Source organism: Nicotiana tomentosiformis, unplaced genomic scaffold, assembly GCF_000390325.3.
Source record: "Nicotiana tomentosiformis unplaced genomic scaffold, ASM39032v3 Un00002, whole genome shotgun sequence".
Lineage (NCBI taxonomy): Eukaryota > Viridiplantae > Streptophyta > Magnoliopsida > Solanales > Solanaceae > Nicotiana > Nicotiana tomentosiformis.
In genome coordinates, this window is record NW_027174561.1 from 847,616 (window position 1) to 2,001,048 (window position 1,153,433).

Here is a 1,153,433-nt window from a genome sequence, read left to right on the forward strand (position 1 = left end):
CAGTATTGGAACATGAAATTTAAGGATGCTACCTCTGCTGCTTAAGCAACGGCTGAGTTTGGAGAACATGCAGGCCTAGCTGCCAGAGCTGTTGTAGAACTTTCAAGGCAATATTGTGTTGATGATGGTGGTTCATTCCACTTAGTTTTCAAGGATGAAAGTAAAAAATTGGTTCAATAGACAAAGAGAAGAATACTACGTAGTTAGTCAAAAAGAACATATAATTTACTGTAAATATACAAAAGGAAAAGCCAAAATACCAATAATAAATAAAAGAATAATAAATAAAGAAATACAAGATATAAAGGCAAAAAACCCAATTAAATATGTACACCTAGGAGGAACTGAAATATTAATAAAAGCATGTTTTAGAGAAGGAATAGATACCCCTATAGAAATATATTTAGCAGATGATAGGATAATCCAACCTATAGAAAAAAGCATAATAAGTGCAATAAAAGGAAATCTTATATACCAAAAGTTTAAATTCATAATAAGTGCCAATTATTCAATAGCAATAAACGATAGGAATATAGATAAATCATTAGTATTATACTGGAAAATGTCAGGAATAGAATTAACACCTGGAAGTAAGATATTTACAGCTAGATGTAAAAACTTATACGTTCTAACAACAAAACATAAAATAGCAGCAAGAAATAAAATTAATAAAATTAAAATAGAAAATCCATTTGAAAGAATAGTTACAGTTATTGACAATAATGAATACAGTTATAAAGAAATTGATATGGAAGAAGACTTAGAAATAGTAAAAGAAAGATTAAGTACATCAAGTATACCAAACCAATTAACTTATGAAACACCAACATCATCGAGAATAAGTACATCAAGAAGAGATTATAATTTAATAAAAAACACAAAAGAAAAAATAAATCCATACCATTACTATATAACCGGAATCATGGAACAAAGAAAATATCAAATATTAATAAATACAGGTCAAGAAGAAAACTATATCACAAGAGAATTAGTAATAGAAACTGAAATAATAACTACTGAACAATTATGCCCAGAATTACCTAAAGAATTAATAATAAATGAAGAAATAACATAAAAAGAAATAATTATTGGAGGAATACCTTTGATAATACAATTTAAAATATATCAAGAAAATGAAAACGAGAACATTACACTAGGAATAAAATGGTTAGAAAAAGTAAAACCATACAATCTAGGAGATAAACAATTAACCATAACATACAAAGATAAGAAAATAATAATAAAAAGAACAGAAGAATGAAAATATATATACTTGCAAAAATCATAGTAGGTTTCAAGGATGAAAGGTTGGAACATGGGCAAGCATTTCCTGGAGATGGTAATGGTAATTTTTCCGTTGGCAAGCATAATTGGAACATGAAATTTAAGGATGCTACCTCTGTTGCTCAAGCAGTGGCTGAGTTTGCAGAACATGCAAGCCTGGCTGCCAGAGCTGTTGTAGAACTTTCAAGGCAATATTGTGTTGATGATGGTGGTTCATGCCACTTAGGTTTCATGGATAAAAGGTTAGAACATGGTCAATCATTTCCTAGAGAAGGTAATGGTAATATTTCTATTGGCAGGCAGAATTGGAACATGAAATTTAAGGATGCTACCTCTGCTGCTCAAGCCGCGGCTGAGGTTGCAGAACATACAAGCCTAGCTGCCATAGCTGTTGTAGAACTTTCAAGACAATATTGTGTTGATGATGGTTTTTCATGCCACTTAGGTTTCAAGGGTAAAATGTTGGAACATGGGCAATCATTTCCTAGAGAGGCTAATGGTAATTTTTCTGTTGGCAAGTAGAATTGGAACATGAAATTTAAGGATGCTACCTCTGCAGCTCAAGCAGCTGCTGAGTTAGCAGAACATGCAGGCCTAGGTGCCAGAGCTGTTGTAGACCTTTCAAGGCAATATTGTGTTGATGATGGTGGTTCATGCCACATAGTATTCAAGGATGAAAGGTTGGAACATGGGCAATCATTTCCTTGAGATGGTAATGGTAATTTTTCTGTTGGCAGGAAGAATTGGAACTTAAAATTTAAGGATGCTACCTCTGCTGCTCAATTAGCGACTGAGTTTGCAGAACATGCAAGACTAGCTGCCAGAGCTGTTGTAGAACTTTCAAGGCAATATTTTAGTTGATGATGGTGGTTCATGAAACTTAGGTTTCAAGGATAAAAGCTTGGAACATGAGCAATCATTTCCTGGAGATGGTAAATTTTCTATTGGCAGGCACAATTGGAAATTTTAGGATGCTACCTCTGCTGCTCAAGTAGCGGCTGAGTTTGCAAAACATCCAAGCCTAGCTGCCAGAGCTGTTGTAGAACTTTCAAGGCAATATTGTGTTGATGATGGTGGTTCATTCCACTTAGGTTTCAAGGATGAAAGTTTGGAACATGGGCAATCATTTCCTGGAGATGGAATTGGTAATTTTTCTATTGGCAGGCAGAATTGGGAAATGAAATTTAAGGATGCTACCTCTAATGCTCAAGTAGCGACTGAGTTTGCAGAACATGCAAGCCTAGCTGCCAGAGCTATTGTAGAACTTTCAAGGCAATATTGTGTTGATGATAGTAGTTCATGCCACTTAGTGTTTAAGGATGAAATGTTGGAATATGGGCAATCATTTCCTTGAGAAGGTAATGGTAATTTTTCTGTTGGCAGGAAGTATTGGAACATGAAATTTAAGGATTCTACCTCTGCTGCTCAAGCAGCGGCTGAGTTTGGAGAACATGCAAGCCTAGATGCCAGAGCTATTAGAGAATGTTCAAGGCAATATTGTGTTGATGATGATGGTTCATGCCACTTAGGTTTCAAGGATGAAAGGTGGGAACATTGGCAAGCATTTTCTGGAGATGGTAATGGTAATTTTTCCGTTGGGAAGCAGAATTGGAATATGAAATTTAAGGATGCTACCTATGCTGCTCAAGTAGCGGATGAGTTTGCAGAACATGCAAGCCTAGCTGCTAGAGCTGTTGTAGAACTTTCAAGGCAATATTGTGTTGACGATGGTGGTTCATGCCACTTAGGTTTCAAGGATGAAAGGTTGGAACATGGGCAATCATTTCACGGAGATGGTAATGGTAATTTTTCTGTTGGCAGGTAGAATTGGAACATGAAATTTAAGGATGCTACCTCTGCTGCTCAAGCAGTGGCTAAGTTTGCAGACCATGCAGGCCTAGCTGCCAGAGCTGTGGTAGAACTTTCAACGCAATACTGTGTTGATGGTGCTGGTTCATGCCACATAGTTTTCAAGGATGAAAGGTTGGAACATGGGCAACCATTTCCTTGAGATGGTAATGGTGACTTTTCTATTGTCAGGTAGAATTGGAACATGAAATTTAAGGATGCTACCGCTGCTGCTCAATTAGTGACTGAGTTTGAAGAACATACAAGCCTAGCTCCCAGAGCAGTTATAGAACTTTCAAGGCAATATTGTGTTGATGATGGTGGTTCATGCCACTTAGTTTTCAAGGATGAAAGGTTGGAACATGGGCAATCATTTCCTTGAGATGGTAAATTTTCTATTGGCAGGCAAAATTGGAACATGAAATTTAAGGATGCTACCTCTGCTTCTCAAGTAGCGGCTGAGTTTGCAGAACATCCACGCCTAGCTGCCAGAGTTGTTGTAGAACTTTCAAGGCAATATTGTGTTGATGATGGTGGTTCATGCCACTTAGGTTTCAAGGATGAAAGGTTGGAACATGGGCAATCATTTCCTTGAGATGGTAATGGTAATTTTTCTGTTGGCAGGCAGTATTGGAACATGAAATTTAAGGATGCTACCTCTACTGCTCAAGCAGCGGCTGAGTGTGGAGAACATGCAAGCCTAGCTGCCAGAGCTGTTGTAGAACTTTCAAGGCAATATTGTGTTGATGATGGTGGTTCATGCCACTTAGGTTTCATGGATGAAAGGTTGGAACATGGGCAATCATTTCCTTGAGATGGTAATGTTAATTTTTCTGTTGGCAGGCAGTATTGGAACATGAAATTTAAGGATGCTACCTCTACTGCTCAAGCAGCGGCTGAGTTTGGAAAACATGCAAGCCTAGCTGCCAGAGCTGTTGTAGAACTTTCAAGGCAATATTGTGTTGATGATGGTGGTTCATGCCACTTAGGTTTCAAGGATGAAAGGTTGGAACATGGGCAATCATTTCCTTGAGATGGTAATGTTAATTTTTCTGTTGGCAGGCAGTATTGGAACATGAAATTTAAGGATGCTACCTCTACTGCTCAATTAGCGACTGAATTTGCAGAATATGCAAGCCTAGCAGCCAGAGCTGTTGTAGAACTTTCAAAGCAATATTGTGTTGATGATGGAGGTTCATTCCACTTAGTTTTCAAGGATGAAAGGTTGGAACATGGGCAAGCATTTCCTGGAGATGGTAATGGTAATTTTTCCGTTGGCAAGCAGAATTGGAATATGAAATTTAAGGATGCTACCAAGGTTGCTCAAGCAGCGGCTGAGTTTATAGAACTTGCAAGCCTAGCTGCCAGAGCAGTTGTAGAACTTTCAAGGCAATATTGTGTTGACGATGGTGGTTCATGCTACTTAGGTTGGAACATGGGCAATCATTTCCTAGAGAGGCTAGTGGTAATTTTTCTGTTGGCAGGCAGAATTGGAACATGAAATTTAAGGATGCTACCTCTGCTGCTCAAGCCGCGACTGAGTTTGCAGAACATGCAAGCCTAGATTCCATAGCTATTGTAGAACTTTCAAGGCAATATTGTGTTGGTGATAGTGGTTCATGCCACTTAGGTTTCAAGGATGAAAGGTTGGAACATGGGCAATCATTTCCTTGAGATGGTAATGGTAATTTTTCTGTTGGCAGGCATTATTGGAACATGAAATTTAAGGATGCTACCTCTACTGCTCCAGCAGCGACTGAGTGTGGAGAACATGCAAGCCTAGCTACCAGAGCTTTTGTAGAACTTTCAAGGCAATATTGTGTTGATGATGGTGGTTCATGCCACTTAGGTTTCAAGGATGAAACGATGGAACATGGGAAATCATTTCTTAGAGATTTTAATGGTAATTTTTCTGTTGGCAGGCAGAATTGGAACATGAAATTTAAGGATGCTACCTCTGCTGCTCAACTTGCAACTGAGTGTGCAGAACATGCAAGCCTAGATGCCAGAGCTGTTGTAGAACTTTTAAGGCAATATTGTGCTGATGATGGTGGTTCATGCCACTTAGGTTTCAAGGATGAAAGGTTGGAACATGGGCAATCATTTCCTTGAGATGGTAATGGTAATTTTTCAATTGGCAGGAAGAATTGGAACATGAAATTTAAGGATGCTACCTCTGCTGCTCAATTAGCGACTGAATTTGCAGAACATGCAAGCCTAGCAGCCAGAGCTGTTGTAGAACTTTCAAAGCAATATTGTGTTGATGATGGAGGTTCATTCCACTTAGTTTTCAAGGATGAAAGGTTGGAACATGGGCAATCATTTCCTTGAGATGGTAAATTTTCTATTGGCAGGCAAAATTGGAACATGAAATTTAAGGATGCTACCTCTGCTTCTCAAGTAGCGGCTGAGTTTGCAGAACATCCACGCCTAGCTGCCAGAGCTGTTGTAGAACTTTCAAGGCAATATTGTGTTGATGATGGTGGTTCATGCCACTTAGGTTTAAAGGATGAAAGGCTGGAACATGGGCAATCATTTCCTTGAGATGGTAATGTTAATTTTTCTGTTGGCAGGCAGTATTGGAACATGAAATTTAAGGATGCTACCTCTACTGCTCAAGCAGCGGCTGAGTTTGGAGAACATGAAAGCCTAGCTGCCAGAGCTGTTAGAGAACTTTCAAGGTAATATTGTGTTGATGATGGTGGTTCATGCCACTTAGGTTTCAAGGATGAAAGGTTGGAACATGGGCAAGCATTTCTTTGAGATTGTAATGGTAATTCTTCTGTTGGAAAGTAGAATTGGAACATGAAATTTGAGGATGCTACCTCTGCTGCTCAAGCAACGGCTGAGTTTGCAGAACATCCAAGCCAAGCTGCTAGAGCTGTTGTAGAACTTTCAAGGCAATATTGTGTTGATGATGGTGGTTCATGCCACTTAGTTTTCAAGGATGAAAGGTTGGAACATGGGCAATCATTTCCTGGAGATTTGTAATGGTACTTTGTCTCATGGCAGGCAGAATTGGAACATGAAATTTAAGGATGCTACCTCTACTGCTCAAGCAACGGCTGAGTGTGGAGAACATGCAAGCCTAATGTCAGAGCTGTTGTAGAACTTTCAAGGCAATATTTGTGTTGATGATGGTGGTTCATGCCACTTAGGTTTCAAGGATGAAAGGTTGGAACATGGGCAAGCATTTCCTGGAGATGGTAATGGTAATTTTTCCGTTGGCCAGCAGAATTGGAACATGAAATTTAAGGATGCTACCAATGTTGCTCAAGCAGCGGTTGAGTTTACAGAACTTGCAAGCCTAGCTGCCAGAGCAGTTGTAGAACTTTCAAGGCAATATTGTGTTGACGATGGTGGTTCATGATACTTAGGTTTAAAGGATAAAAGGTTGGAACATGGGCAATCATTACCTAGAGAGGCTAGTGGTAATTTTTCTGTTGGTAGGTAGATTTGGAACATGAAATTTAAGGATGCTACCTCTACTGCTCCAGCAGCGGCTGAGTGTAGAGAACATGCAAGCCTAGATGCCATAGTTGTTGTAGAACTTTCAAGGCAATATTATGTTGATGATGGTGGTTCATGCCACTTAGGTTTCAAGGATGAAAGGTTGGAACATGGGCAATCATTTCTTTGAGATGGTAATGTTAATTTTTCTGTTGGCAGGCAGTATTGGAACATGAAATTTAAGGATGCTACCTCTACTGCTCAAGCAGCGAGTTTGGAGAACATGCAAGCCTAGCTGCCAGAGCAGTTGTAAAACTTTCAAGGCAATATTGTGTTGATGATGGTGGTGCATGCCACTTAGGTTTCAAGGTTGAAAGGTTGGAATATGGGCAATCATTTCCTTGAGATGGTAATGTTAATTTTTCTGTTGGCAGGCAGTATTAGAACATGAAATTTAAGGATGCTACCTCTACTGCTCAAGCAGCGGCTGAGTTTGGAGAACATGCAAGCCTAGCTGCCAGAGCTGTTGGAGAACTTTCAAGGCAATCTTTTTGTTGATGGTGGAGGTTCATGCCACTTAGGTTTCAAGGATGAAAGGTTTGAACATGGGCAAGCATTTCCTGGTGATGGTAATGGTAATTTTTCCGTTGGCAAGCAGAATTGGAACATGAAATTTAAGGATGCTACCTATGTTGCTCAAGCAGCGGCTGAGTTTACAGAACATGCAAGCCTAGCTGCCAGAGCTGTTGTAGAACTTTCAAGGAAATATTGTGTTGATGATGGTAGTTCATGCCACTTAGGTTTCAAGGATGAAAGGTTGGAACATGGGCAATCATTTCCTTGAGATGGTAATGTTAATTTTTCTGTTGGCAGGCAGTATTGGAACATGAAATTTAAGGATGCTACCTCTACTGCTCAAGCAGCGACTAAGTTTGGAGAACATGCAAGCCTAGCTGCCAGAGCTGTTGGAGAACTTTCAAGGCAATATTTATGTTGATGATGGGGGTTCATGCCACTTAGGTTTCAAGGATGAAAGGTTGGAACATGGGCAAGCATTTCCTGGAGATGGTAATGGTAATTTTTCCGTTGGCAAGCAGAATTGGAACATGAAATTTAAGGATGCTACCAATGTTGCTCAAGCAGCGGCTGAGTTTACAGAACATGCAAGCCTAGCTGCCAGAGCAGTTGTAGAACTTTTAAGGCAATATTGTGTTGACGATAGTGGTTCATGCTACTTAGGTTTCAAGGATAAAAGGTTGGAACATGGGCAATCATTTCCTAGAGAGGCTAGTGGTAATTTTTCTGTTGGCAGGCAGAATTGGAACATGAAATTTAAGGATGCTACCTCTGCTGCTCAAGCCGGGACTGAGTTTGCAGAACATGCAAGCCTAGATGCCATAGCTATTGTAGAACTTTCAAGGAAATATAGTGTTGATGATAGTGGTTCATGCCACTTAGGTTTCAAGGATGAAAGGTTGGAACATGGACAATCATTTCCGTGAGATGGTAATGGTAATTTTTCTGGTGGCAGGCAGTATTGGAACATGAAATTTAAGGAAGCTACCTCTACTGCTCTACCAGTGGCTGAGTGTGGAGAACATGCAAGCCTATCTGCCAGAGCTGTTGTAGAACTTTCAAGGCAATATTGTGATGATGATGGTGGTTCATGCCACTTAGGTTTCAAGGATGAAAGGTTGGAACATGGGCAATCATTTCCTTGAGATGGAAATGTTAATTTTTCTGTTGGCAGGCAGTATTGGAACATGAAATTTAAGGATGCTACCTCTACTGCTTAAGCAGCGGCTGAGTTTGGAGAACATGCAAGCCTAGCTGCCAGAGCAGTTGTAAAACTTTCAAGGCAATATTGTGTTGATGATGGTGGTGCATGCCACTTAGGTTTCAAGGTTGAAAGGTTGGAACATGGGCAATCATTTCCTTGAGATGGTAATGTTAATTTTTCTGTTGGCAGGCAGTATTGGAACATGAAATTTAAAAATGCTACCTCTACTGCTCAAGCAGCGGCTGAGTTTGGAGAACATGCAAGCCTAGCTGCCAGAGCTGTTGGAGAACTTTCAAGGCAATATTTGTGTTGATGGTGGTGGTTCATGCCACTTAGGTTTCAAGGATGAAAAGTTGGAACATGGGCAAGCATTTCCTCGTGATGGTAATGGTAATTTTTCCGTTGGCAAGAAGAATTGGGACATGAAATTTAAGGATGCTACCTATGTTGCTCAAGCAGCGGCTGAGTTTACAGAACATGCAAGCCTAGCTGCCAGAGCAGTTGTAGAACATTCAAGGCAATATTGTGTTGACGATGGTGGTTCATGCTACTTAGTTTTCAAGGATAAAAGGTTGGAACATGGGCAATCATTTCCTAGAGAGGCTAGTGGTAATTTTTCTGTTGGCAGGCAGAATTGGAACATGAAATTTAAGGATGCTACCTCTGCTGCTCAAGTCGTGGCTGAGTTTGCAGAACATGCAAGCCTAGATGCCATAGCTATTGTAGAACTTTCAAGGCAATATTGTGTTGATGATAGTGGTTCATGCCACTTAGGTTTCAAGGATGAAAGGTTGGAACATGGGCAATCATTTCCTTGATATGGTAATGGTAATTTTTCTATTGGCAGTCAGTATTGGAACATGAAATTTAAGGATGCTACCTCTACTGCTCCAGCAGCGGCTGAGTGTGGAGAACATGCAAGCCTAGCTGCCCGAGTTGTTGTAGAACTTTCAAGGCAATATTGTGTTGATGATGGTGGTTCATGCCACTTAGGTTTCAAGGATGAAAGGTTGGAACATGGGCAATCATTTCCTTGAGATGGTAATGTTAATTTTTCTGTTGGCAGGCAGTATTGGAACATGAAATTTGTGGATGCTACCTCTACTGCTCAAGCAGCGGCTGAGTTTGGAGAACATGCAAGCCTAGTTGCCAGAGCAGTTGTAAAACTTTCAAGGCAATATTGTGTTGATGATGGTGATGCATGCCACTTAGGTTTCAAGGTTGAAAGGTTCGAACATGGGCAATCATTTCCTTGAGATGGTAATGTTAATTTTTCTGTTGGCAGGCAGTATTGGAATATGAAATTTAAGGATGCTACCTCTACTGCTCAAGCAGCGGCTGAGTTTGGAGAACATGCAAGCCTAGCTGCCAGAGCTGTTGGAGAACTTTCAAGGCAATATTTGTGTTGATGGTGGTGGTTCATGCCACTTAGGTTTCAAGGATGAAAGGTTGGAACATGGGCAAGCATTTCCTGGTGATGGTAATGGTAATTTTTCCGTTGGAAAGCAGAATTGGAACATGAAATTTAAGGATGCTACCTATGTTGCTCAAGCAGTGGCTGAGTTTACAGAATATGCAAGCCTAGCTGCCAGAGCAGTTGTAGAACTTTCAAGGCAATATTGTGTTGATTATGGTGGTTCAAGCCACTTTGGTTTCAAGTATAAAAGTTTGGAACATGGGCAATCATTTCCTAGAGAGGGTAATTGTAATTTTTCTGTTGGCAGGTAGAATTAAAACATGAAATTTAAGGATGCTACCTCTGCTGCTCAATTATCCACTGAGTTTGCAGAACATGCAAGACTAGCTGCCAGAGCTGTTGTAGAACTTTCAAGGCAATATTTTAGTTGATGATGGTGGTTCATGCAACTTAGGTTTCAAGGATAAAAGCTTGGAACATGAGCAATCATTTCCTAGAGATGGTAAATTTTCTATTGGCAGGCACAATTGGAAATTTTAGGATGCTACCTCTGCTGCTCAAGTAGCGGCTGAGTTTGCAAAACATCCAAGCCTAGCTGCCAGAGCTGTTGTAGAACTTTCAAGGCAATATTGTGTTGATTATGGTGGTTCATGCCACTTAGGTTTCAAGGATGAAAGGTTGGAACATGGTCAATCATTTCCTTGAGATGGTAATGGTAATTTTTCTATTGGCAGGCAGAATTGGAACATGAAATTTAAGGATGCTACCTCTGATGTTAACGTAGCGACTGAGTTTGCAGAACATGCAAGCCTAGCTGCCAGAGCTGTTGTAGAACTTTCAAGGCAATATTGTGTTGATGATGGTGGCTCATTCCACTTAGTTTTAAAGGATGAAAGGTTGGAACATGGGCAATCATTTCCTTGAGATGGTAATGTTAATTTTTCTGTTGGCAGGAAGTATTGGAACATGAAATTTAAGGATGCTACCTCTACTGCTCAAGCAGCGGCTGAGTTTGGAAAACATGCAAGCCTAGCTGCCAGAGCTGTTGGAGAACCTTCAACGCAATATTGTGTTGATGATGGTGGTTAATGCCACTTAGGTTTCAAGGATGAAAGGTTGGAACATGGGCAAGCATTTCCTGGAGATGGTAATGGTAATTTTTCCGTTGGCAAGCATAATTGGAACATGAAATTTAAGGATGCTACCTATGTTGCTCAAGCAGCGGCTGAGTTTGCAGAACATGCAAGCCTGGCTGCCAGAGCTGTTGTAATCTTTCAAGGCAATATTGTGTTGATGATGGTGGTTCATGAGACTTAGGTTTCAAGGATAAAAGGTTGGAAACATGGTCAATCATTTCCTAGAGAGGGTAATGGTAATTTTTCAGTTGGCAGGCAGAATTGGACCATGAAATTTAAGGATGCTACCTCTGCTGCTCAAGCCGCGGCTGAGTTTGCAGAACATACAAGCCTAGCTGCCATAGCTGTTGTAGAACTTTCAAGGCAGTATTGTGTTGATGATGGTGGTTCATGCAACTTAGGTTTCAAGGACAAAAGGTTGGAACATGGGCAATCATTTCCTAGAGAGGGTAATGGTAATTTTTCTGTTGGCAGGTAGAATTGGAACATGAAATTTAGTGATGCTACCTCTGCTGCTCAAGCGGCGGCTGAGTTTGCAGAACATGCAGGCCTAGTTGCCAGAGCTATTGTAGAACTTTCAAGGCAATATTGTGTTGATGATGGTATTTCATGCCACATAATTTTCAAGGATGAAATGTTGGAACATGGGCAATCATTTCCTTGAGACGGTAATGGTAATTTTTCTGTTGGCTGGTAGAATTGGAACTTGAAATTTAAGGATGCTACCTCTGCTGCTCAATTAGCGACTGAGTTTCAGAACATGCAAGACTAGCTGCCAGAGCTGTTGTAGAACATTCAAGGAAATATTTTAGTTGATGATGGTGGGTCATGCAACTTAGGTTTCAAGGATAAAAGGTTGGAACATGGGCAATCATTTCCTGGAGATGGTAAATTTTCTATTGGCAGGCACAATTGGAAATTTTAGGATGCTACCTCTGCTGCTCAAGTAGCGGCTGAGTTTGCAAAACATCCAAGCCTAGCTGCCAGAGCTGTTGTAGAACTTTCAAGGCAATATTGTGTTGATGATGATGGTTCATGCCACTTAGGTTTCAAGGATGAAAGGTTGGAACATGGGCAATCATTTCATTGAGATGGTAATGGTAATTTTTCAATTGGCAGGCAGAATTGGAACATGAAATTTAAGGATGCTACCTCTGATGCTCATGTAGCGACTGAGTTTGCAGAACATGCAAGCCTAGCTGCCAGAGCTGTTGTAGAACTTTCAAGGCAATATTGTGTTGATGATGGTAGTTCATGCCACTTAGTGTTCAAGGATGAAAGGTTGGAACATGGGCAATCATTTCCTGTAGATGGTAATGCTACTTTTTCTATTGGCAGGGAGAATTGGAACATGAAATTTAAGGATGCTACCTCTGTTTCTCAAGTAGCGACTGAGTTTGCAGTACATGCAAGGCTAGCTGCTAGAGCTGTTGTAGAACTTTTAATGCAATATTGTGTTGATGATGGTGGTTCATGCCACTTAGTTTTCAAGGATGAAAGGTTGGAACATGGGCAATCATTTCCTTGAGATGGTAATGAAATATATGGATGCTACCTATGATGCTCAAACAGCGGCTGAGTTTGCAAAACATGCAAGGTTAGCTGCTAGAGCTGTTGTAGAACTTTCAAGGCAATATTGTGTTGATGATGGGGGTACATACCACTGAGGTTTCAAGGATTAAAGGTTGGAACATGGGCAATTATTTCCTGGAGAGGGTAGTGGTAATTTTTCTTTTGGCAGGCAGAATTGGAACATGAAATTTAAGGATGCTACCTCTACTGCTCAAGTAGCGGCTGAGTTTGCAAAATATCAAGCCTAGCTGCCATAGCTGTTGTAGAACTTTCAAGGCAATATAGTGTTGATGATGGTGGTTCATGCCACTTAGGTTTCAAGGATGAAAGGTTGGAACATGGGCAATCATTTCCTGGAGATGGTAATGGTAATTATTCTGTTGGTAGGTAGATTTGGAACATGAAATTTAAGGATGCTACCTCTGCTGCTCAATTATCCACTGAGTTTGCAGAACATGCAAGACTAGCTGCCAGAGCTGTTGTAGAACTTTCAAGGCAATATTTTAGTTGATGATGGTGGTTCATGCAACTTAGGTTTCAAGGATAAAAGCTTGGAACATGAGCAATCATTTCCTGGAGATGGTAAATTTTCTATTGGCAGGCACAATTGGAAATTTTAGGATGCTACCTCTGCTGCTCAAGTAGCGGCTGAGTTTGCAAAACATCCAAGCCTAGCTGCCAGAGCTGTTGTAGAACTTTCAAGGCAATATTGTGTTGATTATGGTGGTTCATGCCACTTAGGTTTCAAGGATGAAAGGTTGGAACATGGTCAATCATTTCCTTGAGATGGTAATGGTAATTTTTCTATTGGCAGGCAGAATTGGAACATGAAATTTAAGGATGCTACCTCTGATGTTAACGTAGCGACTGAGTTTGCAGAACATGCAAGCCTAGCTGCCAGAGCTGTTGTAGAACTTTCAAGGCAATATTGTGTTGATGATGGTGGCTCATTCCACTTAGTTTTAAAGGATGAAAGGTTGGAACATGGGCAATCATTTCCTTGAGATGGTAATGTTAATTTTTCTGTTGGCAGGAAGTATTGGAACATGAAATTTAAGGATGCTACCTCTACTGCTCAAGCAGCGGCTGAGTTTGGAAAACATGCAAGCCTAGCTGCCAGAGCTGTTGGAGAACCTTCAACGCAATATTGTGTTGATGATGGTGGTTAATGCCACTTAGGTTTCAAGGATGAAAGGTTGGAACATGGGCAAGCATTTCCTGGAGATGGTAATGGTAATTTTTCTGTTGGCAAGCATAATTGGAACATGAAATTTAAGGATGCTACCTATGTTGCTCAAGCAGCGGCTGAGTTTGCAGAACATGCAAGCCTGGCTGCCAGAGCTGTTGTAATCTTTCAAGGCAATATTGTGTTGATGATGGTGGTTCATGAGACTTAGGTTTCAAGGATAAAAGGTTGGAAACATGGTCAATCATTTCCTAGAGAGGGTAATGGTAATTTTTCAGTTGGCAGGCAGAATTGGACCATGAAATTTAAGGATGCTACCTCTGCTGCTCAAGCCGCGGCTGAGTTTGCAGAACATACAAGCCTAGCTGCCATAGCTGTTGTAGAACTTTCAAGGCAGTATTGTGTTGATGATGGTGGTTCATGCAACTTAGGTTTCAAGGACAAAAGGTTGGAACATGGGCAATCATTTCCTAGAGAGGGTAATGGTAATTTTTCTGTTGGCAGGTAGAATTGGAACATGAAATTTAGTGATGCTACCTCTGCTGCTCAAGCGGCGGCTGAGTTTGCAGAACATGCAGGCCTAGTTGCCAGAGCTATTGTAGAACTTTCAAGGCAATATTGTGTTGATGATGGTATTTCATGCCACATAATTTTCAAGGATGAAATGTTGGAACATGGGCAATCATTTCCTTGAGACGGTAATGGTAATTTTTCTGTTGGCTGGTAGAATTGGAACTTGAAATTTAAGGATGCTACCTCTGCTGCTCAATTAGCGACTGAGTTTCAGAACATGCAAGACTAGCTGCCAGAGCTGTTGTAGAACATTCAAGGAAATATTTTAGTTGATGATGGTGGGTCATGCAACTTAGGTTTCAAGGATAAAAGGTTGGAACATGGGCAATCATTTCCTGGAGATGGTAAATTTTCTATTGGCAGGCACAATTGGAAATTTTAGGATGCTACCTCTGCTGCTCAAGTAGCGGCTGAGTTTGCAAAACATCCAAGCCTAGCTGCCAGAGCTGTTGTAGAACTTTCAAGGCAATATTGTGTTGATGATGATGGTTCATGCCACTTAGGTTTCAAGGATGAAAGGTTGGAACATGGGCAATCATTTCATTGAGATGGTAATGGTAATTTTTCAATTGGCAGGCAGAATTGGAACATGAAATTTAAGGATGCTACCTCTGATGCTCATGTAGCGACTGAGTTTGCAGAACATGCAAGCCTAGCTGCCAGAGCTGTTGTAGAACTTTCAAGGCAATATTGTGTTGATGATGGTAGTTCATGCCACTTAGTGTTCAAGGATGAAAGGTTGCAACATGGGCAATCATTTCCTGTAGATGGTAATGCTAATTTTTCTATTGGCAGGGAGAATTGGAACATGAAATTTAAGGATGCTACCTCTGTTTCTCAAGTAGCGACTGAGTTTGCAGTACATGCAAGGCTAGCTGCTAGAGCTGTTGTAGAACTTTTAACGCAATATTGTGTTGATGATGGTGGTTCATGCCACTTAGTTTTCAAGGATGAAAGGTTGGAACATGGGCAATCATTTCCTTGAGATGGTAATGAAATATATGGATGCTACCTATGATGCTCAAACAGCGGCTGAGTTTGCAAAACATGCAAGGTTAGCTGCTAGAGCTGTTGTAGAACTTTCAAGGCAATATTGTGTTGATGATGGGGGTACATACCACTTAGGTTTCAAGGATTAAAGGTTGGAACATGGGCAATTATTTCCTGGAGAGGGTAGTGGTAATTTTTCTGTTGGCAGGCAGAATTGGAACATGAAATTTAAGGATGCTACCTCTACTGCTCAAGTAGCGGCTGAGTTTGCAAAATATCAAGCCTAGCTGCCATAGCTGTTGTAGAACTTTCAAGGCAATATAGTGTTGATGATGGTGGTTCATGCCACTTAGGTTTCAAGGATGAAAGGTTGGAACATGGGCAATCATTTCCTGGAGATGGTAATGGTAATTATTCTGTTGGTAGGTAGATTTGGAACATGAAATTTAAGGATGCTACCTATGCTGCTCAAGTAGCGGCTGAGTTTGCAGAAAATGCAGGCCTAGCTGCCAGAGCTGTTTTAGAACTTTCAAGGCAATACTATGTTGATGGTGGTGGTTCATGCCACATAGTTTTCAAGGATGAATGGTTGGAACATGGGCAATCATTTCTTTGAGATGGTAATGGTAATTTTTCTATTGGCAGGCAGTATTGGAACATGAAATTTAAGGATGCTACCTCTGCTGCTCAAGCAGCGGCTGAGTTTGGAGAAAATGCAAGCCTAGCTGCTAGAGCTGTTGGAGAACTTTCAAGGCAATATTGTGTTGATGATGGTGGTTCATGCCACTTAGGTTTCAAGGATGAAAGGTTGGAACATGGGCAATCATTTCCTGGAGATGGTAGTGTTAATTATTCTATTGGTAGGCAGAATTGGAACATGAAATTTAAGGATGCTACCTCTGCTGCTCTAGTATCGACTGAGTTTGCTGTACATGCAAGGCTAGCTGCTAGAGCTGTTGTAGAACTTTCAAGGCAATATTAGGTTGATGATGGTGGTTCATGCCACTTAATTTTCAAGGATGAAAGGTTGGAACAAGGGAAATCATTTCCTTGAGATGGTAATGAAATTTAAGGATGCTACCTATGCTGCTCAAGCAGCGGCTGAGTTTGCAGAACATGCAAGCTTAGCTGCTAGAGCTGTTGTAGAACTTTCAAGGCATTATTGTGTTGATAATGGTGGTACATACCACTTAGGTTTCAAGGATAAAAGGTTAGAACATGGGCAATCATTTCCTCGAGATGGTAAATTTTTTATTGGCAGGCAGAATTGGAACATGAAATTTAAAGATGCTACCTCTGCTGCTCAATTAGTGGCTGAGTTTGTAGAACATCCAAGCCTAGCGGGCAGAGCTGTTGTAGAACTTTCAAGGCAATATTGTGTTAATGATGGTGGTTCATTCCACTTAGGTTTCAAGGACGAAAGGTTGGAACATGGGCAATCATATCCTGGAGATGGTAATGGTAATGTTTCTATTGGCAGGCAGAATTGGAATATGAAATTTAAGGATGCTACCTCTACTACTCAAGTAGCGACTGAGTTTGCAGAACATGCAAGCCTAGCTACCAGAGTTGTTGTAGAACTTTCAAGGCAATATTGCGTTGATGATGGTGGTTCATGCCACTTAGTTTTCAAGGATGAAAGGATGGAAAATGGGAAATCATTTCCTTGAGATGGTAATGGTAATTTTTCTGTTGCCAGGCAGTATTGGAACATGAAATTTAAGGATTCTACCTCTGCTGCACAAGTAGCGGCTGAGTTTGGAGAACATGCAAGCCTAGCTGCTAGAGCTGTTCGAGAACTTTCAAGGCAATATTGTGTTGATGATGGTGGTACATGCCACTTTGGTTTCAAGGATGTAAGGTTGGAACATGGGCAAACATTTCATGGAGATGGTAATGGTAATTTTTCTATTGGCATGCAGAGTTGGAACATGAAATTTAAGGATGCTACCTCTGCTGCTCAAGTAGCGACTGAGTTTGCAGAACATGCAAGCCTAGCTACCATAGGTGTTGTAGAACTTTCAAGGCAATATTGTGTTGAAAATGGTGGTTCATGCCACTTAGTTTTCAAGGATGAAAGGTTGGAACATGGGCAATCATTTCCTTGAGATGGTAATGGTAATATTTCTGTTGGCAGGCAGAATTGGAACATGAAATTTAAGGATGCTACCTCTGCTGCACAAGCAGCGGCTGAGTTTGGAGAACATGCAAGCCTAGCTGCCAGAGCTGTTTGAGAACTTTTAAGGCAATATTGTGTTGATGATGGTGGTACGTGCCACTTAGGTTTCAAGGATGAAAGGTTGGAGCATGGACAATCATTTCCTTAAGATGGTAATGGTAATTTTTCTGTTGGCAGGCAGTATTGAAACATGAAATTTAAGGATGCTACCTCTGCTGCACAAGCAGCGGCTGAGTTTGCAGAACGTGCAAGCCTAGCTGCCAGAGCTGTTTGATAACTTTCAAGGCAATACTATGTTGATGATGGTGGTTCATGCCACTTAGTTTTCAAGGATGAAAGGTTGGAACAAGGGAAATCATTTCCTTGAGATGGTAATGAAATTTAAGGATGCTACCTATGCTGCTCAAGCAGCGGCTGAGTTTGCAGAACATGCAAGCTTAGCTGCTAGAGCTGTTGTAGAACTTTCAAGGCATTATTGTGTTGATAATGGTGGTACATACCACTTAGGTTTCAAGGATGAAAGTTTGCAACATGGGCAATCATTTACTTGAGATGGTAATGGTAATTTTTCTGTTGGCTGGTATAATTGGAACATGAAATTTAAGGATGCTACCTCTTCTGCTCAATTAGTGACTAAATTTGCAGAACATGCAAGTCTAGTTGCAACATGCAAGCCTAGTTGCCAGAGCTGTTGTAGAACTTTCAAGGCAATATTGTGTTGATGATGGTGGTTCATGCCACTTAGTTTTCAAGGATGAATGGTTGGAACATGGGCAATCATTTCCTTGAGATGGTAATGGTAATTTTTCTGTTGGCAGGCAGTATTGAAACAAGAAATTTAAGGATGCTACCTCTGCTGCACAAGCAGCGGCTGAGTTTGGAGAACGTGCAAGCCTAGCTGCCAGAGCTGTTTGAGAACTTTCAAGGCAATATTGTGTTGATGATGGTGCTACATGCCACTTGGTTTTCAAGGATGAAAGGTTGGAACATGGGCAAGCATTTCCTGGAGATGGTAGTGGAAATTTTTCTATTGACAGGCAAAATAGGAACATGAAATTTAAGGATGCTACCTTTGCTGCTCAAGTAGCGACTGAGTTTGTAGAACATGCTAGCCTAGCTACCAGAGGTGTTGTAGAATTTCAAGGCAATATTGTGTTGATGATGGTGGTTCATGCCACTTAGGTTTCATGGATAAAAGGTTGGAACATGGGCAATCATTTCCTGGAGATGGTAATGGTAATTTTTCTGTTGGCAGGCAGAATTGGAATATGAAATTTAAGGATGCTACCTCTACTGCCCAAGCAGCGGCTAGTTTTGTAGAACATGTAAGCCTAGCTGCCAGAGCTATTATTGAACTTTCAAGGCAATATTGTGTTGATGATGGTGGTTGATGCCACTTAGGTTTCAAGGATAAAAGTTTGGAACATGGGCAATCATTTCCTGGAGATGGTAAATTTTCTAATGGCAGGCAGAATTGTAACATGAAATTTAAGGATGCTACCTCTGCTACTCAAGCAACGGCTGAGTTTGCAGAACATGCAGGCCTAGCTGCCAGAGCTATTGTAGAACTTTCGAGGCAATATTGTGTTGATGATGGTGGTTCATGCCACTTAGGTTTCAAGGATAAAAGGTTGGAACATGGGCAATCATTTCCTGGAGATGGTAAATTTTTTATTGGCAGGCAGAATTGGAACATGAAATTTAAGGATGCTACCTCTGCTACTCATGCAGCGGCTGAGTTTGCAGAACATGCAGGCCTAGCTGCCAGAGCTAATGTAGAACTTTCAAGGCAATATTGTGTTGATGATGGTGGTTCATGCCACTTATGTATCAAGGATGAAAGGTTGGAACATGGGCAATCATTTCCTGGAGATGGTAATGGTAATTTTTCTATTGGTAGTCTTAATTGGAACATGAAATTTAAGGATGCTACCTCTGCTGCTCAAGCAGCGACTGAGTTTGCAGAACATGCAAGCCTAGCTGCCAGAGCTGTTGTAGAACTTTCAAGGCAATATTGTGTTGATGATGGTGGTTCATGCCACTTAAGTTTCAAGGATGAAAGGTTGGAACATGGGCAATCATTTCCTGGAGATGGTAATGGTAATTTTTCTATTGGCAGGTAGAATTAGAACATGAAATTTAAGGATGCTACCTCTGCTACTCAAGCAGCAGCTGAGTTTGCAGAACATGCAAGCCTAGCTGCCAGAGCTATTGTAGAACTTTCGAGGCAATATTGTGTTGATGATGGTGGTTCATGCCACTTTGGTTTCAAGGATAAAAGGTTGGAACATGGGCAATCATTTCCTGGAGATGGTAAATTTTCTATTGGCAGGCAGAATTGGAACATGAAATTTAAGGATGCTACCTCTGCTGCTCAAGCAACGGCGGAGTTTGCAGAACATCCAAGCCAAGCTGCCAGAGCTGTTGTTGAACTTTCAAGGCAATATTGTGCTGATGATGGTGGTTCATGCCACTTAGGTTTCAAGGATGAAAGGTCGGAACATGGGCAATCATTTCCTTGAGATGGTAATAGTAATTTTTCTATTGGCAGGCAGAATTGGAACATGAAATTTGAGGATGCTACCTCTGCTGCTCAAGCAACGGCTGAGTTTGCAGAACATCCAAGCCAAGCTGCTAGAGCTGTTGTAGAACTTTCAAGGCAATATTGTGTTGATGTTGGTGGTTCATTCGACTTAGGTTTCATGGATGAAAGGTTGGAACGTGGGCAATCATTTCCTGTAGATAGTAATGGTAATTTTTCTATTGGCAGGCAGAATTGGAACATGAAATTTAAGGATGCCACCTTTGTTGCTCATGTAGCGACTGAGTTTGCAGAACATGCAGGCCTAGCTGCCAGAGCTGTCGTAGAACTTTTAAGGCACTACTGTGTTGATTATGGTGGTTCATGCCACTTAGTTTTCAAGGATAAAAGGTTGGAACATGGGCAATCATTTCCTTGAGACGGTAATGGTAATTTTTCTGTTGGCAGGCAGAATTGGAACATGAAATTTAAGGATGCTACCTCTGCTGCTCAAGTAGCGACTGAGTTTGCAGAACATGCAAGCCTAGCTGCCAGAGCTATTGTAGAAATTTCAAGGAAATATTGTGTTGATGATGGTGGTTCATGCCACTTAGGTTTCAAGGATGAAAGGTTGGAACATGGGAAAGCATTTCATGGAGATGGTAATTGTAAATTTTCTGTTGGCAAGCAGAATTGGAACATGAAATTTAAGGATGCTACCTCTACTGCCCAAGCAGCGACTAGTTTCGCAGAACATGCAAGCCTAGCTGCCAGAGTCATTGTGGAACTTTCAAGGCAATATTGTGTTGATGATGGTGGTTCATGCCACTTAGGTTTCAAGGATGAAAGGTTGGAACATGTGCAATCATTTCCTGGAGATGGTAATGGTAATTTTTCTGTTGGCAGGCAGAATTGGAACATTAAATTTAAGGATGCTACCTCTGCTGCTCAAGCAGCGGCTGAGTTTGTAGAACATGAAAGCCTAGCTGCCAGAGCTATTGTAGAACTTTCAAGGCAATATTGTGTTGATGAAAGTGGTTCATGCCACTTAGGTTTCAAGGATGAAATGTTGGAACACGGCCAATCATTTCCTGGAGATGGTAATGGTAATTTTTCTATTGGTAGTCTTAATTGGAACATGAAATATAAGGATGCTACCTCTGCTGCTCAAGCAGCGACTGAGTTTGCAGAACATGCAAGCCTAGTGGCCAGAGCTGTTGTAGAACTTTCAAGGCAATATTGTGTTGATGATGGTGGTTCATGCCACTTAGGTTTCAAGGATAAAAGGTTGGAACATGGGCAATCATTTCCTGGAGATGGTAAATTTTCTATTGGAAGGCAGAATTGGAACATGAAATTTAAGGATGCTACCTCTGTTTCTCAAGCAGCGGCTGAGTTTGCAGAACAGGCAGGCCTAGCTGCCAGAGCTATTGTAGAACTTTTGAGGCAATATTGTGTTGATGATGGTGGTTCATGCCACTTAGGTTTCAAGGATAAAAGGTTGGAACATGGGAAATCATTTCCTGGAGATGGTAAATTTTCTATTGGCAGGCAGATTTGGAACATGAAATTTAAGGATGCTACCTCTGTTACTCAATCAGCGGCTAATTTTGCAGAACGTGCAAGCCTAGCTGCCAGAGGTCTTGTGGAACTTTCAAGGCAATATTGTATTGATGATGGTGGTTCATGCCACTTAGGTTTCAAGGATGAAAGGTTGGAACATGGGCAATCATTTCCTTGAGATGATAATGGTAATGTTTCTATTGGCAGGCAGAATTGGAATATGAAATTTGAGGATGCAACCTCTGCTGCTCAAGCAACGGCTGAGTTTGCAGAACATCCAAGCCAAGCTGTTAGAGCTGTTGTAGAACTTTCAAAGAAATATTGTGTTGATGATGGTGGTTCATTCCACTTAGGTTTCATTGATGAAAGGTTGGAACGTGGGCAATCATTTCCTCGAGATGGTAATGGTAATTTTTCTATTGGCAGGCAGAATTGGAACATGAAATTTAAGGATGCCACCACTGTTGCTCAAGTAGCGACTGAGTTTGAAGAACATGCAGGCCTAGCTGCCAGAGTTGTCGTAGAACTTTTAAGGCAAAACTGTGTTGATTATGGTGGTTCATGCAACTTAGTTTTCAAGGATAAAAGGTTGGAATATGGGCAATCATTTCCTTGAGACGGTAATGGTAATTGTTCTGTTGGCAGGCAGAATTGGAACATGAAATTTAAGGATGCTACCTCTGCTGCTCAAGTAGCGACTGAGTTTGCAGAACATGCAAGCATAGCTGCCAGAGCTATTGTAGAATTTTCAAGGGAATATTGTGTTGATGATGGTGGTTCATGCCACTTAGTTTTCAAGGATGAAAGGTTGGAACATGGAAAATCATTTCCTTGAGATGGTATTGTTAATTCTTTTTGTTGGCAGGCAGTATTGGAACATGAAATTTAAGGAAGCTACCTCTGCTGCTCAAGCAGCGGCTGAGTTTGCAGAACATGCAAGCCTAGCTGCCAGAGCTATTGTAGAACTTTCGAGGAAATATTGTGTTGATGATGGTGGTTCATGCCACTTAGGTTTCAAGGATAAAAGGTTGGAACATGGGCAATCATTTCCTGGAGATGGTAAATTTTCTATTGGCAGGCAGAATTGGAACATGAAATTTAAGAATGCAAACTCTGCTGCTCAAGCAACGGCTAAGTTTGCAGAACATGCAAGCCTAGCTGCCAGATTCGTTGTGGAACTTTCAAGGCAATATTGTGTTGATGATGGTGGTTCATGCCACTTAGGTTTCAAGGATGAAAGGTTGGAACAAGGGCAATCATTTCCTTGAGATGGTAATGGTAATTTTTCTATTGGAAGTCTGAAGTGGAACATGAAATTTAAGGATGCTACATCTGCTGCTCAAGGAGCGATTGAGTTTCCAGAACATTCAAGCCTAGTGGCCAGAGCTGTCTTAGAACTTTTAAGGCAATATTGTGTTGATGATGGTGGTTCATGCCACTTAGGTTTCAAGGATAAAAGGTTGGAACATGGGAAATCATTTCCTGGAGATGGTAAATTTTCTATTGGCAGGCAGAATTGGAACATGAAATTTAAGGATGCTACCTCTGCTACTCAAGCAGCAGCTGAGTTTGCAGAACATGCAGGCCTAGCTGCCAGAGCTATTGTAGAACTTTCGACGCAATATAGTGTTGATGATGGTGGTTCATGCCACTTAGGTTTCAAGGATAAAAGGTTGGAACATGGGCAATCATTTCTTGGAGATGGTAAATTTTCTATTGGCAGGCAGAATTGGAACATGAAATTTAAGGATCCTACCTCTGCTACTCATGCAGCAGCTGAGTTTGCAGAACATGCAGGCCTAGCTGCCAGAGCTATTGTAGAACTTTCAAGGAAATATTGTGTTGATGGTGGTGGTTCATGCCACTTAGGTTTCAAGGATGAAAGGTTGGAACATGGGCAATCATTTCCTGGAGATGGTAATGGTAATTTTTCTATTGGTAGTCTTAATTGGAACATGAAATTTAAAGATGCTACCTCTGCTGCTCAAGCAGCGACTGAGTTTACAGAACATGCAAGCCTAGCTGCCAGAGCTATTGTAGAACTTTCAAGGCAATATTGTGTTGATGATGGTGGTTCATGCCACTTAGGTTTCAAGGATGAAAGGTTGGAACATGGGAAATCATTTCCTGGAGATGGTAATGGTAATTTTTCTATTGGCAGGTAGAATTAGAACATGAAATTTAAGGATGCTACCTCTGCTGCTCAAGCAACGGTTGAGTTTGCAGAACATGCAAGCCTAGCTGCCAGAGCTGTTGTAGAACTTTCAAGGCAATATTGTGTTGATGATGGTGGTTCATGCCACTTAGGTTTCAAGGATGAAAGTTTGGAACATGGGCAATCATTTCCTGGAGATGGTAATGGTAATTTTTCTATTGGCAGGTAGAATTAAAACATGAAATTTAAGGATGCTACCTCTGCTACTCAAGCAGCGGCTGAGTTTGCAGAACATGCAAGCCTAGCTACCAGAGCTATTGTAGAACTTGCAAGGCAATATTGTGCTGATGATGATGGTTCATGCCACTTAGGTTTCAAGGATGAAAGGTTGGAACATGGGAAATCATTTCCTAGAGATGGTAATGGTAATTTTTCTATTGGTAGTCTTAATTGGAACATGAAATTTAAAGATGCTACCTCTGCTACTCAAGCAGTGACTGAGTTTGCACAACACGCAAGCCTAGCTGCCAGAGCTGTTGTAGAACTTTCAAGGCAATATTGTGTTGATGATGGTGGTTCATAACACTTTGGTTTTAAGGATGAAAGGTTGGAACATGGGCAATCATTTCCTGGAGATAGTAATGGTATTTTTTCTATTGGCAGGTAGAATTAGAACATGAAAATTAAGGATACTACCTCTGCTACTCAAGCAGCGGCTGAGTTTGCAGAACATGCAAGCCTAGCTGCCAGAGCAATTGTAGAACTTTCGAGGAAATATTGTGTTGATGATGGTGGTTCATGCCACTTAGGTTTCAAGGATAAAAGGTTGGAACATGGGCAATCATTTCCTGGAGATGGTAAATTTTCTACTGGCAGGCAGAATTGGAACATGAAATTTAAGGATGCTACCTCTGCTGCTCAAGCAACGGTTGAATTTGCAGAACATCCAAGCCAAGCTGCCAGAGCTGTTGTAGAACTTTCAAGGCAATATTGTGCTGATGATGGTGGTTCATGCCACTTAGGTTTCTAGGATGAAAGGTTGGAACATGGGCAATCATTTCCTTGAGATGGTAATGGTAATGTTTCTATTGGCAGGCAGAATTGGAACATGAAATTTGAGAATGCTACCTATGCTTCTCAAGCAACGGCTGAGTATGCAGAACATCCAAGCCAAGCTGCTAGAGCTGTTGTAGAACTTTCAAGGAAATATTGTGTTGATGATGGTGGTTCATTCCACTTAGGTTTCATGGATGAAAGGTTGGAACGTGGGCAATCATTTCCTGGAGATGGTAATGGTAATTTTTCTATTGGCAGGCAGAATTTGAACATGAAATTTAAGGATGCCACCTTTGTTGCTCAAGTAGTGACTGAGTTTGTAGAACATGCAGGCCTAGCCTGCCAGAGCTGTCGTAGAACTTTCAAGGCAAAACTGTGTTGATTATGGTGGTTCATGCCACTTAGTTTTCAAGGATAAAAGGTTGGAACATGGGCAATCATTTCCTTGAGATGGTAATGGTAATTTTTCTGTTGGCAGGCAGAATTGGAACATGAAATTTAAGGATGCTACGTCTGCTGCTCAAGTAGCGACTGAGTTTACAGAACATGCAAGCCCAGCTTCCAAAGCTGTTGTAGAACTTTTGAGGCAATATTATGTTGATGATGATGGTTCATGCTACTTAGGTTTCAAGGATGAAAGGTTGGAACATGGGCAATCATTTCCTTGAGATGGTAATGGTAATTTTTCTATTGGCAGGTAGAATTAGAACATGAAATTTAAGGATGCTACCTCTGCTGCTCAAGCAACGGTTGAGTTTGCAGAACATGCAAGCCTAGCTGCCAGAGCTGTTGTAGAACTTTCAAGGCAATATTGTGTTGATGATGGTGGTTCATGCCACTTAGGTTTCAAGGATGAAAGTTTGGAACATGGGCAATCATTTCCTGGAGATGGTAATGGTAATTTTTCTATTGGCAGGTAGAATTAAAACATGAAATTTAAGGATGCTACCTCTGCTACTCAAGCAGCGGCTGAGTTTGCAGAACATGCAAGCCTAGCTACCAGAGCTATTGTAGAACTTGCAAGGCAATATTGTGCTGATGATGATGGTTCATGCCACTTAGGTTTCAAGGATGAAAGGTTGGAACATGGGAAATCATTTCCTAGAGATGGTAATGGTAATTTTTCTATTGGTAGTCTTAATTGGAACATGAAATTTAAAGATGCTACCTCTGCTGCTCAAGCAGTGACTGAGTTTGCACAACACGCAAGCCTAGCTGCCAGAGCTGGTGTAGAACTTTCAAGGCAATATTGTGTTGATGATGGTGGTTCATAACACTTTGGTTTCAAGGATGAAAGGTTGGAACATGGGCAATCATTTCATGGAGATAGTAATGGTATTTTTTCTATTGGCAGGTAGAATTAGAACATGAAAATTAAGGATACTACCTCTGCTACTCAAGCAGCGGCTGAGTTTGCAGAACATGCAAGCCTAGCTGCCAGAGCAATTGTAGAACTTTCGAGGAAATATTGTGTTGATGATGATGGTTCATGCCACTTAGGTTTCAAGGATAAAAGGTTGGAACATGGGCAATCATTTCCTGGAGATGGTAAATTTTCTATTGGCAGGCAGAATTGGAACATGAAATTTAAGGATGCTACCTCTGCTGCTCAAGCAACGGCTGAATTTGCAGAACATCCAAGCCAAGCTGCCAGAGCTGTTGTAGAACTTTCAAGGCAATATTGTGCTGATGATGGTGGTTCATGCCACTTAGGTTTCAAGGATGAAAGGTTGGAACATGGGCAATCATTTCCTTGAGATGGTAATGGTAATGTTTCTATTGGCAGGCAGAATTGGAACATGAAATTTGAGAATGCTACCTATGCTGCTCAAGCAACGGCTGAGTTTGCAGAACATCCAAGCCAAGCTGCTAGAGCTGTTGTAGAACTTTCAATGAAATAATGTGTTGATGATGGTGGTTCATTCCACTTAGGTTTCATGGATGAAAGGTTGGAACGTGGGCAATCATTTCCTGGAGATGGTAATGGTAATTTTTCTATTGGCAGGCAGAATTTGAACATGAAATTTAAGGATGCCACCTCTGTTGCTCAAGTAGTGACTGAGTTTGTAGAACATGCAGGCCTAGCCTGCCAGAGCTGTCGTAGAACTTTCAAGGCAAAACTGTGTTGATTATGGTGGTTCATGCCACTTAGTTTTCAAGGATAAAAGGTTGGAACATGGGCAATCATTTCTTTGAGATGGTAATGGTAATTTTTCTGTTGGCAGGCAGAATTGGAACATGAAATTTAAGGATGCTACGTCTGCTGCTCAAGTAGCGACTGAGTTTACAGAACATGCAAGCCCAGCTTCCAAAGCTATTATAGAACTTTTGAGGCAATATTATGTTGATGATGATGGTTCATGCTACTTAGGTTTCAAGGATGAAAGGTTGGAACATGGGCAATCATTTCCTTGAGATGGTAATGGTAATTTTTCTATTGGTAGTCTTAATTGGAACATGAAATTTAAAGATGCTACCTATGCTGCTCAAGCAGCGACTGAGTTTGCAGAACATGCAAGCCTAGCTGCCAGAGCTGTTGTAGAACTTTCAAGGCAATATTGTGTTGATGATGGTGGTTCATTCCACTTAGGTTTCAAGGATGAAAGGTTGGAACATGGGCATTCATTTCCTGGAGATGGTAATGGTAATTTTTCTATTGGCAATAGAATTAAAACATGAAATTTAAGGATGCTACCTCTGCTACTCAAGGAGCGGCTGAGTTTGCAGAACATGCAAGCCTAGCTGCCAGAGCTATTGTAGAACTTTCAAGGCAATATTGTTCTGATGATGATGGTTCATGCTACTTAGGTTTCAAGGATGAAAGGTTGGAACATGGGCAATCATTTCCTTGAGATGGTAATGGTAATTTTTCTATTGGTAGTCTTAATTGGAACATGAAATTTAAAGATGCTACTTCTGCTGCTCAAGCAGCGACTGAGTTTGCAGAACATGCAAGCCTAGCTGCCAGAGCTATTGTAGAACTTTCAAGGCAATATTGTGTTGATGATGGTGGTTCATAACATTTAGGTTTCATGGATGAAAAGTTGGAACATGGGCAATCATTTCCTGGAGATGGTAATGGTAATTTTTCTATTGGCAGGTAGAATTAGAACATGAAATTTAAGGATGCTACCTCTGCTACTCAAGCAGTGGCTGGGTTTGCAGAACATGCAAGCCTAGCTGCCAGAGCGATTGTAGAACTTTCGAGGAAATATTGTGTTGCTGATGGTGGTTCATGCCACTTAGGTTTCAAGGATAAAAGGTTGGAACATGGGCAATCATTTCCTGAAGATGGTAAATTTTTATTGGCAGGCAGAATTGGAACATGAAATTTAAGGATGCTACCTCTGCTGCTCAAGCAACGGCTGAGTTTGCAAAACATCCAAGCCAAGCTGCCAGAGTTGTTGTAGAACTTTCAAGGCAATATTGTGCTGATGATGGTGGTTCATGCCACTTAGGTTTCAAGGATGAACGGTTGGAACATGGGCTATCATTTCCTTGAGATGGTAATGGTAATGTTTCTTTTGGCATGCAGATTTGGAACATGAAATTTGAGGATGCTACCTCTACTGCTCAAGCAACGGCTGAGTTTGCAGAACATCCAAGCCAAGATGCTAGAGCTGTTGTAGAACTTTCAAGGAAATATTGTGTTTATGATGGTGGTTCATTCCACTTAGGTTTCATGGATGAAAGGTTGGAACGTGGGCAATCATTTCCGGGAGATGGTAATGGTAATTTTTCTATTGGCAGGCAGAATTTGAACATGAAATTTAAGGATGCCACCTCTGTTGCTCAAGTAGCGACTGAATTTGCAGAACATGCAGGCCTAGCTGCCAGAGCTGTCGTAGAACTTTGAAGGCAATAATGTGTTGATTATGGTGGTTCATGCCACTTAGTTTTAAAGGATAAAAGGTTGGGACAAGGGCAATCATTTCCTTGAGATGGTAATGGTAATTTTTCTGTTGGCAGGCAGAATTGGAACATGAAATTTAAGGATGCTACATCTGCTGCTCAAGTAGCGACTGAGTTTGCAGAACATGCAAGCCCAGCTGCCAGCTCTATTGTAGAACTTTCGAGGCAATATTGTGTTGATGATGGTGGTTCATGCCACTTAGGTTTCAAGGATTAAAGGTTGGAACATGGGCAATCATTTCCTGGAGATGGTAAATTTTCTATTGGCAGGCATAATTGGAACATGAAATTTAAGGATGCTACCTCTGCTGCTCAAGCAACGGCTGATTTTGCAGAACATCCAAGCCAAGCTGCCAGAGCTGTTGTAGAACTTTCAAGGCAATATTGTGCTGATGATGGTTGTTCATGCCACTTAGGTTTCAAGGATGAATGGTTGGAACATGGGCAATCATTTCCTTGAGGTGGTAATGGTAATTTTTCTATTTGCATGCAGAATTGGAACATGAAATTTGAGGATGCTACCTCTGCTGCTCAAGCAGCGACTGAGTTTGCAGAACATGCAAGCCTAGCTGCCAGAGCTGTTGTAGAACTTTCAAGGCAATATTGTGTTGATGATGGTGGTTCATGCCACTTCGGTTTCAAGGATGAAAGGTTGGAACATGGGCAATCATTTCTTGGAGATGGTAATGGGAATTTTTCTATTGGCAATAGAATTAAAACATTAAATTTAAGGATGCTACCTCTGCTACTCAAGCAGCGGTTGAGTTTGCAGAACATGCAAGCCTAGCTGCCAGAGCTATTGTAGAACTTTCAAGGCAATATTATGCTGATGATGATGGTTCATGCTACTTAGGTTTCAAGGATGAAAGGTTGGAACATGGGCAATCATTTCCTTGAGATGGTAATGGTAATTTTTCTATTGGTAGTCTTAATTGGAACATGAAATTTAAAGATGCTACCTCTGCTGCTCAAGCAGCGACTGAGTTTGCAGAACATGCAAGCCTAGCTGCCAGAGCTATTGTAGAACTTTCAAGGCTATATTGTGTTGATGATGGTGGTTCATAACACTTAGGTTTCAAGGATGATAGGTTGGAACATGGGCTATCATTTCCTGGATATGGTAATGGTAATTTTTCTATTGGCAGGTAGAATTAGAACATGAAATTTAACGATGCTACCTCTGCTACTCAAGCAGCGGCTGAGTTTGCAGAACATGCAAGCCTAGCTGCCAGAGCTATTGTAGAACTTTCGAGGAAATATTGTGTTGATGATGGTGGTTCATGCCACTTAGGTTTCAAGGATAAAAGGTTGGAACATGGGCAATCATTTCCTGAAGATGGTAAATTTTCTATTGGCAGGCAGAATTGGAACATGAAATTTAAGGATGCTACCTCTGCTGCTCAAGCAACGGCTGAGTTTGCAGAACATCCAAGCCAAGCTGCCAGAGCTGTTGTAGAACTTTCAAGGCAATATTGTGCTGATGATGGTGGTTCATGCCACTTAGGTTTCAAGGATGAAAGGTTGGAACATGGGCAATCATTTCCTTGAGATGGTAATGGTAATGTTTCTTTTGGCATGCAGATTTGGAACATGAAATTTGAGGATGCTACCTCTGCTGCTCAAGCAACGGCTGAGTTTGCAGAACATCCAAGCCAAGATGCTAGAGCTGTTGTAGAACTTTCAAGGAAATATTGTGTTTATGATGGTGGTTCATTCCACTTAGGTTTCATGGATGAAAGGTTGGAACGTGGGCAATCATTTCCTGGAGATGGTAATGGTAATTTTTCTATTGGCAGGCAGAATTTGAACATGAAATTTAAGGATGCCACCTCTGTTGCTCAAGTAGCGACTGAATTTACAGAACATGCAGGCCTAGCTGCCAGAGCTGTCGTAGAACGTTCAAGGCAATAATGTGTTGATTATGGTGGTTCATGCCACTTAGTTTTAAAGGATAAAAGGTTGGAACAAGGGCAATCATTTCCTTGAGAAGGTAATGGTAATTTTTCTGTTGGCAGGCAGAATTGGAACATGAAATTTAAGGATGCTACATCTGCTGCTCAAGTAGCGACTGAGTTTGCAGAACATGCAAGCCCAGCTGCCAGCTCTATTGTAGAACTTTCGAGGCAATATTGTGTTGATGATGGTGGTTCATGCCACTTAGGTTTCAAGGATAAAAGGTTGGAACATGGGCAATCATTTCTTGGAGATGGTAAATTTTCTATTGGCAGGCGGAATTGGAACATGAAATTTAAGGATGCTACCTCTGCTGCTCAAGCAACGGCTGATTTTGCAGAACATCCAAGCCAAGCTGCCAGAGCTGTTGTAGAACTTTCAAGGCAATATTGTGCTGATGATGGTTGTTCATGCCACTTAGGTTTCAAGGATGAATGGTTGGAACATGGGCAATCATTTTCTTGAGGTGGTAATGGTAATTTTTCTATTGGCATGCAGAATTGGAACATGAAATTTGAGGATGCTACCTCTGCTGCTCAAGCAGCGACTGAATTTGCAGAACATGCAAGCCTAGCTGCCAGAGCTGTTGTAGAACTTTCAAGGCAATATTGTGTTGATGATGGTGGTTCATGCCACTTCGGTTTCAAGGATGAAAGGTTGGAACATGGGCAATCATTTCTTGGAGATGGTAATGGGAATTTTTCTATTGGCAATAGAATTAAAACATTAAATTTAAGGATGCTACCTCTGCTACTCAAGCAACGGTTGAGTTTGCAGAACATGCAAGCCTAGCTGCCAGAGCTATTGTCGAACTTTCAAGGCAATATTATGCTGATGATGATGGTTCATGGTACTTAGGTTTCAAGGATGAAAGGTTGGAACATGGGCAATCATTTCCTTGAGATGGTAATGGTAATTTTTCTATTCGTAGTCTTAATTGGATCATGAAATTTAAAGATGCTACCTCCGCTGCTCAAGCAGCGACTGAGTTTGCAAAACATGCAAGCCTAGCTGCCAGAGCTATTGTAGAACTTTCAAGGCTATATTGTGTTGATGATGGTGGTTCATAACACTTAGGTTTCAAGGATGATAGGTTGGAACATGGGCTATCATTTCCTGGATATGGTAATGGTAATTTTTCTATTGGCAGGTAGAATTAGAACATGAAATTTAACGATGCTACCTCTGCTACTCAAGCAGCGGCTGAGTTTGCAGAACATGCAAGCCTAGCTGCCAGAGCTATTGTAGAACTTTTGAGGAAATATTGTGTTGATAATGGTGGTTCATGCCACTTAGGTTTCAGGGATAAAAGGTTGGAACATGGGCAATCATTTCCTGGAGATGGTAAATTTTCTATTGGCAGGCAGAATTGGAACATGAAATTTAAGGATGCTACCTCTGCTGCTCAAGCAACGGGTGAGTTTACAGAACATCCAAGCCAAGCTGCCAGAGCTGTTGTAGAACTTTCAAGGCAATATTGTGCTGATGATGGTGGTTCATGCCACTTGGGTTTCAAGGATGAAAGGTTGGAACATGGGCAATCATTTCCTTGAGATGGTAATGGTAATGTTTCTTTTGGCAGGCAGAATTGGAACATGAAATTGGAGGATGCTACCTCTGCTGCTCAAGCAACGGCTGAGATTGCAGAACATCCAAGCCAAGCTGCTAGTGCTGTTGTAGAACTTTCAAGGAAATATTGTGTTGATGATGGTGGTTCATTCCAGTTAGGTTTCATGGATGAAAGGTTGGAACGTGGGCAATCATTTCCTGGAGATGGTAATGGTAATTTTTCTATTGGCAGGCAGAATTTGAACATGAAATTTAAGGATGCCACCTCTGTTGCTCAAGTTGCGACTGAGTTTGCAGAACATGCAGGCCTAGCTGCCAGAGCTGTCGTAGAACTTTCAAGGCAATAATATGTTGATTATGGTGGTTCATGCCACTTAGTTTTCCAGGATAAAAGGTTGGAACATGGGCAATCATTTCCTTGAGATGGTAATGGTAATTTTTCTGTTGGCAGGCAGAATTGGAACATGAAATTTAAGGATGCTACATCTGCTGCTCAAGTAGCGACTGAGTTTGCAGAACATGCAAGCCCAGCTGCCAGAGCTATTGTAGAACTTTCGAGGCAATATTGTGTTGATGATGGTGGTTCATGTTACTATGGTTTCAAGGATAAAAGGTTGGAACATGGGCAATCATTTCCTGGAGATGGTAAATATTCTATTGGCAGGCAGAATTGGAACATGAAATTTAAGGATGCTACCTCTGCTGCTCAAGCAACGGCTGAGTTTGCAGAACATCCAAGCCAGGCTGCCAGAGCTGTTGTAGAACTTTTAAGGCAATATTGTGCTGATGATGGTGGTTCATGCCACTTAGGTTTCAAGGATGAAAGGTTGGAACATGGGCAATCATTTCCTTGAGATGGTAATGGTAATTTTTCTATTGGCAGGCAGAATTGGAACATGAAATTGGAGGATGCTACCTCTGCTGCTCAAGCAACGACTGAGTTTGCAGAACATCCAAGCCTAGCTGCCAGAGTTGTTGTAGAACTTTCAAGGCAATATTGTGTTGATGATGGTGGTTCATGCCACTTAGGTTTCAAGGATGAAAGGTTGGAACATGGGCAATCATTTCCTGGAGATGGTAATGGTAATTTTTCTATTGGCAATAGAATTAAAACATGAAATTTAAGGATGCTACCTCTGCTACTCAAGCAGCGGCTGAGTTTGCAGAACATGCAAGCCTAGCTGCCAGAGCTATTGTAGAACTTTCAAGGCAATATTGTGCTGATGATGATGGTTCATGCTACTTAGGTTTCAAGGATGAAAGGTTGGAACATGGGCAATCATTTCCTTGAGATGGTAATGGTAATTTTTCTATTGGTAGTCTTAATTGGAACATGAAATTTAAAGATGCTACCTCTGCTGCTCAAGCAGCGACTGAGTTTGCAGAACATGCAAGCCTAGCTGCCAGAGCAGTTGTAGAACTTTCAAGGCTATATTGTGTTGATGATGGTGGTTCATAACACTTAGGTTTCAAGGATGATAGGTTGGAACATGGGCTATCATTTCCTGGAGATGGTAATGGTAATTTTTCTATTGGCAGGTAGAATTAGAACATGAAATTTAACGATGCTACCTCTGCTACTCAAGCAGCGGCTGAGTTTGCAGAACATGCAAGCCTAGCTGCCAGAGCTATTGTAGAACTTTCGAGGAAATATTGTGTTGATGATGGTGGTTCATGCCACTTAGGTTTCAAGGATAAAAGGTTGGAACATGGGCAATCATTTCCTGGAGATGGTAAATTTTCTATTGGCAGGCAGAATTGGAACATGAAATTTAAGGATGCTACCTCTGCTGCTCAAGCAACGGGTGAGTTTGCAGAACATCCAAGCCAAGCTGCCAGAGCTGTTGTAGAACTTTCAAGGCAATATTGTGCTGATGATGGTGGTTCATGCCACTTAGGTTTCAAGGATGAAAGGTTGGAACATGGGCAATCATTTCCTTGAGATGGTAATGGTAATGTTTCTTTTGGCAGGCAGAATTGGAACATGAAATTGGAGGATGCTACCTCTGCTGCTCAAGCAACGGCTGAGATTGCAGAACATCCAAGCCAAGCTGCTAGTGCTGTTGTAGAACTTTCAGGGAAATATTGGGTTGATGATGGTGGTTCATTCCAGTTAGGTTTCATGAATGAAAGGTTGGAACGTGGGAAATCATTTCCTGGAGATGGTAATGGTAATTTTTCTATTGGCAGGCAGAATTTGAACATGAAATTTAAGGATGCCACCTCTGTTGCTCAAGTTGCGACTTAGTTTGCAGAACATGCAGGCCTAGCTGCCAGAGCTGTCGTAGAACTTTCAAGGCAATAATATGTTGATTATGGTGGTTCATGCCACTTAGTTTTCCAGGATAAAAGGTTGGAACAAGGGCAATCATTTCCTTTAGATGGTAATGGTAATTTTTCTGTTGGCAGGCAGAATTGGAACATGAAATTTAAGGATGCTACATCTGCTGCTCAAGTAGCGACTGAGTTTGCAGAACATGCAAGCCCAGCTGCCAGAGCTATTGTAGAACTTTCGAGGCAATATTGTGTTGATGATGGTGGTTCATGCCACTTTGGTTTCAAGGATAAAAGGTTGGAACATGGGCAATCATTTCCTGGAGATGGTAAATTTTCTATTGGCAGGCAGAATTGGAACATGAAATTTAAGGATGCTACCTCTGCTGCTCAAGCAACGGCTGAGTTTGCAGAACATCCAAGCCAAGCTGCCAGAGCTGTTGTAGAACTTTCAAGGCAATATTGTGCTGATGATGGTGGTTCATGCCACTTAGGTTTCAAGGATGAAAGGTTGGAACATGGGCAATCATTTCCTTGAGATGGTAATGGTAATTTTTCTATTGGCAGGCAGAATTGGAACATGAAATTTGAGGATGCTACCTCTGCTGCTCAAGCAGCGACTGAGTTTGCAGAACATGCAAGCCTAGCTGCCAGAGCTGTTGTAGAACTTTCAAGGCAATATTGTGTTGATGATGGTGGTTCATGCCACTTAGGTTTCAAGGATGAAAGGTTGGAACATGGGCAATCATTTCCTGGAGATGGTAATGGTAATTTTTCTATTGGCAGGTAGAATTAGAACATGAAATTTAAGGATGCTACCTCTGCTACTCAAGCAGCGGCTGAGTTTGCAGAACATGCAAGCCTAGCTGCTAGAGCTATTGTAGAACTTTCGAGGAAATATTGTGTTGATGATGGTGGTTCATGCCACTTAGGTGTCAAGGATAAAAGGTTGGAACTTGGGAAATCATTTCCTGGAGATGGTAAATTTTCTATTGGCAGGCAGAATTGGAACATGAAATTTAAGGATGCTACCTCTGCTGCTCAAGTAACGGCTGAGTTTGCAGAACATCCAAGCCAAGCTGCCAGAGCTGTTGTAGAATTTCAAGGCAATATTGTGCTGATGATGGTGGTTCATGCCACTTAGGTTTCAAGGAGGAAAGGTTGGAACATGGGCAATCATTTCCTTGAGATGGTAATGGTAATGTTTCTGTTGGCAGGCAGAATTGGAACATGAAATTTGAGGATGCTACCTCTGCTGCTCAAGCAACGGCTGAGTTTGCAGAACATCCAAGCCAACCTGCTAGAGCAGTTGTAGAACTTTCAAGGCAATATTGTGTTGATGATGGTGGTTCATTCCACTTAGGTCTCATGGATGAAAGGTTGGAACGTGGGCAATCATTTCCTGAAAATGGTAATGGTAATTTTTCTATTGGCAGGGAGAATTTGAATATGAAATTTAAAACTGCTACATCTGCTGCTCAAGTAGCGACTGAGTTTACAGAACATGCAAGCCCAGCTGCCAGAGCTATTGTAGAACTTTCGAGGCAATATTGTGTTGATGATGGTGGTTCATGCCACTTAGGTTTCAAGGATAAAAGGTTTGAACATGGGCAATCATTTCCTGGATATGGTAATGGTAATTTTTCTGTTGGCAGGCAGAATTGGAACATGAAATTTAAGAATGCTACATCTGCTGCTCAAGCAGCGACTGAGTTTGCAGAACATGCAAGCCTAGCTACCAGAGCTATTGTTGAACTTTCGAGGCAATATTGTGTTGATGATGGTGGTTCATGCCACTTAGGTTTCAAGGATAAAAGGTTGGAACATGGGCAATCATTTCCTGGAGATGGTAAATTTTCTATTGGCAGGCAGAATTGGAACATGAAATTTGAGGATGCTACCTCTTCTGCTCAAGAGACGGCTGAGTTTGCAGAACATCCAAGCCAAGCTGCAAGAGCTATTGTAGAACTTTCAAGGCAATATTGTGTTGATGATGGTGGTTTATTCCACTTAGGTTTCAAGGATGAAAGGTTGGAACATGGGCAATCATTTCCTTGAGATGGTAATGTTAATTTTTCTGTTGGCAGGCAGTATTGGAACATGAAATTTAAGGATGCTACCTCTACTGCTCAAGCAGCGAGTTTGGAGAACATGCAAGCCAAGCTGCCAGAGCAATTGTAAAACTTTCAAGGCAATATTGTGTTGATGATGGTGGTGCATGCCACTTAGGTTTCAAGGATAAAAGGTTGGAACATGGGCAATCATTTCCTGGAGATGGTAAATATTCTATTGGCAGGCAGAATTGGAACATGAAATTTAAGGATGCTACCTCTGCTGCTCAAGCAACGGCTGAGTTTGCAGAACATCCAAGCCAGGCTGCCAGAGCTGTTGTAGAACTTTTAAGGCAATATTGTGCTGATGATGGTGGTTCATGCCACTTAGGTTTCAAGGATGAAAGGTTGGAACATGGGCAATCATTTCCTTGAGATGGTAATGGTAATTTTTCTATTGGCAGGCAGAATTGGAACATGAAATTGGAGGATGCTACCTCTGCTGCTCAAGCAGCGACTGAGTTTGCAGAACATCCAAGCCTAGCTGCCAGAGTTGTTGTAGAACTTTCAAGGCAATATTGTGTTGATGATGGTGGTTCATGCCACTTAGGTTTCAAGGATGAAAGGTTGGAACATGGGCAATCATTTCCTGGAGATGGTAATGGTAATTTTTCTATTGGCAATAGAATTAAAACATGAAATTTAAGGATGCTACCTCTGCTACTCAAGCAGCGGCTGAGTTTGCAGAACATGCAAGCCTAGCTGCCAGAGCTATTGTAGAACTTTCAAGGCAATATTGTGCTGATGATGATGGTTCATGCTACTTAGGTTTCAAGGATGAAAGGTTGGAACATGGGCAATCATTTCCTTGAGATGGTAATGGTAATTTTTCTATTGGTAGTCTTAATTGGAACATGAAATTTAAAGATGCTACCTCTGCTGCTCAAGCAGCGACTGAGTTTGCAGAACATGCAAGCCTAGCTGCCAGAGCAGTTGTAGAACTTTCAAGGCTATATTGTGTTGATGATGGTGGTTCATAACACTTAGGTTTCAAGGATGATAGGTTGGAACATGGGCTATCATTTCCTGGAGATGGTAATGGTAATTTTTCTATTGGCAGGTAGAATTAGAACATGAAATTTAACGATGCTACCTCTGCTACTCAAGCAGCGGCTGAGTTTGCAGAACATGCAAGCCTAGCTGCCAGAGCTATTGTAGAACTTTCGAGGAAATATTGTGTTGATGATGGTGGTTCATGCCACTTAGGTTTCAAGGATAAAAGGTTGGAACATGGGCAATCATTTCCTGGAGATGGTAAATTTTCTATTGGCAGGCAGAATTGGAACATGAAATTTAAGGATGCTACCTCTGCTGCTCAAGCAACGGGTGAGTTTGCAGAACATCCAAGCCAAGCTGCCAGAGCTGTTGTAGAACTTTCAAGGCAATATTGTGCTGATGATGGTGGTTCATGCCACTTAGGTTTCAAGGATGAAAGGTTGGAACATGGGCAATCATTTCCTTGAGATGGTAATGGTAATGTTTCTTTTGGCAGGCAGAATTGGAACATGAAATTGGAGGATGCTACCTCTGCTGCTCAAGCAACGGCTGAGATTGCAGAACATCCAAGCCAAGCTGCTAGTGCTGTTGTAGAACTTTCAGGGAAATATTGTGTTGATGATGGTGGTTCATTCCAGTTAGGTTTCATGAATGAAAGGTTGGAACGTGGGAAATCATTTCCTGGAGATGGTAATGGTAATTTTTCTATTGGCAGGCAGAATTTGAACATGAAATTTAAGGATGCCACCTCTGTTGCTCAAGTTGCGACTTAGTTTGCAGAACATGCAGGCCTAGCTGCCAGAGCTGTCGTAGAACTTTCAAGGCAATAATATGTTGATTATGGTGGTTCATGCCACTTAGTTTTCCAGGATAAAAGGTTGGAACAAGGGCAATCATTTCCTTGAGATGGTAATGGTAATTTTTCTGTTGGCAGGCAGAATTGGAACATGAAATTTAAGGATGCTACATCTGCTGCTCAAGTAGCGACTGAGTTTGCAGAACATGCAAGCCCAGCTGCCAGAGCTATTGTAGAACTTTCGAGGCAATATTGTGTTGATGATGGTGGTTCATGCCACTTTGGTTTCAAGGATAAAAGGTTGGAACATGGGCAATCATTTCCTGGAGATGGTAAATTTTCTATTGGCAGGCAGAATTGGAACATGAAATTTAAGGATGCTACCTCTGCTGCTCAAGCAACGGCTGAGTTTGCAGAACATCCAAGCCAAGCTGCCAGAGCTGTTGTAGAACTTTCGAGGAAATATTGTGTTGATGATGGTGGTTCATGCCACTTAGGTTTCAAGGATAAAAGGTTGGAACATGGGCAATCATTTCCTGGAGATGGTAAATTTTCTATTGGCAGGCAGAATTGGAACATGAAATTTAAGGATGCTACCTCTGCTGCTCAAGCAACGGGTGAGTTTGCAGAACATCCAAGCCAAGCTGCCAGAGCTGTTGTAGAACTTTCAAGGCAATATTGTGCTGATGATGGTGGTTCATGCCACTTAGGTTTCAAGGATGAAAGGTTGGAACATGGGCAATCATTTCCTTGAGATGGTAATGGTAATGTTTCTTTTGGCAGGCAGAATTGGAACATGAAATTGGAGGATGCTACCTCTGCTGCTCAAGCAACGGCTGAGATTGCAGAACATCCAAGCCAAGCTGCTAGTGCTGTTGTAGAACTTTCAGGGAAATATTGTGTTGATGATGGTGGTTCATTCCAGTTAGGTTTCATGAATGAAAGGTTGGAACGTGGGAAATCATTTCCTGGAGATGGTAATGGTAATTTTTCTATTGGCAGGCAGAATTTGAACATGAAATTTAAGGATGCCACCTCTGTTGCTCAAGTTGCGACTTAGTTTGCAGAACATGCAGGCCTAGCTGCCAGAGCTGTCGTAGAACTTTCAAGGCAATAATATGTTGATTATGGTGGTTCATGCCACTTAGTTTTCCAGGATAAAAGGTTGGAACAAGGGCAATCATTTCCTTGAGATGGTAATGGTAATTTTTCTGTTGGCAGGCAGAATTGGAACATGAAATTTAAGGATGCTACATCTGCTGCTCAAGTAGCGACTGAGTTTGCAGAACATGCAAGCCCAGCTGCCAGAGCTATTGTAGAACTTTCGAGGCAATATTGTGTTGATGATGGTGGTTCATGCCACTTTGGTTTCAAGGATAAAAGGTTGGAACATGGGCAATCATTTCCTGGAGATGGTAAATTTTCTATTGGCAGGCAGAATTGGAACATGAAATTTAAGGATGCTACCTCTGCTGCTCAAGCAACGGCTGAGTTTGCAGAACATCCAAGCCAAGCTGCCAGAGCTGTTGTAGAACTTTCAAGGCAATATTGTGCTGATGATGGTGGTTCATGCCACTTAGGTTTCAAGGATGAAAGGTTGGAACATGGGCAATCATTTCCTTGAGATGGTAATGGTAATTTTTCTATTGGCAGGCAGAATTGGAACATGAAATTTGAGGATGCTACCTCTGCTGCTCAAGCAGCGACTGAGTTTGCAGAACATGCAAGCCTAGCTGCCAGAGCTGTTGTAGAACTTTCAAGGCAATATTGTGTTGATGATGGTGGTTCATGCCACTTAGGTTTCAAGGATGAAAGGTTGGAACATGGGCAATCATTTCCTGGAGATGGTAATGGTAATTTTTCTATTGGCAGGTAGAATTAGAACATGAAATTTAAGGATGCTACCTCTGCTACTCAAGCAGCGGCTGAGTTTGCAGAACATGCAAGCCTAGCTGCTAGAGCTATTGTAGAACTTTCGAGGAAATATTGTGTTGATGATGGTGGTTCATGCCACTTAGGTGTCAAGGATAAAAGGTTGGAACTTGGGAAATCATTTCCTGGAGATGGTAAATTTTCTATTGGCAGGCAGAATTGGAACATGAAATTTAAGGATGCTACCTCTGCTGCTCAAGTAACGGCTGAGTTTGCAGAACATCCAAGCCAAGCTGCCAGAGCTGTTGTAGAACTTTCAAGGCAATATTGTGCTGATGATGGTGGTTCATGCCACTTAGGTTTCAAGGAGGAAAGGTTGGAACATGGGCAATCATTTCCTTGAGATGGTAATGGTAATGTTTCTGTTGGCAGGCAGAATTGGAACATGAAATTTGAGGATGCTACCTCTGCTGCTCAAGCAACGGCTGAGTTTGCAGAACATCCAAGCCAACCTGCTAGAGCAGTTGTAGAACTTTCAACGCAATATTGTGTTGATGATGGTGGTTCATTCCACTTAGGTCTCATGGATGAAAGGTTGGAACGTGGGCAATCATTTCCTGAAAATGGTAATGGTAATTTTTCTATTGGCAGGGAGAATTTGAATATGAAATTTAAGGATGCCACCTCTGTTGCTCAAGTAGCGACTGAGTTTGCAGAACATGCAGGCCTAGCTGCCAGAGCTGTCGTAGAACTTTCAAGGCAATACTGTGTTGATTATGGTAGTTCATGCCACTTAGTTTTCAAGGATAAAAGGTTGGAACATGGGCAATCATTTCCTTGAGATGGGAATGGTAATTTTCCTATTGGCAGGCAGAATTGGAACATGAAATTTAAAACTGCTACATCTGCTGCTCAAGTAGCGACTGAGTTTACAGAACATGCAAGCCTAGCTGCCAGAGCTATTGTAGAACTTTCGAGGCAATATTGTGTTGATGATGGTGGTTCATGCCACTTAGGTTTCAAGGATAAAAGGTTTGAACATGGGCAAACATTTCCTGGATATGGTAATGGTAATTTTTCTGTTGGCAGGCAGAATTGGAACATGAAATTTAAGAATGCTACATCTGCTGCTCAAGCAGCGACTGAGTTTGCAGAACATGCAAGCCTAGCTACCAGAGCTATTGTTGAACTTTCGAGGCAATATTGTGTTGATGATGGTGGTTCATGCCACTTAGGTTTCAAGGATAAAAGGTTGGAACATGGGCAATCATTTCCTGGAGATGGTAAATTTTCTATTGGCAGGCAGAATTGGAACATGAAATTTGAGGATGCTACCTCTTCTGCTCAAGAGACGGCTGAGTTTGCAGAACATCCAAGCCAAGCTGCAAGAGCTATTGTAGAACTTTCAAGGCAATATTGTGTTGATGATGGTGGTTTATTCCACTTAGGTTTCAAGGATGAAAGGTTGGAACATGGGCAATCATTTCCTTGAGATGGTAATGTTAATTTTTCTGTTGGCAGGCAGTATTGGAACATGAAATTTAAGGATGCTACCTCTACTGCTCAAGCAGCGAGTTTGGAGAACATGCAAGCCAAGCTGCCAGAGCAATTGTAAAACTTTCAAGGCAATATTGTGTTGATGATGGTGGTGCATGCCACTTAGGTTTCAAGGTTGAAAGGTTGGAATATGGGAAATCATTTCCTTGAGATGGTAATGTTAATTTTTCTGTTGGCAGGCAGTATTAGAACATGAAATTTAAGGATGCTACCTCTACTGCTCAAGCAGCGGCTGAGTTTGGAGAACATGCAAGCCTAGCTGCCAGAGCTGTTGGAGAACTTTCAAGGTAATATTTTTGTTGATGGTGGAGGTTCATGCCACTTAGGTTTCAAGGATGAAAGGTTTGAACATGGGCAAGCATTTCCTGGTGATGGTAATGGTAATTTTTCCGTTGGCAAGCAGAATTGGAACATGAAATTTAAGGATGCTACCTATGTTGCTCAAGCAGCGGCTGAGTTTACAGAACATGCAAGCCTAGCTGCCAGAGCTGTTGTAGAACTTTCAAAGAAATATTGTGTTGATGATGGTAGTTCATGCCACTTAGGTTTCAAGGATGAAAGGTTGGAACATGGGCAATCATTTCCTTGAGATGGTAATTTTAATTTTTCTGTTGGCAGGCAGTATTGGAACATGAAATTTAAGGATGCTACCTCTACTGCTCAAGCAGCGACTGAGTTTGGAGAACATGCAAGCCTAGCTGCCAGAGCTGTTGGAGAACTTTCAAGGCAATATTTATGTTGATGATGGGGGTTCATGCCACTTAGGTTTCAAGGATGAAAGGTTGGAACATGGGCAAGCATTTCCTGGAGATGGTAATGGTAATTTTTCCGTTGGCAAGCAGAATTGGAACATGAAATTTAAGGATGCTACCAATGTTGCTCAAGCAGCGGCTGAGTTTACAGAACATGCAAGCCTAGCTGCCAGAGCAGTTGTAGAACTTTCAAGGCAATATTGTGTTGACGATAGTGGTTCATGCTACTTAGGTTTCAAGGATAAAAGGTTGGAACATGGGCAATCATTTCCTAGAGAGGCTAGTGGTAATTTTTCTATTGGCAGTCAGTATTGGAACATGAAATTTAAGGATGCTACCTCTGCTGCTCAAGCCGGGACTGAGTTTGCAGAACATGCAAGCCTAGATGCCATAGCTATTGTAGAACTTTCAAGGAAATATTGTGTTGATGATAGTGGTTCATGCCACTTAGGTTTCAAGGATGAAAGGTTGGAACATGGACAATCATTTCCGTGAGATGGTAATGGTAATTTTTCTGGTGGCAGGCAGTATTGGAACATGAAATTTAAGGATGCTACCTCTACTGCTCCAGCAGTGGCTGAGTGTGGAGAACATGCAAGCCTATCTGCTAGAGCTGTTGTAGAACTTTTAAGGCAATATTGTGTTGATGATGGTGGTTCATGCCACTTAGGTTTCAAGGATGGAAGGTTGGAACATGGGCAATCATTTCCTTGAGATGGTAATGTTAATTTTTCTGTTGGCAGGCAGTATTGGAACATGAAATTTAAGGATGCTACCTCTACTGCTCAAGCAGCGGCTGAGTTTGGAGAACATGCAAGCCTAGCTGCCAGAGCTGTTGGAGAAACTTTCAAGGTAATATTGTGTTGATGATGGTGGTGCATGCCACTTAGGTTTCAAGGTTGAAAGGTTGGAACATGGGCAATCATATGGTAATGTTAATTTTTCTGTTGGCAGGCAGTATTGGAACATGAAATTTAAGGATGCTACCTCTACTGCTCAAGCAGCGGCTGAGTTTGGAGAACATTCAAGCCTAGCTGCCAGAGCTGTTGGAGAACTTTCAAGGCAATATTGTGTTGATGATAGTGGTTCATGCCACTTAGGTTTCAAGGATGAAAGGTTGGAACATGGGCAATCAATTCCTTGAGATGGTAATGGTAATTTTTCTGTTGGCAGGCAGTATTGGAACATGAAATTTAAGGATGCTACCTCTACTGCTCCAGCAGCGGCTGAGTGTGGAGAACATGCAAGCCTAGCTGCCAGAGCTGTTGTAGAACTTTCAAGGCAATATTGTATTGATGATGGTGGTTCATGCCACTTAGGTTTCAAGGATGAAAGGTTGGAACATGGGCAATCATTTCCTTGAGATGGTAATGTTAATTTTTCTGTTGGCAGGCAGTATTGGAACATGAAATTTAAGGATGCTACCTCTACTGCTCAAGTAGCGGCTGAGTTTGGAGAACATGCAAGCCTAGCTGCCAGAGCAGTTGTAAAACTTTCAAGGCAATATTATGTTGATGATGGTGGTGCATGCCACTTAGGTTTCAAGGTTGAAAGGTTGGAACATGGGAAATCATTTCCTTGAGATGGTAATGTTAATTTTTCTGTTGGCAGGCAGTATTGGAACATGAAATTTAAGGATGCTACCTCTACTGCTCAAGTAGCGGCTGAGTTTGGAGAACATGCAAGCCTAGCTGCCAGAGCTGTTGTAGAACTTTCAAGGCAATATTGTGTTGATGATGGTGGTTCATGCCACTTAGGTTTCAAGGATGAAAGGTTGGAACATGGGCAATCATTTCCTTGAGATGGTAATGTTAATTTTTCTGTTGGCAGACAGTATTGGAACATGAAATTTAAGGATGCTACCTCTACTGCTCAAGTAGCGGCTGAGTTTGGAGAACATGCAAGCCTAGCTGCCAGAGCAGTTGTAAAACTTTCAAGGCAATATTGTGTTGATGATGGTGGTGCATGCCACTTAGGTTTCAAGGTTGAAAGGTTGGAACATGGGCAATCATTTCCTTGAGATGGTAATGTTAATTTTTCTGTTGGCAGGCAGTATTGGAACATGAAATTTAAGGATGCTACCTCTACTGCTCAAGCAGCGGCTGAGTTTGGAGAACATGCAAGCCTAGCTGCCAGAGCTGTTGGAGAACTTTCAAGGCAATATTGTGTTGATGATGGTGGTTCATGCCACTTAGGTTTCAAGGATGAAAGGTTGGAACATGGGCAATCATTTCCTAGATAGGTAATGGTAATTTTTCCGTTGGCAAGCAGAATTGGGACATGAAATTTAAGGATGCTACCTATGTTGCTCAAGCAGCGGCTGAGTTTATAGAACATGCAAGCCTAGCTGCCAGAGCAGTTGTAGAACATTCAAGGCAATATTGTGTTGACGATGGTGGTTCATGCTACTTAGGTTTCAAGGATGAAAGGTTGGAACATGGGCAATCATTTCCTAGAGAGGCTAGTGGTAATTTTTCTGTTGGCAGGCAGAATTGGAACATGAAATTTAAGGATGCTACCTCTGCTGCTCAAGTCGTGGCTGAGTTTGCAGAACATGCAAGCCTAGATGCCATAGCTATTGTAGAACTTTGAAGGCAATATTGTGTTGATGATAGTGGTTCATGCCACTTAGGTTTCAAGGATGAAAGGTTGGAACATGGGCAATCATTTCCTTGAGATGGTAATGGTAATTTTTCTATTGGCAGTCAGTATTGGAACATGAAATTTAAGGATGCTACCTCTACTACTCCAGCAACGGCTGAGTGTGGAGAACATGCAAGCCTAGCTGCCAGAGTTGTTGTAGAACTTTCAAGGCAATATTGTGTTGATGATGGTGGTTCATGCCACTTAGGTTTCAAGGATGAAAGGTTGAAACATGGGCAATCATTTCCTTGAGATGGTAATGTTAATTTTTCTGTTGGCAGGCAGTATTGGAACATGAAATTTGTGGATGCTACCTCTACTGCTCAAGCAGCGGCTGAGTTTGGAGAACATGCAAGCCTAGTTGCCAGAGCAGTTGTAAAACTTTCAAGGCAATATTGTGTTGATGATGGTGATGCATGCCACTTAGGTTTCAAGGTTGAAAGGTTGGAACATGGGCAATCATTTCCTTGAGATGGTAATGTTAATTTTTCTGTTGGCAGGCAGTATTGGAATATGAAATTTAAGGATGCTACCTCTACTGCTCAAGCAGTGGCTGAGTTTGGAGAACATGCAAGCCTAGCTGCCAGAGCTGTTGGAGAACTTTCAAGGCAATATTTGTGTTGATGGTGGTGGTTCATGCCACTTAGGTTTCAAGGATGAAAGGTTGGAACATGGGCAAGCATTTCCTGGTGATGGTAATGGTAATTTTTCCGTTGGAAAGCAGAATTGGAACATGAAATTTAAGGATGCTACCTATGTTGCTCAAGCAGTGGCTGAGTTTACAGAACATGCAAGGCTAGCTGCCAGAGCAGTTGTAGAACTTTCAAGGCAATATTGTGTTGATTATGGTGGTTCAAGCCACTTTGGTTTCAAGTAAAAAAGGTTGGAACATGGGCAATCATTTCCTAGAGAGGCTAATTGTAATTTTTCTGTTGGCAGGTAGAATTGGAACATGAAATTTAAGGATGCTACCTCTGCTGCTCAATTATCCACTGAGTTTGCAGAACATGCAAGACTAGCTGCCAGAGCTGTTGTAGAACTTTCAAGGCAATATTTTAGTTGATGATGGTGGTTCATGCAACTTAGGTTTCAAGGATAAAAGCTTGGAACATGGGCAATCATTTCCTGGAGATGGTAAATTTTCTATTGGCAGGCACAATTGGAAATTTTAGGATGCTACCTCTGCTGCTCAAGTAGCGGCTGAGTTTGCAAAACATCCAAGCCTAGCTGCCAGAGCTGTTGTAGAACTTTCAAGGCAATATTGTGTTGATTATGGTGGTTCATGCCACTTAGGTTTCAAGGATGAAAGGTTGGAACATGGTCAATCATTTCCTTGAGATGGTAATGGTAATTTTTCTATTGGCAGGCAGAATTGGAACATGAAATTTAAGGATGCTACCTCTGATGTTAACGTAGCGACTGAGTTTGCAGAACATGCAAGCTTAGCTGCCAGAGCTGTTGTAGAACTTTCAAGGCAATATTGTGTTGATGATGGTGGCTCATTCCACTTAGTTTTCAAGGATGAAAGGTTGGAACATGGGCAATCATTTCCTTGAGATGGTAATGTTAATTTTTCTGTTGTCAGGCAGTATTGGAACATGAAATTTAAGGATGCTACCTCTACTGCTCAAGCAGCGGCTGAGTTTGGAGAACATGCAAGCCTAGCTGCCAGAGGTGTTGGAGAACCTTCAAGGCAATATTGTGTTGATGATGGTGGTTAATGCCACTTAGGTTTCAAGGATGAAAGGTTGGAACATGGGCAAGCATTTCCTGGAGATGGTAATGGTAATTTTTTCGTTGGCAAGCATAATTGGAACATGAAATTTAACGATGCTACCTATGTTGCTCAAGCAGCGGCTGAGTTTGCAGAACATGCAAGCCTGGCTGCCAGAGCTGTTGTAATCTTTCACGGCAATATTGTGTTGATGATGGTGGTTCATGCCACTTAGGTTTCAAGGATAAAAGGTTGGAACATGGTCAATCATTTCCTAGAGAGGGTAATGGTAATTTTTCAGTTGGCAGGCAGAATTGGACCATGAAATTTAAGGATGCTACCTCTGCTGCTCAAGCCGCGGCTGAGTTTGCAGAACATACAAGCCTAGCTGCCATAGCTGTTGTAGAACTTTCAAGGCAGTATTGTGTTGATGATGGTGGTTCATGCAACTTAGGTTTCAAGGACAAAAGGTTGGAACATGGGCAATCATTTCCTAGAGAGGGTAATGGTAATTTTTCTGTTGGCAGGTAGAATTGGAACATGAAATTTAGTGATGCTACCTCTGCTGCTCAAGCGGCGGCTGAGTTTGCAGAACATGCAGGCCTAGTTGCCAGAGCTGTTGTAGAACTTTCAAGGCAATATTGTGTTGATGATGGTGGTTCATGCCACATAATTTTCAAGGATGAAAGGTTGGAACATGGGCAATCATTTCCTTGAGACGGTAATGGTAATTTTTCTATTGGCTGGTAGAATTGGAACTTGAAATTTAAGGATGCTACCTCTGCTGCTCAATTAGCGACTGAGTTTCAGAAGATGCAAGACTAGCTGCCAGAGCTGTTGTAGAACTTTCAAGGCAATATTTTAGTTGATGATGGTGGTTCATGCAACTTAGGTTTCAAGTATAAAAGGTTGGAACATGGGCAATCATTTCCTTGAGATGGTAAATTTTCTAATGGCAGGCACAATTGGAAATTTTAGGATGCTACCTCTGCTGCTCAAGTAGCGGCTGAGTTTGCAAAACACCCAAGCCTAGCTGCCAGAGCTGTTGTAGAACTTTCAAGGCAATATTGTGTTGATGATGATGGTTCATACCACTTAGGTTTCAAGGATGAAAGGTTGGAACATGGGCAATCATTTCATTGAGATGGTAATGGTAATTTTTCTATTGGCAGGCAGAATTGGAACATGAAATTTAAGGATGCTACCTCTGATGCTCATTTAGCGACTGAGTTTGCAGAACATGCAAGCCTAGCTGCCAGAGCTGTTGTAGAACTTTCAAGGCAATGTTGTGTTGATGATGGTAGTTCATGCCACTTAGTGTTCAAGGATGAAAGGTTGGAACATGGGCAATCATTTCCTGTAGATGGTAATGCTAATTTTTCTAGTGGCAGGGAGAATTGGAACATGAAATTTAAGGATGCTACCTCTGTTGCTCAAGTAGCGACTGAGTTTGTAGTACATGCAAGGCTAGCTGCTAGAGCTGTTGTAGAACTTTTAACGCAATATTGTGTTGATGATGGTGGTTCATGCCACTTAGTTTTCAAGGATGAAAGGTTGGAACATGGGCAATCATTTCCTTGAGATGGTAATGAAATTTATGGATGCTACCTATGCTGCTCAAGCAGCGGCTGAGTTTGCAAAACATGCAAGGTTAGCTGCTAGAGCTGTTGTAGAACTTTCAAGGCAATATTGTGTTGATGATGGGGGTACATACCACTTAGGTTTCAAGGATGAAAGGTTGGAACATGGGCAATTATTTCCTAGAGAGGGTAGTGGTAATTTTTCTGTTGGCAGGCAGAATTGGAACATGAAATTTAAGGATGCTACCTCTACTGCTCAAGTAGCGACTGAGTTTGCAAAACATCAAGCCTAGCTGCCATAGTTGTTGTAGAACTTTCAAGGCAATATAGTGTTGATGATGGTGGCTCATTCCACTTAGTTTTCAAGGATGAAAGGTTGGAACATGGGCAATCATTTCCTTGAGATGGTAATGTTAATTTTTCTGTTGGCAGGCAGTATTGGAACATGAAATTTAAGGATGCTACCTCTACTGCTCAAGCAGCGGCTGAGTTTGGAGAACATGCAAGCCTAGCTGCCAGAGCTGTTGGAGAACCTTCAAGGCAATATGGTGTTGATGATGGTGGTTAATGCCACTTAGGTTTCAAGGATGAAAGGTTGGAACATGGGCAAGCATTTCCTGGAGATGGTAATGGTAATTTTTTCGTTGGCAAGCATAATTGGAACATGAAATTTAAGGATGCTACCTATGTTGCTCAAGCAGCGGCTGAGTTTGCAGAACATGCAAGCCTGGCTGCCAGAGCTGTTGTAATCTTTCAAGGCAATATTGTGTTGATGATGGTGGTTCATGCCACTTAGGTTTCAAGGATAAAATGTTGGAACATGGTCAATCATTTCCTAGAGAGGGTAATGGTAATTTTTCAGTTGGCAGGCAGAATTGGACCATGAAATTTAAGGATGCTACCTCTGCTGCTCAAGCCGCGGCTGAGTTTGCAGAACATACAAGCCTAGCTGCCAGAGCTGTTGGAGAACTTTCAAGGCAATATTTGTGTTGATGGTGGTGGTTCATGCCACTTAGGTTTCAAGGATGAAAGGTTGGAACATGGGCAAGCATTTCCTGGCGATGGTAATGGTAATTTTTCCGTTGGAAAGCAGAATTGGAACATGAAATTTAAGGATGCTACCTATGTTGCTCAAGCAGTGGCTGAGTTTACAGAACATGCAAGGCTAGCTGCCAGAGCAGTTGTAGAACTTTCAAGGCAATATTGTGTTGATTATGGTGGTTCAAGCCACTTTGGTTTCAAGTATAAAAGGTTGGAACATGGGCAATCATTTCCTAGAGAGGCTAATTGTAATTTTTCTGTTGGCAGGTAGAATTGGAACATGAAATTTAAGGATGCTACCTCTGCTGCTCAATTATCCACTGAGTTTGCAGAACATGCAAGACTAGCTGCCAGAGCTGTTGTAGAACTTTCAAGGCAATATTTTAGTTGATGATGGTGGTTCATGCAACTTAGGTTTCAAGGATAAAAGCTTGGAACATGGGCAATCATTTCCTGGAGATGGTAAATTTTCTATTGGCAGGCACAATTGGAAATTTTAGGATGCTACCTCTGCTGCTCAAGTAGCGGCTGAGTTTGCAAAACATCCAAGCCTAGCTGCCAGAGCTGTTGTAGAACTTTCAAGGCAATATTGTGTTGATTATGGTGGTTCATGCCACTTAGGTTTCAAGGATGAAAGGTTGGAACATGGTCAATCATTTCCTTGAGATGGTAATGGTAATTTTTCTATTGGCAGGCAGAATTGGAACATGAAATTTAAGGATGCTACCTCTGATGTTAACGTAGCGACTGAGTTTGCAGAACATGCAAGCCTAGCTGCCAGAGTTGTTGTAGAACTTTCAAGGCAATATTGTGTTGATGATGGTGGCTCATTCCACTTAGTTTTCAAGGATGAAAGGTTGGAACATGGGCAATCATTTCCTTGAGATGGTAATGTTAATTTTTCTGTTGTCAGGCAGTATTGGAACATGAAATTTAAGGATGCTACCTCTACTGCTCAAGGAGCGGCTGAGTTTGGAGAACATGCAAGCCTAGCTGCCAGAGGTGTTGGAGAACCTTCAAGGCAATATTGTGTTGATGATGGTGGTTAATGCCACTTAGGTTTCAAGGATGAAAGGTTGGAACATGGGCAAGCATTTCCTGGAGATGGTAATGGTAATTTTTTCGTTGGCAAGCATAATTGGAACATGAAATTTAACGATGCTACCTATGTTGCTCAAGCAGCGGCTGAGTTTGCAGAACATGCAAGCCTGGCTGCCAGAGCTGTTGTAATCTTTCACGGCAATATTGTGTTGATGATGGTGGTTCATGCAACTTAGGTTTCAAGGACAAAAGGTTGGAACATGGGCAATCATTTCCTAGAGAGGGTAATGGTAATTTTTCTGTTGGCAGGTAGAATTGGAACATGAAATTTAGTGATGCTACCTCTGCTGCTCAAGCGGCGGCTAAGTTTGCAGAACATGCAGGCCTAGTTGCCAGAGCTGTTGTAGAACTTTCAAGGCAATAGTGTGTTGATGATGGTGGTTCATGCCACATAATTTTCAAGGATGAAAGGTTGGAACATGGGCAATCATTTCCTTGAGACGGTAATGGTAATTTTTCTATTGGCTGGTAGAATTGGAACTTGAAATTTAAGGATGCTACCTCTGCTGCTCAATTAGCGACTAAGTTTCAGAAGATGCAAGACTAGTTGCCAGAGCTGTTGTAGAACTTTCAAGGCAATATTTTAGTTGATGATGGTGGTTCATGCAACTTAGGTTTCAAGTATAAAAGGTTGGAACATGGCTAATCATTTCCTGGAGATGGTAAATTTTCTATTGGCAGACACAATTGGAAATTTTAGGATGCTACCTCTGCTGCTCAAGTAGCGGCTGAGTTTGCAAAACACCCAAGCCTAGCTGCCAGAGCTGTTGTAGAACTTTCAAGGCAATATTGTGTTGATGATGATGGTTCATGCCACTTAGGTTTCAAGGATGAAAGGTTGGAACATGGGCAATCATTTCATTGAGATGGTAATGGTAATTTTTCTATTGGCAGGCAGAATTGGAACATGAAATTTAAGGATGCTACCTCTGATGCTCATTTAGCGACTGAGTTTGCAGAACATGCAAGCCTAGCTGCCAGAGCTGTTGTAGAACTTTCAAGGCAATATTGTGTTGATGATGGTAGTTCATGCCACTTAGTGTTCAAGGATGAAAGGTTGGAACATGGGCAATCATTTCCTGTAGATGGTAATGCTAATTTTTCTAGTGGCAGGGAGAATTGGAACATGAAATTTAAGGATGCTACCTCTGTTGCTCAAGTAGCGACTGAGTTTGTAGTACATGCAAGGCTAGCTGCTAGAGCTGTTGTAGAACTTTTAACGCAATATTGTGTTGATGATGGTGGTTCATGCCACTTAGTTTTCAAGGATGAAAGGTTGGAACATGGGCAATCATTTCCTTGAGATGGTAATGAAATTTATGGATGCTACCTATGCTGCTCAAGCAGCGGCTGAGTTTGCAAAACATGCAAGGTTAGCTGCTAGAGCTGTTGTAGAACTTTCAAGGCAATATTGTGTTGATGATGGGGGTACATACCACTTAGGTTTCAAGGATGAAAGGTTGGAACATGGGCAATTATTTCCTGGAGAGGGTAGTGGTAATTTTTCTGTTGGCAGGCAGAATTGGAACATGAAATTTAAGGATGCTACCTCTACTGCTCAAGTAGCGACTGAGTTTGCAAAACATCAAGCCTAGATGCCATAGTTGTTGTAGAACTTTCAAGGCAATATAGTGTTGATTATGGTGGTTCATGCCACTTAGGTGTCAAGGATGAAAGGTTGGAACATGGTCAATCATTTCCTTGAGATGGTAATGGTAATTTTTCTATTGGCAGGCAGAATTGGAACATGAAATTTAAGGATGCTACCTCTGATGTTAACGTAGCGACTGAGTTTGCAGAACATGCAAGCCTAGCTGCCAGAGCTGTTGTAGAACTTTCAAGGCAATATTGTGTTGATGATGGTGGCTCATTCCACTTAGTTTTCAAGGATGAAAGGTTGGAACATGGGCAATCATCTCCTTGAGATGGTAATGTTAATTTTTCTGTTGGCAGGCAGTATTGGAACATGAAATTTAAGGATGCTACCTCTACTGCTCAAGCAGCGGCTGAGTTTGGAGAACATGCAAGCCTAGCTGCCAGAGCTGTTGGAGAACCTTCAAGGCAATATTGTGTTGATGATGGTGGTTAATGCCACTTAGGTTTCAAGGATGAAAGGTTGGAACATGGGCAAGCATTTCCTGGAGATGGTAATGGTAATTTTTTCGTTGGCAAGCATAATTGGAACATGAAATTTAAGGATGCTACCTATGTTGCTCAAGCAGCGGCTGAGTTTGCAGAACATGCAAGCCTGGCTGCCAGAGCTGTTGTAATCTTTCAAGGCAATATTGTGTTGATGATGGTGGTTCATGCCACTTAGGTTTCAAGGATAAAAGGTTGGAACATGGTCAATCATTTCCTAGAGAGGGTAATGGTAATTTTTCAGTTGGCAGGCAGAATTGGACCATGAAATTTAAGGATGCTACCTCTGCTGCTCAAGCCGCGGCTGAGTTTGCAGAACATACAAGCCTAGCTGTCATAGCTGTTGTAGAACTTTCAAGGCAGTATTGTGTTGATGATGGTGGTTCATGCAACTTAGGTTTCAAGGACAAAAGGTTGGAACATGGGCAATCATTTCCTAGAGAGGGTAATGGTAATTTTTCTGTTGGCAGGTAGAATTGGACCATGAAATTTAGTGATGCTACCTCTGCTGCTCAAGCGGCGGCTGAGTTTGCAGAACATGCAGGCCTAGTTGCCAGAGCTGTTGTAGAACTTTCAAGGCAATATTGTGTTGATGATGGTGGTTCATGCCACATAATTTTCAAGGATGAAAGGTTGGAACATGGGCAATCATTTCCTTGAGACGGTAATGGTAATTTTTCTGTTGGCTGGTAGAATTGGAACTTGAAATTTAAGGATGCTACCTCTGCTGCTCAATTAGCGACTGAGTTTCAGAACATGCAAGACTAGCTGCCAGAGCTGTTGTAGAACTTTCAAGGCAATATTTTAGTTGATGATGGTGGGTCATGCAACTTAGGTTTCAAGGATAAAAGGTTGGAACATGGGCAATCATTTCCTGGAGATGGTAAATTTTCTATTGGCAAGCACAATTGGAAATTTTAGGATGCTACCTCTGCTGCTCAAGCCGCGGCTGAGTTTGCAGAACATACAAGCCTAGCTGCCATAGCTGTTGTAGAACTTTCAAGGCAGTATTGTGTTGATGATGGTGGTTCATGCAACTTAGGTTTCAAGGACAAAAGGTTGGAACATGGGCAATCATTTCCTAGAGAGGGTAATGGTAATTTTTCTGTTGGCAGGTAGAATTGGAACATGAAATTTAGTGATGCTACCTCTGCTGCTCAAGCGGCGGCTGAGTTTGCAGAACATGCAGGCCTAGTTGCCAGAGCTGTTGTAGAACTTTCAAGGCAATATTGTGTTGATGATGGTAGTTCATGCCACTTAGTGTTCAAGGATGAAAGGTTGGAACATGGGCAATCATTTCCTGTAGATGGTAATGCTAATTTTTCTAGTGGCAGGGAGAATTGGAACATGAAATTTAAGGATGCTACCTCTGTTGCTCAAGTAGCGACTGAGTTTGTAGTACATGCAAGGCTAGCTGCTAGAGCTGTTGTAGAACTTTTAACGCAATATTGTGTTGATGATGGTGGTTCATGCCACTTAGTTTTCAAGGATGAAAGGTTGGAACATGGGCAATCATTTCCTTGAGATGGTAATGAAATTTATCGATGCTACCTATGCTTCTCAAGCAGCGGCTGAGTTTGCAAAACATGCAAGGTTAGCTGCTACAGCTGTTGTAGAACTTTCAAGGCAATATTGTGTTGATGATGGGGGTACATACCACTTAGGTTTCAAGGATGAAAGGTTGGAACATGGGCAATTATTTCCTGGAGAGGGTAGTGGTAATTTTTCTGTTGGCAGGCAGAATTGGAACATGAAATTTAAGGATGCTACCTCTACTGCTCAAGTAGCGACTGAGTTTGCAAAACATCAAGCCTAGCTGCCATAGCTGTTGTAGAACTTTCAAGGCAATATAGTGTTGATGATGGTGGTTCATGCCACTTAGGTTTCAAGGATGAAAGGTTGGAACATGGGCAATCATTTCCTGGAGATGGTAATGGTAATTTTTCTGTTGGTAGGTAGATTTGGAACATGAAATTTAAGGATGCTACCTATGCTGCTCAAGTAGCGGCTGAGTTTGCAGAAAATGCAGGTCTAGCTGCCAGAGCTGTTTTAGAACTTTCAAGGCAATACTATGTTGATGGTGGTAGTTCATGCCACTTAGTGTTCAAGGATGAAAGGTTGGAACATGGGCAATCATTTCCTGTAGATGGTAATGCTAATTTTTCTAGTGGCAGGGAGAATTGGAACATGAAATTTAAGGATGCTACCTCTGTTGCTCAAGTAGCGACTGAGTTTGTAGTACATGCAAGGCTAGCTGCTAGAGCTGTTGTAGAACTTTTAACGCAATATTGTGTTGATGATGGTGGTTCATGCCACTTAGTTTTCAAGGATGAAAGGTTGGAACATGGGCAATCATTTCCTTGAGATGGTAATGAAATTTATCGATGCTACCTCTGCTGCTCAAGCGGCGGCTGAGTTTGCAGAACATGCAGGCCTAGTTGCCAGAGCTGTTGTAGAACTTTCAAGGCAATATTGTGTTGATGATGGTAGTTCATGCCACTTAGTGTTCAAGGATGAAAGGTTGGAACATGGGCAATCATTTCCTGTAGATGGTAATGCTAATTTTTCTAGTGGCAGGGAGAATTGGAACATGAAATTTAAGGATGCTACCTCTGTTGCTCAAGTAGCGACTGAGTTTGTAGTACATGCAAGGCTAGCTGCTAGAGCTGTTGTAGAACTTTTAACGCAATATTGTGTTGATGATGGTGGTTCATGCCACTTAGTTTTCAAGGATGAAAGGTTGGAACATGGGCAATCATTTCCTTGAGATGGTAATGAAATTTATCGATGCTACCTATGCTGCTCAAGCAGCGGCTGAGTTTGCAAAACATGCAAGGTTAGCTGCTACAGCTGTTGTAGAACTTTCAAGGCAATATTGTGTTGATGATGGGGGTACATACCACTTAGGTTTCAAGGATGAAAGGTTGGAACATGGGCAATTATTTCCTGGAGAGGGTAGTGGTAATTTTTCTGTTGGCAGGCAGAATTGGAACATGAAATTTAAGGATGCTACCTCTACTGCTCAAGTAGCGACTGAGTTTGCAAAACATCAAGCCTAGCTGCCATAGCTGTTGTAGAACTTTCAAGGCAATATAGTGTTGATGATGGTGGTTCATGCCACTTAGGTTTCAAGGATGAAAGGTTGGAACATGGGCAATCATTTCCTGGAGATGGTAATGGTAATTTTTCTGTTGGTAGGTAGATTTGGAACATGAAATTTAAGGATGCTACCTATGCTGCTCAAGTAGCGGCTGAGTTTGCAGAAAATGCAGGCCTAGCTGCCAGAGCTGTTTTAGAACTTTCAAGGCAATACTATGTTGATGGTGGTAGTTCATGCCACATAGTTTTCAAGGATGAATGGTTGGAACATGGGAAATCATTTCTTTGAGATGGTAATGGTAATTTTTCTATTGGCAGGCAGTATTGGAACATGAAATTTAAGGATGCTACCTCTGCTGCTCAAGCAGCGGCTGAGTTTGGAGAAAATGCAACCCTAGCTGCTAGAGCTGTTGGAGAACTTTCAAGGCAATATTGTGTTGATGATGGTGGTTCATGCCACTTAGGTTTCAAGGATAAAAGGTTGGAACATGGGCAATCATTTCCTGGAGATGGTAATGTTAATTATTCTATTGGTAGGCAGAATTGGAACATGAAATTTAAGGATGCTACCTCTGCTGCTCTAGTAGCGACTGAGTTTGCTGTACATGCAAGGCTAGCTGCTAGAGCTGTTGTAGAACTTTCAAGGCAATATTGTATTGATGATGGTGGTTCATGCCACTTAATTTTCAAGGATGAAAGGTTGGAACAAGGGAAATCATTTCCTTGAGATGGTAATGAAATTTAAGGATGCTACCTATGCTGCTCAAGCAGCGGCTGAGTTTGCAGAACATGCAAGCTTAGCTGCTAGAGCTGTTGTAGAACTTTCAAGGCATTATTGTTATGATAATGGTGGTACATACCACTTAGGTTTCAAGGATAAAAGGTTAGAACATGGGCAATCATTTCCTCGAGATGGTAAATTTTCTATTGGCAGGCAGAATTGGAACATGAAATTTAAAGATGCTACCTCTGCTGCTCAATTAGTGGCTGAGTTTGTAGAACATCCAAGCCTAGCGGGCAGAGCTGTTGTAGAACTTTCAAGGCAATATTGTGTTAATGATGGTGGTTCATTCCACTTAGGTTTCAAGGACGAAAGGTTGGAACATGGGCAATCATTTCCTGGAGATGGTAATGGTAATGTTTCTATTGGCAGGCAGAATTGGAATATGAAATTTAAGGATGCTACCTCTACTGCTCAAGTAGCGGACTGAGTTTGCAGAACATGCAAGCCTAGCTACCAGAGCTGTTGTAGAACTTTCAAGGCAATATTGCGTTGATGATGGTGGTTCATGCCACTTAGTTTTCAAGGATGAAAGGATGGAAAATGGGAAATCATTTCCTTGAGATGGTAATGGTAATTTTTCTGTTGCCAGGCAGTATTGGAACATGAAATTTAAGGATGCTACCTCTGCTGCACAAGTAGCGGCTGAGTTTGGAGAACATGCAAGCCTAGCTGCTAGAGTTGTTCGAGAACTTTCAAGGAAATATTGTGTTGATGATAGTGGTACATGCCACTTTGGTTTCAAGGATGTAAGGTTGGAACATGGGCAAGCATTTCCTGGAGATGGTAATGGTAATTTTTCTATTGGCATGCAGAATTGGAACATGAAATTTAAGGATTCTACCTCTGCTGCTCAAGTAGCGACTGAGTTTGCAGAACATTCAAGCCTAGCTACCATAGGTGTTGTAGAACTTTCAAGGCAATATTGTGTTGAAAATGGTGGTTCATGCCACTTAGTTTTCAAGGATGAAAGGTTGGAACATGGGCAATCATTTCCTTGAGATGGTAATGATAATATTTCTGTTGGCAGGCAGAATTGGAACATGAAATTTAAGGATGCTACCTCTGCTGCTCAATCAGCGGCTAATTTTGCAGAACGTGCAAGCCTAGCTACCAGAGGTCTTGTGGAACTTTCAAGGCAATATTGTATTGATGATGGTTGTTCATGCCACTTAGGTTTCAAGGATGAAAGGTTGGAACATGGACAATCATTTCATGGAGATGGTAATGGTAATTTTTCTATTGGCAGGAAGAATTGGAACATGAAATTTAAGGATGCTACCTCTGCTGCACAAGCAGTGGCTGAGTTTGGAGAACATGCAAGCCTAGCTGCCAGAGCTGTTTGAGAACTTTTAAGGCAATATTGTGTTGATGATGGTGGTACGTGCCACTTAGGTTTCAAGGATGAAAGGTTGGAGCATGGGCAATCATTTCCTTAAGATGGTAATGGTAATTTTTCTGTTGGCAGGCAGTATTGAAACATGAAATTTAAGGATGCTACCTCTGCTGCACAAGCAGCGGCTGAGTTTGCAGAACGTGCAAGCCTAGCTGCCAGAGCTATTTGATAACTTTCAAGGCAATACTGTGTTGATGATGGTGGTTCAAGCCACTTAGTTTTCAAGGATGAAAGGTTGGAACAAGGAAAATCATTTCCTTGAGATGGTAATGACATTTAAGGATGCTACCTATGCTGCTCAAGCAGCGGCTGAGTTTGCAGAACATGCAAGCTTAGCTGCTAGAGCTGTTGTAGAGCTTTCAAGGCATTATTGTGTTGATAATGGTAGTACATACCACTTAGGTTTCAAGGATGAAAGTTTGCAACATAGGCAATCATTTACTTGAGATGGTAATGGTAATTTTTCTGTTGGCTGGTATAATTGGAACATGAAATTTAAGGATGGTACCTCTTCTGCTCAATTAGTGACTAAATTTGCAGAACATGCAAGCCTAGTTGCAACATGCAAGCCTAGTTGCCAGAGCTGTTGTAGAACTTTCAAGGCAATATTGTGTTGATGATGGTGGTTCATGCCACTTAGTTTTCAAGGATGAATGGTTGGAACATGGGCAATCATTTCCTTGAGATGGTAATGGTAATTTTTCTGTTGGCAGGCAGAATTGGAACATGAAATTTAAGGATGCTACCTCTGCTGCTCAAGCAACGGCTGAGTTTGCAGAAAATCCAAGCCAAGCTGCAAGAGCTGTTGTAGAACATTCAAGGAAATATTGTGTTGATGATGGTGGTTCATGCCACTTAGTTTTCAAGGATGAAAGGTTGGAACATGGACAAGCATTTCCTGGAGATGGTAGTGGAAATATTTCTATTGACATGCAGAATTGGAACATGAAATTTAAGGATGCTACCTTTGCTGCTCAAGTAGCGACTGAGTTTGTAGAACATGCTAGCCTAGCTACCAGAGGTGTTGTAGAATTTCAAGGCAATATTGTGTTGATGATGGTGGTTCATGCCACTTAGGTTTCATGGATAAAAGGTTGGAACATGGGCAATCATTTCCTGGAGATGGTAATGGTAATTTTTCTGTTGGCAGGCAGAATTGGAACATGAAATTTAAGGATGCTACCTCTACTGCCCAAGCAGCAGCTAGTTTTGTAGAACATGTAAGCCTAGCTGCCAGAGCTATTATAGAACTTTCAAGGAAATATTGTGTTGATGATGGTGGTTCATGCCACTTAGGTTTCAAGGATAAAAGTTTGGAACATGGGCAATCATTTCCTGGAGATGGTAAATTTTCTAATGGCAGGCAGAATTGTAACATGAAATTTAAGGATGCTACCTCTGCTACTCAAGCAACGGCTGAGTTTGCAGAACATGCAGGCCTAGCTGCCAGAGCTATTGTAGAACTTTCGAGGCAATATTGTGTTGTTGGTGGTGGTTCATGCCACTTAGGTTTCAAGGATAAAAGTTTGGAATATGGGCAATAATTTCCTGGAGATGATAAATTTTCTAATGGCAGGCAGAATTGTAACATGAAATTTAAGGATGCTACCTCTGCTACTCAAGCAACGGCTGAGTTTGCAGAACATGCAGGCCTAGCTGCCAGAGCTATTGTAGAACTTTCGAGGCAATATTGTGTTGATGATGGTGGTTCATGCCACTTAGGTTTCAAGGATAAAAGGTTGGAACATGGGCAATCATTTCCTGGAGATGGTAAATTTTCTGTTGGCAGGCAGAATTGGAACATGATATTTAAGGATGCTACCTCTGCTACTCATGCAGCGGCTGAGTTTGCAGAACATGCAAAGCCTAGCTGCCAGAGCTATTGTAGAACTTTCAAGGCAATATTGTGTTGATGATGGTGGTTCATGCCACTTAGGTTTCAAGGATGAAAGGTTGGAACATGGGCAATCATTTCCTGGAGATGGTAATGGTAATTTTTCTATTGGTAGTCTTAATTGGAACATGAAATTTAAGGATGCTACCTCTGCTGCTCAAGCAGCGAGTGAGTTTGCAGAACATGCAAGCCTAGCTGCCAGAGCTGTTGTAGAACTTTCAAGGCAATATTGTGTTGATGATGGTGGTTCATGCCACTTAAGTTTCAAGGATGAAAGGTTGGAACATGGGCAATCATTTCCTGGAGATGGTAATGGTAATTTTTCTGTTGGCAGGTAGAATTAGAACATGAAATTTAAGGATGCTACCTCTGCTGCTCAAGCAGCAGCTGAGTTTGCAGAACATGCAAGCCTAGCTGCCAGAGCTATTGTAGAACTTTCGAGGCAATATTGTGTTGATGATTGTGGTTCATGCCACTTAGGTTTCAAGGATAAAAGGTTGGAACATGGGCAATCATTTCCTGGAGATGGTAAATTTTCTAATGGCAGGCAGAATTGTAACATGAAATTTAAGGATGCTACCTCTGCTGCTCAAGCAGCGACTGAGTTTGCAGAACATGCAAGCCTAGCTGCCAGAGCTATTGTAGAACTTTCAAGGAAATATTGTGTTGATGATGGTGGTTCAGGCCACTTAGGTTTCAAGGATAAAAGTTTGGAACATGGGCAATCATTTCCTGGAGATGGTAAATTTTGTAATGGCAGGCAGAATTGTAACATGAAATTTAAGGATGCTACCTCTGCTACTCAAGCAACGGCTGATTTTGCAGAACATGCAGGCCTAGCTGCCAGAGCTATTGTAGAACTTTCGAGGCAATATTGTGTTGATGGTGGTGGTTCATGCCACTTAGGTTTCAAGGATAAAAGTTTGGAACATGGGCAATCATTTCCTGGAGATGGTAAATTTTCTAATGGCAGGCAGAATTGTAACATGAAATTTAAGGATGCTACCTCTGCTACTCAAGCAACGGCTGAGTTTGCAGAACATGCAGGCCTAGCTGCCAGAGCTGTCGTAGAACTTTTAAGGCAATACTGTGTTGACTTTGGTGGTTCATGCCACTTAGTTTTCAAGGATAAAAGGTTGGAACATGGGCAATCATTTCCTTGAGACGGTAATGGTAATTTTTCTGTTGGCAGGCAGAATTGGAACATGAAATTTAAGGATGCTACCTCTGCTGCTCAAGTAGCGACTGAGTTTGCAGAACATGCAAGCCTAGCTGCCAGAGTTATTGTAGAAATTTCAAGGAAATATTGTGTTGATGATGGTGGTTCATGCCACTTAGGTTTCAAGGATGAAAGGTTGGAACATGGGAAAGCATTTCATGGAGATGGTAATTGTAAATTTTCTGTTGGCAAGCAGAATTGGAACATGAAATTTAAGGATGCTACCTCTACTGCCCAAGCAGCGACTAGTTTCGCAGAACATGCAAGCCTAGCTGCTAGAGTCATTGTGGAACTTTCAAGGCAATATTGTGTTGATGATGGTGGTTCATGCCACTTAGGTTTCAAGGATGAAAGGTTGGAACATGTGCAATCATTTCCTGGAGATGGTAATGGTAATTTTTCTGTTGGCAGGCAGAATTGGAACATTAAATTTAAGGATGCTACCTCTGCTGCTCAAGCAGCAGCTGAGTTTGCAGAACATGAAAGCCTAGCTGCCAGAGCTATTGTAGAACTTTCAAGGCAATATTGTGTTGATGAAGGTGGTTCATGCCACTTAGGTTTCAAGGATGAAATGTTGGAACACGGCCAATCATTTCCTGGAGATGGTAATGGTAATTTTTCTATTGGAAGTCTGAATTGGAACATGAAATATAAGGATGCTACCTCTGCTGCTCAAGCAGCGACTGAGTTTGCAGAACATGCAAGCCTAGTGGCCAGAGCTGTTGTAGAACTTTCAAGGCAATATTGTGTTGATGATGGTGGTTCATGCCACTTAGGTTTCAAGGATAAAAGGTTGGAACATGGGCAATCATTTCCTGGAGATGGTAAATTTTCATTTGGAAGGCAGAATTGGAACATGAAATTTAAGGATGCTACCTCTGTTTCTCAAGCAGCGGCTGAGTTTGCAGAACAGGCAGGCCTAGCTGCCAGAGCTATTGTAGAACTTTTGAGGCTATATTGTGTTGATGATGGTGGTTCATGCCACTTAGGTTTCAAGGATAAAAGGTTGGAACATGGGAAATCATTTCCTGGAGATGGTAAATTTTCTATTGGCAGGCAGAATTGGAACATGAAATTTAAGGATGCTACCTCTGCTGCTCAATCAGCGGCTAATTTTGCAGAACGTGCAAGCCTAGCTGCCAGAGGTCTTGTGGAACTTTCAAGGCAATATTGTATTGATGATGGTGGTTCATGCCACTTAGGTTTCAAGGATGAAAGGTTGGAACTTGGGCAATCATTTCCTTGAGATGGTAATGGTAATGTTTCTATTGGCAGGCAGAATTGGAATATGAAATTTGAGGATGCTACCTCTGCTGCTCAAGCAACGGCTGAGTTAGCAGAACATCCAAGCCAAGCTGCTAGAGCTGTTGTAGAACTTTCAAAGAAATATTATGTTGATGATGGTGGTTCATTCCACTTAGGTTTCATTGATGAAAGGTTGGAACGTGGGCAATCATTTCCTGGAGATGGTAATGGTAATTTTTCTATTGGCAGGCAGAATTGGAACATGAAATTTAAGGATGCCACCTCTGTTGCTCAAGTAGCGACTGAGTTTGCAGAACATGCAGGCCTAGCTGCCAGAGCTGTCGTAGAACTTTTAAGGCAAAACTATGTTGATTATGGTGGTTCATGCCACTTAGTTTTCAAGGATAAAAGGTTGGAATATGGGCAATCATTTCCTTGAGACGGTAATGGTAATTGTTCTGTTGGCAGGCAGAATTGGAACATGAAATTTAAGGATGCTACCTCTGCTGCTCAAGTAGCGACTGAGTTTGCAGAACATGCAAGCCTAGCTGCCAGAGCTATTGTAGAATTTTCAAGGGAATATTGTGTTGAGGATGGTGGTTCATGCCACTTAGTTTTCAAGGATGAAAGGTTGGAACATGGAAAATCATTTCCTTGAGATGGTATTGTTAATTCTTTTTGTTGGCAGGCAGTATTGGAACATGAAATTTAAGGAAGCTACCTCTGCTGCTCAAGCAGCGGCTGAGTTTGCAGAACATGAAAGCCTAGCTGCCAGAGCTATTGTAGAATTTTCAAGGCAATATTGTGTTGATGATGGTGGTTCATGCCACTTAGGTTTCAAGGATGAAAGGTTGGAACACGGGCAATGATTTCCTGGAGACGGTAATGGTAATATTTCTATTGGAAGTCTGAAGTGGAACATGAAATTTGAGGATGCTACATCTGCTGCTCAAGCAGCGACTGAGTTTGCAGAACATTCAAGCCTAGTGGCCAGAGCTGTTGTAGAACTTTTAAGGCAATATTGTGTTGATGATGGTGGTTCATGCGACTTAGGTTTCAAGGATAAAAGGTTGGAACATGGGCAATTATTTCTAAGAGATGGTAAATTTTCTATTGGCAGGCAGAATTGGAACATGAAATTTAAGGATCCTACCTCTCCTACTCATGCAACGGCTGAGTTTGCAGAGCTATTGTAGAACTTTCAAGGAAATATTCTGTTGATGATGGTGGTTCATGCCACTTAGGTTTCAAGGATGAAAGGTTGGAACATGGGTAATCATTTCCTGGAGATGGTAATGGTAATTTTTCTGTTGGCAGGCAGAATTGAAACATGAAATTAAAGGATGCTACCTCTACCGCTCAAGCAGCGGCTGACTTTACAGAACATGCAGGCCTAGCTGCCAGAGCTGTTGTAGAACTTTCGAGGCAATATTGTGTTGATGATGGTGGTTCATGCCACTTAGGTTTCAAGGATGAAAGGTTGGAACATGGGCAATCATTTCCTGGAGATAGTAATGGTAATTTTTCTATTGGCAGGTATAATTAGAACATGAAATTTAAGGATGCTACCTCTGCTACTCAAGCAGCGGCTGAGTTTGCAGAACATGCTAACCTAGCTGCCAGAGCTATTGTAGAACTTTCGAGGCCATATTGTGTTGATGATGGTAGTTCATGCCACTTAGGTTTCAAGGATAAAAGGTTGGAACATGGGCAATCATTTCCTGGAGATTGTAAATTTTCTATTGGCAGGCAGAATTGGAACATGAAATTTAAGGATGCTACCTCTGCTGCTCAAGCAACGGCTGAGTTTGCAGAACATCCAAGCCAAGCTGCCAGAGCTGTTGTAGAACTTTCAAGGCAATATTGTGCTGATGATGGTGGTTCATGCCACTTAGGTTTCAAGGATGAAAGGTTGGAACATGGGCAATCATTTCCTTGAGATGGTAATGGTAATTTTTCTATTGGCAGGCAGAATTGGAACATGAAATTTGAGGATGCTACCTCTGCTGCTCAAGCAACGGCTGAGTTTGCAGAACATCCAAGCCAAGCTGCTAGAGCTGTTGTAGAACTTTCAAGGCAATATTGTGTTGCTGATGGTGGTTCATTCCACTTAGGTTTCATGGATGAAAGGTTGGAACGTGGGCAATCATTTCCTGGAGATGGTAATGGTAATTTTTCTATTAGCAGGCAGAATTGGAACATGAAATTTAAGGATGCCACCTCTGTTGCTCAAGTAGCGACTGAGTTTGCAGAACATGCAGGCCTAGCTGCCAGAGCTGTCGTAGAACTTTCAAGGTAATACTGTGTTGATTATGGCGGTTCATGCCACTTAGTTTTCAAGGATAAAAGGTTGGAACATGGGCAATCATTTCCTTGAGATGGTAATGGTAATTTTTCTGTTGGCAGGCAGAATTGGAACATGAAATTTAAGGATGCTACATCTGCTGCTCAAGTAGCGACTGGGTTTGCAGAACATGCAAGCCTAGCTGCCAGAGCTATTGTAGAACTTTCGAGGCAATATTGTGTTGATGATGGTGGTTCATTCCACTTAGGTTTCAAGGATAAAAGGTTGGAACATGGGCAATCATTTCCTGGAGATGGTAAATTTTCTATTGGCAGGCAGAATTGGAACATGAAATTTAAGGATGCTACCTCTGCTGCTCAAGCAACGGCTGAGTTTGCAGAACATCCAAGCCAAGCTGCCAGAGTTGTTGTAGAACTTTCAAGGCAATATTGTGCTGATGATGGTGGTTCATTCCACTTAGGTTTCAAGGATAAAAGGTTGGAACATGGGCAATCATTTCCTGGAGATGGTAAATTTTCTATTGGCAGGCAGAATTGGAACATGAAATTTAAGGATGCTACCTCTGCTGCTCAAGCAACGGATGAGTTTGCAGAACATGCAAGCCTAGCTGCCAGAGCTATTGTAGAACTTTCAAGGCAATATTGTGCTGATGATGGTGGTTCATGCCACTTAGGTTTCAAGGATGAAAGGTTGGAACATGGGAAATCATTTCTTGGAGATGGTAATGGTAATTTTTCTATTGGCAGGTAGAATTAGAACATGAAATTTAAGGATGCTACCTCTGGTACTCAAGCAGCAGCTGAGTTTGCAGAACATGTAGGCCTAGCTGCCAGAGCTATTGTAGAACTTTCGACGCAATATAGTGTTGATGATGGTGGTTCATGCCACTTAGGTTTCAAGGATGAAAGGTTGAAACATGGGCAATCATTTCCTGGAGATGGTAATGGTAATTTTTCTGTTGGCAGGCAGAATTGGAACATTAAATTTAAGGATGCTACCTCTGCTGTTCAAGCAGTGGCTGAGTTTGCAGAACATGAAAGCCTAGCTGCCAAAGGTATTGTAGAACTTTCAAGGCAATATTGTGTTGATGATGGTGGTTCATGCCACTTAGGTTTCAAGGATGAAAGGTTGGAACAAGGGCAATCATTTCCTTGAGATGGTAATGGTAATTTTTCTATTGGAAGTCTGAAGTGGAACATGAAATTTAAGGATGCTACATCTGCTGCTCAAGCAGCGACTGAGTTTCCAGAACATTCATGCCTAGTGGCCATAGCTGTTGTAGAACTTTTAAGGCAATATTGTGTTGATGATGGTGGTTCATGCCACTTAGGTTTCAAGGATAAAAGGTTGGAACATGGGAAATCATTTCCTGGAGATGGTAAATTTTCTATTGGCAGGCAGAATTGGAACATGAAATTTAAGGATGCTACCTCTGCTACTCAAGCAGCAGCTGAGTTTGCAGAACATGCAGGCCTAGCTGCCAGAGCTATTGTAGAACTTTCGACGCAATATAGTGTTGATGATGGTGGTTCATGCCACTTAGGTTTCAAGGATAAAAGGTTGGAACATGGGCAATCATTTCTTGGAGATGGTAAATTTTCTATTGGCATTCAGAATTGGAATATGAAATTTAAGGATCCTACCTCTGCTACTCATGCAGCGGCTGAGTTTGAAGAACATGCAGGCCTAGCTGCCAGAGCTATTGTAGAACTTTCAAGGAAATATTGTGTTGATGGTGGTGGTTCATGCCACTTAGGTTTCAAGGATGAAAGGTTGAAACATGGGCAATCATTTCCTGGAGATGGTAATGGTAATTGTTCTGTTGGCAGGCAGAATTGGAACATTAAATTTAAGGATGCTACCTCTGCTGTTCAAGCAGCGGCTGAGTTTGCAGCACATGAAAGCCTAGCTGCCAAAGGTATTGTAGAACTTTCAAGGCAATATTGTGTTGATGATGGTGGTTCATGCCACTTAGGTTTCAAGGATGAAAGGTTGGAACAGGGGCAATCATTTCCTTGAGATGGTAATGGTAATTTTTCTATTGGAAGTCTGAAGTGGAACATGAAATTTAAGGATGCTACATCTGCTGCTCAAGCAGCGACTCAGTTTCCAGAACATTCAAGCCTAGTGGCCAGAGCTGTTGTAGAACTTTTAAGGCAATATTGTGTTGATGATGGTGGTTCATGCCACTTAGGTTTCAAGGATAAAAGGTTGGAACATGGGAAATCATTTCCTGGAGATGGTAAATTTTCTATTGGCAAGCAGAATTGGAACATGAAATTTAAGGATGCTACCTCTGGTACTCAAGCAGCAGTTGAGTTTGCAGAACATGTAGGCCTAGCTGCCAGAGCTATTGTAGAACTTTCGACGCAATATAGTGTTGATGATGGTGGTTCATGCCACTTAGGTTTCAAGGATAAAAGGTTGGAACATGGGCAATCATTTCTTGGAGATGGTAAATTTTCTATTGGCATTCATAATTGGAACATGAAATTTAAGGATCCTACCTCTGCTACTCATGCAGCGGCTGAGTTTGCAGAACATGCAGGCCTAGCTGCCAGAGCTATTGTAGAACTTTCAAGGAAATATTGTGTTGATGGTGGTGGTTCATGCCACTTAGGTTTTAAGGATGAAAGGTTGGAACATGGGCAATCATTTCCTGGAGATGGTAATGGTAATTTTTCTATTGGTAGTCTTAATTGGAACATGAAATTTAGAGATGCTACCTCTGCTGCTCAAGCAGCGGCTGAGTTTGCAGAACATGCAAGCCTAGCTGCCAGAGCTGTTGTAGAACTTTCAAGGCAATATTGTGTTGATGATGGTGGTTCATGCCACTTAGGTTTCAAGGATGAAAGGTTGGAACATGGGAAATCATTTCCTGGAGATGGTAATGGTAATTTTTCTATTGGAAGGTAGAATTAGAACATGAAATTTAAGGATGCTACCTCTGCTGCTCAAGCAACGGCAGAGTTTGCAGAACATGCAAGCCTAACTGCCAGAGCTGTTGTAGAACTTTCAAGGCAATATTGTGTTGATGATGGTGGTTCATGCCACTTAGGTTTCAAGGATGAAAGTTTGGAACATGGGCAATCATTTCCTGGAGATGGTAATGGTAATTTTTCTATTGGCAGGTAGAATTAAAACATGAAATTTAAGGATGCTACCTCTGCTACTCAAGCAGCGGCTGAGTTTGCAGAACATGCAAGCCTAGCTGCCAGAGCTATTGTAGAACTTTCGAGGAAATATTGTGTTGATGATGGTGGTTCATGCCACTTAGGTTTCAAGGATAAAAGGTAGGAACATGGCAATCATTTCTTGGAGATGGTAAATTTTCTATTGGCAGGCAGAATTGGAACATGAAATTTAAGGATGCTACGTCTGCTGCTCAAGCAACGGCTGAATTTGCAGAACATCCAAGCCAAGCTGCCAGAGCTGTTGTAGAACTTTCAAGGCAATATTGTGCTGATGATGGTGGTTCATGCCACTTAGGTTTCAAGGATGAAAGGTTGGAACATGGGCAATCATTTCCTTGAGATGGTAATGGTAATGTTTCTATTGGCAGGCAGAATTGGAACATAAAATTTGAGAATGCTACCTATGCTGCTCAAGCAACGGCTGAGTTTGCAGAACATCAAAGCCAAGCTGCTAGAGCTGTTGTAGAACTTTCAAGGAAATATTGTGTTGATGATGGTGGTTCATTCCACTTAGGTTTCATGGATGAAAGGTTGGAACGTGGGCAATCATTTCCTGGAGATGGTAATGGTAATTTTTCTATTGGCAGGCAGAATTTGAACATGAAATTTAAGGATGCCACCTCTGTTGCTCAAGCAGCAGCTGAGTTTGCAGAACATGCAGGCCTAGCTACCAGAGCTATTGTAGAACTTTCGACGCAATATAGTGTTGATGATGGTGGTTCATGCCACTTAGGTTTCAAGGATAAAAGGTTGTAACATGGGCAATCATTTCTTGGAGATGGTAAATTTTCTATTGGCATTCAGAATTGGAATATGAAATTTAAGGATCCTACCTCTGCTACTCATGCAGCGGCTGAGTTTGCAGAACATGCAGGCCTAGCTGCCAGAGCTATTGTAGAACTTTCAAGGAAATATTGTGTTGATGGTGGTGGTTCATGCCACTTAGGTTTCAAGGATGAAAGGTTGAAACATGGGCAATCATTTCCTGGAGATGGTAGTGGTAATTGTTCTGTTGGCAGGCAGAATTGGAACATTAAATTTAAGGATGCTACCTCTGCTGTTCAAGCAGCGGCTGAGTTTGCAGAACATGAAAGCCTAGCTGCCAAAGGTATTGTAGAACTTTCAAGGCAATATTGTGTTGATGATGGTGGTTCATGCCACTTAGGTTTCAAGGATGAAAGGTTGGAACAAGGGCAATCATTTCCTTGAGATGGTAATGGTAATTTTTCTATTGGAAGTCTGAAGTGGAACATGAAATTTAAGGATGCTACATCTGCTGCTCAAGCAGCGACTGAGTTTCCAGAACATTCAAGCCTAGTGGCCAGAGCTGTTGTAGAACTTTTAAGGCAATATTGTGTTGATGATGGTGGTTCATGCCACTTAGGTTTCAAGGATAAAAGGTTGGAACATGGGAAATCATTTCCTGGAGATGGTAAATTTTCTATTGGCAGGCAGAATTGGAACATGAAATTTAAGGATGCTACCTCTGGTACTCAAGCAGCAGTTGAGTTTGCAGAACATGTAGGCCTAGCTGCCAGAGCTATTGTAGAACTTTCGACGCAATATAGTGTTGATGATGGTGGTTCATGCCACTTAGGTTTCAAGGATAAAAGGTTGGAACATGGGCAATCATTTCTTGGAGATGGTAAATTTTCTATTGGCATTCAGAATTGGAACATGAAATTTAAGGATCCTACCTCTGCTACTCATGCAGCGGCTGAGTTTGCAGAACATGCAGGCCTAGCTGCCAGAGCTATTGTAGAACTTTCAAGGAAATATTGTGTTGATGGTGGTGGTTCATGCCACTTAGGTTTTAAGGATGAAAGGTTGGAACATGGGCAATCATTTCCTGGAGATGGTAATGGTAATTTTTCTATTGGTAGTCTTAATTGGAACATGAAATTTAGAGATGCTACCTCTGCTGCTTAAGCAGCGACTGAGTTTACAGAACATGCAAGCCTAGCTGCCAGAGCTGTTGTAGAACTTTCAAGGCAATATTGTGTTGATGATGGTGGTTCATTCCACTTAGTTTTCAAGGATAAAAGGTTGGAACATGGGCAATCATTTCCTTGAGATGGTAATGGTAATTTTTCTGTTGGCAGGCAGAATTGGAACATGAAATTTAAGGATGCTACGTCTGCTGCTCAAGTAGCGACTGAGTTTAAAGAACATGCAAGCCCAGCTTCCAGAGCTATTGTAGAACTTTTGAGGCAATATTGTGTTGATGATGATGGTTCATGCTACTTAGGTTTCAAGGATGAATGGTTGGAACATGGGCAATCATTTCCTTGAGATGGTAATGGTAATTTTTCTATTGGTAGTCTTAATTGGAACATGAAATTTAAAGATGCTACCTATGCTGCTCAAGCAGCGACTGAGTTTGCAGAACATGCAAGCCTAGCTGCCAGAGCTGTTGTAGAACTTTCAAGCCAATATTGTGTTGATGATGGTGGTTCATGCCACTTAGGTTTCAAGAATGAAAGGTTGGAACATGGGCATTCATTTCCTGGAGATGGTAATGGTAATTTTTCTGTTGGCAGGCAGAATTGGAACATGAAATTTAAGGATGCTACGTCTGCTGCTCAAGTAGCGACTGAGTTTAAAGAACATGCAAGCCCAGCTTCCAGAGCTATTGTAGAACTTTTGAGGCAATATTGTGTTGATGATGATGGTTCATGCTACTTAGGTTTCAAGGATGAATGGTTGGAACATGGGCAATCATTTCCTTGAGATGGTAATGGTAATTTTTCTATTGGTAGTCTTAATTGGAACATGAAATTTAAAGATGCTACCTATGCTGCTCAAGCAGCGGACTGAGTTTGCAGAACATGCAAGCCTAGCTGCCAGAGCTGTTGTAGAACTTTCAAGCCAATATTGTGTTGATGATGGTGGTTCATGCCACTTAGGTTTCAAGAATGAAAGGTTGGAACATGGGCATTCATTTCCTGGAGATGGTAATGGTAATTTTTCTATTGGCAATAGAATTAAAACATGAAATTTAAGGATGCTACCTCTGCTACTCAAGGAGCGGCTGAGTTTGCAGAACATGGAAGCCTAGCTGCCAGAGCTATTGTAGAACTTTCAAGGCAATATTGTGCTGATGATGATGGTTCATGCTACTTAGGTTTCAAGGATGAAAGATTGGAACATGGGCAATCATTTCCTTGAGATGGTAATGGTAATTTTTCTATTGGTAGTCTTAATTGGAACATGAAATTTAAAGATGCTACCTCTGCTGCTCAAGCAGCGACTGACTTTGCAGAACATGCAAGCCTAGCTGCCAGAGCTATTGTAGAACTTTCAAGGCAATATTGTGTTGATGATGGTGGTTCATAACACTTAGGTTTCAAGGATGAAAGGTTGGAACATGGGCAATCATTTCCTGGAGATGGTAATGGTAATTTTTCTATTGGCAGGTAGAATTAGAACATGAAATTTAAGGATGCTACCTCTGCTACTCAAGCAGCGGCTGAGTTTGCAGAACATGCAAGCCTAGCTGCCAGAGCTGTTGTAGAACTTTCAAGGCAATATTGTGCTGATGATGGTGGTTCATGCCACTTAGGTTTCAAGGATGAAAGGTTGGAACATGGGCAATCATTTCCTTGAGATGGTAATGGTAATGTTTCTTTTGGCACGCAGATTTGGAACATGAAATTTGAGGATGCTACCTCTGCTGCTCAAGCAACGGCTGAGTTTGCAGAACATCCAAGCCAAGATGCTAGAGTTGTTGTAGAACTTTCAAGGAAATATTGTGTTTATGATGGTGGTTCATTCCACTTAGGTTTCATGGATGAAAGGTTGGAACGTGGGCAATCATTTCCTGGAGATGGTAATGGTAATTTTTCTATTGGCAGGCAGAATTTGAACATGAAATTTAAGGATGCCACCTCTGTTGCTCAAGTAGCGACTGAATTTGCAGAACATGCAGGCCTAGCTGCCAGAGCTGTCGTAGAACTTTCAAGGCAATAATGTGTTGATTATGGTGGTTCATGCCACTTAGTTTTCAAGGATAAAAGGTTGGAACAAGGGCAATCATTTCCTTGAGATGGTAATGGTAATTTTTCTATTGGCAGGCAGAATTGGAACATGAAATTTAAGGATGCTACATCTGCTGCTCAAGTAGCGACTGAGTTTGCAGAACATGCAAGCCCAACTGCCAGAGCTATTGTAGAACTTTCGAGGCAATATTGTGTTGATGATAGTGGTTCATGCCACTTAGGTTTCAAGGATAAAAGGTTGGAACATGGGCAATCATTTCCTGGAGATGGTAAATTTTCTATTGGCAGGCAGAATTGGAACATGAAATTTAAGGATGCTACCTCTGCTGCTCAAGCAACGGCTGATTTTGCAGAACATCCAAGCCAAGCTGCCAGAGCTGTTGTAGAACTTTCAAGGCAATATTGTGCTGATGATGGTTGTTCATGCCACTTAGGTTTCAAGGATGAATGGTTGGAACATGGGCAATCATTTCCTTGAGATGGTAATGGTAATTTTTCTATTGGCATGCAGAATTGGAACATGAAATTTGAGGATGCTACCTCTGCTGCTCAAGCAGCGACTGAGTTTGCAGAACATGCAAGCCTAGCTGCCAGAGCTGTTGTAGAACTTTCAAGGCAATATTGTGTTGATGATGGTGGTTCATGCCACTTAGGTTTCAAGGATGAAAGGTTGGAACATGGGCAATCATTTCCTGGAGATGGTAATGGTAATTTTTCTGTTGGCAGGCAGAATTGGAACATGAAATTTAAGGATGCTACCTCTGCTGCTCAAGCAGCGGCTGAGTTTGCAGAACATGCAAGCCTAGCTGCCAGAGCTATTGTAGAACTTTCAAGGCAATATTATGCTGATGATGATGGTTCATGCTACTTAGGTTTCAAGGATGAAAGGTTGGAACATGGGCAATCATTTCCTTGAGATGGTAATGGTAATTTTTCTATTGGTAGTCTTAATTGGAACATGAAATTTAAAGATGCTACCTCTGCTGCTCAAGCAGCGACTGAGTTTGCAGAACATGCAAGCCTAGCTGCCAGAGCTATTGTAGAACTTTCAAGGCTATATTGTGTTGATGATGGTGGTTCATAACACTTAGGTTTCAAGGATGATAGGTTGGAACATGGGCTATCATTTCCTGGAGATGGTAATGGTAATTTTTCTATTGGCAGGTAGAATTAGAACATGAAATTTAACGATGCTACCTCTGCTACTCAAGCAGCGGCTGAGTTTGCAGAACATGCAAGCCTAGCTGCCAGAGCTATTGTAGAACTTTCGAGGAAATATTGTGTTGATGATGGTGGTTCATGCCACTTAGGTTTCAAGGATAAAAGGTTGGAACATGGGCAATCATTTCCTGGAGATGGTAAATTTTCTATTGGCAGGCAGAATTGGAACATGAAATTTAAGGATGCTACCTCTGCTGCTCAAGCAACGGGTGAGTTTACAGAACATCCAAGCCAAGCTGCCAGAGCTGTTGTAGAACTTTCAAGGCAATATTGTGCTGATGATGGTGGTTCATGCCACTTGGGTTTCAAGGATGAAAGGTTGGAACATGGGCAATCATTTCCTTGAGATGGTAATGGTAATGTTTCTTTTGGCAGGCAGAATTGGAACATGAAATTGGAGGATGCTACCTCTGTTGCTCAAGCAACGGCTGAGATTGCAGAACATCCAAGCCAAGCTGCTAGTGTTGTTGTAGAACTTTCAAGGAAATATTGTGTTAATGATGGTGGTTCATTCCAGTTAGGTTTCATGGATGAAAGGTTGGAACGTGGGCAATCATTTCCTGGAGATGGTAATGGTAATTTTTCTATTGGCAGGCAGAATTTGAACATGAAATTTAAGGATGCCACCTCTGTTGCTCAAGTTGCGACTGAGTTTGCAGAACATGCAGGCCTAGCTGCCAGAGCTGTCGTAGAACTTTCAAGGCAATAATGTGTTGATTATGGTGGTTCATGCCACTTAGTTTTCCAGGATAAAAGGTTGGAACATGGGCAATCATTTCCTTGAGATGGTAATGGTAATTTTTCTGTTAGCAGGCAGAATTGGAACATGAAATTTAAGGATGCTACATCTGCTGCTCAAGTAGCGACTGAGTTTGCAGAACATGCAAGCCCAACTGCCAGAGCTATTGTAGAACTTTCGAGGCAATATTGTGTTGATGATGGTGGTTCATGCCACTTTGGTTTCAAGGATAAAAGGTTGGAACATGGGCAATCATTTCCTGGAGATGGTAAATATTCTATTGGCAGGCAAAATTGGAACATGAAATTTAAGGATGCTACCTCTGCTGCTCAAGCAACGGCTGTGTTTGCAGAACATCCAAGCCAAGCTGCCAGAGCTGTTGTAGAACTTTCAAGGCAATATTGTGCTGATGATGGTGGTTCATGCCACTTAGGTTTCAAGGATAAAAGGTTGGAACATGGGCAATCATTTCCTGGAGATGGTAATGGTAATTTTTCTTTTGGCAGGCAGAATTGGAACATGAAATTGGAGGATGCTACCTCTGCTGCTCAAGCAACGGCTGAGATTGCAGAACATCCAAGCCAAGCTGCTAGTGTTGTTGTAGAACTTTCAAGGAAATATTGTGTTGATGATGGTGGTTCATTCCAGTTAGGTTTCATGGATGAAAGGTTGGAACGTGGGCAATCATTTCCTGGAGATGGTAATGGTAATTTTTCTATTGGCAGGCAGAATTTGAACATGAAATTTAAGGATGCCACCTCTGTTGCTCAAGTTGCGACTGAGTTTGCAGAACATGCAGGCCTAGCTGCCAGAGCTGTCGTAGAACTTTCAAGGCAATAATGTGTTGATTATGGTGGTTCATGCCACTTAGTTTTCCAGGATAAAAGGTTGGAACATGGGCAATCATTTCCTTGAGATGGTAATGGTAATTTTTCTGTTAGCAGGCAGAATTGGAACATGAAATTTAAGGATGCTACATCTGCTGCTCAAGTAGCGACTGAGTTTGCAGAACATGCAAGCCCAACTGCCAGAGCTATTGTAGAACTTTCGAGGCAATATTGTGTTGATGATGGTGGTTCATGCCACTTTGGTTTCAAGGATAAAAGGTTGGAACATGGGCAATCATTTCCTGGAGATGGTAAATATTCTATTGGCAGGCAAAATTGGAACATGAAATTTAAGGATGCTACCTCTGCTGCTCAAGCAACGGCTGTGTTTGCAGAACATCCAAGCCAAGCTGCCAGAGCTGTTGTAGAACTTTCAAGGCAATATTGTGCTGATGATGGTGGTTCATGCCACTTAGGTTTCAAGGATAAAAGGTTGGAACATGGGCAATCATTTCCTGGAGATGGTAATGGTAATTTTTCTTTTGGCAGGCAGAATTGGAACATGAAATTGGAGGATGCTACCTCTGCTGCTCAAGCAACGGCTGAGATTGCAGAACATCCAAGCCAAGCTGCTAGTGTTGTTGTAGAACTTTCAAGGAAATATTGTGTTGATGATGGTGGTTCATTCCAGTTAGGTTTCATGGATGAAAGGTTGGAACGTGGGCAATCATTTCCTGGAGATGGTAATGGTAATTTTTCTATTGGCAGGCAGAATTTGAACATGAAATTTAAGGATGCCACCTCTGTTGCTCAAGTTGCGACTGAGTTTGCAGAACATGCAGGCCTAGCTGCCAGAGCTGTCGTAGAACTTTCAAGGCAATAATGTGTTGATTATGGTGGTTCATGCCACTTAGTTTTCCAGGATAAAAGGTTGGAACATGGGCAATCATTTCCTTGAGATGGTAATGGTAATTTTTCTGTTAGCAGGCAGAATTGGAACATGAAATTTAAGGATGCTACATCTGCTGCTCAAGTAGCGACTGAGTTTGCAGAACATGCAAGCCCAACTGCCAGAGCTATTTTAGAACTTTCGAGGCAATATTGTGTTGATGATGGTGGTTCATGCCACTTTGGTTTCAAGGATAAAAGGTTGGAACATGGGCAATCATTTCCTGGAGATGGTAAATATTCTATTGGCAGGCAAAATTGGAACATGAAATTTAAGGATGCTACCTCTGCTGCTCAAGCAACGGCTGTGTTTGCAGAACATCCAAGCCAAGCTGCCAGAGCTGTTGTAGAACTTTCAAGGCAATATTGTGCTGATGATGGTGGTTCATGCCACTTAGGTTTCAAGGATGAAAGGTTGGAACATGGGCAATCATTTCCTTGAGATGGTAATGGTAATTTTTCTATTGGCAGGCAGAATTGGAACATGAAATTTGAGGATGCTACCTCTGCTGCTCAAGCAGCGACTGAGTTTGCAGAACATCCAAGCCTAGCTGCCAGAGCTGTTGTAGAACTTTCAAGGCAATATTGTGTTGATGATGGTGGTTCATGCCACTTAGGTTTCAAGGATGAAAAGTTGGAACATGGGCAATCATTTCCTGGAGATGGTAATGGTAATTTTTCTATTGGCAATAGAATTAAAACATGAAATTTAAGGATGCTACCTCTGCTACTCAAGCAGCGGCTGAGTTTGCAGAACATGCAAGCCTAGCTGCCAGAGCTATTGTAGAACTTTCAAGGCAATATTGTGCTGATGATGATGGTTCATGCTACTTAGGTTTCAAGGATGAAAGGTTGGAACATGGGCAATCATTTCCTTGAGATGGTAATGGTAATTTTTCTATTGGTAGTCTTAATTGGAACATGAAATTTAAAGATGCTACCTCTGCTGCTCAAGCAGCGACTGAGTTTGCAGAACATGCAAGCCTAGCTGCCAGAGCTGTTGTAGAACTTTCAAGGCTATATTGTGTTGATGATGGTGGTTCATAACACTTAGGTTTCAAGGATGATAGGTTGGAACATGGGCTATCATTTCCTGGAGATGGTAATGGTAATTTTTCTATTGGCAGGTAGAATTAGAACATGAAATTTAACGATGCTACCTCTGCTACTCAAGCAGCGGCTGAGTTTGCAGAACATGCAAGCCTAGCTGCCAGAGCTATTGTAGAACTTTCGAGGAAATATTGTGTTGATGATGGTGGTTCATGCCACTTAGGTTTCAAGGATAAAAGGTTGGAACATGGGCAATCATTTCCTGGAGATGGTAAATTTTCTATTGGCAGGCAGAATTGGAACATGAAATTTAAGGATGCTACCTCTGCTGCTCAAGCAACGGGTGAGTTTGCAGAACATCCAAGCCAAGCTGCCAGAGCTGTTGTAGAACTTTCAAGGCAATATTGTGCTGATGATGGTGGTTCATGCCACTTAGGTTTCAAGGATGAAAGGTTGGAACATGGGCAATCATTTCCTTGAGATGGTAATGGTAATGTTTCTTTTGGCAGGCAGAATTGGAACATGAAATTGGAGGATGCTACCTCTGTTGCTCAAGCAACGGCTGAGATTGCAGAACATCCAAGCCAAGCTGCTAGTGCTGTTGCAGAACTTTCAGGGAAATATTGTGTTGATGATGGTGGTTCATTCCAGTTTGGTTTCATGGATGAACGGTTGGAACGTGGGCAATCATTTCCTGGAGATGGTAATGGTAATTTTTCTATTGGCAGGCAGAATTTGAACATGAAATTTAAGGATGCCACCTCTGTTGCTCAAGTTGCGGCTTAGTTTGCAGAACATGCAGGCCTAGCTGCCACAGCTGTCGTAGAACTTTCAAGGCAATAATGTGTTGATTATGGTGGTTCATGCCACTTAGTTTTCAAGGATAAAAGATTGGAACATGGGCAATCATTTCCTTGAGATGGTAATGGTAATTTTTCTGTTGGCAGGCAGAATTGGAATATGAAAGTTAAGGATGCTACATCTGCTGCTCAAGTAGCGACTGAATTTGCAGAACATGCAAGCCCAGCTGCCAGAGCTATTGTAGAACTTTCGAGGCAATATTGTGTTGATGATGGTGGTTCATGCCACTTTGGTTTCAAGGATAAAAGGTTGGAACATGGGCAATCATTTCCTGGAGATGGTAAATTTTCTATTGGCAGGCAGAATTGGAACATGAAATTTAAGGATGCTACCTCTGCTGCTCAAGCAACGGCTGAGTTTGCAGAACATCCAAGCCAAGCTGCCAAAGCTGTTGTAGAACTTTCAAGGCAATATTGTGCTGATGATGGTGGTTCATGCCACTTACGTTTCAAGGATGAAAGGTTGGAACATGGGCAATCATTTCCTTGAGATGGTAATGGTAATTTTTCTATTGGCAGGCAGAATTGGATCATGAAATTTGAGGATGCTACCTCTGCTGCTCAAGCAGCGACTGAGTTTGCAGAACATGCAAGCCTAGCTGCCAGAGCTGTTGTAGAACTTTCAAGGCAATATTGTGTTGATGATGGTGGTTCATGCCACTTAGGTTTCAAGGATGAAAGGTTGGAACATGGGCAATCATTTCCTGGAGATGGTAATGGTAATTTTTCTATTGGCAGGTAGAATAACAACATGAAATTTAAGGATGCTACCTCTGCTACTCAAGCAGCGGCTGAGTTTGCAGAACATGCAAGCCTAGCTGCCAGAGCTATTGTAGAACTTTCGAGGAAATATTGTGTTGATGATGGTGGTTCATGCCACTTAGGTGTCAAGGATAAAAGGTTGGAACTTGGGCAATCATTTCCTGGAGATGGTAAATTTTCTATTGGCAGGCAGAATTGGAACATGAAATTTAAGGATGCTACCTCTGCTGCTCAAGCAACGGCTGAGTTTGCAGAACATCCAAGCCAAGCTGCCAGAGCTGTTGTAGAACTTTCAAGGCAATATTGTGCTGATGATGGTGGTTCATGGCACTTAGGTTTCAAGGAGGAAAGGTTGGAACATGGGCAATCATTTCCTTGAGATGGTAATGGTAATGTTTCTGTTGGCAGGCAGAATTGGAACATGAAATTTGAGGATGCTACCTCTGCTGCTCAAGCAACGGCTGAGTTTGCAGAACATCCAAGCCAACCTGCTAGAGCAGTTGTAGAACTTTCAAGGCAATATTGTGTTGATGATGGTGGTTCATTCCACTTAGGTCTCATGGATGAAAGGTTGGAACGTGGGCAATCATTTTCTGGAAATGGTAATGGTAATTTTTCTATTGGCAGGGAGAATTTGAATATGAAATTTAAGGATGCCACCTCTGTTGCTCAGGTAGCGACTGAGTTTGCAGAACATGCAGGCCTAGCTGCCAGAGCTGTCGTAGAACTTTCACGGCAATACTGTGTTGATTATGGTAGTTCATGCCACTTAGTTTTCAAGGATAAAAGGTTGGAACATGGACAATCATTTCCTTGAGATGGGAATGGTAATTTTCCTATTGGCAGGCAGAATTGGAACATAAAATTTAAAAATGCTACATCTGCTGCTCAAGTAGCGACTGAGTTTGCAGAACATGCAAGCCCAGCTGCCAGAGCTATTGTAGAACTTTCGAGGCAATATTGTGTTGATGATGGTGGTTCATGCCACTTAGGTTTCAAGGATAAAAGGTTTGAACATGGGCAATCATTTCCTGGATATGGTAATGGTAATTTTTCTGTTGGCAGGCAGAATTGTAACATGGAATTTAAGAATGCTACATCTGCTGCTCAAGCAGCGACTGAGTTTGCAGAACGTGCAAGCCTAGCTACCAGAGTTATTGTTGAACTTTAGAGGCAATATTGTGTTGATGATGGTGGTTCATGCCACTTAGGTTTCAAGGATAAAAGGTTGGAACATGGGCAATCATTTCCTGGAGATGGTAAATTTTCTATTGGCAGGCAGAATTGGAACATGAAATTTGAGGATGCTACCTCTTCTGCTCAAGAGACGGTTGAGTTTGCAGAACATCCAAGCCAAGCTGCAAGAGCTATTGTAGAACTTTCAAGGCAATATTGTGTTGATGATGGTGGTTCATTCCACTTAGGTTTCATGGATGAAAGGTTGGAACGTGGGCAATCATTTCCTGGAGATGGTAATTTTTCTATTGGCAGGCAGAATTGGAACATGAAATTTAAGGATGCCACCTCTATTGCTCAAGTAGCGACTGAGTTTGCAGAACATGCAGGCCTCGCTGCCAGAGCTGTCGTAGAACTTTCAAGGCAATATTGTGTTGATTATGGTGGTTCATGCCACTTAGCTTTCAAGGATAAAAGGTTGGAACATGGGTAATCATTTCCTTGAGATGGTAATGGTAATTTTTCTATTGGCAGGCAGAATTGGAACATGAAATTGAAGGATGCTACCTCTGCTGCTCAAGTAGCGACTGAGTTTGCAGAACATGCAAGTCTAGCTGCCAGAGCTGTTGTAGAACTTTCAAGGCAATATTATGTTGATAATGGTGGTTCATGCCACTTAGCTTTCAAGGATGAAAGGTTGGAACATGGGAAATCATTTCCTTGAGATGGTATTGTTAATTCTTTTTGTTGGCAGGCAGTATTGGAACATGAAATTTAAGGATGCTACCTATGCTGCTAAAGCAGTGGCTGAGTTTGGAGAACATGCAAGCCTAGCTGCCATAGCTGTTGGAGTACTTTCTAGGCAATATTGTGTTGATGATGGTGGTTCATGCCACTTAGGTTTCAAGGATGAAAGGTTGGAACATGGGAAAGCATTTCCTGGAGATGGTAGTGGTAATTTTTCTGTTGGCAAGCAGAATTGGAACATGAAATTTAAGGATGCTACCTCTACTGCCCAAGCAGCGGCTAGTTTTGCAGAACATGCAAGCCTAGCTGCCAGAGTTGTTGTGGAACTTTCAAGGCAATATTGTGTTGATGATGGTGGTTCAGGCCACTTAGGTTTCAAGGATGAAAGGTTGGAACATGGGCAATCATTTCCTGGAGATGGTAATGGTAATTTTTCAGTTGGCAGGCAGAATTGGAACATTAAATTTAAGGATGCTTCCTCTGCTGCTCAAGCAGCGGCTGAGTTTGCAGAACATGCAAGCCTAGGTGCCAGAGCTATTGTAGAACTTTCAAGGCAATATTGTGTTGATGAAGGTGGTTCATGCCACTTAGGTTTCAAGGATGAAAGGTTGGAACACGGGCAATCATTTCGTGGAGATGGTAATGGTAATTTTTCTATTGGAAGTCTGAATTGGAACAAGAAATTTAAGGATGCTACCTCTGCTGCTCAAGCAGCAACTGAGTTTGCAGAACATGCAAGCCTAGTTGCTAGAGCTGTTGTAGAACTTTCAATGCAATATTGTGTTGATGATGGTGGTTCATGCCACTTAGGTTTCAAGGATGAAAGGTTGGAACATGGGAAAGCATTTCCTGGAGATGGTAATGGTAATTTTTCTGTTGGCAAGCAGCGGCTAGTTTTGCAGAACATGCAAGCCTAGCTGCCAGAGTTGTTGTGGAACTTTCAAGGCAATATTGTGTTGATGATGGTGGTTCATGCCACTTAGGTTTCAAGGATGAAAGGTTGGAACATGGGCAATCATTTCCTGGAGATGGTAATGGTAATTTTTCTGTTGGCAGGCAGAATTGGAACATTAAATTTAAGGATGCTACCTCTGCTGCTCAAGCAGCGGCTGAGTTTGCAGAACATGCAAGCCTAGCTGCCAGAGCTATTGTAGAACTTTCAAGGCAATATTGTGTTGATGATGGTGGTTCATGCCACTTAGGTTTCAAGGATGAAAAGTTGGAACACGGGCAATCATTTCGTGGAGATGGTAATGGTAATTTTTCTATTGGAAGTATGAATTGGAACAAGAAATTTAAGGATGCTACCTCTGCTGCTCAAGCAGCGACTGAGTTTGCAGAACATGCAAGCCTAGTTGCCAGAGTTGTTGTAGAACTTTCAGTGCAATATTGTGTTGATGATGGTGGTTCATGCCACTTAGGTTTCAAGGATGAAAGGTTGGAACATAGGCAATCATTTCCTGGAGATGGTAATGGTAATTTTTCTATTGGCAGGTAGAATTAGAACATGAAATTTAAGGATGCTACCTCTGCTACTCAAGCAGCGGCTGAGTTTGCAGAACATGCAGGCCTAGCTGCCAGACCTATTGTAGAACCTTTGAGGCAATATTGTGTTGATGATGGTGGTTCATGCCACTTAGGTTTCAAGGATAAAAGGTTGGAACATGGGCAATCATTTCCTAGAGATGGTAAATTTTCTATTGGCAGGCAGAATTGGAACATGAAAGTTAAGGATGCTACCTCTGCTGCTCAAGCAACGGCTGAGTTTGCAGAACATCCAAGCCAAGCTGCCAGAGCTGTTGTAGAACTTTTAAGGCAATATTATGTTGATGATGGTGGTTCATGCCACTTAGGTTTCAAGGATGAAAGGTTGGAACATGGGCAATCATTTCCTTGAGATGGTAATGGTAATTTTTCTATTGGCAGGCAGAATTGGAACATGAAATTTAAGGATGCTACTTCTGCTGCCCAAGCAGCGGCTAGTTTTGCAGAACATGCAAACCAAGCTGCCAGAGCTGTTGTAGAACTTTCAAGGCAATATTGTGCTGATGATGGTGGTTCATGCCACTTAGGTTTCAAGGATGAAAGGTTGGAACATGGGCAATCATTTCCTTGAGATGGTAATGGTAATTTTTCTATTGGCAGGCAGAATTGGAACATGAAATTTGAGGATGCTACCTCTGTTGCTCAAGCAGCGACTGAGTTTACAGAACATGCAAGCATAGCTGCCAGAGCTGTTGTAGAACTTTCAAGGCAATATTGTGTTGATGATGGTGGTTCATGCCACTTAGGTTTCAAGGATGAAAGGTTGGAACATAGGCAATCATTTCCTGGAGATGATAATGGTAATTTTTCTGTTGGCAGGTAGAATTAGAACATGAAATTTAAGGATGCTACCTCTGCTACTCAAGCAGCGGCTGAGTTTGCAGAATATGCAGGCCTAGGTGCCAGACCTATTGTAGAACCTTTGAGGCAATATTGTGTTGAAGATGGTGGTTCATGCCACTTAGGTTTCAAGGATAAAAGGTTGGAACATGGGCAATCATTTCCTGGAGATGGTAAATTTTCTATTGGCAAGCAGAATTGGAACATGAAAGTTAAGGATGCTACCTCTGTTGTTCAAGCAACGGCTGAGTTTGCAGAACATGCAGGCCTAGGTGCCAGACCTATTGTAGAACCTTTGAGGCAATATTGTGTTGATGATGGTGGTTCATGCCACTTAGGTTTCAAGGATAAAAGGTTGGAACATGGGCAATCATTTCCTGGAGATGGTAAATTTTCTATTGGCAGGCAGAATTGGAACATGAAAGTTAAGGATGCTACCTCTGCTGCTCAAGCAACGACTGAGTTTGCAGAACATCCAAGCCAAGCTGCCAGAGCTGTTGTAGAACTTTTAAGGCAATATTATGTTGATGATGGTGGTTCATGCCACTTAGGTTTCAAGGATGAAAGGTTGGAACATGGGCAATCATTTCCTTGAGATGGTAATGGTAATTTTTCTATTGGCAGGCTGAATTGGAACATGAAATTTAAGGATGCTACCTCTGCTGCCCAAGCAGCGGCTAGTTTTGCAGAACATGCAAGCCAAGCTGCCAGAGCTGTTGTAGAACTTTCAAGGCAATATTGTGCTGATGATGGTGGTTCATGCCACTTAGTTTTCAAGGATGAAAGGTTGGAACATGGGCAATCATTTTCTTGAGATGGTAATGGTAATTTTTCTATTGGCAGGCAGAATTGGAACATGAAATTTGAGGATGCTACCTCTGTTGCTCAAGCAGCGACTGAGTTTGCAGAACATGCAAGCCTAGCTGCCAGAGCTATTGTAGAACTTTCAAGGCAATATTGTGTTGATGATGGTGGTTCATGCCACTTAGGTTTCAAGGATGAAAGGTTGGAACATAGGCAATCATTTCCTGGAGATGATAATGGTAATTTTTCTGTTGGCAGGTAGAATTAGAACATGAAATTTAAGGATGCTACCTTTGCTACTCAAGCAGCGGCTGAGTTTGCAGAACATGCAGGCCTAGGTGCCAGCCCTATTGTAGAACCTTTGAGGCAATATTGTGTTGAAGATGGTGGTTCATGCCACTTAGGTTTCAAGGATAAAAGGTTGGAACATAGGCAATCATTTCCTGGAGATGGTAAATTTTCTATTGGCAGGCAGAATAGGAACAGGAAAGTTAAGGATGCTACCTCTGCTGTTCAAGCAACGACTGAGTTTGCAGAACATCCAAGCCAAGCTGCCAGAGCTGTTGTAGAACTTTTAAGGCAATATTATGTTGATGATGGTGGTTCATTCCACTTAGGTTTCAAGGATAAAAGGTTGGAACATGGGTAATCATTTCCTTGAGATGGTAATGGTAAATTTTCTATTGGCACGCAGAATTGGAACATGAAATTTAAGGATGCTACCTCTGCTACTAAAGCAACGGCTGAGTTTGCAGAACGTCCAAGCCAAGCTGCCAGAGCTGTTGTAGAACTTTTAAGGCAATATTATGTTAATGATGGTGGTTCATGCCACTTAGGTTTCAAGGATAAAAGGTTGGAACATGGGCAATCATTTCCTGGAGATGGTAAATTTGCTATTGGCACGCAGAATTGAAACATGAAATTTAAGGATGCTACCTCTGCTACTAAAGCAACGGCTGAGTTTGCAGAACGTCCAAGCCAAGCTGCCAGAGCTGTTGTAGAACTTTTAAGGCAATATTATGTTAATGATGGTGGTTCATGCCACTTAGGTTTCAAGGATAAAAGGTTGGAACATGGGCAATCATTTCCTGGAGATGGTAAATTTGCTATTGGCAAGCAGAATTGGAACATGAAATTTAAGGATGCTACCTCTGCTGCTCAAGCAACGGCTGAGTGTGCAGAACATCCAAGCCAAGCTGCCAGAGCTGTTGTAGAACTTTCAAGGCAATATTGTGCTGATGATGGTGGTTTATGCCACTTAGGTTTCAAGGATGAAAGGTTGGAACATGGGCAATCATTTCCTTGAGATGGTAATGGTAATTCTTCTATTTGTAGGCAGAATTGGAACATGAAATTTAAGGATGCTACCTCTGCTGCCCAAGCAGCGGCTAGTTTTGCAGAACATGCAAGCCAAGCTGCCAGAGCTGTTGTAGAACTTTCAAGGCAATATTGTGCTGATGATGGTGGTTCATGCCACTTAGTTTTCAAGGATGAAAGGTTGGAACATGGGCAATCATTTTCTTGAGATGGTAATGGTAATTTTTCTATTGGCAGGCAGAATTGGAACATGAAATTTGAGGATGCTACCTCTGTTGCTCAAGCAGCGACTGAGTTTGCAGAACATGCAAGCCTAGCTGCCAGAGCTGTTGTAGAACTTTCAAGGCAATATTGTGTTGATGATGGTGGTTCATGCCACTTAGGTTTCAAGGATGAAAGGTTGGAACATAGGCAATCATTTCCTGGAGATGATAATGGTAATTTTTCTGTTGGCAGGTAGAATTAGAACATGAAATTTAAGGATGCTACCTCTGCTACTCAAGCAGCGGCTGAGTTTGCAGAACATGCAGGCCTAGGTGCCAGCCCTATTGTAGAACCTTTGAGGCAATATTGTGTTGAAGATGGTGGTTCATGCCACTTAGGTTTCAAGGATAAAAGGTTGGAACATAGGCAATCATTTCCTGGAGATGGTAAATTTTCTATTGGCAGGCAGAATAGGAACATGAAAGTTAAGGATGCTACCTCTGCTGTTCAAGCAACGACTGAGTTTGCAGAACATCCAAGCCAAGCTGCCAGAGCTGTTGTAGAACTTTTAAGGCAATATTATGTTGATGATGGTGGTTCATTCCACTTAGGTTTCGAGGATAAAAGGTTGGAACATGGGTAATCATTTCCTTGAGATGGTAATGGTAAATTTTCTATTGGCACGCAGAATTGGAACATGAAATTTAAGGATGCTACCTCTGCTACTAAAGCAACGGCTGAGTTTGCAGAACGTCCAAGCCAAGCTGCCAGAGCTGTTGTAGAACTTTTAAGGCAATATTATGTTAATGATGGTGGTTCATGCCACTTAGGTTTCAAGGATAAAAGGTTGGAACATGGGCAATCATTTCCTGGAGATGGTAAATTTGCTATTGGCAAGCAGAATTGGAACATGAAATTTAAGGATGCTACCTCTGCTGCTCAAGCAACGGCTGAGTGTGCAGAACATCCAAGCCAAGCTGCCAGAGCTGTTGTAGAACTTTCAAGGCAATATTGTGCTGATGATGGTGGTTTATGCCACTTAGGTTTCAAGGATGAAAGGTTGGAACATGGGCAATCATTTCCTTGAGATGGTAATGGTAATTCTTCTATTTGTAGGCAGAATTGGAACATGAAATTTAAGGATGCTACCTCTGCTGCCCAAGCAGCGGCTAGTTTTGCAGAACATGCAAGCCAAGCTGCCAGAGCTGTTGTAGAACTTTCAAGGCAATATTGTGCTGATGATGGTGGTTCATGCCACTTAGTTTTCAAGGATGAAAGGTTGGAACATGGGCAATCATTTTCTTGAGATGGTAATGGTAATTTTTCTATTGGCAGGCAGAATTGGAACATGAAATTTGAGGATGCTACCTCTGTTGCTCAAGCAGCGACTGAGTTTGCAGAACATGCAAGCCTAGCTGCCAGAGCTGTTGTAGAACTTTCAAGGCAATATTGTGTTGATGATGGTGGTTCATGCCACTTAGGTTTCAAGGATGAAAGGTTGGAACATAGGCAATCATTTCCTGGAGATGATAATGGTAATTTTTCTGTTGGCATGCAGAATTAGAACATGAAATTTAAGGATGCTACCTCTGCTGCTCAAGTAGCGACTGAGTTTGCAGAATATGCAAGCCTAGCTGCCAGAGCTGTTGTAAAACTTTCAAGGCAATATTGTGTTGATCACGGTGGTTCATGCCACTTAGTTTTGAAGGATGAAAGGTTCGAACATGGGAAATCATTTCCTTGAGATGGTATTGTTAATTCTTTTTGTTGGCAGGCAGTATTGGAACATGAAATTTAAGGATGCTACCTATGCCGCTCAATCAGCGGCTGAGTTTGGAGAACATGCAAGCCTAGCTGCCAGAGCTGTTGGAGTACTTTCAAGGCAATATTGTGTTGATGATGGTGGTTCATGCCACTTAAGTTTCAAGGATGAAAGGTTGGAACATGGGAAAATATTTCCTGGAGATGGTAATGGTCATTTTTCTGTTGGCAAGCAGAATTGGAACATGAAATTTAAGGATGCTACCTCTACTGCCCAAGCAACGGCCAGTTTTACAGAACATACAAGCCTAGCTGCCAGAGTTGTTGTGGAACTTTCAAGGAAATATTGTGTTGATGATGGTGGTTCATGCTACTTAGGTTTCAAGGACGAAATGCTGGAACATGGGCAATTATTTCCTGGAGATGGTAATGGTAATTTTTCTGTTGGCAGGCAGAATTGGAACATTAAATTAAAGGATGCTACCTCTGCTGCTCAAGCAGCGACTGAGTTTGCAGAACATGCAAGCCTTGCTGCCAGAGCTGTTGTAGAACTTTCAAGGCAATATTGTGTTGATGATGGTGGTTCATGCCACTTAGGTTTCAAGGATGAAAGGTTGGAACACAGGCAATCATTTCCTGGAGATGGTAATGGTAATTTTTCTATTAGAAGTCTGAATTGGAACATGAAATTTAAGGATGCTAGCTCTGCTGCTCGAGCAGCGACTGAGTTTGCAGAACATGCAAGACTAGTTGCCAGAGCATTTGTAGAACTTTCAAGGCAATATTGTGTTGATGATGGTGGTTCATGCCACTTAGGTTTCAAGGATGAAAGGTTGGAACATGGGCAATCAATTCCTGGAGATGGTAATGGTAATGTTTCTGTTGGCAGGTAGAATTAGAACATGAAATTTAAGGATGCTACCTCTGCTACTCAAGCAGCGACAGAGTTTGCAGAACATGAAGGCCTAGCTGCCAGAGCTATTGTAGAACTTTTGAGGCAATATTGTGTTGATGATGGTGGTTCATGCAACTTAGGTTTCAAGGATAAAAGGTTGGAACATGAGCAATCATTTCCTGGAGATGGTAAATTTTCTATTGGCAGGCAGAATTGGAACATGAAATATAAGGATGCTACCTCTGTTGCTCAAGCAACGGCTGAGTTTGTAAAACATCCAAGCCAAGATGCCAGAGCTGTTGTAGAACTTTTAAGGCAATATTATGTTGATGATGGTGGTTCATGCCATTTAGGTTTCAAGGATGAAAGGTTGGAACATGGGCAATCATTTCCTGGAGATGGTAATGGTTAGTTTTCTGTTGGCAGACAGAATTGGAACATGAAATTTAAGGATGCTACCTCTGCTGCTTAAGCAGCGACTGAGTTTGCAGAACATGCAAGAATAGTTGCCAAAGCAGTTGTAGAACTTTCAAGGCAATATTGTGTTGATTGTGGTGGTTCATGCCACTTTGTTTTCAAGTATGAAAGGTTGGAAGATGGGAAATCATTTCCTTGAGATGGTATTGTTAATTCTTTTTGTTGGCAGGCAGTATTGGAACATTAAATTTAAGGATGCTACCTATGCTGCTCAAGCAGCGGCTGAGTTTGGAGAACATGCAAGCCTAGCTGCCAGAGCTGTTGGAGTACTTTCAAAGCAATATTGTGTTGATGATCGTGGTTCATGCCACTTAGGTTTCAAGGATGAAAGGTTGGAACATGGGAAAGCATTTCCTGGAGATGGTAATGGTAATTTTTCATTTGGCAAGCAGAATTGGAACATGAAATTTAAGAATGCTACCTCTATTGCACAAGCAGCGGCTAGTTTTACAGAACATGCAAGCCTAGCTGCCAGAGCTGTTGTGGAACTTTCAAGGCAATATTGTGTTGATGATATTGGTTCATGCCACTTAGGTTTCAAGGCTGAAAGGTTGGAACATGGGCAGTCATTTCCTGGAGATGGTAATGGTAATTTTTCTGTTGGCAGGCAGAATTGGAACATGAAATTTAAGGATGCTACCTCTGCTACTCAAGCAGCGGCTCAGTTTGCAGAACATGCAGGCCTAGCTGCCAGAGCTATTGTAGAACTTTTGAGGCAATATTGTGTTGATGATGGTGGTTCATGCCACTTAGGTTTCAAGGATAAAAGGTTGGAACATGAGCAATCATTTCCTGGAGATGGTAAAATTTCTATTGGCAGGCAGAATTGGAACATGAAATATAAGGATGCTACCTCTGCTGCTCAAGCAACGGCTGAGTTTGCAGAACATCCAAGCCAAGATGCCAGAGCTGTTGTAGAACTTTTAAGTCAATATTATGTTGATGATGGTGGTTCATCCCACTTAGGTTTCAAGGATGAAAGGTTGGAACATGGGCAATCATTTCCTGGAGATGGTAATGGTTAGTTTTCTGTTGGCAGACAGAATTGGAACATGAAATTTAAGGATGCTACCTCTGCTGCTCAAGCAGCGACTGAGTTTGCAGAACATGCAAGCCTAGTTGCCAGAGCAGTTGTAGAACTTTCAAGGCAATATTGTGTTGATTATGGTGGTTCATGCCACTTTGTTTTCAAGTATGAAAGGTTGGAACATGGGAAATCATTTCCTTGAGATGGTATTGTTAATTCTTTTTGTTGGCAGGCAGTATTGGAACATGAAATTTAAGGATGATACCTATGCTGCTCAAGCAGCGGCTGAGTTCGGAGAACATGCAAGCCTAGCTGCCAGAGCTGTTGGAGTACTTTCAAAGCAATATTGTGTTGATGATGGTGGTTCATGCCACTTAGGTTTCAAGGATGAAAGGTTGGAACATGGGAAAGCATTTCCTGGAAATGGTAATGGTAATTTTTCATTTGGCAAGCAGAATTGGAACATGAAATTTAAGAATGCTACCTCTACTGCCCAAGCAGCGGCTAGTTTTGCAGAACATGCAAGCCTAGCTGCCAGAGCTGTTGTGGAACTTTCAAGGCAATATTGTGTTGATGATGGTGGTTCATGCCACTTAGGTTTCAAGGATGAAAGGTTGGAACATGGGCAATCATTTCCTGGAGATGGTAATGGTAATTTTTCTGTTGGCAGGCAGAATTGGAACATTAAATTTAAGGATGCTACATCTGCTGCTCAAGCAACGGCTGAGTTTGCAGAACATGCAAGCCTAGCTGCCAGAGCTATTGTAGAACTTTCAAGGCAATATTGTGTTGATGATGGTGGTTCATGCCACTTAGGTTTGAAGGATGAAAGATTGGAACATGGGTAATCATTTCCTGGAGATGGTAATGGTAATTTTTCTATTGGCAGGCAGAATTGGAACATGAAATTTAAGAAATCTACCTCTGTTGCTCAAGTAGCGACTGAGTTTGCAGAACATGCAGGCCTAGTTGCCAGAGCAGTTGTAGAACTTTCAAGGCAATATTGTGTTGATGATGGTGGTTCATGCCACTTAGGTTTCAAGGATGAAAGGTTGGAACATGGGCAATCATTTCCTGGAGATGGTAATGGTTAGTTTTCTGTTGGCAGACAGAATTGGAACATGAAATTTAAGGATGCTACCTCTGCTGCTCAAGCAGCGACTGAGTTTGCAGAACATGCAAGCCTAGTTGCCAGAGCAGTTGTAGAACTTTCAAGGCAATATTGTGTTGATTATGGTGGTTCATGCCACTTTGTTTTCAAGTATGAAAGGTTGGAACATGGGAAATCATTTCCTTGAGATGGTATTGTTAATTATTTTTGTTGGCAGGCAGTATTGGAACATGAAATTTAAGCATGCTACCTATGCTGCTCAAGCAGCGACTGAGTTTGGAGAACATGCAAGCCTAGCTGCCAGAGCTGTTGGAGTACTTTCAAAGCAATATTATGTTGATGATGGTGGTTCATGCCACTTAGGTTTCAAGGATGAAAGGTTGGAACATCGGAAAGCATTTCCTGGAGATGATAATGGTAATTTTTCATTTGGCAAGCAGAATTGGAACAAAATATTTAAGAATGCTACCTCTACTGCCCAAGCAGCGGCTAGTTTTGCAGAACATGCAAGCCTAGCTGCCAGAGCTGTTGTGGAACTTTCAAGGAAATATTGTGTTGATGATGGTGGTTCATTCCACTTAGGTTTCAAGGATAAAAGGTTTGAACATGGGCAATCATTTCCTGGAGATGGTAATGGTAATTTTTCTATTGGCAGGCAGAATTGGAACATGAAATTTAAGGATGCTACCTCTGCTACTCAAGCAGCGGCTCAGTTTGCAGAACATGCAGGCCTAGCTGCCAGAGCTATTGTAGAACTTTTGAGGCAATATTGTGTTGATGATGGTGGTTCATGCCACTTAGGTTTCAAGGATAAAAGGTTGGAACATGAGCAATCATTTCCTGGAGATGGTAAATTTTCTATTGGCAGGCAGAATCGGAACATGAAATATAAGGATGCTACCTCTGCTGCTCAAGCAACGGCTGAGTTTGCAGAACATCCAAGCCAAGATGCCAGAGCTGTTGTAGAACTTTTAAGGCAATATTATGTTGATGATGGTGGTTCATGCCACTTAGGTTTCAAGGATGAAAGGTTGGAACATGGGCAATCATTTCCTGGAGATGGTAATGGTTAGTTTTCTGTTGGCAGACAGAATTGGAACATGAAATTTAAGGATGCTACCTCTGCTGCTCAAGCAGCGACTGAGTTTGTAGAACATGCAAGCCTAGTTGCCAGAGCAGTTGTAGAACTTTCAAGGCAATATTGTGTTGATTATGGTGGTTCATGCCACTTTGTTTTCAAGTATGAAAGGTTGGAACATGGGAAATCATTTCCTTGAGATGGTATTGTTAATTATTTTTGTTGGCAGGCAGTATTGGAACATGAAATTTAAGCATGCTACCTATGCTGCTCAAGCAGCGACTGAGTTTGGAGAACATGCAAGCCTAGCTGCCAGAGCTGTTGGAGTACTTTCAAAGCAATATTATGTTGATGATGGTGGTTCATGCCACTTAGGTTTCAAGGATGAAAGGTTGGAACATGGGAAAGCATTTCCTGGAGATGATAATGGTAATTTTTCATTTGGCAAGCAGAATTGGAACAAAATATTTAAGAATGCTACCTCTACTGCCCAAGCAGCGGCTAGTTTTGCAGAACATGCAAGCCTAGCTGCCAGAGCTGTTGTGGAACTTTCAAGGAAATATTGTGTTGATGATGGTGGTTCATTCCACTTAGGTTTCAAGGATAAAAGGTTTGAACATGGGCAATCATTTCCTGGAGATGGTAATGGTAATTTTTCTATTGGCAGGCAGAATTGGAACATGAAATTTAAGGATGCTACCTCTGCTACTCAAGCAGCGGCTCAGTTTGCAGAACATGCAGGCCTAGCTGCCAGAGCTATTGTAGAACTTTTGAGGCAATATTGTGTTGATGATGGTGGTTCATGCCACTTAGGTTTCAAGGATAAAAGGTTGGAACATGAGCAATCATTTCCTGGAGATGGTAAATTTTCTATTGGCAGGCAGAATCGGAACATGAAATATAAGGATGCTACCTCTGCTGCTCAAGCAACGGCTGAGTTTGCAGAACATCCAAGCCAAGATGCCAGAGCTGTTGTAGAACTTTTAAGGCAATATTATGTTGATGATGGTGGTTCATGCCACTTAGGTTTCAAGGATGAAAGGTTGGAACATGGGCAATCATTTCCTGGAGATGGTAATGGTTAGTTTTCTGTTGGCAGACAGAATTGGAACATGAAATTTAAGGATGCTACCTCTGCTGCTCAAGCAGCGACTGAGTTTGCAGAACATGCAAGCCTAGTTGCCAGAGCAGTTGTAGAACTTTCAAGGCAATATTGTGTTGATTATGGTGGTTCATGCCACTTTGTTTTCAAGTATGAAAGGTTGGAACATGGGAAATCATTTCCTTGAGATGGTATTGTTAATTCTTTTTGTTGGCAGGCAGTATTGGAACATGAAATTTAAGGATGCTACCTATGGTGCTCAAGTAGCGGCTGAGTTTGGAGAACATGCAAGCCTAGCTGCCAGAGCTGTTGGAGTACTTTCAAAGCAATATAGTGTTGATGATGGTGGTTCATGCCACTTAGGTTTCAAGGATGAAAGGTTGGAACATGGGAAAGCATTTCCTGGAGATGATAATGGTAATTTTTCATTTGGCAAGCAGAATTGGAACAAAATATTTAAGAATGCTACCTCTACTGCCCAAGCAGCGGCTAGTTTTGCAGAACATGCAAGCCTAGCTGCCAGAGCTGTTGTGTAACTTTCAAGGCAATATTGTGTTGATGATGGTGATTCATGCCACTTAGGTTTCAAGGATGAAAGGTTGGAACATGGGCAATCATTTCCTGGAGATGGTAATGGTAATTTTTCTGTTGGCAGGCAGAATTGGAACATTAAATTTAAGGATGCTACATCTGCTTCTCAAGCAACGGCTGAGTTTGCAGAACATGCAACCTAGCTGCCAGAGCTATTGTAGAACTTTCAAGGCAATATTGTGTTGATGATGGTGGTTCATGCCGCTTAGGTTTCAAGGATGAAAGGTTGGAACATGGGCAATCATTTCCTGGAGATGGTAATGGTAATATTTCTATTGGACGTCTGAATTGGAACATGACATTTAAGGATGCTACCTCTGCTGCTCAAGCAGCGACTGAGTTTGCAGAACATGGAAGCCTAGTTGCCAGAGCTATTGTAGAACTTTTAAGGCAATATTGTGTTGGTGATGGTGATTCATGCCACTTAAGATTCAAGGATGAAAGGTTGGAGCATGGGCAATCATTTCCTGGAGATGGTAATGGTAATTTTTCTGTTGGCAGGTAGAATTAGAATATGAAATTTAAGGATGCTACCTCTGCATCTCAAGCAACGGCTCAGTTTGCAGAACATGCAGGCCTAGCTGCCAGAGCTATTGTAGAACTTTCGAGGCAATATTGTGTTGATGATGGTGGTGCATGCCACTTAGGTTTCAAGGATAAAAGGTTGGAACATGGGCAATCATTTCTTGGAGATGGTAAATTTTCTATTGGCAGGCAGAATTGGAACATGAAATATAAGGATGCTACCTCTGCTGCTCAAGCAACGGCTGAGTTTGCAGAATATCCAAGCCAAGCTGCCAGAGCTATCGTATAACTTTCAAGGCAATATTGTGGTGGTTCATGCCACTTAGGTTTCAAGGATGAAAGGTTGGAACATGGGCAATCATTTCCTGGAGATGGTAATGGTAATTTTTCTATTGGCAGGCAGAATTGGAACATGAAATTTAAGGATGCTACCTCTGTTGCTCAAGTAGCGACTGAGTTTGCAGAACATGCTGGCCTAGCTGCCAGAGCTGTCGTAGAACTTTCAAGGCAATATTGTGTTGATTATGGTGGTTCATGCCACTACGTTTTCAAGGATGAAAGGTTGGAACATGGGCAATCATTTCCTTGAGATGGTAATGGTTATTTTTCTGTTGACAAGAAGAATTGGAACATCAAATTTAAGGATGCTACCTCTGCTGCTCAAGTAGCGACTGAGTTTGCAGAACATGCAAGCCAATGTTCCAATTTTGCCTTGAAAGCCAATTAGAACTTAAATTTCATGTTCCAATTTTGCCTGCCAACAGAAGAATTACCATTACCATCTCCAGGAAATGATTGCCCATGTTCCAGCCTTTCATCCTTGAAACCTAAGTGGCATGAACCACCATCATCAGCACAATATTGTCTTGAAAGTTCTATAACAGCTCTGTCAGCTAGGCTTGCATGTTCTGCAAACTTAGTCGCTGCTTGAGCAGCAGAGGTAGCATCCTTAAATTTCATGTTCCAATTCTACCTGCCAACAGAAAAATTACCATTAACATCTCTAGGAAATGATTGCCCATGTTCCAACGTTTCATCCTTGAAACCTAAGTGGCATGAACCACAATCATCAACACAATATTGCCTTGAAAGTTCTACAACAGATCTGGCAGTTAGGCTTGCATATTCTACAAACTCATCCTCGGCTTGAGCAGTAGTGGTAGCATCCTTAAATTTCATGTTCCAATTCTGCCTGCCAACAGAAAAATTACCATTACAATCTCTAGGAAATGATTGACCATTTTCCAACCTTTCATCCTTGAAAACTAAGTGGCATGAACCACCATCATCAACACAATATTTCCTTGAAAGTTCTACTATATATCTGTCAGCTAGGCTCGCGTGTTCTGCAAACTCAGTCGCTGCTTGAGCAACAGAGGTAGCATCCTTAAATTTTATTTTCTAATTCTGCCTGCCAACTAAAAAAAATGACCATTACCATCTCTAGGAAATGATTGCCCATGTTCCAACGTTTTATCCTTGAAACCTAAGTGGCATGAACCACCATCATCAACACAATATTGCCTTCAAAGTTGTACAACAGCTCTGGCAGCTAGGCTTGCATGTTCTACAAGCTCAGCCGCTGCTTGAGCAGCAGAGGTAGCATCCTTAAATTTCATGTCCCAATTCTGCCTGCCAACCGAAAAATTACCATTACCATCTCTAGGAAATGATTGCACATGTTCCAACCTTTCATCCTTGAAACATAAGTGGCATGCACCACTATCATCAACACAATATTGCCTTGAAAGGTCTACAATAGCTCTGGAAGGTAGGCTTGTTGTTCGGCAAACTTAGCCGCTACTTGAGCAGCAGAGGTAGCATCCTTAAATTTTATGTTCCAATTCTACCTGCCAACAGAAGTATTACCTTTACCATCTCCAGATAATGATTGCCCATGTTCCAGCCTTTCATCCTTGAAACCTAAGTGGCATGAACCACAATCATCAACACACTATAGCCTTGCAAGTTCAACTACAGCTCTGGCCGCTAGGCTTGCATGTTCGGCAAACTTAGTCGCTGATTGAGCACCAGAGGTAGCATCCTTAAATTCCATGTTCCAATTCTGCCGGCAACAGAAAATTTACAATTACCATCTCCAGGAAATGATTGCCCATGTTCCAATCTTTCAACCTTGAAACCTAAGTGGCATGAACCACCATCATCAACACAATATTGCCTTTAAAGTTCTACAACAGCTCTGGCAGCTAGGCTTGCATGTTCTGCAAACTCAGCCGCTACTTGATCAGCCGAGGTAGCAACCTTAAATTTCATGTTCCAATTCTGCCTGCCAACAGAAAAATTACCATTACCATCCCCAGAAAATGATTGCCCATGTTCCAACCTTTCATCCTTGAAACCTAACTGGCATGAACCACTATCATCAACACAATATTTCCTTGAAAGGTCTACAACAGCTCTGGCAGGTCGGCTTGCATGTTCGACAAACTTAGCCGCTGCTTGAGCAGCAGAGGTAGCATCCTTAAATTTCATGTTCCAATTCTGCCTGCCAATAGAAGAATTACCATTACCATCTCCAGGAAATGATTGCCTATGTTCCAGCCTTTCATCCTTGAAACCTAAGTGGCATGAACCACCATCATCAACATAATATTGCCTTAAAAGTTCTACAACAGCTCTGGCATCTTGGCTTGGATGTTCTGCAAACTCAGCCGTTGCTTGAGCAGCAGAGGTAGCATCCTTATATTTCATGTTCCGATTCTGCCTGCCAATAGAAAATTTACCATCTCCAGGAAATGATTGCTCATGTTCCAACCTTTTATCCTTGAAACCTAAGTGGCATGAACCACCATCATCAACACAATATTGCCTCAAAAGTTCTACAATAGCTCTGGCAGCTAGGCCTGCATGTTCTGCAAACTGAGCCGCTGCTTGAGTAGCAGAGGTAGCATCCTTAAATTTCATGTTCCAATTTTGCCTGCCAGCAGAAGAATTACCATTACCATCTCCAGGAAATGATTGCCCATGTTCCAGCCTTTCATCCTTGAAACCTAAGTGGCATGAACCACCATCATCAGCACAATATTGTCTTGAAAGTTCTATAACAGCTCTGTCAGCTAGGCTTGCATGTTCTGCAAACTCAGTTGCTGCTTGAGCAGCAGAGGTAGCATCCTTAAATTTCATGTTCCAATTCTGCCTGCCAACAGAAAAATTACCATTAACATCTCTAGGAAATGATTGCCCATGTTCCAACGTTTCATCCTTGAAACCTAAGTGGCATGAACCACAATCATCAACACAATATTGCCTTGAAAGTTCTACTACAGATCTGGCAGCTAGGCTTGCATATTCTACAAACTCATCCTCGGCTTGAGCAGTAGTGGTAGCATCCTTAAATTTCATGTTCCAATTCTGCCTGCCAACAGAAAAATTACCATTACCACCCCCAGAAAATGATTGCCCATGTTCCAACCTTTCATCCTTGAAACCTAACTGGCATGAACCACTATCATCAACACAATATTTCCTTGAAAGGTCTACAACAGCTCTGGCAGGTCGGCTTGCATGTTCGACAAACTTAGCCGCTGCTTGAGCAGCAGAGGTAGCATCCTTAAATTTCATGTTCCAATTCTGCCTCTTGCCAATAGAAGAATTACCATTACCATCTCCAGGAAATGATTGCCTATGTTCCAGCCTTTCATCCTTGAAACCTAAGTGGCATGAACCACCATCATCAACATAATATTGCCTTAAAAGTTCTACAACAGCTCTGGCATCTTGGCTTGGATGTTCTGCAAACTCAGCCGTTGCTTGAGCAGCAGAGGTAGCATCCTTATATTTCATGTTCCGATTCTGCCTGCCAATAGAAAATTTACCATCTCCAGGAAATGATTGCTCATGTTCCAACCTTTTATCCTTGAAACCTAAGTGGCATGAACCACCATCATCAACACAATATTGCCTCAAAAGTTCTACAATAGCTCTGGCAGCTAGGCCTGCATGTTCTGCAAACTGAGCCGGTGCTTGAGCAGCAGAGGTAGCATCCTTAAATTTCATGTTCCAATTTTGCGTGCCAACAGAAGAATTACCATTACCATCTCCAGGAAATGATTGCCTATGTTCCAGACTTTCATCCTTGAAACCTAAGTGCCATGAACCACCATCATCAACACAATATTGTCTTGAAAGTTCTATAACAGCTCTGGCAGCTAGGCTTGCATGCTCTGCAAACTCAGCCGTTGCCTGAGCAGCAGAGGTAGCATCCTTAAATTAAATGTTCCAATTCTGCCTGCCAACAGAAAAATTACTATTACCATCCCCAGGAAATGATTGCCCATGTTCCAACGTTTCATCCTTGAAACCTAAGTGGCATGAACCACAATCATCAACACAATATTGCCTTGAAAGTTCTACAACAGATCTGGCAGCTAGGCTTGCATATTCTACAAACTCATCCTCGGCTTGAGCAGTAGTGGTAGCATCCTTAAATTTCATGTTCCAATTCTGCCTGCCAACAGAAAAATTACCATTACCATCTCTAGGAAATGATTGACCATTTTCCAACCTTTCATCCTTGAAAACTAAGTGGCATGAACCACCATCATCAACACAATATTTCCTTGAAAGTTCTACTATATATCTGTCAGCTAGGCTCGCGTGTTCTGCAAACTCAGTCGCTGCTTGAGCAGCAGAGGTAGCATCCTTAAATTTTATTTTCTAATTCTGCCTGCCAACAAAAAAAATGACCATTACCATCTCTAGGAAATGATTGCCCATGTTCCAACGTTTTATCCTTGAAACCTAAATGGCATGAACCACCATCATCAACACAATATTGCCTTCAAAGTTGTACAACAGCTCTGGCAGCTAGGCTTGCATGTTCTGCAAGCTCAGCCGCTGCTTGAGCAGCAGAGGTAGCATCCTTAAATTTCATGTCCCAATTCTGCCTGCCAACCGAAAAATTACCATTACCATCTCTAGGAAATGATTGCACATGTTCCAACCTTTCATCCTTGAAACATAAGTGGCATGCACCACTATCATCAACACAATATTGCCTTGAAAGGTCTACAATAGCTCTGGAAGGTAGGCTTGCTGTTCGGCAAACTTAGCCGCTACTTGAGCAGCAGAGGTAGCATCCTTAAATTTCATGTTCCAATTCTGCCTGCCAACAGAAGTATTACCATTACCATCTCCAGGAAATGATTACCCATGTTCCAGCCTTTCATCCTTGAAACCTAAGTGGCATGACCACCATCATCAACACAATATTGTCTTGAAAGTTCTACAACAGCTCTGGCAGCTAGGCTTGCATGCTCTGCAAACTTAGCCGTTGCTTGAGCAGTAGAGGTAGCATCCTTAAATTTCATGTTCCATCTCTTCCTGCCAACAGAAAAATTAGCATTACCATCTCCAGGAAATGATTGCCCATGTTCCAACCTTTCATCCTTGAAACCTAAGTGGCATGTACCACCATCATCAACACAATATTGCCTTGAAAGTTCTACTATGTCTCTGGAAGCTAGGCTTGCATGCTCTGCAAACTTAGCCGTTGCTTGAGCAGCAGAGGTAGCATCCTTAAATTTCATGTTCCAACTCTTCCTGCCAACAAAAAAATTACAATTACCATCTCCAGGAAATGATTGCCCATGTTCCAACCTTTCATCCTTGAAACCTAAGTGGCATGAACCACTATCATCAACACAATATTGCCTTGAAAGGTCTACAGCAGCTCTGGTAGGAAGGCTTGCATGTTCGACAAACTTAGCCGCTGCTAGAGCAGCAGAGGTAGTATCCTTAAATTTCATGTTCAAATTCTGCCTGCCAATAGAAGAATTACCATTACCATCTTCAGGAAATGATTGCCCATGTTCCAGCCTTTCATCCTTGAAACCTAAGTGGCATGACCACCATTATCAACACAATATTGTCTTGAAAGTTCTATAACAGCTCTGGCACCTATGCTTGTATGCTCTGCAAACTCAGTCGTTGCTTGAGCAGCAGAGGTAGAATCCTTAAATTTCATGTTCCAACTCTGCCTTCCAACAGAAAAATTATCATTACCATCTCCAGGAAATGATTGCCCATGTTCCAACCTTTCATCCATGAAACCTAAGGGGTATGAACCACCATCATCAACACAATATTGCCTTGAAAGTTCTAAAACATCTCTAGCAGCTAGGGTTGCATATTCTACAAACTCATCCCCTGCTTGAGCAGCAGAGGTAGCATCCTTAAATTTCATGTTCCAATTCTATCTGCCAACAAAAAAATTACCATTACCATCTCCAGGAAATGATTACCCATGTTCCAACCTTTCATCCTTGAAACCTAAGTGGCATGAAGCATTATCATCAATACAATATTTCCTTTAAAGGTCTACAACAGCTCTAGCAGGGAGGCTTGCATGTTCGGCAAACGTAGCCATCGCTTGTGCAGCAGAGGTAGCATCCTTAAATTTCATGTTCCAATTTTGCCTGCCAACAGAAGAATTACCATTACCATCTTTAGGAAATGATTGCGCATGTTTCAGCCTTTCATCCTTGAAACCTAAGTGGCATGAACCACCATCATCAGTACAATATTGTCTTGAAAGTTTTATAACAGCTCTGGCAGCTAGGCTTGCATGCTCTGCAAACTCAGCCGTTGCTTGAGCAGCAGAGGTAGCATCCTTAAATAAAATGTTCCAATTCTGCCTGCCAACAGAAAAATTACCATTACCATCCCCAGGAAATGATTTCCCATGTTCCAACCTTTCATCCTTGAAACCTAAGTGGCATGAACCATAATCGTCAACACAATATTGCCTTGAAAGTTCAACAATAGCTCTGGCCGCTAGGCTTGCATGTTCTGCAAACTTAGTCGCTTCTTGAGCAGCAGAGGTAGCACCCTTAAATTTCATGTTCCAATTTTGCCTGCCAACAAAAGAATTACCATTACCATCTCCAGGAATTGATTGCCCATGCTCCAACGTTTCATCCTTGAAACCTACGTGGCATGAACCACAATCATCAACACAATATTGCCTTGAAAGTTCTATAACAGCTCTGGCAGCTAGGCTTGCATGCTCTGCAAACTCAGCCGTTTCTTGAGCAGCAGAGATAGCATCCTTAAATTAAATGTTCCAATTCTGCCTGCCAACAGATAAATTACTATTACCATCCCCAGGAAATGATTGCCCATGTTCCAACGTTTCATCCTTGAAACCTAAGTGGCATGAACCATAATCATCAACACAATATTGCCTTGAAAGTTCTACAACAGATCTGGCAGCTAGGCTTGCATGTTCTACAAACTCATCCTCGGCTTGAGCAGTAGTTGAAGCATCCTTAAATTTCATGTTCCAATTCTGCCTGCCAACAGAAAAATTACCATTACCATCTCTAGGAAATGATTGCCCATTTTCCAACCTTTCATCCTTGAAAACTAAGTGGCATGAACCACTATCATCAACACAATATTTCCTTGAAAGTTCTACTATATATCTGTCATCTAGGCTCGCGTGTTCTGCATACTCAGTCGCTGCTTGAGCAGCAAAGGTAGCATCCTTAAATTTTATTTTCCAATTCTGCCTGCCAACAGAAAAATTACCATTACTATCTCTAGGAAATGATTGCCCATGTTCCAACGTTTTATCCTTGAAACCTAAGTGGCATGAACCACCATCATCAACACAATATTGCCTTGAAAGTTCTACAACAGCTCTGGCAGCTAGGTTTGCATGTTCTGCAAGCTCAGCCGTTGATTGAGCGGCAGAGGTAGCATCCTTAAATTTCATGTTTCAATTCTGCCTGCCAACCGAAAAATTACCATTACCATCTCCAGGAAATGATTGCCCATGTTCCAGCCTTTCATCCTTGAAACCTAAGTGGTATGACCACCATCATCAACACAATATTGTCTTGAAAGTTCTACAACAGCTCTGGCAGCTAGGCTTGCATGCTCTGCAAACTTAGCCGTTGCTTGAGGAGCAGAGGTAGCATCCTTAAATTTCATGTTCCAACTCTTCCTGCCAACAGAAAAATTACCATTACCATCTCCAGGAAATGATTGCCCATGTTCCAACCTTTCATCCTTGAAACCTAAGTGGCATGAAGCATCATCATCAACACAATATTTCCTTGAAAGTTCTACTATATCTCTGGTAGCTAGGCTTGCAAGTTCTTCAAACTCATCCCCTGCTTGAGCAGCAAAGGTAGCATCCTTAAATTTCATGTTCCAATTCTGCCTGCCAACAGAAAAATTACCATTACCATCTCTAGGAAATGATTGCCCATGTTCCAACCTTTCATCCTTGAAACCTAAGTGGCATGAACCACCATCATCAACACAATATTGCCTTGAAAGTTCTACAACAGCTCTGGCAGCTAGGCTTGCATGTTCTGCAAACTTAGCCGCTGGTTGAGCGGCAGAGGTAGAATCCTTAAATTTCACGTTCCAACTCTGCCTGCCAACAGAAAAATTAGCATTACCATCTCCAGGAAATGATTGCCCATGTTCCAACCTTTCATCCTTGAAACCTAAATGGCATGAACCACCATCATTAACACAATATTGCCTTGAAAGTTCTACTATATCTCTGGCAGCTAGGCTTGCATGTTCCGCAAACTCATCCCCTGCTTGAGCAGCAGAGGTAGCATCCTTAAATTTCATGTTCCAATTCTGCCTGCCAATAGAAAAATTACCATTACCATCTCAAGGAAATGATTGCCCATGTTCCAACCTTTTATCCTTGAAACCTTAGTGGCATGAACCACTATCATCAACACAATATTGCCTTGAAAGGTCTACAACAGCTCTGGCAGGGAAGCTTTCATGTTCGGCAAACTTAGCCGCTCCTTGAGCGGCAGAGGTAGCTTCCTTAAATTTCATGTTCCAATTCTGCCTGCCAACAGAAGAATTACCATTACCATCTCCAGGAAATGATTGCCCATGTTCCAGCCTTTCAACCTTGAAACCTAAGTGGCATTAAGAACCATCATCAGCAAAATATTGTCTTGAAAGTTCTACAACAGCTCTGGCAGCTAGGCTTGCATGCTCTGCAAACTCAGCCATTGCTTGAGCAGCAGAGGTAGCATCCTTAAATTTCATGTTCCAATTCTGCCTGGCAACAGAAAAATTACCATTACCATCCCCAGGAAATGATTGCTCATGTTCCAACCTTTCATCCTTGAAACCTAAGTTGCATGAACCACAATCATCAACACACTATAGCCTTGAAAGTTCAACAACAGCTCTGGCCGCTAGGCTTGCATGTTCTGCAAACTTAGTCGCTACTTGAGCAGCAGAGGTAGCATTCTTAAATTTCAAGTTCCAATTTTGCCTGCCAACAAAAAAATTACCATTACCATCTCCAGGAAATGATTGCCCATGCTCCAACGTTTCATCCTTGAAACCTAAGTGCCATGAACCACCATCATCAATACAATATTGCCTCGAAAGTTCTACAACAGCTCTTGTAGCTAGGCTTGCATGTTCTGCAAAGTCAGCCGTGGCTTGAGTAGCAGAGGTAGCATCCTTAAATTTCATGTTCCAATTCTGCCTGCCAACAGAAGAATTACCATTACCATCCCCAGGAAATGATTGCCCATGTTCCAGCCTTTCATCCTTGAAACATAAGTGGCATGAACCACCATCATCAGCACAATATTGTCTTGAAAGTTCTATAACAGCTCTGGCAGCTAGGCTTGCATGCTCTGCAAACTCAACCGTTGCTTGAGCAGCAGAGGTAGCATCCTTAAATTTCATGTTCCAATTCTGCCTGCCAATAGAAAAATTACCATTACCATCTCAAGGAAATGATTGCCCATGTTCCAACCTTTTATCCTTGAAACCTTAGTGGCATGAACCACTATCATCAACACAATATTGCCTTGAAAGGTCTACAACAGCTCTGGCAGGGAAGCTTGCATGTTCGGCAAACTTAGCCGCTCCTTGAGCGGCAGAGGTAGCTTCCTTAAATTTCATGTTCCAATTCTGCCTGCCAACAGAAGAATTACCATTACCATCTCCAGGAAATGATTGCCCATGTTCCAGCCTTTCAACCTTGAAACCTAAGTGGCATTAAGAACCATCATCAGCAAAATATTGTCTTGAAAGTTCTACAACAACTCTGGCAGCTAGGCTTGCATGCTCTGCAAACTCAGCCATTGCTTGAGCAGCAGAGGTAGCATCCTTAAATTTCATGTTCCAATTCTGCCTGGCAACAGAAAAATTACCATTACCATCCCCAGGAAATGATTGCTCATGTTCCAACCTTTCATCCTTGAAACCTAAGTTGCATGAACCACAATCATCAACACACTATAGCCTTGAAAGTTCAACAACAGCTCTGGCCGCTAGGCTTGCATGTTCTGCAAACTTAGTCGCTACTTGAGCAGCAGAGGTAGCATTCTTAAATTTCAAGTTCCAATTTTGCCTGCCAACAAAAAAATTACCATTACCATCTCCAGGAAATGATTGCCCATGCTCCAACGTTTCATCCTTGAAACCTAAGTGCCATGAACCACCATCATGAATACAATATTGCCTCGAAAGTTCTACAACAGCTCTTGTAGCTAGGCTTGCATGTTCTGCAAACTCAGCCGTGGCTTGAGTAGCAGAGGTAGCATCCTTAAATTTCATGTTCCAATTCTGCCTGCCAACAGAAGAATTACCATTACCATCCCCAGGAAATGATTGCCCATGTTCCAGCCTTTCATCCTTGAAACATAAGTGGCATGAACCACCATCATCAGCATAATATTGTCTTGAAAGTTCTATAACAGCTCTGGCAGCTAGGCTTGCATGCTCTGCAAACTCAACCGTTGCTTGAGCAGCAGAGGTAGCATCCTTAAATTAAATGTTCCAATTCTGCCTGCCAACAGAAAAATTACCATTACCATCCCCAGGAAATGATTGCCCATGTTCCAACCTTTCATCCTTGAAACCCAAGTGGCATGAACCATAATCATCAACACAATATTGCCTTGAAAGTTCAACAACAGCTCTGGCAGCTAGGCTTGCGTGTTCTGCAAACTTAGTCGCTGCTTGAGCAGCAGAGGTAGCATCCTTAAATTTCATATTCCAATTTTTCCTGCCAACCAAAAAATTACCATTACCATCTCCAGGAAATGATTGCCCATGATCCAACGTTTCATCCTTGAATCCTAAGTGGCATGAACCACAATCATCAACACAATATTGCCTTGAGAGTTCTACAACAGATCTGGCAGCTAGGCTTGCATATTCTACAAACTCATCCTCGGCTTGAGCAGGAGTTGTAGCATCCTTAAATTTCATGTTCCAATTCTGCCTGCCAACAGAAAAATTACCATTGCCATCTCTAGGAAATGATTGGCCATTTTCCAACCTTTCATCCTTGAAAACTAAGTGGCATGAACCACTATCATCAACACAATATTGCCTTGAAAGTTCTACTATATATCTGTCAGCTAGGCTCGCGTGTTCTGCAAACTCAGTCCCTGCTTGAGCAGCAAAGGTAGCATCCTTAAATTTTATTTTCCAATTCTGCCTGCCAACAGAAAAATTACCATTACCATCTCTAGGAAATGATTGCCCATGTTCCAACGTTTTATCCTTGAAACCTAAGGGGCATGAACCACCATCATCAACACAATATTGCCTTGAAAGTTCTACAACAGCTCTGGCAGCTAGGTTTGCATGTTCTGCAAGCTCAGCCGCTGCTTGAGCAGCAGAGGTAGCATCCTTAAATTTCATGTTCCAATTCTGCCTGCCAACCAAAAAATTACCATTACCATCTCTAGGAAATGATTGCCCATGTTCCAACCTTTCATCCTTGAAACCTTAGTGGCATGAACCACTATCATCAACACAATATTGCCTTGAAAGGTCTACAATAGCTCTGGCAGGTAGGCTTGTTGTTCGGCAAACTTAGCCACTACTTGAGCAGCAGAGGTAGCATCCTTAAATTTCATGTTCCAATTCTGCCTGCCAACAGAAGAATTACCATTACCATCTCCAGGAAATGATTGCCCATGTTCCAGCCTTTCATCCTTCAAACCTAAGTGGCATGACCACCATCATCAACACAATATTGTCTTGAAAGTTCTACAACAGCTCTGGCAGCTAGGCTTGCATGCTCGGCAAACTTAGCCGTTGCTTGAGCAGCAGAAGTAGCATCCTTAAATTTCATGTTCCAACTCTTCCTGCCAACAGAAAACTTACCATTACCATCTCCAGGAAATGATTGCCCATGTTCCAACCTTTCATCCTTGAAACCTAATTGGCATGGACCACCATCATCAATACAATATTGCCTCGAAAGTTCTACAACAGCTCTTGTAGCTAGGCTTGCATGTTCTGCAAACTCAGCCGAGGCTTGAGTAGCAGAGGTAGCATCCTTAAATTTCATGTTCCAATTCTGCCTGCCAACAGAAGAATTACCATTACCATCCCCAGGAAATGATTGCCCATGTTCCAGCCTTTCATCCTTGAAACATAAGTGGCATGAACCACCATCATCTACACAATATTGTCTTGAAAGTTCTATATCAGCTCTGGCAGCTGGGCTTGCATGCTCTGCAAACTCAGTCTCTTCTTGAGCAGCAAAGGTATCATCCTTAAATTTCATGTTCCAATTCTGCCTGCCAACCGAAAAATTACCATTACCATCTCCAGGAAATGATTGCCCATGTTCCAACCTTTCATCCTTGAAACCTAAGTGGCATGAACCACCATCATCAACACAATATTGCCTTGAAAGTTCTACAATAGCTCTACAGCTAGGCTTGCATATTCTGCAAACTCAGCCGCTGCTTGAGCGGCAGAGGTAGCATTCTTAAATTTCATGTTCCAATTCTGCCTGCCAATAGAAAAATTACCATTACCATCTCTAGGAAATGATTGCCCATGTTCAAACCTTTCATCCTTGAAAACTAAGTGGCATGAACCACCATCATCAACACAATATTGCCTTGAAAGTTCAACAACCGCTCTGGCCGCTAGGCTAGCATGTTCTACAAACTTAGCCATTGCTTGAGCAGCAGAGGTAGCATCCTTAAATTTCATGTTCCAATTTTGCCTGCCAACAAAAAAATTAGCATTACCATCTCCAGGAATTGAATTCCCATGTTCCAACCTATCATCCTTGAAAGCAAAGTGGCTTGAACCACCATCATCAACACACTATTGCCTTGAAAGTTCTACAAAAGCTCTGGTAGCTAGGCTTGCATGTTCTGCAAACTCAGCCGCTGCTTGAGCAGCAGAGGTAGCATCCTTAAATTTCATGTTCCAATTCTACCTGCCAACAGAAAAATTACCATTACCATCTCTAGGATTTGATTGCCCATGTTCCAATCTTTCATCATTGAAACCTAAGTGGCACGAACCACCATCATCAACACAATATTGCCTTTAAAGTTCTACAACAGCTCTGGCAGCTAGACTTGCATGTTCTACAAACTCAGACGCTGCTTGAGCAGTAGAGGTAGCTTCCTTAATATTCATGTTCCACTTCTGCCTGCCAACAGAATAAATACCATCCCCATCTCCAGGAAATGATTTCCCATGTTCCAACCTTTCATCCTTGAAACCTAAGTGGCATGAACGACCATCATCAACACAATATTGCCTTGAAAGTTCTACAACAGCTCTGGCAGCTAGGCTTGCATGTTCTGCAAATTCAGTCGCTGCTTGAGCAGCAGAGGTAGCATTCTTAAATTTCATGTTCCAATTCTGCATGCCAAGAGAAAAAGTACCATTACCATCTCCAAGATATGATTGCCCATGTTCCAACCTTTCATCCTTGAAAACTAAGTGGCATGAACCACCATCATCAACACAATATTGCCTAGAAAATTCTACTATATCTCTGGCAGCTAGGCTTGCATTTTTTGCAAACTCAGTCGCTGCTTGAGCAGCAGAGGTAGCATCCTTAAATTTCATGTTCCAATTCTTTCTGCCAACAGAAAAATTACCATTCCCATCTCCAGAAAATGATTGCCCATGTTCAAGCCTTTCATCCTTGAAAATTAAGTGGCATGAACCACCATCATCAACACAATATTTCCTTGAAATTTCTTCAACAACTCTGGCAGCTAGGCTTGCATGTTCTGCAAACTCAGTCGTTGCTTGAGCAGCAGAGGTAGCATCCTTAAATTTCATATTCCAATTCTTGCTGCCAACCGAAAAATTACCATTACCATCTCCAGAAAATGATTGCCCATGTTCCAACATTTCATCCTTGAAACCTAAGTGGCATGAACCACCATCATCAACACACTATTGCCTTGAAAGTTCTACAAAATCTCTGGTAGCTAGGCTTGCATGTTCTGCAAACTGAGTCGCTGCTTGAGCAGCAGAGGTAGCATCCTTAAATTTCATGTTCCAATTCTGCCTGCCAACAGAAAAATTACCATTACCATCTCTAGGAAATGATTGCCCATGTTCCAATCTTTCATCCTTGAAACCTAAGTGGCATGAACCACCATCATCAACACAATATTGCCTTGAAAGTTCTACAACAGCTCTGGCAGCTAGACTTGCATGTTCTGCAAACTCAGTCGCTGCTTGTGCAGCAGATGTAGCATCCTTAAATTTCATGTTCCAATTCTGCCAGCCAACCGAAAAATTACCATTACCATCTCCAGGAAATGATTGCCCATGTTCCAACCTTTCATCCTTGAAAACTAAGTGGCATGAACCACCATCATCAACACAATATTGCCTTGAAAGTTCTACTATATCTCTGGCAGCTAGGCTTGCATGTTCTACAAACTCAGTCGCCTTTTGAGCAGCAGAGGTATCATCCTTAAATTTCATGTTCCAATTCTGCCTGCCAAGAGAAAAAGTACCATTACCATCTCCAAGAAATGATTGCCCATGTTCCAACCTTTCATCCTTGAAAACTAAGTGGCATGAACCACCATCATCAACACAATATTGCCTTGAAAGTTCTACTATATCTCTGGCAGCTAGGCTTGCATGTTCTGCAAACTCAGTCGCTGCTTGAGCAACAGAGGTAGCATCCTTAAATTTCATGTTCCATGTTTGCCTGCCAACAGAAAAATTACCATTAACATCTCTAGGAAATGATTGCCCATGTTCCAGCATTTTATCCTTGAAACCTAAGTGGTATGAACCACCATCATCAACACAATATTGCCTTGAAAGTTCTACAACAGCTCTGGCAGTTAGGCTTGCATGTTCTGCAAACTCAGTCGCTGCTTGAGCAGCAGATGTAGCATCCTTTAATTTCATGTTCCAATTCTGCCTGTCAACCGAAAAATTACCATTACCATCTCAAGGAAATGATTTGCCATGTTCCAACCTTTCATCCTTGAAAACTAAATGGCATGAAACACCATCATCAACACAATATTCCCTTGATAATTCTTCAACAGCTCTGGTAGCTAGGCTTGCATGTTCTGCAAACTGAGTCGCTGCTTGAGCAGCAGAGGTAGCATCCTTAAATTTCATGTTCCAATTCTGCCTGCCAACAGAAAAATTGCCATTACCATCTCTAGGAAATGATTGCCCATGTTCCAATCTTTCATCCTAGAAAGCTAAGTGGCATGAACCACCTTCATAAACACACTATTTACTTGAAAGTTCTACAAAAGCTCTGGTAGCTAGGCTTGCATGTTCTGCAAACTCAGCCCCTGCTTGAGCAGCAGAGGTAGCATCCTTATATTTCATGTTCCAATTCTACCTGCCAACAGAAAAATTACCATTACCGTCTCTAGGAAATGATTGCCCATGTTCTAATCTTTCATCCTTGAAACCTAAGTGGCATGAACCACCATCATCAACACAATATTGCCTTGAAAGTTCTACAACAGCTCTGGCAGCTAGACTTGCATGTTCTACAAACTCAGTCGCTGCTTGAGCAGCAGAGGTAGCTTCCTTAAAATTCATGTTCCACTTCTGCCTGCCAACAGAATAATTACCATTCCCATCTACAGGAAATGATTTCCGATGTTCCAACCTTTCATCCTTGAAACCTAAGTGGCATGAACGACCATCATCAACACAATATTGCCTTGAAAGTTCTACAACAGCTCGGGCAGCTAGGCTTGCATGTTCTGCAAACTTAGTCGCTGCTTGAGCAGCAGAGGTATCATCCTTAAATTTCATGTTCAAATTCTGCCTGCCAAGAGAAAAAGTACCATTACCATCTCCAAGAAATGATTGCCCATGTTCCAACCTTTCATCCTTGAAAACTAAGTGGCATGAACCACCATCATCAACACAATATTGCCTTGAAAGTTCTACAATAGCTCTGGCAGCTTGGCTTGCATGTTCTGCAAACTCAGTCGGTGCTTGAGCAGCAGAGGTAGCATCCTTAAATTTCAAGTTCCATATTTGCCTGCCAACAGAAAAATTACCATTAACATCTCTAGGAAATGATTGCCCATGTTCCAGCATTTTATCCTTGAAAGCTAAGTGGCCTGAACCACCATCATCAACACAATATTTCCTTGAAAGTTCTACAAAACCTCTGGCAGCTAGACTTGCATGTTCTGCAAACTCAGTCGCTGCTTGAGCAGCAGAGGTAGCTTCCTTAAAATTCATGTTCCACTTCTGCTTGCCAACAGAATAATTACCATTCCCATCTCCAGGAAATGATTTCCCATGTTCCAACCTTTCATCCTTTAAACCTAAGTGGCATGAACCACCATCATCAACACAATATTGCCTTGAAAGTTCTACAACAACTCTAGCAGCTAGGCTTGCATGTTCTGCAAACTCAGTCGCTGCTTGAGCAGCAGCGGTAGCATTCTTAAATTTTACGTTCCAACTATGCCTGCCAATAGAAAAAGTACCATTAACATCTCCAGGAAATGATTGCCCATGTTCCAACCTTTTATCCTTGAAAACTAAGTGGCATGAACCACCATCATCAACACAATATTGCCTTGAAAGTTCTACAACAGCTCTGGCAGCTAGGCTTGCATGTTCTGCAAACTCAGTCGCTGCTTGAGCAGCAGAGGTAGCATCCTTAAATTTCATGTTCCAATTCTGCCTTCCAACCGAAAAATTACCATTACCATCTCCAGGAAATGATTGCCCATGTTCCAACCTCTCATCCTTGAAAACTAAGTGGCATGAACCACCATCATCAACACACTATTGCCTTGAACGTTCTACAACAGCTCTGGCAGCTTGGCTTGCATGTTCTGCATACTCAGCCGCTGCTTTAGCAGCAGAGGTAGCATCCTTAAATTTCATATCCCAATTCTGCCTGCCAACCGAAAAATTACCATTACCATCTCCAAGAAATGATTGCCCATGTTCCAACCTTTCATCCTTGAAAACTAAGTGGCATGAACCACCATCATCAACACAATATTGCCTTGAAAGTTCTACTATATCTCTGGCAGCTAGGCTTGCATGTTCTTCAAACTCAGTCGCTGCTTTAGCAGCAGAGGTAGCATCCTTAAATTTCATGTTCCATGTTTGCCTGCCAACAGAAAAATTACCATTAACATCTCTAGGAAATGATAGCCCATGTTCCAGCATTTTATCCTAGAAAGCTAAGTGGCATGAACCACCTTCATAAACACACTATTTACTTGAAAGTTGTACAAAAGCTCTGGTAGCTAGGCTTGCATGTTCTGCAAACTCAGCCGCTGCTTGAGCAGCAGAGGTAGGATCCTTAAATTTCATGTTCCAATTCTACCTGCCAACAGAAAAATTACCATTACCGTCTCTAGGAAATGATTGCCCATGTTCTAATCTTTCATCCTTGAAACCTAAGTGGCATGAACCACCATCATCAACACAATATTGCCCTGAAAGTTCTACAACAGCTCTGGCAGCTAGACTTGCATGTTCTACAAACTCAGTCGCTGCTTGAGCAGCAGAGGTAGCTTCCTTAAAATTCATGTTCCACTTCTGCCTGCCAACAGAATAATTACCATTCCCATCTACAGGAAATGATTTCCCATGTTCCAACCTTTCATCCTTGAAACCTAAGTGGCATGAACGACCATCATCAACATAATATTGCCTTGAAAATTCTACAACAGCTCGGGCAACTAGGCTTGCATGTTCTGCAAACTCAGTCGCTGCTTGAGCAGCAGAGGTATCATCCTTAAATTTCATGTTCAAATTCTGCCTGCCAAGAGAAAAAGTACCATTACCATCTCCAAGAAATGATTGCCCATGTTCCAACCTTTCATCCTTGAAAACTAAGTGGCATGAACCACCATCATCAACACAATATTGCCTTGAAAGTTCTACAATAACTCTGGCAGCTTGGCTTGCATGTTCTGCAAACTCAGTCGGTGCTTGAGCAGCAGAGGTAGCATCCTTAAATTTCAAGTTCCATGTTTGCCTGCCAACAGAAAAATTACCATTAACATCTCTAGGAAATGATTGCCCATGTTCCAGCATTTTATCCTTGAGAGCTAAGTGGCAAGAACCACCATCATCAACATACTATTTCCTTGAAAGTTCTACAAAAGCTCTGGTAGCTAGGCTTGCATGTTCTGCAAACTTAGCCGCTGCTTGAGCAGCAGAGGTAGCATCCTTAAATTTCACGTTCCAATTCTACCTGCCAACAAAAAAATTACCATTACCATCTCTAGGAAATGTTTGCCCATGTTCCAATCTTTCATCCTTGAAACCTAAGTGGCATGAACCACCATCATCAACACAATATTTCCTTGAAAGTTCTACAAAAGCTCTGGTAGCTAGGCTTGCATGTTCTGCACACTTAGCCGCTGCTTGAGCAGCAGAGGTAGCATCCTTAAATTTCACGTTCCAATTCTGCCTGCCAACAGAAAAATTACAATTAACATCTCTAGGGAATGATTGCCCATGTTCTAATCTTTCATCCTTGAAACCTAAGTGGCATGAACCACCATCATCAACACAATATTGCCTTGAAAGTTCTACAACAGCTCTGGCAGCTAGACTTGCATGTTCTACAAACTCAGTCGCTGCTTGAGCAGCAGAGGTAGCTTCCTTAAAATTCATGTTCCACTTCTGCCTGCCAACAGAATAATTACCATTCCCATCTACAGGAAATGATTTCCCATGTTCCAACCTTTCATCCTTGAAACCTAAGTGGCATGAACGACCATCATCAACATAATATTGCCTTGAAAGTTCTACAACAGCTCGGGCAGCTAGGCTTGCATGTTCTGCAAACTCAGTCGCTGCTTGAGCAGCAGAGGTATCATCCTTAAATTTCATGTTCAAATTCTGCCTGCCAAGAGAAAAAGTACCATTACCATCTCCAAGAAATGATTGCCCATGTTCCAACCTTTCATCCTTGAAAACTAAGTGGCATGAACCACCATCATCAACACAATATTGCCTTGAAAGTTCTACAATAGCTCTGGCAGCTTGGCTTGCATGTTCTGCAAACTCAGTCGGTGCTTGAGCAGCAGAGGTAGCATCCTTAAATTTCAAGTTCCATGTTTGCCTGCCAACAGAAAAATTACCATTAACATCTCTAGGAAATGATTGCCCATGTTCCAGCATTTTATCCTTGAGAGCTAAGTGGCAAGAACCACCATCATCAACATACTATTTCCTTGAAAGTTCTACAAAAGCTCTGGTAGCTAGGCTTGCATGTTCTGCAAACTTAGCCGCTGCTTGAGCAGCAGAGGTAGCATCCTTAAATTTCACGTTCCAATTCTACCTGCCAACAGAAAAATTACCATTACCATCTCTAGGAAATGTTTGCCCATGTTCCAATCTTTCATCCTTGAAACCTAAGTGGCATGAACCACCATCATCAACACAATATTTCCTTGAAAGTTCTACAAAACCTCTGGCAGCTAGACTTGCATGTTCTGCAAACTCAGTCGCTGCTTGAGCAGCAGAGGTAGCTTCCTTAAAATTCGTGTTCCACTTCTGCTTGCCAACAGAATAATTTCCATTCCCATCTCCAGGAAATGATTTCCCATGTTCCAACCTTTCATCCTTTAAACCTAAGTGGCATGAACCACCATCATCAACACAATATTGCCTTGAAAGTTCTACAACAGCTCTGGCAGCTAGGCTTGCATGTTCTGCAAACTCAGTCGCTGCTTGAGCAGCAGCGGTAGCATTCTTAAATTTTATGTTCCAACTATGCCTGCCAATAGAAAAAGTACCATTAACATCTCCAGGAAATGATTGACCATGTTCCAACCTTTTATCCTTGAAAACTAAGTGGCATGAACCACCATCATCAACACAATATTGCCTTGAAAGTTCTACAACAGCTCTGGCAGCTAGGCTTGCATGTTCTGCAAACTCAGTCGCTGCTTGAGCAGCAGAGGTAGCATCCTTAAATTTCATGTTCCAATTCTGCCTTCCAACCGAAAAATTACCATTACCATCTCCAGGAAATGATTGCCCATGTTCCAACCTCTCATCCTTGAAAACTAAGTGGCATGAACCACCATCATCAACACACTATTGCCTTGAACGTTCTACAACAGCTCTGGCAGCTTGGCTTGCATGTTCTGCATACTCAGCTGCTGCTTTAGCAGCAGAGGTAGCATCCTTAAATTTCATATTCCAATTCTGCCTACCAACCGAAAAATTACCATTACCATCTCCAAGAAATGATTGCCCATGTTCCAACCTTTCATCCTTGAAAACTAAGTGGCATGAACCACCATCATCAACACAATATTGCCTTGAAAGTTCTAATATATCTCTGGCAGCTAGGCTTGCATGTTCTGCAAACTCAGTTGCTGCTTGAGCAGCAGAGGTAGCATCCTTAAATTTCATGTTCCAATTCTGCCTTCCAAGAGAAAAAGTACCATTACCATCTCCAAGAAATGATTGCCCATGCTCCAACCTTTCATCCTTGAAAACTAAGTGGCATGAACCACTATCATCAACACAATATTGCCTTGAAAGTTCTACTATATCTCTGGCAGCTAGTCTTGCATGTTCTGCAAACTCAGTTGTTGCTTGAGCAGCAGAGGTAGCATCCTTAAATTTCATGTGCCAATTCTACCTGCCAACAGAAAAATTACCATTAAGATCTCTAGGAAATGATTGCCCATGTTCCAACGTTTCATCCTCGAAACCTAAGTGGCATGAACCACTATCATCAACACAATATTGCCATGAAATTTCTACAACAGCTCTGGCAGCTAGGCTTGCATGTTCTGCAAACTCAGCCGCTGCTTGAGCAGCAGAGGTAGCATCCTTAAATTTCATGTTCCAATTCTGCCTGCCAACAGAAAAATTACCATTAACATCTCTAGGAAATGATTGCCCATGTTCCAACGTTTCATCCTTGAAACCTAAGTGGCATGAACCACCATCATCAACACACTATTGCCTTGAAAGTTCTACAACAGCTCTGGCAGCTAGGCTTGCATGTTCTGCAAACTCAGCCGCTACTTAAGCAGCAGAGGTAGCATCCTTAAATTTTATGTTCCAATTCTGCCTGCCAACAGAAAAATTACAATTAACATCTCTAGGAAATGATTGCCCATGTTCCAACGTTTCATCCTTGAAACCTAAAATGCATGAACCACCATCATCAACACACTATTGCCTTGAAAGTTCTACAACAGCTCTGGCAGCTAGGCTTGCATGTTCTGCAAACTCAGTCGCTGCTTGAGCAGCAGAAGTAGCATCCTTAAATTTCATGTTCCAATTCTGCCTTCCAAGCGAAAAAGTACCATTACCATCTCCAAGAAATGATTGCCCATGTTCCAACCTTTCATCCTTGAAAACTAAGTGGCATGAACAACCATCATCAACACAATATTGCCTTGAAATTTCTACAACAGCTTTGGCTGCTAGGCTTGCATGTTCTGCAAACTCAGCCGCTGCTTGAGCAGCAGAGGTAGCATCCTTAAATTTCATGTTCTAATTCTGCCTGCCAACCAAAAAATTACCATTACAATCTCCAGGAAATGACTGCCCATGTTCCAACCTTTCATCCTTGCAACCTAAGTGGCATGAACCGCCATCATCAACACAATATTGCCTTGAAAGTTCTGCAATAGCTCTGGCAGCTAGGCTTGCCTGTTCTGGATACTCAGTCGCTGCTTGAGCAGCAGAGGTAGCATCCTTAAATTTCATGTTCCAATTCTGCCTTCCAAGAGAAAAAGTACCATTACCATCTCCAAGAAATGATTGCCCAAGTTCCAACCTTTAATCCTTGAAAACTAAGTGGCATGAACCACCTTCATCAACACAATATTGCCTTGAAAGTTCTACTATATCTCTGGCAGCTAGGCTTGCATGTTCTGCAAACTCAGTTGCTGCTCGAGCAGCAGAGGTAGCATCCTTAAATTTCATGTTCCAATTCTGCATTCCAACAGAAAAATTACCATTAACATCTCTAGGAATTGATTGCCCATGTTCCAAAGTTTCATCCTTGAAACCTAAGTGGCATGAACCACCATCATCAACACACTATTGCCTTGAAATTTCTACAACAGCTCTGGCAGCTAGGCTTGCATGTTCTGCAAACTCAGCCGCTGCTTGAGCAGCATAAGTAGCATCCTTAAATTTCATGTTCCAATTCTGCCTGCCAATCGAAAAATTACCATTACTATCTCCAGGAAATGATTGCCCATGTTCCAACCTTTATTCCTTGAAACCTAAGTGGCATGAGTCACCATCATCAACACACTATTTCCTTGAAATTTCTACAAAAGCTCTGGTAGCTAGGCTTGTATGTTTTGCAAACTCAGCCGCTGCTTGAGCAGCAGAGGTAGCATCCTTAAATTTCATGTTCCAATTCTGCCTGCCAACAGAAAAATTACCATTACCATCTCTAGGAAATGATTGCCCATGTTCCAATATTTCATCCTTGAAACCTAAGTGGCATGAACCACCATCATCAACACACTATTGCCTCGAAAGTTCTACAACAGCTCTGGCAGCTAGGCTTGCATGTTCTGCAAACTCAGCCGCTACTTGAGCAGCAGAGGTAGCATCCTTAAATTTCATGTTCCAATTCTGCCTGCCAACAGAAAAATTACCATTAACATCTCTAGGAAATGATTGCCCATGTTCCAACGTTTCATCCTTGAAACCTAAAATGCATGAACCACCATCATCAACACACTATTGCCTTGAAAGTTCTACAACAGCTCTGGCAGCTAGGCTTGCATGTTCTGCAAACTCAGTCGCTGCTTGAGCAGCATAAGTAGCATCCTTAAATTTCATGTTCCAATTCTGCCTTCCAAGCGAAAAAGTACCATTACCATCTCCAAGAAATGATTGCCCATGTTCCAACCTTTCATCCTTGAAAACTAAGTGGGATGAACAACCATCATCAACACAATATTGCCTTGAAATTTCTACAACAGCTTTGGCAGCTAGGCTTGCATGTTCTGCAAACTCAGCCGCTGCTTGAGCAGCATAGGTAGCATCCTTAAATTTCATGTTCTAATTCTGCCTGCCAACCAAACAATTACCATTACAATCTCCAGGAAATGACTGCCCATGTTCCAACCTTTCATCCTTGCAACCTAAGTGGCATGAACCGCCATCATCAACACAATATTGCCTTGAAAGTTCTGCAATAGCTCTGGCAGCTAGGCTTGCATGTTCTGCAAACTCAGTCGCCGCTTGAGCAGCAGAGGTAGCATCCTTAAATTTCATGTTCCAATTCTGCCTTCCAAGAGAAAAAGTACCATTACCATCTCCAAGAAATGATTGCCCAAGTTCCAACCTTTAATCCTTGAAAACTAAGTGGCATGAACCACCATCATCAACACAATATTGCCTTGAAAGTTCTACTATATCTCTGGCAGCTAGGCTTGCATGTTCTGCAAACTCAGTTGCTGCTCGAGCAGCAGAGGTAGCATCCTTAAATTTCATGTTCCAATTCTGCATTCCAACAGAAATATTACCATTAACATCTCTAGGAATTGATTGCCCATGTTCAAAAGTTTCATCCTTGAAACCTAAGTGGCATGAACCACCATCATCAACACACTATTGCCTTGAAATTTCTACAACAGCTCTGGCAGCTAGGCTTGCATGTTCTGCAAACTCAGCCGCTGCTTGAGCAGCATAAGTAGCATCCTTAAATTTCATGTTCCAATTCTGCCTTCCAAGCGAAAAAGTACCATTACCATCTCCAAGAAATGATTGCCCATGTTCCAACCTTTCATCCTTGAAAACTAAGTGGCATGAACAACCATCATCAACACAATATTGCCTTGAAATTTCTACAACAGCTTTGGCAGCTAGGCTTGCATGTTCTGCAAACTCAGCCGCTGCTTGAGCAGCATAGGTAGCATCCTTAAATTTCATGTTCTAATTATGCCTGCCAACCAAACAATTACCATTACAATCTCCAGGAAATGACTGCCCATGTTCCAACCTTTCATCCTTGCAACCTAAGTGGCATGAACCGCCATCATCAACACAATATTGCCTTGAAAGTTCTGCAATAGCTCTGGCAGCTAGGCTTGCATGTTCTGCAAACTCAGTCGCCGCTTGAGCAGCAGAGGTAGCATCCTTAAATTTCATGTTCCAATTCTGCCTTCCAAGAGAAAAAGTACCATTACCATCTCCAAGAAATGATTGCCCAAGTTCCAACCTTTAATCCTTGAAAACTAAGTGGCATGAACCACCATCATCAACACAATATTGCCTTGAAAGTTCTACTATATCTCTGGCAGCTAGGCTTGCATGTTCTGCAAATTCAGTTGCTGCTCGAGCAGCAGAGGTAGCATCCTTAAATTTCATGTTCCAATTCTGCATTCCAACAGAAAAATTACCATTAACATCTCTAGGAATTGATTGCCCATGTTCAAAAGTTTCATCCTTGAAACCTAAGTGGCATGAACCACCATCATCAACACACTATTGCCTTGAAATTTCTACAACAGCTCTGGCAGCTAGGCTTGCATGTTCTGCAAACTCAGCCGCTGCTTGAGCAGCATAAGTAGCATCCTTAAATTTCATGTTCCAATTCTGCCTGCCAACTGAAAAATTACCATTACTATCTCCAGGAAATGATTGCCCATGTTCCAAACTTTATTCCTTGAAACCTAAGTGGCATGAGTCACCATCATCAACACACTATTTCCTTGAAATTTCTACAAAAGCTCTGGTAGCTAGGCTTGTATGTTTTGCAAACTCAGCCGCTGCTTGAGCAGCAGAGGTAGCATCCTTAAATTTCATGTTCCAATTCTGCCTGCCAACAGAAAAATTACCATTACCATCTCTAGGAAATGATTGCCCATGTTCCAATATTTCATCCTTGAAACCTAAGTGGCATGAACCACCATCATCAACACACTATTGCCTCGAAAGTTCTACAACAGCTCTGGCAGCTAGGCTTGCATGTTCTGCAAACTCAGTCGCTGCTTGAGCAGCAGAGGTAGCATCCTTAAATTTCATGTTCCAATTCTGCCTTCCAAGAGAAAAAGTACCATTACCATCTCCAAGAAATGATTGCCCATGTTCCAACCTTTAATCCTTGAAACCTAAGTGGCATGAACCACCATCATCAACACAATATTGCTTTGAAAGTTCTACTATATCTCTGGCAGCTAGGCTTGCATGTTCTGCAAACTCAGCCGCTGCTTGAGCAGCAGAGGTAGGATCCTTAAATTTCATGTTCCAATTCTCCCTGCCAACAGAAAAATTACCATTAACATCTCTAGGAAATGATTGCCCATGTTCCAAAGTTTCATCCTTGAAACCTAAGTGGCATGAAATACCATCATCAACACACTATTGCCTTAAAAGATCTACAACAGCTCTGGCAGCTAGGCTTGCATGTTCTGCAAACTCAGTCGATGCTTGAGCAGCAGAGGTAGCATCCTTAAATTTCATGTTCCAATTCTGCCTTCCAAGAGAAAAAGTACCATTACCATCTCCAAGAAATGATTGCCCATGTTCCAACCTTTCATCCTTGAAAACTAAGTGGCATGAACCACCATCATCAACACAATATTGCCTTGAAATTTCTACAACAGCTCTGGTAGCTAGGCTTACATGTTCTGCAAACTCAGTTGCTGCTTGAGCAGCAGAGGTAGCATCCTTAAATTTCATGTTCCAATTCTGCCTGCCAATAGAAAAATTACCATAAACATCTCTAGGAAATGATTGCCCATGTTCCAACGTTTCATCCTTGAAACCAAAGTGGCATGAGCCACCATCATCAACACATTATTGCCTTAAAAATTCTACAACAGCTCTGGCAGCTAGGCTTGCATGTTCTGCAAAATCAGCCACTGCTTGAGCAGCAGAAGTAGCATCCTTAAAATTCATGTTCCAATTCTTCCTGCCAACCGAAAAATTACCATTACCATCTCCAGGAAATGATTTCCCATGTTCCAACCTTTCATCCTTTAAACCTTAGTGGCATGAACCACCATCATCAAAACACTATTGCCTTGAAATTTGTACAACAGCTCTGGCAGCTAGGCTTGCATGTTCTGCAAAATCAGCCACTGCTTGAGCAGCAGAAGTAGCATCCTTAAAATTCATGTTCCAATTCTGCCTGCTAACAGAATAATTACCATTCCCATCTCCAGGAAATGATTGCCCATGTTCCAAACTTTCATCCTTGAAACCTAAGTGCAATGAACCACCATCATCAACACAATATTGCGTTGAAATTTCTACAACAGCTATGGCAGCTAGGCTTGCATGTTCTGCAAACTCAGTCGCTGCATGAGCAGCAGATGTAGCATCCTTAAATTTCATGTTCCAATTCTGCCTGCCAAGAGAAAAAGTACCATTACCATCTCCAGGAAATGATTGCCCATGTTCCAACCTTTCATCCTTGAAAACTAAGTGGCATGATCCACCATCATCAACTCAATATTGCCTTGAAAGTTCTACTATATCTCTGGCAGCTAGACTTGCCTGTTCTTCAAACTCAGTCGCTACTTGAGTAGCAGAGGTAGCATCCTTAAATTTCATGTTCCAATTCTGCCCGCCAACAGAAAAATTACCATTAACATCTCTAGGAAATGATTGCCCATGTTCCAAAGTTTCATCCTTGAAACCTAAGTGGCATGAACCACCATCATAAACACAATATTGCCTTGAACTTTCTACAATAGCTCTGGCAGCTCCGCTTGCATGTTCTGCAAACTCAGCCGCTGCTTGAGCAGCATAGGTAGCATCCTTAAATTTTATGTTCCAATTCTGCCTGCCAACAGAAAAATTACAATTAACATCTCTAGGAAATGATTGCCCATGTTCCAACGTTTCATCCTTGAAACCTAAGTGGCATGAACTACCATCATCAACACACTATTGCCTTGAAATTTCTACAACAGCTCTGGCAGCTAGGCTTGCATGTTCTGCAAACTCAGTCGATGCTTGAGCAGCAGAGGTAGCATCCTTAAATTTCATGTTCCAATTCTGCCTTCCAAGAGAAAAAGTACCATTACCATCTCCAAGAAATGATTGCCCATGTTCCAACCTTTCATCCTTGAAAACTAAGTGGCATGAACCACCATCATCAACACAATATTGCCTTGAAATTTCTACAACAGCTCTGGTAGCTAGGCTTGCATGTTCTACAAACTCAGCCGCTGCTTGAGCAGCAGAGGTAGCATCCTTATATTTCATGTTCCAATTCTTCCTGCCAACCGAAAAATTACCATTACCATCTCCAGGAAATGATTTCCCATGTTCCAACCTCTCATCCTTGAAACCTAAGTGGCATGGAACACCATCATCAACACAATATTGCCTTGAAAGTTCTACTATATCTCTGGCAGCTAGGCTTACATGTTCTGCAAACTCAGTTGCTGCTTGAGCAGCAGAGGTAGCATCCTTAAATTTCATGTTCCAATTCTGCCTGCCAATAGAAAAATTACCATAAACATCTCTAGGAAATGATTGCCCATGTTCCAACGTTTCATCCTTGAAACCTAAGTGGCATGAACCACCATCATCAACACATTATTGCCTTAAAAATTCTACAACAGCTCTGGCAGCTAGGCTTGCATGTTCTGCAAACTCAGCCACTGCTTGAGCAGCAGAAGTAGCATCCTTAAATTTCATGTTCCAATTCTTCCTGCCAACCGAAAAATTACCATTACCATCTCCAGGAAATGATTTCCCATGTTCCAACCTTTCATCCTTTAAACCTTAGTGGCATGAACCACCATCATCAAAACACTATTGCCTTGAAATTTGTACAACAGCTCTGGCAGCTAGGCTTGCATGTTCTGCAAAATCAGCCACTGCTTGAGCAGCAGAAGTAGCATCCTTAAAATTCATGTTCCAATTCTGCCTGCTAACAGAATAATTACCATTCCCATCTCCAGAAAATGATTGCCCATGTTCCAACCTTTCATCCTTGAAACCTAAGTGGAATGAACCACCATCATCAACACAATATTGCGTTGAAATTTCTACAACAGCTATGGCAGCTAGGCTTGCATGTTCTGCAAACTCAGTCGCTGCATGAGCAGCAGATGTAGCATCCTTAAATTTCATGTTCCAATTCTGCCTGCCAAGAGAAAAAGTACCATTACCATCTCCAGGAAATGATTGCCCATGTTCCAACCTTTCATCCTTGAAAACTAAGTGGCATGATCCACCATCATCAACTCAATATTGCCTTGAAAGTTCTACTATATCTCTGGCAGCTAGACTTGCCTGTTCTTCAAACTCAGTCGCTACTTGAGTAGCAGAGGTAGCATCCTTAAATTTCATGTTCCAATTCTGCCCGCCAACAGAAAAATTACCATTAACATCTCTAGGAAATGATTGCCCATGTTCCAACGTTTCATCCTTGAAACCTAAGTGGCATGAACCACCATCATCAACACAATATTGCCTTGAAATTTCTACAATAGCTCTGGCAGCTCCGCTTGCATGTTCTGCAAACTCAGCCGCTGCTTGAGCAGCAGAGGTAGCATCCTTAAATTTTATGTTCCAATTCTGCCTGCCAACAGAAAAATTACCATTAACATCTCTAGGAAATGATTGCCCATGTTCCAACGTTTCATCCTTGAAACCTAAGTGGCATGAACCACCATCATCAACACACTATTGCCTTGAAAGTTCTACAACAGCTCTGGCAGCTAGGCTTGCAATGTTCTGCAAACTCAGTCGATGCTTGAGCAGCAGAGGTAGCATCCTTAAATTTCATGTTCCAATTCTGCCTTCCAAGAGAAAAAGTACCATTACCATCTCCAAGAAATGATTGCCCATGTTCCAACCTTTCATCCTTGAAAACTAAGTGGCATGAACCACCATCATCAACACAATATTGCCTTGAAATTTCTACAACAGCTCTGGTAGCTAGGCTTGCATGTTCTGCAAACTCAGTCGCTGCTTGAGCAGCAGAGGTAGCATCCTTAAATTTCATGTTCCAATTCTTCCTGCCAACCGAAAAATTACCATTACCATCTCCAGGAAATGATTTCCCATGTTCCAACCTCTCATCCTTGAAACCTAAGTGGCATGAACCACCATCATCAACACAATATTGCCTTGAAAGTTCTACTATATCTCTAGCAGCTAGGCTTGCATGTTCTGCAAACTCAGTTGCTGCTTGAGCAGCAGAGGTAGCATCCTTAAATTTCATGTTCCAATTCTGCCTGCCAATAGAAAAATTACCATAAACATCTCTAGGAAATGATTGCCCATGTTCCAACGTTTCATCCTTGAAACCTAAGTGGCATGAACCACCATCATCAACACATTATTGCCTTAAAAATTCTACAACAGCTCTGGCAGCTAGGCTTGCATGTTCTGCAAACTGAGCCACTGCTTGAGCAGCAGAAGTAGCATCCTTAAATTTCATGTTCCAATTCTTCCTGCCAACCGAAAAATTACCATTACCATCTCCAGGAAATGATTTCCCATGTTCCAACCTTTCATCCTTTAAACCTTAGTGGCATGAACCACCATCATCAAAACACTATTGCCTTGAAATTTGTACAACAGCTCTGGCAGCTAGGCATGCATGTTCTGCAAAATCAGCCACTGCTTGAGCAGCAGAAGTAGCATCCTTAAAATTCATGTTCCAATTCTGCCTGCTAACAGAATAATTACCATTCCCATCTCCAGGAAATGATTGCCCATGATCCAACCTTTCATCCTTGAAACCTAAGTGGAATGAACCACCATCATCAACACAATATTGCCTTGAAATTTCTACAACAGCTATGGCAGCTAGGCTTGCATGTTCTGCAAACTCAGTCGCTGCATGAGCAGCAGATGTAGCATCCTTAAATTTCATGTTCCAATTCTGCCTGCCAAGAGAAAAAGTACCATTACCATCTCCAGGAAATGATTGCCCATGTTCCAACCTTTCATCCTTGAAAACTAAGTGGCATGATCCACCATCATCAACTCAATATTGCCTTGAAAGTTCTACTATATCTCTGGCAGCTAGACTTACCTGTTCTTCAAACTCAGTCGCTACTTGAGTAGCAGAGGTAGCATCCTTAAATTTCATGTTCCAATTCTGCCCGCCAACAGAAAAATTACCATTAACATCTCTAGGAAATGATTGCCCATGTTCCAACGTTTCATCCTTGAAACCTAAGTGGCATGAACCACCATCATCAACACAATATTGCCTTGAAATTTCTACAATAGCTCTGGCAGCTCCGCTTGCATGTTCTGCAAACTCAGCCGCTGCTTGAGCAGCAGAGGTAGCATCCTTAAATTTTATGTTCCAATTCTGCCTGCCAACAGAAAAATTTCCATTAACATCTCTAGGAAATGATTGCCCATGTTCCAACGTTTCATCCTTGAAACCTAAGTGGCATGAACCACCATCATCAACACACTATTGCCTTGAAAGTTCTACAACAGCTCTGGCAGCTAGGCTTGCATGTTCTGCAAACTCAGCCGCTGCATGAGCAGCAGAGGTAGCATCCTTAAATTTCATGTTCCAATTCTGCCTGCCAACAGAAAAATTATCATTACCATCTCTAGGAAATGATTGCCCATGTTCCAATCTTTCATTCTTGAAACCTAAGTGGCATGAACCACCATTATCAACACAATATTGCCTCAAAAGTTCTACAACAGCTCTGGCAGCTAGACTTGCATGTTCTACAAACTCAGTCGCTGCTTGAGTAGCAGAGGTAGCATGCTTAAAATTCATGTTCCACTTCTGCTTGCCAACAGAATAATTACCATTCCCATCTCCAGGAAATGATTGCCCATGTTCCAACCTTTCATCCTTGAAACCTAAGTGGCATGAACCACCATCATCAACACAATATTGCCTTGAAATTTCTACAACAGCTCTGGCAGCTAGGCTTGCATGTTCTGCAAACTCAGCCGCTGCTTGAGCAGCAGAGGTAGCATCCTTAAATTTCATGTTCCAATTCCGCCTGCCAATAGAAAAATTACCATTAACATCTCTAGGAAATGATTGCCCATGTTCCAACCTTTCATCCTTGAAAACTAAGTGGCATGAACCACCATCATCAACACAATATTGCCTTGAAATTTCTACAACAGATCTGGCAGCTAGGCTTGCATGTTCTGCAAATTCCAGCAGAGGTAGCATCCTTAAATTCATGTTCCAATTCTGCCTGCCAACCGAAAAATTACCATTACCATCTCCAGGAAATGATTGCCCATGTTCTAACCGTTCATCCTTGAAACCTAAGTGGCATGAACCACCATCATCAACACACTATTGCCTTGAAAGTTCTACAACAGCTCTGGCAGCTAGGCTTGCATGTTCTGCAAACTCAGTCGCTGCTTGAGCAGCAGAGGTAGCATCCTTAAATTTCATGTTCCAATTCTGCCTGCCAACAGAAAAATTACCATTAACATCTCTAGGAAATGATTGCCCATGTTCCAACGTTTCATCCTTGAAACCTAAGTGGCATGAACCACCATCATCAACACACTATTGCCTTGAAAGATCTACAACAGCTCTGGCAGCTAGGCTTGCATGTTCTGCAAACTCAGCCGCTGCTTGAGCAGCAGAGGTAGCATCCTTAAATTTCATGTTCCAATTCTGCCTGCCAACAGAAAAATTACCATTAACATCTCCAGGAAATGATTGCCCATGTTCCAAAGTTTCATCCTTGAAACCTAAGTGGCATGAACCACCATCATCAACACACTATTGCCTTGAAAGTTCTACAACAGCTCTGGCAGCTAGGCTTGCATGTTCTGCAAACTCAGTCGCTGCTTGAGCAGCAGAGGTAGCATCCTTAAATTTCATGTTCCAATTCTGCCTTCCAAGAGAAAAAGTACCATTACCATCTCCAAGAAATGATTGCCCATGTTCCAACCTTTCATCCTTGAAAACTAAGTTGCATGAACCACCATCATCAACACAATATTGCCTTGAAATTTCTACAACCGATCTGGCAGCTAGGTTGCATGTTCTGCAAACTCAACCGCTGCTTGACAGCAGAGGTAGCATCCTTAAATTTCATGTTCCAATTCTGCCTGCCAACCGAAAAATTACCATTACCATCTCCAGGAAATGATTGCCCATGTTCCAACCTTTCATCCTTGAAACCTAAGTGGCATGAACCACTATCATCAACACAATATTGCCTTGAAAGTTCTACAACAGCTCTGGCAGCTAGGTTTGCATGTTCTGCAAGCTCAGTCGCTACATGAGCAGCAGATGTAGCATCCTTAAATTTCATGTTCCAATTCTGCCTTCCAAGAGAAAAAGTACCATTACCATCTCCAAGAAATGATTGCCCATGTTCCAACCTTTCATCCTTGAAAACTAAGTTGCATTAACCACCATCATCAACACAATATTGCCTTGAAATTTCTACAACCGATCTGGCAGCTAGGCTTGCATGTTCTGCAAACTCAGTTGCTGCTTGAGCAGCAGAGGTAGCATCCTTAAATTTCATGTTCCAATTCTGCCTGCCAACAGAAAAATTACCATAAACATCTCTAGGAAATGATTGCCCATGTTCCAACGTTTCATCCTTGAAACCTAAGTGGCATGAACCACCATCATCAACACATCATTGCCTTAAAAATTCTACAACAGCTCTGGCAGCTAGGCTTGCATGTTCTGCAAACTCAGCCACTGCTTGAGCAGCAGAAGTAGCATCCTTAAATTTCATGTTCCAATTCTTCCTGCCAACCGAAAAATTACCATTACCATCTCCAGGAAATGATTTCCCATGTTCCAACCTTTCATCCTTTAAACCTAAGTGGCATGAACCACCATCATCAAAACACTATTGCCTTGAAATTTGTACAACAGCTCTGGCAGCTAGGCTTGCATGTTCTGCAAAATCAGCCACTGCTTGAGCAGCAGAAGTAGCATCCTTAAAATTCATGTTCCAATTCTGCCTGCTAACAGAATAATTACCATTCCCATCTCCAGGAAATGATTGCCCATGTTCCAACATTTCATCCTTGAAACCTAAGTGGAATGAACCACCATCATCAACACAATATTGCCTTCAAATTTCTACAACAACTATGGCAGCTAGGCTTCCATGTTCTGCAAACTCAGTCGCTGCATGAGCAGCAGAGGTAGCATCCTTAAATTTCATGTTCCAATTCTGCGTGCCAACAGAAAAATTACCATTACCATCTCTAGGAAATGATTGCCCATGTTCCAATCTTTCATCCTTGAAACCTAAGTGGCATGAACCACCATTATCAACACAATATTGCCTCAAAAGTTCTACAACAGCTCTGGCAGCTAGACTTGCATGTTCTACAAACTCAGTCGCTGCTTGAGTAGCAGAGGTAGCATGCTTAAAATTCATGTTCCACTTCTGCCTGCCAACAGAATAATTACCATTCCCATCTCCAGGAAATGATTGCCCATGTTCCAACCTTTCATCCTTGAAACCTAAGTGGCATGAACCACCATCATCAACACAATATTGCCTTAAAATTTCTACAACAGCTCTGGCAGCTAGGCTTGCATGTTCTGCAAACTCAGCCGCTGCTTGAGCAGCAGAGGTAGCATCCTTAAATTTCATGTTCCAATTCTGCCTGCCAACAGAAAAATTACCAATAACATCTCTAGGAAATGATTGCCCATTTTCCAAAGTTTCATCCATGAAACCTAAGTGGCATGAACCACCATCATCAACACACTATTGCCTTGAAAGTTCTACAATAGCTCTGGCAGCTAGGCTTGCATGTTCTGCAAACTCAGTTGCTGCTTGAGCAGCAGAGGTAGCATCCTTAAATTTCATGTTCCAATTCTGCCTTCCAAGAGAAAAAGTACCATTACCATCTCCAAGAAATGATTGCCCATATTCCAACCTTTCATCCTTGAAAACTAAGTGGCACGAACCACCATCATCAACACAATATTGCCTTGAAATTTCTACAACAAATCTGGCAGCTAGGCTTGCATGTTCTGCAAATTCCAGCAGAGGTAGCATCCTTAAATTCATGTTCCAATTCTGCCTGCCAACCGAAAAATTACCATTACCATCTCCAGGAAATGATTGCCCATGTTCTAACCTTTCATCCTTGAAACCTTAGTGGCATGAACCACCATCATCAACACACTATTGCCTTGAAAGTTCTACAACAGCTCTGGCAGCTAGGCTTGCATGTTCTGCAAACTCAGTCGATGCTTGAGCAGCAGAGGTAGCATCCTTAAATTTCATGTTCCAATTCTGCCTGCCAACAGAAAAATTACCATTAACTTCTCTAGGAAATGATTGCCCATGTTCCAACGTTTCATCCTTAAAACCTAAGTGGAATGAACCACCATCATCAACACACTATTGCCTTGAAAGTTCTACAACAGCTCTGGCAGCTAGGCTTGCATGTTCTGCAAACTCAGCCGCTGCTTGAGCAGCAGAGGTAGCATCCTTAAATTTCATGTTTCAATTCTGCCTGCCAACAGAAAAATTACCATTAACATCTCTAGGAAATGATTGCCCATGTTCCAAAGTTTCATCCTTGAAACCTAAGTGGCATGAACCACCATCATCAACACACTATTGCCTTGAAAGTTCTACAACAGCTCTAGTAGCTAGGCTTGCATGTTCTGCAAACTCAGTCGCTGCTTGAGCAGCAGAGGTAGCATCCTTAAATTTCATGTTCCAATTCTGCCTTCCAAGAGAAAAAGTACCATTACCATCTCCAAGAAATGATTGCCCATGTTCCAACCTTTCATCCTTGAAAACTAAGTTGCATGAACCACCATCATCAACACAATATTGCCTTGAAATTTCTACAACCGATCTGGCAGCTAGGCTTGCATGTTCTGCAAACTCAGCCGCTGCTTGACAGCAGAGGTAGCATCCTTAAATTGCATGTTCCAATTCTGCCTGCCAACCGAAAAATTACCATTACCATCTCGAGGAAATGATTGCCCATGTTCCAACCTTTCATCCTTGAAACCTAAGTGGCATGAACCACCATCATCAACACAATATTGCCTTGAAAGTTCTACAACAGCTCTGGCAGCTAGGTTTGCATGTTCTGCAAGCTCAGTCGCTGCATGAGCAGCAGATGTAGCATCCTTAAATTTCATGTTCCAATTCTGCCTTCCAAGAGAAAAAGTACCATTACCATCTCCAAGAAATGATTGCCCATGTTCCAACCTTTCATCCTTGAAAACTAAGTGGCATGAACCACCATCATCAACACAATATTGCCTTGAAATTTCTACAACCGATCTGGCAGCTAGGCTTGCATGTTCTGCAAACTCAGTTGCTGCTTGAGCAGCAGAGGTAGCATCCTTAAATTTCATGTTCCAATTCTGCCTGCCAACAGAAAAATTACCATAAACATCTCTAGGAAATGATCGCCCATGTTCCAACGTTTCATCCTTGAAACCTAAGTGGCATGAACCACCATCATCAACACAATATTGCCTTGAAATTTCTACAACAGATCTGGCAGCTAGGCTTGCATGTTCTGCAAACTCAGCCATTGCTTGAGCAGCAAAGATAGTATGCTTAAATTTCATGTTCCAATACTGCCTGCCAATAGAAAAATTACCATTACCATCTCAAGGAAATGATTTCCCATGTTCCAATCTTTCATCCTTGAAAACCAAGCGGCATGAACCACCATCATCAACATAATATTGCCTTGAAAGTTCTACAACAGCTCTGGCAGCTAGGCTTGCATGTTCTGCAAACTCAACCGCTACTTGAGCAGCAGAGGTAGCATCCTTAAATTTCATATACCAATTATGCCTGCCAATAGAAAAAGTACCATTACCATCTCCAAGAAATGATTGCCCATATTCCAACCTTTCATCCTTGAAAACTAAGTGGCACGAACCACCATCATCAACACAATATTGCCTTGAAATTTCTACAACAGATCTGGCAGCTAGGCTTGCATGTTCTGCAAATTCCAGCAGAGGTAGCATCCTTAAATTCATGTTCCAATTCTGCCTGCCAACCGAAAAATTACCATTACCATCTCCAGGAAATGATTGCCCATGTTCTAACCTTTCATCCTTGAAACCTTAGTGGCATGAACCACCATCATCAACACACTATTGCCTTGAAAGTTCTACAACAGCTCTGGCAGCTAGGCTTGCATGTTCTGCAAACTCAGTCGATGCTTGAGCAGCAGAGGTAGCATCCTTAAATTTCATGTTCCAATTCTGCCTGCCAACAGAAAAATTACCATTAACTTCTCTAGGAAATGATTGCCCATGTTCCAACGTTTCATCCTTGAAACCTAAGTGGAATGAACCACCATCATCAACACACTATTGCCTTGAAAGTTCTACAACAGCTCTGGCAGCTAGGCTTGCATGTTCTGCAAACTCAGCCGCTGCTTGAGCAGCAGAGGTAGCATCCTTAAATTTCATGTTTCAATTCTGCCTGCCAACAGAAAAATTACCATTAACATCTCTAGGAAATGATTGCCCATGTTCCAAAGTTTCATCCTTGAAACCTAAGTGGCATGAACCACCATCATCAACACACTATTGCCTTGAAAGTTCTACAACAGCTCTAGTAGCTAGGCTTGCATGTTCTGCAAACTCAGTCTCGCTGCTTGAGCAGCAGAGGTAGCATCCTTAAATTTCATGTTCCAATTCTGCCTTCCAAGAGAAAAAGTACCATTACCATCTCCAAGAAATGATTGCCCATGTTCCAACCTTTCATCCTTGAAAACTAAGTTGCATGAACCACCATCATCAACACAATATTGCCTTGAAATTTCTACAACCGATCTGGCAGCTAGGCTTGCATGTTCTGCAAACTCAGCCGCTGCTTGACAGCAGAGGTAGCATCCTTAAATTGCATGTTCCAATTCTGCCTGCCAACCGAAAAATTACCATTACCATCTCGAGGAAATGATTGCCCATGTTCCAACCTTTCATCCTTGAAACCTAAGTGGCATGAACCACCATCATCAACACAATATTGCCTTGAAAGTTCTACAACAGCTCTGGCAGCTAGGTTTGCATGTTCTGCAAGCTCAGGTCGCTGCATGAGCAGCAGATGTAGCATCCTTAAATTTCATGTTCCAATTCTGCCTTCCAAGAGAAAAAGTACCATTACCATCTCCAAGAAATGATTGCCCATGTTCCAACCTTTCATCCTTGAAAACTAAGTGGCATGAACCACCATCATCAACACAATATTGCCTTGAAATTTCTACAACCGATCTGGCAGCTAGGCTTGCATGTTCTGCAAACTCAGTTGCTGCTTGAGCAGCAGAGGTAGCATCCTTAAATTTCATGTTCCAATTCTGCCTGCCAACAGAAAAATTACCATAAACATCTCTAGGAAATGATCGCCCATGTTCCAACGTTTCATCCTTGAAACCTAAGTGGCATGAACCACCATCATCAACACATTATTGCCTTAAAAATTCTACAACAGCTCTGGCAGCTAGGCTTGTATGTTCTGCAAACTCAGCCACTGCTTGAGCAGCAGAAGTAGCATCCTTAAATATCATGTTCCAATTCTTCCTGCCAACCGAAAAATTACCATTACCATCTCCAGGAAACGATGTCCCATGTTCCAACCTTTCATCCTTTAAACCTAAGTGGCATGAACCACCATCATCAAAACACTAGTGCCTTGAAATTTGTACAACAGCTCTGGCAGCTAGGCTTGCATGTTCTGCGAAATCAGCCACTGCTTGAGCAGCAGAAGTAGCATCCTTAAAATTCATGTTCCAATTCTGCCTGCTAACAGAATAATTACCATATCCATCTCCAGGAAATGATTGCCCATATTCCAACCTTTCATCCTTGAAACCTAAGTGGAATGAACCACCATCATCAACACAATATTGCCTTCAAATTTCTACAACAACTATGGCAGCTAGGCTTGCATGTTCTGCAAACTCAGTCGCTGCATGAGCAGCAGATGTAGCATCCTTAAATTTCATGTTCCAATTCTGCCTGCCAAGAGAAAAAGTATCATTACCATCTCCAGGAAATGATTGCCCATGTTCCAACCTTTCATCCTTGAAAACTAAGTGGCGTGATCCACCATCATCAACTCAATATTGCCTTGAAAGTTCTACTATATCTCTGGCAGCTAGGCTTGCCTGTTCTTCAAACTCAGTCGCTACTTGAGTAGCAGAGGTAGCATCCTTAAATTTCATGTTCCAATTATGCCCGCCAACAGAAAAATTACCATTAACATCTCTAGGAAATGATTGCCCATGTTCCAACGTTTCATCCTTGAAACCTAAGTGGCATGAACCACCATCATCAACACAATATTGCCTTGAAATTTCTACAATAGCTCTGGCAGCTCCGCTTGCATGTTCTGCAAACTCAGCCGCTGCTTGAGCAGCAGAGGTAGCATCCTTAAATTTTATGTTCCAATTCTGCCTGCCAACAGAAAAATTACCATTAACATCTCTAGGAAATGATTGCCCATGTTCAAACGTTTCATCCTTGAAACCTAAGTGGCATGAACCACCATCATCAACACACTATTGCCTTGAAAGTTCTACAACAGCTCTGGCAGCTAGGCTTGCATGTTCTGTAAACTCAGACGCTGCTTGAGCAGCAGAGGTAGCATCCTTAAATTTCATGTTCCAATTCTGCCTGCCAACAGAAAAATTATCATTACCATCTCTAGGAAATGATTGCCCATGTTCCAATCTTTCATCCTTGAAACCTAAGTGGCATGAACCACCATTATCAACACAATATTGCCTCAAAAGTTCTACAACAGCTCTGGCAGCTAGACTTGCATGTTCTACAAACTCAGTCGCTGCTTGAGTAGCAGAGGTAGCATGCTTAAAATTCATGTTCCACTTCTGCCTGCCAACAGAATAATTACCATTCCCATCTCCAGGAAATGATTGCCCATGTTCCAACGTTTCATCCTTGAAACCTAAGTGGAATGAACCACCATCATCAACACACTATTGCCTTGAAAGTTCTACAACAGCTCTGGCAGCTAGGCTTGCATGTTCTGCAAACTCAGCCGTTGCTTGAGCAGCAGAGGTAGCATCCTTAAATTTCATGTTCCAATTCTGCCTGCCAACAGAAAAATTACCATTAACATCTCTAGGAAATGATTGCCCATGTTCCAAAGTTTCATCCTTGAAACCTAAGTGGCATGAACCACCATCATCAACACACTATTGCCTTGAAAGTTCTACAACAGCTCTGGCAGCTAGGCTTGCATGTTCTGGAAACTCAGTCGCTGCTTGAGCAGCAAAGGTAGCATCCTTAAATTTCATGTTCCAATTCTGCCTTCCAAGAGAAAAAGTACCATTACCATCTCCAAGAAATGATTGCCCATGTTCCAACCTTTCATCCTTGAAAACTAAGTTGCATGAACCACCATCATCAACACAATATTGCCTTGAAATTTCTACAACCGATCTGGCAGCTAGGCTTGCATGTTCTGCAAACTCAGCCGCTGCTTGACAGCAGAGGTAGCATCCTTAAATTTCATGTTCCAATTATGCCTGCCAACCAAAAAATTACCATTACCATCTCCAGGAAATGATTGCCCATGTTCCAACCTTTCATCCTTGAAACCTAAGTGGCATGAACCACCATCATCAACACAATATTGCCTTGAAAGTTCTACAACAGCTCTTGCAGCTAGGTTTGCATGTTCTGCAAGCTCAGCTGCTGCTTGAGCAGCATAGGTAGCATCCTTAAATTTCATGTTCCAATTCTGCCTGCCAAGCAAAAAATTACCATTACCATCTCTAGGAAATGATTACCCATGTTCCAACCTTTCATCCTTGAAACCTAAGTGGCATGCACCACTATCATCAACACAATATTCCCTTGAAAGGTCTACAATAGCTCTGGCAGGTAGGCTTGTTGTTCGGCAAACTTAGCCGCTGCTTGACAGCAGAGGTAGCATCCTTAAATTTTATGTTCCAATTCTGCCTGCCAACCGAAAAATTACCATTACCATCTCTAGGAAATGATTGCCCATGTTCCAACCTTTCATCCTTGAAACCTAAGTGGCATGAACCACCATCATCAACACAATATTGCCTTGAAAGTTCTACAAAAGCTCTGGTAGCTAGGCTTGTATGTTCTGCAAACTCAGCCGCTGCTTGAGCAGCAGAGGTAGCATCCTTAAATTTCATGTTCCAATTCTGCCTGCCAACAGAAAAATTAACATTCCCATCTCCAGGAAATGATTGCCCATGTTCCAACCTTTCATCCTTGAAACCTAAGTGGCATGAACCACCATCATCAACACAATTTTGCCTTGAAATTTCTACAACAGCTCTGGCAGCTAGGCTTGCATGTTCTGCAAACTCAGTCGCTGCTTGAGCAGCAGAAGTAGCATCCTTAAATTTCATGTTCCAATTCTGCCTGCCAAGAGAAAAAGTACCATTACCATCTCCAGGAAATGATTGCCCATGTTCCAACCTTTCATCCTTGAAAACTAAGTGGCATGAACCACCATCATCAACACAATATTGCCTTGAATGTTCTACTATATCTCTGGCAGCTAGGCTTACCTGTTCTGCAAACTCAGTCACGGCTTGAGCAGCAGAGGTAGCACCCTTAAATTTCATGTTCCAATTCTGCCCGCCAACAGAAAAATTACCATTAACATCTCTAGGAAATGATTGCCCATGTTCCAACGTTTCATCCTTGAAATCTAAGTGGCATGAACCACCATCATCAACACAATATTGCCTTGAAATTTCTACCACAGCTCTGGCAGCTAGGCATGCTTGTACTGCAAACTCAGCCGCTGCTTGAGCAGCAGCGGTAGCATCCTTAAATTTCATGTTCCAATTCTGCCTGCCAACCGAAAAATTACCATTACCATCTCCAGGAAATGATTGCCCATGTTCCAACCTTTCATCCTTGAAACCTAAGTGGCATGAACCACCATCATCAACACACTATTGCCTTAAAAGTTCTACAACAGCTCTGGCAGCTAGGATTGCATGTTCGAAAAACTCAGTCTCTGCTTGAGCAGCAGAGGTAGCATCCTTAGATTTCATGTTCCAATTCTGCCTTCCAAGTGAAAAAGTACCATTACCATCTCCAAGAAATTATTGCCCATGTTCCAACCTTTCATCCTTGAAACCTAAGTGGCATGAACCACCATCATCAACACACTATTGCCTTGAAAGTTCTACAACAGCTATGGCAGCTAGGCTTGCATGTTCTGCAAACTCAGTCGCTGCTTGAGCAGCAGAGGTAGCATCCTTAAATTTCATGTTCCAATTCTGCCTTCCAAGAGAAAAAGTACCATTACCATCTCCAACAAATGATTGCCCATGTTCCAACCTTTCATCCTTGAATCCTAAGTGGCATGAACCACCATCATCAACACACTATTGCATTGAAAGTTCTACAACAGCTCTGGCAGCTAGGCTTGCATGATCTACAAACTCAGTCGCTGCTTGAGCAGCAAAGGTAGCATCCTTAAATTTCATGTTCCAATTCTGCCTTCCAAGAGAAAAAGTACCATTAACATCTCTAGGAAATGATTGCCCATGTTCCAACGTTTCATCCTTGAAACCTAAGTGGCATGAACCACCATCATCAACACAATATTGCCTTGAAATTTCTACAACAGCTCTGGCAGCTAGGCATGCTTGTTCTGCAAACTCAGCCGCAGCTTGAGCAGCAGCGGTAGCATCCTTAAATTTCATGTTCCAATTCTGCCTGCCCACAGAAAAATTACCATTAACATCTCTAGGAAATGATTGCCCATGTTCCAACGTTTCATCCTTGAAACCTAAGTGGCATGAACCACCAGCATCAACAGACTATTGCATTGAAAGTTCTACAGCAGCTCTGGCAGCTAGGCTTGCATGTTCTTCAAACTCAGTCGCTGCTTGAGCAGCAGAGGTAGCATCCTTAAATTTCATGTTCCAATTCTGCCTTCCAAGAGAAAAAGTACCATTACCATCTCCAAGAAATCATTGCCCATGTTCCAACCTTTCATCCTTGAAAACTAAGTGGCATGAACCACCATCATCAACACAATATTGCCTTGAAATTTCTACAACAGATCTGGCAGCTAGGCTTGCATGTTCTGCAAACTCAGCTGCTGCTTGACAGCAGAGGTAGCATCCTTAAATTTCATGTTCCAATTCTGCCCGCCAACCGAAAAATTACCATTACCATCTCCAGGAAATGATTGCCCATGTTCCAACCTTTCATCCTTGAAACCTAAGTGGCATGAACCACTATCATCAACACACTATTGCCTTGAAAGTTCTACAACAGCTCTGGCAGCTAGGCTTGCATGTTCTGCAAACTCAGTCGCTGCTTGAGCAGCAGCGGTAGCATCCTTAAATTTCATGTTCCAATTCTGCCTGCCAACAGAAAAATTACCATTAACATCTCTAGGAAATGATTGCCCATGTTCCAACGTTTCATCCTTGAAACCTAAGTGGCATGAACCACCAGCATCAACACACTATTGCCTTGAAATTTCTACAACAGCTCTGGCAGCTAGGCTTGCATGTTCTTCAAACTTAGTCGCTGCTTGAGCAGCAGAGGTAGCATCCTTAAATTTCATGTTCCAATTCTGCCTTCCAAGAGAAAAAGTACCATTACCATCTCCAAGAAATCATTGCCCATGTTCCAACCTTTCATCCTTGAAAACTAAGTGGCATGAACCACCATCATCAACACAATATTGCCTTGAAATTTCTACAACAGATCTGGCAGCTAGGCTTGCATGTTCTGCAAACTCAGCCGCTGCTTGACAGCAGAGGTAACATCCTTAAATTTCATGTTCCAATTCTGCCCGCCAACCGAAAAATTACCATTACCATCTCCAGGAAATGATTGCCCATGTTCCAACCTTTCATCCTTGAAACCTAAGTGGCATGAACCACCATCATCAACACACTATTGCCTTAAAAGTTCTACAACAGCTCTGGCAGCTAGGATTGCATGTTCGAAAAACTCAGTCTCTGCTTGAGCAGCAGAGATAGCATCCTTAAATTTCATGTTCCAATTCTGCCTTCCAAGTGAAAAAGTACCATTACCATCTCCAAGAAATTATTGCCCATGTTCCAACCTTTCATCCTTGAAACCTAAGTGGCATGAACCACCATCATCAACACACTATTGCCTTGAAAGTTCTACAACAGCTATGGCAGCTAGGCTTGCATGTTCTGCAAACTCAGTCGCTGCTTGAGCAGCAGAGGTAGCATCCTTAAATTTCATGTTCCAATTCTGCCTTCCAAGAGAAAAAGTACCATTACCATCTCCAACAAATGATTGCCCATGTTCCAACCTTTCATCCTTGAAAACTAAGTGGCAAGAACCACCATCATCAACACAATATTGCCTTGAAATTTTTACAACAGCTCTAGCAGCTAGGCTTGTATATTCTGCAAACTCAGTCGCTGCTTGAGCAGCAGAGGTAGCATCCTTAAAATTCATGTTCCAATTCTGCCTGCCAACAGAATAATTACCATTCCCATCTCCAGGAAATGATTGCCCATGTTCCAACCTTTCATCCTTGAAACCTAAGTGGCATGAACCACCATAATCAACACAATATTGCCTTAAAATTTCTACAACAGCTCTGGCAGCTAGGGTTGCATGTTCTGCAAACTCAGTCGCTGCTTGAGCAGCAGAGGTAGCATCCTTAAATTTCAAGTTCCAATTCTGCCTTCCAAGAGAAAAAGTACCATTAACATCTCTAGGAAATGATTGCCCATGTTCCAACGTTTCATCATTGAAACCTAAGTGGCATGAACCACCATCATGAACACAATATTGCCTTGAAAGTTCTACAACAGCACTGGCAGCTAGGCTTGCATGTTCTGCAAACTCAGTCGCTGCTTGAGCAGCAGAGGTAGCATCCTTAAATTTCATGTTCCAATTCTGCCTTCCAAGAGAAAAACTACCATTACCATCTCCAAGAAATGATTGCCCATGTTCCAACCTTTCATCCTTGAAACCTAAGTGGCATGAACCACTATCATCAACACACTATTGCATTAAAAGTTCTACAACAGCTCTAGCAGCTAGGCTTGCATGTTCTACAAACTCAGCCGCTGCTTGAGCAGCAGCGGTAGCATCCTTAAATTTCATGTTCCAATTCTGCTTGCCAACAGAAAAATTACCATTAACATCTCTAGGAAATGATTGCCCATGTTCCAACGTTTCATCCTTGTAACCTAAGTGGCATGAACCACCATCATCAACACACTATTGCCTTGAAAGTTCTACAACAGCTCTGGCAGCTAGGCTTGCATGTTCTTCAAACTCAGTCGCTGCTTGAGCAGCAGAGGTAGCATCCTTAAATTTCATGTTCAAATTCTGCCTTCCAAGAGAAAAAGTACCATTACCATCTCCAAGAAATTATTGCCCATGTTCCAACCTTTCATCCTTGAAACCTAATTGGCATGAACCACCAGCATCAACACACTATTGCCTTGAAAGTTCTACAACAGCTCTGGCAGCTAGGCTTGCATGTTCTGCAAACTCAGTCGCTGCTTGAGCAGCAGAGGTAGCATCCTTAAATTTCATGTTCCAATTCTGCCTTCCAAGAGAAAAAGTACCATTACCATCTCCAAGAAATGATCGCCCATGTTCCAACCTTTCATCCTTGAAAACTAAGTGGCAAGAACCACCATCATCAACACAATATTGCCTTGAAATTTCTACAACAGCTATAGCAGCTAGGCTTGTATATTCTGCAAACTCAACCGCTGCTTGAGCAGCAGAGGTAGCATCCTTAAAATTCATGTTCCAATTCTGCCTGCCAACAGAATAATTACCATTCCCATCTCCAGGAAATGATTGCCCATGTTCCAACCTTTCATCCTTGAAACCTAAGTGGCATGAACCACCATAATCAACACAATATTGCCTTAAAATTTCTACAACAGCTCTGGCAGCTAGGCTTGCATGTTCTGCAAACTCAGTCGCTGCTTGAGCAGCAGAGGTAGCATCCTTAAATTTCATGTTCCAATTCTGCCTTCCCAGAGAAAAAGTACCATTACCATCTCCAAGAAATGATTGCCCATGTTCCAACCTTTCATCCTTGAAACCTAAGTGGCATGAACCACTATCATCAACACACTATTGCATTAAAAGTTCTACAACAGCTCTGGCAGCTAGGCTTGCATGTTCTACAAACTCAGCCGCTGCTTGAGCAGCAGCGGTAGCATCCTTAAATTTCATGTTCCAATTCTGCCTTCCAAGAGAAAAAGTACCATTAACATCTCTAGGAAATGATTGCCCATGTTCCAACGTTTCATCATTGAAACCTAAGTGGCATGAACCACCATCATCAACACAATATTGCCTTGAAAGTTCTACAACAGCACTGGCAGCTAGGCTTGCATGTTCTGCAAACTCAGTCGCTGCTTGAGCAGCAGAGGTAGCATCCTTAAATTTCATGTTCCAATTCTGCCTTCCCAGAGAAAAAGTACCATTACCATCTCCAAGAAATGATTGCCCATGTTCCAACCTTTCATCCTTGAAACCTAAGTGGCATGAACCACTATCATCAACACACTATTGCATTAAAAGTTCTACAACAGCTCTGGCAGCTAGGCTTGCATGTTCTACAAACTCAGTCGCTGCTTGAGCAGCAGCGGTAGCATCCTTAAATTTCATGTTCCAATTCTGCTTGCCAACAGAAAAATTACCATTAACATCTCTAGGAAATGATTGCCCATGTTCCAACGTTTCATCCTTGTAACCTAAGTGGCATGAACCACCATCATCAACACACTATTGCCTTAAAAGTTCTACAACAGCTCTGGCAGCTAGGCTTGCATGTTCTTCAAACTCAGTCGCTGCTTGAGCAGCAGAGGTAGCATCCTTAAATTTCATGTTCAAATTCTGCCTTCCAAGAGAAAAAGTACCATTACCATCTCCAAGAAATTATTGCCCATGTTCCAACCTTTCATCCTTGAAACCTAATTGGCATGAACCACCAGCATCAACACACTATTGCCTTGAAAGTTCTACAACAGCTCTGGCAGCTAGGCTTGCATGTTCTGCAAACTCAGTCGCTGCTTGAGCAGCAGAGGTAGCATCCTTAAATTTCATGTTCCAATTCTGCCTTCCAAGAGAAAAAGTACCATTACCATCTCCAAGAAATGATCGCCCATGTTCCAACCTTTCATCCTTGAAAACTAAGTGGCAAGAACCACCATCATCAACACAATATTGCCTTGAAATTTCTACAACAGCTCTAGCAGCTAGGCATGCTTGTTCTGCAAACTCAGCCACTGTTTGAGCAGCAGCGGTAGCATCCTTAAATTTCATTTTCCAATTCTGCCTTCCAAGAGAAAAAGTACCATTACCATCTCCAAGAAATGATTGCCCATGTTCCAACCTTTCATCCTTGAAACCTAAGTGGCATGAACCACTATCATCAACACACTATTGCATTAAAAGTTCTACAACAGCTCTGGCAGCTAGGCTTGCATGTTCTACAAACTCAGCCGCTGCTTGAGCAGCAGCGGTAGCATCCTTAAATTTCATGTTCCAATTCTGCCTTCCAAGAGAAAAAGTACCATTAACATCTCTAGGAAATGATTGCCCATGTTCCAACGTTTCATCATTGAAACCTAAGTGGCATGAACCACCATCATCAACACAATATTGCCTTGAAAGTTCTACAACAGCACTGGCAGCTAGGCTTGCATGTTCTGCAAACTCAGCTGCTGCTTGAGCAGCAGAGGTAGCATCCTTAAATTTCATGTTCCAATTCTGCCTTCCCAGAGAAAAAGTACCATTACCATCTCCAAGAAATGATTGCCCATGTTCCAACCTTTCATCCTTGAAACCTAAGTGGCATGAACCACTATCATCAACACACTATTGCATTAAAAGTTCTACAACAGCTCTGGCAGCTAGGCTTGCATGTTCTACAAACTCAGCCGCTGCTTGAGCAGCAGCGGTAGCATCCTTAAATTTCATGTTCCAATTCTGCTTGCCAACAGAAAAATTACCATTAACATCTCTAGGAAATGATTGCCCATGTTCCAACGTTTCATCCTTGTAACCTAAGTGGCATGAACCACCATCATCAACACACTATTGCCTTAAAAGTTCTACAACAGCTCTGGCAGCTAGGCTTGCATGTTCTTCAAACTCAGTCGCTGCTTGAGCAGCAGAGGTAGCATCCTTAAATTTCATGTTCAAATTCTGCCTTCCAAGAGAAAAAGTACCATTACCATCTCCAAGAAATTATTGCCCATGTTCCAACCTTTCATCCTTGAAACCTAATTGGCATGAACCACCAGCATCAACACACTATTGCCTTGAAAGTTCTACAACAGCTCTGGCAGCTAGGCTTGCATGTTCTGCAAACTCAGTCGCTGCTTGAGCAGCAGAGGTAGCATCCTTAAATTTCATGTTCCAATTCTGCCTTCCAAGAGAAAAAGTACCATTACCATCTCCAAGAAATGATCGCCCATGTTCCAACCTTTCATCCTTGAAAACTAAGTGGCAAGAACCACCATCATCAACACAATATTGCCTTGAAATTTCTACAACAGCTCTAGCAGCTAGGCTTGTATATTCTGCAAACTCAGCCGCTGCTTGAGCAGCAGAGGTAGCATCCTTAAAATTCATGTTCCAATTCTGCCTGCCAACAGAAAAAGTACCATTCCCATCTCCAGGAAATGATTGCCCATGTTCCAACCTTTCATCCTTGAAACCTAAGTGGCATGAACCACCATAATCAACACAATATTGCCTTAAAATTTCTACAACAGCTCTGGCAGCTAGGCTTGCATGTTCTGCAAACTCAGTCGCTGCTTGAGCTGCAGAAGTAGCATCCTTAAATTTCATGTTACAATTCTGCCTGCCAAGAGAAAAAGTACCATTACCATCTCCAGGAAATGATAGCCCATGTTCCAACCTTTCATCCTTGAAAACTAAGTGGCATGAACCACCATCATCAACACAATATTGCCTTGAAATTTCTACAACAGCTCTGGCAGCTAGGCATGCTTGTTCTGCAAACTGAGCCACTGCTTGAGCAGCAGCGGTAGCATCCTTAAATTTCATTTTCCAATTCTGCCTTCCAAGAGAAAAAGTACCATTACCATATCCAAGAAATGATTACCCATGTTCCAACCTTTCATCCTTGAAACCTAAGTGGCATGAACCACCATCATCAACACACTATTGCATTGAAAGTTCTACAACACCTCTGGCAGCTAGGGTTGCATGTTCTGCAAACTCAGTCGCTGCTTGAGCAGCAGAGGTAGCATCCTTAAATTTCATGTTCCAATTCTGCCTTCCAAGAGAAAAAGTACCATTAACATCTCTAGGAAATGATTGCCCATGTTCCAACGTTTCATCCTTGAAACCTAAGTGGCATGAACCACCAGCATCAACACACTATTGCCTTGAAAGTTCTACAACAGCTTTGGCAGCTAGGCTTGCATGTTCTTCAAACTCAGTCGCTGCTTGAGCAGCAGAGGTAGCATCCTTAAATTTCATGTTCCAATTCTGCCTTCCAAGAGAAAAAGTACCATTACCATCTCCAAGAAATCATTGCCCATGTTCCAACCTTTCATTCTTGAAAACTAAGTGGCATGAACCACCATCATCAACACAATATTGCCTTGAAATTTCTACAACAGATCTGGCAGCTAGGCTTGCATGTTCTACAAACTCAGCCGCTGCTTGACAGCAGAGGTAGCATCCTTAAATTTCATGTTCCAATTCTGCCTGCCAACCGAAAGATTACCATTACCATCTCCAGGAAATGATTGCCCATGTTCCAACCTTTCATCCTTGAAACCTAAGTGGCATGAACCACCATCATCAACACACTATTGCCTTGAAAGTTCTACAAAAGCTCTGGTAGCTAGGCTTGTATGTTATGCAAACTCAGCCGCTGCTTGAGCAGCAGAGGTAGCATCCTTAAATTTCATGTTCCAATTCTGCCTGCCAACAGAAAAATTACCATTACCATCTCTAGGAAATCATTGCCCATGTTCCAACGTTTCATCCTTGAAACCTAAGTGGCATGAACCACCATCATCAACACATTATTGCCTTGAAATTTCTACAACAGCTCTGGCAGCTAGGCTTGTATGTTCTTCAAACTCAGCCGCTGCTTGAGCAGCAGAAGTAGCATCCTTAAATTTCATGTTCCAATTCTGCATGCCAACTGAAAAATTACCATTACCATCTCCAGGAAATGATTGCCCATGTTCCAACCTTTCATCCTTGAAACAGAAGTGGTATGAACCACCATCATCAACACACTATTGCCTTGAAAGTTCTACAAAAGCTCTGGTAGCTAGGCTTGTATGTTATGCAAACTCAGCCGCTGCTTGAGCAGCAGAGGTAGCATCCTTAAATTTCATGTTCCAATTCTGCCTGCCAACAGAAAAATTACCATTACCATCTCTAGGAAATGATTGCCCATGTTCCAATCTTTCATCCTTGAAACCTAAGTGGCATGAACCACCATCATCAACACAATATTGCCTCGAAAGTTCTACAACAGCTCTAGCAGCTAGATTTGCATGTTCTACAAACTCAGTCGCTGCTTGAGCAGCAGAGGTAGCATCCTTAAAATTCATGTTCCAATTCTGCCTGCCAACAGAATAATTACCATTCCCATTTCCAGGAAATGATTGCCCATGTTCCAACCTTTCATCCTTGAAACCAAAGTGGCATGAAACACCATCATCAACACAATATTGCCTTGAAATTTCTACAACAGCTCTGGCAGCTAGGCTTGCATGTTCTGCAAACTCAGTCGCTGCTTGAGCAGCAGAAGTAGCATCCTTAAATTTCATGTTCCAATTCTGCCTGCCAAGAGAAAAAGTACCATTACCATCTCCAGGAAATGACTGCCCATGTTCCAACCTTTCATCCTTGAAAACTAAGTGGCATGAACCACCATCATCAACATAATATTGCCTTGAAAGTTCTACTATATCTCTGGCAGCTAGGCTTGCCTGTTCTGCAAACTCAGTCACGGCTTGAGCAGCAGAGGTAGCATCCTTAAATTTCATGTTCCAATTCTGCCTTCCAAGAGAAAAAGTACCATTACCATCTCCAAGAAATCATTGCCCATGTTCCAACCTTTCATCCTTGAAAACTAAGTGGCATGAACCACTATCATCAACACAATATTGCCTTGAAATTTCTACTATATCTCTGGAAGCTAGGATTGCATGTTCTCCAAACTCAGTTGCTGCTTGAGCAGCAGAGGTAGCATCCTTAAATTTCATGTTCCAATTCTGCCTGCCAACAGAAAAATTACCATTAACATCTTTAGTAAATCATTGCCCATGTTCCAACGTTTCATCCTTGAAACCTAAGTGGCATGAACCACCATCATCAACACATTATTGCCTTGAAATTTCTACAACAGCTCTGGCAGCTAGGGTTGTATGTTCTTCAAACTCAGCCGCTGCTTGAGCAGCAGAAGTAGCATCCTTAAATTTCATGTTCCAATTCTGCCTGCCAAGAGAAAAAGTACCATTACCATCTCCAGGAAATGACTGCCCATGTTCCAACCTTTCATCCTTGAAAACTAAGTGGCATGAACCACCATCATCAACATAATATTGCCTTGAAAGTTCTACTATATCTCTGGCAGCTAGGCTTGCCTGTTCTGCAAACTCAGTCACGGCTTGAGCAGCAGAGGTAGCATCCTTAAATTTCATGTTCCAATTCTGCCTTCCAAGAGAAAAAGTACCATTACCATCTCCAAGAAATCATTGCCCATGTTCCAACCTTTCATCCTTGAAAACTAAGTGGCATGAACCACTATCATCAACACAATATTGCCTTGAAAGTTCTACTATATCTCTGGAAGCTAGGATTGCATGTTCTGCAAACTCAGTTGCTGCTTGAGCAGCAGAGGTAGCATCCTTAAATTTCATGTTCCAATTCTGCCTGCTAACAGAAAAATTACCATTAACATCTCTAGGAAATCATTGCCCATGTTCCAACGTTTCATCCTTGAAACCTAAGTGGCATGAACCACCATCATCAACACATTATTGCCTTGAAATTTCTACAACAGCTCTGGCAGCTAGGGTTGTATGTTCTTCAAACTCAGCCGCTGCTTGAGCAATAGAAGTAGCATCCTTAAATTTCATGTTCCAATTCTGCCTGCCAAGAGAAAAAGTACCATTACCATCTCCAGGAAATGATTGCCCATGTTCCAACCTTTCATCCTTGAAAACTAAGTGGCATGAACCACCATCATCAACACAATATTGCCTTGAAAGTTCTACTATATCTCTGGCAGCTAGGCTTGCCTGTTCTGCAAACTCAGTCACGGCTTGAGCAGCAGAGGTAGCATCCTTAAATTTCATGTTCCAATTCTGCCTTCCAAGAGAAAAAGTACCATTACCATCTCCAAAAAATCATTGCCCATGTTCCAACCTTTCATCCTTGAAAACTAAGTGGCATGAACCACTATCATCAACACAATATTGCCTTGAAATTTCTACTATATCTCTGGAAGCTAGGATTGCATGTTCTCCAAACTCAGTTGCTGCTTGAGCAGCAGAGGTAGCATCCTTAAATTTCATGTTCCAATTCTGCCTGCCAACAGAAAAATTACCATTAACATCTTTAGTAAATCATTGCCCATGTTCCAACGTTTCATCCTTGAAACCTAAGTGGCATGAACCACCATCATCAACACATTATTGCCTTGAAATTTCTACAACAGCTCTGGCAGCTAGGGTTGTATGTTCTTCAAACTCAGCCGCTGCTTGAGCAGCAGAAGTAGCATCCTTAAATTTCATGTTCCAATTCTTCCTTCCAAGAGAAAAAGTACCATTACCATCTCTAGGAAATGATTGCCCATGTTCCAACCTTTCATCCTTGAAACATAACTGGCATGAACCACCATCATCAACACACTATTGCCTTGAAAGTTCTACAAAAGTTCTGGTAGCTAGGCTTGAATGTTCTGCAAACCCAGTCGCTGCTTGAGCAGCAGAGGTAGCATCCTTAAATTTCATGTTCCAATTCTGCCTGCCAACAGAAAAATTACCATTACCATCTCTAGGAAATGATTGCCCATGTTCCAATCTTTCATCCTTGAAACCTAAGTGGCATGAACCACCATCATCAACACAATATTGCCTCGAAAGTTCTACAACAGCTCTGGCAGCTAGATTTGCATGTTCTACAAACTCAGTCGCTGCTTCAGCAGCAGAGGTAGCATCCTTAAAATTCATGTTCCAATTCTGCCTGCCAACAGAATAATTACCATTCCTATCTCCAGGAAATGATTGCCCATGTTCCAACCTTTCATCCTTGAAACCTAAGTGGCATGAACCACCATCATCAACACAATATTGCCTTGAAATTTCTACAACAGCTCTGGCAGCTAGGCTTGCATGTTCTACAAACTCAGTCGCTGCTTGAGCAGCAGAAGTAGCATCCTTAAATTTCATTACCAGCTCCAGGAAATTATTGCCCATGTTCCAGCCTTTCATCCTTGAAAACTAAGTGGCATAAACAACCATCATCAACACAATATTGCCTTGAAAGTTCTACTATATCTCTGGCAGCTATGCTTGCTTGTTCTACAAACTTAGTCATGGCTTGACTAGCAGATGTAGCACCCTTAAATTTCATGTTCCAATTCTGCCCGCCAACAGAAAAATTACCATTAATATCTCTAGGAAATGATTGCCCATGTTCCAACGTTTCAAGCTGGAAACCTAAGTGGCATGAACCACCATCATCAACACAATATTGCCTTCAAATTTCTACAACAGCTCTGGCAGCTAGGAATGCTTGTTCTGCAAACTCAGCCGCTGCTTGAGCAGCAGCGGTAGCATCCTTAAATTTCATTTTCCAATTCTGCTTGCCAACAGAAAAATTACCATTAACATCTCTAGGAAATGATTGCCCATTTTCCAACGTTTCATCCTTGAAACCTAAGTGGCATGAACCACCAGCATCAACACACTATTGCCTTGAAAGTTCTACAGCAGCTCTGGCAGCTAGGCATGCTTATTCTGCAAACTCAGCCGCTGCTTGAGCAGCAGCGGTAGCATCCTTAAATTTTATTTTCCAATTCTGCCTGCCAACAGAAAAATTACCATTAACATCTCTAGGAAATGATTGCCCATTTTCCAATGTTTCATCCTTGAAACCTAAGTGGCATGAACCACCATCATCAACACACTATTGCCTTGAAAGTTCTACAAAAGCTCTGGTAGCTAGGCTTGTTTGTTCTGCAAACTCAGCCGCTGCTTGAGCAGCAGAGGTAGCATCCTTAAATTTTATGTTCCAATTCTGCCTGCCAACAGAAAAATTACCATTACCATCTCTAGGAAATGATTGCCCATGTTCCAATCTTTCATCTTTGAAACCTAAGTGGCATGAACCACCATCATCAACACAATATTGCCTCGAAAGTTCTACAACAGCTCTGGCAGCTAGATTTGCATGTTCTACAAACTCAGTCGCTGCTTGAGCAGCAGAGGTAGCATCCTTAAAATTCATGTTCCAATTCTGCCTGCCAACAGAATAATTACCATTCCCATCTCCAGGAAATGATTGCCCATGTTCCAACCTTTCATCCTTAAAACCTAAGTGGCATGAACCACCATCATCAACACAATATTGCCTTGAAATTTCTACAATAGCTCTGGAAGCTAGGCTTGCATGTTCTGCAAACTCAGTCGCTGCTTGAGCAGCAGAAGTAGCATCCTTAAATTTCATGTTCCAATTCTGCCTGCCAAGAGAAAAAGTACCATTACCATCTCCAGGAAATTATTGCCCATGTTCCAACCTTTAATCCTTGAAAACTAAGTGGCATGAACCACCATCATCAACACAATATTGCCTTGAAAGTTCTACTATATCTCTGGCAGCTAGGCTTGCCTGTTCTGCAAACTCAGTCACGGCTTGAGCAGCAGAGGTAGCATCCTTAAATTTCATGTTCCAATTCTGCCTTCCAAGAGAAAAAGTACCATTACCATCTCCAAGAAATCATTGCCCATGTTCCAACCTTTCATCCTTGAAAACTAAGTGGCATGAACCACTATCATCAACACAATATTGCCTTGAAAGTTCTACTATATCTCTGGAAGCTAGGATTGCATGTTCTGCAAACTCAGTTGCTGCTTGAGCAGCAGAGGTAGCATCCTTAAATTTCATCTTCCAATTCTGCCTGCCAACAGAAAAATTACCATTCACATCTCTAGGAAATCATTGCCCATGTTCCAACGTTTCATCCTTGAAACCTAAGTGGCATGAACCACCATCATCAACACATTATTGCCTTGAAATTTCTACAACAACTCTGGCAGCTAGGGTTGTATGTTCTTCAAACTCAGCCGCTGCTTGAGCAGCAGAAGTAGCATCCTTAAATTTCATGTTCCAATTCTTCCTTCCAAGAGAAAAAGTACCATTACCATCTCCAGGAAATGATTGCCCATGTTCCAACCTTTCATCCTTGAAACATAAGTGGCATGAACCACCATCATCAACACACTATTGCCTTGAAAGTTCTACAAAAGCTCTGGTAGCTAGGCTTGTATGTTCTGCAAACTCAGCCGCTGCTTGAGCAGCAGAGGTAGCATCCTTAAATTTCATGTTCCAATTCTACCTGCCAAAAGAAAAATTACCATTACCATCTCTAGGAAATGATTGCCCATGTTCCAATCTTTCATCCTTGAAACCTAAGTGGCATGAACCACCATCATCAACACAATATTGCCTCGAAAGTTCTAGAACAGCTCTGGCAGCGAGATTTGCATGTTCTACAAACTCAGTCGCTGCTTGAGCAGCAGAGGTAGCATCCTTAAAATTCATGTTCCAATTCTGCCTGCCAACAGAATAATTACCATACCCATCTCCAGGAAATGATTGCCCATGTTCCAACCTTTCATCCTTGAAACCTAAGTGTCATGAACCACCATCATCAACACAATATTGCCTTGAAATTTCTACAACAGCTCTGGCAGCTAGGCTTGCATGTTCTGCAAACTCAGTCGCTGCTTGAGCAGCATAAGTAGCATCCTTAAATTTCATGTTCCAATTCTGCCAGCCAAGAGAAAAAGTACCATTACTATCTCCAGGAAATAATTGCCCATGTTCCAGCCTTTCATCCTTGAAAACTAAGTGGCATGAACAACCATCATCAACACAATATTGCCTTGAAAGTTCTACTATATCTCTGGCAGATAGGGTTGCCTGTTCTGCAAACTCAGTCACGGCTTGAGCAGCAGAGGTAGCACCCTTAAATTTCATGTTCCAATTCTGCCCGCCAACAGAAAAATTACCATTAACATCTCTAGGAAATGATTGCCCATTTTCCAACGTTTCATCCTTGAAACCTAAGTGGCATGAACCACCAGCATCAACACACTATTGCCTTGAAAGTTCTACAACAGCTCTGGCAGCTAGGCATGCATGTTCTGCAAACTCAGTCGCTGCTTGAGCAGCAGAGGTAGCATCCTTAAATTTCATGTTCCAATTCTGCCTTCCAAGAGAAAAAGTACCATTACCATCTCCAAGAAATGATTGCCCATGTTTTAACCTTGCATCCTTGAAAACTAAGTGGCATAAACCACCATTATCAACACAATATTGCATTGAAATTTCTACAACAGCTCTGGCAGCTAGGCTTGCATATTCTGCAAACTCAGCCGCTGCTTGAGCAACAGAGGTAGCATCCTTAAATTTCATGTTCCAATTCTGCCTGCCAACCGAAAAATTACCATTACCATCTCCAGGAAATGATTGCCCATGTTCCAACCTTTCATTCTTGAAACCTAAGTGGCATGAACCACCATCATCAACACACTATTGCCTTAAAAGTTCTACAACAGCTCTGGCAGCTAGGCTTGTATGTTCTCCAAACTCAGTCGCTGCTTGAGCAGCAGAGGTAGCATCCTTAAATTTCATGTTCCAATTCTGCCTTCCAAGAGAAAAAGTACCATTACCATCTACAAGAAATGATTGCCCATGTTCCAACCTTTCATCCTTGAAACCTAAGTGGCATGAACCACCATCATCAACACACTATTGCCTTGAAAGTTCTACAACAGCTCTGGCAGCTAGGCTTGCATGTTCTGCAAACTCAGTCGCTGCTTGAGCAGCAGAGGTAGCATCCTTAAATTTCATGTTCCAATTCTGCCTTCCAAGAGAAAAAGTACCATTACCATCTCCAGGAAATGATTGCCCATGTTCCAACGTTTCATCCTTGAAACCTAAGTGGCATGAACCACCATCATCAACACATTTTTGCCTTGAAATTTCTACAACAGCTCTAGCAGCTAGGCTTGCATGTTCTGCAAACTCAGCCGCTGCTTGAGCAGCAGAAGTAGCATCCTTAAATTTCATGTTCCAATTCTGCCTGCCAACCGAAAAATTACCATTACCATCTTCAGGAAATGATTGCCCATGTTCCAACCTTTCATCCTTGAAACCTAAGTGGCATGAACCACCATCATCAACACACTATTGCCTTGAAAGTTCTACAAAAGCTCTGGTAGCTAAGCTTGTATGTTATGCAAACTCAGTCACTGCTTGAGCAGCAGAGGTAGCATCCTTAAATTTCATGTTCCAATTCTGCCTGCCAACAGAAAAATTACCATTACCATCTCTAGGAAATGATTGCCCATGTTCCAACGTCCCATCCTTGAAACCTAAGTGGCATGAACCACCATCATCAACACAATATTGCCTTGAAATTTCTACAACAGCTCTGGAAGCTAGGCTTGCATATTCTGCAAACTCAGCCGCTGCTTGAGCAGCAGAGGTAGCATCCTTAAATTTCATGTTCCAATTCTGCCTGCCAACCGAAAAATTACCATTACCATCTCCAGGAAATGATTGCCCATGTTCCAACCTTTCATTCTTGAAACCTAAGTGGCATGAACCACCATCATCAACACACTATTGCCTTAAAAGTTCTACAACAACTCTGGCAGCTAGGCTTGCATGTTCTCCAAACTCAGTCGCTGCTTGAGCAGCAGAGGTAGCATCCTTAAATTTCATGTTCCAATTCTGCCTTCCAAGAGAAAAAGTACCATTACCATCTCCAAGAAATGATTGCCCATGTTCTAACCTTTCATCCTTGAAACCTAAGTGGCATGAACCAACATCATCAACACACTATTGCCTTGAAAGTTCTACAACAGCTCTGGCAGCTAGGCTTGCATGTTCTGCAAACTCAGTCGCTGCTTGAGCAGCAGAGGTAGCATCCTTAAATTTCATGTTCCAATTCTGCCTTCCAAGAGAAAAAGTACTATTAACATCTCCAAGAAATGATTGCCCATGTTCCATACTTTCATCCTTGAAAACTAAGTGGCATGAACCACTATCATCAACACAATATTGCCTTGAAAGTTCTACTATATCTCTGGCAGCTAGGCTTGCATGTTCTGCAAACTCAGTTGCTTCTTGAGCAGCAGAGGTAGCATCCTTAAATTTCATGTTCCAATTCTGCCTGCCAACAGAAAAATTACCATTAACATCTCTAGGAAATGATTGCCCATGTTCCAACGTTTCATCCTTGAAACCTAAGTGGCATGAACCACCATCATCAACACATTATTGCCTTGAAATTTCTACAACAGCTCTAGCAGCTAGGCTTGCATGCTCTGCAAACTCAGCCGCTGCTTGAGCAGCAGAAGTAGCATCCTTAAATTTCATGTTCCAATTCTGCGTGCCAACCGAAAAATTACCATTACCATCTTCAAAAAATGATTGCCCATGTTCCAACCTTTCATCCTTGAAACCTAAGTGGCATGAACCACCATCATCAACACACTATTGCCTTGAAAGTTCTACAAAAGCTCTGGTAGCTAAGCTTGTATGTTCTGCAAACTCAGTCGCTGCTTGAGCAGCAGAGGTAGCATCCTTAAATTTCATGTTCCAATTATGCCTGCCAACAGAAAAATTACCATTACCATCTCTAGGAAATGATTGCCCATGTTCCAACGTCTCATCCTTGAAACCTAAGTGGCATGAACCACCATCATCAACACAATATTGCCTTGAAATTTCTACAACAGGTCTGGCAGCTAGGCTTGCATGTTCTGCAAACTCAGTCGCTGCTTGAGCAGCAGAGGTAGCATCCTTAAATTTCATGTTCCAATTCTGCCTGCCAACCGAAAAATTACCATTACCATCTTCAGGAAATGATTGCCCATGTTCCAACCTTTCATCCTTGAAACCTAAGTGGCATGAACCACCATCATCAACACACTATTGCCTTGAAAGTTCTACAAAAGCTCTGGTAGCTAAGCTTGTATGTTATGCAAACTCAGTCACTGCTTGAGCAGCAGAGGTAGCATCCTTAAATTTCATGTTCCAATTCTGCCTGCCAACAGAAAAATTACCATTACCATCTCTAGGAAATGATTGCCCATGTTCCAACGTCTCATCCTTGAAACCTAAGTGGCATGAACCACCATCATCAACACAATATTGCCTTGAAATTTCTACAACAGCTCTGGAAGCTAGGCTTGCATATTCTGCAAACTCAGCCGCTGCTTGAGCAGCAGAGGTAGCATCCTTAAATTTCATGTTCCAATTCTGCCTGCCAACCGAAAAATTACCATTACCATCTCCAGGAAATGATTGCCCATGTTCCAACCTTTCATTCTTGAAACCTAAGTGGCATGAACCACCATCATCAACACACTATTGCCTTAAAAGTTCTACAACAACTCTGGCAGCTAGGCTTGCATGTTCTCCAAACTCAGTCGCTGCTTGAGCAGCAGAGGTAGCATCCTTAAATTTCATGTTCCAATTCTGCCTTCCAAGAGAAAAAGTACCATTACCATCTCCAAGAAATGATTGCCCATGTTCTAACCTTTCATCCTTGAAACCTAAGTGGCATGAACCAACATCATCAACACACTAATGCCTTGAAAGTTCTACAACAGCTCTGGCAGCTAGGCTTGCATGTTCTGCAAACTCAGTCGCTGCTTGAGCAGCAGAGGTAGCATCCTTAAATTTCATGTTCCAATTCTGCCTTCCAAGAGAAAAAGTACTATTAACATCTCCAAGAAATGATTGCCCATGTTCCAACCTTTCATCCTTGAAAACTAAGTGGCATGAACCACTATCATCAACACAATATTGCCTTGAAAGTTCTACTATATCTCTGGCAGCTAGGCTTGCATGTTCTGCAAACTCAGTTGCTTCTTGAGCAGCAGAGGTAGCATCCTTAAATTTCATGTTCCAATTCTGCCTGCCAACAGAAAAATTACCATTAACATCTCTAGGAAATGATTGCCCATGTTCCAACGTTTCATCCTTGAAACCTAAGTGGCATGAACCACCATCATCAACACATTATTGCCTTGAAATTTCTACAACAGCTCTAGCAGCTAGGCTTGCATGCTCTGCAAACTCAGCCGCTGCTTGAGCAGCAGAAGTAGCATCCTTAAATTTCATGTTCCAATTCTGCGTGCCAACCGAAAAATTACCATTACCATCTTCAGAAAATGATTGCCCATGTTCCAACCTTTCATCCTTGAAACCTAAGTGGCATGAACCACCATCATCAACACACTATTGCCTTGAAAGTTCTACAAAAGCTCTGGTAGCTAAGCTTGTATGTTCTGCAAACTCAGTCGCTGCTTGAGCAGCAGAGGTAGCATCCTTAAATTTCATGTTCCAATTATGCCTGCCAACAGAAAAATTACCATTACCATCTCTAGGAAATGATTGCCCATGTTCCAACGTCTCATCCTTGAAACCTAAGTGGCATGAACCACCATCATCAACACAATATTGCCTTGAAATTTCTACAACAGGTCTGGCAGCTAGGCTTGCATGTTCTACAAACTCAGTCGCTGCTTGAGCAGCAGAGGTAGCATCCTTAAATTTCATGTTCCAATTCTGCCTGCCAACCGAAAAATTACCATTACCATCTTCAGGAAATGATTGCCCATGTTCCAACCTTTCATCCTTGAAACCTAAGTGGCATGAACCACCATCATCAACACACTATTGCCTTGAAAGTTCTACAAAAGCTCTGGTAGCTAAGCTTGTATGTTATGCAAACTCAGTCACTGCTTGAGCAGCAGAGGTAGCATCCTTAAATTTCATGTTCCAATTCTGCCTGCCAACAGAAAAATTACCATTACCATCTCTAGGAAATGATTGCCCATGTTCCAACGTCTCATCCTTGAAACCTAAGTGGCATGAACCACCATCATCAACACAATATTGCCTTGAAATTTCTACAACAGCTCTGGAAGCTAGGCTTGCATATTCTGCAAACTCAGCCGCTGCTTGAGCAGCAGAGGTAGCATCCTTAAATTTCATGTTCCAATTCTGCCTGCCAACCGAAAAATTACCATTACCATCTCCAGGAAATGATTGCCCATGTTCCAACCTTTCATTCTTGAAACCTAAGTGGCATGAACCACCATCATCAACACACTATTGCCTTAAAAGTTCTACAACAACTCTGGCAGCTAGGCTTGCATGTTCTCCAAACTCAGTCGCTGCTTGAGCAGCAGAGGTAGCATCCTTAAATTTCATGTTCCAATTCTGCCTTCCAAGAGAAAAAGTACCATTACCATCTCCAAGAAATGATTGCCCATGTTCTAACCTTTCATCCTTGAAACCTAAGTGGCATGAACCAACATCATCAACACACTATTGCCTTGAAAGTTCTACAACAGCTCTGGCAGCTAGGCTTGCATGTTCTGCAAACTCAGTCGCTGCTTGAGCAGCAGAGGTAGCATCCTTAAATTTCATGTTCCAATTCTGCCTTCCAAGAGAAAAAGTACTATTAACATCTCCAAGAAATGATTGCCCATGTTCCAACCTTTCATCCTTGAAAACTAAGTGGCATGAACCACTATCATCAACACAATATTGCCTTGAAAGTTCTACTATATCTCTGGCAGCTAGGCTTGCATGTTCTGCAAACTCAGTTGCTTCTTGAGCAGCAGAGGTAGCATCCTTAAATTTCATGTTCCAATTCTGCCTGCCAACAGAAAAATTACCATTAACATCTCTAGGAAATGATTGCCCATGTTCCAACGTTTCATCCTTGAAACCTAAGTGGCATGAACCACCATCATCAACACATTATTGCCTTGAAATTTCTACAACAGCTCTAGCAGCTAGGCTTGCATGCTCTGCAAACTCAGCCGCTGCTTGAGCAGCAGAAGTAGCATCCTTAAATTTCATGTTCCAATTCTGCGTGCCAACCGAAAAATTACCATTACCATCTTCAGAAAATGATTGCCCATGTTCCAACCTTTCATCCTTGAAACCTAAGTGGCATGAACCACCATCATCAACACACTATTGCCTTGAAAGTTCTACAAAAGCTCTGGTAGCTAAGCTTGTATGTTCTGCAAACTCAGTCGCTGCTTGAGCAGCAGAGGTAGCATCCTTAAATTTCATGTTCCAATTATGCCTGCCAACAGAAAAATTACCATTACCATCTCTAGGAAATGATTGCCCATGTTCCAACGTCTCATCCTTGAAACCTAAGTGGCATGAACCACCATCATCAACACAATATTGCCTTGAAATTTCTACAACAGGTCTGGCAGCTAGGCTTGCATGTTCTGCAAACTCAGTCGCTGCTTGAGCAGCAGAGGTAGCATCCTTAAATTTCATGTTCCAATTCTGCCTTCTAAGAGAAAAAGTACCATTACCATCTCCATGAAATGATTGCCCATGTTCCAACCTTTCATCCTTGAAAACTAAGTGGCATGAACCACTATCATCAACACAATATTGCCTTGAAAGTTCTACTATATCTCTGCCAGCTAGGCTTGCATGTTCTGCAAACTCAGTTGCTGCTTGAGCAGCAGAGGTAGCATCCTTAAATTTCATGTTTAAATTCTGCCTGCCAACAAAAAAATTACCATTAACATCTCTAGGAAATGATTGCCCATGTTTCAACGTTTCATCCTTGATACCTAAGTGGCATGAACCACCATCATCAACACAATATTGCCTTGAAATTTCTACAACAGCTCTGGCAGCTAGGCTTGCATGTTCTGCAAACTCAGCCGCTGCTTGAGCAGCAGAGGTAGGATCCTTAAATTTCATGTTCCAATTCTGCCTGCCAATAGAAAAATTACCATTAACATCTCTAGCAAATTATTGCCCATGTTCCAACGTTTCATCCTTGAAACCTAAGTGGCATGAACCACCATCATCAACACATTATTACCTTGAAATTTCGACAACAGCTCAGGCAGCTAGGCTTGCATGTTCTGCAAATTCAGCCGCTGCTTGAGCAGCAGAAGTAGCATCCTCAAATTTCATGTTCCAATTCTGCCTTCCAAGAGAAAAAGTACCATTACCATCTCCAAGAAATGATTGCCCATGTTCCAACCTTTCATCCTTGGAAAACTAAGTGGCATGAACCACCATCATCAACACAATATTTCCTTGAAATTTCTACAACAGCTCTGGCAGCTAGGCTTGCATGTTCTGCAAACTCAGTCGCTGCTTGAGCAGCAGAGGTAGCATCCTTAAATTTCATGTTCCAATTCTGCCTTCCAAGAGAAAATGTACCATCACCATCTCCAAGAAATGATTGCCCATGTTCCAACCTTTCATCCTTGAAAACTAAGTGGCATGAACCACCATCATCAACACAATATTGCCTAGAAATTTCTACAACAGCTCTGGCAGCTAGGCTTGCATGTTCTGCAAACTCAGCCGCTTCTTGAGCAGCAGAGGTAGCATCCTTAAATTTCATGTTCCAATTCTGCCTGCCAACCGAAAAATTACCATTACCATCTCCAGAAAATGATTTCCCATGTTCCAACCTTTCATCCTTGAAACCTAAGTGGCATGAACCACCATCATCAACACACTATTGCCTTGAAAGTTCTACAATAGCTCTGGCAGCTAGGCTTATATGTTCTGCAAACTCTGCCGCTGCTTGAGCAGCAGAGGTAGCATCCTTAAATTTCATGTTCCAATTTTACCTGCCAACAGAAAAATTACCATTACCATCTCTAGGAAATGATTGCCCATGTTCCAATCTTTAATCCTTGAAACCTAAGTGGCATGAACCACCATCATCAACACAATATTACCTTGAAAGTTCTACTATATCTCTGGCAGCTAGGCTTGCATGTTCTGCAAACTCAGTTGCTGCTTGAGCAGCAGAGGTAGCATCCTTAAATTTCATGTTCCAATTCTGCCTGCCAATAGAAAAATTACCATTAACATCTCTAGGAAATGATTGCCTATGTTCCAACGTTTCATCCTTGAAACCTAAGTGGCATGAACCACCATCATCAACACAATATCGCCTTGAAATTTCTACAACAGCTTTGGCAGCTAGGCTTGCATGTTCTGCAAACTCAACCACTGCTTGAGTTGTAGAAGTTGCATCCTTAAATTTCATGTTCCAATTCTGCCAGCCAACCGAAAATTACCATTACCATCTCCAGGAAATGATTGCCCATGTTCCAACCTTTCATCCTTGAAACCTAAGTGGCATGAACCACCATCATCAACACACTATTGCCTTGAAATTTCTACAAAAGCTCTGGTAGCTAGGCTTGTATGTTCTGCAAACTCAGCCGCTGCTTGAGCAGCAGAGGTAGCATCCTTTAATTTCATGTTTCAATTCTGCCTTCCAACAGAAAAATAACTATTACCATCTCTAGGAAATGATTGCCCATGTTCCAACGTTTCATCCTTGAAACCTAAGTGGCATGAACCACCATCATCAACATAATATTGCCTTGAAAGTTCTACAACAGCTCTGGTAGCTAGGCTTGCTTGTTCTGCAAACTCAGCCGCTGCTTGAGCAGCAGAGGTAGCATCCTTAAATTTCATGTTCCAATTCTGCCTGCCAACAGAAAAATTACCATTAAAATCTCTAGGAAATAATTTCCCATGTTCTAACATTTCATCCTTGAAACCTAAGTGGCATTAACCACCATCATCAACACAATATTGCCTTGAAATTTTTACAACAGCTCTAGCAGCTAGGCTTGCATGTTCTGCAAATTCAGCCGCTGCTTGAGTAGCAGAAGTAGCATTCTTAAATTTCATGTTCCAATTCTGCCTGCCAACCGAAAAATTACCAATACCATCTCCAGGAAATGATTGCCCATGTTCCAACCTTTCATCCTTGAAACCTAAGTGGCACGAACCACCATCATCAACACACTATTGCCTTGAAAGTTCTACAAAAGCTCTGGTAGCGAGGCTTGTATGTTCTACAAACTCAGCCGCTGCTTGAGCTGCAAAGGTAGCATCCTTAAATTTCATGTTTCAATTCTGCCTGCCAACAGAAAAATTACCATTACCATCTCTAGAAAATAATTGCCCATGTTCCAATCTTTCATCCTTGAAACCTAAGTGGCATGAACCACCATCATCAACACAATATTGCCTTGAAATTTCTACAACAGGTCTGGCAGCTAGGCTTGCATGTTCTGCAAACTCAGTCGCTGCTTGAGCAGCAGAGGTAGCATCCTTAAATTTCATGTTCCAATTCTGCCTTCTAAGAGAAAAAGTACCATTACCATCTCCATGAAATGATTGCCCATGTTCCAACGTTTCATCCTTGAAACCTAAGTGGCATGAACCACCATCATCAACACACTATTGCCTTGAAAGTTCTACAAAAGCTCTGGTAGCTAGGCTTGTATGTTCTGCAAACTCAGCCGCTGCTTGAGCAGCAGAGGTAGCATCCTTAAATTTCATGTTTCAATTCTGCCAGCCAACAGAGAAATTACCATTACCATCTCTAGGAAATGATTTCCCATGTTCCAACCTTTCATCCTTGAAACCTAAGTGGCATGAACCACCATCATCAACACACTATTGCCTTGAAAGTTCTATAAAAGCTCTGGTAGCTAGGCTTGTATGTTCTGCAAACTCAGCTGCTGCTTGAGCAACAGAGGTAGCATCCTTAAATTTCATGTTTCAATTCTGCCTTCCAACAAAGAAATTACCATTACCATCTCTAGGAAATGATTGCCCATGTTCCAACGTTTCATCCTTGAAACCTAAGCGGCATGAACCACCATCATCAACACAATATTTCCTTAAAATTTCTACAATAGCTCTGGTAGCTAGGCTTGTATGTTCTGCAAACTCAGCCGCTGCTTGAGCAGCAGAGGTAGCATCCTTAAATTTCATGTTCCAATTCTGCCTGCCAACAGAAAAATTACCATTAACATCTCTAGGAAATGATTGCCCATGTTCCAACGTTTCATCCTTGAAACCTAAGTGGCATGAACCACCATCATCAACACACTATTGCCTTGAAAGTTCTACAACAGCTCTGGCAGCTAGGCTTGCATGTTCTGCAAACTCAGCCGCTGCTTGAGCAGCAGAGGTAGCATCCTTAAATTTCATGTTCCAATTCTGCCTTCCAAGAGAAAAAGTACCATTACCATCTCCAGGAAATGTATGCCCATGTTCCAACCTTTCATCCTTGAATACTAAGTGGCATAAACCACCATCATCAAATCACTATTGCCTTGAAAGTTCTACAAAAGCTCTGGTAGCTAGGCTTGTATGTTCTGCAAACTCTGCCGCTGCTTGAACAGCAGAGGTAGCATCCTTAAATTTCATGTTTCAATTTTGCCTGCCAACAGAAAAATTACCATTACCATCTCTAGGAAATGATTGCCCATGTTCCAATCTTTAATCCTTGAAACCTAAGTGGCATGAACCACCATCATCAACACAATATTACCTTGAAAGTTCTACTATATCTCGGGCAGCTAGGCTTGCATGTTCTGCAAACTCAGTTGCTGCTTGAGCAGCAGAGGTAGCATCCTTAAATTTCATGTTCCAATTCTGCCTGCGAATAGAAAAATTACCATTAACATCTCTAGGAAATGATTGCCTATGTTCCAACGTTTCATCCTTGAAACCTAAGTGGCATGAACCACTATCATCAACACAATATTGCCTTGACATTTCTACAACAGCTCTGGCAGCTAGGCTTGCATGTTCTGCAAACTCCGCCGCTGCTTGAGCAGCAGAAGTTGCATCCTTAAATTTCATGTTCCAATTCTGCCTGCCAACCGAAAATTACCATTACCATCTCGAGGAAATGATTGCCCATGTTCCAACCTTTCATCCTTGAAACCTAAGTGACATGAACCACCATCATCAACACACTATTGCCTTGAAAGTTCTACAAAAGCTCTGGTAGCTTGGCTTGTATGTTCTGCAAACTCAGCCGCTGCTTGAGCAGCAGAGGTAGCATCCTTAAATTTCATGTTTCAATTCTGCCAGCCAACAGAGAAATTACCATTACCATCTCTAGGAAATGATTTCCCATGTTCCAACGTTTCATCCTTGAAACCTAAGTGGCATGAACCACCATCATCAACACAATATTGCCTTGAAAGTTCTACAACAGCTCTGGCAGCTAGGCTTGCATGTTCTGCAAACTCAGTCGCTGCTTGAGCAGCAGAGGTAGCATCCTTAAATTTCATGTTCCAATTCTGCCTTCCAAGAGAAAAAGTACCATTACCATCTCCAGGAAATGATTGCCCATGTTCCAACCTTTCATCCTTGAAAACTAAGTGGCATAAACCACCATCATCAACACACTATTGCCTTGAAAGTTTAACAAAAGCTCTGGTAGCTAGGCTTGTATGTTCTGCAAACTCTGCCGCTACTTGAGCAGGAGAGGTAGCATCCTTAAATATCATGTTTCAATTTTGCCTGCCAACAGAAAAATTACCATTACCATCTCTAGGAAATGATTGCCCATATTCCAATCTTTCATCCTTGAAACCTAAGTGGCATGAACCACCATCATCAACACAATATTGCCTTGAAAGTTCTACAACAGCTCTGGCAGCTAGGCTTGCATGTTCTACAAACTCAGTCGCTGCCTGAGCAACAGAGGTAGCATCCTTAAACTTCATGTTCCACTTCTGCCTGCCAACTGAATAATTACCATTCCAATCTCCAGGAAATGATTGCCCCTGTTCCAACCTTTCATCCTTGAAAACAAAGTGGCATGAACGACCATCATCAACACAATATTGCCTTGAAAGTTCTACAACAGCTCTGGTAGCTAGGCTTGTATGTTCCGCAAACTCAGCCGCTGCTTGAGCAGCAGAGGTAGCATCCTTAAATTTCATGTTCCACTTCTGCTTGGCAACAGAAACATTAACATTCCCATCACCAGGAAATGATTGCCCATGTTCCAACCTTTCATCCTTGAAACCAAAGCGGCATGAACCACCATCATCAACACAATATTGCCTTGAAATTTCTACAACAGCTCTAGCAACTAGGCTTGCATGTTCTGGAAACTCAGCCGCTGCTTGAGCAGCAGAAGTAGCATCCTTAAATTTCATGTTCCAATTCTGCCTGCCAGCCGAAAAATTACCAGTACCATCTCCAGGAAATGATTGCCATGTTCCAACCTTTCATCCTTGAAACCTAAGTGGCATGAACCACCATCATAAACACACTATTGCCTTGAAAGTTCTACAAAAGCTCTGGTAGCTAGGCTTGTATGTTCTGCAAACTCAGCCACTGCTTGAGCAGCAGAGGTAGCATCCTTAAATTTCATGTTTCAATTCTACCTTCCAACAGAAAAATTACCATTACCATCTCTAGAAAATGATTGCCCATGTTCTAATCTTTCATCCTTGAAACCTAAGTAGCATGAACCACCATCATCAACACAATATTGCCTTGAAAGTTCTACTATATCTCTGGCAGCTAGGCTTGCATGTTCTGCAAACTCAGTCGCTGCTTGAGCAGCAGAGGTAGCATCCTTAAATTTCATGTTCCAATTCTGCCTTCCAAGAGAAAATGTACCATTACCATCTCCAGGAAATGATTGCCCATGTTCCAACCTTTCATCCTTTAAAACTAAGAGGCATAAACCACCATCATCAACACACTATTGCCTTGAAAGTTTTACAAAAGATCTGGTAGCTAGGCTTGTATGTTCTGCAAACTCTGCCGCTGCTTGAGCAGCAGAGGTAGCATCCTTAAATATCATGTTCCACTTCTGCCTGGCAACAAAAACATTAACATTCCCATCACCAGGAAATGATTGCCCATGTTCCAACCTTTCATCCTTGAAACCAAAGTGGCATGAACCACCATCATCAACACAATATGGCCTTGAAATTTCTACAACAGCTCTAGCAGCTAGGCTTGCATGTTCTGGAAACTCAGCCACTGCTTGAGTAGCAGAAGTAGCATCCTTAAATTTCATGTTCCAATTCTGCCTGCCAGCCGAAACATTACCAGTACCATCTCCAGGAAATGATTGCCATGTTCCAACCTTTCATCCTTGAAACCTAAGTGGCATGAACCAAAATCATCAACACACTATTGCCTTGAAAGTTCTACAAAAGCTCTGGTAGCTAGGCTTGTATGTTCTGCAAACTCAGCCGCTGCTTGAGCAGCAGAGGTAGCATCCTTAAATTTCATGTTTCAATTCTGCCTGCCAACAGAAAAATTACCATTACCATCGCTAGGAAATGATTGCCCATGTTCCAATCTTTCATCCTTGAAACCTAAGTAGCATGAGCCACCATCATCAACACAATATTGCCTTGAAAGTTCTTCTATATCTCTGGCAGCTAGGCTTGCATGTTCTGCAAACTCAATTGCTGCTTGAGCAGCAGTGGTAGCATCCTTAAATTTCATGTTCCAATTTTGCCTACCAACAGAAAAATTTCCATTAACATCTCTAGGAAATGATTGCCCATGTTCCAACGTTTCATCCTTGAAACCTAAGTGGCATGAACCACCATCATCAACACACTATTGCCTTGAAAGTTCTACAAAAGCTCTGGTAGCTAGGCTTGTATGTTCTGCAAACTCAGCCGCTGCTTGAGCAGCAGAGGTAGCATCCTTAAATTTCATGTTTCAATTCTGCCAGCCAACAGAGAAATTACCATTACCATCTCTAGGAAATGATTTCCCATGTTCCAACGTTTCATCCTTCAAACCTAAGTGGCATGAACCACCATCATCAACACAATATTGCCTTGAAAGTTCTACAACAGCTCTGGCAACTAGGCTTGCATGTTCTGCAAACTCAGTCACTGCTTGAGCAGCAGAGGTAGCATCCTTAAATTTCATGTTCCAATTCTGCCTTCCAAGAGAAAAAGTACCATTACCATCTCCAGGAAATGATTGCCCATGTTCCAACCTTTCATCCTTGAAAACTAAGTGGCATAAACCACCATCATCAACACAATATTGCATTGAAAGTTTTACAAAAGCTCTGGTAGCTAGGCTTGTATGTTCTGCAAACTCTGCCGCTGCTTGAGCAGCAGAGGTAGCATCCTTAAATATCATGTTTCAATTTTGCCTGCCAACAGAAAAATTACCATTACCATCTCTAGGAAATGATTGCCCATATTCCAATCTTTCATCCTTGAAACCTAAGTGGCATGAACCACCATCATCAACACAATATTGCCTTGAAAGTTCTACAACAGCTCTGGCAGCTAGGCTTGCATGTTCTACAAACTCAGTCGCTGCTTGAGCAGTAGAGGTAGCATCCTTAAAATTCATGTTCCACTTCTGCCTGCAAACTGAATAATTACCATTCCAATCTCTAGGAAATGATTACCCATGTTCCAACCTTTCATCCTTGAAACCAAAGTGGCATGAACGACCATCATCAACACAATATTGCCTTGAAAGTTCTACAACAGCTCTGGTAGCTAGGCTTGTATGTTCTGCAAACTCAGCCGCTGCTTGAGCAGCAGAGGTAGCATCCTTAAATTTCATGTTCCACTTCGGCCTGCCAACAGAAAAATTACCATTCCCATCACCAGGAAATGATTGCCCATGTTCCAACCTTTCATCCTTGAAACCAAAGCGGCATGAACCACCATCATCAACACAATATTGCCTTGAAATTTCTACAACAGCTCTAGCAACTAGGCTTGCATGTTCTGGAAACTCAGCCGCTGCTTGAGCAGCAGAAGTAGCATCCTTAAATTTCATGTTCCAATTCTGCCTGCCAGCCGAAAAATTACCAGTACCATCTCCAGGAAATGATTGCCATGTTCCAACCTTTCATCCTTGAAACCTAAGTGGCATGAACCACCATCATAAACACACTATTGCCTTGAAAGTTCTACAAAAGCTCTGGTAGCTAGGCTTGTATGTTCTGCAAACTCAGCCACTGCTTGAGCAGCAGAGGTAGCATCCTTAAATTTCATGTTTCAATTCTACCTTCCAACAGAAAAATTACCATTACCATCTCTAGAAAATGATTGCCCATGTTCTAATCTTTCATCCTTGAAACCTAAGTAGCATGAACCACCATCATCAACACAATATTGCCTTGAAAGTTCTACTATATCTCTGGCAGCTAGGCTTGCATGTTCTGCAAACTCAGTCGCTGCTTGAGCAGCAGAGGTAGCATCCTTAAATTTCATGTTCCAATTCTGCCTTCCAAGAGAAAATGTACCATTACCATCTCCAGGAAATGATTGCCCATGTTCCAACCTTTCATCCTTTAAAACTAAGAGGCATAAACCACCATCATCAACACACTATTGCCTTGAAAGTTTTACAAAAGATCTGGTAGCTAGGCTTGTATGTTCTGCAAACTCTGCCGCTGCTTGAGCAGCAGAGGTAGCATCCTTAAATATCATGTTCCACTTCTGCCTGGCAACAAAAACATTAACATTCCCATCACCAGGAAATGATTGCCCATGTTCCAACCTTTCATCCTTGAAACCAAAGTGGCATGAACCACCATCATCAACACAATATGGCCTTGAAATTTCTACAACAGCTCTAGCAGCTAGGCTTGCATGTTCTGGAAACTCAGCCACTGCTTGAGTAGCAGAAGTAGCATCCTTAAATTTCATGTTCCAATTCTGCCTGCCAGCCGAAAAATTACCAGTACCATCTCCAGGAAATGATTGCCATGTTCCAACCTTTCATCCTTGAAACCTAAGTGGCATGAACCAAAATCATCAACACACTATTGCCTTGAAAGTTCTACAAAAGCTCTGGTAGCTAGGCTTGTATGTTCTGCAAACTCAGCCGCTGCTTGAGCAGCAGAGGTAGCATCCTTAAATTTCATGTTTCAATTCTGCCTGCCAACAGAAAAATTACCATTACCATCGCTAGGAAATGATTGCCCATGTTCCAATCTTTCATCCTTGAAACCTAAGTAGCATGAGCCACCATCATCAACACAATATTGCCTTGAAAGTTCTTCTATATCTCTGGCAGCTAGGCTTGCATGTTCTGCAAACTCAATTGCTGCTTGAGCAGCAGTGGTAGCATCCTTAAATTTCATGTTCCAATTTTTCCTACCAACAGAAAAATTTCCATTAACATCTCTAGGAAATGATTGCCCATGTTCCAACGTTTCATCCTTGAAACCTAAGTGGCATGAACCACCATCATCAACACACTATTGCCTTGAAAGTTCTACAAAAGCTCTGGTAGCTAGGCTTGTATGTTCTGCAAACTCAGCCGCTGCTTGAGCAGCAGAGGTAGCATCCTTAAATTTCATGTTTCAATTCTGCCAGCCAACAGAGAAATTACCATTACCATCTCTAGGAAATGATTTCCCATGTTCCAACGTTTCATCCTTCAAACCTAAGTGGCATGAACCACCATCATCAACACAATATTGCCTTGAAAGTTCTACAACAGCTCTGGCAACTAGGCTTGCATGTTCTGCAAACTCAGTCACTGCTTGAGCAGCAGAGGTAGCATCCTTAAATTTCATGTTCCAATTCTGCCTTCCAAGAGAAAAAGTACCATTACCATCTCCAGGAAATGATTGCCCATGTTCCAACCTTTCATCCTTGAAAACTAAGTGGCATAAACCACCATCATCAACACAATATTGCATTGAAAGTTTTACAAAAGCTCTGGTAGCTAGGCTTGTATGTTCTGCAAACTCTGCCGCTGCTTGAGCAGCAGAGGTAGCATCCTTAAATATCATGTTTCAATTTTGCCTGCCAACAGAAAAATTACCATTACCATCTCTAGGAAATGATTGCCCATATTCCAATCTTTCATCCTTGAAACCTAAGTGGCATGAACCACCATCATCAACACAATATTGCCTTGAAAGTTCTACAACAGCTCTGGCAGCTAGGCTTGCATGTTCTACAAACTCAGTCGCTGCTTGAGCAGTAGAGGTAGCATCCTTAAAATTCATGTTCCACTTCTGCCTGCAAACTGAATAATTACCATTCCAATCTCTAGGAAATGATTACCCATGTTCCAACCTTTCATCCTTGAAACCAAAGTGGCATGAACGACCATCATCAACACAATATTGCCTTGAAAGTTCTACAACAGCTCTGGTAGCTAGGCTTGTATGTTCTGCAAACTCAGCCGCTGCTTGAGCAGCAGAGGTAGCATCCTTAAATTTCATGTTCCACTTCGGCCTGCCAACAGAAAAATTACCATTCCCATCACCAGGAAATGATTGCCCATGTTCCAACCTTTCATCCTTGAAACCAAAGCGGCATGAACCACCATCATCAACACAATATTGCCTTGAAATTTCTACAACAACTCTAGCAGCTAGGCTTGCATGTTCTAGAAACTCAGCCGCTGCTTGAGCAGCAGAAGTAGCATCCTTAAATTTCATGTTCCAATTCTGCCTGCCAACCGAAAAATTACCAGTACCATCTCCAGGAAATGATTGCCATGTTCCAACCTTTCATCCTTGAAACCTAAGTGGCATGAACCACCATCATCAACACACTATTTCCTTGAAAGTTCTACAAAAGCTCTGGTAGCTAGGCTTGTATGTTATGCAAACTCAGCCGCTATTTGAGCAGCAGAGGTAGCATCCTTAAATTTCATGTTTCAATTCTGCCTGAGAACAGAAAAATTACCATTACCATCTCTAGGAAATGATTGCCCATGTTCTAATCTTTCATCCTTGAAACCTAAGTGGCATGAACCACCATCATCAACACAATATTGCCTTGAATGTTCTACTATATCTCTGGCAGCTAGGCTTGCATGTTCTGCAAACTCAGTTGCTGCTTGAGCAGCAGAGGTAGCATCCTTAAATTTCATGTTCCAATTCTGCCTGCCAATAGAAAAATTACCATTAACATCTCTAGGAAATGATTGCCTATGTTCCAACGTTGCATCCTTGAAACCTAAGTGGCATGAACCACCATCATCAACACAATATTGCCTTGACATTTCTACAACAGCTCTTGCAGCTAGGCTTGCATGTTCTGCAAACTCCGCCGCTGCTTGAGCAGCAGAAGTTGCATCCTTAAATTTCATGTTCCAATTCTGCCTGCCAACCGAAAATTACCATTACCATCTCGAGGAAATGATTGCCCATGTTCCAACCTTTCATCCTTGAAACCTAAGTGGCATGAACCACCATCATCAACACACTATTGCCTTGAAAGTTCTACAAAAGCTCTGGTAGCTAGGCTTGTATGTTCTGCAAACTCAGCCGCTGCTTGAGCAGCAGAGGTAGCATCCTTAAATTTCATGTTTCAATTCTGCCAGCAAACAGAGAAATTACCATTACCATCTCTAGGAAATGATTTCCCATGTTCCAACGTTTCATCCTTGAAACCTAAGTGGCATGAACCACCATCATCAACACAATATTGCCTTGAAAGTTCTACAACAGCTCTGGCAGCTAGGCTTGCATGTTCTGCAAACTCAGCTGCTGCTTGAGCAGCAGAGGTAGCATCCTTAAATTTCATGTTCCAATTCTGCTTGCCAACAGAAAAAGTACCATTACCATCTCCAGGTAATGATTGCCCATGTTCCAACCTTTCATCCTTGAAAACTAAGTGGCATAAACCACCATCATCAGCACACTATTGCCTTGAAAGTTTTACAAAAGCTCTGGTAGCTAGGCTTGTATGTTCTGCAAACTCTGCCGCTACTTGAGCAGCAGAGGTAGCATCCTTAAATATCATGTTTCAATTTTGCCTGCCAACAGAAAAATTACCATTACCATCTCTAGGAAATGATTGCCCATATTCCAATCTTTCATCCTTGAAACCTAAGTGGCATGAACCACCATCATCAACACAATATTGCCTTGAAAGTTCTACAACAGCTCTGGCAGCTAGGCTTGCATGTTCTACAAACTCAGTCGCTGCTTGAGCAACAGAGGTAGCATCCTTAAAATTCATGTTCCACTTCTGCCTGCCAACTGAATAATTACCATTCCTATCTCCAGGAAATGATTGCCCATGTTCCAACCTTTCATCTTGGAAACCTAAGTGGCATGAACCACCATCATCAACACAATATTGCCTTGAAAGTTCTACAACAGCTCTGGCAGCTAGGCTTGCATGTTCTGCAAACTCAGCCGCTGCTTGAGCAGCAGAGGTAGCATCCTTAAATTTCATGTTCCACTTCTGCCTGGCAACAGAAACATTAACATTCCCATCACCAGGAAATGATTGCCCATGTTCCAACCTTTCATCCTTGAAACCAAAGCGGCATGAACCACCATCATCAACACAATATTGCCTTGAAATTTCTACAACAGCTCTAGCAGCTAGGCTTGCATGTTCTGGAAACTCAGCCACTGCTTGAGCAGCAGAAGTAGCATCCTTAAATTTCATGTTCCAATTCTGCCTGCCAGCCGAAAAATTACCAGTACCATCTCCAGGAAATGATTGCCATGTTCCAACCTTTCATCCTTGAAACCTAAGTGGCATGAACCACCATCATCAACACACTATTGCCTTGAAAGTTCTACAAAAGCTCTGGTAGCTAGGCTTGTATGTTCTGCAAACTCAGCCGCTGCTTGAGCAGCAGAGGTAGCATCCTTAAATTTCATGTTTCAATTCTGCCTGCCAACAGAAAAATTACCATTACCATCTCTAGAAAATGATTGCCCATGTTCCAATCTTTTATCCTTGAAACCTAAGTGGCATGAACCACCATCATCAACACAATATTGCCTTGAAAGTTCTTCTATATCTCTGGCAGCTAGGCTTGCATGTTCTGCAAACTCAATTGCTGCTTGAGCAGCAGAGGTAGCATCCTTAAATTTCATGTCCAATTTTGCCTGCCAACAGAAAAATTTCCATTAACATCTTTAGGAAATGACTGCCCATGTTCCAACGTTTCATCCTCGAAACCTAAGTGGCATGAACCACCATCATCAACACACTATTGCCTTGAAAGTTCTACAAAAGCTCTGGTAGCTAGGCTTGTATGTTCTGCAAACTCAGCCGCTGCTTGAGCAGCAGAGGTAGCATCCTTAAATTTCATGTTTCAATTCTGCCAGCCAACAGAGAAATTACCATTACCATCTCTAGGAAATGATTTCCCATGTTCCAACGTTTCATCCTTGAAACCTAAGTGGCATGAACCACCATCATCAACACAATATTGCCTTGAAAGTTCTACAACAGCTCTGGCAGCTAGGCTTGCATGTTCTGCAAACTCAGTCGCTGCTTGAGCAGCAGAGGTAGCATCCTTAAATTTCATGTTCCAATTCTGCCTTCCAAGAGAAAAAGTACCATTACCATCTCCAGGAAATGATTGCCCATGTTCCAACCTTTCATCCTTAAAAACTAAGTGGCATAAACCACCATCATCAACACACTATTGCCTTGAAAGTTTTACAAAAGCTCTGGTAGCTAGGCTTGTATGTTCTGCAAACTCTGCCGCTGCTTGAGCAGCAGAGGTAGCATCCTTAAATATCATGTTCCACTTCTTCCTGGCAACAGAAACATTAACATTCCCATCACCATGAAATGATTGCCCATGTTCCAACCTTTCATCCTTGAAACCAAAGCGGCATGAACCACCATCATCAACACAATATTGCCTTGAAATTTCTACAACAGCTCTAGCAGCTAGGCTTGCATGTTCTGGAAACTCAGCCACTGCTTGAGCAGCAGAAGTAGCATTCTTAAATTTCATGTTCCAATTCTGCCTGCCAGCCGAAAAATTACCAGTACCATCTCCAGGAAATGATTGCCATGTTCCAACCTTTCATTCTTGAAACCAAAGTGGCATGAACGACCATCATCAACACAATATTGCCTTGAAAGTTCTACAACAGCTCTGGTAGCTAGGCTTGTATATTCTGCACACTCAGCCGCTGCTTGAGCAGCAGAGGTAGCATCCTTAAATTTCATGTTCCACTTCTGCCTGCCAACAGAAAAATTACTATTAACATCACCAGGAAATGACTGCCCATGTTCCAACGTTTCATCCTTGAAACCTAAGTGGCATGAACCACCATCATCAACACAATATTGCCTTGAAAGTTCTACTATATCTCTGGCAACTAGGCTTGCATGTTCTGCAAACACAATTGCTGCTTGAGCAGCAGAGGTAGCATCCTTAAATTTCATGTTCCAATTCTGCCTGCCAACAGAAAAATTTCCATTAACATCTCTAGGAAATGACTGCCCATGTTCCAATGTTTCATCCTTGAAACCTAAGTGGCATGAACCACCATCATCAACACAATATTGCCTTGAAATTTCTACAACACCTCTGGCAGCTAGGCTTGCATGTTCTGCAAACTCAGCCGTTGCTTGAGCAGCAGAAGTAGCACCCTTAAATTTCATGTTCCAATTCTGCCTACCAACCGAAAAATTACCATTACCATCTCCAGGAAATGATTGCCCATGTTCCAACCTTTCATCCTTGAAACCTAAGTGGCATGAACCACCATCATCAACACATTATTGCCTTGAAATTTCTACAACAGCTCTAGCAGCTAGGCTTGCATGTTCTGCAAACTCAGCCGCTGCTTGACCAGCAGAAGTAGCATCCTTAAATTTCATGTTCCAATTCTGCCTGCCAACCGAAAAATTACCATTACCATCTTCAGGAAATGATTGCCCATGTTCCAATCTTTCATCCTTGAAACCTAAGTGGCATGAACCACCATCATCAACACAATATTGCCTTGAAAGTTCTACTATATCTCTGGCAGCTAGGCTTGCATGTTCTGCAAACTCAATTGCTGCTTGAGCCGCAGAGGTAGCATCCTTAAATTTCATGTTCCAATTCTGCCTGCCAACAGAAAAATTACCATTAACATCTCTAGGAAATGACTGCCCATGTTCCAACGTTTCATCCTTGAAACCTAAGTGGTATGAACCACCATCATCAACACAATATTGCCTTGAAATTTCTACAACAGCTCTGGCAGCTAGGCTTGCATGTTCTGCAAACTCAGCCGCTGCTTGAGCAGCAGAACTAGCATCCTTAAATTTCATGTTCCAATTCAGCCTGCCAATCAAAAAATTACCAGTACCATCTCCAGGAAATGATTGCCATGTTCCAACCTTTCATCCTTGAAACCTAAGTGGCATGAAGCACCATCATCAACACACTATTGCCTTGGAAGTTCTACAAAAGCTTTGGTAGCTAGGCTTGTATGTTCTGCAAACTCAGCCGCTGCTTGAGCAGCAGAGGTAGCATCCTTAAATTTCATGTTTCAATTCTGCCTGCCAACAGAAAAATTACCATTACCATCTCTAGGAAATGATTGCCCATGTTCCAACGTCTCATCCTAGAAACCTAAGTGGCATGAACTACCATCATCAACACAATATTGCCTTGAAATTTCTACAACAGCTCTGGTTGCTAGGCTTGCATGTTCTGCAAACTCAGCCGCTGCTTGAGCAGCAGAGGTAGCATCCTTAAATTTCATGTTCCATTTCTACCTGACAACAGAAAAAGTACCATTAACATCTCTAGGAAATGATTGCCCATGTTCCAACATTTCATCTTTGAAACCTAAGTGGCATGAACCACCATCATCAACACACTATTGCCTTGAAAGTTCTACAACAGATCTGGCAGCTAGGCTTGCATGTTCTGCAAACTCAGTCGCTACTTGAGCAGCAGAGGTAGCATCCTTAAATTTCATGTTCCAATTCTGCCTTCCAAGAGAAAAAGTACCATTACCATCTCCAGGAAATGATTGCCCATGTTCCAACCTTTCATCCTTGAAACCTAAGTGGCATGAACCACCATCATCAACACAATATTGCCTTGAAATTTCTACAACAGCTCTGGCAGCTAGGCTTGCATGTTCTGCAAACTCAGCCGCTGCTTGAGCAGCAGAGGTAGCATCCTTAAATTTCATGTTCCAATTCTGCCTGCCAACAAAAAAATTACCATTCCCATCACCAGGAAATGATTGCCCATATTCCAACCTTTCATTCTTGAAACCAAAGTGGTATGAACCACCATCATCAATACACTATTGCCTTGAAAGTTCTACAATAGCTCTGGCAGCTAGGCTTGCATGTTCTGCAAACTCAGTCGCTACTTGAGCAGCAGAGGTAGCATCCTTAAATTTCATGTTCCAATTCTGCCTTCCAAGAGAAAAAGTACCATTACCATCTCCAAGAAATGATTGCCCATGTTCCAACCTTTCATCCTTGAAAACTAAGTGGCATAAACCACCATCATCAACAAACTATTGCCTTGAAAGTTCTACAAAAGCTTTGGTAGCTAGGCTTGTATGTTCTGCAAACTCTGCCGCTGCTTGAGCAGCAGAGGTAGCATCCTTAAATTTCATGTTTCAATTTTACCTGCCAACAGAAAAATTACCATTACCATCTCTAGGAAATGATTGCCCATGTTCCAATCTTTCATCCTTGAAACCTAAGTGGCATGAACTACCATCATCAACACAATATTGCCTTGAAAGTTCTACAACAGCTCTGGCAGCTAGGCTTGCATGTTCTGCAAACACAGACGCTACTTGAGCAACAGAAATAGCATCCTTAAATTTCATGTTCCAATTCTGCCTGCCAACTGAATAATTACCATTCCAATCTCCAGGAAATGATTGCCCATGTTCCAACCTTTCATCTTTAAAACCTAAGTGGCATGAACCACCATCATCAACACACTATTGCCTTGAAAGTTCTACAAAAGCTCTGGTAGCTTGGCTTGTATGTTCTGCAAACTCAGCCGCTGCTTGAGCAGCAGAGGTAGCATCCTTAAATTTCATGTTTCAATTCTGCCTGCCAACAGAAAAATTACCATTACCATCTCTAGGAAATGATTGCCCATGTTCCAATCTTTCATCCTTGAAACCTAAGTGGCATGAACCACCATCATCAACACAATATTGCCTTGAAAGTTCTACTATATCTCTGGCAGCTAGGCTTGCATGTTCTGCACACTCAATTGCTGCTTGAGCAGCAGAGGTAGCATCCTTAAATTTCATGTTCCACTTCTGCCTGCCAACAGAAAAATTACCATTAACATCACCAGGAAATGATTGCCCATGTTCCAACCTTTCATCCTTGAAACCTAAGTGGCATGAACGACCATCATCAACACACTATTGCCTTGAAACTTCTACAACAGCTCTGGCAGCTAGGCTTGCATGTTCTGCAAACTCAGCCGCTGCTTGAGCAGCAGAGGTAGCATCCTTAAATTTCATGTGCCAATTCTGCCTACCAACCGAAAAATTACCATTACCATCTCTAGGAAATGATTGACCGTGTTCCGACCTTTCATCCTTGAAACCTAAGTGGCATGAACCACCATCATCAACACAATATTGCCTTGAAAGTTCTACTATATCTCTGGCAGCTAGGCTTGCATGTTCTGCACACTCAATTGCTGCTTGAGCAGCAGAGGTAGCATCCTTAAATTTCATGTTCCAATTCTGCCTGCCAACAGAAAAATTACCATTAACATCTCTAGGAAATAACTGCCCATGTTCCAACGTTTCATCCTTGAAACCTAAGTGGCATGAACCACCATCATCAACACAATATTGCCTTGAAATTTCTACAACAGCTCTGGCAGCTAGGCTTGCATGTTCTGCAAACACAGCCGCTGTTTGTGCAGCAGAAATAGCATCCTTAAATTTCATGTTCCAATTCTGCCTGCCAACCGAAAAATTACCATTACCATCTCCAGGAAATGATTGCCCATGTTCCAACCTTTCATCCTTGAAACCTAAGTGGCATGAACCACCATCATCAACACTCTATTGCCTTGAAAGTTCTACAAAAGCTCTGGTAGCTAGGCTTGTATATTCTGCAAACTTAGCCGCTGCTTGAGCAACAGAGGTAGCATCCTTAAATTTCATATTTCAATTCTGCCTGCAAACAGAAAAATTACCATTCCAATCTCCAGGAAATGATTGCCCATGTTCCAACCTTTCATCCTTGAAACCAAAGTGGCATGAACGACCATCATCAACACAATATTGCCTTGAAAGTTCTACAACAGCTCTGGTAGCTAGGCTTGCATGTTCTGGAAACTCAGCCGCTGCTTGAGCAGCAGAAGTAGCATCCTTAAATTTCATGTTCCAATTCTGCCTGCCAACCGAAAAATTACCAGTACCATCTCCAGGAAATGATTGCTATGTTCCAACCTTTCATCCTTGAAACCTAAGTGGCATTAACCACCATCATCAACACACTATTGCCTTGAAAGTTCTACAAAAGCTCTGTTAGCTAGGCTTGTATGTTCTGCAAACTCAGTCGCTGCTTGAGCAGCAGAGGTAGCATCCTTAAAATTCATGTTCCACTTCTGCCTGCCAACTGATTAATTACCATTCCAATCTCCAGGAAATGATTGCCCATGTTCCAACCTTTCATCCTTGAAACCAAAGTGGCATGAATGACCATCATCAACACAATATTGCCTTGAAAGTTCTACAACAGCTCTAGCAACTAGGCTTGCATGTTCTGGAAACTCAGCCGCTGCTTGAGCAGCAGAAGTAGCATCCTTAAATTTCATGTCCCAATTCTGCCTGCCAACCGAAAAATTACCAGTACCATCTCCAGGAAATGATTGCCCATGTTCCAACCTTTCATCCTTGAAACCAAAGTGGCATGAACGACCATCATCAACACAATATTGCCTTGAAAGTTCTACAACAGCTCTGGTAGCTAGGCTTGTATGTTCTGCAAACTCAGCCGCTGCTTCAGCAGCAGAGGTAGCATCCTTAAATTTCATGTTCCACTTCTGCCTGCCAACAGAAAAATTACCATTCCCATCACCAGGAAATGATTGCCCATGTTCCAACCTTTCATCCTTGAAACCAAAGCGGCATGAACCACCATCATCACCAAAATATTGCCTTGAAATTTCTACAACAGCTCTAGCAGCTAGGCTTGCATGTTCTGGAAACTCAGCCGCTGCTTGAGCAGCAGAAGTAGCATCCTTAAATTTCATGTTCCAATTCTGCCTGCCAACCGAAAAATTACCAGTACCATCTCCAGGAAATGATTGCCATGTTCCATCCTTTTATCCTTGAAACCTAAGTGGTATGAACCACCATCATCAACACACTATTGCCTTGAAAGTTCTACAAAAGCTCTGGTAGCTAGGCTTGTATGTTCTGCAAAATCAGCCGCTGCTTGAGCAGCAGAGGTAGCATCCTTAAATTTAATGTTTCAATTCTGCCTGCCAACAGAAAAATTACCATTATCATCTCTAGGAAATGATTGCCCATGTTCCAATCTTTCATCCTTGAAACCTAAGTGGCATGAACCACCATCATCAACACAATATTGCCTTGAAAGTTCTACTATATTTCTGGCAGCTAGGCTTGCATGTTCTGCACACTCAATTGCTGCTTGAGCAGCAGAGGTAGCATCCTTAAATTTCATGTTCCAATTCGGCCTGCCAACAGAAAAATTACCGTTAACATCTCTAGGAAATGACTGCCCATGTTCCAACGTTTCATCCTTGAAACCTAAGTGGCATGAACCACCATCATCAACACAATATTGCCTTGAAATTTCTACAACAGCTCTGGCAGCTAGGCTTGCATGTTCTGCAAACACAGCCGCTGTTTGTGCAGCAGAAATAGCATCCTTAAATTTCATGTTCCAATTCTGCCTGCCAACCTAAAAATTACCATTACAATCTCCAGGAAATGATTGCCCACGTTCCAACCTTTCATCCTTGAAACCAAAGTGGCATGAACGACCATCATCAACACAATATTGCCTTGAAAGTTCTACAACAGCTCTGGTAGCTAGGCTTGTATGTTCTGCAAACTCAGCCGCTGCTTGAGCAGCAGAGGTAGCATCCTTAAATTTCATGTTCCACTTCTGCCTGCCAACAGAAAAATTACCATTCCCATCACCAGGAAATGATTGCCCATGTTCCAACCTTTCATCCTTGAAACCAAAGCGGCATGAACCACCATCATCGACACAATATTACCTTGAAATTTCTACAACAGCTCTAGCAGCTAGGCTTGCATGTTCTGGAAACTCAGCCGCTGCTTGAGCAGCAGAATTAGCATCCTTAAATTTCATGTTCCAATTCTGCCTGCCAACCGAAAAATTACCAGTACCATCTCCAGGAAATGATTGCTATGTTCCAACCTTTCATCCTTGAAACCTAAGTGGCATTAACCACCATCATCAACACACTATTGCCTTGAAAGTTCTACAAAAGCTCTGGTAGCTAGGCTTGTATGTTCTGCAAACTCAGTCGCTGCTTGAGCAGCAGAGGTAGCATCCTTAAAATTCATGTTCCACTTCTGCCTGCCAACTGATTAATTACCATTCCAATCTCCAGGAAATGATTGCCCATGTTCCAACCTTTCATCCTTGAAACCAAAGTGGCATGAATGACCATCATCAACACAATATTGCCTTGAAAGTTCTACAACAGCTCTAGCAACTAGGCTTGCATGTTCTGGAAACTCAGCCGCTGCTTGAGCAGCAGAAGTAGCATCCTTAAATTTCATGTTCCAATTCTGCCTGCCAACCGAAAAATTACCAGTACCATCTCCAGGAAATGATTGCCCATGTTCCAACCTTTCATCCTTGAAACCAAAGTGGCATGAACGACCATCATCAACACAATATTGCCTTGAAAGTTCTACAACAGCTCTGGTAGCTAGGCTTGTATGTTCTGCAAACTCAGCCGCTGCTTCAGCAGCAGAGGTAGCATCCTCAAATTTCATGTTCCACTTCTGCCTGCTAACAGAAAAATTACCATTCCCATCACCATGAAATGATTGCCCATGTTCCAACCTTTCATCCTTGAAACCAAAGCGGCATGAACCACCATCATCACCAAAATATTGCCTTGAAATTTCTACAACAACTCTAGCAGCTAGGCTTGCATGTTCTGGAAACTCAGCCGCTGCTTGAGCAGCAGAAGTAGCATCCTTAAATTTCATGTTCCAATTCTGCCTGCCAACCGAAAAATTACCAGTACCATCTCCAGGAAATGATTGCCATGTTCCATCCTTTCATCCTTGAAACATAAGTGGTATGAACCACCATCATCAACACACTATTGCCTTGAAAGTTCTACAAAAGCTCTGGTAGCTAGGCTTGTATGTTCTGCAAACTCAGCCGCTGCTTGAGCAGCAGAGGTAGCATCCTTAAATTTCATGTTTCAATTCTGCCTGCCAACAGAAAAATTACCAGTATAATCTCTAGGAAATGATTGCCCATGTTCCAATCTTTCATCCTTGAAACCTAAGTGGCATGAACCACCATCATCAACACAATATTGCCTTGAAAGTTCTACTATATCTCTGGCAGCTAGGCTTGCATGTTCTGCACACTCAATTGCTGCTTGAGCAGCAGAGGTAGCATCCTTAAATTTCATGTTCCAATTCTGCCTGCCAACAGAAAAATTACCATTAACATCTCTAGGAAATAACTGCCCATGTTCCAACGTTTCATCCTTGAAACCTAAGTGGCATGAACCACCATCATCAACACAATATTGCCTTGAAATTTCTACAACAGCTCTGGCAGCTAGGCTTGGATGTTCTGCAAACACAGCCGCTGTTTGTGCAGCAGAAATAGCATCCTTAAATTTCATGTTCCAATTCTGCCTGCCAACCTAAAAATTACCATTACCATCTCCAGGAAATGATTGCCCATGTTCCAACCTTTTATCCTTGAAACCTAAGTGGCATGAACCACCATCATCAACACACTATTGCCTTGAAAGTTCTACAAAAGCTCTGGTAGCTAGGCTTGTATGTTCTGCAAACTCAGCCGCTGCTTGAGCAGCAGAGGTAGCATCCTTAAATTTCATGTTTCAATTCTGCCTGCCAATAGAAAAATTACCATTACCATCTCTAAGAAATGATTGCCCATGTTCCAATCTTTCATCCTTGAAACCTAAGTGGCATGAACCACCATCATCAACACAATATTGCCTTGAAAGTTCTACTATATCTCTGGCAGCTATGCTTGCATGTTCTGCACACTCAATTGCTGCTTGAGCAGCAGAGGTAGCATCCTTAAATTTCATGTTCCAATTCTGCCTGCCAACAGAAAAATTACCATTAACATCTCTAGGAAATGATTGCCCATGTTCCAACCTTTCATCCTTGAAACCTAAGTGGCATGAACGACCATCATCAACACACTATTGCCTTGAAACTTCTACAACAGCTCTGGCAGCTAGGCTTGCATGTTCTGCAAACTCAGCCGCTGCTTGAGCAGCAGAGGTAGCATCCTTAAATTTCATGTGCCAATTCTGCCTACCAACCGAAAAATTACCATTACCATCTCTAGGAAATGATTGACCGTGTTCCGACCTTTCATCCTTGAAACCTAAGTGGCATGAACCACCATCATCAACACAATATTGCCTTGAAAGTTCTACTATATCTCTGGCAGCTAGGCTTGCATGTTCTGCACACTCAATTGCTGCTTGAGCAGCAGAGGTAGCATCCTTAAATTTCATGTTCCAATTCTGCCTGCCAACAGAAAAATTACCATTAACATCTCTAGGAAATAACTGCCCATGTTCCAACGTTTCATCCTTGAAACCTAAGTGGCATGAACCACCATCATCAACACAATATTGCCTTGAAATTTCTACAACAGCTCTGGCAGCTAGGCTTGCATGTTCTGCAAACACAGCCGCTGTTTGTGCAGCAGAAATAGCATCCTTAAATTTCATGTTCCAATTCTGCCTGCCAACCTAAAAATTACCATTACCATCTCCAGGAAATGATTGCCCATGTTCCAACCTTTTATCCTTGAAACCTAAGTGGCATGAACCACCATCATCAACACACTATTGCCTTGAAAGTTCTACAAAAGCTCTGGTAGCTAGGCTTGTATGTTCTGCAAACTCAGCCGCTGCTTGAGCAGCAGAGGTAGCATCCTTAAATTTCATGTTTCAATTCTGCCTGCCAACAGAAAAATTACCAGTATAATCTCTAGGAAATGATTGCCCATGTTCCAATCTTTCATCCTTGAAACCTAAGTGGCATGAACCACCATCATCAACACAATATTGCCTTGAAAGTTCTACTATATCTCTGGCAGCTAGGCTTGCATGTTCTGCACACTCAATTGCTGCTTGAGCAGCAGAGGTAGCATCCTTAAATTTCATGTTCCAATTCTGCCTGCCAACAGAAAAATTACCATTAACATCTCTAGGAAATAACTGCCCATGTTCCAACGTTTCATCCTTGAAACCTAAGTGGCATGAACCACCATCATCAACACAATATTGCCTTGAAATTTCTACAACAGCTCTGGCAGCTAGGCTTGCATGTTCTGCAAACACAGCCGCTGTTTGTGCAGCAGAAATAGCATCCTTAAATTTCATGTTCCAATTCTGCCTGCCAACCTAAAAATTACCATTACCATCTCCAGGAAATGATTGCCCATGTTCCAACCTTTTATCCTTGAAACCTAAGTGGCATGAACCACCATCATCAACACACTATTGCCTTTAAGTTCTACAAAAGCTCTGGTAGCTAGGCTTGTATGTTCTGCAAACTCAGCCGCTGCTTGAGCAGCAGAGGTAGCATCCTTAAATTTCATGTTTCAATTCTGCCTGCCAACAGAAAAATTACCAGTATAATCTCTAGGAAATGATTGCCCATGTTCCAATCTTTCATCCTTGAAACCTAAGTGGCATGAACCACCATCATCAACACAATATTGCCTTGAAAGTTCTACTATATCTCTGGCAGCTAGGCTTGCATGTTCTGCACACTCAATTGCTGCTTGAGCAGCAGAGGTAGCATCCTTAAATTTTATGTTCCAATTCTGCCTGCCAACAGAAAAATTACCATTAACATCTCTAGGAAATAACTGCCCATGTTCCAACGTTTCATCCTTGAAACCTAAGTGGCATGAACCACCATCATCAACACAATATTGCCTTGAAATTTCTACAACAGCTCTGGCAGCTAGGCTTGCATGTTCTGCAAACACAGCCGCTGTTTGTGCAGCAGAAATAGCATCCTTAAATTTCATGTTCCAATTCTGCCTGCCAACCTAAAAATTACCATTACCATCTCCAGGAAATGATTGCCCATGTTCCAACCTTTTATCCTTGAAACCTAAGTGGCATGAACCACCATCATCAACACACTATTGCCTTGAAAGTTCTACAAAAGCTCTGGTAGCTAGGCTTGTATGTTCTGCAAACTCAGCCGCTGTTTGAGCAGCAGAGGTAGCATCCTTAAATTTCATGTTTCAATTCTGCCTGCCAACAGAAAAATTACCATTACCATCTCTAAGAAATGATTGCCCATGTTCCAATCTTTCATCCTTGAAACCTAAGTGGCATGAACCACCATCATCAACACAATATTGCCTTGAAAGTTCTACTATATCTCTGGCAGCTAGGCATGCATGTTCTGCACACTCAATTGCTGCTTGAGCAGCAGAGGTAGCATCCTTAAATTTCATGTTCCAATTCTGCCTGCCAACAGAAAAATTACCATTAACATCTCTAGGAAATGATTGCCCATGTTCCAACCTTTCATCCTTGAAACCTAAGTGGCATGAACCACCATCATCAACACACTATTGCCTTGAAAGTTCTACAACAGCTCTGGCAGCTAGGCTTGCATGTTCTGCAAACTCAGCCGCTGCTTGAGCAGCAGAGGTAGCATCCTTAAATTTCATGTTTCAATTCTGCCTACCAACAGAAAAATTACCAGTATAATCTCTAGGAAATGATTGCCCATGTTCCAATCTTTCATCCTTGAAACCTAAGTGGCATGAACCACCATCATCAACACAATATTGCCTTGAAAGTTCTACTATATCTCTGGCAGCTAGGCTTGCATGTTCTGCACACTCAATTGCTGCTTGAGCAGCAGAGGTAGCATCCTTAAATTTCATGTTCCAATTCTGCCTGCCAACAGAAAAATTACCATTAACATCTCTAGGAAATAACTGCCCATGTTCCAACGTTTCATCCTTGAAACCTAAGTGGCATGAACCACCATCATCAACACAATATTGCCTTGAAATTTCTACAACAGCTCTGGCAGCTAGGCTTGCATGTTCTGCAAACACAGCCGCTGTTTGTGCAGCAGAAATAGCATCCTTAAATTTCATGTTCCAATTCTGCCTGCCAACCTAAAAATTACCATTACCATCTCCAGGAAATGATTGCCCATGTTCCAACCTTTTATCCTTGAAACCTAAGTGGCATGAACCACCATCATCAACACATTATTGCCTTGAAAGTTCTACAAAAGCTCTGGTAGCTAGGCTTGTATGTTCTGCAAACTCAGCCGCTGCTTGAGCAGCAGAGGTAGCATCCTTAAATTTCATGTTTCAATTCTGCCTGCCAACAGAAAAATTACCATTACCATCTCTAAGAAATGATTGCCCATGTTCCAATCTTTCATCCTTGAAACCTAAGTGGCATGAACCACCATCATCAACACAATATTGCCTTGAAAGTTCTACTATATCTCTGGCAGCTAGGCTTGCATGTTCTGCACACTCAATTGCTGCTTGAGCAGCAGAGGTAGCATCCTTAAATTTCATGTTCCAATTCTGCCTGCCAACAGAAAAATTACCATTAACATCTCTAGGAAATGATTGCCCATGTTCCAACCTTTCATCCTTGAAACCTAAGTGGCATGAACGACCATCATCAACACACTATTGCCTTGAAACTTCTACAACAGCTCTGGCAGCTAGGCTTGCATGTTCTGCAAACTCAGCCGCTGCTTGAGCAGCAGAGGTAGCATCCTTAAATTTCATGTGCCAATTCTGCCTACCAACCGAAAAATTACCATTAACATCTCTAGGAAATGATTGACCGTGTTCCGACCTTTCATCCTTGAAACCTAAGTGGCATGAACCACCATCATCAACACACTATTTGCTTGAAAGTTCTACAAAAGCTCTGGTAGCTAGGCTTCTATGTTCTGCAAACTCAGCCGCTGCTTGAGCAGCAGAGGTAGCATCCTTAAATTTCATGTTCCAATTCTGCCCTGCCAACAGAAAAATTACCATTACCATCTCTAAGAAATGATTGCCCATGTTCCAATCTTTCATCCTTGAAACCTAAGTGGCATGAACCACCATCATCAACACAATATTGCCTTGAAAGTTCTACTATATCTCTGGCAGCTAGGCTTGCATGTTCTGCACACTCAATTGCTGCTTGAGCAGCAGAGGTAGCATCCTTAAATTTCATGTTCCAATTCTGCCTGCCAACAGAAAAATTACCATTAACATCTCTAGGAAATGATTGCCCATGTTCCAACCTTTCATCCTTGAAAACTATGTGGCATGAACCACCATCATCAACACAATATTGCCTTGAAAGTTCTACTATATCTCTGGCAGCTAGGCTTGCATGTTCTGCACACTCAATTGCTGCTTGAGCAGCAGAGGTAGCATCCTTAAATTTCATGTTCCAATTCTGCCTGCCAACAGAAAAATTACCATTAACATCTCTAGGAAATAACTGCCCATGTTCCAACGTTTCATCCTTGAAACCTAAGTGGCATGAACCACCATCATCAACACAATATTGCCTTGAAATTTCTACAACAGCTCTGGCAGCTAGGCTTGCATGTTCTGCAAACACAGCCGCTGTTTGTGCAGCAGAAATAGCATCCTTAAATTTCATGTTCCAATTCTGCCTGCCAACCTAAAAATTACCATTACCATCTCCAGGAAATGATTGCCCATGTTCCAACCTTTTATCCTTGAAACCTAAGTGGTATGAACCACCATCATCAACACAGTATTGCCTTGAAAGTTCTACAATAGCTCTGGCAGCTAGACTTGCATGTTCTACAAACTCAGTCGCTTCTTGAGCAGCAGATGTAGCAGCCTTAAAATTCATGTTCCACTTCTGCCTGCCAACCGAAAAATTAAAATTACAATCTCCAGGAAATGATTGCCCATGTTCCAACCTTTCATCCTTGAAACCTAAGTGGCATGAACCACCATCATCAACGCACTATTGCCTTGAAAGTTCTACAAAAGCTCTGGTAGCTAGGCTTGTATGTTCTACAAATTCAGCCGCTGCTTGAGCAGCAGAGGTAGCATCCTTAAATTTCATGTTCCAATTCTGCCTGCCAACAGAAAAATTACCATTAACATCTCTAGGAAATGATTGCCCATGTTCCAACCTTTCATCCTTGAAACCTAAGTGGCATGAACCACCATCATCAACACACTATTGCCTTGAAAGTTCTACAACAGCTCTGGCAGCTAGGCTTGCATGTTCTGCAAACTCAGCCGCTGCTTGAGCAGCAGAGGTAGCATCCTTAAATTTCATGTTTCAATTCTGCCTACCAACAGAAAAATTACCAGTATAATCTCTAGGAAATGATTGCCCATGTTCCAATCTTTCATCCTTGAAACCTAAGTGGCATGAACCACCATCATCAACACAATATTGCCTTGAAAGTTCTACTATATCTCTGGCAGCTAGGCTTGCATGTTCTGCACACTCAATTGCTGCTTGAGCAGCAGAGGTAGCATCCTTAAATTTCATGTTCCAATTCTGCCTGCCAACAGAAAAATTACCATTAACATCTCTAGGAAATAACTGCCCATGTTCCAACGTTTCATCCTTGAAACCTAAGTGGCATGAACCACCATCATCAACACAATATTGCCTTGAAATTTCTACAACAGCTCTGGCAGCTAGGCTTGCATGTTCTGCAAACACAGCCGCTGTTTGTGCAGCAGAAATAGCATCCTTAAATTTCATGTTCCAATTCTGCCTGCCAACCTAAAAATTACCATTACCATCTCCAGGAAATGATTGCCCATGTTCCAACCTTTTATCCTTGAAACCTAAGTGGCATGAACCACCATCATCAACACACTATTGCCTTGAAAGTTCTACAAAAGCTCTGGTAGCTAGGCTTGTATGTTCTGCAAACTCAGCCGCTGCTTGAGCAGCAGAGGTAGCATCCTTAAATTTCATGTTTCAATTCTGCCTGCCAACAGAAAAATTACCATTACCATCTCTAAGGAAATGATTGCCCATGTTCCAATCTTTCATCCTTGAAACCTAAGTGGCATGAACCACCATCATCAACACAATATTGCCTTGAAAGTTCTACTATATCTCTGGCAGCTAGGCTTGCATGTTCTGCACACTCAATTGCTGCTTGAGCAGCAGAGGTAGCATCCTTAAATTTCATGTTCCAATTCTGCCTGCCAACAGAAAAATTACCATTAACATCTCTAGGAAATGATTGCCCATGTTCCAACCTTTCATCCTTGAAACCTAAGTGGCATGAACGACCATCATCAACACACTATTGCCTTGAAACTTCTACAACAGCTCTGGCAGCTAGGCTTGCATGTTCTGCAAACTCAGCCGCTGCTTGAGCAGCAGAGGTAGCATCCTTAAATTTCATGTGCCAATTCTGCCTACCAACCGAAAAATTACCATTAACATCTCTAGGAAATGATTGACCGTGTTCCGACCTTTCATCCTTGAAACCTAAGTGGCATGAACCACCATCATCAACACACTATTTGCTTGAAAGTTCTACAAAAGCTCTGGTAGCTAGGCTTCTATGTTCTGCAAACTCAGCCGCTGCTTGAGCAGCAGAGGTAGCATCCTTAAATTTCATGTTCCAATTCTGCCTGCCAACAGAAAAATTACCATTACCATCTCTAGGAAATGATTGCCCATGTTCCAATATTTCATCCTTGAAACCTAAGTGGCATGAACCACCATCATCAACACAGTATTGCCTTGAAAGTTCTACAATAGCTCTGGCAGCTAGACTTGCATGTTCTACAAACTCAGTCGCTTCTTGAGCAGCAGATGTAGCAGCCTTAAAATTCATGTTCCACTTCTGCCTGCCAACCGAAAAATTAAAATTACAATCTCCAGGAAATGATTGCCCATGTTCCAACCTTTCATCCTTGAAACCTAAGTGGCATGAACCACCATCATCAACGCACTATTGCCTTGAAAGTTCTACAAAAGCTCTGGTAGCTAGGCTTGTATGTTCTACAAATTCAGCCGCTGCTTGAGCAGCAGAGGTAGCATCCTTAAATTTCATGTTCCAATTCTGCCTGCCAACAGAAAAATTACCATTAACATCTCTAGGAAATGATTGCCCATGTTCTAACGTTTCATCCTTGAAACCTAAGTGGCATGAACCACCATCACCAACACAATATTGCCTTGAAATTTCTACAACAGCTCTGGCAGCTAGGCTTGCATGTTCTGCAAACTCAGTTGCTGCTTGAGCAGCAGAGGTAGCATCCTTAAATTTCATGTTCCAATTCTGCCTTCCAAGAGAAAAAGTACCATTACCATCTCCAAGAAATGATTGCCCATGTTCCAACCTTTCATCCTTGAAAACTAAGTGGCATGAACCACCATCATCAACACAATATTGCCTTGAAAGTTATACTATATCTCTGGCAGCTAGGTTTGCATGTTCTGCAAACTCAGTCGCTGCTTGAGCAGCAGAGGTAGCATCCTTAAATTTCATGTTCTAATTCTGCCAGCCAACAGAAAAATTACCATTAACATCTCTAGGAAATGATTGCCCATGTTCTAACGTTTCATCCTTGAAACCTAAGTGGCATGAACCACCATCACCAACACAATATTGCCTTAAAATTTCTACAACAGCTCTGGCAGCTAGGCTTGCATGTTCATCAAACTCAGTCGCTGCTTGAGCAGCAGAGGTAGCATCCTTAAATTTCATGTTCCAATTCTGCCTAACAACAGAAAAATTACCATTCCCATCTCTTGGAAATGATTGCCCATGTTCCAACATTTCATCCTTGAAACCGAAGTGGCATGAATGACCATCATCAACACAATATTCCCTTGAAATTCTACAACAGCTCTGGTAGCTAGACTTGCATGTTCTGCAAACTCAGCCGCTGCTTGAGCAGCAGAGGTAGCATCCTTAAATTTCATGTTCCAATTATGCCTGCCAACAGAAAAATTACCATTAACATCTCTAGGAAATGATTGCTCATGTTCCAACGTTTCATCCTTGAAACCTATGTGGCATGAACCACCATCATCAACACACTATTGCCTTGAAAGTTCTACAAAAGCTCTGGTAGCTAGGCTTGCATGTTCTGCAAACTCAGCCACTGCTTGAGCAGCAGAGGTAGCATCCTTAAATTTCATGTTCCAATTCTGCCTGCCAACCGAAATTTTACCATTACCATCTCCAGGAAATGATTGCCTATGTTCCAACCTTTCATCCTTGAAACCTAAGTGGCATGAACCACCATTATCAACACACTATTGCCTTTAAATTTCTACAAAATCTCTGGTAGCTAGGCTTGTATGTTCTGCAAACTCAGCCGCTGCTTGAGCAGCAGAGGTAGCATCCTTAAATTTCATGTTCCAATTCTGCCTGCCAACAGAAAAATTACCATTACCATCTCTAGGAAATGATTGCCCATGTTCCAATCTTTCATCCTTGAAACCTAAGTGGCATGAACCACCATCATCAACACAATATTGCCTTGAAAGTTCTACTATATCTCTGGCAGCTAGGTTTGCATGTTCTGCAAACTCAGTCGCTGCTTGAGCAGCAGAGGTAGCATCCTTAAATTTCATGTTCCAATTCTGCCAGCCAACATAAAAATTACCATTAACATCTCTAGGAAATGATTGCCCATGTTCTAACGTTTCATCCTTGAAACCTAAGTGGCATGAACCACCATCACCAACACACTATTGCCTTGAAAGTTCTACAAAAGCTCTGGTAGCTAGGCTTGCATGTTCTACAAACTCAGTTGCTGCTTGAGCATCAGAGGTAGCATCCAAAAATTTCATGTTCCAATTCTGCCTTCCAAGAGAAAAAGTACCATTACCATCTCTAGGAAATGATTGCCCATGTTCCAACCTTTCATCCTTGAAAACTAAGTGGTATGAACCACAATCATCAACACAATATTGCCTTGAAAGTTCTACTATATCTCTGGCAGCTAGGTTTGCATGTTCTGCAAACTCAGTCGCTGCTTGAGCAGCAGAGGTAGCATCCTTAAATTTCATGTTCCAATTCTGCCAGCCAACAGAAAAATTACCATTAACATCTCTAGGAAATGATTGCCCATGTTCTAACGTTTCATCCTTGAAACCTAAGTGGCATGAACCACCATCACCAACACAATATTGCCTTGAAATTTCTACAACAGCTCTGGCAGCTAGGCTTGCATGTTCTGCAAACTCGGTTGCTGCTTGAGCAGCAGAGGTAGCCTCCTTAAATTTCATGTTCCAATTCTGCCTTCCAAGATAAAAAGTACCATTACCATCTCCAAGAAATGATTGCCCATGTTCCAACCTTTCATCCTTGAAAACTAAGTGGCATGAACCACCATCATCAACACAATATTGCCTTGAAAGTTCTACTATATCTCTGGCAGCTAGGTTTGCATGTTCTGCAAACTCAGTCGCTGCTTGAGCAGCAGAGGTAGCATCTTTAAATTTCATGTTCCAATTCTGCCAGCCAACAGAAAAATTACCATTAACATCTCTAGGAAATGATTGCCCATGTTCTAACGTTTCATCCTTGAAACCTAAGTGGCATGAACCACCATCACCAACACAATATTGCCTTAAAATTTCTACAACAGCTCTGGCAGCTAGGCTTGCATGTTCATCAAACTCAGTCGCTGCTTGAGCAGAAGAGGTAGCATCCTTAAATTTCATGTTCCAATTCTGCCTACAAACAGAAAAATTACCATTCCCATCTCTTGGAAATGATTTCCCATGTTCCAGCATTTCATCCTTGAAACCGAAGTGGCATGAATGACCATCATCAACACAATATTCCCTTGAAAGTTCTACAACAGCTCTGGCAGCTAGACTTGCATGTTCTGCAAACTCAACCGCTGCTTGAGCAGCAGAGGTAGCATCCTTAAATTTCATGTTCCAATTATGCCTGCCAACAGAAAAATTACCATTAACTTCTCTAGGAAATGATTGCCCATGTTCCAACGTTTCATCCTTGAAACCTATGTGGCATGAACCACCATCATCAACACACTATTGCCATGAAAGTTCTACAAAAGCTCTGGTAGCTAGGCTTGCATGTTCTGCAAACTCAGCCACTGCTTGAGCAGCAGAGGTAGCATCCTTAAATTTTATGTTCCAATTCTGCCTGCCAACCGAAATTTTACCATTACCATCTCCAGGAAATGATTGCCCATGTTCCAACCTTTCATCCTTGAAACCTAAGTGGCATGAACCACCGTCATCAACACAATATTGCCTTGAAATTTCTACTACAGCTTTGGCAGCTAGGCTAGCATGTTCTGCAAACTCAGCCGCAGCTTGAGCAGCAGAGGTAGCATCCTTGAATTTCATGTTCCAATTCTTCTTGCCAACCGAAAAAGTACCATTACCATCTCCAGGAAATGATTGCCCATGTTCCAACCTTTCATCCTTGAAACCTAAGTGGCATGAACCATCATCATCAACACACTATTGCCTTAAAAGTTCTACTATATCTCTGGCAGCTAGGCTTGCATGTTCTGCAAACTCAGTCGCTGCTTGAGCAGTAGAGGTAGCATCCTTAAATTTCATGTTCCAATTCTGTCTGCCAATAGAAAAATTACCAGTAACATCTCTAGGAAATGATTGACCATGTTCCAACGTTTCATCCTTGAAACCTAAGTGGCATGAACCACCATCATCAACACAATATTGCTTTGAAATTTCTACAACAGCTCTGGCACCTAGGCTTGCATGTTCTGCAAACTCTGCCACTACTTGAGCAGCAGAGGTAGCATCCTTAAATTTCATGTTCCAATTCTACCTGCCAACCGAAAAATTAAAATTACAATCTCCAGGAAATGATTGCCCATGTTCCAACCTTTCATCCTTGAAACCTAAGTGGCATGAACCACCATCATCAACGCACTATTGCCTTGAAAGTTCTACAAAAGCTCTGGTAGCTAGGCTTGTATGTTCTGCAAATTCAGCCGCTGCTTGAGCAGCAGAGGTAGCATCCTTAAATTTCATGTTCCAATTCTGCCTGCCAACAGAAAAATTACCATTAACATCTCTAGGAAATGATTGCCCATGTTCTAACGTTTCATCCTTGAAACCTAAGTGGCATGAACCACCATCACCAACACAATATTGCCTTGAAATTTCTACAACAGCTCTGGCAGCTAGGCTTGCATGTTCTGCAAACTCAGTTGCTGCTTGAGCAGCAGAGGTAGCATCCTTAAATTTCATGTTCCAATTCTGCCTTCCAAGAGAAAAAGTACCATTACCATCTCCAAGAAATGATTGCCCATGTTCCAACCTTTCATCCTTGAAAACTAAGTGGCATGAACCACCATCATCAACACAATATTGCCTTGAAAGTTATACTATATCTCTGGCAGCTAGGTTTGCATGTTCTGCAAACTCAGTCGCTGCTTGAGCAGCAGAGGTAGCATCCTTAAATTTCATGTTCTAATTCTGCCAGCCAACAGAAAAATTACCATTAACATCTCTAGGAAATGATTGCCCATGTTCTAACGTTTCATCCTTGAAACCTAAGTGGCATGAACCACCATCACCAACACAATATTGCCTTAAAATTTCTACAACAGCTCTGGCAGCTAGGCTTGTATGTTCATCAAACTCAGTCGCTGCTTGAGCAGCAGAGGTAGCATCCTTAAATTTCATGTTCCAATTCTGCCTAACAACAGAAAAATTACCATTCCCATCTCTTGGAAATGATTGCCCATGTTCCAACATTTCATCCTTGAAACCGAAGTGGCATGATTGACCATCATCAACACAATATTCCCTTGAAATTCTACAACAGCTCTGGTAGCTAGACTTGCATGTTCTGCAAACTCAGCCGCTGCTTGAGCAGCAGAGGTAGCATCCTTAAATTTCATATTCCAATTATGCCTGCCAACAGAAAAATTACCATTAACATCTCTAGGAAATGATTGCCCATGTTCCAACGTTTCATCCTTGAAACCTATGTGGCATGAACCACCATCATCAACACACTATTGCCATGAAAGTTCTACAAAAGCTCTGGTAGCTAGGCTTGCATGTTCTGCAAACTCAGCCACTGCTTGAGCAGCAGAGGTAGCATCCTTAAATTTTATGTTCCAATTCTGCCTGCCAACCGAAATTTTACCATTACCATCTCCAGGAAATGATTGCCCATGTTCCAACCTTTCATCCTTGAAACCTAAGTGGCATGAACCACCATCATCAACACAATATTGCCTTGAAATTTCTACTACAGCTCTGGCAGCTAGGCTAGCATGTTCTGCAAACTCAGCCGCAGCTTGAGCAGCAGAGGTAGCATCCTTAAATTTCATGTTCCAATTCTGCTTGCCAACCGAAAAATTACCATTACCATCTCCAGGAAATGATTGCCCATGTTCCAACCTTTCATCCTTGAAACCTAAGTGGCATGAACCATCATCATCAACACACTATTGCCTTGAAAGTTCTACTATATCTCTGGCAGCTAGGCTTGCATGTTCTGCAAACTCAGTCGCTGCTTCAGCAGTAGAGGTAGCATCCTTAAATTTCATGTTCCAATTCTGCATGCCGACAAAATAATTACCATTCCCATCTCCAGGAAATGATTGCCCATGTTCCAACCTTTCATCCTTGAAACCTAAGTGGCATGAACCACCATCATCAACACAATATTGCCTTGAAAGTTCTACAACAGCTCTGGCAGCTAGGCTTGCATGTTCTGCAAACTCAGTTGCTGCTTGAGCAGCAGAGGTAGCATCCTTAAATTTCATGTTCCAATTCTGCCGTCCAAGAGAAAAAGTACCATTACCATCTCCAAGAAATGATTGCCCATGTTCCAACCTTTCATCCTTGAAAACTAAGTGGCATGAACCACCATCATCAACACAATATTGCCTTAAAAGTTCTACTATATCTCTGGCAGCTAGGTTTGCATGTTCTGCAAACTCAGTCGCTGCTTGAGCAGCAGAGGTAGCATCCTTAAATTTCATGTTCCAATTCTGCCAGCCAACAGAAAAATTACCATTAACATCTCTAGGAAATGATTGCCCATGTTCTAACGTTTCATCCTTGAAACCTAAGTGGCATGGACCACCATCACCAACACAATATTGCCTTGAAATATCTACAACAGCTCTGGCAGCTAGGCTAGCATGTTCTGCAAACTCAGCCGCAGCTTGAGCAGCAGAGGTAGCATCCTTAAATTTCATGTTCCAATTCTGCTTGCCAACCGAAAAATTACCATTACCATCTCCAGGAAATGATTGCCCATGTTCCAACCTTTCATCCTTGAAACCTATGTGGCATGAACCACCATCATCAACACACTATTGCCATGAAAGTTTTACAAAAGCTCTGGTAGCTAGGCTTGCATGTTCTGCAAACTCAGCCACTGCTTGAGCAGCAGAGGTAGCATCCTTAAATTTTATGTTCCAATTCTGCCTGCCAACAGAAAAATTACCATTCCCATCTCCTGGAAATGATTGCCCATGTTCCAACATTTCATCCTTGAAACCTAAGTGGCATGAATGACCATCATCAACACAATATTCCCTTGAAAGTTCTACAACAGCTCTGGCAGCTAGGCTTGCATATTCTGCAAACTCAGTCGCTGCTTGAGCAACAGAGGTAGCATTCTTAAATTTCATGTTCCAATTCTGCCTGCCAAGAGAAAAAGTACCATTACCATCTCCAAGAAATGATTGCCCATGTTCCAACCTTTCATCCTTGAAAACTAAGTGGCATGAACCACCATCATCAACACAATATTGCGTTGAATGTTCTACTATATCTCTGGCAGCTAGGCTTGCATGCTCTGCAAACTCAGTCGCTACTTGAGCAGTAGAGGTAGCATCTTTAAATTTCATGTTCCAATTATGCTAGCCAACAGAAAAATTACCATTAACATCTCTAGGAAATGATTGCCCATGCTCTAACGTTTCATCCTTGAAACCTAAGTGGCATGAACCACCATCACCAACACAATATTGCCTTGAAATTTCTACAACAGCTCTGGCAGCTAGGCTTGTATGTTCTGCAAACTCAGTTGCTGCTTGAGCAGCAGCGGTAGCATCCTTAAATTTCATGTTCCAATTCTGCCCTCCAAGAGAAAAAGTACCATTACCATCTCCAAGAAATGATTGCCCATGTTCCAACCTTTCATCCTTGAAAACTAAGTGGCATGAACCACCATCATCAACACAATATTGCCTTAAAAGTTCTACTATATCTCTGGCAGCTAGGTTTGCATGTTCTGCAAACTCAGTCGCTGCTTGAGCAGCAGAGGTAGCATCCTTAAATTTCATGTTCCAATTCTGCCAGCCAACAGAAAAATTACCATTAACATCTCTAGGAAATGATTGCCCATGTTCTAACGTTTCATCCTTGAAACCTAAGTGGCATGGACCACCATCACCAACACAATATTGCCTTGAAATATCTACAACAGCTCTGGCAGCTAGGCTTGCATGTTCTGCAAACTCAGTCGCTGCTTGAGCAGCAGAGGTAGCATCCTTAAATTTAATGTTCCACTTCTGCATGCCGACAAAATAATTACCATTCCCATCTCCAGGAAATGATTGCCCATGTTCCAACCTTTCATCCTTGAAACCTAAGTGGCATGAATGACCATCATCAACACAATATTGCCTTGAAAGTTCTACAACAGCTCTGGCAGCTAGGCTTGCATGTTCTGCCAACTCAGTTGCTGCTTGAGCAGCAGAGGTAGCATCCTTAAATTTCATGTTCCAATTCTGCCGTCCAAGAGAAAAAGTACCATTACCATCTCCAAGAAATGATTGCCCATGTTCCAACCTTTCATCCTTGAAAACTAAGTGGCATGAACCACCATCATCAACACAATATTGCCTTGAAAGTTCTACTATATCTCTGGCAGCTAGGTTTGCATGTTCTGCAAACTCAGTCGCTGCTTGAGCAGCAGAGGTAGCATCCATAAATTTCATGTTCCAATTCTGCTAGCCAACAGAAAAATTACCATTAACATCTCTAGGAAATGATTGCCCATGGTCTAACGTTTCATCCTTGAAACCTAAGTGGCATGAACCACCATCACCAACACAATATTGCCTTGAAATTTCTACAACAACTCTGGCAGCTAGGCTTGCATGTTCTGCAAACTCAGTTGCTGCTTGAGCAGCAGTGGTAGCATCCTTAAATTTCATGTTCCAATTCTGCCCTCCAAGAGAAAAAGTACCATTACCATCTCCAAGAAATGATTGCCCATGTTCCAACCTTTCATCCTTGAAAACTAAGTGGCATGAACCACCATCATCAACACAATATTGCCTTAAAAGTTCTACTATATCTCTGGCAGCTAGGTTTGCATGTTCTGCAAACTCAGTCGCTGCTTGAGCAGCAGAGGTAGCATCCTTAAATTTCATGTTCCAATTCTGCCAGCCAACAGAAAAATTACCATTAACATCTCTAGAAATGATTGCCCATGTTCTAACGTTTCATCCTTGAAACCTAAGTGGCATGAACCACCATCACCAACACAATATTGCCTTGAAATATCTACAACAGCTCTGGCAGCTAGGCTTGCATGTTCTGCAAACTCAGTCGCTGCTTGAGCAGCAGAGGTAGCATCCTTAAATTTCATGTTCCAATTCTGCCTACCAACAGAAAAATTACCATTCCCATCTCCTGGAAATGATTGCCCATGTTCCAATATTTCATCCTTGAAACCTAAGTGGCATGAATGACCATCATCAACACAATATTCCCTTGAAAGTTCTACAACAGCTCTGGCAGCTAGGCTTGCATATTCTGCAAACTCAGTTGCTGCTTGAGCAGCAGAGGTAGCATTCTTAAATTTCATGTTCCAATTCTGCCTGCCAAGAGAAAAAGTACCATTACCATCTCCAAGAAATGATTGCCCATGTTCCAACCTTTCATTCTTGAAAACAAAGTGGCATGAACCACCATCATCAACACAATATTGCGTTGAATGTTCTACTATATCTCTGGCAGCTAGGCTTGCATGTTCTGCAAACTCAGTCGCTACTTGAGCAGTAGAGGTAGCATCTTTAAATTTCATGTTCCAATTATGCTAGCCAACAGAAAAATTACCATTAACATCTCTAGGAAATGATTGCCCATGTTCTAACGTTTCATCCTTGAAACCTAAGTGGCATGAACCACCATCACCAACACAATATTGCCTTGAAATTTCTACAACAGCTCTGGCAGCTAGGCTTGCATGTTCTGCAAACTCAGTTGCTGCTTGAGCAGCAGCGGTAGCATCCTTAAATTTCATGTTCCAATTCTGCCCTCCAAGAGAAAAAGTACCATTACCATCTCCAAGAAATGATTGCCCATGTTCCAACCTTTCATCCTTGAAAACTAAGTGGCATGAACCACCATCATCAACGCAATATTGCCTTAAAAGTTCTACTATATCTCTGGCAGCTAGGTTTGCATGTTCTGCAAACTCAGTCGCTGCTTGAGCAGCAGAGGTAGCATCCTTAAATTTCATGTTCCAATTCTGCCAGCCAACAGAAAAATTACCATTAACATCTCTAGGAAATGATTGCCCATGTTCTAACGTTTCATCCTTGAAACCTAAGTGGCATGAACCACCATCACCAACACAATATTGCCTTGAAATATCTACAACAGCTCTGGCAGCTAGGCTTGCATGTTCTGCAAACTCAGTCGCTGCTTGAGCAGCAGAGGTAGCATCCTTAAATTTCATGTTCCAATTCTGCCTACCAACAGAAAAATTACCATTCCCATCTCCTGGAAATGATTGCCCATGTTCCAACATTTCATCCTTGAAACCTAAGTGGCATGAATGACCATCATCAACACAATATTCCCTTGAAAGTTCTACAACAGCTCTGGCAGCTAGGCTTGCATATTTTGCAAACTCAGTCGCTGCTTGAGCAGCAGAGGTAGCATTCTTAAATTTCATGTTCCAATTCTGCCTGCCAAGAGAAAAAGTACCATTACCATCTCCAAGAAATGATTGCCCATGTTCCAACCTTTCATCCTTGAAAACTAAGTGGCATGAACCACCATCATCAACACAATATTGCCTTGAAAGTTCTACTATATCTCTGGCAGCTAGGCTTGCATGTTCTGCAAACTCAGTCGCTGCTTGAGCAGCAGAGGTAGCATCCTTAAATTTCATGTTCCAATTATGCCTGCCAACAGAAAAATTACCATTAAAATCTCTAGGAAATGATTGCCCATGTTCCAACGTTTCATCCCTGAAACCTATGTGGCATGAACCACCATCATCAACACACTATTGCCTTGAAAGTTCTACAAAAGCTCTGGTAGCTAGGCTTGCATGTTCTGCAAACTCAGCCGCTGCTTGAGCAGCAGAGGTAGCATCCTTAAATTTCATGTTCCAATTCTGCCTGCCAACCGAAATTTTACCATTACCATCTCCAAGAAATGATTGCCCATGTTCCAACCTTTCATCCTTGAAAACTAAGTGGCATGAACCACCATCATCAACACAATATTGCTTTGAAAGTTCTACAACAGCTCTGGCAGCTAGGCTTGCATGTTCTGCCAACTCAGTTGCTGCTTGAGCAGCAGAGGTAGCATCCTTAAATTTCATGTTCCAATTCTGCCGTCCAAGAGAAAAAGTACCATTACCTTCTCCAAGAAATGATTGCCCATGTTCCAACCTTTCATCCTTGAAAACTAAGTGGCATGAACCACCATCATCAACACAATATTGCCTTGAAAGTTCTACTATATCTCTGGCAGCTAGGTTTGCATGTTCTGCAAACTCAGTCGCTGCTTGAGCAGCAGAGGTAGCATCCATAAATTTCATGTTCCAATTCTGCTAGCCAACAGAAAAATTACCATTAACATCTCTAGGAAATGATTGCCCATGTTCTAACGTTTCATCCTTGAAACCTAAGTGGCATGAACCACCATCACCAACACAATATTGCCTTGAAATTTCTACAACAGCTCTGGCAGCTAGGCTTGCATGTTCTGCAAACTCAGTTGCTGCTTGAGCAGCAGCGGTAGCATCCTTAAATTTCATGTTCCAATTCTGCCCTCCAAGAGAAAAAGTACCATTACCATCTCCAAGAAATGATTGCCCATGTTCCAACCTTTCATCCTTGAAAACTAAGTGGCATGAACCACCATCATCAACACAATATTGCCTTAAAAGTTCTACTATATCTCTGGCAGCTAGGTTTGCATGTTCTGCAAACTCAGTCGCTGCTTGAGCAGCAGAGGTAGCATCCTTAAATTTCATGTTCCAATTCTGCCAGCCAACAGAAAAATTACCATTAACATCTCTAGGAAATGATTGCCCATGTTCTAACGTTTCATCCTTGAAACCTAAGTGGCATGAACCACCATCACCAACACAATATTGCCTTGAAATATCTACAACAGCTCTGGCAGCTAGGCTTGCATGTTCTGCAAACTCAGTCGCTGCTTGAGCAGCAGAGGTAGCATCCTTAAATTTCATGTTCCAATTCTGCCTACCAACAGAAAAATTACCATTCCCATCTCCTGGAAATGATTGCCCATGTTCCAACATTTCATCCTTGAAACCTAAGTGGCATGAATGACCATCATCAACACAATATTCCCTTGAAAGTTCTACAACAGCTCTGGCAGCTAGGCTTGCATATTCTGCAAACTCAGTCGCTGCTTGAGCAGCAGAGGTAGCATTCTTAAATTTCATGTTCCAATTCTGCCTGCCAAGAGAAAAAGTACCATTACCATCTCCAAGAAATGATTGCCCATGTTCCAACCTTTCATCCTTGAAAACTAAGTGGCATGAACCACCATCATCAACACAATATTGCATTGAATGTTCTACTATATCTCTGGCAGCTAGGCTTGCATGTTCTGCAAACTCAGTCGCTACTTGAGCAGTAGAGGTAGCATCTTTAAATTTCATGTTCCAATTATGCTAGCCAACAGAAAAATTACCATTAACATCTCTAGGAAATGATTGCCCATGTTCTAACGTTTCATCCTTGAAACCTAAGTGGCATGAACCACCATCACCAACACAATATTGCCTTGAAATTTCTACAATAGCTCTGGCAGCTAGGCTTGCATGTTCTGCAAACTCAGTTGCTGCTTGAGCAGCAGCGGTAGCATCCTTAAATTTCATGTTCCAATTCTGCCCTCCAAGAGAAAAAGTACCATTACCATCTCCAAGAAATGATTGCCCATGTTCCAACCTTTCATCCTTGAAAACTAAGTGGCATGAACCACCATCATCAACACAATATTGCCTTAAAAGTTCTACTATATCTCTGGCAGCTAGGTTTGCATGTTCTGCAAACTCAGTCGCTGCTTGAGCAGCAGAGGTAGCATCCTTAAATTTCATGTTCCAATTCTGCCAGCCAACAGAAAAATTACCATTAACATCTCTAGGAAATGATTGCCCATGTTCTAACGTTTCATCCTTGAAACCTAAGTGGCATGAACCACCATCACCAACACAATATTGCCTTGAAATATCTACAACAGCTCTGGCAGCTAGGCTTGCATGTTCTGCAAACTCAGTCGCTGCTTGAGCAGCAGAGGTAGCATCCTTAAATTTCATGTTCCAATTCTGCCTACCAACAGAAAAATTACCATTCCCATCTCCTGGAAATGATTGCCCATGTTCCAACATTTCATCCTTGAAACCTAAGTGGCATGAATGACCATCATCAACACAATATTCCCTTGAAAGTTCTACAACAGCTCTGGCAGCTAGGCTTGCATATTTTGCAAACTCAGTCGCTGCTTGAGCAGCAGAGGTAGCATTCTTAAATTTCATGTTCCAATTCTGCCTGCCAAGAGAAAAAGTACCATTACCATCTCCAAGAAATGATTGCCCATGTTCCAACCTTTCATCCTTGAAAACTAAGTGGCATGAACCACCATCATCAACACAATATTGCCTTGAAAGTTCTACTATATCTCTGGCAGCTAGGCTTGCATGTTCTGCAAACTCAGTCGCTGCTTGAGCAGCAGAGGTAGCATCCTTAAATTTCATGTTCCAATTATGCCTGCCAACAGAAAAATTACCATTAAAATCTCTAGGAAATGATTGCCCATGTTCCAACGTTTCATCCCTGAAACCTATGTGGCATGAACCACCATCATCAACACACTATTGCCTTGAAAGTTCTACAAAAGCTCTGGTAGCTAGGCTTGCATGTTCTGCAAACTCAGCTGCTGCTTGAGCAGCAGAGGTAGCATCCTTAAATTTCATGTTCCAATTCTGCCTGCCAACCGAAATTTTACCATTACCATCTCCAAGAAATGATTGCCCATGTTCCAACCTTTCATCCTTGAAAACTAAGTGGCATGAACCACCATCATCAACACAATATTGCTTTGAAAGTTCTACTATATCTCTGGCAGCTAGGTTTGCATGTTCTGCAAACTCAGTCGCTGCTTGGGCAGCAGAGGTAGCATCCTTAAATTTCATGTTCCAATTCTGCCAGCCAATAGAAAAATTACCATTAACATCTCTAGGAAATGATTTCCCATGTTCTAACGTTTCATCCTTGAAACCTAAGTGGCATGAACCACCATCACCAACACAATATTGCCTTGAAATTTCTACAACAGCTCTGGCAGCTAGGCTTGCATATTCTGCAAACTCAGTCGCTGCTTGAGCAGCAGAGGTAGCATTCTTAAATTTCATGTTCCAATTCTGCCTGCCAAGAGAAAAAGTACCATTACCATCTCCAAGAAATGATTGCCCAAGTTCCAACCTTTCATCCTTGAAAACTAAGTGGCATGAACCACCATCATCAACATAATATTGCCTTGAAAGTTCTACTATATCTCTGGCAGCTAGTCTGGCATGTTCTGCAAACTCAGTCGCTGCTTAAGCAGTAGAGGTAGCATCCTTAAATTTCATGTTCCAATTCTGCCCGCCAACAGAATAATTACCATTCCCATCTCCAGGAAATGATTGCCCATGTTACAACCTTTCATCGTTGAAACCTAAGTGGCATGAATGACCATCATCAACACAATATTGCCTTGAAAGTTCTACAACAGCTCTGGCAGCTAGGCTTGAATGTTCTGCAAACTCAGCCGCTGCTTGAGCAACAGAGGTAGCATCCTTAAATTTCATGATCCAATTATGCCTACCAACCGAAAAATAACCATTACCATCTCTAGGAAATGATTGCCCATGTTCCAACCTTTCATCCTTGAAACCTAAGTGGCATGAACCACCATCATCAACACAATATTGCGTTGAAAGTTCTACTATATCTCTGGCAGCTAGGCTTGCATGTTCTGCAAACTCAGTCGCTGCTTGAGCAGCAGAGGTAGCATCCTTAAATTTCATGTTCCAATTATGCCTGCCAACAGAAAAATTACCATTAACATCTCTAGGAAATGATTGCCCATGTTCCAATGTTTCATCCTTGAAACCTATGTGGCATGAACCACCATCATCAACACACTATTGCCTTGAAAGTTCTACAAAAGCTCTGGTAGCTTGGCTTGCATGTTCTGCAAACTCAGCCACTGCTTGAGCAGCAGAGGTAGCATCCTTAAATTTCATGTTCCAATTCTGCCTGCCAACCGAAATTTTACCATTACCATCTCCAAGAAATGATTGCCCATGTTCCAACCTTTCATCCTTGAAAACTAAGTGGCATGAACCACCATCATCAACACAATATTGCTTTGAAAGTTCTACTATATCTCTGGCAGCTAGGTTTGCATGTTCTGCAAACTCAGTCGCTGCTTGGGCAGCAGAGGTAGCATCCTTAAATTTCATGTTCCAATTCTGCCAGCCAATAGAAAAATTACCATTAACATCTCTAGGAAATGATTTCCCATGTTCTAACGTTTCATCCTTGAAACCTAAGTGGCATGAACCACCATCACCAACACAATATTGCCTTGAAATTTCTACAACAGCTCTGGCAGCTAGGCTTGCATATTCTGCAAACTCAGTCGCTGCTTGAGCAGCAGAGGTAGCATTCTTAAATTTCATGTTCCAATTCTGCCTGCCAAGAGAAAAAGTACCATTACCATCTCCAAGAAATGATTGCCCAAGTTCCAACCTTTCATCCTTGAAAACTAAGTGGCATGAACCACCATCATCAACATAATATTGCCTTGAAAGTTCTACTATATCTCTGGCAGCTAGTCTGGCATGTTCTGCAAACTCAGTCGCTGCTTAAGCAGTAGAGGTAGCATCCTTAAATTTCATGTTCCAATTCTGCCCGCCAACAGAATAATTACCATTCCCATCTCCAGGAAATGATTGCCCATGTTACAACCTTTCATCGTTGAAACCTAAGTGGCATGAATGACCATCATCAACACAATATTGCCTTGAAAGTTCTACAACAGCTCTGGCAGCTAGGCTTGAATGTTCTGCAAACTCAGCCGCTGCTTGAGCAACAGAGGTAGCATCCTTAAATTTCATGATCCAATTATGCCTACCAACCGAAAAATTACCATTACCATCTCTAGGAAATGATTGCCCATGTTCCAACCTTTCATCCTTGAAACCTAAGTGGCATGAACCACCATCATCAACACACTATTGCCTTGAAAGCTCTACAAAAGCTCTGGTAGCTAGGCTTGTATGTTCTGCAAACTCAGCCGCTGCTTGAGCAGCAGAGGTAGCATCCTTAAATTTTATGTTCCAATTCTGCCTGCCAACAGAAAAATTACCATTACCATCTCTAGAAAATGATTGCCCATGTTCCAATCTTTCATCCTTGAAACCTAAGTGGCATGAACCAACATCATTAACACAATATTGCCTTGAAAGTTCTACAACAGCTCTGGCAGCTAGACTTGCATGTTCTACAAACTCAGTCGCTTCTTGAGCAGCAGATGTAGCATCCTTAAAATTCATGTTCCACTTCTGCCTGCCAACAGAATAATTACCATTCCCATCTCCAGGAAATGATTGCCCATGTTCCAACATTTCATCCTTGAAACCTAAGTGGCATGAACGACCATTATCTACACAATATTGCCTTGAAAGTTCAACAACAGCTCTGGCAACTAGGCTTGCATGTTCGGCAAACTCAGTCGCTGCTTGAGCAACAGAGGTAGCATTCTTAAATTTCATGTTCCAATTCTGCCCGCCAAGAGAAAAAGTACCATTACCATCTCCAAGAAATGATTGCCCATGTTCCAACCTTTCATCCTTGAAAACTAAGTGGCATGAACCACCATCATCAACACAATATTGCGTTGAATGTTCTACTATATCTCTGCCAGCTAGGCTTGCATGTTCTGCAAACTCAGTCGCTACTTGAGCAGTAGAGGTAGCATCTTTAAATTTCATGTTCCAATTATGCTAGCCAAAAGAAAAATTACCATTAACATCTCTAGGAAATGATTGCCCATGTTCTAACGTTTCATCCTTGAAACCTAAGTGGCATGAACCACCATCACCAACACAATATTGCCTTGAAATTTCTACAACAGCTCTGGCAGCTAGGCTTGCATGTTCTGCAAACTCAGTTGCTGCTTGAGCAGCAGAGGTAGCATCCTTAAATTTCATGTTCCAATTCTGCCTTCCAAGAGAAAAAGTACCATTACCATCTCCAAGAAATGATTGCCCATGTTCCAACCTTTCATCCTTGAAAACTAAGTGGCATGAACCACCATCATCAACACAATATTGCCTTAAAAGTTCTACTATATCTCTGGCAGCTAGGTTTGCATGTTCTGCAAACTCAGTCGCTGCTTGAGCAGCAGAGGTAGCATCCTTAAATTTCATGTTCCAATTCTGCCAGCCAACAGAAAAATTACCATTAACATCTCTAGGAAATGATTGCCCATGTTCTAACGTTTCATCCTTGAAACCTAAGTGGCATGAACCACCATCACCAACACAATATTGCCTTGAAATATCTACAACAGCTCTGGCAGCTAGGCTTGCATGTTCTGCAAACTCAGTCGCTGCTTGAGCAGCAGAGGTAGCATCCTTAAATTTCATGTTCCAATTCTGCCTACCAACAGAAAAATTACCATTCCCATCTCCTGGAAATGATTGCCCATGTTCCAATATTTCATCCTTGAAACCTAAGTGGCATGAATGACCATCATCAACACAATATTCCCTTGAAAGTTCTACAACAGCTCTGGCAGCTAGGCTTGCATATTTTGCAAACTCAGTCGCTGCTTGAGCAGCAGAGGTAGCATTCTTAAATTTCATGTTCCAATTCTGCCTGCCAAGAGAAAAAGTATCATTACCATCTCCAAGAAATGATTGCCCATGTTCCAACCTTTCATCCTTGAAAACTAAGTGGCATGAACCACCATCATCAACACAATATTGCCTTGAAAGTTCTACTATATCTCTGGCAGCTAGGCTTGCATGTTCTGCAAACTCAGTCGCTGCTTGAGCAGCAGAGGTAGCATCCTTAAATTTCATGTTCCAATTATGCCTGCCAACAGAAAAATTACCATTAACATCTCTAGGAAATGATTGCCCATGTTCTAACGTTTCATCCTTGAAACCTAAGTGGCATGAACCACCATCACCAACACAATATTGCCTTGAAATTTCTACAACAGCTCTGGCAGCTAGGCTTGCATGTTCTGCAAACTCAGTTGCTGCTTGAGCAGCAGCGGTAGCATCCTTAAATTTCATGTTCCAATTCTGCCCTCCAAGAGAAAAAGTACCATTACCATCTCCAAGAAATGATTGCCCATGTTCCAACCTTTCATCCTTGAAAACTAAGTGGCATGAACCACCATCATCAACACAATATTGCCTTAAAAGTTCTACTATATCTCTGGCAGCTAGGTTTGCATGTTCTGCAAACTCAGTCGCTGCTTGAGCAGCAGAGGTAGCATCCTTAAATTTCATGTTCCAATTCTGCCAGCCAACAGAAAAATTACCATTAACATCTCTAGGAAATGATTGCCCATGTTCTAACGTTTCATCCTTGAAACCTAAGTGGCATGAACCACCATCACCAACACAATATTGCCTTGAAATATCTACAACAGCTCTGGAAGCTAGGCTTGCATGTTCTGCAAACTCAGTCGCTGCTTGAGCAGCAGAGGTAGCATCCTTAAATTTCATGTTCCAATTCTGCCTACCAACAGAAAAATTACCATTCCCATCTCCTGGAAATGATTGCCCATGTTCCAACATTTCATCCTTGAAACCTAAGTGGCATGAATGACCATCATCAACACAATATTCCCTTGAAAGTTCTACAACAGCTCTGGCAGCTAGGCTTGCATATTTTGCAAACTCAGTCGCTGCTTGAGCGACAGAGGTAGCATTTTTAAATTTCATGTTCCAATTCTGCCTGCCAAGAGAAAAAGTACCATTACCATCTCCAAGAAATGATTGCCCATGTTCCAACCTTTCATCCTTGAAAACTAAGTGGCATGAACCACCATCATCAACACAATATTGCCTTGAAAGTTCTACTATATCTCTCGCAGCTAGGCTTGCATGTTCTGCAAACTCAGTCGCTGCTTGAGCAGCAGAGGTAGCATCCTTAAATTTCATGTTCCAATTATGCCTGCCAACAGAAAAATTACCATTAAAATCTCTAGGAAATGATTGCCCATGTTCCAACGTTTCATCCTTGAAACCTATGTGGCATGAACCACCATCATCAACACACTATTGCCTTGAAAGTTCTACAAAAGCTCTGGTAGCTAGGCTTGCATGTTCTGCAAACTCAGCCGCTGCTTGAGCAGCAGAGGTAGCATCCTTAAATTTCATGTTCCAATTCTGCCTGCCAACCGAAATTTTACCATTACCATCTCCAAGAAATGATTGCCCATGTTCCAACCTTTCATCCTTGAAAACTAAGTGGCATGAACCACCATCATCAACACAATATTGCTTTGAAAGTTCTACTATATCTCTGGCAGCTAGGTTTGCATGTTCTGCAAACTCAGTCGCTGCTTGGGCAGCAGAGGTAGCATCCTTAAATTTCATGTTCCAATTCTGCCAGCCAATAGAAAAATTACCATTAACATCTCTAGGAAATGATTTCCCATGTTCTAACGTTTCATCCTTGAAACCTAAGTGGCATGAACCACCATCACCAACACAATATTGCCTTGAAATTTCTACAACAGCTCTGGCAGCTAGGCTTGCATATTCTGCAAACTCAGTCGCTGCTTGAGCAGCAGAGGTAGCATTCTTAAATTTCATGTTCCAATTCTGCCTGCCAAGAGAAAAAGTACCATTACCATCTCCAAGAAATGATTGCCCAAGTTCCAACCTTTCATCCTTGAAAACTAAGTGGCATGAACCACCATCATCAACATAATATTGCCTTGAAAGTTCTACTATATCTCTGGCAGCTAGTCTGGCATGTTCTGCAAACTCAGTCGCTGCTTAAGCAGTAGAGGTAGCATCCTTAAATTTCATGTTCCAATTCTGCCCGCCAACAGAATAATTACCATTCCCATCTCCAGGAAATGATTGCCCATGTTACAACCTTTCATCGTTGAAACCTAAGTGGCATGAATGACCATCATCAACACAATATTGCCTTGAAAGTTCTACAACAGCTCTGGCAGCTAGGCTTGAATGTTCTGCAAACTCAGCCGCTGCTTGAGCAACAGAGGTAGCATCCTTAAATTTCATGATCCAATTATGCCTACCAACCGAAAAATTACCATTACCATCTCTAGGAAATGATTGCCCATGTTCCAACCTTTCATCCTTGAAACCTAAGTGGCATGAACCACCATCATCAACACACTATTGCCTTGAAAGCTCTACAAAAGCTCTGGTAGCTAGGCTTGTATGTTCTGCAAACTCAGCCGCTGCTTGAGCAGCAGAGGTAGCATCCTTAAATTTTATGTTCCAATTCTGCCTGCCAACAGAAAAATTACCATTACCATCTCTAGAAAATGATTGCCCATGTTCCAATCTTTCATCCTTGAAACCTAAGTGGCATGAACCAACATCATTAACACAATATTGCCTTGAAAGTTCTACAACAGCTCTGGCAGCTAGACTTGCATGTTCTACAAACTCAGTCGCTTCTTGAGCAGCAGATGTAGCATCCTTAAAATTCATGTTCCACTTCTGCCTGCCAACAGAATAATTACCATTCCCATCTCCAGGAAATGATTGCCCATGTTCCAACATTTCATCCTTGAAACCTAAGTGGCATGAACGACCATTATCAACACAATATTGCCTTGAAAGTTCTACAACAGCTCTGGCAACTAGGCTTGCATGTTCGGCAAACTCAGTCGCTGCTTGAGCAACAGAGGTAGCATTCTTAAATTTCATGTTCCAATTCTGCCTGCCAAGAGAAAAAGTACCATTACCATCTCCAAGAAATGATTGCCCATGTTCCAACCTTTCATCCTTGAAAACTAAGTGGCATGAACCACCATCATCAACACAATATTGCGTTGAATGTTCTACTATATCTCTGGCAGCTAGGCTTGCATGTTCTGCAAACTCAGTCGCTACTTGAGCAGTAGAGGTAGCATCTTTAAATTTCATGTTCCAATTATGCTTTCCAACAGAACAATTACCATTAACATCTCTAGGAAATGATTGCCCATGTTTCAACGTTTCATCCTTGAAACCTAAGTGGCATGAACCACCATTATCAACACAATATTGCCTTGAAATTTCTACTACAGCTTTGGCAGCTAGGCTAGCATGTTCTACAAACTCAGCCGCAGCTTGAGCAGCAGAGGTAGCATCCTTAAATTTCGTGTTCCAATTCTTCTTGCCAACCGAAAAATTACCATTACCATCTCCAGGAAATGATTGCCCATGTTCCAACCTTTCATCCTTGAAACCTAAGTGGCATGAACCATCATCATCAACACACTATTGCCTTGAAAGTTCTACTATATCTTTGGCAGTTAGGCTTGCATGTTCTGCAAACTCAGTCGCTGCTTGAGCAGTAGAGGTAGCATCCTTAAATTTCATGTTTCAATTCTGTCTGCCAACAGAAAAATTACCATTAACATCTCTAGGAAATGATTGACCATGTTCCAACGTTTCATCCTAGAAACCTAAGTGGCATGAACCACCATCATCAACACAATATTGCCTTGAAATTTCTACAACAGCTCTGGCAGCTAGGCTTGCATGTTCTGCAAACTCAGCCACTGCTTGAGCAGCAGAGGTAGCATCCTTAAATTTCATGTTCTAATTCTGCCTGCCAACCGAAAAATTAAAATTACCATCTCCAGGAAATGATTGCCCATGTTCCAACCTTTCATCCTTGAAACCTAAGTGGCATGAACCACCATCATCAACACACTATTGCCTTGAAAGTTCTACAAAAGCTCTGGTAGCTAGGCTTGTATGTTCTACAAATTCAGCCGCTGCTTGAGCAGCAGAGGTAGCATCCTTAAATTTCATGTTCCAATTCTGCCTGCCAACAGAAAAATTACCATTACCATCTCTAGGAAATGATTGTCCATGTTCCAATCTTTCATCTTTGAAACCTAAGTTGCATGAACCACCATCATCTACACAATATTGCCTTGAAAGTCCTACAACAGCTACGGCAGCTAGACTGGCATGTTCTGCAAACTCAGTCGCTGCTTAAGCAGCAGAGGTAGCATCCTTAAAATTAATGTTCCACTTCTGCATGCCAACAGAATAATTACCATTCCCATCTCCGGGAAATGATTGCCCATGTTCCAACCTTTCATCCTTGAAACCTAAGTGGCATGAATGACCATCATCAACACAATATTCCCTTGAAAGTTCTACAACAGCTCTGGCAGCTAGGCTTGCATATTCTGCAAACTCAGTCGCTGCTTGAGCAGCAGAGGTAGCATTCTTAAATTTCATGTTCCAATTCTGCCTGCCAAGAGAAAAAGTACCATTACCATCTCCAAGAAATGATTGCCCATGTTCCAACCTTTCATCCTTGAAAACTAAGTGGCATGAACCACCATCATCAACACAATATTGCCTTGAAAGTTCTACTATATCTCTGGCAGCTAGGCTTGCATGTTCTGCAAACTCAGTCGCTGCTTGAGCAGCAGAGGTAGCATCCTTAAATTTCATGTTCCAATTATGCTTGCCAACAGAAAAATTACCATTAACATCTCTAGGAAATGATTGCCCATGTTCCAATGTTTCATACTTGAAACCTATGTGGCATGAACCACCATCATCAACACACTATTGCCTTGAAAGTTCTACAAAAGCTCTGGTAGCTAGGCTTGCATGTTCTGCAAACTCAGCCGCTGCTTGAGCAGCAGAGGTAGCATCCTTAAATTTCATGTTCCAATTCTGCCTGCCAACCGAAATTTTACCATTACCATCTCCAAGAAATGATTGCCCATGTTCCAACCTTTCATCCTTGAAAACTAAGTGGCATGAACCACCATCATCAACACAATATTGCTTTGAAAGTTCTACTATATCTCTGGCAGCTAGGTTTGCATGTTCTGCAAACTCAGTCGCTGCTTGGGCAGCAGAGGTAGCATCCTTAAATTTCATGTTCCAATTCTGCCAGCCAATAGAAAAATTACCATTAACATCTCTAGGAAATGATTTCCCATGTTCTAACGTTTCATCCTTGAAACCTAAGTGGCATGAACCACCATCACCAACACAATATTGCCTTGAAATTTCTACAACAGCTCTGGCAGCTAGGCTTGCATATTCTGCAAACTCAGTCGTTGCTTGAGCAGCAGAGGTAGCATTCTTAAATTTCATGTTCCAATTCTGCCTGTCAAGAGAAAAAGTACCATTACCATCTCCAAGAAATGATTGCCCAAGTTCCAACCTTTCATCCTTGAAAACTAAGTGGCATGAACCACCATCATCAACATAATATTGCCTTGAAAGTTCTACTATATCTCTGGCAGCTAGTCTGGCATGTTCTGCAAACTCAGTCGCTGCTTAAGCAGTAGAGGTAGCATCCTTAAATTTCATGTTCCAATTCTGCCCGCCAACAGAATAATTACCATTCCCATCTCCAGGAAATGATTGCCCATGTTACAACCTTTCATCGTTGAAACCTAAGTGGCATGAATGACCATCATCAACACAATATTGCCTTGAAAGTTCTACAACAGCTCTGGCAGCTAGGCTTGAATGTTCTGCAAACTCAGCCGCTGCATGAGCAACAGAGGTAGCATCCTTAAATTTCATGATCCAATTATGCCTACCAACCGAAAAATTACCATTACCATCTCTAGGAAATGATTGCCCATGTTCCAACCTTTCATCCTTGAAACCTAAGTGGCATGAACCACCATCATCAACACACTATTGCCTTGATAGCTCTACAAAAGCTCTGGTAGCTAGGCTTGTATGTTCTGCAAACTCAGCCGCTGCTTGAGCAGAAGAGGTAGCATCCTTAAATTTTATGTTCCAATTCTGCCTGCCAACAGAAAAATTACCATTACCATCTCTAGAAAATGATTGCCCATGTTCCAATCTTTCATCCTTGAAACCTAAGTGGCATGAACCAACATCATTAACACAATATTGCCTTGAAAGTTCTACAACAGCTCTGGCAGCTAGACTTGCATGTTCTACAAACTCAGTCGCTTCTTGAGCAGCAGATGTAGCATCCTTAAAATTCATGTTCCACTTCTGCCTGCCAACAGAATAATTACCATTCCCATCTCCAGGAAATGATTGCCCATGTTCCAACATTTCATCCTTGAAACCTAAGTGGCATGAACGACCATTATCAACACAATATTGCCTTGAAAGTTCTACAACAGCTCTGGCAACTAGGCTTGCATGTTCGGCAAACTCAGTCGCTGCTTGAGCAACAGAGGTAGCATTCTTAAATTTCATGTTCCAATTCTGCCTGCCAAGAGAAAAAGTACCATTACCATCTCCAAGAAATGATTGCCCATGTTCCAACCTTTCATCCTTGAAAACTAAGTGGCATGAACCACCATCATCAACACAATATTGCCTTGAAAGTTCTACTATATCTCTGGCAGCTAGGTTTGCATGTTCTGCAAACTCAGTCGCTGCTTGAGCAGCAGAGGTAGCATCCTTAAATTTCATGTTCCAATTCTGTCACCCAACAGAAAAATTACCATTAACATCTCCAGGAAATGATTGCCCATGTTCTAACGTTTCATCCTTGAAACCTAAGTGGCATGAACCACCATCACCAACACAATATTGCCTTGAAATTTATACAACAGCTCTGGCAGCTAGGCTTGCATGTTCTGCAAACTCAGTTTCTGCTTGAACAGCAGCGGTAGCATCCTTAAATTTCATGTTCCAATTCTGCCTTCCAAGAGAAAAAGTACCATTACCATCTCCAAGAAATGATTGCCCATGTTCCAACCTTTCATCCTTGAAAACTAAGTGGCATGAACCACCATCATCAACACAATATTTCCTTGAAAGTTCTACTATATCTCTGGCAGCTAGGTTTGCATGTTCTGCAAACTCAGTCGCTGCTTGAGCAGCAGAGGTAGCATCCTTAAATTTCATGTTCCAATTCTGCCAGCCAACAGAAACATTACCATTAACATCTCTAGGAAATGATTGCCCATGTTCTAACGTTTCATCCTTGAAACCTAAGTGGCATGAACCACCATCACCAATACAATATTGCCTTGAAATTTCTACAACAGCTCTGGCAGCTAGGCTTGCATGTTCTGCAAACTCAGTCGCTGCTTGAGCAGCAGAGGTAGCATCCTTAAATTTTATGTTCCAATTCTGCCTACCAACAGAAAAATTACCATTCCCATCTCCTGGAAATGATTGCCCATGTTCCAATATTTCATCCTTGAAACCTAAGTGGCATGAATGACCATCATCAACACAATATTCCCTTGAAAGTTCTACAATAGCTCTGGCAGCTAGGCTTGCATATTCTGCAAACTCAGTCGCTGCTTGAGCAGCAGAGGTAGCATTCTTAAATTTCATGTTCCAATTCTGCCTACCAAGAGAAAAAGTACCATTAGCATCTCTAAGAAATGATTGCCCATGTTCCAACCTTTCATCCTTGAAAACTAAGTGGCATGAACCACCATCATCAACACAATATTGCCTTGAAAGTTCTACTATATCTCTGGCAGCTAGGCTTGCATGTTCTGCAAACTCAGTCGCTGCTTGAGCAGCAGAGGTAGCATCCTTAAATTTCATGTTCCAATTCTGCCTGCCAACCGAAATTTTAACATTACCATCTCCAAGAAATGATTGCCCATGTTCCAACCTTTCATCCTTGAAAACTAAGTGGCATGAACCACCATCACCAACACAATATTGCCTTGAAATTTATACAATAGCTCTGGCAGCTAGGTTTGCATGTTCTGCAAACTCAGTCGCTGCTTGAGCAGCAGCGGTAGCATCCTTAAATTTCATGTTCCAATTCTGCCTTCCAAGAGAAAAATTACCATTAACATCTCTAGGAAATGATTGCCCATGTTCTAACGTTTCATCCATGAAACCTAAGTCGCATGAACCACCATCACCAACACAATATTGCCTTGAAATTTCTACAACAGCTCTGGCAGCTAGGTTTGCATGTTCTGCAAACTCAGTCGCTGCTTGAGCAGCAGAGGTAGCATCCTTAAATTTCATGTTCCAATTCTGCCAGCCAAGAGAAAAAGTACCATTACCATCTCCAAGAAATGATTGCCCAAGTTCCAACCTTTCATCCTTGAAAACTAAGTTGCATGAACCACCATCATCAATACAATATTGCCTTGAAAGTTCTACAACAACTCTGGCAGCTAGGCTTGCATGTTCTGCAAACTCAGTCGCTGCTTGAGCAGCAGAGGTAGCATCCTTAAATTTTATGTTCCAATTCTGCCTACCAACAGAAAAATTACCATTCCCATCTCCTGGAAATGATTGCCCATGTTCCAACGTTTCATCCTTGAAACCTAAGTGGCATGAATGACCATCATCAACACAATATTCCCTTGAAAGTTCTACAATAGCTCTGGCAGCTAGGCTTGCATATTCTGCAAACTCAGTCGCTGCTTGAGCAGCAGAGGTAGCATTCTTAAATTTCATGTTCCAATTCTGCCTACCAAGAGAAAAAGTACCATTAGCATCTCTAAGAAATGATTGCCCATGTTCCAACCTTTCATCCTTGAAAACTAAGTGGCATGAACCACCATCATCAACACAATATTGCCTTGAAAGTTCTACTATATCTCTGGCAGCTAGGCTTGCATGTTCTGCAAACTCAGCCGCTGCTTGAGCAGCAGAGGTAGCATCCTTAAATTTCATGTTCCAATTCTGCCTGCCAACCGAAATTTTAACATTACCATCTCCAAGAAATGATTGCCCATGTTCCAACCTTTCATCCTTGAAAACTAAGTGGCATGAACCACCATCATCAACACAATATTGCCTTGAAAGTTCTACTATATCTCTGGCAGCTAGGTTTGCATGTTCTGCAAACTCAGTCGCTGCTTGAGCAGTAGAGGTAGCATCCTTAAATTTCATGTTCCAATTCTGCCAGCCAACAGAAAAATTACCATTAACATCTCTAGGAAATGATTGCCCATGTTCTAACGTTTCATCCATGAAACCTAAGTCGCATGAACCACCATCACCAACACAATATTGCCTTGAAATTTCTACAACAGCTCTGGCAGCTACGCTTGCATATTCTGCAAACTCAGTCGCTGCTTGAGCAGCAGAGGTAGCATTCTTAAATTTCATGTTCCAATTCTGCCTGCCAAGAGAAAAAGTACCATTACCATCTCCAAGAAATGATTGCCCAAGTTCCAACCTTTCATCCTTGAAAACTAAGTTGCATGAACCACCATCATCAACATAATATTGCCTTGAAAGTTCTACTATATCTCTGGCAGCTAGGCTTGCATGTTCTGCAAACTCAGTTTCTGCTTGAACAGCAGCGGTAGCATCCTTAAATTTCATGTTCCAATTCTGCCTTCCAAGAGAAAAAGTACCATTACCATCTCCAAGAAATGATTGCCCATGTTCCAACCTTTCATCCTTGAAAACTAAGTGGCATGAACCACCATCATCAACACAATATTTCCTTGAAAGTTCTACTATATCTCTGGCAGCTAGGTTTGCATGTTCTGCAAACTCAGTCGCTGCTTAAGCAGTAGAGGTAGCATCCTTAAATTTCATGTTCCAATTCTGCCCGCCAACAGAAAAATTACCATTAACATCTCTAGGAAATGATTGCCCATGTTCCAACGTTTCATCCTTGAAACCTAAGTGGCATGAACCACCATCATCAACACAATATTGCCTTGAAATTTTTACAACAGCTCTGGCAGCTAGGCTTGAATGTTCTGCAAACTCAGCAGCTGCTTGAGCAACAGAGGTAGCATCCTTAAATTTCATGATCCAATTATGCCTACCAACCGAAAAATTACCATTACCATCTCTAGGAAATGATTGCCCATGTTCCAACCTTTCATCCTTGAAACCTAAGTGGCATGAACCGCCATCATCAACATAATATTGCCTTGAAAGTTCTACTATATCTCTGGCAGCTAGGTTTGCATGTTCTGCAAACTCAGTCGCTACTTGAGCAGCAGAGGTAGCATCCTTAAATTTCATGTTCCAATTCTACTTGCCAACAGAAAAATTACCATTAACATCTCTAGGAAATGATTGCCCATGTTCCAACGTTTCATCCTTGAAACCTAAGTGGCATGAACCACCATCACCAACACAATATTGCCTTGAAATTTCTACAACAGCTCTGGCAGCTAGGCTTGCATGTTCTACAAACTCAGTTGCTGCTTGAGCAGCAGAGGTAGCATCCTTAAATTTCATGTTCCAATTCTGCCTTCCAAGAGAAAAAGTACCATTACCATCTCCAAGAAATGATTGCCCATGTTCCAACCTTTCATCCTTGAAAACTAAGTGGCATGAACCACCATCATCAACACAATATTGCCTTGAAAGTTCTACTATATCTCTGGCAGCTAGGTTTGCATGTTCTGCAAACTCAGTCGCTGCTTGAGCAGCAGAGGTAGCATCCTTAAATTTCATGTTCCAATTCTGCAAGCCAACAGAAAAATTACCATTAACATCTCTAGGAAATGATTGCCCATGTTCTAACGTTTCATCCTTGAAACCTAAGTGGCATGAACCACCATCACCAACACAATATTGCCTTGAAATTTCTACAACAGCTCTGGCAGCTAGGCTTGCATGTTCTGCAAACTCAGTCGCTGCTTGAGCAGTAGAGGTAGCATCCTTAAATTTCATGTTCCAATTCTGCCTACCAACAGAAAAATTACCATATCCATCTCCTGGAAATGATTGCCATGTTCCAACATTTCATCCTTGAAACCTAAGTGGCATAAATGACCATCATCAACACAATATTCCCTTGAAAGTTCTACAACAGCTCTGGCAGCTAGGCTTGCATATTCTGCAAACTCAGTCGCTGCTTAAGCAGCAGAGGTAGCATTCTTAAATTTCATGTTCCAATTCTGCCTGCCAAGAGAAAAAGTACCATTACCATCTCCAAGAAATGATTGCCCATGTTCCAACCTTTCATCCTTCAACCCTAAGTGGCATGAACCACCATCATCAACACAATATTGCCTTGAAAGTTCTACTATATCTCTGGCAGCTAGGCTTGCATGTTCTGCAAACTCAGCCGCTGCTTGAGCAGCAGAGGTAGCATCCTTAAATTTCATGTTCCAATTATGCCTGCCAACAGAAAAATTACCATTAACATCTCTAGGAAATGTTTGCCCATGTTCCAACGTTTCATCCTTAAACCTATGTGGCATGAACCACCATCATCAACACACTATTGCCTTGAAAGTTCTACAAAAGCTCTGGTAGCTAGGCTTGCATATTCTGCAAACTCAGCCGCTGCTTGAGCAGCAGAGGTAGCATCCTTAAATTTCATGTTCCAATTCTTCCTGCCAACCGAAATTTTACCATTACCATCTCTAGGAAATGATTGCCCATGTTCCAATCTTTCATCCTTGAAACCTAAGTGGGATGAACCAGCATCATCAACACAATATTTCCTTGAAAGTTCTACTATATCTCTGGCAGCTAGGTTTGCATGTTCTGCAAACTCAGTCGCTGCTTGAGCAGCAGAGGTAGCATCCCTAAATTTCATGTTCCAATTCTTCCAGCCAACAGAAAAATTACCATTAACATCTCTAGGAAATGATTGCCCATGTTCTAACGTTTTATCCTTGAAACTTAAGTCGTATGAAACACCATCACCAACACAATATTGCCTTGAAATTTCTACAACAGCTCTGGCAGCTAGGCTTGCATGTTCTGCAAACTCAGTCGCTGCTTGAGCAGCAGAGGTAGCATCCTTAAATTTCATGTTCCAATTCTGCCAGCCAACAGAAAAATTACCATTAACATCTCTAGGAAATGATTGCCCATGTTCTAACGTTTCATCCTTGAAAACTAAGTGGCATGAACCACCATCACCAACACAATATTGCCTTAAAATTTCTACAACAGGTCTGGCAGCTAGGCTTGCATGTTCTGCAAACTCAGTCACTGCTTGAGCAGCAGAGGTAGCATCCTTAAATTTCATGTTCCAATTCTGCCTACCAACAGAAAAATTACCATTCCCATCTCTTGGAAATGATTGCCCATGTTCCAACATTTCATCCTTGAAACCGAAGTGGCATGAATGACCATCATCAACACAATATTCCCTTGAAAGTTCTACAACAGCTCTGGCAGCTAGACTTGCATGTTCTGCAAACTCAGCCGCTGCTTGAGCAGCAGAGGTAGCATCCTTAAATTTCATGTTCCAATTATGGCTGCCAACAGAAAAATTACCATTAACATCTCTAGGAAATGATTGCCCATGTTCCAACGTTTCATCCTTGGAACCTATGTGGCATGAACCACCATCATCAACACACTATTGCCTTGAAAGTTCTACAAAAGCTCTGGTAGCTAGGCTTGCATGTTCTGCAAACTCAGCCGCTGCTTGAGCAGCAGAGGTAGCATCCTTAAATTTCATGTTCCAATTCTGCCTGCCAACCGAAATTTTACCATTACCATCTCTAGGAAATGATTGCCCATGTTCCAACCTTTCATCCTTGAAACCTAAGTGGCATGAACCACCATCATCATCACAATATTGCCTTGAAAGTTCTATAAAAGCTTTGGCAGCTACACTTGCATGTTCTGCAAACTCAGTCGCTACTTGAGCAGCAGAGGTAGCATCCTTAAAATTCATGTTCCACTTCTGCCTGCCAACAGAATAATTTCCATTCCCATCTCCAGGAAATGATTGCCCATGTTACAACCTTTCATCGTTGAAACATAAGTGGCATGAATGACCATCATCAACACAATATTGCCTTGAAAGTTCTACAACAGCTCTGGCAGCTAGGCTTGCATGTTCTGCAAACTCAATCGCTGCTTGAGCAGCAGAGGTAGCATCCTTAAATTTCATGTTCCAATTCGTCCTTCCATGAAAAAAAGCACCATTACCATCTCCAAGAAATGATTGCCCATGTTCCAACCTTTCATCCTTGAAACCTAAGTTTCATGAACGACCATCATCAACACACTATTCCATTGAAAGTTGTATAACAGCTCTGGCAGCTAAGCTTGCATATTCTGCAAACTCAGTCGCTGCGTGAGCATCAGAGGTAGCATTCTTAAATTTCAATTCTGCCTGCCAAGAGAAAAAGTACCACTACCATCTCCAAGAAATGATTGCCCATGTTCCAACCTTTCATCCTTGAAAACTAAGTGGCATGAACCACCATCATCAACACAATATTGCCTTGAAAGTTCTACTATATCTCTGGCAGCTAGGCTGGCATGTTCTGCAAACTCAGTCGCTGCTTGAGCAACAGAGGTAGCATTCTTAAATTTCATGTTCCAATTCTGCTTGCCAAGAGAAAAAGTACCATTACCATCTCCAAGAAATGATTGCCCATGTTCCAACCTTTCATCCTAGAAAACTAAGTGGTATGAACCACCATCATCAACACAATATTGCCTTGAAAGTTCTACTATATCTCTGGCAGCTAGGCTGGCATGTTCTGCAAACTCAGTCGCTGCTTGAGCAGTAGAGGTAGCATCCTTAAATTTCATGTTCCAATTCTGCCTGCCAACAGAAAAATTACCATTAACATCTCTAGGAAATGATTTCCCATGTTCCAACGTTTCATCCTTGAAACCTAAGTGGCATGAACCACCATCATCAACACAATATTGCCTTGAAATTTCTACAACAGCTCTGGTAACTAGGCTTGCATGTTCTGCAAAGTCAGCCGCTGCTTGAGCAGCAGAGGTAGCATCCTTACATTTCATGTTCCAATTCTGCCTGCCAACAGAAAAATTACCATTACCATCTCTAGGAAATGATTGCCCATGTTCCAACCTATCATCCTTGAAACCTAAGTGGCATGAACCACCATCATCAACATAATATTGCCTTTAAAGTTCTACAACAGCACTGGCAGCTGGGCTTGAACGTTATGCAAACTCAGCCGCTGCTTGAGCAGCAGAGGTAGCATCCTTAAATTTCATGTTCCAATTGTGCCTGCCAACAGAAGAATTACCATTACCATCTCTAGGAAATGATTGCCCATGTTCCAACCTTTCATCCTTGAAACCTAAGTGGCATGAACCACCATCATCATCACAATATTGCCTTGAAAGTTCTATAAAAGCTTTGGTAGCTACACTTGCATGTTCTGCAAACTCAGTCGCTACTTGAGCAGCAGAGGTAGCATCCTTAAAATTCATGTTCCACTTCTGCCTGCCAACAGAATAATTTCCATTCCCATCTCCAGGAAATGATTGCCCATGTTACAACCTTTCACCGTTGAAACATAAGTGGCATGAATGACCATCATCAACACAATATTGCCTTGAAAGTTCTACAACAGCTCTGGCAGCTAGGCTTGCATGTTCTGCAAACTCAATCGCTGCTTGAGCAGCAGAGGTAGCATCCTTAAATTTCATGTTCCAATTCGTCCTTCCAAGAAAAAAAGCACCATTACCATCTCCAAGAAATGATTGCCCATGTTCCAACCTTTCATCCTTGAAACCTAAGTTTCATGAACGACCATCATCAACACACTATTCCATTGAAAGTTGTATAACAGCTCTGGCAGCTAAGCTTGCATATTCTGCAAACTCAGTCGCTGCGTGAGCATCAGAGGTAGCATTCTTAAATTTCAATTCTGCCTGCCAAGAGAAAAAGTACCACTACCATCTCTAGGAAATGATTGACCGTGTTCCGACCTTTCATCCTTGAAACCTAAGTGGCATGAACCACCATCATCAACACACTATTTGCTTGAAAGTTCTACAAAAGCTCTGGTAGCTAGGCTTCTATGTTCTGCAAACTCAGCCGCTGCTTGAGCAGCAGAGGTAGCATCCTTAAATTTCATGTTCCAATTCTGCCTGCCAACAGAAAAATTACCATTACCATCTCTAAGAAATGATTGCCCATGTTCCAACGTTTCATCCTTGAAACCTAAGTGGCATGAACCACCATCATCAACACAATATTGCCTTGAAATTTCTACAACAGCTCTGGTAACTAGGCTTGCATGTTCTGCAAACTCAGTCGCTGCTTGAGCAGCAAAGGTAGCATCCTTACATTTCATGTTCCAATTCTGCCTGCCAACAGAAAAATTACCATTACCATCTCTAGGAAATGATTGCCCATGTTCCAACCTATCATCCTTGAAACCTAAGTGGCATGAACCACCATCATCAACACAATATTGCCTTTAAAGTTCTACAACAGCACTGGCAGCTGGGCTTGAACGTTATGCAAACTCAGCCGCTGCTTGAGCAGCAGAGGTAGCATCCTTAAATTTCATGTTCCAATTGTGCCTGCCAACAGAAGAATTACCATTACCATCTCTAGGAAATGATTGCCTATGTTCCAACCTTTCATCCTTGAAACCTAAGTGGCATGAACCACCATCATCAACACAATATTGACTTTAAAGTTCTACAACAGCTCTGGCAACTAGGCTTGCATGTTCTGCAAACTCAGCCACTGCTTGAGCAGCAGAGGTAGCATCCCTAAATTTCATGTTCCAATTCTGCCTGCCAACAGAACAATTACCATTACCATCTCCAGGAAATGATTGCCCTTGTTCCAACCTTTCATCCTTGAAACCTAAGTGGCATGAACCACCACCATCAACACAATATTGCCTTTAAAGTTCTACAACAGCTCTGGTAGATAGGCTTGCATATTCTGCAAACTCAGCCGCTGCTTGAGCAGCAGAGGTAGCATCCTTATATTTTATGTTCCAATTCTGCCTGCCAACAGAAAATTTACCATTACCATCTCTAAGAAATGATTGCCCATGTTCCAACCTTTCATCTTTGAAACCTAAGTTCCATGAACCATCATAATCAACACAATATTGCCTTGAAAGTTCTACAACAGCTCTGGCAGCTAGGCTCAGCAGAGGTAGCATCCTTAAATTTCATGTTCCAATTCTGCCTACCAACAGAACAATTACCATTACCATCTCCAGGAAATGATTGCCCTTGTTCCAACCTTTCATCCTTGAAACCTAAGTGGCATGAACCACCATCATCAACCAAATATTGCCTTTAAAGTTCTACAATAGCTCTGGCAGCTAGACTTGCATATTCTGCAAACTCAGTCGCTGCTTGAGCAGCAGAGGTAGCATCCATAAATTTCATGTTCCAATTCTGCCTGCCAACAGAAAAATTACCATTACCATCTCTAAGAAATGATTGCCCATGTTCCAACCTATAATCCTTAAAACCTAAGTGGCATGAACCACCATCATCAACACAGTATTGCCTTGAAAGTTCTACAACAGCTCTTGCAGCTAGGCTTGCATGTTCTGCAAACTCAGCCGCTGCTTGAGCAGCAGAGGTAGCATCCTTAAATTTCATGTTCCAATTCTGTCTGCCAACAGAAAAATTACCATTACCATCTCTAGGAAATGATTGCCCATGTTCCAACCTTTCATCCTTGAAACCTAAGTGGCATGAACCACCATCATCAACACAATATTGCCTTGAAAGTTCTACAACAGCTCTGACAGCGAGGCTTGCATGTACTGCAAACTCAGCCGCTGCTTGGGCAGCAGAGTTAGCATCCTTAAATTTCATGTTACAATTCTGCCTGCCAACAGAAATATTACCATTACCATCTCTAGGAAATGATTGCCCATATTCCAACCTTTCATCCTTGAATCCTAAGTGGCATAAACCACCATCATCAACACAATATTACATTGAAAGTTCTACAATAGCTCTGGCAGCTAGACTTGCATGTTTTGCAAACTCAGTCTCTGCTTGAGTAGCAGAGGTAGCATCCTTAAATTTCATGTTCTGTTTCTGCCTGGCAACAGAAAAATTACCATTAACATCTCTAGGAAATGATTGCCCATGTTCCAACCTATCATCCTTGAAACCTAAGTGGCATGAACCACCATCATCAACAAAATATTGCCTTGAAAGTTCTACAAAAGCTCTGGCAGCTAGGCTTGCATGTTCTGCAAACTCAGCCGCTGCTTGAGCAGCAGAGGTAGCATCCTTAAATTTCATGTTCCAATTTTGCCTGCCAACAAAAAACTTACCATTACCATCTCCAGGAAATGATTGCCCATGTTCCAACCTATCATCCTTGAAACCTAAGTGGCATGAACCACCATCATCAACATAATATTGCCTTGAAAGTTCTACAACAACTCTAGTAGCCAGGCTTGCATGTTCTACAAACTCAGCCGCTGCTTGGGCAGCAGAGTTAGCATCCTTAAATTTCATGTTACAATTCTGCCTGCCAACAGAAATATTACCATTACCATCTCTAGGAAATGATTGCCCATATTCCAACCTTTCATCCTTGAATCCTAAGTGGCATAAACCACCATCATCAACACAATATTGCATTGAAAGTTCTACAATAGCTCTGGCAGCTAGACTTGCATGTTTTGCAAACTCAGTCTCTGCTTGAGTAGCAGAGGTAGCATCCTTAAATTTCATGTTCTGTTTCTGCCTACCAACAGAAAAATTACCATTAACATCTCTAGGAAATGATTGCCCATGTTCCAACCTTTCATCCTTGAAACCTAAGTGGCATGAACCACTATCATCAACACAATATTTTATGGAAAGTTCTACAATAGCTCTGGCAGCTAGGCTTGCATGTTCTGCAAACTGACCCACTGCTTGGGCAGCAGAGGTAGCATCCTAAAATTTCATGTTCCAATTCTGCCTGGCAACAAAACAATTACCATTACGATCTCTAGGAAATGATTGCCCATGTTCCAACCTATCATCCTTGAAACCTAAGTGGCATGAACCACCATCATCAACATAATATTGCCTTGAAAGTTCTACAATAGCTCTAGCAGCTAGGCTTGCATGTTCTACAAACTCAGCCGCTGCTTGAGCAGTAGAGGTAGCATCCTTAAATTTCATGTTCCAATTCTGCCTGCCAACAGAAAAATTACCATTAACATCTCTAGGAAATGATTGCCCATGTTCCAACGTTTCATCCTTGAAACCTAAGTGGCATGAACTACCATCATCAACACAATATTGCCTTGAAATTTCTACAACAGCTCTGGTAACTAGGCTTGCATGTTCTGCAAACTCAGCCGCTCCTTGAGCAGCAAAGGTAGCATCCTTAAAGTTCAAGTTCCAATTCTGCCTGCCAACAGAAAAATTGCCATTAACATCTATAGGAAATGATTGCCCATGTTCCAACGTTTCATCCTTGAAACCTAAGTGGCATGAACCACCATCATCAACACACTATTGCCTTGAAAGTTCTACAAAAGCTCTGGTAGCTAGGCTTGTATGTTCTGCAAACTCAGCCGCTGCTTGAGCAGCAGAGGTAGCATCCTTACATTTCATGTTCCAATTCTGCCTGCCAACAGAAAAATTACCATTACCATCTCTAGGAAATGATTGCCTATGTTCCAACCTTTCATCCTTGAATCCTAAGTGGCATAAACCACCATCATCAACACAATATTGCATTGAAAGTTCTACAATAGTTCTGGCAGCTAGACTTGCATGTTTTGCAAACTCAGTCGCTGCTTGAGTAGCAGAGGTAGCATCCTTAAATTTCATGTTCCAATTCTGCCTGCCAACAGAAACATTACCATTACCATCTCTAGAAAATGATTGCCCATGTTCCATCCTTTCATCCTTGAAACCTAAGTGGCATGAACCACTATCATCAACACAATATTGCATGGAAAGTTCTACAATAGCTCTGGCAGCTAGGCTTGCATGTTCTGCAAACTGACCCGCTGCTTGAGCAGCAGAGGTAGCATCCTTAAATTTCATGTTCCAATACTGCCTGCCAACAGAAAAATTACCATTACCATCTCTAGGAAATGATTGCCCATGTTCCAACCTATCATCCTTGAAACCTAAGTGGCATGAACCACCATCATCAACACAATATTGCCTTGAAAGTTCTACAACAGCTCTGGCAGCTAGGCTTGCATGTTCTGCAAACTCAGCCGTTGCTTGAGCAGCAGAGGTAGCATCCTTAAATTTCATGTTCCAATATTGCCTGCCAACAAAAAACTTACCATTACCATCTCCAGGAAATGATTGCCCATGTTCCAACCTATCATCCTTGAAACCTAAGTGGCATGAAACACCATCATCAACATAATATTGCCTTGAAAGTTCTACAACAACTCTAGCAGCTAGGCTTCCATGTTCTACAAACTCAGCCACTGCTTGAGCAGCAGAGGTAGCATCCTTAAATATCATGTTCCAATTCTGCCTGCCATGAGAAAGAATACCATTACAAATCTCTAGGAAATGATTGCCCATGTTCCAACGTTTCATCCTTGAAACCTAAGTGGCATGAACCACCATCATCAACACAATATTGCCTTGAAAGTTCTACAACAGCTCTGGCAGCTAGGTTTGCATGTTCTGCAAACTCAGTCGCTGCTTGAACAGTAGAGGTAGCATCCTTATATTTCATGTTCCAATTCTGCCTGCCAATAGAAATATTACCATTACCATCTCTAGGAAATGATTGCCCATGTTCCAACTTTTCATCCTTGAAACCGAAGTGGCATGAACCACTATCATCAACACAATATTGCCTTTAAAGTTCTACAACATTTCTGGCAGCTAGGCTTTCATGTTCTGCAAACTGAGCCACTGCTTGAGCAGCAGAGGTAGCATCCTTAAATTTCATGTTCCAATTCTGCCTGCCATGAGAAAAAGTACCATTACCAATCTCCAGGAAATGATTGCCCATGTTCCAACCTTTCATCCTTGAAACCTAAGTGGCATGAATCACCATCATCAACACAATATTGTCTTGAAAGTTCAACAACAGATCTAGCAGCTAGGCTTGCATGTTCTTCAAACTCAGCCGCTGCATGAGCAGTAAAGGTAGCATCCTTATATTTCATGTTCCAATTCTGCCTGCCAACAGAAATATTACCATTACCATCTCTAGGAAATGATTGCCCATGTTCCAACTTATCATCCTTGAACCGAAGTGGCATGAACCACCATCATCAACACAATATTGCCTTGAAAGTTCTACAACAGCTCTGGCAGCTAGACTTGAATGTTCTGCAAACTCAGTCGCTGCGTGAGCAGCAGAGGTAGCATCCTTAAATTCCATGTTCCAATTCTGCCTGCCAACAGAAAAATTACCATTACCATCTCCAGGAAATGATTGCCCATGTTTCAACCTTTCATCCTTGTAACCTAAGTGGCATGAACCTCCATCATCAACACAATATTGCCTTGAAAGTTCTATAAAAACTCTGGCAGCTAGGCTTGCATGTTCTGCAAACTCAGCCGCTGCTTGAGCAGCAGAGGTAGCATCCTTAAATTTCATGCTCCAATTCTGCCTGCCATGAGAAAAAGTACCATTACAAATCTCCAGGAAATAATTGCCCATGTTCCAACGTTTCATCCTTGAAACCTAAGTGGCATGAACCACCATCATCAACACGATATTGCCTTGAAAGTTCTGCAACAGCTCTGGCAGCTAGGTTTGCATGTTCTGCAAACTCAGCCGCTGCTTGAGTAGCAGAGGTAGCATCCTTAAATTTCATGTTCCAATTCTGCCTGCCAACCGAAAAATAACCATTACCATCTCCAGGAAATGATTGCCCATGTTCCAACCTTTCATCCTTGAAAACTAAGTGGCATGAACCACCATCATCAACACAATATTGCCTTGAAAGTTCTACTATATCTCTGGCAGCTAGGCTTGCATGTTCTGCAAACCCAATCGTTGGTTGAGCAGCATAGGTAGCATCATTAAATTTCATGTTCCAATTCTGCTTGCCAACAGAAAAATTATCATTACCATCTCTAGGAAATGATTACCCATGTTCCAACGTTTCATCCTTGAAACCTAAGTGGCATGAACCACCATCATCTACACAATATTGCCTTGAAAGTTCTACAACAGCTCTGGCAGCTAGACTTGCATGTTTTGCAAACTCAGTCGCTGCTTGAGCAGCAGAGGTAGCATCCTTAAATTTCATGTTTAGTTTCTGCCTACCAACAGAAAAATTACCATTACCATCTCTAGGAAATGATTACCCATGTTCAAACGTTTCATCCTTGAAACCTAAGTGGCATGAACCACCATCATCAACACAATATTGCCTTAAAAGTTCTACAATTGCTCTGGCAGCTAGGTTTGCATGTTCTGCAAACTAAGCCACTGCTTGAGTAGCAGAGGTAGCATCCTTCAATTTCATGTGCCAATTCTGCCTGCCAACCGAAAAAAACCATTACCATCTCCAGGAAATGATTGCCCATGTTCCAACCTTTCATCCTTGAAACCTAAGTGGCATGAACCACCATCATCAACACAATATTGTTTTGAAAGTTCAACAAAAGATCTAGCAGCTAGGCTTGCATGTTCTACAAACTCAGCCGCTGCTTGAGCAGTAGAGGTAGCATCCTTAAATTTCATGTTCCAATTCTGCCTGCCAACAGAAATATTACCATTACCATCTCTAGGAAATGATTGCCCATGTTCCAACCTTTAATCCTTGAAACCTAAGTGGCATGAACCACCATCTACAACACAATATTACCTTGAAAGTTCTACAACAGCTCTGGCAGCTAGACTTGAATGTTCTGCAAACTCAGTCACTGCGTGAGCAGCAGAGGTAGCATCCTTAAATTTCATGTTCTAATTCTGCCTGCCAACAGAAAAATTACCATTACCATCTCCAGCAAATGATTGCCCATGTTCCAATCTTTCATCCTTGAAACCTAAGTGGCATGAACCACCATCATCAACACAATATTGCCTTGAAAGTTCTACAATAGCTCTGGCAGCTAGGTTTGCATGTTCTGCAAACTTAGCCGCTGTTTGAGTAGCAGAGGTAGCATCCTTAAATTTCATGTGCCAATTCTGCCTGCCAATGGAAAAAAAACCATTACCATCTCCAGGAAATGATTGCCCATGTTCCAACCTTTCATCCTTGAAACCTAAGTTGCATGAACCACCATCATCAACACAATATTGTCTTGAAAGTTCAACAACAGCTCTAGCAGCTAGGCTTGCATGTTCTACAAACTCAACCGCTGCTTGAGCAGTAGAGGTAGCATCATTGAATTTCATGTTCCAATTATGCCTGCCAACAGAAAAATTACCATTACCATCTCCAGGAAATGATTGCCCATGTTCCAACCTTTAATCCTTGAAACATAAGTGGCATGAACCACCATCATCAACACAATATTGCCTTGAAACTTCTACAACAGCTCTGGCAGCTAGACTTGCATGTTCTGCAAACTCAGTTGCTGCGTGAGCAGCAGAGGTAGCATCCTTAAATTCATGTTCCAATTCTGCCTGCAAACAGAAAAATTACCATTACCATCTCCAGGAAATGATTTCCATGTTTCAACCTTTCATCTTTGTTACCTAAGTGGTATGAACCACCATCATCAACAAAATATTGCCTTGAAAGTTCTACATCAGCTCTGGCAGCTAGGCTTGCATGTTCTACAAACTCAGCCGCTGCTTGAGCAGCAGAGGTAGCATCCTTAAATTTCATGTTCCAATTCTGCCTGCCATTACAAAAAGTACCATTACAAATCTCCAGGAAATGATTGCCCATGTTCCAACCTTTCATCCTTGAAAACTAAGTGGCATGAACCACCATCATCAACACAATATTGCCTTGAAAGTTCTACTATATCTCTGGCAGCTAGGCTTGCATGTTCTGCAAACTCAATCGTTGCTTGAGCAACAAAGGTAATGAACCACCATCATCAACACGATATTGCCTTGAAAGTTCTACTATATCTCTGGCAGCTAGGCTTGCATGTTCTCCAAACTCAATTGTTGCTTGAGCAATAGAGGTAGCATCCTTAAATTTCATGTTCCAATTCTACTTGCCAACAGAAAAATTACCATTACCTTCACTAGGAAATGATTGCCCATGTTCCAACCTATCATCCTTGAAACCTAAGTGGCATGAACCACCATCATCAACACAATATTACTTTGAAAGTTCTATAACAGCTATGGCAGCTAGGATTGCATGTTCTGCAAACTCAGCCGCTGCTTGAGCAGTAGAGGTAGCATCCTTAAATTTCAGGTTCAGTTTCTGCCTGCCAACAGAAAAATTACCGATACCATCTCTAGGAAATGATTGCCCATGTTCCAACCTTTCATCCTTGAAACCTAAGTGGCATGAACCACTATCATCATTATAATATTGCCTTGAAAGTTCTACAACAGCTATGGCAGCTAGGCTTGCATGTTCTGCAAACTCAGCCGCTGCTTAAGCAGCAGAGGAAGCATCCTTAAATTTCATGTTCCAATTCTGCCGGCAAAAAGACAATCTACAATTACCATCTTTAGGAAATAATTGCCCATGTTCCAACCTTTCATCCTTGAAACCTAAGCAGCATGAACCACCATCATCAACACAATATTGCCTTGAAAGTTCTACTATATCTCTGGCAGCTAGGCTTGCATGTTCTGCAAACTCAATCGTTGCTTGAGCAGCAAATGTAATGAACCACCATCATCAACACGATACTGCCTTGAAAGTTCTATTATATCTTTGGCAGCAAGGCTTGCATGTTCTGCAAACTCAATCGTTGCTTGAGCAACAGAGGTAGCATCCTTAAATTTCATGTTCCAATTCAGCTTGCCAACAGAAAAATTACCATTACCTTCACTAGGAAATGATTGCCCATGTTCCAACCTATCAACCTTGAAACCTAAGTGGCATGAACCACCATCATCAACACAATATTGCCTTGAAAGTTCTATAACAGCTATGGCAGCTAGGCTTGCATGTTCTGCAAACTCAGCCACTGCTTGAGTGGTAGAGGTAGCATCCTTAAATTTCAGGTTCAGTTTCTGCCTGCCAACAGAAAAATTACCGATACCATCTCTAGGAAATGATTGCCCATGTTCCAACCTTTCATCCTTGAAACCTAAGTGGAATGAACCACTATCATCAACACAATATTGCCTTGAAAGTTCTACAATAGCTCTGGCAGCTAGGCTTGCATGTTCTACCAACTCAGCCACTGCTTGATCAGCACAGGTAGCATCGTTAAATTTCATGTTCCAATTCTGCCTGCCATGAGAAAAAGTACCATTACAAATCTCCAGGAAATGATTGCCCATGTTCCAACCTTTAATCCTTGAAACCTAAGTGGCATGAACCACCATCATCAACACAATATTGCCTTGAAAATTCAACATCAGATCTAGCAGCTAGGCTTGCATATTCTACAAACTCAGCCGCTGCTAGAGTAGTAGAAGTAGCATCCTTAAATTTCATGTTCCAATTCTGCCTGCCAATAGAAATATTACCATTACCATCTCTAGGAAATTATTTCCCATGTTCCAACCTTTCAGCCTTGAAACCTAAGTGGCATGAACCACCATCATCAACACAATATTGTCTTGAAAGTTCAACATCAGATCTAGCAGCTAGGCTTGCATATTCTACAAACTCAGCCGCTGCTTGAGCAGCAGAGGTAGCATCCTTAAGTTTCATGTTCCAATTCTTCCTGCCAACAGAAAAATTACCATTACCATCTCCAGGAAATGATTGCCCATGTTCCAACGTTTCATCCTTGTAACCTAAGTGGCATGAACCACCATCATCAACACAATATTGCCTTGAAAGTTCTACAATAGCTCTGGCAGCTAGGTTTTCATGTTCTGCAAACTTAGCCGCTGCTTGAGTAGCAGAGGTAGCATCCTTAAATTTCATGTGCCAATTCTGCCTGCCAACCGAAAAAAAACCATTACCATCTCCAGGAAATGATTGCCCATGTTCCAACCTTTCACCCTTGAAACCTAAGTGGCATAAACCACCATCATCAACACAATATTGTCTTAAAAGTTCAACAAAAGCTCTAGCAGCTAGGCTTGCATGTTCTACAAACTCAGCCACTGCTTGAGCAGTAGAGGTAGCATCCTTGAATTTCATGTTCCAATTATGCCTACCAACAGAAATATTACCATTACCATCTCTAGGAAATGATTTCCCATTTTCCAACCTTTCAACCTTGAAACCTAAGAGGCATGAACCACCATCATCAACACAATATTGCCTTGAAACTTCTACAACAGCTCTGGCAGCTAGACTTGCATGTTCTGCAAACTAAGTCGCTGCGTGAGCAGCAGAGGTACCATCCTTAAATTCATGTTCCAATTCTGCCTGCAAACAGAAAAATTACCATTGCCATCTCCAGGAAATGATTGCCATGTTCCAACCTTTCATCCTTGTAACCTAAGTGGCATGAACCACCATCATCAACAAAATATTGCCTTAAAAGTTCTACATCAGCTCTGGCAGCTAGGCTTGCATGTTCTGCAAACTCAGCCGCTGCTTGAGCAGCAGAGGTAGCATCCTTAAATTTCATGTTCCAATTCTACCTGCCATGACAAAAAGTACCATTACAAATCTCCAGGAAATGATTGCCCATGTTCCAACCTTTCATCCTTGAAAACTAAGTGGCATGAACCACCATCATCAACACAATATTGACTTGAAAGTTCTACTATATCTCTGGCAGCTAGACTTGCATGTTCTGCAAACTCAATCGTTGCTTGAGCAGCAGAGGTAATGAACCACCATCATCAACACAATATTGCCTTGAAAGTTCTACTATATCTCTGGCAGCTAGGCTTGCATGTTCTGCAAACTCAGCCGCTGCTTGAGCAGCAGAGGTAGCATCCTAAAATTTCATGTTCCAATTCTGCCTGCCAACAGAAATATTACCATTACCATCTCTAGGAAATGATTGCCCATGTTCCAACCTTTAATCCTTGAAACCTAAGTGGCATGAACCACCATCATCAACACAATATTGCCTTGAGGGTTCTACAACAGCTCTGGCAGCTAGACTTGAATGTTCTGCAAACTCAGTCGATGCGTGAGTAGCAAAGGTAGCATCCTTAAATTTCATGTTCGAATTCTGCCTGACAACAGAAAAATTACCATTACCATCTCCAGGAAATGATTGCCCATGTTACATCCTTTCATCCTTGTAACCTTAGTGGCATGAACCACCATCATCAACACAATATTGCCTTGAAAGTTCTACAACAGCTCTGGCAGCTAGGCTTGCATGTTCTGCAAACTCAGCCGCTGCTTGAGCAGCAGAGGTAGAAATCCTTAAATTTCATGTTCCAATTCTGCCTGCCATGAGAAAAAGTACCATTACAAATCTCTAGGAAATGATTGCCCATGTTCCAACCTTTCATCCTTGAAAACTAAGTGGCATGAACCACCATCATCAACACAATATTGCCTTGAAAGTTCTACTATATCTTTGGCAGCTAGGCTTGCATGTTCTGCAAACTCAATCGTTGCTTGAGCAGCAGAGGTAGCATCCTTAAATTTCATGTTCAAATTCTGCTTGCCAACATAAAAGTTACCATTACCATCTCTAGGAAATGATTACCCATGTTCCAATGCTTCATCCTTGAAACCTAAGTGGCATGAACCACCATCATCAACACAATATTGCCTTGAAAGTTCTACAACAGCTCTGGCAGCTAGGTTTGCATGTTTTGCAAACTCAGCCACTGCTTGAGTAGAAGAGGTAGCATCCTTAAATTTCATGTTCCAATTCTGCCTGCCAACCGAAAAAAACCATTACCATCTCCAGGAAATGATTGCCCATGTTCCAACCTTTCATCCTTGAAACCTAAGTTGCATGAACCACCATCATCAACACAATATTATCTTGAAAGTTCAACAAAAGATCTAGCAGCTAGGCTTGCATGTTCTACAAACTCAGCCGCTGCTTGAGCAGTAGAGGTAGCATCCTTAAATTTCATGTTCCAATTCTGCCTGCCAACAGAATAATTACCATTACCATCTCTAGGAAATGATTGCCCATGTTCCAACCTTTCATCCTTGAAACCTAAGTGGCATGAACCACCATCATCAACACAATATTGCCTTGAAAGTTCTACAACAGCTCTGGCATCTAGACTTGAATTTTCTGCAAACTCAGTCGCTGCGTGAGCAGCAGAGGTAGCATCCTTAAATTCATGTTCAAATTCTGCCTGCCAACAGAAAAATTACCATCACCATCTCCAGGAAATGATTGCCCATGTTCCAACCTTTCATCCTTGTAACCTAAGTGGCATGAACCACCATCATCAAAACAATATTGCCTTGAAAGTTCTACATCAGCTCTGGAAGCTTAGCTTGCATGTTCTGCAAACTCAGCCGCTGCTTGAGCAGCAAAGGTAGCATCCTTAAATTTCATGTTCCAATTCTGCCTGCTATGAGAAAAAGTACCATTACAAATCTCCAGGAAATGATTGCCCATGTTCCAACCTTTCATCCTTGATAACTAAGTGGCATGAACCACCATCATCAACACAATATTGCCTTGAAAGTTCTACTATATCTCTGGCAGCTAGGCTTGCATGTTCTGCATACTTAGCTGCTACTTGAGCAGCAGAGGTAGCATCCTTAAATTTCATGTTCCACTTCTGCCTGCCAACAGAATAATTACCATTCCCATCTCCAGGAAATGATTGCCCATGTTCCAACCTATCATCCTTGAAACCTAAGTGGCATGAACCACCATCATCAACACAATATTGCCTTGAAAGTTCTACAACAGCTCTAGCATCTAGACTTGCATTTTCTGCAAACTCAGTCGCTGCGTGAGCAGTAGAGGTAGCATCCTTAAATTCATGTTCAAATTCTGCCTGCCAACAGAAAAATTACCATCACCATCTCCAGGAAATGATTGCCCATGTTCCAACCTTTCATCCTTGTAACCTAAGTGGCATGAACCACCATCATCAAAACAATATTGCCTTGAAAGTTCTACATCAGCTCTGGAAGCTTAGCTTGCATGTTCTGCAAACTCAGCCGCTGCTTGAGCAGCAAAGGTAGCATCCTTAAATTTCATGTTCCAATTCTGCCTGCCATGAGAAAAAGTACCATTACAAATCTCCAGGAAATGATTACCCATGTTCCAACCTTTCATCCTTGATAACTAAGTGGCATGAACCACCATCATCAACACAATATTGCCTTGAAAGTTCTACTATATCTCTGGCAGCTAGGCTTGCATGTTCTGCATACTTAGCTGCTACTTGAGCAGCAGAGGTAGCATCCTTTAATTTCATGTTCCACTTCTGCCTGCCAACAGAATAATTACCATTCCCATCTCCAGGAAATGATTGCCCATGTTCCAACCTATCATCCTTGAAACCTAAGTGGCATGAACCACCAGCATCAACACAATATTGCCTTGAAAGTTCTACAACAGCTCTAGCATCTAGACTTTCATTTTCTGCAAACTCAGTCGCTGCGTGAGCAGTAGAGGTAGCATCCTTAAATTCATGTTAAAATTCTGCCTGCCAACAGAAAAATTACCATCACCATCTCCAGGAAATGATTGCCCATGTTCCAACCTTTCATCCTTGTAACCTAAGTGGCATGAACCACCATCATCAAAACAATATTGCCTTGAAAGTTCTACATCAGCTCTGGAAGCTTGGCTTGCATGTTCTGCAAACTCAGCCGCTGCTTGAGCAGCAAAGGTAGCATCCTTAAATTTCATGTTCCAATTTTGCCTGCCATAAGAAAAAGTACCATTACAAATCTCCAGGAAATGATTGCCCATGTTCCAACCTTTCATCCTTGATAACTAAGTGGCATGAACCACCATCATCAACACAATATTGCCTTGAAAGTTCTACTATATCTCTGGCAGCTAGGCTTGCATGTTCTGCATACTTAGCTGCTGCTTGAGCAGCAGAGGTAGCATCCTTAAATTTCATGTTCCAATTATGCCTGCCAACAAAACAATTACCATTACCTTCACCAGGAAATGCTATCCCATGTTCCAACATATCATCCTTGAAACCTAAGTGGAATGAACCACCATCATCAACACAATATTTCATTGAAAGTTCTATAATAGCTCTGGCAGCTAGGCTTGCATGTTATGCAAACTCAGCCGCTTCTTGAGCAGCAGAGGTAGCATCCTTAAATTTCATGTTTAGTTTCTGCCTGCCAACGGAAAAATTACTATTACCATCTCTAGGAGATGATTGCCCATGTTCCAACCTTTCATCCTTGAACCCTAAGTGGCATGAACCACCATCATCAACACAATATTGCCTTGAAAGTTCTACAACAACTCTCGCAGCTAGACTTGCATGTTCTGCAAACTCAGTCGCTGCGTTAGCAGCAGAGGTAGCATCCTTAAATTTCATGTGCCAATTCTGCCTGCCAATCGAAAAAAAACCATTACCATCTCCAGGAAATGATTTCCCATGTTCCAACCTTTCATCCTTGAAACCTAAGTGGCATGAACCACCATCATCAACACAATATTATCTTAAAAGTTCTACAACAGCTCTTGCAGCTAGGCTTGCATGTTCTACAAACTCAGCCGCTGCTTGAGCAGTAGAGGTAGCATCCTTGAATTTCATGTTCCAATTATGCCTACCAACAGAAATATTACCATTACCATCTCTAGGAAATGATTGCCCATGTTCCAACCTTTCATCCTTGAAACCTAAGTGACATGAACCACCATCATCAACACAATATTGCCTTGAAAGTTCTACAACAGCTCTGGTAGCTAGACTTGCATGTTTTGCAAACTCAGTCGTGCGTGAGCAGCAGAGGTAGCATCCTTAAATTCATGTTCCAATTCTACCTGCAAACAGCAAAATTACCATTTCCATCTCCAGGAAATGATTGCCATGTTCCAACCTTTCATCCTTGTAACCTAAGTGGCATGAACCACCATCATCAACAAAATATTACCTTGAAAGTTCTACATCAGCTCTGGTAGCTAGGCTTGCATGTTCTGCAAACTCAGCCGCTCCTTGAGCATCAGAGGTAGCATCCTTAAATTTCATGTTCCAATTCTGCCTGCCATGACAAAAAGTACAATTACAAATCTCCAGGAAATGATTGCCCATGTTCCAACCTATCATCCTTGAAAACTAAGTGGCGTGAACCACCATCATCAACACAATATTGACTTGAAAGTTCTACTATATCTCTGGCAGCTAGACTTGCATGTTCTACAAACTCAATCGTTGCTTGAGCAGCAGAGGTAATGAACCACCATCATCAACACAATATTGCCTTGAAAGTTCTACTATATCTCTGGCAGCTAGGCTTCCATGTTCTGCAAACTCAATCGTTGCTTGAGCAGCAGAGGTAACATCCTTAAATTTCATGTTCCAATTCTGCTTGCCAACAGAACAATTACCATTACCTTCACTAGGAAATGATTGCCCATGTTCCAACCTATCATCCTTGAAACCAAAGTGGCATGAACCACCATCTTCAACACAATATTGCCTTGAAAGTTCTATAACAGCTATGGTAGCTAGGCTTGCATGTTCTGCAAACTCAGCCGCTGCTTGAGCAGTAGAGGTAGCATCCTTAAATTTTATGTTCAGATTCTGCCTGCCAACAGAAAAATTACCGATACCATCTCTAATAAATGATTGCCCATGTTCCAACCTTTCATCCTTGAAACCTAAGTGGCATTAACCACTATCATCAACATAATATTGCCTTGAAAGTTCTATAACAGCTCTGGCAGCTAGGCTTGCATGTTCTGCAAACTCAGCCGCTGCTTGAGCAGCAGAGGTAGCATCCTTAAATTTCATGTTCCAATTCTGCCTGCCACGAGAAAAAGTACCATTACAAATCTCCAGGAAATGATTGCCCATGTTCCAACCTTTAATCCTTGAAACCTAAGTGGCATGGACCACCATCATCAACACAATATTGCCTTGAAAATTCAACATCAGATCTCGCAGCTAGGCTTGCATGTTCTACAAACTCAACCGCTGCTTGAGCAGAAGAGGTAGCATCCTAAAATTTCATGTTCCAATTCTGCCTGCCAACAAAAATATTACCATTACCATCTCTAGGAAATGATTGCCCATGTTCCAACCTTTCATCCTTGAGACCTAAGTGGCATGAACCACCATCATCAACACAATATTGTCTTGAAAGTTCAACATCAGATCTAGCAGCTAGGCTTGCATATTCTACAAACTCAGCCGCTGCTTGAGCAGTAGAGGTAGCATCCTTAAATTTCATGTTCCAATTCTGCCTTCCAACAAACATATTACCATTACCATCTCTAGGAAATGATTGCCCATGTTCCAACCTTTAATCCTTGAAACCTAAGTGGCATGAACCACCATCATCAACACAATATTGCCTTGAAACTTCTACAACAGCTCTGGCAGCTAGACTTGAATGTTCTGCAAACTCAGTCGATGCGTGAGCAGCAGAGGTAGCATCCTTAAATTTCATGTTCGAATTCTGCCTGCCAACAGAAAAATTACCATTACCATCTCCAGGAAATGATTGCCCATGTTACATCCTTTCATCCTTGTAACCTTAGTGGCATGAACCACCATCATCAACAGAATATTGCCTTGAAAGTTCTACAACAGCTCTGGCAGCTAGGCTTGCATATTCTGCAAACTCAGCCGCTGCTTGAGCAGCAGAGGTAGCATCCTTAAACTTCATGTTCCAATTATGCCTGCCATGAGAAAAAGTACCATTACAAATCTCCAGGAAATGATTGCCCATGTTCCAACCTTTCATCCTTGAAAACTAAGTGGCATGAACCTACATCATCAACACAATATTGCCTTGAAAGTTCTACTATATCTCTGGCAGCTAGGCTTGAATGTTCTGCAAATTCAATCGTTGCTTGAGCAGCCGAGGTAGCATCCTTAAATTTCATGTTCCAATTCTACTTGCCAACAGAAAAATTACCATTACCATCTCTAGGAAATGATTACCCATGTTCCAACGTTTCATCCTTGAAACCTAAGTGGCATGAACCACCATCATCAACACAATATTGCCTTGAAAGTTCTACAACAGCTTTGGGAGCTAGGTTTGCATGTTCTCCAAACTCAGCCGCTGCTTGAGTAGCAGAGGTAGCATCCTTAAATTTCATGTTCCAATTCTTCCTGCCAACCGAAAAATAACCATTACGATCTCCAGGAAATGATTGCCCATGTTCTAACCTTTCATCCTTGAAACCTAAGTTTCATGAACCACCATCATCAACACAATATTGTCTTGAAAGTTCAACAAAAGATCTAGCAGCTAGGCTTGCATGTTCTACAAACTCAGCAGCTGCTTGAGCAGTAGAGGTAGCATCCTTAAATTTCATGTTCCAATTCTGCCTGCCAACAGAAATATTACCATTACCATCTCTAGGAAATGATTGCCCATGTTCCAACCTTTCATCCTTGAAACCTAAGTGGCATGAACCACCATCATCAACACAATATTGCCTTGAAAGTTCTACAACAGCTCTGGCAACTAGGCCTGCAATGTTCTGCAAATTCAATCGTTGCTTGAGCAGCCGAGGTAGCATCCTTAAATTTCATGTTCCAATTCTACTTGCCAACAGAAAAATTACCATTACCATCTCTAGGAAATGATTACCCATGTTCCAACGTTTCATCCTTGAAACCTAAGTGGCATGAACCACCATCATCAACACAATATTGCCTTGAAAGTTCTATAACAGCTTTGGCAGCTAGGTTTGCATGTTCTCCAAACTCAGCCGCTGCTTGAGTAGCAGAGGTAGCATCCTTAAATTTCATGTTCCAATTCTTCCTGCCAACCAAAAAATAACCATTACGATCTCCAGGAAATGATTGCCCATGTTCTAACCTTTCATCCTTGAAACCTAAGTGGCATGAACCACCATCATCAACACAGTATTGTCTTGAAAGTTCAACAAAAGATCTAGCAGCTAGGCTTGCATGTTCTACAAACTCAGCAGCTGCTTGAGCAGTAGAGGTAGCATCCTTAAATTTCATGTTCCAATTCTGCCTGCCAACAGAAATATTACCATTACCATCTCTAGGAAATGATTGCCCATGTTCCAACCTTTCATCCTTGAAACCTAAGTGGCATGAACCACCATCATCAACACAATATTGCCTTGAAAGTTCTACAACAGCTCTGGCAACTAGGCCTGCATGTTCTGCAAACTCAGTCGATGCGTGAGCAGCAGAGGTAGCATCCTTAAATTTCATGTTCGAATTCTGCCTGCCAACAGAAAAATTACCATTACCATCTCCAGGAAATGATTGCCCATGTTACATCCTTTCATCCTTGTAACCTTAGTGGCATGAACCACCATCATCAACAGAATATTGCCTTGAAAGTTCTACAACAGCTCTGGTAGCTAGGCTTGCATGTTCTGCAAACTCAGCCGCTGCTTGAGCAGCAGAGGTAGCATCCTTAAATTTCATGTTCCAATTATGCCTGCCATGAGAAAAAGTACCATTACAAATCTCCAGGAAATGATTGCCCATGTTCCAACCTTTCATCCTTGAAAACTAAGTGGCATGAACCTACATCATCAACACAATATTGCCTTGAAAGTTCTACTATATCTCTGGCAGCTAGGCTTGAATGTTCTGCAAATTCAATCGTTGCTTGAGCAGCCGAGGTAGCATCCTTAAATTTCATGTTCCAATTCTACTTGCCAACAAACAAATTACCATTACCATCTCTAGGAAATGATTACCCATGTTCCAACGTTTCATCCTTGAAACCTAAGTGGCATGAACCACCATCATCAACACAATATTGCCTTGAAAGTTCTACAACAGCTTTGGCAGCTAGGTTTGCATGTTCTCCAAACTCAGCCGCATCTTGAGTAGCAGAGGTAGCATCCTTAAATTTCATGTTCCAATTCTTCCTGCCAACCGAAAAATAACCATTACGATCTCCAGGAAATGATTGCCCATGTTCCAACCTTTCATCCTTGAAACCTAAGTGGCATGAACCACCATCATCAACACAATATTGTCTTGAAAGTTCAACAAAAGATCTAGCAGCTAGGCTTGCATGTTCTACAAACTCAGCAGCTGCTTGAGCAGTAGAGGTAGCATCCTTAAATTTCATGTTCCAATTCTGCCTGCCAACAGAAATATTACCATTACCATCTCTAGGAAATGATTGCCCATGTTCCAACCTTTCATCCTTGAAACCTAAGTGGCATGAACCACCATCATCAACACAATATTGCCTTGAAAGTTCTACAACAGCTCTGGTAGCTAGACTTGCATGTTCTGCAAACTCAGTCGATGCGTGAGCAGTAGAGGTAGCATCCTTAAATTTCATGTTCCAATTCTGCCTGCCAACAGAAAAATTACCATTACCATCTCCAGGAAATGATTGCCCATGTTACAACCTTTCATCCTTGTAACCTAAGTGGCATGAACAACCATCATTAACATAATATTGCCTTGAAACTTCTACAACAGCTCTGGCAGCTAGGCTTGCATGTTCTGCAAACTCAGCCTCTGCTTGAGCAGCAGAGGTAGAATCCTTAAATTTCATGTTCCAATTCTGCCTGCCATGAGAAAAAGTACCATTACAAATCTCTAGGAAATAATTGCCCATGTTCCAACCTTTCATCCTTGAAAACTAAGTGTCATGAACCACCATCATCAACACAATATTGCCTTGAATGTTCTACTATATCTCTGGCATCTAGGCTTGCATGTTCTTCAAACTCAATCGTTGCTTGAGCAGCAGAGGTAGCATCCTTAAATTTCATGTTCCAATTCTGCTTGCCAACATAAAAATTACCATTACCATCTCTAGGAAATGATTACCCATGTTCCAACGATTCATCCTGGAAACCTAAGTGGCATGAACCACCATCATCAACACAATATTGCCTTGAAAGTTCTACAACACCTCTGGCAGCTAGGTTTGCATGTTTTGCAAACTCAGCCACTGCTTGAGTAGAAGAGGTAGCATCCTTAAATTTCATGTTCCAATTCTGCCTGCCAACCGAAAAATAACCATTACCATCTCCAGCAAATGATTGCCCATGTTCCAACCTTTCATCCTTGAAACCTAAGTTGCATGAACCACCATCATCAACACAATATTATCTTGAAAGTTAAACAAAAGATCTAGCAGCTACGCTTGCATGTTCTACAAACTCAGCCGCTGCTTGACCAGTAGAGGTAGCATCCTTAAATTTCATGTTCCAATTCTGCCTGCCAACAGAAATATTACCATTACTATCTCTAGGAAATGATTGCCCATGTTCCAACCTTTCATCCTTGAAACCTAAGTGGCATGAACCACCATCATCAACACAATATTGCCTTGAAAGTTCTACAACAGCTCTGGCATCTAGACTTGCATTTTCTGCAAACTCAGTCGCTGCGTGAGCAGCAGAGGTAGCATGCTTAAATTCATGTTCAAATTCTGCCTGCCAACAGAAAAATTACCATCACCATCTCCAGGAAATGATTGCCCATGTTCCAACCTTTCATCCTTGTAACCTAAGTGGCATGAACCACCATCATCAAAACAATATTGCCTTGAAAGTTCTACATCAGCTCTGGAAGCTTGGCTTGCATGTTCTGCAAACTCAGCCACTGCTTGAGCAGCAAAGGTAGCATCCTTAAATTTCATGTTCCAATTCTGCCTGCCATGAGAAAAAGTACCATTACAAATCTCCAGGAAATGATTGCCCATGTTCCAAACTTTCATCCTTGAAAACTAAGTGGCATGAACCACCATCATCAACACAATATTGCCTTGAAAGTTCTACTATATCTATGGCAGCTAGGCTTGCATGTTCTGCATACTTAGCTGCTGCTTGAGCAACAGAGGTAGTATCCTTAAATTTCATGTTCCAATTCTGCCTGCCAACAAAACAATTACCATTACCTTCACCAGGAAATTATATCCCATGTTCCAACCTATCATCCTTGAAACCTAAGTGGCATGAACCACCATCATCAACACAATATTTCATTGAAAGTTCTATAATAGCTCTGGCAGCTAGGCTTGCATGTTCTGCAAACTCAGCCGCTTCTTGAGCAGCAGAGATAGCATCCTTAAATTTCATGTTCCAATTCTGCCTGCCATGACAAAAAGTACCATTACAAATCTCCAAGAAATGATTGCCCATGTTCCAACCTTTCATCCTTGAAAACTAATTGGCATGAACCACCATCATCAACACAATATTGCCTTGAAAGTTCTACTATATCTCTGGCAGCTAGGCTTGCATGTTCTGCAAACTCAATCGTTGCTTGAGCAGCAGAGGTAGCATTCTTAAATTTCATGTTCCAATTCTGCTTGCCAACAGAAAAATTACCATTACCTTCACTAGGAAATGATTGCCCATGTTCCAACCTATCATCCTTGAAACCTAAGTGGCATGAACCACCATCATCAACACAATATTGCCTGGAAAGTTCTATAACAGCTATGGCAGCTAGGCTTGCATGTTCTGCAAACTCAGCCGCTGCTTGAGCAATAGAGGTAGCATCCTTAAATTTCATGTTCAGTTTCTGCCTGCCAACAGAAAAATTACCGATACCATCTCTAGGAAATGATTGCCCATGTTCCAACCTTTCATCCTTGAAACCTAAGTGTCATGAACCACTATCATCAACATAATATTGCCTTGAAAGTTCTACAACAGCTCTGGCAGCTAGGCTTGCATGTTCTGCAAATTCAGCCGCTGCTTGAGCAGCAGAGGTAGCATCCTTAAATTTCATGTTCCAATTCAGCCTGCCAACAGAAATATTACCATTACCATCTCTAGTAAATGATTGCCCATGCTCCAACCTTTCATCTTTGAAACCTAAGTGTCATGAACCACCATCATCAACACAATATTGCCTTGAAAGTTCTACAATAGCTCTGGCAGCTAGTCTTGCATATTATGCAAACTCAGTCACTGCGTGAGCAACAGGGGTAGCATCCTCAAATTTCATGTTCCAATTCTGCCTGCCAATAGAAAAATTACCGATACCATCTCTAGGAAATGATTGCCCATGTTCCAACCTTTCATCCTTGAAACCTAAGTGTCATGAACCACTATCATCAACATAATATTGCCTTGAAAGTTCTACAACAGCTCTGGCAGCTAGGCTTGCATGTTCTGCAAACTCAACCGCTGCTTGAGCAACAGAGGTAGCATCCTTAAATTTCATGTTCCAATTCTGCCTGCCATGAGAAAAAGTACCATTACAAATCTCCTGGAAATAATTGCCCATGTTCCAAACTTTCATCCTTGAAAACTAAGTGGCATGAACCACCATCATCAACACAATATTGCCTTGAAAGTTCTACTATATTTCTGGCAGCTAGGCTTGCATGTTCTGCAAGACTGAATCATTGCTTGAGCAGCAGAGGTAGCATCCTTAAATTTCATGTTCCAATTCTGCTTGCCAACAGAAAAATTACCATTCCCATCTCTAGGAAATGATTACCCATGTTCCAACGTTTCATCCTTGAAACCTAAGTGGCATGAACCACCATCATCAACACAACATTGCCTTGAAAGTTCTACAACAGCTCTGGCAGCTAGGTTTGCATGTTCTGCAAACTCAGCCGCTGCTTGAGTAGCAGAGGTAGCATCCTTAAATTTCATGTTCCAATTCTGCCTGCCAACCGAAAAATAACCATTACCTTCTCCAGGAAATGATTTCCCATGTTACAACCTTTCATCCTTGTAACCTAAGTGGCATGAACTACTATCATCAACACAATATTGCCTTGAAAGTTCTACAACAGCTTTGGCAGCTAGGCTTGCATATTTTGCAAACTCAGCCGCTTCTTGAGCAGCAGAGGTAGCATCCTTAAATTTCATGTTCAGTTTCTGCCTGCCAACTGAAAAATTACTATTACCATCTCTAAGAAATGATTGCCCATTTTCCAATCTTTCATCCTTGACCATCATCAACACAATATTGCCTTGAAAGTTCTACTATATCTCTGGCAGCTAGGCTTGCATGTTCTGCAAACTCAATCGTTGCTTGAGCAGCAGAGGTAGCATTCTTAAATTTCATGTTCCAATTCTGCTTGCCAACAGAAAAATTACCATTACCTTCACTAGGAAATGATTGCCCATGTTCCAACCTATCATCCTTGAAACCTAAGTGGCATGAACCACCATCATCAACACAATATTGCCTGGAAAGTTCTATAACAGCTATGGCAGCTAGGCTTGCATGTTCTGCAAACTCAGCCGCTGCTTGAGCAATAGAGGTAGCATCCTTAAATTTCATGTTCAGTTTCTGCCTGCCAACAGAAAAATTACCAATACCATCTGTAGGAAATGATTGCCCATGTTCCAACCTTTCATCCTTGAAACCTAAGTGTCATGAACCACTATCATCAACATAATATTGCCTTGAAAGTTCTACAACAGCTCTGGCAGTTAGGCTTGCATGTTCTGCAAACTCAACCGCTGCTTGAGCAACAGAGGTAGCATCCTTAAATTTCATGTTCCAATTCTGCCTGCCATGAGAAAAAGTAACATTACAAATCTCCTGGAAATAATTGCCCATGTTCCAAACTTTCATCCTTGAAAACTAAGTGGCATGAACCACCATCATCAACACAATATTGCCTTGAAAGTTCTACTATATTTCTGGCAGCTAGGCTTGCATGTTCTGCAAGACTGAATCATTGCTTGAGCAGCAGAGGTAGCATCCTTAAATTTCATGTTCCAATTCTGCTTGCCAACAGAAAAATTACCATTCCCATCTCTAGGAAATGATTACCCATGTTCCAATGTTTCATCCTTGAAACCTAAGTGGCATGAACCACCATCATCAACACAACATTGCCTTGAAAGTTCTACAACAGCTCTGGCAGCTAGGTTTGCATGTTCTGCAAACTCAGCCGCTGCTTGAGTAGGAGAGGTAGCATCCTTAAATTTCATGTTCCAATTCTGCCTGCCAACCGAAAAAATACCATTACCTTCTCCAGGAAATGATTTCCCATGTTACAACATTTCATCCTTGTAACCTAAGTGGCATGAACTACTATCATCAACACAATATTGCCTTGAAAGTTCTACAACAGCTTTGGCAGCTAGGCTTGCATATTTTGCAAACTCAGCCGCTGCTTGAGCAGCAGAGGTAGCATCCTTAAATTTCATGTTCCAATTATGCCTGCCAACAGAAATATTACCATTACCATCTCTAGGAAATGATTTCCCATGTTCCAACCTTTCATCCTTGAAACCTAAGTGGCATGAACCACCATCATCAACACAATATTGCCTTGAAAGTTCTACAACAACTCTGGCAGCTAGATTTTCATGTTCTGCAAACTCAGTCGCTACGTGAGCAGCAGAGGGAGCATCCTTAAATTCATGTTCCAATTCTGCCTGCAAACAGAAAAATTACCATTGCCATTTCCAGGAAATGATTGCCATGTTCCAACCTTTCATCCTTGTAACCTAAGTGGCTTGAACCACCATCATCAACAAAATATTGCCTTGAAAGTTCTACATCAGCTCTGGCAGCTAGGCTTGCATGTTCTGCAAACTCAGCCGCTGCTTGAGCAGCAGAGGTAGCATCCTTAAATTTCATGTTCCAATTCTGCCTGCCATGACAAAAAGTACCATTACAAATCTCCAAGAAATGATTGCCCATGTTCCAACCTTTCATCCTTGAAAACTAATTGGCATGAACCACCATCATCAACACAATATTGCCTTGAAAGTTCTACTATATCTCTGGCAGCTAGGCTTGCATGTTCTGCAAACTCAATCGTTGCTTGAGCAGCAGAGGTAGCATTCTTAAATTTCATGTTCCAATTCTGCTTGCCAACAGAAAAATTACCATTACCTTCACTAGGAAATGATTGCCCATGTTCCAACCTATCATCCTTGAAACCTAAGTGGCATGAACCACCATCATCAACACAATATTGCCTGGAAAGTTCTATAACAGCTATGGCAGCTAGGCTTGCATGTTCTGCAAACTCAGCCGCTGCTTGAGCAATAGAGGTAGCATCCTTAAATTTCATGTTCAGTTTCTGCCTGCCAACAGAAAAATTACCGATACCATCTCTAGGAAATGATTGCCCATGTTCCAACCTTTCATCCTTGAAACCTAAGTGTCATGAACCACTATCATCAACATAATATTGCCTTGAAAGTTCTACAACAGCTCTGGCAGCTAGGCTTGCATGTTCTGCAAACTCAACCGCTGCTTGAGCAACAGAGGTAGCATCCTTAAATTTCATGTTCCAATTCTGCCTGCCATGAGAAAAAGTACCATTACAAATCTCCTGGAAATAATTGCCCATGTTCCAAACTTTCATCCTTGAAAACTAAGTGGCATGAACCACCATCATCAACACAATATTGCCTTGAAAGTTCTACTATATTTCTGGCAGCTAGGCTTGCATGTTCTGCAAGACTGAATCATTGCTTGAGCAGCAGAGGTAGCATCCTTAAATTTCATGTTCCAATTCTGCTTGCCAACAGAAAAATTACCATTCCCATCTCTAGGAAATGATTACCCATGTTCCAATGTTTCATCCTTGAAACCTAAGTGGCATGAACCACCATCATCAACACAACATTGCCTTGAAAGTTCTACAACAGCTCTGGCAGCTAGGTTTGCATGTTCTGCAAACTCAGCCGCTGCTTGAGTAGCAGAGGTAGCATCCTTAAATTTCATGTTCCAATTCTGCCTGCCAACCGAAAAATACCATTACCTTCTCCAGGAAATGATTTCCCATGTTACAACCTTTCATCCTTGTAACCTAAGTGGCATGAACTACTATCATCAACACAATATTGCCTTGAAAGTTCTACAACAGCTTTGGCAGCTAGGCTTGCATATTTTGCAAACTCAGCCGCTGCTTGAGCAGCAGAGGTAGCATCCTTAAATTTCATGTTCAAATTATGCCTGCCAACAGAAATATTACCATTACCATCTCTAGGAAATGATTGCCCATGTTCCAACCTTTCATCCTTGAAACCTAAGTGGAATGAACCACCATCATCAACACAATATTGCCTTGAAAGTTCTACAACAACTCTGGCAGCTAGATTTGCATGTTCTGCAAACTCAGTCGCTACGTGAGCAGCAGAGGGAGCATCCTTAAATTCATGTTCCAATTCTGCCTGCAAACAGAAAAATTACCATTGCCATTTCCAGGAAATGATTGCCATGTTCCAACCTTTCATCCTTGTAACCTAAGTGGCTTGAACCACCATCATCAACAAAATATTGCCTTGAAAGTTCTACATCAGCTCTGGCAGCTAGGCTTGCATGTTCTGCAAACTCAGCCGCTGCTTGAGCAGCAGAGGTAGCATCCTTAAATTTCATGTTCCAATTCTGCCTGCCATGACAAAAAGTACCATTACAAATCTCCAAGAAATGATTGCCCATGTTCCAACCTTTCATCCTTGAAAACTAATTGGCATGAACCACCATCATCAACACAATATTGCCTTGAAAGTTCTACTATATCTCTGGCAGCTAGGCTTGCATGTTCTGCAAACTCAATCGTTGCTTGAGCAGCAGAGGTAGCATTCTTAAATTTCATGTTCCAATTCTGCTTGCCAACAGAAAAATTACCATTACCTTCACTAGGAAATGATTGCCCATGTTCCAACCTATCATCCTTGAAACCTAAGTGGCATGAACCACCATCATCAACACAATATTGCCTGGAAAGTTCTATAACAGCTATGGAAGCTAGGCTTGCATGTTCTGCAAACTCAGCCGCTGCTTGAGCAATAGAGGTAGCATCCTTAAATTTCATGTTCAGTTTCTGCCTGCCAACAGAAAAATTACCGATACCATCTCTAGGAAATGATTGCCCATGTTCCAACCTTTCATCCTTGAAACCTAAGTGTCATGAACCACTATCATCAACATAATATTGCCTTGAAAGTTCTACAACAGCTCTGGCAGTTAGGCTTGCATGTTCTGCAAACTCAACCGCTGCTTGAGCAACAGAGGTAGCATCCTTAAATTTCATGTTCCAATTCTGCCTGCCATGAGAAAAAGTACCATTACAAATCTCCTGGAAATAATTGCCCATGTTCCAAACTTTCATCCTTGAAAACTAAGTGGCATGAACCACCATCATCAACACAATATTGCCTTGAAAGTTCTACTATATTTCTGGCAGCTAGGCTTGCATGTTCTGCAAGACTGAATCATTGCTTGAGCAGCAGAGGTAGCATCCTTAAATTTCATGTTCCAATTCTGCTTGCCAACAGAAAAATTACCATTCCCATCTCTAGGAAATGATTACCCATGTTCCAATGTTTCATCCTTGAAACCTAAGTGGCATGAACCACCATCATCAACACAACATTGCCTTGAAAGTTCTACAACAGCTCTGGCAGCTAGGTTTGCATGTTCTGCAAACTCAGCCGCTGCTTGAGTAGCAGAGGTAGCATCCTTAAATTTCATGTTCCAATTCTGCCTGCCAACCGAAAAATAACCATTACCTTCTCCAGGAAATGATTTCCCATGTTACAACCTTTCATCCTTGTAACCTAAGTGGCATGAACTACTATCATCAACACAATATTGCCTTGAAAGTTCTACAACAGCTTTGGCAGCTAGGCTTGCATATTTTGCAAACTCAGCCGCTGCTTGAGCAGCAGAGGTAGCATCCTTAAATTTCATGTTCAAATTATGCCTGCCAACAGAAATATTACCATTACCATCTCTAGGAAATGATTGCCCATGTTCCAACCTTTCATCCTTGAAACCTAAGTGGAATGAACCACCATCATCAACACAATATTGCCTTGAAAGTTCTACAACAACTCTGGCAGCTAGATTTGCATGTTCTGCAAACTCAGTCGCTACGTGAGCAGCAGAGGGAGCATCCTTAAATTCATGTTCCAATTCTGCCTGCAAACAGAAAAATTACCATTGCCATTTCCAGGAAATGATTGCCATGTTCCAACCTTTCATCCTTGTAACCTAAGTGGCTTGAACCACCATCATCAACAAAATATTGCCTTGAAAGTTCTACATCAGCTCTGGCAGCTAGGCTTGCATGTTCTGCAAACTCAGCCGCTGCTTGAGCAGCAGAGGTAGCATCCTTAAATTTCATGTTCCAATTCTGCCTGCCATGACAAAAAGTACCATTACAAATCTCCAAGAAATGATTGCCCATGTTCCAACCTTTCATCCTTGAAAACTAATTGGCATGAACCACCATCATCAACACAATATTGCCTTGAAAGTTCTACTATATCTCTGGCAGCTAGGCTTGCATGTTCTGCAAACTCAATCGTTGCTTGAGCAGCAGAGGTAGCATTCTTAAATTTCATGTTCCAATTCTGCTTGCCAACAGAAAAATTACCATTACCTTCACTAGGAAATGATTGCCCATGTTCCAACCTATCATCCTTGAAACCTAAGTGGCATGAACCACCATCATCAACACAATATTGCCTGGAAAGTTCTATAACAGCTATGGAAGCTAGGCTTGCATGTTCTGCAAACTCAGCCGCTGCTTGAGCAATAGAGGTAGCATCCTTAAATTTCATGTTCAGTTTCTGCCTGCCAACAGAAAAATTACCGATACCATCTCTAGGAAATGATTGCCCATGTTCCAACCTTTCATCCTTGAAACCTAAGTGTCATGAACCACTATCATCAACATAATATTGCCTTGAAAGTTCTACAACAGCTCTGGCAGTTAGGCTTGCATGTTCTGCAAACTCAACCGCTGCTTGAGCAACAGAGGTAGCATCCTTAAATTTCATGTTCCAATTCTGCCTGCCATGAGAAAAAGTACCATTACAAATCTCCTGGAAATAATTGCCCATGTTCCAAACTTTCATCCTTGAAAACTAAGTGGCATGAACCACCATCATCAACACAATATTGCCTTGAAAGTTCTACTATATTTCTGGCAGCTAGGCTTGCATGTTCTGCAAGACTGAATCATTGCTTGAGCAGCAGAGGTAGCATCCTTAAATTTCATGTTCCAATTCTGCTTGCCAACAGAAAAATTACCATTCCCATCTCTAGGAAATGATTACCCATGTTCCAATGTTTCATCCTTGAAACCTAAGTGGCATGAACCACCATCATCAACACAACATTGCCTTGAAAGTTCTACAACAGCTCTGGCAGCTAGGTTTGCATGTTCTGCAAACTCAGCCGCTGCTTGAGTAGCAGAGGTAGCATCCTTAAATTTCATGTTCCAATTCTGCCTGCCAACCGAAAAATACCATTACCTTCTCCAGGAAATGATTTCCCATGTTACAACCTTTCATCCTTGTAACCTAAGTGGCATGAACTACTATCATCAACACAATATTGCCTTGAAAGTTCTACAACAGCTTTGGCAGCTAGGCTTGCATATTTTGCAAACTCAGCCGCTGCTTGAGCAGCAGAGGTAGCATCCTTAAATTTCATGTTCCAATTATGCCTGCCAACAGAAATATTACCATTACCATCTCTAGGAAATGATTTCCCATGTTCCAACCTTTCATCCTTGAAACCTAAGTGGCATGAACCACCATCATCAACACAATATTGCCTTGAAAGTTCTACAACAACTCTGGCAGCTAGATTTTCATGTTCTGCAAACTCAGTCGCTACGTGAGCAGCAGAGGGAGCATCCTTAAATTCATGTTCCAATTCTGCCTGCAAACAGAAAAATTACCATTGCCATTTCCAGGAAATGATTGCCATGTTCCAACCTTTCATCCTTGTAACCTAAGTGGCTTGAACCACCATCATCAACAAAATATTGCCTTGAAAGTTCTACATCAGCTCTGGCAGCTAGGCTTGCATGTTCTGCAAACTCAGCCGCTGCTTGAGCAGCAGAGGTAGCATCCTTAAATTTCATGTTCCAATTCTGCCTGCCATGACAAAAAGTACCATTACAAATCTCCAAGAAATGATTGCCCATGTTCCAACCTTTCATCCTTGAAAACTAATTGGCATGAACCACCATCATCAACACAATATTGCCTTGAAAGTTCTACTATATCTCTGGCAGCTAGGCTTGCATGTTCTGCAAACTCAATCGTTGCTTGAGCAGCAGAGGTAGCATTCTTAAATTTCATGTTCCAATTCTGCTTGCCAACAGAAAAATTACCATTACCTTCACTAGGAAATGATTGCCCATGTTCCAACCTATCAACCTTGAAACCTAAGTGGCATGAACCACCATCATCAACACAATATTGCCTGGAAAGTTCTATAACAGCTATGGCAGCTAGGCTTGCATGTTCTGCAAACTCAGCCGCTGCTTGAGCAATAGAGGTAGCATCCTTAAATTTCATGTTCAGTTTCTGCCTGCCAACAGAAAAATTACCGATACCATCTCTAGGAAATGATTGCCCATGTTCCAACCTTTCATCCTTGAAACCTAAGTGTCATGAACCACTATCATCAACATAATATTGCCTTGAAAGTTCTACAACAGCTCTGGCAGCTAGGCTTGCATGTTCTGCAAACTCAGCCGCTGCTTGAGCAGCAGAGGTAGCATCCTTAAATTTCATGTTCCAATTCAGCCTGCCAACAGAAATATTACCATTACCATCTCTAGTAAATGATTGCCCATGCTCCAACCTTTCATCTTTGAAACCTAAGTGTCATGAACCACCATCATCAACACAATATTGCCTTGAAAGTTCTACAATAGCTCTGGCAGCTAGTCTTGCATATTATGCAAACTCAGTCACTGCGTGAGCAACAGGGGTAGCATCCTCAAATTTCATGTTCCAATTCTGCCTGCCAATAGAAAAATTACCGATACCATCTCTAGGAAATGATTGCCCATGTTCCAACCTTTCATCCTTGAAACCTAAGTGTCATGAACCACTATCATCAACATAATATTGCCTTGAAAGTTCTACAACAGCTCTGGCAGCTAGGCTTGCATGTTCTGCAAACTCAACCGCTGCTTGAGCAACAGAGGTAGCATCCTTAAATTTCATGTTCCAATTCTGCCTGCCATGAGAAAAAGTACCATTACAAATCTCCTGGAAATAATTACCCATGTTCCAAACTTTCAATCTTGAAAACTAAGTGGCATGAACCACCATCATCAACACAATATTGCCTTGAAAGTTCTACTATATTTCTGGCAGCTAGGCTTGCATGTTCTGCAAGACTGAATCATTGCTTGAGCAGCAGAGGTAGCATCCTTAAATTTCATGTTCCAATTCTGCTTGCCAACAGAAAAATTACCATTCCCATCTCTAGGAAATGATTACCCATGTTCCAACGTTTCATCCTTGAAACCTAAGTGGCATGAACCACCATCATCAACACAACATTGCCTTGAAAGTTCTACAACAGCTCTGGTAGCTAGGTTTGCATGTTCTGCAAACTCAGCCGCTGCTTGAGTAGCAGAGGTAGCATCCTTAAATTTCATGTTCCAATTCTGCCTGCCAACCGAAAAATAACCATTACCTTCTCCAGGAAATGATTTCCCATGTTACAACCTTTCATCCTTGTAACCTAAGTGGCATGAACTACTATCATCAACACAATATTGCCTTGAAAGTTCTACAACAGCTTTGGCAGCTAGGCTTGCATATTTTGCAAACTCAGCCGCTTCTTGAGCAGCAGAGGTAGCATCCTTAAATTTCATGTTCAGTTTCTGCCTGCCAACTGAAAAATTACTATTACCATCTCTAAGAAATGATTGCCCATTTTCCAATCTTTCATCCTTGACCATCATCAACACAATATTGCCTTGAAAGTTCTACTATATCTCTGGCAGCTAGGCTTGCATGTTCTGCAAACTCAATCGTTGCTTGAGCAGCAGAGGTAGCATTCTTAAATTTCATGTTCCAATTCTGCTTGCCAACAGAAAAATTACCATTACCTTCACTAGGAAATGATTGCCCATGTTCCAACCTATCATCCTTGAAACCTAAGTGGCATGAACCACCATCATCAACACAATATTGCCTGGAAAGTTCTATAACAGCTATGGCAGCTAGGCTTGCATGTTCTGCAAACTCAGCCGCTGCTTGAGCAATAGAGGTAGCATCCTTAAATTTCATGTTCAGTTTCTGCCTGCCAACAGAAAAATTACCGATACCATCTCTAGGAAATGATTGCCCATGTTCCAACCTTTCATCCTTGAAACCTAAGTGTCATGAACCACTATCATCAACATAATATTGCCTTGAAAGTTCTACAACAGCTCTGGCAGCTAGGCTTGCATGTTCTGCAAACTCAGCCGCTGCTTGAGCAGCAGAGGTAGCATCCTTAAATTTCATGTTCCAATTCAGCCTGCCAACAGAAATATTACCATTACCATCTCTAGTAAATGATTGCCCATGCTCCAACCTTTCATCTTTGAAACCTAAGTGTCATGAACCACCATCATCAACACAATATTGCCTTGAAAGTTCTACAATAGCTCTGGCAGCTAGTCTTGCATATTATGCAAACTCAGTCACTGCGTGAGCAACAGGGGTAGCATCCTCAAATTTCATGTTCCAATTCTGCCTGCCAATAGAAAAATTACCATTACCATCTCCAGGAAATGATTGCCCATGTTCCAACCTTTCATCCTTGTAACCTAAGTGGCATGAACCACCATCATCAACACAATATTGTCTTGAAAGTTCAACAACAGCTCTGGCAGCTAGGCTTGCATGTTCTACAAACTTAGCCGCTGCTTGAGCAGCAGAGGTAGCATCCTTAAATTTCATGTTCCAATTCTGCCTGCCAACAAAAAAATTACCATTACCTTCACCAGGAAATTATTGCCCATGCTCCAACCTATCATCCTTGAAACCTAAGTGGCATGAACCACCATCATCAACACAATATTGCCTTGAAAGTTCTATAACAGCTCTAGCAACTAGGCTTGCATGTTCTACAAACTCAGCCGTTGCTTCAGCAGCAGAAGAAGCATCCTTAAATTTCATGTTCAGTTTCTGCCTGCCAACAGAAAAATTACCTTTACCATCTCTAGGAAATAATTGTCCATATTCCAACCTTACATCCTTGAAACCTATGTGGCATGAACCACTATCATCAACACAATATTGCCTTGAAATTTCTACAACAGCTCTGGCAGCTAGGCTTGCATGTTCTGCAAACTTAGCCACTGCATGAGCAGTATAGGTAGCATCCTTAAATTTCATGTTCCAATTTTGCCTGCCAACAAAAGAATTAGCATTACCATCTCCAGGAAATGATTGCCCATGTTCCAACCTATCATCCTTGAAACCTAAGTGGCATGAACCACCATCATCAACACAATATTGCCTTGAAAGTTCAACAACAGCTCTGGCAGCTAAGCTTGTATGTTATGCATACTTAGCCGCTGCTTGAGCAGCAGAGGTTGCATCCTTAAATTTCATGTTCCAATTCTGCCTGCCACCCGAAAAATTACCATTACCATCTCCAGGAAATGATTGCCCATGTTCCAACCTTTCATCCTTGAAACCTAAGTGTCATGAACCACCATCATCAACATAATATTGTCTTGAAAGTTCAACAATAGCTCTGGCAGCTAGGCTTGCATGTTCTGCAAACTTAGCCGCTGCTTGAGCAGCAGAGGTAGCATCCTTAAATTTCATGTTCCAATTCTGCCTGCCAACAAAACAATTTCCATTACCTTCACCAGGAAATGATTGCCCATGCTCCAACCTATCATCCTTGAAACCTAAGTAGCATGAACCACCATCATCAACACAATATTGCCTTGAAAGTTCTATAACAGCTCTGGCAACTAGGCTTGCATGTTCTACAAACTCAGCCGCTGCTTGAGCAGCAGAAGTAGCATCCTTAAATTTCATGTTCAGTTTCAGCCTGCCAATAGAAAAATTACCATTACCATCTCTAGGAAATGATTGCCCATGTTCCAACCTTTCATCCTTGAAACCTAAGTGGAATGAACCACCATCATCAACACAATATTGCCTTGAAATTTTTACAATAGCTCTGGCAGCTAGGCTTGCATGTTCTGCAAACTTAGCCGCTGCATGAGCAGTAGAGGTAGCATCCTTAAATTTCATGTTCCAATTTTGCCTGCCAACAAAACAATTAGCATTACCATCTCCAGGAAACGATTGCCCATGTTCCAACCTATCATCCTTGAAACCTAAGTGGCATGAACCACCATTATCAACACAATATTGCCTTAAAAGTTATACAACAGCTCTGGCACCTAGGCTTGCATGTTCTACAAACTCAGCCGCTGCTTGAGCAGTAGAGGTAGCATCCTTAAATTTCATGTTCCAATTCTTCCTGCCAACAAAAATATTACCATTACCATCTCCAGGAAATGATTGCCCATGTTCCAACCTTTCATCCTTGAAACCTAAGTGGCAAGAACCACCATCATCAACACAATATTGCCTTGAAAGTTCTACAATAGCTCTGGCAGCTAGACCTGCATGTTCTGCAAACTCAGTCGCTGTTTGGGCAGCAGAGGTAGCATCCTTAAAATTCATGTTACAATTTTGCCTGCCAATAGAAAAATTACCATTACCATCTCAAGGAAATGATTGCCCATGTTCCAACCTTTTATCCTTGTAACCTAAGTGGCATGAAACACCATCATCAACACAATATTGCATTGAAAGTTCTACAACAGCTCTGGCAGGTAGGCTTGCATGTTCTGCAAACTCAGCCACTGCTTGAGCAGCAGAGGTAGCATCCTAAAATTTCATATTCCAATTCTGCCTGCCATGAGAAAAAGTACCATTACAAATCTCCAGGAAATGATTGCCCAGGTTCCAACCTTTCATCCTTGAAAACTAAGTGGCATGAACCACCATCATTAACACAATATTGCCTTGAAAGTTTTACTATATCTCTGGCAGCTAGGCTTGCATGTTCTGCAAACTTAGACGCTGCTTGAGCAACAGAGGTAACATCCTTAAATTTTATGTTCCAATTCTACCTGCCAACCGAAAAATTACCATTACCATCTCCAGGAAATGATTGCCTATGTTCCATCCTTTCATCCTTAAAACCTAAGTGGCATGAACCACCATCATCAACACAATATTGCCTTGAAAGTCTACAACAGCTCTGGCACCTAGACCTGCATGTTCTGAAAACTCAGTCGTTGTTTGAGCAGCAGAGGTAGCATCCTGAAAATTCATGTTCCAATTTTGCCTGCCAACAGAAAAATTACCATTACCATCTCAAGGAAATGATTGCCCATGTTCCAACCTTTTATCCTTGTAACCTAAGTGGCATGAACCACCATCATCAACACAATATTGCCTTGAAAGTTCTACAATAGCTCTGGCAGCTAGGCTTGCATGTTCTGCAAAGTTAGCCGCTGCTTGAGTAGAAGAAGTAGCTTCATTAGATTTCATGTTCCAATTATGCCTGCCAACAGAAAAATTACCATTACCATCTCCAAGAAATGATTGCCCAAGTTCCAACCTTCTTGAAACCTAAGTGGCATGAACCACCATCATCAACAGAATATTTCCTTGAAAGTTCTGCAATAGTTCTGGCAGCTAGGCTTGAATGTTCTACAAACTCAGCCGCTGCTTGAGCAGTAGAGGAAGAATCCTTAAATTTCATGTTCCAATTCTGCCTGCCAACCGAAATAGTACCATTCCATCTCCAGGAAATGATTGCCCATGTTCCAACCTTTCATCCTTTAAACCTAAGTGGCATGAACCACCATCATCAACAAAATATTGCCTTGAAAGTTCTACAACAGCTCTGGAAGCTAGGCTTGCATGTTCTGCAAACTTAGCTGTTGCTTGAGTAGCAGAAGTAGCATCATTAAATTTCATGTTCCAATTATGCCTGCCAACAGAAAAATTACCATTACCATCTCCAGGAAATGATTGCCCAGGTTCTAACCTTTATCCTTGAAACCTAAGTGGCATGAACTACCATCATCAACACAATATTTCCTTGAAAGTTCTACAACAGCTCTGGCAGCTAGGCTTGAATGTTCTTCAAACTCAGCCGTTGCTTGAGCAGGAGAGGTAGCATCCTTAAATTTCATGTTCCAATTCTGCCTTCGAACCGAAATATTACCATTTCCATCTCCAGGAAATGATTGCCCATGTTTCAGCCTTTCATCCTTGAAACCTAAGTGGCATGAACCACCATCATCAACACAATATTGCCTTGAAACTTCTACAACAACTCTGGCAGCTAGGCTTGCATATTCTACAAACTCATCCTTTGCTTGAGTAGCAGAGATAGCATCCTTAAATTTCATGTTCCAATTCTGCCTGCCAACAGATAAATTACCATTACCATCTCAAGGAAATGATTGCCCATGTTCCAACCATTCATCCTTAAAAACTAAGTAGCATGAACCACCATCATCAACACAATATTGCCTTGAAAGTTCTACTATATCTCCTGCAGCTAGGCTTGCATTTTCTGCAAACTCGGCCGCTGCTTTAGCACCAGAGGTAGCATCCTTAAATTTCTTGTTCTAATTCTGCCTGCCAAGAGAAATATTACCATTACCATCTCCAGGAAATGATTGCCCATGTTCCAAACTTTCATCCTTGAAACCTATGTGGCATGAACCACTATCATCAACACAATATTGCCTTGAAAATTCTACAACAACTTTGGCAGCTAGGATTGCATGTTCTGCAAACTCAGTCGCTGCTTGAGCAGCAGAGGAAGCATCCTTAAAATTCATATTCCAATTCTGCCTGCCAACAGAAAAATTACCATTACCATCTCTAGGAAATGATTGTCCATGTTCCAACCTTTCATCCTTGAAACCTAAGTGGCATGAACCACCATCATCAACACAATATTGCCTTGAAAGTTCTACTACAGCACTGCCACCTAAGCTTGCATGCTCTACAAAGTCAGCCGCTTCTTGAGCAGCAGAGGTAGCATCCTTAAATTTCATGTTCCAATTCTACCTGCCAACAGAAAAATTACCATTACCATCTTAAGGAAATGATTGCCCATGTTCCAACCTTTCATCCTTCAAAACTAAGTAGCATAAACCACCATCATCAACACAATATTGCCTTAAAAATTCTACAACAGCTCTGGCAGATAGGCTTGCATGTTCTGCAAACTCAGCCGCTGCTTGACCAGCAGAGGTAGCATCCTTAAATTTCATGTTCCAATTCTGCCTGCCAAAAGAAAAATTACCATTACCATCTCTAGGAAATGATTGTCCATGTTCCAACATATCATCCTTGAATCCTAAGTGGAATGAACCACCATCATCAACACAATATTGCCTTGAAAGTTCTACAACAGCACTGGCACCTAGGCTTGCAAGCTCTACAAAGTCAGCCGCTGCTTGAGTAGCAGAGGTAGCATCCCTAAATTTCATGTTCCAACTCTACCTACCAACAGAAAAATTACCATTACCATCTCCAGGAAATGATTGCCCATGTTCCAACCTTTCATACTTGAAACCTAAGTGGCATGAACCACCATCATCAACACAATATTGCCTTGAAAGTTCTACAATAGCTCTGGAAGCTAGGCTTGCATGCTCTGCAAACTCAGCCATTGCTTGAGCAGTTGAGGTAGCATCCTTAAATTTCATGTTCCAACTCTGCCTATCAACAGAAAAATTACCATTACCTACTCTAGGAAATGATTGCCCATGTTCCAACCTTTCATCCTTGAAACCTAAGTGGCATGAACCACCATCATCAACACTATATTGTCTTGAAAGATCTATAACAGCTCTGGCAGTTAGGCATGAATGTTCTGCAAACTCAGCCGCTGCTTGAGCAGCAGAGGTAGCATCCTTAAATTTCGTGTTCCAATTCTGCCTGCCAACCGAAATATTACCATTACCATCTCCAGGAAATGATTGTCCATGTTCCAACCTTTCATCCTTGAAACCTAAGTGGCATGAACCACCATCATCAACACAAAATTGCCTTGAAAGTTCTACAACAGGTCTGGCAGTTAGGCTTGCATGTTCTGCAAACTCAGCCGCTGCTTAGGCAGCAGAGGTAGCATCCTTAAATTTCATGTTCCAATTCTGCCTACCAATAGAAAATTTATGATCTCCAGGAAATGATTGCGCATGTTCCAACCTTTCATACTTGAAACCTAAGTGGCATGAACAACCATCATCAACCCAATATTGCCTTGAAAGTTCTATAACAGGTCTGGCAGCTAGGCTTGCATATTCTATAAACTCATCCCCGTCTTGAGCAACAGAGGTAGATTCCTTAAATTTCATGTTCCAATTCTGCCTGCCAACAGAAAAATTACCATTACCATCTCAAGGAAATGATTGCCCATGTTCCAACCTTTCATCCTTGAAAACTAAGTAGCATGAACCACCATCATCAACACAATATTGCCTTGAAAGTTCTACTATATCTCTGGCAGCTCGGCTTGCATGTTCTGCATACTCAGCCGCTGCTTGAGCAGCAGAGGTAGCCTCCTTAAATTTCATGTTCTAATTCTACCTGCCAAGCGAAATATTACCATTACCATCTCGAGGAAATGATTGCCCATGTTCCAACCTTTCATCATTAAAACCTAAGTGGCATGAACCACCATCATCAACAAACTATTGCCTTGAAAGTTCTACAAAAGCTCTGGAGGCTAGGCTTGCATATTCTGCAAACTCAGCCGTTGCTTAAGTAGCAGAGGTAGCATCCTTAAATTTCATGTTCCAATTCTGCCTGCCAACAGAAAAATTACCATTACCATCTCAAGGAAATGATTGCCTATGCTCCAACCTTTCATCCTTGAAACCTAAGTAGCATGAACCACCATCATCAACACAATATTGCCTTGAAAGTTCTACTATATCTCCTGCAGCTAGGCTTGCATTTTCTGCAAACTCGGCCGCTGCTTTAGCACCAGAGGTAGCATCCTTAAATTTCTTGTTCTAATTCTGCCTGCCAAGAGAAATATTACCATTACCATCTCCAGGAAATGATTGCCCATGTTCCAAACTTTCATCCTTGAAACCTATGTGGCATGAACCACTATCATCAACACAATATTGCCTTGAAAATTCTACAACAGCTTTGGCAGCTAGGATTGCATGTTCTGCAATCTCAGTCGCTGCTTGAGCAGCAGAGGAAGCATCCTTAAAATTCATATTCCAATTCTGCCTGCCAACAGAAAAATTACCATTACCATCTCTAGGAAATGATTGTCCATGTTCCAACCTTTCATCCTTGAAACCTAAGTGGTATGAACCACCATCATCAACACAATATTGCCTTGAAAGTTCTACTACAGCACTGCCACCTAAGCTTGCATGCTCTACAAAGTCAGCCGCTTCTTGAGCAGCAGAGGTAGCATCCTTAAATTTCATGTTCCAATTCTACCTGCCAACAGAAAAATTACCATTACCATCTTAAGGAAATGATTGCCCATGTTCCAACCTTTCATCCTTCAAAACTAAGTAGCATAAACCACCATCATCAACACAATATTGCCTTAAAAATTCTACAATAGCTCTGGCAGATAGGCTTGCATGTTCTGCAAACTCAGCCGCTGCTTGACCAGCAGAGGTAGCATCCTTAAATTTCATGTTCCAATTCTGCCTGCCAAAAGAAAAATTACCATTACCATCTCTAGGAAATGATTGTCCATGTTCCAACATATCATCCTTGAATCCAAAGTGGAATGAACCACCATCATCAACACAATATTGCCTTGAAAGTTCTACAACAGCACTGGCACCTAGGCTTGCAAGCTCTACAAAGTCAGTCGCTGCTTGAGTAGCAGAGGTAGCATCCCTAAATTTCATGTTCCAACTCTACCTACCAACAGAAAAATTACCATTACCATCTCCAGGAAATGATTGCCCATGTTCCAACCTTTCATACTTGAAACCTAAGTGGCATGAACCACCATCATCAACACAATATTGCCTTGAATGTTCTACAATAGCTCTGGAAGCTAGGCTTGTATGCTCTGCAAACTCAGCCATTGCTTGAGCAGTTGAGGTAGCATCCTTAAATTTCATGTTCCAACTCTGCCTATCAACAGAAAAATTACCATTACCTACTCTAGGAAATGATTGCCCATGTTCCAACCTTTCATCCTTGAAACCTAAGTGGCATGAACCACCATCATCAACACTATATTGTCTTGAAAGATCTATAACAGCTCTGGCAGTTAGGCATGAATGTTCTGCAAACTCAGACGCTGCTTGAGCAGCAGAGGTAGCATCCTTAAATATCATGTTCCAATTCTGCCTGCCAACCGAAATATTACCATTACCATCTCCAGGAAATGATTGTCCATGTTCCAACCTTTCATCCTTGAAACCTAAGTGGCATGAACCACCATCATCAACACAAAATTGCCTTGAAAGTTCTACAACAGGTCTGGCAGTTAGGCTTGCATGTTCTGCAAACTCAGCCGCTGCTTGAGCAGCAGAGGTAGCATCCTTAAATTTCATGTTCCAATTCTGCCTACCAATAGAAAATTTATGATCTCCAGGAAATGATTGCGCATGTTCCAAGCTTTCATCCTTGAAACCTAAGTGGCATGAACCACCATCATCAACCCAATATTGCCTTGAAAGTTCTATAACAGGTCTGGCAGCTAGGCTTGCATATTCTATAAACTCATCCCCGTCTTGAGCAACAGAGGTAGATTCCTTAAATTTCATGTTCCAATTCTGCCTGCCAACAGAAAAATTACCATTACCATCTCAAGGAAATGATTGCCCATGTTCCAACCTTTCATCCTTGAAAACTAAGTAGCATGAACCACCATCATCAACACAATATTGCCTTGAAAGTTCTACTATATCTCTGGCAGCTCGGCTTGCATGTTCTGCAAACTCAGCTGCTGCTTGAGCAGCAGAGGTAGCATCCTTAAATTTCATGTTCTAATTCTACCTACCAAGCGAAATATTACCATTACCATCTCGAGGAAATGATTGCCCATGTTCCAACCTTTCATCATTAAAACCTAAGTGGCATGAACCACCATCATCAACAAACTATTGCCTTGAAAGTTCTACAAAAGCTCTGGAGGCTAGGCTTGCATGTTCTGCAAACTCAGCCGTTGCTTAAGCAGCAGAAGTAGCATCCTTAAATTTCATGTTCCAATTCTGCCTGCCAAGCGAAATATTACCATTACCATATCCAGGAAATGATTGCCCATGTTCCAAACTTTCATCCTTGAAACCTAAGTGGCATGAACTACTATCATCAACACAATATTGCCTTGAAAATTCTACAACAGCTCTGGCAGCTAGGATTGCATGTTCTGCAAACTCAGCCGCTGCTTGAGCAGCAGAGGTAGCATCCTTAAATTTCATGTTCCAATTCTGCTTGCCAACCGAAAAATTACCATTACCATCTCTAGGAAATGATTGCCCATGTTCCAACCTTTCATCCTTGAAATCTAAGTGGCATGAACCACCATCATTAACACAATATTGCCTTTAAAGTTCTCCAATAGCTATGGAAGCTAGGCTTGCATGTTCGGCAAACTAAGCCGCTGCTTGAGCAGCAGAGGAAGCATCCTTAATTTTCATGTTCCAATTCTGCCTGCCAACAGAAAAATTACATTACCATCTCCAGGAAATGATAGCCCATGTTCCAACCTTTCATACTTGAAACCTAAGTGGCATGAACCACCATCATCCACACAATATTGCGCTTGAATGTTCTGTAAACTCAGCCGCTTCTTGAGCAGCAGAGGTAGCATCCTTAAATTTCATGATCCAATTCTGCATGCCAACCAAAAAATTACCATTACCATCTCCAGGAAATGATTGCCCGTGTTCCAACCTTTCATACTTGAAACCTAAGTGGCATGAACCACCATCATCCACACAATATTGCGCTTGAATGTTCTGTAAACTCAGCCGCTTCTTGAGCAGCAGAGGTAGCATCCTTAAATTTCATGATCCAATTCTGCATGCCAACCAAAAAATTACCATTCCCATCTCCAGGAAATGATTGCCCGTGTTCCAACCTTTCATACTTGAAACCTAAGTGGCATGAACCACCATCATCCACACAATATTGTGCTTGAATGTTCTGCAAACTCAACTGCTGCTTGAGCAGCAGAGGTAGCATCCTTAAATTTCATGTTCCAATTCTGCATGCCAACCAAAAAATTACCATTACCATCTCCAGGAAATGATTGCCCAGGTTCCAACCTTTCATACTTGAAACCTAAGTGGCATGAACCACCATCATTCACACAATATTGTGCTTGAATGTTCTGCAAACTCAACCGCTGCTTGAGCAGCAGAGGTAGCATCCTTAAATTTCATGTTCCAACTCTGCATGCCAACCAAACAATTACCATTACCATCTCCAGGAAATGATTGCCCATGTTCCAACCTTTTATACATGAAACCTAAGTGGAATGAACCACCATCATCCACACAATATTGCGCTTGAATGTTCTGCAAACTCAACCGCTGCTTGAGCAGTAGAGGTAGCATCCTTAAATTTCATGTTCCAATTCTGCATGCCAACAAAACAATTACCATTACCATCTCTAGGAAATGATTGCCCATGTTCCAACCTTTCATACTTGAAAACTAAGTGGCATGAACCACCATCATCAACACAATATTGCATTAAAAGTTCTACAACAGCTCTGGCACCTAGGTTTGCATGCTCTGCAAAGTCAGTCGCTGCTTGAGCAGCAGAGGTAGCATCCTTAAATTTCATGTTCCAATTTTGCCTGCCAACAGAAAAATTACCATAACCATCTCTAGGAAATTATTGCCCATGTTCCAACCTTTCATCCTTGAAACCTAAGTGGCATGAACCACCATCATCAACACAATATTGCCTTTAAAGTTCTACAACAGCTCTGGCAGCTCGGCTTGAATGTTCTGCAAACTCAGCCGCTGCTTGAGCAGCAGAGGTAGCATCCTTAAATTTCATGTTCCAATTCTGCCTACCAACCGAAAGATTACCATTACCATCTCCAGGAAATGATTACCCATGTTCCAACCTTTCATCCTTGAAATCTAAGTGGCATGAACCACCATCATCAATACAATATTGCCTTTAAAGTTCTACAATAGCTATGGTAGCTAGGCTTGCATGTTCTGCAAACTCAGCCGCTGCTTTAGCAGCAGAGGTAGCATCCTTAAATTTCATGTTCCAATTCTACCTGCCAACAGAAAAATTACCATTACCATCTCCAGGAAATGATTGCCAATGTTCCAACCTTTCATACTTGAAACCTAAGTGGCATGAACCACCATCATCCACACAATATTGCGCTTGAATGTTCTGCAAACTCAGCCGCTGCTTGAGCAGCAGAGGTTGCATCCTTAAATTTCATGTTCCAATTCTGCATGCCAACCAAAAATTACCATTACCATCTCCAGGAAATGATTGCCCATGTTCCAACCTTTCATACTTGTAAACTAAGTGGCATGAACCACCATCATCAACACAATATTGCATTAAAAGTTCTACAACAGCTATAGCAGCTAGGTTTGCATGCTCTGCCAAGTTAGTCGCTGCTTGAGCATCAGAGGTAGCATCCTTAAATTTCATGTTCCAATTTCGCCTGCCAATAGAAAAATTACCATAACCATCTCTAGGACATTATTACCCATGTTCCAACCTTTCATCCTTGAAACCTAAGTGGCATGAACCACCATCATCAACACAATATTGCCTTTAAAGTTCTACAACAGCTCTGGCAGCTAGGCTTGAATGTTCTGCAAACTCAGCCGCTGCTTGAGCAGCAGAGGTAGCATCCTTAAATTTCATGTTCCAATTCTGCCTACCAACCGAAAAATTACCATTACCATCTCCAGGAAATGATTGCCCATGTTCCAACCTTTCATCCTTGAAATCTAAGTGGCATGAACCACCATCATCAATACAATATTGCCTTTAAAGTTCTACAATAGCTATGGTAGCTAGGCTTGCATGTTCTGCAAACTCAGCCGCTGCTTGAGCAGCAGAGGTAGCATCCTTAAATTTCATGTTCCAATTCTACCTGCCAACAGAAAAATTACCATTACCATCTCCAGGAAATGATTGCCAATGTTCCAACCTTTCATACTTGAAACCTAAGTGGCATGAACCACCATCATCCACACAATATTGCACTTGAATGTTCTGCAAACTCAGCCGCTGCTTGAGCAGCAGAGGTTGCATCCTTAAATTTCATGTTCCAATTCTGCATGCCAACCAAAAATTACCATTACCATCTCCAGGAAATGATTGCCCATGTTCCAACCTTTCATACTTGAAACCTAAGTGGCATGAACCACCATCATCCACACAATATTGTGCTTGAAAAGTTCTACATCAGCTCTAGCACCTAGGTTTGCGTGCTCTGCCAAGTCAGTCGCTGCTTGAGCAGCAGAGGTAGCATCCTTAAATTTCATGTTCCAATTTTGCCTGCCAATAGAAAAATTACCATAACCATCTCTAGGAAATTATTACCCATGTTCCAACCTTTCATCCTTGAAACCTAAGTGGCATGAACCATTATCATCAACACAATATTGCCTTTAAAGTTCTACAACAGCTCTGGCAGCTAGGCTTGAATGTTCTGCAAACTCAGCCGCTGCTTGAGCAAGCAGAGGTAGCATCCTTAAATTTCATGTTCCAATTCTGCCTACCAACCGAAAAATTACCATTACCATCTCCAGGAAATGATTACCCATGTTCCAACCTTACATCCTTGAAATCTAAGTGGCATGAACCACCATCATCAATACAATATTGCCTTTAAAGTTCTACAATAGCTGTGGTAGCTAGGCTTGCATGTTCTACAAACTCAGCCGTTGCTTGAACAGCAGAGGTAGCATCCTTAAATTTCATGTTCCAATTCTACCTGCCAACAGAAAAATTACCATTACCATCTCCAGGAAATGATTGCCAATGTTCCAACCTTTCATACTTGAAACCTAAGTGGCATGAACCACCATCATCCACACAATATTGCACTTGAATGTTCTGCAAACTCAGCCGCTGCTTGAGCAGCAGAGGTTGCATCCTTAAATTTCATGTTCCAATTCTGCATGCCAACCAAAAATTACCATTACCATCTCCAGGAAATGATTGCCCATGTTCCAACCTTTCATACTTGAAACCTAAGTGGCATGAACCACCATCATCCACACAATATTGTGCTTGAAAGTTCTACAACAGCTCTGCTAGGCTTGAATGTTCTGCAAACTCAACCGCTGCTTGAGCATCAAAGGTAGCATCCTTAAATTTCATGTTCCAATTCTGCATGCCAACCAAAAAATTACCATTACCATCTCCAGGAAATGATTGCCCATGTTCCAACCTTTCATCCTTGAAATTTAAGTGGCATCAACCACTATCATCAACACAATATTGCCTCTAAAGTTCTACAATAGCTATGGCAGCTAGGCTTGCATGTTCTGCAAACTCAGCCGCTGCTTGAGCAGCAGAGGTAGCATCCTTAAATTTCATGTTCCAATTCTACCTGCCAACAGAAAAATTACCATTACCATCTCTAGGAAATGATTGCCCATGTTCCAACCTTTCATACTTGAAACCTAAGTGGCATGAACCACCATCATCCTTACAATATTTCGCTAGAATGTTCTGCAAACTCAGTCGCTGCTTGAGAAGCAGAGTTTGCATCCTTAAATTTCATGTTCCAATTCTGCATGCCAACCAAACAATTACCATTACCATCTCTAGGAAATGATTGCCCTTGTTCCAACCTTTCATACTTGAAACCTAAGTAGCATGAAACACCATCATCAACACAGTATTGCATTAAAAGTTCTACAACCGCTCTGGCACCTAGGTTTGCATGCTCTGCAAAGTCAGTCGCTGTTTGAGCAGCAGAGGTAGCATCCTTAAATTTCATGTTCCAATTATGCCTGCCAACAGAAAAATTACCATTACCATCTCACAGAAATAATTGCCCATGTTCCAACATTTCATCCTTGAAACCTAAGTGGAATGAACCACCATTATCAACACAATATTGCCTTGAAAGTTCTACAACAGCTATGGCAGCTAGGCTTGAATGTTCTTCAAACTCAGCCGCTGCTTGAGGAGCAGAGGTAGCATCCTTAAATTTCATGTTCCAATTATGCTTGCCAACAGAAAAATTACCATTACCATCTCGAGGAAATGATTGCCCATGTTCCAACCTTTCATCGTTAAAACCTAAGTGGCATGAACCACCATCATCAACACACTATTGCCTTGAAAGTTCTGCAAAAGCTCTGGCGGCTAGGCTTGCATGTTCTGCAAACTCAGCCGCTGCTAGAGCAGTAGAGGTAGGATCCTTAAATTTCATGTTCCAATTCTGCATGCCAACCGAAAAATTACCATTACCATCTCCAGGAAATGATTACCCATGTTCCAACCTTTCATCCTTGAAATCTAAGTGTCATGAACCACCATCATCAATACAATATTGCCTTTAAAGTTCTACAATAGCTATGCTAGCTAGGCTTGCATGTTCTGCAAACTCAGCCGCTGCTTGAGCAGCAGAGGTAGCATCCTTAAATTTCATGTTCCAATTCTACCTGCCAACAGAAAAATTACCATTACCATCTCCAGGAAATGATTGCCAATGTTCCAACCTTTCATACTTGAAACCTAAGTGGCATGAACCACCATCATCCACACAATATTGCGCTTGAATGTTCTGCAAACTCAGCCGCTGCTTGAGCAGCAGAGGTTGCATTCTTAAATTTCATGTTCCAATTCTGCATGCCAACCAAACAATTACCATTACCATCTCCAGGAAATTATTGCCCATGTTCCAACCGTTCATACTTGAAACCTAAGTGGCATGAAACACCATCATCAACACAATATTGCATTAAAAGTTCTACAACCGCTCTGGCACCTAGGTTTGCATGCTCTGCAAACTCAGCCGCTGCTTGAGCAGCAGAGGTTGCATCCTTAAATTTCATGTTCCAATTCTGCATGCCAACCAAACAATTACCATTACCATCTCTAGGAAATGATTGCCCATGTTCCAACCTTTCATACTTGAAACCTAAGTGGCTTGAACCGCCATCATCAACACAATATTGCCTTGCAAGTTCTACAACAGCTATGGCAGTTAGGCTTGAATGTTCTTCAAACTCAGCCGCTGCTTGAGCAGCAGAGGTAGCATCCTTAAATTTCATGTTCCAATTCTGCTTGCCAACTGAAAAACTACCATTACCATCTCGAGGAAATGATTGCCCATGTTCCAACCTTTCATCGTTGAAACCTAAGTGGCATGAACCACCATCATCAATACAATATTGCCTTTAAAGTTCTACAATAGCTATGGTAGCTAGGCTTGCATGTTCTGCAAACTCAGCCGCTGCTTGAGCAGCAGAGGTAGCATCCTTAAATTTCATGTTCCAATTCTACCTGCCAACAGAAAAATTACCATTACCATCTCCAGGAAATGATTGCCAATGTTCCAACCTTTCATACTTGAAACCTAAGTGGCATGAACCACCATCATCCACACAATATTGTGCTTGAATGTTCTGCAAACTCAGCCGCTGCTTGAGCAGCAGAGGTTGCATCCTTAAATTTCATGTTCCAATTCTGCATGCCAACCAAATAATTACCATTACCATCTCCAGGAAATTATTGCCCATGTTCCAACCTTTCATCCTTGAAACCTAAGTGGCATGAACCACCATCATCAACCCAATATTGCCTTGAAAGTTTTACAACAGGTCTGGCAGCTAGGCTTGCATATTCTACAAACTCATCCCCTTCTTCAGCAGCAGAGGTAGAATCCTTAAATTTCATGTTCCAATTCTGCCTGCCAACAGAAAAATTACCATTACCATCTCAAGGAAATGATTGCCCATGTTCCAACCTTTCATCCTTGAAAACTAAGTAGAATGAACCACCATCATCAACACAATATTGCCTTAAAAGTTCTACTATATCTCTGGCAGCTAGGCTTGCATGTTCTGCAAACTCAGCCGCTGCTTGAGCAGCATAGGTAGCATCCTTAAATTTCATGTTCCAATTCTGCCTGCCAACCGAAAAATTACCATTACCATCTCGAGGAAATGATTACCCATGTTCCAACCTTTCATCATTAAAACCTAAGTGGCATGAACCACCATCATCAACACACTATTACCTTGAAAGTTCTACAAAAGCTCTGGCGGCTAGGCTTGCATGTTCTGCAAACTCAGCCGTTGCTTAAGCAGCAGAGGTAGCATCCTTAAATTTCATGTTCCAATTCTGCCTGCTAACAGAAAAATTACCATTACCATCTCTAGGAAATGATTGCCCATGTTCCAACCTTTCATACTTGAAACCTAAGTGGCTTGAACCGCCATCATCAACACAATATTGCCTTGCAAGTTCTACAACAGCTATGGCAGTTAGGCTTGAATGTTCTTCAAACTCAGCAGCTGCTTGAGCAGCAGAGGTAGCATCCTTAAATTTCATGTTCCAATTCTGCTTGCCAACTGAAAAACTACCATTACCATCTCGAGGAAATGATTGCCCATGTTCCAACCTTTCATCGTTGAAACCTAAGTGGCATGAACCACCATCATCAACACACTATTGCCTTGAAAGTTCTGCAAAAGCTCTGGCGGCTAGGCTTGCATGTTCTGCAAACTCAGCCGCTGCTTGAGCAGCAATGGAAGCATCCTTAAATTTCATGTTCCAATTCTGCCTGCCAACAGAAAAATTACCATTACCATCTCCAGAAAATGATTGCCCATGTTCCAACCTTTCATGCTTGAAACCTAAGTGGCATGAACCACCATCATCCACACAATATTACGCTTGAATGTTCTGCAAACTCAGCCGCTGCTTGAGCAGCAGAGGTAGCATCCTTAAATTTCATGTTCCAATTCTGCATGCCAACCAAACAATTACCATTACCATCTCGAGGAAATGATTGCCCATGTTCCAACCTTTTATACTTGAAACCTAAGTGGCATGAACCACCATCATCCACACAATATTTCGCTTGAATGTTCTGCAAACTCAACCGCTGCTTGAGCAGCAGAGGTAGCATCCTTAAATTTCATGTTCTAATTCTGCATGCCAACCAAAAAATTACCATTACCATCTCAAGGAAATGATTACCTATGTTCCAACCTTTCATACTTGAAACCTAAGTGGCATGAACCACCATCATCCACACAATATTGCGCTTGAATGGTCTGCAAACTCAGCCGCTGCTTGAGCAGTAGAGGTAGCATCCTTAAATTTCATGTTCCAATTCTGCATGCCAACCAAACAATTACCATTACCATCTCCAGGAAATGATTTCCCATGTTCTAACCTTTCATACTTGAAACCTAAGTGGCATGAACCACCATCGTCAACACAATATTGCATTAAAAGTTCTACAACAGCTCTGGCACCTAGGTTTGCATGCTCTGCAAAGTCAGTCGCTTCTTGAGCAACAAAGGTAGCATCATTAAATTTCAAGTTCCAATTATGCCTGCCAACAGAAAAATTACCATTACTATCTCCAGGAAATGATTGCCCTTGTTCTAACATTTCATCCTTGAAACCTAAGTGGCGTGAACCACCATCATCAACACAATATTGCCTTGAAAGTTCTACAACAGCTATGGCAGCTAGGCTTGAATGTTCTTCAAACTCAGCCGCTGCTTGAGTAGCAGAGGTAGCATCCTTAAATTTCATGTTCCAATTTTGCCTGCCAACCGAAAAATTACCATTACCATCTCGAGGAAATGATTGCCCATGCTCCAACCTTTCATCATTGAAACCTAAGTGGCATGAACCACCATCATCAACACACTATTGCCTTGAAAGTTCTACAAAAGCTCTGGTGGCTAGGCTTGCATGTTCTGCAAACTCAGTCATTGCTTAAATAGCAGAGGTAGCATCCTTTAATTTCATGTTCCAATTCTGCCTGCCAACCGAACAATTACCATTACCATCTCCTGGAAATGATTGCCCATGTTCCAACCTTTCATCCTTGAAACCTAAGTGGCATGAACCGCCATCATCCACACAATATTGTGCTTGAATGTTCTGCAAACTCAGCCGCTGCTTGAGAAGCTGAGGTAGAATCCTTAAATTTCATGTTCCAATTCTGCAGGCCAACCTAAAAATTACCATTACCCTTGTAGGAAATGATTGCCCATGTTCCAACCTTTCATACTTGAAACCTAAGTGGCTTGAACCACCATCATCAACACATTATTTCCTTGAAAGTTCTACAACAGCTATGGCAGCTAGGCTTGAATGTTCTGCAAACTCAGCCACTGCTTGAGCATCAGAGGTAGCATGCTTAAATTTCATGTTCCAATTTTGCCTACCAAGAGAAAAATTACCATAACCATCTCTAGGAAATGATTGCCCATGTTCCAACCTTTGATTCTTGAAACCTAAGTGGCATGAACCACCATCATCAACACAATATTGCCTTTAAAGTTCTACAACAGCTCTGGCAGCTAGGCTTGAATGTTCTGCAAACTCAGCCGCTGCTTGAGCAGCAGAGGTAGCATCCTTAAATTTCATGTTCCAATTCTGTCTGCCAACAGAAAAATTACCATTACCATCTCCAGGAAATGATTTCCCATGTTCCAACCTTTCATACTTGAAACCTAAGTGGCATGAACCACCATCATCCACACAATATTGCGCTTGAATGTTCTGCAAACTCAGCCGCTACTTGAGCAGCAGAGCTAGCATGCTTAAATTTCATGTTCCAATTCTGCATGCCAACCAAACAATTACCATTACCATCTACAGGAAATGATTTCCCATGTTCCAACCTTTCATACTTGAAACTTAAGTGGTATGAACCACCATCATCAACACAATATTGCATTAAAAGTTCTACAATAGCTTTGGCACCTAGGTTTGCATGCTCTGCAAAGTCAGTCGCTACTTGAGCAACAGAGGTAGCATCCTTACATTTCATGTCCCAATTATGCCTGCCAACAGAAAAATTACCATTACCATCTCCAGAAAATGATTGCCCATGTTCCAACATTTCATCCTTGAAACCTAAGTGGCATGAACCACCATCATCAACACAATATTGCCTTGAAAGTTCTACAACAGCTATGGTAGCTAGGCTTGAATGTTCTTCAAACTCAGCCGCTGCTTGAGCAGCAGAGGTAGGATCCTTAAATTTCATGTTCCAATTCCGCCTGCCAACCGAAAACTTACCATTACCATCTCGAGGAATTGATTTCCCATGCTCCAACCTTTCATCATTGAAATCTAAGTGGCATGAACCACCATCATCAACACACTATTGCCTTGAAAGTTCTACAAAAGCTCTTGCGGCTAGGCTTGCATGTTCTGCAAACTCAGTCGTTGCTTAAGCAGCAGAGGTAGCATCCTTAAATTTCATGTTCCAATTCTGCCTCCCAACAGAAAAATTACCTTTACCATCTCTAGGAAATAATTGCCCATGCTCCAACCTTTCATCCTTGAAACTTAAGTGGCATGAACCACCATCATCAACACAATATTGCCTTTAAAGTTCTACAACAGCTCTGACAGCTAGGCTTGAATGTTCTGCAAACTCAGCCGCTGCTTGAGCAGCAGAGGTAGCATCCTTAAATTTCATGTTCCAATTCTGCCTGCCAACCGAAAAATTACCATTACCATCTCCAGGAAATGATTGCCCATGTTCCAACCTTTCATCCTTGAAATCTAAGTGGCATGAACCACCGTCATCAACACAATATTGCCTTTAAAAATCTACAATAGCTATGGCAGCTAGGCTTGCATGTTCTGCAAACTCAGCCGCTGCTTGAGCAGCAGAGGAAGCATCCTTAAATTTCATGTTCCAATTCTGCCTGCCAATAGAAAAATTACCATTACCATCTCAAGGAAATGATTGCCCATGTTCCAACCTTTCATACTTGAAACCTAAGTGGCATGAACCACCATCATCCACACAATATTGTGCTTGAATGTTCTGCAAACTCAGCCGCTGCTTGAGCTGCTGAGGTAGCATCCTTAAATTTCATGTTCCAATTCTGCATGTCAACCAAAAAATTATCATTACCATCTCCAGCAAATGATTGCCCATGTTTCAACCTTTCATACTTGAAACCTAAGTGGCTTGAACCACCATAATCAACACAATATTTCCTTGAAAGTTCTACAACAGCTATGGCAGCTAGGCTTGAATGTTCTGCAAACTCAACCACTGCATGAGCATCAGAGGTTGCATCCTTAAATTTCATGTTCCAATTTTTCCTACCAACAAAAAAATTACCATAACCATCTCTAGGAAATGATTGTCCATGTTCCAACCTTTCATTCTTGAAACCTAAGTGGCATGAACCACCATCATCAACACAATATTGCCTTTAAAGTTCTACAACAGCTCTGGTAGCTAGGCTTGAATGTTCTGCAAACTCAGTCGCTGCTTGAGCAACAGAGGTAGCATCCTTAAATTTTATGTTCCAATTCTGCCTGCCAACCAAACAATTACCATTAACATCTCCAGGAAATGTTTGCCCATGTTCCAACCTTTCTTCCTTGAAATCTAAGTGGCATGAACCACCATCATCAACACAATATTTCCTTTAAAGTTCTATAATAGCTATGGCAGCTAGGCTTGCATGTTCTGCAAACTCAGCCGCTGTTTGAGCAGCAGAGGAAGCATCTTTAAATTTCATGTTCCAATTCTGCCTGCCAACAGAAAAATTACCATTACCATCTCCAGGAAATGATTGTCCATGTTCCAACCATTCATACTTGAAACCTAAGTGGCATGAACTACCATCATCCACACAATATTGCGCTTGAATGTTCTGCAAACTCAGCCGCTGCTTGAGCTGCTGAGGTAGCATCCTTAAATTTTATGTTCCAATTCTGCATACCAACCAAACAATTATCATTACCATCTCCAGCAAATGATTGCCCATGTTTCAACCTTTCATACTTGAAACCTAAGTGGCTTGAACCACCATCATCAACACAATATTTCCTTGAAAGTTCTACAACAGCTATGGCTGCTAGGCTTGAATGTTCTGCAAACTCAGCCACTGCATGAGCATCAGAGGTTGCATCCTTAAATTTCATGTTCAAATTTTGCCTACCAACAGAAAAATTACCATAACCATCTCTAGGAAATGATTGCCCATGTTCCAACCTTTCATTCTTTAAACCTAAGTGGCATGAACCACCATCATCAACACAATATTGCCTTTAAAGTTCTACAACAGCTCTGGCAGCTAGGCTTGAATGTTCTGCAAACTCAGTCGCTGCTTGAGCAACAGAGGTAGCATCCTTAAATTTCATGTTCCAATTCTGCCTGCCAACCGAAAAATTACCATTACCATCTCTAGGAAATGTTTGTCCATGTTCCAACCTTTCATCCTTGAAATCTAAGTGGCATGAACCACCATCATCAACACAATATTGCCTTCAAATTTCTACAATAGCTATGGCAGCTAGGCTTGCATGTTCTGCAAACTCAGTCGTTGCTTGAGCAGCAGAGGAAGCATCCTTAAATTTCATGTTCCAATTCTGCCTGCCAACAGAAAAATTACCATTACCATCTCCAGGAAATGATTGCCCATGTTCCAACCTTTCATACTTGAAACCTAAGTGGCATGAACCACCATCATCCACACAATATTGCGCTTGAATGGTCTGCAAACTCAGCCGCTGCTTGAGCAGCAGAGGTAGCATCCTTAAATTTCATGTTCTAATTCTGCATGCCAACCAAACAATTACCATTACCATCTCCAGGAAATGATTTCCCATGTTGTAACCTTTCATACTTGAAACCTAAGTGGCATGAACCACCATCATCAACACAATATTGCATTAAAAGTTCTACAACAGCTTTGGCACTTAGGTTTGCATGCTCTGCAAAGTCAGTCGCTTCTTGAGCAACAGAGGTAGCATCCTTAAATTTCATGTTCCAATTATGCCTGCCAACAGAAAAATTACCATTACTATCTCCAGGAAATGATTGCCCTTGTTCTAACATTTCATCCTTGAAACCTAAGTGGTGTGAACCACCATCATCAACTCAATATTGCCTTGAAAGTTCTACAACAGCTATGGCAGCTAGGCTTGAATGTTCTTCAAACTCAGCCGCTGCTTGAGTAGCAGAGGTAGCATCCTTAAATTTCATGTTCCAATTTTGCCTGCCAACCGAAAAATTACCATTACCATCTCGAGGAAATGATTGCCCATGTTCCAACCTTTCATCATTGAAACCTAAGTGGAATTAACCACCATCATCAACGCACTATTGCCTTGAAAGTTCTACAAAAGCTCTGGCGGCTAGGCTTGCATGTTCTGCAAACTCAGCCGTTGCTTTAGTAGCAGAGGTAGCATCCTTAAATTTCATGTTCCAATTCTGCCTGCCAACAGAAAAATTACCATTACCATCTCTAGGAAATGATTACCCATGCTCCAACCTTTCATCCTTGAAACCTAAGTGGCATGAACCACCATCATCAACACAATATTTCCTTTAAAGTTCTATAATAGCTATGGCAGCTAGGCTTGCATGTTCTGCAAACTCAGCCGCTGTTTGAGCAGCAGAGGAAGCATCTTTAAATTTCATGTTCCAATTCTGCCTGCCAACAGAAAAATTACCATTACCATCTCCAGGAAATGATTGTCCATGTTCCAACCATTCATACTTGAAACCTAAGTGGCATGAAGTACCATCATCCACACAATATTGCGCTTGAATGTTCTGCAAACTCAGCCGCTGCTTGAGCTGCTGAGGTAGCATCCTTAAATTTTATGTTCCAATTCTGCATACCAACCAAACAATTATCATTACCATCTCCAGCAAATGATTGCCCATGTTTCAACCTTTCATACTTGAAACCTAAGTGGCTTGAACCACCATCATTAACACAATATTTCCTTGAAAGTTCTACAACAACTATGGCTGCTAGGCTTGAATGTTCTGCAAACTCAGCCACTGCATGAGCATCAGAGGTTGCATCCTTAAATTTCATGTTCAAATTTTGCCTACCAACAGAAAAATTACCATAACCATCTCTAGGAAATGATTGCCCATGTTCCAACCTTTCATTCTTTAAACCTAAGTGGCATGAACCACCATCATCAACACAATATTGCCTTTAAAGTTCTACAACAGCTCTGGCAGCTAGGCTTGAATGTTCTGCAAACTCAGTCGCTGCTTGAGCAACAGAGGTAGCATCCTTAAATTTCATGTTCCAATTCTGCCTGCCAACCGAAAAATTACCATTACCATCTCTAGGAAATGTTTGTCCATGTTCCAACCTTTCATCTTTGAAATCTAAGTGGCATGAACCACCATCATCAACACAATATTGCCTTCAAATTTCTACAATAGCTATGGCAGCTAGGCTTGCATGTTCTGCAAACTCAGTCGTTGCTTGAGCAGCAGAGGAAGCATCCTTAAATTTCATGTTCCAATTCTGCCTGCCAACAGAAAAATTACCATTACCATCTCCAGGAAATGATTGCCCATGTTCCAACCTTTCATACTTGAAACCTAAGTGGCATGAACCACCATCATCCACACAATATTGCGCTTGAATGGTCTGCAAACTCAGCCGCTGCTTGAGCAGCAGAGGTAGCATCCTTAAATTTCATGTTCTAATTCTGCATGCCAACCAAACAATTACCATTACCATCTCCAGGAAATGATTGCCCATGTTGTAACCTTTCATACTTGAAACCTAAGTGGCATGAACCACCATCATCAACACAATATTGCATTAAAAGTTCTACACCAGCTTTGGCACTTAGGTTTGCATGCTCTGCAAAGTCAGTCGTTTCTTGAGCAACAGAGGTAGCATCCTTAAATTTCATGTTCCATTTATGCCTGCCAACAGAAAAATTACCATTACTATCTCCAGGAAATGATTGCCCTTGTTCTAACATTTCATCCTTGAAACCTAAGTGGTGTGAACCACCATCATCAACTCAATATTGCCTTGAAAGTTCTACAACAGCTATGGCAGCTAGGCTTGAATGTTCTTCAAACTCAGCCGCTGCTTGAGTAGCAGAGGTAGCATCCTTAAATTTCATGTTCCAATTTTGCCTGCCAACCGAAAAATTACCATTACCATCTCGAGGAAATGATTGCCCATGTTCCAACCTTTCATCATTGAAACCTAAGTGGAATTAACCACCATCATCAACACACTATTGCCTTGAAAGTTCTACAAAAGCTCTGGCGGCTAGGCTTGCATGTTCTGCAAACTCAGCCGTTGCTTTAGTAGCAGAGGTAGCATCCTTAAATTTCATGTTCCAATTCTGCCTGCCAACAGAAAAATTACCATTACCATCTCTAGGAAATGATTGCCCGTGCTCCAACCTTTCATCCTTGAAACCTAAGTGGCATGAACCACCATCATCAACACAATATTGCCTTTAAAGTTCTACAACAGCTCTGGCAACTAGGCTAGAATGTTTTGCAAACTCAGCCGCTGCTTGAGCAGCAGTGGTAGCATCCTTAAATTTCATTCTCCAATTCTGCCTGCCACTAGAAATATTTCCAATACTATCACCAGGAAATGATTGCCCATGTTCCAACCTTTTATCCTTGAAACCTAAGTGGCATGAACCACCATCATCCACACAATATTGCTCTTGAATGTTCTGTAAACTCAGCCGCTGCTTGAAAAGCTGAGGTAGCATCCTTAAATTTCATGTTCCAATTCTGCAGGCCAACCAAAAAATTACCATTACCCTCTCCAGGAAATGATTGCCCATGTTCCAACCTTTCATACTTGAAACCTAAGTGGCTTGAACCACCATCATCAACACAATATTTCCATGAAAGTTCTACAACAGCTATGGCAGCTAGGCTTGAATGTTCTGCAAACTCAGCCACTGCTTGAGCATTAGAGGTAGCATCCTTAAATTTCATGTTCCAATTTTGCCTACCAACAGAAAAATTACCATAACCATCTCTAGGAAATGATTGCCCATGTTCCAACCTTTGATTCTTGAAACCTAAGTGGCATGAACCACCATCATCAACACAATATTGCCTTTAAAGTTCTACAACAGCTCTGGCAGCTAGGCTTGAATGTTCTGCAAACTCAGTCGCTGCTTGAGCAGCAGAGGTAGCATCCTTAAATTTCATGTTCCAATTCTGCCTGCCAACAGAAAAATTACCATTACCATCTCCAGGAAATGATTTCCCATGTTCCAACCTTTCATACTTGAATCCTAAGTGGCATGAACCACCATCATCCACACAATATTGCGCTTGAATGTTCTGCAAACTCAGCCGCTACTTGAGCAGCAGAAGTAGCATGCTTAAATTTCATGTTCCAATTATGCATGCCAACCAAACAATTACCATTACCATCTCCAGGAAATGATTTTACATGTTCCAACCTTTCAAACTTGAAACTTAAGTGGCATGAACGACCATCATCAACACAATATTGCATTAAAAGTTCTACAACAGCTTTGGCACTTAGGTTTGCATGCTCTGCAAAGTCAGTCGTTTCTTGAGCAACATAGGTAGCATCCTTAAATTTCATGTTCCAATTATGCCTGCCAACAGAAAAATTACCATTACTATCTCCAGGAAATGATTGCCCTTGTTCTAACATTTCATCCTTGAAACCTAAGTGGTGTGAACCACCATCATCAACTCAATATTGCCTTGAAAGTTCTACAACAGCTATGGCAGCTAGGCTTGAATGTTCTTCAAACTCAGCCGCTGCTTGAGTAGCAGAGGTAGCATCCTTAAATTTCATGTTCCAATTTTGCCTGCCAACCGAAAAATTACCATTACCATCTCGAGGAAATGATTGCCCATGTTCCAACCTTTCATCATTGAAACCTAAGTGGAATTAACCACCATCATCAACACACTATTGCCTTGAAAGTTCTACAAAAGCTCTGGCGGCTAGGCTTGCATGTTCTGCAAACTCAGCCGTTGCTTTAGTAGCAGAGGTAGCATCCTTAAATTTCATGTTCCAATTCTGCCTGCCAACAGAAAAATTACCATTACCATCTCTAGGAAATGATTGCCCATGCTCCAACCTTTCATCCTTGAAACCTAAGTGGCATGAACCACCATCATCAACACAATATTTCCTTGAAAGTTCTACAACAGCTCTGGCAACTAGGCTAGAATGTTCTGCAAACTCAGCCGCTGCTTGAGCATCAGAGGTAGCATCCTTAAATTTCATGTTCCAATTTTGCCTACCAACAGAAAAATTACCATAACCATCTCTAGGAAATGATTGCCCATGTTCCAACCTTTGATTCTTGAAACCTAAGTGGCATGAACCACCATCATCAACACAATATTGCCTTTAAAGTTCTACAACAGCTCTGGCAGCTAGGCTTGAATGTTCTGCAAACTCAGCCGCTGCTTGAGCAGCAGAGGTAAGCATCCTTAAATTTCATGTTCCAATTCTGCCTGCCAACAGAAAAATTACCATTACCATCTCCAGGAAATGATTTCCCATGTTCCAACCTTTCATACTTGAATCCTAAGTGGCATGAACCACCATCATCCACACAATATTGCGCTTGAATGTTCTGCAAACTCAGCCGCTACTTGAGCAGCAGAAGTAGCATGCTTAAATTTCATGTTCCAATTATGCATGCCAACCAAACAATTACCATTACCATCTCCAGGAAATGATTTTACATGTTCCAACCTTTCAAACTTGAAACTTAAGTGGCATGAACGACCATCATCAACACAATATTGCATTAAAAGTTCTACAACAGCTTTGGCACTTAGGTTTGCATGCTCTGCAAAGTCAGTCGTTTCTTGAGCAACATAGGTAGCATCCTTAAATTTCATGTTCCAATTATGCCTGCCAACAGAAAAATTACCATTACTATCTCCAGGAAATGATTGCCCTTGTTCTAACATTTCATCCTTGAAACCTAAGTGGTGTGAACCACCATCATCAACTCAATATTGCCTTGAAAGTTCTACAACAGCTATGGCAGCTAGGCTTGAATGTTCTTCAAACTCAGCCGCTGCTTGAGTAGCAGAGGTAGCATCCTTAAATTTCATGTTCCAATTTTGCCTGCCAACCGAAAAATTACCATTACCATCTCGAGGAAATGATTGCCCATGTTCCAACCTTTCATCATTGAAACCTAAGTGGAATTAACCACCATCATCAACACACTATTGCCTTGAAAGTTCTACAAAAGCTCTGGCGGCTAGGCTTGCATGTTCTGCAAACTCAGCCGTTGCTTTAGTAGCAGAGGTAGCATCCTTAAATTTCATGTTCCAATTCTGCCTACCAACAGAAAAATTACCATTACCATCTCTAGGAAATGATTGCCCATGCTCCAACCTTTCATCCTTGAAACCTAAGTGGCATGAACCACCATCATCAACACAATATTTCCTTGAAAGTTCTACAACAGCTCTGGCAACTAGGCTAGAATGTTCTGCAAACTCAGCCGCTGCTTGAGCATCAGAGGTAGCATCCTTAAATTTCATGTTCCAATTTTGCCTACCAACAGAAAAATTACCATAACCATCTCTAGGAAATGATTGCCCATGTTCCAACCTTTGATTCTTGAAACCTAAGTGGCATGAACCACCATCATCAACACAATATTGCCTTTAAAGTTCTACAACAGCTCTGGCAGCTAGGCTTGAATGTTCTGCAAACTCAGCCGCTGCTTGAGCAGCAGAGGTAGCATCCTTAAATTTCATGTTCCAATTCTGCCTGCCAACAGAAAAATTACCATTACCATCTCCAGGAAATGATTTCCCATGTTCCAACCTTTCATACTTGAATCCTAAGTGGCATGAACCACCATCATCCACACAATATTGCGCTTGAATGTTCTGCAAACTCAGCCGCTACTTGAGCAGCAGAAGTAGCATGCTTAAATTTCATGTTCCAATTATGCATGCCAACCAAACAATTACCATTACCATCTCCAGGAAATGATTTTACATGTTCCAACCTTTCAAACTTGAAACTTAAGTGGCATGAACGACCATCATCAACACAATATTGCATTAAAAGTTCTACAACAGCTTTGGCACTTAGGTTTGCATGCTCTGCAAAGTCAGTCGTTTCTTGAGCAACATAGGTAGCATCCTTAAATTTCATGTTCCAATTATGCCTGCCAACAGAAAAATTACCATTACTATCTCCAGGAAATGATTGCCCTTGTTCTAACATTTCATCCTTGAAACCTAAGTGGTGTGAACCACCATCATCAACTCAATATTGCCTTGAAAGTTCTACAACAGCTATGGCAGCTAGGCTTGAATGTTCTTCAAACTCAGCCGCTGCTTGAGTAGCAGAGGTAGCATCCTTAAATTTCATGTTCCAATTTTGCCTGCCAACCGAAAAATTACCATTACCATCTCGAGGAAATGATTGCCCATGTTCCAACCTTTCATCATTGAAACCTAAGTGGAATTAACCACCATCATCAACACACTATTGCCTTGAAAGTTCTACAAAAGCTCTGGCGGCTAGGCTTGCATGTTCTGCAAACTCAGCCGTTGCTTTAGTAGCAGAGGTAGCATCCTTAAATTTCATGTTCCAATTCTGCCTGCCAACAGAAAAATTACCATTACCATCTCTAGGAAATGATTGCCCATGCTCCAACCTTTCATCCTTGAAACCTAAGTGGCATGAACCACCATCATCAACACAATATTTCCTTGAAAGTTCTACAACAGCTCTGGCAACTAGGCTAGAATGTTCTGCAAACTCAGCCGCTGCTTGAGCATCAGAGGTAGCATCCTTAAATTTCATGTTCCAATTTTGCCTACCAACAGAAAAATTACCATAACCATCTCTAGGAAATGATTGCCCATGTTCCAACCTTTGATTCTTGAAACCTAAGTGGCATGAACCACCATCATCAACACAATATTGCCTTTAAAGTTCTACAACAGCTCTGGCAGCTAGGCTTGAATGTTCTGCAAACTCAGCCGCTGCTTGAGCAGCAGAGGTAGCATCCTTAAATTTCATGTTCCAATTCTGCCTGCCAACAGAAAAATTACCATTACCATCTCCAGGAAATGATTTCCCATGTTCCAACCTTTCATACTTGAATCCTAAGTGGCATGAACCACCATCATCCACACAATATTGCGCTTGAATGTTCTGCAAACTCAGCCGCTACTTGAGCAGCAGAAGTAGCATGCTTAAATTTCATGTTCCAATTATGCATGCCAACCAAACAATTACCATTACCATCTCCAGGAAATGATATTACATGTTCCAACCTTTCATACTTGAAACTTAAGTGGCATGAACCACCATCATCAACACAATATTGCATTAAAAGTTCTACAACAACTTTGGCACCTAGGTTTGCATGCTCTGCAAAGTCAGTCGCTTCTTGAGCAACAGAGGTAGCATCCTTAAATTTCAAGTTCCAATTATGCCTGCCAACAGAAAAATTACCATTACTATCTCCAGGAAATGATTGCCCTTGTTCTAACATTTCATCCTTGAAACCTAAGTGGCGTGAACCACCATCATCAACACAATATTGCCTTGAAAGTTCTACAACAGCTATGGCAGCTAGGCTTGAATGTTCTTCAAACTCAGCCGCTGCTTGAGTAGCAGAGGTAGCATACTTAAATTTCATGTTTCAATTTTGCCTGCCAACCGAAAAATTACCATTACCATCTCGAGGAAATGATTGCCCATGTTCCAACCTTTCATCATTGAAACCTAAGTGGCATGAACCACCATCATCAACACACTATTGCCTTGAAAGTTCTACAAAACCTCTGGCGGCTAGGCTTGCATGTTCTGCAAACTCAGCCGTTGCTTAAGTAGCAGAGGTAGCATCCTTAAATTTCATGTTCCAATTCTGCCTGCCAACAGAAAAATTACCATTACCATCTTTAGGAAATGATTGCCCATGCTCCAACCTTTCATCCTTGAAACCTAAGTGGCATGAACCACCATCATCAACACAATATTGCCTTTAAAGTTCTACAACAGCTCTGGCAGCTAGGCTTGAATGTTCTGCAAACTCAGCCGCTGCTTGAGCAGCAGAGGTAGCATCCTTAAATTTCATGTTCCTATTCTGCAAGCCAACCGAACAATTACCATTACCATCTCCTGGAAATGATTGCCCATGTTCCAACCTTTCATCCTTGAAACCTAAGTGGCATGAACCACCATCATCCACACAATATTGCGCTTGAATGTTCTGCAAACTCAGCCGCTGCTTGAGAAGCTGAGGTAGCATCCTTAAATTTCATGTTCCAATTCTGCATGCCAACCAAACAATTACCATTACCATCTCTAGGAAATGATTTACCATGTTCCAACCTTTCATTCTTGAAACCTAAGTGGCATGAACCACCATCATCAACACAATATTACCTTTAAAGTTCTACAACAACTATGGCAGCTAGGTTTGAATGTTCTGCAAACTCAGCCGCTGCTTGAGCAGCAGAGGTAGCATCCTTAAATTTCATGTTCCAATTCTGCTTCCCAACCAAAAAATTACCATTACCATCTCCAGGAAATGTTTGCCCATGTTCCAACCTTTCATCCATTAAATCTAAGTGGCATGAACAACCATCATCAACACAATATTGCCTTTAAAGTTCTACAATAGCTATGGCAGCTAGGCTTGAATGTTTTACAAACTCAGCTGTTGCTTGAGCAGCAGAGGAAGCATCCTTAAATTTCATGTTCCAATTCTGCGTGCCAACAGAAAAATTACCATTACCATCTCCAGGAAATGAATGCCCATATTCCAACCTTTCATACTTGAAACCTAAGTGGCATGAACCACCATCATCCACACAATATTGCGCTTGAATGTTCTGCAAACTCAGCCGCTGCTTGAGCAGCAGAGGTAGCATCCTTAAATTTCATGTTCCAATTCTGCATGCCAACCGAACAATTACCATTACCATCTCCGGGAAATGATTGCCCATGTTCCAACCTTTCATACTTGAACCCTAAGTGGCATGAACCACCATCATCAACACAATATTGCATTAAAAGTTCTACAACAGCTCTGGCACCTAGGTTTGCATGCTCTGCAAAGTCAGTCGCTTCTTGAGCAACAGAGGTAGCATCCTTAAATTTCATGTTCCAATTATGCCTGCCAACAGAAAAATTACCATTACCATCTCCAGGATATGATTGCCCATGTTCTAACATTTCATCCTTGAAACCTAAGTGGCGTGAAACACCATCATCAACACAATATTGCCTTGAAAGTTCTACAATAGCTATGGCAGCTAGGCTTGAATGTTCTTCAAACTCAGCCGCTGCTTGAGCAGCAGAGGTAGCATCCTTAAATTTCATGTTCCAATTTTGCCTGCCAACCGAAAAATTACCATTACTATCTCGAGGAAATGATTGCCCATGTTCCAACCTTTCATCATTGAAACCTAAGTGGCATGAACCACCATCATCAACACACTATTGCCTTGAAAGTTCTACAAAAGCTCTAGCGGCTAGGCTTGCATGTTCTGCAAACTCAGCCGTTGCTTAAGCAGCAGAGGTAGCATCCTTAAATTTCATGTACCAATTATGCCTGCCAACAGAAAAATTACCATTACCATCTCTAGGAAATGATTGCCCATGTTCCAACCTTTCATACTTGAAACCTAAGTGGCATGATCCACCATCATCCACACAATATTGCGGTTGAATGTTCTGCAAACTCAGCTGCTGCTTGAGCAGCAGAGGTAGCATCCTTAAATTTCATGTTCCAATTCTGCATGCCAACCAAACAATTACCATTAGCATCTCTAGGAAGTGATTGCCCAAGTTCCAACCGTTCATACTTGAAACCTAAGTGGTATGAACCACCTTCATCCACAAAATATTGCGTTTGAATATTCTGCAAACTCAGCCGCTGCTTGAGCAGCAGAGGTAGCATCCTTAAATTTCATGTTCCAATTCTGCATGCCAACAAAAAAATTACCATTACCATCTCCAGGAAATGATTGCCCATGTTCCAACCTTTCATACTTGAACCCTAAGTGGCATGAACCACCATCATCAACACAATATTGCGTTAAAAGTTCTACAACAGCTCTGGCACCTAGGTTTGCATGCTCTGCAAAGTTAGTCGCTGCTTGAGCAGCAGAGGTAGCATCTTTAAATTTCATGTTCCAATTTTGCCTACCAACAGAAAAATTACCATAACTATCTCTAGGAAATGATTGCCCATGTTCCAACCTTTCATTCTTGAAACCTAAGTGGCATGAACCACCATCATCAACACAATATTGCCTTTAAAGTTCTACAACAATTATGGCAGCTAGGCTTGAATGTTCTGCAAACTCAGCCGCTGCTTGAGCAGCAGAGGTAGCATCCTTAAATTTCATGTTCCAATTCTGCTTGCCAACCGAAAAATTACCATTACCATCTCCAAGAAATGTTTGCCCATGTTCCAACCTTTCATCCTTGAAATCTAAGTGGCATGAACCACCATCATCAACACAATATTGCCTTTAAAGTTCTACAATAGCTATGGTAGCTAGGCTTGCATGTTCTGCAAACTCAGCCGTTGCTTGAGCAGCAGAGGAAGCATCCTTAAATTTCATGTTCCAATTCTGCCTGCCAACAGAAAAAATACCATTACCATCTCCAAGAAATGATTGCCCATGTTCCAACCTTTCATACTTGAAACCTAAGTGGCATGAACCACCGTCATCCACACAATATTGCGCTTGAATGTTCTGCAAACTCAGCCGCTGCTTGAGCAGCAGAGGTAGCATCGTTAAATTTCATGTTCCAATTCTGCATGCCAACCAAACAATTACCATTACCATCTCCAGGAAATGATTGCCCATGTTCGAACCTTTCATCCTTGAAACCTAAGTGGCATGAACCACCATCATCCACACAATATAGCGCTTGAATGTTCTGCAAACTCAGCCGCTGCTTGAGAAGCTGAGGTAGCATCCTTAAATTTCATGTTCCAATTCTGCATGCCAACCAAAAAATTACCATTACCCTCTCCAGGAAATGTTTGCCCATGTTCCAACCTTTCATCCTTGAAATCTATGTGGCATGAACCACCATCATCAACACAATATTGCCTTTAAAGTACTACAATAGCTATGGCAGCTAGGCTTGCATGTTCTGCAAACTCAGCCGTTGCTTGAGTAGCAGAGGAAGCATCCTTATATTTCATGTTCCAATTCTGCCTGCCAATGGAAAAATTACCATTACCATGTCCAGGAAATGATTGCCCATGTTCCAACCTTTCATACTTGAAACCTAAGTGGCATGAATCACCATCATCCACACAATATTGCGCTTGAATATTCTGCAAAGTCAGCCGCTACTTGAGCAACAGAGGTAGCATCCTTAAATTTCATGTTCCAATTCTGCATGCCAACCAAACAATTACCATTACCATCTCCAGGAAATGATTTCCCATGTTCCAACCTTTCATACTTGAAACCTAAGTGGCATGAACCACCATCATCAACACAATATTGCATTAAAAGTTCTACAACAGCTGTGGCACCTAGGTTTGCATGCTCTGCAAAGTCAGTCGCTGCTTGAGAAACAGAGGTAGCATCCTTACATTTCATGTTCCAATTATGCCTGCCAACAGAAAAATTACCATTACCATCTCCAGAAAATGATTGCCCATGTTCCAACATTTCATCCTTGAAACCAAAGTGGCATGAACCACCATCATCAACACAATATTGCCTTGAAAGTTCTACAACAGCTATGGCAGCTAGGCTTGAATGTTCTTCAAACTCAGCCGCTACTTGAGCAGCAGAAGTAGGATCCTTAAATTTCATGTTCCAATTCCGCCTGCCAACCGAAAAATTACCATTACCATCTCGAGGAAATGATTGCCCATGTTCCAACCTTTCATCCTTGAAATCTAAGTGGCATGAACCCCCATCATCAACACAATATTGCGGTTGAATGTTCTGCAAACTCAGCCGCTGCTTGAGCAGCAGAGGTACCATCCTTAAATTTCATGTTCCAATTCTGCATGCCAACCAAACAATTACCATTAGCATCTCCAGGAAATGATTGCCCCTGTTCCAACCATACATACTTGAAACCTAAGTGGCATGAACCACCTTCATCCACAAAATATTGCGTTTGAATATTCTGCAAACTCAGCCGCTGCTTGAGCAGCAGAGGTAGCATCCTTAAATTTCATGTTCCAATTATGCATGCCAACCAAAAAATTACCATTACCATCTCCAGGAAATGATTGCCCATGTTCCAACCTTTCATACTTGATCCCTAAGTGGCATGAACCACCATCATCAACACAATATTGCATTAAAAGTTCTACAAAAGTTCTGGCACCTAGGTTTGCATGCTCTGCAAAGTCAGTCGCAGCTTGAGCAGCAGAGGTAGCATCCTTAAATTTCATGTTCCAATTTTGCCTGCCAACAGAAAAATTTCCATAACTATCTCTAGGAAATGATTGCCCATGTTCCAACCTTTCATTCTTGAAACCTAAGTGGCATGAACCACCATCGTCAACACAATATTGCCTTTAAAGTTCTACAACAATTATGGCAGCTAGGCTTGAATGTTCTGCAAACTCAGCCGCTGCTTGAGCAGCAGAGGTAGCATCCTTAAATTTCATGTTCCAATTCTGCTTGCAAACCAAAAAATTACCATTACCATCTCCAGGAAATGTTTGCCCATGTTCCACCTTTCATCCTTGAAATCTAAGTGGCATGAACCACCATCATCAACACAATATTGCCTTTAAAGTTCTACAATAGCTATGGCAGCTAGGCTTGCATGTTCTGCAAACTCAGCCGTTGCTTGAGCAGCAGAGGAAGCATCCTTAAATTTCATGTTTCAATTCTGCCTGCCAACAGAAAAAATACCATTACCATCTCCAGGAAATGATTGCCCATGTTCCAATCTTTCATACTTGAAACCTAAGTGGCATGAACCACCATCATCCAGGCAATATTGCGCTTGAATGTTCTGCAAACTCAGCCGCTGCTTGAGCAGCAGAGGTAGCATCCTTAAATTTCATGTTCCCATTCTGCATGCCAACCAAACAATTACCATTACCATCTCCAGGAAATGATTGCCTATGTTCCAACCTTTCATACTTGAACCCTAAGTGGCATGAACCACCATCATCAACACAATATTGCGTTAAAAGTTCTACAACAGCTCTGGCACCTAGGTTTGCATGCTCTGCAAAGTCAGTCGCTGCTTGAGCAGCAGAGGTAGCATCCTTAAATTTCATGTTCCAATTCTGCTTGCCAACCGAAAAATTACCATTACCATCTCCAGGAAATGTTTGCCCATGTTCCAACCTTTCATCCTTGAAATCTAAGTGGCATGAACCACCATCATCAACACAATATTGCCTTTAAAGTTCTACAATAGCTATGGCTGCTAGGCTTGCATGTTCTGCAAACTCAGCCGTTGCTTGAGCAGCAGAGGTAGCATCGTTAAATTTCATGTTCCAATTCTGCATGCCAACCAAACAATTACCATTACCATCTCCAGGAAATGATTGCCCATGTTCGAACCTTTCATCCTTGAAACCTAAGTGGCATGAACCACCATCATCCACACAATATAGCGCTTGAATGTTCTGCAAACTCAGCCGCTGCTTGAGAAGCTGAGGTAGCATCCTTAAATTTCATGTTCCAATTCTGCATGCCAACCAAAAAATTACCATTACCCTCTCCAGGAAATGTTTGCCCATGTTCCAACCTTTCATCCTTGAAATCTATGTGGCATGAACCACCATCATCAACACAATATTGCCTTTAAAGTACTACAATAGCTATGGCAGCTAGGCTTGCATGTTCTGCAAACTCAGCCGTTGCTTGAGTAGCAGAGGAAGCATCCTTATATTTCATGTTCCAATTCTGCCTGCCAATGGAAAAATTACCATTACCATGTCCAGGAAATGATTGCCCATGTTCCAACCTTTCATACTTGAAACCTAAGTGGCATGAATCACCATCATCCACACAATATTGCGCTTGAATATTCTGCAAAGTCAGCCGCTACTTGAGCAACAGAGGTAGCATCCTTAAATTTCATGTTCCAATTCTGCATGCCAACCAAACAATTACCATTACCATCTCCAGGAAATGATTTCCCATGTTCCAACCTTTCATACTTGAAACCTAAGTGGCATGAACCACCATCATCAACACAATATTGCATTAAAAGTTCTACAACAGCTGTGGCACCTAGGTTTGCATGCTCTGCAAAGTCAGTCGCTGCTTGAGAAACAGAGGTAGCATCCTTACATTTCATGTTCCAATTATGCCTGCCAACAGAAAAATTACCATTACCATCTCCAGAAAATGATTGCCCATGTTCCAACATTTCATCCTTGAAACCAAAGTGGCATGAACCACCATCATCAACACAATATTGCCTTGAAAGTTCTACAACAGCTATGGCAGCTAGGCTTGAATGTTCTTCAAACTCAGCCGCTACTTGAGCAGCAGAAGTAGGATCCTTAAATTTCATGTTCCAATTCCGCCTGCCAACCGAAAAATTACCATTACCATCTCGAGGAAATGATTGCCCATGTTCCAACCTTTCATCCTTGAAATCTAAGTGGCATGAACCCCCATCATCAACACAATATTGCGGTTGAATGTTCTGCAAACTCAGCCGCTGCTTGAGCAGCAGAGGTACCATCCTTAAATTTCATGTTCCAATTCTGCATGCCAACCAAACAATTACCATTAGCATCTCCAGGAAATGATTGCCCCTGTTCCAACCATACATACTTGAAACCTAAGTGGCATGAACCACCTTCATCCACAAAATATTGCGTTTGAATATTCTGCAAACTCAGCCGCTGCTTGAGCAGCAGAGGTAGCATCCTTAAATTTCATGTTCCAATTATGCATGCCAACCAAAAAATTACCATTACCATCTCCAGGAAATGATTGCCCATGTTCCAACCTTTCATACTTGATCCCTAAGTGGCATGAACCACCATCATCAACACAATATTGCATTAAAAGTTCTACAAAAGTTCTGGCACCTAGGTTTGCATGCTCTGCAAAGTCAGTCGCAGCTTGAGCAGCAGAGGTAGCATCCTTAAATTTCATGTTCCAATTTTGCCTGCCAACAGAAAAATTTCCATAACTATCTCTAGGAAATGATTGCCCATGTTCCAACCTTTCATTCTTGAAACCTAAGAGGCATGAACCACCATCGTCAACACAATATTGCCTTTAAAGTTCTACAACAATTATGGCAGCTAGGCTTGAATGTTCTGCAAACTCAGCCGCTGCTTGAGCAGCAGAGGTAGCATCCTTAAATTTCATGTTCCAATTCTGCTTGCAAACCAAAAAATTACCATTACCATCTCCAGGAAATGTTTGCCCATGTTCCAACCTTTCATCCTTGAAATCTAAGTGGCATGAACCACCATCATCAACACAATATTGCCTTTAAAGTTCTACAATAGCTATGGCAGCTAGGCTTGCATGTTCTGCAAACTCAGCCGTTGCTTGAGCAGCAGAGGAAGCATCCTTAAATTTCATGTTTCAATTCTGCCTGCCAACAGAAAAAATACCATTACCATCTCCAGGAAATGATTGCCCATGTTCCAATCTTTCATACTTGAAACCTAAGTGGCATGAACCACCATCATCCAGGCAATATTGCGCTTGAATGTTCTGCAAACTCAGCCGCTGCTTGAGCAGCAGAGGTAGCATCCTTAAATTTCATGTTCCCATTCTGCATGCCAACCAAACAATTACCATTACCATCTCCAGGAAATGATTGCCTATGTTCCAACCTTTCATACTTGAACCCTAAGTGGCATGAACCACCATCATCAACACAATATTGCGTTAAAAGTTCTACAACAGCTCTGGCACCTAGGTTTGCATGCTCTGCAAAGTCAGTCGCTGCTTGAGCAGCAGAGGTAGCATCCTTAAATTTCATGTTCCAATTCTGCTTGCCAACCGAAAAATTACCATTACCATCTCCAGGAAATGTTTGCCCATGTTCCAACCTTTCATCCTTGAAATCTAAGTGGCATGAACCACCATCATCAACACAATATTGCCTTTAAAGTTCTACAATAGCTATGGCTGCTAGGCTTGCATGTTCTGCAAACTCAGCCGTTGCTTGAGCAGCAGAGGAAGCATCCTTAAATTTCATGTTCCAATTCTGCCTGCCAACAGAAAACATACCATTACCATCTCCAAGAAATGATTGCCCATGTTCCAACCTTTCATACTTGAAACCTAAGTGGCATGAACCACCATCATCCACACAATATTGCGCTTGAATGTTCTGCAAACTCAGCCGCTGCTTGAGCAGCAGAGGTAGCATCCTTAAATTTCATGTTCCAATTCTACATGCCAACCAAAAAATTACCATTACCATCTCCAGGAAATGTTTGCCCATGTTCCAACCTTTCATCCTTGAAATCTAAGTGGGATGAACCACCATCATCAACACAATATTGCCTTTAAAGTACTACAATAGCTATGGCAGCTAGGCTTGCATGTTCTGCAAACTCAGCTGTTGCTTGAGTAGCAGAGGAAGCATCCTTATATTTCATGTTCCAATTCTGCCTGCCAATGGAAAAATTACCATTACCATGTCCAGGAAATGATTGCCCATGTTCCAACCTTTCATACTTGAAACCTAAGTGGCATGAATCACCATCATCCACACAATATTGCGCTTGAATATTCTGCAAAGTCAGCCGCTACTTGAGCAACAGAGGTAGCATCCTTAAATTTCATGTTCCAATTCTGCATGCCAACCAAACAATTACCATTACCATCTCCAGGAAATGATTTCCCATGTTCCAACCTTTCATACTTGAAACCTAAGTGGCATGAACCACCATCATCAACACAATATTGCATTAAAAGTTCTACAACAGCTGTGGCACCTAGGTTTGCATGCTCTGCAAAGTCAGTCGCTGCTTGAGAAACAGAGGTAGCATCCTTACATTTCATGTTCCAATTATGCCTGCCAACAGAAAAATTACCATTACCATCTCCAGAAAATGATTGCCCATGTTCCAACATTTCATCCTTGAAACCAAAGTGGCATGAACCACCATCATCAACACAATATTGCCTTGAAAGTTCTACAACAGCTATGGCAGCTAGGCTTGAATGTTCTTCAAACTCAGCCGCTACTTGAGCAGCAGAAGTAGGATCCTTAAATTTCATGTTCCAATTCCGCCTGCCAACCGAAAAATTACCATTACCATCTCGAGGAAATGATTGCCCATGTTCCAACCTTTCATCCTTGAAATCTAAGTGGCATGAACCCCCATCATCAACACAATATTGCGGTTGAATGTTCTGCAAACTCAGCCGCTGCTTGAGCAGCAGAGGTACCATCCTTAAATTTCATGTTCCAATTCTGCATGCCAACCAAACAATTACCATTAGCATCTCCAGGAAATGATTGCCCCTGTTCCAACCATACATACTTGAAACCTAAGTGGCATGAACCACCTTCATCCACAAAATATTGCGTTTGAATATTCTGCAAACTCAGCCGCTGCTTGAGCAGCAGAGGTAGCATCCTTAAATTTCATGTTCCAATTATGCATGCCAACCAAAAAATTACCATTACCATCTCCAGGAAATGATTGCCCATGTTCCAACCTTTCATACTTGATCCCTAAGTGGCATGAACCACCATCATCAACACAATATTGCATTAAAAGTTCTACAAAAGTTCTGGCACCTAGGTTTGCATGCTCTGCAAAGTCAGTCGCAGCTTGAGCAGCAGAGGTAGCATCCTTAAATTTCATGTTCCAATTTTGCCTGCCAACAGAAAAATTTCCATAACTATCTCTAGGAAATGATTGCCCATGTTCCAACCTTTCATTCTTGAAACCTAAGTGGCATGAACCACCATCGTCAACACAATATTGCCTTTAAAGTTCTACAACAATTATGGCAGCTAGGCTTGAATGTTCTGCAAACTCAGCCGCTGCTTGAGCAGCAGAGGTAGCATCCTTAAATTTCATGTTCCAATTCTGCTTGCAAACCAAAAAATTACCATTACCATCTCCAGGAAATGTTTGCCCATGTTCCAACCTTTCATCCTTGAAATCTAAGTGGCATGAACCACCATCATCAACACAATATTGCCTTTAAAGTTCTACAATAGCTATGGCAGCTAGGCTTGCATGTTCTGCAAACTCAGCCGTTGCTTGAGCAGCAGAGGAAGCATCCTTAAATTTCATGTTTCAATTCTGCCTGCCAACAGAAAAAATACCATTACCATCTCCAGGAAATGATTGCCCATGTTCCAATCTTTCATACTTGAAACCTAAGTGGCATGAACCACCATCATCCAGGCAATATTGCGCTTGAATGTTCTGCAAACTCAGCCGCTGCTTAAGCAGCAGAGGTAGCATCCTTAAATTTCATGTTCCCATTCTGCATGCCAACCAAACAATTACCATTACCATCTCCAGGAAATGATTGCCTATGTTCCAACCTTTCATACTTGAACCCTAAGTGGCATGAACCACCATCATCAACACAATATTGCGTTAAAAGTTCTACAACAGCTCTGGCACCTAGGTTTGCATGCTCTGCAAAGTCAGTCGCTGCTTGAGCAGCAGAGGTAGCATCCTTAAATTTCATGTTCCAATTCTGCTTGCCAACCGAAAAATTACCATTACCATCTCCAGGAAATGTTTGCCCATGTTCCAACCTTTCATCCTTGAAATCTAAGTGGCATGAACCACCATCATCAACACAATATTGCCTTTAAAGTTCTACAATAGCTATGGCTGCTAGGCTTGCATGTTCTGCAAACTCAGCCGTTGCTTGAGCAGCAGAGGAAGCATCCTTAAATTTCATGTTCCAATTCTGCCTGCCAACAGAAAACATACCATTACCATCTCCAAGAAATGATTGCCCATGTTCCAACCTTTCATACTTGAAACCTAAGTGGCATGAACCACCATCATCCACACAATATTGCGCTTGAATGTTCTGCAAACTCAGCCGCTGCTTGAGCAGCAGAGGTAGCATCCTTAAATTTCATGTTCCAATTCTACATGCCAACCAAAAAATTACCATTACCATCTCAAGGAAATGATTGCCCATGTTCCAACCTTTCATACTTGAACCCTAAGTGGCATGAACCACCATCATCAACACAATATTGCATTAAAAGTTCTACAACAGATCTGGCACCTAGGTTTGCATGCTCTTCAAAGTCAGTCGCTTCTTGAGCAACAGAGGTAGCATCCTTAAATTTCATGTTCCAATTATGCCTGCCAACAAAAAAATTACCATTACCATATCCAGGATATGATTGCCCATGTTCTAACATTTCATCCTTGAAACCTAAGTGGCGTGAAACACCATCATCAACACAATATTGCCTTGAAAGTTCTACAACAGCTATGGCAGCTAGGCTTGAATGTTCTTCAAACTCAGCCACTGCTTGAGCAGCAGAGGTAGCATCCTTAAATTTCATGTTCTCATTTTGCCTGCCAACCGAAAAATTACCATTACTATCTCGAGGAAATGATTGCCCATGTTCCAACCTTTCATCATTGAAACCTAAGTGGCATGAACCACCATCATCAACCCACTATTGCCTTGAAAGTTCTACAAAAGCTCTGGCGGCTAGGCTTGCATGTTCTGCAAACTCAGCCGTTGCTTAAGCAGCAGAGGTAGCATCCTTAAATTTCATGTTCCAATTCTGCCTGCCTACAGAAAAATTACCATTACCATCTCTAGGAAATGATTGCCCATGCTCCAACCTTTCATCCTTGAAACCTAAGTGGCATGAACCACCATCATCAACACAATATTACCTTTAAAGTTCTACAACAGCTCTGGCAGCTAGGCTTGAATGTTCTGCAAACTCAGCCGCTGCTTGAGCAGCAGAGGTAGCATCCTTAAATTTCATGTTCCAATTCTGCCTGCCAACCGAAAAATTACCATTACAATCTCCTGGAAATGATTGCCCATGTTCCAACCTTTCATCCTTGAAACCTAAGTGGCATGAACCACCATCATCCACACAATATAGCGCTTGAATGTTCTGCAAACTCAGCTGCTGCTTGAGGAGCTGAGGTAGCATCCTTAAATTTCATGTTCCAATTCTGCATGCCAACCAAAAAATTACCATTACCCTCTCCAGGAAATGATTGCCCATGATCCAACCTTTCATACTTGAAACCTAAGTGGCTTGAACCACCATCATCAACACAATATTTCCTTGAAAGTTCTACAACAGCTATAGCAGCTAGGCTTGAATGTTCTGCAAACTCAGCCAATGCTTGAGCATCAGAGGTAGCATCCTTATATTTCATGATCCAATTTTGCCTACCAACAGAAAAATTACCATAACCATCTCTAGGAAATGATTGCCCATGTTCCAACGTTTGATTCTTGAAACCTAAGTGGCATGAACCACAATCATCAACACAATATTGCCTTTAAAGTTCTACAACAGCTCTGGAAGCTAGGCTTGAATGTTCTGCAAACTCAGCTGCTGCTTGAGCAGCAGAGGTAGCATCCTTAAATTTCATGTTCCAATTCTGCCTGCCAACCAAAAAATTACCATTACCATCTCCAGGAAATGTTTGCCCATGTTCCAACCTTTCATCCTTGAAATCTAAGTGGGATGAACCACCATCATCAACACAATATTGCCTTTAAAGTACTACAATAGCTATGGCAGCTAGGCTTGCATGTTCTGCAAACTCAGCTGTTGCTTGAGCAGCAGAGGAAGCATCCTTAAATTTCATGTTCCAATTCTGCCTGCCAACAGAAAAAATACCATTACCATCTCCAAGAAATGATTGCCCATGTTCCAACCTTTCATACTTGAAACCTAAGTGGCATGAACCACCATCATCCACACAATATTGCGCTTGAATGTTCTGCAAACTCAGCCGCTGCTTGAGCAGCAGAGGTAGCATCCTTAAATTTCATGTTCCAATTCTACATGCCAACCAAAAAATTACCATTACCATCTCAAGGAAATGATTGCCCATGTTCCAACCTTTCATACTTGAACCCTAAGTGGCATGAACCACCATCATCAACACAATATTGCATTAAAAGTTCTACAACAGATCTGGCACCTAGGTTTGCATGCTCTTCAAAGTCAGTCGCTTCTTGAGCAACAGAGGTAGCATCCTTAAATTTCATGTTCCAATTATGCCTGCCAACAAAAAAATTACCATTACCATCTCCAGGATATGATTGCCCATGTTCTAACATTTCATCCTTGAAACCTAAGTGGCGTGAAACACCATCATCAACACAATATTGCCTTGAAAGTTCTACAACAGCTATGGCAGCTAGGCTTGAATGTTCTTCAAACTCAGCCGCTGCTTGAGCAGCAGAGGTAGCATCCTTAAATTTCATGTTCTCATTTTGCCTGCCAACCGAAAAATTACCATTACTATCTCGAGGAAATGATTGCCCATGTTCCAACCTTTCATCATTGAAACCTAAGTGGCATGAACCACCATCATCAACCCACTATTGCCTTGAAAGTTCTACAAAAGCTCTGGCGGCTAGGCTTGCATGTTCTGCAAACTCAGTCGTTGCTTAAGCAGCAGAGGTAGCATCCTTAAATTTCTTGTTCCAATTCTGCCTGCCTACAGAACAATTACCATTACCATCTCTAGGAAATGATTGCCCATGCTCCAACCTTTCATCCTTGAAACCTAAGTGGCATGAACCACCATCATCAACACAATATTACCTTTAAAGTTCTACAACAGCTCTGGCAGCTAGGCTTGAATGTTCTGCAAACTCAGCCGCTGCTTGAGCAGCAGAGGTAGCATCCTTAAATTTCATGTTCCAATTCTGCCTGCCAACCGAAAAATTACCATTACAATCTCCTGGAAATGATTGCCCATGTTCCAACCTTTCATCCTTGAAACCTAAGTGGCATGAACCACCATCATCCACACAATATAGCGCTTGAATGTTCTGCAAACTCAGCTGCTGCTTGAGGAGCTGAGGTAGCATCCTTAAATTTCATGTTCCAATTCTGCATGCCAACCAAACAATTACCATTACCCTCTCCAGGAAATGATTGCCCATGATCCAACCTTTCATACTTGAAACCTAAGTGGCTTGAACCACCATCATCAACACAATATTTCCTTGAAAGTTCTACAACAGCTATGGCAGCTAGGCTTGAATGTTCTGCAAACTCAGCCAATGCTTGAGCATCAGAGGTAGCATCCTTATATTTCATGATCCAATTTTGCCTACCAACAGAAAAATTACCATAACCATCTCTAGGAAATGATTGCCCATGTTCCAACGTTTGATTCTTGAAACCTAAGTGGCATGAACCACAGTCATCAACACAATATTGCCTTTAAAGTTCTACAACAGCTCTGGAAGCTAGGCTTGAATGTTCTGCAAACTCAGCCGCTGCTTGAGCAGCAGAGGTAGCATCCTTAAATTTCATGTTCCAATTCTGCCTGCCAACCAAAAAATTACCATTACCATCTCCAGGAAATGTTTGCCCATGTTCCAACCTTTCATCCTTGAAATCTAAGTGGGATGAACCACCATCATCAACACAATATTGCCTTTAAAGTACTACAATAGCTATGGCAGCTAGGCTTGCATGTTCTGCAAACTCAGCTGTTGCTTGAGCAGCAGAGGAAGCATCCTTATATTTCATGTTCCAATTCTGCCTGCCAACAGAAAAATTACCATTACCATCTCCAGAAAATGATTACCCATGTTCCAACATTTCATCCTTGAAACCTAAGTGGCATGAACCACCATCATCAACACAATATTGCCTTGAAAGTTTTACAACAGCTATGGCAGCTAGGCTTGAATGTTCTTCAAACTCAGCCGCTGCTTGAGCAGCAGAAGTAGGATCCTTAAATTTCATGTTCCAATTCCGCCTGCCAACCGAAAAATTACCATTACCATCTCGAAGAAATGATTGCCCATGTTCCAACCTTTCATCCTTGAAATCTAAGTGGCATGAACCCCCATCATCAACACAATATTGCGGTTGAATGTTCTGCAAACTCAGCCGCTGCTTGAGCAGCAGAGGTAGCATCCTTAAATTTCATGTTCCAATTCTGCATGCCAACCAAACAATTACCATTAGCATCTCCAGGAAATGATTGCCCCTGTTGCAACCATTCATACTTGAAACCTAAGTGGCATGAACCACCTTCATCCACGAAATATTGCGTTTGAATATTCTGCAAACTCAGCCACTGCTTGAGCAGCAGAGGTAGCATCCTTAAATTTCATATTCTAATTCTGCATGCCAACCAAACAATTACCATTACCATCTCCAGGAAATGATTGCCCATGTTCCAACCTTTCATACTTGATCCCTAAGTGGCATGAACCACCATCATCAACACAATATTGCATTAAAAGTTCTACAACAGCTCTGGCACCTAGGTTTGCATGCTCTGCAAAGTTAGTCGCAGCTTGAGCAGCAGAGGTAGCATCCTTAAATTTCATGTTCCAATTTTGCCTGCCAACAGAAAAATTACCATAACTATCTCTAGGAAATGATTGCCCATGTTCCAACCTTTCATTCTTGAAACCTAAGTGGCATGAACCACCATCATCAACACAATATTGCCTTTAAAGTTCTACAACAATTATGGCAGCTAGACTTGAATGTTCTGCAAACTCAGCCGCTGCTTGAGCAGCAGAGGTAGCATCCTTAAATTTCATGTTCCAATTCTGCTTGCCAACCGAAAAATTACCATTACCATCTCCAGGAAATGAATGCCCATGTTCCAACCTTTCATCCTTGAAATCTAAGTGGCATGAACCACCATCATCAACACAATATTGCGCTTGAATGTTCTGCAAACTCAGCCGCTGCTTGAGCAGCAAAGGTAGCATCCTTAAATTTCATGTTCCAATTCTGCATGCCAACCATACAATTACCATTACCATCTCCAGGAAATGATTGCCCATGTTCCAACCTTTCATACTTGAAACCTAAGTGGCATGAACCACAATCATCAACACAATATTGCATTAAAAGTTTTACAACAGCTCTGGCACCTAGGTTTGCATGCTCTGCAAAGTCAGTCACTTCTTGAGCAACAGAGGTAGCATCCTTAAATTTCATGTTCCAATTATGCCTGCCAACAGAAAAATTACCATTACCATCTCCAGGAAATGATTGCCCATGTTCTAACATTTCATCCTTGAAACCTAAGTGGCGTGAAACACCATCATCAACACAATATTGCCTTGAAAGTTCTATAATAGCTATGGCAGCTAGGCTTGAATGTTCTTCAAACTCAGCCGCTACTTGTGCAGCAGAAGTAGCATCCTTAAATTTCATGTTCCAATTTTCCTGCCAACCGAAAAATTACCATTAATATCTCGAGGAAATGATTGCCCATGTTCCAACCTTTCATCATTGAAACCTAAGTGGCATGAACCACCATCATCAACACACCGTTGCCTTGAAAGTTCTACAAAAGCTCTGGCGGCTAGGCTTGCATGTTCTGCAAACTCAGTCGTTGGTAAGCAGCAGAGGTAGCATCCTTAAATTTCATGTTCCAATTCTGCCTGCTAACAGAAAAATTACCATTACCATATCTAGGAAATGATTGCCCATGCTCCAACCTTTCATCCTTGAAACCTAAGTGGCATGAACCACCATCATCAACACAATATTACCTTTAAAGTTCTACAACAGCTCTGGCAGCTAGGCTTGAATGTTCTGCAAACCCAGCCGCTGCTTGAGCAGCAGAGGTAGCATCCTTAAATTTCATGTTCCAATTCTGCCTGCCAACCGAAAAATTACCATTACCATCTCCTAGAAATGATTGCCCATGTTCCAACCTTTCATCCTCGAAACCTAAGTGGAATGAACCACCATCATCCACACAATATAGCGCTTGAATGTTCTGCAAACTCAGTTGCTGCTTGAGAAGCTGTGGTAGCATCCTTAAATTTCATGTTCCAATTCTGCATGCCAACCAAAAAATTACCATTACCCTCTCCAGGAAGTGATTTCCCATGATCCAACCATTCATACTTGAAACCTAAGTGGCATGAACCACCTTTATCCACAAATTATTGCGTTTGAATATTCTGCAAACCCAGCCGCTGCTTGAGCAGCAGAGGTAGCATCCTTAAATTTCATGTTCCAATTCTGCCTGCCAACCAAAAAATTACCATTACCATCTCCTGGAAATGATTGCCCATGTTCCAACCTTTCATCCTCGAAACCTAAGTGGAATGAACCACCATCATCCACACAATATAGCGCTTGAATGTTCTGCAAACTCAGTTGCTGCTTGAGAAGCTGAGGTAGCATCCTTAAATTTCATGTTCCAATTCTGCATGCCAACCAAAAAATTACCATTACCCTGTCCAGGAAATGATTTCCCATGATCCAACCATTCATACTTGAAACCTAAGTGGCATGAACCACCTTCATCCACAAAATATTGCGTTTGAATATTCTGCAAACCCAGCCGCTGCTTGAGCAGCAGAGGTAGCATCCATAAATTTCATGTTCTAATTCTGCATGCCAACCAAAAATTACCATTACCATCTCCAGGAAATGATTTCCCATGTTCCAACCTTTCATACTTGATCCCTAAGTGGCATGAACCACCATCATCAACACAATATTGCGTTAAAAGTTCTACAACAGCTCTGGCTCCTAGGTTTGCATGCTCTGCAAAGTCAGTCGTAGCTTGAGCAGCAGAGGTAGCATCCTTAAATTTCATGTTCCAATTTTGCCTGCCAACAGAAAAATTTCCATAACCATCTATAGGAAATTATTGCCCATGTTCCAAACTTTCATCCTTGAAACCTAAGTGGCATGAACCCCCATCATCAACACAATATTGCCTTTAAAGTTCTACAACAGCTCTGGCAGCTACGCTTGAATGTTCTGCAAACTCAGCCGCTGCTTGAGCAACAGAGGTAGCATCCTTAAATTTCATGTTCCAATTTTGCATGCCAACCATACAATTACCATTACCATCTCCAGGAAATGATTGCCCATGTTCCAACCTTTCATACTTGAAACCTAAGTGGCATGAACCACAATCATCAACACAATATTGCATTAAAAGTTTTACAACAGCTCTGGCACCTAGGTTTGCATGCTCTGCAAAGTCAGTCACTTCTTGAGCAACAGAGGTAGCATCCTTAAATTTCATGTTCCAATTATGCCTGCCAACAGAAAAATTACCATTACCATCTCCAGGAAATGATTGCCCATGTTCTAACATTTCATCCTTGAAACCTAAGTGGCGTGAAACACCATCATCAACACAATATTGCCTTGAAAGTTCTATAATAGCTATGGCAGCTAGGCTTGAATGTTCTTCAAACTCAGCCGCTGCTTGTGCAGCAGAAGTAGCATCCTTAAATTTCATGTTCCAATTTTCCTGCCAACCGAAAAATTACCATTAATATCTCGAGGAAATGATTGCCCATGTTCCAACCTTTCATCATTGAAACCTAAGTGGCATGAACCACCATCATCAACACACCGTTGCCTTGAAAGTTCTACAAAAGCTCTGGCGGCTAGGCTTGCATGTTCTGCAAACTCAGCCGTTGGTAAGCAGCAGAGGTAGCATCCTTAAATTTCATGTTCCAATTCTGCCTGCTAACAGAAAAATTACCATTACCATATCTAGGAAATGATTGCCCATGCTCCAACCTTTCATCCTTGAAACCTAAGTGGCATGAACCACCATCATCAACACAATATTACCTTTAAAGTTCTACAACAGCTCTGGCAGCTAGGCTTGAATGTTCTGCAAACCCAGCCGCTGCTTGAGCAGCAGAGGTAGCATCCTTAAATTTCATGTTCCAATTCTGCCTGCCAACCGAAAAATTACCATTACCATCTCCTAGAAATGATTGCCCATGTTCCAACCTTTCATCCTCGAAACCTAAGTGGAATGAACCACCATCATCCACACAATATAGCGCTTGAATGTTCTACAAACTCAGTTGCTGCTTGAGAAGCTGAGGTAGCATCCTTAAATTTCATGTTCCAATTCTGCATGCCAACCAAAAAATTACCATTACCCTCTCCAGGAAGTGATTTCCCATGATCCAACCATTCATACTTGAAACCTAAGTGGCATGAACCACCTTTATCCACAAATTATTGCGTTTGAATATTCTGCAAACTCAGCCGCTGCTTGAGCAGCAGAGGTAGCATCCTTAAATTTCATGTTCCAATTCTGCCTGCCAACCGAAAAATTACCATTACCATCTCCTGGAAATGATTGCCCATGTTCCAACCTTTCATCCTCGAAACCTAAGTGGAATGAACCACCATCATCCACACAATATAGCGCTTGAATGTTCTGCAAACTCAGTTGCTGCTTGAGAAGCTGAGGTAGCATCCTTAAATTTCATGTTCCAATTCTGCATGCCAACCAAAAAATTACCATTACCCTCTCCAGGAAATGATTTCCCATGATCCAACCATTCATACTTGAAACCTAAGTGGCATGAACCACCTTCATCCACAAAATATTGCGTTTGAATATTCTGCAAACCCAGCCGCTGCTTGAGCAGCAGAGGTAGCATCCATAAATTTCATGTTCTAATTCTGCATGCCAACCAAAAATTACCATTACCATCTCCAGGAAATGATTTCCCATGTTCCAACCTTTCATACTTGATCCCTAAGTGGCATGAACCACCATCATTAACACAATATTGCGTTAAAAGTTCTACAACAGCTCTGGCTCCTAGGTTTGCATGCTCTGCAAAGTCAGTCGTAGCTTGAGCAGCAGAGGTAGCATCCTTAAATTTCATGTTCCAATTTTGCCTGCCAACAGAAAAATTTCCATAACCATCTATAGGAAATTATTGCCCATGTTCCAAACTTTCATCCTTGAAACCTAAGTGGCATGAACCCCCATCATCAACACAATATTGCCTTTAAAGTTCTACAACAGCTCTGGCAGCTACGCTTGAATGTTCTGCAAACTCAGCCGCTGCTTGAGCAGCAGAGGTAGCATCCTTAAATTTCATGTTCCAATTTTGCCTGCCAACCGAAAAATTACCATTACAATCTCCAGGAAATGAATGCCCATGTTCCAACCTTTCATCCTTGAAATCTAAGTGGCATGAACCACCATCATCAACACAATATTGCCTTTAAAGTTCTACAATAGTTATGGCAGCTAGGCTTGCATGTTCTGGAAACTCAGCCGCTGCTTGTGCAGCAGAGGTAGCATCCTTAAATTTCATGTTCCAATTCTCCATGCCAACAAAAAAATTACCATTACCATCTCCAGGAAATGATTGCCCATGTTCCAACCTTTCATACTTGAAACCTAAGTGGAATGAACCACCATCATCCACACAATATAGCGCTTGAATGTTCTGCAAACTCAGCCACTGCTTGAGAAGCTGAGGTAGCATCCTTAAATTTCATGTTCCAATTCTGCATGCCAAAAAATATTTACCATTACCCTCTCCAGGAAATGATTTCCCATGATCCAACCATTCATACTTGAAACCTAAGTGGCATGAACCACCTTTATCCACAAAATATTGCGTTTGAATATTCTGCAAACCCAGCCGCTGCTTGAGCAGCAGAGGTAGCATCCTTAAATTTCATGTTCCAATTCTGCCTGCCAACCGAAAAATTACCATTACCATCTCCTGGAAATGATTGCCCATGTTCCAACCTTTCATCCTCGAAACCTAAGTGGAATGAACCACCATCATCCACACAATATAGCGCTTGAATGTTCTGCAAACTCAGTTGCTGCTTGAGAAGCTGAGGTAGCATCCTTAAATTTCATGTTCCAATTCTGCATGCCAACCAAAAAATTACCATTACCCTCTCCAGGAAATGATTTCCCATGATCCAACCATTCATACTTGAAACCTAAGTGGCATGAACCACCTTCATCCACAAAATATTGCGTTTGAATATTCTGCAAACCCAGCCGCTGCTTGAGCAGCAGAGGTAGCATCCATAAATTTCATGTTCTAATTCTGCATGCCAACCAAAAAATTACCATTACCATCTCCACGAAATGATTTCCCATGTTCCAACCTTTCATCCTTGAAAACTAAGTGGCATGAACCACCATCATCAACACAATATTGCGTTAAAAGTTCTACTATATCTCTGGCTCCTAGGTTTGCATGCTCTGCAAACTCAGTCGCTTTTTGAGCAGCAGAGGTAGCATCCTTAAATTTCATGTTCCAATTTTGCGTGCCAACAGAAAAATTTCCATAACCATCTATAGGAAATTATTGCCCATGTTCTAAACTTTCATCCTTGAAACCTAAGTGGCATGAACCCCCATCATCAACACAATATTGCCTTTAAAGTTCTACAACAGCTCTGGCAGCTAGGCTTGCATGTTCTTCAAACTCAGTCGCTGCTTGAGCAGCAGAGGTAGCATCCTTAAATTTCATGTTCCAATTTTGGCTGCCAACAGAAAAATTACCATTAACATCTCTAGGAAATGATAGCCCATGTTCCAGCATTTTATCCTTGAAAGCTAAGTGGCATGAACCACCTTCATAAACACACTATTTCCTTGAAAGTTCTACAAAAGCTCTGGTAGCTAGGCTTGCATGTTCTGCAAACTCAGCCGCTGCTTGAGCAGCAGAGGTAGCATCCTTAAATTTCATGTTCCAACTCTACCTGCCAACAAAACAATTACCATTACCATCTCTAGGAAATGATTGCCCATGCTCCAACCTATCATCCTTGAAACCTAAGTGGCATGAACCACCATCATCCACACAATATAGCGCTTGAATGTTCTGCAAACTCAGCCACTGCTTGAGAAGCTGAGGTAGCATCCTTAAATTTCATGTTCCAATTCTGCATGCCAAAAAAAAAAATTACCATTACCCTCTCCAGGAAATGATTGCCCATGATCCAACCTTTCATACTTGAAACTTAAGTGGCTTGAACCACCATCATCAACACAATATTTCCTTGAAAGTTCTACAACAGCTATGGCAGCTAGGCTTGAATGTTCTGCAAACTCAGCCACTGCTTGAGCATCAGAGGTAGCATCCTTAAATTTCATGATACAATTTTGCCTACCAACAGAAAAATTACCATAACCATCTCTAGGAAATGATTGCCCAAGTTCCAACCTTTGATTCTTGAAACCTAAGTGGCATGAACCACAATCATCAACATAATATTGCCTTTAAAGTTCTACAACAGCTCTGGCAGCTAGGCTTGAATGTTCTGCAAACTCAGCCGCTGCTTGAGCAGCAGAGGTAGCATCCTTAAATTTCATGTTCCAATTCTGCTTGCCAACCAAAAATTACCATTACCATCTCCAGGAAATGTTTGCCCATGTTCAAACCTTTCATCCATGAAATCTAAGTGGCATGAACCACCATCATCATCAAAATATTGCCTTTAAAGTACTACAATAGCTATGGCAGCTAGGCTTGCATATTTTGCAAACTCAACCGTTGCTTGAGAAGCAGAGGAAGCATCCTTAAATTTCATGTTCCAATTCTGCCTGCCAACAGAAAAATTACCATTACCATCTCCAGGAAATGATTGCCCATGTTCCAACCTTTCATACTTGAAACCTAAGTGGCATGAACCACCATCATCCACACAATATTGCGCTTGAATGTTCTGCAAAGCCAGCCGCTACTTGAGCAGCAGAGGTAGCATCCTTAAATTTCATGTTCCAATTCTGCATGCTAACCAAACAATTACCATTACCATATCCGGGAAATGATTTCACATGTACCAACCTTTCATACTTGAAACCTAAGTGGCATGAACCACCATCATCAACACAATATTGCATTAAAAGTTCTACAACAGCTGTGGCACCTAGGTTTGCATGCTCTGCAAAGTCAGTTGCTGCTTGAGCAACAGAGGTAGCATCCTTACATTTCATGTTCCAATTATGCCTGCCAACAGAAAAATTACCATTACCATCTCCAGAAAATGATTGCCCATGTTCCAACATTTCATCCTTGAAACCTAAGTGGCATGAACCTCCATCATCAACACAATATTGCCTTGAAAGTTCTACAACAGCTATGGCAGCTAGGCTTGAATGTTCTTCAAACTCAGCCGCTGCTTGAGCAGCAGAGGTAGGATCCTTAAATTTCATGTTCCAATTCCGCCTGCCAACTGAAAAATGACCATTACCATCTCGAGGAAATGATTGCCCATGTTCCAACCTTTCATCCTTGAAATCTAAGTGGCATGAACCCCCATCATCAACACAATATTGCGGTTGAATGTTCTGCAAACTCAGCCGCTGCCTGAGCAGCAGAGGTAGCATCCTTAAATTTCATGTTCCAATTCTGCATGCCAACCAAACAATTACCATTAGCATATCCAGGAAATGATTGCCCATGTTCCAACCATTCATACTTGAAACCTAAGTGGCATGAACCACCTTCATCCACAAAATATTGCGTTTGAATATTCTGCAAACTCAGCCGCTGCTTAAGCAGCAAAGGTAGCATCCTAAAATTTCATGTTCCAATTCTGCATGCCAACCAAAAAATTACCATTACCATCTCCAGGAAATGATTGCCCATGTTCCAACCTTTCATACTCGATCCCTAAGTGGCATGAACCACCATCATCAGCACAATATTGCGTTAAAAGTTCTACAACAGCTTTGGCACCTAGGTTTGCATGCTCTGCAAAGTCAGCCGCAACTTGAGCAGCAGAGGTAGCATCCTTAAATTTCATGTTCCAATTTTGCCTGCCAACAGAAAAATTAACATAACCATCTCTAGGAAATGATTGCCCATGTTCCAAACTTTCATCCTTGAAACCTAAGTGGCATGAACCACCATCATTAACACAATATTGCCTTTAAAGTTCTACAACAGCTCTGGCAGCTAGGCTTGAATGTTCTGCAAACTCAGCCGCTGCTTGAGCAGCAGAGGTAGCATCCTTAAATTTCATGTTCCAATTCTCCCTGCCAACAGAAAAATTACCATTACCATCTCCAGGAAATGATTGCCCATGCTCCAACCTATCATCCTTGAAACCTAAGTGGCATGAACCACCATCATCAACACAATATTACCTTAATAGATCAACAACAGCTCTGGCAGCTAGGCTTGTATGTTCTGTAAACTTCGCCACTGCTTGAGCAGCAGAGGTATCATCCTTAAATTTCATGTTCCAATTCTTCCTGCCAAGAGAAAAAGTACCATTACCATCTCCAAGAAATGATTGCCCATGTTCCAACCTTTCATCCTTGAAAACTAAGTGGCATGAACCACCATCATCAACACAATTTTGCCTTGAAAGTTCTACAACAGCTCTGGCAGCTAGGCTTGCAATGTTCTGCAAACTTAGCCGCTGCTTGAGCAGCAGAGGTAGCATCCTTAAATTTCATGTTCCAATTCTACCTGCCAACAAAAAGATTACCATTACCATCACCAGGAAATGATTGCCCATGCTCCAACCTATCATCCTTGAAACCTAAGTGGCATGAACCACCATCATCAACACAATATTACCTTAATAGATCAACAACAGCTCTGGCAGCTAGGCTTGTATGTTCTGTAAACTTCGCCACTGCTTGAGCAGCAGAGATAGCATCCTTAAATTTCATGTTCAATTCTGCCTTCCAACAAAGAAATTACCATTACCATCTCCAGGAAATGATTGCCCATGTTCCAACCTATCATCATTGAAACCTAAGTGGCATGAACGACCATCATCAACACAATATTGCCTTGAAAGTTCTACAACAACTCTGGCAGCTAGGCTTGCATGTTCTGCAAACTCAGTCGCCGCTTGAGCAGCTGAGGTAGCATTCTTAAATTTCATGTTCCAATTCTGCCTGCCAAGAGAAAGAGTACCATTACCATCTCCAAGAAATGATTGCCCATGTTCCAACCTTTCATCCTTGAAAACTAAGTGGCATGAACCACCATCATCAACACAATATTGCCTTGAAAGTTCTACTATATCTCTGGCAGCTAGGCTTGCATGTTCTGCAAACTCAGTCGCTGCTTGAGCAGCAGACGTAGCATCCTTAAATTTCATGTTATAATTCTTCCTGCCAACAGAAAAATTACCATTCCCATCTCCAGGAAATGATTTCCCATGTTCCAACCTATCATCCTTGAAAACTAAGTGGCATGAACCACCATCATCAATACAATATTCCCTTGAAATTTCTTCAATAGCTCTGGCAGGTAGGCTTGCATGTTCTGCAAACTCAGCCGCTGCTTGAGCAGCAGAGGTAGCACCCTTAAATTTCATGTTCCAATTCTGCCTGCCAACCGAAAAATTACCATTTCCATCTCCAGGAAATGATTGCCCATGTTCCAACCTTTCATCCTTGAAACCTAAGTGGCATGAACCACCATCATGAACATACTATTGCCTTGAAAGTTCTACAAAAGCTCTGGTAGCTAGGCTTGCATGTTCTGCAAATTGAGTCGCTGCTTGAACAGCAGAGGTAGCATCCTTAAATTTCATGTTCCAATTCTGCCTGCCAACAGAAAAATTACCATTTCCATCTCTAGGAAATGATTGCCCATGTTCCAATCTTTCATCCTTGAAACCTAAGTGGCATGAACCACCATCATCAATACAATATTGCCTTGAAACTTCTACAACAGCTCTGGCAGCTAGGCTTGTATGTTCTGCAAACTCAGTCGTTACTTGAGCAGCAGATGTAGCATCCTTAAATTTCATGTTCCAATTCTGCCTGCCAACCGAAAAGTTACCATTACCATCCCCAGGAAATGATTGCCCATGTTCCAACCTTTCATCATTGAAAACTAAGTGGCATGAACCACCATCATCAACACAATATTGCCTTTAAAGTTCTACTATATCTCTGGCAGCTAGGCTTGCATGTTCTTCAAACTCAGTCGCTGCTTTAGCAGCAGAGGTAGCATCCTTAAATTTCATGTTTCATGTTTAGCTGCCAACAGAAAAATTACCATTAACATCTCTAGGAAATGATAGCCCATGTTCCAGCATTTTATCCTTGAAAGCTAAGTGGCATGAACCACCTTCATAAACACACTATTTCCTTGAAAGTTCTACAAAAGCTCTGGTAGCTAGGCTTGCATGTTCTGCAAACTTAGCCGCTGCTTGAGCAGCAGAGGTAGCATCCTTAAATTTCATGTTCCAATTCTACCTGCCAACAAAAAGATTACCATTACCATCACCAGGAAATGATTGCCCATGCTCCAACCTATCATCCTTGAAACCTAAGTGGCATGAACCACCATCATCAACACAATATTACCTTAATAGATCAACAACAGCTCTGGCAGCTAGGCTTGTATGTTCTGTAAACTTCGCCACTGCTTGAGCAGCAGAGATAGCATCCTTAAATTTCATGTTCAATTCTGCCTTCCAACAAAGAAATTACCATTACCATCTCCAGGAAATGATTGCCCATGTTCCAACCTATCATCATTGAAACCTAAGTGGCATGAACGACCATCATCAACACAATATTGCCTTGAAAGTTCTACAACAACTCTGGCAGCTAGGCTTGCATGTTCTGCAAACTCAGTCGCCGCTTGAGCAGCAGAGGTAGCATTCTTAAATTTCATGTTCCAATTCTGCCTGCCAAGAGAAAGAGTACCATTACCATCTCCAAGAAATGATTGCCCATGTTCCAACCTTTCATCCTTGAAAACTAAGTGGCATGAACCACCATCATCAACACAATATTGCCTTGAAAGTTCTACTATATCTCTGGCAGCTAGGCTTGCATGTTCTGCAAACTCAGTCGCTGCTTGAGCAGCTGACGTAGCATCCTTAAATTTCATGTTATAACTCTTCCTGCCAATAGAAAAATTACCATTCCCATCTCCAGGAAATGATTGCCCATGTTCCAACCTATCATCCTTGAAAACTAAGTGGCATGAACCACCATCATCAATACAATATTCCCTTGAAATTTCTTCAATAGCTCTGGCAGGTAGGCTTGCATGTTCTGCAAACTCAGCCGCTGCTTGAGCAGCAGAGGTAGCACCCTTAAATTTCATGTTCCAATTCTGCCTGCCAACCGAAAAATTACCATTTCCATCTCCAGGAAATGATTGCCCATGTTCCAACCTTTCATCCTTGAAACCTAAGTGGCATGAACCACCATCATGAACATACTATTGCCTTGAAAGTTCTACAAAAGCTCTGGTAGCTAGGCTTGCATGTTCTGCAAATTGAGTCGCTGCTTGAACAGCAGAGGTAGCATCCTTAAATTTCATGTTCCAATTCTGCCTGCCAACAGAAAAATTACCATTACCATCTCTAGGAAATGATTGCCCATGTTCCAATCTTTCATCCTTGAAACCTAAGTGGCATGAACCACCATCATCAATACAATATTGCCTTGAAACTTCTACAACAGCTCTGGCAGCTAGGCTTGTATGTTCTGCAAACTCAGTCGTTACTTGAGCAGCAGATGTAGCATCCTTAAATTTCATGTTCCAATTCTGCCTGCCAACCGAAAAGTTACCATTACCATCCCCAGGAAATGATTGCCCATGTTCCAACCTTTCATCCTTGAAAACTAAGTGGCATGAACCACCATCATCAACACAATATTGCCTTGAAAGTTCTACTATATCTCTGGTAGCTAGGCTTGCATGTTCTGCAAACTCAGTCGCTTTTTGAGCAGCAGCGGTAGCATTCTTAAATTTCATGTTCCAACTCTGCCTTCCAAGAGAAAAAGTACCATTACCATCTCCAAGAAATGATTGCCCATGTTCCAACCTTTCATCATTGAAAACTAAGTGGCATGAACCACCATCATCAACACAATATTGCCTTTAAAGTTCTACTATATCTCTGGCAGCTAGGCTTGCATGTTCTTCAAACTCAGTCGCTGCTTTAGCAGCAGAGGTAGCATCCTTAAATTTCATGTTTCATGTTTGGCTGCCAACAGAAAAATTACCATTAACATTTCTAGGAAATGATAGCCCATGTTCCAGCATTTTATCCTTGAAAGCTAAGTGGCATGAACCACCTTCAAAAACACACTATTTCCTTGAAAGTTCTACAAAAGCTCTGGTAGCTAGGCTTGCATGTTCTGCAAACTCAGCCGCTGCTTGAGCAGCAGAGGTAGCATCCTTAAATTTCATGTTCCAACTCTACCTGCCAACAAAACAATTACCATTACCATCTCTAGGAAATGATTGCCCATGTTCTAATCTTTCATCCTTGAAACCTAAGTGGCATGAACCACCATCATCAACTCAATATTGCCTTGAAAGTTCTACAACAGCTCTGGCAGCTAGACTTGCATGTTCTACAAACTCAGTCGCTGCTTGAGCAGCAGAGGTAGCTTCCTTAAAATTCATGTTCCACTTCTGCCTGCCAACAGAATAATTACCATTCCCATCTACAGGAAATGATTTCCCATGTTCCAACCTTTCATCCTTGAAACCTAAGTGGCATGAATGACCATCATCAACACAATATTGCCTTGAAAGTTCTACAACAGCTCTGGCAGCTAGGCTTGCAGTTCTGCAAACTCAGTCGCTGCTTGAGCAGCAGAGGTATCATCCTTAAATTTCATGTTCAAATTCTGCCTGCCAAGAGAAAAAGTACCATTACCATCTCCAAGAAATGATTGCCCATGTTCCAACCTTTCATCCTTGAAAACTAAGTGGCATGAACCACCATCATCAACACAATATTGCCTTGAAAGTTCTACTATATCTCTGGCAGCTAGGCTTGCATGTTCTTCAGACTCAGTCACTGCTTTAGCAGCAGAGGTAGCATCCTTAAATTTCATGTTCCATGTTTGCCTGCCAACAGAAAAATTACCATTAACATCTCTAGGAAATGATAGCCCATGTTCCAGCATTTTATCCTTGAAAGCTAAGTGGCATGAACCACCTTCATAAACACACTATTTACTTGAAAGTTCTACAAAAGCTCTGGTAGCTGGGCTTGCATGTTTTGCAAACTCAGCCGCTGCTTGAGCAGAGGTAGCATCCTTAAATTTCATGTTCCAATTCTACCTGCCAATAGAAAAATTACCATTACCATCTCTAGGAAATGATTGCCCATGTTCTAATCTTTCATCCTTGAAACCTAAGTGGCATGAACCACCATCATCAACACAATATTGACTTGAAAGTTCTACAACAGCTCTGCCAGCTAGACTTGCATGTTCTACAAACTCAGTCGCTGCTTGAGCAGCAGAGGTAGCTTCCTTAAAATTCATGTTCCACTTCTGCCTGCCAACAGAATAATTACCATTCCCATCTACAGGAAATGATTTCCCATGTTCCAACCTTTCATCCTTGAAACCTAAGTGGCGTGAACGACCATCATCAACACAATATTGCCTAGAAAGTTCTACAACAGCTCTGGCAGCTAGGCTTGCAGTTCTGCAAACTCAGTCGCTGCTTGAGCAGCAGAGGTATCATCCTTAAATTTCATGTTCAAATTCTCCCTGCCAAGAGAAAAAGTACCATTACCATCTCCAAGAAATGATTGCCCATGTTCCAACCTTTCATTCTTGAAAACTAAGTGGCATGAACCACCATCATCAACACAATATTGCCTTGAAAGTTCTACTATATCTCTGGCAGCTAGGCTTGCATGTTCTTCAAACTCAGTCGCTGCTTTAGCAGCAGAGGTAGCATCTTTAAATTTCACGTTCCATGTTTGCCTGCCAACAGAAAAATTACCATTAACATCTCTAGGAAATGATAGCCCATGTTCCAGCATTTTATCCTTGAAAGCTAAGTGGCATGAACCACCTTCATAAACACACTATTTACTTGAAAGTTCTACAAAAGCTCTGGTAGCTAGGCTTGCATGTTCTGCAAACTCAGCCGCTGCTTGAGCAGAGGTAGCATCCTTAAATTTCATGTTCCAATTCTACTTGCCAACAGAAAAATTACCATTACCATCTCTAGGAAATGATTGCCCATGTTCTAATCTTTCATCCTTGAAACCTAAGTGGCATGAACCACCATCATCAACACAATATTGCCTTGAAAGTTCTACAACAGCTCTGGCAGCTAGACTTGCATGTTCTACAAACTCAGTCGCTGCTTAAGCAGCAGAGGTAGCTTCCTTAAAATTCATGTTCCACTTCTGCCTGCCAACAGAATAATTACCATTCCCATCTACAGGAAATGATTTCCCATGTTCCAACCTTTCATCCTTGAAACCTAAGTGGCATGAACGACCATCATCAACACAATATTGCCTTGAAAGTTCTACAACAGCTCTGGCAGCTAGGCTTGCATGTTCTGCAAACTCAGTCGCTGCTTGAGCAGCAGAGGTATCATCCTTAAATTTCATGTTCAAATTCTGCCTGCCAAGAGAAAAAGTACCATTACCATCTCTAAGAAATGATTGCCCATGTTCCAACCTTTCATCCTTGAAAACTAAGTGGCATGAACCACCATCATCAATACAATATTGCCTTGAAAGTTCTACAATAGCTCTGGCAGCTTGGCTTGCATGTTCTGCAAACTCAGTCGGTGCTTGAGCAGCAGAGGTAGCATCCTTAAATTTCAAGTTCCATGTTTGCCTGCCAACAGAAAAATTACCATTAACATCTCTAGGAAATGATTGCCCATGTTCCAGCATTTTATCCTTGAAAGCTAAGTGGCATGAACCACCATCATCAACATACTATTTCCTTGAAAGTTCTACAAAAGCTCTGGTAGCTAGGCTTGCATGTTCTGCAAACTCAGCCACTGCTTGCGCAGCAGAGGTAGCATCCTTAAATTTCATGTTCCAATTCTACCTGCCAACAGAAAAATTACCATTACCATCTCTAGGAAATGATTGCCCATGTTCCAATCTTTCATCCTTGAAACCTAAGTGGCATGAACCACCATCATCAACACAATATTGCCTTGAAAGTTCTACAACAGCTCTGGCAGCTAGACTTGCATGTTCTGCAAACTCAGTCGCTGCTTGAGCAGCAGAGGTAGCTTCCTTAAAATTCATGTTCCACTTCTGCTTGCCAACAGAATAATTACCATTCCCATCTCCAGGAAATGATTTCCCATGTTCCAACCTTTCATCCTTTAAACCTAAGTGGCATGAACCACCATCATCAACACAATATTGCCTTGAAAGTTCTACAACAGCTCTGGCAGCTAGGCTTGCATGTTCTGCAAACTCAGTCGCTGCTTGAGCAGCAGCGGTAGCATTCTTAAATTTTATGTTCCAACTCTGCCTACCAACAGAAAAAGTACCATTAACATCTTCAGGAAATGATTGCCCATGTTCCAACCTTTTATCCTTGAAAACTAAGTGGCATGAACCACCATCATCAACACAATATTGCCTTGAAAGTTCTACAACAGCTCTGGCAGCTAGGCTTGCATGTTCTGCAAACTCAGTCGCTGCTTAAGCAGCAGAGGTAGCATCCTTAAATTTCATGTTCCAATTCTGCCTTCCAACCAAAAAATTACCATTACCATCTCCAGGAAATGATTGCTCATGTTCCAACCTCTCATCCTTGAAAACTAAGTGGCATGAACCACCATCATCAACACACTATTGCCTTGAACGTTCTACAACAGCTCTGGCAGCTTGGCTTGCATGTTCTGCATACTCAGCCGCTGCTTGAGCAGCAGAGGTAGCATCCTTAAATTTCATATTCCAATTCTGCCTGCCAACCGAAAAATTACCATTACCATCTCCAAGAAATGATTGCCCATGTTCCAACCTTTTATCCTTCAAAACTAAGTGTCATGAACCACCATCATCAACACAATATTGCCTTGAAAGTTCTACTATATCTCTTGCAGCTAGGCTTGCATGTTCTGCAAACTCAGTTACTGCTTGAGCAGCAGAGGTAGCATCCTTAAATTTCATGTTCCAATTCTGTCTTCCAAGAGAAAAAGTACCATTACCATCTCCAAGAAATGATTGCCCATGTTCCAACCATTCATCCTCGAAAACTAAGTGGCATGAACCACTATCATCAACACAATATTGCCTTGAAAGTTCTACTATATCTCTGGCAGCTGGTCTTGCATGTTCTGCAAACTCAGTTGCTGCTTGAGCAGCAGAGGTAGCATCCTTAAATTTCATGTGCCAATTCTACCTGCCAACAGAAAAATTACCATTAAGATCTCTAGGAAATGATTGCCCATGTTCCAACGATTCATCCTCGAAACCTAAGTGGCATGAACCACTATCATCAACACAATATTGCCTTGAAATTTCTACAACAGCTCTGGCAGCTAGGCTTGCATGTTCTGCAAACTCAGCCGCTGCTTGAGCAGCAGAGGTAGCATCCTTAAATTTCATGTTCCAATTCTGCCTGCCAACCGAAAAATTACGATTACAATCTCCAGGAAATGACTGCCCATGTTCCAACCTTTCATCCTTGAAACCTAAGTGGCATGAACTGCCATCATCAACATAATATTGCCTTGAAAGTTCTGCAATAGCTCTGGCAGCTAGGCTTGCATGTTCTGCAAACTCAGTCACTGCTTGAGCAGTAGAGGTAGCATCCCTAAATTTCATGTTCCAATTCTGCCTTCCAAGAGAAAAAGTACCATTACCATCTCCAAGAAATGATTGCCCAAGTTCCAACCTTTAATCCTTGAAAACTAAGTGGCATGAACCACCATCATCAACACAATATTGCCTTGAAAGTACTACTATATCTCTGGCAGCTAGGCTTGCATGTTCTGCAAACTCAGTTGCTGCTTGAGCAGCAGAGGTAGCATCCTTAAATTTCATGTTCCAATTCTGTCTTCCAAGAGAAAAAGTACCATTACCATCTCCAAGAAATGATTGCCCATGTTCCAACCTTTCATCCTCGAAAACTAAGTGGCATGAACCACTATCATCAACACAATATTGCCTTGAAAGTTCTACTATATCTCTGGCAGCTGGTCTTGCATGTTCTGCAAACTCAGTTGCTACTTGAGCAGCAGAGGTAGCATCCTTAAATTTCATGTGCCAATTCTACCTGCCAACAGAAAAATTACCATTAAGATCTCTAGGAAATGATTGCCCATGTTCCAACGTTTCATCCTCGAAACCTAAGTGGCATGAACCGCCATCATCAACACAATATTGCCTTGAAAGTTCTGTAATAGCTCTGGCAGCTAGGCTTGCATGTTCTGCAAACTCAGTCACTGCTTGAGCAGTAGAGGTAGCATCCTTAAATTTCATGTTCCAATTCTGCCTTCCAAGAGAAAAAGTACCATTACCATCTCCAAGAAATGATTGCCCAAGTTCCAACCTTTAATCCTTGAAAACTAAGTGGCATGAACCACCATCATCAACACAATATTGCCTTGAAAGTTCTACTATATCTCTGGCAGCTAGGCTTGCATGTTCTGCAAACTCAGTTGCTGCTTGAGCAGCAGAGGTAGCATCCTTAAATTTCATGTTCCAATTCTGTCTTCCAAGAGAACAAGTACCATTACCATCTCCAAGAAATGATTGCCCATGTTCCAACCTTTCATCCTCGAAAACTAAGTGGCATGAACCACTATCATCAACACAATATTGCCTTGAAAGTTCTACTATATCTCTGGCAGCTGGTCTTGCATGTTCTGCAAACTCAGTTGCTGCTTGAGCAGCAGAGGTAGCATCCTTAAATTTCATGTGCCAATTCTACCTGCCAACAGAAAAATTACCATTAAGATCTCTAGGAAATGATTGCCCATGTTCCAACGTTTCATCCTCGAAACCTAAGTGGCATGAACCACTATCATCAACACAATATTGCCTTGAAATTTCTACAACAGCTCTGGCAGCTAGGCTTGCATGTTCTGCAAACTCAGCCGCTGCTTGAGCAGCAGAGGTAGCATCCTTAAATTTCATGTTCCAATTCTGCCTGCCAACCGAAAAATTACCATTACAATCTCCAGGAAATGACTGCCCATGTTCCAACCTTTCATCCTTGAAACCTAAGTGGCATGAACCGCCATCATCAACACAATATTGCCTTGAAAGTTCTGCAATAGCTCTAGCAGCTAGGCTTGCATGTTCTGCAAACTCAGTCACTGCTTGAGCAGCAGAGGTAGCATCCTTAAATTTCATGTTCCAATTCTGCCTTCCAAGAGAAAAAGTACCATTACCATCTCCAAGAAATGATTGCCCAAGTTCCAACCTTTAATCCTTGAAAACTAAGTGGCATGAACCACCATCATCAACACAATATTGCCTTGAAAGTTCTACTATATCTCTGGCAGCTAGGCTTGCATGTTCTGCAAACTCAGTTGCTGCTTGAGCAGCAGAGGTAGCATCCTTAAATTTCATGTTCCAATTCTGTCTTCCAAGAGAAAAAGTACCATTACCATCTCCAAGAAATGATTGCCCATGTTCCAACCTTTCATCCTCGAAAACTAAGTGGCATGAACCACTATCATCAACACAATATTGCCTTGAAAGTTCTACTATATCTCTGGCAGCTGGTCTTGCATGTTCTGCAAACTCAGTTGCTGCTTGAGCAGCAGAGGTAGCATCCTTAAATTTCATGTGCCAATTCTACCTGCCAACAGAAAAATTACCATTAAGATCTCTAGGAAATGATTGCCCATGTTCCAACGTTTCATCCTCGAAACCTAAGTGGCATGAACCACTATCATCAACACAATATTGCCTTGAAATTTCTACAACAGCTCTGGCAGCTAGGCTTGCATGTTCTGCAAACTCAGCCGCTGCTTGAGCAGCAGAGGTAGCATCCTTAAATTTCATGTTCCAATTCTGCCTGCCAACCGAAAAATTACCATTACAATCTCCAGGAAATGACTGCCCATGTTCCAACCTTTCATCCTTGAAACCTAAGTGGCATGAACCGCCATCATCAACACAATATTGCCTTGAAAGTTCTGCAATAGCTCTAGCAGCTAGGCTTGCATGTTCTGCAAACTCAGTCACTGCTTGAGCAGCAGAGGTAGCATCCTTAAATTTCATGTTCCAATTCTGCCTTCCAAGAGAAAAAGTACCATTACCATCTCCACGAAATGATTGCCCAAGTTCCAACCTTTAATCCTTGAAAACTAAGTGGCATGAACCACCATCATCAACACAATATTGCCTTGAAAGTACTACTATATCTCTGGCAGCTAGGCTTGCATGTTCTGCAAACTCAGTTGCTGCTCGAGCAGCAGAGGTAGCATCCTTAAATTTCATGTTCCAATTCTGCCTTCCAACAGAAAAATTACCATTAACATCTCTAGGAATTGATTGCCCATGTTCCAAAGTTTCATCCTTGAAACCTAAGTGGCATGAACCACCATCATCAACACACTATTGCCTTGAAATTTCTACAACAGCTCTGGCAGCTAGGCTTGCATGTTCTGCAAACTCAGCCGCTGCTTGAGCAGCAGAAGTAGCATCCTTAAATTTCATGTTCCAATTCTGCCTGCCAATCGAAAAATTACCATTACTATCTCCAGGAAATGATTGCCCATGTTCCAACCTTTCATCCTTGAAACCTAAGTGGCATGAGCCACCATCATCAACACACTATTTCCTTGAAATTTCTACAAAAGCTCTGGTAGCTAGGCTTGTATGTTTTGCAAACTCAGCTGCTGCTTGAGCAGCAGAGGTAGCATCCTTAAATTTCATGTTCCAATTCTGCCTGCCAACAGAAAAATTACCATTACCATCTCTAGGAAATGAATGCCCAAGTTCCAATCTTTCATCCTTGAAACCTAAGTGGCATGAACCACCATCATCAACACACTATTGCCTCGAAAGTTCTACAACTGCTCTGGCAGCTAGGCTTGCATGTTCTACAAACTCAGTCGCTGCTTGAGCAGCGGAGGTAGCATCCTTAAATTTCATGTTCCTATTCTGCCTGCCAAGAGAAAAAGTAGCATTACCATCTCCAAGAAATGATTGCCCATGTTCCAACCTTTAATCCTTGAAACCTAAGTGGCATGAACCACCACCATCAACACAATATTGCCTTGAAAGTTCTACTATATCTCTGGCAGCTAGGCTTGCATGTTCTGCAAACTCAGCCGTTGCTTGAGCAGCAGAGGTAGGATCCTTAAATTTCATGTTCCAATTCTCCCTGCCAACAGACAAATTACCATTAACATCTCTAGGAAATGATTGCCCATGTTCCAAAGTTTCATCCTTGAAACCTAAGTGGCATGAACCACCATCATCAACACAATATTGCCTTGAAAGTTCTACAACAGCTCTGGCAGCTAGACTTGCATGTTCTACAAACTCAGTCGCTGCTTGAGCAGCAGAGGTAGCTTCCTTAAAATTCATGTTCCACTTCTGCCTGCCAACAGAATAATTACCATTCCCATCTACAGGAAATGATTTCCCATGTTCCAACCTTTCATCCTTGAAACCTAAGTGGCATGAACGACCATCATCAACACAATATTGCCTTGAAAGTTCTACAACAGCTCTGGCATCTAGGCTTGCATGTTCTGCAAACTCAGTCGCTGCTTGAGCAGCAGAGGTATCATCCTTAAATTTCATGTTCAAATTCTGCCTGCCAAGAGAAAAAGTACCATTACCATCTCCAAGAAATGATTGCCCATGTTCCAACCTTTCATCCTTGAAAACTAAGTGGCATGAACCACCATCATCAACACAATATTGCCTTGAAAGTTCTACAATAGCTCTGGCAGCTTGGCTTGCATGTTCTGCAAACTCAGTCGGTGCTTGAGCAGCAGAGGTAGCATCCTTAAATTTCAAGTTCCATGTTTGCCTGCCAACAGAAAAATTACCATTAACATCTCTAGGAAATGATTGCCCATGTTTTAGCATTTTATCCTTGAAAGCTAAGTGGCATGAACCACCATCATCAACATACTATTTCCTTGAAAGTTCTACAAAAGCTCTGGTAGCTAGGCTTGCATGTTCTGCAAACTCAGCCGCTGCTTGCGCAGCAGAGGTAGCATCCTTAAATTTCACGTTCCAATTCTACCTGCCAACAGAAAAATTACCATTACCATCTCTAGGAAATGATTGCCCATGTTCCAATCTTTCATCCTTGAAACCTAAGTGGCATGAGCCACCATCATCAACACAATATTGCCTTGAAAGTTCTACAACAGCTCTGGCAGCTAGACTTGCATGTTCTGCAAACTCAGTCGCTGCTTGAGCAGCATCGGTAGCATTCTTAAATTTTATGTTCCAACTCTGCCTGCCAACAGAAAAAGTACCATTAACATCTCCAGGAAATGATTGCCCATGTTCCAACCTTTTATCCTTGAAAACTAAGTGGCATGAACCACCATCATCAACACAATTTTGCCTTGAAAGTTCTACAACAGCTCTGGCAGCTAGGCTTGCATGTTCTGCAAACTCAGTCGCTGCTTGAGCAGCAGAGGTAGCATCCTTAAATTTCATGTTCTAATTCTGCCTTCCAACCGAAAAATTACCATTACCATCTTCAGGAAATGATTGCTCATGTTCCAACCTCTCATCCTTGAAAACTAAGTGGCATGAACCACCATCATCAACACACTATTGCCTTGAACGTTCTACAACAGCTCTGGCAGCTTGGCTTGCATGTTCTGCATACTCAGCCGCTGCTTGAGCAGCAGAGGTAGCATCCTTAAATTTCATATTCCAATTCTGCCTGCCATTCGAAAAATTACCATTACCATCTCCAAGAAATGATTACCCATGTTCCAACCTTTTATCCTTGAAAACTAAGTGGCATGAACCACCATCATCAACACAATATTGCCTTGAAAGTTCTACTATATCTCTGGCAGCTAGGCTTGCATGTTCTGCAAACTCAGTTGCTGCTTGAGCAGCAGAGGTAGCATCCTTAAATTTCATGTTCCAATTCTGTCTTCCAAGAGAAAAAGTACCATTACCATCTACAAGAAATGATAGCCCATGTTCCAACCTTTCATCCTTGAAAACTAAGTGGCATGAACCACTATCATCAACACAATATTGCCTTGAAAGTTCTACTATATCTCTGGCAGCTAGTCTTGCATGTTCTGCAAACTCAGTTGCTGCTTGAGCAGCAGAGGTAGCATCCTTAAATTTCATGTGCCAATTCTACCTGCCAACAGAAAAATTACCATTAAGATCTCTAGGAAATGATTGCCCATGTTCCAACGTTTCATCCTCGAAACCTAAGTGGCATGAACCACTATCATCAACACAATATTGCCTTGAAATTTCTACAACAGCTCTGGCAGCTAGGCTTGCATGTTCTGCAAACTCAGCCGCTGCTTGAGCAGCAGAGGTAGCGTCCTTAAATTTCATGTTCCAATTCTGACTGCCAACCGAAAAATTACCATTACAATCTCCAGGAAATGACTGCCCATGTTCCAACCTTTCATCCTTGAAACCTAAGTGGCATGAACCGCCATCATCAACACAATATTGCCTTGAAAGTTCTGCAATAGCTCTGGCAGCTAAGCTTGCATGTTCTGCAAACTCAGTCACTGCTTGAGCAGCAGAGGTAGCATCCTTAAATTTCATGTTACAATTCTGCCTTCCAAGAGAAAAAGTACCATTACCATCTCCAAGAAATGATTGCCCAAGTTCCAACCTTTAATCCTTGAAAACTAAGTGGCATGAACCACCATCATCAACACAATATTGCCTTGAAAGTACTACTATATCTCTGGCAGCTAGGCTTGCATGTTCTGCAAACTCAGTTGCTGCTCGAGCAGCAGAGTTAGCATCCTTAAATTTCATGTTCCAATTCTGCCTTCCAACAGAAAAATTACCATTAACATCTCTAGGAATTGATTGCCCATGTTCCAAAGTTTCATCCTTGAAACCTAAGTGGCATGAACCACCATCATCAACACACTATTGCCTTGAAATTTCTACAACAGCTCTGGCTGCTAGGCTTGCATGTTCTGCAAACTCAGCCGCTGCTTGAGCAGCAGAAGTAGCATCCTTAAACTTCATGTTCCAACCGAAAAATTACCATTACAATCTCTAGGAAATGACTGCCCATGTTCCAACCTTTCATCCTTGAAACCTAAGTGGCATGAACCGCCATCATCAACACAATATTGCCTTGAAAGTTCTGCAATAGCTCTGGCAGCTAAGCTTGCATGTTCTGCAAACTCAGTCACTGCTTGAGCAGCAGAGGTAGCATCCTTAAATTTCATGTTCCAATTCTGCCTTCCAAGAGAAAAAGTACCATTACCATCTCCAAGAAATGATTGCCCAAGTTCCAACCTTTAATCCTTGAAAACTAAGTGGCATGAACAACCATCATCAACACAATATTGCCTTGAAAGTACTACTATATCTCTGGCAGCTAGGCTTGCATGTTCTGCAAACTCAGTTGCTGCTCGAGCAGCAGAGTTAGCATCCTTAAATTTCATGTTCCAATTCTGCCTTCCAACAGAAAAATTACCATTAACATCTCTAGGAATTGATTGCCCATGTTCCAAAGTTTCATCCTTGAAACCTAAGTGGCATGAACCACCATCATCAACACACTATTGCCTTGAAATTTCTACAGCAGCTCTGGCTGCTAGGCTTGCATGTTCTGCAAACTCAGCCGCTGCTTGAGTAGCAGAAGTAGCATCCTTAAATTTCATGTTCCAATTCTGCCTGCCAACCGAAAAATTACCATTACTATCTCCAGGAAATGATTGCCCATGTTCCAATCTTTCATCCTTGAAACCTAAGTGGCATGAACCACCATCATCAACACACTATTGCCTCGAAAGTTCTACAACAGCTCTGGCAGCTAGGCTTGCATGTTCTACAAACTCAGTCGCTGCTTGAGCAGCGGAGGTAGCATCCTTAAATTTCATGTTCCTATTCTGCCTGCCAAGAGAAAAAGTACCATTACCATCTCCAAGAAATGATTGCCCATGTTTTAACCTTGCATCCTTGAAAACTAAGTGGCATGAACCACCACCATCAACATAATATTTCCTTGAAATTTCTACAACAGCTCTGGCAGCTAGGCTTGCATATTCTGCAAACTCAGCCGCTGCTTGAGCAGCAGAGGTAGCATCCTTAAATTTCATGTTCCAATTCTGCCTGCCAACCGAAAAATTACCATTACCATCTCCAGGAAATGATTGCCCATGTTCCAACCTTTCATTCTTGAAACCTAAGTGGCATGAACCACCATCATGAACACACTATTGCCTTAAAAGTTCTACAACAGCTCTGGCAGCCAGGCTTGCATGTTCTCCAAACTCAGTCGTTGCTTGAGCAGCAGAGGTAGCATCCTTAAATTTCATGTTCCAATTCTGCCTTCCAAGAGAAAAAGTACCATTACCATCTCCAAGAAATGATTTCCCATCTTCCAACCTTTCATCCTTGAAAACTAAGTGGCATGAACCACCATCATCAACACAATATTGCCTTGAAATTTCTACAACAGATCTGGCAGCTAGGCTTGCATGTTCTGCAAATTCCAGCGGAGGTAGCATCCTTAAATTCATGTTCCAATTCTGCCTGCCAACCGAAAAATTACCATTACCATCTCCAGGAAATGATTGCCCATGTTCTAACCTTTCATCCTTGAAACCTAAGTGGCATGAACCACCATCATCAATGCACTATTGCCTTGAAAGTTCTACAACAGCTCTGGCAGCTAGGCTTGCATGTTCTGCAAACTCAGTCGCTGCTTGAGCAGCAGAGGTAGCATCCTTAAATTTTATGTTCCAATTCTGCCTGCCAACAGAAAAATTACCATTAACATCTCTAGGAAATGATTGCCCATGTTCCAACGTTTCATCCTTGAAACCTAAGTGGCATGAACCACCATCATCAACACACTATTGCATTGAAAGTTCTACAACAGCTCTGGCAGCTAGGCTTGCATGTTCTGCAAACTCAGTCGCTGCTTGAGCAGCAGAGGTAGCATCCTTAAATTTCATGTTCCAATTCTGCCTTCCAAGAGAAAAAGTACCATTAACATCTCTAGGAAATGATTGCCCATGTTCCAACGTTTCATCCTTGAAACCTAAGTGGCATGAACCACCATCATCAACACAATATTGCCTTGAAATTTCTACAACAGCTCTGGCAGCTAGGCATGCTTGTTCTGCAAGCTCAGCCGCTGCTTGAGCAGCAGAGGTAGCATCCTTAAATTTCATGTTCCAATTCTGCCTGCCAACCAAAAAATTACCATTACCATCTCTAGGAAATGATTGCCCATGTTCCAACCTTTCATCCTTGAAACCTAAGTGGCATGCACCTCTATCATCAACACAATATTCCCTTGAAAGGTCTACAATAGCTCTGGCAGGTAGGCTTGTTGTTCGGCAAACTTAGCCGCTGCTTGACAGCAGAGGTAGAATCCTTAAATTTCATGTTCCAATTCTGCCTGCCAACCGAACAATTACCATTACCATCTCCAGGAAATGATTGCCCATGTTCCAACCTTTCATCCTTGAAACCTAAGTGGCATGAACCACCATCATCAACACAATATTGCCTTGAAAGTTCTAGAATAGCTCTGGCAGCTAGGCTTGCATGTTCTGCAAACTCAGTCGCTGCTTGAGCAGCAGAGGTAGCATCCTTAAATTTCATGTTCCAATTCTGCCTTCCAAGAGAAAAAGCACCATTACCATCTCCAAGAAATCATTGCCCATGTTCCAACCTTTCATCCTTGAAAACTAAGTGGCATGAACCACTATCATCAACACAATATTGCCTTTAAAGTTCTACTATATCTCTGGAATCTAGGATTGCATGTTCTGCAAACTCAGTTGCTGCTTGAGCAGCAGAGGTAGCATCCTTAAATTTCATGTTCCAATTCTGCCTGCCAACAGAAAAATTAACATTAACATCTCTAGGAAATCATTACCCATGTTCCAATGTTTCATCCTTGAAACCTAAGTGGCATGAACCACCATCATCAACACATTATTGCGTTGAAATTTCTACAACAGCTCTAGCAGCTAGGCTTGTATGTTCTTCAAAGTCAGCCGCTGCTTGAGCAGCAGAAGTAGCATCCTTAAATTTCATGTTCCAATTCTGCATGCCAACCGAAAAATTACCATTACCATCTCCAAGAAATGATTGCCCATGTTCCAACCTTTCATCCTTGAAACCTAAGTGGCATGAACCACCATCATCAACACACTATTGCCGTGAAAGTTCTACAACAACTCTCGCAGCTAGGCTTGCATGTTCTGTAAACTCAGTCGCTGCTTGAGCAGCAGTGGTAGCATCCTTAAATTTCATGTTCCAATTCTGCCTTCCAAGAGAAAAAGTACCATTTCCATCTCCAAGAAATGATTGCCCATGTTCCAACCATTCATCCTTGAAACCTAAGTGGCATGAACCACCACCATCAACACACTATTGCCTTGAAAGTTCTACAACAGCTCTGGCAGCTAGGCTTGCATGTTCTGCAAACTCAGTCGCTGCTTGAGCAGCAGAGGTAGCATCCTTAAATTTCATGTTCCAATTCTGCCTTCCAAGAGAAAAAGTACCATTTCCATCTCCAAGAAATGATTGCCCATGTTCCAACCTTTCATCCTTGAAACCTAAGTGGCATGAACCACCATCATCAACACACTATTGCATTGAAAGTTCTACAATAGCTCTGGCAGCTAGGCTTGCATGTTCTGCAAACTCAGTCGCTGCTTGAGCAGCAGAGGTAGCATCCTTAAATTTCATGTTCCAATTCTGCCTTCCAAGATAAAAAGTACCATTAACATCTCTAGGAAATGATTGCCCATGTTCCAACGTTTCATCCTTGAAACCTAAGTGGCATGAACCACCATCATCAACACAATATTGCCTTGAAATTTCTACAATAGCTCTGGCAGCTAGGCATGCTTGTTCTGCAAACTCAGCCGCTGCTTGAGCAGCAGCGGTAGCATCCTTAAATTTCATGTTCCAATTCTGCCTGCCAACAGAAAAATTACCATTAACATCTCTAGGAAATGATTGCCCATGTTCCAACGTTTCATCCTTGAAACCTAAGTGGCATGAACCACCAGCATCAACACACTATTGCATTGAAAGTTCTACAACAGCTCTGGTAGCTAGGCTTGCATGTTCTTCAAACTCAGTTGCTGCTTGAGCAGCAGAGGTAGCATCCTTAAATTTCATGTTCCAATTCTGCCTTCCAAGAGAAAAAGTACCATTACCATCTCCAAGAAATCATTGCCCATGTTCCAACCTTTCATCCTTGAAACCTAAGTGGCATGAACCACCATCATCAACACACTATTGCATTGAAAGTTCTACAATAGTTCTGGCAGCTAGGCTTGCATATTCTGCAAACTCAGCCGCTGCTTGAGCAGCAGAGGTAGCATCCTTAAATTTCATGTTCCAATTCTGCCTGCCAACCGAAAAATTACCATTACCATCTCCAGGAAATGATTGCCCATGTTCCAACCTTTCATTCTTGAAACCTAAGTGGCATGAACCACCATCATCAACACACTATTGCCTTAAAAGTTCTACAACAGCTCTGGCAGCCAGGCTTGCATGTTCTCCAAACTCAGTCGTTGCTTGAGCAGCAGAGGTAGCATCCTTAAATTTCATGTTCCAATTCTGCCTTCCAAGAGAAAAAGTACCATTACCATCTCCAAGAAATGATTGCCCATCTTCCAACCTTTCATCCTTGAAAACTAAGTGGCATGAACCACCATCATCAACACAATATTGCCTTGAAATTTCTACAACAGATCTGGCAGCTAGGCTTGCATGTTCTGCAAATTCCAGCGGAGGTAGCATCCTTAAATTCATGTTCCAATTCTGCCTGCCAACCGAAAAATTACCATTACCATCTCCAGGAAATGATTGCCCATGTTCTAACCTTTCATCCTTGAAACCTAAGTGGCATGAACCACCATCATCAATGCACTATTGCCTTGAAAGTTCTACAACAGCTCTGGCAGCTAGGCTTGCATGTTCTGCAAACTCAGTCTGCTGCTTGAGCAGCAGAGGTAGCATCCTTAAATTTCATGTTCCAATTCTGCCTGCCAACAGAAAAATTACCATTAACATCTCTAGGAAATGATTGCCCATGTTCCAACGTTTCATCCTTGAAACCTAAGTGGCATGAACCACCACCATCAACACACTATTGCTTTGAAAGTTCTACAACAGCTCTGGCAGCTAGGCTTGCATGTTCTGCAAACTCAGTCGCTGCTTGAGCAGCAGAGGTAGCATCCTTAAATTTCATGTTCCAATTCTGCCTTCCAAGAGAAAAAGTACCATTTCCATCTCCAAGAAATGATTGCCCATGTTCCAACCTTTCATCCTTGAAACCTAAGTGGCATGAACCACCATCATCAACACACTATTGCATTGAAAGTTCTACAATAGCTCTGGCAGCTAGGCTTGCATGTTCTGCAAACTCAGTCGCTGCTTGAGCAGCAGAGGTAGCATCCTTAAATTTCATGTTCCAATTCTGCCTTCCAAGATAAAAAGTACCATTAACATCCCTAGGAAATGATTGCCCATGTTCCAACGTTTCATCCTTGAAACCTAAGTGGCATGAACCACCATCATCAACACAATATTGCCTTGAAATTTCTACAACAGATCTGGCAGCTAGGCTTGCATGTTCTGCAAATTCCAGCGGAGGTAGCATCCTTAAATTCATGTTCCAATTCTGCCTGCCAACCGAAAAATTACCATTACCATCTCCAGGAAATGATTGCCCATGTTCTAACCTTTCATCCTTGAAACCTAAGTGGCATGAACCACCATCATCAATGCACTATTGCCTTGAAAGTTCTACAACAGCTCTGGCAGCTAGGCTTGCATGTTCTGCAAACTCAATCGCTGCTTGAGCAGCAGAGGTAGCATCCTTAAATTTCATGTTCCAATTCTGCCTGCCAACAGAAAAATTACCATTAACATCTCTAGGAAATGATTGCCCATGTTCCAACGTTTCATCCTTGAAACCTAAGTGGCATGAACCACCACCATCAACACACTATTGCTTTGAAAGTTCTACAACAGCTCTGGCAGCTAGGCTTGCATGTTCTGCAAACTCAGTCGCTGCTTGAGCAGCAGAGGTAGCATCCTTAAATTTCATGTTCCAATTCTGCCTTCCAAGAGAAAAAGTACCATTTCCATCTCCAAGAAATGATTGCCCATGTTCCAACCTTTCATCCTTGAAACCTAAGTGGCATGAACCACCCTCATCAACACACTATTGCATTGAAAGTTCTACAATAGCTCTGGCAGCTAGGCTTGCATGTTCTGCAAACTCAGTCGCTGCTTGAGCAGCAGAGGTAGCATCCTTAAATTTCATGTTCCAATTCTGCCTTCCAAGATAAAAAGTACCATTAACATCCCTAGGAAATGATTGCCCATGTTCCAACGTTTCATCCTTGAAACCTAAGTGGCATGAACCACCATCATCAACACAATATTGCCTTGAAATTTCTACAATAGCTCTGGCAGCTAGGCATGCTTGTTCTGCAAACTCAGCCGCTGCTTGAGCAGCAGCGGTAGCATCCTTAAATTTCATGTTCCAATTCTGCCTGCCAACAGAAAAATTACCATTAACATCTCTAGGAAATGATTGCCCATGTTCCAACGTTTCATCCTTGAAACCTAAGTGGCATGAACCACCAGCATCAACACACTATTGCATTGAAAGTTCTACAACAGCTCTGGCAGCTAGGCTTGCATGTTCTTCAAACTCAGTTGCTGCTTGAGCAGCAGAGGTAGCATCCTTAAATTTCATGTTCCAATTCTGCCTTCCAAGAGAAAAAGTACCATTACCATCTCCAAGAAATCATTGCCCATGTTCCAACCTTTCATCCTTGAAACCTAAGTGGCATGAACCACCATCATCAACACACTATTGCATTGAAAGTTCTACAATAGTTCTGGCAGCTAGGCTTGCATATTCTGCAAACTCAGCCGCTGCTTGAGCAGCAGAGGTAGCATCCTTAAATTTCATGTTCCAATTCTGCCTGCCAACCGAAAAATTACCATTACCATCTCCAGGAAATGATTGCCCATGTTCCAACCTTTCATTCTTGAAACCTAAGTGGCATGAACCACCATCATCAACACACTATTGCCTTAAAAGTTCTACAACAGCTCTGGCAGCCAGGCTTGCATGTTCTCCAAACTCAGTCGTTGCTTGAGCAGCAGAGGTAGCATCCTTAAATTTCATGTTCCAATTCTGCCTTCCAAGAGAAAAAGTACCATTACCATCTCCAAGAAATGATTGCCCATCTTCCAACCTTTCATCCTTGAAAACTAAGTGGCATGAACCACCATCATCAACACAATATTGCCTTGAAATTTCTACAACAGATCTGGCAGCTAGGCTTGCATGTTCTGCAAATTCCAGCGGAGGTAGCATCCTTAAATTCATGTTCCAATTCTGCCTGCCAACCGAAAAATTACCATTACCATCTCCAGGAAATGATTGCCCATGTTCTAACCTTTCATCCTTGAAACCTAAGTGGCATGAACCACCATCATCAATGCACTATTGCCTTGAAAGTTCTACAACAGCTCTGGCAGCTAGGCTTGCATGTTCTGCAAACTCAGTCGCTGCTTGAGCAGCAGAGGTAGCATCCTTAAATTTCATGTTCCAATTCTGCCTGCCAACAGAAAAATTACCATTAACATCTCTAGGAAATGATTGCCCATGTTCCAACGTTTCATCCTTGAAACCTAAGTGGCATGAACCACCATCATCAACACACTATTGCATTGAAAGTTCTACAACAGCTCCGGCAGCTAGGCTTGCATGTTCTGCAAACTCAGTCGCTGCTTGAGCAGCAGAGGTAGCATCCTTAAATTTCATGTTCCAATTCTGCCTTCCAAGAGAAAAAGTACCATTAACATCTCTAGGAAATGATTGCCCATGTTCCAACGTTTCATCCTTGAAACCTAAGTGGCATGAACCACCATCATCAACACAAAATTGCCTTGAAATTTCTACAACAGCTCTGGAAGCTAGGCATGCTTGTTCTGCAAGCTCAGCCGCTGCTTGAGCAGCAGAGGTAGCATCCTTAAATTTCATGTTCCAATTCTGCCTGCCAACCAAAAAATTACCATTACCATCTCTAGGAAATGATTGCCCATGTTCCAACCTTTCATCCTTGAAACCTAAGTGGCATGCACCTCTATCATCAACACAATATTCCCTTGAAAGGTCTACAATAGCTCTGGCAGGTAGGCTTGTTGTTCGGCAAACTTAGCCGCTGCTTGACAGCAGAGGTAGCATCCTTAAATTTCATGTTCCAATTCTGCCTGCCAACCGAAAAATTACCATTACCATCTCCAGGAAATGATTGCCCATGTTCCAACCTTTCATCCTTGAAACCTAAGTGGCATGAACCACCATCATCAACACAATATTGCCTTGAAAGTTCTAGAATAGCTCTGGCAGCTAGGCTTGCATGTTCTGCAAACTCAGTCGCTGCTTGAGCAGCAGAGGTAGCATCCTTAAATTTCATGTTCCAATTCTGCCTTCCAAGAGAAAAAGCACCATTACCATCTCCAAGAAATCATTGCCCATGTTCCAACCTTTCATCCTTGAAAACTAAGTGGCATGAACCACTATCATCAACACAATATTGTCTTTAAAGTTCTACTATATCTCTGGAATCTAGGATTGCATGTTCTGCAAACTCAGTTGCTGCTTGAGCAGCAGAGGTAGCATCCTTAAATTTCATGTTCCAATTCTGCCTGCCAACAGAAAAATTAACATTAACATCTCTAGGAAATCATTACCCATGTTCCAATGTTTCATCCTTGAAACCTAAGTGGCATGAACCACCATCATCAACACATTATTGCGTTGAAATGTCTACAACAGCTCTAGCAGCTAGGCTTGTATGTTCTTCAAAGTCAGCCGCTGCTTGAGCAGCAGAAGTAGCATCCTTAAATTTCATGTTCCAATTCTGCATGCCAACCGAAAAATTACCATTACCATCTCCAAGAAATGATTGCCCATGTTCCAACCTTTCATCCTTGAAACCTAAGTGGCATGAACCACCATCATCAACACACTATTGCCGTGAAAGTTCTACAACAACTCTCGCAGCTAGGCTTGCATGTTCTGCAAACTCAGTCGCTGCTTGAGCAGCAGAGGTAGCATCCTTAAATTTCATGTTCCAATTCTGCCTTCCAAGAGAAAAAGTACCATTTCCATCTCCAAGAAATGATTGCCCATGTTCCAACCTTTCATCCTTGAAACCTAAGTGGCATGAACCACCACCATCAACACACTATTGCCTTGAAAGTTCTACAACAGCTCTGGCAGCTAGGCTTGCATGTTCTGCAAACTCAGTCGCTGCTTGAGCAGCAGAGGTAGCATCCTTAAATTTCATGTTCCAATTCTGCCTTCCAAGAGAAAAAGTACCATTTCCATCTCCAAGAAATGATTGCCCATGTTCCAACCTTTCATCCTTGAAACCTAAGTGGCATGAACCACCATCATCAACACACTATTGCATTGAAAGTTCTACAATAGCTCTGGCAGCTAGGCTTGCATGTTCTGCAAACTCAGTCGCTGCTTGAGCAGCAGAGGTAGCATCCTTAAATTTCATGTTCCAATTCTGCCTTCCAAGATAAAAAGTACCATTAACATCTCTAGGAAATGATTGCCCATGTTCCAACGTTTCATCCTTGAAACCTAAGTGGCATGAACCACCATCATCAACACAATATTGCCTTGAAATTTCTACAACAGCTCTGGCAGCTAGGCATGCTTGTTCTGCAAACTCAGCCGCTGCTTGAGCAGCAGCGGTAGCATCCTTAAATTTCATGTTCCAATTCTGCCTGCCAACAGAAAAATTACCATTAACATCTCTAGGAAATGATTGCCCATGTTCCAACGTTTCATCCTTGAAACCTAAGTGGCATGAACCACCAGCATCAACACACTATTGCATTGAGAGTTCTACAACAGCTCTGGCAGCTAGGCTTGCATGTTCTTCAAACTCAGTCGCTGCTTGAGCAGCAGAGGTAGCATCCTTAAATTTCATGTTCCAATTCTGCCTTCCAAGAGAAAAAGTACCATTACCATCTCCAAGAAATCATTGCCCATGTTCCAACCTTTCATCCTTGAAAACTAAGTGGCATGAACCACCATCATCGACACAATATTGCCTTGAAATTTCTACAACAGATCTGGCAGCTAGGCTTGCATGTTCTGCAAACTCATCCGCTGCTTGACAGTAGAGGTAGCATCCTTAAATTTCATGTTCCAATTCTGCCCGCCAACCGAAAAATTACCATTACCATCTCCAGGAAATGATTGCCCATGTTCCAACCTTTCATCCTTGAAACCTAAGTGGCATGAACCACCATCATCAACACACTATTGCCTTGAAAGTTCTACAACAGCTCTGGCAGCTAGGCTTGCATGTTCTGCAAACTCAGCCGCTGCTTGAGCAGCAGCGGTAGCATCCTTAAATTTCATGTTCCAATTCTGCCTGCCAACAGAAAAATTACCATTAACATCTCTAGGAAATGATTGCCCATGTTCCAACGTTTCATCCTTGAAACCTAAGTGGCATGAACCACCAGCATCAACACACTATTGCATTGAGAGTTCTACAACAGCTCTGGCAGCTAGGCTTGCATGTTCTTCAAACTCAGTCGCTGCTTGAGCAGCAGAGGTAGCATCCTTAAATTTCATGTTCCAATTCTGCCTTCCAAGAGAAAAAGTACCATTACCATCTCCAAGAAATCATTGCCCATGTTCCAACCTTTCATCCTTGAAAACTAAGTGGCATGAACCACCATCATCGACACAATATTGCCTTGAAATTTCTACAACAGATCTGGCAGCTAGGCTTGCATGTTCTGCAAACTCATCCGCTGCTTGACAGTAGAGGTAGCATCCTTAAATTTCATGTTCCAATTCTGCCCGCCAACCGAAAAATTACCATTACCATCTCCAGGAAATGATTGCCCATGTTCCAACCTTTCATCCTTGAAACCTAAGTGGCATGAACCACCATCATCAACACACTATTGCCTTGAAAGTTCTACAACAGCTCTGGCAGCTAGGCTTGCATGTTCTGCAAACTCAGTCGCTGCTTGAGCAGCAGCGGTAGCATCCTTAAATTTCATGTTCCAATTCTGCCTGCCAACAGAAAAATTACCATTAACATCTCTAGGAAATGATTGCCCATGTTCCAACGTTTCATCCTTGAAACCTAAGTGGCATGAACCACGAGCATCAACACACTATTGCATTGAAAGTTCTACAACAGCTCTGGCAGCTAGGCTTGCATGTTCTTCAAACTCAGTCGCTACTTGAGCAGCAGAGGTAGCATCCTGAAATTTCATGTTCCAATTCTGCCTTCCAAGAGAAAAAGTACCATTACCATCTCCAAGAAATCATTGCCCATGTTCCAACCTTTCATCCTTGAAAACAAAGTGGCGTGAACCACCATCATCAACACAATATTGCCTTGAAATTTCTACAACAGATCTGGCAGCTAGTCTTGCATGTTCTGCAAACTCAGCCGCTGCTTGACAGCAGAGGTAGCATCCTTAAATTTCATGTTCCAATTCTGCCCGCCAACCGAAAAATTACCATTACCATCTCCAGGAATGATTGCCCATGTTCCAACCTTTCATCCTTGAAACCTAAGTGGCATGAACCACCATCATCAACACACTATTGCCTTGAAAGTTCTACAACAGCTCTGGCAGCTAGGCTTGCATGTTCTGCAAACTCAGTCGCTGCTTGAGCAGCAGAGGTAGCATCCTTAAATTTGATGTTCCAATTCTGCCTTCCAAGAGAAAAAGTACCATTACCATCTCCAAGAAATGATTGCCCATGTTCCAACCTTTCATCCTTGAAAACAAAGTGGCGTGAACCACCATCATCAACACAATATTGCCTTGAAATTTCTACAACAGATCTGGCAGCTAGTCTTGCATGTTCTGCAAACTCAGCCGCTGCTTGACAGCAGAGGTAGCATCCTTAAATTTCATGTTCCAATTCTGCCCGCCAACCGAAAAATTACCATTACCATCTCCAGGAAATGATTGCCCATGTTCCAACCTTTCATCCTTGAAACCTAAGTGGCATGAACCACCATCATCAACACACTATTGCCTTGAAAGTTCTACAACAGCTCTGGCAGCTAGGCTTGCATGTTCTGCAAACTCAGTCGCTGCTTGAGCAGCAGCGGTAGCATCCTTAAATTTCATGTTCCAATTCTGCCTGCCAACAGAAAAATTACCATTAACATCTCTAGGAAATGATTGCCCATGTTCCAACGTTTCATCCTTGAAACCTAAGTGGCATGAACCACGAGCATCAACACACTATTGCATTGAAAGTTCTACAACAGCTCTGGCAGCTAGGCTTGCATGTTCTTCAAACTCAGTCGCTACTTGAGCAGCAGAGGTAGCATCCTTAAATTTCATGTTCCAATTCTGCCTTCCAAGAGAAAAAGTACCATTACCATCTCCAAGAAATCATTGCCCATGTTCCAACCTTTCATCCTTGAAAACAAAGTGGCGTGAACCACCATCATCAACACAATATTGCCTTGAAATTTCTACAACAGATCTGGCAGCTAGTCTTGCATGTTCTGCAAACTCAGCCGCTGCTTGACAGCAGAGGTAGCATCCTTAAATTTTATGTTCCAATTCTGCCCGCCAACCGAAAAATTACCATTACCATCTCCAGGAATGATTGCCCATGTTCCAACCTTTCATCCTTGAAACCTAAGTGGCATGAACCACCATTATCAACACACTATTGCCTTGAAAGTTCTACAACAGCTCTGGCAGCTAGGCTTGCATGTTCTGCAAACTCAGTCGCTGCTTGAGCAGCAGAGGTAGCATCCTTAAATTTGATGTTCCAATTCTGCCTTCCAAGAGAAAAAGTACCATTACCATCTCCAAGAAATGATTGTCCATGTTCCAACCTTTCAGCCTTGAAACCTAAGTGGCATGAACCACCAGCATCAACACACTATTGCCTTGAAAGTTCTACAACAGCTCTGGCAGCTAGGCTTGCATGTTCTGCAAACTCAGTCGCTGCTTGAGCAGCAGAGGTAGCATCCTTAAATTTCATGTTCCAATTCTGCCTTCCAAGAGAAAAAGTACCATTACCATCTCCAAGAAATGATTGCCCATGTTCCAACCATTCATCCTTGAAAACTAAGTGGCAAGAACCACCATTATCAACACAATATTGCCTTGAAATTTCTACAACAGCTCTGGCAGCTAGGCTTGCATATTCTGCAAACTCAGCCGCTGCTTGAGCAGCAGAGGTAGCATCCTTAAAATTCATGTTCCAATTCTGCCTGCCAACAGAATAATTACCATTCCCATCTCCAGGAAATGATTGCCCATGTTCCAACCTTTCATCCTTGAAACCTAAGTGGCATGAACCACCATAATCAACACAATATTGCCTTAAAAGTTCTACAACAGCTCTGGCAGCTAGGCTTGCATGTTCTACAAACTCAGTCGCTGCTTGAGCAGCAGAAGTAGCATCCTTAAATTTCATGTTCCAATTCTGCCTGCCAAGAGAAAAAGTACCATTACGATCTCCAGGAAATGATTGCCCATGTTCCAACCTTTCATCCTTGAAAACTAAGTGGCATGAACCACCATCATCAACACAATATTGCCTTGAAAGTTCTACTATATCTCTGGCAGCTAGGCTTGCCTGTTCTGCAAACTCAGTCACGGCTTGAGCAGCAGAGGTAGCACCCTTAAATTTCATGTTCCAATTCTGCCCGCCAACAGAAAAATTACCATTAACATCTCTAGGAAATGATTGCCCATGTTCCAACGTTTCATCCTTGAAACCTAAGTGGCATGAACCACCTTCATCAACACAATATTGCCTTGAAAGTTCTACAACAGCTCTGGCAGCTAGGCTTGCATGTTCTGCAAAATCAGTCGCTGCTTGAGCAGCAGAGGTAGCATCCTTAAATTTCATGTTCCAATTCTGCCTTCCAAGAGAAAAAGTACCATTACCATCTCCAAGAAATGATTGCCCATGTTCCAACCTTTCATCCTTGAAACCTAAGTGGCATGAACCACCATCATCAACACACTATTGCATTGAAAGTTCTACAACAGCTCTGGCAGCTAGGCTTGCATGTTCTGCAAACTCAGTCGTTGCTTGAGCAGCAGGGGTAGCATCCTTAAATTTCATGTTCCAATTCTGCCTTCCAAGAGAAAAAGTACCATTAACATCTCTAGGAAATGATTGCCCATGTTCCAACGTTTCATCCTTGAAACCTAAGTGGCATGAACCACCATCATCAACACAATATTGCCTTGAAATTTCTACAACAGCTCTGGCAGCTAGGCATGCTTGTTCTGCAAACTCAGCCGCTGCTTGAGCAGCAGCGGTAGCATCCTTAAATTTCATGTTCCAATTCTGCCTGCCAACAGAATAATTTCCATTAACATCTCTAGGAAATGATTGCCCATGTTCCAACGTTTCATCCTTGAAACCTAAGTGGCATGAACCACCATCATCAACACACTATTGCCTTGAAAGTTCTACCACAGCTCTGGCAGCTAGGCTTGCATGTTCTTCAAACTCAGTCGCTGCTTGAGCAGCAGAGGTAGCATCCTTAAATTTCATGTTCCAATTCTGCCTTCCAAGAGAAAAAGTACCATTACCATCTCCAAGAAATGATTGCCCATGTTCCAACCTTTCATCCTTGAAACCTAAGTGGCATGAACCACCAGCATCAACACACTATTGCCTTGAAAGTTCTACAACAGCTCTGGCAGCTAGGCTTGCATGTTCTGCAAACTCAGTCGCTGCTTGAGCAGCAGAAGTAGCATCCTTAAATTTCATGTTCCAATTCTGCCTGCCAAGAGAAAAAGTACCATTACGATCTCCAGGAAATGATTGCCCATGTTCCAACCTTTCATCCTTGAAAACTAAGTGGCATGAACCACCATCATCAACACAATATTGCCTTGAAAGTTCTACTATATCTCTGGCAGCTAGGCTTGCCTGTTCTGCAAACTCAGTCACGGCTTGAGCAGCAGAGGTAGCACCCTTAAATTTCATGTTCCAATTCTGCCCGCCAACAGAAAAATTACCATTAACATCTCTAGGAAATGATTGCCCATGTTCCAACGTTTCATCCTTGAAACCTAAGTGGCATGAACCACCTTCATCAACACAATATTGCCTTGAAAGTTCTACAACAGCTCTGGCAGCTAGGCTTGCATGTTCTGCAAAATCAGTCGCTGCTTGAGCAGCAGAGGTAGCATCCTTAAATTTCATGTTCCAATTCTGCCTTCCAAGAGAAAAAGTACCATTACCATCTCCAAGAAATGATTGCCCATGTTCCAACCTTTCATCCTTGAAACCTAAGTGGCATGAACCACCATCATCAACACACTATTGCATTGAAATTCCTACAACAGCTCTGGCAGCTAGGCTTGCATGTTCTGCAAACTCAGTCGTTGCTTGAGCAGCAGGGGTAGCATCCTTAAATTTCATGTTCCAATTCTGCCTTCCAAGAGAAAAAGTACCATTAACATCTCTAGGAAATGATTGCCCATGTTCCAACGTTTCATCCTTGAAACCTAAGTGGCATGAACCACCATCATCAACACAATATTGCCTTGAAATTTCTACAACAGCTCTGGCAGCTAGGCATGCTTGTTCTGCAAACTCAGCCGCTGCTTGAGCAGCAGCGGTAGCATCCTTAAATTTCATGTTCCAATTCTGCCTGCCAACAGAATAATTTCCATTAACATCTCTAGGAAATGATTGCCCATGTTCCAACGTTTCATCCTTGAAACCTAAGTGGCATGAACCACCATCATCAACACACTATTGCCTTGAAAGTTCTACCACAGCTCTGGCAGCTAGGCTTGCATGTTCTTCAAACTCAGTCGCTGCTTGAGCAGCAGAGGTAGCATCCTTAAATTTCATGTTCCAATTCTGCCTTCCAAGAGAAAAAGTACCATTACCATCTCCAAGAAATGATTGCCCATGTTCCAACCTTTCATCCTTGAAACCTAAGTGGCATGAACCACCAGCATCAACACACTATTGCCTTGAAAGTTCTACAACAGCTCTGGCAGCTAGGCTTGCATGTTCTGCAAACTCAGTCGCTGCTTGAGCAGCAGAGGTAGCATCCTTAAATTTCATGTTCCAATTCTGCCTTCCAAGAGAAAAAGTACCATTACCATCTCCAAGAAATGATTGCCCATGTTCCAACCTTTCATCCTTGAAAACTAAGTGGCAAGAACCACCATCATCAACACAATATTGCCTTGAAATTTCTACAACAGCTCTGGCAGCTAGGCTTGCATATTCCGCAAACTCAGCCGCTGCTTGAGCAGCAGAGGTAGCATCCTTAAAATTCATGTTCCAATTCTGCCTGCCAACAGAATAATTACCATTCCCATCTCTAGGAAATGATTGCCCATGTTCCAACGTTTCATCCTTGAAACCTAAGTGGCATGAACCACCAGCATCAACACACTATTGCCTTGAAAGTTCTACAACAGCTCTGGCAGCTAGGCTTGCATGTTCTTCAAACTCAGTCGCTGCTTGAGCAGCAGAGGTAGCATCCTTAAATTTCATGTTCCAATTCTGCCTTCCAAGAGAAAAAGTACCATTACCATCTCCAAGAAATCATTGCCCATGTTCCAACCTTTCATTCTTGAAAACTAAGTGGCATGAACCACCATCATCAACACAATATTGCCTTGAAATTTCTATAACAGATCTGGCAGCTAGGCTTGCATGTTCTGCAAACTCAGCCGCTGCTTGACAGCAGAGGTAGCATCCTTAAATTTCTTGTTCCAATTCTGCCTGCCAACCGAAAGATTACCATTACCATCTCCAGGAAATGATTGCCCATGTTCCAACCTTTCATCCTTGAAACCTAAGTGGCATGAACCACCATCATCAACACACTATTGCCTTGAAAGTTCTATAACAGCTCTGGCAGCTAGGCTTGCATGTTCTGCAAACTCAATCGCTGCTTGAGCAGCAGAGGTAGCATCCTTAAAATTTCATGTTCCAATTCTGCCTTCCAAGAGAAAAAGTACCATTACCATCTCCAAGAAATGATTGCCCATGTTCCAACCTTTCATCCTTGAAAACTAAGCGGCATGAACCACCAGCATCAACACACTATTGCCTTGAAAGTTCTACAACAGCTCTGGCAGCTAGGCTTGCATGTTCTGCAAACTCAGTCGCTGCTTGAGCAGCAGAGGTAGCATCCTTAAATTTCATGTTCCAATTCTGCCTGCCAACAGAAAAAGTACCATTACCATCTCCAAGAAATGATTGCCCATGTTCCAACGTTTCATCCTTGAAAACTAAGTGGCAAGAACCACCATTATCAACACAATATTGCCTTGAAATTTCTACAACAGCTCTGGCAGCTAGGCTTGCATATTCTGCAAACTCAGCCGCTGCTTGAGCAGCACAGGTAGCATCCTTAAAATTCATGTTCCAATTCTGCCTGCCAACAGAATAATTACCATTCCCATCTCCAGGAAATGATTGCCCATGTTCCAACCTTTCATCCTTGAAACCTAAGTGGCATGAACCACCATAATCAACACAATATTGCCTTAAAAGTTCTACAACAGCTCTGGCAGCTAGGCTTGCATGTTCTACAAACTCAGTCGCTGCTTGAGCAGCAGAAGTAGCATCCTTAAATTTCATGTTCCAATTCTGCCTGCCAAGAGAAAAAGTACCATTACGATCTCCAGGAAATGATTGCCCATGTTCCAACCTTTCATCCTTGAAAACTAAGTGGCATGAACCACCATCATCAACACAATATTGCCTTGAAAGTTCTACTATATCTCTGGCAGCTAGGCTTGCCTGTTCTGCAAACTCAGTCACGGCTTGAGCAGCAGAGGTAGCACCCTTAAATTTCATGTTCCAATTCTGCCCGCCAACAGAAAAATTACCATTAACATCTCTAGGAAATGATTGCCCATGTTCCAACGTTTCATCCTTGAAACCTAAGTGGCATGAACCACCTTCATCAACACAATATTGCCTTGAAAGTTCTACAACAGCTCTGGCAGCTAGGCTTGCATGTTCTGCAAAATCAGTCGCTGCTTGAGCAGCAGAGGTAGCATCCTTAAATTTCATGTTCCAATTCTGCCTTCCAAGAGAAAAAGTACCATTACCATCTCCAAGAAATGATTGCCCATGTTCCAACCTTTCATCCTTGAAACCTAAGTGGCATGAACCACCATCATCAACACACTATTGCATTGAAAGTTCTACAACAGCTCTGGCAGCTAGGCTTGCATGTTCTGCAAACTCAGTCGCTGCTTGAGCAGCAGGGGTAGCATCCTTAAATTTCATGTTCCAATTCTGCCTTCCAAGAGAAAAAGTACCATTAACATCTCTAGGAAATGATTGCCCATGTTCCAACGTTTCATCCTTGAAACCTAAGTGGCATGAACCACCATCATCAACACAATATTGCCTTGAAATTTCTACAACAGCTCTGGCAGCTAGGCATGCTTGTTCTGCAAACTCAGCCGCTGCTTGAGCAGCAGCGGTAGCATCCTTAAATTTCATGTTCCAATTCTGCCTGCCAACAGAATAATTTCCATTAACATCTCTAGGAAATGATTGCCCATGTTCCAACGTTTCATCCTTGAAACCTAAGTGGCATGAACCACCATCATCAACACACTATTGCCTTGAAAGTTCTACCACAGCTCTGGCAGCTAGGCTTGCATGTTCTTCAAACTCAGTCGCTGCTTGAGCAGCAGAGGTAGCATCCTTAAATTTCATGTTCCAATTCTGCCTTCCAAGAGAAAAAGTACCATTACCATCTCCAAGAAATGATTGCCCATGTTCCAACCTTTCATCCTTGAAACCTAAGTGGCATGAACCACCAGCATCAACACACTATTGCCTTGAAAGTTCTACAACAGCTCTGGCAGCTAGGCTTGCATGTTCTGCAAACTCAGTCGCTGCTTGAGCAGCAGAGGTAGCATCCTTAAATTTCATGTTCCAATTCTGCCTTCCAAGAGAAAAAGTACCATTACCATCTCCAAGAAATGATTGCCCATGTTCCAACCTTTCATCCTTGAAAACTAAGTGGCAAGAACCACCATCATCAACACAATATTGCCTTGAAATTTCTACAACAGCTCTGGCAGCTAGGCTTGCATATTCTGCAAACTCAGCCGCTGCTTGAGCAGCAGAGGTAGCATCCTTAAAATTCATGTTCCAATTCTGCCTGCCAACAGAATAATTACCATTCCCATCTCTAGGAAATGATTGCCCATGTTCCAACGTTTCATCCTTGAAACCTAAGTGGCATGAACCACCAGCATCAACACACTATTGCCTTGAAAGTTCTACAACAGCTCTGGCAGCTAGGCTTGCATGTTCTTCAAACTCAGTCGCTGCTTGAGCAGCAGAGGTAGCATCCTTAAATTTCATGTTCCAATTCTGCCTTCCAAGAGAAAAAGTACCATTACCATCTCCAAGAAATCATTGCCCATGTTCCAACCTTTCATTCTTGAAAACTAAGTGGCATGAACCACCATCATCAACACAATATTGCCTTGAAATTTCTATAACAGATCTGGCAGCTAAGCTTGCATGTTCTGCAAACTCAGCCGCTGCTTGACAGCAGAGGTAGCATCCTTAAATTTCTTGTTCCAATTCTGCCTGCCAACCGAAAGATTACCATTACCATCTCCAGGAAATGATTGCCCATGTTCCAACCTTTCATCCTTGAAACCTAAGTGGCATGAACCACCATCATCAACACACTATTGCCTTGAAAGTTCTATAACAGCTCTGGCAGCTAGGCTTGCATGTTCTGCAAACTCAGTCGCTGCTTGAGCAGCAGAGGTAGCATCCTTAAATTTCATGTTCCAATTCTGCCTTCCAAGAGAAAAAGTACCATTACCATCTCCAAGAAATCATTGACCATGTTCCAACCTTTCATCCTTGAAAACTAAGCGGCATGAACCACTATCATCAACACAATATGGCCTTGAAAGTTCTACTATATCTCTGGAAGCTAGGATTGCATGTTCTGCAAACTCAGTTGCTGCTTGAGCAGCAGAGGTAGCATCCTTAAATTTCATGTTCCAATTCTGCCTGCCAACAGAAAAATTACCTTTAACATCTCTAGGAAATCATTGCCCATGTTCCAACGTTTCATCCTTGAAACCTAAGTGGCATGAACCACCATCATCAACACATTATTGCCTTGAAATTTCTACAACAGCTCTGGCAGCTAGGCTTGTATGTTCTTCAAACTCAGCCGCTGCTTGAGCAGCAGAAGTAGCATCCTTAAATTTGATGTTCCAATTCTGCATGCCAACTGAAAAATTACCATTACCATCTCCAGGAAATGATTGCCCATGTTCCAACCTTTCATCCTTGAAACATAAGTGGCATTAACCACCATCATCAACACACTATTGCCTTGAAAGTTCTACAAAAGCTCTGGTAGCTAGGCTTGTATGTTCTGCAAACTCGGCCGATGCTTGAGTAGCAGAGGTAGCATTCTTAAATTTCATGTTCCAATTCTGCCTGCCAACAGAAAAAATACCATTACCATCTCTAGGAAATGATTGACCATGTTCCAATCTTTCATCCTTGAAACCTAAGTGGCATGAACCACCATCATCAACACAATATTGCCTCGAAAGTTCTACAACAGCTCTGGCAGCTAGATTTGCATGTTCTACAAACTCAGTCGATGCTTGAGCAGCAGAGGTAGCATCCTTAAAATTCATGTTCCAATTCTGCCTGCCAACAGAATAATTACCATTCCCATCTCCAGGAAATGATTGCCCATGTTCCAACCTTTCATCCTTGAAACCTAAGTGGCATGAACCACCATCATCAACACAATATTGCCTTGAAATTTCTACAACAGCTCTGGCAGCTAGGCTTGCATGTTCTGCAAACTCAGTCGCTGCTTGAGCAGCAGAAGTAGCATCCTTAAATTTCATGTTCCAATTATGCCTGCCAAGAGAAAAAGTACCATTACCATCTCCAGGAAATGATTGCCCATGTTCCAACCTTTCATCCTTGAAAACTAAGTGGCATGAACCACCATCATCAACACAATATTGCCTTGAAAGTTCTACTATATCTCTGGCAGCTAGGCTTGCCTGTTCTGCAAACTCAGTCACGGCTTGAGCAGCAGAGGTAGCATCCTTAAATTTCATGTTCCAATTCTGCCTTCCAAGAGAAAAAGTACCATTACCATCTCCAAGAAATCATTGGCCATGTTCCAACCTTTCATCCTTGAAAACTAAGTGGCATGAACCACTATCATCAACACAATATTGCCTTGAAAGTTCTACTATATCTCTGGAAGCTAGGATTGCATGTTCTGCAAACTCAGTTGCTGCTTGAGCAGTAGAGGTAGCATCCTTAAATTTCATGTTCCAATTCTGCCTGCCAACAGAAAAATTACCATTAACATCTCTAGGAAATCATTGCCCATGTTCCAACGTTTCATCCTTGAAACCTACGTGGCATGAACCACCATCATCAACACATTATTGCCTTGAAATTTCTACAACAGCTCTGGCAGCTAGGGTTGTATGTTCTTCAAACTCAGCCGCTACTTGAGCAGCAGAAGTAGCATCCTTAAATTTCATGTTCCAATTCTTCCTTCCAAGAGAAAAAGTACCATTACCATCTCCAAGAAATGATTGCCCATGTTCCAACCTTTCATCCTTGAAACATAAGTAGCATGAACCACCATCATCAACACACTATTGCCTTGAAAGTTCTACAAAAGCTCCGGTAGCTAGGCTTGTATGTTCTGCAAACTCAGCCGCTGCTTGAGCAGCAGAAGTAGCATCCTTAAATTTCATGTTCCAATTATGCCTGCCAAGAGAAAAAGTACCATTACCATCTCCAGGAAATGATTGCCCATGTTCCAGCCTTTCATCCTTGAAAACTAAGTGGCATGAACAACCATCATCAACATAATATTGCCTTGAAAGTTCTACTATATCTCTGGCAGCTAGGCTTGCCTGTTCTGCAAACTCAGTCACGGCTTGAGTAGCAGAGGTAGCACCCTTAAATTTCATGTTCCAATTCTGCCCGCCAACAGAAAAATTACCAATAACATCTCTAGGAAATGATTGCCCATGTTCCAACGTTTCAAGCTGGAAACCTAAGTGGCATGAACCACCATCATCAACACAATATTGCCTTGAAATTTCTACAACAGCTCTGGTAGCTAGGCATGCTTGTTCAGCAAACTCAGCCGCTGCTTGAGCAGCGGTAGCATCCTTAAATTTCATTTTCCAATTCTGCCTGCCAACAGAAAAATTACCATTAACATCTCGAGGAAATGATTTCCCATTTTCCAACGATTCATCCTTGAAACCTAAGTGACATGAACCACCAGCATCAACACACTATTGCCTTGAAAGTTCTACAACAGCTCTGGCAGCTAGGCTTGCATGTTCTGCAAACTCAGTCGCTGCTTGAGCAGCAGAGGTAGCATCCATAAATTTCATGTTCCACTTCTGCCTTCCAAGAGAAAAAGTACCATTACCATCTCCAAGAAATGATTGCCCATGTTTTAACCTTGCATCCTTGAAAACTAAGTGGCATGAACCACCATCATCAATATAATATTTCCTTGAAATTTCTACAACAGCTCTGGCAGCTAGGCTTGCCTATTCTGCAAACTCAGTCGCTGCTTGAGCAGCAGAGGTAGCATCCTTACATTTCATGTTCCATTTCTGCCTGCCAACCGAAAAATTACCATTACCATCTCCAGGAAATGATTGCCAATGTTCCAACCTTTCATTCTTGAAACCTAAGTGGCATGAACCACCATCATCAACATACTATTGCCTTAAAAGTTCTACAACAGCTCTGGCAGCCAGGCTTGCATGTTCTCCAAACTCAGTCGTTGCTTGAGCAGCAGAGGTAGCATCCTTAAATTTTATGTTCCAATTCTGCCTGCCAACCGAAAATTACCATTACCATCTCCAGGAAATGATTGCCCATGTTCCAACCTTTCATCCTTGAAACCTAAGTGGCATGAACCACCATCATCAACACACTATTGCCTTGAAAGTTCTACAACAGCTCTGGCAGCTAGGCTTGCATGTTCTGCAAACTCAGCCGCTGCTTGAGCAGCAAAGGTAGCATCCTTAAATTTCATGTTCCAATTCTGCCTTCCAAGAGAAAAAGTACCATTAACATCTCCAAGAAATGATTGCCCATGTTCCAACCTTTCATCCTTGAAAACTAAGTGGCATGAACCACTATCATCAACACAATATTGCCTTGAAAGTGCTACTATATCTCTGGCAGCTAGGCTTGCATGTTGTGCAAACTCAGTTGCTTCTTGAGCAGCAGAGGTAGCATCTTTAAATTTCATGTTCCAATTCTACCTGCCAACAGAAAAATTACCATTAACATCTCTAGGAAATGATTGCCCATGTTCCAACGTTTCATCCTTGAAACCTAAGTGGCATGAACCACCATCATCAACACATTATTGCCTTGAAATTTCTACAACAGCTCTAGCAGCTAGGCTTGCATGCTCTGCAAACTCAGCCGCTGCTTGAGCAGCAGAAGTAGCATCCTTAAATTTCATGTTCCAATTCTGCCTGCCAACCGAAAAATTACCATTACCATCTTCAGGAAATGATTGCCCATGTTCCAACCTTTCATCCTTGAAACCTAAGTGGCATGAACCACCATCATCAACACACTATTGCCTTGAAAGTTCTACAAAAGCTCTGGTAGCTAAGCTTGTATGTTCTGCAAACTCAGTCGCTGCTTGAGCAGCAGAGGTAGCATCCTTAAATTTCATGTTCCAATTCTGCCTTCCAAGAGAAAAAGTACCATTACCATCTCCAAGAAATGATTGCCCATGTTCCAACCTTTCATCCTTGAAAACTAAGTGGCATGAACCACGATCATCAACACAATATTGCCTTGAAAGTTCTACTATATCTCTGGCAGCTAGGCTTGCATGTTCTGCAAACTCAGTTGCTGCTTGAGCAGCAGAGGTATCATCTTTAAATTTCATGTTCCAATACTGCCTGCCAACAAAACAATTACCATTAACATCTCTAGGAAATGATTGCCCATGTTTCAACGTTTCATCCTTGAAACCTAAGTGGCATGAACCACCATCATCAACACAATATTGCATTGAAATTTCTACAACAGCTCTGGCAGCTAGGCTTGCATGTTCTGCAAACTCAGCCGCTGCTTGAGCAGCAGAGGTAGCATCCTTAAATTTCATGTTCCAATTCTGCCTGCCAACAGAAAAATTACCATTACCATCTCTAGGAAATGATTGCCCATGTTCCAACGTCTCATCCTTGAATCCAAAGTGGCATGAACCACCATCATCAACACAATATTGCCTTGAAATTTCTACAACAGCTCTGGCAGCTAGGCTTGCATGTTCTGCAAACTCAGTCGCTGCTTGAGCAGCAGAGGTAGCATCCTTAAATTTCATGTTCCAATTCTGCCTTCCAAGAGAAAAAGTACCATTACCATCTCAAAGAAATGATTGCCCATGTTCCAACCTTTCATCCTTGAAAACTAAGTGGCATGAACCACTATCATCAACACAATATTGCCTTGAAAGTTCTACTATATCTCTGGCAGCTAGGCTTGCATGTTCTGCAAACTCAGTTGCTGCTTGAGCAGCAGAGGTATCATCTTTAAATTTCATGTTCCAATACTGCCTGCCAACAAAAAAATTACCATTAACATCTCTAGGAAATGATTGCCCATGTTTCAACGTTTCATCCTTGAAACCTAAGTGGCATGAACCACCATCATCAACACAATATTGCATTGAAATTTCTACAACAGCTCTGGCAGCTAGGCTTGCATGTTCTGCAAACTCAGTCCCTGCTTGAGCAGCAAAAGTAGCATCCTTAAATTTCATGTTCCAATTCTGCCTGCCAACCAAAAAATTACAATTACCATCTTTAGGAAATGATTGCCCATGTTCCAACATTTCATCCTTGAAACCTAAGTGGCATGAACCACCATCATCAACACACTATTGCCTTGAAAGTTCTACAAAAGCTCTGGTAGCTAGGCTTGTATGTTCTGCAAACTCAGCCGCTGCTTGAGCAGCAGAGGTAGCATCCTTAAATTTCATGTTCCAATTCTGCCTTCCAACAGAAAAATTACCATTACCATCTCTAGGAAATGATTACCCATGTTCCAACGTTTCATCCATGAAACCGAAGTGGCATGAACCACCATCATCAACACAATATTGCCTTGAAATTTCTACAACAGCTCTGGCAGCTAGGCTTGCATGTTCTGCAAACTCAGTCGCTGCTTGAGCAGCAGAGGTAGCATCCTTAAATTTCATGTTCCAATTCTGCCTTCCAACAGAAAAATTACCATTACCATCTCTAGGAAATGATTGCCCATGTTCCAACGTTTCATCATCAACACAATATTGCCTTGAAAGTTCTACAACAGCTCTGGCAGCTAGGCTTGCATGTTCTGCAAACTCAGCCGCTGCTTGAGCAGCAGAGGTAGCATCCTTAAATTTCATGTTCCAATTCTGCCTGCCAACCGAAAAATAACCATTACCATCTCCAGGAAATGATTGCCCATGTTCCAACGTTTCATCCTTGAAACCTAAGTGGCACGAACCACCATCATCAACACACTATTGCCTTGAAATTTCTACAACAGCTCTGGCAGCTAGGCTTGCATGTTCTGCAAACTCAGTCGCTGCTTGAGCAGCAGAGGTAGCATCCTTAAATTTCATGTTCCAATTCTGCCTTCCAACAGAAAAATTACCATTACCATCTCTAGGAAATGATTGCCCATGTTCCAACGTTTCATCATCAACACAATATTGCCTTGAAAGTTCTACAACAGCTCTGGCAGCTAGGCTTGCATGTTCTGCAAACTCAGCCGCTGCTTGAGCAGCAGAGGTAGCATCCTTAAATTTCATGTTCCAATTCTGCCTGCCAACCGAAAAATAACCATTACCATCTCCAGGAAATGATTGCCCATGTTCCAACGTTTCATCCTTGAAACCTAAGTGGCACGAACCACCATCATCAACACACTATTGCCTTGAAAGTTCTACAACAGCTCTGGCAGCTAGGCTTGCATGTTCTGCAAACTCAGTCGTTGCTTGAGCAGTAGAGGTAGCATCCTTAAATTTCATGTTCCAATTCTGCCTTCCAACAGAAAAATTACCATTACCATCTCTAGGAAATGATTGCCCATGTTCCAATGTTTCATCATCAACACAATATTGCCTTGAAAGTTCTACAACAGCTCTGGCAGCTAGGCTTGCATGTTCTGCAAACTCAGCCGCTGCTTGAGCAGCAGAGGTAGCATCCTTAAATTTCATGTTCCAATTCTGCCTGCCAACCGAAAAATAACCATTACCATCTCCAGGAAATGATTGCCCATGTTCCAACGTTTCATCCTTGAAACCTAAGTGGCATGAACCACCATCATCAACACACTATTGCCTTGAAAGTTCTACAACAGCTCTGGCAGCTAGGCTTGCATGTTCTGCAAACTCAGTCTCTGCTTGAGCAGCAGAGGTAGCATCCTTAAATTTGATGTTCCAATTCTGCCTTCCAAGAGAAAAAGTACCATTACCATCTCCAAGAAATGATTGCCCATGTTCCAACCTTTCGTCCTTGAAAACTAAGTGGCATGAACCACTATCATCAACACAATATTGCCTTGAAAGTTCTACTATATCTCTGGCAGCTAGGCTTGCATGTTCTGCAAACTCAGTTGCTGCTTGAGCAGGAGAGGTAGCATCCTTAAATTTCATGTTCCAATTCTACCTGCCAATAGAAAAATTACCATTAACATCTCTAGGAAATGATTGCCCATGTTCCAACGTTTCATCCTTGAAACCTAAGTGGCATGAACCACCATCATCAACACAATATTGCCTTGACATTTCTACAACAGTTTTGGCAGCTAGGCTTGCATGTTCTGCAAACTCAGCCGCTGCTTGAGTTGTAGAAGTTGCATCCTTGAATTTCATGTTCCAATTCTGCCTGCCAACCGAAAATTACCATTACCATCTCCAGGAAATGATTGCCCATGTTCCAACCTTTCATCCTTGAAACCTAAGTGGCATGAACCACCATCATCAACACACTATTGCCTTGAAATTTCTACAAAAGCTCTGGTAGCTAGGCTTGTATGTTGTGCAAACTCAGCCGCTGCTTGAGCAGCAGAGGTAGCATCCTTAAATTTCATGTTCCAATTCTGCCTTCCAACAGAAAAATTACCATTACCATCTCTAGGAAATGATTACCCATGTTCCAACGTTTCATCCTTGAAACCGAAGTGGCATGAACCACCATCATCAACACAATATTGCCTTGAAATTTCTACAACAGCTCTGGCAACTAGGCTTGCATGTTCTGCAAACTCAGTCGCTGCTTGAGCAGCAGAGGTAGCATCCTTAAATTTCATGTTCCAATTCTGCCTTCCAACAGAAAAATTACCATTACCATCTCTAGGAAATGATTGCCCATGTTCCAACGTTTCATCATCAACACAATATTGCCTTGAAAGTTCTACAACAGCTCTGGCAGCTAGGCTTGCATGTTCTGCAAACTCAGCCGCTGCTTGAGCAGCAGAGGTAGCATCCTTAAATTTCATGTTCCAATTCTGCCTGCCAACCGAAAAATAACCATTACCATCTCCAGGAAATGATTGCCCATGTTCCAACGTTTCATCCTTGAAACCTAAGTGGCATGAACCACCATCATCAACACACTATTGCCTTGAAAGTTCTACAACAGCTCTGGCAGCTAGGCTTGCCTGTTCTGCAAACTCAGTCGCTGCTTGAGCAGTAGAGGTAGCATCCTTAAATTTCATGTTCCAATTCTGCCTTCCAAGAGAAAAAGTACCATTACCATCTCCAAGAAATGATTGCCCATGTTCCAACCTTTCGTCCTTGAAAACTAAGTGGCATGAACCACTATCATCAACACAATATTGCCTTGAAAGTTCTACTATATCTCTGGCAGCTAGGCTTGCATGTTCTGCAAACTCAGTTGCTGCTTGAGCAGGAGAGGTAGCATCCTTAAATTTCATGTTCCAATTCTACCTGCCAATAGAAAAATGACCATTAACATCTCTAGGAAATGATTGCCCATGTTCCAACGTTTCATCCTTGAAACATAAGTGGCATGAACCACCATCATCAACACAATATTGCCTTGACATTTCTACAATAGCTTTGGCAGCTAGGCTTGCATGTTCTGCAAACTCAGCCGCTGCTTGAGTTGTAGAAGATGCATCCTTGAATTTCATGTTCCAATTCTGCCTGCCAACCGAAAATTACCATTACCATCTCCAGGAAATGATTGCCCATGTTCCAACCTTTCATCCTTGAAACCTAAGTGGCATGAACCACCATCATCAACACACTATTGCCTTGAAATTTCTACAAAAGCTCTGGTAGCTAGGCTTGTATGTTCTGCAAACTCATCCGCTGCTTGAGCAGTAGAGGTAGCATCCTTAAATTTCATGTTTCAATTCTGCCTTCCAACAGAAAAATTACTATTACCATCTCTAGGAAATGATTGCCCATGTTCCAACGTTTCATCCTTGAAACCTAAGTGGCATGAACCACCATCATCAACATAATATTGCCTTGAAAGTTCTACAACAGCTCTGATAGCTAGGCTTGCTTGTTCTGCAAACTCAGCCGCTGCTTGAGCAGCAGAGGTAGCATCCTTAAATTTCATGTTCCAATTCTGGCTGCCAATAGAAAAATTACCATTAAAATCTCTAGGAAATGATTTCCCATGTTCTAACGTTTCATCCTTGAAACCTAAGTGGCATGAACCACCATCATCAACACAATATTGCCTTGAAATTTTTACAACAGCTCTAGCAGCTAGGCTTGCATGTTCTGCAAACTCAGCCGCTGCTTGAGTAGCAGAAGTAGCATCCTTAAATTTCATGTTCCAATTCTGCCTGCCAACCGAAAAATTACCAGTACCATCTCCAGGAAATGATTGCCCATGTTCCAACCTTTCATCCTTGAAACCTAAGTGGCATGAACCACCATCATCAACACACTATTTCCTTGAAAGTTCTACAAAAGCTCTGGTAGCTAGGCTTGTATGTTCTACAAACTCAGCCGCTGCTTGAGCAGCAGATGTAGCATCCTTAAATTTCATGTTTCAATTCTGCCTGCCAACAGAAAAATTACCATTACCATCTCTAGGAAATAATTGCCCATGTTCCAGTCTTTCATCCTTGAAACCAAAGTGGCATGAACCACCATCATCAACACAATATTGCCTTGAAAGTTCTACTATATCTCTGGCAGCTAGGCTTGCATGTTCTGCAAACTCAGTTGCTTCTTGAGCAGCAGAGGTAGCATCCTTAAATTTCATGTTCCAATTCTGCCTTCCAACAGAAAAATTACCATTACCATCTCTAGGAAATGATTACCCATGTTCCAACGTTTCATCCTTGAAACCGAAGTGGCATGAACCACCATCATCAACACAATATTGCCTTGAAATTTCTACAACAGCTCTGGCAACTAGGCTTGCATGTTCTGCAAACTCAGTCGCTGCTTGAGCAGCAGAGGTAGCATCCTTAAATTTCATGTTCCAATTCTGCCTTCCAACAGAAAAATTACCATTACCATCTCTAGGAAATGATTGCCCATGTTCCAACGTTTCATCATCAACACAATATTGCCTTGAAAGTTCTACAACAGCTCTGGCAGCTAGGCTTGCATGTTCTGCAAACTCAGCCGCTGCTTGAGCAGCAGAGGTAGCATCCTTAAATTTCATGTTCCAATTCTGCCTGCCAACCGAAAAATAACCATTACCATCTCCAGGAAATGATTGCCCATGTTCCAACGTTTCATCCTTGAAACCTAAGTGGCATGAACCACCATCATCAACACACTATTGCCTTGAAAGTTCTACAACAGCTCTGGCAGCTAGGCTTGCCTGTTCTGCAAACTCAGTCGCTGCTTGAGCAGTAGAGGTAGCATCCTTAAATTTCATGTTCCAATTCTGCCTTCCAAGAGAAAAAGTACCATTACCATCTCCAAGAAATGATTGCCCATGTTCCAACCTTTCGTCCTTGAAAACTAAGTGGCATGAACCACTATCATCAACACAATATTGCCTTGAAAGTTCTACTATATCTCTGGCAGCTAGGCTTGCATGTTCTGCAAACTCAGTTGCTGCTTGAGCAGGAGAGGTAGCATCCTTAAATTTCATGTTCCAATTCTACCTGCCAATAGAAAAATGACCATTAACATCTCTAGGAAATGATTGCCCATGTTCCAACGTTTCATCCTTGAAACATAAGTGGCATGAACCACCATCATCAACACAATATTGCCTTGACATTTCTACAATAGCTTTGGCAGCTAGGCTTGCATGTTCTGCAAACTCAGCCGCTGCTTGAGTTGTAGAAGATGCATCCTTGAATTTCATGTTCCAATTCTGCCTGCCAACCGAAAATTACCATTACCATCTCCAGGAAATGATTGCCCATGTTCCAACCTTTCATCCTTGAAACCTAAGTGGCATGAACCACCATCATCAACACACTATTGCCTTGAAATTTCTACAAAAGCTCTGGTAGCTAGGCTTGTATGTTCTGCAAACTCATCCGCTGCTTGAGCAGTAGAGGTAGCATCCTTAAATTTCATGTTTCAATTCTGCCTTCCAACAGAAAAATTACTATTACCATCTCTAGGAAATGATTGCCCATGTTCCAACGTTTCATCCTTGAAACCTAAGTGGCATGAACCACCATCATCAACATAATATTGCCTTGAAAGTTCTACAACAGCTCTGATAGCTAGGCTTGCTTGTTCTGCAAACTCAGCCGCTGCTTGAGCAGCAGAGGTAGCATCCTTAAATTTCATGTTCCAATTCTGGCTGCCAATAGAAAAATTACCATTAAAATCTCTAGGAAATGATTTCCCATGTTCTAACGTTTCATCCTTGAAACCTAAGTGGCATGAACCACCATCATCAACACAATATTGCCTTGAAATTTTTACAACAGCTCTAGCAGCTAGGCTTGCATGTTCTGCAAACTCAGCCGCTGCTTGAGTAGCAGAAGTAGCATCCTTAAATTTCATGTTCCAATTCTGCCTGCCAACCGAAAAATTACCAGTACCATCTCCAGGAAATGATTGCCCATGTTCCAACCTTTCATCCTTGAAACCTAAGTGGCATGAACCACCATCATCAACACACTATTTCCTTGAAAGTTCTACAAAAGCTGTGGTAGCTAGGCTTGTATGTTCTACAAACTCAGCCGCTGCTTGAGCAGCAGATGTAGCATCCTTAAATTTCATGTTTCAATTCTGCCTGCCAACAGAAAAATTACCATTACCATCTCTAGGAAATAATTGCCCATGTTCCAGTCTTTCATCCTTGAAACCAAAGTGGCATGAACCACCATCATCAACACAATATTGCCTTGAAAGTTCTACTATATCTCTGGCAGCTAGGCTTGCATGTTCTGCAAACTCAGTTGCTTCTTGAGCAGCAGAGGTAGCATCCTTAAATTTCATGTTCCAATTCTGCCTGCCAATAGAAAAATTACCATTAACATCTCTAGGAAATGATTGCCCATGTTCCAACGTTTCATCCTTGAAACCTAAGTGGCATGAACCACCATCATCAACACAATATTGCCTTGACATTTCTACAACAGCTCTGGCAGCTAGGCTTGCATGTTCTGCAAACTCAGCCCCTGCTTGAGTTGCAGAAGTTGCATCCTTAAATTTCATGTTCCAATTCTGCCTGCCAACCGAAAATTACCATTACCATCTCCAGGAAATGATTGCCCATGTTCCAACCTTTCATCCTTGAAACCTAAGTGGCATGAACCACCATCATCAACACACTATTGCCTTGAAAGTTCTACAAAAGCTCTGGTAGCTAGGCTTGTATGTTCTGCAAACTCAGCCGCTGCTTGAGTAGCAGAGGTAGCATCCTTAAATTTCATGTTTCAATTCTGCCTGCCAACAAAGAAATTACCATTACCATCTCTAGGAAATGATTGCCCATGTTCCAACGTTTCATCCTTGAAACCTAAGTGGCATGAACCACCATCATCAACACAATATTGCCTTGAAATTTCTACAACAGCTCTGGCAGCTAGGCTTGCATGTTCTGCAAACTCAGCCGCTGCTTGAGCAGTAGAGGTAGCATCCTTAAATTTCATGTTCCAATTCTGCCTGCCAACAGAAAAATTACCATTAACATCTCTAGGAAATGATTGCCTATGTTCCAACGTTTCATCCTTGAAACCTAAGTGGCATGAACCACCATCATCAACACACTATTGCCTTGAAAGTTCTACAACAGCTCTGGTAGCTAGGCTTGCATGTTCTGCAAACTCAGTTGCTGCTTGAGCAGCAGAGGTAGCATCCTTAAATTTCATGTTCCAATTCTGCCTGCCAATAGAAAAATTACCGTTAAAATCTTTATGAAATGATTTCCCATGTTCCAACGTTTCATCCTTGAAACCTAAGTGGCATGAACCACCATCATCAACACAATATTGCCTTGACATTTCTACAACAGCTCTGGCAGCTAGGCTTGCATGTTCTGCAAACTCAGCCCCTGCTTGAGTTGCAGAAGTTGCATCCTTAAATTTCATGTTCCAATTCTGCCTGCCAACCGAAAATTACCATTACCATCTCCAGGAAATGATTGCCCATGTTCCAACCTTTCATCCTTGAAACCTAAGTGGCATGAACCACCATCATCAACACACTATTGCCTTGAAAGTTCTACAAAAGCTCTGGTAGCTAGGCTTGTATGTTCTGCAAACTCAGCCGCTGCTTGAGTAGCAGAGGTAGCATCCTTAAATTTCATGTTTCAATTCTGCCTGCCAACAAAGAAATTACCATTACCATCTCTAGGAAATGATTGCCCATGTTCCAACGTTTCATCCTTGAAACCTAAGTGGCATGAACCACCATCATCAACACAATATTGCCTTGAAATTTCTACAACAGCTCTGGCAGCTAGGCTTGCATGTTCTGCAAACTCAGCCGCTGCTTGAGCAGTAGAGGTAGCATCCTTAAATTTCATGTTCCAATTCTGCCTGCCAACAGAAAAATTACCATTAACATCTCTAGGAAATGATTGCCTATGTTCCAACGTTTCATCCTTGAAACCTAAGTGGCATGAACCACCATCATCAACACACTATTGCCTTGAAAGATCTACAACAGCTCTGGTAGCTAGGCTTGCATGTTCTGCAAACTCAGTTGCTGCTTGAGCAGCAGAGGTAGCATCCTTAAATTTCATGTTCCAATTCTGCCTGCCAATAGAAAAATTACCGTTAAAATCTTTATGAAATGATTTCCCATGTTCCAACGTTTCATCCTTGAAACCTAAGTGGCATGAACCACCATCATCAACACACTATTGCCTTGAAAGTTCTACAAAAGCTCTGGTACCTAGGCTTGTATGTTCTGCAAACTCAGCCGCTGCTGGAGCAGCAGAAGTAGCATCCTTAAATTTCATGTTCCAATTCTGCCTGCCAACCGAAAAATTACCATTACCATCTCCATGAAATGATTGCCCATGTTCCAACCTTTCATCCTTGAAACCTAAGTGGCATGAACCACCATCATCAACACACTATTGCCTTCAAAGTTCTACAAAAGCTCTGGTAGCTAGGCTTGTATGTTCTACAAACTCAGCCGATGCTTGAGTAGCAGAGGTAGCATCCTTAAATTTCATGTTTCAATTCTGCCTGCCAACAGAAAAATTACCATTACCATCTCTAGGAAATAATTGCCCATGTTCGAATCTTTCATCCTTGAAACCTAAGTGGCATGAACCACCATCATCAACACAATATTGCCTTGAAAGTTCTACTATATCTCTGGCAGCTAGGCTTGCATGTTCTGTAAACTCAGTTGCTGCTTGAGCAGCAAAGGTAGCATCCTTAAATTTCATTTTCCAATTCTGCCTGCCAATAGAAAAATTACCATTAACATCTCTAGGAAATGATTGCCCATGTTCCAACGTTTCATCCTTGAAACCTAAGTGGCATGAACCACCATCATTAACACAATATTGCCTTGACATTTCTACAACAACTCTAGCAGCTAGGCTTGCATGTTCTGCAAACTCAGCCCCTACTTGAGTTGCAGAAGTTGCATCCTTAAATTTCATGTTCCAATTCTGCCTGCCCACCGAAAATTACCATTGCCATCTCCAGGAAATGATTGCCCATGTTCCAACCTTTCATCCTTGAAACCTAAGTGGCATGAACCACCATCATCAACACACTATTACCTTGAAAGTTCTACAAAAGCACTGGTAGCTAGGCTTGTATGTTCTGCAAACTCAGCCGCTGCTTGAGCAGCAGAGGTAGCATCCTTAAATTTCATGTTTCAATTCTGCCTGCCAACAAAGAAATTACCATTACCATCTCTAGGAAATGATTGCCCATGTTCCAACGTTTCATCCTTGAAACCTAAGTGGCATGAACCACCATCATCAACACACTATTGCCTTGAAAGTTTTACAACAGCTCTGGCATCTAGGCTTGCATGTTCTGCAAACTCAGTTGCTGCTTGAGCAGCAGAGGTAGCATCCTTAAATTTCATGTTCCAATTCTGCCTGCCAATAGAAAAATTACCGTTAAAATCTTTATGAAATGATTTCCCATGTTCCAACGTTTCATCCTTGAAACCTAAGTGGCATGAACCACCATCATCAACACACTATTGCCTTGAAAGTTCTACAAAAGCTCTGGTACCTAGGCTTGTATGTTCTGCAAACTCAGCCGCTGCTGGAGCAGCAGAAGTAGCATCCTTAAATTTCATGTTCCAATTCTGCCTGCCAACCGAAAAATTACCATTACCATCTCCATGAAATGATTGCCCATGTTCCAACCTTTCATCCTTGAAACCTAAGTGGCATGAACCACCATCATCAACACACTATTGCCTTGAAAGTTCTACAAAAGCTCTGGTAGCTAGGCTTGTATGTTCTACAAACTCAGCCGATGCTTGAGTAGCAGAGGTAGCATCCTTAAATTTCATGTTTCAATTCTGCCTGCCAACAGAAAAATTACCATTACCATCTCTAGGAAATAATTGCCCATGTTCGAATCTTTCATCCTTGAAACCTAAGTGGCATGAACCACCATCATCAACACAATATTGCCTTGAAAGTTCTACTATATCTCTGGCAGCTAGGCTTGCATGTTCTGTAAACTCAGTTGCTGCTTGAGCAGCAAAGGTAGCATCCTTAAATTTCATTTTCCAATTCTGCCTGCCAATAGAAAAATTACCATTAACATCTCTAGGAAATGATTGCCCATGTTCCAACGTTTCATCCTTGAAACCTAAGTGGCATGAACCACCATCATTAACACAATATTGCCTTGACATTTCTACAACAACTCTAGCAGCTAGGCTTGCATGTTCTGCAAACTCAGCCCCTACTTGAGTTGCAGAAGTTGCATCCTTAAATTTCATGTTCCAATTCTGCCTGCCCACCGAAAATTACCATTGCCATCTCCAGGAAATGATTGCCCATGTTCCAACCTTTCATCCTTGAAACCTAAGTGGCATGAACCACCATCATCAACACACTATTACCTTGAAAGTTCTACAAAAGCACTGGTAGCTAGGCTTGTATGTTCTGCAAACTCAGCCGCTGCTTGAGCAGCAGAGGTAGCATCCTTAAATTTCATGTTTCAATTCTGCCTGCCAACAAAGAAATTACCATTACCATCTCTAGGAAATGATTGCCCATGTTCCAACGTTTCATCCTTGAAACCTAAGTGGCATGAACCACCATCATCAACACAATATTGCCTTGAAATTTCTACAACAGCTCTGGCAGCTAGGCTTGCTTGTTCTGCAAACTCAGCCGCTGCTTGAGCAGCAGAGGTAGCATCCTTAAATTTCATGTGCCAATTCTGCCTGCCAGCAGAAAAATTACCATTAACATCTCTAGGAAATGATTGCCCATGTTCCAACGTTTCATCCTCGAAACCTAAGTGGCATGAACCACCATCATCAACACACTATTGCCTTGAAAGTTTTACAACAGCTCTGGCAGCTAGGCTTGCATGTTCTGCAAACTCAGTTGCTGCTTGAGCAGCAGAGGTAGCATCCTTAAATTTCATGTTCCAATTCTGCCTGCCAACAGAAAAATTACCATTAACATCTCTAGGAAATGATTTCCCATGTTCCAACGTTTCATCCTTGAAACCTAAGTGGCATGAACCACCATCATCAACACAATATTGCCTTGACATTTCTACAACAGCTCTGGCAGCTAGGCTTGCATGTTCTGCAAACTCAGCCCCTGCTTGAGTTGCAGAAGTTGGATCCTTAAATTTCATGTTCCAATTCTGCCTGCCAACCGAAAATTACCATTGCCATCTCTAGGAAATGATTGCCCATGTTCCAACGTTTCATCCTTGAAACCAAAGTGGCATGAACCACCATCATCAACACAATATTGCCTTGAAAGTTCTACTATATCTCTGGCAGCTAGGCTTGCATGTTCTGCAAACTCAGTTGCTTCTTGAGCAGCAGAGGTAGCATCCTTAAATTTCATGTTCCAATTCTGCCTGCCAATAGAAAAATTACCATTAACATCTCTAGGAAATGATTTCCCATGTTCCAACTTTTCATCCTTGAAACCTAAGTGGCATGAACCACCATCATCAACACAATATTGCCTTGACATTTCTACAACAGGTCTGGCAGCTAGGCTTGCATGTTCTGCAAACTCAGCCCCTGCTTGAGTTGCAGAAGTTGCATCCTTAAATTTCATGTTCCAATTCTGCCTGCCAACCGAAAATTACCATTACCATCTCCAGGAAATGATTGCCCATGTTCCAACCTTTCATCCTTGAAACCTAAGTGGCATGAACCACCATCATCAACACACTATTACCTTGAAAGTTCTACAAAAGCTCTGGTAGCTAGGCTTGTATGTTCTGCAAACTCAGCCGCTGCTTGAGCAGCAGAGGTAGCATCCTTAAATTTCATGTTTCAATTCTGCCTGCCAACAAAGAAATTACCATTACCATCTCTAGGAAATGATTGCCCATGTTCCAACGTTTCATCCTTGAAACCTAAGTGGCATGAACCACCATCATCAACACAATATTGCCTTGAAATTTCTACAACAGCTCTGGCAGCTAGGCTTGCATGTTCTGCAAACTCAGCCGCTGCTTGAGCAGCAGAGGTAGCATCCTTAAATTTCATGTTCCAATTCTGCCTGCCAACAGAAAAATTACCATTAACATCTCTAGGAAATGATTGCCCATGTTCCAACGTTTCATCCTTGAAACCTAAGTGGCATGAACCACCATCATCAACACACTATTGCCTTGAAAGTTCTACAACAGCTCTGGTAGCTAGGCTTGCATGTTCTGCAAACTCAGTTGCTGCTTGAGCAGCAGAGGTAGCATCCTTAAATTTCATGTTCCAATTCTGCCTGCCAATAGAAAAATTACCATTAAAATCTTTATGAAATGATTTCCCATGTTCCAACGTTTCATCCTTGAAACCTAAGTGGCATGAACCACCATCATCAACACACTATTGCCTTGAAAGTTCTACAAAAGCTCTGGTACCTAGGCTTGTATGTTCTGCAAACTCAGCCGCTGCTCGAGCAGCAGAAGTAGCATCCTTAAATTTCATGTTCCAATTCTGCCTGCCAACCGAAAAATTACCATTACCATCTCCATGAAATGATTGCCCATGTTCCAACCTTTCATCCTTGAAACCTAAGTGGCATGAACCACCATCATCAACACACTATTGCCTTGAAAGTTCTACAAAAGCTCTGGTAGCTAGGCTTGTATGTTCTACAAACTCAGCCGATGCTTGAGTAGCAGAGGTAGCATCCTTAAATTTCATGTTTCAATTCTGCCTGCCAACAGAAAAATTACCATTACCATCTCTAGGAAATAATTGCCCATGTTCGAATCTTTCATGCTTGAAACCTAAGTGGCATGAACCACCATCATCAACACAATATTGCCTTGAAAGTTCTACTATATCTCTGGCAGCTAGGCTTGCATGTTCTGCAAACTCAGTTGCTGCTTGAGCAGCAAAGGTAGCATCCTTAAATTTCATGTTCCAATTTTGCCTGCCAATAGAAAAATTACCATTAACATCTCTAGGAAATGATTGCCCATGTTCCAACGTTTCATCCTTGAAACCTAAGTGGCATGAACCACCATCATTAACACAATATTGCCTTGACATTTCTACAACAACTCTGGCAGCTAGGCTTGCATGTTCTGCAAACTCAGCCCCTGCTTGAGTTGCAGAAGTTGCATCCTTAAATTTCATGTTCCAATTCTGCCTGCCCACCGAAAATTACCATTGCCATCTCCAGGAAATGATTGCCCATGTTCCAACCTTTCATCCTTGAAACCTAAGTGGCATGAACCACCATCATCAACACACTATTACCTTGAAAGTTCTACAAAAGCTCTGGTAGCTAGGCTTGTATGTTCTGCAAACTCAGCCGCTGCTTGAGCAGCAGAGGTAGCATCCTTAAATTTCATGTTTCAATTCTGCCTGCCAACAAAGAAATTACCATTACCATCTCTAGGAAATGATTGCCCATGTTCCAACGTTTCATCCTTGAAACCTAAGTGGCATGAACCACCATCATCAACACAATATTGCCTTGAAATTTCTACAACAGCTCTGGCAGCTAGGCTTGCATGTTCTGCAAACTCAGCCGCTGCTTGAGCAGCAGAGGTAGCATCCTTAAATTTCATGTTCCAATTCTGCCTGCCAACAGAAAAATTACCATTAACATCTCTAGGAAATGATTGCCCATGTTCCGACGTTTCATCCTTGAAACCTAAGTGGCATGAACCACCATCATCAACACACTATTGCCTTGAAAGTTCTACAAAAGCTCTGGTAGCTAGGCTTGTATGTTCTGCAAACTCAGCCGCTGCTTGAGCAGTAGAGGTAGCATCCTTAAATTTCATGTTCCAATTCTGCCTGCCAACAGAAAAATTACCATTAACATCTCTAGGAAATGATTGCCCATGTTCCAACGTTTCATCCTTGAAACCTAAGTGGCATGAACCCCCATCATCAACACACTATTCCCTTGAAAGTTCTACAAAAGCTCTGGTAGCTAGGCTTGTATGTTCTGCAAACTCAGCCGCTGCTTGAGCAGTAGAGGTAGCATCCTTAAATTTCATATTCCAATTCTGCCTGCCAACAGAAAAATTACCATTAACATCTCTAGGAAATGATTGCCCATGTTCCAACGTTTCATCCTTGAAACCTAAGTGGCATGAACCACCATCATCAACACACTATTGCCTTGAAAGTTCTACAACAGCTCTGGTAGCTAGGCTTGCATGTTCTGCAAACTCAGTTGCTGCTTGAGGAGCAAAGGTAGCATCCTTAAATTTCATGTTCCAATTCTGCCTGCCAACAGAAAAATTACCATTAAAATCTTTATGAAATGATTTCCCATGTTCCAACGTTTCATCCTTGAAACCTAAGTGGCATGAACCACCATCATCAACACACTATTGCCTTGAAAGTTCTACAAAAGCTCTGGTACCTAGGCTTGTATGTTCTGCAAACTCAGCCGTTGCTTGAGCAGCAGAAGTAGTATCCTTAAATTTCATGTTCCAATTCTGCCTGCCAACCGAAAAATTACCATTACCATCTCCATGAAATGATTGCCCATGTTCCAACCTTTCATCCTTGAAACCTAAGTGGCATGAATCACCATCATCAACACACTATTGCCTTGAAAGTTCTACAAAAGCTCTTGTAGCTAGGCTTGTATGTTCTGCAAACTCAGCCGCTGCTTGAACAGCAGAGGTAGCATCCTTATATTTCATGTTTCAATTCTGCCTGCCAACAGAGAAATTACCATTCCCATCTCTAGGAAATGATTTCCCATGTTCCAACGTCTCATCCTTGAAACCTAAGAGGCATGAACCACCATCATCAACAAAATATTGCCTTGAAATTTCTACAACAGCTCTGGCAGCTAGGCTTGCATCTTCTACAAACTCAGCCGCTGCTTGAGCAGCAGAGGTAGCATCCTTAAATTTCATGTTCCAATTCTGCCTGCCAACAGAAAAATTACCATTATCATCTTTAGGAAATGATTGCCCATGTTCCAACGTTTCATCCTTGAAACCTAAGTGGCATGAACCACCATCATCAACACACCATTGCCTTGAAAGTTCTACAAAAGCTCTGGTAGCTAGGCTTGTATGTTCCGCAAACTCAGCCGCTGCTTGAGCAGCAGAGGTAGCATCCTAAAATTTCATGTTTCAATTCTGCCTGCCAACAGAGAAATTACCATTACCATCTCTAGGAAATGATCGCCCATGTTCCAACGTTTCATCCTTGAAACCTAAGTGGCATGAACCACCATCATCAACACAATATTGCCTTGAAATTTCTACAACAGCTCTGGCAGCTAGGCTTGCATGTTCTGCAAACTCAGCCGCTGCTTGAGCAGCAGAGGTAGCATCCTTAAATTTCATGTTCCAATTCTGCCTGCCAACAGAAAAATTACCATTAACATCTCTAGGAAATGATTGCCCATGTTCCACCGTTTCATCCTTGAAACCTAAGTGGCATGAACCACCATCATCAACACACTATTGCCTTGAAAGTTCTACAACAGCTCTGGCAGCTAGGCTTGCATGTTCTGCAAACACAGTCGCTGCTTGAGCAGCAGAGGTAGCATCCTTAAATTTCATGTTCCAATTCTTCCTTCCAAGAGAAAAAGTACCATTACCATCTCCAGGAAATGATTGCCCATGTTCCAACCTTTCATCCTTGAATACTAAGTGGCATAAACCACCATCATCAAATCACTATTGCCTTGAAAGTTCTACAAAAGCTCTGGTAGCTAGGTTTGTATGTTCTGCAAACTCTGCCGCTGCTTGAACAGCAGAGGTAGCATCCTTAAATTTCATGTTTCAATTTTGCCTGCCAACAGAAAAATTACCATTACCATCTCTAGGAAATGATTGCCCATGTTCCAATCTTTAATCCTTGAAACCTAAGTGGCATGAACCACCATCATCAACACAATATTGCCTTGAAAGTTCTACAACAGCTATGGCAGCTAGGCTTACATGTTCTACAAAATCAGTCGCTGCTTGAGTAGCAGAGGTAGCATCCTTAAAATTCATGTTCCACTTCTGCCTGCCAACTGAATAATTACCATTCCAATCTCCAGGAAATGATTGCCCATGTTCCAACCTTTCATCCTTGAAACCAAAGTGGCATGAACGACCATCATCAACACAATATTGCCTTGAAAGTTCTACAACAGCTCTGGTGGCTAGGCTTGTATGTTCTGCAAATTCAGCCGCTGCTTGAGCAGCAGAGGTAGCATCCTTAAATTTCATGTTCCACTTCGGCCTGCCAACAGAAAAATTACCATTACCATCTCCAGGAAATGATTGCCCATGTTCCAACCTTTCATCCTTGAATACTAAGTGGCATAAACCACCATCATCAAATCACTATTGCCTTGAAAATTCTACAACAGCTCTGGTAGCTAGGCTTGTATGTTCTGCAAACTCTGCCGCTGCTTGAACAGCAGAGGTAGCATCCTTAAATTTCATGTTTCAATTTTGCCTGCCAACAGAAAAATTACCATTACCATCTCTAGGAAATGATTGCCCATGTTCCAATCTTTCATCCTTGAAACCTAAGTAGCATGAGCCACCATCATCAACACAATATTGCCTTGAAAGTTCTTCTATATCTCTGGCAGCTAGGCTTGCATGTTCTGCAAACTCAATTGCTGCTTGAGCAGCAGAGGTAGCATCCTTAAATTTCATGTTCCAATTCTGCCTGCCAACAGAAAAATTTCCATTAACATCTCTAGGAAATGACTGCCCATGTTCCAACGTTTAATCCTTGAAACCTAAGTGGCATGAACCACCATCATCAACACAATATTGCCTTGAAATTTCTACAACAGCTCTGGCAGCTAGGCTTGCATGTTCTGCAAACTCAGCCGCTGCTTGAGCAGCAGAAGTAGCATCCTTAAATTTCATGTTCCAATTTTGCCTGCCAACCGAAAAATTACCATTACCATATCCAGGAAATGATTGCCCATGTTCCAACCTTTCATCCTTGAAACCAAAGTGGCATGAACGACCATCATCAACACAATATTGCCTTGAAAGTTCTACAACAGCTCTGGTAGCTAGGCTTGTATGTTCTGCAAACTCAGCCGCTGCTTGAGCAGCAGAGGTAGCATGCTTTAATTTCATGTTCCACTTGAAACCTAAGTGGCATGAACCACCATCATCAACACACTATTGCCTTGAAAGTTCTACAAAAGCTCTGGTAGCTAGGCTTGTATGTTCTGCAAACTTAGCCGCTGCTTGAGCAGCAGAGGTAGCATCCTTAAATTTCATGTTTCAATTCTGCCTGCCAACAGAATAATTACCATTCCAATCTCCAGGAAATGATTGCCCATGTTCCAACCTTTCATCCTTGAAACCAAAGTGGCATGAACGACCATCATCAACACAATATTGCCTTGAAAGTTCTACAACAGCTCTGGTAGGTAGGCTTGTATGTTCTGCAAACTCAGCCGCTGCTTGAGCAGCAGCGGTAGCATGCTTTAATTTCATGTTCCACTTCTGCCTGCCAACAAAAAAATTACCATTCCCATCACCAGGAAATGATTGCCCATGTTCCAACCTTTCATCCTTGAAACCTAAGTGGCATGAACCACCATCATCAACACACTATTGCCTTGAAAGTTCTACTATATCTCTGGCAGCTAGGCTTGCATGTTCTGCAAACTCAATTGCTGCTTGAGCAGCAAGAGGTAGCATCCTTAAATTTCATGTTCCAATTCTGCCTGCCAACAGAAAAATTTCCATTAACATCTCTAGGAAATGACTGCCCATGTTCCAACGTTTCATCCTTGAAACCTAAATGGCATGAACCACCATCATCAACACAATATTGCCTTGAAATTTCTACAACAGCTCTGGCAGCTAGGCTTGCATGTTCTACAAACTCAGCCGCTGCTTGAGCAGCAGAAGTAGCATCCTTAAATTTCATGTTCCAATTCTGCCTACCAACCGAAAAATTTCCATTACCATCTCTAGGAAATGATTGCCCATGTTCCAACCTTTCATCCTTGAAACCTAAGTGGCATGAACCACCATCATCAACACACTATTGCCTTGAAAGTTCTACAAAAGCTCTGGTAGCTAGGCTTGTATGTTCTGCAAACTTAGCCGCTGCTTGAGCAGCAGAGGTAGCATCCTTAAATTTCATGTTTCAATTCTGCCTGCCAACAGAAAAATTACCATTCCAATCTCCAGGAAATGATTGCCCATGTTCCAACCTTTCATCCTTGAAACCAAAGTGGCATGAACGACCATCATCAACACAATATTGCCTTGAAAGTTCTACAACAACTCTGGTAGCTAGGCTTGTATGTTCTGCAAACTCAGCCGCTGCTTGAGCAGCAGAGGTAGCATCCTTAAATTTCATGTTCCACTTCTGCATGCCAACAGAAAAATTACCATTCCCATCACCAGGAAATGATTGCCCATGTTCCAACCTTTCATCCTTGAAACCAAAGCGGCATGAACCACCATCATCAAATCACTATTGCCTTGAAAATTCTACAAAAGCTCTGGTAGCTAGGCTTGCATGTTCTGCAAACTCAGCCGCTGCTTGAGCAGCAGAGGTAGCATCCTTAAATTTCATGTTCCAATTCTGCCTGCCAACAGAAAAATTACCATTACCATCTCTAGGAAATGATTGCCCATGTTCCAACCTTTCATCCTTGAAACCTAAGTGGCATGAACCACCATCATCAACACAATATTGCCTTGAAATTTCTACTATATCTCTGGCAGCTAGGCTTGTATGTTCTGCAAACTCAATTGCTGCTTGAGCAGCAGAGGTAGCATCCTTAAATTTCATGTTCCAATTCTGCCTGCCAACAGAAAAATTACCATTAACATCTCTAGGAAATGACTGCCCATGTTCCAACGTTTCATCCTTGAAACCTAAGTGGCATGAACCACCATCATCAACACAATATTGCCTTGAAATTTCTACAACAGCTCTGGCAGCTAGGCTTGCATGTTCTGCAAACTCAGCCGCTGTTTGGGCAGCAGAAATAGCATCCTTAAATTTCATGTTCCAATTCTGCCTGCCAACCGAAAAATTACCATTACCATCTCCAGGAAATGATTGCCCTTGTTCCAACCTTTCATCCTTGAAACCTAAGTGGCATGAACCACCATCATCAACACACTATTGCCTTGAAAGTTCAACAAAAGCTCTGGTAGCTAGGCTTGTATGTTCTGCAAACTCAGCCGTTGCTTGAGCAGCAGAGGTAGCATCCTTAAATTTCATGTTTCAATTCTGCCTGCCAACAGAAAAATTACCATTACCATCTCTAGGAAATAATTGCCCATGTTCCAACGTTTCATCCTAGAAACCTAAGTGGCATGAACCACCATCATCAACACAATATTGCCTTGAAATTTCTACAACAGCTCTGGTTGCTAGGCTTGCATGTTCTGCAAACTCAGCCGCTGCTTGAGCAGCAGAGGTAGCATCCTTAAATTTCATGTTTCAATTCTGCCTGCCAACAGAAAAATTACCATTACCATCTCTAGAAAATGATTGCCCATGTTCCAATCCTTCATCCTTGAAACCTAAGTAGCATGAACCACCATCATCAACACAATATTGCCTTGAAAGTTATACTATATCTCAGGCAGCTAGGCTTGCATGTTCTGCAAACTCAATTGCTGCTTGAGCAGCAGAGGTAGCATCCTTAAATTTCATGTTCCAATTCTGCCTGCCAACAGAAAAATTTTCATTAACATCTCTAGGAAATGACTGCACATGTTCCAACTTTTCATCCTTGAAACCTAAGTGGCATGAACCACCATCATCAACACAATATTGCCTTGAAATTTCTACAACAGCTCTGGCAGCTAGGCTTGCATGTTCTGCAAACTCAGCCGCTGCTTGAGCAGCAGAAGTAGCATCCTTAAATTTCATGTTCCAATTCTGCCTGCCAACCGAAAAATTACCATTACCATCTCCAGGAAATGATTGCCCATGTTCCAACCTTTCATCCTTGAAACCTAAGTGGCATGAACCACCATCATCAACACTCTATTGCCTTGAAAGTTCTACAAAAGCTCTGGTAGCTAGGCTTGTATGTTCTGCAAACTTAGCCGCTGCTTGAGCAGCAGAGGTAGCATCCTTAAATTTCATGTTTCAATTCTGCCTGCAAACAGAAAAATTACCATTCCAATCTCCAGGAAATGATTGCCCATGTTCCAACCTTTCATCCTTGAAACCAAAGTGGCATGAACGACCATCATCAACACAATATTGCCTTGAAAGTTCTACAACAGCTCTGGTAGCTAGGCTTGTATGTTCTGCAAACGCAGCCGCTGCTTGAGCAGCAAAGGTAGCATCCTTAAATTTCATGTTCCACTTCTGCCTGCCAATAGAAAAATTACCATTCCCATCACCAGGAAATGATTGCCCATGTTCCAACCTTTCATCCTTGAAACCAAAGCGGCATGAACCACCATCATCAACACAATATTACCTTGAAATTTCTACAACAACTCTAGCAGCAAGGCTTGCATGTTCTGGAAACTCAGCCGCTGCTTGAGCAGCAGAAGTAGCATCCTTAAATTTCGTGTTCCAATTCTGCCTGCCAACCGAAAAATTACCAGTACCATCTCCAGGAAATGATTGCCATGTTCCAACCTTTCATCCTCGAAACCTAAGTGGCATGAACCACCATCATCAACACACTATTGCCTTGAAAGTTCTACAAAAGCTCTGGTAGCTAGGCTTGTATGTTCTGCAAACTCAGTCGCTGCTTGAGCAGCAGAGGTAGCATCCTGAAAATTCATGTTCCAATTCTGCCTGCCAACTGATTAATTACCATTCCAATCTCCAGGAAATGATTGCCCATGTTCCAACCTTTCATCCTTGAAACCAAAGTGGCATGAATGACCATCATCAACACAATATTGCCTTAAAAGTTCTACAACAGCTCTGGTAGCTAGGCTTGTATGTTCTGCAAACTCAGCCGCTGCTTGAGCAGCAGAGGTAGCATCCTTAAATTTCATGTTCCACTTCTGCCTGCCAACCGAAAAATTACCAGTACCATCTCCAGGAAATGATTTCCATGTTCCATCCTTTCATCCTTGAAACCTAAGTGGTATGAACCACCATCATCAACACACTATTGCCTTGAAAGTTCTACAAAAGCTCTGGTAGCTTAGGCTTGTATGTTCTGCAAACTCAGCCGCTGCTTGAGCAGCAGAGGTAGCATCTTTAAATTTCATGTTTCAATTCTGCCTGCCAACCGAAAAATTACCATTACCATCTCTAGGAAATGATTGCCCATGTTCCAATCTTTCATCCTTGAAACCTAAGTGGCATGAACCACCATCATCAACACAATATTGCCTTGAAAGTTCTACTATATCTCTGGCAGCTAGGCTTGCATGTTCTGCACACTCAATTGCTGCTTGAGCAGCAGAGGTAGCATCCTTAAATTTCATGTTCCAATTCTGCCTGCCAACAGAAAAATTACCATTAACATCTCTAGGAAATGACTGCCCATGTTCCAACGTTTCATCCTTGAAACCTAAGTGGCATGAACCACCATCATCAACACAATATTGCCTTGAAATTTCTACAACAGCTCTGGCAGCTAGGCTTGCATGTTCTGCAAACACAGCCGCTGCTTGTGCAGCAGAAATAGCATCCTTAAATTTCATGTTCCAATTCTGCCTGCCAACCTAAAAATTACCATTACCATCTCCAGGAAATGATTGCCCATGTTCCAACCTTTCATCCTTGAAACCTAAGTGGCATGAACCACCATCATCAACACACTATTGCCTTGAAAGTTCTACAAAAGCTCTGGTAGCTAGGCTTGTATGTTCTGCAAACTCAGCCGCTGCTTGAGCAGCAGAGGTAGCATCCTTAAATTTCATGTTCCAATTCTGCCTGCCAACAGAAAAATTACCATCAAAATCTCTAGGAAATGATTACCCATGTTCCAACGTTTCATCCTTGAAACCTATGTGGCATGAACCACCATCATCAACACACTATTGCCTTGAAAGTTCTACAACAACTCTGGCAGCTAGGCTTGCATGTTCTGCAAACTCAGTCGCTGCTTGAGCAGCAGAGGTAGCATCCTTAAATTTCATGTTCCAATTCTGCATTCCAAGAGAAAAAGTACCATTACCATCTCCAGGAAATGATTGCCCATGTTCCAACCTTTCAACAGTAAAACTAAGTGGCATAAACCACCATCATCAACACACTATTGCCTTGAAAGTTCTACAAAAGCTCTGGTAGCTAGGCTTGTATGTTCTGCAAACTCAGCCGCTGCTTGAGCAGTAGAGGTAGCATCCTTAAATTTCAAGTTTCAATTTTGCCTGCCAACAGAAAAATTACCATTACCATCTCTAGGAAATGATTTCCTATGTTCCAATCTTTCATCCTTGAAACCTAAGTGGCATGAACCACCATCATCAACACAATATTGCCTTGAAAGTTCTACAACAGCTCTGGCAGCTAGGCTTGCATGTTCTACAAACTCAGCCGCTGCTTGAGCAGCAGAGGTAGCATCCTTAAAATTCATGTTCCACTTCTGCCTGCCAACTGCATAATTACCATTCCAATCTCCAGGAAATGATTGCCCATGTTCCAACCTTTCATCTTTGAAACCAAAGTGGCATGAACGACCATCATCAACACAATAATGCCTTGAAAGTTCTACAAAAGCTCTGGTAGCTAGGCTTGTATGTTCTGCAAACTCAGCCGCTGCTTGAGCAACAGAGGTAGCATCCTTAAATTTCATGTTTCAATTCTGCCTGCCAACAGAAAAATTACCATTACCATCTCTAGGAAATGATTGCCCATGTTCCAATCTTTCATCCTTGAAACCTAAGTGGCATGAACCACCATCATCAACACAATATTGCCTTGAAAGTTCTACTATATCTCTGGCAGCTAGGCTTGCATGTTCTGCACACTCAATTGCTGCTTGAGCAGCAGAGGTAACATCCTTAAATTTCATGTTCCAATTCTGCCTGCCAACAGAAAAATTACCATTAACATCTTTAGGAAATGACTGGCCATGTTCCAACGTTTCGTCCTTGAAACCTAAGTGGCATGAACCACCATCATCAACACAATACTGCCTTGAAATTTCTACAACAGCTCTGGCAGCTAGGCTTGCATGTTCTGCAAACACAACCGCTGTTTGTGCAGCAGAAATAGTATCCTTAAATTTCATGTTCCAATTCTGCCTGCCAACCTAAAAATTACCATTACCATCTCCAGGAAATGATTGCCCATGTTCCAACCTTTCATCCTTGAAACCTAAGTGGCTTGAACCACCATCATCATTACACTATTGCCTTGAAAGTTCTACAAAAGCTCTGGTAGCTAGGCTTGTATGTTCTGCAAACTCAGCCGCTGCTTGAGCAGCAGAGGTAGCATCCTTAAATTTCATGTTCCAATTCTGCCTGCCAACAGAAAAATTACCATCAAAATCTCTAGGAAATGATTGCCCATGTTCCAACGTTTCATCCTTGAAACCTATGTGGCATGAACCACCATCATCAACACACTATTGCCTTGAAAGTTCTACAACAGCTCTGGCAGCTAGGCTTGCATGTTCTGCAAACTCTGTCGCTGCTTGAGCAGCAGAGGTAGCATCCTTAAATTTCATGTTCCAATTCTGCATTCCAAGAGAAAAAGTACCATTACCATCTCCAGGAAATGATTGCCCATGTTCCAACCTTTCAACAGTAAAACTAAGTGGCATAAACCACCATCATCAACACACTATTGCCTTGAAAGTTCTACAAAAGCTCTGGTAGCTAGGCTTGTATGTTCTGCAAACTCAGCCGCTGCTTGAGCAGCAGAGGTAGCATCGTTAAATTTCAAGTTTCAATTTTGCCTGCCAACAGAAAAATTAAAATTACCATCTCTAGGAAATGATTTCCTATGTTCCAATCTTTCATCCTTGAAACCTAAGTGGCATGAACCACCATCATCAACACAATATTGCCTTGAAAGTTCTACAACAGCTCTGGCAGCTAGGCTTGCATGTTCTACAAACTCAGTCGCTGCTTGAGCAGCAGAGGTAGCATCCTTAAAATTCATGTTCCACTTCTGCCTGCCAACTGAATAATTACCATTCCAATCTCCAGGAAATGATTGCCCATGTTCCAACCTTTCATCCTTGAAACCAAAGTGGCATGAACGACCATCATCAACACAATAATGCCTTGAAAGTTCTACAAAAGCTCTGGTAGCTAGGCTTGTATGTTCTGCAAACTCAGCCGCTGCTTGAGCAACAGAGGTAGCATCCTTAAATTTCATGTTTCAATTCTGCCTGCCAACAGAAAAATTACCATTACCATCTCTAGGAAATGATTGCCCATGTTCCAATCTTTCATCCTTGAAACCTAAGTGGCATGAACCACCATCATCAACACAATATTGCCTTGAAAGTTCTACTATATCTCTGGCAGCTAGGCTTGCATGTTCTGCACACTCAATTGCTGCTTGAGCAGCAGAGGTAGCATCCTTAAATTTCATGTTCCAATTCTGCCTGCCAACAGAAAAATTACCATTAACATCTTTACGAAATAACTGGCCATGTTCCAACGTTTCATCCTTGAAACCTAAGTGGCATGAACCACCATCATCAACACAATACTGCCTTGAAATTTCTACAACAGCTCTGGCAGCTAGGCTTGCATGTTCTGCAAACACAGCCGCTGTTTGTGCAGCAGAAATAGTATCCTTAAATTTCATGTTCCAATTCTGCTTGCCAACCTAAAAATTACCATTACCATCTCCAGGAAATGATTGCCCATGTTCCAACCTTTCATCCTTGAAACCTAAGTGGCATGAACCACCATCATCATTACACTATTGCCTTGAAAGTTCTACAAAAGCTCTGGTAGCTAGGCTTGTATGTTCTGCAAACTCAGCCGCTGCTTGAGCAGCAGAGGTAGCATCCTTAAATTTCATGTTCCAATTCTGCCTGCCAACAGAAAAATTACCATCAAAATCTCTAGGAAATGATTGCCCATGTTCCAACGTTTCATCCTTGAAACCTATGTGGCATGAACCACCATCATCAACACACTATTGCCTTGAAAGTTCTACAACAGCTCTGGCAGCTAGGCTTGCATGTTCTGCAAACTCAGTCGCTGCTTGAGCAGCAGAGGTAGCATCCTTAAATTTCATGTTCCAATTCTGCATTCCAAGAGAAAAAGTACCACTACCATCTCCAGGAAATGATTGCCCATGTTCCAACCTTTCAACAGTAAAACTAAGTGGCATAAACCACCATCATCAACACACTATTGCCTTGAAAGTTCTACAAAAGCTCTGGTAGCTAGGCTTGTATGTTCTGCAAACTCAGCCGCTGCTTGAGCAGCAGAGGTAGCATCCTTAAATTTCAAGTTTCAATTTTGCCTGCCAACAGAAAAATTACCATTACCATCTCTAGGAAATGATTTCCTATGTTCCAATCTTTCATCCTTGAAACCTAAGTGGCATGAACCACCATCATCAACACAATATTGCCTTGAAAGTTCTACAACAGCTCTGGCAGCTAGGCTTGCATGTTCTACAAACTCAGTCGCTGCTTGAGCAGCAGAGGTAGCATCCTTAAAATTCATGTTCCACTTCTGCCTGCCAACTGAATAATTACCATTCCAATCTCCAGGAAATGATTGCCCATGTTCCAACCTTTCATCTTTGAAACCAAAGTGGCATGAACGACCATCATCAACACAATAATGCCTTGAAAGTTCTACAAAAGCTCTGGTAGCTAGGCTTGTATGTTCTGCAAACTCAGCCGCTACTTGAGCAACAGAGGTAGCATCCTTAAATTTCATGTTTCAATTCTACCTGCCAACAGAAAAATTACGATTACCATCTCTAGGAAATGATTGCCCATGTTCCAATCTTTCATCCTTGAAACCTAAGTGGCATGAACCACCATCATCAACACAATATTGCCTTGAAAGTTCTACTATATCTCTGGCAGCTAGGCTTGCATGTTCTGCACACTCAATTGCTGCTTGAGCAGCAGAGGTTAGCATCCTTAAATTTCATGTTCCAATTCTGCCTGCCAATAGAAAAATTACCATTAACATCTCTAGGAAATGACTGGCCATGTTCCAACGTTTCATCCTTGAAACCTAAGTGGCATGAACCACCATCATCAACACAATATTGCCTTGAAATTTCTACAACAGCTCTGGCAGCTAGGCTTGCATGTTCTGCAAACACAGCCGCTGTTTGTGCAGCAGAAATAGTATCCTTAAATTTCATGTTCCAATTCTGCCTGCCAACCTAAAAATTACCATTACCATCTCCAGGAAATGATTGCCCATGTTCCAACCTTTCATCCTTGAAACCTAAGTGGCATGAACCACCATCATCATTACACTATTGCCTTGAAAGTTCTACAAAAGCTCTGGTAGCTAGGCTTGTATGTTCTGCAAACTCAGCCGCTGCTTGAGCAGCAGAGGTAGCATCCTTAAATTTCATGTTCCAATTCTGCCTGCCAATAGAAAAATTACCATCAAAATCTCTAGGAAATGATTGCCCATGTTCCAACGTTTCATCCTTGAAACCTATGTGGCATGAACCACCATCATCAACACACTATTGCCTTGAAAGTTCTACAACAGCTCTGGCAGCTAGGCTTGCATGTTCTGCAAACTCAGTCGTTGCTTGAGCAGCAGAGGTAGCATCCTTAAATTTCATGTTCCAATTCTGCCTTCCAAGAGAAAAAGTACCATTACCATCTCCAGGAAATGATTGCCCATGTTCCAAACTTTCAACAGTAAAACTAAGTGGCATAAACCACCATCATCAACACACTATTGCCTTGAAAGTTCTACAAAAGCTCTGGTAGCTAGGCTTGTATGTTCTGCAAACTCAGCCGCTGCTTGAGCAGCAGAGGTAGCATCCTTAAATTTCAAGTTTCAATTTTGCCTGCCAACAGAAAAATTACCATTACCATCTCTAGGAAATGATTTCCCATGTTCCAATCTTTCATCCTTGAAACCTAAGTGGCATGAACCACCATCATCAACACAATATTGCCTTGAAAGTTCTACAACAACTCTGGCAGCTAGGCTTGCATGTTCTACAAACTCAGTCGCTTCTTGAGCAGCAGAGGTAGCATCCTTAAAATTCATGTTCCACTTCTGCCTGCCAACTGAATAATTACCATTCCAATCTCCAGGAAATGATTGCCCATGTTCCAACCTTTCATCCTTGAAACCAAAGTGGCATGAACGACCATCATCAACACAATAATGCCTTGAAAGTTCTACAAAAGCTCTGGTAGCTAGGCTTGTATGTTCTGCAAACTCAGCCGCTGCTTGAGCAACAGAGGTAGCATCCTTAAATTTCATGTTTCAATTCTTCCTGCCAACAGAAAAATTACCATTACCATCTTTAGGAAATGATTGCCCATGTTCCAATCTTTCATCCTTGAAACCTAAGTGGCATGAACCACCATCATCAACACAATATTGCCTTGAAAGTTCTACTATATCTCTGGCAGCTAGGCTTGCATGTTCTGCACACTCAATTGCTGCTTGAGCAGCAGAGGTAGCATCCTTAAATTTCATGTTCCAATTCTGCCTGCCAACAGAAAAATTACCATTAACATCTCTAGGAAATGACTGCCCATGTTCCAACGTTTCATCCTTGAAACCTAAGTGGCATGAACCACCATCATCAACATAATATTGCCTTAAAATTTCTATAACAGCTCTGGCAGCTAGGCTTGCATGTTCTGCAAACACAGCCGCTGTTTGTGCAGCAGAAATAGTATCCTTAAATTTCATGTTCCAATTCTGCCTGCCAACCTAAAAATTACCATTACCATCTCCAGGAAATGATTGCCCATGTTCCAACCTTTCATCCTTGAAACCTAAGTGGCATGAACCACCATCATCATTACACTATTGCCTTGAAAGTTCTACAAAAGCTCTGGTAGCTAGGCTTGTATGTTCTGCAAACTCAGCCGCTGCTTGAGCAGTAGAGGTAGCATCCTTAAATTTCATGTTCCTATTCTGCCTGCCAACAGAAAAATTACCATCAAAATCTTTAGGAAATGATTGCCCATGTTCCAACGTTTCATCCTTAAAACCTATGTGGCATGAACCACCATCATCAACACACTATTGCCTTGAAAGTTCTACAACAGCTCTGGCAGCTAGGCTTGCATGTTCTGCAAACTCAGTCGCTGCTTGAGCAGCACAGGTAGCATCCTTAAATTTCATGTTCCAATTCTGCCTTCCAAGAGAAAAAGTACCATTACCATCTCCAGGAAATGATTGCCCATGTTCCAACCTTTCATCCTTGAAAACTAAGTGGCATAAACCACCATCATCAACACACTATTGCATTGAAAGTTCTACAAAAGCTCTAGTAGCTAGGCTTGTATGTTCTGCAAACTCAGCCGCTGCTTGAGCAGCAGAGGTAGCATCCTTAAATTTCAAGTTTCAATTTTGCCTGCCAACAGAAAAATTACCATTACCATCTCTAGGAAATGATTTCCCATGTTCCAATCTTTCATCCTTGAAACCTAAGTGGCATGAACCACCATCATCAACACAATATTGCCTTGAAAGTTCTACAACAGCTCTGGCAGCTAGGCTTGCATGTTCTACAAACTCAGTCGCTGCTTGAGCAGCAGAGGTAGCATCCTTAAAATTCATGTTCCACTTCTGCCTGCCAACTGAATAATTACCAGTACCATCTCCAGGAAATGATTGCCCATGTTCCAACCTTTCATCCTTGAAACCAAAGTGGCATGAACGACCATCATCAACACAATATTGCCTTGAAAGTTCTACAACAGCTCTGGTAGCTAGGCTTGTATGTTCTGCAAACTCAGCTGCTGCTTGAGCAGCAGAGGTAGCATCCTTAAATTTCATGTTCCAATTCTGCCTACCAAGAGAAAAAGTACCATTACCATCTCCAAGAAATGATTGCCCATGTTCCAATCTTTCATCCTTGAAACCTAAGTGGCATGAACCACCATCATCAACACAATATTGCCTTAAAAGTTCTACTATATCTCTGACAGCTAGGCTTGCCTGTCCTGCAAACTCAGTCGCTGCTTGAGCAGCAGAGGTAGCATACTTAAACTTCATGTTCCAATTCTGCCTGCCAACAGAAAAATTACCATTCCCATATCCTGGAAATGATTGCCTATGTTCCAACCTTTCATCCTTGAAACCTAAGTAGCATGAACGACCATCATCAACACACTATTGCCTTGAAAGTTCTACAACAGCTCTGGCAGCTAGGCTTGCATGTTCTGCAAACTCAGCCGCTGCTTGAGCCGCAGAGGTAGCATCCTTAAATTTCATGTTCCAATTCTGCCTACCAACCGAAAAATTACCATTAGCATCTCCAGGAAATGATAGCCCATGTTCCAACCTTTCATCCTTGAAACCTAAGTGGCATGAACCACCATCATCAACACACTATTGCCTTGAAAGTTCTGCAAAAGCTCTGGTAGCTAGGCTTCTATGTTCTGCAAACTCAACCGCTGCTTGAGCAGCAGAGGTAGCATCCTTAAAGTTCATGTTCCAATTCTGCCTACCAACCGAAACATTACCATTACAATCTCTAGGAAATGATTGCCCATGTTCCGACCTTTCATCCTTGAAACCTAAGTGGCATGAATGACCATCATCAACACAATATTGCCTTGGAAGTTCTACAATAGCTCTGGCAGCTAGGCTTGCATGTTCTGCAAACTCAGTCGCTGCTTGAGCAGCAGAGGTAGCATCCTTAAAATTCATGTTCCACTTCTGCCTGCCAACTGAATAATTACCATTCCAATCTCCAGGAAATGATTGCCCATGTTCCAACCTTTCATCCTTGAAACCAAAGTGGCATGAACGACCATCATCAACACAATATTGCCTTGAAAGTTCTACAACAGCTCTGGTAGCTAGGCTTGTATGTTCTGCAAACTCAGCTGCTGCTTGAGCAGCAGAGGTAGCATCCTTAAATTTCATGTTCCAATTCTGCCTACCAAGAGAAAAAGTACCATTACCATCTCCAGGAAATGATTGCCCATGTTCCAATCTTTCATCCTTGAAACCTAAGTGGCATGAACCACCATCATCAACACAATATTGCCTTGAAAGTTCTACAATAGCTCTGGCAGCTAGGCTTGCCTGTCCTGCAAACTCAGTCGCTGCTTGAGCAGCAGAGGTAGCATACTTAAACTTCATGTTCCAATTCTGCCTGCCAACAGAAAACTTACCATTCCCATCTCCTGGAAATGATTGCCCATGTTCCAACCTTTCATCCTTGAAACCTAAGTGGCATGAACGACCATCATCAACACAATATTCCCTTGAAAGTTCTACAACAGCTCTGGTAGCTAGACTTGCATGTTCTACAAACTCAGTCGCTTCTTGAGCAGCAGATGTAGCATCCTTAAAATTCATGTTCCACTTCTGCCTGCCAACAGAATAATTACCATTCCCATCTCCAGGAAATGATTGCCCATGTTCCAACCTTTCATCCTTGAAACCTAAGTGGCATGAACGACCATCATCAACACAATATTGCCTTGAAAGTTCTATAACAGCTCAGGCAGCTAGGCTTGCATATTCTGCAAACTCAGTCACTGCTTGAGCAGCAGAGGTAGCATTCTTAAATTTTATGTTCCAATTCTACCTGCCAAGAGAAAAATTACCATTACCATCTCTAGGAAATGATTGCCCATGTTCCAACCTTTCATCCTTGAAAACTAAGTGGCATGAACCACCATCATCAGCACAATATTGTCTTGAAATTTCTACAACAGCTCTGGCAGCTAGGCTTGCATGTTCTGCAAACTCAGCCGCAGCTTGAGCAGCAGAGGTAGCATCCTTAAATTTCATGTTCCAATTCTGCTTGCCAACCGAAAAATTACCATTACTATCTCCAGGAAATGATTGACTATGTTCCAACCTTTCATCCTCGAAACCTAAGTTGCATGAACCATCATCATCAACACACTATTGCCTTGAAAGTTCTACAAAAGCTCTGGTAGCTAGGCTTGCATGTTCTGCAAACTCAGCCGCAGCTTGAGCAGCAGAGGTAGCATCCTTAAATTTCATGTTCCAATTTTGCCTGCCAACAGAAAAATTACCATTACCATCTCTAGGAAATGATTGCCCATGTTCCAATATTTCATCCTTGAAACCTAAGTGGCATGAACCACCATCATCAACATAATATTACCTTGAAAGTTCTACAACAGCTCTGGCAGCTAGACTTGCATGTTCTACAAAATCAGTCGCTGCTTGAGCAGCAGAGGTAGCATCCTTAAAATTCATGTTCCACTTCTGCCTGCCAAAAGAATAATTACCATTCCCATCTCCAGGAAAGGATTGCCCATGTTCCAACCTTTCATCCTTGAAACCTAAGTGGCATGAACAACCATCATCAACACACTATTGCCTTGAAAGTTCTACAAAAGCTCTGGTAGCTAGGCTTGTATGTTCTGCAAACACAGTCGCTGCTTGAGCAGCAGAGGTAGCATTCTTAAATTTCATGTTCCAATTCTGCCTGCCAAGAGAAAAAGTACCATTACCATCTCCAAGAAATGATTGCCCATGTTCCAACCTTTCATCCTTGAAAACTAAGTGGCATGAACCACCATCATCAACACAATATTGCCTTGAAAGTTCTACTATATCTCTGGCAGCTAGTCTAGCATTATCTGCAAACTCTGTCGCTGCTTGAGCAGTAGAGGTAGCATCCTTAAATTTCATATTCCAATTCTGCCCGCCAATAGAAAAATTACCATTAACATCTCTTGGAAATGATTGCCCATGTTCCAACGTTTCATCCTTGAAACCTAAGTGGCATGAACCACCATCATCAACACAATATTGCCTTGAAATTTTTACAACAGCTCTGGCGGCTAGGCTTGCATGTTCTGCTAACTCAGCCGCTGCTTGAGCAGCAGAGGTAGCATCCTTAAATTTCATGATCCAATTCTGCCTACCAACCAAAAAATTACCATTACCATCTCCAGGAAATGATTGCCCATGTTCCAACCTTTCATCCTTGAAACCTAAGTGGCATGAACCACCATCATCAACACACTATTGCCTTGAAAGCTCTACAAAAGCTCTGGTAGCTAGGCTGGTATGTTCTGCAAACTCTGCCGCTGCTTGAGCAGCAGAGGTAGCATCCTTAAATTTCATGTTCCAATTCTGCCTGCCAATAGAAAAGTTACCATTACCATCTCTAGAAAATGATTGCCCATGTTCCAATCTTTCATCCTTGAAACCTAAGTGGCATGAACCACCATCATCAACATAATATTTCCTTGAAAGTTCTACAACAGCTCTGGCAGCTAGACTTGCATGTTCTACAAACTCAGTCGCTTCTTGAGTAGCAGATGTAGCATCCTTGAAATTCATGTTCCACTTCTCCCTGCCAAAAGAATAATTACCATTCCCATCTCCAAGAAATGATTGCCCATGTTCCAACCTTTCATCCTTGAAACCTAAGTGGCATGAACGACCATTATCAACACAATATTGCCTTGAAAGTTCTACAATAGCTCTGGCAGCTAGGCTTGCATGTTCTGCAAACTCAGTCGCTGCTTGAGCAGCAGAAGTAGCATTCTTAAATATCATGTTCCAATTCTGCCTGCCAAGAGAAAAAGTATCATTACCATCTCCAAGAAATGATTGCCCATGTTCTAATCTTTCATCCTTGAAACCTAAGTTGCATGAACCACCGTCATCAACACAATATTGCCTTGAAAGTTCTACAACAGCTCTGGCAGCTAGACTTGCATGTTCTACAAACTCAGTCGCTTCTTGAGCAGCAGAGGTAGCATCCTTAAAATTCATGTTCCACTTCTGCCTGCCAACAGAATAATTACCATTCCCATCTCCAGGAAATGATTGCCCACGTTCCAACCTTTCATCCTTGAAACCTAAGTGGCATGAACGACATTATCAACACAATATTCCCTTGAAAGTTCTACAACAGCTCTGGCAGCTAGGCTTGCATATTCTGCAAACTCAGTCATTGCTTGAGCAGCAGAGGTAGCATTCTTAAATTTCGTGTTACAATTCTACCTGCCAAGAGAAAAAGTACCATTACCATCTCCAATAAATGATTGCCCAAGTTCCAACCTTTCATCCTTGAAAACTAAGTGGCATGAACCATCATTATCAACATAATATTGCCTTGAAAGTTCTACTATATCTCTGGCAGCTAGTCTTGCATGTTCTGCAAACTCAATTGCTGCTTGAGCAGCAGAGGTAGCATCCTTAAATTTCATGTTCCAATTCTGCCCGCCAACAGAAAAATTACCATTAACATCTCTAGGAAATGATTGCCCATGTTCCAACGTTTCATCCTTGAAACCTAAGTGGCATGAACCACCATCATCAACACAATATTGCCTTGAAATTTTTACAACAGCTCTGGCGGCTAGGCTTGCATGTTCTGCTAACTCAGCCGCTGCTTGAGCAGCAGAGGTAGCATCCTTAAATTTCATGATCTAATTCTGCCTACCAACCAAAAAATTACCATTACCATCTCCAGGAAATGATTGCCCATGTTCCAACCTTTCATCCTTGAAACCTAAGTGGCATGAACCACCATCATCAACACACTATTGCCTTGAAAGCTCTACAAAAGCTCTGGTAGCTAGGCTGGTATGTTCTGCAAACTCTGCCGTTTGCTTGAGCAGCAGAGGTAGCATCCTTAAATTTCATGTTCCAATTCTGCCTGCCAATAGAAAAGTTACCATTACCATCTCTAGAAAATGATTGCCCATGTTCCAATCTTTCATCCTTGAAACCTAAGTGGCATGAACCACCATCATCAACATAATATTTCCTTGAAAGTTCTACAACAGCTCTGGCAGCTAGACTTGCATGTTCTACAAACTCAGTCGCTTCTTGAGTAGCAGATGTAGCATCCTTGAAATTCATGTTCCACTTCTCCCTGCCAAAAGAATAATTACCATTCCCATCTCCAAGAAATGATTGCCCATGTTCCAACCTTTCATCCTTGAAACCTAAGTGGCATGAACGACCATTATCAACACAATATTGCCTTGAAAGTTCTACAATAGCTCTGGCAGCTAGGCTTGCATGTTCTGCAAACTCAGTCGCTGCTTGAGCAGCAGAAGTAGCATTCTTAAATATCATGTTCCAATTCTGCCTGCCAAGAGAAAAAGTATCATTACCATCTCCAAGAAATGATTGCCCATGTTCTAATCTTTCATCCTTGAAACCTAAGTTGCATGAACCACCGTCATCAACACAATATTGCCTTGAAAGTTCTACAACAGCTCTGGCAGCTAGACTTGCATGTTCTACAAACTCAGTCGCTTCTTGAGCAGCAGAGGTAGCATCCTTAAAATTCATGTTCCACTTCTGCCTGCCAACAGAATAATTACCATTCCCATCTCCAGGAAATGATTGCCCACGTTCCAACCTTTCATCCTTGAAACCTAAGTGGCATGAACGACATTATCAACACAATATTCCCTTGAAAGTTCTACAACAGCTCTGGCAGCTAGGCTTGCATATTCTGCAAACTCAGTCATTGCTTGAGCAGCAGAGGTAGCATTCTTAAATTTCGTGTTACAATTCTACCTGCCAAGAGAAAAAGTACCATTACCATCTCCAATAAATGATTGCCCAAGTTCCAACCTTTCATCCTTGAAAACTAAGTGGCATGAACCATCATCATCAACATAATATTGCCTTGAAAGTTCTACTATATCTCTGGCAGCGAGTCTGGCATGTTCTGCAAACTCAGTCGCTGCTTAAGCAGTAGAGGTAGCATCCTTAAATTTCATGTTCCAATTCTGCCCGCCAACAGAAAAATTACCATTAACATCTCTAGGAAATGATTGCCCATGTTCCAACGTTTCATCCTTGAAACCTAAGTGGCATGAACCACCATCATCAACACAATATTGCCTTGAAATTTTTACAACAGCTCTGGCAGCTAGGCTTGAATGTTCTGCAAACTCAGCCGCTGCTTGAGCAACAGAGGTAGCATCCTTAAATTTCATGTTCTAATTCTGCCTGCCAACCAAAAAATTACCATTACCATCTCCAGGAAATGATTGACCATGTTCCAACCTTTCATCCTTGAAACCAAAGTGGCATGAACGACGATCATCAACACAATATTGCCTTGAAAGTTCTACAACAGCTCTGGCAGCTAGGCTTGCATGTTCTGCAAACTCAGTCGCTGCTTGAGCAGCAGAGGTAGCATACTTAAACTTCATGTTCCAATTCTGCCTGCCAACAGAAAAATTACCATTCCCATCTCCTGGAAATGATTGCCCATGTTCCAACCTTTCATCCTTGAAACCTAAGTGGCATGAACGACCATCATCAACACAATATTCCCTTGAAAGTTCTACAACAGCTCTGGTAGCTAGACTTGCATGTTCTACAAACTCAGTCGCTTCTTGAGCAGCAGATGTAGCATCCTTAAAATTCATGTTCCACTTCTGCCTGCCAATAGAATAATTACCATTCCCATCTCCAGGAAATGATTGCCCATGTTCCAACCTTTCATCCTTGAAACCTAAGTGGCATGAACGACCATCATCAACACAATATTGCCTTGAAAGTTCTACAACAGCTCAGGCAGCTAGGCTTGCATATTCTGCAAACTCAGTCACTGCTTGAGCAGCAGAGGTAGCATTCTTAAATTTCATGTTCCAATTCTACCTGCCAAGAGAAAAATTACCATTACCATCTCTAGGAAATGATTGCCCATGTTCCAACCTTTCATCCTTGAAAACTAAGTGGCATGAACCACCATCATCAGCACAATATTGTCTGGAAATTTCTACAACAGCTCTGGCAGCTAGGCTTGCATATTCTGCAAACTCAGCCGCAGCTTGAGCAGCAGAGGTAGCATCCTTAAATTTCATGTTCCAATTCTGCTTGCCAACCGAAAAATTACCATTACTATCTCCAGGAAATGATTGACTATGTTCCAACCTTTCATCCTCGAAACCTAAGTTGCATGAACCATCATCATCAACACACTATTGACTTGAAAGTTCTACAAAAGCTCTGGTAGCTAGGCTTGCATGTTCTGCAAACTCAGCCGCAGCTTGAGCAGCAGAGGTAGCATCCTTAAATTTCATGTTCCAATTTTGCCTGCCAACAGAAAAATTACCATTACCATCTCTAGGAAATGATTGCCCATGTTCCAATCTTTCATCCTTGAAACCTAAGTGGCATGAACCACCATCATCAACACAATATTGCCTTGAAAGTTCTACAACAGCTCTGGCAGCTAGACTTGCATGTTCTACAAAATCAGTCGCTGCTTGAGCAGCAGAGGTAGCATCCTTAAAATTCATGTTCCACTTCTGCCTGCCAAAAGAATAATTACCATTCCCATCTCCAGGAAAGGATTGCCCATGTTCCAACCTTTCATCCTTGAAACTTAAGTGGCATGAACAACCATCATCAACACACTATTGCCTTGAAAGTTCTACAAAAGCTCTGGTAGCTAGGCTTGTATGTTCTGCAAACACAGTCGCTGCTTGAGCAGCAGAGGTAGCATTCTTAAATTTCATGTTCCAATTCTGCCTGCCAAGAGAAAAAGTACCATTACCATCTCTAAGAAATGATTGCCCATGTTCCAACCTTTCATCCTTGAAAACTAAGTGGCATGAACCACCATCATCAACACAATATTGCCTTGAAAGTTCTACTATATCTCTGGCAGCTAGTCTAGCATGTTCTGCAAACTCTGTCGCTGCTTGAGCAGTAGAGGTAGCATCCTTAAATTTCATATTCCAATTCTGCCCGCCAATAGAAAAATTACCATTAACATCTCTTGGAAATGATTGCCCATGTTCCAACGTTTCATCCTTGAAACCTAAGTGGCATGAACCACCATCATCAACACAATATTGCCTTGAAATTGTTACAACAGCTCTGGCGGCTAGGCTTGCATGTTCTGCTAACTCAGCCGCTGCTTGAGCAGCAGAGGTAGCATCCTTAAATTTCATGATCCAATTCTGCCTACCAACCAAAAAATTACCATTACCATCTCCAGGAAATGATTGCCCATGTTCCAACCTTTCATCCTTGAAACCTAAGTGGCATGAACCACCATCATCAACACACTATTGCCTTGAAAGCTCTACAAAAGCTCTGGTAGCTAGGCTGGTATGTTCTGCAAACTCTGCCGCTGCTTGAGCAGCAGAGGTAGCATCCTTAAATTTCATGTTCCAATTCTGCCTGCCAATAGAAAAATTACCATTACCATCTCTAGAAAATGATTGCCCATGTTCCAATCTTTCATCCTTGAAACCTAAGTGGCATGAACCACCATCATCAACACAATATTTCCTTGAAAGTTCTACAACAGCTCTGGCAGCTAGACTTGCATGTTCTACAAACTCAGTCACTTCTTGAGCAGCAGATGTAGCATCCTTGAAATTCATGTTCCACTTCTGCCTGCCAAAAGAATAATTACCATTCCCATCTCCAAGAAATGATTGCCCATGTTCCAACCTTTCATCCTTGAAACCTAAGTGGCATGAACGACCATTATCAACACAATATTGCCTTGAAAGTTCTACAATAGCTCTGGCAGCTAGGCTTGCATGTTCTGCAAACTCAGTCGCTGCTTGAGCAGCAGAAGTAGCATTCTTAAATATCATGTTCCAATTCTGCCTGCCAAGAGAAAAAGTATCATTACCATCTCCAAGAAATGATTGCCCATGTTCTAATCTTTCATCCTTGAAACCTAAGTTGCATGAACCACCGTCATCAACACAATATTGCCTTGAAAGTTCTACAACAGCTCTGGCAGCTAGACTTGCATGTTCTACAAACTGAGTCGCTTCTTGAGCAGCAGAGGTAGCATCCTTAAAATTCATGTTCCACTTCTGCCTGCCAACAGAATAATTACCATTCCCATCTCCAGGAAATGATTGCCCACGTTCCAACCTTTCATCCTTGAAACCTAAGTGGCATGAACGACATTATCAACACAATATTCCCTTGAAAGTTCTACAACAGCTCTGGCAGCTAGGCTTGCATATTCTGCAAACTCAGTCGTTGCTTGAGCAGCAGAGGTAGCATTCTTAAATTTCGTGTTACAATTCTACCTGCCAAGAGAAAAAGTACCATTACCATCTCCAATAAATGATTGCCCAAGTTCCAACCTTTCATTCTTGAAAACTAAGTGGCATGAACCACCATCATCAACACAATATTGCCTTGAAATTTTTACAACAGCTCTGGCAGCTAGGCTTGAATGTTCTGCAAACTCAGCCGCTGCTTGAGCAACAGAGGTAGCATCCTTAAATTTCATGATCCAATTATGCCTACCAACCGAAAAATTACCATTACCATCTCTAGGAAATGATTGCCCATGTTCTAACCTTTCATCCTTGAAACCTAAGTGGCATGAACCACCATCATCAACACACTATTGCCTTGAAAGCTCTACAAAAGCTCTGGTAGCTAGGCTTGTATGTTCTGCAAACTCAGCCGCTGCTTGAGCAACAGAGGTAGCATTCTTAAATTTCATGTTCCAATTCTGACTGCCAAGAGAAAAATTACCATTACCATCTCCAAGAAATGATTGCCCATGTTCCAACCTTTCATCCTTGAAACCTAAGCGGCATGAATGACCATCATCAACACAATATTGCCTTGAAAGTTCTACAACAGCTCCGGCAACTAGACTTGCATGTTCTACAAACTCAGTCGCTTCTTGAGCAACAGATGTAGCATCCTTAAAATTCATGTTCCACTTCTGCCTGCCAACAGAATAATTACCATTCCCATCTCCAGGAAATGATTGCCCATGTTCCAACCTTTCATCCTTGAAACCTAAGTGGCATGAACGACCATTATCAACACAATATTGCCTTGAAAGTTCTACAACAGCTCTGGCAACTAGGCTTGCATGTTCGGAAAACTCAGTCGCTGCTTGAGCAACAGAGGTAGCATTCTTAAATTTCATGTTCCAATTCTGACTGCCAAGAGAAAAAGTACCATTACCATCTCCAAGAAATGATTGCCCATGTTCCAACCTTTCATCCTTGAAAACTAAGTGGCATGAACCACCATCATCAACACAATATTGCCTTGAATGTTCTACTATATCTCTGGCAGCTAGGCTTGCATGTTCTGCAAACTCAGTCGCTACTTGAGCAGTAGAGGTAGCATCCTTAAATTTCATGTTCCAATTCTTCTTGCCAACAGAAAAATTACCATTAACATCTCTAGGAAATGATTGCCCATGTTCCAACGTTTCATACTTGAAACCTAAGTGGCATGAACCACCATCATCAACACAATATTGCCTTGAAATTTCTACTACAGCTTTGGCAGCTAGGCTAGCATGTTCTGCAAACTCAGCCGTAACTTGAGCAGCAGAGGTAGCATCCTTAAATTTCATGTTCCAATTCTGCTTGCCAACCGAAAAATTACCATTACCATCTCCAGGAAATGATTGCCCATGTTCCAAACTTTCATCCTTGAAACCTAAGTGGCATGAACCATCATCATCAACACACTATTGCCTTGAAAGTTCTACTATATCTCTGGAAGCTAGGCTTGCATGTTCTGCAAACTCAGTCGCTGCTTGAGCAGTAGAGGTAGCATCCTTAAATTTCATGTTCCAATTCTGTCTGCCAACAGAAAAATTAACATTAACATCTCTAGGAAATGATTGACCATGTTCCAACTTTTCATCCTTGAAACCTAAGTGGCATGAACCACCATCATCAACACAATATTGCCTTGAAATTTCTACAACAGCTCTGGCAGCTAGACTGGCATATTCTGCAAACTCAGTCACTGCTTAAGCAGCAGAGGTAGCATCCTTAAAATTAATGTTCCACTTCTGCATGCCAACAGAGTAATTACCATTCCCATCTCCAGGAAATGATTGCCCATGTTCCAACCTTTCATCCTTGAAACCTAAGTGGCATGAATGACCATCATCAACACAATATTGCCTTGAAAGTTCTACAACAGCTCTGGCAGCTAGGCTTGCATGTTCTGCAAACTCAGTTGCTGCTTGAGCAGCAGAGGTAGCATCCTTAAATTTCATGTTCCAATTCTGCTTGCCAACCGAAAAATTAAAATTACCATCTCCAGGAAATGATTGCCCATGTTCCAACCTTTCATCCTTGAAACCTAAGTGGCATGAACCACCATCATCAACACACTATTGCCTTGACAGTTCTACAAAAGCTCTGGTAGCTAGGCTTGTATGTTCTGCAAATTCAGCCGCTGCTTGAGCAGTAGAGGTAGCATCCTTAAATTTCATGTTCCAATTCTGCCTGCCAACAGAAAAATTACCATTACCATCTCTAGGAAATGATTGCCCATGTTCCAATCTTTCATCTTTGAAACCTAAGTTGCATGAACCACCATCATCTACACAATATTGCCTTGAAAGTCCTACAACAGCTCTGGCAGCTAGACTGGCATATTCTGCAAACTCAGTCACTGCTTAAGCAGCAGAGGTAGCATCCTTAAAATTAATGTTCCACTTCTGCATGCCAACAGAGTAATTACCATTCCCATCTCCAGGAAATGATTGCCCATGTTCCAACCTTTCATCCTTGAAACCTAAGTGGCATGAATGACCATCATCAACACAATATTGCCTTGAAAGTTCTACAACAGCTCTGGCAGCTAGGCTTGCATGTTCTGCAAACTCAGTTGCTGCTTGAGCAGCAGAGGTAGCATCCTTAAATTTCATGTTCCAATTCTGCCTTCCAAGAGAAAAAGTACCATTACCATCTCCAAGAAATGATTGCCCATGTTCCAACCTTTCATCCTTGAAAACTAAGTGGCATGAACCACCATCATCAACACAATACTGCTTTGAAAGTTCTACTATATCTCTGGCAGCTAGGATTGCATGTTCTGCAAACTCAGTCGCTGCTAGAGCAACAGAGGTAGCATCCTTAAATTTCATGTTCCAATTCTGCTAGCCAACAGAAAAATTACCATTAACATCTCTAGGAAATGATTGCCCATGTTCCAACGTTTCATCCTTGAAACCTATGTGGCATGAACCACCATCATCAACACACTATTGCCATGAAAGTTCTACAAAAGCTCTGGTAGCTAGGCTTGCATGTTCTACAAACTCAGCCACTGCTTGAGCAGCAGAGGTAGCATCCTTAAATTTCATGTTCCAATTCTGCCTGCCAACAGAAAAATTACCATTACCATCTCTAGGAAATGATTGCCCATGTTCCAATCTTTCATCCTTGAAACCTAAGTGGCATGAACCACCATCATCAACACAATATTGCCTTGAAAGTTCTACTATATCTCTGGCAGCTAGGTTTGCATGTTCTGCAAACTCAGTCGCTGCTTGAGCAGCAGAGGTAGCATCCTTAAATTTCATGTTCCAATTCTGCCAGCCAACAGAAAAATTACCATTAACATCTCTAGGAAATGATTGCCCATGTTCTAACGTTTCATCCTTGAAACCTAAGTGGCATGAACCACCATCACCAACACAATATTGCCTTGAAATTTCTACAACAACTCTGGCAGCTAGGCTTGCATGTTCTGCAAACTCAGTCGCTGCTTGAGCAGCAGAGGTAGCATCCTTAAATTTCATTTTCCAATTCTGCCTACCAACAGAAAAATTACCATTACCATCTCCAGGAAATGATTGCCCATGTTCCAACCTTTCATCCTTGAAACCTAAGTGGCATGAACCACCATCATCAACACACTATTGCCTTGAAAGTTCTACAAAAGCTCTGGTAGCTAGGCTTGTATGTTCTGCAAACTCAGCCGCTGCTTGAGCAGCAGAGGTAGCATCCTTAAATTTCATGTTTCAATTCTGCCTGCCAATAGAAAAATTACCATTACCATCTCTAGGAAATGATTGCCCATGTTCCAATCTTTCATCCTTGAAACCTAAGTGGCATGAACCACCATCATCAACACAATATTGCCTTGAAAGTTCTACTATATCTCTGGCAGCTAGGTTTGCATGTTCTGCAAACACAGTCGCTGCTTGAGCAGCAGAGGTAGCATCCTTAAATTTCATGTTCCAATTCTGCCAGCCAACAGAAAAATTACCATTAACATCTCTAGGAAATGATTGCCCATGTTCTAACGTTTCATCCTTGAAACCTAAGTGGCATGAACCACCATCACCAACACACTATTGCCTTGAAAGTTCTACAAAAGCTCTGGTAGATAGGCTTGCATGTTCTGCAAACTCAGTTGCTGCTTGAGCAGCAGAGGTAGCATCCTTAAATTTCATGTTCCAATTCTGCCTTCCAAGAGAAAAAGTACCATTACCATCTCTAGGAAATGATTGCCCATGTTCCAACCTTTCATCCTTGAAAACTAAGTGGCATGAACCACCATCATCAACACAATATTGCCTTGAAAGTTCTACTATATCTCTGGCAGCTAGGTTTGCATGTTCTGCAAACTCAGTCGCTGCTTGAGCAGCAGAGGTAGCATCCTTAAATTTCATGTTCCAATTCTGCCAGCCAACAGAAAAATTACAATTAACATCTCTAGGAAATGATTGCCCATGTTCTAACGTTTCATCCTTGAAACCTAAGTGGCATGAACCACCATCACCAACACAATATCGCCTTGAAATTTCTACAACAGCTCTGGCAGCTAGGCTTGCAGGTTCTGCAAACTCAGTTGCTGCTTGAGCAGCAGAGGTAGCATCCTTAAATTTCATGTTCCAATTCTGCCTTCCAAGAGAAAAAGTACCATTACCATCTCCAAGAAATGATTGCCCATGTTCCAACCTTTCATCCTTGATAACTAAGTGGCATGAACCACCATCATCAACACAATATTGCCTTGAAAGTTCTACTATATCTCTGGCAGCTAGGTTTGCATGTTCTGCAAACTCAGTCGCTGCTTGAGCAGCAGAGGTAGCATCCTTAAATTTCATGTTCCAATTCTGCCAGCCAACAGAAAAATTACCATTAACATCTCTAGGAAATGATTGCCCATGTTCTAACGTTTCATCCTTGAAACCTAAGTGGCATGAACCACCATCACCAACACAATATTGCCTTAAAATTTCTACAACAGCTCTGGCAGCTAGGCTTGCATGTTCTGCAAACTCAGTCGCTGCTTGAGCAGCAGAGGTAGCATCCTTAAATTTCATGTTCCAATTCTGCCTACCAACAGAAAAATTACCATTCCCATTTCTTGGAAATGATTGCCCATGTACCAACATTTCATCCTTGAAACCGAGGTGGCATGAATGACCATCATCAACACAATATTCCCTTGAAAGTTCTACTATATCTCTGGTAGCTAGACTTGCATGTTCTGCAAACTCAGCCGCTGCTTGAGCAGCAGAGGTAGCATCCTTAAATTTCATGTTCCAATTACGCCTGCCAACAGAAAAATTACCATTAACATCTCTAGGAAATGATTGCCCATGTTCCAACGTTTCATCCTTGAAACCTATGTGGCATGAACCACCATCATCAACACACTATTGCCATGAAAGTTCTACAAAAGCTCTGGTAGCTAGGCTTGCATGTTCTGCAAACTCAGCCGCTGCTTGAGCAGCAGAGGTAGCATCCTTAAATTTTATGTTCCAATTCTGCCTGCCAACCGAAATTTTACCATTACCATCTCCAGGAAATGATTGCCCATGTTCCAACCTTTCATCCTTGAAACCTAAGTGGCATGAACCACCATCATCAACACAATATTGCCTTGAAATTTCTACTACAGCTTTGGCAGCTAGGCTAGCATGTTCTGCAAACTCAGCCGCAGCTTGAGCAGCAGAGCTAGCATCCTTAAATTTCATGTTCCAATTCTGCTTGCCAACCGAAAAATTACCATTACCATCTCCAGGAAATGATTGCCCATGTTCCAACATTTCATCCTTGAAACCTAAGTGGCATGAACCATCATCATCAATACACTATTGCCTTGAAAGTTCTACTATATCTCTGGCAGCTAGGCTTGCATGTTCTGCAAACTCAGTCGCTGCTTGAGCAGTAGAGGTAGCATCCTTAAATTTCATGTTCCAATTCTGTCTGCCTATAGAAAAATTACCAGTAACATCTCTAGGAAATGATTGACCATGTTACAACGTTTCATCCTTGAAACCTAAGTGGCATGAACCACCATCATCAACACAATATTGCTTTGAAATTTCTACAACAGCTCTGGCACCTAGGCTTGCATGTTCTGCAAACTCTGCCACTACTTGAACAACAGAGGTAGCATCCTTAAATTTCATGTTCCAATTCTACCTGCCAACCGAAAAATTAAAATTACAATCTCCAGGAAATGATTGCCCATGTTCCAACCTTTCATCCTTGAAACCTAAGTGGCATGAACCACCATCATCAACACACTATTTCCTTGAAAGTTCTACAAAAGCTCTGGTAGCTAGGCTTGTATGTTCTGCAAATTCAGCCGCTGCTTGAGCAGCAGAGGTAGCATCCTTAAATTTCATGTTCCAATTCTGCCTGCCAACAGAAAAATTACCATTACCATCTCTAGGAAATGATTCCCCATGTTCCAATCTTTCATCTTTGAAACCTAAGTTGCATGAACCACCATCATCTACACAATATTGCCTTGAAAGTCCTACAACAGCTCTGGTAGCTAGACTGGCATGTTCTGCAAACTCAGTCGCTGCTTAAGCAGCAGAGGTAGCATCCTTAAAATTAATGTTCCACTTCTGCATGCCGACAAAATAATTACCATTCCCATCTCCAGGAAATGATTGCCCATGTTCCAACCTTTCATCCTTGAAACCTAAGTGGCATGAATGACCATCATCAACACAATATTGCCTTGAAAGTTCTACAACAGCTCTGGTAGCTAGGCTTGCATGTTCTGCAAACTCAGTTGCTGCTTGAGCAGCAGAGGTAGCATCCTTAAATTTCATGTTCCAATTCTGCCGTCCAAGAGAAAAAGTACCATTACCATCTCCAAGAAATGATTGCCCATGTTGCAACCTTTCATCCTTGAAAACTAAGTGGCATGAACCACCATCATCAACACAATATTGCCTTGAAAGTTCTACTATATCTCTGGCAGCTAGGTTTGCATGTTCTGCAAACTCAGTCGCTGCTTGAGCAGCAGAGGTAGCATCCTTAAATTTCATATTCCAATTCTGCCAGCCAACAGAAAAATTACCATTAACATCTCTAGGAAATGATTGCCCATGTTCTAACGTTTCATCCTTGAAACCTAAGAGGCATGAACCACCATCATCAACACAATATATCCTGGAAATTTCTACAACAGCTCTGGCAGCTAGGCTTGCATGTTCTGCAAACTCAGTCGCTGCTTGAGCAGCAGAGGTAACATCCTTAAATTTCATGTTCCAATTCTGCCTACCAACAGAAAAATTACCATTCCCATCTCTTGGAAATGATTGCCCATGTTCCAACATTTCATCCTTGAAACCTAAGTGGCATGAATGACCATCATCAACACAATATTCCCTTGAAAGTTCTACTATATCTCTGGCAGCTAGGCTTGCATGTTCTACAAACTCAGCCGCTGCTTGAGCAGCAGAGGTAGCATCCTTAAATTTCATGTTCCAATTATGCCTGCCAACAGAAAAATTACCATTAACATCTCTAGGAAATGATTGCCCATGTTCCAACGTTTCATCCTTGAAACGTATGTGGCATGAACCACCATCATCAACACACTATTGCCTTGAAAGTTCTACAAAAGCTCTGGTACCTAGGCTTGCATGTTCTGCAAACTCAGCCGCTGCTTGAGCAGAGGTAGCATCCTTAAATTTCATGTTCCAATTCTGCCTGCCAACCGAAATTTTACCATTACCATCTCCAAGAAATGATTGCCCATGTTCCAACATTTCATCCTTGAAACCTAAGTGGAATGAATGACCATCATCAACACAATATTCCCTTGAAAGTTCTACAACAGCTCTGGCAGCTAGGCTTGCATATTCTGCAAACTCAGTCGCTGCTTGAGCAGCAGAGGTAGCATCCTTAAATTTCATGTTCCAATTCTGCCAGCCAACAGAAAAATTAACATTAACATCTCTAGGAAATGATTGCCCATGTTCTAACGTATCATCCTTGAAACCTAAGTGGCAAGAACCACCATCACCAACACAATATTGCCTTGAAATTTCTACAACAGCTCTGGCAGCTAGGCTTGCAGGTTCTGCAAACTCAGTTGCTGCTTGAGCAGCAGAGGTAGCATCCTTAAATTTCATGTTCCAATTCTGCCTTCCAAGAGAAAAAGTACCATTACCATCTCCAAGAAATGATTGCCCATGTTCCAACCTTTCATCCTTGATAACTAAGTGGCATGAACCACCATCATCAACACAATATTGCCTTGAAAGTTCTACTATATCTCTGGCAGCTAGGTTTGCATGTTCTGCAAACTCAGTCGCTGCTTGAGCAGCAGAGGTAGCATCCTTAAATTTCATGTTCCAATTCTGCCAGCCAACAGAAAAATTACCATTAACATCTCTAGGAAATGATTGCCCATGTTCCAACGTTTCATCCTTGAAACCTATGTGGCATGAACCACCATCATCAACACACTATTGCCATGAAAGTTCTACAAAAGCTCTGGTAGCTAGGCTTGCATGTTCTGCAAACTCAGCCGCTGCTTGAGCAGCAGAGGTAGCATCCTTAAATTTTATGTTCCAATTCTGCCTGCCAACCGAAATTTTACCATTACCATCTCCAGGAAATGATTGCCCATGTTCCAACCTTTCATCCTTGAAACCTAAGTGGCATGAACCACCATCATCAACACAATATTGCCTTGAAATTTCTACTACAGCTTTGGCAGCTAGGCTAGCATGTTCTGCAAACTCAGCCGCAGCTTGAGCAGCAGAGCTAGCATCCTTAAATTTCATGTTCCAATTCTGCTTGCCAACCGAAAAATTACCATTACCATCTCCAGGAAATGATTGCCCATGTTCCAACCTTTCATCCTTGAAACCTAAGTGGCATGAACCATCATCATCAATACACTATTGCCTTGAAAGTTCTACTATATCTCTGGCAGCTAGGCTTGCATGTTCTGCAAACTCAGTCGCTGCTTGAGCAGTAGAGGTAGCATCCTTAAATTTCATGTTCCAATTCTGTCTGCCAATAGAAAAATTACCAGTAACATCTCTAGGAAATGATTGACCATGTTCCAACGTTTCATCCTTGAAACCTAAGTGGCATGAACCACCATCATCAACACAATATTGCTTTGAAATTTCTATAACAGCTCTGGCACCTAGGCTTGCATGTTCTGCAAACTCTGCCACTACTTGAACAGCAGAGGTAGCATCCTTAAATTTCATGTTCCAATTCTACCTGCCAACCGAAAAATTAAAATTACAATCTCCAGTAAATGATTGCCCATGTTCCAACCTTTCATCCTTGAAACCTAAGTGGCATGAACCACCATCATCAACACACTATTTCCTTGAAAGTTCTACAAAAGCTCTGGTACCTAGGCTTGCATGTTCTGCAAACTCAGCCGCTGCTTGAGCAGAGGTAGCATCCTTAAATTTCATGTTCCAATTCTGCCTGCCAACCGAAATTTTACCATTACCATCTCCAAGAAATGATTGCCCATGTTCCAACATTTCATCCTTGAAACCTAAGTGGCATGAATGACCATCATCAACACAATATTCCCTTGAAAGTTCTACAACAGCTCTGGCAGCTAGGCTTGCATATTCTGCAAACTCAGTCGCTGCTTGAGCAGCAGAGGTAGCATCCTTAAATTTCATGTTCCAATTCTGCCAGCCAACAGAAAAATTACCATTAACATCTCTAGGAAATGATTGCCCATGTTCCAACCTTTCATCCTTGAAACCTAAGTGGCATGAATGACCATCATCAACACAATATTGCCTTGAAAGTTCTATAACAGCTCTGGCAGCTAGGCTTGCATGTTCTGCAAACTCAGTTGCTGCTTGAGCAGCAGAGGTAGCATCCTTAAATTTCATGTTCCAATTCTGCCGTCCAAGAGAAAAAGTACCATTACCATCTCCAATAAATGATTGCCCATGTTGCAACCTTTCATCCTTGAAAACTAAGTGGCATGAACCACCATCATCAACACAATATTGCCTTGAAAGTTCTACTATATCTCTGGCAGCTAGGTTTGCATGTTCTGCAAACTCAGTCGCTGCTTGAGCAGCAGAGGTAGCATCCTTAAATTTCATGTTCCAATTCTGCCAGCCAACAGAAAAATTACCATTAACATCTCTAGGAAATGATTGCCCATGTTCTAACGTTTCATCCTTGAAACCTAAGTGGCATGAACCACCATCACCAACACAATATATCCTGGAAATTTCTACAACAGCTCTGGCAGCTAGGCTTGCATGTTCTGCAAACTCAGTCGCTGCTTGAGCAGCAGAGGTAACATCCTTAAATTTCATGTTCCAATTCTGCCTACCAACAGAAAAATTACCATTCCCATCTCCTGGAAATGATTGCCCATGTTCCAACATTTCATCCTTGAAACCTAAGTGGCATGAATGACCATCATCAACACAATATTCCCTTGAAAGTTCTACTATATCTCTGGAAGCTAGGCTTGCATGTTCTACAAACTCAGCCGCTGCTTGAGCAGCAGAGGTAGCATCCTTAAATTTCATGTTCCAATTATGCCTGCCAACAGAAAAATTACCATTAACATCTCTAGGAAATGATTGCCCATGTTCCAACGTTTCATCCTTGAAACCTATGTGGCATGAACCACCATCATCAACACACTATTGCCTTGAAAGTTCTACAAAAGCTCTGGTACCTAGGCTTGCATGTTCTGCAAACTCAGCCGCTGCTTGAGCAGAGGTAGCATCCTTAAATTTCATGTTCCAATTCTGCCTGCCAACCGAAATTTTACCATTACCATCTCCAAGAAATGATTGCCCATGTTCCAACATTTCATCCTTGAAACCTAAGTGGCATGAATGACCATCATCAACACAATATTCCCTTGAAAGTTCTACAACAGCTCTGGCAGCTAGGCTTGCATATTCTGCAAACTCAGTCGCTGCTTGAGCAGCAGAGGTAGCATCCTTAAATTTCATGTTCCAATTCTGCCAGCCAACAGAAAAATTACCATTAACATCTCTAGGAAATGATTGCCCATGTTCTAACGTATCATCCTTGAAACCTAAGTGGCAAGAACCACCATCACCAACACAATATTGCCTTGAAATTTCTACAACAGCTCTGGCAGCTAGGCTTGCAGGTTCTGCAAACTCAGTTGCTGCTTGAGCAGCAGAGGTAGCATCCTTAAATTTCATGTTCCAATTCTGCCTTCCAAGAGAAAAAGTACCATTACCGTCTCCAAGAAATGATTGCCCATGTTCCAACCTTTCATCCTTGATAACTAAGTGGCATGAACCACCATCATCAACACAATATTGCCTTGAAAGTTCTACTATATCTCTGGCAGCTAGGTTTGCATGGTCTGCAAACTCAGTCGCTGCTTGAGCAGCAGAGGTAGCATCCTTAAATTTCATGTTCCAATTCTGCCAGCGAACAGAAAAATTACCATTAACATCTCTAGGAAATGATTGCCCATGTTCTAACGTTTCATCCTTGAAACCTAAGTGGCATGAACCACCATCACCAACACAATATTGCCTTAAAATTTCTACAACAGCTCTGGCAGCTAGGCTTGCATGTTCTGCAAACTCAGTCGCTGCTTGAGCAGCAGAGGTAGCATCCTTAAATTTCATGTTCCAATTCTGCCTACCAACAGAAAAATTACCATTCCCATTTCTTGGAAATGATTGCCCATGTTCCAACATTTCATCCTTGAAACCGAAGTGGCATGAATGACCATCATCAACACAATATTCCCTTGAAAGTTCTACTATATCTCTGGTAGCTAGACTTGCATGTTCTGCAAACTCAGCCGCTGCTTGAGCAGCAGAGGTAGCATCCTTAAATTTCATGTTCCAATTACGCCTGCCAACAGAAAAATTACCATTAACATCTCTAGGAAATGATTGCCCATGTTCCAACGTTTCATCCTTGAAACCTATGTGGCATGAACCACCATCATCAACACACTATTGCCATGAAAGTTCTACAAAAGCTCTGGTAGCTAGGCTTGCATGTTCTGCAAACTCAGCCGCTGCTTGAGCAGCAGAGGTAGCATCCTTAAATTTTATGTTCCAATTCTGCCTGCCAACCGAAATTTTACCATTACCATCTCCAGGAAATGATTGCCCATGTTCCAACCTTTCATCCTTGAAACCTAAGTGGCATGAACCACCATCATCAACACAATATTGCCTTGAAATTTCTACTACAGCTTTGGCAGCTAGGCTAGCATGTTCTGCAAACTCAGCCGCAGCTTGAGCAGCAGAGCTAGCATCCTTAAATTTCATGTTCCAATTCTGCTTGCCAACCGAAAAATTACCATTACCATCTCCAGGAAATGATTGCCCATGTTCCAACCTTTCATCCTTGAAACCTAAGTGGCATGAACCATCATCATCAATACACTATTGCCTTGAAAGTTCTACTATATCTCTGGCAGCTAGGCTTGCATGTTCTGCAAACTCAGTCGCTGCTTGAGCAGTAGAGGTAGCATCCTTAAATTTCATGTTCCAATTCTGTCTGCCAATAGAAAAATTACCAGTAACATCTCTAGGAAATGATTGACCATGTTCCAACGTTTCATCCTTGAAACCTAAGTGGCATGAACCACCATCATCAACACAATATTGCTTTGAAATTTCTACAACAGCTCTGGCACCTACGCTTGCATGTTCTGCAAACTCTGCCACTACTTGAACAGCAGAGGTAGCATCCTTAAATTTCATGTTCCAATTCTACCTGCCAACCGAAAAATTAAAATTACAATCTCCAGGAAATGATTGCCCATGTTCCAACCTTTCATCCTTGAAACCTAAGTGGCATGAACCACCATCATCAACACACTATTTCCTTGAAAGTTCTACAAAAGCTCTGGTAGCTAGGCTTGTATGTTCTGCAAATTCAGCCGCTGCTTGAGCAGCAGAGGTAGCATCCTTAAATTTCATGTTCCAATTCTGCCTGCCAACAGAAAAATTACCATTACCATCTCTAGGAAATGATTGCCCATGTTCCAATCTTTCATCTTTGAAACCTAAGTTGCATGAACCACCATCATCTACACAATATTGCCTTGAAAGTCCTACAACAGCTCTGGTAGCTAGACTGGCATGTTCTGCAAACTCAGTCGCTGCTTAAGCAGCAGAGGTAGCATCCTTAAAATTAATGTTCCACTTCTGCATGCCGACAAAATAATTACCATTCCCATCTCCAGGAAATGATTGCCCATGTTCCAACCTTTCATCCTTGAAACCTAAGTGGCATGAATGACCATCATCAACACAATATTGCCTTGAAAGTTCTACAACAGCTCTGGCAGCTAGGCTTGCATGTTCTGCAAACTCAGTTGCTGCTTGAGCAGCAGAGGTAGCATCCTTAAATTTCATGTTCCAATTCTGCCGTCCAAGAGAAAAAGTACCATTACCATCTCCAATAAATGATTGCCCATGTTGCAACCTTTCATCCTTGAAAACTAAGTGGCATGAACCACCATCATCAACACAATATTGCCTTGAAAGTTCTACTATATCTCTGGCAGCTAGGTTTGCATGTTCTGCAAACTCAGTCGCTGCTTGAGCAGCAGAGGTAGAATCCTTAAATTTCATGTTCCAATTCTGCCAGCCAACAGAAAAATTACCATTAACATCTCTAGGAAATGATTGCCCATGTTCTAACGTTTCATCCTTGAAACCTAAGAGGCATGAACCACCATCACCAACACAATATATCCTGGAAATTTCTACAACAGCTCTGGCAGCTAGGCTTGCATGTTCTGCAAACTCAGTCGCTGCTTGAGCAGCAGAGGTAACATCCTTAAATTTCATGTTCCAATTCTGCCTACCAACAGAAAAATTACCATTCCCATCTCCTGGAAATGATTGCCCATGTTCCAACATTTCATCCTTGAAACCTAAGTGGCATGAATGACCATCATCAACACAATATTCCCTTGAAAGTTCTACTATATCTCTGGCAGCTAGGCTTGCATGTTCTACAAACTCAGCCGCTGCTTGAGCAGCAGAGGTAGCATCCTTAAATTTCATGTTCCAATTATGCCTGCCAACAGAAAAATTACCATTAACATCTCTAGGAAATGATTGCCCATGTTCCAACGTTTCATCCTTGAAACCTATGTGGCATGAACCACCATCATCAACACACTATTGCCTTGAAAGTTCTACAAAAGCTCTCGTACCTAGGCTTGCATGTTCTGCAAACTCAGCCGCTGCTTGAGCAGAGGTAGCATCCTTAAATTTCATGTTCCAATTCTGCCTGCCAACAGAAAAATTACCATTACCATCTCTAGGAAATGATTGCCCATGTTCCAATCTTTCATCTTTGAAACCTAAGTTGCATGAACCACCATCATCTACACAATATTGCCTTGAAAGTCCTACAACAGCTCTGGTAGCTAGACTGGCATGTTCTGCAAACTCAGTCGCTGCTTAAGCAGCAGAGGTAGCATCCTTAAAATTAATGTTCCACTTCTGCATGCCGACAAAATAATTACCATTCCCATCTCCAGGAAATGATTGCCCATGTTCCAACCTTTCATCCTTGAAACCTAAGTGGCATGAATGACCATCATCAACACAATATTGCCTTGAAAGTTCTACAACAGCTCTGGCAGCTAGGCTTGCATGTTCTGCAAACTCAGTTGCTGCTTGAGCAGCAGAGGTAGCATCCTTAAATTTCATGTTCCAATTCTGCCGTCCAAGAGAAAAAGTACCATTACCATCTCCAATAAATGATTGCCCATGTTGCAACCTTTCATCCTTGAAAACTAAGTGGCATGAACCACCATCATCAACACAATATTGCCTTGAAAGTTCTACTATATCTCTGGCAGCTAGGTTTGCATGTTCTGCAAACTCAGTCGCTGCTTGAGCAGCAGAGGTAGCATCCTTAAATTTCATGTTCCAATTCTGCCAGCCAACAGAAAAATTACCATTAACATCTCTAGGAAATGATTGCCCATGTTCTAACGTTTCATCCTTGAAACCTAAGTGGCATGAACCACCATCACCAACACAATATATCCTGGAAATTTCTACAACAGCTCTGGCAGCTAGGCTTGCATGTTCTGCAAACTCAGTCGCTGCTTGAGCAGCAGAGGTAACATCCTTAAATTTCATGTTCCAATTCTGCCTACCAACAGAAAAATTACCATTCCCATCTCCTGGAAATGATTGCCCATGTTCCAACATTTCATCCTTGAAACCTAAGTGGCATGAATGACCATCATCAACACAATATTCCCTTGAAAGTTCTACTATATCTCTGGCAGCTAGGCTTGCATGTTCTACAAACTCAGCCGCTGCTTGAGCAGCAGAGGTAGCATCCTTAAATTTCATGTTCCAATTATGCCTGCCAACAGAAAAATTACCATTAACATCTCTAGGAAATGATTGCCCATGTTCCAACGTTTCATCCTTGAAACCTATGTGGCATGAACCACCATCATCAACACACTATTGCCTTGAAAGTTCTACAAAAGCTCTCGTACCTAGGCTTGCATGTTCTGCAAACTCAGCCGCTGCTTGAGCAGAGGTAGCATCCTTAAATTTCATGTTCCAATTCTGCCTGCCAACCGAAATTTTACCATTCCCATCTCCAAGAAATGATTGCCCATGTTCCAACATTTCATCCTTGAAACCTAAGTGGCATGAATGACCATCATCAACACAATATTCCCTTGAAAGTTCTACAACAGCTCTGGCAGCTAGGCTTGCATATTCTGCAAACTCAGTCGCTGCTTGAGCAGCAGAGGTAGCATCCTTAAATTTCATGTTCCAATTCTGCCAGCCAACAGAAAAATTACCATTAACATCTCTAGGAAATGATTGCCCATGTTCTAACGTATCATCCTTGAAACCTAAGTGGCATGAACCACCATCACCAACACAATATTGCCTTGAAATTTCTACAACAGCTCTGGCAGCTAGGCTTGCATATTCTGCAAACTCAGTCGCTGCTTGAGCAGCAGAGGTAGCATTCTTAAATTTCATGTTCCAATTCTGCCTGCCAAGAGAAAAAGTACCATTACCATCTCCAAGAAATGATTGCCCAAGTTCCAACCTTTCATCCTTGAAAACTAAGTGGCATGAACCACCATCATCAACATAATATTGCCTTGAAAGTTCTACTATATCTCTGGCAGCTAGTCATGAATGTTCTGCAAACTCAGTCGCTGCTTAAGCAGTAGAGGTAGCATCCTTAAATTTCATGTTCCAATTCTGCCCGCCAACAGAATAATTACCATTCCCATCTCCAGGAAATGATTGCCTATGTTACAACCTTTCATCGTTGAAACCTAAGTGGCATGAATGACCATCATCAACACAATATTGCCTTGAAAGTTCTACAACAGCTCTGGCAGCTAGGCTTGAATGTTCTGGAAACTCAGCCGCTGCTTGAGCAACAGAGGTAGCATCCTTAAATTTCATGATCCAATTATGCCTACCAACCGAAAAATTACCATTACCATCTCTAGGAAATGATTGCCCATGTTCCAACCTTTCATCCTTGAAACCTAAGTGGCATGAACCACCATCATCAACACACTATTGCCTTGAAAGCTCTACAAAAGCTCTGGTAGTTAGGCTTGTATGTTCTGCAAACTTAGCCGCTGCTTGAGCAGCAGAGGTAGCATCCTTAAATTTTATGTTCCAATTCTGCCTGCCAACAGAAAAATTACCATTACCATCTCTAGAAAATGATTGCCCATGTTCCAATCTTTCATCCTTGAAACCTAAGTGGCATGAACCACCATCATTAACACAATATTGCCTTGAAAGTTCTACAACAGCTCTGGCAGCTAGACTTGCATGTTCTACAAACTCAGTCGCTTCTTGAGCAGCAGATGTAGCATCCTTAAAAGTCATGTTCCACTTCTGCCTGCCAACAGAATAATTACCTTTCCCATCTCCAGGAAATGATTGCCCATGTTCCAACCTTTCATCCTTGAAACCTAAGTGGCATGAACGACCATTATCAACACAATATTGCCTTGAAAGTTCTACAACAGCTCTGGCAACTAGGCTTGCATGTTCGGCAAACTCAGTCGCTGCTTGAGCAACAGAGGTAGCATTCTTAAATTTCATGTTCCAATTCTGCCTGCCAAGAGAAAAAGTACCATTACCATCTCCAAGAAATGATTGCCCATGTTCCAACCTTTCATCCTTGAAAACTAAGTGGCATGAACCACCATCATCAACACAATATTGCCTTGAATGTTCTACTATATCTCTGGCAGCTAGGCTTGCATGTTCTGCAAACTCAGTCGCTACTTGAGTAGTAGAGGTAGCATCTTTAAATTTCATGTTCCAATTATGCTTGCCAACAGAAAAATTACCATTAACATCTCTAGGAAATGATTGCCCATGTTCCAACGTTTCATCCTTGAAACCTAAGTGGCATGAACCACCATTATCAACACAATATTGCCTTGAAATTTCTACTACAGCTTTGGCAGCTAGGCTAGCATGTTCTGCAAACTCCGCCGCAGCTTGAGCAGCAGAGGTAGCATCCTTAAATTTCATGTTCCAATTCTTCTTGCCAACCGAAAAATTACCATTACCATCTCCAGGAAATGATTGCCCATGTTCCAACCTTTCATCCTTGAAACCTAAGTGGCATGAACCATCATCATCAACACACTATTGCCTTGAAAGTTCTATTATATCTCTGGCATCTAGGCTTGCATGTTCTGCAAACTCAGTCGCTGCTTGAGCAATAGAGGTAGCATCCTTAAATTTCATGTTCCAATTCTGTCAGCCAACAGAAAAATTACCATTAACATTTCTAGGAAATGATTGACCATGTTCCAACGTTTCATCCTAGAAACCTAAGTGGCATGAACCACCATCATCAACACAATATTGCCTTGAAATGTCTACAACAGCTCTGGCAGCTAGGCTTGCATGTTCTGCAAACTCAGCCACTGCTTGAGCAGCAGAGGTAGCATCCTTAAATTTCATGTTCCAATTCTGCCTGCCAACCGAAAAATTAAAATTACCATATCCAGGAAATGATTGCCTATGTTCCAATCTTTCATCTTTGAAACCTAAGTGGCATGAATGACCATCATCAACACAATATTCCCTTGAAAGTTCTACAACAGCTCTGGCAGCTAGGCTTGCATATTCTGCAAACTCAGTCGCTGCTTGAGCAGCAGAGGTAGTATTCTTAAATTTCATGTTCCAATTCTGCCTGCCAAGAGAAAAAGTACCATTACCATCTCCAAGAAATGATTGCCCATGTTCCAACCTTTCATCCTTGAAAACTAAGTGGCATGAACCACCATCATCAACACAATATTGCCTTGAAAGTTCTACTATATCTCTGGCAGCTAGGCTTGCATGTTCTGCAAACTCAGCCGCTGCTTGAGCAGCAGAGGTAGCATCCTTAAATTTCATGTTCCAATTATGCCTGCCAACAGAAAAATTACCATTAACATCTCTAGGAAATGATTGCCCATGTTCCAACGTTTCATCCTTGAAACCTATGTGGCATGAACCACCATCATCAACACACTATTGCCTTGAAAGTTCTACAAAAGCTCTGGTAGCTAGGCTTGCATGTTCTGCAAACTCAGCCGCTGCTTGAGCAGCAGAGGTAGCATCCTTAAATTTCATGTTCCAATTCTGCCTGCCAACCGAAATTTTAACATTACCATCTCCAAGAAATGATTGCCCATGTTCCAACCTTTCATCCTTGAAAACTAAGTGGCATGAACCACCATCATCAACACAATATTACCTTGAAAGTTCTACTATATCTCTGGCAGCTAGGTTTGCATGTTCTGCAAACTCAGTCGCTGCTTGAGCAGCAGAGGTAGCATCCTTAAATTTCATGTTCCAATTCTGCCAGCCAAAAGAAAAATTACCATTAACATCTCTAGGAAATGATTGCCCATGTTCTAACATTTCATCCTTGAAACCTAAGTGGCATGAACCACCCTCATCAACACAATATTGCCTTTAAAGTTCTACAACAGCTCTGGCAGCTAGGCTTGCATATTCTGCAAACTCAGTCTCGCTGCTTGAGCAGCAGAGGTAGCATTCTTAAATTTCATGTTCCAATTCTGCCTGCCAAGAGAAAAAGTACCATTACCATCTCCAAGAAATGATTGCCCAAGTTCCAACCTTTCATCCTTGAAAACTAAGTGGCATGAACCACCATCATCAACATAATATTGCCTTGAAAGTTCTACTATATCTCTGGCAGCTAGTCTGGCATGTTCTGCAAACTCAGTCGCTGCTTAAGCAGTAGAGGTAGCATCCTTAAATTTCATGTTCCAATTCTGCCCGCCAACAGAAAAATTACCATTAACATCTCTAGGAAATGATTGCCCATGTTCCAACGTTTCATCCTTAAAACCTAAGTGGCATGAACCACTATCATCAACACAATATTGCCTTGAAATTTTTACAACAGCTCTGGCAGCTAGGCTTGAATGTTCTGCAAACTCAGCCGCTGCTTGAGCAACAGAGGTAGCATCCTTAAATTTCATGATCCAATTATGCCTACCAACCGAAAAATTACCATTACCATCTCTAGGAAATGATTGCCCATGTTCCAATCTTTCATCCTTGAAACCTAAGTGGCATGAACCACCATCATCAACACACTATAGCCTTGAAAGCTCTACAAAAGCTCTGGTAGCTAGGCTTGTATGTTCTGCAAACTAAGCCTCTGCTTGAGCAGCAGAGGTAGCATCCTTAAATTTTATGTTCCAATTCTGCCTGCCAACAGAAAAATTACTATTACCATCTCTAGAAAATGATTGCCCATGTTCCAATCTTTCATCCTTGAAACCTAAGTGGCATGAACCACCATCATTAACACAATATTGCCTTGAAAGTTCTACAACAGCTCTGGCAGCTAGACTTGCATGTTCTACAAACTCAGTCGCTTCTTGAGCAGCAGATGTAGCATCCATAAAATTCATGTTCCACTTCTGCCTGCCAACAGAATAATTACCAATCCCATCTCCAGGAAATGATTGCCCATGTTCCAACCTTTTATCCTTGAAACCTAAGTGGCATGAACGACCATTATCAACACAATATTGCCTTGAAAGTTCGACAACAGCTCTGGCAACTAGGCTTGCATGTTCGGCAAACTCAGTCGCTGCTTGAGCAACAGAGGTAGCATCCTTAAATTTCATGTTCCAATTCTGCCTGCCAAGAGAAAAAGTACCATTACCATCTCCAAGAAATGATTGCCCATGTTCCAACCTTTCATCCTTGAAAACTAAGTGGCATGAACCACCATCATCAACACCATATTGCCATGAATGTTCTACTATATCTCTGGCAGCTAGGCTTGCATGTTCTGCAAACTCAGTCGCTACTTGAGCAGCAGAGATAGCATCATTAAATTTCATGTTCCAATTTTACTTGCCAACAGAAAAATTACCATTAACATCTCTAGGAAATGATTGCCCATGTTCCAACGTTTCATCCTTGAAACCTAAGTGGCATGAACCACCATCACCAACACAATATTGCCTTGAAATTTCTACAACAGCTCTGGCAGCTAGGCTTGCATGTTCTACAAACTCAGTTGCTGCTTGAGCAGCAGCGGTAGCATCCTTAAATTTCATGTTCCAATTCTGCCTTCTAAGAGAAAAAGTACCATTACCATCTCCAAGAAATGATTGCCCATGTTCCAACCTTTCATCCTTGAAAACTAAGTGGCATGAACCACCATCATCAACACAATATTGCCATGAATGTTCTACTATATCTCTGGCAGCTAGGCTTGCATGTTCTGCAAACTCAGTCGCTACTTGAGCAGCAGAGATAGCATCATTAAATTTCATGTTCCAATTTTACTTGCCAACAGAAAAATTACCATTAACATCTCTAGGAAATGTTTGCCCATGTTCCAACGTTTCATCCTTGAAACCTATGTGGCACGAACCACCATCATCAACACACTATTGCCTTGAAAGTTCTACCAAAGCTCTGGTAGCTAGGCTTGCATATTCTGCAAACTCAGCCGCTGCTTGAGCAGCAGAGGTAGCATCCTTAAATTTCATGTTCCAATTCTGCCTGCCAACCGAAATTATACCATTACCATCTCTAGGAAATGATTGCCGATGTTCCAATCTTTCATCCTTGAAACCTAAGTGGCATGAACCACCATCATCAACACAATATTGCCTTGAAAGTTCTACTATATCTCTGGCAGCTAGGTTTGCATGTTGTGCAAACTCAGTCGCTGCTTGAGCAGCAGAGGTAGCATCCTTAAATTTCACGTTCCAATTCTGCCAGCCAACAGAAAAATTACCATTAACATCTCTAGGAAATGATTGCCCATGTTCTAACGTTTCATCCTTGAAACCTAAGTGGCATGAAACACCATCACCAACACAATATTGCCTTGAAATTTCTACAACAGCTCTGGCAGCTAGGCTTGCATGTTCTGCAAACTCAGTTGCTGCTTGAGCAGCAGAGGTAGCATCCTTAAATTTCATGTTCCAATTCTGCCTTCCAAGAGAAAAAGTACCATTACCATCTCCAAGAAATGATTGCCCATGTTCCAACCTTTCATCCTTGAAAACTAAGTGGCATGAACCACCATCATCAACACAATATTGCCTTGAAAGTTCTACTATATCTCTGGCAGCTAGGTTTGCATGTTCTGCAAACTCAGTCGCTGCTTGAGCAGCAGAGGTAGCATCCTTAAATTTCATGTTCCAATTCTGCCAGCCAACAGAAAAATTACCATTAACATCTCTAGGAAATGATTGCCCATGTTCTAACGTTTCATCCTTGAAACCTAAGTGGCATGAACCACCATCACCAACACAATATTGCCTTAAAATTTCTACAACAGCTCTGGCAACTAGGCTTGCATGTTCTGCAAACTCAGTCGCTGCTTGAGCAGCAGAGGTAGCATCCTTAAATTTCATGTTCCAATTCTGCCTACCAACAGAAAACTTACCATTCCCATCTCTTGGAAATGATTGCCCATGTTCCAACATTTCATCCTTGAAACCGAAGTGGCATGAATGACCATCATCAACACAATATTCCCTTGAAAGTTCTACAACAGCTCTGGCAGCTAGACTTGCATGTTCTGCAAACTCAGCCGCTGCTTGAGCAGCAGAGGTAGCATCCTTAAATTTCATGTTCCAATTATGCCTGCCAACAGAAAAATTACCATTAACATCTCTAGGAAATGATTGCCCATGTTCCAACGTTTCATCCTTGGAACCTATGTGGCATGAACCACCATCATCAACACACTATTGCCTTGAAAGTTCTAAAAAAGCTCTGGTAGCTAGGCTTGAATATTGTGCAAACTCAACCGCTGCTTGAGCTGCAGAGGTAGCATCCTTAAATTTCATGTTCCAATTCTGCCTGCCAACCGAAATTTTACCATTACCATCTCTAAGAAATGATTGCCCATGTTCCAACCTTTCATCCTTGAAACCTAAGTGGCATGAACCACCATCATTAACACACTATTGCCTTGAAAGTTCTACAAAAGCTCTGGTAGCTAGGCTTGTATGTTCTGCAAACTCAGCCGCTGCTTGAGCAGCAGAGGTAGCATCCTTAAATTTCATGTTCCAATTCTGCCTGCCAACAGAAAAATTATCATTATCATCTCTAGGAAATGATTGCCCCTGTTCCAATCTTTTATCCTTGAAACCTAAGTGGCATGAACCTCCATCATCAACACAATATTGCCTTGAAAGTTCTACAACAGCTCTGGCAGCTACACTTGCATGTTCTGCAAACTCTGTCGCTGCTTGAGCAGCAGAGGTAGCATCCTTAAAATTCATGTTCCACTTCTCCTTCCAACAGAATAATTACCATTCCCATCTCCAGGAAATGATTGCCCATGTTATAACCTTTCATCGTTGAAACCTAAGTGGCATGAATGACCATCATCAACACAATATTGCCTTGAAAGTTCTACAACAGCTCTGGCAGCTAGGCTTGCATGTTCTGCAAAATCAATCGCTGCTTGAGCAGCAGAGGTAGCATCCTTAAATTTCATGTTCCAATTCTTCCTTCCAAGAAAAAAAGCACCATTACCATCTCCAAGAAATGATTGCCCATGTTCCAACCTTTCATCCTTGAAACTTAAGTGGCATGAACGACCATCATCAACACACTATTCCATTGAAAGTTGTACAACAGCTCTGGCAGCTAGGCTTGCATATTCTGCAAACTCAGTCGCTGCGTGAGCAGCAGAGGTAGCATTCTTAAATTTTATGTTCCAATTCTGCCTGCCAAGAGAAAAAGTACCATTACCATCTCCAAGAAATGATTGCCCATGTTCCAACCTTTCATCCTTGAAAACTAAGTGGCATGAACCACCATCATCAACACAATATTGCCTTGAAAGTTCTACTATATCTCTGGCAGCTAGGCTGGCATGTTCTGCAAACTCAATCGCTGCTTGAGCAACAGAGGTAGCATTCTTAAATTTCATGTTCCAATTCTACCTGCCAAGAGAAAAAGTACCATTACCATCTCCAAGAAATGATTGCCCATGTTCCAACCTTTCATCCTTGAAAACTAAGTGGCATGAACCACCATCATCAACACAATATTGCCTTGAAAGTTCTATTATATCTCTGGCAGCTAGGCTGGCATGTTCTGCAAACTCAGTCGCTGCTTGAGCAGTAGAGGTAGCATCCTTAATTTTCATGTTCTAATTCTGCCTGCCAAAAGAAAAATTACCATTAACATCTCTAGGAAATGATTGCCCATGTTCCAACGTTTCATCCTTGAAACCTAAGTGGCATGAACCACCATCATCAACACAATATTGCCTTGAAATTTCTACAACAGCTCTGGTAACTAGGCTTGCATGTTCTGCAAACTCAGCCGCTGCTTGAGCAGCAGAGGTAGCATCCTTACATTTCATGTTCCAATTCTGCCTGCCAACAGAAAAATTACCATTACCATCTCTAGGAAATGATTGCCCATGTTCCAACCTACCATCCTTGAAACCTAAGTGCCATGAACCACCATCATCAACACAATATTGCCTTTAAAGTTCTACAACAGCTCTGGCAGCTAGGCTTGAACGTTATGCAAACTCAGCCGCTGCTTGAGCAGCAGAGGTAGCATCCTTAAATTTCATGTTCCAATTGTGCCTGCCAACAGAAAAATTACCATTACCATCTCTAGGAAATTATTGCCTATGTTCCAACCTTTCATCCTTGAAACCTAAATGGCATGAACCACCATCATCAACACAATATTGCCTTTAAAGTTCTACAACAGCTCTGGCAACTAGGCTTGCATGTTCTACAAACTCAGCCGTTGCTTGAGCAGCAGAGGTAGCATCCCTAAATTTCATGTTCCAATTCTGCCTGCCAACAGAACAATTACCATTATTATCTCCAGGAAATGATTGCCCTTGTTCCAACCTTTCATCCTTGAAACCTAAGTGGCATGAACCACCACCATCAACACAATATTGCCTTTAAAGTTCTACAACAGCTCTGGTAGATAGGCTTGCATATTCTGCAAACTCAGCCGCTGCTTGAGCAGCAGAGGTAGCATCCTTATATTTTATTTTCCAATTCTGCCTGCCAACAGAAAATTTACCATTACCATCTCCATGAAATGATTGCCCATGTTCCAACCTTTCATCCTTGAAACTTAAGTTCCATGAACCACCATAATCAACACAATATTGCCTTGAAAGTTCTACAACAGCTCTGGCAGCTAGGCTCAGCAGAGGTAGCATCCTTAAATTTCATCTTCCAATTCTGCCTGCCAACAGAAAAATTACCATTACCATCTCCAGGAAATGATTGCCCTTGTTCCAACCTTTCATACTTGAAACCTAAGTGGCATGAACCACCATCATCAACCAAATATTGCCTTTAAAGTTCTACAACAGCTCTGGCAGCTAGACTTGCATATTCTGCAAACTCAGTCGCTGCTTGAGTAGCAGAGGTAGCATCCTTAAATTTTATGTTCCAATTCTGCCTGCCAACAGAAAAATTACCATTACCATCTCTAGGAAATGTTTGCCTATGTTCCAACCTATCATCCTTGAAACCTAAGTGGCATGAACCACCATCATCAACACAGTATTGCCTTGAAAGTTCTACAACAGCTCTGGCAGCTAGGCTTGCATGTTCTGCAAACTCAGCCGCTGCTTGAGCAGCAGAGGTAGCATCCTTAAATTTCATGTTCCAATTCTACCTGCCAACAGAAAAATTACCATTACCATCTCAAGGAAATGATTGCCCATGTTCCAACCTTTCATCCTTGAAACCTAAGTGGCATGAACCACCATCATCAACACAATATTGCTTGGAAAGTTCTACAACAGCTCTGGCAGCGAGGCTTGCATGTTCTGCAAACTCAGCCGCTGCTTGGGCAGCAGAGTTAGCATCCTTAAATTTCATGTTACAATTCTGCCTGCCAACAGAAATATTACCATTACCATCTCTAGTAAATGATTGCCCATATTCCAACCTTTCATCCTTGAATCCTAAGTGGCATAAACCACCATCATCAACACAATATTGCATTGAAAGTTCTACAATAGCTCTGGCAGCTAGACTTGCATGTTTTGCAAACTCAGTCTCTGCTTGAGTAGCAGAGGTAGCATCCTTAAATTTCATGTTCTGTTTATGCCTACCAACAGAAAAATTACCATTAACATCTCTAGGAAATGATTGCCCATGTTCCAACCTTTCATCCTTGAAACCTAAGTGGCATGAACCACTATCATCAACACAATATTTCATGGAAAGTTCTACAACAGCTCTGGCAGCTAGGCTTGCATGTTCTGCAAACTGACCCGCTGCTTGGGCAGCAGAGGTAGCATCCTAAAATTTCATGTTCCAATTCTGCCTGTCAACAGAAAAATTACCATTACGATCTCTAGGAAATGATTGCCCATGTTCTAACCTATCATCCTTGAAACCTAAGTGGCATGAACCACCATCATCAACAAAATATTGCCTTGAAAGTTCTACAACAGCTCTGGCAGCTAGGCTTGCATGTTCTGCAAACTCAGCCGCTGCTTGAGCAGCAGAGGTAACATCCTTAAATTTCATGTTCCAATTTTGCCTGCCAACAAAAAACTTACCATTACCATCTCCAGGAAATGATTGCCCATGTTCCAACCTATCATCCTTGAAACGTAAGTGGCATGAACCAGCATCATCAACATAATATTGCCTTGAAAGTTCTACAACAACTCTAGCAGCTAGGCTTGCATGTTCTACAAACTCAGCCGCTGCTTGAGCAGTAGAGGTAGCATCCTTAAATTTCATGTTCCAATTCTGCCTGCCAACAGAAAAATTACCATTAACATCTCTAGGAAATGATTGCCCTTGTTCCAACGTTTCATCCTTAAAACCTAAGTGGCATGAACCACCATCATCAACACACTATTGCCTTGAAAGTTCTACAAAAGCTCTGGTAGCTAGGCTTGTATGTTCTGCAAACTCAGCCGCTGCTTGAGCAGCAGAGGTAGCATCCTTACATTTCATGTTCCAATTCTGCCTGCCAACAGAAAAATTACCATTACCATCTCTAGGAAATGATTGCCCATGTTCCAATCTTTCATCCTTGAAACCTAAGTGGCATGAACCACCATCATCAACACAATATTGCCTTGAAAGTTCTACTATATCTCTGGCAGCTAGGCTGGCATGTTCTGCAAACTCAGTCGCTGCTTGAGCAGTAGAGGTAGCATCCTTAAATTTCATGTTCCAATTCTGCCTGCCAACAGAAAAATTACCATTACCATCTCTAGGAAATGATTGCCCATGTTCCAACCTATCATCCTTGAAACCTAAGTGGCATGAACCACCATCATCAACACAATATTGCCTTTAAAGTTCTACAACAGCTCTGGCAGCTAGGCTTGAACGTTATGCAAACTCAGCCGCTGCTTGAGCAGCAGAGGTAGCATCCTTAAATTTCATGTTCCAATTGTGCCTGCCAACAGAAAAATTACCATTACCATCTCTAGGAAATTATTGCCTATGTTCCAACCTTTCATCCTTGAAACCTAAATGGCATGAACCACCATCATCAACACAATATTGCCTTTAAAGTTCTACAACAGCTCTGGCAACTAGGCTTGCATGTTCTGCAAACTCAGCTGCTGCTTGAGCAGCAGAGGTAGTATCCCTAAATTTCATGTTCCAATTCTGCCTGCCAACAGAACAATTACCATTATCATCTCCAGGAAATGATTGCCCTTGTTCCAACCTTTCATCCTTGAAACCTAAGTGGCATGAACCACCACTATCAACACAATATTGCCTTTAAAGTTCTACAACAACTCTGGTAGATAGGCTTGCATATTCTGCAAACTCAGCCGCTGCTTGAGCAGCAGAGGTAGCATCCTTATATTTTATGTTCCAATTCTGCCTGCCAACAGAAAATTTACCATTACCATCTCCATGAAATGATTGCCCATGTTCCAACCTTTCATCCTTGAAACTTAAGTTCCATGAACCACCATAATCAACACAATATTGCCTTGAAAGTTCTACAACAGCTCTGGCAGCTAGGCTCAGCAGAGGTAGCATCCTTAAATTTCATCTTCCAGTTCTGCCTGCCAACAGAAAAATTACCATTACCATCTCCAGGAAATGATTGCCCTTGTTCCAACCTTTCATCCTTGAAACCTAAGTGGCATGAACCACCATCATCAACAAAATATTGCCTTTAAAGTTCTACAACAGCTCTGGCAGCTAGACTTGCATATTCTGCAAACTCAGTCGCTGCTTGAGCACCAGAGGTAGCATCCTTAAATTTCATGTTCCAATTCTGCCTGCCAACAGAAAAATTACCATTACCATCTCTAGGAAATGTTTGCCTATGTTCCAACCTATCATCCTTGAAACCTAAGTTGCTTGAACCACCATCATCAACACAGTATTGCCTTGAAAGTTCTACAACAGCTCTTGCAGCTAGGCTTGCATGTTCTGCAAACTCAGCCGCTGCTTGAGCAGCAGAGGTAGCATCCTTAAATTTCATGTTCCAATTCTGCCTGCCAATAGAAAAATTACCTTTACCATCTCAAGGAAATGATTGCCCATGTTCCAACCTTTCATCCTTGAAACCTAAGTGGCATGAACCACCATCATCAACACAATATTGCTTGGAAAGTTCTACAACAGCTCTGGCAGCGAGGCTTGCATGTTCTGCAAACTCAGCCACTGCTTGGGCAGCAGAGTTAGCATCCTTAAATTTCATGTTACAATTCTGCCTGCCAACAGAAATATTACCATTACCATCTCTAGTAAATGATTGCCCATATTCCAACCTTTCATCCTTGAATCCTAAGTGGCATAAACCACCATCATCAACACAATATTGCATTGAAAGTTCTACAATAGCTCTGGCAGCTAGACTTGCATGTTTTGCAAACTCAGTCTCTGCTTGAGTAGCAGAGGTAGCATCCTTAAATTTCATGTTCTGTTTCTGCCTACCAACAGAAAAATTACCATTAACATCTCTAGGAAATGATTGCCCATGTTCCAACCTTTCATCCTTGAAACCTAAGTGGCATGAACCACTATCATCAACATAATATTTCATGGAAAGTTCTACAACAGCTCTGGCAGCTAGGCTTGCATGTTCTGCAAACTGACCCGCTGCTTGGGCAGCAAAGGTAGCATCCTAAAATTTCATGTTCCAATTCTGCTTGTCAACAGAAAAATTACCATTACGATCTCTAGGAAATGATTGCCCATGTTCTAACCTATCATCCTTGAAACCTAAGTGGCATGAACCACCATCATCAACAAAATATTGCCTTGAAAGTTCTACAATAGCTCTGGCAGCTAGGCTTGCATGTTCTGCAAACTCAGCCGCTGCTTGAGCAGCAGAGGTAGCATCCTTAAATTTCATGTTCCAATTCTGCCTGCCAACAGAAATATTACCATCACCATCTCCAGGAAATGATTGCCCATGTTCCAACCTTTCATCCTTGCAGCCTAAGTGGCATGAACCAGCATCATCAACATAATATTGCCTTGAAAGTTCTACAACAACTCTAGCAGCTAGGCTTGCATGTTCTACAAACTCAGCCGCTGCTTGAGCAGTAGAGGTAGCATCCTTAAATTTCATGTTCCAATTCTGCCTGCCAACAGAAAAATTACCATTAACATCTCTAGGAAATGATTGCCCATGTTCCAACGTTTCATCCTTGAAACCTAAGTGGCATGAACCACCATCATAAACACAATATTGCCTTGAAATTTCTACAACAGCTCTGGTAACTAGGCTTGCATGTTCTGCAAACTCAGCCGCTGCTTGAGCAGCAGAGGTAGCATCCTTAAAGTTCAAGTTCCAATTCTGCCTACCAATAGAAAAATTACCATTAACATCTCTAGGAAATGATTGCCCATGTTCCAACGTTTTATCCTTGAAACCTAAGTGGCATGAACCACCATCATCAACACACTATTGCCTTGAAAGTTCTACAAAAGCTCTGGTAGCTAGGCTTGTATGTTCTGCAAACTCAGCCGCTGCTTGAGCAGCAGAGGCAGCATCCTTACATTTCATGTTCCAATTCTGCCTGCCAACAGAAAAATTACCATTACCATCTCTAGGAAATGATTGCCTATGTTCCAACCTTTCATCCTTGAATCCTAAGTGGCATAAACCACCATCATCAACACAATATTGCATTGAAAGTTCTACAATAGTTCTGGCAGCTAGACTTGCATGTTTTGCAAACTCAGTCGCTGCTTGAGTAGCAGAGGTAGCATCCTTAAATTTCATGTTCCAATTCTGCCTGCCAACAGAAACATTACCATTACCATCTCTAGAAAATGATTGCCCATGTTCCAACCTTTCATCCTTGAAACCTAAGTGGCATGAACCACTATCATCAACACAATATTGCATGGAAAGTTCTACAACAGCTATGGCAGCTAGGCTTGCATGTTCTGCAAACTGACCCGCTGCTTGAGCAGCAGAGGTAGCATCCTTAAATTTCATGTTCCAATACTGCCTGCCAACAGAAAAATTACCATTACCATCTCTAGGAAATGATTGCCCATGTTCCAACCTATCATCCTTGAAACCTAAGTGGCATGAACCACCATCATCAACACAATATTGCCTTGAAAGTTCTACAACAGCTCTGGCAGCTAGGCTTGCATGTTCTGCAAACTCAGCCGTTGCTTGAGCAGCAGAGGTAGCATCCTTAAATTTCATGTTCCAATATTGCCTGCCAACAAAAAACTTACCATTACCATCTCCAGGAAATGATTGCCCATGTTCCAACCTATCATCCTTGAAACCTAAGTGGCATGAAACACCATCATCAACATAATATTGCCTGGAAAGTTCCACAACAACTCTAGCAGCTAGGCTTGCATGTTCTGCAAACTCAGCCACTGCTTGAGCAGCAGAGGTAGCATCCTTAAATTTCATGTTCCAATTCTGCCTGCCATGAGAAAAAATACCATTACAAATCTCTAGGAAATGATTGCCCATGTTCCAACGTTTCATCCTTGAAACCTAAGTAGCATGAACCACCATCATCAACACAATATTGCCTTGAAAGTTCTACAACAGCTCTGGCAGCTAGGTTTGCATATTCTGCAAACTCAGCCGCTGCTTGAGCAGTAGAGGTAGCATCCTTATATTTCATGTTCCAATTCTGCCTGCCAACAGAAATATTACCATTACCATCTCTAGGAAATGATTGCCCATGTTCCAACTTTTCATCCTTGAAACCGAAGTGGCATGAACCACTATCATCAACACAATATTGCCTTGAAAGTTCTACAACATTTCTGGTAGATAGGCTTGCATATTCTGCAAACTCAGCCGCTGCTTGAGCAGCAGAGGTAGCATCCTTATATTTTATGTTCCAATTCTGCCTGCCAACAGAAAATTTACCATTACCATCTCCATGAAATGATTGCCCATGTTCCAACCTTTCATCCTTGAAACTTAAGTTCCATGAACCACCATAATCAACACAATATTGCCTTGAAAGTTCTACAACAGCTCTGGTAGCTAGGCTCAGCAGAGGTAGCATCCTTAAATTTCATCTTCCAATTCTGCCTGCCAACAGAAAAATTACCATTACCATCTCCAGGAAATGATTGCCCTTGTTCCAACCTTTCATCCTTGAAACCTAAGTGGCATGAACCACCATCATCAACCAAATATTGCCTTTAAAGTTCTACAATAGCTCTGGCAGCTAGACTTGCATATTCTGCAAACTCAGTCGCTGCTTGAGCAGCAGAGGTAGCATTCTTAAATTTCATGTTCCAATTCTGCCTGCCAACAGAAAAATTACCATTACCATCTCTAGGAAATGTTTGCCTATGTTCCAACCTATCATCCTTGAAACCTAAGTTGCATGAACCACCATCATCAACACAGTATTGCCTTGAAAGTTCTACAACAGCTCTTGCAGCTAGGCTTGCATGTTCTGCAAACTCAGCCGCTGCTTGAGCAGCAGAGGTAGCATCCTTAAATTTCATGTTCCAATTCTGCCTGCCAACAGAAAAATTACCTTTACCATCTCAAGGAAATGATTGCCCATGTTCCAACCTTTCATCCTTGAAAACTAAGTGGCATGAACCACTATCATCAACACAATATTGCATGGAAAGTTCTACAACAGCTATGGCAGCTAGGCTTGCATGTTCTGCAAACTGACCCGCTGCTTGAGCAGCAGAGGTTGCATCCTTAAATTTCATGTTCCAATACTGCCTGCCAACAGAAAAATTACCATTACCATCTCTAGGAAATGATTGCCCATGTTCCAACCTATCATCCTTGAAACCTAAGTGGCATGAACCACCATCATCAACACAATATTGCCTTGAAAGTTCTACAACAGCTCTGGCAGCTAGGCTTGCATGTTCTGCAAACTCAGCCGTTGCTTGAGCAGCAGAGGTAGCATCCTTAAATTTCATGTTCCAATATTGCCTGCCAACAAAAAACTTACCATTACCATCTCCAGGAAATGATTGCCCATGTTCCAACCTATCATCCTTGAAACCTAAGTGGCATGAAACACCATCATCAACATAATATTGCCTTGAAAGTTCCACAACAACTCTAGCAGCTAGGCTTGCATGTTCTGCAAACTCAGCCACTGCTTGAGCAGCAGAGGTAGCATCCTTAAATTTCATGTTCCAATTCTGCCTGCCATGAGAAAAAATACCATTACAAATCTCTAGGAAATGATTGCCCATGTTCCAACGTTTCATCCTTGAAACCTACGTGGCATGAACCACCATCATCAACACAATATTGCCTTGAAAGTTCTACAACAGCTCTGGCAGCTAGGTTTGCATGTTCTGCAAACTCAGCCGCTGCTTGAGCAGTAGAGGTAGCATCCTTATATTTCATGTTCCAATTCTGCCTGCCAACAGAAATATTACCATTACCATCTCTAGGAAATGATTGCCCATGTTCCAACTTTTCATCCTTGAAACCGAAGTGGCATGAACCACTATCATCAACACAATATTGCCTTGAAAGTTCTACAACATTTCTGGCAGCTAGGCTTGCATGTTCTGCAAACTGAGCCACTACTTGAGCAGCAGAGGTAGCATCCTTAAATTTCATGTTCCAATTCTGCCTGCCATGAGAAAAAGTACCATTACCAATCTCCAGGAAATGATTGCCCATGTTCCAACCTTTCATCCTTGAAACCTAAGTGGCATGAATCACCATCATCAACACAATATTGTCTTGAAAGTTCAACAACAGATCTATCAGCTAGGCTTGCATGTTCTTCAAACTCAGCCGCTGCTTGAGCAGTAGAGGTAGCATCCTTATATTTCATGTTCCAATTCTGCCTGCCAACAGAAATATTACCATTACCATCTCTAGGAAATGATTGCCCATGTTCCAACTTATCATCCTTGAAACCGAAGTGGCATGAACCACCATCATCAACATAATATTGCCTTGAAAGTTCTACAACAGCTCTGGCAGCTAGACTTGAATGTTCTGCAAACTCAGTCGATGCGTGAGCAGCAGAGGTAGCATCCTTAAATTCCATGTTCCAATTCTACCTGCCAACAGAAAAATTACCATTATCATCCCCAGGAAATGATTGCCCATGTTTCAACCTTTCATCCTTGTAACCGAAGTGGCATGAACCTCCATCATCAACACAATATTGCCTTGAAAGTTCTATAACAACTCTGGCAGCTAGGCTTGCATGTTCTGCAAACTCAGCCGCTGCTTGAGCAGCAGAGGTAGCATCCTTAAATTTCATGCTCCAATTCTGCCTGCCATGAGAAAAAGTACCATTACAAATCTCCAGGAAATAATTGCCCATGTTCCAACGTTTCATCCTTGAAACCTAAGTGGCATGAACCACCATCATCAACACGATATTGCCTTGAAAGTTCTACAACAGCTGTGGCAGCTAGGTTTGCATGTTCTGCAAACTCAGCCGCTGCTTGAGTAGCAGAGGTAGCATCCTTAAATTTCATGTTCCAATTCTGCCTACCAACCGAAAAATAACCATTACCATCTCCAGGAAATGATTGCCCATGTTCTAACCTTTCATCCTTGAAAACTAATTGGCATGAACCACCATCATCAACACAATATTGCCTTGAAAGTTATACTATATCTCTGGCAGCTAGGCTTGCATGTTCTGCAAACCCAATCATTGCTTGAGCAGCATAGGTAGCATCATTAAATTTCATGTTCCAATTCTGCTTGCCAACAGAACAATTACCATTACCATCTCTAGGAAATGATTACCCATGTTCCAAAATTTCATCCTTGAAACCTAAGTGGCATGAACCACCATCATCTACACAATATTGCCTTGAAAGTTCTACAACAGCTCTGGCAGCTAGGCTCAGCAGAGGTAGCATCCTTAAATTTCATCTTCCAATTCTGCCTGCCAACAGAAAAATTACCATTACCATCTCCAGGAAATGATTGCCCTTGTTCCAACCTTTCATCCTTGAAACCTAAGTGGCATGAACCACCATCATCAACCAAATATTGCCTTTAAAGTTCTATAATAGCTCTGGCAGCTAGACTTGCATATTCTGCAAACTCAGTCTCGCTGCTTGAGCAGCAGAGGTAGCATTCTTAAATTTCATGTTCCAATTCTGCCTGCCAACAGAAAAATTACCATTACCATCTCTAGGAAATGTTTGCCTATGTTCCAACCTATCATCCTTGAAACCTAAGTTGCATGAACCACCATCATCAACACAGTATTGCCTTGAAAGTTCTACAACAGCTCTTGCAGCTAGGCTTGCATGTTCTGCAAACTCAGCCGCTGCTTGAGCAGCAGAGGTAGCATCCTTAAATTTCATGTTCCAATTCTGCCTGCCAACAGAAAAATTACCTTTACCATCTCAAGGAAATGATTGCCCATGTTCCAACCTTTCATCCTTGAAAACTAAGTGGCATGAACCACTATCATCAACACAATATTGCATGGAAAGTTCTACAACAGCTATGGCAGCTAGGCTTGCATGTTCTGCAAACTGACCCGCTGCTTGAGCAGCAGAGGTTGCATCCTTAAATTTCATGTTCCAATACTGCCTGCCAACAGAAAAATTACCATTACCATCTCTAGGAAATGATTGCCCATGTTCCAACCTATCATCCTTGAAACCTAAGTGGCATGAACCACCATCATCAACACAATATTGCCTTGAAAGTTCTACAACAGCTCTGGCAGCTAGGCTTGCATGTTCTGCAAACTCAGCCGTTGCTTGAGCAGCAGAGGTAGCATCCTTAAATTTCATGTTCCAATATTGCCTGCCAACAAAAAACTTACCATTACCATCTCCAGGAAATGATTGCCCATGTTCCAACCTATCATCCTTGAAACCTAAGTGGCATGAAACACCATCATCAACATAATATTGCCTTGAAAGTTCCACAACAACTCTAGCAGCTAGGCTTGCATGTTCTGCAAACTCAGCCACTGCTTGAGCAGCAGAGGTAGCATCCTTAAATTTCATGTTCCAATTCTGCCTGCCATGAGAAAAAATACCATTACAAATCTCTAGGAAATGATTGCCCATGTTCCAACGTTTCATCCTTGAAACCTACGTGGCATGAACCACCATCATCAACACAATATTGCCTTGAAAGTTCTACAACAGCTCTGGCGGCTAGGTTTGCATGTTCTGCAAACTCAGCCGCTGCTTGAGCAGTAGAGGTAGCATCCTTATATTTCATGTTCCAATTCTGCCTGCCAACAGAAATATTACCATTACCATCTCTAGGAAATGATTGCCCATGTTCCAACTTTTCATCCTTGAAACCGAAGTGGCATGAACCACTATCATCAACACAATATTGCCTTGAAAGTTCTACAACATTTCTGGCAGCTAGGCTTGCATGTTCTGCAAACTGAGCCACTGCTTGAGCAGCAGAGGTAGCATCCTTAAATTTCATGTTCCAATTCTGCCTGCCATGAGAAAAAGTACCATTACCAATCTCCAGGAAATGATTGCCCATGTTCCAACCTTTCATCCTTGAAACCTAAGTGGCATGAATCACCATCATCAACACAATATTGTCTTGAAAGTTCAACAACAGATCTATCAGCTAGGCTTGCATGTTCTTCAAACTCAGCCGCTGCTTGAGCAGTAGAGGTAGCATCCTTATATTTCATGTTCCAATTCTGCCTGCCAACAGAAATATTACCATTACCATCTCTAGGAAATGATTGCCCATGTTCCAACTTATCATCCTTGAAACCGAAGTGGCATGAACCACCATCATCAACATAATATTGCCTTGAAAGTTCTACAACAGCTCTGGCAGCTAGACTTGAATGTTCTGCAAACTCAGTCGATGCGTGAGCAGCAGAGGTAGCATCCTTAAATTCCATGTTCCAATTCTACCTGCCAACAGAAAAATTACCATTATCATCCCCAGGAAATGATTGCCCATGTTTCAACCTTTCATCCTTGTAACCGAAGTGGCATGAACCTCCATCATCAACACAATATTGCCTTGAAAGTTCTATAACAACTCTGGCAGCTAGGCTTGCATGTTCTGCAAACTCAGCCGCTGCTTGAGCAGCAGAGGTAGCATCCTTAAATTTCATGCTCCAATTCTGCCTGCCATGAGAAAAAGTACCATTACAAATCTCCAGGAAATAATTGCCCATGTTCCAACGTTTCATCCTTGAAACCTAAGTGGCATGAACCACCATCATCAACACGATATTGCCTTGAAAGTTCTACAACAGCTCTGGCAGCTAGGTTTGCATGTTCTGCAAACTCAGCCGCTGCTTGAGTAGCAGAGGTAGCATCCTTAAATTTCATGTTCCAATTCTGCCTACCAACCGAAAAATAACCATTACCATCTCCAGGAAATGATTGCCCATGTTCCAACCTTTCATCCTTGAAAACTAAGTGGCATGAACCACCATCATCAACACAATATTGCCTTGAAAGTTATACTATATCTCTGGCAGCTAGGCTTGCATGTTCTGCAAACCCAATCATTGCTTGAGCAGCATAGGTAGCATCATTAAATTTCATGTTCCAATTCTGCTTGCCAACAGAAAAATTACCATTACCATCTCTAGGAAATGATTACCCATGTTCCAACATTTCATCCTTGAAACCTAAGTGGCATGAACCACCATCATCTACACAATATTGCCTTGAAAGTTCTACAACAGCTCTGGCAGCTAGACTTGCATGTTTTGCAAACTCAGTCTCTGCTTGAGCAGCAGAGGTAGCATCCTTAAATTTCATGTTTAGTTTCTGCCTACCAACAGAAAAGTTACCATTACCATCTCTAGGAAATTATTGCTTATGTTCCAACCTTTCATCCTTGAAACCTAAGTGGCATGAACCACTATCATCAACACAATATTGCATGGAAAGTTCTACAACAGCTCTAGCAGCTAGGCTTGCATGTTCTGCAAACTGACCAGCTGCTTGAGCAGCAGAGGTAGCATCCTTAAATTTCATGTTCCAATTCCGCCTGCCAACAGAAAAATTACCATTACCATCTCTAGGAAATGATTGCCCATGTTCCAACCTATCATCCTTGAAACCTAAGTGGCATGAACCACCATCATCAACACAATATTGCTTTGAAAGTTCTACAACAGCTCAAGCTGCTAGGTTTGCATGTTCTGCAAACTCAGCCGCTGCTTGAGCAGCAGAGGTAGCATCCTTAAATTTCATGTTCCAATATTGCCTGCCAACAAAAATCTTACCATTACCATCTCCAGGAAATGATTGCCCATGTTCCAACCTGTCATCCTTGAAACCTAAGTGGCATGAACCACCATCATCCACACAGTATTGCCTTGAAAGTTCTACAACAGCTCTTGCAGCTAGGCTTGCATGTTCTGCAAACTCAGTCACTGCTTGAGCAGCAGAGGTAGCATCCGTAAATTTCATGTTCCAATTCTGCCTGCCAACATAAAATTTACCACTACAATCTCAAGGAAATGATTGCCCTTGTTCCAACTTTTCATCCTTGAAACCTAAGTGGCATGAACCACCATCATCAACACAATATTGCCTTTAAAGTTCTACAACAGCTCTGGCAGCTAGGCTTCCATGTTCTTCAAACTCAGCCGCTGCTTGAGCAGTAGAGGTAGCATCCTTAAATTTCATGAACCAACTCTGCCTACCAATAGAAAAATTACCATTACCATCTCAAGGAAATGATTGACCATGTTCCAACCTTTCATCCTTGAAAACTAAGTGGCATGAACCACCATCATCAATAAATTATTGCCTTGAAAGTTCTACAACACCTCTGGCAGCTAGGCTTGCATGTTCTGCAAACTGACCCGCTGCTTGAGCAGCAGAGGTAGCATCCTTAAATTTCATGTTCCAATTCTGCCTGCCAAGAGAAAAATTACCATTACAATCTCTAGGAAATGATTGCCTATGTTCCAACCTTTCATCCTTGAAACCTAAGTGGCATGAACCACCACCATCAACACAATATTGCCTTTAAAGTTCTACAACAGCTATGGAAGCTAGGCTTGCATGTTCTGCAAACTCAGCCGCTGCTTGAGCAGCAGAGGTAGCATCCCTAAATTTCATGTTCCAATTCTGCCTGCCAACAGAAAAATTACCATTACCATCTCCAGGAAATGATTGCCCATGTTCCAACTTTTCATCCTTGAAATCGAAGTAGCATGAACCACTATCATCAACATAATATTGCCTTGAAAGTTCTACAACAGCTCTGGCAGCTAGGCTTGCATGTTCTGCAAACTCAGCCGCTGCTTGAGCAGTAGAGGTAGCATCCTTGAATTTCATGTTCCAATTCTGCCTGCCATGAGAAAAAGTACCATTACCAATCTCCAGGAAATGATTGCCCATGTTCCAACCTTTCATCCTTGAAACCTAAGTGGCATGAACCACCATCATCAACACAATATTGTCTTGAAAGTTCAACAACAGATCTAGCAGCTAGGCTTGCATGTTCTTCAAACTCAGCCGCTGCTTGAGCAGTAGAGGTAGCATCCTTATATTTCATGTTCCAATTCTGCCTACCAACAGAAATATTACCATTACCATCTCAAGGAAATGATTGCCCATGTTCCAACTTATTATCCTTGAAACCGAAGTGGCATGAACCACCATCATTAACACAATATTGCCTTGAAAGTTCTACAACAGCTCTGGCAGCTAGACTTGAATGTTCTGCAAACACAGTCGCTGCGTGAGCAGCAGAGGTAGTATCCTTAAATTCCATGTTCCAATTCTGCCTGCCAACAGAAAAATTACCATTACCATCTCCAGGAAATGATTGCCCATGTTCCAACCTTTCATCCTTGAAAACTAAGTGGCATGAACCACCATCATCAACACAATATTGCCTTGAAAGTTCTATAACAGCTCTGGCAGCTAGGCTTGCATGTTCTGCAAACTCAACCGCTGCTTGAGCAGGAGAGATAGCATCCTTAAATTACATGCTCCAATTCTGCCTGCCATGAGAAAAAGAACCATTACAAATCTCCAGGAAATGATTGACCATGTTCCAAACTTACATCCTTGAAAGTTCTACTATATCTCTGGCAGCTAGGCTTGCATGTTCTGCAAACTCAATCGTTGCTTGAGCAGCATAGGTAGCATCCTTAAATTTCATGTACCAATTCTGCTCGCCAACAGAAAAATTACCATTACCATCTCTAGGAAATGATTACCCATGCTACAACGTTTCATCCTTGAAACCTAAGTGGCATGAACCACCATCATCTACACAATATTGCCTTGAAAGTTCTACAACAGCTCTGGCAGCTAGGTTTGCATGTTCTGCAAACTCAGCCGCTGCTTGAGTAGCAGAGGTAGCATCCTTAAATTTCATGTTCCAATTCTGCCTGCCAACCGAAAAATAACCATTACCATCTCCAGGAAATGATTGCCCATGTTCCAACCTATCATCCTTGAAACCTAAGTGGCATGAACCACCATCATCAACACAATATTGCCTTGAAAGTTCTACCCCAGCTCTGGCAGCTAGGCTTGCATGTTCTGCAAACTCAGCCGCTGCTTGAGCAGCAGAGGTAGCATCCTTAAATTTCATGTTCCAATTCTGCCTGCCATGAGAAAAAGTACCATTACAAATCTAAAGGAAATGATTGCCCATGTTACAACCTTTCATCCTTGTAACCTAAGTGGCATGAACCACCATCATCAACACAATATTGATTTGAAAGTTCTACAACAGCTCTGGCAGCTAGGCTTGCATGTTCTGCAAACTCAGCCGCTGCTTGAGCAGCAGAGGTAGCATCCTTAAATTTCATGTTCCAATTCTGCCTGCCATGAGAAAAAGTACCATTACAAATCTTTAGGAAATGATTGCCCTTGTTCCAACCTTTTATCCTTGAAAACTAAGTGGCATGAAACACCATCATCAACACAATATTGCCTTAAAAGTTCTACTATATCTCTAGCTACTAGGCTTGCATGTTCTGCAAACTGAATCGTTGCGTGAGCAGTAGAGGTAGCATCCTTAAATTTCATGTTCCAATTCTGCTTGCCAACAGAAAAATTACCATTACCATCTCCAGGAAATGATTGCCCATGTTCCAACGTTTCATCCTTGAAACCTAAGTGGCATGAACCACCATCATCAACACGATATTGCCTTGAAAGTTCTACAACAGCTCTGGCAGCTAGGCTTGCATGTTCTACAAACTCAGCCGCTGCTTGAGCAGTAGAGTTAGCATCCTTAAATTTCATGTTCCAATTCTTCCTGCCAACAAAAATATTACCATTACCATCTCCAGGAAATGATTGCCCATGTTCCAACCTTTCATCCTTGAAACCTAAGTGGCATGAACCACCATCATCAACACAATATTGCCTTGAAAGTTCTACAACAGCTCTGGCAGCTAGACTTGGATTTTATGCAAACTCAGTCGTTGCTTGAGCAGCAGAGGTAGCATCCTTAAATTTCATGTTCCAATTCTGTCTGCCAACAGAAAAATTACCATTACCATCTCCAGGAAATGGTTGCCCATTTTCCAACCTTTCATCCTTCAAAACTAAGTGGCATGAACCACCATCATCAAGACAATATTGCCTTGAAAGTTCTACTATATCTCTGGCAGCTAGGCTTGCATGTTCTGCAAACTGAATCGTTGCTTGAGCAGCAGAGGTAGCATCCTTAAATTTCATGGTCCAATTCTGCTTGCCAATAGAAAAATTACCATTACCATCTCTAGGAAATGATTACCCATGTTCAAACGTTTCATCCTTGAAACCTAAGTGACATGAACCACCATCATCAACACAATATTGCCTTAAAAGTTCTACAATTGCTCTGGCAGCTAGGTTTGCATGTTCTGCAAACTAAGCCGCTGCTTGAGTAGCAGAGGTAGCATCCTTAAATTTCATGTGCCAATTCTGCCTGCCAACCGAAAAAAAACCATTACCATCTCCAGGAAATGATTGCGCATGTTCCAACCTTTCATCCTTGAAACCTAAGTGGCATGAACCACCATCATCAACACAATATTGTTTTGAAAGTTCAACAACAGCTCTAGCAGCTAGGCTTGCATGTTCTACAAACTCAGCCGCTGCTTGAGCAGTAGAGGTAGCATCCTTAAATTTCATGTTCCAATTCTGCTTGCCAACAGAAATATTACCATTACCATCTCTAGGAAATGATTGCCCATGTTCCAACCTTTAATCCTTGAAACCTAAGTGGCATGAACCACCATCATCAACACAATATTGCCTTGAAAGTTCGACAACAGCTCTGGCAGCTAGACTTGAATGTTCTACAAACTCAGTCGATGCGTGAGCAACAGAGGTAGCATCCTTAAGTTTCATGTTCCAATTCTTCCTGCCAACAGAAAAATTACCATTACCGTCTCCAGGAAATGATTGCCCATGTTCCAACGTTTCATCCTTGTAACCTAAGTGGCATGAACCACCATCATCAACACAATATTGCCTTGAAAGTTCTACAATAGCTCTGGCAGCTAGGTTTGCATGTTCTGCAAACTTAGCCGCTGCTTGAGTAGCAGAGGTAGCATCCTTAAATTTCATGTGCTAATTCTGCCTGCCAACCAAAAAAAAACCATTACCATCTCCAGGAAATGATTGCCCATGTTCCAACCTTTCACCCTTGAAACCTAAGTGCCATGAACCACCATCATCAACACAATATTGTCTTAAAAGTTCAACAACAGCTCTAGCCGCTAGGCTTGCATGTTCTACAAACTCAGCCGCTGCTTGAGCAGTAGAGGTAGCATCCTTGAATTTCATGTTCCAATTATGCCTGCCAACAGAAATATTACCATTACCATCTCTAGGTTTGATTTCCCATGTTCCAACCTTTCAACCTTGAAACCTAAGTGGCATGAACCACCATCATCAACACAATATTGCCATAAAACTTCTACAACAACTCTGGCAGCTAGACTTGCATGTTCTGCAAACTCAGTCGCTGCGTGAGCAGCAGAGGTAGCATCCTTAAATTCATGTTTCAATTCTGCCTGCAAACAGAAAAATTACCATTGCCATCTCCAGGAAATGATTGCCATGTTCCAACCTTTCATCCTTGTAACCTAAGTCGTATGAACCACCATCATCAACAAAATATTGCCTTGAAAGTTCTACATCAGCTCTGGCAGCTAGGCTTGCATGTTCTGCAAACTCAGCCGCTGCTTGAGCAGCAGAGGTAGCATCCTTAAATTTCATGTTCCAATTCTACCTGCCATGACAAAAAGTACCATTACAAATCTCCAGGAAATGATTGCCCATGTTCCAACCTTTCATCCTTGAAAACTAAGTGGCATGAACCACCATCATCAACACAATATTGACTTGAAAGTTCTACTATATCTCTAGCAGCTAGACTTGCATGTTCTGCAAACTCAATCGTTGCTTGAGCAGCAGAGGTAATGAACCACCATCATCAACACAATATTGCCTTGAAAGTTCTACTATATCTCTGGCAGCTAGGCTTGCATGTTCTGCAAACTCAATCGTTGCTTGAGCAGCAGAGGTAGCATCCTTAAATTTCATGTTCCAATTCTGCTTGCCAACAGAAAAATTACCATTACCTTCACTAGGAAATGATTGCCCATGTTCCAACCTATCATCCTTGAAACCAAAGTGGCATGAACCACCATCATCAACACAATATTGCCTTGAAAGTTCTATAACAGCTATGGTAGCTAGGCTTGCATGTTCTGCAAACTCAGCCGCTGCTTGAGCAATAGAGGTAGCATCCTTAAATTTCATGTTCAGTTTCTGCCTGCCAACAGAAAAATTACCGATACCATCTCTAAGAAATGATTGCCCATGTTCCAACCTTTCATCCTTGAAACCTAAGTGGCATGAACCACTATCATCAATATAATATTGCCTTGAAAGTTCTATAATAGCTGTGGCAGCTAGGCTTGCATGTTCTGCAAACTCAGCTGCTGCTTGAGCAGCAGAGGTAGCATCCTTAAATTTCATGTTACAATTCTGCCTGCCACGAGAAAAAGTACCATTACAAATCTCCAGGAAATGATTGCCCATGTTCCAACCTTTAATCCTTGAAACCTAAGTGGCATGGACCACCATCATCAACACAATATTGCCTTGAAAATTCAACATCAGATCTCGCAGCTAGGCTTGCATGTTCTACAAACTCAACCGTTGCTTGAGCAGAAGAGGTAGCATCCTAAAATTTCATGTTCCAATTCTGCCTGCCAACAAAAATATTACCATTACCATCTCTAGGAAATGATTGTCCATGTTCCAACCTTTCATCCTTGAAACCTAAGTGGCATGAACCACCATCATCAACACAATATTGTCTTGAAAGTTCAACATCAGATATAGCAGCTAGGCTTGCATATTCTACAAACTCAGCCGCTGCTTGAGCAGTAGAGGTAGCATCCTTAAATTTCATGTTCCAATTCTGCCTGCCAACAGAAATATTACCATTACCATCTCTAGGAAATGATTGCCCATGTTCCAACCTTTAATCCTTGAAACCTAAGTGGCATGAACCACCATCATCAACACAATATTGCCTTGAAAGTGCTACAACAGCTCTGGCAGCTAGACTTGAATGTTCTGCAAACTCAGTCGATGCGTGAGCAGCAGAGGTAGCATCCTTAAATTTCATGTTCGAATTCTGCATGCCAACAGAAAAATTACCATTGCCATCTCCAGGAAATGATTGCCATGTTCCAACCTTTCATCCTTGTAACCTAAGTCGCATGAACCACCATCATCAACAAAATATTGCCTTGAAAGTTCTACATCAGCTCTGGCAGCAAGGCTTGCATGTTCTGCAAACTTAGCCGCTGCTTGAGCAGCAGAGGTAGCATCCTTAAATTTCATGTTCCAATTCTACCTGCCATGACAAAAAGTACCATTACAAATCTCCAGGAAATGATTGCCCATGTTCCAACCTTTCATCCTTGAAAACTAAGTGGCATGAACCACCATCATCAACACAATATTGACTTGAAAGTTCTACTATATCTCTAGCAGCTAGACTTGCATGTTCTGCAAACTCAATCGTTGCTTGAGCAGCAGAGGTAATGAACCACCATCATCAACACAATATTGCCTTGAAAGTTCTACTATATCTCTGGCAGCTAGGCTTGCATGTTCTGCAAACTCAATCGTTGCTTGAGTAGCAGAGGTAGCATCCTTAAATTTCATGTTCCAATTCTGCTTGCCAACAGAAAAATTACCATTACCTTCACTAGGAAATGATTGCCCATGTTCCAACGTTTCATCCTTGAAACCTAAGTGGCATGAACCACCATCATCAATACGATATTGCCTTGAAAGTTCTACAACAGCTCTGGCAGCTAGGCTTGCATGTTCTACAAACTCAGCCGCTGCCTGAGCAGTAGAGTTAGCATCCTTAAATTTCATGTTCAGTTTCTGCCTGCCAACAGAAAAATTACCGATACCATCTCTAAGAAATGATTGCCCATGTTCCAACCTTTCATCCTTGAAACCTAAGTGGCATGAACCACTATCATCAATATAATATTGCCTTGAAAGTTCTATAATAGCTGTGGCAGCTAGGCTTGCATGTTCTGCAAACTCAGCTGCTGCTTGAGCAGCAGAGGTAGCATCCTTAAATTTCATGTTACAATTCTGCCTGCCACGAGAAAAAGTACCATTACAAATCTCCAGGAAATGATTGCCCATGTTCCAACCTTTAATCCTTGAAACCTAAGTGGCATGGACCACCATCATCAACACAATATTGCCTTGAAAATTCAACATCAGATCTCGCAGCTAGGCTTGCATGTTCTACAAACTCAACCGTTGCTTGAGCAGAAGAGGTAGCATCCTAAAATTTCATGTTCCAATTCTGCCTGCCAAAAAAATATTACTATTACCATCTCTAGGAAATGATTGCCCATGTTCCAAACTTTCATCCTTGAAACCTAAGTGGCATGAACCACCATCATCAACACAATATTGTCTTGAAAGATCAACATCAGATATAGCAGCTAGGCTTGCATATTCTACAAACTCAGCCGCTGCTTGAGCAGTAGAGGTAGCATCCTTAAATTTCATGTTCCAATTCTGCCTGCCAACAGAAATATTACCATTACCATCTCTAGGAAATGATTGCCCATGTTCCAACCTTTAATCCTTGAAACCTAAGTGGCATGAACCACCATCATCAACACAATATTGCCTTGAAAGTTCTACAACAGCTCTGGCAGCTAGACTTGAATGTTCTGCAAACTCAGTCGATGCGTGAGCAGCAGAGGTAGCATCCTTAAATTTCATGTTCGAATTCTGCATGCCAACAGAAAAATTACCATTACCATCTCCAGGAAATGATTGCCCATGTTACATCCTTTCATCCTTGTAACCTTAGTGGCATGAACCACCATCATCAACACAATATTGCCTTGAAAGTTCTACAACAGCTCTGGCAGCTAGGCTTGCATGTTCTGCAAACTCAGCCGCTGCTTGAGCAGCAGAGGTAGAATCCTTAAATTTCATGTTCCAATTCTGCCTGCCATGAGAAAAAGTACCATTACAAATCTCTAGGAAATGTTTGCCCATGTTCCAACCTTTCATCCTTGAAAACTAAGTGGCATGAACCACCATCATCAACACAATATTGCCTTGAAAGTTCTACTATATCTCTGGCAGCTAGACATGCATGTTCTGCAAACTCAATCGTTGCTTGAGCAGCAGAGGTAGCATCCTTAAATTTCATGTTCCAATTCTGCTTGCCAACATAAAAATTACCATTACCATCTCTAGGAAATGATTATCCATGTTCCAACGTTTCATCCTTGAAACCTAAGTGGCATGAACCACCATCATCAACACAATATTGCCTTGAAAGTTCTACAACAGCTCTGGCAGCTAGGTTTGCATGTTTTGCAAACTCAGCCACTGCTTGAGTAGAAGAGGTAGCATCCTTAAATTTCATGTTCCAATTCTACCTGCCAACCGAAAAATAACCATTACCATCTCCAGGAAATGATTGCCCATGTTCCAACCTTTCATCCTTGAAACCTAAGTTGCATGAACCACCATCATCAACACAATATTATCTTGAAAGTTCAACAAAAGATCTAGCAGCTAGGCTTGCATGTTCTACAAACTCAGCCGCTGCTTGAGCAGTAGAGGTAGCATCCTTAAATTTCATGTTCCAATTCTGCCTGCCAACAGAATAATTACCATTACCATCTCTAGGAAATGATTGCCCATGTTCCAACCTTTCATCCTTGAAACCTAAGTAGCATGAACCACCATCATCAACACAATCTTGCCTTGAAAGTTCTACAACAGCTCTGGCATCTAGACTTGCATTTTCTGCAAACTCAGTCGCTGCGTGAGCAGCAGAGGTAGCATCCTTAAATTCATGTTCAAATTCTGCCTGCCAACAGAAAAATTACCATCACCATCTCCAGGAAATGATTGCCCATGTTCCAACCTTTCATCCTTGTAACCTAAGTGGCATGAACCACCATCATCAAAACAATATTGCCTTGAAAGTTCTACATCAGCTCTGGAAGCTTAGCTTGCATGTTCTGCAAACTCAGCCGCTGCTTGTGCAGCAAAGGTAGCATCCTTAAATTTCATGTTCCAATTCTGCCTGCCATGAGAAAAAGTACCATTACAAATCTCCAGGAAATGATTGCCCATGTTCCAACCTTTCATCCTTGCTAACTAAGTGGCATGAACCACCATCATCAACACAATATTGCCTTAAAAGTTCTACTATATCTCTGGCAGCTAGGCTTGCATGTTCTGCATACTTAGCTGGTGCTTGAGCAGCAGAGGTAGCATCCTTAAATTTCATGTTCCACTTCTGCCTGCCAACAGAATAATTACCATTCCCATCTCTAGGAAATGATTGCCCATGTTCCAACCTATCATCCTTGAAACCTAAGTGGCATGAACCACCATCATCAACACAATATTGCCTTGAAAGTTCTACAACAGCTCTGGCATCTAGACTTGCATTTTCTGCAAACTCAGTCGCTGCGTGAGCAGCAGAGGTAGCATCCTTAAATTCATGTTCAAATTCTGCCTGCCAACAGAAAAATTACCATCACCATCTCCAGGAAATGATTGCCCATGTTCCAACCTTTCATCCTTGTAACCTAAGTGGCATGAACCACCATCATCAAAACAATATTGCCTTGAAAGTTCTACATCAGCTCTAGAAGCTTGGCCTGCATGTTCTGCAAACTCAGCCGCTGCTTGAGCAGCAAAGGTAGCATCCTTAAATTTCATGTTCCAATTCTGCCTGCCATGAGAAAAAGTACCATTACAAATCTCCAGGAAATGATTGCCCATGTTCCAACCTTTCATCCTTGATAACTAAGTGGCATGAACCACCATCATCAACACAATATTGCCTTGAAAGTTCTACTATATCTCTGGCAGCTAGGCTTGCATGTTCTGCATACTTAGCTGCTGCTTGAGCAGCAGAGGTAGCATCCTTAAATTTCATGTTCCACTTCTGCCTGCCAACAGAATAATTACCATTACCATCTCTAGGAAATGATTGCCCATGTTCCAACCTTTCATCCTTGAAACCTAAGTAGCATGAACCACCATCATCAACACAATCTTGCCTTGAAAGTTCTACAACAGCTCTGGCATCTAGACTTGCATTTTCTGCAAACTCAGTCGCTGCGTGAGCAGCAGAGGTAGCATCCTTAAATTCATGTTCAAATTCTGCCTGCCAACAGAAAAATTACCATCACCATCTCCAGGAAATGATTGCCCATGTTCCAACCTTTCATCCTTGTAACCTAAGTGGCATGAACCACCATCATCAAAACAATATTGCCTTGAAAGTTCTACATCAGCTCTGGAAGCTTAGCTTGCATGTTCTGCAAACTCAGCCGCTGCTTGTGCAGCAAAGGTAGCATCCTTAAATTTCATGTTCCAATTCTGCCTGCCATGAGAAAAAGTACCATTACAAATCTCCAGGAAATGATTGCCCATGTTCCAACCTTTCATCCTTGATAACTAAGTGGCATGAACCACCATCATCAACACAATATTGCCTTGAAAGTTCTACTATATCTCTGGCAGCTAGGCTTGCATGTTCTGCATACTTAGCTGCTGCTTGAGCAGCAGAGGTAGCATCCTTAAATTTCATGTTCCAATTATGCCTGCCAACAAAACAATTACCATTACCTTCACCAGGAAATGCTATCCCATGTTCCAACCTATCATCCTTGAAACCTAAGTGGAATGAACCACCATCATCAACACAATATTTCATTGAAAGTTCTATAATAGCTCTGGCAGCTAGGCTTGCATGTTATGCAAACTCAGCCGCTTCTTGAGCAGCAGAGGTAGCATCCTTAAATTTCATGTTTAGTTTCTGCCTGCCAACGGAAAAATTACTATTACCATCTCTAGGAAATGATTGCCCATGTTCCAACCTTTCATCCTTGAACCCTAAGTGGCATGAACCACCATCATCAACACAATATTACCTTGAAAGTTCTATAACAACTCTCGCAGCTAGACTTGCATGTTCTGCAAACTCAGTCGCTGCGTGAGCAGCAGAGGTAGCATCCTTAAATTACATGTGCCAATTCTGCCTGCCAATCGAAAAAAAACCATTACCATCTCCAGGAAATTATTGCCCATGTTCCAACCTTTCATCCTTGAAACCTAAGTGGCATGAACCACCATCATCAACACAATATTGTCTTAAAAGTTCTACAACAGCTCTGGCAGCTAGGCTTGCATGTTCTACAAACTCAGCCGCTCCTTGAGCAGTAGAGGTAGCATCCTTGAATTTCATGTTCCAATTATGCCTGCCAACAGAAATATTACCATTACCATCTCTAGGAAATGATTGCCCATGTTCCAACCTTTCATCCTTGAAACCTAAGTGACATGAACCACCATCATCAACACAATATTACCTTGAAAGTTCTACAACAGCTCTGGCAGCTAGACTTGCATGTTCTGCAAACTCAGTCGTGCGTGAGCAGCAGAGGTAGCATACTTAAATTCATGTTCCAATTCTACCTGCAAACAGAAAAATTACCATTGCCCTCTCCAGGAAATGATTTCCATGTTCCAACCTTTCATCCTTGTAACCTAAGTGGCATGAACCACCATCATCAACAAAATATTGCCTTGAAAGTTCTACATCAGCTCTGGCAGCTAGGCTTGCATGTTCTGCAAACTCAGCCGCTGCTTGAGCAGCAGAGGTAGTATCCTTAAATTTCATGTTCCAATTATGTCTGCCAACAAAACAATTACCATTACCTTCACCAGGAAATGCTATCCCATGTTCCAACCTATCATCCTTGAAACCTAAGTGGAATGAACCACCATCATCAACACAATATTTCATTGAAAGTTCTATAATAGCTCTGGCAGCTAGGCTTGCATGTTATGCAAACTCAGCCGCTTCTTGAGCAGCAGAGGTAGCATCCTTAAATTTCATGTTCAGTTTCTACCTGCCAACGGAAAAATTACTATTACCATCTCTAGGAAATGATTGCCCATGTTCCAACATTTCATCCTTGAACCCTAAGTGGCATGAACCACCATCATCAACACAATATTACCTTGAAAGTTCTACAACAACTCTCGCAGCTAGACTTGCATGTTCTGCAAACTCAGTCGCTGCGTGAGCAGCAGAGGTAGCATCCTTAAATTACATGTGCCAATTCTGCCTGCCAATCGAAAAAAAACCATTACCATCTCCAGGAAATTATTGCCCATGTTCCAACCTTTCATCCTTGAAACCTAAGTGGCATGAACCACCATCATCAACACAATATTGTCTTAAAAGTTCTACAACAGCTCTGGCAGCTAGGCTTGCATGTTCTACAAACTCAGCCGCTCCTTGAGCAGTAGAGGTAGCATCCTTGAATTTCATGTTCCAATTATGCCTGCCAACAGAAATATTACCATTACCATCTCTAGGAAATGATTGCCCATGTTCCAACCTTTCATCCTTGAAACCTAAGTGACATGAACCACCATCATCAACACAATATTGCCTTGAAAGTTCTACAACAGCTCTGGCAGCTGGACTTGCATGTTCTGCAAACTCAGTCGAGCGTGAGCAGCAGAGGTAGCATCCTTAAATTCATGTTCCAATTCTACCTGCAAACAGAAAAATTACCATTGCCCTCTCCAGGAAATGATTTCCATGTTCCAACCTTTCATCCTTGTAACCTAAGTGGCATGAACCACCATCATCAACAAAATATTGCCTTGAAAGTTCTACATCAGCTCTGGCAGCTAGGCTTGCATGTTCTGCAAACTCAGCCGCTGCTTGAGCAGCAGAGGTAGCATCCTTAAATTTCATGTTCCAATTATGCCTGCCAACAAAACAATTACCATTACCTTCACCAGGAAATGCTATCCCATGTTCCAACCTATCATCCTTGAAACCTAAGTGGAATGAACCACCATCATCAACACAATATTTCATTGAAAGTTCTATAATAGCTCTGGCAGCTAGGCTTGCATGTTATGCAAACTCAGCCGCTTCTTGAGCAGCAGAGGTAGCATCCTTAAATTTCATGTTCAGTTTCTGCCTGCCAACGGAAAAATTACTATTACCATCTCCAGTAAATGATTGCCCATGTTCCAACGTTTCATCCTTGAACCCTAATTGGCATGAACCACCATCATCAACACAATATTATCTTGAAAGTTCTACAACAACTCTCGCAGCTAGACTTGCATGTTCTGCAAACTCAGTCGCTGCGTGAGCAGCAGAGGTAGCATCCTTAAATTACATGTGCCAATTCTGCCTGCCAATCGAAAAAAAACCATTACCATCTCCAGGAAATTATTGCCCATGTTCCAACCTTTCATCCTTGAAACCTAAGTGGCATGAACCACCATCATCAACACAATATTGTCTTAAACGTTCTACAACAGCTCTGGCAGCTAGGCTTGCATGTTCCACAAACTCAGCCGCTCCTTGAGCAGTAGAGGTAGCATCCTTGAATTTCATGTTCCAATTATGCCTGCCAACAGAAATATTACCATTACCATCTCTAGGAAATGATTGCCCATGTTCCAACCTTTCATCCTTGAAACCTAAGTGACATGAACCACCATCATCAACATAATATTGCCTTGAAAGTTCTACAACAGCTCTGGCAGCTAGACTTGCATGTTCTGCAAACTCAGTCGTGCGTGAGCAGCAGAGGTAGCATCCTTAAATTCATGTTCCAATTCTACCTGCAAACAGAAAAATTACCATTGCCCTCTCCAGGAAATGATTTCCATGTTCCAACCTTTCATCCTTGTAACCTAAGTGGCATGAACCACCATCATCAACAAAATATTGCCTTGAAAGTTCTACATCAGCTCTGGCAGCTAGGCTTGCATGTTCTGCAAACTCAGCCGCTGCTTGAGCAGCAGAGGTAGCATCCTTAAATTTCATGTTCCAATTATGCCTGCCAACAAAACAATTACCATTACCTTTACCAGGAAATGCTATCCCATGTTCCAACCTATCATCCTTGAAACCTAAGTGGAATGAACCACCATCATCAACACAATATTGAATTGAAAGTTCTATAATAGCTCTGGCAGCTAGGCTTGCATGTTATGCAAACTCAGCCGCTTCTTGAGCAGCAGAGGTAGCATCCTTAAATTTCATGTTCAGTTTCTGCCTGCCAACGGAAAAATTACTATTACCATCTCTAGGAAATGATTGCCCATGATCCAACCTTTCATCCTTGAACCCTAAGTGGCATGAACCACCATCATCAACACAATATTACCTTGAAAGTTCTACAACAACTCTCGCAGCTAGACTTGCATGTTCTGCAAACTCAGTCGCTGCGTGAGCAGCAGAGGTAGCATCCTTAAATTACATGTGCCAATTCTGCCTGCCAATCGAAAAAAAAACCATTACCATCTCCAGGAAATTATTGCCCATGTTCCAACCTTTCATCCTTGAGGCATGAACCACCATCATCAACACAATATTGTCTTAAAAGTTCTACAACAGCTCTGGCAGCTAGGCTTGCATGTTCTACAAACTCAGCCGCTCCTTGAGCAGTAGAGGTAGCATCCTTGAATTTCATGTTCCAATTATGCCTGCCAACGGAAATATTACCATTACCATCTCTAGGAAATGATTGCCCATGTTCCAACCTTTCATCCTTGAAACCTAAGTGACATGAACCACCATCATCAACACAATATTGCCTTGAAAGTTCTACAACAGCTCTGGCAGCTAGACTTGCATGTTCTGCAAACTCAGTCGTGCGTGAGCAGCAGAGGTAGCATCCTTAAATTCATGTTCCAATTCTACCTGCAAATAGAAAAATTACCATTGCCCTCTCCAGGAAATGATTTCCATGTTCCAACCTTTCATCCTTGTAACCTAAGTGGCATGAACCACCATCATCAACAAAATATTGCCTTGAAAGTTCTACATCAGCTCTGGCAGCTAGGCTTGCATGTTCTGCAAACTCAGCCGCTGCTTGAGCAGCAGAGGTAGCATCCTTAAATTTCATGTTCCAATTATGCGTGCCAACAAAACAATTACCATTACCTTCACCAGGAAATGCTATCCCATGTTCCAACCTATCATCCTTGAAACCTAAGTGGAATGAACCACCATCATCAACACAATATTTCATTGAAAGTTCTATAATAGCTCTGGCAGCTAGGCTTGCATGTTATGCAAACTCAGCCGCTTCTTGAGCAGCAGAGGTAGCATCCTTAAATTTCATGTTCAGTTTCTGCGTGCCAACGGAAAAATTACTATTACCATCTCTAGGAAATGATTGCCCATGTTCCAACCTTTCATCCTTGAACCCTAAGTGGCATGAACCACCATCATCAACACCATATTACCTTGAAAGTTCTACAACAACTCTCGCAGCTAGACTTGCATGTTCTGCAAACTCAGTCGCTGCGTGAGCAGCAGAGGTAGCATCCTTAAATTACATGTGCCAATTCTGCCTGCCAATCGAAAAAAAAACCATTACCATCTCCAGGAAACTATTGCCCATGTTCCAACCTTTCATCCTTGAAACCTAAGTGGCATGAACCACCATCATCAACACAATATTGTCTTAAAAGTTCTACAACAGCTCTGGCAGCTAGGCTTGCATGTTCTACAAACTCAGCCGCTCCTTGAGCAGTAGAGGTAGCATCCTTGAATTTCATGTTCCAATTATGCCTGCCAACAGAAATATTACCATTACCATCTCTAGGAAATGATTGCCCATGTTCCAACCTTTCATCCTTGAAACCTAAGTGACATGAACCACCATCATCAACACAATATTGCCTTGAAAGTTCTACAACAGCTCTGGCGGCTAGACTTGCATGTTCTGCAAACTCAGTCGTGCGTGAGCAGCAGAGGTAGCATCCTTAAATTCATGTTCCAATTCTACCTGCAAACAGAAAAATTACCATTGCCCTCTCCAGGAAATGATTTCCATGTTCCAACCTTTCATCCTTGTAACCTAAGTGGCATGAAGCACCATCATCAACAAAATATTGCCTTGAAAGTTCTACATCAGCTCTGGCAGCTAGGCTTGCATGTTCTGCAAACTCAGCCGCTGCTTGAGCATCAGAGGTAGCATCCTTAAATTTCATGTTCCAATTCTGCCTGCCATGACAAAAAGTACCATTACAAATCTCCAGGAAATGATTGCCCATGTTCCAACTTTTCATCCTTGAAAACTAAGTGGCATGAACCACCATCATCAACACAATATTGACTTGAAAGTTCTACTATATCTCTGGCAGCTAGACTTGCATGTTCTGCAAACTCAATCGTTGCTTGAGCAGCAGAGGTAATGAACCACCATCATCAACACAATATTGCCTTGAAAGTTCTACTATATCTCTGGCAGCTAGGCTTGCATGTTCTGCAAACTCAATCGTTACTTGAGCAGCAGAGGTAGCATCCTTAAATTTCATGTTCCAATTCTGCTTGCCAACAGAAAAATTACCATTACCTTCACTAGGAAATGATTGCCCATGTTCCAACCTATCATCGTTGAAACCAAAGTGGCATGAACCACCATCATCAACACAATATTGCCTTGAAAGTTCTATAACAGCTATGGTAGCTAGGCTTGCATGTTCTGCAAACTCAGCCGCTGCTTGAGCAGTAGAGGTAGCATCCTTAAATTTCATGTTCAGTTTCTGCCTGCCAACAGAAAAAATTACCGATACCATCTCTAAGAAATGATTGCCCATGTTCCAACCTTTAATCCTTGAAACCTAAGTGGCATGGACCACCATCATCAACACAATATTGCCTTGAAAATTCAACATCAGATCTCGCAGCTAGGCTTGCATGTTCTACAAACTCAACCACTGCTTGAGCAGAAGAGGTAGCATCCTAAAATTTCATGTTCCAATTCTGCCTGCCAACAAAAATATTACCATTACCATCTCTAGGAAATGATTGCCCATGTTCCAACCTTTCATCCTTGAAACCTAAGTGGCATGAACCACCATCATCAACACAATATTGTCTTGAAAGTTAAACATCAGATCTAGCAGCTAGGCTTGCATATTCTACAAACTCAGCCGCTACTTGAGCAGTAGAGGTAGCATCCTTAAATTTCATGTTCCAATTCTGCCTGCCAACAGAAATATTACCATTACCATCTCTAGGAAATGATTGCCCATGTTCCAACCTTTAATCCTTGAAACCTAAGTGGCATGAACCACCATCATCAACACAATATTGCCTTGAAAGTTCTACAACAGCTCTGGCAGCTACACTTGAATGTTCTGCAAACTCAGTCGATGCGTGAGCAGCAGAGGTAGCATCCTTAAATTTCATGTTCGAATTCTGCATGCCAACAGAAAAATTACCATTACCATCTCCAGGAAATGATTGCCCATGTTACATCCTTTCATCCTTGTAACCTTAGTGGCATGAACCACCATCATCAACACAATATTGCCTTGAAAGTTCTACAACAGCTCTGGCAGCTAGACTTGCATGTTCTGCAAACTCAGCCGCTGCTTGAGCAGCAGAGGTAGAATCCTTAAATTTCATGTTCTAATTCTGCTTGCCATGAGAAAAAGTACCATTACAAATCTCTAGGAAATGTTTGCCCATGTTCCAACCTTTCATCCTGGAAAACTAAGTGGCATGAACCACCATCATCAACACAATATTGCCTTGAAAGTTCTACTATATCTCTGGCAGGTAGGCTTGCATGTTCTGCAAACTCAATCGTTGCTTGAGCAGCAGAGGTAGCATCCTTAACTTTCATGTTCCAATTCTGCTTGCCAACATAAAAATTACCATTACCATCTCTAGGAAATGATTATCTATGTTCCAACGTTTCATCCTTGAAACCTAAGTGGCATGAACCACCATCATCAACACAATATTGCCTTGAAAGTTCTACAACAGCTCTGGCAGCTAGGTTTGCATGTTTTGCAAACTCAGCCACTGCTTGAGTAGAAGAGGTAGCATCCTTAAATTTCATGTTCCAATTCTGCCTGCCAACCGAAAAATAACCATTACCATCTCCAGGAAATGATTGCCCATGTTCCAACCTTTCATCCTTGAAACCTAAGTTGCATGAACCACCATCATCAACACAATATTATCTTGAAAGTTCAACAAAAGATCTAGCAGCTAGGCTTGCATGTTCTACAAACTCAGCCGCTGCTTGAGCAGTAGAGGTAGCATCCTTACATTTCATGTTCCAATTCTGCCTGCCAACAGAATAATTACCATTACCATCTCTAGGAAATGATTGCCCATATTCCAACCTTTCATCCTTGAAACCTAAGTGGCATGAACCACCATCATCAACACAATATTGCCTTGAAAGTTCTACAACAGCTCTGGCATCTAGACTTGCATTTTCTGCAAACTCAGTCGCTGCGTGAGCAGCAGAGGTAGCATCCTTAAATTCATGTTCAAATTCTGCCTGCCAACAGAAAAATTACCATCACCATCTCCAGGAAATGATTGCCCATGTTCCAACCTTTCATCCTTATAACCTAAGTGGCATGAACCACCATCATCAAAACAATATTGCCTTGAAAGTTCTACATCAGCTCTGGAAGCTTAGCTTGCATGTTCTGCAAACTCAGCCGCTGCTTGAGCAGCAAAGGTAGCATCCTTAAATTTCATGTTCCAATTCTGCCTGCCATGAGAAAAAGTACCATTACAAATCTCCAGGAAATGATTGCCCATGTTCCAACCTTTCATCCTTGCTAACTAAGTGGCATGAACCACCATCATGAACATAATATTGCCTTGAAAGTTCTACTATATCTCTGGCAGCTAGGCTTGCATGTTCTGCATACTTAGCTGCTGCTTGAGCAGCAGAGGTAGCATCCTTAAATTTCATGTTCCACTTCTGCCTGCCAACAGAATAATTACCATTCCCATCTCCAGGAAATGATTGCCCATGTTCCAACCTATCATCCTTGAAACCTAAGTGGCATGAACCACCATCATCAACACAATATTGCCTTGAAAGTTCTACTATATCTCTGGCAGCTAGGCTTGCATGTTCTGCATACTTAGCTGCTGCTTGAGCAGCAGAGGTAGCATCCTTAAATTTCATGTTCCACTTCTGCCTGCCAACAGAATAATTACCATTCCCATCTCCAGGAAATGATTGCCCATGTTCCAACCTATCATCCTTGAAACCTAAGTGGCATGAACCACCATCATCAACACAATATTGCCTTGAAAGTTCTACTACAGCTCTGGCATCTAGACTTGCATTTTCTGCAAACTCAGTCGCTGCGTGAGCAGCAGAGGTAGTATCCTTAAATTCATGTTCAAATTCTGCCTGCCAACAGAAAAATTACCATCACCATCTCCAGGAAATGATTGCCCATGTTCCAACCTTTCATCCTTGTAACCTAAGTGGCATGAACCACCATCATCAAAACAATATTGCCTTGAAAGTTCTACATCAGCTCTGGAAGCTTGGCTTGCATGTTCTGCAAACTCAGCCGCTGCTTGAGCAGCAAAGGTAGCATCCTTAAATTTCATGTTCCAATTCTGCCTGCCATGAGAAAAAGTACCATTACAAATCTCCAGGAAATGATTGCCCATGTTCCAACCTTTCATCCTTGATAACTAAGTGGCATGAACCACCATCATCAACACAATATTGCCTTGAAAGTTCTACTATATCTCTGGGAGCTAGGCTTGCATGTTCTGCATACTTAGCTGCTGCTTGAGCAGCAGAGGTAGCATCCTTAAATTTCATGTTCCAATTATGCCTGCCAACAAAACAATTACCATTACCTTCACCAGGAAATGCTATCCCATGTTCCAACCTATCATCCTTGAAACCTAAGTGGAATGAACCACCATCATCAACACAATATTTCATTGAAAGTTCTATAATAGCACTGGCAGCTAGGCTTGCATGTTCTACAAACTCAGCCGCTGCTTGAGCAGTAGAGGTAGCATCCTTGAATTTCATGTTCCAATTATGCCTGCCAACAGAAATATTACCATTACCATATCTAGGAAATGATTGCCCATGTTCCAACCTTTCATCCTTGAAACCTAAGTGACATGAACCACCATCATCAACACAATATTGCCTTGAAAGTTCGACAACAGCTCTGGCAGCTAGACTTGCATGTTCTGCAAACTCAGTCGTGCGTGAGCAGCAGAGGTAGCATCCTTAAATTCATGTTCCAATTCTACCTGCAAACAGAAAAATTACCATTGCCATCTCCAGGAAATGATTTCCATGTTCCAACCTTTCATCCTTGTAACCTAAGTGGCATGAACCACCATCATCAACAAAATATTGCCTTGAAAGTTCTACATCAGCTCTGGCAGCTAGGCTTGCATGTTCTGCAAACTCAGCCGCTGCTTGAGCATCAGAGGTAGCATCCTTAAATTTCATGTTCCAATTCTGCCTGCCATGACAAAAAGTACCATTACAAATCTCCAGGAAATGATTGCCCATGTTCCAACCTTTTATCCTTGAAAACTAAGTGGCATGAACCACCATCATCAACACAATATTGACTGGAAAGTTCTACTATATCTCTGGCAGCTAGACTTGCATGTTCTACAAACTCAATCGTTGCTTGAGCAGCAGAGGTAATGAACCACCATCATTAACACAATATTGCCTTGAAAGTTCTACTATATCTCTGGCAGCTAGGCTTGCATGTTCTGCAAACTCAATCGTTGCTTGAGCAGCAGAGGTAGCATCCTTAAATTTCATGTTCCAATTCTGCTTGCCAACAGAAAAATTACCATTACCTTCACTAGGTAATGATTGCCCATGTTCCAACCTATCATCGTTGAAACCAAAGTGGCATGAACCACCATCATCAACACAATATTGCCTTGAAAGTTCTATAACAGCTATGGTAGCTAGGCTTGCATGTTCTGCAAACTCAGCCGGTGCTTGAGCAGTAGAGGTAGCATCCTTAAATTTCATGTTCAGTTTCTGCCTGCCAACAGAAAAATTACCGATACCATCTCTAAGAAATGATTGCCCATGTTCCAACCTTTCATCCTTGAAACCTAAGTGGCATTAACCACTATCATCAACATAATATTGCCTTGAAAGTTCTATAATAGCTCTGGCAGCTATGCTTCCATGTTCTGCAAACTCAGCCGCTGCTTGAGCAGCAGAGGTAGCATCCTTAAATTTCATGTTCCAATTCTGCTTGCCACGAGAAAAAGTACCATTACAAATCTCCAGGAAATGATTGCCCATGTTCCAACCTTTAATTATTACCATCTCCAGGAAATGATTGCCCATGTTACATCCTTTCATCCTTGTAACCTTAGTGGCATGAACCACCATCATCAACACAATATTGCCTTGAAAGTTCTACAACAGCTCTGGCAGCTAGGCTTGCATGTTCTGCAAACTCAGCCGCTGCTTGAGCAGCAGAGGTAGAATCCTTAAATTTCATGTTCCAATTCTGCCTGCCATGAGAAAAAGTACCATTACAAATCTCCAGGAAATGATTGCCCATGTTCCAACCTTTCATCCTTGCTAACTAAGTGGCATGAACCACCATCATCAACACAATATTGCCTTGAAAGTTCTACTATATCTCTGGCAGCTAGGCTTGCATGTTCTGCATACTTAGGTGCTGCTTGAGCAGCAGAGGTAGCATCCTTAAATTTCATGTTCCACTTCTGCCTGCCAACAGAATAATTACCATTCCCATCTCCAGGAAATGATTGCCCATGTTCCAACCTATCATCCTTGAAACCTAAGTGGCATGAACCACCATCATCAACACAATATTGCCTTGAAAGTTCTACAACAGCTCTGGCATCTAGACTTGCATTTTCTGCAAACTCAGTCGCTGCGTGAGCAGCAGAGGTAGCATCCTTAAATTCATGTTCAAATTTTGCCTGCCAACAGAAAAATTACCATCACCATCTCCAGGAAATGATTGCCCATGTTCCAACCTTTCATCCTTGTAACCTAAGTGGCATGAACCACCATCATCAAAACAATATTGCGTTGAAAGTTCTACATCCGCTCTGGAAGCTTGGCTTGCATGTTCTGCAAACTCAGCCGCTGCTTGAGCAGCAAAGGTAGCATCCTTAAATTTCATGTTCCAATTCTGCCTGCCATGAAAAAAAGTACCATTACAAATCTCCAGGAAATGATTACCCATGTTCCAACCTTTCATCCTTGATAACTAAGTGGCATGAACCACCATCAGCAACACAATATTGCCTTGAAAGTTCTACTATATCTCTGGCAGCTAGGCTTGCATGTTCTGCATACTTAGCTGCTGCTTGAGCAGCAGAGGTAGCATCCTTAAATTTCATGTTCCAATTATGCCTGCCAACAAAACAATTACCATTACCTTCACCAGGAAATGCTATCCCATGTTCCAACCTATCATCCTTGAAACCTAAGTGGAATGAACCACCATCATCAACACAATATTTCATTGAAAGTTCTATAATAGCTCTGGCAGTTAGGCTTGCATGTTATGCAAACTCAGCCGCTTCTTGAGCAGCAGAGGTAGCATCCTTAAATTTCATGTTCAGTTTCTGCCTGCCAACGGAAAAATTACTATTACCATCTCTAGGAAATGATTGCACATGTTCCAACCTTTCATCCTTGAACCCTAAGTGGCATGAACTACCATCATCAACACAATATTACCTTGAAAGTTCTACAACAACTCTCGCAGCTAGACTTGCATGTTCTGCAAACTCAGTCGCTGCGTGAGCAGCAGAGGTAGCATCCTTAAATTACATGTGCCAATTCTGCCTGCCAATCGAAAAAAAACCATTACCATCTCCAGGAAATTATTGCCCATGTTCCAACCTTTCATCCTTGAAACCTAAGTGGCATGAACCACCATCATCAACACAATATTGTCTTAAAAGTTCTACAACAGCTCTGGCAGCTAGGCTTGCATGTTCTACAAACTCAGCTGCTGCTTGAGCAGTAGAGGTAGCATCCTTGAATTTCATGTTCCAATTATGCCTGCCAACAGAAATATTACCATTACCATCACTAGGAAATGATTGCCCATGTTCCAACCTTTCATCCTTGAAACCTAAGTGACATGAACCACCATCATCAACACAATATTGCCTTGAAAGTTCTACAACAGCTCTGGCAGCTAGACTTGCCTGTTCTGCAAACTCAGTCGTGCGTGAGCAGCAGAGGAAGCATCCTTAAATTCATGTTCCAATTCTACCTGCAAACAGAAAAATTACCATTGCCATCTCCAGGAAATGATTTCCATGTTCCATCCTTTCATCCTTGTAACCTAAGTGGCATGAACCACCATCATCAACAAAGTATTGCCTTGAAAGTTCTACATCAGCTCTGGTAGCTAGGCTTGCATGTTCTGCAAACTCAGCTGCTGCTTGAGCATCAGAGGTAGCATCCTTAAATTTCATGTGCCAATTCTGCCTGCCATGACAAAAAGTACCATTACAAATCTCCAGGAAATGATTGCCCATGTTCCAACCTTTCATCCTTGAAAACTAAGTGGCATGAACCACCATCATCAACACAATATTGACTTGAAAGTTCTACTATATCTCTGGCAGCTAGACTTGCATGTTCTGCAAACTCAATCGTTGCTTGAGCAGCAGAGGTAATGAACCACCATCATCAACACAATATTGCCTTGAAAGTTCTACTATATCTCTGGCAGCTAGGCTTGCATGTTCTACAAACTCAATCGTTGCTTGAGCAGCAGAGGTAGCATCCTTAAATTTCATGTTCCAATTCTGCTTGCCAACAGAAAAATTACCATTACCTTCACTAGGAAATGATTGTCCATGTTCCAACCTATCATCCTTGAAACAAAAGTGGCATGAACCACCATCATCAACACAATATTGCCTTGAAAGTTCTATAACAGCTCTGGCAGCTAGGCTTGCATGTTCTGCAAACTCAGCCGCTGCTTGAGCAGCAGAGGTAGCATCCTTAAATTTCATGTTCCAATTCTGCTTGCCACGAGAAAAAGTACCATTACAAATCTCCAGGAAATGATTGCCCATGTTCCAACCTTTAAACCTTGAAACCTAAGTGGCATGGACCACCATCATCAACATAATATTGCCTTGAAAATTCAACATCAGATCTCGCAGCTAGGCTTGCATGTTCTACAAACTCAACCGCTGCTTGAGCAGAAGAGGTAGCATCCTAAAATTTCACGTTCCAATTCTGCCTGTCAACAAAAATATTACCATTACCATCTCTAGGAAATGATTGCCCATGTTCCAACCTTTCATCCTTGAAACCTAAGTGGCATGAACCACCATCATCAACACAATATTGTCTTGAAAGTTCAACATCAGATCTAGCATCTAGGCTTGCATATTCTACAAACTTAGCCGCTGCTTGAGCAGTAGAGGTAGCATCCTTAAATTTCATGTTCCAATTCTGCCTGCCAACAAAAATATTACCATTACCATCTCTAGGAAATGATTGCCCATGTTCCAACCTTTAATCCTTGAAACCTAAGTGGCATGAACCACCATCATCAACACAATATTGCCTTGAAACTTCTACAACAGCTCTGGCAGCTAGACTTGAATGTTCTGCAAACTCAGTCGATGCGTGAGCAGCAGAGGTAGCATCCTTAAATTTCATGTTCGAATTCTGCCTCCCAACAGAAAAATTACCATTACCATCTCCAGGAAATGATTGCCCATGTTACATCCTTTCATCCTTGTAACCTTAGTGGCATGAACCACCATCATCAACACAATATTGCCTTGAAAGTTCTACAACAGCTCTGGAAGCTAGGCTTGCATGTTCTGCAAACTCAGCCGCTGCTTGAGCAGCAGAGGTAGCATCCTTAAATTTCATGTTCCAATTCTGCCTGCCATGAGAAAAAGTACCATTACAAATCTCCAGGAAATGATTACCCATGTTCCAACCTTTCATCCTTGAAAACTAAGTGGCATGAACCTACATCATCTACACATTATTGCCTTGAAAGTTCTACTATATCTCTGGCAGCTAGGCTTGCATGTTCTACAAACTCAATCGTTGCTTGAGCAGCCGAGGTAGCATCCTTAAATTTCATGTTCCAATTCTACTTGCCAACAGAAAAATTACCATTACCATCTCTAGGAAATGATTACCCATGTTCCAACGTTTCATCCTTGAAACCTAAGTGGCATGAACCACCATCATCAACACAATATTGCCTTGAAAGTTCTACAACAGCTCTGGCAGCTAGGTTTGCATGTTCTCCAAACTCAGCCGCTGCTTGAGTAGCAGAGGTAGCATCCTTAAATTTCATGTTCCAATTCTGCCTGCCAACCGAAAAATAACCATTACCATCTCCAGGAAATGATTGCCCATGTTCCAACCTTTCATCCTTGAAACCTAAGTGGCATGAACCACCATCATCAACACAATATTGTCTTGAAAGTTCAACAAAAGATCTAGCAGCTAGGCTTGCATGTTCTACAAACTCAGCAGCTGCTTGAGCAGTAGAGGTAGCATCCTTAAATTTCATGTTCCAATTCTGCCTGCCAACAGAAATATTACCATTACCATCTCTAGGAAATGATTGCCCATGTTCCAACCTTTCATCCTTGAAACCTAAGTGGCATGAACCACCATCATCAACACAATATTGCCTTGAAAGTTCTACAACAGCTCTGGCAGCTAGACTTGCATGTTCTGCAAACTCAGTCGCTGCATGAGCAGCAGAGGTAGCATCCTTAAATTTCATGTTCCAATTCTGCCTGCCAACAGAAAAATTACCATTACCATCTCCAGGAAATGATTGCCCATGTTACAACCTTTCATCCTTGTAACCTAAGTGGCATGAACCACCATCATCAACATAATATTGCCTTGAAACTTCTACAACAGCTCTGGCAGCTAGGCTTGCATGTTCTGCAAACTCAGTCGCTGCTTGAGCAGCAGAGGTAGAATCCTTAAATTTCATGTTCCAATTCTGCCTGCCATGAGAAAAAGTACCATTACAAATCTCCAGGAAATGATTGCCCGTGTTCCAACCTTTCATCCTTGAAAACTAAGTGTCATGAACCACCATCATCAACACAATATTGCCTTGAAAGTTCTAATATATCTCTGGCAGCTAGGCTTGCATGTTCTGCAAACTCAATCGTTGCTTGAGCAGCAGAGGTAGCATCCTTAAATTTCATGTTCCAATTCTGCTTGCCAACATAAAAATTACCATTACCATCTCTAGGAAATGATTACCCATGTTCCAACGTTTCATCCTTGAAACCTAAGTGGCATGAACCACCATCATCAACACAATATTGCCTTGAAAGTTCTACAACACCTCTGGCAGCTAGGTTTGCATGTTTTGCAAACTCAGCTGCTGCTTGAGTAGAAGAGGTAGCATCCTTAAATTTCATGTTCCAATTCTGCCTGCTAACCGAAAAATAACCATTACCATCTCCAGGAACTGATTGCCCATGTTCCAACCTTTCATCCTTGAAACCTAAGTTACATGAACCACCATTATCAACACAATATTATCTTGAAAGTTAAACAAAAGATCTAGCAGCTAGGCTTGCATGTTCTACAAACTCAGCCGCTGCTTGAGCAGTAGAGGTAGCATCCTTAAATTTCATGTTCCAATTTTGCCTGCCAACAGAAATATTACCATTACTATCTCTAGGAAATGATTGCCCATGTTCCAACCTTTCATCCTTGAAACCTAAGTGGCATGAACCACCATCATCAACACAATATTGCCTTGAAAGTTCTACAACAGCTCTGGCATCTAGACTTGCATTTTCTGCAAACTCAGTCGCTGCGTGAGCAGCAGAGGTAGCATGCTTAAATTCATGTTCAAATTCTGCCTGCCAACAGAAAAATTACCATCACCATCTCCGGGAAATGATTGCCCATGTTCCAACCTTTCATCCTTGTAACCTAATTGGCATGAACCACCATCATCAAAACAATATTGCCTTGAAAGTTCTACATCAGCTCTGGAAGCTTGGCTTGCATGTTCTACAAACTCAGCCGCTGCTTGAGCAGCAAAGGTAGCATCCTTAAATTTCATGTTCCAATTCTGCCTGCCATGAGAAAAAGTACCATTACAAATCTCCAGGAAATGATTGCCCATGTTCCAAACTTTCATCCTTGAAAACTAAGTGGTATGAACCACCATCATCAACACAATATTGCCTTGAAAGTTCTACTATATCTCTGGCAGCTAGGCTTGCATGTTCTGCATACTTAGCTGCTGCTTGAGCAACAGAGGTAGCATCCTTAAATTTCATGTTCCAATTCTGCCTGCCAACAAAACAATTATCATTACCTTCACCAGGAAATTATATCCCATGTTCCAACCTATCATCCTTGAAACCTAAGTGGCATGAACCACCATCATCAACACAATATTTCATTGAAAGTTCTATAATAGCTCTGGCAGCTAGGCTTGCATGTTCTGCAAACTATGCCGCTTCTTGAGCAGCAGAGGTAGCATCCTTAAATTTCATGTTCAGTTTCTGCCTGCCAACGGAAAAATTACTATTACCATCTCTAGGAAATGATTGCACATGTTCCAACCTTTCATCCTTGAACCCTAAGTGGCATGAACTACCATCATCAACACAATATTACCTTGAAAGTTCTACAACAACTCTCGCAGCTAGACTTGCATGTTCTGCAAACTCAGTCGCTGCGTGAGCAGCAGAGGTAGCATCCTTAAATTACATGTGCCAATTCTGCCTGCCAATCGAAAAAAAACCATTAACATCTCCAGGAAATTATTGCCCATGTTCCAACCTTTCATCCTTGAAACCTAAGTGGCATGAACCACCATCATCAACACAATATTGTCTTAAAAGTTCTACAACAGCTCTGGCAGCTAGGCTTGCATGTTCTACAAACTCAGCTGCTGCTTGAGCAGTAGAGGTAGCATCCTTGAATTTCATGTTCCAATTATGCCTGCCAACAGAAATATTACCATTACCATCACTAGGAAATGATTGCCCATGTTCCAACCTTTCATCCTTGAAACCTAAGTGACATGAACCACCATCATCAACACAATATTGCCTTGAAAGTTCTACAACAGCTCTGGCAGCTAGACTTGCCTGTTCTGCAAACTCAGTCGTGCGTGAGCAGCAGAGGAAGCATCCTTAAATTCATGTTCCAATTCTACCTGCAAACAGAAAAATTACCATTGCCATCTCCAGGAAATGATTTCCATGTTCCATCCTTTCATCCTTGTAACCTAAGTGGCATGAACCACCATCATCAACAAAGTATTGCCTTGAAAGTTCTACATCAGCTCTGGTAGCTAGGCTTGCATGTTCTGCAAACTCAGCTGCTGCTTGAGCATCAGAGGTAGCATCCTTAAATTTCATGTGCCAATTCTGCCTGCCATGACAAAAAGTACCATTACAAATCTCCAGGAAATGATTGCCCATGTTCCAACCTTTCATCCTTGAAAACTAAGTGGCATGAACCACCATCATCAACACAATATTGACTTGAAAGTTCTACTATATCTCTGGCAGCTAGACTTGCATGTTCTGCAAACTCAATCGTTGCTTGAGCAGCAGAGGTAATGAACCACCATCATCAACACAATATTGCCTTGAAAGTTCTACTATATCTCTGGCAGCTAGGCTTGCATGTTCTGCAAACTCAATCGTTGCTTGAGCAGCAGAGGTAGCATTCTTAAATTTCATGTTCCAATTCTGCTTGCCAACAGAAAAATTACCATTACCTTCACTAGGAAATGATTGTCCATGTTCCAACCTATCATCCTTGAAACAAAAGTGGCATGAACCACCATCATCAACACAATATTGCCTTGAAAGTTCTATAACAGCTCTGGCAGCTAGGCTTGCATGTTCTGCAAACTCAGCCGCTGCTTGAGCAGCAGAGGTAGCATCCTTAAATTTCATGTTCCAATTCTGCTTGCCACGAGAAAAAGTACCATTACAAATCTCCAGGAAATGATTGCCCATGTTCCAACCTTTAAACCTTGAAACCTAAGTGGCATGGACCACCATCATCAACATAATATTGCCTTGAAAATTCAACATCAGATCTCGCAGCTAGGCTTGCATGTTCTACAAACTCAACCGCTGCTTGAGCAGAAGAGGTAGCATCCTAAAATTTCACGTTCCAATTCTGCCTGTCAACAAAAATATTACCATTACCATCTCTAGGAAATGATTGCCCATGTTCCAACCTTTCATCCTTGAAACCTAAGTGGCATGAACCACCATCATCAACACAATATTGTCTTGAAAGTTCAACATCAGATCTAGCAGCTAGGCTTGCATATTCTACAAACTTAGCCGCTGCTTGAGCAGTAGAGGTAGCATCCTTAAATTTCATGTTCCAATTCTGCCTGCCAACAAAAATATTACCATTACCATCTCTAGGAAATGATTGCCCATGTTCCAACCTTTAATCCTTGAAACCTAAGTGGCATGAACCACCATCATCAACACAATATTGCCTTGAAACTTCTACAACAGCTCTGGCAGCTAGACTTGAATGTTCTGCAAACTCAGTCGATGCGTGAGCAGCAGAGGTAGCATCCTTAAATTTCATGTTCGAATTCTGCCTCCCAACAGAAAAATTACCATTACCATCTCCAGGAAATGATTGCCCATGTTACATCCTTTCATCCTTGTAACCTTAGTGGCATGAACCACCATCATCAACACAATATTGCCTTGAAAGTTCTACAACAGCTCTGGAAGCTAGGCTTGCATGTTCTGCAAACTCAGCCGCTGCTTGAGCAGCAGAGGTAGCATCCTTAAATTTCATGTTCCAATTCTGCCTGCCATGAGAAAAAGTACCATTACAAATCTCCAGGAAATGATTACCCATGTTCCAACCTTTCATCCTTGAAAACTAAGTGGCATGAACCTACATCATCTACACATTATTGCCTTGAAAGTTCTACTATATCTCTGGCAGCTAGGCTTGCATGTTCTACAAACTCAATCGTTGCTTGAGCAGCCGAGGTAGCATCCTTAAATTTCATGTTCCAATTCTACTTGCCAACAGAAAAATTACCATTACCATCTCTAGGAAATGATTACCCATGTTCCAACGTTTCATCCTTGAAACCTAAGTGGCATGAACCACCATCATCAACACAATATTGCCTTGAAAGTTCTACAACAGCTCTGGCAGCTAGGTTTGCATGTTCTCCAAACTCAGCCGCTGCTTGAGTAGCAGAGGTAGCATCCTTAAATTTCATGTTCCAATTCTGCCTGCCAACCGAAAAATAACCATTACCATCTCCAGGAAATGATTGCCCATGTTCCAACCTTTCATCCTTGAAACCTAAGTGGCATGAACCACCATCATCAACACAATATTGTCTTGAAAGTTCAACAAAAGATCTAGCAGCTAGGCTTGCATGTTCTACAAACTCAGCAGCTGCTTGAGCAGTAGAGGTAGCATCCTTAAATTTCATGTTCCAATTCTGCCTGCCAACAGAAATATTACCATTACCATCTCTAGGAAATGATTGCCCATGTTCCAACCTTTCATCCTTGAAACCTAAGTGGCATGAACCACCATCATCAACACAATATTGCCTTGAAAGTTCTACAACAGCTCTGGCAGCTAGACTTGCATGTTCTGCAAACTCAGTCGCTGCATGAGCAGCAGAGGTAGCATCCTTAAATTTCATGTTCCAATTCTGCCTGCCAACAGAAAAATTACCATTACCATCTCCAGGAAATGATTGCCCATGTTACAACCTTTCATCCTTGTAACCTAAGTGGCATGAACCACCATCATCAACATAATATTGCCTTGAAACTTCTACAACAGCTCTGGCAGCTAGGCTTGCATGTTCTGCAAACTCAGTCGCTGCTTGAGCAGCAGAGGTAGAATCCTTAAATTTCATGTTCCAATTCTGCCTGCCATGAGAAAAAGTACCATTACAAATCTCCAGGAAATGATTGCCCGTGTTCCAACCTTTCATCCTTGAAAACTAAGTGTCATGAACCACCATCATCAACACAATATTGCCTTGAAAGTTCTAATATATCTCTGGCAGCTAGGCTTGCATGTTCTGCAAACTCAATCGTTGCTTGAGCAGCAGAGGTAGCATCCTTAAATTTCATGTTCCAATTCTGCTTGCCAACATAAAAATTACCATTACCATCTCTAGGAAATGATTACCCATGTTCCAACGTTTCATCCTTGAAACCTAAGTGGCATGAACCACCATCATCAACACAATATTGCCTTGAAAGTTCTACAACACCTCTGGCAGCTAGGTTTGCATGTTTTGCAAACTCAGCTGCTGCTTGAGTAGAAGAGGTAGCATCCTTAAATTTCATGTTCCAATTCTGCCTGCCAACCGAAAAATAACCATTACCATCTCCAGGAAATGATTGCCCATGTTCCAACCTTTCATCCTTGAAACCTAAGTTACATGAACCACCATTATCAACACAATATTATCTTGAAAGTTAAACAAAAGATCTAGCAGCTAGGCTTGCATGTTCTACAAACTCAGCCGCTGCTTGAGCAGTAGAGGTAGCATCCTTAAATTTCATGTTCCAATTTTGCCTGCCAACAGAAATATTACCATTACTATCTCTAGGAAATGATTGCCCATGTTCCAACCTTTCATCCTTGAAACCTAAGTGGCATGAACCACCATCATCAACACAATATTGCCTTGAAAGTTCTACAACAGCTCTGGCATCTAGACTTGCATTTTCTGCAAACTCAGTCGCTGCGTGAGCAGCAGAGGTAGCATGCTTAAATTCATGTTCAAATTCTGCCTGCCAACAGAAAAATTACCATCACCATCTCCGGGAAATGATTGCCCATGTTCCAACCTTTCATCCTTGTAACCTAATTGGCATGAACCACCATCATCAAAACAATATTGCCTTGAAAGTTCTACATCAGCTCTGGAAGCTTGGCTTGCATGTTCTACAAACTCAGCCGCTGCTTGAGCAGCAAAGGTAGCATCCTTAAATTTCATGTTCCAATTCTGCCTGCCATGAGAAAAAGTACCATTACAAATCTCCAGGAAATGATTGCCCATGTTCCAAACTTTCATCCTTGAAAACTAAGTGGTATGAACCACCATCATCAACACAATATTGCCTTGAAAGTTCTACTATATCTCTGGCAGCTAGGCTTGCATGTTCTGCATACTTAGCTGCTGCTTGAGCAACAGAGGTAGCATCCTTAAATTTCATGTTCCAATTCTGCCTGTCAACAAAACAATTATCATTACCTTCACCAGGAAATTATATCCCATGTTCCAACCTATCATCCTTGAAACCTAAGTGGCATGAACCACCATCATCAACACAATATTTCATTGAAAGTTCTATAATAGCTCTGGCAGCTAGGCTTGCATGTTCTGCAAACTATGCCGCTTCTTGAGCAGCAGAGGTAGCATCCTTAAATTTCATGTTCAGTTTCTGCCTGCCAACGGAAAAATTACTATTACCATCTCTAGGAAATGATTGCCCATGTTCCAACCTTTCATCCTTGAACCCTAAGTGGCATGAACCACCATCATCAACACAATATTACCTTGAAAGTTCTACAACAACTCTCGCAGCTAGACTTGCATGTTCTGCAAACTCAGTCGCTGCGTGAGCAGCAGAGGTAGCATCCTTAAATTTCAAGTTCCAATTCTGCCTGCCAACAGAAAAATTACTATTACCATCTAGAGGAAATGATTGCCCATGTTACAACCTTTCATCCTTGTAACCTAAGTGGCATGAACCACCATCATAACCACAATATTGCCTTGAAAGTTCTACAACAGCTCTGGCAGCTAGGCTTGCATGTTCTGCAAACTCAGCCACTGTTTGAATAGTAGAGGTAGCATCTTTAAATTTCATGTCCTAATTCTGCCTGCCATGAGAAAAAGAACCATTACAAATCTCCAGGAAATGATTGCCCATGTTCCAAACTTTCATCCTTGAAAACTAAGTGGCATGAACCACCATCATCAACACAATATTGCCTTGAAAGTTATACTATATCTCTGGCAGCTAGGCTTGCATGTTCTGCAAACTGAATCATTGCTTGAGCAGTAGAGGTAGCATCCTTAAATTTCATGTTCCAATTCTGCTTGCCAATAGAAAAATTACCATTACCATCTCCAGGAAATGATTGCCCATGTTACATCCTTTCATCCTTCTAACCTTAGTGGCTTGAACCACCATCATCAACACAATATTGCCTTGAAAGTTCTACAACAGCTCTGGCAGCTAGGCTTGCATGTTCTGCAAACTCAGCCGCTGCTTGAGCAGCAGAGGTAGCATCCTTAAATTTCATGTTCCAATTCTGCCTGCCATGAGAAAAAGTACCATTACAAATCTCCTGGAAATAATTGCCCATGTTCCAAACTTTCATCCTTGAAAACTAAGTGGCATGAACCACCATCATCAACACAATATTGCCTTGAAAGTTCTACTATATTTCTGGCAGCTAGGCTTGCATGTTCTGCAAGACTGAATCTTTGCTTGAGCAGCAGAGGTAGCATCCTTAAATTTCATGTTCCAATTCTGCTTGCCAACAGAAAAATTACCATTCCCATCTCTAGGAAATGATTACCCATGTTCCAACGTTTCATCCTTGAAACCTAAGTGGCATGAACCACCATCATCAACACAACATTGCCTTGAAAGTTCTACAACAGCTCTGGCAGCTAGGTTTGCATGTTCTGCAAACTCAGCCGCTGCTTGAGTAGCAGAGGTAGCATCCTTAAATTTCATGTTCCAATTCTGCCTGCCAACCAAAAAATAACCATTACCTTCTCCAGGAAATGATTTCCCATGTTACAACCTTTCATCCTTGTAACCTAAGTGGCATGAACTACTATCATCAACACAATATTGCCTTGAAAGTTCTACAATAGCTTTGGCAGCTAGGCTTGCATATTTTGCAAACTCAGCCGCTGCTTGAGCAGCAGAGGTAGCATCCTTAAATTTCATGTTCAAATTATGCCTGCCAACAGAAATATTACCATTACCATCTCTAGGAAATGATTGCCCATGTTCCAACCTTTCATCCTTGAAACCTAAGTGGCATGAACCACCATCATCAACACAATATTGCCTTGAAAGTTCTACAACAACTCTGGCAGCTAGACTTGCATGTTCTGCAAACTCAGTCGCTACGTGAGCAGCAGAGGTAGCATCCTTAAATTCATGTTCCAATTTTGCCTGCAAACAGAAAAATTACCATTGCCATTTCCAGGAAATGATTGCCATGTTCCAACCTTTCATCCTTGTAACCTAAGTGGCTTGAACCACCATCATCAACAAAATATTGCCTTGAAAGTTCTACATCAGCTCTGGCAGCTAGGCTTGCATGTTCTGCAAACTCAGCCGCTGCTTGAGCAGCAGAGGTAGCATCCTTAAATTTCATGTTCCAATTCTGCCTGCCATGACAAAAAGTACCATTACAAATCTCCAGGAAATCATTGCCCATGTTCCAACCTTTCATCCTTGAAAACTAATTGGCATGAACCACCATCATCAACACAATATTGCCTTGAAAGTTCTACTATATCTCTGGCAGCTAGGCTTGCATGTTCTACAAACTCAATCGTTGCTTGAGCAGCAGAGGTAGCATTCTTAAATTTCATGTTCCAATTCTGCTTGCCAACAGAAAAATTACCATTACCTTCACTAGGAAATGATTGCCCTTGTTCCAACCTATCATCCTTGAAACCTAAGTGGCATGAACCACCATCATCAACACAATATTGCCTTGAAAGTTCTATAACAGCTATGGCAGCTAGGCTTGCATGTTCTGCAAACTCAGCCGCTGCTTGAGCAGTAGAGGTAGCATCCTTAAATTTCATGTTCAGTTTCTGCCTGCCAATAGAAAAATTACCGATACCATCTCTAGGAAATGATTGCCCATGTTCTAACCTTTCATCCTTGAAACCTAAGTGTCATGAACCACTATCATCAACATAATATTGCCTTGAAAGTTCTACAACAGCTCTGGCAGCTAGGCTTGCATGTTCTGCAAACTCAGCCGCTGCTTGAGCAGCAGAGGTAGCATCCTTAAATTTCATGTTCCAATTCAGCCTCCCAACAGAAATATTACCATTACCATCTCTAATAAATGATTGCCCATGTTCCAACCTTTCATCCTTGAAACCTAAGTGTCATGAACCACCATCATCAACACAATATTGCCTTGAAAGTTCTACAACAGCTCTGGCAGCTAGTCTTGCATATTATGCAAACTCAGTCACTGCGTGAGCAGCAGGGGTAGCATCCTCAAATTTCATGTTCCAATTCTGCCTGCCAATAGAAAAATTACCATTACCATCTCCAGGAAATGATTGCCCATGTTCCAACTTTTCATCCTTGTAACCTAAGTGGCATGATCCACCATCATCAACACAATATTGTCTTGAATGATCAACAACAGCTCTGGCAACTAGAATTGCATGTTCTACAAACTTAGCCGCTGCTTGAGCAGCAGAGGTAGCATCCTTAAATTTCATGTTCCAATTATGCCTGCCAACAGAAATATTACCATTACCATCTCTAGGAAATGATTGCCCATGTTCCAACCTTTCTTCCTTGAAACCTAAGTGGCATGAACCACCATCATCAACACAATATTGCCTTGAAAGTTCTACAACAACTCTGGCAGCTAGACTTGCATGTTCTGCAAACTCAGTCGCTACGTGAGCAGCAGAGGGAGCATCCTTAAATTCATGTTCCAATTCTGCCTGCAAACAGAAAAATTACCATTGCCATTTCCAGGAAATGATTGCCATGTTCCAACCTTTCATCCTTGTAACCTAAGTGGCTTGAACCACCATCATCAACAAAATATTGCCTTGAAAGTTCTACATCAGCTCTGGCAGCTAGGCTTGCATGTTCTGCAAACTCAGCCGCTGCTTGAGCAGCAGAGGTAGCATCCACAAATTTCATGTTCCAATTCTGCCTGCCATGAGAAAAAGTACCATTACAAATCTCCTGGAAATAATTGCCCATGTTCCAAACTTTCATCCTTGAAAACTAAGTGGCATGAACCACCATCATCAACACAATATTGCCTTGAAAGTTCTACTATATTTCTGGCAGCTAGGCTTGCATGTTCTGCAAGACTGAATCATTGCTTGAGCAGCAGAGGGAGCATCCTTAAATTTCATGTTCCAATTCTGCTTGCCAACAGAAAAATTACCATTCCCATCTCTAGGAAATGATTACCCATGTTCCAACGTTTCATCCTTGAAACATAAGTGGCATGAACCACCATCATCAACACAACATTGCCTTGAAAGTTCTACAACACCTCTGGCAGCTAGGTTTGCATGTTCTGCAAACTCAGCCGCTGCTTGAGTAGCAGAGGTAGCATCCTTAAATTTCATGTTCCAATTCTGCCTGCCAACCGAAAAATAACCATTACCTTCTCCAGGAAATGATTTCCCATGTTACAACCTTTCATCCTTGTAACCTAAGTGGCATGAACTACTATCATCAACACAATATTGCCTTGAAAGTTCTACAACAGCTTTGGCAGCTAGGCTTGCATATTTTGCAAACTCAGCCGCTGCTTGAGCAGCAGAGGTAGCATCCTTAAATTTCATGTTCCAATTATGCCTGCCAACAGAAATATTACCATTACCATCTCTAGGAAATGATTGCCCATGTTCAAACCTTTCATCCTTGAAACCTAAGTGGCATGAACCACCATCATCAACACAATATTGCCTTGAAAGTTCTACAACAACTCTGGCAGCTAGACTTGCATGTTCTGCAAACTCAGACGCTGCTTGAGCAGCAGAGGTAGCATCCTTAAATTTCATGTTCCAATTCTGCCTGCCATGACAAAAAGTACCATTACAAATCTCCAGGAAATGATTGCCCATGTTCCAACCTTTCATCCTTAAAACCTAAGTGGCATGAACCACCATCATCAACACAATATTGCCTTGAAAGTTCTACTATATCTCTGGCAGCTAGGCTTGCATGTTCTACAAACTCAATTGTTGCTTGAGCAGCAGAGGTAGCATTCTTAAATTTCATGTTCCAATTCTGCTTGCCAACAGAAAAATTACCATTACCTTCACTAGGAAATGATTGCCCATGTTTCAACCTATCATCCTTGAAACCTAAGTGGCATGAACCACCATCATCAACACAATATTGCCTTGAAAGTTCTATAACAGCTATGGCAGCTAGGCTTGCATGTTCTGCAAACTCAGCCGCTGCTTGAGCAGTAGAGGTAGCATCCTTAAATTTCATGTTCAGTTTCTGCCTGCCAACAGAAAAATTACCGATACCATCTCTAGGAAATGATTGCCCATGTTCCAACCTTTCATCCTTGAAACCTAAGTGTCATGAACCACTATCATCAACATAATATTGCCTTGAAAGTTCTACAACAGCTCTGGCAGCTAGGCTTGCATGTTCAGCAAACTCAGCCATTGCTTGAGCAGCAGAGGTAGCATCCTTAAATTTCATGTTCCAATTCAGCCTGCCAACAGAAATATTACCATTACCATCTCTAGTAAATTATTGCCCATGTTCCAACCTTTCATCCTTGAAACCTAAGTGTCATGAACCACCATCATCAACACAATATTGCCTTGAAAGTTCTACAACAGCTCTGGCAGCTAGTCTTGCATATTATGCAAACTCAGTCACTGCGTGAGCAGCAGGGGTAGCATCCTCAAATTTCATGTTCCAATTCTGCCTGCCAATAGAAAAATTACCATTACAATCTCCAGGAAATGATTGCCCATGTTCCAACCTTTCATCCTTGTAACCTAAGTGGCATGATCCACCATCATCAACACAATATTGTCTTGAAAGTTCAACAACAGCTCTGGCAACTAGGTTTGCATGTTCTACAAACTTAGCCGTTGCTTGAGCAGCAGAGGTAGAATCCTTAAATTTCATGTTCCAATTCTGCCTGCCAACAAAAAAATTACCATTACCTTCACCAGGAAATGATTGCCCATGCTCCAACCTATCATCCTTGAAACCTAAGTGGCATGAACCACCATCATCAACACAATATTGCCTTGTAAGTTCTATAACAGCTCTGGCAACTAGGCTTGCATGTTCTACAAACTCAGTCGTTGCTTCAGCAGTAGAAGAAGCATCCTTAAATTTCATGTTCAGTTTCTGCCTGCCAACAGAAAAATTACCTTTACCATCTCTAGGAAATGATTGTCCATATTCCAACCTTTCATCCTTGAAACCTATGTGGCATGAACCACTATCATCAACACAATATTGCCTTGAAATTTCTACAACAGCTCTGGCAGCTAGGCTTGCATGTTCTGCAAACTTAGCCGCTGCATGAGCAGTACAGGTAGCATCCTTAAATTTCATGTTCCAATTTTGCTTGCCAACAAAAAAATTAGCATTACCATCTCCAGGAAATGATTGCCCATGTTCCAACCTATCATCCTTGAAACCTAGGTGGCATGAACCACCATCATCAACACAATATTGCCTTGAAAGTTCTACAACAGCTCTGGCAGCTAAGCTTGTATGTTATGCAAACTCAGCCGCTGCTTGAGCAACAGAGGTAGCATCCTTAAATTTCATGTTCCAATTCTGCCTACCACCCGAAAAATTACCATTACCATTACCATCTCCAGCAAATGATTGCCCATGTTCCAACCTTTAATCCTTGAAACCTAAGTGTCATGAACCACCATCATCAACACAATATTGTCTTGAAAGTTCAACAATAGCTCTGGCAGCTAGGCTTGCATGTTCTGCAAACTTAGCCGCTGCTTGGACAGCAGAGGTAGCATCCTTAAATTTCATGTTCCAATTCTGCCTGCCAACAAAAAATTACCATTACCTTCACCAGGAAATGATTGCCCATGCTCCAACCTATCATCCTTGAAACCTAAGTAGCATGAACCACCATCATCAACACAATATTGCCTTGAAAGTTCTATAACGGCTCTGGCAACTAGGCTTGCATGTTCTACAAACTCAGCCGCTGCTTGAGCAGCAGAAGTAGAATCCTTAAATTTCATGTTCAGTTTCTGCCTGCCAATAGAAAAATTACCATTACCATCTCTAGGAAATGATTGCCCATGTTCCAACCTTTCATCCTTGAAACCTAAGTGGAATGAACCACCAACATCAACACAATATTGCCTTGAAATTTTTACAATAGCTCTGGCAGCTAGGCTTGCATGTTCTGCAAACTTAGCCGCTGCATGAGCAGTAGAGGTAGCATCCTTAAATTTCATGTTCCTCTTTTGCCTGCCAACAAAACAATTAGCATTACCATCTCCAGGAAATGATTGCCCATGTTCCAACCTATCATCCTTGAAACCTAAGTGGCATGAACCACCATTATCAACACAATATTGCCTTAAAAGTTATACAACAGCTCTAGCACCTAGGCTTGCATGTTCTACAAACTCAGCCGCTGCTTGAGCAGTAGAGGTAGCATCCTTAAATTTCATGTTCCAATTCTTCCTGCCAACCGAAATATTACCATTACCATCTCTAGGAAATGATTGCCCATGTTCCAACCTTTCATCCTTGAAACCTAAGTGGCAAGAACCACCATCATCAACACAATATTGCCTTGAAAGTTCTACAACAGCTCTGGCAGCTAGACCTGCGTGTTCTGCAAACTCAGTCGCTGTTTGGGCAGCAGAGGTAGCATCCTTAAAATTCATGTTACAATTTTGCCTGCCAATAGAAAAATTACCATTACCATCTCAAGGAAATGATTGCCCATGTTCCAACCTTTTATCCTTGTTACCTAAGTGGCATGAAACACCATCATCAACACAATATTGCCTTGAAAGTTCTACAACAGCTCTGGCAGGTAGGCTTGCATGTTCTGCAAACTCAGCCACTGCTTGAGCAGTAGAGGTAGCATCCTAAAATTTCATATTCCTATTCTGCCTGCCATGAGAAAAAGTACCATTACAAATCTCCAGGAAATGATATCCCAGGTTCCAACCTTTCATCCTTGAAAACTAAGTGGCATGAACCAGCATCATTAACACAATATTGCCTTGAAAGTTTTACTATATCTCTGGCAGCTAGGCTTGCATGTTCTGCAAACTTAGACGCTGCTTGAGCAACAGAGGTAACATCCTTAAATTTCATGTTCCAATTCTACTTGCCAATTGAAAAATTACCATTACCATCTCCAGGAAATGATTTCCTATGTTCCATCCTTTCATCCTTAAAACCTAAGTGGCATGAACCACCATCATCAACACAATATTGCCTTGAAAGTCTACAACAGCTCTGGCACCTAGACCTGCATGTTCTGAAAACTCAGTCGTTGTTTGAGCAGCAGAGGTAGCATCCTTAAAATTCATGTTCCAATTTTGCCTGCCAACAGAAAAATTACCATTACCATCTCAAGGAAATGATTGCCCATGTTCCAACCTTTTATCCTTGTAACCTAAGTGGCATGAACCACCATCATCAACACAATATTGCCTTGAAAGTTCTACAATAGCTCTGGTAGCTAGGCTTGCATGTTCTGCAAAGTTAGCCGCTGCTTGAGTAGAAGAAGTAGCATCATTAAATTTCATGTTCCAATTATGCCTGCCAACAGAAAAATTACCATTACCATCTCCAGGAAATGATTGCCCGGGTTCCAACCTTTATCCTTGAAACCTAAGTGGCATGAACCACCATCATCAACACAATATTTCCTTGAAAGTTCTACAATAGTTCTGGCAGCTAGGCTTGAATGTTCTACAAACTCAGCCGCTGCTTGAGCAGTAGAGGAAGAATCCTTAAATTTCATGTTCCAATTCTGCCTGCCAACCGAAATAATACCATTCCATCTCCAGGAAATGATTGCCCATGTTCCAACCTTTCATCCATTAAACCTAAGTGGCATGAACCAACATCATCAACAAAATATTGCCTTGAAAGTTCTACAACAACTCTGGAAGCTAGGCTTGCATGTTCTGCAAAGTCAACCGCTTCTTGAGCAGTAGAGGTAGCATCCTTAAATTTCATGTTCCAATTCTACTTGCCAATAGAAAATTTACCATCTCCAGGAAATGATTGCCCATGTTCCAACCTTTCATCCTTGAAACCTAAGTGGCATGAACCACTATCATCAACACAATATTGCCTTGAAAATTCTACAACAGCTCTGGCAGCTAGGATTGCATGTTCTGCAAACTCAGCCGCTACTTGAGCAGCAAAGGAAGTATCCTTAAAATTCATATTCCAATTCTGCCTGCGAACAGAAAAATTTCCATTACCATCTCTAGGAAATGATTGTCCATGTTCCAACCTTTCATCCTTGAAACCTAAGTTCAACACAATATTGCCTTGAAAGTTCTGTAACAGCTCTGGTAGCTAGGCTTGCATGTTATGCAAACTTAGCCATTGCTTGAGTAGCAGAAGTAGCATCATTAAATTTTGATGTTCCAATTATGCCTGCCAACAGAAAAATTACCATTACCATCTCCAGGAAATGATTGCCCAGGTTCCAACCTTTATCCTTGAAACCTAAGTGGCATGAACCACCATCATCAACACAATATTTCCTTGAAAGTTCTACAACAGCTCTGGCAGCTAGGCTTGAATGTTCTTCAAACTCAGCTGCTGCTTGAGCAGGAGAGGTAGCATCCTTAAATTTCATGTTCCAATTCTGCCTTCGAACCGAAATATTACCATTTCCATCTCCAGGAAATGATTGCCCATGTTTCAGCCTTTCATCCTTGAAACCTAAGTGGCATGAACCACCATCATCAACACAATATTGCCTTGAAAGTTCTACAACAGCTCTGGCAGTTAGGCTTGCATGTTCTGCAAACTCAGCCGCTGCTTGAGCAGCAGAGGTAGCATCCTTAAATTTCATGTTCCAATTCTGCCTGCCAATAGAAAATATATCATCTCCAGGAAATGATTGCCCATGTTCCAACCTTTTATCCTTGAAACTAAAGTGGCATGAACCACTATCATCAACACAATATTGCCTTGAAAGTTCTACAACAACTCTGGCAGCTAGGCTTGCATATTCTACAAACGCATCCCCTGCTTGAGCAGCAAAGATAGCATCCTTAAATTTCATGTTCCAATTCTGCCTGCCAACAGAAAAATTACCATTACCATCTCAAGGAAATGATTGCCCATCTTCCAACCATTCATCCTTAAAAACTAAGTAGCATGAACCACCATCATCAACACAATATTGCCTTGAAAGTTCTACTATATCTCCGGCAGCTAGGCTTGCATTTTCTGCAAACTCAGCCGCTGCTTTAGCAGCAGAGGTAGCATCCTTAAATTTCTTGTTCTAATTCTTCCTGCCAAGCGAAATATTACCATTACCATCTCCAGGAAATGATTGCCCATGTTCCAAACTTTCATCCTTGAAACCTATGTGGCATGAACCACTATCATCAACACAATATTGCCTTGAAAATTCTACAACAGCTTTGGCAGCTAGGATTGCATGTTCTGCAAACTCAGTCGTTGCTTGAGCAGTAGAGGAAGCATCCTTAAAATTCATATTCCAATTCTGCCTGCCAACAGAAAAATTACCATTACCATATCTAGGAAATGATTGTCCATGTTCCAACCTTTAATCCTTGAAACCTAAGTGGCATGAACCACCATCATCAACACAATATTGCCTTGAAAGTTCTACTACAGCACTGCCACCTAAGCTTGCATGCTCTACAAAGTCAACCGGTTCTTGAGCAGCAGAGGTAGCATCCTTAAATTTCATGTTCCAATTCTACCTGCCAACAGAAAAATTACCATTACCATCTCAAGGAAATGATTGCCCATGTTCCAACCTTTCATCCTTCAAAACTAAGTAGCATAAACTACCATCATCAACACAATATTGCCTTAAAAATTCTACAATAGCTCTGGCAGATAGGCTTGCATGTTCTGCAAACTCATCCGCTGCTTGACTAGCAGAGGTAGCATCCTTAAATTTCATGTTCCAATTCTGCCTGCCAAAAGAAAAATTACCATTACCATCTCTAGGAAATGATTGTCCATGTTCCAACATATCATCCTTGAAACCTAAGTGGAATGAACCACCATCATCAACACAATATTGCCTTGAAAGTTCTACAACAGCACTGGCACCTAGGCTTGCATGCTCTACAAAGTCAGCCGCTGCTTGAGTAGCAGAGGTAGCATCCCTAAATTTCATGTTCCAACTCTACCTACCAACAGAAAAATTACCATTACCATCTCCAGGAAATGATTGCACATGTTCCAACCTTTCATACTTGAAACCTAAGTGGCATGAACCACCATCATCAACATAATATTGCCTTGAAAGTTCTACAATAGCTCTAGAAGCTAGGCTTGCATGCTCTGCAAACTCAGCCTTTGCTTGAGCAGTTGAGGTAGCATCCTTAAATTTCATGTTCCAACTCTGCCTATCAACAGAAAAATTACCATTACCTACTCTAGGAAATTATTGCCCATGTTCCAACCTTTCATCCTTGAAACCTAAGTGGCATGAACCACCATCATCAACACTATATTGTCTTGAAAGATCTATAACAGCTCTGGCAGTTAGGCATGAATGTTCGGCAAACTCAGCCGCTGCTTGAGCAGCAGAGGTAGCATCCTTAAATTTCATGTTCCAATTCTGCCTGCCAACCGAAATATTACCATTACCATCTCCAGGAAGTGATTGTCCATGTTCCAACCTTTCATCCTTGAAACCTAAGTGGCATGAACCACTATCATCAACACAAAATTGCCTTGAAAGTTCTACAACAGGTCTGGCAGTTAGGCTTGCATGTTCTGCAAACTCAGCCGCTGCTTGAGCAGCAGAGGTAGCATCCTTAAATTTCATGTTCCAATTCTGCCTACCAATAGAAAATTTATGATCTCCAGGAAATGATTGCGCATGTTCCAACCTTTCATCCTTGAAACCTAAGTGGCATGAACCACCATCATCAACCCAATATTGCCTTGAAAGTTCTATAACAGGTCTGGCAGCTAAGCTTGCATATTCTATAAACTCATCCCCTTCTTGAGCAACAGAGGTAGATTCCTTAAATTTCATGTTCCAATTCTGCCTGCCAACAGAAAAATTACCATTACCATCTCAAGGAAATGATTGCCCATGTTCCAACCTTTCATCCTTGAAAACTAAGTAGCATGAACCACCATCATCAACACAATATTGCCTTGAAAGTTCTACTATATCTCTGGCAGCTCGGCTTGCATGTTCTGCAAACTCAGCCGCTGCTTGAGCAGCAGAGGTAGCATCCTTAAATTTCATGTTCTAATTCTGCCTGCCAAGCGAAATATTACCATTACCATCTCGAGGAAATGATTGCCCATGTTCCAACCTTTCATCATTAAAACCTAAGTGGCATGAACCACCATCATCAACAAACTATTGCCTTGAAAGTTCTACAAAAGCTCTGGAGGCTAGGCTTGCATGTTCTGCAAACTCAGCCGTTGCTTAAGCAGCAGAGGTAGCATCCTTAAATTTCATGTTCCAATTCTGCCTACCAAGCGAAATATTACCATTACCATCTCCAGGAAATGATTGCCATGTTCCAAACTTTCATCCTTGAAACCTAAGTGGCATGAACTATTATCATCAACACAATATTGCCTTGAAAATTCTACAACAGCTCTGGCAGCTAGGATTGCATGTTCTGCAAACTCAGCCGCTGCTTGAGCAGCAGAGGTAGCATCCTTAAATTTCATGTTCCAATTCTGCTTGCCAACCGATAAATTACCATTACCATCTCTAGGAAATGATTGCCCATGTTCCAACCTTTCATCCTTGAAATCTAAGTGGCATGAACCACCGTCATTAACACAATATTGCCTTTAAAGTTCTCCAATAGCTATGGCAGCTAGGCTTGCATGTTCGGCAAACTAAGCCGCTGCTTGAGCAGCAGAGGAAGCATCCTTAAATTTCATGTTCCAATTCTGCCTGCCAACAGAAAAATTACATTACCATCTCCAGGAAATAATAGCCCATGTTCCAACCTTTCATACTTGAAACCTAAGTGGCATGAACCACCATCATCCACACAATATTGCGCTTGAATGTTCTGTAAACTCAGCCGCTTCTTGAGCAGCAGAGGTAGCATCCTTAAATTTCATGATCCAATTCTGCATGCCAACCAAAAAATTACCATTACCATCTCCAGGAAATGATTGCCCATGTTCCAACCTTTCATACTTGAAACCTAAGTGGCATGAACCACCATCATCCACACATCATTGTGCTTGAATGTTCTGCAAACTCAACCGCTGCTTGAGCAGCAGAGGTAGCATCCTTAAATTTCATGTTCCAATTCTGCATGCCAACCAAAAAATTACCATTACTATCTCCAGGAATTGATTGCCCAGGTTCCAACCTTTCATACTTGAAACCTAAGTGGCATGAACCACCATCATCCACACAATATTGTGCTTGAATGTTCTGCAAACTCAACCGCTGCTTGAGCAGCAGAGGTAGCATCCTTAAATTTCATGTTCCAACTCTGCATGCCAACCAAACAATTACCATTACCATCTCCAGGAAATGATTGCCCATGTTCCAACCTTTTATACATGAAACCTAAGTGGAATGAACCACCATCATCCACACAATATTGCGCTTGAATGTTCTGCAAACTCAACCGCTGCTTGAGCAGTAGAGGTAGCATCCTTAAATTTCATGTTCCAATTCTGCGTGCCAACAAAAAAATTACCATTACCATCTCTAGGAAATGATTGACCATGTTCCAACCTTTCATACTTGAAAACTAAGTGGCATGAACCACCATCATCAACACAATATTGCATTAAAAGTTCTACAACAGCTCTGGCACCTAGGTTTGCATGCTCTGCCAAGTCAGTCGCTGCTTGAGCAGCAGAGGTAGCATCCTTAAATTTCATGTTCCAATTTTGTCTGCCAACAGAAAAATTACCATAACCATCTCTAGGAAATTATTGCCCATGTTCCAACCTTTCATCCTTGAAACCTAAGTGGCATGAACCACCATCATCAACACAATATTGCCTTTAAAGTTCTACAACAGCTCTGGCAGCTAGGCTTGAATGTTCTGCAAACTCAGCCGCTGCTTGAGCAGCAGAGGTAGCATCCTTAAATTTCATGTTCCAATTCTTCCTACCAACCGAAAAATTACCATTACCATCTCCAGGAAATGATTACCCATGTTCCAACCTTTCATCCTTGAAATCTAAGTGGCATGAACCACCATCATCAATACAATATTGCCTTTAAAGTTCTACAATAGCTATGGTAGCTAGGCTTGCATGTTCTGCAAACTCAGCCACTGCTTTAGCAGCAGAGGTAGCATCCTTAAATTTCATGTTCCAATTCTACCTGCCAACAGAAAAATTACCATTACCATCTCCAGGAAATGATTGCCAATGTTCCAACCTTTCATACTTGAAACCTAAGTGGCATGAACCACCATCATCCACACAATATTGCGCTTGAATGTTCTGCAAACTCAGCCGCTGCTTGAGCAGCAGAGGTTGCATCCTTAAATTTCATGTTCCAATTCTGCATGCCAACCAAAAATTACCATTACCATCTCCAGGAAATGATTGCCCATGTTCCAACCTTTCATACTTGAAAACTAAGTGGCATAAACCACCATCATTAACACAATATTGCATTAAAAGTTCTACAACAGCTCTGGCACCTAGGTTTGCATGCTCTGCCAAGTCAGTCGCTGCTTGAGCTGCAGAGGTAGCATCCTTAAATTTCATGTTCCAATTTTGCCTGCCAACAGAAAAATTACCATAACCATCTCTAGGAAATTATTACCCATGTTCCAACCTTTCATCCTTGAAACCTAAGTGGCATGAACCACCATCATCAACACAATATTGCCTTTAAAGTTCTACACTAGCTATGGCAGCTAGGCTTGAATGTTCTGCAAACTCAGCCGCTGCTTGAGCAGCAGAGGTAGCATCCTTAAATTTCATGTTCCAATTCTGCCTACCAACCGAAAAATTACCATTACCATCTCCAGGAAATGATTACCCATGTTCCAACCTTTCATCCTTGAAATCTAAGTGGCATGAACCACCATCATCAATACAATATTGCCTTTAAAGTTCTACAATAGCTATGGTAGCTAGGCTTGCATGTTCTACAAACTCAGCCGCTGCTTGAGCAGCAGAGGTAGCATCCTTAAATTTCATGTTCCAATTCTACCTGCCAACAGAAAAATTACCATTACCATCTCCAGGAAATGATTGCCAATGTTCCAACCTTTCATACTTGAAACCTAAGTGGCATGAACCACCATCATCCACACAATATTGCGCTTGAATGTTCTGCAAACTCAGCCGCTGCTTGAGCAGCAGAGGTTGCATCCTTAAATTTCATGTTCCAATTTTGCATGCCAACCAAAGATTAACATTACCATCTCCAGGAAATGATTGCCCATGTTCCAACCTTTCATACTTGAAACCTAAGTGGCATGAACCACCATCATCCACACAATATTGTGCTTGAATGTTCTGCAAACTCAACCGCTGCTTGAGCATCAAAGGTAGCATCCTTAAATTTCATGTTCCAATTCTGCATGCCAACCAAAAAATTACCATTACCATCTCCAGGAAATGATTGCCCATGTTCCAACCTTTCTTACATGAAACCTAAGTGGCATGAACCACCATCATCCACACAATATTGCGCTTGAATGTTCTGCAAACTCAACCGCTGCTTGAGCATCAAAGGTAGCATCCTTAAATTTCATGTTCCAATTCTGCATGCCAACCAAAAAATTACCATTACCATCTCCAGGAAATGATTGCCCATGTTCCAACCTTTCTTACATGAAACCTAAGTGGCATGAACCACCATCATCCACACAATATTGCGCTTGAATGTTCTGCAAACTCAACCGCTGCTTGAGCAGCAGAGGTAGCATCCTTAAATTTCATGTTCCAATTCTGCATGCCAATCAAAAAATTACCATTACCATCTCTAGGAAATGATTGCCCATGTTCCAACCTTTTATACTTGAAAACTAAGTGGCATGAACCACCATCATCAACACAATATTGCATTAAAAGTTCTACAACAGCTCTGGCACCTAGGTTTGCATGCTCTGCCAAGTCAGTCGCTGCTTGAGCAGCAGAAGTAGCATCCATAAATTTCATGTTCCAAATTTGCCTGCCAACAGAAAAATTACCATAACCATCTCTAGGAAATTATTGCCCATGTTCCAACCTTTCATCCTTGAAACCTAAGTGGCATTAACCACCATCATCAACACAATATTGCCTTTAAAGTTCTACAACAGCTCTGGCAGCTAGGCTTGAATGTTCTGCAAACTCAGCCGCTGCTTGAGCAGCAGAGGTAGCATCCTTAAATTTCATGTTCCAATTCTGCCTGCCAGCCGAAAAATTACCATTACCATCTCCAGGAAATGATTGCCCATGTTCCAACCTTTCATCCTTGAAATTTAAGTGGCATCAACCACTATCATCAACACAATATTGCCTCTAAAGTTCTACAATAGCTATGGCAGCTAGGCTTGCATGTTCTGCAAACTCAGCCGCTGCTTGAGCAGTAGAGGTAGCATCCTTAAATTTCATGTTCCAATTCTACCTGCCAACAGAAAAATTACCATTACCATCTCTAGGAAATGATTTCCCATGTTCCAACCTTTCATACTTGAAACCTAAGTGGCATGAACCACCATCATCCTTACAATATTTCGCTAGAATGTTCTGCAAACTCAGTCGCTGCTTGAGAAGCAGAGTTTGCATCCTTAAATTTCATGTTCCAATTCTGCATGCCAACCAAACAATTACCATTACCATCTCTAGGAAATGATTGCCCTTGTTCCAACCTTTCATACTTGAAACCTAAGTAGCATGAAACACCATCATCAACACAATATTGCATTAAAAGTTCTACAACCGCTCTGGCACCTAGGTTTGCATGCTCTGCAAAGTCAGTCGCTGTTTGAGCAGCAGAGGTAGCATCCTTAAATTTCATGTTCCAATTATGCCTGCCAACAGAAAAATTACCATTACCATCTCACGGAAATGATTGCCCATGTTCCAACATTTCATCCTTGAAACCTAAGTGGCATGAACCACCATTATCAACACAATATTACCTTGAAAGTTCTACAACAGCTATGGCAGCTAGGCTTGAATGTTCTTCAAACTCAGCCGCTGGTTGAGCAGCAGAGGTAGCATCCTTAAATTTCATGTTCCAATTCTGCTTGCCAACAGACAAATTATCATTACCATCTCGAGGAAATGATTGCCCATGTTACAACCTTTCATCGTTGAAACCTAAGTGGCATGAACCACCATCATCAACACACTATTGCCTTGAAAGTTCTGCAAAAGCTCTGGCTGCTAGGCTTGCATGTTCTACAAACTCAGCCGCTGCTAGAGCAGTAGAGGTAGGATCCTTAAATTTCATGTTCCAATTCTGCATGCCAACCGAAAAATTACCATTACCATCTCCAGGAAATGATTACCCATGTTCCAACCTTTCATCCTTGAAATCTAAGTGTCATGAACCACCATCATCAATACAATATGCCTTTAAAGTTCTACAATAGCTATGGTAGCTAGGCTTGCATGTTCTGCAAACTCTGCCGCTGCTTGAGCAGCAGAGGTAGCATCCTTAAATTTCATGTTCCAATTCTGCCTGCCAGCCGAAATATTACCATTACCATCTCCAGGAAATGATTGCCCATGTTCCAACCTTTCATTATTGAAATTTAAGTGGCATCAACCACTATCATCAACACAATATTGCCTCTAAAGTTCTACAATAGCTATGGCAGCTAGGCTTGCATGTTCTGCAAACTCAGCCGCTGCTTGAGCAGCAGAGGTAGCATCCTTAAATTTCATGTTCCAATTCTACCTGCCAACAGAAAAATTACCATTACCATCTCTAGGAAATGATTGCCCATGTTCCAACCTTTCATACTTGAAACCTAAGTGGCATGAACCACCATCATCCTTACAATATTTCGCTAGAATGTTCTGCAAACTCAGTCGCTGCTTGAGAAGCAGAGTTTGCATCCTTAAATTTCATGTTCCAATTCTGCATGCCAACCAAACAATTACCATTACCATCTCTAGGAAATGATTGCCCTTGTTCCAACCTTTCATACTTGAAACCTAAGTAGCATGAAACACCATCATCAACACAATATTGCATTAAAAGTTCTACAACCGCTCTGGCACCTAGGTTTGCATGCTCTGCAAAGTCAGTCGCTGTTTGAGCAGCAGAGGTAGCATCCTTAAATTTCATGTTCCAATTATGCCTGCCAACAGAAAAATTACCATTACCATCTCACGGAAATGATTGCCCATGTTCCAACATTTCATCCTTGAAACCTAAGTGGCATGAACCACCATTATCAACACAATATTACCTTGAAAGTTCTACAACAGCTATGGCAGCTAGGCTTGAATGTTCTTCAAACTCAGCCGCTGGTTGAGCAGCAGAGGTAGCATCCTTAAATTTCATGTTCCAATTCTGCTTGCCAACAGACAAATTATCATTACCATCTCGAGGAAATGATTGCCCATGTTACAACCTTTCATCGTTGAAACCTAAGTGGCATGAACCACCATCATCAACACACTATTGCCTTGAAAGTTCTGCAAAAGCTCTGGCTGCTAGGCTTGCATGTTCTACAAACTCAGCCGCTGCTAGAGCAGAAGAGGTAGGATCCTTAAATTTCATGTTCCAATTCTGCATGCCAACCGAAAAATTACCATTACCATCTCCAGGAAATGATTACCCATGTTCCAACCTTTCATCCTTGAAATCTAAGTGTCATGAACCACCATCATCAATACAATATGCCTTTAAAGTTCTACAATAGCTATGGTAGCTAGGCTTGCATGTTCTGCAAACTCTGCCGCTGCTTGAGCAGCAGAGGTAGCATCCTTAAATTTCATGTTCCAATTCTGCCTGCCAGCCGAAAAATTACCATTACCATCTCCAGGAAATGATTGCCCATGTTCCAACCTTTCATTATTGAAATTTAAGTGGCATCAACCACTATCATCAACACAATATTGCCTCTAAAGTTCTACAATAGCTATGGCAGCTAGGCTTGCATGTTCTGCAAACTCAGCCGCTGCTTGAGCAGCAGAGGTAGCATCCTTAAATTTCATGTTCCAATTCTACCTGCCAACAGAAAAATTACCATTACCATCTCTAGGAAATGATTGCCCATGTTCCAACCTTTCATACTTGAAACCTAAGTGGCATGAACCACCATCATCCTTACAATATTTCGCTAGAATGTTCTGCAAACTCAGTCGCTGCTTGAGAAGCAGAGTTTGCATCCTTAAATTTCATGTTCCAATTCTGCATGCCAACCAAACAATTACCATTACCATCTCTAGGAAATGATTGCCCTTGTTCCAACCTTTCATACGTGAAACCTAAGTAGCATGAAACACCATCATCAACACAATATTGCATTAAAAGTTCTACAACCGCTCTGGCACCTAGGTTTGCATGCTCTGCAAAGTCAGTCGCTGTTTGAGCTGCAGAGGTAGCATCCTTAAATTTCATGTTCCAATTATGCCTGCCAACAGAAAAATTACCATTACCATCTCACGGAAATGATTGCCCATGTTCCAACATTTCATCCTTGAAACCTAAGTGGCATGAACCACCATTATCAACACAATATTACCTTGAAAGTTCTACAACAGCTATGGCAGCTAGGCTTGAATGTTCTTCAAACTCAGCTGCTGGTTGAGCAGCAGAGGTAGCATCCTTAAATTTCATGTTCCAATTCTGCTTGCCAACAGACAAATTATCATTACCATCTCGAGGAAATGATTGCCCATGTTACAACCTTTCATCGTTGAAACCTAAGTGGCATGAACCACCATCATCAACACACTATTGCCTTGAAAGTTCTGCAAAAGCTCTAGCTGCTAGGCTTGCATGTTCTACAAACTCAGCCGCTGCTAGAGCAGTAGAGGTAGGATCCTTAAATTTCATGTTCCAATTCTGCATGCCAACCGAAAAATTACCATTACCATCTCCAGGAAATGATTACCCATGTTCCAACCTTTCATCCTTGAAATCTAAGTGTCATGAACCACCATCATCAATACAATATGCCTTTAAAGTTCTACAATAGCTATGGTAGCTAGGCTTGCATGTTCTGCAAACTCTGCCGCTGCTTGAGCAGCAGAGGTAGCATCCTTAAATTTCATGTTCCAATTCTGCCTGCCAGCCGAAATATTACCATTACCATCTCCAGGAAATGATTGCCCATGTTCCAACCTTTCATTATTGAAATTTAAGTGGCATCAACCACTATCATCAACACAATATTGCCTCTAAAGTTCTACAATAGCTATGGCAGCTAGGCTTGCATGTTCTGCAAACTCAGCCGCTGCTTGAGCAGCAGAGGTAGCATCCTTAAATTTCATGTTCCAATTCTACCTGCCAACAGAAAAATTACCATTACCATCTCTAGGAAATGATTGCCCATGTTCCAACCTTTCATACTTGAAACCTAAGTGGCATGAACCACCATCATCCTTACAATATTTCGCTAGAATGTTCTGCAAACTCAGTCGCTGCTTGAGAAGCAGAGTTTGCATCCTTAAATTTCATGTTCCAATTCTGCATGCCAACCAAACAATTACCATTACCATCTCTAGGAAATGATTGCCCTTGTTCCAACCTTTCATACTTGAAACCTAAGTAGCATGAAACACCATCATCAACACAATATTGCATTAAAAGTTCTACAACCGCTCTGGCACCTAGGTTTGCATGCTCTGCAAAGTCAGTCGCTGTTTGAGCTGCAGAGGTAGCATCCTTAAATTTCATGTTCCAATTATGCCTGCCAAGAGAAAAATTACCATTACCATCTCACGGAAATGATTGCCCATGTTCCAACATTTCATCCTTGAAACCTAAGTGGCATGAACCACCATTATCAACACAATATTGCCTTGAAAGTTCTACAACAGCTATGGCAGCTAGGCTTGAATGTTCTTCAAACTCAGCCGCTGCTTGAGCAGCAGAGGTAGCATCCTTAAATTTCATGTTCCAATTCTACTTGCCAACAGAAAAATTACCATTACCATCTCGAGGAAATGATTGCCCATGTTCCAACCTTTCATCGTTGAAACCTAAGTGGCATGAACCACCATCATCAACACACTATTGCCTTGAAAGTTCGGCAAAAGCTCTGGCGGCTAGGCTTGCATGTTCTGCAAACTTAGCCGCTGCTAGAGCAGTAGAGGTAGGATCCTTAAATTTCATGTTCCAATTCTGCATGCCAACCGAAAAATTACCATTACCATCTTCAGGAAATGATTACCCATGTTCCAACCTTTCATCCTTGAAATCTAAGTGTCATGAACCACCATCATCAATACAATATTGCCTTTAAAGTTCTACAATAGCTATGGTAGCTAGGCTTGCATGTTCTGCAAACTCAGCCGCTGCTTGAGCAGCAGAGGTAGCATCCTTAAATTTCATGTTCCAATTCTGCCTGCCAGCCGAAAAATTACCATTACCATCTCCAGGAAATGATTGCCCATGTTCCAACCTTTCATCCTTGAAATTTAAGTGGCATCAACCACTATCATCAACACAATATTGCCTCTAAAGTTCTACAATAGCTATGGCAGCTAGGCTTGCATGTTCTGCAAACTCAGCCGCTGCTTGAGCAGCAGAGGTAGCATCCTTAAATTTCATGTTCCAATTCTACCTGCTAACAGAAAAATTACCATTACCATCTCTAGGAAATAATTGCCCATGTTCCAACCTTTCATACTTGAAACCTAAGTGGCATGAACCACCATCATCCTTACAATATTTCGCTAGAATGTTCTGCAAACTCAGTCGCTGCTTGAGAAGCAGAGTTTGCATCCTTAAATTTCATGTTCCAATTCTGCATGCCAACCAAACAATTACCATTACCATCTCTAGGAAATGATTGCCCTTGTTCCAACCTTTCATACTTGAAACCTAAGTAGCATGAAACACCATCATCAACACAATATTGCATTAAAAGTTCTACAACCGCTCTGGCACCTAGGTTTGCATGCTCTGCAAAGTCAGTCGATGTTTGAGCAGCAGAGGTAGCATCCTTAAATTTCATGTTCCAATTATGCCTGCCAACAGAAAAATTACCATTACCATCTCACGGAAATGATTGCCCATGTTCCAACATTTCATCCTTGAAACCTAAGTGGCATGAACCACCATTATCAACACAATATTGCCTTGAAAGTTCTACAACAGCTATGGCAGCTAGGCTTGAATGTTCTTCAAACTCAGCCGCTGCTTGAGCAGCAGAGGTAGCATCCTTAAATTTCATGTTCCAATGCTGCATGCCAACCGAAAAATTACCATTACCATCTCCAGGAAATGATTACCCATGTTCCAACCTTTCATCCTTGAAATCTAAGTGGCATGAACCACCATTATCAATACAATATTGCCTTTAAAGTTCTACAATAGCTATGGTAGCTAGGCTTGCATGTTCTGCAAACTCAGCCGCTGCTTGAGCAGCAGACGTAGCATCCTTAATTTTCATGTTCCAATTCTACCTGCCAACAGAAAAATTACCATTACCATCTCCAGGAAATGATTGCCAATGTTCCAACCTTTCATACTTGAAACCTAAGTGGCATGAACCACCATCATCCACACAATATTGTGCTTGAATGTTCTGCAAACTCAGCCGCTGCTTGAGCAGCAGAGGTTGCATCCTTAAATTTCATGTTCCAATTCTGCATGCCAACCAAATAATTACCATTACCATCTCCAGGAAATTATTGCCCATGTTCCAACCTTTCATCCTTGAAACCTAAGTGGCATGAACCACCATCATCAACCCAATATTGCCTTGAAAGTTTTACAACAGGTCTGGCAGCTAGGCTTGCATATTCTACAAACTCATCCCCTTCTTCAGCAGCAGAGGTAGAATCCTTAAATTTCATGTTCCAATTCTGCCTGCCAACAGAAAAATTACCATTACCATCTCAAGGAAATGATTGCCCATGTTCCAACCTTTCATCCTTGAAAACTAAGTAGCATGAACCACCATCATCAACACAATATTGCCTTAAAAGTTCTACTATATCTCTGGCAGCTAGGCTTGCATGTTCTGCAAACTCAGCCGCTGCTTGAGCAGCATAGGTAGCATCCTTAAATTTCATGTTCCAATTCTGCTTGCCAACCAAAAAATTACCATTACCATCTCGAGGAAATGATTGCCCATGTTCCAACCTTTCATACTTGAAACCTAAGTGGCTTGAACCGCCATCATCAACACAATATTGCCTTGCAAGTTCTACAACAGCTATGGCAGTTAGGCTTGAATGTTCTTCAAACTCAGCCGCTGCTTGAGCAGCAGAGGTAGCATCCTTAAATTTCATGTTCCAATTCTTCTTGCCAACTGAAAAACTACCATTACCATCTCGAGGAAATGATTGCCCATGTTCCAACCTTTCATCGTTGAAACCTAAGTGGCATGAACCACCATCATCAACACACTATTGCCTTGAAAGTTCTGCAAAGCTCTGGCGGCTAGGCTTGCATGTTCTGCAAACTCAGCCGCTGCTTCAGCAGCAAAGGAAGCATCCTTAAATTTCATGTTCCAATTCTGCCTACCAACAGAAAAATTACCATTACCATCTCCAGGAAATGATTGCCCATGTTCCAACCTTTCATGCTTGAAACCTAAGTGGCAGGAACCACCATCATCCACACAATATTATGCTTGAATGTTCTGCAAACTCAGCCGCTGCTTGAGCAGCAGAGGTAGCATCCTTAAATTTCATGTTCCAATTCTGCATGCCAACCAAAACATTACCATTACCATCTCCAGGAAATGATTGCCCATGTTCCAACCTTTTATACTTGAAACCTAAGTGGCATGAACCACCATCATCCACACAATATTGCGCTTGAATGTTCTGCAAACTCAACCGCTGCTTGAGCAGCAGAGGTAGCATCCTTAAATTTCATGTTCCAATTCTGCATGCCAACCAAAAAATTACCATTACCATCTCAAGGAAATGATTACCCATGTTCCAACCTTTCATACTTTAAACCTAAGTGGCATGAACCACCATCATCAACACAATTTTGCATTAAAAGTTCTACAATAGCTCTGGTACCTAGGTTTGCATGCTCTGCAAAGTCAGTCACTGCTTGAGCAGCAGAGGTAGCATCCTTAAATTTCATGTTCCAATTATGTCTGCCAATAAAATAATTACCATTACCATCTCCAGGAAATGATTACCAATGTTCCAACCTTTCATACTTGAAACCTAAGTGGCATGAACCACCATCATCCACACAATATTGCGCTTGAATGTTCTGCAAACTCAGCCGCTGCTTGAGCAGTAGAAGTAGCATCCTTAAATTTCATGTTCTAATTCTACATGCCAACCGAAAAATACCATTACCATCTCCAGGAAATGATTGCCCATGTTCCAACCTTTCATACTTGAAACCAAAGTGGCATGAACCACCATCATCCACACAATATTGCGCTTGAATGTTCTGCAAACTCAGCCGCTGCTTGAGCAGCAGAGGTTGCATCCTTAAATTTCATGTTCCAATTCTGCATGCCAACCAAACAATTACCATTACCATCTCCAGGAAATGATTGCCCATGTTCCAACCTTTCATACTAGAAACCTAAGTGGCATGAAACACCATCATCAACACAATATTTCATTAAAAGTTCTACAACTGCTCTGGCACCTAGGTTTGCATGCTCTGCAAAGTCAGTCGCTACTTGAGCAATAGAGGTAGCATCCTTAAATTTCATGTTCCAATTATGCCTACCAACAGAAAAATTACAATTACCATCTCACGGAAATGATTGCCCATTTTCCAACCTTTCATCGTTGAAACCTAAGTGGCATGAACCACCATAATCACACACTATTGCCTTGAAAGTTCTACAAAAGCTCTGGCGGCTAGGCTTGCATGTTCTTCAAACTCAGCCGCTTCTTGAGCAGCAGAGGTAGTATCCTTAAATTTCATGTTCCAATTCTGCCTGCCAACTAAAAAATTACCATTACCATATCCAGGAAATGATTGCCCATGTTTCAACCTTTCATCCTTGAAATCTAAGTGGCATGAACCACCATCATCAACACAATATTGCCTTTAAAGTTCTACAATAGCTATGGCAGCTAGGCTTGCATGTTCTGCAAACTGAGCCGATGCTTGAACAGCAGAGGTAGCATCCTTAAATTTCATGTTCCAATTCTGCATGCCAATAGAAAAATTACCATTACCATCTCCAGGAAATGATTGCCAATGTTCCAACCTTTCATACTTGAAACCTAAGTGGCATGAACCACCATCATCAACACAATATTGCGCTTGAATGTTCTGTAAACTCAGCCGCTGCTTGAGCAGCAGAGGTTCCCCCTTAAATTTCATGTTCCAATTCTACCTGCCAATAGAAAAATTACCATTACCGTCACCAGGAAATGATTGCCAATGTTCCAACCTTTCATACTTGAAACCTAAGTGGCATGAACCACCATCATCCACACAATATTGCGCTTGAATGGTCTGCAAACTCAGCTGCTGCTTGAGCAGCAAGGTTCCCCCTTAAATTTCATTTTCCAATTATGCCTGCCAACACAAAAAATACCATTACCATCTCCAGGAATTGATTGACCATGTTCCAACATTTCATCCTTGAAACCTATGTGGCATGAACTAGCATCATCAACACAATATTACCTTGAAAGCTCTACAACAACTATGGCAGCTAGGCTTGAATGTTCTTCAAACTCAGCCGCTGCTTGAGCAGCACAGGTAGCATCCTTAAATTTCATGTTCCAATTCTGCCTGCCAACAGAACAATTACCATTACCATCTCTAGGAAATGATTGCCCATGCTCCAACCTTTCATCCTTGAAACCTAAGTGGCATGAACCACCATCATGAACACAATATTGCCTTTAAAGTTCTACAACAGCTCTGGGAGTTAGGCTTGAATGTTCTGCAAACTCAGCCGTTGCTTGAGCAGCAGAGGTAGCATCCTTAAATTTCATGTTCCAATTCTGCCTGCCAACCGAAAAATTACCATTACCATCTCCAGGAAATGATTGCCCATGTTCCAACCTTTCATCCTTGAAATCTAAGTGGCATGAACCACCATCATCAACACAATATTGCCTTTAAAAATCTACAATAGCTATGGCATCTAGGCTTGCATGTTCTGCAAACTCAGCCGCTGCTTGAGCAGCAGAGGAAGCATCCTTAAATTTCATGTTCCAATTCTGCCTGCCAATAGAAAAATTATCATTACCATCTCAAGGAAATGATTGCCCATGTTCCAACCTTTCATACTTGAAACCTAAGTGGCATGAACCACGATCATCCACACAATATTGCGCTTGAATGTTCTGCAAACTCAGCCGCTGCTTGAGCTGCTGAGGTAGCATCCTTAAATTTCGTGTTCCAATTCTGCATGTCAACCAAAAAATTATCATTACCATCTCCAGCAAATGATTGCCCATGTTTCAGCCTTTCATACTTGAAACCTAAGTGGCTTGAACCACCATCATCAACACAATATTTCCTTGAAAGTTCTACAACAGCTATGGCAGCTAGGCTTGAATGTTCTGTAAACTGAACCACTGCATGAGCATCAGAGGTTGCATCCTTAAATTTCATGTTCCAATTTTCCCTACCAACAGAAAAATTACCATAACCATCTCTAGGAAATGATTGCCCATGTTCCAACCTTTCATTCTTGAAACCTAAGTGGCATGAACCACCATCATCAACACAATATTGCCTTTAAAGTTCTACAACAGCTCTGGCAGCTAGACTTGAATGTTCTGAAAATCAGTCGCTGCTTGAGCAACAGAGGTAGCATCCTTAAATTTCATGTTCCAATTCTGCCTGCCAACCGAAAAATTACCATTACCATCTCCAGGATATGTTTCCCCATGTTCCAACCTTTCATCCTTGAAATCTAAGTGGCATGAACCACCATCATCAACACAATATTGCCTTCAAAGTTCTACAATAGCTATGGCAGCTAGGCTTGCATGTTCTGCAAACTCAGCCGCTGCTTGAGAAGCAGAGGATGCATCCTTAAATTTCATGTTCCAATTCTGCCTGCCAACAGAAAAATTACCATTACCATCTCCAGGAAATGATTGTCCATGTTCCAACCATTCATACTTGAAACCTAAGTGGCATGAACCACCATCATCCACACAATATTGCGCTTGAATGTTCTGCAAACTCAGCCGTTGCTTGAGCAGCAGAGGTAGCATCCTTAAATTTCATGTTCCAATTCTGCCTGCCAACCGAAAAATTACCATTACCATCTCCAGGAAATGATTGCCCATGTTCCAACCTTTCATCCTTGAAATCTAAGTGGCATGAACCACCATCATCAACACAATATTGCCTTTAAAAATCTACAATAGCTATGGCATCTAGGCTTGCATGTTCTGCAAACTCAGCCGCTGCTTAAGCAGCAGAGGAAGCATCCTTAAATTTCATGTTCCAATTCTGCCTGCCAATAGAAAAATTACCATTACCATCTCAAGGAAATGATTGCCCATGTTCCAACCTTTCATACTTGAAACCTAAGTGGCATGAACCACGATCATCCACACAATATTGCGCTTGAATGTTCTGCAAACTCAGCCGCTGCTTGAGCTGCTGAGGTAGCATCCTTAAATTTCGTGTTCCAATTCTGCATGTCAACCAAAAAATTATCATTACCATCTCCAGCAAATGATTGCCCATGTTTCAACCTTTCATACTTGAAACCTAAGTGGCTTGAACCACCATCATCAACACAATATTTCCTTGAAAGTTCTACAACAGCTATGGCAGCTAGGCTTGAATGTTCTGTAAACTGAACCACTGCATGAGCATCAGAGGTTGCATCCTTAAATTTCATGTTCCAATTTTCCCTACCAACAGAAAAATTACCATAACCATCTCTAGGAAATGATTGCCCATGTTCCAACCTTTCATTCTTGAAACCTAAGTGGCATGAACCACCATCATCAACACAATATTGCCTTTAAAGTTCTACAACAGCTCTGGCAGCTAGACTTGAATGTTCTGAAAATCAGTCGCTGCTTGAGCAACAGAGGTAGCATCCTTAAATTTCATGTTCCAATTCTACCTGCCAACCGAAAAATTACCATTACCATCTCCAGGATATGTTTCCCCATGTTCCAACCTTTCATCCTTGAAATCTAAGTGGCATGAACCACCATCATCAACACAATATTGCCTTCAAAGTTCTACAATAGCTATGGCAGCTAGGCTTGCATGTTCTGCAAACTCAGCCGCTGCTTGAGAAGCAGAGGAAGCATCCTTAAATTTCATGTTCCAATTCTGCCTGCCAACAGAAAAATTACCATTACCATCTCCAGGAAATGATTGTCCATGTTCCAACCATTCATACTTGAAACCTAAGTGGCATGAACCACCATCATCCACACAATATTGCGCTTGAATGTTCTCCAAACTCAGCCGCTGCTTGAGCTGCTGAGGTAGCATCCTTAAATTTTATGTTCCAATTCTGCATGCCAACCAAAAAATTATCATTACCATCTCCAGCAAATGATTGCCCATGTTTCAACCTTTCATACTTGAAACCTAAGTGGCTTGAACCACCATCATCAACACAATATTTCCTTGAAAGTTCTACAACAGCTATGGCTGCTAGGCTTGAATGTTCTGCATACTCAGCCACTGCTTGAGCAGCAGAGGTAGCATCCTTAAATTTCATGTTCCAATTCTGCATGCCAACCAAACAATTACCATTACCATCTCAAGGAAATGATTGCCCATGTTCCAACCTTTCATACTTGAACCCTATGTGGCATGAACCACCATCATCAACACAATATTGCATTAAAAGTTCTACAACAGCTCTGGCACCTAGGTTTGCATGCTCTGCAAAGTCAGTCGCTTCTTGAGCAACAGAGGTAGCATCCTTAAATTTCATGTTCCAATTATGCCTGCCAACAGAAAAATTACCATTACCATCTCCAGGATATGATTGCCCATGTTCTAACATTTCATCTTTGAAACCTAAGTGGCGTGAAACACCATCATCAACACAATATTGCCTTGAAAGTTCTACAACAGCTATGGCAGCTAGGCTTGAATGTTCTTCAAACTCAGCCGCTGCTTGAGCAGCAGAGGTAGCATCCTTAAATTTCATGTTCCAATTTTGCCTGCCAACCGAAAAATTACCATTACTATCTCGAGGAAATGATTGCCCATGTTCCAACCTTTCATCATTGAAACCTAAGTGGCATGAACCACCATCATCAACACACTATTGCTATGAAAGTTCTACAAAGGCTCTGGCGGCTAGGCTTGCATGTTCTGCAAACTCAGCCGTTGCTTAAGCAGCAGAGGTAGCATCCTTAAATTTCATGTTCCAATTCTGCCTGCCAACAGAAAAATTACCATTACCATCTCTAGGAAATGATTGCCCATGCTCCAAACTTTCATCCTTGAAACCTAAGTGGCATGAACCACCATCATCAACACAATATTGCCTTTAAAGTTCTACAATAGCTCTGGCAGCTAGGCTTGAATGTTCTGCAAACTCAGCCGCTGCTTGAGCAGCAGAGGTAGCATCCTTAAATTTCATGTTCCAATTCTGCCTGCCAACCGAAAAATTACCATTACCATCTCCTGGAAATGATTGCCCATGTTCCAACCTTTCATCCTTGTAACCTAAGTGGCATGAACCACCATCATCAACACAATATTGCCTTTAAAGTTCTACAATAGCTATGGCAGCTAGGCTTGAATGTTCTGCAAACTCAGCCGCTGCTTGAGCAGCAGAGGTAGCATCCTTAAATTTCATGTTCCAATTCTGCCTGCCAACCGAAAAATTACCATTACCATCTCCTGGAAATGATTGCCCATGTTCCAACCTTTCATCCTTGAAACCTAAGTGGCATGAACCACCATCATCCACACAATATTGCGCTTGAATGTTCTGAAAATCAGTCGCTGCTTGAGCAACAGAGGTAGCATCCTTAAATTTCATGTTCCAATTCTGCCTGCCAACCGAAAAATTACCATTACCATCTCCAGGATATGTTTCCCCATGTTCCAACCTTTCATCCTTGAAATCTAAGTGGCATGAACCACCATCATCAACACAATATTGCCTTCAAAGTTCTACAATAGCTATGGCAGCTAGGCTTGCATGTTCTGCAAACTCAGCCGCTGCTTGAGCAGCAGAGGAAGCATCCTTAAATTTCATGTTCCAATTCTGCCTGCCAACAGAAAAATTACCATTACCATCTCCAGGAAATGATTGTCCATGTTCCAACCATTCATACTTGAAACCTAAGTGGCATGAACCACCATCATCCACACAATATTGCGCTTGAATGTTCTGCAAACTCAGCCGCTGCTTGAGCTGCTGAGGTAGCATCCTTAAATTTTATGTTCCAATTCTGCATGCCAACCAAAAAATTATCATTACCATCTCCAGCAAATGATTGCCCATGTTTCAACCTTTCATACTTGAAACCTAAGTGGCTTGAACCACCATCATCAACACAATATTTCCTTGAAAGTTCTACAACAGCTATGGCTGCTAGGCTTGAATGTTCTGCATACTCAGCCACTGCTTGAGCAGCAGAGGTAGCATCCTTAAATTTCATGTTCCAATTCTGCATGCCAACCAAACAATTACCATTACCATCTCAAGGAAATGATTGCCCATGTTCCAACCTTTCATACTTGAACCCTATGTGGCAATAACCACCATCATCAACACAATATTGCATTAAAAGTTCTACAACAGCTCTGGCACCTAGGTTTGCATGCTCTGCAAAGTCGGTCGCTTCTTGAGCAACAGAGGTAGCATCCTTAAATTTCATGTTCCAATTATGCCTGCCAACAGAAAAATTACCATTACCATCTCCAGGATATGATTGCCCATGTTCTAACATTTCATCCTTGAAACCTAAGTGGCGTGAAACACCATCATCAACACAATATTGACTTGAAAGTTCTACAACAGCTATGGCAGCTAGGCTTGAATGTTCTTCAAACTCAGCCGCTGCTTGAGCAGCAGAGGTAGCATCCTTAAATCTCATGTTCCAATTTTGCCTGCCAACCGAAAAATTACCATTACTATCTCGAGGAAATGATTGCCCATGTTCCAACCTTTCATCATTGAAACCTAAGTGGCATGAACCACCATCATCAACACACTATTGCTATGAAAGTTCTATAAAAGCTCTGGCGGCTAGGCTTGCATGTTCTGCAAACTCAGCCGTTGCTTAAGCAGCAGAGGTAGCATCCTTAAATTTCATGTTCCAATTCTGCCTGCCAACAGAAAAATTACCATTACCATCTCTAGGAAATGATTGCCCATGCTCCAAACTTTCATCCTTGAAACCTAAGTGGCATAAACCACCATCATCAACATAATATTGCCTTTAAAGTTCTACAATAGCTCTGGCAGCTAGGCTTGAATGTTCTGCAAACTCAGCCGCTGCTTGAGCAGCAGAGGTAGCATCCTTAAATTTCATGTTCCAATTCTGCCTGCCAACCGAAAAATTACCATTACCATCTCCTGGAAATGATTGCCCATGTTCCAACCTTTCATCCTTGAAACCTAAGTGGCATGAACCACCATCATCAACACAATATTGCCTTTAAAGTTCTACAATAGCTATGGCAGCTAGGCTTGAATGTTCTGCAAACTCAGCCGCTGCTTGAGCAGCAGAGGTAGCATCCTTAAATTTCATGTTCCAATTCTGCCTGCCAACCGAAAAATTACCATTACCATCTCCTGGAAATGATTGCCCATGTTCCAACCTTTCATCCTTGAAACCTAAGTGGCATGAACCACCATCATCCACACAATATTGCGCTTGAATGTTCTGCAAACTCAGCCACTCCTTGAGCAGCAGAGGTAGCATCCTTAAATTTCATGTTCCAATTCTGCTTCCCAACCGAAAAATTACCATTACCATCTCCAGGAAATGTTTGCCCATGTTCCAACCTTTCATCCTTGAAATCTAAGTGGCATGAACCACCATCATCAACACAATATTGCCTTTAAAGTTCTACAATAGCTATGGCAGCTAGGCTTGCATGTTTTACAAACTCAGCCGTTGCTTGAGCAGCAGAGGAAGCATCCTTAAATTTCATGTTCCAATTCTGCCTGCCAACAGAAAAATTACCATTACCATCTCCAGGAAATGATTGCCCATGTTCCAACCTTTCATACTTGAAACCTAAGTGGCATGAACCACCATCATCCACACAATATTGCGCTTGAATATTCTGCAAACTCAGCCGCTGCTTGAGCAGCAGAGGTAGCATCCTTAAATTTCATGTTCCAATTCTGCATGCCAACCAAACAATTACTATTACCATCTCCGGGAAATGATTGCCCATGTTCCAACCTTTCATACTCGAAACCTAAGTGGCATGAACCACCATCATCAACACAATATTGCATTAAAAGTTCTACAACAGCTCTGGCACCTAGGTTTGCATGCTCTACAAAGTTAGTCGCTTCTTGAGCAGCAGAGGTAGCATCCTCAAATTTCATGTTCCAATTATGCCTGCCAACAGACAAATTACCATTACAATCTCCAGGTAATGATTGCCCATGTTCCAACCTTTCATACTTGATACCTAAGTGGCTTGAACCACCATCATCAACACAATATTTCCTTCAAATTTCTACAACAGTTATGGCAGCTAGGCTTGAATGTTCTGCAAACTCAGCCGCTGCTTGAGCATCAGAGGTAGCATCCTTAAATTTCATGTTCCAATTTTGCCTACCAATAGAAAAATTACCATAACCATCTCCAGGAAATGATTGCCCATGTTCCAACCTTTCATACTTGAAACCTAAGTGGCTTGAACCACCATCATCAACACAATATTTCCTTGAAAGTTCTACAACAGCTATGACAGCTAGGCTTAAATGTTCTGCAAACTCAGCCGCTGCTTGAGCAGCAGAGGTAGCATCCTTAAATTTCATGTTCCAATTTTTCCTACCAATAAAAAAATTACCATAACCATCTCTTGGAAATGAATGCCCATGTTCCTTGAAACCTAACTGGCATGAACCACCATAATCAACACAATATTGCCTTTAAAGTTCTACAACTCCTCTGGCAGCTAGGATTGAATGTTCTTTAAACTCAGCCGCTGCTTGAGCAGCAGAGGTAGCATCCTTAAATTTCATGTTCCAATTCTGCCTGCCAACCGAAAAATTACCATTACCATCTCCAGGAAATGATTGCCCATGTTCCAACCTTTCATCCTTGAAATCTAAGTGGCATGAGCCACCATCATCAACACAATATTGCCTTTAAATTTCTACAATAGCTATGGCAGCTAGGCTTGCATGTTCTGCAAACTCAGCCGCTGCTTGAGCAGCAGAGGAAGCATCCTTAAATTTCATGTTCCAATTCTGCCTGCCAACAGAAAAATTACAATTACCATCTCCAGGAAATGATTGCCCATGTTCCAACCTTTCATACTTGAAACCTAAGTGGCATGAACCACCATCATCCACACAATATTGCGCTTGAATGTTCTGCAAACTCAGCCGCTGCTTGAGCAGCAGAGGTAGCATCCTTAAATTTCATGTTCCAATTCTGCCTGCCAACCGAAAAATTACCATTACCATCTCCTGGAAATGATTGCCCATGTTCCAACCTTTCATCCTTGAAACCTAAGTGGCATGAACCACCATCATCCACACAATATTGCGCTTGAATGTTCTGCAAACTCAGCCGCTCCTTGAGCAGCAGAGGTAGCATCCTTAAATTTCATGTTCCAATTCTGCTTCCCAACCGAAAAATTACCATTACCATCTCCAGGAAATGTTTGCCCATGTTCCAACCTTTCATCCTTGAAATCTAAGTGGCATGAACCACCATCATCAACACAATATTGCCTTTAAAGTTCTACAATAGCTATGGCAGCTAGGCTTGAATGTTTTACAAACTCAGCCGTTGCTTGAGCAGCAGAGGAAGCATCCTTAAATTTCATGTTCCAATTCTGCCTGCCAACAGAAAAATTACCATTACCATCTCCAGGAAATGATTGCCCATGTTCCAACCTTTCATACTTGAAACCTAAGTGGCATGAACCACCATCATCCACACAATATTGCGCTTGAATATTCTGCAAACTCAGCCGCTGCTTGAGCAGCAGAGGTAGCATCCTTAAATTTCATGTTCCAATTCTGCATGCCAACCAAACAATTACTATTACCATCTCCGGGAAATGATTGCCCATGTTCCAACCTTTCATACTCGAAACCTAAGTGGCATGAACCACCATCATCAACACAATATTGCATTAAAAGTTCTACAACAGCTCTGGCACCTAGGTTTGCATGCTCTACAAAGTTAGTCGCTTCTTGAGCAGCAGAGGTAGCATCCTCAAATTTCATGTTCCAATTATGCCTGCCAACAGACAAATTACCATTACAATCTCCAGGTAATGATTGCCCATGTTCCAACCTTTCATACTTGATACCTAAGTGGCTTGAACCACCATCATCAACACAATATTTCCTTCAAATTTCTACAACAGTTATGGCAGCTAGGCTTGAATGTTCTGCAAACTCAGCCGCTGCTTGAGCATCAGAGGTAGCATCCTTAAATTTCATGTTCCAATTTTGCCTACCAATAGAAAAATTACCATAACCATCTCCAGGAAATGATTGCCCATGTTCCAACCTTTCATACTTGAAACCTAAGTGGCTTGAACCACCATCATCAACACAATATTTCCTTGAAAGTTCTACAACAGCTATGGCAGCTAGGCTTAAATGTTCTGCAAACTCAGCCGCTGCTTGAGCAGCAGAGGTAGCATCCTTAAATTTCATGTTCCAATTTTTCCTACCAATAAAAAAATTACCATAACCATCTCTTGGAAATGAATGCCCATGTTCCTTGAAACCTAACTGGCATGAACCACCATAATCAACACAATATTGCCTTTAAAGTTCTCCAACTCCTCTGGCAGCTAGGATTGAATGTTCTTTAAACTCAGCCGCTGCTTGAGCAGCAGAGGTAGCATCCTTAAATTTCATGTTCCAATTCCGCCTGCCAACCGAAAAATTACCATTACCATCTCCAGGAAATGATTGCCCATGTTCCAACCTTTCATCCTTGAAATCTAAGTGGCATGAGCCACCATCATCAACACAATATTGCCTTTAAATTTCTACAATAGCTATGGCAGCTAGGCTTGCATGTTCTGCAAACTCAGCCGCTGCTTGAGCAGCAGAGGAAGCATCCTTAAATTTCATGTTCCAATTCTGCCTGCCAACAGAAAAATTACAATTACCATCTCCAGGAAATGATTGCCCATGTTCCAACCTTTCATACTTGAAACCTAAGTGGCATGAACCACCATCATCCACACAATATTGCGCTTGAATGTTCTGCAAACTCAGCCGCTGCTTGAGCAGCAGAGGTAGCATCCTTAAATTTCATGTTCCAATTTTGCCTGCCAACCGAAAAATTACCATTACTATCTCGAGGAAATGATTGCCCATGTTCCAACCTTTCATCATTGAAACCTAAGTGGCATGAACCACCATCATCAACACACTATTGCCTTGAAAGTTCTTCAAAAGCTCTGGCGGCTAGGCTTGCATGTTCTGCAAACTCAGCCGTTGCTTAAGCAGCAGAGGTAGCATCCTTAAATTTCATGTTCCAATTCTGCCTGCCAACAGAAAAATTACCATTACCATCTCTAGGAAATGATTGCCCATGCTCCAACCTTTCATCCTTGAAACCTAAGTGTCATGAACCACCATCATCAACACAATATTACCTTTAAAGTTCTACAACAGCTCTGGCAGCTAGGCTTGAATGTTCTGCAAACTCAGCCGCTGCTTGAGCAGTAGAGGTAGCATCCTTAAATTTCATGTTCCAATTCTGCCTGCCAACCGAAAAATTACCATTACCATCTCCTGGAAATTATTGCCCATGTTCCAACCTTTCATCCTTGAAACCTAAGTGGCATGAACCACCATCATCCACACAATATTGCGCTTGAATGTTCTGCAAACTCAGCCGCTGCTTGAGCAGCAGAGGTAGCATCCTTAAATTTCATGTTCCAATTTTGCCTGCCAACCGAAAAATTACCATTACTATCTCGAGGAAATGATTGCCCATGTTCCAACCTTTCATCATTGAAACCTAAGTGGCATGAACCACCATCAGCAACACACTATTGCCTTGAAAGTTCTTCAAAAGCTCTGGCGGCTAGGCTTGCATGTTCTGCAAACTCAGCCGTTGCTTAAGCAGCAGAGGTAGCATCCTTAAATTTCATGTTCCAATTCTGCCTGCCAACAGAAAAATTACCATTACCATCTCTAGGAAATGATTGCCCATGCTCCAACCTTTCATCCTTGAAACCTAAGTGTCATGAACCACCATCATCAACACAATATTACCTTTAAAGTTCTACAACAGCTCTGGCAGCTAGGCTTGAATGTTCTGCAAACTCAGCCGCTGCTTGAGCAGTAGAGGTAGCATCCTTAAATTTCATGTTCCAATTCTGCCTGCCAACCGAAAAATTACCATTACCATCTCCTGGAAATTATTGCCCATGTTCCAACCTTTCATCCTTGAAACCTAAGTGGCATGAACCACCATCATCCACACAATATAGCGCTTGAATGTTCTGCAACCTCAGCCGCTGCTAGAGAAGCTGAGGTTGCATCCTTAAATTTCATGTTCCAATTCTGCATGGCAACCAAAAAATTACCATTACCCTCTCCAGGAAATGATTGCCCATGATCCAACCTTTCATACTTGAAACCTAAGTGGCTTGAACCACCATCATCAACACAATATTTCCTTGAAAGTTCCACAATAGCTATGGCAGCTAGGCTTGAATGTTCTGCAAACTCAGCCACTGCTTGAGCATCAGAGGTAGCATCCTTAAATTTCATGATCCAATTTTGCCCACCAACATAAAAATTACCATAACCATCTCTAAGAAATGATTGCCCATGTTCCAACCTTTGATTCTTGAAACCTAAGTGGCATAAACCACAATCATCAACACAATATTGCCTTTAAAGTTCTACAACAGCTCTGGCAGCTAGGCTTGAATGTTCTGCAAACTCAGCCGCTGCTTGAGCAGCAGAGGTAGCATCCTTAAATTTCAAGTTCCAATTCTTCCTGCCAACCAAAATATTACCATAACCATCTCCAGGAAATGATTGCCCATGTTCCAACCTTTCATACTTGAAACCTAAGTGGCTTGAACCCCCATCATCAATACAATATTTCCTTGAAAGTTCTACAACAGCTATGGCAGCTAGGCTTGAATGTTCTGCAAACTCAGCCGCTGCTTGAGCATCAGAGGTAGCATCCTTAAATTACATGTTCCAATTTTGCCTACCAATAGTAAAATTACCATAACCATCTCTTGTAAATGAATGCCCATGTTCCAACCTTTCATCCTTGAAACATAACTGGCATGAACCACCATAATCAACACAATATTTCCTTTAAAGTTCTACAACAGCTCTGGCAGCTAGGCTTGAATGTTCTGCAATCTCAACCGCTGCTTGAGTAGCAGAGGTAGCATCCTTAAATTTCATGTTCCAATTTTGCCTGCCAACCAAAAATTTACCATTACCATCTCCAGGAAATGATTGCCCATGTTCCAACCTTTCATCCTTGAAATCTAAGTGGCATGAACCACCACCATCAACACAATATTGCCTTTAAAGTTCTACAATAGCTATGGAAGCTAGGCTTGCATGTTCTGCAAACTCAGTCGTTGCTTGAGCAGCAGAGGAAGCATCCTTAAATTTCATGTTCCAATTCTGCCTGCCAACAGAAAGATTACCATTACCATCTCCAGGAAATGATTGCCCATGTTCCAACCTTTCATACTTGAAACCTAAGTGGCATGATCCACCATCATCCACACAATATTGCGGTTGAATGTTCTGCAAACTCAGCTGCTGCTTGAGCAGCAGAGGTAGCATCCTTAAATTTCATGTTCCAATTCTGCATGCCAACCAAACAATTACCATTAGCATCTCCAGGAAATGATTACCCAAGTTCCAACCATTCATACTTGAAACCTAAGTGGTATGAACCACCTTCATCCACAAAATATTGCGTTTGAATATTCTGCAAACTCAGTCGCTGCTTGAGCAGCAGAGGTAGCATCCTTAAATTTCATGTTCCAATTCTGCATGCCAGCCAAAAAATTACCATTACCATCTCCAGGAAATGATTGCCCATGTTCCAACCTTTCATACTTGAACCCTAAGTGGCATGAACCACCATCATCAACACAATATTGCGTTAAAAGTTCTACAACAGCTCTGGCACCTAGGTTTGCATGCTCTGCAAAGTCAGTCACTGCTTGAGCAGCAGAGGTAGCATCCTTAAATTTCATGTTCAAATTTTGCCTACCAACAGAACAATTACCATAACTATCTCTAGGAAATGATTGCCCATGTTCCAACCTTTCATTCTTGAAACCTAAGTGGCATGAACCACCATCATCAACACAATATTGCCTTCAAAGTTCTACAACAATTATGGCAGCTAGGCTTGAATGTTCTGCAAACTCAGCCGCTGCTTGAGCAGCAGAGGTAGCATCCTTAAATTTCATGTTCCAATTCTGCTTGCCAACCGAAATATTACCATTACCATCTCCAAGAAATGTTTGCCCATGTTCCAACCTTTCATCCTTGAAATCTAAGTGGCATGAACCACCATCATCAACACAATATTGCCTTTAAAGTTATACAATAGCTATGGCAGCTAGGCTTGCATGTTCTGCAAACTCAGCCGTTGCTTGAGCAGCAGAGGAAGCATCCTTAAATTTCATGTTCCAATTCTGCCTGCCAACAGAAAAAATACCATTACCATCTCCAAGAAATGATTGCCCATGTTCCAACCTTTCATACTTGAAACCTAAGTGGCATGAACCACCATCATCCACACAATATTGCGCTTGAATGTTCTGCAAACTCAGCCGCTGCTTGAGCAGCAAAGGTAGCATCCGTAAATTTCATGTTCCAATTCTGCATGCCAACCAAACAATTACCATTACCATCTCAAGGAAATGATTGCCCATGTTCCAACCTTTCATACTTGAACCCTAAGTGGCATGAACCACCATCATCAACACAATATTGCATTAAAAGTTCTACAACAGCTCTGGCACCTAGGTTTGCATGCTCTGCAAAGTCAGTCGCTTCTTGAGCAACAGAGGTAGCATCCTTAAATTTCATGTTCCAATTATGCCTGCCAACAGAAAAATTACCATTACCATCTCCAGGATATGATTGCCCATGTTCTAACATTTCATCCTTGAAACCTAAGTGGCGTGAAACACCATCATCAACACAATATTGCCTTGAAAGTTCTACAACAGCTATGGCAGCTAGGCTTGAATGTTCTTCAAACTCAGCCGCTGCTTGAGCAGCAGAGGTAGCATCCTTAAATTTCATGTTCCAATTTTGCCTGCCAACCGAAAAATTACCATTACTATCTCGAGGAAATGATTGCCCATGTTCCAACCTTTCATCATTGAAACCTAAGTGGCATGAACCACCATCATCAACACACTATTGCCTTGAAAGTACTACAAAAGCTCTGGCAGCTAGGCTTGCATGTTCTGCAAACTCAGCCGTTGCTTAAGCAGCAGAGGTAGCATCCTTAAATTTCATGTTCCAATTTTGCCTGCCAACAGAAAAATTACCATTACCATCTCTAGGAAATGATTGCCCATGTTCCAAACTTTCATACTTGAAACCTAAGTGGCATGATCCACCATCATCCACACAATATTGCGGTTGAATGTTCTGCAAACTCAGCTGCTGCTTGAGCAGTAGAGGTAGCATCCTTAAATTTCATGTTCCAATTCTGCATGCCAACCAAACAATTACCATTAGCATCTCCAGGAAATGATTGCCCAAGTTCCAACCATTCATACTTGAAACCTAAGTGGTATGAACGACCTTCATCCACAAAATATTGCGTTTGAATATTCTGCAAACTCAGCCGCTGCTTGAGCAGCAGAGGTAGCATCCTTAAATTTCATGTTCCAATTCTGCATGCCAACCAAAAATTACCATTACCATCTCCAGGAAATGATTGCCCATGTTCCAACCTTTCATACTTGAACCCTAAGTGGCATGAACCACCATCATCAACACAATATTGCCTTTAAAGTTATACAATAGCTATGGCAGCTAGGCTTGCATGTTCTGCAAACTCAGCCGTTGCTTGAGCAGCAGAGGAAGCATCCTTAAATTTCATGTTCCAATTCTGCCTACCAACAGAAAAAATACCATTACCATCTCCAAGAAATGATTGCCCATGTTCCAACCTTTCATTCTTGAAACCTAAGTGGCATGAACCACCATCATCAACACACTATTGCTATGAAAGTTCTACAAAAGCTATGGCAGCTAGGCTTGAATGTTCTTCAAACTCAGCCGCTACTTGAGCAGCAGAGGTAGCATCCTTAAATTTCATGTTCCAATTTTGCCTGCCAACCGAAAAATTACCATTACTATCTCGAGGAAATGATTGCCCATGTTCCAACCTTTCATCATTGAAACCTAAGTGGCATGAACCACCATCATCAACACACTATTGCTATGAAAGTTCTACAAAAGCTCTGGCGGCTAGGCTTGCATGTTCTGCAAACTCAGCCGTTGCTTAAGCAGCAGAGGTAGCATCCTTAAATTTCATGTTCCAATTCTGCCTGCCAACAGAAAAATTACCATTACCATCTCTAGGAAATGATTGCCCATGCTCCAAACTTTCATCCTTGAAACCTAAGTGGCATGAACCACCATCATCAACACAATATTGCCTTTAAAGTTCTACAATAGCTCTGGCAGCTAGGCTTGAATGTTCTGCAAACTCAGCCGCTGCTTGAGCAGCAGAGGTAGCATCCTTAAATTTCATGTTCCAATTCTGCCTGCCAACCGAAAAATTACCATTACCATCTCCTGGAAATGATTGCCCATGTTCCAACCTTTCATCCTTGAAACCTAAGTGGCATGAACCACCATCATCCACACAATATAGCGCTTGAATGTTTTGCAAACTCAGCCGCTGCTTGAGAAGCTGAGGTAGCATCCTTAAATTTCATGTTCCAATTCTGCATGCCAACCAAAAAATTACCATTACCCTCTCCAGGAAATGATTGCCCATGATCCAACCTTTCATACTTGAAACCTAAGTGGCTTGAACCACCATCATCAACACAATATTTCCTTGAAAGTTCTACAATAGCTATGGCAGCTAGGCTTGAATGTTCTGCAAACTCAGCCAATGCTTGAGCATCAGAGGTAGCATCCTTATATTTCATGATCCAATTTTTCCTACCAACAGAAAAATTACCATAACCATCTCTAGGAAATGATTGCCCATGTTCCAACCTTTCATTCTTGAAACCTAAGTGGCATGAACCACCATCATCAACACAATATTGCCTTTAAAGTTCTACAACAATTATGGCAGCTAGGCTTGAATGTTCTGCAAACTCAGCCGCTGCTTGAGCAGCAGAGGTAGCATCCTTAAATTTCATGTTCCAATTCTGCATGCCAACCAAACAATTACCATTACCATCTCAAGGAAATGATTGCCCATGTTCCAGCCTTTCATACTTGAACCCTATGTGGCATGAACCACCATCATCAACACAATATTGCATTAAAAGTTCTACAACAGCTCTGGCACCTAGGTTTGCATGCTCTGCAAAGTCAGTCGCTTCTTGAGCAACAGAGGTAGCATCCTTAAATTTCATGTTCCAATTATGCCTGCCAACAGAAAAATTACCATTACCATCTCCAGGATATGATTGCCCATGTTCTAACATTTCATCCTTGAAACCTAAGTGGCGTGAAACACCATCCTCAACACAATATTGCCTTGAAAGTTCTACAACAGCTATGGCAGCTAGGCTTGAATGTTCTTCAAACTCAGCCGCTGCTTGAGCAGCAGAGGTAGTATCCTTAAATTTCATGTTCCAATTTTGCCTGCCAACCGAAAAATTACCATTACTATCTCGAGGAAATGATTGCCCATGTTCCAACCTTTCATCATTGAAACCTAAGTGGCATGAACCACCATCATCAACACACTATTGCTATGAAAGTTCTACAAAAGCTCTGGCGGCTAGGCTTGCATATTCTGCAAACTCAGCCGTTGCTTAAGCAGCAGAGGTAGCATCCTTAAATTTCATGTTCCAATTCTGCCTGCCAACAGAAAAATTACCATTACCATCTCTAGGAAATGATTGCCCATGCTCCAAACTTTCATCCATGAAACCTAAGTGGTATGAACCACCATCATCAACACAATATTGCCTTTAAAGTTCTATAATAGCTCTGGCAGCTAGGCTTGAATGTTCTGCAAACTCAGCCGCTGCTTGAGCAGCAGAGGTAGCATCCTTAAATTTCATGTTCCAATTCTGCCTGCCAACCGAAAAATTACCATTACCATCTCCTGGAAATGATTGCCCATGTTCCAACCTTTCATCCTTGAAACCTAAGTGGCATGAACCACCATCATCCACACAATATAGCGCTTGAATGTTCTGCAAACTCAGCCGCTGCTTGAGAAGCTGAGGTAGCATCCTTAAATTTCATGTTCCAATTCTGCATGCCAACCAAAAAATTACCATTACCCTCTCCAGGAAATGATTGCCCATGATCCAACCTTTCATACTTGAAACCTAAGTGGCTTGAACCACCATCATCAACACAATATTTCCTTGAAAGTTCTACAACAGCTATGGCAGCTAGGCTTGAATGTTCTGCAAACTCAGCCAATGCTTGAGCATCAGAGGTAGCATCCTTATATTTCATGATCCAATTTTTCCTACCAACAGAAAAATTACCATAACCATCTCTAGGAAATGATTGCCCATGTTCCAACGTTTGATTCTTGAAACCTAAGTGGCATGAACCACAATCATCAACACAATATTGCCTTTAAAGTTCTATAACAGCTCTGGCAGCTAGGCATGAATGCTCTGCAAACTCAGCCGCTGCTTGAGCAGCAGAGGTAGCATCCTTAAATTTCATGTTCCAATTCTGCCTGCCAACCAAAAAATTACCATTACCATCTCCAGGAAATGTTTGCCCATGTTCCAACCTTTCATCCTTGAAATCTAAGTGGCATGAACCACCATCATCAACACAATATTGCCTTTAAAGTACTATAATAGCTATGGCAGCTAGGCTTGCATGATCTGCAAACTCAGCCGTTGCTTGAGCAGCAGAGGAAGCATCCTTATATTTCATGTTCCAATTCTGCCTGCCAACAGAAAAATTACCATTACCATCTCCAGGAAATGATTGCCCATGTTCCAACCTTTCATACTTGAAACCTAAGTGGCATGAACCACCATCATCCACACAATATTGCGCTTGAATGTTCTGCAAAGTCAAGCCGCTACTTGAGCAGCAGAGGTAGCATCCTTAAATTTCATGTTCCAATTCTGCATGCCAACCAAACAATTACCATTACCATCTCCAGGAAATGATTTCCCATGTTCCAACCTTTCATACTTGAAACCTAAGTGGCATGAACCACCATCATCAACACAATATTGCATTAAAAGTTCTACAACAACTGTGGCACCTAGGTTTGCATGCTCTGCAAAGTCAGTCGCTGCTTGAGCAACAGAGGTAGCATCCTTACATTTCATGTTCCAATTATGCCTGCCAACAGAAACATTACCATTACCATCTCCAGAAAATGATTGCCCATGTTCCAACATTTCATCCTTGAAACCTAAGTGGCATGAACCACCATCATCAACACAATATTGCCTTGAAAGTTCTATAACAGCTATGGCAGCTAGGCTTGAATGTTCTTCAAACTTAGCCGCTGCTTGAGCAGCAGAAGTAGGATCCTTAAATTTCACGTTCCAATTCCGCCTGCCAACCGAAAAATTACCATTACCATCTCGAGGAAATGATTGCCCATGTTCCAACCTTTCATCCTTGAAATCTAAGTGGCGTGAACCCTCATCATCAACATAATATTGCGGTTGAATGTTCTGCAAACTCAGCCGCTGCTTGAGCAGCAGAGGTACCATCCTTAAATTTCATGTTCCAATTCTGCATGCCAACCAAACAATTACCATTAGCATCTCCGGGAAATGATTGCCCCTGTTCCAACCATTCATACTTGAAACCTAAGTGGCATGAACCACCTTCATCCACAAAATATTGCGTTTGAATATTCTGCAAACTCAGCCGCTGCTTGAGCAGCAGAGGTAGCATCCTTAAATTTCATGTTCCAATTCTGCATGCCAACCAACAAATTACAATTACCATCTCCAGGAAATGATTGCCCATGTTCCAACCTTTCATACTTGATCCCTAAGTGGCATGAACCACCATCATCAACTCAATATTGCATTAAAAGTTCTACAACAGCTCTGGCACCTAGGTTTGCATGCTCTGCAAAGTCAGTCGCAGCTTGAGCAGCAGAGGTAGCATCCTTAAATTTCATGTTCTAATTTTGCCTGCCAACAGAAAAATTTCCATAACTATCTCTAGGAAATGATTGCCCATGTTCCAACCTTTCATTCTTCAAACCTAAGTGGCATGAACCACCATCATCAACACAATATTGCCTTTAAAGTTCTACAACAATTATGGTAGCTAGGCTTGAATGTTCTGCAAACTCAGCCGTTGCTTGAGCAGCAGAGGTAGCATCCTTAAATTTCATGTTCCAATTCTGCTTGCAAACCTAAAAATTACCATTACCATCTCCAGGAAATGTTTGCCCATGTTCCAACCTTTCATCCTTGAAATCTAAGTGGCATGAACCACCATCATCAACACAATATTACCTTTAAAGTTCTACAATAGCTATGGCAGCTAGGCTTGCATGTTCTGCAAACTCAGCCGTTGCTTGAGCAGCAGAGGAAGCATCCTTAAATTTCATGTTCCAATTATGCCTGCCAACAGAAGAAATACCATTACCATCTCCAGGAAATGATTGCCCATGTTCCAACCTTTCATACTTGAAACCTAAGTGGCATGAACCACCATCATCCACACAATATTGCGCTTGAATGTTCTGCAAACTCAGCCGCTGCTTGAGCAGCCGAGGTAGCATCCTTAAATTTCATGTTCCAATTCTGCATGCCAACCAAACAATTACCATTACCATCTCCAGGAAATGATTTCCCATGTTCCAACTTTTCATACTTGAACCCTAAGTGGCATGAACCACCATCATCAACACAATATTGCGTTAAAAGTTCTACAACAGCTCTGGCACCTAGGTTTGCATGCTCTGCAAAGTCAGTCGCTGCTTGAGCAGCAGAGGTAGCATCCTTAAATTTCATGTTCCAATTCTGCTTGCCAACCGAAAAATTACCATTACCATCTCCAGGAAATGTTTGCCCATGTTTCAACCTTTCATCCTTGAAATCTAAGTGGCATGAACCACCATCATCAACACAATATTGCCTTTAAAGTTCTACAATAGCTATGGCTGCTAGGCTTGCATGTTCTGCAAACTCAGCCGTTGCTTGAGCAGCAGAGGAAGCATCCTTAAATTTCATGTTCCAATTCTACCTGCCAACAGAAAAAATACCATTACCATCTCCAAGAAATGATTGCCCATGTTCCAACCTTTCATACTTGAAACCTAAGTGGAATGAACCACCATCATCCACACAATATTGCGCTTGAATGTTCTGCAAACTCAGCCGCTGCTTGAGCAGCAGAGGTAACATCCTTAAATTTCATGTTCCAATTCTACATGCCAACCAAAAAATTACCCTTACCATCTCAAGGAAATGATTGCCCATGTTCCAACCTTTCATACTTGAACCCTAAGTGGCATGAACCACCATCATCAACACAATATTGCATTAAAAGTTCTACAACAGCTCTGGCACCTAGGTTTGCATGCTCTTCAAAGTCAGTCGCTTCTTGAGCAACAGAGGTAGCATCCTTAAATTTCATGTTCCAATTATGCCTGCCAACAGAAAAATTACCATTACCATCTCCAGGATATGATTGCCCATGTTCTAACATTTCATCCTTGAAACCTAAGTGGCGTGAAACACCATCATCAACACAATATTGCCTTGAAAGTTCTACAACAGCTATGGCAGCTAGGCTTGAATGTTCTTCAAACTCAGCCGCTGCTTGAGCAGCAGAGGTAGCATCCTTAAATTTCATGTTCCAATTTTGCCTGCCAACCGAAAAATTACCATTACTATCTCGAGGAAATGATTGCCCATGTTCCAACCTTTCATCATTGAAACCTAAGTGGCATGAACCACCATCATCAACACACTATTGCCTTGAAAGTACTACAAAAGCTCTGGCAGCTAGGCTTGCATGTTCTGCAAACTCAGCCGTTGCTTAAGCAGCAGAGGTAGCATCCTTAAATTTCATGTTCCAATTTTGCCTGCCAACAGAAAAATTACCATTACCATCTCTAGGAAATGATTGCCCATGTTCCAAACTTTCATACTTGAAACCTAAGTGGCATGATCCACCATCATCCACACAATATTGCGGTTGAATGTTCTGCAAACTCAGCTGCTGCTTGAGCAGTAGAGGTAGCATCCTTAAATTTCATGTTCCAATTCTGCATGCCAACCAAACAATTACCATTAACATCTCCTGAAAATGATTGCCCATGTTCCAACCATTTATCCTTGAAACCTAAGTGGCATGAACCACCATCATCCACACAATATAGCGCTTGAATGTTCTGCAAACTCAGCCGTGCTTGAGAAGCTGAGGTAGCATCCTTAAATTTCATGTTCCAATTCTGCATGCCAACCAAAAAATTACCATTACCCTCTCCAGGAAATGATTGCCCATGATCCAACCTTTCATACTTGAAACCTAAGTGGCTTGAACCACCATCATCAACACAATATTTCCTTGAAAGTTCTACAACAGCTATGGCAGCTAGGCTTGAATGTTCTGCAAACTCAGCCAATGCTTGAGCATCAGAGGAAGCATCCTTATATTTCATGATCCAATTTTGCCTAACAACAGAAAAATTACCATAACCATCTCTAGGAAATGATTGCCCATGTTCCAACGTTTGATTCTTGAAACCTAAGTGGCATGAACCACAATCATCAACACAATATTGTCTTTAAAGTTCTACAACAGCTCTGGCAGCTAGGCTTGAATGTTCTGCAAACTCAGCCGCTGCTTGAGCAGCAGTGGTAGCATCCTTAAATTTCATGTTCCAGTTCTGCCTGCCAACCAAACAATTACCATTACCATCTCCAGGAAATATTTGCCCATGTTCCAACCTTTCATCCTTGAAATCTAAGTGGCATGAACCACCATCATCAACACAATATTGCCTTTAAAGTACTACAATAGCTATGGCAGCTAGGCTTGCATGTTCTGCAAACTCAGCTGTTGCTTGAGCAGCAGAGGAAGCATCCTTATATTTCATGTTCCAATTCTGCCTGCCAATAGAAAAATTACCATTACCATCTCCAGGAAATGATTGCCCATGTTCCAACCTTTCATACTTGAAACCTAAGTGGCATGAACTACCATCATCCACACAATATTGCGCTTGAATGTTCTGCAAAGTCAGCCGCTACTTGAGCAGCAGAGGTAGCATCCTTAAATTTCATGTTCCAATTCTGCAAGCCAACCAAACAATTACCATTACCATCTCCAGGAAATGATTTCCCATGTTCCAACCTTACATACTTGAAACCTAAGTGGCATGAACCACCATCATCAACACAATATTGCATTAAAAGTTCTACAACAGCTGTGGCACCTAGGTTTGCATGCTCTGCAAAGTCAGTCGCTGCTTGAGCAACAGAGGTAGCATCCTTACATTTCATGTTCCAATTATGCCTGCCAACAGAAAAATTACCATTACCATCTCCAGAAAATGATTGCCCATGTTCCAACATTTCATCCTTGAAACCTAAGTGGCATGAACCACCATCATCAACACAATATTGCCTTGAAAGTTCTACAACAGCTATGGTAGCTAGGCTTGAATGTTCTTCAAACTCAGCCGCTGCTTGAGCAGCAGAAGTAGGATCCTTAAATTTCATGTTCCAATTGCGCCTGCTAACCGAAAAATTACCATTACCATCTCGAAGAAATGATTGCCCATGTTCCAACCTTTCATCCTTGAAATCTAAGTGGCATGAACCCCCATCATCAACACAATATTGCGGTTGAATGTTCTGCAAACTCAGCCGCTGCTTGAGCAGCAGAGGTAGCATCCTTAAATTTCATGTTCCAATTCTGCATGCCAACCAAACAATTACCATTAGCATCTCCAGGAAATGATTGCCCCTGTTCCAACCATTCATACTTGAAACCTAAGTGGCATGAACCACCTTCATCCACAAAATATTGCGTTTGAATATTCTGCAAACTCAACCGCTGCTTGAGCAGCAGAGGTAGCATCCTTAAATTTCATGTTCCAATTCTGCATGCCAACCAAAAAATTACCATTACCATCTCCAGGAAATGATTGCCCATGTTCCAACCTTTCATACTTGATCCCTAAGTGGCATGAACCACCATCATCAACACAATATTGCATTAAAAGTTCTACAACAGCTCTGGCACCTAGGTTTGCATGCTCTGCAAAGTTAGTCGCAGCTTGAGCAGCAGATGTAGCATCCTTAAATTTCATGTTCCAATTTTGCCTGCCAACAGAAAAATTACCATAACTATCTCTAGGAAATGATTGCCCATGTTCCAACCTTTCATTCTTGAAACCTAAGTGGCATGAACCAACATCATCAACACAATATTGTCTTTAAAGTTCTACAACAATTATGGCAGCTAGACTTGAATGTTCTGCAAACTCAGCCGCTGCTTGAGCAGCAGAGGTAGCATCCTTAAATTTCATGTTCCAATTCTGCTTGCCAACCGAAAAATTACCATTACCATCTCCAGGAAATGTTTGCCCATGTTCCAACCTTTCATCCTTGAAATCTAACTGGCATGAACCACCATCATCAACACAATATTGCCTTTAAAGTTCTACAATAGCTATTGCAGCTAGGCTTGCATGTTCTGCAAACTCAGCCGTTGCTTGAGCATCAGAGGAAGCATCCTTATATTTCATGATCCAATTTTGCCTAACAACAGAAAAATTACCATAACCATCTCTAGGAAATGATTACCCATGTTCCAACGTTTGATTCTTGAAACCTAAGTGGCATGAACCACAATCATCAACACAATATTGTCTTTAAAGTTCTACAACAGCTCTGGCAGCTAGGCTTGTATGTTCTGCAAACTCAGCCGCTGCTTGAGCAGCAGAGGTAGCATCCTTAAATTTCATGTTCCAATTCTGCCTGCCAACCAAAAAATTACCATTACCATCTCCAGGAAATGTTTGCCCATGTTCCAACCTTTTATCCCTGAAATCTAAGTGGCATGAACCACCATCATCAACACAATATTGCCTTTAAAGTACTACAATAGCTATGGCAGCTAGGCTTGCATGTTCTGCAAACTCAGCTGTTGCTTGAGCAGCAGAGGAAGCATCCTTATATTTCATGTTCCAATTCTGCCTGCCAATAGAAAAATTACCTTTACCATCTCCAGGAAATGATTGCCCATGTTCCAACCTTTCATACTTGAAACCTAAGTGGCATGAACCACCATCATCCACACAATATTGCGCTTGAATGTTCTGCAAAGTCAGCCGCTACTTGAGTAGCAGAGGTAGCATCCTTAAATTTCATGTTCCAATTCTGCATGCCAACCAAACAATTACCATTACCATCTCCAGGAAATGATTTCCCATGTTCCAACCTTACATACTTGAAACCTAAGTGGCATGAACCACCATCATCAACACAATATTGCATTAAAAGTTCTACAACAGCTCTGGCACCTAGGTTTGCATGCTCTGCAAAGTCAGTCGCTGCTTGAGCAACAGAGGTAGCATCCTTACATTTCATGTTCCAATTATGCCTGCCAACAGAAAAATTACCATTACCATCTCCAGAAAATGATTGCCCATGTTCCAACATTTCATCCTTGAAACCTAAGTGGCATGAACCACCATCATCAACACAATATTGCCTTGAAAGTTCTACAACAGCTATGGTAGCTAGGCTTGAATGTTCTTCAAACTCAGCTGCTGCTTGAGCAGCAGAAGTAGGATCCTTAAATTTCATGTTCCAATTCCGCCTGCTAACCGAAAAATTACCATTACCATCTCGAAGAAATGATTGCCCATGTTCCAACCTTTCATCCTTGAAATCTAAGTGGCATGAACCCCCATCATCAACACAATATTGCGGTTGAATGTTCTGCAAACTCAGCCGCTTCTTGAGCAGCAGAGGTAGCATCCTTAAATTTCATGTTCCAATTCTGCATGCCAACCAAACAATTACCATTAGCATCTCTAGGAAATGATTGCCCCTGTTCCAACCATTCATACTTGAAACCTAAGTGGCATGAACCACCTTCATCCACAAAATATTGCGTTTGAATATTCTGCAAACTCAGCCGCTGCTTGAGCAGCAGAGGTAGCATCCTTAAATTTCATGTTCCAATTCTGCATGCCAACCAAAAAATTACCATTACCATCTCCAGGAAATGATTGCCCATGTTCCAACCTTTCATACTTGATCCCTAAGTGGCATGAACCACCATCATCAACACAATATTGCATTAAAAGTTCTACAACAGCTCTGGCACCTAGGTTTGCATGCTCTGCAAAGTTAGTCGCAGCTTGAGCAGCAGAGGTAGCATCCTTAAATTTCATGTTCCAATTTTGCCTGCCAACAGAAAAATTACCATAACTATCTCTAGGAAATGATTGCCCATGTTCCAACCTTTCATTCTTGAAACCTAAGTGGCATGAACCAACATCATCAACACAATATTGCCTTTAAAGTTCTACAACAATTATGGCAGCTAGACTTGAATGTTCTGTAAACTCAGCCGCTGCTTGAGCAGCAGAGGTAGCATCCTTAAATTTCATGTTCCAATTCTACTTGCCAACCGAAAAATTACCATTACCATCTCCAGGAAATGTTTGCCAATGTTCCAACCTTTCATCCTTGAAATCTAAATGGCATGAACCACCATCATCAACACAATATTACCTTTAAAGTTCTACAATAGCTATTGCAGCTAGGCTTGCATGTTCTGCAAACTCAGCCGTTGCTTGAGCATCAGAGGAAGCATCCTTATATTTCATGATCCAATTTTGCCTAACAACAGAAAAATTACCATAACCATCTCTAGGAAATGATTGCCCATGTTCCAACGTTTGATTCTTGAAACCTAAGTGGCATGAACCACAATCATCAACATAATATTGTCTTTAAAGTTCTACAACAGCTCTGGCAGCTAGGCTTGTATGTTCTGCAAACTCAGCCGCTGCTTGAGCAGCAGAGGTAGCATCCTTAAATTTCATGTTCCAATTCTACCTGCCAACCAAAAAATTACCATTACCATCTCCAGGAAATGTTTGCCCATGTTCCAACCTTTCATCCCTGAAATCTAAGTGGCATGAACCACCATCATCAACACAATATTGCCTTTAAAGTACTACAATAGCTATGGCAGCTAGGCTTGCATGTTCTGCAAACTCAGCTGTTGCTTGAGCAGCAGAGGAAGCATCCTTATATTTCATGTTCCAATTCTGCCAGCCAATAGAAAAATTACCATTACCATCTCCAGGAAATGATTGCCCATGTTCCAACCTTTCATACTTGAAACCTAAGTGGCATGAACCACCATCATCCACACAATATTGCGCTTGAATGTTCTGCAAAGTCAGCCGCTACTTAAGTAGCAGAGGTAGCATCCTTAAATTTCATGTTCCAATTCTGCATGCCAACCAAACAATTACCATTACCATCTCCAGGAAATGATTTCCCATGTTCCAACCTTACATACTTGAAACCTAAGTGGCATGAACCACCATCATCAACACAATATTGCATTAAAAGTTCTACAACAGCTGTGGCACCTAGGTTTGCATGCTCTGCAAAGTCAGTCGCTGCTTGAGCAACAGAGGTAGCATCCTTACATTTCATGTTCCAATTATGCCTGCCAACAGAAAAATTACCATTACCATCTCCAGAAAATGATTGCCCATGTTCCAACATTTCATCCTTGAAACCTAAGTGGCATGAACCACCATCATCAACACAATATTGCCTTGAAAGTTCTACAACAGCTATGGTAGCTAGGCTTGAATGTTCTTCAAACTCAGCCGCTGCTTGAGCAGCAGAAGTAGGATCCTTAAATTTCATGTTCCAATTCCGCCTGCTAACCGAAAAATTACCATTACCATCTCGAAGAAATGATTGCCCATGTTCCAACCTTTCATCCTTGAAATCTAAGTGGCATGAACCCCCATCATCAACACAATATTGCGGTTGAATGTTCTGCAAACTCAGCCGCTGCTTGAGCAGCAGAGGTAGCATCCTTAAATTTCATGTTCCAATTCTGCATGCCAACCAAACAATTACCATTAGCATCTCCAGGAAATGATTGCCCTTGTTCCAACCATTCATACTTGAAACCTAAGTGGCATGAACCACCTTCATCCACAAAATATTGCGTTTGAATATTCTGCAAACTCAGCCGCTGCTTGAGCAGCAGAGGTAGCATCCTTAAATTTCATGTTCCAATTCTGCATGCCAACCAAAAAATTACCATTACCATCTCCAGGAAATGATTGCCCATGTTCCAACCTTTCATACTTGATCCCTAAGTGGCATGAACCACCATCATCAACACAATATTGCATTAAAAGTTCTACAACAGCTCTGCCACCTAGGTTTGCATGCTCTGCAAAGTCAGTCACTTCTTGAGCAACAGAGGTAGCATCCTTAAATTTCATGTTCCAATTATGCCTGCCAACAGAAAAATTACCATTACCATCTCCAGGAAATGATTGCCCATGTTCTAACATTTCATCCTTGAAACCTAAGTGGCGTGAAACACCATCATCAACACAATATTGCCTTGAAAGTTCTACAACAATTATGGCAGCTAGACTTGAATGTTCTGCAAACTCAGCCGCTGCTTGAGCAGCAGAGGTAGCATCCTTAAATTTCATGTTCCAATTCTGCTTGCCAACCGAAAAATTACCATTACCATCTCCAGGAAATGTTTGCCCATGTTCCAACCTTTCATCCTTGAAATCTAAGTGGCATGAACCACCATCATCAACACAATATTGCCTTTAAAGTTCTACAATAGCTATGGCAGCTAGGCTTGCATGTTCTGCAAACTCAGCCGTTGCTTGAGCAGCAGAGGAAGCATCCTTAAATTTCATGTTCTAATTTTGCCTGCCAACAGAAAAAATACCATTACCATCTCCAGGAAATGATTGCCCATGTTCCAACCTTTCATACTTGAAACCTAAGTGGCATGAACCACCATCATCCACACAATATTGCGCTTGAATGTTCTGCTAACTCAGCCGCTGCTTGAGCAGCAAAGGTAGCATCCTTAAATTTCATGTTCCAATTCTGCATGCCAGCCAAACAATTACCATTACCATCTCCAGGAAATGATTGCCCATGTTCCAACCTTTCATACTTGAAACCTAAGTGGCATGAACCACCGTCATCAACACAATATTGCATTAAAAGTTTTACAACAGCTCTGGCACCTAGGTTTGCATGCTCTGCAAAGTTAGTCACTTCTTGAGCAACAGAGGTAGCATCCTTAAATTTCATGTTCCAATTATGAATGCCAACAGAAAAATTACCATTACCATCTCCAGGAAATGATTGCCCATGTTCTAACATTTCATCCTTGAAACCTAAGTGGCGTGAAACACCATCATCAACACAATATTGCCTTGAAAGTTCTACAATAGCTATGGAAGCTAGGCTTGAATGTTCTTCAAACTCAGCCGCTGCTTGTGCAGCAGAAGTAGCATCCTTAAATTTCATGTTCCAATTTTCCCTGCCAACCGAAAAATTACCATTAATATCTCGAGGAAATGATTGCCCATGTTCCAACCTTTCATCATTGAAACCTAAGTGGCATGAACCACCATCATCAACACACTATTGCCTTGAAAGTTATACAAAAGCTCTGGCGGCTAGGCTTGCAGGTTCTGCAAGCTCAGCCGTTGGTAAGCAGCAGAGGTAGCATCCTTAAATTTCATGTTCCAATTCTGCCTGCCAACAGAAAAATTACCATTACCATATCTAGGAAATGATTGCCCATGCTCCAACCTTTCATCCTTGAAACCTAAGTGGCATGAACCACCATCATCAACACAATATTACCTTTAAAGTTCTACAACAACTCTGGCAGCTAGGCTTGAATGTTCTGCAAACTCAGTCGCTGCTTGAGCAGCAGAGGTAGCATCCTTAAATTTCATGTTCCAATTCTGCCTGCCAACCGAAAAATTACCATTACCATCTCCTGGAAATGATTGCCCATGTTCCAACCTTTCATCCTCGAAACCTAAGTGGAATGAACCACCATCATCCACACAATATAGCGCTTGAATGTTCTGCAAACTCAGCTGGTGCTTGAGAAGCTGAGGTAGCATCCTTAAATTTCATGTTCCAATTCCGCCTGCCAACCGAAAAATTACCATTACCATCTCGAGGAAATGATTGTCCATGTTCCAACCTTTCATCCTTGAAATCTAAGTGGCATGAACCCCCATCATCAACACAATATTGCGGTTGAATGTTCTGCAAACTCAGCCGCTGCTTGAGCAGTAGAGGTAGCATCCTTAAATTTCATGTTCCAATTCTGCATGCCAACCAAACAATTACCATTAGCATATCCAGGAAATGATTGTCCATGTTCCAACCATTCATACTTGATCCCTAAGTGGCATGAACCACCATCATCAACACAATATTGCGTTAAAAGTTCTACAACAGCTCTGGCTCCTAGGTTTGCATGCTCTGCAAAGTCAGTCGCAGCTTGAGCAGCAGAGGTAGCATCCTTAAATTTCATGTTCCAATTTTGCCTGCCAACAGAAAAATTTCCATAACCATCTATAGGAAAGTATTGCCCATGTTCCAAACTTTCATCCTTGAAACCTAAGTGGCATGAACCACCATCATCAACACAATATTGCCTTTAAAGTTCTACAACAGCTCTGGCAGCTAGGCTTGAATGTTCTGCAAACTCAGCCGCTGCTTGAGCAGCAGAGGTAGCATCCTTAAATTTCATGTTCCAATTTTGCCTGCCAACCGAAAAATTACCATTACCATCTCCAGGAAATAAATGCCCATGTTCCAACCTTTCATCCTTGAAACCTAAGTGGCATGAAACACCATCATCCACACCATATAGCGCTTGAATGTTCTGCAAACTCAGCCACTGCTTGAGAACCTGTGGTAGCATCCTTAAATTTCATGTTCCAATTCTGCATGCCAAACAAAAAATTACCATTACCCTCTCCAGGAAATGATTGCCCATGATCCAACCTTTCATACTTGAAACTTAAGTGGCTTGAACCACCATCATCAACACAATATTTCCTTGAAAGTTCTACAACAGCTATGGCAGCTAGGCTTGAATGTTCTGCAAACTCAGCCACTGCTTGAGCATCAGAGGTAGCATCCTTAAATTTCATGATACAATTTTGCCTACCAACAGAAAAATTACCATAACCATCTCTAGGAAATAATTGCCCATGTTCCAACCTTTGATTCTTGAAACCTAAGTGGCATGAACCACAATCATCAACATAATATTGCCTTTAAAGTTCTACAACAGCTCTGGCAGCTAGGCTTGAATGTTCTGCAAACTCAGCCGCCGCTTGAGCAGCAGAGGTAGCATCCTTAAATTTCATGTTCCAATTCTGCCTGCCAACCAAAAAATTACCATTACCATCTCCAGGAAATGTTTGCCCATGTTCAAACCTTTCATCCTTGAAATCTAAGTGGCATGAACCACCATCATCATCAAAATATTGCCTTTAAAGTACTACAATAGCTATGGCAGCTAGGCTTGCATATTTTGCAAACTCAGCCGTTGCTTGAGAAGCAGAGGAAGCATCCTTAAATTTCATGTTCCAATTCTGCCTGCCAACAGAAAAATTACCATTACCATCTCCAGGAAATGATTGCCCATGTTCCAACCTTTCAAACTTGAAACCTAAGTGGCATAAACCACCATCATCCACACAATATTGCGCTTGAATGTTCTGCAAAGTCAGCCGCTACTTGAGCAGCAGAGGTAGCATCCTTAAATTTCATGTTCGAATTCTGCATGCCAACCAAACAATTACCATTACCATCTCCAGGAAATGATTTCCCATGTTCCAACCTTTCATACTTGAAACCTAAGTGGCATGAACCACCACCATCAACACAATATTGCATTAAAAGTTCTACAACAGCTGTGGCACCTAGGTTTGCATGCTCTGCAAAGTCAGTCGCTGCTTGAGCAACAGAGGTAGCATCCTTACATTTCATGTTCCAATTATGCCTGCCAACAGTAAAATTACCATTACCATCTCCAGAAAATGATTGCCCATGTTCCAACTTTTCATCCTTGAAACCTAAGTGGCATGAACCACCATCATCAACACAATATTGCCTTGAAAGTTCTACAACAGCTATGGCTGCTAGGCTTGAATGTTCTTCAAACTCAGCCGCTGCTTGAGCAGCAGAGGTAGGATCCTTAAATTTCATGTTCCAATTCCGCCTGCCAACCGAACAATTACCATTACCATCTCGAGGAAATGATTGCCCATGTTCCAACCTTTCATCCTTGAAATCTAAGTGGAATGAACCCCCATCATCAACACAATATTGCGGTTGAATGTTCTGCAAACTCAGCCGCAGCTTGAGCAGCAGAGGTAGCATCCTTAAATTTCATGTTCCAATTCTGTATGCCAACCAAACAATTACCATTAGCATATCCAGGAAATGATTGCCCATGTTCCAACCATTCATTCTTGAAACCTAAGTGGCATGAACCACCTTCATCCACAAAATATTGCGTTTGAATATTCTGCAAACTCAGCCGCTGCTTGAGCAGCAAAGGTAGCATCCTTAAATTTCATGTTCCAATTCTGCATGCCAACCAAAAAATTACCATTACCATCTCCAGGAAATGATTGCCCATGTTCCAACCTTTCATACTTGATCCCTAAGTGGCATGAACCACTATCATCAACACAATATTGCGTTAAAAGTTCTACAACAGCTCTGGCACCTAGGTTTGCATGCTCGGCAAAGTCAGTCGCAGCTTGAGCAGCAGAGGTAGCATCCTTAAATTTCATGTTCCAATTTTTCCTGCCAACAGAAAAATTACCATAACCATCTCTAGGAAATGATTGCCCATGTTCCAAACTTTCATCCTTGAAACCTAAGTGGCATGAACCACCATCATCAACACAATATTGCCTTTAAAGTTCTACAACAGCTCTGGCAGCTAGGCTTGAATGTTCTGCAAACTCAGCCGCTGCTTGAGCAGCAGAGGTAGCATCCTTAAATTTCATGTTCCAATTTTGCCTGCCAACCGAAAAATTACCATTACCATCTCCAGAAAATGATTGCCCATGTTCCAACCTTTCATCCTTGAAATCTAAGTGGCATGAACCACCATCATCAACACAATATTGCCTTGAAATTTCTACAACAGCTATGGCTGCTAGGCTTGAATGTTCTTCAAACTCAGCCGCTGCTTGAGCAGCAGAGGTAGGATCCTTAAATTTCATGTTCCAATTCCGCCTGCCAACCGAACAATTACCATTACCATCTCGAGGAAATGATTGCCCATGTTCCAATCTTTCATCCTTGAAACCTAAGTGGCATGAACCACCATCATCCACACAATATAGCGCTTGAATGTTCTGCAAACTCAGCCGCTGCTTGAGAAGATAAGGTAGCATCCTTAAATTTCATGTTCCAATTCTGCATGCCAACCAAAAAATTACCATTACCCTCTACAGGAAATGATTGCCCCTGATCCAACCTTTCATACTTGAAACCTAAGTGGCTTGAACCACCATCATCAACATAATATTTCCTTGAAAGTTCTACAACAGCTATGGCAACTAGGCTTGAATGTTCTGCAAACTCAGCCACTGCTTGAGCATCAGAGGTAGCATCCATAAATTTCATGATCCAATTTTGCCTACCAACAGAAAAATTACCATAACCATCTCTAGGAAATGATTGCCCATGTTCCAACCTTTGATTATTGAAACCTATGTGGCATGAACCACAATCATCAACACAATATTGCCTTTAAAGTTCTACAACAGCTCTGGCAGCTAGGCTTGAATGTTCTGCAAACTCAGCCGTTGCTTGAGCAGCAGAGGTAGCATCCTTAAATTTCATGTTCCCATTCTGCCTGCCAACCAAAAAATTACCATTACCATCTCCAGGAAATGTTTGCCCATGTTCAAACCTTTCATACTTGAAATCTAAGTGGCATGAACCACCATCATCATCAAAATATTGCCTTTAAAGTACTACAATAGCTATGGCAGCTAGGCTTGCATGTTTTGCAAACTCAGCCGTTGCTTGAGAAGCAGAGGAAGCATCCTTAAATTTCATGTTCCAATTCTGCCTGCCAACAGAAAAATTACCATTACCATCACCAGGAAATGATTGCCCGTGTTCCAACCTTTCATACTTGAAACCTAAGTGGCATAAACCACCATCATCCACACAATATTGCGCTTGAATGTTCTGCAAAGTCAGTCGCTACTTGAGCAGCAGAGGTAGCATCCTTAAATTTCATGTTCGAATTCTGCATGCCAACCAAACAATTACCATTACCATCTCCAGGAAATGATTTCCCATGTTCCAACCTTTCATACTTGAAACCTAAGTGGCATGAACCACCATCATCAACACAATATTGCATTAAAAGTTCTACAACAGCTGTGGCACCTAGGTTTGCATGCTCTGCAAAGTCAGTCGCTGCTTGAGCAACAGAGGTAGCATCCTTACATTTCATGTTCCAATTATGCCTGCCAACAGTAAAATTACCATTACCATCTCCAGAAAATGATTGCCCATGTTCCAACTTTTCATCCTTGAAACCTAAGTGGCATGAACCACCATCATCAACACAATATTGCCTTGAAAGTTCTGCAACAGCTATGGCTGCTAGGCTTGAATGTTCTTCAAACTCAGCCGCTGCTTGAGCAGCAGAGGTAGGATCCTTAAATTTCATGTTCCAATTCCGCCTGCCAACCGAACAATTACCATTACCATCTCGAGGAAAAGATTGCCCATGTTCCAACCTTTCATCCTTGAAATCTAAGTGGAATGAACCCCTATCATCAACACAATATTGCGGTTGAATGTTCTGCAAACTCAGCCGCAGCTTGAGCAGCAGAGGTAGCATCCTTAAATTTCATGTTCCAATTCTGCATGCCAACCAAACAATTACCATTAGCATATCCAGGAAATGATTGCCCATGTTCCAACCATTCATTCTTGAAACCTAAGTGGCATGAACCACCTTCATCCACAAAATATTGCGTTTGAATATTCTGCAAACTCAGCCGCTGCTTGAGCAGCAAAGGTAGCATCCTTAAATTTCATGTTCCAATTCTGCATACCAACCAAAAAATTACCATTACCATCAAATGGAAATGATTGCCCATGTTCCAACCTTTCATACTTGATCCCTAAGTGGCATGAACCACCATCATCAACACGATATTGCGTTAAAAGTTCTACAACAGCTCTGGCACCTAGGTTTGCATGCTCTGCAAAGTCAGTCGCAGCTTGAGCAGCAGAGGTAGCATCCTTAAATTTCATGTTCCAATTTTTCCTGCCAACAGAAAAATTACCATAACCATCTCTAGGAAATGATTGCCCATGTTCCAAACTTTCATCCTTGAAACCTAAGTGGCATGAACCACCATCATCATCAAAATATTGCCTTTAAAGTACTACAATAGCTATGGCAGCTAGGCTTGCATGTTTTGCAAACTCAGCCGTTGCTTGAGAAGCAGAGGAAGCATCCTTAAATTTCATGTTCCAATTCTGCCTGCCAACAGAAAAATTACCATTACCATCACCAGGAAATGATTGCCCGTGTTCCAACCTTTCATACTTGAAACCTAAGTGGCATAAACCACCATCATCCACACAATATTGCGCTTGAATGTTCTGCAAAGTCAGCCGCTACTTGAGCAGCAGAGGTAGCATCCTTAAATTTCATGTTCGAATTCTGCATGCCAACCAAACAATTACCATTACCATCTCCAGGAAATGATTTCCCATGTTCCAACCTTTCATACTTGAAACCTAAGTGGCATGAACCACCATCATCAACATAATATTGCATTAAAAGTTCTACAACAGCTGTGGCACCTAGGTTTGCATGCTCTGCAAAGTCAGTCGCTGCTTGAGCAACAGAGGTAGCATCCTTACATTTCATGTTCCAATTATGCCTGCCAACAGTAAAATTACCATTACCATCTCCAGAAAATGATTGCCCATGTTCCAACTTTTCATCCTTGAAACCTAAGTGGCATGAACCACCATCATCAACACAATATTGCCTTGAAAGTTCTGCAACAGCTATGGCTGCTAGGCTTGAATGTTCTTCAAACTCAGCCGCTGCTTGAGCAGCAGAGGTAGGATCCTTAAATTTCATGTTCCAATTCCGCCTGCCAACCGAACAATTACCATTACCATCTCGAGGAAAAGATTGCCCATGTTCCAACCTTTCATCCTTGAAATCTAAGTGGAATGAACCCCTATCATCAACACAATATTGCGGTTGAATGTTCTGCAAACTCAGCCGCAGCTTGAGCAGCAGAGGTAGCATCCTTAAATTTCATGTTCCAATTCTGCATGCCAACCAAACAATTACCATTAGCATATCCAGGAAATGATTGCCCATGTTCCAACCATTCATTCTTGAAACCTAAGTGGCATGAACCACCTTCATCCACAAAATATTGCGTTTGAATATTCTGCAAACTCAGCCGCTGCTTGAGCAGCAAAGGTAGCATCCTTAAATTTCATGTTCCAATTCTGCATACCAACCAAAAAATTACCATTACCATCAAATGGAAATGATTGCCCATGTTCCTACCTTTCATACTTGATCCCTAAGTGGCATGAACCACCATCATCAACACGATATTGCGTTAAAAGTTCTACAACAGCTCTGGCACCTAGGTTTGCATGCTCTGCAAAGTCAGTCGCAGCTTGAGCAGCAGAGGTAGCATCCTTAAATTTCATGTTCCAATTTTTCCTGCCAACAGAAAAATTACCATAACCATCTCTAGGAAATGATTGCCCATGTTCCAAACTTTCATCCTTGAAACCTAAGTGGCATGAACCACCATCATCAACACAATATTGCCTTTAAAGTTCTACAACAGCTCTGGCAGCTAGGCTTGAATGTTCTGCAAACTCAGCCGCTGCTTGAGCAGCAGAGGTAGCATCCTTAAATTTCATGTTCCAATTTTGCCTGCCAACCGAAAAATTACCATTACCATCTCCAGAAAATGATTGCCCATGTTCCAACCTTTCATCCTTGAAATCTAAGTGGCATGAACCACCATCATCAACACAATATTGCCTTCAAATTTCTACAACAGCTATGGCTGCTAGGCTTGAATGTTCTTCAAACTCAGCCGCTGCTTGAGCAGCAGAGGTAGGATCCTTAAATTTCATGTTCCAATTCCGCCTGCCAACCGAACAATTACCATTACCATCTCGAGGAAATGATTGCCCATGTTCCAATCTTTCATCCTTGAAACCTAAGTGGCATGAACCACCATCATCCACACAATATAACGCTTGAATGTTCTGCAAACTCAGCCGCTGCTTGAGAAGCTGAGGTAGCATCCTTAAATTTCATGTTCCAATTCTGCATGCCAACCAAAAAATTACCATTACCCTCTACAGGAAATGATTGCCCATGATCCAACCTTTCATACTTGAAACCTAAGTGGCTTGAACCACCATCATCAACACAATATTTCCTTAAAAGTTCTACAACAGCTATGGCAGCTAGGCTTGAATGTTCTGCAAACTCAGCCACTGCTTGAGCATCAGAGGTAGCATCCTTAAATTTCATGATCCAATTTTGCCTACCAACAGAAAAATTACCATAACCATCTCTAGGAAATGATTGCCCATGTTCCAACCTTTGATTATTGAAACCTATGTGGCATGAACCACAATCATCAACACAATATTGCCTTTAAAGTTCTACAACAGCTCTGGTAGCTAGGCTTGAATGTTCTGCAAACTCAGCCGCTGCTTGAACAGCAGAGGTAGCATCCCTAAATTTCATGTTCCAATTCTGCCTGCCAACCAAAAAATTACCATTACCATCTCCAGGAAATGTTTGCCCATGTTCCAACCTTTCATTCTTGAAATCTAAGTGGCATGAACCACCATTATCAACACAATATTGCCTTTAAAGTACTACAATAGCTATGGCAGCTAGGCTTGCATGTTCTACAAACTCAGCCGTTGCTTGATCAGCAGAAGAAGCATCCTTAAATTTCATGTTCCAATTCTGCCTGCCAACAGAAAAATTACCATTACCATCTCCAGAAAATGATTGCCCATGTTCCAACCTTTCATACTTGTAACCTAAGTGGCATGAACCACCATCATCCACACGATATTGCGCTTGAATGTTCTGCAAAGCCAGCCGCTACTTGAGCAGCAGAGGTAGCATCCTTAAATTTCATGTTCCAATTCTGCATGCCAACCAAACAATTACCATTACCATCTCCAGGAAATGATTTCCCATGTTCCAACCTTTCATACTTGAAACCTAAGTGGCATGAACCACCATCATCAACACAATATTGCATTAAAAGTTCTACAACAGCTGTGGCACCTAGGTTTGCATGCTCTGCAAAGTCAGTTGCTGCTTGAGCAACAGAGGTAGCATCCTTACATTTCATGTTCCAATTATGCCTGCCAACAGAAAAATTACCATTACCATCTCCAGAAAATGATTGCCCATGTTCCAACATTTCATCCTTGAAACCTAAGTGGCATGAACCTCCATCATCAACAAAATATTTCCTTGAAAGTTCTACAACAGCTATGGAAGCTAGGCTTGAATGTTCTTCAAACTCAGCCGCTGCTTGAGCAGCAGAGGTAGGATCCTTAAATTTCATGTTCCAATTCCGCCTGCCAACCGAAAAATTACCATTACCATCTCGAGGAAATGATTGCCCATGTTCCAACCTTTCATCCTTGAAATCTAAGTGGCATGAACCCCCATCATCAACACAATATTGCGGTTGAATGTTCTGCAAACTCAGCCGCTGCTTGAGCAGCAGAGGTAGCATCCTTAAATTTCATGTTCCAATTCTGCATGCCAACCAAACAATTACCATTAGCATATCCAGGAAATGATTGTCCATGTTCCAACCATTCATACTTGAAACCTAAGTGGCATGAACCACCTTCATCCACAAAATATTGCGTTTGAATATTCAGCAAACTCAGCCGCTGCTTAAGCAGCAAAGGTAGCATCCTTAAATTTCATGTTCCAATTCTGCATGCCAACCAAAAAATTACCATTACCATCTCCAGGAAATGATTGCCCATGTTCCAACCTTTCATACTTGATCCCTAAGTGGCATGAACCACCATCATCAGCACAATATTGCGTTAAAAGTTCTACAACAGCTCTGGCACCTAGGTTTGCATGCTCTGCAAAGTCAGCCGCAACTTGAGCAGCAGAGGTAGCATCCTTAAATTTCATGATCCAATTTTGCCTGCCAACAGAAAAATTACCATAACCATCTCTAGGAAATGATTGTCCATGTTCCAAACTTTCATCCTTGAAACCTAAGTGGCATGAACCACCATCATTAACACAATATTGCCTTTAAAGTTCTACAACAGCTCTGGCAGCTAGGCTTGAATGTTCTGCAAACTCAGCCGCTGCTTGAGCAGCAGAGGCAGCATCCTTAAATTTCATGTTCCAATTTTCCCTGCCAACAGAAAAATTACCATTACCATCTCTAGGAAATGATTGCCCATGTTCCAACCTTTCATACTTGGAACCTAAGTGGCATGAACCACCATCATCCACACAATATAGCGCTTGAATGTTCTGCAAACTCAGCCGCTGCTTGAGAAGCTGAGGTAGCATCCTTAAATTTCATGTTCCAATTCTGCATGCCAACCATAAAATTACTATTACCCTCTACAGGAAATGATTGCCCATGATCCACCCTTTACTACTTGAAACCTAAGTGGCTTGAACCACCATCATCAACACAATATTTCCTTGAAAGTTCTACAACAGCTATGGCAGCTAGGCTTGAATGTTCTGCAAACTCAGCCACTGCTTGAGCATCAGAGGTAGCATCCTTAAATTTCATGATCCAATTTTGCCTACCAACAGAAAAATTACCATAACCATCTCTAGGAAATGATTGCGCATGTTCCAACCTTTGATTCTTGAAACCTAAGTGGCATGAACCACAATCATCAACACAATATTGCCTTTAAAGTTCTACAACAGCTCTGGCAGCTAGGCTTGAATGTTCTGCAAACTCAGCCGCTGCTTGAGCAGCAGAGGTAGCATCCTTAAATTTCATGTTCCAATTCTGCCTGCCAACCCAAAAATTACCATTACCATCTCCAGGAAATGTTTGCCCATGTTCCAACCTTTCATCCTTGAAATCTAAGTGGCATGAACCAGCATCATCAACGCAATATTTCCTTTAAAGTACTACAATAGCTATGGCAGCTAGGCTTGCATGTTCTGCAAACTCAGCCATTACTTGAGCAGCAAAGGAAGCATCCTTAAATTTCATGTTCCAATTCTGCCTGCCAACAGAAAAATTACCATTACCATCTCCAGGAAATGATTGCCCATGTTCCAACCTTTCATACTTGAAACCTAAGTGGCATGAACCACCATCATCCACACAATATTGCGCTTGAATGTTCTGCAAAGTCAGCCGCTACTTGAGCAGCAGAGGTAGCATCCTTAAATTTCATGTTCCAATTCTGCATGCCAACCAAACAATTACCATTACCATCTCCAGGAAATGATTTCCCATGTTCCAACCTTTCATACTTGAAACCTAAGTGGCATGAACCACCATCATCAACACAATATTGCATTAAAAGTTCTACAACAGCTGTGGCACCTAGGTTTGCATGCTCTGCAAAGTCAGTTGCTGCTTGAGCAACAGAGGTAGCATCCTTACATTTCATGTTCCAATTATGCCTGCCAACAGAAAAATTACCATTACCATCTCCAGAAAATGATTGCCCATGTTCCAACATTTCATCCTTGAAACCTAAGTGGCATGAACCACCATCATCAACACAATATTGCCTTGAAAGTTCTACAACAGCTATGGCAGCTAGGCTTGAATGTTCTTCAAACTCAGCCGTTGCTTGAGCAGCAGAGGAAGCATCCTTAAATTTCATGTTCCAATTCTGCCTGCCAACAGAAAAATTACCATTACCATCTCCAGGAAATGATTGCCCATGTTCCCACCTTTCATACTTGAAACCTAAGTGGCATGAACCACTATCATCCATACAATATTGCGCTTGAATGTTCTGCAAAGTCAGCCGCTACTTGAGCAGCAGAGGTAGCATCCTTAAATTTCATGTTCCAATTCTGCATGCCAACCAAACAATTACCATTACCATCTCCAGGAAATGATTGCCCATGTTCCAACCTTTCATACTTGATCCCTAAGTGGCATGAACCACCATCATCAACACAATATTGCATTAAAAGTTCTACAACAACTGTGGCACCTAGGTTTGCATGCTCTGCAAAGTCAGTTGCTGCTTGAGCACCAGAGGTAGCATCCTTACATTTCATGTTCCAATTATGCCTGCCAACAGAAAAATTACCATTACCATCTCCAGCAAATGATTGCCCATGTTCCAACATTTCATCCTTGAAACCTAAGTGGCATGAACCACCATCATCAACACAATATTGCCTTGAAAGTTCTACAACAGCTATGGCAGCTAGGCTTGAATTTTCTTCAAACACAGCCGCTACTTGAGCAGTAGAGGTAGGATCCTTAAATTTCATGTTCCAATTCCGCCTGCCAACCGAACAATTACCATTACCATCTCGAGTAAATGATTGGCCATGTTCCAACCTTTCATCCTTGAAATCTAAGTGGCATGAACCCCCATCATCAACACAATATTGCGGTTGAATGTTCTGCAAACTCAGCCGCTGCTTGAGCAGTAGAGGTAGCATCCTTAAATTTCATGTTCCAATTCTGCATGCCAACCAAATAATTACCATTTGCATCTCCAGGAAATGATTGCCCATGTTCCAACCATTCATACTTGAAACCTAAGTGGCATGAACCACCTTCATCCACAAAATATTGCGTTTGAATATTCTGCAAACTCAGCCGCTGCTTGAGCAGCAGAGGTAGCATCCTTACATTTCATGTTCCAATTATGCCTGCCAACAGAAAAATTACCATTACCATCTCCAGAAAATGATTGCCCATGTTCCAACATTTCATCCTTGAAACCTAAGTGGCATGAACCACCATCATCAACACAATATTGCCTTGAAAGTTCTACAACAGCTATGGCAGCTAGGCTTGAATGTTCTTCAAACTCAGCCGTTGCTTGAGCAGCAGAGGAAGCATCCTTAAATTTCATGTTCCAATTCTGCCTGCCAACAGAAAAATTACCATTACCATCTCCAGGAAATGATTGCCCATGTTCCCACCTTTCATACTTGAAACCTAAGTGGCATGAACCACCATCATCCATACAATATTGCGCTTGAATGTTCTGCAAAGTCAGCCGCTACTTGAGCAGTAGAGGTAGCATCCTTAAATTTCATGTTCCAATTCTGCATGCCAACCAAACAATTACCATTACCATCTCCAGGAAATGATTGCCCATGTTCCAACCTTTCATACTTGATCCCTAAGTGGCATGAACCACCATCATCAACACAATATTGCATTAAAAGTTGTACAACAACTGTGGCACCTAGGTTTGCATGCTCTGCAAAGTCAGTTGCTGCTTGAGCACCAGAGGTAGCATCCTTACATTTCATGTTCCAATTATGCCTGCCAACAGAAAAATTACCATTACCATCTCCAGCAAATGATTGCCCATGTTCCAACATTTCATCCTTGAAACCTAAGTGGCGTGAACCACCATCATCAACACAATATTGCCTTGAACGTTCTACAACAGCTATGGCAGCTAGGCTTGAATTTTCTTCAAACACAGCTGCTACTTGAGCAGTAGAGGTAGGATCCTTAAATTTCATGTTCCAATTCCGCCTGCCAACCGAAAAATTACCATTACCATCTCGAGTAAATGATTGGCCATGTTCCAACCTTTCATCCTTGAAATCTAAGTGGCATGAACCCCCATCATCAACACAATATTGCGGTTGAATGTTCTGCAAACTCAGCCGCTGCTTGAGCAGTAGAGGTAGCATCCTTAAATTTCATGTTCCAATTCTGCATGCCAACCAAATAATTACCATTTGCATCTCCAGGAAATGACTGCCCATGTTCCAACCATTCATACTTGAAACCTAAGTGGCATGAACCACCTTCATCCACAAAATATTGCGTTTGAATATTCTGCAAACTCAGCCGCTGCTTGAGCAGCAGAGGTAGCATCCTTAAATTTCATGTTCCAATTCTGCATGCCAACCAAACAATTACCATTACCCTCTCCAGGAAATGATTGCCCATGATCCAACCTTTCATACTTGAAACCTAAGTGGCTTGAACCACCATCATCAACACAATATTTCCTTGAAAGTTCTACAACAGCTATGGCAGCTAGGCTTGAATGTTCTGCAAACTCAGCCGCTACTTGAGCAGCAGAGGTAGCATCCTTAAATTTCATGTTCCAATTCTCCCTGCCAACAGAAAAATTACCATTACCATCTCCAGGAAATGATTTCCCATGTTCCAACCTTTCATACTTGAAACCTAAGTGGCATGAACCACCATCATCCACACAATATAGTGCTTGAATGTTCTACAAACTCAGCCGCTGCTTGAGAAGCTGAGGTAGCATCCTTAAATTTCATGTTCCAATTATGCATGCCAACCAAAAAATTACTATTACCCTCTACAGGAAATGATTGCCCATGATCCAACCTTTCATACTTGAAACCTAAGTGGCTTGAACCACCATCATTAACACAATATTTCCTTGAAAGTTCTACAACAGCTATGGCAGCTAGGCTTGAATGTTCTCCAAACTCAGCCACTGCTTGAGCATCAGAGGTAGCATCCTTAAATTTCATGATCCAATTTTGCCTACCAACAGAAAAATTACCATAACCATCTCTAGGAATTGATTGCCCATGTTCCAACCTTTGATTCTTGAAATCTAAGTGGCATGAACCACAATCATCAACACAATATTGCCTTTAAAGTTCTACAATAGCTGTAGCAGCTAGGCTTGAATGTTCTGCAAACTCAGCCGCTGCTTGAGCAGCAGAGGTAGCATCCTTAAATTTCATGTTCCAATTCTGCCTGCCAACCAAAAAATTACCATTACCATCTCCAGGAAATGTTTGACCATGTTCCAACCTTTCATCCTTGAAATCTCTAAGTGGCATGAACCACCATCATCAACACAATATTGCCTTTAAAGTACTACAATAGCTATGGCAGCTAGGCTTGCATGTTCTGCAAACTCAGCCGTTGCTTGAGCAGCAGAGGAGGCATCCTTAAATTTCATGTTCCAATTCTACCTGCCAACAGAAAAATTACCATTACCATCTCCAGGAAATGATTGCCCATGTTCCAACCTTTCATACTTGAAACCTAAGTGGCATGAACCACCATCATCAACACAATATTGCGCTTGAATGTTCTGCAAAGTCAGCCGCTACTTGAGCAGCAGAGGTAGCATCCTTAAATTTCATGTTCCAATTCTGCCTGCCAACCAAAAAATTACCATTACCATCTCCAGGAAATGTTTGACCATGTTCCAACCTTTCATCCTTGAAATCTCTAAGTGGCATGAACCACCATCATCAACACAATATTGCCTTTAAAGTACTACAATAGCTATGGCAGCTAGGCTTGCATGTTCTGCAAACTCAGCCGTTGCTTGAGCAGCAGAGGAGGCATCCTTAAATTTCATGTTCCAATTCTACCTGCCAACAGAAAAATTACCATTACCATCTCCAGGAAATGATTGCCCATGTTCCAACCTTTCATACTTGAAACCTAAGTGGCATGAACCACCATCATCAACACAATATTGCGCTTGAATGTTCTGCAAAGTCAGCCGCTACTTGAGCAGCAGAGGTAGCATCCTTAAATTTCATGTTCCAATTCTGCATGCCAACAAAACAATTACCATTACCATCTCCAGGAAATGATTTCCCATGTTCCAACCTTTCATACTTGAAACCTAAGTGGCATGAACCACCATCATCAACACAATATTGCATTAAATGTTCTACAATAGCTGTGGCACCTAGGTTTGCATGCTCTGCAAAGTCAGTTGCTGCTTGAGCAACAGAGGTAGCATCCTTACATTTCATGTTCCAATTCCGCCTGCCAACCGAAAAATTTCCATTACTATCTCGAGGAAATGATTGCCCATGTTCCAACCTTTCATCCTTGAAATCTAAGTGGCATGAACCCCCATCATCAACACAATATTGCGGTTGAATTTTCTGCAAACTCAGCCGCTGCTTGAGCAGCAGAGGTTGCATCCTTAAATTTCATGTTCCAATTCTGCATGCCAACCAAACAATTACCATTAGCAGATCCAGCAAATGATTGCCCATGTTCCAACCATTCATACTTGAAACCTAAGTGGCATGAACCACCTTCATCCACAAAATATTGCGTTTGAATATTCTGCAAACTCAGCCGCTGCTTGAGCAGCAAAGGTAGCATCCTTAAATTTCATGTTCCAATTCTGCATGCCAACCAAAAAATTACCATTACCATCTCCAGGAAATTGATTGCCCATGTTCCAACTTTTCATACTTGATCCCTAAGTGGCATGAACCACCATCATCAACACAATATTGCGTTAAAAGTTCTACAACAGTTCTGGCACCTAGGTTTGCATGCTCTGCAAAGTCAGTCGCAGCTTGAGCAGCAGAGGTAGCATCCTTAAATTTCATGTTCCAATTTTGCCTGCCAACAGAAATATTTCCATAACCATCTCTAGGAAATGATTGCCCATGTCCCAAACTTTCATCCTTGAAACCTAAATGGCATAAACCACCATCATGATCACAATATTGCCTTTAAAGTTCTACAACAGCTCTGGCAGCTAGGCTTGAATGTTCTGCAAACTCAGCCGCTGCTTGAGCAGCAGCGGTAGCATCCTTAAATTTCATGTTCCAATTTTGCCTGCCAACCAAAGAATTACCATTACCATCTCCAGGAAATGATTGCCCATGTTCCAACCTTTCATCCTTGAAATCTAAGTGGCATGAACCACCATCATCAACACAATATTGCCTTTAAAGTTCTACAATAGTTATGGCAGCTAGGCTTGCATGTTCTGGAAACTCAGCCGCTGCTTGTGCAGCAGAGGTAGCATCCTTAAATTTCATGTTCCAATTCTCCCTGCCAACAGAAAAATTACCATTACCATCTGCAGGAAATGATTGCCCATGTTCCAACCTTTCATACTTGAAACCTAAGTGGCATGAACCACCATCATCCACACAATATAGCGCTTGAATGTTCTGCAAACTCAGCCGCCGCTTGAGAAGCTGAGGTAGCATCCTCAAATTTCATGTTCCAATTCTGCATGCCAACCAAACAATTACCATTTCCCTCTACAGGAAATGATTGCCCATGATCCAACCTTTCATACTTGAAACCTAAGTGGCTTGAACCACCATCATCAACACAATATTTCCTTGAAAGTTCTACAACAGCTATGGCAGCTAGGCTTGAATGTTCTGCAAACTCAGCCACTGCTTGAGCATCAGAGGTAGCATCCTTAAATTTCATGATCCAATTTTCCTACCAATAGAAAAATTACCATAACCATCTCTAGGAAATGATTGCCCATGTTCCAACCTTTGATTCTGGAAACCTAAGTGGCATGAACCACAATCATCAACACAATATTGCCTTTAAAGTTCTACAACAGCTCTGGCAGCTAGGCTTGAATGTTCTGCAAACTCAGCCGCTGCTTGAGCAGCAGAGGTAGCATCCTTAAATTTCATGTTCCAATTCTGCCTGCCAACCAAAAAATTACCATTACCATCTCCAGGAAATGTTTGCCCATGTTCCAACCTTTCATCCTTGAAATATAAGTGGCATGAACCACCATCATCAACACAATATTGCCTTTAAAGTTCTACAATAGTTATGGCAGCTAGGCTTGCATGTTCTGGAAACTCAGCCGCTGCTTGTGCAGCAGAGGTAGCATCCTTAAATTTCATGTTCCAATTCTCCTGCCTACAGAAAAATTACCATTACCATCTCCAGGAAATGATTGCCCATGTTCCAACCTTTCATACTTGAAACCTAAGTGGCATGAACCGCCATCATCCACACAATATAGCGCTTGAATGTTCTGCAAACTCAGCCGCTGCTTGAGAAGCTGAGGTAGCATTCTTAAATTTCATGTTCCAATTCTGCATGCCAACCAAAATATTACCATTACCCTCTACAGGAAATGATTGCCCATGATCCAACCTTTCATACTTGAAACCTAAGTGGCTTGAACCACCATCATCAACACAATATTTCCTTGAAAGTTTTACAACAGCTATGGCAGCTAGGCTTGAATGTTCTGCAAACTCAGCCACTGCTTGAGCATCACAGGTAGCTTCCTTAAATTTCATGATCCAATTTTGCCTACCAATAGAAACATTACCATAACCATCTCTAGGAAATGATTGCCCATGTTCCAACCTTTGATTCTTGAAACCTAAGTGGCATGAACCACAATCATCAACACAATATTGCCTTTAAAGTTCTACAACAGCTCTGGCAGCTAGGCTTGAATGTTCTGCAAACTCAGCCGCTGCTTGAGCAGCAGAGGTAGCATCCTTAAATTTCATGTTCCAATTCTGCCTGCCAACCAAAAAATTACCATTACCATCTCCAAGAAATGTTTGCCCATGTTCCAACCTTTCATCCTTGAAATCTAAGTGGCATTAACCACCATCATCAACACAATATTGCCTTTAAAGTACTACAATAGCTATGGCAGCTAGGCTTGCATGTTCTGCAAACTCAGCCGTTGCTTGAGCAGCAGAGGAAGCATCCTTAAATTTCATGTTCCAATTCTGCCTGCCAACAGAAAAATTACACTTACCATCTCCAGGAAATGATTGCCCATGTTGCAACCTTTCATACTTGAAACCTAAGTGGCATGAACCACCATCATCCACACAATATTGCGCTTGAATGTTCTGCAAAGTCAGCCGCTACTTGAGCAGCAGAGGTAGCATCCTTAAATTTCATGTTCTAATTCTGCATGCCGACCAAACAATTACCATTACCATCTCCAGGAAATGATTTCCCATGTTCCAACCTTTCATCCTTGAAAACCAAGTGGCATGAACCATCATCATCAACATAATATTGCCTTGAAAGTTCTACAACAGCTCTGGCAGCTAGGCTTGAATGTTCTACAAACTCAGCCGTTGCTTGAGCAGCAGAGGTAGCATCCTTACATTTCATGTTCCAATTATGCCTGCCAACAGAAAAATTACCATTACCATCTCCAGAAAATGATTGCCCATGTTCCAACATTTCATCCTTGAAACCTAAGTGGCATGAACCACCATCATCAACACAATATTGCCTTGAAAGTTCTACGACAGCTATGGCAGCTAGGCTTGAATGTTCTTCAAACTCAGTTGCTGCTTGAGCAGCAGAGGTAGGATCCTTAAATTTCATGTTCCAATTCCGCCTGCCAACAGAAAAATTACCATTACCATTTCCAGGAAATGATTACCCATGTTCCAACCTTTCATACTTGAAACCTAAGTGGCATGAACCACCATCATCCACACAATATAGCGCTTGAATGTTCTGCAAACTCAGCTGCTGCTTGAGAAGCTGAGGTAGCATTCTTAAATTTCATGTTTCCATTCTGCATGCCAGCCAAAATATTACCATTACCCTCTACAGGAAATGATTGCCCATGATCCAACCTTTCATACTTGAAACCTAAGTGGCTTGAACCACCATCATCAACACAATATTTCCTTGAAAGTTCTACAACAGCTATGGCAGCTAGGATTGAATGTTCTGCAAACTCAGCCACTGCTTGAGCATCAGAGGTAGCATCCTTAAATTTCATGATCCAATTTTGCCTACCAACAGAAAAATTACCATAACCATCTCTAGGAAATGATTGCCCATGTTCCAACCTTTGATTCTTGAAACCTAAGTGGCATGAACCACAATCATCAACACAATATTGCCTTTAAAGTTCTACAACAGCTCTGGCAGCTAGGCTTGAATGTTCTGCAAACTCAGCCGCTGCTTGAGCAGCAGAGGTAGCATCCTTAAATTTCATGTTCCAATTTTGCCTGCCAACCAATAAATTACCATTACCATCTCCAGGAAATGTTTGCCCATGTTCCAACCTTTCATCCTTGAAATCTAAGTGGCATTAACCACCATTATCAACACAATATTGCCTTTAAAGTACTACAATAGCTATGGCAGCTAGGCTTGCATGTTCTACAAACTCAGCCGTTGCTTGAGCAGCAGAGGAAGCATCCTTAAATTTCATGTTCCAATTCTGCCTGCCAACAGAAAAATTACCATTACCATCTCCAGGAAATGATTGCCCATGTTGCAACCTTTCATACTTGAAACCTAAGTGGCATGAACCACCATCATCCACACAATATTGCGCTTGAATGTTCTGCAAAGTCAGCCGCTACTTGAGCAGCAGAGGTAGCATCCTTAAATTTCATGTTCTAATTCTGCATGCCAACCAAACAATTACCATTACCATCTCCAGGAAATGATTGCCCATGTTCCAACCATTCACACTTGAAACCTAAGTGGCAAGAACCACCTTCATCCACAAAATATTGCGTTTGAATATTCTGCAACCTCAGACGCTGCTTGAGCAGCAAAGGTAGCATCCTTAAATTTCATGTTCCAATTCTGCATGCCAACCAAAAAATTACCATTACCATCTCCACGAAATGATTGCCCATGTTCCAAACTTTCATCCTTGAAAACCAAGTGGCATGAACCACCATCATCAACATAATATTGCCTTGAAAGTTCTACAACAGCTCTGGCAGCTAGGCTTGAATGTTCTACAAACTCAGCCGCTGCTTGAGCAGCAGAGGTAGCATCCTTACATTTCATGTTCCAATTATGCCTGCCAACAGAAAAGTTACCATTACCATCTCCAGAAAATGATTGCCCATGTTCCAACATTTCATCCCTGAAACCTAAGTGGCATGAACCACCATCATCAACACAATATTGCCTTGAAAGTTCTACGACAGTTATGGCAGCTAGGCTTGAATGTTCTTCAAACTCAGTCGCTACTTGAGCAGCAGAGGTAGGATCCTTAAATTTCATGTTCCAATTCCGCCTGCCAACCGAAAAATTACCATTACCATCTCGAGGAAATGATTGCCCATGTTCCAACGTTTCATCCTTGAAATCTAAGTGGCATGCACCCCCATCATCAACACAATATTGCGGTTGAATGTTCTGCAAATTCAGCCGCTGCTTGAGCAGCAGAGGTAGCATCCTTAAATTTCATGTTCCAATTCTGCATGCCAACCAAACAATTACCATTAGCATCTCCAGGAAATGATTGCCCATGTTCCAACCATTCATACTTGAAACCTAAGTGGCAAGAACCACCTTCATCCACAAAATATTGCGTTTGAATATTCTGCAACCTCAGACGCTGCTTGAGCAGCAAAGGTAGCATCCTTAAATTTCATGTTCCAATTCTGCATGCCAACCAAAAAATTACCATTACCATCTCCACGAAATGATTGCCCATGTTCCAAACTTTCATCCTTGAAAACCAAGTGGCATGAACCACCATCATCAACATAATATTACCTTGAAAGTTCTACAACAGCTCTGGCAGCTAATCTTGAATGTTCTGCAAACTCAGCCGCTGCTTGAGCAGCAGAGGTAGCATCCTTAAATTTCATGTTCCAATTTTGCCTGCCAACCGAAAAATTTCCATTACCATCTCCAGGAAATGATTGCCCATGTTCCAACCTTTCATCTTTGAAATCTAAGTGACATGAACCACCATCATCAACACAATATTGCCTTTAAAGTTCTACAATAGTTATAGCAGCTAGGCTTGTATGTTCTGGACACTCAGCTGCTGCTTGTGCAGCAGAGGTAGCATCCTTAAATTTCATGTTCCAATTCTCCCTGTCAACAGAAAAATTGCCATTACTATCTCTAGGAAATGATTGCCCATGTTCCAACCTTTCATCCTTGAAATCTAAGTGGCATGCACCCCCATCATCAACACAATATTGCGGTTGAATGTTCTGCAAACTCAGCCGCTGCTTGAACAGCAGAGGTAGCATCCTTAAATTTCATGTTCCAATTCTGCATGCCAACCAAACAATTACCATTAGCATCTCCAGGAAATGATTGCCCATGTTCCAACCATTCATACTTGAAACCTAAGTGGCATGAACCACCTTCATCCACAAAATATTGCGTTTGAATATTCTGCAAACTCAGCCGCTGCTTGAGCAGCAAAGGTAGCATCCTTAAATTTCATGTTCCAATTCTGCATGCCAACCAAAAAATTACCATTACCATCTCCAGGAAATGATTGCCCACGTTCCAACCTTTCATACTTGATCCCTAAGTGGCATGAACCACCATCATCAACACAATGTTGCGTTAAAAGTTCTACAACAGCTCTGGCACCTAGGTTTGCATGCTCTGCAAAGTCAGTCGCAGCTTGAGCAGCAGAGGTAGCATCCTTAAATTTCATGTTCCAATTCCGCCTGCCAACCAAAAAATTACCATTACCATCTTGAGGAAATGATTGCCCATGTTCCAACCTTTCATCCTTGAAATATAAGTGGCATGAACCCCCATCATCAACACAATATTGCGGTTGAATGTTCTGCAAACTCAGCCGCTGCTTGAGCAGCAGAGGTAGCATCCTTAAATTTCATGTTCCAATTCTGCATGCCAACCAAACAATTACCATTAGCATCTCCAGGAAATGATTGCCCATGTTCCAACCATTCATACTTGAAACCTAAGTGGCATGAAACACCTTCATCCACAAAATATTGCGTTTGAATATTCTGCAAACTCAGCCGCTGCTTGAGCAGCAGAGGTAGCATCCTTAAATTTCATGTTCCAATTCTGCATGCCAACAAAAAAATTACCATTACCCTCTCCAGGAAATGATTGCCCATGATCCAACCTTTCATACTTGAAACCTAAGTGGCTTGAACCACCATCATCAACACAATATTTCCTTGAAAGTTCTACAACAGCTATGGCAGCTAGGCTTGAATGTTCTGCAAACTCAGCCACTGCTTGAGCGTCAGAGGTAGCATCCTTAAATTTCATGATCCAATTTTGCCTACCAACAAAAAAATTACCATAACCATCTCTAGGAAATGATTGCCCATGTTCCAACCTTTCATCCTTGAAATCTAAGTGGCATGCACCCCCATCATCAACACAATATTGCAGTTGAATGTTCTGCAAATTCAGCCGCTGCTTGAGCAGCAGAGGTAGCATCCTTAAATTTCATGTTCCAATTCTGCATGCAACCAAACAATTACCATTAGCATCTCCAGGAAATGATTGCCCATGTTCCAACCATTCATACTTGAAACCTAAGTGGCATGAACCACCTTCATCCACAAAATATTGCGTTTGAATATTCTGCAACCTCAGCCGCTGCTTGAGCAGCAAAGGTAGCATCCTTAAATTTCATGTTCCAATTCTGCATGCCAACCAAAAAATTACCATTACCATCTCCAGGAAATGATTGCCCATGTTCCAACCTTTTATCCTTGAACACCAAGTGGCATGAACCACCATCATCAACATAATATTGCCTTAAAAGTTCTACAACAGATCTGGCAGCTAGGCTTGAATGTTCTGCAAACTCAGCCGCTGCTTGAGCAGCAGAGGTAGCATCCTTAAATTTCATGTTCCAATTTTGCCTGCCAACCGAAAAATTTCCATTACCACCTCCAGGAAATGATTGCCCATGTTCCAAACTTTCATCCTTGAAATCTAAGTGACATGAACCACCATCATCAACACAATATTGCCTTTAAAGTTCTACAACAGCTATGGCAGCTAGGCTTGAATGTTCTTCAAACTCAGCCGCTGCTTGAGCAGCAGAGGTAGGAGCCTTAAATTTCATGTTCCAATTCCGCCTGCCAACCGAAAAATTACCATTACCATCTCGAGGAAATGATTGCCCATGTTCCAACCTTTCATCCTTGAAATCTAAGTGGCATGCACCCCCATCATCAACACAATATTGCGGTTGAATGTTCTGCAAACTCAGCCGCTGCTTGAGCAGCAGAGGTAGCATCCTTAAATTTCATGTTCCAATTCTGCATGCCAACCAAACAATTACCATTAGCATCTCCAGGAAATGATTGCCAATGTTCCAACCATTCATACTTGAAACCTAAGTGGCATGAACCACCTTCATCCACAAAATATTGCGTTTGAATATTCTGCAAACTCAGCCGCTGCTTGAGCAGCAAAGGTAGCATCCTTAAATTTCATGTTCCAATTCTGCATGCCAACCAAAAAATTACCATTACCATCTCCAGGAAATGATTGCCCATGTTCCAACCTTTCATACTTGATCCCTAAGTGGCATGAACCACCATCATCAACACAATGTTGCGTTAAAAGTTCTACAACAGCTCTGGCACCTAGGTTTGCATGCTCTGCAAAATTTCATGTTCCAATTTTGCCTGCCAACAGAAAAATTACCATAACCATCTATAGGAAATGATTGCCCATGTTCCAAACTTTCATCCTTGAAACCTAAGTGGCATGAACCACCATCATCAACACAATATTGCCTTGAAAGTTCTACAATAGCTATGGCAGCTAGGCTTGAATGTTCTGCAAACTCAGCCGCTGCTTGAGCAGCAGAGGTAGGAGCCTTAAATTTCATGTTCCAATTCCGCCTGCCAACCGAAAAATTACCATTACCATCTCGAGGAAATGATTGCCCATGTTCCAACCTTTCATCCTTGAAATCTAAGTGGCATGAACCCCCATCATCAACACAATATTGCGGTTGAATGTTCTGCAAACTCAGCCGCTGCTTGAGCAGCAGAGGTAGCATCCTTAAATTTCATGTTCCAATTCTGCATGCCAACCAAACAATTACCATTAGCATCTCCAGGAAATGATTGCCCATGTTCCAACCATTCAAACTTGAAACCTAAGTGGCATGAACCACCTTCATCCACAAAATATTGCGTTTAAATATTCTGCAAACTCAGCCGCTGCTTGAGTAGCAGAGGTAGCATCCTTAAATTTCATGTTCCAATTCTGCATGCCAACCAAAAAATTACCATTACCCTCTCCAGGAAATGATTGCCCATGATCCAACCTTTCATACTTGAAACCTAAGTGGCTTGAACCACCATCATCAACACAATATTTCCTTGAAAGTTCTACAACAGCTATGGCAGCTAGGCTTGAATGTTCTGCAAACTCAGCCACTGCTTGAGCGTCAGAGGTAGCATCCTTAAATTTCATGATCCAATTTTGCCTACCAACAGAAAAATTACCATAACCATCTCTAGGAAATGATTGCCCATGTTCCAACCTTTTATTCTTGAAACCTAAGTGGCATGGCCCACAATCATCAACACAATATTGCCTTTAAAGTTCTACAACAGCTATGGCAGCTAGGCTTGAATGTTCTGCAAACTCAGCCGCTGCTTGAGCAGCAGAGGTAGCATCCTTAAATTTCATGTTCCAATTCTGCCTGCCAACCAAAAAATTACCATTACCATCTCCAGGAAATGTTTACCCATGCTCCAACCATTCATCCTTGAAATCTAAGTGGCATGAACCACCATCATCAACACAATATTGCCTTTAAAGTACTACAATAGCTATGGCAGCTAGGCTTGCATGTTCTGCAAACTCAGCCGTTGCTTGAGCAGCAGAGGAAGCATCCTTAAATTTCATGTTCCAATTCTGCCTGCCAACAGAAAAATTACCATTACCATCTCCAGGAAATGATTGCCCATGTTCCAACCTTTCATACTTGAAACCTAAGTGGCATGAACCACCATCATCCACACAATATTGCGCTTGAATGTTCTGCAAAGTCAGCCGCTACTTGAGCAGCAGAGGTAGCATCCTTAAATTTCATGTTCCAATTCTGCATGCCAACCTAACAATTAACATTACCATCTCCAGGAAATGATTTCCCATGTTCCAACCTTTCATACTTGAAACCTAAGTGGCATGAACCACCATCATCAACACAATATTGCATTAAAAATTCTACAACAGCTGTGGCACCTAGGTTTGCATGCTCTACAAAGTCAGTTGCTGCTTGAGCAACAGAGGTAGCATCCTTACATTTCATGTTCCAATTATGCCTGCCAACAGAACAATTACCATTACCATCTCCAGAAAATGATTGCCCATGTTCCAACATTTCATCCTTGAAACCTAAGTGGCATGAACCACCATCATCAACACAATATTTCCTTGAAAGTTCTACAACAACTATGGCAGCTAGGCTTGAATGTTCTTCAAACTCAGTCGCTGCTTGAGCAGCAGAGGTAGGATCCTTAAATTTCATGTTCCAATTCTGCCTGCCAACCGAAAAATTACCATTACCATCTCGAGGAAATGATTGCCCATGTTCCAACCTTTCATCCTTTAAATCTAAGTGGCATGAACCCCCATCATCAACACAATATTGCGGTTGAATGTTTTGCAAACTCAGCCGCTGCTTGAGCAGCAGAGGTAGCATCCTTAAATTTCATGTTCCAATTCTGCATGCCAACCAAACAATTACCATTAGCATCTCCAGGAAATGATTGCCCATGTTCCAACCATTCATACTTGAAACCGAAGTGGCATGAACCACCTTCATCCACAAAATATTGCGTTTGAATATTCTGGAAATTCAGCCGCTGCTTGAGCAGCAAAGGTAGCATCCTTAAATTTCATGTTCCAATTCTGCATGCCAACCAAAAAATTACCATTACCATCTCCAGGAAATGATTGCCCATGTTCCAACCTTTCATCCTTGAAAACCAAGTGGCATGAACCACCATCATCAACATAATATTGCCTTGAAAGTTCTACAACAGCTCTGGCAGCTAGGCTTGAATGTTCTGCAAACTTAGCCGCTGCTTGAGCAGCAGAGGTAGCATCCTTAAATTTCATGTTCCAATTTTGCCTGCCAACCGAAAAATTTCCATTACCATCTCCAGGAAATGATTGCCCATGTTCCAACCTTTCATCCTTGAAATCTAAGTGACATGAACCACCATCATCAACACAATATTGCCTTTAAAGTTCTACAATAGTTATAGCAGCTAGGCTTGTATGCTCTGGAAACTCAGCTGCTGCTTGTGCAGCAGAGGTAGCATCCTTAAATTTCATGTTCCAATTCTCCCTGCCAACAGAAAATTTACCATTACCATCTCTAGGAAATGATTGCCCATGTTCCAACCTTTCATAATTGAAACCTAAGTGGCATGAACTACCATCATCCACACAATATTGCGCTTGAATGTTCTGCAAACTCAGCCGCTGCTTGAGCAGCAGAGGTAGCATCCTTAAATTTCATGTTCCAATTCTACATGCCAACAGAAAAATTACCATTACCATCTCTAGGAAATGATTTCCCATGTTCCAACCTTTCATTTTTGAAACCTAAGTGAGATGAACCACCATCATCCACACAATATTGCGCTTGAATGTTCTGCAAACTCAGCCACTGCATGAGTATCAGAGGTAGCATCCTTAAATTTCATGTTCCAATTTCGCCTACCAACAGAAACATTACCATAACTATCTCTAGGAAATGATTGCCCATGTTCCAACCTTTCATTCTTGAAACCTAAGTGGCATGAACCACCATCATCAACACAATATTGCCTTTAAAGTTTTACAACAGCTCTAGCAGCTAGGCTTAAAAGTTCTACAAACTCAGCCGCTGCTTGAGCAGCAGAGGTTGCATCCTTAAATTTCATGTTCCAATTCTGCCTGCCAACCGAAAAATTACCATTACCATCTCAAGGGAATGTTTGCCCATGTTCCAACCTTTCATCCTTGAAATCTAAGTGGCATGAACCACCATCATCAACACAATATTGCCTTTAAAGTTCTACAATAGCTATGGCAGCTAGGCTTGCATGTTCTGCAAACTCAACCGTTGCTTGAGCAGCAGAGGAAGTATCCTTAAATTTCATGTTCCAATTCTGCCTGCCAACAGAACAATTACCATTACCATCTCCAGGAAATGATTGCCCATGTTCCAACCTTTCATACTTGAAACCTAAGTGGCATGAACCACCATCATCCACACAATATTGCGCTTGAATGTTCTGCAAACTCAGCCGCTGCTTGAGCAGAAGAGGTAGCATCATTAAATTTCATGTTCCAATTCTGCATGCCAACCAAACAATTACCATTACCATCTCCAGGAAATGATTGCCCATGTTCCAACCTTTCATACTTGAAACTAAGTGGCATGAACCACCATCGTCAAAACAATATTGCATTAAAAGTTCTACAACAGCTTTGGCACCTAGGTTTGCATGCTCTGCAAAGTCAGTCGCTGCTTCAGCAACAGAGGTAGCATCCTTAAAATTCATGTTCCAATTATGCCTGCCAACAGAAAAATTACCATTACCATCTCCAGGAAATGATTGCCCATGTTCCAACATTTCATCCTTGAAACCTAAGTGGCATGAACCACCATCATCAGCACAATATTGCCTTGAAAGTTCTACAACAGCTATGGCAGCTAGGCTTGAATGTTCTTCAAACTCTGCCGCTGCTTTAGCAGCAGAGGTAGCATCCTTAAATTTCATGTTCCAATTCTGCCTCCCAACCGAAAAATTACCATTACCATCTCGAGGAAATGATTGCCCATGTTCCAACCTTTCATCATTGAAACCTAAGTGGCATGAACCACCATCATCAACACACTATTGCCTTGAAAGTTCTACAAAAGCTCTGGCGGCTAGACTTGCATATTCTGCAAACTCAGCCGTTGCTTAAGCAGCAGAGGTAGCATCCTTAAATTTCATGTTCCAATTCTGCCTGCCAAGAGAAAAATTACCATTACCATCTCTAGGAAATGATTGCCCATGCTCCAACCTTTCATCCTTGAAACCTAAGTGGCATGAACCACCATCATCAACACAATATTGCCTTTAAAGTTCTACAACTGCTCTGGTAGCTAGGCTTGAATGTTCTGCAAACTCAGCCGCTGCTTGAGCAGCAGAGGTAGCATCCTAAAATTTCATGTTCCAATTCTGCCTGCCAACCGAATAATTACCATTACCATCTCCAGGAAATGATTGCCCATGTTCCAACCTTTCATCCTTGGCATGAACCACCATCATCCACACAATATTGCACTTGAATGTTCTGCAAACTCAGCCGCTGCTTGAGCAGGTGAGGTAGCATCCTTAAATTGCATGTTCCAATTCTGCATACCAAACAAAATATTACCATTACCATCTCCAGGAAATGATTGCCCATGTTCCAACCTTTCATACTTGAAACCTAAGTGGCTTGGACCACCATCATCAACATAATATTTCCTTGAAAGTTCTACAACAGCTATGGCAGCTAGGCTTGAATGTTCTGCAAACTAAGCCACTGCTTGAGCATCAGAGGTAGCATCCTTAAATTTCATGTTCCAATTTTGCCTACCAACAGAAAAATTACCATAACCATCTCTAGGAAATGATTGCCCATGTTCCAACCTTTGATTCTTGAAACCTAAGTGGCATGAACCACCATCATTAACACAATATTACCTTTAAAGTTCTACAACAGCTCTGGCAGCTAGGCTTGAATGTTCTGCAAACTCAGCCGCTGCTTGAGCAGCAAAGGTAGCATCCTTAAATTTCATGTTCCAATTCTGCCTGCCAACCAAAAAATTACCATTACCATCTCCACGAAATGTTTGCCCATGTTCCAACATTTCATCCTTGAAATCTAAGTGGCATGAACCATCATCATCAACACAATATTGCCTTTAAAGTTCTACAATAGCTATGGCAGCTAGGCTTGCATGTTCTGCAAACTCAGCCGTTACTTGAGCAGCAGAGGAAGCATCCTTAAATTTCATGTTCCAATTCTGCCTGCCATAAGAAAAATTACCATTACCATCTCCAGGAAATGATTTCCCATGTTCCAACCTTTCATACTTGAAACCTAAGTGGCTTGAACCACCATCATCCACACAATATTACGCTTGAATATTCTGCAAACTCAGCCGCTGCTTGAGCAGCAGAGGTAGCATCCTTAAATTTCATGTTCCAATTCTGCATGCCAACCAAAAATTACCATTACCATCTCCAGGAAATGATTGCCCATATTCCAACCATTCATACTTGAAACCTAAGTGGCATGAACCACCTTCATCCACACAATATTACGCTTGAATATTCTGCAAACTCAGCCGCTGCTTGAGCAGCAGAGGTAGCATCCTTAAATTTCAGGTTCCAATTCTGCATGCCAACCAATATATTACCATTACCATCTCCAGGAAATGATTGCCCATGTTCTAACCTTTCATACTTGAAACCTAAGTGGCATGAAACACCATCATCAACTCAATATTGCATTAAAAGTTCTACAACAACTTTGGCACCTAGGTTTGCATGCTCTGCAAAGTAGGTCGCTGCTTGAGCAGCAGTGGTAGCATCCTTAAATTTCATGTTCCAATTTTGCCTGCCAACAGAAAAATTACTATAACCATCTCTAGGAAATGATTGCCCATGTTCCAACCTTTCATCCATGAAACCTAAGTGGCATGAACCACCATCATCAACACAATATTGCCTTTAAAGTTCTACAACAGCTCTGGCAGATAGGCTTGAATGTTCTGCAAACTTAGCCGCTTCTTGAGCAGCAGAGGTAGCATCCTTAAATTTCATGTTCCAATTCTGCCTGCCAACCGAAAAATTTCCATTACCATCTCCAGGAAATGATTTCCCATGTTCCAACCTTTCATCCTTGAAATCTAAGTGGCATGAACCACCATCATCAACACAATATTGCCTTTGAAGTTCTACAATAGCTATGGCAGCTAGGCTTGTATGTTCTGCAAACTCAACCGTTGCTTGAGCAGCAGAGGAAGTATCCTTAAATTTCATGATCCAATTCTGCCTGCCAACAGAACAATTACCATTACCATCTCCAGGAAATTATTGCCCATGTTCCAACCTTTCATACTTGAAACCTAAGTGGCATGAACCACCATCATCCACACAATATTGCGCTTGAATGTTCTGCAAACTCAGCCGCTGCTTGAGCAGAAGAGGTAGCATCATTAAATTTCATGTTCCAATTCTACATGCCAACCAAACAATTACCATTACCATCTCCAGGAAATGATTGCCCATGTTCCAACCTTTCATACTTGAAACTAAGTGGCATGAACCACCATCGTCAAAACAATATTGCATTAAAAGTTCTACAACAACTTTGGCACCTAGGTTTGCATGCTCTGCAAAGTCAGTCGCTGCTTGAGCAACAGAGGTAGCATCCTTAAAATTCATGTTCCAATTATGCCTGCCAACAGAAAAATTACCATTACCATCTCCAGGAAATGATTGCCCATGTTCCAACATTTCATCCTTGAAACCTAAGTGGCATGAACCACCATCATCAACACAATATTGCCTTGAAAGTTCTACAACAGCTATGGGAGCTAGGCTTGAATGTTCTTCAAACTCTGCCGCTGCTTTAGCAGCAGAGGTAGCATCCTTAAATTTCATGTTCCAATTCTGCCTCCCAACCGAAAAATTACCATTACCATCTCGAGGAAATGATTGCCCATGTTCCAACCTTTCATCATTGAAACCTAAGTGGCATGAACCACCATCATCAACACACTATTGCCTTGAAAGTTCTACAAAAGCTCTGGCGGCTAGGCTTGCATATTCTGCAAACTCAGCCGTTGCTTAAGCAGCAGAGGTAGCATCCTTAAATTTCATGTTCCAATTCTGCCTGCCAAGAGAAAAATTACCATTACCATCTCTAGGAAATGATTGCCCATGCTCCAACCTTTCATCCTTGAAACCTAAGTGGCATGAACCACCATCATCAACACAATATTGCCTTTAAAGTTCTACAACTGCTCTGGTAGCTAGGCTTGAATGTTCTGCAAACTCAGCCGCTGCTTGAGCAGCAGAGGTAGCATCCTAAAATTTCATGTTCCAATTCTGCCTGCCAACCGAATAATTACCATTACCATCTCCAGGAAATGATTGCCCATGTTTTAACCTTTCATCCTTGGCATGAACCACCATCATCCACACAATATTGCACTTGAATGTTCTGCAAACTCAGCCGCTGCTTGAGCAGGTGAGGTAGCATCCTTAAATTGCATGTTCCAATTCTGCATACCAAACAAAATATTACCATTACCATCTCCAGGAAATGATTGCCCATGTTCCAACCTTTCATACTTGAAACCTAAGTGGCTTGGACCACCATCATCAACATAATATTTCCTTGAAAGTTCTACAACAGCTATGGCAGCTAGGCTTGAATGTTCTTCAAACTCTGCCGCTGCTTTAGCAGCAGAGGTAGCATCCTTAAATTTCATGTTCCAATTTTGCCTACCAACAGAAAAATTACCATAACCATCTCTAGGAAATGATTGCCCATGTTCCAACCTTTGATTCTTGAAACCTAAGTGGCATGAACCACCATCATTAACACAATATTGCCTTTAAAGTTCTACAACAGCTCTGGCAGCTAGGCTTGAATGTTTTGCAAACTCAGCCGCTGCTTGAGCAACAAAGGTAGCATCCTTAAATTTCATGTTCCAATTCTTCCTGCCAACCAAAAAATTACCATTACCATCTCCACGAAATGTTTGCCCATGTTCCAACATTTCATCCTTGAAATCTAAGTGGCATGAACCACCATCATCAACACAATATTGCCTTTAAAGTTCTACAATAGCTATGGCAGCTAGGCTTGCATGTTCTGCAAACTCAGCCGTTACTTGAGCAGCAGAGGAAGCATCCTTAAATTTCATGTTCCAATTCTGCCTGCCAAAAGAAAAATTACCATTACCATCTCCAGGAAATGATTGCCCATGTTCCAACCTTTCATACTTGAAACCTAAGTGGCATGAACCACCATCATCCACACAATATTACGCTTGAATATTCTGCAAACTCAGCCGCTGCTTGAGCAGCAGAGGTAGCATCCTTAAATTTCATGTTCCAATTCTGCATGCCAACCAAAAATTACCATTACCATCTCCAGGAAATGATTGCCCATATTCCAACCATTCATACTTGAAACCTAAGTGGCATGAACCACCTTCATCCACACAATATTACGCTTGAATATTCTGCAAACTCAGCCGCTGCTTGAGCAGCAGAGGTAGCATCCTTAAATTTCATGTTCCTATTCTGCATGCCAACCAAACAATTACCATTACCATCTCCAGGAAATGATTGCCCATGTTCCAACCTTTCATACTTGAAACCTAAGTGGCATGAACCACCATCATCAACACAATATTGCATTAAAAGTTCTACAACAGCTCTGGCACCTAGGTTTGCATGCTCTGCAAAGTCAGTCGCTGCTTGAGCAGCAGAGGTAGCATCCTTAAATTTCATGTTCCAATTCTGCATGCCAACCAAAATATTACCATTACCATCTCCAGGAAATGATTGCCCATGTTCTAACCTTTCATACTTGAAACCTAAGTGGCATGAACCACCATCATCAACTCAATATTGCATTAAAAGTTCTACAACAACTTTGGCACCTAGGTTTGCATGCTCTGCAAAGTCAATCGCTGCTTGAGCAGCAGAGGTAGCATCCTTAAATTTCATGTTCCAATTTTGCCGGCCAACAGAAAAATTACTATAACCATCTCTAGGAAATGATTGCCCATGTTCCAACCTTTCATCCATGAAACCTAAGTGGCATGAACCACCATCATCAACACAATATTGCCTTTAAAGTTCTACAACAGCTCTGGCAGATAGGCTTGAATGTTCTGCAAACTTAGCCGCTTCTTGAGCAGCAGAGGTAGCATCCTTAAATTTCATGTTCCAATTCTGCCTGCCAACCGAAAAATTTCCATTACCATCTCCAGGAAATGATTTCCCATGTTCCATCCTTTCATCCTTGAAATCTAAGTGGCATGAACCACCATCATCAACACAATATTGCCTTTAAAGTTCTACAATAGCTATGGCAGCTAGGCTTGCATGTTCTGCACACTCAGCCGCTGCATGAGCAACAGAGGTAGCATCCTTAAATTTCATGTTCCAATTCTACCTGCCAACAGGAAAGTTACCATTACCATCTCCAGGAAATGATTGACCATGTTCCAACCTTTCATACTTGAAACCTAAGTAGCATAAACCACCATCATCCACACAATATTGCGCTTGAATGTTCTGCAAACTCAGCCGCTGCTTGAGCATCAAAGGTAGCATCCTTAAAATTCATGTTCCAATTTTGCCTACCAACAGAAAAATTACCATAAACATCTCTAGAAAATGATTGCCCATGTTCCAACCTTTGATTCTTGAAACCAAAGTGACATGAACCACCATCATTAACACAATATTGACTTTAAAGTTCTACAACAGCTCTGGCAGCTAGGCTTGAATGTTCTGCAAACTCAGCCGCTGCTTGAGCAGCAGAGGTTGCATCCTTAAATTTCATGTTCCAATTCTGCCTGCCAACCGAAAAATTACCATTACCATCTCCATGAAATGTTTGCCCATGTTCCAACATTTCATCCTTGAAATCTAAGTGGCATGAACCATCATCATCAACACAATATTGCCTTTAAAGTTCTACAATAGCTATGGCAGCTAGGCTTGCATGTTCTGCAAACTCAACCGTTGCTTGAGCAGCAGAGGAAGCATCCTTAAATTTCATGTTCCAATTCTGCTTGCCAAAAGAAAAATTACCATTACCATCTCCAGGAAATGATTGCCCATGTTCCAACCTTTCATACTTGAAACCTAAGTGGCATGAACCACCATCATCCACACAATATTACGCTTGAATATTCTGCAAACTCAGCCGCTGCTTGAGCAGCAGAGGTAGCATCCTTAAATTTCAGGTTCCAATTCTGCATGCCAACCAAAATATTACCATTACCATCTCCAGGAAATGATTGCCCATGTTCTAACCTTTCATACTTGAAACCTAAGTGGCATGAACCACCATCATCAACTCAATATTGCATTAAAAGTTCTACAACAACTTTGGCACCTAGGTTTGCATGCTCAGCAAAGTCAGTCGCTGCTTGAGCAGCAGAGGTAGCATCCTTAAATTTCATGTTCCAATTTTGCCGGCCAACAGAAAAATTACTATAACCATCTCTAGGAAATGATTGCCCATGTTCCAACCTTTCATCCATGAAACCTAAGTGGCATGAACCACCATCATCAACACAATATTGCCTTTAAAGTTCTACAACAGCTCTGGAAGATAGGCTTGAATGTTCTGCAAACTCAGCCGATGCTTGAGCAGCAGAGGTAGCATCCTTAAATTTCATGTTCCAATTCTGCCTGCCAACCGAAATATTTCCATTACCATCTCCAGGAAATGATTTCCCATGTTCCAACCTTTCATCCTTGAAATCTAAGTGGCATGAACCACCATCATCAACACAATATTGCCTTTAAAGTTCTACAATAGCTATGGCAGCTAGGCTTGCATGTTCTGCAAACTCAGCCGCTGCATGAGCAACAGAGGTAGCATCCTTAAATTTCATGTTCCAATTCTACCTGCCAACAGGAAAGTTACCATTACCATCTCTAGGAAATGATTGACCATGTTCCAACCTTTCATACTTGAAACCTAAGTGGCATGAACCACCATCATCCACACAATATTATGCTTGAATATTCCTCAAACTCAGCCGCTGCTTGAGCAGTAGAGGTAGCATCCTTAAATTTCATGTTCCAATTCTGCATGCCAACCAAATATTACCATTACCATCTCCAGGAAATGATTGCCCATATTCCAACCATTCATACTTGAAACCTAAGTGGCATGAACCACCTTCATCCACACAATATTGCACTTGAATATTCTGCAAACTCAGCCGCTGCTTGAGCAGCAGAGGTAGCATCCTTAAATTTCATGTTCCAATTCTGCATGCCAACCAAAATATTACCATTACCATCTCCAGGAAATGAGTGCCCATGTTCCAACCTTTCATACTTGAAACCTAAGTGGCATGAACCACCATCATCAACTCAATATTGCATTAAAAGTTCTACAACAGCTTTGGCACCTAGGTTTGCATGCTTTGCAAAGTGAGTCGCTGCTTGAGCAACAGAGGTAGCATCCTTAAATTTCATGTTCCAATTTTGCCTGCCAACAGAAAAATTACCATTACCATCTCCAGGAAAAGATTGCCCATGTTCCAACATTTCATCTTTGAAACCTAAGTGGCATGAACCACCATTATCAACACAATATTGCCTTGAAAGTTCTACAACAGCTATGGCGGCTAGGCTTGAATGTTCTTCAAACTCAGCCGCTGCTTGAGCAGCAGAGGTAGCATCCTTAAATTTCATGTTCCAATTCTGCCTGCCAACCGAAAAATTACCATTACCATCTCGAGGAAATGATTCCCCATGTTCCAACCTTTCATCATTGAAACCTATGTGGCATGAACCACCATCATTAACACACTATTGTGTTGAAAGTTCTACAAAAGCTCTGGCGGCTAGGCTTGCATGTTCTGCAAACTCAGCCATTGCTTAAGTAGCAGAGGTAGCATCCTTAAATTTCATGTTCCAATTCTGCCTGCCAATAGAAAAATTACCATTACCATCTCTATGAAATGATTACCCATGTTCCAACCTTTCATCCTTGAAACCTAAGTGGCATGGACCACCATCATCAACACAATATTGCCTTTAAAGTTCTACAATGGCTATGACAGCTAGGCTTGCATGTTCTGGAAACTCAGCCGCTGCTTGAGCAGCAGAGGAAGCATCCTTAAATTTCATGTTCCAATTCTGCCTGCCAATATAAAAATTACCATTACCATCTCCAGGAAATGATTGCCCATGTTCCTACCTTTCATACTTGAAACCTAAGTGGCATGAACCACCATCATCAACACAATATTACCTTTAAAGTTCTACAATAGCTATGGCAGCTAGGCTTGCATGTTCTGCAAACTCAGCCGCTGCTTGAGCAGCAGAGGAAGCATCCTTAAATTTCATGTTCCAATTCTGCCTGCCAACAGAAAAATTACTATTACCATATCTAGGAAATGATTTCCCATGTTCCAACCTTTCATCCTTGAAACCTAAGTGGCATGAACCACCATCATCAACTCAATATTGCCTTTAAAGTTCTACAATAGCTATGGCAGCTAGGCTTGCATGTTCTGAAAACTCAGCCGCTGCTTGAGCAGTAGAGGAAGCATCCTTAAATTTCATGTTCCGATTCTGCCTGCCAACAGAAAAATTACCATTACCATCTCCAGGAAATGATTACCCATGTTCCAACCTTTCATACTTGAAACCTAAGTGGTATGAACCACCATCATCCACACAATATTGCGCTTGAATGTTCTGCAAACTCAGCCGCTGCTTGAGCAGCAGAGGTAGCATCCTTAAATTTCATGTTCCAATTCTGCATGCCAACCAAAAAATTACCATTACCATCTCCAAGAAATGATTGCCCATGTTCCAACCTTTCATCCTTGAAATCTAAATGGCATTAACCACCATCATCAACACAATATTGCCTTTAAATATCTACAATAGCTATGGCAGCTTGGCTTGCATGTTCTGCAAACTCAGCCGCTGCTTGAGCAGCAGAGGAAGCATCCTTAAATTTCATGTTCCAATTCTGCCTGCCAACAGAAAAATTACCATTACTATCTCCAGGAAATGATTGCCCATGTTCCAACCTTTCATTCATGAAACCTTAGTGGCTTGAACCACCATCATTAACACAATATTTCCTTGAAAGTTCTACAGCAACTATCGCAGCTAGGCTTGAATGTTCTGCAAACTCAGCCGCTGCTTGAGCAGCAGAGGTAGCATCCTTAAATTTCATATTCCAATTTTGCCTGCCAACCGAAAAATTACCATTACCATCTCCAGGAATTGATTGCCCATGTTCCAACCTTTCATCCTTGAAATCTAAGTGGCATGAACCACCATCATCAACACAATATTGCCTTTAAAGTTCTACAATAGCTATGGCAGCTAGGCTTGCATGCTCTACAAACTCAGCCGCTGCGTGAGCAGCAAAGGTAGCATCCATTAATTTCATGTTCCAATTCTACCTGCCAACAGGAAAGTTACCATTACCATCTCCAGGAAATGATTGACCATGTTCCAACCTTTCATACTTAAAACGTAAGTAGCATGAACCACCATCATCCACACAATATTGCGCTTGAATGTTCTGCTAACTCAGCCGCTGCTTGAGCAGCAGAGGTAGCATCCTTAAATTTCATGTTCCTATTCTGCATGCCAACCAAACAATTACCATTACCATCTCCAGAAAATGATTGCCCATGTTCCAACCTTTCATACTTGAAACCTAAGTGGCATGAACCACCATCATCAACACAATATTGCATTAAAAGTTCTACAATAGCTCTGGCACCTAGGTTTGCATGCTCTGCAAAGTCAGTCGCTGCTTGAGCAACAGAGGTAGCATCCTTAAATTTCATGTTCCAATTATGCCTGCCAACAGAAAAATTACCATTACCATCTCCAGGAAAAGATTGCCCATGTTCCAACATTTCATCCTTGAAACCTAAGTGGCATGAACCACCATCATCAACACAATATTGCCTTGAAAGTTCTACAACAGCTATGGCGGCTAGGCTTGAATGTTCTTCAAACTCAGCCGCTGCTTGAGCAGCAGAGGTAGCATCCTTAAATTTCATGTTCCAATTCTGCCTGCCAACCAAAAAATTACCATTACCATCTCGAGGAAGTGATTGTCCATGTTCCAACCTTTCATTCATGAAACCTTAGTGGCTTGAACCACCATCATTAACACAATATTTCCTTGAAAGTTCTACAGCAACTATCGCAGCTAGGCTTGAATGTTCTGCAAACTCAGCCGCTGCTTGAGCAGCAGAGGTTGCATCCTTAAATTTTATGTTCCAATTCTGCCTGCCAACCGAAAAATTACCATTACCATCTCCAAGAAATGATTGCCCATGTTCCAACCTTTTATCTTTGAAACCTAAGTAGCATGAACCATCATCATCAACACAATATTTCATTAAAAGTTCTACAACAGCTCTGGAAGCTAGGCTTGCATGTTCTGCAAACTCAGCCGCTGCTTGAGCAATAGAGGAAGTATCCTTAAATTTCATGTTCCAATTATGCCTGCCAACAGAAAAATTACCATTACCATCTCCAGGAAATGATTTCCCATGTTCCAACATTTCATTCATGAAACCTTAGTGGCTTGAACCACCAACATTAACACAATATTTCCTTTAAAGTTCTACAATAGCTCTGGCAGCTAGGCTTGAATGTTCTACAAACTCAGTCGCTGCTTGAGCAGTAGAGGTAGCATCCTTAAATTTCATGTTCCAATTCTGCCTGCCAAACAAAAAATTACCATTACCATCTCGAGGAATTGATTGCCCATGTTCCAACCTTTCATCCTTGAAATCTAAGTGGCATGAACCACCATCATCTACACAATATTGCCTTTAAAGTTCTACAATAGCTATGGCAGCTAGGCTTGCATGTTCTACAAACTCAGCCGCTGCGTGAGAAGCAGAGGTAGTATCCATTAATTTCATGTTCCAATTCTACCTGCCAACAAGAAAGTTACCATTACCATCTCCAGGAAATGATTGACCATGTTCCAACCTTTCATACTTGAAACCTAAGTAGCATGAACCACCATCATCCACACAATATTGCGCTTGAATGTTTTGCTAACTCAGCCGCTGCTTGAGCAGCAGATGTAGCATCCTTAAATTTCATGTTCCTATTCTGCATGCCAACCAAACAATTACCATTACCATCTCCAAGAAATGATTGCCCATGTTCCAACCTTTCATACTTGAAACCTAAGTGGCATGAACCACCATCATTAACACAATATTTCCTTGAAAGTTCTACAGCAACTATCGCAGCTAGGCTTGAATGTTCTGCAAACTCAGCCGCTGCTTGAGCAGCAGAGGTTGCATCCTTAAATTTCATGTTCCAATTCTGCCTGCCAACCGAAAAATTACCATTACCATCTCCAGGAAATGATTGCCCATGTTCCAACCTTTTATCCTTGAAACATAAGTAGCATGAACCATCATCATCAACACAATATTGCCTTAAAAGTTCTACAACAGCTCTGGAAGCTAGGCTTGCATGTTCTGCAAACTCAGCCGCTGCTTGAGCAACAGAGGAAGCATCCTTAAATTTCATGTTCCAATTATGCCTGCCAACAGAAAAATTACCATTACCATCTCCAGGAAATGATTTCCCATGTTCCAACCTTTCATTCATGAAACCTTAGTGGCTTGAACCACCATCATTAACACAATATTTCCTTGAAAGTTCTACAGCAACTATCGCAGCTAGGCTTGAATGTTCTGCAAACTCAGCCGCTGCTTGAGCAGCAGAGGTTGCATCCTTAAATTTCATGTTCCAATTCTGCCTGCCAACCGAAAAATTACCATTACCATCTCCAGGAAATGATTGCCCATGTTCCAACCTTTCATCCTTGAAATCTAAGTGGCATGAACCACCATCATCAACACAATATTTCCTTTAAAGTTCTACAATAGCTATGGCAGCTAGGCTTGCATGTTCTGCAAACTAGGCCGCTGCGTGAGCAGCAGAGGTAGCTTCCATTAATTTCATGTTCCAATTCTACCTGCCAACATGAAAGTTACCATTACCATCTCCAGGAAATGATTGACCATGTTCCAACCTTTCATACTTAAATCCTAAGTAGCATGAACCACCATCATACACACAATATTTCGCTTGAATGTTCTGCTAACTCAGCCGCTGCTTGAGCAGCAGAGGTAGCATCCTTAAATTTCATGTTCCTATTCTGCATGCCAACCAAACAATTACCATTACCATCTCCAGGAAATGATTGCCCATGTTCCAACCTTTCATACTTGAAACCTAAGTGGCATGAACCACCATCATCAACACAATATTGCCTTGAAAGTTCTACAACAGCTATGGCGGCTAGGCTTGAATGTTCTTCAAACTCAGCCGTTGCTTGAGCAGCAGTGGTAGCATCCTTAAATTTCATGTTCCAATTCTGCCTGCCAACCGAAAAATTACCATTACCATCTCCAGGAAATGATTTCCCATGTTCCAACCTTTCATTCATGAAACCTTAGTGGCTTGAACCACCATCATTAACACAATATTTCCTTGAAAGTTCTACAGCAACTATCGCAGCTAGGCTTGAATGTTCTGCAAACTCAACCGCTGCTTGAGCAGCAGAGGTTGCATCCTTAAATTTCATGTTCCAATTCTGCCTGCCAACCGAAAAATTACCATTACCATCTCCAAGAAATGATTGCCCATGTTCCAACCTTTCATCCTTGAAATCTAAGTGGCATGAACCACCATCATCAACACAATATTTCCTTTAAAGTTCTACAATAGCTATGGCAGCTAGGCTTGCATGTTCTGCAAACTAGGCCGCTGCGTGAGCAGCAGAGGTAGCTTCCATTAATTTCATGTTCCAATTCTACCTGCCAACATGAAAGTTACCATTACCATCTCCAGGAAATGATTGACCATGTTCTAACCTTTCATACTTAAATCCTAAGTAGCATGAACCACCATCATCCACACAATATTGCGCTTGAATGTTCTGCTAACTCAGCCGCTGCTTGAGCAGCAGAGGTAGCATCCTTAAATTTCATGTTCCTATTCTGCATGCCAACCAAACAATTACCATTACCATCTCCAGGAAATGATTGCCTATGTTCCAACCTTTCATACTTGAAACCTAAGTGGCATGAACCACCATCATCAACACAATATTGCATTAAAAGTTCTACAACAGCTCTGGCACCTAGGTTTGCATGCTCTGCAAAGTGAGTCGCTGCTTGAGCAGCAGAGGTAGCATCCTTAAATTTCATGTTCCTATTCTGCATGCCAACCAAACAATTACTATTACCATCTCCAGGAAATGATTGCCCATGTTCCAACCTTTCATACTTGAAACCTAAGTGGCATGAACCACCATCATCAACACAATATTGCCTTGAAAGTTCTACAACAGCTATGGCGGCTAGGCTTGAATGTTCTTCAAACTCAGCCGCTGCTTGAGCAGCAGAGGTAGCATCCTTAAATTTCATGTTCCAATTCTGCCTGCCAACCGATAAATTACCATTACCATCTCAAGAAATTATTGTCCATGTTCCAACCTTTCATTCATGAAAACTTAGTGGCTTGAACCACCATCATTAACACAATATTTCCTTGACAGTTTTACAGCAACTATCGCAGCTAGGCTTGAATGTTCTGCAAACTCAGCCGCTGCTTGAGCAGAAGAGGTTGCATCCTTAAATTTCATGTTCCAATTCTGCCTGCCAACCGAAAAATTACCATTACCATCTCCAGGAAATGATTGCCCATGTTCCAACCTTTTATCCTTGAAACCTTAGTAGCATGAACCATCATCATCAACACAATATTGCCTTAAAAGTTCTACAAAAGCTCTGGCACCTAGGTTTGCATGCTCTGCAAAGTCAGTCGCTGCTTGAGCAACAGAGGTAGCATCCTTAAATTTCATGTTCCAATTATGCCTGCCAACAGAAAAATTACCATTACCATCTCCCGGAAAAGATTGCCCATGTTCCAACATTTCATCCTTGAAACCTAAGTGGCATGAACCACCATCATCAACACAATATTGCCTTGAAAGTTCTACAACAACTATGGCGGCTAGGCTTGAATGTTCTTCAAACTCAGCCATTGCTTGAGCAGCAGAGGTAGCATCCTTAAATTTCATGTTCCAATTCTGCCTGCCAACCGAAAAATTACCATTACCATCTCAAGGAAATGATTGTCCATGTTCCAACCTTTCATTCATGAAACCTTAGTGGCTTGAACCACCATCATTAACACAATATTTCCTTGAAAGTTCTACAGCAACTATCGCAGCTAGGCTTGAATGTTCTGCAAACTCAGCCGCTGCTTGAGCAGCAGAGGTTGCATCCTTAAATTTCATGTTCCAATTCTGCCTGCCAACCGAAAAATTACCATTACCATCTCCAGGAAATGATTGCCCATGTTCCAACCTTTCATCCTTGAAATCTAAGTGGCATGAACCACCATCATCAACATAATATTTCCTTTAAAGTTCTACAATAGCTATGGCAGCTAGGCTTGCATGTTCTGCAAACTAGGCCGCTGCGTGAGCAGCAGAGGTAGCTTCCATTAATTTCATGTTCCAATTCTACCTGCCAACATGAAAGTTACCATTACCATCTCCAGGAAATGATTGACCATGTTCCAACCTTTCATACTTAAATCCTAAGTAGCATGAACCACCATCATCCACACAATATTGCGCTTGAATGTTCTGCTAACTCAGCCGCTGCTTGAGCAGTAGAGGTAGCATCCTTAAATTTCATGTTCCTATTCTGCATGCCAACCAAACAATTACCATTACCATCTCCAGGAAATGATTGCCCATGTTCCAACCTTTCATACTTGAAACCTAAGTGGCATGAACCACCATCATCAACACAATATTGCATTAAAAGTTCTACAACAGCTCTGGCACCTAGGTTTGCATGCTCTGCAAAGTCAGTCGCTGCTTGAGCAACAGAGGTAGCATCCTTAAATTTCATGTTCCAATTATGCCTGCCAACAGAAAAATTACCATTACCATCTCCCGGAAAAGATTGCCCATGTTCCAACATTTCATCCTTGAAATCTAAGTGGCATGAACCACCATCATCAACACAATATTGCCTTGAAAGTTCTACAACAGCTATGGCGGCTAGGCTTGAATGTTCTTCAAACTCAGCCGTTGCTTGAGCAGCAGTGGTAGCATCCTTAAATTTCATGTTCCAATTCTGCCTGCCAACCGAAAAATTACCATTACCATCTCAAGGAAATGATTGTCCATGTTCCAACCTTTCATTCATGAAACCTTAGTGGCTTGAACCACCATCATTAACACAATATTTCCTTGAAAGTTCTACAGCAACTATCGCAGCTAGGCTTGAATGTTCTGCAAACTCAGCCGCTGCTTGAGGAGCAGAGGTTGCATCCTTAAATTTCATGTTCCAATTCTGCCTGCCAACCGAACAATTACCATTACCATCTCCAGGAAATGATTGCCCATGTTCCAACCTTTTATCCTTGAAACCTAAGTAGCATGAACCATCATCATCAACACAATATTGCCTTAAAAGTTCTACAACAGCTCTGGAAGCTAGGCTTGCATGTTCTGCAAACTTAGCCGCTGCTTGAGCAACAGAGGAAGCATCCTTAAATTTCATGTTCCAATTATGCCTTCCAACAGAAAAATTACCATTACCATCTCCAGGAAATGATTTCCCATGTTCCAACCTTTCATTCATGAAACCTTAGTGGCTTGAACCACCATCATTAACACAATATTTCCTTGAAAGTTCTACAGCAACTATCGCAGCTAGGCTTGAATGTTCTGCAAACTCAGCCGCTGCTTGAGCAGCAGAGGTTGCATCCTTAAATTTCATGTTCCAATTCTGCCTGCCAACCGAAAAATTACCATTACCATCTCCAGGAAATGATTGCCCATGTTCCAACCTTTCATCCTTGAAATCTAAGTGGCATGAACCACCATCATCAACATAATATTTCCTTTAAAGTTCTACAATAGCTATGGCAGCTAGGCTTGCATGTTCTGCAAACTAGGCCGCTGCGTGAGCAGCAGAGGTAGTTTCCATTAATTTCATGTTCCAATTCTACCTGCCAACATGAAAGTTACCATTACCATCTCCAGGAAATGATTGACCATGTTCCAACCTTTCATACTTAAATCCTAAGTAGCATGAACCACCATCATCCACACAATATTGCGCTTGAATGTTCTGCTAACTCAGCCGCTGCTTGAGCAGCAGAGGTAGCATCCTTAAATTTCATGTTCCTATTCTGCATGCCAACCAAACAATTACCATTACCATCTCCAGGAAATGATTGCCCATGTTCCAACCTTTCATACTTGAAACCTAAGTGGCATGAACCACCATCATCAACACAATATTGCATTAAAAGTTCTACAACAGCTCTGGCACCTAGGTTTGCATGCTCTGCAAAGTCAGTCGCTGCTTGAGCAACAGAGGTAGCATCCTTAAATTTCATGTTCCAATTATGCCTGCCAACAGAAAAATTACCATTACCATCTCCAGGAAAATATTGCCCATGTTCCAACATTTCATCCTTGAAACCTAAGTGGCATGAACCACCATCATCAACACAATATTGCCTTGAAAGTTCTACAACAGCTATGGCACCTAGGTTAGCATACTTTGCAGAGTTAGTCGCTGCTTGAGCAACAGAGGTAGCATCCTTAAATTTCATGTTCCAATTTTGCCTGCCAACAGAAAAATTACCATTACCATCTCCAGGAAATGATTGCCCATGTTCCAACATTTCATCCTTGAAACCTAAGTGGCATGAACCACCATCATCAACACAATATTGCCTTGAAAGTTCTACAACAGCTATGGCAGCTAGCCTTGAATGTTCTTCAAACTCAACCGCTGCTTGAGCAGCAGAGGTAGCATCCTTAAATTTCATGTTCCAATTCTGCCTCCCAACAGAAAAATTACCATTACCATCTCCAGAAAATGATTGCCCATGTTCCAACCTTTCATCATTGAAACCTAAGTAACATGAACCACCATCAACAACACACTATTGCCTTGAAAGTTCTACAAAAGCTCTGGCGGCTAGGCTTGCTTGTTCTGCAAACACAGTCGTTGCTTAAGCAACAGAGGTAGCATCCTTAAATTTCATGTTCAAATTCTTCCTGCCAACGGAAAAATAACCATTACCAACTCTAGGAAATTATTGCCCATGTTCCAACCTTTCATCCTTGAAACCTAAGTGGCATGAACCACCATCATCAACACAATATTGCCTTGAAAGTTATACAACAGCTGTGGCAGCTAGGCTTGCATGCTCTGCAAACTCAGCCGCTGCTTGAGCAGCAGAGGTAGCATCCTTAAATTTCATGTTCCAATTCTGCCTGCCAACAGAAACATTACCATTACCATCTCCAGGAAATGATTGCCCATGTTCCAACCTTTCATCCTTGAAACCTAAGTGGCATGAACCATCATCATCCACACAATATTGCCTTTAAAGTTCTACAACATCTCTGGCGGCTAGGCTTGAATGTTCTACAAACTCAGCCGCTGCTTGAGCAGCAGATGTAGCATCCTTAAATTTCATGTTCCAATTCTGCATGCCAAATGAAGAATTACCATTACTATCTCCAGGAAATGATTGCCCATGTTCCAATATTTCATCCTTGAAACCTAAGTGGCATGAATCACCATCATCAACATAATATTTCCTTGAAAGTTCTACAACAGCTCTGGCACCTAGGTTTCCATGCTCTGCAAAGTCAGTCGCTGCTTGTGCAGCAGAGGTAGCATCCTTAAATTTCATGTTCCAATTATGCCTGACAACAGAAAAATTACCATTACCATCTCCAGGAAATGATTGCCCATGTTCCAACATTTCATCCTTGAAACCTAAGTGACATGAACCACCATCATCGACACAATATTGCCTTTAAAGTTCTACAATATCTCTGGCGGCTAGGCTTGCATGTTCAGCAAACACAGCCGCTGCTTGAGCAGCAGAGGTAGCATCCTTAAATTTCATGTTCCAATTCTGCCTGCCAACCAAAAAATTACCATTACCATCTCCAGCAAATGATTGCCCATGTTCCAATATTTCATCCTTGAAACCTAAGTGTAATGAACCACCATCATCAACACAATATTGCCTGGAAAGTTCTACAAAAGCTCTGGCGGCTAGGCTTGCATGTTCTGCCAACTTAGCCGCTGCTTGGCAGCAGAGGTAGCATCCCTAAATTTCATGTTCCAATTCTGCCTGCCAACAGAATAATTACCATTACCATCTCCAGGAAATGATTGCCCATGTTCCAACTTTTCATACTTGAAACCTAAGTGCCATGAAACACCATCATCCACACAATATTGCCTTTAAAGTTCTACAACAGATCAGGCAGCTAGGCTTGAATGTTCATTAAACTCAGCCGCTACTTGAGCAGCAGAGGTAGCATCCTTAAATTTCATGTTCTAATTCTGCATGCCAACCGAAAAATTACCATTACCATCTCTCCAGGAAATGATTTCCCATGTTCCAACATTTCATAATTGAAACCTAAGTGGCATGAACCACCATCATCAACACAATATTGCATTAAAAGTTCTTCAACAGCTCTGGCAGCTAGGCTTGCATGTTCTGCAAACTCAGTCGCTGCTTGAGTAGTAGAGGTAGCATCCATAAATTTCATGGTCTAATTCTTCCTGCCAAAAAAATATTTACCATTACCATCTCCAGGAAATGATTGCCCATGTTCTAACCTTTCATACTTGAAACCTAAGTGGCATGAACCACCATCATCAACACAATATTGCCATGAAAGTTCTACACGAGCTCTGGCAGCTAGACTTGCATGTTATGCAAATTCAACCGTTGCTTGAGCAGCAGAGGTAGCATCCTTAAATTTCATGTTCATATTATGTCTGCCAATAGAAAAATTACCATTACCATCTCCAGGAAATGATTGCCCATGTTCCAACCTTTCATCCTTGAAAACTAAGTGGCAGGAACCACCATCATCAACACACTATTGCCTTGAAAGTTCTACAAAAGCTCTGGCGGCTAGGCTTGCATGTTCTACAAACTCAGCCGCTGCTTGAGCATTAGAGGTAGCGTCCTTAAATTTCATGTTCATATTATGTCTGCCAACAGAAAAATTACCATTACCATCTCTAGGAAATGATTGCCCATGTTCCAACCTTTCATCCTTGAAAACTAAGTGGCATGAACCACCAAAATCAACACACTATTGCCTTGAAAGTTCTACAAAAGATCTGGAGGCTAGGCTTGCATGTTCTGCAAGCTCAGCCGCTGCTTGAGCAGCAGAGGTAGCATCCTTAAATTTCATGTTCCAATTCTGCCTGCCAACAGAAAAATTACCATTACCATCTTTAGGAAATGATTGCCCTTGTTCCAACCTTTCATACTTGCAACCTAAGTGGCATGAACCACCATCATCAACACAATATTGCATTAAAAGTTCTACAACAGCTCTGGCAGCTAGGCTTGCATATTCTTCAAACTCACTCGCTGCTTGAGCAGTTGAGGTAGCATCCTTAAATTTCATGTTCTAATTCTTCCTGCCAAAAAAATATTTACCATTAGCATCTCCAGGAAATGATTGCCCAAGTTCTAGCCTTTCATCCATGAAACCTAAGTGGCATGAACCACCATCATCAACACAATATTGCCTTGAAAGTTCTACAAAAGCTCTGGCGGCTAGGCTTGCATGTTCTGCAAACTCAGCCGCTGCTTGAGAAGCAAAGATAGCATCCTTAAATTTCATGTTCCGATTCTGCATGCCAACCGAAAAATTACCATTACCATCTCCAGCAAATGATTGCCCATGTTCCAACCTTTCATCCTTGAAAACTAAGTGGCAGGAACCACCATCATCAACACACTATTGCCTTGAAAGTTCTACAAAAGCTCTGGCGGCTAGGCTTGCATGTTCTGCAAACTCAGCCGCTGCTTGAGCAGCAGAGGTAGCATCCTTAAATTTCATGTTCATATTATATCTGCCAATAGAAAAATTACCATTACCATCTCTAGGAAATGATTGCCCATGTTCCAACCTTTCATCCTTGAAAACTAAGTGGCATGAACCACCATCATCAACACACTATTGCCTTGAAAGTTCTACAAAAGTTCTGGAGGCTAGGCTATCATGTTCTGCAAACTCAGCCGCTGCTTGAGCAGCAGAGGTTGCATCCTTAAATTTCATGTTCCAATTCTGCCTACCAACAGAAAAATTACCATTACCATCTTTAGGAAATGATTACCTTTGTTCCAACCTTTCATACTTGAAACCTAAGTGGCATGAACCACCATCATCAACACAATATTGCATTAAAAGTTCTACAACAGCTCTGGCAGCTAGGCTTGCATGTTCTTCAAACTCAGTCGCTGCTTGAGCAGTTGAGGTAGCATCCTCAAATTTCATGTTCTAATTCTTCCTGCCAAAAAAATATTTACCATTAGCATCTCCAGGAAATGATTGCCCAAGTTCTAGCCTTTCATCCATGAAACCTAAGTGGCATGAACCACCATCATCAACACAATATTGCCTTGAAAGTTCTACAAAAGCTCTGGCGGCTAGGCTTGCATGTTCTGCAAACTCAGCCGCTGCTTGAGCAGCAGAGATAGCATCCTTAAATTTCATGTTCCAATTCTGCATGCCAATCGAACAATTAGCATTACCATCTCCAGCAAATGATTGCCCATGTTCCAATCTTTCATCCTTGAAACCTAAGTGGCATGAACCACTATCATCAACACAATATTGCCTTGAAAGTTCTACAAAAGCTCTGGCGGCAAGGATTGCATGTTCTGCAAACTCAGCCGCTGCTTGAGCAACAGAGGTAGCATCCTTAAATTTCATGTTCCAATTCTGCCTGCAAACAGAAACATTACCATTACCATCTTTAGGAAATGATTGCCTATGTTCCAACAATTCATACTTGAAACCTAAGTGGCATGAACCACCATCATCAACACAATATTGCCTTGAAAGGTCTACAAGAGCTCTGGCAGCTGGACTTGCATGTTATGCAAACTCATCCGCTCCTTGAGCAGCAGTGGTAGCATCCTTATCATCTCCAGCAAATGATTTCCCATGTTCCAATCTTTCATCCTTGAAACCTAAGTGGCATAAACCACCATCATCAACACAATATTGCCTTGAAAGTTCTACAAAAGCTCTGGCGGCTAGGCTTGCATGTTCTGCAAACTTAGCCGCTGCTTGAGCAGCAGAGATAGCATCCTTAAATTTCATGTTCCAATTCTGCATGCCAACCGAAAAATTACCATTACCATCTCCAGCAAATGATTTCCCATGTTCCAATCTTTCATCCTTGAAACCAAAGTGGCATGAACCACCATCATCAACACAATATTGCCTTGAAAGTTCTATGGCAGCTAAGCTTGCATGTTCTGCAAACTCAGTCGCTGCTTGAGCAGTAGAGGTAGCATCCTTAAATTTCATGTCCTAATTCTTCCTGCCAAAAAAATATTTACCATTACCATCTCCAGGAAATGATTGCCCATGTTCTAGCCTTTCATACTTGAAACCTAAGTGGCATGAACCACCATCATCAACACACTATTGCCTTGAAAGTTCTACAAAAGCTCTGGCGGCTAGGCTTGCATGTTCTACAAACTCAACCGCTGCTTGAGCAGCAGAGGTAGCATCCTTAAATTTCATGTTCCAATTCTGCGTGCCAATAGAAAAATTACCATTACCATCTTTAGGAAATGATTGCCCATGTTCCAACCTTTCATACTTGAAACCTAAGTGGCATGAACCACCATCATCAACACAATATTGCATTAAAAGTTCTACAACAGCTCTGGCAGCTAGGCCTGCATGTTCTGCAAACTCAGTCGCTGCTTGAGCAGTAGAGGTAGCATCCTTAAATTTCATGATCTAATTCTTCCTGCCAAAAAAGTATTTACCATTTCCATCTCCAGGAAATGATTACCCATGTTCTAGCCTTTAATACTTGAAACCTAAGTGGCATGAACCACCATTATCAACACAATATTGCCTTGAAAGTTCTACAAAAGCTGTGGCGGCTAGGCTTGCATGTTCTGCAAACTCAGCCGTTGCTTGAGCAGCAGAGATAGCATCCTTAAATTTCATGTTCCAATTCTGCATGCCAACCAAACAATTACCATTACCATCTCCAGCAAATGATTGCCCATGTTCCAATCTTTCATCCTTGAAACCTAAGTGGCATGAACCACAATCTTCAACACATTATTGCCTTGAAAGTTCTACAAAAGCTCTGGCGGCTAGGCTTGCATGTTCATCAAACTCAGCCGCTGCTTGAGCAGCAGAGGTAGCATCCTTAAATTTCATGTTCCAATTCTGCCTGCCAATAGAAAAATTACCATTACCATCATTAGGAAATGATTGCCTATGTTCCAACATTTCATACTTGAAACCTAAGTGGCATGAACCACCATCATCAACACAATATTGCCTTGAAAGTTCTACAAAAGCTCTGGCGGCTAGGCTTGCATGTTCTGTAAACTCAACCGCTGCTTGAGCAGTAGAGGTAGCATCCTTAAATTTCATGTTCCAGTACCTGCCTGCCAACAGAAACATTACCATTACCATCTTTAGGAAATGATTGCCTATGTTCCAACATTTCATACTTGAAACCTAAGTGGCATGAACCACCATCATCAACACAATATTGCCTTGAAAGTTCTACAAAAGCTTTGGCGGCTAGGCTTTCATGTTATGCAAACTCATCCGCTGCTTGAGCAGCAGAGGTGGCATCCTTAAATTTCATGTTCCAATTCTGCCTGCCAACAGAAAAATTACCATTACCATCTCCAGCAAATGATTGCCCATGTTCCAATCTTTCATCCTTGAAACCTAAGTGGCATGAACCACCATCATCAACACAATATTGCCTTGAAAGTTCTACAAAAGCTCTGGCGGCTAGGATTGCATGTTCTGCAAACTCGCCGCTGCTTGAGAAGCAGAGATAGCATCCTTAAATTTCATGTTCCAATTCTGCATGCAACCCAAACAATTACCATTACCATCTCCAGCAAATGATTGCCCATGTTCCAATCTTTCATCCTTGAAACCTAAGTGGCATGAACCACCATCATCAACATATTATTGCCTTGAAAGTTCTACAAAAGCTCTGGCGGCTAGGCTTGCATATTCTGCAAACTCAGCCGCTGGTTGAGCAGCAGAGGTAGCATCCTTAAATTTAATGTTCCAATTCTGCCTGCCAACCGAAAAATTACCATTACCTTCTTTAGGAAATGATTGCCCATGTTCCAACCTTTCATACTTGAAACCTAAGTGGCATGAACCACCATCATCAACACAATATTGCATTAAAAGTTCTACAACAGCTCTGGCAGCTGGGCTTGCATGTTCTGCAAACTCAGTCGCTGCTTGAGCAGTAGAGGTAGCATCCTTAAATTTCATGATCTAATTCTTTCTGCCAAAAAAATATTTACCATTACCATCTCTAGGAAATGAATGCCCATGTTCTAGCATTTCATACTTGAAACCTAAGTGGCATGAACCACCATCATCAACACAATATTGCCATGAAATTTCTACACGAGCTCTGGCAGCTAGACTTGCATGTTATGCAAACCCAGCCGCTGCTTGAGCAGCAGAGGTAGCATCCTTAAATTTCATGTTCATATTATGTCTGCCAACAGAAAAATTACCATTACCATCTCCAGGAAATGATTGCCCATGTTCCAACCTTTCATCCTTGAAAACTAAGTAGCAGGAACCACCATCATCAACACAATATTGCCTTGAAAGTTTTACAAAAGCTCTGGCGGCTAGGCTTGCATGTTCTGCAAACTCAGCCGCTGCTTGAGCAGCAGAGGTAGCATCCTTAAATTTCATGTTCATAATATGTCTGCCAACAGAAAAATTACCATTACCATCTCCAGCAAATGATTGCCCATGTTCCAATCTTTCATCCTTGAAACCTAAGTGGCATGAACCACAGTCTTCAACACATTATTGCCTTGAAAGTTCTACAAAAGCTCTGGCGGCTAGGCTTGCATGTTCATCAAACTCAGCCGCTGCTTAAGCAGCAGAGGTAGCATCCTTAAATTTCATGTTCCAATTCTGCCTGCCAATAGAAAAATTACCATTACCATCTTTAGGAAATGATTGCCTATGTTCCAACATTTCATACTTGAAACCTAAGTGGCATGAACCACCATCATCAACACAATATTGCCTTGAAAGTTCTACAAAAGCTCTGGCGGCTAGGCTTGCATGTTCTGTAAACTCAACCGCTGCTTGAGCAGTAGAGGTAGCATCCTTAAATTTCATGTTCCAATTCTGCCTGCCAACAGAAAAATTACCATTACCATCTTTAGGAAATGATTGCCTATGTTCCAACATTTCATACTTGAAACCTAAGTGGCATGAACCACCATCATCAACGCAATATTGCCTTGAAAGTTCTACAAAAGCTTTGGCGGCTAGGCTTTCATGTTATGCAAACTCATCCGCTGCTTGAGCAGCAGAGGTGGCATCCTTAAATTTCATGTTCCAATTCTGCCTGCCAACAGAAAAATTACCATTACCATCTCCAGCAAATGATTGCCCATGTTCCAATCTTTCATCCTTGAAACCTAAGTGGCATGAACCACCATCATCAACACAATATTGCCTTGAAAGTTCTACAAAAGCTCTGGCGGCTAGGCTTGCATGTTCTGCAAACTCAGCCGCTGCTTGAGCAGCAGAGATAGCATCCTTAAATTTCATGTTCCAATTCTGCATGCCAACCGAAAAATTACCATTACCTTCTCCAGCAAATGATTGCCCATGTTCCAATCTTTCATCCTTGAAACCTAAGTGGCATGAACCACCATCATCAACACATTATTGCCTTGAAAGTTCTACAAAAGCTCTGGCGGCTAGGCTTGCATATTCTGCAAACTCAGCCGCTGGTTGAGCAGCAGAGGTAGCATCCTTAAATTTAATGTTCCAATTCTGCCTGCCAACCGAAAAATTACCATTACCTTCTTTAGGAAATGATTGCCCATGTTCCAACCTTTCATACTTGAAACCTAAGTGGCATGAACCACCATCATCAACACAATATTGCATTAAAAGTTCTACAACAGCTCTGGCAGCTGGGCTTGCATGTTCTGCAAACTCAGTCGCTGCTTGAGCAGTAGAGGTAGCATCCTTAAATTTCATGATCTTATTCTTCCTGCCAAAAAAATATTTACCATTACCATCTCTAGGAAATGAATGCCCATGTTCTAGCCTTCCATACTTGAAACCTAAGTGGCATGAACCACCATCATCAACACAATATTGCCATGAAATTTCTACACGAGCTCTGGCAGCTAGACTTGCATGTTATGCAAACTCAGCCGCTGCTTGAGAAGCAGAGGTAGCATCCTTAAATTTCATGTTCATATTATGTCTGCCAACAGAAAAATTACCATTACCATCTCCAGGAAATGATTGCCCATGTTCCAACCTTTCATCCTTGAAAACTAAGTGGCAGGAACCACCATCATCAACACAATATTGCCTTGAAAGTTTTACAAAAGCTCTGGCGGCTAGGCTTGCATGTTCTGCAAACTCAGCCGCTGCTTGAGCAGCAGAGGTAGCATCCTTAAATTTCATGTTCATAATATGTCTGCCAACAGAAAAATTACCATTACCATCTCCAGCAAATGATTGCCCATGTTCCAACCTTTCATCCTTGAAACCTAAGTGGCATGAACCACCATCATCAACACACTATTGCCTTGAAAGTTCTACAAAAGCTCTGGCGGCTAGGCTTGCATGTTCTACAAACTCAGCCGCTGCTTGAGCAGGAGAGGTAGCATCCTTAAATTTCATGTTCCAATTCTGCCTGCCAACAGAAAAATTACCATTACCATCTTTAGGAAATGATTGCCCATGTTCCAACCTTTCATACTTGAAACCTAAGTGGCATGAACCACCATTATCAACACAATATTGCATTAAAAGTTCTACAACAGCTCTGGCAGCTGGGCTTGCATGTTCTGCAAACTTAGTCGCTGCTTGAGCAGTAGAGGTAGCATCCTTAAATTTCATGATCTAATTCTTCCTGCCAAAACAATATTTACCATTTCCATCTCCAAGAAATGATTGCCCATGTTCTAGCCTTTCATACTTGAAACCTAAGTGGCATGAACCACCATCATCAACACAATATTGCCTTGAAAGTTCTACAAAAGCTCTGGCGGCTAGGCTTGCATGTTCTGCAAACTCAGCCGTTGCTTGAGCAGCAGAGATAGCATCCTTAAATTTCATGTTCCAATTCTGCATGCCAACCGAAGAATTACCATTATCATCTCCAGCAAATGATTGCCCATGTTCCAATCTTTCATCCTTGAAACCTAAGTGGCATGAACCACCATCATCAACACATTATTGCCTTTAAAGTTCTACAAAAGCTCTGGCGGCTAGGCTTGCATGTTCTGCAAACTCAGCCGCTGCTTGAGTAGTAGAGGTAGCATCCTTAAATTTCATGTTCCAATTCTGCATGCCAACCAAAAAATTACCATTACCATCTCCAGCAAATGATTGCCCATGTTCCAATCTTTCATCCTTGAAACCTAAGTGGCATGAACCACCATCATCAAAACATTATTGCCTTGAAAGTTCTACAAAAGCTCTGGCGGCTAGGCTTGCATGTTCTGCAAACTCAGCCGCTGCTTGAGCAGCAGAGGTAGCATCCTTAAATTTCATGTTCCAATTCTGCCTGCCAACAGAAAAATTACCATTACCATCTTTAGGAAATGATTGCCTATGTTCCAACATTTCATACTTGAAACCTAAGTGGCATGAACAACCATCATCAACACAATATTGCCTTGAAAGTTCTACAAAAGCTCTGGCTGCTAGGCTTGCATGTTCTGCAAACTCAGCCGCTGCTTGAGCAGCAGAGGTAGCATCCTTAAATTTCATGTTCCGATTCTGCCTGCCAACAGAAATATTACCATTACCATCTTTAGGAAATGATTGCCTATGTTCCAACATTTTATACTTGAAACCTAAGTGGCATGAACCACTATCATCAACACAATATTGCCTTGAAAGTTCTACAAAAGCTTTGGCAGCTAGGCTTGCATGTTATGCAAACTCATCCGCTTCTTGAGCAGCAGAGGTGGCATCCTTAAATTTCATGTTCCAATTCTGCCTGCCAACTGTAAAATTACCATTACCATCTCCAACAAATGATTGCCCATGTTCCAATCTTTCATCTTTGAAACCTAAGTGGCATGAACCACCATCATCAACACAATATTGCCTTGAAAGTTCTACAAAAGCTCTGGCGGCTACGCTTACATGTTCTGCAAACTCAGCCGCTGCTTGAGCAGGAGAGGTAGCATCCTTAAATTTCATGTTCCAATTCTGCCTGCCAACAGAAAAATTACCATTACCATTTTAGGAAATGATTGCCCATGTTCCAACCTTTCATACTTGAAACCTAAGTGGCATGAACCACCATTATCAACACAATATTGCATTAAAAGTTCTACAATAGCTCTGGCAGCTGGGCTTGCATGTTCTGCAAACTCAGTCGCTGCTTGAGCAGTAGAGGTAGCATCCTTAAATTTCAAGATCTAATTCTTTCTGCCAAAAAAATATTTACCATTTCCATCTCCAGGAAATGATTGCCCATGTTCTAGCCTTTCATACTTGAAACCTAAGTGGCATGAACCACTATCATCAACACAATATTGCATTAAAAGTTCTACAACAGCTCTGGCAGCTGGGCTTGCATGTTCTGCAAACTTAGTCGCTGCTTGAGCAGTAGAGGTAGCATCCTTAAATTTCATGATCTAATTCTTCCTGCCAAAACAATATTTACCATTTCCATCTCCAATAAATGATTGCCCATGTTCTAGCCTTTCATACTTGAAACCTAAGTGGCATGAACCACCATCATCAACACAATATTGCCTTGAAAGTTCTACAAAAGCTCTGGCGGCTAGGCTTGCATGTTCTGCAAACTCAGCCGTTGCTTGAGCAGCAGAGATAGCATCCTTAAATTTCATGTTCCAATTCTGCATGCCAACCGAAGAATTACCATTATCATCTCCAGCAAATGATTGCCCATGTTCCAATCTTTCATCCTTGAAACCTAAGTGGCATGAACCACCATCATCAACACATTATTGCCTTTAAAGTTCTACAAAAGCTCTGGCGGCTAGGCTTGCATGTTCTGCAAACTCAGCCGCTGCTTGAGTAGTAGAGGTAGCATCCTTAAATTTCATGTTCCAATTCTGCATGCCAACCAAAAAATTACCATTACCATCTCCAGCAAATGATTGCCCATGTTCCAATCTTTCATCCTTGAAACCTAAGTGGCATGAACCACCATCATCAAAACATTATTGCCTTGAAAGTTCTACAAAAGCTCTGGCGGCTAGGCTTGCATGTTCTGCAAACTCAGCCGCTGCTTGAGCAGCAGAGGTAGCATCCTTAAATTTCATGTTCCAATTCTGCCTGCCAACAGAAAAATTACCATTACCATCTTTAGGAAATGATTGCCTATGTTCCAACATTTCATACTTGAAACCTAAGTGGCATGAACAACCATCATCAACACAATATTGCCTTGAAAGTTCTACAAAAGCTCTGGCTGCTAGGCTTGCATGTTCTGCAAACTCAGCCGCTGCTTGAGCAGCAGAGGTAGCATCCTTAAATTTCATGTTCCAATTCTGCCTGCCAACAGAAAAATTACCATTACCATCTTTAGGAAATGATTGCCTATGTTCCAACATTTTATACTTGAAACCTAAGTGGCATGAACCACTATCATCAACACAATATTGCCTTGAAAGTTCTACAAAAGCTTTGGCAGCTAGGCTTGCATGTTATGCAAACTCATCCGCTTCTTGAGCAGCAGAGGTGGCATCCTTAAATTTCATGTTCCAATTCTGCCTGCCAACTGTAAAATTACCATTACCATCTCCAACAAATGATTGCCCATGTTCCAATCTTTCATCTTTGAAACCTAAGTGGCATGAACCACCATCATCAACACAATATTGCCTTGAAAGTTCTACAAAAGCTCTGGCGGCTACGCTTACATGTTCTGCAAACTCAGCCGCTGCTTGAGCAGGAGAGGTAGCATCCTTAAATTTCATGTTCCAATTCTGCCTGCCAACAGAAAAATTACCATTACCATTTTAGGAAATGATTGCCTATGTTCCAACCTTTCATACTTGAAACCTAAGTGGCATGAACAACCATCATCAACACAATATTGCCTTGAAAGTTCTACAAAAGCTCTGGCTGCTAGGCTTGCATGTTCTGCAAACTCAGCCGCTGCTTGAGCAGCAGAGGTAGCATCCTTAAATTTCATGTTCCGATTCTGCCTGCCAACAGAAAAATTACCATTACCATCTTTAGGAAATGATTGCCTATGTTCCAACATTTTATACTTGAAACCTAAGTGGCATGAACCACTATCATCAACACAATATTGCCTTGAAAGTTCTACAAAAGCTTTGGCAGCTAGGCTTGCATGTTCTGCAAACTCATCCGCTACTTGAGCAGCCGAGATAGCATCCTTAAATCTCATGTTCCAATTCTGCATGCCAACTGTAAAATTACCATTACCATCTCCAACAAATGATTGCCCATGTTCCAATCTTTCATCTTTGAAACCTAAGTGGCATGAACCACCATCATCAACACAATATTGCCTTGAAAGTTCTACAAAAGCTCTGGCGGCTACGCTTACATGTTCTGCAAACTCAGCCGCTGCTTGAGCAGGAGAGGTAGCATCCTTAAATTTCATGTTCCAATTCTGCCTGCCAACAGAAAAATTACCATTACCATTTTAGGAAATGATTGCCCATGTTCCAACCTTTCATACTTGAAACCTAAGTGGCATGAACCACCATTATCAACACAATATTGCATTAAAAGTTCTACAATAGCTCTGGCAGCTGGGCTTGCATGTTCTGCAAACTCAGTCGCTGCTTGAGCAGTAGAGGTAGCATCCTTAAATTTCAAGATCTAATTCTTTCTGCCAAAAAAATATTTACCATTTCCATCTCCAGGAAATGATTGCCCATGTTCTAGCCTTTCATACTTGAAACCTAAGTGGCATGAACCACTATCATCAACACAATATTGCATTAAAAGTTCTACAACAGCTCTGGCAGCTGGGCTTGCATGTTCTGCAAACTTAGTCGCTGCTTGAGCAGTAGAGGTAGCATCCTTAAATTTCATGATCTAATTCTTCCTGCCAAAACAATATTTACCATTTCCATCTCCAAGATATTATTGCCCATGTTCTAGCCTTTCATACTTGAAACCTAAGTGGCATGAACCACCATCATCAACACAATATTGCCTTGAAAGTTCTACAAAAGCTCTGGCGGCTAGGCTTGCATGTTCTGCAAACTCAGCCGTTGCTTGAGCAGCAGAGATAGCATCCTTAAATTTCATGTTCCAATTCTGCATGCCAACCGAAGAATTACCATTATCATCTCCAGCAAATGATTGCCCATGTTCCAATCTTTCATCCTTGAAACCTAAGTGGCATGAACCACCATCATCAACACATTATTGCCTTTAAAGTTCTACAAAAGCTCTGGCGGCTAGGCTTGCATGTTCTGCAAACTCAGCCGCTGCTTGAGTAGTAGAGGTAGCATCCTTAAATTTCATGTTCCAATTCTGCATGCCAACCAAAAAATTACCATTACCATCTCCAGCAAATGATTGCCCATGTTCCAATCTTTCATCCTTGAAACCTAAGTGGCATGAACCACCATCATCAAAACATTATTGCCTTGAAAGTTCTACAAAAGCTCTGGCGGCTAGGCTTGCATGTTCTGCAAACTCAGCCGCTGCTTGAGCAGCAGAGGTAGCATCCTTAAATTTCATGTTCCAATTCTGCCTGCCAACAGAAAAATTACCATTACCATCTTTAGGAAATGATTGCCTATGTTCCAACATTTCATACTTGAAACCTAAGTGGCATGAACAACCATCATCAACACAATATTGCCTTGAAAGTTCTACAAAAGCTCTGGCTGCTAGGCTTGCATGTTCTGCAAACTCAGCCGCTGCTTGAGCAGCAGAGGTAGCATCCTTAAATTTCATGTTCCAATTCTGCCTGCCAACAGAAAAATTACCATTACCATCTTTAGGAAATGATTGCCTATGTTCCAACATTTTATACTTGAAACCTAAGTGGCATGAACCACTATCATCAACACAATATTGCCTTGAAAGTTCTACAAAAGCTTTGGCAGCTAGGCTTGCATGTTATGCAAACTCATCCGCTTCTTGAGCAGCAGAGGTGGCATCCTTAAATTTCATGTTCCAATTCTGCCTGCCAACTGTAAAATTACCATTACCATCTCCAACAAATGATTGCCCATGTTCCAATCTTTCATCTTTGAAACCTAAGTGGCATGAACCACCATCATCAACACAATATTGCCTTGAAAGTTCTACAAAAGCTCTGGCGGCTACGCTTACATGTTCTGCAAACTCAGCCGCTGCTTGAGCAGGAGAGGTAGCATCCTTAAATTTCATGTTCCAATTCTGCCTGCCAACAGAAAAATTACCATTACCATTTTAGGAAATGATTGCCCATGTTCCAACCTTTCATACTTGAAACCTAAGTGGCATGAACCACCATTATCAACACAATATTGCATTAAAAGTTCTACAATAGCTCTGGCAGCTAGGCTTGCATGTTCTGCAAACTCAGTCGCTGCTTGAGCAGTAGAGGTAGCATCCTTAAATTTCAAGATCTAATTCTTTCTGCCAAAAAAATATTTACCATTTCCATCTCCAGGAAATGATTGCCCATGTTCTAGCCTTTCATACTTGAAACCTAAGTGGCATGAACCACTATCATCAACACAATATTGCCTTGAAAGTTCTACAAAAGCTTTGGCGGCTAGGCTTGCATGTTCTGCAAACTCATCCGCTACTTGAGCAGCCGAGATAGCATCCTTAAATTTCATGTTCCAATTCTGCATGCCAACCGAAGAATTACAATTACCATCTCCAGCAAATGATTGCCCATGTTCCAATCTTTCATCCTTGAAACCTAAGTGGCATGAACCACCATCATCAACACATTATTGCCTTTAAAGTTCTACAAAAGCTCAGATGGCTAGGCTTGCATGTTTTGCAAACTCAGCCGCTGCTTGAGCAGCAGAGGTAGCATCCTTAAATTTCATGTTCCAATTCTGCATGCCAACCAAAACATTACCATTACCATCTCCAGCAAATGATTGCCCATGTTCCAATCTTTCATCCTTAAAACCTAAGTGGCATGAACCACCATCATCAAAATATTATTGCCTTGAAAGTTCTACAAAAGCTCTGGCGGCTAGGCTTGCATGTTCTGCAACTGAGCCGCTGCTTGAGCAGCAGAGGTAGCATCCTTAAATTTCATGTTCCAATTCTGCCTGCCAACAGAAAAATTACCATTATCATCTTTAGGAAATGATTGCCCATGTTCCAACCTTTCATACTTGAAACCTAAGTGGCATGAACCACCATCATCAACACAATATTGCATTAAAAGTTCTACAACAGCTCTGGCAGCTGGGCTTGCATGTTCTGCAAACTCAGTCGCTGCTTGAGCAGTAGAGGTAGCATCCTTAAATTTCAAGATCTAATTCTTTCTGCCAAAAAAATATTTACCATTTCCATCTCCACGAAATGATTGCCCATGTTCTAGCCTTTCATACTTGAAACCTAAGTGGTATGAACCACCATCATCAACACAATATTGCCTTGAAAGTTCTACAAAAGCTCTGGCGGCTAGGCTTGCATGTTCTGCAAACTCAGCCGCTACTTGAGCAGCAGAGATAGCATCCTTAAATTTCATATTCCAATTCTGCATGCCAACCGAAAAATTACCATTACCATCTCCATCAAATGATTGCCCATGTTCCAATCTTTCATCCTTGAAACCTAAGTGGCATGAACCACCATCATCAACACATTATTGCCTTGAAAGTTCTACAAAAGCTCTGGCGGCTAGGCTTGCATGTTCTGCAAACTCAGCCGCTGCTTGAGCAGCAGAGGTAGCGTCCTTAAATTTCATGTTCCAATTCTGCCTGCCAATAGAAAAATTACCATTACCATGTTTAGGAAATGATTGCCTACGTTCCAACATTTCATACTTGAAACCTAAGTGGCATGAACCACCATCATCAACACAATATTGCCTTGAAAGTTCTACAAAAGCTCTGGTTGCTAGGCTTGCATGTTCTGTAAACTCAGCCGCTGCTTGAGCAGCAGAGGTAGCATCCTTAAATTTCATGTTCCAATTCTGCCTGCCAATAGAAAATTTACCATTACCATCTTTAGGAAATAATTCCCTATGTTCCAAAATTTCATACTTGAAACCTAAGTGGCATGAACCACCATCATCAACACAATATTGCCTTGAAAGTTCTACAAAAGCTTTGGCAGCTAGGCTTGCATGTTATGCAAACTCATCCGCTGCTTGAGCAGCATAGGTGGCATCCTTAAATTTCATGTTCCAATTCTGCCTGCCAACAGAAAAATTACCATTACCATCTCCAGCAAATGATTGCCCATGTTCCAATCTTTCATCCTTGAAACCTAAGTGGCATGAACCACCATCATCAACACAATATTGCCTTGAAAGTTCTACAAAGCTCTGGCGGCTAGGCTTGCATGTTCTGCAAACTCGCCGCTGCTTGAGAAGCAGAGATAGCATCCTTAAATTTCATGTTCCAATTCTGCATGCCAACCAAAAAATTACCATTACCATCTCCAGCAAATGATTGCCCATGTTATAATCTTTCATCCTTGAAACCTATGTGGCATGAACCACCATCATCAACACATTATTGCCTTGAAAGTTCTACAAAAGCACTGGCGGCTAGGCTTGCATGTTCTGCAAACTGAGCCGCTGCTTGAGCAGCAGAGGTAGCATCCTTAAATTTCATGTTCGAATTCTGCCTACCAACAGAAAAATTACCATTACCATCTTTAGGAAATGATTGCCTATGTTCCAACATTTCATACTTGAAACCTAAGTGGCATGAACCACCATCATCAACACAATATTGCCTTGAAAGTTCTACAAAGGCTCTGGTGGCTAGGCTTGCAAGTTCTTCAAACTCAGCCGCTGCTTGAGCAGCAGAGGTAGCATCCTTAAATTTCATGTTCCAATTCTGCCTGCCGATAGAAAAATTACCATTACCATCTTTAGGAAATGATTGCCTATGTTCCAACATTTCATACTTGAAACCTAAGTGGCATGAACCACCATCATCAACACAATATTGCCTTGAAAGTTCTACAAAAGCTTTGGCGGCTAGGCTTGCATGTTATGCAAACTCATCCGCTGCTTGAGCAGCAGAGGTAGCATCCTTAAATTTCATGTTCCAATTCTGCCTGCCAACCGAAAAATTACCATTACCATCTCCAGCAAATGATTGCCCATGTTCCAATATTTTATCCTTGAAACCTAAGTGGCATGAACCACCATTATAAACATAATATTGCCTTGAAAGTTCTACAAAAGCTCTGGCGGCTTGGCTTGCATGTTCTGCAAACGCAGCCGCTGCTTGAGCAGAAGAGGTTACATCCTTAAATTTCATGTTCTAATTCTGCCTGCCAACAGAAAAATTACCATTACCATCTTTAGGAAATGATGGCCCATGTTCCAACCTTTCATACTTGAAACCTAAGTGGCATGAACCACCATCATCAACACAATATTGCATTAAAAGTTCTACAACAGCTCTGGCAGCTAGGCTTGCATATTCTGTAAACTCAGTCGCTTCTTGAGCAGCAGAGGTAGCATCCTTAAATTTCATGTTCCAATTCTGCCTGCCAACAGAACAATTACCATTACCATCTTTAGGAAATGATTGCCCATGTTCCAACTTTTCATACTTGAAACCTAAGTGGAATGAACCACCATCATCAACACAATATTGCCTCGAAAGTTCTACAAAGGCTCTGGCGGCTAGGCTTGCATGTTCTGCCAACTCAGCCGCTGCTTGAGCAGCAGAGGTAGCATCGTTAAATTTCATGTTCCAATTCTGCCTACCGACAGAAAAATTACCATTACCATCTTTAGGAAATGATTGCCTATGTTCCAACATTTCATACTTGAAACCTAAGTGGCATGAACCACCATCATCAACACAATATTGCCTTGAAAGTTCTATAAAAGCTTTGGCGGCTAGGCTTGCATGTTATGCAAACTCATCCGCTGCTTGAGCAGCAGAGGTAGCATCCTTAAATTTCATGTTCCAATTCTGCCTGCCAACCGAAAAATTACCATTACCATCTCCAGCAAATGATTGCCCATGTTACAATCTTTCATCCTTGAAACCTAAGTGGCATGAACCACCATTATGAACACAATATTGCCTTGAAAGTTCTACAAAAGCTCTGGCGGCTAGGCTTGCATGTTCTGCAAACTCAGCCGCTGCTTGAGCAGCACATGTTACATCCTTAAATTTCATGTTCTAATTCTGCCTGCCAACAGAAAAATTACCATTACCATCTTTAGGAAATGATTGCCCATGTTCCAACCTTTCATACTTGAAACCTAAGTGGCATGAACCACCATCATCAACACAATATTGCATTAAAAGTTCTACAGCAGCTCTGGCAGCTAGGCTTGCATATTCTGCAAACTCAGTCGCTTCTTGAGCAGCAGAGGTAGCATCCTTAAATTTCATGTTCCAATTCTGCCTGCCAACAGAACAATTACCATTACCATCTTTAGGAAATGATTGCCCATGTTCCAACTTTTCATACTTGAAACCTAAGTGGCATGAACCACCATTATCAACACAATATTGCATAAAAAGTTCTACAACAGCTCTGGCAGCAAGGCTTGCATGTTCTGCAAACTCAGTCGCTGCTTGAGCTGTAGAGGTAACATCCTTAAATTTCATGTTCTAATTCTTCCTGCCAAAACAATATTAACCCTTACCATCTCCAGGAAATGATTGCCCATGTTCTAGGCTTTCATACTTGAAACATAAGTGGCATGAACCACCATCATCAACACAATATTAACATGAAAGTTCTACAAGAGCTCTGGCAGCTAGACTTGCATGTTATGCAAACTCAGCCGCTGCTTGAGCAGCAGAGGTAGTATCCTTAAATTTCATGTTCATATTATGTCTGCCAACAGAAAAATTACCATTACCATCTCCAGGAAATGATTGCCCATGTTCCAACCATTCATCCTTGAAAACTAAGTGGCATGAACAACCATCATCAACACACTATTGCCTTGAAAGTTCTACAAAAGCTCTGGCGGCTAGGCTTGCATGTTCTGCAAACTCAGCCGCTGCTTGAGCAGCAGAGGTAGCATCCTTAAATTTCATGTTCCAATTCTGCCTGTCAACAGAAAAATTACCATTAACATCTCCAACAAATGATTGCCCATGTTCCAATCTTTCATCCTTAAAACCAAAGTGGCATGAACCACCACCATCAACACAATATTGCCTTGAAAGTGCTACAAAAGCTCTGGCAGCTAAGCTTACATGTTCTGCAAACTCAGCCACTGCTTGAGCAGCAGAGTTAGCATCCTTAAATTTTATGTTCCAATTCTGCCTGCCAACAGAAAAATTATCATTACCATCTTTAGGAAATGATTGCCTATGTTCAAACATTTCATACTTGAAACCTAAGTGGCATGAACCACCATCATCAACACAATATTGCCTTGAAAGTTCTACAAAAGCTTTGGCAGCTAGGCTTGCATGTTATGCAAACTCATCCACTACTTGAGCAGCAGAGGTAGCATCCTTAAATTTCATGTTCCAATTCTGCCTGCCAACAGAAAAATTACCATTACCAACTCCAGCAAATGATTGCCCATGTTCCAATCTTTCATCCTTGAAACCTAAGTGGCATGAACCACCATTATCAACGCAATATTGCCTTGAAAGTTCTACAAAAGCTCTGGCGTCTAGGCTTGCATGTTCTGCAAACTCAGCCGCTGCTTGAGCAGCAGAGGTAGCATCCTTAAATTTTATGTTCCAATTCTGCCTGCCAACAGAAAAATTACCATTACTATCTTTAGGAAATGATTGCCCATGTTCCAACCTTTCATCCTTGAAAACTAAGTGGCATGAACCACCATTATCAACACAATATTGCCTTGAAAGTTCTACAAAAGCTCTGGCGGCTAGGCTTGCATGTTCTGCAAACTCAGCCGCTGCTTGAGCAGCAGAGGTAGCATCCTTAAATATCATGTACATATTCTGCCTGCCAACAAAAAAATTACAATTACCATCTTTAGGAAATGATTGCCCATGTTCCAACCTTTCATACTTGAAACCTAAGTGGCATGAAACACCATCATCAACACAATATTGCATTAAAAGTTGTACGACAGCTCTTGCAGCTAGGCTTGCATGCTCTGCAAACTCAGTCGCTCCTTGAGCAGTAGAGGTAGCATCCTTAAATTTCAAGTTCTAATTCTTCCTGCCAAAAATAATATTTACTATTACCATCTCCAGGAAATGATTGCCCATGTTCTAGCCTTTCATACTTGAAACCTAAGTGGCATGAACCACCATCATCAGCACAATATTGCCATGAAAGTTCTACAAGAGCTCTGGCAGCTAGACTTGCGTGTTATGCAAACTCGGCCGCTGCTTGAGCAGCAGAGGTAGGATCTTTAAATTTCATGTTCATATTATGTCTGCCAATAGAAAAATTACCATTACCATCTCCAAGAAATGATTGCCCAAGTTCCAACCTTTCATCCTTGAAAACTAAGTGGCATGAACCACCATCATCAACACACTATTGCCTTGAAAGTTCTACAAAAGCTCTGGCAGCTAGGCTTGCATGTTCTGCAAACTCAGCCGCTGCTTGAGTAGCAGAGGTAGCTTCCTTAAATTTCATGTTCCAATTCTGCCTGCCAACAGAAAAATTACCATTACCATCTCTAGGAAATGATTGCCCATGTTCAAACCTTTCATCCTTGAAACCTAAGTGGCATGAACCACCATCATCAACACAATATTGCCTTGAAAGTTCTACAACAGCTCTGGAAGCTAGGCTTTAATGTTCTGCAAGCTCAGTTGCTGCTTGAGCAGCAGAGGTAGCATCCTTAAATTTCATGTTCCAATTCTGCCTGCCAACCGAAAACTTACCATTACCATCTCCAGCAAATGATTGCCCATGTTCCGATCTTTCATCCTTGAAACCTAAGTGGCATGAACCACCATCATCAACACTATATTGCCTTGAAAGTTCTACAAAAGCTCTAGCGGCTAAGCTTGCATGTTCTGCAAACTCAGCCTCTGCTTGAGCAGCAGAGGTAGCATCCTTAAATTTTATGTTCCAATTCTGCCTGCCAACAGAAAAATTACCATTACCATCTTTAGGAAATGATTGCCTATGTTCCAACAATTCATACTTGAAACCTAAGTGGCATGAACCACCATCACCAATACAATATTGCCTTGAAAGTTCTACAAAAGCTTTGGCGGCTAGGCTTGCATGTTATGCAAACTCATCCGCTGCTTGAGCAGCAGAGGTAGCATCCTTAAATTTCATGTTCCAATTCTGCCTACCAACAGAAAAATTACCATTACCATCTCCAGCAAATGATTGCCTATGTTCCAATCTTTCATCCTTGAAACCTAAGTGGTATGAACCACCATCATAAACACAATATTGCCTTGAAAGTTCTACAAAAGCTCTGGCGGCTAGGCTTGCATGTTCTGCAAACTCCACCACTGCTTGAGCAGCAGAGGTAGCATCCTTTAATTTCATGTTCATAGGATGTCTGCCAACAGAAAAATTACCATTACCATCTCCAGGAAATGATTGCCCATGTTCCAACCTTTCATCCTTGAAACCTAAGTGGCATGAACCACCTTCATCAACACAATATTGCCTTGAAAGTTCTACAACAGCTCTGGTAGCGAGGCCTGAATGTTCTGCATACTCAGCCGCTGCTTCAGCAGCAGAGGTAGCATCCTTAAATTTCATGTTCCAATTCTGCCTGCCAACCGAAAAATTACCATTACCATCTCCAGCAAATGATTGCCCATGTTCTTATCTTTCATCCTTGAAACCTAAGTGGCATGAACCACCATCATCAACACAATATTGCCTTGAAAGTTCTACAAAAGCTCTGGCGGCTAGGCTTGCATGTTCTGCAAACTCAGCCGCTGCTTGAGCTGTAGAGGTAGCATCCTTAAATTTCATGTTCCAATTCTTCCTGCCAACAGAAAAATTACCATTACCATCTTTAGGAAATGATTGCCCATGTTCCAACCTTTCATACTTGAAACCTAAGTGGCATGAACCACCATCATCAACACAATATTGCATTAAAAGTTCTACAACAGCTCTGGCAGCTAGGCTTGCATGTTCTGCAAACTCAGTCGCTGCTTGAGCAGTAGAGGTAGCATCCTTAAATTTAATGTTCTAATTCTTCCTGCCAAAAAATATTTACCATTACCATCTCCAGGAAATGATTGCCCATGTTCAAGCCTTTCATACTTGAAACCTAAGTGGCATGAACCACCATCAACAACACAATATTGCCTTGAAAGTTCTACAAGAGCTCTGGCAGCTAGACTTGCATTTTATGCAAACTCAGCCGACTGCTTGAGCAGCAGAGGTAGCATCCTTAAATTTCATGTTCATATTATGTCTGCCAACAGAAAAATTACCAATTACCATCTCCAGGAAATGATTGCCCATGTTCCAACCTTTCATCCTTGAAAACTAAGTGCCATGAACCACCATCATCAACACACTATTGCCTTGAAAGTACTACAAAAGCTCTGGCGGCTAGGCTTGCATGTTCTGCAAACTCAGCCGCTGCTTGAGCAGCAGAGGTAGCATCCTTAAATTTCATGTTCCAATTCTGCCTGCCAACAGAAAAATTACCATTACCATCTCTAGGAAATGATTGCCCATGTTCCAACCTTTCATCCTTGAAACCGAAATGGCATGAACCACCATCATCAACACAATATTGCCTTGAAAGTTCTACAACAGCTCTGGCAGCTAAGCTTGCATGTTCTGCAAACTCAGCCGATGCTTGAGCAGCAGAGGTAGCATCCTTAAATTTTATGTTCCAATACTGCCTGCCAACAGAAAAATTACCATTACCATCTTTAGGAAATGATTGCCAATGTTCCAACAATTCATACTTGAAACCTAAGTGGCATGAACCACCAACATCAATACAATATTGCCTTGAAATTTCTACAAAAGCTTTGGCGGCTAGGCTTGCATGTTATGCAAACTCATCCGCTGCTTGAGCAACAGAGGTAGCATCCTTAAATTTTATGTTCCAATTCTGCCTACCAACAGAAAAATTACCATTACCATCTCCAGCAAATGATTGCCCATGTTCCAATCTTTCATCCTTGAAACCTGAGTGGCATGAACCACCATCATCAACACAATGTTGCATTAAAAGTTCTACAACAGCTCTTGCAGCTAGGCTTGCATGTTCTGCAAACTCAGTCGCTCCTTGAGCAGTAGAGGTAGCATCCTTAAATTTCAAGTTCTAATTCTTCCTGAAAAAAATAATATTTACTATTACCATCTCCAGGAAATGATTGCCCATGTTCTAGCCTTTCATACTTGAAACCTAAGTGGCATGAACCACCATCATCTGCACAATATTGCCATGAAAGTTCTACAAGAGCTCTGGCAGCTAGACTTGCGTGTTATGCAAACTCGGCCGCTGCTTGAGCAGCAGAGGTAGGATCTTTAAATTTCATGTTCATATTATGTCTGCCAACAGAAAAATTACTATTACCATCTCCAGGAAATGATTGCCCAAGTTCCAACCTTTCATCCTTGAAAACTAAGTGGCATGAACCACCATCATCAACACACTATTGCCTTGAAAGTTCTACAAAAGCTCTGGCAGCTAGGCTTGCATATTCTGCAAACTCAGCCGCAGCTTGAGTAGCAGAGGTAGCATCCTTAAATTTCATGTTCCAATTCTGCCTGCCAACAGAAAAATTACCATTACCATCTCTAGGAAATGATTGCCCATGTTCAAACCTTTCATCCTTGAAACCTAAGTGGCATGAACCACCATCATCAACACAATATTGCCTTGAAAGTTCTACAACAGCTCTGGAAGCTAGGCTTTAATGTTCTGCAAACTCAGTTGCTGCTTGAGCAGCAGAGGTAGCATCCTTAAATTTCATGTTCCAATTCTGCCTGCCAACCGAAAAATTACCATTACCATCTCCAGCAAATGATTGTCCATGTTCCGATCTTTCATCCTTGAAACCTAAGTGGCATGAACCACCATCATCAACACTATATTGCCTTGAAAGTTCTACAAAAGCTCTGGCGGCTAAGCTTGCATGTTCTGCAAACTCAGCCGCTGCTTGAGCAACAGAGGTAGCATCTTTAAATTTTATGTTCCAATTCTGCCTGCCAACAGAAAAATTACCATTACCATCTTTAGGAAATGATTGCCTATGTTCCAACAATTCATACTTGAAACCTAAGTGGCATGAACCACCATCATCAATACAATATTGCCTTGAAAGTTCTACAAAAGCTTTGGCGGCTAGGCTTGCATGTTATGCAAACTCATCCGCTGCTTGAGCAGCAGAGCTAGCATCCTTGAATTTCATGTTCCAATTCTTTCTACCAATAGAAAAATTACCATTACCATCTCCAGCAAATGATTTCCCATGTTCCAATCTTTCATCCTTGAAACCTAAGTGGCATGAACCACCATCATCAACACAATATTGCCTTGAAAGTTCTACAAAAGCTCTAGCGGCTAGGCTTGCATGTTCTGCAAACTCTGCCGCTGCTTGAGCAGCAGAGGTAGCATCCTTTAATTTCACGTTCATATTATGTCTGCCAATAGAAAAATTACCATTACCATCTCCAGGAAATGATTGCCCATGTTCCAACCTTTCATCCTTGAAACCTAAGTGGCATGAACCACCTTCATCAACACAATATTGCCTTGAAAGTTCTACAACAGCTCTGGCAGCTAGGCTTGAATGTTCTGCAAACTCAGCCGCTGCTTCAGCAGCAGAGGTAGCATCCTTATATTTCATGTTCCAATTCTGCCTGCCAACCGAAAAATTACCATTACCATCTCCAGCAAATGATTGCCCATGTTCCAATATTTCATCCTTGAAACCTAAGTGGCATGAACCACCATCATCAACACAATATTGCCTTGAAAGTTCTACAAAAGCTCTGGCGGCTAGGCTTGCATGTTCTGCAAACTCAGCCGCTGCTTGAGCAGAGCAGAGGTAGCATCCTTAAATTTCATGTTCCAATTCTACCTGCCAACAGAAAAATTACCATTACCATCTTTAGGAAATGATTGCCCATGTTCCAACCTTTCATACTTGAAACCTAAGTGGCATGAACCACCATCATCAACACAATATTGCATTAAAAGTTCTACAATAGCTCTGGCAGCTAGGCTTGCATGTTCTGCAAACTCAGTCGCTGCTTGAGCAGTAGAGGTAGCATCCTTAAATTTAATGTTCTAATTCTTCCTGCCAAAAAAATATTTACCATTACCATCTCCAGGAAATGATTACCCATGTTCAAGCCTTTCATACTTGAAACCTAAGTTGCATGAACCACCATCATCAACACAATATTGACTTGAAAGTTCTACAAGAGCTCTGGCAGCTAGACTTGCATGTTATGCAAATTCAGCCGCTGCTTGAGCAGCAGAGGTAGCATCCTTAAATTTCATGTTCATATTATGTCTGCCAATAGAAAAATTACCAATTACCATCTCCAGGAAATGATTGCCCATGTTCCAACCTTTCATCCTTGAAAACTAAGTGGCATGAACCACCATCAGCAACACACTATTGCCTTGAAAGTTCTACAAAAGCTCTGGCGGCTAGGCTTGCATGTTCTGCAAACTCAGCCGCTGCTTGAGCAGCAGAGGTAGCATCCTTAAATTTCATGTTCCAATTCTGCCTGCCAACAGAAAAATTACCATTACCATCTCTAGGAAATGATTGCCCATGTTCCAACCTTTCATCCTTGAAACCGAAATGGCATGAACCACCATCATCAACACAATATTGCCTTGAAAGTTCTACAACAGCTCTGGCAGCTAGGCTTGAATGTTCTGCAAACTCAGCCGCTGCTTGAGCAGCAGAGGTAGCATCCTTAAATTTCATGTTCCAATTCTGCCTGCCAACCGAAAAATTAGCATTACCATCTCTAGCAAATGATTGCACATGTTCCAATCTTTCATCCTTGAAACCTAAGTGGCATGAACCACCATCATCAACACAATATTGCCTTGAAAGTTCTACAAAAGCTCTGGCGGCTAAGCTTGCATGTTCTGCAAACTCAGCCGCTGCTTGAGCAACAGAGGTAGCATCCTTAAATTTCATGTTCCATTTCTGCCTTCCAACAGAAAAATTACCATTACTATCTCCAGGAAATGAATACCAAAGTTCCAACATTTCATACTTGAAACCTAAGTGGCATGAACCACCATCATCAACACAATATTTCCTTGAAAGTTCTACAAAAGCTTTGGCGGCTAGGCTTGCATGTTATGCAAACTCATCCGCTGGTTGAGCAGCAGAGGTAGCATCCTTAAATTTCATGTTCCAATTTTGCCTGCCAACCAAAAAATTACCATTACCATCTCCAGCAAATGATTGCCCATGTTCCAATCTTTCATCCTTGAAACCTAAGTGGCATGAACCACCATCATCAACACAATATTTCCTTGAAAGTTCTACAAAAGCTCTGGCGGCTAGACTTGCATGTTCTGCAAACTCAGGCGCTGCTTGAGCAGTAGAGGTAGCATCCTTAAATTTCATGTTCCAATTCTGCCTGCCAACAGAAAAATTACCATTACCATCTTTAGGAAATGATTGCCCATGTTCCAACCTTTCATACTTGAAACCTAAGTGGCATGAACCACCATCATCAACACAATATTGCATTAAAAGTTCTACAACAGCTCTGGCAGCTAGGCTTGCATGTTCTGCAAACTCAGTCGCTGCTTGAGCAGTAGAGGTAGCATCCTTAAATTTCATGTTCTGATTCTTCCGGCCAAAAAAATATTTACCATTACCATCTCCAGGAAATGATTGCCCATGTTCTAGCCTTTCGTACTGAAACCTAAGTGGCATGAAACACCATCATCAACACAATATTGCCATGAAAGTTCTACAAGAGCTCTGGCAGCTAGACTTGCATGTTATGCAAACTCAGCCGCTGCTTGAGCAGCAGAGGTAGCATCCTTAAATTTCATGTTCATATTATGTCTGCCAACAGAAAAATTACCATTACTATCTCCAGGAAATGATTGCCAATGTTCCAACCTTTCATCCTTGAAAACTAAGTGGCATGAACCTCCATCATCAACACACTATTGCCTTGAAAGTTCTACAAAAGCTTTGGCGGCTAGGCTTGCATGTTATGCAAACTCAGCCGCTGCTTGAGCAGCAGAGGTAGCATCTTTAAATTTCATGTTCCAATTCTGCCTGCCAACCGAAAAATTAGCATTACCATCTCTAGCAAATGATTGCCCATGTTCCAATCTATCATCCTTGAAACCTAAGTGGCACGAACCACCATCATCAACACAATATTGCCTTGAAAGTTCTACAAAAGCTCTGGCGGCTAAGCTTGCATGTTCTGCAAACTCAACCGCTGCTTGAGCAACAGAGGTAGCATCCTTAAATTTCATGTTCCATTTCTGCCTTCCAACAGAAAAATTACCATTACTATCTCCAGGAAATGAATACCAAAGTTCCAACATTTCATACTTGAAACCTAAGTGGCATGAACCACCATCATCAACACAATATTTCCTTGAAAGTTCTACAAAAGCTTTGGCGGCTAGGCTTGCATGTTATGCAAACTCATCCGCTGGTTGAGCAGCAGAGGTAGCATCCTTAAATTTCATGTTCCAATTTTGCCTGCCAACCAAAAAATTACCATTACCATCTCCAGCAAATGATTGCCCATGTTCCAATCTTTCATCCTTGAAACCTAAGTGGCATGAACCACCATCATCAACACAATATTTCCTGGAAAGTTCTACAAAAGCTCTGGCGGCTAGGCTTGCATGTTCTGCAAACTCAGGCGCTGCTTGAGCAGTAGAGGTAGCATCCTTAAATTTCATGTTCCAATTCTGCCTGCCAACAGAAAAATTACCATTACCATCTTTAGGAAATGATTGCCCATGTTCCAACCTTTCATACTTGAAACCTAAGTGGCATGAACCACCATCATCAACACAATATTGCATTAAAAGTTCTACAACAGCTCTGGCAGCTAGGCTTGCATGTTCTGCAAACTCAGTCGCTGCTTGAGCAGTAGAGGTAGCATCCTTAAATTTCATGTTTTGATTCTTCCGGCCAAAAAAATATTTACCATTACCATCTCCAGGAAATGATTGCCCATGTTCTAGCCTTTCATACTTGAAACCTAAGTGGCATGAACCACCATCATCAACACAATATTGCCATGAAAGTTCTACACGAGCTCTGGCAGCTAGACTTGCATGTTATGCAAACTCAGCCGTTGCTTGAGCAGCAGAGGTAGCATCCTTAAATTTCATGTTCATATTATGTCTGCCAACAGATAAATTACCATTACTATCTCCAGGAAATGATTGCCCATGTTCCAACCTTTCATCCTTGAAAACTAAGTGGCATGAACCTCCATCATCAACACACTATTGCCTTGAAAGTTCTACAAAAGCTTTGGCGGCTAGGCTTGCATGTTATGCAAACTCAGCCGCTGCTTGAGCAAGCAGAGGTAGCATCCTTAAATTTCATGTTCCAATTCTGCCTGCCAACCGAAAAATTACCATTACCATCTCCAGCAAATGATTGCCCATGTTCCAATCTTTCATCCTTGAAACCTAAGTGGCATGAACCACCATCATCAACAAAATATTGCCTTGAAAGTTCTACAAAAGCTCTGGCGGCTAAGCTTGCATGTTCTGCAAACTCAGCCGCTGCTTGAGCAGCAGAGGTAGCATCCTTAAATTTCATGTTCCAATTCTGCCTGCCAACAGAAAAATTATTCTCGAAAGCCTGTTTATAAGAAATAGCTTATGCCACTCGTATTGCCCCGGATTGACAAAAGAGGCTTGGATTGGAGATTCTTGTGTAAACATTCAAGTTGACAATCGGATTCGTCTGCTGACGAGGATTCTGATGTTTCGGATGGAGATAGTTATGCTGATGCTGATGCCAAGGCTTATTCCACTACGGATACAAAAAGACAGAAAAGGGATTATTCCTCCTTTTCGGGATTTATAAATTCATTTTCTTCCTTCCCCGAGCCCACCTTTAGCCCTTTCTTCAACTACTATTGTGGTAGGAACACATTCTTCGAGCAGGAGAACATTCTGATTTGAACATTCTTCCAGGAAAGGATTGCCCATGTTCTAGCCTTTCATACTTGAAACCTAAGTGGCATGAACCACCATCATCAACACAATATTGCCATGAAAGTTATACAAGAGCTCTGGCAGCTAGACTTGCATGTTATGCAAACTCAGCCGCTGCTTGAGCAGCAGAGGTTGCATCCTTAAATTTCATGTTCCAATTCTGCCTGCCAACCGAAAAATTACCATTACCATCTCCAGAAATGATTGTCCATGTTCCAACCTTTCATCCTTGAAAACTAAGTGGCATGAACCTCCATCATCAACACACTATTGCCTTGAAAGTTCTACAAAAGCTCTGGCGGCTAGGCTTGCATGTTTTGCAAACTCAGCCGCTTCTTGAGCAGCAGAGGTAGCATCCTTAAATTTCATGTTCCAATTCTGCCTGCCAACAGAAAAATTACCATTACCATCTCTAGGAAATAATTGCCCATGTTCCAACCTTTCATCCTTGAAACCTAAGTGGCATGAACCACCATCATCAACACAATATTGCCTTGAAAATTCTACAACAATTCTGGCAGCTAGGCTTGAATGTTCTGCAAACTCAGCCGCTGCTTGAGCAGCAGAGGTAGCATCCTTAAATTTCATGTTACAATTCTGCCTGCCAACCGAAAAATTACCATTACCATCTCCAGCAAATGATTGCCCATGTTCCAATCTTTCATCCTTGAAACCTAAGTGGCATGAACCACCATCATCAACACAATATTGCCCTGAAAGTTCTACAAAAGCTCTGGCGGCTAGGCTTGCATGTTCTGCAAACTCAGCGGCTGCTTGAGCAGCAGACGTAGCATCCTTAAATTTCATGTTCATATTACGTCTGCCAATAGAAAAATTACCATTACCATCTCCAGGAAATGATTGCCCATGTTCCAACCTTTCATCCTTGAAACCTAAGTGGCATGAACCACCTTCATTAACACAATATTACCTTGAAGGTTCTACAATAGCTCTGGCAGCTAGGCTTGAATGTTCTGCAAACTCAGCCGCTGCTTGAGCAGCAGAGGTTGCATCCTTAAATTTCATGTTCCAATTCTGCCTGCCAACCGAACAATTACCATTACCATCTCCAGCAAATGATTGCCCATGTTCCAATCTTTCATCCTTGAAACCTAAGTGGCATGAACCACCATTATCAACACAATATTGGCTTGAAAGTTCTACAAAAGCTCTGGCGGCTAGGCTTGCATGTTCTGCAAACTCAGCCGCTGCTTGAGCAGCAGAGGTAGCATCCTTAAATTACATGTTCCAATTTTGCCTGCCAACAGAAAAATTACCATTACCATCTTTAGGAAATGATTGACAATGTTCCAACCTTTCATCCTTGAAAACTAAGTGGCATGAACCACCATTATCAACACAATATTGCCTTGAAAGTTCTACAAAAGCTCTGGCGGCTAGGCTTGCATGTTCTGCAAACTCAGCCGCTGCTTGAGCAACAGAGGTTGCATCCTCAAATATCATGTTCATATTCTGCCTGCCAATAGAAAAATTACAATTACCATCTTTAGGAAATGATTGCCCATGTTCCAACCTTTCATACTTGAAACCTAAGTGGCATGAAACACCATCATCAACACAATATTGCTTTAAAAGCTCTACAACAGCTCTTGCAGCTACGCTTGCATGTTCTGCAAACTCAGTCGCTGCTTGAGCAGTAGAGGTAGCATCCTTAAATTTCAAGTTCTAATTCTTCCTGCCAAAAAAATATTTACTATTACCATCTCCAGGAAATGATTGCCCATGTTCTAGCCTTTCATACTTGAAACCTAAGTGGCATGAACCACCATCATCAGCACAATATTGCCATGAAAGTTCTACAAGAGCTCTGGCAGCTAGACTTGCGTGTTATGCAAACTCAGCAACTGCTTGAGCAGCAGAGATAGCATCCTTAAATTTCATGTTCATATTATGTCTGCCAACAGAAAAATTACCATTACCATCTACAGGAAATGATTGCCCATGTTCCTACCTTTCATCCTTGAAAACTAAGTGGCATGAACCACCATCATCAACACACTATTGCCTTGAAAGTTCTACAAAAGCTCTGGCAGCTAGGCTTGCATGTTCTGCAAACTCAGCCTTTGCTTGAGCAGCAGAGGTAGCATCCTTAAATTTCATGTTCCAATTCTGCCTGCCAACCGAAAAATTACCATTACCATCTCCAGCAAATGATTGCCCATGTTCTGATCTTTCATCCTTGAAACCTAAGTGGCATGAACCACCATCATCAACACTATATTGCCTTGAAAGTTCTACAAAAGCTCTGGCGGCTAAGCTTGCATGTTCTGCAAACTCAGCCGTTGCTTGAGCCGCAGAGGTAGCATCCTTAAATTTTATGTTCCAATTCTGCCTGCCAACAGAAAAATTGCCATTACCATCTTTAGGAAATGATTGCCTATGTTCCAACATTTCATACTTAAAACCTAAGTGGCATGAACCACCATCATCAATACAATATTGACTTGAAAGTTCAACAAAAGCTTTGGAGGCTAGGCTTGCATGTTATGCAAACTCATCCGCTGCTTGAGAAGCAGAGGTAGCATCCTTAAATTTCATGTTCCAATTCTGCCTACCAACAGAAAAATTACCATTACCATCTCCAGCAAATGATTGCCCATGTTCCAATCTTTCATCCTTGAAACCTAAGTGGCATGAACCACCATCATCAACACAATATTGCCTTGAAAGTTATACAAAAGCTCTGGCGGCTAGGCTTGCATGTTCTGTAAACTCAGCCGCTGCTTGAGCAGCAGAGGTAGCATCCTTACATTTAATGTTCCAATTCTGCCTGCCAACAGAAAAATTACCATTACCATCTTTAGAAAATGATTGCCCATGTTCCAACATTTCATACTTGAAAACCTAAATGGCATGAACCACCACCATCAACACAATATTGCATTAAAAGTTCTACAACAGCTCTGGCAGCTAGGCATGCATGTTCTGCAAACTCAGTCGCTGCTTGAGCAGTAGAGGTAGCATCCTTAAATTTCATGTTCATATTATGTCTTCCAACAGAAAAATTACCATTACCATCTCTAGCAAATGATTGCCCATGTTCCAATATTTCATCCTTGAAACCTAAGTGGCATGAACCACCATCATCAACACAATATTTCATTGAAAGTTCTACAAAAGCTCTGGCGGCTAAGCTTGCATGTTCTGCAAACTCAGCCGCTGCTTGAGCAGCAGAGGTAGCATCCTTAAATTTCATGTTCCAATTCTGCCTGCCAACAGAAAAATTACCATTACCATCTCTAGCAAATGATTGCCCATGTTCCAATCTTTCATCCTTGAAACTTAAGTGGCATGAACCACCATCATCAACACAATATTGCCTTGAAAGTTCTACAAAAGCTCTGGCGGATAAGCTTGCATGTTCTGCAAACTCAGCCGCTGCTTGAGCAACAGAGATAGCACCCTTAAATTTCATGTTCCATTTCTGCCTTCCAACAGAAAAATTACCATTACCATCTCCAGGAAATGAATACCAAAGTTCCAACATTTCATACTTGAAACCTAAGTGGCATGAACCACCATCATCAACACAATATTTCCTTGAAAGTTCTACAAAAGATTTGGCGGCTAGGCTTGCATGTTAGGCAAACTCATCCGCTGGTTGAGCCGCAGAGGTAGCATCCTTAAATTTCATGTTCCAATTCTGCCTGCCAACCGAAAAATTACCATTACCATCTCCAGCAAATGATTGCCCATGTTCCAATCTTTCTTCCTTGAAACCTAAGTGGCATGAACCACCATAATCAACACAATATTGCCTTGAAAGTTCTACAAAAGCTCTGGCGGCTAGGCTTGCATATTCTGCAAACTCAGCCGCTGCTTGAGCAGCAGAGGTAGCATCCTTAAATTTCATGTTCCAATTCTGCCTGCCAATAGAAAAATTACCATTACCATCTTTAGGAAATGATTGCCCATGTTCCTACCTTTCATACTTGAAACCTAAGTGGCATGAACCACCATCATCAACACAATATTGCATTAAAAGTTCTACAAGAGCTCTGGCAGCTAGGCTTGCATGTTCTGCAAACTCAGTCGCTGCTTGAGCAGTAGAGGTAGCATCCTTAAATTTCATTTTCTAATTCTTCCTGCCAAAACAATATTTACCATTACCATCTCTAGGAAATGATTGCCCATGTTCTAGCCTTTCATACTTGAAACCTAAGTGGCATGAACCACCATCATCAACACAATATTGCATTAAAAGTTCTACAAGAGCTCTGGCAGCTAGACTTGCATGTTCCGCAAACTCAGTCGCTGCTTGAGCAGCAGAGGTAGCATCCTTAAATTTCATGTTCATATTATGTTTGCCAAAAGAAAAATTACCATTACCATCTCTAGCAAATGATTGCCCATGTTCCAATATTTCATCCTTGAAACCTAAGTGGCATGAACCACCATCATCAACATAATATTTCATTGAAAGTTCTACAAAAGCTCTGGCGGCTAAGCTTGCATGTTCTGCAAACTCAGCCGCTGCTTGAGCAGCAGAGGTAGCATCCTTAAATTTCACGTTCCAATTCTGCCTGCCAACAGAAAAATTACCATTACCATCTCTAGCAAATGATTGCCCATGTTCCAATCTTTCATCCTTGAAACCTAAGTGGCATGAACCACCATCATCAACACAATATTGCCTTGAAAGTTCTACAAAAGCTCTGGCGGATAAGCTTGCATGTTCTGCAAACTCAGCCGCTGCTTGAGCAATAGAGATAGCACCCTTAAATTTCATGTTCCATTTCTGCCTTCCAACAGAAAAATTACCATTACCATCTCCAGGAAATGAATACCAAAGTTCCAACATTTCATACTTGAAACCTAAGTGGCATGAACCACCATCATCAACACAATATTTCCTTGAAAGTTCTACAAAAGCTTTGGCGGCTAGGATCGCATGTTATGCAAACTCAGCCGCTACTTGAGCAGCAGAGGTAGCATCCTTAAATTTCATGTTCCAATTCTGCCTGCCAACCGAAAAATTACCATTACCATCTCCAGCAAAAGATTGCCCATGTTCCAATCTTTCATCCTTGAAACCTAAGTGGCATGAACCACCATCATCAACACAATATTGCCTTGAAAGTTCTACAACAGTTCTGGTAGCTAGGCTTGAATGTTCTGCAAACTCAGCCGCTGCTTGAGCAGCAGAGGTAGCATCCTTAAATTTCATGTTCCAATTCTGCCTGCCAACCGAAAAATTACCATTACCATCTCCAGCAAATGATTGCCCATGTTCCAATCTTTCATCCTTGAAACCTAAGTGGCATGAACCACCATCATCAACAAAATATTGCCTTGAAAGTTCTACAAAAGCTCTGGCGGCTAAGCTTGAATGTTCTGCAAACTCAGCCGCTGCTTGAGCAGCAGAGGTAGCATCCTTAAATTTTATGTTCCAATTCTGCCTGCCAAGAGAAAAATTACCATTGCCATCTTTAGGAAATGATTGCCTATGTTCCAACATTTCATACTTGAAACCTAAGTGGCATGAACCACCATCATCAACACAATATTGCCATGAAAGTTGTACAAGAGCTCTGGCAGCTAGGCTTGCATGTTCTGTAAACTCAGTCGCTGCTTGAGCAGTAGAGGTAGCATCCTTAAATTTCATGTTCTAATTCTTCCTGCCAAAAAAATATTTACCATTATCATCTCCAGGAAATGATTGCCCATGTTCTAGCCTTTCATACTTGAAACCTAAGTGGCATGAACCACCATCATCAACACGATATTGCCATGAAAGTTCTACAAGAGCTCTAGCAGCTAGGCTTGCATGTTCTGCAAACTCAACCGCTGCTTGAGCAGCAGAGGTAGCATCCTTAAATTTCATGTTCATATTATGTCTGCCAACATAAAAATTACCATTACCATCTCCAGGAAATGATTGCCCATGTTCCAACCTTTCATCCTTGAAAACTAAGTGGCATGAACCTCCATCATCAACACACTATTGCCTTGAAAGTTCTACAAAATCTCTGGCGGCTAGGCTTGCATGTTCTGCAAACTCAGCCGCTGCTTGAGCAGCAGAGGTAGCATCCTTAAATTTCATGTTCCAATTCTGCCTGCCAACAGAAAAATTACCATTACCTTCTCTAGGAAATGATTGCCCATGTTCCAACCTTTCATCCTTGACACCTAAGTGGCATGAACCACCATCATCAACACAATATTGCCTTGAAAGTTCTACAACAGTTATGACAGCTAGGCTTGAATGTTCTGCAAACTCAGCCGCTGCTTGAGCAGCAGAGGTAGCATCCTTAAATTTCATGTTCCAATGCTGCCTGCCAACAGAAAAATTACCATTACCATCTCCAGGAAATGAATACCAAAGTTCCAACATTTCATACTTGAAACCTACGTGGCATGAACCACCATCATCAACACAATATTTCCTTGAAAGTTCTACAAAAGCTTTGGCGGCTAGGCTCGCATGTTATGCAAACTCAGCCGCTGCTTGAGTAGCAGAGGTAGCATACTTAAATTTCATGTTCCAATTCTGCCTGCCAACCGAAAATTAACATTACCATCTCCAGCAAATGATTGCCCAAGTTCCAATCTTTCATCCTTGAAACCTAAGTGGCATGAACCACCATCATCAACAAAATATTGCCTTGAAAGTTCTACAAAAGCTCTGGCGGCTAAGCTTGCATGTTCTGCAAACTCAGTCGCTGCTTGAGCAGTAGAGGTAGCAACCTTAAATTTTATGTTCCGATTCAGCCTGCCAACAGAAAAATTACCATTACCATCTTTAGGAAATGATTGCCTATGTTCCAACATTTCATACTTGAAAACTAAGTGGCATGAACCACCATCATTAACACAATATTGCCATGAAAGTTCTACAAGAGCTCTGGCAGCTAGGCTTGCATGTTCTGCAAACTCAGTCGCTGCTTGAGCAGTAGAGGTAGTATCCTTAAATTTCATGTTCTAATTCTTCCTGCCAAAAAAATATTTACCATTACCATCTCCAGGAAATGATTGCCCATGTTCCAACCTTTCATCCTTGAAAACTAAGTGGCATGAACCTCCATCATCAACACACTATTACCTTGAAAGTTCTACAAAAGATCTGGCGGCTAGGCTTGCATGTTCTGCAAACTCAGCCGCTGCTTGAGCAGCAGAGGTAGCATCCTTAAATTTCATGTTCCAATTCTGCCTGCCAACCGAAAAATTACCATTACCATCTCCAGCAAATGATTGCCCTTGTTCCAACCTTTCATCCTTGACACCTAAGTGGCATGAACCACCATCGTCAACACAATATTGCCTTGAACGTTCTACAACAGTTCTGGCAGCTAGGCTTGAATGTTCTGCAAACTCAGCCGCTGCTTGAGCAGCAAAGGTAGCATCCTTAAATTTCATGTTCCAATTCTGCCTGCCAACCAAAAAATTACCATTACCATCTCCAGCAAATGATTGCCCATGTTCCAATCTTTCATCCTTGAAACCTAAGTGGCATGAACCACCATCGTCAACAAAATATTGCCTTGAAAGTTCTACAAAAGCTCTGGCGGCTAAGCTTGCATGTTCTGCAAACTCAGCCGCTGCTTGAGCAGCAGAGATAGCATCCTTAAATTTTATGTTCCAATTCTGCCTGCCAATAGAAACATTACCATTACCATCTTTAGGAAATGATTTCCTATGTTCCAACATTTCATACTAGAAACCTAAGTGGCATGAACCACCATCATCAACACAATATTGCCTTGAAAGTTCTACAAAAGCTTTGGCGGCTAGGCTTGCATGTTATGCAAAGTCATACGCTGCTTGAGCAGTAGAGGTAGCATCCTTAAATTTCATGTTCCAATTCTGCCTGCCAACAGAAAAATTACCATTACCATCTCCAGCAAATGATTGCCCATGTTCCAATCTTTCATCCTTGAAACCTAAGTGGCATGAACCACCTTCATCAACACAATATTGCCTTGAAAGTTCTACAAAAGCTCTGGCGGCTAGGCTTGCATGTTCTGCAAACTCAGCCGCTGCTTGAGCAGCAGAGGTAGCATCCATAAATTTCATGTTCCAATTCTGCCTGCCAATAGAAAAATTACCATTACCATCTCCAGGAAATGATTGCCCATGTTCCTACCTTTCATCCTTGAAACCTAAGTGGCATGAACCACCATCATCAACACAATATTGCCTTGAAAGTTCTACAACAGCTCTGGCATCTAGGCTTGCATATTCTGCAAACTCAGCCGCTGCTTGAGCAGCAGAGGTAGCATCCTTAAATTTCATGTTCCAATTCTGCCTGCCAACAGAAAAATTACCATTACCATCTCTAGGAAATGATTGCCCATGTTCCAACCTTTCATCCTTGAAACCTAAGTGGCATGAACCACCATCATCAACAAAATATTGCCTTGAAAGTTCTACAACAGCTCTGGCAGCTAAGCTTGCATGTTCTGCAATCTCAGCCGCTGCTTGAGCAGCAGAGGTAGCATTCTTAAATTTTATGTTCCAATTTCGCTTGCCAACAGAAAAATTACCATTACCATCTCCAGCAAATGATTCCCCATGTTCCAATCTTTCATCCTTGAAACCTAAGTGGCATGAACCACCATCATCAACACAATATTGCCTTGAAAGTTCTACAATAGCTCTGGTGGCTTGGCTTGCATGTTCTGCAAACTCAGGCGCTGCTTGAGCAGCAGAGGTAGCATCCTAAAATTTCATGTTCCAATTCTGCCTGCCAACAGAAAAATTACCATTACCATCTTTAGGAAATGATTGCCCATGTTCCAACCTTTCATACTTGAAACCTAAGTGGCATGAACCACCATCATCAACACAATATTGCATTAAAAGTTCTACAACAGCTCTGGCAGCTAGGCTTGCATGTTCTGCAAACTCAGTCGCTGCTTGAGCAGTAGAGGTAGCATCCTTAAATTTCATGTTCTAATTCTTCCTGCCAAAAAAATATTTACCATTACCATCTCCAGGAAATGATTGCCCATGTTCTAGCCTTTCATACTTGAAACCTAAGTGGCATGAACCACCATCATCAACACAATATTGCCATGAAAGTTCTACAAGAGCTCTGGCAGCTATACTTGCATGTTATGCAAACTCAGCCGCTGCTTGAGCAGCAGAGGTAGCATCCTTAAATTTCATGTTCATATTATGTCTGCCAACAGAAAAATTACCATTACCATCTCTAGGAAATGATTGCCCATGTCCCAACCTTTCATCCTTGAAAACTAAGTGGCATGAACCACCATCATCAACACACTATTGCCTTGAAAGTTCTACAAAAGCTCTGGCGGCTAGGCTTGCATATTCTGCAAACTCAGCCGCTGCTTGAGCAGCAGAGGTAGCATCCTTAAATTTCATGTTCCAATTCTGCCTGCCAACAGAAAAATTACCATTACCATCTTTAGGAAATGATTGCCTATGTTCCATCATTTCATACTTGAAACCTAAGTGGCATGAACCACCATCATCAACACAATATTGCATTGAAAATACTACAAAAGCTTTGGCGGCTAGGCTTGCATGTTATGCAAACTCATACGCTACTTGAGCAGCAGAGGTAGCATCCTTAAATTTCATGTTCCAATTCTCCCTGCCAACAGAAAAATTTCCATTACCATCTCCAGCAAATGATTGCCCATGTTCCAATCTTTCATCCTTGAAACCTAAGTGGCATGAACTACCTTCATCAACACAATATTGCCTTGAAAGTTCTACAAAAGCTCTGGCGGCTAGGCTTGCATGTTCTGCAAACTCAGCCACTGCTTGAGTAGCAGAGGTAGCATCCTTAAATTTCATGTTCATATTATGTCTGCCAATAGAACAATTATCATTACCATCTCCAGGAAATGATTGTTCATGTTCCAACCTTTCATCCTTGAAACCTAAGTGGCATGCACCACCTTCATCAACACACTATTGCCTTGAAAGTTCTACAAAAGCTCTGGCGGCTAGGCTTGCATGTTCTGCAAACTCAGCCGCTGCTTGAGCAGCAGAGGTAGCATCCTTAAATTTCATGTTCCAATTCTGCCTGCCAACAGAAACATTACCATTACCATCTCTAGGAAATGATTGCCCATGTTCCAACCTTTCATCCTTGAAACCTAAGTGGCATGAACCACCATCATCAACACAATATTTCCTTGAAAGTTCTATCACAGCTCTGGCAGCTAGGCTTGAATGTTCTGCAAACTCAGCCGCTGCTTGAGCAGCAGAGGTAGCATCCTTAAATTTCATGTTCCAATTCTGCCTGCCAACCGAAAAATTACCATTACCATCTCCAGCAAATGATTGCCCATGTTCCAATCTTTCATCCTTGAAACCTAAGTGGCATGAACCACCATTATCAACACAATATTGCCTTGAAAGTTCTACAAGAGCTCTGGCGGCTAGGCTTGCATGTTCTGCAAACTGAGCCGCTTCTTGAGCAGTAGAGGTAGCATCCTTAAATTTCATGTTCATATTATGTCTGCCAAGAGAAAAATTACCATTACCATCTCCAGGAAATGATTTCCCATGTTCCAACGTTTCATCCTTGAAAACTAAGTGGCATGAACCACCATCATCAACACACTATTGCCTTGAAAGTTCTACAAAAGCTCTAGCGGTTAGGTTTGCATGTTCTGCAAACTCAGCCGCTGCTTGAGCAGCAGAGGTAGCATCCTTAAATTTCATGTTCCAATTCTGCCTGCCAACAGAGAAATTACCATTACCATCTCTAGGATATGATTGCCCATGTTCCAACCTTTCATCCTTGAATCCTAAGTGGCAAGAACCACCATCATCAACACAATATTGCCTTGAAAGTTCTACATTAGCTCTGGCAGCAAGGCTTGAATATTCTGCAAACTCAGCTGCTGCTTGAGCAGCAGAGGTAGCATCCTTAAATTTCATGTTCATATTATGTCTGCCAACAGAAACATTTCCATTACCATCTACAAGAAATGATTGCCCATGTTCCAACCATTCATCCTTGAAAACTAAGTGGCATGAACCACCACCATCAACACACTATTGCCTTAAAAGTTCTACAAAAGCTCTGGCGGCTAGGCTTGCATGTTCTGCAAACTCAGCCGCTGCTTGAGCAGCAGAGGTAGCATCCTAAAATTTCATGTTCCAATTCTGCCTGCCAACCGAAAAATTAGCATTACCATCTCTAGGAAATGATTGCCCATGTTCCAACCTTTTATCCTTGAAACCTAATTGGCATGAACCACCATCATCAACACAGTATTGCCTTGAAAGTTCTACACCAGCTCTGACAGCTAGGTTTGAATCTTCTGCAAACTCATCCGCTGCTTGAGCAGCAGAGGTAGCATCCTTAAATTTCATGTTCCAATTCTTCCTGCCAACCGAAAAATTACCATTACCATCTCCAGCAAATGATTGCCCATGTTCCAACCTTTCATCCTTGAATCCTAAGTGGCAAGAACCACCATCATCAACACAATATTGCCTTGAAAGTTCTACATTAGCTCTGGCAGCAAGGCTTGAATATTCTGCAAACTCAGCTGTTGCTTGAGCAGCAGAGGTAGCATCCTTAAATTTCATGTTCGTATTATGTCTGCCAACAGAAACATTTCCATTACCATCTACAGGAAATGATTGCCCATGTTCCAACCTTTCATCCTTGAAAACTAAGTGGCATGAACCACCACCATCAACACACTATTGCCTTAAAAGTTCTACAAAAGCTCTGGCGGCTAGGCTTGCATGTTCTGCAAACTCAGCCGCTGCTTGAGCAGCAGAGGTAGCATCCTTAAATTTCATGTTCCAATTCTGCCTGCCAACCGAAAAATTAGCATTACCATCTCTAGGAAATAATTGCCCATGTTCCAACCTTTTATCCTTGAAACCTAAGTGGCATGAACCACCATCATCAACACAGTATTGCCTTCAAAGTTCTACACCAGCTCTGACAGCTAGGCTTGAATGTTATGCAAACTCAGCCGCTGCTTGAGCAGCAGAGGTAGCATCCTTAAATTTCATGTTCCAATTATGCCTGCCAACCGAAAAATTACCATTACCATCTCCAGCAAATGATTGCCCATGTTCCAACCTTTCATCCTTGAAACCTAAGTGGCAAGAACCACCATCATCAACACAATATTGCCTTGAAAGTTCTACATTAGCTCTGGCAGCAAGGCTTGAATATTCTGCAAACTCAGCTACTGCTTGAGCAGCAGAGGTAGCATCCTTAAATTTCATTTTCGTATTATGTCTGCCAACAGAAATATTTCCATTACCATCTACAGGAAATGATTGCCCATGTTCCAACCTTTCATCCTTGAAAACTAAGTGGCATGAACCACCACCATCAACACACTATTGCCTTAAAAGTTCTACAAAAGCTCTGGCGGCTAGGCTTGCATGTTCTGCAAACTCAGCCGTTGCTTGAGCAGCAGAGGTAGCATCCTTAAATTTCATGTTCCAATTCTGCCTGCCAACCGAAAAATTAGCATTACCATCTCTAGGAAATAATTGCCCATGTTCCAACCTTTTATCCTTCAAACCTAAGTGGCATGAACCACCATCATCAACACAGTATTGCCTTGAAAGTTCTACACCAGCTCTGACAGCTAGGCTTGAATGTTATGCAAACTCAGCCGCTGCTTGAGCAGCAGAGGTAGCATCCTTAAATTTCATGTTCCAATTCTGCCTGCTAACCGAAAAATTACCATTACCATCTCCAGCAAATGATTGCCCATGTTCCAACCTTTCATCCTTGAAACCTAAGTGGCAAGAACCACCATCATCAACACAATATTGCCTTGAAAGTTCTACATTAGCTCTGGCAGCAAGGCTTGAATATTCTGCAAACTCAGCTGCTGCTTGAGCAGCAGAGGTAGCATCCTTAAATTTCATGTTCGTATGATGTCTGCCAACAGAAACATTTCCATTACCATCTACAGGAAATGATTGCCCATGTTCCAACCTTTCATCCTTGAAAACTAAGTGGCATGAACCACCACCATCAACACACTATTGCCTTAAAAGTTCTACAAAAGCTCTGGCGGCTAGGCTTGCATGTTCTGCAAACTCAGCCGCTGCTTGAGCAGCAGAGGTAGCATCCTTAAATTTCATGTTCCAATTCTGCCTGCCAACCGAAAAATTAGCATTACCATCTCTAGGAAATAATTGCCCATGTTCCAACCTTTTATCCTTGAAACCTAAGTGGCATGAACCACCATCATCAACACAGTATTGCCTTGAAAGTTCTACACCAGCTCTGACAGCTAGGCTTGAATGTTCTGCAAACTCAGCCGCTGCTTGAGCATCAGAGGTAGCATCCTTAAATTTCATGTTCCAATTCTGCCTGCCAACCAAAAAATTACCATTACCATCTCCAGCAAATGATTGCCCATGTTCAAATCTTTCATCCTTGAAACCTAAGTGGCATGAACCACCATCATCAACACAATATTGCCTTAAAAGTTCTACAAGAGCTCTGGCGGCTAGGCTTGCATGTTCTGCAAACTCAGCCGCTGCTTGAGCAGCAGAGGTAGCATCCTTACATTTCATGTTCATATTATGTCTGCCAACAGAAAAATTACCATTACCATCTCCAGGAAATGATTGCCCATGTTCCAACCTTTCATTCTTGAAAACTAAGTGGCATGAACCACCATCATCAACACACTATTGCCTTGAAAGTTCTACAAAAGCTCTGGCGGCTAGGCTTGCATGTTCTACAAACTCAGCCGCTGCTTGAGCAGCAGAGGTAGCATCCTTAAATTTCATGTTCCAATTCTGCCTGCCAACAGAGAAATTACTATTACCATCTCTAGGAAATGATTGCCCATGTTCCAACCTTTCATCCTTGAAACCTAAGTGGCATGAACCACCAACATCAAAACAATATTGCCTTGAAAGTTCTACAACAGCTCTGGCAGCTAGGCTTGAATGTTCTGCAAACTCAGCCGCTGCTTGAGCAGCAGAGGTAGCATCCTTAAATTTCATGTTCATATTATGTCTGCCAACAGAAAAATTACCATTACCATCTCCAGGAAATGATTGCCCATGTTCCAACCTTTCATCCTTGAAACTAAGTGGAATGAACCACCATCATCAACACACTATTGCCTTAAAAGTTCTACAAAAGCTCTGGCGGCTAGGCTTGCATGTTCTGCAAACTCAGCCGCTGCTTGAGCAGCAGAGGTAGCATCCTTAAATTTCATGTTCCAATTCTGCCTGCCAACAAAAAAATTACCATTACCATCTCTAGGAAATGATTGCCCATGTTCCAACCTTTCATCCTTGAAACCTAAGTGGCATGAACCACCATCATCAACACAATATTGCCTTGAAAGTTCTACAACACCTTTGGCAGCTATGCTTGAATGTTCTGCAAACTCAGCCGCTGCTTGAGCAGCAGAGATAGCATCCTTAAATTTCATGTTCATATTATGTCTGCCAACAGAAAAATTACCATTACCATCTCCAGGAAATGATTGCCCATGTTCCAACCTTTAATCCTTGAAAACTAAGTGGCATGAACCACCATCATCAACACACTATTGCCTTAAAAGTTCTACAAAAGCTCTGGCGGCTAGGCTTGCATGTTCTGCAAACTCAGCCGCTGCTTGAGCAGCAGAGGTAGCATCCTTAAATTTCATGTTCCAATTATGCCTGCCAACTGAAAAATTACCATTACCATCTCTATGAAATGATTGCCCATGTTCCAACCTTTTATCCTTGAAACCTAAGTGGCATAACCACCATCATCAACACAATATTGCCTTGAAATTTCTACAACAGCTCTGGCAGCTAGGCTTGAATGTTCTGCAAACTCAGCCGCTGCTTGAGCAGCAGAGGTAGCATCCTTAAAATTTCATGTTCCAATTCTGCCTGCCTACCGAAAAATTACCATCACCATCTCCAGAAAATGATTGCCCATGTTCCAATCTTTCATCCTTGAAACCTAAGTGGCATGAATCACCATCATCAACACAATATTGCCTTGAAAGTTCTACAAAAGCTCTGGCGGCTAAGCTTGCATGTTCTGCAAACTCAGCCGCTGCTTGAGCAGCAGAGGTAGCATCCTTAAATTTCATGTTCCAATTCTGCTTGCCAACAGAAAAATTACCATTACCATCTTTAGGAAATGATTGCCCATGTTCCAACATTTCATACTTGAAACCTAAGTGGCATGAACCACCATCATCAACACACTATTGCCTTGAAAGTTCAACAAAAGCTTTGGCGGCTAGGCTTGCATGTTCTGCAAACTCAGCCACTACTTGAGCAGCAGAGGTAGCATCCTTAAATTTCATGTTCCAATTCTGCTTGCCAAAAGAAAAATTACCATTACCATCTCCAGCAAATGATTGCCCATGTTCCAATCTTACATCCTTGAAACCTAAGTGGCATGAACCACGATCATGAACACAATATTGCATTGAAAGTTCTACAAAAGCTCTGGCGGCTAGGCTTGCATGTTCTGCAAACTCAGTCGCTGCTTGAGCAGCAGAGGTAGCATCCTTAAATTTCATGTTCATATTATTTCTGCCAACAGAAAAATTACCATTACCATCTCTAGGAAATAATTGCCCATGTTCCAACCTTTAATCCTTGAAAATAAGTGGCATGAACCACCATCATCAACATACTATTGCCTTAAAAGTTTTACAAAAGCTCTTGCGCCTAGGCTTGCATGTTCTGCAAACTCAGCCGCTGCTTGAGCAGCAGAGGTAGCATCCTTAAATTTCATGTTCCAATTCTGCCTGCCAACAGAAAAAATACCATTACCATCTCTATGAAATGATTGCCCATGTTCCAACCTTTTATCCTTGAAACCTAAGTGGCATAACCACCATTATCAACACAATATTGCCTTGAAATTTCTACAACAGCTCTGGCAGCTAGGCTTGAATGTTCTGCAAACTCAGCCGCTGCTTGAGCAGCAGAGGTAGCATCCTTAAAATTTCATGTTCCAATTCTGCCTGCCTACCGAAAAATTACCATTACCATCTCCAGAAAATGATTGCCCATGTTCCAATCTTTCATCCTTGAAACCTAAGTGGCATGAATCACCATCATCAACACAATATTGCCTTGAAAGTTCTACAAAAGCTCTGGCGGCTAAGCTTGCATGTTCTGCAAACTCAGCCGCTGCTTGAGCAGCAGAGGTAGCATCCTTAAATTTCATGTTCCAATTCTGCCTGCCAACAGAAAAATTACCATTACCATCTTTAGGAAATAATTGCCCATGTTCCAACATTTCATACTTGAAACCTAAGTGGCATGAACCACCATCATCAACACACTATTGCCTTGAAAGTTCAACAAAAGCTTTGGCGGCTAGGCTTGCATGTTCTGCAAACTCAGCCACTACTTGAGCAGCAGAGGTAGCATCCTTAAATTTCATTTTCCAATTCTGCTTGCCAAAAGAAAAATTACCATTACCATCTCCAGCAAATGATTGCCCATGTTCCAATCTTACATCCTTGAAACCTAAGTGGCATGAACCACGATCATGAACACAATATTTCATTAAAAGTTCTACAAAAGCTCTGACGGCTAGGCTTGCATGTTCTGCAAACTCAGTCGCTGCTTGAGCAGCAGAGGTAGCATCCTTAAATTTCATTTTCATATTATTTCTGCCAACAGAAAAATTACCATTACCATCTCTAGGAAATAATTGCCCATGTTCCAACCTTTAATCCTTGAAAATAAGTGGCATGAACCACCATCATCAACATACTATTGCCTTAAAAGTTTTACAAAAGCTCTTGCGGCTAGGCTTGCATGTTCTGCAAACTCAGCCGCTGCTTGAGCAGCAGAGGTAGCATCCTTAAATTTCATGTTCCAATTCTGCCTGCCAACAGAAAAAATACCATTACCATCTCTATGAAATGATTGCCCATGTTCCAACCTTTTATCCTTGAAACCTAAGTGGCATAACCACCATTATCAACACAATATTGCCTTGAAATTTCTACAACAGCTCTGGCAGCTAGGCTTGAATGTTCTGCAAACTCAGCCGCTGCTTGAGCAGCAGAGGTAGCATCCTTAAAATTTCATGTTCCAATTCTGCCTGCCTACCGAAAAATTACCATTACCATCTCCAGAAAATGATTGCCCATGTTCCAATCTTTCATCCTTGAAACCTAAGTGGCATGAATCACCATCATCAACACAATATTGCCTTGAAAGTTCTACAAAAGCTCTGGCGGCTAAGCTTGCATGTTCTGCAAACTCAGCCGCTGCTTGAGCAGCAGAGGTAGCATCCTTAAATTTCATGTTCCAATTCTGCCTGCCAACAGAAAAATTACCATTACCATCTTTAGGAAATAATTGCCCATGTTCCAACATTTCATACTTGAAACCTAAGTGGCATGAACCACCATCATCAACACACTATTGCCTTGAAAGTTCAACAAAAGCTTTGGCGGCTAGGCTTGCATGTTCTGCAAACTCAGCCACTACTTGAGCAGCAGAGGTAGCATCCTTAAATTTCATTTTCCAATTCTGCTTGCCAAAAGAAAAATTACCATTACCATCTCCAGCAAATGATTGCCCATGTTCCAATCTTACATCCTTGAAACCTAAGTGGCATGAACCACGATCATGAACACAATATTTCATTAAAAGTTCTACAAAAGCTCTGACGGCTAGGCTTGCATGTTCTGCAAACTCAGTCGCTGCTTGAGCAGCAGAGGTAGCATCCTTAAATTTCATTTTCATATTATTTCTGCCAACAGAAAAATTACCATTACCATCTCTAGGAAATGATTGCCCATGTTCCAACCTTTCATCCTTGAAACATAAGTGGCATGAACCACCATCATCAACACAATATTGCCTTGAAAGTTCTATAACACCTTTGGCAGCTATGCTTGAATGTTCTGCAAACTCAGCCGCTGCTTGAGCAGCAGAGATAGCATCCTTAAATTTCATGTTCATATTATGTCTGCCAACAGAAAAATTACCATTACCATCTCCAGGAAATGATTGCCCATGTTCCAACCTTTAATCCTTGAAAACTAAGTGGCATGAACCACCATCATCAACATACTATTGCCTTAAAAGTTCTACAAAAGCTCTGGCGGCTAGGCTTACATGTTCTGCAAACTCATCCGCTGCTTGAGCAGCAGAGGTAGCATCCTTAAATTTCATGTTCCAATTCTGCCTGCCTACAGAAAAATTACCATTACCATCTCTATGAAATGATTGCCCATGTTCCAACCTTTTATCCTTGAAACCTAAGTGGCATAACCACCATCATCAACACAATATTGCCTTGAAATTTCTACAACAGCTCTGGCAGCTAGGCTTGAATGTTCTGCAAACTCAGCCGCTGCTTGAGCAGCAGAGGTAGCATCCTTAAAATTTCATGTTCCAATTCTGCCTGCCTACCGAAAAATTACCATTACCATCTCCAGAAAATGATTGCCCATGTTCCAATCTTTCATCCTTGAAACCTAAGTGGCATGAATCACCATCATCAACACAATATTGCCTTGAAAGTTCTATAAAAGCTCTGGCGGCTAAGCTTGCATGTTCTGCAAACTCAGCCGCTACTTGAGCAGCAGAGGTAGCATCCTTAAATTTCATGTTCCAATTCTGCCTGCCAACAGAAAAATTACCATTACCATCTTTAGGAAATGATTGCCCATGTTCCAACATTTCATACTTGAAACCTAAGTGGCATGAACCACCATCATCAACACACTATTGCCTTGAAAGTTCAACAAAAGCTTTGGCGGCTAGGCTTGCATGTTCTGCAAACTCAGCCACTACTTGAGCAGCAGAGGTAGCATCCTTAAATTTCATGTTCCAATTCTGCTTGCCAAAAGAAAAATTACCATTACCATCTCCAGCAAATGATTGCCCATTTTCCAATCTTACATCCTTGAAACCTAAGTGGCATGAACCACGATCATCAACACAATATTGCATTGAAAGTTCTACAAAAGATCTGGCGGCTAGGCTTGCATGTTCTGCAAACTCAGTCGCTGCTTGAGCAGCAGAGGTAGCATCCTTAAATTTCATTTTCATATTATTTCTGCCAACAGAAAAATTACCATTACCATCTCTAGGAAATGATTGCCCATGTTCCAACCTTTCATCCTTGAAACCTAAGTGGCATGAACCACCATCATCAACACAATATTGCCTTGAAAGTTCTATAACACCTTTGGCAGCTATGCTTGAATGTTCTGCAAACTCAACCACTGCTTGAGCAGCAGAGATAGCATCCTTAAATTTCAAGTTCATATTATGTCTGCCAACAGAAAAATTACCATTACCATCTCCAGGAAATGATTGCCCATGTTCCAACCTTTAATACTTGAAAACTAAGTGGCATGAACCACCATCATCAACACACTATTGCCTTAAAAGTTCTACAAAAGCTTTGGCGGCTAGGCTTACATGTTCTGCAAACTCAGCCACTGCTTGAGCAGCAGAGGTAGCATCCTTAAATTTCATGTTCCAATTCTGCCTGCCAACAGAAAAATTACCATTACCATCTCTATGAAATGATTGCCCATGTTCCAACCTTTTATCCTTGAAACCTAAGTGGCATAACCACCATCATCAACACAATATTGCCTTGAAATTTCTATAAAAGCTCTGGCGGCTAAGCTTGCATGTTCTGCAAACTCAGCCGCTGCTTGAGCAGCAGAGGTAGCATCCTTAAATTTCATGTTCCAATTCTGCCTGCCAACAGAAAAATTACCATTACCATCTCTAGGAAATGATTGCCCATGTTCCAACCTTTCATCCTTGAAACCTAAGTGGCATGAACCACCATCATCAACACAATATTGCCTTAAAAGTTCTACAAGAGCTCTGGCGGCTAGGCTTGCATGTTCTGCAAACTCAGCCGCTGCTTGAGCAGCAGAGGTAGCATCCTTAAATTTCATGTTCATATTATGTCTGCCAACAGTAAAATTACCATTACCATCTCCAGGAAATGATTGCCCATGTTCCAACCTTTCATTCTTGAAAACTAAGTGGCATGAACCACCATCATCAACACACTATTGCCTTGAAAGTTCTACAAAAGCTCTGGCGGCTAGGCTTGCATGTTCTGCAAACTCAGCAGCTGCTTGAGCAGCAGAGGTAGCATCCTTAAATTTCATGTTCCAATTCTGCTTGCCAACAGAGAAATTACTATTACCATCTCTAGGAAATGATTGCCCATGTTCCAACCTTTCATCCTTGAAACCTAAGTGGCATGAACCACCATCATCAAAACAATATTGCCTTGAAAGTTCTACAACAGCTCTGGCAGCTAGGCTTGAATGTTCTGCAAACTCAGCCGCTGCTTGAGCAGCAGAGGTAGCATCCTTAAATTTCATGTTCAGATTATGTCTGCCAACAGAAAAATTACCATTACCATCTCCAGGAAATGATTGCCCATGTTCCAACCTTTCATCCTTGAAACTAAGTGGAATGAACCACCATCATCAACACACTATTGCCTTAAAAGTTCTACAAAAGCTCTGGCGGCTAGGCTTGCATGTTCTGCAAACTCAGCCGCTGCTTGAGCAGCAGAGGTAGCATCCTTAAATTTCATGTTCCAATTCTGTCTGCCAACAGAAAAATTACCATTACCATCTCTAGGAAATGATTGCCCATGTTCCAACCTTTCATCCTTGAAACCTAAGTGGCATGAACCACCATCATCAACACAATATTGCCTTAAAAGTTCTACAAGAGCTCTGGCGGCTAGTCTTGCATGTTCTGCAAACTCAGCCGCTGCTTGAGCAGCAGAGGTAGCATCCTTAAATTTCATGTTCATATTATGTCTGCCAACAGTAAAATTACCATTACCATCTCCAGGAAATGATTGCCCATGTTCCAACCTTTCATTCTTGAAAACTAAGTGGCATGAACCACCATCATCAACACACTATTGCCTTGAAAGTTCTACAAAAGCTCTGGCGGCTAGGCTTGCATGTTCTGCAAACTCAGCCGCTACTTGAGCAGCAGAGGTAGCATCCTTAAATTTCATGTTCCAATTCTGCCTGCCAACAGAGAAATTACTATTACCATCTCTAGGAAATGATTGCCCATGTTCCAACCTTTCATCCTTGAAACCTAAGTGGCATGAACCATCATCATCAAAACAATATTGCCTTGAAAGTTCTACAACAGCTCTGGCAGCTAGGCTTGAATGTTCTGCAAACTCAGCCGCTGCTTGAGCAGCAGAGGTAGCATCCTTAAATTTCATGTTCCAATTCTGCTTGCCAAAAGAAAAATTACCATTACCATCTCCAGCAAATGATTGCCCATGTTCCAATCTTACATCCTTGAAACCTAAGTGGCATGAACCACGATCATGAACACAATATTGCATTGAAAGTTCTACAAAAGCTCTGGCGGCTAGGCTTGCATGTTCTGCAAACTCAGTCGCTGCTTGAGCAGCAGAGGTAGCATCCTTAAATTTCATTTTCATATTATTTCTGCCAACAGAAAAATTACCATTACCATCTCTAGGAAATGATTGCCCATGTTCCAACCTTTCATCCTTGAAACATAAGTGGCATGAACCACCATCATCAACACAGTATTGCCTTGAAAGTTCTATAACACCTTTGGCAGCTATGCTTGAATGTTCTGCAAACTCAGCCGCTGCTTGAGCAGCAGAGATAGCATCCTTAAATTTCATGTTCATATTATGTCTGCCAACAGAAAAATTACCATTACCATCTCCAGGAAATGATTGCCCATGTTCCAACCTTTAATCCTTGAAAACTAAGTGGCATGAACCACCATCATCAACACACTATTGCCTTAAAAGTTCTACAAAAGCTCTGGCGGCTAGGCTTGCATGTTCTGCAAACTCAGCCGCTGCTTGAGCAGCAGAGGTAGCATCCTTAAATTTCATGTTCCAATTCTGCCTGCCAACAGAAATATTACCATTACCATCTCTATGAAATGATTGCCCATGTTCCAACCTTTTATCCTTGAAACCTAAGTGGCATAACCACCATCATCAACACAATATTGCCTTGAAATTTCTACAACAGCTCTGGCAGCTAGGCTTGAATGTTCTGCAAACTCAGCCGCTGCTTGAGCAGCAGAGGTAGCATCCTTAAAATTTCATGTTCCAATTCTGCCTGCCTACCGAAAAATTACCATTACCATCTCCAGAAAATGATTGCCCATGTTCCAATCTTTCATCCTTGAAACCTAAGTGGCATGAATCACCATCATCAACACAATTTTGCCTTGAAAGTTCTACAAAAGCTCTGGCGGCTAAGCTTGCATGTTCTGCAAACTCAGCCGCTGCTTGAGCAGCAGAGGTAGAATCCTTAAATTTCATGTTCCAATTCTGCCTGCCAACATAAAAATTACCATTACCATCTCGAGGAAATGATTGCCCATGTTCCAACCTTTCATCATTGAAACCTAAGTGGCATGAACCACCATCATCGACACAATATTGCCTTGAAAGTTCTACAAAAGCTCTGGCGGCTAATTCTGCCTGCCAAAAGAAAAATTACCATTACCATCTTTAGGAAATGATTGCCCATGTTCCAATCTTTCATCCTTGAAAAATAAGTGGCATGAACCACGATCATCAACACAATATTGCCTTGAAAGTTCTACAAAAAGCTCTGGCGGCTAGGGTTGCATGTTCTGCAAACTCAGCCGCTGCTTGAGCAGCAGAGATAGCATCCTTAAATTTCATGTTCCAATTATGCATGCCAACCGAAAAATTACCATTACCATCTCTCGCAAATGATTGCCTATGTTCCAATCTTTCATCCTTGAAACCTAAGTGGCATGAACCACCATCATCAACACAATATTGCCTTGAAAGTTCTACAACAGCTCTGGCAGCTAGGCTTGAATGTTATGCAAACTCAGCCGCTGCTTGAGCAGCAGAGGTAGCATCCTTAAATTTCATGTTCATATTATGTCTGCCAACAGAAAAATTACCATTACCATCTCCAGGAAATGATTGCCCATGTTCCAACCTTTCATCCTTGAAAACTAAGTGGCATGAACCACCATCATCAACACACTATTGCCTTGAAAGTTCTACAAAAGCTCTGGCGGCTAAGCTTGCATGTTCTGCAAACTCAGCCGCTGCTTGAGCAGCAGAGGTAGCATCCTTAAATTTCATGTTCCAATTATGCCTGCCAACATAAAAATTACCATTACCATCTCGAGGAAATGATTGCCCATGTTCCAACCTTTCATCATTGAAACCTAAGTGGCATGAACCACCATCATCGACACAATATTGCCTTGAAAGTTCTACAAAAGCTCTGGCGGCTAATTCTGCCTGCCAAAAGAAAAATTACCATTACCATCTTTAGGAAATGATTGCCCATGTTCCAATCTTTCATCCTTGAAAAATAAGTGGCATGAACCACGATCATCAACACAATATTACCTTGAAAGTTCTACAAAAAGCTCTGGCGGCTAGGGTTGCATGTTCTGCAAACTCAGCCGCTGCTTGAGCAGCAGAGATAGCATCCTTAAATTTCATGTTCCAATTATGCATGCCAACCGAAAAATTACCATTACCATCTCTCGCAAATGATTGCCTATGTTCCAATCTTTCATCCTTGAAACCTAAGTGGCATGAACCACCATCATCAACACAATATTGCCTTGAAAGTTCTACAACAGCTCTGGCATCTAGGCTTGAATGTTCTGCAAACTCAGCCGCTGCTTGAGCAGCAGAGGTAGCATTCTTAAATTGCATGTTCCAATTCTTCCTGCCAACCAAAAAATTACCATTACCATATCCAGCAAATGATTGCCCATGTTCCAATCTTTCATCCTTGAAACCTAAGTGGCATGAACCACCATCATCAACACAATATTGCCTTGAAAGTTCTACTAAAGCCCTGGCGGCTAGGCTTGCATGTTCTGCAAACTCAGCCGCTGCTTTAGCAGCTGAGGTAGCATCCTTAAACTTCATGTTCCAATTCTGCCTGCCAACAGAAAAATTACCATTACGATCTTTAGGAAATGATTGCCTATGTTCCAACATTTCATACTTGAAACCTAAGTGGCATGAACCACCATCATCAACACAATATTGCCTTGAAAGTTCTACAAGATCTCTGGCACCTAGACTTGCATGTTATGCAAACTCAGCCGCTGCTTGAGCAGCAGTGGTAGCATCCTTAAATTTCATGTTCATATTATGTCTGCCGACAGAAAAATTACCATTACCATCTCTAGGAAATTATTGCCCATGTTCCAACCTTTCATCCTTGAAAACTAAGTGGCATGAACCACCATCATCAACACACTATTGCCTTGAAAGTTCTACAAAAGCTCTGGCGGCTAGGTTTGCATGTTCTGTAAACTCAGCCGCTGCTTGAGCAGCAGAGATAGCATCCTTAAATTTCATGTTCCAATTATGCATGCCAACAGAAAAATTACCATTACCATCTCTAGGAAATGATTGCCCATGTTCCAACCTTTCATCCTTGAAAACTAAGTGGCATGAACCACCATCATTAACACACTATTGCCTTGAAAGTTATACAAAAGCTCTGGCAGCTAGGCTTGCATGCTCTGCAAACTCAGCCGCTGCTTGAGCAGCAGAGGTAGCATCCTTAAATTTCATGTTCATATTACGTCTGCCAATAGAAAAATTACCATTACCATCTCCAGGAAATGATTGCCCATGTTCCAACCTTTCATCCTTGAAACCTAAGTGGCATGAACCACCTTCATCAACACAATATTGCCTTGAAAGTTCTACAACAGCTCTGGCAGCTAGGCTTGAATGTTCTGCAAACTCAGCCGCTGCTTGAGCAGCAGAGGTAGCATCCTTAAATTTAATGTTCCAATTCTCCATGCCAACCGAAAAATTACCATTACCATCTCCAGCAAATGATTGCCCATGTTCCAATCTTTCATCCTTGAAACCTAACTGGCATGAACCACCATCATCAACACAATATTTCCTTGAAAGTTCTACAAAAGCTCTGGCGGCTATGCTTGCATGTTCTGCAAACTCAGCCGCTGCTTGAGCAGCAGAGGTAGCATCCTTAAATTTCATGTTCCAATTATGCCTGCCAACAGAAACTTTTCCATTACCATCTCCAGCAAATGATTGCCCATGTTCCAATCTTTCATCCTTGAAACCTAAGTGGCATGAACCACCATCATCAACACATTATTGCCTTGAAAGTTCTACAAAAGCTCTGGCGGCTAGGCTTGCATGTTCTACAAACTCAGCCGCTACTTGAGCAGCAGAGGTAGCATCCTTAAATTTCATGATCCAATACTGCCTGCCAACAGAAAAATTACCATTACCATCTCTAGGAAATGATTGCCCTTGTTCCAACCTTTCATCCTTGAAACCTAAGTGCCATGAATAACCATTATCAACACAATATTGCCTAGAAAGTTCTACAACAGCTGTGGCAGCTAGGCTTGCATGCTCTGCAAAGTCAGCCGCTACTTGAGCAGCAGAGGTAGCATCCTTAAATTTCATCTTCCAATTATGCCTGCCAACAGAAAATTTACCATTACCATCTCTAGCAAATGATTGCCCATGTTCCAATCTTTCATCCTTGAAACCTAAGTGGCATGAACCACCATCATCAACACAATATTGCCTTGAAAGTTCTTCAAACGCTCTAGCGGCTAGGCTCTCATGTTCTACAAACTAAGCCGCTACTTGAGCAGCAGAGGTAGCATCCTTAAATTTCACGTTCCAATTCTGCCTGCCAACAGAAAAATTACCTTTACCATCTCTAGGAAATGATTGCCCATGTTCAAAACTTTCATCCTTGAAACCTAAGTGGCATGAATAACCATCATCAACACAATATTGCCATGAAAGTTATACAATAGCTGTGGCAGCTAGACTTGCATGCTCTGCAAAGTCAACCGCTGCTTGAGCAGCAGAGGTAGCATCCTTAAATTTCATCTTCCAATTATGCCTGCCAACAGAAAATTTACCATTACCATCTCTAGCAAATGATTGTCCATGTTCCAATCTTTCATCCTTGAAACCTAAGTGGCATGAACCACCATCATCAACACAATATTGCCTTGAAAGTTCTTCAAAAGCTCTGGCGGTTAGGCTTGCATGTTCTGCAAACTCAGCCGCTACTTGAGCAGCAGAGGTAGCATCCTTAAATTTCATGATCCAATTCTACCTGCTAACAGAAAAATTACCATTACCATCTCTAGGAAATGATTGCCCATGTTCCAACCTTTCATCCTAGAAACCTAAGTGCCATGAACCACCATCATCAACACAATATTGCCTTGAAAGTTCTACAACAGCTGTGGCAGCTAGGCTTGCATGCTCTGCAAACTTAGCCGTTGCTTGAGCAGCAGAGGTAGCATACTTAAATTTCATATTTCAATTCTGCCTGCCAACAGAATAATTACCATTACCATCTCAAGGAAATGATTGCCCATGTTCCAACCTTTCATACTTGAAACCTAAGTGGCATGAACCACCATCATCAACACAATATTGCATTAAAAGTTCTACAACAGCTCTGGCAGCTAGGCTTGCATGTTCTGCAAACTCAGTCGTTGCTTGAGCAGTAGAGGTAGCATCCTTAAATTTCATGTTCTAATTCTTCCTGCCAAAAAAATATTTACCATTACCATCTCCAGGAAATGATTGCCTACGTTCCAACATTTCATACTTGAAACCTAAGTGGCATGAACCACCATCATCAACAAAATATTGCCTTGAAAGTTCTACAAGAGCTCTGGCAGCTAGACTTGCATGTTATACAAACTCAGCCGCTGCTTGAGAAGCAGAGGTAGCATCCTTTAATTTCATGTTCATATTATGTGTGCCAACAGAAACATTACCATTACCATCTCTAGGACTTGAATTGCCCATGTTCCAACCTTACATACTTGAAAACTAAGTGGCATGAACCACCATCATCAACACACTATTGCCTTGAAAGTTATACAAAAGCTCTGGCGGTTAGGCTTGCATGCTCTGCAAACTCAGCCACTGCTTGAGCAGCAGAGGTAGTATCCTTAAATTTCGTGTTCCAATTCTGCCTGCCAACAAAAAAATAACCATTACCATCTCTAGCAAATGATTTCCAACCTTTCATCCTTGAAACCTAAGTGGCATGAACCACCTTCATCAACACAATATTGACTTGAAAGTTCTACAACAGCTCTGGCAGCTAGGCTTGAATGTTCTGCAAACTCAGCCGCTGATTGAGCAGCAGAGGTAGCATCCTTAAATATCATGTTCCAATTCTGCCTGCCAATCAAAAAATTACCATTACCATCTCCAGCAAAGATTGCCGTGTTCCAATCTTTCATCCTTAAAACCTAAGTGGCATGAACCACCATCATCAACACAATATTGCCTTGAAAGTTCTACAAAAGCTCTGGCAGCTAAGCTTGCATGTTCTGCAAACTCAGCCGCAGCTTGAGAAGCAGAGGTAGCATCCTTAAATTTCATGTTCCAATTCTGCCTGCCAACAGAAAAATTACCATTACCATCTTTAGGAAATGATTGCCCATGTTCCAACATTTCATACTTGAAACCTAAGTGGCATGAACCACCATCATCAACACACTATTGCCTTGAAAGTTCTACAAAAGGTCTGGCGGCTAGGCTTGCATGTTCTGCAAACTCAGCCACTGCTTGAGCAGCAGAGGTACCATCCTTAAATTTCATGTTCCAATTCTGCCAACAGAAAAATTACCATTACCATCTTTAGAAAATGATTTCCCATGTTCCAACATTTCATACTTGAAACCTAAGTGGCATGAACCACCATCATCAACACAATATTGCCTTGAAATTTTTCAAAAGCTCTGGCGGCTAGGCTTGCATCTTCCTCAAACTAAGCCGCTTCTTGAGCTGCAGAGGTAGCATCCTTAAATTACATATTCATATTATGTCTGCCAACAGAAAAATTACCATTACCATCTCCAGGAAATGATTACCCACGTTCCAACCTTTCATCCTTGAAAACTAAGAGGCATGAACCAACATCATCAACACACTATTGACTTGAAAGTTCTACAAAAGCTCTGGCGGCTAGGCTTGCATGTTCTGCAAACTCAGCCACTACTTGAGCAGCAGAGGTAGCATCCTTAAATTTCATGTTCAAATTTTGCCTGCCAACAGAAAAATTACCATTACCATCTCAAGGAAATGATTGCCTATGTTCCAACCTTTCATCCTTGAAACCTAAGTGGCATGAACCGCCATCATCAACACAATATTTCCTTAAAAGTTCTACAATAGCTCTGGCATATAGGCTTGCATGTTCTGCAAACTCAGCCGCTGCTTGAGCAGCAGAGGTAGCATCCTTAAATTTCATGTTCCAATTCTGCTTGTCAACAGAAAAATTACCATCTCCAGGAAATGATTGCCCATGTTCCAACCTTTCTTCCTTGAAACCTAAGTGGCATGCACCACCATCATCAACACAATATTACCTTGAAAGTTCTACAACAGCTCTGTCATCTAGGCTTGCATGTTCTGCAAACTCAGTCGCTGCTTGAGCAGCAGAGGTAGCATCCTTAAATTTCATGTTCCAAATCTACCTGCCAAAAGAAAAAATTACCATTACCAATCCAGGAAATGAATGCCCATGTTCCAACCTTTCATCCTTGAAACCTAAGTGGCATGATCCACCATCATCAACACAATATTGCCTTGAAAGTTCTACAACAACTCTGGCAGCTATACTTGCTTGTTCTGCCAAATCAGCCGCTGCTTGAGCAACAGAGGTAGCATCCTTAAATTTCATGTTCCAATTCTGCCTGCCAATAGAAAAATTACTACTACCACCTCCAGGAAATGATTGCCCATGTTCCAACCTTTCATCCTTGAAACCGAAGTGGCATGAACTACCATCATCAACATAATATTGCCTTGAAAGTTCTACAACAACTCTGGAAGCTAGGCTTGCATGTTCTGAAAACTCAGTTGCTACTTGAGCAGCAGAGGTAGCATCCTTAAATTTCACGTACCAATTCTACCTGCCAATAGAAAAATTACCATTACCTTCTCTAGGAAATGATTGCCCATGTTCCAATCTTTCATCCTTGAAACCTAAGTGGCATGATCCACCATCATCAACACAATATTGCCTTGAAAGTTCTACAACAGCTCTGGCAGCTAGGCCTGCATGTTCTGCAAACTCAGCCGCTGCTTGAGCAGCAGAGGTAGCATCCTTAAATTTCATGTTCCAATTCTTCCGGCCAACTGAAAATTTACCATTACCATATCTAGGAAATGATTGTCCATGTTCCAACCTTTCATCCTTGAAACCTAAGTGTCATGAACCACCATCATCAACACAATATTGCCTTTAAAGTTCTACAATAGCTCTGGCAGCTAGGCTTGCATGTTCTTCAAACTCATCCGCTGCTTGAGCAACAGAGGTAGCATCCTTAAATTTCATGTTCCAATTCTGCCGGCCAACAGAAAATTTACCATTACCATCTTCAGGAAATGATTGCCCATGTTCCAACCTTTCATCCTTGAAACCTAAGGGGCATGAACCTCCATCATCAACACAATATTACCTTGAAAGTTCTGCAACAGCTCTGGCAGCTAGGCTTGCATGTTCTGCAAACTCAGTCGTTGCTTGAGCAGCAGAGGTAGCATCCTTAAATTACATGTTCCTATTCTGCCTGCCAACAGAAAAATTACCATTACCATCTCCAGGAAATGATTTCTCATGTTCCAGCCTTTCATCCTTGAAACCTAAGTGGCATGCACCACAATCATCAACACAATATTTCCTTTAAAGTTCTAGAATAACTCTGGCAGCTAGGCTTGCATGTTCTGCAAACTCATCCGCTGCTTGAGAAGCAGAGGTAGCATCCTTAAATTTCATGTTCCAATTCTGCCGGCCAACTGAAAATTTACCATTACCATCTCTAGGAAATGATTGTCCATGTTCCAACCTTTCATCCTTGAAACCTAAGTGTCATGAACCACCATCATCAACATAATATTTCCTTAAAAGTTCTACAACAGCTCTGGTATCTAGGCTTGCATGTTCTGCAAACTCAGCCGCTACTTGAGCAGCAGAGGTAGCATCCTTAAATTTCATGTTCTAATTCTGCCTGCCGACAGAAACATTACCATCACCATCTCTAGGAAATGATTGCCCATGTTCCAACCTTTCATCCTTGAAACCTAAGTGGCATGAACCACCATCATCAACATAATATTTCCTTAAAAGTTCTACAATAGCTCTGGCAGCTAGGCTTGCATGTTCTGCAAACTCATCCGCTGCTTGAGCAGCAGAGGTAGCATCCATAAATTTCATGTTCCAATTCTGCCGGCCAACAGAAAATTTACCATTACCATCTTCAGGAAATGATTGCCCATGTTCCAACCTTTCATCCTTGAAACCTAAGTGGCATGAACCTCCATCATCAACACAATATTGCCTTGAACGTTCTGCAACAGCTCTGGCAGCTAGGCTTGCATGTTCTGCAAACTCAGTCGTTGCTTGAGCAGCAGAGGTAGCATCCTTAAATTTCATGTTCCTATTCTGCCTGCCAACAGAAAAATTACCATTACCATCTCCAGGAAATGATTTCTCATGTTCCAGCCTTTCATCCTTGAAACCTAAGTGGCATGAACCACAATCATCAACACAATATTTCCTTTAAAGTTCTAGAATAACTCTGGCAGCTAGGCTTGCATGTTCTACAAACTCAGTCGCTGCTTGAGCAGCAGAGGTAGCATCCTTAAATTTCATGTTCCAATTCTGCCTGCCAACAGAAAAATTACCATTACCATCTCCAGGAAATGATTACCCATGTTCCAACCTTTCATCCTTGAAACCTAAGTGGCATGAACCACCATAATCAACACAATATTGCCTTGAAAGTTCTACAAAAGCTCTAGAAGCTAGGCTTGCATGCTCTGCGAACTCAGCCGCTGCATGAGCAGCAGAGGTTGCATCCTTAAATTTTATGTTCCAATTCTGCCTGCAAATAGAAAAATTACCATTACCATCTCTAGGAAATAATTTCCCATGTTCCAACTTTTCATCCTTGAAACCTAAGTGGCATGAACCACCATCATCAATACAATATTGCCTTGAAAGTTCTGCAACAGCTCTGGCAACTAGGTTTGAATGTTCTGTAAACTCAGCCGATGTTTGAGCAGCAGAGGTAGCATCCTTAAATTTCATGTTCCAATTCTGCCTGCCAACAGAAACATTACCATCACCATCTCTAGGAAATGATTGCACATGTTCCAACCTTTCATCCTTGAAACCTAAGTGGCATGAACTACGATCATCAACACAATATTGCCTTGAAAGTTATAAACAACTCTGGCAGCTAGGCCTGCATGTTCTGCAAACTCAGCCGCTACTTGAGCAGCAGAGGCAGCATCCTTAAATTTCATGTTCCAATTCTACCTGCCAATAGAAAAATTACAATCTCCAGGAAATGATTGCCTATGTTCCAACCTTTCATCCTTGAAACCTAAGTGGCATGAACCGCCATCATCAACACAATATTTCCTTAAAAGTTCTACAACAGCTCTGGCATCTAGGCTTACATGTTCTGCAAACTCAGCCGCTGCTTGAGCAGCAGAGGTAGCATCCTTAAATTTCATGTTCCATTTCTGCTTGTCAACAGAAAAATTACCATCTCCAGGAAATGATTGCCCATGTTCCAACCTTTCTTCCTTGAAACCTAAGTGGCATGAACCACCATCATCAACACAATATTGAGTTGAAAGTTCTACAACAACTCTGGCAGCTAGGCTTGCATGTTCTGCAAACTCAGCCGCTGCTTGAGCAGCAGAGGTAGCATCCTTAAATTTCATGTTCCAATTCTACCTGCCAACAGAAAAATTACAATTACCATCTCCAGAAATAATTGCCCATGTTCCAACCTTTATTCCTTGAAACCTAAGTGGCATGAACCACGATCATCAACAGAATATTGCCTTGAACGTTCTAAAACAGCTCTGGCAGCTAGGCCTGCATGTTCTGCAAACTCAGCCGCTGCTTGAGCAGTAGAGGTAGCATCCTTAAATTTCATGTTCCAATTCTACCTGCCAATAGAAAAATTACCATCTCCAGGAAATGATTGCCTATGTTCCAACCTTTCATCCTAGAAACCTAAGTGGCATGAACCGCCATCATCAACACAATATTTCCTTAAAAGTTCTACAACAGCTCTGGCATCTAGGCTTACATGTTCAGCAAACTCAGCCGCTGCTTGAGCAGCAGAGGTAGCATCCTTAAATTTCATGATCCATTTCTGCTTGTCAACAGAAAAATTACCATCTCCAGGAAATGATTGCCCATGTTCCAACCTTTCTTCCTTGAAACCTAAGTGGCATGAACCACTATCATCAACACAATATTTCCTTAAAAGTTCTATAACAGCTTTGACATCTAGATTTGCATGTTCTGCAAACTCAGCCGCTGCTTGAGCAGCAGAGGTAGCATCCTTAAATTTCATGTTCCAATTCTGCTTGCCAACAGAAAAATTACCATCTCCAGGAAATGATTGCCCATGTTCCAACCTTTGATCCTTGAAACCTAAGTGGCATGAACCACCATCATCAACACAATATTGCCTTTAAAGTTCTACAACAGATCTGGCTGGTAGGCTTGAATGTTATGCAAACTCAACAGAGGTAGCATCCTTAAATTTCATGTTCCAATTATGCCTGCCAAAAGAAACAATTACCATTACCGTCTCCAGAAAATGATTGCCCATGTTCCAACCTTTCATCCTTGAAACCTAAGTGGCATGAACCACCATCATCAACACAATATTGCTTTGAAAGTTCTACAACAGTTCTGGCAGCTAAGCCTGCATGTTCTGGAAACTCAGCCGCTGCTTGAGAAGCAGTGGTAGCATCCTTTAATTTCATGTTCCATTTTTGCCTGCTAAGTGAAAAATTACCATTACCATCTCCAGGAAATGATTGCCCATGTTCCAACCTTTCATCCTTGAAACCTAAGTGGCATGAACCACCATCATCAACACAATATTGCCTTGAAAGTTCTATAATAGCTCTGGCAGCTAGGCTTGCATGTTCTGCAAACTCATGCGCTGCTTGAGCAGCAGAGGTAGCATCCTTAAATTTCATGTTCCAATTCTGCCTGCCAACAGAAAAATTACCATTACCATCTCCAGGTAATGATTGCCCATGTTCCAACCTTTCATCCTTGAAACCTAAGTGGCATGAACCACCATCATCAACACACTATTGCCTTTAAATTTCTACAACAGCTCTGGCAGCTAGGCTTGCATGTTCTGCAAACTCAGCCGCTTCTTAAGCAGCAGAGGTAGCATCCTTAAATTTCATGTTCCAATTCTGCATGTCAACAGAAAAATTACCATATCCATGAAATGATTGCCCATGTTCCAACCTTTCAACCTTGAAATCTAAGTGGCATGAACCACCATCATCAACACAATATTGTCTTGAAAGTTCTACAACAGCTCTGGCAGCTAGGCCTGCATGTTCTATAAACTCAGCCGCTGCTTGAGCAGCAGAGGTAGCATCATAAATTTCATGTTCCAATTCTGCCTGCCAACAGAAAAATTACCATTACTATCTCCAGGAAATGATTGCCCATGTTCCAACCTTTCATCCTTGAAACCTAAGTGGCATGAACCACCATCATCAACACAATATTGCCTTGAAAGTTCTACGACAGTTGTAGAAGCTAGGCCTGCATGCTCTGTAAACTAAGCCGCTGCTTGAGCAGCAGACGTAGCATCCTTTAATTTCATGTTCCAATTCTTCTTGCCAACAGAAAAATTACCATATCCAGGAAGTGATTGCCCAACCTTTCATCCTTGAAACTTATGTGGCATGAACCACCATCATCAATACAATATTGCCTTTAAAGTTCTACAACAGATCTGGCAGCTAAGCCTGCATGTTCTGTAAAGTCAGCCTCTACTTGAGCAGCAGAGGTACCATCCTTAAATTTCATGTTCCAATTCTGCCTTCCAACTGAAAAATTACCATTACCATCTCCAGGAAATGATCGCCCATGTTCCAACCTTTCATCATTGAAATCTAAGTGGCATGAACCACCATAATCAACACAATATTACCTTGAAAGTTCTACAACAGCTCTGGCAGTTAGGCTTGCATGTTCTGCAATCTCAGCCGCTGCTTGAGCAGCAGAGGTAGCATCCTTAAATTTCATGTTCCAATACTGCCTGTCAACAGAAAAATTACCATATCCATGAAATGATTGCACATGTTCCAACCTTTCATCCTTGAAATCTAAGTGGCATGAACCACCATCATCAACACAATATTGCCTTTAACGTTCTACAACAGATCTGGCAGCTAAGCTAGAATGTTATGCAAAGTCAGCCTCTACTTGAGCAGCAGAGGTACCATCCTTAAATTTCATGTTCTAATTAAGCCTGCCAAAAGAAACAATTACCATTACCATCTCCAGAAAATGATTGCCCATGTTCCAACCTTTCATCCTTGAAACCTAAGTGGCATAAACCACCATCATCAACACAATATTGCTTTGAAAGTTCTACAACAGTTCTGGCAGCTAGGCCTGCATGTTCTGGAAACTCAGCCGCTGCTTGAGAAGCAGAGGTAGCATCCTTTAATTTCATGTTCCATTTTTGCCTGCTAAGTGAAAAATTACCATTACCATCTCCAGGATATGATTGCCCATGTTCCAACCTTTCATCCTTGAAACCTAAGTGGCATGAACCACCATCATCTACACAATATTGCCTTGAAAGTTCTATAATAGCTTTGGCATCTAGGCTTGCATGTTCTGCAAACTCAGGCGCTTCTTGAGCAGCAGAGGTAGCATCCTTAAATTTCATGTTCCAATTCTGCCTGCCAACAGAAAAATTACCATTACCATCTCCAGGAAATGATTGCCCATGTTCCTACCTTTCATCCTTGAAACCTAAGTGGCATGAACCACCATCATCAACACACTATTGCCTTTAAATTTCTACAACAGCTCTGGCAGCTAGGCTTGCATGTTCTGCAAACTCAGCCGCTTCTTGAGCAGCAGAGGTAGCATCCTTAAATTTCATGTTCCAATTCTGCCTGTCAACAGAAAAATTACCATATCCATGAAATGATTGCCCATGTTCCAACCTTTTATCCTTGAAATCTAAGTGGCATGAACCACCATCATCAACACAATATTGTCTTGAAAGTTCTACAACAGCTCTGGCAGCTAGGCCTGCATGTTATGTAAACTCAGCCGCTGCTTGAGCAGCAGAGGTAGCATCCTTAAATTTCATGTTCCAATTCTGCCTGCCAACAGAAAAATTACCATTACCATCTCCAGGAAATGATTGCCCATGTTCCAACCTTTCATCATTGATATCTAAGTGGCATGAACCACCATCATCAACACAATATTACCTTGAAAGTTCTACAACAGCTCTGGCAGTTAGGCTTGCATGTTCTGCAATCTCAGCCGCTGCTTGAGCAGTAGAGGTAGCATCCTTAAATTTCATGTTCCAATTCTGCCTGTCAACATAAAAATTACCATATCCATGAAATGATTGCACATGTTCCAACCTTTCATCCTTGAAATCTAAGTGGCATGAACCACCATCATCAACACAATATTGCCTTTAAAGTTCTACAACAGATCTGGCAGCTAAGCTAGAATGTTATGCAAAGTCAGCCTCTACTTGAGCAGCAGAGGTACCATCCTTAAATTTCATGTTCCAATTATGCCTGCCAAAAGAAACAATTACCATTACCATCTCCAGAAAATGATCGCCCATGTTCCAACCTTTCATCCTTGAAACCTAAGTGGCATGAACCACCATCATCAACACAATATTTTGCTTTGAAAGTTCTATAACAGTTCTGGCAGCTAGGCCTGCATGTTCTGGAAACTCAGCCGCTGCTTGAGAAGCAGTGGTAGCATCCTTTAATTTCATGTTCCATTTTTGCCTGCTAAGTGAAAAATTACCATTACCATCTCCAGGAAATGATTGCCCATGTTCCAACCTTTCATCCTTGAAACCTAAGTGGCATGAACCACCATCATCAACACAATATTGCCTTGAAAGTTCTATAATAGCTCTGGCAGCTAGGCTTGCATGTTCTGCAAACTCATGCGCTGCTTGAGCAGCAGAGGTAGCATCCTTAAATTTCATGTTCCAATTCTGCCTGCCAACAGAAAAATTACCATTACCATCTCCAGGAAATGATTACCCATGTTCCAACCTTTCATCCTTGAAACCTAAGTGGCATGAACCACCATCATCAACACATTATTGCCTTTAAATTTCTACAACAGCTCTGGCAGCTAGGCTTGCATGTTCTGCAAACTCAACCGCTTCTTGAGCAGCAGAGGTAGCATCCTTAAATTTCATGTTCCAATTCTGCATGTTAACAGAAAAATTACCATATCCATGAAATGATTGCCCATGTTCCAACCTTTCAACCTTGAAATCTAAGTGGCATGAACCACCATCATCAACACAATATTGTCTTGAAAGTTCTACAACAGCTCTGGCAGCTAGGCCTGCATGTTTTGTAAACTGAGCCGCTGCTTGAGCAGCAGAGGTAGCATCATAAATTTCATGTTCCAATTCTGCCTGCCAACAGAAAAATTACCATTACTATCTCCAGGAAATGATTGCCCATGTTCCAACCTTTCATCCTTGAAACCTAAGTGGCATAAACCACCAACATCAACACAATACTGCCTTGAAAGTTCTACGACAGTTGTGGAAGCTAGGCCTGCATTCTCTGTAAACTCAGCCGCTGCTTGAGCAGCAGACGTAGCATCCTTTAATTTCATGTTCCAATTCTTCTTGCCAACAGAAAAATTACCATATCCAGGAAATGATTGCCCAACATTTCATCCTTGAAACTTATGTGGCATGAACCACCATCATCAACACAATATTGCCTTTAAAGTTCCACAACAGATCTGGCAGCTAAGCCTGCATGTTCTGTAAAGTCAGCCTCTACTTGAGCAGCAGAGGTACCATCCTTAAATTTCATGTTCCAATTCTGCCTTCCAACTGAAAAATTACCATTACCATCTCCAGGAAATGATCGCCCATGTTCCAACCTTTCATCATTGAAATCTAAGTGGCATGAACCACCATAATCAACATAATATTACCTTGAAAGTTCTACAACAGCTCTGGCAGTTAGGCTTGCATGTTCTGCAATCTCAGCCACTGCTTGAGCAGCAGAGGTAGCATCCTTATATTTCATGTTCCAATTCTGCTTGTCAACAGAAAAATTACCATATCCATGAAATGATTGCACATGTTCCAACCTTTCATCCTTGAAATCTAAGTGGCATGAACCACCATCATCAACACAATATTTCCTTTAAAGTTCTACAACAGATCTGGCAGCTAAGCCAGAATGTTATGCAAAGTCAGCCTCTATGTTACACCCTATATTTTCGTACATTAAAATGCTTCGTAAGCAAACTAATGTAGGACAAAAAATGAGATAATATTTAAAAGTATATAAAGTAAGTTAATAATGTTACCTATGAGGTTACAAATATTGAAGATCATGAACAACAAGTACAAAGAGGGTTGGACAGTTCAGAAGCTAAAGCAATTGAATAAAATAATGTTTCGTCGAAAGTCGACAAGTTGGGAATGTTATAACATGTACCTTTGGGGTGAGACTAGGGTGATTAACATGATAAAGAGATTATGTTATGATTTATATTAGTCGTATGACATCCGTTTGTTATGTTTTGAAGTCAAGAGAGTTGTGGAACAAAAGTCGATGAAAGTCATCACAAGTTACATTCATAAGTTTTACTGAAACTTTGGGTCAAATGTAACTGCGATTTTCTCCCAATATACTTAGGGTTATGGGGTGTTCCACCCATAAGATTAAATATCTATGAGTCTATTTTCCAACGCATTAAACCGTTTGTCAATACGACATCGGAGTAGAGAGATATGGGCATTTTTGTAACACTGCGCAAGCTGCTAGGTGACAAGTAGGTGTGTCACCTACTTGCTTAAATGAAAGCCCAAAAATGGGCCATTTCGGGTCGTCCAAAGAGGCATTTTAAGGGCCTATTTTCTTCATATATTAGACTTAAAATAGAGCATAATAACCATACATAAGCTCTGCAAAGAATCCTCCCAAAAATTTCCCACAAACCCTAATTGATTTTCTCTCCCTTTCAAGTTCCAATTGGAGGTAAAACTTGGAGTTTGAAGAACCAAGATAGGAGCTGAGTTATCCAACAAATAAGGTGAGTTTACTGCTCTCTTTCATCCATTTTTTCTGCTGTAAATTCATGGTAAGTCGTTCTATACTTGTAAGAACTCACGGGACGGTGATCGGAAGCCGTGAGTTCGAGTTATTCACTTGTAGCGGACTGTTTTGTGGACTGTTTTGTGTTGCTGTTGGGCTGCGTGTTTTACTACTATTTTGTGGAGTTTTGGAGGAGGAAGGGGGTTTATAAACACCATATAAATGTAGGGTGGTTGGCTGGTCGTTCGTCATAACATTTTCGGGTCGTTTGACACTACTACGGTGGTCGTTTTGTGTACGAAGAGATTGGGGTGTGTTGGGCTGTTTTGTAGTATTTGATGGTGTATATAGGGCTGGAAAATGATGTATATATGTTGTTATTGTTCTGTTCTTGTATTGTTGGTGTTATCTTGAATTTGGAGGAAGGGCATATTATAGGGGAGATGCTGCCCGTTTTAATACAAAATAGGTTTGTCGTTCGTTGTGCGATAGTTGTACCTTTCGTAACTTAACGATAGTATTATTATCATTCTTGTAGATTAAGGTGTGAAGAGGTGAGTTCAACTTGGTGATTGGAAAGATTGTGATAAGGTATGTTAAGGCTAAGCCTTCCTTCATTTTGGCATGATCTCGTAGCTACATGTGTTAATAATGAGACAAAAAGAGAAGTTCATATTCATGAATTTATTCACACTATTCTAGTCTCATAAGTTACAATATTATTCCTTATCGAGATTCTATATTCAATTTAGTATTGTCTTCTTCCAGTCAAGAGAGCAACAAGCCTATATATACAGTATTACAGTATTTTCATTACCATCGAGCTATAATCGATGGGCAGGCCCCTATTGGGCAACCTCTGATCAGATGGAAAGTTATATACCGAGCCTACTGTGGCCGAGCGCCTATGAGCGAGCCCAGCATGGTCGAGATACATAGCCTAGTATGGCCGAGTGCCTATGAGCGAGCCTACTATGGCAGAGCAGTTATATATACCGAGCCTTATAATTACTATATTGAAGGAGTTGAGTCAGTATCAGCAGGTAAGTATATCTCCAGATCATCTTTGACTCCCAGTTAATTTCAGTTATCATATTTTCAGTTCAGTTTCAGATTTCAGTTATTTTATTGCCTTACATACTAGGTACATTATTTCGTACTGACGTCCCTTTTTTTGGGGACGCTGCATTTCATGCGTGCAGGTTCAGACAGACAGACGGGTAGACCTCCTCAGTAGGTGTTTCCCGAGTTTTGCCTGATCGGTAAGCTCCACGTCTTTCGGAGTTGCCAGGTCTAGAGTTTTGTGTACATCTTATGTATATCTGTATATATGTTATGGGTAGGTCGGGGCCCTGTTCCGATCACAGTACATCTATCAGTAGAGGCTTGTAGGCATATCCTGTTGGTTAGTGCAGTATGTTGGATTTGTATAAATTGGTGGTTTGTCAGCTGTAGTAGCTATGACGGCCTTGTCGGCCTAGCTTTATATTGATATTTAGTTAGCGCTAGTTTCCATTCAGTTTTATATTTTGCTTCACAAATTGTCTTGCAAGGTGGCCCCATGGCCAAAGTATGACATTATGTGTTCAGAGTCCCTTAGTCGCAATTTGGTACGCCAGGTTAGGTGAGGCACGGGGTGCTTGTCTCGCTCCTAGGTTCGGGGCGTGACAAACTTGGTATCAGAGCAGTTCTGTCCTAGGGAGTCTACAAGCCGTGTCTAGTAGGGTCTTGTTTATAGATGTGTTGTGCACCACATTATATAAGCAAGGAACTACAGGGCATTTAGGAGTTGGTTACACTTCTTTGAAATCTAAATCGTGCTATAGAACTGAGTTATAGGAAATTTGAATTAAACTTATGTGTTGGTGTTTGCATGCACAGATGACGGTGACTAGGAAGACTACAGCTAGCTATAGGAGAGATACAGTAGTAGGTGAGGGGACCAGCAGGGTACCCCCTATAGATGGGGCCCAGTCTGAGGCTCAAGGGGAGACCCCTACTCAGCCATTACCGGCTCCTCCACCAACTACGGAGATTCCTAGGGAAACCGCACATCCAGTTCCCCCTCCACTTCCATCAGATCAGGACTTAAGGAGTGCGGTGCATTTGTTGACACAGTTGGTAGCTACCCAGCAACATGCTAGGGCATCAGCTAGTGCAGGAACTTCTGAGGGGTCTGGGAGTTCAAGGGTCCGAGAGTTTATTGCTTTGAGTCCCCCAGAGTTCACGGGGACAGATCAGAGGGAGGACCCGCAGGATTTCATAGATCAGCTTCACAGGATCTTTCGTGTTATGCATGCCACGGAGAAAGAGGCAGTTGAGCTAGCAGCTTTTCGACTCCGAGATATAGCCATCCTTTGGTATGAGGGATGGGAGAGGTCCAGGGGACGTGATACACCTCCAGCTATTTGGGAGAATTTTTCAGATGCTTTCCTTGACCAGTACTTACCGCGGGAGATCTGACAGGCTCGAGTCGATCAGTTTCTAGCCCTCAAGCAGGGTAATATGAGTGTTCGAGAGTATAGTCTCCGTTTTGACTCATTGGCCAGATATGCACCATCCATAGTTTCTACTATGCGGGACAGGATTCACAGGTTTATAGCAGGGTTAGCCCCAGAGTTAACCGAGGCATGTGCCACCGCTGCATTGCAGGATAGTATGGATATCTCCCGGATTCAGGCATTCGCCCAGAATATAGAAAGGGGTAGGCGTCGGCAGCAGGGTACAGAGAGGGCTGAGCAAGGGCAACGTAAGAGGATGAGATTTCCCAGGTCTCAGGAGCAATCTCAGGGTAGTTATAGGACCCAGTACTTCGGACGGCCACCTAGGCCTCCGCCACCTCAGTTACAGGGTTACAGGTATGACCGCTATACTCAGTCAGGACCAGGTGAGAGCTCACGGGTATCGGGTTTGCAGCGACAGCGAGGATCTGAGCAGACATGGTCATTTCCTCCACGGTGTGACATCTGTGGTAGAGGACACTTGGGCCAATGCCGAGCAGGTTCTGATGCTTGTTATATATGTGGGCGTCCGGGGCATATGATGCGAGATTGCCCAAATAGAGATTCGGGGGGAATGGCACAACCAGCGAGTTCAGCAATAGGATCATCTATGTCCGTGCATCCTTCAAGGCGCGAGTCTCAATCTTCAGCTGGTAGAGGTCGAGGTAGAGGTAGAGGTTCCAGTTCAGGTGCTAATCAGAACCGTATCTATGCTTTAGCGGGTCGACAGGACCAGGAGTCTTCACCAGATGTTGTGACAGGTATATTAACCATTTGCTCTCACGATGCTTATGCTTTGATAGACCCAGGATCTACTTTATCGTATATTACCCCATTTGTCGCGAGGAAGTTTGGTATAGTGCCTGAAATACTAAGTGATCCTTTTGCGGTATCTACACCGGTCGGAGAATCGATTATTGCTAGACGGGTTTACCGAGGTTGTACGGTGACAATTTGTAGTCGTCAGACCTCAGCTGACCTAGTTGAGCTAGAGATGATGGATTTTGATGCTATCATGGGCATGGACTGGTTGGCAGCTTGCTATGCCATAGTTGATTGCCGAGCAAAGGCAGCCAAATTTCATTTTCCGGGTGAGCCAGTCCTTGAATGGGTAGGTAATACACCAACACCCAGAGGTAGGTTTATTTCCTATCTGAAGGCGAGGAAAATGATCGCAAAAGGGTGCATTTATCATATTGTGCGAGTTAGAGATGCAGATGCTGAGATACCTACACTTCAGTCTATTCCCATAGTCAAAGAGTATGCAGATGTGTTTCCAGATGAGCTTCCAGGTATTCCTCCAGAGCGAGAGATTGATTTTAGCATCGATTTGCTTCCAGGAACTCAACCAATATCCGTCCCTCCGTATAGAATGGCACCTGCCGAATTGAAGGAGTTGAAGGAGCAGTTAAAAGATTTGCTGGAGAAAGGTTACATTAGGCCCAGTACCTCACCTTGGGGTGCACCAGTACTATTTGTGCGGAAGAAAGACGGCTCGCTGAGGATGTGTATCGATTATAGGCAGTTGAACAAGGTAACTATTAAGAATAAGTATCCACTTCCAAGGATCGATGACTTGTTTAATCAGTTGCAGGGGGCTAGATGCTTTTCAAAGATAGATTTGAGGTCGGGGTACCACCAAGTCAGAGTTCGGGAAAAAGATATTCCGAAGACAGCCTTCAGGACCCGATATGGCCACTTCGAGTTCCTTGTCATGTCCTTCGGGTTGACTAATGCACCCGCTGTATTTATGGACTTGATGAATAGCCTATTCCGACCATTTTTAGATCTGTTCGTGATAGTATTTATTGATGATATTCTGGTTTATTCCCGTTCAGAGGATGAGCATGCGGACCACCTGCGAGCGGTACTCCAAACCCTCCGTGATCGTAAGTTGTATGCTAAGTTTTCTAAATGTGAGTTCTGGTTGAAGTCTGTAGCATTCTTGGGGCATATTGTATCAGATGAAGGGATAAAGGTGGACACTCAGAAGATTGAGGCCGTGAAATCTTGGCCTAGACCTACCACTCCGACAGAGGTTCGTAGCTTTCTAGGCTTAGCAGGATACTATCGGAGGTTCGTAGAGGGTTTTTCTTCCCTTTCGGCACCATTGACGAAGTTGACACAGAAAGAAACTAAGTTTCAATGGACAGAGGCTTGTGAGCGGAGTTTCCAAGAGCTTAAGAACAGGTTGACCTCAGCTCCAGTTCTAACACTTCCAGAGGGTCTAGAGGGTTATGCCGTGTATTATGATGCATCAGGTGTCGGGTTAGGATGTGTCCTGATGCAACATGGGAAGGTAATTGCGTATGCTTCAAGGCAGTTGAGGAAGCACGAGAGGAATTATCCGACCCACGACCTCGAGTTAGCTGCGGTTGTCCATGCACTTAAGATATGGCGGCATTATTTATATGGTGTTCATGTTGATGTATTTACTGATCATAAAAGCCTACAATATATTTTCAAGCAGAAAGAGTTGAATTTGCGACAGAGGCGATGGCTTGAGTTATTGAAAGATTACGATGTTAACATTCTCTACCATCCAGGGAAAGCTAATGTTGTAGCAGATGCCTTAAGTCGCCGATCTATGGGTAGCTTAGCACATGTAGAGCCCGAGAAAAGACAATTAGCTAGAGAGATTCATCAATTGGCTTCGTTGGGGGTTCGGTTAGTAGATTCTGAGGATGGTGGAGTTGTAATCCAAAACACTGCAAAATCATCCCTCATAGCTGAAGTCAAGGAAAGGCAGTACGAGGACCCAGAGTTGGTCGAGTTGAGAGAGCGAGTTCCGCAGCAGAAGAAGCCATTGTTAGAGCTCAAGGGAGATGGGGTTCTCAGATACAGGGGTCGTTTGTGTGTTCTAGATGTAGCAGGGCTACGAGACAAGATTATGTCAGAGGCACCTTATTCATGGTATTCCATCCATCCTGGATCGACGAAGATGTATCATGACATTAAGGATGTGTACTGGTGGAATGATATGAAGAAGAACATTACTGAGTTTGTCGCCCAATGTACTAGTTGCCAGCAAGTGAAGATAGAGCACCAGAAGCCTGGAGGGCTAATGCAGACTATAGAGATCCCGACATGGAAATGGGAGGCGATAAACATGGACTTTATCACGGGTTTACCTCGTTCTAATCGTAAGTTCGATTCCATATGGGTGATAGTCGATAGGCTCACGAAATCAGCTCACTTCCTACCGGTCAGATCTACATATACAGCAGAAGATTATGCAAAGTTATATATTAAGGAGATAGTGCGGCTACACGGAGTACCAGTTTCTATTATATCTGACCGTGGGGCTCAGTTTACAACACATTTTTGGATGTCATTTCAGAGAGGTCTAGGGACTCAGGTGAATCTCAGCACAGCTTTTCATCCACAGACTGATGGACAAGCCGAGCGCACAATTCAAACGCTCGAGGATATGTTACGAGTATGTGTGTTGGATTTTAAAAGAAGTTGGGATGAACATCTACCTCTTATCGAGTTTGCATATAATAACAGTTACCACTCCAGTATCCAGATGGCTCCGTACGAGGCTTTGTATGGGCGTAAGTGCAGATCTCCTATAGGGTGGTTTGATGTTGGAGAATCTGGGTTACATGGGCCAGACCTGGTTCAGCAGGCCATAGAGAAAGTAAAGGTTATCCGGGAGCGACTGTTGACAGCTCAGAGTCGTCAGAAGTCATATTCTGACGTGCGGCGACGAGACTTAGAGTTCAGGATTAATGATTGGGTATTCTTAAAGGTATCAGCTATGAAGGGCGTGATGAGGTTTGGCAAGAAAGGAAAACTTAGCCCACGGTATATTGGGCCTTATAGGATCATTCAGAGAGTGGGCCAAGTAGCTTATGAATTAGAGTTGCCCTCAGAATTGGAGTCTGTCCATCCGGTTTTTCACGTATCTATGCTACGGAAGTGCATTGGCGATCCTACCCGAGTGGTGCCCACGGATGATGTACAGATTATAGAGGACTTGTCATACGAGGAAATTCCAGTTGCCATCCTAGACCGACAAATCCGCAATCTACGAAATAAGGAGGTAGCTTCCGTAAAGGTTTTATGGAGGAGCAAGAATGTAGAAGAGATGACATGGGAATCGGAGGAAGAAATGAAGTCTAAATACCCCCACCTATTTCAAACTGAAGATATGGTTTGAGATGGGACGCTACAACATAGCTCTATGTAGGCTAGCAGGTCATCAGGTAAGCTTTTATTTTTCACTTTCAATAATTATGATTTACGGTCGGTGAGGCAAATTGCTGCTATTTATAAAGATTGGCCATGTGTGGCATGCATAGTATGTTTCTGGCTACGTGCAGGTTGGTTTTAACCTAGTGTAAGAAGGATACTCTGGCAAAAAGTTTCCAAAGTCTTTAAGAGTAAACATTCGAGGACGAATGTTTCCAAGGGGGGAATGATGTTACACCCTATATTTTCGTACATTAAAATGCTTCGTAAGCAAACTAATGTAGGACCAAAAATGAGATAATATTTAAAAGTATATAAAGTAAGTTAATAATGTTACCTCTGAGGTTACAAATATTGAAGATCATGAACAACAAGTACAATGAGGGTTGGACAGTTCAGAAGCTAAAGCAATTGAATAAAACAATGTTTCGTCGAAAGTCGACAAGTTGGGAATTTATAACATGTACCTTTGGGGTGAGACTAGGGTGATTAACATGATAAAGAGATTATGTTATGATTTATATTAGTCGTATGACATCCGTTTGTTATGTTTTGAAGTCAAGAGAGTTGTGGAACAAAAGTCGATGAAAGTCATCACAAGTTACATTCATAAGTTTTACTGAAACTTTGGGTCAAATGTAACTGCGATTTTCTCCCAATATACTTAGGGTTATGGGGTGTTCCACCCATAAAATTAAATATCTATGAGTCTATTTTCCAACGCATTAAACCGTTTGTCAATACGACATCGGAGTAGAGAGATATGGGCATTTTTGTAACACTGCGCAAGCTGCTAGGTGACAAGTAGGTGTGTCACCTACTTGCTTAAATGAAAGCCCAAAAATGGGCCATTTCGGGTCGTCCAAAGAGGCATTTTAAGGGCCTATTTTCTTCATATATTAGACTTAAAATAGAGCATAATAACCATACATAAGCTCTGCAAAGAATCCTCCCAAAAATTTCCCACAAACCCTAATTGATTTTCTCTCCCTTTCAAGTTCCAATTGGAGGTAAAACTTGGAGTTTGAAGAACCAAGATAGGAGCTGAGTTATCCAACAAATAAGGTGAGTTTACTGCTCTCTTTCATCCATTTTTTCTGCTGTAAATTCATGGTAAGTCGTTCTATACTTGTAAGAACTCACGGGACGGTGATCGGAAGCCGTGAGTTCGAGTTATTCACTTGTAGCGGACTGTTTTGTGGACTGTTTTGTGTTGCTGTTGGGCTGCGTGTTTTACTACTATTTTGTGGAGTTTTGGAGGAGGAAGGGGGTTTATAAACACCATATAAATGTAGGGTGGTTGGCTGGTCGTTCGTCATAACATTTTCGGGTCGTTTGACACTACTACGGTGGTCGTTTTGTGTACGAAGAGATTGGGGTGTGTTGGGCTGTTTTGTAGTATTTGATGGTGTATATAGGGCTGGAAAATGATGTATATATGTTGTTATTGTTCTGTTCTTGTATTGTTGGTGTTATCTTGAATTTGGAGGAAGGGCATATTATAGGGGAGATGCTGCCCGTTTTAATACAAAATAGGTTTGTCGTTCGTTGTGCGATAGTTGTACCTTTCGTAACTTAACGATAGTATTATTATCATTCTTGTAGATTAAGGTGTGAAGAGGTGAGTTCAACTTGGTGATTGGAAAGATTGTGATAAGGTATGTTAAGGCTAAGCCTTCCTTCATTTTGGCATGATCTCGTAGCTACATGTGTTAATAATGAGACAAAAAGAGAAGTTCATATTCATGAATTTATTCACACTATTCTAGTCTCATAAGTTACAATATTATTCCTTATCAAGATTCTATATTCAATTTAGTATTGTCTTCTTCCAGTCAAGAGAGAAACAAGCCTATATATACAGTATTACAGTATTTTCATTACCATCGAGCTATAATCGATGGGCAGGCCCCTATTGGGCAACCTCTTATCAGATGGAAAGTTATATACCGAGCCTACTATGGCCGAGCGCCTATGAGCGAGCCCAGCATGGTCGAGATACATAGCCTAGTATGGCCGAGCGCCTATGAGCGAGCCTACTATGGTAGAGCAGTTATATATACCGAGCCTTATAAGGCCGTACAATTATTTTACTTACTATATTGAAGGAGTTGAGTCAGTATCAGCAGGTAAGTATATCTCCAGATCATCTTTGACTCCCAGTTAATTTCAGTTATCATATTATCAGTTCAGTTTCAGATTTCAGTTATTTTATTGCCTTACATACTCGGTACATTATTTCGTACTGACGTCCCTTTTTTGGGGACGCTGCATTTCATGCGTGCAGGTTCAGACAGAAAGACGGGTAGACCTCCTCAGTAGGTGTTTCCCGAGTTCCGCCTGATCGGTAAGCTCCACGTCTATCGAGTTGCCAGGTCTAAAGTTTTGTGTACATCTTATGTATATCCGTATATATGTTATGGGTAGGTCGGGGCCCTGTTCCGATCACAGTACATCTATCAGTAGAGGCTTGTAGGCATATCCTGTTGGTTAGTGCAGTATGTTGGATTTGTATAAATTGGTGGTTTGTCAGCTGTAGTAGCTATGACGGCCTTGTCGGCCTAGCTTTATATTGATATTTAGTTAGCGCTAGTTTCCATTCAGTTTTATATTTTGCTTCGCAAATTGTCTTGCAAGGTGGCCCCATGGCCAAAGTATGACATTATGTGTTCAGAGTCCCTTAGTCGCAATTTGGTACGCCAGGTTAGGTGAGGCACAGGGTGCTTGTCTCGCTCCTGGGTTCGGGGCGTGACACTCTACTTGAGCAGCAGAGGTACCATCCTTAAATTTCATGTTCCAATTAAGCCTGCCAAAAGAAACAATTACCATTACAATCTCCAGAAAATGATTGCCCATGTTCCAACCTTTCATCCTTGAAACCTAAGTGGCATGAACCACCATCATCAACACAATATTGCTTTGAAAGTTCTACAACAGTTCTGGCAGCTAGGCCTGCATGTTCTGGAAACTCAGCCGCTGCTTGAGAAGCAGAGGTAGCATCCTTTAATTTCATGTTCCATTTTTGCCTGCCAAAAGAAACAATTACCATTACAATCTCCAGAAAATGATTGCCCATGTTCCAACCTTTCATCCTTGTAACCTAAGTGGCATGAACCACCATCATCAACACAATATTGCTTGAAAGTTCTATAATAGCTCTGGCAGCTAGGCTTGCATGTTCTGCAAACTCAGGCACTGCTTGAGCAGCAGAGGTAGCATCCTTAAATTTCATGTTCCAATTCTGCCTGCCAACAGAAAAATTACCATTACCATCTCCAGGATATGATTGCCCATGTTCCAACCTTTCATCCTTGAAACCTAAGTGGCATGAACCACCATCATCAACACACTATTGCCTTTAAATTTCTACAACAGCTCTGGCAGCTAGGCTTGCATGTTCTGCAAATTCAGCCGCTTCTTGAGCAGCAGAGGTAGCATCCTTAAATTTCATGTTCCAATTCTGCCTGTCAACAGAACAATTACCATATCCATGAAATGATTGCCCATGTTCCAACCTTTCATCCTTGAAATCTAAGTGGCATGAACCACCATCATCAACACAATATTGTCTTGAAAGTTCTACAACAGCTCTGGCAGCTAGGCCTGCATGTTCTGTAAACTCAGCTGCTGCTTGAGCAGCAGAGGTAGCATCATAAATTTCATGTTCCAATTCTGCCTGCCAACAGAAAAATTACCATTACTATCTCCAAGAAATGATTGCCCATGTTCCAACCTTTCATCCTTGAAACCTAAGTGGCATGAACCACCATCATCAACATAATATTGCCTTGAAAGTTCTACGACAGTTGTGGAAGCTAGGCCTGCATGCTCTGTAAACTCAGCCACTGCTTGAGCAGCAGAGGTAGCATCCTTTAATTTCATGTTCCAATTCTTCTTGCCAACAGAAAAATTACCATATCCAGGAAATGATTGCCCAACCTTTCATCCTTGAAACTTATGTGGCATGAACCACCATCATCAACACAATGTTGCCTTTAAAGTTCAACAACAGATCTGGCAGCTAAGCCTGCATGTTCTGTAAAGTCAGCCTCTACTTGAGCAGCAGAGGTACCATCCTTAAATTTCATGTTCCAATTCTGCCTTCCAACTGAAAAATTACCATTACCATCTCCAGGAAATGATCGCCCATGTTCCAACCTTTCATCATTGAAATCTAAGTGGCATGAACCTCCAATTTCAACATAATATTGCCTCGAAAGTTCTACAACAGCTCTGGCAGCTAGGCTTGCATGTTCTGCAAACTCAGCTGCTGCTTGAGCAGCAGAGGTAGCATCATAAATTTCATGTTCCAATTCTCCCTGCCAACAGAAAAATTACCATTACTATCTCCAGGAAATGATTGCCCATGTTCCAACCTTTCATCCTTGAAACCTAAGTGGCATGAACCACCATCATCAACACAATATTTCCTTGAAAGTTCTACGACAGCTCTGGCAGCTAGGCCACCATGTTCTGCAAACTCAGCCGCTGCTTGAGCAGCAGAGGTAGCATCCTTAAATTTCATGTTCTAATTCTGCCTGCCAATAGAAAATTTACCATCTCCAGGAAATGATTGCCCATGTTCCAACCTTTCATCCTTGAAACCTAAGTGGCATGAACGACCATCATCAACACAATATTGCATTGAAAGTTCTACAACAGCTCTGGCAGCTAGGCTTGCATGTTATGCAAACTCAGTCGTTGCTTGAGCAGCAGAGGTAGCATCATAAATTTCATGTTCCAATTTTTCCTGCCAACAGAAAAATTAACATTACCATCTCGAGGAAATGATTGCCCATGTTCCAACCTTTCATCATTGAAACCAAAGTGGCATGAACCACCATCATCAACACAATATTGCCTTAACAGTTCTACAACAGCTCTGGTAGCTAGGCTTGCATGTTCTACAAACTAAATCGTTGCTTGAGCAGCAGAGGTAGCATCCTTAAATTTCATGTTTCAATTCTGCCTGGCAACAGAAAAATTACCATTACCATCTCCAGGAAATGATTGCCCATGTTCTAGCCTTTCATCTTTGAAACCTAAGTGGCATGAACCACCATCATCAACACAATATTGCCTTGAAAGATCTACAACAGCTTGGCAGCTAGGCTTGCATGTTCTGCAAACTCAGCCGCTGCTTGAGCAGCAGAGGTACCATCCTTAAATTTAATGTTCCAATTCTTCTTGCCAATAGAAAAATTACCATCTCCAGGAAATGATTGCCCAACCTTTCATCCTTCAAACTTAAGTGGCATGAACCACCATCATCAACACAATATTGCCTTTAAAGTTCTACAACAGATCTAGCAGCTAAGCTTGAATGTTATGCAGAGTCAGCCTCTACTTCAGCAGCAGAGGTAGCATCCTTAAATTTCATATTCCAATTATGCCTGCCAAAAGAAACAATTACCATTACCATCTCCAGGAAATGATTGCCCATGTTCAAACCTTTCATCCTTGAAACCTAAGTGGCATGAACCACCATCATCAACACAATACTGCCTTGAAAGTTATACAACAATTCTGGCAGCTAGGCCTGCATATTCTATAAACTCAGTCGCTGCTTGAGCAGCAGAGGTAGCATCCTTAAATTTCATGTTTCAATTCTGCCTGGCAACAGAAAAATTACCATAACCATCTCCAGGAATTGATTGCCCATGTTCCAACCTTTAATCCTTGAAACCTAAGTGGCATGAACCACCATCATCAACACACTATTGCCTTTAAATTTCTACAACAGCTCTGGCAGCTAGGCTTGCATGTTCTGCAAACTCAGCCGCTGCTTGAGCAGCCGAGGTACCATCCTTAAATTTCATGTTCCAATTCTTCTTGCCAATAGAAAAATTACCATCTCCAGGAAATGATTGCCCAACCTTTCATCCTTCAAACTTAAGTGGCATGAACCACCATCATCAACACAATATTGCCTTTAAAGTTCTATAACAGATCTAGCAGCTAAGCTTGAATGTTATGCAGAGTCAGCCTCTACTTCAGCAGCAGAGGTAGCATCCTTAAATTTCATATTCCAATTATGCCTTCCAAAAGAAACAATTACCATTACCATCTCCTGGAAATGATTGGCCATGTTCAAACCTTTCATTCTATAAACTCAGCCACTGCTTGAGCAGCAGAGGTAGCATCCTTTCATTTCATGTTCCAATTCTGCCAGCCAACTGAAAAATTACCATTACCATCTCCAGGAAATGATTGCCCATGTTCCAACCTTTCATCCTTGAAATATAAGTGGCATGAACCACCATCATCAACACAATATTGCCTTGAAACTTCTATAATACCTCTGGCAGCTAGGCTTGCATATTTTGCAAACTCAGGGGCTGCTTGAGCAGCAGAGGTAGCATCCTTAAATTTCATGTTCCAATTCTGCCTGCCAACAGAAAAATTACCATTACCATCTCCAAGAATTGATTGCCCATGTTCCAACCTTTAAACCTTGAAACCTAAGTGGCATGAACCACCATCATCAACACACTATTGCCTTTAAATTTCAACAACAGCTCTGGCAGCTAGGCTTGCATGTTCTGGAAACTCAACCGCTTCATGAGCAGCAGAGGTAGCATCCTTAAATTTCATGTTCCAATTCTGCCTGCCAACTGAAAAATTACCATTACCATATCGACGAAATAATTGCCCATGTTCCAACCTTTCATCATTGAAACCTAAGTGGCATGAACCACCATCATCAACACAATATTGCCTTTAAAATTCTATAACAACTCTGGTAGCTAGGCTTGCATGTTCTGCAAACTCAGCCGCTGGTTGAGCAGCAGAGGTAGCATCCTTAAATTTCATGTTTCAATTCTGCCTGGCAATAGAAAAATTACCATTACCAACTCCAGGAAATGATTGCCCATGTTCTAGCCTTTCATCTTTGAAACCTAAGTGGCATGAACCACCATCATCAACACAATATTGCCTTGAAACTTCTATAATACCTCTGGCAGCTAGGCTTGCATATTTTGCAAACTCAGGGGCTGCTTGAGCAGCAGAGGTAGCATCCTTAAATTTCATGTTCCAATTCTGCCTGCCAACAGGAAAATTACCATTACCATCTCCAGGAATTGATTGCCCATGTTCCAACCTTTAATCCTTGAAACCTAAGTGGCATGAACCACCATCATCAACACACTATTGCCTTTAAATTTCAACAACAGCTCTGGTAGCTAGGCTTGCATGTTCTGCAAACTCAACCGCTTCATGAGCAGCAGAGGTAGCATCCTTAAATTTTATGTTCCAATTCTGCCTGCCAACTGAAAAATTACCATTACCATATCGAGGAAATAATTGCCCATGTTCCAACCTTTCATCATTGAAACCTAAGTGGCATGAACCACCATCATCAACACAATATTGCCTTTAAAGTTCAACAACAACTCTGGTAGCTAGGCTTGCATGTTCTGCAAACTCAGCCGCTGGTTGAGCAGCAGAGGTAGCATCCTTAAATTTCATGTTTCAATTCTGCCTGGCAATAGAATAATTACCATTACCAACTCCAGGAAATGATTGCCAATGTTCTAGCCTTTCATCTTTGAAACCTAAGTGGCATGAACCACCATCATCAACACAATATTGCCTTGAAAGATCTACAACAGCTCTGGCAGCTAGGCTCGCATGTTCTGCAAACTCAGCCGCTGCTTGAGCAGCAGAGGTACCATCCTTAAATTTCATGTTCCAATTCTGCCTGCCAACAAAAGAATTACCATTACCATCTCCAGGAAATGATTGCCCAACCTTCCATCCTTGAAACCTAAGTGGAATGAACCACCATCATCAACAAAATATTGCCTTGAAAGTTCTATAATAGCTCTGGCAGCTAGGCTTGCATATTTTGCAAACTCAGGGGCTGCTTAAGCAGCAGAGGTATCATCCTTAAATTTCATGTTCCAATTCTACCTGCCAACAACAAAATTTCCATTACCATCTCCAGGAATTGATTGCCCATGTTCCAACCTTTCATCCTTGAAACCTAAGTGGCATGAACCACCATCATCAACACACTATTGCCTTTAAATTTCTACAACAACTCTGGCAGCTAGGCTTGCATGTTCTGCAAACTCAGCCGCTTCTTGAGCAGCAGAGGTACCATCCTTAAATTTCATGTTCCAATGCTGCTTGCCAACTGAAAAATTACCATTTCCATCTCGAGGAAATAATTGCCCATGTTCCAACCTTTCATCATTGAAACCTAAGTGGCAGGAACCACCATCATCATTACAATCTTGCCTTGAAAGTTCTACAACAGCTCCGGCAGCTAGGCTTGCATGTTCTGCAAACTCAGCCGCTGCTTGAGCAGGAGAGGTAGCATCCTTAAATTTCATGTTCTAATTCTGCCTGCCAATAGAAAATTTACCATGTCTAGGAAATGATTGCCCATGTTCCAACCTTTCATCCTTGAAACCTAAGTGGCATTAACCACCATCATCAACACAATATTGCATTGAAATTTCTACAACAGCTCTGGAAGCTAGGCTTGCATGTTCTGCAAACTCAGTCGTTGCTTGAGCAGCAGAGGTAGCATCAAAAATTTCCTGTTCCGATTCTGCCTGCCAACAAAAGATTTACCATTACCATCTCCAGGAAATGATTGCCCATGTTCCAACCTTTCATCCTTGAAACCTAAGTGGCATGAACCACCATCATCAACACAATATTGCCTTTAAAGTTCTACAACAGCTCTGGCAGCTAGGCCTGCATGTTTTGTAAACTCAGCCGCTGCTTGAGCAGCTGAGGTAGCATCCTTTAATTTCATGTTCCAATTCTGCCTGCCAACTGAAAAATTACCATTACCATCTCCAGGAAATGATTGCCCATGTTCCAACCTTTCATCCTTGAAATCTAAGTGGCATGAACCACCATCATCAACACAATATTGCCTTGAAACTTCTATAATAGCTCTGGCAGCTAGGCTTGCATGTTTTGCAAACTCAGGGGCTGCTTGAGCAGCAGAGGTAGCATCCTTAAATTTCATGTTCCAATTCTGCCTGCCAACAGAAAAATTACCATTACAATCTCCAGGAATTGATTGCCCATGTTCTAACCTTTAATCCTTGAAACCTAAGTGGCATGAACCACCATCATCAACAAACTATTGCCTTTCAATTTCTACAACAGATCTGGTAGCTAGGCTTGCATGTTCTGCAAACTCAGCCGCTGCTTGAGCAGCAGAGGTACCATCCTTAAATTTCATGTTCCAATTCTTCTTGCCAACAGAAAAATTACCATCTCCAGGAAATGATTGCCCAACCTTTCATCCTTCAAACTTAAGTGGCATGAACCACCATCATCAACACAATATTGCCTTTAAAGTTCTACAACAGATCTGGCAGCTAAGCTTGAATGTTATGCAAAGTGAGCCTCTACTTGAGCAGCAGAGGTAGCATCCTTAAATTTCATATTCCAATTATGCCTGCCAAAAGAAACAATTACCATTACCATCTCCAGGAAATGATGGCCCATGTTCAAACCTTACATCCTTGAAACCTAAGTGGCATGAATTACCATCATCAACACAATATTGCCTTTAAAGTTCTACAACAGCTCTGGCAGCTAGGCCTGCATGTTTTGTAAACTCAGCCGCTGCTTGAGCAGCTGAGGTAGCATCCTTTAATTTCATGTTCCAATTCTGCCTGCCAACTGAAAAATTACCATTACCATCTCCAGGAAATGATTGCCCATGTTCCAACCTTTCATCCTTGAAATCTAAGTGGCATGAACCACCATCATCAACACAATATTGCCTTGAAACTTCTATAATAGCTCTGGCAGCTAGGCTTGCATGTTTTGCAAACTCAGGGGCTGCTTGAGCAGCAGAGGTAGCATCCTTAAATTTCATGTTCCAATTCTGCCTGCCAACAGAAAAATTACCATTACAATCTCCAGGAATTGATTGCCCATGTTCTAACCTTTAATCCTTGAAACCTAAGTGGCATGAACCACCATCATCAACAAACTATTGCCTTTCAATTTCTACAACAGATCTGGTAGCTAGGCTTGCATGTTCTGCAAACTCAGCCGCTGCTTGAGCAGCAGAGGTACCATCCTTAAATTTCATGTTCCAATTCTTCTTGCCAACAGAAAAATTACCATCTCCAGGAAATGATTGCCCAACCTTTCATCCTTCAAACTTAAGTGGCATGAACCACCATCATCAACACAATATTGCCTTTAAAGTTCTACAACAGATCTGGCAGCTAAGCTTGAATGTTATGCAAAGTCAGCCTCTACTTGAGCAGCAGAGGTAGCATCCTTAAATTTCATATTCCAATTATGCCTGCCAAAAGAAACAATTACCATTACCATCTCCAGGAAATGATGGCCCATGTTCAAACCTTACATCCTTCAAACTTAAGTGGCATGAACCACCATCATCAACACAATATTGCCTTTAAAGTTCTACAACAGCTCTGGCAGCTAGGCCTGCATGTTTTGTAAACTCAGCCGCTGCTTGAGCAGCTGAGGTAGCATCCTTTAATTTCATATTCCAATTATGCCTGCCGAAAGAAACAATTACCATTACCATCTCCAGGAAATGATTGCCCATGTTCAAACCTTTCATCCTTGAAACCTAAGTGGCATGAACCACCATCATCAACACAATATTGCCTTGAAACTTCTATAATAGCTCTGGCAGCTAGGCTTGCATGTTTTGCAAACTCAGGGGCTGCTTGAGCAGCAGAGGTAGCATCCTTAAATTTCATGTTCCAATTCTGCCTGCCAACAGAAAAATTACCATTACAATCTCCAGGAATTGATTGCCCATGTTCTAACCTTTAATCCTTGAAACCTAAGTGGCATGAACCACCATCATCAACAAACTATTGCCTTTCAATTTCTACAACAGATCTGGTAGCTAGGCTTGCATGTTCTGCAAACTCAGCCGCTGCTTGAGCAGCAGAGGTACCATCCTTAAATTTCATGTTCCAATTCTTCTTGCCAACAGAAAAATTACCATCTCCAGGAAATGATTGCCCAACCTTTCATCCTTCAAACTTAAGTGGCATGAACCACCATCATCAACACAATATTGCCTTTAAAGTTCTACAACAGATCTGGCAGCTAAGCTTGAATGTTATGCAAAGTCAGCCTCTACTTGAGCAGCAGAGGTAGCATCCTTAAATTTCATATTCCAATTATGCCTGCCAAAAGAAACAATTACCATTACCATCTCCAGGAAATGATGGCCCATGTTCAAACCTTACATCCTTCAAACTTAAGTGGCATGAACCACCATCATCAACACAATATTGCCTTTAAAGTTCTACAACAGATCTAGCAGCTAAGCTTGAATGTTATGCAGAGTCAGCCTCTACTTCAGCAGCAGAGGTAGCATCCTTAAATTTCATATTCCAATTATGCCTGCCAAAAGAAACAATTACCATTACCATCTCCAGGAAATGATTGCCCATGTTCAAACCTTTCATCCTTGAAACCTAAGTGGCATGAACCACCATCATCAACACAATATTGCCTTGAAAGTTCTACAGCAGTTCTGGCAGCTAGGCCTGCATGTTCTATAAACTCAGTCGCTGCTTGAGCAGCAGAGGTAGCATCCTTAAATTTCATGTTTCAATTCTTCCTGGCAATAGAAAAATTACCATTACCATCTCCAGGAATTGATTGCCCATGTTCCAACCTTTAATCCTTGAAACCTAATTGGCATGTACCACCATCATCAACACACTATTGCCTTTAAATTTCTACAACATCTCTGGCAGCTAGGCTTGCATGTTCTGCAAACTCAGCCGCTGCTTGAGCAGCAGAGGTACCATCCTTAAATTTCATGTTCCAATTCTTCTTGCCAATAGAAAAATTACCATCTCCAGGAAATGATTGCCCAACCTTTCATCCTTCAAACTTAAGTGGCATGAACCACCATCATCAACACAATATTGCCTTTAAAGTTCTACAACAGATCTAGCAGCTAAGCTTGAATGTTATGCAGAGTCAGCCTCTACTTCAGCAGCAGAGGTAGCATCCTTAAATTTCATATTCCAATTATGCCTGCCAAAAGAAATAATTACCATTACCATCTCCAGGAAATGATTGCCCATGTTCAAACCTTTCATCCTTGAAACTTAAGTGGCATGAATCACCATCATCAACACAATACTGCCTTGAAAGTTCTACAACAGTTTTGGCAGCTAGGCCTGCATGTTCTGTAAACTCAGTCGCTGCTTGAGCAGCAGAGGTAGCATCCTTAAATTTCATGTTTCAATTCTGCCTGGCAACAGAAAAATTACCATTACCATCTCCAGGAATTGATTGCCCATGTTCCAAGCTTTAATCCTTGAAACCTAATTGGCATGAACCACCATCATCAACACACTATTGCCTTTAAATTTCTACAACAGCTCTGGCAGCTAGGCTTGCATGTTCTGCAAACTCAGACGCTGCTTGAGCAGCAGAGGTACCATCCTTAAATTTCATGTTCCAATTCTTCTTGCCAATAGAAAAATTACCATCTCCAGGAAATGATTGCCCAACCTTTCATACTTCAAACTTAAGTGGCACGAACTACCATCATCAACACAATATTGCCTTTAAAGTTCTACAACAGATCTAGCAGCTAAGCTTGAATGTTATGCAGAGTCAGCCTCTACATCAGCAGCAGAGGTAGCATCCTTTCATTTCATGTTCCAATTCTGCCTGCCAACTGAAAAATTACCATTACCATCTCCAGGAAATGATTGCCCATGTTCCAACCTTTTATCCTTGAAATCTAAGTGGCATGAACCACCATTATCAACACAATACTGCCTTGAAACTTCTATAATAGCTATGGCAGCTAGGCTTGCAAGTTTTGCAAGTTTTGCAAACTCAGGGGCTGCTTGAGCAGCAGAGGTAGCATCCTTAAATTTCATGTTCCTATTCTGCCTGCCAACAGAAAAATTACCATTACCATCCCCAGGAATTGATTGCCCATGTTCCAAACTTTAATCCTTGAAACCTAAGTGGCATGAACCACCATCATCAACACACTATTGCCTTTAAATTTCTACAACAGCTCTGGCAGCTAGGCTTGCATGTTCTGCAAACTCAGCCGCTTCTTGAGCAGCAGAGGTAGCATCCTTAAATTTCATGTTCCAATTCTGCCTGCCAACTGAAAAATTACAATTACCATCTCGAGGAAATAATTGCCCATGTTCCAACCTTTCATCCTTGAAACCTAAGTGGCATGAACCACCATCATCAACACAATATTGCCTTGAAAGTTCTACAATAGCTCTGGCAGCTAGGCTTGCATGTTCTATAAACTCAGCCGCTGCTTGAGCAGCAGAGGTAGCATCCTTTCATTTCATGTTCCAATTCTGCCAGCCAACTGAAAAATTACCATTACCATCTCCAGGAAATGATTGCCCATGTTCCAACCTTTCATCCTCGAAATATAAGTGGCATGAACCACCATTATCAACACAATACTGCCTTGAAACTTCTATAATAGCTATGGAAGCTAGGCTTGCAAGTTTTGCAAACTCAGGGGCTGCTTGAGCAGCAGAGGTAGCATCCTTAAATTTCATGTTCCAATTCTGCCTGCCAACAGAAAAATTACCATTACCATCACCAGGAATTGATTGCCCATGTTCCAACCTTTAATCCTTGAAACCTAAGTGGCATGAACCACCATCATCAACACACTATTGCCTTTAAATTTCAACAACAGCTCTGGCAGCTAGGCTTGCATGTTCTGCAAACTCAACCGCTTCATGAGCAGCAGAGGTAGCATCCTTAAATTTCATGTTCCAATTCTGCCTGCCAACTGAAAAATTACCATTACCATAGCGAGAAAATAATGGACCATGTTCCAACCTTTCATCATTGAAACCTAAGTGGCATGAACCACCATCATCAACACACTATTGCCTTTAAAGTTCTACAACAACTCTGGTAGCTAGGCTTGCATGTTCTGCAAACTCAGCCGCTGGTTGAGCAGCAGAGGTAGCATCCTTAAATTTCATGTTTCAATTCTGCCTGGCAATAGAAAAATTACCATTACCAACTCCAGGAAATGATTGCCCATGTTCTAGCCTTTCATCTTTGAAACCTAAGTGGCATGAACCACCATCATCAGCACAATATTGCCTTGAAACTTCTATAATACCTCTGGCAGCTAGGCTTGCATATTTTGCAAACTCAGGGGCTGCTTGAGCAGCAGAGGTTGCATCCTTAAATTTCATGTTCCAATTCTGCCTGCCAACAGAAAAATTACCATTACCATCTCCAGGAATTGATTGCCCATGTTCCAACCTTTAATCCTTGAAACGTAAGTGGCATGAACCACCATCATCAACACACTATTGCCTTTAAAGTTCTACAACAACTCTGGTAGCTAGGCTTGCATGTTCTGCAAACTCAGCCGCTGGTTGAGCAGCAGAGGTAGCATCCTTAAATTTCATGTTTCAATTCTGCCTGGCAATAGAAAAATTACCATTACCAACTCCAGGAAATGATTGCCCATGTTCTAGCCTTTCATCTTTGAAACCTAAGTGGCATGAACCACCATCATCAGCACAATATTGCCTTGAAACTTCTATAATACCTCTGGCAGCTAGGCTTGCATATTTTGCAAACTCAGGGGCTGCTTGAGCAGCAGAGGTTGCATCCTTAAATTTCATGTTCCAATTCTGCCTGCCAACAGAAAAATTACCATTACCATCTCCAGGAATTGATTGCCCATGTTCCAACCTTTAATCCTTGAAACGTAAGTGGCATGAACCACCATCATCAACACACTATTGCCTTTAAAGTTCTACAACAGCTCTGGCAGCTAGGCTTGCATGTTCTGCAAACTCAGCCGCTGCTTGAGCAGCAGAGGTACCATCCTTAAATTTCATGTTCCAATTCTTCTTGCCAATAGAAAAATTACCATCTCCAGGAAATGATTGCCCAACCTTTCATCCTTCAAACTTAAGTGGCACGAACTACCATCAACACAATATTGCCTTTAAAGTTCTACAACAGATCTAGCAGCTAAGCTTGAATGTTATGCAGAGTCAGCCTCTACATCAGCAGCAGAGGTAGCATCCTTTCATTTCATGTTCCAATTCTGCCTGCCAACTGAAAAATTACCATTGCCATCTCCAGGAAATGATTGCCCATGTTCCAACCTTTTATCCTTGAAATCTAAGTGGCATGAACCACCATTATCAACACAATACTGCCTTGAAACTTCTATAATAGCTATGGCAGCTAGGCTTGCAAGTTTTGCAAACTCAGGGGCTGCTTGAGCAGCAGAGGTAGCATCCTTAAATTTCATGTTCCAATTCTGCCTGCCAACAGAAAAATTACCATTACCATCCCCAGGAATTGATTGCCCATGTTCCAAACTTTAATCCTTGAAACCTAAGTGGCATGAACCACCATCATCAACACACTATTGCCTTTAAATTTCTACAACAGCTCTGGCAGCTAGGCTTGCATGTTCTGCAAACTCAGCCGCTTCTTGAGCAGCAGAGGTAGCATCCTTAAATTTCATGTTCCAATTCTGCCTGCCAACTGAAAAATTACAATTACCATCTCGAGGAAATAATTGCCCATGTTCCAACCTTTCATCCTTGAAATCTAAGTGGCATGAACCACCATCATCAACACAATATTGCCTTGAAAGTTCTACAATAGCTCTGGCAGCTAGGCTTGCATGTTCTATAAACTCAGCCGCTGCTTGAGCAGTAGAGGTAGCATCCTTTCATTTCATGTTCCAATTCTGCCAGCCAACTGAAAAATTACCATTACCATCTCCAGGAAATGATTGCCCATGTTCCAACCTTTCATCCTCGAAATATAAGTGGCATGAACCACCATTATCAACACAATACTGCCTTGAAACTTCTATAATAGCTATGGAAGCTAGGCTTGCAAGTTTTGCAAACTCAGGGGCTGCTTGAGCAGCAGAGGTAGCATCCTTAAATTTCATGTTCCAATTCTGCCTGCCAACAGAAAAATTACCATTACCATCACCAGGAATTGATTGCCCATGTTCCAACCTTTAATCCTTGAAACCTAAGTGGCATGAACCACCATCATCAACACACTATTGCCTTTAAATTTCAACAACAGCTCTGGCAGCTAGGCTTGCATGTTCTGCAAACTCAACCGCTTCATGAGCAGCAGAGGTAGCATCCTTAAATTTCATGTTCCAATTCTGCCTGCCAACTGAAAAATTACCATTACCATAGCGAGAAAATAATTGACCATGTTCCAACCTTTCATCATTGAAACCTAAGTGGCATGAACCACCATCATCAACACACTATTGCCTTTAAAGTTCTACAACAACTCTGGTAGCTAGGCTTGCATGTTCTGCAAACTCAGCCGCTGGTTGAGCAGCAGAGGTAGCATCCTTAAATTTCATGTTTCAATTCTGCCTGGCAATAGAAAAATTACCATTACCAACTCCAGGAAATGATTGCCCATGTTCTAGCCTTTCATCTTTGAAACCTAAGTGGCATGAACCACCATCATCAGCACAATATTGCCTTGAAACTTCTATAATACCTCTGGCAGCTAGGCTTGCATATTTTGCAAACTCAGGGGCTGCTTGAGCAGCAGAGGTAGCATCCTTAAATTTCATGTTCCAATTGTGCCTGCCAACAGAAAAATTACCATTACCATCTCCAGGAATTGATTGCCCAAGTTCCAAACTTTAATCCTTGAAACGTAAGTGGCATGAACCACCATCATCAACACACTATTGCCTTTAAATTTCAACAACAGCTCTGGCAGCTAGGCTTGCATGTTCTGCAAACTCAACCGCTTCATGAGCAGCAGAGGTAGCATCCTTAAATTTCATGTTCCAATTCTGCCTGCCAACTGAAAAATTACCATTACCATATCGAGGAAATAATTGCCCATGTTCCAACCTTTCATCATTGAAACCTAAGTGGCATGAACCACCATCATCAACACAATATTGCCTTTAAAGTTCTACAACAACTCTGGTAGCTAGGCTTGCATGTTCTGCAAACTCAGCCGCTGGTTGAGCAGCAGAGGTAGCATCCTTAAATTTCATGTTTCAATTCTGCCTGGCAATAGAAAAATTACCATTACCAACTCCAGGAAATGATTGCCCATGTTCTAGCCTTTCATCTTTGAAACCTAAGTGGCATGAACCACCATCATCAACACAATATTGCCTTGAAAGATCTACAACAGCTCTGGCAGCTAGGCTTGCATGTTCTGCAAACTCAGCCGCTGCTTGAGCAGCAGAGGTACCATCCTTAAATTTCATGTTCCAATTCTGCCTGCCAACAAAAGAATTACCATTACCATCTCCAGGAAATGATTGCCCAACCTTCCATCCTTGAAACCTAAGTGGTATGAACCACCATCATCAACACAATATTGCCTTAAAAGTTCTATAATAGCTCTGGCAGCTAGGCTTGCATATTTTGCAAACTCAGGGGCTGCTTGAGCAGCAGAGGTAGCATCCTTAAATTTCATGTTCCAATTCTGCCTGCCAACAGAAAAATTACCATTACCATCTCCAGGAATTGATTGCCCATGTTCCAACCTTTCATCCTTGAAACCTAAGTGGCATGAACCACCATCATCAACACACTATTGCCTTTAAATTTCTACAACAGCTCTGGCAGCTAGGCTTGCATGTTCTGCAAACTCAGCCGCTTCTTGAGCAGCAGAGGTAGCATCCTTAAATTTCATGTTTCAATTCTGCCTGGCAATAGAAAAATTACCATTACCAACTCCAGGAAATGATTGCCCATGTTCTAGCCTTTCATCTTTGAAACCTAAGTGGTATGAACCACTATCATCAACACAATCTTGCCTTGAAAGTTCTACAACAGCTCCGGCAGCTAGGCTTGCATGCTCTGCAAACTCAGCCGCTGCTTGAGCAGGAGAGGTAGCATCCTTAAATTTCATGTTCTAATTCTGCCTGCCAATAGAAAATTTACCATGTCCAGGAAATGATTGCCCATGTTCCAACCTTCCATCCTTGAAACCTAAGTGGCATTAACCACCATCATCAACACAATATTGCATTTAGAGTTCTACAACAGCTCTGGAAGCTAGGCTTGCATGTTCTGCAAACTCAGTCATTGCTTGAGCAGCAGAGGTAGCATCATAAATTTCATGTTCCGATTCTGCCTGCCAACAAAAGAATTACCATTACCATCTCCAGGAAATGATTGCCCATGTTCCAACCTTTCATCCTTGAAACCTAAGTGGCATGAACCACCATCATCAACACAATATTGCCTTGAAAGTTCTACAACAGCTCTGGCAGCTAGGCCTGCATGTTTTGTAAACTCAGCCGTTGCTTGAGCAGCTGAGGTAGCATCCTTTAATTTCATGTTCCAATTCTGCCTGCCAACTGAAAAATTACAATTACCATCTCGAGGAAATGATTGCCCATGTTCCTACCTTTCATCATTGAAACCTAAGAGGCATGAACCACCATCATCAACACAATATTGCCTTGAAAGTTCTACAACAGTTTTGGCAGCTAGGCCTTCAAGTTCTGTAAACTCAGCCGCTGCTTGAGCAGCAGAGGTAGCATCCTTTCATTTCATGTTCCAATTCTGCCTGCCAACTGAAAAATTACCATTACCATCTGTAGTAAATGATTGCCCATGTTCCAACCTTTCATCCTTGAAACCTAAGTGGAATGAACCACCATCATCAACACAATATTGCCTTGAAAGTTCTATAATAGCTCTGGCAGCTAGGCTTGCATATTTTGCAAACTCAGGGGCTGCTTGAGCAACAGAGGTAGCATCCTTAAATTTCATGTTCCAATTCTGCCTGCCAACAGCAAAATTACCGTTACCATCTCCAGGAATTGATTGCCCATGTTCCAACCTTTCATCCTTGAAACCTAAGTGGCATGAACCACCATCATCAACACACTATTGCCTTTAAATTTCTACAACAGCTCTGGCAGCTAGGCTTGCATGTTCTACAAACTCAGCCGCTTCTTGAGCAGCAGAGGTAGCATCCTTAAATTTCATGTTCCAATTCAGCTTGCCAACTGAAAAATTACCATTACCATATCGAGGAAATAATTGCCCATGTTCCAACCTTTCATCATTGAAACCTAAGTGGCATGAACCACCATCATCAACACAATCTTGCCTTGAAAGTTCTACAACAGCTCTGGCAGCTAGGCTTGCATGTTCTGCAAACTCAGCCGCTGCTTGAGCAGGAGAGGTAGCATCCTTAAATTTCATGTTCTAATTCTGCCTACCAATAGAAAATTTACCATGTCTAGGAAATGATTGCCCATGTTCCAACCTTTCATCCTTGAAACCTAAGTGGCATTAACCACCATCATCAACACAATATTGCATTTAAAGTTCTACAACAGCTCTGGAAGCTAGGCTTGCATGTTCTGCAAACTCAGTCGTTGCTTGAGCAGCAGAGGTAGCATCATAAATTTCATGTTCCGATTCTGCCTGCCAACAAAAGAATTACCATTACCATCTCCAGGAAATGATTGCCCATGTTCCAACCTTTCATCCTTGAAACCTAAGTGGCATGAACCACCATCATCAACACAATATTGCCTTGAAAGTTCTACAACAGCTCTGGCAGCTAGGCCTGCATGTTTTGTAAACTCAGCCACTGCTTGAGCAGCTGAGGTAGCATCCTTTAATTTCATGTTCCAATTCTGCCTGCCAACTGAAAAATTACAATTACCATCTCGAGGAAATGATTGCCCATGTTCCTACCTTTCATCATTGAAACCTAAGAGGCATGAACTACCATCATCAACACAATATTGCCTTGAAAGTTCTACAACAGTTTTGTCAGCTAGGCCTTCAAGTTCTGTAAACTCAGCCGCTGCTTGAGCAGCAGAGGTAGGATCCTTTCATTTCATGTTCCAATTCTGCCTGCCAACTGAAATATTACCATTACCATCTGCAGTAAATGATTGCCCATGTTACAACCTTTAATCCTTGAAACATAAGTGGAATGAACCACCATCATCAACACAATATTGCCTTGAAAGTTCTATAATAGCTCTGGCAGCTAGGCTTGCATATTTTGCAAACTCAGGGGCTGCTTGAGCAGCAGAGGTAGCATCCTTAAATTTCATGTTCCAATTCTGCCTGCCAACAGAAAAATTACCATTACCATCTCCAGGAATTGATTGCCCATGTTCCAACCTTTCATCCTTGAAACCTAAGTGGCATGTACCACCATCATCAACACACTATTGCCTTTAAATTTCTACAACAGCTCTGGCAGCTAGGCTTGCATGTTCTACAAACTCAACCGCTTCTTGAGCAGCAGAGGTAGCATCCTTAAATTTCATGTTCCAATTCTGCTTGCCAACTGAAAAATTACCATTACCATCTCGAGGAAATAATTGCCCATGTTCCAACCTTTCATCATTGAAACCTAAGTGGCATGAACCACCATCATCAACACAATCTTGCCTTGAAAGTTCTACAACAGCTCTGGCAGCTAGGCTTGCATGTTCTGCAAACTCAGCCGCTGCTTGAGCAGCAGAGTTACCATCTTTAAATTTCATGTTCTAGTTCTTCTTACCAACATAAAAATTACCATCTCCAGGAAATGATTGCCCAACCTTCCATCCTTGAAACTTAAGTGGCATGAACCACCAGCATCAACACAATATTGCCTTTAAAGTTCTACAACAGATCTGGCAGCTAGGCCACCATGTTCTGCAAACTCAGGCGCTGCTTGAGCAGCAGAGGTAGCGTCCTTAAATTTCATGTTCTAATTCTGCCTGCCAATAGAAAATTTACCATGTCCAGGAAATGATTGCCCATGTTCCAACCTTTCATCCTTGAAACCTAAGTGGCATTAACCACCATCATCAACACAATATTGCATTGAAAGTTCTACAACAGCTCTGGAAGCTAGGCTTGCATGTTCTGCAAACTCAGTCGTTGCTTGAGCAGCAGAGGTAGCATCATAAATTTCATGTTCCAATTCTGCCTGCCAACAAAAGAATTACCATTACCATCTCCAGGAAATGATTGCCCATGTTCCAACCTTTCATCCTTGAAACCTAAGTGGCATGAACCACCATCATCAACACACTATTGCCTTTAAAGTTCTACAACAACTCTAGTAGCTAGGCTTGTATGTTCTGCAAACTCAGCCGCTGGTTGAGCAGCAGAGGTAGCATGCTTAAATTTCATGTTTCAATTCTGCCTGGCAATAGAAAAATTAGCATTACCAACTCCAGGAAATGATTGCCCATGTTCTAGCCTTTCATCTTTGAAACCTAAGTGGCATGAACCACCATCATCAGCACAATATTGCCTTGAAACTTCTATAATACCTATGGCAGCTAGGCTTGCATATTTTTGCAAACTCAGGGGCTGCTTGAGCAGCAGAGGTAGCATCCTTAAATTTCATGTTCCAATTGTGCCTGCCAACAGAAAAATTACCATTACCATCTCCAGGAATTGATTGCCCATGTTCCAACCTTTAATCCTTGAAACGTAAGTGGCATGAACCACCATCATCAACACACTATTGCCTTTAAATTTCAACAACAGCTCTGGCAGCTAGGCTTGCATGTTCTGCAAACTCAACCGCTTCATGAGTAGCAGAGGTAGCATCCTTAAATTTCATGTTCCAATTCTGCCTGCCAACTGAAAAATTACCATTACCATATCGAGGAAATAATTGCCCATGTTCCAACCTTTCATCATTAAAACCTAAGTGGCATGAACCACCATCATCAACACAATATTGCCTTTAAAGTTCTACAACAACTCTGGTAGCTAGGCTTGCATGTTCTGCAAACTCAGCCGCTGGTTGAGCAGCAGAGGTAGCATCCTTAAATTTCATGTTTCAATTCTGCCTGGCAATAGAAAAATTACCATTACCAACTCCAGGAAATGATTGCCCATGTTCTAGCCTTTCATCTTTGAAACCTAAGTGGCATGAACCACCATCATCAACACAATATTGCCTTGAAAGATCTACAACAGCTCTGGCAGCTAGGCTTGCATGTTCTGCAAACTCAGCCTCTGCTTGAGCAGCAGAGGTACCCTCCTTAAATTTCATGTTCCAATTCTGCCTGCCAACAAAAGAATTACCATTACCATCTCCAGGAAATGATTGCCCATGTTCCAACCTTTAATCCTTGAAACCTAAGTGGCATGAACCACCATCATCAACACACTATTGCCTTTAAATTTCTACAACAGCTCTGGTAGCTAGGCTTGCATGTTCTGCAAACTCAGCCGCTTCTTGAGCAGCAGAGGTAGCATCCTTAAATTTCATGTTCCAATTCTGCCTGCCAACTGAAAAATTACAATTACCATCTCGAGGAAATAATTGCCCATGTTCCAACCTTTTATCATTGAAACCTAAGTGGCATGAACAACCATCATCAACACAATATTGCCTTGAAAGTTCTACAACAGCTCTGGCAGCTAGGCTTGCATGTTCTATAAACTCAGCCGCTGCTTGAGCAGCAGAGGTAGCATCCTTTCATTTCATGTTCCAATTCTACCAGCCAACTGAAAAATTACCATTACCATCTCCAGGAAATGATTGCCCATGTTCGAACCTTTCATCCTCGAAATATAAGTGGCATGAACCACCATCATCAACACAATATTGCCTTGAAACTTCTATAATACCTCTGGCAGCTAGGCTTGCATATTTTGCAAACTCAGGGGCTACTTGAGCAGCAGAGGTAGCATCCTTAAATTTCATGTTCCAATTCTGCCTGCTAACAGAAAAATTACCATTACCATCACCAGGAATTGATTGCCCATGTTCCAACCTTCAATCTGTGAAACCTAAGTGGCATGAACCACCATCGTCAACACACTATTACCTTTAAATTTCAACAACAGCTCTGGCAGCTAGGCTTGCATGTTCTGCAAACTCAACCGCTTCATGAGCAGCAGAGGTAGCATCCTTAAATTTCATGTTCCAATTCTGCCTGCCAACTGAAAAATTACCATTACCATCACCAGGAATTGATTGCCCATGTTCCAACCTTTAATCCTTGAAACCTAAGTGGCATGAACCACCATCATCAACACACTATTGCCTTTAAAGTTCTACAACAACTCTGGTAGCTAGGCTTGCATGTTCTGCAAATTCAGCCGCTGGTTGAGCAGCAGAGGTAGCATCCTTAAATTTCATGTTTCAATTCTGCGTGGCAATAGAAAAATTACCATTACCAACTCCAAGAAATGATTGCCCATGTTCTAGCCTTTCATCTTTGAAACCTAAGTGGCATGAACCACCATCATCAGCACAATATTGCCTTGAAACTTGTATAATACCTCTGGCAGCTAGGCTTGCATATTTTGCAAACTCAGGGGCTGCTTGAGCAGCAGAGGTAGCATCCTTATATTTCATGTTCCAATTCTGCCTGCCAACAAAAACATTACCATTACCATCTCCAGGAATTGATTGCCCATGTTCCAAACTTTAATCCTTGAAACGTAAGTGGCATGAATCACCATCATCAACACACTATTGCCTTTAAATTTCAACAACAGCTCTGGCAGCTAGGCTTGCATGTTCTGCAAACTCAACCGCTTCATGAGCAGCAGAGGTAGCATCCTTAAATTTCATGTTCCAATTCTGCCTGCCAACTGAAAAATTACCATTACCATATCGAGGAAATAATTGCCCATGTTCCAACCTTTCATCATTGAAACCTAAGTGGCATGAACCACCATCATCAACACAATATTGCCTTTAAAGTTCTGCAACAACTCTGGTAGCTAGGCTTGCATGTTCTGCAAACTCAGCCACTGGTTGAGCAGCAGAGGTAGCATCCTTAAATTTCATGTTTCAATTCTGCCTGGCAATAGAAAAATTACCATTACCAACTCCAGGAAATGATTGCCCATGTTCTAGCCTTTCATCTTTGAAACCTAAGTGGCATGAACCACCATCATCAACACAATATTGCGTTGAAAGATCTACAACAGCTCTGGCAGCTAGGCTTGCATGTTCTGCAAACTCAGCCGCTGCTTAAGCAGCAGAGGTACCATCCTTAAATTTCATGTTCCAATTCTGCCTTCCAACAAAAGAATTACCATTACCATCTCCAGGAAATGATTGCCCAACCTTCCATCCTTGAAACCTAAGTAGTATGAACCACCATCATCAACACAATATTGCCTTAAAAGTTCTGTAATAGCTCTGGCAGCTAGGCTTGCATATTTTGCAAACTCAGGGGCTGCTTGAGCAGCAGAGGTATCATCCTTAAATTTCATGTTCCAATTCTGCCTGCCAACAACAAAATTACCATTACCATCTCCAGGAATTGATTGCCCATGTTCCAACCTTTCATCCTTGAAACCTAAGTGGCATGAACCACCATCATCAACACACTATTGCCTTTAAATTTCTACAACAGCTCTGGCAGCTAGGCTTGCATGTTCTGCAAACTCAGCCGCTTCTTGAGCAGCAGAGGTAGCATCCTTAAATTTCATGTTTCAATTCTGCCTGGCAATAGAAAAATTACCATTACCAACTCCAGGAAATGATTGCCCATGTTCTAGCCTTTCATCTTTGAAACCTAAGTGGCATGAACCACCATCATCAACACAATCTTGCCTTGAAAGTTCTACAACAGCTCTGGCAGCTAGGCTTGCATGCTCTGCAAACTCAGCCGCTGCTTGAGCAGGAGAGGTAGCATCCTTAAATTTCATGTTCTAATTCTGCCTGCCAATAGAAAATTTACCATGTCCAGGAAATGATTGCCCATGTTCCAACCTTCCATCCTTGAAACCTAAGTGGCATTAACCACCATCATCAACACAATATTGCATTTAAAGTTCTACAACAGCTCTGGAAGCTAGGCTTGCATGTTCTGCAAACTCAGTCGTTGCTTGAGCAGCAGAGGTAGCATCATAAATTTCATGTTCCGATTCTGCCTGCCAACAAAAGAATTACCATTACCATCTCCAGGAAATGATTGCCCATGTTCCAACCTTTCATCCTTGAAACCTAAGTGGCATGAACCACCATCATCAACACAATATTGCCTTGAAAGTTCTACAACAGCTCTGGCAGCTAGGCCTGCATGTTTTGTAAACTCAGCCGTTGCTTGAGCATCTGAGGTAGCATCCTTTAATTTCATGTTCCAATTCTGCCTTCCAACTGAAAAATTACAATTACCATCTCGAGGAAATGATTGCCCATGTTCCTACCTTTCATCATTGAAACCTAAGAGGCATGAACCACCATCATCAACACAATATTGCCTTGAAAGTTCTACAACAGTTTTGGCAGCTAGGCCTTCAAGTTCTGTAAACTCAGCCGCTGCTTGAGCAGCAGAGGTAGCATCCTTTCATTTAATGTTCCAATTCTGCCTGCCAACTGAAAAATTACCATTACCATCTGCAGTAAATGATTGCCCATGTTCCAACCTTTCATCCTTGAAACCTAAGTGGAATGAACCACCATCATCAACACAATATTGCCTTGAAAGTTCTATAATAGCTCTGGCAGCTAGGCTTGCATATTTTGCAAACTCAGGGGCTGCTTGAGCAGCAGAGGTAGCATCCTTAAATTTCATGTTCCAATTCTGCCTGCCAACAGCAAAATTACCATTACCATCTCCACGAATTGATTGCCCATGTTCCAACCTTTCATCCTTGAAACCTAAGTGGCATGAACCACCATCATCAACACACTATTGCCTTTAAATTTCTACAACAGCTCTGGCAGCTAGGCTTGCATGTTCTACAAACTCAGCCGCTTCTTGAGCAGCAGAGGTAGCATCCTTAAATTTCATGTTCCAATTCAGCTTGCCAACTGAAAAATTACCATTACCATCTCGAGGAAATAATTGCCCATGTTCCAACCTTTCATCATTGAAACCTAAGTGGCATGAACCACCATCATCAACACAATCTTACCTTGAAAGTTCTACAACAGCTCTGGCAGCTAGGCTTGCATGTTCTGCAAACTCAGCCGCTGCTTGAGCAGGAGAGGTAGCATCCTTAAATTTCATGTTCTAATTCTGCCTGCCAATAGAAAATTTACCATGTCTAGGAAATGATTGCCCATGTTCCAACCTTTCATCCTTGAAACCTAAGTGGCATTAACCACCATCATCAACACAATATTGCATTTAAAGTTCTACAACAGCTCTGGAAGCTAGGCTTGCATGTTCTGCAAACTTAGTCGTTGCTTGAGCAGCAGAGGTAGCATCATAAATTTCATGTTCCGATTCTGCCTGCCAACAAAAGAATTACCATTACCATCTCCAGGAAATGATTGCCCATGTTCCAACCTTTCATCCTTGAAACCTAAGTGGCATGAACCACCATCATCAACACAATATTGCCTTGAAAGTTCTACAACAGCTCTGGCAGCTAGGCCTGCATGTTTTGTAAACTCAGCCACTGCTTGAGCAGCTGAGGTAGCATCCTTTAATTTCATGTTCCAATTCTGCCTGCCAACTGAAAAATTACAATTACCATCTCGAGGAAATGATTGCCCATGTTCCTACCTTTCATCATTGAAACCTAAGAGGCATGAACCACCATCATCAATACAATATTGCCTTGAAAGTTCTACAACAGTTTTGGCAGCTAGGCCTTCAAGTTCTGTAAACTCATCCGCTGCTTGAGCAGCAGAGGTAGGATCCTTTCATTTCATGTTCCAATTCTGCCTGCCAACTGAAAAATTACCATTACCATCTGCAGTAAATGATTGCCCATGTTCCAACCTTTCATCCTTGAAACCTAAGTGGAATGAACCACCATCATCAACACAATATTGCCGTGAAAGTTCTATAATAGCTCTGGCAGCTAGGCTTGCATATTTTGCAAACTCAGGGGCTGCTTGAGCAGCAGAGGTAGCATCCTTAAATTTCATGTTCCAATTCTGCTAGCCAACGGAAAAATTACTATTACCATCTCCCGGAAATGATTGCCCATGTTCCAACCTTTCATCCTTGAAACCTAAGTGGCATGAACCACCATGATCAACACAATATTGCCTTTAAATTTCTACAACAGCTCTGGCAGCTAGGCCACCATGTTCTGCAAACTCAGCCGCTTCTTGAGCAGCAGTGGTAGCATCCTTAAATTTCATGTTCTAATTCTGCCTGCCAATAGAAAATTTACCATGTCCAGGAAATGATTGCCCATGTTCCAACCTTTCATCTTTGAAACCTAAGTGGCAAGAACCACCATCATCAACACAATCTTGCCTTGAAAGTTCTACAACAGCTCTGGCAGCTAGGCTTGCATGCTCTGCAAACTCAGCCGCTGCTTGAGCAGGAGAGGTAGCATCCTTAAATTTCATGTTCTAATTCTGCCTGCCAATAGAAAATTTACCATGTCCAGGAAATGATTGCCCATGTTCCAACCTTCCATCCTTGAAACCTAAGTGGCATTAACCACCATCATCAACACAATATTGCATTTAAAGTTCTACAACAGCTCTGGAAGCTAGGCTTGCATGTTCTGCAAACTCAGTCGTTGCTTGAGCAGCAGAGGTAGCATCATAAATTTCATGTTTCGATTCTGCCTGCCAACAAAAGAATTACCATTACCATCTCCAGGAAATGATTGCCCATGTTCCAACCTTTCATCCTTGAAACCTAAGTGGCGTGAACCACCATCATCAACACAATATTGCCTTGAAAGTTCTACAACAGCTCTGGCAGCTAGGCCTACATGTTTTGTAAACTCAGCCGTTGCTTGAGCATCTGAGGTAGCATCCTTTAATTTCATGTTCCAATTCTGCCTGCCAACTGAAAAATTACAATTACCATCTCGAGAAAATGATTGCCCATATTCCTACCTTTCATCATTGAAACCTAAGAGGCATGAACCACCATCATCAACACAATATTGCCTTGAAAGTTCTACAACAGTTTTGGCAGCTAGGCCTTCAAGTTCTGTAAACTCAGCCGCTGCTTGAGCAGCAGAGGTAGCATCCTTTCATTTCATGTTCCAATTCTGCCTGCCAACTGAAAAATTACCATTACCATCTGCAGTAAATGATTGCCCATGATCCAACCTTTCATCCTTGAAACCTAAGTGGAATGAACCACCATCATCAACACAATATTGCCTTGAAAGTTCTATAATAGCTCTGGCAGCTAGGCTTGCATATTTTGCAAACTCAGGGGCTGCTTGAGCAGCAGAGGTAGCATCCTTAAATTTCATGTTCCAATTCTGCCTGCCAACAGCAAAATTACCATTACCATCTCCAGGAATTGATTGCCCATGTTCCAACCTTTCATCCTTGAAACCTAAGTGGCATGAACCACCATCATCAACACACTATTGCCTTTAAATTTCTACAACAGCTCTGGCAGCTAGGCTTGCATGTTCTACAAACTCAGCCGCTTCTTGAGCAGCAGAGGTAGCATCCTTAAATTTCATGTTCCAATTCAGCTTGCCAACTGAAAAATTACCATTACCATCTCGAGGAAATAATTGCCCATGTTCCAACCTTTCATCATTGAAACCTAAGTGGCATGAACCACCATCATCAACACAATCTTGCCTTGAAAGTTCTACAACAGCTCTGGCAGCTAGGCTTGCATGTTCTGCAAACTCAGCCGCTGCTTGAGCAGGAGAGGTAGCATCCTTAAGTTTCATGTTCTAATTCTGCCTGCCAATAGAAAATTTACCATGTCTAGGAAATGATTGCCCATGTTCCAACCTTTCATCCTTGAAACCTAAGTGGCATTAACCACCATCATTAACACAATATTGCATTTAAAGTTCTACAACAGCTCTGGAAGCTAGGCTTGCATGTTCTGCAAACTCAGTCGTTGCTTGAGCAGCAGAGGTAGCATCATAAATTTCATGTTCCGATTCTGCCTGCCAACAAAAGAATTACCATTACCATCTCCAGGAAATGATTGCCCATGTTCCAACCTTTCATCCTTGAAACCTAAGTGGCATGAACCACCATCATCAACACAATATTGCCTTAAAAGTTCTACAACAGCTCTGGCAGCTAGGCCTGCATGTTTTGTAAACTCAGCCACTGCTTGAGCAGCTGAGGTAGCATCCTTTAATTTCATGTTCCAATTCTGCCTGCCAACTGAAAAATTACAATTACCATCTCGAGGAAATGATTGCCCATGTTCCTACCTTTCATCATTGAAACCTAAGAGGCATGAACCACCATCATCAACACAATATTGCCTTAAAAGTTCTACAACAGTTTTGGCAGCTAGGCCTTCAAGTTCTGTAAACTCAGCCGCTGCTTGAGCAGCAGAGGTAGGATCCTTTCATTTCATGTTCCAATTCTGCCTGCCAACTGAAAAATTACCATTACCATCTGCAGTAAATGATTGCCCATGTTCCAACCTTTCATCCTTGAAACCTAAGTGGAATGAACCACCATCATCAACACAATATTGCCTTGAAAGTTCTATAATAGCTCTGGGAGCTAGGCTTGCATATTTTGCAAACTCAGGGGCTGCTTGAGCAGCAGAGGTAGCATCCTTAAATTTCATGTTCCAATTCTGCCTGCCAACAGAAAAATTACTATTACCATCTCCAGGAAATGATTGCCCATGTTCCAGCCTTTCATCCTTGAAACCTAAGTGGCATGAACTACCATCATCAACACAATATTGCCTTTAAAGTTCTACAACAGCTCTGGCAGCTAGGCCACCATGTTCTGCAAACTCAGGCACTGCTTGAGCAGCAGAGGTAGCATCCTTAAATTTCATGTTCTAATTCTGCCTGCCAATAGAAAATTTACCATGTCCAGGAAATGATTGCCCATGTTCCAACCTTTCATCCTTGAAACCTAAGTGGCATTAACCACCATCATCAACACAATATTGCATTGAAAGTTCTACAATAGCTCTAGAAGCCCTTCAAAACTAAATGGAATGAACCACCATCATCAACACAATATTGCCTTGAAAGTTCTACAACAGCTCTGGCAGCTAGGCTTGCATGTTCTGCAAATTCAGTCGCTACTTGTGCAGCAGAGGTAGCATCTTTAAATTTCATGTTCCATTTCTTCCTGCCAATAGAAAAATTACCATTACCATATAAAGGAAATGATTGCCCATGTTCCAACCTTTCATCCTTGAAACCTAAGTGGCATGAACCACTATCATCAACATAATATTGCATTGAAAGTTCTACAACAGCTATAGCATCTAGGCTTGCATGTTCTGCAAACTCAGCCGCTGCTTGAGCAAAATAGGTAGAATCCTTAAATTTCATGTTCCAATTCTGCTTGCCAACGGAAAAATTACCATTACCATCTCCCGGAAATGCTTGCCCATGTTCCAACCTTTCATCCTTGAAACCTAAGTGGCATGAACCACCACCATCAACACAATATTGCCTTGAAAGTTCTACAACAGCTCTGGCAGCTAGGCTTGGATATTTTTCAAACTCAGCCGCTACTTGAGCAGCAGAGGTAGCATCCTTAAATTTCATGTTCTAATTGTGCCTGCCAATAGAAAATTTACCATCTCCAGGAAATGATTGTCCATGTTCCAACCTTTTATCCTTGAAACCTAAGTGGCATGAACCACCATCATCAACTAAAATTTTCCCTTGAAAGTTCTACAATAGCTCTGGAAGCTAGGCTTGCATGTTCTTCAAACTCAGTCGCTAATTGAGCAGCAGAGGTAGCATCCTTAAATTTCACGTTCCAATTCAACCTGCCAACAGAAAAATTACCATTACCATCTCAAGGAAATGATTGCTTATGTTCCAACCTTTCATCCTTGAACACTAAGTGGCATGAACTACCATCATCAACACAATATTGCCTTGAAAGTTCTACAACAGCTCTGGTAGCTAGGCTTGCATGTTCTGCAAAATCAGTCGCTACTTGAGCAGCAGAGGTACCATCCTTAAATTTCATGTTCCAATTCTGCCTGCCAATAAAAAAATTACCCTTACTATCTCCAGGAAATGATTGCCCATGTTCCAACCTTTCATCCTTGAAACGAAAGTGGCATGAACCACCATCATAGACACAATATTGCCTTGAAAGTTGTACAACAGCTCTGGCAGCTAGTCTTGGATGTTTTGCAAACTCAGCCGCTACTTGAGCAGCAGAGGTAGCATCCTTAAATTTCATGTTCCAATTGTGCCTGCCAATAGAAAATTTACCATTTCCAGAAAATGATTGTCCATGTTCCAACCTTTTATCCTTGAAACCTAAGTGGAGTGAACCACCATCACCAACTAAAATATTGCCTTGAAATTTCTACAACAACTCTGGATGCTAGGTTTGCATGTTCTTCAAACTCAGTCGCTAATTGAGCAGCAGAGGTAGCATCCTTAAATTTCATGTTCCAATTCAACCTGTCAACAGAAAAATTACCATTACCATCTCAAGGAAATGATTGCCCATGTTCCAACCTTTCATCCTTGAAAACTATGTGGCATGAACTACCATAATCAACACAGTATTGCCTTGAAAGTTCTACAACAGCTCTGGCAGGTAGTCCTGCATGTTCTGCAAACTCAGCCGATGCTTGAGCAGCAGAGGTAGCATCCTTAAATTTCATGTTCCAATTCTGCCTGCCAACAGAAAAATTGCCATTACCATTACCGTCTCTAGGAAATGATTGCCCATGTTCCAACCTTTTATCTTTGAAACCTAAGTGGCATGAACCACCATTATCAACACAATATTGCCTTGAAAGTTTTACAACAGCTCTGGCAGCTAGGCTTGCATGTTCTGCAAACTCAGCCGCTGCTTGAGCAAAAATAGGTAGCATCCTTAAATTTCATGTTCCAATTCTGCTTGCCAACGAAAAAATTACCATTACCATCTCCCGGAACTGCTTGCCCATGTTCCAAACTTTCATCCTTGAAATCTAAGTGGCATTAACCACCATCATCAACACAATATTGCCTTGAAAGTTCTCCAACAGCTCTGGCAGCTTGACTTGCATGTTCTCCAAACTCAGCCGCTGCTCTAGCAGTAGAGGTAGCATCCTTAAATTTCATGTTCCAATACTGCCTGCCAACAGAAAAATTAACATTACCATCTCAAGGAAATGATTGCCCATGTTCCAACATCTCATCCTTCAAAACTAAGTGGAATGAACCACCATCATCAACACAATATTGCCTTGAAAGTTCTACAACAGCTCTGGCAGCTAGGCTTGCATGTTCTGCAAATTCAGTCGCTACTTGAGCAGCAGAGGTAGCATCTTTAAATTTCATGTTCCATTTCTTCCTGCCAATAGAAAAATTACCATTACCATATAAAGGAAATGATTGCCCATGTTCCAACATTTCATCCTTGAAACCTAAGTGGCATGAACCACTATCATCAACATAATATTGCTATGAAAGTTCTACAACAGCTATGGCATCCAGGCTTGCATGTTCTGCAAACTCAGCCGCGGCTTGAGCAGCAGAGGTAGCATCCTTAAATTTCATGTTCCAAATCTGCCTACCAGCAGAAAAATTACCACTACCCTCTCTAGGAAATGATTGCCCATGTTCCAACCTTTTATCCTTGAAACCTAAGTGGCATGAACAACCATCATCAACACAATATTGCCTTGAAAGTTCTACAATAGCTCTGGCAGCTACGCTTTCATGTTCTGCAAAATCAGCCGCTACTTGAGCAACATAGATAGCATCCTTAAATTTCATGTTCCAATTCTGCCTACCAATAGAAAAATTACCATTACCGTCTCTAGGAAATGATTGCCCATGTTCCAACCTTTTATCCTTGAAACCTAAGTGGCATGAACCACCATCATCAACACAATATTGCCTTGAAAGTTCTACAACAGCTCTGGCAGCTAGGCTTGCATCTTCTGCAAACTCAGCCGCTGCTTGAGCAAAATAGGTAGCATCCTTAAATTTCATGTTCCAATTCTGCTTGCCAACAGAAAAATTACCATTAACATCTCTCGGAAATGCTTGCCCATGTTCCAACCTTTCATCCTTGAAATCTAAGTGGCATTAACCACCATCATCAACACAATATTGCCTTGAAAGTTCTACAACAGCTCTGGCAGCTAGGCTTGCATGTTCTCCAAACTCAGCCACTGCTTGAGCAGTAGAGGTAGCATCCTTAAATTTCATGTTCCAATACTGCTTGCCAACAGAAAAATTAACATTACCATCTCAAGGAAATGATTGCCCATGTTCCAACCTCTCATCCTTCAAAACTAAATGCAATGAACTACTATCATCAACACAATATTGCCTTGAAAGTTATACAACAGCTCTGGCAGCTAGGCTTGCATGTTCTGCAAATTCAGTCGCTACTTGAGCAGCAGAGGTAGCATCTTTAAATTTCATGTTCCATTTCTTCCTGCCAATAGAAAAATTACCATTACCATATAAAGAAAATGATTGCCCATGTTCCAACTTTTCATCCTTGAAACCTAAGTGGCATGAACCACTATCATCAACATAATATTGCATGGAAAGTTCTACAACAGCTATGGAATCTAGGCTTGCATGTTCTGCAAACTCAGCCGCTGCTTGAGCAAAATAGGTAGCATCCTTAAATTTCATGTTCCAATTCTGCTTGCCAACGGAAAAATTACCATTACCATCTCCCGGAAATGCTTGCCCATGTTCCAACCTTTCATCCTTGAAACCTAAGTGGCATGAACCACCACCATCAACACAATATTGCCTTGAAAGTTCTACAACAGCTCTGGCAGCTAGGCTTGGATATTTTTCAAACTCAGCCGCTACTTGGGCAGCAGAGGTAGCATCCTTAAATTTCATGTTCTAATTGTGCCTGCCAATAGAAAATTTACCATCTCCAGGAAATGATTGTCCATGTTCCAACCTTTTATCCTTGAAACCTAAGTGGCATGAACCACCATCATCACCTAAAATTTTCCCTTGAAAGTTCTACAACAGCTCTGGAAGCTAGGCTTGCATGTTCTTCAAACTCAGTCGCTAATTGAGCAGCAGAGGTAGCATCCTTAAATTTCACGTTACAATTCAACCTGCCAACAGAAAAATTACCATTACCATCTCAAGGAAATGATTGCCCATGTTCTAACCTTTCATCCTTGAACACTAAGTGGCATGAACTACCATCATCAACACAATATTGCCTTGAAAGTTCTACAACAGCTCTGGTAGCTAGGCTTGCATGTTCTGCAAAATCAGTCGCTACTTGAGCAGCAGAGTTAGCATCCTTAAATTTCATGTTCCAATTCTGCCTGCCAATAGAAAAATTACCCTTACCATCTCCAGGAAATGATTGCCCATGTTCCAACCTTTCATCCTTGAAACGAAAGTGGCATGAACCACCATCATCAACACAATATTGCCTTGAAAGTTGTACAACAGCTCTGGCAGCTAGTCTTGGATGTTTTGCAAACTCAGCAGCTACTTGAGCAGCAGAGATAGCATCCTTAAATTTCATGTTCCAATTGTGCCCGCCAATAGAATATTTACCATTTCCAGGAAATGATTGTCCTTGTTCCAACCTTTTATCCTTGAAACCTAAGTGGAGTGAACCACCATCACCAACTAAAATATTGCCTTGAAAGTTCTACAACAGCTCAGGATGCTAGGCTTGCATGTTCTTCAAACTCAGTCGTTAATTGAGCAGCAGAGGTAGCATCCTTAAATTTCATGTTCCAATTCAACCTGTCAACAGAAAAATTACCATTACCATCTCAAGGAAATGATTGCCCATGTTCCAACCATTCATCCTTGAAAACTATGTGGCATGAACTACCATAATCAACACAGTATTGCCTTGAAAGTTCTACAACAGCTCTGGCAGCTAGGCCTGCATGTTCTGCAAACTCAGCCGATGCTTGAGCAGCAGAGGTAGCAACCTTAAATTTCATGTTCCAATTCAACCTGCCAACAGAAAAATTGCCATTACCATTACCGTCTCTAGGAAATGATTGCCAATGTTCCAACCTTTTATCCTTGAAACCTAAGTGGCATGAACCACCATCATCAACACAATATTGCCTTGAAAGTTCTACAATAGCTCTGGCAGCTAGGCTTGCATGTTCTGCAAACTCAGCCGCTGCTTGAGCAAAAATAGGTAGCATCCTTAAATTTCATGTTCCAATTCTGCTTGCCAACAGAAAAATTAACATTACCATCTCAAGGAAATGATTGCCCATGTTCCAACATCTCATCCTTCAAAACTAAGTGGAATGAACCGCCATCATCAACACAATATTGCCTTGAAAGTTCTACAACAGCTCTGGCAGCTAGGCTTGCATATTCTACAAATTCAGTCGCTACTTGAGCAGCAGAGGTAGCATCTTTAAATTTCATGTTCCATTTCTTCCTGCCAATAGAAAAATTACCATTACCATATAAAGGAAATGATTGCCCATGTTCCAACATTTCATCCTTGAAACCTAAGTGGCATGAACCACTATCATCAACATAATATTGCTATGAAAGTTCGACAACAGCTATGGCATCTAGGCTTGCATGTTCTGCAAACTCAGCCGCGGCTTGAGCAGCAGAGGTAGCATCCTTAAATTTCATGTTCCAAATCTGCCTACCAACAGAAAAATTACCACTACCCTCTCTAGGAAATGATTGACCATGTTCCAACCTTTTATCCTTGAAACCTAAGTGGCATGAACCACCATCATCAACACAATATTGCCTTGAAAGTTCTACAATAGCTCTGGCAGCTAGGCTTTCATGTTCTGCAAAATCAGCCGCTGCTTGAGCAACATAGGTAGCATCCTTAAATTTCATGTTCCAATTCTGCCTGCCAATAGAAAAATAACCATTACCATCTCCAGGAAATGCTGGCCCATGTTCCAACCTTTCGTCCTTGAAACCTAAGTGGCATGAACCACCATCATCAACACAATATTGCATTGAAAGTTCTACAACAGCTCTGGCAGCTAGGCTTTCATGTTTTGCAAACTCAGCCGCTGCTTGAGCAACATAGGTAGCATCCTTAAATTTAATATTCCAATTCTGCCTACCACTAGAAAAATTACAATTACCATCTCCAGGAAATGATTGCCCATGTTCCAACCTTTCATCCTTGAAACCTCAGTGGCATGAACCACCATCATCAACTCAATATTGCCTTGAAAGTTCTACAACAACTTTTGTAGCTAGGCTTGCATGTTCTGCAAACTCAGTCGCTACTCGAGCAGCAGCGGTAGCATCCTTAAATTTCATGTTCCAATTGTGCCTGCCAATAGAAAATTTACCATCTCCAGGAAATGATTGCCCATGTTCCAACCTTTTATCCTTGAAAGCTAAGTGGCATGAACCACCATCATCAACTAAAATATTGCCTTGAAAGTTCTACAACAGCTCTTGAAGCTAGGCTTGCATGTTCTTCAAACTCAGTCGCTAATTGAGCAATAGAGGTAGCATCCTTTAATTTCATGTTCCAATTCAACCTGCCAACAGAAAAATTACCATTACCATCTCAAGGAAATGACTGCCCATGTTCCAACCTTTCATCCTTGAACACTAAGTGGCATGAACTACCATCATCAACACAATATTGCCTTCAAAGTTCTACAACAGCTCTGGTAGCTAGGCTTGCATGTTCTGCAAATTCAGTCGCTACTTGAGCAGTAGAGGTAGCATCCTTAAATTTCATGTTCCAATTCTGCCTGCATATAGAAAAATTACCATTACCATCTCCAGGAAATGATTGCCCATGTTCCAACCTTTCATCCTTGAAACCTAAGTGGCATGAACCACCATCATCATCACAATATTGCCTTGAAAGTTCTAAAACAGCTTTGGCAGCTAGTCTTGGATGTTTTGCAAACTCAGCCGCTACTTGAGCAGCAGAGGTAGCATCCTTAAATTTCATGTTCCAATTGTGCCTGCCAATATAAAATTTACCATCTCCAGGAAATGATTGCCCATGTTCCAACCTTTCATCCTTGAAACCTCAGTGGCATGAACCACCATCATCAACTCAATATTGCCTTGAAAGTTCTACAACAACTTTTGTAGCTAGGCTTGCATGTTCTGCAAACTCAGTCGCTACTCGAGCAGCAGCGGTAGCATCCTTAAATTTCATGTTCCAATTGTGCCTGCCAATAGAAAATTTACCATCTCCAGGAAATGATTGCCCATGCTCCAACCTTTTATCCTTGAAAGCTAAGTGGCATGAACCACCATCATCAACTAAAATATTGCCTTGAAAGTTCTACAACAGCTCTTGAATCTAGGCTTGCATGTTCTTCAAACTCAGTCGCTAATTGAGCAACAGAGGTAGCATCCTTTAATTTCATGTTCCAATTCAACCTGCCAACAGAAAAATTACCATTACCATCTCAAGGAAATGACTGCCCATGTTCCAACCTTTCATCCTTGAACACTAAGTGGCATGAACTACCATCATCAACACAATATTGCCTTTAAAGTTCTACAACAGCTCTGGTAGCTAGGCTTGCATGTTCTGCAAATTCAGTCGCTACTTGAGCAGCAGAGGTAGCATCCTTAAATTTCATGTTCCAATTCTGCCTGCATATAGGAAAATTACCATTACCATCTCCAGGAAATGATTGCCCATGTTCCAACCTTTCATCCTTGAAACCTAAGTGGCATGAACCACCATCATCATCACAATATTGCCTTGAAAGTTCTAAAACAGCTTTGGCAGCTAGTCTTGGATGTTTTGCAAACTCAACCGCTACTTGAGCAGCAGAGGTAGCATCCTTAAATTTCATGTTCCAATTGTGCCTGCCAATATAAAATTTACCATCTCCAGGAAATGATTGCCCATGTTCCAACCTTTCATCCTTGAAACCTCAGTGGCATGAACCACCATCATCAACTCAATATTGCCTTGAAAGTTCTACAACAACTTTTGTAGCTAGGCTTGCATGTTCTGCAAACTCAGTCGCTACTCGAGCAGCAGCGGTAGCATCCTTAAATTTCATGTTCCAATTGTGCCTGCCAATAGAAAATTTACCATCTCCAGGAAATGATTGCCCATGCTCCAACCTTTTATCCTTGAAAGCTAAGTGGCATGAACCACCATCATCAACTAAAATATTGCCTTGAAAGTTCTACAACAGCTCTTGAATCTAGGCTTGCATGTTCTTCAAACTCAGTCGCTAACTGAGCAACAGAGGTAGCATCCTTTAATTTCATGTTCCAATTCAACCTGCCAACAGAAAAATTACCATTACCAGCTCAAGGAAATGATTGCCCATGTTCCAACCTTTCATCCTTGAACACTAAGTGGCATGAACTACCATCATCAACACAATATTGCCTTCAAAGTTCTACAACAGCTCTGGTAGCTAGGCTTGCATGTTCTGCAAATTCAGTCGCTACTTGAGCAGCAGAGGTAGCATCCTTAAATTTCATGTTCCAATTCTGCCTGCATATAGAAAAATTACCATTACCATCTCCAGGAAATGATTGCCCATGTTCCAACCTTTCATCCTTGAAACCTAAGTGGCATGAACCACCATCATCATCACAATATTGCCTTGAAAGTTCTAAAACAGCTTTGGCAGCTAGTCTTGGATGTTTTGCAAACTCAGCCGCTACTTGAGCAGCAGAGGTAGCATCCTTAAATTTCATGTTCCAATTGTGCCTGCCAATATAAAATTTACCATCTCCAGGAAATGATTGCCCATGTTCCAACCTTTCATCCTTGAAACCTCAGTGGCATGAACCACCATCATCAACTCAATATTGCCTTGAAAGTTCTACAACAACTTTTGTAGCTAGGCTTGCATGTTCTGCAAACTCAGTCGCTACTCGAGCAGCAGCGGTAGCATCCTTAAATTTCATGTTCCAATTGTGCCTGCCAATAGAAAATTTACCATCTCCAGGAAATGATTGCCCATGCTCCAACCTTTTATCCTTGAAAGCTAAGTGGCATGAACCACCACCATCAACTAAAATATTGCCTTGAAAGTTCTACAACAGCTCTTGAATCTAGGCTTGCATGTTCTTCAAACTCAGTCGCTAACTGAGCAACAGAGGTAGCATCCTTTAATTTCATGTTCCAATTCAACCTGCCAACAGAAAAATTACCATTACCATCTCAAGGAAATGATTGTCCATGTTCCAACCTTTCATCCTTGAACACTAAGTGGCATGAACTACCATCATCAACACAATATTGCCTTCAAAGTTCTACAACAGCTCTGGTAGCTAGGCTTGCATGTTCTGCAAATTCAGTCGCTACTTGAGCAGCAGAGGTAGCATCCTTAAATTTCATGTTCCAATTCTGCCTGCATATAGAAAAATTACCATTACCATCTCCAGGAAATGATTGCCCATGTTCCAACCTTTCATCCTTGAAACCTAAGTGGCATGAACCACCATCATCATCACAATATTGCCTTGAAAGTTCTAAAACAGCTTTGGCAGCTAGTCTTGGATGTTTTGCAAACTCAGCCGCTACTTGAGCAGCAGAGGTAGCATCCTTAAATTTCATGTTCCAATTGTGCCTGCCAATATAAAATTTACCATCTCCAGGAAATGATTGCCCATGTTCCAACCTTTCATCCTTGAAACCTCAGTGGCATGAACCGCCATCATCAACTCAATATTGCCTTGAAAGTTCTACAACAACTTTTGTAGCTAGGCTTACATGTTCTGCAAACTCAGTCGCTACTTGAGTAGCAGAAGTAGCATCCTTAAATTTCATGTTCCAATTCTGCTTGACAATAGAAAAATTAACAATACCATCTCCAGTAAATGCTTGCCCATGTTCCAACCTTTCATCCTAGAAACCTAAGTGGCATGAACCACCATCATCAACACAATATTGCCTTGAAAGTTCTACAACAGCTATGGCAGTTAGGCTTGCATGTTCTACAAACTCAGCCGCTGCATGAGCAACATAGGTAGCATCCTTAAATTTCATATTCCAATTCTGCCTGCCACTAGAAAAATTACCATTACCATCTCCACGAAATGGTTGCCCATGTTCCAACCTTTCATCCTTGAAACCGAAGTGGCATTAACCACCATCATCAACACAATATTGCCTTGAAAGTTCTACAACAGCTCTGGCAGCTAGGCTTTGATGTTTTGCACACTCAATCGCTACTTGAGCAGCAGAGGTAGCATCCTTAAATTTCATGTTCCAATTGTGCCTGCCAATAGAAAATTTACCATCTCCAGGAAATGATTGCCCATGTTCCAACTTTTTATCCTTGAAACCTAAGTGGCATGAACCACCATCATCAACTAAAATATTGCCTTGAAAGTTCTACAACAGCTCTGGAAGCTAGGCTTGCATGTTCTTCAAGCTCAGTCGCTAATTGAGCAGCAGAGGTAGCATCCTTAAATTTCATGCTCCAATTCAACCTGCCAACAGAAAAATTACCATTACCATCTCAAGGAAATGATTGCCCATGTTCCAACCTTTCATCCTTGAACACTAAGTGGCATGAACTACCATCATCAACACAATATTGCCTTGAAAGTTCTACAACAGCTGTGGTAGCTAGGCTTGCATGTTCTGCAAATTTAGTCGCTACTTGAGCAGCAGAGGTAGCATCCTTAAATTTCATGTTCCAATTCTGCCTGCCAATAGAAATATTACCCTTACCATCTCCAGGAAATGATTGCCCATGTTCCAACCTTTCATCCTTGAAACCTAAGTGGCATGAACCACCATCATCAACACAATATTGCCTTGAAAGTTCTACAACAGCTCTGGCAGCTAGTCTTGGATGTTTTGCAAACTCAACCGCTACTTGAGCAGCAGAGGTACCATCCTTAAATTTCATGTTCCAATTGTGCCTGCCAATAGAAAATTTACCATCTCCAGGAAATGACTGCCCATGTTCCAACCTAAGTGGCATGTTCCAACCTTATATTGCCTTGAAAGTTCTACAACAGCTCTGGAAGCTAGGCTTTCTTCAAACTCAGTCGGTAATTGAGCAGCAGAGGTAGCATCCTTAAATTTCATGTTCCAATTCTACCTGCCAACAGAAATATTACCATTACCATCTCAAGGAAATGATTGCACATGTTCCAAACTTTCATCCTTGAAAACTATGTGGCATGAACCACCATCATCAGCACAGTATTGCCTTGAAAGTTCTACAACAGCTCTGGCAGCTAGGCCTGTATGTTCTGCAAACTCAGCCGCTGCTTGAACAGCAGAGGTAGCATCCTTAAATTTCATGTTCCAATTCTGCCTGCCAATAGAAAAATTACCATTACCCTCTCTAGGAAATGATTGCCCATGTTCCAACCTTACATCCTTGAAACCTAAGTGGTATGAACCACCATCATCAACATAATATTACCTTGAAAGTTCTACAATGGCTCTGGCAGCTAGGCTTCCATATTCTGCAAACTCAGCCGCTGCTTGAGCAAAATAGGTAGCATCCTTAAATTTCATGTTTCAATTCTGCTTGCCAACGGAAAAATTACCATTACCATCTCCCGGAAATGCTTGCCCATGTTCCAACCTAAGTGGCATTAACCTAAGTGGCATGAACCAATTCTACTTGCCAACAGAAAAATTACCATTACCATCTCAAGGAAATGATTGCCCATGTTCCAACCTTTCATTCTTGAAAACTATGTGGCATGAACCACCTTCATCAGCACAGTATTGCCTTGAAAGTTCTACAACAGCTCTGGCAGCTAGGCTTGTATGTTCTGCAAACTAAGCCCATGTTCCAAACTCAGTCGGTAATTGAGCAGCAGAGGTAGCATCCTTAAATTTCATGTTCCAATTCTACCTGCCAACAGAAAAATTACCATTACCATCTCAAGGAAATGATTGCCCATGTTCCAACCTTTCATTCTTGAAAACTATGTGGCATGAACCACCATCATCAGCACAGTATTGCCTTGAAAGTTCTACAACAGCTCTGGCAGCTAGACCTGTATGTTCTGCAAACTGAGCCGCTGCTTGAACAGCAGAGGTAACATCCTTAAATTTCATGTTCCAATTCTTCCTGCCAACTGAAAAAATTACCATTACCCTCTCTAGGAAATGATTGCCCATGTTCCAACCTTTTATACTTGAAACCTAAGTGGCATGAACCACCATCATCAACATAATATTGCCTTGAAAGTTCTACAATGGCTCTGGCAGCTAGGCTTGCATATTCTGCAAACTCAGCCGCTGCTTGAGCAAAATAGGTAGCATCCTTAAATTTCATGTTTCAATTCTGCTTGCCAACGGAAAAATTACCATTACCATCTCCCGGAAATGCTTGCCCATGTTCTAACCTTTCATCCTTGAAACCTAAGTGGCATTAACCACCATCATCAACACAATATTGCCTTGAAAGTTCTACAACAGCTCTGGCAGCTAGGCCTGTATGTTCTGCAATATCAGCCGCTGCTTGAACAGCAGAGGTAGCATCCTTAAATTTCATGTTCCAATTCTGCCTGCCAATAGAAAAATTACCATTACCCTCTCTAGGAAATGATTGCCCATGTTCCAACCTTTTATCCTTGAAACCTAAGTGGCATGAACCACCATCATCAACATAATATTGCCTTGAAAGTTCTACAATGGCTCTGGCAGCTAGGCTTGCATATTCTGAAAACTCAGTCGCTGCTTGAGCAAAATAGGTAGCATCCTTAAATTTCATGTTTCAATTCTGCTTGCCAACGGAAAAGTTACCATTACCATCTCCCGGAAATGCTTGCCCATGTTCCAACCTTTCATCCTTGAAACCTAAGTGGCATGAACCACCATCATCAACACAATATTGCCTTGAAAGTTCTACAACAGCTCTGGAAGCTAGGCTTGGATGTTTTGCACACTCAGTCGCTACATGAGCAGCAGAGGTAGCATCCTTAAATTTCATGTTCCAATTGAGCCTGCCAATAGAAAATTTACCATCTCCAGGAAATGATTGCCCTTGTTCCAACCTTTTATCCTTGAAACTAAGTGGCATTAACCACCATCATCAACTAAAATATTGCCTTGAAAGTTCTACAACAGCTCTGGAAGCTAGGCTTTCTTCAAACTCAGTCGGTAATTGAGCAGCAGAGGTAGCATCCTTAAATTTCATGTTCCAATTCTACCTGCCAACAGAAAAATTACCATTACCATCTCAAGGAAATGATTGCCCATGTTCCAACCTTTCATCCTTGAAAACTATGTGGCATGAACCACCATCATCAGCACAGTATTGCCTTGAAAGTTCTACAACAGCTCTGGCAGCTAGGCCTGTATGTTCTGCAAACTCAGCCGCTGCTTGAACAGCAGAGGTAGCATCCTTAAATTTCATGTTCCAATTCTGTCTTCCAATAGAAAATTTACCATTACCCTCTCTAGGAAATGATTGCTCATGTTCCAATCTTTTATCCTTGAAACCTAAGTGGCATGAACCACCATCATCCACATAATATTACCTTGAAAGTTCTACAATGGCTCTTGCAGCTAGGCTTGCATATTCTGCAAACTCAGCCGCTGCTTGAGCAAAATAGGTAGCATCCTTAAATTTCATGTTTCAATTCTGCTTGCCAACGGAAAAATTACCATTACCATCTCCCGGAAATGCTTGCCCATGTTCCAACCTAAGTGGCATTAACCTAAGTGGCATGAACCAATTCTACCTGCCAACAGAAAAATTACCATTACCATCTCAAGGAAATGATTGCCCATGTTCCAACCTTTCATTCTTGAAAACTATATGGCATGAACCACCATCATCAGCACAGTATTGCCTTGAAAGTTCTACAACAGCTCTGGCAGCTAGGCCTGTATGTTCTGCAAACTGAGCCCATGTTCCAAACTCAGTCGGTAAATGAGCAGCAGAGGTAGCATCCTTAAATTTCATGTTCCAATTCTACCTGCCAACATAAAAATTACCATTACCATCTCAAGGAAATGATTGCCCATGTTCCAACCTTTCATTCTTGAAAACTATGTGGCATGAACCACCATCATCAGCACAGTATTGCCTTGAAAGTTCTACAACAGCTCTGGCAGCTAGGCCTGTATGTTCTGCAAACTGAGCCGCTGCTTGAACAGCAGAGGTAGCATCCTTAAATTTCATGTTCCAATTCTGCCTGCCAAAAGAAAAATTACCATTACCCTCTCTAGGAAATGATTGCCCATGTTCCAACCTTTTATCCTTGAAACCTAAGTGGCATGAACCACCATCATCAACACAATATTGCCTTGAAAGTTCTACAACAGCTCTGGTAGCTAGGCTTGCATGTTCTGCAAACTCAGCCGCTGCTTGAGCAAAATAGGTAGCATCCTTAAATTTCATGTTCCAATTCTGCTTGCCAACGGAAAAAATAACAATTACCATCTCCCGGAAATGCTTGCCCATGTTCCAACCTTTCATCCTTGAAACCTATGTGGCATGAACCACTATCATCAACATAATATTGCATTGAAAGTTCTACAACAACTATGGAATCTAGGCTTGCATGTTCTGCAAACTCAGCCTCGGCTTGAGCAGCAGAGGTAGCATCCTTAAATTTCATGTTCCAAATCTGCCTACCAACAGAAAAATTACCACTACCCTCTCTAGGAAATGATTGCCCATGTTCCAACCTTTTATCCTTGAAACCTAAGTGGCATGAACCACCATCATCAACACAATATTGCCTTGAAAAGTTCTACAACAGCTCTGGCAGCTAGGCTTGCATGTTCTGCAAACTCAGCCGCTACTTGAGAAACATAGGTAGCATCCTTAAATTTCATGTTCCAATTCTGCCTGCCAATAGAAAAATTACCATTACCATCTCCAGGAAATGCTTGCCCATGTTCTAACCTTTTATCCTTGAAACCTAAGTGGCATGAACCACCATCATCAACACAATATTGCCTTGAAAGTTCTACAACAGCTCTGGCAGCTAGGCTTGCATGTTCTGCAAACTCAGCCGCTGCTTGAGCAACATAGATAGCATCCTTAAATTTCATATTCCAATTCTGCTTGCCAACGGAAAAATTACCATTACCATCTCCAGGAAATGCTTCCCCATGTTCCAACCTTTCATCCTTGAAACCTAAGTGGAATGAACCACCATCATCAACACAATATTGCCTTGAAAGTTCTACAACATCTCTGGAAGCTAGGCTTGGATGTTTTGCACACTTAGTCGCTAAATGAGCAGCAGAGGTAGCATCCTTAAATTTCATGTTCCAATTGAGCCTGCCAATAGAAAATTTACCATCACCAGGAAATGATTGCCCTTGTTCCAACCTTTTATCCTTGAAACTAAGTGGCATTAACCACCATCATCAACTAAAATATTGCCTTGAAAGTTCTACAACAGCTCTGGAAGCTAGGCTTTCTTCAAACTCAGTCGGTAATTGAGCAGCAGAGGTAGCATCCTTAAATTTCATATTCCAATTCTACTTGCCAATAGAAAAATTACCATTACCATCTCAAGGAAATGATTGCCCATGTTCCAACCTTTCATCCTTGAAAACTATGTCGCATGAACCACTATCATCAGCACAGTATTGCCTTGAAAGTTCTACAACAGCTGTGGCAGCTAGGCCTGTATGTTCTGCAATATCAGCCGCTGCTTGAACAGCAGAGGTAGCATCCTTAAATTTCATGTTCCAATTCTGCTTGCCAATAGAAAAATTACCATTACACTCTCTAGGAAATGATTGCCCATGTTCCAACCTTTTATCCTTGAAACCTAAGTGGCATGAACCACCATCATCAACATAATTTTACCTTGAAAGTTCTACAATGGCTCTGGCAGCTAGGCTTGCATATTCTGCAAACTCAGCCGCTGCTTGAGCAAAATAGGTAGCATCCTTAAATTTCATGTTTCAATTCTGCTTGCCAACGGAAAAATTGCCATTACCATCTCCCGGAAATGCTTGCCCATGTTCCAACCTTTCATCCTTGAAACCTAAGTGGCATGAACCACCATCATCAACACAATATTGCCTTGAAAGTTCTACAACAGTTCTGGCAGCTAGGCTTGGATGTTTTGCACACTTAGTCGCTACATGAGCAGCAGAGGTAGCATCCTTAAATTTCATGTTCCAATTAAGCTTGCCAATAGAAAATTTACCATCTCCAGGAAATGATTGCCCTTATTCCAACCTTTTATCCTTGAAACTAAGTGGCATTAACCACCATCATCAACTAAAATATTGCCTTGAAAGTTCTACAACAGCTCTGGAAGCTAGGATTTCTTCAAACTCAGTCGGTAATTGAGCAGCAGAGGTAGCATCCTTAAATTTCATGTTCCAATTCTACCTGCCAACAGAAAAATTACCATTACCATCTCAAGGAAATGATTGCCCATGTTCCAACCTTTCATTCTTGAAAACTATGTGGCATGAACCACCTTCATCAGCATAGTATCGCCTTGAAAGTTCTACAACAGCTCTGGCAGCTAGGCCTGTATGTACTGCAAACTGAGCCGCTGCTTAAACAGCAGAGGCAGCATCCTTAAATTTCATGTTCCAATTCTTCCTGCCAATAGAAAAAATTACCATTACCCTCTCTAGGAAATGATTGCCCATGTTCCAACCTTTTATCCTTGAAACCTAAGTGGCATGAACCACCATCATCAACATAATATTGCCTTGAAAGTTCTACAATGGCTCTGGCAGCTAGGCTTGCATGTTGTTCAAACTCAGCCGCTACTTGAGCAGAAGAGGTAGCATCCGTAAATTTCATGTTCCAATTCTGCTTGCCAATAGAAATATTACCATTAAAATCTCCAGGAAATTATTGCCCATGTTCCAACCTTTCATCCTTGAAACCAAAGTGGCATGAACCACCATCATTAAAATAATATTTCCTTGAAAGTTCTACAACAGCTCTGGCAGCTAGGCTTGCATGTTCTGCAAACTCAGCCGCTGCTTGAGCAACATAGATAGCATCCTTAAATTTCATATTCCAATTCTGCTTGCCAACGGAAAAATTACCATTACCATCTCCAGGAAATGCTTCCCCATGTTCCAACCTTTCATCCTTGAAACCTAAGTGGCATGAACCACCATCATCAACACAATATTGCCTTGAAAGTTCTACAACATCTCTGGAAGCTAGGCTTGGATGTTTTGCACACTTAGTCGCTAAATGAGCAGCAGAGGTAGCATCCTTAAATTTCATGTTCCAATTGAGCCTGCCAATAGAAAATTTACCATCACCAGGAAATGATTGCCCTTGTTCCAACCTTTTATCCTTGAAACTAAGTGGCATTAACCACCATCATCAACTAAAATATTGCCTTGAAAGTTCTACAACAGCTCTGGAAGCTAGGCTTTCTTCAAACTCAGTCGGTAATTGAGCAGCAGAGGTAGCATCCTTAAATTTCATATTCCAATTCTACTTGCCAATAGAAAAATTACCATTACCATCTCAAGGAAATGATTGCCCATGTTCCAACCTTTCATCCTTGAAAACTATGTCGCATGAACCATCATCATCAACAAAATATTGCCTTGAAAGTTCTCCAACAGCTCTGGTAGCTAGGCCTTCATGTTCTGCAACCTCAGCCGCTGCTTGAGCAGCAGAGGAAGCATCCTTAAATTCCAATTCTACTTGCCAACAGAAAGATTACCATTAACATCTCAAGGAAATGATTGTCCATGTTCCAACCTTTCATCCTTGAAAACAAAGTGGCATGAACCACCATCATCAACACAATATTGCCTTTATAGTTCTACAACAGCTCTGGCAGCTAGGCTTGGATGTTCTGCAAACTCAGTCGTTGCTTGAGCAGTAGAGGTGGCATCCATAAATTTCATGTTCCAATTCTGCCTGCCAATAGAAAATTACCATTACCATCTCAAGGAAATGATTTCCAATGTTCTAACCTTTCATCCTGCAAAACTAAGTGGCATGAACCACCATCATCAGCACAATATTTCCTTGAAAGTTCTATAACATCTCTTTTAGCTAAGCTTGCATGTTTTGCAAACTCAGCCGCTGCTTAAGCAGCAGAGGTAGCATCCTTAAATTTCATGTTCCAATTCAGCTTGCCAACAGAAAAATTACCATTACCATCTCCAGGAAATGCTTGCCCATGTTCCAACCTTTCATCCTAGAAACCTAAGTGGCATGAGCCACCATCATCAACACAATATTGCCTAGAAAGTTCTCCAACAGCTCTGGCAGCTAGGCTTGTATGTTCTCCAAACTTAGCTACTGCTTGAGCAGCATAGGCAGTATCCTTAAATTTCATGTTCCAATACTGCCTGCAAACAGAAAAATTACCATTACCACCTCAAGGAAATGATTACCCATGTTCCAACCTTTCATCCTTGAAAACTAAGTGGCATGAACCATCATCATCAACAAAATATTGCCGTAAAAGTTCTACAACAGCTCTGGCAGCTAGGCTTGCGTGTTGTTCAAACTCAGCCGCTGCTTGAGCAGCAGAGGTAGCATCCTTAAATTTCATGTTCCAATTCTGCCTGCCAATAGAAATATTACCATTACAATCTCCAGGAAATTATTGCCCATGTTCCAACCTTTAATCCTTGAAACCAAAGTGGCATGAACCACCATCATCAACACAATATTTCCTTGAAAGTTCTACAACAGCTCTGGCAGCTAGGCTTGGATGTTCTGCAAACTCAGTCGCTGCTTGAGCAGTAGAGGTGGCATCCATAAATTTCATGTTCCAATTCTGCCTGCCAATAGAAAATTACCATTACCATCTCAAGGAAATGATTTCCAATGTTCTAACCTTCCATCCTTCAAAAATAAGTGGCATGAACCACCATCATCAGCACAATATTTCCTTGAAAGTTCTATAACAACTCTTTTAGCTAAGCTTGCATGTTTTGCAAACTCAGCCGCTGCTTAAGCAGCAGAGGTAGCATCCTTAAATTTCATGTTCCAATTCTGCTTGCCAACAGAAAAATTACCATTACCATCTCCAGGAAATGCTTGCCCATGTTCCAACCTTTCATCCTAGAAACCTAAGTGGCATGAGCCACCATCATCAACACAATATTGCCTAGAAAGTTCTCCAACAGCTCTGGCAGCTAGGCTTGTATGTTCTCCAAACTTAGCTACTGCTTGAGCAGCAGAGGCAGTATCCTTAAATTTCATGTTCCAATACTGCCTGCAAACAGAAAAATTACCATTACCACCTCAAGGAAATGATTACCCATGTTCCAACCTTTCATCCTTGAAAAATAAGTGGCATGAACCATCATCATCAACAAAATATTACCGTGAAAGTTCTACAACAGCTCTGGCAGCTAGGCTTGCGTGTTGTTCAAACTCAGCCGCTGCTTGAGCAGCAGAGGTAGCATCCTTAAATTTCATGTTCCAATTCTGGCTGCCAATAGAAATATTACCATTACAATCTCCAGGAAATTATTGCCCATGTTCCAACCTTTAATCCTTGAAACCAAAGTGGCATGAACCACCATCATCAACACAATATTGCCTTGAAAATTCTATAAAAGCTCTACCATCTAGGCTTGCATGTTCTGCAAACTCAACCGCTGCTTGAGCAGCAAAGGTAGCATCCTTAAATTTCATGTTCCAATTCTGCCTGCCAATAGAAAATTACCATTACCATCTCAAGGAAATGATTTCCCATGTTCCAAACCTTCATCCTTGAAAACTAAGTGGCATGAACCACCATCATCAGCACAATATTTCCTTGAAAGTTCTACAACATCTCTTTTAGCTAGGTTTGCATGTTCTGCAAACTCAGTCGCTACTTGAGCAGCAAAGGTAGCATCCTTAAATTTCATGATCCAATTATGCTTGCCAATAGAAAAATTACCTTTACTATCTCCAAGAAATGATTGCCCATGTTCCAACCTTTCATCCTTGAAACCTATGTGGCATGAACCACCATCATTAAAACAATAATTCCTTGATAGTTCTACAACAGCTCTGGCAGCTAGGCTTGGATGTTCTGCAAACTCAGTCGCTGCTTGAGCAGTAGAGGTAGCATCCTTAAATTTCATGTTCCAATTCTGCCTGCCAGTAAAAACTTACCATTACCATCTCAAGGAAATGATTTCCCATGTTCTAACCTTTCATCCTTCAAAACTAAGTGGCATGAACCACCATCATCAGCACAATATTTCCTTGAAAGTTCTACAATATCTCTTTAAGCTAGGCTTGCATGTTCTGCAAACTCAGCCGCTGCTTAAGCAGCAGAGGTAGCATCCTTAAATTTCGTGTTCCAATTCTGCTTGCCAACAGAAAAATTACCATTACCATCTCCAGGAAATGCTTGCCCATGTTACAACCTTTCATCCTTGAAACCTAAGTGGCATGAGCCATCATTATCAACACAATATTGCCTAGAAAGTTCTCCAACAACTCTGGCAGCTAGGCTTGTATGTTCTCCAAACTCAGCTGCTGCTTGAGCAGCAGAGGCAGCATCCTTAAATTTAATGTTCCAATACTGCCTGCCAACAGAAAAATTACCATTACCACCTCAAGGAAATGATTGCCCATGTTCCAACCTTTCATCCTTGAAAACTAAGTGGCATGAACCATCATCATAAACAATATATTGCCTTAAAAGTTCTACAACAGCTCTGGCAGCTAGGCTTGCATGTTGTTCAAACTCAGCCGCTACTTGAGCAGTACAGGTAGCATCCTTAAATTTCATGTTCCAATTCTGCCTGCCAATAGAAAAATTACCCTTACTAACTCCAAGAAATGATTGTACATGTTCAAACCTTTCATCCTTGAAACCTAAGTGGCATGAACCACCATCATTAAAACAATATTTCCTTGAAAGTTCTACAACAGCTCTGGCAGCTAGGCTTGGATGTTCTGCAAACTCAGTCGCTGCTTGAGCAGTAGAGGTAGCATCCTTAAATTTCATGTTCCAATTCTGCCTGCCAATAGAAAATTACCATTACCATCTCAAGGAAATGATTTCCAATGTTCTATCCTTTCATCCTTCAAACCTAAGTGGCATGAACCACCATCATCAGCACAATATTTCCTTGAAAGTTCTACAACATCTCTTTTAGCTAGGCTTGCATGTTCTGCAAACTCAGCCGCTGCTTAAGCAGTAGAGGTAGCATCCTTAAATTTCATGTTCCAAATCAGCTTGACAACAGAAAAATTACCATTACCATCTCCAGTTAATGCTTGCCCACGTTCCAACCTTTCATCCTTGAAACCTAAGTGGCATGAGCCACCATCATCAACACAATATTGCCTAGAAAGTTCTCCAACAGCTCTTTGTAGCTAGGCTTGTATGTTCTCCAAACTCAGCTGTTGCTTGAGCAGCAGAGGCAGCATCCTTAAATTTAACGTTCCAATACTGCCTGCCAACAGAAAAATTACCATTACCACCTCAAGGAAATGATTTCCCATGTTCCAACCTTTCATCCTTGAAAACTAAGTGGCATGAACCATAATCATAACCAAAATATTGCCTTGAAAGTTCTACAACAGCTCTGGCAGCTAGGCTTGCATGTTGTTCAAACTCAGCCGCTACTTGAGTAGCAGAGGTAGCATCCTTAAATTTCATGTTCCAATTCTGCCTGTCAATAGAAAAATTACCCTTACTAACTCCAAGAAATGATTGTCCATGTTCCAACCTTTCATCCTTGAAACCTAAGTGGCATGAACCACCATCATTAAAATAATATTTCCTTGAAAGTTCTACAACAACTCTGGCAGCTAGGCTTGGATGTTCTGCAAACTCAGTCGCTGCTTGAGCAGTAGAGGTAGCATCCTTAAATTTCATGTTCCAATTCTGCCTGCCAATAGAAAATTACCATTACCATCTCAAGGAAATGATTTCCAATGTTCTAACCTTTCATCCTTCAAAACTAAGTGGCATGAACCACCATCATCATCACAATATTTCCTTGAAAGTTCTACAACATCTCTTTTAGCAGGGCTTGCATGTTTTGCAAACTCAGCCGCTGCTTAAGTAGCAGAGGTAGCATCCTTAAATTTCATGTTCCAATTCTACTTGCCAACAGAAAAATTACCATTACCATCTCCAGGAAATGCTTGCCCATGTTCCAACCTTTCATCCTTGAAACCTAAGTGGCATGAGCCACCATCATCAACACAATATTGCCTAGAAAGTTCTCCAACAGATCTGGCTGCTAGGCTTGTATGTTCTCCAAACTCAGCTGCTACTTGAGCAGCAGAGGCAGCATAGTTAAATTTCATGTTCCAATACTGCCTGCCAACAGAAAAATTACCATTACCACCTCAAGGAAATGATTGCCCATGTTCCAACCTTTCATCCTTGAAAACTAAGTGGCATGAACCATCATCATCAACAAAATATTGCCTTGAAAGTTCTACAACAGCTCTGGCACCTAGGCTTGCATGTTGTTCAAACTCAGCCGCTACTTGAGCAGCAGAGGCAGCATACTTAAATTTCATGTTCCAATACTGCCTGCCAATCGAAAAATTACCATTACCACCTCAAGGAAATGATTGCCCATGTTCCAACCTTTCATCCTTGAAAACTAAGTGGCATGAACCATCATCATCAAAAAAATATTGCCTTGAAAATCCTACAACAGCTCTGGCAGCTAGGCTTGCATGTTATTCAAACTCATACGCTACTTGAGCAGCAGAGGTATCATCCTTAAATTTCATGTTCCAATTCTGCCTGCCAATAGAAAAATTACCCTTACTATCTCCAAGAAATGATTGCCCATGTTCCAACCTTTCATCCTTGAAACCTAAGTGGCATGAACCACCATCATTAAAACAATATTTCCTTGAAAGTTCTACAACAGCTCTGGCAGCTAGGCTTGGATGTTCTGCAAACTCAATCGTTGCTTGAGTAGTAGAGATAGCATCCTTAAATTTCATCTTCCAATTCTGCCTGCCAATAGAAAATTACCATTACCATCTCAAGTAAATGATTTCCCATGTTCTAACCTTTCATCCTTCAAAACTAAGTGGCATGAACCACCATCATCAACACAATATTTCCTTGAAAGTTCTACAACAGCTCTGACAGCTAGGCTTGCATGTTTTGCAAACTCAGCCACTACTTAAGCAGCAGAGGTAACATCCTTAAATTTCATGTTCCAATTCTACTTGCCAACAAAAAAATTACCATTACTATCTCCAGGAAATGCTTGCCCATATTCCAACCTTTCATCCTTGAAACCTAAGTGGCATGAGACACCATCATCAACACAATATTGCCTAGAAAGTTCTCCAACAGCTCTGGCAGCTAGGCTTGTATGTTCTCCAAACTCAGGTGCTGCTTGAGCAGCAGAGGCAGCATCCTTAAATTTCATGTTCCAATGCTGCCTGCCAACAGCAAAATTACCATTACCACCTCAAGGAAATGATTACCCATGTTCCAACCTTTCATCCTTGAAAACTAAGTGGCATGAACCATCATCATCAACAAAATATTGCCTTGAAAGTTCTACAACAGCTCTGGCAGCTAGGCTTGCATGTTGTTCAAACTCAACCGCTACTTGAGCAGCAGAGGTAGCATCCTTAAATTTCATGTTCCAATTCTGCCTGCCAATAGAAAAATTACCATTACAATCTCCAGGAAATTATTGCCCATGGTCCAACCTTTCATCCTTGAAAACTAAGTTACATGAACCACCATCATCAAAACAATATTGCCTTGAAAGTTCTTCAACATCTCTGGCTGCTAGGCTTGCATGTTCTGCAAACTCAGCCGCTGCTTGAGCAGCAGAGGTAGCATCCTTAAATTTCATGTTCCAATTCTGCTTTCCAACAGAAAGATTAACATTACCATCTCCAGGAAATGCTTGCCCATGTTCCAACCTTTCATCCTTGAAAAGTTACTGGCATGAACCACTATCATCAACACAATATTGCCTTGAAAGTTCTATAACAGCTCTGGCAGCTAGGCTTCGATGTTCTGCAAACTCAGCCGCTACTTGAGCTGCAGAGATAGCATCCTTAAATTTCATTTTCCAATTCTGCCTGCCAATAGAAAAATAACCATTATCATCTCAAGGAAATGATTTCCCATGTTCCAACCTTTCATCCTTGAAACCTAAATGGCATGAACCACCATCATCAACACAATATTTCCTTGAAAGTTCTCCAACAGCTCTGGCAGCTAGACTTGCATGTTCTCCAAACTCAGCCGCTGATTGAGCAGGACAGGTAGCATCCTTAAATTTCATGTTCCAATATTGTCTGCCAATAGAAAAATTACCATTACCATCTCAAGGAAATGATTGCCCATGTTCCATCCTTTTATCCTTGAAACCTAAGTGGCATGAACCACCATCATCAACACAATATTGCCTTGAAAGTTCTACAACAGCTCTGGCAGCTAGGCTTGCATGTTCTGCAAACTCAGCCGCTGCTTGAGCAGCAGAGATAGCATCCTTAAATTTCATGTTCCCATTCTGCTTGCCAATAGAAAAATTAACATTACCATCTCCAGGAAACGCTTTCCCATGTTCCTACCTTTTATCCTTGAAACCTAAGTAGCATGAACCATCATCAGCAACACAATATTTCCTTGAAAGTTCTATAATAGCTATGGCAGCTAGGTTTGCATGTTCTGCAAACTCAGCCGCTGCTTGAGCAGCAGAGGTAGCATCCTTAAATTTCATGTTCCAATTCTGCTTGCCAATAGAAAAATTAACATTACCATCTCCAGGAAAAGCTTTCCCATGTTCCAACCTTTTATCCTTGAAACCTAAGTAGCATGAACCATCATCATCAACACAATATTGCCTTAAAGGTTCTACAACAGCTCTGGCAGCTAGGCTTCCATGTTCTGCAAACTCAGCCGCTACTTGAGCAGCAGAGGTAGCATCCTTAAATTTCATGTTCCAATTCTGCCTGCCAATAGAAAAATTACCATTACCATCTCCAGGAAATGATTGCCCATGTTCCAACCTTTTATCCTTGAAACCTAAGTGGCATGAACCACCATCATCAACACAATATTGCCTTGAAAGTTCTACAACAGCTCTGGCAGCTAGGCTTGCATGTTCTGCAAACTCAGCCGCTGCTTGAGCAGCAGAGGTAGCATCCTTAAATTTCATGTTCCAATTCTGCCTGCCAACAGAAAAATTACCATTACCATCTCCAGGAAATGATTGCCCATGTTCCAACCTTTCATCCTTGAAACCTAAGTGGCATGAACCACCATCATCAACACAATATTGCCTTGAAAGTTCTACAACAGCTCTGGCAGCTAGGCTAGCATGTTCTGCAAACTCAGCCGCTGCTTGAACAGCAGAGGTAGCATACTTAAATTTCATGTTCCAATACTACCTGCCACTACAAAATTACAATTACCATCTCAAGGAAATGATTGCCCATGTTCCAACCATTTATCTTTGAAACCTAAGTGGCATGAACCACCATCATCAACACAATATTGCCTTGAAAGTTCTACAACAGCTCTGGCAGCTAGGCTTGCATGTTCTGCAAACTCAGCCGCTGCTTGAGCAGCAGAGGTAGCATCCTTAAATTTCATGTTCCAATTCTGCCTGCCAACAGAAAAATTACCATTACCATCTCCAGGAAATGATTGCCCATGTTCCAACCTTTCATCCTTGAAACCTAAGTGGCATGAACCACCATCATCAACACAATATTGCCTTGAAAGTTCTACAACAGCTCTGGCAGCTAGGCTAGCATGTTCTGCAAACTCAGCCGCTGCTTGAACAGCAGAGGTAGCATACTTAAATTTCATGTTCCAATACTACCTGCCAATACAAAATTACAATTACCATCTCAAGGAAATGATTGCCCATGTTCCAACCATTTATCCTTGAAACCTAAGTGGCATGAACCACCATCATCAACACAATATTGCCTTGAAAGTTCTACAACAGCTCTGGCAGCTAGGCTTGCATGTTCTGCAAACTCAGCCGCTGCTTGAGCAGCAGAGGTAGCATCCTTAAATTTCATGTTCCAATTCTGCTTGCCAATAGAAAAATTAACATTACCATCTCCAGGAAACGCTTTCCCATGTTCCAACCTTTTATCCTTGAAAACTAAGTAGCATGAACCATCATCAGCAACACAATATTTCCTTGAAAGTTCTATAATAGCTATGGCAGCTAGGTTTGCATGTTCTGCCAACTCAGCCGCTGCTTGAGCAGCAGAGGTAGAATCCTTAAATTTCATGTTCCAATTCTGCTTGCCAATAGATAAATTAACATTACCATCTCCAGGAAAAGCTTTTCCATGTTCCAACCTTTTATCCTTGAAACCTAAGTAGCATGAACCATCATCATCAACACAATATTGCCTTAAAAGTTCTACAACAGCTCTGGCAGCTAGGCTTGCATGTTCTGCAAACTCAGCCGCTACTTGAGCAGCAGAGGTAGCATCCTTAAATTTCATGTTCCAATTCTGCCTGCCAATAGAAAAATTACCATTACCATCTCCAGGAAATGATTGCCCATGTTCAAACCTTTTATCCTTGAAACCTAAGTGGCATGAACCACCATCATCAACACAATATTGCCTTGAAAGTTCTACAACAGCTCTGGCAGCTAGGCTTGCATGTTCTGCAAACTCAGCCGTTGCTTGAGCAGCAGAGGTAGCATCCTTAAATTTCATGTTCCCATTCTGCTTGCCAATAGAAAAATTAACATTACCATCTCCAGGAAACGCTTTCCCATGTTCCAACCTTTTATCCTTGAAACCTAAGTAGCATGAACCATCATCATCAACACAATATTGCCTTGAAAGTTCTATAATAGCTCTGGCAGCTAGGCTAGCATGTTCTGCAAACTCAGCCGCTGCTTGAACAGCAGAGGTAGCATCCTTAAATTTCATGTTCCAATACTACCTGCCAATACAAAATTACAATTACCATCTCAAGGAAATGATTGCCCATGTTCCAAACATTTATCCTTGAAACCTAAGTGGCATGAACCACCATCATCAACACTATATTGCCTTGAAAGTTCTACAACAGCTCTGGCAGCTAGGCTTGCATGTTCTGCAAACTCAGCCGCTGCTTGAGCAGCAGAGGTAGCATCCTTAAATTTCATGTTCCAATTCTGCTTGCCAATAAAAAAATTAACATTACCATCTCCAGGAAACGCTTTCCCATGTTCCAACCTTTTATCCTTGAAAACTAAGTAGCATGAACCATCATCAGCAACACAATATTTCCTTGAAAGTTCTATAATAGCTATGGCAGCTTGGTTTGCATGTTCTGCCAACTCAGCCGCTGCTTGAGCAGCAGAGGTAGAATCCTTAAATTTCATGTTCCAATTCTGCTTGCCAATAGATAAATTAACATTACCATCTCCAGGAAAAGCTTTCCCATGTTCCAACCTTTTATCCTTGAAACCTAAGTAGCATGAACCATCATCATCAACACAATATTGCCTTAAAAGTTCTACAACAGCTCTGGCAGCTAGGCTTGCATGTTCTGCAAACTCAGCCGCTACTTGAGCAGCAGAGGTAGCATCCTTAAATTTCATGTTCCAATTCTGCCTGCCAATAGAAAAATTACCATTACCATCTCCAGGAAATGATTGCCCATGTTCCAACCTTTTATCCTTGAAACCTAAGTGGCATGAACCACCATCATCAACACAATATTGCCTTGAAAGTTCTACAACAGCTCTGGCAGCTAGGCTTGCATGTTCTGCAAACTCAGTCGCTGCTTGAGCAACAGAGGTAGCATCCTTAAATTTCATGTTCCCATTCTGCTTGCCAATAGAAAAATTAACATTACCATCTCCAGGAAACGCTTTCCCATGTTCCAACCTTTTATCCTTGAAACCTAAGTAGCATGAACCATCATCATCAACACAATATTGCCTTGAAAGTTCTATAATAGCTCTAGCAGCTAGGCTAGCATGTTCTGCAAACTCAGCCACTGCTTGAACAGCAGAGGTAGCATCCTTAAATTTCATGTTCCAATACTGCCTGCCAATACAAAATTACAATTACCATCTCAAGGAAATGATTGCCCATGTTCCAAACATTTATCCTTGAAACCTAAGTGGCATGAACCACCATCATCAACACAATATTGCCTTGAAAGTTCTACAATAGCTCTGGCAGCTAGGCTTGCATGTTCTGCAAACTCAGCCGCTGCTTGAGCAGCAGAGGTAGCATCCTTAAATTTCATGTTCCAATTCTCCTTGCCAATAGAAAAATTAACATTACCATCTCCAGGAAACGCTTGCCCATGTTCCAACCTTTTATCCTTGAAAACTAAGTAGCATGAACCATCATCAGCAACACAATATTTCCTTGAAAGTTCTATAATAGCTATGGCAGCTAGGTTTGCATGTTCTGCCAACTCAGTCGCTGCTTGAGCAGCAGAGGTAGAATCCTTAAATTTCATGTTCCAATTCTGCTTGCCAATAGAAAAATTAACATTACCATCTCCACGAAAAGCTTTCCCATGTTCCAACCTTTTATCCTTGAAACCTAAGTAGCATGAACCATCATCATCAACACAATATTACCTTAAAAGTTCTACAACAGCTCTGGCAGCTAGGCTTGCATATTCTGCAAACTCAGCCGCTACTTGAGCAGCAGAGGTAGCATCCTTAAATTTCATGTTCGAATTCTGCCTGCCAATAGAAAAATTACCATTACCATCTCCAGGAAATGATTGCCCATGTTCCAACCTTTTATCCTTGAAACCTAAGTGGCATGAACCACCATCATCAACACAATATTGCCTTGAAAGTTCTACAACAGCTCTGGCAGCTAGGCTTGCATGTTCTGCAAACTCAGCCGCTGCTTGAGCAGCAGAAGTAGCATCCTTAAATTTCATGTTCCAATTCTGCCTGCCAATAGAAAAATTACCATTACCATCTCCAGGAAATGATTGCCCATGTTCCAACCTTTTATCCTTGAAACCTAAGTGGCATGAACCACCATCATCAACACAATATTGCCTTGAAAGTTCTACAACAGCTCTGGCAGCTAGGCTTGCATGTTCTGCAAACTCAGCCGCTGCTTGAGCAGCAGAAGTAGCATCCTTAAATTTCATGTTCCCATTCTGCTTGCCAATAGAAAAATTAACATTACCATCTCCAGGAAACGCTTTCCCATGTTCCAACCTTTTATCCTTGAAACCTAAGTAGCATGAACCATCATCATCAACACAATATTGCCTTGAAAGTTCTATAATAGCTCTGGCAGCTAGGCTTGCATGTTCTGCAAACTCAGCCGCTGCTTGAACAGCAGAGGTAGCATCCTTAAATTTCATGTTCCAATACTACCTGCCAATACAAAATTACAATTACCATCTCAAGGAAATGATTGCCCATGTTCCAAACATTTATCCTTGAAACCTAAGTGGCATGAACCACCATCATCAACACAATATTGCCTTGAAAGTTCTACAATAGCTCTGGCAGCTAGGCTTGCATGTTCTGCAAACTCAGCCGCTGCTTGAGCAGCAGAGGTAGCATCCTTAAATTTCATGTTCCAATTCTCCTTGCCAATAGAAAAATTAACATTACCATCTCCAGGAAACGCTTGCCCATGTTCCAACCTTTTATCCTTGAAAACTAAGTAGCATGAACCATCATCAGCAACACAATATTTCCTTGAAAGTTCTATAATAGCTATGGCAGCTAGGTTTGCATGTTCTGCCAACTCAGTCGCTGCTTGAGCAGCAGAGGTAGAATCCTTAAATTTCATGTTCCAATTCTGCTTGCCAATAGAAAAATTAACATTACCATCTCCACGAAAAGCTTTCCCATGTTCCAACCTTTTATCCTTGAAACCTAAGTAGCATGAACCATCATCATCAACACAATATTACCTTAAAAGTTCTACAACAGCTCTGGCAGCTAGGCTTGCATGTTCTGCAAACTCAGCCGCTACTTGAGCAGCAGAGGTAGCATCCTTAAATTTCATGTTCCAATTCTGCCTGCCAATAGAAAAATTACCATTACCATCTCCAGGAAATGATTGCCCATGTTCCAACCTTTTATCCTTGAAACCTAAGTGGCATGAACCACCATCATCAACACAATATTGCCTTGAAAGTTCTACAACAGCTCTGGCAGCTAGGCTTGCATGTTCTGCAAACTCAGCCGCTGCTTGAGCAGCAGAAGTAGCATCCTTAAATTTCATGTTCCCATTCTGCTTGCCAATAGAAAAATTAACATTACCATCTCCAGGAAACGCTTTCCCATGTTCCAACCTTTTATCCTTGAAACCTAAGTAGCATGAACCATCATCATCAACACAATATTGCCTTGAAAGTTCTATAATAGCTCTGGCAGCTAGGCTAGCATGTTCTGCAAACTCAGCCGCTGCTTGAACAGCAGAGGTAGCATCCTTAAATTTCATGTTCCAATACTACCTGCCAATACAAAATTACAATTACCATCTCAAGGAAATGATTGCCCATGTTCCAAACATTTATCCTTGAAACCTAAGTGGCATGAACCACCATCATCAACACAATATAGCCTTGAAAGTTCTACAATAGCTCTGGCAGCTAGGCTTGCATGTTCTGCAAACTCAGCCGCTGCTTGAGCAGCAGAGGTAGCATCCTTAAATTTCATGTTCCAATTCTCCTTGCCAATAGAAAAATTAACATTACCATCTCCAGGAAACGCTTGCCCATGTTCCAACCTTTTATCCTTGAAAACTAAGTAGCATGAACCATCATCAGCAACACAATATTTCCTTGAAAGTTCTATAATAGCTATGGCAGCTAGGTTTGCATGTTCTGCCAACTCAGTCGCTGCTTGAGCAGCAGAGGTAGAATCCTTAAATTTCATGTTCCAATTCTGCTTGCCAATAGAAAAATTAACATTACCATCTCCACGAAAAGCTTTCCCATGTTCCAACCTTTTATCCTTGAAACCTAAGTAGCATGAACCATCATCATCAACACAATATTACCTTAAAAGTTCTACAACAGCTCTGGCAGCTAGGCTTGCATGTTCTGCAAACTCAGCCGCTACTTGAGCAGCAGAGGTAGCATCCTTAAATTTCATGTTCCAATTCTGCCTGCCAATAGAAAAATTACCATTACCATCTCCAGGAAATGATTGCCCATGTTCCAACCTTTTATCCTTGAAACCTAAGTGGCATGAACCACCATCATCAACACAATATTGCCTTGAAAGTTCTACAACAGCTCTGGCAGCTAGGCTTGCATGTTCTGCAAACTCAGCCGCTGCTTGAGTAGCAGAGGTAGCATCCTTAAATTGCATGTTCCAATTCTGCCTGCCAATAGAAAAATTACCATTACCATCTCCAGGAAATGATTGCCCATGTTCCAACATTTTATCCTTGAAACCTAAGTGGCATGAACCACCATCATCAACACAATATTGCCTTGAAAGTTCTACAACAACTCTGGCAGCTAGGCTTGCATGTTCTGCAAACTCAGCCGCTGCTTGAGCAGCAGAGGTAGCATCCTTAAATTTCATGTTCCAATTCTGCTTGCCAATAGAAAAATTAACATTACCATCTCCAGGAAACGTTTTCCCATGTTCCAACCTTTTATCCTTGAAACCTAAGTAGCATGAACCATCATCATCAACACAATATTGCCTTGAAAGTTCTATAATAGCTCTGGCAGCTAGGCTAGCATGTTCTGCAAACTCAGCCGCTGCTTGAACAGCAGAGGTAGCATCCTTAAATTTCATGTTCCAATACTACCTGCCAATACAAAATTACAATTACCATCTCAAGGAAATGATTGCCCATGTTCCAAACATTTATCCTTGAAACCTAAGCGGCATGAACCACCATCATTAACACAATATTGCCTTGAAAGTTCTACAATAGCTCTGGCAACTAGGCTTGCATGTTCTGCAAACTCAGCCGCTGCTTGAGCAGCAGAGGTAGCATCCTTAAATTTCATGTTCCAATTCTGCTTGCCAATAGAAAAATTAACATTACCATCTCCAGGAAACGCTTGCCTATGTTCCAACCTTTCATCCTTGAAACCTAAGTGGCATGAACCACCATCATCAACTCAATATTGCCTTGAAAGTTCTATAATAGCTATGGCAGCTAGGTTTGCATGTTCTGCCAACTCAGCCGCTGCTTGAGCAGCAGAGGTAGAATCCTTAAATTTCATGTTCCAATTCTGCTTGCCAATAGATAAATTAACATTACCATCTCCAGGAAAAGCTTTCCCATGTTCCAACCTTTTATCCTTGAAACCTAAGTAGCATGAACCATCATCATCAACACAATATTGCCTTAAAAGTTCTACAACAGCTCTGGCAGCTAGGCTTGCATGTTCTGCAAACTCAGCCACTACTTGAGCAGCAGAGGTAGCATCCTTAAATTTCATGTTCCAATTCTGCCTGCCAATAGAAAAATTACCATTACCATCTCCAGGAAATGATTGCCCATGTTCCAACCTTTTATCCTTGAAACCTAAGTGGCATGAACCACCATCATCAACACAATATTGCCTTGAAAGTTCTACAACAGCTCTGGCAGCTAGGCTTGCATGTTCTGCAAACTCAGCCACTGCTTGAGCAGCAGAGATAGCATCCTTAAATTTCATGTTCCCATTCTGCTTGCCAATAGAAAAATTAACATTACCATCTCCAGGAAACGCTTTCCCATGTTCCAACCTTTTATCCTTGAAACCTAAGTAGCATGAACCATCATTATCAACACGATATTGCCTTGAAAGTTCTATAATAGCGCTGGCAGCTAGGCTAGCATGTTCTGCAAACTCAGCCGCTGCTTGAGCAGCAGAGGTAGCATCCTTAAATTTTATGTTCCAATACTACCTGCCAATACAAAATTACTATTACCATCTCAAGGAAATGATTTCCCAAGTTCCAACCATTTATCCTTGAAACCTAAGTGCCATGAACCAAAATCATCAACACAATATTGCCTTGAAAGTTCTACAACAGCTCTGGCAGCTAGGCTTGCATGTTCTGCAAACTCAGCCGCTGCTTGAGCAGCAGAGGTAGCATCCTTAAATTTCATGTTCCAATTCTACTTGCCAATAGAAATATTAACATAACCATCTTCAGGAAATGCTTGCCCATGTTCCAACCTTTCATCCTTGAAACCTAAGTGGCATGAACCACCATCATCAACTCAAAATTGCCTTGAAAGTTATACAACAACATTTGTAGCTAGGCTTGCATGTTTTGCAAACTCAGTCGCTACTTGAGCAGCAGAAGTAGCATCCTTAAATTTCATGTTCCAATTCTGCTTGCCAACAGAAAAATTACCATTACCACCTGAAGAAAATGATTGACCATGTTCCAACCTTTCATCCTTGAAAACTAAGTGGCATGAACCATAATCATCAACTCAATATTGCCTTGAAAGTTCTACAATAGCTCTGGCAGCTAGGCTTGCATGTTTTGCAATCTCAGCCGCTGCTTGAGTAGCAATGGTAGCATCCTTAAATTTCATGTTCCAATTCTGCCTGCCAATAGAAAAATTACCACTACCATCTCCAGGAAATGATTGCCCATGTTGCAACCTTTTATCCTTGAAACTTAAGTGGCATGAACCACCATCATCAACACAATATTGCCTTGAAAGTTCTACAATAGCTCTGGCAGCTAGGCTTGCATGTTCTTCAAACTTAGTCGCTGCTTGAGCAGCAGAGGTAGCATCCTTAAATTTCATGTTCCAATTCTGCTTGCCAATAGAAAAATTAACATAACCATCTCCAGGAAATGCTTGCCCATGTTCCAACCTTTCATCCTTGAAACCTAAGTGGCATGAACCACCATCATCAACTCAATATTGCCTTGAAAGTTATACAACAACATTTGAAGCTAGGCTTGCATGTTTTGCAAACTCAGCCGCTGCTTGAGCAGCAGAGGTAGCATCCTTAAATTTCATGTTCCAATACTACCTGCCAATAGAAAAATTACCATTACCATCTCAAGGAAATGATTTCCCATGTTCCAACCTTTCATCGTGGAAACCTAAGTTGCATCAACAACAATCATCAACAAAATATTGTCTTGAAAGTTCTACAACAGCTCTGGCAGCTAGGCTTGCATGTTCTGCAAACTCTGCCGCTGCTTAAGCAGCAGAGGTAGCATCCTTAAATTTCATGTTCCAATTCTGCTTGCCAACAGAAAAATTAACATAACCATCTTCAGGAAATGCTTGCCCATGTTCCAACCTTTCATCCTTGAAACCTAAGTGGCATGAACCACCATCATCAACTCAATATTGCCTTGAAAGTTATACAACAACATTTGTAGCTAGGCTTGCATGTTTTGCAAACTCAGTCGCTACTTGAGCAGAAGAGGTAGCATCCTTAAATTTTATGTTCCAATTCTGCCTAACAACAGAAAAATTACCATTACCATCTCCAGGAAATGATTGCCCATGTTCCAACCTTTCATCCTTGAAACCTAAGTGGCATGAACTACCATCATCAACAAAATATTGCCTTGAAAGTTCTCCAACAGCTCTGTCAGCTAGGTTTGTATGTTCTGCAAACTCAGCCGTCGCTTGAGTAGCAGAGGTAGCATCCTTAAATTTCGTGTTCCAATTCTGCCTGCCAACAAAAAAATTAGCATTACCATCTCCAGGAAATGATTGCCCAAGTTCCAACCTTTCATCCTTAAAACCTAAGTGGCATGAACCACCATCATCAACGATTGCCCATGTTCCAACCTTTCATCCTTAAAAACTAAGTGGCATGAACCATAATCATCAACTCAATATTGCCTTGAAAGTTCTACAATAGCTCTGGCAGCTAGGCTTACATGTTCTGTAAATTCAGCCGCTGCTTGAGTAGCAATGGTAGCATCATTAAATTTCATGTTCCAATTCTGCCTGCCAATAGAAAAATTACCATTACCATAGCTAGGCCACTATGTTCTGCAAACTTAGCCGCTTCTTGAGCAGCAGAGGTAGCATCCTTAAATTTCATGTTCTAATTCTGCCTGCCTATAGAAAATTTACCATCTCCAGGAAATGATTGCCCATGTTCCAACCTTTCATCCTTGAAACCTAAGTGGCATGAACCACCATCATAACCACAATATTGCATCGAAACTTCTACTATATCTCTGGGAGCTAGGCTTGCGTGTTCTGCAAACTTAGTCGCTGCTTGAGCAGCAGAGGTAGCATCCTTAAATTTCATGTTCCAATTCTGCCTGGCAATAAAAGAATTACCATTACCATCTCCAGGAAATGATTGCCCATGTTCTAAATTTCATCTTCGAAACCTAAGTGGCATGAACCACCATTATCAACACAATATTGGCTTGAAAGATCTACAACAACTCTGGCAGCTAGGCTTGCATGTTCAACAAACTCAGCCGCTGCTTGAGCATCAGAGGTAGCATCCTTAAATTTCATGTTCCAATTCTGCCTGCCAAAAGAAAAATTACTACTACCACCTCCAGGAAATGATTGCCCATGTTCCAACCTTTCATCCTTGAAACCTAAGTGGCATGAACTACCATCATCAACATAATATTGCCTTGAAAGTTCTACAATAGCTCTGGCAGATAGGCTTGCATGTTCTGCAAACTCAGCTGCTGCTTGAGCAGCAGAGGTAACATACTTAAATTTAACGTTCCAATACTGCCTGCCAACAGAAAAATTACCATTACCACCTCAAGGAAATGATTGCCCATGTTCCAACCTTTCATCCTTGAAAACTAAGTGGCATGAACCATAATCATAACCAAAATATTGCCTTGAAAGTTCTACAACAGCTCTGGCAGCTAGGCTTGCATGTTGTTCAAACTCAGCCGCTACTTGAGTAGCAGAGGTAGCATCCTTAAATTTCATGTTCCAATTCTGCCTGCCAACAGAAAAATTACCATTTCCATCTCCAGGAAATGATTGCCCATGTTCCAACCTTTCATCTTTGAAACCTAAGTGGCATGAACCACCATCATCAATACCATATTGCCTTGAAAGTTCTATAACAGCTCTGGCAGCTAGGTTTGCATGTTCTGCAAACTCAGCCACTGCTTTAGCACCAGAGGTAGCATCCTTAAATTTCATGTTCCAATTCTGCCTGCCAACAGAAAAATTACCATTACCATCTCCAGGAAATGATTGCCCATGTTCCAACCTTTCATGCTTGAAACCTATGTGGCATGAACATCCATCATCAACACAATATTGCCTTGAAAGTTCTATAACAGCTCTGGCAGCTAGGCTTGCATGTTCTGCAAACTCAGCTGCTGCTTGAGCAGCAGAGGTAGCATCCTTAAATTTTATGTTCCAAATCTACCTGCCAACAGAAGAATTACCATTACCATCTCCAGGAAATGATTGCCCATGTTCCTATCTTTCATCCTTGAAACCTAAGTGGCATGAACCACCATAATCAACACAATATTTCCTTGATTGTTCCACGACAGCTCTGGCAACTAGGCCACTATGTTCTGCAACCTTAGCCGCTGCTTGAGCAGCAGAGGTAGCATCCTTTAATTTCATGTTCTAATTCTGCCTGCCAATAGAAAATTTACCATTTCCAGGAAATGATTGCCCATGTTCCAACCTTTCATCCTTGAAACCTAAGAGGCATGAACCACCATCATAACCACAATATTGCATCGAAAGTTCTACTATATCTCTGGGAGCTAGGCTTGCGTGTTCTGCAAACTCAGTCACTGGTTGAGCAGCAAAGGTAGCATCCTTAAATTTCATGTTCCAATTCTGCCTGCCAACAAAAATATTACCATTACCATCTCTAGGAAATGATTGCCCATGTTCCAACCTTTCATCCTTGAAACCTAAGTGGCATGAACCACCATCATCAACACAATATTGCCTTCAAAATTCTACAACAGCTCTGGCAGCTAGGCTTGCATGTTCAGCAAACTCAGCCGCTACTTGAGCAGCAGAGGTAGCATCCTTAAATTTCATGTTCCAATTCTGCCTGGCAACAAAAGAATTACCATTACCATCTCCAGGAAATGATTGCCCTTGTTCTAGCCTTTCATCTTTGAAACCTAAGTGGCATGAACCACCATTATCAACACAATATTAGCTTGAAAGATCTACAACAACTCTGGCAGCTAGGCTTGCATGTTCTGCAAACTCAGCCGCTGCTTGAGCAGCAGAGGTAGCATCCTTAAATTTCATGTTCGAATTCTGCCTGCCAACAGAAAAATTACTACTACCACCTCCAGGAAATGATTGCCCATCTTCCAACCTTTCATCCTTGAAACCTAAGTGGCATGAACCACCATCATCAACACAATAATTCCCTTAAAGTTCTACAACAGCTCTGGCAGCTAGGCTACCATGTTCTGCAAACTCAGCCGCTGCTTGAGCAGCTGAGGTAGCATCCTTAAATTTCATGTTCTAATTCTGCCTGCCAATAGAAAATTAACCATCTCCAGGAAATGATTGCCCATGTTCCAACCTTTCATCCTTGAAACCTAAGTGGCATGAACCACCATCATCAACACAATATTGCCTTGAAAGTTCTACAACAGCTTTGGCAGCTAGGCTTGTATGTTCTGCAAACTCAGCCACTGCTTGAGCAGCAGAGGTAGCATCCTTAAATTTCATGTTCCAATTCTGCCTGCCAACAAAAATATTACCATTACCATCTCTAGGAAATGATTGCCCATGTTCCAACCTTTCATCCTTGAAACCTAAGTGGCATGAACCACCATCATCAACACAATATTGCCTTCAAAATTCTACAACATCTCTGGCAGCTAGGCTTGTATGTTCAGCAAACTCAGCCGCTACTTGAGCAGCAGAGGTAGCATCCTTAAATTTCATGTTCCAATTCTGCCTGGCAACAAAAGGATTACCATTACCATCTCCAGGAAATGATTGCCCTTGTTCTAGCCTTTCATCTTTGAAACCTAAGTGGCGTGAACCACCATTATCAACACAATATTAGCTTGAAAGATCTACAACAACTCTGGCAGCTAGGCTTGCATGTTCTGCAAACTCAGCCGCTGCTTGAGCAGCAGAGGTAGCATCCTTAAATTTCATGTTCGAATTCGGCCTGCCAACAGAAAAATTACTACTACCACCTCCAGGAAATGATTGCCCATCTTCCAACCTTTCATCCTTGAAACCTAAGTGGCATGAACCACCATCATCAACACAATAATTCCTTTAAAGTTCTACAACAGCTCTGGCAGCTAGGCTACCATGTTCTGCAAACTCAGCCGCTGCTTGAGCAGCTGAGGTAGCATCCTTAAATTTCATGTTCTAATTCTGCCTGCCAATAGAAAATTAACCATCTCCAGGAAATGATTGCCCATGTTCCAACCTTTCATCCTTGAAACCTAAGTGGCATGAACCACCATCATCAACACAATATTGCCTTGAAAGTTCTACAACAGCTCTGGCAGCTAGCCTTGCATGTTCTGCAAACTCAGCCGCTGCTTGAGCAGCAGAAGTAGCATCCTTAAATTTCATGTTCCAATTCTGCCTGCCAATAGAAAAATTACCATTACCATCTCCAGGAAATGATTGCCCATGTTCCAACCTTTTATCCTTGAAACCTAAGTGGCATGAACCACCATCATCAACACAATATTGCCTTGAAAGTTCTACAACAGCTCTGGCAGCTAGGCTTGCATGTTCTACAAACTCAGCCGCTACTTGAGCAGCAGAGGTAGCATCCTTAAATTTCATGTTCCAATTCTGCCTGGCAACAAAAGAATTACCATTACCATCTCCAGGAAATGATTGCCCATGTTCTAGCCTTTCATCTTTGAAACCTAAGTGGCATGAACCACCATTATCAACACAATATTGGCTTGAAAGATCTACAACAACTCCGGCAGCTAGGCTTGCATGTTCTGCAAACTCAGCCGCTGCTTGAGCAGTAGAGGTAGCATCCTTAAATTTCATGTTCCAATTCTACTTGCCAACAGAAAAATTACTACTACCACCTCCAGGAAATGATTGCCCATCTTCCAACCTTTCATCCTTGAAACCTAAGTGGCATGAACCACCATCATCAACACAATAATTCCTTTAAAGTTCTACAACAGCTCTGGCAGCTAGGCTACCATGTTCTGCAAACTCAGCCGCTGCTTGAGCAGCTGAGGTAGCATCCTTAAATTTCATGTTCTAATTCTGCCTGCCAATAGAAAATTAACCATCTCCAGGAAATGATTGCCCATGTTCCAACCTTTCATCCTTGAAACCTAAGTGGCATGAACCACCATCATCAACACAATATTGCCTTGAAAGTTCTACAACAGCTCTGGCAGCTAGGCTTGCATGTTCTGCAAACTCAGCCACTGCTTGAGCAGCAGAGGTAGCATCCTTAAATTTCATGTTCCAATTCTGCCTGCCAACAAAAATATTACCATTACCATCTCTAGGAAATGATTGCCCATGTTCCAACCTTTCATCCTTGAAACCTAAGTGGCATGAACCACCATCATCAACACAATATTGCCTTCAAAATTCTACAACAACTCTGGCAGCTAGGCTTGCATGTTCTGCAAACTCAGCCGCTGCTTGAGCAGCAGAGGTAGCATCCTTAAATTTCATGTTCCAATTCTGCCTGGCAACAAAAGAATTACCATTACCATCTCCAGGAAATGATTGCCCATGTTCTAGCCTTTCATCTTTGAAACCTAAGTGGCATGAACCACCATTATCAACAAAATATTGGCTTGAAAGATCTACAACAACTCTGGCAGCTAGGCTTGCATGTTCTGCAAACTCAGCCGCTGCTTGAGCAGCAGAGGTAGCATCCTTAAATTTCATGTTCCAATTATGCCTGCCAACAGAAAAATTACTACTACCACCTCCAGGAAATGATTGCCCATCTTCCAACCTTTCATCCTTGAAACCTAAGTGGCATGAACCACCATCATCAACACAATAATTCCTTTAAAGTTCTACAACAGCTCTGGCAGCTAGGCTACCATGTTCTGCAAACTCAGCCGCTGCTTGAGCAGCTGAGGTAGCATCCTTAAATTTCATGTTCCAATTCTGCCTGCCAACAGAAAAATTACTACTACCACCTCCAGGAAATGATTGCCCATCTTCCAACCTTTCATCCTTGAAACCTAAGTGGCATGAACCACCATCATCTACACAATAATTCCTTTAAAGTTCTACAACAGCTCTGGCAGCTAGGCTACCATGTTCTGCAAACTCAGCCGCTGCTTGAGCAGCTGAGGTAGCATCCTTAAATTTCATGTTCCAATTCTGCCTGCCAACAGAAAAATTAACCATCTCCAGGAAATGATTGCCCATGTTCCAACCATTCATCCTTGAAACCTAAGTGGCATGAACCACCATCATCAACACAATATTGCCTTGAAAGTTCTACAATAGCTCTGGCAGCTAGGCTTGCATGTTCTGCAAACTCAGCCACTACTTGAGCAGCAGAGGTAGCATCCTTAAATTTCATGTTCCAATTTTACCTGCCAACAGAAAAATTACCATAACCATCTCCAGGAAATGCTTGACCATGTTCCAACCTTTCATCCTTGAAACCTAAGTGGCATGAACCACCCTCATCAACACAATACTGCCTTGAAAGTTCTACAACAGCTCTGGCAGCTAGGCTTGCATGTTCTGCAAACTTAGCCGCTGCTTGAGCAGCAGAGGTAACATCCTTAAATTTCATGTTCCAATTCTTCCTGCCAACAGAAATATTACTACTACCACCTCCAGGAAATGATTGCCCATGTTCCAACCTTTCATCCTTGAAACCTAAGTGGGATGAACCACCCTCATCAACACAATACTGCCTTGAAAGTTCTACAACAGCTCTGGCAGCTAGGCTTGCATGTTCTGCAAACTCAGCCGCTGCTTGAGCAGCAGAGGTAGCGTCCTTAAATTCCATGTTCCAATTCTACCTGAAAACAGAAAAATTACCATTACTATCTCCAGGAAATGATAGCCCATGTTCCAACCTTTTATCTTTTAAACCAAAGTGGCATGAACCACCATCATCAATACCATATTGCCTTGAAAGTTCTATAACAGCTCTGGCAGCTAGGTTTGCATGTTCTGCAAACTCAGCCACTGCTTTAGCAGCAGAGGTAGCATCCTTAAATTTCATGCTCCAATTCTGCCTGCCAACAGAAAAATTACCATTACCATCTCCAGGAAATGATTGCTTATGTTCCAACCTTTCATCCTTGAAACCTAAGTGGCATGAACCACCATCATCAACACAATATTGCCTTGAAAGTTCTACAACAGCTCTGGCATCTAGGCCTGCATGTTCTGCAAACTCAGCCTCTGCTTGAGCAGCAGAGGTAGCACCCTTAAATTTCATGTTCCAATTCTACCTGCCAACAGAAATATTACAAATACCACCTCCAGGAAATGATTGCCCAAGTTCCAATCTTTCATCTTTGAAACCTAAGTGGCATAAACCACCATCATCAACATAATATTGCCTTGAAAGTTCTACAACAGCTCTGGTAGCTAGGCTTGCATATTCTGCAAACTCAGCTGCTGCGTAAGCAGCAGAGGTAGCATCCTTAAATTTAATGTTCCAATTCTACCTGCCAACAGAAAAATTACCATTACCATCTCCAGGAAATGATTGCCCATGTTTCAATCTTTCATCCTTGAAACCTAAGTGGCATGAACCACCATCATCAACACAATATTGCCTTGAAATTTATACAACAGCTCTAGCAGCTAGGCTTGCATGTTCTGCAAACTCAGCCGATGCTTGAGCAGCAGAGGTAGCATCCATAAATTTCATGTTCCAAATCTACCTGCCAACAGAAACATTACAATTACCATTTCCAGGAAATGATTGCCCATGTTCCAACCTTTCATCTTTGAAACCTAAGTGGCATGAACCACCATCATCAATACCATATTGCCTTGAAAGTTCTATAACAGCTCCGGCATCTAGGTTTGCATGTTCTGCAAACTCAGCCACTGCTTTAGCAGCAGAGGTAGCATCCTTAAATTTCATGTTCCAATACTGCCTGCCAACAGAAAAATTACCATTACCATCTCAAGGAAATGCTTGACCATGTTCAAACCTTTCATCCTTGAAACCTAAGTGGCATGAACCACCCTCATCAACACAATACTGCCTTGAAAGTTCTACAACAGCTCTGGCAGCTAGGCTTGCATGTTCTGCAAACTCAGCCGCTGCTTGAGCAGCAGAGGTAGCATCCTTAAATTTCATGTTCCAATTCTTCCTGCCAACAGAAATATTACTACTACCACCTCTAGGAAATTATTGCCCATGTTCCAACCTTTCATCCTTGAAACCTAAGTGGCATGAACCACCCTCATCAACACAATACTGCCTTGAAAGTTCTACAATAGCTCTGGCAGCTAGGCTTGCATGTTCTGCAAACTCAGCCGCTGCTTGAACAGCAGAGGTAGCATCCTTAAATTCCATGTTCCAATTCTACCTGAAAACAGAAAAATTACCATTACTATCTCCAGGAAATGGTTGCCCATGTTCCAACCTTTTATCTTTTAAACCTAAGTGGCATGAACCACCATCATCAATACCATATTGCCTTGAAAGTTCTATAACAGCTCTGGCAGCTAGGTTTGCATGTTCTGCAAACTCAGCCACTGCTTTAGCAGCAGAGGTAGCATCCTTAAATTTCATGTTCCAATTCTGCATGCCAACAGAAAAATTACCATTACCATCTCCAGAAAATGATTGCCCATGTTCCAACCTTTCATCCTTGAAACCAAAGTGGCATGAACCACCATCATCAACACAATATTGCCTTGAAAGTTCTACAACTGCTCTGGCATCTAGGCCTGCATGTTCTGCAAACTCAGCCGTTGCTTAAGCAGCAGAGGTAGCACCCTTAAATTTCATGTTCCAATTCTACCTGCCAACAGAAAAATTACAAATACCACCTCCAGGAAATGATTGCCCAAGTTCCAATCTTTCATCTTTGAAACCTAAGTGGCATGAACCACCATCATCAACATAATATTGCCTTGAAAGTTCTACAACAGCTCTGGCAGCTAGGCTTGCATGTTCTACAAACTCAGCTGCTGCTTGAGCAGCAGAGGTAGCATCCTTAAATTTCATGTTCCAATTCTACCTGCCAACAGAAAAATTACCATTACCATCTCGAGGAAATGATTGCCCATGTTTCCATCTTTCATCCTTGAAACCTAAGTGGCATGAACCACCATCATCAACACAATATTGCCTTGAAATTTATTCAACAGCTCTAGCAGCTAGGCTTGCATGTTCTGCAAACTCAGCCGCTGCTTGAGCAGCAGTGGTAGCATCCTTAAATTTCATGTTCCAATTCTACCTGCCAACAGAAAAATTACAATTACCATTTCCAGGAAATGATTGCCCATGTTCCAACCTTTCATATTTGAAACCTAAGTGGCATGAACCACCATCATCAATACCATATTGCCTTGAAACTTCTATAACAGCTCCGGCATCTAGGTTTGCATGTTCTGCAAACTCAGCCACTGCTTTAGCAGCAGAGGTAGCATCCTTAAATTTCATGTTCCAATACTGCCTGCCAACAGAAAAATTACCATTACCATCTCAAGGAAATGCTTGACCATGTTCCAACCTTTCATCCTTGAAACCTAAGTGGCATGAACCACCCTCATCAACACAATACTGCCTTGAAAGTTCTACAACAGCTCTTGCAGCTAGGCTTGCATGTTCTGCAAACTCAGCCGCTGCTTGAGCAGCAGAGGTAGCATCCTTAAATTTCATGTTCCAATTCTTCCTGCCAACAGAAATATTACTACTACCACCTCCAGGAAATTATTGCCCATGTTCCAACCTTTCATCCTTGAAACCTAAGTGGCATGAACCACCCTCATCAACACAATACTGCCTTGAAAGTTCTACAACAGCTCTGGCAGCTAGGCTTGCATGTTCTGCAAACTCAGCCGCTGCTTGAACAGCAGAGGTAGCATCCTTAAATTCCATGTTCCAATTCTACCTGAAAACAGAAAAATTACCATTACTATCTCCAGGAAATGATTGCCCATGTTCCAACCTTTTATCTTTTAAACCTAAGTGGCATGAACCACCATCATCAATACCATATTGCCTTGAAAGTTCTATAACAGCTCTGGCAGCTAGGTTTGCATGTTCTGCAAACTCAGCCACTGCTTTAGCAGCAGAGGTAGCATCCTTAAATTTCATGTTCCAATTCTGCATGCCAACAGAAAAATTACCATTACCATCTCCAGAAAATGATTGCCCATGTTCCAACCTTTCATCCTTGAAACCAAAGTGGCATGAACCACCATCATCAACACAATATTGCCTTGAAAGTTCTACAACTGCTCTGGCATCTAGGCCTGCATGTTCTGCAAACTCAGCCGCTGCTTAAGCAGCAGAGGTAGCACCCTTAAATTTCATGTTCCAATTCTACCTGCCAACAGAAAAATTACAAATACCACCTCCAGGAAATGATTGCCCAAGTTCCAATCTTTCATCTTTGAAACCTAAGTGGCATGAACCACCATCATCAACATAATATTGCCTTGAAAGTTCTACAACAGCTCTGGCAGCTAGGCTTGCATGTTATGCAAACTCAGTAGCTACTTGAGCAGCAGAGGTAGCATCCTTAAATTTCATGTTCCAATTCTACCTGCCAACAGAAAAATTACCATTACCATCTCGAGGAAATGATTGCCCATGTTTCCATCTTTCATCCTTGAAACCTAAGTGGCATGAACCACCATCATCAACACAATATTGCCTTGAAATTTATTCAACAGCTCTAGCAGCTAGGCTTGCATGTTCTGCAAACTCAGCCGCTGCTTGAGCAGCAGTGGTAGCATCCTTAAATTTCATGTTCCAATTCTACCTGCCAACAGAAAAATTACAATTACCATTTCCAGGAAATGATTGCCCATGTTCCAACCTTTCATATTTGAAACCTAAGTGGCATGAACCACCATCATCAATACCATATTGCCTTGAAACTTCTATAACAGCTCCGGCAGCTAGGTTTGCATGTTCTACAAACTCAGCCACTGCTTTAGCAGCAGAGGTAGCATCCTTAAATTTCATGTTCCAATTCTGCCTGCCAATAGAAAATTTACCATTACCATCTCCAGGAAATGATTGCCCATGTTCCAACCTTTCATCTTTGAAACCCAAGTGGCATGAACCACCATCATCAACACAATATTGCCTTGAAAGTTCTACAACAGCTCTGGCATCTAGGCCTGCATGTTCTGCAAACTCAGCCGCTGCTTGAGCAGCAGAGGTAGCACCCTTAAATTTCATGTTCCAATTCTACCTGCCAACAGAAAAATTACAAATACCACCTCCAGGAAATGATTGCCCAAGTTCCAATCTTTCATCTTTGAAACCTAAGTGGCATGAACCACCATCATCAACACAATATTGCCTTGAAATTTATACAACAGCTCTAGCAGCTAGGCTTGCATGTTCTGCAAACTCAGCCGCTGCTTGAGCAGTAGAGGTAGCATCCTTAAATTTCATGTTCCAATTCTACCTGCCAACAGAAAAATTACAATTACCATTTCCAGGAAATGATTGCCCATGTTCCAACCTTTCATCTTCGAAACCTAAGTGGCATGAACCACCATCATCAATACCATATTGCCTTGAAAGTTCTATAACAGCTCTGGCAGCTAGGTTGGCATGTTCTACAAACTCAGCCACTGCTTTAGCAGCAGAGGTAGCATCCTTAAATTTCATGTTCCAATTCTGCCTGCCAATAGAAAATTTACCACTACCATCTCCAGGAAATGATTGCCCATGTTCCAACCTTTCATCTTTGAAACCTAAGTGGCATGAACCACCATTATCAACACAATATTGGCTTGAAAGATCTACAACAACTCTGGAAGCTAGGCTTGCATGTTCTGCAAACTCAGCCGCTGCTTGAGCAGCAGAGGAAGCATCCTTAAATATCATGTTCCAATTCTGCCTGCCAATAGAAAAATTACTACTACCACCTTCAGGAAATGATTGCCCATGTTCCAACCTTTTATCCTTGAAACCTAAGTGGCATGAACTACCATCATCAATATAATATTGCCTTAAAAGTTCTACAATAGCTCTGGTAGCTAGGCTTGCATGTTCTGCAAACTCAGCTGCTGCTTGAGCAGCAGAGGTAGCATCCTTAAATTTCATGTTCCAATTCTACCTGCCAACAGAAAAATTACCATTACCATCTCCAGGAAATGATTGCCCATGTTTCAATCTTTCATCCTTGAAACCTAAGTGGCATGAACCACCATCATCAACACAATATTGCCTTGAAATTTATACAACAGCTCTAGCAGCTAGGCTTGCATGTTCTGCAAACTCAGCCGCTGCTTGAGCAGCAGAGGTAGCATCCTTAAATTTCATGTTCCAATTATACCTGCCAACAGAAAAATTACAATTACCATTTCCAGGAAATGATTGCCCTTGTTCCAACCTTTCATCCTTGAAACCTAAGTGGCATGAACCACCCTCATAAACACAATACTGCCTCGAAAGTTCTACAACAGCTCTGGCACCTAGGCTTGCTTGTTCTGCAAACTCAGCCGCTGCTTGAGCAGCCGAGGTACCATCCTTAAATTCCATGTACCAATTCTGCCTGCCAAAAGAAAAATTACCATTACTATCTCCAGGAAATGATTGCCCATGTTCCAACCTTTTATCTTTTAAACCTAAGTGGCATGAACCACCATCATCAATACCATATTGCCTTGAAAGTTCTATAACAGCTCTGGCAGCTAGGTTTGCATGTTCTGCTAACTCAGCCACTGCTTTAGCAGCAGAGGTAGCATCCTTAAATTTAATGTTACAATTCTGCCTGCCAACAGAAAAATTACCATTACCATCTCCAGGAAATGATTGCCCATGTTTCAATCTTTCATCCTTGAAACCTAAGTGGCATGAACCACCATCATTAACACAATATTGCCTTGAAATTTATACAACAGCTCTAGCAGCTAGGCTTGCATGTTCTACAAACTCAGCCGCTACTTGAGCAGCAGAGGTAGCACCCTTAAATTTCATGTTCCAATTCTACCTGCCAACAGAAAAATTACAAATACCACCTCCAGGAAATGATTGCCCAAGTTCCAATCTTTCATCTTTGAAACCTAAGTGGCATGAACCACTATCATCAACATAATATTGCCTTGAAAGTTCTACAACAGCTCTGGCAGCTAGGCTTGCATATTCTGCAAACTCAGCTGTTGCTTGAGTAGCAGAGGTAGCATCCTTAAATTTCATGTTCCAATTCTACCTGCCAACAGAAAAATTACCATTACCATCTCCAGGAAATGATTGCCCACATTTCAATCTTTCATCCTTGAAACCTAAGTGGCATGAACCACCATCATTAACACAATATTGCCTTGAAATTTATACAACAGCTCTAGCAGCTAGGCTTGCATGTTATGCAAATTCAGCTGCTGCTTGAGCAGCAGAGGTAGCATCCTTTAATTTCTTGTTCCAATTCTACTTGCCAACAGAAAAATTACCATAACCATCTCTAGGAAATGCATGACCATGTTCAAACCTTTCATCTTTGAAACCTAAGTGGCATGAACCACCATCATCAACACAATATTGGCTTCAAAGATCTACAACAACTCTGGCAGCTAGGCTTGCATGTTCTGCAAACTCAGCCGCTGCTTGAGCAGCAGAGGTAGCATCCTTAAATTTCATGTTCCAATTCTACCTGCCAACAGAAAAATTACCATTACCATCTCGAGGAAATGATTGCCCACATTTCAATCTTTCATCCTTGAAACCTAAGTGGCATGAACCACCATCATCAACACAATATTGCCTTGAAATTTATACAACAGCTCTAGCAGCTAGGCTTGCAATGTTCTGCAAACTCAGCCGCTGCTTGAGCAGCAGAGGTAGCATCCTTAAATTTCATGTTCCAATTCTACCTGCCAACAGAAAAATTACAATTACCATTTCCAGGAAATGATTGCCCATGATCCAACCTTTCATCTTTGAAACCTAAGTGGCATGAACCACCATCATGAATACCATATTGCCTTGAAAGTTCTATAACAGCTCCGGCAGCTAGGTTTGAATGTTCTACAAACTCAGGCACTGCTTTAGCAGCAGAGGTAGCATCCTTAAATTTCATGTTCCAATTCTGCCTGCCAATAGAACATTTACCATTACCATCTCCAGGAAATGATTGCCCATGTTCCAACCTTTCATCTTTGAAACCTAAGTGGCATGAACCACCATTATCAACACAATATTGGCTTGAAAGATCTACAATAACTCTGGCAGCTAGGCTTGCATGTTCTGCAAACTCAGCCGCTGCTTGAGCAGCAGAGGAAGCATCCTTAAATTTCATGTTCCAATTCTGCTTGCCAATAGAAAAATTACTACTACCACCTTCAGGAAATGATTGCCCATGTTCCAACCTTTCATCCTTGAAACCTAAGTGGCATGAACTACCATCATCAATATAATATTGCCTTAAAAGTTCTACAATAGCTCTGGTAGCTAGGCTTGCATGTTCTGCAAACTCAGCTGCTGCTTGAGCAGCAGAGGTAGCATCCTTAAATTTCATGTTCCAATTCTACCTGCCAACAAAAGAATTACCATTACCATCTCCAGGAAATGATTGCCCATGTTTCAATCTTTCATCCTTGAAACCTAAGTGGCATGAACCACCATCATCAACACAATATTTCCTTGAAATTTATACAACAGCTCTAGCAGCTAGGCTTGCATGTTCTGCAAACTCAGCCGCTGCTTGAGCAGTAGAGGTAGCATCCTTAAATTTCATGTTCCAATTCTACCTGCCAACCGAAAAATTACAATTACCATTTCCAGGAAATGATTGCCCATGTTCCAACCTTTCATCTTTGAAACCTAAGTGGCATGAACCACCATCATCAATACCATATTGCCTTGAAAGTTCTATAACAGCTCCGGCAGCTAGGTTTGCATGTTCTGCAAACTCAGCCACTGCTTTAGCAGCAGAGGTAGCATCCTTAAATTTCATGTTCCAATTCTCCCTGCCAATAGAAAATTTACCATTACCATCTCCAGGAAACGATTGCCCATGTTCCAACCTTTCATCTTTGAAACCTAAGTGGCATGAACCACCATTATCAACACAATATTGGGTTGAAAGATCTACAACAACTCTGGCAGCTAGGCTTGCATGTTATGCAAATTCAGCTGCTGCTTGAGCAGCAGAGGTAGCATCCTTTAATTTCTTGTTCCAATTCTACTTGCCAACAGAAAAATTACCATAACCATCTCTAGGAAATGCATGACCATGTTCAAACCTTTCATCTTTGAAACCTAAGTGGCATGAAACACCATCATCAACACAATATTGGCTTCAAAGATCTACAACAACTCTGGCAGCTAGGCTTGCATGTTCTGCAAACTCAGCCGCTGCTTGAGCAGCAGAGGAAGCATCCTTAAATTTCATGTTCCAATTCTGCCTGCCAACAGAAAAATTACTACTACCACCTTCAGGAAATGATTGCCCATGTTCCAACCTTTCATCCTTGAAACCTAAGTGGCATGAACTACCATCATCAACAGAATATTGCCTTAAAAGTTCTACAATAGCTCTGGCATCTAGGCTTGCATGTTCTGCAAACTCAGCTGCTGCTTGAGCAGCAGAGGTAGCATCCTTAAATTTCATGTTCCAATTCTACTTGCCAACAGAACAATTACCATAACCATCTCTAGGAAATGCATGACCATGTTCCAACCTTTCATCATTGAAACCTAAGTGGCATGAACCACCCTCATCAACACAATATTGCCTTGAAAGTTCTCCAACAGCTCTGGCAGCTAGGCTTGCGTGTTCTGCAAACTCAGTCGCTGCTTGAGCAGCAGAGGTAGCATCCTTAAATTTCATGTTCCAATACTGCCTGCCAACAGAAAAATTATCACTACCATCTCAAGGAAATGCTTGACCATGTTCCAATCTTTCATCCTTGAAACCTAAGTGGCATGAACCACCCTCATCTACACAATACTGCCTTGAAAGTTCTACAACAGCTCTGGCAGCTAGGCTTGCATGTTCTGCAAACTCAGCCGCTGCTTGAGCAGCAGAGGTAGCAACCTTAAATTTCATGTTCCAATTCTCCCTGCCAACAGAAAAATTACCATTACCATCTCCAGGAAATGATTGCCCATGTTCCAACCTTTCATCCTTGAAACCTAAGTGGCATGAACCACCATCATCAACACAATATTGCCTTGAAAGTTCTACAACAGCTCTGGCATCTAGGCCTGCATGTTCTGCAAACTCAGCCGCTGCTTGAGCAGCAGAGGTAGCATCCTTAAATTTCATGTTCCAATTCTACCTGCCAACAGAAAAATTACAAATACCATTTCCAGGAAATGATTGCCCTTGTTCCAACCTTTCATATTTGAATCCTAAGTGGCATGAACCACCATCATCAATACCATATTGCCTTGAAAGTTCTATAACAGCTCCGGCAGCTAGGTTTGCATGTTCTGCAAACTCAGCCACTGCTTTAGCAGTAGAGGTAGCATCCTTAAATTTCATGTTCCAATTCTCCCTGCCAATAGAAAATTTACCATTACCATCTCCAGGAAATGATTGCCCATGTTCCAACCTTTCATCTTTGAAACCTAAGTGGCATGAACCACCATCATCAACACAATATTGCCTTGAAAGTTCTACAACAGCTCTGGCAGCTAGGCTTGCATGTTCTGCAAACTCAGCCGCTGCTTGAGCAGCAGAGGTAGCATCCTTAAATTTCATGTTCCAATTCTGCCTGCCAACAGAAAAATTACCATTACCATCTCCAGGAAATGATTGCCCATGTTCCAACCTTTCATCCTTGAAACCTAAGTGGCATGAACCACCATCATCAACACAATATTGCCTTGAAAGTTCTACAACAGCTCTGGCAGCTAGGCTTGCATGTTCTGCAAACTCAGCCGCTGCTTGAGCAGCAGAGGTAGCATCCTTAAATTTCATGTTCCAATTCTGCCTGCCAACAGAAAAATTACCATTACCATCTCCAGGAAATGATTGCCCATGTTCCAACCTTTCATCCTTGAAACCTAAGTGGCATGAACCACCATCATCAACACAATATTGCCTTGAAAGTTCTACAACAGCTCTGGCAGCTAGGCTTGCATGTTCTGCAAACTCAGCCGCTGCTTGAGCAGCAGAGGTAGCATCCTTAAATTTCATGTTCCAATTCTTCCTTCCAACAGAAATATTACTACTACCACCTCCAGGAAATGATTGCCCATGTTCCAACCTTTCTTCCTTGAAACCTAAGTGGCATGAACCACCCTCATCTACACAATACTGCCTTGAAAGTTCTCCAATAGCTCTGGCAGCTAGGCTTGCGTGTTCTGCAAACTCAGTCACTGCTTGAGCAGCAGAGGTAGCATCCTTAAATTTCATGTTCCAATACTGCTTGCCAACAGAAAAATTACCATTACCATCTCAAGGAAATGCTTGACCATGTTCCAACCTTTCGTCCTTGAAACCTAAGTGGCATGAACCACCCTCATCAACACAATACTGCCTTGAAAGTTCTACAACAGCTCTGGCAGCTAGGCTTGCATGTTCTGCAAACTCAGCCGCTGCTTGAGCAGCAGAGGTAGCATCCTTAAATTTCAGGTTCCAATTCTTCCTTCCAACAGAAATATTACTACTACCACCTCCAGGAAATGATTGCCCATGTTCCAACCTTTCATCCTTGAAACCTAAGTGGCATGAACTACCATCATCAACATAATATTGCCTTAAAAGTTCTACAATAGCTCTGGCAGCTAGGCTTGCATGTTCTGCAAACTCAGCTGCTGCTTGAGCAGCAGAGGTAGCATCCTTAAATTTCATGTTCCAATTCTACTTGCCAACAGAAAAATTACCATAACCATCTCCAGGAAATGCATGACCATGTTCCAACCTTTCATCCTTGAAACCTAAGTGGCATGAACCACCCTCATCAACATAATATTGCCTTGAAAGTTCTCCAACAGCTCTGGCAGCTAGGCTTGCGTGTTCATCAAACTCAGTCGCTGCTTGAGCAGCAGAGGTAGCATCCTTAAATTTCATGTTCCAATACTGCTTGCCAACAGAAAAATTACCATTACCATCTCAAGGAAATGCTTGACCATGTTCCAACCTTTCATCCTTGAAACCTAAGTGGCATGAACCACCCTCATCAACACAATACTGCCTTGAAAGTTCTACAACAGCTCTGGCAGCTAGACTTGCATGTTCTGCAAACTCAGCCGCTGCTTGAGCAGCAGAGGTAGCATCCTTAAATTTCATGTTCCAATTATACCTGCCAACAGAAAAATTACAATTACCATTTCCAGGAAATGATTGCCCATGTTCCAACCTTTCATCCTTGAAACCTAAGTGGCATGAACCACCATCATCAACACAATATTTCCTTGAAAGTTCTACAACAGCTCTGGCAGCTAGGCCACCATGTTCTCCAAACTTAGCCGCTGCTTAAGCAGCAGAGGTAGCATCCTTAAATTTCATGTACTAATTCTGCCTGCCAATAGAAAATTTACCATCTCCAGGAAATGATTGCCCATGTTCCAACCTTTCATCCTTGAAACCTAAGTGGCATGAACCGCCCTCATCAACACAATATTGCCTTGAAAGTTCTCCAACAGCTCTGGCAACTAGGCTTGCGTGTTCTGCAAACTCAGTTGCTGCTTGAGCAGCAGAGGTAGCATCCTTAAATTTCATGTTCCAATACTGCCTGCCAACAGAAAAATTACCATTACCATCTCAAGGAAATGCTTGACCATGTTCCAACCTTTCATCCTTGAAACCTAAGTGGCATGAACCACTATCATCAACACAATATTGCCTTGAAAGTTCTACAACAGCTCTGGCAGCTAGGCTTGGATGTTCTGCAATATCTACCGCTACTTGAGCAGAAGAGGTAGCATAATTAAATTTCATGTTCCAATTCTGCTTGCCAACAGAAAAATTACCATTACTATCTCTAGGAAATGATTGCCCATGTTCCAACCTTTCATCCTTGAAACCTAAGTGGCATGAACCACCATCATCATCACAATATTGCCTTGAAAGTTCTCCAACAGCTTTGGCATGTAGGCTTGCATGTTCTGCAAACTTAGCCACTACTTGATTAGCAGAGGTAGCATCCTTAAATTGCATGTTCCAATTATACTTGCCAACAGAAAAATTACCATTACCATCTCCAGGAAATGATTTTCCATGTTCCAACCTTTCATCCTTGAAACCTAAGTGGCATGAACCACCATTATCAACACAATATTGGCTTGAAAGATCTACAACAACTCTGGCAGCTAGGCTTGCATGTTCTGCAAACTTAGACGCTGCTTGAGCAGCAGAGGAAGCATCCTTAAATTTCAAGTTCCAATTCTGCCTGCCAATAGAAAAATTACCATTACCATCTCCAGGAAATGATTGCCCATGTTCCAACCTTTCATCCTTGAAACCTAAGTGGCATGAACCACCATCATCAACACAATATTGCCTTGAAAGTTCTACAACAGCTCTGGCAGCTAGGCTTGCATGTTCTGCAAACTCAGCCGCTGCTTGAGCAGCAGAGGTAGCATCCTTAAATTTCATGTTCCAATTCTGCCTGCCAACAGAAAAATTACCATTACCATCTCCAGGAAATGATTGCCCATGTTCCAACCTTTCATCCTTGAAACCTAAGTGGCATGAACCACCATCATCAACACAATATTGCCTTGAAAGTTCTACAACAGCTCTGGCAGCTAGGCTTGCATGTTCTGCAAACTCAGCCGCTGCTTGAGCAGCAGAGGTAGCATCCTTAAATTTCATGTTCCAATTCTGCCTGCCAACAGAAAAATTACCATTACCATCTCCAGGAAATGATTGCCCATGTTCCAACCTTTCATCCTTGAAACCTAAGTGGCATGAACCACCATCATCAACACAATATTGCCTTGAAAGTTCTACAACAGCTCTGGCAGCTAGGCTTGCATGTTCTGCAAACTCAGCCGCTGCTTGAGCAGCAGAGGTAGCATCCTTAAATTTCATGTTCCAATTCTTCCTTCCAACAGAAATATTACTACTACCACCTCCAGGAAATGATTGCCCATGTTCCAACCTTTCTTCCTTGAAACCTAAGTGGCATGAACCACCCTCATCTACACAATACTGCCTTGAAAGTTCTCCAATAGCTCTGGCAGCTAGGCTTGCGTGTTCTGCAAACTCAGTCACTGCTTGAGCAGCAGAGGTAGCATCCTTAAATTTCATGTTCCAATACTGCTTGCCAACAGAAAAATTACCATTACCATCTCAAGGAAATGCTTGACCATGTTCCAACCTTTCGTCCTTGAAACCTAAGTGGCATGAACCACCCTCATCAACACAATACTGCCTTGAAAGTTCTACAACAGCTCTGGCAGCTAGGCTTGCATGTTCTGCAAACTCAGCCGCTGCTTGAGCAGCAGAGGTAGCATCCTTAAATTTCAGGTTCCAATTCTTCCTTCCAACAGAAATATTACTACTACCACCTCCAGGAAATGATTGCCCATGTTCCAACCTTTCATCCTTGAAACCTAAGTGGCATGAACTACCATCATCAACATAATATTGCCTTAAAAGTTCTACAATAGCTCTGGCAGCTAGGCTTGCATGTTCTGCAAACTCAGCTGCTGCTTGAGCAGCAGAGGTAGCATCCTTAAATTTCATGTTCCAATTCTACTTGCCAACAGAAAAATTACCATAACCATCTCCAGGAAATGCATGACCATGTTCCAACCTTTCATCCTTGAAACCTAAGTGGCATGAACCACCCTCATCAACATAATATTGCCTTGAAAGTTCTCCAACAGCTCTGGCAGCTAGGCTTGCGTGTTCATCAAACTCAGTCGCTGCTTGAGCAGCAGAGGTAGCATCCTTAAATTTCATGTTCCAATACTGCTTGCCAACAGAAAAATTACCATTACCATCTCAAGGAAATGCTTGACCATGTTCCAACCTTTCATCCTTGAAACCTAAGTGGCATGAACCACCCTCATCAACACAATACTGCCTTGAAAGTTCTACAACAGCTCTGGCAGCTAGACTTGCATGTTCTGCAAACTCAGCCGCTGCTTGAGCAGCAGAGGTAGCATCCTTAAATTTCATGTTCCAATTATACCTGCCAACAGAAAAATTACAATTACCATTTCCAGGAAATGATTGCCCATGTTCCAACCTTTCATCCTTGAAACCTAAGTGGCATGAACCACCATCATCAACACAATATTTCCTTGAAAGTTCTACAACAGCTCTGGCAGCTAGGCCACCATGTTCTCCAAACTTAGCCGCTGCTTAAGCAGCAGAGGTAGCATCCTTAAATTTCATGTACTAATTCTGCCTGCCAATAGAAAATTTACCATCTCCAGGAAATGATTGCCCATGTTCCAACCTTTCATCCTTGAAACCTAAGTGGCATGAACCGCCCTCATCAACACAATATTGCCTTGAAAGTTCTCCAACAGCTCTGGCAACTAGGCTTGCGTGTTCTGCAAACTCAGTTGCTGCTTGAGCAGCAGAGGTAGCATCCTTAAATTTCATGTTCCAATACTGCCTGCCAACAGAAAAATTACCATTACCATCTCAAGGAAATGCTTGACCATGTTCCAACCTTTCATCCTTGAAACCTAAGTGGCATGAACCACTATCATCAACACAATATTGCCTTGAAAGTTCTACAACAGCTCTGGCAGCTAGGCTTGGATGTTCTGCAATATCTGCCGCTACTTGAGCAGAAGAGGTAGCATAATTAAATTTCATGTTCCAATTCTGCTTGCCAACAGAAAAATTACCACTACTATCTCTAGGAAATGATTGCCCATGTTCCAACCTTTCATCCTTGAAACCTAAGTGGCATGAACCACCATCATCATCACAATATTGCCTTGAAAGTTCTCCAACAGCTTTGGCATGTAGGCTTGCATGTTCTGCAAACTTAGCCACTGCTTGATTAGCAGAGGTAGCATCCTTAAATTGCATGTTCCAATTATACTTGCCAACAGAAAAATTACCATTACCATCTCCAGGAAATGATTTTCCATGTTCCAACCTTTCATCCTTGAAACCTAAGTGGCATGAACCACCATTATCAACACAATATTGGCTTGAAAGATCTACAACAACTCTGGCAGCTAGGCTTGCATGTTCTGCAAACTTAGACGCTGCTTGAGCAGCAGAGGAAGCATCCTTAAATTTCAAGTTCCAATTCTGCCTGACAATAGAAAAATTACTACTACCACCTCCAGGAAATGATTGCCCATATTACAATCTTTCATCCTTGAAACCTAAGTGGCATGAACTACCATCATCAACATAATATTGCCTTGAAAGTTCTAAAATAGCTCTGGCAGCTAGGCTTCCATGTTCTGCAAACTCAGCTGCTGCTTGAGCAGCAGAGGTAGCATCCTTAAATTTCATGTTCCAATTCTACCTGCCAAAAGAAAAATTACCATTACCATCTCCAGGAAATGATTGCCCATGTTCCAACTTTTCATCCTTGAAACCTAAGTGGCATGAACTACGATCATCAACATAATATTGCCTTGAAAGTTCTACAACAGCTCTGACAGCTAGGCTTGCATGTTCTGCAAACTCAACTACTGCTTGAGCAGCAGAGGTAGCATCCTTAAATTTCATGTTCCAATTCTACCTGCCAACAGAAAAATTACCATTACAATCTCCAGGAAATGATTGCCTATGTTCCAATCTTTCATCCTTGAAACATAAGTGGCATGAACCACCATCATCAACACAATATTTCCTTGAAAGTTCTACAACAGCTCTGGCAGCTAGGCCACCATGTTCTGCAAACTCAGCCGCTGCTTGAGTAGCAGAGGTAGCATCCTTAAATTTCATGTACTAATTCTGCCTGCCAATAGTTTACCATTACCATCTCCAGGAAATGATTGCCCATGTTCCAACCTTTCATCCTTGAAATCTAAGTAGCAGGAACCGCCCTCATCAACACAATATTGCCTTGAAAGTTCTACAACAGCTCTGGCTGCTAGGCTTGCATGTACTGCAAACTTAGCCGCTGCTTGAGCAGCAGAGGTAGCATCCTTAAATTTCATGTTCCAATTCTACTTGCCAACAAAAAAATTACCATAACCATCTCCAAGAAATGCATGACCATGTTCCAACCTTTCATCCTTGAAACCTAAGTGGCATGAACCACCCTCATCAACACAATATTGCCTTGAAAGTTCTCTAACAGCTGTGGCAGCTAGGCTTGCATGTTCTGCAAACTCAGTCGCTGCTTGAGCAGCAGAGGTAGCATCCTTAAATTTCATGTTCCAATTCTGCCTGCCAATAGAAAAATTACTACTACCACCTCCAGGAAATGATTGCCCATATTCCAATCTTTCATCCTTGAAACCTAAGTGGCATGAACTACCATCATCAACATAATATTTCCTTGAAAGTTCTAAAATAGCTCTGGCAGCTAGGCTTGCATGTTCTGCAAACTCAGCTGCTGCTTGAGCAGCAGAGGTAGCATCCTTAAATTTCATGTTCCAATTCTACCTGCCAAAAGAAAAATTACCATTACCATCTCCAGGAAATAATTGCCCATGTTCCAGCTTTTCATCCTTGAAACCTAAGTGGCATGAACTACCATCATCAACATAATATTGCCTTGAAAGTTCTACAATAGCTCTGACAGCTAGGCTTGCATGTTCTGCAAACTCAACTACTGCTTGAGCAGCAGAGGTAGCATCCTTAAATTTCATGTTCCACTTCTACCTGCCAACAGAAAAATTACCATTACCATCTCCAGGAAATGATTGCCTATGTTCCAACCTTTCATCCTTGAAACCTAAGTGGCATGAACCTCCATCATCAATACAATATTGCCTTGAAAGTTCTACAACAACTCTGGCTGCTAGGCTTGCATGTACTGCAAACTTAGCCGCTGCTTGAGCAGCAGAGGTAGCATCCTTAAATTTTATGTTCCAATTCTGCCTGCCAATAGAAAAATTACCATTACAATCTCAAGGAAATGATTGCCCATGTACCAACCTTTCATCCTTGAAACCTAAGTGGCATGAACCACCATCATCATCACAATATTGCCTTGAAAGTTCTCCAACAGCTTTGGCAGCTAGGCTTGCATGTTCTGCAAACTCAGCCTCTGCTTGAGTAGCAGAGGTAGCATCCTTAAATTGCATGTTCCAATTATACCTGCCAACAGAAAAATTACCATTACCATCTCCAGGAAATGATTTTCCATGTTCCAACCTTTCATCCTTGAAACCTAAGTGGCATGAACCACCATTATCAACATAATATTGGCTTGAAAGATCTACAACAACTCTGGCAGCTAGGCTTGCATGTTCTGCAAACTTAGCCGCTGCTTGAGCAGCAGAGGAAACATCCTTAAATTTCATGTTCCATTTCTGCCTGCCAATAGAAAAATTACTACTACCACCTCCAGGAAATGATTGCCCATATTCCAATCTTTCATCCTTGAAACCTAAGTGTCATGAACTACCATCATCAACATAATATTGCCTTGAAAGTTCTAAAATAGCTCTGGCAGCTAGGCTTGCATGTTCTGCAAACTCAGCTGCTGCTTGAGCAGCAGAGGTAGCATCCTTAAATTTCATGTTCCAATTCTACCTGCCAAAAGAAAAATTACCATTACCATCTCCAGGAAATGATTGCCCATGTTCCAACTTTTCATCCTTGAAACCTAAGTGGCATGAACTACCATCATCAACATAATATTGCCTTGAAAGTTCTACAACAGCTCTGACAGCTAGGCTTGCATGTTCTGCAAACTCAACTACGGCTTGAGCAGCAGAGGTAGCATCCTTAAATTTCATGTTCCAATTCTACCTGCCAACAAAAAAATTACCATTACCATCTCCAGGAAATGATTGTCCATGTTCCAACCTTTCATCCTTGAAACCTAAGTGGCATGAACCACCCTCATCAACACAATATTACCTTGAAAGTTCTCCAACAGCTCTGGCAGCTAGGCTTGCGTGTTCTGCAAACTCATACGCTGCTTGAGCAGCAGAGGTAGCATCCTTAAATTTCATGTTCCAATACTGCCTGCCAACAGAAAAATTACCATTACCATCTCAAGGAAATGCTTGACCATGTTCCAACCACCTCCAGGAAATGATTGACCATGTTCCAACCTTTCATCCTTGAAACCTAAGTGGCATGAATCACCCTCATCAACACAATACTGCCTTGAAAGTTCTACAACAGCTCTGGCAGCTAGGCTTGCATGTTCTGCAAACTCAGCCGTTGCTTGAGCAGCAGAGGTAGCATCCTTAAATTTCATGTTCCAATTCTACCTGCCAACAGAAAAATTACCATTACTATCTCCAGGAAATGATTGCCCATGTTCCAACCTGTCATCCTTGAAACCTAAGTGGCATGAACTACCATCATCAACATAATATTTCCTTGAAAGTTCTACAATAGCTCTGGCATCTAGGCTTGCATGTTCTGCAAACTCAGCTGCTGCTTGAGCAGCAAAGGTAGCATCCTTAAATTTCATGTTCCAATTCTACCTGCCAACAGAAAAATTACCATTACCATCTCCAGGAAATGATTGCCTATGTTCCAACCTTTCATCCTTGAAACCTAAGTGGCATGAACCTCCATCATCAACACAATATTGCCTTGAAAGTTCTACAACAGCTCTGGCTGCTAGGCTTGCATGTACTGCAAACTTAGCCGCTGCTTGAGCAACAGAGGTAGCATCCTTAAATTTCATGTTCCAATTCTACTTTCCAACAAAAAAATTAACATAACCATCTCCAAGAAATGCATGACCATGTTCCAACCTTTCATCCTTGAAACCTAAGTGGCATGAACCACCCTCATCAATACAATATTGCCTTGAAAGTTCTCTAACAGCTCTGGCAGCTAGGCTTGCATGTTCTGCAAACTCAGTCGCTACTTGAGCAGCGGAGGTAGCATCCTTAAATTTCATGTTCCAATTCTGCCTGCCAATAGAAAATTACTACTACCACCTCCAGGAAATGATTGCCCATATTCCAATCTTTCATCCTTGAAACCTAAGTGGCATGAACTACCATCATCAACATAATATTGCCTTGAAAGTTCTAAAATAGCTCTGGCAGCTAGGCTTGCATGTTCTGCAAACTCAGCTGCTGCTTGAGCAGACAGAGGTAGCATCCTTAAATTTCATGTTCCAATTCTACCTGCCAAAAGAAAAATTACCATTACCATCTCCAGGAAATGATTGCCCATGTTCCAACTTTTCATCCTTGAAACCTAAGTGGCATGAACTATCATCATCAACATAATATTGCCTTGAAAGTTCTACAACAGCTCTGACAGCTAGGCTTGCATGTTCTGCAAACTCAACTACTGCTTGAGCAGCAGAGGTAGCATCCTTAAATTTCATGTTCCAATTCTACCTGCCAACAGAAAAATTACCATTACCATCTCCAGGAAATGATTGTCCATGTTCCAACCTTTCATCCTTGAAACCTAAGTGGCATGAACCACCCTCATCAACACAATATTACCTTGAAAGTTCTCCAACAGCTCTGGCAGCTAGGCTTGCGTGTTCTGCAAACTCATACGCTGCTTGAGCAGCAGAGGTAGCATCCTTATATTTCATGTTCCAATACTGCCTGCCAACAGAAAAATTACCATTACCATCTCAAGGAAATGCTTGACCATGTTCCAACCTTTCATCCTTGAAACCTAAGTGGAATGAACCACCATCATCAACAAAATATTGCATTGAAAGTTCTACAATAGCTCTGGAAGCTAGTGTTGGATGTTCTGCAATATCTGCCGCTACTTGAGCAGTAGAGGTAACATCCTTAAATTTCATGTTCTAATTCTGCTTGCCAACAGAAAAATTGCCATTACTATCTCTAGGAAATGATTTCCCATGTTCCAACCCTTCATCCTTGAAACCTAAGTGGCATGAACCACCCTTATCAACACAATATTGCCTTAAAAGTTCTCCAACAGCTCTGGCAGCTAGGCTTACGTGTTCTGCAAACTCAGTCGCTGCTTGAGCAGCAGAGGTAGCATCCTTAAATTTCATGTTCCAATTCTTCCTGCCAACAGAACAATTACTACTACCACCTCCAGGAAATGATTGACCATGTTCCAACCTTTCATCCTTGAAACCTAAGTCGCTTGAATCACCCTCATCAACACAATACTGCCTTGAAAGTTCTACAACAGCTTTGGCAGCAAGGCTTGCATGTTCTGCAAACTCAGCCGTTGCTTGAGCAGCACAGGTAGCATCCTTAAATTTCATGTTCCAATTCTACCTGCCAACAGAAAAATTACCATTACTATCTCCAGGAAATGATTGCCCATGTTCCAACCTGTCATCCTTGAAACCTAAGTGGCATGAACTACCATCATCAACATAATATTGCCTTGAAAGTTCTACAATAGCACTGGCATCTAGGCTTGCATGTTCTGCAAACTCAGCTGCTGCTTGAGCAGCAGAGGTAGCATCCTTAAATTTCATGTTCCAATTCTACCTGCCAACAGAAAAATTACCATTACCATCTCCAGGAAATGATTGCCTATGTTCCAATCTTTCATCCTTGAAACCTAAGTGGCATGAACCTCCATCATCAACACAATATTGCCTTGAAAGTTCTACAACAGCTCTAGCTGCTAGGCTTGCATGTACTGCAAACTTAGCCGCTGCTTAAGCAGCAGAGGTAGCATCCTTAAATTTCATGTTCCAATTCTACCTGCCAACAGAAAAATTACCATTACTATCTCCAGGAAATGATTGCCCATGTTCCAACCTGTCATCCTTGAAACCTAAGTGGCATGAACTACCATCATCAACATAATATTGCCTTGAAAGTTCTACAATAGCTCTGGCATCTAGGCTTGCATGTTCTGCAAACTCAGCTGCTGCTTGAGCAGCAGAGGTAGCATCCTTAAATTTCATGTTCCAATTCTACCTGCCAACAGAAAAATTACCATTACCATCTCCAGGAAATGATTGCCTATGTTCCAACCTTTCATCCTTGAAACCTAAGTGGCATGAACCTCCATCATCAATACAATATTGCCTTGAAAGTTCTACAACAACTCTGGTTGCTAGGCTTGCATGTACTGCAAACTTAGCCGCTGCTTGAGCAGCAGAGGTAGCATCCTTAAATTTCATGTTCCAATTCTACTTGCCAACAAACAAATTACCATAACCATCTCCAAGAAATGCATGACCATGTTCCAACTTTTCATCCTTGAAACCTATGTGGCATGAACCACCCTCATCAATACAATATTGCCTTGAAAGTTCTCCAACAGCTCTGGCAGCTAGGCTTGCATGTTCTGCAAACTCAGTCGCTGCTTCAGCAGCAGAGGTAGCATCCTTAAATTTCATGTTCCAATTCTACTTGCCAACAGAAAAATTACCATAACCATCTCCAGGAAATGCATGACCATGTTTCAACCTTTCATCCTTGAAACCTAAGTGGCATGAACCACCCTCATCTACACAATATTGCCTTGAAAGTTCTCCAACAGCTCTGGCAGCTAGGCTTGCATGTTCTGCAAACTCAGTCGTTGCTTGAGCAGCAGAGGTAACATCCTTAAATTTCATGTTCCAATACTGTCTGCCAACAAAAAAATTACAATTACCATATCAAGGAAATGCTTGACCATGTTCCAACCTTTCATCCTTGAAACCTAAGTGGAATGAACCACCATCATCAACAAAATATTGCATTGAAAGTTCTACAACAGCTCTGGCAGCTAGTCTTGGATGTTCTGCAATATCTGCCGCTACTTGAGCAGTAGAGGTAGCATCCTTAAATTTCATGTTCCAATTCTGCTTGCCAACAGAAAAATTTCCATTACTATCTCTAGGAAATGATTGCCCATGTTCCAACCTTTCATCCTTGAAACCTAAGTGGCATGAACCACCCTTATCAACACAATATTGCCTTAAAAGTTCTCCAACAGCTCTGGCAGCTAGACTTACGTGTTCTGCAAACTCAGTCGCTGCTTGAGCAGCAGAGGTAGCATCCTTAAATTTCATGTTCCAATTCTTCCTGCCAATAGAACAATTACTACTACCACCTCCAGGAAATGATTGACCATGTTCCAACCTTTCATCCTTGAAACCTAAGTCGCTTGAATCACCCTCATCAACACAATACTGCCTTGAAAGTTCTACAACAGCTCTGGCAGCTAGGCTTGCATGTTCTGCAAACTCAGCTGCTGCTTGAGCAGCAGAGGTAGCATCCTTAAATTTCATGTTCCAATTCTACTAGCCAACAGAAAAATTACAATTACCATCTCCAGGAAATGATTGCCCATGTTCCAACCTTTCATCTTTGAAACCTAAGTGGCATGAACCACCATCATCAACACAATATTGCCTTGAAAGTTCTACAACTACTCTGGCAGCTAGGTTTGCATGTTCTGCAAACTCAGCCGCTGCTTGAGCAACAGAGGTAGCATCCTTAAATTTCATGTTCCAATTCTGCCTGCCAACAGAAAAATTACCATTACCATCTCCAGGAAATGATTGCCCATGTTCAAACCTTTCATCCTTGAAACCTAAGTGGCATGAACCACCATCATCAACACACTATTGCCTTTAAAGTTCTACAACAGCTCTAGCAGCTAGGCTTGCATGTTCTGCAAACTCAGCTGCTTCTTGAGCAGCAGAGGTAGCATCTTTAAATTTCATGTTCCAATTCTACTTGCCAGTAGAAAAATTACTATATCCATGAAATGATTGCCCATGTTCCAACATTTCATCTTTGAAACCTAAGTGGCATGAACCACCATCATCAACATAATATTGCCTTGAATGTTATGCAAACTCCGCCGCTGCTTGAGTAGCAGAGGTAGCATCCTTAAATTTCATGTTCCAGTTCTACCTACCAACAGAAATATTAAAATTACCATCTCCAGGAAATGATTGCCCATGTTCCAACATTTCATCTTTAAAAACCTAAGTGGCATCAACCACCATCATCAACACAATATTGCCTTTAAAGTTCTATAATAGCTCTGGCAGCTAGGCTTGCATGTTCTGCAAACTCAGCCGCTGCTTGAGCAACAGAGGTAGCATCCTTAAATTTCATGTTCCAATTTTGCCTACCAACAGAAATATTACCATTACCATCTCTAAGAAATGATTGCCCATGTTCCAACCTTTCATCCTTGAAACCTAAGTGGCATGAACCACCATCATCAACACAATATTACCTTGAAAGTTCTACAACAGCTCTGGCAGCTAGGCTTGCATGTTCTGCAAACCCAGCCGTTGCTAGAGCAGCAGAGGTACCGTCCTTAAATTTCATGTTCTAATTCTACTTGCCAACAAAAAAATTACCATCTCCAGGAAATGATTGCCCAACCTTTCATCCTTGAAACCTAAGTGGCATGAACCACCATCATCAATACAATATTGCCTTTAAAGTTCTACAACAGATCTGGCAGCTAAGCGTGAATTTTATGCAAAGTCAGCCTCTACTTTAGCAGCAGAGGTAGCATCCTTAAATTTCATGTTCCAATTATGCCTGCCAAATGAAACAATTACCATTACCATCTCCAGGAAATGATTGCCCATGTTGCAACCTTTCATCCTTGAAACATAAGTGGCATGAACCACCACCATCAACACAATATTTCCTTGAAAGTTCTATAACAGCTATGGCAGCTAGGCCTGGATGTTCTGTAAACTCAGTCGCTGCTTGAGCAGCAGAGGTAGCATCCTTTAATTTCATGTTCCAATTCTGCCTGCCAACTGAAAAATTACCATTACCATATCCAGGAAATGATTGCCCATGTTCCAACCTTTCATCCTTGAAACCTAAGTGGCATGAACCACCATCATCAACACAATATTGCCTTGAAAGTTATATAATAGCTCTGGTAGCTAGGCTTGCATGTTCTGCCAACTCAGCCGATGCTTGAGCAGCAGAGGTAGCATCCTTAAATTTCATGTTCCAATTCTTCCAGCCAACAGAAAAATTACCATTACCATCTCCAGAAAATGATTGCCCATGTTCCAACCTTTCATCCTTGAAACCTAAGTGTCATGAACCACCATCATATACACACTATTGCCTTTAAAGTTCTACAACAGCTCTAGTAGCTAGGCTTGCATGTTCTGCAAACTCAGCCGCTGCTTGAGCAGCAGTGGTAGCATCCTTAAATTTCATGTTCCAATTCTGCCTACCAACTGAAAAATTACCATTACCATCTCCAGGAAATGATTGCCCATGTTCCAACCTTTCAGCCTTGAAACCTAAGTGGCATGAACCACCATCATCAACACAATATTGCCTTGAAAGTTATATAATAGCTCCGGTAGCTAGGCTTGCATGTTTTGCCAACTCAGCCGATGCTTGAGCAGCAGAGGTAGCATCCTTAAATTTCATGTTCCAATTCTTCCAGCCAACAGAAAAATTACCATTACCATCTCCAGGAAATGATTGCCCATGTTCCAACCTTTCATCCTTGAAACCTAAGTGGCATGAACCACCATCATATACACACTATTGCCTTTAAAGTTCTATAACAGATCTGGCAGCTAGGCTTGCATGTTCTGCAAAGTCAGCCTCTACTTTAGCAGCAGAGGTAGCATCCTTAAATTTCATGTTCCAATTATGCCTGCCAAATGAAACAATTACCATTACCATCTCCAGGAAATGATTGCCCATGTTGCAAACTTTCATCCTTGAAACATAAGTGGCATGAACCACCATCATCAACACAATATTTCCTTGAAAGTTCTATAACAGCTCTGGCAGCTAGGCCTGCACGTTCTGTAAACTCAGCCGCTGCTTGAGCAGCAGAGGTAGCATCCTTTAATTTCATGTTCCAATTCTGCCTGCCAACTGAAAACTTACCATTACCATCTCCAGGAAATGATTGCCCATGTTCCAACCTTTCATCCTTGAAACCTAAGTGGCATGAACCACCATCATCAAAACAATATTGCCTTGAAAGTTATATAATAGCTCTGGTAGCTAGGCTTGCATGTTCTGCCAACTCAGCCGCTGCTTGAGCAGCAGAGGTAGCATCATTTAATTTCATGTTCCAATTCTGCCTGCCAACTGAAAAATTACCATTACCATCTCCAGGAAATGATTGCCCATGTTCCAACCTTTCATCCTTGAAACCTAAGTGGCATGAACCACCATCATCAAAACAATATTGCCTTGAAAGTTATATAATAGCTCTGGTAGCTAGGCTTGCATGTTCTGCCAACTCAGCCGATGCTTGAGCAGCAGAGGTAGCATCCTTAAATTTCATGTTCCAATTCTTCCAGCCAACAGAAAAATTACCATTACCATCTCAAGAAAATGATTGCCCATTTTCCAACCTTTCATCCTTGAAACCTAAGTGGCATGAACCACCATCATATACACACTATTGCCTTTAAAGTTCTACAACAGCTCTGGCAGCTAGGCCTGCATGTTCTGTAAACTCAGCCGCTGCTTGAGCAGCAGGGGTAGCTTCCTTTAATTTCATGTTCCAATTCGGCCTGCCACCTGAAAATTTACCATTACCATCACCAGGAAATGATTGCCCATGTTCCAACCTTTCATCCTTGAAACCTAAGTGGTATGAACCACCATCATCAACACAATATTGCCTTGAAAGTTCTATAATAGCTCTGGCAGCTAGGCTTGCATGTTCTACAAACACAGCCGTTGCTTGAGCAGCAGGGGTAGCTTCCTTAAATTTTATGTTCCAATTCTGCCAGCCAACAGAAAAACTACCATTACCATCTCCAGGAAATGATTGCCCATGTTCCAACCTTTCATCCTTGAAACCTAAGCGGCATGAACCACCATCATCAACAAACTATTGCCTTTAAAGTTCTACAACAGCTCTGGCAGCTAGGCTTGCATGTTCTGCAAACTCAGTCGCTGCTTGAGCAGCAGAGGTAGCATCCTTAAATTTCATGTTCCAATTCTGCCTGCCAACAGAAAAATTACCATCTCTAGGAAATGATTGCCCATGTTCCAACCTTTCATCCTTGAAACCTAAGTGGTATAAACCACCATCATCAACACAATATTGCCTTGAAAGTTCTATAACAGCCCTGACAGCTAGGCCTGCATGTTCTGTAAACTTAGCCGCTGCTTGAGCGGCAGAGGTAGCATCCTTTAATTTCATGTTCCAATTCTGCCTGACAACTGAACAATTACCATTACCATATCCAGGAAATGATTGCCCATGTTCCAACCTTTCATCCTTGAAACCTAAGTGGCATGAACCACCATCATCAACACAATATTGCCTTGAAAGTTATATAATAGCTCTGGTAGCTAGGCTTGCAAGTTCTGCCAACTCAGCCGATGCTTGAGCAGCAGAGGTAGCATCCTTAAATTTCATGTTCCAATTCTTCCAGCCAACAGAAAAATTACCATTACCATCTCCAGGAAATGATTGCCCATTTTCCAACCTTTCATCCTTGAAACCTAAGTGGCATGAACCACCATCATATACACACTATTGCCTTTAAAGTTCTACAACAGCTCTGGCAGCTAGGCTTGCATGTTTTGCAAACTCAGCCGCTGCTTGAGCAGCAGTGGTAGCATCCTTAAATTTCATGTTCCAATTCTGCCTGCCAACAGAAATATTACAATTATCATCTCCAGGAAATGATTGCCCATGTTTCAACCTTTCATCATTGAAACCTAAGTGGCATGAACCACCATCATCAACACAATATTGCCTTGAAAGTTCTACAATAGCTCTGGCAGCTAGGCCTGTATGTTCTGTAAACTCAGCCGCTGCTTGAGCAGCAGAGGTAGCATCCTTTAATTTCATGTTCCAATTCGGCCTGCCAACTGAAAATTTACCATTAATATCTCCAGGAAATGATTGCCCATGTTCCAACCTTTCATCCTTGAAACCTAAGTGGTATGAACCACCATCATCAACACAATATTGCCTTGAAAGTTCTATAATAGCTCTGGCAGCTAGGCTTGCATGTTCTACAAACTCAGCCGTTGCTTGAGCAGCAGGGGTAGCTTCCTTAAATTTTATGTTCCAATTCTGCCAGCCAACAGAAAAACTACCATTACCATCTCCAGGAAATGATTGCCCATGTTCCAACCTTTCATCCTTGAAACCTAAGCGGCATGAACCACTATCATCAACAAACTATTGCCTTTAAAGTTCTACAACAGCTCTGGCAGCTAGGCTTGCATGTTCTGCAAACTCAGTCGCTGCTTGAGCAGCAGAGGTAGCATCCTTAAATTTCATGTTCCAATTCTGCCTGCCAACAGAAAAATTACCATCTCTAGGAAATGATTGCCCATGTTCCAACCTTTCATCCTTGAAACCTAAGTGGCATAAACCACCATCATCAACACAATATTGCCTTGAAAGTTCTATAACAGCTCTGACAGCTAGGCCTGCAAGTTCTGTAAACTTAGCCGCTGCTTGAGCGGAAGAGGTAGCATCCTTTAATTTCATGTTCCAATTCTGCCTGCCAACTGAAAAATTACCATTACCACCTCCAGGAAATGATTGCCATGTTCCAACCTTTAATCCTTGAAACCTAAGTGGCATGAACTACCATCATCAACATAATATTGCCTTTAAAGTTCTATAACAGCTCTGGCAGCTAGGCTTGCATGTTTTGCAAACTCAGCTGCTGCTTGAGCAGCAGAGGTAGCATCCTTAAATTTCATGTTCCAATTCTGCTTGCCAACAGAAAATTACCATCTCCAGGAAATGATTGCCCATGTTCCTACCTTTCATCCCTGAAACCTAAGTGGCATGAACCACCATCATCAACACAATATTGCCTTGAAAGTTCTACAACAGCTCTGGCAGCTAGGCTTGCATGTTCTGCAAACTCAGCCGCGGCTTGAGCAGCAGAGGTAGCATCCTTAAATTTCATGTTCCAATTCTGCCTGCCAACAGAAAAATTACCATTACCATCTCTAGGAAATTATTGCCCATGTTCCAACCTTTCATCCTTGAAACCTAAGTGGCATGAACCAGCATCATCAACACAATATTGCCTTGAAATTTCAACAACAGCTCTGGCAGCTAGCCTTGCATATTCTGCAAACTCAGCTGCTGCTCAAGGCTTGCATATTCTACAAACTCAGCTACTGCTTGAGCAGCAGAGGTAGCATCCTTAAATTTCATGTTCCAATTCTGCCTGCTAACAGAAATATTACAATTACCATCTCCAGGAAATGATTGCCCATGTTTCAACCTTTCATCATTGAAACCTAAGTGGCATGAACCACCATCATCAACACAATATTGCATTGAAAGTTCTACAACAGCTCTGGCAGCTAGGCTTGCATGTTCTGCAAAATCAGCCACTGCTTGAGCAACACAGGTAGCATCCTTAAATTTCATATTCCAATTCTGCCAGCCAACCGAAAAATTACCATTAACATCTCCAGGAAATGATTGACCCTGTTCCAACCTTTAATCCTTGAAACCTAAGTGGCATGAACTACCATCATCAACATAATATTGCCTTTAAAGTTCTACAACAGCTCTAGCAGTTAGGCTTGCATGTTCTGCAAACACAGCTGTTGCTTGAGCAGTAGAGGTAGCATATTTAAATTTCATGTTCCAATTCTGCTTGCCAACAGAAAAATTACCATCTTCAGGAAATGATTGTCCATGTTCCAACCTTTAAACCTAAGTGGCATGAACCACCATCATCAACACAATATTGCCTTGAAAGTTCTACAACAGCTCTGGTAGCTAGGCGTGCATGTTCTGCAAACTCAGCCGCTGCTTGAGCGGCAGAAGTAGCATCCTTAAATTTCATGTTCCAATTCTGCCTGCCAACAGAAAAATTACCATTACCATCTCTAGGAAATGATTGCCCATATTCCAACCTTTCATCCTTGAAACCTAAGTGGCATGAACCAGCATCATCAACACAATATTGCCTTGAAATTTCAACAACAGCTCTGGCAGCTAGGCTTGTATATTCTGTCTCAGCTGCTGCTTGAGCAGCAGAGGTAGCATCCTTAAATTTGATGTTCCAATTTTGCCTGCCAACAGAAATATTACAATTACCATCTCCAGGAAATGATTGCCCATGTTCCAACCTTTCATCATTGAAACCTAAGTGGCATGAACCACAATCATCAACACAATATTGCCTTGAAAGTTCTACAACAGCTCTGGCAGCTAGGCTTGCATGTTCTGCAAAATCAGCCGCTGCTTGAGCAACACAGGTAGCATCCTTAAATTTCATATTCCAATTCTGCCTTCCAACAGAAATATTACCATTACCATCTCTAGGAAATGATTGCCCATGTTCCAACCTTTCATCCTTGAAACCTAAGTGGCATGAACCACCATCATCAACACAATATTACCTTGAAAGTTCTACAACAGCTCTGGCAGCTAGGCTTGCATGTTCTACAAACTCAGCCTCTGCTTGATTGCCCATGTTCCAACCTTTCATCCTTTAAACCTAAGTGTCATGGACCACTATCATCAACACAATATTGCATTGAAAGTTCTACAACAGCTATGGCATCTAGGCTTGCATGTTCTGCAAACTCAGCCGCGGCTTGAGCAGCAGAGGTAGCATCCTTAAATTTTATGTTCCAATTCTGCCTGCTAAAAGAAACATTACCACTAGCCTCTCTAGGAAATGATTGCCCATGTTCCAACCTTTTATCCTTGAAACATAAGTAGCATGAACCACCATCATCAACATAATATTGCCTGAAAAGTTCTACAACAGCTCTGGCAGCTAGGCTTGCATGTTCTGTAAACTCAGCTGCTACTTGAGCAACATAGGTAGCATCCTTAAATTTCATGTTCCAATTCTGCTTGCGAACGGAAAAATTACCATTACCATCTCCAGGAAATACTTGCCCATGTACCAACCTTTCACCCTTGAAACCTAAGTGGCATGAACCACCATCATCAACACAAATATTGCCTTGAAAGTTCTCCAACAGCTCTGGCAGCTAGGCTTGCATGTTCTCCAAACTCAGCCGCTGCTTGAGAAGTATAGGTAGCATCCTTAAATTTCATGTTCCTATACTGCCTTCCAACAGAAAAATTAACATTACCATCTCAAGGAAATGATTGCCCATTTTCCAACCTTTCATCCTTGAAACCTAAGTGGCATGAACCACCATCATCAACACAATATTGCCTTGAAAGTTCTACAACAGCTCTGGCAGCTAGGCTTGCATGTTCTCCAAACTCAGCCGCTGCTTGAGCAGTAGAGGTAGCATCCTTAAATTTCATGTTCCAATACTGCCTGCCAATAGAAAAATTACCATTACCATCTCAAGGAAATGATTGCCCATGTTCCAACCTTTCATCCTTGAAAACTAAGTGGAATGATCTACCATCATCAACACAATATTGCCTTGAAAGTTCTACAACAGCTCTGGCAGCTAGGCTTGCATGTTCTGCAAACTCAGCCGTTGCTTGAGCAGCAGAGCTAGCATCATTAAATTTCATGTTCTAATACTGCCTGCCAATAGAAAAATTACCATTACCATCAAAAGGAAATGATTGCCCATGTTCCAACCTTTTATCCTTGAAACCTAAGTGGTATGAACCACCATCATCAACACAATATTGCCTTGAAAGTTCTACAACAGTTGTGGAAGCTAGGCTTGCATGTTCTGCAAACTCAGCCGCTGCTAGAGCAGCAGAGGTAGCATCCTTAAATTTCATGTTCCAATTCTGCTTGCCAACAGAAGAATTACCATTACAATCTCAAGGAAATGTTTTCCAATGTTCCAACCATTCATCCTTGAAACCTAAGTGGCATGAACCACCATCATCAACACAATATTGCCTTGAAAGTTCTCCAACAACTCTGGCAGCTAGGCTTGCATGTTCTCCAAACTCAGCCGCTGCTTGAGCAGCAGAGGTAGCATCCTTAAATTTCATGTTCCCATACTGCCTGCCAATAGAAAAATTACCATTTCCATCTCAAGGAAATGATTGCCCATGTTCCAACCTTTCATCCTTGAAAACTAAGTGGAATGAACCACCATCATCAACACAATATTGCCTTGAAAGTTCTACAACAGCTCTGGCAGCTAGGCTTGCATGTTCTGCAAATTGAGTCGCTACTTGAGCAGCAGAGGTAGCATCCTTAAATTTCATGTTCCAATTCTTCCTGCTAATAGAAATATTACCATTACCATCTCAAGGAAATGATTGCCCATGTTCCAACCTTTCATCCTTGAAACCTAAGTGGCATGAACCACTATCATCAGCACAATATTGCATTGAAAGTTCTACAACAGCTATGGCATCTAGGCTTGCATGTTCTGCAAACTCAGCCGCGGCTTGAGCAGCAGAGGTAGCATCCTTAAATTTTATGTTCCAATTCTGCCTGCTAAAAGAAAAATTACCACTAGCCTCTCTAGGAAATGATTGCCCATGTTCTAACCTTTTATCCTTGAAACCTAAGTAGCATGAACCACCATCATCAACACAATATTGCCTGAATAGTTCTACAACAGCTCTGGCAGCTAGTCTTGCATGTTCTGTAAACTCAGCCGCTGCTTGAGCAACATAGGTAGCATCCTTAAATTTCATGTTCCAATTCTGCTTGCGAATGGAAAAATTACCATTACCATCTTCAGGAAATGCTTGCCCATGTTCCAACCTTTCACCCTTGAAACTTAAGTGGAATGAACTACCATCATCAACACAATATTGCCTTGAAAGTTCTCCAACAGCTCTGGCAGCTAGGCTTGCATGTTCTCCAAACTCAGCCGCTGCTTGAGAAGTATAGGTAGCATCCTTAAATTTCATGTTCCAATACTTCCTGCCAACAGAAAAATTAACATTACCATCTCAAGGAAATGATTGCCCATATTCCAACCTTTCATCCTTGTAACCTAAGTGGCATGAACCACCATCATAAAAACAAATATTGCCTTGATAGTTCTCCAACAGCTCTGGCAGCTAGGCTTGCATGTTCTCCAAACTCAGCCGCTGCTTGAGAAGTATAGGTAGCATCCTTAAATTTCATGTTCCTATACTGCCTGCCAATAGAAAAATTAACATTACCATCTCAAGGAAATGATTGCCCATTTTCCAACCTTTCATCCTTGAAACCTAAGTGGCATGAACCACCATCATCAACACAATATTGCCTTGAAAGTTCTACAACAGCTCTGGCAGCTAGGCTAGCATGTTCTCCAAACTCAGCCGCTGCTTGAGCAGTAGAGGTAGCATCCTTAAATTTCATGTTCCAATACTGCCTGCCAATAGAAAAATTACCATTACCATCTCAAGAAAATGATTGCCCATGTTCCAACCTTTCATCCTTGAAAACTAAGTGGAATGATCTACCATCATCAACACAATATTGCCTTGAAAGTTCTACAACAGCTCTGGCAGCTAGGCTTGCATGTTCTGCAAACTCTGCCGTTGCTTGAGCAGCAGAGGTAGCATCATTAAATTTCATGTTCTAATACTGCCTGCCAATAGAAAAATTACCATTACCATCAAAAGGAAATGATTGCCCATATTCCAACCTTTTAACCTTGAAACCTAAGTGGTATGAACCACCATCATCAACACAATATTGCCTTGAAAGTTCTACAACAGCTGTGGAAGCTAGGCTTGCATGTTCTACAAACTCAGCCGCTGCTAGAGCAGCAGAGGTAGCATCCTTAAATTTCATGTTCCAATTCTGCTTGCCAACAGAAGAATTACCATTACAATCTCAAGGAAATGTTTTCCAATGTTCCAACCATTCATCCTTGAAACCTAAGTGGCATGAACCACCATCATCAACATAATATTGCCTTGAAAGTTCTCCAACAACTCTGGCAGCTAGGCTTGCATGTTCTCCAAACTCAGCCGCTGCTTGAGCAGCAGAGGTAGCATCCTTAAATTTCATGTTCCCATACTGCCTGCCAATAGAAAAATTACCATTTCCATCTCAAGGAAATGATTGCCCATGTTCCAACCTTTCATCCTTGAAAACTAAGTGGAATGAACCACCATCATCAACACAATATTGCCTTGAAAGTTCTACAACAGCTCTGGCAGCTAGGCTTGCATGTTCTGCAAATTGAGTCGCTACTCGAGCAGCAGAGGTAGCATCCTTAAATTTCATGTTCCAATTCTTCCTGCCAATAGAAATATTACCATTACCATCTCAAGGAAATGATTTCCCATGTTCCAACCTTTCATCCTTGAAACCTAAGTGGCATGAACCACTATCATCAGCACAATATTGCATTGAAAGTTCTACAACAGCTATGGCATCTAGGCTTGCATGTTCTGCAAACTCAGCCGCGGCTTGAGCAGCAGAGGTAGCATCCTTAAATTTTATGTTTCAATTCTGCCTGCTAAAAGAAAAATTACCACTAGCCTCTCTAGGAAATGATTGCCCATGTTCTAACCTTTTATCCTTGAAACCTAAGTAGCATGAACCACCATCATCAACACAATATTGCCTGAATAGTTCTACAACAGCTCTGGCAGCTAGTCTTGCATGTTCTGTAAACTCAGCCGCTGCTTGAGCAACATAGGTAGCATCCTTAAATTTCATGTTCCAATTCTGCTTGCGAATGGAAAAATTACCATTACCATCTCCAGGAAATGCTTACCCATGTTCCAACCTTTCACCCTTGAAACTTAAGTGGAATGAACTACCATCATCAACACAATATTGCCTTGAAAGTTCTCCAACAGCTCTGGCAGCTAGGCTTGCATGTTCTCCAAACTCAGCCGCTGCTTGAGAAGTATAGGTAGCATCCTTAAATTTCATGTTCCAATACTGCCTGCCAACAGAAAAATTAACATTACCATCTCAAGGAAATGATTGCCCATTTTCCAACCTTTCATCCTTGAAACCTAAGTGGCATGAACCACCATCATCAACACAATATTGCCTTGAAAGTTCTACAACAGCTCTGGCAGCTAGGCTTGCATGTTCTCCAAACTCAGCCGTTGCTTGAGCAGCAGAGGTAGCATCCTTAAATTTCATGTTCCAATACTGCCTGCCAACAGAAAAATTACCATTACCATCTCAAGGAAATGATTGCCCATGTTCCAACCTTTCATCCTTGAAAACTAAGTGGAATGAACTACCATCATAAACACAATATTGCCTTGAAAGTTCTACAACAGCTCTCGCAGCTAGGCTTGCATGTTCTCCAAACTCAGCCGTTGCTTGAGCAGCAGAGGTAGCATCGTTAAATTTCATGTTCTAATACTGCCTGCCAATAGAAAAATTACCATTACCATCTAAAGGAAATGATTGCCCATGTTCCAACCTTTTATCCTTGAAACCTAAGTGGCATGAACCACCATCATCAACACAATATTGCCTTGAAAGTTCTACAACAGCTCTGGAAGCTAGGCTTGCATGTTCTGCAAACTCAGCCGCTGCTTGAGCAGCAGAGGTAGCATCCTTAAATTTCATGTTCCAATTTTACTTGCCAACAGAAGAATTACCATTACAATCTCAAGGAAACACTTTCCCATGTTTCAACCATTCATCCTTGAAACCTAAGTGGCATGAACCACCATTATCAACACAATATTGCCTTGAAAGTTCTCCAACAACTTTGGCAGCTAAGCTTGCATGTTCTCCAAACTCAGCCGCTGCTTGAGCAGCAGAGGTAGCATCCTTAAATTTCATGTTCCAATACTGCCTGCCAGTAGAAAAATTACCATTTCCATCTCAAGGAAATGATTGCCCATGTTCCAACCTTTCATCCTTGAAAACTAAGTGGAATGAACCACCATCATCAACACAATATTGCCTTGAAAGTTCTACAATAGCTCTGGAAGCTAGGCTTGCATGTTCTCCAAACTCAGCCGCTACTTGAGCAGCAGAGGTAGTATCCTTAAATTTCATGTTCCAATACTGCCTGCCAATAGAAAAATTACCATTACCATCTGAAGGGAATGATTGCCCATGTTCCAACCTTTTATCCTTGAAACCTAAGTGGCATGAACCACCATAATTAACACAATATTGCCTTTTAAAGTTCTACAACAGCTCTGGCAGCTAGGTTTGCATGTTCTGCTAACTCAGCCACTGCTTGAGCAGCAGAGGTAGAATCCTTAAATTTCATGTTCCAATTCTGCCTGCCAACAGAAAAGTTACCACTATCCTCTCCAGGAAATAATTGCCCATGTTCCAACCTGTCATCCTTGAAACCTAAGTGGTATGTACCACCATCATCTACACAATATTTCCTTGAAAGTTCTACAACAGCTCTGGCAGCTAAGCTTGCATGTTCTGCAAACTCAGCCGCTGCTTGAGCAGAATAGGTAGCATCCTTAAATTTCATTACCATCTCAAGGAAATGATTGCCCATGTTCCAACCTTTTATCCTTGAAACCTAAGTGGAATGAACTACCATCATCAACACAATATTGCCTCGAAAGTTCTACAACAGCTCTGGCAGCTAGGCTTGCATATTCTCCAAACTCAGCCGTTGCTTAAGCAGCAGAGGTAGCATCGTTAAATTTCATGTTCTAATACTGCATGCCAATAGAAAAATTACCATTACTATCTAAAGGAAATGATTGCCCATGTTCCAACCTTTTATCCTTGAAACCTAAGTGGCATGAACCACCATCATCAACACAATATTGCCTTGAAAGTTCTACAACAGCTCTGGAAGCTAGGATTGCATGTTCTGCAAACTGAACCGCTGCTTGAGCAGCAGAGGTAGCATCCTTAAATTTCATGTTCCAATTCTGCTTGCCAACAGAAAAATTACCATTACAATCTCAAGGAAATGCTTGCCCATGTTCCAACCATTCATCCTTGAAACCTAAGTGGCATGAACCACCATTATCAACACAATATTGCCTTGAAAGTTCTCCAACAACTTTGGCAGCTAGGCTTGCATATTCTTCAAACTCAGCGGCTGATTGAGCAGCAAAGTTAGCATCCTTAAATTTCATGTTCCAATTCTGCTTGCCAACAGAAGAATTACCATTACAATCTCAAGGAAATGCTTGCCCATGTTCCAACCATTCATCCTTGAAACCTAAGTGGCATGAACCAACATCATCAACACAATATTGTCTTGAAAGTTCTCCAACAACTCTGGCAGCTAGGCTTGCATGTTCTCCAAACTTAGCCGCTGCTTGAGCAGCAGAGGTAGCATCCTTAAATTTCATGTTCCAATACTGCCTGCCAATATAAAAATTACCATTTCAATCTCAAGGAAATAATTACCCATGTTCCAACCTTTCATCCTTGAAAACTAAGGGGAATGAACCACCATCATCAACACAATATTGCCTTGAAAGTTCTACAACAGCTCTGGCAGCTAGGCTTGCATGTTCTGCAAATTGTGTCGCTACTTGAGCAGCAGAGGTAGCATTCTTAAATTTCATGTTCCAATTCTTCCTGCCAATAGAAATATTACCATTACCATCTCAAGGAAATGATTGCCCATGTTCCAACCTTTCATCCTTGAAAACTAAGTGGAATGAACTACCATCATAAACACAATATTGCCTTGAAAGTTCTACAACAGCTCTCGCAGCTAGGTTTGCATGTTCTGCTAACTCAGCCACTGCTTGAGCAGCAGAGGTAGAATCCTTAAATTTCATGTTCCAATTCTGCCTGCCAACAGAAAAGTTACCACTATCCTCTCCAGGAAATAATTGCCCATGTTCCAACCTGTCATCCTTGAAACCTAAGTGGTATGTACCACCATCATCTACACAATATTTCCTTGAAAGTTCTACAACAGCTCTGGCAGCTAAGCTTGCATGTTCTGCAAACTCAGCCGCTGCTTGAGCAGAATAGGTAGCATCCTTAAATTTCATTACCATCTCAAGGAAATGATTGCCCATGTTCCAACCTTTTATCCTTGAAACCTAAGTGGAATGAACTACCATCATCAACACAATATTGCCTCGAAAGTTCTACAACAGCTCTGGCAGCTAGGCTTGCATATTCTCCAAACTCAGTCGTTGCTTAAGCAGCAGAGGTAGCATCGTTAAATTTCATGTTCTAATACTGCATGCCAATAGAAAAATTACCATTACTATCTAAAGGAAATGATTGCCCATGTTCCAACCTTTTATCCTTGAAACCTAAGTGGCATGAACCACCATCATCAACACAATATTGCCTTGAAAGTTCTACAACAGCTCTGGAAGCTAGGATTGCATGTTCTGCAAACTCAACCGCTGCTTGAGCAGCAGAGGTAGCATCCTTAAATTTCATGTTCCAATTCTGCTTGCCAACAGAAAAATTACCATTACAATCTCAAGGAAATGCTTGCCCATGTTCCAACCATTCATCCTTGAAACCTAAGTGGCATGAACCACCATTATCAACACAATATTGCCTTGAAAGTTCTCCAACAACTTTGGCAGCTAGGCTTGCATATTCTTCAAACTCAGCGGCTGATTGAGCAGCAAAGTTAGCATCCTTAAATTTCATGTTCCAATTCTGCTTGCCAACAGAAGAATTACCATTACAATCTCAAGGAAATGCTTGCCCATGTTCCAACCATTCATCCTTGAAACCTAAGTGGCATGAACCACCATCATCAACACAATATTGTCTTGAAAGTTCTCCAACAACTCTGGCAGCTAGGCTTGCATGTTCTCCAAACTTAGCCGCTGCTTGAGCAGCAGAGGTAGCATCCTTAAATTTCATGTTCCAATACTGCCTGCCAATATAAAAATTACCATTTCAATCTCAAGGAAATAATTACCCATGTTCCAACCTTTCATCCTTGAAAACTAAGGGGAATGAACCACCATCATCAACACAATATTGCCTTGAAAGTTCTACAACAGCTCTGGTAGCTAGGCTTGCATGTTCTGCAAATTGTGTCGCTACTTGAGCAGCAGAGGTAGCATTCTTAAATTTCATGTTCCAATTCTTCCTGCCAATAGAAATATTACCATTACCATCTCAAGGAAATGATTGCCCATGTTCCAACCTTTCATCCTTGAAAACTAAGTGGAATGAACTACCATCATAAACACAATATTGCCTTGAAAGTTCTAAACAGCTCTCGCAGCTAGGCTTGCATATTCTCCAAACTCAGCCGTTGCTTGAGCAGCAGAGGTAGCATCGTTAAATTTCATGTTCTAACACTGCCTGCCAATAGAAAAATTACCATTACCATCTAAAGGAAATGATTGCCCATGTTCCAACCTTTTATCCTTGAAACCTAAGTGGCATGAACCACCATCATCAACACAATATTGCCTTGAAAGTTCTACAACAGCTCTGGAAGCTAGGCTTGCATGTTCTGCAAACTCAGCCGCTGCTTGAGCAGCAGAGGTAGCATCCTTAAATTTCATGTTCCAATTTTGCTTGCCAACAGAAGAATTACCATTACAATCTCAAGGAAACACTTGCCCATGTTTCAACCATTCATCCTTGAAACCTAAGTGGCATGAACCACCATTATCAACACAATATTGCCTTGAAAGTTCTCCAACAACTTTGGCAGCTAAGCTTGCATGTTCTCCAAACTCAGCCGCTGCTTGAGCAGCAGAGGTAGCTTCCTTAAATTTCATGTTCCAATACTGCCTGCCAGTAGAAAAATTACCATTTCCATCTCAAGGAAATGATTGCCCATGTTCCAACCTTTCATCCTTGAAAACTAAGTGGAATGAACCACCATCATCAACACAATATTGCCTTGAAAGTTCTACAACAGCTCTGGAAGCTAGGCTTGCATGTTCTCCAAACTCAACTGCTGCTTGAGCAGCAGAGGTAGTATCCTTAAATTTCATGTTCCAATACTGCCTGCCAATAGAAAAATTACCATTACCATCTCAAGGAAATGATTGCCCATGTTCCAACCTTTTATCCTTGAAACCTAAGTAGCATGAACCACCATAATCAACACAATATTGCCTTTAAAGTTCTACAACAGCTCTGGCAGCTAGGTTTGCATGTTCTGCTAACTCAGCCACTGCTTGAGCAGCAAAGGTAGAATCCTTAAATTTCATGTTCCAATTCTGCCTGCCAACAGAAAAGTTACCACTATCCTCTCCAGGAAATAATTGCCCATGTTCCAACCTGTCATCCTTGAAACCTAAGTGGTATGTACCACCATCATCTACACAATATTTCCTTGAAAGTTCTACAACAGCTCTGGCAGCTAAGCTTGCATGTTCTGCAAACTCAGCCGCTGCTTGAGCAGAATAGGTAGCATCCTTAAATTTCATTACCATCTCAAGGAAATGATTGCCCATGTTCCAACCTTTTATCCTTGAAACCTAAGTGGCATGAACCACCATCATCAACACAATATTGCCTTGAAAGTTCTACAACAGCTCTGGAAGCTAGGCTTGCATGTTCTGCAAACTCAGCCGCTGCTTGAGCAGCAGAGGTAGCATCCTTAAATTTCATGTTCCAATTTTACTTGCCAACAGAAGAATTACCATTACAATCTCAAGGAAACACTTTCCCATGTTTCAACCATTCATCCTTGAAACCTAAGTGGCATGAACCACCATTATCAACACAATATTGCCTTGAAAGTTCTCCAACAACTTTGGCAGCTAAGCTTGCATGTTCTCCAAACTCAGCCGCTGCTTGAGCAGCAGAGGTAGCATCCTTAAATTTCATGTTCCAATACTGCCTGCCAGTAGAAAAATTACCATTTCCATCTCAAGGAAATGATTGCCCATGTTCCAACCTTTCATCCTTGAAAACTAAGTGGAATGAACCACCATCATCAACACAATATTGCCTTGAAAGTTCTACAATAGCTCTGGAAGCTAGGCTTGCATGTTCTCCAAACTCAGCCGCTACTTGAGCAGCAGAGGTAGTATCCTTAAATTTCATGTTCCAATACTGCCTGCCAATAGAAAAATTACCATTACCATCTGAAGGGAATGATTGCCCATGTTCCAACCTTTTATCCTTGAAACCTAAGTGGCATGAACCACCATAATTAACACAATATTGCCTTTAAAGTTCTACAGCAGCTCTGGCAGCTAGGTTTGCATGTTCTGCTAACTCAGCCACTGCTTGAGCAGCAGAGGTAGAATCCTTAAATTTCATGTTCCAATTCTGCCTGCCAACAGAAAAGTTACCACTATCCTCTCCAGGAAATAATTGCCCATGTTCCAACCTGTCATCCTTGAAACCTAAGTGGTATGTACCACCATCATCTACACAATATTTCCTTGAAAGTTCTACAACAGCTCTGGCAGCTAAGCTTGCATGTTCTGCAAACTCAGCCGCTGCTTGAGCAGAATAGGTAGCATCCTTAAATTTCATTACCATCTCAAGGAAATGATTGCCCATGTTCCAACCTTTTATCCTTGAAACCTAAGTGGAATGAACTACCATCATCAACACAATATTGCCTCGAAAGTTCTACAACAGCTCTGGCAGCTAGGCTTGCATATTCTCCAAACTCAGCCGTTGCTTAAGCAGCAGAGGTAGCATCGTTAAATTTCATGTTCTAATACTGCATGCCAATAGAAAAATTACCATTACTATCTAAAGGAAATGATTGCCCATGTTCCAACCTTTTATCCTTGAACCCTAAGTGGCATGAACCACCATCATCAACACAATATTGCCTTGAAAGTTCTACAACAGCTCTGGAAGCTAGGATTGCATGTTCTGCAAGCTCAACCGCTGCTTGAGCAGCAGAGGTAGCATCCTTAAATTTCATGTTCCAATTCTGCTTGCCAACAGAAAAATTACCATTACAATCTCAAGGAAATGCTTGCCCATGTTCCAACCATTCATCCTTGAAACCTAAGTGGCATGAACCACCATTATCAACACAATATTGCCTTGAAAGTTCTCCAACAACTTTGGCAGCTAGGCTTGCATATTCTTCAAACTCAGCGGCTGATTGAGCAGCAAAGTTAGCATCCTTAAATTTCATGTTCCAATTCTGCTTGCCAACAGAAGAATTACCATTACAATCTCAAGGAAATGCTTGCCCATGTTCCAACCATTCATCCTTGAAACCTAAGTGGCATGAACCACCATCATCAACACAATATTGTCTTGAAAGTTCTCCAACAACTCTGGCAGCTAGGCTTGCATGTTCTCCAAACTTAGCCGCTGCTTGAGCAGCAGAGGTAGCATCCTTAAATTTCATGTTCCAATACTGCCTGCCAATATAAAAATTACCATTTCAATCTCAAGGAAATAATTACCCATGTTCCAACCTTTCATCCTTGAAAACTAAGGGGAATGAACCACCATCATCAACACAATATTGCCTTGAAAGTTCTACAACAGCTCTGGCAGCTAGGCTTGCATGTTCTGCAAATTGTGTCGCTACTTGAGCAGCAGAGGTAGCATTCTTAAATTTCATGTTCCAATTCTTCCTGCCAATAGAAATATTACCATTACCATCTCAAGGAAATGATTGCCCATGTTCCAACCTTTCATCCTTGAAAACTAAGTGGAATGAACTACCATCATAAACACAATATTGCCTTGAAAGTTCTACAACAGCTCTCGCAGCTAGGTTTGCATGTTCTGCTAACTCAGCCACTGCTTGAGCAGCAGAGGTAGAATCCTTAAATTTCATGTTCCAATTCTGCCTGCCAATAGAAAAGTTACCACTATCCTCTCCAGGAAATAATTGCCCATGTTCCAACCTGTCATCCTTGAAACCTAAGTGGTATGTACCACCATCATCTACACAATATTTCCTTGAAAGTTCTACAACAGCTCTGGCAGCTAAGCTTGCATGTTCTGCAAACTCAGCCGCTGCTTGAGCAGAATAGGTAGCATCCTTAAATTTCATTACCATCTCAAGAAAATGATTGCCCATGTTCCAACCTTTTATCCTTGAAACCTAAGTGGAATGAACTACCATCATCAACACAATATTGCCTCGAAAGTTCTACAACAGCTCTGGCAGCTAGGCTTGCATATTCTCCAAACTCAGCCGTTGCTTAAGCAGCAGAGGTAGCATCGTTAAATTTCATGTTCTAATACTGCATGCCAATAGAAAAATTACCATTACTATCTAAAGGAAATGATTGCCCATGTTCCAACCTTTTATCCTTGAAACCTAAGTGGCATGAACCACCATCATCAACACAATATTGCCTTGAAAGTTCTACAACAGCTCTGGAAGCTAGGATTGCATGTTCTGCAAACTCAACCGCTGCTTGAGCAGCAGAGGTAGCATCCTTAAATTTCATGTTCCAATTCTGCTTGCCAACAGAAAAATTACCATTACAATCTCAAGGAAATGCTTGCCCATGTTCCAACCATTCATCCTTGAAACCTAAGTGGCATGAACCACCATTATCAACACAATATTGCCTTGAAAGTTCTCCAACAACTTTGGCAGCTAGGCTTGCATATTCTTCAAACTCAGCGGCTGATTGAGCAGCAAAGTTAGCATCCTTAAATTTCATGTTCCAATTCTGCTTGCCAACAGAAGAATTACCATTACAATCTCAAGGAAATGCTTGCCCATGTTCCAACCATTCATCCTTGAAACCTAAGTGGCATGAACCACCATCATCAACACAATATTGTCTTGAAAGTTCTCCAACAACTCTTGCAGCTAGGCTTGCATGTTCTCCAAACTTAGCCGCTGCTTGAGCAGCAGAGGTAGCATCCTTAAATTTCATGTTCCAATACTGCCTGCCAATATAAAAATTACCATTTCAATCTCAAGGAAATAATTACCCATGTTCCAACCTTTCATCCTTGAAAACTAAGGGGAATGAACCACCATCATCAACACAATATTGCCTTGAAAGTTCTACAACAACTCTGGCAGCTAGGCTTGCATGTTCTGCAAATTGTGTCGCTACTTGAGCAGCAGAGGTAGCATTCTTAAATTTCATGTTCCAATTCTTCCTGCCAATAGAAATATTACCATTACCATCTCAAGGAAATGATTGCCCATGTTCCAACCTTTCATCCTTGAAAACTAAGTGGAATGAACTACCATCATAAACACAATATTGCCTTGAAAGTTCTACAACAGCTCTCGCAGCTAGGCTTGCATGTTCTCCAAACTCAGCCGTTGCTTGAGCAGCAGAGGTAGCATCGTTAAATTTCATGTTCTAATACTGCCTGCCAATAGAAAAATTACCATTACCATCTAAAGGAAATGATTGCCCATGTTCCAACCTTTTATCCTTGAAACCTAAGTGGCATGAACCACCATCATCAACACAATATTGCCTTGAAAGTTCTACAACATCTCTGGAAGCTAGGCTTGCATGTTCTGCAAACTCAGCCGCTGCTTGAGCAGCAGAGGTAGCATCCTTAAATTTCATGTTCCAATTTTGCTTGCCAACAGAAGAATTACCATTACAATCTCAAGGAAACACTTGCCCATGTTTCAACCATTCATCCTTGAAACCTAAGTGGCATGAACCACCATTATCAACACAATATTGCCTTGAAAGTTCTCCAACAACTTTGGCAGCTAAGCTTGCATGTTCTCCAAACTCAGCCGCTGCTTGAGCAGCAGAGGTAGCTTCCTTAAATTTCATGTTCCAATACTACCTGCCAGTAGAAAAATTACCATTTCCATCTCAAGGAAATGATTGCCCATGTTCCAACCTTTCATCCTTGAAAACTAAGTGGAATGAACCACCATCATCAACACAATATTGCCTTGAAAGTTCTACAACAGCTCTGGAAGCTAGGCTTGCATGTTCTCCAAACTCAACTGCTGCTTGAGCAGCAGAGGTAGTATCCTTAAATTTCATGTTCCAATACTGCCTGCCAATAGAAAAATTACCATTACCATCTCAAGGAAATGATTGCCCATGTTCCAACCTTTTATCCTTGAAACCTAAGTAGCATGAACCACCATAATCAACACAATATTGCCTTTAAAGTTCTACAACAGCTCTGGCAGCTAGGTTTGCATGTTCTGCTAACTCAGCCACTGCTTGAGCAGCAAAGGTAGAATCCTTAAATTTCATGTTCCAATTCTGCCTGCCAACAGAAAAGTTACCACTATCCTCTTCAGGAAATAATTGCCCATGTTCCAACCTGTCATCCTTGAAACCTAAGTGGTATGTACCACCATCATCTACACAATATTTCCTTGAAAGTTCTACAACAGCTCTGGCAGCTAAGCTTGCATGTTCTGCAAACTCAGCCGCTGCTTGAGCAGAATAGGTAGCATCCTTAAATTTCATTACCATCTCAAGGAAATGATTGCCCATGTTCCAACCTTTTATCCTTGAAACCTAAGTGGAATGAACTACCATCATCAACACAATATTGCCTCGAAAGTTCTACAACAGCTCTGGCAGCTAGGCTTGCATATTCTCCAAACTCAGCCGTTGCTTAAGCAGCAGAGGTAGCATCGTTAAATTTCATGTTCTAATACTGCCTGCCAATAGAAAAATTACCATTACTAGCTAAAGGAAATGATTGCCCATGATCCAACCTTTTATCCTTGAAACCTAAGTGGCATGAACCACCATCATCAACACAATATTGCCTTGAAAGTTCTACAACAGCTCTGGAAGCTAGGATTGCATGTTCTGCAAACTCAACCGCTGCTTGAGCAGCAGAGGTAGCATCCTTAAATTTCATGTTCCAATTCTGCTTGCCAACAGAAAAATTACCATTACAATCTCAAGGAAATGCTTGCCCATGTTCCAACCATTCATCCTTGAAACCTAAGTGGCATGAACCACCATTATCAACACAATATTGCCTTGAAAGTTCTCCAACAACTTTGGCAGCTAGGCTTGCATATTCTTCAAACTCAGCGGCTGATTGAGCAGCAAAGTTAGCGTCCTTAAATTTCATGTTCCAATTCTGCTTGCCAACAGAAGAATTACCATTACAATCTCAAGGAAATGCTTGCCCATGTTCCAACCATTCATCCTTGAAACCTAAGTGGCATGAACCACCATCATCAACACAATATTGTCTTGAAAGTTCTCCAACAACTCTGGCAGCTAGGCTTGCATGTTCTCCAAACTCAGCCGCTGCTTGAGCAGCAGAGGTAGCATCCTTAAATTTCATGTTCCAATACTGCCTGCCAATATAAAAATTACCATTTCAATCTCAAGGAAATAATTACCCATGTTCCAACCTTTCATCCTTGAAAACTAAGGGGAATGAACCACTATCATCAAAACAATATTGCCTTGAAAGTTCTACAACAGCTCTGGCAGCTAGACTTGCATGTTCTGCAAATTGTGTCGCTACTTGAGCAGCAGAGGTAGCATCCTTAAATTTCATGTTCCAATTCTTCCTGCCAATAGAAATATTACCATTACCATCTCAAGGAAATGATTGCCCATGTTCCAACCTTTCATCCTTGAAACCTAAGTGGCATGAACCACTATCATCAACACAATATTGCATTGAAAGTTCTACAACAGCTATGGCATCTAGGCTTGCATGTTCTGCAAACTTAGCCGCGGCTTGAGCAGCAGAGGTAGCTTCCTTAAATTTTATGTTCCAATTCTTCCTGCTAAAAGAAAAATTACCACCAGCCTCTCTAGGAAATGATTGCCCATGTTCCAACCTTTAACCCTTGAACCACCATCATCATCACAATATTGCTTGAAAAGTTCTACAACAGCTCTGGAAGCTAGGCTTGAATGTTCTGTAAACTCAGCCGCTGCTTGAGCAACATAGGTAGCATCCTTAAATTTCATGTTCCAATTCTGCTTGCGAACGGAAAAATTACCATTACCATCTCCAGGAAATGCTTGCCCATGTTCCAACCTTTAACCCTTGAAACTTAAGTGTCATGAACCACCATCATCAACACAAATATTGCCTTGAAAGTTCTCCAACATCTCTGGCAGCTAGGCTTGCATGTTCTCCAAACTCAGCCGCTGCTTGAGAAGTAGAGGTAGCATCCTTAAATTTCATGTTCCAATACTGCCTGCCAACAGAAAAATTAACATTACCATCTCAAAGAAATGATTGCCCGTGTTTCAACCTTTCATCCTTGAAACCTAAGTGGCATGAACCACCATCATCAACACAATATTGCCTTAAAAGTTCTACAACAGCTCTGGCAGCTAGGCTTGCATGTTCTTCAAACTCAGCCGCTGCTTGAGCAGCAGAGGTAGCATCCTTAAATTTCATGTTCCAATACTGCCTGCCAACAGAAAAATTACCATTACCATCTCAAGGAAATGATTGCCCATGTTCCAACCTTTCATCCTTGAAAACTAAGTGGAATGAACTACCATCATAAACACAATATTGCCTTGAAAGTTCTACAACAGCTCTGGCAGCTAGGCTTGCATGTTCTCCAAACTCAGCCGTTGCTTGAGCAGCAGAGGTAGCATCGTTAAATTTCATGTTCTAATACTGCCTGCCAATAGAAAAATTACCATTACCATCTAAAGGAAATGATTTCCCATGTTCCAACCTTTTATCCTTGAAACCTAAGTGGCATGAACCACCATCATCAACACAATATTTCCTTGAAAGTTCTACAACAGCTCTGGAAGCTAGGCTTGCATGTTCTGCAAACTCAGCCGCTGCTTGAGCAGCAGAGGTAGCATCCTTAAATTTCATGTTCCAATTCTGCTTGCCAACAGAATAATTACCATTGCAATCTCAAGGAAACACTTGCCCATCTTTCAACCATTCATCCTTGAAACCTAAGTGGCATGAACCACCATTATCAACCCAATATTGCCTTGAAAGTTCTCCAACAACTTTGGCAGCTAGGCTTGCATGTTCTCCAAACTCAGTCGCTGCTTGAGCAGCAGAGGTAGCAGCCTCAAATTTCATGTTCCAATACTGCCTGCCAGTAAAACAATTACCATTTCCATATCAAGGAAATGATTGCCCATGTTCCAACCTTTCATCCTTGAAAACTAAGTTGAATGAACCACCATCATCAACACAATATTGCCTTGAAAGTTCTACAATAGCTTTGGCAGCTAGGCTTGCATGTTCTGCAAATTGAGTCGCTACTTGAGCAGCAGAGGTAGCATCCTTAAATTTCATGTTCCAATTCTTCCGGCCTACAGAAATATTACCATTAGCATCTTTAGGAAATAATTGCCCATGTTCCAACCTGTCATCCTTGAAACCTAAGTGTTATGTACCACCATCATCTACATAATATTGCCTTGAAAGTTCTACAACAGCTCTGGCAGGTAAGCTTGCATGTTCTGCAAACTCAGCCGCTGCTTGAGCAGCATAGGTAGCATCCTTAAATTTCATTACCATCTAAAGGAAATGATTGGCCATGTTCCAACCTTTTATCCTTGAAACCTAAGTGGAATGAACTACCATCATCAACACAAATATTGTTTTGAAAGTTCTCCAACAGCTCTGGCGGCTAGGCTTGCATGTTCTCCAAACTCAGCCGCTGCTTGAGAAGTAAAGGTAGCATCCTTAAATTTCATGTTCCAATACTCCTACCAACAGAAAAGTTACCATTACCATCTCAAAGAAATGATTGCCCATGTTCCAACCTTTCATCCTTGAAAACTAAGTGGAATGAACTGCCATCATCAACACAATATTGCCTTTAAAGTTCTACAACAGCTCTGGCAGCTAGGCTTGCATGTTCTCCAAACTCAGCCATTGCTTGAGCAGCAGAGGTAGCATCGTTAAATTTCATGTTCTAATACAGCCTGCCAATAGAAAAATTACCATTACCATCTAAAGGAAATGATTGCACATGTTCCAACCTTTTATCCTTGAAACCTAAGTGGCATGAACCACCATCATCAACACAATATTGCCTTGAAAGTTCTACAACAGCTCTAGAAGCTAGGCTTGTATGTTCTGCAAACTCAGCCGCTGCTTGAGCAGCAGAGGTAGCATCCTTAAATTTCATGTTCCAATTCTGCTTGCCAACAGAAGAATTACCATTACAATCTCAAGGAAACACTTGCCCATGTTTCAACCATTCATCCTTGAAACCTAAGTGGCATGAACCACCATTATCAACACAATATTGCCTTGAAAGTTCTCCAACAACTCTGGCAGCTCGGCTTGCATGTTCTCCAAACTCAGCCGCTGCTTGAGCAGCAGAGGTAGCATCCTTAAATTTCATGTTCCAATACTGCCTGCCAATATAAAAACTACCATTTCAATCTCAAGGAAATAATTGCCCATGTTCCAACCTTTCATCCTTGAAAACTAAGTGGAATGAACCACCATCATCAACACAATATTGCCTTGAAAGTTCTACAATAGCTTTGGCAGCTAGGCTTGCATGTTCTGCAAATTGAGTCGCTACTTGAGCAGCAGAGGTAGCATCCTTAAATTTCATGTTCCAATTCTTCCGGCCAATAGAAATATTACCATTAGCATCTCAAGGAAATGATTGCCCATGTTCCAACCTTTCATCCTTGAAACCTAAGTGGCATGAACCACTATCATCAACACAATATTGCATTGAAAGTTCTACAACAGCTATGGCATCTAGGCTTGCATGTTCTGCAAACTCAGCCGCGGCTTGAGCAGCAGAGGTAGCATCCTTAAATTTTATGTTCCAATTCTGCCTGCTAAAAGAAAAATTACCACTAGCCTCTCTAGGAAATGATTGCCCATGTTCCAACCTTTTATCCTTGAAACCTAAGTAGCATGAACCACCATCATCAACACAATATTGCCTGAAAAGTTCTACAACAGCTCTGGCAGCTAGGCTTGCATGTTCTGTAAACTCAGCCGCTTCTTGAACAACATAGGTAGCATCCTTAAATTTCATGTTCCGATTCTGCTTGCGAACAGAAAAATTACCATTACTATCTCTAGGAAATGCTTGCCCATGTTCCAACCTTTCACCCTTGAAACCTAAGTGGCATTAACCACCATTATCAACACAAATATTGCCTTGAAAGTTCTCCAACAGCTCTGGCAGCTAGGCTTGCATGTTCTCCAAACTCAGCCGCTGCTTGAGAAGTAATGGTAGCATCCTTAAATTTCATGTTCCAATACTCCTGCCAACAGAAAAGTTACCATTACCATCTCAAAGAAATGATTGCCCATGTTCCAACCTTTCATCCTTGAAAACTAAGTGGAATGAACTGCCATCATCAACACAATATTGCCTTTAAAGTTCTACAACAGCTCTGGCAGCTCGGCTTGCATGTTCTCCAAACTCAGCCGCTGCTTGAGCAGCAGAGGTAGCATCGTTAAATTTCATGTTCCAATACTGCCTTCCAGTAGAAAAATTACCATTTCCATCTCAAGGAAATGATTGCCCATGTTCCAACCTTTCATCCTTGAAAACTAAGTGGAATGAACCACCATCATCAACACAATATTGCCTTGAAAGTTCTACAACAGCTCTAGAAGCTAGGCTTGTATGTTCTCCAAACTCAGCCGCTGCTTGAGCAGCAGAGGTAGCATCCTTAAATTTCATGTTCCAATTCTGCCTTCCAGTAGAAAAATTACCATTACCATCTCAAGGAAATGATTGCCCATGTTCTAACCTTTTATCCTTGAAACCTAAGTGGCATGAACCACCATAATCAACACAATATTGCCTTTAAAGTTCTACAACAGCTCTGGCAGCTAGGTTTGCATGTTCTGCTAACTCAGCCACTACTTGAGCAGCAGAGGTAGAATCCATAAATTTCATGTTCCAATTATGCCTGTCAACAGAAAAGTTACCATTATCCTCTCCAGGAAATAATTGCCCATGTTCCAACCTGTCTTCCTTGAAACCTAAGTAGTATGTACAACCATCATCTACACAATATTGCCTTGAAAGCTCTACAACAACTCTGGCAGCTAAGTTTGCATGTTCTGCAAACTCAGTCGCTACTTGAGCAGCATAGGTAGCATCCTTAAATTTCATTACCATCTCAAGGAAATGATTGCACATGTTCCAACCTTTTATCCTTGAAACCTAAGTGGCATGAACTACCATCATCAATACAATATTGCCTTGAAAGTTCTACAACAGCTCTGGCAGCTAGGCTTGTATGTTCTACAAACTCAGTCGCTACTTGAGCAGCACAGATAGCATCCTTAAATTTCATGTTCCAATTCTGCCTGCCAATAGAAAAATTACCATTACCATCTCCAGGAAATGATTGCCCATGTTCCAACCTTTCATGCTTGAAACCTAAGTGGCATGAGCCACCATCATCAACACAATATTGCCTTGAAAGTTCTACAATAGCTTTGGCAGCTAGGCTTGCATGTTCTGCAAATTGAGTCGCTACTTGAGCAGCAGAGGTAGCATCCTTAAATTTCATGTTCCAATTCTTCCGGCCAATAGAAATATTACCATTAGCATCTCAAGGAAATGATTGCCCATGTTCCAACCTTTCATCCTTGAAACCTAAGTGGCATGAACCACTATCATCAACACAATATTGCATTGAAAGTTCTACAACAGCTATGGCATCTAGGCTTGCATGTTCTGCAAACTCAGCCGCGGCTTGAGCAGCAGAGGTAGCATCCTTAAATTTTATGTTCCAATTCTGCCTGCTAAAAGAAAAATTACCACTAGCCTCTCTAGGAAATGATTGCCCATGTTCCAACCTTTTATCCTTGAAACCTAAGTAGCATGAACCACCATCATCAACACAATATTGCCTGAAAAGTTCTACAACAGCTCTGGCAGCTAGGCTTGCATGTTCTGTAAACTCAGCCGCTGCTTGAACAACATAGGTAGCATCCTTAAATTTCATGTTACGATTCTGCTTGCGAACAGAAAAATTACCATTACTATCTCCAGGAAATGCTTGCCCATGTTCCAACCTTTCACCCTTGAAACCTAAGTGGCATTAACCACCATTATCAACACAAATATTGCCTTGAAAGTTCTCCAACAGCTCTGGCAGCTAGGCTTGCATGTTCTCCAAACTAAGCCGCTGCTTGAGAAGTAAAGGTAGCATCCTTAAATTTCATGTTCCAATACTCCTGCCAACAGAAAAGTTACCATTACCATCTCAAAGAAATGATTGCCCATGTTCCAACCTTTCATCCTTGAAAACTAAGTGGAATGAACTGCCATCATCAACACAATATTGCCTTTAAAGTTCTACAACAGCTCTGGCAGCTCGGCTTGCATGTTCTCCAAACTCAGCCGCTGCTTGAGCAGCAGAGGTAGCATCGTTAAATTTCATGTTCCAATACTGCCTTCCAGTAGAAAAATTACCATTTCCATCTCAAGGAAATGATTGCCCATGTTCCAACCTTTCATCCTTGAAAACTAAGTGGAATGAACCACCATCATCAACACAATATTGCCTTGAAAGTTCTACAACAGCTCTAGAAGCTAGGCTTGTATGTTCTCCAAACTCAGCCGCTGCTTGAGTAGCAGAGGTAGCATCCTTAAATTTCATGTTCCAATTCTGCCTTCCAGTAGAAAAATTACCATTACCATCTCAAGGAAATGAATTCCCATGTTCTAACCTTTTATCCTTGAAACCTAAGTGGCATGAACCACCATAATCAACACAATATTGCCTTTAAAGTTCTACAACAGCTCTGGCAGCTAGGTTTGCATGTTCTGCTAACTCAGCCACTACTTGAGCAGCAGAGGTAGAATCCATAAATTTCATGTTCCAATTATGCCTGCCAACAGAAAAGTTACCATTATCCTCTCAAGGAAATAATTGCCCATGTTCCAACCTGTCTTCCTTGAAACCTAAGTAGTATGTACAACCATCATCTACACAATATTGCCTTGAAAGCTCTACAACAACTCTAGCAGCTAAGTTTGCATGTTCTGCAAACTCAGTCGCTGCTTGAGCAGCATAGGTAGCATCCTTAAATTTCATTACCATCTCAAGGAAATGATTGCACATGTTCCAACCTTTTATCCTTGAAACCTAAGTGGCATGAACTACCATCATCAATACAATATTGCCTTGAAAGTTCTACAACAGCTCTGGCAGCTAGGCTTGTATGTTCTACAAACTCAGTCGCTACTTGAGCAGCACAGATAGCATCCTTAAATTTCATGTTCCAATTCTGCCTGCCAATAGAAAAATTACCATTACCATCTCCAGGAAATGATTGCCCATGTTCCAACCTTTCATCCTTGAAACCTAAGTGGCATGAGCCACCATCATCAACACAATATTGCCTTGAAAGTTCTACAACAGCTCTGGAAGCTAGGCTTGCATGTTTTGCAAACTCAGCCGCTGCTTGAGCAGCAGAGGTAGCTTCCTTAAATTTCATGTTCGAATTCTGCTTGCCAGCAGAAGAATTACAATTACAATCTCAAGGAAATGCTTGCCCATGTTCCAACCTTTCATCCTTGAAACCTAAGTGGCATGAACCACCATCATCAACACAATATTGCCTTGAAAGTTCTCCAACAGCTCTAGTAGTTGGCCTTGCATGTTCTGTAAACTCAGCCGCTGCTTGAGCAACAGAGGTAGCATCCTTTAATTTTATGTTCCAATTCCTCCTGCCAACTGAAAATTTACCATTACCATCTCCAGGAAATGATTGCCCATGTTCCAACCTTTCATCCTTAAAACCTAAGTGGCATCAACCACCATTATCAACAGAATATTGCCTTGAAAGTTCTATAATAGCTCTGGCAGCTAGGCTTGCATGTTCTGCAAACTCAGCCGCTGGTTGAGCAGCAGAGGTAGCATCCTTAAATTTCATGTTCCAATTCTGCCTGCCAATAGAAAAATTACCATTACCATCTCCAGGAAATGATTTCCCGTGTTCCAACCTTTCATCCTTGAAACCTAAGTGGCATGAACCACCATCATCAACACACTATTGCCTTTAAAGTTCTACAACAGCTCTGGCAGCTAGGCTTGCATGTTCTGCAAACTCAGCCGCTGCTTGAATAGAAGAGGTAGCATCCTTAAATTTCATATTCCAATTCTGCCAGCCAACAGAAAAATTACCATAACCATCTCCAGGAAATGATTTCCCATGTTCCAACCTTTCATCCTTGAAACCTAAGTGGCATGAACCACCATCATCAACACAATATTGCCTTGAATGTTCTACAACAGCTCTGGCAGCTAGACCTGCATGTTCTGCAAACACAGCCGCTGCTTGAGCAGCAGAGGTAGAATCATTAAATTTCATGTTCCAATTCTACCTGCCAACAGAAAAATTACCATTACCATCTCCAGGAAATGATAGCCCATGTTCCATCCTTTCTTCCTTGAAACCTAAGTGGCATGAACCACCATCATCAACACACTATTGCCTTTAAAGTTCTACAACAGCTCTGGCAGCTAGGCTTGCATGTTCTGCAAACTCAGCCGCTGCTTGAACAGAAGAGGTAGCATCCTTAAATTTCATATTCCAATTCTGCCAGCCAACAGAAAAATTACCATTACCATCTCCAGGAAATGATTGCCCATGTTCCAACCTTTCATCCTTGAAACCTAAGTGGCATGAACCACCATCATCAACACACTATTGCCTTTAAAGTTCTACAACAGCTCTGGCAGCTAGGCTTGCATGTTCTGCAAACTCAGCCGCTGCTTGAACAGAAGAGGTAGCATCCTTAAATTTCATATTCCAATTCTGCCAGCCAACAGAAAAATTACCATTACCATCTCCAGGAAATGATTGCCCATGTTCCAACCTTTCATCCTTGAAACCTAAGTGGCATGAACCACCATCATCAACACAATAGTGCCTTGAATGTTCTACAACAGCTCTGGCAGCTAGACTGGCATGTTCTGCAAACACAGCCGCTGCTTGAGCAGCAGAGGTAGAATCATTAAATTTCATGTTCCAATTCTACCTGCCAACAGAAAAATTACAATTACCATATCCAGGAAATGATTGCCCATGTTCCAACCTTTCATCTTTGAAACCTAAATGGCATGAACCACCATAATCAACTCAATATTGCCTTGAATGTTATGCGAACTCAGCCGCTGCTTGAGCAGCAGAGGTAACATCCTTAAATTTCATGTTCCATTTCTACCTACTAACGGAAATATTACAATTACCATCTCCAGGAAATGATTTCCCATGTTCCAACCTTTCATCTTTGAAACCTAAGTGGCATGAACCACCATCATCAACACAATAATGCCTTGAAAGTTCTACAACAGCTCTGGCAGCTAGGCCTGCATGTTCTGTAAACTCAGCCGCTGCTTGAGCAACAGAGGTAGCTTCCTTTAATTTCATGTTCCAATTCTGCCTGCCAACAGAAATATTACCATTACCATCTCCAGGAAATGATTGCCCATGTTCCAACCTTTCATCCTTAAAATCTAAGTGGCATGAACCACCATCATCAACACAATATTGCCTTAAAAGTTCTATAATAACTCTGTCAGCTAGGCTTGCATGTTCTCCAAACTTAGCCGCTGGTTGAGCAGCAGAGGTAGCATCCTTAAATTTCATGTTCCAATTCTGCCAGCCAACAGAAAAATTACCATTACCATCTCCAGGAAATGATAGCCCATGTTCCATCATTTCTTCCTTGAAACCTAAGTGGCATGAACCACCATCATCAACACACTATTGCCTTTAAAGTTCTACAACAGCTCTGGCAGCTAGGCTTGCATGTTCTGCAAACTCAGCCGCTGCTTGAGAAAAAGAGGTAGCATCCTTAAATTTCATATTCCAATTCTGCCAGCCAACAGAAAAATTACCATTACCATCTCCAGGAAATGATTGCCCATGTTCCAACCTTTCATCCTTGAAACCTAAGTGGCATGAACCACCATCACCATCACAATATTACCTTGAATGTTCTACAACAGCTCTGGCAGCTAGGCCTGTATGCTCTAGTAACACAGCCGCTGCTTGAGTAGCAGAGGTAGAATCCTTAAATTTCATGTTCCAATTCTACCTGCCAACAGAAAAATTACAATTACCATCTCCAGGAAATGATTGCCCATGTTCCAACCTTTCATCTTTGAAACCTAAGTGGCATCAACCACCATAATCTACTCAATATTGCCTTGAATGTTATGCGAACTCAGCCGCTGCTTGAGCAGCAGAGGTAGCATCCTTAAATTTCATGTTCCAATTCTACCTACTAACAGAAATATTACAATTACCATCTCCAGGAAATGATTGCCCATGTTCCAACCTTTCATCTTTGAAACCTAAGTGGCATGAACCACCATCATCAACACAATACTGCCTTGAAAGTTCAACAACAGCTCTCGCAGCTAGGCCTGCATGTTCTGTAAACTCAGCCGCTTCTTGAGCAACATAGGTAGCATCCTTTAATTTCATGTTCCAATTCTGCCTGCCAACAGAAATATTACCATTACCATCTCCAGGAAATGATTGCCCATGTTCCAACCTTTCATCCTTAAAACCTAAGTGGCATTAACCACCATCATCAACACAAATATTGCCTTGAAAGTTCTCCAACAGCTCTGGCAGCTAGGCTTGCATGTTCTCCAAACTTAGCCGCTGCTTGAGAAGTAGAGGTAGAATCCTTAAATTTTATGTTCCAATTCTGCCTGCTAAAAGAAAAATTACCACTAGCCTCTCTAGGAAACGATTGCCCATGTTCCAACCTTTTATCCTTGAAACCTAAGTAGCATGAACCACCATCATCAACACAATATTGCCTGAAATGTTCTACAACAGCTCTGGCAGCTAGGCTTGCATGTTCTGTAAACTCAGCCGCTGCTTGAACAACATAGGTAGCATCCTTAAATTTCATGTTCCAATTCTGCTTGCGAACGGAAAAATTACCATTACTATCTCCAGGAAATGCTTGCCCATGTTCCAACCTTTCACCCTTGAAACCTAAGTGGCATTAACCACCATCATCAACACAAATATTGCCTTGAAAGTTCTCCAACAGCTCTGGCAGCTAGGCTTGCATGTTCTCCAAACTCAGCCGCTGCTTGAGAAGTAGAGGTAGCATCCTTAAATTTCATGTTCCAATACTCCTGCCAACAGAAAAGTTACCATTACCATCTCAAAGAAATGATTGCCCATGTTCCAACCTTTCATCCTTGAAAACTAAGTGGAATGAACTGCCATCATCAACAAAATATTGCCTTTAAAGTTCTACAACAGCTCTGGCAGCTAGGCTTGCATGTTCTCCAAACTCAGCCGTTGCTTGAGCAGCAGAGGTAGCATCGTTAAATTTCATGTTCTAATACAGCCTGCCAATAGAAAAATTACCATTACCATCTAAAGGAAATGATTGCTCATGTTCCAACCTTTTATCCTTGAAACCTAAGTGGCATGAACCACCATCATCAACACAATATTGCCTTGAAAGTTCTACAACAGCTCTGGAAGCTAGGCTTGTATGTTCTGCAAACTCAGCCGCTGCTTGAGCAGCAGAGGTAGCATCCTTAAATTTCATGTTCCAATTCTGCTTGCCAACAGAAGAATTACCATTACAATCTCAAGTAAACACTTGCCCATGTTTCAACCATTCATCCTTGAAACCTAAGTGGCATGAACCACCATTATCAACACAATATTGCCTTGAAAGTTCTCCAACAATTTTGGCAGCTCGGCTTGCATGTTCTCCAAACTCAGCCGCTGCTTGAGCAGCAGAGGTAGCATCCTTAAATTTCATGTTCCAATACTGCCTTCCAGTAGAAAAATTACCATTTCCATCTCAAGGAAATGATTGCCCATGTTCCAACCTTTCATCCTTGAAAACTAAGTGGAATGAACCACCATCATCAATACAATATTGCCTTGAAAGTTCTACAACAGCTCTGGCAGCTAGGTTTGCATGTTCTCCAAACTCAGCCGCTGCTTCAGCAGCAGAGGTAGCATCCTTAAATTTCATGTTCCAATACTGCCTGCCAATAGAAAAATTACCATTACCATCTCAAGGAAATGATTGCCCATGTTCCAACCTTTTATCCTTGAAACCTAAGTAGCATGAACCACCATAATCAACACAATATTGCCTTTAAAGTTCTACAACAGCTCTGGCAGCTAGGTTTGCATGTTCTGCTAACTCAGCCACTACTTGAGCAGCAGAGGTAGAATCCATAAATTTCATGTTCCAATTCTGCCTGCCAACAGAAAAGTTACCACTATCCTCTCCAGGAAATAATTGCCCATGTTCCAACCTGTCTTCCTTGAAACCTAAGTAGTATGTACAACCATCATCTACACAATATTGCCTTGAAAGCTCTACAACAGCTCTGGCAGCTAAGCTTGCATGTTCTGCAAACTCAGCCGCTGCTTGAGCAGCATAGGTAGCATCCTTAAATTTCATTACCATCTCAAGGAAATGATTGCACATGTTCCAACCTTTTATCCTTGAAACCTAAGTGGCATGAACTACCATCATCAATACAATATTGGCTTGAAAGTTCTACAACAGCTCTAGCAGCTAGGCTTGTATGTTCTACAAACTCAGTCGCTACTTGAGCAGCACAGATAGCATCCTTAAATTTCATGTTCCAATTCTGCCTGCCAATAGAAAAATTACCATTACCATCTCCAGGAAATGATTGCCCATGTTCCGACCTTTCATCCTTGAAACCTAAGTGGCATGAACCACCATCATCAACACAATATTGCCTTGAAAGTTCTACAATAGCTCTGGAAGCTAGGCTTGCATGTTTTGCAAACTCAGCCGCTGCTTGAGCAGCAGAGGTAGCATCCTTAAATTTCATGTTCGAATTCTGCTTGCCAGCAGAAGAATTACAATTACAATCTCAAGGAAATGCTTGCCCATGTTCCAACCTTTCATCCTTGAAACCTAAGTGGCATGAACCACCATCATCAACACAATATTGCCTCGAAAGTTCTCCAACAGCTCTAGCAGTTGGCCTTGCATGTTCTGTAAACTCAGCCGCTGCTTGAGCAACAGAGGTAGCATCCTTTAATTTCATGTTCCAATTCCTCCTGCCAACTGAAAATTTACCATTACCATCTCCAGGAAATGATTGCCCATGTTCCAACCTTTCATCCTTAAAACCTAAGTGGCATCAACCACCATTATCAACACAATATTGCCTTGAAAGTTCTATAATAGCTCTGGCAGCTAGGCTTGCATGTTCTGCAAACTCAGCCGCTGGTTGAGCAGCAGAGGTAGCATCCTTAAATTTCATGTTCCAATTCTGCCTGCCAACAGAAAAATTACCATTACCATCTCCAGGAAATGATTTCCCGTGTTCCAACCTTTCATCCTTGAAACCTAAGTGGCATGAACCACCATCATCAACACACTATTGCCTTTAAAGTTCTACAACAGCTCTGGCAGCTAGGCTTGCATGTTCTGCAAACTCAACCGCTGCTTGAACAGAAGAGGTAGCATCCTTAAATTTCATATTCCAATTCTGCCAGCCAACAGAAAAATTACCATTACCATCTCCAGGAAATGATTGCCCATGTTCCAACCTTTCATCCTTGAAACCTAAGTGGCATGAACCACCATCATCAACACAATATTGCCTTGAATGTTCTACAACAGCTCTGGCAGCTAGACCTACATGTTCTGCAAACACAGCCGCTGCTTGAGCAGCAGAGGTAGAATCATTAAATTTCATGTTCCAATTCTACCTGCCAACAGAAAAATTACCATTACCATCTCCAGGAAATGATAGCCCATGTTCCATCCTTTCTTCCTTGAAACCTAAGTGGCATGAACCACCATCATCAACACACTATTGCCTTTAAAGTTCTACAACAGCTCTGGCAGCTAGGCTTGCATGTTCTGCAAACTCAGCCGCTGCTTGAACAGAAGAGGTAGCATCCTTAAATTTCATATTCCAATTCTGCCAGCCAACCGAAAAATTACCATTACCATCTCCAGGAAATGATTGCCTATGTTCCAACCTTTCATCCTTGAAACCTAAGTGGCATGAACCACCATCATCAACACAATAGTGCCTTGAATGTTCTACAACAGCTCTGGCAGCTAGACCTGCATGTTCTGCAAACACAGCCGCTGCTTGAGCAGCAGAGGTAGAATCATTAAATTTCATGTTCCAATTCTACCTGCCAACAGAAAAATTACAATTACCATCTCCAGGAAATGATTGCCCATGTTCCAACCTTTCATCTTTGAAACCTAAATGGCATGAACCACCATAATCAACTCAATATTGCCTTGAATGTTATGCGAACTCAGCCGCTGCTTGAGCAGCAGAGGTAACATCCTTAAATTTCATGTTCCATTTCTACCTACTAACAGAAATATTACAATTACCATCTCCAGGAAATGATTTCCCATGTTCCAACCTTTCATCTTTGAAACCTAAGTGGCATGAACCACCATCATCAACACAATATTGCCTTGAAAGTTCTACAACAGCTCTGGCAGCTAGGCCTGCATTTTCTGTAAACTCAGCCGCTGCTTGAGCAACAGAGGTAGCTTCCTTTAATTTCATGTTCCAATTCTGCCTGCCAACAGAAATATTACCATTACCATCTCCAGGAAATAATTGCCCATGTTCCAACCTTTCATCCTTAAAACCTAAGTGGCATGAACCACCATCATCAACACAATATTGCCTTAAAAGTTCTATAATAACTCTGTCAGCTAGGCTTGCATGTTCTCCAAACTCAGCCGCTGGTTGAGCAGCAGAGGTAGCATCCTTAAATTTCATGTTCCAATTCTGCCAGCCAACAGAAAAATTACCATTACCATCTCCATGAAATGATAGCCCATGTTCCATCCTTTCTTCCTTGAAACCTAAGTGGCATTAACCACCATCATCAACACACTATTGCCTTTAAAGTTCTACAACAGCTCTGGCAGCTAGGCTTGCATGTTCTGCAAACTCAGCCGCTGCTTGAGCAGAAGAGGTAGCATCCTTAAATTTCATATTCCAATTCTGCCAGCCAACAAAAAAATTACCATTACCATCTCCAGGAAATGATTGCCCATGTTCCAACCTTTCATCCTTGAAACCTAAGTGGCATGAACCACCATCATCATCACAATATTACCTTGAATGTTCTACAACAGCTCTGGCAGCTAGGCCTGCATGCTCTAGTAACACAGCCGCTGCTTGAGCAGCAGAGGTAGAATCCTTAAATTTCATGTTCCAATTCTACCTGCCAACAGAAAAATTACAATTACCATCTCCAGGAAATGATTGCCCATGTTCCAACCTTTCATATTTGAAACCTAAGTGGCATCAACCACCATAATCAACTCAATATTGCCTTGAATGTTATGCGAACTCAGCCGCTGCTTGAGCAGCATAGGTAGCATCCTTAAATTTCATGTTCCAATTCTACCTACTAACAGAAATATTACAATTACCATCTCCAGGAAATGATTGCCCATGTTCCAACCTTTCATCTTTGAAACCTAAGTGGCATGAACCACCATCATCAACATAATACTGCCTTGAAAGTTCTACAACAGCTCTCGCAGCTAGGCCTGCATGTTCTGTAAACTCAGCCGCTTCTTGAGCAACAGAGGTAGCATCCTTTAATTTCATGTTCCAATTCTGCCTGCCAATAGAAATATTACCATTACCATCTCCAGGAAATGATTGCCCATGTTCCAACCTTTCATCCTTAAAACCTAAGTGGCATGAACCACCATCATCAACACAATATTGCCTTGAAAGTTCTATAATAGCTCTCGCAGCTACGCTTGCATGTTCTGCAAACTCAGCCGCTGGTTGAGCAGCAGAGGTAGCATCTTTAAATTTCATGTAACAATTCTGCCTGCCAACAGAAAAATTACCATTACCATCTCCAGGAAATGATTGCCCGTGTTCCAACCTTTCATCCTTGAAACCTAAGTGGCATGAACCACCATCATCAACACACTATTGCCTTTAAAGTTCTACAACAGCTCTGGCAGCTAGGCTTGCATGTTCTACAAACTCAGCCGCTGCTTGAACAGAAGAGGTAGCATCCTTAAATTTTATATTCCAATTCTGCCAGCCAACAGAAAAATTACCATAACCATCTCCAGGAAATGATAGCCCATGTTCCAACCTTTCATCCTTGAAACCTAAGTGGCATGAACCACCATCATCAACACACAATTGCCTTTAAAGTTCTACAACAGCTCTGGCAGCTAGGCCTGCATGTTCTGCAAACACAGCCGCTGCTTGAGCAGCAGAGGTAGAATCCTTAAATTTCATGTTCCAATTCTACCTGCCAACAGAAAAATTACAATTACCATCTCGAGGAAATGATTGCCCATGTTCCAACCTTTCATCTTTGAAACCTAAATGGCATGAACCACCATAATCAACTCAATATTTCCTTGAATGTTATTCGAACTCAGCCGCTGCTTGAGCAGCAGAGGTAGCATCCTTAAATTTCATGTTCCAATTCTACCTACTAACAGAAATATTACAATTACCATCTCCAGGAAATGATTGCCCATGTTCCAACCTTTAATCTTTGAAACCTAAGTGGAATGAACCACCATCATCAACACAATATTGCCTTGAAAGTTCTACAACAGCTCTCGCAGCTAGGCCTGCATGTTCTGTAAACTCAGCCGCTTCTTGAGCAACAGAGGTAGCATCCTTTAATTTCATGTTCCAATTCTGCCTGCCAACAGAAATATTACCATTACCATCTCCAGGAAATGATTGCCCATGTTCCAACCTTTAATCCTTAAAACCTAAGTGGCATGAACCACCATCATCAACACAATATTGCCTTGAAAGTTCTATAATAGCTCTGGCAGCTACGCTTGCATGTTCTGCAAACTCAGCCGCTGGTTGAGCAGCAGAGGTAGCATCTTTAAATTTCATGTAACAATTCTGCCTGCCAACAGAAAAATTACCATTACCATCTCCAGGAAATGATTACCCGTGTTCCAACCTTTCATCCTTGAAACCTAAGTGGCATGAACCACCATCATCAACACACTATTGCCTTTAAAGTTCTACAACAGCTCTGGCAGCTAGGCTTGCATGTTCTGCAAACTCAGCCGCTGCTTGAGCAGAAGAGGTAGCATCCTTAAATTTTATATTCCAATTCTGCCAGCCAACAGAAAAATTACCATCACCATCTCCAGGAAATGATTGCCCATGTTCAAACCTTTCATACTTGAAACCTAAGTGGCATGAACCACCATCATCAACACAATATTGCCTTGAATGTTCTACAACAGCTCTGGCAGCTAGGCCTGCATGTTCTGCAAACACAGCCGCTGCTTGAGCAGCAGAGGTAGCATCCTTAAATTTCATGTTCCAATTCTGCCTGCCAACAGAAAAATTACAAAAACATCTCCAGGAAATGATTGCCCATGTTCCAACCTTTTATCTTTGAAACCTAAGTGGCATGAACCACCATAATTAACTCAATATTGCCTTGAATGTTATGCGAACTCATCCGCTGCTTGAGCAGCAGAGGTAGCATCCTTAAATTTCATGTTCCAATTCTACCTGCCAACAGAAAAATTACAATTACCATCTCCAGGAAATGATTGCCCATGTTCCAACCTTTCATATTTGAAACCTAAGTGGCATCAACCACCATAATCAACTCAATATTGCCTTGAATGTTATGCGAACTCAGCCGCTGCTTGAGCAGCATAGGTAGCATCCTTAAATTTCATGTTCCAATTCTACCTACTAACAGAAATATTACAATTACCATCTCCAGGAAATGATTGCCCATGTTCCAACCTTTCATCTTTGAAACCTAAGTGGCATGAACCACCATCATCAACATAATACTGCCTTGAAAGTTCTACAACAGCTCTCGCAGCTAGGCCTGCATGTTCTGTAAACTCAGCCGCTTCTTGAGCAACAGAGGTAGCATCCTTTAATTTCATGTTCCAATTCTGCCTGCCAACAGAAATATTACCATTACCATCTCCAGGAAATGATTGCCCATGTTCCAACCTTTCATCCTTAAAACCTAAGTGGCATGAACCACCATCATCAACACAATATTGCCTTGAAAGTTCTATAATAGCTCTGGCAGCTACGCTTGCATGTTCTGCAAACTCAGCCGCTGGTTGAGCAGCAGAGGTAGCATCTTTAAATTTCATGTAACAATTCTGCCTGCCAACAGAAAAATTACCATTACCATCTCCAGGAAATGATTGCCCGTGTTCCAACCTTTCATCCTTGAAACCTAAGTGGCATGAACCACCATCATCAACACACTATTGCCTTTAAAGTTCTACAACAGCTCTGGCAGCTAGGCTTGCATGTTCTACAAACTCAGCCGCTGCTTGAACAGAAGAGGTAGCATCCTTAAATTTTATATTCCAATTCTGCCAGCCAACAGAAAAATTACCATAACCATCTCCAGGAAATGATAGCCCATGTTCCAACCTTTCATCCTTGAAACCTAAGTGGCATGAACCACCATCATCAACACACAATTGCCTTTAAAGTTCTACAACAGCTCTGGCAGCTAGGCCTGCATGTTCTGCAAACACAGCCGATGCTTGAGCAGCAGAGGTAGAATCCTTAAATTTCATGTTCCAATTCTACCTGCCAACAGAAAAATTACAATTACCATCTCGAGGAAATGATTGCCCATGTTCCAACCTTTCATCTTTGAAACCTAAATGGCATGAACCACCATAATCAACTCAATATTTCCTTGAATGTTATTCGAACTCAGCCGCTGCTTGAGCAGCAGAGGTAGCATCCTTAAATTTCATGTTCCAATTCTACCTACTAACAGAAATATTACAATTACCATCTCCAGGAAATGATTGCCCATGTTCCAACCTTTAATCTTTGAAACCTAAGTGGAATGAACCACCATCATCAACACAATATTGCCTTGAAAGTTCTACAACAGCTCTCGCAGCTAGGCCTGCATGTTCTGTAAACTCAGCCGCTTCTTGAGCAACAGAGGTAGCATCCTTTAATTTTATGTTCCAATTCTGCCTGCCAACAGAAATATTACCATTACCATCTCCAGGAAATGATTGCCCATGTTCCATCCTTTAATCCTTAAAACCTAAGTGGCATGAACCACCATCATCAACACAATATTGCCTTGAAAGTTCTATAATAGCTCTGGCAGCTACGCTTGCATGTTCTGCAAACTCAGCCGCTGGTTGAGCAGCAGAGGTAGCATCTTTAAATTTCATGTAACAATTCTGCCTGCCAACAGAAAAATTACCATTACCATCTCCAGGAAATGATTACCCGTGTTCCAACCTTTCATCCTTGAAACCTAAGTGGCATGAACCACCATCATCAACACACTATTGCCTTTAAAGTTCTACAACAGCTCTGGCAGCTAGGCTTGCATGTTCTGCAAACTCAGCCGCTGCTTGAGCAGAAGAGGTAGCATCCTTAAATTTTATATTCCAATTCTGCCAGCCAACAGAAAAATTACCATCACCATCTCCAGGAAATGATTGCCCATGTTCAAACCTTTCATACTTGAAACCTAAGTGGCATGAACCACCATCATCAACACAATATTGCCTTGAATGTTCTACAACAGCTCTGGCAGCTAGGCCTGCATGTTCTGCAAACACAGCCGCTGCTTGAGCAGCAGAGGTAGCATCCTTAAATTTCATGTTCCAATTCTGCATGCCAACAGAAAAATTACAAAAACATCTCCAGGAAATGATTGCCCATGTTCCAACCTTTTATCTTTGAAACCTAAGTGGCATGAACCACCATAATTAACTCAATATTGCCTTGAATGTTATGCGAACTCATCCGCTGCTTGAGCAGCAGAGGTAGCATCCTTAAATTTCATGTTCCAATTCTACCTGCCAACAGAAAAATTACAATTACCATCTCCAGGAAATGATTGCCCATGTTCCAACCTTTCATATTTGAAACCTAAGTGGCATCAACCACCATAATCAACTCAATATTGCCTTGAATGTTATGCGAACTCAGCCGCTGCTTGAGCAGCAGAGGTAGCATCCTTAAATTTCATGTTCCAATTCTACCTACTAACAGAAATATTACAATTACCATCTCCAGGAAATGATTGCCCATGTTCCAACCTTTAATCTTTGAAACCTAAGTGGAATGAACCACCATCATCAACACAATATTGCCTTGAAAGTTCTACAACAGCTCTCGCAGCTAGGCCTGCATGTTCTGTAAACTCAGCCGCTTCTTGAGCAACAGAGGTAGCATCCTTTAATTTCATGTTCCAATTCTGCCTGCCAACAGAAATATTACCATTACCATCTCCAGGAAATGATTGCCCATGTTCCAACCTTTCATCCTTAAAACCTAAGTGGCATGAACCACCATCATCAACACAATATTGCCTTGAAAGTTCTATAATAGCTCTGGCAGCTACGCTTGCATGTTCTGCAAACTCAGCCGCTGGTTGAGCAGCAGAGGTAGCATCTTTAAATTTCATGTAACAATTCTGCCTGCCAACAGAAAAATTACCATTACCATCTCCAGGAAATGATTACCCGTGTTCCAACCTTTCATCCTTGAAACCTAAGTGGCATGAACCACCATCATCAACACACTATTGCCTTTAAAGTTCTACAACAGCTCTGGCAGCTAGGCTTGCATGTTCTGCAAACTCAGCCGCTGCTTGAGCAGAAGAGGTAGCATCCTTAAATTTTATATTCCAATTCTGCCAGCCAACAGAAAAATTACCATCACCATCTCCAGGAAATGATTGCCCATGTTCAAACCTTTCATCCTTGAAACCTAAGTGGCATGAACCACCATCATCAACACAATATTGCCTTGAATGTTCTACAACAGCTCTGGCAGCTAGGCCTGCATGTTCTGCAAACACAGCCGCTGCTTGAGCAGCAGAGGTAGCATCCTTAAATTTCATGTTCCAATTCTGCCTGCCAACAGAAAAATTACAAAAACATCTCCAGGAAATGATTGCCCATGTTCCAACCTTTTATCTTTGAAACCTAAGTGGCATGAACCACCATAATTAACTCAATATTGCCTTGAATGTTATGCGAACTCAGCCGCTGCTTGAGCAGCAGAGGTAGCATCCTTAAATTTCATGTTCCAATTCTACCTACTAATAGAAATATTACAATTACCATCTCCAGGAAATGATTTCCCATGTTCCAACCTTTCATCTTTGAAACCTAAGTGTCATGAACCACCATCATCAACACAATATTGCCTTGAAAGTTCTACAACAGCTCTCGCAGCTAGGCCTGCATGTTCTGTAAACTCAGCCGCTTCTTGAGCAACAAAGATAGCATCCTTTAATTTCATGTTCCAATTCTGCCTGCCAACAAAAATATTACCATTACCATCTCCAGGAAGTGATTGCCCATGTTCCAACCTTTCATCCTTAAAACCTAAGTGGCATGAACCACCATCATCAACACAATATTGCCTTGAAAGTTCTATAATAGCTCTGGCAGCTACGCTTGCATGTTCTGCAAACTCAGCCGCTGGTTGAGCAGCAGAGGTAGCATCTTTAAATTTCATGTTCCAATTCTGCCTGCCAACAGAAAAATTACCATTACCATCTCCAGGAAATGATTGCCCGTGTTCCAACCTTTCATCCTTGAAACCTAAGTGGCATGAACCACCATCATCAACACACTATTGCCTTTAAAGTTCTACAACAGCTCTGGCAGCTAGGCTTGCATGTTCTGCAAACTCAGCCGCTGCTTGAGCAGAAGAGGTAGCATCCTTAAATTTTATATTCCAATTCTGCCAGCCAACAGAAAAATTACCATCACCATCTCCAGGAAATGATTGCCCATGTTCAAACCTTTCATCCTTGAAACCTAAGTGGCATGAACCACCATCATCAACACAATATTGCCTTGAATGTTCTACAACAGCTCTGGCAGCTAGGCCTGCATGTTCTGCAAACACAGCCGCTGCTTGAGCAGCAGAGGTAGCATCCTTAAATTTCATGTTCCAATTCTGCCTGCCAACAGAAAAATTACAAAAACATCTCCAGGAAATGATTGCCCATGTTCCAACCTTTTATCTTTGAAACCTAAGTGGCATGAACCACCATAATCAACTCAATATTGCCTTGAATGTTATGCGAACTCAGCCGCTGCTTGAGCAGCAGAGGTAGCATCCTTAAATTTCATGTTCCAATTCTACCTACTAATAGAAATATTACAATTACCATCTCCAGGACATGATTGCCCATGTTCCAACCTTTCATCTTTGAAACCTAAGTGTCATGAACCACCATCATCAACACAATATTGCCTTGAAAGTTCTACAACAGCTCTTGCAGCTAGGCCTGCATGTTCTGTAAACTCAGCCGCTTCTTGAGCAACAGAGATAGCATCCTTTAATTTCATGTTCCAATTCTGCCTGCCAACAGAAATATTACCATTACCATCTCCAGGAAGTGATTGCCCATGTTCCAACCTTTCATCCTTAAAACCTAAGTGGCATGAACCACCATCATCAACACAATATTGCCTTGAAAGTTCTATAATAGCTCTGGCAGCTACGCTTGCATGTTCTGCAAACTCAGCCGCTGGTTGAGCAGCAGAGGTAGCATCTTTAAATTTCATGTTCCAATTCTGCCTGCCAACAGAAAAATTACCATTACTATCTCCAGGAAATGATTGCCCGTGTTCCAACCTTTCATCCTTGAAACCTAAGTGGCATGAACCACCATCATCAACACACTATTGCCTTTAAAGTTCTACAACAGCTCTGGCAGCTAGGCTTGCATGTTCTGCAAACTCAGCCGCTGCTTGAGCAGAAGAGGCTAGCATCCTTAAATTTTATATTCCAATTCTGCCAGCCAACAGAAAAATTACCATTACCATCTCCAGGAAATGATTGCCCATGTTCCAACCTTTCATCCTTGAAACCTAAGTGGCATGAACCACCATCATCAACACAATATTGCCTTGAATGTTCTACAACAGCTCTGGCAGCTAGGCTTGCATGTTCTGCAAACACAGCCGCTGCTTGAGCAGCAGAGGTAGCATCCTTAAATTTCATGTTCCAATTCTGCCTGCCAACAGAAAAATTACAATTACCATCTCCAGGAAATGATTTCCCAAGTTCCAACCTTTTATCTTTGAAACCTAAGTGGCATGAACCACCATAATCAACTCAATATTGCCTTGAATGTTATGCGAACTCAGCCGCTGCTTGAGCAGTAGAGGTAGCATCCTTAAATTTCATGTTCCATTTCTACCTACTAACAGAAATATTACAATTACCATCTCCAGGAAATGATTGCCCATGTTCCAACCTTTCATCTTTGAAACCTAAGTGGCATGAACCACCATCATCAACACAATATTGCCTTGAAAGTTCTACAACAGCTCTGGCAGCTAGGCCTGCATGTTCTGTAAACTCAGCCGCTGCTTGAGCAACAGAGGTAGCATCCTTTAATTTCATGTTCCAATTCTGCCTTCCAACAGAAATATTACCATTACCATCTCCAGGAAATGATTGCCCATGTTCCAACCTTTTTTCCTTAAAACCTAAGTGGCATGAACGACCATCATCAACACAATATTGCCTTGAAAGTTCTATAATTGCTCTGGCAGCTAGGCTTGCATGTTCTGCAAACTCATCCGCTGGTTGGCAGCAGAGGTAGCATCCTTAAATTTGATGTTCCAATTCTCCCAGCCAACAGAAAAATTACCATTACCATCTCCAGGAAATGATAGCCCATGTTCCAACCTATCATCCTTGAAACCTAAGTGGCATGAACCACCATCATCAACACACTATTGCCTTTAAAGTTCTACAACAGCTCTGGCAGCTAGGCCTGCATGTTCTGCAAACACAGCCGCTGCTTGAGCAGCAGAGGTAGAATCCTTAAATTTCATGTTCCAATTCTACCTGCCAACAGAAAAATTACAATTACCATCTCGAGGAAATGATTGCCCATGTTCCAACCTTTCATCTTTGAAACCTAATTGGCATGAACCACCATAATCTACTCAATATTGCCTTGAATGTTATGCAAACTCAGCCGCTGTTTGAGCAGCAGAGGTAGCATCCTTAAATTTCATGTTCCAATTCTACCTACTAACAGAAATATTACAATTACCATCTCCAGGAAATTATTGCCCGTGTTCCAACCTTTCATCCTTGAAACCTAAGTGGCATGAACCACCATCATCAACACACTATTGCCTTTAAAGTTCTAAAACAGCTCTGGCAGCTAGGCTTGCATGTTCTGCAAACTCAGCCGCTGCTTGAGCAGAAGAGGTAGCATCCTTAAATTTAATATTCCAATTCTGCCAGCCAACAGAAAAATGACCATTACCATCTCCGGGAAATGATTGCCCATGTTCCAACCTTTCATCCTTGAAACCTAAGTGGCATGAACCACCATCATCAACACAATATTGCCTTGAATGTTCTACAACAGCTCTGGCAGCTAGGCCTGCATGTTCTGCAAACAGAGCCGCTGCTTGAGCAGTAGAGGTAGCATCCTTAAATTTCATGTTCCATTTCTACCTACTAACAGAAATATTACAATTACCATCTCCAGGAAATGATTGCCCATGTTCCAACCTTTCATCTTTGAAATATAAGTGGCATGAACCACCATCAGCAACACAATATTGCCTTGAAAGTTTTACAACAGCTCTGGAAGCTAGGACTGCATGTTCTGTAAACTCAGCCGCTGCTTGAGCAACAGAGGTAGCATCCTTTAATTTCATGTTCCAATTCTGCCTGCCAACAGAAATATTACCATTACCATCTCCAGGAAATGATTGCCCATGTTCCAACCTTTTATCCTTAAAACCTAAGTGGCATGAACAACCATCATCAACACAATATTGCCTTGAAAGTTCTATAATAGCTCTGGCAGCTAGGCTTGCATGTTCTGCGACCTCAGCCGCTGGTTGAGCAGCAGAGGTAGCATCCTTAAATTTCATATTCCAATTCTGCCAGCCAACAGAAAAATTACCATTACCATCTCCAGGAAATGATAGCCCATGTTCTAACCTTTCATCCTTGAAACCTAAGTGGCATGAACCATCATCATCAATACACTATTGCCTTTAAAGTTCTACAACAGCTCTGGCAGCTAGGCCTGCATGTTCTGCAAACACAGTCGCTGCTTGAGCAGCAGAGGTAGCATCCTTAAATTTCATGTTCCAATTCTGCCTGCCAACAGAAAAATTACAAAAACATCTCCAGGAAATGATTGCCCATGTTCCAACCTTTTATCTTTGAAACCTAAGTGGCATGAACCACCATAATCAACTCAATATTGCCTTGAATGTTATGCGAACTCAGCCGCTGCTTGAGCAGCAGAGGTAGCATCCTTAAATTTCATGTTCCAATTCTACCTACTAATAGAAATATTACAATTACCATCTCCAGGAAATGATTGCCCATGTTCCAACCTTTCATCTTTGAAACCTAAGTGTCATGAACCACCATCATCAACACAATATTGCCTTGAAAGTTCTACAACAGGTCTTGCAGCTAGGCCTGCATGTTCTGTAAACTCAGCCGCTTCTTGAGCAACAGAGATAGCATCCTTTAATTTCATGTTCCAATTCTGCCTGCCAACAGAAATATTACCATTACCATCTCCAGGAAGTGATTGCCCATGTTCCAACCTTTCATCCTTAAAACCTAAGTGGCATGAACCACCATCATCAACACAATATTGCCTTGAAAGTTCTATAATAGCTCTGGCAGCTACGCTTGCATGTTCTGCAAACTCAGCCGCTGGTTGAGCAGCAGAGGTAGCATCTTTAAATTTTATGTTCCAATTCTACCTGCCAACAGAAAAATTACCATTACTATCTCCAGGAAATGATTGCCCGTGTTCCAACCTTTCATCCTTGAAACCTAAGTGGCATGAACCACCATCATCAACACATTATTGCCTTTAAAGTTCTACAACAGCTCTGGCAGCTAGGCTTGCATGTTCTGCAAACTCAGCCGCTGCTTGAGCAGAAGAGGCTAGCATCCTTAAATTTTATATTCCAATTCTGCCAGCCAACAGAAATATTACCATTACCATCTCCAGGAAATGATTGCCCATGTTCCAACCTTTCATCCTTGAAACCTAAGTGGCATGAACCACCATCATCAACACAATATTGCCTTGAATGTTCTACAACAGCTCTGGCAGCTAGGCCTGCATGTTCTGCAAACACAGCCGCTGCTTGAGCAGCAGAGGTAGCATCCTTAAATTTCATGTTCCAATTCTGCCTGCCAACAGAAAAATTACAATTACCATCTCCAGGAAATGATTTCCCAAGTTCCAACCTTTTATCTTTGAAACCTAAGTGGCATGAACCACCATAATCAACTCAATATTGCCTTGAATGTTATGCGAACTCAGCCGCTGCTTGAGCAGTAGAGGTAGCATCCTTAAATTTCATGTTCCATTTCTACCTACTAACAGAAATATTACAATTTCCATCTCCAGGAAATGATTGCCTATGTTCCAACCTTTCATCTTTGAAACCTAAGTGGCATGAACCACCATCATCAACACAATATTGCCTTGAAAGTTCTACAACAGCTCTGGTAGCTAGGCCTGCATGTTCTGTAAACTCAGCCGCTACTTGAGCAACAGAGGTAGCATCCTTTAATTTCATGTTCCAATTCTGCCTTCCAACAGAAATATTACCATTACCATCTCCAGGAAATGATTGCCCATGTTCCAACCTTTTTTCCTTAAAACCTAAGTGGCATGAACGACCATCATCAACACAATATTGCCTTGAAAGTTCTATAATTGCTCTGGCAGCTAGGCTTGCATGTTCTGCAAACTCATCCGCTGGTTGGCAGCAGAGGTAGCATCCTTAAATTTGATGTTCCAATTCTCCCAGCCAACAGAAAAATTACCATTACCATCTCTAGGAAATGATAGCCCATGTTCCAACCTATCATCCTTGAAACCTAAGTGGCATGAACCACCATCATCAACACACTATTGCCTTTAAAGTTCTACAACAGCTCTGGCAGCTAGGCCTGCATGTTCTGCAAACACAGCCGCTGCTTGAGCAGCAGAGGTAGAATCCTTAAATTTCATGTTCCAATTCTACCTGCCAACAGAAAAATTACAATTACCATCTCGAGGAAATGATTGCCCATGTTCCAACCTTTCATCTTTGAAACCTAATTGGCATGAACCACCATAATCTACTCAATATTGCCTTGAATGTTATGCAAACTCAGCCGCTGTTTGAGCAGCAGAGGTAGCATCCTTAAATTTCATGTTCCAATTCTACCTACTAACAGAAATATTACAATTACCATCTCCAGGAAATTATTGCCCGTGTTCCAACCTTTCATCCTTGAAACCTAAGTGGCATGAACCACCATCATCAACACACTATTGCCTTTAAAGTTCTAAAACAGCTCTGGCAGCTAGGCTTGCATGTTCTGCAAACTCAGCCGCTGCTTGAGCAGAAGAGGTAGCATCCTTAAATTTCATATTCCAATTCTGCCAGCCAACAGAAAAATGACCATTACCATCTCCGGGAAATAATTGCCTATGTTCCAACCTTTCATCCTTGAAACCTAAGTGGCATGAACCACCATCATCAATACAATATTGCCTTGAATGTTCTACAACTGCTCTGGCAGCTAGGCCTTCATGTTCTGCAAACAGAGCCGCTGCTTGAGCAGCAGAGGTAGCATCCTTAAATTTCATGTTCCATTTCTACCTACTAATAGAAATATTACAATTACCATCTCCAGGAAATGATTGCCCATGTTCCAACCTTTCATCTTTGAAATATAAGTGGCATGAACCACCATCAGCAACACAATATTGCCTTGAAAGTTCTACAACTGCTCTGGAAGCTAGGACTGCATGTTCTGTAAACTCAGCCGTTGCTTGAGCAACAGAGGTAGCAACCTTTAATTTCATGTTCCAATTCTGCCTGCCAACAGAAATATTACCATTACCATCTCCAGGAAATGATTGCCCATGTTCCAACCTTTTATCCTTAAAACCTAAGTGGCATGAATAACCATCATCAACACAATATTGCCTTGAAAGTTCTATAATAGCTCTGGCAGCTAGGCTTGCATGTTCTGCAACCTCAGCCGCTGGTTGAGCAGCAGAGGTAGCATCCTTAAATTTCATATTCCAATTCTGCCAGCCAACAGAAAAATTACCATTACCATCTCCAGGAAATGATAGCCCATGTTCTAACCTTTCATCCTTGAAACCTAAGTGGCATGAACAATCATCATCAACACACTATTGCCTTTAAAGTTCTACAACAGCTCTGGCAGCTAGGCTTGCATGTTCTGCAAACTCAGCCGCTGCTTGAGCAGAAGAGGTAGCATCCTTAAATTTCATATTCCAATTCTGCCAGCCAACAGAAAAATTACCATTACCATCTCGAGGAAATGATTGACCATGTTCCAACCTTTCATCCTTGAAACCTAAGTGGCATGAACCAGCATCATCAACAGAATATTGCCTTGAATGTTCTACAACAGCTCTGGCAGCTAGGCCTGCATGTTCTGCAAACACAGCCGCTGCTTGAGCAGCAGAGGTAGAAGCCTTAAATTTCATGTTCCAATTCTACCTGGCAACAGAAAAATTACAATTACCATCTCCAGGAAATGATTGCCCATGTTCCAACCTTTCATCTTTGAAACCTAAGTGGCATGAACCACCATAATCAACTCAATATTGCCTTGAATGTTATGCGAACTCAGCCGCTGCTTGAGCAGCAGAGGTAGCATCCTTAAATTTCAAGTTCCAATTCTACCTACTTACAGAAATATTACAATTACCATCTCCAGGAAATGATTGCCCATGTTCCAACCTTTTATCTTTAAAACCTAAGTGGCATGAACCACCATCATCAACACAATATTGCCTTGAAAGATCTACAACAGCTCTCGCAGCTAGGCCTGCATGTTCTGTAAACTCAGCCGCTGCTTGAGCAACAGAGGTAGCATCCTTTAATTTCATGTTCCAATTCTGCCTGCCAACAGAAATATTACCATTACCATCTCTAGGAAATGATTGCTTATGTTCCAACCTTTCATCCTTAAAACCTAAGTGGCATGAACCACCATCATCAACACAATATTGCCTTGAAAGTTCCATAATAGCTCTGGCAGCTAGGCTTGCATGTTCTGCAAACTCAGCCGCTGGTTGAGCAACAGAGGTAGCATCCTTAAATTTCATGTTCCAATTCTGCTTGCAAACAGAAAAATTACAATTACCATCTCCAGGAAATGATTGCCCATGTTCCAACCTTTCATCCTTGAAACCCAAGTGGCATGAACCACCATCATCAACACAATATTTCCTTAAAAGTTCTACAACAGCTCTGGCAGCTAGGCTTGCATGTTCTGCAAACTCAGCTGTTGTTTGAGCAGGAGAGGTAGCATCCTTAAATTTCATGTTCCAATTCTGCTTGCCAACAGAAAAATTACCATTACCATCTCCAGGAAATGATAGCACATGTTCCAACCTTTCATCCTTGAAACCTAAGTGGCATGAACCACCATCATCAACACACTATTGCCTTTAAAGTTCTACAACAGCTCTGGCAGCTTGGCTTGCATGTTCTGCAAACTCAGCCGCTGCTTGAGCAGCAGAGGTAGCATCCTTAAATTTCATGTTCCAATTCTGCCAGCCAACAGAAAAATTACCATTACCATCTCCAGGAAATGATAGCACATGTTCCAACCTTTCATCCTTGAAACCTAAGTGGCATGAACCACCATCATCAACACACTATTGCCTTTAAAGTTCTACAACAGCTCTGGCAGCTTGGCTTGCATGTTCTGCAAACTCAGCCGCTGCTTGAGCAGCAGAGGTAGCATCCTTAAATTTCATGTTCCAATTCTGCGTGCCAACAGAAAAATTACTATATCCATGAAATGATTGCCCATGTTCCAACCTTTCATCCTTGAAACCTAAGTGGCATGAACCACCATCATCAACACAATTTTGCCTTGAAATTTCTACAACAGCTGTAGCAGCTAGGCCTGCATGTTCTGTAAACTCAGCCGCTGCTTGAGCGGCAGAGGTAGCATCCTTTAATTTCATGCTCAAATTCTTCCTGCCAACTGAAAAATTACCATTACCACCTCAAGGAAATGATTGCCCATGTTCCAACCTTTAATACTTGAAACCTATGTGGCATGAACTACCATCATCAACATAATATTGCCTTGAAAGTTCTACAACAGCTCTGGCAGCTAGGCTTGCATGTTCTGCAAACTCAGTTGCTGCTTGAGCAGCAGAGGTAGCATCCTTAAATTTCATGTTCCAATTCTGCTTGCCAACAGAAAAATTACCATCTCCAGGAAATGATTGCCCACGTTCCAACCTTTCATCCTTGAAATCTAAGTGGTGTGATCCACCATCATCAACACAATATTGACTTGAAAGTTCTACAACAGCTCTAGCAGCTAGGCCTGCATGTTCTGCAAACTCAGCCGTTGCTTGAGCAGCAGAGGTAGCATCCTTAAATTTCATGTTCCAATTCTGCCTGCCAACAGAAAAATTACCATTACCACTTCCAGGAAATGATTGCCCATGTTCCAACCTTTCATCCTTGAAATCTAAGTGGCATGATCCACCATCATCAACACAATATTTCCTTGAAAGTTCTACAACAGCTCTGGCAGCTAGGCCTGCATGTTCTACAAACTCAGCCGCTGCTTGAGCAGCAGAGGTAGCATCCTTAAATTTCATGTTCCAATTCTGCCTGCCAACAGAAAATCTACCATTACCATCTCTAGGAAATAATTGCCCATGTTCCAACAATTCATCCTTGAAACCTAAGTGACATGAACCACCATCATCAACACAATATTGCCTTGAATATTCTACAACAGCTCTGGCAGGTAGGCCTGCATGTTCTACAAACACAGTTGCTGCTTGAGCAGCAGAGGCAGAATCCTTAAATTTCATGTTCCAATTCTACCTGCCAACAGAAAAATTACAATTACCATCTGTAGGAAATGATTGCCTTTGTTCCAACCTTTCATCTTTGAAACCTAAGTGGCATGAACCACCATAATCAACCCAATATTGCCTTGGATGTTATGCGAACTCAGCCGCTGCTTTAGCAGCAGAGGTAGCATCCTTAAATTTCATGTTCCAATTCTACCTACTAACAGAAATATTACAATTACCATCTCCAGGAAATGATTCCCCATGTTCCAACCTTTCATCCTTGAAACCTAAGTGGCATGAACCACCATCATCAACACAATATTGCCTTGAAAGTTCTACAACAGCTCTGGCAGCTAGGCTTGCATGTTCTGCAAAATCAGTTGTTGCTTGAACAACAGAGGTAGCATCCTTAAATTTCATGTTCCAATTTTACCTGCCAACAGAAAAATTACAATTACCATCTCCAGGAAATGATTGCCCATGCTCCAACCTTTCATCTTTGAAACCTAAGTGGCATGAACCACCATGATCAACACTATATTGCCTTGAATGTTATGTAAACTCAGCCGCTGCTTGATCAGCAGAGGTAGCATCCTTAAATTTCATGTTCCAATTCTACCTACCAACAGAAAAATTACAATTACCATCTCCAGGAAATGATTGCCCATGTTCCAACCTTTCATCTTTGAAACCTGAGTGGCATGAACCACCATCATCAACACAATATTGCCGTGAAAGCTCTACAACAGCTCTGGCAGCTTGGCCTGCATGTTCTGTAAACTCAGCCGCTGCTTGAGCAACAGAGGTAGCATCCTTTAATTTCATGTTCCAATTATTCCTGCTAATTGAAAATTTACCATTACCATCTCCAGGAAATGATTGCCCATGTTCCAACCTTTAATACTTGAAACCTAAGTGGCATGAACTACCATCATCAACATAATATTGCCTTGAAAGTTCTACAACAGCTCTGGCAGCTAGGCTTGCATGTTCTGCAAACTCAGCTGTTGCTTGAGCAGGAGAGGTAGCATCCTTAAATTTTATGTTCCAATTCTGCTTGCCAACAGAAAAATTACCATATCCAGGAAATGATTGCCCATGTTCCATCCTTTCATCCTTGAAATCTAAGTGGCATGATCCACCATCATCAACACAATATTTCCTTGAAAGTTCTACAGCAGCTCTGGCAGCTAGGCCTGCATATTCTGCAAACTCAGCCGCTGCTTGAGCAGCAGAGGTAGCATCCTTAAATTTCATGCTCCAATTCTACCTGCCAACAGAAAAATTACCATTACCACCTCCAGGAAATGATTGCCCATGTTCCAAACTTTAATCCTTGAAACCTAAGTGGCATAAACTACCATCATCAACATAATATTGCCTTAAAAGTTCTACAACAGCTCTGGTAGCTAGGCTTGCATGTTCTGCAAACTCAGCTGCTGCTTGAGCAGCAGAGGTAGGATCCTTAAATTTCATGTTCCAATTCTGCTTGCCAACAGAAAAATTACAATTACCATCTCCAGGAAAATAATTCCCATGTTCCAACCTTTCATCCTTGAAACCTAAGTGGTATGAACCACCATCATCAACACAATATTACCTTGAATGTTCTAAAACAACTCTGGCAGCTAGGCCTGCATGCTCTGCTAACACAGCCGCTGCTTGAGCAGCAGAGGTAGAATCCTTAAATTTCATGTTCCAATTCTACCTGCCAACAGAAAAATTACAATTACCATATCCAGGAAATGATTGTCCATGTTCCAACCTTTCATCCTTGAAACCTAAGTGGCATGAACCACCATCATCAACACAATATTTCCTTAAAATTTCTACAACAGCTCTGGCAGCTAGGCTTGCATGTTCTGCAAAATCAGCTGTTGCTTGAACAACAGAGGTAGCATCCTTAAATTTCATGTTCCAATTCTACCTGCCAACAGAAATATTACAATTACCATCTCCAGGAAATGATTGCCCATGCTCCAACCTTTCATCTTTGAAACCTAAGTGGCATGAACCACCATTATCAACACTATATTGCATTGAATGTTATGCAAACTCAGCCGCTGCTTGAGCAGCAGAGGTAGCATCCTTAAATTTCATGTTCCAATTCTACCTACCAACAGAAAAATTACAATTACCATCTCCAGGAAATGATTGCCCATGTTCCAACCTTTTATCTTTGAAACCTAAGTGGCATGAACCACCATTATCAACACAATATTTCCTTGAAAGTTCCACAACAGCTCTGGCAGCTAGGCTTGCATGTTCTGCAAAATCAGCCGCTGCTTGAGCAACAGAGGTAGCATCCTTAAATTTCATGTTCCAATTCTGCCGGCCAACAGAAAAATTACCATTACCACTTCCAGGAAATGATTGCCCATGTTCCAACCTTTAATCCTTGAAACCTAAGTGGCATGAACTACCATCATCAACATAATATTGCCTTGAAAGTTCTACAACAGTTCTGGCAGCTAGGCTTGCATGTTCTGCAAACTCAGCTGCAGCTTGAGCAGCAGAGGTAGAATCCTTAAATTTCATGTTCCAATTCTGCTTGCAAACAGAAAAATTACAATTACCATCTCCAGGAAATGATTGCCCATGTTCCAACCTTTCATCCTTGAAACCCAAGTGGCATGAACCACCATCATCAACACAATATTTCCTTAAAAGTTCTACAACAGCTCTGGCAGCTAGGCTTGCATGTTCTGCAAACTCAGCTGTTGTTTAAGCAGGAGAGGTAACATCCTTAAATTTCATGTTCCAATTCTGCTTGCCAACAGAAAAATTACCATATCCAGGAAATGATTGCCCATGTTCCATCCTTTCATCCTTGAAATCTAAGTGGCATGATCCACCATCATCAACACAATATTTCCTTGAAAGTTCTACAGCAGCTCTGGCAGCTAGGCCTGCATGTTCTGCAAACTCAGCCGCTGCTTGAGCAGCAGAGGTAGCATCCTTAAATTTCATGTTCCAATTCTACCTGCCAACAGAAAAATTACCATTACCACCTCCAGGAAATAATTGCCCATGTTCCAAACTTTAATCCTTGAAACCTAAGTGGCATGAACTACCATCATCAACATAATATTGCCTTGAAAGTTCTACAACAGCTCTGGCAGCTAGGCTTGCATGTTCTGTAAACTCAGCTGCTGCTTGAGCAGCAGAGGTAGGATCCTTAAATTTCATGTTCCAATTCTGCTTGCCAACAGAAAAATTACAATTACCATCTCCAGGAAATGATTGTCCATGTTCCAACCTTTCATCCTTGAAACCTAAGTGGCATGAACCACCATCATCAACACAATATTTCCTTAAAATTTCTACAACAGCTCTGGCAGCTAGGCTTGCATGTTCTGCAAAATCAGCTGTTGCTTGAACAACAGAGGTAGCATCCTTAAATTTCATGTTCCAATTCTACCTGCCAACAGAAAAATTACAATTACCATCTCCAGGAAATGATTGCCCATGCTCCAACCTTTCATCTTTGAAACCTAAGTGGTATGAACCACCATTATCAACACTATATTGCCTTGAATGTTATGCAAACTCAGCCGCTGCTTGAGCAGCAGAGGTAGCATCCTTAAATTTCATGTTCCAATTCTACCTACCAACAGAAAAATTACAATTACCATCTCCAGGAAATGATTGCCCCTGTTCCAACCTTTTATCTTTGAAACCTAAGTGGCATGAACCACCATTATCAACACAATATTTCCTTGAAAGTTCCACAACAGCTCTGGCAGCTAGGCTTGCATGTTCTGCAAAATCAGCCGCTGCTTGAGCAACAGAGGTAGCATCCTTAAATTTCATGTTCCAATTCTGCCGGCCAACAGAAAAATTACCATTACCACCTCCAGGAAATGATTGCCCATGTTCCAACCTTTAATTCTTGAAACCTAAGTGGCATGAACTACCATCATCAACATAATATTGCCTTGAAAGTTCTACAACAGTTCTGGCAGCTAGGCTTGCATGTTGTGCAAACTCAGCTGCAGCTTGAGCAGCAGAGGTAGAATCCTTAAATTTCATGTTCCAATTCTGCTTGCAAACAGAAAAATTACAATTACCATCTCCAGGAAATGATTGCCCATGTTCCAACCTTTCATCCTTGAAACCCAAGTGGCATGAACCACCATCATCAACACAATATTTCCTTAAAAGTTCTACAACAGCTCTGGCAGCTAGGCTTGCATGTTCTGCAAACTCAGCTGTTGTTTGAGCAGGAGAGGTAGCATCCTTAAATTTCATGTTCCAATTCTGCTTGCCAACAGAAAAATTACCATATCCAGGAAATGATTGCCCACGTTCCATCCTTTCATCCTTGAAATCTAAGTGGCATGATCCACCATCATCAACACAATATTTCCTTGAAAGTTCTACAGCAGCTCTGGCAGCTAGGCCTGCATGTTCTGCAAACTCAGCCGCTGCTTGAGCAGCAGAGGTAGCATCCTTAAATTTCATGTTCCAATTCTACCTGCCAACAGAAAAATTACCATTACCACCTCCAGGAAATGATTGCCCATGTTCCAAACTTTAATCCTTGAAACCTAAGTGGCATGAACTACCATCATCAACATAATATTGCCTTGAAAGTTCTACAACAGCTCTGGCAGCTAGGCTTGCATGTTCTGCAAACTCAGCTGCTGCTTGAGCAGCAGAGGTAGGATCCTTAAATTTCATGTTCCAATTCTGCTTGCCAACAGAAAAATTACAATTACCATCTCCAGGAAAATATTGCCCATGTTCCAACCTTTCATCCTTGAAACCTAAGTAGTATGAACCACCATCATCAACACAATATTACCTTGAATGTTCTACAACAGCTCTGGCAGCTAGGCCTGCATGCTCTGCTAACACAGCCGCTACTTGAGCAGCAGAGGTAGAATCCTTAAATTTCATGTTCCAATTCTACCTGCCAACAGAAAAATTACAATTACCATATCCAGGAAATGATTGCCCATGTTCCAACCTTTCATCCTTGAAACCTAAGTAGCATGAACCACCATCATCAACACAATATTTCCTTAAAAGTTCTACAACAGCTCTGGCAGCTAGGCTTGCATGTTCTGCAAAATCAGCTGTTGCTTGAACAACAGAGGTAGCATCCTTAAATTTCATGTTCCAATTCTACCTGCCAACAGAAAAATTACAATTACCATCTCCAGGAAATGATTGCCCATGCTCCAACCTTTCATCTTTGAAACCTAAGTGGCATGAACCACCATGATCAACACTATATTGCCTTGAATGTTATGCAAACTCAGCCGCTGCTTGAGCAGCAGAGGTAGCATCCTTAAATTTCATGTTCCAATTCTACCTACCAACAGAAAAATTACAATTATCATCTCCAGGAAATGATTGCCCATGTTCCAACCTTTTATCTTTGAAACCTAAGTGGCATGAACCACCATTATCAACACAATATTTCCTTGAAAGTTCTACAACAGCTCTGGCAGCTAGGCTTGCATGTTCTGCAAAATCAGCCGCTGCTTGAGCAACAGAGGTAGCATCCTTAAATTTCATGTTCCAATTCTGCCGGCCAACAGAAATATTACCATTACCACCTCCAGGAAATGATTGCCCATGTTCCAACCTTTAATCCTTGAAACCTAAGTGGCATGAACTACCATCATCAACATAATATTGCCTTGAAAGTTCTACAACAGTTCTGGCAGCTAGGCTTGCATGTTGTGCAAACTCAGCTGCAGCTTGAGCAGCAGAGGTAGAATCCTTAAATTTCATGTTCCAATTCTGCTTGCAAACAGAAAAATTACAATTACCATCTCCAGGAAATGATTGCCCATGTTCCAACCTTTCATCCTTGAAACCCAAGTGGCATGAACCACCATCATCAACACAATATTTCCTTAAAAGTTTTACAACAGCTCTGGCAGCTAGGCTTGCATGTTCTGCAAACTCAGCTGTTGTTTGAGCAGGAGAGGTAGCATCCTTAAATTTCATGTTCCAATTCTGCTTGCCAACAGAAAAATTACCACCTCCAGGAAATGATTGCCCATGTTCCAACCTTTAATCCTTGAAACCTAAGTGGCATGAACTACCATCATCAACATAATATTGCCTTGAAAGTTCTACAACAGTTCTGGCAGCTAGGCTTGCATGTTGTGCAAACTCAGCTGCAGCTTGAGCAGCAGAGGTAGAATCCTTAAATTTCATGTTCCAATTCTGCTTGCAAACAGAAAAATTACAATTACCATCTCCAGGAAATGATTGCCCATGTTCCAAACTTTAATCCTTGAAACCTAAGTGGCATGAACTACCATCATCAACATAATATTGCCTTGAAAGTTCTACAACAGCTCTGGCAGCTAGGCTTGCATGTTCTGTAAACTCAGCTGCTGCTTGAGCAGCAGAGGTAGGATCCTTAAATTTCATGTTCCAATTCTGCTTGCCAACAGAAAAATTACAATTACCATCTCCAGGAAATGATTGTCCATGTTCCAACCTTTCATCCTTGAAACCTAAGTGGCATGAACCACCATCATCAACACAATATTTCCTTAAAATTTCTACAACAGCTCTGGCAGCTAGGCTTGCATGTTCTGCAAAATCAGCTGTTGCTTGAACAACAGAGGTAGCATCCTTAAATTTCATGTTCCAATTCTACCTGCCAACAGAAAAATTACAATTACCATCTCCAGGAAATGATTGCCCATGCTCCAACCTTTCATCTTTGAAACCTAAGTGGTATGAACCACCATTATCAACACTATATTGCCTTGAATGTTATGCAAACTCAGCCGCTGCTTGAGCAGCAGAGGTAGCATCCTTAAATTTCATGTTCCAATTCTACCTACCAACAGAAAAATTACAATTACCATCTCCAGGAAATGATTGCCCCTGTTCCAACCTTTTATCTTTGAAACCTAAGTGGCATGAACCACCATTATCAACACAATATTTCCTTGAAAGTTCCACAACAGCTCTGGCAGCTAGGCTTGCATGTTCTGCAAAATCAGCCGCTGCTTGAGCAACAGAGGTAGCATCCTTAAATTTCATGTTCCAATTCTGCCGGCCAACAGAAAAATTACCATTACCACCTCCAGGAAATGATTGCCCATGTTCCAACCTTTAATTCTTGAAACCTAAGTGGCATGAACTACCATCATCAACATAATATTGCCTTGAAAGTTCTACAACAGTTCTGGCAGCTAGGCTTGCATGTTGTGCAAACTCAGCTGCAGCTTGAGCAGCAGAGGTAGAATCCTTAAATTTCATGTTCCAATTCTGCTTGCAAACAGAAAAATTACAATTACCATATCCAGGAAATGATTGCCCATGTTCCAACCTTTCATCCTTGAAACCCAAGTGGCATGAACCACCATCATCAACACAATATTTCCTTAAAAGTTCTACAACAGCTCTGGCAGCTAGGCTTGCATGTTCTGCAAACTCAGCTGTTGTTTGAGCAGGAGAGGTAGCATCCTTAAATTTCATGTTCCAATTCTGCTTGCCAACAGAAAAATTACCATATCCAGGAAATGATTGCCCACGTTCCATCCTTTCATCCTTGAAATCTAAGTGGCATGATCCACCATCATCAACACAATATTTCCTTGAAAGTTCTACAGCAGCTCTGGCAGCTAGGCCTGCATGTTCTGCAAACTCAGCCGCTGCTTGAGCAGCAGAGGTAGCATCCTTAAATTTCATGTTCCAATTCTACCTGCCAACAGAAAAATTACCATTACCACCTCCAGGAAATGATTGCCCATGTTCCAAACTTTAATCCTTGAAACCTAAGTGGCATGAACTACCATCATCAACATAATATTGCCTTGAAAGTTCTACAACAGCTCTGGCAGCTAGGCTTGCATGTTCTGCAAACTCAGCTGCTGCTTGAGCAGCAGAGGTAGGATCCTTAAATTTCATGTTCCAATTCTGCTTGCCAACAGAAAAATTACAATTACCATCTCCAGGAAAATATTGCCCATGTTCCAACCTTTCATCCTTGAAACCTAAGTAGTATGAACCACCATCATCAACACAATATTACCTTGAATGTTCTACAACAGCTCTGGCAGCTAGGCCTGCATGCTCTGCTAACACAGCCGCTACTTGAGCAGCAGAGGTAGAATCCTTAAATTTCATGTTCCAATTCTACCTGCCAACAGAAAAATTACAATTACCATATCCAGGAAATGATTGCCCATGTTCCAACCTTTCATCCTTGAAACCTAAGTGGCATGAACCACCATCATCAACACAATATTTCCTTAAAAGTTCTACAACAGCTCTGGCAGCTAGGCTTGCATGTTCTGCAAAATCAGCTGTTGCTTGAACAACAGAGGTAGCATCCTTAAATTTCATGTTCCAATTCTACCTGCCAACAGAAAAATTACAATTACCATCTCCAGGAAATGATTGCCCATGCTCCAACCTTTCATCTTTGAAACCTAAGTGGCATGAACCACCATGATCAACACTATATTGCCTTGAATGTTATGCAAACTCAGCCGTTGCTTGAGCAGCAGAGGTAGCATCCTTAAATTTCATGTTCCAATTCTACCTACCAACAGAAAAATTACAATTATCATCTCCAGGAAATGATTGCCCATGTTCCAACCTTTTATCTTTGAAACCTAAGTGGCATGAACCACCATTATCAACACAATATTTCCTTGAAAGTTCTACAACAGCTCTGGCAGCTAGGCTTGCATGTTCTGCAAAATCAGCCGCTGCTTGAGCAACAGAGGTAGCATCCTTAAATTTCATGTTCCAATTCTGCCGGCCAACAGAAATATTACCATTACCACCTCCAGGAAATGATTGCCCATGTTCCAACCTTTAATCCTTGAAACCTAAGTGGCATGAACTACCATCATCAACATAATATTGCCTTGAAAGTTCTACAACAGTTCTGGCAGCTAGGCTTGCATGTTGTGCAAACTCAGCTGCAGCTTGAGCAGCAGAGGTAGAATCCTTAAATTTCATGTTCCAATTCTGCTTGCAAACAGAAAAATTACAATTACCATCTCCAGGAAATGATTGCCCATGTTCCAACCTTTCATCCTTGAAACCCAAGTGGCATGAACCACCATCATCAACACAATATTTCCTTAAAAGTTCTACAACAGCTCTGGCAGCTAGGCTTGCATGTTCTGCAAACTCAGCTGTTGTTTGAGCAGGAGAGGTAGCATCCTTAAATTTCATGTTCCAATTCTGCTTGCCAACAGAAAAATTACCATATCCAGGAAATGATTGCCCACGTTCCATCCTTTCATCCTTGAAATCTAAGTGGCATGATCCACCATCATCAACACCATATTTCCTTGAAAGTTCTACAGCAGCTCTGGCAGCTAGGCCTGCATGTTCTGCAAACTCAGCCGCTGCTTGAGCAGCAGAGGTAGCATCCTTAAATTTCATGTTCCAATTCTACCTGCCAACAGAAAAATTACCATTACCACCTCCAGGAAATGATTGCCCATGTTCCAAACTTTAATCCTTGAAACCTAAGTGGCATGAACTACCATCATCAACATAATATTGCCTTGAAAGTTCTACAACAGCTCTGGCAGCTAGGCTTGCATGTTCTGCAAACTCAGCTGCTGCTTGAGCAGCAGAGGTAGGATCCTTAAATTTCATGTTCCAATTCTGCTTGCCAACAGAAAAATTACAATTACCATCTCCAGGAAAATATTGCCCATGTTCCAACCTTTCATCCTTGAAACCTAAGTAGTATGAACCACCATCATCAACACAATATTACCTTGAATGTTCTACAACAGCTCTGGCAGCTAGGCCTGCATGCTCTGCTAACACAGCCGCTACTTGAGCAGCAGAGGTAGAATCCTTAAATTTCATGTTCCAATTCTACCTGCCAACAGAAAAATTACAATTACCATATCCAGGAAATGATTGCCCATGTTCCAACCTTTCATCCTTGAAACCTAAGTGGCATGAACCACCATCATCAACACAATATTTCCTTAAAAGTTCTACAACAGCTCTGGCAGCTAGGCTTGCATGTTCTGCAAAATCAGCTGTTGCTTGAACAACAGAGGTAGCATCCTTAAATTTCATGTTCCAATTCTACCTGCCAACAGAAAAATTACAATTACCATCTCCAGGAAATGATTGCCCATGCTCCAACCTTTCATCTTTGAAACCTAAGTGGCATGAACCACCATGATCAACACTATATTGCCTTGAATGTTATGCAAACTCAGCCGCTGCTTGAGCAGCAGAGGTAGCATCCTTAAATTTCATGTTCCAATTCTACCTACCAACAGAAAAATTACAATTATCATCTCCAGGAAATGATTGCCCATGTTCCAACCTTTTATCTTTGAAACCTAAGTGGCATGAACCACCATTATCAACACAATATTTCCTTGAAAGTTCTACAACAGCTCTGGCAGCTAGGCTTGCATGTTCTGCAAAATCAGCCGCTGCTTGAGCAACAGAGGTAGCATCCTTAAATTTCATGTTCCAATTCTGCCGGCCAACAGAAATATTACCATTACCACCTCCAGGAAATGATTGCCCATGTTCCAACCTTTAATCCTTGAAACCTAAGTGGCATGAACTACCATCATCAACATAATATTGCCTTGAAAGTTCTACAACAGTTCTGGCAGCTAGGCTTGCATGTTCTGCAAACTCAGCTGCAGCTTGAGCAGCAGAGGTAGAATCCTTAAATTTCATGTTCCAATTCTGCTTGCAAACAGAAAAATTACAATTACCATCTCCAGGAAATGATTGCCCATGTTCCAACCTTTCATCCTTGAAACCCAAGTGGCATGAACCACCATCATCAACACAATATTTCCTTAAAAGTTCTATAATAGCTCTGGCAGCTAGGCTTGCATGTTCTGCAAAATCAGCTGTTGCTTGAACAACAGCGGTAGCATCCTTAAATTTCATGTTCCAATTCTACCTGCCAACAGAAAAATTACAATTACCATCTCCAGGAAATGATTGCCCATGCTCCAACCTTTCATCTTTGAAACCTAAGTGGCATGAACCACCATGATCAACACTATATTGCCTTGAATGTTATGCAAACTCAGCCGCTGCTTGAGCAGCAGAGGTAGCATCCTTAAATTTCATGTTCCAATTCTACCTACCAACAGAAAAATTACAATTATCATCTCCAGGAAATGATTGCCCATGTTCCAACCTTTTATCTTTGAAACCTAAGTGGCATGAACCACCATTATCAACACAATATTTCCTTGAAAGTTCTACAACAGCTCTGGCAGCTAGGCTTGCATGTTCTGCAAAATCAGCCGCTGCTTGAGCAACAGAGGTAGCATCCTTAAATTTCATGTTCCAATTCTGCCGGCCAACAGAAATATTACCATTACCACCTCCAGGAAATGATTGCCCATGTTCCAACCTTTAATCCTTGAAACCTAAGTGGCATGAACTACCATCATCAACATAATATTGCCTTGAAAGTTCTACAACAGTTCTGGCAGCTAGGCTTGCATGTTGTGCAAACTCAGCTGCAGCTTGAGCAGCAGAGGTAGAATCCTTAAATTTCATGTTCCAATTCTGCTTGCAAACAGAAAAATTACAATTACCATCTCCAGGAAATGATTGCCCATGTTCCAACCTTTCATCCTTGAAACCCAAGTGGCATGAACCACCATCATCAACACAATATTTCCTTAAAAGTTCTACAACAGCTCTGGCAGCTAGGCTTGCATGTTCTGCAAACTCAGCTGTTGTTTGAGCAGGAGAGGTAGCATCCTTAAATTTCATGTTCCAATTCTGCTTGCCAACAGAAAAATTACCATATCCAGGAAATGATTGCCCACGTTCCATCCTTTCATCCTTGAAATCTAAGTGGCATGATCCACCATCATCAACACCATATTTCCTTGAAAGTTCTACAGCAGCTCTGGCAGCTAGGCCTGCATGTTCTGCAAACTCAGCCGCTGCTTGAGCAGCAGAGGTAGCATCCTTAAATTTCATGTTCCAATTCTACCTGCCAACAGAAAAATTACCATTACCACCTCCAGGAAATGATTGCCCATGTTCCAAACTTTAATCCTTGAAACCTAAGTGGCATGAACTACCATCATCAACATAATATTGCCTTGAAAGTTCTACAACAGCTCTGGCAGCTAGGCTTGCATGTTCTGCAAACTCAGCTGCTGCTTGAGCAGCAGAGGTAGGATCCTTAAATTTCATGTTCCAATTCTGCTTGCCAACAGAAAAATTACAATTACCATCTCCAGGAAAATATTGCCCATGTTCCAACCTTTCATCCTTGAAACCTAAGTAGTATGAACCACCATCATCAACACAATATTACCTTGAATGTTCTACAACAGCTCTGGCAGCTAGGCCTGCATGCTCTGCTAACACAGCCGCTACTTGAGCAGCAGAGGTAGAATCCTTAAATTTCATGTTCCAATTCTACCTGCCAACAGAAAAATTACAATTACCATATCCAGGAAATGATTGCCCATGTTCCAACCTTTCATCCTTGAAACCTAAGTGGCATGAACCACCATCATCAACACAATATTTCCTTAAAAGTTCTACAACAGCTCTGGCAGCTAGGCTTGCATGTTCTGCAAAATCAGCTGTTGCTTGAACAACAGAGGTAGCATCCTTAAATTTCATGTTCCAATTCTACCTGCCAACAGAAAAATTACAATTACCATCTCCAGGAAATGATTGCCCATGCTCCAACCTTTCATCTTTGAAACCTAAGTGGCATGAACCACCATGATCAACACTATATTGCCTTGAATGTTATGCAAACTCAGCCGCTGCTTGAGCAGCAGAGGTAGCATCCTTAAATTTCATGTTCCAATTCTACCTACCAACAGAAAAATTACAATTATCATCTCCAGGAAATGATTGCCCATGTTCCAACCTTTTATCTTTGAAACCTAAGTGGCATGAACCACCATTATCAACACAATATTTCCTTGAAAGTTCTACAACAGCTCTGGCAGCTAGGCTTGCATGTTCTGCAAAATCAGCCGCTGCTTGAGCAACAGAGGTAGCATCCTTAAATTTCATGTTCCAATTCTGCCGGCCAACAGAAATATTACCATTACCACCTCCAGGAAATGATTGCCCATGTTCCAACCTTTAATCCTTGAAACCTAAGTGGCATGAACTACCATCATCAACATAATATTGCCTTGAAAGTTCTACAACAGTTCTGGCAGCTAGGCTTGCATGTTCTGCAAACTCAGCTGCAGCTTGAGCAGCAGAGGTAGAATCCTTAAATTTCATGTTCCAATTCTGCTTGCAAACAGAAAAATTACAATTACCATCTCCAGGAAATGATTGCCCATGTTCCAACCTTTCATCCTTGAAACCCAAGTGGCATGAACCACCATCATCAACACAATATTTCCTTAAAAGTTCTATAATAGCTCTGGCAGCTAGGCTTGCATGTTCTGCAAAATCAGCTGTTGCTTGAACAACAGCGGTAGCATCCTTAAATTTCATGTTCCAATTCTACCTGCCAACAGAAAAATTACAATTACCATCTCCAGGAAATGATTGCCCATGTTCCAACCTTTTATCTTTGAAACCTAAGTGGCATGAACCACCATTATCAACACAATATTTCCTTGAAAGTTCCACAACAGCTCTGGCAGCTAGGCTTGCATGTTCTGCAAAATCAGCCGCTGCTTGAGCAACAGAGGTAGCATCCTTAAATTTCATGTTCCAATTCTGCCGGCCAACAGAAAAATTACCATTACCACTTCCAGGAAATGATTGCCCATGTTCCAACCTTTAATCCTTGAAACCTAAGTGGCATGAACTACCATCATCAACATAATATTGCCTTGAAAGTTCTACAACAGTTCTGGCAGCTAGGCTTGCATGTTCTGCAAACTCAGCTGCAGCTTGAGCAGCAGAGGTAGAATCCTTAAATTTCATGTTCCAATTCTGCTTGCAAACAGAAAAATTACAATTACCATCTCCAGGAAATGATTGCCCATGTTCCAACCTTTCATCCTTGAAACCCAAGTGGCATGAACCACCATCATCAACACAATATTTCCTTAAAAGTTCTACAACAGCTCTGGCAGCTAGGCTTGCATGTTCTGCAAACTCAGCTGTTGTTTAAGCAGGAGAGGTAACATCCTTAAATTTCATGTTCCAATTCTGCTTGCCAACAGAAAAATTACCATATCCAGGAAATGATTGCCCATGTTCCATCCTTTCATCCTTGAAATCTAAGTGGCATGATCCACCATCATCAACACAATATTTCCTTGAAAGTTCTACAGCAGCTCTGGCAGCTAGGCCTGCATGTTCTGCAAACTCAGCCGCTGCTTGAGCAGCAGAGGTAGCATCCTTAAATTTCATGTTCCAATTCTACCTGCCAACAGAAAAATTACCATTACCACCTCCAGGAAATAATTGCCCATGTTCCAAACTTTAATCCTTGAAACCTAAGTGGCATGAACTAACATCATCAACATAATATTGCCTTGAAAGTTCTACAACAGCTCTGGCAGCTAGGCTTGCATGTTCTGTAAACTCAGCTGCTGCTTGAGCAGCAGAGGTAGGATCCTTAAATTTCATGTTCCAATTCTGCTTGCCAACAGAAAAATTACAATTACCATCTCCAGGAAATGATTGTCCATGTTCCAACCTTTCATCCTTGAAACCTAAGTGGCATGAACCACCATCATCAACACAATATTTCCTTAAAATTTCTACAACAGCTCTGGCAGCTAGGCTTGCATGTTCTGCAAAATCAGCTGTTGCTTGAACAACAGAGGTAGCATCCTTAAATTTCATGTTCCAATTCTACCTGCCAACAGAAAAATTACAATTACCATCTCCAGGAAATGATTGCCCATGCTCCAACCTTTCATCTTTGAAACCTAAGTGGTATGAACCACCATTATCAACACTATATTGCCTTGAATGTTATGCAAACTCAGCCGCTGCTTGAGCAGCAGAGGTAGCATCCTTAAATTTCATGTTCCAATTCTACCTACCAACAGAAAAATTACAATTACCATCTCCAGGAAATGATTGCCCCTGTTCTAACCTTTTATCTTTGAAACCTAAGTGGCATGAACCACCATTATCAACACAATATTTCCTTGAAAGTTCCACAACAGCTCTGGCAGCTAGGCTTGCATGTTCTGCAAAATCAGCCGCTGCTTGAGCAACAGAGGTAGCATCCTTAAATTTCATGTTCCAATTCTGCCGGCCAACAGAAAAATTACCATTACCACTTCCAGGAAATGATTGCCCATGTTCCAACCTTTAATCCTTGAAACCTAAGTGGCATGAACTACCATCATCAACATAATATTGCCTTGAAAGTTCTACAACAGTTCTGGCAGCTAGGCTTGCATGTTCTGCAAACTCAGCTGCAGCTTGAGCAGCAGAGGTAGAATCCTTAAATTTCATGTTCCAATTCTGCTTGCAAACAGAAAAATTACAATTACCATCTCCAGGAAATGATTGCCCATGTTCCAACCTTTCATCCTTGAAACCCAAGTGGCATGAACCACCATCATCAACACAATATTTCCTTAAAAGTTCTACAACAGCTCTGGCAGCTAGGCTTGCATGTTCTGCAAACTCAGCTGTTGTTTAAGCAGGAGAGGTAACATCCTTAAATTTCATGTTCCAATTCTGCTTGCCAACAGAAAAATTACCATATCCAGGAAATGATTGCCCATGTTCCATCCTTTCATCCTTGAAATCTAAGTGGCATGATCCACCATCATCAACACAATATTTCCTTGAAAGTTCTACAGCAGCTCTGGCAGCTAGGCCTGCATGTTCTGCAAACTCAGCAGCTGCTTGAGCAGCAGAGGTAGCATCCTTAAATTTCATGTTCCAATTCTACCTGCCAACAGAAAAATTACCATTACCACCTCCAGGAAATAATTGCCCATGTTCCAAACTTTAATCCTTGAAACCTAAGTGGCATGAACTACCATCATCAACATAATATTGCCTTGAAAGTTCTACAACAGCTCTGGCAGCTAGGCTTGCATGTTCTGTAAACTCAGCTGCTGCTTGAGCAGCAGAGGTAGGATCCTTAAATTTCATGTTCCAATTCTGCTTGCCAACAGAAAAATTACAATTACCATCTCCAGGAAATGATTGTCCATGTTCCAACCTTTCATCCTTGAAACCTAAGTGGCATGAACCACCATCATCAACACAATATTTCCTTAAAATTTCTACAACAGCTCTGGCAGCTAGGCTTGCATGTTCTGCAAAATCAGCTGTTGCTTGAACAACAGAGGTAGCATCCTTAAATTTCATGTTCCAATTCTACCTGCCAACAGAAAAATTACAATTACCATCTCCAGGAAATGATTGCCCATGCTCCAACCTTTCATCTTTGAAACCTAAGTGGTATGAACCACCATTATCAACACTATATTGCCTTGAATGTTATGCAAACTCAGCCGCTGCTTGAGCAGCAGAGGTAGCATCCTTAAATTTCATGTTCCAATTCTACCTACCAACAGAAAAATTACAATTACCATCTCCAGGAAATGATTGCCCCTGTTCCAACCTTTTATCTTTGAAACCTAAGTGGCATGAACCACCATTATCAACACAATATTTCCTTGAAAGTTCCACAACAGCTCTGGCAGCTAGGCTTGCATGTTCTGCAAAATCAGCCGCTGCTTGAGCAACAGAGGTAGCATCCTTAAATTTCATGTTCCAATTCTGCCGGCCAACAGAAAAATTACCATTACCACCTCCAGGAAATGATTGCCCATGTTCCAACCTTTAATTCTTGAAACCTAAGTGGCATGAACTACCATCATCAACATAATATTGCCTTGAAAGTTCTACAACAGTTCTGGCAGCTAGGCTTGCATGTTGTGCAAACTCAGCTGCAGCTTGAGCAGCAGAGGTAGAATCCTTAAATTTCATGTTCCAATTCTGCTTGCAAACAGAAAAATTACAATTACCATATCCAGGAAATGATTGCCCATGTTCCAACCTTTCATCCTTGAAACCCAAGTGGCATGAACCACCATCATCAACACAATATTTCCTTAAAAGTTCTACAACAGCTCTGGCAGCTAGGCTTGCATGTTCTGCAAACTCAGCTGTTGTTTGAGCAGGAGAGGTAGCATCCTTAAATTTCATGTTCCAATTCTGCTTGCCAACAGAAAAATTACCATATCCAGGAAATGATTGCCCACGTTCCATCCTTTCATCCTTGAAATCTAAGTGGCATGATCCACCATCATCAACACAATATTTCCTTGAAAGTTCTACAGCAGCTCTGGCAGCTAGGCCTGCATGTTCTGCAAACTCAGCCGCTGCTTGAGCAGCAGAGGTAGCATCCTTAAATTTCATGTTCCAATTCTACCTGCCAACAGAAAAATTACCATTACCACCTCCAGGAAATGATTGCCCATGTTCCAAACTTTAATCCTTGAAACCTAAGTGGCATGAACTACCATCATCAACATAATATTGCCTTGAAAGTTCTACAACAGCTCTAGCAGCTAGGCTTGCATGTTCTGCAAACTCAGCTGCTGCTTGAGCAGCAGAGGAAGGATCCTTAAATTTCATGTTCCAATTCTGCTTGCCAACAGAAAAATTACAATTACCATCTCCAGGAAAATATTGCCCATGTTCCAACCTTTCATCCTTGAAACCTAAGTAGTATGAACCACCATCATCAACACAATATTACCTTGAATGTTCTACAACAGCTCTGGCAGCTAGGCCTGCATGCTCTGCTAACGCAGCCGCTACTTGAGCAGCAGAGGTAGAATCCTTAAATTTCATGTTCCAATTCTACCTGCCAACAGAAAAATTACAATTACCATATCCAGGAAATGATTGCCCATGTTCCAACCTTTCATCCTTGAAACCTAAGTGGCATGAACCACCATCATCAACACAATATTTCCTTAAAAGTTCTACAACAGCTCTGGCAGCTAGGCTTGCATGTTCTGCAAAATCAGCTGTTGCTTGAACAACAGAGGTAGTATCCTTAAATTTCATGTTCCAATTCTACCTGCCAACAGAAAAATTACAATTACCATCTCCAGGAAATGATTGCCCATGCTCCAACCTTTCATCTTTGAAACCTAAGTGGCATGAACCACCATGATCAACACTATATTGCCTTGAATGTTATGCAAACTCAGCCGCTGCTTGAGCAGCAGAGGTAGCATCCTTAAATTTCATGTTCCAATTCTACCTACCAACAGAAAAAATACAATTATCATCTCCAGGAAATGATTGCCCATGTTCCAACCTTTTATCTTTGAAACCTAAGTGGCATGAACCACCATTATCAACACAATATTTCCTTGAAAGTTCTACAACAGCTCTGGCAGCTAGGCTTGCACGTTCTGCAAAATCAGCCGCTGCTTGAGCAACAGAGGTAGCATCCTTAAATTTCATGTTCCAATTCTGCCGGCCAACAGAAATATTACCATTACCACCTCCAGGAAATGATTGCCCATGTTCCAACCTTTAATCCTTGAAACCTAAGTGGCATGAACTACCATCATCAACATAATATTGCCTTGAAAGTTCTACAACAGTTCTGGCAGCTAGGCTTGCATGTTCTGCAAACTCAGCTGCAGCTTGAGCAGCAGAGGTAGAATCCTTAAATTTCATGTTCCAATTCTGCTTGCAAACAGAAAAATTACAATTACCATCTCCAGGAAATGATTGCCCATGTTCCAACCTTTCATCCTTGAAACCCAAGTGGCATGAACCACCATCATCAACACAATATTTCCTTAAAAGTTCTATAACAGCTCTGGCAGCTAGGCTTGCATGTTCTGCAAAATCAGCTGTTGCTTGAACAACAACGGTAGCATCCTTAAATTTCATGTTCCAATTCTACCTGCCAACAGAAAAATTACAATTACCATCTCCAGGAAATGATTGCCCATGTTCAAACCTTTCATCTTTGAAACCTAAGTGGCATGAACCACCATTATCAACACAATATTTCCTTGAAAGTTCTACAACAGCTCTAGCAGTTAGGCTTGCATGTTCTGCAAAATAAGCCGCTGCTTGAGCAACAGAGGTAGCATCCTTAAATTTCATGTTCCAATTCTACCTGCCAACAGAAAAATAACCATTACGACCTCCAGGAAATGATTGCCCATGTTCCAACCTTTAATCCTTGAAACCTAAGTGGCATGAACTACCATCATCAACATAATATTGCCTTGAAAGTTCTACAACAGCTCTGGCAGCTAGTCTTGTATGTTCTGCATACTCAGCTGCTGCTTGAGCAGCAGAGGTAGCATCCTTAAATTTCATGTTCCAATTCTGCTTGCCAACAGAGAAATTACCATCTCCAGGAAATGATTGCCCATGTTCCAACCTTTCATCCTTGAAATCTAAGTGGCATGATCCACCATCATCAACACAATATTGCCTTGAAAGTTCTACAACAGCTGTAGCAGCTAGGCTTGCATGTTCTGCAAACTCAGCCGCTGCTTGAGCAGCAGAGGTAGCATCCTTAAATTTCATGTTCCAATTCTACCTGCCAACAGAAAAATTACAATTACCATCTCCAGGAAATGATTGCCCATGTTCCAACCTTTCATCTTTGAAACCTAAGTGGCATGAACCACCATCATCAACACAATATTGCATTGAATGTTATGCAAACTCAGCCGCTGCTTGAGCAGCAGAGGTAGCATCCTTAAATTTCATGTTCCAATTCTGCCTGCCAACACAAAAATTACTACTACCACCTCCAGGAAATGATTGCCCATGTTCCAACCTTTCATCCTTGAAACCTAAGTGGCATGAACCATCATTATCAACACAATATTACCTTGAAAGTTCTACAACAGCTCTGGCAGCTAGGCTTGCATGTTCTGCAAACTCAGCCGCTGCTTGAGCTGCAGAGGTGGCATCCTTAAATTTCATGTTCCAATTCTGCCAGCCAACAGAAAAATTACCATTACCATCTCCAGGAAATGATTGCCCATGTTCCAAACTTTCATCCTTGAAACCTAAGTGGCATGAACCATCATCACCAACACACTATTGCCTTTAAAGTTCTACAACAGCTCTGGCAGCTAGGCTTGCATGTTTTGCAAACTCAGCCGCTGCTTGAGCAGCAGAGGTAGCATCCTTAAATTTCATGTTCCAATTCTTCCTGCCAACAGAAAAGTTACTATATCCATGAAATGATTGCCCATGTTCCAACCTTTCATCCTTGAAACCTAAGTGGCATGAACCACCATCATCAACAAAATATTCCCTTGAAAGTTCTACAACAGCTGTGGCATCTAGGCATGCATGTTCTGTAAAATTAGCCGCTGCTTGAGTGGCAGAGGTAGCATCCTTTAATTTCAAGTTCCAATTCTACCTGCCAAATGAACAATTACCATTACCACCTCCAGGAAATTATTGCCCATGTTCCAACCTTTCATCCTTGAAACCTAAGTGGCATGAACCACCATAATCAACATAATATTGCCTTGAAAGTTCTACAACAGCTCTGGCAGCTAGGCTTGTATTTTATGCAAAGTCAGCCGCTGCTTGAGCAGCAGAGGTAGCATCCTTAAATTTCATGTTCCAATTCTACCACCAACTGAAATATTACAATTACCATCTCCAGGAAATCATTGCCCATGTTCCAACCTTTCATCTTTGATATCTAAGTGGCATGAACCACCATCATCAACACAATATTGCCTTGAAAGTTCACAACAACTCTGGCAGCTAGGCTTGCATGTTCTGCAAAATCAGCCGCTGCTTGAGCAATAGAGGTAGCATCCTTAAATTTCATGTTCCAATTCTGCCTGCCAACAGAAATATTACCATTACCATCTCTAGGAAATGATTGCCCATGTTCAAACCTTTCATCCTTGAAACCTAAGTGGCATGAACCATCATCATCAACACAATATTACCTTGAAAGTTCTACAACAGCTCTGGCAGCAAGGCTTGCATGTTCTGCAAACTCAGCCGCTGCTTGAGCAGTAGAGGTAGCATTCTTAAATTTCATGTTCCAACTCTCCCTGGCAATAGAAAAATTACCATTACCATCTATAGGAAATGATTGCCCAAGTTCTAGCCTTTCATCTTTGAAACCTAAGTGGCATGAACCACCATCATCAACACAATATTGCCTTGAAAAATCTACAACATCTCTCGCATCAAGGCTTGTATGTTCTGCAAACTCAGTCGCTGCTTGAGCAGCAGAGGTAGCATCCTTAAATTTCATGTTCCGATTCTACCTGCCAACAGAAAAATTACAATTACCATCTCTAGGAAATGATTTCCCATGTTCCAACCTTTCATCTTTGAAACCTAAGTGGCATGAACCACCATCATCAACACAATATTGCTTTGAAAGATCTACAACATCTCTGGTAGCTAGGCTTGCATGTTCTGCAAACTCAGTCGCTGCTTGAGCAGCAGAGGTAGCATCCTTAAATTTCATGTTCCAATTCTACCTGCCAACAGAAAAATTACAATTACCATCTCTAGGAAATGATTTCCCATGCTCCAACCTTTCATCTTAGAAACCTAAATGGCATGAACCACCATCATCAACACAATATTGCCTTGAAAGTTCTACAACTGCTCTGGCATCTAGGTTTGCATGTTCTGCAAACTCAGCCACTGCTTGAGCAGCAGAGGTGGCATCCTCAAATTTCATGTTCCAATTCTACCAGCCAACAGAAAAATTACCATTTCCATCTCCAAGAAATGATTGCCCATGTTCCAACCTTTAATCCTTGAAACCTAAGTGGCATGAACCATCATCACCAACACACTATTGCCTTTAAAGTTCTACAACAGCTCTGGCAGCTAGGCTTGCATGTTCTGCAAACTCAGCCGCTGCTTGAGCAAGAGAGGTGGCATGCTCAAATTTCATGTTCCAATTCTGCCTGCCAACAGAAAAATTACCATTACCATCTCTAGGAAATGATTGCCCATGTTCGAACCATTCATCCTTGAAACCTAAGTGGCATAAACCAGCATCATCAACACAATAATGCCTTGAAATTTCTACAACAGTTCTGGCAGCTAGGCTTGTATATTCTGCAAACTCAGCTGCTGCTTGAGCAGCAGAGGTAGCATCCTTAAATTTCATGTTCCAATTCTGCTTGCCAACAGAAAAATTACCATCTCCAGGAAATGATTGCCCATGTTCCAACCTTTCATCTTTGAAATCTAAGTGGCATGAACCACCATCATCAACACAATATTGCCTTGAAAGTTCTACAACTGCTCTGGCAGCTAGGTTTGCATGTTCTGCAAACTCAGCCGCTGCTTGAGCAGTAGAGGTAGCATCCTTAAATTTCATGTTCCAATTCTGCCTGCCAACTGAAAAATTACCATTACCATCTCCAGGAAATGATTGCCCATGTTCCAACCTTTCATCCTTGAAACCTAAGTGGCATGAACCACTATCATCAACACAATATTGCCTTGAATGTTCTACAACAACTCTGGCAGCTAGGCCTGCATGTTCTGCAAACACAGCCGCTGCTTGAGCAGCAGAGGTAGAATCCTTAAATTTCATGTTCCAATTCTACCTGCCAACAGAAAAATTAAAATTACCATCTCCAGGAAATGATTGCCCATGTTCCAACCTTTCATCTTTGAAACCTAAGTGGTATGAACCACCATAATCAACACAATATTGCCTTGAATGTTATGCGAACTCAGCCGCTGCTTGAGCAGCAGAGGTAGCATCCTTAAATTTCATGTTCCAATTCTGCCTGCCAACAGAAAAATTACCATTACCATCTTTAGGAAATGATTACCCATGTTCCAACCTTTCATCCTTGAAACCTAAGTCGCATGAACCACCATCATCAACACACTATTGCCTTTAAAGTTCTACTACAGCTCTGGCAGCTAGGCTTGCATGTTCTGCAAACTCAGCCGCTGCTTGAGCAGCAGAGGTAGCATCCTTAAATTTCTTGTTCCAATTCTGCCTGCCAACAGAAAAATTACTATATCCATGAAATGATTGCCCATGTTCCAACCTTTCATCCTTGAAACCTAAGTGGCATGAACCACCATCATCAACACAATATTGCCTTGAAAGTTCTACAACAGCTGTGGCAGCTAGGCCTGCATGTTCTGTAAACTCAGCCGCTGCTTGAGCGGCAGAGGTAGCATCCTTTAATTTCATGTTCCAATTCTGCCTGCCAACTGAAAAATTACCATTACCACCTCCAGGAAATGATTGCCCATGTTCCAACCTTTAATACTTGAAACCTAAGTGGCATGAACTACCATCATCAACATAATATTGCCTTGAAAGTTCTACAACAGCTCTGGCAGCTAGTCTTGTATGTTCTGCATACTCAGCTGCTGCTTGAGCAGCAGAGGTAGCATCCTTAAATTTCATGTTCCAATTCTGCTTGCCAACAGAAAAATTACCATCTACATGAAATGATTGCCCATGTTCCAAGCTTTCATCCTTGAAATCTAAGTGGCATGATCCACCATCATCAACACAATATTGCCTTGAAAGTTCTACAACAGCTCTGGCAGCTAGGCCTACATGTTCTGCAAACACAGCCGCTGCTTGAGCAGCAGAGGTAGCATCCTTAAATTTCATGTTCCAATTCTACCTACCAACAGAAAAATTACAATTACCATCTCCACGAAATGATTGCCCATGTTCCAACCTTTCATCTTTGAAACCTAAGTGGCATGAACCACCATCATCAACACAATATTGCCTTGAATGTTATGCAAACTCAGCCGCTGCTTGAGCAGCAGAGGTAGCATCCTTAAATTTCATGTTCTAATTCTGCCTGCCAACAGAAAAATTACCATTACAATCTTCAGTAAATGATTGCCCATGTTCCAACCTTTTATCCTTGAAACCTAAGTGGAATGAACCACCATCATCAACATAATATTGCCTTGAATGTTCTGCAACAGCTCTGGCATCTAGGCCTGCATGTTCTGCAAACACAGCCGCTGCTTGAGAAGCAGAGGTAGAATCCTTAAATTTCATGTTCCAATTCTACCTGCCAACAGAAAAATTAAAATTACCATCTCCAGGAAATGATTGCCCATGTTCCAACCTTTCATCTTTGAAACCTAAGTGGCATGAACCATCATAATCAACACAATATTGCCTTGAATGTTATGCGAACTCAGCCGCTGCTTGAGCAGCAGAGGTAGCATCCTTAAATTTCATGTTCCAATTCTACCTACTAACAGAAATATTACAATTACTATCTCTAGGAAATGATTGCCCATGTTCCAACCTTTCATCTTTGAAACCTAAGTGGCATGAACCACCATCGTCAACACAATATTGCCTTGAAAGTTTTACAACAGCTCTGGCAGCTAGGCCTGCATGTTCTGTAAACTCAGCCGCTGCTTGAGCAACAGAGGTAGCATCCTTTAATTTCATGTTCCAATTCTTCCTGCCAACTAAAAATTTACCATTACCATCTCCAGGAAATGATTGCCCATGTTCGAACCTTTCATCCTTGAAACCTAAGTGGCATGAACCACCATCATCAACACAATATTGCCTTGAAAGTTCTATAATAGCTCTCGCAGCTAGGCTTGCATGTTCTGCAAACTACGCCGCTGGTTGAACAGCAGAGGTGGCCTCCTTAAATTCCATGTTCCAATTCTGCCAGCCAACAGAAAAATTACCATTACCATCTCCAGGAAATGATTGCCCATGTTCCAACCTTTCATCCTTGAAACCTAAGTGGCATGAACCACCATCATCAACACACTATTGCCTTCAAAGTTCTATAACAGCTCTGGCAGTTAGGCTTGCATGTTCTACAAACTCAGCCGCTCCTTGAGCAGCAGAGGTGGCATCCTTAAATTTCATGTTCCAATTCTGCCAGCCAACAGAAAAATTACCATTACCATCTCCAGGAAATGATTGCCCATGTTCCAACCTTTCATCCTTGAAACCTAAGTGGCATGAACCATCATCACCAACACACTATTGCCTTTAAAGTTCTACAACAGCTCTGGCAGCTAGGCTTACATGTTCTGCAAACTCAGCCGCTGCTTGAGCAGCAGAGGTAGCATCCTTAAATTTCATGTTCCAATTCTGCCTGCCAACAGAAAAATTACTATATCCATTAAATGATTGCCCATGTTCCAACCTTTCATCCTTGAAACCTAAGTGGCATGAACCACCATCATCAACACAATATTGCCTTGAAAGTTCTACAACGGATGTGGCAGCTAGGCGTGCATGTTCTGTAAACTCAGCCGCTGCTTGAGCGGCAGAGGTAGCATCATTTAATTTCATGTTCCATTTCTACCTGCCAACTGAAAAATTACCTTTACCACCTCCAGGAAATGATTGCCCATGTTCCAACCTTTAATACTTGAAACCTAAGTGGCATGAACTACCATCATCAACATAATATTGCCTTGAAAGTTCTACAACAGCTCTGGCAGCTAGGCTTGTATGTTCTGCAAACTCAGCTGTTGCTTGAGCAGCAGAGGTAGCATCCTTAAATTTCATGTTCCAATTCTGCTTGCCAACAGAAAAATTTCCATCTCCAGGAAATAATTGCCCATGTTCCAACCTTTCATCCTTGAAACCTAAGTGGCATGAACCACCATCATCAACACAATATTGCCTTGAAACTTCTACAACTGCTCTGGCAGCTAGGTTTGCATGTTCTGCAAACTCAGCCACTGCTTCAGCAGTAGGGTAGCATCCTTAAATTTCATGTTCAAATTCTGCCTGCCAAAAGAAAAATTACCATTACCAAATTCAGGAAATGATTGCCCATGTTCCAACCTTTCATCCTTGAAACCAAAGCGGCATGAACCACCATCATCAACACAATATTGCCTTGAATGTTCTACAACAGCTCTGACAGCTAGGCCTGCATGTTCTGCCAACACAGCCACTGCTTGAGCAGCAGAGGTAGAATCCTTAAATTTCATGTTCCAATTCTACCTGCCAACAGAAAAATTACAATTACCATCTCCAGGAAATGATTGCCCATGTTCCAACCTTTCGTCTTTGAAACCTAAGTGGCATGAACCACCATCATCAAAACAATATTTCCTTGAAAGTTCTACAACAGCTCTGGCAGCTAGGCCTGCATGTTCTGCAAAATCAGCCGCTGCATGAGCAACAGAGGTAGCATCCTTAAATTTAATGTTCCAATTCTGCCTGCCAACAAAAACATTACTACTACCACCTCCAGGAAATGATTACCCATGTTCCAACCTTTCATCCTTGAAACCTAAGTGGCATGAACTACCATCATCAACATAATATTGCCTTGAAAGTTCTACAAAAGCTCTTGAAGCTAGGATTGCATGTTCTGCAAACTCCGCTGCTGCTTGAGCAGCAGAGGTAGCATCCTTAAATTTCATGTTCCAATTCTGCTTTCCAACAGAAAAATTACCATCTCCAGGAAATGATTGCCCATGTTCCAACCTTTCATCCTTGAAACCTAAGTGGCATGAACCACCATCATCAACACAATATTGCCTTGAAAGTTCTACAACAGCTCTGGCAGATAGGCCTGCATCTTCTGCAAACTCAGCCGATGCTTGAGCAGCAGAGGTAGCATCCTTAAATTTCATGTTCCAATTCTGCCTACCAACAGAAAAAATACCATTACCATCTCTAGGAATTGATTGCCCATGTTCCAACCTTTCATCCTTGAAACCTAAGTGGCATGAACCACCATCATCAACACAATATTGCCTTGAAAGTTCTACAACAGCTCTGGCAGCTAGGCCTGCATCTTCTGCAAACTCAGCCGATGCTTGAGCAGCAGAGGTAGCATCCTTAAATTTCATGTTCCAATTCTGCCTACCAACAGAAAAATTACCATTACCATCTCTAGGAATTGATTGCCCATGTTCCAACCTTTCATCTTTGAAACCTTATTGGCATGAACCACCATCATCAACACAATATTGCCTTGAAAGTTCTACAACAACTCTGGCAGCTAGGCTTGCATGTTCTACAAACTCAGCCGCTGCTTGAGAAGCAGAGCTAGCATCCTTAAATTTCATGTTCCAATTCTACCTGCCAACAGAAAAATTACAATTAACATCTCCAGGAAATGATTGCGCATGTTCCAACCTTTCATCTTTGAAACCTAAGTGTCATGAACCCCCATCATCAACACAATATTTCCTTGAAAGTTCTACAACAGCTCTGGCAGCTAGGACTGCATGTTCTGCAAAATCTGCCGCTGCATGAGCAACAGAGGTAGCATCCTTAAATTTCATGTTCCAATTCTGCCTGCCAACAAAACAATTACTACTACCACCTCCAGGAAATGATTACCCATGTTCCAACCTTTCATCTTTGAAACCTAAGTGGCATGAACTACCATCATCAACATAATATTGCCTTGAAAGTTCTACAACAGCTCTTGAAGCTAGGCTTGCATGTTCTGCAAACTCCGTTGCTGCTTGAGCAGCAGAGATAGCATCCTTAAATTTCATGTTCCAATTCTGCTTGCCAACAGAAAAATTACCATCTCCAGGAAATGATTGCCCATGTTCCAACCTTTCATCCTTGAAACCTAAGTGGCATGAACCACCATCATCAACACAATATTGCCTTGAAAGTTCTACAACAGCTCTGGCAGATAGGCCTGCATCTTCTGCAAACTCAGCCGATGCTTGAGCAGCAGAGGTAGCATCCTTAAATTTCATGTTCCAATTCTGCCTACCAACAGAAAAATTACCATTACCATCTCTAGGAATTGATTGCCCATGTTCCAACCTTTCATCCTTGAAACCTAAGTGGCATGAACCACCATCATCAACACAATATAGCCTTGAAAGTTCTACAACAGCTCTGGCAGCTAGGCTTGCATATTCTGCAAACTCAGCTGTTGCTTGAGCAGCAGAGGTAGCATCCTTAAATTTCATGTTCCAATTCGGCTTGCCAACAGAAAAATTACCATCTCCAGGAAATGACTGCCCATGTTCCGACCTTTCATCCTTGAAACCTAAGTGGCATGAACCACCATCATCAACACAATATTGCCTTGAAAGTTCTACAACAGCTCTGGCAGCTAGGCTTGCATGTTCTGCAAACTCAGCCGCTGCTTGAGCAGCAGAGCTAGCATCCTTAAATTTCATGTTCCACTTCTACCTGCCAACAGAAAAATTACAATTAACATCTCCAGGAAATGATTGCGCATGTTCCAACCTTTCATCTTTGAAACCTAAGTGTCATGAACCCCCATCATCAACACAATATTTCCTTGAAAGTTCGACAACAGCTCTGGCAGCTAGGCTTGCATGTTCTGCAAAATCAGTCGCTGCATGAGCAACAGAGGTAGCATCCTTAAATTTCATGTTCCAATTCTGCCTGCCAACAAAACAATTACTACTACCACCTCCAGGAAATGATTACCCATGTTCCAACCTTTCATCCTTGAAACCTAAGTGGCATGAACTACCATCATCAACATAATATTGCCTTGAAAGTTCTACAACAGCTCTTGAAGCTAGGCTTGCATGTTCTGCAAACTCCGCTGCTGCTTGAGCAGCAGAGGTAGTATCCTTAAATTTCATGTTCCAATTCTGCTTGCCAACAGAAAAATTACCATCTCCAGGAAATGATTGCCCATGTTCCAACCTTTCATCCTTGAAACCTAAGTGGCATGAACCACCATCATCAACAAAATATTGCCTTGAAAGTTCTACAACAGCTCTGGCAGATTGGCCTGCATGTTCTGCAAACTCTGCCGATGCTTGAGCAGCAGAGGTAGCATCCTTAAATTTCATGTTCCAATTCTGCCTGCCAACAGAAAAATTACCATTACCATCTCTAGGAATTGATTGCCCATGTTCCAACCTTTCATCCTTGAAACCTAAGTGGCATGAACCACCATCATCAACACAATATTGCCTTGAAAGTTCTACAACAGCTCTGGCAGCTAGGCTTGCATATTCTGCAAACTCAGCTGCTGCTTGAGCAGCAGAGGTAGCATCCTTAAATTTCATGTTCCAATTCTTCCTACCAACAGAAAAATTACCATTACCACCTCCAGGAAATAATTGCCCATATTCCAACCTTTAATACTTGAAACCTAAGTGGCATGAACTACCATCATCAACATAATACTGCCTTGAAATTTCTACAACAGCTCTGGCAGTTAGGCTTGTATGTTCTGCAAACTCAGCTGCTGCTTGACCAGCAGAGGTAGCATCCTTAAATTTCATGTTCCAATTCTGCTTGCCAACAGAAAAATTTCCATCTCCAGGAAATGATTGCCCATGTTCCAAACTTTCATCCTTGAAATCTAAGTGGCATGATCCACCATCATCAACACAATATTGCCTTGAAAGTTCTACAACAGCTCTAGCAGCTCGGCCTGCATGTTCTGCAAACTCAGCCGCTGCTTGAGCAGCAGAGGTAGCATCCTTAAATTTCATGTTCCAATTCTGCCTGCCAACAGAAAAATTACCATTACCATCTCTAGGAAATGATTGCCCATGTTCCAACCTTTCATCCTTGAAATCTAAGTGGCATGAACCACCATCATCAACACAATATTTCCTTGAAAGTTCTACAACAGCTCTGGCAGCTAGGCCTGCATGTTCTGCAAAATCAGCCGCTGCTTGAGCAACAGAGGTAGCATCCTTAAATTTCATGTTCCAATTCTGCCTGCCAACAAAAAAATTACTACTACCACCTCCAGGAAATGATTACCCATGTTCCAACCTTTCATCCTTGAAACCTAAGTGGCATGAACCACCATCATCAACAAAATATTGCCTTGAAAGTTCTACAACAGCTCTGGCAGATTGGCCTGCATGTTCTGCAAACTCTGCCGATGCTTGAGCAGCAGAGGTAGCATCCTTAAATTTCATGTTCCAATTCTGCCTGCCAACAGAAAAATTACCATTACCATCTCTAGGAAATGATTGCCCATGTTCCAACCTTTCATCCTTGAAACCTAAGTGGCATGAACCATCATCATCAACACAATATTACGTTGAAAGTTCTACAACAGCTCTGGCAGCTAGGCTTGAATGTTCTGCAAACTCAGCCGCTGCTTGAGCAGCAGATGTAGCATCCTTAAATTTCATGTTCCAATTCTCCCTGGCAATAGAAATATTACCATTACCATCTCTAGGAAATGATTGCCCAAGTATTAGACTTTCATCTTTGAAACCTAAGTGGCCTGAACCACCATCATCAACACAATATTGCCTTGAAAGATCTACAACAGCTCTGGCAGCTAGGCTTGCATGTTCTGCAAACTCAGTCGCTGCTTGAGTAGCAAAGGTAGCATCCTTAAATTTCATGTTCCAATTGTACCTGCCAACAGAAAAATTACAATTACCATATCCAGGAAATGATTGCCCATGTTCCAAACATTCATCCTTGAAACTTAAGTGGCATGAACCACCATTATCAACACAATATTGCCTTGAAAGTTCTACAACAGCTCTGGCAGATATGCCTGCATGTTCTGCAAACTCAGCCGATACTTGAGCAGCAGAGGTAGCATCCTTAAATTTCATGTTGCAATTCTGCTTGCCAACAGAAAAATTTCCATCTCCAGGAAATGATTGCCCATGTTCCAACCTTTCATTCTTGAAATCTATGGGGCATGAACCACCATCATCAACACAATATTGCCTTGAAAGTTCTATAACAGCTCTAGCAGCTCGGCCTGCATGTTCTGCAAACTCAGCCGCTGCTTGAGCAGTAGAGGTAGCATCCTTAAATTTCATGTTCCAATTCTGCCTGCCAACAGAAATATTACCTATACCATCTCTAGGAAATGATTGCCCATGTTCCAACCTTTCATCTTTGAAATCTAAGTGGCATGAACCACCATCACCAACACAGTATTGCCTTGAAAGTTCTACAACAGCTCTAGCAGCTAGGCCTGCATGTTCTGCAAACTCAGCCGCTGCTTGAGCAGCAGAGGTAGCATCCTTAAATTTCATGTTCCAATTCTTCTTACCAACAGAAAAATTACCATTACCACCTCCAGGAAATGTTTGCCCATATTCCAACCTTTAATACTTGAAACCTAAGTGGCATGAACTACCATCATCAACATAATATTGCCTTGAAATTTCTACAACAGCTCTGGCAGCTAGGCTTGTATGTTCTGCAACTCAGCTGCTGCTTGAGCAGCAGAGGTAGCATCCTTAAATTTCATGTTCCAATTCTGCTTGCCAACAGAAAAATTTCCATCTCCAGGAAATGATTGCCCATGTTCCAACCTTTCATCCTTGAAATCTAAGTGGCATGATCCACCATCATCTACACAATATTGCCTTGAAAGTTCTACAACAACTCTAGCAGCTCGGCCTGCATGTTCTGCAAACTCAGCCGCTGCTTGAGCAGCAGAGGTTGCATCCTTAAATTTCATGTTCCAATTCTGCCTGCCAACAGAAAAATTACCATTACCACTTCCAGGAAATGATTGCCCATGTTCCAACCTTTAATCCTTGAAACCTAAGTGGCATGAACTACTATCATCAACATAATATTGCGTTGAAAGTTCTACAACAGCTCTGGCAGCTAGGCTTGCATGTTCTGCAAACTCAGCTGCTGCTTGAGCAGCAGAGGTAGCATCATTAAATTTCATGTTCCAATTCTGCTTGCCAACAGAAAAATTACAATCTCCAGGAAATGATTGCCCATGTTCCAACCTTTCATCCTTGAAACCTAAGTGGCATGAACCACCATCATCAACACAATATTGCCTTGAAAGTTCTACAACAGCTCTAGCAGCTCGGCCTGCATGTTCTGCAAACTCAGCCGCTGCTTGAGCAGCAGAGGTAGCATCCTTAAATTTCATGTTCCAATTCTGCCTGCCAACAGAAAAATTAACATTACCATCTCCAGGAAATGATTGCCCATGTTCCAACCTTTCATCCTTGAAACATAAGTGGCATGAACCAGCATCATCAACACAATATTGCCTTGAAATTTCTACAACAGCTCTGGCAGCTAGGCTTGCATATTCTGCAAACTCAGCTGCTGCTTGAGCAGCAGAGGTAGCATCCTTAAATTTCATGTTCCAATTCTGCTTGCCAACAGAAAAATTACCATCTCCAGGAAATGATTGCCCATGTTCCAAACTTTCATCCTTGAAACCTAAGTGGCATGAACCACCATCATCAATACAATATTGCCTTGAAAGTTCTACAATAACTCTGGCAGCTAGGCTTGCATGTTCTGCAAAATCAGCCGCTGCTTGAGCAACAGAGGTAGCATCCTTAAATTTCATGTTCCAATTCTGCCTGCCAATAGAAAAATTACAATTACCATCTCTAGGAAATGATTGCCCATATTACAACCTTTCATCCTTGAAACCTAAGTGGCATGAACTACCATCATCAACATAATATTGCTTTGAAAGTTCTACAACAGCTCTGGTAGCTAGGCTTGTATGTTATGAAAACTCAGCCGCTGCTTGAGCAACAGAGGTAGCATCTTTAAATTTGATGTTCCAATTCTACCACCAACTGAAATATTACAATTACCATCTCCAGGAAATGATTATCCATGTTCCAACCTTTCATCTTTGAAACCTAAGTGGCATGAACCAACATCATCAACACAATATTGCCTTGAAAGTTCTACAACAATTCTGGCAGCTAGGCTTGCATTTTCTGCAAAATCAGCCGCTGCTTGAGCAACAGAGGTAGCATCCTTAAATTTCATGTTCCAATTCTGCCTGCCAACAGAAATATTACCATTACCATCTCTAGGAAATGATTGCCCATGTTCCAACCTTTCATCCTTGAAACCTAAGTGGCATGAACCATCATCATCAACACAATATTACCTTGAAAACTTCTACAACAGCTCTGGCAGCTAGGCTTGAATGTTCTGCAAACTCAGCCGCTGCTTGAGCAGCAGATGTAGCATCCTTAAATTTCATGTTCCAATTCTCCCTGGCAATAGAAATATTACCATTACCATCTCTAGGAAATGATTGCCCAAGTTCTAGACTTTCATCTTTGAAACCTAAGTGGCCTGAACCACCATCATCAACACAATATTGCCTTGAAAGATCTACAACAGCTCTGGCAGCTAGGCTTGCATGTTCTGCAAACTCAGTCGCTGCTTGAGTAGCAAAGGTAGCATCCTTAAATTTCATGTTCCAATTGTACCTGCCAACAGAAAAATTACAATTACCATATCCAGGAAATGATTGCCCATGTTCCAAACATTCATCTTTGAAACCTTGAATGTTATGCAAACTCAGCCGCTGCTTGAGCAGCAGAGGTAGCATCCTTAAATTTCATGTTCCAATTCTGCCTGCCAACAGAAAAATTACAATTACCATCTCTAGGAAATGATTGCCCATGTTCCAACCTTTCATCCTTGAAATCTAAGTGGCATGAACCACCATCATCAACACAATATTTCCTTGAAAGTTCTACAACAGCTCTGGCAGCTAGGCTTGAATGTTCTGCAAACTCAGCTGCTGCTTGAGCAGCAGAGGTAGCATCCTTAAATTTCATGTTCCAATTCTTCTTGCCAACAGAATAATTACCATCTACAGGAAATGATTGCCCATGTTCCAACCTTTCATCCTTGAAACCTAATTGGCATGAACCACCACCATCAACACAATATTGCCTTGAAAGTTCTACAACAGCTCTGGCAGCTAGGACTGCATGTTCTGCAAACTCAGCCGCTGCATGAGCAGCAGAGGTAGCATCCTTAAATTTCATGTTCCAATTCTGCCTGCCAACAGAGAAATTACCATTACCATCTCTAGGAAATAATTGCCCGTGTTCCAACCATTCATCCTTGAAACCTAAGTGGCATGATCCAGCATCATCAACACAATATTGCCTTGAAATTTCTACAACAGCTCTGGCTGCTAGGCTTGCATATTCTGCAAACTCAGCTGCTGCTTGAGCAGCAGAGGTAGCATCCTTAAATTTCATGTTCCAATTCTGCTTGCCAACAGAAAAATTACCATCTCCAGGAAATGATTGCCCATGTTCCAAACTTTCATCCTTGAAACCTAAGTGGCATGAACCACCATCATCAATACAATATTGCCTTGAAAGTTCTACAACAACTCTGGCAGCTAGGCTTGCATGTTCTGCAAAATCAGCCGCTGCTTGAGCAACAGAGGTAGCATCCTTAAATTTCATGTTCCAATTCTGCCTGCCAACAAAAAAATTACTACTACCACTTCCAGGAAATGATTGCCCATATTCCAACCTTTCATCCTTGAAACCTAAATGGCATGAACTACCATCATCAACATAATATTGCTTTGAAAGTTCTACAACATCTCTGGTAGCTAGGCTTGTATGTTATGAAAACTCAGCCGCTGCTTGAGCAACAGAGGTAGCATCTTTAAATTTCATGTTCCAATTCTACCACCAACTGAAATATTACAATTACCATCTCCAGGAAATGATTATCCATGTTCCAACCTTTCATCTTTGAAACCTAAGTGGCATGAACCAACATCATCAACACAATATTGCCTTGAAAGTTCTACAACAATTCTGGCAGCTAGGCTTGCATTTTCTGCAAAATCAGCCGCTGCTTGAGCAACAGAGGTAGCATCCTTAAATTTCATGTTCCAATTCTGCCTGCCAACAGAAATATTACCATTACCATCTCTAGGAAATGATTGCCCATGTTCCAACCTTTCATCCTTGAAACCTAAGTGGCATGAACCATCATCATCAACACAATATTACCTTGAAAGTTCTACAACAGCTCTGGCAGCTAGGCTTGAATATTCTGCAAACTCAGCCGCTGCTTGAGCAGCAGATGTAGCATCCTTAAATTTCATGTTCCAGTTCTCCCTGGCAATAGAAATATTACCATTACCATCTCTAGGAAATGATTGCCCAAGTTCTAGACTTTCATCTTTGAAACCTAAGTGGCCTGAACCACCATCATCAATACAATATTGCCTTGAAAGATCTACAACAGCTCTGGCAGCTAGGCTTGCATGTTCTGCAAACTCAGTCGCTGCTTGAGTAGCAAAGGTAGCATCCTTAAATTTCATGTTCCAATTCTACCTGCCAACAGAAAAATTACAATTACCATATCCAGGAAATGATTGCCCATGTTCGAAACATTCATCTTTGAAACCTTGAATGTTATGCAAACTCAGCCGCTGCTTGAGCAGCAGAGGTAGCATCCTTAAATTTCATGTTCCAATTCTGCCTGCCAACAGAAACATTACAATTACCATCTCTAGGAAATGATTGCCCATGTTCCAACCTTTCATCCTTGAAATCTAAGTGGCATGAACCACCATCATCAACACAATATTTCCTTGAAAGTTCTACAACAGCTCTGGCAGCTAGGCTTGAATGTTCTGCAAACTCAGCTGCTGCTTGAGCAGCAGAGGTAGCATCCTTAAATTTCATGTTCCAATTCTGCTTGCCAACAGAATAATTACCATCTACAGGAAATGATTGCCCATGTTCCAACCTTTCATCCTTGAAACCTAATTGGCATGAACCACCACCATCAACACAATATTGCCTTGAAAGTTCTACAACAGCTCTGGCAGCTAGGACTGCATGTTCTGCAAACTCAGCCGCTGCTTGAGCAGCAGAGGTAGCATCCTTAAATTTCATGTTCCAATTCTGCCTGCCAACAGAAAAATTACCATTACCATCTCTAGGAAATGATTGCCCATGTTCCAACCATTCATCCTTGAAACCTAAGTGGCATGATCCAGCATCATCAACACAATATTGCCTTGAAATTTCTACAACAGCTCTGGCTGCTAGGCTTGCATATTCTGCAAACTCAGCTGCTGCTTGAGCAGCAGAGGTAGCATCCTTAAATTTCATGTTCCAATTCTGCTTGCCAACAGAAAAATTACCATCTCCAGGAAATGATTGCCCATGTTCCAAACTTTCATCCTTGAAACCTAAGTGGCATGAACCACCATCATCAATACAATATTGCCTTGAAAGTTCTACAACAACTCTGGCAGCTAGGCTTGCATGTTCTGCAAAATCAGCCGCTGATTGAGCAACAGAGGTAGCATCCTTAAATTTCATGTTCCAATTCTGCCTGCCAACAGAAAAATTACTACTACCACTTCCAGGAAATGATTGCCCATATTCCAACCTTTCATCCTTGAAACCTAAGTGGCATGAACTACCATCATCAACATAATATTGCTTTGAAAGTTCTCCAACAGCTCTGGTAGCTAGGCTTGTATGTTATGAAAACTCAGCCGCTGCTTGAGCAACAGAGGTAGCATCTTTAAATTTCATGTTCCAATTCTACCACCAACTGAAATATTACAATTACCATCTCCAGGAAATGATTATCCATGTTCCAACCTTTCATCTTTGAAACCTAAGTGGCATGAACCAACATCATCAACACAATATTGCCTTGAAAGTTCTACAACAATTCTGGCAGCTAGGCTTGCATTTTCTGCAAAATCAGCCGCTGCTTGAGCAACAGAGGTAGCATCCTTAAATTTCATGTTCCAATTCTGCCTGCCAACAGAAATATTACCATTACCATCTCTAGGAAATGATTGCCCATGTTCCAACCTTTCATCCTTGAAACCTAAGTGGCATGAACCACCATCATCAATACAATATTGCCTTGAAAGTTCTACAACAACTCTGGCAGCTAGGCTTGCATGTTCTGCAAAATCAGCCGCTGCTTGAGCAACAGAGGTAGCATCCTTAAATTTCATGTTCCAATTCTGCCTGCCAACAGAAAAATTACTACTACCACTTCCAGGAAATGATTGCCCATATTCCAACCTTTCATCCTTGAAACCTAAGTGGCATGAACTACCATCATCAACATAATATTGCTTTGAAAGTTCTACAATAGCTCTGGTAGCTAGGCTTGTATGTTATGAAAACTCAGCCGCTGCTTGAGCAACAGAGGTAGCATCTTTAAATTTCATGTTCCAATTCTACCACCAACTGAAATATTACAATTACCATCTCCAGGAAATGATTATCCATGTTCCAACCTTTCATCTTTGAAACCTAAGTGGCATGAACCAACATCATCAACACAATATTGCCTTGAAAGTTCTACAACAATTCTAGCAGCTAGGCTTGCATTTTCTGCAAAATCAGCCGCTGCTTGAGCAACAGAGGTAGCATCCTTAAATTTCATGTTCCAATTCTGCCTGCCAACAGAAATATTACCATTACCATCTCTAGGAAATGATTGCCCATGTTCCAACCTTTCATCCTTGAAACCTAAGTGGCATGAACCATCATCATCAACACAATATTACCTTGAAAGTTCTACAACAGCTCTGGCAGCTAGGGTTGAATGTTCTGCAAACTCAGCCGCTGCTTGAGCAGCAGATGTAGCATCCTTAAATTTCATGTTCCAATTCTCCCTGGCAATAGAAATATTACCATTACCATCTCTAGGAAATGATAGCCCAAGTTCTAGACTTTCATCTTTGAAACCTAAGTGGCCTGAACCACTATCATCAATACAATATTGCCTTGAAAGATCTACAACAGCTCTGGCAGCTAGGCTTGCATGTTCTGCAAACTCAGTCGCTGCTTGAGTAGCAAAGGTAGCATCCTTAAATTTCATGTTCCAATTCTACCTGCCAACAGAAAAATTACAATTACCATATCCAGGAAATGATTGCCCATGTTCGAAACATTCATCTTTGAAACCTTGAATGTTATGCAAACTCAGCCGCTGCTTGAGCAGCAGAGGTAGCATCCTTAAATTTCATGTTCCAATTCTGCCTGCCAATAGAAAAATTACAATTACCATCTCTAGGAAATGATTGCCCATGTTCCAACCTTTCATCCTTGAAATCTAAGTGGCATGAACCACCATCATCAACACAATATTTCCTTGAAAGTTCTACAACAGCTCTGGCAGCTAGGCTTGAATGTTCTGCAAACTCAGCTGCTGCTTGAGCAGCAGAGGTAGCATCCTTAAATTTCATGTTCCAATTCTGCTTGCCAACAGAATAATTACCATCTACAGGAAATGATTGCCCATGTTCCAACCTTTCATCCTTGAAACCTAATTGGCATGAACCACCACCATCAACACAATATTGCCTTGAAAGTTCTACAACAGCTCTGGCAGCTAGGACTGCATGTTCTGCAAACTCAGCCGCTGCTTGAGCAGCAGAGGTAGCATCCTTAAATTTCATGTTCCAATTCTGCCTGCCAACAGAAAAATTACCATTACCATCTCTAGGAAATGATTGCCCATGTTCCAACCATTCATCCTTGAAACCTAAGTGGCATGATCCAGCATCATCAACACAATATTTCCTTGAAATTTCTACAACAGCTCTGGCTGCTAGGCTTGCATATTCTGCAAACTCAGCTGCTGCTTGAGCAGCAGAGGTAGCATCCTTAAATTTCATGTTCCAATTCTGCTTGCCAACAGAAAAATTACCATCTCCAGGAAATGATTGCCCATGTTCCAAACTTTCATCCTTGAAACCTAAGTGGCATGAACCACCATCATCAATACAATATTGCCTTGAAAGTTCTACAACAACTCTGGCAGCTAGGCTTGCATGTTCTGCAAAATCAGCCGCTGCTTGAGCAACAGAGGTAGCATCCTTAAATTTCATGTTCCAATTCTGCCTGCCAACAGAAAAATTACTACTACCACTTCCAGGAAATGATTGCCCATATTCCAACCTTTCATCCTTGAAACCTAAGTGGCATGAACTACCATCATCAACATAATATTGCTTTGAAAGTTCTACAACAGCTCTGGTAGCTAGGCTTGTATGTTATGAAAACTCAGCCGCTGCTTGAGCAACAGAGGTAGCATCTTTAAATTTCATGTTCCAATTCTACCACCAACTGAAATATTACAATTATCATCTCCAGGAAATGATTATCCATGTTCCAACCTTTCATCTTTGAAACCTAAGTGGCATGAACCAACATCATCAACACAATATTGCCTTGAAAGTTCTACAACAATTCTGGCAGCTAGGCTTGCATTTTCTGCAAAATCAGCCGCTGCTTGAGCAACAGAGGTAGCATCCTTAAATTTCATGTTCCAATTCTGCCTGCCAACAGAAATATTACCATTACCATCTCTAGGAAATGATTGCCCATGTTCCAACCTTTCATCCTTGAAACCTAAGTGGCATGAACCATCATCATCAACACAATATTACCTTGAAAGTTCTACAACAGCTCTGGCAGCTAGGGTTGAATGTTCTGCAAACTCAGCCGCTGCTTGAGCAGCAGATGTAGCATCCTTAAATTTCATGTTCCAATTCTCCCTGGCAATAGAAATATTACCATTACCATCTCTAGGAAATGATAGCCCAAGTTCTAGACTTTCATCTTTGAAACCTAAGTGGCCTGAACCACCATCATCAATACAATATTGCCTTGAAAGATCTACAACAGCTCTGGCAGCTAGGCTTGCATGTTCTGCAAACTCAGTCGCTGCTTGAGTAGCAAAGGTAGCATCCTTAAATTTCATGTTCCAATTCTACCTGCCAACAGAAAAATTACAATTACCATATCCAGGAAATGATTGCCCATGTTCGAAACATTCATCTTTGAAACCTTGAATGTTATGCAAACTCAGCCGCTGCTTGAGCAGCAGAGGTAGCATCCTTAAATTTCATGTTCCAATTCTGCCTGCCAATAGAAAAATTACAATTACCATCTCTAGGAAATGATTGCCCATGTTCCAACCTTTCATCCTTGAAATCTAAGTGGCATGAACCACCATCATCAACACAATATTTCCTTGAAAGTTCTACAACAGCTCTGGCAGCTAGGCTTGAATATTCTGCAAACTCAGCTGCTGCTTGAGCAGCAGAGGTAGCATCCTTAAATTTCATGTTCCAATTCTGCTTGCCAACAGAATAATTACCATCTACAGGAAATGATTGCCCATGTTCCAACCTTTCATCCTTGAAACCTAATTGGCATGAACCACCACCATCAACACAATATTGCCTTGAAAGTTCTACAACAGCTCTGGCAGCTAGGACTGCATGTTCTGCAAACTCAGCCGCTGCTTGAGCAGCAGAGGTAGCATCCTTAAATTTCATGTTCCAATTCTGCCTGCCAACAGAAAAATTACCATTACCATCTCTAGGAAATGATAGCCCATGTTCCAACCATTCATCCTTGAAACCTAAGTGGCATGATCCAGCATCATCAACACAATATTGCCTTGAAATTTCTACAACAGCTCTGGCTGCTAGGCTTGCATATTCTGCAAACTCAGCTGCTGCTTGAGCAGCAGAGGTAGCATCCTTAAATTTCATGTTCCAATTCTGCTTGCCAACAGAAAAATTACCATCTCCAGGAAATGATTGCCCATGTTCCAAACTTTCATCCTTGAAACCTAAGTGGCATGAACCACCATCCTCAATACAATATTGCCTTGAAAGTTCTACAACAACTCTGGCAGCTAGGCTTGCATGTTCTGCAAAATCAGCCGCTGCTTGAGCAACAGAGGTAGCATCCTTAAATTTCATGTTCCAATTCTGCCTGCCAACAGAAAAATTACTACTACCACTTCCAGGAAATGATTGCCCATATTCCAACCTTTCATCCTTGAAAACTAAGTGGCATGAACTACCATCATCAACATAATATTGCTTTGAAAGTTCTACAACAGCTCTGGTAGCTAGGCTTGTATGTTATGAAAACTCAGCCGCTGCTTGAGCAACAGAGGTAGCATCTTTAAATTTCATGTTCCAATTCTACCACCAACTGAAATATTACAATTACCATCTCCAGGAAATGATTATCCATGTTCCAACCTTTCATCTTTGAAACCTAAGTGGCATGAACCAACATCATCAACACAATATTGCCTTGAAAGTTCTACAACAATTCTGGCAGCTAGGCTTGCATTTTCTGCAAAATCAGCCGCTGCTTGAGCAACAGAGGTAGCATCCTTAAATTTCATGTTCCAATTCTGCCTGCCAACAGAAATATTACCATTACCATCTCTAGGAAATGATTGCCCATGTTCCAACCTTTCATCCTTGAAACCTAAGTGGCATGAACCATCATCATCAACACAATATTACCTTGAAAGTTCTACAACAGCTCTGGCAGCTAGGGTTGAATGTTCTGCTAACTCAGCCGCTGCTTGAGCAGCAGATGTAGCATCCTTAAATTTCATGTTCCAATTCTCCCTGGCAATAGAAATATTACCATTACCATCTCTAGGAAATGATAGCCCAAGTTCTAGACTTTCATCTTTGAAACCTAAGTGGCCTGAACCACCATCATCAATACAATATTGCCTTGAAAGATCTACAACAGCTCTGGCAGCTAGGCTTGCATGTTCTGCAAACTCAGTCGCTGCTTGAGTAGCAAAGGTAGCATCCTTAAATTTCATGTTCCAATTCTACCTGCCAACAGAAAAATTACAATTACCATATCCAGGAAATGATTGCCCATGTTCGAAACATTCATCTTTGAAACCTTGAATGTTATGCAAACTCAGCCGCTGCTTGAGCAGCAGAGGTAGCATCCTTAAATTTCATGTTCCAATTCTGCCTGCCAATAGAAAAATTACAATTACCATCTCTAGGAAATGATTGCCCATGTTCCAACCTTTCATCCTTGAAATCTAAGTGGCATGAACCACCATCATCAACACAATATTTCCTTGAAAGTTCTACAACAGCTCTGGCAGCTAGGCTTGAATGTTCTGCAAACTCAGCTGCTGCTTGAGCAGCAGAGGTAGCATCCTTAAATTTCATGTTCCAATTCTGCCTGCCAACAGAAATATTACCATTACCATCTCTAGGAAATGATTGCCCATGTTCCAAACTTTCATCCTTGAAACCTAAGTGGCATGAACCACCATCCTCAATACAATATTGCCTTGAAAGTTCTACAACAACTCTGGCAGCTAGGCTTGCATGTTCTGCAAAATCAGCCTCTGCTTGAGCAACAGAGGTAGCATCCTTAAATTTCATGTTCCAATTCTGCCTGCCAACAGAAAAATTACTACTACCACTTCCAGGAAATGATTGCCCATATTCCAACCTTTCATCCTTGAAACCTAAGTGGCATGAACTACCATCATCAACATAATATTGCTTTGAAAGTTCTCCAACAGCTCTGGTAGCTAGGCTTGTATGTTATGAAAACTCAGCCGCTGCTTGAGCAACAGAGGTAGCATCTTTAAATTTCATGTTCCAATTCTACCACCAACTGAAATATTACAATTACCATCTCCAGGAAATGATTATCCATGTTCCAACCTTTCATCTTTGAAACCTAAGTGGCATGAACCAACATCATCAACACAATATTGCCTTGAAAGTTCTACAACAATTCTGGCAGCTAGGCTTGCATTTTCTGCAAAATCAGCCGCTGCTTGAGCAACAGAGGTAGCATCCTTAAATTTCATGTTCCAATTCTGCCTGCCAACAGAAATATTACCATTACCATCTCTAGGAAATGATTGCCCATGTTCCAACCTTTCATCCTTGAAACCTAAGTGGCATGAACCACCATCATCAATACAATATTGCCTTGAAAGTTCTACAACAACTCTGGCAGCTAGGCTTGCATGTTCTGCAAAATCAGCCGCTGCTTGAGCAACAGAGGTAGCATCCTTAAATTTCATGTTCCAATTCTGCCTGCCAACAGAAAAATTACTACTACCACTTCCAGGAAATGATTGCCCATATTCCAACCTTTCATCCTTGAAACCTAAGTGGCATGAACTACCATCATCAACATAATATTGCTTTGAAAGTTCTACAATAGCTCTGGTAGCTAGGCTTGTATGTTATGAAAACTCAGCCGCTGCTTGAGCAACAGAGGTAGCATCTTTAAATTTCATGTTCCAATTCTACCACCAACTGAAATATTACAATTACCATCTCCAGGAAATGATTATCCATGTTCCAACCTTTCATCTTTGAAACCTAAGTGGCATGAACCAACATCATCAACACAATATTGCCTTGAAAGTTCTACAACAATTCTAGCAGCTAGGCTTGCATTTTCTGCAAAATCAGCCGCTGCTTGAGCAACAGAGGTAGCATCCTTAAATTTCATGTTCCAATTCTGCCTGCCAACAGAAATATTACCATTACCATCTCTAGGAAATGATTGCCCATGTTCCAACCTTTCATCCTTGAAACCTAAGTGGCATGAACCATCATCATCAACACAATATTACCTTGAAAGTTCTACAACAGCTCTGGCAGCTAGGGTTGAATGTTCTGCAAACTCAGCCGCTGCTTGAGCAGCAGATGTAGCATCCTTAAATTTCATGTTCCAATTCTCCCTGGCAATAGAAATATTACCATTACCATCTCTAGGAAATGATAGCCCAAGTTCTAGACTTTCATCTTTGAAACCTAAGTGGCCTGAACCACTATCATCAATACAATATTGCCTTGAAAGATCTACAACAGCTCTGGCAGCTAGGCTTGCATGTTCTGCAAACTCAGTCGCTGCTTGAGTAGCAAAGGTAGCATCCTTAAATTTCATGTTCCAATTCTACCTGCCAACAGAAAAATTACAATTACCATATCCAGGAAATGATTGCCCATGTTCGAAACATTCATCTTTGAAACCTTGAATGTTATGCAAACTCAGCCGCTGCTTGAGCAGCAGAGGTAGCATCCTTAAATTTCATGTTCCAATTCTGCCTGCCAATAGAAAAATTACAATTACCATCTCTAGGAAATGATTGCCCATGTTCCAACCTTTCATCCTTGAAATCTAAGTGGCATGAACCACCATCATCAACACAATATTTCCTTGAAAGTTCTACAACAGCTCTGGCAGCTAGGCTTGAATGTTCTGCAAACTCAGCTGCTGCTTGAGCAGCAGAGGTAGCATCCTTAAATTTCATGTTCCAATTCTGCTTGCCAACAGAATAATTACCATCTACAGGAAATGATTGCCCATGTTCCAACCTTTCATCCTTGAAACCTAATTGGCATGAACCACCACCATCAACACAATATTGCCTTGAAAGTTCTACAACAGCTCTGGCAGCTAGGACTGCATGTTCTGCAAACTCAGCCGCTGCTTGAGCAGCAGAGGTAGCATCCTTAAATTTCATGTTCCAATTCTGCCTGCCAACAGAAAAATTACCATTACCATCTCTAGGAAATGATTGCCCATGTTCCAACCATTCATCCTTGAAACCTAAGTGGCATGATCCAGCATCATCAACACAATATTTCCTTGAAATTTCTACAACAGCTCTGGCTGCTAGGCTTGCATATTCTGCAAACTCAGCTGCTGCTTGAGCAGCAGAGGTAGCATCCTTAAATTTCATGTTCCAATTCTGCTTGCCAACAGAAAAATTACCATCTCCAGGAAATGATTGCCCATGTTCCAAACTTTCATCCTTGAAACCTAAGTGGCATGAACCACCATCATCAATACAATATTGCCTTGAAAGTTCTACAACAACTCTGGCAGCTAGGCTTGCATGTTCTGCAAAATCAGCCGCTGCTTGAGCAACAGAGGTAGCATCCTTAAATTTCATGTTCCAATTCTGCCTGCCAACAGAAAAATTACTACTACCACTTCCAGGAAATGATTGCCCATATTCCAACCTTTCATCCTTGAAACCTAAGTGGCATGAACTACCATCATCAACATAATATTGCTTTGAAAGTTCTACAACAGCTCTGGTAGCTAGGCTTGTATGTTATGAAAACTCAGCCGCTGCTTGAGCAACAGAGGTAGCATCTTTAAATTTCATGTTCCAATTCTACCACCAACTGAAATATTACAATTATCATCTCCAGGAAATGATTATCCATGTTCCAACCTTTCATCTTTGAAACCTAAGTGGCATGAACCAACATCATCAACACAATATTGCCTTGAAAGTTCTACAACAATTCTGGCAGCTAGGCTTGCATTTTCTGCAAAATCAGCCGCTGCTTGAGCAACAGAGGTAGCATCCTTAAATTTCATGTTCCAATTCTGCCTGCCAACAGAAATATTACCATTACCATCTCTAGGAAATGATTGCCCATGTTCCAACCTTTCATCCTTGAAACCTAAGTGGCATGAACCATCATCATCAACACAATATTACCTTGAAAGTTCTACAACAGCTCTGGCAGCTAGGGTTGAATGTTCTGCAAACTCAGCCGCTGCTTGAGCAGCAGATGTAGCATCCTTAAATTTCATGTTCCAATTCTCCCTGGCAATAGAAATATTACCATTACCATCTCTAGGAAATGATAGCCCAAGTTCTAGACTTTCATCTTTGAAACCTAAGTGGCCTGAACCACCATCATCAATACAATATTGCCTTGAAAGATCTACAACAGCTCTGGCAGCTAGGCTTGCATGTTCTGCAAACTCAGTCGCTGCTTGAGTAGCAAAGGTAGCATCCTTAAATTTCATGTTCCAATTCTACCTGCCAACAGAAAAATTACAATTACCATATCCAGGAAATGATTGCCCATGTTCGAAACATTCATCTTTGAAACCTTGAATGTTATGCAAACTCAGCCGCTGCTTGAGCAGCAGAGGTAGCATCCTTAAATTTCATGTTCCAATTCTGCCTGCCAATAGAAAAATTACAATTACCATCTCTAGGAAATGATTGCCCATGTTCCAACCTTTCATCCTTGAAATCTAAGTGGCATGAACCACCATCATCAACACAATATTTCCTTGAAAGTTCTACAACAGCTCTGGCAGCTAGGCTTGAATATTCTGCAAACTCAGCTGCTGCTTGAGCAGCAGAGGTAGCATCCTTAAATTTCATGTTCCAATTCTGCTTGCCAACAGAATAATTACCATCTACAGGAAATGATTGCCCATGTTCCAACCTTTCATCCTTGAAACCTAATTGGCATGAACCACCACCATCAACACAATATTGCCTTGAAAGTTCTACAACAGCTCTGGCAGCTAGGACTGCATGTTCTGCAAACTCAGCCGCTGCTTGAGCAGCAGAGGTAGCATCCTTAAATTTCATGTTCCAATTCTGCCTGCCAACAGAAAAATTACCATTACCATCTCTAGGAAATGATAGCCCATGTTCCAACCATTCATCCTTGAAACCTAAGTGGCATGATCCAGCATCATCAACACAATATTGCCTTGAAATTTCTACAACAGCTCTGGCTGCTAGGCTTGCATATTCTGCAAACTCAGCTGCTGCTTGAGCAGCAGAGGTAGCATCCTTAAATTTCATGTTCCAATTCTGCTTGCCAACAGAAAAATTACCATCTCCAGGAAATGATTGCCCATGTTCCAAACTTTCATCCTTGAAACCTAAGTGGCATGAACCACCATCCTCAATACAATATTGCCTTGAAAGTTCTACAACAACTCTGGCAGCTAGGCTTGCATGTTCTGCAAAATCAGCCGCTGCTTGAGCAACAGAGGTAGCATCCTTAAATTTCATGTTCCAATTCTGCCTGCCAACAGAAAAATTACTACTACCACTTCCAGGAAATGATTGCCCATATTCCAACCTTTCATCCTTGAAACCTAAGTGGCATGAACTACCATCATCAACATAATATTGCTTTGAAAGTTCTACAACAGCTCTGGTAGCTAGGCTTGTATGTTATGAAAACTCAGCCGCTGCTTGAGCAACAGAGGTAGCATCTTTAAATTTCATGTTCCAATTCTACCACCAACTGAAATATTACAATTACCATCTCCAGGAAATGATTATCCATGTTCCAACCTTTCATCTTTGAAACCTAAGTGGCATGAACCAACATCATCAACACAATATTGCCTTGAAAGTTCTACAACAATTCTGGCAGCTAGGCTTGCATTTTCTGCAAAATCAGCCGCTGCTTGAGCAACAGAGGTAGCATCCTTAAATTTCATGTTCCAATTCTGCCTGCCAACAGAAATATTACCATTACCATCTCTAGGAAATGATTGCCCATGTTCCAACCTTTCATCCTTGAAACCTAAGTGGCATGAACCATCATCATCAACACAATATTACCTTGACAGTTCTACAACAGCTCTGGCAGCTAGGGTTGAATGTTCTGCTAACTCAGCCGCTGCTTGAGCAGCAGATGTAGCATCCTTAAATTTCATGTTCCAATTCTCCCTGGCAATAGAAATATTACCATTACCATCTCTAGGAAATGATAGCCCAAGTTCTAGACTTTCATCTTTGAAACCTAAGTGGCCTGAACCACCATCATCAATACAATATTGCCTTGAAAGATCTACAACAGCTCTGGCAGCTAGGCTTGCATGTTCTGCAAACTCAGTCGCTGCTTGAGTAGCAAAGGTAGCATCCTTAAATTTCATGTTCCAATTCTACCTGCCAACAGAAAAATTACAATTACCATATCCAGGAAATGATTGCCCATGTTCGAAACATTCATCTTTGAAACCTTGAATGTTATGCAAACTCAGCCGCTGCTTGAGCAGCAGAGGTAGCATCCTTAAATTTCATGTTCCAATTCTGCCTGCCAATAGAAAAATTACAATTACCATCTCTAGGAAATGATTGCCCATGTTCCAACCTTTCATCCTTGAAATCTAAGTGGCATGAACCACCATCATCAACACAATATTTCCTTGAAAGTTCTACAACAGCTCTGGCAGCTAGGCTTGAATGTTCTGCAAACTCAGCTGCTGCTTGAGCAGCAGAGGTAGCATCCTTAAATTTCATGTTCCAATTCTGCTTGCCAACAGAATAATTACCATCTACAGGAAATGATTGCCCATGTTCCAACCTTTCATCCTTGAAACCTAATTGGCATGAACCACCACCATCAACACAATATTGCCTTGAAAGTTCTACAACAGCTCTGGCAGCTAGGACTTCATGTTCTGCAAACTCAGCCGCTGCTTGAGCAGCAGAGGTAGCATCCTTAAATTTCATGTTCCAATTCTGCCTGCCAACAGAATAATTACCATTACCATCTCTAGGAAATGATAGCCCATGTTCCAACCATTCATCCTTGAAACCTAAGTGGCATGATCCAGCATCATCAACACAATATTGCCTTGAAATTTCTACAACAGCTCTGGCTGCTAGGCTTGCATATTCTGCAAACTCAGCTGCTGCTTGAGCAGCAGAGGTAGCATCCTTAAATTTCATGTTCCAATTCTGCTTGCCAACAGAAAAATTACCATCTCCAGGAAATGATTGCCCATGTTCCAAACTTTCATCCTTGAAACCTAAGTGGCATGAACCACCATCCTCAATACAATATTGCCTTGAAAGTTCTACAACAACTCTGGCAGCTAGGCTTGCATGTTCTGCAAAATCAGCCGCTGCTTGAGCAACAGAGGTAGCATCCTTAAATTTCATGTTCCAATTCTGCCTGCCAACAGAAAAATTACTACTACCACTTCCAGGAAATGATTGCCCATATTCCAACCTTTCATCCTTGAAACCTAAGTGGCATGAACTACCATCATCAACATAATATTGCTTTGAAAGTTCTACAACAGCTCTGGTAGCTAGGCTTGTATGTTATGAAAACTCAGCCGCTGCTTGAGCAACAGAGGTAGCATCTTTAAATTTCATGTTCCAATTCTACCACCAACTGAAATATTACAATTACCATCTCCAGGAAATGATTATCCATGTTCCAACCTTTCATCTTTGAAACCTAAGTGGCATGAACCAACATCATCAACACAATATTGCCTTGAAAGTTCTACAACAATTCTGGCAGCTAGGCTTGCATTTTCTGCAAAATCAGCCGCTGCTTGAGCAACAGAGGTAGCATCCTTAAATTTCATGTTCCAATTCTGCCTGCCAACAGAAATATTACCATTACCATCTCTAGGAAATGATTGCCCATGTTCCAACCTTTCATCCTTGAAACCTAAGTGGCATGAACCATCATCATCAACACAATATTACCTTGAAAGTTCTACAACAGCTCTGGCAGCTAGGGTTGAATGTTCTGCTAACTCAGCCGCTGCTTGAGCAGCAGATGTAGCATCCTTAAATTTCATGTTCCAATTCTCCCTGGCAATAGAAATATTACCATTACCATCTCTAGGAAATGATAGCCCAAGTTCTAGACTTTCATCTTTGAAACCTAAGTGGCCTGAACCACCATCATCAATACAATATTGCCTTGAAAGATCTACAACAGCTCTGGCAGCTAGGCTTGCATGTTCTGCAAACTCAGTCGCTGCTTGAGTAGCAAAGGTAGCATCCTTAAATTTCATGTTCCAATTCTACCTGCCAACAGAAAAATTACAATTACCATATCCAGGAAATGATTGCCCATGTTCGAAACATTCATCTTTGAAACCTTGAATGTTATGCAAACTCAGCCGCTGCTTGAGCAGCAGAGGTAGCATCCTTAAATTTCATGTTCCAATTCTGCCTGCCAATAGAAAAATTACAATTACCATCTCTAGGAAATGATTGCCCATGTTCCAACCTTTCATCCTTGAAATCTAAGTGGCATGAACCACCATCATCAACACAATATTTCCTTGAAAGTTCTACAACAGCTCTGGCAGCTAGGCTTGAATGTTCTGCAAACTCAGCTGCTGCTTGAGCAGCAGAGGTAGCATCCTTAAATTTCATGTTCCAATTCTGCTTGCCAACAGAATAATTACCATCTACAGGAAATGATTGCCCATGTTCCAAACTTTCATCCTTGAAACCTAATTGGCATGAACCACCACCATCAACACAATATTGCCTTGAAAGTTCTACAACAGCTCTGGCAGCTAGGACTTCATGTTCTGCAAACTCAGCCGCTGCTTGAGCAGCAGAGGAAGCATCCTTAAATTTCATGTTCCAATTCTGCCTGCCAACAGAATAATTACCATTACCATCTCTAGGAAATGATAGCCCATGTTCCAACCATTCATCCTTGAAACCTAAGTGGCATGATCCAGCATCATCAACACAATATTGCCTTGAAATTTCTACAACAGCTCTGGCTGCTAGGCTTGCATATTCTGCAAACTCAGCTGCTGCTTGAGCAGCAGAGGTAGCATCCTTAAATTTCATGTTCCAATTCTGCTTGCCAACAGAAAAATTACCATCTCCAGGAAATGATTGCCCATGTTCCAAACTTTCATCCTTGAAACCTAAGTGGCATGAACCACCATCATCAATACAATATTGCCTTGAAAGTTCTACAACAACTCTGGCAGCTAGGCTTGCATGTTCTGCAAAATCAGCCGCTGCTTGAGCAACAGAGGTAGCATCCTTAAATTTCATGTTCCAATTCTGCCTGCCAACAGAAAAATTACTACTACCACTTCCAGGAAATGATTGCCCATATTCCAACCTTTCATCCTTGAAACCTAAGTGGCATGAACTACCATCATCAACATAATATTGCTTTGAAAGTTCTACAACATCTCTGGTAGCTAGGCTTGTATGTTATGAAAACTCAGCCGCTGCTTGAGCAACAGAGGTAGCATCTTTAAATTTCATGTTCCAATTCTACCACCAACTGAAATATTACAATTACCATCTCCAGGAAATGATTATCCATGTTCCAACCTTTCATTCTTTGAAACCTAAGTGGCATGAACCAACATCATCAACACAATATTGCCTTGAAAGTTCTACAACAATTCTGGCAGCTAGGCTTGCATTTTCTGCAAAATCAGCCGCTGCTTGAGCAACAGAGGTAGCATCCTTAAATTTCATGTTCCAATTCTGCCTGCCAACAGAAATATTACCATTACCATCTCTAGGAAATGATTGCCCATGTTCCAACCTTTCATCCTTGAAACCTAAGTGGCATGAACCATCATCATCAACACAATATTACCTTGAAAGTTCTACAACAGCTCTGGCAGCTAGGGTTGAATGTTCTGCAAACTCAGCCGCTGCTTGAGTAGCAGATGTAGCATCCTTAAATTTCATGTTCCAATTCTCCCTGGCAATAGAAATATTACCATTACCATCTCTAGGAAATGATAGCCCAAGTTCTAGACTTTCATCTTTGAAACCTAAGTGGCCTGAACCACCATCATCAATACAATATTGCCTTGAAAGATCTACAACAGCTCTGGCAGCTAGGCTTGCATGTTCTGCAAACTCAGTCGCTGCTTGAGTAGCAAAGGTAGCATCCTTAAATTTCATGTTCCAATTCTACCTGCCAACAGAAAAATTACAATTACCATATCCAGGAAATGATTGCCCATGTTCGAAACATTCATCTTTGAAACCTTGAATGTTATGCAAACTCAGCCGCTGCTTGAGCAGCAGAGGTAGCATCCTTAAATTTCATGTTCCAATTCTGCCTGCCAATAGAAAAATTACAATTACCATCTCTAGGAAATGATTGCCCATGTTCCAACCTTTCATCCTTGAAATCTAAGTGGCATGAACCACCATCATCAACACAATATTTCCTTGAAAGTTCTACAACAGCTCTGGCAGCTAGGCTTGAATGTTCTGCAAAATCACCTGTTGCTTGAGCAGCAGAGGTAGCATCCTTAAATTTCATGTTCCAATTCTGCTTGCCAAGAGAATAATTACCATCTACAGGAAATGATTGCCCATGTTCCAACCTTTCATCCTTGAAACCTAATTGGCATGAACCACCACCATCAACACAATATTGCCTTGAAAGTTCTACAACAGCTCTGGCAGCTAGGACTGCATGTTCTGCAAACTCAGCCGCTGCTTGAGCAGCAGAGGTAGCATCCTTAAATTTCATGTTCCAATTCTGCCTGCCAACAGAAAAATTACCATTACCATCTCTAGGAAATGATTGCCCATGTTCCAACCATTCATCCTTGAAACCTAAGTGGCATGATCCAGCATCATCAACACAATATTGCCTTGAAATTTCTACAACAGCTCTGGCTGCTAGGCTTGCATATTCTGCAAACTCAGCTGCTGCTTGAGCAGCAGAGGTAGCATCCTTAAATTTCATGTTCCAATTCTGCTTGCCAACAGAAAAATTACCATCTCCAGGAAATGATTGCCCATGTTCCAAACTTTCATCCTTGAAACCTAAGTGGCATGAACCACCATCATCAATACAATATTGCCTTGAAAGTTCTACAACAACTCTGGCAGCTAGGCTTGCATGTTCTGCAAAATCAGCCGCTGCTTGAGCAACAGAGGTAGCATCCTTAAATTTCATGTTCCAATTCTGCCTGCCAACAGAAAAATTACTACTACCACTTCCAGGAAATGATTGCCCATATTCCAACCTTTCATCCTTGAAACCTAAGTGGCATGAACTACCATCATCAACATAATATTGCGTTGAAAGTTCTACAACAGCTCTGGTACCTAGGCTTGTATGTTATGAAAACTCAGCCGCTGCTTGAGCAACAGAGGTAGCATCTTTAAATTTCATGTTCCAATTATACCACCAACTGAAATATTACAATTACCATCTCCAGGAAATGATTGCCCATGTTCCAACCTTTCATCTTTGAAACCTAAGTGGCATGAACCAACATCATCAACATAATATTGCCTTGAAATTTCTACAACAGCTCTGGCAGCTAGGCTTGTATGTTCTACAAACTCAGTTGCTGCTTGAGCAGCAGAGGTAGCATCCTTAAATTTCATGTTCCAATTCTGCTTGCCAACAGAAAAATTTCCATCTCCAGGAAATGATTGCCCATGTTCCAACCTTTCATCCTTCAAATCTAAGTGGCATGATCCACCATCATCTACACAATATTGATTTGAAAGTTCTACAACAGCTCTAGCAGCTCGGCCTGCATGTTCTGCAAACTAAGCCGCTGCTTGAGCAGCAGAGGTAGCATCCTTAAATTTCATGTTCCAATTCTGCCTGCCAACAGAAAAATTACCATTACCACTTCCAGGAAATGATTGCCCATGTTCCAACCTTTAATCCTTGAAACCTAAGTGGCATGAACTACCATCATCAACATAATATTGCGTTGAAAGTTCTACAACAGCTCTTGCAGCTAGGCTTGCATGTTCTGAAAACTCAGCTGCTGCTTGAGCAGCAGAGGTAGCATCATTAAATTTCATGTTCCAATTCTGCTTGCCAACAGAAAAATTACAATCTCCAGGAAATGATTGCCCATGTTCCAACCTTTCATCCTTGAAACCTAAGTGGCATGAACCACCATCATCAAGACAATATTGCCTTGAAAGTTCTACAACAGCTCTGGCAGCTAGGCTTGCATTTTCTGGAAACTGAGCCACTGCATGAGCAGCAGAGGTAGCATCCTTAAATTCCATGTTCCAATTCTGCCTGCCAACAGAAAAATTACCATTACCATCTCTAGGAAATGATTGCCCATGTTCCAACCTTTCATCCTTGAAACATAAGTGGCATGAACCAGCATCATCAACACAATATTGCCTTTAAATTTCTACAACAACTCTGGCAGCTAGGCTTGCATATTCTGCAAACTCAGCTGCTGCTTGAGCAGTAGAGGTAGCATCCTAAAATTTCATGTTCCAATTCTGCTTGCCAACAGAACAATTACCATCTCCAGGAAATGATTGCCCATGTTCCAAACTTTCATCCTTGAAACCTAAGTGGCATGAACCACCATCATCAATACAATATTGCCTTGAAAGTTCTACAATAACTCTGGCAGCTAGGCTTGCATGTTCTGCAAAATCAGCCGCTGCTTGAGCAGCAGAGGTAGCATCCTTAAATTTCATGTTCCAATTCTGCCTGCCAACAGAAAAACTACTACTACCACCTCCAGGAAATGATTGCCCATATTACAACCTTTCATCCTTGAAACCTAATTGGCATGAACTACCATCATCAACATAATATTGCGTTGAAAGTTCTACAACAGCTCTGGTAGCTAGGCTTGTATGTTATGAAAACGCAGCCGCTGCTTGAGCAACAGAGGTAGCATCTTTAAATTTCATGTTCCAATTCTACCACCAACTGAAATATTACAATTACCATCTCCAGGAAATGATTGTCCATGTTCCAACCTTTCATCTTTGAAACCTAAGTGGCATGAACCAACATCATCAACACAATATTGCCTTGAAAGTTCTACAACAATTCTGGCAGCTAGGCTTGCATTTTCTGCAAAATCAGCCGCTGCTTGAGCAACAGAGGTAGCATCCTTAAATTTCATGTTCCAATTCTGCCTGCCAACAGAACAATTACCATCTCCAGGAAATGATTGCCCATGTTCCAAACTTTCATCCTTGAAACCTAAGTGGCATGAACCACCATCATCAATACAATATTGCCTTGAAAGATTTACAATAACTCTGGCAGCTAGGCTTGCATGTTCTGCAAAATCAGCCGCTGCTTGAGTAACAGAGGTAGCATCCTTAAATTTCATGTTCCAATTCTGCCTGCCAATAGAAAAACTACTACTACCACCTCCAGGAAATGATTGCCCATATTACAACCTTTCATCCTTGAAACCTAAGTGGCATGAACTACCATCATCAACATAATATTGCGTTGAAAGTTCTACAACAGCTCTGGTAGCTAGGCTTGTATGTTATGAAAACTCAGCCGCTGCTTGAGCAACAGAGGTAGCATCTTTAAATTTCATGTTCCAATTCTACCACCAACTGAAATATTACAATTACCATCTCCAGGAAATGATTGTCTATGTTCCAACCTTTCATCTTTGAAACCTAAGTGGCATGAACCAACATCATCAACACAATATTGCCTTGAAAGTTCTACAACAATTCTGGCAGCTAGGCTTGCATTTTCTGCAAAATCAGCCGCTGCTTGAGCAACAGAGGTAGCATCCTTAAATTTCATGTTCCAATTCTGCCTGCCAACAGAAATATTACCATTACCATCTCTAGGAAATGATTGCCCATGTTCCAACCTTTCATCCTTGAAACCTAAGTGGCATGAACCATCATCATCAACACAATATTACCTTGAAAGTTCTATAACAGCTCTGGCAGCTAGGCTTGAATGTTCTGCAAACTCAGCCGCTGCTTGAGCAGCAGATGTAGCAACCTTAAATTTCATGATCCAATTCTCCTTGGCAATAGAAATATTACCATTACCATCTCTAGGAAATGATTGCCCAAGTTCTAGACTTTCATCTTTGAAACCTAAGTGGCCTGAACCACCATCATCAACACAATATTGCCTTGAAAGATCTACAACAGCTCTGGCAGCTAGGCTTGCATGTTCTGCAAACTGAGTCGCTGCTTGAGTAGCAAAGGTAGCATCCTTAAATTTCATGTTCCAATTCTACCTGCCAACAAAAAAATTACAATTACCATATCCAGGAAATGATTGCCCATGTTCCAAACATTCATCTTTGAAACCTTGAATGTTATGCAAACTCAGCCGCTGCTTGAGCAGCAGAGGTAGCATCCTTAAATTTCATGTTCCAATTCTGCCTGCCAACAGAAAAATTACAATTACCATCTCCAGGAAATGATTGCCCATATTCCAGCCTTTCATCTTTGAAACCTAAGTGGCATGAACCACCATCATCAACACAATATTTCCTTGAAAGTTCTACAACAGCTCTGGCAGCTAGGCTTGAATGTTCTGCAAACTCAGCTGCTGCTTGAGCAGCAGAGGTAGCATCCTTAAATTTCATGTTCCAATTCTGCTTGCCAACAGAATAATTACCATCTACAGGAAATTATTGCCCATGTTCCAACCTTTCATCCTTGAAACCTAATTGGCATGAACCACCACCATCAACACAATATTGCCTTGAAAGTTCTACAACAGCTCTGGCAGCTAGGACTGCATGTTCTGCAAACTCAGCCGCTGCTTGAGCAGCAGAGGTAGCATCCTTAAATTTCATGTTCCAATTCTGCCTGCCAACAGAAAAATTACCATTACCATCTCTAGGAAATGATTGCCCATGTTCCAACCATTCATCCTTGAAACCTAAGTGGCATGATCCAGCATCATCAACACAATATTGCCTTGAAATTTCTACAACAGCTCTGGCAGCTAGGCTTGCATATTCTGCAAACTCAGCTGCTGCTTGAGCAGCAGAGGTAGCATCCTTAAATTTCATGTTCCAATTCTCCTTGCCAACAGAAAAATTACCATCTCCAGGAAATGATTGCCCATGTTCCAAACTTTCATCCTTGAAACCTAAGTGGCATGAACCACCCTCATCAATACAATATTGCCTTGAAAGTTCTACAACAACTCTGGCAGCTAGGCTTGCATGTTCTGCAAAATTAGCCGCTGCTTGAGCAACAGAGGTAGCATCCTTAAATTTCATGTTCCAATTCTGCCTGCCAACAGAAAAATTACTACTACCACTTCCAGGAAATGATTGCCCATATTCCAACCTTTCATCCTTGAAACCTAAGTGGCATGAACTACCATCATCAACATAATATTGCGTTGAAAGTTCTACAACAGCTCTGGTAGCTAGGCTTGTATGTTATGAAAACTCAGCCGCTGCTTGAGCAACAGAGGTAGCATCTTTAAATTTCATGTTCCAATTCTACCACCAACTGAAATATTACAATTACCATCTCCAGGAAATGATTGCCCATGTTCCAACCTTTCATCTTTGAAACCTAAGTGGCATGAACCAACATCATCAACACAATATTGCCTTGAAAGTTCTACAACAACTCTGGCAGCTAGGCTTGCATTTTCTGCAAAATCAGCCGCTGCTTGAGCAACAGAGGTAGCATCCTTAAATTTCATGTTCCAATTCTGCCTGCCAACAGAAATATTACCATTACCATCTCTAGGAAATGATTGCCCATGTTCCAACCTTTCATCCTTGAAACCTAAGTGGCATGAACCATCATCATCAACACAATATAACCTTGAAAGTTCTACAACAGCTCTGGCAGCTAGGCTTGAATGTTCTGCAAACACAGCCGCTGTTTGAGCAGCAGATGTAGCATCCTTAAATTTCATGTTCCAATTCTCCCTGGCAATAGAAATATTACCATTACCATCTCTAGGAAATGATTGCCCAAGTTCTAGACTTTCATCTTTGAAACCTAAGTGGCCTGAACCACCATCATCAACACAATATTGCCTTGAAAGATCTACAACAGCTCTGGCAGCTAGGCGTGCATGTTCTGCAAACTCAGTCGCTGCTTGAGAAGCAGAGGTAGCATCCTTAAATATCATGTTCCAATTCTACCTGCCAACAGAAAAATTACAATTACCATCTCTAGGAAAGGATTTCCCATGTTCCAACCTTTCATCTTTGAAACCTAAGTGGCATGAACCACCATTATCAACACAATATTGCCTTGAAAGTTCTACACCTGCTCTGGCAGCTAGGCCTGCATGTTCTGCAAACTCAGCCGCTGCTTGAGCAGCAGAGGTAGCATCCTTAAATTTCATGTTCCAATTCTACCTACCAACAGAAAAATTACAATTACCATCTTCAGGAAATGATTGCCCATGTTCCAACCTTTCATCCTTGAAACCTAAGTGGCTTGAACCACCATCATCAACACAATATTGCCTTGAATGTTCTACAACACCTCTGGCATCTAGCCCTGCATGTTCTGCAAACACAGCCGCTGCTTGAGCAGCAGAGGTAGAATCCTTAAATTTCATGTTCCAATTCTACCTGTCAACAGAAAAATTACAATTACCATCTCCAGGAAATGATTGCCCATGTTCCAACCTTTCATCTTTGAAACCTAAGTGGCATGAACCACCATAATCAACACAATCTTGCCTTGAATATTATGCGAACTCAGCCGCTGCTTGAGCAGCAGAGGTAGCATCCTTAAATTTCATGTTCCAATTCTACCTACTAACAGAAATATTACAATTACCATCTCTAGGAAATGATTGCCCATGTTCCAACCTTTCATCTTCGAAACCTAAGTGGCATGAACCACCATCGTCAACACAATATTGCCTTGAAAGTTCTACAACAGCTCTGGCAGCTAGGCCTGCATGTTCTGTATACTCAGCCACTGCTTGAGCAACAGAGGTAGCATCCTTTAATTTCATGTTCCAATTCTTCCTGCCAACTGAAAATTTACCATTACCATATCCAGGAAATGATTGCCCATGTTCCAACCTTTCATCCTTGAAACCTAAGTGGCATGAACCACCATTATCAACACAATATTTCCTTGAAAGTTCTACAACAGCTCTGGCAGCTAGGGTTGCATGTTCTGCAAAATCAGCCACTGCTTGAGCAAAAAAGGTAGCATCCTTAAATTTCATGTTCCAATTCTGCCTACCAGCAGAAAAATTACCATTACCACCTTCATGAAATGATTGCCCATATTCCAACCTTTAATCCTTGAAACCTAAGTGGCATGAACTACCTTAATCAACATAATATTGCCTTGAATGTTCTACAACAGCTCTGGCAGCTAGGCTTGCATGTTCTGCAAACTCAGTTGCTTCTTGAGCAGCAGAGGTAGCATCCTTAAATTTCATGTTCCAATTCTGCTTGCAAACAGAAAAATTACCATCTCCAGGAAATGATTGCCCATGTTCCAAACTTTCATCCTTGAAACCTAAGTGGCATGAACCACCATCATCAACACAATATTGCCTTGAAAGTTCTACAACAGCTCTGGCAGCTAGGCCTGCATGTTCTGCAAACTCAGCCGCTGCTTGAGCATCAAAGGTAGCATCCTTAAATTCCATGTTCCAATTCTGCCTGCCAACAGAAAAATTACCATTACCATCTCTAGGAAATGATTGCCCATGTTCCAACCTTTCATCCTTGAAACCTAAGTGGCATGAACCAGCATCATCAACACAATATTGCCTTGAAATTTCTTCAACAGCTCTGGCAGCTAGGCTTGCATATTCTGCAAACTCAGCTGCTGCTTGAGCAGCAGAGGTAGCATCCTTAAATTTCATGTTCCTATTCTGCTTGCCAACAGAAAAATTACCATCTCCAGGAAATGATTGCCCATGTTCCAACATTTCATCCTTGAATCCTAAGTGGCATGAACCACCATCATCAACACAATATTGCCTTGAAAGTTCTATAACAGCTCTGGCAGCTAGGCTTGCATGTTTTGCAAAATCATCCGCTGCTTGAGCAACAGAGATAGCATCCTTAAATTTCATGTTCCTATTCTGCCTGCCAACAGAAAAATTACTACTACCACCTCCAGGAAATGATTGGCCATGTTCCAACCTTTCATCCTTGAAACCTAAGTGGCATGAACCATCATCATCAACACAATATTACCTTGAAAGTTCTACAACAGCTCTGGCAGCTAGGCTTGCATGTTCTGCAAACTCAGCCGCTGCTTGAGCAGCAGAGGTAGCATCCTTAAATTTCATGTTCCAATTCTCCCTGGCATTAGAAAAATTACCATTACCATCTCTAGGAAATGATTGCCCAAGTTCTAGCCTTTCACTTTTGAAACCTAAGTGGCATGAACCACCATTATCAACACAATATTGCCTTGAATGATCTACAACAGCTCTGGCAGCTAAGCTTGCATGTTCTGCAAACTCAGTCGCTGCTTGAGCAGCAGAGGTAGCATCCTTAAATTTCATGTTCCAATTCTACCTGTCAACAGAAAAATTACAATTACCATCTCTAGGAAATGATTTCCCATGTTCCAACCTTTCATCTTTGAAACCTAAGTGGCATGAACCACCATCATCAACACAATATTGCCTTGAAATTTCTACAACTTCTCTGGCTGCTAGGTTTGCATGTTCTACAAACTCAGCCGCTGCTTAAGCATCAGAGGTAGCATCCTTAAATTTCATGTTCCAATTCTGCCTGTCAACCGAAAAATTACCATTACCATCTTCTGGAAATGATTGCCCATGTTCCAACCTTTCATCCTTGAAACCTAAGTGGCATGAACCACCATCATAAACACAATATTGCCTTGAATGTTCTACAACAGCTCTGGCAGCTAGGCCTGCATGTTCTGCAAACACAGCCGTTGCTTGAGCAGCAGAGGTAGAATGCTTAAATTTCATGTTCCAATTCTACCTGCCAACAGAAAAATTACAATTACCATCTCCAGGAAATGATTGCCCATGTTCCAACCTTTCATCTTTGAAACCTAAGTGGCATGAACCACCATCATCAACACAATATTGCCTTGAATGTTATGCGAACTCAGCCACTGCTTGAGCAGCAGAGGTAGCATCCTTAAATTTCATGTTCCAATTCTGCCTGCCAATAGAAAAATTAGCATTACCATCTTCAGGAAATGATTTCCCATGTTCCAACCTTTCATCCTTGAAACCTAAGTGGCATGAACCACCATCATCAACACAATATTGCCTTGAATATTCTACAACAGCTCTGGCAGCTCGGCCTGCATGTTCTGCAAACACAGCCGCTGCTTGAGCAGCAGAGGTAGAATCCTTAAATTTCATGTTCCAATTCTACCTGCCAACAGAAAAATTACAATTACCATCTCCAGGAAATGATTGCCCATGTTCCAACCTTTCATCTTTGAAACCTAAGTGGCATGAACCACCATAATCAACACAATATTGCCTTGAATGTTATGCAAACTCAGCCGCTGCTTGAGCAGCAGAGGTAGCATCCTTAAATTTCATGTTCCAATTCTACCTACTAACAGAATTATTACAATTACCATCCCCAGGAAATGATTGCACATGTTCCAACCTTTCATCTTTGAAACCTAAGTGGCATGAACCACCATCGTCAACACAATATTGCCTTGAAAGTTCTACAACAGCTCTGGCAGCTAGGCCTGCATGTTCTGTAAACTCAGCTGCTGCTTGAGCAACACAGGTAGCATCCTTTAATTTCATGTTCCAATTCTTCCTGCCAACTGAAAATTTACCATTACCATCTCAAGAAAATGGTTGCCCATGTTCCAACCTTTCATCCTTGAAACCTAAGTGGCATGGACCACCATCATCAACATAATATTGCCTTGAAAGTTCTACAATAGCTCTGGCAGGTTGGCTTGCATGTTCTGCAAACTACGACGCTGGTTGAGCAGCAGAGGTAGCACCCTTAAATTTCATGTTCCAGTTCTGCCAGCCAACAGAAAAATTACCATTACTATCTCCAGGAAATGATTGCCCCTGTTCCAACCTTTCATCCTTGAAACCTAAGTGGCATGAACCACCATCATCAACACACTATTGCCTTTAAAGTTCTAAAACAGCTCTGGCAGCTAGGCTTGTATGTTCTGCAAACTCAGTCGCTGCTTGTGCAGCAGAGGTAGCATCCTTAAATTTCATGTTCCAATTCTATCTGCCAACAGAAAAATTACAATTACCATCTCTAGGAAATGATTTCCCATGTTCCAACCTTTCATCTTTGAAACCTTATTGGCATGAACCACCATCATCAACACAATATTGCCTTGAAAGTTCTACAAATTCTCTGGCAGCTAGGTTTGCATGTTCTGCAAACTCAGCCGCTGCTTGAGCAGCAGAGGTAGCATACTTAAATTTCATGTTACAATTCTGCCTGCCAACAAAAAAATTACCATTACCATCTTCAGGAAATGATTGCCCATGTTCCAACCTTTCATCCTTGAAAACTAAGTGGCATGAACCACCATCATCAACACAATATTGCCTTGAATGTTCTACAACAGCTCTGGCAGCTAGGCCTGCATGTTCTGCAAACACAGCCACTGCTTGAGCAGCAGAGGTAGAATCTTTAAAATTCATGTTCCAATTCTACCTGCCAACAGAAAAATTACAATTACCATCTCCAGGAAATGATTGCCCATGTTCCAACCTTTCATCTTCGAAACCTAAGTGGCATGAACCACCATCATCAACACAATATTGCCTTGAATGTTATGCGAACTCAGCCGCTGCTTGAGCAGCAGAGGTAGCATCCTTAAATTTCATGTTCCAATTCTGTCTGCCAATTGAAAAATTACCATTACCATCTTCAGGAAATGATTGCCCATTTTCCAACCTTTCATCCATGAAACCTAAGTGGCATGAACCACCATCACCAACACAATATTGCCTTGAATGTTCTACAACAGCTCTGGTAGCTAGGCCTGCATGTTCTGCAAACACAGCCGCTGCTTGAGCAGCAGACGTAGAATCCTTAAATTTCATGTTCCAATTCTACCTGCCAACAGAAAAATTAAAATTACGATCTCCAGGAAATGATTGCCCATGTTTCAACCTTTCATCTTTAAAACCTAAGTGGCATGAACCACCATAATCAACACAATATTGCCTTGAATGTTATGCGAACTCAGCCGCTGCTTGAGCAGCAGAGGTAACATCCTTAAATTTCATGTTCCAATTCTACCTACTAACAGAAATATTACAATTACCATCTCGAGGAAATGATTGCCCATGTTCCAACCTTTCTTCTTTGAAACCTAAGTGGCATGAACCACCATCATCAACACAATATTGCCTTGAAATTTCTACAACTTCTCTGGCAGCTAGGTTTGCATGTTCTACAAACTCAGCCGCTGCTTAAGCATCAGAGGTAGCATCCTTAAATTTCATGTTCCAATTCTGCCTGCCAACCGAAAAATTACCATTACCATCTTCTGGAAATGATTGCCCATGTTCCAACCTTTCATCCTTGAAACCTAAGTGGCATGAACCACCATCATCAACACAATATTGCCTTGAATGTTCTACAACAGCTCTGGCAGCTAGGCCTGCATGTTCTGTAAACACAGCCGTTGCTTTCGCAACAGAGGTAGCATCCTTTAATTTCATGTTCAAATTCTTCCTGCCAACTGAAAATTTAACATTACCATCTCCAGAAAATGATTGCCCATGTTCCAACCTTTCATCCTTGAAACCTAAGTGGCATGAACCACCATCATCAACACAATATTGCCTTGAATGTTATGCGAACTCAGCCGCTGCTTGAGCAGCAGAGGTAGCATCCTTAAATTTCATGTTCCAATTCTGCCTGCCAATAGAAAAATTACCATTACCATCTTCAGGAAATGATTGCCCATTTTCCAACCTTTCATCCATGAAACCTAAGTGGCATGAACCACCATCATCAACACAATATTGCCTTGAATGTTCTACAACAGCTCTGGTAGCTAGGCCTGCATTTTCTACAAACACAGCCGCTGCTTGAGCAGCAGAGGTAGAATCCTTAAATTTCATGTTCCAATTCTATCTGCCATCAGAAAAATTAAAATTACCATCTCCAGGAAATGATTGCCCATGTTCCAGCCTTTCATCTTTGAAACCTAAGTGGCATGAACCACCATAATCAACACAATATTGCCTTGAATGTTATGCGAACTCAGCCGCTGCTTGAGCAACAGAGGTAACATCCTTAAATTTCATGTTCCAATTCTACCTACTAACAGAAATATTACAATTACCATCTCCAGGAAATAATTGCCCATGTTCCAACCTTTCATCTTTGAAACGTAAGTGGCATGAACCACCATCGTCAACACAATATTGCCTTGAAAGTTCTAAAACAGCTCTGGCAGCTAGGCCTGCATGTTCTGTAAACTCAGCCGCTGCTTGAGCAACAGAGGTAGCATCCGTAAATTTCATGTTCCAATACTACCTGCTAACAGAAAAATTAGCATTACCATCTCCAGGAAATGCTTGCCCATGTTCCAACCTTTCATCCTTGCAACCTAAGTGGCATGAACCATCATCATCAACACAATATTGCCTTGAAAGTTCTATAATACCACCATCAGCCGATCTTGATAACAACTATGGTGGGTTTTATTTCTTCATATAGTATCTCTGTTGTAGCTGAATAGAATCGTATATAGACTAATGTTCCTTTGGTTATTCTTTTGTACTGCATAAATGCTCTGTATACTTCTGGTATGGTAGCTATTTCTTGTCCTGTCTGTGTATATACTGTATCTAGTAATCCGTAATTGTAGCAAGTGGCTACTAGTTTTGCATTTGTATTTGGTAATGCTATTAGTTTATTATATCCTGTTAGATAATGAGTAATATAATCTTCATCTGGATTTTGGGTAGTTTGGGATCTTGGATTTTTGTTTAGGAAGTTTTGTATTTTATATATGTTATCTATATATGTACGGGTTATATGGTTATATGTCTTTTTGGCTTGGTTCAGACTTTCTTTGTAGGTGTTTATCTGTGGTGGTAGGAATATTTCTTTCTGGGTATTTTGGATATTTTTCTGTATGAATGGTTTTGAAAATAAATTGTTTATATTTGTATTTGTATATCTAGGTTTAATTTCTTCCTTTTTCTTTGCAGATAAACTGCTAGCTGTGCTGCTTCCTGCAACTGCATTTAACAAACTGTTATGAGTTTTTAGGTGTTTCTCAACGTCACCTTCTAGCTCTGGAATTTTAGAGACTTCCGATCGTCTTATCTCCGCATTTTTCAAGTCATGCTGCTGACCACTAGCTGTTTTCTTTAATATCTGTATCTCTTCTTCTATGCTTTCCACTTTTTTACAAAGTGTAGTCATAGCTAAGAGTAGATTTTCCATTGTATTATCTGGTTCAGTTTGGGTAGCTTTGTCTTGATAAGTAATCTGCAACAACATTCTTGTTAGTAGTGATTATTTCAATTGTAAATGTAAAGTTATATATTCAATACCAGTCTGCGTATTTCTTTTGTTGTAACTGAATCTTGTACTTTTCTGGTTATCCACCATTTTACTTGAGTATTATCTGTCCTTACAATAAATCTGTTGTAAACTATATATGGTTCAAATGCTAATAAACATTTATATAATGCAAATAATTCTTTCCTATTTATTTCCCATTTTTCTTGAGGTTCTGTATAAGATCCTGAATAATACCTGCAATGATGTTCTATCTTTTCTTTATCATATTTATATTTAAGAACTCTTCCATAACTATGATTACTCGAATTTGTTTCTACAATATAAGTAAATTTCTTATTTTCATCTGGGAAGTATAGTTTTGGTAGTTTTTTACACAATATTTTGATCTTTCTTATTTGTTCCTTATCTTTTTCATCAAATCCATATTCTACATCCTTTTTTAGTTTTTTCTGTAGAGGTTTTAGGTTTTCTGCTAATTTAGGTATATATTCTCTTACTTGGTTTACTAGTCCTAAAAATGATTGTAATTTCTTTTTTGTATCTATGTTTTCATCAAGATTGATTATTTTTTGTACTATATGTGTTTGCATTTTTATTCCATTTTTATCTATTTGTATACCTAAAAATTCTATCTGATTCTTCATAATTTCTGCTTTGGTTTTGCTTAAGCTTATGCCAGAGTTTTCTATAATATGTATGAATTTTTCTAATAATCTTATATGTTCATCTTGTGTTCTTGAATATAGTAGTATATCGACTTGAGCATGCAGTCCATAAAAATATTTCGGAAAGTTTTCAGGTGAAAAATGAATTAAAATGTGAATTAGAGCTTTAAAACTCAACTGAGTTGACTTTGGTCAACTTTTTGAGCAAACAGACTCGGATCAGTATTTTGACAATTTTGGTAGGTCCGTATCGTGATTTGGAACTTAGGTGTATGCTCAGAATCAAATTCCGAGGTCCCTAGCCAGAGATATGGAATTTTGATGAAAAATTAAAAGTTTAAGTTCAAATAGTGATCGGATGTCAAATTATGTACAAACGACACCGGAATAGAATTTTAATGATTCCAACAGCTCCGTATGGTGATTTTGGACTTAGGAGCGTGATCGGAATTTTATTTGGAAGTCCGTAGTAGAATTAGGCTTGAAATGCCGAAAGTTGAATTTTTGGGAAGTTTGACCGAGGGGTTGACTTTTTGATATCGGGGTCGAAATCCAATTCTGAAATTTTATAAATCCATTATGTCATTTATGACTTGTGTGCAAAATCTGAGGTCAATCGGAATTGATTTGATATGTTTCGGTGCAAAATATAGAAGTTGGAAGATTTGAAAACTCATAATTCGATTCGATGCGCGATTCATAATTTCGGCGTTGTTTGGCATGGTTTGAAGCCTCAACTAAGTTCGTATGGTATTTTGGGACATGTTGGAATAATTGGTTAAGGTCTCGAGGGTCTCGGGTGGATTTCGGAAGGTAAACGGAATGGATTTCGGACAAAGTGCTGGAAATTTCTGTTTGCAGCAGAAATCTGTTGCAGAAATTCCGTGCTTGGAGCCAAGTTTGGAAGCTTATATCTCGAAATCTATAAGGAATCTGAACATTTTCAAAACATGAAAGTTGTAGTTCTTTGATTCTAGTTTCCAGAATGATAAACCATTTATCATTCAGACATTTATACAAAATGTTATGATCGATTGACTGAAGCTGCTACTGCAGATTTTTGCTACAGCAGTGTGCATCGCCAGAAATTTCTGCTGCACAGGGCTGACTTTGGGAGCTTATATCTCGCAATCTATAAGGAGTTGGGCGATGAGAAAAACATGAAAGTTGTAGTACTGTGTATCTAGTTTGCAGAACTTTAAACTATTTGGCAGTTGGAGTTGAGTACAAGAAGTTATGATTGATACACTACAGGCTGTCGAGGAAGAGTTTGATGTTTTCAACATAAGCATGTAATGATCCAAAAGTCCATTTTTAGTTCTAGAGATCGAAATTCGATTTCGAGACTTTTTTTCATTTTGATAATGAATTATAGGAGTGATCTGGAAAGTTTGGTCTAATTTCATCAAGTCGCGATTGAGTTTTAAGCGCGAAATATTAGTTAATTGTTTAACGAGCGAAATTGGTATCATATTGAGCAAATGAGCTCCGAATTGAGTTTCGATTGAATGAATGGGTTCGTAGTTTTATTTGTGACTCATAGGAACAAGAATCATCGAATTCCGAGTTCGTATGATGGAGTTAGAGCCTTTTTAGTGAAATAAAATTATTGGTGTAAATAGTTCTGGTGTGCACCTTTAGCGACAAGATATGGCACTTTTAGCGACCGGATTGGACTTTGAGCGACCAGAATAGTGTTTTTGGGCAGAAACTTAAGGACCAAAAATGGTCATTTCCTTCATTTCGTTTTGGAGTTTTGGAGCACGGTTCTTGGGCGATTTTGAGGATTTCCTCAAGACTTCAACCTGGGTAAGTGTCCTATATCCAAATGTGATTATATTTCATAAATCCATGGTCATATTCATCATTTATTTCGGATTTAAATGGAAGAAAAATCAAGATTTTTGCAAAATCTTCCAAAAACGAAAATTTAAGATTTGGAGGTCGAGTTGTTATCGGATTTTGGTAAAATTGGTATGGGTGGACTCGTAATTGAATGGGTTGTCGGATTTTATAATTTTTGCCGGATTCCGAGATGTGGGCCCCACGGGCAAATTTTGAGCTAATTTCGGATTTTAATGAAAATGCAATATTTTCTTATGAAAGTGATTACTATAATTTTTGTTGACTGTATCGAATTAATTATGACTAGATACGAGTCGATCGAAGTCAGAAAATCGAGGAAAAAGCATAATACTTGATTAAATTGGAGCAAGTCGAGGTAAGTGACTTGTCTAACCTTGTGTGGGGGAAATTTCCCCTAGAATTGGTATTGATGTGATTATTGAAATGTATTGAAAGTCGTGTGCACGAGGTGACGAGTGTGTACACGGGTTAATTTGCGAAAGATTATATTTTTAAATTGTGTAGATCACTGTTGCGCATTTATTAAATTATTTTATCTTGTTATATTCTTCATCATTGATGTGAGATATATACTTCAAATTTGTTTGATCTTTTCTTACTAATGGTTTTACCTGTTTAGTTGAAACTTGGTTTCTTTTATTCTGTGCATTATTTGAAGGTTGATTTTCTTTAAATTAAATATTATTTATATGAAGTATTTGACATTTTTAAACTTGATATTGAAGCAACGTAGTAAAGATTTTGAAATATTATTTTCCTAAATTAATTACTCCTGAATATTTTTATACTCATTGTGAGGGAGCCGTGAGCTCTTTATTGTGGAAGAATATTATTGATGAATTATTTTGACATGAGCTGTGAGCTCTTTATTTTGGAAAACTATTATTGATGATTTATTTTGGCATGAGCCGTGAGCTCTTTATTGTGGCAAACTATTATTGATGATTTATTTTAGCATGAGCCGTGAGCTCTTTATTGTGGAAAAATATTGTTGTTGAATTATTTTGGCAAGTTAAATTATTTGAGCACTTGAGGTGCAAATTGTGATATATTGTGATATTGATACGCATGCGGTGGTATAAGGTCTGGGTGTTGAAACGCATGCGGTGAGATAAGGGTGGCTTGATACGCGTGGCTAGTAGGGGAACTACTAGAAGTCATGCGGCGTGATAAGGGTGGCTAAAACGCGGGATGCTATTTCGGGAAAATGTTTTCTTTAAATAAATTGTGAAGGCTCCCGCGGTGATATAAGGAAATGAGATATTGTGAATTTATTTATGATTTGGGACTACGAGGCGGTACCTCGGGAGTGCCCTTGTTGATATTGATTTATGGCCGTAGTTGCCTTTGATTATTATTGTGATTTTCATAAAGTTGAAGGAAATTCTGTTTTGATTTCCACGAGATATTATTTGCAATTATTTGGTGTCATTAAATGTGACATACTATTTGATTCATTTTCAATGTCATTTTATTTTACTACATTGATAAATATTTTACCATGCCATTATTATATTTCACCTGACCTCGTCACTACTCTACCGAGGTTAGGCTTGGCACTTACTGGGTACCGCTGTGGTGTACTCATACTACGCTTCTGCACATCTTTTTGTGCAGATCCAGGTACATTTTACCAGCCTAGACGTCATTGAGTTACCTGCGCACGGAGACTTCGAGGTATATCTGCCAGCGTCCGCAGACTCCGGAGTCCCCTTCTATCATTTTATGTTGCTTCCTTATATTTTATCTAGACCTTGACATATAGAGACATTGAGAATAAATTCTTAGAAGCTTGTGACTTATTTCTACCGGGTTTTGGGAGTTGAAATTGTTTGAATTGTAGTTTATTTATTTCAGATATTTATTATTATTCCGCATTGATAGGCTTACCTAGTCTTAGAGACTAGGTGCCATCACGACATCCTACGGAGGGAATTTGGGGTCGTGACAAGTTGGTATCAGAGCACTAGGTTCATAGGTGTTATGAGTCACAAGCAGGTTTAGTAGAGTCTTGCGGATCGCTACGGAGACGTCTGTATTTATCTTCGAGAGGCTATGGAATTGTTAGGAAATATTCACTTCTTTGATTCCTTATCGTGCGACATTGATTTAGCTTAAAACATATATCTCATATTCCTTTGTATCCATTCGTGTATGACATTGCGCACTCAATAGCAGTTGTGCGTTTACGGTTCGTGATGCCGCAGATGGACTACGAGGGAGCCAGAGATGCTCAAACATTGCCTTAACATGTGGTTCCGACTGAAGATGTGGGCGTATTGAGAGATCACCTAGTGAATCATGTGGGGGTGCAACGGGCATTGGCGTCTGGTTGATTTATACAAGCTGTGAAGGTTATTATTGAGGATCATTGGACGTTGTGACCTTTGACTTCGCGCTGAGTAGGGGGAGTCCACTACCAATGGGTGGATTGCGAGGTCATGTATTATATCAGTTTTGGCTTGAAATGTATATATGTGGTACTGAAAGGTTCCCTAAAATTTACACATGTTTAAGCCCTGAGATTTTGTGGAGGATAAGGTTAGGACTTGCGGTATGTACGTCTCCTTAATAATCCTATACTTCAATATCAAAGGAGTTATAGAAAGAACTCTAAATTTATAGAAGGTCTACTCAGCGTGAACGTCACTGTTGCGGATTTTGGGGTGCTTCGGAGTAAGTACACTTGTTGACGAGAGTCTGGACTATGTGGTTCATGAAAAGATTTGTCTGTATGGAGCTCTACTTTTGCGATCGTTGTGTATAAATAGGGGTAAGGGTTACCCCAAAGAAGAGTCGAAGAGTATGTTAAGAAATTGGTCAGCTCAATAGTGTAGAGTCAGTATAACAAAAGAAGAAATTCGCCTTGGGAGAGTTAATTCTCCACCGGTGTTCGTGGCAAGCCTATGAAGAGAGCAGACCAGCCAATGCAACACCGCCCACTTGGGTCAGTTCTGAGAAACCCTTTTGAAAGAGTTTGTTTTCTGGACTCTCTGTAATGCGTGGCGCATAGGGTTTGAACGGTTGCATCATGTCACCATTGACGTTGTCAAAATATGCCATCAAGTTCAATAAGTTAGCCCATCATACTCCTACTTTGCTTCCTACAACCAGAGGGCGAGTCCACAAACTCATTAAAGGACTTAATTATGATCGTAAAATTTTGTACGACTCGGGAGCTACAAGATAATGCTTCATTTATGCTAGTTGTACAAATTGCCAAGATATTAGAATGTGTTCGGGGTGAAAAAAAAAAAAAACTAAGGAGACCAAGACGTCTCAAGGTTCTGGGGGATTCAGTGGATTCTACTGTGTAAGTATAAATCATTATGGAGGGGTCTCGGGCAGTCGGCCAGCCGAGTCCGCACATCGGATTACTCGGGGTGCTCCAGTAAGTTCTTTTAATGCACCACCAACATAAGTTCCTACAATGGTTATTCCAGTTATATGCACAGACTCAATATGAGCAGCCTAACCCGCAAAGGGGTTGTTATGAATACGGTGATACTAGGCACATCATGAGAAAATTGTCCCAAACTTGGGAGAGACATATTTCATCAAAGCACTCAGGCTACGTGCCCCATTGCAGTTACTACACCACCCACACGACCAGTTAAGGGTGGAGGACAGACGGGTAAAAGGCGTCCTAGAGGTGGAGACCCAGCCGTTGATATATTTATTTTACGGTATGGAAGAGGTCGCTACATTAGATGATGTCGTTACAGGTACGACTTTGATATAATATAAAGGAATGATTTCCTAAAGTTGATTCGGTTCTCAATATCGAAACGAGTCTTCCTATTGTGCTCCACTTATGAGTGAGCTTCATAATTCTATAATTTACCTATGTGTTTACCCCTGTTGGGAGATTTTATGGAGATAACTACGCCTATCATTTCGTGTTGTTCACTAATAAGAACTGTGAGGCTAAATGTGGCTTTTTGTTACTCATTTCAGTAAATTTTGATGTAAATTCCGAATAATAAATTGCAAATTATGAATTATATGCCCTACCGGTGTGGGGTTCATTATGTGTTGTGATTTGGTGCAACCGAAATTATTTAAAAAGGAGAAAATAGAAATTTGCAATTGGCACGATGTGCATATTACTTGTGATTCAGAACTGAGGACGAGATCCTCACATTTTTATATAAATTAATATGTTTAAACCGGGCTACGAGCTGCGGTGGAAGTTATAAAAGGAAGAGATCCTTGTGAGGAAAATTCTTGTGTTTAAGTTCTCCCTTGTGAAATTAAATTTGTACTATAGTACTAATAGGGAGTCATGTCTATTAGGCTTATTTGAAAATTCTTATATGAAATTCTCTGTGCATAGTTGTCAAATTCGTGTGGTAATTATTAATTTTTAACCTACGAGGTAGGTGCCCGCCTAGGTGGCGTTAAATGTGACTCATTAATTAGGGTAAATTATTATGAGGTCTTTATGCCTCGTATCTCGTTATCAGTATTGTGAAAGTTTAAAACGAGATTTTTGTTAACATGAAGTTAATTGATGATTTTGTAATTGATTATGAACAACTATTAAGACCAGATTGACCCAGAAGGGTGCTCCGTTCATATGGACTAAGGAATGTGAGGAAAGCTTCCAAAAGCTCAAGACAGCTTTGACTACAGCCCCGGTATTGGTATTACCAACAAGTACATGATCTTATACTGTGTATTGTGATGAGTCGCGTATTGGTCTCGGCACGATGTTGATGCAAAACGGTAGGGTGATTGCCTACGCGTCAAGACAGTTAAAGGTGTATGAAAAGAATTGTCCTCTGGAGTTAGCAGCTATTGTTCATGCCTTAAAAATTTGGCGGCATTATTTGTACGGTGTCCATTGTGAAATCTACACTGATCACCGGAGTCTACAACATCTGTTTAAATAGAAGGATCTTAATTTGCAGCAGCGGAGATGGTTAGAGTTGCTTAAGGATTCTGATATCACCATTCTCTATCATCCGGGGAAAGCCAATATGGTGGCCGATGCCTTGAGTCGTAAGGCGGAGAGTTTGGGTAGCTTAGCATATTTACCGGTAGCAGAGAGGCCTTTAGCCATGGATGTTCAGGCCTTGGCCAACCAGTTTGTTAGATTGGATGTTTCCGAGCCGAGTCGGATTTTGGCTTGCGTGGTTTTCCAGTCTTCACTTTGTGATCGTATCAGAGAACGTCAGTATGATGACCCCCATCTGCTTGTCCTTAAGGACACAGTTCAACACGGCGATACCAGGGAAGTCACTATTGGAGATGAAGATGTATTACGGATGCAGGGTAGGCTATGTGTGCCTAATGTAGATGGTTTTCGTGAATTGATTCTCCAGGAGGCTGTTAATTCGCGGTACTCCATACATTCGGGTGCTACGAAGATGTAGCAAGACTTGAGGCAATATTATTGGTGGAGGAAGATGAAGAAAGACATAGTGGAGTATGTAGCTCGATGTCTAAATTGTCAACAAGTGAGATATGAGCATCAACGACCTAGTGGATTGCTTCAGAAATTAGTGATTCCAGAATGGAAATGGGAGAGGATCACTATGGATTTCGTTGTTGGGCTCCCACAGACTCAGCGAAAGTTAGACGCAGTGTGGGTGATTGTGGATAGGCTGACCAAATCAGCTCATTTCATTCCTGTGATTACTACTTACTCTTCAGAGCAGCTGGCTCAGGTATATATTCGAGAGATTGTCAGACTTCACGGTGTACCAGTATCTATCATCTCTGACCGGGGTACACAGTTTACCTCACGGTTTTGGAGGGCAGTACAGCGTGAGTTGGGTACCCGGGTAGAGTTGAGTACAGCATTTCACCCTCAGATGGACGGGCAGTCCGAACACACTGTTCAGATACTGGAGGATATGCTTCGTGCGTGTGTGATAGATTTTGGGGTTTCTTGGGATCAGTTCTTACTACTTGCGTAGCTTGCTTACAACAACAGTTGTCAGTCAAACATTCAGATGGCTCTGTATGAGGCCTTGTATGGTAGGTGGTGTCAGTCTCTAGTGGGTTGGTTCGAACCGGGCTTAGCTAGGCTATTGGGTACAGACTTAATTCAGGATTGACTTCGTACAGCCTAATCTAGACAGAAGAGTTATGCAAATCGGAAGGTTCGTTATGTTTCATTCATGGTTGGTGAGCGGGTATAGCTCCGGGTTTCGCCTATGAAGGGTGTGATGAGTTTCGGGAAGAAGGGCAATTTGAGCCCTAGGTATATTGGGCCTTTTGAGATTCTTGAGAAAGTTGGAGAGGTGGCTTACAAACTTGCACTACCACCTAGTCTCCTTGCCGGTCATCCGATATTCCATGTTTCCATGCTTCGGAAATATCACGGCGATCCGTCTCATGTGCTAAACTTCAGTTCGGTTCAGTTGGATAAGGATCTATCTTATATTGAGGAACTAGTGGCTATTTTAGATAGACAGGTTCGAAAGCAGAGGTCAAAGAACATTGCTTTCTTGAAGGTTCAGTGGAGGGGTCATCCGGTCGAGGAGGCGACTTGGGAGACCGAGCATGATATACGTAGCCGTTATCCACACTTATTCACAAGCTCAGTTACTTTTCCTAACTCCGTTCGAGGACGAACGTTTATTTTAGAGGTGGAGAATGTGATGACCCAAAATGTCATCTTTAAATTTAATGATTAATTATGTGATCTAAGCACTATTTACCATTACTCGACTTGAGCATGCAGTCCATAAAAATATTTCGGAAAGTTTTCAGGTGAAAAATGAATTAAAATGTGAATTAGAGCTTTAAAACTCAACTGAGTTGACTTTGGTCAACTTTTTGAGCAAACAGACTCGGATCAGTATTTTGACAATTTTGGTAGGTCCGTATCGTGATTTGGAACTTAGGTGTATGCTCGGAATCAAATTCCGAGGTCCCTAGCCAGAGATATGGAATTTTGATGAAAAATTAAAAGTTTAAGTTCAAATAGTGATCGGATGTCAAATTATGTACAAACGACCCCGGAATAGAATTTTGATGATTCCAACAGCTCCGTATGGTGATTTTGGACTTAGGAGCGTGATCGGAATTTTATTTGGAAGTCCGTAGTAGAATTAGGCTTGAAATGCCGAAAGTTGAATTTTTGGGAAGTTTGACCGAGGGGTTGACTTTTTGATATCGGGGTCGAAATCCAATTCTGAAATTTTATAAATCCATTATGTCATTTATGACTTGTGTGCAAAATCTGAGGTCAATCGGAATTGATTTGATATGTTTCGGTGCAAAATATAGAAGTTGGAAGATTTGAAAACTCATAATTCGATTCGATGCGCGATTCATAATTTCGGCGTTGTTTGGCATGGTTTGAAGCCTCAACTAAGTTCGTATGGTATTTTGGGACATGTTGGAATAATTGGTTAAGGTCCCGAGGGTCTCGGGTGGATTTCGGAAGGTAAACGGAATGGATTTCGGACAAAGTGCTGGAAATTTCTGTTTGCAGCAGAAATCTGTTGCAGAAATTCCGTGCTTGGAGCCAAGTTTGGAAGCTTATATCTCGAAATCTATAAGGAATCTGAACATTTTCAAAACATGAAAGTTGTAGTTCTTTGATTCTAGTTTCCAGAATGATAAACCATTTATCATTCAGACATTTATACAAAATGTTATGATCGATTGACTGAAGCTGCTACTGCAGATTTTTGCTACAGCAGTGTGCATCGCCAGAAATTTCTGCTGCACAGGGCTGACTTTGGGAGCTTATATCTCGCAATCTATAAGGAGTTGGGCGATGAGCAAAACATGAAAGTTGTAGTACTGTGTATCTAGTTTGCAGAACTTTAAACTATTTGGCAGTTGGAGTTGAGTACAAGAAGTTATGATTGATACACTACAGGCTGTCGAGGAAGAGTTTGATGTTTTCAACATAAGCATGTAATGATCCAAAAGTCCATTTTTAGTTCTAGAGATCGAAATTCGATTTCGAGACTTTTTTTCATTTTGATAATGAATTATAGGAGTGATCTGGAAAGTTTGGTCTAATTTCATCAAGTCGCGATTGAGTTTTAAGCGCGAAATATTAGTTAATTGTTTAACGAGCGAAATTGGTATCATATTGAGCAAATGAGCTCCGAATTGAGTTTCGATTGAATGAATGGGTTCGTAGTTTTATTTGTGACTCATAGGAACAAGAATCATCGAATTCCGAGTTCGTATGATGGAGTTAGAGCCTTTTTAGTGAAATAAAATTATTGGTGTAAATAGTTCTGGTGTGCACCTTTAGCGACAAGATATGGCACTTTTAGCGACCGGATTGGACTTTGAGCGACCAGAATAGTGTTTTTGGGCAGAAACTTAAGGACCAAAAATGGTCATTTCCTTCATTTCGTTTTGGAGTTTTGGAGCACGGTTCTTGGGCGATTTTGAGGATTTCCTCAAGACTTCAACCTGGGTAAGTGTCCTATATCCAAATGTGATTATATTTCATAAATCCATGGTCATATTCATCATTTATTTCGGATTTAAATGGAAGAAAAATCAAGATTTTTGCAAAATCTTCCAAAAACGAAAATTTAAGATTTGGAGGTCGAGTTGTTATCGGATTTTGGTAAAATTGGTATGGGTGGACTCGTAATTGAATGGGTTGTCGGATTTTATAATTTTTGCCGGATTTCGAGATGTGGGCCCCACGGGCAAATTTTGAGCTAATTTCGGATTTTAATGAAAATGCAATATTTTCTTATGAAAGTGATTACTATAATTTTTGTTGACTGTATCGAATTAATTATGACTAGATACGAGTCGATCGAAGTCAGAAAATCGAGGAAAAAGCATAATACTTGATTAAATTGGAGCAAGTCGAGGTAAGTGACTTGTCTAACCTTGTGTGGGGGAAATTTCCCCTAGAATTGGTATTGATGTGATTATTGAAATGTATTGAAAGTCGTGTGCACGAGGTGACGAGTGTGTACACGGGTTAATTTGCGAAAGATTATATTTTTAAATTGTGTAGATCACTGTTGCGCATTTATTAAATTATTTTATCTTGTTATATTCTTCATCATTGATGTGAGATATATACTTCAAATTTGTTTGATCTTTTCTTACTAATGGTTTTACCTGTTTAGTTGAAACTTGGTTTCTTTTATTCTGTGCATTATTTGAAGGTTGATTTTCTTTAAATTAAATATTATTTATATGAAGTATTTGACATTTTTAAACTTGATATTGAAGCAACGTAGTAAAGATTTTGAAATATTATTTTCCTAAATTAATTACTCCTGAATATTTTTATACTCATTGTGAGGGAGCCGTGAGCTCTTTATTGTGGAAGAATATTATTGATGAATTATTTTGACCTGAGCTGTGAGCTCTTTATTGTGGAAAACTATTATTGATGATTTATTTTGGCATGAGCCGTGAGCTCTTTATTGTGGCAAACTATTATTGATGATTTATTTTAGCATGAGCCGTGAGCTCTTTATTGTGGAAAAATATTGTTGTTGAATTATTTTGGCAAGTTAAATTATTTGAGCACTTGAGGTGCAAATTGTGATATATTGTGATATTGATACGCATGCGGTGGTATAAGGTCTGGGTGTTGAAACGCATGCGGTGAGATAAGGGTGGCTTGATACGCGTGGCTAGTAGGGGAACTACTAGAAGTCATGCGGCGTGATAAGGGTGGCTAAAACGCGGGATGCTATTTCGGGAAAATGTTTTCTTTAAATAAATTGTGAAGGCTCCCGCGGTGATATAAGGAAATGAGATATTGTGAATTTATTTATGATTTGGGACTACGAGGCGGTACCTCGGGAGTGCCCTTGTTGATATTGATTTATGGCCGTAGTTGCCTTTGATTATTATTGTGATTTTCATAAAGTTGAAGGAAATTCTGTTTTGATTTCCACGAGATATTATTTGCAATTATTTGGTGTCATTAAATGTGACATACTATTTGATTCATTTTCAATGTCATTTTATTTTACTACATTGATAAATATTTTACCATGCCATTATTATATTCCAGTAGGGCCTCACCAGACCTCGTCACTACTCTACCGAGGTTAGGCTTGGCACTTACTGGGTACCGCTGTGGTGTACTCATACTACGTTTCTGCACATCCTTTTGTGCAGATCCAGGTACATTTTACCAGCCTAGACGTCATTGAGTTACCTGCGCACGGAGACTTCGAGGTATATCTGCCAGCGTCCGCAGACTCCGGAGTCCCCTTCTATCATCTTATGTTGCTTCCTTATATTTTATCTAGACCTTGACATATAGAGACATTAAGAATAAATTCTTAGAAGCTTGTGACTTATTTCTACCGGGTTTTGGGAGTTGAAATAGTTTGAATTGTAGTTTATTTATTTCAGATATTTATTATTATTCCGCATTGATAGGCTTATCTAGTCTTAGAGACTAGGTGCCATCACGACATCCTACGGAGGGAATTTGGGGTCGTGACAGTTTTCTACAATATGTATGAATTTTTCTAATAATCTTATATGTTCATCTTGTGTTCTTGAATATAGTAATATATCATCTATATATACTATGCAATTTTCTAGTTGGTTAAAATAATTATCCATAAAATGTTGGTATCTTCCTGGTGCATTTTTATATCCAAATGGTAAAACATTCCATTCATAAAATCCTTGTGGTACTGTAAATGCTGTTAGTTTTTTAGATTCATCTTCTAGTTTTAGATGGTAAAATCCTGATTTACAGTCAAATTTACTGAAGTAATTATATCCTTGGATTTGTCTTATTTTTAATATCTTATTAGGTATTGGGTAATTATATGTTTTAGTTTTTGCATTTAAGTTTCGGTAATCTATAACCATTCTACTTTTTCCTCTTTTTTGTTCACTATGTTTATTTACTATAAATGCTGGACTTGTATGTTTACTATTACTTTCTTGTATGTAATTGTTATCTAATAATTCTTTTATATGTATTTTGAATTCTGCTAAGTCATCAAAGTTATATTTTAAAGGTTTTTGTGTTATTATACTGTTTTCTTCTATTAATTCTATTTTTTTTATTTTTTTATTTTTGTTTTATGTTTATTCCATCCTTTTAGAGGGTTATCATTATATAATTTTTCTAATTCATTCTGGATTATTTTTACTTTGTCTATTGTAAATATAATAATTTCTAATTGAGTAGTTGTATTTTTATTTATATTTTCTAATTTTTGTGTGATTTTTTCACTTCCTTTTATCCATTCTGTATTTTTTCTTTGTTTATTATTTACTCTTTTTGCTCCTACTTTGTTTTTACATGGTGTGGTAAACCACCAGTGTGTCCTTGTAATTATATGTGGGTATAGTTTATCTAAAAATGGCATTCCTAGTAATATATCTTTTGTAGTGAATTCAAAGTTATATATTTCTTCTATAGTTAATATTTTATCCCATATTTGTATTTTTATATTCTTAGCTCTGTAGTTAATCATACTACCTTCATTATTAAATCCTGTTACTACCATAGGTGTTTTTAATTTTTCCCATTTATCTGTTGGTAAACAATTATATTTACATATATTAGCTTCTGCTCCTGTATCTATCATTGGTGTATAGTATCTATTATAATATCCTTCTACTATGATTTTTGCAAGTATATATATTTTCATTCTTCTGTTCTTTTTATTATTATTTTCTTATCTTTGTATGTTATGGTTAATTGTTTATCTCCTAGATTGTATGGTTTTACTTTTTCTAACCATTTTATTCCTAGTGTAATGTTCTCGTTTTCATTTTCTTGATATATTTTAAATTGTATTATCAAAGGTATTCCTCCAATAATTATTTATTTTTCTGTTATTTCTTCATTTATTATTAATTCTTTAGGTAATTCTGGGCATAATTGTTCAGTAGTTATTATTTCAGTTTCTGTTACTAATTCTCTTGTGATATAGTTTTCTTCTTGACCTGTATTTATTAATATTTGATATTTTCTTTGTTCCATGATTCCGGTTATATGTAAGAAGAATAATCTATGAAAAAATACTAGCCTTTGAAATAACAGAAATAATGGACCAAAATTGGACAGAACTAATCATACCAGAAACAGATTTATATGAACTAGACCTATATTTTGATAGCATATAATGAATCATACATATCTACAATACTGGCAACAAACTACAGAAAATATAAATTTACTAAAAAATCTAATAGAAAATAATATAGAAGACTATCAAAGAACCCAAGATATAGAATATATAGAATATGTATTAGAATGCATATCAGAAATAATTAGACTAATTCCACTACAAAGAGAATTTTATGAAAAAGCTTTTAGATCAGACTAACTAACAAATGAAATCAATTAACAACGAAAGGGACCCTTGTATGTTTACTATTACTTTCTTGTATGTAATTGTTATCTAATAATTCTTTTATATGCATTTTGAATTCTGCTAAGTCATCAAAGTTATATTTTAAAGGTTTTTGTGTTATTATGCTGTTTTCTTCTATTAATTCTATTTTTATTTTTGTTTTATGTTTATTCCAACCTTTTAGAGGGTTATCATTATATAAATTGAACATAAAGTCCCGATAAGGGAGACTACTTTAATTTATGAGACTAGGATAATATATAAATTCGGGAGTATGAACTTATATTTATGTCTCGTTATCAAATATATGTAATTACGAGATCATGCCAAAATGAAGGAAGGGCTTAGCCTTAACATACCTGAGTCGATTCTCTTGACAATCCCTCTAATACACGTCAATTACGACAAAGTATGTGACGGCAAGTTCGGAGTAGGAAAAACTCCATATGATATTCTTGAGAAAGATTGCACCGTACTTCCTTAAAATCACAAAATCTCACGTTACAGCTCCGACCATTGTAAATCACGTATACAATCTCTCTGAAATGTGATGTTATATCTTCACAACATTATTTGTGTAAATCCCGTTGAAGAAGGCTTAAAGAATGCCAAAGTGCCTATATTTGTATGATTCACGTTCAAAAGGCTAAAGCTAAGTGAATCTTGTTAAATGTTCTAATAAGGTGACACCTTGCCATGTCTTTTATGAGTCACATAGTGGCTTTTATTGCCAAATTTAAGGGCTGCCACGTTTTTGATTTAATTCTTATCCAAAGACTTTAGTCTTTATCCAAAGACAACCACTAATTATTAATTAACTAGGTAATGTCCCATTATCTAATAATTAACCAATTATCCACATAATTAAGAATTATCTCCACTTCACTTTTAACATACCTTATATAACTTACTATCACGGTCATGTAGTACCTTGTATGGCACTAGTCCATAAATACTGGGTATTATAGCTCGGACCGTATTTTATCTCAAAATGTCAAACTTCAATGAAATTTATTTCCTTTGATTTGCTTACCCTTTATCCTTCACGAACTTACTCATCATGTGTTTAAAATAGCATAATGCTTATAATCTCAAAATAATCCCATTCTCGAACTTATGTAGATTAACTTACGACCAAACTTTAACGTATGAAAATGCGGGATGTAATATCTCATTCCCGGTCTTTCATCAATTCACTTATGGCGTATTTTTACGTATGAAAACATGGGGTGTAACAAAACGTTGGAGCATGGGCAATCATTTCCTGGAGATGGTAATGGTAATTGTTTTGTTGGCAGGCAAAATTGGAACATGAAATTTAAGGATGCTACCTCTGCTGCTCAAGCAGCGACTAAGTTTGCAGAACATGCAAGCCTAGCGGCCAGAGTTGTTGTTGAACTTTCAAGGCTATATTGTGTTGATGATTGTGGTTCATGCCACTTAGGTTTCAAGGATTAATGTTTGTTTTTCTTTATTTTGTTCTTCAATTTCTGTAGTCATACTACTAAATTCATTTCTTATGGCTATTTCATATTTATATAATATTTCTATATTTGTTGTTGCTATTTCACCATTAAATTTTTTATTGCTTCTTAAGGTATCTATACTTTCTCTTGTTAGATTGTGTAACCATAATTTTACGGTTCCTATAAGTGTTCTTTCTATATATCCTGGTGTTTCCGCCATTCCTATTTTATTATCTACTAATTGTTTAGATAAATATCCTATTTATAGTTGGATTGTTTTATTTATATCTGCTACGCAATCTAAATCTAAAAAGTTATATTGTTCAGATATTGGTTTTGGTGTCCATTTTTTATTTAATCTACTATTCCATAGTGTATCATATCTATCAGATTGTTCATAGTTAGCTGTATAATAATTTGGGTTTAATCCTTTCGAATTTTTTACACTTGATGTACTAGGCTTTTCATCCATATTTACATCTCCTTTGTTTATTTCTATATTTTTTATTTTTTCTATATTTTCTAGAAGTTCTGTATATGTTTCACTTATTTCACTTGATTCTGATTTTTGGTCATCTATATTGTCATCTGTATCTATTTTATCTATTTCTTCAATTCTAGGAATTTCTTCTGGTTGTAATATTTGTTTAAATTTATTTATTTCATCTGTTAATTCTATTTCTTTATTTTTCTCTCTTTGCTTATTTTCATATATTGCTTTTAACATATTTAATTCTTTTTCTAATGCTATAATTTTTATGTTTTTAGTTTCTTCCAATTGTTGTATTTCTTTGCTTGCTTGTTTTTAATGATTTCGATTTCTTTTTTCTTATCAATTTCTTCATTTTCTCTACTTATTCTGGTCATAGCTATTAAGCTATCTTCTAGTCTTGCTGTTTTTTTTTCTATCATTAAGTATAATTGGGGTCCTATTTTTTTATATCTTCTACCTAAGTTTGAAAATATTATTTTTATTTTTAATCCGTCTTGGTTTTCATAGGTTTTTTCATCTATTGCAAATTCTTCTTTGTTCATTTTTAATCTATAGCTCTGATACTATTTTGAGTGTCCCTTCTATTGTTAATTGATTTCATTTGTTAGTTAGTCTGATCTAAAAGCTTTTTCATAAAATTCTCTTTGTAGTGGAATTAGTCTAATTATTTCTGATATGCATTCTAATACATATTCTATATATTCTATATCTTGGGTTCTTTGATAGTCTTCTATATTATTTTCTATTAGATTTTTTAGTAAATTTATATTTTCTGTAGTTTGTTGCCAGTATTGTAGATATGTATGATTCATTATATGCTATCAAAATATAGGTCTAGTTCATATAAATCTGTTTCTGGTATGATTAGTTCTGTCCAATTTTGGTCCATTATTTCTGTTATTTCAAAGGCTAGTATTTTTTCATAGATTATTCTTCTTACATCATTATTAATGTCTTTTAGTATATAAAGTATAAGTGTTTTATAGGTAATATCGTCATCTATTAGATAAGTGTTCATCTTATCATATGATTTGCTAAAACATATTCCTTTTAATCTCTATGTTTATTATCCTTATTCATCATATTATAATAAGTTATTTTAATCATCTTTTTGGTCACTACCATGATTTTCTGCTTCAATCAGTTACCCTAACAGCGCTTCAACTCTTGTTTACTCCCCTAAACGGCCTCCTGCCTACCGGTTTCAACTTTAGGATGCATAGTCTGGGCTTACTTACTCTTAGCATATTTTCATGGCAAACTTACTTAAGATGATTTTTATAACAGTACTATTATATGATGGATAATTATAATCTACATGTAAGAGATTATCAGGAATATACTAGTTTAGCTACTCATGTTCATAGTGTTACATACCTGTTTTTGTAGATTCTTGGTGTCTTCTTGTTGATCTTTCATATTTTCTTGCTGGTTCATAGCTTGCTTATCTTCCATAGCTTTCCTGTATTTTATCTTTAAGTATTTTTATCTGTAAGTATTCTTGTGAGAAGAGAAGAGAGGAGAGAAGAGAGAGAAGCCCTTGACCTGAATATGTAGCCTGTTTTATTTCATAATCGAAAGACTTATTTATAATATTACAAAATGACTTTTACTATTCATGAACGACCTTTACTGTTCATGAATCTGACTCTTGACTCTTACTATTCATGAACGACCTTTACTGTTCATGAAAACTGACTCTTGACTCTTACTATTCATGAACGACCTTTACTGTTCATGAAAACTGACTCTTACTATTTACTTTACGACTTTTTACAAAAAACAAAATAACATAAAGAAAAGAAAGGAATCTAATATCTCTTTCATATTATTTTGTCTGCCATATTTCTTTGTCTAGCTTGTCGTCTTCTTCTTCAGTAATCTTCTTCTTGTTTATTCTACTTGTACGTCTGGAACAATATTATCTTCTCCTTTGCACTTTGAGCATATGTGGTCTGGATATTTGTGACTGATTAACTTGCAATATCTTGTTAATAATTCTGGAGAAATAAAATTTGTCCTTATAGCTCTTGTAGTTGTAGATTGTTCTGGCTTCAAAAGACTTAAGACCCATTGTCTTAATTCTTCCATATCTGGTTCTCGTATTTCTCTGCAGTTTGAATATATCATTGTCTGTTCTCTTGAATAATAACTCCAAATAGCATTCTGGTTTAGGTAGTTGTTTGCTAGTTCATTTAGTATAGTGGATATTCCGATAATCCTTTTATTTGCATAAAAGTCTGGAATATTTATTTTTTCTATCTCTTCTTGTTCTTCTATTTTTTCTGGTACTAGCATCTCCCTTGTAAGTCCGATCTTGATAACTTGTATGATGGGTTTTATTTCTTCATATAGTATCTCTGCTGTAGCTGAATAGAATCGTATATAGAATAATGTTCCTTTGGTTATTCTTTTGTACTGGATAAATGCTCTGTATACTTCTGGTATGGTAGCTATTTCTTGTCCTGTCTGTGTATATACTGTATCTAGTAATCCGTAATTGTAGCAAGTAGCTACTAGTTTTGCATTTGTATTTGGTAGTGCTATTAGTTTATTATATCCTGTTAGATAATGAGTAACATAATCTTCATCTGGATTTTGGGTAGTTTGGGAGCTTGGATTTTTGTTTAGGAAGTTTTGTATTTTGTATATGTTATCTATATATGTACGGGTTATATGGTTGTATGTCTTTTTGGCTTGGTTCAGACTTTCTTTGTAGGTGTTTATCTGTGGTGGTAGGAATATTTCTTTTTGGGTATTTTGGATATTTTTCTGTATGAATGGTTTTGAAAATAAATTATTCATATTTGTATTTGTATATCTAGGTTTGATTTCTTCCTTTTTCTTTGCAGATGAACTGCTAGCTGCGCTGCTTCCTGCAACTGCATTTAACAAACTGTTATGAGTTTTTAGGTGTTTCTCAACGTCACCTTCTAGCTCTGGAATTTTAGAGACTTCCGATCGTCTTATCTCCGCATTTTTCAAGTCATGCTGCTGACCACTAGCTGTTTTCTTTATTATCTGTATCTCTTCTTCTATGCTTTCCACTTTTTTACAAAGTGTAGTCATAGCTAAGAGTAGATTTTCCATTGTATTATCTGGTTCAGTTTGGGTAGCTTTGTCTTGATAAGTAATCTGCAACAACATTCTTGTTAGTAGTGATTATTTCAATTGTAAATGTAAAGTTTAATATATTCAATACCAGTCTGCGTATTTCTTTTGTTGTAACTGAATCTTGTACTTTTCTGGTTATCCACCATTTAACTTGGGTGTTATCTGTTCTTACAATAAATCTGTTGTAAACTATATATGGTTCAAATGCTAATAAACATTTATATAATGCAAATAATTCTTTTCTATTTATTTCCCATCTTTCTTGTGGTTCAGTATAAGATCCTGAATAATATCTGCAATGATGTTCTATTTTTTCTTTATCATATTTATATTTAAGAACTCCTCCATAACTATGATTACTCGAATCTGTTTCTACAATATAAGTAAATTTCTTATTTTCATCTGGGAAGTATAATTTTGGTAGTTTCTTACACAATATTTTAATCTTCTTTATTTGTTCCTTATCTTTTTCATCGAACCCATATTCTACATCCTTTTTCAGTTTTTTCTGTAAAGGTTTTAGGTTTTCTGCTAATTTAGGTATATATTCTCTTACTTGGTTTACTAATCCTAAAAATGATTGTAATTTCTTTTTTGTATCTATGTTTTCATCAAGATTGATTATTTTTTGTACTATGTGTGTTTGCATTTTTATTCCATTTTTATCTATTTGTATTCCTAAAAATTCTATCTGATTCTTCATAATTTCTGCTTTGGTTTTGCTTAAGCTTATACCAGAGTTTTCTATAATATGTATGAATTTTTCTAATAATTTTATATGTTCATCTTGTGTTCTTGAATATAGTAATATATCATCTATATATACTATGCAATTTTCTAGTTGGTTAAAATAATTATCCATAAAATGTTGGTATCTTCCTGGTGCATTTTTATATCCAAATGGTAAAACATTCCATTTATAAAATCCTTGTGGTACTGTAAATGCTGTTAGTTTTTTAGATTCATCTTCTAGTTTTAGATGGTAAAATCCTGATTTACAGTCAAATTTACTGAAGTAATTATATCCTTGGATTTGTCTTATTTTTAATATCTTATTAGGTATTGGGTAATTATATGTTTTAGTTTTTGCATTTAAATTTCGGTAATCTATAACCATTCTACTTTTTCCTCTTTTTTGTTCATTATGTTTATTTACTATAAATGCTGGACTTGTATGTTTACTATTGCTTTCTTGTATGTAATTGTTATCTAACAATTCTTTTATATGCATTTTAAACTCTGCTAAGTCATCAAAGTTATATTTTAAAGGTTTTTGTGTTATTATACTGTTTTCTTCTATTAATTCTATTTTTATTTTTGTTTTATGTTTATTCCATCCTTTTAGAGGGTTATCATTATATAATTTTTCTAATTCATTCTGGATTATTTTTACTTTGTCTATTGTAAATATAATAATTTCTAATTGAGTAGTTGTATTTTTACTTATATTTTCTAATTTTTGTGTGATTTTTTCACTTCCTTTTATCCATTATGTATTTTTTCTTTGTTTATTATTTACTTTTTTTGCTCCTACTTTGTTTTTACATGGTATGGTAAACCACCAGTGTGTCCTTGTAATTATATATGGGTATAGTTTATCTAAAAATGGCATTCCTAGTAATATATCTTTTGTAGTGAATTCAAAGTTATATATTTCTTCTATAGTTAATATTTTATCTCATATTTGTATTTTTATATTCTTAGCTCTGTAGTTAATCATACTACCTTCATTATTAAATCCTGTTACTACCATAGGTGTTTTTAATTTTTCCCATTTATCTGTTGGTAAATAATTATATTTACATATATTAGCTTCTGCTCCTGTATCTATCATTGGTGTATAGTATCTATTATAATATCCTTCTACTATGATTTTTGCGAGTATATATATTTTCATTCTTCTCTTCTTTTTATTATTATTTTCTTATCTTTGTATGTTATGGTTAATTGTTTATCTCCTAGATTATATGGTTTTACTTTTTCTAACCATTTTATTCCTAGTGTAATGTTCTCGTTTTCATTTTCTTGATATATTTTAAATTGTATTATCAAAGGTATTCCTCCAATAATTATTTCTTTTTCTGTTATTTCTTCATTTATTATTAATTCTTTAGGTAATTCTGGGCATAGTTGTTCAGTAGTTATTATTTCAGTTTCTGTTACTAATTCTCTTGTGATATAGTTTTCTTCTTGACCTGTATTTATTAATATTTGATATTTTCTTTGTTCCATGATTCCAGTTATATAGTAATGGTATGGATTTATTTTTTCTTTTGTGTTTCTTATTAAGTTTTTTGGGATTATATTTTCCCTTCTTGATGTACTTATCCTTGATGATGTTGGTGTTTCATAAGTTAATTGGTTTGGTATACTTGATGTACTTAATCTTTCTTTTACTATTTCTAAGTCTTCTTCTATGTCAATTTCTTTATAACTATATTCATTATTGTCAATAACTGTAACTATTCTTTCAAATGGATTTTCTATTTTGATTTTATTAATTTTATTTTTTGCTGCTATTTTATGTTTTGTTGTTAAGACGTATAAGTTTTTACATCTAGCTGTAAATATCTTACTTCCAGGTGTTAATTCTATTCCTGACATTTTCCAGTATAATACTAATGATTTATCTATATTCCTATCGTTTATTGCTATTGAATAATTGGCACTTATTATGAATTTAAACTTTTGGTATATAAGATTTCCTTTTATTGCACTTATTATGCTTTTTTCTATAGGTTGGATTATCCTATCATCTGCTAAATATATTTCTATAGGGATATCTATTCCTTCTCTAAAACATGCTTTTATTAATATTCCAGTTCCTCCTAGGTGTACATATTTAATTGGGTTTTTTGCCTTTATATCTTGTATTTCTTTATTTATTATTCTTTGGTTTATTATTGGTATTTTGGCTTTTCCTTTTGTATATTTACAGTCAATTATATGTTCTTTTTGGCTAACTACGTAATATTCTTCTCTTTGTCTTTTGAACCAATTTTTTATTATAGGTACTTCAAATATTTTTTCAACACTAAGGTCTAACTCTTTTCCTTTTATTTGTTCAAATATATTATTATCAAATATAATTTTTTGTTCTGATGATTCTTCATCTTTATATTCTTCTCGTCTTATTACTTCTATTTCTTTTTCAGTCATTATTATCTTCTTTGGTTATTTCATTGTCTATTTCTATTTCATCTTCTGTATCTGATATTTCATATATACTATCTTCACTATCTAGTTCATAGTCTATATATTCTATTTGCATATATTCTTCATTATCAATTATGATTTCAGTTATTTGTTTTTTCTTTGGGTTTCTAGGTGCTTTACAGTCTTTAGCTATATGTCCTAATTTTCCACAGTTATAACAAGTACATTCTGTTAGTTTCTTTTTTGGTCTAAATGGTCTTTTATTCTGATAGTTTTTTACATAATATCTTTTTCTTGGTTTTTTATTTTTATATTTTGACTTATATCTATTATATTTCTTTGTTTTCCCTTTTTTATTATAATATTTATCTGTACATCCAAATTGTGGTGCTGTTTTATTTTTACAACATCTTAACTTTTTTATTAATATTTTTTCCATTTTTGTTTCTTCTTTATATTTTTCACATAATTGTACAAACCATTGTTGTAGGAATTTTATTCTAGCTCCTAAAGTATCTGTTAGTCCTGCTTCATTCTATTCTTTTATTATTTTGGAGTTAAAAGGTTCTGGTAATTTTGTGAAATATAGTTTTCTTATTTCTTTACTTTCTTCTGTATTATATGTTCCTTTATAATAATATTCTCTAAATGCACAAGTATATTCATCTATATAGCACATATTACATATTGCTAATTTTGTTATTAGATTTCTATTTGTTTGTTTTTCTTTATTTTGTTCTTCAATTTCTGTAGTCATACTACTAAATTCATTTCTTATGGCTATTTCATATTTATATAATATTTCTATATTTGTTGTTGCTATTTCACCATTAAATTTTTTATTGCTTCTTAAGGTATCTATACTTTCTCTTGTTAGATTGTGTAACCATAATTTTACGGTTCCTATAAGTGTTCTTTCTATATATCCTGGTGTTTCCGCCATTCCTATTTTATTATCTACTAATTGTTTAGATAAATATCCTATCCATAGTTGGATTGTTTTATTTATATCTGCTACGCAATCTAAATCTAAAAAGTTATATTGTTCAGATATTGGTTTTGGTGTCCATTTTTTATTTAATCTACTATTCCATAGTGTATCATATCTATCAGATTGTTCATAGTTAGCTGTATAATAATTTGGGTTTAATCCTTTCGGATTTTTTACACTTGATGTACTAGGGTTTTCATCCATATTTACATCTCCTGTGTTTATTTCTATATTTTTTATTTTTTCTATATTTTCTAGAAGTTCTGTATATGTTTCACTTATTTCACTTGATTCTGATTTTTGGTCATCTATATTGTCATCTGTATCAATTTTATCTATTTCTTCAATTCTAGGAATTTCTTCTGGTTGTAATATTTGTTTAAATTTATTTATTTCATCTGTTAATTCTATTTCTTTATTTTTCTCTCTTTGCTTATTTTCATATATTGCTTTTAACATATTTAATTCTTTTTCTAATGCTATAATTTTTATGTTTTTAGTTTCTTCCAATTGTTGTATTTCTTTGCTTGCTTGTTTTTTAATGATTTCGATTTCTTTTTTCTTATCAATTTCTTCATTTTCTCTACTTATTCTGGTCATAGCTGTTAAGCTATCTTCTAGTCTTGCTGTTTCTTTTTCTATCATTAAGTATAATTAGTCTCCTATTTTTTTATATCTTCTACCTAAGTTTGAAAATATTATTTTTATTTTTAATCTGTCTTGGTTTTCATAGGTTTTTTCATCTATTGCAAATTCTTCTTTGTTCATTTTTAATCTATAGCTCTGATACCATTTTGAGTGTCCCTTCTATTGTGTTGATGATGGTGGTTCATGCCACTTTGTTTTCAAGGATTTAAGGTTGGAAGATGGGCAATCATTTCCTGGAGATGGTAATGGTAATATTTCTATTGGCAGGGAGAATTGCAATAAGAAATTTAAGGATGCTACATCTGCTGCTCAAGTAGCGACTGAGTTTGCAGAACATGCAAGCCTAGCTGCCAGAGCTGTTGTAGAACTTTCAAGGCAATATTGTGTTGATAATGGTGGTTCATGCCACTTGGTTTTCAAGGATGAAAGGCTGGAACATGGGCAATCATTTCCTGGAGATGGTAATGGTAATATTTCTATTGGCAGGCATAATTGTAATATGAAATTTAAGGATGCTACCTCTGTTGCTCAAGCAGCGGTTGAGTTTGCAGAACATGCAAGCCTAGCTGCCAGAGATGTTGTAGAATTTTCAAGGCAATATTGTGTTGATGATGGTGGTTCATGCCACTTGGTTTTCAAGGATGAAAGGTTGGAACATGGGCAATCATTTCCTGGAGATGGTAATGGTAATATTTCTATTGGCAGGCAGAATTGGAACATGAAATTTAAGGATGCTACCTCTGCTGCTCAAGTAGCTACTGAGTTTGCAGAACATGCAAGCCTAGCTGCCAGAGCTATTGTAGAACTTTCAAGGCAATATTGTGTTGATGATGGTGGTTCATGCCGCTTAGTTTTCAAGGATGAAAGGTTGGAACATGGGCAATCATTTCCTGGAGATCGTAATGGTAATTTTTCTATTGGCAGGCATAATTGGAATATGAAATTTAAGGATGCTACCTCTGCTGCTCAAGCAGCGGTTGAGTTTGCAGAACATGCAAGCCTAGCTGCTAGAGCTGTTGTAGAACTTTCAAGGCAATATTGTGTTGATAATGGTGGTTCATGCCACTTGGTTTTCAAGGATGAAAGGCTGGAACACGGGTAATCAATTCCTGGAGATGGTAATGGTAATATTTCTATTGGCAGGCATAATTCGAATATGAAATTTAAGGATGCTACCTCTGTTGCTCAAGCAGCGGTTGAGTTTGCAGAACATGCAAGCCTAGCTGCCAAAGATATTGTAGAATTTTCAAGGCAATATTGTGTTGATGATGGTGGTTCATGCCACTTGGTTTTCAAGGATGAAATGTTGGAACATGGGCAATCATTTCCTGGAGATGGTAATGGTAATATTTCTATTGGCAGGGAGAATTGGAACATGAAATTTAAGGATGCTACCTCTGCTGCTCAAGCATCGGTTGAGTTTGCAGAACATGCAAGCCTAGCTGCCAGAGCTGTTGTAGAACTTTCAAGGCAATATTGTGTTGATGATGGTGGTTCATGCCACTTGGTTTTCAAGGATGAAAGGTTGGAACATGGGCAATAATTTCCTTGAGATGGTAATGGTAAATTTTCTATTGGCCGGCAGTATTGGAACATGAAATTTAGGCATGCTATCTCTGTTGCTCAAGCAGCGACTGAGTTTGCAGAACATGCAAGCCTAGCTGCCAGAGCTGTTGTAGAAATTTCAAGGCAATATTGTGTTGATGATGGTGGTTCATGCCACTTGGTTTTCAAGGATGAAAGGCTGGAACATGGGCAATCATTTCCTGGAGATGGTAATGGTAATATTTCTATTGGTAGGCATAATTGGAATATGAAATTTAAGGATACTACCTCTGTTGCTCAAGTAGCGGTTGAGTTTGCAGAAGATGCAAGCCTAGCTGCCAGAGATGTTGTAGAATTTTCAAGGCAATATTATGTTGATGATGGTGGTTCATGCCACTTAGTTTTCAAGGATGAAAGGTTGGAACATGGGCAATCATTTCCTGCAGATGGTAATGGTAATTTTTCTATTGGCAGGCATAATTGGAATATGAAATTTAAGGATGCTACCTCTGCTGCTCAAGCAGCGGTTAAGTTTGCAGAACATGCAAGCCTAGCTTCCAGAGCTGTTGTAGAACTTTCAAGGCAATATTGTGTTGATAATGGTGGTTCATGCCACTTGTTTTTCAAGGATGAAAGGCTGGAACATGGGCAATCATTTCCTAGAGATGGTAATGGTAATATTTCTATTGGCAGGCATAATTGGAATATGAAATTTAAGGATGCTACCTCTATTGCTCAAGAAGCGGTTGAGTTTGCAGAACATGCAAGCCTAGCTGCCAGAGATGTTGTAGACTTTTCAAGGCAATATTGTGTTGATGATGGTGGTTCATGCCACTTAGTTTTCAAGGATGAAAGGTTGGAACATGGGCAATCATTTCCTGGAGATGGTAATGGTACTATCTCTATTGGCAGGCAGAATTGGAACATGAAATTTAAGGATGCTACCTCTGCTGCTCAAGTAGCGACTGAGTTTGCAGAACATGCAAGCCTAGCTGCCAGAGCTGTTGTAGAACTTTCAAGGCAATATTGTGTTGATGATGGTGGTTCATGCCACTTAGTTTTCAAGGATGAAAGGTTGGAACATGGGAAATCATTTCCTGGAGATGGTAATGGTAATTTTTCTATTGGCAGGCATAATTGGAATATGAAATTTAAGGATGCTTCCTCTGCTGCTCAAGCAGCGGTTGAGTTTGCAGAACATGCCAACCTAGCTGCCAGAGCTGTTGGTGGATATTCAAGGCAATATTGTGTTGATGATGGTGGTTCATGCCACTTGGTTTTCAAGGATGAGAGGCTGGAACATGGGCAATTATTTCCTGGAGATGGTAATGGTAATATTTCTATTGGTAGGCATAATTGGAATATGAAATTTAAGGATGCTACCTCTGTTGCTCAAGCAGCGGTTGAGTTTGCAGAACATGCAAGCCTAGCTGCCAGAGATGTTGTAGAATGTTCAAGGCAATATTGTGTTGATGATGGTGGTTCATGCCACTTAGTTTTCAAGGATGAAAGGTTGGAACATGGGTAATCATTTCCTGGAGATGGTAATGGTAATTTTTCTATTGGCAGGCATAATTGGAATATGAAATTTAAGGATGCTACCTCTGCTGCTCAAGCAACGGTTGAGTTTGCAGAACATGCAAGCCTAGCTGCCAGAGCTGTTGTAGAACTTTCAAGGCAATATTGTGTTGATAATGGTGGTTCATGCCACTTGGTTTTCAAGGATGAAAGGCTGGAACATGGGCAATCATTTCCTGGAGATGGTAATGGTAATATTTCTATTGGCAGGCATAATTGGAATATGAAATTTAAAGATGCTACCTCTATTGCTCAAGCAGCGGTTGAGTTTGCAGAACATGCAAGCCTAGCTGCCAGAGATGTTGTAGAATTTTCAAGGCAATACTGTGTTGATGATGGTGGTTCAAGCCACTTTGTTTTCTAGGATGAAAGGTTGGAACATGGGCAATCATTTCCTGGAGATGGTAATGGTAATATTTCTATTGGCAGGCAGAATTGGAACATGAAATTTAAGGATGCTACCTCTGCTGCTCAAGCAGCGGTTGAGTTTGCAGAACATGCAAGCCTAGCTGCCAGAGCTGTTGTAGAACTTTCAAGGCAATATTGTGTTGATGATGGTGGTTCATGCCACTTGGTTTTCAAGGATGAAAGGTTGGAACATGGGCAATAATTTCCTTGAGATGGTAATGGTAATTTTTCTATTGGCCGGCAGTATTGGAACATGAAATTTAGGCATGCTATCTCTGTTGCTCAAGCAGCGACTGAGTTTGCAGAACATGCAAGCCTAGCTGCCAGAGCTGTTGTAGAAATTTCAAGGCAATATTGTGTTGATGATGGTGGTTCATGCCACTTGGTTTTCAAGGATAAAAGGTTGGAACATGGGAAATCATTTCCTGGAGATGGTAATGGTAATATTTCTATTGGCAGGCAGAATTGGAACATGAAATTTAAGGATGCTACCTCTGCTGCTCAAGTAGCGACTGAGTTTGCAGAACATGCAAGCCTAGCTGCCAGAGCTATTGTAGGACTTTCAAGGCAATATTGTGTTGATGATGGTGGTTCATGCCACTTAGTTTTCAAGGATGAAAGGTTGGAACATGGGCAATCATTTCCTGGAGATCGTAATGGTAATTTTTCTATTGGCAGGCATAATTGGAATATGAAATTTAGGGATGCTACCTCTGCTTCTCAAGCAGCGGTTGAGTTTGCAGAACATGCAAGCCTAGCTGCCAGAGCTGTTGTAGAACTTTAAAGGCAATATTGTGTTGATAATGGTGGTTCATGCCACTTGGTTTTCAAGGATGAAAGGCTGGAACATGGGCAATCATTTCCTGGAGATGGTAATGGTAATATTTCTAATGGCAGGCATAATTGGAATATGAAATTTAAGGATGCTACCTCTATTGCTCAAGCAGCGGTTGAGTTTGCAGAACATGCAAGCCTAGCTGCCACAGATGTTGTAGAATTTTCAAGGCAATATTGTGTTGATGATGGTGGTTCATGCCACTTAGTTTTCAAGGATGAAAGGTTGGAACATGGGCAATCATTTCCTGGAGATGGTAATGGTACTATTTCTATTGGCAGGCAGAATTGGAACATGAAATTTAATGATGCTACCTCTGCTGCTCAAGTAGCGACTGAGTTTGCAGAACATGCAAGCCTAGCTGCCAGAGCTGTTGTAGAACTTTCAAGGCAATATTGTGTTGATAATGGTGGTTCATGCCACTTGGTTTTCAAGGATGAAAGGCTGGAACATGGGCAATCATTTCCTGGAGATGGTAATGGTAATATTTCTATTGGTAGGCATAATTGGAATATGAAATTTAAGGATGCTACCTCTGTTGCTCAAACAGCGGTTGAGTTTGCAGAACATGCAAGCCTAGCTGCCAGAGATGTTGTAGAATTTTCAAGGCAATATTGTGTTGATGATGGTGGTTCATGCCACTTGGTTTGCAAGGAGGAAAGGTTGGAACATGGGCAATCATCCTGGAGATGGTAATGGTAATATTTCTATTGGCAGGCCGAATTGGAACATGAAATTTAAGGATGCTACCTCTACTGCTCAAGTAGCGAATGAGTTTGCAGAACATGCAAGCCTAGCTGACAAAGCTGTTGTAGAACTTTCAAGGCAATATTGTGTTGATAATGGTGGTTTATGCCACTTGGTTTTCAAGGATGAAAGGCTGGAACATGTGCAATCGTTTCCTGGAGATGGTAATGGTAATAATTCTATTGGCAGGCATAATTGGAATATGAAATTTAAGGAAGCTACCTCTGCTGCTCAAGCAGCGTTTGAGTGTGCAGAACATGCAAGCCTAGCTGCCAAAGCTGTTGTAGAACTTTCAAGTCAATATTGTGTTGATAATGGTGGTTCATGCAGCTTGGTTTTCAAGGATGAAAGGTTGGAACATGGGCAATCATTTTCTGGAGATGGTAATGGTAATATTTCTATTGGCAGCCAGAATTAGAACATGAAATTTAAAGATTCTACTTCTGCTGCTCAGGTAGCGACTGAGTTTGCAGAACATGCAAGCCTAGCTGCCAGAGCTGTTCTAGAACTTTCAAGGCAATATTGTGTTGATGATGGTGGTTCATGCCACTTAGTTTTAAAGGATGAAAGGTTGGAACATGGGCAATCATTTCCTGGAGATGTTACTGGTAATTTTTCTATTGGCAGGCATAATTGGAATATGAAATTTAAGGATGCTACCTCTGCTGCTCAAGCAGCGGTTGAGTTTGCCAAACATGCAAGCCTAGCTGCCAGAGCTGTTGTTGAACTTTCAAGGCAATATTGTGTTGATGATGGTGGTTCATGCCACTTGGTTTTCAAGGATGAAAGGTTGGAACATGGGCAATCACTTCCTGGAGATGGTAATGGTAATATTTCTATTGGCAAGCAGAATTGGAACATAAAATTTAAGGATGCTACCTCTGCTGCTCAAGTAGCGACTGAGTTTGCAGAACATGCAAGCCTAGCTGCCGGAGCTGTTCTAGAACTTTCAAGGCAATATTGTGTTGATGATGGTTGTTCATGCCACTTAGTTTTAAAGGATGAAAGTGTGGAACATGGGCAATCATTTCCTGGAAATAGTAATGGTAATTTTTCTATTGGCAGGCATAATTGGAATATGAAATTTAAGGATGCTACCTCTGCTGCTCAAGCAGCGGTTGAGTTTGCAGAACATGCAAGCCTAGCCGCCAGAGCTGTTGTAGAACTTTCAAGGCAATATTGTGTTGATAATGGTGGTTCATACCACTTGGTTTTCAAGGATGAAAGGCTGGAGCATGGGCAATCATTTCCTGGAGATGGTAATGGTAATATTTCTATTGGCAGGCAGAATTGGAATATGAAATTTAAGGATGCTACCTCTATTGCTCAAGCAGCGGTTGAGTTTGCAGAACATGCAAGCCTAGCTGCCAGAGATGTTGTAGAATTTTCAAGGCAATATTGTGTTGATGATGGTGGTTCATGCCACTTAGTTTTCAAGGATGAAAGGTTGGAACATGGGCAATCATTTCCTGGAGATGGTAATGGTACTATTTCTAATGGCAGGCAGAATTGGAACATGAAATTTAAGGATGCTACCTCTGCTGCTCAAGTAGCGACTGAGTTTGCAGAACATGCAAGCCTAGTTGCCAGAGCTGTTGTAGAACTTTCAAGGCAATATTGTGTTGATAATGGTGGTTCATGCCACTTGGTTTTCAAGGATGAAAGGCTGGAACATGGGCAATCATTTCCTGGAGATGGTAATGGTAATATTTCTATTGGTAGGCATAATTGGAATATGAAATTTAAGGATGCTACCTCTGTTGCTCAGGCAGCGGTTGAGTTTGCAGAACATGCAAGCCTAGCTGCCAGAGACGTTGTAGAATTTTCAAGGCAATATTGTGTTGATGATGGTGGTTCATGCCACTTGGTTTGCAAGGATGAAAGGTTGGAACATGGGCAATCATCCTGGAGATGGTAATGGTAATATTTCTATTGTAAGCAGAATTGGAACATGAAATTTAAGGATGCTACCTCTGCTGCTCAAGCAGCGGTTGAGTGTGCAGAACATGCAAACCTAGCTGCCAAAGCTGTTGTAGAACTTTCAAGTCAATATTGTGTTGATAATGGTGGTTGATGCCACTTGGTTTTCAAGGATGAAAGGTTGGAACATGGGCAATCATTTCCTGGAGATGGTAATGGTAATATTTCTATTGGCAGCCAGAATTAGAACATGAAATTTAAAGATTCTACCTCTGCTGCTCAAGTAGCGACTGAGTTTGCAGAACATGCAAGCCTAGCTGCCAGAGCTGTTATAGAACTTTCAAGGCAATATTGTGTTGATGATGGTGGTTCATGCCACTTAGTTTTAAAGGATGAAAGGTTGGAACATGGGCAATCATTTCCTGGAGATGGTAATGATAATTTTTCTATTGGCAGGCATAATTGGAATATGAAATTTAAGGATGCTACCTCTGCTGCTCAAGCAGCGGTTGAGTTTGCCAAACATGCAAGCCTAGCTGCCAGAGCTGTTGTAGAACTTTCAAGGCAATATTGTGTTGATGATGGTGGTTCATGCCACTTGGTTTTCAAGGATGAAAGGTTGGAACATGGGCAATCACTTCTTGGAGACGGTACCGGAAATTTTTCTATTGGCAAGCAGAATTGGAACATGAAATTTAAGGATGCTACCTCTGCTGCTCAAGTAGCGACTGAGTTTGCAGAACATGCAAGCCTAGCTGCCAGAGCTGTTGTAGAACTCTCAAGGCAATATTGTGTTGATGATGGTGGTTCATGCCACTTGGGTTTCAAGGATGAAAGGTTGGAACAAGGGCAATCGTTTCCTGGAGATGGTAATGGTAATTTTTCTATTGCTAGGCAGAATTGGAACATGAAATTTAAGGATGCTACCTCTGCTGCTCAAGCAGCGGCTGAGTGTGCAGAACATGCAAGCCTAGCTGCCAGAGCTGTTGTAGAACTTTCAAGTCAATATTGTGTTGATGATGGTGGTTCATGCCACATGGGATTCAAGGATGAAAGGTTGGAATAAGGGCAATCGTTTCCTGGAGATGGTAATGGTAATTTTTCTATTGGCAGCAAGAATTAGAACATGAAATTTATGGATTCTATCTCTGTTGCTCAAGCAGCGGATGAGTTTGCAGAACATGCAAGCCTAGCTGCCAGAGCTGTTGTAGAACTCTCAAGGCAATATTGTGTTAATGATGGTGGTTCATGCCACTTGGGTTTCAAGGATGAAAGGTTGGAACAAGGGCAATCGTTTCCTGGAGATGGTAATGGTAATTTTTCTATTGGCAGGCATAATTGGAACATGAAATTTAAGGATTCTACCTCTGTTGCTCAAGCAGCGGTTGAGCTTGCAGAACATGCAAGCCTAGCTGCCAGAGCTGTTGTAAAACTTTAAAGGCAATATTGTGTTGATGGTGGTGGTTCATGCGACTTAGTTTTCAAGGATGAAAGGTTGGAACATGGGCAATCATTTCCAGGAGATGGTAATGGTAATATTTCTATTGGCAGGCAGAATTGGAACATGAAATTTAAGAATGCTACCTCTGCTGCTCAAGCAGCGGTTGAGTGTGCAGAACATGCAAACCTAGCTGCCAAAGCTGTTGTAGAACTTTCAAGTCAATATTGTGTTGATAATGGTGGTTCATGCCACTTGGTTTTCAAGGATGAAAGGTTGGAACATGGGCAATCATTTCCTGGAGATGGTAATGGTAATATTTCTATTGGCAGCCAGAATTAGAACATGAAATTTAAAGATTCTACCTCTGCTGCTCAGGTAGCGACTGAGTTTGCAGAACATGCAAGCCTAGCTGCCAGAGCTGTTATAGAACTTTCAAGGCAATATTGTGTTGATGATGGTGGTTCATGCCACTTAGTTTTAAAGGATTAAAGGTTGGAACATGGGCAATCATTTCCTGGAGATGGTAATGGTAATTTTTCTATTGGCAGGCATAATTGGAATATGAAATTTAAGGATGCTACCTCTGCTGCTCAAGCAGCGGTTGAGTTTGCCAAACATGCAAGCCTAGCTGCCAGAGCTGTTGTAGAACTTTCAAGGCAATATTGTGTTGATGATGGTGGTTCATGCCACTTGGTTTTCAAGGATGAAAGGTTGGAACATGGGCAATCACTTCTTGGAGACGGTACCGGAAATTTTTCTATTGGCAAGCAGAATTGGAATATGAAATTTAAGGATGCTACCTCTGCTGCTCAAGTAGCGACTGAGTTTGCAGAACATGCAAGCCTAGCTGCCAGAGCTGTTCTAGAACTTTCAAGGCAATATTGTGTTGATGATGGTGGTTCATGCCACTTGGGTTTCAAGGATGAAAGGTTGGAACAAGGGCAATCGTTTCCTGGAGATGGTAATGCTAATTTTTCTATTGCTAGGCAGAATTGGAACATGAAATTTAAGGATGCTACCTCTGCTGCTCAAGCAGCGGCTGAGTGTGCAGAACATGCAAGCCTAGCTGCCAGAGCTGTTGTAGAACTTTCAAGTCAATATTGTGTTGATGATGGTGGTTCATGCCACATGGGATTCAAGGATGAAAGGTTGGAATAAGGGCAATCGTTTCCTGGAGATGGTAATGGTAATTTTTCTATTGGTAGCAAGAATTAGAACATGAAATTTATGGATTCTATCTCTGTTGCTCAAGCAGCGGATGAGTTTGCAGAACATGCAAGCCTAGCTGCCAGAGCTGTTGTAGAACTCTCAAGGCAATATTGTGTTGATGATGGTGGTTCATGCCACTTGGGTTTCAAGGATGAAAGGTTGGAACAAGGGCAATCGTTTCCTGGAGATGGTAATGGTAATTTTTCTATTGGCAGGCATAATTGGAACATGAAATTTAAGGATTCTACCTCTGTTGCTCAAGCAGCGGTTGAGCTTGCAGAACATGCAAGCCTAGCTGCCAGAGCTGTTGTAAAACTTTAAAGGCAATATTGTGTTGATGGTGGTGGTTCATGCCACTTAGTTTTCAAGGATGAAAGGTTGGAACATGGGCAATCATTTCCAGGAGATGGTAATGGTAATATTTCTATTGGCAGGCAGAATTGGAACATGAAATTTAAGGATGCTACCTCTGCTGCTCAAGCAGCGGTTGAGTGTGCAGAACATGCAAACCTAGCTACCAAAGCTGTTGTAGAACTTTGAAGTCAATATTGTGTTGATAATGGTGGTTCATGCCACTTGGTTTTCAAGGATGAAAGGTTGGAACATGGGCAATCATTTTCTGGAGATGGTAATGGTAATATTTCTATTGGCAGCCAGAATTAGAACATGAAATTTAAAGATTCTACCTCTGCTGCTCAGGTAGCGACTGAGTTTGCAGAACATGCAAGCCTAGCTGCCAGAGCTGTTATAGAACTTTCAAGGCAATATTGTGTTGATGATGGTGGTTCATGCCACTTAGTTTTAAAGGATGAAAGGTTGGAACATGGGCAATCATTTCCTGGAGATGGTAATGGTAAATTTTCTATTGGCAGGCATAATTGGAATATGAAATTTAAGGATGCTACCTCTGCTGCTCAAGCAGCGGTTGAGTTTGCCAAACATGCAAGCCTAGCTGCCAGAGCTGTTGTAGAACTTTCAAGGCAATATTGTGTTGATGATGGTGGTTCATGCCACTTGGTTTTCAAGGATGAAAGGTTGGAACATGGGCAATCACTTCTTGGAGACGGTACCGGAAATTTTTCTATTGGCAAGCAGAATTGGAACATGAAATTTAAGGATGCTACCTCTGCTGCTCAAGTAGCGACTGAGTTTGCAGAACATGCAAGCCTAGCTGCCAGAGCTGTTCTAGAACTTTCAAGGCAATATTGTGTTGATGATAGTGGTTCATGCCACTTGGGTTTCAAGGATGAAAGGTTGGAACAAGGGCAATCGTTTCCTGGAGATGGTAATGGTAATTTTTCTATTGCTAGGCAGAATTGGAACATGAAATTTAACGATGCTACCTCTGCTGCTCAAGCAGCGGCTGAGTGTGCAGAACATGCAAGCCTAGCTGCCAGAGCTGTTGTAGAACTTTCAAGTCAATATTGTGTTGATGATGGTGGTTCATGCCACATGGGATTCAAGGATGAAAGGTTGGAATAAGGGCAATTGTTTCCTGGAGATGGTAATGGTAATTTTTCTATTGGCAGCAAGAATTAGAACATGAAATTTATGGATTCTATCTCTGTTGCTCAAGCAGCGGCTGAGTTTGTAGAACATGCAAGCCTAGCTGCCAGAGCTGTTGTAGAACTCTCAAGGCAATATTGTGTTGATGATGGTGGTTCATGCCACTTGGGTTTCAAGGATGAAAGGTTGGAACAAGGGCAATCGTTTCCTGGAGATGGTAATGGTAATTTTTCTATTGGCAGGCATAATTGGAACATGAAATTTAAGGATTCTACCTCTGTTGCTCAAGCAGCGGTTGAGCTTGCAGAACATGCAAGCCTAGCTGCCAGAACTGTTGTAAAACTTTAAAGGCAATATTGTGTTGATGGTGGTGGTTCATGCCACTTAGTTTTCAAGGATGAAAGGTTGGAACATGGGCAATCATTTCCAGGAGATGGTAATGGTAATATTTCTATTGGCAGGAAGAATTGGAACATGAAATTTAAGGATGCTACCTCTGCTGCTCAAGTAACGGCTGACTGTGCAGAACATGCAAGCCTAGTTGCCAGAGCTGTTGTAGAACTTTCAAGTCAATATTGTGTTGATGATGGTGGTTCATGCCACTTGGGATTCAAGGATGAAAGGTTGGAATAAGGGCAATCGTTTCCTGGAGATGGTAATGGTAAGTTTTCTATTGGCAGCAAGAATTAGAACATGAAATTTATGGATTCTATCTCTGTTGCTCAAGCAGCAGCTGATTTTGCAGAACATGCAAGCCTAGCTGCTAGAGCTGTTGTAGAACTCTCAAGGCAATACTGTGTTGATGATGGTGGTTCATGCCACTTGGGTTTCAAGGATGAAAGGTTGGAACAAGGGCAATCGTTTCCTGGAGATGGTAATGGTAATTTTTCTATTGGCAGGCATAATTGGAACATGAAATTTAAGGATTCTACCTCTGTTGCTCAAGCAGCGGTTGAGCTTGCAGAACATGCAAGCCTAGCTGCCAGAGCTGTTGTAAAACTTTAAAGGCAATATTGTGTTGATGGTGGTGGTTCATGCCACTTAGTTTTCAAGGATGAAAGGTTGGAACATGGGCAATCATTTCTAGGAGATGGTAATGGTAATATTTCTATTGGCAGGCAGAATTGGAACATGAAATTTAAGGATGCTACCTCTGCTGCTCAAGTAGCGACTGAGTTTGCAGAACATGCAAGCCTAGCTGCCAGAGCTGTTGTAGAACTTTCAAGGCAATATTGTTTTGATGATGGTGGTTCATGCCATTTAGTTTTCAAGGATGAAAGGTTGGAACATGGGAAATCATTTCCTGGAGATGGTAATGGTAATTTATCTATTGGGAGGCAGAATTGGAATATGAAATTTAAGGATGCTACCTCTGCTGCTCAAGTAGTGGCTGAGTGTGCAGAACATGCAAGCCTAGCTGCCAGAGCTGTTGTAGAACTTTCAAGTCAATATTGTGTTGATGGTGGTGGTTCATGCCACTTGGGATTCAAGGATGAAAGGTTGGAATAAGGGCAATCGTTTCCTGGAGATGGTAATGGTAATTTTTCTATTGGCAGCCAGAATTAGAACATGAAATTTAAGGATTCTATCTCTGTTGCTCAAGCAGCGGCTGAGTTTGCAGAACATGCAAGCCTAGCTGCCAGAGCTGTTGTAGAACTCTTAAGGTAATATTGTGTTGATGATGGTGGTTCATGCCACTTGGGTTTCAAGGATGAAAGGTTGGAACAAGGGCAATCGTTTCCTGGAGATGGTAATGTTAATTTTTCTATTGGCAGGCATAATTGGAACATGAAATTTAAGGATTCTACCTCTGTTGCTCAAGCAGCGGTTGAGCTTGCAGAACATGCAAGCCTAGCTGCCAGAGCAGTTGTAAAACTTTAAAGGTAATATTGTGTTGATGGTGGTGGTTCATGCCACTTAGTTTTCAAGGATGAAAGGTTGGAACATGGGCAATCATTACCTTGAGATGGTAATGGTATTATTTCTATTGGCAGGCAGAATTGGAACATGAAATTTAAGGATGCTACCTCTGCTGCTCAAGTAGCGACTGAGTTTGAAGAACATGCATGCCTAGCTGCCAGAGCTGTTGTAGAACTTTCAACTCAATATTGTGTTGATGATGGTGGTTCATGCCACTTAGTTTTCAAGGATGAATGGTTGGAACATGGGAAATCATTTCCTGGAGATGGTAATGGTAATTTTTCTATTGGCAGGCATAATTGGAATATGAAATTTAAGGATGCTACCTCTGCTGCACAGGCAGCGGTTGAGTTTGCAGAACATGCAAGCCTAGCTGCCAGAGCTGTTGGAGGATTTTCAAGGCAATATTGTGTTGATGATGGTGGTTCATGCCACTTGGGATTCAAGGATTAAAGGTTGGAATAAGGGCAATCGTTTCCTGGAGATGGTAATGGTAATTTTTCTATTGGTAGGCAGAATTGGAACATGAAATTTAAGGATGCTACCTTTGCTGCTCAAGTAGCGGCTGAGTGTGCAGAACATGCAACCCTAGCTGCCAGAGCTGTTGTAGAACTTTCAAGTCAATATTGTGTTGATGATGGTGGTTCATGCCACTTGGGATATAAGGATGAAAGGTTGGAATAAGCGCAATGGTTTTCTGGAGATGGTAATGGTAATTTTTCTATTGGCAGCCAGAATTAGAACATGAAATTTAAGTATTCTACCTTTGCTGCTCAAGTAGCGACTGAGTTTGCAGAACATGCAAGCCTAGCTGCCAGAGCTGTTCTAGAACTTTCAAGGCAATATTGTGTTGATGATGGTGGTTCATGCCACTTAGTTTTAAAGGCTGAAAGGTTGGAACATGGGCAATCATTTCCTGGAGATGGTAATGGTAATTTTTCAATTGGCAGGCATAATTGTAATATGAAATTTAAAGATGCTACCTCTGCTGCTCAAGCAGGGGTTGAGTTTACAGAACATGCAAGCCTAGCTGCTAGAGGTGTTGTAGAACTTTCAAGGCAATATTGTGTTGATGATGGTGGTTCATGCCACTTGGGTTTCAAGGATGAAAGGTTGGAACAAGGGCAATCGTTTCTTGGAGATGGTAATGGTAATTTTTCTATTGGCAGGCATAATTGGAACATGAAATTTAAGGATGCTACCTCTGCTGCTCAAGTAATGACTGAGTTTGCAGAACATGCAAGCCTAGGTGCCAGAGTTGTTATAGAACTTTAAAGGCAATATTGTGTTGATGGTTGTGGTTCATGCCACTTAGTTTTCAAGGATGAACGGTTGAAACATGGGCAATCATTTCCTGGAGATGGTAATGGTAATATTTCTATTGGCAGGCATAATTGGAATATGAAATTTAAGGATGCTACCTCTGCTGCTCAAGTAGCGGTTGAGTTTGCAGAACATGCAAGCCTAGCTGCCAGAGCAGTTGTAGTATTTTCAAGGCAATATTGTGTTGATGATGGTCGTTCATGCCACTTCGTTTTCAAGGATGAAAGGTTGGAACATGGGCAATCATTTCCTGGAGATGGTAATGGTAATATTTCTATTTTCAGGCATAATTGGAATATGAAATTTAAGGATGCTACCTCTGCTGCTCAAGTAGCGACTGCGTTTGTAGAACATGCAAGCCTAGCTGCCAGAGCTGTTGTAGAACTTTCAAGGCAATATTGTGTTGATGATGGTGGTTCATGCCACTTAATTTTCAAGGATGAAAGGTTGGAACATGGGCAATCATTTCCTGGAGATGGTAATGGTAATTTTTCAATTGGCAGGCATAATTGGAATATAAAATTTAAGGATGCGACCCCTGCTGCTCAAGCAGCGGTTGAGTTTGCAGAACATGCAAGCCTAGCTACCAGAGCTGTTGTATGATTTTCAAGGCAATATTGTGTTGATGATGGTGGTTCATGCCACTTGGTTTTCAAGGATGAAAGGTTGGAACATGGGCAATCATTTCCTTGAGATGGTACTGGAAATTATTCTATTGGCAGGCAGTATTGGAACATGAAATTTAAGCATGCTATCTCTACTGCTCAAGCAGCGGCTAAGTTTGCAAAACATGCAAGCCTAGCTGCCAGAGCTGTTGTAGAACTTTCTAGTCAATATTGTGTTGATGATTGTGGTTCATGCCACTTGGTATTCAAGGATGAAAGGTTGGAATAAGGGCAATCGTTTCCTGGAGATGGTACTGGAAAGTTTTCTATTGGCAGGCATAATTGGAACATGAAATTTTAGCATGCTATCTCTACTGCTCAAGCAGCGGCTAAGTTTGCAGAACATGCAAGCCTAGCTGCCAGAGCTGTTGTAGAACTTTCAAGTCAATATTGTGTTGATGATGGTGGTTCATGCCACTTGGGATTCAAGGATGAAAGGTTGGAATAAGGGAAATCGTTTCCTAGAGATGGTCATGGTAATTTTTCTATTGGCAGGCAGAATTGGAACATGAAATTTAAGGATGCTACCTCTGCTGCTCAAGTAGCGGCTGAGTGTGCAGAACATGCAAGCCTAGCTGCCAGAGCTATTGTAGAACTTTCAAGTCAATATTGTGTCGATGATGGTGGTTCATGCCACTTAGTTTTAAAGGATGAAAGGTTGGAACATGGGCAATCATTTCCTGGAGATGGTAATGGTAATTTTTCTATTGGCAGGCATAATTGTCATATGAAATATAAAGATGCTACCTCTACTGCTCAAGTAGCGGTTGAGTTTACAGAACATGCAAGCCTAGCTGCCAGGGCTGTTGTAGAACTTTCAAGGCAATATTATGTTGATGGTGGTGGTTCATGCCACTTGGGTTTCAAGGATGAAAGGTTGGAACAAGGGCAATCATTTCCTAGAGATGGTAATGGTAATTTTTCGATTGGTAGGCAGAATTGGAATATGAAATTTAAGGATGCTACCTCTGCTGCTCAAGCAGAGGATGAGTTTGCAGAACATGCAAGCCTAGCTGCCAGAGCTGTTGGAGGATTTTCAAGGCAATATTGTGTTGATGATAGTGGTTCATGCCACTTCGTTTTCAAGGATGAAAGGTTGGAATAAGGGCAATCGTTTCCTGGAGATGGTACTGGAAAGTTTTCTATTGGCAGGCATAATTGGAACATGAAATTTTAGCATGCTATCTCTACTGCTCAAGCAGCGGCTGTGTTTGCAGAACATGCAAGCCTAGCTGCCAGAGGTGCTGTAGAACTTTTAAGTCAATATTGTGTTGATGATGGTGGTTCATGCCACTTGGGATTCAAGGATGAAAGGTTGGAATAAGGGAAATCGTTTCCTAGAGATGGTCATGGTAATTTTTCTATTGGCAGGCAGAATTGGAACATGAAATTTAAGGATGCTACCTCTGCTGCTCAAGTAGCGGCTGAGTGTGCAGAACATGCAAGCCTAGCTGCCAGAGCTATTGTAGAACTTTCAAGTCAATATTGTGTCGATGATGGTGGTTCATGCCACTTAGTTTTAAAGGATGAAAGGTTGGAACATGGGCAATCATTTCCTGGAGATGGTAATGGTAATTTTTCTATTGGCAGGCATAATTGTCATATGAAATATAAAGATGCTACCTCTACTGCTCAAGTAGCGGTTGAGTTTACAGAACATGCAAGCCTAGCTGCCAGAGCTGTTGTAGAACTTTCAAGGCAATATTGTGTTGATGGTGGTGGTTCATGCCACTTGGGTTTCAAGGATGAAAGGTTGGAACAAGGGCAATCATTTCCTAGAGATGGTAATGGTAATTTTTCTATTGGTAGGCAGAATTGGAATATGAAATTTAAGGATGCTACCTCTGCTGCTCAAGCAGCGGTTGAGTTTGCAGAACATGCAAGCCTAGCTGCCAGAGCTGTTGGAGGATTTTCAAGGCAATATTGTGTTGATGATGGTGGTTCATGCCACTTCGTTTTCAAGGATGAAAGGTTGGAACATGGGCAATCATTTCCTTGAGATGGTAATGGTAATTTTTCTATTGGCAGGCAGTATTGGAACATGATATTTAAGCATGCTATCTCTACTGCTCAAGCAGCGGCTGAGTTTGCAGAACATGCAAGCCTAGCTGCTAGAGGTGCTGTAGAACTTTTAAGTCAATATTGTGTTGATGATGGTGGTTCATGCCACTTGGGATTCAAGGATGAAAGGTTGGAACAAGGGCAATCGTTTCCTGGAGATCGTAATGGTAATTTTTCAATTGGCAGGCATAATTGGAATATGAAATTTAAGCATGCTATGTATGTTGCTCAAGCAGCAGTTGAGTTTGCAGAACATGCAAGCCTAGCTGCCAGAGCTGTTGTAGAACTCTCAAGGCAATATTGTGTTGATGATGGTGGTTCATGCCACTTGGTTTTCAAGGATGAAAGGTTGGATCATGGGCAATCATTTCCTGGAGATGGTAATGGTAATATTTCTATTGGCAGACAGAATTGGAACATGAAATTTAAGGATGCTACCTCTGCTGCTCAAGTAGCGACTGAGTTTGCAGAACATGCAAGCCTAGCTGCCAGAGCTGTTGTAGAACTTTCAAGTCAATATTGTGTTGATGTTGGTGGTTCATGCCACATGGGATTCAAGGATGAAAGGTTGGAACAAGGGCAATCGTTTCCTGGAGATGGTAATGGTAATTTTTCTATTGGCAGCCAGAATTGGAACATGAAATTTAAGGATTCTACCTCTGCTGCTCAAGTAGCGACTGAGTTTGCAGAACATACAAGCCTAGCTGCCAGAGCTATTGTAGAACTTTCAAGGCAATATTATGTTGATGATGGTGGTTCATGCCACATAGTTTTAAAGGATGAAAGGTTGGAACATGGGAAATCACTTCCTGGAGATGGTAATGGTAATTTTTCTATTAGCAGACATAATTGGAATATGAAATTTAAGGATGCTACCTCTGCTGCTCAAGCAGTGGTTGAGTTTGCAAAACAAGCAAGCCTAGCTGCCAGAGCTGTTGTAGAACTTTCAAGGCAATATTGTGTTGATGATGGTGGTTCATGCCACTTGGTTTTTAAGGATGAAAGGTTGGAACATGGGCAATCATTTCCTTGAGATGGTAATGGTAATTTTTCTATTGGCAGGCAGTATTGGAACATGAAATTTAAGCATGCTATCTCTTTTGCTCAAGCAGCGGGTGAGTTTGCAGAATATGCAAGCCTAGCTGCCAGAGCTGTTGTAGAACTTTCAAGGCAATATTGTGTTTATGATGGTGGTTCATGCCACTTTGGTTTCAAGGATGAAAGTTTGGAACAAGGGCAATCATTTCCTGGAGATGGTAATGGTAGTTTTTCTATTGGCAGGCAGAATTGGAACATAAAATTTAAGGATGCTACCTCTACTGCTCAAGTAGCGACTGAGTTTGCAGAACATGCAAGCCTAGCTACCAGAGCTGTTGTAGAACTTTCAAGGCAATATTGTGTTGATGATGGTGGTTCATGCCACTTGGGTTTCAAGGCTGAAAGGTTGGAACAAGGGCAATCGTTTCTTGGAGATGATAATGGTAATTTTTCTATTGGCAGGCATAATTGGAACATGAAATTTAAGGATGCTACCTCTGCTGCTCAAGTAATGACTGAGTTTGCAGAACATGCAAGCCTAGCTGCCAGAGCTATTGTAGAACTTTCAAGGCAATATTGTGTTGATAATGGTGGTTCATGCCACTTAGTTTTCAAGGATGAAAGGCTGGAACATGAGCAATCATTTACTGGAGATGGTAATGATAATATTTCTATTGGCAGGCATAATTGGAATATGAAATTTAAGGATGGTACCTCTGTTGCTCAAGCAGCGGTTGAGTTTGCAGAACATGCAAGCCTAGGTGCCAGAGCTGTTGTAGTATTTTCAAGGCAATATTGTGTTGATGATGGTGGTTCATGCCACTTGGTTTTCAAGGATGAAAGGTTGGAACATGGGCAATCATTTCCTGGAGATGGTAATTGTAATATTTCTATTGGCAGGCATAATTGGAACATGAAATTTAAGGATGCTACCTGTGCTGCTCAAGTAGCGACTGAGTTTGCAGAACATGCAAGCCTAGCTGCCAGAGCTGTTGTAGAACTTTCAAGGAAATATTGTGTTGATGATGGTGGTTCATGCCACTTGGTTTTCAAGGATGAAAGGTTGGAACATGGGCAATCATTTCCTGGAGATGGTAATGGTAATTTTTCTATTGGCAAGCATCATTGGAATATGAAATTTAAGGATGCTACCTCTGCTGCTCAAGCAGCGGTTGGTTTGCAGAACATGCAATCCTAGCTACCAGAGCTGTTGTAGGATTTTCAAGACAATATTGTGTTGATGATGGTGGTTCATGCCACTTCGTTTTCAAAGATGAAAGGTTGGAACATGGGAAATCATTTCCTTGAGATGGTAATGGTAATTTTTCTATTGGCAGGCAGAATTGGAACATGAAATTTAAGCATGCAATCTCTACTGCTCAAGCAGCGGCTAAGTTTGCAGAATATGCAAGCCTAGCTGCCAGAGGTGCTGTAGAACTTTCAAGGCAATATTGTGTTGAAGATGGTGGTTCATGCTACTTAGGTTTCATGCATGAATGTTTGGAACATGGGCAATCATTTACTTCAGATGGTAATGGTAAGTTTTCTATTGGCAGGCAGAACTGGAACATGAAATTTAAGGATGCTACCTCTGCTGCTCAAGCAGCGGCTAAGTGTGCAGAACATGCAAGCCTAGCTGCCAGAGCTGTTGTAGAACTTTCAAGTCAATATTGTGTTGATGATATTGGTTCATGCCACTTGGGATTCAAGGATTAAAGGTTGGAAAAAGGGCAATCATTTCCTGGAGATGGTAATGGTAATTTTTCTATTGGCAGCTAGAATTGGAACATAAAATTTAAGGATTCTACCTCTGCTGCTCAAGTAGCGACTGAGTTTGCAGAACATGCAAGCCTAGCTACCAGAGCTGTTGTAAAACTTTCAAGGCAATATTGTGTTTATGATGGTGGTTCATGCCACTTAGTTTTCAAGGATGAAAGGTTGGAACATGGGCAATCATTTCCTGGAGATGGTAAAGGTAATTTTTCTATTGGCAGGCATAATTGGAATATGAAATTTAAGGAAGCTACCTCTGCTTCTCCAGCTACGATTGAGTTTGCAGAACATGCAAGCCTAGTTTCCAGAGCTGTTGTAGAACTTTCAAGGTAATATTTTGTTGATAATGATGGTTCATGCCACTTAGTTTTCAAGGATGAAAGGCTGGAACATGGGCAATCATTTACTGGAGATGGTAATGGTAATATTTCTATTGGCAGGCATAATTGGAATATGAAATTTAAGGATGCCACCTCTGTTGCTTAAGCAGCGGTTGAGTTTGCAGAACATGCAAGCCTAGCTGCCAGAGCTGTTGTAGTATTTTCAAGGCAATATTGTGTTGATGATGATGGTTCATGCCACTTGGTTTTCAAGGATGAAAGGTTGGAACACGGGCAATCATTTCCTGGAGATGGTAATGGTAATATTTCTATTGGCAGGCATAATTGGAATATGAAATTTAAGGATGCTACCTCTGTTTCTCAAGCAGTGGTTGAGTTTGCAGAACATTCAAGCCTAGCTGCCAGAGATATTGTAGAATTTTCAAGGCAAAATTGTGTTGATGATGGTGGTTCATGCCACTTGGTTTTCAAGGATGAAAGGTTGGAACATGGGCAATCATTTCCTAGAGATGGTAATGGTAATATTTCTATTGGCAGGCAGAATTGGAACATGAAATTTAAGGATGCTACCTCTGCTGCTCAAGTAGCGACTCAGTTTGCAGAACATGCAAGCCTAGCTGCCAGAGCTGTTGTAGAACTTTCAAGGCTATATTGTTTTCATGATGGTGGTTAATGCCACTTAGTTTTCAAGGATGAAAGGTTGGAACATGGGCAATCATTTCCTGGAGATGGTAATGGTAATTTTTCTATTGGCAGGCATCATTGGAATATGAAATTTAAGGATGCTACCTCTGCTGCTCAAGCAGTGGTTGAGTTTGCAGAACATGCAAGCCTAGCTGCCACAGCTGTTGTAGGATTTTCAAGGCAATATTGTGTTGATGATGGTGGTTCATGCCACTTCGTTTTCAAAGATGAAAGGTTGGAACATGGGCAATCATTTCCTTGAGATGGTAATGGTAATTTTTCTATTGGTAGGCAGTATTGGAATATGATATTTAAGCATGCTATCTCTACTGCTCAAGCAGCGGCTGAGTTTGCAGAACATGCAGGCCTAGCTACCAGAGGTGCTGTAGAACTTTCAAGGCAATATTGTGTTGATGATGGTGGTTCATGCCACTTAGGTTTCATGGATAAAAGTTTGGAACATGGGCAATCATTTACTTTAGATGGTAATGGTAAGTTTTCTATTGGCAGGCAGAATTGGAACATGTGATTTAAGGATGCTACCTCTGCTGCTCAAGTAGTGGCTGAGTGTGCAGAACATGCAAGCCTAGCTGCCAGAGCTGTTGTAGAACTTTCAAGTCAATATTGTGTTGATGATGGTGGTTCATGCCACTATGGATTCAAGGATGAAAGGTTGGACCAAGGGCAATCATTTCCTGGAGATGGTAATGGTAATTTTTCTATTGGCAGCTAGAATTGGAACATGAAATTTAAGGATGCTACCTCTGCTGCTCAAGTAATGACTGAGTTTGCAGAACATGCAAGCCTAGCCGCCAGAGCTATTGTAGAACTTTCAAGGCAATATTGTGTTGATAATGGTGGTTCATGCCACTTAGTTTTCAAGGATGAAAGGCTGGAACATGAGCAATCATTTACTGGAGATGGTAATGATAATATTTCTATTGGCAGGCATAATTGGAATATGAAATTTAAGGATGGTACCTCTGTTGCTCAAGCAGCGGTTGAGTTTGCAGAACATGCAAGCCTAGGTGCCAGAGCTGTTGTAGTATTTTCAAGGCAATATCGTGTTGATGATGGTGGTTCATGCCACTTGGTTTTCAAGGATGAAAGGTTGGAACATGGGCAATCATTTCCTGGAGATGGTAATTGTAATATTTCTATTGGCAGGCATAATTGGAACATGAAATTTAAGGATGCTACCTGTGCTGCTCAAGTAGCGACTGAGTTTGCAGAACATGCAAGCCTAGCTGCCAGAGCTGTTGTAGAACTTTCAAGGAAATATTATGTTGATGATGGTGGTTCATGCCACTTGGTTTTCAAGGATGAAAGGTTGGAACATGGGCAATCATTTCCTGGAGATGGTAATGGTAATTTTTCTATTGGCAAGCATCATTGGAATATGAAATTTAAGGATGCTACCTCTGCTGCTCAAGCAGCGGTTGGTTTGCAGAACATGCAATCCTAGCTACCAGAGCTGTTGTAGGATTTTCAAGACAATATTGTGTTGATGATGGTGGTTCATGCCACTTCGTTTTCAAAGATGAAAGGTTGGAACATGGGAAATCATTTCCTTGAGATGGTAATGGTAATTTTTCTATTGGCAGGCAGTATTGGAATATGATATTTAAGCATGCTATCTCTACTGCTCAAGCAGCGGCTGAGTTTGCAGAACATGCAAGCCTAGCTACCAGAGGTGCTGTAGAACTTTCAAGGCAATATTGTGTTGATGATGGTGGTTCATGCTACTTAGGTTTCATGCATGAATGTTTGGAACATGGGCAATCATTTACTTCAGATGGTAATGGTAAGTTTTCTATTGGCAGGCAGAACTGGAACATGAAATTTAAGGATGCTACCTCTGCTGCTCAAGCAGCGGCTAAGTGTGCAGAACATGCAAGCCTAGCTGCCAGAGCTGTTGTAGAACTTTCAAGTCAATATTGTGTTGATGATATTGGTTCATGCCACTTGGGATTCAAGGATTAAAGGTTGGAAAAAGGGCAATCATTTCCTGGAGATGGTAATGGTAATTTTTCTATTGGCAGCTAGAATTGGAACATAAAATTTAAGGATTCTACCTCTGCTGCTCAAGTAGCGACTGAGTTTGCAGAACATGCAAGCCTAGCTACCAGAGCTGTTGTAAAACTTTCAAGGCAATATTGTGTTTATGATGGTGGTTCATGCCACTTAGTTTTCAAGGATGAAAGGTTGGAACATGGGCAATCATTTCCTGGAGATGGTAAAGGTAATTTTTCTATTGGCAGGCATAATTGGAATATGAAATTTAAGGAAGCTACCTCTGCTTCTCCAGCTACGATTGAGTTTGCAGAACATGCAAGCCTAGTTTCCAGAGCTGTTGTAGAACTTTCAAGGTAATATTTTGTTGATAATGATGGTTCATGCCACTTAGTTTTCAAGGATGAAAGGCTGGAACATGGGCAATCATTTACTGGAGATGGTAATGGTAATATTTCTATTGGCAGGCATAATTGGAATATGAAATTTAAGGATGCCACCTCTGTTGCTTAAGCAGCGGTTGAGTTTGCAGAACATGCAAGCCTAGCTGCCAGAGCTGTTGTAGTATTTTCAAGGCAATATTGTGTTGATGATGATGGTTCATGCCACTTGGTTTTCAAGGATGAAAGGTTGGAACACGGGCAATCATTTCCTGGAGATGGTAATGGTAATATTTCTATTGGCAGGCATAATTGGAATATGAAATTTAAGGATGCTACCTCTGTTTCTCAAGCAGTGGTTGAGTTTGCAGAACATTCAAGCCTAGCTGCCAGAGATATTGTACAATTTTCAAGGCAAAATTGTGTTGATGATGGTGGTTCATGCCACTTGGTTTTCAAGGATGAAAGGTTGGAACATGGGCAATCATTTCCTAGAGATGGTAATGGTAATATTTCTATTGGCAGGCAGAATTGGAACATGAAATTTAAGGATGCTACCTCTGCTGCTCAAGTAGCGACTCAGTTTGCAGAACATGCAAGCCTAGCTGCCAGAGCTGTTGTAGAACTTTCAAGGCTATATTGTTTTCATGATGGTGGTTAATGCCACTTAGTTTTCAAGGATGAAAGGTTGGAACATGGGCAATCATTTCCTGGAGATGGTAATGGTAATTTTTCTATTGGCAGGCATCATTGGAATATGAAATTTAAGGATGCTACCTCTGCTGCTCAAGCAGTGGTTGAGTTTGCAGAACATGCAAGCCTAGCTGCCACAGCTGTTGTAGGATTTTCAAGGCAATATTGTGTTGATGATGGTGGTTCATGCCACTTCGTTTTCAAAGATGAAAGGTTGGAACATGGGCAATCATTTCCTTGAGATGGTAATGGTAATTTTTCTATTGGTAGGCAGTATTGGAATATGATATTTAAGCATGCTATCTCTACTGCTCAAGCAGCGGCTGAGTTTGCAGAACATGCAAGCCTAGCTACCAGAGGTGCTGTAGAACTTTCAAGGCAATATTGTGTTGATGATGGTGGTTCATGCCACTTAGGTTTCATGGATAAAAGTTTGGAACATGGGCAATCATTTACTTTAGATGGTAATGGTAAGTTTTCTATTGGCAGGCAGAATTGGAACATGAAATTTAAGGATGCTACCTCTGCTGCTCAAGTAGTGGCTGAGTGTGCAGAACATGCAAGCCTAGCTGCCAGAGCTGTTGTAGAACTTTCAAGTCAATATTGTGTTGATGATGGTGGTTCATGCCACTATGGATTCAAGGATGAAAGGTTGGACCAAGGGCAATCATTTCCTGGAGATGGTAATGGTAATTTTTCTATTGGCAGCTAGAATTGGAACATAAAATTTAAAGATTCTACCTCTGCTGCTCAAGTAGCGACTGAGTTTGCAGAACATGCAAGCCTAGCTACCAGAGATGTTGTAGAACTTTCAAGGCAATATTGTGTTGATGGTGGTGGTTCATGCCACTTAGTTTTCAAGGATGAATGGTTGGAACATGGGCAATCATTTCCTTGAGATGGTAAAGGTAATTTTTCTATTGGCAGGCATAATTGGAATATGAAATTTAAGGATGCTACCTCTGCTTCTCAAGCAGCGGTTTAGTTTGCAGAACATGCAAGCCTAGTTGCTAGAGCTGTTGTAGAACTTTCAAGGCAATATTGTGTTGATAATGGTGGTTCATGCCACTTAGTTTTCAAGGGTGACAGGCTGGAACATGGGCAATCATTTACTGGAGATGGTAATGGTAATATTTCTATTGGCAGGCATAATTGGAATATGAAATTTAAGGATGCTACCTCTGTTGCTCAAGCAGCGGTTGAGTTTGCAGAACATGCAAGCCTAGCTGCCAGAGCTGTGGTAGTATTTTCAAGGCAATATTGTGCTGATGATGATGGTTCATGCCACTTGGTTTTCAAGGATGAAAGGTTGGAACATGGGCAATCATTTCCTGGAGATGGTAATGGTAATATTTCTATTGGCAGGCATAATTGGAATATGAAATTTAAGGATGCTACCTCTGTTTCTCAAGCAATGGTTGAGTTTGCAGAACATGCAAGCCTAGCTGCCAGGGATGTTGTAGAATTTTCAAGGCAATATTGTGTTGATGATGGTGGCTAATGCCACTTGGTTTTCAAGGATGAAAGGTTGGAACATGGCAATCATTTCCTGGAGATGGTAATGGTAATATTTCAATTGGCAGGCAGCATTGGAACATGAAATTTAAGGATGCTACCTATGCTGCTCAAGTAGCGACTCAGTTTGCAGAACATGCAAGCCTAGCTGCCAGAGCTGTTGTAGAACTTTCAAGGCAATATTATGCTGATGATGGTGGTTCATGCCACTTAGTTTTCAAGGAGGAAAGGTTGGAACATGGGCAATCATTTCCTGGAGATGGTAATTGTAATTTTTTTATTGGCAGGCATAATTGGAATATGAAATTTAAGGATGCTACCTCTGCTGCTCAAGCAGCGGTTGAGTTTGCAGAACATGCAAGCCTAGCTGCCAGAGCTGTTGTAGGATTTTCAAGGCAATATTGTTTTGATGATGGTGGTTCATGCCACTTAGTTTTCCAGGATGAAAGGTTGGAACATGGGCAATCATTTCCTGGAGATGGCAATGGTAATTTTTCTATTGGCAGGCATCTTTGGAATATGAAATTTAAGGATGCTACCTCTACTGCTCAAGCAGCGGTTGAGTTTGCAGAACATGCAAGCCTAGCTGCCAGAGCTGTTGTAGAACTTTCAAGGCAATATTGTGTTGATGATGGTGGTTCATGCCACTTGGTTTTCAAGGATGAAAGGTTGGAACATGGGCAATCATTTCCTTGAGATGGTAATGGTAATTTTTCTATTGGCAGACAGTATTGGAACATAAAATTTAAGGATGCTACCTCTACTGTTCAAGTAGCGACTGAGTTTGCAGAACATGCAAGCCTAGCTACCAGAAATGTTGTAGAACTTTCAAGGTAATATTGTGTTGATGATGGTGGTGCATGCAACTTAGTTTTCAAGGATGAAAGGTTGGAACATGGGCAATCATTTCCTGGAGATGGTAATGGTAATTTTTCTATTGGCAGGCATAATTGGAATATGATATTTAAGGATGCTACCTCTGCTTCTCAAGCAGCGGTTGAGTTTGCAGAACATGCAAGCCTAGCTGCCAGAGCTGTTGTAGAACTTTCAAGGCAATATTGTGCTGATGATGGTGGTTCATGCCACTTGGTTTTCAAGGATGAAAGGTTGGAACATGGGCAATCATTTCCTTGAGATGGTAATGGTAATTTTTCTATTGGCAGACAGTATTGGAACATAAAATTTAAGGGTGCTACCTCTACTGCTCAAGTAGCGACTGAGTTTGCAGAACATGCAAGCCTAGCTACCAGAGATGTTGTAGAATTTTCAAGGCAATATTGTGTTGATGATGGTTGTTCATGCCACTTGGGATTCAAGGATAAAAGGTTGGAACAAGGGCAATCGTTTCCTGGAGATGGTAATGGTAATTTTTCTATTGGCAGGCAGAATTGGATTATGAAATTTAAGGATGCTACCTCTGCTGCTCAAGTAGCGGCTGAGTGTGCAGAACATACAAGCCTAGCTGCCAGAGCTGTTGTAGAACTTTCAAGGCAATATTATGATGAAGATGGTGGTTCATGCGACTTAGTTTTCAAGGATTAAAGGTTGGAACATGGGCAATCATTTCCTGGAGATGGTAATGGTAATTTTTCTACTGGCAGGCATAATTGGAATATGATATTTAAGGATGCTACCTCTACTGCTCAAGTAGCGACTGAGTTTGCAGAACATGCAAGCCTAGCTACCAGAGCTGTTGTAGAAATTTTAAGGCAATATTGTGTTGATGATGGTGGTTCATGCCACTTAGTTTTCAAGGATGTAAGGTTGGAACATGGGCAATCATTTCCTGGAGATGGTAATGGTAATATTTCTATTGGCAGGCATAATTGGAATATGATATTTAAGGATGCTACCTCTGCTTCTCAAGCAGCGGTTGAGTTTGCAGAACATGCAAGCTTAGCTGCCAGAGCTGTTGTAGAACTTTCAAGGCAATATTGTGTTGATAATGGAGGTTCATGCCACTTGGTTTTCAAGGATGAAAGGCTGGAACATGGGCAATCATTTACTGGAGATGGTAATGGTAATATTTCTATTGGCAGGCATAATTGGAATATGAAATTTAAGGATGCTACCTCTACTGCTCAAGCAGCAGTTGAGTTTGCAGAACATGCAAGCCTAGCTGCCAGAGATGTTGTAGAATTTTCAAGGCAATATTGTGTTGATGATGGTTGTTCATGCCACTTGGTTTTCAAGGATGAAAGGTTGGAACATGGGCAATCATTTCCTGGAGATGGTAATGGTAATATTTCAATTGGCAGGCAGAATTGGAACATGAAATTTAATGAGGCTACCTCTGCTGCTCAAGTAGCGACTCAGTTTGCAGAACATGCAAGCCTAGCTGCCAGAGCTGTTGTAGAACTTTCAAGGCAATATTACGCTGATGATGGTGGTTCATGCCACATAGTTTTCAAGGAGGAAAGGTTGTAACATGGGCAATCATTTCCTGGAGATGGTAATTGTAATTTTTCTATTGGCAGGCATAATTGGAACATGAAATTTAAGGATGCTACCTCTGCTGCTCAAGCAGTGGTTGAGTTTGCAGAACATGCAAGCCTAGCTGCCAGAGCTGTTGTAGAACTTTCAAGGCAATATTGTGTTCATGATGGTGGTTCATGCCACTTGGTTTTCAAGGATGAAAGGTTGGAACGTGGGCAATAATTTCCTGGAGATGGTAATGGTAATATTTCTATTGGCAGGCAGAATTGGAACAAGAAATTTAAGGATGCTACCTCTGCTGCTCAAGTAGCGATTGAGTGTGCAGAACATGCAAGCCTAGCTGCCAGAGCTGTTGTAGAACTTTCAAGGCAATATTGTGTTGATGATGGTGGTTCATGCCACTTGGGTTTCAAGGATGAAAGGTTGGAACAAGGGAAATCGTTTCCTGGAGATGGTAATGGTAATTTTTCTATTGGCAGGCAGAATTGGAACATGAAATTTAAGGTTGCTACCTCTGCTGCTCAAGTAGCGGCTGAGTGTGCAGAACATGCAAGCCTCGCTGCCAGAGCTGTTGTAGAACTTTCAAGTCAATATTATGTTTATGATGGTTGTTCATGCCACTTGGTTTTCAAGGATGAAAGGTTGGAACATGGACAATCATTTCCTGGAGATGGTAATGGTAATATTTCTATTGGCAGGCATAATTGGAATATGAAATTTAAGGATGCTACCTCTGTTGCTCAAGAAGCGGTTGAGCTTGCAGAACATGCAAGCCTAGCTACCAGAGATGTTGTAAAATTTTCAAGGTAATATTGTGTTGATGATGGTGGTTCATGCCACTTGGTTTTCAAGGATGAAAGGTTGGAACATGGGCAATCATTTCCTGGAGATGCTAATGGTAATATTTCTATTGGCAGGCAGAATTGGAACATGAAATTTAAGGATGCTACCTCTGCTGCTCAAGTAGCGATTGAGTTTGCAGAGCATGCAAGCCTAGCTGCCAGAGCTGTTGTAGAACTTTCAAGGCAATATTGTGCTGATGATGGTGGTTCATGCCACTTGGTTTTCAAGGATGAAAGGTTGGAACATGGGCAATCATTTCCTTGAGATGGTAATGGTAATTTTTCTATTGGCAGATAGTATTGGAACATAAAATTTAAGGATGCTACCTTTACTGCTCAAGTAGCGACTGAGTTTGCAGAACACGCAAGCCTAGCTACCAGAGGTGTTGTAGAAATTTTAAGGCAATATTGTGTTGATGATGGTGGTTCATGCCACTTAGTTTTCAAGGATGTAAGGTTGGAACATAGGCAATCATTTCCATGAGATGGTACTGGAAATTTTTACTATTGGAAGGCAGTATTGGAACATGAAAGTTAAGCATGCTATCTCTACTGCTCAAGCAACGGCTGAGTTTGCAGAACATGCAAGCCTAGCTGCTAGAGATGTTGTAGAACTTTCAAGGCAATATTCTGTTGATGATGGTGGTTCATGCCACTTGGGTTTCAAGGATGAAAGGTTGGAACAAGGGCAATCGTTTCCTGGAGATGGTAATGGTAATTTTTCTATTGGCAGGCAGAATTGGATTATGAAATTTAAGGATGCTACCTCTGCTGCTCAAGTAGCAGCTGAGTTTGCAGAACATACAAGCCTAGCTGCCAGAGCTGTTGTAGAACTTTCAAGGCAATATTGTGCTGATGATGGTGGTTCATGCCACTTGGGTTTCAAGAATGAAAGGTTGGAACAAGGGAAATCGTTTCCTGGAGTTGGTAATGGTAATTTTTCTATTGGCAGGCAGAATTGGAACATGAAATTTAAGGTTGCTACCTCTGCTGCTCAAGTAGCGGCTGAGTGTGCAGAACATGCAAGCCTAGCTGCCAGAGCTGTTGTAGAACTTTCAAGTCAATATTATGTTGATGATGGTGGTTCATGCCACTTGGTTTTCAAGGATGAAACGTTGGAACATGGGCAATCATTTCCTGGAGATGGTAATGGTAATATTTCTATTGGCAGGCATAATTGGAATATGAAATTTAAGGATGCTACCTCTGTTGCTCAAGCAGCGGTTGAGCATGCAGAACATGCAAGCCTAGCTGCCAGAGATGTTGTAGAATTTTCAAGGTAATATTGTGTTGATGATGGTGGTTCATGCCACTTGGTTTTCAAGGATGAAAGGTTGGAACATGGGCAATCATTTCCTGGAGATGGTAATGGTAATATTTCTATTGGCAGGCAGAATTGGAACATGAAATTTAAGGATGCTACCTCTGCTGCTCAAGTAGCGATTGAGTTTCCAGAGCATGCAAGCCTAGCTGCCAGAGCTATTGTAGAACTTTCAAGGCAATATTGTGTTGATGATGGTGGTTCATGCCACTTGGTTTTCAAGGATGAAAGGTTGGAACATGGGCAATCATTTCCTTGAGATGGTAATGGTAATTTTTCTATTGGAAGGCAGTATTGGAACATGAAAGTTAAGCATGCTATCTCTACTGCTCAAGCAGCGGCTGAGTTTGCAGAACATGCAAGCCTAGGTGCCAAAGCTGTTATAGAACTTTCAAGGAAATATTGTGTTGATGATGGTGGTTCATGCCACTTGGGTTTCAAGGATGAAAGGTTGGAACAAGGGCAATCGTTTCCTGGATATGGTAATGGTAATTTTTCTATTGGCAGGCAGAATTGGATTATGAAATCAAGGATGCTACCTCTGCTGCTCAAGGAGCGGTTGAGTGTGCAGAACATGCAAGCCTAGCTGCCAGAGCTGTTGTAGAACTTTCAAGTCAATATTGTGTTGATGATGGTGGTTCATGCCACTTGGTTTTCAAGGATGAAAGGTTGGAACATGGGCAATAATTTCCTTGAGATGGTAATGGTAAATTTTCTATTGGCCGGCAGTATTGGAACATGAAATTTAGGCATGCTATCTCTGTTGCTCAAGCAGCGACTGAGTTTGCAGAACATGCAAGCCTAGCTGCCAGAGCTGTTGTAGAAATTTCAAGGCAATATTGTGTTGATGATGGTGGTTCATGCCATTTGGGATCAAGGATGAAAGGTTGGAACAAGGGCAATCGTTTCCTGGAGATGGTAATGGTAATTTTTTTATTGTCAGCCAGAATTGGAACATGAAATTTAAGGATTCTACCTCTGCTGCTCAAGTGGCGACTGAGTTTGCAGAACATGCAAGCCTAGCTGCCAGAGCTGTTCTAGAACTTTCAAGGCAATATTGTGTTGATGATGGTGGTTCATGCCAATTAGTTTTAAAGGATGAAAGGTTGGAACATGGGCAATCATTTCCTGGAGATGGTAATGGTAATTTTTCTATTTGCAGGCATAATTGGATTATGAAACTTAAGGATGCTACCTCTGCTGCTCAAGCAACGGTTGAGTTTGCAGAACATGCAAGCCTAGCTGCCAGAGCTGTTACAGAACTTTCAAGGCAATATTATGTTGATGATTGTGGTTCATGCCACTTGGTTTTCAAGGATGAAAGGTTGGAACATGGGCAATCATTTACTGGAGATGGTAATGGTAATATTTCTATTGGCAGGCATAATTGGAATATGAAATTTAAGGATGCTACCTCTGTTGCTCAAGCAGCGGTTGAGCTTGCAAAACATGCAAGCCTAGCTGCCAGAGATGTTGTAGAATTTTCAAGGCAATATTTTGTTGATGATGGTGGTTCATGCCACTTGGTTTTCAAGGATGAAAGCTTGGAACATGGGCAATCATTTCCTGGAGATGGTAATGGTAATATTTCTATTGGCAGGCAGAATTGGAACATGAAATTTAAGGATGCTACCTCTGCTGCTCAAGTAGCGATTGAGTTTCAAGAGCATGCAAGCCTAGCTGCCAGAGCTGTTGTAGAACGTTCAAGGCAATATTGCGTTGATGATGGTGGTTCATGCCACTTAGTTTTCAAGGATGAAAGGTTGGAACATGGGCAATCATTTCCTGGAGATGGTAATGTTAATTTTTCTATTGGTAGGCATAATTGGAATATGAAATTTAAGGATGCTACCTCTGCTGCTCAAGCAGCGGTTGAGTTTGCAGAATATGCAAGCCTAGCTGCCAGAGCTGTTGTAGGATTTTCAAGGCAATATTATGTTGATGATGGTGGTTCATGCCACTTGGTTTTCAAGGATGAAAGGTTTGAACATGGGCAATCATTTCCTTGAGATGGTACTGGAAATTTTTCTATTGGAAGGCAGTATTGGAACATGAAAGTTAAGCATGCTATCTCTACTGCTGAAGCAGCGGCTGAGTTTGCAGAACATACAAGCCTAGCTGCCAAAGCTGTTGTAGAACTTTCAAGGCAATATTGTGTTGATGTTGGTGGTTCATGCCACTTGGGTTTCAAGGATGAAAGGTTGTAATAAGGGCAATCGTTTCCTGGAGATGGTAATGGTAATTTTTCTATTGGCAGGCATAATTGGAACATGAAATTTAAGGATGCTACCTCTGCTGCTCAAGTAGCGGCTGAGAGTGCAGAACATGCAAGCCTAGCTGCCAGAGCTGTTGTAGAACTTTCAAGTCAATATTGTGTTGATGATGGTGGTTCATGCCACTTGGGATTCAAGGATGAAAGGTTGGAACATGGGCAATCATTTACTGGAGATGGTAATGGTAATATTTCTATTGGCAGGCATAATTGGAATATGAAATTTAAGGATGCTACCTCTGCTGCTCAAGTAGCGGCTGAGAGTGCAGAACATGCAAGCCTAGCTGCCAGAGATGTTGTAGAATTTTCAAGGCAATATTGTGTTGATGATGGTGGTTCATGCCACTTGGTTTTCAAGGATGAAAGGTTGGAACATGGGCAATCATTTTCTGGAGATGGTAATGGTAATATTTCTATTGGCTGGCAGAATTGGAACATGAAATTTAAGGATGCTACCTCTGCTGCTCAAGTAGCGATTGAGTTTGCAGAGCATGCAAGCCTAGCTGCCAGAGCTGTTATAGAACGTTCAAGGCAATATTGTGTTGATGATGGTGGTTTATGCCACTTAGTTTTCAAGGATGAAAGGTTGGAACATGGGCAATCATTTCCTAGAGATGGTGATGTTAATTTTTCTATTGGCAGGCATAATTGGAATATGAAATTTATGGATGCTACCTCTGCTGCTCAAGCAGCAGTTGAGTTTGCAGAATATGCAAGCCTAGCTGACAGAGCTGTTGTAGGATTTTCAAGGCAATATTGTGTTGATGATGGTGGTTCATGCCACTTGGTTTTCAAGGATGAAAGGTTTGAACATGGGCAATCATTTCCTTGAGATGGTACTGGAAATTTTTCTATTGAAAGGCAGTATTGGAAAATGAAAGTTAAGCATGCTATCTCTACTGCTCAAGCAGTGGTTGAGTTTGCAGAACATGCAAGCCTAGCTGCCAAAGCTATTGTAAAACTTTCAAGGTAATATTGTGTTGATGATGGTGGTTCATGCCACTTGGGTTTCAAGGATGAAAGGTTGGAACAGGGGCAATCGTTTCCTGGAGATGGTAATGGTAATTTTTCTATTGGCAGGTAGAATTGGAACATGAAATTTAAGGATGCTACCTCTGCTGCTCAAGTAGCAACTGAGTTTGCAGAACATGCAAGCCTAGCTGCCATAGCTGTTGTAGGATTTTCAAGGTAATATTGTGTTGATGATGGTGGTTCATGCCACTTGGTTTTCAAGGATGAAAGGTTGGAACATGGGCAATCATTTCCTGGAGATGCTAATGGTAATATTTCTATTGGCAGGCAGAATTGGAACATGAAATTTAAGGATGCTACCTCTGCTGCTCAAGTAGCGATTGAGTTTGCAGAGCATGCAAGCCTAGCTGCCAGAGCTGTTGTAGAACCTTCAAGGCAATATTGTGCTGATGATGGTGGTTCATGCCACTTGGTTTTCAAGGATGAAAGGTTGGAACATGGGCAATCATTTCCTTGAGATGGTAATGGTAATTTTTCTATTGGCAGACAGAATTGGAACATGAAATTTAAGGATGCTACCTCTGCTGCTCAAGTAGCGATTGAGTTTGCAGAGCATGCAAGCCTAGCTACCAGAGCTGTTGTCGAAATTTTAAGGCAATATTGTGTTGATGATGGTGGTTCATGCCACTTAGTTTTCAAGGATGTAAGGTTGGAACATAGGCAATCATTTCCTTGAGATGGTACTGGAAATTTTGCTATTGGAAGGCAGTATTGGAACATGAAAGTTAAGCATGCTATCTCTACTGCTCAAGCAGCGGCTGAGTTTGCAGAACATGCAAGCCTAGCTGCCAGAGATGTTGTAGAACTTTCAAGGCAATATTCTGTTGATGATGGTGGTTCATGCCACTTGGGTTTCAAGGATGAAAGGTTGGAACAAGGGCAATCGTTTCCTGGAGATGGTAATGGTAATTTTTCTATTGGCAGGCAGAATTGGATTATGAAATTTAAGGATGCTACCTCTGCTGCTCAAGTAGCGGCTGAGTTTGCAGAACATACAAGCCTAGCTGCCAGAGCTGTTCTAGAACATTCAAGGCAATATTGTGCTGATGATGGTGGTTCATGCCACTTGGGATTCAAGGATGAAAGGTTGGAACACTGGCAATCATTTACTGGAGATGGTAATGGTAATATTTCTATTGGCAGGCATAATTGGAATATGAAATTTAAGGATGCTACCTCTGCTGCTCAAGCAGCGGTTGAGCTTGCAGAACATGCAAGCGTAGCTGCCAGAGATGTTTTAGAATTTTTAAGGCAATATTGTGTTGATGATGGTGGTTCATGCCACTTGGTTTTCAAGGATGAAAGGTTGGAACATGGGCAATCATTTTCTGGAGATGGTAATGGTAATATTTCTATTGGCAGGCAGAATTGGAACATGAAATTTAAGGATGCTACCTCTGCTGCTCAAGTAGCGATTGAGTTTGCAGAGCATGCAAGCCTAGCTGCCAGAGCTGTTATAGAACGTTCAAGGCAATATTGTGTTGATGATGGTGGTTTATGCCACTTAGTTTTCAAGGATGAAAGGTTGGAACATGGGGAATCATTTCCTGGAGATGGTAATGTTAATTTTTCTATTGGCAGGCATAATTGGAATATGAAATTTATGGATGCTACCTCTGCTGCTCAAGCAGCGGTTGAATTTGCATAATATGCAAGCCTAGCTGACTGAGCTGTTATAGGATTTTCAAGGCAATATTGTGTTGATGATGGTGGTTCATGCCACTTGGTTTTCAAGGATGAAAGGTTTGAACATGGGCAATCATTTCCTTGAGATGGTACTGGAAATTTTTCTATTGAAAGGCAGTATTGGAAAATGAAAGTTAAGCATGCTATCTCTACTGCTCAAGCAGCGGTTGAGTTTGCAGAACATGCAAGCCTAGCTGCCAAAGCTGTTGTAAAACTTTCAAGGCAATATTGTGTTGATGATGGTGGTTCATGCCATTTGGGTTTCAAGGATGAAAGGTTGGAACAGGGGCAATCGTTTCCTGGAGATGGTAATGGTAATTTTTCTATTGGCAGGCAGAATTGGAACATGAAATTTAAGGATGCTACCTCTGCTGCTCAAGTAGCAACTGAGTTTGCAGAACATGCAAGCCTAGCTGCCATAGCTGTTGTAGGATTTTCAAGGTAATATTGTGTTGATGATGGTGGTTCATGCCACTTGGTTTTCAAGGATGAAAGGTTGGAACATGGGCAATCATTTCCTGGAGATGCTAATGGTAATATTTCTATTGGCAGGCAGAATTGGAACATGAAATTTAAGGATGCTACCTCTGCTGCTCAAGTAGCGATTGAGTTTGCAGAGCATGCAAGCCTAGCTGCCAGAGCTGTTGTAGAACTTTCAAGGCAATATTGTGCTGATGATGGTGGTTCATGCCACTTGGTTTTCAAGGATGAAAGGTTGGAACATGGGCAATCATTTCCTTGAGATGGTAATGGTAATTTTTCTATTGGCAGACAGTATTGGAACATAAAATTTAAGGATGCTACCTTTACTGCTCAAGTAGCGACTGAGTTTGCAGAACACGCAAGCCTAGCTACCAGAGCTGTTGTAGAAATTTTAAGGCAATATTGTGTTGATGATGGTGGTTCATGCCACTTAGTTTTCAAGGACGTAAGGTTGGAACATAGGCAATCATTTCCTTGAGATGGTACTGGAAATTTTACTATTGGAAGGCAGTATTGGAACATGAAAGTTAAGCATGCTATCTCTACTGCTCAAGCAGCGGCTGAGTTTGCAGAACATGCAAGCCTAGCTGCCAGAGATGTTGTAGAACTTTCAAGGCTATATTCTGTTGATGATGGTGGTTCCTGCCCCTTGGGTTTCAAGGATGAAAGGTTGGAACAAGGGCAATCGTTTCCTGGAGATGGTAATGGTAATTTTTCTATTGGCAGGCAGAATTGGATTATGAAATTTAAGGATGCTACCTCTGCTGCTCAAGTAGCGGTTGAGTTTGAAGAACATACAAGCCTAGCTGCCAGAGCTGTTGTAGAACTTTCAAGGCAATATTGTGCTGATGATGGTGGTTCATGCCACTTGGGTTTCAAGGATGAAAGGTTGGAACAAGGAAAATCGTTTCCTGGAGATGGTAATGGTAATTCTTCTATTGGCAGGCAGAATTGGAACATGAAATTTAAGGTTGCTACCTCTGCTGCTCAAGTAGCGATTGAGTTTGCAGAGCATGCAAGCCTAGCTGCCAGAGCTGTTATAGAACATTCAAGGCAATATTGTGTTGATGATGGTGGTTTATGCCACTTAGTTTTCAAGGATGAAAGGTTGGAACATGGGCAATCATTTCCTGGAGATGGTAATGTTAATTTTTCTATTGGCAGGCATAATTGGAATATGAAATTTATGGATGCTACCTCTGCTGCTCAAGCAGCGGTTGAGTTTGCAGAATATGCAAGCCTAGCTGACAGAGCTGTTGTAGAACTTTCAAGGCAATATTGTGCTGATGATGGTGGTTCATGCCACTTGGTTTTCAAGGATGAAAGGTTGGAACATGGGCAATCATTTCCTTGAGATGGTAATGGTAATTTTTCTATTGGCAGACAGTATTGGAACATAAAATTTAAGGATGCTACCTTTACTGCTCAAGTAGCGACTGAGTTTGCAGAACACGTAAGCCTAGCTACAAGAGCTGTTGTAGAAATTTTAAGGCAATATTGTGTTGATGATGGTGGTTCATGCCACTTAGTTTTCAAGGACGTAAGGTTGGAACATAGGCAATCATTTCCTTGAGATGGTACTGGAAATTTTACTATTGGAAGGCAGTATTGGAACATGAAAGTTAAGCATGCTATCTCTACTGCTCAAGCAGCGGCTGAGTTTGCAGAACATGCAAGCCTAGCTGCCAGAGATGTTGTAGAACTTTCAAGGCTATATTCTGTTGATGATGGTGGTTCCTGCCCCTTGGGTTTCAAGGATGAAAGGTTGGAACAAGGGCAATCGTTTCCTGGAGATGGTAATGGTAATTTTTCTATTGGCAGGCAGAATTGGATTATGAAATTTAAGGATGCTACCTCTGCTGCTCAAGTAGCGGCTGAGTTTGAAGAACATACAAGCCTAGCTGCCAGAGCTGTTGTAGAACTTTCAAGGCAATATTGTGCTGATGATGGTGGTTCATGCCACTTGGGTTTCAAGGATGAAAGGTTGGAACAAGGAAAATCGTTTCCTGGAGATGGTAATGGTAATTTTTCTATTGGCAGGCAGAATTGGAACATGAAATTTAAGGTTGCTACCTCTGCTGCTCAAGTAGCGATTGAGTTTGCAGAGTATGCAAGCCTAGCTGCCAGAGCTGTTATAGAACATTCAAGGCAATATTGTGTTGATGATGGTGGTTTATGCCACTTAGTTTTCAAGGATGAAAGGTTGGAACATGGGCAATCATTTCCTGGAGATGGTAATGTTAATTTTTCTATTGGCAGGCATAATTGGAATATGAAATTTATGGATGCTACCTCTGCTGCTCAAGCAGCGGTTGAGTTTGCAGAATATGCAAGCCTAGCTGACAGAGCTGTTGTAGAACTTTCAAGGCAATATTGTGCTGATGATGGTGGTTCATGCCACTTGGTTTTCAAGGATGAAAGGTTGGAACATGGGCAATCATTTCCTTGAGATGGTAATGGTAATTTTTCTATTGGCAGACAGTATTGGAACATAAAATTTAAGGATGCTACCTTTACTGCTCAAGTAGCGACTGAGTTTGCAGAACACGTAAGCCTAGCTACAAGAGCTGTTGTAGAAATTTTAAGGCAATATTGTGTTGATGATGGTGGTTCATGCCACTTAGTTTTCAAGGACGTAAGGTTGGAACATAGGCAATCATTTCCTTGAGATGGTACTGGAAATTTTACTATTGGAAGGCAGTATTGGAACATGAAAGTTAAGCATGCTATCTCTACTGCTCAAGCAGCGGCTGAGTTTGCAGAACATGCAAGCCTAGCTGCCAGAGATGTTGTAGAACTTTCAAGGCTATATTCTGTTGATGATGGTGGTTCCTGCCCCTTGGGTTTCAAGGATGAAAGGTTGGAACAAGGGCAATCGTTTCCTGGAGATGGTAATGGTAATTTTTCTATTGGCAGGCAGAATTGGATTATGAAATTTAAGGATGCTACCTCTGCTGCTCAAGTAGCGGCTGAGTTTGAAGAACATACAAGCCTAGCTGCCAGAGCTGTTGTAGAACTTTCAAGGCAATATTGTGCTGATGATGGTGGTTCATGCCACTTGGGTTTCAAGGATGAAAGGTTGGAACAAGGAAAATCGTTTCCTGGAGATGGTAATGGTAATTTTTCTATTGGCAGGCAGAATTGGAACATGAAATTTAAGGTTGCTACCTCTGCTGCTCAAGTAGCGATTGAGTTTGCAGAGCATGCAAGCCTAGCTGCCAGAGCTGTTATAGAACGTTCAAGGCAATATTGTGTTGATGATGGTGGTTTATGCCACTTAGTTTTCAAGGATGAAAGGTTGGAACATGGGCAATCATTTCCTGGAGATGGTAATGTTAATTTTTCTATTGGCAGGCATAATTGGAATATGAAATTTATGGATGCTACCTCTGCTGCTCAAGCAGCGGTTGAGTTTGCAGAATATGCAAGCCTAGCTGACAGAGCTGTTGTAGGATTTTCAAGGCAATATTGTGTTGATGATGGTGGTTCATGCCACTTGGTTTTCAAGGATGAAAGGTTTGAACATGGGCAATCATTTCCTTGAGATGGTACTGGAAATTTTTCTATTGAAAGGCAGTATTGGAACATGAAAGTTAAGCATGCTATCTCTACTGCTCAAGCAGCGGTTGAGTTTGCAGAACATGCAAGCCTAGCTGCCAAAGCTGTTGTAAAACTTTCAAGGCAATATTGTGTTGATGATGGTGGTTCATGCCACTTGGGTTTCAAGGATGAAAGGTTGGAACAAGGGCAATCGTTTCCTGGAGATGGTAATGGTAATTTTTCTATTGGCAGGCAGAATTGGAACATGAAATTTAAGGATGCTACCTCTGCTGCTCAAGTAGCAACTGAGTTTGCATAACATGCAAGCCTAGCTGCCTTAGCTGTTGTAGGATTTTCAAGGTAATATTGTGTTGATGATGGTGGTTCATGCCACTTGGTTTTCAAGGATGAAGGGTTAGAACATGGGCAATCATTTCCTTGAGATGGTACTGGTAATTTTTTTATTGGCAGGCATAATTGGAATATGAAATTTAAGGATGCTACCTCTACTGCTCAAGCAGCCGTTGAGTTTGCAGAACATGCAAGCCTAGCTGCCATAGCTGTTGTAGGATTTTCAAGGCAATATTGTGTTGATGATGGTGGTTCATGCCACTTGGGTTTCAAGGATGAAAGGTTGGAACAAGGGCAATCGTTTCCTGTAGATGGTAATGGTAATTTTTCTATTGGCAAGCAGAATTGGAACACGAAATTTAAGGATGCTACCTCTGCTTCTCAAGTAGCGGCTGAGTGTGCAGAACATGCAAGCCTAGCTGCCAGAGCTGTGGTAGAACTTTCAAGTCAATATTGTGTTGATGATGGTGGTTCATGCCACTTGGGATTCAAGGATGAAAGGTTGGAACAAGGGCAATCATTTCCAGGAGATGGTAATGGTAATTTTTTTATTGGCAGCCAGAATTGGAACATGAAATTTAAGGATTCTACCTCTGCTGCTCAAGTAGTGACTGAGTTTGCAGAACATGCAAGCCTAACTGCCAGAGCTGTTCTAGAACTTTCAAGGCAATATTGTGTTGATGATGGTGGTTCATGCCACTTAGTTTTCAAGGATGTAAGGTTGGAACATGGGCAATCGTTTCCTAGAGATGGTAATGGTAATTTTTCTATTGGCAGGTAGAATTGGAACATTAAATTTAAGGATGCTCCCTCTGCTGCTCAAGTAGCGGTTGAGTTTGCAGAACATGCAAGCCTAGTTGCTAGAGCTGTTGTAGAACTTTCAAGGCAATATTCTGTTGATAATGGTGGTTCATGCCACTTGGTTTTCAAGGATGAAAGGCTGGGACAAGGGCAATCATTTCCTGGAGATGGTAATGGTAATATTTCTATTGGCAGGCATAATTGGAACATGAAATTTAAGGATGCTACCTCTGTTGCTCAAGCAACGGTTGAGTTTGAAGAACATGCAAGCCTAGCTGCCAGAGATGTTGTAGAATTTTCAAGGAAATATTGTGTTGATGATGATGGTTCATGCCACTTGGTTTTCAAGGATGAAAGATTGGAACATGGGAAAGCATTTCCTGGAGATGGTAATGGTAATATTTCTATTGGCAGGCAGAATTGGAACATGTAATTTAAGGATGCTACCTCTGCTGCTCAAGTAGCAACTGAGTTTGCAGAACATGCAAGCCTAGCTGCCATAACTGTTGTAGGATTTTCAAGGCAATATTGTGTTGATGATGGTGGTTCATGCCACTTGGTTTTCAAGGATGAAGGGTTAGAACATGGGCAATCATTTCCTTGAGATGGTACTGGTAATTTTTCTATTGGCAGACATAATAGGAATATGAAATTTAAGGATGCTACCTCTGCTGCTCAAGCAGCGGTTGAGTTTGAAGAACATGCAAGCCTAGCTGCCAGAGATGTTGTAGAATTTTCAAGGAAATATTGTGTTGATGATGGTGGTTCATGCCACTTGGTTTTCAAGGATGAAAGGTTGGAACATGGGAAATCATTTCCTGGAGATGGTAATGGTAATATTTATATTGGCAGGCAGAATTGGAACATGAAATTTAAGGATGCTACCTCTGCTGCTCAAGTAGCAACTGAGTTTGCAGAACATGCAAGCCTAGCTGCCATAGCTGTTGTAGGATTTTCAAGGCAATATTGTGTTGATGATGGTGGTTCATGCCACTTGGTTTTCAAGGATGAAGGGTTAGAACATGGGCAATCATTTCCTTGAGATGGTACTGGTAATTTTTTTATTGGCAGGCATAATTGGAATATGAAATTTAAGGATGCTACCTCTACTGCTCAAGCAGCGGTTGAGTTTGCAGAACATGCAAGCCTAGCTACCATAGCTGTTGTAGGATTTTCAAGGCAATATTATGTTGATGATGGTGGTTCATGCCACTTGGTTTTCAAGGATGAAGGGTTAGAACATGGGCAATCATTTCCTTGAGATGGTACTGGTAATTTTTCTATTGGCAGGCAGTATTGGAATATGAAATTTAAGCATGCTATCTCTACTGCTCAAGCAGCGGCTGAGTTTGCAGAACATGCAAGCCTAGCTGCCAGAGCTATTGTAGAACATTCAAGGCAATATTGTGTTGATGATGGTGGTTCATGCCACTTGGGTTTCAAAGATGAAAGGTTGGAACAAGGGCAATCGTTTCTTGTAGATGGTAATGGTAATTTTTCTATTTGCAAGCAGAATTGGAACACGAAATTTAAGGATGCTACCTCTGCTTCTCAAGTAGTGGCTGAATGTGCAGAATATGCATGCCTAGCTGCCAGAGCTGTTGTAGAACTTTCAAGTAAATATTGTGTTGATGATGGTGGTTCATGCCACTTAGGATTCAAGGATGAAAGGTTGGAACAAGGTCAATCGTTTCCTGGAGATGGTAATGGTAATTTTTCTATTGGCAGCCAGAATTGGAACATGAAATTTAAGGATTCTACCTCTGCTGCTCAAGTAGTGACTGAGTTTGCAGAACATGCAAGCCTAGCTGCCAGAGCTGTTCTAGAACTTTCAAGGCAATATTATGTTGATGAAGGTGGTTCATGCCACTTGGTTTTCAAGGATGAAGGGTTAGAACATGGGCAATCATTTCCTTGAGATGGTACTGGTAATTTTTTTATAGGCAGGCATAATTAGAATATGAAATTTAAGGATGCTACCTCTACTGCTCAAGCAGCGGTTGAGTTTGCAGAACAAGCAAGCCTAACTGCCATAGCTGTTGTAGGATTTTCAAGACAATATTGTGTTGATGATGGTGGTTCATGCCACTTGGTTTTCAAGGATGAAGGGTTAGAACATGGGCAATCATTTCCTTGAGATGGTACTGGTAATTTTTCTATTGGCAGGCAGTATTGGAATATGAAATTTAAGCATGCTATCTCTACTGCTCAAGCAGTGGCTGAGTTTGCAGAACATGCAAGCCTCGCTGCCAGAGCTGTTGTAGAACTTTCAAGGCAATATTGTGTTGATGGTGGTGGTTCATGCCACTTGGGTTTCAAGGATGAAAGGTTGGAACAAGGGCAATCGTTTCCTGTAAATGGTAATGGTAATTTTTCTATTGGCAAGCAGAATTGGAACACGAAATTTAAGGATGCTACCTCTGCTTTTCAAGTAGCGGCTGAGTGTGCAGAACATGCAAGCCTAGCTGCCAGAGCTGTTGTAGAACTTTCAAATAAATATTGTGTTGATGATGGTGGTTCATGCCACTTGGGATTCAAGGATAAAAGGTTGGAACAAGGGCAATCGTTTCCTAGAGATGGTAACGGTAATTTTTCTATTGGCAGCCAGAATTGGAACATGAAATTTAAGGATTCTACCTCTGATGCTCAAGTAGTGACTGAGTTTACAGAACATGCAAGCCTAGCTGCTAGAGCTGTTCTAGAACTTTCAAGGCAATATTGTGTTGATTATGGTGGTTCATGCCACTTAGTTTTCAAGGATGTAAGGTTGGAACAAGGGCAATCGATTCCTAGAGATGGTAATGGTAATTTTTCTATTGGCAGGCAGAATTGGAACACGAAATTTAAGGATGCTCCCTCTACTGCTCTAGTAGCGGCTGAGTGTGCAGAATATGCAAGCCTAGCTGCCAGAGCTGTTGTAGAACTTTCAAGTCAATATTGTGTTGATGATGGTGGTTCATGCCACTTGGGATTCAAGGATGAAAGGTTGGAACAAGGGCAATCGTTTCCTGGAGATGGTAATGGTAATTTTTCTATTGGCAGCCAGAATTGGAACATGAAATTTAAGGATTCTACCTCTGCTGCTCAAGTAGTGACTGAGTTTGTAGAACATGCAAGCCTAGCTAGTAGAGCTGTTCTAGAACTTTCAAGGCAATATTGTGTTGATGATGGTGGTCCATGCCACTTAGTTTTCAAGGATGTAAGGTTGGAACATGGGCAATCATTTCCTAGAGATGGTAATGGTAATTTTTCTATTGGTAGGTAGAATTGGAACATGAAATTTAAGGATTCTACCTCTGCTGCTCAAGTAGTGACTGAGTTTGCAGAACATGCAAGCCTAGCTTCCAGAGCTGTTCTAGAACTTTCAAGGCAATATTATGTTGATGATGGTGGTTCATGCCACATGGTTTTCAAGGATGAAGGGTTAGAACATGGGCAATCATTTCCTTGAGATGGTACTGGTATTTTTTTTTTGGCAGGCATAATTAGAATATGAAATTTAAGGATGCTACCTCTACTGCTCAAGCAGCGGTTGAGTTTGCAGAACAAGCAAGCCTAGCTGCCATAGCTGTTGTAGGATTTTCAAGGCAATATTGTGTTGATGATGGTGGTTCATGCCACTTGGTTTTCAAGGATGAAGGGTTAGAACATGGGCAATCATTTCCTTGAGATGGTACTGGTAATTTTTCTATTGGCAGACAGTATTGGAATATGAAATTTAAGCATGCTATCTCTACTGCTCAAGCAGCAGCTGAGTTTGCAGAACATGCAAGCCTAGCTGCCAGAGCTGTTGTAGAACTTTCAAGGCAATATTGTGTTGATGATGGTGGTTCATGCCACTTGGGTTTCAAGGATGAAAGGATGGAACAAGGGCAATCGTTTCCTGTAGATGGTAATGGTAATTTTTCTATTGGCAAGCAGAATTGGAACACGAAATTTAAGGATGCTACCTCTGCTTTTCAAGTAGCGGCTGAGTGTGCAGAACATGCAAGCCTATCTGCCAGAGCTATTGTAGAACTTTCAAGTCAATATTGTGTTGATGATGGTGGTTCATGCCACTTGGGATTCAAGGATGAAAGGTTGGAACAAGGGCAATCGTTTCCTGGAGATGGTAATGGTAATTTTTCTATTGGCAGCCAGAATTGGAACATGAAATTTAAGGATTCTACCTCTGCTGCTCAAGTAGTGACTGAGTTTGCAGAACATGCAAGCCTAGCTGCCAGAGCTGTTCTAGAACTATCAAGGCAATATTGTGTTGATGATGGTGGTTCATGCCACTTGGTTTTCAAGGATGAAGGGTTAGAACATGGGCAATCATTTCCTTGAGATAGTACTGGTAATTTTTCTATTGGCAGGCAGTATTGGAATATGAAATTTAAGCATGCTATCTCTACTGCTCAAGCAGCGGCTGAGTTTGCAGAACATGCAAGCCTAGCTGCCAGAGCTATTGTAGAACATTCAAGGCAATATTGTGTTGATGATGGTGGTTCATGCCACTTGGGTTTCAAAGATGAAAGGTTGGAACAAGGGCAATCGTTTCCTGTAGATGGTAATGGTAATTTTTCTATTTGCAAGCAGAATTGGAACACGAAATTTAAGGATGCTACCTCTGCTTCTCAAGTAGTGGCTGAGTGTGCAGAATATGCAAGCCTAGCTGCCAGAGCTGTTGTAGAACTTTCAAGTAAATATTGTGTTGATGATGGTGGTTCATGCCACTTAGGATTCAAGGATGAAAGGTTGGAACAAGGTCAATCGTTTCCTGGAGATGGTAATGGTAATTTTTCTATTGGCAGCCAGAATTGGAACATGAAATTTAAGGATTCTACCTCTGCTGCTCAAGTAGTGACTGAGTTTGCAGAACATTCAAGCCTAGCTGCCAGAGCTGTTCTAGAACTTTCAAGGCAATATTATGTTGATGATGGTGGTTCATGCCACTTGGTTTTCAAGGATGAAGGGTTAGAACATGGGCAATCATTTCCTTGAGATGGTACTGGTAATTTTTTTATTGGCAGGCATAATTAGAATATGAAATTTAAGGATGCTACCTCTACTGCTCAAGCAGCGGTTGAGTTTGCAGAACAAGCAAGCCTAGCTGCCATAGCTGTTGTAGGATTTTCAAGGCAATATTGTGTTGATGATGGTGGTTCATGCCACTTGGTTTTCAAGGATGAAGGGTTAGAACATGGGCAATCATTTCCTTGAGATGGTACTGGTAATTTTTCTATTGGCAGGCAGTATTGGAATATGAAATTTAAGCATGCTATCTCTACTGCTCAAGCAGCGGCTGAGTTTGCAGAACATGCAAGCCTAGCTGCCAGAGCTGTTGTAGAACTTTCAAGGCAATATTGTGTTGATGATGGTGGTTCATGCCACTTGGGTTTCAAGGATGAAAGGTTGGAACAAGGGCAATCGTTTCCTGTAGATGGTAATGGTAATTTTTCTATTGGCAAGCAGAATTGGAACACGAAATTTAAGGATGCTACCTCTGCTTTTCAAGTAGCGGCTGAGTGTGCAGAACATGCAAGCCTAGCTGCCAGAGCTGTTGTAGAGCTTTCAAGTCAATATTGTGTTGATGATGGTGGTTCATGCCACTGGGGATTCAAGGATGAAAGGTTGGAACAAGGGCAATCGTTTCCTGGAGATGGTAATGGTAATTTTTCTATTGGCAGCCAGAATTGGAACATGAAATTTAAGGATTCTACCTCTGCTGCTCAAGTAGTGACTGAGTTAGCAGAACATACAAGCCTAGCTGCCAGAGCTGTTCTAGAACTATCAAGGCAATATTGTGTTAATGATGGTGGTTCATGCCACTTGGTTTTCAAGGATGAAGGGTTAGAACATGGGCAATAATTTCCTTGAGATGGTACTGGTAATTTTTCTATTGGCAGGCAGTATTGGAATATGAAATTTAAGCATGCTATCTCTACTGCTCAAGCAGCGGCTGAGTTTGCAGAACATGCAAGCCTAGCTGCCAGAGCTATTGTAGAACATTCAAGGCAATATTGTGTTGATAATGGTGGTTCATGCCACTTGGGTTTCAAAGATGAAAGGTTGGAACAAGGGCAATCGTTTCCTGTAGATGGTAATGGTAAATTTTCTATTTGCAAGCAGAATTGGAACACGAAATTTAAGGATGCTACCTCTGCTTCTCAAGTAGTGGCTGAGTGTGCAGAATATGCAAGCCTAGCTGCCAGAGCTGTTGTAGAACTTTCAAGTAAATATTGTGTTGATGATGGTGGTTCATGCCACTTAGGATTCAAGGATGAAAGGTTGGAACAAGGTCAATCGTTTCCTGGAGATGGTAATGGTCATTTTTCTATTGGCAGCCAGAATTGGAACATGAAATTTAAGGATTCTACCTCTGCTGCTCAAGTAGTGACTGAGTTTGCAGAACATTCAAGCCTAGCTGCCAGAGCTGTTCTAGAACTTTCAAGGCAATATTATGTTGATGATGGTGGTTCATGCCACTTGGTTTTCAAGGATGAAGGGTTAGAACATGGGCAATCATTTCCTTGAGATGGTACTGGTAATTTTTTTATTGGCAGGCATAATTAGAATATGAAATTTAAGGATGCTACCTCTACTGCTCAAGCAGCGGTTGAGTTTGCAGAACAAGCAAGCCTAGCTGCCATAGCTGTTGTAGGATTTTCAAGGCAATATTGTGTTGATGATGGTGGTTCATGCCACTTGGTTTTCAAGGATGAAGGGTTAGAACATGGGCAATCATTTCCTTGAGATGGTACTGGTAATTTTTCTATTGGCAGGCAGTATTGGAATATGAAATTTAAGCATGCTATCTCTACTGCTCAAGCAGCGGCTGAGTTTGCAGAACATGTAAGCCTAGCTGCCAGAGCTGTTGTAGAACTTTCAAGGCAATATTGTTTTGATGATGGTGGTTCATGCCACTTGGGTTTCAAGGATGAAAGGTTGGAACAAGGGCAATCGTTTCCTGTAGATGGTAATGGTAATTTTTCTATTTGCAAGCAGAATTGGAACACGAAATTTAAGGATGCTACCTCTGCTTTTCAAGTAGCGGCTGAGTGTGCAGAACATGCAAGCCTAGCTGCCAGAGCTGTTGTAGAACTTTCAAGTCAATATTGTGTTGATGATGGTGGTTCATGCCACTTGGGATTCAAGGATGAAAGGTTGGAACAAGGGCAATCGTTTCCTAGAGATGGTAATGGTAATTTTTCTATTGGCAGCCAGAATTGGAACATGAAATTTAAGGATTCTACCTCTGATGCTCAAGTAGTGACTGAGTTTACAGAACATGCAAGCCTAGCTGCTAGAGCTGTTCTAGAACTTTCAAGGCAATATTGTGTTGATTATGGTGGTTCATGCCACTTAGTTTTCAAGGATGTAAGGTTGGAACAAGGGCAATCGATTCCTAGAGATGGTAATGGTAATTTTTCTATTGGCAGGCAGAATTGGAACACGAAATTTAAGGATGCTCCCTCTACTGCTCAAGTAGCGGCTGAGTGTGCAGAACATGCAAGCCTAGCTGCCAGAGCTGTTGTAGAACTTTCAAGTCAATATTGTGTTGATGATGGTGGTTCATGCCACTTGGGATTCAAGGATGAAAGGTTGGAACAAGGGCAATCGTTTCCTGGAGATGGTAATGGTAATTTTTCTATTGGCAGCCAGAATTGGAACATGAAATTTAAGGATTCTACCTCTGCTGCTCAAGTAGTGACTGAGTTTGCAGAACATGCAAGCCTAGCTAGTAGAGCTGTTCTAGAACTTTCAAGGCAATATTGTGTTGATGATGGTGGTTCATGCCACTTAGTTTTCAAGGATGTAAGGTTGGAACATGGGCAATCATTTCCTAGAGATGGTAATGGTAATTTTTCTATTGGTAGGTAGAATTGGAACATGAAATTTAAGGATTCTACCTCTGCTGCTCAAGTAGTGACTGAGTTTGCAGAACATGCAAGCCTAGCTTCCAGAGCTGTTCTAGAACTTTCAAGGCAATATTATGTTGATGATGGTGGTTCATGCCACATGGTTTTCAAGGATGAAGGGTTAGAACATGGGCAATCATTTCCTTGAGATGGTACTGGTAATTTTTTTTTTGGCAGGCATAATTAGAATATGAAATTTAAGGATGCTACCTCTACTGCTCAAGCAGCGGTTGAGTTTGCAGAACAAGCAAGCCTAGCTGCCATAGCTGTTGTAGGATTTTCAAGGCAATATTGTGTTGATGATGGTGGTTCATGCCACTTGGTTTTCAAGGATGAAGGGTTAGAACATGGGCAATCATTTCCATGAGATGGTACTGGTAATTTTTCTATTGGCAGACAGTATTGGAATATGAAATTTAAGCATGCTATCTCTACTGCTCAAGCAGCGGCTGAGTTTGCAGAACATGCAAGCCTAGCTGCCAGAGCTGTTGTAGAACTTTCAAGGCAATATTGTGTTGATGATGGTGGTTCATGCCACTTGGGTTTCAAGGATGAAAGGATGGAACAAGGGCAATCGTTTCCTGTAGATGGTAATGGTAATTTTTCTATTGGCAAGCAGAATTGGAACACGAAATTTAAGGATGCTACCTCTGCTTTTCAAGTAGCGGCTGAGTGTGCAGAACATGCAAGCCTAGCTGCCAAAGCTGTTGTAGAAATTTCAAGTCAATATTGTGTTGATGATGGTGGTTCATGCCACTTGGGATTCAAGGATGAAAGGTTGGAACAAGGGCAATCGTTTCCTGGAGATGGTAATGGTAATTTTTCTATTGGCAGCCAGAATTGGAACATGAAATTTAAGGATTCTACCTCTGCTGCTCAAGTAGTGACTGAGTTTGCAGAACATGCAAGCCTAGCTGCCAGAGCTGTTCTAGAACTATCAAGGCAATATTGTGTTGATGATGGTGGTTCATGCCACTTGGTTTTCAAGGATGTAAGGTTGGAACATGGGCAATCATTTCCTGGAGATGGTAATGGTAATATTTCTATTGGCAGGTAGAATTGGAACATGAAATTTTAGGATGCTCCCTCTGCTGCTCAAGTAGCGGTTGAGTTTGCAGAACATGCAAGCCTAGCTGCCAGAGATGTTGTAGAATTTTCAAGGCAATATTGTGTTGATGATGGTGGTTCATGCCCCTTGGTTTTCAAGGATGAAAGGTTGGAACATGGAAAATAATTTCCTGGAGATGGTAATGGTAATATTTCTATTGGCAGGCAGAATTGGAACATGAAATTTAAGGATGCTACCTCTACTGCTCAAGCAACGGTTGAGTTTGCAGAACAAGCAAGCCTAGCTGCCATAGCTGTTGTAGGATTTTCAAGGCAATATTGTGTTGATGATGGTGGTTCATGCCACTTGGTTTTCAAGGATGAAGGGTTAGAACATGGGCAATTATTTCCATGAGATGGTACTGGTAATTTTTCTATTGGCAGACAGTATTGGAATATGAAATTTAAGCATGCTATCTCTACTGCTCAAGCAGCGGCTGAGTTTGCAGAACATGCAAGCCTAGCTGCCAGAGCTGTTGTAGAACTTTCAAGGCAATATTGTGTTGATGATGGTGGTTCATGCCACTTGGGTTTCAAGGATGAAAGGTTGGAACAAGGGCAATCGTTTCCTGGAGATGGTAATGGTAATTTTTCTATTGGCAGCCAGAATTGGAACATGAAATTTAAGGATTCTACCTCTGCTGCTCAAGTAGTGACTGAGTTTGCAGAACATGCAAGCCTAGCTGCCAGAGCTGTTCTAGAACTATCAAGGCAATATTGTGTTGATGATGGTGGTTCATGCCACTTGGTTTTCAAGGATGTAAGGTTGGAACATGGGCAATCATTTCCTGGAGATGGTAATGGTAATATTTCTATTGGCAGGTAGAATTGGAACATGAAATTTTAGGATGCTCCCTCTGCTGCTCAAGTAGCGGTTGAGTTTGCAGAACATGCAAGCCTAGCTGCCAGAGATGTTGTAGAATTTTCAAGGCAATATTGTGTTGATGATGGTGGTTCATGCCCCTTGGTTTTCAAGGATGAAAGGTTGGAACATGGAAAATAATTTCCTAGAGATGGTAATGGTAATATTTCTATTGGCAGGCAGAATTGGAACATGAAATTTAAGGATGCTACCTCTGCTGCTCAAGCAGCGGTTGAGTTTGCAGAACATGCAAGCCTAGCTGCCAGAGCTGTTGTAGAACTTTCAAGGAAATATTGTGTTGATGATGGTGGTTCATGCCACTTAGTTTTCAAGGATGAAAGGTTGGAACATGGGCTATCATTTCCTGGAGATGGTAATTGTAATTTTTCTATTGGCAGGCATAATTGGAATATGAAATTTAAGGATGCTACCTCTGCTGCTCAAGCAACGTTTGAGTTTGCAGAACATGCAAGCCTAGTTGCCATAGCTGTTGTAGGATTTTCAAGGCAATATTGTGTTGATGATGGAGGTTCATGCCACTTGGTTTTCAAGGATGAAGGGTTGGAACATGGGCAATCACTTCCTTGAGATGGTACTGGTAATTTTTCTATTGGGAGGAAGTATTGGAATATGAAATTTAAGCATGCTATCTCTACTGCTCAAGCAGGGCTGAGTTTGCAGAACATGCAAGACTAGCTGCCAGAGCTGTTGTAGAACTTTCAAGGAAATATTGTGTTGATGATGGTGGTTCATGCCACTTGGGTTTCAGGGATGAAAGGTGGAACATGGGAAATCATTTCCTTGAGATTGTAATCGTAAGTTTTGTGTTGCCAGGCAGTATTAGAACATGAAATTTAAGCGTACTACCTCTGCTGCTCAAGTAGCGACTGATTCTGCAGAACATGCAAGCCTAGCTGCCAGAGCTGTTGTATAACTTTCAATGCAATATTGTGTTGATGATGGTGGTTCATGCCACTTGGGTTTCAAGGATGAAAGGTTGGAGCAAGGGCAATCATTTCCTGGAGATGGAAATGGTAATTGTTTTATTAGCAGGCAGAATTGGAACATGAAATTTAAGGATGCTGCCTCTGCTGCTCAAGTAGCGGCTGAGTGTGCAGAACATGCAAGCCTAGCTGCCAGAGTAGAACTTTCAAGTCAATATTGTGTTGATGATGGTGGTTCATGCCATTTGGGATTCAAGGATGAAAGGTTGGAACAAGGGCAATCGTTTCCTGGAGATGGTAATGGTAATTTTTCTATTTGCAGCCAGAATTGGAACATGAAATTTAAGGATTCTACCTCTGCTGCTCAAGTAGCGACTGAGTTTGCAGAACATGCAAGCCTAGCTGCCAGAGCTGTTCTAGAACTTTCAAGGCAATATTGTGTTGATGATGGTAGTTCATGCCACTTAGTTTTAAAGGATGAAAGGTTGGAACATGGGCAATCATTTCCTGGAGATGGTAATGGTAATTTTTCTATTTGCAGGTATAATTGGATTATGAAATTTAAGGATGCTACCTCTGCTGCTCAAGCAGCGGTTGAGTTTGTAGAACATGCAAGCCTAGCTGCTAGAGCTATTGTAGAACTTTCAAGGCAATATTATGTTGGTGATGGTGGTTCATGCCACTTGGTTTTCAAGGATGAAAGGTTGGAACATGGGCAATCATTTCCTAGAGATGGTAATGGTAATATTTCTATTGGCAGGCATAATTGGAATATGAAATTTAAGGATGCTACCTCTGTTGCTCAAGCATCGGTTGAGCTTGCAGAACATGCAAGCCTAGCTGCCAGAGATGTTGTAGAACTTTCAAGTCAATATTGTGTTGATGATGGTGGTTCATGCCACTTGGTTTTCAAGGATGAAAGGTTGGAACATGGGCGATCATTTCCTGGAGATGGTAATGGTAATATTTCTAATGGCCGACAGAAGTGGAACATGAAATTTAAGGATGCTACCTCTGCTTCTCAAGTAGTGATTGAGTTTGCAGAGCATGCAAGCCTATCTGCCAGAGCTGTTGTAGAACGTTCAAGGCAATATTGTGTTGATGATGGTGGTTCATGCCACTTAGTTTTCAAGGATGAAAGGTTGGAACATGGGCAATCATTTCCTGGAGATGGTAATGGTAATTTTTCTATTGGCAGGCATAATTGGAATATGAAATTTAAGGATGCTACCTCTGCTGCTCAAGCAGCGGTTGAGTTTGCAGAACATGCAAGCCTAGCTGCCAGAGCTGTTGTAGGATTTTCAAGGCAATATTGTATTGATGATGGTGGTTCATGCCACTTGGTTTTCAAAGATGAAAGGTTGGAACCTGGGCAATCATTTCCTTGAGATGGTACTGGATATTTTTCTATTGGAAGCCAGAATTGGAACATGAAATTTAAGGATTCTACCTCTGCTGCTCAAGTAGCGGCTGAGTGTTCAGAACATGCAATCCTAGCTGCCAGAGCTGTTGTAGAACTTTCAAGGAAATATTGTGTTGATGATGGTGGTTCATGCCACTTGGGTTTCAAGGATGAAAGGTTGCAACATGGGAAATCATTTCTTTGAGATGGTAATGGTAAGTTTTGTGTTGCCAGGCAGTATTAGAACATGAAATTTAAGCGTGCTACCTCTGCTGCTCAAGTAGCGACTGATTCTACAGAACATGCAAGCCTAGATGCCAGATCTGTTGTAGAACTTTCAATGCAATATTGTGTTGATGATGGTGGTTCATGCCACTTGGGTTTCAAGGATGAAAGGTTGGAGCAAGGGCAATCATTTCCTGGAGATGGAAATGGTAATTTTTTTATTGGCAGGAAGAATTGGAACATGAAATTTAAGGATGCTACCTCTGCTGCTCAAGTAGCGGCTGAGTCTGCAGAACATGCAAGCCTAGCAGCCAGAGTAGAACTTTCAAGTCAATATTGTGTTGATGATGGTGGTTCATGCCACTTGGGATTCAAGGATGAAAGGTTGGAACAAGGGCAATCGTTTCCTGGAGATGGTAATGGTAATTTTTCTATTGGCAGCCAAAATTGGAACATGAAATTTAAGGATTCTACCTCTGCTGCTCAAGTAGCGACTGAGTTTGCAGAACATGCAAGCCTAGCTGCTAGTGCTGTTCTAGAACTTTCAAGGCAATATTGTGTTGATGATGGTGGTTCATGCCACTTAGTTTTAGGATGAAAGGTTGGAACATGGGCAATCATTTCCTGGAGATGGTAATGGTAATTTTTCTATTTGCAGGCATAATTGGATTTTGAAATTTAAGGATGCTACCTCTGCTGCTCAAGCAGCGGTTGAGTTTGCAGAACATGCAAGCCTAGCTGCCAGAGCTGTTGTAGAACTTTCAAGGCAATATTATGTTGATGATGGTGGTTCATGCCACTTGGTTTTCAAGGATGAAAGGTTGGAACATGGGCAATCATTTCCTAGAGATGGTAATGGTAATTTATCTATTGGCAGGCATAATTGGAATATGAAATTTAAGGATGCTACCTCTGTTGCTCAAGCAGCGGTTGAGTTTGCAGAACATGCAAGCCTAGCTGCCAGAGCTGTTGTAGAACTTTCAAGTCAATATTGTGTTGATGATGGTGGTTCATGCCACTTGGTTTTCAACGATGAAAGGTTGGAACATGGGCAATCATTTCCTGGAGATGGTAATGGTAATATTTCTATTGGCCGGAAGAATTGGAACAGGAAATTTAAGGATGCTACCTCTGCTGCTCAAGTTGTGATTGAGTTTGCTGAGCATGCAAGCCTAGCTGGCAGAGCTGTTGTAGAACATTCAAGGCAATATTGTGTTGATGATGGTGGTTCATGCAAATTAGTTTTCAAGGATGAAAGGTTGGAACATGGGCAACCATTTCCCTGAGATGGTACTGGAAATTTTTCTATTGGAAGCCAGAATTGGAACATTAAACTTAAGGATTCTACCTCTACTGCTCAAGTAGCGGCTGAGTGTGCAGAACATGCAAGCCTAGCTGCCAGAGCTGTTGTAGAAATTTCAAGTCAATATTCTGTTGATGATGGTGGTTCATGCCACTTGGGATTCAAGGATGAAAGGTTGGAACAAGGGCAATCGTTTCCTGGAGATGGTAATGGTAATTTTTCTATTGGCAGCCAGAATTGGAACATGAAATTTAAGGATTCTACCTCTGCTGCTCAAGTAGTGACTGAGTTTGCAGAACATGCAAGCCTAGCTGCCAGAGCTGTTCTAGAACTATCAAGGCAATATTGTGTTGATGATGGTGGTTCATGCCACTTGGTTTTCAAGGATGTAAGGTTGGAACATGGGCAATCATTTCCTGGAGATGGTAATGGTAATATTTCTATTGGCAGGTAGAATTGGAACATGAAATTTTAGGATGCTCCCTCTGCTGCTCAAGTAGCGGTTGAGTTTGCAGAACATGCAAGCCTAGCTGCCAGAGATGTTGTAGAATTTTCAAGGCAATATTGTGTTGATGATGGTGGTTCATGCCCCTTGGTTTTCAAGGATGAAAGGTTGGAACATGGAAAATAATTTCCTGGAGATGGTAATGGTAATATTTCTATTGGCAGGCAGAATTGGAACATGAAATTTAAGGATGCTACCTCTACTGCTCAAGCAGCGGTTGAGTTTGCAGAACAAGCAAGCCTAGCTGCCATAGCTGTTGTAGGATTTTCAAGGCAATATTGTGTTGATGATGGTGGTTCATGCCACTTGGTTTTCAAGGATGAAGGGTTAGAACATGGGCAATCATTTCCATGAGATGGTACTGGTAATTTTTCTATTGGCAGACAGTATTGGAATATGAAATTTAAGCATGCTATCTCTACTGCTCAAGCAGCGGCTGAGTTTGCAGAACATGCAAGCCTAGCTGCCAGAGCTGTTGTAGAACTTTCAAGGCAATATTGTGTTGATGATGGTGGTTCATGCCACTTGGGTTTCAAGGATGAAAGGTTGGAACAAGGGCAATCGTTTCCTGGAGATGGTAATGGTAATTTTTCTATTGGCAGCCAGAATTGGAACATGAAATTTAAGGATTCTACCTCTGCTGCTCAAGTAGTGACTGAGTTTGCAGAACATGCAAGCCTAGCTGCCAGAGCTGTTCTAGAACTATCAAGGCAATATTGTGTTGATGATGGTGGTTCATGCCACTTGGTTTTCAAGGATGTAAGGTTGGAACATGGGCAATCATTTCCTGGAGATGGTAATGGTAATATTTCTATTGGCAGGTAGAATTGGAACATGAAATTTTAGGATGCTCCCTCTGCTGCTCAAGTAGCGGTTGAGTTTGCAGAACATGCAAGCCTAGCTGCCAGAGATGTTGTAGAATTTTCAAGGCAATATTGTGTTGATGATGGTGGTTCATGCCCCTTGGTTTTCAAGGATGAAAGGTTGGAACATGGAAAATAATTTCCTGGAGATGGTAATGGTAATATTTCTATTGGCAGGCAGAATTGGAACATGAAATTTAAGGATGCTACCTCTGCTGCTCAAGCAGCGGTTGAGTTTGCAGAACATGCAAGCCTAGCTGCCAGAGCTGTTGTAGAACTTTCAAGGAAATATTGTGTTGATGATGGTGGTTCATGCCACTTAGTTTTCAAGGATGAAAGGTTGGAACATGGGCTATCATTTCCTGGAGATGGTAATTGTAATTTTTCTATTGGCAGGCATAATTGGAATATGAAATTTAAGGATGCTACCTCTGCTGCTCAAGCAACGTTTGAGTTTGCAGAACATGCAAGCCTAGTTGCCATAGCTGTTGTAGGATTTTCAAGGCAATATTGTGTTGATGATGGAGGTTCATGCCACTTGGTTTTCAAGGATGAAGGGTTGGAACATGGGCAATCACTTCCTTGAGATGGTACTGGTAATTTTTCTATTGGGAGGAAGTATTGGAATATGAAATTTAAGCATGCTATCTCTACTGCTCAAGCAGGGCTGAGTTTGCAGAACATGCAAGACTAGCTGCCAGAGCTGTTGTAGAACTTTCAAGGAAATATTGTGTTGATGATGGTGGTTCATGCCACTTGGGTTTCAGGGATGAAAGGTGGAACATGGGAAATCATTTCCTTGAGATTGTAATCGTAAGTTTTGTGTTGCCAGGCAGTATTAGAACATGAAATTTAAGCGTACTACCTCTGCTGCTCAAGTAGCGACTGATTCTGCAGAACATGCAAGCCTAGCTGCCAGAGCTGTTGTATAACTTTCAATGCAATATTGTGTTGATGATGGTGGTTCATGCCACTTGGGTTTCAAGGATGAAAGGTTGGAGCAAGGGCAATCATTTCCTGGAGATGGAAATGGTAATTGTTTTATTAGCAGGCAGAATTGGAACATGAAATTTAAGGATGCTGCCTCTGCTGCTCAAGTAGCGGCTGAGTGTGCAGAACATGCAAGCCTAGCTGCCAGAGTAGAACTTTCAAGTCAATATTGTGTTGATGATGGTGGTTCATGCCATTTGGGATTCAAGGATGAAAGGTTGGAACAAGGGCAATCGTTTCCTGGAGATGGTAATGGTAATTTTTCTATTTGCAGCCAGAATTGGAACATGAAATTTAAGGATTCTACCTCTGCTGCTCAAGTAGCGACTGAGTTTGCAGAACATGCAAGCCTAGCTGCCAGAGCTGTTCTAGAACTTTCAAGGCAATATTGTGTTGATGATGGTAGTTCATGCCACTTAGTTTTAAAGGATGAAAGGTTGGAACATGGGCAATCATTTCCTGGAGATGGTAATGGTAATTTTTCTATTTGCAGGTATAATTGGATTATGAAATTTAAGGATGCTACCTCTGCTGCTCAAGCAGCGGTTGAGTTTGTAGAACATGCAAGCCTAGCTGCTAGAGCTATTGTAGAACTTTCAAGGCAATATTATGTTGGTGATGGTGGTTCATGCCACTTGGTTTTCAAGGATGAAAGGTTGGAACATGGGCAATCATTTCCTAGAGATGGTAATGGTAATATTTCTATTGGCAGGCATAATTGGAATATGAAATTTAAGGATGCTACCTCTGTTGCTCAAGCATCGGTTGAGCTTGCAGAACATGCAAGCCTAGCTGCCAGAGATGTTGTAGAACTTTCAAGTCAATATTGTGTTGATGATGGTGGTTCATGCCACTTGGTTTTCAAGGATGAAAGGTTGGAACATGGGCGATCATTTCCTGGAGATGGTAATGGTAATATTTCTAATGGCCGACAGAAGTGGAACATGAAATTTAAGGATGCTACCTCTGCTTCTCAAGTAGTGATTGAGTTTGCAGAGCATGCAAGCCTATCTGCCAGAGCTGTTGTAGAACGTTCAAGGCAATATTGTGTTGATGATGGTGGTTCATGCCACTTAGTTTTCAAGGATGAAAGGTTGGAACATGGGCAATCATTTCCTGGAGATGGTAATGGTAATTTTTCTATTGGCAGGCATAATTGGAATATGAAATTTAAGGATGCTACCTCTGCTGCTCAAGCAGCGGTTGAGTTTGCAGAACATGCAAGCCTAGCTGCCAGAGCTGTTGTAGGATTTTCAAGGCAATATTGTATTGATGATGGTGGTTCATGCCACTTGGTTTTCAAAGATGAAAGGTTGGAACCTGGGCAATCATTTCCTTGAGATGGTACTGGATATTTTTCTATTGGAAGCCAGAATTGGAACATGAAATTTAAGGATTCTACCTCTGCTGCTCAAGTAGCGGCTGAGTGTTCAGAACATGCAATCCTAGCTGCCAGAGCTGTTGTAGAACTTTCAAGGAAATATTGTGTTGATGATGGTGGTTCATGCCACTTGGGTTTCAAGGATGAAAGGTTGCAACATGGGAAATCATTTCTTTGAGATGGTAATGGTAAGTTTTGTGTTGCCAGGCAGTATTAGAACATGAAATTTAAGCGTGCTACCTCTGCTGCTCAAGTAGCGACTGATTCTACAGAACATGCAAGCCTAGATGCCAGATCTGTTGTAGAACTTTCAATGCAATATTGTGTTGATGATGGTGGTTCATGCCACTTGGGTTTCAAGGATGAAAGGTTGGAGCAAGGGCAATCATTTCCTGGAGATGGAAATGGTAATTTTTTTATTGGCAGGAAGAATTGGAACATGAAATTTAAGGATGCTACCTCTGCTGCTCAAGTAGCGGCTGAGTCTGCAGAACATGCAAGCCTAGCAGCCAGAGTAGAACTTTCAAGTCAATATTGTGTTGATGATGGTGGTTCATGCCACTTGGGATTCAAGGATGAAAGGTTGGAACAAGGGCAATCGTTTCCTGGAGATGGTAATGGTAATTTTTCTATTGGCAGCCAAAATTGGAACATGAAATTTAAGGATTCTACCTCTGCTGCTCAAGTAGCGACTGAGTTTGCAGAACATGCAAGCCTAGCTGCTAGTGCTGTTCTAGAACTTTCAAGGCAATATTGTGTTGATGATGGTGGTTCATGCCACTTAGTTTTAGGATGAAAGGTTGGAACATGGGCAATCATTTCCTGGAGATGGTAATGGTAATTTTTCTATTTGCAGGCATAATTGGATTTTGAAATTTAAGGATGCTACCTCTGCTGCTCAAGCAGCGGTTGAGTTTGCAGAACATGCAAGCCTAGCTGCCAGAGCTGTTGTAGAACTTTCAAGGCAATATTATGTTGATGATGGTGGTTCATGCCACTTGGTTTTCAAGGATGAAAGGTTGGAACATGGGCAATCATTTCCTAGAGATGGTAATGGTAATTTATCTATTGGCAGGCATAATTGGAATATGAAATTTAAGGATGCTACCTCTGTTGCTCAAGCAGCGGTTGAGTTTGCAGAACATGCAAGCCTAGCTGCCAGAGCTGTTGTAGAACTTTCAAGTCAATATTGTGTTGATGATGGTGGTTCATGCCACTTGGTTTTCAACGATGAAAGGTTGGAACATGGGCAATCATTTCCTGGAGATGGTAATGGTAATATTTCTATTGGCCGGAAGAATTGGAACAGGAAATTTAAGGATGCTACCTCTGCTGCTCAAGTTGTGATTGAGTTTGCTGAGCATGCAAGCCTAGCTGCCAGAGCTGTTGTAGAACATTCAAGGCAATATTGTGTTGATGATGGTGGTTCATGCAAATTAGTTTTCAAGGATGAAAGGTTGGAACATGGGCAACCATTTCCCTGAGATGGTACTGGAAATTTTTCTATTGGAAGCCAGAATTGGAACATTAAACTTAAGGATTCTACCTCTGCTGCTCAAGTAGCGGCTGAGTGTTCAGAACATGCAAGCCTAGCTGCCAGAGCTGTTGTAGAAATTTCAAGGCAATATTCTGTTGATAATGGTGGTTCATGCCACTTGGTTTTCAAGAATGAAAGGTTGGAACATGGGCAATCATTTATTGAAGATGGTAATGGTAATTTTTTTATTGGCAGGCATAATTGGAATATGAAATTTAAGGATGCTACCTTTGTTGTTCAAGCAGCAGTTGAGTTTGGAGAATATGCAAGCCTAGCTGCCAGAGCTGTTCTAGAACTTTCAAGGCAATATTGTGTTGAGGGTGGTGGTTCATGCACTTAATTTTAAAGGATGAAAGGTTGGAACACGAGCAATCATTTATTGGAGATGGTAATGGTAATTATTCTATTGGCAGGCATAATTGGAATATGAAATTTAAGGATGCTACCTTTGTTGTTCAAGCAGCGGTTGAGTTTGCAGAACATGCAAGCCTAACTGCCAAAGTTGTTGTAGAACTTTCAAGGCAATATTGTGTTGATTATGGCGGTTCATGCCACTTAGTTTTCAAGGATGAAAGGTTGGAACATGGGCAATCATTTCCTAGAGATGGTAATGGTAATTTATCTATTGGTAGGCATAATTGGAATATGAAATTTAAGGATGCTACCTCTGTTGCTCAAGCAGCGGTTGAGTTTGCAGAACATGCAAGCCTAGCTGCCAGAGCTGTTGTAGAACTTTCAAGTCAATATTGTGTTGATGATGGTGGTTCATGCCACTTGGTTTTCAACGATGAAAGGTTGGAACATGGGCAATCATTTCCTGGAGATGGTAATGGTAATATTTCTATTGGCCGGAAGAATTGGAACAGGAAATTTAAGGATGCTACCTCTGCTGCTCAAGTTGTGATTGAGTTTGCTGAGCATGCAAGCCTAGCTGCCAGAGCTGTTGTAGAACATTCAAGGCAATATTGTGTTGATGATGGTGGTTCATGCAAATTAGTTTTCAAGGATGAAAGGTTGGAACATGGGCAACCATTTCCCTGAGATGGTACTGGAAATTTTTCTATTGGAAGCCAGAATTGGAACATTAAACTTAAGGATTCTACCTCTGCTGCTCAAGTAGCGGCTGAGTGTTCAGAACATGCAAGCCTAGCTGCCAGAGCTGTTGTAGAAATTTCAAGGCAATATTCTGTTGATAATGGTGGTTCATGCCACTTGGTTTTCAAGAATGAAAGGTTGGAACATGGGCAATCATTTATTGAAGATGGTAATGGTAATTTTTCTATTGGCAGGCATAATTGGAATATGAAATTTAAGGATGCTACCTTTGTTGTTCAAGCAGCGGTTGAGTTTGGAGAATATGCAAGCCTAGCTGCCAGAGCTGTTCTAGAACTTTCAAGGCAATATTGTGTTGAGGGTGGTGGTTCATGCACTTAATTTTAAAGGGTGAAAGGTTGGAACACGAGCAATCATTTATTGGAGATGGTAATGGTAATTATTCTATTGGCAGGCATAATTGGAATATGAAATTTAAGGATGCTACCTTTGTTGTTCAAGCAGCGGTTGAGTTTGCAGAACATGCAAGCCTAACTGCCAAAGTTGTTGTAGAACTTTCAAGGCAATATTGTGTTGATTATGGCGGTTCATGCCACTTAGTTTTCAAGGATGAAAGGTTGGAACATGGGCAATCATTTCCTGGAGATGGTAATGGTGATTTTTCTATTGGCAGGCATAATTGGAATATGAAATTTAAGGATGCTACCTCTGCTGCTCAAGCAGCGGTTGAGTTTGCAGAACATGCAAGCCTAGCTGCCAGAGCTGTTGTAGAACTTTCAAGGCAATATTCTATTGATAATGGTGGTTCATGCCACTTGGTTTTCAAGGATGAAAGGCTGGAACATGGGAAATCATTTCCTGGAGATGGTAATGGTAATATTTCTATTGGCAGGCATAATTGGAATATGAAATTTAAGGATGCTACCTCTGTTGCTCAAGCAGCGGTTGAGTTTGCAGAACATGCAAGCCTAGCTGCCAGAGATGTTGTAGGATTTTCAAGGGAATATTGTGTTGATGATGGTGGTTAATGCCACTTGGTTTTCAAGGATGAAATGTTGGAACATTGTTAATCATTTCCTGGAGATGGTAATGGTAATATTTCTATTGGCAGGCAGAATTGGAACATGAAATTTAAGGATGCTACCTCTGCTGCTCAAGCAGCGGCTGAGTTTGGAGAACATGCAAACCTAGCTACCAAAGCTGTTGTAGAACTTTCAAGGCAATATTGTGTTGATGATGGTGGTTCATGCTACTTGGGTTTCAGGGATGAAAGGTTGGAACAAGGGCAATCGTTTCCTGGAGATGGTAATGGTAATTTTTCTATTGGCAGGCAGAATTGGAACATGAAATTTAAGGATGCTACCTCTGCTGCTCAAGTAGCGGCTGAGTGTGCAGAACATGTAAGCCTAGCTGCCAGAGCTGTTGTAGAACTTTCAAGTAAATATTGTGTTGATGATGGTGGTACATGCCACTTGGGATTCAAGGATGAAAGGTTGGAACACGGGCAATCGTTTCCTTGAGAGGGTAATGGTAATTTTTCTATTGGCAGCTAGAATTGGAACATGAAATTTAAGGATGCTACCTCTGCTGCTCAAGTAGCGGCTGAGTGTGCAGAACATGCAAGCCTAGCTTTCAGATCTGTTCTAGAACTTTCAAGGCAATATTATGTTGATGATAGTGGTTCATGCCACTTAGTTTTAAAGGATGAAAGGTTGGAACAAGGGAAATCGTTTCCTGGAGATGGTAATGGTAATTTTTCTATTGGCAGGCAGAATTGGAACATGAAATTTAAGGATGCTACCTCTGCTGCTCAAGCAGCGGTTGAGTTTGCAGAACATGCAAGCCTAGCTGCCAAAGCTGTTGTAGAACTTTCAAGTCAATATTGTGTTGATGATGGTGGTTCATGCCACTTGGTTTTCAAGGATGAAAGGTTGGAACATGGGCAATCATTTCCTTGAGATGGTACTGGTAATTTTTCTATTGGCGGACATAATTGAAATATGAAATTTAAAGATGCTACCTCTGCTGCTCAAGCAGCGGTTGAGTTTGCAGAACATGCAAGCCTAGCTGCCAGAGCTGTTGTAGAACTTTCAAGTCAATATTGAGTTGATGATGGTGGTTCATGCCACTTGGGTTTCAAGGATGAAAGGTTGGAACAAGGGCAATAGTTTCCTGGAGATGGTAATGGTAATTTTTCTACTGGCAAGTAGAATTGGAACACAAAATTTAAGGATGCTACCTCTGCTGCTCAAGTAGCGACTGAGTGTGCAGAACATGCAAGCCTAGCTGCCAGAGCTGTTGTAGAACTTTCAAGTCAATATTGTGTTGATGATGGTGGTTCATGCCACTTGGGATTCAAGGATGAAAGGTTGGAACAAGGGCAATCGTTTCCTGGAGATGGTAATGGTAATTTTTCTATTGGCAGACATAATTGGAATATGAAATTTAAGGATGCTACCTCTGCTGCTCAAGCAGCGGTTGAGCTTGCAGAACATGCAAGCCTAGCTGCCAGAGCTGTTCTAGAACATTCAAGGCAATATTGTGTTGATGATGGTGGTTCATGCCACTTAGTTTTCAAGGATGAAAGGTTGGAACATGGGCAATCATTTTCTGGAGATGGTAATGGTAATTTTTCTATTGGTAGACATAATTGGAATATGAAATTTAAGGATGCTACCTCTGCTGCTCAAGCAGCGGTTGAGTTTGCAGAACATGCAAGCCTAGCTGCCAGAGCTGTTGTAGAACTTTCAAGGCAATATTGTGTTGATGATGGTGGTTCATGCCACTTGGTTTTCAAGGATGAAAGGTTGGAATATGGCAAACATTTCCTGGAGATGGTAATGGTAATATTTCTATTGGCATGCATAATTGGTATATGAAATTTAAGGATGCTACCTCTGTTGCTCAAGCAGCGGTTGAGTTGGCAAAACATGCAAGCCTAGCTGCCAGAGATTTTGTAGAATTTAGAAGGCAATATTGTGTTGATGATGGTGGTTCATGCCCTTGGTTTTCAAGGATGAAAGGTTGGAACATGGGCAATAATTACCTGGAGATAGTATTGGTAATATTTCTATTGGCAGGTAGAATTGGAACTTGAAATTTAAGGATGCTACCTCTACTGCTCAAGTAGCGATTGAGTTTTCAAAACATGCAAGCCTAGCTGCCAGAGCTGTTGTAGAATTTTCAAGGCAATATTGTGTTGATGATGGTGGTTCATGCCATTTGGGATTCAAGGATGAAAGGTTGGAACAAGGGCAATCGTTTCCTGGAGATGGTTATGGTAATTTTTCTATTGGCAGCCAGAATTGGAACATGAAATTTAAGGATTCTACCTCTGCTGCTCAAGTAGCGACTAAGTTTGTAGAACATGCAAGCCTAGCTGCCAGAGCTGTTCTAGAACTTTCAAGGCAATATTGTGTAGATGATGGTGGTTCATGCCACTTGGTTTTCAAGGATGAATGGTTGGAACATGGGCAATCATTTCCTGGAGATGGTAATGGTAATATTTCTATTGGCAGGCATAATTGGAATATGAAATTTAAGGATGCTACCTCTGCTGCTCAAGCAGCGGTTGAGCTTGCAGAACATGCAAGCCTAGCTGCCAGAGCTGTTGTAGAACTTTCAAGGCAATATTGTGTTGATGATGGTGGTTCATGCCACTTAGTTTTCAAGGATGAAAGGTTGGAACATGGGCAATCATTTCCTGGAGATGGTAATGGTAATTTTTCTATTGGCAGGCATAATTGGAATATGAAATTTAAGGATGCTACCTCTGCTGCTCAAGCAGCGGTTGAGTTTGCAGAACATGCAAGCCTAGCTGCCAGAGCTGTTGTAGAACTTTCAATGCAATATTGTGTTGAGGGTGGTGGTTCATGCCACTTAATTTTAAAGGATGAAAGGTTGGAACATGGGCAATCATTTATTGGAGATGGTAATGGTAATTATTCTATTGGCAGGCAGTATTGGAATATGAAATTTAAGGATGCTACCTTTGTTGTTCAAGCAGCGGTTGAGTTTGCAGAACATGCAAGCCTAACTAACAAAGTTGTTGTAGAACTTTCAAGGCAATATTGTGTTGATGATGGCGGTTCATGCCACTTAGTTTTCAAGGATGAAAGGTTGGAACATGGGCAATCATTTCCTGGAGATGGTAATGGTAATTTTTCTATTGGCAGGCATAATTGGAATATGAAATTTAAGGATGCTACCTCTGCTGCTCAAGCAGCGGTTGAGTTTGCAGAACATGCAAGCCTAGCTGCGAGAGCTGTTGTAGAACTTTCAAGGCAATATTCTGTTGATAATGGTGGTTCATGCCACTTGGTTTTCAAGGATGAAAGGCTGGAACATGGGCAATCATTTCCTGGAGATGGTAATGGTAATATTTCTATTGGCAGGCATAATTGGAATATGAAATTTAAGGATGCTACCTCTGTTGCTCAAGCAGCGGTTGAGTTTGCAGAACATGCAAGCCTAGCTGCCAGAGATGTTGTAGGATTTTCAAGGCAATATTGTGTTGATGATGGTGGTTCATGCCACTTGGTTTTCAAGGATGAAAGGTTGGAACATTGTTAATCATTTCCTGGAGATGGTAATGGTAATATTTCTATTGGCAGGCAGAATTGGAACATGAAATTTAAGGATGCTACCTCTGCTGCTCAAGCAGCGGTTGAGTTTGCAGAACATGCAAGCCTAGCTACCAGAGCTGTTGTAGAACTTTAAAGGCAATATTGTGTAGATGATGGTGGTTCATGCCACTTGGTTTTCAAGGATGAAATGTTGGAACATGGGCAATCATTTCCTAGAGATGGTAAAGGTTATTTTTATATTAGCAGGTATAATTGGTATATGAAATTTAAGGATGCTACCTCTGCTGCTCAAATAGCGGTTGAGTTTGCAGAACATGCAAGCCTAGCTGCCAGAGCTGTTGTAGAACTTTCAAGGCAATATTATGTTGATGATGGTGGTTCACGCCCCTTGGTTTTCAAAGATGAAAGGTTGGAACGTGGGCAATAATTTCTTGGAGATGGTAATGGTAATATTTCTATTGGCAGGCAGAATTGGAACATGAAATTTAAGGATGCTACTTCTGCTGCTCAAGTAGTGACTGAGTGTGCAGAAAATGCAAGCCTAGCTGCCAGAGCTGTTGTAGAACTCTCAAGGCAATATTGTGTTGATGATGGTTGTTCATGCCACTTTGTTTTCAAGGATAAAAGGTTAGAACATGGGCAATCATTTCCTAGAGATGGTAATGGTAATTTTTCTATTGGCAGGCATAATTGGTATATGAAATTTAAGGATGCTACCTCTGCTGCTCAAATAGCGGTTGAGTTTGCAGAACATGCAAGCCAAGCTGCCAGAGCTGTTGTAGAACTTTCAATGCAATATTGTGTTGATGATGGTGGTTTATGCCACTTGGGATTCAAGGATGAAAGGTTGGAACAAGGGCAATCGTTTCCTGGAGATGGTAATGGTAATTTTTCTATTGGAAACCAGAATTGGAACATGATATTTAAGGATTCTACCTCTGCTGCTCAAGTAGCGTCTGAGTTTGCAGAACATGCAAGCCTAGCTGCCAGAGCTGTTCTAGAACTTTCAAGGCAATATTGTGTTGATGATGGTGGTTCATGCCACTTAGTTTTAAAGGATGAAAGGTTGGAACATGGGCAATCATTTATTGGAGATGGTAATGGTAATTTTTCTATTGGCAGGCATAATTGGAATATGAAATTTAAGGATGCTACCTCTGCTGCTCAAGCAGCGGTTGAGTTTGCAGAACATGCAAGCCTAGCTGCCAGAGCTGTTGTAGAACTTTCAAGGCAATATTCTGTTGATAATGGTGGTTCATGCCACTTGGTTTTCAAGGATGAAAGGTTGGAACATGGGCAATCATTTCCTGGAGATGGTAATGGTAATTTTTCTATTGGTAGGCATAATTGGAATATGAAATTTAAGGATGCTACCTCTACTGCTCAAGCAGCGGTTGAGTTTGCAGAACATGCAAGCCTAGCTGCCAGAGCTGTTGTAGAACTTTCAAGGCAATATTCTGTTGATAATGGTGGTTCATGCCACTTGGTTTTCAAGGATGAAAGGTTGGAACATGGGCAATCATTTCCTGGAGATGGTAATGGTAATTTTTCTATTGGTAGGCATAATTGGAATATGAAATTTAAGGATGCTACCTCTGCTGCTCAAGTAGCGGTTGAGTTTGCAGAACATGCAAGCCTAGCTGCCAGAGCTGTTGTAGAACTTTCAAGGCAATATTCTGTTAATAATGGTGGTTCATGCCACTTGGTTTTCAAGGATGAAACTTTGGAACATAGGCAATCATTTATTGGAGATGGTAATGGTAATTTTTCTATTGGCAGGCATAATTGGAATATGAAATTTAAGGATGCTACCTTTGTTGTTCAAGCAGCTGTTGAGTTTGGAGAATATGCAAGCCTAGCTGCCAGAGCTGTTCTAGAACTTTCAAGGCAATATTGTGTTGAGGGTGGTGGTTCATGACACTTAATTTTAAAGGATGAAAGGTTGGAACATGGGCAATCATTTATTGGAGATGGTAATGGTAATTATTCTATTGGCAGGCATAATTGGAATATGAAATTTAAGGATGCTACCTTTGTTGTTCAAGCAGCGGTTGAGTTTGCAGAACATGCAAGCCTAACTAACAAAGTTGTTGTAGAACTTTCAAGGCAATATTGTGTTGATGATGGCGGTTCATGCCACTTAGTTTTCAAGGATGAAAGGTTGGAACATGGGCAATCATTTCCTGGAGATGGTAATGGTAATTTTTCTATTGGCAGGCATAATTGGAATATGAAATTTAAGGATGCTACCTCTGCTGCTCAAGCAGCGGTTGAGTTTGCAGAACATGCAAGCCTAGCTGCGAGAGCTGTTGTAGAACTTTCAAGGCAATATTCTGTTGATAATGGTGGTTCATGCCACTTGGTTTTCAAGGATGAAAGGCTGGAACATGGGCAATCATTTCCTGGAGATGGTAATGGTAATATTTCTATTGGCAGGCATAATTGGAATATGAAATTTAAGGATGCTACCTCTGTTGCTCAAGCAGCGGTTGAGTTTGCAGAACATGCAAGCCTAGCTGCCAGAGATGTTGTAGGATTTTCAAGGCAATATTGTGTTGATGATGGTGGTTCATGCCACTTGGTTTTCAAGGATGAAAGGTTGGAACATTGTTAATCATTTCCTGGAGATGGTAATGGTAATATTTCTATTGGCAGGCAGAATTGGAACATGAAATTTAAGGATGCTACCTCTGCTGCTCAAGCAGCGGCTGAGTTTTGAGAACATGCAAGCCTAGCTGACAAAGCTGTTGTAGAACTTTCAAGGCAATATTGTGTTGATGATATTGGTTCATGCTACTTGGGTTTCAAGGATGAAAGGTTGGAACAAGGGCAATCGTTTCCTGGAGATGGTAATGGTAATTTTTCTATAGGCAGGCAGAATTGGAACATGAAATTTAAGGATGCTACCTCTGCTGCTCAAGTAGCGGCTGAGTGTGCAGAACATGTAAGCCTAGATGCCAGAGCTGTTGTAGAACTTTCAAGTAAATATTGTGTTGATGATGGTGGTTCATGCCACTTGGGATTCAAGGATGAAAGGTTGGAACACGGGCAATCGTTTCCTAGAGAGGGTAATGGTAATTTTTCTATTGGCAGCTAGAATTGGAACATGAAATTTAAGGATGCTACCTCTGCTGCTCAAGTAGCGGCTGAGTGTGCAGAACATACAAGCCTAGCTTCCAGAGCTGTTCTAGAACTTTCAAGGCAATATTATGTTGATGATAGTGGTTCATGCCACTTAGTTTTAAAGGATGAAAGGTTGGAACATGGGCAATCGTTTCCTGGAGATGGTAATGGTAATTTTTCTATTTGCAGGCATAATTGGAATATGAAATTTAAGGAATCTACCTCAGCTGCTCAAGCAGCGGTTGAGTTTGCAGAACATGCCATCCTAGCTGCCAAAGCTGTTGTAGAACTTTCAAGGCAATATTATGTTGATGATGGTGGTTCATGCTACTTGGGTTTCAAGGATGAAAGGTTGGAACAAGGGAAATCGTTTCCTGGAGATGGTAATGGTAAATTTTCTATTGGCAGGAAGAATTGGAACATGAAATTTAAGGATGCTACCTCTGCTGCTCAAGCAGCGGCTGATTTTGCAGAACATGCAAGCCTAGCTGCCAAAGCTGTTGTAGAACTTTCAAGGCAATATTTTGTTGATGATGGTGGTTCATGCTACTTGGGTTTCAAGGATGAAAGGTTGGAACAAGGGAAATCGTTTCCTGGAGATGGTAATGGTAATTTTTCTATTGGCAGGCAGAATTGGAACATGAAATTTAAGGATGCTACCTCTGCTGCTCAAGCAGCGGCTGAGTTTGCAAAACATGCAAGCCTAGCTGCCAAAGCTGTTATAGAACTTTCAAGTCAATATTGTGTTGATGATGGTGGTTCATGCCACTTGGTTTTCAAGGATGAAAGGTTGGAACATGGGCAATCATTATGGTACTGGAAATCTTTCTATTGGAAGCCAGAATTGGAACATGAAATTTAAGGATTCTACCTCTGCTGCTCAAGTAGTGGCTGAGTGTGCAGAACATGCAAGCCTAGCTGCCAGAGCTGTTGTAGAACTTTCAAGTCAATATTGTGTTGATGATGGTTGTTCATGCCACTTAGTTTTAAAGGATGAAAGGTTGGAACATGGGCAATCATTTTCTGGAGATGGTAATGGTAATTTTTCTATTGGCAGACATAATTGGAATATGAAATTTAAGGATGCTACCTCTGCTGCTCAAGCAGTGGTTGAGTTTGCAGAACATGCAAGCCTAGCTGCCAGAGCTGTTGTAGAACTGTCAAGTCAATATTGGGTTGATGATGGTGGTTCATGCCACTTGGGTTTCAAGTATGAAAGGTTGGAACAAGGGCAATCATTTCCTGGAGATGGTAATGGTAATTTTTCTATTGGCAAGCAGAATTGGAACACGAAATTTAAGGATTCTACCTCGGCTGCTCAAGTAGCGGCTGAGTGTGCAGAACATGCAAGCCTAGCTGCTAGAGCTGTTGTAGAACTTTCAAGTCAATATTGGGTTGATGATGGTGGTTCATGCCACTTGGGTTTCAAGGATGAAAGGTTGGAACAAGGGCAATAGTTTCCTGGAGATGGTAATGGTAATTTTTCTACTGGCAAGTAGAATTGGAACAAAAAATTTAAGGATGCTACCTCTGCTGCTCAAGTAGCGGCTGAGTGTGCAGAACATGCAAGCCTAGCTGCCAGAGCTGTTGTAGAACTTTCAAGTCAATATTGAGTTGATGATGGTGGTTCATGCCACTTGAGATTCAAGGATGAAAGGTTGGAACAAGGGCAATCGTTTCCTGGAGATGGTAATGGTAATTTTTCTATTGGCAGACATAATTGGAATATGAAATTTAAGGATGCTACCTCTGCTGCTCAAGCAATGGTTGAGCTTGCAGAACATGCAAGCCTAGCTGCCAGAGCTGTTCTAGAACATTCAAGGCAATATTGTGTTGATGATGGTGGTTCATGCCACTTAGTTTTCAAGGATGAAAGGTTGGAACATGGGCAATCATTTTCTGGAGATGGTAATGGTAATTTTTCTATTGGCAGACATAATTGGAATATGAAATTTAAGGATGCTACCTCTGCTGCTCAAGCAGCGGTTGAGTTTGCAGAACATGCACGCCTAGCTGCCAGAGCTGTTGTAGAACTTTCAAGGCAATATTGTGTTGATGATGGTGGTTCATGCCACTTGGTTTTCAAGGATGAAAGGTTGGAACATGGCAATCATTTCCTGGAGATGGTAATGGTAATATTTCTATTGGCATGCATAATTGGAATATGAAATTTAAGGATGCTACCTCTGTTGCTCAAGCAGCGACTGAGTTTGCAGAACATGCAAGCCTAGCTGCCAGAGCTGTTGTAGAACTTTCAAGGCAATATTGTGTTGATGATGGTGGTTCATGCCACTTAGTTTTCAAGGATGAAAGGTTGGAACATGGGCAATCATTTCCTGGAGATGGTAATGGTAATTTTTCTATTGGCAGGCATAATTGGAATATGAAATTTAAGGATGCTACCTCTGCTGCTCAAGCAGCGGTTGAGTTTGCAGAACATGCAAGCCTAGCTGCCAGAGCTGTTGTAGAACTTTCAAGGCAATATTCTGTTGATAATGGTGGTTCATGCCACTTGGTTTTCAAGGATGAAAGGCTGGAACATGGGCAATCATTTCCTGGAGATGGTAATGGTAATATTTCTATTGGCAGGCATAATTGGAATATGAAATTTAAGGATGCTACCTCTGTTGCTCAAGCAGCGGTTGAGTTTGCAGAACATGCAAGCCTAGCTGCCAGAGATGTTGTAGGATTTTCAAGGCAATATTGTGTTGATGATGGTGGTTCATGCCACTTGGTTTTCAAGGATGAAAGGTTGGAACATTGTTAATCATTTCCTGGAGATGGTAATGGTAATATTTCTATTGGCAGGCAGAATTGGAACATGAAATTTAAGGATGCTACCTCTGCTGCTCAAGCAGCGGCTGAGTTTTGAGAACATGCAAGCCTAGCTGACAAAGCTGTTGTAGAACTTTCAAGGCAATATTGTGTTGATGATATTGGTTCATGCTACTTGGGTTTCAAGGATGAAAGGTTGGAACAAGGGCAATCGTTTCCTGGAGATGGTAATGGTAATTTTTCTATAGGCAGGCAGAATTGGAACATGAAATTTAAGGATGCTACCTCTGCTGCTCAAGTAGCGGCTGAGTGTGCAGAACATGTAAGCCTAGATGCCAGAGCTGTTGTAGAACTTTCAAGTAAATATTGTGTTGATGATGGTGGTTCATGCCACTTGGGATTCAAGGATGAAAGGTTGGAACACGGGCAATCGTTTCCTAGAGAGGGTAATGGTAATTTTTCTATTGGCAGCTAGAATTGGAACATGAAATTTAAGGATGCTACCTCTGCTGCTCAAGTAGCGGCTGAGTGTGCAGAACATACAAGCCTAGCTTCCAGAGCTGTTCTAGAACTTTCAAGGCAATATTATGTTGATGATAGTGGTTCATGCCACTTAGTTTTAAAGGATGAAAGGTTGGAACATGGGCAATCGTTTCCTGGAGATGGTAATGGTAATTTTTCTATTTGCAGGCATAATTGGAATATGAAATTTAAGGAATCTACCTCAGCTGCTCAAGCAGCGGTTGAGTTTGCAGAACATGCAATCCTAGCTGCCAAAGCTGTTGTAGAACTTTCAAGGCAATATTATGTTGATGATGGTGGTTCATGCTACTTGGGTTTCAAGGATGAAAGGTTGGAACAAGGGAAATCGTTTCCTGGAGATGGTAATGGTAAATTTTCTATTGGCAGGAAGAATTGGAACATGAAATTTAAGGATGCTACCTCTGCTGCTCAAGCAGCGGCTGAGTTTGCAGAACATGCAAGCCTAGCTGCCAAAGCTGTTGTAGAACTTTCAAGGCAATATTTTGTTGATGATGGTGGTTCATGCTACTTGGGTTTCAAGGATGAAAGGTTGGAACAAGGGAAATCGTTTCCTGGAGATGGTAATGGTAATTTTTCTATTGGCAGGCAGAATTGGAACATGAAATTTAAGGATGCTACCTCTGCTGCTCAAGCAGCGGCTGAGTTTGCAAAACATGCAAGCCTAGCTGCCAAAGCTGTTATAGAACTTTCAAGTCAATATTGTGTTGATGATGGTGGTTCATGCCACTTGGTTTTCAAGGATGAAAGGTTGGAACATGGGCAATCATTTCCTTGAGATGGTACTGGAAATCTTTCTATTGGAAGCCAGAATTGGAACATGAAATTTAAGGATTCTACCTCTGCTGCTCAAGTAGTGGCTGAGTGTGCAGAACATGCAAGCCTAGCTGCCAGAGCTGTTGTAGAACTTTCAAGTCAATATTGTGTTGATGATGGTTGTTCATGCCACTTAGTTTTAAAGGATGAAAGGTTGGAACATGGGCAATCATTTTCTGGAGATGGTAATGGAAATTTTTCTATTGGCAGACATAATTGGAATATGAAATTTAAGGATGCTACCTCTGCTGCTCAAGCAGTGGTTGAGTTTGCAGAACATGCAAGCCTAGCTGCCAGAGCTGTTGTAGAACTGTCAAGTCAATATTGGGTTGATGATGGTGGTTCATGCCACTTGGGTTTCAAGTATGAAAGGTTGGAACAAGGGCAATCATTTCCTGGAGATGGTAATGGTAATTTTTCTATTGGCAAGCAGAATTGGAACACGAAATTTAAGGATTCTACCTCGGCTGCTCAAGTAGCGGCTGAGTGTGCAGAACATGCAAGCCTAGCTGCTAGAGCTGTTGTAGAACTTTCAAGTCAATATTGGGTTGATGATGGTGGTTCATGCCACTTGGGTTTCAAGGATGAAAGGTTGGAACAAGGGCAATAGTTTCCTGGAGATGGTAATGGTAATTTTTCTACTGGCAAGTAGAATTGGAACAAAAAATTTAAGGATGCTACCTCTGCTGCTCAAGTAGCGGCTGAGTGTGCAGAACATGCAAGCCTAGCTGCCAGAGCTGTTGTAGAACTTTCAAGTCAATATTGAGTTGATGATGGTGGTTCATGCCACTTGAGATTCAAGGATGAAAGGTTGGAACAAGGGCAATCGTTTCCTGGAGATGGTAATGGTAATTTTTCTATTGGCAGACATAATTGGAATATGAAATTTAAGGATGCTACCTCTGCTGCTCAAGCAATGGTTGAGCTTGCAGAACATGCAAGCCTAGCTGCCAGAGCTGTTCTAGAACATTCAAGGCAATATTGTGTTGATGATGGTGGTTCATGCCACTTAGTTTTCAAGGATGAAAGGTTGGAACATGGGCAATCATTTTCTGGAGATGGTAATGGTAATTTTTCTATTGGCAGACATAATTGGAATATGAAATTTAAGGATGCTACCTCTGCTGCTCAAGCAGCGGTTGAGTTTGCAGAACATGCACGCCTAGCTGCCAGAGCTGTTGTAGAACTTTCAAGGCAATATTGTGTTGATGATGGTGGTTCATGCCACTTGGTTTTCAAGGATGAAAGGTTGGAACATGGCAATCATTTCCTGGAGATGGTAATGGTAATATTTCTATTGGCATGCATAATTGGAATATGAAATTTAAGGATGCTACCTCTGTTGCTCAAGCAGCGGTTGAGTTTGCAGAACATGCAAGCCTAGCTGCCAGAGATTTTTTAGAATTTAGAAGGCAATATTGTGTTGATGATGGTGGTTCATGCCCTTGGTTTTCAAGGATCAAAGGTTGGAACATGGGCAATAATTACCTAGAGATAGTATTGGTAATATTTCTATTGGCAGGTAGAATTGGAACTTGAAATTTAAGGATGCTACCTCTGCTGCTCAAGTAGCGATTGAGTTTGCAAAACATGCAATCCAATCTGCCAGAGCTGTTGTAGAACTTTCAAGGCAATATTGTGTTGATGATGGTGGTTCATGCCATTTGGGATTCAAGGATGAAAGGTTGGAACAAGGGCAATCGTTTCCTGGAGATGGTTATGGTAATTTTTCTATTGGCAGCCAGAATTGGAACATGAAATTTAAGGATTCTACCTCTGCTGCTCAAGTAGCAACTAAGTTTGCAGAACATGCAAGCCTAGCTGCCAGAGCTGTTCTAGAACTTTCAAGGCAATATTGTGTTGATGATGGTGGTTCATGCCACTTAGTTCTAAAGGATGAAAGGTTGGAACAAGGGCAATCATTTCCTGGAGATGGTAATGGTAATTTTTCTATTGGCAAGCAAAATTGGAACACGAAATTTAAGGATTCTACCTCGGCTGCTCAAGTAGCGGCTGAGTGTGCAGAACATGCAAGCCTAGCTGCCAGAGCTGTTGTAGAACTTTCAAGTCAATATTGGGTTGATGATGGTGGTTCATGCCACTTGGGTTTCAAGGATGAAAGGTTGGAACAAGGGCAATAGTTTCCTGGAGATGGTAATGGTAATTTTTCTACTGGCAAGTAGAATTGGAACAAAAAATTTAAGGATGCTACCTCTGCTGCTCAAGTAGCGGCTGAGTGTGCAGAACATGCAAGCCTAGCTGCCAGAGCTGTTGTAGAACTTTCAAGTCAATATTGTGTTGATGATGGTGGTTCATGCCACTTGGGATTCAAGGATGAAAGGTTGGAACAAGGGCAATCGTTTCCTGGAGATGGTAATGGTAATTTTTCTATTGGCAGACATAATTGGAATATGAAATTTAAGGATGCTACCTCTGCTGCTCAAGCAATGGTTGAGCTTGCAGAACATGCAAGCCTAGCTGCCAGAGCTGTTCTAGAACTTTCAAGGCAATATTGTGTTGATGATGGTGGTTCATGCCACTTAGTTCTAAAGGATGAAAGGTTGGAACATGGGCAATCATTTTCTGGAGATGGTAATGGTAATTTTTCTATTGGCAGACATAATTGGAATATGAAATTTAAGGATGCTACCTCTGCTGCTCAAGCAGCGGTTGAGCTTGCAGACCATGCAAGCCTAGCTGCCAGAGCTGTTGTAGAACTTTCAAGGCAATATTGTGTTGATGATGGTGGTTCAAGCCACTTAGTTTTCAAGGATGAAAGGTTGGAACATGGGCAATCATTTCCTGGAGATGGTAATGGTAATTTTTCTATTGCCAGGCATAATTGGAATATGAAATTTAAGGAAGCTACCTCTGCTGCTCAAGCAGCGGTTGAGTTTGCAGAACATGCAAGCCTAGCTGCCAGAGCTGTTCTAGAACTTTCAAGGCAATATTGTGTTGATGATGGTGGTTAATGCCACTTAGTTTTCAAGGATGAAAGGTTGGAACATGGGCAATCATTTCCTTGAGATGGTAATGGTAATTTTTCTATTGCCAGGCATAATTGGAATATGAAATTTAAGGATGCTACCTCTGCTGCTCAAGCAGCGGTTGAGTTTGCAGAACATGCAAGCCTAGCTGCCAGAGCTGTTGTAGAACTTTCAATGCAATTTGTGTTGATGATGGTGGTTCATGCCACTTGGTTTTGAATGATGAAAGGTTGGAACATGGGCAATCATTTCCTTGAGATGGTACTGGAAATTTCTCTATTGGCAGGCAGTATTGGAACATGAAATTTAAGCATGCTATCTCTACTGCTCAAGCAGCGGCTAAGTTTGCAGAACATGCAAGCCTAGCTGCCAAAGCTGTTGTAGAACTTTCAAGGCAATATTGTGTTGATAATGGTGGTTCATGCCATTTGGGATTCAAGGATGAAAGGTTGGAACAAGGGCAATCGTTTCCTGGAGATGGTAATGGTAATTATTCTATTGGCAGGCAGAATTGGAACATGAAATTTAAGGATGCTACCTCTGCTGCTTAAGTAGCGGTTGAGTGTGCAGAACTTGCAAGCCTAGCTGCCAGATCTGTTGTAGAACTTTCAAGTCAATATTGTGTTGATGATGGTGGTTCATGCACTTGGGATTCAAGGATGAAAGGTTGGAACAAGGGCAAATTTTTCCTGGAGATGGTAATGGTAATTTTTCTATTGGCAGACAGAATTAGAACATGAAATTTAAGGATTCTACCTCTACTGCTCAAGTAACGACTGAGTTTGCAGAACATGCAAGCCTAGCTGCCAGAGCTATTCTAGAACTTTCAAGGCAATATTGTGTTGATGATGGTGGTTCATGCCACTTAGTTTTAAAGGATGAAAGGTTGGAACATGGGCAATCATTTCCTGGAGATGGTAATGGTAATTTTTCTATTGGCAGGCAATATTGGAACATGAAATTTAAGCATGCTATCTTTGTTGCTCAAGCGGCGGCTGAATTTGCAGAACATGCAAGCCTAGCTGCCAGAGCTGTTATAGAACTTTCAAGGCAATATTGTGTTGATGATGGTGGTTCATGCCACTTGTGTTTCAGGGATGAAAGGTTGGAACAAGGGCAATCGTTTCCAGGAGATGGTAATGGTAATTTTTCTATTGGCAGGCAGAATTGGAATATGAAATTTAAGGATGCTACCTCTGCTGCTCAAGTAGCGACTGAGTTTGCAGAACATGCAAGCCTAGCTGCCAGAGCTGTTCTAGAACTTTCAAGGCAATATTGTGTTGAGGGTGGTGGTTCATGCCACTTAATTTTAAAGGATAAGGTTGGAACATGGGCAATCATTTATTGGAGATGGTAATGGTAATTATTCTATTGGCAGGCATAATTGGAATATGAAATTTAAGAATGCTACCTCTGCTGCTCAAGCAGCGGTTGAGTTTGCAGAATATGCAAGCCTAGCTGCCAGAGCTGTTGTAGAACTTTCAAGGCAATATTCTGTTGATAATGGTGGTTCATGCCACTTGGTTTTCAAGGATGAAAGGCTGGAACATGGGCAATCATTTCCTAGAGATGGTAATGGTAATATTTCTATTGGCAGGCATAATTGGAATATGAAATTTAAGGATGCTACCTCTGTTGCTCAAGCAGCGGTTGAGTTTGCAGAACATGCAAGCCTAGCTGCCAAAGCTGTTGTAGAACTTTCAAAGCAATATTGTGTTGATGATATTGGTTCATGCGACTTGGTTTCAAGGATGAAAGGTTGGAAAAAGGGCAATCGTTTCCTGGAGATGGTAATGGTAATTTTTCTATTGGCAGGCAGAATTGGAACATGAAATTTAAGGATGCTACCTCTGCTGCTCAAGTAGCGGCTGAGTGTGCAGAACATGTAAGCCTAGCTGCCAGAGCTGTTGTAGAACTTTCAAGTAAATATTGTGTTGATGATGGTGGTTCATGCCACTTGGGATTCAAGGATGAAAGGTTGGAACACGGGCAATCGTTTCCTAGAGAGGGTAATGGTAATTTTTCTATTGGCAGCTAGAATTGGAACATGAAATTTAAGGATGCTACCTCTGCTGCTCAAGTAGCGGATGAGTGTGCAGAACATGCAAGCCTAGCTTCCAGAGCTGTTCTAGAACTTTCAAGGCAATATTATGTTGATGATAGTGGTTCATGCCACTTAGTTTTAAAGGATGAAAGGTTGGAACATGGGCAATCGTTTCCTGGAGATGGTAATGGTAATTTTTCTATTTGCAGGCATAATTGGAATATGAAATTTAAGGATTCTACCTCAGCTGCTCAGGCAGCGGTTGAGTTTGCAGAACATGCAATCCTAGCTGCCAAAGCTGTTGTAGAACTTTCAAGGCAATATTGTGTTGATGATGGTGGTTCATGCTACTTGGGTTTCAAGGATGAAAGGTTGGAACAAGGGAAATCGTTTCCTGGAGATGGTAATGGTAATTTTTCTATTGGCAGGCAGAATTGGAACATGAAATTTAAGGATGCTACCTCTGCTGCTCAAGCAGCGGCTGAGTTTGCAGAACATGCAAGCCTAGCTGCCAAAGCTGTTGTAGAACTTTCAAGGTAATATTGTGTTGATGATGGTGGTTCATGCTACCTGGGTTTCAAGGATGAAAGGTTCGAACAAGGGAAATCGTTTCCTGGAGATGGTAATGGTAATTTTTCTATTGGCAGGCAGAATTGGAACATGAAATTTAAGGATGCTACCTCTGCTGCTCAAGCAGCGGCTGAGTTTGCAGAACATGCAAGCCTAGCTGCCAAAGCTGTTGTAGAACTTTCAAGTCAATATTGGGTTGATGATGGTGGTTCATGCCACTTGGTTTTCAAGGATGAAAGGTTGGAACATGGGCAATCATTTCCTTGAGATGGTACTGGAAATCCTTCTATTGGAAGCCAGAATTGGAATATGAAATTTAAGGATTCTACCTCTGCTGCTCAAGTAGTGGCTGAGTGTGCAGAACATGCAAGCCTAGCTGCCAGAGCTGTTGCAGAACTTTCAAGTCAATATTGTGTTGATGATGGTTGTTCATGCCACTTAGTTTTAAAGGATGAAAGGTTGGAACATGGGCAATCATTTTCTGGAGATGGTAATGGTAATTTTTCTATTGGCAGACATAATTGGAATATGAAATTTAAGGATGCTACCTCTGCTGCTCAAGCAGCGGTTGAGTTTGCAGAACATGCAAGCCTAGCTGCCAGAGCTGTTGTAGAACTTTCAAGTCAATATTGTGTTGATGATGGTGGTTCATGCCACTTGGGTTTCAAGTATGAAAGGTTGGAACAAGGGCAATCATTTCCTGGAGATGGTAATGGTAATTTTTCTATTGGCAAGCAGAATTGGAACACGAAATTTAAGGATTCTACCTCGGCTGCTCAAGTAGCGGCTGAGTGTGAAGAACATGCAAGCCTAGCTGCCAGAGCTGTTGTAGAACTTTCAAGTCAATATTGGGTTGATGATGGTGGTTCATGCCATTTGGGTTTCAAGGATGAAAGGTTGGAACAAGGGCAATAGTTTCCTGGAGATGGTAATGGTAATTTTTCTATTGGCAGACATAATTGGAATATGAAATTTAAGGATGCTACCTCTGCTGCTCAAGCAGCGGTTGAGCTTGCAGAACATGCAAGCCTAGCTGCCAGAGCTGTTCTAGAACATTCAAGGCAATATTGTGTTGATGATGGTGGTTCATGCCACTTAGTTTTCAAGGATGAAAGGTTGGAACATGGGCAATCATTTTCTGGAGATGGTAATGGTAATTTTTCTATTGGCAAACATAATTGGAATATGAAATTTAAGGACGCTACCTCTGCTGCTCAAGCAGCGGTTGAGTTTGCAGAACATGCACGCCTAGCTGCCAGAGCTGTTGTAGAACTTTCAAGGCAATATTGTATTGATGATGGTGGTTCATGCCACTTGGTTTTCAAGGATGAAAGGTTGGAACATGGCTATCATTTCCTGGAGATGGTAATGGTAATATTTCTATTGGCATGCATAATTGGAATATGAAATTTAAGGATGCTACCTCTATTGCTCAAGCAGCGGTTGCGTTTGCAGAACATGCAAGCCTAGCTGCCAGAGATTTTGTAGAATTTAGAAGGCAATATTGTGTTGATGATGGTGGTTCATGCCCTTGGTTTTCAAGGATGAAAGGTTGGAACATGGGCAATAATTACCTGGAGATAGTATTGGTAATATTTCTATTGGCAGGTAGAATTGGAACTTGAAATTTAAGGATGCTACCTCTGCTGCTCAAGTAGCGATTGAGTTTGCAAAACATGCAAGCCTAGCTGCCAGAGCTGTTGTAGAACTTTCAAGGCAATATTGTGTTGATGATGGTGGTTCATGCCATTTGGGATTCAAGGATGAAAGGTTGGAACAAGGGCAATCGTTTCCTGGAGATGGTTATGGTAATTTTTCTATTGGCAGCCAGAATTGGAACCTGAAATTTAAGGATTCTACCTCTGCTGCTCAAGTAGCGACTAAGTTTGCAGAACATGCAAGCCTAGCTGCCATAGCTGTACTAGAACTTTCAAGGCAATATTGTGTTGATGATGGTGGTTCATGCCACTTAGTTCTAAAGGATGAAAGGTTGGAACATGGGCAATCATTTTCTGGAGATGGTAATGGTAATTTTTCTATTGGCAGACATAATTGGAATATGAAATTTAAGGATGCTACCTCTGCTGCTCAAGCAGCGGTTGAGCTTGCAGAACATGCAAGCCTAGCTGCCAGAGCTGTTGTAGAACTTTCAAGGCAATATTGTGTTGATGATGGTGGTTCATGCCACTTAGTTTTCAAGGATAAAAGGTTGGAACATGGGCAATCATTTCCTGGAGATGGTAATGGTAATTTTTCTATTGCCAGGCATAATTGGAATATGAAATTTAAGGAAGCTACCTCTGCTGCTCAAGCAGCGGTTGAGTTTGCAGAACATGCAAGCCTAGCTGCCAGAGCTGTTGTAGAACTTTCAAGGCAATATTGTGTTGATGAAGGTGGTTCATGCCACTTAGTTTTCAAGGATGAAAGGTTGGAACATGGGCAATCATTTCCTGGAGATGGTAATGGTAATTTTTCTATTGCCAGGCATAATTGGAATATGAAATTTAAGGATGCTACCTCTGCTGCTCAAGCAGCGGTTGAATTTGCAGAACATGCAAGCCTAGCTGCCAGAGCTGTTGTAGAACTTTCAATGCAATATTGTGTTGATGATGGTGGTTCATGCCACTTGGTTTTGAATGATGAAAGGTTGGAACATGGGCAATCATTTCCTTGATATGGTACTGGAAATTTCTCTATTGGCAGGCAGTATTGGAACATGAAATTTAAGCATGCTATCTCTACTGCTCAAGCAGCGGCTAAGTTTGCAGAACATGCAAGCCTAGCTGCCAAAGCTGTTGTAGAACTTTCAAGGCAATATTGTGTTGATAATGGTGGTTCATGCCATTTGGGATTCAAGGATGAAAGGTTGGAACAAGGGCAATCGTTTCCTGGAGATGGTAATGGTAATTTTTCTATTGGCAGGTAGAATTGGAACATGAAATTTAAGGATGCTACCTCTGCTGCTTAAGTAGTGGTTGAGTGTGCAAAACTTGCAAGCCTAGCTGCCAGAGCTGTTGTAGAACTTTCAAGTCAATATTGTGTTGATGATGGTGGTTCATGCCACTTGGGATTCAAGGATGAAAGGTTGGAACAAGGGCAAATTTTTCCTGGAGATGGTAATGGTAATTTTTCTATTGGCAGACAGAATTAGAACATGAAATTTAAGGATTCTACCTCTACTGCTCAAGTAGCGACTGAGTTTGCAGAACATGCAAGCCTAGCTGCCAGAGCTATTCTAGAACTTTCAAGGCAATATTGTGTTGATGATGGTGGTTCATGCCACTTGGTTTTCAAGGATGAAAGGTTGGAATATGGCAATCATTTCCTGGAGATGGTAATGGTAATATTTCTATTGGCATGCATAATTGGAATATGAAATTTAAGGATGCTACCTCTGTTGCTCAAGCAGCGGTTGCGTTTGCAGAACATGCAAGCCTAGCTGCCAGAGATTTTGTAGAATTTAGAAGGCAATATTGTGTTGATGATGGTGGTTCATGCCACTTAGTTTTAAAGGATGAAAGGTTGGAACATGGGCAATCATTTCCTGGAGATGGTAATGGTAATTTTTCTATTTGCAGGCAATATTGGAACATGAAATTTAAGCATGCTATCTTTGTTGCTCAAGCGGCGGTTGAATTTGCAGAACATGCAAGCCTTGCTGCCAGAGCTGTTATAGAACTTTCAAGGCAATATTGTGTTGATGATGGTGGTTCATGCCACTTGTGTTTCAGGGATGAAAGGTTGGAACAAGGGCAATCGTTTCCAGGAGATGGTAATGGTAATTTTTCTATTGGCAGGCAGAATTGGAATATGAAATTTAAGGATGCTACCTCTGCTGCTCAAGTAGCGACTGAGTTTGCAGAATATGCAAGCCTAGCTGCCAGAGCTGTTGTAGAACTTTCAAGGCAATATTGTGTTGATGATGGTGGTTCATGCCACTTAGTTTTCAAGGATGAAAGGTTGGAACATGGGCAATCATTTCCTGGAGATGGTAATGGTAATTGTTCTGTTGGCAGGCAGTATTGGAACGTCAAATTTAAGTATGCTACCTCTGCTGCTCAAGCAGAGGTTGAGTTTTCAAAACATGTAAGCCTAGCTACCAGAGCTGTTGTAGAACTTTCAAAGAAATATTGTGTTGATGATGGTGGTTCATGCCACTTGGTTTTCAAAGATGAAAGGTTGGAACATGGGAAATCATTTCCTTGAGATGGTAATAGTAAGTTTTGTGTTGCCAGGCAGTATTAGAACATGAAATTTAAGCGTGCTACCTCTGCTGCTCAAGTAGCGACTGATTCTGCAGAACATGCAAGCCTAGCTGCCAGAGCTGTTGCAAAACTTTCAATGCAATATTGTGTTGATGATGGTGGTTCATGCCACTTGGGTTTCAAGGATGAAAGGTTGGAGCAAGGGAAATCATTTCCTGGAGATGGAAATGGTAATTTTTTTATTGGCAGGCAGAATTGGAACCTGAAATTTAAGGATGATACCTCTGCTGCTCAAGCAGCGACTAAGTTTGCAGAGCATGCAAGCCTAGCTGCCAGAGCTGTTCTAGAAATTTCAAGGCAATATTGTGTTGATGATGGTGGTTCATGCCACTTAGTTTTAAAGGATGAAAGGTTGGAACATGGGCAATCATTTCCTGGAGATGGTAATGGTAATTTTTCTTTTGGCAAGCATAATTGGAATATGAAATTTAAGGATGCTACCTCTGCTGCTCAAGCAGCGGTTGAGTTTGCAGAACATGCAAGCCTAGCTGCCAGAGCTGTTGTAGAACTTTCAATGCAATATTGTGTTGATGATGGCGGTTCATACCACTTAGTTTTCAAAGATGAAAGGTTGGAACATGGGCAATCATTTCCTGGAGATGGTAATGGTAATTTTTCTATTGGCAGGCATAATTGGAATATGAAATTTAAGGATACTACCTCTGCTGCTCAAGCACTGGTTGAGTTTGCAGAACATGCAAGCCTAGCTGCCAGAGCTGTTGTAGAACTTTCAAGTCAATATTATGTTGATGATGGTGGTTCATGCCACTTGGTTTTCAAGGATGAAAGGTTGGAACATGGGCAATCATTTCCTGGAGATGGTAATGGTAATATTTCTATTGGCAGGCATAATTGGAATATGAAATTTAAGGATGCTACCTCTGTTGCTCAAGCAGCGGTTGAGTTTGCAGAAAATGCAAGCCTAGCTGCCAGAGCTATTGTAGAACTTTCAAGGCAATATTGTGTTGATGATGGTGGTTCATGCCACTTGGGTCTCAAGGATGAAAGGTTGGAACAAGGGCAATCGTTTCCTGGAGATGGTAATGGTAATTTTTCTATTGGCAGGCAGAATTGGAATATGAAATTTAAGGATGCTACCTCTGCTGCTCAAGTAGCGACTGAGTTTGCAGAACATGCAAGCCTAGCTGCCATACCTGTTGTAGAACTTTCAAGGCAATATTGTGTAGATGATGGTGGTTCATGCCACTTGGTTTTCAAGGATGAATGGTTGGAACATGGGCAATCATTTTCTGGAGATGGTAATGGTAATATTTCTATTGGCAGGCATAATTGGAATATGAAATTTAAGGATGCTACCTCTGCTTCTCAAGTAGCGACTGAGTTTGCAGAACATGCAAGCCTAGCTGCCATAGCTGTTGTAGAAATTTCAAGGCAATATTGTGTAGATGATGGTGGTTCATGCCACTTGGTTTTCAAGGATGAATTGTTGGAACATGGGCAATCATTTCCTGGAGATGGTAATGGTAATATTTCTATTGGCAGGCAGGCATAATTGGAATATGAAATTTAAGGATGCTACCTCTGCTGCTCAAGCAGCGGTTGAGTTTGCAGAACATGCAAGCCTAGCTACCAGAGCTGTTGTAGAACTTTAAAGGCAATATTGTGTAGATGATGGTGGTTCATGCCACTTGGTTTTCAAGGATGAAAGGTTGGAACATGGGCAATCATTTCCTAGAGATGGTAATGGTAATTTTTATATTGGCAAGTATAATTGGTATATGAAATTTAAGGATGCTACCTCTGCTGCTCAAATAGCGGTTGAGTTTGCAGAACATGCAAGCCTAGCTGCCAGAGGTGTTGTAGAACTTTCAAGGCAATATTGTGTTGATGATGGTGGTTCACGCCCCTTGGTTTTCAAGGATGAAAGGTTGGAACGTGGGAAATAATTTCTTGGAGATGGTAATGGTAATATTTCTATTGGCAGGCAGAATTGGAACATGAAATTTAAGGATGCTACTTCTGCTGCTCAAGTAGTGACTGAGTGTGCAGAAAATGCAAGCCTAGCTACCAGAGCTGTTGTAGAACTTTCAAGGCAATATTGTGTAGATGATGGTGGTTCATGCCACTCGGTTTTCAAGGATGAAAGGTTGGAACATGGGCAATCATTTCCTGGAGATGGTGATGGTAATATTTCTATTGGCAGGCATAATTGGAATATGAAATTTAAGGATGCTACCTCTGTTGCTCAAGCATCGGTTGAGTTTGCAGAAAATGCAAGCCTAGCTGCCAGAGTTGTTGTAGAACTTTCAAGTCAATATTGTGTTGATGATGGTGGTTCATGCCACTTGGGTCTCAAGGATGAAAGGTTGGAACAAGGGCAATCGTTTCCTGGAGATGGTAATGGTAATTTTTCTATTGGCAGGCAGAATTGGAATATGAAATTTAAGGATGCTACCTCTGCTTCTCAAGTAGCGACTGTGTTTGCAGAACATGCAAGCCTAGCTGCCATAGCTGTTGTAGAACTTTCAAGGCAATATTGTGTAGATGATGGTGGTTCATGCCACTTGGTTTTCAAGGATGAATGGTTAGAACATGGGCAATCATTTCCTGGAGATGGTAATGGTAATATTTCTATTGGCAGGCATATTTGGAATATGAAATTTAAGGATGCTACCTCTGCTTCTCAAGTAGCGACTGAGTTTGCAGAACATGCAAGCCTAGCTGCCATAGCTGTTGTAGAACTTTCAAGGCAATATTGTGTAGATGATGGTGGTTCATGCCACTTGGTTTTCAAGGATGAATTGTTGGAACATGGGCAATCATTTCCTGGAGATGGTAATGGTAATTTTTCTATTTCCAGGCATAATTGGAATATGAAATTTAAGGATGCTACCTTTGCTGCTCAAGCAGCGGTTGAGTTTGCAGAACATGCAAGCCTAGCTACCAGAGCTGTTGTAGAACTTTAAAGGCAATATTGTGTAGATGATGGTGGTTCATGCCACTTGGTTTTCAAGGATGAAAGGTTGGAACATGGGCAATCATTTCCTAGAGATGGTAATGGTAATTGTTATATTGGCAGGTATAATTGGTATATGAAATTTAAGGATGCTACCTCTGCTGCTCAAATAGCGGTTGAGTTTGCAAAACATGCAAGCCTAGCTGCCAGAGCTGTTGTAGAACTTTCAAGGCAATATTGTGTTGATGATGGTGGTTCACGCCCCTTGGTTTTCAAGGATGAAAGGTTGGAACGTGGGAAATAATTTCTTGGAGATGGTAATGGTAATATATCTATTGGCAGGCAGAATTGGAACATGAAATTTAAGGATGCTACTTCTGCTGCTCAAGTAGTGACTGAGTGTGCAGAAAATGCAAGCCTAGCTGCCAGAGCTGTTGTAGAACTCTCAAGGCAATATTGTGTTGATGATGGTTGTTCATGCCACTTTGTTTTCAAGGATGAAAGGTTAGAACATGGGCAATCATTTCCTAGAGATGGTAATGGTAATTTTTCTATTGGCAGGCATAATTGGTATATGAAATTTAAGGATGCTACCTCTGCTGCTCAAATAGCGGTTGAGTTTGTAGAACATGCAAGCCAAGCTGCCAGAGCTGTTGTAGAACTTTCAAGGCAATATTGTGTTGATGATGGTGGTTCATGCCACTTGGGTTTCGAGGATGAAAGGTCGGAACATGGGCAATAATTTCCTGGAGATGGTAATGGTAATTATTTTGTTGGCAGGTATAATTGGAACATGAAATATCAGGATGCTTACCTCTGCTGCTCAAGTAGCGACTGAGTTTGCAGAACATGCAAGCCTAACTGCCAGAGCTGGTCTAGAAATTTCAAGGCAATATTGTGTTGATGATGGTGGTTCATGCAACTTAGTTTTAAAAGATGAAAGGTTGGAACATGGGCAATCATTTCCTGGAGATGGTAATGGTAATTTTTCTATTGGCAGGCATAATTGGAATATGAAATTTAAGGATGCAACCTCTGCTGCTCATGCAGTGGTTGAGTTTGCAGAACATGCAAGCCTAGCTACCAGAGCTGTTGTAGAACTTTCAAGGCAATATTGTGTAGATGATGGTGGTTCATGCCACATGGTTTTCAAGGATGAAAGGTTGGAACATGGGCAATAATTTCCTGGAGATGGTAATGGTAATATTTCTATTGGCAGGCATAATTGGAATATGAAATTTAAGGATGCTATATCTACTGCTCAAGCAGCGGCTGAGTTTGCAAAACATGCAAGCCTAGCTGCCAGAGTTGTTGCCGAACTTTCAAGGCAATATTGTGTTGATGATGGTGGTTCATGCCACTTGGGTTTCAAGGATGAAAGGTTGGAACAAGGGTAATCATTTCCTGGAGATGGTAATGGTAATATTTCTATTGGCAGGAATAATTGGAATATGAAATTTAAGAATACTACCTCTGCTGCTCAAGCAGCGGTTGAGTCTGCAGAACATGCAAGCCTTGCTGCCAGAGCTGTTGTAGGATTTTCAAGGCAATATTGTGTTGATGATGGTGGTTCATGCCACTTGGTTTTCAAGGATGAACGGTTGGAACATGGGCAATCATTTCCTGGAGATGGTAATGGTAATATTTCTATTGGCAGGCATAATTGGAACATGAAATTTAAGGATGCTACCTCTGCTGCTCAAGCAGCGGCTGAGTTTGCAGAACATGCAAGCCTAGCTACCAGAGCTGTTGTAGAACTTTCAAGGCAATATTGTGTTGATGATGGTGGTTCATGCCACTTGGTTTCAAGGAAAAAAAGTTGGAATATGGGCAATCATTTCATGGAGATGGTAATGGTAATTTTTCTATTGGCAGGCATAATTGGTATATGAAATTTAAGGATGCTACCTCTGCTGCTCAAGTAGCGGTTGAGTTTGCAGAACATGCAAGCCTAGCTGCCAGAGTTGTTGTAGAACTTTCAAGGCAATATTGTGTTGATGATGGTGGTTCACGCCCCTTGGTTTTCAAGGATGAAAGGTTGGAACGTGGGAAATAATTTCTTGGAGATGGTAATGGTAATATTTCTATTGGTAGGCAGAATTGGAACATGAAATTTAAGGATGCTACTTCTGCTGCTCAAGTAGTGACTGAGTGTGCAGAAAATGCAAGCCTAGCTGCCAGAGCTGTTGTAGAACTCTCAAGGCAATATTGTGTTGATGATGGTTGTTCATGCCACTTTGTTTTCAAGGATGAAAGGTTAGAACATGGGCAATCATTTCCTAGAGATGGTAATGGTAATTTTTCTATTGGCAGGCATAATTGGTATATGAAATTTAAGGATGCTACCTCTGCTGCTCAAATAGCGGTTGAGTTTGTAGAACATGCAAGCCAAGCTGCCAGAGCTGTTGTAGAACTTTCAAGGCAATATTGTGTTGATGATGGTGGTTCATGCCACTTGGGTTTCAAGGATGAAAGGTTGGAACAAGGGCATTCGTTTCCTGGAGATTGTAATGGTAATTTTTCTATTGGCAGCCAGAATTGGAAAATGAAATTTAAGGATTCTACCTCTGCTGCTCAAGTAGCGACTGAGTTTGCAGAACATGCAAGCCTAACTGCCAGAGCTGTTCTAGAAATTTCAAGGCAATATTGTGTTGATGGTGGTGGTTCATGCAACTTAGTTTTAAAAGATGAAAGGTTGGAACATGGGCAATCATTTCCTGGAGATGGTAATGGTAATTTTTCTATTGGCAGGCATAATTGGAATATGAAATTTAAGGATGCAACCTCTGCTGCTCATGCAGTGGTTGAGTTTGCAGAACATGCAAGCCTAGCTACCAGAGCTGTTGTAGAACTTTCAAGGCAATATTGTGTAGATGATGGTGGTTGATGCCACATGGTTTTCAAGGATGAAAGGTTGGAACATGGGCAATCATTTCCTGGAGATGGTAATGGTAATATTTCTATTGGTAGGCATAATTGGAATATGAAATTTAAGGATGCTACCTCTGTTGCTCAAGCAGCGGTTGAGTTTGCAGAAAATGCAAGCCTAGCTGCCAGAGCTGTTGTAGAACTTTCAAGGCAATATTGTGTTGATGATGGTGGTTCATGCCACTTGGGTTTCAAGGATGAAAGGTTGGAACAAGGGCATTCGTTTCCTGGAGATGGTAATGGTAATTTTTCTATTGGCAGCCAGAATTGGAACATGAAATTTAAGGATTCTACCTCTGCTGCTCAAGTAGCGACTGAGTTTGCAGAACATGCAAGCATAACTCCCAGAGCTGTTCTAGAAATTTCAAGGCAATATTGTGTTGATGATGGTGGTTCATGCAACTTAGTTTTAAAAGATGAAAGGTTGGAACATGGGCAATCATTTCCTGGAGATGGTAATGGTAATTTTTCTATTGGCAGGCATAATTGGAATATGAAATTTAAGGATGCAACCTCTGCTGCTCATGCAGTGGTTGAGTTTGCAGAACATGCAAGCCTAGCTACCAGAGCTGTTGTAGAACTTTCAAGGCAATATTGTGTAGATGATGGTGGTTCATGCCAGATGGTTTTCAAGGATGAAAGGTTGGAACATGGGCAATCATTTCCTGGAGATGGTAATGGTAATATTTCTATTGGCAGGCATAATTGGAATATGAAATTTAAGGATGCTACCTCTGTTGCTCAAGCAGCGGTTGAGTTTGCAGAAAATGCAAGCCTAGCTGCCAGAGCTGTTGTAGAACTTTCAAGGCAATATTGTGTTGATGATGGTGGTTCATGCCACTTGGGTCTCAAGGATGAAAGGTTGGAACAAGGGCAATCGTTTCCTGGAGATGGTAATGGTAATTTTTCTATTGGCAGGCAGAATTGGAATATGAAATTTAAGGATGCTACTCTGCTGCTCAAGTAGCGACTGAGTTTGCAGAACATGCAAGCCTAGCTGCCATAGCTGTTGTAGAACTTTCAAGGCAATATTGTGTTGATGATGGTGGTTCATGCCACTTGGTTTTCAAGGATGAATGGTTGGAACATGGGCAATCATTTCCTGGAGATGGTAATGGTAATATTTCTATTGGCAGGCATAATTGGAACATGAAATTTAAGGATGCTACCTCTGCTGCTCAAGCAGCGGTTGAGTTTGCAGAACATGCAAGCCTAGCTACCAGAGCTGTTGTAGAACTTTAAAGGCAATATTGTGTATATGATGGTGGTTCATGCCACTTGGTTTTCAAGGATGAAAAGTTGGAACATGGGCAATCATTTCCTAGAGATGGTAATGGTAATTTTTATATTGGCAGGTATAATTGGTATATGAAATTTAAGGATGCTACCTCTGCTGCTCAAATAGCGGTTGAGTTTGCAGAACATGCAAGCCTAGCTGCCAGAGCTGTTGTAGAACTTTCAAGGCAATATTGTGTTGATGATGGTGGTTCACGCCCCTTGGTTTTCAAGGATGAAAGGTTGGAACGTGGGCAATAATTTCTTGGAGATGGTAATGGTAATATTTCTATTGGCAGGCAGAATTGGAACATGAAATTTAAGGATGCTACTTCTGCTGCTCAAGTAGTGACTGAGTGTGCAGAAAATGCAAGCCTAGCTGCCAGAGCTGTTGTAGAACTCTCAAGGCAATATTGTGTTGATGATGGTTGTTCATGCCACTTTGTTTTCAAGGATGAAAGGTTAGAACACGGGCAATCATTTCCTAGAGATGGTAATGGTAATTTTTCTATTGGCAGGCATAATTGGTATATGAAATTTAAGGATGCTACCTCTGGTGCTCAAATAGCGGTTGAGTTTGCAGAACATGCAAGCCATGCTGCCAGAGCTGTTGTAGAACTTTCAAGGCAATATTGTGTTGATGATGGTGGTTCATGCCCCTTGGTTTTCAAGGATGAAAGGTTGTAACGTGGGCAATAATTTCCTGGAGATGGTAATGGTAATATTTCTATTGGCAGGCAAAATTGGAACATGAAATTTAAGGATGCTACCTCTGCTGCTCAAGTAGGGATTTAGTGTGCAGAACATGCAAGCCTAGCTGCCAGAGCTGTTGTAGAACTTTCAAGGCAATATTGTGTTGATGATGGTGGTTCATGCCACTTTGTTTTCAAGGATGAACGGTTAGAACATGGGCAATCATTTCCTAGAGATGGTAATGGTAATTTTTCTATTGGCAGGCATAATTGGTATATGAAATTTAAGGATGCTACCTCTGCTGCTCAAATAGCGGTTGAGTTTGAAGAACATGCAAGCCTAGCTGCCAGAGCTGTTGTAGAACTTTCAAGGCAATATTGTGTTGATGATGGTGGTTCATGCCCCTTGGTTTTCAAGGATGAAAGGTTGGAACGTGGGCAATAATTTCCTGGAGATGGTAATGGTAATATTTCTATTGGTAGGCAGAATTGGAACATGAAATTTAAGGATGCTACCTCTGCTGCTCAAGTAGTGACTGAGTGTGCAGAACATGCAAGCCTAGTTGCCAGAGCTGTTGTAGAACTCTCAAGGCAATATTGTGTTGATGATGGTTGTTCATGCCACTTAGTTTTCAAGGATGAAAGGTTGGAACATGGCCAATCATTTCCTGGAGATGGTAATGGTAATTTCTCTATTGGCAGGCATAATTGGAACATGAAATTTAAGGATGCTACCTCTGCTGCTCAAGCAGTGGTTGAGTTTGCAGAACATGCAAGCCTAGCTGCCAGAGCTGTTGTAGAACTTTCAAGGCAATATTGTGTTGATGATGGTGGTTCATGCCACTTGGTTTTCAAGGATGAAAGGTTGGAACATGGGCAATAATTTCTGGAGATGGTAATGGTAATATTTCTATTGGCAGGCAGAATTGGAACAAGAAATTTAAGGATGCTACCTCTGCTGCTCAAGTAGCGATTGAGTGTGCAGAACATGCAAGCCTAGCTGCCAGAGCTGTTGTAGAACTTTCAAGGCAATATTGTGTTGATGATGGTGGTTCATGCCACTTTGTTTTCAACGATGAAAGGTTGGAACCTGGGCAATCATTTCCTAGAGATGGTAATGGTAATTTTTCTATTGGCAGGCATAATTGGTATATATGAAATTTAAGGATGCTACCTCTGCTGCTCAAGTAGCGGTTGAGTTTGCAGAACATGCAAGCCTAGCTGCCAGAGCTATTGTAGAACTTTCAAGGCAATATTGTGTTGATGATGGTTGTTCATGCCACTTGGTTTTCAAGGATGAAAGGTTGGAACGTGGGCAATAATTTCCTGGAGATGGTAATGATAATATTTGTATTGGCAGGCCGAATTGGAACATGAAATTTAAGGATGCTACTTCTGCTGCTCAAGTAGCGACTGAGTGTGCAGAACATGCAAGCCTAGCTGCCAGAGCTGTTGTAGAAGTTTCAAGGCAATATTGTGTTGATGATGGTTGTTCATGCCACTTAGTTTTCAAGGATGAAAGGTTGGAACATGGGCAATCATTTCCTGGAGATGGTAATGGTAATTTTTCTATTGGCAGGCATAATTGGAATATGTAATTTAAGGATGCTACCTCTGCTGCTCAAGCAGCGGTTGAGTTTGCAGAAACATGCAAGCCTAGCTGCTAGAGCTGTTGTAGAACTTTCAAGGCAATATTGTGTTGATGATGGTGGTTCATGCCACTTGGTTTTCAAGGATGAAAGGTTGGAACATGGGCAATCATTTCCTGGACATGGTAATGGTAATATTTCTATTGGCAGGTATAATTGGAATATGATATTTAAGGATGCTACCTCTGTTACTCAAGCAGCGGTTGAGTTTGCAGAACATGCAAGCCTAGCTGCGAGAGCTACTGTAGAACTTTCAAGGCAATATTATGTTTATGATGGTGGTTCATGCCACTTTGTTTTCAAGGATGAAAGGTTCGAACATGGGCAATCATTTCCTAGAGATGGTAATGGTAATTTTTCTATTGGCAGGCATAATTGGTATATGAAATTTAAGGATTCTATCTCTGCTGCTCAAGCAGCGGTTGAGTTTGCAGAACATGCAAGCCTAGCTGCCAGAGCTGTGGTAGAACTTTCAAGGCAATATTGTGTTGATGATGGTGGTTCATGCCACTTTGTTTTCAAGGATGAAAGGTTGGAACATGGGCAATCATTTCCTAGAGATGGTAATGGTAATTTTTCTATTGGCAGGCATAATTGGTATATGAAATTTAAGGATGCTACCTCTGCTGCTCAAGTAGCGGTTGAGTTTGCAAAACATGCAAGCCTAGCTGCCAGAGTTGTAGTAGAACTTTCTAGGCAATATTGTGTTGATGATGGTTGTTCATGCCACTTAGTTTTCAAGGATGAAAGGTTGGAACATGGGCAATCATTTCCTGGAGATGGTAATACTAATTTTTCTATTGGCAGGCATAATTGGAATATGAAATTTAAGGATGCTACCTCTGCTGCTCAAGCAGCGGTTTAGTTTGCAGAACATGCAAGCCTAGCTGCCAGAGAGCTGTTGTAGAACTTTCAAGGCAATATTGTGTTGATGATGGTGGTTCATGCCACTTGGTTTTCAAGGATGAAAGGTTGGAACATGGGCAATCATTTCCTGAAGATGGTAATGGTAATATTTCTTTTGGCAGGCATAAGTGGAATATGAAATTTAAGGATGCTACCTCTGTTACTCAAGAAGCGGTTGAGTTTGCAGAACATGCAAGCCTAGCTGCGAGAGCTGTTGTAGAACTTTCAAGGCAATATTGTGTTGATGATGGTGGTTCATGCCACTTTGTTTTCAAGGATGAAAGGTTGGAACATGGGCAATCATTTCCTAGAGATGGTAATGGTAATTTTTGTATTGGCAGGCATAATTGGTATATGAAATTTAAGGATGCTACCTCTGCTGCTCAAGCAGCGGTTGAGTTTGCAGAACATGCAAGCCTAGCTGCCAGAGCTGTTGTAGAACTTTCAAGGCAATATTGTGTTGATGATGGTGGTTCATGCCACTTTGTTTTCAAGGATGAAAGGTTGGAACATGGGCAATCATTTCCTAGAGATGGTAATGGTAATTTTTCTATTGGCAGGCATAATTGGTATATGAAATTTAAGGATGCTACCTCTGCTGCTCAAGTAGCGGTTGAGTTTGCAGAACATGCAAGCCTAGCTGCCAGAGTTGTAGTAGAACTTTCTAGGCAATATTGTGTTGATGATGGTTGTTCATGCCACTTAGTTTTCAAGGATGAAAGGTTGGAACATGGGCAATCATTTCCTGGAGATGGTAATGGTAATTTATCTATTGGCAGGCATAATTGGAATATGAAATTTAAGGATGCTACCTCTGCTGCTCAAGCAGCGGTTGAGTTAATAGAACATGCAAGCCTAGCTGCCAGAGCTGTTGTAGAACTTTCAAGGCAATATTGTGTTGATGATGGTGGTTCATGCCACTTGGTTTTCAAGGATGAAAGGTTGGAACGTGGGCAATAATTTCCTGGAGATGGTAATGATAATATTTGTATTGGCAGGCAGAATTGGAACATGAAATTTAAGGATGCTACTTCTGCTGCTCAAGTAGCGACTGAGTGTGCAGAACATGCAAGCCTAGCTGCCAGAGCTGTTGTAGAAGTTTCAAGGCAATATTGTGTTGATGATGGTTGTTCATGCCACTTAGTTTTCAAGGATGAAAGGTTGGAACATGGGCAATAATTTCCTGGAGATGGTAATGGTAATTTTTCTATTGGCAGGCATAATTGGAATATGTAATTTAAGGATGCTACCTCTGCTGCTCAAGCAGCGGTTGAGTTTGCAGAAACATGCAAGCCTAGCTGCCAGAGCTGTTGTAGAACTTTCAAGGCAATATTGTGTTGATGATGGTGGTTCATGCCACTTGGTTTTCAAGGATGAAAGGTTGGAACATGGGCAATCATTTCCTGGACATGGTAATGGTAATATTTCTATTGGCAGGTATAATTGGAATATGATATTTAAGGATGCTACCTCTGTTACTCAAGCAGCGGTTGAGTTTGCAGAACATGCAAGCCTAGCTGCGAGAGCTACTGTAGAACTTTCAAGGCAATATTATGTTTATGATGGTGGTTCATGCCACTTTGTTTTCAAGGATGAAAGGTTCGAACATGGGCAATCATTTCCTAGAGATGGTAATGGTAATTTTTCTATTGGCAGGCATAATTGGTATATGAAATTTAAGGATTCTACCTCTGCTGCTCAAGCAGCGGTTGAGTTTGCAGAACATGCAAGCCTAGCTGCCAGAGCTGTGGTAGAACTTTCAAGGCAATATTGTGTTGATGATGGTGGTTCATGCCACTTTGTTTTCAAGGATGAAAGGTTGGAACATGGGCAATCATTTCCTAGAGATGGTAATGTTAATTTTTCTATTGGCAGGCATAATTGGTATATGAAATTTAAGGATGCTACCTCTGCTGCTCAAGTAGCGGTTGAGTTTGCAAAACATGCAAGCCTAGCTGCCAGAGTTGTAGTAGAACTTTCTAGGCAATATTGTGTTGATGATGGTTGTTCATGCCACTTAGTTTTCAAGGATGAAAGGTTGGAACATGGGCAATCATTTCCTGGAGATGGTAATGCTAATTTTTCTATTGGCAGGCATAATTGGAATATGAAATTTAAGGATGCTACCTCTGCTGCTCAAGTAGCGGTTTAGTTTGCAGAACATGCAAGCCTAGCTGCCAGAGCTGTTGTAGAACTTTCAAGGCAATATTGTGTTGATGATGGTGGTTCATGCCACTTGGTTTTCAAGGATGAAAGGTTGGAACATGGGCAATCATTTCCTGAAGATGGTAATGGTAATATTTCTTTTGGCAGGCATAAGTGGAATATGAAATTTAAGGATGCTACCTCTGTTACTCAAGAAGCGGTTGAGTTTGCAGAACATGCAAGCCTAGCTGCGAGAGCTGTTGTAGAACTTTCAAGGCAATATTGTGTTGATGATGGTGGTTCATGCCACTTTGTTTTCAAGGATGAAAGGTTGGAACATGGGCAATCATTTCCTAGAGATGGTAATGGTAAATTTTGTATTGGCAGGCATAATTGGTATATGAAATTTAAGGATGCTACCTCTGCTGCTCAAGCAGCGGTTGAGTTTGCAGAACATGCAAGCCTAGCTGCCAGAGCTGTTGTAGAACTTTCAAGGCAATATTGTGTTGATGATGGTGGTTCATGCCACTTTGTTTTCAAGGATGAAAGGTTGGAACATGGGCAATCATTTCTTGGAGATGGTAATGGTAATTTTTCTATTGGCAGGCATAATTGGTATATGAAATTTAAGGATGCTACCTCTGCTGCTCAAGTAGCGGTTGAGTTTGCAGAACATGCAAGCCTAGCTGCCAGAGTTGTAGTAGAACTTTCTAGGCAATATTGTGTTGATGATGGTTGTTCATGCCACTTAGTTTTCAAGGATGAAAGGTTGGAACATGGGCAATCATTTCCTGGAGATGGTAATGGTAATTTATCTATTGGCAGGCATAATTGGAATATGAAATTTAAGGATGCTACCTCTGCTGCTCAAGCAGCGGTTGAGTTTGCAGAACATGCAAGCCTAGCTGCCAGAGCTGTTGTAGAAATTTCAAGGCAATATTGTGTTGATGATGGTGGTTCATGCCACTTGGTTTTCAAGGATGAAAGGTTGGAACATGGGCAATTATTTCCTGAAGATGGTAATGGTAATATTTCTTTTGGCAGGCATAAGTGGAATATGAAATTTAAGGATGCTACCTCTGTTACTCAAGAAGCGGTTGAGTTTGCAGAACATGCAAGCCTAGCTGCGAGAGCTGTTGTAGAACTTTCAAGGCAATATTGTGTTGATGATGGTGGTTCATGCCACTTTGTTTTCAAGGATGAAAGGTTGGAACATGGGCAATCATTTCCTAGAGATGGTAATGGTAATTTTTGTATTGGCAGGCATAATTGGTATATGAAATTTAAGGATGCTACCTCTGCTGCTCAAGCAGCGGTTGAGTTTGCAGAACATGCAAGCCTAGCTGCCAGAGCTGTTGTAGAACTTTCAAGGCAATATTGTGTTGATGATGGTGGTTCATGCCAATTTGTTTTCAAGGATGAAAGGTTGGAACATGGGCAATCATTTCCTAGAGATGGTAATGGTAATATTTCTATTGGCAGGCAGAATTGAAACATGAAATTTAAGGATGCTACCTCTGCTGCTCAAGTAGCGACTGAGTGTGCAGAACATGCAAGCCTAGCTGCCAGAGCTGTTGTAGAACTTTCAAGGCAATATTGTGTTGATGATGGTTGTTCATGCCACTTAGTTTTCAATGATGAAAGGTTGGAACATGGGAAATCATTTCCTGGAGATGGTAATGGTAATTTTTCTATTGGCAGGCATAATTGTAATATGAAATTTAAGGATGCTACCTTTGCTGCTCAAGCAGCGGTTGAGTTTGCAGAACATGCAAGCCTAGCTGCCAGAGCTGTTTTAGGATTTTCAAGGCAATATTGTGTTGATGATGGTGGTTCATGCCACTTGGTTTTCAAAGATGAAAGGTTGGAACATGGGCAATCATTTCCTTGAGATGGTACTTGAAAATTTTCTATTGGCAGGCAGTATTGGAACATGAAATTTAAGCATGCTATCTCTACTGCTCAAGCAACGACTAAGTTTGCAGAACATGCAAGCGTAGCTGCCAAAGCTGTTGTAGAACTTTCAAGGCAATATTATGTTGATGATGGTGGTTCTTGACCCTTGGGTTTCAAGGATGAGAGGTTGGAACAAGGGCAATCATTTCCTGGAGATGGTAATGGTAATTTTTCTATTGGCAGGCAGAATTGGAACATGAAATTTAAGGATGCTACCTCTGCTGCTCAAGTAGCGGCAGAGTGTACAGAACATGCAAGCCTAGCTGCCAGAGCTGTTGTAGAACTTTCAAGTTAATATTGTGTTGATGATGGTGGTTCATGCCACTTGGGATTCAAGGATGAAAGGTTGGAACAAGGGCAATCGTTTCCTGGAGATGGTAATGGTAATTTTTCTATTGGCAAACAGAATTAGAACATGAAATTTAAGGATTCTACCTCTACTGCTCAAGTAGCGAGTGAGTTTGTAAAACATGCAAGGCTAGCTGCCAGAGCTGTTCTAGAACTATCAAGGCAATATTGTGTTGATGATGGTGGTTCATGCCACTTAGTTTTAAAGGATGAAAGGTTGGAACATGGGCAATCATTTCCTAGAGATGGTAATGGTAATTTTTCTATTGGCAGGCATAATTGGAATATGAAATTTAAGGATGCTACCTCTGCTGCTCAAGTAGCGGTTGAGTTTGCAGAACATGCAAGCCTAGCTGCCAGAGCTGTTGTAGAACTTTCAAGGCAATATTGTGTTGATGATGGTGGTTCATGCCACTTGGTTTTCAAGGATGAAAGGTTGGAACATGGGCAATCATTTCCTGGACATGGTAATGGTAATATTTCTATTGGCAGGCATAATTGGAATATGAAATTTAAGGATGCTACCTCTGTTACTCAAGCAGCGGTTGAGTTTGCAGAACATGCAAGCCTAGCTGCGAGAGCTATTGTAGAACTTTCAAGGCAATATTGTGTTGATGATGGTGGTTCATGCCACTTTGTTTTCAAGGATGAAAGGTTGGAACAAGGGCAATCATTTCCTGGAGATGGTAATGGTAATTTTTCTATTGGCAGGCATAATTGGTATATGAAATTTAAGGATTCTATCTCTGTTGCTCAAGCAGCGGTTGAGTTTGCAGAACATGCAAGCCTAGCTGCCAGAGCTGTGGTAGAACTTTCAAGGCAATATTGTGTTGATGATGGTGGTTCATGCCACTTTTTTTTCAAGGATGAAAGGTTGGAACATGGGCAATCATTTCCTAGAGATGGTAATGGTAATTTTTCTATTGGCAGGCATAATTGGTATATGAAATTTAAGGATGCTACCTCTGCTGCTCAAGTAGCGGTTGAGTTTGCAGAACATGCAAGCCTAGCTGCCAGAGCTGTAGTAGAACTTTCAAGGCAATATTGTGTTGATGATGGTTGTTCATGCCACTTAGTTTTCAAGGATGAAAGGTTGGAACATGGGCAATCATTTCCTGGAGATGGTAATGGTAATTTTTCTATTGGCAGGCATAATTGGAATATGAAATTTAAGGATGCTACCTCTGCTGCTCAAGCAGCGGTTGAGTTTGCAGAACATGCAAGCCTAGCTGCCAGAGCTATTGTAGAACTTTTCAAGGCAATATTGTGTTGATGATGGTGGTTCATGCCACTTGGTTTTCAAGGATGAAAGGTTGGAACATGGGCAATCATTTCCTGGACATGGTAATGTTAATATTTCTATTGGCAGGTATAATTGGAATATGATATTTAAGGATGCTACCTCTGTTACTCAAGCAGCGGTTGAGTTTGCAGAACATGCAAGCCTAGCTGCGAGAGCTACTGTAGAACTTTCAAGGCAATATTATGTTTATGATGGTGGTTCATGCCACTTTGTTTTCAAGGATGAAAGGTTGGAACATGGGCAATCATTTCCTAGAGATGGTAATGGTAATTTTTCTATTGGCAGGCATAATTGGTATATGAAATTTAAGGATGCTACCTCTGCTGCTCAAGCAGCGGTTGAGTTTGCAGAACATGCAAGCCTAGCTGCCAGAGCTGTTGTAGAATTTTCAAGGCAATATTGTGTTGATGATGGTGGTTCATGCCACTTTGTTTTCAAGGATGAAAGGTTGGAACATGGGCAATCATTTCCTAGAGATGGTAATGGTAATTTTTCTATTGGCAGGCATAATTGGTATATAAAATTTAAGGATGCTACCTCTGCTGCTCAAGTAGCGGTTGAGTTTGCAGAACATACAAGCCTAGCTGCCAGAGCTGTAGTAGAACTTTCAAGGCAATATTGTGTTGATGATGGTTGTTCATGCCACTTAGTTTTCAAGGAAGAAAGGTTGGAACATGGGCAATCATTTCCTGGAGATGGTAATGGTAATTTTTCTATTGGCAGGCATAATTGGAATATGAAATTTAAGGATGCTACCTCTGCTGCTCAAGCAGCGGTTGAGTTTGCAGAACATGCAAGCCTAGCTGCCAGAGCTGTTGAAGAACTTTCAAGGCAATATTGTGTTGATGATAGTGGTTCATGCCACTTGGTTTTCAAGGATGAAATGTTGGAACATGGGCAATCATTTCCTGAAGATGGTAATGGTAATATTTCTTTTGGCAGGCATAAGTGGAATATGAAATTTAAGGATGCTACCTCTGTTACTCAAGCAGCGGTTGAGTTTGCAGAACATGCAAGCCTAGCTGCGAGAGCTATTGTAGAACTTTCAAGGCAATATTGTGTTGATGATGGTGGTTCATGCCACTTTGTTTTCAAGGATGAAAGGTTGGAACATGGGCAATCATTTCCTAGAGATGGTAATGGTAATTTTTCTATTGGCAGGCATAATTGGTATATGAAATTTAAGGATGCTACCTCTGCTGCTCAAGCAGCGGTTGAGTTTGCAGAACATGCAAGCCTAGCTGCCAGAGCTGTTGTAGAACTTTCAAGGCAATATTGTGTTGATGATGGTGGTTCATGCCACTTTGTTTTCAAGGATGAAAGGTTGGAACATGGGCAATCATTTCCTAGAGATGGTAATGGTAATAGTTCTATTGGCAGGCAGAATTGAAAGATGAAATTTAAGGATGCTACCTCTGCTGCTCAAGTAGCGACTGAGTGTGCAGAACATGCAAGCCTAGCTGCCAGAGCTGTTGTAGAACTTTCAAGGCAATATTGTGTTGATGATGGTTGTTCATGCCACTTTGTTTTCAATGATGAAAGGTTGGAACATGGGCAATCATTTCCTGGAGATGGTAATGGTAATTTTTCTATTGGCAGGCATAATTGTAATATGAAATTTAAGGATGCTACCTTTGCTGCTCAAGCAGCGGTTGAGTTTGCATAACATGCAAGCCTAGCTGCCAGAGCTGTTGTAGGATTTTTAAGGCAATATTTTGTTGATGATGGTGGTTCATGCCACTTGGTTTTCAAGGATGAAAGGTTGGAACATGGGGAATCATTTCCTTGAGATGGTACTGGAAAATTTTCTATTGGCAGGCAGTATTGGAACATGAAATTTAAGCATGCTATCTCTACTGCTCAAGCAGCGGCTGAGTGTACAGAACATGCAAGCCTAGCTGCCAGAGCTGTTGTAGAACTTTCAAGTCAATATTGTGTTGATGATGGTGGTTCATGCCACTTGGGATTCAAGGATGAAAGGTTGGAACAAGAACAATCATTTCCTGGAGATGGTAATGGTAATTTTTCTATTGGCAGACAGAATTAGAACATGAAATTTAAGGATTCTACCTCTGCTGCTCAAGTAGCGACTTAGTTTGTAAAACTTGCAAGGCTAGCTACCAGAGCTGTTCTAGAACTATCAAGGCAATATTGTGTTGATGATGGTGGTTCATGCCACTTAGTTTTAAAGGATGAAAGGTTGGAACATGGGATATCATTTCTTGGAGATGGTAATGGTAATTTTTCTATTGGCAGGCATAATTGGAATATGAAATTTAAGGATGCTACCTCCGTTGCTCAAGCAGCGGTTGAATTTGCAAAACATGCAAGCCTAGCTGCCAGAGCTGTTGTAGGATTTTCAAGGCAATATTGTGTTGATGTTGGTGGTTTATGCCACTTGGTTTTCAAGGTTGAAAGGTTGGAACATGGGCAATCATTTCCTTGAGATGGTACTGGAAATTTTTCTATTGACAGGCAGTATTGGAACATGAAATTTATGCATGCTATCTCTACTGCTCAAGCAGCGGCTAAGTTTGCAGAACATGCAAGCCTAGCTGGCAAAGCTGTTGTAGAACTTTCAAGGAAATATTGAGTTGATGATGGTGGTTCATGCCACTTGGGTTTCAAGGATGAAAGGTTGGAACAAGGGCAATCGTTTCCTGGAGATGGTAATGGTAATTTTTCTATTGGCAGGCAGAATTGGAACATGAAATTTAAGGATGCTACCTCTGCTGCTCAAGTAGCGGCTGAGTGTGCAGAACATGCAAGCCTAGCTGCCAGAGCTAATGTAGAACTATCAAGTCAATATTGTGTTGATGATGGTGGTTCATGCAACTTGGGATTCAAGGATGAAAGGTTGGAACAAGGGCAATCATTTCCTGGAGATGGTAATGGTAATTTTTCTATTGGCAGACAGAATTAGAACATGAAATTTAAGGATTCTACCTCTGCTGCTCAAGTAGCGACTGAGTTTGTAGAACATGCAAGGCTAGCTGCCAGAGCTGTTCTAGAACTATCAAGGCAATATTGTGTTGATGATGGTGGTTCATGCCACTTAGTTTTAAAGGATGAAAGGTTGGAACATGGGATATCATTTCCTGGAGATGGTAATGGTAATTTTTCTATTGGCAGGCATAATTGGAATATGAAATTTAAGGATGCTACCTCCGTTGCTCGAGCAGCGGTTGAATTTGCAGAACATGCAAGCCTAGCTGCCAGAGCTGTTGTAGGATTTTCAAGGCAATATTGTGTTGATGATGGTGGTTTATGCCACTTGGTTTTCCAGGATGAAAGGTTGGAACATGGGCAATCATTTCCTTGAGATGGTACTGGAAATTTTCTATTGGCAGGCAGTATTGGAACATGAAATTTAAGCATGCTATCTCTGCTGCTCATGCAGCGGCTGAGTTTGCAGAGCATGCAAGCCTAGCAGCCAGAGCTGTTGTAGAACTTTCAAGGCAATATTGTGTTGATGATGTTGGTTCTTACCACTTTGGTTTCATGTATGAAAGGTTGGAACAAGGGCAATCATTTCTTGGAGATGGTAATGGTAATTTTTCTATTGGCAGGCAGAAATGGAACATGAAATTTAAGGATGCTACCTCTGCTGCTCAAGTAGCGACTGAGTTTGCAGAACATGCAAGCCTAGCTGCCAAAGATATTGTAGAACTTTCAAGGCAATATTGTGTTGATGGTGGTGGTTCATGCCACTTAGTTTTCAAGGATGAAAGGTTGGAACATGGGCAATCATTTCCCGGAGATGGTAATGGTAATTTTTCTATTGGCAGGCAGAATTGGAACATGAACTTTAAGGATGCTACCTCTGCTGCTCAAGTAGCGACTAAGTTTGCAGAACATGCAAGCCTAGCTGCCAGAGATGTTATAGAATTTTCAAGGCAATATTGTGTTGATGGTTGTGGTTCATGCCACATAATTTTCAAGGATAAAAGGTTGGAACATGGGCAATCATTTCCTGGAGATGGTAATGGTAATTTTTCTATTGGCAGGCATAATTGGAATATGAAATTTAAGGATGCTACCTCTGTTGCTCAAGCAACGGTTGAGTTTGTAGAACATGCAAGCCTAGGTGCCGATGCTGTTGTAGAACTTTCAAGGCAATATATTGTTGATGATGATGGTTCATGCCACTTGGTTTTCAAGGATGAAAGGTTGGAACATGGGCAATCATTTCCTTGAGATGGTAATGGTAATTGTTCTATTGGCAGGCAAGATTGGAACATGAAATTTAAGCATGCTATCTCTGTTGCTCAAGCAGCTGCTGAGTTTACAAAACATGAAAGCGTAGCTTCCAGAGCTGTTGTAGAACTTTCAAGGCAATATTGTGTTAATGATGGTGGTTCATGCCACTTAGGTTTCAAGGATGAAAGGTTGGAACAAGGGCAATCATTTCCTTGAGGTGGTAATGGTAAGTTTTGTGTTGCCAGGCAGTATTGGAACATGAAATTTAAGCATGCTATATCTGCTGCTCAAACAGCGGCTGAGTTTGCAGAACATGCAAGCCTAGCCGCCAGAGCTGTTGTAGAACTTTCAAGGCAATATTGTGTTGATGATGGTGGTTCATGCCACTTTGTTTTCAAGGATGAAAGGTTGGAACATGGGCAATCATTTCCTATAGATGGTAATGGTAATCTTTCTATTGGCAGGCATAATTGGTATATGAAATTTAAGGATGCTACCTCTGCTGCTCAAGTAGCGGTTGAGTTTGCAGAACATGCAAGCCTAGCTGCCATAGCTGTTGTAGAACTTTCAAGGCAATATTGTGTTGATGATGGTGGTTCATGCCACTTGGTTATCAAGGATGAAAGGTTGGAACATGGGCAATCATTTCCTTGAGATGGTAATGGTAATTTTTCTATTGGCAGGCAGTATTGGAACATGAAATTTAAGCATGCTATCTCTGCTGCTCATTCAGCGGCTGAGTTTGCAGAGCATGCAAGCCTAGCAGCCAGAGCTGTTGTATAACTTTCAAGGCAATATTGTGTTGATGATGTTGGTTCTTGCCACTTGGGTTTCAAGGATGAAAGGTTGGAACAAGGGCAATCATTTCTTGGAGATGGTAATGGTAATTTTTCTATTGGCAGGCAGAATTGCAACATCAAATTTAAGGATGCTACCTCTGCTGCTCAAGTAGCGACTAAGTTTGCAGAAAATGCAAGCCTAGCTGCCAAAGATGTTGTAGAACTTTCAAGGCAATATTGTGTTGATGGTGGTGGTTCATGCCACTTAGTTTTCAAGGATGAAAGGTTGGAACATGGGCAATCATTTCCCGGAGATGGTAATGGTAATTTTTCTATTGGCAGGCAGAATTGGAACATGAACTTTAAGGATGCTACCTCTGCTGCTCAAGTAGCGACTAAGTTTGCAGAACATGCAAGCCTAGCTGCCAGAGATGTTGTAGAACTTTCAAGGCAATATTGTGTTGATGGTTGTGGTTCATGCCACATAATTTTCAAGGATAAAAGGTTGGAACAAGGGCAATCGTTTCCTGGAGATGGTAATGGTAATTTTTCTATTGGCAGGCAGAATTGGAACATGAAAGTAAGGATGCTACCTATGTTGCTCAAGCAGCGACTGAGTTTGCAGAACATGCAAGCCTAGTTGCCAGAGCTGTTGTAGAACTTTCAAGTCAATATTGTGTTGATGATGGTGGTGCATGCCATTTGGGTTTCAAGGATGAAAGGTTGGAACAAGGGCAATCATTTCCTGGAGATGGTAATGGTAATTTTTCTATTGGTAGGCAGAATTGGAACATGAAATTTAAGGATGATACCTCTACTGCTCAACTAGCGAATTAGTTTGCAGAACATGCAAGCCTAGCTTCCAGAGCTGTTGTAGAACTTTCAAGGCAATATTGTGTTGATTATGGTGGTTCATGCCACTTAGTTTTCAAGGATGAAAGGTTGGAACATGGGCAATCGTTTCCTGGACATGGTAATGGTAATTTTTCTATTGGCAGGCAGAATTGGAATATGAAATTTAAGGATTCTAACACTGCTGCTCAAGCAGCGGTTTAGTTTGCAGAACATGCAAGCTTAGCTGCCAGAGCTGTTATAGGATTTTCAGGGCAATATTGTGTTGATGATGGTGGTTCATGCCACTTTGTTTTCAAGGATGAAAGGTTGGAACATGGGCAATCGTTTCCTGGACATGGTAATGGTAATTTTTCTATTGGCAGGCAGAATTGGAATATGAAATTTAAGGATTCTACCACTGCTGCTCAAGCAGCGGTTTAGTTTGCAGAACATGCAAGCTTAGCTGCCAGAGCTGTTGTAGGATTTTCAGGGCAATATTGTGTTGATGATGGTGGTTCATGCCACTTTGTTTTCAAGGATGAAAGGTTGGAACATGGGCAATCATTTCCTTGAGATGGTAATGGTAATTTTTCTATTGGCAGGCAGAATTGGAACATGAAAGTAAGGATGCTACCTCTGCTGCTCAAGCAGCGGCTGAGTTTGCAAAACATGAAAGCCTAGCTGCCAGAGCTGTTGTAGAACTTTCAAGGCAATATTGTTTTAATGATGGTGGTTCATGCCACTTGGGTTTCAAGGATGAAAGGTTGGAACAAGTGCAATCGTTTCCTGGAGATGGTAATGGTAATTTTTCTATTGGCAGGAAGAATTGGAACATGAAAGTAATGATGCTACCTCTACTGCTCAACTAGCGAATTAGTTTGCAGAACATGCAAACCTAGCTGCCAGAGATATAGTAGAACTTTTAAGGCAATATTGCGTTGATGATGGTGGTTCATGCCACTTAGTTTTCAAGGATGAAAGGTTGGAACATGGGCAATCATTTCTTGGAGATGGTAATGGTAATTTTTCTATTGGCAGGCAGAATTGGAACATGAAATTTAAGGATGCTACCTCTGCTGCTCAAATAGCGACTGAGTTTGCAGAACATGCAAGACTAGCTTCCAGAGCTATTGTAGAACTTTCAATGCAATATTGTGTTGATGATGGTGGTTCATGCCACTTTGTTTTCAAGGATGAAAGGCTGGAACATGGGCAATCATTTCCTGGAGATGGTAATGGTAATTTTTCTATTGGCAGGCATAATTGGTATATGAAATTTAAGGATGCTACCTCTGCTGCTCAAGTAGCGACTGAGTTTGCAGAACATGCAAGACTAGCTGCCAGAGCTGTTGTAGAACTTTCAAGGCAATATTGTTTTAATGATGGTGGTTCATGCCACTTGGGTTTCAAGGATGAAAGGTTGGAACAAGTGCAATCGTTTCCTGGAGATGGTAATGGTAATTTTTCTATTGGCAGGAAGAATTGGAACATGAAAGTAATGATGCTACCTCTACTGCTCAACTAGCGAATTAGTTTGCAGAACATGCAAGCCTAGCTGCCAGAGCTGTAGTAGAACTTTTAAGGCAATATTGTGTGGATGATGGTGGTTCATGCCACTTTGTTTTCAAGGAAGAAAGGTTGGAACATGGGCAATCATTTCCTGGAGATAGTAATGGTAATTTTTCTATTGGCAGGCATAATTGGTATATGAAATTTAAGGATGCTACCTCTGCTGCTCAAGTAGCGGTTGAGTTTGCACAACATGCAAGCCTAGCTGCCAGAGCTGTTGTAGAACTTTCAAGGCAATATTATGTTGATGATGGTGGTTCATGCCACTTGGTTTTCAAGGATGAAAGGTTGGAAAATGGGCAATCATTTCCTTGAGATGGTAATGGTAATTTTTCTATTGGCAGGCAGTATTGGAACATGAAATTTAAGCATGCTATCTCAGCTGCTCAAGCAGCGGTTGAGTTTGCAGAGCATGCAAGCCTAGCTGCCAGAGATGTTGTAGAACTTTCAAGGCAATATTGTGTTGATGGTGGTGGTTCATGCCACTTAGTTTTCAAGAATGAAAGGTTGGAACATGGGCAATCATTTCTAGGAGATGGTAATGGTAATTTTTCTATTGGTAGGCATAATTGGAATATGAAATTTAAGGATGCTACCTCTGCTGCTTAAGCAGCGGTTGAGTTTTCAGAACATGCAAGCCTAGCTGCCAGAGATGTTGTAGAACTTTCAAGGAAATATTGTGTTTATGGTGGTGGTTCATGCCACTTAGTTTTCAAGGATGAAAGGTTGGAACATGGGCAATCATTTCCTGGGGATGGTAATGGTAATTTTTCTATTGGCAAGCAGAATTGGAACATGAAATTTAAGGATGCTACCTCTGCTGCTCAAGTAGCAACTGAGTTTGCAGAACATGGAAGCCTAGCTTCCAGAGAAGTTGTAAAACTTTCAAGGCAATATTGTGTTGATGGTAGGGGTTCATGCCACATAGTTTTCAAGGATGAAAGGTTGGAACATGGGTAATGAGATGGTAATGGTAATTGTTCTATTGGCAGGCAGTATTGGAACATGAAATTTAAGCATGCTATCTCTGCTGCTCAAGCAGCGGCTGAGTTTTCAAAACATGAAAGCCTAGCTGCAAGGGCTGTTGTAGAACTTTCAAGGCAATATTGTGTTAATGATGGCGGTTCATGCCACTTGGGTTTCAAGGATGAAAGGTTGGAACATGGGCAATCATTTCCTGGAGATGGTAATGGTAATTTTTCTATTGGCAGGCAAAATTGGAATATGAAATTTAAGGATGCTACCTCTGCTGCTCAAGTAATGACTGAGTTTGCAGAACATGCAAGCCTAGCTGCCAGAACTATTGTAGAACTTCCAAGGCAATATTGTGTTGATGGCGGTGGTTCATGCCACTTAGTTTTCAAGGATGAAAGGTTGGAACATGGGCAATCATTTCCTGGAGATGGTAATGGTAATATTTCTATTGGCAGGCATAATTGGAATATGAAATTTAAGGATACTACCTCTGCTGCTCAAGTAGCGGTTGAGTTTGCAGAACATGCAAGGCTAGCTGCCAGAGCTGTTGTAGGATTTTCAAGGCAATATTTTGTTGATGATGGTGGTTCATGCCACTTGGTTTTCAAGGATGAAAGGTTGGAACATGGGCAATCATTTCCTGGAGATGGTAATGGTAATTTTTCTATTGGCAGGCAAAATTGGAATATGAAATTTAAGGATGCTACCTCTGCTGCTCAAGTAATGACTGAGTTTGCAGAACATGCAAGCCTAGCTGCCAGAGCTATTGTAGAACTTTCAAGGCTATATTGTGTTGATGATGGTGGTTCATGCCACTTAGTTTTCAAGGATGAAAGGTTGGAACATGGGCAATCATTTCCTGGAGATGGTAATGGTAATTTTTCTTTTGGCAGGCAGAAATGGAACATGAAATTTAAGGATGCTACCTCTGCTTCTCAAGCAGCAGCTGAGTTTGCAGAACATGCAAGCCTAGCTGCCAGAGCTGTTGTAGAACTTTCAAGGCTATATTATGTTGATGATGGTGGTTTATGTCACTTAGTTTTCAAGGATGAAAGGTTGGAGCAAATGATTGCCCATGTTCCAACCTTTCATGCTTGAAAACCAAGTGGCATGAACCACCATTATCAACACAATATTACGTTGAAAATTCTACACATCTCTGGCAGCTAAGCTTGCATGTTCTGCCAACTCAACCGCTGCTTGAGCAACAGAGGTAGCATCCTTAAATTTCTTATTCCAATTATGTCTGCCAATAGAAATATTTCCATTACCATCTCCAGGAAATGATTTCCCATGTTCCAGCCTTTCATCCTTGAAAACCAAGTGGCATGAACCACCATCATCAACATAATATTGCCTTGAAAGTTCTACAACAGCTCTGGCAGCTAGGCTTGCATATTCTGCAAACTCAACCGCTGCTTGAGAAGCAGAGGTAGCATCCTTAAATTTGATATTCCAATTATCCCTGCCAATAGAAAAATTACCATTACCATCTCCACGAAATGATTGCCCATGTTCCAACCTTTCATCCTTTAAAACTAAGTGGCATGAACCACCATCATCAACACAATATTGCCTTAAAAGTTCTACAACAGCTCTGTTAGCTAGGCTTGCATGTTCTGCAAACTCAGTCGCTACTTGAGCAGTAGAGGTAGCATCCTTAAATTTTATGTTCAAATTCTTCCTGCCAATAGAAAAACTACCATTACCATCTCCAGGAAACGATTGCCCATGTTCCAACCTTTCATCCTTGAAACCCAAGTGGCATGAACCACCATCATAAACACAATATTGCCTTGAAAGTTCTACAACAACTCTGGCAGCTAGGCTTGCATGTTCTGCAAACTCAGGCGATGCTTGAGCAACAGAGATAGCATCCATAAATTTTATGTTCAAATTCTTCCTGGCAATAGAAAAACTACCATTACCATCTCCATGAAACGATTGCCCATGTTCCAACCATTCATCCTTGAAACCCAAGTGGCATGAACCACCATCATAAACACAATATTGCCTTGAAAGTTCTACAACAGCTCTGGCAGCTAGGCTTGCATGTTCTGCAAACTCAGCCGCTGCTTGAGCAACAGAGATAGCATGCTTAAATTTCATGTTTCAATACTGCCTCCCAATAGAAAAATTACCATTACCATCTCAAGGAAATGATTGCCCATGTTCCAACCTTTCATCCTTGAAAACCAAGTGGCATGAACCACCATCATCAACATAATATTGCCTTGAAAATTCTACAACAGCTCTGGCACCTAGGCTTGCATGTTCTGCAAACTCAACCGCTGCTTGAGCAGCAGAGGTAGCATCCTTAAATTTCATAATCCAATGATGCCTGCAAATAGAAAAATTACCATTACCATCTCCAGAAAATGATTGCCCATGTTCCAACCTTTCATCCTTGAAAACTAAGTGGCATGAACCACCATCATCAACACAATATTGACTTGAAAGTTCTACTACAGCTCTGGCAGCTAGGCTTGCATGTTCTGCACACTCAACCGCTACTAGAGCAGCAGAGGTAGCATCCTTAAATTTCATGTTCCAATTCTCCCTGCCAATAGAAAAATTACCATTACCATCTCCAGGACACGATTTCCCTTGTTCCAACCTTTCATCCTTGAAACCCAAGTGGCATGAACCACCATCATCAACACAATATTGCCTTGAAAGTTCTACAACAGCTCTGGCAGCTAGACTTGCATGTTCTGCAAACTCAACCGCTGCTTGAGCAGCAGAGGTAGCATCCTTAAATTTCATAATCCAATGATGCCTGCAAATAGAAAAATTACCATTACCATCTCCAGAAAATGAATGCCCATGTTCCAACCTTTCATCCTTGAAAACTAAGTGGCATGAACCACCATCATCAACACAATATTGACTTGAAAGTTCTACTACAGCTCTGGCAGCTAGGCTTGCATGTTCTGCACACTCAACCGCTACTAGAGCAGCAGAGGTAGCATCCTTAAATTTCATGTTCCAATTCTCCCTACCAATAGAAAAATTACCATTACCATCTCCAGGACACGATTTCCCTTGTTCCAACCTTTCATCCTTGAAACCCAAGTGGCATGAACCACCATCATCAACACAATATTGCCTTGAAAGTTCTACAACAGCTCTGGCAGCTAGGCTTGCATCTTCTACAAACTCAACCCTGCTTGAGCAGTAGAGATAGCATACTTTAATTTCATGTTCCAATACTGCCTGCCAATAGAAAAATTACCAGTACCATCTCAAGGAAATAATTGCCCATGTTCCAACCCTTCGTCCTTGAAAACCAAGTGGTATGAACCACCATCATCAACACAATATTGCCTTGAAAATCCTACAACAGCTCTGGCAGCTAGGCTTGCATGTTCTGCAAACCCAACCGCTGCTTAAGCAGTAGAGGTAGCATCCTTAAATTTCATATTCCAATTATGCCTGCCAATAGAAAAATTACCATTACCATCTCCAGGAAATGATTGCCCACGTTCCAACCTTTCATCCTTGAAAACTAAGTGGCATGAACCACCATCATCAACACAATATTGCCTTGAAACTTCTACAACAGCTCTGGCAACTAGGCTTGCATGTTCTGCAAACTCAGTCGCTACTTGAGCAGCGGAGGTAGCATCCTTAAATTTCATGTTCCAATTCTGCCAGCCAATAGAAACATTACCAGTACCATCTCAAGGAAATGATTGCCCATGTTCCAACCTTTCATGCTTGAAAACCAAGTGGCATGAACCACCATTATCAAGACAATATTACGTAGAAAATTCTACAACATCTCTGGCAGCTAAGCTTGCATGTTCTGCAAACTCAACCGCTGCTTGAGCAACATAGGTAGCATCCTTAAATTTCTTATTCCAATTATGTCTGCCAATAGAAATATTTCCATTACCATCTCCAGGAAATGATTTCCCATGTTCCAGCCTTTCATCCTTGAAAACCAAGTGGCATGAACCACCATCATCAACATAATATTGCCTTGAAAGTTCTACAACAGCTCTGGCAGCTAGGCTTGCATGTTCTGCAAACTCAACCGCTGCTTGAGAAGCAGAGGTAGCATCCTTAAATTTCATATTCCAATTATCCCTGCCAATAGAAAAATTACCATTACCATCTCCAGGAAATGATTGCCCATGTTCCAACCTTTCATCCTTTAAAACTAAGTGGCATGAACCACCATCATCAACACAATATTGCCTTGAAAGTTCTACAACAGCTCTGGCAGCTAGGCTTGCATGTTCTGCAAACTCAGCCGCTGCATGAGCAACAGAGATAGCATGCTTAAATTACATGTTCCAATACTCTCTGCCAATAGAAAGATTACCATTACCATCTCAAGGAAATGATTGCCCATGTTCCAACCTTTCATCCTTGAAAACCAAGTGGCATGAACCATCATCATCAACATAATATTGCCTTGAAAGTTCTACAACAGCTCTGGCAGCTAGGCTTTCATGTTCTGCAAACTCAACCGCTGCTTGAGCAGCAGAGCTAGCATCCTTAAATTTCATAATCCAATTATGCCTGCAAAGAGTAAAATTACCATTACCATCTCCAGAAAATGATTGCCCATATTCCAACCTTTCATCCTTTAAAACTAAGTGGCATGAACCACCATCATCAACACAATATAGCCTTGAAAGTTCTAGAACAGCTCTGGCAGCTAGGCTTGCATGTTCTGCAAACTCAGTCGCTCTTTGAGCAGCAGAGGTAGCATCTTTAAATTTGATGTTCCAATTCTGCCTGCCAATAGAAAAATTACCATTACAATCTCCAAGAAATGATTTCCCTTGTTCCAACCTTTCATCCTTGAAACCCAAGTGGCATGAACCACCATCATCAATACAATATTGCCTGGAAAGTTCTACAATAGCTCTGGCAGCTAGGCTTGCATGTTTTGCACACTCAGCCGCTACTTGAGGAGCAGAGGTAGCATCCTTAAATTTCATGTTCCAATTCTGCCTGCCAATAGAAAAATTACCATTACCATCTCCAGGAAACGATTTCCCTTGTTCCAACCTTTCATCCTTGAAACCCAAGTGGCATGAACCACCATCATCAACACAATATTGCCTTGAAAGTTCTACAACAGCTCTGGCAGCTAGGCTTGCATGTTCTGCAAACTCAACCGTGCTTGAGCAGTAGAGATAGCATGCTTAAATTTCATGTTCCAATACTGCCTGCCAATAGAAAAATTACCAGTACCATCTCAAGGAAATGATTTCCCATGTTCCAACCTTTCATCCTTTAAAACTAAGTGGCATGAACCACCATCATCAACACAATATTTCCTTGAAAGTTCTAGAACAGCTCTGGCAGCTAGTCTTGCATGTTCTGCAAACTCAATCACTACTTGAGCAGCAGAGGTAGCATCCTTAAATTTCATGTTCCAATTCTGCTTGCCAATAGAAAAATTACCATTACCATCTCCAGAAAACGATTTCCCTTGTTCCAACCTTTCATCCTTGAAACCCAAGTGGCATGAACCACCATCATCAACACAATATTGCCTTGAAAGTTCTACAACAACTCTGGCAGCTAGGCTTGCATGTTCTGCAAACTCAGCCGCTACTTGAGCAGTAGAGGTAGCATCCTTAAATTTCATGTTCCAATACTGCCTGCCAATAGAAAAATTACCATTACCATCTCAAGAAAATGATTGCCCATGTTCCAACCTTTCATCCTTGAAAACCAAGTGGCATGAACCACCATCATCAACACAATATTGCCTTGAAAGTTCTACAACAGCTCTGGCAGCTAGGCTTGCATGTTCTGCAAACTCAACCACTGCTTGAGCAGCAGAGGTAGCATCCTTAAATTTCATATTCCAATTATGCCTGCCAATAGAAAAATTACCATTACCATCTCCAGGAAACGATTGCCTTTGTTCCAACCTTTCATCCTTGAAACCCAAGTGGCACGAACCACCACCATCAAGACAATATTGCCTTGAAAGTTGTATAACAGCTCTGGCAGCTAGGCTTGCATGTTCTGCAAACTCAGTCCCTACTTGAGCAGCAGAGGTAGAATCCTTAAATTTCATGTACCAATTCTAGCTGCCAATAGAAAAATTACCATTACCATCTCCAGGAAATGATTGCCCTTGTTCCAACCTTTCATCCTTGAATCCGAAGTGGCATGAACCACCATCATCAACACAATATTGCCTTGAAAGTTCTACAACAGCTCTAGCAGCTAGGAATGCATGTTCTTCACACTCAGCCGCTGCTTGAGCAGCAGAGGTAGCATCCTTAAATTTCATGTTCCAATTCTGCCTGCCAATAGAAAAATTACCATTACCATCTCTAGGAAATGATTGCCCTTGTTCCAACCTTTCATCCTTGAAACCCAAGTGGCATGAACCACCATCATCAACACAATATTGCCTTGAAAGTTCTACAACAGCTCTGGCAGCTAGGCTTGCAAGTTCGGCAAACTCAGTCGCTACTTGAGCAGTAGAGGTAGTATCCTTAAATTTTATGTTCCAATTCTGCCTGCCAATAGAAAAACTACCATTGCCATCTCCAGGAAACGATTGCCCTTGTTCCAACCTTTAATCCTTGAAACCCAAGTGGCATGAACCACTATCATAAACATAATATTGCCTTGAAAGTTCTAAAATAGCTTTGGTAGCTAAGCTTGCATGTTCTGCAAACTCAGCCGCTGCTTGAGCAACAGAGACACCATGTTTAAATTTCATGTTCCAACACTGCTTGCCAATAGAAAAATTACCATTACCATCTCAAGGAAATGATTGCCCATGTTCCAATTTTTAAGCCTTGAAAACCAAGTGGCATGAACCTCATCATCAACACAATATTGCCTTGAAAGTTCTACAACAGCTCTGGCAGCTAGGCTTGCATGTTCTGCAAACTCAACCGCTGCTTGAGCAGCAGAGGTAGCATCCTTAAATTTCATGTTCCAATACTGCCTGCCAATAGAAAAATTACCATTACCATCTCAAGGAAATGATTGCCCATGTTCCACCCTTTCATCCTTGAAAACCAAGTGGCATGAACCACCATCATCAACACAATATTGCCTTGAAAGTTCTACAACAGCTCTGGCAGCTAGGCTTGCATGTTCTGCAAACTCAGTCACTAGTTGAGCAGCAGAGGTAGAATCCTTAAATTTCAGGTTCCAATTCTGCCTGCCAATAGAAAAACTACAATTGCCATCTCCAGGAAACGATTGCCCTTGTTCCAACCTTTCATCCTTGAAACCCAAGTGGCATGAACCACCATCATAAACATAATATTGCCTTGAAAGTTCTAAAATAGCTTTGGCAGCTAGGCTTGCATGTTCTGCAAACTCAGCCGCTGCTTGAGCAACAGAGACACCATGCTTAAATTTCATGTTCCAATACTGCTTGCCAATAGAAAAATTACCATTACCATCTCAAGGAAATGATTGCCCATGTTCCATCCTTTTAGCCTTGAAAACCAAGTGGCATGAACCTCATCATCAACACAATATTGCCTTGAAAGTTCTACAACAGCTCTGGCAGCTAGGCTTGCATGTTCTGCAAACTCAACCGCTGCTTGAGCAGCAGAGGTAGCATCCTTAAATTTCATATTCTAATTATGCCTGCCAATAGAAAAATTACTATTAACATCTCCAGGAAATGATTGCCCATGTTCCAACCTTTCATCCTTTAAAACTAAGTGGCATGAACCACTATCATCAACACAATATTGCCTTGAAAGTTCTACAACAGCTCTGGCAGCTAGGCTTGCATGTTCTGCAAACTCAGTCACTACTTGAGCAGCAGAGGTAGAATCCTTAAATTTCATGTTCCAATTCTAGCTGCCAATAGAAAAATTACCATTACCATCTCCAGGAAATGATTGCCCTTGTTCCAAACTTTCATCCTTGAATCCCAAGTGGCATGAACCACCATCATCAACACAATATTGCCTTGAAAGTTCTACAACAGCTCTAGCAGCTAGGCATGCATGTTCTGCACACTCAGTCGCTGCTTGAGCAGCAGAGGTAGCATCCTTAAATTTCATATTCCAATTCTGCCTGCCAATAGAAAAATTACCATTATCATCTCTAGGAAATGATTGCCCTTGTTCCAACCTTTCATCCTTGAAACCCAAGAGGCATGAACCACCATCATTAACACTATATTGCCTTGAAAGTTCTACAACAGCTCTGGCAGTTAGGCTTGCATGTTCTGCAAACTCAGTCGCTACTTGAGCAGTAGAGGTAGCATCCTTAAATTTCATGTTCCAATACTGCCTGCCAATAGAAAAACTACCATTACCATCTCCAGGAAACGATTGCCCTTGTTCCAACCTTTCATCCTTGAAACCCAAGTGGCATGAACCACCATCATCAACACAATATTGCCTTGAAAGTTCTACAACAGCTCTGGCAGCTAGGCTTGCATGTTCTGCAAACTCAACCGCTGCTTGAGCAGCAGAGGTAGCATCCTTAAATTTCATGTTCCAATACTGCCTGCCAATAGAAAAACTACCATTACCATCTCCAGGAAACGATTGCCCTTGTTCCAAACTTTCATCCTTGAAACCCAAGTGGCATGAACCACCATCATCAACACAATATTGCCTTGAAAGTTCTACAACAGCTCTAGCAGCTAGGCATGCATGTTCTGCACACTCAGCCGCTGCTTGAGCAGCAGAGGTAGCATCCTTAAATTTCATATTCCAATTCTGCCTGCCAATAGAAAAATTATCATTACCATCTCTAGGAAATGATTGCCCTTGTTCCAACCATTCATCCTTGAAACCCAAGTGGCATGAACCACCACCATCAACACAATATTGCCTTGAAAGTTCTACAACAGCTCTGGCAGCTAGGCTTGCATGTTCTGCAAACTGATCCGCTACTTGAGAAGCAGAGGTAGCATCCTTAAATTTCATATTCCAATTATGCCTGCCAATAGAAAAATTACCATTACCATCTCCTGGAAATGATTGCCCATGTTCCAACCTTTCATCCTCGAAAACTAAGTGGCATGAACCACTATCATCAACACAATATTGCCTTGAAAGGCCTACAATAGCTCTGGCAGCTAGGCTTGCATGTCCTGCAAACTCAGCCGCTACTTGAGCAGCAGAGGTAGCATCCTTAAATTTCATATTCCAATTATGCCTGCCAATAGAAAAATTACCATTACCATCTCCAGGAAACGATTGCCCTTGTTCCAACCTTTCATCCTTGAATCCCAAGAGGCATGAACCACCATCATCAACACAATATTCACTTGAAAGTTCTACAACAACTCTGGCAGCTAGGCTTGCATGTTCTGCACACTCAGCCGCTGCTTGAGCAGCAGAGGTAGCATCCTTAAATTTCATGTTCCAATTCTGCCTGCCAATAGAAAACCTACCATTACCATCTCCAAGAAACGATTCCCTTTGTTCCAACCTTTCATCCTTGAAACCCAAGTGGCATGAACCACCATCATCAACACAATATTTCCTTGAAAGTTCTACAACAACTCTGGCAGCTAGGCTTGCATGTTCTGCAAACTCAGCCGCTGCTTGAGTAGTAGAGGTAGCATCCTTAAATTTCATATTCCAATTATGCCTGCCAATAGAAAAATTACCATTACCATCTCCAGGAAACGACTGCCCATGTTCCAACCTTTCATCCTTGAAAACCAATTGGCATGAACCACCATCATCAACACAATATTGCATTGAAAGTTCTACAACAGCTCTGGTAGCTAGGCTTGCATGTTCGGCAAACTCAACCATTGCTTGAGCAGCAGAGGTAGCATCCTTAAATTTCATATTCCAATTATGCATGTCAATAGAAAAATTACCATTACCATCCCCAGGAAATGATTGCCCATGTTCCAACCTTTCATCCTTCAAAACTAAGTGCCATGAACAACCATCATCAACTCAATATTGCCTTGAAAGTTCTATAACAGCTCTGGCAGCTAGGCTTGCATGTTCTGCAAACTCAACCGTTGCTTGAGCAGCAGAGGTAGCATCCTTAAATTTCATATTCCAATTATGCCTGCCAATAGAAAAATTACCTTTACCATCTCCAGGAAACGATTGCCCATGCTCCAACCTTTCATCCTTCAAAACCCAAGTGGTATGAACCACCATCATAAACTCAATATTGCCTTGAAAGTTCTACAACAGCTCTGGCAACTAGGCTTGCATGTTCTGCAAACTCAACCGCTACTTGAGCAGCAGAGGTAGAATCCTTAAATTTCATGTTCCAATTCTGGCTGCTAATAGAAAAATTACCATTTCCATCTCAAGGAAACGATTGCCCTTGTTCCAACCTTTCATCCTTGAATCCCAAGTGGCATGAACCACCATCATCAACACAATATTGACTTGAAAGTTCTACAATAGCTCTGGCTTCTAGGCTTGCATGTTCTGGACACTCAGCCGCTGCTTGAGCAGCAGAGGTAGAATCCTTAAATTTCATGTTCCAATTCTGGCTGCCAATAGAAAAATAACCATTAACATCTCAAGTAAACAATTGCCTTTGTTCCAACCTTTCATCCTTGAATCCCAAGTGGTATGAACCACCATCGTCAACACAATATTGCCTTTGAAGTTCTACAACAGCTCTGGCAGCTAGGCTTGCATGTTCTGCACACTCAGCCGCTGCTTGAGTAGCAGAGGTAGCATCCTTAAATTTCATGTTTCAATTCTACCTGCCAATAAAAAAATTACAATTACCATCTCAAGGAAATGATTGCCCATGTTCCAACCTTTTATCCTTGTAAACCAAGTGGCATGAACCACCATCATCAACACAATATTGCCTTCAAAGTTCTACAACAGCTCTGGCAGCTAGGCTTGCATGTTCTGCAAACTCAACCGCTGCTTGAGCAGCAGAGGTAGCATCCTTAAATTTCATATTCCAATTATGCCTGCCAATAGAAAAACTACCATTACCATCTCCAGGAAACGATTGCCCTTGTTCCAACCTTTCATCCTTGAAACCCAAGTGGCATGAACCACCATCATAAACACAATATTGCCTTGAAAGTTCTACAACAGCTCTGGCAACTAGGCTTGCATGTTCTGCAAACTCAGCAGCTACTTGAGCAGCAGAGGTAGAATCCTTAAATTTCATGTTCCAATTCTGGCTGCCAATAGAAAAATTACCATTACCATCTCCAGGAAACGATTGCCCTTGTTCCAACCTTTCATCCTTGAAACCCAAGTGGCATGAACCACCATCATAAACACAATATTGCCTTGAAAGTTCTACAACAGCTCTGGCAGCTAGGCTTGGATGTTCTGCAAACTCAACCACTGCATGAGTAACAGAGATAGCATGCTTAAATTTCATGTTCCAATACTGCCTGCCAATAGAAAAATTACCATTACCATCTTAAGGAAATGATTGCCTATGTTCCAACCTTTCATCCTTGAAAACCAAGTGGCATGAACCACCATCATCAACACAATATTGCGTTGAACGTTCTACAACAGCTCTGGCAGCTAGGCTTGCATGTTCTGCAAACTAAACCGCTGCTTGAGCAGCAGAGGTAGCATCCATAAATTTCATATTTCAATTATGCCTGCCAATAGAAAAATTTCCATTACCATCTCTAGGACATGATTGCCCATGTTACAACCTTTCATCCTTCAAAACTAAGTGGCATGACCCACCATCATCAACACAATATTGCCTTGAAAGTTCTACAACAGCTCTGGCAGTTAGGCTTGCATGTTCTACAAACTCAGTCGCTATTTGAGCATCAGAGGTAGAATCCTTAAATTTCAAGTTCCATTTCTGGCTGCCAATAGAAAGATTACCATTACCATCTCCAGGAAACGATTGCCCTTGTTCCAACCTTTCATCCTTGAATCCCAAGTGGCATGAACCACCATCATCAACACAATATTGACTTGAAAGTTCTACAACAGCTCTGGCAGCTAGGCTTGCATGTTCTGCACACTCAGCCGCTGCTTGAGCAGCAGAGGTAGTATCCTTAAATTTCATGTTCCAATTCTGCCTGCCAATAGAAAACTTACCATTACCATCTCCAGGAAATGATTGCCTTTGTTCCAACCTTTCATCCTTGAAACCCAAGTGGCATGAACCACCATCATCAACACAATATTGCCTTGAAAGTTCTACAACAGCTCTGGCATCTAGGCTTGCATGTTCTGCAAACTCAGCCGCTGCTTGAGCAGTAGAGGTAGCATCCTTAAATTTCATATTCCAATTATGCCTGTCAATAGAAAAATTACCATTACCATCTCCAGGAAATGATTGCCCTTGTTCCAACCTTTCATCCTTGAAACCCAAGTGGCATGAACCACCATCATAAACACAATATTGCCTTGAAAGTTCTACAACAGCTCTGGCAACTAGGCTTGCATGTTCTGCAAACTCAGCAGCTACTTGAGCAGCAGAGGTAGAATCCTTAAATTTCATGTTCCAATTCTGGCTGCCAATAGAAAAATTACCATTACCATCTCCAGGAAACGATTGCCCTTGTTCCAACCTTTCATCCTTGAAACCCAAGTGGCATGAACCACCATCATAAACACAATATTGCCTTGAAAGTTCTACAACAGCTCTGGCAGCTAGGCTTGGATGTTCTGCAAACTCAACCACTGCATGAGTAACAGAGATAGCATGCTTAAATTTCATGTTCCAATACTGCCTGCCAATAGAAAAATTACCATTACCATCTTAAGGAAATGATTGCCTATGTTCCAACCTTTCATCCTTGAAAACCAAGTGGCATGAACCACCATCATCAACACAATATTGCGTTGAACGTTCTACAACAGCTCTGGCAGCTAGGCTTGCATGTTCTGCAAACTAAACCGCTGCTTGAGCAGCAGAGGTAGCATCCATAAATTTCATATTTCAATTATGCCTGCCAATAGAAAAATTTCCATTACCATCTCTAGGACATGATTGCCCATGTTACAACCTTTCATCCTTCAAAACTAAGTGGCATGACCCACCATCATCAACACAATATTGCCTTGAAAGTTCTACAACAGCTCTGGCAGTTAGGCTTGCATGTTCTACAAACTCAGTCGCTATTTGAGCATCAGAGGTAGAATCCTTAAATTTCAAGTTCCAATTCTGGCTGCCAATAGAAAGATTACCATTACCATCTCCAGGAAACGATTGCCCTTGTTCCAACCTTTCATCCTTGAATCCCAAGTGGCATGACCCACCATCATCAACACAATATTGACTTGAAAGTTCTACAACAGCTCTGGCAGCTAGGCTTGCATGTTCTGCACACTCAGCCGCTGCTTGAGCAGCAGAGGTAGTATCCTTAAATTTCATGTTCCAATTCTGCCTGCCAATAGAAAACTTACCATTACCATCTCCAGGAAATGATTGCCTTTGTTCCAACCTTTCATCCTTGAAACCCAAGTGGCATGAACCACCATCATCAACACAATATTGCCTTGAAAGTTCTACAACAGCTCTGGCATCTAGGCTTGCATGTTCTGCAAACTCAGCCGCTGCTTGAGCAGTAGAGGTAGCATCCTTAAATTTCATATTCCAATTATGCCTGTCAATAGAAAAATTACCATTACCATCTCCAGGAAATGATTGCCCTTGTTCCAACCTTTCATCCTTGAAACCCAAGTGGCATGAACCACCATCATAAACACAATATTGCCTTGAAAGTTCTACAACAGCTCTGGCAGCTAGGCTTGCATGTTCTGCAAACTCACCCGCTGCTTGAGCAATAGAGATAGCATGCTTAAATTTCATGTTCCAATACTGCCAGCCAATAGAAAAATTACCATTACCATCTCAAGGAAATGATTGCCCATGTTCCAACCTTTCATCCTTGAAAACCAAGTGGCATGAACCACCATCATCAACACAATATTACCTTGAAAATTCTACAACAGCTCTAGCAGCTAGGCTTGCATGTTCTGCAAACTCAACCGCTACTTGAGCAGCAGAGGTAGCATCCTTAAATTTCATATTCCAATTATGCCTGCCAATAGAAATATTACCATTACCATCTCCAGGAAATGATTTCCCATGTTCCAACCTTTCATCCTTCAAAACTAAGTGGCATGAACCTCCATCATCAACACAATATTGCCTTGAAAGTTCTACAACAGCTCTGGCAACTAGGCTTGCATGTTCTTCAAACTCAGTCGCTACTTGAGCAGCAGAGGTAGAATCCTTAAATTTCATTTTCCAATTCTGGCTGCCAATAGAAAAATTACCATTACCATCTCCAGGAAACGATTGCCCTTGTTCCAACCTTTCATTCTTGAATCCCAAGTGGCATGAACAACCATCATCAACACAATATTGACTTGAAAGTTCTACAACAGCTCTGGTAGCTAGGTTTGCATGTTCTGCACACTCAGCCGCTGCTTGAGCAGCAAAGGTAGCATCCTTAAATTTCATGTTCCAATTCTGCCTGCCAATAGAAAACTTACCATTACCATCTCCAGGAAATGATTGCCTTTGTTCCAACCTTTCATCCTTGAAACCCATGTGGCATGAACCACCATCATCAACACAATATTGCCTTGAAAGTTCTACAACAGCTCTGGCAGCTAGGCTTGCATGCTCTGCAAACTCAGCCGCTGCTTGAGCAGTAGAGGTAGCATCCTTAAATTTCATATTCCAATTATGCCTGCCAATAGAAAAATTACCATTACCATCTCTAGGAAATGATTGCCCTTGTTCCAACCTTTCATCCTTGAAACCCAAGTGGCATGAACCACCATCATCAACACAATATTGACTTGAAAGTTCTACAGCAGCTCTGGCAACTAGGCTTGCATGTTCTGCAAACTCAGCCGCTGCTTGAGCAGCAGAGGTAGCATGCTTAAATTTCATATTCCAATTATGCCTGCCAATAGAAAAATTACCATTACCATGTCAAGGAAATGATTGCCCATGTTCCAACCTTTCATCCTTGAAAACCAAGTGGCATGAACCACCATCATCAACACAATATTGACTTGAAAGTTCTACAACAGCTCTGGTAGCTAGGCTTGCATGTTCGGCACACTCAGTCGCTGCTTGAGCAGCAGAGGTAGCATCCTTAAATTTCATATTCCAATTATGCCTGCCAATAGAAAAATTACCATTACCATCTCCAGGAAACGATTGCCCTTGTTCCAACCTTTCATCCATGAATCCCAAGAGGCATGAACCACCATCATCAACACAATATTGACTTGAAAGTTCTACAACAACTCTGGCAGCTAGGCTTGCATGTTCTGCACACTCAGCCGCTGCTTGAGCAGCAGAGGTAGTAACCTTAAATTTCATGTTCCAATTCTGCCTTCCAATAGAAAACTTACCATTACCATCTCCAGAAAACGATTACCTTTGTTCCAACCTTTTATCCTTGAAACCCAAGTGGCATGAACCACCATCATCAACATAATATTGCCTTGAAAGTTCTACAACAGCTCTGGCATCTAGGCTTGCATGTTCTACAAACTCAGCTGCTGCTTGAGCAGTAGATGTAGCATCCTTTAATTTAATATTCCAATTATGCCTGCCAATAGGAAAATTACCATTACCATCTCCAGGAAACGATTGCCCTTGTTCCAACCTTTCATCCTTGAAACCAAAGTGGCATGAACCACCATCCTAAACATAATATTGCCTTGAAAGTTCTACAACAGCTCTGGCAGCTAGGCTTGCATGTTCTGCAAACTCAGCCGCTGCTTGAGCAACAGAGATAGCATGCTTAAATTTCATGCTCCAATACTGCCTGCCAATAGAAAAATTACCATTACCATCTCAAGGAAATGATTGCCCATGTTCCAACCTTTCATCCTTGAAAACCAAGTGGCATGAACCACCATCATCAACACAATATTGCCTTGAAAGTTCTACAACAGCTCTGGCAGCTAGGCTTGCATGTTCTGCAAACTCAACCGCTACTTGAGCAGCAGAGGTAGCATCCTTAAATTTCATATTTCAATTATGCCTGCCAATAGAAATAATACCATTACCATCTACAGGAAATGATTGCCCATGTTCCAACCTTTCATCCATCAAAACTAAGTGGCATGAACCACCATCATCAACACAATATTGCCTTGAAAGTTCTACAATAGCTATGGCAGTTAGGCTTGCATGTTCTGCAAACTCAGTCGCTGCTTGAGCAACAGAGATAGCATGCTTAAATTTCATACTCCAATACTGCCTGCCAATAGAAAAATTACCATTACCATCTCAAGGAAATGATTGCCCATGTTCCAACCTTTCATCCTTGAAAACCAAGTGGCATAAACCACCATTATCAACACAATATTGCCTTGAAAGTTCTACAACAGCTCTGGCAGCTAGACTTGCATGTTCTGCAAACTCAACCGCTACTCGAGCAGCAGAGGTAGCGTCCTTAAATTTCATATTCCAATTATGCCTGCCAATAGAAATAATACCATTACCATCTCCAGGAAATGATTGCCCATGTTCCAACCTTTCATCCATCAAAACTAAGTAGCATGAACCACCATCATCAACACAATATTGCCTTGAAAGTTCTACAATAGCTATGGCAGTTAGGCTTGCATGTTCTGCAAACTCAGTCATTACTTGAGCAGCAAAGGTAGCATCCTTAAATTTCATGTTCCAATTCTGGCTGCCAATAGAAAAATTACCATTACCATCTCCAGGAAACGATTGCCCATGTTCCAACCTTTCATCCTTGAAAACCAAGTGGCATGAACCACCACCATCATCACAATATTGCCTTGAAAGTTCTACCACAGCTCTGGCATCTAGGCTTGCATGTTCTGCAAACTCAGCCGCTGCTTGAGCAGTAGAGGTAGCATCCTTAAATTTCATATTCCAATTATGCCTGCCAATAGAAAAATTACCATTACCATCACCAGGAAACGATTGCCCTTGTTCCAACCTTTCATCCTTGAAACCCAAGTGGAATGAACCACCATCATAAACACAATATTGCCTTGAAAGTTCTACAACAGCTCTGGCAGCTAGGCTTGCATGTTCTGCAAACTCAGCCGCTGCTTGAGTAACAGAGATAGCATGCTTAAATTTCATGTTCCAATACTGCCTGCCAATAGAAAAATTACCATTACCATCTCAAGGAAATGATTGCCCATGTTCCAACCTTTTATCCTTGAAAACCAAGTGGCATGAACCACCATCATCAACACAATATTGCCTTGAAAGTTCTACAACAGCTCTGGCAGCTAGGCTTGCATGTTCTGCAAACTAAACCGCTACTTGAGCAGCTGAGGTAGAATCCTTAAATTTCAAGTTCCAATTCTGGCTGCCAATAGAAAAATTACCATTACCATCTCCAGGAAATGATTTCCTTTGTTCCAACCTTTCATCCTTGAATCCCAAGTGGCATGAACCACCATCATCAACACTATATTGCCTTGAAAGTTCTACAACAGCTCTGGCATCTAGGCTTGCATGTTCTGCAAACTCAGCTGCTGCTTGAGCAGTAGAGGTAGCTTCCCTAAATTTCATATTCCAATTATGCCTGCCAATAGAAAAATTACCATTACCATCTCCAAGAAACGATTGCCCTTGTTCCAACCTTTCATCCTTGAAACCCAAGTGGCATGAACCACCATCATAAACACAATATTGCCTTGAAAGTTCTACAACAGCTCTGGCAGCTAGGCTTGTATGTTCTGAAAACTCAGCCCCTGCTTGAGCAACAGAGATAGTATGCTTAAATTTCATGTTCCAATACTGCCTGCCAATAGAAAAATTACCATTACCATCTCAAGGAAATGATTGCCCATGTTCCAACCTTTCATCCTTGAAAACCAAGTGGCATGAACCACCATCATCAACACAATATTGCCTTGAAAGTTCTACAACAGCTCTGGCAGCTAGGCTTGCATGTTCTGCAAACTAAACCGCTACTTGAGCAGCAGAGGTAGCATCCTTAAATTTCATATTCCAATTATGCCTGCGAATAGAAATATTACCATTACCATCTCCAGGAAACGATTGCCCATGTTCCAAACTTTCATCCTTGAAAACCAAGTGGCATGAACCACCATCATCAACACAATATTGCCTTGAAAGTTCTACAACAGCTCTGGCAGCTAGGCTTGCATGTTCTGCAAACTAAACCGCTACTTGAGCAGCAGAGGTAGAATCCTTAAATTTCAAGTTCCAATTCTGGCTGCCAATAGAAAAATTACCATTACCATCTGCAGGAAACGATTGCCTTTGTTCCAACCTTTCATCCTTGAATCCCAAGTGGCATGAACCACTATCATCAACACAATATTGACTTGAAAGTTCTACAACAGCTCTGGCAGCTAGGCTTGCATGTTCTGCACACTCAGCCGCTGCTTGAGCAGCAGAGGTAGTATCCTTAAATTTCATGTTCCAATTCTGCTTGCCAATAGAAAACTTACCATTACCATCTCCAAAAAACGATTACCTTTGTTCCAACCTTTCATCCTTGAAACCCAAGTGGCATGAACCACCATCATCAACACAATATTGCCTTGAAAGTTCTACAACAGCTCTGGCATCTAGGCTTGCATGTTCTGCAAACTCAGCTGCTGCTTGAGCAGTAGAGGTAGCTTTCTTAAATTTCATATTCCAATTATGCCTGCCAATAGAAAAATTACCATTACCATCTCCAAGAAACGATTGCCCTTGTTCCAACCTTTCATCCTTGAAACCCAAGTGGCTTGAACCACCATCATAAACACAATATTGCCTTGAAAGTTCTACAACAGCTCTAGCAGCTAGGCTTGTATGTTCTGAAAACTCAGCCGCTGCTTGAGCAACAGAGATAGTATGCTTAAATTTCATGTTCCAATACTGCCTGCCAATAGAAAAATTACCATTACCATCTCAAGGAAATGATTGCCCATGTTCCAACCTTTCATCCTTGAAAACCAAGTGGCATGAACCACCATCATCAACACAATATTGCCTTGAAAGTTCTACAACAGCTCTGGCAGCTAGGCTTGCATGTTCTGCAAACTAAACCGCTACTTGAGCAGCAGAGGTAGCATCCTTAAATTTCATATTCCAATTATGCCTGCCAATAGAAATATTACCATTACCATCTCCAGGAAATGATTGCCCATGTTCCAACCTTTCATCCTTCAAAACTAAGTGGCATGAACCACCATCATCAACACAATATTGCCTTGAAAGTTCTACAATAGCTATGGCAGTTAGGCTTGCATGTTCTGCAAACTCAGTCATTACTTGAGCAGCAAAGGTAGCATCGTTATATTTCATGTTCCAATTCTGGCTGCCAATAGAAACATTACCATTACCATCTCCAGGAAACGATTGCTTATGTTCCAACCTTTCATCCTTGAAAACCAAGTGGCATGAACCACCACCATCATCACAATATTGCCTTGAAAGTTCTACAACAGCTCTGGCAGCTAGGCTTGCATGTTCTCCAAACTCAACCGCTACTTGAGCAGCAGAGGTAGCATCCTTAAATTTCATATTCCAATTATGCCTGCCAATAGAAAAATTACCATTACCATCTCCAGGAAATGATTGCCCATGTTCCAACCTTTCATCCTTCAAAACTAAGTGGCATGACCCACCATCATCAACACAATATTGACTTGAAAGTTCTACAACAGCTCTGGCAGCTAGGCTTGCATGTTCTGCACACTCAGCCGCTGCTTGAGCAGCAGAGGTAGTATCCTTAAATTTCATGTTCCAATTCTGCCTGCCAATAGAAAACTTACCATTACCATCTCCAGGAAACGATTGCCTTTGTTCCAACCTTTCATCCTTGAAACCCAAGTGGCATGAACCACCATCATCAACACAATATTGCCTTGAAAGTTCTACAACAGCTCTGGCATCTAGGCTTGCATGTTCTGCAAACTCAGCTGCTGCTTGAGCAGTAGAGGTAGCTTTCTTAAATTTCATATTCCAATTATGCCTGCCAATAGAAAAATTACCATTACCATCTCCAAGAAACGATTGCCCTTGTTCCAACCTTTCATCCTTGAAACCCAAGTGGCTTGAACCACCATCATAAACACAATATTGCCTTGAAAGTTCTACAACAGCTCTAGCAGCTAGGCTTGTATGTTCTGAAAACTCAGCCGCTGCTTGAGCAACAGAGATAGTATGCTTAAATTTCATGTTCCAATACTGCCTGCCAATAGAAAAATTACCATTACCATCTCAAGGAAATGATTGCCCATGTTCCAACCTTTCATCCTTGAAAACCAAGTGGCATGAACCACCATCATCAACACAATATTGCCTTGAAAGTTCTACAACAGCTCTGGCAGCTAGGCTTGCATGTTCTGCAAACTAAACCGCTACTTGAGCAGCAGAGGTAGCATCCTTAAATTTCATATTCCAATTATGCCTGCCAATAGAAATATTACCATTACCATCTCCAGGAAATGATTGCCCATGTTCCAACCTTTCATCCTTCAAAACTAAGTGGCATGAACCACCATCATCAACACAATATTGCCTTGAAAGTTCTACAATAGCTATGGCAGTTAGGCTTGCATGTTCTGCAAACTCAGTCATTACTTGAGCAGCAAAGGTAGCATCGTTATATTTCATGTTCCAATTCTGGCTGCCAATAGAAACATTACCATTACCATCTCCAGGAAACGATTGCTTATGTTCCAACCTTTCATCCTTGAAAACCAAGTGGCATGAACCACCACCATCATCACAATATTGCCTTGAAAGTTCTACAACAGCTCTGGCAGCTAGGCTTGCATGTTCTCCAAACTCAACCGCTACTTGAGCAGCAGAGGTAGCATCCTTAAATTTCATATTCCAATTATGCCTGCCAATAGAAAAATTACCATTACCATCTCCAGGAAATGATTGCCCATGTTCCAACCTTTCATCCTTCAAAACTAAGTGGCATGACCCACCATCATCAACACAATATTGACTTGAAAGTTCTACAACAGCTCTTGCAGCTAGGCTTGCATGTTCTGCACACTCAGCCGCTGCTTGAGCAGCAGAGGTAGTATCCTTAAATTTCATGTTCCAATTCTGCCTGCCAATAGAAAACTTACCATTACCATCTCCAGGAAACGATTGCCTTTGTTCCAACCTTTCATCCTTGAAACCCAAGTGGCATGAACCACCATCATCAACAAAATATTGCCTTGAAAGTTCTACAACAGCTCTGGCATCTAGGCTTTCATGTTCTGCAAACTCAGCCGCTGCTTGAGCAGTAGAGGTAGCATCCTTAAATTTCATATTCCAATTATGCCTGCCAATAGAAAAATTACCATTACTATCTCCAGGAAACGATTGCCCTTGTTCCAACCTTTCATCCTTGAAACCAAAGTGGCATGAACCACCATCATAAACACAATATTGCCTTGAAAGTTCTACAACAGCTCTGGCAGCTAGGCTTGCATGTTCTGCAAACTCAGCCGCTGCTTGAGCAACAGAGATAGCATGCTTAAATTTCATGTTCCAATACTGCCTGCCAATAGAAAAATTACCATTACCATCTCAAGGAAATGATTGCCCATGTTCCAACCTTTCATCCTTGAAAACCAAGTGGCATGAACCACCATCATCAACACAATATTGCCTTGAAAGTTCTACAACAGCTATGGCAGCTTGGCTTGCATGTTCTGCAAACTCAACCGCTACTTGAGCAGCAGAGGTAGCATCCTTAAATTTCATATTCCAGTTATGCCTGCCAATAGAAATAATACCATTACCATCTCCAGGAAACGATTGCCCTTGTTCCAACCTTTCATCCTTGAATCCCAAGTGGCATGAACCACCATCATCAACACAATATTGACTTGAAAGTTCTACAACAGCTCTGGCAGCTAGGCTTGCATATTCTGCAAACTCAACCGCTACTTGAGCAGCAGAGGTAGCATCCTTAAATTTCATATTCCAATTATGCCTGCCAATAGAAAAATTACCATTACCATCTCCAGGAAACGATTGCCCTTGATCCAACCTTTCATCCTTGAAACCCAAGTGGCATGAACCACCATCATAAACACAATATTGCCTTGAAAGTTCTACAACAGCTCTGGCAGCTAGGCTTGCATGTTCTGCAAACTCAGCCGCTGCTTGAGCAACAGAGATAGCATGCTTAAATTTCATGTTCCAATACTGCCTGCCAATAGAAAAATTACCATTACCATCTCAAGGAAATGATTGCCCATGTTCCAACCTTTCATCCTTGAAAACCAAGTGGCATGAACCACCATCATCAACACAATATTGCCTTGAAAGTTCTACAACAGCTCTGGCAGCTAGGCTTGCATGTTCTGCAAACTCAACCGCTACTTGAGCAGCAGAGGTAGCATCCTTAAATTTCATATTCCAATTATGCCTGCCAATAGAAATAATACCATTACCATCTCCAGGAAATGATTGCCCATGTTCCAACCTTTCATCCTTCAAAACTAAGTGGCATCAACCACCATCATCAACACAATATTGCCTTGAAAGTTCTACAATAGCTATGGCAGTTAGGCTTGCATGTTCTGCAAACTCAGTCATTACTCGAGCAGCAAAGGAAGCATCCTTAAATTTCATGTTCCAATTCTGCCTGCCAATAGAAAAATTACCATTACCATCTCAAGGAAATGATTGCCCATGTTCCAACCTTTCATCCTTGAAAACCAAGTGGCATGAACCACCATCATCAACACAATATTGCCTTGAAAGTTCTACAACAGCTCTGGCAGCTAGGCTTGCATGTTCTGCAAACTAAACCGCTACTTGAGCAGCAGAGGTAGCATCCTTAAATTTCATATTCCAATTATGCCTGCCAATAGAAATATTACCATTACCATCTCCAGGAAATGATTGCCCATGTTTCAACCTTTCATCCTTCAAAACTAAGTGGCATGAACCACCATCATCAACATAATATTTCCTTGAAAGTTCTACAATAGCTATGGCAGTTAGGCTTGCATGTTCTGCAAACTCAGTCATTACTTGAGCAGCAAAGGTAGCATCGTTATATTTCATGTTCCAATTCTGGCTGCCAATAGAAAAATTACCATTACCATCTCCAGGAAACGATTGCTTATGTTACAACCTTTCATCCTTGAAAACCAAGTGGCATGAACCACCATCATCAACAAAATATTGCCTTGAAAGTTCTACAACAGCTCTGGCATCTAGGCTTTCATGTTCTGCAAACTCAGCCGCTGCTTGAGCAGTAGAGGTAGCATCCTTAAATTTCATATTCCAATAATGCCAGCCAATAGAAATATTACCATTACCATCTCCAGGAAACGATTGCCCTTGTTCCAACCTTTCATCCTTGAAATCCAAGTGGCATGAACCACCATCATAAACACAATATTGCCTTGAAAGTTCTACAACAGCTCTGGCAGCTAGGCTTGCATGTTCTGCAAACTCAGCCGCTGCTTGAGCAACAGAGTTAGCATGCTTAAATTTCATGTTCCAATACTGCCTGCCAATAGAAAAATTACCATTACCATCTCAAGGAAATGATTGCCCATGTTCCAACCTTTCATCCTTGAAAACCAAGTGGCATGAACCACCATCATCAACACAATATTGCCTTGAAAGTTCTACAACAGCTATGGCAGCTTGGCTTGCATGTTCTGCAAACTCAACCGCTACTTGAGCAGCAGAGGTAGCATCCTTAAATTTCATATTCCAATTATGCCTGCCAATAGAAATAATACCATTACCATCTCCAGAAAACGATTGCCCTTGTTCAAACCTTTCATCCTTGAATCCCAAGTGGCATGAACCACCATCATCAACACAATATTGACTTGAAAGTTCTACAACAGCTCTGGCAGCTAGGCTTGCATGTTCTGCAAACTCAACCGCTACTTGAGCAGCAGAGGTAGCATCCTTAAATTTCATATTCCAATTATGCCTGCCAATAGAAAAATTACCATTACCATCTCCAGAAAACGATTGCCCTTGTTCCAACCTTTCATCCTTGAAACCCAAGTGGCATGAACCACCATCATAAACATAATATTGCCTTGAAAGTTCTACAACAGCTCTGGCAGCTAGGCTTGCATGTTCTGCAAACTCAGCCGCTGCTTGAACAACAGAGATAGCATGCTTAAATTTCATGTTCCAATACTGCCTGCCAATAGAAAAATTACCATTACCATCTCAAGGAAATGATTGCCCATGTTCCAACCTTTCATCCTTCAAAACGAAGTGGCATGAACCACCATCATCAACACAATATTGCCTTGAAAGTTCTACAATAGCTATGGCAGTTAGGCTTGCATGTTCTGCAAACTCAGTCATTACTTGAGCAGCAAAGGAAGCATCCTTAAATTTCATGTTCCAATTCTGCCTGCCAATAGAAAAATTACCATTACCATCTCAAGGAAATGATTGCCCATGTTCCAACCTTTCATCCTTGAAAACCAAGTGGCATGAACCACCATCATCAACACAATATTGCCTTGAAAGTTCTACAACAGCTTTGGCTGCTAGGCTTGCATGTTCTGCAAACTAAACCGCTACTTGAGCAGCAGAGGTAGCATCCTCAAATTTCATATTCCAATTATGCCTGCCAATAGAAATATTACCATTACCATCTCCAGGAAATGGTTGCCCATGTTCCAACCTTTCATCCTTCAAAACTAAGTGGCATGAACCACCATCATCAACACAATATTGCCTTGAAAGTTCTACAATAGCTATGGCAGTTAGGCTTGCATGTTCTGCAAACTCAGTCATTACTTGAGCAGCAAAGGTAGCATCGTTATATTTCATGTTCCAATTCTGGCTGCAAATAGAAAAATTACCATTACCATCTCCAGGAAACGATTGCTTATGTTCCAACCTTTCATCCTTGAAAACCAAGTGGCATGAACCACCACCATCATCACAATATTGCCTTGAAAGTTCTACAACAGCTGTGGCAGCTAGGCTTGCATGTTCTGCAAACTCAACCGCTACTTGAGCAGCAGAGGTAGCATCCTTAAATTTCATATTCCAATTATGCCTGCCAATAGAAAAATTACCATTACCATCTCCAGGAAATGATTGCCCATGTTCCAACCTTTCATCCTTCAAAACTAAGTGGCATGACCCACCATCATCAACACAATATTGACTTGAAAGTTCTACAACAGCTCTTGCAGCTAGGCTTGCATGTTCTGCACACTCAGCCGCTGCTTGAGCAGCAGAGGTAGTTTCCTTAAATTTTATGTTCCAATTCTTCCTGCCAATAGTAAACTTACCATTACCATCTCCACGAAACGATTGCCTTTGTTCCAGCCTTTCATCCTTGAAACCCAAGTGGCATGAACCACCATCATCAACACAATATTGCCTTGAAAGTTCTACAACAGCTCTGGCATCTAGGCTTGCATGTTCTGTAAACTCAGCCGCTGCTTGAGCAGTAGAGGTAGCATCCTTAAATTTCATATTCCAATTATGCCTGCCAATAGAAAAATTACCATTACCATCTCCAGGAAACGATTGCCCTTGTTCCAACCTTTCATCCTTGAAACCCAAGTGGCATGAACCACCATCATAAACACAATATTGCCTTGAAAGTTCTACAACAGCTCTGGCAGCTAGGCTTGCATGTTCTGCAAACTCAGCCGCTGCTTGAGCAACAGAGATAGCATGCTTAAATTTCATGTTCCAATACTGCCTGCCAATAGAAAAATTACCATTACCATCTCAAGGAAATGATTGCCCATGTTCCAACCTTTCATCCTTGAAAACCAAGTGGCATGAACCACAATCATCAACACAATATTGCCTTGAAAGTTCTACAACAGCTCTGGCAGCTAGGCCTGCATGTTCTGCAAACTCAACCGCTACTTGAGCAGCAGAGGTAGCATCCTTAAATTTCATATTCCAATTATGCATGCCAATAGAAATATTACCATTACCATCTCCAGGAAACGATTGCCCTTGTTCCAACCTTTCATCCTTGAATCCCAAGTGGCATGAACCACCATCATCAACACAATATTGACTTGAAAGTTCTACAACAGCTCTGGCAGCTAGGCTTGCATGTTCTGCAAACTCAACCGCTACTTGAGCAGCAGAGGTAGCATCCTTAAATTTCATATTCCAATTATGCCTGCCAATAGAAAAATTACCATTACCATCTCCAGGAAACGATTGCCCTTATTCCAACCTTTCATCCTTGAAACCCAAGTGGCATGAACCACCATCATAAACACAATATTGCCTTGAAAGTTCTACAACAGCTATGGCAGCTAGGCTTGCATGCTCTGCAAACTCAGCCGCTGCTTGAGCAACATAGATAGCATTCTTAAATTTCATGTTCCAATACTACCTGCCAATAGAAAAATTACCATTACCACAAGGAAATGATTGCCAATGTTCCAACCTTTCATCCTTGAAAACCAAGTGGCATGAACCACCATCATCAACACAATATTGCCTTGAAAGTTCTACAACAGCTATGGCAGCTAGGCTTGCATGTTCTGCAAACTCAACCGCTACTTGAGCAGCAGAGGTAGCATCCTTAAATTTCATATTCCAATTATGCCTGCCAATAGAAATAATACCATTACCATCTCCAGGAAACGATTGCCCTTGTTCCAACCTTTCATCCTTGAATCCCCAGTGGCATGAACCACCATCATCAACACAATATTGACTTGAAAGTTCTACAACAGCTCTGGCAGCTAGGCTTGCACGTTCTGCAAACTCAACCGCTACTTCAGCAGCAGAGGTAGCATCCTTAAATTTCATATACCAATTATGCCTGCCAATAGAAAAATTACCATTACCATCTCCAGGAAACGATTGCCCTTGTTCCAACCTTTCATCCTTGAAACCCAAGTGGCATGAACCACAATCATAAACACAATATTGCCTTGAAAGTTCTACAACAGCTCTGGCAGCTAGGCTTGCATGCTCTGCAAACTCAGCCGCTGCTTGAGCAACATAGATAGCATTCTTAAATTTCATGTTCCAATACTACCTGCCAATAGAAAAATTACCATTACCACAAGGAAATGATTGCCAATGTTCCAACCTTTCATCCTTGAAAACCAAGTGGCATGAACCACCATCATCAACACAATATTGCCTTGAAAGTTCTACAACAGCTATGGCAGCTAGGCTTGCATGTTCTGCAAACTCAACCGCTACTTGAGCAGCAGAGGTAGCATCCTTAAATTTCATATTCCAATTATGCCTGCCAATAGAAATAATACCATTACCATCTCCAGGAAACGATTGCCCTTGTTCCAACCTTTCATCCTTGAATCCCCAGTGGCATGAACCACCATCATCAACACAATATTGACTTGAAAGTTCTACAACAGCTCTGGCAGCTAGGCTTGCACGTTCTGCAAACTCAACCGCTACTTCAGCAGCAGAGGTAGCATCCTTAAATTTCATATTCCAATTATGCCTGCCAATAGAAAAATTACCATTACTATCTCCAGGAAACGATTGCCCTTGTTCCAACCTTTCATCCTTGAAACCCAAGTGGCATGAACCACCATCATAAACACAATATTGCCTTGAAAGTTCTACAACAGCTCTGGCAGCTAGGCTTGCATGTTCTACAAACTCAGCCGCTGCTTGAGCAACAGAGATAGCATGCTTAAATTTCATGTTCCAATACTGCCTACCAATAGAAAAATTACCATTACCATCTCAAGGAAATGATTGCCCATGTTCCAACCTTTCATCCTTGAAAACCAAGTGGCATAAACCACCATCATCAACACAATATTGCCTTGAAAGTTCTACAAGAGCTCTGGCAGCTAGGCTTGCATGTTCTGCAAACTCAACCGCTACTTGAGCAGCAGAGGTAGCATCATTAAATTTCATATTCCAATTATGCCTGCCAATAGAAATAATACCATTACCATCTCCAGGAAATGATTGCCCATGTTCCAATCTTTCATCCTTCAAAACTAAGTGGCATGAACCACCATCATCAACACAATATTGCCTTGAAAGTTCTACAATAGCTATGGCAGTTAGGCTTGCATGTTCTGCAAACTCAGTCATTACTTGAGCAACAGAGATAGCATGCTTAAATTTCATGTTCCAATACTGCCTGCCAATAGAAAAATTACCATTACCATCTCCAGGAAACGATTGCCCATGTTCCAACCTTTCATCCTTGAAAACCAAGTGGCATGAACCACCACCATCATCACAATATTGCCTTGAAAGTTCTACAACAGCTCTGGCAGCTAGGCTTGCCTGTTCTGCAAACTCAACCGCTACTTGAGCAGCAGAGGTAGCATCCTTAAATTTCATATTCCAATTATGCCTGAAAATAGAAAAATTACCATTACTATCTCCAGGAAATGATTGCCCATGTTCCAACCTTTCATCCTTCAAAACTAAGTGGCATGACCCACCATCATCAACACAATATTGCCTTGAAAGTTCTACAATAGCTATGGCAGTTAGGCTTGCATGTTCTGCAAACTCAGTCATTACTTGAGCAGCAAAGGAAGCATCCTTAAATTTCATGTTCCAATTCTGGCTGCCAATAGAAAAATTACCATTACCATCTCCAGGAAACGATTGCCCATGTTCCAACCTTTCATCCTTGAAAACCAAGTGGCATGAACCACAACCATCATCACAATATTGCCTTGAAAGTTCTACAACAGCTCTGGCAGCTAGGCTTGCATGTTCTGCAAACTCAACCGCTACTTGAGCAGCAGAGGTAGCATCCTTAAATTTCATATTCCAATTATGCCTGAAAATAGAAAAATTACCATTACTATCTCCAGGAAATGATTGGCCATGTTCCAACCTTTCATCCTTCAAAACTAAGTGGCATGACCCACCATCATCAACACAATATTGACTTGAAAGTTCTACAACAGCTCTGGCAGCTAGGCTTGCATGTTCTGCACACTCAGCCGCTGCTTGAGCAGCAGAGGTAGTATCCTTAAATTTCATGTTCCAATTCTGCCTACCAATAGAAAACTTACCATTACCATCTCCAGAAAACGATTGCCTTTGTTCCAACCTTTCATCCTTGAAACCCAAGTGGCATGAACCACCATCATCAACAAAATATTGCCTTTTAAGTTCTACAACAGCTCTGGCATCTAGGCTTGCATGTTCTGTAAACTCAGCCGCTGCTTGAGCAGTAGAGGTAGCATCCTTAAATTTCATATTCCAATTATGCCTGCCAATAGAAAAATTACCATTACCATCTCCAGGAAACGATTGCCCTTGTTCCAACCTTTCATCCTTGAAACCCAAGTGGCATGAACCACCATCATAAACACAATATTGCCTTGAAAGTTCTACAACAACTCTGGCAGCTAGGCTTGCATGTTCTTCAAACTCAGCCGCTGCTTGAGCAACAGAGATAGCATGCTTAAATTTCATGTTCCAATACTGCCTGCCAATAGAAAAATTACCATTACCATCTCAAGGAAATGATTGCCCATGTTCCAACCTTTCATCCTTGAAAACCAAGTGGCATGAACCACAATCATCAACACAATATTGCCTAGAAAGTTCTACAACAGCTCTGGCAACTAGGCTTGCATGTTCTGCAAACTCAACCGCTACTTGAGCAGCAGAGGTAGCATCCTTAAATTTCATATTCCAATTATGCCTGCCAATAGAAATAATACCATTACCATCTCCAGGAAATGATTGCCCTTGTTCCAACCTTTCATCCTTGAATCCCAAGTGGCATGAACCACCATCATCAACACAATATTGACTTGAAATTTCTACAACAGCTCTGGCAGCTAGGCTTGCATGTTCTGCAAACTCAACCGCTACTTGAGCAGCAGAGGTAGCATCCTTAAATTTCATATTCTAATTATGCCTGCCAATAGAAAAATTACCATTACCATCTCCAGGAAACGATTGCCCTTATTCCAACCTTTCATCCTTGAAACCCAAGTGGCATGAACCACCATCATAAACACAATATTGGCTTGAAAGTTCTACAACAGCTCTGGCAGCTAGGCTTGCATGTTCTGCACACTCAGCCGCTGCTTGAGCAGCAGAGATAGTATGCTTAAATTTCATGTTCCAATACTGCCTGCCAATAGAAAAATTACCATTACCATCTCAAGGAAATGATTGCCCATGTTCCAACCTTTCATCCTTGAAAACCAAGTGGCATGAACCACCATCATCAACACAATATTGCCTTGAAAGTTCTACAACAGCTCTGGCAGCGAGGCTTGCATGTTCTGCAAACTCAACCGCTACTTGAGTAGCAGAGGTAGCATCCTTAAATTTCATATTCCAATTATGCCTGCCAATAGAAATAATACCATTACCATCTTCAGGAAATGATTGCCCATGTTCCAACCTTTCATCCATCAAAACTTAGTGGCATGAACCACCATCATCAACACAATATTGACTTGAAAGTTCTACAACAGCTCTGGCAGCTAGGCTTGCATGTTCTGCAAACTCAGCCGCTGCTTGAGCAACAAAGATAGCATACTTAAATTTCATATTCCAATACTGCCTGCCAATAGAAAAATTACCATTACCATCTCCAGGAAATGATTGCCCATGTTCCAACCTTTCATCCATCAAAACTTAGTGGCATGAACCACCATCATCAACACAATATGGACTTGAAAGTTCTACAACAGCTCTGGCAGCTAGGCTTGCATGTTCTGCAAACTCAGCCGCTGCTTGAGCAGCAGAGGTAGCATCCTTAAATTTCATATTCCAATTATGCCTGCCAATAGAAAAATTACCATTACCATCTCCAGGAAACGATTGCCCTTGTTCCAACCTTTCATCCTTGAAACCCAAGTGGCATGAACCACAATCATAAACACAATGTTGCCTTGAAAGTTCTACAACAGCTCTGGCAGCTAGGCTTGCATGCTCTGCAAACTCAGCCGCTGCTTGAGCAACAGAGATAGCATGCTTAAATTTCATGTTCCAATACTGCCTGCCAATAGAAAAATTACCATTACCATCTCAAGGAAATGATTGCCCATGTTCCAACCTTTCATCCTTGAAAACCAAGTGGCATGAACCACCATCATCAACACAATATTGCCTTGAAAGTTCTACAACAGCTCTGGCAGCTAGGCTTGCATGTTCTGCAAACTCAACCGCTACTTGAGCAGCAGAGGTAGCATCCTTAAATTTCATATTCCAATTATGCCTGCCAATAGAAATAATACCATTACCATATCCAGGAAACCATTGCCCATGTTCCAACCTTTCATCCTTGAATCCCAAGTGGCATGAACCACCATCATCAACACAATATTGACTTGAAAGTTCTACAACAGCTCTGGCAGCTAGGCTTGCATGTTCTGCAAACTCAACCGCTACTTGAGCAGCAGAGGTAGCATCCTTAAATTTCATATTCCAATTATGCCTGCCAATAGAAATAATACCATTACCATCTCCAGGAAATGATTGCCCATGTTCCAACCTTTCATCCATCAAAACTTAGTGGCATTAACCACCATCATCAACACAATATTGACTTGAAAGTTCTACAACAGCTCTGGCAGCTAGGCTTGCATATTCTGCAAACTCAGCCGCTGCTTGAGCAACAGAGATAGCATGCTTAAATTTCATGTTCCAATACTGCCTGCCAATAGAAAAATTACCATTACCATCTCCAGGAAATGATTGCCCATGTTCCAACCTTTCATCCATCAAAACTTAGTGGCATGAACCACCATCATCAACACAATATGGACTTGAAAGTTCTACAACACCTCTGGCAGCTAGGCTTGCATGTTCTGCAAACTCAGCCGCTGCTTGAGCAGCAGAGGTAGCATCCTTAAATTTCATATTCCAATTATGCCTGCCAATAGAAAAATTACCATTACCATCTCCAGGAAACGATTGCCCTTGTTCCAACCTTTCATCCTTGAAACCCAAGTGGCATGAACCACCATCATAAACACAATATTGCCTTGAAAGTTCTACAACAGCTCTGGCAGCTAGGCTTGCATGTTCTGCAAACTCAGCCGCTGCTTGAGCAACATAGATAGCATGCTTAAATTTCATGTTCCAATACTGCCTGCCAATAGAAAAATTACCATTACCATCTCAAGGAAATGATTGCCAATGTTCCAACCTTTCATCCTTGAAAACCAAGTGGCATGAACCACCATCATCAACACAATATTGCCTTGAAAGTTCTACAACAGCTCTGGCAGCTAGGCTTGCATGTTCTGCAAACTCAACCGCTACTTGAGCAGCAGAGGTAGCATCCTTAAATTTCATATTCCAATTATGCCTGCCAATAGAAATAATACCATTACCATCTCCAGGAAACGATTGCCCATGTTCCAACCTTTCATCCTTGAATCCCAAGTGGCATGAACCACCATCATCAACACAATATTGACTTGAAAGTTCTACAACAGCTCTGGCAGCTAGGCTTGCATGTTCTGCAAACTCAACCGCTACTTGAGCAGCAGAGGTAGCATCCTTAAATTTCATATTCCAATTATGCCTGCCAATAGAAAAATTACCATTACCATCTCCAGGAAACGATTGCCCTTGTTCCAACCTTTCATCCTTGAAACCCAAGTGGCATGAACCACCATCATAAACACAATATTGCCTTGAAAGTTCTACAACAGCTCTGGCAGCTAGGCTTGCATGCTCTGCAAACTCAGCCGCTGCTTGAGCAACAGAGATAGCATGCTTAAATTTCATGTTCCAATACTGCCTGCCAATAGAAAAATTACCATTACCATCTCAAGGAAATGATTGCCCATGTTCCAACCTTTCATCCTTGAAAACCAAGTGGCATGAACCACCATCATCAACACAATATTGCCTTGAAAGTTCTACAACAGCTCTGGCAGCTAGGCTTGCATGTTCTGCAAACTCAGCCGTTGCTTGAGCAGCAGAGGTAGCATCCTTAAATTTCATATTCCAATTATGCCTGCCAATAGAAAAATTACCATTACCATCTCCAGGAAACGATTGCCCTTGTTCCAACCTTTCATCCTTGAAACCCAAGTGGCATGAACCACCATCATAAACACAATATTGCCTTGAAAGTTCTACAATAGCTCTAGCAGCTAGGCTTGCATGTTCTGCAAACTCAGCCGCTGCTTGAGCAACATAGATAGCATGCTTAAATTTCATGTTCCAATACTGCCTGCCAATAGAAAAATTACCATTACCATCTCAAGGAAATGATTGCCAATGTTCCAACCTTTCATCCTTGAAAACCAAGTGGCATGAACCACCATCATCAACACAATATTGCCTTGAAAGTTCTACAACAGCTCTGGCAGCTAGGCTTGCATGTTCTGCAAACTCAACCGCTACATGAGCAGCAGAGGTAACATCCTTAAATTTCTTATTCCAATTATGCCTGCCAATAGAAATAATACCATTACCATCTCCAGGAAACGATTGCCCATGTTCCAACCTTTCATCCTTGAATCCCAAGTGGCATGAACCACCATCATCAACACAATATTGACTTGAAAGTTCTACAACAGCTCTGGCAGCTAGGCTTGCATGTTCTGCAAACTCAACCGCTACTTGAGCAGCAGAGGTAGCATCCTTAAATTTCATATTCCAATTATGCCTGCCAATAGAAAAATTACCATTACCATCTCCAGGAAACGATTGCCATTGTTCCAACCTTTCATCCTTGAAACCCAAGTGGCATGAACCACCATCATAAACACAATATTGCCTTGAAAGTTCTACAACAGCTCTGGCAGCTAGGCTTGCATGCTCTGCAAACTCAGCCGCTGCTTGAGCAACAGAGATAGCATGCTTAAATTTCATGTTCCAATACTGCCTGCCAATAGAAAAATTACCATTACCATCTCAAGGAAATGATTGCCCATGTTCCAACCTTTCATCCTTGAAAACCAAGTGGCATGAACCACCATCATCAACACAATATTGCCTTGAAAGTTCTACAACAGCTCTGGCAGCTAGGCTTGCATGTTCTGCAAACTCAACCGCTACTTGAGCAGCAGAGGTAGCATCCTTAAATTTCATATTCCAATTATGCCTGCCAATAGAAATAATACCATTACCATCTCCAGGAAATGATTGCCCATGTTCCAACCTTTCATCCATCAAAACTTAGTGGCATGAACCACCATCATCAACACAATATTGACTTGAAAGTTCTACAACAGCTCTAGCAGCTAGGCTTGCATATTCTGCAAACTCAGCCGCTGCTTGAGCAACAGAGATAGCATGCTTAAATTTCATGTTCCAATACTGCCTGCCAATAGAAAAATTACCATTACCATCTCAAGGAAATGATTGCCCATGTTCCAACCTTTCATCCTTGAAAACCAAGTGGCATGAACCACCATCATCAACACAATATTGCCTTGAAAGTTCTACAACAGCTCTGGCAGCTAGGCTTGCATGTTCTGCAAACTCAACCGCTACTTGAGCAGCAGAGGTAGCATCCTTAAATTTCATATTCCAATTATGCCTGCCAATAGAAAAAATACCATTACCATCTCCAGGAAATGATTGCCCATGTTCCAACCTTTCATCCATCAAAACTTAGTGGCATGAACCACCATCATCAACACAATATTGACTTGAAAGTTCTACAACAGCTCTGGCAGCTAGGCTTGCATATTCTGCAAACTAAGCCGCTGCTTGAGCAACAGAGATAGCATGCTTAAATTTCATGTTCCAATACTGCCTGCCAATAGAAAAATTACCATTACCATCTCCAGGAAATGATTGCCCATGTTCCAACCTTTCATCCATCAAAACTTAGTGGCATGAACCTCCATCATCAACACAATATGGACTTGAAAGTTCTACAACAGCTCTGGCAGCTAGGCTTGCATGTTCTGCAAACTCAGCCGCTGCTTGAGCAGCAGAGGTAGCATCCTTAAATTTCATATTCCAATTATGCCTGCCAATAGAAAAATTACCATTACCATCTCCAGGAAACGATTGCCCTTGTTCCAACCTTTCATCCTTGAAACCTAAGTGGCATGAACCACCATCATAAACACAATATTGCCTTGAAAGTTCTACAACAGCTCTGGCAGCTAGGCTTGCATGTTCTGCAAACTCAGCCGCTGCTTGAGCAACATAGATTGCATGCTTAAATTTTATGTTCCAATACTGCCTGCCAATAGAAAAATTACCATTACCATCTCAAGGAAATGATTGTTAATGTTCCAACCTTTCATCCTTGAAAAGCAAGTGGCATGAACCACCATCATCAACACAATATTGCCTTGAAAGTTCTACAACAGCTCTGGCAGCTAGGCTTGCATGTTCTGCAAACTCAACCGCTACTTGAGCAGCAGAGGTAGGATCCTTAAATTTCATATTCCAATTATGCCTGCCAATAGAAATAATACCATTACCATCTCCAGGAAACGATTGCCCTTGTTCCAACCTTTCATCCTTGAATCCCAAGTGGCATGAACCACCATCATCAACACAATATTGACTTGAAAGTTCTACAACAGCTCTGGCAGCTAGGCTTGCATGTTCTGTAAACTCAACCGCTACTTGAGCAGCAGAGGAAGCATCCTTAAATTTCATATTCCAATTATGCCTGCCAATAGAAAAATTACCATTACCATCTCCAGGAAACGATTGCCCTTGTTCCAACCTTTCATCCTTGAAACCCAAGTGGCATGAACCACCATCATAAACACAATATTGCCTTGAAAGTTATACAACAGCTCTGGCAGCTAGGCTTGCATGTTCTGCAAACTCAGCCGCTGCTTGAGCAACAAAGATAGCATGCTTAAATTTCATGTTCCAATACTGCCTGCCAATAGAAAAATTACCATTACCATCTCAAGGAAATGATTGCCCATGTTCCAACCTTTCATCCTTGAAAACCAAGTGGCATGAACCACCATCATCAAAACAATATTGCCTTGAAAGTTCTACAACAGCTCTGGCAGCTAGGCTTGCATGTTCTGCAAACTCAACCGCAACTTGAGCAGCAGAGGTAGCATCCTTAAATTTCATATTCCAATTATGCCTGCCAATAGAAAAATTACCATTACCATCTCCAGGAAATGATTTCCCATGTTCCAACCTTTCATCCTTCAAAACTAAGTGGCATGACCCACCATCATCAACACAATATTGACTTGAAAGTTCTATAACAGCTCTGGCAGCTAGGCTTGCATGTTCTGCACATTCAGCCGCTGCTTGAGCAGCAGAGGTAGTATCCTTAAATTTTATGTTCCAATTCTACCTGCCAATAGAAAACTTACCATTACCATCTCCAGGAAACGATTGCCTTTGTTCCAACCTTTCATCCTTGAAATCCAAGTGGCATGAACCACCATCATCAACACAATATTGCCTTGAAAGTTCTACAACAGCTCTGGCATCTAGGCTTGCATGTTCTGCAAACTCAGCCGCTGCTTGAGCAGTAGAGGTAGCATCCTTAAATTTCATATTCCAATTATGCCTACCAATAGAAAAATTACCATTACCATCTCCAGGAAACGATTGCCCTTGTTCCAACCTTTCATCCTTGAAACCCAAGTGGCATGAACCACCATCATAAACACAATATTGCCTTGAAAGTTATACAACAGCTCTGGCAGCTAGGCTTGCATGTTCTGCAAACTCAACCGCTACTTGAGCAACAGAGGTAGCATCCTTAAATTTCATATTCCAATTATGCCTGCCAATAGAAATAATACCATTACCATCTCCAGGAAACAATTGCCCTTGTTCCAGCCTTTCATCCTTGAATCCCAAGTGGCTTGAACCACCATCATCAACACAATATTGCCTTGAAAGTTCTACAACAGCTCTGGCAGCTAGGCTTGCATATTCTGCAAACTCAACCGCTACTTGAGCAGCAGAGGTAGCATCCTTAAATTTCATATTCCAATTATGCCTACCAATAGAAATAATACCATTACCATCTCAAGGAAATGATTGCCCATGTTCCAACCTTTCATCCATCAAAACTTAGTGGCATGAACCACCATCATCAACACAATATTGACTTGAAAGTTCTACAACAGCTCTGGCAGCTAGGCTTGCATGTTCTGTAAACTCAACCGCTACTTGAGCAGCAGAGGAAGCATCCTTAAATTTCATATTCCAATTATGCCTGCCAATAGAAAAATTACCATTACCATCTCCAGGAAACGATTGCCCTTGTTCCAACCTTTCATCCTTGAAACCCAAGTGGCATGAACCACCATCATAAACACAATATTGCCTTGAAAGTTATACAACAGCTCTGGCAGCTAGGCTTGCATGTTCTGCAAACTCAGCCGCTGCTTGAGCAACAAAGATAGCATGCTTAAATTTCATGTTCCAATACTGCCTGCCAATAGAAAAATTACCATTACCATCTCAAGGAAATGATTGCCCATGTTCCAACCTTTCATCCTTGAAAACCAAGTGGCATGAACCACCATCATCAACACAATATTGCCTTGAAAGTTCTACAACAGCTCTGGCAGCTAGGCTTGCATGTTCTGCAAACTCAACCGCTGCTTGAGCAGCAGAGGTAGCATCCTTAAATTTCATATTCCAATTATGCCTGCCAATAGAAAAATTACCATTACCATCTCCAGGAAATGATTGCCCATGTTCCAACCTTTCATCCATCAAAACTTAGTGGCATGAACCACCATCATCAACACAATATTGACTTGAAAGTTCTACAACAGCTCTGGCAGCTAGGCTTGCATGTTCTGCAAACTTAGCCGCTGCTTGAGCAGCAGAGGTAGCATCCTTAAATTTCATATTCCAATTATGCCTGCAATTAGAAAAATTACCATTACCATCTCCAGTAAATGATTGCCCATGTTCCAACCTTTCATCCATCAAAACTTAGTGGCATGAACCACCATCATCAACACAATATTGACTTGAAAGTTCTACAACAGCTCTGGCAGCTAGGCTTGCATATTCTGCAAACTAAGCCGCTGCTTGAGCAACAGAGATAGCATGCTTAAATTTCATGTTCCAATACTTCCTGCCAATAGAAAAATTACCATTACCATCTCCAGGAAATGATTGCCCATGTTCCAACCTTTCATCCATCAAAACTTAGTGGCATGAACCTCCATCATCAACACAATATGGACTTGAAAGTTCTACAACAGCTCTGGCAGCTAGGCTTGCATCTTCTGCAAACTCAGCCGCTGCTTGAGCAGCAGAGGTAGCATCCTTAAATTTCATATTCCAATTATGCCTGCCAATAGAAAAATTACCATTACCATCTCCAGGAAACGATTGCCCTTGTTCCAACCTTTCATCCTTGAAACCCAAGTGGTATGAACCACCATCATAAACACAATATTGCCTTGAAAGTTCTACAACAGCTCTGGCAGCTAGGCTTGCATGTTCTGCAAACTCAGCCGCTGCTTGAGCAACAGAGATAGCATGCTTAAATTTCATGTTCCAATACTGCCTGTCAATAGAAAAATTACCATTACCATCTCAAGGAAATGATTGCCCACGTTCCAACCTTTCATCTTTGAAAACCAAGTGGCATGAACCACCATCATCAACACAATATTGCCTTGAAAGTTCTACAACAGCTCTGGCAGCTAGGCTTGCATGTTCTGCAAACTCAACCGCTACTTGAGCAGCAGAGGTAGCATCCTTAAATTTCATATTCCAATTATGCCTGCCAATAGAAATAATACCATTACCATCTCCAGGAAACGATTGCCCTTGTTCCAACCTTTCATCCTTGAATCCCAAGTGGCATGAACCACCATCATCAACACAATATTGCCTTGAAAGTTCTACAACAGCTCTGGCAGCTAGGCTTGCATGTTCTGCAAACTAAACCGCTACTTGAGCAGCAGAGGTTGCATCCTTAAATTTCATATTCCAATTATGCCTGCCAATAGAAATATTACCATTACCATCTCCAGGAAATGATTGCCCTTGTTCCAACCTTTCATCCTTGAATCCCAAGTGGCATGAACCACCATCATCAACACAATATTGCCTTGAAAGTTCTACAATAGCTATGGCAGTTAGGCTTGCATGTTCTGCAAACTCAGTCATTACTTGAGCAGCAAAGGTAGCATCCTTAAATTTCATGTTCCAATTCTGGCTGCCAATAGAAGAATTACCATTACCATCTCCAGGAAACGATTGCCCATGTTCCAACCTTTCATCCTTGAAAACCAAGTGGCATGAACCACCACCATCATCACAATATTGCCTTGAAAGTTCTACAACAGCTCTGGCAGCTAGGCTTGCATGTTCTGCAAACTCAACCGCTACTTGAGCAGCAGAGGTAGCATCCTTAAATTTCATATTCCAATTATGCCTGCCAATAGAAAAATTACCATTACCATCTCCAGGCAATGATTGCCCATGTTCCAACCTTTCATCCTTCAAAACTAAGTGGCATGACCCACCATCATCAACACAATATTGACTTGAAAGTTTTATAACAGCTCTGGCAGCTAGGCTTGCATGTTCTGCACACTCAGCCGCTGCTTGAGCAGCAGAGGTAGTATCCTTAAATTTCATGTTCTAATTCTGCCTGCCAATAGAAAACTTACCATTACCATCTCCAGGAAACGATTGCCTTTGTTCCAACCTTTCATCCTTGAAACCTAAGTGGCATGAACCACCATCATCAACACAATATTGCCTTGAAAGTTCTGCAACAGCTCTGGCATCTAGGCTTGCATGTTCTGCAAACTCAACCGCTGCTTGAGCAGTAGAGGTAGCATCCTTAAATTTCATATTCCAATTATGCCTGCCAATAGAAAAATTACCATTACCATCTCCAAAAAACAATTGCCCTTGTTCCAACCTTTCATCCTTGAAACCCAAGTGGCATGAACCACCATCATAAACACTATATTGCCTTGAAAGTTCTACAACAGCTCTGGCAGCTAGGCTTGCATGTTCTGCAAACTCAACCGCTACTTGAGCAACAGAGGTAGCATCCTTAAATTTCATATTCCAATTATGCCTGCCAATAGAAATAATACCATTACCATCTCCAGGAAACGATTGCCCTTGTTCCAGCCTTTCATCCTTGAATCCCAAGTGGCATGAACCACCATCATCAACACAATATTGCCTTGAAAGTTCTACAACAGCTCTGGCAGCTAGGCTTGCATGTTCTGCAAACTAAACCGCTACTTGAGCAGCAGAGGTTGCATCCTTAAATTTCATATTCCAATTATGCCTGCCAATAGAAATATTACCATTACCATCTCCAGGAAATGATTGCCCATGTTCCAACCTTTCATCATTGAATCCCAAGTGGCATTAACCACCATCATCAACACAATATTGCCTTGAAAGTTCTACAATAGCTGTGGCAGTTAGGCTTGCATGTTCTGCAAACTCAGTCATTACTTGAGCAGCAAAGGTAGCATCCTTAAATTTCATGTTCCAATTCTGGCTGCCAATAGAAGAATTACCATTACCATCTCCAGGAAACGATTGCCCATGTTCCAACCTTTCATCCTTGAAAACCAAGTGGCATGAACCACCACCATCATCACAATATTGCCTTGAAAGTTCTACAACAGCTCTGGTAGCTAGGCTTGCATGTTCTGCAAACTCAACCGCTACTTGAGCAGCAGAGGTAGCATCCTTAAATTTCATATTCCAATTATGCCTGCCAATAGAAAAATTACCATTACCATCTCAAGGAAATGATTGCCCATGTTCCAACCTTTCATCCTTCAAAACTAAGTGGCATGACCCACCATCATCAACACAATATTGACTTGAAACTTCTATAACAGCTCTGGCAGCTAGGCTTGCATGTTCTGCACACTCAGCCGTTGCTTGAGCAGCAGAGGTAGTATCCTTAAATTTCATGTTCCAATTCTGCCTGCCAATAGAAAACTTACCATTACCATCTCCAGGAAACGATTGCCTTTGTTCCAACCTTTCATCCTTGAAACCTAAGTGGCATGAACCACCATCATCAACACAATATTGCCTTGAAAATTCTACAACAGCTCTGGCATCTAGGCTTGCATGTTCTGCAAACTCAGCCGCTGCTTGAGCAGTAGAGGTAGCCTCCTTAAATTTCATATTCCAATTATGCCTGCCAATAGAAAAATTACCATTACCATCTCCAGGAAACAATTGCCCTTGTTCCAACCTTTCATCCTTGAAACCCAAGTGGCATGAACCACCATCATAAACACAATATTGCCTTGAAAGTTCTACAACAGCTCTGGCAGCTAGGCTTGCATGTTCTGCAAACTCAACCGCTACTTGAGCAGCAGAGGTAGCATCCTTAAATTTCATATTCCAATTATGCCTGCCAATAGAAATAATACCATTACCATCTCCAGGAAATGATTGCCCTTGTTCCAGCCTTTCAGTCTTAAATCCCAAGTGGCATGAACCACCATCATCAACACAATATTGCCTTGAAAGTTCTACAACAGCTCTGGCAGCTAGGCTTGCATGTTCTGCAAACTAAACCGCTACTTGAGCAGCAGAGGTTGCATCCTTAAATTTCATATTCTAATTATGCCTACCAATAGAAATATTACCATTACCATCTCCAGGAAATGATTGCCCATGTTCCAACCTTTCATCCTTCAAAACTAAGTGGCATGAACCACCATCATCAACACAATATTGCCTTGAAAGTTCTACAATAGCTATGGCAGTTAGGCTTGCATGTTCTGCAAACTCAGTCATTACTTGAGCAGCAAAGGTAGCATCCTTAAATTTCATGTTCCAATTCTGGCTGCCAATAGAAAAATTACCATTACCATCTCCAGGAGACGATTGCCCATGTTCCAACCTTTCATACTTGAAAACCAAGTGGCATGAACCACCACCATCATCACAATATTGCCTTGAAAGTTCTACAACAGCTCTGGCAGCTAGGCTTGCATGTTCTGCAAACTCAACCGCTACTTGAGCAGCAGAGGTAGCATCCTTAAATTTCATATTCCAATTATGCCTGCCAATAGAAAAATTACCATTACCATCTCCAGGAATCAATTCCCATGTTCCAACCTTTCATCCTTCAAAACTAAGTGGCATGACCCACCATCATCAACACAATATTGACTTGAAAGTTCTATAACATCTCTGGCAGCTAGGCTTGCATGTTCTGCACACTCAGCCGCTGCTTGAGCAGCAGAGGTAGTATCCTTAAATTTCATGTTCCAATTCTGCCTGCCAATAGAAAACTTACCATTACCATCTCCAGGAAACGATTGCCTTTGTTCCAACCTTTCATCCTTGAAACCCAAGTGGAATGAACCACCATCATCAACACAATATTGCCTTGAAAGTTCTACAACAGCTCTGGCATCTACGCTTCTATGTTCTGCAAACTCAGCCGCTGCTTGAGCAGTAGAGGTAGCATCCTTAAATTTCATATTCCAATTATGCCTGCCAATAGAAAAATTACCATTACCATCTCCAGGAAACAATTGCCCTTGTTCCAACCTTTCATCCTTGAAACCCAAGTGGCATGAACCACCATCATAACCACAATATTGCCTAGAAAGTTCTACAACAGCTCTGGCAGCTAGGCTTGCATGTTCTGCAAACTCAGCCGCTGCTTGAGTAACAGAGATAGCATGCTTAAATTTCATGTTCCAATATTGCCTGCCAATAGAAAAATTACCATTACCATCTCAAGGAAATGATTGCCCATGTTCCAACCTTTCATCCTTGAAAACCAAGTGGCATGAACCACCATCATCAACACAATATTGCCTTGAAAGTTCTACAACAGCTCTGGCAGCTAGGCTTGCATGTTCTGCAAACTCAACCGCTACTTGAGCAGCAGAGGTAGCATCCTTAAATTTCATATTCCAATTATGCCTGCCAATAGAAATAATACCATTACCATCTCCAGGAAATGATTGCCCATGTTCCAACCTTTCATCCATCAAAACTTAGTGGCATGAACCACCATCATCAACACAATATTGACTTGAAAGTTCTACAACAACTCTGGCAGCTAGGCTTGCATGTTCTGCAAACTCAGCCGCTGCTTGAGCAACAGAGATAGCATGCTTAAATTTCATGTTCCATTACTGCCTGCCAATAGAAAAATTACCATTACCATCTCCAGGAAATGATTGCCCATGTTCCAACCTTTCATCCTTGAAACCCAAGTGGCATGAACCACCATCATCAACAAAATATTGCCTTGAAAGTTCTACAACAGCTCTGGCATCTAGGCTTGCATGTTCAGCAAACTCAACCGCTACTTGAGCAGCAGAGGTAGCATCCTTAAATTTCATATTACAATTATGCCTGCCAAATAGAAATAATACCATTACCATCTCCAGGAAATGATTGCCCATGTTCCAACCTTTCATCCATCAAAATTTAGTTGTATGAACCACCATCGTCAACACAATATTGACTTTAAAGTTCTACAACAGCTCTGGCAGCTAGGCTTGCATGTTCTGCACACTCAGCCGCTGCTTGAGCAGCAGAGGTAGTATCCTTAAATTTCATGTTCCAATTCTGCCCGCCAATAGAAAACTTACCATTACCATCTCCAGGAAACGATTGCCTTTGTTCCAACCTTTCATTCTTGAAACCCAAGTGGCATGAACCACCATCATCAACACAATATTGCCTTGAAAGTTCTACAACAGCTCTGGCATCTAGGCTTGCATGTTCTGCAAACTCAGCCGCTGCTTGAGCAGTAGAGGTAGCATCCTTAAATTTCATATTCCAATTATGCCTGCCAATAGAAAAATTTCCATTACCATCTCCAGGAAACGATTGCCCTTGTTCCAACCTTTCATCCTTGAAACCCAAGTGCCATGAACCACCATCATAAACACAATATTGCCTTGAAAGTTCTACAACAGCCCTGGCAGCTTGGCTTGCATGTTCTGCAAACTCAGCCGCTGCTTGAGCAGCAGAGATAGCATGCTTAAATTTCATGTTCCAATACTGCCTGCCAATAGAAAAATTACCATTACCATCTCAAGGAAATGATTGCCCATGTTCCAACCTTTCATCCTTGAAAACCAAGTGGCATGAACCACCATCATCAACACAATATTGCCTTGAAAGTTCTACAACAGCTCTGGCAGCTAGGCTTGCATGTTCTGAAAACTCAACCGCTACTTGAGCAGCAGAGGTAGAATCCTTAAATTTTATATTCCAATTATGCCTGCCAATAGAAATAATACCATTACCATCTCTAGGAAACGATTTCCCTTGTTCCAACCTTTCATCCTTGAATCCCAAGTGGCATGAACCACCATCATCAACACAATATTGACTTGAAAGTTCTACAACAGCTCTGGCAGCTAGGCTTGCATGTTCTGCACACTCAGCTGCTGCTTGAGCAGCAGAGGTAGTATCCTTAAATTTTATGTTCCAATTCTGCCTGCCAATAGTAAACTTACCATTACCATCTCCAGGAAACGATTGCCTTTGTTCCAGCCTTTCATCCTTGAAACCCAAGTGGCATGAACCACCATCATCAACACAATATTGCCTTCAAAGTTCTACAACAGCTCTAGCATCTAGGCTTGCATGTTCTGCAAACTCAGCCGCTGCTTGAGCAGTAGAGGTAGCATCCTTAAATTTCATATTTCAATTATGCCTGCCAATAGAAAAATTACCATTACCATCTCCAGGAAATGATTGCCCTTGTTCCAACCTTTCATCCTTGAAACCCAAGTGGCATGAACCACCATCATAAACACAATATTGCCTTGAAAGTTCTACAACAGCTCTGGCAGCTAGGCTTGCATGTTCTGCAAACTCACCCGCTGCTTGAGCAACAGAGATAGCATCCTTAAATTTCATATTTCAATTATGCCTGCCAATAGAAAAATTACCATTACCATCTCAAGGAAACGATTGCCCATGTTCCAACCTTTCATCCTTGAAACCCAAGTGGCATGAACCACCATCATAAACACAATATTGCCTTGAAAGTTCTACAACAGCTCTGGCAGCTAGGCTTGCATGTTCTGCAAACTCAGCCGCTGCTTGAGCAGCAGAGATAGCATGCTTAAATTTCATGTTCCAATACTGCCTGCCAATAGAAAAATTACCATTACCATCTCAAGGAAATGATTGCCCATGTTCCAACCTTTCATCCTTGAAAACCAAGTGGCATGAACCACCATCATAACCACAATATTGCCTAGAAAGTTCTACAACAGCTGTGGCAGCTAGGCTTGCATGTTCTGCAAACTCAGCCGCTGCTTGAGTAACAGAGATAGCATGCTTAAATTTCATGTTCCAATATTGCCTGCCAATAGAAAAATTACCATTACCATCTCAAGGAAATGATTGCCCATGTTCCAACCTTTCATCCTTGAAAACCAAGTGGCATGAACCACCATCATCAACACAATATTGCCTTGAAAGTTCTACAACAGCTCTTGCAGCTAGGCTTGCATGTTCTGCAAACTCAACCGCTACTTGAGCAGCAGAGGTAGCATCCTTAAATTTCATATTCCAATTATGCCTGCCAATAGAAATAATACCATTACCATCTCCAGGAAATGATTGCCCATGTTCCAACCTTTCATCCATCAAAACTTAGTGGCATGAACCACCATCATAAACACAATATTGCCTTGAAAGTTCTACAACAGCTCTGGCAGCTAGGCTTGCATGTTCTGCAAACTCAGCCGCTGCTTGAGCAGCAGAGATAGCATGCTTAAATTTCATGTTCCAATACTGCCTGCCAATAGAAATATTACCATTACCATCTCAAGGAAATGATTGCCCATGTTCCAACCTTTCATCCTTGAAAACCAAGTGGCATGAACCACCATCATCAACACAATATTGCCTTGAAAGTTCTACAACAGCTCTGGCAGCTAGGCTTGCTTGTTCTGCAAACTCAACCGCTACTTGAGCAGCAGAGGTAGCATCCTTAAATTTCATATTCCAATTATGCCTGCCAATAGAAATAATACCATTACCATCTCCAGGAAATGATTGCCCATGTTCCAACCTTTCATCCATCAAAACTTAGTGGCATGAACCACCATCATCAACACAATATTGACTTGAAAGTTCTACAACAGCTCTGGCAGCTAGGCTTGCATGTTCTGCAAACTCAGCCGCTACTTGAGCAACAGAGATAGCATGCTTAAATTTCATGTTCCATTACTGCCTGCCAATAGAAAAATTACCATTACCATCTCCAGGAAATGATTGCCCATGTTCCAACCTTTCATCCTTGAAACCCAAGTGGCATGAACCACCATCATCAACAAAATATTGCCTTGAAAGTTCTACAACAGCTCTGGCATCTAGGCTTGCATGTTCAGCAAACTCAACCGCTACTTGAGCAGCAGAGGTAGCATCCTTAAATTTCATATTACAATTATGCCTGCCAATAGAAATAATACCATTACCATCTCCAGGAAATGATTGCCCATGTTCCAACCTTTCATCCATCAAAATTTAGTGGTATGAACCACCATCGTCAACACAATATTGACTTGAAAGTTCTACAACAGCTCTGGCAGCTAGGCTTGCATGTTCTGCACACTCAGTCGCTGCTTGAGCAGCAGAGGTAGTATCCTTAAATTTCATGTTCCAATTCTGCCCGCCAATAGAAAACTTACCATTACCATCTCCAGGAAACGATTGCCTTTGTTCCAACCTTTCATTCTTGAAACCCAAGTGGCATGAACCACCATCATCAACACAATATTGCCTTGAAAGTTCTACAACAGCTCTGGCATCTAGGCTTGCATGTTCTGCAAACTCAGCCGCTGCTTGAGCAGTAGAGGTAGCATCCTTAAATTTCATATTCCAATTATGCCTGCCAATAGAAAAATTTCCATTACCATCTCCAGGAAACGATTGCCCTTGTTCCAACCTTTCATCCTTGAAACCCAAGTGCCATGAACCACCATCATAAACACAATATTGCCTTGAAAGTTCTACAACAGCTCTGGCAGCTAGGCTTGCATGTTCTGCAAACTCACCCGCTGCTTGAGCAACAGAGATAGCATCCTTAAATTTCATATTTCAATTATGCCTGCCAATAGAAAAATTACCATTACCATCTCAAGGAAACGATTGCCCATATTCCAACCTTTCATCCTTGAAACCCAAGTGGCATGAACCACCATCATAAACACAATATTGCCTTGAAAGTTCTACAACAGCTCTGGCAGCTAGGCTTGCATGTTCTGCAAACTCAGCCGCTGCTTGAGCAGCAGAGATAGCATGCTTAAATTTCATGTTCCAATACTGCCTGCCAATAGAAAAATTACCATTACCATCTCAAGGAAATGATTGCCCATGTTCCAACCTTTCATCCTTGAAAACCAAGTGGCATGAACCACCATCATAACCACAATATTGCCTAGAAAGTTCTACAACAGCTGTGGCAGCTAGGCTTGCATGTTCTGCAAACTCAGCCGCTGCTTGAGTAACAGAGATAGCATGCTTAAATTTCATGTTCCAATATTGCCTGCCAATAGAAAAATTACCATTACCATCTCAAGGAAATGATTGCCCATGTTCCAACCTTTCATCCTTGAAAACCAAGTGGCATGAACCACCATCATCAACACAATATTGCCTTGAAAGTTCTACAACAGCTCTTGCAGCTAGGCTTGCATGTTCTGCAAACTCAACCGCTACTTGAGCAGCAGAGGTAGCATCCTTAAATTTCATATTCCAATTATGCCTGCCAATAGAAATAATACCATTACCATCTCCAGGAAATGATTGCCCATGTTCCAACCTTTCATCCATCAAAACTTAGTGGCATGAACCACCATCATAAACACAATATTGCCTTGAAAGTTCTACAACAGCTCTGGCAGCTAGGCTTGCATGTTCTGCAAACTCAGCCGCTGCTTGAGCAGCAGAGATAGCATGCTTAAATTTCATGTTCCAATACTGCCTGCCAATAGAAATATTACCATTACCATCTCAAGGAAATGATTGCCCATGTTCCAACCTTTCATCCTTGAAAACCAAGTGGCATGAACCACCATCATCAACACAATATTGCCTTGAAAGTTCTACAACAGCTCTGGCAGCTAGGCTTGCTTGTTCTGCAAACTCAACCGCTACTTGAGCAGCAGAGGTAGCATCCTTAAATTTCATATTCCAATTATGCCTGCCAATAGAAATAATACCATTACCATCTCCAGGAAATGATTGCCCATGTTCCAACCTTTCATCCATCAAAACTTAGTGGCATGAACCACCATCATCAACACAATATTGACTTGAAAGTTCTACAACAGCTCTGGCAGCTAGGCTTGCATGTTCTGCAAACTCAGCCGCTGCTTGAGCAACAGAGATAGCATGCTTAAATTTCATGTTCCATTACTGCCTGCCAATAGAAAAATTACCATTACCATCTCCAGGAAATGATTGCCCATGTTCCAACCTTTCATCCTTGAAACCCAAGTGGCATGAACCACCATCATCAACAAAATATTGCCTTGAAAGTTCTACAACAGCTCTGGCATCTAGGCTTGCATGTTCAGCAAACTCAACCGCTACTTGAGCAGCAGAGGTAGCATCCTTAAATTTCATATTACAATTATGCCTGCCAATAGAAATAATACCATTACCATCTCCAGGAAATGATTGCCCATGTTCCAACCTTTCATCCATCAAAATTTAGTGGTATGAACCACCATCGTCAACACAATATTGACTTGAAAGTTCTACAACAGCTCTGGCAGCTAGGCTTGCATGTTCTGCACACTCAGTCGCTGCTTGAGCAGCAGAGGTAGTATCCTTAAATTTCATGTTCCAATTCTGCCCGCCAATAGAAAACTTACCATTACCATCTCCAGGAAACGATTGCCTTTGTTCCAACCTTTCATTCTTGAAACCCAAGTGGCATGAACCACCATCATCAACACAATATTGCCTTGAAAGTTCTACAACAGCTCTGGCATCTAGGCTTGCATGTTCTGCAAACTCAGCCGCTGCTTGAGCAGTAGAGGTAGCATCCTTAAATTTCATATTCCAATTATGCCTGCCAATAGAAAAATTTCCATTACCATCTCCAGGAAACGATTGCCCTTGTTCCAACCTTTCATCCTTGAAACCCAAGTGCCATGAACCACCATCATAAACACAATATTGCCTTGAAAGTTCTACAACAGCTCTGGCAGCTTGGCTTGCATGTTCTGCAAACTCAGCCGCTGCTTGAGCAGCAGAGATAGCATGCTTAAATTTCATGTTCCAATACTGCCTGCCAATAGAAAAATTACCATTACCATCTCAAGGAAATGATTGCCCATGTTCCAACCTTTCATCCTTGAAAACCAAGTGGCATGAACCACCATCATCAACACAATATTGCCTTGAAAGTTCTACAACATCTCTGGCAGCTAGGCTTGCATGTTCTGAAAACTCAACCGCTACTTGAGCAGCAGAGGTAGAATCCTTAAATTTCATATTCCAATTATGCCTGCCAATAGAAATAATACCATTACCATCTCTAGGAAACGATTGCCCTTGTTCCAACCTTTCATCCTTGAATCCCAAGTGGCATGAACCACCATCATCAACACAATATTGACTTGAAAGTTCTACAACAGCTCTGGCAGCTAGGCTTGCATGTTCTGCACACTCAGCTGCTGCTTGAGCAGCAGAGGTAGTATCCTTAAATTTTATGTTCCAATTCTGCCTGCCAATAGTAAACTTACCATTACCATCTCCAGGAAACGATTGCCTTTGTTCCAGCCTTTCATCCTTGAAACCCAAGTGGCATGAACCACCATCATCAACACAATATTGACTTCAAAGTTCTACAACAGCTCTAGCATCTAGGCTTGCATGTTCTGCAAACTCAGCCGCTGCTTGAGCAGTAGAGGTAGCATCCTTAAATTTCATATTTCAATTATGCCTGCCAATAGAAAAATTACCATTACCATCTCCAGGAAATGATTGCCCTTGTTCCAACCTTTCATCCTTGAAACCCAAGTGGCATGAACCACCATCATAAACACAATATTGCCTTGAAAGTTCTACAACAGCTCTGGCAGCTAGGCTTGCATGTTCTGCAAACTCACCCGCTGCTTGAGCAACAGAGATAGCATCCTTAAATTTCATATTTCAATTATGCCTGCCAATAGAAAAATTACCATTACCATCTCAAGGAAACGATTGCCCATGTTCCAACCTTTCATCCTTGAAACCCAAGTGGCATGAACCACCATCATAAACACAATATTGCCTTGAAAGTTCTACAACAGCTCTGGCAGCTAGGCTTGCATGTTCTGCAAACTCAGCCGCTGCTTGAGCAGCAGAGATAGCATGCTTAAATTTCATGTTCCAATACTGCCTGCCAATAGAAAAATTACCATTACCATCTCAAGGAAATGATTGCCCATGTTACAACCTTTCATCCTTGAAAACCAAGTGGCATGAACCACCATCATAACCACAATATTGCCTAGAAAGTTCTACAACAGCTGTGGCAGCTAGGCTTGCATGTTCTGCAAACTCAGCCGCTGCTTGAGTAACAGAGATAGCATGCTTAAATTTCATGTTCCAATATTGCCTGCCAATAGAAAAATTACCATTACCATCTCAAGGAAATGATTGCCCATGTTCCAACCTTTCATCCTTGAAAACCAAGTGGCATGAACCACCATCATCAACACAATATTGCCTTGAAAGTTCTACAACAGCTCTTGCAGCTAGGCTTGCATGTTCTGCAAACTCAACCGCTACTTGAGCAGCAGAGGTAGCATCCTTAAATTTCATATTCCAATTATGCCTGCCAATAGAAATAATACCATTACCATCTCCAGGAAATGATTGCCCATGTTCCAACCTTTCATCCATCAAAACTTAGTGGCATGAACCACCATCATAAACACAATATTGCCTTGAAAGTTCTACAACAGCTCTGGCAGCTAGGCTTGCATGTTCTGCAAACTCAGCCGCTGCTTGAGCAGCAGAGATAGCATGCTTAAATTTCATGTGTCCAATACTGCCTGCCAATAGAAAAATTACCATTACCATCTCAAGGAAATGATTGCCCATGTTCCAACCTTTCATCCTTGAAAACCAAGTGGCATGAACCACCATCATCAACACAATATTGCCTTGAAAGTTCTACAACAGCTCTGGCAGCTAGGCTTGCATGTTCTGCAAACTCAACCGCTACTTGAGCAGTAGAGGTAGCATCCTTAAATTTCATATTCCAATTATGCCTGCCAATAGAAATAATACCATTACCATCTCCAGGAAATGATTGCCCATGTTCCAACCTTTCATCCATCAAAACTTAGTGGCATGAACCACCATCATCAACACAATATTGACTTGAAAGTTCTACAACAGCTCTGGCAGCTAGGCTTGCATGTTCTGCAAACTCAGCCGCTGCTTGAGCAACAGAGATAGCATGCTTAAATTTCATGTTCCATTACTGCCTGCCAATAGAAAAATTACCATTACCATCTCCAGGAAATGATTGCCCATGTTCCAACCTTTCATCCTTGAAACCCAAGTGGCATGAACCACCATCATCAACAAAATATTGCCTTGAAAGTTCTACAACAGCTCTGGCATCTAGGCTTGCATGTTCAGCAAACTCAACCGCTACTTGAGCAGCAGAGGTAGCATCCTTAAATTTCATATTACAATTATGCCTGCCAATAGAAATAATACCATTACCATCTCCAGGAAATGATTGCCCATGTTCCAACCTTTCATCCATCAAAATTTAGTGGTATGAACCACCATCGTCAACACAATATTGACTTGAAAGTTCTACAACAGCTCTGGCAGCTAGGCTTGCATGTTCTGCACACTCAGCCGCTGCTTGAGCAGCAGAGGTAGTATCCTTAAATTTCATGTTCCAATTCTGCCCGCCAATAGAAAACTTACCATTACCATCTCCAGGAAACGATTGCCTTTGTTCCAACCTTTCATTCTTGAAACCCAAGTGGCATGAACCACCATCATCAACACAATATTGCCTTGAAAGTTCTACAACAGCTCTGGCATCTAGGCTTGCATGTTCTGCAAACTCAGCCGCTGCTTAAGCAGTAGAGGTAGCATCCTTAAATTTCATATTCCAATTATGCCTGCCAATAGAAAAATTTCCATTACCATCTCCAGGAAACGATTGCCCTTGTTCCAACCTTTCATCCTTGAAACCCAAGTGCCATGAACCACCATCATAAACACAATATTGCCTTGAAAGTTCTACAACAGCTCTGGCAGCTTGGCTTGCATGTTCTGCACACTCAGCCGCTGCTTGAGCAGCATAGATAGCATGCTTAAATTTCATGTTCCAATACTGCCTGCCAATAGAAAAATTACCATTACCATCTCAAGGAAATGATTGCCCATGTTCCAACCTTTCATCCTTGAAACCCAAGTGGCATGAACCACCATCATAAACACAATATTGCCTTGAAAGTTCTACAACAGCTCTGGCAGCTAGGCTTGCATGTTCTGCAAACTCAGCCGCTGCTTGAGCAGCAGAGATAGCATGCTTAAATTTCATGTTCCAATACTGCCTGCCAATAGAAAAATTACCATTACCATCTCAAGGAAATGATTGCCCATGTTACAACCTTTCATCCTTGAAAACCAAGTGGCATGAACCACCATCATAACCACAATATTGCCTAGAAAGTTCTACAACAGCTGTGGCAGCTAGGCTTGCATGTTCTGCAAACTCAGCCGCTGCTTGAGTAACAGAGATAGCATGCTTAAATTTCATGTTCCAATATTGCCTGCCAATAGAAAAATTACCATTACCATCTCAAGGAAATGATTGCCCATGTTCCAACCTTTCATCCTTGAAAACCAAGTGGCATGAACCACCATCATCAACACAATATTGCCTTGAAAGTTCTACAACAGCTCTTGCAGCTAGGCTTGCATGTTCTGCAAACTCAACCGCTACTTGAGCAGCAGAGGTAGCATCCTTAAATTTCATATTCCAATTATGCCTGCCAATAGAAATAATACCATTACCATCTCCAGGAAATGATTGCCCATGTTCCAACCTTTCATCCATCAAAACTTAGTGGCATGAACCACCATCATAAACACAATATTGCCTTGAAAGTTCTACAACAGCTCTGGCAGCTAGGCTTGCATGTTCTGCAAACTCAGCCGCTGCTTGAGCAGCAGAGATAGCATGCTTAAATTTCATGTTCCAATACTGCCTGCCAATAGAAAAATTACCATTACCATCTCAAGGAAATGATTGCCCATGTTCCAACCTTTCATCCTTGAAAACCAAGTGGCATGAACCACCATCATCAACACAATATTGCCTTGAAAGTTCTACAACAGCTCTGGCAGCTAGGCTTGCATGTTCTGCAAACTCAACCGCTACTTGAGCAGTAGAGGTAGCATCCTTAAATTTCATATTCCAATTATGCCTGCCAATAGAAATAATACCATTACCATCTCCAGGAAATGATTGCCCATGTTCCAACCTTTCATCCATCAAAACTTAGTGGCATGAACCACCATCATCAACACAATATTGACTTGAAAGTTCTACAACAGCTCTGGCAGCTAGGCTTGCATGTTCTGCAAACTCAGCCGCTGCTTGAGCAACAGAGATAGCATGCTTAAATTTCATGTTCCATTACTGCCTGCCAATAGAAAAATTACCATTACCATCTCCAGGAAATGATTGCCCATGTTCCAACCTTTCATCCTTGAAACCCAAGTGGCATGAACCACCATCATCAACAAAATATTGCCTTGAAAGTTCTACAACAGCTCTGGCATCTAGGCTTGCATGTTCAGCAAACTCAACCGCTACTTGAGCAGCAGAGGTAGCATCCTTAAATTTCATATTACAATTATGCCTGCCAATAGAAATAATACCATTACCATCTCCAGGAAATGATTGCCCATGTTCCAACCTTTCATCCATCAAAATTTAGTGGTATGAACCACCATCGTCAACACAATATTGACTTGAAAGTTCTACAACAGCTCTGGCAGCTAGGCTTGCATGTTCTGCACACTCAGCCGCTGCTTGAGCAGCAGAGGTAGTATCCTTAAATTTCATGTTCCAATTCTGCCCGCCAATAGAAAACTTACCATTACCATCTCCAGGAAACGATTGCCTTTGTTCCAACCTTTCATTCTTGAAACCCAAGTGGCATGAACCACCATCATCAACACAATATTGCCTTGAAAGTTCTACAACAGCTCTGGCATCTAGGCTTGCATGTTCTGCAAACTCAGCCGCTGCTTGAGCAGTAGAGGTAGCATCCTTAAATTTCATATTCCAATTATGCCTGCCAATAGAAAAATTTCCATTACCATCTCCAGGAAACGATTGCCCTTGTTCCAACCTTTCATCCTTGAAACCCAAGTGCCATGAACCACCATCATAAACACAATATTGCCTTGAAAGTTCTACAACAGCTCTGGCAGCTTGGCTTGCATGTTCTGCACACTCAGCCGCTGCTTGAGCAGCAGAGATAGCATGCTTAAATTTCATGTTCCAATACTGCCTGCCAATAGAAAAATTACCATTACCATCTCAAGGAAATGATTGCCCATGTTCCAACCTTTCATCCTTGAAAACCAAGTGGCATGAACCACCATCATCAACACAATATTGCCTTGAAAGTTCTACAACAGCTCTGGCAGCTAGGCTTGCATGTTCTGAAAACTCAACCGCTACTTGAGCAGCAGAGGTAGAATTCTTAAATTTCATATTCCAATTATGCCTGCCAATAGAAATAATACCATTACCATCTCTAGGAAACGATTGCCCTTGTTCCAACCTTTCATCCTTGAATCCCAAGTGGCATGAACCACCATCATCAACACAATATTGACTTGAAAGTTCTACAACAGCTCTGGCAGCTAGGCTTGCATGTTCTGCACACTCAGCTGCTGCTTGAGCAGCAGAGGTAGCATCCTTAAATTTTATGTTCCAATTCTGCCTGCCAATAGTAAACTTACCATTACCATCTCCAGGAAACGATTGCCTTTGTTCCAGCCTTTCATCCTTGAAACCCAAGTGGCATGAACCACCATCATCAACACAATATTGCCTTCAAAGTTCTACAACAGCTCAGGCATCTAGGCTTGCATGTTCTGCAAACTCAGCCGCTGCTTGAGCAGTAGAGGTAGCATCCTTAAATTTCATATTTCAATTATGCCTGCCAATAGAAAAATTACCATTACCATCTCCAGGAAATGATTGCCCTTGTTCCAACCTTTCATCCTTGAAACCCAAGTGGCATGAACCACCATCATAAACACAATATTGCCTTGAAAGTTCTACAACAGCTCTGGCAGCTAGGCTTGCATGTTCTGCAAACTCACCCGCTGCTTGAGCAACAGAGATAGCATCCTTAAATTTCATATTTCAATTATGCCTGCCAATAGAAAAATTACCATTACCATCTCAAGGAAACGATTGCCCATGTTCCAACCTTTCATCCTTGAAACCCAAGTGGCATGAACCACCATCATAAACACAATATTGCCTTGAAAGTTCTACAACAGCTCTGGCAGCTAGGCTTGCATGTTCTGCAAACTCAGCCGCTGCTTGAGCAGCAGAGATAGCATGCTTAAATTTCATGTTCCAATACTGCCTGCCAATAGAAAAATTACCATTACCATCTCAAGGAAATGATTGCCCATGTTCCAACCTTTCATCCTTGAAAACCAAGTGGCATGAACCACCATCATAACCACAATATTGCCTAGAAAGTTCTACAACAGCTCTGGCAGCAAGGCTTGCATGTTCTGCAAACTCAGCCGCTGCTTGAGTAACAGAGATAGCATGCTTAAATTTCATGTTCCAATATTGCCTGCCAATAGAAAAATTACCATTACCATCTCAAGGAAATGATTGCCCATGTTCCAACCTTTCATCCATCAAAACTTAGTGGCATGAACCACCATCATCAACACAATATTGACTTGAAAGTTCTACAACAGCTCTGGCAGCTAGGCTTGCATGTTCTTCAAACTCAGCCGCTGCTTGAGCAACAGAGATAGCATGCTTAAATTTCATGTTCCATTACTGCCTGCCAATAGAAAAATTACCATTACCATCTCCAGGAAATGATTGCCCATGTTCCAACCTTTCATCCATCAAAACTTAGTGGCATGAACCACCATCATAAACACAATATTGCCTTGAAAGTTCTACAACAGCTCTGGCAGCTAGGCTTGCATGTTCTGCAAACTCAGCCGCTGCTTGAGCAGCAGAGATAGCATGCTTAAATTTCATGTTCCAATACTGCCTGCCAATAGAAAAATTACCATTACCATCTCAAGGAAATGATTGCCCATGTTCCAACCTTTCATCCTTGAAAACCAAGTGGCATGAACCACCATCATCAACACAATATTGCCTTGAAAGTTCTACAACAGCTCTGGCAGCTAGGCTTGCATGTTCTGCAAACTCAACCGCTACTTGAGCAGCAGAGGTAGCATCCTTAAATTTCGTATTCCAATTATGCCTGCCAATAGAAATAATACCATTACCATCTCCAGGAAACGATTGCCCTTGTTCTAACCTTTCATCCTTGAATCCCAAGTGGCATGAACCACCATCATAAACATAATATTGACTTGAAAGTTCTACAACAGCTCTGGCAGCTAGGCTTGCATGTTCTGCACACTCAGCCGCTGCTTGAGCAGCAGAGGTAGTATCCTTAAATTTTATGTTCCAATTCTTCCTGCCAATAGTAAACTTACCATTACCATCTCTAGGAAACGATTGCCTTTGTTCCAGCCTTTCATCCCTGAAACCCAAGTGGCATGAACCACCATCATCAACACAATATTGCCTTGAAAGTTCTACAACAGCTCTGGCATCTAGGCTTGCATGTTCTGCAAACTCAGCCGCTGCTTGAGCAGTAGAGGTAGCATCCTTAAATTTCATATTTCAATTATGCCTGCCAATAGAAAAATTACCATTACCATCTCCAGGAAACGATTGCCCTTGTTCCAACCTTTCATCCTTGAAACCCAAGTGGCATGAACCACCATCATAAACACAATATTGCCTTGAAAGTTCTACAACAGCTCTGGCAGCTAGGCTTGCATGTTCTGCAAACTCAGCCGCTGCTTGAGCAACAGAGATAGCATGCTTAAATTTCATGTTCCAATACAGCCTGCCAATAGAAAAATTACCATTACCATCTCAAGGAAATGATTGCCCATGTTCCAACCTTTCATCCTTGAAAACCAAGTGGCATGAACCACCATCATCAACAATATATTGCCTTGAAAGTTCTACAACAGCTCTGGCAGCTAGGCTTGCATGTTCTGCAAACTCAACCGCTACTTGAGCAGCAGAGGTAGTATCCTTAAATTTCATATTCCAATTATGCCTGCCAATAGAAATAATACCATTACCATCTCTAGGAAACGATTGCCCTTGTTCCAACCTTTCATCCTTGAATCCCAAGTGGCATGAACCACCATCATCAACACAATATTGACTTGATAGTTCTACAACAGCTCTGGCAGCTAGGCTTGCATGTTCTGCACACTCAGCCGCTGCTTGAGCAGCAGAGGTAGTATCCTTAAATTTTATGTTCCAATTCTGCCTGCCAATAGTAAACTTACCATTACCATCTCCAGGAAATGATTGCCTTTGTTCCAGCCTTTCATCCTTGAAACCCAAGTGGCATGAACCACCATCATCAACACAATATTGCCTTCAAAGTTCTACAACAGCTCTAGCATCTAGGCTTGCATGTTCTGCAAACTCAGCCGCTGCTTGAGCAGTAGAGGTAGCATCCTTAAATTTCATATTTCAATTATGCCTGCCAATAGAAAAATTACCATTACCATCTCCAGGAAATGATTGCCCTTGTTCCAACCTTTCATCCTTGAAACCCAAGTGGCATGAACCACCATCATAAACACAATATTGCCTTGAAAGTTCTACAACAGCTCTGGCAGCTAGGCTTGCATGTTCTGCAAACTCACCCGCTGCTTGAGCAACAGAGATAGCATGCTTAAATTTCATGTTCCAATACAGCCTGCAAATAGAAAAATTACCATTACCATCTCAAGGAAACGATTGCCCATGTTCCAACCTTTCATCCTTGAAACCCAAGTGGCATGAACCACCATCATAAACACAATATTGCCTTGAAAGTTCTACAACAGCTCTGGCAGCTAGGCTTGCATGTTCTGCACACTCAGCCGCTGCTTGAGCAGCAGAGGTAGTATCCTTAAATTTTATGTTCCAATTCTGCCTGCCAATAGTAAACTTACCATTACCATCTCCAGGAAATGATTGCCTTTGTTCCAGCCTTTCATCCTTGAAACCCAAGTGGCATGAACCACCATCATCAACACAATATTGCCTTCAAAGTTCTACAACAGCTCTAGCATCTAGGCTTGCATGTTCTGCAAACTCAGCCGCTGCTTGAGCAGTAGAGGTAGCATCCTTAAATTTCATATTTCAATTATGCCTGCCAATAGAAAAATTACCATTACCATCTCCAGGAAATGATTGCCCTTGTTCCAACCTTTCATCCTTGAAACCCAAGTGGCATGAACCACCATCATAAACACAATATTGCCTTGAAAGTTCTACAACAGCTCTGGCAGCTAGGCTTGCATGTTCTGCAAACTCACCCGCTGCTTGAGCAACAGAGATAGCATGCTTAAATTTCATGTTCCAATACAGCCTGCAAATAGAAAAATTACCATTACCATCTCAAGGAAACGATTGCCCATGTTCCAACCTTTCATCCTTGAAACCCAAGTGGCATGAACCACCATCATAAACACAATATTGCCTTGAAAGTTCTACAACAGCTCTGGCAGCTAGGCTTGCATGTTCTGCAAACTCAGCCGCTGCTTGAGCAACAGAGATAGCATGCTTAAATTTCATGTTCCAATACTGCCTGCCAATAGAAAAATTACCATTACCATCTCAAGGAAATGATTGCCCATGTTCCAACCTTTCATCCTTGAAAACCAAGTGGCATGAACCACCATCATCAACACAATATTGCCTTGAAAGTTCTACAACAGCTCTGGCAGCTAGGCTTGCATGTTCTGCAAACTCAACCGCTACTTGAGCAGCAGAGGTAGCATCCTTAAATTTCATATTCCAATTATGCCTGCCAATAGAAATAATACCATTACCATCTCCAGGAAACGATTGCCCTTGTTCCAACCTTTCATCCTTGAATCCCAAGGGGCATGAACCACCATCATCAACACAATATTGACTTGAAAGTTCTACAACAGCTCTGGCAGCTAGGCTTGCATGTTCTGCACACTCAGCCGCTGCTTGAGCAGCAGAGGTAGTATCCTTAAATTTTATGTTCCAATTCTGCCTGCCAATAGTAAACTTACCATTACCATCTCCAGGAAACGATTGCCTTTGTTCCAGCCTTTCATCCTTGAAACCCAAGTGGCATGAACCACCATCATCAACACAATATTGCCTTGAAAGTTCTACAACAGCTCTGGTATCTAGGCTTGCATGTTCTGCAAACTCAGCCGCTGCTTGAGCAGTAGAGGTAGCATCCTTAAATTTCATATTTCAATTATGCCTGCCAATAGAAAAATTACCATTACCATCTCCAGGAAACGATTGCCCTTGTTCCAACCTTTCATCCTTGAAACCCAAGTGGCATGAACCACCATCATAAACACAATATTGCCTTGAAAGTTCTACAACAGCTCTGGCAGCTAGGCTTGCATGTTCTGCAAACTCAGCCGCTGCTTGAGCAACAGAGATAGCATGCTTAAATTTCATGTTCCAATACAGCCTGCCAATAGAAAAATTACCATTACCATCTCAAGGAAATGATTTCCCATGTTCCAACCTTTCATCCTTGAAAACCAAGTGGCATGAACCACCATCATCAACAATATATTGCCTTGAAAGTTCTACAACAGCTCTGGCAGCTAGGCTTGCATGTTCTGCAAACTCAACCGCTACTTGAGCAGCAGAGGTAGCATCCTTAAATTTCATATTCCAATTATGCCTGCCTATAAAAATAATACCATTACCATCTCCAGGAAATGATTGCCCATCTTCCAACCTTTCATCCATCAAAACTAAGTGGCATGAACCACCATCATCAACACAATATTGCCTTGAAAGTTCTACAATAGCTATGGAAGTTAGGATTGCATGTTCTGCAAACTCAGTCATTACTTGAGCAACAAAGGTAGCATCCTTAAATTTCATGTTCCAATTCTGGCTACCAATAGAAAAATTACCATTACCATCTCCAGGAAACGATTGCCCATGTTCCAACCTTTCATCCTTGAAAACCAAGTGGCATGAACCACCACCATCATCACAATATTGCCTTGAAAGTTCTACCACAACTTTGGCATCTAGGCTTGCATGTTCTGCAAACTCAGCCGTTGCTTGAGCAGTAGAGGTAGCATCCTTAAATTTCATATTCCAATTATGCCTTCGAATAGAAAACTTACCATTACCATTTCCAGGAAACGATTGCCCTTGTTCCAACCTTTCATCCTTGAAACCCAAGTGGCATGAACCACCATCATAAACACAATATTGCCTTGAAAGTTCTACAACAGCTGTGGCAGCTAGGCTTGCATGTTCTGCAAACTCAGCCGCTGCTTGAGCAACAGAGATAGCATGCTTAAATTTCATGTTCCAATACTGCCTGCCAATAGAAAAATTACCATTACCATCTCAAGGAAATGATTGCCCATGTTCCAACCTTTCATCCTTGAAAACCAAGTGGCATGAACCACCATCATCAACACAATATTACCTTGAAAGTTCTACAATAGCTCTGGTAGCTAGGCTTGCATGTTCTGCAAACTCAACCGCTGCTTGAGCAGCAGAGGTAGCATCCATAAATTTCATATTTCAATTATGCTTGCCAATAGAAAAATTACCATTACCATATCTAGGAAATGATTGCCCATGTTCCAACCTTTCATCCTTCAAAACTAAGTGGCATGAACCACCATCATCAACACAATATTGCCTTGAAAGTTCTACAACAGCTCTGGCAGTTAGGCTTGCATGTTCTGCAAACTCAGTCGCTACTTGAGCAGCAGAGGTAGAATCCTTAAATTTCAAGTTCCAATTCTGGCTGCAAATAGAAAAATTACCATTACCATCTCCAGGAAACGATTGCCTTTGTTCCAACCTTTCATCCTTGAATCCCAAGTGGCATGAACCACCATCATCAACACAATATTGACTTGAAAGTTCTACAACAGCTCTGGCAGCTAGGCTTGCATGTTCTGCACACTCAGCCGCTGCTTGAGCAGCATAGGTAGTATCCTTAAATTTCATGTTCCAATTCTGCCTGCCAATAGAAAACTTACCATTACCATCTCCAGAAAATGATTACCTTTGTTCCAACCTTTCATCCTTGAAACCCAAGTGGCATGAACCACCATCATCAACACAATATTGCCTTGAAAGTTCTACAACAGCTCTGGCATCTTGGCTTGCATTTTCTGCAAACTCAGCTGCTGCTTGAGCAGTAGAGGTAGCATCCTTAAATTTCATATTCCAATTATGCCTGCCAATAGAAAAATTACCATTACCATCTCCAAGAAACGATTGCCCTTGTTCCAACCTTTCATCCTTGAAAACCAAGTGGCATGAACCACCACCATCATCACAATATTGCCTTGAAAGTTCTACCACAACTTTGGCATCTAGGCTTGCATGTTCTGCAAACTCAGCCGCTGCTTGAGCAGTAGAGGTAGCATCCTTAAATTTCATATTCCAATTATGCCTTCGAATAGAAAACTTACCATTACCATTTCCAGGAAACGATTGCCCTTGTTCCAACCTTTCATCCTTGAAACCCAAGTGGCATGAACCACCATCATAAACACAATATTGCCTTGAAAGTTCTACAACAGCTCTGGCAGCTAGGCTTGCATGTTCTGCAAACTCAACCGCTACTTGAGCAGCAGAGGTAGCATCCTTAAATTTCATATTCCAATTATGCCTGCCAATAGGAATATTACCATTACCATCTCCAGGAAATGATTGCCCATGTTCCAACCTTTCATCCTTTAAAACTAAGTGGCATGAACCACCATCATCAACACAATATTGCCTTGAAAGTTCTACAATAGCTATGGCAGTTGGGCTTGCATGTTCTGCAAACTCAGTCATTACTTGAGCAGCAAAGGTAGCATCCTTAAATTTCATGTTCCAATTCTGGCTGCCAATAGAAAAATTACCATTACCATCTCCAGGAAACGATTGCCCATGTTCCAACCTTTCATCCTTGAAAACCAAGTGGCATGAACCACCACCATCATCACAATATTGCCTTGAAAGTTCTACAACAGCTCTGGCAGCTAGGCTTGCATGTTCTGCAAACTCAACCTCTACTTGAGCAGCAGAGGTAGCATCCTTAAATTTCATATTCCAATTATGCCTGCCAATAGAAAAATTACCATTACCATCTCCAGGAAATGATTGCCCATGTTCCAACCTTTCATCCTTCAAAACTAAGTGGCATGACCCACCATCATCAACACAATATTGACTTGAAAGTTCTACAACAGCTCTGGCAGCTAGGCTTGCATGTTCTGCACACTCAGCCGCTGCTTGAGCAGCAGAGGTAGTATCCTTAAATTTCATGTTCCAATTCTGCCTGCCAATAGAAAACTTACCATTACCATCTCCAGGAAACGATTGCCTTTGTTCCAACCTTTCATCCTTGAAACCCAAGTGGCATGAACCACCATCATCAACACAATATTGCCTTGAAAGTTCTACAACAGCTCTGGCATCTAGGCTTGCATGTTCTGCAAACTCAGCCGCTGCTTGAGCAGTAGAGGTAGCATCCTTAAATTTCATATTCCAATTATGCCTGCCAATAGAAAAATTACCATTACCATCTCCAGGAAACGATTGCCCTTGTTCCAACCTTTCATCCTTGAAACCCAAGTGGCATGAACCACCATTCATAAACACAATATTGCCTTGAAAGTTCTACAACAGCTCTGGCAGCTAGGCTTGCATGTTCTGCAAACTCAGCCGCTGCTTGAGCAACAGAGATAGCATGCTTAAATTTCATGTTCCAATACTGCCTGCCAATAGAAAAATTACCATTACCATCTCAAGGAAATGATTGCCCATGTTCCAACCTTTCATCCTTGAAAACCAAGTGGCATGAACCACCATCATCAACACAATATTGCATTGAAAGTTCTACAACAGCTCTGGCAGTGTCACGACCCAACTGGAGGGTCATGACTAGCACCCGGGCCATACTTGTCGAGCACCAACATACATTTTATCTAACCTTCCTTATTATCTTTAAGGGCCGACAAGACCAATATAAATGGTAGACATGGATCATGAACATCCAACAATGAAAGATAATGTCATGAACATACGTAACATGGGACGACAAGACTGTCAAGAAAATATATATATATGGTACGAGCTACCATGGTGCCATGAAAGACTATACAACAAAAATCAGTCGACAAGGCATTCCAAACCATACATGAGTCGACACCTATCTATGAGCCTCTAAAAGAACATAAGTGCTACAACATTGGCGGAACAGGGCCCCGACATACCCATAATGTCTATAACAAAAATGCATACCAAGACCACAGCAAGTCCGGAGAAAGGATCTTGCCAATAACGCTGAACCGGATAGCCTACTGTGATAGGGGGAGCTGCGTCTACCCGTCTATCAGGACCTGCAGCACGACATGCAGCGTCTACAAATAAAAAGGATGTCAGTACGAATAAAGTACTGAGTATGTAAGGCAGAATAGCATAAGTAAGAACAATAATGTAAACAGTGATAGGGAATATACAACCTGTGACATCTGGGTACCTCTGAGGGCTACTGACATGAAATACATGATACATACATATATATATACATAAACGTTTAAAACATATGCCTTTGTGGGCATCATCATCATCATATCGTACCCGGCCATAATAGGCTCGGTAAAACGTACCCGGCCATCATAGGGCTCGGTAGAATCGTACCCGGCCACGTGGAGCTCGGTAAAACCCAACTGATCAGTGGTTGCACAATAGTTGCCATACCCGGCCGACTATAGCGCGGCTCGGTAGAGTAAAATAGATACACATATATGATGCATGATGGACTCATTGGAATCACATTTTGAACCTTTTGGAGTGACGAAAGGTCGGTATCCTTCTTACACGTTATTAGAATTAACTCTTCATCAAGAATCTTATAAGAATCAGGAACTACCAACAACATTGATAATATAAGAATAAGAGAAGTAACATCAATATCAATCGTTTCATAAGAAGGGCAGCAATGTAAGTACTGCTAGCTTCTAAGAGTAGAGTATCTTTGGGAGCTCGTTCATTACATTATGTACAATCGGAGTCGTGCAAAAGAATTAAGGGGATAGCCTCACATACCTTGTATATACTGCCCAACCTCAATCTATGCAAATGTCACGACTCCTTAGTCTACAATAAAAGAAATGACACTATCATTATCGTTTAAGCGTCGTAACTATTATGTATCGACCGCAACCTATTTTACGATGAAACGGACAGCACCTCCCCTATTTATATGACTTCAAACAAGTCAATACAATCACCAAACAGCCCAAACAACATCATTAATAATCATATTGAGCCTCCAAAATAGTCCACCAACTAACAACATTACTACCAAGCCTTTCGATATATATTTCACAAGTTCTAGCATCAACGACTTAGCCACAACTTGGATAATCTTAAATATATATAGAGTAAGAGGTTCCTTACCTTTAAACAGAAAGAACAACTCCAATTTGACCTTAATTTTCCACGAAATATCCCTTCAATTCTGCCACAAGAACAAGGAAGCGAAACTAGCAATTAATTCGGGTTTTTCGGCACTAGAATTACTTTAGAAGACTTGAAATCACCTAGGGTTGATATTTAAAACTTGAAGGTGTATTTACAGAACATAAAGCACTTAAAACAACCTCCCACACGAGCTGGAACAACACAAAAATCAGCAACAACAAGAAGAACAAGAAACTTACTAGCACCACTGGATTTCCGACATTTGATTTGTGTTGTTTGCCCTTTGTTTGGGTCTTGGATCATGAGAGAACCTTGAGAGAATGTTCTTAGGGTTATAAGGTCTGAATATACTGAAAAATAATGACTTAAAACGGGGTTGAGGTATCTTATATATGTCCAAATGTCTTAAACCGCCTTTGTGGGCCCCAAAGAGAGCAGCTTGGCGCACTCTCGCAAAAACGCGAATATCTCTCTATTCCGAGATCGTATCGACGAACGGTTTAATGCGTTGGAAACTAGACTCATAGATATTCAATTTGATAGATAGATCACCCCATAATTCCAAGCAAATTGGGAGACAAATGCAGTAACATTTGACCTAATATTTAAGTAAAATTATAAACCTAAGTTGCGACAACTTTTATCGACTTTTGTTTCATAACTCGCTTGACTTCAAGACTTATGATACGTATATTATATGATTCAAATACATTAAAACAAGATCTCTTGGGATAGTTAATCACCTCTAGTGTTACCCGAAAATACAGGTTACAACATCCTTGATTCGTTTAACTTCTAATACTTCTTAACCACTCTTATACACCCTTGTATCGTTTAAGACCAATAGGATTAACTTCTTATCATCTCACAGATAATATCTTCTTGTATTTACGTCGACTAACTTACGGCGTGATCTATGGTATGCGAATTTGGGTTGTAACATCCTCTCCCCCTTAGGAACATTCGTCCTCGAATGTAAGGGTTTATGGGGTGTCTAACTCATCGTGGATTCCGACGGAAATTTCCGGCTGAACTTCCCCTATAAAATGGACACTAGCCAAACTTGCAAGCAGTTAAACCCAACCTATGGCCTTACAAGACTATACAAAGCATTATGTATATGTACATTATCTGCATATCACCATTTTGTACTAAAAAAAAGAGTATTCACAAGCTATTGCTTACCTTATAGAGCCGTTTCACTTTATAATGCGTCCTTCTTTCCCCCGGCATCCTCGTTATTTTCACTCTGGAATAGGTAAGGGTATTTATACTTCATCTCCTCTTCTGCTTCACATGTCATTTCTTCTATATTCTTGTTCCTCCATAATACTTTCACGGAAGCTACATCCTTTATTCTCAGCTTGCGGACTTGTCGATCTAATATAGACACTAGCAATTCATCATATGATAGATCCTTTGTAACTTGTACATCTTTGATAGGGACGACCCGAGAAAGATCTCCAATACATTTCTTCAACATAGATACATGGAATACCGGGTGGACAAATTCCAATTCAGATGGCAATTCTAACTCGTAAGCAACCTGTCCAATTCGTCGAAGAATTTTGTATGGCCCAATATACCGCGGACTCAACTTACCCTTCTTCCCAAAACGCATAACACCTTCATCGGCGAGATCTTCAGGAAAACCCAATCACCAACCTCAAATTCCAGATCACGACGTCGGACATCGGAATAAGACTTTTGCCTGCTTTGTGCCGTCCTCAGTTGCTCTTGTATCACTTTCACCTTCTCAATGGCTTGGTGAATCAAATCTTGCCCATATAATTATGTCTCACCGACTTCGAACCATCCAACTGGTGATCTACATCTCATCACGTACAGTGCCTCATACGGGGCCATTTTAATACTGGAATGGTAGCTATTATTGTAGGCGAATTCTATAAGTGGCAGATGGTCATCCCAATTCCCCTTAAAATCTAGAACATATGCTCGTAGCATATCTTCAAGCGTCTGAATGGTACGTTCAGCCTGTCCGTCAGTCTGCGGATGGAATATAGTGCTAAGATTTACTTGTGTGCCTAAACCCTTCTGAAAAGACCTCCAAAAGTGAGCCATAAATTGAGTTCCTCGGTCTGATATAATAGATACCGGCACACCATGAAGCCTAACAATCTCCTTGATATATAACTTCGCATAATATTCAGCCGTGTAAGTTATCTTAACTGGTAGAAAATGGGCAGATTTTGTAAGTCGATGAACTATAACCCAGATGGAGTCAAACTTATGATAAGAGCGAGGTAATCCAATAATGAAGTCCATAATCACCTCCCATTTCCAGGTCAGAATCTTTATATTCTGATTCAATCCACTGGGTTTCTGATGCTCGATCTTTACTTGTTGACAATTAGGACACTGAGCTACAAATTCTGCATTAGACTCCTTCATGTTATCCCACAAATACTGCTCCTTAACGTCATGATACATCTTTGTCGAGTCGGGATGGATAGAATAACGGGAGTGATGAATCTCAATCATAATCTTCTCTCGCAACCCTGCCACACTAGGCACACATAATTGGCCCTGGTATCTCAGTGTCCCATCTCCTCCGATCTTGAAAGCTGTAATCTTACACTGCTGAATTCCCTCTCTCAATCTTACTAAGGTAGGATCTTCATATTGCCGTGCTTTTACCTCGGCTACCAAAGATGATTTTGCTGTATTCTGTACAGTAACACCTCCGTCATCAAAGTCCAACAATCTGATTCTCATATTGGCCAGCTGGTGAAGCTCTTTGGTCAACCCTTGTCTACCTGCCTCAATATATATTAAGCTTCCCATTGACTTATGGCTGAGAGCGTCTGCCATAACATTGGCTTTACCAGGATGGTACAATATCTCGACGTCGTAGTTTTTTTAGTAATTCAAGCCACCTACGCTGCCTCAAATTCAACTCCTTCTGCTTGAAGATGTATTGTAAACTCTTGTGATCTGTGTAGATGTCAACATGGACGTCGTATAAGTAGTGTCGCCATATCTTCAAAGCATATATTACTGCAGCCAATTCCAAATCATGAGTCGGGTAATTCTTTTCATGCTTCTTTAATTGTCTTGATGCATAAGCAATCACCTTCCCACGTTTCATCAATAAGCACCCCAAACCTATACCTGAGGCATCACAATATACCACATAACCTTCTGTTCCTTCTGGGAGAGTGAGCATTGGCGCGGATGTCAATCGATTCTTTAGCTCCTGAAAACTATGTTCACAAGCATCAGACCACTGGAACTTGGTAGTTTTCTGTTTTAACTTAGTCAATGGTGATGATATAGAGGAAAACCCTTCTACAAACCGCCTATAATATCCTGCTAGCCCCAGGAAGCTGCGGACTTCTGACGGTGTTGTAGGTCTCGGCCAATTCTTCACTGCATCGATCTTTTGAGTGTCGACACTAATACCCTCATCAGATATCACATGGCCAAGGAATGCTACTGAGTTCAGCCAGAATTCACATTTAGAGAGCTTAGCATATAACTTATGATCCTGAAGGGTCTGTGCATAAGCCTGAATACGGGAAATATCCATGCCCTCTACCAAGGAGGCTGTTGTGCACTCATTTATCAGATGTGGTCCCAACCCGTTCACGAACAGGTGCAACCTATCACTCATCTCGGCCACCATATGGGGAGTATACCTTGCTAAAGAATCAAACTGTATACTATACTCTCGTACACTCATATTACCATATCGAAGGTTCAAGAACTTATCAACTCTAGTTCGTCGTATCTCAGCTGGCAAGTAGTGACGAAGAAAGGCCTCAGAAAATTCCTTCTACACGGCTTGAGGAGCGTTCAGACCCCTAGATCTCTCCCAACTATCATACTAGAAAACGGCTAAATCTCGTAACCGATAAGAAGCCAACTCTACTGCCTCCGTATCACTAGCATGCATAACCCGCAATGTACGATGAACCTGATCAATAAATGTTTGTGGGTCCTCCTTGGGATCTGACCCGGTAAACATTGGAGGGTCTAGATTAATAAAATCACGAACTCTCGCACTAACCGGTTTATCAGCAACACCGGTATTCTGCCTCTGAGCCTGAGCAGCTACCAAGCTAGTCAACAACTGCACCGCACTGCGCATATCGTGGTTTGTAGTGCCAGACGGAGGAACTGGATGTACTGGGTGCCTCCTAATATCCTCTGGAGGAGACGGAGAGGTATGAGATGGCATCTCACTCTGAGCCTCACTTTGGCCTGCTCTGGCTGGAGGCACCTGAATGTTACCCTCTCCCACAGCTGTATCAAGCCGTTTACTAATCGCTTGCTTCCTAGTCGAAGGCATCGCTGAAAGAAAACAATGTGAATATTAGATATGAACACTTACGACTCAACTCTACGCACGATCTAGATTTAGGAAGAAGGTAACAACCCTAGATGTCATGTAGCCTCCTGATTATAAATGTGGCGCGCTACACATCCATAATCAAAACTCTACTAGACACGGCTCATAGACAACCCCTAGGACAGACTTGCTCTGATACCAAGTTTGTCACGACCCAACTGGAGGGTCATGACTAGCACCCAGGCCATACTTGCCGAGCACCAACATACATTTTATCTAACCTTCCTTATTATCATTAAGGGCCGACAAGACCAATATAAATGGTAGACATGGATCATGAACATCCAACAATGAAAGATAATGTCATGAACATACGTAACATGGGATGACAAGACTGTCAAGAAAATATATATATGGTACGAGCTACCATGGTGCCATGAAAGACTATACAACAAAAATCAGTCGACAAGGCATTCCAAACCATACATGAGTCAACACCTATCTATGAGCCTCTAAAAGAACATATGTGCTACAACATTGCCGAAACAGGGCCCCGACATACCCATAATGTCTATAACAAAAATGCATACCAAGACCACAGCAAGTCCGGAGAAAGGATCTTGCCAATAACGCTGAATCGGATAGCCTACTGTGATGGGGGAGCTGCGTCTACCCGTCTATCAGGACCTGCAGCACGACATGCAGCGTCCACAAATAAAAAGGACATCAGTACGAATAAAGTACTGAGTATGTAAGGCAGAATAGCATAAGTAAGAACAATAATGTAAACAGTGATAGGGAATATACAACCTGTGACATCTGGGTACCTCTGAGGGCTACTGACATGAAATACATGATACATACATATATATGTACATAAACTTTTAAAACATATGCCTTTGTGGGCATCATCATCATCATATCGTACCCGGCCGTAATAGGCTCGGTAAAACGTACCCCACCATCATAGGGCTCGGTAGAATCGTACCCGGCCACGTGGAGCTCGGTAAAACCCAAGTGATCAGTGGTTGCACAATAGGTGCCATACCCGGCCGACTATAGCGCGGCTCGGTAGAGTATAATAGATACACATATATGATGCATGATGGACTCATTGGAATCACATTTTGAACCTTTTGGAGTGACGAAAGGTCGGTATCCTTCGTACACGTTATTAGAATTAACTCTTCATCAAGAATCTTATAAGAATCAGGAACTACCAACAACATTGATAATATAAGAATAAGAGAAGTAACATCAATATCAATCGTTTCATAAGAAGGGCAGCAATGTAAGTACTGCTAGCTTCTAAGAGTAGAGTATCTTTGGGAGCTCGTTCATTACATTATGTACAATCGGAGTCGTGCAAAAGAATGAAGGGGATAGCCTCACATACCTTGTATATACTGCCCAACCTCAAGCTATGCAAATGTCACGACTCCTTAGTCTACAATAAAAGAAATGACACTATCATTATCGTTTAAGCGTCGTAACTATTATGTATCGACCGCAACCTATTTTACGATGAAACGGACAGCACCTCCCCTATTTATATGACTTCAAACAAGTCAATAAAATCACCAAACAGCCCAAACAACATCATTAATAATCATATTGAGCCTCCAAAATAGTCCACCAACTAACAACATTACTACCAAGCCTTTCGATATATATTTCACAAGTTCTAGCATCAACGACTTAGCCACAACTTGGATAATCTTAAATATATATAGAGTAAGAGGTTCCTTACCTTTAAACAGAAAGAACAACTCCAATTTGACCTTAATTTTCCACGAAATATCCCTTCAATTCTGCCACAAGAACAAGGAAGCGAAACTAGCAATTAATTCGGGTTTTTCGGCACTAGAATTACTTTAGAAGACTTGAAATCACCTAGGGTTGATATTAAAAACTTGAAGGTGTATTTACAGAACATAAAGCACTTAAAACAACCTCCCACACGAGCTGGAACAACACAAAAATCAGCAACAACAAGAAAAACAAGAAACTTACTAGCACCACGGGATTCCCGACATTTGATTTGTGTTGTTTGCCCTTTGTTTGGGTCTTGGATCATGAGAGAACCTTGAGAGAATGTTTTTAGGGTTATAAGGTCTGAATATACTGAAAAATAATGACTTAAAACGGGGTTGAGTTATCTTATATATGTCCAAATGTCTTAAACCGCCTTTGTGGGCCCCATAGAGAGCAGCTTGGCGCACTCTCGCGAAAACGCGAATATCTCTCTATTCCGAGATCGTATCGACGAACGGTTTAATGCGTTGGAAACTAGACTCATAGATCTTCAATTTGATAGGTAGATCACCCCATAATTCCAAGCACATTGGGAGTAAAATGCAGTAACATTTGACCTAAAGTTTAAGTAAAATTATAAACCTAAGTTGCGACAACTTTTATCGACTTTTATTTCATAACTCGCTTGACTTCAAGACTTATGATGCGGATATTATATGATTCAAATACATTAAAACAAGATCTCTTGGGATAGTTAATCACCTATAGTGTTACCCGAAAATACAAGTTACAACATCCTTGATTCGTTTAACTTCTAATACTTCTTAACCACTCTTATACACCCTTGTATCGTTTAAGACCAATAGGATTAACTTCTTATCATCTCACATATAATATCTTCTTGGATTTACGTCGACTAACTTACGGCGTGATCTATGGTATGCGAATTTGGGTTGTAACAGGCTGCAAGGCTTGCATGTTCTGCAAACTCAACCGCTACTTGAGCAGCAGAGGTAGAATCCTTAAATTTCATATTCCAATTATGCCTGCCAATAGAAATAATACCATTACCATCTCCAGGAAATGATTGCCCATGTTCCAAACTTTCATCCATCAAAACTAAGTGGCATGAACCACCATCATCAACACAATATTGTCTTGAAAGTTCTACAATAGCTATGGCAGCTAGGCTTGCACGTTCTGCAAACTCAGTCATTACTGGAGCAGCAAAGGTAGCATCCTTAAATTTCATGTTCCAATTCTGGCTGCCAATAGAAAAATTACCATTACCATCTCCAGGAAACGATTGCCCATGTTCCAACCTTTCATCCTTGAAAACCAAGTGGCATGAACCACCACCATCATCACAATATTGCCTTGAAAGTTTTACCACAGCTTTGGCATCTAGGCTTGCATGTTCTACAAACTCAGCCGCTGCTTGAGCAGTAGAGGTAGCATGCTTAAATTTCATGTTCCAATACTGCCTGCCAATAGAAAAATTACCATTACCATCTCAAGGAAATAATTGCCCATGTTCCAACCTTTCATCCTTGAAAACCAAGTGGCATGAACCACCATCATCAACACAATATTTCCTTGAAAGTTCTACAACAGCTCTGGCAACTAGGCTTGCATGTTTTGCAAACTCAACCGTTGCTTGAGCAGCGGAGGTAGCATCCATAAATTTCATATTTCAATTATGCCTGCCAATAGAAAAATTACTATTACTTGAGCAGCAAAGGTAGCATCCTTAAATTTCATGTTCCAATTCTGGCTGCCAATAGAAAAATTACCATTACCATCTCCAGGAAACGATTGCCCATGTTCCAACCTTTCATTCTTGAAAACCAAGTGGCATGAACCACCACCATCATCACAATATTTCCTTGAAAGTTCTACAACAGCTCTGGCAGCTAGGCTTGCATGTTTTGCAAACTCAACCGCTGCTTGAGCAGCATTGGTAGTATCCTTAAATTTCATGTTCCAATTCTGCCTACCAATAGAAAACTTACCATTACCATCTCCAGGAAATGATTGCCTTTGTTCCAACTTTTCATCCTTGAAACCCAAGTGGCATGAACCACCATCATCAACATAATATTGCCTTGAAAGTTCTACAACAGCTCTGTCAGCTAGGCTTGCATGTTCTGCAAACTCAGCTGCTGCTTGAGCATTAGAGGTAGCATCCTTAAATTTCATATTCTAATTATGCCTGCCAATAGAAAAACTACCATTACCATCTCCAGGATACGATTGACCTTGTTCCAACCTTTCATCCTTGAAACCCAAGTGGCATGAACCACAATCATAAACATAATATTGCCTTGAAAGTTCTACAACAGCTCTGGCAGCTAGGCTTGCATGTTCTGCAAACTCAGCCGCTGCTTGAGCAACAGAGATAGCATGTTTAAATTTCATGTTCCAATACTGCCTGCCAATAGAAAAATTACCATTACCATCTCAAGGATATGATTACTCATGTTCCAACCTTTCATCCTTGAAAACCAAGTGGCATGAACCACCATCATCAACACAATATTTCCTTGAAAGTTCTACAACAGCTCTGGCAGCTAGGCTTGCATGTTCTGCAAACTCAACCGCTGCTTGAGCAGCAGAGGTAGCATCCATAAATTTCATATTTCAATTATGCCTGCCAATAGAAAAATTACCATTACCATCTCTAGGAAATGATAGCCCATGTTCCAACCTTTCATCCTTCAAAACTAAGTGGCATGAACCACCATCATCAACACAATATTGCCTTGAAAGTTCTACAATAGCTCTCGCAGCTAGGCTTGCATGTTCTGCAAACTCAACCGCTGCTTGAGCAGCAGAGGTAGCATCCTTAAATTTCATATTCCAATTATGCCTGCCAATAAAAAAATTACCATTACCATCTCCAGGAAATGATTTTTCATGTTCCAACCTTTCATCCTTTAAAACTAAGTGGCATGAACCACCATCATCAACACAATATTGCCTTGAAAGTTCTACAACAGCTCTAGCAGCTAGTCTTGCATGTTCTGCAATCTCAGTCGCTACTTGTGCGGCAGAGGTAGAATCCTAAAATTTCATGTTCCAATTCTGGCTGCCAATAGAAAAATTAGCATTACCATCTCCAGGAAATGATTGCCCTTGTTCCAACCTTTCATCCTTGAATCCCAAGTGGCATGAACCACCATCATCAACACAATATTGCCTTGAATGTTCTACAAAAGCTCTAGCAGCTAGGCATGCATGTTCTGCACACTCAGCCGCTGCTTGAGCAGCAGAGGTAGCATCCTTAAATGTCATGTTCCAATTATGCCTGCCAAAAGAAAAATTACCATTACCATCTCTAGGAAATGATTGCCCATGTTCCAACATTTCATCCTTGAAAGCCAAGTGGCATGAACCACCATCATCAACACAATATTGCCTTGAAAGTTCTACAACAGCTCTGGCAGCTAGGCTTGCATGTTCTTTAAACTCAGTCGCTACTTGAGCAACAGAGATAGCATGCTTAAATTTCAAGTTACTATTCTGGCTGCCAATAGAAAAATTACCATTACCATCTCCAGGAAATGATTGCCCTTGTTCCAACCTTTCATCCTTGAATCCCAAGTTGCATGAACCACCATCATCAACACAATATTGACTTGAAAGTTCTACAACAGCTCTGGCAGCTAGGCCTGCATGTTCTGCACACTCAGCCGCTGCTTGAGCAGCAGAGGTAGTATCCTTAAATTTCATGTTCCAATTCTGCCTGCCAATAGAAAACTTACCATTACCATCTCCAGGAAACGATTGCCTTTGTTCCAACCTTTCATCCTTGAAACCCAAGTGGCATGAACCACCATCATCAACACAATATTGCCTTGAAAGTTCTACAACAGCTCTGGCATCTAGGCTTGCATGTTCTGCAAACTCAGCCGCTGCTTGAGCAGTAGAGGTAGCATCCTTAAATTTCATATTCCAATTATGCCTGCCAATAGAAAAATTACCATTACCATCTACAGGAAACGATTGCCCTTGTTCCAACCTTTCATCCTTGAAACCCAAGTGGCATGAACCACCATCATAAATACAATATTGCCTTGAAAGTTCTACAACAGCTCTGGCAGCTAGGCTTGCATGTTCTGCAAACTCAGCCGCTGCTTGAGCAACAGAGATAGCATGCTTAAATTTCATGTTCCAATACTGCCTGCCAATAGAACAATTACCATTACAATCTCAAGGAAATGATTGCCCATGTTCCGACCTTTCATCCTTGAAAACCAAGTGGCATGAACCACCATCATCACCAGAATATTGCCTTGAAAGTTCTACAACAACTCTGACAGCTAGGCTTGCATGTTCTGCAAACTCAACCGCTACTTGAGCAGCAGAGGTAGCATCCTTAAATTTCATATTCCAATTATGCCTGCCAATAGAAAAATTACCATTACCATCTCCAGGAAATGATTGCCCATGTTCCAACCTTTCATCCTTCAAAACTAAGTGGCATGAACCACCATCATCAAGACAATATTGCCTTGAAAGTTCTACAATAGCTATGGCAGTTAGGCTTGCATGTTCTGCTAACTCAGTCATTACTTGAGCAGCAAAGGTAGCATCCTTAAATTTCATATTCCAATTCTGGCTGCCAATAGAAAAATTACCATTACCATCTCCAGGAAACGATTGCCCATGTTCGAAACTTTCATCCTTGAAAACCAAGTGGCATGAGCCACCGCCATCATCACAATATTGCCTTGAAAGTTCTACAACAGCTCTGGCAGCTAGGCTTGCATGTTCTGCAAACTCAACCGCTGCTTGAGCAGCATTGGTAGTATCCTTAAATTTCATGTTCCAATTCTGCCTACCAATAGAAAACTTACCATTACCATCTTCAGGAAACGATTGCCTTTGTTCCAACTTTTCATCCTTGAAACCCAAGTGGAATGAACCACCATCATCAACATAATATTGCCTTGAAAGTTTTACAACAGCTCTGTCAGCTAGGCTTGCATGTTCGGCAAACTCAGCTGCTGCTTGAGCAGTAGAGGTAGCATCCTTAAATTTCATATTCCAATTATGCCTTCCAATAGAAAAATTACCATTACCATCTCCAGGAAATGATTGCCCATGTTCCAACCTTTCATCCTTGAAAACTAAGTGGCATGAACCACCATCATCAACACAATATTGCCTTGAAAGTTCTACAACAGGTCTGGCAGCTAGGCTTGCATGTTCTGCAAACTCAGTCATTACTTGAGCAGCAGAGGTAGCATCTTTAAATTTCATATTCCAATTTTTCCTACCAATAGAGAAATTACTATTACCATCTCCAGGAAATGATTGCCCATGTTCCAACCTTTCTTCCTTGAAAACCAAGTGGCATGAACCACTATCATCAACACAATATTGCCTTGAAAATCCTACAACAGCTCTGGCAGCTAGGCTTGCATGTTCTGCAAACTCAACCGCAACTTGAGCAGCAGAGGTAGCATCCTTAAATTTCATATTCCAATTATGCCTGCCAATAGAAAAATTACCATTACCATCTCCAGGAAATGATTGCCCATGTTCCAACCTTTCATCCTTGAAAACCAAGTGGCATGAACCACCACCATCAACACAATATTGCCTTGAAAGATCTATAACAGCTCTGGCAGCTAGGCTTGCATGTTCTGCAAACTCAACCGATGCTTGAGCAGCAGAGGTAGCATCCTTAAATTTCATATTCCAATTATGCCTGCCAATAAAAAAATTACCATTACCATCTCCAGGAAATGATTTTTCATGTTCCAACCTTTCATCCTTTAAAACTAAGTGGCATGAACCACCATCATCAACACAATATTGCCTTGAAAGTTCTACAACAGCTCTAGCAGCTAGTCTTGCACGTTCTGCAAAGTCAGACACTACTTGAGCAGCAAGGTAGCATCCTTAAATTTCATATTCCAATTATTCCTGCCAATAGAAATGTTACCATTACCATCTCCAGGAAATGATTGCCCATGTTCCAACCTTTCATCCTTGAAAACCAAGTGGCATGAACCACCATCATCAACACTATATTGCCTTGAAAATCCTACAATTGCTCTGGCAGCTAGGCTTGCATGTTCTGCAAACTCAACCGCTGCTTGAGCAGCAGAGGTTGAATCCTTAAATTTCATATTCCAATTATGCCTCCCAATAGAAAAATTACCATTACCATCTCCAGGAAATGATTGCCCATGTTCCAACCTTTCATCCTTGAAAACCAAGTGGCATGAACCACCATCATCAACACTATATTGCCTTGAAAATCCTACAATAGCTCTGGCAGCTAGGCTTGTATGTTCTGCAAACTCAACCGCTGCTTGAGCAGCAAGGTAGCATCCTTAAATTTCATATTCCAATTATGCCTGCCAATAGAAAAATTACCATTACCATCTCCAGGAAATGATTGGCCATGTTTCAACCTTTCATCCTTGAAAACTAAGTGGCATGAACCACCACCATCAACACAATATTTCCTTGAAAGTTCTACAACATCACTGGCAGCTAGGCTTGCATATTCTGCAAACTCAGTCGCTGCTTGAGCAGCGGAGGTAGCATCCTTAAATTTCATGTTCCAATTCTGCCTGCCAATAGAAAAATTACCATTACCATCTCCAGGAAATGATTGCCCGTGTTCCAACCCTTCATCCTTGAAACCCAAGTGGCATTAACCACCATCATCAACACAATATTGCCTTGAAAGTTCTACAACAACTCTGGCAGCTAGGCTTGCACGTTCTGCAAACTCTGTCGCTACTTGAGCAGCAAGGTAGAATCCTTAAATTTCATATTCCAATTATGCCTGCCAATAGGAAAATTACCATTACCATCTCCAGGAAATGATTGCCCATGTTTCAACCTTTCATCCCTGAAAACTAAGTGGCATGAACCACCACCATCAACACAATATTTCCTTGAAAGTTCAACAACAGCTCTGGCAGCTAGGCTTGCATATTCTGCAAACTCAGTCGCTACTTGAGCAGCAGAGGTAGCATCCTTAAATTTCGTATTCCAATTATGCCTGCCAATAGAAAAATTACCATTACCATCTCCAGGAAATGACTGCCCATGTTCCAACCCTTCATCCTTGAAACCCAAGTGGCATGAACCACCATCATCAACACAATATTGCCTTGAAACTTCTACAACAGCTCTGGCAGCTAGGCTTGCATGCTCTGCAAACTCTGGCAGCTAGGCTTGCATGCTCTGCAAACTCTGTCGCTACTTGAGCAGCAGAGGTAGCATCCTTAAATTTCATATTCCAATTAGGCCTACCAATGGAAATATTACCATTACCATCTCCAGGAAATGATTGCCCATGTTCCAAACTTTCATCCTTGAAAACCAAGTGGCATGAACCACCATCATCAACACAATATTGCCTTAAAAATCCTACAACATCTTTGGCAGCTAGGCTTGCATGTTCTGCAAACTCAACCGCTGCTTGAGCAGCAGAGGTAGCACCCTTAAATTTCATATTCAAATTATGCCTGCCAATAGAAAAATTACCATTACCATCTCCAGGAAATAATTGCCCATGTTCCAACCTTTCATCCTTGAAAACTAAGTGGCATGAACCACCATCATCAACACAATATTGCCTTGAAAGTTCTACAACAGCTCTGGCAGCTAGGCTTGCATGCTCTGCAAACTCTGGCAGCTAGGCTTGCATGTTCTGCAAACTCAGTCGCTACTTGAGCAGCAGAGGTAGAATCCTCAAATTTCATATTCCAATTATGCCTGCCAATAGAAATATTATCATTACCATCTCCAGGAAATGATTGCCCATGTTTCAACCTTTCATCCTTGAAAACTAAGTGGCATGAACCACCACCATCAACACAATATTTCCTTGAAAGTTCTACAACATCTCTGGCAGCTAGGCTTGCATATTCTGCAAACTCAGTCGCTGCTTGAGCAGCAGAGGTAGCATCCTTAAATTTCATGTTCCAATTCTGCCTGCCTATAGAAAAATTACCATTACCATCTCCAGGAAATGATTGCCCGTGTTCCAATCCTTCATCCTTGAAACCCAAGTGGCATGAACCACCATCATCAACACAATATTGCCTTGGAAATCCTACAACAGCTCTGGCAGCTAGGCATGCATGTTCTGCAAACTCAGTCTTTACTTGAGCAGCAGAGGTTGAATCCTTAAATTTCATATTCCAATTATGCCTGCCAATAGAAAAATTACCATTACCATCTCCAGGAAATGATTGCCCATGTTCCAACCTTTCATCCTTGAAAACTAAGTGGCATGAAGTACCATCATCAACACAATATTGCCTTGAAAGTTCTACAACAGCTCTGGCAGCTAGGCTTGCATGTTCTGCAAACTCAGTCACTACTTGAGCAGCAAGGTAGCATCCTTAAATTTCGTATTCCAATTATGCCTGCCAATAGAAATGTTACCATTACCATCTTCAGGAAATGATTGCCCATGTTCCAACCTTTCATCCTTGAAAACCAAGTGGCATGAACCACCATCATCAACACAATATTGCCTTGAAAATCCTACAACAGCTTTGGCAGCTAGGCATGCATGTTCTGCACACTCAGCCGCTGCTTGAGCAGCAGAGGTAGCATCCTTAAATGTCATGTTCCAATTATGCCTGCCAAAAGAAAAATTACCATTACCATCTCTAGGAAATGATTGCCCATGTTCCAACCTTTCATCCTTGAAAGCCAAGTGGCATGAACCACCATCATCAACACAATATTGCCTTGAAAATCCTACAACAGCTCTGGCAGCTAGGCTTGCATATTCTGCAAACTCAACCGCTACTTGGGCAGCATGGTAGCATCCTTAAATTTCATATTCCAATTATGCCTGCCCATAGAAAAATTACCATTACCATCTCCAGGAAATGATTGCCCATGTTTCAACCTTTCATCCTTGAAAACTAAGTGGCATGAACCACCATCATCAACACAATATTTCCTTGAAAGTTCTACAACAGCTCTGGCAGCTAGGCTTGCATGTTCTGCAAACTCAGTCGCTACTTGAGCAGCAGAGGTAGCATCCTTAAATTTCATATTCCAATTAGCCATGCCAATAGAAATATTACCATTACCATCTCCAGGAAATGATTGTCCATGTTCCAACCTTTCTTCCTTGAAAACCAAGTAGCATGAACCACCATCATCAACACAATATTTCCTTAAAAATCCTACAATAGCTCTGGCAGCTAGGCTTGCAAGTTCTGCAAACTCAACCGCTGCATGAGCAGCAGAGGTTGAATCCTTAAATTTCATATTCCAATTATGCCTGCCAATAGAAAAATTACCATTACCATCTCCAGGAAATGATTGCCCATGTTCCAACGTTTCATCCTTGAAAACTAAGTGGCATGAAGCACCATCATCAACTCAATATTGTCTTGAAAGTTCTACAATAGCTCTGGCAGCTAGGCTTGCACGTTCTGCAAAGTCAGACACTACTTGAGCAGCAAGGTAGCATCCTTAAATTTCATATTCCAATTATTCCTGCCAATAGAAATGTTACCATTACCATCTCCAGGAAATGATTGCCCATGTTCCAACCTTTCATCCTTGAAAACCAAGTGGCATGAACCACCATCATCAACACTATATTGCCTTGAAAATCCTACAATTGCTCTGGCAGCTAGGCTTGCATGTTCTGCAAACTCAACCGCTGCTTGAGCAGCAGAGGTTGAATCCTTAAATTTCATATTCCAATTATGCCTCCCAATAGAAAAATTACCATTACCATCTCCAGGAAATGATTGCCCATGTTCCAACCTTTCATCCTTGAAAACCAAGTGGCATGAACCACCATCATCAACACTATATTGCCTTGAAAATCCTACAATAGCTCTGGCAGCTAGGCTTGTATGTTCTGCAAACTCAACCGCTGCTTGAGCAGCAAGGTAGCATCCTTAAATTTCATATTCCAATTATGCCTGCCAATAGAAAAATTACCATTACCATCTCCAGGAAATGATTGGCCATGTTTCAACCTTTCATCCTTGAAAACTAAGTGGCATGAACCACCACCATCAACACAATATTTCCTTGAAAGTTCTACAACATCACTGGCAGCTAGGCTTGCATATTCTGCAAACTCAGTCGCTGCTTGAGCAGCGGAGGTAGCATCCTTAAATTTCATGTTCCAATTCTGCCTGCCAATAGAAAAATTACCATTACCATCTCCAGGAAATGATTGCCCGTGTTCCAACCCTTCATCCTTGAAACCCAAGTGGCATTAACCACCATCATCAACACAATATTGCCTTGAAAGTTCTACAACAACTCTGGCAGCTAGGCTTGCACGTTCTGCAAACTCTGTCGCTACTTGAGCAGCAAGGTAGAATCCTTAAATTTCATATTCCAATTATGCCTGCCAATAGGAAAATTACCATTACCATCTCCAGGAAATGATTGCCCATGTTTCAACCTTTCATCCCTGAAAACTAAGTGGCATGAACCACCACCATCAACACAATATTTCCTTGAAAGTTCAACAACAGCTCTGGCAGCTAGGCTTGCATATTCTGCAAACTCAGTCGCTACTTGAGCAGCAGAGGTAGCATCCTTAAATTTCGTATTCCAATTATGCCTGCCAATAGAAAAATTACCATTACCATCTCCAGGAAATGACTGCCCATGTTCCAACCCTTCATCCTTGAAACCCAAGTGGCATGAACCACCATCATCAACACAATATTGCCTTGAAACTTCTACAACAGCTCTGGCAGCTAGGCTTGCATGCTCTGCAAACTCTGGCAGCTAGGCTTGCATGCTCTGCAAACTCTGTCGCTACTTGAGCAGCAGAGGTAGCATCCTTAAATTTCATATTCCAATTAGGCCTACCAATGGAAATATTACCATTACCATCTCCAGGAAACGATTGCCCATGTTCCAAACTTTCATCCTTGAAAACCAAGTGGCATGAACCACCATCATCAACACAATATTGCCTTAAAAATCCTACAACATCTTTGGCAGCTAGGCTTGCATGTTCTGCAAACTCAACCGCTGCTTGAGCAGCAGAGGTAGCACCCTTAAATTTCATATTCAAATTATGCCTGCCAATAGAAAAATTACCATTACCATCTCCAGGAAATAATTGCCCATGTTCCAACCTTTCATCCTTGAAAACTAAGTGGCATGAACCACCATCATCAACACAATATTGCCTTGAAAGTTCTACAACAGCTCTGGCAGCTAGGCTTGCATGCTCTGCAAACTCTGGCAGCTAGGCTTGCATGTTCTGCAAACTCAGTCGCTACTTGAGCAGCAGAGGTAGAATCCTCAAATTTCATATTCCAATTATGCCTGCCAATAGAAATATTATCATTACCATCTCCAGGAAATGATTGCCCATGTTTCAACCTTTCATCCTTGAAAACTAAGTGGCATGAACCACCACCATCAACACAATATTTCCTTGAAAGTTCTACAACATCTCTGGCAGCTAGGCTTGCATATTCTGCAAACTCAGTCGCTGCTTGAGCAGCAGAGGTAGCATCCTTAAATTTCATGTTCCAATTCTGCCTGCCTATAGAAAAATTACCATTACCATCTCCAGGAAATGATTGCCCGTGTTCCAATCCTTCATCCTTGAAACCCAAGTGGCATGAACCACCATCATCAACACAATATTGCCTTGGAAATCCTACAACAGCTCTGGCAGCTAGGCATGCATGTTCTGCAAACTCAGTCTTTACTTGAGCAGCAGAGGTTGAATCCTTAAATTTCATATTCCAATTATGCCTGCCAATAGAAAAATTACCATTACCATCTCCAGGAAATGATTGCCCATGTTCCAACCTTTCATCCTTGAAAACTAAGTGGCATGAAGTACCATCATCAACACAATATTGCCTTGAAAGTTCTACAACAGCTCTGGCAGCTAGGCTTGCATGTTCTGCAAACTCAGTCACTACTTGAGCAGCAAGGTAGCATCCTTAAATTTCGTATTCCAATTATGCCTGCCAATAGAAATGTTACCATTACCATCTTCAGGAAATGATTGCCCATGTTCCAACCTTTCATCCTTGAAAACCAAGTGGCATGAACCACCATCATCAACACAATATTGCCTTGAAAATCCTACAACAGCTCTGGCAGCTAGGCTTGCATGTTCTGCAAACTCAACCGGTGCTTGAGCAGCAGAGGTTGAATCCTTAAATTTCATATTCCAATTATGCCTGCCAATAGAAAAATTACCATTACCAACTCCAGGAAATGATTGCCCATGTTTCAACCTTTCATCCTTGAAAACTAAGTGGCATGAACCACCACCATCAACACAATATTTCCTTGAAAGAGCTAAAACAGCTCTGGCAGCTAGGCTTGCATATTCTGCAAACTCAGTCGCTACTTGAGCAGCAGAGGTAGCTTCCGTAAATTTCATGTTCCAATTCTGCCTGCCAATAGGAAAATTACCATTACCATCTCCAGGAAATGATTGCCCGTGTTCGAACCCTTCCTCCTTGAAACCCAAGTGGCATGAACCACCATCATTAACACAATATTGCCTTGAAAGTTCTACAACAGCTCTGGCAGCTAGGCTTGCACGTTCTCCAAACTCTGTCGCTACTTGAGCAGTAAGGTAGCATCCTTAAATTTCATATTCCAATTATGCCTGCCAATAGGAAAATTACCATTACCATCTCGAGGAAATGATTGCCCATGTTTCAACCTTTCATCCCTGAAAACTAAGTGGCATGAACCACCACCATCAACACAATATTTCCTTGAAAGTTCAACAACAGCTCTGGCAGCTAGACTTGCATATTCTGCAAACTCAGTCGCTACTTGAGCAGCAGAGGTAGCATCCTTAAATTTCATGTTCCAATTCTGCCTGCCAATAGAAAAATTACCATTACCATCTCCAGGAAATGATTGCCCATGTTCCAACCCTTCATCCTTGAAACCCAAGTGGCATGAACCACCATCATCAAGACAATATTGCCTTGAAACTTCTACAACAGCTCTGGCAGCTAGGCTTGCATGCTCTGCAAACTCTGTCGCTACTTGAGCAGCAGAGGTAGCATCCTTAAATTTCATATTCCAATTAGGCCTACCAATGGAAATATTACCATTACCATCTCCAGGAAATGATTGCCCATGTTCCAAACTTTCATCCTTGAAAACCAAGTGGCATGAACCACCATCATCAACACAATATTGCCTTAAAAATCCTACAACATCTCTGGCAGCTAGGCTTGCATGTTCTGCAAACTCAACCGCTGCTTGAGCAGCAGAGGTAGAACCCTTAAATTTCATATTCAAATTATGCCTGCCAATAGAAAAATTACCATTACCATCTCCAGGAAATGATTGCCCATGTTCCAACCTTTCATCCTTGAAAACTAAGTGGCATGAACCACCATCATCAACACAATATTGCCTTGAAAGTGCTACAACAGCTCTGGCAGATAGGCTTGCATGTTCTGCAAACTCAGTCGCTACTTGAGCAGCAGAGGTAGCATCCTCAAATTTCATATTCCAATTGTGCCTGCCAATAGAAATATTATCATTACCATCTCCAGGAAATGATTGCACATGTTCCAACCTTTCATCCTTGAAAATTAAGTGGCATGAACCACCACCATCAACACAATATTTCCTTGAAAGTTCTACAACAGCTCTGGCAGCTAGGCTTGCATGTTCTGCAAACTAAGTCGCTACTTGAGCAGCCGAGGTATCATCCTTAAATTTCATGTTCCAATTCTGCCTACCAATAGAAAAATTACCATTACCATCTCCAGAAAATGATTGCCCTTTTTCCAACCTTTCATCCTTGAAACCCAAGTGGCATGAACCATCATCATCAACACAATATTGCCTTGAAAGTTCTACGACAGCTCTGGCAGCTAGACTTGCATATTCTGCAAACTCAGTCGCTACTTGAGCAGCAGAGGTAGCATCCTTAAATTTCATGTTCCAATTCTGCCTGCCAATAGAAAAATTACCATTACCATCTCCAGGAAATGATTGCCCATGTTCCAACCCTTCATCCTTGAAACCCAAGTGGCATGAACCACCATCATCAAGACAATATTGCCTTGAAACTTCTACAACAGCTCTGGCAGCTAGGCTTGCATGCTCTGCAAACTCTGTCGCTACTTGAGCAGCAGAGGTAGCATCCTTAAATTTCATATTCCAATTAGGCCTACCAATGGAAATATTACCATTACCATCTCCAGGAAATGATTGCCCATGTTCCAAACTTTCATCCTTGAAAACCAAGTGGCATGAACCACCATCATCAACACAATATTGCCTTAAAAATCCTACAACATCTCTGGCAGCTAGGCTTGCATGTTCTGCAAACTCAACCGCTGCTTGAGCAGCAGAGGTAGAACCCTTAAATTTCATATTCAAATTATGCCTGCCAATAGAAAAATTACCATTACCATCTCCAGGAAATGATTGCCCATGTTCCAACCTTTCATCCTTGAAAACTAAGTGGCATGAACCACCATCATCAACACAATATTGCCTTGAAAGTGCTACAACAGCTCTGGCAGATAGGCTTGCATGTTCTGCAAACTCAGTCGCTACTTGAGCAGCAGAGGTAGCATCCTCAAATTTCATATTCCAATTGTGCCTGCCAATAGAAATATTATCATTACCATCTCCAGGAAATGATTGCACATGTTCCAACCTTTCATCCTTGAAAATTAAGTGGCATGAACCACCACCATCAACACAATATTTCCTTGAAAGTTCTACAACAGCTCTGGCAGCTAGGCTTGCATGTTCTGCAAACTAAGTCGCTACTTGAGCAGCCGAGGTATCATCCTTAAATTTCATGTTCCAATTCTGCCTACCAATAGAAAAATTACCATTACCATCTCCAGAAAATGATTGCCCTTTTTCCAACCTTTCATCCTTGAAACCCAAGTGGCATGAACCATCATCATCAACACAATATTGCCTTGAAAGTTCTACGACAGCTCTGGCAGCTAGGCTTGCATGCTCTGCAAACTCAGTCGCTACTTGGGAAGCAGAGGTATCATCCTTACATTTCATATTCTAATTCTGCCTGCCAATAGAAAAGTTACCATTACCATCTCCATGAAACGATTGCCCTTGTTCCAACCTTTCATCCTTGAAACCCAGGTGGCATGGACCACCATCATAAACACAATATTGCCTTGAAAGTTCTACAACAACTCTGGCAACTAGGCTTGTATGTTCTACAGAATCAGTCGTTACTTGAGCAGCAGAGGTAGCATCCTTAAATTTTATATTTCAATTATGCCTGCCAATAAAAAAATTACCATTACCATCTCCAGGAAATGATTTCCCTTTTTCCAACCATTCATCCTTGAAACCCAAGTGGCATGAACCACCATCATCAACACAATATTGCCTTGAAAGTTCTACGACAGCTCTGGCTGCTAGGCTTGCATGCTCAGCAAACTCAGTCGCTACTTGGGCAGCAGAGGTATCATCCTTACATTTCATATTCTAATTCTGTCTGCCAATAGAAAAATTACCATTACCATCTCCAGGAAATTATTGCCCATGTTCCAACCTTTCATCCTTGAAAACTAAGTGGCATGAACCACCATCATCAACACAATATTGCCTTGAAAGTCCTACAACAGCTGTGACAGCTAGGGTTGCATGTTCTGCAAACTCAGTCATTACTTGAGCAGCAGAGGTAGCATCCTTAAATTTTATATTTCAATTATGCCTGCCAATAGAAAAATTACCATTACCATCTCCAGGAAATGATTGCCCATGTTCCAACCTTTCATCCTTGAAAACTAAGTGGCATGAACCACCACCATCAACACAATATTTCCTTGAAAGTTCTACAACAGCTCTGGCAGCTAGGCTTGCATGTTCTGCAAACTAAGTCGCTACTTGAGCAGCAGAGGTAGCATCCTTAAATTTCATTTTCCAATTCTGCCTGCCAATAGAAAAATTACCATTACCATCTCCAGGAAATGATTGCCCTTTTTCCAACCTTTCATCCTTGAAACCCAAGTGGCATGAACCACTATCATCAACCCAATATTGCCTTGAAAGTTCTACGACAGCTCTGGCAGCTAGGCTTGCATGCTCTGCAAACTCAATCGCTACTTGGGCAGCAGAGGTATCATCCTTATATTTCATATTCTAATTCTGCCTGCCAATAGAAAATTTACCATTACCATCTCCATGAAACGATTGCCCTTGTTCCAACTTTTCATCCTTGAAACCCAAGTGGCATGAACCACCATCATCAACACAATATTGCCTTGAAAGTTCTACAACAGCTCTGGCAACTAGGCTTGTATGTTCTACAGAATCAGTCGCTACTTGAGCAGCAGAGGTAGCATGCTTAATTTTCATATTCCAATACTGCCTGCCAATACAAAAATTACCATTACCATCTTAAGGAAATGATTGCCCATGTTCCAACCTTTCATCCTTGAAACCCAAGTGGCATGAACCACCATCATCACACAATATTTCTTTGAAAGTTCAACAACAGCTCTGGCAGCTAGGCTTGCATGTTCTACAAACTCAGCCGCTGCTTGAGCAGCAGAGGTAGCATCCTTAAATTTGATGTTCCAGTTCTGCCTGCCAATAGAAAAATTACCATTACCATCTCCAGGAAATGATTACCCCTGTTCCAACCTTTCATCCTTGAAACCCAAGTGGCATGAACCACCATCATCAAGACAATATTGCCTTGAAAGTTCTACAACAGCTCTGGCAGCTACGCTTGCATGTTCTGCAAACTCAGCTGCTGCTTGAGCAGCCGAGATAGCATGCTTAAATTTGAAGTTCCAATACTGCCTGCCAATATAAAAATTACCATTACCATCTCTAGGAAATGATTGCCCTTGTTCGAACCTTTCATCCTTCAAACCCAAGTGGCATGAACCACCATCATTTACACAATATTACCTTGAAAGTTCTACAACAGCTCTGGCAGCTTGGCTTGCATGTTCTGCAAACTCAGTCGCTACTTGAGCAGCAGAGGTAGCATCCTTAAATTTGATGTTCCAATTCTGCCTGCCAATAGAAAAATTACCATTACCATCTCCAGGAAATGATTACCCCTGTTCCAACCTTTCATCCTTGAAACCCAAGTGGCATGAACCACCATCATCAAGACAATATTGCCTTGAAAGTTCTACAACAGCTCTGGCAGCTACGCTTGCATGTTCTGCAAACTCAGCTGCTGCTTGAGCAGCCGAGATAGCATGCTTAAATTTCATGTTCCAATACTACCTGCCAATAGAAAAATTCCCATTACCATCTCAAGGAAATGATTGCCCATGTTCCAACCTTTTATCCTTGAAAACCAAGTGGCATGAACCACCATCATCAACACAATATTTCCTTGAAAGTTCTACAACAGCTCTGACAGCTAGGCTTGCATGTTCTGCAAACTCAACCACTACTTGAGCAGCAGAGGTAGCATCCTTAAATTTCATATTACAATTATTCCTCCCAATAGAAAAATTACCATTACCATCTCCAGGAAATGATTGCCCATGTTCCAACCTTTCATCCTTGAAAACTAAGTGGCATGAACCACCATCATCAACATAATATTGCCTTGAATGGTCTACAACAGCTCTGGCAGCTAGGCTTGGATGTTCTGCAAACTCAGTCGCTACTTGAGCAGTAGAGGTAGCATCCTTAAATTTTATGTTCCAATTCTGCCTGCCAATAGAAAAGTTACCATTACCATCTCCAGGAAACAATTCCCCGTGTTCCAACCCTTTATTCTTTAAACCCAAGTGGAATGAACCACCATCATCAACACAATATTGCCTTGAAAGTTCTACAACAACTCTGGCAGCTAGGCTTGCATGTTCTTTAAACTCAGCCGCTGCTTGAGCAACAGAGATAGCATGCTTAAATTTCATGTTCACATACTGCCTGCCAATAGAAAAATTACCATTACCATCTCAAGGAAATGATTGCCCATGTTCCAACCTTTCATCCTTGAAAACCAAGTGGCATGAACCACCATCATCAACACAATAATTCCTTGAAAGTTCAACAACAGCTCTGGCAGCTAGGCTTGCATGTTCTACAAACTCAGCCTCTGCTTGAGCAGCAGAGGTAGCATCCTTAAATTTGATGTTTCAATACTGCCTGCCAATACAAAAATTACCATTACCATCTCTAGGAAATGATTGCCCTTGTTCGAACCTTTCATCCTTGAAAACCAAGTCGCATGAACCACCATCATTAACACAATATTGCCTTGAAAGTTCTACAACAGCTCTGGCAGCTAGGCTTGCATGTTCTGCAAACTCAGTCGCTACTTGAGCAGCAGAGGTAGCATCCTTAAATTTCATATTCCAATTCTCCCTGCCAATAGAAAAATTACCATATCATCTCCAGAAAATGATTACCCTTGTTCCAACCTTTCATCCTTGAAACCCAAGTGGCATGAACCACCATCATCAAGACAATATTGCCTTGAAAGTTCTACAACAGCTCTGGCAGCTAGGCTTGCATGTTCTGCAAACTCAGCTGCTGCTTGAGCAGCCGAGATAGCATGCTTAAATTTCATGTTCCAATACTGCCTGCCAATAGAAAAATTACCATTACCATCTCAAGGAAATGATTGCCCATGTTCCAACCTTTCATCCTTGAAAACCAAGTGGCATGAACCACCATCATCAACACAATATTGCCTTGAAAGTTCTACAACAGCTCTGACAGCTAGGCTTGCATGTTCTGCAAACTCAACCACTACTTGAGCAGCAGAGGTAGCATCCTTAAATTTCATATTACAATTATTCCTCCCAATAGAAAAATTACCATTACCATCTCCAGGAAATGATTGCCCATGTTCCAACCTTTCATCCTTGAAAACTAAGTGGCATGAACCACCATCATCAACATAATATTGCCTTGAATGGTCTACAACAGCTCTGGCAGCTAGGCTTGGATGTTCTGCAAACTCAGTCGCTACTTGAGCAGTAGAGGTAGCATCCTTAAATTTTATGTTCCAATTCTGCCTGCCAATAGAAAAGTTACCATTACCATCTCCAGGAAACAATTCCCCGTGTTCCAACCCTTTATTCTTTAAACCCAAGTGGAATGAACCACCATCATCAACACAATATTGCCTTGAAAGTTCTACAACAACTTTGGCAGCTAGGCTTGCATGTTCTTTAAACTCAGCCGCTGCTTGAGCAACAGAGATAGCATGCTTAAATTTCGTGTTCCAATACTGCCTGCCAATAGAAAAATTACCATTACCATCTCAAGGAAATGATTGCCCATGTTCCAACCTTTCATCCTTGAAAACCAAGTGGCATGAACCACCATCATCAACACAATAATTCCTTGAAAGTTCAACAACAGCTCTGGCAGCTAGGCTTGCATGTTCTACAAACTCAGCCTCTACTTGAGCAGCAGAGGTAGAATCCTTAAATTTGATGTTCCAATACTGCCTGCCAATACAAAAATTACCATTACCATCTCTAGGAAATGATTGCCCTTGTTCGAACCTTTCATCCTTGAAAACCAAGTCGCATGAACCACCATCATTAACACAATATTGCCTTGAAAGTTCTACAACAGCTCTGGCAGCTAGGCTTGCATGTTCTGCAAACTCAGTCGCTACTTGAGCAGCAGAGGTAGCATCCTTAAATTTCATATTCCAATTCTCCCTGCCAATAGAAAAATTACCATATCATCTCCAGAAAATGATTACCCTTGTTCCAACCTTTCATCCTTGAAACCCAAGTGGCATGAACCACCATCATCAAGACAATATTGCCTTGAAAGTTCTACAACAGCTCTGGCAGCTAGGCTTGCATGTTCTGCAAACTCAGCTGCTGCTTGAGCAGCCGAGATAGCATGCTTAAATTTCATGTTCCAATACTGCCTGCCAATAGAAAAATTACCATTACCATCTCAAGGAAATGATTGCCCATGTTCCAACCTTTCATCCTTGAAAACCAAGTGGCATGAACCACCATCATCAACACAATATTGCCTTGAAAGTTCTACAACAGCTCTGACAGCTAGGCTTGCATGTTCTGCAAACTCAACCACTACTTGAGCAGCAGAGGTAGCATCCTTAAATTTCATATTACAATTATTCCTCCCAATAGAAAAATTACCATTACCATCTCCAGGAAATGATTGCCCATGTTCCAACCTTTCATCCTTGAAAACTAAGTGGCATGAACCACCATCATCAACATAATATTGCCTTGAATGGTCTACAACAGCTCTGGCAGCTAGGCTTGGATGTTCTGCAAACTCAGTCGCTACTTGAGCAGTAGAGGTAGCATCCTTAAATTTTATGTTCCAATTCTGCCTGCCAATAGAAAAGTTACCATTACCATCTCCAGGAAACAATTCCCCATGTTCCAACCCTTTATTCTTTAAACCCAAGTGGAATGAACCACCATCATCAACACAATATTGCCTTGAAAGTTCTATAACAACTCTGGCAGCTAGGCTTGCATGTTCTTTAAACTCAGCCGCTGCTTGAGCAACAGAGATAGCATGCTTAAATTTCGTGTTCCAATACTGCCTGCCAATAGAAAAATTACCATTACCATCTCAAGGAAATGATTGCCCATGTTCCAACCTTTCATCCTTGAAAACCAAGTGGCATGAACCACCATCATCAACACAATAATTCCTTGAAAGTTCAACAACAGCTCTGGCAGCTAGGCTTGCATGTTCTACAAACTCAGCCTCTACTTGAGCAGCAGAGGTAGAATCCTTAAATTTGATGTTCCAATACTGCCTGCCAATACAAAAATTACCATTACCATCTCTAGGAAATGATTGCCCTTGTTCGAACCTTTCATCCTTGAAAACCAAGTCGCATGAACCACCATCATTAACACAATATTGCCTTGAAAGTTCTACAACAGCTCTGGCAGCTAGGCTTGCATGTTCTGCAAACTCAGTCGCTACTTGAGCAGCAGAGGTAGCATCCTTAAATTTCATATTCCAATTCTCCCTGCCAATAGAAAAATTACCATATCATCTCCAGAAAATGATTACCCTTGTTCCAACCTTTCATCCTTGAAACCCAAGTGGCATGAACCACCATCATCAAGACAATATTGCCTTGAAAGTTCTACAACAGCTCTGGCAGCTAGGCTTGCATGTTCTGCAAACTCAGCTGCTGCTTGAGCAGCCGAGATAGCATGCTTAAATTTCATGTTCCAATACTGCCTGCCAATAGAAAAATTACCATTACCATCTCAAGGAAATGATTGCCCATGTTCCAACCTTTCATCCTTGAAAACCAAGTGGCATGAACCACCATCATCAACACAATATTGCCTTGAAAGTTCTACAACAGCTCTGACAGCTAGGCTTGCATGTTCTGCAAACTCAACCACTACTTGAGCAGCAGAGGTAGCATCCTTAAATTTCATATTACAATTATTCCTCCCAATAGAAAAATTACCATTACCATCTCCAGGAAATGATTGCCCATGTTCCAACCTTTCATCCTTGAAAACTAAGTGGCATGAACCACCATCATCAACATAATATTGCCTTGAATGGTCTACAACAGCTCTGGCAGCTAGGCTTGGATGTTCTGCAAACTCAGTCGCTACTTGAGCAGTAGAGGTAGCATCCTTAAATTTTATGTTCCAATTCTGCCTGCCAATAGAAAAGTTACCATTACCATCTCCAGGAAACAATTCCCCGTGTTCCAACCCTTTATTCTTTAAACCCAAGTGGAATGTACCACCATCATCAACACAATATTGCCTTGAAAGTTCTACAACAACTCTGGCAGCTAGGCTTGTATGTTCTTTAAACTCAGCCGCTGCTTGAGCAACAAAGATAGCATGCTTAAATTTCATGTTCCAATACTGCCTGCCAATAGAAAAATTACCATTACCATCTCAAGGAAATGATTGCCCATGTTCCAACCTTTCATCCTTGAAAACCAAGTGGCATGAACCACCATCATCAACACAATAATTCCTTGAAAGTTCAACAACAGCTCTGGCAGCTAGGCTTGCATGTTCTACAAACTCAGCCTCTGCTTGAGCAGCAGAGGTAGCATCCTTAAATTTGATGTTCCAATACTGCCTGCCAATACAAAAATTACCATTACCATCTCCAGGAAATGATTGCCCTTGTTCCAACCTTTCATCCTTGAAACCTGAGTGGCATGAACCACCATCATCAACCAAATATTGCCTTTAAAGTTCTACAACAGCTCTGGCAGCTAGGCTTGCATGTTCTGCAAACTCAGTCGCTACTTGAGCAGCAGAGGTAGCATCCTTAAATTTCATGTTCCAATTCTCCCTGCCAATAGAAAAATTACCATATCATCTCCAGAAAATGATTACCCTTGTTCCAACCTTTCATCCTTGAAACCCAAGTGGCATGAACCACCATTATCAAGACAATATTGCCTTGAAAGTTCTACAACAGCTCTGGCAGCTAGGCTTGCATGTTCTGCAAACTCAGCTGCTGCTTGAGCAGCCGAGATAGCATGCTTAAATTTCATGTTCCAATACTGCCTGCCAATAGAAAAATTACCATTACCATCTCAAGGAAATGATTGCCCATGTTCCAACCTTTCATCCTTGAAAACCAAGTGGCATGAACCACCATCATCAACACAATATTTCCTTGAAAGTTCTACAAAAGCTCTGACAGCTAGGCTTACATGTTCTGCAAACTCAACCACTACTTGAGCAGCAGAGGTAGCATCCTTAAATTTCATATTACAATTATTCCTCCCAATAGAAAAATTACCATTACCATCTCCAGGAAATGATTGCCTATGTTCCAACCTTTCATCCTTGAAAACTAAGTGGCATGAACCACCATCATCAACATAATATTACCTTGAATGGTCTACAACAGCTCTGGCAGCTAGGCTTGGATGTTCTGCAAACTCAGTCGCTACTTGAGCAGTAGAGGTAGCATCCATAAATTTTATGTTCCAATTCTGCCTGCCAATAGAAAAGTTACCATTACCATCTCCAGGAAACAATTCCCCGTGTTCCAACCCTTTATTCTTTAAACCCAAGTGGAATGAACCACCATCATCAACACAATATTGCCTTGAAAGTTCTACAACAACTCTGGCAGCTAGGCTTGCATGTTCTTTAAACTCAGCCGCTGCTTGAGCAACAGAGATAGCATGCTTAAATTTCATGTTCCAATACTGCCTGCCAATAGAAAAATTACCATTACCATCTCAAGGAAATGATTGCCCATGTTCCAACCTTTCATCCTTGAAAACCAAGTGGCATGAACCACCATCATCAACACAATAATTCCTTGAAAGTTCAACAACAGCTCTGGCAGCTAGGCTTGCATGTTCTACAAACTCAGCCTCTGCTTGAGCAGCAGAGGTAGCATCCTTAAATTTGATGTTCCAATACTGCCTGCCAATACAAAAATTACCATTACCATCTCTAGGAAATGATTGCCCTTGTTCGAACCTTTCATCCTTGAAAACCAAGTCGCATGAACCACCATCATTAACACAATATTGCCTTGAAAGTTCTACAACAGCTCTGGCAGCTAGGCTTGCATGTTCTGCAAACTCAGTCGCTACTTGAGCAGCAGAGGTAGCATCCTTAAATTTCATGTTCCAATTCTCCCTGCCAATAGAAAAATTACCATATCATCTCCAGAAAATGATTACCCTTGTTCCAACCTTTCATCCTTGAAACCCAAGTGGCATGAACCACCATCATCAAGACAATATTACCTTGAAAGTTCTACAACAGCTCTGGCAGCTAGGCTTGCATGTTCTGCAAACTCAGCTGCTGCTTGAGCAGCCGAGATAGCATGCTTAAATTTCATGTTCCAATACTGCCTGCCAATAGAAAAATTACCATTACCATCTCAAGGAAATGATTGCCCATGTTCCAACCTTTCATCCTTGAAAACCAAGTGGCATGAACCACCATCATCAACACAATATTGCCTTGAAAGTTCTACAACAGCTCTGACAGCTAGGCTTGCATGTTCTGCAAACTCAACCACTACTTGAGCAGCAGAGGTAGCATCCTTAAATTTCATATTACAATTATTCCTCCCAATAGAAAAATTACCATTACCATCTCCAGGAAATGATTGCCCATGTTCCAACCTTTCATCCTTGAAAACTAAGTGGCATGAACCACCATCATCAACACAATATTGCCTTGAATGTTCTACAACAGCTCTGGCAGCTAGGCTTGGATGTTCTGCAAACTCAGTCGCTACTCGAGCAGCACAGGTAGCATCTTTAAATTTCATATTCCAAGTCTGCCTGCCAATAGAAAAATTACCATTACCATCTCCAGGAAATGATTGCCCTTGTTCCAACCTTTCATCCTTGAAACCCAAGTGGCATGAACCACCATCATCAACACAATATTGCCTTAAAAGTTCTACAACTGCTCTGGCAGCTAGGCTTGCATGCTCTGCAAACTCATTCGCTACTTGAGTAGCAGAGGTATCATCTTTAAATTTCATGTTCCAATTCTGCCTGCCAATAGAAAAGTTACCATTACCATCTCCAGGAAACGATTGCCCTTGTTCCAACCTTTCATCCTTGAAACCCAAGTGGCATGAACCACCATCATCAACACAATATTGCCTTGAAAGTTCTACAACAGCTCTGGCTGCTAGGCTTGCATGTTCTGTAGAATCAGTCGCTACTTGAGCAGCAGAGGTAGCATGCTTAAATTTCATGTTCCAATACTGCCTGCCAACACAAAAATTACCATTACCATCTCAAGGAAATGATTGCCCATGTTCCAACCTTTCATCCTTGAAACCCAAGTGGCATGATCCACCATCATCAACACAATATTGCCTTGAAAGTTCTACAACATCTCTGGCAGCTAGGCTTGCATGTTCTGCAAACTCCGTCGCTACTTGAGCAGCAGAGATAGCATCCTTAAATTTCATGTTCCAATTCTGCCTGCCAATAGAAAAATTACCATTACCATCTCAAGGAAATGATTTTCCATGTTCCAACCTTTCATCCTTGAAAACCAAGTGGCATGAACCACCATCATCAACACAATATTGCCTTGAAAGTTCTACAACAACTCTGACAGCTAGGCTTGCATGTTCTGCAAACTCAACCACTACTTGAGCAGCAGAGGTAGCATTCTTAAATTTCATATTACAATTATTCCTCCCAATAGAAAAATTACCATTACCATCTCCAGGAAATGATTGCCCATGTTCCAACCTTTCATCCTTGAAAACTAAGTGGCATGAACCACCATCATCAACATAATATTGCCTTGAATGTTCAACAACAGCTCTGGCAGCTAGGCTTGGATGTTCTGCAAACTCAGTCGCTACTTGAGCAGTAGAGGTAGCATCCTTAAATTTTATGTTCCAATTCTGCCTGCCAATAGAAAAATTACCATTACCATCTCCAGGAAACAATTCCCCGTGTTCCAACCCTTTATTCTTTAAACCCAAGTGGAATGAACCACCATCAGCAACACAATATTGCCTTGAAAGTTCTACAACAGCTCTGGCAGCTAGGCTTGCATGTTCTTTAAACTCAGCCGCTGCTTGAGCAACAGAGATAGCATGCTTAAATTTCATGTTCCAATACTGCCTGCCAATAGAAAAATTACCATTACCATCTCAAGGAAATGATTGCCCATGTTCCAACCTTTCATCCTTGAAAACCAAGTGGCATGAACCACCATCATCAACACAATAATTCCTTGAAAGTTCTACAACAGCTCTGGCAGCTAGGCTTGCATGTTCTGCAAACTCAACCACTGCTTGAGCAGCAGAGGTAGCATCCTTAAATTTCATATCCCAATTATGCCTGCCAATAGAAAAATTACCATTACCATCTCCAGGAAATGATTGCCCATGTTCCAAGCTTTCATACTTTCAATCTAAGTGGCATGAACCACCATCATCAACACAATATTGCCTTGAAAGTTCTACAACAGCTTTGGCAGCTAGGCTTGTATGTTCTGCAAACTCAGTCGCTACTTGAGCAGCAGATGTAGCATCCTTAAATTTCATATTCCAAATCTGCCTGCCAATAGAAAAATTACCGTTACCATCTCCAGGAAATGATTGCACTTGTTCCAACCTTTCATCCTTGAACCCCAAGTGGCATGAACCACCATCATCAATACAATATTGCCTTGAAAGTTCTACAACAGCTCTGGCAGCTAGGCTTGCATGTTCTGCAAACTCAGTCGCTACTTGAGGAGCAGAGGTAGCATCTTTAAATTTCATATTCCAAATCTGCCTGCCAATAGAAAAATTACCATTACCATCTCCAGGAAATGATTGCCCTTGTTCCAACCTTTCATCCTTGAAACCCAAGTGGCATGAACCACCATCATCAACACAATATTGCCTTGAAAGTTCTACAACTGCTCTGGCAGCTAGGCTTGCATGCTCTGCAAACTCAGTCGCTACTTGAGTAGGAGAGGTATCATCTTTAAATTTCATGTTCCAATTCCTCCTGCCAATAGAAAAGTTACCATTACCATCTCCAGGAAACGATTGCCCTTGTTCCAACCTTTCATCCTTGAAACCCAAGTGGCATGAACCACCATCATCAACACAATATTGCCTTGAAAGTTCTCCAACAGCTCTGGCAAATAAGCTTGCATGTTCTGTAGAATCAGTCGCTACTTGAGCAGCAGAGGTACCATGCTTAAATTTCAAGTTCCAATACTGCCTGCCAACACAAAAATTACCATTACCATCTCAAGGAAATGGTTGCCCATGTTCCAACCTTTCATCCTTGAAACCCAAGTGGCATGAACCACCATCATCAACAAAATAATTCTTTGAAAGTTCAACAACAGCTCTGGCAGCTAGGCTTGCATGTTCTACAAACTCAGCCGCTGCTTGAGCAGCAGAGGCAGCATGCTTAAATTTGATGTTCCAATACTGCCTGCTAACAAAAAAATTACCATTACCATCTCAAGGAAATGATTGCCCATGTTCCAACCTTTCATCCTTGAAAACTAAGTGGCATGAGCCACCATCATCAACACAATATTGCCTTGAAAGTTCTACAACATCTCTGGCAGCTAGGCTTGCATGTTCTGCAAACTCAGTCGCTACTTGAGCAGCAGAGATAGCATCCTTAAATTTCATGTTCCAATTCTTCCTACCAATAGAAAAATTACCATTACCATCTCCAGGAAATGATTGCCCTTGTTCCAACCTTTCATCCTTGAAACCCAAGTGGCATGAACCACCATCATCAAGACAATATTGCCTTGAAAGTTCTACAACATCTCTGGCAGCTAGGCTTGCATGTTCTTCAAACTCAGCCGCTGCTTGAGCAGCCGAGATAGCATGCTTAAATTTCATGTTCCAATACTGCCTGCCAATAGAAAAATTACCATTACCATCTCAAGGAAATGATTGACCATGTTCCAACCTTTCATCCTTGAAAACCAAGTGGCATGAACCACCATCATCAACACAATATTGCCTTGAAAGTTCTACAACAGCTCTGACAGCTAGGCTTGCATGTTCTGCAAACTCAACCACTTCTTGAGCAGCAGAGGTAGAATCCTTAAATTTCATATTACAATTATTCCTCCCAATAGAAAAATTACCATTACCATGTCCAGGAAATGATTGCTCATGTTCCAACCTTTCATCCTTGAAAACTAAGTGGCATGAACCACCATCATCAACACAATATTGCCTTGAAAGTTTTACAACAGCTCTGGCAGCTAGGCTTGGATGTTCTGCAAACTCAGACGCTACTTGAGCAGTAGAGGTAGCATACTTAAATTTTATGTTCCAATTCTGCCTGCCAATAGAAAAATTACCATAACCATCTCCAGGAAACAATTCCCTGTGTTCCAACCTTTCTTCCTTGAAACCCAAGTGGCATGAACCACCATCATCAACATAATATTGCCTTGAAAGTTCTACAACAGCTCTGGCAGCTAGGCTTGCATGTTCTTTAAACTCAGCCACTATTTGAGCAACAGAGATAGCATGCTTAAATTTCATGTTCCAATACTGCCTGCCAATAGAAAAATTACCATTACCATCTCAAGGAAATGATTGACCATGTTCCAACCTTTCATCCTTGAAAACCAAGTGGCATGAACCACCATCATCAACAAAATATTGCCTTGAAAGTTCTACAACAGCTCTGGCAGCTAGGCTTGCAAGTTATGCAAACTCAACCGCTGCTTGAGCAGCAGAGGTAGCATCCTTAAATTTCATATTTCAATTATGCATGCCAATAGAAAAATGACCATTACCATCTCAAGGAAATGATTGCCCATGTTCCAACCTTTCGTCCTTGAAAACCAAGTGGCATGAACCACCATCATCAACACAATATTGCCTTGAAAGTTCTACAACAGCTCTGGCTGCTAGGCTTGCAGGTTCTGCAAACTCAAACGCTGCTTGAGCAGTAGAGGTAGCGTCCTTAAATTTCATATTCCAAATCTGCCTGCCAAAAGAAACAATTACAATTACCATCTCCAGGAAATGATTGCCCTTGTTCCTACCTTTCATCCTTGAAACCCAAGTGGCATGAACCACCATCATCAACACAATATTGCCTTGAAAGTTCTACAACTGCTTTGGCAGCTAGGCCTGCATGCTCTGCAAACTCAGTCGCTTCTTGAGCAGCAGAGGTATCATCCTTAAATTTCATGTTCCAATTCTGCCTGCCAATAGAAAAGTTACCATTACAATCTCCAGGAAACGATTGCCCTTGTTCCAACCTTTCATCCTTGAAACCCTAGTGGCATGAACCACCATCATCAACACAATATTGCCTTGGAAGTTCTACAACAGCTCTGGCAACTAGGCTTGCATGTTCTGTAGAATCAGTCGCTACTTGAGCAGCAGAGGTAGCATGCTTAAATTTCATGTTCCAATACTGCCTGCCAACACAAAAATTACCATTACCATCTCAAGGAAATAATTGCCCATGTTCCAACCTTTAATCCTTGAAACCCAAGTGGCATGAACCACCATCATAAACATAATATTTCTTTGAAAGTTCTACAACAGCTCTGGCAGCTAGGCTTGCATGTTCTGCAAACTCAGCCACTGCTTGAGCAGCAGAGGTAGCATGCTTAAATTTCATGTTCCAATTCTGCCTGCCAATAGAAAAGTTACCATTACCATCTCAAGGAAATGATTGCCCATGTTCCAACCTTTCATCCTTGAAACCCAAGTGGCATGAACCACCATTATCAACAAAATATTTCTTTGAAAGTTCAACAACAGCTCTGGCAGCTAGGCTTGCATGTTCTACAAACTCAGCCGCTACTTGACCAGCAGAGGTAGCATGCTTAAATTTGATGTCCCAATACTGCCTGCTAACTGAAAAATTACCATTACCATCTCAAGGAAATGATTGCCCATGTTCCAACCTTTCATCCTTGAAAACTAAGTGGCATGAGCCACCATCATCAACACAATATTGCCTTGAAAGTTCTACAACATCTCTGGCAGCTAGGCTTGCATGTTCTACAAACTCAGTCGCTACTTGAGCAGCAGAGATAGCATCCTTAAATTTCATGTTCCAATTCTGCCTGCCAATAGAAAAATTACCATTACCATCTCCAGGAAATGATTGCCCTTGTTCCAACCTTTCATCCTTGAAACCCAAGTGGCATGAACCACCATCATCAAGACAATATTGCCTTGAAAGTTCTACAACATCTTTGGCAGCTAGGCTTGCATGTTCTTCAAACTCAGCCGCTGCTTGAGCAGCCGAGATAGCATGCTTAAATTTCATGTTCCAATACTGCCTGCCAATAGAAAAATTACCATTACCATCTCAAGGAAATGATTGCCCATGTTCCAACCTTTCATCCTTGAAAACCAAGTGGCATGAACCACCATCATCAACACAATATTGCCTTGAAAGTTCTACAACAGCTCTGACAGCTAGGCTTGCATGTTCTGCAAACTCAACCACTTCTTGAGCAGCAGAGGTAGAATCCTTAAATTTCATATTACAATTATTCCTCCCAATAGAAAAATTACCATTACCATGTCCAGGAAATGATTGCCCATGTTCCAACCTTTCATCCTTGAAAACTAAGTGGCATGAACCACCATCATCAACACAATATTGCCTTGAAAGTTTTACAACAGCTCTGGCAGCTAGGCTTGGATGTTCTGCAAACTCAGTCGCTACTTGAGCAGTAGAGGTAGCATACTTAAATTTTATGTTCCAATTCTGCCTGCCAATAGAAAAATTACCATAACCATCTCCAGGAAACAATTCCCTGTGTTCCAACCTTTCTTCCTTGAAACCCAAGTGGCATGAACCACCATCATCAACACAATATTGCCTTGAAAGTTCTACAACAGCTCTGGCAGCTAGGCTTGCATGTTCTTTAAACTCAGCCACTATTTGAGCAACAGAGATAGCATGCTTAAATTTCATGTTCCAATACTGCCTGCCAATAGAAAAATTACCATTACCATCTCAAGGAAATGATTGCCCATGTTCCAACCTTTCATCCTTGAAAACCAAGTGGCATGAACCACCATCATCAACAAAATATTGCCTTGAAAGTTCTACAACAGCTCTGGCAGCTAGGCTTGCAAGTTATGCAAACTCAACCGCTGCTTGAGCAGCAGAGGTAGCATCCTTAAATTTCATATTTCAATTATGCCTGCCAATAGAAAAATGACCATTACCATCTCAAGGAAATGATTGCCCATGTTCCAACCTTTCATCCTTGAAAACCAAGTGGCATGAACCACCATCATCAACAAAATATTGCCTTGAAAGTTCTACAACAGCTCTGGCAGCTAGGCTTGCAAGTTATGCAAACTCAACCGCTGCTTGAGCAGCAGAGGTAGCATCCTTAAATTTCATATTTCAATTATGCCTGCCAATAGAAAAATGACCATTACCATCTCAAGGAAATGATTGCCCATGTTCCAACCTTTCATCCTTGAAAACCAAGTGGCATGAACCACCATCATCAACACAATATTGCCTTGAAAGTTCTACAACAGCTCTGGCTGCTAGGCTTGCAGGTTCTGCAAACTCAAACGGCACTTGAGCAGTAGAGGTAGCGTCCTTAAATTTCATATTCCAAATCTGCCTGCCAAAAGAAACAATTACAATTACCATCTCCAGGAAATGATTGCCCTTGTTCCTACCTTTCATCCTTGAAACCCAAGTGGCATGAACCACCATCATTAACACAATATTGCCTTGAAAGTTCTACAACTGCTTTGGCAGCTAGGCCTGCATGCTCTGCAAACTCAGTCGCTTCTTGAGCAGCAGATGTATCATCCTTAAATTTCATGTTCCAATTCTGCCTGCCAATAGAAAAGTTACCATTACCATCTCCAGGAAACGATTGCCCTTGTTCCAACCTTTCATCCTTGAAACCCTAGTGGCATGAACCACCATCATCAACACAATATTGCCTTGGAAGTTCTACAACAGCTCTGGCAACTAGGCTTGCATGTTCTGTAGAATCAGTCGCTACTTGAGCAGCAGAGGTAGCATGCTTAAATTTCATGTTCCAATACTGCCTGCCAACACAAAAATTACCATTACCATCTCAAGGAAATAATTGCCCATGTTCCAACCTTTAATCCTTGAAACCCAAGTGGCATGAACCACCATCATAAACATAATATTTCTTTGAAAGTTCTACAACAGCTCTGGCAGCTAGGCTTACATGTTCTGCAAACTCAGCCACTGCTTGAGCAGCAGAGGTAGCATGCTTAAATTTCATGTTCCAATTCTGCCTGCCAATAGAAAAGTTACCATTACCATCTCAAGGAAATGATTGCCCATGTTCCAACCTTTCATCCTTGAAACCCAAGTGGCATGAACCACCATTATCAACAAAATATTTCTTTGAAAGTTCAACAACAGCTCTGGCAGCTAGGCTTGCATGTTCTACAAACTCAGCCGCTACTTGACCAGCAGAGGTAGCATGCTTAAATTTGATGTTCCAATACTGCCTGCTAACTGAAAAATTACCATTACCATCTCAAGGAAATGATTGCCCATGTTCCAACCTTTCATCCATGAAAACTAAGTGGCATGAGCCACCATCATCAACAAAATATTGCCTTGAAAGTTCTACAACATCTCTGGCAGCTAGGCTTGCATGTTCTGCAAACTCAGTCGCTACTTTGAGCAGCAGAGGTAGCATCCTTAAATTTCATGTTCCAAATCTGCCTGCCAAAAGAAACAATTACAATTACCATCTCCAGGAAATGATTGCCCTTGTTCCTACCTTTCATCTTTGAAACCCAAGTGGCATGAACCACCATCATAAACACAATATTGCCTTGAAAGTTCTACAACTGCTCTGGTAGCTAGGCTTGCATGTTCTGCAAACTCAACCACTACTTGAGCAGCATAGGTAGAATCCTTAAATTTCATATTACAATTATTCCTCCCAATAGAAAAATTACCATTACCATCTACAGGAAATGATTGCCCATGTTCCAACCTTTCATCCTTGAAAACTAAGTAGCATGAACCACCATCATCAACACAATATTGCCTTGAAAGTTCTACAACAGCTCTGGCATCTAGGCTTGGATGTTATACAAACTCAGTCGCTACTTGAGCAGTAGAGGTAGCATCCTTAAATTTTATGTTCCAATTCTGCCTGCCAATAGAAAAATTACCATTACCATCTCCAGGAAACAATTCCCAGTGTTCCAACCTTTCATCCTTGAAACCCAAGTTGCATGAACCACCATCATCAACACAATATTGCCTTGAAAGTTCTACAACAGCTCTGGCAGCTAGGCTTGCATGTTCTTTAAACCCAGCCGCTGCTTGAGCAACAGAGATAGCATGCTTAAATTTCATGTTCCAATACTGCCTGCCAATAGAAAAATTACCATTACCATCTCAAGGAAATGATTGCCCATGTTCCAACCTTTCATCCTTGAAAACCAAGTGGCATGAACCACCATCATCAACAAAATATTGCCTTGAAAGTTCTACAACAGCTCTGGCAGCTAGGCTTGCAAGTTATGCAAACTCAACCGCTGCTTGAGCAGCAGAGGAAGCATCCTTAAATTTCATATTCCAATTATGCCTGCCAATAGAAAAATTACCATTACCATCTCAAGGAAATGATTGCCCATGTTCCAACCTTTCATCCTAGAAAACCAAGTGGCATGAACCACCATCATCAACACAATATTGCCTTGAAAGTTCTACAACAGTTCTGGCTGCTAGGCTTGCATGTTCTGCAAACTCAACCGTTGCTTGAGCAGCAGAGGTAGCGTCTTTAAATTTCATATTCCAAATCTGCCTGCCAAAAGAAACAATTACCATTACCATCTCTAGGAAATGATTGCCCTTGTTCCTACCTTTCATCCTTGAAACCCAAGTGGCATGAACCACCATCATCAACACAATATTGCCTTTAAAGTTCTACAACTGCTCTGGCAGCTAGGCTTGCATGCTCCGCAAACTCAGTCGCTACTTCAGCAGCAGAGGTAGCATCCTTAAATTTCATGTTCCAATTCTTCTTGCCAATAGAATAATTACCATTACCCTCTCCAGGAAACGATTGCCCTTGTTCCAACCTTTTATCCCTGAAACCCTAGTGGCATGAACCACCATCATCAACACAATATTGCCTTGAAAGTTCTACAACTGCTCTGGCAACTAGGCTTGCATGTTCTGTAGAATCAGTCGCTACTTGAGCAGCAGAGGTAGCATGCTTAAATTTCATGTTCCAATACTGCCTGCGAACAAAAGAATTACCATTACAATCTCAAGGAAATAATTGCCCATGTTCCAACCTTTAATCCTTGAAACCAAGTGGCATGAACCACCATCATCAACACAATATTGCCTTGAAAGTTCTACAACAGTTCTGGCAGCTAGGCTTGCATGCTCTGCAAACTCAGTCGCTACTTGAGCAGCAGAGGTAGCATCCTTAAATTTCATGTTCCAATTCTTCTTGCCAATAGAATAATTACCATTACCCTCTCCAGGAAACGATTGCCCTTGTTCCAACCTTTTATCCCTGAAACCCTAGTGGCATGAACCACCATCATCAACACAATATTGCCTTGAAAGTTCTACAACAGCTCTGGCAACTAGGCTTGCATGTTCTGTAGAATCAGTCGCTACTTGAGCAGCAGAGGTAGCATGCTTAAATTTCATGTTCCAATACTGCCTGCGAACAAAAGAATTACCATTACAATCTCAAGGAAATAATTGCCCATGTTCCAACCTTTAATCCTTGAAACCAAGTGGCATGAACCACCATCATCAACACAATATTGCCTTGAAAGTTCTACAACAGTTCTGGCTGCTAGGCTTGCATGTTCTGCAAACTCAACCGCTGCTTGAGCAGCAGAGGTAGCGTCCTTAAATTTCATATTCCAAATCTGCCTGCCAAAAGAAACAATTACCATTACCATCTCCAGGAAATGATTGCCCTTGTTCCTACCTTTCATCCTTGAAACCCAAGTGGCATGAACCACCATCATCAACACAATATTTCCTTGAAAGTTCTACAACAGCTATGGCAGCTAGGCTTGCATGCTCTGCAAACTCAGTCGCTACTTAGCAGCAGAGGTAGCATCCTTAAATTTCATGTTCCAATTCTACCTGCCAATAGTAAAATTACCATTACCCTCTCCAGGAAACGATTGCCCTTGTTCCAACCTTTCATCCTTGAAAACCTAGTGGCATGAACCACCATCATCAACACAATATTGCCTTGAAAGTTCTACAACAGTTCTGGCAACTAGGCTTGCATGTTCTGTAGAACCAGTCGCTACTTGAACAGCAGAGGTAGCATGCTTAAATTTCATGTTCCAATACTGCCTGCCAACACAAAAAATACCATTACCATCTCAAGGAAATAACTGCCCATGTTCCAACCTTTAATCCTTGAAACCCAAGTGGCATGAACCACCATCATCAACACAATATTTCTTTGAAAGTTCTACAACAGCTCTGGCAGCTAGGCTTGCATGTTCTGCAAACTCAGCCACTGCTTGATCAGCAGAGGTAGCATGCTTAAATTTCATGTTCCAATTCTGCCTGCCAACAGAACAATTACCATTACCATCTCTAGGAAATGATTGCCCATGTTCCAACCTCTTATCCTTGAAACCTAAGTTGCATGAACCACCATCATCAACACAATATTTCTTTGAAAGTTCTACAACAGCTCTGGCAGCTAGGCTTGCATGTTCTGCAAACTCAGCCGCTGCTTGAGCAGCAGAGGTAGCATCCTTAAATTTCATATTACAATTATGCCTGCCAATAGAAAAATTACCATTACCATCTCCAGAAAATGATTGCCCATGCTCCAACCTTTCATCCTTTAAAACTAAGTGGCATGAACCATCATCATCAACACAATATTGCCTTGAAAGTTCTACAACAGCTCTGGTAGCTAGGCTTGCATGTTCTGCAAACTCAGTCGCTACTTGAGCAGCAGAGGTAGCATCCTTAAATTTCATATTCCAATTCTGCCTGCCAATAGCAAAATTACCATTACCATCTCCAGGAAATGATTGCCCATGTTCCAACCTTTCATCCTTTAAAACTAAGTGGCATGAACCATCATCATCAACACAATATTGCCTTGAAAGTTCTGCAACAGCTCTGGCAGCCAGGCTTGCATGTTCTGCAAACTTAGCCGCTGCTTGAGCAGCAGAGGTAGCATCCTTAAATTTCATATTCCAATTCTGCCTGCCAATAAAAACATTACCATTAACATCTTCAGGAAACGGTTTCCCTTGTTCCAACCTTTCATCCTTGAAAACCAAGTGGCATGACCCACCATCATCAACACAATATTGCCTTGAAAGTTCTACAACAGCTTTGGCAGCTAGGCTTGCATGTTCTGCAAACTCAACCGTTGCTTGAGCAGCAGAGGTAGCATCCTTAAATTTCATATTCCAATTATGCCTGCCAATAGAAAAATTACCATTACCATCTCCAGGAAATGATTGCCCATGTTCCAAACTTTCATCCTTTAAAACTAAGTGGCATGAACCATCATCATCAAAACAATATTGACTTGAAAGTTCTACAACAGCTCTGGCAGCTAGGCTTGCATGTTCTGCAGAATCAATCGCTACTTGAGCAGTAGGGGTAGCATGCTTAAATTTCATTTTCCAATACTGCCTGCCAACACAAAAATTACCATTACCATCTCAAGGAAATGATTGCACATGTTTCAACCTTTCATCCTTGAAACCCAAGTGGCATGAACCACCATCATCAACACAATATTTCTTTGAAAGTTCTACAATAGCTCTGGCAGCTAGGCTTGCATGTTCTGCAAACTCAGCTGCTGCTTGAGCAGCAGAGGTAGCTTGCTTAAATTTGATGTTCCAATACTGCCTGCCAACAGAAAAATTACCATTACCATCTCAAGGAAATGCTTGCCCATGTTCCAACCTTTCATCCTTCAAAACTAAGTGGCATGAACCACCATCATCAACACAATATTGCCTTGAAAGTTCTACAACAGCTCTGGCAGCTAGGCTTGCATGTTCTGCAAACTCAGCCGCTACTTGAGCAGCAGAGGTAGCATCCTGAAATTTCATATTCCAATTTTGCCTGCCAATAGAAAAATTACCGTTACCATCTCCAGGATATGATTGCCCATGTTCCAACCTTTCATCCTTGAAAACTAGGTGGAATGAACCACCACCATCAACACAATATTGCCTTTTAAGTACTACAACAGCTCTGGCAGCTAGGCTTGCATGTTCTGCAGAATCAGTCGCTACTTGAGCAGCAGAGGTAGCATGGTTAAATTTCATGTTCCAATACTGCCTCCCAACACAAGAATTACCATTACCATCTCAAGGAAATGATTGCCCATGTTCCAACCTTTCATTCTTGAAACCCAAGTGGCATAAACCACCATCATCAACACAATATTTCTTTGAAAGTTCTACAACAGCTCTGGCAGCTAGGCTTACATGTTCTGCAAACTCAGCCGCTGCTTCAGCAGCAGAGGTAGCATGCTTAAATTTGATGTTCCAATACTGCCTGCCAACAGAAACATTACCATTACCATCTCAAGGAAATGATTGCCCATGTTCCAACCTTTCATCCTTTAAAACTAAGTGGAATGAACCACCATCATCAACACAATATTGCCTTGAAAGTTCTACAACAGCTCTAGCAGCTAGGCTTGCATGTTCTGCAAATTCAGTCCCTACTTGAGCAGCAGAGGTAGCATCCTTAAATTTCATGTTCCAATTCTGCCTGCCAACAGAAAAATTACCACTAGCCTCTCTAGGAAATGATTGCCCATGTTCCAACCTTTTATCCTTGAAACCTAAGTAGCATGAACCACCATCGTCAACACAATAATGCATTGAAAGTTCTACAACTGCTCTGGCAGCTAGGCTTGCATGTTCTGCAAACTCAGCCGCTGCTTGAGCAGCAGAGGTAGCTTGCTTAAATTTGATGTTCCAATACTGCCTGCCAACAGAAAAATTACCATTACCATCTCCAGGAAATGATTGCCCATGTTCCAACCATTCATCCTTTAAAACTAAGTGGCATGAACCATCATCATCAACACAATATTGCCTTGAAAGTTCTACAACAGCTCTGGCAGCTAGGCTTGCATGTTCTGCAGAATCAATCGCTACTTGAACAGTAGAGGTAGCACGCTTAAATTTCATTTTCCAATACTGCCTGCCAACACAAAAATTACCATTACCATCTCAAGGAAATGATTGCACATGTTTCAACCTTTCATCCTTGAAACCCAAGTGGCATGAACCACCATCATCAACACAATATTTCTTTGAAAGTTCTACAATAGCTCTGGCAGCTAGGCTTGCATGTTCTACAAACTCAGCCGCTGCTTGAGCAGCAGAGGTAGCTTGCTTAAATTTGATGTTCCAATACTGCCTGCCAACAGAAAAATTACCATTACCATCTCAAGGAAATGCTTGCCCATGTTCCAACCTTTCATCCTTCAAAACTAAGTGGCATGAACCACCATCATCAACACAATATTGCCTTGAAAGTTCTACAACAGCTCTGGCAGCTAGGCTTGCATGTTCTGCAAACTCAGTCGCTACTTGAGCAGCAGAGGTAGCATCCTGAAATTTCATATTCCAATTTTGCCTGCCAATAGAAAAATTACCGTTACCATCTCCAGGATATGATTGCCCATGTTCCAACCTTTCATCCTTGAAAACTAGTTGGAATGAACCACCACCATCAACACAATATTGCCTTTTAAGTACTACAACACCTCTGGCAGCTAGGCTTGCATTTTCTGCAGAATCAGTCGCTACTTGAGCAGCAGAGGTAGCATGGTTAAATTTCATGTTCCAATACTGCCTCCCAACACAAGAATTACCATTACCATCTCAAGGAAATGATTGCCCATGTTCCAACCTTTCATTCTTGGAACCCATGTGGCATAAACCACCATCATCAACACAATATTTCTTTGAAAGTTCTACAACAGCTCTGGCAGCTAGGCTTGCATGTTCTGCAAACTCAGCCGCTGCTTCAGCAGCAGAGGTAGCATGCTTAAATTTGATGTTCCAATACTGCCTGCCAACAGAAAAATTACCATTACCATCTCAAGGAAATGATTGCCCATGTTCCAACCTTTCATCCTTTAAAACTAAGTGGCATGAACCATCATCATCAACACAATATTGCCTTGAAAGTTCTACAACAGCTCTGGCAGCTAGGCTTGCATGTTCTGCAGAATCAATCGCTACTTGAGCAGCAGAGGTAGCATGCTTAAATTTCATTTTCCAATACTGCCTGCCAACACAAAAATTACCATTACCATCTCAAGGAAATGATTGCACATGTTCCAACCTTTCATCCTTGAAACCCAAGTGGCATGAACCATCATTATCAACACAATATTTCTTTGAAAGTTCTACAATAGCTCTGGCAGCTAGGCTTGCATGTTCTGCAAACTCAGCCGCTGCTTGAGCAGCAGAGGTAGCTTGCTTAAATTTGATGTTCCAATACTGCCTGCCAACAGAAAAATTACCATTACCATCTCAAGGAAATGCTTGCCCATGTTCCAACCTTTCATCCTTTAAAACCCAAGTGGCATGAACCACCATCATCAACACAATATTGCCTTGAAAGTTCTACAACAGCTCTGGCAGCTAGGCTTGCATGTTCTGCAAACTCAGTCGCTACTTGAGCAGCAGAGGTAGCATCCTGAAATTTCATATTCCAATTTTGCCTGCCAACAGAAAAATTACCATTACCATCTCAAGGAAATGATTGCCCATGTTCTAACCTTTCATCCTTGAAAACTAAGTGGCATGAACCACCACCATCAACATAGTATTGCTTTGAAAGTTCTACAATAGCTCTGGCAGCTAGGCTTGCATGTTCTGCAGAATCATTCGCTACTTGAGCAGCAGAGGTAGCATGGTTAAATTTCATGTTCCAATATTGCCTGCCAACACAAAAATTACCATTACCATCACAAGGAAATGATTGCCCAGGTTCTAACCTTTCATTCTTGAAACCCTAGTGGCATGAACCACCATCATCAACATAATATTTCTTTGAAAGTTCTACAACAGCTCTGGCAGCTAGGCTTGCATGTTCTGCAAACTCAGCCGCTGCTTGAGCAGCAGAGGTAGCATGCTTAAATTTGATGTTCCAATACTGCCTGCCAACCAAAAAATTACCATTACCATCTCAAGGAAATGCTTGCCCATGTTCCAACCTTTCATCCTTGAAAACTAAGTGGCATGAACCACCATCATTAGCACAATATTGCCTTGAAAGTTCTACAACAGCTCTAGCTGCTAGGCTTGCATGTTCTGCAAACGCAGTCGCTACTTGAGCAGCAGAGAGGTAGCATCCTTAAATTTCATGTTCCAATTCTGCCTGCCAATAGAAAAATTACCATTACCATCTCAAGGAAATGATTGCGCCTGTTCCAACCTTTCATCCTTGAAAACTAAGTGGCATGAAACACCATCATCAACACAATATTGCCTTGAAAGTTCTACAACAGCTCTGGCAGCTAGGCTTGCATGTTCTGCAAACTCAGTCGCTACTTGAGCAGCAGAGGTAGCATCCTTAAATTTCATGTTCCAATTCTGCCTGCCAATAGAAAAATTACCATTACCATCTCCAGGAAATGATTGCCCTTGTTCCAACCTTTCATCCTTGAAACCCAAGTGGCATGAACCACCCTCATCAACACAATATTGCCTTGAAAGTTCTACAACAGCTCTGGCAGCTAGGCTTGCATGCTTTGCAAACTCAGGCGCTGCTTGAGCAGCAGAGATAGGACGCTTAAATTTCATGTTCCAATACTGCCTGCCAATAGAAAAATTACCATTACCATCTCAAGGAAATAATTGCCCATGTTCCAAACTTTCATCATTGAAAATGAAGTGGCATGAACCAACATCATCAACACAATATTACCTTGAAAGTTCTACAACAGCTCTGGCAGCTAGGCTTGCATGTTCTGCAAACTCAACCGCTGCTTGAGTAGCACAGGTAGCATCCTAAAATTTCATATTCCAATTATGCCTGCCAATAGAAAAATTACCATTACCATCTCCAGGAAATGATTGCCCATGTTCCAACCTTTCATCCTTTAAAACTAAGTGGCATGAACCACCATCATCAACACAATATAGCCTTAAAATTTCTACAACAGCTCTGGAAGCTAGGCTTGCATGTTCTGCAAACTCAGTCGCTACTTGAGCAGTAGAGGTATCATCCTTAAATTTCATGTTCCAATTCTGCCTGCCAATAGAAAAATTACCATTACCATCTCAAGGAAATAATTTCCCATGTTCCAACCTTTCGTCCTTGAAAACTAAGTGGCATGAACCACCATCATCAACACAATATTGCCTTGAAAGTTCTACAACAGCTCTAGCAGCTAGGCTTGCATGTTCTGCAAACTTAGTCGCTACTTGAGCAGCAGAGATAGCATGCTTAAATTTGATGTTCCAATACTACGTGCCTATAGAAAAATTACCATTACCATCTCAACGAAATGATTGCCCATATTACAACCTTTAATCCTTGAAAACCAAGTGGCAAGAACCACCATCATCAACACAATATTGCCTTGAAAGTTCTACAACAGCTCTGGCAGCTAGGCTGTATGTTCTGCAAACTCAGCCGCTGCTTGAGCAGCAGAGGTAGCTTGCTTAAATTTAATGTTCCAATACTGCCTGCCAATAGAAAAATTACCATTACCATCTCAAGGAAATGCTTGAACATGTACCAACCTTTCATCCTTTAAAACGAAGTGGAATGAACCACCATCATCAACACAATATTGCCTTGAAAGTTCTACAATAGCTCTGGCACCTAGGCTTGCATGTTCTGCAAACTCAGTCGCTACTTGAGCAGCAGAGGTAGCATCCTTAAATTTCATGTTCCAATTGTGCCTGCCAATAGAAAAATTACCATAACCATCTCCAGGAAATGATTGCCCATGTTCTAACCTTTCATCCTTGAAAACTAAGTGGCATGAACCACCATCATCAACACAATATTGCCTTGAAAGTTCTACAACAGCTCTAGAAGCTAGACTAGCATGTTCTACAAACTCAGTCGCTACTTGAGCAGTAGAGGTATCATCCTTAAATTTCATGTTCCAATTCTGCCTGCCAATAGAAAAATTACCATTACCATCTCTAGGAAATGATTGCCCATGTTCCAACCTTTCATCCTTGAAACCCAAGTAGCATGAACCACCATCATCAACATAATATTTCTTTGAAAGTTCTACAACAGCTCTGGCAGCTAGGCTTGCTTGTTCTGCAAACTCAGCCGCTGCTTGAGAAGCAGAGGTAGCATGCTTAAATTTGATGTTCCAATACTGCCTGCCAATAGAAAAATTACAATTACCATCTCAAGGAAATGCTTGCCCATGTTCCAACCTTTCATCCTTGAAAACTAAGTGGAAAGAACCACCATCATAAACACAATATTGCCTTGAAACTTCTACAACAGCTCTAGCAGCTAGGCTTGCATGTTCTGCAAACTCAGTCGTTACTTGAGCAGCAGAGGTATCATCCTTAAATTTCAAGTTCCAATTCCAGGAAATGCTTGCCCATGTTCCAACCTTTCATCCTTGAAAACTAAGTGGAAAGAACCACCATCATCAACACAATATTGCCTTGAAAGTTCTACAACAGCTCTAGCAACTAGGCTTGCATGTTCTGCAAACTCAGTCGTTACTTGAGCAGCAGAGGTAGCATCCTTAAATTTCATGTTCCAATTCTGCCTGCCAATAGAAAAATTACCATTACTGTCTCCAGGAAAAGATTGCCCTTGTTCCAACCTTTCATCCTTGAAACCCAAGTGGCATGAACCACCATCATCAACACAATATTTCTTTGAAAGTTCTACAACAGCTCTGGCAGCTAGGCTTGCATGTTCTGCAAACTCAGCCGCTGCTTGAGCAGCAGAGGTAGCATGCTTAAATTTGATGTTCCAATACTGCCTGCCAACCGAAAAATTACCATTACCATCTCAAGGAAATGCTTGCCCATGTTCCAACCTTTCATCCTTGAAAACTATGTGGCATGAACCACCATCATTAGCACAATATTGCCTTGAAAGTTCTACAACAGCTCTAGCAGCTAGGCTTGCATGTTCTGCAAACGCAGTCGCTACTTGAGCAGCAGAGGTAGCATCCTTAAATTTCATGTTCCAATTCTGCCTGCCAATAGAAAAATTACCATTACCTTTCAAGGAAATGATTGCGCCTGTTCCAACCTTTCATCCTTGAAAACTAAGTGGCATGAACCACCATCATCAACACAATATTGCCTTGAAAGTGCTACAACAGCTCTGGCAGCTAGGCTTGCATGTTCTGCAAACTCAGTCGCTACTTGAGCAGCAGAGGTAGCATCCTTAAATTTCATGTTCCAATTCTGCCTGCCAATAGAAAAATTACCATTACCATCTCCAGGAAATGATTGCCCTTGTTCCAACCTTTCATCCTTGAAACCCAAGTGGCATGAACCACCCTCATCAACACAATATTGCCTTGAAAGTTCTACAACAGCTCTGGCAGCTAGGCTTGCATGCTTTCCAAACTCAGGCGCTGCTTGAGCAGCAGAGATAGGACGCTTAAATTTCATGTTCCAATACTGCCTGCCAATAGAAAAATTACCATTACCATCTCAAGGAAATGATTGCCCATGTTCCAACCTTTCATCATTGAAAACGAAGTGGCATGAACCACCATCATAAACACAATATTGCCTTGAAACTTCTACAATAGCTCTAGCAGCTAGGCTTGCATGTTCTGCAAACTCAGTCGTTACTTGAGCAGCAGAGGTATCATCCTTAAATTTCATGTTCCAATTCCAGGAAATGCTTGCCCATGTTCCAACCTTTCATCCTTGAAAACTAAGTGGAAAGAACCACCATCATCAACACAATATTGCCTTGAAAGTTCTACAACAGCTCTAGCAACTAGGCTTGCATGTTCTGCAAACTCAGTCGTTACTTGAGCAGCAGAGGTAGCATCCTTAAATTTCATGTTCCAATTCTGCCTGCCAATAGAAAAATTACCATTACCATCTCCAGGAAATGATTGCCCTTGTTCCAACCTTTCATCCTTGAAACCCAAGTGGCATGAACCACCCTCATCAACACAATATTGCCTTGAAAGTTCTACAACAGCTCTGGCAGCTAGGCTTGCATGCTTTGCAAACTCAGGCGCTGCTTGAGCAGCAGAGATAGGACGCTTAAATTTCATGTTCCAATACTGCCTGCCAATAGAAAAATTACCATTACCATCTCAAGGAAATGATTGCCCATGTTCCAACCTTTCATCATTGAAAACGAAGTGGCATGAACCAACATCATCAACACAATATTACCTTGAAAGTTCTACAACAGCTCTGGCAGCTAGGCTTGCATGTTCTGCAAACTCAACCGCTGCTTGAGCAGCACAGGTAGCATCCTAAAATGTCATATTCCAATTATGCCTGCCAATAGAAATATTACCATTACCATTTCCAGTAAATGATTGCCCATGTTCCAACCTTTCATCCTTTAAAACTAAGTGGCATGAACCACCATCATCAACACAATATAGCCTTAAAATTTCTACAACAGCTCTGGAAGCTAGGCTTGCATGTTCTGCAAACTCAGTCGCTACTTGAGCAGTAGAGGTATCATCCTTAAATTTCATGTTCCAATTCTGCCTGCCAATAGAAAAATTACCATTACCATCTCAAGGAAATGATTTCCCATGTTCCAACCTTTCGTCCTTGAAAACTAAGTGGCATGAACCACCATAATCAACACAATATTGCCTTGAAAGTTCTACAACAGCTCTAGCAGCTAGGCTTGCATGTTCTGCAAACTTAGTCGCTACTTGAGCAGCAGAGATAGCATTCTTAAAATTCATGTTCCAATACTACCTGCCTATAGAAAATTACCATTACCATCTCAACGAAATGATTGCCCATATTACAACCTTTCATCCTTGAAAACCAAGTGGCAAGAACCACCATCATCAACACAATATTGCCTTGAAAGTTTTACAACAGCTCTGGCAGCTAGGCTGCATGTTCTGCAAACTCAGCCACTGCTTGAGCAGCAGAGATAGCTTGCTTAAATTTAATGTTCCAATACTGCCTGCCAATGGAAAAATTACCATTACCATCTCAAGGAAATGCTTGCCCTTGTTCCAACCTTTTATCCTTTAAAACGAAGTGGCATGAACCACCATCATCAACACAAAATTGCCTTGAAAGTTCTACAACAGCTCTGGCAGCTAGGCTTGCATGTTCTGCAAACTCAGTCGCTACTTGAGCAGCAGAGGTAGCATCCTTAAATTTCATGTTCCAATTCTGCCTGCCAATAGAAACATTACCATAACCATCTCCAGGAAATGATTGCCCATGTTCTAACCTTTCATCCTTTAAAACTAAGTGGCATGAACCACCATCATCAACACAATATTGCCTTGAAAGTTCTACAACAGATCTAGAAGCTAGACTAGCATGTTCTACAAACTCAGTCGCTACTTGAACAGTAGAGGTATCATCCTTAAATTTCATGTTCCAATTCTGCCTACCAATAGAAAAATTACCATTACCATCTCTAGGAAATGATTGCCCATGTTCCAACCTTTCATCCTTGAAACCCAAGTGGCATGAACCACCATCATCAACACAATATTTCTTTGAAAGTTCTACAACAGCTCTGGCAGCTAGGCTTGCATGTTCTGCAAACTCAGCCGCTGCTTGAGAAGCAGAGGTAGCATGCTTAAATTTGATGTTCCAATACTGCCTGCCAATAGAAAAATTACCATTACCATCTCAAGGAAATGCTTGCCCATGTTCCAACCTTTCATCCTTGAAAACTAAGTGGAAAGAACCACCATCATCAACACAATATTGCCTTGAAAGTTCTACAACAGCTATAGCAGCTAGCCTTGCATGTTCTGCAAACTCAGTCGTTACTTGAGCAGCAGAGGTAGCATCCTTAAATTTCATGTTCCAATGCTGCCTGCCAATAGAAAAATTACCATTACTGTCTCCAGGAAAAGATTTCCCTTGTTCCAACCTTTCATCCTTGAAACCCAAGTGGCATGAACCACCATCATCAACACAATATAGCCTTGAAATTTCAACAACAGCTCTGGCAGCTAGGCTTGCATGTTCTGCAAACTCAGCCGCTGCTTGAGCAGCAGAGGTAGCATCCTTAAATTTCATGTTCCAATTATGCCTAGCAATAGAAAAATTACCATTACCATCTCTAGGAAATGATTGCCCATGTTCCAACCTTTCATCCTTGAAACCCAAGTGGCATGAACCACCATCATCAACACAATATTTCTTTGAAAGTTCTACAACAGCTCTGGCAGCTAGGCTTGCATGTTCTGCAAACTCAGCCGCTGCTTGAGCAGCAGAGGTAGCATGCTTAAATTTGATGTTCCAATACTGCCTGTCAATAGAAAAATTACCATTACCATCTCAAGGAAATGCTTGCCCATGTTCCAACCTTTCATCCTTGAAAACTAAGTGGAAAGAACCACCATCATCAACACAATATTGACTTGAAAGTTCTACAACAGCTCTAGCAGCTAGGCTTGCATGTTCTGCAAACTCAGTCGTTACTTGAGCAGCAGAGGTAGCATCCTTAAATTTCATGTTCCAATTCTGCCTGCCAATAGAAAAATTACCATTACTGTCTCCAGGAAAAGATTGCCCTTGTTCCAACCTTTCATCCTTGAAACCCAACTGGCATGAACCACCATCATCAACACAATATAGCCTTGAAAGTTCTACAACAGCTCTAGCAGCTAGGCTTGCATGTTCTGCAAATTCAGTCGCTACTTGAGCAGCAGAGGTAGCATCCTTAAATTTCAAGTTCCAATTCTGCCTGCCAATAGAAAAATTGCCATTACTATCTCGAGGAAATGATTGCCCTTGTTCCAACCTTTCATCCTTGAAACCCAAGTGGCATGAACCACCATCATCAACACAATATTGCCTTGAAAGTTCTACAACAGCTCTGGTAGCTAGGCTTGCCTGTTCTCTAAACTCAGCCGCTGCTTGATCAGCTGAGGTAGCATGCTTAAATTTGATGTTCCAATACAGCCTGCCAACAGAAGAATTACCATTACCATCTCATGGAAATGATTGCCCATGTTCCAACCTTTTATCCTTGAAAACGAAGTGGCATGAACCACCATCATCAACACAATATTGCCTTGAAAGTTCTACAATAGCTCTGGCAGCTAGGCTTGCATGTTCTGCAAACTCCGTCGCTACTTGAGCAGCCGAGGTATCATCCTTAAATTTCATGTTCCAATTTTGCCTGCCAATAGAAAAATTACCATTACCATCTTCAGGAAATGATTTCCCTTGTTCCAACCTTTCATCCTTGAAACCCAAGTGGCATGAACCACCATCATCAACACAATATAGCCTTGAAATTTCTACAACAGCTCTGGCAGCTAGGCTTGCATGTTCTGCAAACTCAGCCGCTGCTTGAGCAACAGAGGTAGCATCCTTAAATTTCATGTTCCAATTCTGCCTGCCAATAGAAAAATTACCATTACCATCTCAAGGAAATGATTGCCCATGTTACAACCTTCCATCCTTAAAAACCAAGTGGCAAGAACCACCATCATCAACACAATATTGCCTTGAAAGTTCTACAACAGCTCTGGCAGCTAGGCTACATGTTCTGCAAACTCAACCGCTGCTAGAGCAGCAGAGGTAGCATCCTCAAATTTTATATTCCAATTATTCCTGGCAATAGAAAAATTACCATTACCATCTCTAGGAAACGGTTTCCCTTGTTCCAACCTTTCATCCTTGAAACCCAAGTGGCATGAACCACCATCATCAACACAATATTGCTTTGAAAGTTATACAACAGCTCTGGCAACTAGGCTTGCATGTTCTGCAAATTCAGCCGCTACTTGAGCAACAGAGGTAGCATCCTTAAATTTTATGTTCCAATTCTGCCTGCGAATAGAAAAATTACCATTACCATCTCAAGGTAATGACTGCCCATGTTACAACCTTCCATCCTTGAAAACCAAGTGGCATGAACCACCATCATCAACACAATATTGCCTTGAAAGTTCTACAACAGCTCTGGCAGCTAGACATGCATGTTCTGCAAACTCAGTCACTACTTGAGAAGCAGAGGTAGAATCCTTAAATTTCATGTTCCAATTCTGCCTGCCAATAGAAAAATTACCATTACCATGTCAAGGAAATGCTTGCCCATGTTCCAACCTTTCATCCTTGAAAACTAAGTGGCATGAACCACCATCATCAACACAATATTGCCTTGAAAGTTCTACAACAGCTCTAGCAGCTAGGCTTGCATGTTCTGCAAACTCAGTCGCTCCTTGAGCAGCAGAGGTAGCATCCTTAAATTTCAAGTTCCAATTCTGCCTGCCAATAGAAAATTACCATTACTATCTCCAGGAAATGATTGCCCTTGTTCCAACCTTTCATCCTTGAAACCCAAGTGTCATGAACCACCATCATCAACACAATATTGCCTTGAAAGTTCTACAACAGCTCTGGTAGCTAGGCTTGCCTGTTCTTTAAACTCAGCCGCTACTTGATCAGCTGAGGTAGCATGCTTAAATTTGATGTTCCAATACAGCCTGCCAACAGAAAAATTACCATTACCATCTCACGGAAATGATTGCCCATGTTCCAACCTTTTATCCTTGAAAACTAAGTGGCATGAACTACCATCATCAACACAATATTGCCTTGAAAGTTCTACAATAGCTCTGGCAGCTAGGCTTGCATGTTCTGCAAACTCAGTCGCTACTTGAGCAGCAGAGGTATCGTCCTTAAATTTTATGTTCTAATTCTGCCTGCCAATAGAAAAAATTACCATTACCATCTCAAGGAAATGCTTGCCCATGTTCGAACCTTTCATCCTTGAAAACTAAGTGGCATGAACCACCATCATCAACACAATATTGCCTTGAAAGTTCTACAACAGCTCTAGCAGCTAGGCTTGCATGTTCTGCAAACTCAGTCGCTACTTGAGCAGCAGAGGTAGCATCCCTAAATTTCATGTTCCAATTCTGCCTGCCTATAGAAAAATTACCATTACCATCTCCAGGAAATGATTGCCCTTGTTCCAACCTTTCATCCTTGAAACCCAAGTGGCATGAACCACCATCATCAACACAATATAGCCTTGAAATTTCTACAACACCTCTGGCAGCTAGGTTTGCATGTTCTGCAAACTCAGCAGAGGTAGCATCCTTAAATTTCATTTTCCAATTCTGCCTGCCAATATAAAAATTACCATTACTATCTCAAGGAAATGATTGCCCATGTTACAACCTTTCATCCTTGAAAACCAAGTGGCAAGAACCACCATCATCAACACATTATTGCCTTGAAAGTTCTACAACAGCTCTGGCAGCAAACTCAACCGCTGCCTGAGCAGCAGAGGTAGCATCCTTAAATTTCATGTTCCAATTATGCCTGCCAATAGAAAAATTACCATTACCATCTCCAGGAAATGATTTCCCTTGTTCCAACATTTCATCCTTGAAACCCAAGTGGCATGAACCACCATCATCAACAAAATATAGCCTTGAAAGTTCTACAACAGCTCTGGCAGCTAGGCTTGCATGTTCTGCAAACTCAGCCGCTGCTTGAGCAGCAGAGGTAGCATCCTTAAATTTCATGTTCCAATTTTGCCTGCCAATAGAAAAATTACCATTACCATCTCTAGGAAACGGTTTCCCTTGTTCCAACCTTTCATCCTTGAAACCCAAGTGGCATGAACCACCATCATCAACACAATATTGCCTTGAAAGTTCTACAACAGCTCTGGTAGCTAGGCTTGCATGTTCTGCAAACTGAGCCGCTGCTTGATCAGCTGAGGTAGCATGCTTAAATTTCATGTTCCAATACTGCCTGCCAATAGAAAAATTACCATTACCATCTCCAGGAAATGATTGCCCTTGTTCCAACCTTTCATCCTTGAAACCCAAGTGGCATGAACGACAATCATCAACACAATATAGCCTTGAAATTTATACAACAGCTCTGGTAGCTAGGCTTGCATGTTCTGCAAACTCAGTCGATGCTTGAGTAGCAGAGGTACCATCCTTAAATTTCATGTTCCAATTCTGCCTGCCAATAGAAAAATTACCATTACCATCTCCAGGAAATGATTGCCCTTGTTCCAACCTTTGATCCTTGAAACCCAAGTGGCATGAACCACCATCATCAACACAATATAGCCTTGAAATTTCTACAACACCTCTAGCAGCTAGGTTTGCATGTTCTGCAAACTCAGCCGCTGCTTGAGCAACAGAGGTAGCATCCTTAAATTTCATTTTCCAATTCTGCCTGCCAATAGAAAAATTACCATTACCATCTCAAGGAAATAATTGCCCATGTTACAACCTTTCATCCTTGAAAACCAAGTGGGAAGAACCACCATCATCAACACAATATTGCCTTGAAAGTTCTACAACAGCTCTGGCAGCTAGGCTACATGTTCTGCAAACTCAACCGTTGCCTGAGCAGCAGAGGTAGCATCCTTAAATTTCATGTTCCAATTATGCCTGCCAATAGAAAAATTACCATTACCATCTCCAGGAAATGATTGCCCTTGTTCCAACATTTAATCCTTGAAACCCAAGTGGCATGAACCACCATCATCAACACAATATAGCCTTGAAATTTCTACAACAGCTCTGGCAGCTAGGCTTGCATGTTCTGGAAACTCAGCCGCTGCTTGAGCAGTAGAGGTAGCATCCTTAAATTTCATGTTCCAATTCTGCCTGCCAATAGAAAAATTACCATTACCATCTCCAGGAAACGGTTTCCCTTGTTCCAACCTTTCATCCTTGAAAACCAAGTGGCATGAACCACCATCATCAACACAATATAGCCTTTAAATTTCTGCAACAGCTCTGGCAGCTAGGCTTGCATGTTCTGCAAACTCAGCCGCTGCTTGAGCAGCAGAGGTAGCATCCTTAAATTTCATGTTCCAACTTTGCCTGCTAATAGAAAAATTACCATTACCATCTCTAGGAAACGGTTTCCCTTGTTCCAACCTTTCATCCTTGAAACCCAAGTGGCATGAACCACCATCATCAACACAATATTGCTTTGAAAGTTCTACAACAGCTCTGGTAGCTAGGCTTGCATGTTCTGCAAACTGAGCCGCTGCTTGATCAGCTGAGGTAGCATGCTTAAATTTCATGTTCCAATACTGCCTGCCAATAGAATAATTACCATTACCATCTCCAGGAAATGATTGCCCTTGTTCCAACCTTTCATCCTTGAAACCCATGTGGCATGAACCACCATCTTCAACACAATATAGCCTTGAAATTTCTACAACAGCTCTGGCAGCTAGGCTTGCATGTTCTGCAAACTCAGTCGCTGCTTGAGTAGCAGAGGTAGCATCCTTAAATTTCATGTTCCAATTCTGCCTGCCAATAGAAAAATTACCATTACCATCTCTACGAAACGGTTTCCCTTGTTCCAACCGTTCATCCTTGAAACCCAATTGGCATGAACCACCATAATCAACACAATATTGCCTTGAAAGTTCTACAACAGCTCTGGTATCTAGGCTTGCATATTCTGCAAACTCAGCCGCTGCTTGAGTAGCTGAGGTAGCATGCTTAAATTTGATGTTCCAATACTACCTGCCAATAGAAATATTACCATTACCATCTCAAGAAATTGATTGCCCATGTTCCAACCTTTCATCCTTGAAAACCAAGTGGCAAGAACCACCATCATCAACACAATAGTGCCTTGAAAGTTCTACAACAACTCTGGCAACTAGGCTTGCATGTTCTGCAAATTCAGCCGCTGCTAGAGCAGTAGAGATAGCATGCTTAAATTTCATGTTCCAATACTGCCTGCCAATAGAAAAATTACCATTACCATCTCAAGGAAATGATTGCCCATGTTCCAACCTTTCATCCTTGAAAACCAAGTGGCAAAAATAACCATCATCAACACAATATTGCCTTGAAAGTTCTACAACAGCTCTGGCAGCTAGGCTTGCATGTTCTGCAAACTCAACCGATACTTGAGCAGCAGAGGTAGCATCCTTAAATTTCATATTCCAATTATGCCTGCCAATAGAAAAATTACCATTACCATCTCCAGGAAATGATTGCCCATGTTCCAATCTTTCATCCTTTAAAAATAAGTGGCATGAACCACCATCATCAACACAATATTGCCTTGAAAGTTCTACAATAGCTCTGGCAGCTAGGCTTGCATGTTCTGCAAACTCAGCAGCTGCTTGAGCAGCAGAGGTAGCTTGCTTAAATTTGATGTTCCAATTCTGCCTTCCAATAGAAATATTACCATTACCATCTCAAGGAAATGATTTCCCATGTTCCAACCTTTCATCCTTGAAAACCAAGTGGCAAGAACCACCATCATCAACATAATATTGCCTTGAACGTTCTACAACAACTCTGGCAATTAGGCTTGCATGTTCTGCAAACTCAGCCGCTGCTTGAGCAACAGAGGTAGCATCCTTAAATTTCATGTTCCAATTCTACCTGCAATTAGAAAAATTACCATTACCATCTCAAGGAAATGATTGCCAATGTTACAACCTTCCATCCTTGAAAACCAAGTGGCAAGAACCACCATCATCAACACAATATTGCCTTGAAAGTTCTACAACAGCTCTCGCAGCTAGGCTACATGTTCTGCAAACTCAATCGCTGCTTGAGCAGCAGAGGTAGCATCCTTAAATTTTATATTCCAATTATGCCTGGCAATAGAAAAATTACCATTACCATCTCTAGGAAACGGTTTCCCTTGTTCCAACCTTTCATCCTTGAAACCCAAGTGGCATGAACCACCATCATCAACACAATATTGCTTTTAAAGTTCTACAACAGCTCTGGCAGCTAGGCTTGCATGTTCTGCAAGCTCAACCGCTGCTTGAGCAACAGAGGTAGCATCCTTAAATTTCATGTTCCAATTCTGCGTGCCAATAGTAAAATTACCATTACCATCTCAAGGAAATGATTGCCCATGTTACAACCTTCCATCCTTGAAAACCAAGTGGCAAGAACCACCATCATCAACACAATATTGCCTTGAAAGTTCTACAACAGCTCTGGCAGCTAGGCTACATGTTCTGCAAACTCAACCCCTGCTTGAGCAGCAGAGGTAGCATACTTAAATTTTATATTCCAATTATGCCTGCGAATAGAACAATTACCATTACCATCTCAAGGAAATGGTTTCCCTTGTTCCAACCTTTCATCCTTGAAAACCAAGTGGCATGAACCACCATCATCAACACAATATAGCCTTAAAATTTCTACAACAGCTCTGGCAGCTAGGCTTGCATGTTCTGCAAACTCAGTCGCTGCTTGAGTTGCAGAGGTAGCATCCTTAAATTTCATGTTCCAATTCTGCCTGCCAATAGAAAAATTACCATTACCATCTCTACGAAACGGTTTCCCTTGTTCCAACCGTTCATCCTTGAAACCCAATTGGCATGAACCACCATAATCAACACAATATTGCCTTGAAAGTTCTACAACAGCTCTGGTATCTAGGCTTGCATATTCTGCAAACTCAGCCGCTGCTTGAGTAGCTGAGGTAGCATGCTTAAATTTGATGTTCCAATACTACCTGCCAATAGAAATATTACCATTACCATCTCAAGAAATTGATTGCCCATGTTCCAACCTTTCATCCTTGAAAACCAAGTGGCAAGAACCACCATCATCAACACAATAGTGCCTTGAAAGTTCTACAACAACTCTGGCAACTAGGCTTGCATGTTCTGCAAACTCAGCCGCTGCTTGAGCAGTAGAGATAGCATGCTTAAATTTCATGTTCCAATACTGCCTGCCAATAGAAAAATTACCATTACCATCTCAAGGAAATGATTGCCCATGTTCCAACCTTTCATCCTTGAAAACCAAGTGGCAAGAATCACCATCATCAACACAATATTGCCTTGAAAGTTCTACAACACCTCTGGCAGCTAGGCTTGCATGTTCTGCAAACTCAACCGATGCTTGAGCAGCAGAGGTAGCATCCTTAAATTTCATATTCCAATTATGCCTGCCAATAGAAAAATTACCATTACCATCTCCAGGAAATGATTGCCCATGTTCCAATCTTTCATCCTTTAAAAATAAGTGGCATGAACCACCATCATCAACACAATATTGCCTTGAAAGTTCTACAACAGCTCTGGCAGCTAGGTTTGCATGTTCTGCAAACTCAGCTGCTGCTTGAGCAGCCGAGGTAGCTTGCTTAAATTTGATGTTCCAATTCTGCCTTCCAATAGAAATATTACCATTACCATCTCAAGGGAATGATTTCCCATGTTCCAACCTTTCATCCTTGAAAACCAAGTGGCAACAACCACCATCATCAACATAATATTGCCTTGAAAGTTCTACAACAACTCTGGCAACTAGGCTTGCATGTTCTGCAAACTCAGCCGCTGCTTGAGCAACAGAGGTAGCATCCTTAAATTTCATGTTCCAATTCTGCCTGCAATTAGAAAAATTACCATTACCATCTCAAGGAAATGATTGCCCATGTTACAACCTTCCATCCTTGAAAACCAAGTGGCAAGAACCACCATCATCAACACAATATTGCCTTGAAAGTTCTACAACAGCTCTGGCAGCTAGGCTACATGTTCTGCAAACTCAATCGCTGCTTGAGCAGCAGAGGTAGCATCCTTAAATTTTATATTCCAATTATGCCTGGCAATAGAAAAATTACCATTACCATCTCTAGGAAACGGTTTCCCTTGTTCCAACCTTTCATCCTTGAAACCCAAGTGGCATGAACCACCATCATCAACACAATATTGCTTTTAAAGTTCTACAACAGCTCTGGCAGCTAGGCTTGCATGTTCTGCAAGCTCAGCCGCTGCTTGAGCAACAGAGGTAGCATCCTTAAATTTCATGTTCCAATTCTGCGTGCCAATAGTAAAATTACCATTACCATCTCAAGGAAATGATTGCCCATGTTACAACCTTCCATCCTAGAAAACCAAGTGGCAAGAACCACCATCATCAACACAATATTGCCTTGAAAGTTCTACAACAGCTCTGGCAGCTAGGCTTGCATGTTCTGCAAACTCAGCCGCTGCTTGAGCAGCAGAGGTAGCATCCTTAAATTTCATGTTCCAATTCGGCCTGCCAATAGAAAACATTACCATTACCATCTCCAGGAAATGATTGTCCTTGTTCCAACCTTTCATCCTTGAAACCCAAGTGGCATGAACCACCATCATCAACACAATATTGCCTTGAAAGTTCTACAACAGCTCTCGTAGCTAGGCTTGCATGTTTTCTAAACTCAGCCGCTGCTTGATCAGCTGAGGTAGCATGCTTAAATTTGATGTTCCAATACTGCCTGCCAACAGAAAAATTACCATTACCATCTCAAGGAAATGATTGCCCATGTTCCAACCTTTTATCCTTGAAAACGAAGTGGCATGAACCATCATCATCAACACAATATTGCCTTGAAAGTTCTACAACAGCTCTGGCAGCTAGGCTTGTATGTTCTGCAAACTCAGTCGCTACTTGAGCAGCAAAGGTATCGTCCTTAAATTTCATGTTCTAATTCTACCTGCCAATAGAAAAAATTACCATTACCATCTCAAGGAAATGCTTTCCCATGTTCCAACCTTTCATCCTTGAAAACTAAGTGGCATGAACCACCATCATCAACACAATATTGCCTTGAAAGTTCTACAACAGCTCTATCAGCTATGCTTGCATGTTCTGCAAACTCAGTCGCTACTTGAGCAGCAGAGGTAGCATCCCTAAATTTCATGTTCCAATTCTGCCTGCCAATAGAAAAATTACCATTACCATCTCTAGGAAATGATTGCCCTTGTTCCAACCGTTCATCCTTGAAACCCAAGTGGCATGAACCAGTATTAATCAACACAATATAGCCTTGAAATTTCTACAACAGCTCTGGCAGCTAGGTTTGCATGTTCTGCAGACTCCGCCGCTGCTTGAGCAACAGAGGTAGCAACCTTAAAATTCATTTTCCAATTCTGCCTGCCAATAGAAAAATTACCATTACCATCTCAAGGAAATGATTGCCCATGTTACAACCTTTCATCCTTGAAAACCAAGTGGCAAGAACCACCATCATCAACACATTATTGCCTTGAAAGTTCTACAACAGCTCAAGCAGCAAACTCAACCGCTGCCTGAGCAACAGAGGTAGCATCCTTAAATTTCATGTTCCAATTCTGCCTGCCAATAAAAAAATTACCATTACCATCTCCAGGAAACGGTTTCCCTTGTTCCAACCTTTCATCCTTGAAAACCAAGTGGCATGAACCACCATCATCAACACAATATAGCCTTTAAATTTCTGCAACAGCTCTGGCAGCTAGGCTTGCATGTTCTGCAAACTCAGCCGCTGCTTGAGCAGCAGAGGTAGCATCCTTAAATTTCATGTTCCAACTTTGCCTGCTAATAGAAAAATTACCATTACCATCTCTAGGAAACGGTTTACCTTGTTCCAACCTTTCATCCTTGAAACCCAAGTGGCATGAACCACCATCATCAACACAATATTGCCTTGAAAGTTCTACAACAGCTCTGGTAGCTAGGCTTTGCATGTTCTGCAAACTGTGCCGCTGCTTGATCAGCTGAGGTAGCATGCTTAAATTTCATGTTCCAATACTGCCTGCCAATAGAAAAATTACCATTACCATCTCCAGGAAATGATTGCCCTTGTTCCAACCTTTCATCCTTGAAACCCAAGTGGCATGAACCACCATCATCAACACAATATAGCCTTGAATTTTCTACAACAGCTCTGGTAGCTAGGCTTGCATGTTCTGCAAACTCAGTCGTTGCTTGAGTAGAAGAGGTAGCATCCTTAAATTTCATGTTCCAATTCTGCCTGCCAATAGAAAAATTACCATTACCATCTCTACGAAACGGTTTCCCTTGTTCCAACCGTTCATCTTTGAAACCCAATTGGCATGAACCACCATCATCAACACAATATTGCCTTGAAAATTCTACAACAACTCTGGTAGCTAGTCTTGCATGTTCTGCAAACTCAGTCGCTGCTTGAGCAGCTGAGGTAGCATGCTTAAATTTGATGTTCCAATACTGCCTGCCAATAGAATAATTACCATTACCATCTCAAGGAGATGATTGCCCATGTTCCAACCTTTCATCCTTGAAAACCAAGTGGCAAGAACCACCATCATCAACACAGTATTGCCTTGAAAGTTCTACAACAGCTCTGGCAGCTAGGCTTGCATGTTCTACAAACTCAGTCGCTACTTGAGCAACAGAGGTAGCATCCCTAAATTTCATGTTCAAATTCTGCCTGCCAATAGAAAAATTACCATTACCATCTCCAGGAAATGATTGCCCTTGTTCCAACCTTTCATCCTTCAAACCCAAGTGGCATGAACCACCATCATCAACACAATATAGCCTTGAAATTTCTACAACAGCTCTGGCAGCTAGGCTTCCATGTTCTGCAAACTCAGCCGCTGCTTGAGCAATAGAGGTAGCATCCTTAAATTTCATTTTCCAATTCTGCCTGCCAATAGAAAAATTACCATTACCATCTCCAGGAAATGATTGCCCATAATCCAACCTTTCATCCTTGAAACCTAAGTGGCATTAACCACCATCATCAACACAATATTTCCTTGAAAGTTCTATTACCTTGAATGTTCTCCAACAGCTCTGGTAGCTAGGCTTGCATGTTCTACAACCTCAGCCGCTGCTTGAGAAGCAGAGGAAGCATCCTTAAATTTCATGTTCCAATTCTACTTACCAACAGAAAGATTACCATTACCATCTCAAGGAAATGATTGTCCATGTTCCAACCTTTCTTCCTTGAAAACAAAGTGGCATGAACCAGCATCATCAACACAATATTGCCATTAAAGTTCTACAACAGCTCTGGTAGTTAGGCTTGCAGGTTCTTCAAACTCAGTCTCTACTTGCGCAACAGAGGTAGCATCCTTAAATTTCATGTTCCAATTCTGCCTGCGAACAGAAACGTTACCATTACGATCTCCAGGAAATGATTGCCCATGGTCGAACCTTTCATCCTTGAAACCTAAGTGGCATTAACCACCATCATCAACAAAATATTGCCTTGAAAGTTCTACAACAGCTCTGGCAGCTAGGATTTTATGTTCTGCAAACTCAGTCGCTGCTTGAGTAGTAGAGGTAGCATCCTTAAATTTCATGTTCCAATTCTGCCTGCCAACAGAAAATTTACCGTTACCATCTCCAGGAAATGATTGCCCATGTTCCAACCTTTCATCCTTGAAACCTAAGTGGCATAAACCACCATCATTAACGCAATATTGCCTTTAAAGTTCTACAACAGCTCTGACAGCTAGGCTTGCATGTTCTGCAAACTCAGCCGCTGCTCAAGCAGTAGAGTTTACCGTCTTTAAATTTCATGTTCCTATTCTGCCTGCCAACAGAAACATTACCATCACCATCTCCAGGAAATGATTGCCCATGTTCCAACCTTTCATCCTTGAAACCTAAGTGGCATGAACCACCATCATCAACATAATATTGCCTTGCAAGTTCTCCAACAGCTATAGCAGCTAGGCTTGCATGTTCTGCAAACTCAACCGTTGCTTGAGCAGCAGAGGTAGCATCCTTAAATTTCATGTTCCAATTCTGCCTACAAAAAGAAAAATTACCATTAACATCTCCAGGAAATGATTGCCCATGTTCCAACCTTTCATCCTTGAAAACTTAGTGGCATGAACCACCATCATCAACACAATATTTCCTTGAAAGTTCTACAATAGCTATGGTAGTTGGGCTTGCATGTTCTGCAAACTCAGCCGCTTCTTGAGCAGCAGAGGTAGCATCCTTAAATTTCATCTTCCAATTCTGCCTGCCAGCAGAAACATTACTATCACCATCTCAAGGAAATGAGTGTCCATGTTCCAACCTTTCATCCTTGAAACCTAAGTGGCATAAACCACCATCATTAACGCAATATTGCCTTTAAAGTTCTACAACAGCTCTGACAGCTAGGCTTGCATGTTCTGCAAACTCAGCCGCTGCTCAAGCAGTAGAGTTTACCGTCTTTAAATTTCATGTTCCTATTCTGCCTGCCAACAGAAACATTACCATCACCATCTCCAGGAAATGATTGCCCATGTTCCAACCTTTCATCCTTGAAACCTAAGTGGCATGAACCACCATCATCAACATAATATTGCCTTGCAAGTTCTCCAACAGCTATAGCAGCTAGGCTTGCATGTTCTGCAAACTCAACCGTTGCTTGAGCAGCAGAGGTAGCATCCATAAATTTCATGTTCCAATTCTGCCTACAAAAAGAAAAATTACCATTAACATCTCCAGGAAATGATTGCCCATGTTCCAACCTTTCATCCTTGAAAACTTAGTGGCATGAACCACCATCATCAACACAATATTTCCTTGAAAGTTCTACAATAGCTATGGTAGTTGGGCTTGCATGTTCTGCAAACTCAGCCGCTTCTTGAGCAGCAGAGGTAGCATCCTTAAATTTCATCTTCCAATTCTGCCTGCCAGCAGAAACATTACTATCACCATCTCAAGGAAATGAGTGTCCATGTTCCAACCTTTCATCCTGGAAACCTAAGTGGCATGTACTACCATCATCAACACAATATTGCCTTGAAATTCTACTATAGTTATGGCAGTTAAGCTTGCTTGTTCAGCAAACTCAATCGCTACTTGAGCAGCAGAGGTAGCATCCTTAAATTTCATGTTCCAATTCTGCCTGCCAGCAGAAACATTACTATCACTATCTCCAGGAAATGATTGCCCATGTTCCAACCTTTCATCCTTGAAACCAAAGTGGGATGAACCACCATCATCAACACAATATTGCCTTTACAGTTCTACAACAACCCTGAAAGCTAGGCTTGCATGTTCTGCAAACTCAGCCGCTTCTTGAGCAGCAGAGGTAGCATCCTTAAATTTCATCTTCCAATTCTGCCTGCCAGCAGAAACATTACTATCACCATCTCCAGGAAATGAGTGTCCATGTTCCAACCTTTCATCCTGGAAACCTAAGTGGCATGTACTACCATCATCAACACAATATTGCCTTGAAATTCTACAATAGCTATGGCAGTTAAGCTTGCATGTTCTGCAAACTCAATGGCTACTTGAGCAGCAGAGATAGCATCCTTAAATTTCATGTTCCAATTCTACCTGCCAGCAGAAACTTTACTATCACCATCTCCAGGAAATGATTGCCCATGTTCCAACCTTTCATCCTTGAAACCTAAGTGGCATGAACCACCATCATCAACACAATATTGCCTTTACAGTTCTACAACAGCTCTGGCAGCTAGGCTTGAATGTTCTGCAAACTAAGCCGCTGCTTGAACTGAAGAGGTAGCATCCTTAAATTTCATGTTCCAATTCTGCCTACCAATAGAAAAATTACCATTACCATCTCCAGGAAATGATTGCCCGTGTTCCAACCCTTCATCCTTGAAACCAAAGTGGCATGAACCACCATCATCTACACAATATTGCTTTTAAAGTTCTACAACACCTCTGGCAGCTAGGCTTGTAAGTTCTACAAACTCAACCGTTGCTTGAGGAGCAGAGGTAGCATCCATAAATTTGATGTTCCAATTCTGCCTGCCAACAGAAAATTTACCAATACCATCTCCAGGAAATGATTGCCCATGTTCCAACCTTTCATCCTTGAAAACTAAGTGGCATGAACCACCATCATTAACACAATATTTCATTGCAAGTTCTACAACAGCTATGGCAGTTAGGCTTGCATGTTCTGCAAACTCAATCGCTACTTGAGCAGCAGAGGTAGCATACTTAAATTTCATGTTCCAATTTTGCCTGCCAAAAGAAACATTACCATCACCATCTCCAGGAAATGATTGCCCGTGTTCCAACCTTTCATCCTTGAAACCAAAGTGGCATGAACCACCATCATCAACTCAATATTGCCTTTACAGTTCTACAACAGCTCTGGCAGCTAGACTTACATGTACTGCAAACTCAGTTGCTGCTTGAGCAGCAGAGATAGCGTCATTAAATTTCATGTTCCAATTCTGCCTGCCAACAGAAAAATTACCATTACCATCTCTAGGAAATGATTGCCCGTGTTCTAACCTTTCATCCTTGAAACCTAAGTGGCATGAACCACCATCATCAACACAATATTGCCTTTAAAGTTCTACAATAGCTCCTGCAGCTAGGCTTGCATGTTCTGCCAACTCAGTCGCTGCTTGAGCAGCAGAGGTAGCATCCTTAAATTTCATGTTCCATTTCTACCTGCCAAAAGAACAATTACCATTACCATCTCCAGGAAATGATAGCCAATGTTCCAACCTTTCATCCTTGAGACCTAAGTTGCATGAACCACCATCATCAACACAATATTTCCTTGAAAGTTCTACAATAGCTATGGTAGTTGGGCTTGCATGTTCTGCAAACTCAGCCGCTTCTTGAGCAGCAGAGGTAGCATCCTTAAATTTCATCTTCCAATTCTGCCTGCCAGCAGAAACATTACTATCACCATCTCCAGGAAATGAGTGTCCATGTTCCAACCTTTCATCCTGGAAACCTAAGTGGCATGTACTACCATCATCAACACAATATTGCCTTGAAATTCTACTATAGTTATGGCAGTTAAGCTTGCATGTTCAGCAAACTCAATCGCTACTTGAGCAGCAGAGGTAGCATCCTTAAATTTCATGTTCCAATTCTGCCTGCCAGCAGAAACATTACTATCACTATCTCCAGGAAATGATTGTCCATGTTCCAACCTTTCATCCTTGAAACCAAAGTGGGATGAACCACCATCATCAACACAATATTGCCTTTACAGTTCTACAACAACCCTGAAAGCTAGGCTTGCATGTTCTGCAAACTCAGCCGCTTCTTGAGCAGCAGAGGTAGCATCCTTAAATTTCATCTTCCAATTCTGCCTGCCAGCAGAAACATTACTATCACCATCTCCAGGAAATGAGTGTCCATGTTCCAACCTTTCATCCTGGAAACCTAAGTGGCATGTACTACCATCATCAACACAATATTGCCTTGAAATTCTACAATAGCTATGGCAGTTAAGCTTGCATGTTCTGCAAACTCAATGGCTACTTGAGCAGCAGAGATAGCATCCTTAAATTTCATGTTCCAATTCTACCTGCCAGCAGAAACTTTACTATCACCATCTCCAGGAAATGATTGCCCATGTTCCAACCTTTCATCCTTGAAACCTAAGTGGCATGAACCACCATCATCAACACAATATTGCCTTTACAGTTCTACAACAGCTCTGGCAGCTAGGCTTGAATGTTCTGCAAACTAAGCCGCTGCTTGAGCTGAAGAGGTAGCATCCTTAAATTTCATGTTCCAATTCTGCCTACCAATAGAAAAATTACCATTACCATCTCCAGGAAATGATTGCCCGTGTTCCAACCCTTCATCCTTGAAACCAAAGTGGCATGAACCACCATCATCTACACAATATTGCTTTTAAAGTTCTACAACACCTCTGGCAGCTAGGCTTGTAAGTTCTACAAACTCAACCGTTGCTTGAGGAGCAGAGGTAGCATCCATAAATTTGATGTTCCAATTCTGCCTGCCAACAGAAAATTTACCAATACCATCTCCAGGAAATGATTGCCCATGTTCCAACCTTTCATCCTTGAAAACTAAGTGGCATGAACAACCATCATTAACACAATATTTCATTGCAAGTTCTACAACAGCTATGGTAGTTAGGCTTGCATGTTCTGCAAACTCAATCGCTACTTGAGCAGCAGAGGTAGCATACTTAAATTTCATGTTCCAATTTTGCCTGCCAAAAGAAACATTACCATCACCATCTCCAGGAAATGATTGCCCGTGTTCCAACCTTTCATCCTTGAAACCAAAGTGGCATGAACCACCATCATCAACTCAATATTGCCTTTACAGTTCTACAACAGCTCTGGCAGCTAGACTTACATGTACTGCAAACTCAGTTGCTGCTTGAGGAGCAGAGATAGCGTCATTAAATTTCATGTTCCAATTCTGCCTGCCAACAGAAAAATTACCATTACCATCTCTAGGAAATGATTGCCCGTGTTCTAACCTTTCATCCTTGAAACCTAAGTGGCATGAACCACCATCATCAACACAATATTGCCTTTAAAGTTCTACAACAGCTCCTGCAGCTAGGCTTGCATGTTCTGCCAACTCAGTCGCTGCTTGAGCAGCAGAGGTAGCATCCTTAAATTTTATGTTCCATTTCTACCTGCCAAAAGAACAATTACCATTACCATCTCCAGGAAATGATAGCCAATGTTCCAACCTTTCATCCTTGAGACCTAAGTTGCATGAACCACCATCATCAACACAATATTGCCTTGAAAGTTCTACAACAGCTATGGCAGTTAGGCTTGCATGTTCTGCAAACTCAGTCGCTACGTGAGCAACAGAGATAGCATCCTTAAATTTAATGTTTCAATTCTGCCTACCAGCAGAAACATTACTATCACCATCTCAAGGAAATGATTGCCCATGTTCCAACCTTTCATTCTTGAAACCTAAGTGGCATGAACCACCATCATTAACACAATATTTCCTTGAAAGTTCTCTAACATCTCTGGTAGCTAGGCTTGCATGTTCTGCAAACTCAGCCGCTGCTTGAGCAGCAGAGGAAGAATCCTTAAATTTCATGTTCCAATTCTACCTGCCAACAGAAAGATTACCATTACCATCTCAAGTAAATGATTGTCCATGTTCCAACCTTTCATCGTTGAAAACAAAGTGGTATGAACCAGCATCATCAACACAATATTGCCTTGAAAGTTCTACAACAGCTCTGGCAGTTAGGCTTGCATGTTCTTCAAACTCAGTCGCTACTTGAGCAGCAGAGGTAGCATCCTTAAATTTCATGTTTCAATTTTGCCTACCAACAGAAACATTACCATCACCATCTCCAGGAAATGATTGCCCATGTTCCAACCTTTCATCCTTGAAACCTAAGTGGCATGAACCACCTTCATCAACACAATATTGCCTTTATAGTTCTACACAATAGCTATGGCAGCTAGGCTTGCATGTTCTGCAAACTCAGCTGCTGCTTGAGCAGTAGAGGTAGCATCCTTAAATTTCATGTTCCAATTCGGCCTGCCAGCTGAAACATTACTATCACCATCTCCTGGAAATGATTATCCATGTTCCAACCTTTCATCCTTGAAAACAAAGTAGCATGAACCAGCATCATCAACATAATATTGCCTTGAATGTTCTCCAACAACTCTGGTAGCTAGGCTTGCATGTTCTGCAAACTCAGTCGCTGCTTGAGCAGCAGAGGTAGCATCCTTAAATTTCATGTTCCAATTCTACCTGCCAATAGAAATATTACCATTAACATCTCAAAGAAATGATTGTCCATGTTCCAACCTTTCATCCTTGAAAACAAAGTGGCATGAACCAGCATCATCAACACAATATTTCCTTGAAAGTTCTACAATAACTCTGGCAGTTAGGCTTGCATGTTCTTCAAACTCAGTCGCTACTTGAGCAGCAGAGGTAGCATCCTTAAATTTCATGTTTCAATTTTGCCTTCCAACAAAAACATTACCATCACCATCTCCAGGAAATGATTGTCCATGTTCCAACCTATCATCCTTGAAACCTAAGTGGCATGAACCACCATCATCAACACAATATTGCCTTTATAGTTCTACAACAGCTCTGGCAGCTAGGCTTGCATGTTCTGCAAACTCAGCTGCTGCTTGAGCAGCAGAGGTAGCATCCTTAAATTTCATCTTCCAATTCTGCCTGCCAACAGAAAAATTACCATTACAATCTCCAGGAAATGATTAACCGTGTTCCAACCTTTCATCCTTGAAACCTAAGTGGCATGAACCACCATCATCAACCCAATATTGCCTTTAAAGTTCTACAACAGCTCTGGTAGCTAGGCTTGCATGTTCTGCAAACTCATCCACTGCTTGAAAAGTAGAGGTAGCATCCTTAAATTTCATGTTCCTATTCTGCCTACCAACAAAAAAATTACCATTACCATCTCAAGGAAATGATTGCCCATGTTCCAACCTTTCATCCTTGAAACCTAAGTGGCATGAACAACTATCATCAACATAATACTGCATTGAAAGTTCTACAACAGCTATGGCATCTAGGCTTGCATGTTCTGCAAACTCAGCCATGGCTTGAGCAGCAGAGGTAGCATCCTTAAATTTCATGTTCCAATTCTGCCTACAAAAAGAAAAATTACCATTAACATCTCCAGGAAATGATTGCCCATGTTCCAACCTTTCATCCTTGAAAACTTAGTGGCATGAACCACCATCATCAACACAATATTTCCTTGAAAGTTCTACAATAGCTATGGTAGTTGGGCTTGCATGTTCTGCAAACTCAGCCGCTTCTTGAGCAGCAGAGGTAGCATCCTTAAATTTCATCTTCCAATTCTGCCTGCCAGCAGAAACATTACTATCACCATCTCCAGGAAATGAGTGTCCATGTTCCAACCTTTCATCCTGGAAACCTAAGTGGCATGTACTACCATCATCAACACAATATTGCCTTGAAATTATACTATAGTTATGGCAGTTAAGCTTGCATGTTCAGCAAACTCAATCGCTACTTGAGCAGCAGAGGTAGCATCCTTAAATTTCATGTTCCAATTCTGCCTGCCAGCAGAAACATTACTATCACTATCTCCAGGAAATGATTGCCCATGTTCCAACCTTTTATCCTTGAAACCAAAGTGGGATGAACCACCATCATCAACACAATATTGCCTTTACAGTTCTACAACAACCCTGAAAGCTAGGCTTGCATGTTCTGCAAACTCAGCCGCTTCTTGAGCAGCAGAGGTAGCTTCCTTAAATTTCATCTTCCAATTCTGCCTGCCAGCAGAAACATTACTATCACCATCTCCAGGAAATGAGTGTCCATGTTCTAACCTTTCATCCTGGAAACCTAAGTGGCATGTACTACCATCATCAACACAATATTGCCTTGAAATTCTACAATAGCTATGGCAGTTAAGCTTGCATGTTCTGCAAACTCAATGGCTACTTGAGCAGCAGAGGTAGCATCCTTAAATTTCATCTTCCAATTCTGCCTGCCAGCAGAAACATTACTATCACCATCTCCAGGAAATGAGTGTCCATGTTCCAACCTTTCATCCTGGAAACCTAAGTGGCATGTACTACCATCATCAACACAATATTGCCTTGAAATTATACTATAGTTATGGCAGTTAAGCTTGCATGTTCAGCAAACTCAATCGCTACTTGAGCAGCAGAGGTAGCATCCTTAAATTTCATGTTCCAATTCTGCCTGCCAGCAGAAACATTACTATCACTATCTCCAGGAAATGATTGCCCATGTTCCAACCTTTTATCCTTGAAACCAAAGTGGGATGAACCACCATCATCAACACAATATTGCCTTTACAGTTCTACAACAACCCTGAAAGCTAGGCTTGCATGTTCTGCAAACTCAGCCGCTTCTTGAGCAGCAGAGGTAGCATCCTTAAATTTCATCTTCCAATTCTGCCTGCCAGCAGAAACATTACTATCACCATCTCCAGGAAATGAGTGTCCATGTTCTAACCTTTCATCCTGGAAACCTAAGTGGCATTTACTACCATCATCAACACAATATTGCCTTGAAATTCTACAATAGCTATGGCAGTTAAGCTTGCATGTTCTGCAAACTCAATGGCTACTTGAGCAGCAGAGGTAGCATCCTTAAATTTCATGTTCCAATTCTACCTGCCAGCAGAAACTTTACTATCACCATCTCCAGGAAATGATTGCCCATGTTCCAACCTTTCATCCTTGAAACCTAAGTGGCATGAACCACCATCATCAACACAATATTGCCTTTACAGTTCTACAACAGCTCTGGCAGCTAGCCTTGAATGTTCTGCAAACTAAGCCGCTGCTTGAGCTGAAGAGGTAGCATCCTTAAATTTCATGTTCCAATTCTGCCTACCAATAGAAAAATTACCATTACCATCTCCAGGAAATGATTGCCCGTGTTCCAACCCTTCACCCTTGAAACCAAAGTGGCATGAACCACCATCATCTACACAATATTGCTTTTAAAGTTCTACAACACCTCTGGCAGCTAGGCTTGTAAGTTCTACAAACTCAACCGTTGCTTGAGGAGCAGAGGTAGCATCCATAAATTTGATGTTCCAATTCTGCCTGCCAACAGAAAATTTACCAATACCATCTCCAGGAAATGATTGCCCATGTTCCAACCTTTCATCCTTGAAAACTAAGTGGCATGAACCACCATCATTAACACAATATTTCATTGCAAGTTCTACAACAGCTATGGCAGTTAGGCTTGCATGTTCTGCAAACTCAATCGCTACTTGAGCAGCAGAGGGAGCATACTTAAATTTCATGTTCCAATTTTGCCTGCCAACAGAAACATTACCATCACCATCTCCAGGAAATGATTGCCCATGTTCCAACCTTTCATCATTGAAACCTAAGTGGCATGAACCACCATCATCAACACAATATTGCCTTTACAGTTCTACAACAGCTCTGGCAGCTAGCCTTGAATGTTCTGTAAACTAAGCCGCTGCTTGAGCTGAAGAGCTAGCATCCTTAAATTTCATGTTCCAATTCTGCCTACCAATAGAAAAATTACCATTACCATCTCCAGGAAATGATTGCCCGTGTTCCAACCCTTCACCCTTGAAACCAAAGTGGCATGAACCACCATCATCGACACAATATTGCTTTTAAAGTTCTACAACACCTCTGGCAGCTAGGCTTGTAAGTTCTACAAACTCAACCGTTGCTTGAGGAGCAGAGGTAGCATCCATAAATTTGATGTTCCAATTCTGCCTGCCAACAGAAAATTTACCAATACCATCTCCAGGAAATGATTGCCCATGTTCCAACCTTTCATCCTTGAAAACTAAGTGGCATGAACCACCATCATTAACACAATATTTCATTGCAAGTTCTACAACAGCTATGGCAGTTAGGCTTGCATGTTCTGCAAACTCAATCGCTACTTGAGCAGCAGAGGGAGCATACTTAAATTTCATGTTCCAATTTTGCCTGCCAACAGAAACATTACCATCACCATCTCCAGGAAATGATTGCCCGTGTTCCAACCTTTCATCCTTGAAACCAAAGTGGCATGAACCACCATCATCAACACAATATTGCCTTTACAGTTCTACAACAGCTCTGGCAGCTAGGCTTACATGTACTGCAAACTCAGTTGCTGCTTGAGCAGCAGAGATAGCGTCATTAAATTTCATGTTCCAATTCTGCTTGCCAACAAAAAAATTACCATTACCATCTCTAGGAAATGATTGCCCGTGTTCTAACCTTTCATCCTTGAAACCTAAGTGGCATGAACCACCATCATCAACACAATATTGCCTTTAAAGTTCTACAACAGCTCCTGCAGCTAGGCTTGCATGTTCTGCAAACTCAGTCGCTGCTTGAGGAGCAGAGGTAGCATCCTTAAATTTCATGTTCCATTTCTACCTGCCAAAAGAATAATTACCATTACCATCTCCAGGAAATGATAGCCAATGTTCCAACCTTTCATCCTTGAGACCTAAGTTGCATGAACCACCATCATCAACACAATATTGCCTTGAAAGTTCTACAACAGCTATGGCAGTTAGGCTTGCATGTTCTGCAAACTCAGTCGCTACGTGAGCAACAGAGATAGCATCCTTAAATTTAATGTTCCAATTCTGCCTACCAGCAGAAACATTACTATCACCATCTCAAGGAAATGATTGCCCATGTTCCAACCTTTCATTCTTGAAACCTAAGTGGCATGAACCACCATCATTAACACAATATTGCCTTGAAAGTTCTCCAACATCTCTGGTAGCTAGGCTTGCATGTTCTGCAAACTCAGCCGCTGCTTGAGCAGCAGAGGAAGCATCCTTAAATTTCATGTTCCAATTCTACCTGCCAACAGAAAGATTACCATTACCATCTCAAGGAAATGATTGTCCATGTTCCAACCTTTCATCGTTGAAAACAAAGTGGCATGAACCAGCATCATCAACATAATATTGCCTTGAAGGTTCTACAACAGCTCTGGCAGTTAGGCTTGCATGTTCTTCAAACTCAGTCGCTACTTGAGCAGCAGAGGTAGCATCCTTAAATTTCATGTTTCAATTTTGCCTGCCAACAGAAACATTACCATCACCATCTCCAGGAAAAGATTGCCCATGTTCCAACCTTTCATCCTTGAAACATAAGTGGCGTGAACCACCTTCATCAACACAATATTGCCTTTATAGTTCTACAATAGCTCTGGCAGCTAGGCTTGCATGTTCTGCAAACTCAGCTGCTGCTTGAGCAGCAGAGGTAGCATCCTTAAATTTCATGTTCCAATTCGGCCTGCCAGCTGAAACATTACTATCACCATCACCTGGAAATGATTATCCATGTTCCAACCTTTCATCCTTGAAAACAAAGTGGCATGAACCAGCATCATCAACATAATATTGCCTTGAAAGTTCTCCAACAACTCTGGTAGCTAGGCTTGCATGTTCTGCAAACTCAGTCGCTGCTTGAGCAGCAGAGGTAGCATCCTTAAATTTCATGTTCCAATTCTACCTGCCAATAGAAATATTACCATTAACATCTCAAGGAAATGATTGTCCATGTTCCAACCTTTCATCCTTGAAAACAAAGTGGCATGAACCAGCATCATCAACACAATATTTCCTTGAAAGTTCTACAACAGCTCTGGCAGTTAGGCTTACATGTTCTTTAAACTCAGTCGCTACTTGAGCAGCAGAGGTAGCATCCTTAAATTTCATGTTTCAATTTTGCCTGCCAACAAAAACATTACCATCACCATCTCCAGGAAATGATTGTCCATGTTCCAACCTATCATCCTTCAAACCTAAGTGGCATGAACCACCATCATCAACACAATATTGCCTTTATAGTTCTACAACAGCTCTGGCAGCTAGGCTTGCATGTTCTGCAAACTCAGCTGCTGCTTGAGCAGCAGAGGTAGCATCCTTAAATTTCATGTTCCAATTCTGCCTGCCAACAGAAAAATTACCATTACAATCTCCAGGAAATGATTAACCGTGTTCCAACCTTTCATCCTTGAAACCTAAGTGGCATGAACCACCATCATCAACACAATATTGCCTTTAAAGTTCTACAACAGCTCTGGTAGCTAGGCTTGCATGTTCTGCAAACTCATCCACTGCTTGAAAAGTAGAGGTAGCATCCTTAAATTTCATGTTCCTATTCTGCCTACCAACAAAACAATTACCATTACCATCTCAAGGAAATGATTGCCCATGTTCCAACCTTTCATCCTTGAAACCTAAGTGGCATGAACCACCATCATCAACACAATATTGCCTTGCAAGTACTATAATAGCTCTGGAAGCTAGGCGTGCATGTTCTGCAAACTAAGCCGCTGCTTGAGCTGAAGAGGTAGCATCCTTAAATTTCATGTTCCAATTCTGCCTACCAATAGAAAAATTACCATTACCATCTCCAGGAAATGATTGCCCGTGTTCCAACCTTTCATCCTAGAAAACTAAGTGGCATGAACCACCATCACCAACAAAATATTTCCTTGAAAGTTCTACAACAGCTATGATAGTTGGGCTTGCATGTTCTGCAAACACAGTCGCAGCTTGAGCAGCAGAGGTAGCATCCTTATATTTCATGTTCCAATTCTGCTTGCCAGTAGAAACATCACTATCACTATCTCCAGGAAATTAGTGTCCATGTTCAAACCTTTCATCCTTGAAAACAAAGTGGCATGTACTACCATCATCAACACAATATTGCCTTGAAAGTTCAACAACAGCTCTGGCAGCTAGGCTTGCATGTTCTGCAAACTCAGTCGCTACTTGAGCAGCAGAGGTAGCATCCTTAAATTTCATGTTCCAATTTTGCCTGCCTGTAGAAACATTACTATCACCATCTCCAGTAAATGATTGTCCATGTTCCAACTTTTCATCCTTGAAACCTAAGTGGCATGAACCAGCATCATCAACATAATATTGCCTTGAAAGTTCTACAACAGCTCTGGTAGCTAGGCTTGCATGTTCTACAAACTCAGTCGCTGCTTCAGCAGCAGAGGTAGCATCCTTAAATTTCATGTTCCAATTCTGCCTACCAATAAAAAAATTACCATTACCATCTCAAGGAAATGATTGTCCATGTTCCAACCTTTCATCCTTGAAAACAAAGTGGCATGAACCACCATCATCAACACAATATTGCCTTGCAAGTTCTACAATTGCTCTGACAGTTAGGCTTGCATGTTCTGCAAAGTTAGCCGCTGCTTGAGCAGCAGAGGTAGCATCCTTAAATTTTATGTTTCAATTTTTCCTGCCAACAGAAACAATACCATCACCATCTCCAGGAAATGATTGCCCATGTTCCAACCTTTCATCCTCGAAAACTAAGTGGCATGAACCACCATCACCAACAAAATATTGCCTTTATAGTTCTACAATAGCTCTGGCAGTTAGGCTTGCATGTTCTGAAAACACAGCCGCAGCTTGAGCAGCAGAGGTAGCATCCTTAGATTTCATGTTCCAATTCTGCCTGCCAGTAGAAACATCACTATCACTATCTCCAGGAAATTAGTGTCCATGTTCAAACCTTTCATCCTTGAAAACAAAGTGGCATGTACTACCATCATCAACACAATGTTGCCTTGAAAGTTCAACAACAGCTCTGGCTGCTAGGCTTGCATGTTCTGCAAACTCAGTCCCTACTTGAGCAGCAGAGGTATCATCCTTAAATTTCATGTTCCAATTCTGCCTGCCTGTAGAAACATTACTATCACCATCTCTAGGAAATGATTGTCCATGTTCCAACTTTTCATCCTTAAAAACAAAGTGGCATGAACCAGCATCATCAACATAATATTGCCTTGAAAGTTCTCCAACAGCTCTAGTAGCTAGGCTTGCATGTTCTGCAAAGTCAGCCGCTGCTTGAGCAGCAGAGGTAGCATCCTTAAATTTCAGGTTCCAATTCTGCCTGCCAAAAGAAAAATTTCCATTACCATCTCCAGGAAATTATTGATCATGTTCCAACCTTTCATCCTTGAAAACAAAGTGGCATGAACCAGCATCATCAACACAATATTGCCTTGAAAGTTCTATAACAGCTATGATAGTTAGGCTTGCATGTTCTGCAAACTCAGCCGCAGCTTGAGCAGCACAGGTAGCATCCTTAAATTTCATGTTTCAATTTTGCCTGCCAATAGAAACAATACCATCACTATCTCCAGGAAATGAGTGTCGATGTCCAAAACTTTCATCCTTGAAAACAAAGTGGCATGTACTACCATCATCAACACAATATTGCCTTTATAGTTCTACAGTAGCTCTGGCAGCTACGCTTGCATGTTCTGCAAACTCAGCTGCTGCTTGAGCAGCAGAGGTAGCATCCTTAAATTTCATGTTCCAATTATACCTGCCAACAGAATAATTACCATTACCATCGCCAGGAAATGATTACCCGTGTTCCAACCTTTCATCCTTGAAACCTAAGTGGCATGCACCACCATCATCAACACAATATTGCCTTTAAAGTTCTACAACAGCTCTGGCAGCTAGGCTTGCATGTTCTGCAAACTCAGCCGCTGCTTGAGCAGTAGAGCTAGCATCCTTAAATTTCAGGTTCCAATTCTGCCTGCCAAAAGAAAAATTACCATTACCATCTCAAGGAAATGATTGCCCATGTTCCAACCTTTCATCCTTGAAACCTAAGTGGCATGAACCACCATCATCAACACAATATTGCCTTGCAAGTACTATAATAGCTCTGGAAGCTAGGCTTGCATGTTCTGCAAAGTTAGCCGCTGCTTGAGCAGTAGAGGTAGCATCCTTAAATTTCATGTTCCAATTCTGCCTGCCAAAAGAAAAATTTCCATTACCATCTCCAGGAAATTATTTATCATGTTCCAACCTTTCATCCTTGAAAACTAAGTGGCATGAACCACTATCACCAACAAAATATTTCCTTGAAAGTTCTACAACAGCTATGATAGTTAGGCTTGCATTTTCTGCAAACTCAGCCGCAGCTTGAGCAGCAGAGGTAGCATCCTTATATTTCATGTTCCAATTTTGCCTGCAAGTAGAAACATTACTATCACTATCTCCAGGAAATGAGTGTTGATGTTCAAAACTTTCATCCTTGAAAACAAAGTGGCATGTACTACCATCATCAACACAATATTGCCTTGAAAGTTCAACAACAGCTCTGGTAGGTAGGCTTGCATGTTCTGCAAACTCAGTCGCTACTTGAGCAGCAGAGGTAGCATCCTTAAATTTCATGTTCCAATTCTGCCTGCCTGCAGAAACATTACTATCACCATCTCTAGGAAATGATTGTCCATGTTCCAACCTTTCATCCTTGAAATCAAAGTGTCATGAACCACCATCATCAACCCAATATTGTCTTGAAAGTTCAACAAAATATCTAGTAGCTAGGCTTGCATGTTCTACAAACTCAGCCGCTGCTTGAGCAGTAGAGGTAGCATCCTTAAATTTCATGTTCCTATTCTGCCTGCCAACAGAAATATTACCATTACCATCTCTAGGAAATGATTGCCCATGTTCCAACCTTTCATCCTTGAAACCTAAGTGGCATGAACCACCATCATCAACACAATATTGCCTTGCAAGTACTATAATAGCTCTGGAAGCTAGGCTTGCATGTTCTGCAAAGTTAGCCGCTGCTTGAGCAGCAGAGGTAGCATCCTTAAATTTCAGGTTCCAATTTTGCCTGCCAAAAGAAAATTTTCCATTACCATCTCCAGGAAATTATTGATCATGTTCCAACCTTTCATCCTTGAAAACTAAGTGGCATGAACCACCATCACCAACAAAATATTTCCTTGAAAGTTCTACAACAGCTATGATAGTTAGGCTTGCATGTTCTGCAAAGACAGCTGCAGCTTGAGCAGCAGAGGTAGCATCCTTATATTTCATGTTCCAATTCTGCCTGCCAGTAGAAACATTACTAGCACTATCTCCAGGAAATGAGTGTCGATGTTCAAAACTTTCATCCTTGAAAACAAAGTGGCATGTACTACCATCATCAACACAATATTGCCTTGAAAGTTCAACAAGAGCTCTGGCAGGTAGGCTTGCATGTTCTGCAAACTCAGTCGCTGCTTGAGCAGCAGAGGTAGCATCCTTAAATTTCATGTTCCAATTCTGCCTGCCTGCAGAAACATTACTATCACCATCTCCAGGAAATGATTGTCCATGTTCCAACCTTTCATCCTTGAAAACAAAGTGGCATGAACCAGCATCATCAACATAATATTGCCTTGAAAGTTCTACAATAGCTCTGGCAGTTAGGCTTGTATGTTCTGCAAACTCAGTCGCTGCTTGAGCAGCAGAGGTAGTATCCTTAAATTTCATGTTCCAATTCTACCTGCCAACAAAAAGATTAACATCACCATCTCCAGGAAATGATTGCCCATGTTCCAACCTTTCATCCTTGAAACCTAAGTGGCATGAACCACCATCATCAACACAATATTGCCTTTATAGTTCTACAACAGCTCTGGAAGCTAGGCTTGCATGTTCTGCAAACTCATCCACTACTTGAAAAGTAGAGGTAGCGTCCTTAAATTTCATGTTCCTATTGTGCCTACCAACAAAAAAATTACCATTACCATCTCAAGGAAATGATTGCCCATGTTCCAACCTTTCATCCTTGAAACCTAAGTGGCATGAACCACCATCATCAACACAATATTGCCTTGCAAGTACTATAATATCTCTGGAAGCTAGGTTTGCATGTTCTGCAAAATTAGCCGCTGCTTGAGCAGCAGAGGTAGCATCCTTAAATTTCAGGTTCCAATTCTGCCTGCCAAAAGAAAAATTTCCATTACCATCTCCAGGAAATGATTTCCCATGTTCCAACCTTTCATCCTTGAAAACTAAGTGGCATGAACCACCATCACCAACAAAATATTTCCTTCAAAGTTCTACAACAGCTATAATAGTTAGGCTTGCATGTTCTGCAAACTCAGCCGCAGCTTGAGCAGCAGAGGTAGCATCCTTATATTTCATGTTCCAATTTTGCCTGCAAGTAGAAACATTACTATCACTCTCTCTAGGAAATGAGTGTCCATGTTCAAACATTTCATCCAATAAAACAAAGTGGCATGTACTACCATCATCAACACAATATTGCCTTGAATGTTCAACAACAGCTCTGGCAGCTAGGCTTGCATGTTCTGCAAACTTAGTTGCTACTTGAGCAGCAGAGGTAGCATCCTTAAATTTCATGTTCCAATTCTGCCTGCCAGCAGAAACATTACTATCACCATCTCCAGGAAATGATTGTCCATGTTCCAACCTTTCATCCTTGAAATCTAAGTGGCATGAACCACCATCATTAACACAATATTGTCTTGAAAGTTCTCCAATAGCTCTGGTAGCTAGGCTTTCATGTTCTGCAACCTCAGCCGCTGCTTGAGCAGCAGAGGAAGCATCCTTAAATTTCATGTTCCAATTCTACCTGCCAGCAGAAAGATTACCATTAACATCTCAAGAAAATGATTGTCCATGTTCCAACCTTTCATCCTTGAAAACAAAGTGGCATGAACCAGCATCATCAACATAATATTGCCTTGAAAGTTCTACAATAGCTCTGGAAGTTAGGCTTGCATATTCTACCAATTTAGGCGCTACTTGAGCAGCAGAGGTAGCATCCTTAAATTTCATGTTTCAATTTTGCCTGCCAACAGAAACATTACCATCACCATCTCCAGGAAATGATTGCCCATGTTCCAACCTTTCATCCTTGAAACCTAAGTGGCATGAACCACCATCATCAACATAATATTGCCTTTATAGTTCTACAACAGCTCTGGCAGCTAGGCTTGCATGTTCTGCAAACTCAGTTGCTGCTTGAGCAGCAGAGGTAGCATGCTTAAATTTCATATTCCAATTCTGCCTGCCAACAGAAAAATTACCATTACCATCTCCAGGAAATGATTACCCATGTTCCAACCTTTCATCCTTGAAACCTAAGTGGCATGAACCACCATCATCAACACAATATTGCCTTTAAAGTTCTACAACAGCTCTGGCAAATAGGCTTGCATGTTCTGCAAACTCAGCCACTGCTTGAAAAGTAGAGGTAGCGTCCTTAAATTTCATGTTCCTATTCTGCCTACCAACAAAACAATTACCATTACCATCTCAAGGAAATGCTTGCCCATGTTCCAACCTTTGATCCTTGAAACCTAAGTGGCATGAACCACCATCATCAACACAATATTGCCTTGCAAGTACTATAATAGCTCTGGAAGCTAGGCTTGCATGTTCTGCAAACAAAGCCATTGCTTGAGCAACAGAGGTAGCATCCTTTAATTTCATATTCCAATTCTGGCTGCCAAAAGAAAAATTACCATTACCATCTCCAGGAAATGATTTCCTAAGTTCCAACATTTTATCCTTGAAACCTAAGTGGCATGAACCACCATCATCAACACAATATTGCCTTGCAAGTTCTACAATAGCCCTGGCAGCTAGGCTTGCATGTTCTGCAAAGTTAACCACTGCTTGAGCAGCAGAGGTAGCATCCTTAAATTTCAGGTTCCAATTCTGCCTGCCAAAAGAAAAATTATCATTACCATCTCCAGGAAATGATTGCCCATGTTCCAACCTTTCATCCTTGAAACCTAAGTGGCATGAACCACCATCATCAACACAATATTTCCTTGCAAGTACTATAATAGCTTAGCCGCTGCTTGAGCAGCAGAGGTAGCATCCTTAAATTTCAGGTTCCAATTCTGCCTGCCAAAAGAAATATTACTATCACTATCTCCAGGAAATGAGTGTCCATGTTCAAACCTTTCATCCTTGAAATCAAAGTGTCATGTACTACCATCATCAACACAATATTGCCTTGAAAGTTCAACAACAGCTCTGGCAGCTAGGCTTGCATGTTCTGCAAACTCAGTCGCTACTTGAGCAGCAGAGGTAGCATCCTTAAATTTCATGTTCCAATTCTGCTTGCCAGCAGAAACATTACTATCACCATCTCCAGGAAATGATTGTCCATGTTCCAACCTTTCATCCTTGAAACCTAAGTGGCATGAACCACCATCATCAACACAAAATTGCCTTGAAAGTTCTACAATAGCTCTGGCAGTTAGGCTTGCATGTTCTTCAAATTCAGTCGCTACTTGAGCAGCAGAGGTAGCATCCTTAAATTTCATTTTCAATTTTGCCTGCCAACAGAAACATTACCATTACCATCTCAAGGAAATGATTGCCCATGTTCCAACCTTTCATCCTTGAAACCTAAGTGGCATGAACCACCATCATCAACACAATATTGCCTTGCAAGTACTATAATAGCTCTGGAAGCTAGGCTTGCATGTTCTGCAAAGTTAGCCGCTGCTTGAGCAGCAGAGGTAGCATCCTTAAATTTCAGGTTCCAATTCTGCCTGCCAAAAGAAAAATTTCCATTACCATCTCCAGGAAATGATTTCCCATGTTCCAACCTTTCATCCTTGAAAACTAAGTGGCATGAACCACCATCACCAACAAAATATTTCCTTGAAAGTTCTACAACAGCTATAATAGTTAGGCATGCATGTTCTACAAACTCAGCCGCAGCTTGAGCAGCAGAGGTAGCATCCTTATATTTCACGTTCCAATTCTGCCTGCCAGTAGAAACATTACTATCACTATCTCCAGGAAATGAGTGTCCATGTTCAAACCTTTCATCCTTGAAAACAAAGTGGCATGTACTACCATCATCAACACAATATTGCCTTGAAAGTTCAACAACAGCTCTGGCAGCTAGGCTTGCATGTTCTGCAAACTTAGTCGCTACTTGAGCAGCAGAGGTAGCATCCTTAAATTTCATGTTCCAATTCTGCCTGCCAGCAGAAACATTACTATCACCATCTCCAGGAAATGATTGTCCAAGTTCCAACCTTTCATCCTTGAAATCTAAGTGGCATGAACCAAAATCATTAACACAATATTGCCTTGAAAGTTCTCCAACAGCTCTGGTAGCTAGGCTTTCATGTTCTGCAACCTCAGCCGCTGCTTGAGCAGCAAAGGAAGCATCCTTAAATTTCATGTTCCAATTCTACCTGCCAACAGTAAGATTACCATTAACACCTCAAGGAAATGATTGTCCATGTTCCAACCTTTCATCCATGAAAACAAAGTGGCATGAACCAGCATCATCAACACAATATTTCCTTGAAAGTTCTACAATAGCTCTAGCAGTTAGGCTTGCATGTTCTTCAAATTTAGTCGCTACTTGAGCAGCAGAGGTAGCATCCTTAAATTTCATGTTTCAATTTTGCCTGCCAACAGAAACATTACCATCACCATCTCCAGGAAATGATTGCCCATGTTCCAACCTTTCATCCTTGAAACCTAAGTGGCATGAACCACCATCATCAACACAATATTGCCTTGCAAGTACTATAATAGCTCTGGAAGCTAGGCTTGCATGTTCTGCAAAGTTAGCCGCTGCTTGAGCAGCAGAGGTAGCATCCTTAAATTTCAGGTTCCAATTCTTCCTGCCAAAAGAAAAATTTCCATTACCATCTCCAGGAAATGATTGCCCATGTTCCAACCTTTCATCCTTGAAAACTAAGTGGCATGAACCACCATCACCAACAAAATATTTCCTTGAAAGTTCTACAACAGCTATAATAGTTAGGCATGCATGTTCTACAAACTCAGCCGCAGCTTGAGCAGCAGAGATAGCATCCTTATATTTCACGTTCCAATTCTGCCTGCCAGTAGAAACATTACTATCACTATCTCCAGGAAATGAGTGTCCATGTTCAAACCTTTCATCCTTGAAAACAAAGTGGCATGTACTACCATCATCAACACAATATTGCCTTGAAAGTTCAACAACAGCTCTGGCAGCTAGGCTTGCATGTTCTGCAAACTTAGTCGCTACTTGAGCAGCAGAGGTAGCATCCTTAAATTTCATGTTCCAATTCTGCCTGCCAGCAGAAACATTACTATCACCATCTCCAGGAAATGATTGTCCAAGTTCCAACCTTTCATCCTTGAAATCTAAGTGGCATGAACCAAAATCATTAACACAATATTGCCTTGAAAGTTCTCCAACAGCTCTGGTAGCTAGGCTTTCATGTTCTGCAACCTCAGCCGCTGCTTGAGCAGCAAAGGAAGCATCCTTAAATATCATGTTCCAATTCTACCTGCCAACAGTAAGATTACCATTAACACCTCAAGGAAATGATTGTCCATGTTCCAACCTTTCATCCATGAAAACAAAGTGGCATGAACCAGCATCATCAACACAATATTTCCTTGAAAGTTCTACAATAGCTCTAGCAGTTAGGCTTGCATGTTCTTCAAATTTAGTCGCTACTTGAGCAGCAGAGGTAGCATCCTTAAATTTCATGTTTCAATTTTGCCTGCCAACAGAAACATTACCATCACCATCTCCAGGAAATGATTGCCCATGTTCCAACCTTTCATCCTTGAAACCTAAGTGGCATGAACCACCATCATCAACACAATATTGCCTTTATAGTTCTACAACAGCTCTGGCAGCTAGGCTTGCATGTTCTGCAAACTCAGTTGCTGCTTGAGCAGCAGAGGTAGCATCCTTAAATTTCAGGTTCCAACTGCCTGCCAACAGAAAAATTACCATTACCATCTCCAGGAAATGATTACCCGTGTTCCAACCTTTCATCCTTGAAACCTAAGTGGCATGAACCACCATCATCAACACAATATTGCCTTTAAAGTTCTACAACAGCTATGGCAAATAGGCTTGTATGTTCTGCAAACTCAGCCACTGCTTGAAAAGTAGAGGTAGCGTCCTTAAATTTCATGTTCCTATTCTGCCTACCAACAAAAATATTACCATTACCATCTCAAGGAAATGATTTCCCATGTTCCAACCTTTCATCCTTGAAACCTAAGTGGCATGAACCACCATCATCAACACAATATTGCCTTGCAAGTACTATAATAGCTCTAGAAGCTAGGCTTGCATGTTCTGCAAACAAAGCCATTGCTTGAGTAATAGAGGTAGCATCCTTTAATTTCATATTCCAATTCTGGCTGCCAAAAGAAAAATTACCATTACCATCTCCAGGAAATGATTGCCCATGTTCCAACATTTTATCCTTGAAACCTAAGTGGCATGAACCACCATCATCAACACAATATTGCCTTGCAAGTTCTACAATAGCCCTGGCAGATAGGCTTGCATGTTCTGCAAAGTTAACCGCTGCTTGAGCAGCAGAGGTAGCATCCTTAAATTTCAGGTTCCAATTCTGCCTGCCAAAAGAAAACTTATCATTACCATCTCCAGGAAATGATTGCCCATGTTCCAACCTTTCATCCTTGAAACCTAAGTGGCATGAACCACCATCATCAACACAATATTGCCTTGCAAGTTCTACAATAGCCCTGGCAGCTTAGCCGCTACTTGAGCAGCAGAGGTAGCATCCTTAAATTTCAGGTTCCAATTCTGCCTGCCAAAAGAAACATTACTATCACTATCTCCAGGAAATGAATGTCCATGTTCAAACCTTTCATCCTTGAAAACAAAGTGGCATGTACTACCATCATCAACACAATATTGCCTTGAAAGTTCAACAACAGCTCTGGCAGCTAAGCTTGCATGTTCTGCAAACTTAGTCACTACTTGAGCAGCAGAGGTAGCATCCTTAAATTTCATGTTCCAATTCTGCCTGCCAGCAGAAACATTACTATCACCATCTCCAGGAAATGATTGTCCAAGTTCCAACCTTTCATCCTTGAAATCTAAGTGGCATGAACCAAAATCATTAACACAATATTGCCTTGAAAGTTCTCCAATAGCTCTGGTAGCTAGGATTTCATGTTCTGCAACCTCAGCCGCTGCTTGAGCAGCAGAGGAAGCATCCTTAAATTTCATGTTCCAATTCTACCTGCCAACAGAAAGATTACCATTAACACCTCAAGGAAATGATTGTCCATGTTTCAACCTTTCATCCTTGAAAACAAAGTGGCATGAACCAGCATCATCAACACAATATTGCCTTGAAAGCTCTACAATAGCTCTAGTAGTTAGGCTTGCATGTTCTTCAAATTTAGTTGCTACTTGAGCAGCAGAGGTAGCATCCTTAAATTTCATGTTTCAATTTTGCCTGCCAACATAAACATTACCATCACCATCTCCAGGAAATGATTGCCAGTGTTCCAACCTTTCATCCTTGAAACCTAAGTGGCATGAACCACCATCATCAACACAATATTGCCTTTATAGTTCTACAACAGCTCTGGCAGCTAGGCTTACATGTTCTGCAAACTCAGTTGCTGCTTGAGCAGCAGAGGTAGCATCCTTAAATTTCATGTTTCAATTCTGCCTGCCAATAGAAAAATTACCATTACCATCTCCAGGAAATGATTACCCGTGTTCCAACCTTTCATCCTTGAAACCTAAGTGGCATGAACCACCATCATCAACACAATATTGCCTTTAAACATCTACAACAGCTCTGGCAAATAGGCTTGCATGTTCTGCAAACTCAGCCACTGCTTGAAAAGTAGAGGTAGCGTCCTTAAATTTCATGTTCCTATTCTGCCTACCAACAAAAAAATTACCATTACCATCTCAAGGAAATGATTGCCCATGTTCCAACCTTTCATCCTTGAAATCTAAGTGGCATGAACCACCTTCATCAACACAATATTGCCTTGAAAGTTCAACAACAGCTCTGGCAGCTAGGCTTGCATGTTCTGCAAACTTAGCCATTGCTTGAGCAACTGAGGTAGCATCCTTTAATTTCATATTCCAATTCTGGCTGCCAAAAGAAAAATTACCATTACCATCTCCAGGAAATGATTGCCCATGTTCCAACATTTTATCCTTGAAACTTAAGTGGCATGAACCACCATCATCAACACAATATTGCCTTGCAAGTTCTACAATAGCCCTGGCAGCTAGGCTTGCATGTTCTGCAAAGTTAACCGCTGCTTGAGCAGCAGAGGTAGCATCCTTAAATTTCAGGTTCCAATTCTGCCTGCCAAAAGAAAAATTATCATTACCATCTCCAGGAAATGATTGCCCATGTTCCAACCTTTCATCCTTGAAACCTAAGTGGCATGAACCACCATCATCAACACAATATTGCCTTCCAAGTTCTACAATAGCCGTGGCAGCTTAGCCGCTGCTTGAGCAGCAGAGGTAGCATCCTTAAATTTCAGGTTCCAATTCTGCCTGCCAAAAGAAACATTACTATCACTATCTCCAGGAAATGAGTGCCCATGTTCAAACCTTTCATCCTTGAAAACTAAGTGGCATGTACTACCATCATCAACAAAATATTTCCTTGAATCTTCTACAACAGCTCTAGCAGCTAGGCTTGCATGTTCTGCAAACTCAGTCGCTACTTGAGCAGCAGAGGTAGTATCCTTAAATTTCATGTTCCAATTCTGCCTGCCAGTAGAAACATTACTATCACTATCTCCAGGAAATGAGTGTCCATGTTCAAACCTTTCATCCTTGAAAACAAAGTGGCATGTACTACCATCATCAACACAATATTGCCTTAAAAGTTCAACAACAGCTCTGGCAGCTAGGCTTGCATGTTCTGCAAACTCAGTCGCTACTTGAGCAGCAGAGGTAGCATCCTTAAATTTCATGTTCCAATTCAGCCTGCCAGTAGAAACATTACTATCACCATCTCCAGGAAATGATTGCCCATGTTCCAGCCTTTCATCCTAGAAATCTAAGTGGCATGAACCACCATCATTAACACAATATTGCCATGAAAGTTCTCCAACAGCTCTGGTAGCTAGGCTTTCATGTTCTGCAACCTCAGCCACTGCTTGAGCAGTAGAGGAAGCATCCTTAAATTTCATGTTACAATTCTACCTGCCAACAGAAAAATTACCATTACCATATCAAGGAAATGATTGTCCATGTTCCAACCTTTCATCCTTGAAAACAAAGTGGCATGAACCACCATCATCAACACAATATTGCCTTGAAAGTTCTACAACAGCTCTGGCAGTTAGCCTTGCATGTTCTTCAAACTCAGTCGCTACTTGAGCAACAGAGGTAGCATCCTTAAATTTCATGTTCCAATTTTGCCTGCCAACAGAAACATTACCATTACCATCTCCACGAAATGATTGCCCATAATCCAACCTTTCATCCTTGAAACCTAAGTGGCATTAACCACCATCATCAACACAATATTGCCTTGAAAGTTCTACAACAGCTCTGGCAGCTAGGCTTTCATGTTCTGCAAACTCAGCCGCTGCTTGAGCAGTAGAGGTAGCATCCTTAAATTACATGTTCCAATTCTGCCTGCCAACAGAAAAATTACCGTTACCATCTCCAGGAAATGATTGCCCATGTTCCAACCTTTCATCCTTCAAACCTAAGTGGCATGAACCACCATCATCAAAGCAATATTGCCTTTAAAGTTCTACAATAGCTTTGAAAGCTAGGCTTGCATGTTCTGCAAACTCAGCCGCTGCTTGAGCAGTAGAGGTAGCGTCCTTACATTTCATGTTCTTATTCTGCCTGCCAACAGAAACATTACCATCACCATCTCCAGGAAATGATTGCCCATGTTCCAACCTTTCATCCTTGAAACCTAAGTGGCATGAACCACCATCATCAACACAATATTGCCTTGCAAGTTCTATAATAGCTCTGGCAGCTAGGCTTGCATGTTCTGCAAACTCAGTCGCTGCTTGAGTAGCAGAGGTAGCATCCTTATATTTCATGTTCTAATTCTACCTACCAAAAGAAAAATAACCATTACCATCTCCAGGAAATGATTTCCCATGTTCCAACCTTTCATCCTTGAAAACTTAGTGGCATGAACCACCATCATCAACACAATATTTCCTTGAAAGTTCTACAATAGCTATGGTAGTTGGGCTTGCACATTCTGAAAACTCAGCCGTTGCTTGAGCAACAGAGGTAGCATCCTTAAATTTCATGTTCCAATTCTTCTTGCCAGCAGAAACATTACTATCACCATCTCCAGAAATGAGTGTCCATGTTCCAACCTTTCATCCTTGAAACCTAAGTGGCATGTACCACCATCATCAACACAATATTGACTTGAAATTCTACAATAGCTATGGCAGTTAAGCTTGCATGTTCTTCAAACTCAATCGCTACTTGAGCAGCAGAGGTAGCATCCTTAAATTTCATGTTCCAATTCTGCCTGCCAGCAGAAACATTACTATCACCATCTCAAGGAAATGATTGCCCATGTTCCAACCTTTCATCCTTGAAACCTAAGTGACATGAACCACCATCATCAACAAAATATTTCCTTGAAAGTTCTACAAAATCTATGATAGTTAGGCTTGCATGTTCTGCAAACTCATCCGCAGCTTGAGCAGCAGAGGTAGCATCCTTAAATTTCATGTTCCAATTCTGCCTGCCAGCAGAAACATTACTATCACCATCTCCAGGAAATGAGTATCCATGTTCAAACCTTTCATCCTTGAAAACAAAGTGGCATGTACTACCATCATCAACACAATATTGCCTTGAAAGTTCAACAACAGCTCTGGCAGCTAGGCTTGCATGTTCTGCAAACTCAAACGCTACTTGAGCAGCAGAAGCAGCATCCTTAAATTTCATGTTCCAATTCTGCCTGCCAGCAGAAACATTACTTTCACCATATCCAGGAAATGATTGCCCATTTTCAAACCTTTCATCCTTGAAACCTAAGTGGCATGAACCACCATCATCAACACAATATTGCCTTGAAAGTTCTCCAACAGCTCTAGCAGCTAGGCTTGCATGTTCTGCAAACTCAGTCGCTGCTTGAGCAGCAAAGGTAGCATCCTTAAATTACATGTTACAATTCTACCTGCCAACAGAAATATTACCATTACCATCTCAAGGAAATGATTGTCCATGTTCCAACCTTTCATTCTTGAAAACTAAGTGGCATGAACCACCATCATCAACGCAATATTGCCTTGAAAGTTCTACAACACCTCTGGTAGTTTGGATTGCATGTTCTTCAAACTCAGTCGCTACTTGAGCAGCAGAGGTAGCATCCTTAAATTTCATATTCCAATTTTGCCTGCTAACAGAAACATTACCATCACCATCTCCAGGAAATGATTGCCCATGTTCCAACCTTTCATCCTTGAAACCTAAGTGGCATGAACCACCATCATCAACACAATATTGCCTTTACAGTTCTACAATAGCTCTGGTAGCTAGGCTTGCATGTTCTGCAAACTGAGCCATTGCTTGAGTAGCAGAGGTAGCATCCTTAAATTTCATGTTCCAATTCTGCCTACCAACAGAAAAATTACCATTACCATCTCCAGGAAATGATTGCCCGTGTTCCAACCTTTCATCCTAGAAACCTAAGTGGCATGAACCACCATCATCAACACAATATTGCCTTTAAATTCTACAACACCTCTGGCAGCTAGGCTTGCAAGTTCTACAAACTCAGCCGTTGCTTGAGCAGCAGAGGTAGCATCCGTAAATTTGATGTTCCAATTCTTCCTGCCAACAGAAAATTTACCAATACCATCTCCAGGAAATGATTGCCCATGTTCCAACCTTTAATCCTTGAAAATTAAGTGGCATGAACCACCATCATCAACACATTATTTCCTTGCAAGTTCTACAACAGCTATGGCAGTTAGGCTTGCATGTTCTGCAAATGCAATCGCTACTAGAGTAGCAGAGGTAGCATCCTTAAATTTCATGTTCCAATTCTGCCTGCCAGCAGAAACATTACTTTCACCATCTCCGGGAAATGATTGCCCATTTTCAAACCTTTCATCCTTGAAACCTAAGTGGCATGAACCACCATCATCAACACAATATTGCCTTGAAAGTTCTCCAACAGCTCTGGCAGCTAGGCTTGCATGTTCTGCAAACTCAACCGCTGCTTGAGCAGCAGAGGTAGCATCCTTAAATTTCATGTTCCAATTCTGCCTGCTAACAGAAAAATTACCATTACCATCTGCAGGAAATGATTGCCCGTGTTCCAACCTTTCATCCTTGAAACCTAAGTGGCATGAACCACCATCATCAACAAAATATTGCCTTTAAAGTTCTACAACAGCTCTGGTAGCTAGGCTTGCAAGTTCTGCAAACTAAGTCATTGCTTGAGCATCACAGGTAGCATCCGTAAATTTGATGTTGCCAACAGAAAATTTACCATCTCCAGGAAATGATTGCCCATGTTCCAACCTTTCATCCTAGAAACCTAAGTGGCGTGAACCACCAAAATCAACACAATATTTCCTTGAAATTTCTACAACACCTCTGGCAGCTAGGCTTGCATGTTCTGCAAACTCAGCCGTTGCTTGAGCAACAGAGGTAGCATCCTTAAATTTCATGTTCCAATTCTGCCTGCCAACAGAATATATTTACCATTAACATCTCTATGAAATGATTGCCCATGTTCCACCCATTCATCCTTGAAACCTAAGTGCCATGAACCACAATCATCAGCACAATATTGCCTTGAAATTTCTACAACACCTCTAGCAGCTAGGTTTGCATGTTCTGCAAACTCAGCCGTTGCTTGAGCAGTAGAGGTAGCATTCGTAAATTTGATGTTCCAAATGATTGCCCATGTTCCAGGAAATGATTGCCCATGTTCCAACCTTTAATCCTTGAAAATTAAGTGGCATGAACCACCATCATCAACACATTATTTCCTTGCAAGTTCTACAACAGCTATGGCAGTTAGGCTTGCATGTTCTGCAAATGCAATCGCTACTAGAGTAGCAGAGGTAGCATCCTTAAATTTCATGTTCCAATTCTGCCTGCCAGCAGAAACATTACTTTCACCATCTCCGGGAAATGATTGCCCATTTTCAAACCTTTCATCCTTGAAACCTAAGTGGCATGAACCACCATCATCAACACAATATTGCCTTGAAAGTTCTCCAACAGCTCTGGCAGCTAGGCTTGCATGTTCTGCAAACTCAACCGCTGCTTGAGCAGCAGAGGTAGCATCCTTAAATTTCATGTTCCAATTCTGCCTGCTAACAGAAAAATTACCATTACCATCTGCAGGAAATGATTGCCCGTGTTCCAACCTTTCATCCTTGAAACCTAAGTGGCATGAACCACCATCATCAACAAAATATTGCCTTTAAAGTTCTACAACAACTCTGGTAGCTAGGCTTGCAAGTTCTGCAAACTAAGTCATTGCTTGAGCATCACAGGTAGCATCCGTAAATTTGATGTTGCCAACAGAAAATTTACCATCTCCAGGAAATGATTGCCCATGTTCCAACCTTTCATCCTAGAAACCTAAGTGGCGTGAACCACCAAAATCAACACAATATTTCCTTGAAATTTCTACAACACCTCTGGCAGCTAGGCTTGCATGTTCTGCAAACTCAGCCGTTGCTTGAGCAACAGAGGTAGCATCCTTAAATTTCATGTTCCAATTCTGCCTGCCAACAGAATATATTTACCATTAACATCTCTATGAAATGATTGCCCATGTTCCACCCATTCATCCTTGAAACCTAAGTGCCATGAACCACAATCATCAGCACAATATTGCCTTGAAATTTCTACAACACCTCTAGCAGCTAGGTTTGCATGTTCTGCAAACTCAGCCGTTGCTTGAGCAGTAGAGGTAGCATTCGTAAATTTGATGTTCCAAATGATTGCCCATGTTCCAGGAAATGATTGCCCATGTTCCAACCTTTAATCCTTGAAAATTAAGTGGCATGAACCACCATCATCAACACATTATTTCCTTGCAAGTTCTACAACAGCTATGGCAGTTAGGCTTGCATGTTCTGCAAATGCAATCGCTACTAGAGTAGCAGAGGTAGCATCCTTAAATTTCATGTTCCAATTCTGCCTGCCAGCAGAAACATTACTTTCACCATCTCCGGGAAATGATTGCCCATTTTCAAACCTTTCATCCTTGAAACCTAAGTGGCATGAACCACCATCATCAACACAATATTGCCTTGAAAGTTCTCCAACAGCTCTGGCAGCTAGGCTTGCATGTTCTGCAAACTCAACCGCTGCTTGAGCAGCAGAGGTAGCATCCTTAAATTTCATGTTCCAATTCTGCCTGCTAACAGAAAAATTACCATTACCATCTGCAGGAAATGATTGCCCGTGTTCCAACCTTTCATCCTTGAAACCTAAGTGGCATGAACCACCATCATCAACAAAATATTGCCTTTAAAGTTCTACAACAACTCTGGTAGCTAGGCTTGCAAGTTCTGCAAACTAAGTCATTGCTTGAGCATCACAGGTAGCATCCGTAAATTTGATGTTGCCAACAGAAAATTTACCATCTCCAGGAAATGATTGCCCATGTTCCAACCTTTCATCCTAGAAACCTAAGTGGCGTGAACCACCAAAATCAACACAATATTTCCTTGAAATTTCTACAACACCTCTGGCAGCTAGGCTTGCATGTTCTGCAAACTCAGCCGTTGCTTGAGCAACAGAGGTAGCATCCTTAAATTTCATGTTCCAATTCTGCCTGCCAACAGAATATATTTACCATTAACATCTCTATGAAATGATTGCACATGTTCCACCCATTCATCCTTGAAACCTAAGTGCCATGAACCACAATCATCAGCACAATATTGCCTTGAAATTTCTACAACACCTCTAGCAGCTAGGTTTGCATGTTCTGCAAACTCAGCCGTTGCTTGAGCAGTAGAGGTAGCATCCTTAATTTTCATATTTCAATTCTGCTTGCCATTAGAAAAATTACCATCTCCAGGAAATGATTGCCCATGTTCAACCCTTTCATCCTTGAAACCTAAGCGGCATGAACCACTATCATCAACACAATATTGCCTTTAAAGTTCTACAACAGCTCTAGCATCTAGGCCTGCATGTTCTGTAAACTCAGCCGCTGCTTGAGCAGCAAAGGTAGAATCCTTAAATTTCATGTTCCAATTCTGCCTGCTAACAGAAAAATTACCATTACCATCTCCAGGAAATGATTGCCCATGTTCCAACCTTTCATCCTTGAAACCTAAGTGGCATGAACCACCATCATAAACAAAATATTGCCTTTAAAGTTCTACAACAGCTCTGGCAGCTAGGCTTGCAAGTTCTGCAAACTCAGTCATTACTTGAGCATCAGAGGTAGCATCCATAAATTTCATGTTGCCAACAGAAAATTTACCATCTCCAGGAAATGATTGCCCATGTTCCAACATTTCATCCTAGAAACCTAAGTGGCATGAACCACAATCATCAACACAATATTTCCTTGAAAGTTCTATAATTGCTCTAGCAGCTAGGCTTGCATGTTCTGTAAACTCAGTCGCTGCTTGAGCAGCAGAGGTAGCATCCTTAAATTTCATATTCCATTTCTTCCTGCCAATAGAAAAATTACCATTACTATGTTCGGGAAATGATTGCCCATGTTTCAACCTTTCATCCTTGTAACCTAAGTGGCATGAACCACCATCATCAACACAATATTGCCTTGAAAGTTCTCCAACAGCTCTGGCAGCTAGGCTTGCATGTTCTGCAACCTCAACCGCTGCTTGAGCAGCAGAGGTAGTATCCTTAAATTTCATGTTCCAATTCTGCCTGCCAATAGAAAAATTACCATTACCATCTCCAGGAAATGATTGCCTGTGTTCCAACCTTTCATCCTTGAAACCTAAGTGGCATGAACCACCATTATAAATAAAATATTGCCTTTAAAGTTCTACAACAGCTCTGGCAGCTAGGCTTGCAAGTTCTGCAAACTCAGTCATTGCTTGAGCATCAGAGGTAGCATCCGTAAATTTCATGTTGCCAACAGAAAATTTACCATCTCCAGGAAATGATTGCCCATGTTCCAACATTTCATCCTAGAAACCTAAGTGGCATGAACCACCAAAATCATCACAATATTTCCTTGAAATTTCTACAACACCTCTGGCAGCTAGGCTTGCATGTTCCCGCAAACTCAGCCGTTGCTTGAGCAACAGAGGTAGCATCCTTAAATTTCATGTTCCAATTCTGCCTGCCAACAGAATATTTACCATTAACATCTCTATGAAATGATTGCCCATGTTCCAAACATTCATCCTTGAAACCTAAGTGGCATGAACCACAATCATCAGCACAAAATTGCCTTGAAATTTCTACAACACCTCTGGCAGCTAGGTTTGCATGTTCTGCAAACTCAGTCGTTGCTTGAGCAGTAGAGGTAGCAACCTTAAATTTCATGTTTCAATTCTGCTTGCCATCAGAAAAATTACCATCTCCAGGAAATGATTGCCCATGTTCAACCCTTTAATCCTTGAAACCTAAGCGGCATGAACCACTATCATCAACATAATATTGCCTTTAAATTCTACAACAGCTCTAGCATATAGGCCTGCATGTTATGTAAACTCAGCCGCTGCTTGAGCAGCAAAGGTAGAATCCTTAAATTTCATGTTCCAATTCTGCCTGCTAACAGAAAAATTACCATTACCATCTCCAGGAAATGATTGCCCATGTTCCAAAATTTCATCCTTGAAACCTAAGTGGCATGAACCACAATCATCAACACAGTATTGCCTTGAAAGTTCTATAATTGCTCTAGCAGCTAGGCTTGCATGTTCTGCAAACTCAGCCGCTGCTTGAGCTGTAGAGGTAGCATCCTTAAATTTCATATTCCATTTCTGCCTGCCAATAGAAAAATTACCATTACTATGTCCAGGAAATGATTGCCCATGTTTCAACCTTTCATCCTTGAAACCTAAGTGGCATGAACCACCATCATCAACATAATATTGCCTTGAAAGTTCTACAACAGCTCTGGCAGCCAGGCTTGCATGTTCTGCAAACTCAGCCGCTGCTTGAGCAGCAGAGGTAGCATCCTTAAATTTCATGTTCCAATTCTGCCTGCCAGCAAAGAAATTACCATTACCATCTCAAAGAAATGATTGCCCATGTTCCAAACTTTCATCCTTGAAACTTAAGTGGCGTGAACCACCACCATCAACAAAATATTTCCTTGAAAGTTCTACAACAGCGCTGGCAGCCAGGCTTGCAAGTTCTACAAACTCAGCCGCTGCTTTAGCAACAGAGGTAGCATCCTTAAATTTCATGTTCCAATTCTGCCTGCCAACAGAAAAATTACAATTACCATCTCCAGGAAATGATTGCCCGTGTTCCAACCTTTCATCCTTGAAACCTAAGTGGCATGAACCACCATCATAAACAAAATATTGCCTTTAAAGTTCTACAACAGCTCTGGCAGCTAGGCTTGCAAGTTCTGCAAACTCAGTCATTGCTTGAGCATCAGAGGTAGCATCCGTAAATTTCATGTTGCCAACAGAAAATTTACCATCTCCAGGAAATGATTGCCCATGTTCCAACCTTTCATCCTATAAACCTAAGTGGCATGAACCACCAAAATCATCACAATATTTCCTTGAAATTTCTACAACACCTCTGGCAGCTAGGCTTGCATGTTCTGCAAACTCAGCCGTTGCTTGAGCAACAGAGGTAGCATCCTTAAATTTCATGTTCCAATTCTGCCTGCCAACAGAATATTTACCATTAACAACTCTATGAAATGATTGCCCATGTTCCAAACATTCATCCTTGAAACCTAAGTGGCATGAACCACAATCATCAGCACAATATTGCCTTGAAATTTCTACAACACCTCTGGCAGCTAGGTTTGCATGTTCTGCAAACTCAGTCGTTGCTTGAGCAGTAGAGGTAGCAACCTTAAATTTCATGTTTCAATTCTGCTTGCCATCAGAAAAATTACCATCTCCAGGAAATGATTGCCCATGTTCAACCCTTTAATCCTTGAAACCTAAGCGGCATGAACCACTATCATCAACATAATATTGCCTTTAAATTCTACAACAGCTCTAGCATATAGGCCTGCATGTTATGTAAACTCAGCCGCTGCTTGAGCAGCAAAGGTAGAATCCTTAAATTTCATGTTCCAATTCTGCCTGCTAACAGAAAAATTACCATTACCATCTCCAGGAAATGATTGCCCATGTTCCAAAATTTCATCCTTGAAACCTAAGTGGCATGAACCACAATCATCAACACAGTATTGCCTTGAAAGTTCTATAATTGCTCTAGCAGCTAGGCTTGCATGTTCTGCAAACTCAGCCGCTGCTTGAGCTGTAGAGGTAGCATCCTTAAATTTCATATTCCATTTCTGCCTGCCAATAGAAAAATTACCATTACTATGTCCAGGAAATGATTGCCCATGTTTCAACCTTTCATCCTTGAAACCTAAGTGGCATGAACCACCATCATCAACATAATATTGCCTTGAAAGTTCTACAACAGCTCTGGCAGCCAGGCTTGCATGTTCTGCAAACTCAGCCGCTGCTTGAGCAGCAGAGGTAGCATCCTTAAATTTCATGTTCCAATTCTGCCTGCCAGCAAAGAAATTACCATTACCATCTCAAAGAAATGATTGCCCATGTTCCAAACTTTCATCCTTGAAACTTAAGTGGCGTGAACCACCACCATCAACAAAATATTTCCTTGAAAGTTCTACAACAGCGCTGGCAGCCAGGCTTGCAAGTTCTACAAACTCAGCCGCTGCTTTAGCAACAGAGGTAGCATCCTTAAATTTCATGTTCCAATTCTGCCTGCCAACAGAAAAATTACAATTACCATCTCCAGGAAATGATTGCCCGTGTTCCAACCTTTCATCCTTGAAACCTAAGTGGCATGAACCACCATCATAAACAAAATATTGCCTTTAAAGTTCTACAACAGCTCTGGCAGCTAGGCTTGCAAGTTCTGCAAACTCAGTCATTGCTTGAGCATCAGAGGTAGCATCCGTAAATTTCATGTTGCCAACAGAAAATTTACCATCTCCAGGAAATGATTGCCCATGTTCCAACCTTTCATCCTATAAACCTAAGTGGCATGAACCACCAAAATCATCACAATATTTCCTTGAAATTTCTACAACACCTCTGGCAGCTAGGCTTGCATGTTCTGCAAACTCAGCCGTTGCTTGAGCAACAGAGGTAGCATCCTTAAATTTCATGTTCCAATTCTGCCTGCCAACAGAATATTTACCATTAACAACTCTATGAAATGATTGCCCATGTTCCAAACATTCATCCTTGAAACCTAAGTGGCATGAACCACAATCATCAGCACAATATTGCCTTGAAATTTCTACAACACCTCTGGCAGCTAGGTTTGCATGTTCTGCAAACTCAGTCGTTGCTTGAGCAGTAGAGGTAGCAACCTTAAATTTCATGTTTCAATTCTGCTTGCCATTAGAAAAATTACCATCTCCAGGAAATGATTGCCCATGTTCAACCCTTTAATCCTTGAAACCTAAGCGGCATGAACCACTATCATCAACACAATATTGCCTTTAAATTCTACAACAGCTCTAGCATATAGGCCTGCATGTTATGTAAACTCAGCCACTGCTTGAGCAGCAAAGGTAGAATCCTTAAATTTCATGTTCCAATTATGCCTGCTAACAGAAAAATTACCATTACCATCTCCAGAAAATGATTGCCCATGTTCCAAAATTTCATCCTTGAAACCTAAGTGGCATGAACCACAATCATCAACACAATATTGCCTTGAAAGTTCTATAATTGCTCTAACAGCTAGGCTTGCATGTTCTGCAAACTCAGCCGCTGCTTGAGCTGCAGAGGTAGCATCCTTAAATTTCATATTCCATTTCTGCCTGCCAATAGAAAAATTACCATTACTATGTCCAGGAAATGATTGCCCATGTTTCAACCTTTCATCCTTGAAACCTAAGTGGCATGAACCACCATCATCAACATAATATTGCCTTGAAAGTTCTACAACAGCTCTGGTAGCCAGGCTTGCATGTTCTGCAAACTCAGCCGCTGCTTGAGCAGCAGAGGTAGCATCCTTAAATTTCATGTTCCAATTCTGCCTGCCAGCAAAGAAATTACCATTACCATCTCAAAGAAATGATTGCCCATGTTCCAAACTTTCATCCTTGAAACTTAAGTGGCGTGAACCACCACCATCAACAAAATATTTCCTTGAAAGTTCTCCAACAGCTCTGGTAGCTAGGCTTGCATGTTCTGCAACCTCAACCGCTGCTTGAGCAGCAGAGGTAGTATCCTTAAATTTCATGTTCCAATTCTGCCTGCCAACAGAAAAATTACCATTACCATCTCCAGGAAATGATTGCCCGTGTTCCAACCTTTCATCCTTGAAACCTAAGTGGCATGAACCACCATCATAAACAAAATATTGCCTTTAAAGTTCTACAACAGCTCTGGCAGCTAGGCTTGCAAGTTCTGCAAACTCAGTCATTGCTTGAGCATCAAGAGGTAGCATCCGTAAATTTCATGTTGCCAACAGAAAATTTACCATCTCCAGGAAATGATTGCCCATGTTCTAACATTTCATCCTAGAAACCTAAGTGGCATGAACCACCAAAATCATCACAATATTTCCTTGAAATTTCTACAACACCTCTGGCAGCTAGGCTTGCATGTTCTGCAAACTCAGCCGTTGCTTGAGCAACAGAGGTAGCATCCTTAAATTTCATGTTCCAATTCTGCCTGCCAACAGAATATTTACCATTACCATCTCCATGAAATGATTGCCCATGTTCCAACCTTTCATCCTTGTAACCTAAGTGGCATGAACCACAATCATCAGCATAATATTGCCTTGAAATTTCTACAACACCTCTAGCAGCTAGGCTTGCTTGTTCTGCAAACTCAGCCGTTGCTTGAGCAGTAGAGGTAGCATCCTTAAATTTCATATTTCAATTCTGCTTGCCATCAGAAAATTTACCATCTCCAGGAAATGATTGCCCATGTTCAACCCTTTCATCCTTGAAACCTAAGTGGCATGAGCCACTATCATCAACACAATATTGCCTTTAAAATTCTACAACAGCTCTAGTATCTAGGCTTGCATGTTCTGTAAACTCAGCTGCTGCTTGAGCAGCAGAGGTAGAATCCTAAAATTTCATGTTCAAATTCTGCCTGCCAACAGAAACATTACCATTACCATCTCCAGGAAATGATTGCCCATGTTCCAAAATTTCATCCTTGAAACCTAAGTGGCATGAACTACCATCATCAACACAATATTGCCTTGAAAGTTCTATAATGTCTCAACCAGCTAGGCTTGCATGTTCTGCAAACTCAACCGCTGCTTGAGCAGCAGAGGTAGCATCCTTAAATTTCATGTTCCAATTCTGCATGCCAACAGAAAATTTACCATTACCATCTCAAGGAAATGATTGCTCGTGTTCCAACATTTCATCCTTGAAACCCAAGTGGCATGAACCACTATCATCAACACAATATTGCCTTGCAAGTTCTACAACACCTCTGGTAGCTAGGATTGCATGTTCTGCAAATTCAGCCGCTGCTTGAGCAGCAGAGGTAGCATCCTTAAATTTCATGTTCCAATTCTGCCAGCCAACAGAAAAATTACCATTACCATCTCCAGGAAATGATTGCCCGTGTTCCAACCTTTCATCCATGAAACCTAAGTGGCATGAACCACCATCATCAACACAATATTGCCTTTAAAGTTCTACAACATCTCTGGCAGCTAGGCTTGCAAGTTCTGCAAACTCAGTCGTTGCTTGAGCAGCAGAGGTAGCATCCTTTAATTTCATGTTCCAATTCTGCCTGCAAACAGAAAAATTACCGTTACAATCTCCAGGAAATGATTGCCCATGTTCCAACCTTTCATCCTAGAAAACTAAGTGGCATGAACCACCATCATCAACATAATATTGCCTTGAAAGTTCTACAGCACCTCTGGCAGCTAGGCTTGCATGTTCTGCAAACTCAGCTGCTGCTTGAGCAGCAGAGGTAGCATCCTTAAATTTCCTGTTCCAATTCTGCCTGCCAACAGAAAATTTACCATTACCATCTCTATGAAATGATTGCCCATGTTCCAACCTTTCATCCTTGAAACCTACGTGGCATGAACCACAATCATTAGCTTAATATTGCCTTGAAAGTTCTACAACACCTCTGGCAACTAGGCTTTCAATATCTTCAAACTCAGCCGTTGCTTGAGCAGTAGAGGTAGCATCCTTAAATTTCATGTTTCAATTCTACTTTCCATCAGAAAAATTACCATCTCCAGGAAATGATTGCCCATGTTCAACCCTTTCATCCTTGAAACCTAAGTGGCATGAACCACTATCATAAACATAATATTGCCTTTAAAGTTCTACAACAGCTCTAGCATCTAGGCCTGCATGTTCTGTAAACTCAGTCGTTGCTTGAGTAGCAGAGGTAGCCTCCTTAAATTTCATGTTACAATTCTGCCTGCCAATAGAAAAATTACCATTACCATCTCCAGGAAATGATTGCCCATGTTCCAAAATTTCATCCTTGAAACCTAAGTGGCATGAACCACCAACATCAACACAATATTGCCTTGAAAGTTCTATAATTGCTCTAGCAGCTAGGCTTGTATGTTCTGCAAACTCAGCCGCTGCTTGAGCAGCAGAGGTAGCATCCTTAAATTTCATATTCCATTTCTGCCTGCCAATAGAAAAATTACCATTACTATGTCCAGGAAATGATTGCCCATGTTTCAACCTTTCATCCTTGAAACCTAAGTGGCATGAACCACCAGCATCAACACAATATTTCCTTGAAAGTTCTACAACAGCTCTGGCAGCCAGGCTTGCATGTTATGCAAACTCAGCCGCTGCTTGAGCAGCAGAGGTAGCATCCTTAAATTTCATGTTCTAATTCTGCCTGCGAGCAAAAAAATTACCATTACCATCTCAAGGAAATGATTACCCATGTTCCAAACGTTCATCCATGAAACCTAAGTGGCGTCAACCACCACCATCAACACAATATTGCCTTGAAAGTTCTACAGCACCTCTGGTAGCTAGGCTTGCATGTTCTGCAAACTCAGACGCTGCTTGAGCAGCAGAGGTAGCATCCTTAAATTTCATGTTCCAATTCTGCCTTCCAACAGAAAAATTACCATTACCATCTCAAGGAAATGATTGCCCATGTTCCAACCTTTCATCCTTGAAACCTAAGTGGCATGAACCACCATCATCAACACAATATTTCCTTGAAAGTTCTACAACAGCTCTAGCAGTCAGGCTTGCAAGTTCTGCAAACTCAGCCGCTGCTTTAGCAACAGAGGTAGCATCCTTAAATTTCATGTTCCAATTCTGCCTACCAACAGAAAATTTACCATTACCATCTCCATGAAAGGATTGCCCATGTTCCAACCTTTCATCCTTGAAACCTAAGTGGCATGAACCACAATCATCAACACAATATTGCCTTTAAAGTTCTACAACACCTCTAGCATCTAGGCCTGCATGTTCTGTATACTCAGTTGCTGCTTGAGCAGCAGAGGTAGCATCTTTAAATTTCATATTCCAATTCTGCCTGTCAACAGAAAAATTACCATTACCATCTCCAGGAAATGATTGCCCATGCTCCAAAATTTCATCCTTGAAACCTTAGTGGCATGAACCACCATCATCAACACAATATTGCCTTGAAAGTTCTATAATTGCTCTAGCAGCTAAGCTTGCATGTTCTGCAAACTCAGCCGCTACTTGAGCAGCAGAGGTAGCATCCTTAAATTTCATGTTCCATTTCTGCCTGCCAATAGAAAAATTACCATTACCATGTCCAGGAAATGGTTGCCCATGTTTCAACCTTTCATCCTTGAAGCCTAAGTGGCATGTACCACCATCATCAACGCAATATTGCCTTGAAAGTTCTACAATTGCACTGGCAGCCAGGCTTGCATGTTCTGCAAACTCAGCCGCTGCTTGAGCAGCAGAGGTAGCATCCTTAAATTTCATGTTCCTTTTCTGCCTGCCAGCAAAAACATTACCATTACCATCTCAAGGAAATGATTGCCCATGTTCCAAACTTTCATCAATGAAACCTAAGTGGCATGAACCACCACCATCAACACAATATTTCCATGAAAGTTCTACAGCACCTCTGGCAGCTAAGCTTGCATGTTCTGCAAACTCAGCCGCTGCTTGAGCAGCAGAGGTAGCATCTTTAAATTTCAAGTTCCAATTCTGCCTTCCAATAGAAAAATTACCATTACCATCTCAAGGAAATGATTGCCCATGTTCCAACCTTTCATCCTTGAAACCTAAGTGGCATGAACCACCATCATCAACACAATATTGCCTTGAAAGTTCTACAGCAGCTCTGGCAGCCAGGCTTGCAAGTTCTGCAAACTCAGCCGCTGCTTGAGCAACAGAGGTAGCATCCTTAAATTTCATGTTCCAATTCGGCATGCCAACATAAAATTTACCATTAACATCTCGAGGAAATGATTGCCCATGTTCCAACCTTTCATCCATGAAACCTAAGTGGCATGAACCACCACCATCAACACAATATTGCCTTGAAAGTTCTACAACACCTCTGGCAGCTAGGCTTGCATCTTCTGCAAACTCAGCCACTGCTTGAGCAGTAGAGGTAGCATCTTTAAATTTCATGTTCCAATTCTGCCTTCTAACAGAAAAATTACCATTACCATCTCAAGGAAATGATTGCCCATGTTCCAACATTTCATCCTTGAAACCTAAGTGGCATGAACCACCACCATCAAGACAATATTGCCTTGAAAGTTCTACAGCACCTCTGGCAGCTAGGCTTGCATGTTCTGCAAACTCAGCCGCTGTTTGAGCAGCAGAGGTAGCATCCTTAAATTTCATGTTCCAATTCTGCCTGCCAACAGAAAAATTACCATCTCCAGGAAATGATTGCCCATGCTCCAACCTTTCATCCTTGAAACCTAAGTGGCATGAACCACCACCATCAACACAATATTGCCTTGAAAGTTCTACAGCACCTCTGGCAACTAGGCTTGCATGTTCTGCAAACTCAGCCGCTGTTTGAGCAGCAGAGGTAGCATCCTTAAATTTCATGTTCCAATTCTGCTTGCCAACAGAAAAATTACCATCTCCAGGAAATGATTGCCCATGTTCCAAACTTTCATCCTTGAAACCTAAGGGGTATGAACCACCATCATCAATACAATATTGCCTTGAAAGTTCTACAGCACCTCTAGCAGCTAGGCTTGCATGTTCTGCAAACTCAGCCGCTGCTTGAGCAGCAGAGGTAGCATCTTTAAATTTCATGTTCCAATTCTGCCTTCCAACAGAAAAATTACCATTACCATCTCAAGGAAATGATTGCCCATGTTCCAACATTTCATCCTTGAAACCTAAGTGGCATGAACCACCACCATCAAGACAATATTGCCTTGAAAGTTCTACAGCACCTCTGGCAGCTAGGCTTGCATGTTCTGCAAACTCAGCCGCTGTTTGAGCAGCAGAGGTAGCATCCTTAAATTTCATGTTCCAATTCTGCCTGCCAACAGAAAAATTACCATCTCCAGGAAATGATTGCCCATGCTCCAACCTTTCATCCTTGAAACCTAAGTGGCATGAACCACCACCATCAACACAATATTGCCTTGAAAGTTCTACAGCACCTCTGGCAGCTAGGCTTGCATGTTCTGCAAACTCAGCCGCTGTTTGAGCAGCAGAGGTAGCATCCTTAAATTTCATGTTCCAATTCTGCCTGCCAACAGAAAAATTACCATCTCCAGGAAATGATTGCCCATGTTCCAAACTTTCATCCTTGAAACCTAAGGGGTATGAACCACCATCATCAATACAATATTGCCTTGAAAGTTCTACAGCACCTCTAGCAGCTAGGCTTGCATGTTCTGCAAACTCAGCCGCTGCTTGAGCAGCAGAGGTAGCATCCTTAAATTTCATGTTCCAATTCTTCCTTCCAACAGAAAAATTACCATTACCATCTTAAGGAAATGATTTCCCATGTTCCAAACTTTCATCCATGAAACCTAAGTGGCATGGACCACCACCATCAACACAATATTGCCTTGAAAGTTCTACAGCACCTCTGGCAGCTAGGCTTGCATGTTCTGCAAACTCAGCCGCTGCTTGAGCAGCAGAGGTAGCATCTTTAAATTTCATGTTCCAATTCTGCCTTCCAACAGAAAAATTACCATTACCATCTCAAGGAAATGATTGCCCATGTTCCAACCTTTCATCCTTGAAACCTAAGTGGCATGAACCACCATCATCAACACAATATTGCCTTGAAAGTTCTACAACAGCTCTGGCAGCTAGGCTTGCAAGTTCTGCAAACACAGCCGCTGCTTGAGCAACAGAGGTAGCATCCTTAAATTTCATGTTCCAATTCGGCATGCCAACAGAAAATTTACCATTAACATCTCGAGGAAATGATTGCCCATGTTCCAACCTTTCATCCTTGAAACCTAAGTGGCATGAACCACCACCATCAACACAATATTGCCTTGAATGTTCTACAGCACCTCTGGCAGCTAGGCTTGCATGTTCTGCAAACTCAGCTGCTGTTTGAGCAGCAGAGGTAGCATCCTTAAATTTCATGTTCCAATTCTGCCTGCCAACAGAAAAATTAGGTAGTTGTTTGCTAGTTCATTTAGTATAGTGGATATTCCGGTAATCCTTTTATTTGCATAAAAGTCTGGAATATTAATTTTTTCTATCTCTTCTTGTTCCTCTATTTTTTCTGGTACTAGCATCTCCCTTGTAAGTCCGATCTTGATAACTTGTATGATGGGTTTTATTTCTTCATATAGTATCTCTGCTGTAGCTGAATAGAATCTTATATAGAATAATGTTCCTTTGGTTATTCTTTTATACTGCATAAATGCTCTATATACTTCTGGTATGGTAGCTATTTCTTGTCCTGTCTGTGTATATACTGTGTCTAGTAATCCATAATTGTAGCAAGTGGCTACTAGTTTTGCATTTGTATTTGGTAGTGCTATTAGTTTATTATATCCTGTTAAATAATGAGTAACATAATCTTCATCTGGATTTTGGGTAGTTTGGGATCTTGGATTTTTGTTTAGGAAATTTTGTATTTTATATATGTTATCTATATATGTACGGGTTATATGGTTGTATGTCTTTTTGGCTTGGTTAAGACTTTCTTTGTAGGTATTTATCTGTGGTGGTAGGAATATTTCTTTTTGGGTATTTTGGATATTTTTCTGTATGAATGGTTTTGAAAATAAATTATTCATATTTGTATTTGTATATCTAGGTTTGATTTCTTCCTTTTTCTTTGTAGATGAACTGCTAGCTGTGCTGCTTCCTGCAACTGCATTTAACAAACCGTTATGAGTTTTTAGGTGTTTCTCAACGTCACCTTCTAGCTCTGGAATTTTAGAGACTTCCGATCGTCTTATCTCCGCATTTTTCAAGTCATGCTGCTGACCACTAGTTGTTTTCTTTAATATCTGTATCTCTTCTTCTATGCTTTCCACTTTTTTACAAAGTGTAGTCATAGCTAAGAGTAGATTTTCCATTGTATTATCTGGTTCAGTTTGGGTAGCTTTGTCTTGATAAATAATCTGCAACAACATTCTTGTTAGTAGTGATTATTTCAATTGTAAATGTAAAGTTTAATATATTTAATACCAGTCTACGTATTTCTTTTGTTGTAACTGAATCTTGTACCTTTCTGGTTATCCACCATTTAACTTGGGTGTTATCTGTTCTTACAATAAATCTGTTGTAAACTATATATGGTTCAAATGCTAATAAACATTTATATAATGCAAATAATTCTTTTCTATTTATTTCCCATCTTTCTTGTGGTTCAGTATAAGATCCTGAATAATATCTACAATGATGTTCTATTTTTTCTTTATCATATTTATATTTAAGAACTCCTCTATAACTATGATTACTCGAATCTGTTTCTACAATATAAGTAAATTTCTTATTTTCATCTGGGAAGTATAATTTTGGTAGTTTCTTACACAATATTTTAATCTTCTTTATTTGTTCCTTATCTTTTTCATCGAACCCGTATTCTACATCCTTTTTTAGTTTTTTCTGTAGAGGTTTTAGGTTTTCTGCTAATTTAGGTATATATTCTCTTACTTGGTTTACTAATCCTAAAAATGATTGTAATTTCTTTTTTGTATCTATGTTTTCATCAAGATTGATTATTTTTTGTACTATGTGTGTTTGCATTTTTATTCCATTTTTATCTATTTGTATACCTAAAAATTCTATCTGATTCTTCATAATTTCTGCTTTGGTTTTGCTTAAACTTATGCCAGAGTTTTCTATAATGTGTATGAATTTTTCTAATAATCTTATATGTTCATCTTGTGTTCTTGAATATAGTAATATATCATCTATATATATTATACAATTTTCTAGTTGGTTAAAATAATTATCCATAAAATGTTGGTATCTTCCTGGTGCATTTTTATATCCAAATGGTAAAACATTCCATTCATAAAATCCTTGTGGTACTGTAAATGCTGTTAGTTTTTTAGATTCATCTTCTAGTTTTAGATGGTAAAATCCTGATTTACAGTCAAATTTACTAAAGTAATTATATCCTTGGATTTGTCTTATTTTTAATATCTTATTAGGTATTGGGTAATTATATGTTTTAGTTTTTGCATTTAAATTTCGGTAATCTATAACCATTCTACTTTTTCCTCTTTTTTGTTCATTATGTTTATTTACTATAAATGCTGGACTTGTATGTTTACTATTGCTTTCTTGTATGTAATTGTTATCTAACAATTCTTTTATATGCATTTTAAATTCTGCTAAATCATCAAAGTTATATTTTAAAGGTTTTTGTGTTATTATACTGTTTTCTTCTATTAATTCTATTTTTATTTTTGTTTTATGTTTATTCCATCCTTTTAGAGGGTTATCACTATATAATTTTTCTAATTTATTCTGGATTATTTTTACTTTGTCTATTGTAAATATAATAATTTCTAATTGAGTAGTTGTATTTTTACTTATATTTTCTAATTTTTGTGTGATTTTTTCACTTCCTTTTATCCATTCTGTAGTTTTTCTTTGTTTATTATTTACTCTTTTTGCTCCTACTTTGTTTTTACATGGTGTGGTAAACCACCAGTGTGTCCTTGTAATTATATGTGGGTATAAATAGGAAATGATTGCCCATGTTCCAACCTTTTATCCTTGAAACCTAAGTGGCATGAACAACCATCAACAACACAATATTGCCTTGATAGTTCTACAACAGCTGTGGCAGCTAGGCTTGCATGTTCTCAAAAATCATTCGTTGCTTGAGCAGCAGAGGTAGCATCATTAAATTTCATGTTCCAATACTGCCTGCCAACTGAAAAATTACCATTACCATCTCAAGGAAATGATTGCCCATGTTCCAACCTTTCATCCTTCAAAACTAAGTGGCATGAACCATCAACATCAATACAATATTGCCTTGAAAGTTCTACAACAGCTCTGGTAGCTAGGCTTGCATGTTCTGCAAACCCAGCCGTTGTTTGAGCAGCAAAGGTAGCATCCTTAAATTTCATGTTCCAATTCTTCTTGCGAACAGAAAAATTAAAAATACCATATCAAGGAAATGCTTGCCCATGTTCCAACCTTTCATCCTTTAAACCTAAGTGGCATGAACCACCATCATCAAAACAATATTGCCTTGAAAGTTCTCCAACAGCTCTGGCAGCTAGGTTTGCATGTTCTGCAAACTCAGCCACTACTTTAGCAGCAGAGCTAGCATCCTTAAATTTCATGCTCCAATTATGCCTGCCAACAGAAAAATTACCATTACCATCTCCAGGAAATGATTGCCCATGTTCCAACCTTTCATCCTTGAAACCTAAGTGGCATGAACCACCATCATCAACCCAATATTGCCTTGAAAGTTCTACAACAGCTCTGGCAGCTAGGCTTGCATGTTCTCAAAAATCATTCATTGCTTGAGCAGCAGAGGTAGCATTGTTGGTAGGCAGAATTGGAACATGAAATTTCAGGATGCTACCTTTGCTGCTCAAACAACGGCTGGGTTTGCAGAACATGCAAGCCTAGCTGCCAGAGCTGTTGTAGAACTTTCAAACAAAAATATATGTTGATGATGATGGTTCATGCCACTTAGTTTTGAAGGATGAAAGGTTGGAACATGGGCAATCATTTCCTTGAGATGGTAATGGTAATTTTTCAGTTGGCAGGCAATATTGGAACATGAAATTTAACAATGCTACCTCTGCTGCTCAAGCAATGAATGATTTTTGAGAACATGCAAGCCTAGCTGCCAGAGCTGTTGTAGAACTTTCAAGGCAATATTGTGTTGATGATGATGGTTCATGCCACTTAGGTTTCAAGGATGAAAGGTTGGAACATGGGCAATCATTTCCTTGAGATGGTAATGGTAAATCTTCTTGTTGGTAGGCAGTATTGGAACATGAAATTTAAGGATGCTACCTATGCTTCTCAAGCAGCGGTTGAGTTTGGAGAACATGCAAGCCTAGCTACTAGAGCTGATGGAGAATATTCAAGGCAATATATTTTTGATGATGGTGGTTCATGCCACTTAGGTTTCATGGATGAAAGGTTTGAACATGGGAAAGCATTTCTTGGAGATGGTAATGGTAATTTTTCTGTTGGCAAGTAGAATTGGAACATGAAATTTAAGGATACTACCTCTGCTGCTCAAGGAGCAGCTGAGTTTGGAGAACATGCAAGCCTAGCTGCCAGATGTGTTAGAGAACTTTCAAGGCAATATTGTTTTGATGATGGTGGTTCATGCCACTTAGGTTTCAAGGATGAAAGGTTGGAACATGGGCAATTATTTCCTTGAGATGGTAATGGCAATTTTTCTGTTGGCAAGCAGAATTGGAACATGAAATTTGAGGATGCTACCTCTGCTGCTCAAGCAGCGACTGAGTTTGTAAAACATGCAAGCCTGGCGGCCAGAACTGTTGTAGAACTTTCAAGGCAATATTATGTTGATGATGGTGGTTCATGCCACTTAGTTTTCAAGGATGAAAGGTTGGAACATGGGAAATCATTTCCTTGAGATGGTAATGGTAAATTTTCAGTTGGCAGGCAGTATTGGAACATGAAATTTAACGATGCTACCTCTGCTGCTCAAGCAACGATTGTGTTTTGAGAACACGCAAGCCTAGCAGCCAGAACTATTGTAGAACTTTCAAGGCAATATTGGGTTGATTATGGTGGTTCATGCCACTTAGTTTTCAAGGATGAAAGGTTGGAACATGGTTAATCATTTCCTTGAGATGGTAATGGTAATATTTCAGTTGGCAGGGAGTATTGGATCATGAAATTTAACGATGCTACCTTTGCTACTCAAGCAGCGAATGTGTTTTGAGAACACGCAAGCCTAGCTGCCAGAGCTGTTGGAGAACATTCAAGGAAATATTGTGTTGATGATGGTAGTTCATGCCACTTAGGTTTCAAGGATGAAAGGTTGGAACATGGGCAATCATTTCCTTGAGATGGTAATGGTAATGTTTCTGTTGGTAGGCAGTATTGGTACATGAAATTTAAGGATGCTACCTCTGTTGCTCAAGCAGTGGATAAGTTTGGAGATCATGCAAGCCTAGCTGCCAGAGCTGTTGGAGAACTTTCAAGGAAATATTGTGTTGATGATGGTGGTTCATGCCACTTAGGTTTCAAGGACGAAAGTTTGGAACATGGGCAATCATTTCCTGGAGATGGTAATGGTAATTTTTCTATTGGCAGGCAGTATTGGAACATGAAATTTAACAATGCTACCTCTGCTGCTCAAGCAGCGATTGTGTTTTGAGAACACGCAAGCCTAGCGGCCAGAACTGTTGTAGAACTTTCAAGGCAATATTGTGTTGATGATGGTGGTTCATGCCACTTAGTTTTCAAGGATGAAAGGTTGGAACATGGGCAATCATTTCCTTGAGATGGTAATGGAAATTTTTCAGTTGGCAGGGAGTATTGGAATATGAAATTTAACGATGCTACCTCTGCTACTCAAGCAGCGAATGTGTTTTTAGAACACGCAAGCCTAGCTGCCAGAGCTGTTGGAGAACATTCAAGGCAATATTGTGTTGATGATGGTGGTTCATGCCACTTAGGTTTCAAGGATGAAAGGTTGGAACATGGGCAATCATTTCCTTGAGATGGTAATAGTAATTTTTCTATTGGCAGGTAGAATTGGAACATTAAATTTAAGGATGCTACCTCTGATGCTCAAGCAGCGGCTGATTTTGCAGAACATGCAAGCCTAACTGCCAGAGCTGTTGTAGAACTTTCAATGCAATATTATATTGATGATGGTGGTTCATGCCACTTAGGTTTCAAAGATGAAAGGTTGGAACTTGGGCAATCATTTCCTAGAGATGGTTATGGTAATTGTTCTGTTGGCAAGTAGAATTGGAACATGAAATTTAAGGATGCTACCTCTGCTGCTCAAGCAGTGGCTGAGTTTGGAGAACATGCAAGCCTAGCTGCCGGAGCTGTTAGAGAACTTTCTAGGCAATATTGTGTTGATGATGGTGGTTCATGCCACTTAGGTTTCAAGGATGAAAGGTTGAACCATGGGAAAGCATTTCCTGGAGATGGTAATTGTAATTTTTCTGTTGGCAAGCAGAATTGGAACATAAAATTTAATGATACTACCTCTGCTGTTCAAGCAGCGGCTGAGTTTGGAGAACATGCAAGCCTAGCTGCCAGAACTATTGTGGAACTTTCAAGGCAATATTGTGTTGATGATGGTGGTTCATGCTACTTAGGTTTCAAGGATGAAATGTTGGAACATGGGCAATCATTTCCTTGAGATGGTAATGGTAATGTTTCTGTTGGTAGGCAGTATTGGAACATGAAATTTAAGCATGCTACCTCTGTTGCTCAAGCAGTGGATGAGTTTGGAGATCATGCAAGCCTAGCTGCCAGAGCTGTTAGAGAACTTTCAAGGAAATATTGTGTTGATGATGGTGGTTCATGCCACTTAGATTTCAAGGACGAAAGTTTGGAACATGGGCAATCATTTCCTGGAGATGGTAATGGTAATTTTTCTATTGGCAGGCAGTATTGGAACATGAAATTTAACGATGCTACCTCTGCTGCTCAAGCAGCGATTGTATTTTGAGAACACGCAAGCCTAACGGCTAGAACTATTGTAGAACTTTCAAGGCAATATTGTGTTGATGATGGTGGTTCATGCCACTTAGTTTTCAAGGATGAAAGGTTGGAACATGGGCAATCATTTCCTTGAGATGGTAATGGTAATTTTTCAGTTGGCAGGGAGTATTGGAACATGAAACTTAACGATGCTACCTCTGCTACTCAAGCAGCGAATGTGTTTTGAGAACACGCAAGCCTAGCTGCCAGAGCTGTTGGAGAACATTCAAGGCAATATTGTATTGATGATGGTGGTTCATGCCACTTAGGTTTCAAGGATGAAAGGTTAGAACATGGGCAATCATTTCCTTGAGATGGTAATTGTAATTTTTCTGTTGGCAGGTAGAATTGGAACATGAAATTTAAGGATGCTACCTCTGCTGCTCAAGCAGCGGCTGAGTTTGCAGAACATGCAAGCCTAGCTGCTAGAGCTGTTGTAGAACTTTCAAGGCAATATTGTGTTGATGATGGTGGTTCATGCCACTTAGGTTTCAAGGATGAAAGATTGAAACAGGGGCAATCATTTCCTGGAGATGGTTATGGTAATTTTTCTGTTGGCAAGCAGAATTGGAACATGAAATTTAAGGTTGCTACCTCTGCTGCTCAAGCACCGGCTGAGTTTGGAGAACATGCACGCCTAGCTGCCAGAGCTGTTGGAGAACTTTCAAGCCAATATTGTGTTGATGATGGTGGTTCATGCCACTTAGGTTTCATGGATGAAAGGTTGGAAAATGGGCAATCATTTCCTGGAGATGGTAATGGTAATTTTTCTGTTGGCAAGTAGAATTGGAACATGAAATTTAAGGATGCTACCTCTGATGCTCAAGCAGCGGCTGAGTTTGCAGAACATGCAAGACTAGCTGCCAGAGTTGTTGTAGAACTTTCAAGGCTATATTGTGTTGATGATGGTGGTTCATGCCACTTAGGTTTAAAGGACGAAAGTTTGGAACATGGGCAATCATTTCCTGGAGATGGTAATGGTAATTTTTCTGTTGGCAGGCAGTATTGGAACATGAAATTTAACGATGCTACCTCTGCTGCACAAGCATCGATTGTGTTTTGAGAACATGGAAGCCTAGCTGCCAGAGCTGTTGGAGAACTTTTAAGGCAATATTGTGTTGATGATGGTGGTTTATGCCACTTAGGTTTCAAGGATGAAAGGTTGGAACATGGGTAATCATTTCTTTGAGATGGTAATGGTGATTTTTCTTTTGGTAGGCAGTATTGGAACATGAAATTTAAGGATGCTACCTCTGCTGCACAAGCAGCGGTTGAGTTTGGAGAACATGCAAGCCTAGCTGCCAGAGCTGTTGGAGAACTTTCAAGGTAATATTGTGTTGATGATGGGGGTTTATGCCACTTAGTTTTCAAGGATGGAAGGTTGGAACATGGGCAATCATTTCCTTGAGATGGTAATGGTAATTTTTCTATTGGCAGGCAGTATTCGAACATGAAATTTAAGGATGCTACCTCTGCTGCTCAAGAACCAACTGAGTTTGCAGAACATGCAAGCCTAGCTGCCAGAGATGTTGGAGAACTTTCAAGGATATATTGTGTTGATGAGGGAGGTTCATGCCACTTACGTTTCAAGGATGAAAGGTTGGAACATGGTCAAGCATTTCCTGGAGATGGTTACGGTAATTTTTCTGTTGGCAAGCAGAATTGGAACATGAAATTTAAGGATGCTACCTCTGCTGCTCAAGCAGCGGCTGAGTTTGGAGAACATGCAAGCCTAGATGCCAGAGCTGTTGGAGAACTTTCAAGGCAATATTGTGTTGATGATGGTGGTTTATGCCACTTAGGTTTCATGGATGAAAGGTTGGAACATGGGCAATCATTTCCTGGAGATGGTTATGGTAATTTTTCTGTTGGCAAGCAGAATTGGAACATGAAATTTAAGGTTGCTACCTCTGCTTCTCAAGCAGCGGCTGAGTTTGGAGAACATGCACGCCTAGCTGCCAGAGCTGTTGGAGAACATTCAAGGCATATTGTGTTGATGATGGTGGTTCATGCCACTTAGGTTTCATGGATGAAAGGTTGGAACATGGGCAATCATTTCCTGGAGATGGTAATGGTAATTTTTCTGTTGGCAAGTAGAATTGGAACATGAAATTTAAGGATGCTACCTCTGCTGCTCAAGCAGCGGCTGAGTTTGCAGAACATGCAAGACTAGCTGCCAGAGTTGTTGTAGAACTTTCAAGGCTATATTGTGTTGATGATGGTGGTTCATGCCACTTAGGTTTCAAGGATGAAAGGTTGTAACATGGGAAATCATTTCCTGGAGATGGTAATGGTAATTTTTCTGTTGGCAGGTAGAAGTGGAACATGCAATTTAAGGATGCTACCTCTGCTGCTCAAGTAGTGGCTGAGTTTGCAGAACATGCAAGCCTAGCTGCCAGAGCTGTTGGAGAACTTTCAAGGTAATATTGTGTTGATGATGGTGGTTCATGCCACTTAGTTTTCAAGGATGAAAGTTTGGAACATGGGCAGTCATTTCCTTGAGATGGTAATGGTAATTTTTCTGTTGGCAGGCAGTATTGGAACATGAAATTTAAGGATGCTACCTCTGCTGCTCAAGCAGCGGACTGAGTTTGCAAAACATGCAAGCCTAGCTGCCATAGCTGTTGGAGAACTTTCAAGGCAATATTGTGTTGATGAGGGTGGTTCATGCCACTTAGGTTTCAAGGATGAAAGGTTGGAACATGGTCATGCATTTCCTGGAGTTGGTTATGGTAATTTTTCTGTTGGCAAGTATAATTGGAACATGAAATTTAAGGATGCTATCTCTGCTGCCCAAGCAGCGGCTGAGTTTGCAGAACATGCTAGCCTAGCTGCCAGAGCTGTTGTAGAACTTTCAAGGCAATATTGTGTTGATGATGGTAGTTCATGCCACTTAGTTTTCAAGGATGAAAGGTTGGAACATGGGCAATCATTTCCTTGATATGGTAATGGTAAATCTTCTTGTTGGTAGGCAGTATTGGAACATGAAATGTTAGGATGCTACCTTTGCTTCTCAAGCACCGGTTGAGTTTGGAGAACATGCAAGCCTAGCTTCTAGAACTGTTGGAGAACTTTCAAGGCAATATTGTGTTGATGATGGTGGTTCATGCCACTTAGGTTTCAAGGATGAAAGGTTTGAACATGGGCAAGCATTTCCTGGAGATGGTAATGGTAATTTTTCTATTAGCAAGCAGAATTAGAACATCAAATTTGAGGATACTACCTCTGCTGCTCAAGCAGCGGCGGCTGAGTTTGGAGAACATGCAAGCCTAGCTGCCAGAGCTGTAAGAGAACTTTCTAGGCAATATTGTGTTGATGATGGTGGTTCATGCCACTTAGGTTTCAAGGATGAAAGGTTGAACCATGGGCAAGCATTTCCTGGAGATGGTAATGGTAATTTTTCTGTTGGCAAGCAGAATTGGAACATAAAATTTAAGGATACTACCTCTGCTGCTCAAGCAGCGACTGAGTTTGGAGAACATGCAAGCCTAGCTGCCAGAACTGTTGTAGAACTTTCAAGGCAATATTGTGTTGATGATGGTGGTTCATGCCACTTAGGTTTCAAAGATGAAAGGTTGGAAGATGGGCAATAAATTCCTGGAGAATGTAATGGTAATTTTTCTGTTGGCATGCAGAATTGGAACATGAAATTTAAGTATGCTAAATCTGCTGCTCAAGCAGCCCCTGAGTTTTGCAAAACATGCAAGACTAGTTGCCAGAGCTATTATAGAACTTTCAAGGCAATATTGTGTTGATGATGGTGGTTCATGCCACATAGGTTTCAAGGATAAAAGGTTGGAACATGGGCAATCATTTCCTGGAGATGGTAATGGTAATTTTTCAGTTGGCAGGGAGAATTGGAACATGAAATGAAAGGATGCTACCTCTGCTGCTCAAGCAGCGGCTGAGTTTACAGAACATGCAGGCCTAGCTGCCAGAACTGTTGTAGAACTTTCAAGGCAATATTGTGGTTATGATGGTGGTTCATGCCACTTAGGTTTCAAGTATGAAAGGCTAGAACATGGGCAATCATATCCTGGAGATGGTAATGGTAATTTTTCTGTTGCTAGGCAGACTTGGAACATGAAATTTAAGGATGCTACCTCTGCTGCTCAAGCAAAGGCTGACTTTGCATAACATTCAAGCTTAGCTGCCAGATCTTTTGTAGAACTTTAAAGGCAATATTGTGTTGATGATGGTGGTTCATGCCACTTAGGTTTCAATGATGAAAGGTTGGAACATGGGAAATCATTTCCTGGATATGGTAATGGTAATTTTTTAGTTGGAAGGCAGAATTGGAACATGAAATTAAAGCATGCTACCTCTGCTGCTCAAGCAGCGGCTGAGTTTACAGAACATGCAGGCCTAGCTGCCAGAGCTGTTGTAGAACTTTCAAGACAATATTGTGCAGATGATGGTGGTTCATGCCACTTAGGTTTCAAGGATGAAAGGTTGGAACATGGGCAATCATTTCCTAGAGATGGAAATGGTAATTTTTCTGTTGGCAGGGAGAATTGGAACATGAAATTTATGATGCTACCTCTGCTGCTCAAGCAACGGCTGTGTTTGCAGAACATGGTGGCCTAGATGCCAGAGCTGTTGTAGAACTTTCAAGGAAATATTGTGTTGATAATGGTGGTTCATGCCACTTATGTTTCAAGGATAAAAGATTGGAAAATGGGCAATCATTTCTTGGAGATGGTAATGGTAATTTTTCTGTTGGCAGGTAGAATTGGAACATAAAATTTAAGGATGCTACCTCTGCTGCTCAAGCAGCGGTTGAGTTTGCAGAACATGCAAGCCTAGCTGCCAGAACTATTGTACAACTTTCAAGGCAATATTGTGTTGATGATGGTGGTTCATGCCACTTAGGTTTCAAGGATGAAAGGTTGAAAGATGGGCAATAAATTCCTGGAGATGGAAATGGTAATTTTTCTGTTGGCAGGCAGAATTGGAACATGAAATTTAAGCATGCTACCTCTGTTGCTCAAGCAGCCCCTGAGTTTGCAAAACATTCAAGCCTAGTTGCCAGAGCTATTATAGAACTTTCAATGCAATATTGTGTTGATGATGGTGGTTCATGCCACTTAGGTTTCAAGGATAAAAGGTTGGAACATCGGCAATCATTTCCTGGAGATGGTAATGGTAATTTTTCAGTTGGCAGGGAGAATTGGAACATGAAATAAAAGGATGCTACCTCTGCTGCTCAAGCAGCGTCTGAGTTTACAAAACATGCAGGCCTAGCTGCCAGAACTGTGGTAGAACTTTCAAGGCAATATTGTGGTTATGATGGTGGTTCATGCCACTTAGGTTTCAAGGATGAAAGGTTTGAACATGGGCAATCTTTTCCTGGAGAAGGTAATGGTAATTGTTTCTTTTGGCAGGCATAATTGGAATATGAAATTTAAGGATGCTACCTCTGCAGCTGAAGTAGAGGCTGACTTTGCATAACATTGAAGCTTAGCTGCTAGATCTGTTGTAGAACTTTAAAGGCAATATTGTGTTGATGATGGTGGTTCATGCCACTTAAGTTTCAAGGATGAAAGGTTGGAACATGGGCAATCATTTCCTGGAGATGGTAATGGTAATTGTTTTGTTGGCAGGCAAAATTGGAACATGAAATTTATGATGCTACCTTTACTGCTCAAGCAACGACTGAGTTTGCAGAACATGCAAGCCTAGCTTCCAGAGCTGTTGTAGAACTTTCAATGCAATATTGTGTTGATGATGGTGGTTCATGCCACTTAGGTTTCAAGGATGAAAGGGTGAAACACGGGCAATCATTTCCTGGACATGGTAAATTTTCTATTGGCAAGCAGAATTAGAACATGAAATTTAAGGATGCTTCCTCTGCTGCTCAAGCAGCGGCTGAGTTTGCAGAACATGCAGGCCTAGCTGCCAGAACTGTTGTAGAACTTTCAAGGCAATATTGTGTTGATGATGGTGGTTCATGCCACTTAGGTTTCAAGGATGAAAGGTTGGGACATGGGCAATCATTTCCTGGAGATGGTAATGGTAATTGTTTCTTTTGGCAGGCATAATTGGAACATGAAATTTAAGGATGCTACCTCTACTGCTCAAGCAGCAATTGAGTTTGCAGAACATGCAAGCCTAGCTGCCAGAGCTGTTATAGAACTTTCAAGGCAATATTATGTTGATGATGGTAGTTCATGCCACTTAGGTTTCAAGGATGAAAGGTTGGAACATGGGCAATCATTTCCTGGAGATGGTAATGGTAATTTTTCAGTTGGCAAGCAGAATTGGAACATGAAATTAAAGGATGCTACCTCAGCTGCTCAAGCAGCGGCTGAGTTTACAGAACATGCAGGCCTAGCTGCCAGAGCTGTTGTAGAACTTTCAAGGCAATATTGTGTTGATAATGGTGGTTCATGCCACTTATGTTTCAATGATGAAAGGTTGGAACATGGGCAATAATTTCCTGGAGATGGTAATGGTAATTGTTTTGTTGGCAGGCAAAATTGGAACATGAAATTTATGATGCTACCTCTACTGCTCAAGCAACGACTGAGTTTGCAGAACATGGTGGCCTAGCTGCCAGATCTGTTGTAGAACTTTAAAGGCAATATTGTGTTGATGATGGTAGTTCATGCCACTTAAGTTTCAAGGATGAAAGGATGGAACATGGCAATCATTTCCTAGAGATAGTAATAGTAATTTTTCTGTTGGCATGTAGAATTGGAACATGAAATTTAAGGATGCTACCTCTGCTGCTCAAGCAGCGGCTGATTTTGCAGAACATGCAGGCCTAGCCGCCAGAACTGTTGTAGAACTTTCAAGGCAATATTGTGTTGATGATGGTGGTTCTTGCCACTTAGGTTTCACGGATGAAAGGTTGGAACATGGGCAATCATTTCCTAGAGATGGTAATGGTAATTGTTTCTTTTGGCAGGCATAATTGGAACATGAAATTTAAGGATGCTACCTCTGCTGCTGAAGTAGAGGCTGACTTTGCATAACATTCAAGGTTAGCTGCCAGATCTGTTGTAGAACTTTAAAGGCAATATTGTGTTGATGATGGTGGTTCATGCCAATTTTTGAAGGATGAAAAGTTGGGCAATAATTTCCTGGAGATGGTAATTTTTATGTTGGCAAGAAGAATTGGAACATGAAATTTGAGGATGCTACCTCTGCTGCTCAAGCAGCGGCTGAGTTTGCTAAACATGCAAGCCTAGCTACCAGAGCTGTTGTAGAACTTTCAAGGCAATATTGTGTTGATGATGGTGGTTCATGCCACTTAAGTTTCAAGGATGAAAGGTTGGAACATGGGCAATCATTTCCTGGAGATGGTAATGGTAATTGTTTTGTTGGCAGGCAAAATTGGAACATGAAATTTATGATGCTACCTCTACTGCTCAAGCAACGACTGAGTTTGCAGAACATGCAAGCCTAGCTTCCAGAGCTGTTGTAGAACTTTCAATGCAATATTGTGTTGATGATGGTGGTTCATGCCACTTAGGTTTCAAGGATGAAAGGTTGAAACACGGGCAATCATTTCCTGGACATGGTAAATTTTCTATTGGCAAGCAGAATTAGAACATGAAATTTAAGGATGCTTCCTCTGCTGCTCAAGCAGCGGCTGAGTTTGCAGAACATGCAGGCCTAGCTGCCAGAACTGTTGTAGAACTTTCAAGGCAATATTGTGTTGATGATGGTGGTTCATGCCACTTAGGTTTCAAGGATGAAAGGTTGGGACATGGGCAATCATTTCCTGGAGATGGTAATGGTAATTGTTTCTTTTGGCAGGCATAATTGGAACATGAAATTTAAGGATGCTACCTCTACTGCTCAGGCAGCAATTGAGTTTGCAGAACATGCAAGCCTAGCTGCCAGAGCTGTTATAGAACTTTCAAGGCAATATTATGTTGATGATGGTAGTTCATGCCACTTAGGTTTCAAGGATGAAAGGTTGGAACATGGGCAATCATTTCCTGGAGATGGTAATGGTAATTTTTCAGTTGGCAAGCAGAATTGGAACATGAAATTAAAGGATGCTACCTCAGCTGCTCAAGCAGCGGCTGAGTTTACAGAACATGCAGGCCTAGCTGCCAGAGCTGTTGTAGAACTTTCAAGGCAATATTGTGTTGATAATGGTGGTTCATGCCACTTATGTTTCAATGATGAAAGGTTGGAACATGGGCAATAATTTCCTGGAGATGGTAATGGTAATTGTTTTGTTGGCAGGCAAAATTGGAACATGAAATTTATGATGCTACCTCTACTGCTCAAGCAACGACTGAGTTTGCAGAACATGGTGGCCTAGCTGCCAGATCTGTTGTAGAACTTTAAAGGCAATATTGTGTTGATGATGGTAGTTCATGCCACTTAAGTTTCAAGGATGAAAGGATGGAACATGGCAATCATTTCCTAGAGATAGTAATAGTAATTTTTCTGTTGGCATGTAGAATTGGAACATGAAATTTAAGGATGCTACCTCTGCTGCTCAAGCAGCGGCTGATTTTGCAGAACATGCAGGCCTAGCCGCCAGAACTGTTGTAGAACTTTCAAGGCAATATTGTGTTGATGATGGTGGTTCTTGCCACTTAGGTTTCACGGATGAAAGGTTGGAACATGGGCAATCATTTCCTAGAGATGGTAATGGTAATTGTTTCTTTTGGCAGGCATAATTGGAACATGAAATTTAAGGATGCTACCTCTGCTGCTGAAGTAGAGGCTGACTTTGCATAACATTCAAGGTTAGCTGCCAGATCTGTTGTAGAACTTTAAAGGCAATATTGTGTTGATGATGGTGGTTCATGCCACTTTTTGAAGGATGAAAAGTTGGGCAATAATTTCCTGGAGATGGTAATTTTTATGTTGGCAAGAAGAATTGGAACATGAAATTTGAGGATGCTACCTCTGCTGCTCAAGCAGCGGCTGAGTTTGCTAAACATGCAAGCCTAGCTACCAGAGCTGTTGTAGAACTTTCAAGGCAATATTGTGTTGATGATGGTGGTTCATGCCACTTAGGTTTCAATGATGAAAGGTTGGAACATGGGCAATCATTTCCTGTAGATGGTAATGGTAATTTTTTTGTTGGCAGGCAGAATTGGAACATGAAATTTATGATGCTACCTCTGCTGCTCAAGCAACGTCTGAGTTTGCAGAACATGCAAGCATAGCTTCTAGAGCTGTTGTAGAACTTTCAATGCAATATTGTGTTGATGATGGTGGTTAATGCCACTTAGGTTTCAAGGATGAAAGGTTGGTACATGGGCAATCATTTCCTGGACATGGTAAATTTTCTATTGTCAGGCAGAATTAGAACATGAAATTTAAGTATGCTACCTTTGCTGCTCAAGCAGCGCCTGAGTTTGCAGAACATGGTGGCCTAGCTGCCAGATCTGTTGTAGAACTTTAAAGGCAATATTGTGTTGATGATGGTAGTTCATGCCACTTAGGTTTCAAGGATGAAAGGTTGGAACATGGGCAATCATTTCCTGGAGATGGTAATAGTAATTTTTCTGTTGGCAGGTAGAATTGGAACATGAAATTTAAGGATGCTACCTCTGCTGCTCAAGCAGCAGCTGATTTTGCAGAACATGCAGGCCTAGCTGCCAGAACTGTTGTAGAACTTTCAATGAAATATTGTGTTGATGATGGTGGTTCATGCCACTTAGGTTTCAAGGATAAAAGGCTGGAACATGGGCAATCATTTCCTGGAGATGGTAATGGTAATTGTTTCTTTTGGCAGGCATAATTGGAACATGAAATTTAAGGATGGTACCTCTGCTGCTCAAGTAGAGGCTGACTTTGCATAACATTCAAGCTTAGCTGCCAGATCTGTTGTAGAACTTTAAAGGCAATATTGTGTTGATGATGGTGGTTCATGCCACTTTTTGAAGAATGAAAAGTTGGGCAATCATTTCCTCGAGATGGTAATGGTAATTTTTCAGTTGGCAAGCAGAATTGGAACATGAAATTAAAGGATGCTACCTCAGCTGCTCAAGCAGCGGCTGAGTTTATAGAACATGCAGGCCTAGCTGCCAGAGCTGTTGTAGAACTTTCAAGGCAATATTGTGTTTATGATGGTGGTTCATGCCACTTAGGTTTCAAGGATGAAAGGTTGGAACATGGGCAATCATTTTTTGGAGATGGTAATGGTAATTTTTCTGTTGGCAGGCAGAATTGGAACATGAAATTTATGATGCTACCTTTGCTGCTCAAGCAACGACTGAATTTGCAGAACATGCTAGCCTAGCTTCAAGAGCTATTGTAGAACTTTCAATGCAATATTGTGTTGATGATGGTGGTTCATGCCACTTAGGTTTCAAGGATGAAAGGTTGGAACATGGGCAATCATTACCCTGACATGGTAAATTTTCTATTGGCAAGCAGAATTAGAACATGAAATTTAAGGATGTTACCTCTGCTGCTCAAGCAGCGGCTGATTTTGCAGAACATGCAGGCCTAGCTGCCAGAACTGTTGTAGAACTTTCAAGGCAATATTGTGTTGATGATGGTGGTTCATGCCACTTAGGTTTCAAGGATGAAAGGTTGGAACATGGGCAATCATTTCCTGGAGATGGTAATGGTAATTGTTTCTGTTGGCAGGTAGAATTGGAACATGAAATTGAAGGATGCTACCTCTGCAGCTCAAGCAGCGGCTGATTTTGCAGAACATGCAGGCCTAGCTGCCAGAACTGTTGTAGAACTTTCAAGGCAATATTGTGTTGATGATGGTGGTTCATGCCACTTATGTTTCAAGGATGAAAGGTTGGAACATGGGCAATCATTTCCTGGAGATGGTAATGGTAATTGTTTCTTTTGGCAGGCATAATTGGAACATGAAATTTAAGGATGCTACCTCTGCTGCTCAAGTAGAGGCTGACTTTGCATAACATTCAAGGTTAGCTGCCAGATCTGTTGTAGAACTTTAAAGGCAATATTGTGTTGATGATGGTGGTTCATGCCACTTTTTGAAGAATGAAAAGTTGGGCAATCATTTCCTCGAGATGGTAATGGTAATTTTTCAGTTGGCAAGCAGAATTGAAACATGAAATTAAAGGATGCTACCTCAGCTGCTCAAGCAGCGGCTGAGTTTACAGAACATGCAGGCCTAGCTACCAGAGCTGTTGTAGAACTTTTAAGGCAATATTGTGTTGATGATGGTGGTTCATGCCACTTAGGTTTCAAGGATGAAAGGTTGGAACATGGGCAATCATTTCTTGGAGATGGTAATGGTAATTTTTCTGTTGGCAGGCAGAATTGGAACATGAAATTTATGATGCTACCTTTGCTGCTCAAGCATCGACTGAATTTGCAGAACATGCTAGCCTAGCTTCAAGAGCTATTGTAGAACTTTCAATGCAATATTGTGTTGATGATGGTGGTTCATGCCACTTAGGTTTCAAGGATGAAAGGTTGGAACATGGGCAATCATTACCCTGACATGGTAAATTTTCTATTGGCAGACAGAATTAGAACATGAAATTTAAGGATGTTACCTCTGCTGCTCAAGCAGCGGCTGATTTTGCAGAACATGCAGGCCTAGCTGCCAGAACTGTTGTAGAACTTTCAAGGCAATATTGTGTTGATGATGGTGGTTCATGCCACTTAGGTTTCAAGGATGAAAGGTTGGAACATGGGCAATCATTTCCTGGAGATGGTAATGGTAATTGTTTCTTTTGGCAGGCATAATTAGAACATGAAATTGAAGGATGCTACCTCTGCTGCTCAAGTAGAGGCTGACTTTGCAAAACATTCAAGCTTAGCTGCCAGATCTGTTGTAGAACTTTAAAGGCAATATTGTGTTGATGATGGTGGTTCATGCCACTTTTTAAAGAATGAAAAGTTGGGCAATCATTTCCTCAAGATGGTAATGGTAATTTTTCAGTTGGCAGGCAGAATTGGAACATGAAATTAAAGGATGCTACCTCAGCTGCTCAAGCAGCGGCTGAGTTTACAGAACATGCAGGCCTAGCTGCCAGAGCTGTTGTAGAACTTTCAAGGCAATATTGTGTTGATGATGGTGGTTCATGCCACTTAGGTTTCAAGGATGAAATGTTGGAACATTGGCAATCATTTCTTGGAGATGGTAATGGTAATTTTTCTGTTGGCAGGGAGAATTGGAACATGAAATTTATGATGCTACCTTTGCTGCTCAAGCAACGACTGAGTTTGCAGAACATGCAAGCCTAGCTTCCAGAGCTGTTGTAGAACTTTCAATGCAATATTGTGT